At 42.8% G+C, this 1092974-nt stretch overlaps 2 protein-coding genes and 3 long non-coding RNA genes across 18 annotated transcripts; 4 read left to right on the plus strand and 1 right to left on the minus strand.

Moving 5' to 3' along the window:
* Nucleotides 1–51135: 51135 nt before the first annotated feature.
* On the plus strand, nucleotides 51136–172171 carry IKZF2 (IKAROS family zinc finger 2). Of its 12 annotated transcripts, none has more exons than XM_056349375.1 (9): nucleotides 51139–51565; nucleotides 52576–52654; nucleotides 54379–54427; nucleotides 55165–55272; nucleotides 113961–114227; nucleotides 123888–124055; nucleotides 148344–148481; nucleotides 155798–155941; nucleotides 161858–172171. In XM_056349375.1, exons 3-9 carry the CDS (start codon nucleotides 54394–54396, stop codon nucleotides 162580–162582), a joined length of 1584 nt encoding a protein of 527 aa, XP_056205350.1. In that variant the 5' UTR covers nucleotides 51139–51565; nucleotides 52576–52654; nucleotides 54379–54393; the 3' UTR covers nucleotides 162583–172171. The 12 variants fall into 12 exon arrangements, with proteins under 12 accessions (XP_056205358.1, XP_056205356.1, XP_056205360.1 ...); XM_056349376.1 differs by lacking the exon at nucleotides 52576–52654 and adding an exon at nucleotides 53074–53109; XM_056349378.1 differs by having other exon boundaries at nucleotides 51140–51565; nucleotides 55168–55272.
* A 10049-nt stretch (nucleotides 172172–182220) lies between these two features.
* On the plus strand, nucleotides 182221–190468 carry LOC130154207 (uncharacterized). The gene is made up of 5 exons (XR_008823643.1): nucleotides 182221–182555; nucleotides 182666–182859; nucleotides 183150–183332; nucleotides 189310–189470; nucleotides 190149–190468. It is a non-coding gene; the product is annotated as an uncharacterized LOC130154207 (long non-coding RNA).
* A 19299-nt stretch (nucleotides 190469–209767) lies between these two features.
* Nucleotides 209768–228621, plus strand: LOC130154354 (uncharacterized). The gene is made up of 4 exons (XR_008823709.1): nucleotides 209768–211533; nucleotides 218007–218188; nucleotides 219139–219252; nucleotides 221901–228621. It is a non-coding gene; the product is annotated as an uncharacterized LOC130154354 (long non-coding RNA).
* A 48207-nt stretch (nucleotides 228622–276828) lies between these two features.
* ERBB4 (erb-b2 receptor tyrosine kinase 4) lies at nucleotides 276829–915301 on the plus strand. 3 transcript variants are annotated; one of them, XM_056350326.1, is made up of 28 exons: nucleotides 276829–277107; nucleotides 516162–516313; nucleotides 607309–607495; nucleotides 696630–696764; nucleotides 718569–718634; nucleotides 726908–727026; nucleotides 730848–730989; nucleotides 732482–732595; nucleotides 734223–734349; nucleotides 740011–740084; nucleotides 741603–741693; nucleotides 743146–743345; nucleotides 753835–753967; nucleotides 754757–754850; nucleotides 756208–756362; nucleotides 762337–762381; nucleotides 784432–784564; nucleotides 787191–787313; nucleotides 788786–788884; nucleotides 808610–808795; nucleotides 875865–876020; nucleotides 878820–878895; nucleotides 880818–880964; nucleotides 882884–882981; nucleotides 885304–885474; nucleotides 903548–903839; nucleotides 906425–908413; nucleotides 909098–915301. In XM_056350326.1, exons 1-27 carry the CDS (start codon nucleotides 277014–277016, stop codon nucleotides 906859–906861), a joined length of 3846 nt encoding a protein of 1281 aa, XP_056206301.1. In that variant the 5' UTR covers nucleotides 276829–277013; the 3' UTR covers nucleotides 906862–908413; nucleotides 909098–915301. The 3 variants fall into 3 exon arrangements, with proteins under 3 accessions (XP_056206301.1, XP_056206299.1, XP_056206300.1); XM_056350324.1 differs by lacking the exon at nucleotides 762337–762381 and adding an exon at nucleotides 762502–762576; XM_056350325.1 differs by lacking the exon at nucleotides 762337–762381 and adding an exon at nucleotides 762502–762576 and having other exon boundaries at nucleotides 911897–915301.
* Nucleotides 915302–919374: 4073 nt separating this feature from the next.
* On the minus strand, nucleotides 919375–924562 carry LOC130153536 (uncharacterized). Its single transcript, XR_008823436.1, has 3 exons — nucleotides 924478–924562; nucleotides 921099–921199; nucleotides 919375–919476 (listed from the first exon to the last, which is right to left on the minus strand). It is a non-coding gene; the product is annotated as an uncharacterized LOC130153536 (long non-coding RNA).
* Between the last annotated feature and the right edge of the window lie 168412 nt (nucleotides 924563–1092974).

Here is a 1092974-nt window from a genome sequence, read left to right on the forward strand (position 1 = left end):
CAGAACAATGTTCTTTCATCCACATCCAACCCAATAGAGTAGTCCTGAACTCCAGCAAAGCATCTGGAAAAATAATAAAAAATAAGCAGAAGTGGCATCATAAAGCAGAACACCCATGAGTCAGTAAGCCTCATTCTCTTCGGGAAGTTCCCAATTCCACCACAAATCACAGAGTAGGTGTAACTGTTCTTATGTCACACTGGCAAGCACTGGCAAGCACAGCCAATAAGTATTGTAAGTTAATACCACTCACTTCTCTCTCAACAGGCTTGCTGTTAGCCTTTGCCCAGAGCTGGACAACAACAAAAAAATGTTAAGCAGCATCCTTCTCTCCACTGAGGGTTTTCTCTGCCTCTACAGGCCTAACTTCTCCCTGCAAATTTTTCACAGAACTTCTCGATCTCACCAGAATATGGAAATGTATGGTATCCACAATTGAAGAAGGCTGATGAAAGCTTAAAAATGGCTCAGAGATGTGCTTCAGGGAAGATTAAGACCAGAAAACAATTAATAGTGAAGGACAAAAGGATTTCAGTTGTCTTGTTTTATTAAAGGAATAATTAAACAGCTCGATTAAAGTGTACAAGTAATAGATTTGATAAGAAAGGTTACATAGATAGAAACATATCCAACTGTACCGAGAATTAAATCAAAATAAATCACAACTAAAACCAAAGAGCTAATTTTTAACAAATAACTATTTGACTGATTTTCAGGTATAATGGATACTGTTCCTGGAGGATTTTAGCAACGACATAATTCTTCATAAAATTTATATTCTACATTCAGACATCAGCTCAGGACATCCTATGGCTTGCATTTTCAAAAAATGTAGATACAGTCATTGCAATGGTACCTTCCATGAAAAAAAAAAAAAAAAGTTGAAATGAGAAGATAAGCAGTTCTACAATATGTGGAGATTTGCCAGTATCCTAAAGGACCCATAGATTTGATTTGTTCCCTTATAAAGAAGAATCAGTTGGTCACTGATCATTATTTTCCAAAGGTTTAAAGCTTTGTTTGGAAGCAGCGTTTGGTTGGCAACTTCTAAACTATTTATGTTATCCCATCGCAGCTGTATAAATGACCTGATAGTAAAATAACTTTCATTCAAAAGGCATAACAAGCCAACTTGTTTCTCTCTACCTTGTTGAGAACCACCTACCATAAATACATTATATTTGGTTATTGCTAAGCTGAATTCCAAATACCCGATTCACCCTGCTTTATAGCTTCATAACAGTCTGAGTTATAAATGATTATCACCTCCCAAATGGCAATAACCAATGTTGTTACTGTATCCCATAACTTCTCGTGAGAAAAACATGGAAGCAGCAGTTTGAGTGTTTCATTAGACAGTTTACTTTTCTCACACAGTAAAGACTAAGCCGTGCACCTTAGCAGATCTATCAGCCAGACAAGTTACAGTATTTGAAAAAAGATCACTTGTGAAAACAGAGTAAACTGGAACGCTCCAGAAGTGTTGCACATGCTCCCAAGCTCTAAGGGCCGGATACTTTTCCAGCTTTGTACCACAACTGAAGGACTGCAAGACTATCCTCTCAGGGCAAAACACCCCCTCCTACTGAGCTTAACAAGCAAACCGACTACAATTCTGATGAGTTAAAACAAGCTACTTTCAATGACTTCCCTCCCATACAGGAAGACATCCAAAAGGTCCAGTTTATGCACTTCATCACAACAGACCAGCAGCCAGCAAAGAATTCTCAGCCCTGCTGACTTTTACACGCCCATTTCTGATCGTTCTTCCGTGCAGCTTTTGGGGAGAAGGGACAAGGGAATATCAGCAATTCAGCTTATGGAATGAGCACATAGTATGGCTGGGAACACTATCAAGGCAGTATCTGGGTGACAGTCAAGAGGCCATTGTCCCAGCGGTCATTGTGGAACATGGGACTACAGCTGGAAGCCAGAATGAGTTGGCAAACATCTTCTTCCAACTTCTGCTGTGCCATCTGGTTTCCAGTTAGGTGACTGACGTTAAATGTCTTTTCGCTGTATTACCATCTGGCAGCTGCTTGTACAACAACAGAGTAACACGCAGAATTTGGCTAAGTTATCCTAAGAATCATATCAAGGATACTTGCAACACTGACTCCGAAATGAAAGAAAGCTTACAAGGGAAGTTGCTTTAACTGATGGCGTTACATGCACAGAGTATTGCAGGTCAGTTACAGGCAGTGGGAAGTTACACATCCTTACATTTTGCATGTATTTTACAGAGTTCCAGTAAAAGTTTCTGGGGGCCCATACAGGTTTCCACGGATGTAAACAATGTATCCAAGAAGTATTCCTTCTTGAAAAATATCAGCACTTTTGCCATGCTATGGAAATACATTCACTTTTCCAATATTAGAGGTGCAAGACTTTTTTTTGCGGTGATGATGCATGTCAAAAGTAGTGTTAATAAAGGAGGCAAATTAAAGCAATTTATTAGCACAAGCAAGAGTCTCAAAAAGATGGTACTTTAACAAAAGTTTCATGTAAAAACGTTAAGCATTACCAAATACAGTGTAACTACAGTATTAAGTACAACATAATACCTGTAATGCCAGGTCTTCATATTTATAAAGGTCACATTTGCAAAGCTTAGGGGCCGTAGTAAACCTTGCTGGGCTTTAAATGTGCTTTTATAAAAAGTGGAGCAGGATTTTCAATAAATATGATCCCATGACAGCTTAAATCAATAAAGTTTCTACTCTGCCTTCTGCTGTGCATTCCTTCCTCTTTCCTTGCTCCTGTGCTGGTGCTCATACAATTCTCAAATAATTTTAACTTAAAAAAAAAAAAAAGCTAATCCAGGCCAAAAAAAGAAGTTCTGTTATTTTTTGAATGCTAGGAAAAGCAATACCAGAATGCTAGAAGTTTGACATTCAGAGTTAAGCTGAAGTTATTAAATGTAGTACTAGTTTGTCTCTACTTTGTAGAATGTTCAATGTATAAGCTTCTACTGCATTTCCAGATGTTTCTACAGATTAGATCTAGAATGTACTAAGTCTCTGAAACAAAAAAGGTTTGAGTTGAGATTGTATGAAAACAAGTCAGTCAGTTTCCCAATGCGTCAGCACTTCTGCTGATGTTAATTCTCCTAAGCATTTTATTAAAACCATAACTAGCACTAGATGGAATACTAGTTATACTATTTAATCACCAAATCCAAAAGCTGGGGTTTTTTTGAAGCCAGACTAAAGTTTAGAAATTATCAATTTCACACAGCTCTGTTACAGGAAAGAATGAGACAATGCTCTGCTCAAAACCAAATGGTGTGAGTGAAAAAAAAAAAAGATCTTTCCCAAATTTTTCTGAAGTGCAGTCAGAATAGTCAAGTATTTTATCAATAACACAGCATGACATCAGTACAACACAGCACAGGTTTTATAGGGCCCAGTACTGTGAAGTACAGATTTCCCCACTGCAGACACCAAAATTGTAATGTATGTGGTCTAGTCTGTACACTAATGTATATAAGAGTGATTCTATCCACAGTGATGCTGCTGTTTCCACCGCATCTTCTGCCATCGTTGCCTTTGAAAATTCTCAGGAGCATTGGACAGATGGTACATTTTGGCTCCCCCTGTACTAAATTTGAGAGCATTTCTGCATCACAGACAAGAATAAATTGTGCTAAGAGAGAGAAGAGAAAGTGGCATGTAGTCATTTTTTATTTTAGAAGTGTAAGTGACCCATGTTCTCTCTAAACTGGTTTTATGAACACCAAGTTATTTATGCAGCTTATAGGAACTAATGATCATCTGTTCCTAATAATTACAGGCTTTTCGTTTCATATGTTCTTTTCTTTGAAATGAAGTTTAGTTAAGCCTTTCAAATTTAGGCTACTTTGACCACAAAGCAGCTAATACACTCCTACTACAAGCTAAAAAAAATTTTTAGAACTATACGTGACAGTTCAGTTGTAAAAAAGAAAGCCACCATCTTTAACACAAAAGACCAGAGGAAAAAAAGCACTATTGTCCTAACCAGTGCTTAGTAATAGAAGCATGAATTGAGATGCCATCATGTCAGAAGAGACAGTAACAAAAAGACAAGCAACAGAAAAAGCTAGCAGAAATTACTACTTCTGTTTATTTTACCATGCTTCCAAGTAATCCACTACTTGTTACCTAGGTAATACATCTTCCCATTAGAAGTCTGAGTCTCATACTAATTAGCACATACCAGAATGATTTTAGCTGGTTTTCTGCTCAATTTTTTTTTTTGTGCAAGAGTATGAATGTGCACACATTAAGACCTGGCATAACCAAATTTTCTGTCAAAATCAGATTAAAAATACATAAAGCTGAATATATCTACCAAAACTAAAGTATTCAAAACTGTTGGGTGCTTCAATAATACTAGGCTTTCTCCCTCTACCCAATCCTCTGTTATCTATATCTTAATCAGACACAGCACAGAAGACTTCACTTTTCACTGCTGTTGCCCCAAAACGCGTTTGCCTGCTCTTTGTGGCTGTCCTTGCTTGGATTCATTGCTTCCTTTTCCCTTGGCTTTTCCCTATGCTGACCAACCTCCTTCGAAATCCAACCATTTCCATTTGTGTTTTTAACAAATTTGACAATCCTTGAGTATTTCTTCAACATGGATCTTTTCAGAGATACACCTAGAAGATACTGTGTATTCCTCTTTAAAGAAAACAACCAGGAAATTATATAAAAAATTGGTCTGAGAGGTCACAGAATTTGATGCAAGATAGGCAAGGACTAGCAGAGTATTTGTAGCCCAAAGCAACATTTTCCACCAGAGTATCTAGCAAAGCCTCACACTAACTGCTTAGAGCCAGTTGCATTGATCAAGACAGACCATGGAATTTTAGCTTCCTCTCTATTATTCTGTGCCTTCTTAGAGCAGTGTCATTTTCTCACATACAGAATGTGAAGATACAAATAATGAAAAGTCATCCACCTCTAATCTGTCTTAACTCAGCTGTGGGTGGCAGCCTATGCTAGTTGCTGCATATTATATAAAGGAGACTGCACAGTTCATCTTTTTGCTTTATCATCATTAAAAAGATTAGTACTTTGGGCAATAATTCTGTAAAAATGCAACATTCTGGAGAAAAGACCTTTTTTTAAAGACTTCTACATCCAGTACTGATGGCAATTTGTGATGCAAATGAAGTGTTTTACGGTTTTCAGTTTCATGCATCTGATGAAAGCAATAGTGCAATATTGACATCATACTCTTAAATGTCAAAGCTTTGCTTTTGTGATTTTTGTAATATTTTGTTTAAATATTGAAGTGCCACAAAACTGAAGTCTGAAAATGCTATGTTTAAGTTCTTTGCTTTTACCTTCATATTGCTTATAGCACAGCCATAACTTTTGCTATCAAGCCATTTGCTCATTTTGATATAAAATAGAATGAGCAAATATTGGTAATTCAGCCTCTCAAACTATACCCATATCTTGGGCACTTGCATTACATTTGAAGATGCCCAAACTGGTTTAAAATGTGCTAGCTCACACACTAGAAGCTTAATATAAACTTGCTATAATTCATGCCACTTCATACTTCACGTATGTTCCCAGTAATTTAGAGCTGAATCTCTTAAGATAAACTGAGCATCTGAGAGGCCTAAAGCTATCCGGGCTTCTGAAACAAGGAGGAGGATCCTCTTGGTTTTCACTGAAACAGAATCCTTAAAATTTGCTTTGCCAGCTTTGTCCCCTTCCTGAAAAGGGCAGTTGGAATGCCAGTGTCCAGAAAAGACATGCCATGTATGAGCCCTCACACCCTGAAGTGAGGGATGAGGTGCTCAAGCCCTCAAGAAGGATGTCATTTCAGGTAACAACTTTCCAGTGCTGTGTTTTGACCAGATGAGACAGCTCTTTGTTCTGTGTGTTGATTACTGTACTACCATCCTGAGGCAGCTAGCTGTCCAAAACATGTATTTACAAGGCCTGATAATTCCTCTCCACTGGTCAGGAATAGAGAGGAATGCAGCCTTACTTTTATAGTAGTTTATTCCAGTGGAAGTTAGGATGATATGGCTATTAAAGGACTACAAAATTTATCTGTTTAAGTTAACCAGATGAACCATAATCCCTGTAAAGGCATTTCTGACCCTTCAAAATACACAGCTGGTTCAGAAGAGAAGGATCAGAACTCCCTCACCTACGTTCACCTCTAAAAACTTCTGAGCACATATTTGTACTTTGCTGGAACATAACAGAGGTATCTTCCTAGGCCACCATGACCATCTTCTTCCTTACGAAAAATGCACAACCTGTCTTGCTGCACTTCGTAGAGTTGATCAGTCTTGAAATGGTCCTGTTCAATACCTGCTCAGCAACATGCAGTTCCCCATCTACTGCCCTTTCCTAGGGCCAGCTTCAATTCAAACCCACATCGGAGCGTAGCTCCTTATAGTCCATTCTGTAGGATAGTGGGAAGTGTGAAACAAAGTATGGAAAGAAAAGGAAAGTAGGCTGAGTAGCCCATACATACTGCTTTTGACATTTCTGTCACAGATGTGCTATTTTCACTTTCTATGCTTTTTATAAATTGTTTTTAACACAGAAGGAAACATTAGTTTTCACAAGCTAGGGACTACAAATCAGTATGTTTGAAGATATGACAAGTGACTACAGTTGTAATTCCCACTCTTGTAGAAGGGAAGATCACTTGCTTTTTTTAAAAAACACAACAAAATTTGTGGACAAAAACATCTTTAAACACAAAGTCAGGTTCTCTGTGAGCTGGAGTTGCTGCAGGAGTACATATCAGACCAGACCTAAATTACTCCTCCCATTCTCTGCCCCTCTCTGTTCAGGAAGAAGCATGCATATATGGCACAATGCAAAGTATATGCCTGTGACTATTGTGGGAGGCTTCACATGATGTCAGACCCTGGCGTCCCATCAGCTAGAACTTCTAAACCTAGAGAGGCTTTGTTTGGCACTCCAATTGGCCAGACAGAGCATCTTGCCAAGTTCTTCGCCCCCCTTAGCCAATGCCAGGTGATTTCACTGAGCCAGCAATTACTCTGACTGGCATGTGGTCAGGTCATATGTCAAAGACATTTATCTCATTGACAATCAGGAGATTCCCCGATGAATAATTCAAAAAGACATAATCACCGTCGCGGCCCATCTTTCCAACCCAAGGTTCTGTCTCTAACAAGCACTCACTGAACTGAGTGAGACATGTTGACTACATAATTTACACTTCAAAATATCATGGTGTATACCATGCATGCAGACATCACCCAGTGATTTTACTTACTGCTAAAGGCAAAAAGCAACCTGTTGACCCAACCCTCAGTGCAATGAGGTGAGGTTTTCCTATCAACTTTAGAAGGAGCTGGACTGAATCTAATAAACTGAACCCATAAAGTCCATCATTCACAGGCTGTCATCATCACTGCAAGTGAAATCACTGGCTTTTTGGAAGCCACTTGTTATTTTCAACAGACACAGGGCACATGGGTTCGCACAGAACTCATAAAAACAGCAAAAGCTGCAGTATTATATTGGCCAGCAAATCTAAGGCTAAGAAAGGTAAAGTTGATGTCAGCAATGTTTTCTTCATCCCTCCTTTTTTAAATGAGATTTGCCATACTTCATAAACACATGGCTAAGTCTGTTTTCTCCCAATTCATTCATGAATCTGTATTATAAATATATTAAGACAGTGCAGAGAAGCTATTTCTTACATCTGTATAATATCCCATGGGTTACCTTACTTTGTAGAGATGAAACAGCTGAAATTTTGGCATTTAGATTACACAGAAAGGTAATTTGTGTTAAATAGCAACTCTGATGAAAACATGCAAAAACCAACTCCTCCCCGCACCCCACCACCCCCCAGTCTTTTTTTTCATGCTGAGAATGGCCAGCGAGATCAGTGTAATTGTCATGTCTAGCCTAAATCCTCTTATTTGGTCCTACCTGTCCTCCTCTAGATATAAGAGTCCCATCTTTTCCTAATTACATCAGCTAGTCTAATTCAAATATGTTGTAATTACTCCCAAACTGTGTTTAAAACTGGTGTTCGTTAGACACAGGAGGAATGCAGGAGTAACCTCTAAACTTTACACGCTAAATTATGTAGCAGGCAAAATAGCCTTATAGATTTTCGCTTTGTGGGAAGTGGCATAACAAGAGGCCTGGTTTTCTGTACAACTCTAATCTGTTTAATTGGACATTTTCAGACTTGACACCTCACTCAGTTTCCAGAATCCACCGCAGGACTCCCTGCATGAAACTGGGCTCGCAGCATGATGGCACCCGAACCAAACAAAACCTGCAGTCCCCTGGAAGTACAACCCTGCCAGTGTTGCTGTTCTCCACCTGTAAAATGGAGGTGAATGCCCTCGGGCCAGCCTCAGCCGTTCCCCCACCCCCTCAGGTGAAAAGGGAAGTATTGTGAATTACAAGTATTGTGAATATTAAAACACTTCACCTGTTTCATCATCACACAGAACAATGTCTTAATTAGCATTCAATTAACACTACCATTAGTGATAATATTGAAAAGTAACAATGATCCTTAAGATTGAGAAAACATTGATGAAATCTGGGTGCGACAGCAGTACCAACACGCAGACCAAAAGCTTCATTCTGAAAATCTAGTCTGAACTGGCACTGAAAGCTGGGAACTGGCTCTTGGTCCAGGTATAAAGTCAGCCAAGGCCTCCGTGCCTGAAAGCTTATTCTGGCACGTGTGTAAATCTAGATCACAGCTTGGTCTGCCTTGCAATTATCGAGCATGGTGATGTTTCATTGCAAATGTAATTTTACAGAGCCACCAGTTGTTAGGTTACAGCCTTGCTCACCACAGTTGACTGTACCATCTCAAATCATCATGTACACACTGCACCATAAATCTGTTAATTAAGAAGACACTCATCTTCTACCACAGTATTTTTATAACAGCCTTCCTCCTAGGCATGTATTCAGTTACATTTCTTTCACTGTACTGCAGTAGCTTTACGCTTCCACTGGTCAAAGCTAATTAGGACCGAGTGAGCTATGCTACTGTATATCTAAAATGTTGATGTTAGAAGCAGCTCGTACTCTTCTGCCTGTGTCCCTAACATGGGAGGGCAGGAGTAACCTCCTGAAGAAGCAGGATGCTCCATAGCAGCTTCCCTGGCCATAGCCACTCCTTTCTGCATCTTCCTTAAAGCTGCCTGGGAGGAAAGACTGAGCAAAACTTGGACAAGGCTCAGCTGGCTTCAACACCAAAGCTTGTATCCCGCCACTGTGAAGAGCGGCCCATGTCCAATGGACCAGTTATGAAAAAACAGTGGAGCAGAGGGTCTCGGCATCTGAACACATACTAAAGGGACCATTTGACTTGGTCACCATTAAGCCACATGCCATTATCAACTGAAAGCCTGTATGAGGACTATCAGCTTTGCCCATAAAAGTTCTCTGCTTTTTCGGTAGTTATGTCAGTGAAAATGAGGGCCCTTAATGGGAATATTTATAGTCTTTGTCTGAACCATCCTCTTTACTCCTTGGCCATTATAGCATAAAGATCTTTACTTTTGCACTGGGAATTTATATTCCAGCTGTGTCAATTCCTCTAATTGTGTATTGGCTGTTCCTTTATTAGCGGGAAAATTAAAGATCTGTTAAAATAAAGGAAAATATCCCATGGGGTTGAATGATCTTAGAGTTAGGTCCCCATGAGAGCTTTTTTCCTCCTGACAAAGCAGAGCAAATTTCCACAGACCAAGCATTATTGAGGCAACCCATTAGTGAGTGTGTGTGGGGAATATCAAATATTTACAATTTTCTTCCCTTGTCATCTTCACAGGTTTTGTTCACATCAACTTGTCTCCTGCAGCAGTGATAAACAATGGCCACACGTACATTGTCCACAATTGAAAGAGAGACAGTGAATCTCTAATAAAACGTTTCTTTCCTCCAACACAGATAAACGGTGCACATAGTAAAGATATTCATGGTAGTTAAATCGTGCATTAAGGCACATGGCGCCCCCTCCTCCCTGCAGCACCATCTTCTGCAGCAAAAAACATCACTGGCAGAGCCAGGATCCCTGCCAGACAGAACCATGCAGTCCAAGCGCGGCTTTTACTCTAGTTTCTTGTCTGTCCCAGGGAGCTGTCAGCAGGTTATCTGTACAACTATACAAAGTACTGTTTTACTTGTCAATGCAGGTAAAGGGTCTTGAAATACTTTTCCTGAGCAGCCTACAGATCCTCACCCTCCAATTACCTTCCACAAGCATAAACAGATCTACAAGTCCCTTTTCCTTACCACAGCTTTCAGTGCACTGGCTCATATAGTAAGATCTTTTCAAAACTTCTCCACACATCACGAAATGTCTTTTTATTGAACGAGAAAATTATTTTTTCATGCTTGAAAAAAGCAAGGCACTTTTGAATTATCAGATATTTGGGCCTTAAGTGTGCTGCCATCTTCTAAGTCATGCCTTGAATTCTTTGTGGTATTTCCCCAAGGATGTTGTGCTACCCGGTTTCTCTCCCAACCAGCAACTTTACAAATTGACAAACTATAAGAAGGGCTTCTGCTACAGAATGAAGAATCAATAGCTGTCTACTTGGATAGCCTCAAAAAGTGCTTAACTTTTAATTGAACGCTGGAAAAGAAATTGCAAAGCGCAAAAGCTCAAAACAGCATGAAGCTTGCATAATTATCTTTCTCCTTGCAGTTCCTTATGCAGACTAGAGACTAATTAAACACATGTGCAGGCTAGAAAATGATTTGCAAAGATATATATTTTGTCAGTTTTTAAGGGGACCTAACCAGAAGGAAAGTACTAGCCAAGAATAGGAGCCATTGCCAACTGTCTTGTACTGTCATTTTCAGCAGTACCTTAGCTTTTAATTTCATCATCTACAGTGAAGACAAGTTAGGGTTTGCATCTGCTTCGCAACAAGATGAACAAAGTTCAGGACAACGGTGAACTCAGGCCCCAGGCTTCAAGAGAAATATAAACACGTATACAGAAGTTTTAAAAAATTTCCGTGCTGGCTTCATGCACTATACAAATACATTTTTTGTTACAAGGCTACCTACCGTAACATAACCAACCTATAACATAGAAACAATTTCAAACAAGCATTTTTCTTCCTTCTATTGCAGAAAAGCAAAACCAAATAAAGCCTTCAGTTCTTAGAACCCATTAGTCATTTATTATGCTAAGAAAAAGGCCTAAAACACCAATTAAAAAACATATTCAGTAAAGTATTCCTCCAACATACAATCACTACCTACCTCTTTTCCTTCCTTTCCAGAAGAAAAAAAATCTCAGCCTGCTCAGGAGGGCTTTAAATCATGTCTCTTTTCACGGCCAAAGTGAAAGCACCTGCTCAGGCTGGCTCTCAGCTGGCAGGATTGAATTAGAGCCCAGCAACCACTGCCCTAATAGGAGGCAATATTATTAACTTTAATTCATTCACATCAGCATTGATCAGCAGTTACTGAGTATCATAAGACATCAGGATGTCAGTACATGGTGCTTAAGGCCAGTATAATTACCAGAGAAACGAAGGATGTTGTGATCCGTCCAAACAATTGTGTGTAACTATAATGGAAAATTCTGATCTTCTGTGTTTTTTGTCCTGCATGCACCATCTGAAGACTTACACTGTTCAAAGGGTTATGGTTTCTGTGTGTCTGAAGTAAAAAAAAAAAATGTCAGCTGCTCCAAAAACTGTAGCTGGTGAGTACATTTTTAAGGTGATGATGACAGTCTTCAGATGATACTTCCCACCAGTGAAGACTCTACTGCTCATAAACGGTGCTGCTCCAGGCTTTCAAGCCCCTGCACAAATTAAAATGAAATTTTAAGTATGTTACGGCACTGTGCGGCTCTGCCAGGATAGTTCCTGGTACCTTTAGGGTCCTGAGAGGCTGGTGGAGGAAGAGTGCCAGACTTTGGATGTGACAGTCTCTTCAATAAAGTGTTAATTTTAGATTTCCAGAAGCACAAGCAGAGGGATGCCTTCCTGAAAACACATTTGCTGTGAGAAGGGCTGTGGTAGAAGTTGAGGGAAGAAATCTTCCAAGACAAATAATCTTTTTTCATCTTTACCAGCGATTGCACTCCATCATTGATTTGAAACCTCCCACGTAAATAAATGCACCGCCATAGCCTGTCTCCAGTTCTCCTCCATTTCCCTGGCTCCTCTCCTCCTGCCCTACATCCCCTTTCTCCCTCCACGCCTGGGGAAGCCCAGGAAGGGTCAGGGAGGTACAGCACTGGCAGACAGCTGGTTTCTTTTGCTTTCACTCAACTGCCTTCTGGAAGAAGTCCCTTTCATCACTGCGCTCCACTCCAGCAGGAGCTTTCTGTCCCCAAACTCCCATCTGTCCCCTTTCCAAAATGCTGAAAGTGGGAGGGGACAGCAGAGACAAGAGGGCTGGTTGCTCACATGTGTCCTCCCTAGGGCAAATACCACACTCAGATTCAGCTCAGTGAGTACCAGCTGGCCACGCGTGGGCTGCCTGCGGCCGCTCCATACCATGAAATATCCCAGAGCTGTCTGTGAGTAACTCTTCTTATTTCAACGAGGTCAAACATCAGGTCTGGAGCAGCTTTGCAGGGCCTGGCAGTGTGTGCACTACTGGACTGCTTTCATGTTCCCACGCATAGCCAGCCCTGCGCTCCCCTGCTTGCCCAGCCCTTACAGGCTCAGCACCTATAGCTCACGCAGAATGCACAGCCAGGGCTGCTGCAAGTCCTCATTGCGTGGCCAATGCTGCCACCCTAATGCAAAGCGAAGAACATATCTGCACCGGGCAAGAGGGGAGAGCCTCCATCCCTGCACCCTCGCTGCACAGCAGCCCGTCAGGGAACCCAGCTGGGCGCACGGAGCTGGGGGATGTTTTATCTGCTGATTTTCAGCGATTCAAGAATAGGTGCAGTCAGCCTCCTGCAAGGAGCGGGAGTTTATGGGAAAGCCATCCCAGGCGGGTAACATGGGTGTGCGGTGCTATAGGTGCAGCCCTCGCTGACGGAGAGCAGGGAGAGGCCACTCGCCCTTCTCAGACCCTGCGTGGCTGAACAAAGAAATTATAATTTCTTATGTGTTCTTTCTTACAGTCATGTGATGTGAACAGTTGTTAAGGACAAACCGTAAAAGATTATCTGGCAGAAAAATTAAACTGATGGAAAAAAACCTTATCGCTGTCCTTTTTATCCATCTTAAGAGATTAGGTAACATGAATATTAAAAAAAAAACCCAAAAACCCACACCAAAAAAAACCAAAAAACAAACACACAACACCTAGAAATATGCAGCATAGCTAACATAAATGCTCTTGCCTCTTAGTTTAATGTTTTCTCCGTGTAAGTGTGTCACTAATTTCTCCTCCCATGCAGCTTTCCTCCCAAGCGCAGCCGGCGGGGCTGCTGGCGCTCGCGGAATGGCAATGCTGACATCTACTGTCGCCGGCACAGAAGCGCCTGCACCATCTGCTCGCAGGTGCGTTAGCTCAGGGCCAGCTTCATTAAATAACAAGCCTAGCTGAGGGCAAACACACATACCGATAAACTAAGGAAATATAACTCATGCCTTGATGTTACAACTCCAGAGAATGAGCTGAAGTGCAAATATTTATAGAAGGGTGTATTTCACTGATCTCATTTTTGTTACTGGGCTAAGGTACCTTCAAAATATACGTACTCAGTGCAGGTAAACAATTGCTTTGTTTAGGAGGCCCACAGGACTTTTACGCATTACTTCTCTCCCCCTTCTAGATTTATTTTCTCTATTAAGTTTAAACTGTTCCTTTCATCCAATTAGTACTAAAATCTTCTTCTTTTTATCATGGTGCAGATAGGAAACATGTTTTATTTCCTGCAGCAAGAAAGAATAAACTGCCAAAAAAAAAAAAAAAAGCCTTAAAGATTACAAACGAAGCTTATAACAGTGTTTGTGCCGCTGCTGCGGCGTTTGAATGCTGCGTCTCTAGCAACATATAAGTGACATTCAGGAGCCCCTTGTTGTGTACATTATAGGAGCTATTGATGGGGGGAGGAATAAACCTTGAAGCTGCAAACCAAATGCAATACTGAGACACAATTAATAGAATTAATAGATTCTATTAGCAATTAATAGAAACAGAGAAATTGTGTATGGCTGTGCATACATTAGGGCAGATAAGCAGCATCCACCACTTCCACACATGGCAAAGCAGGCAAAGTGTCATTCAGTTGCGTATCAAAAAGTTGCAAAAGTTTATTGTAAGATGAATTATTCCTAATTACATTTTTTAAGAGTGCCATTATTAGAGCATTCCCACTTATAAGCAGTTTATTTATAAACTGGTACCACAGCCATTCTTACTAGCAACTCTTCAACATGTTATGCACAATAAGCAGCTGTTTGGTGCAAAGTACAACAGACTTCTGAAATGATCCTGCCATTTCTGGCATATGTCATCAAAAATCACTTAAAAATAACAGAAGCTTGAGGCTTGTCTTTCACATCCTTATCAATAGTCAGAGCCAGTACGCATGAAGCCCAGCTGTGGTGCATGGGCATGAAACTATGTAAGATCAACACCTGATGAGCATTTTAACTATAATACAAGGTGTATGTAAGCAGGGGTGATGGCTTTGGTGAGGCTCTTGGGAGGAAAACAGCAGCTGGGCTGGTCAAAAATTGTCAGATGAAAGACTTCATCAGAAAGAGAAACTCCTCAGACAGGTTGGTAATGGTGGGGCTTTAGTATGCTAAAGAACTTGAGCCAAGCCCTTCTGCTGCTCAATTTAGGCTCAAATCTCTTTTTTTTTCTTCCTTTGGTGTTGTCTCTGGAGGAGCAATGTTTTTTTCTTCCTGTTTCAACAGCACTGTATTCCCCTGAATTAGAGAGGGGGAATCTCAAAAAAGCCCCCTTTTTGCAAGATAGAAAAAATGGTATCTCATTGAGCTGTTCTCTATCCTAATATTTATATTGCAACACCATCTGCCTTTTGCAACATGTTTGCTGTGCATATGTACCACAAAGAGCTGTTTGTTTGGTGGATGGATGCAGGAAGACACGTGAGGTCATGGTGCTGCCTCTATCCCAGCTGTCTCTTTGTGGTTTGTTCTGATTTTCTCCTTGCAGGAGCTTCCATGTCCCTCCTGCACAAAAGTGCAATGCTTCCTGCGATACTTGCTTGTATTGGGAAAACATTTACAGACCTTTAGTAGAGAGGAGGATTTTGTGCTGTGGGTACTGAGCACAGAAGAGCTCCCAGGTAAGTGGGAGAGAAGAAGGAGGAGGAAGGATTGCATGCCCCCAAAAGGCTGGGGGTCAGGAGTATGTGGGATCCTGGTGGCCACAGACGACCCACTGCTACCACTCAGCAAGGGGGACCTATGCTATTATTTTTGTCATCTTGGTGGAAGCTCCTTGGGGAAAGAAGGGGTCTGGACAATTTCCAGGAACCTGCAGCACGGGAGGTCCCACCTGCAGCCCTGAATTTAGGGGTGAATATGGTCTATGCAGAAAAGCTGCTTTGAGGGTAATGCAGCATTTTCCTAACACAATAATAAAACAAAACCTAGCTGCCTCTAAATGGAAAGAGGAAGAAAACATTGAATGCAACGTTCTTCTGCCCTAATTTAGAGCATACAGCCCTACCTGCATGCCAGGATGCTGAAGCCAGCAGCACATCAGCAGAGCATTGACAATGTGGTGCAGAACTGGGGCTGGCTGCTCTGAGTCGGGTACCCCCATGGATTTTGGGGCTGCCTACAACTGCCACCTTCCAACTGAGGGAGAGGTGGAGGAAAGTCTTTCGAAGTAATGATATAATCCCACTTTCCTTTTTTTAGTGTATGAGGTAATGAACATCTTTAGTGTTTAAAGGTGCTGTGAGAAGCTGCAGGGCATGTGTGAATGCCAATGTTTTATGGAAGGGGTGGTTTTACTGCCAGCAGACTTTAAAAAAAAAAAAAAAATCCCTGCAGTTTATATTAATAAGACTGGATGTTATTGCATGTCAAGAGTTATTGTGATTTATAAAGTACTTCTTACTTGGTGTGTAATGAAAACACTTGGCACTCAGTCCCAGTCACTAACGGAAGATGATAGTAGCTTTATCTGCAATAGCCAACTTGACCTGGAACTTTCTATCATTTTTAATGATATTTTAGTGCTGCATTTGGTTTCACCTGAGCCTAGGATAGCCTCAACTTCCATAATGTGAATAAATAATGAATCCTTTTTAAAAAAGAAAATGTATTTTTTTATTAAAAGAGGGATTACTGTACTGCTTGGTATTAATGTCCCAAACAGCCCCTGCTCCATGGGTGTAGATCTTCATTGTGCAATACTTCAGAGTTGGTCCTTAATAACATGCTCTGCTTGTTCCCAAGTCTCTCATTCAGAACTATTATTCTTCTTTTGAGAATTTGACACTTCTTAGAGATGCCAAAAATATAACAGGGGGGGAAAGGGTGGAGATGAGCCTAAGTATATGGAAGGGTCTGGAACTAAATAACTATTCCCAAGTGTGCTACTTTAAAAAAAAAAAACCAAAAAACTACCCTGTATTTAACACCAGAAGTGTATTACTGTTAAACAGCTGTGAGTGAGGAAAAGACCCTTTCAGAAGGGGACTCCTTAGGACTACACTAAGTTATTCTTTGCCCTAAAAGCATGTGCATATATAAAAATTTTAAAAAGCAACATAGCTGATATGCATAGGGCTACCTTTGCTACTGCCCTGTTCGGCTGTTCTTTAAATGATTAGATAAGGTATGGGTATAGCTTGATAACTGGGGATCACAAGCCTTGCAAAGGTAGGGCTGGCTGCTAGGATAATGCCTTCCTTTTTTGGCTCCCATTGTGATAATACAACCCGGCATAAAACTTTCAACCTGTGCATCATCTTTGGTATGTGAGCTATTTCAGTATAGGCCTATGGCATTCCCTAGGGTTAGAGCAAGTGGGAATTACTGGGAAGGCAAAGGGTTTAGCAAATTCCCTGGGCAGGGAAAGGTGTCAGAAATAGCTCCAGCCTGAGCAAAGCCCCAGCGCACATTAATACTACACTGGCTCCATCTAGCTGCAGGGAAAGTTTTATTAAAAAAAAAAAAATAAATCAAAAGCAGCTAATGTATCCTGCTGGTCTAAAAGCAGCAAAGCTTCTGCATTTCCCTGGGAGCAGCAGGAAAGCTTGGCACAGTAGCCCCCCTTCTGCGGAGCTGCATTTCCTCTCTGCAAATGCTGCACGTGGATGCAGGGCTGCAGGTACAGAGGATGCCCTGCCCTTGCCTGTCCTGCTGCGCCTGTAGTGGCCTGCAAGAAGCCTGGTGCAGGGAGCCAGCCAAAAGCGTCACATGGGCTGCTTGTAAGTTGACTGCTGGAAACAAGTGCAATAGAACTTTTCCAGGGGTAGGGAAAAGAGCTTCTCACCTTGGGGGCTGCAAAATCTCATAAATACCCAGAAATGTGGTCACTTTTGGCAGTGAAGATGGGTGATGTCACCCAATCTGCTGTGGACCTCTGGTCTTGTCCCTGAGCAGGGCTGGCCCCGTCCAGCCCCACTTGGCATAGAAAAAGCTCCCACCAGGCTCTCATTGAATGTCCACGCCTCCAAAACCCCATGAGCTGTTTAGCTGGCAGCTGGAACAGGGGATGGGGCCAAATCAAGAAGCTGGAAAAACTTGTGTGAAAGGAATTGCTACAAGATCTATTGTCATTGTGTTTGGCAATCCAGTCTTTTGGGGTGTGCTTATTTTATAACTAAATGCCAGGCTAGAAACACTATGTAAAAGGAGAATAAAGATAAAATACACTTAATGTTATAAGATGAATGCCATCCTCCTTTGAAATAGGAAGGCACATGAGGAAAATGGCAAGGAATGGTTTTCTATAAAATCACTGTAGCAGCCGTGAGAGCCAAGTACAAGGGATGGCACAATTACCTTAGAGAATGGCAAATATTTTACAGGCAGCCTCCCTCTGAAATGCAGGTGGGGAATGACCACAGATGCTTACAGGAGACTTAATTGTCCTTGCCAGCAAGGCTCATTATCCATACATAAACATATGTGCTGCTTCTTAACAGCAAAGTGCATTTTTTTCAAGAGAATGTTTTAAATCTGAACTGCTTGAGTTTCAAATTAGTGAAGTCTGGCTTAATTTTAATTACACCAGCCATGGGGTTGTGTGGGAGGATGAGGGATGTGCTACTTCTGAAGGCAGAAGAAGATACGTTTTGCAAAATTGCTACCTATAAAACACTGCTCTGTCATTCAGCGTTGCCACCGGAGCAATGCTGGAGGTCAGTAATGAGTCTTAATGCCTGTTACCATGGGGTTTTGCTCAGGACCTCAGCCAGGGTTACCTTCTTGAGAGGTTTCTACCTCTTGTTGATTGAAACAATGTAAAGTAAGTGCTGGGGTTTGTTGCCCCACACCACCTGCAGTCCTTTATACCAGAGCAGGCAGGTGGAAAACACAGCCAGGTTAGACTAATAACTCTTTCTAATCTTCATTCTGCATTTGTGTAAGGCACTGGAGAGCCCGAGCCCAGGGAAGGAGGCAATTTCCTGCAGGTTTTTAACAAGGTGTGGCAGGAAGATGGGGAAAGGGCAGCAGCTCCGGAGGCAGAATTGCCAATGAAGGAGTTTTCTCTCCTCGGGCTCCATTTAGAACCACGCTGCTCTAGCGGTGATGAAGATGAGGCCCAGGTACTTCAAAGCATGTGTGATGTTGGGAGCGGACTCAGAAATGAGCGGTCTGTGAAATGTGTGTTGAAGAATAGTGGGTTGGGCACGGAATGAGAGGGGCCAGTGTCCTGACAAGTGGAACAGGTTGTGTGAAAGGAGGGAGGAGATTTTTTTTTTTTTCTCTCTTCTCCTAAGCTATTGTATCAGTGTTAACCAGGAGACCTGTTCACATCTCTTCAGCTTGGCCGGATTTTTCAAATAAATTGTGGCAGTAATCAAACTGCTGGATATTCTAGTAGGTGAAGTATAATTGAAGCATTGCAGAATGCAGCTGCTGTTGGAGTCTCAGTGAGCAAGAGGGTTGTCATGAACTTGTGTTCACTCCCCTGTTTTCATCATCAGGACTGAACAAAATCTATTTCAGCAGGTGAGCTGGGCTTGGCTGGCACACAATACCCCAGGCTTGCAGAGCTCAGACAGTCCTGTAATTCACAGAAAATTAAATAGAATCACTAGGGTTATTTTGCATGTACCCCAGTCCCGGGGGGTTCCACCACTGCAGCTCAGCAGCACAAAGGAGCACTGCTGACACACAGCCTCTGCTGCCTCCCTACAGCCCGAGCATGGGATTTCTAAAGTGCAATTTGTGATTATATTTTTAAATTTTATTTCCTAGGTGATGCTCAGGACAGAATGGATGTCTGTCACTGCAAGATGCACCCTTGCATGGGTTTCTCCCATGGGCAGGATGGTGTTAGGTTTTTTTTAAAAAAAAACACAAACCCAAGTATGTTGTTGGGGTGTCCTGTTTTTTCTAATAGCCAATTTATTACATTTGAATGTGGATTTGGGGGGCTGATGAAAGCCAAAGGTACCGTGCTGAAAGCCTTTAAAAAGTCCATCTGTCCTTGCACTGTAAACTTAGCAGGAAAACCCAATGCCTGCAGCAAATCTCTCTCAGCTCATACCGTTCGAGAATAAAGGTTAATAATGTTGGAAACTTAAAACTCAGAGTTCAGCCTACCATCCTTAGGCAAAAAAAATCCCCTTTAAGAATTCATTCAGGATTTCCATTGTCAGAGCAAGGCCATGAACTGAGGCTCTGCAGCTCCTGACTGCTGTTTCCAAAATCTCAAGCCACTTGGTACTCATCAAAATCGGGAGGGGAAATATACGTGCTGGTTGTTCCTTCTAAATCAGTACTGAAAGGGGGAATCATGTCTGTTTGTACTGAATAACATCATCTTGGTAGGGCTGCTATTTGCTGAGCAGTTCAGGCTATAGCCAGTATCAGACTATGCACAGAAGGAAAACAAGTAGCGTGTTTTGTCCCATCCACTATCAAGAACAGCAAACTAACGTGTACAATCAAGTCAAGGCATTAAAAAAAAAAAAAACAACCAAAAACCGATAACAAAGCCAAAGTATAACTGACCAAGCAGCAAGAGATTAAAACCAAGAAAAACACATCACAGCCCATCATAATCCTCACCTCTCTTCTTGCCAATGTTTCAGTGTGTAGGGCTCACGTTCTCACCTTTCCCAGCTGAAGGTGTGCAGCTTTCATGTTTTTTTACTTCCCACACTACCGTGAGCTTTTTATACTCGCAGAAAAAGATCTCTTACTCCAACAGGTCATCTAGAAAACAAGGTGATGTCCTGAGGTTGAAAACACATGAGCAATGTGAACACGTTGGACAAAACAGACTATTACAAGAACACCCAACATATTTGTATCTCTCTCCTCATTATTAAGACCCCAAAAAAGGTTCAAATTCACTAAAGAAAATCCTGTAGTGGATGCGGGACATGAATAGCAAGCATATCTGAGTCCCACCTGGCTATTCCTGCTCCTGTGGAGGGAGTGATGACTGCAGCCCCTCAGCATGGTCCTAGCTTGGAGGAGCTCAGGGAGGACAAGAGGGGACACAGGACTGGGGGAGCACCTGAAGGTGAGGGGTGCTGCTAATGTCTTGCTCTTGTTGGGATTCCAAACCCCCCAGTATTTGGATTTTCACCGTATTCAAAAATTATGAGCCAAATCCTGCAGAAACTAAGTCAATGGTTTTAAAGTAAAACACCCCAAACCAGGTTTTTTCATTGTTCGGTAGTTGGGGGTTTTTTTCTGGGTTTTTTCGCCCATGAGGTGTCACTGAACCAGGTTTTTTCATACTCATGACCTCACACATTTGCCTTTGAAAAATGATGAAACCACCTGGGGTACTGACAAAAAGTCTGGCGATGGAGCCGCTTTGGGATTTGGCTGCAGCTGAAGGAGATCACATCAAGAGCTTTCAATTGCCATCAGCTACAATCTGAGGTCTGGGGCTTGTTAAGGGGCAGTATTTTTGTATTTCTTATTTAAAAGCCCCCTGTGTCTCACTGGGGAGTGTTCTGAGCGAAGCAGGGAGAAGTTTGAGCTCTTTGTTATGGTTTTGAAGCTGCTTGGTGAGTTCTGTTGTATTTCTCCTTTGGGGAATTGGGAGGTCTGTTCTCTAGCTGGTCCTCTGTGCCCGTGATGGTTTTGCAAGCCCAGTCCTGGGCGTAGCTGGTGGCTGCTGCCCACAGCATATTGGATCTGTGTCTTAGAACATGGCCTGACTCCTAACATGGTCCTCCAGGAGTAAGCAGAGCATAAATAAGGACAATAATATTCCTTGTTTGTGCTGGTTTGGCTTTTCCTCTTAATCTCGCTTGCTTGTAAAAAGCTCATTTGCCCCATATGCCCAGCTTTCTGCAGCAGACCACTTGCAGAGCCTACTCTCAGCCCAGTTGTAGTCTGGGTAGAAAAGCCTCAACAAGTGCTAACAAGGTCATAAATCTTCTCTGGGCCTATACCAGGCTGATTGCCCTTCTGAGGAGTTTGCTTGGAGCCTCTGAAATTGCTGGAGTCTCCTACTGTGTGTAGATCAAAGGGAGCAGCACTCTGTGATAAAGGTAGGAGCTATCGGGATGTCAACAAATAAATTGGATTTCTGGCCAAACTGTCAGAGCTTGTGTCTGAACACAGGGTGGGTGAGAGCCAGGCACCGTTATTATTATGGAAAATATCATATCTGAGATGACATCCCCCTGACCCTGTTCTCCCAGGTGCTATACACACCAAAAAAGTCTCTGCCTCGAGGGTCTTTTTGCTTGAGAGGGTTATAGGGGGAGGAAGGGAGTTGCTCCAAGTTACAGGACAGCTCAGGGCAGAGCTAAGGTGAGACATGGGCTTTGCCAGTTGTTGTCCTAGCAGAGCTTGCACACAACTCCTGCACACCAGGAGTGGGCTGTCGGCTCTTCTGTTACCCGCCTGCGTAGGAGAGGGACATACTGTAAAAATAGTCAACAGTCTCTCTTTCCACCTATTTTTGCTCGCTTTCCTGTTTCCTAGGGGACTTCTGAAAACACCGGTGCTGTGGTGTTTGTGCACATGGGGCAGGCTTCTTCTAACATTTGGTCTCACCCTGCCGAGCCCAGGTTGTGTGTTGGCTGCTTCTCCTGCTCTCCTGCATGCCTTCCCAGGGAGCGCAGGCTGCAGCCTTCTCCAGGTGTTCTGCCTGAAAGGGCTTTGCTGAAGTCTTGCATACAAATTTGCTGTCATCAAGATTTTCTTTGTTTTCCTTTGGCTGAATTATTGTGAAAATTTAAATTTGGTAAGAGAAGAGCCTCAAAAGTGTCAGCTTCTGTGCTCAGGGAGAGAGACTGCTGCTGCTTTTAAGGTTTTCCTAAAAAGTGTACCTTGCAGAAGGAAAACCCATGCAACTGAGGCCGGCTCCTGCTTGGCTCCTCTTTGCCATTTTCGGGATGCTCAGGTGCTGTTTCAGAGCACACCAACAAGCTTTCCCTTGCCGACGAGGCTGCAAGGAAAGGCTGCTCTGCGTGGGTGATTATTTTATTTTCTTTCCTTCCCCCCTCAGCCAAAGCCTTGGCAAAACTTCTGGCTCTCCTACGTTGCCATCTGACTGCAGCGCATGCCTTGTGTGGTGCTTGGCACCCACAGAAGGGCGTCTCAGGCACAGCTCTCAGTAAGTAATAGTGCAGTCCCTGCCCGGTGCTAGGGGTGCGGTGTGGCAGCGTGCAGCCAGCCCTGGGCTCACATGGGCAATAGCCCTCCTGGGGTTTTGTCCCCCAGTGCGCTAATGGGGAGCAGAGAGAGAGTAGGAAAAGGAAAAGCAAAAGCAAAATTCAGGCTTCTGCAAGATGTACCGTGCATTAGCAAGCTTCCTTTCAGTGATTTGTGGGGGATATCAGCATTGTTTTACTACTTACTTATTTTTGAGACCAGGCAGAGCTCCTTCCTCCCTTAAAGAAATTGCTTTAAAAATCATCTACTTTTTTCTTTAACTAGGGGCAAAAGGAGACTCTTCTGTTAGTGCAACATACTCGTTGGTTAATCATATGCTCATGTACTTCTGATTTTGCTCAGAGGGCTGTGATAATCCTCAAATCTGCTGCAAAAGCCAGCCTGGTCTCCTGTCTCCTCATCCTCTCTCCTATGGGCGACTTGTGGCGGCCTGAAGTTCAAATGCCTGGGGGCACTCGGGGAGGGGCCATTAGCACTTTTTAATGCTTCTCCTAAATGCTAGGCAAGGCCTCGGGATGGGTTGGGAGGGAATTAGGATGGTTAATTAACTGACCAAGATAATTAATACATGCCCAGCTTCAGGGAGGGTACAGGAGTCAATGGGAAGAGCCATGTGAGGTCTGGCAGACATTAACCCTGCACTTTGCCTGCTGAATTTGTGCTGGGATGAGGATTGCACGTGGGGTGTAAAGCCCTGATTAAGGGATCTTGCCAGCTTGGGGGATACTGACCGTTTAATGGCCAAATGTCCCTGGCCTGTGGATCCACCTGTTAAATAACAGTGGCATAGCTATCTTCGACCCTCTGTTGGTGAGGTTATGAGCAGTGTAGTGGACTGATGTCTTTTATAGCTGAAACATTAGGAAGAAGCCATCCCAACTCTTTTAGAGCATCTGGGTTTAGAGGATTTTCTGCTCCTGGCCAGAAGAGGCTTCCTGCACAGGGCAGAGCCTGTTCCTGCCTGGCCCTGCCATGCCTGGAGCGGTGGATGGGGATGCTGAGCTTCTCCAGGTGCCTTTGGGAAAAATGCTGCCAGGCTTGGGATCTGCCAAGCCTTCCCTGTGGGTAGACTGGAGGTGAAAAACAAGCAGGTTTGTTCCACGCTGAACATGCCCACGTCTTGTCACACAAATGTGCAGCATGGATGAAAACAAAAAACAAGCTACAGATGGACACTGGCAACCTGTCGTTAAGCACAAGCCTCTAAATTCAAAATAAACATAATGCGGCAGCTAGTGTCTTCTGAATGGAATCTACCACATTTCTGTCACGGATATTGTAACGTCCTGGTCATTGTTTGCAGCTGGGACTTAATTTCATCTGTGTGTAAAATAAATTCATGAATGGGACATAAATTCTTCTATTGGTTATTGGTGCTGCAGGGGAACAGCAGAGTCCCAGCGAGGTAGAAGGCCCCTGGGAACTGCAGCAAGCTTGGCCAGAAGAGACTCCTGAAGACAACTGGATCTGTCCTGAGACTTGCAGATCCTGCTTAGATCATTCCTGAGAAGTTTCTCCGGTCTTAGAAAACACTAACCAACAGAGATGCCACAATCTCCGGGGGCAATTGATTTATTCCCATGCCTGTGTCCCCCTGCCCTTAGAAAGTATGGCCTTAATGCCTCTCCCAGCTCTCCTTTGCTGCAGGTGGTACCTCTTGCTTGCCATGTCCTGAGCTAAACAAGCCCAGGAGAGGAGGCAGCTCTCCCCACACTGTCTGTCAGGCTGCACATGATGGAAGTAGCCAAAGGAAGCCATGCAAAAATTGTTCTCTACAGATATATAAAACTGTCCTGGCTGAACAGGGTCATTCCTGGAGGGCAGGAGCTGAGGCAGCCCGGGGAGGTGGTGGTGAAGGCATCTCTCTAGATCTGTAGCTCCTCTGGGCTGGCTCCCATGCAAAACTTTTTCTGGAGACACTTAAGAGGTTTTAATTCAAGCTGCTCCCTGGTGCCAAGGCTTTCTTCTCCTACCCAAGGAGATAAGAGCAGCTGCGCTTGGCCAGACCTGAGCTCCCTCTTGCCTGGTATTTTGTCTTTAGCTGAGATCAGAGGTGGCTGAGGAGGGGAAGGCAGGCACTTTGCCTCACCTAACCTCCCTGCTGGCCGCACGTCACCTGGCCATGGTTCCTGGAGCACCAAAAGACCTGGTGCCCGCCTCTGGAAGGGGCTCCCAAATGGACATGGGGAAATCGAGGGCCAGACTGGGGAGAAAAGGGGGTTTTTGGCTGTGGTGGAGCCCCTGTGAAGTTCACTGAGCTCCAAATAATTAATCGTGGATCACATGGATTTGCATGTCTACCCAGAGTAATTAACTGAAGTGAAACACGTGCATTTCCATCTTACATGCTGTGGTTAAAACAGAAATGAAGTTGACGGTCAAATTGAATTATTTCTTTATTAGCAAGGCTCAGGGACATCTCTACAGCTATGTAATTAATTTTAATTGTGCATATGAATGATTCCTATCAGGGCTTCGAGTGAGATATACTGCATCTGTATCCCACAAGGAAGACCATAACTACTAGCGTATGGGAAGATGTATGGAGAGTGACGATTTGGTGACCTATTTTCCTCTCACATTTGAAAATTTTCAAGCTGATGAAAATAGAGACGTTCCTCCTGAGAGTGACCCTCTCCACTGACAGACCGAGGAAGGGATCTCTGCCCATCAATATAGAGCGGAATGTTTTATACCTGGATTTACACAAAAAAGAGACTGAAAACAGAATTAATGCTCTGGTCCCACAAATATTTTCTCAAATGCCACAACTGACACCAGCCACCCCACGGTGAGATGTGAGGACCTCACAGATGTTCACGCTTATTCGCTCTCACCTCATTTGGATCAGTGGGAGTTTATTACCCTGCCTCTGCTCCTTTAGGTGGTGTATAGTGCCCAAGTGTGTCAAGGAGTCTCTTGAGTACATTAATATGCATGCAGAGAGCAAGTTACAGCATAGGGAGGAGAAAAGGCCATAGAAGGACTTTATTCTGTTCTTCTCTCTGCCATTAAGTTGCTGAAAAACCTGGACATCTTTGTCAAGCAGCAGCTTGACAGCTTTCCCTGCCATTGAAAGGCGCATTGTTTCTGGGTCTCTGTGGCATCACGTAGGGTTGCTCCGAGATCTTCGTCGGACAGCAGTTATTCGTGGTTTAGGTGGTGGAGGAAATGCACAGAAGTCTAACACATTTGCAGATGGGGTTGGGGAATGCTGGAATGGGAAACTTGGGCAGAGCAAGGCAAGTCCAGTGCTTGTCTCCCTTTGTCGTGAGTGGGTCTTCCATGTGACACACAACTTTTAATTATTTACATAGTAATTTAACTTAAAATATTCTTAAAAGGGCTAAGTGCTAAAGCACAAAGCAGAGTTACAAAGTATAACCTTTATCTTCACCATTGTGGAGATAATATTTACGCTGTTTTAGCTTTCATTTGTTGATGAAATACCATCTAGTGGTATTGAAGAGAAAAAATAAATAAACCAAACCCAAACTATGCTACATTTTAATTGGAGCCCGGCTTTTGATCAGATATGTATTTTGGGAGGGGGGGGAGGGAAGGAAAAAAAAAAAAAAAGAGGAGGAGAGAGAGAAATGTGGCTTTGTGTGTATTCTACGTGACATCATTATTCAGTAAGCCCTAAACCACAAAAGCTCCTATGGGAAGATTCATTATCGCATTAAGCACGAGATAGGGAGGGGATGCCTTGCTGGCAGTCGCAGACAATATGTTGCTTTTTTACTTTTTTGGGTTGGGCCCCCCTCCCCTTTGGAGGCCATGGGCTTTACAGAAACGGTTTAAGACACAGCTGGGGGGGGTGGGGGGGAAGAAGAAATGCAAAAAGAGGCAAGAACAGCGCAAAGTGCTGTTTCAGCAGGCTGGAGGTTTCTAACGGCTCCACTCCAACTTCAAACACCTCCCCAGACTGCAGCGAGCCCTCCTGGTGCAACTTTGCAGCCCGATAAGCATCGCCAGTGAAAGACATTGTGGTACCTGGCATCCCCCTGTGGTACCCAGCCTCACCCCACAGGCATCTTCCCATCCTCCTGAGGAGCTGGGCTCTCCAGCACTGCACCAGGGATCTCCACCCTCTCCGCTCCTCTGTCATGTTGGTTTTTCTTCTCCTGCCTTCTAAAAGCTTTTCTTTCTTTCCTCAGGGAGCTGGGCCCTGTGGGGTGATGGGAAAGGCACAGGACCTTCTGGAAATAACCAAAATACTTGCAGAGCACCCAGATCTCCCTGTTGTTAGTAACAGGGAAACAACAGCGTTTTCTTCCCTGAATATGGTGGCTCAGCTTGCAGGTGACCAATTTGAGCCAGCACGGGGAAACAAAAGAACTGAGATTTTAGAAAACACTCAACACCTGTCTTCTGACAGGAGGCAGGTTTCAGGCGTATCGTTCGGGATGCTCACTAATGAATAGCCTGGCAAGCGGGGTTTGGGGTTTTTGTTGTGTTTTGTTTTGTTGGTTGTTTTTTTTTTACAATGTAGGCTATGTTCTCAAAGTGATGATACATTTAAAAAAAAAAAAAAAGAAGGAGAAATTAAAGCCCATTTATTCTGCTTTGAAAATTAAAATCCATGCAACGGAGACCCTGCCTGGATTGTTCTTTTGGTTACAAAACCCCGTTCTTTCTGCGAGAGAATTCCGCGGTTTCAAGACTGACTGGTTCCCTAATTTATGTCTTTAAAAAAAACCAAAACCAAAGATACATCACTTGCGCGTTACATTTTATTGATGTTACTGTAAAATACATATTTGCTTGCATTCCTAATTGGGGAAGCACAGATGGCAGTGGCTTCTGCTAGAGTGATACACTCTTTAAAATATCTGGTAATGTTACAACAAAGTATAGTCATTAAAATGACTGTCTGTGTGTGCCATAGGAGTTTCGTTCTTTGGAGCAAGGCACTCTCCTGTTTCAAGGAGGGAGGGCTTGGTTTAACCCTTCCCTGGGCTGGTACCTCGATGGTGGGATAAATCCAGCATGGTTCACCTGAGCACGGTGCTGCCAAAACCATTTGCTTGAGGGCAAATTTCTCCTTTCTGCGTGGAGGCATTTATAAGGGGGTTATGCACACGCAGGTTCTGGAGCTGGTAGAAGTCATAGATAAATTTCTTTTGGTGTCATGTTCCCTCTGACAGCGTGTACAGTAAAATGGGAGCTAAGGAGCAGCAACTGCCTCCTTGAAAATGCATTGGTGCTTACAGTATCTTGAGGACTTGGCCTGTGGAAGGATACCACTGCTTTAAAAGAAAAAATAAGAAAGAAAAAAGTAGCATTGGACGCAGGTTGTTCATCTCCTTTGGAAGAGTGTTTTAATTCTCTTTTCTCATCCAAATCAAGCTGTCATGAGCAACCGCAGAGCAAGTGAGCAGCATTTTCCAGAGTGCTTGCAATGTGTTGGCAGCGAGCACGTGCTGGGAGGGAGGGGGAAGCTCTTTCAGTCATTTAATTCTAAAAGCAGTTTTGTGATGAAGCCATCGCTGTCAGGTATCCTGTGCTCTTTGAGATGCTCCTCTCCCCCACTGCAGCTCCCTGCCCCAGAACACTCGCTGTGATCAGGGCGTCTTACCACTGACGCCTCACCTCCGCTAGTTTGGGGACAACTCTACATACATCAGTGCCCTTACACCTTCCCTCATGTTAGGAGGGTTAAAATACTAACAGCTGGAGCTGGAGTTTCATTAACTTTATGTTTTAAGAGGCTCCACTCCAGCCATGCCTTCACACGTGTACCTGGCGTTACTAGTTTTGCAGTCTCTGGTGAGGCTGATCATGCGCCTGGCTCCTTACTTGCAGCATCCCCATTGGCCAGGGTGTTTTTGGGTGCCTTCCCAAGCCTCCACAGAGCTGTGCGGGTTGGTGGGGACAGCAGATCCCCCTCCCACGGCCAGGCTGCCAGCAGGCATTATGAGACACTCGGAGCCATCAGCTCCTTCGGTTTTAATTAGAAGCCGTAACTCTCCAGCTTGCAGAGCCATGCAGTTATGAGGGCCTCTGTACCGTGGCTTGCTATGGAAATTAAGGTTGGCTGGTAAAAATCCAGGGCTTTGGCACAAGAGGGAGGGAGCAGTGTGATGGTGAGGTATGGAAACAGCACGTTGCCTACCAACCCTGCCTGCTCTGCTTCCCTTTGCTGGAGTGGAAAAGGTTGCCACAGGTTGGTATAGGATGGCTATAGGGTTGTTATATGCCTTCTAACGGCAAGCCTGGCCTTTGTTCAGTTGTAGCAGGGTTGAACGAGCCATAAGGAACACCATGGATATACGTGTGTCTCGCTGTTTAACACAGAGTGTGATTTACTAATGAGTTGGGGGGGTTCCCCCTGCTACTTGTGGGCTGAAATTACTAGGCATGTGAGGATTTGGGGGGGAGTCAGAAAAGCAGCAGGTGAAGCCCTGGGGAAGAGCTTCCCTTATCACAGCACACCTTCGCGCTGGCCCTCTAGAGAGGGATGCACGTCCAGCGCCCAGGGCTGGGGGAGGTGGGAGAGCTGACCCGCTCTAGGCTTCACGCAGGCTGTCCATGCGCTGCCAGGAAGAGTCAGCTGGGAAGAAGGTGCCTCTGGCTCCCCCCTCCCCCCGCATCATGCCCCGTGGGGAGCCGGTGCCTGGCGGGGTGCTCTGGGGGAGTGCTCCGGCAGCGGTTAAGCGTGGTTCGCGTGGAGCAGGTGAGCAGCGGCAGTCGCACACGCAGCGCCGGTTTTGTCTAAGGTATTGATACGCCTCCAGCCAGAGCAGGCGCGGGGGAAGGAGGGCGGGAGAGGGGGGCGAGGTACCAGCTGCGTTATTAAGCCTGATCCCAAACCCTTTGAAGTCAATAGAAAAATTATCCTCGACTTTGATACACTTTGGATTGGGCCTTTTAAGTCATGTGAAAGACATTCATGTTATTAAAACAGCAGCAGCAGAACACTGTCGGTTACATCTGCTTTTATTTTTTAATGGCAATGGTAGGTTTAGCCTTGGGCACTATCTGAGACTCATAAATAACCCATGTCAAGTGTAACACACCTACTGAACAGCCACAGAAGACAGAGGACTTGGCTGTTTATCTCCCTGCATTTTTCAGTAACGAGCCACTTGTACGTTAGGAGGGGTAGATGTCCTCTAGCATTCATTAATAAAGCATCCTTAAACAGCCAGGCTTCTCCTTGATCATGCAGGGCTAATGCGATAAATATCTTCTTTCCACACTCTCCTGACAACTGAAAGACAGGAATGCAGTCTAACTTACAATGTTACTTGTGCAAGAATGTTACAGGGGTTATTTCTTCTACGCATGTGTCATGTCTAGGTACGGCACCCACTCGCTGCTGGGATAAGGAAAGCAGAGCTGTGAGGCTTTCTGAAAAAGCTTTCCCAGGACAGCACTGGAGCCACCCCCATGGTTACGGGATAGTGTGAAACCCTGGATATCCTGGGAAATCCAGGATCACATCAAAACTTTATTCCATAGGTGCTCACGTGGTTGTATATGCAAGCCCCAGCCTGCTCGATCAGCGAGGTGCAGCTGATCAAGGTCAGATGCTACCATCAAAATACTTCAGGGACCACCAGTTGCTCTCAGGAGTCAAAGCAGGCCTGAAGTATCTGAATCTGTTCATCACTGCTTTTATCCAGTGTTTTGATTTCTTTTTCCCAATGGTTCATTTCCAGCAGGAAGGCCTTACGTAAATGTATATTACTGTTCACACTGACAACGTATAGATAACAGCCATGCAGCCACTGACCTACAGCACCAGCACATCCCACAGCAGCCATGGAGATGCATCAGTTTAATTCAGGCAGCGCAGATTCACGCTGGAGGCTCAGTTTAGACCTTCACATCACTTGCAACACATCAGTCCTTGAAAGCCTGACATGTATGTGAGCTTGCATTTGGTTTTTTGCTTAACTAATGTGTTTTATTTACTTCTACCTCTTCGCAAGCATGTAGGCGTCTTGTCTGAGCCCTCTCATTTTGAAAAGAAGGGGACAGACTCAGCCGCTGTGAGTGCTATGGGTAGAGCTTTTCTTTTCTTCTTCTTCTTTTTTACTCCCTGTGTTGTTACTCATCCTCTCACTTCCCACCTCTGCCACCTGCTAATGACCAAGGAGGGCTATACTGTTCCCGAACGGCTCAGCGGCTCCAAGGCTGACACGGCCGGGTAGTGTTTGTCTCTCCCCCTGCTTTACTCTGTTGATTTAACAGCGAGGCACAGCCAGGGCTTCCCACTTAGGAAGTTTGAGATGTTTGGTGGGACACAGGTCTGCAACAAGCTGTGTGGGCAGTTAAAACAGCAGGATTGCTGGGGACATGTGGTCTAGACAGCCTGAAATGCTGATCCAGAGAGGGTTTGTTTTCAAGTTATTTAACCCCTTAGAAGAAGAAGAAAAAAGAGGTCAGCAATGGAAGGGAATTTAATAAATGCAGTTCATGCATAAATACTTGCTTCTGCTCCTAAGTGCCTGATTCCTCTAGCTTCTCTCATTAAAGAGGAATACCCGTGGATCACTCGTTTGAAAATGTTTCTGTTTCCAAAGCTTTGGAAGGACCTTATGTCCATATAGTCTGTATAGCTCTGGGGCGGGGACAAGGAGAGGGGCCAGAAGGGACCTGCATATGCAGAAGCATGTGTTTGACAGCTCCCTAGCTCCCTGGGTAGTGATGCAGAGGAGACACCCCACCACCACCCCAGAAAAAACCAGTTGTTCCCTGTTTCCTTCCTCTCTGTGCACCCTGACCTGTCAGGAGCCAGAGCAGCAAGTCGAGATCTGTAAAGTCTCCCCTGGCTTTGGGAGCAGACCCGTGCCATCCTCAGGCAAGCAAAATGCCCAGAGGAGTGCAGTGAAATAGCATCCTTGGAGCTGCAAGTGTTATTTCCAGCTGCCCTGCCGCAGAAAGGGCGAGGAGCCGGGGGACGGAGCTCAGGCTGTGGCTTTTTGCCTGCGTATGAACGGGGCTACAGGAGCAGACAGGATGGAGCAGGCAGGGCTTCAGGCAGGAGGCTGCTTTAGGGGACTGTGAATTAATCCCTGTCCTTAACCCCTCTTTAAATGATCACAGGCTGGAGGGTATTTCAAAAGAAGCTAAAAAGAAGGCACTTCGCTGCTTTATCCCTGTGGCTTTGGATTTTCAAAGGAATTTGAGTATCCAGAAAGATTTTTACTCCGCGGAGACCATGCGCTCTCAGCGGTCTCCTTTTCTTACGCTGTCTTTTCATCTCACTGATCCATTTCTCCCCATCACTGAGCCACATCTGTCTTTCCTGAAACCAAAGCCTCCCTAAAAAAATGCAGTCCAGGCATTCAACCTGTGTTTTCCTCACTGAGATTTGGATATGCGACGACAGTCCAGCAGAAACCTTACAGAAAAAGTGTTAATTGCTGAAGTTTGGGGGTTTGGTTTTGCTAACCACAAATGCAAGTGGAAACAGCCTCATAGGATACAGTTGCGCTGAAAGCTGGCAGGTGTGAAATAGCACACCCAGCCAGCATCCTCCAGCTCCGCAGCTTTGTGGTGGTTTCTGACTAATAGGCACCAACTTAATTTTTACCTTTGAGGAGCCTTGGCAGACACTGAGCCCCCCTCGGGGCTCCAACCACACTAAGTTAAAACCTTAGTTAAACCCTCGGAGGCACAGTCCATCCCACAAACTGATGTATCAAACGGGGCTGCTCCAACAACGTCTTAAAAGCAGCTTTCCACTCTCTTGCATGTGGGCAGAAACCTCGAATCCTAATGACATCTATATGAAACCGCCTCTTTCATGTCAAGCAGTTTCCATCCAAGGCACTGAACTGAAATTTTATTTTGATGTACGAAGTGTACTTGAGGTTAGTTTCTACAGGGCAGCAGATGGTTGCTTCCAACAATCGAGCAGCAGCCACGAGACGGTTACTTCCACTTTCAGAAAACAGACCTTACTCAAAGAGCATTTAGACATCTCCCTTCTCCCCCCGCCCCAGCCTCCTCTTTCTACCTCCCGATCTTTTTCGCAGGTAGGAGCAAAAGTTTGTTTACTGACTTGCTGTGTTTCCAGCACCAGAAGCCCCAGTGGGACATCTGCGCACGTGCCAGCTGGGAGAGCCACAGCCTGGACCTGCTTTGGTCTTACAAAACGGGGCTGTCGGCTCTAGCACCCACACGTGATCCTGTGTCTAGACTTTGCACGTTTGTGATCGTGGGTGTGCAACAGCCTTTTTAGTTCAAGAAGTTGGTTACTGGGCCTTTCAAGATCAGGAATGCTCTAAGTTCCCCTTTTAACTTCTAAAAAAACCGGGGCAGCCAGGGAGTACCTGATTTTGCCGAATGTCGCAGCCTTTCTGCTTATGTGAAGAGAGTTTTAAATGAGAGCTTTATCTAGACCTTGTGCTTGCAGCCAAAAGGCCTCTGAGCGTGGGACCTGTGTGTGTGCTGAAAGCCCAAACCGGCGTGGGTGTAAGCACCAGGACCACAAAATGAAGATGAAGTTTGAAACTGAAGCTCTCCCCAGCCCGGGTGATGCAGAACACTGCTCGTCCAAGTGCAATCAAACCAGCATTAAATCTGGGACAATGTTTGGGTAGAGGCCACCTCGTCCCCGCTGGCGGGTTGCAGAGGAGATGTGGCCGAGGGTCCCCAGCAGACACGATGCCAGCACACCGCCCGTGGTGCCACGGGTAAGGAAGGGGCTGTGTGCTCCTTCTGCTTGTCTCTGATGTGAAGACGGCTCCTTAAATGCAACTTTTCCCACCCAGTGACTCGCCCTGCTCCGTATCTCTCACCTCCTCGCCCTTCCCCATGCACATCTGCCTCTCTCCCTCTGCCCGTGGGAAGGTGCCTGCGTGCCGTGCTGGCGGCGGGGGACACCCCAACTACGCAGCATCTCCCTGCCCCACTCTCCACCAGCCCCCGACCCTGGCTGCCCCCGGCAGCCTTTTGGCCGTGTCTGACAGAGGGGTAACCACCATCAGAACAAGCAGCACCCTCAGTTGTCATGCCTGGGAGCAGGTGGGGAGAGGGGAGGCACCCAGGTGGGTGCCCGCACTCCGCCAGCACAGCTGGAGCCCACAGCTGGCAAGCAGGGCTGCAGCTTGCCCTGCCCTCCAACGGAGGTGGCTCTTCCATGCAGAGAAAACTTTTTTTGGGGAAAGAGTGAGAAATGAAGGAAGCACAAGAAAAGCATGGAGGCTCTGAGGGGGTGGTGTAGCCAGAGCGGGGCAGCTGGGGAAGCCACCACCTCCTTTCTTGTCTACCTTCTGCAGTCAGGCTGGTTGCCCCCGAGCTCGGGGTACCTGGCAGCTCACCCACACCTCTGCTTTCAAAGGACCCTTTAGGACCAGTTTTTCACACCACCTCCAACGTGCTCCTCTGAGACCAGTCTTGGGCAGGACCTTCTGCAGGAGCCCAGACAAGCCCCCCCTGCAGAAACCTTTCCCAAACCCTGACAGCACGATTCCCTCCTTCCCCTCCCGGCCTGCCCTCGGTTGTGCCCCTCCAATGCCGGGGTGCCCGACCCCCCTCAAGGCTGTCAGGGCCCAAACCCCGCAGGCATTTTGGACTGTGCACCCTGGACCCCACCACGGCCTCCCCCAGGCAGCAGGGGCGTGCGGTACGTCTCAGGGGTAGCTTGTGTTTCAGTAGGGGGTTAAAGCATCACCTAGCCAAATCCACCTCTGGAATAAATTCGGACTCTTAAATGCCGAGGGAGGGGAAGAGGCCAGTATTTTGCAGAGGCTGTTAGTATGGCATTTTGAAGTAGGTGCATTTTTTTCTTTATTTTTATAAAACTCAAAACTGAGGACTGTTTTTTATCAAGATGTCCCTTCTTGAACACCTGGCAAGAGGGAGGAAAAGGGAGTTTGGTTTTTGTCTTTTTTTTTTTTTTTTTTTTTTAACCTGCAGAATGTAAAGGAATTAAAACATCTCTGCAGATCTTAAAATCCTTATTACTCCTACATTCACTCAGAAGGCAAAGATGAGCAGAGTTTAATTTTAAAGCCCTCATTCTGTGCCTTTGAAACAAACATTCTCTTCTGATAAATGATTAAAGTACGAGCAATTTATTTTTTAAAGGGAAAGATCACAGGAATTTCCAAGCTCCACACCCCCGGACTCAGGCATAAATTTGTCCCTGATGAAGCGATATTCCTGCACTTTAACCATTGTACACTTTCCACCCAGCAACACAGGGAACAAAAGGGCCCCAGAATAATAAATGCAGTGACAAAGAAATTGTGGCTTCAGTAAAGTTTTCCTTATATGCTTGCTATACCGATTTCCAACGGTGACTTTGTGACACTGAGTCTAGTAACAGTGAATTTGGTTTTTCAGCTGGGTTTGGTTTGGGGTTTTTTTTGTGTATGTATGTGCTTTGGCTTTTAAAAAAGTTATTACAACCAATGTTATGGACAAACTTGAAGGTGTAAGATTTTATTCTTCCTCTGCCACCACAGATAATGAAGTTTTATCAACTCCCTTTTATTATAGTAATCTAAAACTGTATCCTGTAATAGGGTCATAAACATTTAATGAAACTGAATGCTGTATGAATAAAAAAAAGAGAAGGAGAGGCTTTAGGGTGGACAAATGGAGAACAAAAGGGAATCCAAGCAGCAGCTCAGGTGTCTCTAGCCCAGAGCCCCAGCAAATGATGCTCCTCCATCCTCATCTCTGTGCCGGTGTGTAGCGCGGACATCTCTTCCTTAATTCCCATTAGTGGGATTTTGCCCTGGGTTTAAACTTTACCATGCCCAAAGTGAGGTGCTGAAATGCAGCCCTGATCTTTATAATATTTTTTATTTTTTTTTTCCTCCCTGCCGTTGAAGCCCTTTCTGGTATGTTCTGCAGGGACTTTCAATGCATTTTTTCATCGCATAGTTAAAATGAAGGGGATGTTAATTACTCTGACACCATGAAAAGCATAAATACTGCCTAACTGACATTCACCGGTGCATTTCAAAGAGCAGATGTATATTACTGTAGCATGGCAGTTACATTAACTCTGCGCAATGACAATAGGAAAAACTGATAGTAAACATCAAACTCATCTGCCTTTTATCACAGAAAAAAAGAAAGTTCAAGTGTAGTGGAAAATTTTGAGGGTTGTTTTGTAAATTACCCCTCACTTTCTTGCTCTAAAACTTTTTGCCAGGGAAAGCTTTCAGGCTGAAGAAGACAGCAAGCAGCCCACGCGCTCCCTAAGTCTGGTTTTGTGAGAGGCACCTGTGACCCTGCTTTCCTCTCCCGCAGGGGTTTTGCTAGGAGACACGGTGGGGATGGTGAAGTTTGGGAAGGGTGGATGCCGTATGCCAATGGATCTGGACAGCACTAGGAGCTCAGTTAGTGGAAAGATATGGAGCGTGTTTTGCTCTGAAATGGTTCAAAGAGATTCCCTGCAAACACGTGCAACTGCAAAGGCAACTTCTGGAGTGCAATGTTTCATCATCTGCTCTCAGTCCTTCAAAAACACACACCTAAAAATATCTGGAGTTAATTTTGGGTAGCTGGCCTATAGTAAATGATAAGATATACTCCCTCACTGTGAAGTAGCTGATATTAGACAAAATATGATAACCTGGTCTGTTATCAAACTACAATAACGTGGCCTTTCCCATGCCAAAATTGGCTTATATCACCGTAAAGCAAACAGGCATACGTAGGGGTAGGAGATTATAGATCACTTTGGTTTTCTTACTGGCCAGAAATATTGACCTTTATATATATATATATATATATATGTAAAAAAGAAAAGAAAATAAAGATTTATATATAATACATCGTTTTGTGTAAGGGCTGTTTGTTGAAAATGACTCACGCTCGGACACATGAACATCTCTGTGCAAGAGGTAAAATACACAGAGAGAAAATTATCTGGAATGCCCTGATGTGCCTGTGCCCTTGGTTTCAGTTGTTAAATATGGTGGCAAGAAATCACTGAATACTGGAAACTTGATCAGAATAAGGCGGATCGTATTATTCCTTAGTTATTCTCCATGTGTTTTCCTTTCACAGAGCTTTGACTGGGGACTTCTTTCTGTCCTCTCTTCAGTCTGTTGCCAGGCCTGCAGCTATGGACTAGAAGCAAGAATAAAGATTAAAGCTAGCTGAAAACTTTTAATCAAAAGGTTTTCCACATAAAATTTGAATTTTATCTTTAAAAAAAAAAAGACAGTGAAATAATTTCTATTCACCATGCTGGTTTTTTTCTTGAGAAAACTGAAGACCCCAAATCCAAAAATGTGTTTCCAAAAGTTGAAAACTTAAGTTTAGGTTGGACATTTTTCAAGTTTGACTGGCAGAAATTAAAATGGAGGAAAAAAACCCAACAGTTTGGGGGTTTGATGGAAAACATTCCACCAAATTGCACATTTTCCTATCTATTGAGGTAAATCGTAAAGGACACATCTTCAGGTACAATAAACTCGAATAGCTTTTATTTTTTTCCCTATTTCTCCTATTCTGATCTAGCGATCTTGACAAATTTATACTGATTTTTACAAAATTCTAGCTTTCCCCTATTTTTTTGATCTTAGTATGCATGATGTAGGCTGTGGCCCAAAAGGACTAATGTGATATACTGAGCAATAGGATGGAAATTTTATTCTTCACCTATATAGGTGTCCCTTCAGATATATCACAGGTGGGCTTTGGGGTTTTTTTCCCTTTTGTTTTAGTGAAAATGGGGAACATAGTGAAAAGGGAAGCTTTAAAAATAACATGTGATCTGGAAGCATGAGTGCATAAATTATCAGAGCCAGCTTTCGAAATACGCATTTGCAAGTGTTACAATCAGACACGTTTCCGAAAGTAAACTGTAGCAGTTGTAAGATAAATGCTGCCCCAGAGGAAAGCAGTAAATAGTACAGCCACACACTTACTACGCCTCCGCTGTGTATTTCCATTATTTCTGAAAAGGTAGAATGCAAGATACAATTCCAGAAAACCCTTTGATCGGTGTATTTATTTTACAAATACCTTTAAAATTATTATTAAAAACCACAAAACATAGAAGTCATTGAAGGACTGGGAATTGGCAATGGATTTTAAATAAGCACGAAAGACAAAAAGTTGAAATAAGTACACAATTTCCCTGGAAACCTCTCCCTGATACCTCTGATACTGCAAAAAACTATTAGGTCACTGGAAACCAACTCTTTTTCTGCACCTTATGTTGCCCTTTCTTTCTTTGTCCTTGCTTCTTGTAGGTGTGGATTATAACATTTTTGAGCCTTTTTCTTTTGTGGTGGCCATGGGGCACTCTTACAGAAAATATTAAGTACTGTTATTTTTATTTTTTTGGGGGGGAACTTTAATTTGGAAGGGAGGATACCTCTGGAGCTCATCTAATTCAACCTCCTGAAGGAAAAAAAAAAAAAAAAGGGGTGGGGTGGGGTGGGGTGGGGGGGAAGGCTAACTTCAAATGAAGATATTGGTTTAAGTGCTTTGTTGGATTGAGACCTAAACCTGAAAATTGAAAGGAAAAAGTCTATGTTTCATGCAGGTGAAAGGAAGGCTGAAAGACCAGGCAAAAAACCCCAACCACATCTGCAGTTCTTAGTTATCAAAGTAAAAAATAAGCAGTTGTCTCACAACAGAAGCAGCTGGTGAAATCATGGAAATACTGCTTGTAAGTCTATAAACAAGTTTGCGTTGAGAGCACTGTTAAAGCTGGCTTTTGGGATTTCCTCCCCAAATTCACATCACTTACAGAAAGTGTCTGGATTGGATTGCACATCTGGATTGGATGTCTGCATCTATGTATAGATTTTGAGTTCTCTCAGTGAATGCATGGGAAATCAGAAGGGCTCGTAGCCCTTGACTTTTTAAGGGTTTCAGTGTCTTGAAGTTCTTCTCATTGTACACTGAACCCTCAGCCAGCAAGTAAGCATACATAAACATATATTAACGTATGGAGTATGGGATTAATCTTTACCTAGCAGCACAAACCTGCTGGGTACTGTTCCCATCCATGTGGGATCACAGTGAAGTATATGCATAGATAGCTTTGAATGGTCTCCACATTGTTGCTGTCTGAGGGATTTCTCAGCATCCAAACGTGCAAATGTGTCAGTGTCGCTTTGCAAAGGGCTCCCACATGCGTTTCAGAAGTGTCCTTGTATCATTTGTTGCTGCGTAGGAAAGACTACCGTTTCCATTGCCGCAGATATATCACTCGGTATTAATATGAGAAGACAGAAACATGGGTAGTAAGATACTACTAACCTCACAGTTTTATGGCATAGTGAAGAGCTCTCACTAGGATGCAGCAGAGTGGATGTGATGTCTAGTTTTAATGAATCAAACATTAATAAGATCGGGGTTGTACATCACCACCATACACTTAATATGGATTTGGGAATTTGCGAAGCAGAGACACCCTGCTATAACTTGCATCCAAACAGGACTGGGCTTCAGAATGGCGACCTGATAGCATGGGAGAGCGCAGGGAATTGGTGTTCAAGCACGTCCACAAAACTGCATGACCAAAATGGGTCCTGTGCCTCTGCAAACATACAGCCTCTTCTTGTGCACCCACGCTGAGAGCTGGAGCAAATTATCCCTCTTTGCAGACCTTGAACAAGGAAATACTCAGTGGGGTGATGGGGTGGGTCTTTTTTCAGAAATAGCTTTGAAAAAACAAAATTTGAAAGCTAAACAACACGAGGTTCGTCTATGTAAACAATGCTCTTCCCCAGGAATCCCACTACATAGAGACAAATCTAGTCTGAATAAGAAAACGAAGATTCAGACAGAAGCCAACAGAGAAAGCATATCATTTGTGTGGGCATGATTTGAGACCCATAGCCTCACAATCTCATGACTACCTAAGGCATAGCCTGAAAATCCCAGGACTCTTTACTGAACATCTTTTTTTCCCTCCCTTTTTAACATAAAAAGCAATTTACTGACAAATCATTCTGATGTAATGGATTTTTGCATGCCTGAAATCATGGCTAAGCTTTAAGCAAGGAAAATCAATAAAAGATGTGTAGCCATCAGCCACGCATACGGCAGCTTAGTATTGTAATAGCGTGATCACTGCAGAAGGAAAGCAGGGGAGATGCATTTGCTGCTTCAGTTCAGTGCTGAGCGTGACCCCCTCTCTGCAGAGGGAGCTCAGGGAGCCCAGTTGCCCCCAGTGAGGCCCCAGGGCATCCCCTCCATCCTACCAGCACCCACCGCCTCTGGGAAACGATGACAGCTGCGGATGCATGGGCTCTGTATTCTCCTGGTAACCACCTCATCCTCTGGCCATGAGGCCGCACGTTGTAGTTTGGGAGAAACTAATTCAGGCAAGACTAGATACCAAAGCGAAAGGCAATGAAGAATGTTTGTACTGTGAGGGACAGGTTCCTTCCTGGTGCTTTCTGTAATAACTCTGCTGCAGTCGGTGGCCCTTCCCAGTAGGTCTGTGCTCAGGTGGGACCTTCCCTTCAGCTCTTTCCCCGCTGCTCCCAAATGCTTGGGCAGAAAGGGCATCTCTGCATCCTCACAAATAACACCGTACAGCTGTGGGCCAAGTAGTTTTGTCTTGTTAACCCTGACCCACACCTTTTCCCTCACGGAGCCCTGTGAAAGGCTAATTCTTCAGAGCTGGGGCTGGACTTACGGCTGGGTTAAGTCGAAGCATTTGGACCCTGGACTCGCAAATTCAAGGTGGGATCTTCCTCCCCTGTAATATTGGCATGGGGTATGTGGCAATGAGTGGCCCTAAAATCTTTGGCTGGCTCCCCCTGGCAGCACTGCCAGAGGTATGTATGCTTGTGTCCCCTAAGGACCCCCCAGCCTTGATGCAGCCTGTCCTGAAGTCAGGCTGCAGGTGGGAGGAATTTGTTGAGACTGAAGTGGATATATATCTGTAGTATTAGGGAAATACAGAGCAACACTGTGGCCTCTGTGCCTCTTAGAGAGGCTGCTGTCACACATTGCCTTCAATTTATTAATTAACCAGCTATTAAACATCATCAAATCATCTTGTAACCTCATCAAGTTTCTCTGAAGCAATGGATGGTGATGTTCTGCTTGCCTAGAGAAGCTAAATGCTAAAAGGAGAACTCTTAAATTAAGTCAGAGTGCTCATTTCTGTGAGGGGTCTCCAAAACACAATTATTTACAACATTACAGTAGCTTGCCTATTCACAAGAACCGTTGTGAGGCGATCTGAGTGTATGAGTGTTCAAAAAGGGAGAGCATAGTTTTTATCCCAATTTCCTTTGTCCCTTGAGGCTGAGCCGACTCAGGCTCAGGCATGGGCAGGGAGAGGAGAGTGTGCCTGAATGAAGCTGCTCAGTGTTTAAAAACATTCTTCCCCGTTTAACAACGTAAGTTACACTACACTGCCTGGAAACTGTGATAAGAAACAGGACAGCGCTTTAGAGATACATACCACGCTTTAAACTTTGAATAATGTACTACTGGGATGTTTAAAATAGCTAAAGTGCAAACGGATCACGCAGGCATAAAAGGGCACGCTGGTTACATAAAACATAATAATGTACCCTTCAGCAAAGTGACATGTTCCATGCAGAATATAATGTACTATATGAAATCAGTAACATATAAGAGAGTGGAGAAGAGTTTCAAAGACCAGATGGGAGCAAGGAATAATACTGGAGAGTAGCACATGATGATATATGACATGTGGAGGAAATAAGAGAATTAGATTGAATCTCAGGGAAGATTGGAGCCCTCCATGAGGAGAGAAATATAATCTAAACCAGATATTTGGTAGGAAGGAGCTACTTACAGGGCAATCATGTTGGAAGTGCCTAAGTGGATAGCAAATCAGATATGAGCATGCAATGCGATTGAAAAATAAATGTGTAAATGCCCATGTAATTCTGGCCTGTGCTGTGACAGGGAGGCAGAAAAGAACACTTCTTCCCACAACACGCAGGCGACAGTACTTGGTAAGAAAAAATTATCTTTGGGAGCCTTGATAAAGAAGGTCCAGCGACGGGAGGTGACAGCATGACAGGAACGAGGATACCGCAGAGAAGTTTGGGGCGCAGAAGAGACTAACCTCCGCTGGAGCAGAGTTGAGTGATGCTGGCGGAGTGGCAGCCAGCGCATGGTGCTGCCTGCAGATAGCTGGTGCGGGGAAGCGTGGTGGACCGCGGGCAGAGCGAACCGAGACTGATCGAGTGAAAAGTCTTCTTGAATTTCAAGGAAAAAATGGTCAATAAAGCTGGTCCAGCTTCCCACAGAAAGGGATAGCAGCCCTGCCATTTGTCACGTAAAAGTTTATACGACTGATTCCTGAAGGAGCGAAAGGGAGCCTGGGCATGACGTCATGCATCGTCCCACTTCGTGGCAGTGGGGTTCTGGGGCTACCACTGACGAAGCTGAGGTCATGTGCTGTAAGGAAGAAGGGCTGAGATGAGCTAGAAGGTTGCTCCACCTCTCCTTTCTCCTGCTCTGCCCCGAAGCAAGGATTGCTCAGTAGCTCAAAACGTTTCAAGTACTGGGGGTGGCCAGTGGGTGTCAGTTTTGCTCTATGAAGCAGCTGATGGAGCTTCCCTTATCTAAAGTAAGAAACTACCTCTTAAAGGAGGCAGTGGGGGAAAAAAATCCCATGCAGAAATACGAGGTCAGCCCCACAGTTTGGCACTTTGGTTTTTTCATAGCTCTGTCTACTTTAAGAGCAGTCACAGACAGCAATTCTTAGGGAAACCATTGCCTTAGTTTTTCCTCTTTCGGTATCTCTGATTTTAGGGAGATGACAACTAAGTAAGGGTTTTCAACAGAGCTCTTTTGTCTTACAAAAGAAGAAGCCACCATCTGCAGCCAAAAAACCACTTTATTTGCAAGGGCAGTATGTGCAAATGTGCAAAAGTCTTGCATGAGCCATCTAGGATAACCTCACTGGAGGGTCATGATTTTGTTGTCAGCCAATTAGTACAACTCTATACAGCGTAGAAATCACTTAACAACCAAGTCAACGCTAAAGACCTATAGCTACTTTGGATACAATTTCCATGGAAAACATCTTCAGATTTTAAGGATCATTTTCAACAGCTATTTTTAGCCAAACTTCAGAGCCAAATGTAAAATTATACCCTTGTTAAATTAAAAATCATCCCAACAAAGCCAAACCAGCAGCAAGCCACTGTGAAAAGCATTTGCCTTTCTAATGCAAGGAGTAAGCTGAGATCTGGTGCTTCTATAGGGCTTCATAATAAACTGAGTGTTTTGCATGATGGAAGTTTTGTATGAGAAGAACATTCTTTAGCAGTGTACGGATGCAATAAACTGGCAAAAGCAATTCAGACAAAAGATTTTAAGACAGAGATGATGATAATATCTGCAAAGGTTTTTCTATTTGTGTCCTCGTTCATAATGCTGTAAAAGTGGAATCTTTATTTTTTTACTTTTGTAGATTTTAGATGGGGTCTTTTCAGACGAAGTCAGTAGAATTTCTATTCCTAGCAGTGGTATAAGCTCAGGCCCGTGCAGTGAAGAAAAGATACCTGATAAATGACATCTTCTTTAGCCATCATTCCACGACCCAAAAACTTAATTAGAAGAATCCCTCATGTTGCTAATAAACAGAAAGTAACATTTGTTCTTCCAGATCTCAGAAAAAAATGAGTGTATTGGCAGTAGCTCGAGCAAAAGATTGTCTCTTTAATGTTGTCTTCATTGATTTAAATCCCCAAAGGAAAGTGAAAAAATAGAAACGCCTCCCTCTTAAAAACACACAAATAAACAGGGAAAAGGAGGCATTTTCAAACCACAAGAACGAAGCTGTGTTTTCTTTGCTTGCACAGTTATGTGTGGGTAAAGTCTGGATGTAGAGAAATGTTATTCCTTTCCTGGATTAAAACAAGAATAATAAATAAAACTTTGAAAAATGAAGAAATCCTCTACCACTAAATGAACTAGTCTCCCCACCCCACAAAAAAAAAAAAAACCAAAAAAACCCCAAAAAACCCCACCCAACCCCCAAAAAAGAGGAGCAGTCCATCAGCTCTGCTGCTGCAGTGGGACAGAGGAATGCTTTGCAATAAAAATTAACATGCAGCTTTAAAAGGCTGTGGTCAAACATTGTTTCATGTAACACTCAGAGGAGCGTAAAAAGATCCTAATGTTTTATTTTTACAATCTAATTTGTTACTTGTGGTTAATCAAAGTTAACCTGGCTCCACTTTAAAACTGATTATGTGGCCAGTTATTTGAGGTGACTGTATTTTCACAATCAAGTGCCAGGACACTTCTATGATAACACTTTGCTTATGGGCACAAGAGGCATACAAACCCCTGATTTTTTTTTAAAATGTCTCTTGCACACTCACACGGCCTCCATCACAGTTGTATCCAGCTCCCTGCCCCTCTCACTGAGGTGTTCCTGATTCTCAACGTAGTTGACAGAGGAGAAGAAATACTACCAGTTGTATTTTCTAGGTGAAGAATGGAAGTATGAGCGGGGATATTCACCCACCATAAGTAACTAATTTAGCCAGCTGGTATCTCCAGCCCCCTGTGTAGTCAGCGGAGAAAGAAATGCTCCTCTGGAGAGTGACTACAAGCAGGAATCTGAACTTGGTGCTTGACGTTGCAATCTGGACACATCAGTCTTTTCCACAGACTCCAGAAGCAGCTGAGGAAGAGTAGGGTAGACAAGGTGCCTACAGCAGAAACCCCTTGTAAGTGGAGAGGGGAATGAATATTCTCCAAAGCAAGGCACTGCAAGCGAGCCATCCACAATCCAGGCTTAGGCTTGATCCCCAGGCTCTCCCTCACCTCTGAGATGACAGTGTCAGTCTTTGGCTCAGCTGTGCCACTTCTGGAGGTGGAGGGCTGTGTATTTTTGTTTTCTCAGGCAATTCTACTTTCAGATTTCTTTACTCATAAGACTTTGACAATATACCATTTCTGCAATGATCAAAAGACCGGTTTAGATGGCAGCTTCTCACCCACAGTGCTCACTGCAGATGCGGTACTTCACATTGAACTGCTCGCTCTGAGTCCTTGCTTTGTGCTGAGCAGCACGGAGGGGACTAATCCCTGCCCTGCTCCCCTGGCCTGGGACAGCCCTGCCTGTCCCCTGGATCAAGTCACGTTGCAGAGCCACACACCTGCAGGAGTCCTGCAGTCAGCCTGAAAGATGCTTTAACTGTTTAGTCCCTGACCACCACAGCAACTAGTTTTCAACCCAGCACCACAGCCTCTTCCTGACTCCCTACAAGCACCAGCACGATGCTGAACGGTGAAGGAAGAGGGACAAGGACTAACAAGGGTAAAGTACATGCCAGTAAAAAATTGCTGACTTTTTTGTAGCTACACGCACTGAACAGGGGTGGTGTTGTTTTTGGAAATGTGGCGAGTGAGGAGTGAAATGAATAAAAAGGACAACCTTCAGGTGTTTTGAAGAAAGGCCCGGGGACCCTGAGGGAAATCATGCAACCACCCAGGTAGAATCAGGGAAAACGGTCTGTTCAACTTCCAGGGAGCTCTGCAAGCTCCTGCAAGGTAAGGCAAGATGTGAGCTTCAAACATGCCAGTTACTTCCCTCGTGCACAGCATCGCTCTTCAGCAAAGGAGGAGTGGGATGCCTAACAGCTCCAGCTGAGCAAGAGCGTGCACAGTCAATTAGACTATCTAACTTTATGATAAGGTCAGCTATTCATTTCCTTGTTTGAAAACTCCTACCCATAGCTGTACACAGACGAGGCTGGGTTGGTGGTGGGAGGACCCTGAAGGCACAGACCTTAATGACCCTGATCAGCCTCAGCTGGGGCCTCCTCCCAAACTCCTGCCACTGGGCCAGGAGCCCGTTTAAGCTCAGCCCCATGCTTTGCTTTTTTGGGCTGTGTGTGTGGGGTGCTGCTTTCCTGCTTGGCTGTAGTTGTGCCCCTGTAAAGCCATGGCCTTTGCTGATCTTGACCTGCAGATTGACTTCTCTGTTTGATTTCTGACATGTGTCATCACTGCAGAGTTGCCTGAAAGTCAGGGTTCTTGGTTAGACCTTGCTGTCATCTCTAGCCCACTCCACCACCTCGCGGGGGGTTGTGGGACACATGCTGGCTGGTGGGGCCCCTGCCATGCTGACCTAGGACATCGCTGTGGCCCCTGGCCCCCAGGGGGCCACTGGCTTGTGCTGTGCACTTATGGGTAGGTTGGATTCAAAGAGATAATGTCTTACTCCTCAATTCTATTCCAAGCTTTAAGGAGCTGTTGTGGAAACTCTTTTCACACATTGGGTGGCCTCACCTATCCTGTACTTCACCCCGGATAAGAGCTGTGAATACAGCTGTAGTATATCAGGCTGAACACAGAAGGTAAGTGTCAGAAGCCTTGCCAGGCCTGCTCCCATGATGTTTGCAGCCTAATTTGGTAGAAAATGTCTGTATTGCAACAGCCTCTTCAAACCCAAATGGTTGCTTTTGACCCTTCCAGATTCAGCCTTCAAGTTCATCCTGTCATAGACAAATGGAGGAACTTCATTCCCACCAAATTTTCAGATGTTGTGAAGCAGTGTTCCCGATACTTTGCAATACCGAATGTAACTGACACCCATTATTTGCTAAACTTCAGCTCCAGTAACAGCTGTCTATCTACCTAAGTGCTTCCAGCAGCTTCAGTAATTTAAACAGATCCAGCACACTTTTTTTTTTTTTTTTTATCAGCTGCTGCATGAACTTTGTAATTCTGTGTTGTTCACTGTTCGGTATTAGATGTATGTAATTCTGTTGGTACTGTGATCTCCAGCCATAAGCAAACCAAGAGTTAATTCTTATTTTTGTTGAAGTACTAAGTGGGAAGCTAGGTCATGCATAAATCCTCATTGTGCTAGGTGCTGTACCAGCAAAGAATAAAAATGATCCCAGGCTCAAGGCTTCTCTGTTAGTAGCTTGTGTCATAATTAAATTTTGTTAGGACACTTCAGAATTGCCCTTCCTTATAAATGATATATCCATATACATTTATATCTCCATAATAAAAGAGAAAACCTGTACACTTTTATTATTGATAATAAACCAGAAAATATAATTCTATTTTCCAAGTAACTTGGATATAGCAATTGGAATATGGACGGGTGAGGGAAAGGATCTTTGTTTCTTGTATACTTTTGGGTTATATAGCCCTAAAGTTGTCCACTTTTTAGAAGAAGGAAGAAGTAGTGTGAAATCTCTCCCACAGAGCACACCGAATTCAGGTGGAGGGCACAGAGCTGAAGCTGGTGCCTTGGTAAGATCAAATATTGTCTTCATGAATAAAGCTCTAACAGTAAAGATAAGAAAATACAGCAACCATGTCATATATTAGCAGAATGTTTTACAAAGTCCCCCACAAAGCATCCGCTGCTCTTGAAAAGCCTACCCAGCCCAAGTGAGAAACTATTCACAAATTTAGTATTCAGATTACATGCTCTGCCTTTTCAACTGCTCTCTGTACAATGAATGCCTGTACAACTACAGTAACAGACACAGATCTACAGTTTCTGTGGCCTTTGAGCTATTATGAGTATTGTGCCTCTCCATAAATTACATCTGCATGTCCTGAAAATACCAACTGTTTTAATAGGAATTAATCTATAGGCTTTTATCTTGGTGAAATACAAGGGGTACAGTATGTTGTGTCCCTTTTAAAATTAATAGGGTATGCTCTGAAGATATTCAAGGATGTTCATTATTTTCTTTATAGGTCTCTTTATTGATGCATATAAGCATTAAACAGTGCTTTATTGTAGTAAAGAGGAGGAGATGGAATAATGAATAGATTAGTGCTTATATGGTTTTTAGATTGCCCAATGCCACAGTTAAGTAAAGAAAGGTCTACGTTTGTCCTCTTCAAAGTATATTGGGATTTGATCCAGTTTGTCTTCAAAGTGCCCCTTCTGTGGGTAGAGAAGAGGGGGTTCAGTCTAAAGGCAAGAAAGCTGATGCAGGGGTCTGCTGCTCTATGGTGCTCATGGCTGTCCCAGGCAATAGTGTGTTAGATATGTCTTTTTTAATTTGCTAAGTATAAGTAAATATGGAGCTTATGCTGTGATGAGCTGCAACTTCTCTGAATACATCACATGAATTTTTTGGGAGTGCGCTTCTAGAATACCTTGACCTTATAGAGGCATATAAAAAAGGAGGATTAGATAATTTAAACCAGGATTTACAAAAAAAAGCATTATGATAGTCTTAAATAATAACGCTCACCATATGTGTGTGTGCATGTGCACGCATATATAGGGGTCAAATATTTAAATATTTTGCTGAAAACAGGCTGAGCCCATCACTGGCCTATGAAAGCACATCACTGGCAAACGATGAGGAACTAAATTCTCCTTCCAGGGTCCCTGTGAGATGGGAGAGCTCTAGTATGTCCAGCACACAGGAGGAGAACTGAGGCCCATGGAGACTGAGTGACTGCTTCGAGGGATGTCACGGGTCTCCAGAGTAGGTGGCTGTTGGCACAGCCTGTAATCCATGCAGCAGTTGGCCTTGCGTGGCAGGATGCTGTCCCAGGGCAGGCAGGGCTGTGTGAAGGCTACCTGGGTCTTGTTGATGGAAATGGAAGGGAATGGCGCTGCCCTCCAGGCGCACAGGGGCTCCAGATGCTCTTTCAGAGGTGTGCTGAAGTGACCTCTATAATGTGGCAGAAGTCTATGACAAACCTGAGAATTGCTCTTGGGGTGTTGCTCGGCAGAAGAAAAACTCATTGCATTACTCACTGCATTTTAGAAACAGAACTAAAATGCAGAGAAATCATGACTTGGCTGAAATTACGTGGGGGACCTCTGACCGTGGTTGGATGTGAACCCCGGTTTCTTGATCCCTGAACCATCACTTGGTCCTCCAGCTCATCACAGCTGCTCCGCCGAATCTCATTTGGGGGTGTGTGGTTGATGTAAAAATCGCTGTGGAGCTCTTGCTGCAGCCCCCGAGCCGAGTTTTGCATTGTAACCAGTGATTCACCCCTGCGTTGCTGTAGTGAAGATGCACTCATCTCTGCAGTATTCAGAGTTAACAAGCTGATTTTTAAAGGCAAACCCTTTCACTTTATTCCCTGTCCCTTACTTTTCCTTTGGTCACTCCTCCTTGTTTTCACAGCTTCATTTGGTTGTGAAAGCTTATGGAGCAGCGGGATTAAAAAAATCAGAAATATTTACTGTAGAGGATGGGTCTGGCTTTTCCCATCAGCTTCCATGGCTCAAGCAGGTTCCAGCAGCTTTGGGAGAAAAGCTGTTGGCTATTAAATTATTACCTGTAAGGAAAGCCAGCTGGAAGCTTTCAGTTTTCAACATTCTGATGAAAAGCACAATAAAAATCTTGACAACAAGACTTGTAGCATTTCAATGACATGTTTTGCATTTGTCCCTGCTTTTCAGTGGTCTGTAAAAGTGATCAAAGGCTTCAAAATGCCGCTGAGACCACATCTCAGGGATTTTGACACAGACACCCCCACAAAAATTAAAAAGGGTATAAAAAAATAAAAAGGCAAAACTCAAAGCGTGTTCTATTGAGTGAATTCATTTGGACAGCTTTTGGGAAGTAACTTTCCATCTGGAGGAGAATGTCCGCAAGGAGAGTTATTCCGGCATAAACTGTTATGGTATAATTACACTGCTATAGCTATGCCAGTCTATTTTCTGATGTAGGCAAGCCAAGTCTAGTTGTTGAAATGTAGGCGTGGGAAACAAGAAGTCTGCTTTCTAGGCTCAGCTCTGAGTGCTCTTTGTAGCCTTGGGCCAGTCCCCTAACCTTTCTGCCTCCTTCCTATGCAAAATGAGAAGACTTAAATTAACCCACTTCACAGATGCGGCGTAATGACTAATTGGCTAAAATTTGTAGCGCTGGGAAGACAGCTGTCTATTAACTTCAGCGTCTTTGGCTGGCTTTGTAACTGAATGTATTTGTAAAAGTGGAGTTTGTCTCCCTCTCTCAGGATAGGGTGGCTCTGCCTCTACAAAGCAGTATGTCAGCTGATGTGAAGTGGCTGAGTTCATAAAATCTGGGGTTTACTTCAATGACTCTAACAACAGTATTGCACTCGCATGTAGCTGGAGTTGGAGTTGAGACTGTAATTAAGATTTTTTGTGTGAAAGCAAAAGTTACAGGTACCCAGAGCATTTTCAGGATCTTGATACACAAAGAATGTGGGTATGCAGCGATGAAGGCATTCTTACCAGCACCTTGTCTGAAACTTGCTGGCAAAACGTATGTTACTCCCCTTTGGTGCCAGTGAGAATAAAGGATAACTGCCCTGTTATTCCTGTTGGCTGCTCTGTTGGGTGAAAAGGCTCAAGGGTGTATGGGCAGCATGAATTCTGATGCTTCCTAGTTGTTATGTGTTTAACTTGGCAAATTTAACGATATCTGTGTATACAACACATGACATACACAACCACAGCTTCTTAGTGGACTGTTAACTCTGGTGCCTAATAATGACGTTTCCACTGTCACCAGCAACCAGCACTTCCTTCAGCTGCCACAAAGAGATGCTTGAAGAAAAAAAGGACGATGCTGTTGCACCTGATCCAAGAGCTGTCAAAGGCAAGGGCAAGCTCTCCGCACACCGAGCGCTTGCCCTGGGCACCACAGACGCGGGCGCTGCCTCGCTGCAGACCCGCCGGCCGCTGCGGTGGGTTCGGGCCAGGCCCCGCGGTGGGACCGTGGCCCCCCAAGGTGCCGCCTCAGCCTTGGCTGTGAGGCAGAGCCAGGGTTTCCTCGGGAGAATAATGCTTTTGTTTTCCTCCCCCCTTGCCCGCACCACGCCGACCTCTCAGGAGAGGTGGGGATAGAAAATAGCGTGCAAAGGCTTTTATTTTAACCGGGCTTTCCCTCAGAGAGTAACGCTTACAAAAAGGAAAAGAAATCACCTCATATTTGCTTTGAATGTTCAATTAGGTAACAAGCGCGGCAGCTCCGAACCCTTCCCTTGCGGCCTCAGGCCGCCCCCCGCCGCCCCCGGGCTCCCACCGCGGCGGTGACCGGTGCCAGGGCGGGACGGGCCGCGGCGAGGGGCGGCGGGCGCTGCGCACCCGCGGCCGCCCGGCGGTTAAAAATAGAAGTGCTGAATCATGACTCCGCCGGCAACTTCACCCGCCCGGCGGCGGCCCAGCGGCGGCCGCTCCTGAGGGGAGGCGGAGCGGGGAGGCGGCGGGACGGGCACACTCACACTCACACTCACACTCACACTCATACACACACGGCGGCCCGCGCGCGGGGGGGGGGGCGGACGGACACGACACGGGGACGCGGCGGTGCCCTGAGGGGGCGGCGCGCGCGCGCGCGTGTGTCCGTCCGCGTGAGGCGCGGAGCGCACGCGGCGGCGGCGGCACTTGTCCTCTAATCGATTGCCGAGCGTGCTGAGCGGCCCTGCCGGCGCGGGCACCCGCCCCCCGCGCCCCCCCCCCCCCCCCCCGCCACCGCCCCCCCATCGCCCCCCCCGCCGCGCTTTGCCGCGCCGGCCCTTGGGTGAGGCGCCGCGGGGCGGCTGGGGCGGCGCGCGCCCGCGGAGCCGCGCGCCCCCGCGCGCGTGGGGGGCGCCGGCGGCCGCGCGTGTGGCGACGCGGGCGCGCGTGTCCGTGTGCGAGCGTGTCCGTGTCCGTGTGTGTGCGCCCGCGCCCGTGTGTGCGTGCGGCGGAGCGAGCGAGCGAGTGAGTGACTGAGCGAGCAGGAGTGAGTGAGTGCGGGCGTGCGGCTGCCGCCGCCGCCGGATCGGTTTCTCGGGGTTTGACCAGCTGTCCCAGGCTAACCCTGCTCTCTGAAGATGGAGGAAGTAAAAACAGGATTACCCTTAGCTACAGCTCCACTGCCTTAGTTTCCATAGCCAACTGCCGTGCACAAACACACCTCCACTAGGCAGAGAGAGCCGACACTAATAAAAACACAAACAAAAGGGTGATGGAAGTGATTCACTGCCTGCGCGGCTGAGGTAAATCTGCGCCTGGCTTCTTTTTATGTCTTTCTTTTTCTTTTTTTCTCTTTTTTTTTTTCTTCCCTCCCCCCCCCTCTCCCCTCCCTCACCCCGGTCTTTCTTTCCCTGGCGGGGAGGACAGCTCCGTCCGGTGTGCGAGGCGGCGGCGGGGCCGGCGGGCTGTGTGCGTGCGGCTGTGTCTGTGCGGAGGGTCCCCGAGTGAAGTGCGGCGGTGCAGCATCTCCCGCACGGCGGTGGGCGCCACTGACTTGTTGCTGTTAGCCGCCCCCCTCCCCCCCAAAAAAAAAAACCAACCAAAAACCAAACCCAAACACCCAACAACCCGAAACCCAACAAACCCCCCGAAACAGCGAAAGGGAGAAAAAAAAAAAAAAAACCAAACAACCTAGCAAAAACGCTGGCGAGGGGCGGCGGGGTGGGTGTGCGTGTGGCGGGGGGCGGCGGGGCTCGCCCGGTCCGTTAGTCAGCGCCGGCCCCAACTGCCATTTCCCTCGGCGCCGCCGCCACCTGCGGGCCCCCGGGGGGCTGCGGCCTGAGGCGGCGGCGATGGGGGGGGGGGGAGGAACGGAGCGGGGGAGGGAGGCGGCGTGCAGGGGAAAGGGAGAAAATAAAAGAAAATAAAATGAAAAATGAGGCAGGACTTCCATGACTTTGACAGGTTGTGGTATGGGCGGGGAGAGGCAGGGATGAGGCGCGGAGCCCGGCTGTCGCCCAGGGCCGGAGCAGCACTCCGGGGAAGTTGGCCTAGGTTTCCTGCGCGGGGTGTGAGTGCGCCTGCCGGGCCCCCCACCCCGTCCCTCCCCAAACCCCCTCGCCCCATCCCGCCCCACATCCCCTCCTCTCCCCCCGTTTTCGTGCCGATTCGTAAGGAACCGGTGGATCAAGTTTTCCTCTCTCCCCTCTCCCCGCTGGTTAATCGCATTGCTGTAGCACCGGCTGACCTCCCTCCCTCCTTCTCCCTCCCTTTTTTTTTTTTTTTTTTTTTTGTTCTTCATCTTCCTTCAAAGTATGTGCCATTCCTGAGCGAGTTTTCCTGCCGGCTCATCCCCGGGGCTGCCCGGCTGCCCGGCTCCGCATGCCCCACCTGTAAGTGCCGGGGGCGGGTTTCTCTCCCCTTTCCCTCTCCCCTTCCACCCCCCTTCTCTCCCCCCTTTAAAAGAAATATTTTTTAAACTTTCCCCATCTTGCTGTATCTTCAGCCCGAGCAAAACTCTCTCTCTCCATTCGTTGTGGAGAGGGAAGCTTAGCAGCTGGGATTTGCCATCACCAGCCTAAAAATGGTGACCAAACTTTTCCTTCCCCCCCCCCCTTCCTCCTCCTCCTCTCTGCCTTGAAGAAATAAAAAATAAAAATCAAACCGTGTTTTAATTTCGGTTATGGATGTTTCTGTGTTTCTTTTTGTCTTCCTTTCTCTTCCTCCTCCCTTCCTCCCCTCTCTTTCCTTCCACTTCATTGGCTGGGATGATCTTTCCCTGTTGCTTCTGATGTTTCTTTCTTTTTCTCAGTGTGTGCCTGCCTACCTGGACTAGGGGGAAGATAAGGTAATTTTGAAGGGCTTGAGGAAGTGGCTTACCTGTTTTGAAAAGTTTTTTTTTTTCTTTTTAGAGATTTCTTTTTTGAGAGTCATGTGAAAATCAGTAATCGAAGAGAGTTTGGTAGCAGCTGGGCAGGTTGAAATTTAAGTGTTATGTGCTGAATGCCTTGGGAATTTGATCTGCTTTATACCAAAGAAGAGCACAGAGAAAAGTATTTATTTATTGGGGGAAAGGCGGAGGGGGGGGGGGGGGAAGCGGGTTAAGGGAGGGGGAGGGAAGTGGTTTTGGAGACAAGAAGTGAAGCTGCCTGTTTTCCAGTAAGTAATGGAGAAATTCCAGGAGCCAGGGCTAAATATACTTGGCGATCAATACAGAAATGGCTCATTGTGAATAATTTAGCTGCCTGGTGCAGTGAGAGTTTTGAAACTAAAGGCAAAAAAGAGGCCGTGGAGGGAGAGAGGAAATAAAATTCTCCTCTGGTCATGTCAGATTCTTAACTTTTCCACTTAAAAGAACATAGTTATGATTATTGATCTTTTTCTCTATTCCCCCCCCCCCCCCCCCCCCCCAATATATATCAAATGATAGCTAGGGGGTGTCATTCTATACAGTTACTTGGGTTTCTGGAAAGTAATAGCTTGTTGTGTGTCAGCAAAGTGCTTCCAGAAACTTTAAGATTGCTTCACACCACAAAATGCATGATCTGGGACTATTAAGTGTGATGTTCGGCCCCGTGCTGTGGCAGATAAATAGGCTTAGAGTGAACAGGTGCGTGTACAGGTGTGTGTGCACATATGGTGGTGTGAGACAACGGGAGGACTTTATTTTGTTTAGATCAGGATGAAGTCTGCTGGAGTGAGTGTGAAAAGAGCGATTGTTAATAGTATCCATCTCCTCAAAGTCTCTTCTGGCTGCGGGAGCTGGTAATTGATAAAGCATTACCATCCCAGCTTGAACGAAACAAGTGGAAAGTCAGGGAAAAAGCTCTCAGATCAGGTAAAAATGCAGATGGGGGACAGAGAAGGGTATGGTCAGACCAAGATGATCCCAGTGCCACCTGGCTAGGAGGCAGCTGAATTTTTCTACTCACATAATTTGCAGGAAGAGTTCAGTGATTTGCAAATGAGCACATGCAGTAAGTACACTTGTGTGTTTCTCTAGGCAATGGTTGCAACAACAGTAAAATGGGCAACTACTTAGGGCTTTAAGTAAGTTTAATCATTTAATGGTTGATACTGACAGGCGTCTCTGAGGGTGTACTTTTCTGCCTTGCAGCACTGCACTTTGACTATGGAAGCAGAGGCTGCTGATGGATATATAACATGTAAGTAATCATTTCATTTGATTATTCTGAATTACTTTTCATTTTTCCCCCTATCCTTTCTATAATGCAGACACCTGAAACTTTAGCTTCCTTGCTATGGTCTTTGCATTGAGATGACACTGAATTAACAGCATTTAAACATAAACTTTGTGTATGATTGAAAAATGCACGGGGGTGCGTGCATGAATGAGTACCTCTAGGTTTAAATATTTGCTGAGGATGAATGAACTTTGCAAATGAGAAAGAGTTCCTCTTCAGAAATTCAGATTGCAGCCCAAAACTTTTTATGCTGTTCACTATGCATTTCTCCTGTTTTCTGTGTCAGGGTTTGTGTAACTGCTTTGTTTAACTGTCAGTTAACCCAGAGCTCGGGGCTGGGGGGAAGGTCCATATGGTGAAGTACTGTTTCAGCCTTCCGCAGCCCAGCCAGGGTTCTTGGTGTCTGCAAATGGAAAAGTAATCCTAACTTCTCTTAAGATGAAGCAGCTGGGGCAAGGTTTGTCATAGGTGTGTGCATAAAAGACTGGTGACAGGAGTTTTGAGGGGGCTCTTAAAATCAGTTAGTATAATGTTTACTTTTAGCCACTGAGAGGCCAGTTTTTACAGGCTCTGGAAGACCCCTCCAGTAGAAGAGGGAAGGGCAGGGGTGAAAGGAGCGAGCATATTGTCCTTCTTAATCAGTGTGTTGCTTTGCTGAAGAAGGATGGAAACTTACAGAGGACCTGTTCTTATGAAAGCAGGTGACAACGAGCTTTCGCCCGAAAGGGAGCACTCCGGCATGGCCATTGACCTCACCTCCAGCACACCCAATGGGCAGCATACCTCCCCCAGTCACATGGCAAGCAGTAAGTCTCTTCTTAAGCCTGTTTCTCTCTAGTACTGGGTTTGGGTTAGTCTGGTCCTCGGGGTCCTCAGCTTGATTACCCGGTCTTACCCACTGCTGTAGGCATTGCTAATAAGAAACGAGAAGGGCAGGGTAGATTTCTTTTTTTTCTTTTTTCTTTCTTGTTCATGCTGGTGTCTCATCTAAACATGAACGGGATTAGTAGTTTGAACTATCCCAAGGTGGCATTTGAGAGCTGGTCCTTACCTGTTCCAGGTAGGAAAACACTAGGTTTGCCATGTTCTGGTTTTATTTCATCAGGTTTTGAAATCCAAATGGAAATTGTTGTTGTTGTTATTATTATTACTTACTGTGCTTCCCAAAAGAGCTTGAAGTAGTTTTATTTGAAAACAAACACATTTTATTTACAGAAAAGCTTTGCTCTGGCAAAAGTATAAAGTTAAAATATCTAGGTTTGATGACAGGTTTTATTTTACTATTCCATATAGAAACTTCAGCATCCTATTCATTACCTCAGCTTTGCCTTAGCAAGTCCAAAAGTGGCTGGGATAATTGGAAGTTTATGGCACTCGGCAGTTGACTCTGTAACAAACTGAAAGGATTTTGTTTTAGAATGTCGGGGGAAATTGAGAAAATGTAGAGAATTGGGAGTCTACTGAGAGTGTCAAGTGCTGAAAATATTTTTATAATTATTTCCATGCTGTATTTTGGAGGTAGATAAATGTAGTTTACACACTTGTCATTAAAACCAGCATCCTTCCTTTTCTGTGTGGGTGCCACAGCTTCTTTTACTGTTGGTTACAATGTTACATCAAGATATTTACCTTAAAGTACCTCTGTATTTATGTTATAAAATAATGTTCTTACGTATTTACAATGTTTAGTTTACTTATATTAAAAAATAATGCTTTGCTTCCAATATACTGTGAGAGGGTTCCTCTCTATGTATTACTAACTTTTTTCCTAGCATGTGTACTATAGATGCATATTTACCTTTTCAAACTGAGTGTTTGTATAATACCCCACCGAAAACTATGAAAGTAAAAGAGAGCTCTTAGGGTGGCTTGCTTTAAAATAGATAGCATATTGCCTTTAGAGTCTTTCTTACTGAGAAAAAGATGTTACTTTCCTTTAAGAATTCTTCTTTCCTCCTACAAATTACGAGTAAAACGCAGTTTTTATGAGCCTTTAAAACTGAGGGTTATTATGAAGATCTCCCAATTATATACATGTTGCTAGAGAATATGATTGCTAATACTCTGGACTGAACTTTATATGACAACCGGTCATAATTCAGCATCTTTAGACAATTCCAATCCTGCTGCACTGGGATTCTGATGTATTTTATTATGTTGTAAAAGTTTTACTACTCACTTTCTTCATTTTCTTTGTTTCCTTTTTATTAATGGGAAGGCTTCATTGGAAGGGAAAAAATCTCCCTCTTTTAAATCTTCTTTATAATCTAGACTAAAAACCAGAGTCAAATTAGGGAATAAAAAGATCTAGGATGAAGTAATGCAAAAATACTTGAACACATCCAATATTTTCATGTTCATTGTGTTAACATTGTCAATGGTTTTTAAGCTTCATTAGTTTTTGCAACACACATGTGTCCACAGCCTTGGTGAATATCTTAATTTTTTAGATGTGTTTTTTGGTCTCTCACAGGTGTCTCAGCTGCTTTCATCAGGGCTGCTCTGTGTTGAGCATGTGCTGCTGTTGAAAAATTAGGGACCCTGCCTGGGTTTCCTAAGCCAAGCAAAACTCGAGCTTCTTAGATTTGTTGTAATTTATTTACTCTTTGCAGGCGTAAGAATGTTTTGCAGAGAGGCGGTTTGTTCATCTTAAACATGGAAGATATTGATTGGAGGTTGATGGCTTTTGTGGCAGCTGTTACATTGGTTCATTTAAGGTTTTTGGCCAAATCTTGAATCTGGTATGCGTACGCTAAATTGCCAGGCTGTGCTTTAGAGCTTTCCACCTGTTTTGCAGCGTGCAGGAAATCCTTTTAGAGGTTCAGTAACCCAGGGGACTGTGACCTCCTCTTTTTTTTTTTTTTTAATATATATTTTTAAAGGAGAGGTGGAGGTGGGAGAGTAAGGAGGAATAGCTGTTTGAAATATTTTGTATAAATTTGGTAGCTTGTGATGGATTGATCCATCATCCATTGTTTTAAGTGGAGGAAGTGGATACATTGTATTTCAGTATGGTTTAATTTCTAGTGGAGTCACTGGAGAGCGATCGGCTGCTGTCCTGCCGTTACAGTGAAGCCCAGGGCATGTCATTCTGGCTGGGCAGGGTTTGCTGATGGAGGAGGTGGTATGGGGACGAGACCCCAAATATTTTACTCCCGGTTTTGTTGCCAGTCACCCCCAAAAGGTGGATTGCCCTATTTAGCTGTGCACTCAGGATGTGCACCTTCAGGGTAGAGATCTAAGTTTTGACCTTTGTTCTTGCATTCCATTGAACCACAGCTCTTAATTTAGCCTTGATTTGTGTCTGGCTCAAACAGAGGCAAAACCATAAGAAGCAAATTTCTTGGATCTGTACCGCAACGAATGAGCAGTACTCTCCCAGCAACAGTGAAATTATGTGCTAGGTAGAGTTTTCTATGTTCGTTAGCCCCTGGCAATCCATGCTAGTAGGAGTTCTGGCTGGGCTACTGATGTTTTCAGGTTCTGTTCCAAAAGGTTTCGGATTGAATATTTTGGCTTGTGTTGGAGAGTTGTCTGCTGCATCCCTTTAACCTATTATCATTTTCAAGTATCTAGACGGTACGTGTAGGTTATAGATGGGGCTGACACTCAATTTTCCTTGTGAATGAGATGATTCTGAAAGATAAATCACAGTAAATCTCTTGTCATAGCTAACTAATGATCTTACACATCCCTTACGGTATGTATCTGCCTTTAGCAGAATACTCTATATGTTGGCAGATGCTCTGTTCTGAAATACTTTATTGTAGTTTTATGTAAGCAAAGATTTAAAATACGTGTAAATAGTCAAACTGAATAGGTTGGTAAATCATCTCACTTTCCTCTACAGCAAAAGATAAATTAGTGCTGTACCTGCTGAGTACAGATGATACGTTTACATAGCCCCAAATCTGGAAGTCCAGATTTTCTTCTGATCTTCTGTAGGAAAACCCTTCCAAAGGCTGACACCCAGAGCTGGGCATCAAAGGCCTGCTCAATTAACTGAGTTGGTAGTAGAGAGTTCCCTGCATGGCCCTAAGCTCTCCTGTAGACCCCACTGAGTTCAAGAGAATCTGTCTTGTTGCCTTCAGTGAATGCTGAAATGGTGTGGAAATGATCAGGAGCCTCCGAATAAGAACTGGCATGCTAATTAAATGTTGATGGGGAATCCTTATAAGAAGAGGCTTTAAAAAAGAAATAATTCCCATTCACCCATCTCCTCATAATATCACAGTGTGTTTTTACTATAGTTATTGTATATATATATTTTTTTTTTTTCTGTAGGTTAAAATGGACTTAGAAGAATATCCCCTTTAAAAACTGCAGGGTGACAGTTGTTCAATTAGTTGACTCGATGATTGCTTTGTATAGGATGAAGATACTTCTGTAAGACCACTTGCCTGGTGCCATACAGAATATAATAACAGCAACTATTAGCATCTGACAGACAGTGACAGAGGAAATTTCCTCTTAAATTAGAGACTTTACAGTGGGTGTCCCAGATAACTTTCTTATCTTTGCTTTCACAGACAAAACAAGCCCTTAAACAAAACAGAGTCAGAACAATCATAAATATCAAACCCAACATCTGATGTTTGAAACTGATTAAAATTGTGGTAGGCTTTCAAGAAGTGTTTATAGTAGCTTAAAGTGTTACTAAGTTATGAGAAATAATCTATTAAGAAAATAAGCAATGTCAACGGACTCTGAAAATAATGAGGTGATTGCATTTTCTTGGTGGTGGGAAATGATGCGCACTGTTTGACAAGATAGCTATTGGGACAACAGTATAAGTGTGAGTGATTTCAGCGGCAGTATTTAAAGAACACTTGGGCGAGGTCTTATTATAATGTAGCAAATACTGTATTCCCAGTCGTCAGGGTAGACTGGGGTGGGCTGCCAGTTGCACTCTTCTTTTTGTAACTTCAAACCCCCAAATCTTTCTTGATTCTTGAGCAGAAGGTTCCATATACCAGAGCTGTATCAGCACCGCATCTGTGTGAATAAATAAATGTAACTGTGGAGCCTGCCTTTTGGAGTGAAACTCTGTAAAATTAGAGGTTGCTTCATGCCTCGGCTGCACGGCAAATGAGCCTTGCCATCGCCAGAGTCTGCTGCCCAGGCACACGAGGCTGGACCTTGCACTGGGCTGCTTTTTGGCTCAGTATGTGTTTTTTTTCAGTAGGATGAGGTGACTGGGGCTGAGCCTCTGCAGGAGGCTTTGCTTCAGGGAGGTTGGTTGAAGCTGGCTGGGCTGGGCTGCAGCTGGGGGGACTGAATTGGTGTTTTAAGGCGGGCACTCCCCTGACATGTGCACTGGGGCATGAAGAATTCTGGCAGCTGAACTGTGTGCTCTGAAGTGGCGATTCAGGTCTCTGGTTCTTCCAAATACCTTGGGAAGTGTGAAACACTGCATATGGTGCTAAAAACTTGGCCTGGGTAACCTCAAGATGCTGAGGAATGCTATTCCTTAGTGGCCTTTAAAGAGTAGGGTAGGCATCATCTATTGGCCTGGGTATCTTTGATCCTACCTCAGCGCAGGGCAGTGGACTTTTGACAGTCACTTGGGATGTCCTCCAGTCCTTTGTGTCTGATTTTCCAACCTTGACAGTTTGATGTTTAGAGAGCTCAGATGTGGAATATCATGATGATGCCCGATACAGATGTACCTGTGGTTTTACAGGTTGAAGGGCGGTGAAGATCACTGTGCCAAGATGAGCTTAGACATAAGGGATGAGCTCAATAAAGTGTGGCAGGGAACGGGAAGACCTGAGCTTCTTTAACACAGGAGCACTGACTTGGCTTCAGTCTGTTAACCTCAGACTCCCTGAGAGCTGCCAGGGGAATAATACTTACCAAAGTTTTAGCTGACGGGTTTAGTTTCTTGAAGTTTAAGGAGGAAAAATAATAAATAAAAAGGTGATGATGAGGCTTTAAATGGAAATCTAGGGTTTTGTCCACACCTAAGAAACCAAAGCTCTGCAGAGTGGTGTTATGCTGTTTGTTTCATTTCTTAATAATAATTTAAAAAAAAAAGGGTTACCTGGAAATGAAATACTCCCTGGGATACACCTTAGATTCTTGTAAGTTCATCCATATCAGCTTAGATTTTTCATGCTGGTGTGGTTAAAATCATGGAATAGTTCCTCTGACACAAACTGTGTGTAAACGAACACTGAGTAGTCACTGAAACTGGTAGGTGTTTAAGTAACTACTGTTTGTAGCTCACACTCCAATGGTGGAGGGTTCCCCTGTATATTTTTCATATCTTCTGTCACAGTCTCTCTGGCATTCCCTATGGAGTCAGATACTCAGCTGCAAAAACATTCCTCTCTCTCAGTGAGTGTTATAACGAGGGTGGAGCAAAATGATCAGTTAATCTCGTTAAATAGGGTTTTATCCATTCTGATGGAAGTCTCTTGAGAGGTCATCTGCCAGGGCTTTGTTGCAGCACACACCTTTCTTAGGGAGCTTCTGTTATTCTCTTGGACTGTCAGGTTCTGTTAACTTTCCTTGGTACACACCCTGTTACAACACTCTGTGCTCTCACTAGCTTTGTAGTCAGCAAGTTTTCAGTGTTTGCTTCTGGAATTTCAGTTCCTTTTCAGACACGCCAACAAAAAGGGCGATCCTAGTCTTCCTTGAAATGTGGCACTTTGATAGCAGCAGCTGGAGGACGAGATACCTGTTAGAGAGCGCTTGCCTTTCCTGTCCCTGAATCTGGGGGAAGGTGCCACTCCTGTTAAAACTGATGGGTATTTTCTCCTGGGAAATGGGATCAAGGGCTTGTTTCCTGTTCGTGTGGGCCACAGGCTCTGTCTAGTCCGCCAGCTAAGTGGCAGTTTGCAGGACTAGGTTTTACAGGTGGAAATGCATCTACCTGTGTCATCTTTGTGCATTACTGAGGGTGAGCGGTGCTTGCCCTCCTTCCAGTGCCAAGAGGGCATCTTGAAGGACTGATGCTATTCTAGCTGGGAAGATCCCAGTGAATGAAACTCATTGGGGGATCCACCTTGAAGCAGCTCTGTAGAAAATTTAAGAGAAGGCTGTGCCGCTGCTCTCTGTAGTAGCAAGACCTGTTGCCAGCCTGGGTGCGGAGCCCGTGCCACAGCATGTTGCCCCTTGCCTAGAGCGGTGAGCACTTGTTTGGAGTCCGGGCAGCTGACTGCTGCATCCCAATGGAAGGGAGCAGAGCTGTGATTATCATCGAGAAATGATGAGGCTTGACAGGTACGGCTCTGGGCTAGGTGACCAGAGGCCCAGTTTTTCTCCCGACCCTTGTCATCGTCGGGGGGTCCCTTCATGCTCCTGTGCTGCGTTTATTCCCCTCTTGCCTTTTTTTCTGAATCACAGAGGCCATAGATCACTCGGGATGGACATTTGGATAGTACTTGTTAGGCCTTGTCAAAAGCAGGAATTTTATTAGAACATCTGCTTTGCTTAGGGGTTGTTTTGCATTTGGTTTTTGCAGACCCACAATGAGATGCATTCAGAAGTACCTTAATACCACTGTAGCTTATTTCCTGTCCCGCGCAGGAATAATTGTGGTAGTCCTAAAGGAACCTGTTCTGGTGTGATTACATTAGAGCAACCACAGCATTTTAACTCTTTCCTTACAGCTGAGCATTACCAGGTCTGTGTGCGTGGACAAACCCCTACTTACACTGCCCAGCAAAATGTGCCCTTGGTCCAGAGCCAGATCTACATTACCGGCTTCTGCTGGCACTGCTGTGTCAGCCTGTGGCTTTGAGGAACTGTAATCCTGCACAGGCGGAGTGACGCTGGCAGAAGCTCCTGCTGTGAGCATAGCCCTGGCTGGCAGGGTCACCTGCAAGTGGTGTTACCGGTGTACAACTGAAGCATACTGTAAAACAGCAGACACTGCTCCTGGAAAAGCAAGGGGTTGATTGATCCCAGTCATTTCTGTGCTGATAGGCTATGTAAACTTTCATGGATTAGATACCTTTTTTTTCTTCTCTCTCTCTTTTTTTTAAACTGACTTTTGCTTTCTCCATACATCTTATTTTTACTTTCCAGCTTTGGGGTTTCTTCCTATAACGCTGTATGGCAGAGGCATAGCACCACAGAGGTGGTGGGCTCAGTGTGCATCATGCCTGCTCTTTTAGCTCACAGTTGCTCTGTGTTGGGCTTGTCCACAGAGATCATAGGGCTCTCTTCTCCCCTCTGGTGAAGCTGAGATTGCTGGTCAGGTCCATGTGCCCCTTCAGGAATGGCAGGTGGCTGGAGGTCAGTCCTAGTTCCAAAGTGCACTCCCAACCCCAGTGTGGAGGGCAGGAATATCTGCATCTACCAGCTAGTGGTGAGTGAAAAAGACAGCAGAGTTTAAGTGCATCATCTCCTTAAACAGATAGGAGCCCCTCTTCTTAGCAGACTGTGGGTTTTACACAAGAGGTGAGCCAAGAAATCTGATTCACTCCAGACTTGCCTCCACTCTCCCCACCATGGCTTCATGTTACCTGGAGAAGCTGCACAGACTGGTTCTTTTAACCCTTTTGTCTACTGTGGTATTGGTACCACCTGTGAGGCTGTTCCGAGCACAGGTGTAGTCACTGCAGTAGGGTAGAGAAAGGGAAGACTAGTTGGAATATTAAAGTCCTTTCCCTATCACTGGGCCTATTGAGGACTCCGCTTTACCGTCCAGCCTGAAGCTTCATGAGGTGAAGATAGTGACCCAGCCAAATCTTGGTGCAGCCAGTATCAGGTCCTTTGTCCTGGGGGGTGGAAGTCTGAAGCAGTTTCCAAAGGAGGTAGGAGATATCAAGGCACAGAAAATCAGTTTACCTTGTCTGCCTGTCCCATCTATCACCTTTTCTCTCATGAAGTTTCTTCTTGTGTGAGGAGGTAAGACAGTCAGTGTTTCATCTCCAGCTAATGGAAGATCAAGGCAGGGCTTACAACAGAGGTCCTTTTGCAATTAAGCCACATACGTGACAAAGCTGGACTTCCCAGTGAGGGATATTTTCTTGTTTATGTCCTTTGTTCCTCCACTTGAACAAAACAAGTGTTACACTAAAGATATCAATACTGTTACCTTCAACACTAGGCTAGAGTCTTCTCGGCTTCTTATTAGTCATGTTTCTCTTGCATTGCCCTCAACATTCAAAACCCCCTAATTCCATCAGAAGGAAGTGATGTTGTCCTCATTTTTCTCAAGGGACATGTGTTCCCTCAGTCCATGGAAGTTATGTTGGTGAGTGGCACAGAAAACTGGCTGGAGAAGCCTGTGATATGCCCGAGTCCATGTTAATTTTTCACATAATTACTCTTTGATTTGGGAATGTGTGTGTGCAGGCTATGAGAATTCACACCTACTCTTTCCTAGGCCCTAGCTCAGCCTTTAGGCGTTTTATGATTCCCTTTGCAAGCAAATGTCCTTTCTTCAGTAATGATGTAGCTGTAAAACACAAACTGAGAAAATTTTTGGTAACTGTATCTGTGCGTCCTTTAAACTCCAGCAATGTGAATTAAACACCCACTTCTGTCCAAAGAGCAGCGAACAGGATGGTGTGAATTCCCTTCTTTTGAAAATGAAAGAAGTTGCCTTTTCCTGTATGAAAACAGCAAGTGTTTTTACACAGAAAAGGTCTGAGCTGTATTCATTTGGGGAAGAGTAGCTATTCTCTGTAAGTCATGGATGGTTTAAAAGTTTCCAGGAAAGAGTTGCAGTAGATTGAAGACCTTCTTCTGGTTAGCAGCCAGGTCTGTGACAGAGGGAGAAGGCAGCTAAGGCAAAAGAAGAAAACACAGTCTGGTTTTGGTGGTTTTTAATCTTATGTCTTGAGAAATTGGTACCCTGTAGCATGTGTTTTGCCTTGTCCAGATAGCGGTCCCTGAAGGGGAACAGATCTTCCTAACTAGCAGTTTTGCATACTGCTTTTAATTCTCTGTTCCTAGATACGGACTTCTGTATTGCAGCTGCAGTGCTGTGGTGACGGGCCTCTCTCCTTGCACCCCTGGAGAGTCTGCAATTATCTGGCACCTGTGCAGAGTTTGCCCAAGTGCAGAAATATTTTAGAATATACCATTGGGCCTTAAATTCACTCAGTGCCTTAATCCTCATCACCTTTCAGAGGTAGGCATGTCCTAGACATAGATGTGTGTAATAGTTTTACAGTTTAATCTCCCAAAATTGGGTCAATTCTACCAGTTGTTTTGACCTTGTTACCAGCACAGGTGGTTCCTGGGTGAGTTTTATACATCTCCATGCAGTTGTGTGGAACTATCTGGAGCATCAGCTTTGCTTGAAAAACCCTGTTTGAAATTTTTCTCTAGCTTAAATACACAGGCCTCTCTCTCCATCGCTGTTAGGTATTATCTTTTCGATAATCCATTCTTCTAGAGTGTAATGTAATAATATCTCCTCATTCTGTCATGCTTTTTCAACAATAAAATTTTAAGAGCTTCACAAAGGGTGCCAGTTGAAGAGATACAAATGGGTGAATAAAATTAAAGGCTGAAGAGGTGGAGAAAAAATTAGAGAAATTGGTGCAAGTATGAATTCGGCTCCTATAGGTGGGAGGCAGTCAGCTTCATCATTTGTGTATGTGACTTCAAAATGTCAGATTATAGGTAGCTCTCAAGAATTCAGAAGAATGATGTGCTAGTTCTGTATTTAAGGGTCAAGTAGTATATGACGTTAGCAGACTGAGAGCTCTGTGCATTTATTCTTGTGTTCTTTTGAATCTGTATTCTGTCAGTTGCACAATTTCTTTATTTCTTCAAAGTCCCATGCACTTACATGTGAATCCCAAACCAGAGTGTTCTCAGAGTACAAATGCTATTGCCAGTCAGCTGCCCCCAAATTAGCTAATATCAAGTAGAGAAGGTTGGCAGCTGGAGAAAAAACTATGAAAATGTGTCCAGCCCTGGTTTGTGACAAGCCTGTGCATGTGCAATGTGTGTAAATACAAATTGAAGGCACTCAGAGAGTTTCGGTCACATATGATAGAGATGTACAGGCTTGAAAAGTATTAAAATCATGCAAGTTTCATGAAATTGGAAGCCAGAAAGAGGAGAGGTATGTGAATTGTGCTTCTGCTGAAGGAAAAGCTATTAAGCGCCACCCTTTTCAAATGTCAAATGCATGGGAAAAAGTTGTTGGAAGCCAGTCTCTGCTAAGCCTGCTGCTTGCGGAACCTACTTTTTTGTTAGATGTTTGTGCAAAATCATCTTGCTGGTCAGACTGTGAGACCAGACATGACTCAGGCTATCAGCATGTAACATGGTTTCAGGTTGCTGTCTTACTGCTCTTACGCTAAAATGCTGTAAAGAGGTATTTGCTTTTTTTGTCACACTTCTAAAGTGCTTCGTTTATTTAATGTCATTAGCGCTATTGTTACTTAAATTTAGCATCTGACTGGTAACCATTAAATATTTAGAGAAAAACTGATAGCAGTGAGACTTTTGCTCTAGTAAATATATATCACATATGTATTCAAAACCAAAGCAAACTGCAGTGCATTCCAGGAAATAATCTATAATGATAGTCTGTAACGTACTTGCTCATCTTTGTGTCAGGATGCTTTATCTATGTCCCAGCTGCAGCCATTCCTGCAGTGGAACCCTGGTTGTTTTTTTCTAACAGCCTAGAACAACAGAGTACAGTGCCTTAGGAAAAGAGTAAAAATAGTGTTTTCATTGTAGAAATGTGAACGTTAATTGCAGTATAATTATCCAAGGTCTCTTAGTGACTGTGTGCAGGGAAGTCCTTAAGTTTTATGTTGCATCTGATAGACAGCACCCCAGGAACAGACTGCTGTGCTAGAAGGAGAGAATTGCACTAGGGTATCGGTTCTGCTTTGCTTAACCTGATCACTATCATGAGTTCTGTTTTCTCAAACATGTGAATACCGTTTGGTGCCCCAGCTTGTCATGTTTTCCTTGCCTTTGCTGTGGCATCTGAATGCCCTTAGTAAACTAGTGATGTGTGAGAGTCCCTTTGAGGAATTCCTGACGCGTCTCCTGTTGTGAGGTCAGTACTTGGGTGGAGGCAAAATCAGCCCTGTGTTTGGGAAGGGGAAAGGGTCTTTGAGAGAAGGTGGCCATATGGAAGCCAATGATGATGGCTTAAAACTGTTTACAACCAATGCTTAGTTAAAAAAACTAGGACTGTGACATTAAACTGGCTTCAGAGGCAGACTAGAGTTCGTTGGAGGGGTATGGACACAAGTATGATAGATACAGGACAGCTGACATGTGGGCAAGACCTTTTCTTCTCCAGCTTGGATGTCTACATCGTTTTCTCATGCAACTGTAAATGGAATAGATCTTGGTAGACCATCAAAGAGATGACCTGAATTACTTGTTCTGGCCAGGTGTTTTGGAAGGGGGGGAAACTTCCTTACGAGCTGGTGATGAAATTTCAATTTATAATTATGACTGTAGTTTATAATAATAACTCTAATTATATATATAAACAGTTTAATCTACTATAATGTAATATGGTAACATTTGCTGAGCTTTGGCTGCTTTCAGATAGTGAAAATGTGCTGGTGGTTGTTGGCAAGGATTCAGAAACATTTGTCAAAATTTTGTGCACTATGTGAACAACAAAATTTTGTGTGTATTAAGCAATTATTAATTCTCTCCCATTATCTGTCAGATAAAGCTACAACTAACTCATTAACCAAAATTAATCGTAAATAAAGCTGATCTGTTGTTGAGAAGACTAATTAGAACGGTAATTGTATAATAATGATGCATTTAATTTCAAAATGCAGATTTAAAAGCTACTCCTTTTGGCAGTGATAAAGCAAGGTGTTCTGAAATGATGCGGGATGCTTATCGCTGTCATTGTCCTCTTAATTAATGCCACCAGGGTTGCCTGTGATTTCAGTCTTATTAGTGTCCCCTGTAGAGCACTCAGAAATGTCCTAATTCTGTTCACATTGAAGCCAGTGGTTAAGCTGTAATTTTACTTCAATGGGAAGAAGCTGCTATGTGGAAGTGCTAGTGTAAGACATTGCATGCCTCTGGCTTTACTACTGTCGCAGCGCATCCACATGTCTGAGCTCTGGGAATACTGGCTGTCCTTTGGGATTTGCTGCCGACTTGCCATGGAGATAGATCTGGAGTTTCAGGCCAACAAAACTGAATTGTGACTCAACGTTTTAACAATTATTAAGTGAGTAATTTTCCATGTTGTTTCATTACAGTATCTATTGCCCCAGGGATTATTTACAGTAGATTAACTTCCAGCAGTTTTTCACTTCTATACGTAATCTGGAATTTTAAATTAAAAAAGGAATTGTTTAAATAGGATAGTGGTTTTATTCCAAATTGCCCGGTTCTAACAGTAAAATTAGCATCACTAGTAAAGTCAGCAGGTGTACCTGCTAGCCTGTATGCACAATTTCTTGATTTTTTTTTTTTTAAAAGATCTGTTGTCAAAACATATTAAATGCTGTTATGAGGTGTTGAATTTTTTTAGCATAGTGTGTTTTATTTTGACAAACTACTGTTTGAATCATTAACAAAGAAATGGGCTCTGGATACAGAATATTTTATTCACCTTGTCTCATCTTTTGTAATCACTCTACTGATTTTTTTCCTTCTGACTTGGTTTAGAGAGAATTACAGAACTGAAGCATTGAATTAATCTTGAATGTTCCTACTAATCACACTTGAAGAGAATATTGAGCATTATTACATTTTACCTATATTATTTTTAACTTTTTCACTGTGAGGTTTTTTTTTTTCTCGTGCTTCCTGGTTCATGGGGAGAAAAACCCTATGAGCATGTTTTAGTTACATCACTAATATTAGAACTGAGTAATCGGGTGGCTTTGGCAGCAGTCTCGTTTATAAATTGTTGGTGAGCAGATGGCTCACCAAGTTGGCATGCCAACTCCAAACTTTCACAATCATGAGTCAAGTTTTAAATTGCAAGATTGCCTTACATGCCATGAGGGTGTTTGTGTGTGTGTGTGTTTGTTTAATAAATGTAATTCTTGATGTACCTTCTCATTTCTGAGCTGTGTTTTCCAGTGAAGCATGGCTTTTCAGCAATCTCTGGGGTTGGGAATACCATTTGTTCTTAATTTGATGAAAGTGGAGATCTCATAGTCACTTATATGAAAACCTTGCTGCTTAGAAAAACCAGTAATATTGGGCTAAGTGACGTGAAAGTGAGACTTGGCAGTCCTGGCTAATGTCAAATAGCTCAGATGGTTGAGATCATTCACAATTATACTTTCAGCAACTCCTGGTTTGTACGCAGTATATTTGCTGATATCTGTAATCCTGAATATGCAAACCTGTGCCAATTTGTTTGTTTCCTGAGTGCAGGGCTTAAGTCGTTAGGTGACATAGAGTACAAATGTTACATTTTGAAATGCAGGAGTGAATATTTTCTGTAAGCAAAATGTAGCAATAAGGAAACAGAGGCGAGCTGGAGTGTTCAGATGTTCTTACTGTAAATGCAGTGAAGTTACAGAAGGGTCAGGTCTTGATCCACTTGAGAGTTTGGACAAATATTACTGGGAGGATTTTTTTTTTTTTTTCATATTTTTTCCTTTTTAAGCTATTCCTTCAACTAAAATTAACATGGTATATGTGGGTTATAATGCATTGTGGGACCTGTTAGAGAATGATAATTAGACCTTATTTCTAAATGATGCCACACAAAGTGTGCTGTTGTAAGTGCTAAACAACTGTGTTTCATCCATAATCATGTAATTGGTGTGTGCAGCTAATTAGTGTGTGTTCAATTTAGGCCCAGATTTTTTGGAAATGTCTCCTATTCTGGTCCTGATTTAGCAAAGCTCTTAAACAGATGATTAACTTCCATTGGCTTTAATAGGACTTAAGCACATTCTTAATCAGGGCCATTGTGTCAAATCATGTCTCTTGGTGACTATCAGAACAACCTGCCAGAGCCGTAGTAAAAATATCTGTAGGTTCTCTGTAAATTTAGATTAATCATTTATTTAACTTCTGAAGCATTTTATTTCAGAATCTGAAACTCTGTGTAGATCTCTCTCTCCTTTTCTTTCTTTCTTTTTTTTTTTTTTAAAGCGAATGGTTATTGTCACAATCTAATTGTATGTATAAAGTTTAAAGATTTTTAACTAGCTTGAAAGGAGGCTGTTTACATCAAATCTGCTCAATACACCTTTGCGATGGAGAAGAAGAAAATATGCATCTGAGTGTGCCTCGCTGGAAAATAAATGTCAGTGCTGATAGATATCTATGATAGAAAATTTGTGTGGGAGTAATAATTTAGTAATAAAATAGGTCAAATTAATTCTTATGCTGAAGGGGATACCTTACAATAACCATTTTGTAATTTTATGTTTGACAGTTTGCTCTGCATTATGTGGATAGGTGGAGCTGAGATAATGTAATCCATTTCCAGTTGTAAACAAGATTGCTTTAAGAGCTGCTGTAGTAAGATGCATGTTGGCTGACTTTAAGCTGAAAGGTAATTGCCTCTGAATATTAATGTGCATGTGGGGATTTTGTTTTTAATTCTGGGATTTCATCTTTGCCCTATAGCAGCTCTGAAGAGTCCCTTGTTTTCCCAAACCCCACTTTGCTGCTAATTGAAGCTGATGGCAAGTGTTAGGCTTTGGGCCTTTTGCTTTTTTTTTTTTTTGTGTGGCCTGTGCACCTTGGAGAATGCTGCTTTCTTTGCCTGTTTTCGTTTTTTTTTGTTTGTTTGTTTGTTTGGGGTTTTTTTGTTAACCACCTTTTGACTAGGTGGGCTTTTTTGGTCACGCCCTTGCTGTTCTACAGCAGCTATGACTAGTTCTGGGCTAGGAGAGCAATGACAGTTTATGAGAAAGGGGAAAAGCTGCTGCACTAATTGAATTGTAGCCTCAGAGAAATGAGCGTTAGGGTGCTGATCCTGTGCTGTGTAGCTGGAGAGGTTCCTCTGGAGTAATTTAGGAGCTATCCAAAGCCCAGTGCACTTCATGGGAGATTCTCCATCTAGTTCCACATGCTTTTGAAGCAGGCCTTTATCATGGGGGCAAGTTGTAGGTAGTGACAAGCTTAGTCTGGGGAGACATCAGCTGGCTGCATTTGTATATCAAGTTTTTTATGCATGAAAAGCAACAGCCAGATTACAATTAAGTTGTACCTTGTCTTTTCATTTAAATTGTATGTGGCTTCTATGAGCTATTCTGTTACCCACCGCTTATAGTGAGGCTCTGCAGCGAGTACAGTGGGATTAGTATTGAGCAGGGTATAACTGCAGCTCTGCTCCGGGGCAAACTGCAGGCAAACAGTGCTGCAGGAGCCTGAAAATCTGTTGTGTGCCGGGTTTTAACCTGCATGTGTTTTAATGGCACCGGATGTGTGGGCTGTCATTAGTTAGGACTGTTAAAAGATGTTATAACTGGCAAGTGCCCCACATGTCCTTCTAGCAGAGATGACTATTCTTAAGCCAAGCATTCAAAGCAGAGTTCAATGTGCCTCAATCTCTGTGGCAATGCCAGCAGTTTTGCTAAAAAAGAAAACCAAACAACAAAATGGGGTATTTTTAGCTTGGATCGATGCACTGATCCAGTTTACTGCATGGTCTCACACAGTGAGAGGGTGATGTGTGAGCAGGGGTTGGGAGCTCCTGGTACTGATGTTTCTGCAGAGGGAAAGATGCTGAACTGTGCTAATACTTGGAGCTAATGCATCAGTACATTGTGTTGATCAAGGAGGCAGCAAATTGGCTTTTCTACTGCCTCTGCCCTGGCACAAAGGTTGGTCACCTCTTGCAGAGAGGCACTGGCTTCGCAACCAGTCCTTCAGCAGCTCCCATTTAGCTTGTGACCCACAGTTGGGCTATAACCTCCTACAATGTCTCTGGTTAAACAGTGGGTAGAAGATAGGTGGTGTTACAGGTGGCAACCACTAAACAGAGCCAGACGTGAATCTTCCCCATTCCTGCACCTAGCACAAACTTTGGGGTAATGAAGTTTTTGGTTTAGAGTGATTTTTAAGTCTCCATAATGCCTCGTCTCCAGTGACTTGGTCTGACACTTCTTGAATTCAAGGGGAGTCCTTGTGGTAATTCAGTCTTTTTTGCAACATGATGCTGCTTGTAGCAAAGCTGTTCTGTGGATGCCTTTGCTAAAAAATTAGTTGGCTACAGAAACATTTGACTGTAGGCTGGTAAAAAGAAAAAGTGAGGATGTGTGGGTTTGTGAATGTATGTTGCCCATTAAGGAGTCTCACTTTATGGTGGGGCTGCTTCATTACTATGATAAAAATAACATAAAAGGATTCTAATAACTAATTAACTTGTTCACTAATGGATCAAGTATTGTCTTAAGGGCAGCAGTTTAAAAGAGTCTGTTTAATGAAAGTTGACTGGAGGTATGTCCTGTGGCTATTACAAACTTTGTTTTATAAGAGCATGTATTTTTCAGTAGCTCCTTGCCGTGCTGTAATGTGGTTGGAGTGGGAGAAATAGAAAACTGGCCATTTCCCGGCAGATAGCGATAAGTTTCTACTCAAGTCAGAATGCTCTATACACTGTGATAGGTTTATAATTATTATCCTAAGATTGATGTTTTTTGGGGGGAGTGTAAATTTCTGCAGCAGTAATCCATTAAGAAATCAATAATCATTCCATCCTGAAATGCAGTTTCTGTACAACATTATAAATACACACCAAAGATTTGAAACTCTGCTTGTCTCCCCTTCTCCGCCCCCCTCCTCCTGATTCCCTGAACTCCAAGTTCAATGTCCTTTGTCGAGTCGGAGAAGCAATTATGTGGTAGGGCTGTTCTGCTGGAAAACCCAAGGTTGGTGGTATTAGCATAATCCCGAGAGCCAGTAAAACTCTGTAGTGTGAACTTTGCTTTCCCCCAATACCCTTTTGATCTGGGGGAAATTCCCCCTCTCCTCTGCCTCGGTTTCATCCCTAGTAGGTGGGGATGATGAAGATTCATGCCTTGTTTCTCTGTATAGGATCGTGGAGAGGAAGTGTTGTATAAGTGCAAAGTCGTGGTATGTGTACATTTCCTTTTCCTCACTCCTCCTCATTCAGTCTTGGTTCTCCATCTAATAGTACAGAGGTTTGACTATTAGAGGCCAGCACGTCCTGCAACACTTCCCTTTTTGCTCTGAATTCTCCCCAGCTGGGCAAACACATTTTGAAGTGCTGCTGTAAGTTATCCCCTGATCTAAAGAGCTGGAAACCTACTTTATCTCACAGTAAAGGTGTTTGTAGCTGATAAACAGTAGACCGTATGAAGGAAATTGAGAGTATTATTTATGTTTCTTGGTGGAAGGCTAAATTGTATGGAGCAAGGTGCTGGGCTGGGCTGGTTTTGATCTTGCAAAGAAAATTGTGTAGTAAGAGCCACAAAACATGGAGTACTTTGAATATGACATTTCCATGTCTTTTGTTTTCATTCTTCCTCTATTTCCTTTTCATTAGGGCTGGTGGGAAAATCAGTTTTAATGAAAAGTGCCGCCATTTTCCATTTGAGTTTAAATTAGTATTATTTTTAGCCAGCTGTGCTGTTGATTGAAAAATGGGGCGTTCTTTAATTAGTGAGTTGTGTCTTACATCCATGATACTGGTTGTCCAGGCCTAATTTCACTCCATTTTCTCATCTGCCACAATAAAAGGCATGCTGAGCTTGGGATGGGTGTGATAACTCAGTACCTGCCTTTTACTCTTCTGAGAACATTGTCATATAGTGCATGGATGCTCATCAGCCTTTTCAGCTTTGAGAGGGAGAGAAAGACCAGTGTGTTCATTGCATCTTTCCTTTTGAATTTGAGAATCTCAGCTTATGTCCAGAGGTCTAGCAAGTGTAAAGTGATTTGCTTGTGATTTGGCACATACGTACCTTGGCTTATCAGAGCAGGCCATGAGAATACCTACACAAAATCATTCATGTATTTCAGTGTTCGCAGGCTTCTACCTTAGGCAGGGGGTGTGAAAGAGAGGGTGATGAACGGAACTGGACAGTTGGAAGCCAAACACTGTTTCGCATCTTGCTGTAAAGCAATTTAAGGCTACTGTCATGGTAAATTCCCTCACTATAATCTTGTATGGGGAGAGCTTTCATGTGGGGCTTGATTGTGGGACAGCTTGACTTTCACTGGTTTGCACTGGAAAGTGTGAAGTTGTGATTCTAATAGGAAAAGGCCCATATGCCAGCAAAAAAAGGTGGCCTTGTCAGTTGTGTTCAGTAGGTTTCCATTCTACATTGACTTTTTGCCTGGTGAATTGCTTTTTTTCATCTTTACGGCCACGAACCTCATACTGAGTTGCTTTTTCATCAATAAAGAATAGTTCTTCATTTACCTAAAACTGTCCCTCTTGCTCGGATGCTGGCAGCATGTGAGTTTAGCAAGGGCTGGCACTTTACGGGTTTTCACTGTTAATGCAATACCTTGTAACTTGCATCACTTGTCCATTGGCTCATGTACCAATCAATGGCTTTTATACATCAATACAATTCTTAATTTTGTAATTTTTTTTTTTTCTTCCTTCTGGTCAATTTACGATGTAGAAGCAGCAGTTGATGGACAGCTGATTTTTCTGCAATGATTTGCTGAAGTGTTCATGCAAATGACATGTGGCTTTTCAGCGAAATAGGAAGAGTTTATCACATCTTTTTGGGTTTTACCCATTACCTTTTTTTTCCAGTGGTTTGCAGAATGGTGGGTGCTAAAAGCCCAATATCAGCTCACAGGATGCTGAGTTTAGCAGATAGGGCTTTATTAGTTCTCAGTTGCATTTGTCTTTACTTCACAAGTCTCTGTTTAGCATTACCTGCGAGTGGTTATTTTCCAGTGTGGTTTTCTAAGACAAACCTTTTTTTGCTTTTTGTTGTTGCTGCTGGGTTTTGGGTTTTTTTTTTTTGTTTTTTTTTCTTGAACTCCTAAAAGCTCATCGTCGTGTATATAACTCTTATGACTATGTGTGTGTCCACTGGTAGCTTGAATGGCAAGGTACAGAAATCGGTGTAAGTGGCTCTTTCGAAAGAAAATTCTTCAAAGAGAAATATTTAACAAATTGAGCGATTACGAGATGCCTTCTCAGTCAATAAGTTAGCGTTAATTGGCTGCGTACAAAGCATTTTTAAACAACTTCCCTGAAGATTCTGCATATTAGGCTTCGAGTGCCTTTCTGGTGAGGCTAGACTGTGAGGCTACTTTCAAAGCCCAGTTTCTTCTAAAAAGTGCTTATTTTCAATTTATTATTTCTTTTTTAATTTCCAGACTCAAAATAATTTTACATTGTAGCTATGGGTCTTACTGAGTGACTTGAAGACTGTTTAATAACAGCTTTTCGTTTCTTCTTTTTTGTGTGTATGTGCCCCCATGCCCCAGGAGTATCATATATTCTAGTGACTGCAAACTGATGCTCTAGAAAACAGTTGCCAGCCTCTCTCTGCCCGTGGGCTGTAGTAACAGTGTTGGAAACTTTGTATTCAGGTCTCTGTGTCACCTCATTTTTCTATTTCTGTTGCTGTGAGCATTATCAAAGTCTCCCAAGTGCGACACATTGACCACAAGCCATGTGTTAAGGGCCAACGGTCCTAAACTGCTAGTTAAACTTTATGCTTGCAGACCTGGCTTGAACCCTCTTGAAATTAAAAGCAGAAAAGAGCCCCAGGCCCCCTTGTTAGTGCTAGCAGGCTCTGGATAAGGTACAGAAAGGGTATTTCATCTAAAGGTTTCAAAGCCCTCTTTAATGGCAAACAAGCAGCATCCTCTGTACTTTGAAAGAATGGAGGTGGGAGAAGAACTTACCCTTTCTTTTATCAAGATCCACCTGTCTTTGGGATGCCTCATTTGGGATACTGTAGGCCTTAATTTTAGAGATGCCATGGATTGCTAGACCATTTCAAAACGGGTCAAGAATACATGAAGCTGCGCTCTTGAAGAGGTGGTCCTAAGTGACTTGGTCAGTGACATGCAGTGAGTCAGTGACTGAGCCACAAACAAGCTGAAACACCTGTCTTCCAGCTGTGAGTTCACCAGACTAGCATTTCCTACTCTGTGAGTTGTGTAGAAGTGTTATATGTATTTAATGAAGCGCGCCCCCGCCCCCACCCCCCCCCCCCCAAATGTCAATTCTAAAAGTCAAGGTAAACTGTAAGAAAGAAAGAATCCCTAGCATAGAATCGGTAGAATTACGTAGTTCAAAGCTAAATGCTTTTTCTTCCTTAAATGCTTGTCCTGGAAATTGTCCTTCCATTCTGGCCCACCAAAGGTCCTCACTGAGTCTCAAGGTGAAGGAGGGTAGTAGTTTTAAATCATTTGGGCAATCTGTATTCAGATGGAGAAACGTTAACAACTCTTGTTCAGGCTAAGTCTCCTTAGCTCGGTTGGGTAAAGGAAGGGGGAGTAAATCATTGAGTAGGTATATCTTCCATTCAGCAGGAGCTGCACATGATGGGATTATTAGTATTTCTAAACTAAAGCCCCTGACAGATCCTTGGATGCTTAAAGCTGTTGTGATGCTTTACCAGATGGTTCAGAAACTCAGACTGGAATATCTCATTGGCTGGTGCCGAACAATGACATTTCAAACCCACACGTTCATTTGGATTTTAATTTTCAGGAGGATTAAAGCTTTTTGGGATATGGGCTGTCTCTTTCCATATATATGCTCAGCACCTTATGTAGTTCAGATGCTTTTGCAGTGTCTTTATAATTTGTCACATTAGTTATGAAAGAGCAGTTTGGACGGTTGCACATTTTTAGCGATATACCTGGTCCACCAAAGCACCGACAGGATAAGTGTGCAGGTTGTTGCCTCGCTTAATGCAATGAGCAAAGGCTGCAACTGCTTTGTCTTGTATCTGGTAATTGTGTGAACCATAATTATGCTGAAACGTGCCATTTCTGGTGCTGTATCCCTCTGTTCTTTTCACTTTTTGAATCTTGCCTTTGAAGCCCCAATCCTGCAAATACAAGTTAGGCAAACGCATTCGTATCAAGTGGAGTGTTGATGTTTATTCCTGCTAGGTGTTGAGCTGTTCAGTCCTGACTCTACAAAGTACTTTGAATGAGACCCTGCTGCTCTGGGGGAGAAGATCAAAGGAAATTGGTTGGGTTTTACTCCCTTTCAGTCCCATGGCATTGTGAAAACAGGATTGAGTGCTCCTCAGGCAAAACTAAAAAAAAAAAAAAAAAATAGTTTAGGGCCTGCCAGGTTAGGCAGCCCTCCCTGCTGCCCACATGACTGTCCTGGTTAGAACTAGGACCTTTCTGCTACTTCTCAGCTGCCTTGAAGCAGAGATGGGAGTATTACTAGTAAATTCCCTTCTAAATTCCTTAGGGCAAAGATTGCTGTTTTGTTGTGTGTAGATATATCAGGTGGCTGTAGGTTACTGTGTAAAAATGTAAGTGCACAGATGATTTGGGGATCAGGGGAAGGATTTGAGCTTAGTGTTTGAGGAATGGAAAACTTATTTATAGTGCTTTTTTAAACAACAGTGTTAATGTGCATTCTACAGAGCAATGAACCAGGATGCTTTGATGATGAGTCTGAGAGGTTTTGCTTTTTTTTTCTGCCCTCTCTTACCCTTGACAACTCTATTAAGAGAAAAACATTTGTGGGGAAAGAGTTTATGTTGAGAAGAAAAAGGATATTTTGTATAATTATTTTTGTGTTAGACTCGTACATTCAATCCCACTGTTCTCCATATGATTCATTCTATTTGTACACGACTGCACAGTATTAAATAATGTGAATTTTTTTATCTGTTAAACAAGTATTCCCTTAGCTTGTCACAAAAAGCTGACACATGTTTGTTCTTCAGTCAGGGAGTTCTGCATCTGTCGACACTTCAGACATAATCAGTATAGATTTCAGCAGCTGATTAGTGCTCACCTCTAACCAAACTGAGAAACTGCTCCTCCAAATGGTAACAAATAATATCCTAATTAGTCCTCCGCATAACAATAGCGGGAGTCTTAGCTGAAAGCTACTGATCTCTGAGGCCTTTCTGTTCTAGTCTGCTGGCTTTACAGACTGTTATATCAGCTTTTATGCTGAGCTTTTATTCCCCCTGCCTCAAAATGCCTCACAGAGCAATTAATTATGCACCTGAAGATAGGCATTAGGCACGCAACAGTATTCCACACACAGTTATGAACGTTTCATTAGTGCCAGTTAATTTATGTGTGATTATGAAAGCAAGAACAGGAATGTTGGGCAAGACTCCAGGATTATCCTATAGCACTTGTAGCTGTTAAGTGTCCCTGTGAAGCTATTTGACCTGGCCAGCCAGTGCAGACGAGCGCGGCTCGCACTGCCTTAAATACTGTTTTGCTCAAAGGAGGAACCCACAGAGTGAATGAAGCAGAAAATGAAGGGAGGACAAATGGAGAGCAACTCCTCTGTACTTCAGTGACTGGCTGGTTGTGACAGCACCAGGTTTTACCAGGAAGTTTTAAATGGGTTTATGCTTTTCTGAGTCTGATTAGCTAGTTAACAAAACATGCCCATCCCTGTCTATTAAATTCTGTGTACTTCCTCTTAGCTAACACTATTTTGCACAAGCCTGGGGTTTTTGAATAAATGTCCACAAAGGCATAATTTAATAAATATCACTCGCAGGGATGGCACAGTAGCCACTGGCATATTTCAGGACAAAAATCATGTGAGCAACTATAGCTGGATTAGCGTGACCTCAATAGTATGAAGAATTGAGGAAAGAAAAGAGGGAGAGAGAATGAGGGGGAAAATGCCTTAAGATGCCTTCAGGAATACGTGCATCCAAAGTTGTCCAAAGGCAGGCTGAGCAAGCTGGACACCAGAGAACATAAATATCCATTAGTTTAAAATGGAAGTTTTAAAATGTCAATTGGATTTTCAGGTTTGATTCAATAACTTTTAAAAATCCTGCTTAAGTTTGAAATTGAGAGCACCTATTTTAAAACATAAATTGACTGTAACAGAAAAATCACTTAAATAACAGCAAAAGTGCTGCTTAAATATTTGCTGCTGAAATGTTAAAGAATGTCTAGCTACTAAAATTGGAGATGTCACAAAATCAGCACCTAAAAGCAGAGCTTGTTGCTGAAAGTGCTTTATTACTATAGTTGTTGCTTTTTCTGTTGGTACAGGCATATTTTCTTCAGTTTATTCAGAGTTCAGTCAAAGTGGGTGAGACGGCTAGATGAAAAAGCAGAAAGATTTGTTCTCCTATGCAAGCTGGTGAATAAAAACTGGTTTGAGAGGTTGAGGACAATTCCAATTTACATTCTGGATAAGGTTGACATAAATAATGAATTTAAAAATCTAGAAAATGAAGCTGTTAATTATCATTATGATATTAACATGTAAAGCAAATGTGTGAATAAATGAATGTTAAGCTTTTTAAATAAGTGCATGGTATATCCCCTGAGGTAATAAAAAGAAGTGCCTGATGTACTATAAAGCTTACATTTATTTGCAGAATCACTGGTCTCTGTGGCTAATAGCTGTTGTTTAGAAAACAACTGAGAACTCCAAATGCAAGCCAAGGTTAAGCTACTGTATTTAAACTGAAGGTTCCTGGTTGCTTTTTAAAACCCTGACTTTAAAAGGTGGTTAAATAACTTGATTATGAATTGATTCACCGTGTCTTTAATAAAATATATTTAACTTAGAAACAAGCAACACAGTATACCTACTCTATCTGCATTTTGGTAGGGCAGCTGATATGCTGTTACTGAGAAAGTTGTTAGTTAAACTAAGAAGGTAGAAATTGATAAAGCTGTTATAAAGCACATGAGAAAATGTCTAAATGGAAGACCATGGCAGGCTATAATAGATGGGAATTACCAGGCTACAAGAAGGTTGCAAGCTCCTTTGGGTTCAGTCTCAAAAAGGATTTGTTTCAAATATTTGTTAAGGAATTGCCATTAAAAATGAGGAGGTACTGATGTATCTTCCAAGTCAAATCAGAAGGCAATATCAATGTGAAAAAGAATCGAAGTGACACACTTGGGCTGGAGCAGTGAAAATGAGGTGAAAACTGATAGTGCAAGGTCAGACACACAGGGACTAATAAGAATTTCTGTTGTAACCTGCCTGCCTGAAAATGACAGAGGAGGAAAAAGATCTGAATGTTTTTAGGTGACACAAGATGTCTGTCAGGCACCAATGTGATAAAGCTACGAAAAAGGCACATGCCATGATGCGATATTGCAGGAAAAGTGTTTCCAGTGGAGAAGGGAAATACTGACGCTGTTTGACAAGCCTGAGAACCAGGGTAGCTTAGCCCACGCAGAGGTGTATGCTTCAGTGACTAGACATCTTCCGTTTCATGAACTCCCTTTTCAGACTAGTTCAGGAATCTCTCCCCTCTGTCAAGAACTGAAGGTGTATTCTGCCACGTTGAGTCAGCCTGGTAAGTTAAACCTTTAGGAAGAGCATGGGATCGGGCCCACTGAGATGTACAGGAAGGGGTAAATAACCATTAGGGTGGCAAGCTATTTAAACTTACAAAACTGTCACTAGAAGCAGCAGACAACAAATAAAGCAAAGTTACCCTTTTGCTTCTGCCAGCGTGTGGGCAGGAGTCTGACACGTTTGTGAACGGGATCATATGGCATGATGGCCTGACAGTGGGGGGCTGAAAGTCACGTAGGGCAATGCAGCACCTTTTCACTTCATAGAGGTCACCAAATGCGTGGCCTGTCAGGAGCCATAAACAACAGCTTCCTCATCTTCTCAAATTCTCGAAGGCTGATGTCCCTCTCAGCTCTGAAGTGCAAACCAAGGCCTGCAATGCCAGTGCACGTATTTGGTCTTGGTTTCCGTGGGCCACACTTCAACTGTGCAGCAGCAGAAACGTCGTTTCCATGTCCTGTCCATCACTTCCTGCAACTCTGGCATGAGTTTGCTACCCTGTTGATTGACATGAGCTCCAGCAGGAAAACCAAGGTTTTCCTTGGCAAGACAGGTCTGTAACAAGGAAGCAGTTGCCTACCAGAAGCCCTGAGATACATTCAGGCATGAACTCCCTTTAGCTGGATGAGATGTTCCATATTTTACTATAGAGCTAGGGAAGCTCGGAGGACTAACGGTCTGGGTTTTTTTGTTTGCTGTGCCACAAGGCAACACAAAAATGAAGGTCTTCAGACATTTGAGTTTCTTCTTCTGATGAGAGGAAGGTGAAAGAAGGAAAGGCATCTCACTGAGCAGCTGCGGAAGGAGTCTAAATGATGTGATGTTTTGACACTGTTCAGTGTTGCTCTTTCATTAGCTGTTGGGAGCAAGGTGAGTTCGTTTCTCTGTAATAACCCTTGCTATCCAAGTTCAGGGCTGGTCATGCAGCAGGCTAAGTATTTTGAGGTGGATAAGAATGAATAGAGAAAAATTAATTTTGTAAACAATACGTCCCTATTTCTAATAAATATCATTAAAATACATATGTTCTAGTCCGACATTTTTCCCTTTAAAATTGTTTCATACCCTCTATATGCATTTTAAGTGACTTTCATGTTATTTTCTGTACATCTATACTTAGAACCTAACCTGGAGTACAAGGGAAAAGCTAGATCAAGAGAGTAAGTGTGAGGATTCGGTGTTCCTCACTGGCAACAAGTGACAGTAGGTGTGGAGTCTGAAAACCTAGTGTGTTTGTTTCCCTGCTCGCTTTGTTCAGGGCAAGGTTAAGCCCATCTTCGATTTTAAGTGAATAACTAGTGGCAGAAATCAAAGCTCAGGCCCGTGTCTGGCGCACTGGAGATTTAACTTTCCCATGGCTAACTAAAATTCTAATGGCTATGAAAATTCTGGCTGAACCATAAGTACTTTTTCTTTATAGAACCTACTGTAAATTGTGTATAAATATTCTGGTAAACTTAGCTTTTTTTTTTTTTTTTTTTTAAGACATTCGTACAGAACTAAAATCCTCAGTTGGCGCCAAATTTTCACTTGGTGTAAAGTGCCATAAGTATAGCCCTAATATAGGGCTTCTGATCTAGAGCATCTGATGTTCTGGTTCACTAACTATTGTTTATTTCATTTTTTAAAATGTGCCAGCATTTTTATTTAACGTAAAACTCCATAATAAAGCATTGTTTGGTTTCCTTTCCCATACAGATATCACAAGAAGAGAAGGAATGTCGGTTTTCTGTAATATGGTTGAAATCAAGAATTCAGTCTAATGATCAAAATTCAATTTTATAATCAATTTTATAAAGCCTCCTTTACTATGAAATAGGATGTTGTAATGTCCCTTCTCTCAGGCAAACAAGGTATACTGCCCAGATAGTAAATGAGACAGGATTAATTGGGGCAGGCTAACTGGAATTTTTGGACAATAGCTAGTAGGCCAGTGTTTTCTTACAAAGAATAAATTATATAATGTCTTTGAGATTTGTAAATGTGCACGTTAATGCCAAAACAGTCTAGGATATATTTTCAAAGCAATGTTCACTAATCCTGTTAACAAATAATGGGATTTATGCATGTACCTCCCATGAGCTGCTTTGGAAACATACCCTTAAGTGTCAGAAGTTTTCCGGACACAAGTTGAAGACTTACTGTATTCTTTAAAGACTAAGAATACGGATTTCCCAATGCTCTCAGCTTTTATCATATGTAAAGTACATACTGGAAGAAACTACTACAAGTGATTCTTAAAAAAATATTATAAAAAAAAAATATCAAGACTACCGCAAAATTCTCTTTTAATGCAGAATTGTCGTGGTCCTGGGCTGCCTGATGCAACAATGAAAGAGGGGCTTTTCTAGCAGATATAGATATAGAAGAATATATCTATAGTGATATTCAGGAGAAAGGCTATTCTAACCACCCTTACCTCAAGATATCTTGTCTGTCAAACCTGAACAATAAGAAATTGTATATTTATATGCATTGAATATAATTTGGTGTTTTCATGGGGTTTTTTTGAGGAGTAAGATTCACCACGGATTAGTACCTGCTCACCCCGAGGCTGATTCTTGGAATATGGTAGTTCGTTATCTCATGGACAATGTGACGAACAGGTATCAGTTCTTGCAGATTTGTTTCCATGTCTACACCTGTTTCCACTGCTGGGTTACTATCTCTACAAGGGCTGCTTGACAAGAGGAAGGAAAAGCACGTTTTGGTTGAAAACTGTCACCGTGTTTTTACCAATTTCCTTTAAATGGAAGAGTAAACATGATGTATATATTTTTATTTATTTTTTTTTTAATCAAGGAATTTGTTTGCTGGAGGCAAGCTGAAAAATGGCACCTGGGATCTATGGGTGCAGACCTCAGCGTAATACAGCATCCTTTAAATATTGCATTAGCAATATTAATAAGGCCTGACAGGTCTGGGACTTTTCTGTGCCCGTGGCCTGCAATAAAGCTGGAGGAAAGCAGAACAGTTGACTTGAGAAATATCTGTGTCTAAAAGCCAGGAAGCAGAGAAGCATCTTCCTCTGTTCTCATGGTAGTTCTGCTGAATAATCACTTGGCAAATAGTGGTGACATGCTAGAGAAGCTCACGGTTGCGGTTTAGGTATAGGATATTTTCAGAGACCAAAGGCTTTGGTAACTTTTAGCTGGATGTAGGGCATGCTGTGTGGTAAGAAGGGTAAGTTTCCTCTTTTTCTTAAACCATGTCAGTGATCTGCAGCCTTTGAGGTACTTAGCGCAGTGCGAATGAGCAAAGCCGATGTTTTTTTGTCTGCTTGATGGTGGTGGAACTAGCAAAGTTGGGGACAGTTTAGGGAAAGGAAACAGTCTTTGGAATAATTCTGTTTTTCAGGTTTCTTCTTTCCTGAAAAAAAGTGTTAGGTTACCTGTGCTCACTGTCTTATTCCTTTTGAGCTACTGGAGCTGTATTTTTGCTATTGGCTGGCTTTTCAGCAGAGACTGGTCCAACACAAACCCATTGATCTGGGAGCTTAGGTGGATTCATCCAGAACTGAAATTTAGTAAGTGTCCTCTAAGCTCAGTTAAGAGCTTCAGTTTTCTTCTCCAAGTTAACATTTGCCTGAGTTAACCAGGCGTTGAAGCAAATCTGTTTACTTCTATTCCTTTTAAGCGGCTCCTTCTTTTCTGGACCTTTTACCACTGTGAAACAGTTGGCGTGTGAACGATGTCTGTCCCTCCTGTACTGATACAAAATTTCAAAAAGGTCTCCTAGAAATTGTGTCTTCCGCTGAGAGTCAGCCTGCTGTCTTCAGTCGTTCTTCATAATGTATGGGTATTGGCAATGGGCATTTTCCATGATTGCTTTTCATTGAGCTGTTTCTGGAATAGTAATAATGTGTCCTTGAGGAATTGAATTGGGATTTATAGAAGTTAGTCAATATGGGTATTTAGCACATGTCTTGGATCTGTTTGGTAGCACAGTTTGGTTTAACAGTTATGTACTTGTTTACTTTTGACTAATCCACTCGCCATTCACTGGGGGTCTGAAGACACTAGCAGGTGCCTTTGGCTTGTACAAGATTCCAGTGTGCATCTAAGAGCCTTGTTGAATGAAGCCTTCTAGAAGAATAACCACATACTCTGCTTTTTTTACTGGTTCTCGTATACTATTGGAATTTCTCAGCCTCATTTTTGCTGTGATCCCTAGCTAAGACTGGAGGAACCTTTAGTGGCTTTAGTCATGGTAGAGGCAACGGTATCTCAGTTCCCTTAAGCTCCATCTTGAATTTGGCTAGGCTTTCTGCTCACTCTCCTCCACAGCTTTTCTACACCTTTTCTAGTTTCCAGAACAAATGTCTTTGAACAAACAGCCCATGTAAATACAGGCTAAACATTTTTTTTTTTTTTCCTCTCTTGACCAGTGTGCTGGGTTGTGGTTTGAGTACTTTGTATACTAACCCCCGAGTATAGTACTATGTACTATACATGGCTGTATACTGGGGAAGCTACTTCAGGTTCACATCTACCAAACGCCACTTGACGTATGATGGCTCTGCTCCTTCGCTGATCTAGTCCTGTTTCAATTTAGTTTGATTATGTTACTTTTTAGCAACTGTAAAACAATGTGCAAATGTTGTACACTGAAACATGGAATGGGAGAGCAAACCAAAATCACATTACGGACTTACTTCTGTCAAGCACATAAATAGGCAAGAAAAGCCTGTATGAATAAATTAGTACCTATGTATTTTTTAAAAGAGGTTTAAACTGACCTCTGGAGTGATCTTTTGATTTCATTCCAACCTGAAATATTTTCACTTTTGGTACCCTTTGGCTCCGGCTCTTAACTATATTTACTGTATAGGCTCCTACTTTAGATCTTCTTCCAAAATTCTTCACCTTAGCTGTTGCTGTCTAGTGCAGAATCTTGTGAAATGCTTTTTAGCGCTCTGAGTATACAACATCCCCCAAAATTCCTTCACGTCACTGAGATATCGTCCCTGGGAATTCCAGAGGCTTTGCTAAGCATGACCTCTTCGGCCTCAGTCCAGCCGCCGCAACCTTAAGCACATTGCTTTCCACATTTTCCTAGCGTTTTCATTCTTAGGGCATGCAGTTTCCAAAACTTTATCCCTGCAGTTCATTTTCAGCATTATAGCTAATAATGTTACCACTTACCTCTTGACCTGATACAAAGTGATACTAAACTGAAGGCCTTTCCAACATAACTCACTGAAGATTAAGCCTCTGTCGTAGAAATCTTGGTACAGGGTCACTTGTGTGACAGCATCATTCTTGTGATGGACTAGGGAGTTAAGCTTCTTCCAATATAAAAGCTCATATTTCTTTCAGAAGTTTGATAGGAATAGAAAAGTTTTTTGGCTTGTTAGTTATGGGGATGCAAGTTTGTGGCCTTCCTTCATTTATTTTGGATGATATTATCTGAAAACAACGTAATATGCTTATTTCTGGTTTGCAGAGAAGGCATTTTTAGAGCAAGCTGATAGTGAGCCAAAGTCTCTGAAACCTTAAAGTTGTGGTTAGCAGGCAGCCAGTCTAGGAAATTAGGTCACCATTACCTCACTCTTTTTTTTTTTTCTTTTTTTTTTTTTCTTAAATAATTATATATTTTTTAATTCTGCAGTGTATCTTGTAGTTGAAACTGTTGCTGTCTTACCAGTGACACCCAAGATGGATTGGATCCCAAGCTGGCAGCAGGAAGGAGACCAAAGGAAGGGTCTGAGGATTCAGAGGGATGAATTCAGAGTGTGAAGACAGTGCCAGGAGCAGCAGCAGTAGCAGAGATGGCTGGCTTATTTGGGAAGGAGAGTCTGAGCATGAACTGGTCTTTGACACCGTAGGAGTGGGTTGGGTTTGGGGCTCTGGGGGATTTGCAGAGCTCATGGTGGGAGTTGCTTCCTTGAGGACTGTGGCTCAGCAGAGAGGAGGCCAGGCACAATCATGGTTCTTGGGGGGAGGTAGTTGCAAGCGTTCTGCCTGCCTGAGTGGGTATTTGCCTCTGTGCTCTCAGCTGTTACAGCCTCCACTGCAGCAGAAATCATCCCCGTGTGGGCTGATGGGATGAGGTAGGAGCAAAAGTAACTTGAAAACCCATACCTATTTATATAGATACAAAAAAATTTAGATTTTTCTTCTCTTAGAAATGCTATTAGCAGAGTCTGGGAGTAGCTGAAAGCTTTATTCCCATCTGTTACACTGTGCATGGCTCTTCTAAGGTGTGACCTTATCAAAGCTGGAATCAAAACACAAAGTGAAACTCAAAGCAGGCTTGATCTAGTTGAGATTCCCTTCAGTAGACCATGGCAGTGGGGAACAATGGATATGCTGCTAAGTTCATTTTTTTCCTTAAGTGTGGTTTTATTGGCAATTAGCGTGTAAAAATAGTACTTACTGGCTTCAGGATCCTTCCCCCTTCTTTCAAACTTGTATTTGCTCACTTTGCCTAAAAATAAGGGAGGTTTCTATTCCAACTGTAGTATTGATTGAGCCAGTAGAGTCATAACTACCCTATTAGAAGAACAGGTATTTATGCCTCGTCAGTGGGATTATTTGTTAAATTCCAGCTGCAGACCTTTTGCTGTTGAGTTTTCTTCATGGTCCAGGAGGAGAACAATTTAAATCTTGGATTAGTCTTCCAGGCCCAGGGATATCCTTTCAGAGAAAGCTAGCATATCGTTGTATGGAGATGGACTTTTTTTAAAAAAAATTTAGTTGCTTTTCACGTGTGCTTTCAGTGCCTTGTGAGGGCTTTCATGAGTCAGTGGGAATATTGTGATTAACTTGGTCATGGTATGTTGTAGGGAGAAAAGAGACTGAAAAGGGAAAGGAGGGATCCAGTGGGAAGACCTTGTTATTTGTACTTGTCTGTAATCCCCTGACTCCGACAGAGTAGACTACTCAAGCAGATAAAGGCAAAATTGGCATCTCCCCCATTAACCCGAGTCACTCGGCCTGTACTTAGCGTCTAGGGAAAATGTTTTACCCCATAGGTTTGTCTTTTTGGAAGGGTGGTTATTTTGTGGGAGGCAGTTCTTGATGCAAGTTGGAAGATGGGAATTGTATTTTCTGTATTGTTGAATTAGCTTTCAGGAGCTTAACAAATAATAAAGCACCAGCCTTCACTTTTTTTTTTTTAAAACTTTTTTTTTTCTTTACTACTTCACCTGCGGCAGCTTCAGTTTACAGACTCCATTCTTGTTGTGGAAATTTTATTGTGTGACCGTTTCCTTGTTTAGTAATACAGTTGCTTGGGAGGAAGCAACTTTATACTTTTGATCTAATTTTAAAGCCTCAGAATAGGTCATTCACTCCTCCAAACAATTTCTAAAGATTTTCAAATAAGGCATAACTTGATTTAGAAGGTGAGGAGTAAAGTGTCAGGGCCAAAACTTTGAAGGAGCTTTTATGTGTAACCTTATTGGGATTTTTAATGGGCTAAATACAGCACCGTAGACAGAAGCTGTAAGCTGAGAAGCCCTCCATCTCAGCAGATCCTTGAGGATATGCCCTTGGGAGGGTTTCAGACTGCAAGAAAATGTGGAAAAACAAGAAGATTGCTCTGCAGGGATGGACATAATGTAGGGAGAGGTTGGGAAAGATAAATCCTTCTGGCCCCCTTCATTATGAGAGTAAAACGACACTTTTGGCTAGAGGCCAGTGAAACCTGGGAGATCTAGGATGGTGCAGACAGGACTAGCAACAAGTTTTATCAGGGAATGGATTGGATGAGTGCAGGTCTGCCTCAGCCTTGTGGTTTTTGTTCTGAATACAGAATATTAACCCCTGTGTTCCTGCTGCTTTCCAGAAGCAGAAATAAGGCCAAGGTGTTCAACCCCTCAGAGAGGACTGGAAAAAACATTGTGGATTTTAATTAAACTTGGAAAAACAAGCGGAGGTAGAGGAGTGCTCTGACAGGAGGTGTAGGATTGTTAGAGGAGCACACGTTGTTGTGATGCTGACCTGATGATACAGAGGTTAACAGCCATCCCATCTTCTCCTCCATGCAGTCAAAATTCAGCAGCACTGTGGAGAGGGGGCTGCCAGGCAGATGTGCTTACTCACAAAGAGCATTAAAAAAAAAAAAAAGTATTTTTTATCAAAAGAAACTGAAAATTATTTTCAGTGAGAAATGCTGCAATCAGTCATCCCAAAAGGTGGTGACTTTGATTTAAAATTTTGATGTGCCCACGTCAAATATATGATGAATATGTTGGCCCACCAAGGTATGGCTGAGGTGGTGCTTTCAAGGAGATGGGGTCATTGCTTGTGAATTTGAAAGTCTTAACGCTTAAATAAGCTAAAATGCAGCACCTTTCTTATGTCTATGAAAACTCATTTTTCTGTAAGCTAAATTGGTCAGTGTGATAGATGAGAAAGTTTGTCTTTGAAACGAGACCATTAAGTGCTACTTTTTCAAGATAATTTGGAGTTGCTCTGCTCCCCTCAAAGCACACCTCTGGTGTGGTCAGAGGTATGAATGCAGCTTCTGCAGATGTACCTGGGCTGGCTCTAAATTAGCTTGTGTGTACATGCAGGGGGGGCCGGCGCTGCCCCCCAGCAGCACGGGCTTGGCATGCTCTAGGTATCGACCTGGCTACAGCCCTGGCGAGCCTGCGGGCACGGCAGCCGTTGGCACTCTGGTACTTATGAGAGCAAGGGAGCAACAGATGCTGCCTTGAAAGAACCTCTGTGAAGTTGGCTCTGGCCAGGCTGAGCATGCTTGGGAGCCCATGTGTATTTGCATGATCTCGTGATCTTCAGGGGACGGTATTTAATTTTTTTATGGGAGTTGCATGTAAACATGGGAGGGTAGAATTTGGCCTGTAAATAGGATCTATTTGGGAATAAGCCTTTTCCAGAGCTATATAATGATAGTTTTCATTTCTTCAATTAGAACCAAATGAGGGCCACAATCCTAAAAAGGCTTACATGGAGGCTTTATTTTAAAATTCACCAAGTACTGCAATTACCCCGTAACTTCAGGGCTTTTAAGTTAAGCATGCTCTTTTACAGAGCCTCTGGCCATGGAGCATTTCACCTTGGAGTATTTGTACTGTTCCAACTGCTGTAAGTCTAGGCATGATATCCTTCTGTTTCCAGAGCCTGAGATATATTTTAAAGTCTAGCTTTTTACAGCTGGGCGATAGCAAGGGGTATGAGATGAGGTAAAGCTAGCCAGTTTATTAAAATTTCCTATTTCTAACTGAGAGGAATTAGCAGTTCTGTACTAGAATAGGAGGTCAGAATGACAAAAACACCCATGAAGGGTAACTCTGAACAGCCTGGTCTCATTTAAACCTTTCAGCAACCAAAACAGCTAGGAAATACACTTTACAAGATTTAAGGATGCAAAGCACTTAGTCTTACATCCCTTGGGTTTTTGTACTGGCATTGCCCTAAGGAATGATACCATTGATAAAGATTTTTTTTTCCCTCTGAAACTTAGAACTAATCTTTTGCTGCACAGCGAGAAAAACTGTGGGGAAGGGATGCTGAAATGTTAACTGGGTGTAGTAGCAGGGATTCATGAGTGAAATCTGAATTTGCTTGCGTCTGAAGCCTTCCGAGAGCACTTCAAAGTGCAAAAGGAGTTGCTGTTTTCAGTCAGGTTGTCACGCTTAGCACAGCATCTTAGCTTCAGTCCTAATTTTATGCTTTTTACCTACTTGCTTTCTAATATCATCAGCCTCCACTGTTCCCAGAGTGCTTAGTTATAAATCACACCAAACCTTTGAATCTTTGAGTCATTTTTCGCTATGACTTTTCCTCCTCTGTGGTATGAAGTACATGTGTGTTATCTGCTCACCTGGAGCAGATCAGAGAGGTGGTGTGGTCTGCAGGAATGAAAACTGGGTTGGGAGGCAGGAGGTGGTGAAATCTACTTCTGGCTCACAGGGCAGACTTAAGCAAGCTGCTTCACCTTTCTGTTTCATTTTTCTCCCCTCTGCAAGGAAAGGGGTGAAGATGTTTCCCTGTCTGTCTCCCAGGATGGGTGTTGGGCACTACAGTTAACTAAATTCCTCCTGAGTCTTTGGAAACATCCCCATAGAGGATGTGAATATCTTTTAGTGGCTATTAACAGTGGCCTGATACACAGCAGTGATCTGTCCTTATTTGCTCTGCAGTTGGTCTGTGTGGTGTATGTGTGATCTGTGCTTTCTGCTTTCCTGATCGTGTTTACCTGTGGCTCTGAAGAAGGAGACGTAGCAAAGGTCGGCTGTCTCCACGCATTTTAATACAGACTAATACAAACTCCAGTTTTCTGGTGTGGAGTGCCTTTGTGCTCTGACGTATGCTTTGGTTGTTCAATGTGGTCAAAAAATGCGTGTCCATTGAGCACCGAAAAGTCACTTAGGGGAATCTTGGCTCTCAGTTTTTGCTTTTCTTCTGCAGTTTTACTTTATGAGCACCTTTCCTCCAGTTGGGGGAAAGGCTGGCTTGCAAACACCCTCACACCTGCCAGCAAGGACCACACCTTGGGCTTCCTGAGAGTCATAGCAGTCAATAATTTATTGCAGAGAGTACAAATTGTTTTTTCCAGCTCTGTTCAGGCAGCAACCAAAGGACTCAAACCTACTGGTGATAATGCCTGTTAGAATAATCTCTAACCTGAGAACAGCCATTCTTAATAAAAGCCAAATAGTCATCACTCCCCCCTTCCCCCTTAGCACAGAAAACCTGTTGATCCTTCACAGCTTCGCTGTAGAAAGAAGTGATTACTTTTCCCACCCCACAGATCAAGACCCAGGCTCATGGTGTTGCCATGCTGTTGTTCCAGCAGCAGTGTTGCTGGCGACAGGGAGAAGGATAGGACCCTCATCCCTTGCCTGCTTCTTCTCATATCCTTGCTGCCACAGGCTGTGCACTGCCCGCTCTTCTGGTTATGTGTGACGAGGCTGTCTTCAAAAATCAAGAGAAAACTGGAGATGTGAAAAGCCAGTTTATAAACCAAAACTGTGTTTTTGGTGAGAGGATTTTTTTCATTTCTAGTTTTTGTGTTGCAGATCTGGTTCAGAATGTAGCCAGTACAACTCTCTTGAGCATTAACTAGCTTTTATAAAAAAATATTTTAAAAAAATTTTTTTGATTTAAGGAAGTAGTGATTTTTGTCCATTACTTCTAAAAAAAAAAAAAAAAAGGGCTAGAAAATATCCAATGGTAGCTGAATTCTGTGTGTGTTTCTTTAGGGCCTTTTTTCTGTCTGTTTTCTCGGGTTTTGGGGTTTTTTTGTTTTGTTTTGTTTTTGTTTTTTAATTATTTTTCCCCTTTGAGAAAACCCCGTAGGGTTTCTTTCCTGTTTTAGTTTATAGGTCTCTTCAGACAAAGTTTGCTTCTTTCAGGGAGGGTGGGGAATTGTGTGAGTCAGCTTGCAGGACTTCTGCCCTTGCAGTACTTGTGGAGCTAGGAGGAACTCCAGCTTCTATTAATCTGCTCTTTTCCAGCAGTATGCTGTCATACATGCTCATAACCTGGGATTAAACCTGGCCTTGCTCAGTGTTCTGGCTCTAAGCTTGACTGGAAGGAAGACTTGGCATGGTGGACAGCCAAGTGCAGCCACGTGTCCCGATGTTTTCTGGGCGGATCACAGCATGCCTGTAATGAATCCTGAGTTAATTACATTGGTCACACCATTAGAGTTCAAGACTGTCCTCAGAAGAGCTGTGTACCTAATACACTTGTCCACAAGCGAGTGAAACAAGTTGATAGAAACCTTTGAACTACCTGCCTCTGGCACCCGCAGAGAAAGAGCGTCAGTAGTTTAGGGAAAGGTAACAGCTAGCAAGCTGTGGCTTCTGTGCAGGCAGTGGTAGGAGAAACTCTGTGGGTAGAGAGGTCAAACTAGAAGATCAGAACAACCTCTTGTGATCTTAATGTGTCCAAATCCTACCTGACTCTGGACTTCTCAAACCCCCTTTGTTATTGGTGGTTTTCCTTTCATTGTTTCGCAGTGACTTAACGGTAGGTTCTGTCTCGCCATACGATGCTTTGCGTGAGTGCTTGTAACCTCGTTGCAAAGTTGTAGTATATGAAAGCTTTCATAGGTGAGTTTGTCTGTCCATGTCTTTTCACTCCTGCTGTTTCTTTGTATGTGTTTCTCCCGTGGGAATAGGGGAAAGAAAAGGGTCTGGTTTTTACCACCGTAAAGCAGAAGACTAGATTTTGGGCATTATTAAAACCACCATCATTGGAAGGGACTTTGACTGGATGTTGAAGACTAGTGCACATCATCTTTCCCTCTTCCCAGTTTGAGTTTGTAGTTCTTTTTCCGAGAATCAGTAAAGTAATTAAAGTAAGTACAAGATTTTCTTCTGGCATAAAACAATCCGTGACCTGTAAAAGGGAACTGGGTATAAGAAATTCCAGTAACATAAAATACTCTGACTAAAACTTTCTCAAATCCAGACAGGGCTTATAATATTGCAAGAACTTGACTTCAACATCATGTGGAAAACATGGAAAGGAAGGCATGAGTGAGCCATGTCCTTCTAGGATTTTTGAAGGGGCAAGACAGCAAAAAAAGTACAACAGAGGTGGTGGTGGGCAATCTGAGCATCCCCCCTGAAGCTGGGAAGGTGTAGGTAGCAGTGCGGTCCAGCTTTGCTTGATACCTAGTGAGGATGACTTGCTCTGAAGGTGATTTAGGACTGTTGTCTTAGTAATAAATTCCAGCTGAATTGGCTCATAAAAGATTTTCCAATTTCTGTGGAAGGATTTGTGAAGTTCTGCACTGAATAGTCCTTCCTCATGGAATTCATTTTGAGGAACTTCAGCATTGCAGAGGCTAGATATCGAGTCCAAACTAGTCATTTCATCTTATTCTGTAGGCTTCTCCAGAAATTATCATCTCGCAGAACGGGTGGGATGAAATTATTTGCCCTCTGGAGATGCTTATTTATTTGGATTGACTTCACACGGAACCTAGACAGTGCTAGCTGGGACTTGGCTAACTAGCTGTTAGATGTGTAAAACTAGGTGGCATAAATTTGCCCTTACAGCAGTAAATGGTGAGGGGATAGTTAAACTCATCGTGGGGAAGGACAAAGACAGAATGCGTGCACAAAAACGTTCTGGAATTTGAGTATGGCGAGGACATCTCTCATATTGGTTACTTAAAATGCAGTGGTTGTTTTGATATACTATATGCTCATAACAGTAATGATCTTTGTAGCATCATCCAGGGTGCTGTCTGCTAGTGGAACTCATGTGCTCTATAATGAGGAGTTTGGTTAAATACGTGCACTGCCAGGTGATTACGTATGAGATTAAACTGAGGATAAAAATGACAGACTTCTCCATTTGCTCAATAACACAGACATAGCTGCTGTAAGAAGCTTGGTGATACTTTTTATTACTTCTGGTATTACTGTGGTATCCGGAATCCTTACCAAGGAGCAAAGTCCTGAGAAGTATTTATTTAACTTTATAAATATGAAACACTTTTCTCTGCTTATTTTGCTGATATGACAAACTAACTAGCCCCACTAAAACCCTAACACTCCTTAGGTAACACTTCACTCAGGCTTATTCCTCCATCATCTCCCATTGCCTGTCTCTGTTACAGTTACTTGGTCTGTGGACCTCATGGAGTTTTCTGTGATTTTTATGAAGGAATGGGGAAAAGGGTCCCAGTCTGGAAAAGTCTTACACTTCATCATGGTCAGAAATATGTCAAGGACCTTCCTTGTTCTTACGTGGCCCGTGAACAGGAGGTGTGCCAGTTTTCCTCTCCTCGAGGAAGTGACTGGACCAGCATCACACCCAGCTACCTTTGGTTCCCTGTCACAAAGCAGATAATTACAGCTGAATTGATTCAGTATGGTTTTAGGCTTCATCTACAGAGAAGCTTCAGCGTTTGCCTCTGGATCTGCAGCTAGACAGCACAGCCACTTTGCAAAAGGCTGGTTTCACTGAAGGAGCCTTTGTGGATTAAGATCCAATTTAGTATTTGTAAGGTTGTCATGAGTAATAGTACAGCCTGACAAACAGCATAGTCGATAAAATAATCAGGCCCTCTATGTACTGTAGTTCTCTGCTCTAGATGAGGTGCGGAGTCCAATTTTGAGGTTACTAGGTCTGAAGCTTCTCTTGTTCACTAACCTGTAAATTCAGAAGAAGAGTTTTATTGAAGGCAGCATGTAAGATCTGCCGCTGCTGAGTTCAGGCTAGTAGTGAGTGTTGGTGCAGAGCGTGAATGGTACGGGTTTTTTTAAGTGTAATTTCTGCTGAAAACGTTAAAAGCTTGAATAAATAATGAAATACACGGCCAGTCTATTATCTTCAGTGCATTCCCCACTATCTCTGTTGCATCTCCAGATACCTAGTTTAGCAGGCTGTCTAGGTCTTTCCCTCCCCACACCCCCTAGTCTATCAAGCTGTGTCCAGATTGCTACAATTCTGAGGTTTTCTGTTGTTCCTTGGTTTGGCGGTTGGATTTTGTTTTGTGTGTTGGGTTCTTTTTTCACATTGGGACAAGTCCGTACGCTCAGTAGCAAACACCCTGACACCCAGCAAACACGTATATAGAGCTGGCTACTAGTTATTTATCATTTGTTGTAAACTATTTTTCATGAAGCTCCCTCACTAGATCCACAGTTCCTTAAGAGAGCAACTGGGTGTTTAATCCAGTGAGCAGGCAGGGTGCAGGGAAGCTGCTGTAGCCTTTGACCAGCAACAAGCAGTCTCGATAGCATCTGTTGTGCGAGGATAAGGATTGGAAATGGCAAGGCCAGTTTTGGAACAACTGTATCCTTGTTTCTCTACCCTTGAGGACAAGGGGGACAAGTGCCTACATGTGTTGGATTTTGTTAGCTGGATCCAGTTGCTGTGTTGAGTTAATGAAGGTCATGTTAGTCTGTGGAATGCTGGGAAAGCAGGAGAAGCTGAAACCGAGCTGGCCCATCCCCAGGCAAACTGGTTTTAACCAGGAAAAAGTCAGAGAATGCGAAGAAACTTCTTGTACATCACCTCAGGCGGTTATGTATTCTGTTTCCTAGTTACATTTTTTTTTTCCTGGTATCAATTCCAAAACAAACAAATGGAGAGAGAGAGGGGAGGGGGAAGGGGAAGGCATTCCTTAAAATAACCCTTTAGCATCTTGGGCCCAATTTTCTTCTCCTGAGACCTGAAGATACAGTCTGTCTTACTGATACTGGTAGAGAGAACCCCACATATGCCCTGCAGTGACTGTAAAATGAAATGCTGATCCCTTTTCATTCAGAAGTAGAACTGTAGGACTGCAGCATGTATTAGGCACTGCACTAAATAACAGCATAGATAAGTGGGCACTGCAGGTACAGACCTCCTGACTTTCTGCCGTTGCACGTTTTTCTTATGCTAGGTAAAACAAAGCACTGGGCAGGAAGGGACCCTGGCATCATTTAGGATCTGCAGGCACTGCTCTGATGGACGGGGTAGTAGTAAGTCTGTTCAAACAGTAACTTGGGTATTTAGAAGTAGTAGTTCAGCACAAGTGTTTCTTGTTGGGCTTACTGGGAGAAATGATGTGGCCAAAGACAGCTCCCGGAGTGCTTCAGTTAGCTGACCTACCTTATGAATGCTGAAACCTCAGGCCTCCAGTACTGACTGCAAATTTTGACTTCACTGGGGCATTTGCAATGCATGATTGTCATACTGCAATGCTTGAATAAACCTTCTTTTTTTGTCTCTGGGTGATTGCATCCACTTTTCCCTCCTACTCTGTGTTATTCTAGTCTTTCAACTAACTTTTGACTCCAAAAATTTAGGGAGTTTACCATGCCCCACTTTGGAACTGACCATTTGATCTGCTTGAGAGAAAAACTAGAAGACATTTCTCAACTTCCCTGCACCACTGCCCTCTATGTCATCCTGCTTTGAGCTCCTCTATACAGCTCTTAAAGTGCTATATAAGGTTCTGAAAAGTATCACATTGCTTGGCTCTGTGCTTAAGGCAGTAGGGCACACAGTCTCTTTGGCATGCTCCAGCAGCCAGTGGAAACAAGGGTAAGCCAGCTCATGTACATCTTAGCTTTGGCAAGGATGATCAGAGCCATAGCTCAGCAAGAAATCAGCATTCCCTCTGCAAGTGAAAGGTCAGGAATGCAGAAAGCTCACTGCCTTTTTAAGAAGGTTGAAAGTTTGCCCTCCTTTTTTTTCCAAGAACCGGGCAAATAGGAGGATAACAATCCCATTTTCTCATTTTTGTTTAGCTGAGAATGTGTCATCTAATCTATTTAAGGAATGGTCACGTGTAATATTTTGAAAAGATAGTAACCTCTGGGTCAAATCTGTTCCATTCAGTCCTGCTATTTGCTTGACTCGCCAGTGGCCGGTGATGTTTGTTATCCAGCTGACGTGCACGTCCTTTCCTGCACCTAAATTCTCCAGCCACCAGACAAAGATATGGTAGAAACAAAACCTATCAGCACACGCATTTCCTGATAAAAACCTGTGGTGCTGGGCTCTAGGGCTGATAGTGTTCTGATGGGTTCAGGATGCTGTGCAAGTCTTCAAGCAAGGACAATCAAACCCAAGCTAAGAAGAGAGCATAACTTCACCAGCAGAAGCACATGTGTGTACATATGTGTGTGTGTGTACCTTTTCTACCCAAGCACAGGCACAAATGTACAGTTATCAGTCTTGCTGTGAGAGTGGGTGGGAAACTATTCATAGAAGCTTTTTTTCCTGCTGGAAGCCTTTGGTGTCTAGAAATCAAAGCTCTCTGCAGATGTGTGCAAGTCTTGATATATAAATTGAGACAATTTCTAAAATCTAGATATAATTTCTGATGAAAACAGGGGCATCATCAGCACCCTTGTCAGCTTAAAAGGTAGAGGCTGTAGCAGTGCCATGGAGAGCTTGGGCTCAGTCACCCAGAGCAAGTGCTCAAAGTGTCATTGTAGACCCCAAAGGGAGGTAGAGGTTCTTCCTTCTGCTTGAGTCGGAGTCTGCTTCATCTTCATGATTTTCTCAATGACAGCCTTGACATTTTCTGTATAATGCATCCCCTCTTTAAAGCCAGCACTACTCATGTGTTCTGTTTACAGAGGGAGATAATAAAGTATATTAAATACTAGGCAGGATTTTGTTTGTGTCTTCAAGTAGATGCTATTTTAGCAGATGTAGTTACTTTTTCTTCCCAAATTACTATTAATGACCTATTTTGCCTTAAATTAACATCCAGGTTCTGGGTTGTTTTTTTTTTTATCAATGTATTCTGTTTGCAGTATAAGAAAAACTTACTGTAGTGACAGAAATTAATTTTCTTTCTTAGTATAGTATCCAGCCATACTTTTCTTTTAACATTGGAAATAATGAGTCATGGAATCAAGGCCACATGATGTGATCTTTGTGGAAGACATCTCAACTGGCATGGGGTCATGTTATAAGACATTAGCATTAGAAATTTCTTCCCACTCACTTGAACAATTTCTTTTGTGCAAACATATGCAAAGTCCTGTCTGCCTTTCTTTATCTTTCAGCCTGTGTTAAACTTCAGTTGTTGATTGAATTTACATTCCAAGTTTTTCTGCATCAATTTCATTGAACCCAACAGCAGAGAACTTAAATGATGTACAGAGATATTTTTTCTGAAGGGCTCATGAAAGAGGCAGGCTGCTACTACTAGCTTGAGCCAAAATATATGGAATGAAAATTGTGCAAGTTTCTTTGCAAGCAAATGTATCTTGTCCCTGATAGAGAAGGCACTGGCTTTACAAATGCTGGGATTCCTGTAAGCAGTGTATGTCATGCTGAATTAGGATTTGTTTCTGCTTCCGTTGGCTTCAACACATGAACATTAATCTCCAACATTAATCAATTTATTGTCGCCGAACCCCCATAAGATAGAGAATTACAACCTCTATTCTGTAGATGAACAGAGTTGCAAAGAGATTTAGATTCCTGTTTAAACATGTGTTTAGGCACCTAAGGATGCAACTAGATGCCAAGTAAGATTTATGAAAGTGCCTTAACTGATTTTGAGGGGAAGTTTAGGGCCCAGAGAAGTGAGGGGCTTTTATAAATTCAGCTTGGCACTGGAGTACCTATAGCAGCCTCGTGCTGGCTTCCCTGGTTGCACCTGCGTTTGGGAGCAGAGGTAGAGCCAAACCCAGACTTGCACCTCATGGTAGGCAGAAAGTGCATACAGGAGATGCAGGCTGGGTCCTTGAGGTGTCCGCAGCTTGCATTTGGGGACAGCAGTACTCATGCAGACATATGCAGCCACTGTTTCCCCTTTCCGTTTATTCCCAGCCTCATATCAGCAACCCCCTTCCCACCTCAGATTATTTTTCAGCTGGATCAATTCCAGACATAGCAGAGGGTACGGCTGTAGGACCACGGAGGTGTAGTGACTGCAGAGTTCCTATATCCCAGCCCTGTCTGGGCAGCCAGGAACACAGTGAAGGCTTCTGAATTACCCATCTGTGCTGAAGAAAGGGATAGGAGGCACAGCTGTTGCATTCTCCAAAATACTATGTAACTATGCCATCATACTGTTAAGGACATATAGAGGTTTCAAATGTTTGCTTTTTTATATTTTTTTTTAATTTAGTTATTTAGTTGTAAAGAATGCCTGTTTCACAAATTCCTTGATTTAAACGAGTTCAATGCTTCCTTAGTTCCTGATGCAGAAGATTAGCTCAAGACTGGTTTGCATCCTTACAGCCTGCTGGGAACGAGCTGGCTGTGGAAGCCGCTAGGTGGAAATGACAAGTAATAAATTCGTTGAAAAAGGCAGCTTGTGAGCAGGACCAGAATGAAATTTGAGTCAAGTTAGATGAAAATGTTGGGGGAGAAAACACTTCAGTAATATTGAAATGGCTTTTGATGCTTGAAAGTAGAGAACATTTCCATGTTTGTTTCAAAATGATGTATTTCAACTCAAAAGGGCCAGCACTTGAAAGGGGGAGGTTATACAACTAAAGAAATATTTATTTTCTTTTTGGTCAAATAAATGTCTTGAGTCAACTCAAATTATTTTCATAGCAAATGAAATGTTTCTGTTTGTTTGACCCATATGATTATTTCGTTCTTTTTGTCTTCAATAGTCACTGCAAAACCTCTTATTTTCCTTATGTCTCCCAACAGAACTGAAAGTTGGAGACTGGAATATTCCACCTCCGTGTGTGCGGGGTGCAGTTGCCTAAAATAAATCTCCAAGCTTTAAGCATCTCAGGCTCTACCTCATGGTAGATGTTTTATTCTTACCCTAGAGTGAGAATCCTCTGTTGATAATTCTTAAAGGAAGCCAGTGATCCCAAAGCCCCAGGCCAGAAACTTGACAATGGAGCAGTAATGAGGCATTGCTTATATGAACAAGTCACTTTCTGCAAGGACTGTTTAGCATATATGCATTAATAATGGTGGTTATGAATGTTCAGGAACATTAAAGGAAGTCAATGGATCCACTATGCACACGAAAACAGATAAATGAAGAATCACATGTGACACATAAAATTATATGTCTGACCTGGGAGTATGCATACTGCTTTACTGAACCCCTCAGATCAAATTTGGCACAAGGGTAGTTGAATCTGACACTGTTCTGATCGTAACCTTTGCAACTAGAATTGTGCGGGTACATACACTTGATGAGAATGTGACAAGAGAAAATTGAATGTAAAGTCTGCTAGACAGCCCATAAATTTGTTTTATATCTTTATCTTTTCCTTGCTTGGCAATTATTTCAGCAGGTGCTGAACTACTTTCTGCTTGGTGTGAGCAAGGGTACTCAAATGACCGACTTTATGAGAAGACATAATCATCTGAGGAACTTGTAATATTTAGTGTGGATTAAAATAATGTGGGTTGGTTTCTTTGTTTTTTTGTTTTGTTTTTTTTTAAAAAAAAGACCGAGATTGGTCATAACTAGTCGTAGATTACTTAGTAATGTATAACTGAAATGTGTTCATATTGTCACCCTGTTACCTATTTTTAACAGCGGGGTGGAGTTGTCGCTCAGGTCCTTCTGCATTATTTGTTGTAATTCAGTAGACAGCATATCGCTATTAGGTTATAGCCTTCCTAGGATATGATTTTTAGAACCATAAAGCAAGAGTTTGCAGGGTTTCAGAAGTTGATTACAGAGAGAAGTTTATTGTTATTTCTTACACTTAAATCTGCTAGGTAAGTTAAAACAGCCAAGTAGGAGATCTGGAATAGAAATGATGTGCAGTTAAATGCTGAAAAACCTCTACCTCTTCTATACAGGAGAGCTGTTAAACTATTGCTTATTGTACATTAGTATTCTGTGGTTGCTATCTGCAAAGCTACTACAGGCAGTAGTTTGAGCAGGCTATTACCATTTCTAACTTCATGCTACAGCGTTCTCGCTTGTCTGCACAGTTGACCCGATCCTGTATGTCATCAGGGAGGAGATGTTTAACTTGTGACACTACTAATCCTTTCCTGAAGGCTTTTCGTTCTTCCTGCACGTTGTCCTTTCATTGCTTTTGTGAGCGGGAACATGCTTGCTCAGCCCAATGATGAATTCATGTAATTACCTATGTATGTACTGAAGTCCTGTTGACTTTAATGTTAAAGATCAGCGATTGCTTAAGTATTGCACTGAATCAGGACCCCCAGGCGTTTTCACATGCACAAGCTAACTTGGGAATTGGTGCGCCTTATTGTAGTTCTCCACCGATGGGAACAAACAGCAGACTCGGGACACTCCCGCGATCCAGCCGTCACTGCAGGTGCCTGGCTGGGCACAGGGACAGCTGGGAGCACAGCAGCCCAACTGAGTGCTTGTCTCCCCCGTTTCCCTGCCCCCCCTTCCCAGCGTAAATCTGCAGACCACAGCTGGCTGGCATGCCTTTGCATTAACACAAGTGGGATACGTGGAAACAAATCATGGTGTTAGACAAAGTTCAGAGTGTGTATTTGGTTAATCCAATTCTAGAAAGCCTCCTTAGTCTGTGTGCAGGTATGAGTTATGCAAAAGCACATGTCCGCGCCAGGAATCTGCATCCCAGTATAGCTCTGTGTGTGTGTCTACCTCTGCAGGAACCCTGTTTGCAGGAGCTGATGGTGTAGAGTCCTTTCTTTCTCAAGCCAAGTTCTCACACAAGGATATGGATGATTTTCCATGTGTCTCTTGAAAATCTGCTTGTCTCTACAGTTTTATTTTGCTGATAGAAATGCACCTAATACATTGTGATAATGCTGTGTTTTATAAAAAAGGCTGCACTACTCTCAAGCCCGAAGACTCTAGGTGGGTCTTGGTGCATGTAGGCATCAAGCCTTCAGAGAATATGATTGTCCTCGGCTGGAATGACGGACAGTCTCAGGAATCACATCTGAATTACAAAAAACCTTAGGTCTTCAGTTCATATGTTGTCATAACCCGGTAGACACATTATATATTCCTGTAGAGGCTCATTTGTGATCCTTTCTAATACAGTTTGTGCTCAGAATAGCGTTAGCCCTTTGACAAGAGGGGAGATGTTGCTGTTAGAGCAGTTCCAGTCTGGGCTTCTGCCGGAGCTCTGTGGCATTGCTTTCTCAGGTTGGTGATGAAGGAACGGACTTTTGCATTCTCCATCCCTTCAGAAGCCATCCGTGCTGCTTCCTCAGTGCTTTGATATTCTGCCAGCCGAGGGAGGGAAGAGCCATTTATAAATATTTCTGGTAATACAGTAAGTACTCTCACATGTTTTGCTCACTCATTTTCCGTATCCAGAAATCTATCCGACCAGAATTGGTTCACTCTCTTTTATTAGCAGAAATAGATCCACAACAATTAAAATTGATTTAAAAAAAAAAAAAAAAGAAAAGAAAAAAAAGAAGGGAAAAAAAAGAGAGAAGCAGCAGCAGCAAGCACAACATCATATTGACTGACTGTGTGTATATTCACACTGGCTTCCAATCCATGGATAATTACCCCTCAGAGATTGTGTGCTATGTACAGTACGGTGATGGAATTATGCACTTTAAAGAGCTTTAGTGAGGCTCTTAGGATGCCAAATTCATTCCTTTTTTTTTTTTTTTCTCTTTCTTCTTTTCATTGCAGTGAGTAATGATTTTTTAAATGCACATGACCTATCCTCAAAATCAAAGCAAGGCATGTCAGTGATGTTTCATGTCTCTGGGTCTCACTTCTCTTGTACTGGCACAATAGAAGAAGCGTACCCAGGAGATGAAACTTGGGGTTTGGTCAGAGGATCTCTTGGGGTTGCTGGCCTTCGTTAGTGAGGGGAAAGGCAAGCGGAACTCAGATATTACTCATTCTGTTTGGCAGCAGGTACCCCAGTTGGGTTTACTGCAAGGAAAGAGGGCTTGAAAGAGGCTGTGGGTACAAATCCAGAGAAAAGCAGGCTTCGTTAGTTTGGCTGGTCACAGATTGCCTTACTTGAACACTAAGAACCCATGATGGTGGTTTCTCAGACCTCTTTGTCAGAGATGGTTGAATGTTTTTGATTTGCAGTTTCACACACACACAAAAAAATATTGCCTATAAATTTCAGCCTAAATTGTTTTTGGCAAAGTGATAAGCAAGTAAAAAACAGGGCCTCATCGTAGGAAGTGTCAACCCATCTTAATTTTAGGCAGAAATACCAGCTCCTCCTAGAGGAAAAGAGCCAGTACATAAATAGCTCCCAACAGATCCTTTACTCAAGCAGACAAAAGGGTGACGTGCAGAAGTTGCTGCTAATGCCAAATTTAAGCTTTCCAATGGGAATGTGTCACATACGTGAGGTCTGAGTTTGTAAGATGTGACTTGATGTTCAGGCAGGAGTGTTTCTTGATACTCCTGTGATATGTTGGAGGTATTAACAGCTCTCCAGATCTGTTGGAGCTCTTTGGAGAACATCTCCAAAAGTACTATCACAGGAGTTGAAAAAGGAGGTACCTTTTGAAACACAGCGATCAGGAATATAGTTGCAGAGCTGTTGTACTCCTCCATGGCAAGCACTTGTTCTTTGGCTGTGGCTATGTTTATGGATTTTTATCTTTTGTTGACATCTTTAATGAACAGTAACAGTGAGTGGTGCTGCATCCTGTTCCACCAGCCTGGACCAGCGGGCTGTTGTGTGAAGGGAGGGCTCCCAAAGACAACTTGTGGCCCAGAAAGAAACTTTTTAACTGGGACAGTGAAATCAATAGTTCTGCCATCCATCAGAGAGGCTATGTGCTCAGCTGTATGTGGTGGTTGAACATGTGGTTTCCACGGAGTAGCTGAGTTTATGGGTCTGCATGTATCTCCTGAGGAAGTATCAGATGCTTCAGTTCCTGAATCTGTTGTCTCCATCTTCTTGACTCTTCTGCAGTAATACATACTGAGTGGTGCTCAAAGCCACTTGCAGCATCGTGCAGCTTGTTTGGTGATGGTGCATCATATGACCTCCTCAGCAGTCTGAAATGTATCAGCTTGGGGTTTGGTCCTGCAATCCCTAGTCCATCCTTGTTGTAGCACTCAATGAGGGTAGGTATCTGCTCAGCGCTCTTAGGTATCGTGGTGAAAATGTGGTGGGTGCTTTTGGTGTTTAAGTAGTTGATATGAGAAAAATGTATGTGCGCATCTGCTGTTCTTATTGTTTTAATCTAACTTGAGGAAACATCCCTTGTTAGATATGTAAATTTTTAGGTACCTAATTATCTGTTTTACTTGCCAACTCCCTCCAGATCCTTTCTTCCATGATTCCATCACCCTCTTCCCTTCTTGTTTCCTTAAATATGTGGAGATGATGAATAGCAAATCTCATAGAATGCTTCAGGAATATTTACTGTAGGGTTTTGCTTTTGTTTGCTTTTCTGGTGACTTGGAGATGGCATGGTGAGAAAAGAAACATGTGAGCTAAACCTGTTGGTTTGTACATTGTGTCAGAAAATATCCATAAATTGCAAGTTACTACACAGATGTATAGATTTAATGAGACTGTGTAATGCCATTTATTTATGCTAAAGAATCTGACACATACGGTACTGAAAAAAGTTAATACTCTAAGAGTTATTTTATATTTTTCCATTGCCATCTGTCACTGCCTACATAATAATGATACAGGTGAAAGCCTAGCACTGCTTTAAAAAAAAATATCAGAATGAATAGTCATTTAATATCTTGCTGTTTTAATAGCTGGTGTGTTTTAAGTTGTGGGAAGGAGGCAATAGAGATACCCTCCCCCCATTTTTAGTATATTAAATTTGGGGTTTAAACAGATTTAGATTCTTGAAGTGAATTCAGAAAGAGGAAATTTATTATAAAGAGTTCTTTCCTTTAATAAACAGTTTTGTCCTTTAAATTTGGAAAAGTTAAGGGACAAAACCAGATTCTGCCATCCTTATAACACACCGTCAGTGTCTGGTTCTTGGAGTAGCCCTGTCATGTGCATCTTTAGATGTAGGTGACTTTTTGTGCTCTAAGTCCTTCCTTAATGTGCTGAATTCAATATTGCTGGGGTCTCTGAACTGTGAGCAGGACTGTCTAGATCCCACATCCCCAAATTCTCGTCCCCATTGGCCATCTGAAATCAGTAAAGAAGAAAAAAGGGGGGGGGGGGGTGAGGGGGGGGAAATACACTTTTTCATCTGTCTCAACTAAAAATACATGCCCAAAAGCAGCACCATGCTGACAGAACTCAGCATTTACAAAGTCACTGGCTTTTAAGCTTTCCTTCAACTTTATGCAGTCATACTGTGGTTAGGCAAAACTGCTTTCCCTGTTTGTTTTGTTTTTTTTTTTTTCTTTTAATCACAGTGGAATCCAACACTGAACGGGTGGTGGGAAGTTCCCACACTCAGACTGAAGAGATCCAGGGCTGCAAATGGTCCTGTACCTGGGGATCTGCCCATTGCTTTGCATCAGGCATCTGCCTCCAAGGGTACAGACGAGGCTTTGACTCAAATAAATAAACGAATCGGGGTTTGTTGTTAATCTCTTTTTTTTTCTTTTTTTCTTTTTTTTTTTTTTTTTTAATAATGTAGTGACAAAATATTTTTGTGGCAGGTGATTATCTTATAATTTTCCATGGGTTGATGAGTCAGGGTAGGCGTCTCCTTTAGAGGGGGACGTTGCTAGGTCAGGTTGCATTAGAACGATTTAGAGTTTATATAATTGAAAATAAATACATATTTTCCTGAAAGCTGTGAATGATCCAAAGGTGTAACTTTGTAATGAAAGCCTTTTACTTATTTAAAATAATGTCTCCAGTGGTAAAAATGCCAGAAAATGAAGCAGAGTAACTGATCCAGACCCAGAGAAGCCATTCCATTGGCTTCAAATGACTTTTTCAAGTGTATTTTCAAATATAGTGTAGTTCCCTACCGGAAAGTTCCTTAGAAATGAAATAATCATTACTGTTATAATTACTACTCTTTGCGTACACTGGAAAGCATTTTAGAAAGTCATGCACTTCGTAAGAAGCAAGAGATGACAATGAGTGAGCAATGAGGTTTTGGTCACTTTAAATGGATGTTATAAATCACTTTATTTTTGTTTGTAAGAGTTGATCCATATATAGCTGTAGTTTGTCAGCATTTTCCATTACAAACTTCTAGTTTTTGGTACCATATAGAGCTCTCAGCAGCCTCTTAGAAAATCCACTTAGAGGTGAATGGTGTATCACTGCTCAATGAATATATGTTTCTTCTGCTCCCTTATTAGAATGTTAACGGTTCTTAAAAATAAAAAGGTGTTCATGGTTTAATGTTTTGAGAGACAGTGTTTCACTACAGGACTGAGCCTGATTTTATCATTCCTCCTCTCTCTGTTTTTCAGTGTGCATCAGAAATAACCCTGAAGTAAAAAAGAGCTGTGGTAGGAGACTGACAGTATTTAATGTACATGTTGCAGACAGTAAGAGACTTGCTTTAGATCAGCAAGGGAAAGGGCTGTGAAAGACCACCCACATCACCGAACCCTGCCTCCTGCAGTTCACAGTAACTGTGAAATAAAAGTTTACAATGAAAAGGGTTCCTGGAGAACACCTGCTACGCACCACAGCACCCCCTCAACATCACCTGCCTCTCTGTAACAAGGGTAAAGTCATTAAGACAAAGGCAGAAAGTCCCAGTGATTAGAGTATGCAGCAGGAGAGAGTCAAGGAGTGTACAAGGGCTGACCAGGTGTTGTATAAAGGCGGAAAATTTGCTAGATGACATTTGCCCAGAAAAGCATGTTTCATGCAACAGAAAAAGGAGAGGGGGGACAAAAATCCTATTCTCTGTCGCCCCATCAAAACAGCCCAAAAAGTAGCAGAATGAATAAACAGAATGAATAAACAGGTAATCCAACAATTGTTCCTAATTTGACCTTAGGGAAAAATCCATGAGTTCACAGAATGAATAAACAGGTAATCCAACAATTGTTCCTAATTTGACCTTAGGGAAAAATCCATGAGTTCAAGCCTCATAACTGGCTTACCACAAGCACCAGCAGAAGGGACAGCAGCTAGAAGCCAAGTACAACTGTGTTCCACTCATCTTTTGGGGCTAGGTTCTGACATTGCAAATGGATAGGAGGCATGAGGGTGAGGAAGCTCTTCCTTGCACCTATAGGGCATCGGCAGAAACTTTGTATTATGTTAAGCACAATACTTGTTGCACCATAATTATTTTGTAAGTATAGGCAAAGAAGGAGGGAGAGGGTGGGTCATCAGGAGTACTTTTCCTACCCTGGGATATGAATACATGACTCTCACTTGTGTAAGTACAAGTTGCATAGAAGCATTTGTGGGTGAAATTTGGCCTGAGGTCCTTCTGGAGAGGAATCTTGCGACACTGAACAATCATATATATTCAATTAGGAGTTCTTACTCTTGCCAGATGGAGTTATGCAGCATGGGTAATTTGCGGTGAGCAAACAGTCATGCCTAAAGGCTGGGCATCTGGGGCAAATTCTGGTCTAGATACCGCCATCCTTACTTATGCCAGGGTACTCCTTACTCAGTGTCTCAGCCTTTGGACTTCGGCAGGGTTCTCACTGAATGTGACTCAGAAATAGTTGAAACCATCAGATTTTGGTCCTGTGATAGAAAAGAATTTCATGTCTCAGTGCTGCACTTGCTGGGATGCTGTGTGCTTAAATCTGAGCCCTTCCGACTGTAACTGTGGTCTTTTCAGTTTAATATTTGTATAAGCTTGTACAGCCATTTGAGCATAAAAGTTGTTCCACAGGTTTCACTGCTGCAGTCTTCATTCCTTGTGTCTTGCCATGGACAGCTGGGTTGGGAGAAGCCGGCCGGTATTTTAAAACTGTAGGTACTGAAAGCATGCAGAGACAACTAGGGTGCTGCTCCATGTCAGCTTCTTGTGATAGCACAGTACACTTGGTCAGGGGCCTAAATCCGGCTAAAGATAGTTGATTTTTCTCAGGAAGGTTAGTTTCAACCAGATTGGTTTACCAGACAGTTCCATGAGCACTGGTGCTGGTATAAAATATGGAAGGGTTGGGGAACAAGAGGATGTCAACCACAGTTTGTGTCAGCTAAAACCTGACTGAAGCTTGGCTTAACTATGCAACCACATCCTAATTTAAACTAAACTTGGGTGTAACAAACCTGTTAGTCTACACTTACCGCACACACCACCTCCAGAAGATATGAAATAAGTATTCTGTTGCATTTCGTGAGAGTTTAAATTGACTTCAGAGGTAGCAGGCTTAAACTGAGATTCTTCAATTTGAAAACTAAAAATTTCTAAGGATGCCTAAATAAGCTGATCATTTCTCACTGAATTTCTGGCGCATTAACCACCTCCATGTAGGCTTGAAGAATCCCGTTTGTAGCATGCAGAAGAGGACTCGGCACAAAAGCTTCTGAATCTTTCATTTTCTTCCTCCTTTTTATTATTTACAAAATACTGATTTAACTGTTACAAATGGACATAACCCTGCTGAGGTCACTGTGACAACATGGTGTCACCATCTAAGATTCGCACTTGCTCAGTGGCCAAAAGCCAAGTCTTTGGCAGCTTATGATAAACAAATTTGACACCCAGCATCGGGGATGTCCACATGTAATGTTAGAGGCCCCGCTGAGGCTGTTGTCACTTGACTGGAGAAAGGAGTTGGGTAATTCCCCGTTCTTTGCAGGCGACGTTCACCCTCACCCTCGTTTGTTCCATCCAGATACAGCCTCTTTTAACTCTCTAAGCCTCCAGAAAGCCTCAATCTACTGTGAGAGCAGAGCTGGCTCCCTTGAAATACACCTTTCTAAACCCCAACTGAAACATTTTCCATTACAGTGTTGTTAGGGTAGCATTGCCCACAGGTGTCATTTAAGAGGCATCTTCCTTTCTCCTGAAGATCACAGTTATCAACCCCAAAGCAGCAGATGTGCTGCCAATGCCTTGAGCAGACCCAACTGTCCTTACTCCGCAGCATCACACCTACGCAGCTTTGGAGTGATACCTGCTTTGCACCAGTGCAGCGCGAGGAGAAAGGGAGGCCTGTACATTTCTTAGCAACTAAATATAATTTCTAGCTAATTTGCTTTTTAATGTCAACCTGTTTGCCAAGTACTTTGTGGCTATGAGGTGACAACAGAGCAGATTCCTTGACTGGTTCTGCTGCTGCTCGGCTGGCGTTCTCACCCTTTGTATGCATGCCTTTTGAAAAAGGGAAGATTTGTCCGTGCTCCCTTGTTTACACATTTAATAGCTCACAGTTAAGCCAAAATGGACTTGAAAAGCCTCATTAATTAAAAAGCCAAATTCTACCAACAACAAGAAACTCAAAGATGAAGTTTTATTTTCACTAAGACCCCTTTATACTATTCCAGGAGGAAAGTATGTTTAAATATGCATTAAAGTCTCACTACACTTCTGGAGTGGTGTAAACACCCTCTTTAAGGACCCTTCTTGCTACCAGAGTGCTCTTAGACTGAACAAGAGTCAGGGCTCCTTGTTTCCAGCTTTTGGCATTCCTTACCTTGAATTTCAAGATGTGTCAAGACAGAAGAGTTCTCCATGCCCTCCCCCTTGCCCCATCTTAATTTTTCTTTTACAAAACACTTACTGGTTTGCCATTTCAGCTCTTAAGATTAACTGTATTCCACTCACCATTACTGAGTGCTTTTAATAGTATAGAAACAGGGCATGTAATAGTATAAAACATTCCACATTTGAGTCTTGTGATGTGTACGAGCTTGGTACCCAGGTTCAAAACATGGGAGAAGCTGGGTCACTTTCTATTTGTCTTTAGCTGCCAATTAGCAATGTCATTAATCCACTGCCTAGAAGTTCATAATTAAAATAGATGGTGTCATTGACCATTGATGAGGCAATGTGCAGAAGGTTGTGCTGGTAGCTGCCTGTCACTGTGCTGTGGTAGTTAGGCTCATTTTCCAGGGGGAAGTAACAACTTCTGAATTTCTTTGCATTCTTGGGTAAGAACAGACACATTATCCAGGCTTCAAATATTGCATTATATTGCGTTTTGGGCAGGGAATCTGCAGAAGACCCCAAGAAAGCAAATGCATCCCCTGCCCCCAGTTATAAGACCAGCTTGGTTATAGAACGCATTTTGTCCGCGTTAGCTGCGAATGTCCTTCACTGTGTTCGCCCACAGAGCCACCCCAAGGCTCTTCGGGGGCAGCAGATTTTAATTTTGCCTCCTCAAGGATGACTATCTGAAGCTGGGCCAGAGCTTCATTTCCTGCTGGTGAGAGGAGAAGGATGGGGGAAGAGGCGTGGGAGGTCTTGAGGAGTCAGGCTTGGTTTTTCTGCTGCTCCGGAGGCAGCAGGAAGGGGCTGGTGGTGCATGGCCGCTGCCAGGAAAGGCTAACCTCTAGCTGAAGACCACAAACCCATGGTGACAGTGGCTAGCCTGGTTTTCCAAGGCCACAGATAAAATAAGCAACGACCTAGGACAGCAGACAGTGGAAGAGACAGAGTGGCATAGTCCTGCTTGCTCCCTGATGTGTTGGACAGAAGGAATTTTGTTCTGTAGTGGGAATTGCACTCTAGCTTGCTAACTTACAAAGCAGGTGAACAGTGCTTTAATTTACACCCCACCTGGGGATCCAATCTCTCAGCAAGACAGGAGGGTTTTTCCCCCTCTGAGATCTCGCTTTTGAGGGAGACAAATTTCCGTGACAGAGGATGAAATACTAGGAATGTTTTTCTTAGGTGGATCTTCCAACTTCTGGTTTGTTGTAGCGACCCTAATTTGTGGGTGAAGGAACTATTTTGGTACTGAAAACTTGCCAAAATGCTGTTTAACAGAGAATTGCAATTTAATTAGCACTTATGAGACATTAATAATAATTGTATTAAATTTGGCCACTCAGCATCAAGTGTGATTCAGGATCAGCTGGTTGGTGCTCTGAAGGAGAAAAAAAAAAAAAATAAAATTGCTGTGTGGTCTGGTGAATATGTGCCGTTAGCTTTGTGTTCATAGGTAGAAACTTTTGTGGCTACTTGTCTTTTTTCCCACGAAGTGTTGAGCTGGACCGGGAAAAAGTGGAAGGAACTTGTATTAACTGGAGGGAAATGGTCTGACTTCAAGTTCATGCTTTTGCAGGGATCCGGTTTACAGTTTATCCCTGCTATCTCTTTTGCTGTGATTTTTAGGAAAAGTGCCAAAAACTTAATTTTTTTCCCCATTTACTTATTTATGCTTTGCTTTGCCAAAGAATGAGAAAGCCTGCCACTTTTAGCAAGCATGAAGAAAGGCAAGGGAACCCAGGGTGAAATTTTATGTGGAGACTTGTATATGATGCAGGATAGCCATAAACATCCCGTGAATATTTCTTTTTTCTTTGCAGCACAGTTCATTATGCTCTCGGAGTTTGTGGCTGTAGATGGAAACAAAGACAGTGCCACTAAATGATTGTAGTTTCAAAGGCTGGCTCAGAACAGAGAAAACAAACTATATGCAATTTAAGCACCTGCTTGTATGCAAGCTTCCACGCAAGCCTAATATATGGACCAGTATGATGTAAGGCAGTGGAGATGACCTGATTAGCAAAGCCCTCACAACAAGCTGAGGAGATCCCTGCTGCACCAGTGCTCCCTTCCCTGGAGACCTGCGACTAGTCCCAGCTGAAGGAAACCTTCCTGCAGCAACAGAACTAGCACAGGGTTTCTGAAAACAGCGATGATGGTGATCTGTGTGTGTGTGTGTGTGTGAAGTCACCTTCACCTTCCCTCACAGGAAGAAGAGTAAACAGCCTGCACAACTCTGCAGAATAGCTGGGATATTGTGAAAGATGCAATATGAATTACTTGGGCTTGTGAGCTACGTTTGCAGGAGTTGCGGAGCACTGTGCATTTGGGGAGGTTGCCTTTCAGCAAACAGCTCACTCCGTTTCGTTGTGCTGTTTATCCTGTTGGATGAAAGCCATCATTCAGCAGAAGGAAACACTAGGGCAAGATAAAGTAAATGATCTTCCAGTTTGTAAGCTCTTGCAGCCTTGCTTTCATATGTGCTGGGCAGGCAGTAGTCCACAGACTTGAATGGGAAGCAGTGGTGCTCAGCACTTACTGCAGTCAAGTGTTTATTATTCCGTGTCAGAGAAATAGAGACAAAAAATTATATATGTAAGAAGACATGTAAGATACAAGGCTTTCTCTCTCTCGTGAGTACATATAAACACACACAACTGGTACGCGGCTTTTGGTTATTTTGTGCATTACTGTGTGAGCGGAGCGCTCAGGCTTGTGGCAGAGACCCAGGGTTTTAGGTGAGGAGTGCAGGGCACTGTTTCTGGCTCCTCCGTAGCTGCTTGTGTGGCCAAGTGTATTAGATCCTGCTCCTGAAGACAGAAAAGCGTTTACTCGGGCTTACTTCTCAGGCTTGCTGAATACCCCAAAAGGCTGCTATTATTTGAGGGAACTACGACACCTTAGCTCTGAAAGTGGGCTGTCCATAAATCACCAGCGTGTGTATTCCATGGGGAGGTGGGACTAGGACCTCAGCTTTCTCCCTGCCAGCCCACCGAGTGCCAGAGCTCCCACTCATCGTCTCCTCTGCTCAGTCCCTGCACCAAGGGTATGTCCTCCCCTTGGTCGGGAGGCTGACAACTGCTGTGCCACCTGCTGTACCCTGGGCGCTGCACAAGTGTCAGATGGCTTCCCATCACTTCTCTTGCTTCTGGCCCCCTCGCTGCCCCCCTGCAAACACTCACTTGTTGACCTGTTTCTGCCATTCCTCCTCCCCACGCAGAGGTAGCAGTGGCCTCGCAGATGAAGCTATTAAGAAAAATATCTCTTGTCCCTGGGGAGGTGATTTGCAATTACATGAAGTTTGGAGTGTCTCTTTCACGGCCAGGTTTGGGGTGCAAGAGGTTACTTTCATCTGCGTGTTTCCCTGTGTGTGCTGTTGGTACCAGGGTTGGCACTACAGAGCAGAGCGCCATCCCTGGGGGACTGCGCTCTTCCATCACGCTGGGTATAGGTGGGGGCGGTCATCCCAGGCCATCCCAGATGCCTGCTGCCCCCAGGCACTGACTGGGGCTGGGTGGTGGTTGAGCTTTGTGCTGTTTTTTCCTTTTTTTTTTTTTTTTTTTAAACAATAAATGCATTTCTGCAGTAACAAAAGTATCAATTCCCTTTTACAAATGATGCACTCAAATATTTTGTAGTTACAGGCTGTTTTCATGACAGGTCCCTGTGCTGATACTAGTCTGCTGTGATCTGATCCAGCTGCGTCCTTGCTTTGGATGGGTTTTGCCATAATAGTACTTTTATTCCTTAGCTCCCATTAGTGCCTTGATGAATAGTGGAAGATGTGTTTCAACAATGTTATGATTAAAAAGCAACGTCTTACTGTTGTTTGGTCTCTGGTGCCTTTACCCTGTTCATTAAGCTTTCCCTAGGAGTAACAGCAGAGATTTAGAGTTGCAGTATCAACATCAGTCTCTGAACTGTGTGTTTTCCCTAACTATAAATTCTGGGGAAGGAGGAGAAAGGAGGATGGAGGAGGAAGTCTCAGGCAGTAGGCTTTGGTCTTCTGACACTTCCAGGCCAGCGGTTTGAAACTGGGGTGCCTCACAGTGATCAGACACATTTACTCATAACTCTCTCATTGGGCTCCCAGACAGGGCCCCGTGGGTGGCTGTGCTGGAGCACACCTGGCCGGGGTTCGGAGGCGCTGGCCATTCCCAAGGCATGCATTTGCACTCTGGGTCCACTGCTGTCACTGACGCTCGTGCTAACGGCCTTAGTACAGAGGTCAGAGACTGCTTAGATATGAAGGCTGAATCACCTCCTTTCTAAACCCCTCAGCAGGATCAGGGCTTAGGGAAGTAGGCACGTGGGCTTGCCTTCTGGTTGGCAGTGTGGATGGAGACTGACTCTGGGGCAGGCCTTCTGGCGCTTTTGAGCAACCACTGAGGCATTGAAATAGGGGTGTCCGCTAATTAAAACACTCCTGCACACTGACACCCCTATGGGAAAATGCGTGATGCATTCATTTTCTTCAAAGATTTGCTGATCCCACAAGCTCTTGACAGTTCGAGGAGGTTTGTCCTGTGACCTGAGAATCACAGAAATCAGTCTGATCAGGCAGATATGAAAGATCTTCAGCTGTGCTTATTTCACTTGCAAATATAAATAAGCCAGCAGCGCAGGTCTGACTTCAGACCTGTTTGCCTTGGCAGTGTCCCATTTTATGTGAATCAGAAGTTGGTAGCAAAAAAGCACTGGAGGCTTATCCTAAAGGTTGGTCTCCCCTCTGTCAGGAAACCTGCCCATGCAGGCAGGGTGATTTGGAGATTACCGACACAGCCCATAAGCCCGGCTTCACTAGGTCCCTGCATTTTGAACAGTCCTGCCTGCAAAGGGTGCTTGTTTCCACGAGCTGTGGCAGTGAGCGTCCTGTCTTTGGAAACCCTGCATCTCGGTGCACTAGGCAGGAAAGACCTGGTAGAAGCAGCTTGCTACGTCCTTTGTTCCTGTGACTTGGGCTCCTTGAAAGGAAGGGAGCTGCTGTGTTTCAAGCTGAGAAGCAGGAGGTCAGTTCTTAAGCCTGCTGCATCTCTGCAACTTCTGCTAGGTCTCTGGGTCACACCGTGCCTTAGTTTCTAAGCTGTAAAATAGGGATAGAAATTAGGAATTAAAAAAAATAATCCCCCAAAACAAGGCCTTGAAGAAATATGCAGTTGTAACTTGGGTTGCCATCACCACCATGAGGCCCTTAACGTTGGTTTGAGCTTCAAGGCTGTGCTTTCATATTGATAACAGTAGAAATTTATCATTATATTAGTGATTGGGAACTTAGAAAATAAACTTTTTTAATTATTTTTTTTTCCAGCAAATTCAGTAAAGCTAGAAATGCAAAGTGATGAGGAATGTGACAGGAAGCCCCTGAGTCAGGAAGATGAGATCAGGGCTCATGATGAAGGAAGCAGCCTGGAAGACCCCCTCACTGAGAGTAACGAGATGGCGGATAACAGAAAGATCCAGGAGCTATCGAGCGAGGGAGGAATCCGGCTTCCGAATGGTAAACTGAAATGTGACGTCTGTGGCATGGTTTGCATTGGGCCCAATGTGCTAATGGTACATAAAAGGAGCCACACTGGTAAGCAGCTGAAAGAAAATCTGATGACTGCCTGTGGCGTCTGATGTTGATATTACCTGACAACTCTTCTCTCTTCCCTTTTCATTCGTGGGGTAACAGGAGGCTGGGGAGGGGAAAGGCGGGCTTCGTTGGTTTGGTTCTCTTCCTGCTCCCCAAATTCTGGTGATACTGTGTTTCTGGCAAGCATGATGCTTCCTTGACCTGAATTTCCAGCCTCTGGTTCTTAAAAACAGCACAAAGGTCTGGAAATTGCCTTGTTCTTGGCAAGGGGCGAGATGGTGAGTGTCGTTTGTTGGCGCGTGTGTGTGTGTTCGCATGTGCACACATGTGCAACATGTCAGAAACCTTTAAGGTGAGTTTTTAGATGGCCTTTTGTTAGAAGTGCTCGCAGGTGGACAATGCCAGCAGCTTCCTGGGGATCTCATACCCCCTTTGCAAGTGGCTGGGCATGATGCTGGTGGCCTGGGAAACCCGGAATTAGCAAATCCCACAAGGGACACTCATTAACTAGTGATCCTGATGCTAGGGTGTGCTTTTGCAGCTCAATGCATGACCGCTCCTGCAGGGAAGCCTCACCTGAGCTGCTCTTGTGGGCTAGTGCTTGGCTTCCCCTAACCATCCAGATAACATTTTTGTGACACCTTTCAATGCTTGCACTCTCCTATCATTTATTTTTATTATTAGTAGTACTACTGTTGTTTGGAGACCAGAACAGCTTACTAGGCTTTTTGAGAACTCAAGAGGCAGACAAAACCGTTGCGATATGCAGATTGAGCAGGTCTTTGGGGCCTGAAAGGTGAGGCCTTGAGTTCAAAATGGGGAATTTCAGGGGAGTTTTGGTTAATGTGGACAGACTGGGCTGCCCAAGAGGCTGGTACTCACTTGCCTTCGCTGCTCCTCAGGTTGGACAGTTGCCTCCAACAGGGTAGGAGTACAGATGGTGTCAGAAGACAATACTGTCTGGTCTTGCAGAGGTCTACCTGGGAGAGCCTTTGATTCAGAAAAGCACTTAAGCTTGTGCTTAACCTTTATGAGATTTAAGCACATGTAAGTCACCTGAAGTGCTACAATATATGCTTAACTTAAGATACATACTTAAATGTTAATAAAGTTAAGCACAGTTTTTTGTGTTGGAGGCTCAGTGGGTGTTTGCTCTTCATATTTTTTTGGGCAAAATGAAAGATTATTATTTTTTTTTTATCTTTCTCTGCCAGTATTTAATGGGGTGAGAGACTCTCACTGACTGAAATATCTACTAAGATACAAGAAGAAAAGTGGGGTTTTAAGGTAGAGTAAGAATGATTTTGTGTAATCCCTTTGTAAACCTAGTAGTTTGCATTCAAGTACTGTGCTCTTGATGGGAAAGAAATCAATAGAATTTCTGTACAGAGGAATAATAAATATATATTACATAGTTAATGCCCTGTATATAAGTTGTATTGATAATAACTTAACATAAATGTATAATGCAAAGCACTGCAGTATCGTTTATGATGCAGTCATGATTTTAGACAGCAATTATGACAGGGGAGAAGCATTAGATGGAGAACCAAAATCTTGATTAACAATTTGACATGCTATTACTAGGAAAGGGAAAGAAAATAGAGAATGTAACAGACTGAGTTCCCAGCTTTCAACCTCCCCAAAAGTTTTCATTGGCACTTGCACGTATCTGAGCATATGTATTGTAGGTGCATCAGAGTCCACGTATTTGAACTTGAGCAACTAAATTAGACCTGCTAAATTTAGATTTAGGTACTTAATTAAATGGTCTGCACTTTTTGAGATACTGAATAGCTAGCGCATATTTTAAATAGAGACAAGCTGCCTTTTTCATGTTAAAGAAGACATGCAAATTCAAAGCGAACAGAACAAAATCTCATCGGCGTGCAGGCAAGAGGGCTGTACGCGGGTGCCTGGGTAGGAATTGCATAACTGTTATTTTGCTTTGGGCTACTGCTGGTTCCTCGTAGAGCTCTGACTTTTCCCATCTGAGCAGAGGAACTGTGATGTATTGCTCTATACAGATGATTTCAAGCATATAGAAATGGCATTCCTTTTAATGGGCAGCTCAGTGCTCTACTCTCGGTAAAACAGTTGGCAAATTTTGCGGGGGATTTTGTTTCTCCCCCCCTCAACTTTGTTTGTTTGTTAATACATGCTGCTGCTTCACTGTCCACAACAGAAGGAGAAGTTTTGCTTGGATTTCCACATCCTTGCTTTTGAGGAGTATTTTTAACATACTGGTATCTATCTTTTGAAGTGCAGTATTTTAAAATATATTGCCACTTCCTCAGCAGCCAGGCACAATGGGCTGGCCCCAGCTCTGGAATGAGCCCTGACTTGTGGGTAGTCTGGTTTTGCAGCCCAAGGGAGAATGGTGGAGGGAAGGGAGGTTGTCCCCAGTGAGTGGAAACGGATGATATTCTTTATCAGCTAATGCAACTGGCATGTAAATCCTTACCTCTCAAAGCCAATTTAAGTATGTTTTGGGAGCTGGATCTCGCCTTACTCTCCTCTGTATCTGTGCACAACCAAAGCATGGTCTGGCCGGTTGTTTGCATTGGCAAAAACTAAAGTCCTTTTTCCTTCCCAAAAAACCTGTCAGCAGTCTATGTAAATCACACAAAATGCCGTGGTCCATAGTAGAGGCTGTAATTTACATGTACGCTGTGACGAGAGTGTGGCTTTCCTTACACCGGGGACCCAGGCTTTGCGAGAAGCTGTGCCATATGGCTTTGGCTGTGTGATGCATGTAAAGGGGCAGAGTTTTCTCCAGCCGTTATTCATCTGTTCCTGAGGAGCAGTTGTCTTCCCTGCCACATTATGGTAGTTCAGTTAAACATATCTAGGGACAGGGCAAATAATCTGTGCCATGGATGAGGCCAGAGTAGATGAGCTCAGTGTCCCATCTCTGATCCTCATATGCAAGAGCATCCGTTTCCTCTGATGCATTCAGTTGCCCTTTCCCGTGATAGACCAAGCTGGGGATTTCCCATTCATCCTTCAGATTCGCGTGAGCACTGCCTCATGCACGTGGTGGAAGCGATGCCCTGGTCCATGGCACCTCCGTCACGGAGCCCATGGTGCTATTCATCTGATACTGCCTAACATAACGTTTCCCTGAAACACAGATAATTTAAGTGAAGCGGTTTTGTAATCTGCATGGACATCAGGAGGCCTTTCTATTTATTTGTCAGCGCTGACAGAAAAAAAATAAAATACTCCACGTGGGAATTAAGCATCATGCACTCCCTGCTTTAGTGAGCTGGGTGCCCCCACCCCCAGCTCCTCATGTGCCACAGCCTCATGTCAGAAAAATAGCATGTGTCAGGCTTAATTTATTTTCCTCCTTTCCCATGCTGTCGTCCTTTGGTCCAAATTTCATATTCCACACCACATACCCCAAGTTGCAGCATCTTTATCAGAGTTTTTTGCTACTGCAGGAGATGACTGGTCACATAATATTGCCACTGGATACTCCAGGGGCTTGTGCTTGGGGATGTTGAGGGAAAGGGAGAAGAAGAAGATAAGGTCAATAATCCAATTTGTCTGAGGTAATGAAAAGGAACTCCAGTGATTTCTCACTCTTTAGGCCTTTTGTTAGTGGGCCTGAATTAAAATTTCCTTGTTCCTCATTTTCGGTAAAGCAGAAACCATTTGCTGGTACAGCTATCCTGCTGCCTCTGATCTGTGAGGTCCACGCGTTGTTCTCCCTTGTGCTGTGAATTGTGATTTGTATTTATTTCTTTTTTTTCTCCACCATAAGATCCAGTCCTTTATCTAGTCCACTGCTGGATTTTGAAACACTTTTTGTTTCTAAGTGTTGGTTGGAACCATCCTCATCGTTTGAAGAACACCCAGAGGTTAAATTGCTTTCTTGGTGTGGATGCAGTGGACGGTGGCAGAGCAAAGCTAGGTCCCTGGGTACAGGGCACAATGCAGCTGGCAGTGGGGACAGCAGTTTTGCCCCACTTTCACTTTGAGCTGCTGATAAGTTATTTTTAGGCTTTTTTGGGGTGCTAACTGCAGGAGGGTCTCAGATTTTTGCACTCCCATGTGCATTTTAGTACCGTAAAGTCACTAAATGAGATATGTTATGTGCCCACAAGAGAAATCTTGAAGTTCTGCTTTAGCATCCATAGTGTATAACTAAACAGAGGCAACACTGGAACTCTGAATGCGTTTTAATTTTTATTTTTTTTCATGCAGAGTTCAAGTTTTCAGGACACAGTTAATAAATGAGGAAAAACCCAATTGTGCTGTTCAGTGTAAAAGACTTTTATGCCTAAAGCAGCTAACCAGGAACAAATTTAAACAAATATTAACACATTACGATTAACTCTGTTGGACTGCCTGTCTTATTTTTCTAGTAGAAAGATATTATTTAGTTTCATTTGTAATTTGTAACCTATTGCAGGCTTCCTGCCTCTTGCAGTATGAATCAATTTGGCACTGAATCAAAAATTGTAGGGCCAAATTTCTAAAAGTGATATTTTCTATTTAGGTTCTTAAATCTAACTTTTCCAAAAGTCTCATTTTTTACTTAAACCTAAGGAAGGGGAGCTTGGATTTTCGCTCTCTGCATAAGGCTGTGTTTTACTTTTAGTACTCAATAGCTAAATTCTTCTGATAACTTTGCCAGTTAACTTAAAAGAATTTTTCTCTCTTAAGAATATGTTGTAGATTTTTATACAGAGGACACTTGGAAATCACCCAGGATTTCCCAGGAATTTTTCATGAGCTATTTGGCAGTACTGTTTTATAATAAATTGCCCTACCTGGAAGTAGTTTTTTCCCAACAAAAAACCCTAGTAAAATCACTGATGTCAAGTGACGTGCAGCCCGTTAAGTGAATCTGATAGAACAGTGGGTAGGTATGCAGACTAGATAGTCCCCAGAGTAACAAATACAGAAATGGAGCAAAGTCTGCTGCTTTCTGTCTCGCCTGGATACAGGCAGGTTGCAACTCACTGCCTGTCAGTGTGTTGGTAGCGCAGCTGATATTTCATTTGTGCTCCTGGGACAGAGCAGAATCAGAGCAGTTGCAGCATCTGATGAATCGGGAGAAAAGTTTCATCTTAACTGAGTATTAGCAAAAAGCATACTACGGAAGGGTGAAAATCAATGTTATTAGTATGAGCAAATACTTTCTGATGGCAGCATGGGCACAGTAATTCTGCATTAAGAGGTTAAAAAAAAAGCAAACTCCTGTTTGACAAGTACCTAAGCTAACCTTTGCCTATCAAAAGTATGTGCCAAACAAAAAAAGCTGATGTCTTTGATATACATTTAGCCAGGACAGATATTATATATGGTCCTGCTGGACCTGGTTCTATGCAGAACGACTCTATGCTGACTTTCCTTGTTCCTGTGAAGAGACTTTAATACCAGCATATTTTTTTTTAAAGGTAATTAAAACATTCACAGGAAGGGGCTTGAGCACTGCTGTAGAAATAACCAGGCTTCACCGTTAATGAGAACTAGTGGGTTATTTTGTGAGTTGCTCCCTTGGATTTCAAAGGGATAAAAGTTACCAGTCAAGGGTTACAAAAATCTAAGTCTCTTTGGTTGTGAGGCCTGCAGGCTCTTTGTCCTCCATCAAATTTCTGTTCTGATATAGAAAAATATCACTGATGTATTTTGCAGGGGTATGAGATTCGAAGAAGGATAACTCATACTGAAACTTCTGCGCAGCACTTCCGTGCTGAGGCGGTAAAAGAGACTTATTGTGCCGGGGAGCTTCCAATTAAGCAGAAAAAGGAGTTGGTTTGCTTTCTGAAATAACATTTGACATATACACAGTGAAATATGAGAGCTATTAGTAGGAAATTAATCAGTTCGTTCGCCTGGTTTCAGGTTGTATCAGTTAGAGAGCATGCGTAGCTGGTGCTGTGAAGTCTCCAGCCAGCTGCCATATATTAGATACTTAGGAAAGGACCATGTCTTGCTAATAACCCTGATTCCATTGGTCCACTTCACCTTTCATCTCAGTATTTATTTACACAACAGCAAGTTAACTTGTGTATTTTAGATACTGGTGTAGCTAAAGTGAAGTAATATTTCATCATTATTTTTCCTGGAGGAGACATAGCTGTAATGGATGCATGTAAAACAATGAACTGTGACATTTCAGCGGTATTTTGCTGTAATTTAAAGATAAATATTTGAAATCATACCTTTTAATTAATACTGTATTTAACTGTAAAATTACAAAACCTCATGATTTTTTTTTTTTATTTTGTTTTTGTTCACTTAATTATCAGGGCTCTTCCCTGGCACAAGCCCTTCTTACTAAGCCTTTAGAAAAGGTAATACTTCGCAGCTCTGGCTTACCTTGCCTTGCCCATACCTGAAGTAACTTCAGATAATTAAATTCCCTGCGCTGGAGGACAAGGCTTCTGAGGCATTCTTGGTTTTGTCTGGCTTTAGATCTTAAATCTGGAGTTGAAAAGAAACATCTTTTATGTTTGGTTAGCTGTTCCTGCCCATCTCCCCACTCATTTGTTGATATTTTTTTTTTCAAATCACTACAGTATGAAGGTTTTTCTGCCCTTGTTTAGCTCTAAAATAGAGAAGAGGTTTAATACTTAGACTAAAAATATTTTGCAGTCATGTAGTTTCCAGTGCTGAAAAGCAAAGAGCTTTCTTAGTCACCCTTCAGTATGTGTTTTTCTTATAAGGAGATCTTACTTTAATAAGTCAGTATAAGTATATAGGCTCAAATGTTAAGTAAATCGTTATAAATGGTGAAAAACACACCATGCTTATAACTGTCATTACCTTCTTGTAGTCATGTGTGCCACTTGTTTAATAGGTCTGTAGTTTCTGGTATGTCTGTGCTGCCATCACCCCCAAAGATAGGGAAATATTTTAAATGTAGTCAGGGACTGTCAGGTGGAGAAGAAATGTATTCAAAGACTTATTGTGAGTGGATGTTTAGTTTGAAGTGTGATTAATTTCAGCCTATGGTTAAAAACTTGTAGTTTTCATGGAAGAGTGAGGGAAGCAAAGAAGAATGTCAAGGTTGTTATTAGGAAATAGTAATACTGGAGAACCGCTTACAAATTTATTAGGAAAAAGCATCAGGAGAAGTAATAGCAAAACATTCTTCTCAAGGCACTGAAGTGATAAAGAAGGCTGTTTTGCCAGTATCTGGAGTGGGCATCAGACCCCACAGTTCTTGGAAAATCAGCAAAATCTTCTTATTAATCGGTCTTTCCTTTTTTTGTGTACCCTTCTATTAGATAATGGTCTCTCAGATTAGCTGTGCTAAATGTAAAAGCTGCTAATCAATAGCACAAAGGTGTGACTAAAATTAACAGTCATCCCACAAGCCTGCAGCTTAAACAAGGAGCAGGAATCAAATGATTGGACAAAAGTATAACAAACAGATCAAAGCAGCTATTTACCTGGAATTAAGCCAGTAGGAAAAATGAATTAATGCTGGCTTTAAATAGATACAAAGGTTATTTAAGGTAAAATGTGCTCTTGTAGCAGATTCTGTCTGTTGCAAGAGAGGAGCAGACTATCGGTGACTTTGGGGTGAGTGTTTTCATGTCATCTTTGCCGCTGAATTCCTGGCCAAAGGGCTTCAGCATCCCTTCAGCTGCCAGTTTATCGAGGGGTAATACCTGCTTATATGTGGCCTCCAAAGTGTCAGAGATAAGTGGGTGATATAGCGGGTAAAACACATTAACTGTGTGGTTTTAAATACAGAAGGAGTAAAAGGAAAGACTTTAAACTTGTTAAGAAGCATGCTACCTTCTTTAACATTGTCATCCTGAAACTGAAGCTATCATTCCTGAATACTGAGAAACGTGTCAAAGGAAGGGGTTTTGCCTGTTTTCTCAGACAGTGAAAGCAAAACAGAAAAGAAAAAAAAAAACCCATGTATTTTTCTACTGCAGTCTCTTCACATATCTCTGTTATGGACATTTTGAAATGATATAAAAGATGATAATGGCTAATCAGATCCTTTAAGTATAGTGTGGGAGTTTGAAAGGGAAACCACAAACTCTTTATCAATTCCAATGAGCTCGTGTTCAGTGTATTGGAAGAAGAGCTGTATGCCCTGATTTTTTTGTAAATCATTACTCCATAATGTTCTTGGTAAGACTGTAGGAACCATAGTATCTTCTTCAGTGCATCTCTAGTTTCCAGCTCACACACGTGAAGTTGCAGAGTTATGGCATATATATGGCACACCTGCCTACTGCTGCCCTCCTAGCAGGACCATGACGTTGGCAGCCATTTAAACCACTGAAGCAAGAATTCCTCGTTGACATCTATAAGAGCTCTCTTTCCTCCACTCTTTCCATTTGAATCTACAGACATATTTTGGACTTTACACTAGACACATGAACTGCTTTGATAAAAACATTTTGTCCAGCAAGGGAGTAATAATATTAAAGCAATTGAAAAAGGCTTTGGAGAGAAGTGACAGATCACAGAGCGTGTTTGTTTTTCACAAGATCTGTGCTTCAGGCCAGTGAATTCAACCTCAGAAAGTCCCACCAGGATTTGATCAAGGCTCCGCAGTAGGTGATGCACTGAAGCAATGAATGAGGCTGCTTACATCTGAAATCTGATGTTCGAGACCTTGTTGAACTAGGGCCCTACTTGGTGAAAACGTTTCAGCACCCAAGGCCCAGCTGCAGTAAAGTGCTTGGGCAAGTGGCAGCACAAGTATCTGCTTGTGCCCTGTTGATTTGCACAGTGGGACAGAAGCAGGTGATTAGAGCTGCCTGCCCGCTGAAGAACGCTGGAACAGACGGAGTGTCCTCAACAGACGTTGACATAGAGTAGGGTTTTGATAACATTTCACAAAACTTGTGTGAGTTTGTCAGGGGTTTTCTTCTAACTCATAGTAATAATTAAATAAGGGTGTTTATTTTTATGGACACAGTCCCCATGGTCCAGGGGAAATACAGAGGATTAACATCAAAATAAGTTTTGGATGTGTGTGTGAGCGCGTGGGGTGAAGGAAGAGGCTAACGTGTAGAGTTGCTGTTATTTTTTTTCCCCTTCAAACAAGTCTTTTCAATTAGTTTTATTTACAGCACAAATTTGCCTGGTTCACAGTTTAACAGTGTAAGATTTTTCTCAGCATTTGCTGTTGCCCAAAGCTTGTGGGCCTGATCCTCACTTGCATTGATTCTCTTCATACCACTCTCGCAATGCAAAGCAGCCTTTAAAAAGGGATCTCAATTAATGTGTAATGTAAACAAAAGATTTTGTTTGAAGCAAAGACCTTAACATCTGTCCAAGCCCAATTGCTATGATCAGATCTAAATACTCATATGGATTGGACCTCTACTAAAAATAATTGCAAAACCGTAGAGATAAATACTACAAAACCACAGTTATGGATCTAAATTTTGAGCAGAGCTCATCTTCTGTGAAGGACAAAACCTCTGGGGTGGAGAACTTTAAGAAAACCTGGCTGCATGAGTCACCTCAGGGAAAGAGCCTCAAATCAGTATTGGAGGCTCAGCCAGCTGTACAAAAGAAAAGGCCTTGGACTTCAGCAAGTGCCGTGGGATGGCGGTGGTGGGGACCATACCTGTGTAAATGGCACTGTTACAAAGAGCGGGATAGGGGGCTCCGTCTATCTTCTGAGGTTTCTTGACAGCTCTCTCCCTTCCATTTCCCTTCCAGGTGAACGCCCTTTCCACTGTAACCAATGTGGAGCTTCTTTTACCCAGAAGGGGAACCTGCTGAGGCACATCAAGTTGCACTCTGGGGAGAAACCGTTCAAATGTCCCTTCTGCAGCTATGCCTGCCGACGGAGGGACGCCCTCACAGGACACCTCAGGACGCACTCTGGTGAGCCCACCTTGTGTTCTCTTCCCTTTTATTTTTTTAGCTTTGTCATTACCATTCAAGCGAAGCAGGTTGTGAAAATAACTGTGTGTTCCTGGTGGCTGTGGGTCTGCACCATCCTCTTCAGATAGCGCAGCTCTGAACTTTGGGAAAGCCTTGATGTGAATCAGAGAAGCTGTGGTTCAGACACACCTCTCCTTTTGTGTAACTGAGCCTCTTCTGCTGATGCTATCACATTTCCCTTTGAATGTCTTGAGTTTATCCAGGCTTCTCTGGTAGATTGTTTTAACGCTCTCAGCCCCAAAATGGCCATGTAATTCCAAAGACTGTGAGGAATAACTGTGTTTTCTTGGAAGCCTGCTTTGCAGTTCATACCCATTTCTTCATCTCAGAAATGCCATATGCTGGTGGAGTTCATACTTGTTTATCTTTCAAGAACCTCCTAATTGTAATTTTGATTATTATGTCTTGCTGTGAAGTCCTAATTGATGGCAGCCACAGCACTTGCCCTAGAGCAGAAGGTGGTGGAGAGACATTGGGTTTGTCTTGCCATCCTACTTGACAGTATCCTGTCTATATCAAGTCTGCTTCATACAGTTCTGGATGTGTTCTAAAGCAATACCTGTTGTGTAGTTGCATGTTAGTAGTCATGGCGGTAGCCCTGATGATCAGGATCAGATGTGTTTCTAGTCCTGTGCACTACACCAAGGGACCGCATTCTGCCCACTTACTCATTTGTGTAGGACTCTCGAGTAAGATCTTAACTTGCTACATTTTTTATCTCCTAGGATGTTCAACTTTTGTGTCCAGGCCATTTATAGGAAACTGTATTTTTCATTGTTGAATGAGCAGATATAATTGGACTGGTTACAAGTGACAGCATTACAGATGAACTTTTTTGAGGTGTTAGCAAATGTGTGACTGCTGAAACACAGTGGCTGAAATGCAGCCACAGACAGAAACTCTGCATGTGAAAATGTAATCATGGAGCTTCCTGACTCGTTATACACATTTCTTCTACAGGGTCAGCCTCACTTTGGTAGAGGTTTCTGTTTTATGAGCGTTAGATTGGTCTTAGGATACAGAGTTGCCTTGACATTTCCAAGGATCATAAAGCATAAGCTAGTAAGCTTCTCCAGGTAGACTCTGAAGTATGCAGGAGGCTGTATTGATGCAAACGTACTGCTGACAGAAAGCGTGAGCTTCCAGGGTAGTGCAACTGTGGGACTAGGCTGAGAGAGAATTGCCTAAGAGTTGTCACTGAGAGGATTTGATCTGAATGTCAGAAGTGAAAATGTCTGTGTAACTTTGAGGTGCCATTTTCATACATCTGACCATAACTGTAGTTTCAACTTGAAATTTAATAAAAAAGAAAACACGATCAAAATATTCACAAATAAAATAAAAGAAAAAGGTTTGTGACATAAAATAGCCCCCATGACAAAACTCTGATATTGTGGCTGAAGATTGTTTTCTTAATATGAATATAGATTTTGTTACCTAGATACAACCATTGATGGAGATTGTTCGTTTTTCCTGTGTGAAAAGCACATGGCTGAGGTTTCTGCTTTAGCATGAGGGTGAAATGTAAAAGTGTGGGATTTTCAGAAGGCACCAAAGCTGCTTAGGCACACAGGTTCCCCTGGAAGCTTCTTCCCTGACATAGCTGTGTTCACCTGTGCTCAATTTGTAATTTTATGTTTTGTTTTCAGTGCAGAAAGTGTCAGCCCTCTAAGCAGTCAGCTACAGCAGTTCTCAGCAGAGGGCCAGCAGGAACAGACAAGCGCTCCCACAATACTCTCCAAGACGATTCTTAGAGTAGCACTCAAGATGAAGAGTTAAAACCTGGCACCCACCTACACAAAGGTGAAATGCCAATCTGAACGTGAGCGTGGAAGTTAAGGTCTCTCTTTCTGTCCTTGTCATATAGGCAAGCTTGATTGGTTTATGCATACATCTGTGAACCTGGTTCATAGAGAAGATGGGTAGATATTCCCTAGAGTTTTTAAACACTTTCGTATCATGGTACCATACAAGCATTTTCTGTTTTAATAAAGCACACATCAAAGCCTGTAAGTAGACCTTGAAGGTACAGCAAATCTAGTAAACTTCATCAAAGGTCTTTTCCAACGTAAATGATTCTATGATTCTATGGATGTTTACATCTTCTGCCATTCCTGACCAGAAAAGATGATATCAGATAAAATACAGAAGGAGAAGGCTGGAAACTATTTTGAAATATGAGGCTTCAATCCACTTTCAGTCTGCTACACTTAATGTCTAAATTGAGACGAGTCTGAACATGTGTTTATAAGAGGAAAGCTCTGTAGATCAGATCCTCAGCTGATACAGATTTGGATTGCATCCCCTAAGCAAGGAGGGTACAGCTATTTTGCACCAGCTGAGAATCTGGCACTTGATTTCATAAATGCAAGACCAATTTCCTTTTTTATGTTGTATCTCTTTTTCCTCCTTAAATAAGAGAGTGCTATTATTAATAATAGTAATAATAAAAAAAACCCAAACCACTACTCTTTTTTTTTTTTTTTCCCACCTTCTCAAAAAGGTTTTAAACTACTCATTTTTTATGGAAGGCAGAGTATGCAAGAAAGGAGTTGAAGAATTTGTTTATATCTTTTTTTTTTTTTTTTTTCCTTTCTCCCAGCTAGTTTGATCTGTGAATTTGAAAGCACTTTGTTTGTCTCACCACTTAGTCAGTTACACCCTCTCACTACTGCCAGTTAGTCAATTTTTCCTGTGCTTAGTGCAGGGTTTTCATACAGTAAGACAGGAAAGGTGAAAAAATAAGGAAATGTAATTGCAAACAGAAATTAGCATCTCAGAGATATTTGAAATAGCTGAAAGTACTATTAACTTAAAAAAAGATTAGATAGCTTTTTTTTCTTTTTGCTTTGGGTGGATTTTTTGTTCATGTTTTAAAAAATATTTCCTATTTATTTGAAAATGTTTTTAAGCATCACAATCCACATTTTGCCTCCCCTTCTTGTGCAGATAAATATCTTACTATATAAGTGTTCCCAGGATGAGTGGTTAACACAATATTACTTCATATCTGTAATGCTGCTGCTGTTTAACCCTAAATAATTAAGGACTTATCTTGCAGTGATTTACTCCTGCGATTATTTACCTTTTACTGACATACAGAGTTCTGATGAACTTTGTGTCTATATTTTCCTCCCACATGCAGCTTGTTTGATTTCAGGAATATAATGATGCCTTCAGGACATCAGTAGGAAAATGCCTGCGGAGAGATTCATGCACAGAATTACACTAAGAGTGGGCATGAGCCTCAAGGTATTTACAGGACTTTCAGATGTTTTCAGAATTAACTCCATAGTTCCATAACACAGATGATACAGGAAAGGTGCCCAAGTGGGCTTCCAGGCCATGAGTGTAAGGACAGGCTGTGGAGGGCTGGGGCAGAAGGTGGTAACCCCTTCCAGCAGTACGCACTTGACAAACTAGTGGGGATTGGCTTCACCTTGCCTAGCTTTTGCTGTTTTGAAAGAGGAAAACATCCAGCCAAAGCCAGTCTCCTGATGGCAGTCACAGAGTACCTGCTGTCTCACCCTGAGACTTGCCAGTCTTCTCCATCGTCTCTAGAACTGCACAATGAGACAAAGGTAGATACAAAACAGATGAGACAAATTCTACTGTAGGTAATTAAAGAACAGAAACCAGAAGTTTTTAAGGAAGACAGTTGATCTGACAGATCAGTCTGACGGTTAGAGCACCTAGGTGTTGACCTCCGTACTTTGAAAGATATGACATACAATGTGATGCTGTTTTACCTTGAAAAGCCAGGCATCCTCAAACAGGCACATAAAATTAGCAGTTCTTTTTTTATGTGATTTTCTCTTGTGTCTAAAATGGAGCCAAGTCAACCCTCCCCTCATAATGCTATTGTAAACATAAATGCTTTGATAGTTCTTAAAAAAGTCAAGGCTGCAATGGTGAACAGGCTGGAAGAGCCCACAGAAGACATTAGTGCATTAGTTTTCAGAGCAGGGCTTGGGCAGTAAGCCGTAAATGAGGGATAGGTTCACTTGCTAAGGGGAAAACAAAACACAGAATAGGTTTTGATTAATGGAGAACCATCCATCCATCCTTTACACTAAGCAAAGACGGTCCTGTGGGCAAATCATTTTGTGATTTTTGTGATTAAAAGACTGTTTTGTCATGCGTGTGCATAAACTGGCCACATGAAGCCTTCTCAGGCAACCTTAATTCTGGAATTTCCTGATTTTTCTTTTTATCTTGGCAACTGCAATCATGTTCTCTTACTGTGGTGGGAGTATGTAAGTGTTATTCATATATGAAAGCAGTTTTAGTGTTTATTTCTTCCTAAAAAATGAGTAGTCAGATCATTATTTTTTTCTGTCACAGAAGCTTTTCCTCACAATACACTTTAAAATTTTCTTCCAAGTGACTTCTTTCCTGTTTAGAAAATGCTTTTTTTTTCCCTTTTCTGCTTTTAACAAATATTTGCTTTTTCCTTCCCCTCTTCTTCCTGCATTGCTGCTGCACATTGTTTGTTACTGCCCAGCTCTTCAATAGCACTGAACTAATGGTATCATTTTATTTGCAAAAGAAAGTCAGTGAAGCATTTGTTTTGAAAGGAAAAGCTTAGGCAAAATCTCCCAAAAGCACAATCTTTGCAAACTACATATAGTGTGCAAGCTAAAAGGCATGTATAATTAAAAACATAAATGCCCCCTTCATGGAAAGGTAGTTTAGTAACTCTGTGTTTCTTGGTCTGCAAGTCTATCTTTCTCATCTCCTCTTTTCCATAAGGACTTTCTTCTCAGCTCCTCCTGTGTGGTAGTGAGCCATTCGAGATGTCCTACATGCCTGCAGTTGCATGGCTTGGTTTTTTTGTCAGCAGAACTGACAAGTGGTATCTGTGTGTGTGACTGTGCTCAAAGGCAGAAGGAACCTGGTTCCCGATTCTGATGATGTGCCTGACTCAGTACATGTTTGGGAGAGTCATCCCACATGTGAGTGTCTCACTCCAGCTGAAAAACTGGATGAAGAAGCACAGTGCTGAAAAACACAATGCTATGCGTGAAGTCCTGCCTGTCAAAAGTCGATGAGAATTACTGAAACAGTAGCAAGGATGCTTATTAAGAGTAATGAAGAGTCAGTGTTTTAAACTGCTTCTTTCATCCTGAAGAGACTTTCATAACTATTAACATCTTCACTTGCAAAACGCCCGGTATCTGCTTGGTAACCATGTTTTTGAGGATGGGAACAACACAATTAGAAGAATCTTGGGACCTGAAATTCTCATTACACTCTCTGGTTTGGATGGACTCAAACACATTGTGAATGGGGGGAAAAAAATTAAACGTGAACAAGTAGGATACTATCTGTGAAAAATGAAGCAAGTATGTGGAGAGGCGGGGGGATATTTTGCATACAAATCCCATTTCTGCAAATAGGTTAGCAAACAGTATCTTCCCTCAGTTGTAATGAGCAGGTGGGCATTTATTCTGTTGATCTGATGCTTAGAGCTCTATTTAATGAGGCAGAGCTGCCCCTCCTCTCAGGTTTTCTTAACACTATTTTGGTTAAACTCAGTGGAATTAGTCCCATCACAAAATCATTTTGGGTTTTTCTTAGCGGACTCCAGGTTATTAGCAAACTGTTATTAGCGTGTATACAATACTGCAGCACCTCTGCTTTCTCATTAATGCTTCCAGTACCTAGAGGCCTTCACTCTGTGTTGTAGAGTGTCTAAAATCTCTGGTATTCTGCTTTCCGTATTGTTTGTATGTGCATTTTTGGAAGGCAAGATCAAAATGTGTACAAGGGTAGGAGCTTGGTATGCCAGGTCTTTCATCCTCTAGGCATCCTTATTTAAAGTTTAATCCTCTGTAAAGCCAACTTGTATCCCGTGCTTTGCGCAAGCCCCATCTGAACCTGATCCTTGAAGTTGTGGGGTCCTCCTCACCACCTGAGCACTACTGTGACAAGTATTAGTATCAGCTATATGAAAAGATCATCCTTATGTGCTCAGAATTAACTTGCTATACAGGCTTGGTCATGCTAAGCCTTTTCTGCAGTGCATAATTATCACTGAGAAAGCATCTTTGATTTAAAGATGCTTTAGGCTCATGATCTTCTTAGAAAAAAGTACATTTGGTCTTTGAGGAACTTGTGAAAAGAAATGGTTCCACTCAAAGCAAGAAGTGTTCATTTTTTGCTTGTTGGAATTCTAAAAGTCTTGAAATTCCATAAAGATTCCCTCTTATCTGTGGTACTTATGGATCAATCTGTGTTCAGCACAGGAGATCTGTTTCTGACAGATAAGACCGAGAAATGGGAGAAGTGGTCCTGGTGAGCAAAGGTAGATGTGCTGTGTGCCAGCCTCATGAATCTCTCTCTCTCTTAGGACCGGGTATCAGCTTTTTTCCATTTTTCCCTCCCCCGCCACTCCAGGATGCGTGATTGAGATGACAGGGGAACAGACACTGTGCAGCTCCCTGCTTCTCGTGGTGCCCCGGTGTAAGTCAGAGGTGACCTTTTCATTTAGCACTTGAAGGCTGCCTGTAAACTGGCTGAATAGAGAAAGACTCACCCACTCCTAGCAATGAGAGACATGGACACCATGGGAGTATCCTCATTCTAAATATTGGTTCACAGCAAGATTACTAGGTGCTAAGATTTATTGTGTTATCTGTGAGACTAGTCTTCTGCCTCTTGCTGTCTCCCTTGGTGGAGTGTAGCCTTGCTATGTCTCTGCCATCTGCAGGTCTACCAGCAAGTCCTCCATTTTTCAGCAGAGAGAAGGCAGAGATCAGGTCTGGAGGGAGGCTGCATCGTCTCCTCCTTCCTCTGATCGCAGAATCACAGAACAGTCAGGGTTGGAAGGGGCCTCTGGAGACCATCCAGTCCAACCCCCTTCTAGAGCAGATTGCCCCAGAGCAGGTTGCACAGAGACACGTCCAGGTGGGTTTTGAATGTCTCCAGAGAAGGAGACCCCACAGCCTCTCTGGGCAGCCTGTCCCAGCGCTCTGCCACCCTCAGGGTAAAGAAGTGCTTCCTCACATTCAGATGGAACTTCTTGTGTTGCAGTTTGCGCCCGTTGCCCCTTGTCCTGCCTCTGGGCACCGCTGAAAAGAGCCTGTCCCCATCCTCCTGCCGCTGCCCTTAAGGGATTTGTGTACACTGATAAGATCCCTCTCAGCCTTCTCTTCTCCAGGCTGAACAGGCCCGGCTCCCTCAGCCTTTCCTCACCAGGGAGGAAAGTCATCCAAGTTTCCTCTCCTTGATGAGACAGGGTGGCAGAATTCTGTGTTTGGTGTCAGGTTAAGTCTCTGAACCCTTGGCAAAGAAGAATTTGTGTTAAGGCAGGAGGTCCTGCACACAGAAATGGGGAAGAGTACTAACGCCCCCCCTTCACCATGCGGGGTGAATCAGGGTGAATGCAGCTTTGCCACAAGGGAAAGTTTCCGCAGGGCAGATTTCTGTTCTGCAGCGCAACAAAGTGCTCACAGGGAGGGGATGAGGTGTCCTTTGCCCCTTTCTTCAGACTTCCTGAACCTGCTGCCATCTCATCCAGAAAGCCAGACAGCACTGCAGTAATTAGGGGTGACAAGGACCGTGTTCAGACAGCATCATCGTGGTGTAAGATTCACATGCGAACATCCCTCATTAATTTTGACCGGTTCCTTTCTTCCGGATGGAATGCCTGTGCCAAGATGGAAGTGTGTGTTTGGGATGGGACTGCTGACGCCCAGTTTTCTGCATGTTTTCTGTTTCCTCTCCGCATTAGCAAATCCTGGCATAGTCAGCCAGATGCTGTCCCTCTTTGTGTTGCCTCAGGCTATATACAACCTGACCAAAGAACCCGGTCCTGCTCTACAGGGCTGCTATTTGGAGAGAAAATGGACACTTCATTGCTGGGTGATGCCAGTTCTCATGCCAGCCATCCTGCTTTGGAGGAGCAAACAAGACGGTGACTTTCTTTTTCCTCTGGGCTTTTGTTCTGCCACAGTGCTATATGTGGGATTTCACTGGCATCACAAAGGCAGATTAATGTGGTAAGACTTCTGCATATAGAGCAGTAGTCCTTCTGAACAGCATGCCTAACCTGTTTTTTAAACACCCAGAGAGACTGTTTCTGTCGCCTCCCTAGGGAAACAATTCCACTTCCCATCTGCTTTTTAGAGCTGTGACTCGTCCTGATATTTAACCTAAACTATCCTTTCTTTTGCTGTAGATTATTGCTCTTCCCAACACTGTCTTCTGTAACGGTAACTCCTGTGCTCACTTTACACTGTGATAGCTGTAGTCATACGTCTAGCATTGATTCTGTTCTAATCTGTCTGTATCTTCCAATCTCTCATTGCTTTTTTTTATTACTGATTTTGAATTTTTTGTTAGTCTTATTCACTCATTTATGAGGGGCCTAAATTGTAAAGTCATTTTATGCTTTGAAAACACAGGCCAGTACAGATGCAGACCCCTTAACCTCATCTCTGCCTCAGTTGCCTGTCACTGAAATTGAAATAAAGAGTACTTCTCAACCTTGTCAGGATGGTGAGAGGGCAGCATGCACAAATGATTGCAAGGCGCACACATATTGCTGCAATGAAGGTCATGTAAGTACGAAGCAGAGTATTCCAGTGCTGCTGGTGCCCCTACTGCATAGCATTGCATATTATCTCCTTAGTTTTACTTGGCCTTTGTGCAATAGTGAAATAAGATAATTACAAAGTGGAAGGAATAATAACTTCGTATTGTTACCATAACCACTGAGGTGTTATACCCTGATACTGGCATGATTATGTGAGACACAATAGTAAGGTGATTATTAATAATGCTAAAGGACTTACTACTTAGCCCACAATTTTTGTGTCTTGTTTCTTTTATGAACTCTATCGATTTCATCAGCCCAAAGCCTGTGTGAAGTGGATATGTGTTGTTGCCTCATTGTTATCCATTTTTCAGTGATGGGAAAATGAAATAGGAAAAAAACAGAGACCCAATTTGCAAATTAAGGTACCTCAGCACCAGGGTAGCTTCGTGTGAATCACTTGTCCTTCTGCACCAGAAGTACTAGGGGCAGGCTGGCTGGTGAGGTTCTAGGCACTTAGGTATTTAAAGATGTGTAGTCTTTTGCTCCTTTAAGTTCAAGCTGTAGAGGCCTCTTTTGGCCTAGTTGTCCTTGTCATCAGGGATTGTTTCAGAAATCCACTATTTTTATGCTCAAGTTGGCATGTGTACATACAAAACCAGAATTTAAAGTGCAGCTGTAAACACAGGAGTTGCACAGCCAGGCTCTGGACTGTCTTTGGGAGCTGGTTGTCTCATTGCATTAGAATAAGCTTGAGGGACCTGATGCAGTGCATCAGGAGTCCTCCTGCTCCAGAGGCAGCCTTCTGAGGCAGCTGCAGTGGTTTTTGCAGAGCAGAGATCGAAGAGGTGACTGAGAACTTTCTTGTGCACTTGAGATGCAAAAATGGTTTTGACTTTACAAAGCCACATCTCGGCGAAACCAAGACCACTTCTTGCATGTACTCTCAGCAGCCAAATACTGCAGCAGCTGTAAGGAGGAAAAAGTTGGGTGTTTTTTTGGTTTTTTCTTTTTCCCCTGAGAAAATTATTTTCAAGGGCAAAAAGCTTTTGCATATTGCCTCTGAGGAAAGGAGATCCAGCATTTGGAACTGGGCTCATTCAGGCCTTGAAGGAGTTTCTGAAACCTTTCAGCTTGAGAAAGTTTGAACTTGGAATCAAACGGTGGTTTGAGGCCATCTTTCATTGATATCTCCGAGCTGTTTTATGGGGCAGTGTGAAATGGAGAACCGCCACTGACGTTTTTGATAATATATGAGTGCTTTAAGGTGTAAGAGAGGTATTTTTGCCATCTGAAAGGGAAGCCAAGAGAAACTAAAGGGGAAAAAAATAACCCAGTTAACACTGCGCTGTAGCAAAGCTGCAGAAAGCTGCTACTGATATATTCTTCTGAGCTCTCAGCAACCTGTAATTATGAATTGGCTTACAGCTAAGATATTGATGGATATCACTCAAGAAGGAAAATGAGAATGTCTAGATTTTTTTACAGTGAACCTGTACTGAACTCTGTGTGACTCTCCTATTTATAACCCTGTGTGAAGTTCAAGGAAACTTGTCCTGGAGGTTTCCCATGAGAGGGAACTGTGTTTTTACCTGACTAAAGCTCTCTGGATATTTTCCCATTTTTTATTTGATCTAAGTGTGAACTTTCTCCACCCTCTGCCCCTCCTTCCTTTCTGGAGTGGTTAGAGAGGTTGATTACAGCCAGGATTACACAAGAGATGCCAGTTGCACACATGTTTTGCATAACTGTGCTGTGTTGATTTCAGACAGGGTGCCCCAAGTTCCCTCCCTGCCTTGCAACAGAGAGTCAAGATCTCTATCTTCATTCCTGAAGCTGGAGAAATGCTGTTGAGGCCCTGCCTATTGAAACCTTGACAAAGAGCACCTGGCTGGGATGCTCCCCAACCACACAGTTATCTGCATGCTGCAAAGCACTGGCTTTCAGAGAAGTCTCTATTTAAAGGTTGTCCAGGCTTTTTGTATTAAATATGCGAGTTGCTTTATCTCTATGGGAGGCACTGCAGATGATCAGTGGGGCAGTTTAACTGAGGAGGATTTTCAGTGTAAGGCAACAAGAGTTCCCTGGGATGCTGCGGCTGCTCTGAGACGACTCCAGCACAGCGAGCCTGCTGCCTGTGTTAAGGATGGGGAATGTGCTCCCCAAGCATGTGTCCTTTTCTTCCCTTCCAGCCAGACAAGCATGAATGCTCTCAGGTGCTCCGAGATGGTCGAGGGCCTGTGGTGAGGATCCTGACTGGAAAATTAAGACAAGCTTATCCTAGCACTGATTTTGGGGCTAGTTCAATGTGGCTCTTATCTTCAAAAGCAGTGAGGTCCACTTGATTTCAGCGAGAATTAGGGGCTTTGACGGCGTAGGCCGTAGCCTGTGTTTCAGTTCCTTTTGCTGAGAAACAGATATTTTATTCCTCCTGCCTCTTTTCAGTTTGGAGTGGAAGTCTAGGACAGCACAGGGTCTCCCCCAGCCGAACAGGACTGGGGCTGTCCTGAGCTGCCGGTGGCACGGTGCTATATCATGGGACAGAGCCCACACTATGTAAGGGCTTCAAGCTCTTCCTAGAAAATAAATCACATCCAAAGGATACACTGCTGAGAATCTGATGATGAAATTTTTATATAGAAAAGCGACATGGGCCATAGACTCTCTCTCACTTGGATACCCTTCATGTGCATGCATTTTGCTCGTCTCCTTGGAGACAGTGCCTTGTCTGAGAGCAGCTAGCCTTGGCTAGGAAAGGCCTGACATTTCTGGTTTGTGGGATGAAGCTGTGCTGCTGAATTTTCCAACAACCAGAAAGGCATGATTCGATACGAGCATAAGCAGTTCTGTACAAGGGTATCGTGTGAGCATCTTTCTCTAATACCTCTTTGGGGACACCACTTGAGTCCCTGGTGTGAAAGACGGAATCAAAGATCTTTGAGGAGAGCCTAGCGATCCCTGTCTCTTAGATATCAGAAACGTTTGAGAAATTTCTCCCTTCCCTTCTTACGAAGAGCTGAGTCAGCTGGACTGGCATGTCTGGAACTCTGTGGCACCTCGAGCAGGCAGTCTGCCAGCTGCATTACACACTGCATCCAAAGGAACACGTCACTTCTCTCTCTCTCCCCTTTGCAATCTCCACCCTCTCCCTTTTATTTTTCCTTGTTGATCCGTGTAGGTGAGTCAGAGAAACCTGCTCATCCACAACCTGTTCCTTCTTGCCAAATCCTCGAGCAGCACTCCCAGTTCTTGTTAGGTGTCAGGAATAGGTTATGAAAACAAAAACTGATACAGGCAGAGCACTGGGTATAGAGCGCATACTGTAAATGAAAATCAAATGCATAGTGAATGTGCCAATTAGAATGTGTTCCTAATAGAGTGATGTCTTTTGTAGGAGGCACTTTATTCTGTGATTTATATATAATACTACTTTTCTTCCTGTAAAACACCAGGATGGAACAGGGAAATGGTTTAAGGCATAAGTAAGAGCACATTTAGGGAGAAAGGTCGTCTTAACTCCACTGGATTCTAAAACAACAGGAGAGTGGAAGATTTCCAGTAGGAAAATAGGTGGTTCATGGAAGTGTTTTTGAACAAAATGACTGGGTTTTTGTTACCAGTTGTAGTTGTACTAATCTGAAAAAAATACATTGATACTGGTAGAATTCCTCAGTTTCCACTATCGATGTGATTCTGACCCCAGGAATTAAAAAATCATGAGTCTGGGTTTCCCAGATCCATAGACACAAATGAGAGTGAAAGATGACAAATATTCCTTTTTATTTACCTTATGATATTTATTTCCTGAGTGGGGAGAGAATGAGAAAAAATGCAAGCTAACTTTCCTCTTTGGTTAGTTGACTCCAGAAGCTGGAAGCTGAAGGAAAGCATAGTTGGGTGAAACTGCAGGTGTTGGTAATGCTGTAGGATCAGGTGTGTCTCAATATCCATAGCTACGTTTCCATCAAGCAGCATCAAAGAATTGATTTTTGGTGTGTTTTGGAATGAAGCTGCTTGGCTTCAAAGGGAATAGATCATCCACCAGGAAAAGTGCTTTGCTTGACGTTTACATGCCACAGTAAAATGTCCACGTTAGCTATATTGAAATGAAAAATGTATCCATTATGTCCGTATCGTTGGTCTTCTACAAGCAATGAGTTTGTCCCAAGGGCTAATGATGAGCCAACTTCAGGAGACAGCAAGTACACTCTAGGTTGAGATGCATGAGATTTCTGCCTTGATCAGCATGAAGTCCAGGACCAATTTGACCTGGCTGGTGTACAGTCTGTGGGATAGGATTGCACCATTGGTGAAGAGAAGGTAAAGGGCCATTTTATGTCAGATAATATATTACTTGTAGCAAGAGGCAATCATTTATCAGAGTTCAAGCCAAGATGAGAAGACAGGAAGGTTTACTGCCCAGCCACCTTCTGCGGAGGATGAACCTAGAATACAGACAAAAAGAGACTTGACAAAGGCATTCAAGACATCAGTGTCGCAGATGGGAATGAACCCAGATGTCCTACATCCCCATCTGCTGACTCAGTTACAAGACTTTCCACACAAAAATTAAGAAAGAAAGAAAGAAAGAAAAAAAAATATAAGAAAATAAGAAAAAGATATTTTTCTTCTCACAGGTATTGGGAAATGAGATTTACAACCTTTTGTGCCTGATTCAGCCTTCCTGGAGAAATCACCTATTTTAAATAGCCTAGTAGAGCCTTCAGTATGAATTTATGCAGTTAAGTGTGTTTACAGTTTCCTAAATTCCCTGTTCTTACAGGAAACCTTTTTTAAGTATTTCTGGATGTTTAGAGAGCTCTGTCTAGAGCCAGCTTTTCTGTCTTTACTTTCAGCCCAAGCAGTTTTTTCTTTCCTCCTTTTCTTTTTCTTTTAGATTAATTTCACACCCATATTTAATTTCCTTTCATTTTGTCTGCCTCCCTTTCAGCCATGATAACACTTTCTGAATCTATCCAGGGCTTTTAGTGCAAAACTAATCGCACCAAAAAAGAAACATCCTAAACCCCCAAATCTTCCCTCCCTCCCTCCCTCCCTTCTCATTCTCTCCACTGAGCAGACCTAAAAAATGTTGGGTTTTAGGAAGTGCTCTGGAACTGTCGTTATTTATTTTGTGTGTTACCAAAAAAAAAAAAAAAAAAAAGGCAACTAGGAAGGATGTTGAGGCTAACAGGAATTGCTGAATTTTATTATCCAGAAAAGATTAATGTAGCTACAGTGTCAGACGTAGACAGCTGATGTAGAGGTTTACACTAGAGCAGCAGCTGTCCAGTATCCCAGATTCATCTCTCAGAGTTAAAGGATCCCATCATCCTTTAAAAGATATCTTTGCTGTTAATTTTTGTTGTGCTAAGAATTGTTTTCATACAAAAAGGTCCTGACTCTCCCTGCCAAATATTATGGCTAATTTTGAACATGGAGCAGCAAAGACCACAAGTGTTGGTGAGGAGCGTGGTGGGAAAGGAGGCGTCTGTCCAGCCGTGGTGGCAGCAGACTCCTTTGCCTTAGTGGAGCTGGAGTAAATGCTCTGGGTGTTGGGAAGAGCATTTGGGAGCAGTGAGCTGGCCCAAAAAGCATATGAGGTTTTCCAAAGTGTGCAGCACAGCTTGGCTCAGCAACGTCTACTAGAGAAAAATCCCACCCTTATTTTGAGCTCCTCTGTAACATTGGTGGTAAATATATATGTTGTCAGGCAGAGAGCAACAGGAAGAGACAGGAAAACTGCATAGGTAAAAGGAGTCAGAGGCAGCTCTTTTTCTGTTTGACCTCATTTGACATCTGTGCAAGACATGACAAAACCAGATGCTTGAACAGCAGATCTTTACGACGGTGACACAAAGACATGGGCCACAATGGTTCTTGGGCAGTAAGGAAAGTATGAATAAAAATTTTCATGTCCCAGAGGAGCCCATTAGTTTCTCAGCCTGACCTGGTTTTGGAAGCAAGGGTCCCTTCACTGCTGGCCTTGATCAAAATAAGTGAAAACTCCCTACTTTGGTGGTTGGGAAAAGAAGAGGAGCTGTCAATATTACTCTTCCCCTGTCACCATTATCTTCATGACAGCTTGCCGTTAATAGTCTGTTTCCAAAACTTTGTTTCTGACAGTGACAAGAAAAGGGAAAACTTACTTGCGTAAAGGGAAACTGGAGCACGTTCTTCCTATCTCCTAATGTGAGACATAAAATTGAAAGGTGTCAGGTGCTAAAAGAAATGTTTTTTCTCGTGCAGGAGCATGGAGGTGGAACAGTGGAACTCATTGCCACGGGATGAGAAATGAGCTAGAGTTAAGGGCAGCTTGTTCAGTGGTTTCATGCAGAAGAAGACTATAGTGCTGTAGTGAAAGTTAAATGGCATGTATTCTCTCTGTCTCCCTTCATTTATATAGTATATAATAACTGGTAACACTACGTTTGGCACTGCTTGCTCCAAGTAATTAATAGGTTTTGTTGGCTTTATAGTGCTAAAGGCCTTTTGCAAGGTGTGCGGAGGGGCTGCACTTGGGATAAACTGTATGCAGCTGGTGTAAATCGACTTCAGGGTATTACTCCCACTGATACTACCTACAAATCTGGCCCAACATCTACACTTGTTTTACCCAAAGGGGGGAAAAAAACCCCAAAACAAACAGAAGTGTTTCTCAAGGGAGTGTTTGTCCAGCAGCATTCCTGATTTGCACAGAGGTACCCACGCCCTGCGCTGCCTGTGTGAGCTGTGCCTCTCCACCTGCAGTTGGAGCTTGGCTTGTGATGACGTGTGGCTCTCCAGTCACCTCCTTAAATTCCTGCTGAACTGTGGCACTGACGGGGAGCAGACAGGACAGGGCAGAGAAGAACAGACCAACCTAAACTTGTTTTCATTTTTTCTACTCGCTCTGTTGCTGGAGCAAGTTTAAAATGAAAAGAAGCCAGTGAGCACATTTTGGAAGGTTTGCCGTGTGAACCAATTAACACTCCGCTTATCAAGTCAACTTTCATATAACGTTAAAATGTCTGAAGTGGAGTGGAAAGTACAGAGCTGGTGTATATGGTTAAGGTTTAACCTCCATCTTAAGCCAGTTCCCACCCACATCCAGATAGCACGGTGGCATTGCAGGGAGGGGGCTCCTTGCCGAAGTCGCTTCGCTGACGTTCCTTGCGGGGCCTCTCCCCCTTTAAAAGTAAGTTGGCTGCTTTTAAGTGATTCAAAGCTAGCCAGGTGATAAAACACCCACTTATTTTGTGGACTTCCTGGTTTTTGTTAGTTTATCTCGCCAGCGGGGTGCTATTTAAACAGAGTCCCTTTTTTAATAGTATTTAACCATATCAGAGTCTGCATAAAATTCCTGGGAACCCCACCAGTGCCAGGGTTGCCTGGAGGACTGGGACACATTGGTATGAGACAAGGACAGTGAGCCCAATTCAATGGCCTCACAGCACAAGTGCAGAACATGTGCACTTGAAATTTTCAGATGGAGGGGAGGGGGAGGAATCTGCAAGCTCCATTGCCACTAATATAAACTAAAAAATGAGTGTCAGATGCCTTTTGCCAGCTTTAAAGCTCTTACATTGACGGAAATAAAGGTAGGACAAGGGAATTATGTGAGGAGAGCTTCTGTGTGGTGTGATGTGTGTTTCTTGGGACATGGAATTGGAGCAAGTAACTGTGAATTTCATCTTTTTCAGAACTAAATACAACACTAGTGTCCTTATCTGTGTTTCCCTTGATTTAGTATGTAATTTGTTTGCATGGTTTCACATAGACAGGTACATTGTCCTTTGTTTTTCACGCATACATAGATAGAACATACAAGCCTACAAAGTGAACTGCTTGTCTTCTGATCTGCAAAGGAAGAAACTGGGATGTGAGATTCTTGCTTTTCTGTTTTTAATTATTTAATGGGTGCTGCAAGACTGTGGTCGGAGTCCTGCAAGTATCTGGACAGTTAGGGAGATATCAGTAATTCTGTGACTGTGCCAGTGAAACAGGAGGTGGTTTGTTTGTTTGTTTGTTAAACTTCTGGCACAAAAAAAGCCACCTACTTATTTATAACACTCGTGGCAGATTGGAACATTGTTTTATCTGTAAAATCCTGCAGATCAGCTAATAAATAAACACAATCTGATGAATCAGATTAAACAACAGAGCCACCAGTAGCTGCAAGATAAATCGTAATAAACTACTAAAGTAATAAAAGACTGCAGGCAGAAACATCTTGAAGGTACAAATAAGGACCCCAACCCCTTAGCTGTTGTACACGAGCACTAAAGGTTACAGATTTATACTAGATTCTGGCTGTGTGCTTATACACAGAGAAGGTATAGATGCTTGAAAGCTTCTCCTGACTAGTGTATTTACTTGTTTTCCACATGTGCATGTTTTTGTGGGTCCGTTCTAGCCAAAATGTAGCACAGATGAAGTCCTCAGAGTTTATATATAATCTGATGTTTAATACTGCTTTCTCTAGAAAATCAAGGGAGGACTGAACACTAGCATGGTATTCCACTGCTAGCCACTTATTTTACAATACCGTAAACAATTGGCAGGTAGATGCAGGTGTCAAACTGCTGGTTTGTGCCCTGGAGATATTTACGGGAGTGTCAGGCGTGTCTAGAAAACAAAGGGTGTGTAGGTGCAACATTTCGCCGTTGTTTTACTGTGCACTGATGTACCAGGAATATCTAGTGGTGTTTCACTGCTAGCTGCGTAGGGCTACTGTAATAGTACATGGTAGCTGTCGACAGAAATAACTTATTGCTGACTGCCGCTGTGCAAAAAGTCAGGACATGCTATATTTCATTTGCTGGGAGGCTCACAAATTGTTGAACAACCACATATATATCAATAGGCAATTGATAATAATCTTTATTAAGAGGTACTGGACCACGAGGTCATGAAGTGAGTCAAGTGCTCTATTTCAAGCTCCAAATCGAGATAAGCACTAGTTGCTTAATGGCATATGTATGTGGGCTTCTCCTGTTGTAATGATGCATTTGGGTTTTGAACCTTTTGAGGTGTCCAGAATAACCTTTTTAAACACAGATCTGGCTGTATGGTCTCCTTTACAGCCTTGATCTAGTGAACCTCATGTGACCTCACAAACCCTAATACATGACCCAAAATACGATCATCTAAAAAGCGTTTGTAGAATAGAGACATCAGAACTCCATGAGGTCCATGTATCTGCATCCTATGAAGTGTACCCCAGGTATTGCTGCCTCCACAGGGACTGGCAAGCATTAAAAGATTACGGTAAAGTTTTCATAATGTGATTAGAGATTTGGTTTTTCGTGAAACTCAGACTGCTTTGAGATGTCATAGGTTGGGCGCTCAGAAGTGGAGGTACTTGACACTGTCACAAGTCTGTGTGTTTGTATGCTCTAGCAGCCTGGAGCCTTATTTTAGATGTGTACATGTTGTGACTTCTGCATGCAGCTTGTCTTGGACAATCGTCAGGTTAGCTGTGGGACTTGCTCCTATTTCTGAACTCCAGTGTATACCTATTAGTGTATGTGTGTGTGTGTAATCTCCCAGGCAAAAAAAAAAAAAAAAGCAACAAATCAAAGACCCCCCATGAATTTCAATGAACGCATTTACAGTCATTAAGCACAGCAGTGAGATACAGCATCGGAGTGGGAGGCAGTTTCCTTTGTAAAGCTATGTGCTGCTCAGAGCCAGCATGGGCTTAGGTCTCACTTTAATTTTTTTGTGATTAATTCTTTCGGGGGTCTATTATTCATGTAAATATTTTTGTGTGTGAAGCTATGAGTTAGGCAGCTCTAGAAAAGACAAAGTGTGCTGTTTAATTACAGTAGTGAACCAGAGGGACCATGTGTCATGTCTCTGCAGCCTCAGCCCTCCTACCGAAACCTCAGCACTGCCTCGGCTCTCCCTGGCTCTGACAATTGCTTCCTTAGCTTGGGAAAGCTGGAGGTGGGAAGGACTGCAGCAACTATTATATCCACCTTTTTGTGACTATTGCACGCTCTCTTTTTTTTTTTTTTTTTTTGTCCTGTGTGGTGTTAAATGTCACCAAGCTCAGGGGCATTTTATATTTCCCTGGGCTGGCCGTTTCATGTCCTGAAAGGACAACGTGCCTGCAAATTGCCTCATATGCTACCTGTTTTTTTGTCTGACTTCATTTTCTTATTCCTGCTTGATCCTCTACTCTGCATTATCCTAAATATCTCCTCCCACTCTTTAATGTTCACTCCCATATCTAATAAAATCACAGTGTATTATTAAGTCCTTAATTTCTCAGTAGAGATACGGGCCATATTTTTCTGTGTCTACCTATTTGTGTGAGCTTCACCAAATTAGCCTCTGTGCATCTTGCAAAGTGCATGAATTCATTTACAAGCTGCAAAGAAGGGAATTATTACCTTAATCATACATATGAATAATTGAAGCACAGGAAATCAGAATAACTTGCCTGCAGTCACAAAATTTGTAGTGTAACTAAGAGTTGAACCCTACACTCCCTAGTCCCAGCTCAGTGCTTTAATCGTATTTCCTACCTCTGGGTTAAAACTCATCTTACTCTGTAAGTCTCATTCAAGGCAAAGGGCGGCTTTGTGGTAGGCACCATGTAACTGCAGAACAGCTTCCCTCGCCTGGGCAGCTGCCAGGTTTAGGGAAGAAAGAAGAAATAATTAATGAATACGGGTTATGATGGCAGCAGTGGATTCTACAGCCTCATGGATGGGTGTAAGTATCAGCCCAAAAGAACATCTTTAACTTTTTCGATGCTGCTGCAGAAAGCTTGAATTGGAGAGTACTGGGGTTTCCTCTAGCTCTGGGGTGCTGGGAGTCAAGTGGGAGTTTGGATTTTACAGAAGTCAGTCATGCTCAGTGTGCTGCTATCAGAGGGACTTCTTCAGACCAAAAGTAGCTACATCAGATGGCCACTTAGTTCAGAAATCTCAGCTGGCTTCCCTTCCAAGGCCCTGTAAAATAATGTAAATACAACAATAATGTAAAAATTATAAAAATTAGAAAAAAAATAAAAAGAAAAATAAAAGTGATACAAGTCAGGTACAAAGCTCAGTGCAAAGTCTCTAGTCCTTGGATTGGGCTGACCCGCTTCACACAGCTGTAGTAGTGCCCTTTCCTGTATGAGCTGGTAGCCTTAGCGCTGAGATGTCGCAGGGACTCGGGACATGGGCAGATGGATGGGATGGAGTTCGGTGCTGCACTGCTGCAGAGGAGAACGTGGTACGTGAAACAGGGAAATGTGGGAGCAGTTAATGCTGACTGCTGAAAGCAGGGCATGTTTTGTCATTGGTCTTAAGGGAGGCAGGACTTTAGCTCAGCAAAGTGTAGCAGTGCTCTTAACCTGTTCTATAAGCCTTTCTCATGTTATATGCTTATGGCAAGGTATTACCTGGGATGCCTTGTTATTTCCCTTTGACTTACTTTATATTCTGCTATGCACTCCCATCTCTTTTGAGAACAAAATGCTGCACAAATGCCTTACGGGCTCTTCCTCTTTCACTGACCTTTTTTATGACTTTAAAGAAGTTTCCCTAGGCCCAAGTCTGCTTTCTGTCTTGAATATTGACCTTAGAGTTACACCATCTCATTGTTGGTGCGTGCAGACTTCTCAGCTATCAAAGTTCACCCACAGGACTCAAAGTATTTCTAACTCAGAAACACCTTGCCTTTTATGTCCTTCTCCTCTTCCCCCCTCCTCCCTCCACACGAACATTTTAATTTCACAAGCAAACTTCTTTTCTCTGTGAATTTTGACGAGTGGTTTACCTGTTTCATGGTAAAAATTGTACTTCAAATTTAAATGTCTTTTTCACTGTGACTGTCATAATATTTTCCATTCGAAGCTGAGACTCCACTGTGGGTTTTCTGTACCACATTGTCATCCGTACGAATCTGAGCTTAAATGCCTGGAAATTCTGACATTTCAGTAAGAAATATAAAGTGCTTTTTTATATTCTTCAAGTTAGCTCTTTCGTAGGTATGGCTGCTGGGTTTTGCCCAGTGCCCTGGTCTTTCCCAGTTCAACAACGGATCAAAGGTCTCTCAAGATCTTACGCTTGTTTGCATTCGCTGTAGGGTGTAATTTCTATGAGAATGAGTGATGGTAATTTTTTGTATGATTGCTTACCCCAAAAAGGTGATAAAGGAATAATTGCCCCAAACCAGGGAATTTCCAAACTGGCTTTGCTTGGGTGCTGCTGCCATTGGCAGCAGCGGTTACATACAATGCCAAATGCGGTGACCGTGTACAGTGGTCCTCAGCGAGTATGTCAGAGAAGGCAGCTTCATACCAAGCACACAGAGCCAGACTCTGAGCAGCTTCACAGTGGAAATGGCTCCACGGTGGACAAGAGCTGCCTTTAGAGGGGCGCTTGCAGAGGGTTTTGGTCAGCTGTAGCGCTGTTGAACTCTTTGCTTTCAAGTCAACGGCCTCTAGACCAAGACTGCTTGTGCCCAGTAGTGCAAGCCACATGTTTTGGGGGCAGATTTTGACCATTAACATTTACCTACTATACAGTGTTTGACAAAGGCTGAAATCTCTCTGGGCAGTTGTGTGGTTTCATAGGTGGTTCGTGACCTGGAACGAAGTGTGCTGTTGAGGAGATCACCAGAATTGAATTCTCTAATACACATTTACAGCTTTCCATTGGGTAATATGAAATATGGAAGAGTGTACACCCACTGGCAACATTCACGTCCACAAATACATATATATATATTTTGTCATTAGTTACTTTGAGAATACAAGGGGAAATTCGATGCTGTTTCACTGACTTGACATTTTTCCCAACTGCAAGATTTGTAAAATCCAGATCATAATGGCTAGCTGCACGTTTTACAGAACAGGTTGTGCAAATTGATAGCAACACGAGCTGCTACTATCAGAACCCGTTCCATTGTGGTCTGACGTGACCAATTGTGCTGGAACCCAAGTCACAGTCACTTTGTGCAGTTTTATAGTATAAATCAGATTTTACACGTGTGGAGCTATGTTGTGATTGTGTCTGTAGAGCAGCAGGGACAGAATTTGGAAATGAACCCAAGGGAGTTGTAGTTGATCCTACTCAACTGGAGCTCACAAACTTTGTTCTTCACAGCTGTGTCTCAGCAGTTTCCAGTTGTGTATTAGGCATCATGACTAACATTTGTCACATGTTGTTTATTCTCTTATCTTCTCCCCAGAGGAGGGACCGTGTGTGCTGGGGTATTTCTTTCCTTCGGGAGTTACGTTCCTCAAATCCCATATTGCCTGTTGAAATTGGGACTTTATCATTAGCTTTTATCGTCTCTATGAACCTTGAAATTTGATGGAATTTGGGTAGCTGATGGTCCTAGATATCACAGGAAAAGCTCAGCCTTGTTGTGTGTGAATAGTTTCTGAAATTGTTGCAGTGCAGGGAGCAACCATTTGAAGAGGTGTAATACAAACATTTTTTTATTGTTGAAGCTTTTTTTTTTTCTGCTCTGACCTTGTAGAGAATGTGTTTCTCTATACTAAATGATAATATATTTAATTAACTGTAGCTGCCTCTTGAATATCTGAAAGCAATCGTCCTTTTCCCTTGTGTCTTACAGTTTAACTAAGTTACTCGTTAACCTGGTGTAGCCAAATCAGGTGGGCTAATTCAGCCCTGCTTCAGCTTGGTTAACTTAGTCCCTTCAGCTGCACTGGGTTTTTTTGATTAGACACTGAGTTAGCTTCTAATGAAGTCTGTCAGACTGACAGACGTTGATGCCATCTAGATGCATGGTGAAGCATTGTAATAGCGATGGAAAAAGTCTTTCCATCCTAGGGAGCCACCAATGTGTTTTCCTAAAGGTGCTTCCAGAATGAGATGGCTGGTTTATGTTTAAGAGTTGAGGCTTCATCCAGATCATTCAAATCAAGGGCAATTAATCTGGGAATGATAATGAGCCTCACGCTTGGCCTCCACTGAGATTTCCAGTACCAGTGCCAGTTACGGCAACAGTGTAAGCTAGTGAGCAAAATAAAAGACCACAATAACAGTTTCATCTAAGATGCAGTACTTTCCTGAGGATAAGCCTTATCTCTAAATAAAGAAAATAAATCCACAGTTTGGATCAAAAGCACCTTTTTTCCCCCAGTGGAAAACTTGATTGTGTCACTGAACTGTACATAGAAACAAACTTTTTGAGAAAAACAATCTTTCTGCAAGTGCGTTCATTTTATCAAATCCCTTTTTTCTGAGATGAAAACTTTTGAAACTTTTTTGACCACAATGATACCAAAGGCTCAGGCTTTTTCATCTTCCATCATATGGGTAATGTGGGGCACACACTGGTATCTGCTAGTCCGCCAGGGGCCCCAGAGAATTTCCTTGACTTTGGGTCTTTTGTGTTTAGGGCTTCAGCCCCAAGGCAAGGAGCCCTCTTCCCAGTTTCTTGTTGGCTATGGGTGTCCTCCCTCCAGTTTCCCCTGTGTTTTCCCATCCCAGTGGTGACGGTGCATTTTGGCTGCAATTAGTACAGCTTGGATTTCATTAAGTAAATGACTGTGAAAAGCTTTCAATATTGGGACAAGCCCAATAGAAACATGTATATTATCCAACAGAGGATGTTCTCAATTTCTTTGGCTGGAAACTAAAATTCTTACCTAAGATTGTCAAAATTCTGGAAGAAGTTTGACCTTCCCCATACCTCAGCCAGCTCTGAAAATCGCAGGCGATGGTGTTTACTAGACTTGCAGTACTGACTTAATAGCTCTTTAGTTATTAGAGAATAAATGTTCGTGTTCTACAAGTTTAAATTGTATTAAAAGCCTTTATTAGCACGGCTTGGCAAAATACACTCCTGGCTAGCTTTCTGGCCTTGGGTTAGGCCATTCTTGTGGTTTCTTAATGACATGCTACGAAAAGGATATACTTTATGAGAACCTGGTGCCAGGTTTTGCATGTATTAAAGAGGCATTTGCCATTTGTTCGTAACGCTGCTGAGTGAAACAAAAAAGAAAATTTTAAAATTTGAACGCAAGACGCAACTCCTCTGTCTTGATTTTCATTGTGCATTGCTTTTTATATCTTTTTTATATATATATTCATATTATATATATTTTAATATTATCCAGTCTCTGCAAATTACTGGTAGCAGCTCAGTTCTGGCATGTAACAGTGCTGTTACCAAAGTTACTTTCCGTTGTCTTTTATTTTCCAACCTTCCCTTAGTAATTTTGGCAAAGTTTTCTCAATGAAAGAACTCCTCCTCTGGGCCATGTAATGGGTTTCCCCACAGCTGGGAGCAGAATTAGGCCACTGGGGCAGCTCGTTTTTGTGAAGGCAACTGTTCATGCCATGGGCAAAAGTGTCTCAGAAGTTTCTTTCCCATGGGACTTGTTTGACACATAGGCAGTGCTGAGGTGCGATTCAGCTGTTTCGTTTCTTTTCCCCTCTTGTCATCTATTTATTTGCTTTGTGACCAACAAGTCTGCCTTTTTCCTTCTGCTGATACTGCGCATTAGTGTGTAAAATGGATGGGGTGAAGAACCCAGTGGGTGGGAGGAGGTGTGTGTGGTGGGAAAATAAGGCTGGGAAAAAGGTCTGGGACTTGAATAACCTTTCTTAGGTGTCTTTCCATTGCAAACATTGTTTGTCGCAAAAGTGTGATTTTTTTTTTTTATTTTTTTTTTGATAGTAAATGTGGGTTGCAGTGGATTTGACCCAATGCTCTCGTTCTTTCCGCAGTGGGGAAGCCTCACAAGTGCAACTACTGCGGCCGGAGTTACAAGCAGCGCAGTTCGCTGGAGGAGCACAAGGAACGCTGCCACAACTATCTGCAGAATGTCAGTATGGAGGCTGCTGGGCAGGTCATGAGTCACCATGGTGGGTGGAAACCGCCTTTTGAGGTCTCTTGGACTGGAAGCATCTCTTGCGGGTTTTTTTCCATCTGTTTTTCTTCCTTCATTTCAGCTTTGCATCACTTCCATCTTATAGATTGCTTATACTCAGATAGGCAGGAGGAAAGATGGGCTAAAATTCTGTGTCCGATTTAACAGCACTGGTTTTGCTGATATTTTTTTTTTAAGTCAGTATTTCATTTTTTAGTACATATAAATATGCAGACATGAAAAGAGGAAAGTCACATGTGCAAAGTTACCCAAAAAATCTACTAAGCCATATATAAAATATATGATTTCCCTCCCCTTTGTTTCTGATGGTGACTGACAATTAAAGAGATAAGGATGATGGAGGTATTAAGAAATCATTATTTCTGATCCCTGTAATATTATCTTATATCCCCCAAAAAAGGGAGGGAATAGATATAAAAATCTCCAAAGCAGAATGGAATTCAACAGTGCTGATGAAAGTAATTATAACCAAAAAAGTGTTTATATGCATTTATATTTGTTAGTATTAATGTTAACTAACACTGCATGTGTTAATATACATAAAGACTGAAGATTGCCAAAAAGATTGTTGAAAGCAAGAAATGTCAAACTCCATGAATTTGTTTTAAAAATTTTCCATAGCTGTTAGTACGGATAATGAGCATAATGTCTCAGACTGCAAGGTTGTAGGCTTATCTGTAGCATTAAATACTACATGGTAACTGTCCAAAAATTGTTAAAATTTCGTTCAAAATCATCATTTTGGAAACTCTTCTAAAACTGAACATCTTTTAACTTTTAGGAGTTGTCTTTAGTTGTTGGTAGTTGAAGTATTTAGACTTTCTTACTAATCAGAAAATATAAAAATTATACATTTTCTATTTTGATTAAAAATTACCATATGCCTAAGAATACCAAAAAGTTAGATTGTAGGCAAATGGAAAAATGAAAAGGTGAAAGAACATTTCATCTTTTTTTTTTTTTTTTTCCATTTTGTTGCTTTTCATTGTTGAGTGGAGTCATATGGCTTCATTTGGAAATTAATTATGTAAAAGTTCTGAAAGGTCATTTCTAAAAACCTAAAAATACAAGCTGAATTAAAATCTATTCAGCATTTCTAATACTGAGCTACTTTTTGGTGAAACAAAAACAAAATCAGCAAAAAATTCTAACGAGTACTTTTCTATGAACGATTTAATCCCATAAAGGCCATCTAAATGTATTTAATATGTATTGCCAAAATGTTTGTACAGCTCTGTCTTTGATTACTGTCTTTGTAGACATCCTGGAGACTAAAATCAACATTTAAAATGTAACGGATGACTTCAGTGTCTTTAAAGTTCGTGATTATCCGCTTTAGGCCTGACTTAACACTTGGAGAAGTCAGTGGAAAGACCGATTTCAGGTCTTTGCTATGTGCAGGTACCTGTTGTGTGCTTGGGCTGTTAGAGCGCTTAGTTGATAGTATGAATTTAACCACCAGCACCATTCCCACCAACATACACGCTCTTCACTCTACAAGGGTGTGCCTGTCGTTAACCGGCGAGGTGATGGTTTCAGTCAGCCTTTCCTTAGGGGAGTAACAGTAGGTTGATATAGTTGTGACAGCCAGGATGTTTCAGAGATTACATTGTAGAGGATCTTCCCCAACTCCACTCAACTTCTGGGTTTGTTATTCAGGTATTTATTAAAAATGGGTTTATTTTTCTTGATAGTGTGCTTCTGAGGAAATCTAAAGCTTTTTCTAAGCTGCTTAATGCTATGACAAGAACAGTAAGTCTTAACCTTGTCTGCCCAAAGAAGCTGGAATGGTTGACCTTGCATTGATTTTTCCACCAACTGAAGTTAAACCAGTGCAAACCCCATGTGGACAGTTCTTTTATTTACAGCCTGACTGACTTTGCTTGGGCTTGAAATAGAAATGTTCACACAACCACTTCACTTTTTCTCAACAAAATTAGCTTAAAACAGCACTTTGAATTCAACAGTGCCTCTTCCTCCTCCGGGCAAATATGTCTAAATCTCCCCTGGTGAATGTTTAAGGGGATGTTTGATCCACTGTCTCCGTTTAGCTGTTTAGTGAGGGCACAGCGAGGACAGGCAGCAACAGGGAGCTCCAAATTCAGCTGGGATCAGTAATAAATCCCACCTCACATCCCAGCATCGCTCCCACCCATGAAGCTCAGCATAGGAGTGAGGGTCATAAGCAACAGCCTTTAGAGGTCTGCAGCAAAGTCATTTCTCCTGGGACTATAAAGACGCCAAGGAAGAGTGTACAAATGATTTCTCAGCTTAAAGTTAGGTTTTAGTCTAACCTGGGAAAAGGTATTCATTTTCTTCTCTCCCATGTCATACATGGAAAGGATATTCCTGAGCATAAGTATATGCTTTGGAGATTTTTATCATTGGTTTATCTTCTATCACATTTGGGTTAAGTTTCCCTGACTCTCTTTCCAAATACTTCTGTAGTATTTTGTTCCTGCTGAGTGTTCTGAAGCATCTGAATGCATTTTGGTGTGACTCCTGAGGTAGAGGTGGGGAATTTCTTATCCCTACCAGCATCCTGCTTTAAGGGCACAGGCAGCTGTGCTGGGTCTTAAACAAAATGGCCAACTTTTAACATCACTCTAAATTATTTCTGCAGAGATTAATTGTTCCAGAAAAGTGGAGGCAGCCCCTAGAGAGTTTGGATTTTTTTCAAGCATTGTTCTCAAGTTGATCAGTTTATAGGCATGGTACAGACATCTACTTGGGTGCTTTCGCTATGCCCTGAGGAGGCCTTTAATTTCAATTATCTTTGTCTTGCACATGGCTAGATCACCTGACTACAGCCACAAGGGGAGGGGAAGGAGGGCTAGTTTCTGTGTGTGGGTAGGAATGTACAAGTCTCTGGGTCTCTCTCCATCATCTTGCAGGGTGCGGGTTGCTTGCTGAGCTACCCCTCCTTGTGGCTAGGTCCTGTTCCCTGCTGAGCAGGACAGCTGCTGCAAGAGAGCTCCCATGGCTTTGTTGTTGGCAATTTTCAGCTCAGCAGTGCTGGGCCCGGAGGTTGAAATTAGTCTGCAGTTTCCTAGCTAGTGGTGTGTTGGGGGTGACAAAAATTACAGTCTCTGAATGCCAAGAACATGACCTTTGCAGGAATGAACAGGGAGAAATGTTGAAGGCTAGCTATGGTTTATACCTGGTTATGTGTTATTCTCCATCTCCATAAAGAAAAAAGTCCAGGGGAATTCTTAAAGTGGAGTGGAGAAAGATACTCATTTTAGGAGAAGGAGAAAGAAGCCTAGTCCTAGGCTGTGCGAGGCTCAAAGGCCAGATGAATACAAAACACGCAGTGGCCTTGTGTCCTTCCCACTTACAGAATTGCTTAAAACATCGTGAAAATGCTGGTCCCACAGGAGACATCACACTGTGGTCCCTGGGAATACTTCCTGTCATTTCCCTGCACACACACACTTTTTTAAAAATAGCAATATGGTGAGCTTAGGAAAGCAAGTTGAGGTAGGTGGAGTAATGCTAACATATACCAGCTGAGACTTAGCCCAGTATCAATTGTCTGCACACAAAGGTATTTATCAGCAAAACGCACATTTGGTAATTTTTTTTCTTTTTTTTTCCCTATTCTTTCCTCACTTGGACAACATCAACTTTTTTTAATAGTGTGTGTGTCTTCCTACAAATTAAGGAGTAAAAACTAAAAAATAGCCACTTTGAGCACTGTGATATAAAGACCAGTGTCTTCAGGAGAGTGAGTACTGTTCTGAAGACCATCCAGGTTTGTCAATTGAGAGTTTGGGCTTAGAAACAGCATTTGATGTTAACTGCAATTGAGACCATAAACAGTGACAGAGATGGTGAACGTTTGCGTGGGCAGGCCAGGAGCACACCTTGATAGCTGATTAAGAACATCCCTGAACAGAAACATACTCGAGCGTGGGCTTTTCATGGACTAGATGCTTGATTTTTAGAATAAAAAAGCCTTCCTGAGCTGAGACCGTAAGTTCACAGTATAAAATGAGTTGCTATATCAAAGCTAGTTATAATGTCTCAGCTGTTCTTCGGTAGCTCCCACTACCAAGGTAATGAAATATGATGAAATACAACAAAAAAAGAAATGCATTTACCACAGAGTAAATGTGTACACATGAGCTTCCATTACAGAGCAGCTGATTTGTGATAACTGTTGGGTTGTTTTTCCCCTTTTTTTTGTTTTGTTTTTCCTCAAAAAAAATGATGTGTGCTGGGCTATTTGTCCTTTATTTGTGTATTTTGAAATTGAAATTAATGTATTTAGAATAGACAGTGTGATCTTTAGCTTAACTCTCTAGGTTTCTAAAATGTGATATCTCACCTGTTTGGTCTGGTTTGGCATGCAATTTAAATGGTTTCAGAAACCAGACTATTTCCATCTCTCCCTTCTCCCAAGAAATCTACATAACAAAGCACATTCTGGTAACTTATTCCCATCATAACACAAGTATTGGCATGATTCAGTGATTCTACTGCAAAAGAGCCATGCCCTGGGTTATAGACTTGAGTTCTGAGGTGGGAAAAAGAGCTTACAGCATGAAAGATGGGGAGTGATAGAAAAAAAGCTTTTATTGGTGATTATTTTACTTTTTAAAGGATTCCAAGCAGAATTTTTGCCTGACTTAGAGAAGAGCAGATGTCTTTTTTAGCACTATTCATTTCTCATGGAAGAAAGGTTTCAAATTCTGTATAGGAAATTTTACACACATATGCCCAACAGTAGAATTATTTAATTATTACTTAATTGTTATAAGACATACAAATGTCACTACATTTGGGGCTTAATCAGATGGCTATGAAGGTAATCAGGAGGTTTTCAACTGATTTTGTGGGTAAGTACAATTCTACAAAGCTAGCATGCCCTTAACAGGCCTTCCCGGCAGGGAATTGGAGCCCTCTGCACCTCCCTAGCTCCCCACCACCATGTCCCGTACACCAAGAGCTGGAAATTCTTGAAGTGGCATCCATGTGCAAACCCGACTCCATCAAAGTGAGGATGGATCTTGCCACTGAGGAGGGATCCAGGGTTTCACAAGCCCTGTGTGTGTGAATGTGCATGCATACGCTGATTTTTGGTAATCGAAAAGCACAGTCAGACACCAGCTCCCAGTGAAAATCAACAGATGTAATCTTTCCTTTCTTCCAAATCTCCGTGGTAAATACTTGGGTAGAACTAGTGCAGATAGCTCCTGACCGAGCACAGTATTTAAATAACCCTAAAAATATAACCTTACCTGTTAAAGTATTCCAAACCTCCTAGACTGCACTGGGCATTAATTAGGTCACTTGAACACTGCATCCCATTTTGTTGCAACGTTAGATTCATTTCATATTTATGCTTTTTCTTCCTCTCTTTCATTGATGCCAGCAGGACTGCCTTGTAAATGAGAAACCATTGTGTTTCTCAGGGGGAGCATCCTGTACAAATAAAAAAGCAGCAGAGTAAATCATTTTATAGCATATGGTAGATTCTAAGCCTGAAAGTACTCGGCTTTCCATAGCAGCAGAGGCACAAATGGAATCAAATGAATAAATTGCCATGTTTTCTTATTATGAATGTCTGAATTGAGAAGTTCACCTGAGCAGATACTCTGTTTTGTAATTGCCTGGTATTTGCTCTTCCTTACTAGAAAGAAGGCAAAGACAAGGCTTTTATCACCCTATTTTTCATATATTATGTGCTAACAAACAGCTGTGTGTTTAAGAATAGGGGAGTGATTATTCCATATCAGGATGCTGAAGGTAGTAAAGTTAAATGGGAGGAAAGTAGGCTGGTGGTGTTCATTTGTGGCACAGTCTCAGGGGGAAGGTGTCTGTGACACAGAAGGCTGCCATGGGTGAGACCAGAGGAGGACCAGCAGAAGACACATACAGGTTTCAGTCCTTTTCTGTTACCTCAGCAGTATCACCCATGACTTCATGGGAAGATTTATCTAATACAGGGAATGCAATGGATTGCTCACAGTTTACAGATTGTAGGAACTCTGTGCAAGTTCATTGTTTCCATCTCTTTGCCATCTGTTCTTCTCAAATAATTTTTTTTGCACCTCAGCTATCCCATTAGCACATGGACTAGGGGCTGATCCTTCTCAAGTTTCTCTTGCTACCTTCTGAAGATGAATGCGGGACAACCATGTATTAAATTCATGGCAGCAGAGCAGAACTACACATGGAAACACACTTGACATAGATTGCAAAGGACTTGGACTCTGTGGGTCTGATCCACAGCATGGTACCACTGACCCTTCTTGCTGTTTGTAAGAGGATGCTCAACAAAAAACGGAGTATTTTGTAGGTATTTAGTGAATAGCTGTGTCAGCAAGTGACATAAAACCCTGTGTGAGCCAGTCACCACCCTGGTCAGGAGCCCGTGTAATTCCTGTACTCCTGTTGCTCTAGCACCTTATTCCCCGACCCAAAAAGTGACAAAGAGTGAGACGAGTAAAGACAGAAGGGCTCACTGATTTCTTGTTATTGTCTCAAAGACAATGTATGAGCATTCCCCTAACATAGCACAGGAATGCTCCCTGCTGATGCCAAGAAGTGGGTGACATCCAAGACAGATGGAGACTTGCATTCACAGGTTGTTAGGTCTGTTTGAAGGTATAAAATATTAATCAAAATTTCTGTAGTTTCTGTGACTGATTCTGAAGGGAATTTCCATACGATGTTCATCCTGTAATTCCAATAGAGTGTTTGTTGATTTTAAAATCTTGCATTGGGAGAGAGGAAGCATGATTTAACAAACAGATCCTTCATTCAGGAAGCCTTTGTCTTGGGGAATGCACAGCCAGGCCCAGGAAACACAAGTTATCAATGCCTTGTATGTTTTTTAGTCATTGAGATCAAGGTGAAAATAAAATAAGTATGGTAAGCATGCCAAATGATAAGCATGAAGTTAAGGAAGCTACAAAAAACGGTAACTAAAAAGTTACATTGGGAACAGGTAACCATATTGAAGGGAGAATAACAGAAAATGCCATCTACGGAGTGAGTTTTCAAAAGTGTCCCCTCCTCACCTGGGATCTTGAATATTCAGAACAAAACAAGTCCTTTAAGTGCTTAAAGTTGGGCTTTTGCTAAATAAGATGGTCCCAAAGAGAGGCATTTTGTAAATGTGGCTCTGCTTAAAGGTGATTGCTATCTTGATGCCCAGTGTGTTCTTGCACATTGCTTTATTTTGTGTTGCACTTGTTGCGCAATCAGCAGGGTTCCAATGATGTGTGTCATCTGTGAAGTGTAGACCAGACTTGTCTGATACGATTTTTTGGTTTTATGTAGTACCTCCTATGGAAGATTGTAAGGAACAAGAGCCTGTGATGGACAACAATATTTCTCTGGTGCCTTTTGAGAGACCTGCTGTTATAGAGAAGCTGACAAGCAACATGGGAAAGCGTAAAAGCTCCACCCCACAGAAGTTTGTGGGTAAGCTTGAAATACGCCTTTTATTATTTTTAGTGCGTAGGTATAGGTTACTTGTTATTTGTAATAGTCAGAAGAATAAGGGGAAAAGTAGCGTGCTCAGAATTTGGTTGCGATGGGGAGGGACAACAATGGAGGTGGCTAAATCACAGCGAGAAATCCTGAAAATTATTGAATCAATTTTACCAACCCAGGGAATTCAAAAGTGCGGTCCCAGAATCATGACAATGGCTTAGAAATTCTTCAGCTTTTTATTGTGCCTTAAGGCTGTTTTGTTTTTCTTAACTTTCCTCTGGCCCTGTTGAGATTTAGTTGTCATCTTTCCTCTCCTTGCCCCAGCAAGTAAAAGCTAAGACTCTCACATAATTATCTGTCTCCATATGTGTGTTAAAAAAACAAGTATCTCAAGACTTGCAACTTGTATTAAATTCTTGAGAGTTGGCAACAACTGGCCTGATAATACCAGCATGAGGAAGTAAAATCGCATCACTTCTGTTAAAGAAGTGCTTGCTCCAAGTGCAGTGTTCTGCACACAATAAACTTATTAATGCGTGAATATAAACCAACATTGGATGACATGGTTACCACATTTAGAATCCTAGGCCCAGAATTCATATTTTGCTTTGTGTCTTGACATTTTAAAGTTGTTCAGCTTGTAACAGGAGACGGTATGGGGAACTTGTCTTTGTTTGAGCTCTGGCTTAAAACTTTTTTACTGAGGCAGTACTAAACTTCTTAGGAAGGGGAGAGTTTGGGTGAAGTGTGTGCTGCTAGACTCCAAAGTCATGTCATATGCGTTTTCCACACTCGCTGGAAGGACAGTGGTAGAATTTAAGGGTGTCATATACTCATTCTGCCTACTCTGAGGACACTTACAGTGTGAGGATCAGAGGACTGTAAGCAATTAACACAGCCATTTAGAAAAGTTGTTGCCCCTCAGCTAAATGCAGATTCAGATGGATTTGTTAAATCACCACTGAAGGTGGTTTTAAGCTAACCCACATGGTTTTGAATAGTAGGGGGCTAGCAGCATGCTGCAGCTCACCTGGGGGGCACTGACACACTGACCTGACAGCTCACAGACATCTGACCATTCCCAAATACCAGTGCTAAGCCAAGATTAGGTCAGGAATGATCCAACCCACACGAAGGAATGCTGGGAGACGTCAGGATTTCCTGGATTGTTATTAGTCCTTCTGAGAGAAAAGCTCTTAATTCTCGGGCTGTTGTCTTTTAAAGTGGTCTGAAATGGATTACTGTATAGCTAATAAGAACTGGAAGACTTATACTCTGATTTAATTTACTGCTGTGACAACAGTTGGGGTTGAAGAGGGTGGAAATGGGAGCAGGACTCTACTGACAAGCCAAATACACCTTTATGAGACTGTAAACGTGGGCCCATCATAGCAGGTTTCCCTAGTGTTGTCTCAGCAAGTGCTCTACGTTCTTGCTCTACGTTCTTGCAGGTTGCAGTCAACAGTGAAATAGTGAACAATGCTGATGCGTAAACTGGTGTGTCTAGATCTCAGAGACAGTACAGCCTCAAAAGGAAGAAGGGTATTCACACCTCTCACTCTCGCCCCCCCCCCCCCCCCCGCCCCCCCCAACCCCCGGCCCCAAGTTGTCCACAGACTTGAACAGAACTGTGCTTGCAATGCCTCTCGGAGGTTATCTTTGCAGGGGCCAGAGACTTTGTCCAGGAGGGCTGGAGACCTTGCTTCTTTCCCTTAAATTCTGGGGTACCCAGGCCTGCTCCCATAAGCAGTATATTTTACTCATCATAAGCATACCTCACCACTGAGGCAAGCCACTTTGTGGATGCATAAATTGAGTCGGTTTTTGGAAGCTGTAGATGAGTGTCTCTTTTTGAGACCAGGAAGGTTATTTTATTTGTCCACTCATGTGCAATTGACCATATGTTGTTATTGTCTTCAAAAGCAAATTTACCAATTGGAAATCCTTGCCTGAGATATGCTGTAGCAGATTATTTTTCTCTTCAGTAGGGTATGCTCGTTAGATAAATCTGTTTCTTCTATAGGTGTAATAGAAAAACGGAATACCAAAATGATCTGGGGCTAGGAATTCAGTGCTTCATGTGACATGCAGCTTTTTATCCAGATCCAGCTGTAAGGAAGAAGTGTCCTCTTTCATATTTACTCTATCTTTTTCTTTTCCTTTTGTGATCTTTCATGGCATCACAGTGTTTGAATTGAGTAACAGCAGTCTCTCTTTGCTACCTTTCTTTTTTTTCCACTATGACCTCACTTTTCTTCCCATTTTCTCCCAATGAAATATTGCTCAGCTCTATCAGGAAGAATTTGTAATGGTTCTGTTGCTTGCAGGAAATTTTCCTGTGCATACTGCAAGCGTGGCATCTGTCCAAACCAACTTAATGGTGTTTATGAGAAGGTCATGTAAGCATAAGCTAAAATCTTTGTGTGCTACATCTATCAATGCTTTACTGCTCTTTCTGATCAGCAGTCTCCAAGGGACCTTGGTTATGGACCACAGTCTCTGCCTGAAATGTCAGGAGGAAAGGAAGCAGCATACAGCAAATAGAGTTAATTTCTGAGAGAGAGACTTGGTTATGTGTCTGCTGTTGAGGTACAAGTCTTACCAGCCTGTTGAAACAGTGGAGTCAGAAAGTATAACTTACAGAGCGCAGGAGCCTGCGTACTTCTTTTTGTGTCTCCTTCAATGAGGGGAGAAGCAGACACTAGCAAAATTGAAAGCAGCCACCTTCAAGCTGGTCACATGAAGCAGATGCATGCATTTTCACTTTGGATGTGGTGCTTACTCTCACGGAGTAAGTCACTGAGGTTCGGAACTGGCCGGATACAGGAGGAGACATTTATGTGGCTTACGACAAAACCATGGTTGTTTATAATAAAAATTAAAACTACACAGGTGTCTCAGAACAGATGAAGATTAACTGGCTTCAGAATTTGGGTCAGCTTCTAGTTAATGGGGGTCAGGAAGAAATTTACCTAGTGGTAAATTCTGTAACTGCTTTCTCCAAGGTTTCTTGCAGCTTTCTCCCAAGTGTCTAGCATTGCAGTTGCTTTAGATACTCAATGAGATGGATTACAGGTAACACAGGACAGCTGTGTCAGTGTGCTTTGATCTAACTTCAGATACCTGGTTTGAGGTTTTTTGAATGTTGTATGATAAGATGACCACAGTGGAGATTTTTTCTTCTTCTACTTCACTAACGTAGGGCAAGAATAAGTAGAATTTGAGCATGATTTTGCGTGAAAATTCAAAATTACTCTGATTAGTTGGTTTTAAGTACGGATTTGTCTAAAGAGGAATTAAAATTGAAAACCATGTTTGACTGGTTTGTTAATGTTTCTTCCAAGCTCTGTGGTTTACGCCCTCTCCTCCCCATGTTATCATTTATTTTACTTCTTTATGTCACACTCCATTTCTAAGGCTCTGACATTTTTGGAACTGTTTTATAATTAAAGGAATGAATAATTCAGGTCACTGGCAATTTACGGTTTTCTCTACTCCACTGTCTGTAGTGGAGTAACTAAACGTGGAAGAGAAAAGGAATCAAAATCAGGTTTGCCTCATTCATCCAAGTAGTCCATAAAGGATAAGTATTATTTCTTGATCTGTACAGCCTTCAAAAGACTGCCAGTGTGTTTGGTGGCTGGATCAGACTCCTACTAGATCCAGTTGTTTATTCAAACACAGGAACGGTACAGGTAGCCAGAGCAGGTGACAGGGACCAGCGGACTTTTCTGTTTCCATCTCTTTCTTCCCACTGTGTCAAAGACACCGCGTGCCGCCTGGAGCTGTCCTCCAGTCCCACTTTGGCCCCACCTGGGAAGGAGCTGCTCAATTTCAACCGAGGCTGGAGCCACCTCCTGTTACAGAGCTGTCCATCCTGTCAGCAGCAGGACAGCCATTGCAGACAGCAGGGCTGCCAGCCCACACCAGAAACACTGAGAAGAGGATGTTTGCTTGCACATCTTTAGGTCATGTTAGATTACAAAGGCCATCATTGTAGCACTGTTTGCTTCTTCCTTCCTTCCCTATTTTTCTCCAAATTTCTAATGTGTAACAAAGGAACAGTTTTCTACATGATGCTTAGTTTTGGTAAGCGATAAGTCTAACACAGCCAGCCACAGGGAAACATAGTGAGGTACATGAACATGGTGTCTGATCAGAAGCATGTGAGCAGTGTTGCTGAAGGGAGCAGGGATATTTACATGTTTCATTTTAGACTTGCATTTAATTACCTTGCTAATCAGGGCTGAGTTCCCAAGCAAAAGTGATGCATCATCTCAAAGGATAACATGATTGTTCCGTGGGTAATGTAAAATTATTTCTCTCTTTATGCTTCACTTTAAGATAAGCCATGCTAAGTGGAATGAACTATTATAGTCAAAAATAAAATAGCTGAGTGATAGCTATGTTGAAATGTACTAATGCTATTTGGAAGAGATTTGGGATTACAGTTCTGTTTCTTTCTTATGGTGGTTTATACACATTTCGTTCCAAGCAATTTTGGCAAAACGTGATAGAAGATTCTTGAGTTCTTTAATTCTTGGATAGCCAAACCACTTGTATGCAGTGACTCCTTGAATTTATTAGCTAACACTATTGAAGAGAAGTCTGGTTTAATGTACTCAGGCAGTGAAAAGTAACAAAGACAATGTAAATCAACTGAAATCATCAGACTTCGTAAAATCAGCTTAAAAAGTTAACTGTCAACAACCAGCTAATACTTGTATGTGTGAACACATACGAGCATGGTAACTTGTATCTTACATGTATACATATAACCTTTTCTATTTAAAAAGAAAAAATATTATATGAACTTTCCTTGTACTAACACTAAAGACATCACTGGAAAAGCAGTGCTGCTGAGCTGAGCCCTGATATAAGTAGTGGTAAATTTGTTAACTTCAAAGGAGAGCTGTGATATGTAACATGCCCTGTGACTAGCAAAATTTACCAGCATGTGGTTCTGGTTTCACATATCTGTAATGCCATTGATTTAAAAAGGTTACAAGGATGTGAATTTGGATTTACGTACTGATGAATCAGCCAGCTTCGTCATCGTTATGTATTTATTTATCCTGTGTCAATGACAGTTGCTTTTGACTTTTACCAAATGAAACTAAGCTATACATGTGGTTTCTGTATTTTGTTTTCCTGCCTAAATAGACACTGGGGGGGTGTGTGTCTCTTTCTCGGTCCAAAACATTTAGGATAGGGTATTTTTTTATTGAGGGGGAGAAATACGAAGATAGTCATCTACGAAGATGGAACATGAGATGCCAGGTCAGCCCCCAGTGCTCCTGTTCCTTGCTCCGTTCTCTGGCCGCATGCAGGCATTTTGTATTTTTTTTCTGCTGGTTGAAGGATTTACAGATTGTGGCTCTAAAGGTGCCACTGTACCACATCCCTGTACCTGTTGCTTAGGTTTCTCGCTCTGCAGCCCTGTTGTAAGGTATGTGTGAGGCACCTTGGAGCGTAGGCAACATGTGGTACTGCCTCCTTTAATTGTGGGAAAGTATGTCTAATGGTATAAACCAATGGAGATTCACTGACCTCAGTGGTTCGATCCTATTTCCTACCAGTTAACATGTATTTCCTAACTTGGAGCAGGGGCACAGACAGACCCAGTGGAAGATTTTGAATTAGTCTGGAGTTTGCTGCAGCCACATGCTTCACCTGGAATAAAATTTAAAAAAAAAAAAAAGCTGTTGGTGAGGTTGCAGGTTTACCTATGTCAGGAAAGAAACTTTGCAGGAGGTCAGTAAACAAGTAGAGGGAGGATAACTTTGGACTCTGGAATGATTATCACCCCAAATCAGGGGTTTTCTGTCCCTCTCCACCCCTTTTACAGTGAAACTTTGGAGTGATTACATTGATTTTTCTCATTCATTTGCTCTTGTCCCTTAGGTGAAAAGCTCATGAGATTTGGCTATCCAGATATTCCCTTTGATATGAACCTGTCCTATGAGAAGGAGGCTGAGCTGATGCAGTCTCACATGATGGACCAAGCCATCAACAATGCAATCACCTACCTTGGAGCTGAGGCACTTCACCCCCTGATGCAGCACACACCAAGCACAATTGCAGAGGTGGCCCCCGTCATCAGCTCAGCTTACGCTCAGGTCTATCATCCTAACAGGATAGAAAGGCCCATTAGTAGGGAAACAGCTGACAGTCATGAGAACAACATGGATGGCCCGATCTCCCTCATCAGACCAAAGAGTCGAACCCAGGATAGAGAGGGCTCCCCCAGCAATAGCTGCCTGGATTCTACTGACTCAGAGAGCAGCCACGAAGACCGCCAGTCCTACCAAGGAAACTCTGCCTTAAATCCCAAGAGAAAGCCAAGCCCGGCTTATATGAAGGAGGACGTCAAGGCTTTGGATGCCACAAAAGCTTCTAAGGGCTCTTTAAAGGATATCTACAAGGTCATCAACGGAGAAGGGGAGCAGATTAGGGCTTTCAAGTGCGAGCACTGTCGCGTCCTTTTCCTGGACCATGTCATGTACACCATCCACATGGGCTGCCATGGCTACCGGGACCCGCTAGAGTGCAACATCTGTGGCTACCGAAGCCAGGACCGCTATGAGTTCTCGTCGCACATAGTCCGAGGGGAGCACACATTCCACTAGGCCTTCTCATCCAAAGGGGACTCGTATGAAGTAGAACTGCACATGAAGAAATACTGCACTTACAATCCCACTTTTCCTCAGACATTGAGATGCCTATTTTGTTGTTGTTGCTGTTGTTGTTGTTGCTGTTGTTTAATTATTATTATTAACCTTATTTTTTGTGGACCCAACCTCATTTGCTCTGCCCAGCTTAATGGAAAGAAGGAAGGGAAGGGATAAAAGAGGGGTTTGTGACCTGCCTCGCTTTCTGTGGGAATTGAAAGGCAGTCCATTTCTGTCTCAGTCAGCTGTACGTCGTGTCCTGTCTTGGGATATCACTCAACCCTGCTAGGTGCTTTAAAGTCCCGATGAGATGCCACTCATTTATGATTTCAGACAAATAGGTAGAAACATTTCAGAGGAGAGCCCTTTTCAAATGTGTAGATAGGGTGCTGGGTTTTGGTGGCTGGAGGAAAGGGGGAGGGAACTTTATTCTGCAGAATGAACAATTCTGTTTAAATCAAAACTGTTAGGGATTTAGGAGCACGAATCAAAGTCCATATTCCTTTCAAAATTACTTTCTAGGGTGAGCTGTTTTCCTGGGTTCAGTGTGTATTGCCCCTCTAGAATGTAAATAAAATAAAATCTAAAAAAAGAAGTATATGTCTTAACACTGTACCACGTTACAGCAGTTTAGTTTCATAAGTCTGAGGGCCTTCTGTGGTAAGTCTAAAGCTTTGTATTTTTATTTTCCTTAACTTACGAAGCACCTTTTTTAGAACTGTTGATTTGCTGTTACTCCATGCCTATGTGTTGACTCACTGGCTTCTTAGAGATCCTTGGGAGCCTTACTTATTTAGTTGCACCCCATGTTTTAAGAGATAGCATTTAGAAATAACATTTAAACTTGCTTCTAGGACAGTAAGTGGTCTAGGAGTGGGTGAAAGAGTCTGTAGTTTACTCAAGAGGTTCTGCTGCTCTTCTGAAATAATTTTGTTATAAAATTATCGATTTTAAAAGGACAAAAGTACTAGTAACAAAGTGTTCTTTAAATATAGGTATATATAGGTAAATAATTATATAAATACTTTCTCATTCTATTGTCACAGTGTTAACCTCTTGGCAACAGCCTAAACTAAGACTTGCAGATGGGAAAACGCTAGGAGCCAGATCCTTGGCCGGCATTAATCCTCTCAGCGCCATTGAATTTAATGGAACTACCCCAACAACTTCAGCTACATCAGGATCCGAGCCTTGACCGTTTTTTCTCTTGTTGACATCTTATTTGCTAATCTGCTGAACTGATGACTTCCTTTTGGGTTTAAGTCATTGATTCTGCTTTTAATTTAGGGGTAGAAGTGTTTGCAGGTTTTGCTGGATAGCCTTTTCTTTTGGAGAGCACAGAAGCCCTGCAAACCAACAGGTTGCATATGACGTTGCTTGCTTCTTCAGAAAGTGATACATGGAGATGCAGGTGCTGTACTTTGATTTGGATTTGCAGATTCCATTTTTTTTCCTAATTTATTCATTTCACTGTGGGGAAAACATGGAGAAACAAACTCCAGAGCAAGTCCTTGAACTACAGAGTGGACAAGAAAAAAACCCCACCAATCTGTTTTGTTTCCTTTCTTTCTCTCCCAGTGAATAACAAAACCAGCAACCACCCAGCAAGTCGCAGGTTGCATCAGTAAAAACTGGGCTTAAACCTACGTGACAGATTGCCATTGAAACCCAACTGTTTGTACCAATCACAATTGAAATGTTGTTGTTTGGCAACAAGAGCACAGCTTGAGAATGGGAAGATCTGCATGGGTTTAACCCCCTCCATGCACACAGTCTCCATGCGCTTGATGAGACCTTTTCCAAAGTATAAAGTTACTAAAGTATAAAAGAGAGAGCAAGATCAGGCCATAATGAATTCCCATCTGCTCACTTCAATCTGCGTACTCGGTGCATATGCCAGTTTGCTGTTCGTTTTGAGGGTACTGGGTTGTTTTTTTTTTTTCTCTTCCTAGACCTGGAGCATTTGAAAGTAGGAGCTGAGTGGTATTGATTGAAATCTTTTTACAGTGACACTCTTGGCAGCTAGAACCTGTGTTTAGAAAGGATACAGTAGATCATGGCCAGATTACCTGATGACTGCTTCCCAGCACTGAAATGCTATTAAGTAGGAGCTGGTAAAGTCTTGCAGTAGCCTATTAATTATAGTACAATATGGAGAGAAATGTCATCTTGTGTAATATGAGAGCTATCAAGGCTGGGAATATACGGGCTTTGGAGAGACAGATTTAAAGACCTATTCCCAACATTGTTCTTAATGTCGTTGCGTTGCTCCCCCTCCTCCTTTCTTCATCCTAATGTAGGGGAAACTCAGGCAAATGAACCACTGCCGTCCTCCAGACCATTCTCATTTTCTTGTGCTTGGTGCAATCAAAGGAGTTCATGCAGGACAAAAGCAGAGAGATGCTGGAGGGCATCACTTTTTTTTCCGTAACGTCTGATTCTCTGTGGCTGTGAAGGTTGGCTTAGGAGGCAGTTGGCCATGTTCTGCATTGGGATGTGCTTGGAAATTCAGAAAAGGGGGGTTGCTTTTATAGCATACCACCAAAAAAAAAAAAAAAAAAAAAAAGTAAGTGGAAAAATGGTTGTGATTTTTGCTGAGGCAGGAAGGGTCTTTCAAGAACAGTGAACAAAGGGAAAGATGCTGGGCCTGAAGGTCACCAGGCTTGCATGGGCCTCCAGAAGGACAAGTGCCTGAGACAGAGAAAAAGGTTGCCGGCAATCCCTTTCAGTCTGAGGGGAGCAACACTGTTCTTTTCTCTGTGGTCAGCGGAGAGAACACAGGCTATGGTTTCTTGAATAGTTGCCCTAGGTAAAAAGTGTAAAAAATTTCTGCCTGTGTTTGGGAAAGCACTGGAATGTGGGAAAGGCAGAGACTGTCTTGCGTATCCGCAAATAAGTTGTCTGCAATTATATCTGCATTTTGTTAGTGTGCACTTTCATTCATAGATATGATATTCTGTGGATGTTTAAAAGATCGGATGGGGAGGCTCAGTGGTTTTGTAGCTGGCTTCGGTTAAGCTTCTTGTTCCAATGGTAGCATGTGAGATCTGTGTGTGAGTACTGCCTTTTCCTGGGATCACAGGCACAGAGAACTGGGGAGGCAGTGGGGAAACACGCCAGCTTAGTTATCTTCAAAAAACTGCATTTTTTGGAGAGCAAGAAGCTGAGGAGTTACTTTAATTTTTATTATCGATGTCCTTTTCTGAACAATCACTGCAGTTTTTCATCCTGGAGCTAGGGAAGGTAAAAAGATTAAATACTGGTTAAAATTTTGAACAGTTTTGGACTAGCATATATTTTAGTATTCACTTTCTACTGAAAATTATTGGAGGGTTTTATATAGAGTAGTTTGCCCCTACAGGGAAGTGTGCAAAATGGGGCCTCAAGAGATTTTTTGTTGTTGTTGTTGTTGTTGCTTGCTCTCTGCTGATTTCTAAGAAAAGCTCTTCAGTTTTGTTGAGTTCGTTAGTCATTCACAGTGTACTAGGAATTTCAGTAGATAATCCTTGGCCTGCAGATCCATTTGTTCTAAGTATTTGGTGTAGGAAATTGAACCTGGCTGATTTTTATTGGACTCTCTTGAAATTCTTGGAATCAGGTTTCCAGTTAAAAACATGCATTTGCAAATTTAGAATTGGCTTCCTGCGAACATTCCCCATTTTCATTAAAAAAAAGAAAAGCAATTTCTGCACACATCCCTGCCAGTAAACCTTTTTTCTTCTTTTTACATCAAATAGCAAGATTCTGACTCAATTTAGAGTATTACAGGCCTATTAATTGAAATAGGAGTGTGACTGCTTATTCTCTTGGTATGATCCATATTCTTGGAGCAAAGGGCATTATCTATATATCTGCTGTTATGGCCAATGAATTTTACAGCCACCTCTCTTTGCAATCAGTTAGGAGTGCACATCAAAATATATAGCATTTTTCAGGAAAGCCAGCTCTTTACTCAGTAACTTATGGGTTTAAAACAATTTTATTCTCCTTAAAAAGTGCTTCCATCTATGATGTGATGTGAAAGGTGTCTAGGCATTAACCTCTCGGTCTGTATTAGGGAGAAAGAATCTAAATTTGTTAATTGGCCTGATTTTTTTGATGGTAGTAGTTTCTACTGTGTGAGGACACAGCTTGCAAAATAGCCATGTGGAACTGAAGTATATTTTACTACAAGGTGAAGAAATTCCCAATTTTGAGAGTTTCCAAATTTCTTTCTGTTTACAAGGGCATTCCTAAATCGGGGCTGTCAGGCAAAAGCAGAGGCCAGGAATTAAACCAAACCTTTCCAAACTGGCCTTTAATAGGACATTATTACTGTTGTCTAGGTCCTGAGCTAGCTTTTTTGTGTTTGAAAGAAGCCAGACAACAGACACTGCTTCCTCCGGAAAGAAACTTTGGAGATAATTTAGGGAAAGGTGCTTATTTCAGCCACGGACAGGAGCTGCAGCAATACAGTTCCTTAGCTAGGTAATATTCCTGCCCTTAACTCTCGATGTGCGTTATGACATAAGAGGGAGAAGGGAGGCTGCACTGATACTGGAGTCGCCTAAACTCAGTGTGGGATTTGAGGAAAAGTGTGATGAAATTGGCTTTGACGCTACAAAGTTGCATCTTAGCTTGGCTTAGTATCATTTAAAAACAAGAATGGATGGTGATAATGGCCTGTGGTCTAGGGCAGCTGGAGATTCTGAGAAAGTATATTTATATATATGGTATCGTATAATTAGATATATGCTTTATTGTTTATGTGCCTTTTTCAAATGCATTTTGGAAGTTTGTGATGTCGTTCATGATATCCTCCCATACCCTTTCAGAATGCACGACAAAACACAACCCAAAGCAAACATCCCCTCTCCTATGGCGCAGTGAGTGATCCCTCTCCCCTTCCACACCCCCTTGGCAGCTCGACCCGGAGAGAGGACCATCTTAGTAATTTGCTGTGAGATTTCCTGCAGTCAGCTGGCTTTTAGGAGTGGGAAGGGCTGAAAATTACCCTAGCGGAGTGCATTCCAGCAGCCCAGCCAGAGCTGGTCTCGGAGCTGGTCCCAACCACCACGGCGTCCCCAGCGCAGTGCCGAGACTCACTGCAAAAGCCCCCAGCTGCACAGCGCCCTGTGGGGTGCCAGGACAGGGGGCTCCTGCCTGCTGCCCCTCCAGAGCTTTAACTCAGACCTGCTTGAAAATGGACTTAGCTGTGCTTTTAAATTCCGATTTAGGAACAGCAGCAGACTTTAAAGCATCTGCCGCTTGCTTCAACCCAGAAAAAGAAATCCGGCAAGAACAAAAGTCCTTTGGAAATGGTTTGCAAGTTTGACTGTCGTGCTGCTGCCACCTTAACAATTGACAGAGAGATGAGAGAGGCCCATCTGTGGAAGATGTTATGGGGGCTTACTAGCTGGAACACTTTGGTGAAAAGCGCAGTGTTTGCTTCGGTACTTTCCTGGCAGGTTGGTGACCTAGTTTCAGATCTAGTTATTTACCCTGTGCGGGTGCAGCACCTCAGCGTGCAGCATGTGCACGGCATCACGCCTGCCAGCAGGGCATGTCACCATGCCAGCATGCCACCCGGCAGACCCCGAGCCCGCAGCAGCCTGGCACCGGCTCCTCAGCACCTCTCTGGCAGGCTCCGGGCCCACGGCAGTCACAGAGAGTGCGTGGGACGAGGAATTAGGTAGGGAAGGGGCAGAATGTGTTTTGTAGTAAATGTGTTCCCTTTTATCCCATGAAGGGTTGTCCCGAAGTATGGGCCCAGGACGTGATCACCAGTTTCTAACGTAGCCTCCTACGGCCGTGCCTGGAAGGGTGTGATTTGTGTCCTCCTCTGCTGAGGCTCTGAAGTGAGTAGAGGACAGGCAGGAGCGGGTGGTGTGCCGATGTTTTGCCGTGCTTCACGCTTAACAGGCCAAGGTAACGATAAAACCAGTACCTGATTTAAATCACCTGGCTTTTCAGTTGATCACACAGACAAGCATTCCCGGTTCCTGTTCGCTTCCAGCCTTTGGAAAGGTGGTTATGGGTAGGTCCATGTGTGTCCTCATTCAGGAGCGTAATCGCCCGTGCTCTCTCCTTCTGTAAAAACTCTTCCTTTACGTACCAGTCTTGGGACCTAATCAGTCAGTGGACAGAAATAACCATTTCAAGAAAGACTTGCATTGCTTTATTATTTACATAATATTGCTCATATTATTTACAGTTCAAAAAAAGAACGAATACTGTGATGTATTTACTGGCAGCATGGGAAGTATTTTAACAGAGTGAATGACAATGAAATTAATCGGTGTGTGTCTCACGAGGGGCTCGTATAGATGTGTACCCTGTATGGAGAAAGGGAGCAACTTGACCCAGAGCTGGGGCTGATGCTCCCTTCCTGCAGCAGGTATTGATTTAGGCGACTGCACTGCAGCCCAGGAAAACGTTTGAGCACGATTAGCCTCCTGCCATCCCTTCGATTAGATCTGGAATGCACAGGAGCTTTGCAGTTAACCGTGTGCTTAATAATTACCGTTATGTGTGAGATCAGGGCCTTATTTGCTAATTGGCACAGCGCAGCAGCCCTGGCTAGGTCTCGGTTGTCAGCCCTCGGTGGCGGGGCCCGGCGGTGAAGACGCCTTCCCTTATATTTGTGTAGTAGCCTTAATCCCTCGCACTCGGCGGTACGCGAATACCGGCAGCCTCTGGTCTGTATTCTCAATCACGGATAAAATACGGATGCCTCCGGCAAAGCATGGTGGAGAGTGTGACTCTGTTATTGGCACAACGAGGCCAGTTTGCAGTAAATTGGGCCATTTAGTTTTACCTCAAGTGACATCAAATAAGAAAAGCTTCTTGAAGGGGTAGAGGTCACTGAATCCCCTACTATGCACTTACTGGGATTTGACGTTGCTTACTGGAAATGGATGTTCTTCGTTCCTGAACACACTGTAACAAGGGAAGGACTTTTTGGTTATTTTTGTAGTCGTTCAGATTCTGAAACTGTGATCAATTATTTGACGAATTGTCAAGTGTCCTCAGAGCTTGAACACGTTCAGTTCCTCTGCCATGTAGCAGTCTCCTCTGGCTTTCCGTGGTTCTCTTTCTCTCACCCCTTTTTCCTCCTCTGAGCTTTAAGTCTGGGCCTGCTCTTATCTCTTGTAGCTTTGGGCTGTCTAGGGGTTTTGGGGTTTGTTTTGGGGGTTTTTTTGTTCATTGGCTGTACAGTCTGTTTACATATTTTTGTACTCAAGTGTAGTTTTATATTAAAAACAGGAAAAAGAAAAAAAGATAGTTGATTTGAGAAAAAAAAATTAAGGTACGTGCTCTTCATAACACTGTAAAGATCTAGGGTACCTTCCGAGATGACTCCACAGTGATGTAATTATAATACTGTATATTTGCCTTCCTTTTTAGTTGGTTTTATTTTCTGGTTGTATTTTTTTTTCCTAAAATGTATATCTTTTTATGAGAAACTGGAAACTTTTAATGCAAATGTTTAGAAAGATTTAAAATTGTAAATTAAAAAAAGTCATATAATTTTTTTTTTTTCCTCTTGGAAGAAAATGCTTTAAAAAAAAGTTTTACTACTGTTGTATTCCAGGGTGGGGGTTACCAACCCCAGATTTGCTTCTAATGCTTCATTCTTGGATCCTGCTTTCTAAACATGCTCATTGCAGACATGGATGATTTGCTTATCTTACTTTTAAAAAAAAAAAAAAAAAAAAAAAAACGAAACACCAACAAAACCACCTTTTTGGGTTATTTTTCTGTTCAAGTGCAATACTTTCCCTGACATCGTGTTAATGTACAGTAGTTTCTTTTTTTCTTTCCTCAGTCCACACAAGTCAGTGAAACAAAATGCTGTCTTAAATACATTCAAAGATAAATGTTCAAGTAAATTAAAATTTTGATTGACAAAAGGTGAGAAACTGTAAATTAAGGCTAAAGCCCATACCTTAACTCCAACTTTTATTTGACATTGAAACACATCCCTTGTATGAATTAAGGACATACCTGTTCTTGCTTCTTCCTTCCTTCCTTTTCTTTTCTAATTGCAGCTTTCTCTTCAAGAAAAGCACTTAATATTGATGTTTATTAAAAATAACAAAAAAAATATATAAAAAGATCTTTTGGTCTAATCCAAAACCCACTCAGTGGAGACTCTTGTTGGCTTTGATGGTGGATTTTGGATTAGGCCTAATCTCTTAGCTAGGGCAAAACTGCCATTTACTCTAATGGGAGAGATTTGCCTATGTAAGAATTACAGGACTCGTGTCCTTTATCTACCTGAGAGACCAGAAAAGCTTCTTTAGAGTTGTCCTTGTCTTATATAAGTTTAGATGGGACTTGTTTTACATATCATACATATTTATATATAGTGTATTTTTAATGCCTTCCTCCCCCGTAGACTGAAGCCGGTGTTCTGTAAATATGTATTTAGGTACGTAATAAAAAATAAAAAAAATCCCGTTGAGATTTCTTTGAAAGGCAGTTACTGCGCATGCACAGTAGCCACTTTTGTCTTTTAAATTTGTATTTAAGACATTTCTTTTTAATAATAACAAAGGTGAGGAGACTGTATCTCATTCTGATTGATTGCCAAAATGATTTCCCAGACTCTTGTGTTCGAGTTCAAGAAGAAAAATGCATTCAATGGGTGACCGTCACGGTTGCCCAGTGGTTCACACTCCTTGGGCCAAATTCTGGTAACCTCACGTAGGTTGTTCAGGTCCTCCCACATGCAGGGACCGCGCTGAAGCGGTGGGATCATAGCAAAGCATGCACGGTTTTGTGAGCATAATTTCAGGCTGTGCGGTCTGACCCATTTGTCACGGCATCTCCCCTGACTCATAGGGAGTTGCATCCTGCCCACTTTAGTGCTGTTTTCCTGAAGAAGGCTGGGTGAGTGACCTGGCAAATGACCACTTCTCTCCCAGGTTACAATTTTTTGGTTCTGTCACAAATGTTCTGAGCTCAAATTGAGGAATCTTTTAAATTAAGAGTTTATTCCAGAAGCCTGTGAAGACACTGGGAATCGTCCCATTGCTTTACGTGGTCATTGGAACATGCTCTTATAAAAAGGAGTTCAGAAATGGTCACTGTGGCAGTGGTGCATGTAAGCAGCCCTAATGTAAACCTGTATCCCCCTGCTAAAAAACTTTTTGCCGCTATAGACTGAACTATGGCTCTTGTTTGGTTTTGTTTTGTTGTTTTTTGGGGTTTTTTTTTTCTTCTTAGTATACATGCATACACATGGTTCCACATCTGTATGTGTGTACTCTGTACCTGTGTGAGTGTTGTACAACCATGTGAGAGTGTGAGTCTGTATGTGTGTATAAATAAAAGAAGCTGCAGAAACTTTGTAATACTTTGTGAAAAGGATTATATTATAAAGGTTTGTACTGTCTTGAGTGCACAGCTACTGGAATAAATGTAGGGAATCTCAGGAACAAGCATATAATTTGTCCAAGAATTATTTCTTCTCAGAAGTGTAAGTGCAGTTTTTAATTCTGTATATTATTTAATATTTTACCAATAAAAATAAACTTCTGACATGAAAGGGTTTTCCATTCAAGCTTTCTGGAAACATTGATGTATGTATACACTTTTCTTCCTTGCAGCAGTAAACACATGTGGTGATTTGGCATCTCAAAGGAATCTCATTTCTACCTGACAACAAACCCTACTAATTAACTAGAGAGACTGAATGTGTTATGAGTTGGGGTTATGAATATGGCAAATTGGGTGCAGATCCAATTTTAATATTCTTTGAAGCTAATGACTTTCTTATCATCAGCTTCAGCGTGAGCTAGAGAAGTATTTCCCCTAATATACTACTATGTAAACTGGTGGCATCGGTCACCTGCCACTTGGTCTGCCAAGTTTTTGCAATGAGCTGATGGCCCAAGGTCCAACTTTTTCTGGAAAACACTCAGAGCGCATAAACAATGAACATAAGCAATGAATTTGAACCCTTCCCTCAGCATGGGTTTTTGGCTGAGTTCCCCTCTGTCGTACCCAGAGGTGACTGTCCCAGCAGGGATTTTTGGGGTAGTTCACATTGCCTAACTTGTTCGTTCTTTTGTAACACAGCTATCTATCTGGTAGCATTCACAGTGCAAACTCTTCAGAATAAAAGGAAGATCTCATGAAGCTTCGTAAGTTGTTTGTGGTTTGTTTTAGGAATCTCTTGTAAATTCTTGGTTAAAGATTAACCAGCCTCTCCCCATAATAAAATTGTTCATCATTGACATGAGAATGGAAACTTCTTAAGATATCATCTGAATAAAACTTAAACTTCATTTGTCATGTTTGATACATTGTCTCTGAGGAATGCTTCTGCCCGATGAGAAGAATTCCCCCAGTTTTCTTCCATTGAGGATTGCCAGACTACTGGTTTTTCTTCAGAAAGACCCAAGATTCAGCCGATGCAACAGTCCGAATATTTGAGGCATGGAGAAGTCACGTTGTGCCATTGTAAGAGAGAAATCACTGGCTTGACTGACTCAAGGTCCTGTCCCAAAACTTACTGGAGATGGTGATGATCTTTGACTTCAGGTAAGGGTCTGAGAAGACGAGGGGAGAGCTCATAGGCAGAAACTAAAGGACTGATAGCCATTAAGGCTGCTGAGTCATTTGCAGGAGTGAGATTCTGCGCGTGGCCTCAAGAAAGTCTTAGAAATCTCCTGGCTGTGAATCAGGGCCAGCACGCTGTTTGTGCTTGTTTAAGTGCTGGGGTGAGTCTCTCACCATGGTGTGCCATCGCCTTTTTCTCTAGATCACCTTGTCTGCAGCTGCAAGCAAAGGGCAAGTTGACCTGGCCCATTCAACTCTATCTAGGCAACAGGGAATCATGTCTAATCCTTCCCCTGCATCACTTCTGCTGGGGATCTCTTACTCTATTGAAAACAGCCTTTTCCTACTTCATTGCAACAGAGGCTTAAAAATCACCCCAGTGACCAGCGTCTGTATATGCTGTGATCATCAAGTCCCGATTTGGTCTGTGAGAGGCGACTGGCTTCAAAATATTTCGTCATTTTCTCTGGATCAAATGATGTAATCGCAGCGAGTCTTTTAAACGGCAGCATCACCCTTCATGTTGATCGACTGGATCAGTCTAGTAGCCAGGTAAGCGGCGTGTTTCTGACCTGCCTGGCCAGCACCTTGGCATTAAGCTGAAATTCCCCTTGTCACCCCCAGGCAGTGACAGCACAAGTGGATTTCGAGCAGTACCTTCTGACAAGCGCCTTCTGCCACTTTACCAAGACCAATATAATTTTCCCAGTTAATAAAGATTAAGTGTTGGTTCCTGGCTTTTGCTTCTGTAGCACTAATATTTCTATTTTTATGCAGTACTTTCAAGAAATTACTAAAGCTTCATCTGAGGATGAATTTGTGTTTTTAAAAGGTGATGAATCAAAGTACGTTTTTCTCCATCTCTGTGCTTGACTGTCAGATCCCAGCCCTCCAATAAATCATTTCCCCCCAAGACACCGCAGAATATTTAACAGAACCGTGTTAATGGGAGGCAACGGTAGGCCCTCAAAATCGCATTATGAAACTCACAATAATCAAGGGAGTAAAAATACATTTTGCTTGGATTGCAGTTTGAACATGCTCGGGTTTGGGTTTTTTTTTTCTTCTTTTGAGTCAATCCTAATGTAGTTAGTCCTCAGTAAACCCAGCTTTACCCTCCTGCCCTTCAGTGCTTATTTTTGTCTCTTAGTGCATCGTATAAGCATGTCATAATTTCCAGCATGCAATTATCAGTGTTTTTTGTTGGTTTTTTTTTTTTTTCACAGCAGAGTACCTTAGGAGCCACAATGACTTCTGGATTCAATGAAATATGAGTTGAAAGGATTACTGTGTAAGTACTGGGGTCGCTTAAAATGTAAGACTAAGAATGAAAGCTCTTTTCAAAGGAATATGCTTGTGAAATAGCCTCTGTGTGTCCTATTAATTCCTGGTACAGAGATTAGGGATGGAGTTCCAGAATACGACGTTTCCCAGGGATTTCTGTCAGTGCAGAAACCGAGCCCTTCTAATGAGACTATATAAATACTCAATATTATCTCATTATTTTTCATTAATCCGCACACACCAGCCCGCCTCCACATGCTGTAATTCCATGTTACCACCCATGTTCACATTAAAATAGGAACAGATTATTCAAGACTCCCACACAAATCGTGAACCTCTATCCCTTCTGAGCTGTCACCGGCCATCCCTGGGACGGAGGAACCTCTCCCCTAGGCAAGAAGTCTTTAACCCTGGCAACCTGGCCCTTCAGAGCTAAATGCCTATTTTTATTCCTGGCAAATGCTCCTGTGGCATCCAGTGTCTGAGCCCAGATGAAACTACCCTGTCAAAACTGATTTTTAACAGAAAATTGCTTTTCAATGAACACATTCTCTATGGAAAGTGTCTGCTTTTCATAGATCTGGGAGGATTTGGGGATTTTTTTTTTCCCCCTCAATAAGAGAGCCTGAAACTCTAAACCCTCTGAAGGTTTCTGGGTTATTTTGTTTGGTTTCAAGAGGAAATACTTCCCTGCCCTCAACTCCTGATTTCATATCAGTTCAGATAATGTCAAGACACTATTTGCTGCTCTTTCCCATTATTTTTGTTACTTTTCCTGTTTCAGGCTGCCTGCATGTAGTTTATAGGGTGTGGTGAGGAATGTAAATTATTATTTTCATGTAGGTGTGGTAGCTATTCAGTTGTAAATCCTGTTTTCAGTCCTTCTGACTACTTTATTTGTGATCTGTAATATTGATCTGTCTTCAGGGCAGAGAACGCTGCAATCTATCAGGAGCGGGGACTTTTATTCCTTGCTAAAATCAAGCATTCAAAGCACTCCCAGAAATCTCCGAGAAGGAAAAAAGAAAAAAAATCTTGCTTGAAGCCTTTCTCTCTCTCTCTTTTTTTTTTTTTTTCCTTCTCCCTCTTTGAAATAAGTAGAGGAATTTGTTTCTGCGGTTGATTTGGTTTTATCGGTTAGTTGCAAAATCTGACCAGCCTCCCTTTTCAAATTCATCTCCCGTGATAGCCTGCCACTGGCTGTCTCGATAACCGACTTTAAAAAAACAAGTTTAAAGGTTTGCCTCTGAATGTGATTCATGACAGTGAAGAAACAGGACTAATCTACAAAAGGGAGCTCTGCAGTTGCTTTTGGACTCGAGTAGAGTTGTCCAGCTGTTTCCCGTTCCACGTGAGCCGTAGCAGACGTGCCTGAAGCGCAGCTGTATTTCCACCCAAGCCGTGAAGGGGCATCTTGGCAGCCCGCTGGCAGCAGTGCCACGGATGCTCTGGCTCTCCCAAACCCCTTTCTGGACCAGTCCCACCCCAGGAAGGGTGAGCTGCTGCCGAAGGCAGGAGGGGATGCATCACCTGTAGGAGCAGACCCTCAGCTGCCACAAATCTGCGTGGCCTGAGCAGCCTTACCGAAGCTAAGCTGATTGACCCTGGGTCTCTGCAAGGTGTGAGGGCTCCTCTGAGCTCCCTGGCTTGGTGTGTCTGCTCTTAGCTGTCAGCGAAGCATATTCTCCCCTGTGTGTCCCTTCTGGTGACAGCCATTGCAGCCACCAAACTGGGTGATTTTGAGAGAGCATCTGCCTCTGTTTGCTGCAACTTGACTTCTATTTGCCAGTTCAGTCCGTAGCTCATCTATGGATAAATCCAGACATCCAGGAATACAGTCATTGCATTATTTTTTTTTTTATTATTATTATTTTATTTTACTTTTTATGGTTAGCTTGAGGGGCGTAGAGTCCTTGTGCCTGAGGTGGTGGCTAGTGTCTCCATGAAAACTGAAGTGTAGATGTCACATGCTGCATACTCAGCCCCGATGGCCACACTTGACCATTTTGGCCAGTGTACTGTGCAAAGTGTAGAATATAGCTGTCCTCAGATACCTCTGTATATAGTTATCTGTCGAGGAGATGTTCTGATGGCTAACCTGGAAACAGCGCAAGTCCTACCAGCTTGAAAAGCTTCTCCTTTTACTGAAGTGGCAGAAATATGTAATGTTTGGGTGACGCTTGCCTTTTCCGAGCAGTGACTGCACGGTTCGGATGCCTGCAGTACATACCGAGTGCTATGCTGCTGCTGTGTGGCCATCATAAGGCATTTGAAGTGCTTTTTCTTGGGAGTTCTTTTGAAAAATTAATTTCTTTAGTCAAATGTTCTCTTTATTTGCCTTCAACTTTTCCCCGCTTTCTTCCAGTAAGAAAACAGAAGTTGTCAGTAGACATTAGAACACAGCAAGGTTTAAATCAATCCAGGTTGGTATTGATTATTTGCATTATGTTAGTTCTTAGAAGCCCTTCAGAGCTAGGTGGTGGTCTAGCACAGAGCAAAAATAGGTCCTAGCTAGCAAATGGTTTTATCATCTAATTATAAAGAGAAACCAAGCTTCTTCTCATTTTCAGAAGTCCGAAGATACATTTGTAATGCTATTCTGACTCCTTCATTTGTCAAAGCTTGGGTACCAGGCGTGGAGATGGAATTCCTGAAACTGTCCCCCTAGCATCTTGCTGCTTCGTGACACTGTTCCCCAAGTATTTACCTATGGATATATACAGAGAGATATATACCCTGTGTTCCCATGAATGGCTTTTCAGTGTTCGTGGAGCAGTGGGCTGTGCTCGCCGTTATGCATTGCACTTTTACCCCATGTTTAGCTGGCCTCTAAGCTTTGGCTGAATCACTGCTTTTAAGAACACACCCCGCTCCTTATAAACGTGACCGGCATCACTGGTCCTTGGATGTCTGATCTGAAGCCGAGATGTGCTAAAACACGTGTTGGTCAAATGAGTCCGGCTGCCCAACAGATCCGGATGGCTTTGGATAACTGACATCCTAATCTTTATCGTGCTCTCGCAGACCTGTCTCTGTGAATGTTACTGGCTCTATTTCTCTGGTTTTTTGGTTAGATCTTTTGATAAGAGCGTATGATCTAGGTCAAAACGAGATCTATGTGGGACTTGGCTAGAAGCGCTGCATCTGGATGATGTCCTATTCCCTGTTCCTACTGAAAACTCTCTGGTACATCGATGGGCTGAGATCCATTTAATATGTGAGCATTGATTTTTTTGTTTTCTCCAGAGAGGGGCAAAGTGGCGACAGTATCAATAGGGTACCACTTTTATGCTGGTCAGATCTGCTGGAAAGGAAGTTTTTAAGATTAAGCTGGTGCGATGCACCCTGTACAAGACACTTTAGCTGCTCTTAGGATACAACTTTATGTAACAGATGGAAGGTGAAGGACTCTCTGGGTCTGGTATAAACTCAGTTATAAAAGAAAAATTAAGCTCTTAAGGAAGGAATGGTTTTGATCACATCACTAGCCAGTTCATTCAGCTTCATGTGAAATTGCTGATATTTTAGTGGCCTCTGGCTCTCCGGTCCTGCCAAATTCAGATGACCACAATACTGCCCACATACTTCATTTCATCATATGTATTGCTGCATTGCCAGGACATCTTTGAGACCCAGGCTATTGATAGGGAAACCTTTACTGTTACTTGAGGGTGATCTGTGCATGTCTGAGATAGGCTGAATAAATCGTGAATGACGTCTGATGCAATTTTCTCTTTAGTCGTTTGCCCCGTTCTGCTACGCAACACCAGGATCCCCAACCTGAAGTTTCTTTTGAGGGGAAAATGATGGTGGAATAAGCCAAGTGGTGATTTTATAGCACAATAGTTCTCCCAGTACTGCTCTCTCAGAGTACCCTCTAATCCATCATTCTCAGAGCCTTTGCACCACTTGGCTTATCCTGTTCCACACTGGACCAGACAGAGGGTTTAGTGCAAAGCGCCCTGTGTCTATCTTGGGAGGTATTTAGGCAGGGTATTCCACAGCAGCTATTTTGGGCTATTTCCCCACATAGAGAAGCTCTAGTGTGTTATCTCGATGGAACGAAGAGTCAGGCCTGTTCTAGATAAAATGCTTTCCCCTCCAACTGCCTGATGGCTTATCTCTGGTCTTGCAGCATCACTCGTAACCCTTCTCCTGACCCACTTAACTTTCTGCTTTTAGCAGAGCTGGGGTGGGGGAAGGGAGACTTGATTAATGAATAATATTCGCTTTCTTTTAATGTGAAAAACTCTTCAAGTGCTCCATGCTCATATAATTAGGAGAGAAATCTCTATTCTTAATCAGCTGATAAAATATCTATGGGCAAAGCTTTAAGAATGTATTCCTGGTATGATTGCTTCATATAAATTATTGGGGTTTAAGCATTTTTAAGAATCTCCTAACAAAGGAAAGGACTTTGATAATATAATTTGACACATGTCACCTTGTTTTCTTTGCCTGTTCAATAAAAAAAACCAATCCAAAACTAAATTTCATTATCCCTTTTCCATATCCAAAGCAATTTCTACGAAATCAATATTTTAACAAGTATAGCAATCTAAGAAGGGCTCACCTTTTGAGCTTCAAAAAATAGAAAGGACTGCATATAGATAGTCAAGGCAGTGAATGTGTTGTCTTAAATTTTATTTTCAGCCCAGCAGCAGGTACAGCCAATGCATGCTTGTGTGTTGATTTATTTGGAATTAAGCTGGTACTTTTAAGCCATTTCCTAGTGAATGACTACCTATCAAAATGTTTTTATCAGCTGGAGCTGGCTGGTGTTAATTCAGGTAGTTTCTGGGAGAGCCACCACATGTAGTTAAGCAGAGTTCAGCCTGGTTTGCTATTTGAATATTAATTTTTGTGAATGCCTCTGTTCTACACAGCATGGCAGGGACTGCTTGACAAAATGCTCCTCCCCCTGAATCTGTGTGCAAGCAAATCCAGCAGTATGATGGAGACGATCCTGTTTGTACATTGTCACTGGATGGTCTGGTGAAACAAGGAAGGATACAAATTCTGGCAGTTGTGAGTAAGATTATTAAAATGTTGGGACTCTGGACCCTCCAGGACAGACTGCTGGAGAGGAAGCCATGGGCACTGCAGCTGAAGACATGGTTATGAAGTGGGACTGACGTAGGGGCTTTTCCCTTCCTCCCCAAACCAATTTAAGGGACTGGTTAGAGGGCTGCCAAGGTGCAGGTGACAGGGCGCTTGGTTGACTTTACAGTTTCAGCTCCAAGGAGAGGAAAGAAGGAGTGTTATCGTGTGCACATCCAACTTGTAAGGGTTGTCACCAGGTTCTGCTGTTGGGAAATGGCAAAACAAGCAAGCAAATCAGTTAATATCTTCCCATGGCACACAGCCTTTCACATTCTTGCATTTACCTTCATTGCTGATATTAACTGCATGAATTGTCACTGTTACTCCCACTGCTTCCCAAGGACAACTTCACCACGTCACCTTTGATTATTTTTTTTTCCCCCATGCATTTGTTCATAGGTGGAGAGGAAGAATGCGTGCTTTGCTTAGCTGGTGTGGAGCCATCATTACACTGTCACTTTAAAATTAATTCACTGCTAATCACTTACTCCGCCTAGATGATACCCATATTCTACTGAAAAGGCACCACCTGATGCTTCATTTGGGGAGGATGGAGAGAGGGAAAACCAAAACCTGACAGTTGCACTGTGAACCAGTATAATTAATATATCCCATATGCGACATTTAATTTTAACAATATTAATAATGAAGCTAGCTTTTTTGGCCAAAGCATTGCGTCTCCAGATATTGCAGTGTAATTTTGTCTATATAAGGGAGCAGAAAGAGGAAAGGAGTCAAATTTTCCTTTTGGAGTTTGTACGGGATCTAGCAATCCTGGCTCCTGGTGGATGACTGGGGCAACTTGGCATTACCAATGTGAATCATTGCAGCTGTATGGAAGAGTAACCATCTTCTCTGTGCCGTTGCCAAAGTTGCTTTTGGTAGCTGTCCTCCGAGTCAGGCTGGAGTTTTCTGAGTCACAGATCAATTGAGGTTGGCAGGGACCTCGAAAGATCATCTGGTCCAACGCCCTCCTCAAGCAGGGCCACCTAGAGCAGGTTGCCCAGTGCTGGGTCCGGCTGGGCTTTGAGTAATTCCAAGCACGGAGTCACTGCAGCCTCTCTAAGCAACCTGTGCCAGTGTTTGACCACTCACGGCTACAAACGTGTTTTGCTTGTGCAAAGATCACGTTGGGAAACAGGATGCCCGCATGGAGCGAGGCGGGGTGTTGCATGCGCCGGACGGATAAGATCAGGGCAGAGCTTCTTTTTCGGTTGGCGCCAGTTGCTGGGCTCTGCTCCCTGCTTGCAGCACATGTAGCGACGGGGAACCACCTTATCTACCGGCCCTGAGCAAGGAAGCCTCAAACCACAGCTGGGAACATTTTGAAACAGATTTTTGTCACCCCAGAGGAAACATCATAGGGGAATAACAGGCCCTTGTAGCTGTAAACCAGCGATGACAAGATAAAGGCACCCAACTCGTCCTTGTACATATCTAATAGTGCAACAGCAACTAATTTTGATCCCTTTATTTCGGGATGGGAAGGAACAGGGACATTTCTCTTTCTCCACAATTCTAACTATTTCATTTCCAAATGTAAAGTATGCGTACACCTATTTTTTCATGTATATATATAGATACATAGGACTTGTGGGGGGCTGTATGCACATACAGAGAAGTGGGACGTGCTAAAATGGTGAACTTTGATATAGAGTTTGCGGAAACCTGGCCATGGAAGTCAAGAGGATGATTCCTGCTGTGTTGTGGGGAGCATTGTGGGTACCACTCGGAGCCCAGAGACACGGCACTGGAGGCTTTCCTGCACCTGGCTGATGTGAGACCTCAAGCTAAATCTACAGAATTAAATCTTGACCAAAGGCAGTACATTTCTCTGCTCGAAGGATGCCTCATGCTTGAAGAGGAGTTCTAGAAAATGTGGGCAATGGAGAATTCCCAGAGAAGGCAAAGTGTGGGTCAGAAAGCATTCTTCAGAAGGCAATTTGGATTGATCTGGCATTGTCCACCAGGTAATTGATAGCTATCACTGCTATCCCCGTTAAAATAATGGAATAAGTATTAAATCTCGGTGGAGAAGTGAGGGAAGGGAAGCCAGAAAATCATCCACAGGTGGAATGGGATCATATAAAAAGTTGCACTATTCCAAATAAAGTTGATTCACCTTATCTAGTCCCAAATAAGCACCTGAATGGGTATGAATCAATACTAATGGAATCAATAAATGTATGTCAATTTAGTCTAGTTTAAAATCTGTTTCAAAAGAGAACCAAAGGTAGGCTCTCAGAAAGCATTTTGGTACACCGATGCATGAAATACTGCTGTCAGATAAATTCCTATTGCCCCAGATAAGGGTATGGTAACACAAAATGAAGACAGGCAGCAGAGAGATAAAAGCAAAGAAACTGTTTAGTGCCAGAAAGGGTGATGTGCGAAGTGGTAGTGGTCGAGTCCTGGCACCATCTAGTATTTGTATTGCTGCTGTTTGCCCTATGCTGCTGCAGCAGCAGTGAGAGAGAGAGCTCAGTCTCCAGCAATGCCAAATAGCATTATCTTATTTAACTTCTTGAATTTTACCAATGATGAGAAGTATGTCTTGTTTTTCTTCAAAACGTAGTCATCTCTGACACACCTGGCACCACTTCTGTTCTGAAAGATGTGGTATCGTTTCCCAAATTGTAATGGCTCCTGAATTCTTTGAAACCTAATTGCAGAGGATGTTAACCTGTTTTTGCTGTTTTCTACTGTGAATTGGTGTCGGTGGGTGTTTCTGCCCACTCTGCAAAGTGTGCCACCCAAAAAAGGTGAAGTTAACATGAAAGCCAACCAAAAGCTGGACTAATGAAAAGGTCAAAAATATTATTAAGCATTAAAATTCTGAGAAGTCCCTGTTGTGCAGGAGATTGTAACAAGAAGAGGAAACAGCACAGCATGAGCGATCTCTCATGATAAAGATCTGGTGAGCAGAGAAGAGCGGAGGAAGTAGAGCACATGTGATAATTCCTGTTACAGGACGTGGCGCTCCTCCTCCCCATCAGGTGGGGTGCTCAGGGCTTCGGCTGAAATATGCTGGAATTTGGTTAAATTTAGAAACCATGTTACCTTTTTTCTAATTTAATCAAGCAAATGGGAACCTTTGTTTTTCTAGTTACAGAAAGGCATCTGAGGCTGAAGTTGTCTGATCCCAATAAAGCATCCTCTTCTCCCCTGACCTGGAAGGAGTTGGTCCCACGTCTCTCTAGGATCACTGTCTCTGTACTGTGCCTCGTGTGTAACTCAGACACCTGTTTTCTGAGACCTGGGATGGAATTACTAGCAGTGTCACATTTTGGCACCAAACAGGTTGGTACCTAGTTCCAAGGGCTGGCGAAAAGTAGGGCTACAAAGACTCCACTTAAGCTTTTTTGTAAAAAAACTTTAAAAGTTTTAAAGCCCATGTTGTTTTAAGGCTTGAGCAGGTTTTGTCATATTTAGATGCATCATCTAAGGGATGAGTACAAGTTGGTTAAATGACCTCAAATATAAAGAAATCAATTATTATTCTTGTCACTCAGTACAATCTGCTCTATACTTCCACCGTGGAGGCTTGTTTTTTATGTCACTTAATGATTAGCCTCTGTTTCTACCCACAGACACACCTGATGAACATGGGGAGGGTGACAGAGGTCCACCTATGTCCGTCTGTACCGTAGCTGTAGTTCTCCAGTAACATACAGATGCCAAGTCTCAGAGGACGGAGTGAGAGAGTACAACCCATGGGAGCAGCATCCCTTCGGATACCCTGCCTCAGGCTGGGCCTGGGCTCTGCTCTGCAGGTGAGTGGATAGCTCGATTTTCTCCTCCGATGAGGATGCAGACAAGCGGGATGGTTCTCCCCATGCCAGCAGGTGCTGAGCTTTGCAGCCCTGCTGAACCGCAAAGCAGCAGCGTGGGCATTGGTGTGCCGGGGTTTTTTAGCCTGGATATTGGCACGAGGACACAAGAAAGCAAACTGGGGAGCAGAGGCAAATGGTCACATTTGACAAAGCTCACCAAATAGCCGAGGGTGATCACCAGCTGAGAGCTGCTCAGGGCAGGCTAGGTGGGGTTTGCTAATTCACCCATGCATGCAATTCCACGTGGGGTGAGAGGAGGCAATGGCATGGCAATGGATCATGAAAGGCATTGGAGAAAGGGAGCGACATGAACAATTTGCTCTGCACCCAGGAAGGAAAGGAATCGCCTCATCTTTTGCATTTGGAACATGGTGGTACATGCACAGGGATGCAGGCCCCAGGCAGGATCCCATGTTGGTTTAGGGGAGTTCTCGACATGAATAAAGTCATTCTAAAACTTGATTTGGCAAAAAAAAAAAAAAAGGTGGAAAAAACGGCTCCACCACTTTCCTTCCCTACTCAAGCTTTTATCTGGCTCCCGTAGTAAGTCAGAACCATGGAAATGTAGAGCTGAGATGGACTGTAGGAGACCGAGCAGTCTGACACCACCATGCAGAGACAAGAACTCTCATGGTAGAACAATTAAATCAGGATAATATTTATTCAAGCCGTTCTGCAGGCTGTCTGCAGGAGAGATTTGCTATGCAAGGGGGACGGGGCTGATCGTTGCCCCATACCTGCTCAGGCCCCCTTCGCAGCTGGAGACAGTAAATACAGATGGTTGATCTCCCCTCCAGTGTCCCCCCAGTTGCTCCGGTTTGTGTTTCTCCATCCCACGGCAGCAAATGTCACTGCTGCAGGGCGGGAGGGCTGAGATCGCCCGCCTGGCCCCTGCGAGAGCCTGGTGTTGGAGCCGGGATCCTGCACAGGCTTGGGACAACAGAAAGGGGTGCTTTCAGGTGCTGTCGTGCTAATTATTCAGTACTCATCAAAATAACTGGAAAAATAACTTAGCAGGTTGTATTGGAATAGTTTCTCGTTGGCTTGAACTGGTGTTTTATTCTGTGGGGACTGAAACATGAAGCATTTTTAAAGGCTTGGACTTTTAAAAAATGTTGACATAAGGGGCTTTTTCATTTCTTTCTTCCCTTCCCATTCACCATGGAAAGGTAAAAAAAAAAAAAAAGTCCTAACAACAACCTAATTGGTGCCTGTTGTTTTGCTTCTTTCCATGCATTCATTTTTCCTTGTTGCTTGCTACCTAGTGTTTTCCCTGCCTTTGGAGATGCTAGCCAAGAAGCAAGAGAGGAACTGAAACCTTAGTGATGCAACATTTTCCAGACACATCTGTGTTGCTGTGTGGAGATGAAAAGGAAAAACTCAAATCCAACCCTGAGATGTTTCAGTTTCAGGCCTCCTGTTAATATTCTAACCCCCTTGCAGGCACTTTAGGACAGGAACTGTCTTGCTATGTGTGTAGATAACAAAGAAACAATCCTTTTCTGATGGTAGTCTGGGAACCACTTACATTATGCTGTCCTACCTGTCACGCGGCCAGTTTGAAGATCCTTGTAATTTAACTTTTTTTAAAAAAAAATACAAAAATAATATTTCCAAAAACCAAAGAGCAGCCTTTTGTTTCCTTCAGATGCCTTTCTGGTGAGGGATGATTTTAGGTCAAGAACCTGCCTCTAGTTTCAGGTGGCAGCTTGTCAGGCAGGATTTTAGTTTATTATTTTTTTTTTCCCCATGGATGAATGATTGGCCTAATTCAGGGATCCTAAAATTATTATTATTCTCTCTGTGCATGACAAACACACCTGTAATTTCTCACGGAATATGCTTTGTGGCAGAAAAAATCACATTCCCTCCCGCGCTGATGCGTGAAATGTATCCTTATGTAAAGAGCAGCTTAGCTCATCTGTTTATTGCTCCATCAGACTCCACGGCTGTATGTAAACGCTTGGCATGTTTGTTTGTGTGATGGTGGTTAATGCTCATTAAGCGGAGAGACTAATAGCACTGCCTGGAGCCAAGCAAAGTGGAAGGCAGTTGCCATACGCATTTCCCCAGCTTGATTTGGCAAGCACAGGCGGTGCTTAACCTGCGGCACTCCTGCTGCTCCTCCTGCCTGCATAGACTCTGCGAGCTCCTCTCAGAGCCTGGCGTGGCTTTATGAACGCATGGAAAGCACTGGTGACAGCGGTGTGGGACTGGTGGGCTGCTGCTGTACTCGGGGCAGTTGATGGAGCCGTCCCAGCAGTTCTGCTCCACCTGGTTTTTCTCTGTTTTTCCAAGCTGCGTTCCTCTCTGATGTCCACTGCTCCTCCTGGGTATCCTCTGCTCCTATTCCATCAGGCTTTGCTGGCTAATTTCTCCCTCAGCTTCTTCTTGTGCACTCAGGGGATTATCTGTGTATGACAGCAAATGGGAAACTGAGGCATCTGGCTGTAGAGTGTGTCATGTGAAATATGTCGGCAGTGGTGTAGTGCTGAGCTATGAGAAAATATCACCAGGCTGACAGATCAGAGGAAGATCAGGGTGCTGATAACTCTGCCCTCTCCAGGCAAGAGAGACAGACCAAGGCTGAAAATCAGGCACAGCACTGGGGGCAGCACGGGTTTCCCCAACCTGTTTGCATCCCATGCGCTTAGAGAAAAGGTCCAGTTAGGGAGAAAGACGAGAAGGACTTTGGTTGTGTCCTGACATTTGATTTTCAGGGATAAACAAGGCTTAGGTACCCCGAACAGGTTTCCCCCCCGCCAAAATCACACCTGTGAAGTCGGGGTGTCAGCTGAGCTGCCCATATCTGTCAGTAAGCATGAGGACGGCTGTGACGAGGTGTCCGCAGAGACACTGCCCAGGGGATGTACCTTATCAAAGGCACTGGATCCCAGCTCTGACAGCTGTGAAATCACCTTGTCAGCGGCACTGGGTGGATGAAATGCAGAACAGACCCTGCGAGAGAGCGAATGTGTTAGGTGGTTATCAAGGAGCTGGGCTCCAACTGGAGTCGCTCGTTTCTAATGTTAGCATTTTGTTAGAGTTGTCTTGGTTGGACGTGACAAGGTTTGAAGAAATCTTGTCTTGTGACTGGGGTGGTTGTGGCAAAAGGCTGGGGTCTGACCAGGAAGTGTTTGAAGGTGAGACGTGATGTGATGCTCCCTGGTGAGGCTGGAGGCTTCCTGAGGATGCTGGACCACGGAAGAATCTGGAAAAGGGCTGGCAGCAGGGTACTGTGTGTGTGGAGAGAGGGCCTGAGGTGCTGTGCATCACTTTGAACCAAGGGAGAGCTTTTCTCCAAGATCCCTTGGGAGGAGCAGAGTCGAGGAGGTCTTCACCAAGGTTTTGGATGCTGATGACTGGGCTGGGCACATGGTCAACGTAGCAGGGAAGCTGGCAGTGCCCACTCCTGCCTGCCCTGGGGTTGTGCCCCTGGCCATGCCAAAGAGGCCAAGCTTTGGTCCAGGCATGTGCAGAAAACCACACCTGGGTAAATGTCATGATGGTAAAAAAATCCAAGCAACCCACCATAAAACACCCCTAAAACACAACAAAAAACCAAAATTTTGGTAATCGGTCTTGGTGGGTGTGATTGGTGATTTTGCCATGTGTGAAGCATCTGGCTTTAAGTCTTTTGGGATAAAACCCATCACGTTTTTCTCTTTAGAAAGGGGAAGATCTCAAGTCTATCGACAAAGGCTGTTGGATGGTCCAAGAATGCATGAATGAGGCCTGAAGGGAATTGTCCTCAACCCTTATGGTTAAACAGGTGGTTAGAATAGATAGTGTTAATACTAGAAAAATTAGGCAATGCTTACAGCATCCATGGGGTATTTTTGTGATAAGCTGTGGCTGGAATGGATAAAAGTGCCTAAGGGACTTGGGCACCAGAGTCTCACTCATTTTGTCTGACAGCTTTGGGCTTCTCAGCCTTCTGCAAACACTGACGTATTTTTTCTGGATGATGAGTGCTTATTTTCAAGTTATTATCATCAGATAACTGAGTCTTACTAAGTAATGGTGGCTTCTTACTAAAAGTTACCTCTTCTCCTGGATGAGTTAGTCTTGAGTGACAGTTTCTCTCTTTCACTCTGCAGAATACATACATCTGATCTTCAGACAGAGGTTGAAATTAGGTCTCATGCTTGGTGAAAATACTTTAACCAATCAGATATTGAACAAAAGCTTTTGCTTTTTGCTTTTTCCTTCTCCTTTTTCCTTTTTAGAAGGAATTATCCTGCTTAAATTCTTAATCTGAAAGATTGAAGTGCCACACTGGGGAGTGAAGCTTGAGCATGACGAAATCCCAGGAGTGCAGAGTTACGGGGAGGTGAGATGAGAGATACCTCCACCCTCATCACCCCCTCACTGAGGATTTCCTAGGACTTCTGTTGAACTGGGGCGACTGCCCCTTGGTGTGATGCTTGCTTAAAAAGATCTTGTCTTGAGGCTTGTGGCCCCTCCTGCCCATTTACAGCCCAGGGAATGTCTCCATCCATTTAAAGCTCAGGCTTCTGCTTATGTGGACCAGCCTCTTGGGAAGTCTGGTAAGTCTCAAGCCTGCAGCCCTTCAGCCCCTTAGTCAAGAGCTTGACCCAGTCAAGTCAATGCAAGTGTAACCACAGCCTCTGAGAACCTCTGGACTCGGGTATATCTAGAAGCAAGTCTATGAGGATTGGTGTACTGAATGCAAAATGTAATAGCACTCATTCTGGAATAAGAGTCGATTTAACTTGACTTAATACATTTTCTTATTCTAGCTTAAGAGCATCCAGAAAAGCTCTTCTAGTCAATTTTCAAGTGTCAACAAGCTGTTTTTCTTGGTCTCACAAACTCATCTTTGAAATGGGAATAACTTAGTCTCCCATATGGTGTTGAAATCTACTTCATAGTGGAAATCTCCTGTATATTCATGCAAAATTTTAGAGGAGCAGGTGGAAATTATCTGGCAATTAAAGTTAGCGCTGTGGAGCTAGGACTTGGTATGACATAGTCAATCTATTCAAAGTTCACATCTCCCACTGTCAGCAGTTGGTTACGTGACTGTTCGTCATGCTGCTCCTCAGAGGGGGGGAAAAGCCCTTGAAGAGATGGCAAAAGATTTCAGCTGATTTCCGATAACTGTGTTTGAGCAGATGATTACATTTATCTGAAAGGAAATGGTTAAAAGCAGTTCTTTAGCCGTTCTGGCTCTGACATCATTCTACAGACTTATTGGGGTATTAACGAAGAAAAGTAACTTTCTGTGAATGCAGGAAGTGGCCTCCAATAAAGTTTACAAAATTTCACAGAAAAACAGACATAAAAAGGTCAAGACTCTCCTCAGCTATTCATGTCTAATTTTATTCCGACCAGTAGATTTTTTTACTCACTTAAAATACTCAGGTCTGAGCAATAATACAGGATGGCTGCCGTCATTCCGAAGGGGAAGTGTTCATCATCCTCTTGCAGCAGCAGCCGCAGGTGTAACAGTCACCATTTTTCAGAATTGCACAGTATTTTAGCGACTGTTCATAGCTGATGCTAGATCAACAATGAAACATTTTTCTCAAATGCAGAAATGGAAAAGTTCAGGATTTATTTATTTATTTATTTATTTATTTTGCTTCTCTGGCTTTTTTCAATTTATGCAGAACTAATTATTCTCATAACTCCCTGAAAGGGTTTGCTCAAACTTTCCAAACTGTCTTGACTGGAAGCCCTGATGAATTGTTTTAGCTCCAGAATGCATGATTTGCAGGGAGGAATAAGCATGTATAAACAGCTGGTTTTGCTGGAAATTGGTTTATGATGTTTCAAATATATTAAAAAATGAAGCACAACATTCCAGTGAGGCCCCATCAGTGGACAGGAAGATTTGCTACCTGTATGTTGTGGGCATGGCTCCTGTTTAAATTTCTCTCTGATGTTCCAGGGAGGAGCGTCGTGGCGTTGCTGTGAAAATGCTGATGTGCAGTGAGAATCCCAGAGAGCATCCTTGGCAGTGTGGACGCTCATCCACTCCTTTCAAAACAGAAGCAAAGCTGCGTGGCTGGTGGGAACACAGGAGGTCCCATGGGGTGACAGCACGTGCAGGTACAAAACGTACTGGTGGAGAGAAATGCTTCAGGGTCGGCCATGAGCGTTCTGAGAATCAGCTGGGGGATGTCATTCTAAATACATTTTCACCATTTCATTTCACCACGTGGGTGGTAAAAATGGGAATGAGGAATCCAGCCCTGGGGAGCAGCTGCTCAGGTGGGATCCTAGAGCTATCCAGGGCCTGGTGCTCAGGGAGCTGGGGGCTCTGTCCATCCTGCTGGGGCCAGAAGGTGACAGGGGAGCTCAGCACTTGGCGTGAGCGGTCTCAAGGAAGTGGGAGTTTAGTTGGCCTAAAATTAAGCAATGGATATTAAAAGGAGCACGATTGATCTCAGCTGGAAGTTGGTGCATTTTAAATATGGGATGGTTCTTTATTGCATACTTTGTAAGAGTTTGGTAATGCCTCTGATTAATTATAGAAGCTGAAAGAAATAGCTTTGCACAGTGGGATAAGCGTGCATTTGACTTGGTTCCAGGTATGACAATAGCTAAGAGCCATCAGAACTTGGAAGAAAGTCGCTGCCAACAGTCTTGTCTAACCCAGATGATCCCGATTTTCTACTTGCTCTGTCAAACCCTGCTCCCTTGTTCCTTTCTGATGGAGCTGAGGACAGAATTTCCCTTTGAGAGCAGCTTTTGTTCCTGTTAGCATTAACCATGCTTTCTCTGTAGGATATAAAGAGCCTTAGAAAGAAAACTCTCTCCTCTGCCTTCCTCTGCTTCACCGGCAAGAAATGCTGTGTACCGAACACGGAGGACACATGGGATGGAAGAGGTTTGACCTCCAATCTAAGGTTCAGAGTATGCCACCAGACAGAAGCAACACATCTCAGACAATATTCAGAAAGGCATTTTTGAAGAAAATATTTGCCATTGGAAATTACCAAAGGCATATTGTCCCCTGCTACTGACTACAGCAACTGGAAATATCAGACCAACTCTTTTTTTTTTTTTTTTTTTAATTTTTTTTCCCCTCTTCTCCCTGAAAAGTGAGAGCCCAAGTAAGCCTTCACCACCTCGTGGCAAAAAAATATCTGCGCTGGGGAAATTGGTACGTATGGACTGGGTGGATGCTAGAAGATGCGCACTGTTAGGCTATGGGATTCTGGTCTGAAATAAACCCACAGCCTGAGTGTTTGAGGTTTCCTGACACTGAAAATGAATATATTTTTGCAAGTGTTTGCAAGAGGGATTGTGTGCATGCCGTGCGATTGCAGTGTTTTATTTTGCATGCTCACGTAGCACTGCAACTGGAGTTTTATGGTGCTTTTCCTCTTGTTCTGGGAGGAACACCTTCCCAGACAGGTAAAGGACGCGGTGTGTTTGGATGACCAGCTAGGCAAGGTGATGTATAAATGAGAAATATGATATTCTAACTGGAAGAACACAGACTTCAGGCATTTGGGCACTTTCATAGTTCTTTAACACAACTTGGAAACAAAATGGTTAAAAGCTGGCTAAGAATATTTACCTCTAGCCACAGATTAAGCAAAATTTCTATTTTATGCCTTTTTTCCCTATCAGGCTGCTTAAAACTGCTAAGAAATTAGTTTTGACGATGAGTTTTCATGCATAAGTTGAGCTGTACACATTTTTTTTCTTCTAATGTGTAAAATAATTGGATTTTCAACAATGTGGTAGGTTTGAAGTTAGTCAGACATGTAACTAATGGTTATGAAGTGTGTGTGGGGGACCTTCAGGTTGTTCTTTAAGGGTAAGGACGCTGAAGAAAGCCACAGTTCAGAGCAGTCCAGTTCAAATGCTTTCTTGGCTGCAGCTTTTGCTCTGCCCCTGTGAATTTCCGTTCTTTGCCAGGGTACTGGGGATAAAGGCTGCCATGAAGAATACTCAAGTAAGTGTAGGGTGTGTGGCATGTGTAAGCTGGACACCACCTTTCTGGGAAGTCATCTATTGAAACTTTGAACATGCAGTCCCTGGTTTTGAAGGAGGAGATGAGGGAGTTTTGCCTTGTTCGAGGATTTTGATCTTGAACTGAATAATATAGCCTTTAAAAGCCCATAGTGGTGCTGTCTGCCTTTCAGAAGTCTATGCAGGTTTGTAACTCGGTACTTTTGTACCCAAAGGCATTAATGTCTCCACGTGTTTCTTCATGGACTAAGGCTCCAAAATGCCACACTGAAGTGCAATAATGTTGCTTAGGGAAGCTGAAAATATCTTGCCTTGAAATCCTATCTCCTCATTGCTAGATGTGTCTGAAGGCATGTGTAATAACTTCCCTTATAGTTATAAGCTGTGTAATTAGAAGCTATATATGGTTATAAGATACAGTTATAAGTAGCTATAAGCTACTTCGATGCCCTAAAAATTGTGGAGGTGGAAAGGATGCAATGTTTCAGGAGGGCTTGGACAGAAAGAGGAGCCCACGCCTAGGGACGCATCTCCCCACTTACACACAGATGTGCAGGAGGGGAAAAGCCAAGCTGCGGAGAAGCCCCTGCTGGGCATCAGGCAGGGAGCCGTGGTCTGCTGCTGCCGTGGCCCCGGTGGTGGTGTCCGGCTCTAGCAGTTGTCCACATGTTTGCTATTATTTGAAGGTTTGGGTCTGCTTTGGAGTGAAGTTTTAACGTCAGTGCAGAGTGTAAGGGCTGTGATTTTCATTTTTAATAAGAGCGGCATGTTTGCTCATCAGCTGCTGTCAACTGGGGCTGAGGGCAAAGAGGGAGAAGGACAAGGTGTGTAAGCTTGGATGATGAACCCCTTTCAGGACTGTTCTGCCTCATCCAGCAGTTTCTGTAGCTTTACAGCTGCTCTTCAGTGTGTGGATGGGAGAGGATCTCTTCCCTTCCCGCCCAGAGAAGAAATCTTTCATATCCTCAGCACAATCCATCAGCCCCAGGCTCCTTCCTCCTCCAAAAATCCTTGTGTTCCACTCACCTACCCACGCCAGGCATGCGGCTCTGGTACTTCCCGTTCCCTTGCTCTTCCTCCCTCCACACCTTTCCGATTTGGGATGCAGGTCTCTCCGGTTTTCCCTTCCCCTCCTTCCCTTTGGTGGATTCACCCTAAGCCAACCCTGAAGCCTGGGGTGGCAGCGAGCTTGGTGGAGGGAGGGCTCGTGCCCCCGTGGCAAGGTGAGCCCAGAGATGGATCACATTTGGCTATCTGGCAAATCTGAAGTTTCCCTGGAGCGCCCCACTTCACTGACTTGCAGGGTGGGGGGAAGGGAGAGGTGATAAATGAGTCACAAAAATGCTGTTTTCAGTGCACACTAGGTGCCACAGGGCTCCGGCGTAGATCTGAAAATGCAGCTCCTCGGCACATGCAAGCCGTCTCTCCCAAGGCTGAGAGCAGCTTGCCTGCTCTGACAGCCCGAAAGCTGCCAGGGGAGCCGGCGAAGTCGCAATCATTATTTAATTATATGTCAGAAAAAGGCCCATGGGAAGAGAGACCCACAGACTCTCCAGTTCCCTGTTCCAGCTTTTTGCCCATCAGTGTACTTGGAGTCACAGTCCAGGCAGGCACAGCATCCTCTTCTGAGCCTGCAGCAACAGATACGCAAGCTCAGGTCCTTCAGGGACCCTCTCAGGTGCTTGTCATTGATCTTGAAGATGCAAATTGGTAGCAACTGAGAAAATTTTGGTTTTCCTGAGGTTAAAAGTCACGTTTTGTCAGCAGCGGCTTCAACTCTAAATTAAGGCAAGTTTCATCTGGGCATTATCTGACACAGAGGCTGCCATTTGCTGAAACTGAAATTAAGATGCCACTTTGGATCGAAACAACATCCCCTCATATTAAGATATTATAGCTGTGTTTTCTCCTGTAGGATACTGAATAGAAGCTGCTATTTAGAGGCGGTTTAGTGGAAAGCATCCATGGACGCTGATGGCAGCTGTCTGCTATCTGCCTATGGGATGCAAACGTTCTTGTTCAGTTGCTGGACACTACATCTGTACATTAAACGTAAAGACTGAGTTTTCCTCAGGCTTTTTAGGTCTGTGACACACATTGCTCAGGGATCATGGTTTTATTTCTTCTTTTCAAGATCAGCACAGTCAGGCTGTACGATCTGGCTGTGCTCTGGACCAAGTGGCCACCGCACTCATCCCTGAGTACAGCTATTTCCTGGCAGAAATGAGATAAGCTCGTTTGGGTTTTGTAGGTGACAGTCTGTGCTACCCAAAGACCACAAGGTGTGGGCAGGAGTGTTTGTCTGATACAGATCTAACCACGATTTTTAAGGAGAGTTGCCCTGGGGGTTGCAGTTCACGCTTGATATTACTTACTAATATTTATTTTCAAACTCAACGTCAGCTCAAAAAGGAGACTCTTAATACAGAAGAAGTCAGATTCCAGGGAATGAGACACTGGATCTGACCCAGATTTCTGGCCAGGAGCTCTGATCAGTGTGAAGCAGCCACCCTGAAGTTCTTGCTCTCCAATTAGGGACCTGTCAGCAAGCGCATGGCTAAGCGGCAGTCTGGTAAACATAGGGATGTTTTTATTAAACAGCTTTGGGATACAAGATTATTTATACTGACCTTGTTTTCCAACTCTTCAGAGGCCCAAGGAGAAAGCTTGAGGTTCTGTAAGAAGTAAGGCTCCTTCATTATACTGCTTCCCATCTGTCAGGTTAGGTTTTAGGACCTGTAATAGGTATTCATCTCTGAGGGAGCACTGGGGATTTCACAGGCGAGGAAGCACATGAATGAAACTTTGTTTATCAGCGAAGGGTCTAAGAGTACTTTCATGTATCACATGGGACACGAACTTAATGACAGGTGAGTGGGTTGCTGGGATGCAAGCCGAGGGTAGTTCTGTGCTGTATCACAGAGCACGTAACCTGCAACCGTGGTATCCAGAAGCGTGGATGGAGGGGGGGGTGGGGCAGGAATAAAATGGAACCTCAGGTTTACGTGCAAAGAAATTAAAGCTTTAGGGTTTTAGGGTTGCAAGAGGAAAGAGATGTGAGGTAACCTTTCCCCTTGGTGTCTGTGATGGTAATTTCCTAAAGACAGCATATAAGGTTGTGATTCCCTTGAGTGGTTGAGAGGATGACAGGCAGTAAGTAGTCTGATGGTAAGACCAGTCAGAGCAAACCCTGAGCGTGGATAAAGGGTGTGATTTTCCCAAGTGCTTATGAGACCCATCATTCCCACTTCAAGCCCTATGATAACTTAAGGGGATGTGTTTCCCTTTGTCCTTTTCAGTGCCTGGTGAAATCTTCAGTGCATTAAAGGAGAGGCAGCCAGCACGTCTGAGACGCAGAGCACCACGTGCGTGCAGCCGCTGCGGGGGTGTGAGCCAGGTCCCGAGGAGCATCGGCTGGGCAGGGGGCTGTGAGGAGCAGCCTGGGCTCCCCAGCTCTGCCCTGGCAGTAAGCCGGGCTTCTTGTGAGAACTATTTATTACCTTTTGGAAAATGTGATTAAAAGTGAAATCACCCATTTGACATGTAGTTTATTAGCCCCATCTATTTAAAGCCTGCCTAGGAGTGCAGGTGGGATCCCAGTGAAATCCTACAACTGAAATGCCTTCCCAGCGCAGGTGCAGACCACGGGAAAGAAAGATGGGATAAAAGTAAATAATGCTGGCTGCAGGAAACATGTAAAATTATTTCCAGTTACACCTAGCATGCTTCTCCCCGAGTGCTGCACACGCAAGGTAATCCCCAAGCTGTACTAATTGCTGGCAAACTTGTAATGAGGTTTTACCGTCCTTCTGCACCGCAGAGGCCCCACGTAGCTGTTTGCCTTGCCCTGCTGTTGATAGCCTTTCAGGTAGATTCTTGTGATTTCAGAAAGCTGCGTCAGTCCCTCGTAAATTGGATGCGTTGTCTCCGGCACTGTTGCTCGGTGTTGCTGTTTGGCAGGTTAGAACATGCCCAGAAGTCAGATGTGTAGATGCTCGTTTTTCCCCGTGCAGGGATGGAGAGGTGCGTCCTTCTGTGAATGGCTGGGGCATGTGTGGGATTTGTGAAACCAGGTGCCTTCCTCAGGAGGGGAGACAGCTCTGGCAGCGGTTTAGGACCAGCTCTAAACCTTGCAGCGGTTATGGTGTCTGTGCGCTGTCTTTGCAACCTAAGAAAGCTGTCGGGCGCTGAGTAGCGTCAGGTCATGTCTGCTGAAATCCGTTTGCTGGAGACTTGGCTGCCACTGCTGCCTTGGCTAGCTGGTTTTGAGTGAGGTAGCCTGTCTGCTCAAGATGCAATGACCTCTATGTGCTGCAGTATTGGTGTTCTTGACCTCTTTTATTGAAAGACCTTGAAAATGAAGGTAACTCGTTAGTCATTTAGAAATAGACCCACGTAAGCTAGGAAGCGGCATCTTAAAAATCTAAAAAACTCAACCTGGAACACGTTACACAAGTTTAAACAAGCAGTGAAGCACATGGTGTGGAGCCATGCTCAGGGACATGGAGCCCATCTCCATTAGCCTTTTCCTCAACACCCTGTTCCTATCTGGGCCCAAATGCATCGGTGTTGTAATACGGGAACTGGCTGTAACATGCATCACTAGAACAAAGCAACATGCATCACGAGAACAAACTAATTTTTATTTCAGTATTGCCCTCACTGTTTGGTTTGTTTGTGGTTGTTTTCCCCCCCCTGCTTTGTCAGTGCTTGGTGTTTCACCTGACACCTGGCTTCAGATAACTGATGGAACATGGAGGACTTCTGCTCCTGTTGGAAAGCATGGGCCTTGCTCAGGTGGCTGCAGCTCCCAGCCCAGTGTTCGGCATCGCCCCTGGCTCTGCTCCTCCCCAGCCACCCGTGCTGGCCTTCCCAGCGCCTCTTGAGATGCACCTGGATCTCTGCTGGGCACCGAGGTGCCGTCAGGGCATGTCCCTAAATCACTGTGCATGAGTGAAAACCTTGGGGAAGGAGGAGACAAGTAACCTTTCTTCCCCCATTCATGAGTTTCAAGGCAGCATTGGGATTCAATGAGGAGCCAGTGGTTTATCAGCTCTTAAAAGCTAAGGGAGTTATTCCTGTGCCGTGTGCCCACCTTCTTAGAGGCGTCTCATCCTCCAGTACCAAGCTGCATTCAGCCTTTCCCATGGCTCCTTCCAGTTCTCTGTGGCCAGGTTGCTCTAGACTAAAGCAAACCTTGGATGGAGGTGCCTCCCCTGAGTCGGCGAGCAAGGGAGAGCTCTACAAAGCTGCCGTAGTGAAGCAGGGAGAGCTTTCCTTCTGCTTGCTGCGGAGCTGGGCTCTTTGGCACCCGCCATTTATTAACCCCTTGCTCTCACACCTGTTCTCGCTCTCGCACCTCCGGAGCTCCGGAGCCACTTCTTGCACCTCCCACAAGTGCACATGCTTTTGCTCCGAGAGCCTCCCTGGATTTCGGACCTGTGTGTGATCAGAATGAATTAGACTTGGCTGAGGCATGGGATTATTGCAGACCTGTCACTTCACAGTATGTTCCTGTTACAGCCCACACTCATGTCTGCTAGTATTTTAAAGTAAACTTTAATTAGCATCTTCCAAAGGGTGTGAATAAATTGTTTTGTTGTTGTTTTAGGTTTGGTTTTGTTTTAAGGAAAAGAGTGTTTACTCACCGAGGACATGTTTCCAAACTCTTCATCCACGCTAGTCCTGGTTTTCTGATATCTCACCGTGCGTATTACAGTGAAGCTCTGCCTGGTGCTGGTGGAGGGAGGCAACGTTGCTCAGCAGTGGGGTAGGACATGCTGTGAAGGAACATGCAAGCACTGGAGTATTTTGGGACCACGTTGGAGCAATGTTGTCAGACTCCTGATGGCCATGTGTCACCCATTTACTAGCAAGCTATTCCAGGAGAGTCACTCCAGGCGAAGAAGAAATATCTGCAGTCCAGCGGGCATGGCTTGGGCTCAGAGCCCTCAAAGGTCTTAAATAGCTTCTGTCTGACGGTGCTGCAACCCAGCAATGCTGGAGAGACCTCCCCCTTGTTGTCAATAACACATCTGAGATGCTGTTTGCGAGCGGTGTTGAGCATGTTTTCCAGCCTTCACTCCAGAAAGGGTGAATCGGGTATCTGATGTGGTCCAGAGATTTGCTCATAGGCAGCAAAGGGATGCAAAGGATGTTTGGTACGTGGCTGAATTCCTGCAGAATTCCTTTACTGCTGAAATTAAGTATCTAAATACTGTGTCAAGTTTTCTACCCACCCAACCCCTCTACTGGACTGATTTGTGAAAGTGGTGGAATAATGGATCGGAAGGGGATGAGCTACACACCTGTTTGCCCTCTTTATGGGAGTGAGTTGAGGATGGGCTGAGAAATCAGGCTGGGACCGGGGTGTTACCGGCTAGTGTTGGCACAGAGTAGGGATCCCCGCCACATACCGTCTGTTTCAAAAGGTGGTGTGTGGGGTGAGGAAGGTAAACTCACTGCCTGGAATACTGGAGGCAGGAAGAAGCAAACTAGCAGCAGGGGGGGGAAAAGCTAAATTTAAAGGCCTTGGGTGGTAAGCAAAATTTTTCAGAGGAAGGAAGGTGTTGACTTGGATGAGCTGTGTGGACCTCATTGGATTTTGCATCGCAGGGAAATGTACTGGAGCAAATGTGCCGGTATGAAGTACTGAGGCACACAGATCGACTCCTTTTGGTTTCATCCATGCATGGCTTCGGTTCCACCCATCTTGTTTAAACAAACATGCTTGGTGGGGATAAGGCAAGGAAAATCCTGTTCTCCGCTTTGTGTTTGTTCTTCCCTCTGCTCCTCCAGCAGGGACACTCGAAACACAGATGGAGCTCAAGGCGTTAGGTTTTAACAGTTCCAAATCAATTTGATGTGCCCTTAAAAAATCCCACAGTCATTTCCAGCGACATCCGCAGAGCTGCTAACAGCTGAGCATGTGCCCAGTCACTAGCTGCTGCATGTTATGGTTTTCTCATGCTGAAAACCATTCTTTTCCTGTTATGTGAAGGCTTCAAGTGTGGCTTTCTGGTGGCATCAGCACAAGAGCATCTTTAGAAGTTATAAAGTGGTGTTATCTGGAGTAGCAATATGGGAGCAGCAGAGTGGCGGAGACCGGGTTTGTCGCCTTGTGCTTCTGAACCAGCTATTCCCAGTTTCCTGGTGAGATGGCTGTCAGTGAGTGCCACATTAAAAGGCCTGCTGTAGGTCGTCAAGAAAAGGATAATGTTTGGGAATCTAAACACCCGATTCTCTGACCCAGTGGAAGTGAAAATGGGCTACCTGCACAGCTCAGCTCTCAGTACCTTCCAGTACCCCCCCAGACACAACCCGCTCCTTGAAGGAGGACCCTCGGCCTACTGGGAAAGACTGGAGAAGAGTTGCCCCCCATTGCTCCCTAGTATGGGAGGGGGGGAGCACATGATGCAAAAGAACTGGCAGCCCATGCTGTGCTTACCCACTGGTATAAGGCGTTGTCCTTGTTTGCATGAAAATACATATTTAATTACTTGCAAAAATAACAAGAGGTTTCAAAATAGGAAGGATTATTCTATTTATGCCACTTCTGCTTTATTCCTTCCTCCAAGGTCTCATAGAAATGATGGTGGGAATGGACTTCAGGAGGTCTGTAATCCAACCTCCCATCTGGAGCAGAACTGTCTCCAACACCGGATCAAGTCAGCTGTGGCTTTGACTACCCAGAGTTTGATCACTGCTGTGGATGGGGAGATGTTGCCACCTTTCTGAGGGAGCTGTTCTAGGTCTGTGCTATCCTCCTTGCGCATTATTTTTTTTCCTTAATGTCCAATCTGAACCTCATAAGCCACAATATGTGGCCATTGCTGCTATCAACAATTACCAAGAAGGGTGGCCCTGGGGTCACCGCAGCTCCCCTTCAAATCCTGTGGGCTGGAGCTTGACTGTAGGTGACACCAATTTCCCTCTTTTATTGTTTTTGTGTTTTGGAATGACTCTTCGTTCTCCTTGGCATTGCTATTAGAGGAAAAAGCAGTTTTCTGTGGCCATGACCTCCCCATCTGGGGAAGAGTTGTGCCAAATCCAAGCCCTATGGGAAGGGTGGGAAAGCCCAACCCACGCAAGTCCATAAGGCAAACTGTGTCTTTGAGGAAGAGTTCACTTTCTTTCTTTCTTCCATGGCTTATTCTGCTGAAATTAAAGAGAGAAAACAAGGAGAATTCAGTAGCTGTTAACATTGATTATCAATATAAGGAATTATAAGGGACAGAGCTCTGATCAGGAAGCTCTGATGCAAGTTCCCAGTCTTCCCTATTGTTTTCCTCTTCTTCAGACTGGTTGCTGCATGTTGCTCCATCCTGGGGGAAGCAGAGCACTCAACACTTTGCTCACCTCTCCTGTGACCTCTCCAGTGCCGCACCTTTGTTGGATGACAGCAACAAAAACAGCACAGAGAATTCCCAAAGGGTGAGGACTCCTTAATCCTTTCAGAAAACCAACCTGATACTTCGTGGGTGGGTCCCCACTAGTCTCAGAGTAAATTCACATCTCCTTCCTCATCCACAGCTCTCTGCCTCTCTGATCACACTGAACGCAAGTGCCAATCCCAAGCGCCTCTGGCCAGTCTGCTTCCTCGTTTGCAAAGGCAGTGCTTCACGAGGACAAGGGTCTTACCCTCTTAACATCCCAGCTGTCTCCCTTTTCCGAGTTCCACGTATGGCTATCTAATCATGGGTCAAGTTGTCTGCCTAGCAGCCGGTGAGACAGTCCCCTCGTCACCACTGGCTTACATTGGCTGACAGTTTTGCTGCTGCTTCAGTGACCTCCCTCAACATTTTCCATAACTGTGTTTCTCTTTGGACTGGATCCTTTGTCTCTTTATTTAGCATCTTTCTTCCATCCTCTGTTTTGTACAGTCACATCACCATGGTATTGAGAGTCCCTGTGGCCAGTATTAGATGTTAACCATTGACATGTTGGAGAATTTGCCTCCATTTTCAGAAAAAAAAAAGACTAAAAGAAGTCAACCGTCCAGGTTACATGATAGATTGCAGGTGAGGCTGGGCTCACAGATCCCATTCCTGTCTAGTCAGACCATCCTTTCCATTTGGTGCTTAAGGAAAGACATGTTCCATAGGGCAGACCCCAGCTCACAATCCCTGGGCTAAGAAATCTGGACATTTCCCTGCCTTTCCCTGGATTTGTAAGGTTGTGATTTATCAAGCAAGAACATAGCAAACCAACATCTTGTTCTACAGCTTCACTGCAGGGATGATTCATATGGACTGCTGATGGCACCTGGCACCAGGCTGTGGCTGCTCTTCTGGAAATAGTGAGTCCTTTGTGGATATCTGGTCATTAGATGATGAATTTTTGTTTGCTCTCACCTGAACTTAATTCAGACTCAGGTGCCACACATCTTCATTAATCCTCTTAGCTGTGATTTGGTTGCACCCTCTTACCTGAAAGAAAGGAATTTGATAATGCACCGATGAAATGAGCTGCAGCGATCTGACATTCAAACCCAGACAAACAAAACTCTCTTGACTCGCTTGGAGAAAAACCACATCAATTACATTGTCAGTTGTATTTACCTTGCACAGTCCTGAACCATCCCAAGGCTGAAATGTGCTGTCAGTGTCTGGGACAATGTCTCTGCGGTTAAGGATGTGCCCGGGTTGCTGGGATGGACTGGGGGCACGGCACGCGGGCCTGCATCCGTGGGTGCATGAGGCTGCAGGAACGTGGAGGAGCAAAGTCTCCAACACACAAATGCCACATAATGTGATTGAGTTCAGCAAAGCACATTTTGTAAGCTTGGGCTTGTTTAAAAAAAAAAAAAAAAGAAGAAGGAAAGAAAAACGAAATGAACCTGCTGGAAAGGAGGGGGTTCCCAAGATCCTGCAACATCAGACACTGCCAGCATTCCTGTGCCGTGAGAACACTGCAGTCCAGAATCGCTCACTTTGTTTATTTCTCCCCTGGCCTTTGCTTCTTGCTTACATCCAGTGACTCACGCTGGACGGCAGCGCGCCCCTCTCCCATTCGTGGGGTTAGAATGGAAACTTTGCTCCTTACGGTAAGCTGGGAATCACTGGCTGTGTGCCCACACAGGGGAGCAGAGGGAAAGCACCCTGCTCAAGCCCTGGGCTCGCAGCACCATCCACTCTTGTCTCTCTCCCCAGCACTGCTGGTGTGTCGCTTCCCGGAGCTCGGAGTCCTGCCGGGGCAGCTCTGGAGAGCGGCTCTCTCCCGAGGCTGGCGAGCGGCGCACAAGGAGGGTATTGTTTTGCTGTCGTCTACCTCTGCACGTTGGATGGGGAAAAATAAAACAGACACATGAGCAGATTAGGTGTCAGAAAACGTCTAATTATGGCTTATAAAATTACCAGCTCAATGACTTATGAATGGAAATGTGCAGGGGAACCCTGTATCAGTGTAGTCTCCAGCTTATCCCTGAAAGCCTCATCTCCAGAAAAAAGGGAAAGGAGCAAAGCCACCAGGGCAGTCCTCTACAGCCGTGGGAGATGCAAACAGTCCAGACCCCATCATACCTGGGTCCCTGGGAGCGGTGTGTGCCCTGTGTTTCAGAACAGCCTGTCTCCCAGAGAGCAGCAACAGATATGCTGCGATTCACTGCACAGATCATCCCTGCCCGCTTTCAGCTCCTCAGAGCACTAATGTGCTGGCTGTCGTGTTTTTTGCTGAATGGTGGGGATCGATGCTGGAGTCTGTGCCTACATGCGTGATGCTTCAAGAAATTCGGACGGAGGCCTTCACCCCTCCAAATTTATGATTTGATGGCTTAATGGTTATGGTTTGGTTACGGTTTAATGGTACGTAATAATTTAATACTTCTCACTTCTAACAATTTCCCGTGAAATGTGGGGATGACAGCAAATAAATTTTGTTCTCGCTTCTGACCATAGTATGTTTTATGGTATAAAATCTGTAGGTTTGTAGCCCATATGATGAAGACTGTCCCCAGAGGTCTCTGCCAAAGCATGGCAAGGCAGAGGTGTGACTCCCCTGCAGATTATCACTTATCAAAAGTTACTTGGAGTTTGTGATGGGACTTTGTGTTGCACGTGAAATGCATGTGCACAAATAGGAATTCACGGAGGTTTTCTCCAGCCATCTCCTTAAACCTTTCAGGATAAGAATTTCAATGAAGCTTTGGTGCAACAACAGGAAAAGCGTGACAACTTTTTTAAAAACTTTCTGCAAGGTAGCTAAAATCTGTCCTTTCATAACATACCAGCTGCATCCTTAACTGTTGGAGAGCCTGTATCCCCCCCTCTCAGTGGCTAATATCCTATTTCTGGTATGTCGTATCCATCTTCCTGACAGCTCAGAAGCCAAGTGCCACTGTGGAGTCCAAGGGCCAAATCTTGGACCAGCTCAGCTTGGTATCATATAGGCCATAAATGCAATGGCTTTTCCTCCTGGTGACTCATGAAAATAGGTGTGCCCTCAACTTCTTTGGGAGCATTTAAGTGGAATAACTCAAATGGAAAGGGAACGCCTTATACTTTGCCTTGTGTGCTTGTACTAGTCTGGCCACAGCACTGGTGAAGACCCAGAGTTTCAGTCCTGCATTAGAGAGATCCTGGGCACAAGGTTACATGGGGAGTTGTTCAAACAGGGTTATGTTTTACTGGGAGCGGTGTTTGGCTGTTTTGTGCTTTAAAATGGATTGCAAAGGATGCATGTCCCTGGGCTGCAAATCTCTATCCTTTGAATATCCTGTGCAAACCTGACGAGTGTTTTACTCATTGCTTTTCTATGCAATTTTCTGTAACGTCTTATTTTTGTAACCAAAACGATGTTCTCCTTGAGAAAATCCCTGAGCTACTGTGGTAGGTACACAGCCTGGACTGCTACCAACCCTGGCAATAGTTAAGTCAGAAAATCTTGGTAACTCTGAAAGCAAAGTTTTGTTGAAGTGGATGTATAAGGATACAGGCTCCCCAACAGAGCTGGCTGTGCTGCACGGGTCACTGCAACACTTGGGGTGGCTGGGGGTGCGTGTACACAAAAATCTCACAGGCTTGGACTTGTCTGTCTTCTACTTTATCCCCATATTCATACAAATTTGTAGGTTTTCAGAAAGTTAATATGAAAGCTTTAACTGAATCAGCTGGAACAAGACCCTTTCCTCAAGAAGAGGAAAGGGGCTCCTCTGCGGCGGGTGGGCAGGTGTTACATGCCAGCAAAGAGAAGGGCTGCACGGCACCTGCGTGGGCTTTTGCAGGCGGAACTGCTCTGACCCAGCCACGCTTCTTCCAGCTGAATGCATCGGAGCAAGTCTGAAACCAAGAGCTGGGGGGTGGCTTTGGCAGGTGATGCCCTCAGCATCGCTCAGCGTATTTGCTCACAGCATCCTGAGATCGTGCAAGTCCCACTTAGACACAAGCCTCCAGATGGCTGCAGCTATCACACCCACAGGTATACCTACCAGTAGAAACGTGGTCTGAATACTGGGGGCCAGTTTGGTGCCATTGAGGCCGTTTTTTGGCTCAGGCTAGGGTCACCGGTCCAATGTGCTCAGGAGCAATGTCCTAGCTGTAGGTATTGTCGTCAGATGGTTTTGATGGGATGTCTCTGTCAGTACGTGCAGAGGCTGACCTGGCAAGCCAGTTTGCACGCATGAACTTCAGTGCCACTTTTGGTCAGCACTGTGCAGTGTTTAACATCCTAACGGAGGAGTCTTGACCCCAGAATGGTGAACAGCAAAGTCCCCATGGGGCTGAGATTTCACAGGGCTTCCCCACACATACAGCCTGTCAGATTTACGGTGCAACTTCCTTTTTTCTTTGGTGCAAAATTGTTGGGTTTTTTTCCCCTAAAAATTACCGTTTTCATGTGCACATCTGCTTTCCACCCCAAATCTTGGTATTTATATATCATACTATGACAAACAAGCTGTTTCAGCTGAAAATCAAAGTATTTTTCTGCAAAATGACTTTAGCATCCCTCATGGGAATTGTGGTTTTCAGTACCTTCTGCTTCCATTCTCCTTTCCAGGCCAAGTTTTGTTGCAACCCACAGCTCCCAGGATGTGCGTAGACAGAGAGCTAAACTAGGAAAGTCTTTACCTTTCAAGGTCTTAGGAATTTAGTTGAAAAAACTTAGACTACAAAACAAAACATGGGGGAAAAAAGCCTTAAGGGACAAAAACTGAAGAACAGTGACATATTTTTGAGTCATGATATTTCAGTGAACAATATTTTTCTCCTGTGGAAAATTCTGATAAAACCAAAATTGCGTATCAGCACTTTCTAGAGGAAAATACCATTTTCTCCAATTTTTACTCTAGCCTACTCCTATAACAAGAAGAAAGTTGTGACTGTAGTTGGCTTATGTGGGATTTTAAAAACCCAACCAAATGCATCAAAAGCCTTCAAGGTATTTCATAGAAAAATTCTCTTGAGTTTCATAATGTTTGTCCAGTATCCTGAAATTCAGGAAAGTATTTTGATACCTGGAAAGTTTATTTGCAGAGTCACCGAGTTGGAGGTATAGCTGGCTGAAATCAATCTAACTCCACTGACTGGTGCTGCAGTGATTTACAGCGCTGGCAAGTGTCGCTTGGTGATTTGAGCTTGCAGTTTGCCGTGCGTACAGCCATCAAACCTGGGGGCTGCTCGATACACCCAGCTTGGGCTGCTTTCATTTATCGATGGGGGAGAACTGGTATAACGTGGCTGCAACTGTTTATATAAATGTGCTTGTTTCCATGAAGGGATAGGCTTTAAATATTTTTTTTTTGTGGTTTCTGATTGTTTTGGTTTGTTTGTTTTGTTGTTGTTGTTGTTGTTTTTTTTAATTTAACTATGTCCACCTTAGTGGTTTGCTGTTATTAACTGTGTTTTGTAAATTATAGTACCTCCGCTGAAACGCTGAGAACTGGGTGTATGCTAGTCCCGTCTGAGGAAAAAACCAAGCTTTTTTCAGTTACGAAGTTCCTCTTAGAGTTGGAGAACAAGGCATTCAGCTATGCCAATCCATGGAAATCACTGGTTGTGTTTATACAGCAATTAAAGGGGGATTACAGCCGCGGTGGAGCTCGGCACTCCATCCCCTCCCCTGCGTGCACCCCGAGCCTCAAAGCCACATTGTTCCCTGTAGCCGTCAACATCAGCCTGGGGACAAGGCGGGTCGCGAAAATGGGAGACAGTACTTTCTGCCAGGGATTGAGATTTGAAAAATAAATAAATAACAAAAACAAATGAAAAAAAGGGTGGGGGAAGGAATGATAGTTATGTTTTCTTCCAAAAGTGTTTGCCATGGCCATCCTTGGTGCAGGGCAGCAGGGAAGGGAAACATCCTTTCCAAGTGCACCCTGGAAATCACCCTGTAGGGGACATGTTGTACAAGGCGCTGTACAAGCACGTGGGCAGGGGTTGTCCTTGCTCTGAAAGCGCTGACTTAGCATGAAGGACTCCGTTTGGAGGTGGCATCCTAAGGGCCGGTGCTCCTGCTCTGCTCAGAGGTCTTGCCAAACCCTCCTGCCGGGGGTGGTGTGAGTCACAGGGGTGAGCATGTCTCTCAGCGGGATCCCTCAGGCTCGCTGTGGTGGGATGGCCACCAGTGGAGCCGGATTCCTGCTCCCCATGGAAACAGCCTCCTGTAGTGCCCATCCCTGCCCAGACAGCCCTAATCCTCCTTCCGCAGTCACCTTAAGAAGCCTCCTAGCTCTCTTATCAGTGAGGATCTCCCTTTGGCAAATATTTGCAAGAGGCTGCTTTGCAGGGAGGGCAGTGAGCCAAGGTGGGTGGCGGGGGCCCACACCATGCAGGAGGTGCTGGCGGGCACGGGACAGGGGGCACAGTGCAGCTGTGGGGTCCCTGCGGTGTGTGGGGCCACCGCAGCCCCCCATCACCCTCCCGTGTTGGGGACACCTGGCCGTGCTCCTGTGGGTTGCAGCATCCCAGCCTCTGCTGTTAAAGCAAGTGTCAGGGTGACTCCCCAAGAGAAGATGACCTCTCGGTGACAGGGAGCATGGTTGGAGGTGGGGAGATGTGGGGTTTTGCTCAGAAAAGAGCAAGCAGCTTTTTTTGCAGAGAGGGGAGATTTAGCAGGGGACAGGGAGCCCTGCTCCACTCCAAATGCAAGTCCAAGTGCTGAGGAGCCGCAGGCTATTGCTGAGAGACAACAGCTTTGCAGTTAAATGGTCAGATAGTTCCATTCTTAGATTATTTTTTTTAAGACCCACTAGAAAACAAAATCCGGCATTTATCCTGCCTGGAAAACATGTCCGCTGGAACACAGCAAGCAGCAGAAGAGCCATCAGTCCCTCCCCAATGTGGGGTACAAACTCAAGCCTGTCCATGGGTTACGCTGATGCTCACATGGACATTTATTTCCACAAGTAAATGTGTTTTTACTGGGTGGTGGAGCAAGAGCTGTTCTGGGGGTGCTGCAGCAGAGGTGGCGAACTGAAGCCCCCTGAGCACAACCAGCATGCAGGCTGGGCGAGCAGTACCTGGTGGGTTTTTCCAGACCTGGTGAGAAAAGGAGCTGGGTTGGTACAAGAGAGGGAAAGGAAAGGCTATCCCAGGAGCAGGGGAGGCAGCCTGGGCACTAGGGATGAGGAGGAGACAGTGCACGCACAGTGCCACCAAAACTTGACAACACGTTTTGACACAGCAACTCAAAGTGTAGGACAGTGAAAAAAGCTCGAGCAGCCGATGAGAGATGATCCTGGCAGCGGTGTCTTGGACAGACCAACAAGAGTCAAAATGAGTCACAAGGTGCTTCCTGCCCAGCCTACCCATCCGCAGGAGGTGCATGTCGGTACAGATCGGGCTGCAGGTCCAGCCCCCAGATCTCCGGTTGTCTCAGAGCTCAGAGCTGTGTGGCCAGGTTTGTAGCTGAAATTCATAGTGAAACTGGTGCTTGCCCCACCCACGGGGGCACACGAGGCTTGAGCAATCTCTGCAAAGAACATGGAGATCTTCAAAGGAGTTGAAAAAGAAAACATAACCACCAAAGAAGAAAAAAAAAAAAAAACACAAACCCAACCAAAAACCAAAACACCAACACCAGAAAACAGGCTTTGGGAAAGTAACAGGTCCTGCCCCAGCTTTTGGTCTGACCTTGGCTGTGGCCCTGGTCAACGGATGCACCAAACCCAAGTGCCTCAGGCCTAAAGATGACAGCACGTAGGTCCGTAAATGTCTGTGCATGTAGGTGTAAGCTCACTTTTTCTTTCTTTTCTCTCTGCAGCATGCAGTCGGTCATGCCTTATGAAGAAAAGGTGAATGTGAAAGCTGGAGGGGCTTTGTTACCCTGCTAATGGTACGTACAATAACAGGGGCCTGAGAACCACGGAGCTGGAAGCAACAGTCAGCTTATGCAGTAACATCCTTCTCCCTGGACGGGCAGCATTGGGAGCATCTGTGGAGATGAGTTGACACTGCCTAGTGCAGCACAGTAAGTGAATGATATCTGGAGTCTTGGAGCATTTGTTGTCTTTCTACATCTCCCCCACATTGCTCTTCCACGCTGTGCAAACTGGCCAGTGGGAAAGGAGATGTGCCTTCACAGCGGGAGGTCGAGGGCCATTCAGGGTTTGGGTTGGTTCTGAAGTCCCTTTGTACACACATCCCATGTCCCCTCTTATAACAGGAGGATGCTGGTTGCAGAGGTAACGCTTACAGTCCAAAAACCCTGGCAAAGGAAAAAGTAACGATCTTCTACTTGGGTTGAGCCTCAGCTTTGTCTCTTCTGCCCGCCGAAACCCAGGCAGGGCCCGGCAGGCTGCCGGGCTTGCAGGGGCATCTAGTGGCTGGATGCTGTAGAAGTCACCAGGGCGTTGCAATGCTTTCCATGCCCTCCTGCAATATCAGCTTCAATCAGCCCTCTCATCCTTAACAGCTTAGTGTCCCTCATTACACGAATACAATCAACACCTGGAGGTCAGAAATGTTGCCAATAATCTGATTTAAAAGATATCCCTCTGGCCATTGCTCCCTTCCCCCTCCTTCCCATAATATCCGTTTTGGATAAGAAGCAAAACTTCGCAGGTGGCTTCAATCCTCCTTCTGTTGAACATGTGGAAATAATGCTTAGTGGCAGCGGCATCCCTTCATGCATCACTGTGGCTTCCCCGAGCACACCGAGGAGCTGCTGTGAAGAAGACCAGGTGCAAACACCAGTTTGGAGGAAGCCTGCTACTACTACTACTACAAAATTTTTGGTCGCACGATGTACGTCTCAGCTTAGAAAGACCAAAGAAATCAGAGTTGGGTGGGAGGAGGAAACATCATCACATGTCACTTTGCAAAGCCAAAATTTCTTAGCATGCTACAGGTGTTTGGGACCAAATCTGCTGCTGCCGGCAGCGAGATGCCCCAGGGAGAGCATGGCACAGCCATGTCTGTGGCCGTCCCCAGCTCCAGGGATGGGGAGGGGGAGACAGCCAGGGACACCGCAGTGACACTGAGCGCTGCGTTTGCTTTCTTTAGATCTTCAGAGGACAATGCCTGTGCCAAACGCTCCCTGAAAGTAAAAGTGCAATGTAGTGTATTCGAGGCTGAAAAACAAGGCTCTTTTGTAAGGACCCGTGACTCATGTCTCCTGGATTTTATAGGAAAATGCACATAAAAGCAATTACTAGGGTGTGAATTATTTTGTTTCTTAATGGCCTGACAGTTTTGACAGCTCCTGGCTTGTTATCTATCACAAACTCTGTTGATCTCCCAACTTTAACATGGCTTTTAATTATACTTTCATAAGAGTAAAAGGACAGACAATCTATAGTCTGGTTTCCATTCAGTATTTAAACAACAAGGGAAACTTTTCCTCCTAGCAAGGTAAAAAAGGTGATTTGGATGTCTCATGTGGTAGATAGGTTTAAAAAAACCCCACACATAGTTCAGAGTTTGTTCTTTGCGCGAGTGGCAGGTGGACCAGCGCTTTCCTTCCCTCCCCTTTCGGAGCAGCTGGGAAAACCTCCTCGCCCTGGCCGTGAGCCTGGCTTGCCTTCGTGATGCCCGTCCGTGCTGGCGGAGGTTTGAGTTTGTGGTGAGCTGCAGGTGTTATTCCCAGGCAGTGTCCGATCATGGAGGGAACTTCTGGGAAGGAGATGGGGACATGGGGATGTCCCTGAGGGGCTCAGGTCCATGCCTGGCATGGCAGAGGTACAGGGGTTCCCATGTGTCCCAGGATATAGGGAGGCTTCAGAGGCCTCCCTCAAGACTCCGATTTAGGGTAAATTCCTTTCGATGGTGGGAGAAAAACACCTTTTGGTGAACCTGGTAGAGCTTTTGATTTCTCATTTAATCTTGAACATGTGCAAGTTTCCTCAAACTTCTCAAAACACTCAAAAAAGTCGCTTCTCAAAATTATCACGAATTAGCTAATTGCTCTTCATAGCTGAAACAGAAAAAAAATCTCTTAATTCAGAATGTGAAAAATAAATCATTTGATCACCACAGGTCTGAGTTATCAGTGCCTTAGCTATACACCTTGCTCTGAGGGCAGTAAGCTGCCCTGCTGTAGAGGACTGAAGCTGAGTTAATTAGCACTGATAATATACGACTGTGGGCTGGCTTCAGGGGCGGTGGGTTGGCCGATGTAGATAAGGTGCAGGTGTGGCTGGTTAAGTGAAGTGGTTGAGAACCAGTGAAGAGAGAGCAGCCGAGGAGGAGAAGGTGAGAGAGGAAGAAGCAGAGAAAAGAGAGAGCATGCTCTGGATGAAGTGAGATGAGAACAGCAGAGGGACTGTATGAAGAACATGCCGGTATGAGGTGGTAAAAGATGTTGTTGCAGCTTGATGGTTTGGAGAGTGCCGCAACACCCTGCGTCACCTAGAAGCTCCTTTTCCTTTCCAAAACATGGGCTTGTCTTCTTGGCCCTGCCAATGCTTGGCAGCTCTGTGTATCTTACCCCTACGGCCTGGGTTTCTGTTCAGCCCCTGCTCCAAGAACAATGCTGCTACAGCAAGCGCTAGAAGGCTAGATGTGTTAAGGAATACAAAGAATTTGGAAGCTATAGTGATGGACGTCAAGTAAACTGAAAGAGGTAAGGTGTGAGCTGGAAATAAAGTGTAAATCAAAGTTATGAGGGTTACTCTAAAGTTATAATGGAAGCCACAACAAACAAACATACAAACTAAGTTTACTGTATTTTCCCAGATCAGTCATTTAAAAGTTAGGAGGAACTGGGGTTAGGGATGCTTGAACAACACATTTTTTTTTTCTCCTTGTGTATGTTCATTAAAACATTCTTTAATGCCAGCATCGTATATAAATTTTTCCAGATGAGCTGTTATGAGCATCTGTTACAATACTGTAAAATAACGGCATAGGGATGTGGTTTAGTGGTGGACTTGGTAGTCCTGGATTAACAGTTAGTCTTGAAGATCTTAAAGGTCTTTTCCAACCTAAATGATTATATGGTTCGACAATTCTATATATGACCAGAAGGCCTCTGGAATTGCAGAGGTATTAAATAGATCCCATACATCAGTTGTTTGTTGGTCTGTCTAGTGACAGGCCACTGTTTATCTTATGATAAAATAGCATGTTAAGGAAATGCCTCTCTGAACTGCATTTCTATAGAAAATGTTTTTGTATGGAGAAAATATAAGGAAAAGGTAAGATGAGAAAAGTAAAAAAAAAAAAAAAAAGTAACTTGAGAAATTCAGGGGCAATAAATCACCACGCCAGATGGTATTCATCTGTGAATGCTGTGCAGAGCTATCAATTTAAAAAATTGCACAGGAGTGTGCCATTAAAATGCAGACATAATATCTGCCCATCTTGGCAGTGTCTGGGCAGGTAAGAGGTGACTTGGTTCCACCTGCCAACATCTCTAGGTGCCCACTGCAGCCTTCAAAAATTGGACTTGTGGATTGTGTGTCTATTTACTTAATGATTCTCTTCATTATCATGAGGGAGTGCAACTAGATGAGTGTATTCTGAATAATATTTTGAAAATCCATGAGATTGATTTACAATGATCTTCCTGCCAGTTTACAGGCCTGCTGAGAAAAAATGCTTTATGTCGAGCTCACACGCCTTTCACCTTAGCAGGGCTTTCGGATTTGTTGGCCCTGTGTACAAGGAGACAGCCTGTGGTACGCCTACATGTGGCTCTGAAGATCAGGAGTGAAGTCGCATGCTGCCATCAATGTGTAACCCAGCAGAAGGTGCTCCTGCCGTCAAGACCACTCTACAGACCCATCCTGGTCACCCTGAGTGGGGCTTTTCAGGTAATTCCCATCATTGGAGTACAAGGGGTGGGAAATAATCTGTCTTAATCCAGCCTTGGGTCTGCAAGATAGAGCATCATCAATAAGAAAGCATCCCCAGCTGGTCAGTGGGAGCTGCTGGCTCTCCCAGAGAAAAAAGTTATTTAGGGACCAAGCTGTAAAATACTGGGAGAGTGCAATCAGCATGTCAGCTATAAGGGAAAAAAACCCACCGCCTTTATCTAATTTGGGAGTTTAGCGATTCTTTGAGTGTTGGCAAAATAATGGACATAAGGGTATCCGGAAAAGGTGCAGAGGAAGGTAGTACATGGATTATGAAGCTTACATTGAGAGCTTGGGAAATTGCAGTCTGCATAAACCGGGACCTCAGGGATGCCAAGTAAACCCCTTCATCTCTTGAATCTTATTTTCTCCCTTGCCTTGTGGATTGCTGCATGAGGACAAATTCAGTGTGAAGTTACAGCAGTTGCATAAAATAAGGGAGTCTTTGCACTCTGTAACCTGTGATGTGGTTCTGCTGACATTTAAGATTTGGTAAAGGAAGGGAGGGCAGTGGCTGGTTAAGAAGCTGTGGTGGTGGCGGTGTGTGGACATTGCTGCTCGTTGCAGTCAGAGCTCCCTGCCGGGCCAGTGACACAGCTTAGTAAGTGGCCCGAGAAAGAGGGCCTTGGAGGCCAGCTTTCACCTGGTGAGAAGGGAGCAGTGTGTGCACGTGGGGATGCAAGCCAAACTGGGTAAACTCTCTGTATCGGCTTGTAATTGGTAAAATATTTCCCCTCTCTTTGATTAAAGTGGGAGATGCTGGCTTTATTCCCTGTGAGTCCTGTTTAGAATATATTTGGTGAGTATACTTTTTTTAATATACTTAATAAAGAAAAAAAGGGTGGTTTCATTCGCCAGTCCTAAAATGATTACTTGTAAAGAAAAGAAAATTGATTTAAAGGCCACAGGAACAAATTGAGGGGTCAATTTTGACTTTAATTCCAACAATTAATTAAGGAACTCTTCTGGAGAGGTTTGTAAAATGAATATTGATCTCAGATCTCAGGCACTCTGCAGTCACGTCTCCGTCCTGGTTTATATCCTCCCGTTTTGATTTATGGATCCGGTTTAGCAATAGTGGAGCTACATGACAGGGCTGCTCAGCAGCGCTGTGTGAGCACTCATCCTGAGAGCACAAAGCTCATTGCAGTCATCTGTACAGTGGAGCTGGAATATTTTAACAGCCTGAGCAATGGATGTGTCACATTCAGTGTGTGCTTTGATGACCAGGAGTCATCTGCTGCTGTCCTGCCCCAGCTTCACTCTCCTGGCTTCCAGTAAATGTCGGACTGAGCAATGCTTTTATCCCTACAGCAGTGTAAAATGAACTAAATTCTGCGTTGTTGGGAGAGCAGGAATGCATTTGATACTGGAAGAAGCAGAAATAGTTGATAGCCTTTATTTTAAAGGAAACTTGTCTGCAAAAGGATGGCCAAGGGTTGCGCTCACTTCTTTGGGTTATTTTGGTCGGTTGGGTTGTGATTTCTTGATTTCTTCACTGCAGGGCTGGGGTCCGTTGCCACCAGGTGTATCTGATCGCTGTAGAAGTGGTGCTCAGGGCAAGTGTGGGTGTGAGCAGGCAGAGAGGCTCCATCTGGATGTCCTGCTCCATAGCACGGGCATGGCGAGGCTGGGCAGAAGTACAGCCTTCCCCCCCTGAAGAGTGTGCCTTTTCGCTTCCTGCCAATATCTCATTCTGTCCTGTGGAAACAAAAAGAAAAATCCTGAAATACTTACAGAAAACAAGAATTTAAAAAAATTTAAACAACTTCATAGGTGACATTTTTCTTATCTTTTCTTTATTCTCTCTCTTCTTCCTACTCCCTGTGAACACTCATTTTAAGCCAGCAGATTTCAGAGGCATGGGTTTGAGGTGAAGGACGTGGCTCTGCTCTCTGTCAAGCTCTGCTGTGCCATAAACAGAAACTTTTAAAGGGGTTAATCTGGACAGATGCCCTTAGCACACTACCCGTTTCCCTTCTTCTTGCAGATGCCCTTTATACTGACTACAAAGCACAGATTTCTCCAGCTGAGGGAGGTGAGTTTGCCAGGAAAATCACCTCTGCCCAGGAAAAGTTTGGTGATATGAATACTGCCCCAGCATTTGCACATCTTACAGTAATTGACAACATCAAATTAATTTCTAGCATCACCTGGACCTAACCCAAGTAGCGTCAGATTTAACACTACGTCTGCCTGTAGAAGCCTGGGAAGCAAACTTCCAGCTTCAGGAAGCATTCCTACCTGCTCAGTATAAATCATGTTTGCTCTTCGTGGGAGGATAATCAGAGTAACAGGTGAGAGATATTTAGCATGGCTTAAAAAGATTAGGTGTGAATTCTAGTCACAGTGTAGCATAAAATGGTAAAAATCAAGGTTTTTAATATTGGGGATTACTGCATGGCTGGAAAAGTAGCCCTGTTTATGAAACAACAGCTGATTTTTAGAGTCATTGTTTTATTTACTGCTGCATTTACAGCACAACCAGCTGGTTAGCCAACTACTTATAAAACATATTTAATGTTTAGAGGCACTCAGTATGGCTATAAAATGATTTTTAAAGGCATGCAAACTTATTGTGTTAACAGCATTACATGCACTCAAGTTCCCTCTGGAAAAAAAAAACCAACCCCCACCCCCATTTCCCGAGCAGACTCAATCATCTCACCCTAAGTTTTGTAGGTGGGTGACGCAGCTCAAACTGGTTGACCGCCTGGCACTTGACGGGAACCATTAAAAAGGATAAACTTGAAGAAGTCAGTACCCCTTACATACTGTAAGTGATGTAGCACCGAGTACTCCAGGGATGTTAAAAACTGTGATAAAAAACTGCTGGGAAATTAAACAAGAGGGGGGGGAAAACCCCACAGGGTGTTTGTAGGGGCTTGCATGGGGGATTTATCTGCAGAGTGGGGGGCTGATGATAATCTTTCAGGCAGGTTTTTCCTCTGGTTTTATTCCTGATTTATATGGGTAGCAATGAAAACAACATCAGACGGAAAGTCTGTGAGCAGGAAGAGATGAGAAGAGGTGCCGGGGAGAGAGGCACCCACGTGTGTGTTTATCCATTTATGAAAATGGGGAATCCAGAGGCAAACATGCTCAGCAGTCCCTCGGTGCAGATAATTGAAAGTGAGTGCTGAAAGCATGCGCTCCTGTTTCATGCTCCAAGGGTTAATAGTCTTCGGGGGCACTTAAGATGAAGCTCCTTTGAGAATCCACATGATAGCTCCTGCCTATCCCTCAACCATTACTTTGTTTCTTCTTTCAGTAAATTCTTATCATTTAGGACAGAGTGGTATTGTTTGGTTTTTTTGGTGGTTTGGGTTTTTTTTTCCCCCTGGCAAAACTCACACTAGCTCACCCTTTGCATACATCGACAGGCTCTACAGCTTTCCTTAAGGATCTTTGCTGCTATTTTTCATGGTGGTCTGGGGAGGGACTGGGGGTCCAGGGAAAGCCATTTGTTCATTTTGAAAGGATTGCTATGGACCTGGCCTTCTTCCAGTCCCTCCACTGTAGAAGTTGTTAATTTATCATTAAAAAGCATACATTATTTTTGTTAGCGGTTCAGCTACTTCATTTCAACTTTTCTGGACGGGTGCCATGGAAACCCAAATGATATATTATAGTTTAGTGGTTGGGATTGAATAGGCACCTCTTTATCGCTATCTGTACATGTCTATTCAGCTCTGGGCATGGCACAGAGCATCCCAGCCCGACACCCAGTGCAGGAGGGATGGCAGGATCCAGCATCAGGAAAGAGAGCACGTTTCATCTATTTGGGCACGCGTTGGGGCTGCTGAAAAGCTTTACTCTTCATCAGCCATTTTGCTGTCACATGGAGGTGCATATGGTGTCCCATGTCTAGCTGGCCCCCAGCCTTTCCTGTAAAGCTGACATATAGAACCGGGTCTTAGACTTGTTTCCCATTATCTAAACGACTCTCTCTTCTTTGCTTTGGGGCACTTCTTTCTGTCCTATTGGCAATGGAAATAGAAATAAGAACAGAGACTAAAGACTCATCAGCATTTTCTCAGTGGACCTTCCCCCTTCACTGATGTTCACAGATTTTTCTTCCAGTTGCCCCAGACATTTTCTTCAACTCGGTAGAGGAATCTCAGCAGAAATATTGCAACTGAAGAAGTAATGACTCGGTGCTGCCCTATTGCATGTAGGAACGCTACACATGCTATGCTAACAAATTTATAACCCAGAGTAATGCCACAAGCCTGCTGCTACCTCACATCTGTATGCACCTCTGGACAGGTAATATATAGCACACATAATGCCACCTCACGTTAACAGCAGGATGGCCAAATAATACAGGACAGCAAACTTTGTCTCCTGAGATTATTTTGTTGGTGCAAACACCAAGACTGAGACATTTAAATGAGAAGATGCAGATCCCTGAGGCTGAACATAAAATATTTATATGAAGAGACCGTGGACCAATAAATTTCAGTTATAAATGTTTACAGCTGAAGGTAGTAATAAATAACCTTCCAAAAGCAATATTTCAATTTGCACTTATTGTACTTCTACATGTTATATTTTCAGGAAACAATGATTATAGCAGGACATGGAATTAGCTCATGTTTAATGAATGATTACGCAGTTTAGTTGTAATCATTGTAACATCAGGACACAATTAAAACTGTGAAATGTTGTTTATTCTGGAGAGAGATGGGACTGTTTCTCCATGGATACCATTTATATGTCCAACCAATGCATAATCTCTTCATTGAGTTGTGACAGAGGTGGATACACTTTAATAAATTTGTCAGACTACTCCTAGTTCTTGGTTTTCCAGTCATGTAACTTCAGCAGTGCAGGCTTCACACGGTCTTTGGCAACAGAGTTAAATGCAGGAGAAAATTTACTCTTCAGTGAGCTTAATGGCCATCTCCTACTGATCTGCAAGAACCCAAGTTCAGATCATTGCAGGTCATTCTCCTCCTGCATGTTGGACCCAGTGTGGTTGCTTTCCTCTCATTATTTAGGGCAATACTGTCATAGTCTTTAACCTTTTGAAGGGCAAGACGTAGCTTTGTTTCCAGTTGTCATCTTGTAATGAAATGCTTGCGATGGTTTTTAAAGAGAAAACTTTATCTGGTGGCACAGATGTAAATGTTCTGTCGATGTCTACGTCTGGTTGATCCAGCCTTGTCTGGTGCAAGTGGGATAGTTTATGCTGCATAAAAAACAGTCACTCTTGGTGCCAGGCAAGCACCTGATAATAAGTTTGGGTGTCTTATCTCACCTTCTGGTGACTGCAGCTGTGCTGTGGTGGGGAGCAGTAAGCTCTTTTAGAAAGAGAGAGCTCTTGGGTTGTCTGTCTGCATAACAATCTCAGATAGGGAGGGGGATAATATGACTCTGCATCAACTTTGCATGCAAGCTGAAGGGCTCTTCTCTAACCTGAACCTCTAACAGAGGGGCTTCACCTTTCATTAAGAATGGCAGCCGTACAAAACAGTTAAGCGCAGTTCTCAGGCTTCTGTGGGCAATGCAGAGAGAGGGAGAGGCGTCTTCTAAGGATGCTTCACACCACCTTTGTCATAGCATGCAATGAGTCTTCTCCGAGGGAGGCTTGTTGCTTGTTGTTGACTGTAGACAGCACTCTACAAGTCTCTGACTGATCAGCTTTCACTAGGCAGACAGCTATGATGAGGTGACGTCTGTCCTCTCCAATGTTTCTGATATTCTCTGAGCAAGTGTCTCCTGCCTAGCTGCACACTGATAATTTTTCCTTTCTTTTTTTTCCTGTCTCATTCCCCGGTGCTCTGTGTCTGGCTGCCTTTATCTAGCCCAGTGTCTCTGTGGAGAAAAGATTGACTTTGGCAGGAAATGTGTTCCTGGTCTGTCCCGGAGAGGACGTGACTTACTACTAGGGTAGATGGGAGCTGTAGACAGGCTGAACCATGGTGCAAGGCACTTCCAAAGCCCTCTAGAGATAGGTCTCAGATGTTTCTTGACCAACCTGGTATTCAGGATACCCCTGGGTACATGAAGATGCCTGAAGGAAGATGCTTTAGAAGTGAGGCACATCTATAACTTCAAAGCACGAGTCTTTGTGATAGTGCTGTGACTGTGTTGATTTAAAGATACAGGTGAAACAAAGTCTGCAGGGACCAAGGAACATATCGAACAAGCTACCATAACTAGCAGCAGAAAAGAGAGAAGCCTTAGGTCCTGCCAGCATGGAGTGGAAACAGCTTGTTAATAAAACCAGCAAATCTCAATGCTAAATGCAAGCTGAGCACTGTTCCTCCACGTCTAGTTAGATTAGCTGCAAGAAAACGAGATGGGCGCAAGTACAGGAGAGGATTTATTGGTAGTATGGGAGAAGTGATTAGATAGCTTTCTCCTAAGTGAAAGGTACGAGCAATTTATAATATGGACGCTTTTTATTGTTTTGCCGTTAACAGATGTTACGAGTATTTCCCAGGCAACGTGTAGATCCACTTGGTGGGTGTTGGACTGCGGCGCTTGCTCCTCAGGAAGCTTAGCACTGATGTGAAAGCTGTTCGGAGCCTGGCAAGGGGCAGAACTGGAAAAACGGTGAGACGGAGCTTACTTTTCTGACATTCCTCCTAGTCTAACGTGCTTGGTGAGTTTCCTTCTCTCTTTCTTTTCTAAGAGAGTAGGAGGAGGCTGCCAAATTTTCCCCTCATAGCCTATGTCTCCCCCAGTAGCTGCCTGAGATAAATTTAGCCGGGAAACCAAACCGGTTGGATTGCCTTTTGGGGGGAAGCAACCCATTCAAAGTCTTTGATCTTCACTATGATGATTGGAATTTGCAAGGAGACAGAGAAAGGAGAACTGGGCAAATATTTAAACACAGCCCTCTGTGCCAGCTCCCTCTAGCCAGCACTCCACCCAAAGCCCCTCGGAGAGCTTTTGGCTGCAGGAGTGGCCCCTGGATGGGGAGGTGAAGACAGCATAGCAAGGCTAAACATAAGGACACGTCTGCTATGGCTGCACAGCGTTTCCATGCTCCCCTCCACAAATTCAGACCATTTTTTCCCATTAATTAGAGCAGAAAGAGTACTTCCAAAAGCACAGAGGTGGCTCTGCAGCCACCGGTGAACCATGCTTGCTCCTAAAGCCAGGAGTGCAGCTGGACACTTCGGTGTGGTGGGACCTTGGAGTAGGTAGGAGACCACGCACTCTGCACCTGCCCTCACAAAATACATTGCCCTGGGCTCTCGTTCAGCTCCTTTTCAGTAGCTTTGTGCAGGATGGCTAGACAGATGGAAAAATAGGAAAAATGGATGAAAATATTAATACATATTAAGGTTCTCATTAATTATTTAATTACTAATTCAATTATTGAGGAATAATTATTAATATTTATAGCATCCAGACTGGCGATGGTAGATTAACCGTGATGGCATAATTTAACAAATATTTTAAAAATAAAACATTTAACAAATAATATTCCAACATTTTTCCATTTTATAAAAAAAGTGTGAAAGGTTCATGAATATATGCAATCTTTTCTGATATTAAAACATGGTTTTGTCTATTTTATTTTTATTGTGGATTGCTTTATTGTAGATTTAATCCTCAGGTTGTTTCCCAATGAACTTCTACACTCTCTGATGCAGAAAGAAACCTGTGGCAAAATAAGCTTATAGTAACAGCATTGTAAATCCATGATGAAGTACCATAGTAAGTAAATGCATAATATAGCTCTGTTTCTTTCTACTGCTTTCTCTTTCTGAAGTCTCCGTAACACAGTGATTGACATATATGAAAACCATTTAGCACATATTAAACTGGGGAGTCAAAATATTATTTTGAAGTTTTCCAAGATACGTTGATCCAAATGTATGTCAGAATCTCCTGAAAGGTTATGTTGGCCCATCTTTTGCAATATTCATTCTTCATTGCAAAACTTCCTATATGACACTTCTGTAAAATCTAACATATATGTGCATACCAAAACCCAAAATTCCAGAAAGAAAATTTCTGAAACAAAGCAACAAGTGAAATTTGTAGTTTCTGCAAAATGTCAGGTTTGTGAAGGGTTGTTTGGGCTCCTTTGTCAAAAATTGTTTCTAATAATTTTATCCCCCAAAGGTTTATTCTATTGGAAAAAAAGGTCTGCGGGGAGATCATTCCACCTGATCTTATGATGAGCCTATGCCTGCCGAATTTTTAAGTCTTCTCTGTAGGAACTGTTTCAACAGATGTTTGTGTGTGTGATGTTATAACGCTTTCTCTGAAGTATTTAACTGTGCTTCATGGGGAAAAACGATTCTTGGACTTCCTTCACAGTAACATCATGTCAAAAATAGACAAGTTCTTGTTATTTATATTACTGAAGTACTGAATGGCCTTGTCTGAGAACAGAATGTTCTAGCAACAAATCGAGTACCAAATTATGGTGGGAGATGGTCTTTGCTCTGAAGAACTAACACTCGAGGTAAACAAGATGGAAAAGGGGAAAAGGACAGACGGAGCATTCTAAAACTGCTGCACAGCAGTGGTGGAATACAAGTGGCAAACAAAAGCCATTTCCCAAAGTATCCCACCATTTTCTGTTTATTCATCTCTCCTCCCCATCGTTCCTCACTGGCAGCTGGAATGGGCCTGGGATGTGCTCCTGGTGACAAGAGATAGAAATTTTCTACTTTGCTTCAGTGTTTATACTGAGAAATGAGCTTGTTAAGGAAGCGGATCTAGAAATGCCCCAGGTTGTACCTTGTAACTCAGCTGAAGATGAGCCGATAGGGAATGAGGATGACTATATTTATTCATTCAGTGGGTGGACATTCCTGTCTTGCAAACCATGACGACTGATCCATCAAAAGATTGGGGCTATTAAACTGCTATTTAGCAAATACAAACTGGAACACCTCCTCTACATCTGAAACGATGCATCTTTTCAAGATGTGGGGGGCAAGCTGGCCCACTTGTCCGTGCAATTGCTTTAGTTACCTCTTCATAAGGCATAGCTAGTGAGGCTGGTCCTTTAGGAGGTCATCTACCCTGAAGCTCAGAAAGGAAGCTGGCTTAAGGTTAATTTTATTTAAATGCCTCTATTATAATTTATTTATTCTGGGGAAAAAAATAACTGAAAATGTGCAGGTTTTTCCAAAGCATCAGAGTAAATTTCTGATTTCTTCATTGGTGCCTTTCTCAGGATGCATGTGCCACTCCACGTGAGTGCTCTGGACTTCAGTTTCTTCTGCCCTGGGTCATATCGCAGCTCTAATCTCTCTGCCTTGAATTTACTGGAGAATATGTAGAGTTTGCAAATAATATTTCCTTGACTAAAAGACAAGGTGATGCTTCTTTAGCAGCCGCTGTTCTTTGAATTTATCCAGGGGCTTTGTCGGCAAGCAAGCTCTCTTCAGGATTCTCCTTCCTCTGATATATCAGAGGCTATTTCTTGGCATGAAGTAATTAGAGGCAAGGCAATTTTACAGCGGCAGGCATGGGGGTGCTCGCTAATCACAGCCTTCTCCCTGCTTGTGCTGCACTTGCCGACAAATCCTCCTTGCTGGAGGCAATTGTGTTTTCTGGGGCAAATCAGGTCACTGAGATCTGCAGGCTTCCGTGTGGCTAATGCAATAAGCCGGAGCTACAGGAGCCATCTCTTCAGGGCAGCACTTGCTACGGGTGAATGTGGGCGCCCTGCGAGGTGGAGGCGGTTAGTAACTGTCCACCTGGCAGAGTTCGAGGACAGGAGCTGGTGTGCCGGGGTGTTCATTTGCAGATAGGTGCTTCTGCTCATCTGAGCGTGAAGAGGGAATGGGCGATATCTTCTCCAGAAAGGGAGGCTTTACCAGCAGAGTTTGTGCTCCGCCTGAAGGGTGGTGATCTTTCACAACATCCCGAGCACGCCCAGAGGGAAAGCAGAACCGCGTGAGGCTGTCACAAGTCCCAGGACAAGGCCAGTGTTCCTCAAACTGCTGACTGTTTTAGAAACGCTGCTGAATGAGCAGGATGGTGGCCTGAAGTCTTTTTACTGATGACTGTAAATGTAAATGGAGAGTTTCAATGTATGGGCTGTAAGGGAAGCCCAGACGTGATGCACTGCCTGAAAACCCTGACCTATTTAGCTCTCTCTGCAGTTTAGGTCATGATGGTCTTCCAAAACCAAAGCTCTTCTCACTTTGACATGCAGAGTTTGAAACTGTTGCTTGTCTCAGCCACAGGGCCCACAGGGTGGGTCTGTGCCATGCAAAGAGCTTGTTTGCTGTTAAGTAACTGTGTAGGAAGGTGTAGTTTCTCCAATGAGGCAGAAGTTCCCTTCCTCACCTTTGTCACCGCAGCTGGAAGCCAAAATGGATTATTTCATTTTTTTTCAGGTAATGTTCCTGCAAAGAAGTTTCAAGTGGAGCTTTGCTTGGTGAGTCTCCTCAAAATGGTCTCATTCCAGGTTTGCCATGGAGAAGCTGCTGGTTTTATCCTGCTCCCCTGCTCACATAAATGTCATTGATTCAGCACTGGGGCATTGCAGATCGATGGGGCTGTCTTTCCAGATGTGCAGCTCCTCACGGGCAGATGGATGGCGAAGCAGCAGTTCTCTTTGCCAGGAGGTATGGAGACAGAGCAACACGGTGGCAGTGACATAGCAGGTTTTCCTGCCTGTACCTGCTCTTATTCTCAAAGTTAAAATCTAGCATCCTTGCAGGAAGGAGCAATGCAGGATGGGAGCAGTGCCTTATTCTTTACTGGTGAAGTCCCACCTGGCAAGGAGAAGAACCAGAGAGAAAATGGTTTTCCTGGAGAAAAAATGTCTTCCTGGCAGATGGCTCGGCCAGCCAGCAAGGATTGCAAACCTCTCTGGGAATCCTTTCTTTATGGCTAGTGAGAAGGTGATATTGCTAGTGACAGCACAGAAAGATTGGCTGAAATAAAATAAAGAGGTTTCCATGGTGATCCCTTCATATTGCAGTAAATTTCATCTCACAGTCAGCTGGGCTGTGTTTCTTCCCCCGGAGGAAGAGTCCTCGGCTCCCCCCGCGTTGTTAGTTACTGCTGGTGTGAACAAAGTGCTGGCAGACCCTGAGCAAAGCCAGCGACACAGACACCTCTGCGGTGGCCTCGTTAATTATCCCAAAGATCTCGGACAGGCTACAGGTGCTTTAGAAATAATCCTGCTTTCTGTTTTGAACTGTAAATAGATGAAGAATAGATATAAAGATAAAGCTGTGGTTAAAGGTAAGAGAGGAAAGAAATGGGTTTCTTCCCATTTTATGGCTGGGGAAAGAACCAGAGTCAAATTGTGGAACTCCCCCAAAACCAGAGCCCAGCAGCTGTCAGAGGAGGGAATTGAACATGTAATTCCCAAACTCCAGCACAGGAGATGTCTTTTCTCCTGAGGTGAATGCTGGGCAAGACACTGACCTGCAGAGAGACCGCCGGCGGGGAAGGGGAGCTCCCTCTTTGCACTCAGGTGACTGATCTAGCATCACCTATGGGAGCGTGGCAAAGGGAAGAGGCTGGGGGTCCTCCCAGGTTGTGTGCTGACAGGGCTGAAAACTGACAAAAGAATGACCTTTCGTTTCAGAAGATGAGGAAACCCCTCCAGCTGTTGAAGCCAATTACTCGCAGGTCCCACATAAGCATGATCTCTCCTACGGTGCTAAAGAAATGAGCAGCCGCAAGACGTGTCTCGCTGTGGGTAGGCTCAGCGATGAGCTTCCCGGCTCCTTCCTGACGACATCTTTCCATCTGCATCTGAATCCGAGAGTCACGAACGCAGTGCTAGTCAAGCTTTGCCACCCAAAACATGCTTAATATGAAAAGCATTTCCCTAAGAAGGTGTGTCATTGAATGCAAATGAATGCTGCCTTAAGACCATGCTAATTTATGCTGCAGAGTGAATCTGTCTGCTTAATGCACTACACAACCAAAAAACCTGACCTACCCGTGGCCACACTCAAACCTCTGCGTCTTTGGGATCATCTATTTTACGTTATATAGAATTCAAATAATATGCTGGAGACTTGAGAAGCAAGGAGGGATGTGCAAGAGGCACGCGCTGATTACTACTAGCTGTAGCAGCTCAGGGTGTGCAGGGCCTCCTGGGAGAGCAGCAGGTGTATGGGGTGAGCTGCTCCTAAACATCAAAATTGCTGGGGTCAGCTACCAGCTCCAAGCTGGGAACTCATCACAGGAAAGGATAAAATGAAGCTTCTGAAGGCTTTTTTTCTTTTCCTTCCCCCTCCTGAAATTAATCTTTCTTCCAGAGCTGGGAAAAGCTGAGACTTGTTTCTCTTGAGGCCGTTGTGCTCGGCTTTAGCAAAACGCTGGATCCCACCTTCTGCTGTCTGATTTGTAAATCTGAACTGTCAGGAAGCTGGGATTGCAGCCCCAGCCTTGAAAAGCACCAGCCCACCCAGCCTGGCAAATGGCCCAGCCCTCGTCCTGCCTGCTACCTATGCTCTGCATGGAGCTGCGGCTGCCAAGGGAGGGGTGGGGAGGGTCCGCTGGCCACCAAACCAGCTGGTTGGGCAGGCTGATGCCCTTGGAGGTACTGCATGCTTTGCGCTGGGACACATTACACCCGGAGCCTTGGGATTAACGTGCTCAGGTTTGTTGAGCCCCAGCCGCTTTTCGAGATAGCCTTTCATCAGGTGAGGTGTGTTTCGAGACAACCTTCCGTAAGGTGGAGCTGAGAGGTAGGGGGCATCAGAAAGTGCTTGAACCATGTGAGCGTTTTGTTGGATATTTTTCTTATTTTGCTGTTTGAAGGAAAACTGCTGCATCTGCAGGCTGGAAGACTTCATCAGTGCTCCACAAAGATGCCTTTTGGGAGGACCCAGGACAAGTGGGAGCTTTGGTAGGGAAAGGAACTGGCATGAAGTTGCCACTCTGAGCAAGACAGACATCCCAGGTGCTAATTTCCTGCTATTGTCGGTGTGAACTGGGGCTCAACCCTCTAGATTGCAGGAGGGCAGCTACAAAAACACATTTGGCAGCCAACTTTCAATGTGTCACCAGTGATGTTCATATTACTATGTTAAGGGAAAGCTGTGACTCCTTCTGCAAGGAAAAGAGCTTTTAAACAGAAAACAAACCACAGAAAACAATGAGAGATCAAGACATATGCTGACTGACTCTGCAAGGAGAACTTAAAGTCTTAGGATGCAAAATAAAAAGACATAGGCTGGAGGCTGTGATCGTTGTCCCAGTTCAATGCTGCTGAGCCGCGATACCTCGGCATCAGCCAGGCAATCTGCCTGGGGTCATTGCTCACATCTCCCTCGCTTCTCCCCCCAAGTGGCACGTGTGTCTTACCAGGGTAAATTTGCTTTGCAAATCTACCTTTGTGTCTTCAGATTAGCTTTATTTGCTCAAGGATTTTGGAGGTAACGTGGGGGAATATTCATCCTTCTATTAGTTAAAATTTCTGCTTCTTGTTAACATCGTACCAGCATGTCATTCAAGGCAAGCACCTAAAGTGGGTATTTTGGGGATTAGAGATGCATTTTCTTCTTTGCTTTTAAATTTGCTTTTTCTTGAAGTTACTGACTCCATCGTGGGTAAATCTCCACTGCGGTCACTGCTGTGAGTACAGCTCAGGTTGACCATTGGCTTCTACTTTTGCTGCATAGGAGTGCTGCTTAGCAGAAAAAACGCAGAGTCTGGTACATACGGTAAGGTCATCCAAGGACACATGTAAACATTAACTCTCAGCACCACCTGTGTAGGTGTGCTTTTGCTGTCCAGTGCTCTCTGCTTTGCTAGCACTGATGATAAGGCATCCTTCATCTTCGTGCATCCTTCCCAGAACCCGACAGTGACGTAGGAGTGTGCAGTACGTGGTCTTCTGGCTGTGAAGGCTCAACAGTCATGTCTTCCTGCTTGCTCTTCTGAGTAACTCAGCATTAATTTTAGGGGTGATGTGAGGAACAGAACCTGATCACGTGTGCTGTTAGAGCTGGAGAAGGGGAAGCAAAATCCCAGACAAGTTATTTAGTCACCTGCTTGTGCCAGAGGAGCCTTGTGACACTCTCCTACCAGCCAGTTTTATTCCCAGCAGAATGGTTTATTGTAAGCTTCTTTATTTAGAGCAGAGAGAAAGTCCTTCCAGCAGGAATTTTTGCCTCAGACTAGCCCTGCCCCACATCTGCTGCACATCCAAATTACCCAGGACAGCCTAACGACCTCAGCATGTTGCACCTGGTCAACAGGGGATTTTCAGTCAAAGACCACAGGTGGATTCAAAGAAGGGTCAAGGGTCTTCAATGTATAGGAGGAGGGGAAGAGAACCGTTCATAGCATAGAAAATACACTGAAATTGCACAAAATGGTGAGTTCTGATCTCAAAACTATCTTTGGCTGCCTGGAAAATAAGCTTCAGCTTTTTCACAGGTAACACTTTCTGGAGACAGGCTAGAGATAGCGGAGCAGAACAACAAGAGATACAAAGGAGTGGGCTTTTGCCATAGAGGAGATTCTGGGCAGCACACAGATCTTCTTGGTGTGCTTAGGTGAGGCCAAGAGGGTATCTCATTGTCCTTCCTCAAGCTGCAAAGCAGCAGAGCTCTGCTTGCTCCAGCAGCATGCTGACTGCCTGGCATCCTGGCAAATGGGTTGGCAGGGAAGTGGGAGAGCTGCAGGAGAAGAGCATTAGCCAAAATGTGCTGCCTGGGTGGCCCAGACCTCAGGGATTACCCAGAGTTTGGGAGCAACAGATACCTAAGGTAAGCAAAGGTAAGCAAAGCAGCCTTGCCTGAATCTCTGCTGAGGTTCAAAGAAGCCCAAAAGTATTTTCTGATGTCTCGGTCTTTGCCCTTGTGGGCTCTGCAAGCAGAGAGGGGCTGTGTTACCTGCTCTGCTCTGCTGCAGGACTCTCTGCAGTTCATGAACACACAAATGCACGTAATCAGAGTAGGCATCCATCCATCCATCCATCCACCAGAAAGCATTAGCAGTGTGCTCAGGAATCGTATTGAGGGAAGCAACCGCCAACTCCAACAATGTGGTGTCTGCAGAAATTTGTTACTCTTTATTTAAAAAAAAAAAAAAAAAGGCCAGAAATTTTTGTACAATTCCCATTTGTTAAAAAACGTGCAAGCACCTCATTAACTCTGATGCTACGGTATTTTTGGCTAGCTGCATTGCTAAGCATGTGTAAAGCTCTGATGAAGTGCAAGAAATTACCTTTGTAACAGCAGTGGTGTCTTCTGAATACAGTTAGCGCTTCCTCAGAACTGATAAGGTGCGAAAAATGATCTTCCCATCTACAGTTGTGTCAACTGAATGCAATTAGCACCTCTACATGTGTTTAAAATCATGACCGCAGGTTATGTGTTTCAGCAGCCTGCAATACATTAGCGCTTAATCCCGTCTTTGTGAATCGAGAGAAAAAAATCTCTGCAAAACCAGTGCAATGAATACAATTAAGTGCTATTAACATTCCATTAACTATTTTTAATGAAGTAAATCCAATCCCAAATTGGTGAACAATGGACTAGGGACTTTTCATAGCTCACAGACAGCAGATGCTTGCTGTATAGACACGTGTCAGAGGAAGATGTCTCGGAAGATGTCTTTACTACTGCTAGACCTTGTTTAAACAGCTCTGTTAAACTGGGGTGGCAAAGCCAGGCTTTTCCCTTCATTCTTAGGGTGCAGGCAGCCCAGGATGCTGCGGAGAGGGTGGGATGCTCCTTCTGAAAATGCTGCCTTCTCTGAAGGGAAAATAAGAGAGAGAAAGAACGAGAAAGCAAGCACAATAGGTATTTTTTCCTTTGGTGCAAGCAGCCAGGTTCCAGTGTATTGACCACTTATAATATCCCTCTCAGTTCTTCTGTAACTTGCACTAAAAGAGATCCTGTCTATGTCTCTTTATGGAAGTCTCTCCATGGCCAAATAATTATTGTCAGCAGCCTCCAAACTCCTCCTTTTCCTGCTGTTTTCCTTCCAAGTTTGACTGACTTAAACTTACTACATGGAGGATTAGTGTGACTTATGCAAGAGCTTCAGTATTTTTTTTCATGCAAACATGGCGTACATGCAGAATGGTCACATTCACACGTCACACTTCTCTTATGAATATTTGAAAGCTGTAAATAAGAAACACACCTCAAAAGGATCGAAAAATACTTTGATCCCAAACACACTTTTACACTATATTTTGAACAAATGATGAGTCCAAGCCTTTTTCTGTGCTGGGACTCATCTGGCCCACTGCCCAAGGCCATACTTTTCAAGAAGTTTTACTGAAATGACTGGCAACGCTCCACAACAGCAAGCATCCCCATGCTGGGGCTTGGAATGGCAGCTGGCTGCAACAGCAACAGCTCCTATATCTCACCTCTATTCATTTACTAAAAGCCAGTTATGGGTTTTTCACTTTCAAGAGGGATCTGCAACAGCTGTGACTTTATTATTGTTATTATTATTTTCTTTCCATTTTTTCCCGGTAAATTTGTAATTGAAAGCGACAGATCTCTGTCTGGGACACTTGACGGTGGATGTACAGTGCTTCTGTTGCTAGCAGCAGCCCCATGCTGGCATGAAGACTGTAGCTTGTTAGGGCAGAAGAAAACACCATGCCCAACTTGTTTCACTCCCTACATAACACAGGACATAAAGCTTTACTCAGTGACTCCTGCACAGAGCCAAATAACTTGTGGCTGAACTAGGGCATATCTTTGAGAAAGACACACTCAATCTCACTGTAATTTATTCTTGACCATCCTTTATTTTCTCTGTGTTTCCACAATACATGGCACTCTGCACAGGAATAACTGCTCTGAGAAAGATTAACATCTGCAAAGAGCTCCGAGAGTGATATTGTCCTGGTTCTGAACCTAAATCCAAACCCTATACCGGTTAATAGAAATGTCTGCTGTGAATTTAGATGTTCATGGGTTTTTTCTTCTTGATGAAGCAGAGGTTGCTGCTGCAAGTCAGGCTCCTTACTTTTCCCCTTTCTCCCCTGAACATATGAGATGGAGTTACCACCCAAGATGAACGTCTGTTGAAAAGGTCCTTCTCACACCTCAGAAGCCTCCAAGGTAACCAGGATGCAAATGCCTGATGGTAAGTGCCTGGGATGCTGCTGGTGACTTTCTCCTTGTGACTGCCTCCTCTGTGTTCTTCTGAACACTGCCCCACAAAATTCATCGTGCCAGCTGCAAATATTGCATTTTCACAAAGCGGTGGGTATGCACATTCTGCGTATTGCTGTGAACACGACCTGCATTCGTCGGGGCAGCCAGGGCTGAACTTCACGTGCCACAATCCACTGACTTTTTGGTGCCCTTGGGGAAGGGTCACCATCTTTTTCCGGGTACAAAATGCTGAGGTATCATGATGTACAAGGCTTGATGTATGTCTTTTTGTAGTCTGGAGGGAAAAAAAAAGTTTTAAAGGATATCTGTCTACACCCAAACACAAGAGCTTGGGTGTCTAACTCACTCTTCTGGATGAACAAACAGTGTTAACTGAAAGGCGCCTGATCCGAGGACTGCTGAAGGCAGCGGGATCAGTGGCTAGGGCTGACTGATGTTGGCTTTGCTGGCTATTTCTTTGACTTTTTGGTGGGGCTTATATGAGATTCACAGGTCCCAGTGAGGAAATCGGGTTTGTACTTTTTCTTCTATTAAATCATGTCATTTAGCAGTTCCCTTACTGCGTTGGGACAAATGCCTCTCCGCTAGGTATATCCATGTGTAGTGATATCCCAGAGTGTTTCAACCCTGTTTTTTCAGTGGCCTGGCATTGCTGAGTGCTGCAACATCGCTCTGACCATGCTCCTTTTCTTGGGGCAATTCCTGCTGCCTCTGGGCTCTAGGAGTTACGCTGGCTGCTGCAGTGAGAGCTGCCAGGGGAGAAAGGCATCCAAACAAGATGAGCTTGCACCTTCTAGGCAACGCGGTGCAAGGGTCACTGCTGGCCGAGGGTGACTCTGGGGGACACAGGGGCTCTGCTGACTCGTTACATCCTTGCCTCTCCGAAAGGTGATGCAACGTTGTGGTCAGGTCAAGAAGAAATGAATCCGTTTTAAGGAAAAGTCTTAAAGCTGGAGGTGAGAGAGACTATCCAGCATTATTAAAGGTAAGCAGATTTGGGGCCGCGTGCCCGGCTGGGGCTGCCCAGCTCCGCTGCAGCCTCCTGCCTGGAGTCGGAGCGTTCTGCAGTTCCACTCAGATGCAGCTGGGAGGATGGAACACTGACAGCCATCTATTCTGTAAATTAAATTTCACTCCCCTCGGTCGTCCTCGGCTCATGGCCCCGCTCGCTTGCTGAAGGATTGCTGATCACACAGATTATTATGGGCTGAGTCCAAAATCTGTAAGATCAGCGAGAAAGGCTTCAGCATCCCAGGGAGTCACAAGCTAGGTGCTCCGGGAGTGGGGTTTAGCTCAGCTAATGAGGGCATGAAGAGTGGGATGGAACTGGGGACCTCCTTTGCTGCTGGTGGGCTGCAGGTCAGCGTATAAACCATTGGGTGTCGTGTGAAGCGGGAGGTGACCCTGGCTATCCCACTACTGTGAGCGGGACAGGACAGGCAGTATGCCCTGGAGCCTGTCTGGCTTCTCTTTTGCTCCATCTCAGCCTGAAAGTTCTCAACAAGGTCTGAACTAATGGACCAAGAAGCCCAAACCCTCTTGTTCAAAGCAGTGAGAGGGGACTGCAACCAGCTATAGGGTTAAACATCTCTCCTTGAACCAGGGTCTGAATCCCTGTTACAATATCCTACCCCTGTGGGCTGATGTCCCTGCACCTGGGCAGGGGAAAGGAAAATGTGAGCAGTTAACCAGAGCTGGGAGGGTGCTGCTGTGTCGGCAGGGTCTGAAGGGACCTTCTGGCCTCAGAAGCAGAAAATCTTAAAACCCAAAAGCATGATCCTTGCTTGTGACTCCTGCTGGGTTTTCCAGTGATACACTGGGGGAAAACAGTCTGTTTAGTTTATTGCACAATGCAGTTATTTATAAAATTGTCTCTATTGAAACAGAGGAATGTGCTTTTTCCCAGTGAGGTCTCTGAAAAAACAGCAATATGTCACTTGACCCAGGCCTTTAACTGGAACTGTCTTGGCAATTTAATGAAATTAAATGGCTGGACTATGGGGAGTTCATTAGTAAGTAATCCAAAGGCTAAAGCTCTGTGAGCTAGTTCAGCTCATAAACGCTTATTTGTGTTTGCCAGATTCAGTAAAGTGAAACCCCTTAATAGGCACTGGCAGTATTTATAACACTCTCTCCTCTGATCTGGAGACGGTCACACATGTATTGCTGGGCTGGCTTCATATTTCTACATGAGACTTTAAAAAAAAAAAAAATAAAAAAAAATCTCCAGGATGCCTACAAGGTCCCCTGTGTTTCACTGAGCAGGCTCGGGTGGATTTGCAGAGGCGCTTCTCCTGCTCGACATCTCAAACCTCTTGCTTCTGGCAAAGCAAGTGAGAGAACCGCATTTCTTTCCAAAAAAGCTTTCAGAGACGGCTGCTGCTGCCAGCAGCGCAATGCTGAACCTGCGAGGGACTCTGGCTTTCTTGTCATGCTGGGCCACAGATGGGATTATGAGCTGTTTTATTTCATGCCATTCGCCCAAGGCATGGGGACCAAGGATGTAAAGCGCCTCTAGGATTTTGGTGGGTTGTAAAAAAGGGTGCTGAATTGCTGCTTATTTCCTTTGAGTGGGGATTTAGAGGAGTGAGAAGGGTAAGGATCTTCCTCCTGCTGTGTAAAGGATTTCTGCGTAAAGGTTTCTAGAAACACAGAAACCAAGTGAACGTACCTAAGTTTTAGATATAAGCAAGATTTACAAAGAAGTGAGCTGTGGTACCACTAAAGGTTTGGCAGGGTGTTCGCTAAAGGGTGCTTGAGATAGAGGAATATCTTGACTCCAATGTACCTAAATTTATTTTTTAAGGTAACATGGTAAGACCAGCCAAACCCTGTCCTGGCCCTCAGGGATTGTCCACCATGAAAGCCCTCATGGAAGGTTCTGTATACCACAACCTAGAAGCAGCACTTAGTTTTAAAAAAACTGATTAAAATGCCTTGGTGTGAATTTGATAGAAGTCCAACACAGTCATGTGGTCAGCCTTAGGCTGGGGTTGAAGGGCTGTGGATTAGATCCACACAGGAAAACTTCCCTGACCTGAGTTAAGGCTGGTGACATCTGGGAAGAAGAGTTTTCTGTAATTCAAATTAATTGTGTGGGAAAATTCTTGCTGGGCTTTAGTGTAGCTGCTGCACAAGTTCTTCTAGAAGTAAATAATACCATCTGCCAGGTGCTTCTTGCAAAGAAATTGAGTATTGAGAGGTATGAATACTACAGAGGGAAAGACATCAATCTGAGTAATAGATGTCCCAAATATTGTCAGACCCGCAGCACTTTCAGCAGCGCAGTTTTCTGTAGTGTGTGAAATGCCCCAAGAATCAAGTAGATTTTGAACGGTGATCACTGCCAAACATGCAGGAGACGTGCATCTTTTTTCCTGGGAGTGCCTGAACCCATCTTGATTTACACCACAGCACTGCATCCCCAAAGAGCTTGTGCTAAATTAGGCATCGCCAAACACAGCTTACATGTCTTAAATGTACAGTATGGGAAAAGACTGGAGATTTTATCCAGAAGAAGGCAGTGAAAGGTCTTGTGGCAGCTACAGGAGATTTTTAAGTTCTGCTGAAGCCCTTGCAGCAATCCTGTCTCCTCTCCTGTAAACTCAGGCCAGATTCTAACCTTTATGGACACCTCTTCTTCTCCTTCCAGGCTTCTGCTAGCCTGGCTCAGTGAAGCCCAGGGGCTGACAAAGAGCTGGAGCTAGCCATAGCTCTAAAAATCTGTTCCTGGCGTGCTGTTGGGAGGAGTGGTGACATGCCCCTCTCCCCGAGCACTGCACAAACATGGGCTTCCACACTACAGCAGTGAGGGGCACGGGTTTATTCCTAAACCCTTCATTCCATATGAGACGGAACGCTGGCAATCCTATCCGAGCAGTCTTTCTGCACTTGCTATGCCCATCTAAGCCAGCCCTGCACTTAAAGTCCAGGCAGCACAAAGTCCACACAAGGCCCAGTGTAGTAGAATGAAGCTGAGTTAATTAGCACTGATAATATACAACTGTGGGCTGGCTTCAGGGGCGGTGGGTTGGCCGATGTAGATAAGGTGCAGGTGTGGCTGGTTAAGTGAAGTGGTTGAGAACCAGTGAAGAGAGAGCAGCCGAGGAAGAAGCAAGAGGAGAGAGAACATATGCCCGGGATGAGAAGAAGGCAGCAGAGGGACTGTATGAAGAGTATGCTGGTATGAGATGGTAAAAAGATCTTGTTGCAGCTTGATAGTTTGGAGAGTGCTGTGACAGCCCACCCCTGTCTCAAGATGCTGCCGCAAGTGTTGTGTGTCCATGCTGTGGCCATGGTGTCAGAGGCGGCCCACGGACACCCGCTCAGGCACTGGGATGAGCGGCTAGAGCGAAACGTGGGCACCTCGCTCCAAGAAACAAGCACGGGTCAGGTCTGTAGCTTCAGCAGCATGGAGTATGTTGGTTTGTGGGAAGCCTGTCCACAAATGTCACTTAGAGGCGTGAGGTGCTCCTGAAACGGCCTGGCGAGTTTGAGCTTGGATGGGAAAGGTGGTGCGTTTCCCTGTGAAGGGAGCGGGGTTGGGCAGGAGGGACAAAAGTGGCACAGCAACGACATCTTGTGATGCACAGCGAGGGCTGCATGTGCGCGCCGGGGGAGCCAGGCGCTGCGGGCTGGTGAGCCCCCTGTCCCCCTGCCCAGCCGGAGCCTTGGCAGTGTCCCCGCTGGGAGGGGGCAGCTGATGGGCAGGAGGGACGTTGTCCCCAGCACGTTGTGATGAGCTGGAGCCGAAGCAAGGATTTTAGCTACAAGAGACTGGGGCCGGGAGTGAAAAGGCTACGACGGATGGTCGTGTTTACTGTGTTCTCTTTTTCTTTTAGCGTGGTATTGCTTCAAAGCACTGAAATCTCCCCCAGTGCTCCGTGGAACCCTGCGCTCCCCCCACCCGCAGCTATCTGCTGCAATAGGGACACCTGTGCATTCCCTTTCCTTCTTATGCAAGTGCAAATATTCTGCCTTATACCAGAGGATCACCGTGGCTGAAGACCCACTTCTCAAGACACAGACCGGCATTTCATCCCAAAGAAGGGAGCAGTACCCATCCCTTCCCACTTTGCTGCACCAGAGAGGAGCAGTTGCAAAAGTTACTCTAGACTTGCACCTTGGGACTCAAAATTCAAGGTTTCTAGTGGAAGGGCAGCAGCAAAGATTGAGAGCAGGTGGAGCTGGTGCCTCACCACTGCCCAGCTGCTGAAGAGCAGCCTTCTTCAGGTGCCAGCTCATCCCACCAAGTGGACAGTTTTTCTTGAGGCCCTTTAGTTGTAGCCTGGGTTGAATTATGGCTGCTTCCATACTGCACTCATGCAAAATCAGCAAGTTTTGGAACTGTGATGGCTGCGCTTCTTTTTGAGTCTTCGTCTTTGTTCACACCAGTGCTTCCTCGCAAAGCATGCAACAAGACATCACGCTCCGAGGTGCATCAGAAATAAAGGACAGCTTTTGCATGAAACCCTGCAGCATCTAACCGCTGAGCTTAAAGTAATCGTGAGAAGAAACCAGAAGGATGAGCTGCACTTTCCTGTCTGACCTGTGCTGCGTTACATCTCTGGGTAGGATTTTAGGAGACACCTACAGCACGTAGCAGCAGAAGCGCTACTGAAAGTCAATGAGACTGTTCGGAACAACCTCAGGTGCTTTTGAAAGACTTGTCCTCTTGGGTGTTTCTTTAAAGACTTGTAAATTATAGTTAATTCCTATAGCTTAGGTGTATTAGTTGATAGAGCCTAGGTTTACATTCCTGTCCTCCTAAGGATTCTGCTGCTGGGGCCTCCTCCTAGACAGCCTGGACTGAAAAGTTGGCAGGGCTCAGGAGTGGCAGCTCCTGCCTTCAACTACATGAAAGAGCCACAAAGATTGTTCGTGTCCCATTTCCCAGCCTGAAGGGACAGGTTCAGCAAACTGCACCTGGGACAGTGCTCTTCCACCGCAAGAACTCAAACACATCCAAAGCAAGCTGTTGGGGACAAAATAAAGCCGATTGAGCTGTGGACATCCTCCAGGCCACCTCCAGCTAAGAAACCATGCTACTCACAGGGCACCTCTGCAAAGACAACATGAGCAGATGTCGTTTTGCATGGTTTGTGATGCTGACTTCTCTCATGTGGTAACAAAGGTCCCTGTTACGCTTGGAGTTACAATAAAGTCAGCAAGGATTGTAGCGAGGCCACTTGCCTACAGAGCCATCGTGACATTACATACCCGTGAGGGTTTTCTCTTTGACTTTGGCTTGGGGGTTTTTTTTAGGAATCAGTCCTTCTCATGTTCCTCACAGATAATCAAGAAGTACCCCCCCATTAATGAGATAGGAACTTCTCACATTTTTATCTGACCTGTTATTCTCTTTGGAGAAACTTCTGAAATTGGCAGAAGGTGATAAACCACCTGCAAGGTTTTGTCTGCTTCATCATTGAGTTTTCCAGCCTATTCTTATCAGAAACAGCTTGTTGCCTCTGTGAGCCGGGCAGAGGCTGTTGGCTTCAGGCAGATTAAATAATCTTGTCCTATAGGTCAAACAGATAAAACATGGTCTGCAGGAAACAGGAGAGGACTGAGGGTAGGAGGTGGGGGGGTGGTTAGTCTTTCACAGAAAAGTCACTGGTTTTGTCCAGAAACCAGCGTCACAGCTCAAACCCTCATAGCAAGGGTTGGTGTTTTCATCTGCATGCTTGTGCAGCACCTGGTCTGTGGGGCCACTGCACTCCTCAGTTTTCATTGTGATGTTGGGCTTTGGTGCCGGACAGTATCAGGAGGGAGGCACAGATGTGCCTGTCCTCTGGGTCTGGTGGGAAAGTTCAGCTCTCAGATGCAATTTGCAGTATTGTGACAGCGTGTCTCAGTTCTGCTGAAATTTTGCAGAAAAACCTCAGAAAAAACCTTAGCTGCCAAACTGGCTCCACAGGCAGGTTTGAAAGGAAGACCAAAGTTGTCCTCTGTGTGTAATGCAGTAAAATATAAATTCCAAAATATATCCAGGTGGCTTGCTGCTCTGAGTCTTCCTCTGCTGGACTGGAAAAGGTTTGTATAATTTAACATGTAATATCTTGGGGTGTGCTCAGAGTAAATGGCACTGGGCAGAAGACAAGACCATGGGTTCTAGATCAACCCTTTGAGATTACTGTTGGGCTTTGCAAGGCTTTCCCAGCACGGTTGTCATGGCCCTGAAGGTGACGTTGCATAATGGAGCTGGAGGTGTTAGTCACCATTGGCATCAGATCCTGGTTTGGAAACTTTTTTGGAGGCAGCCTGACCCACTGCCTTGGCTGAAGCAGAGGGAGAGCAATGGCCACAGCTACTCCCTCCCCTCCCAGTTTTCACAGAGGATGCTCCCCCCAGAAGGTGGGCTGGGTAAAATCACCTTGGGGACGTTCAGTATTGCAAAGGTTATCTGTGTCACCTTCTCTTTCTTAATCCCTGCAGACAGAAAGCACAGCTGCTGCTGGATCAGGAGGTGGTGATTCACAGTGTAAATGGCTCTTGTACCGAGAAGAAGCCAATATATTGCATCTTCACAGTGCCTGCACTGAAGACTAAAACCTTTTCATTTAAATTAGGAAGGACAGCTGGATTGTTCTTAGTCATCTCCAATGATTTTGTGGATGAGAGTGGGTGGCAGGTGAGATTCTTTTTTTAATTAATATTCTTTTTACCTTGCACTTACAGATCAAAGTGTCTGTGGTGGCATTGCTCACAGCAGCTCAGGGGCCTCCAGCTCCTCTGAACAGTGCTCTGAGGTGCACGAGTGCTCAGGCTTGCTCTCAGGACAACGGGAGCAGCAGAAATAAATGAAGACAGGAGAGCAACAAGTAAAGCTGCAAATCAGCCTCCATGCACAGGGTGTTGTGGAACAAACAGGGCCTGGCTGACCCTGGCACACTTGTTGAGAAGATGCCTATCTGGGTGCAGTGGAAAAACTTGCAGAGTGAAGTGCTTGCGAACTATTTTAAGGTTGCGACGTTGTTCATCTTACAAAGATAACTTAAGTGTGAAACGCCTTGAGGATTTTTAGTCTCTTAAAATAGATCCTTAGGTGCTAGGTTTTCTGCTACTCAATGCACAAATTGTGTTGCATTGACATATAATCCATCAGCTAATAAAAAAGAGTGATTGTTCATTAAGCTACGGTGTTTGTGCAATGTCTGGCGCTATGGTTTTTGTAAACAAAGAGAAGGCTTCTATCCTTATGAAACTACTTGATCATTCCCTGGGAAGACTTGAACTCTTTGGCCGGTTTCTGTCACATCTCATTGTTTCTCCAGGCCTTATGAGAAGAGGTTGGGTGAAGCAGCGCTCCCCAGAAAGGGTCCCCAGGGAGGGACCGGGTCCTGGTGCAGCTTCACCTTTTTACTAGTTTCTAACAAATTCAGCAGCACTCAAAAACAGGCAAGGGAAGACTTCAGTCATCTTGTTGCTTGTGGAACTGACTTGTCATCTCAACTAGCTAACTATTTGTATAGCTGTACAGGAGGAAAAACCCGCTCCAACCCTCTCTGTGCTGATTGCCATCTATAAAAAGATCTTGACAACCACTCCTGTGAAAAGCTCTCACACCTCCACTCTGCAGCGCGCCTTTGATGCTTTAGCAAGTGGGTAGTCCTCAGGCTACTGAAGTGCCGTTCCTTTGTCTTCGGCACTGCTCAGCTCCTGCCCGCCTGACCACGCCTGTCTCTCCCGCGGGAGGTGATCCCCTACATCTGTCAGGAACCCTCACTTTCAGTGGTGCAGGGGTGAGGAGGTGCTTGGAGGGGCCCTTATTTTGCTCGGGTACCACAGGTTTGTCAGCTGCAGTGACTATAGCGTGTAGATCATCATATTTCTGAGAGAGGGAAGAAGATACTTAGCACTGAAACTAAGCTTGGGCAAGATTCTCCATGCTTCTCTAGGCAGGGGTTCAAGAGCACTCCCTTCTCCGCTCCTCAGCTCCTATTTCGTATTTAACTGGCAGAAAGGAAGCGTCATCCGTCGGTGTAATGGGATCACAGAAAAACAATGAGGCATGAAATTATTTTCCTTCTTTCCCAGATAAATCCCTTGTTGTAAATTAAGTAGTTTACCCATTTAACTACAGGTGAATCACCGATGTCTGCACAAGTCTACTGTTAATATGGACGAAGATTATCCAGGACAAACTTTCAGACCTCGTGGGTGTCTCTTACTAATGATGAAGTGATGTTCTTTACCAGTTATGTATCACCAAGATAACGGGGAAGCTGGGGAAGAAGCACAGCGTCTGCTACCTTCACTGTGTGGGATCTGGATGGGGTGATATCCCCATGCTTTAAGTTTTACCCAGTTCTCCATGCACAAAAGGAAGTTTCCATTGAAAAGGAATTTGGGATTAGCATTGGATCAAGCTGTCCATGCAGGCAAACCTTGGAGCAGATGGACAGACAGCTTTCCTGAGGCCAGCAGGAGCATTCCCTAGCTGGGTTCTGCCTGCAGCAGAGCTGGAGCCCAGGGCAGGGTGTCCTTTGCTGGGCTGTGCTAAGCAACCCTGCATGATGAGCTTCGTGTTCATTAACCTTGCCGATAAAAATCTGAAACTACATGCACACCATAGCAAATGCAATCAAGTATAATTAAGCCAACAGAAACACAGGACTCGTCCCATATTTCCAATTATTTATCTGAGATACTGTTTTACATGGTGAGTATCAATTCTTTTTTCAAAGGGCTTGACAAATGGTGAGAGTTTTATCCCCATGGTTTGGGGATCAAGCCCTGAGAAGGCTTGACTGTATGATAGGAAGAGTTAGTGATGGGAGACTTACTAGTAAGAGCAGCAAGAGCTGAGCCCCTCAGGCTGCTGAGTTCAAGGTTGCCTAGTGCCAGCTGCAGGAGCCACTGATGTTTCTGACCGGTCAAGTATTAACAGGGTCCTAACAAAGATAACAGAAAACCAGTTTGAGCAGCAGGCTGTCATGGAAGTAGCAGGTTCAATGTTTTATTCCTGCAGCCAGAGCTCTCTTGGCGCCCTGTGGCTCAAATTGGCTGTCCCAGTGGTACAGAAACACTGCTGACAGTAACGCTTCCCACCATGAGGAGACAGGGCTTTAAGCAATAGAAATGAGATTTAGAGCTGATGTTCTATATCCTCTTAAAGCTGTATGATTTGGGGGCCTCATGCTGGTAATTAAAGATACTTAAAAGTCATTGAGGCACAAGTGCATATGAACTTCAAAGTGTCATCACCTGGGGCCAAAACCTCCCTCCTCCCCAGCCCAGATTCAGAAGCTGTTGTTATTAATATGGGACAGAAGCCTCTCCAACACAACAACGTGTGTCCGCAGAGCTGGGGGAAGCTATTTCTCAATGCCCAGGTAACATGCCCCCTCAGGGCTCCTGTGCCCTGGTGGGAAGCCTGCAGGAGAGTGGGTGCCACAGTCAGGGAAAAAAGCCTAAATACAGTATTTCCACAGCTTATATCTGCCTCTAGCAAACTTGTATTATCTCTGGGGAGAAGAGGTTGTCTGACACCCACCATGCTCTAGCTGATGCTTCCTAAACCTACACAGCCTAGCGCCACTCGCAGCTCATGGGAACTGGTTTTGGGGAGCAGTTTCCCTCCCCTTCTCCGTCCTAATGCTGTCTGCAGCATCGCTGGTCCTAAAGCAGAGCCTGTGGCTGCTGCGTGCACTTGGGCTAATCCTGGCAGCATTGCTTCTCCTTAGCGATTCATTTGCATGAAGATTACACTTGTTTGGGTTCTTGGGGAGTGTTGGTCAAAATTGGCATTTTCCTTTAGATACGGCTTATAAACTGCTTGTCTCTTGGCTTGGCTGGGGTGTCTCCAGGCAGATATTTGGACTAAGATGTTTCCAAAATCCCTTCAGTGGCTCTTAGGTTATCAAGACTACAAACAAGGCTGGAGATGTAAGAGGTCTTGTGCAGGTGTTGTTATTGGGGGCTTTAAGGCAGCTTACCCTCCCTGTGGGAAGGGACATTCACTCAGGCACTGGCCGGGTGTTTGGCAATGAGCTCTGCAGGATTTGCAAAGGGGAGGAAAGCCCTGACATCCCATAAGAACGTGTCTTTCTTGTATGTGTCTGAGGGCACAGTCTTTGGGGGTCTTTAGTTGCCTAAGGCAGAAGAGCTGCTGAAAGTTCAGCTCTGGATTTTGGTGGGTTTCATCTTCCAGTTGATTCAACAGGGGTTTTTTTTGCTGTTCCTGTAGGTGAGGGTTGTTTCACAGCAGTGTGACCCTCCACCGTGCATCCTGCTGAATCCTGCTGCCCTGCACACCATTTCCAGACTTAGACTGGTGTAACTAAACCATACCCCTGGCCTTTCCCACACGCTGAGCAAAGCTGTTCTGCACTCCAAGCACTGAGCCAGGCAGAAATCCTCCTTTCTGCCAATACACAAGTTATGTACCTTTTTCCTTTTGCAAAAATTTCAAAGGTGGGGCGATAAAAATACTGCCCTACTTTATAGGAGAGCATAAGGGACAAGGGGCATGAAAGGACTGTCAAATTTAGGAACTGAGTGTACACTTGCTGAATGCCTGTGTCCTGCTTTTGAGAGATGATATCAATGGACATGCAGCTTAGAAAATTGTTTACAAAGCCGTTGTCAACATGTCTGTTCAGGCAAATAAGTGGTGAGCTTATTGCTTAATCCTGTTTTCAGAAGCACAAATATAATATGAAAGCATCAGCTTGAAATGTGATGTTAGTTTTCCTGTGCTATTCCATTGCCTTTCTTTTTTGGAAGCAAAAAGATTAAATATCAAGGAGAAGCAATAAGCTAGTTCAAGAGGAATAAGACTGAACAAAACCTTTGTCAGAGCTAGAGCTTAATGCTGATATTAACAGTTCTCCCCTTTGGTGACATGGATGCTGCTAAAACAGCCTCATCCACAGCTGAAATGCCCTCCAGGAGTACCATGCTCACAAGTAACAGGATGCTGAAATCACAGCCTTCTCAGCAGTCACCCACTCCCTCTTTGCGAAGGCAAAATCAAGCAGATCAAACATCTACCAGAAATGGATCCGATGAAGGCTCCTCACCATCCCCAGCCACCCGGTGTTTCTCACTTCTCATCATCAGGGATCTCCCTCTTTGTGTAAGCTTAAACCTCTCAACACTTCCCCATTTGCAAGCACCCTGAAGAAAAAGTTTCCTCCCTGTCAATACCAGTCATGGAAGAATTTTTATGTTGTCTCCTCTTCTTCAGACCTGATCTTCCACCCTCTTCTCCTGGATCATATTGTCTAGACGTCTTTTGCCTGTGCTCTTCTGCTGTCCATGTCTTTGCCTTAAAGTTAATGCAGCACTTATCCAAGGTCTGCTTTGTTTCTTACTGAGGATATTTAGGGTGCAATATTCTTGCAAGGGCTTTTTCTACCTGGTATCGGAGACAAATTGTTTGAATTTTGATCCCGTTGCAAGGGCCAGCCTACCTCTTTCATAAAAGCTGGAGTCAGCATAAGAGGTTTGAGTTAAGCAGCACTTTCCTGTTACCTAAGACATTTTTTCTTTGGATTGGGAGCAGAATTAGTTCCACACTTTACTTACCATGAAAATAATGTAATGTTTCTGCCTAAGTTAGCAAAAAATGTCTCCCAAGTGCCTATAACTCATGGTAGTAGCTGACAGAGGATTCAGATCCAGCTCCGTAACAAACTGCAGAGGAAATCCTACCCCACTGCCTCTGACGGCTTTCAGATCATTCCCCACATCTCAGATTTAATTTGATCTAACTATAGCTCACTGGAAAATGACAATTCATAGTTAGGCGATTTTCAAAGTCTAATTGCTCCAGAGTTGTCTCAGTACTTCAGAATTTCTTAATTGTATTAGCCAAGGTGAGGATAATTGCTGCTTTCATATCCTTGAAACTTCTCATACAAAAGAGGCTTATGCAAGAATCTGCTCATTCTCTCCAATAAATGATCTCTCTGTTATTAAGGAGCGTGTATTGGGGGACTGCTGGGAAGCATTCCACTGCACCATTATGTACTTGAACAAAACCTGAAACTTGCAGGTACAAGACTAAATTATAGTCTGGGGCAATCATCAGAACACACTTCTTTTTTTTTTTTTTTTTTTTTTTTCCTGAAGGTTGTTCTTTCAGAAGAAGAATAAGCCCCAAGTCGACACATAACATGTATTTTGCACTTTGGGGATCTTCTGGGTGGGGGAAATCTTCTATCTATAGGTCACTGGTGCTCTGACATTGCTCCTGGTCACAGATACCAATGTTGTCCTTTTTAAAACTTCTAGGCTGTGCTACGCAGTGGCCTTAATTTTTGCTTTGTTCATGCAATCCTCGAGCAGGGAGCATTTCTTCCCCTGGTTTGTATAGCTTCAGGATCCTGAGCAATATGCAGGGTTTCTAGATATCTTGGTATTGTGGCTGTGTGCTTGTGCCCAAAGTGCAATAAAGCCACTCCAGCAAAGAATTAGACATAATGTTCTCCCTTAAGCTCCAACAATTAAACACAAACATACCCATGCACAATGAAATGCCATGTATCACTGCTGAGGCTACAACTACCATGTTAAAAAAAAAAAAGGGGGATGAACCATGTATTTTCTAACATGCTAATTCGATAGACTGGATGCGGGAAGGAGGCATTCAGTGAGTCAAACGCTTAATCCAAGGAGCAAGTGCTACACAAATTGCTGATAACGTAGACAAATTTCACAGCCTGTTCTGGGGAAAATATTACATTTCATGGTGCTTTACAGATGATGAGAAATCCTATTAAAATCCTGAAAAAATATGTATACAAGTTAAATGTGGATATTTAAAATGATCCGTGTTTATGGGTGCAGGATAAGCAGTAAAATGGGCATCTCTTGGGGATAATAGCATGTGTCACAGAGGTTTTACACAGGGTCCTTGGTAAGAAGTAATCTTATTACAGTTACAGGGCCAATTTCTCTTGCACCACATGAAATAATGCTAAGAAATAGTTTAAGTATTTCTTTCAGTGGCTGGACAAACTCAGAGGATAAATAAGATGGAGACTCTAATGGTGAGTGTTTGAAGGACTGCAAGAATATCAAACCTTTCAAGTAAGCTCTTTCCTCACTCCAGCGCTTTAAATCAAGGTGGGCTGTGCCATCGTTTTGGGGCAGCAGAGCTATGATTTACAACCTTTTTCCAGTTACCATGACTGGCTGAAGTACAATGGCATTAGCTTTGCAGAGGTTTGAATGATTGCTTTTTAAAATGAGATGCCAGTGCTCTGCCTGCAGAGCTGTGGAGCTACGCCGATGCAGCAGACTGGAACGTGCAACCTACTGTATTCCCAGTCCCTCCGGGCGCGGAGTGGATCCGCATCCATTGCTCCCCACATTGGCAGTGCACACATAGCTTTTGCATCACACAATTTTGTCACAGATGCCTTTAAATCCTCCATCTGGGTTCTGTCTCTCCAGGACTCGATAGGTCTAGAAGTTGCTTTAAAACCGTTGGTAGCAGTGCAAAACTCCGGATCAGGGACCAGCTCCCCCTGAGTGAACCTTGCTCTACAAATGCATCAGTGTGGTTTCCCTCACTATGTTGCTCTAATCGTGTTTGCTTTTGAAAGCACCTCCAGCGTCAGGGTTGCAATAGGATCTGGTTTCTATGGAAGAGAAGGATAGGCTCCACACCAGAGTCCTCCTGGGGACACCTTGAGCTCTGCTGACCTGGTACTTTATTAACATTGTTCTTCGGGGAGTAGGCGGGCTTTGAACTTTGCTTCTCACACATTAACCCATGTAACTGCAAATGTCCTGAGCTCTGTGGAGTACTGAATCTCCCCTGAGAGGAGCTCTTCGTGGTCACCACGAGACTTGGTGTTGGGAGAAATCCCTATATCCCTGGGAGTTAGTGACGTGTAATGACCCAATGGAGGAGCTCTGCTCCTGAGGGACAGATGTTTATAGAGGCCACAGCAACCATTTTCAGTAACTTTCCTAGCACTTTTTGACCACCAAGTGATGTCAAGCAAGAAACCATCCTCTAAGAGCACGGCACACTTTGGCTAAGAGGGCAAACACAGACGCAGCCCAGCCATGCCCCATTAACCAGGGTTATGGTTGCTATAAACCAGGTACTGCTGAATTCCTGCATTAGTCTGTTTTCATTAGCTGTAGTGCTTACAGAAATGAGAAAATGTTTCAAGGCATGAATCTTAGCAGTGTGACAAAGACCCTAGCAGATGAACTAGATGGCTCTGTCTGCCATGGATCCAGGAGAGCCTGGTTTCCCGCAGGCTTGCCCTGCACCTTGGCACCTCAGCATGCTCCAAAGTCCAGCCAGGAGCTGTTGCTTTTCTGTGACCTCATATGAAACCAACAGTTTGGAATAATTGGACTTGGAAACTCAATGCCAACTTATTTGCTGAACTTCAATAAGAACCATCACTTCTTCATGACAGTTAAGTACTGGGAGGTGCTAAAATGGTCATAAGTGACCTTCTCTAGTGAAAGATGAAAAATTATTGGCTTGTGGGGGCTGTGTCAGTTATCAAACACCCAGAAATATTCAAGGGGAAAAATTGCCTCCAAACACAGATTAGTTTACTAAAAATAGCACAAGGAATGACTCTTATGTCAGATGGTGTGAAATGATGTAAAAAACAAAGCCTTTTTGAGCGCCTCTATTACAAGGGATGTATGGGATGCTGCTATAATAGTCATTTATATGGTTGCCTGCCAGCAGGTCCATATATTTGTTACTGGCAATGAATGTCCACGCTCTTGGAGGGAAAAATGTTTGTCCTCAGGCTCTGACAAGATAGGTTATCCACTCTGGAGGGAAGGAGAGGCTCTCAAAGGAGAATTATATTCCCAGTTGCTCTCTCTGCCTCTGGAAGCTCTTCCCAGAGCCTGTCACAACTGTGCTACAAGTCAGCTTGGCTCCTGCGAGGTTTCACAAGGGCACGCTGGCTCTGGGAGCAGGAAGAGGATGCCAGGTTTTCAGTTTGACTGCCAGGGTTGGACGTGACATTCTGGTTAAACACAGAGATGAGGCAGGCAAGCTTACATATGTATCTTCTTGGAGGGAAATACAACCCGGAAGGGCAAATAAAAGCTTTCTAACAAGAAGAAATAGAGCTGCCTGGGCGTGGTGGTGGGGTGCGGAGGGGAGATGAAGGTCCTCATCCCAAAATATTGTGTTACTGAAGGAGCGGGAGAAGGAGAAGGAGGTGCTACCAGGATGCATGGCCGGAAGGAGCCCAGGATATCGAAGGGTCAGTGCTTCCCTGCTGCTCGGCCGGCATCACCGCTGCTCTGAGCCACCAGTCACACCAGGAACACTTTTTCCATTAAAAAACTTTCAAGAAGGGGGATCTTCCTAATTTTAGTTTTAAAATTCCAAAGAACTAGAAAATCACCTTTGAAAATTAAAAGGAGACTTGAAACAACTTTCAGGCATGAAACTACTTGCTAGTGAGGTATGAAACTGTATGGCTACAGTGAGGAAGCATCTTTTGATTAATATTTTCAACTAAAAACTAGCTCAATGATGAGGGACAGGACAAAACACCACGACGATGTTCCCAAATCTGTAAATAAACACTTAATAACATGCTCATCTATGGGGGGTGGGGGTAGTAAAGGTTGGTGTGAAGTAGCAAAAAACTGGCATGTGCCTTTTGGTATGGGAGCTGCTGCCATTGTTATTTAATAGGAAACTTTAGGAACTGGTTTTGCTTTCAAGACATGTGATGTCTGTTTTTATAAACATGCTCAGAAACATGTTTTAAGCTGTTTGTATAAAGTGAAAGGGGCAACTACGGGAGAAACAGCAAATCCTTTTTAGAAACCTTACTCATATTTTCCAAGGGAGCTGAGTGCAAAGCAGGACCGGAGAAGATTTGCAGCTGAGTTTCGGTTCTAACATGTGCTCAGGAGCAAAGGCTGATAATATTTGCTGACTTCAGCTGGGTCAGTAGCAATGCACAAGATTTATGGGAAACCCCCTTTGCTGTGCACAGTTCTAGCAGACAAAACGGATAGGTTAATTCACCTGGGACCAAGTCCCTAAATTTTCTGTAGCACTTCTCTGCAAGCCTCAAAAAATGTCTCAGGTGCGGTTACCTGCTGGAGAGGCACTCCTGGCTCCCCACCAAGGGTGCTTAAAGCTTCTTATGTGGTTTAAATAGGTTGCAGCTGCCTTCCCTTTCAGGCATTCAGAAAACCACATGCTCCCCAGCCAAGAGTGCTCCTGAGCCCCTTGCAGAAGCACTGGAGAGTTTCCTGAAGCCCAAAGTAGGGCAGACAGCCTTCCGACTGAAACTTCTTATGCTGAAGAATCCAGCTTTGCAGCTAATTACCTCTGCTATTTCAGTGAATAACGTTCTCAAGGGTTTCTTCTTTTTGCCTTCTCTTTTGAATAGTGTATTTCTTACTCTCCCAGCAGTACATTCTCTGCTCCGTTAGATCTCCTGGAGTGCCGTTCTCCCAAGGTGAGGCAAGGAGACAATGAAAGCCCTGCTGGTATGTGTCCCTGGCTTCAGGAGACTTCACATGGGCCTTACTGCCCTGCCATGCAACAAGGTGCATAAACCTGCTGCTTAGGGACGTGTTTTAGCAGTGGATTTGCTAGTGTTAGGTTAATCTTGATGCTCTCAAGGCTCCTTTCCAACCTAAATGATTCTGTGCTGCTAAGATGATGGAAAACCTGTGGTAGGAGAAGAGGGGGGAAAGGCCAGGATTCCTGGCTGGGAGCTGGCTGCAGATGAAAGTGGTTTGGAAATCACCTAATGGGATAGATAGGTCATGTGTGGATAAAAGAAGTGGGGTGGTTCTTTCTTTGTTGTCTGTCCGAGTTTTAAGCTAGGGGGCCTGGCTGTGACCTAAGGCTTTCTGTCTCTTTGCCTATGGGTCCTCAAAGCTGTGAAGAGGTACCTTCTGAAATGTCAGTCCTTCACCTCTTAAAATGTTTCTGTGCTCCCATATGGACACCTCTAGCAGAGGAGGATGAACTGGTACGAATCTGGCTTTTCCTGGCAGCCCACTCAGAAGGTGCAGTGATGGAATAGGAAACATCTCCTTACCTGGTATAAGTTCTTATGCTATGGGGATGCACGCTTCTCCTGTTTCTCATCATTCTCAAAGGTGGGCAGAAATAGCACATTGTGGCTTGATGCTGCTGGGGGAAGCAAACCCATATCAGCTCTTATAGCGACTGGGGGGGCTTCCAACACAGCTGGGAGCTTGCGGATAAGAGCACCCTGAGCGCCTGTTCATAACACTGTGATTTGTGGTGCATTGTGATGCTTTCTGGAAGTATTTAGGTAACTTAAATGGGCCCCTTACGTCATCTGAGGAGGCAAGATCTGACACTCCTTAGTCAGCACTTTGATGAGGAGAACATTTGTATTTAATTAATACTGCTCCACAGTGATGGGTACGAGGCTGTGGAAAGCTGAGCGGGGATGAGAACAATGTTGCCCAAGTCCAGCAATGCAGAAAGAAATTATTAGTTTAACGGGGCATGAAATTATCCATTCTGTTTTCTTCAAAGTTAATCGTAGTTCACAATACAGTCTGCCATGGCTGATGAAACCTCATCAGGGTTTCCCGTGCAAGAAACTCAAAAACATATGCCTTTGCTGTGAGGACTGTTAACAGATTATCTGCCCTGGACATGAAAAGGGAACAAAGGCTGTTCCCTGATAAAAATCACCTGGTTATTCTTTTTTAACTCCATTTTCCTCTCTGTTGCCCTCAGTGGCAGGGAATTTGGAGGACTGCCAAGAACAGAGTTTTTATTGAAGCACATGGGTTTGCTGCAAGGGGCAATGGCCACAGCATGGGTTTGCTGCAGGTGCCTTGTGGTGGTTGTGTGGTGAGTGGGAGGCAATGGTCCCTGCTCAGCAGAAGAGTTATAAATCTAGATGGAGAATCCAGAAAATGCTGAATTTGGTCTCCAAGATAACTAATATCCAAGACAACTAATATCCAAGACATGGGAAATGAGAAACTTTATGGCTTTCTTAGAATTGATGGATAATGATATGATCCTTTAAGGAGATATTTTTAATTCTTGCCAGGAAGGGCTGTGTTCCTGGGCTGCTTTGGGCATGCAGGTGTGAGAATGGGACAACAATATTGCTGCAAACACTGAACAGACTTTTGTGTCTCCTTGTTTTGTCCCATTCAAATGGTTGAGAATTTTCAAAACCTGGAACTGCCTCAGAGTAAATTTGTCCATGTCCAAGAAGCCTTAAAATGTAGGTGATTACATGAGTATTTGAAGCTGTGACAGTAGATGAGTGATAAAAGAGTGGACAGAAATTCCCCCAGCTCATTCAACCCAATCAACAGAAAAATGTCAGACCCTTGTGGTCAATTTGTGACTGAATATAAAGCCAAAACAAGTCTCCAAATACTGGCTTTTAGCTCAGCCTTGAAAGCTGTCCCATTCCCTCCCAATGTTAAGCTCAGACCAGCCACTCCTGACTTGGCATCCTTTACCTCTGCCATCTTCTTTGTGGTGTTGGTCTGGGGTTCTTCAGCAGAAATACGTAATGGCATGAGAATTTATTTCTCTTGCTGTTGTGCAGATGGAAAACTGGCTGCTCATCCAGTGTTAATCCGATGTGGCTATGTGGCAAGCTGCCCTTTTCTGAGGTACCGCCATAAAGAGAGATGCTGTTGGATGCGATAGAAAGGGGAAGAACCTTTAAAGTTAAAATATAAACATAAAACAGTTGCAAATATATGCCAGTTGGCTGAAATTACAGCTGTTAATGGCCTTACATGAAATGATTGAGAACCCGTTGCTTAACCAGCCCGTTGAGTGAGTCTCATAGTAAGTGTTCTGGTGTTGAAATCTATTACAAAACTGATTTTCCCCCCACTGATTTCCTTGGGACCAGGCAAGAATGCAAATTCTTTCTATTTGTTAGAGACTTTAACTGAATCGTAAGCAACTCTTTAAAAGCAGGCAATAAAATCCTGGGGCTGATCTGCATATGCTTTTATACAAGCGTAACTTTGAGATGCACAGAGCAATGCTGTTTCCCCCCTGCTTCTGATACAAAGGGCTTACCAGCTTGTATTTCTTCTATGTCTTAATGGTCTCCAAACTAGGAGACCTTTTCATGAACAACGTCCTTAGACAGTAATGGGATGGCTAAGGGATCTTCATCAATTTTATCCTGTCCTAACTAGTCTGACTGTAAGGAAAAGCCTGAGCAGCCTGCAGTACGTGGGTTAGCTTTGCATTGCCTGGTAGCAGTGGCTGCAAAACTGAAGGTGAGGGGCTGATGGCTTATGGATAAGGCTTCAGAGGTTTTCTTTGCTTTAGAAAGTGAAAAGCTGACACAGCTGCAGTTTTCCTTCAGCAGCACTTTGTTCTGATCGTACGTTTTTTCGTATGTTGATGGGAGCTGAGGCCATAGCAAAGCACACGCTAGGTGCTGACAAGTAGTTCCAGACACAGTTTAACAATTCACAACAAGCTTATTTTTAAACTCTTGCAGTGTCTGTTTGCTGGCTTTCCTTTCTCTCCCAGTAAGTTGACTTGACTCTTCAATGGAGACTGGATTTCACCAAAGCAAATTGATAATTTGTCTTACAATATAAAGTTGACTTATGGTTTATAGTTTGATTTATTGCTCCAAGCCAATACAACAACTGAAATGTCAATTTATATTATCGTTCCTTCAAACCTATATTAGTAGCGACCCTCTGAGCCATTGTTAAAGCAACAGAACAAAAGGTGGCTGGGAGAGATCTCTGGTTACCCACTGTGAAAGTGGGGACATCGGGGATCCAGCATGATTTCCATCTATTTCTTTGGAGAAACCACTTCATTGTGTGAAAAGCTTTTCAAATCAAAAGCCACGCTCCATGTTAAAAAGGGGAGCAATTACTGTTTCCTTGCTTATGCCCTAACCTGCTGGTTCTGGGTCTGCCTAGCATACGCTTTCCTCCCTGAAACCCCTCTGTGCTAAGCGCAGGTAATGGATGCCAATCTTCCTCAGCATGCATCGGGATATAACGTAGCCCAGAGTGACTACATTTGCTTTGTCTTCTCCATACCATACTGAGTCAATGTCTGGATTTGTCAGGCTGGAAGAACACTAATGACTTCACAGCATTCGAAATGGGATGGATCATTTGATGGTCATGTTTGATGGTCCTGGATAGTTTCATTTTGGTTTTCTTGGGGTTTTTTTTTGTGTGTGTGTTTTTTGTTTTGGTTTGGTTTTTTACTCTTTCTGTTTTGTTTTGTTTTTCTTACTCTTCAAGAGGTAGAACAGAAAATTGGATTATTTTTTTTTTTTCCTTTTGCCCAGGCTTTCTTTAAAAATAAGCCATAAAAGTAGCATTGTATTTGGTTGTATCGTTATCTGACGTGCAAAGGTCCTCAGTATATTCTTCTGGAGGGCAGCTTAGCCTTAGATTTAATTTCATATATGAGTATATCCCTGTCCTTTCAGTAAAGTTTTACAATTTTCCGTACTTGTTTGGAATCTGTGTGACCTTTGCAACACTCTGCTTATGAATAGTGACATAACAAGATTAACATTGATCTTTCTGCAGCAAAGGTACTCCCCCACCTTTCCCCCGAGGCCCATAGGCTGCTGTGGAGTACAACTAGCACAGCATACTTGAAATTCCATATTGAGCTTAGTGCATAGGTAGCCTGGAGAAAAAGAGGGGAGGTGGGATTTACTTATTTTGTTATATCTACTTGATGGCACACAATTTCTCAGCCGATGAACACGTGCAAAGTAAGATAGAGCTTACATATACTGATGGACAAAAGATAACACACAAACTATCTTTAAAATTTGCCAATGGTGTCCATCATTCTTTCCATTTTTGTTTGTTAGAAAAAACAAGGCAGTTGTAACAACTAATATACAAGTCCTCTGAATGGCAAACAACAATCTGTTGTGGTTGTCCAGCATGGAGCACTTTTGATGGTCAAAGAGGGAGTCAAAAGGTTGCTGTCCTTCCGCCCTGTGTTGCGTGAAGAGTGGAAACAAAAAGAATTTTGGGAGAAGAGCAGGAATGTGATACATCAGAGACGGGACCACATGCAAGGCAAGGAGATCTGTGAATTCCTGTGGTTAGTGGTATCTCAGGAGGTTGCAAGGGTTATTTTAACCTGTATTTGTGCTGAAGTCCAGCCCCAGTCAAGCCAACAGGCTGCATGGCATTTTGCCACAATCTTTGTTTCAGAAATGCTCCTCTTCAAGGACTGGAAAACTTGATTTCAGGAGGAAATAATTTTAACTGGTGCAAGGTGGGGTGATTGCCTAGGCAGATGTAATTAGGTAGTAACCACATGGTAAGTGTGCATCAGTAGTCAACAGCTTCCTTTTAATAAGGTATTTCAACTTTGGATTTAAAACATGTAATCCAAATATATGTAGTCATCCCACTTTTGGGATCCTAGGTACTCTCTCTGATGCTGGCTAACAGCAACATACATAGCAGAAAACACATGGCCATGAAAGTCTTCCTGGAGTCCTCGCTGTGTAGGAAAAGTTCTCGGTAGATCCACACCCCAGCTCTGTGTGGCTCATAGTTGTGCAGAATACTGCTTTATCTGTGAACAGGAGCTCACACCAGCTTCAAAACCCTGCCTGAACCTCCAGAAAACTAGAAAAGATGTTTCCTTTCGGCAGGCTGAGGCCATAGCTCTAGGCAGGCAGGCAGCAGGGTTAATGCAGTCTCTCTACGGTCTGCAATGGCTATAAATCTTAGCTGACACCTTAGTCAAGCAAAGGTGAGACGTGGCACCAAGTACGTGGGAGGCAGGGTAGCAGGTATGCTGATATATTCATTAAAAAGTATGAAGAGTCATTATTTTTTGAGTTAACAATGCAGGTTTTGTAATACTGGAGTATTTTCCTTTGTGTTGGGACAGAAGCAAAAGGCTTATTTATGAGCTATTTTTCTTCCCTCCCCCACTTTCCCACAATTTTTTACAAATCCAAGTTCTTTTATATGTGTTGCACACACAGACTGTGTGTGCACAAGGAGAAGGGATGGGTCTGTATTTTAAACCATGTAACGTGTTACTACTCTGATATTGAGATGACGATGGTATACAATGTACCTGGGTGAAATTTTTCTTAATCACTTGATTTGAGAAATTTTTTGAAAGGTCACTGTCCTAGTTGAATGAACCGAATGTTGAAGATTTCAGCTTCAGTTGGTTGTCAACGTGTTTGAACCTATTTTGTTACCTGAACTTAAAACCAGATTAAGATCTTAGTAAAATTGCTTCTGACAAAATTACAAAACTTTCACAGAGCTAAAAAACCTGTCCGATTTCTTCTTCCAAGTCAAAACCTAGACGAATGTTATGCAATGTAGAAACAAGGTTTCAAGGAAATGGGTGTTTCCTTCCTTGTATTAAAAATTCTTGGCTAAGTCTGTTAAACAGCTTTTAGCAAACATAGCCATATTTTTTACTCTAGATAATATTGGCAGCTACCTTTGGTGTCATGCATCTGCTTGACTCTGCTCCTCTTCTTTAAACGACTATTTCTGTGCATAAACAAACTGAGGAGAGGGGAAAGTACAAGTTCTTCTGGAAACCTGTTGACCGCCTGAGAGGAGAGGTTGGCTGCTGTTTTGGGGGGGTGGGGGGTGGGGGGGGGGGCGGCTTTGGTACTGAAGATGCTTTATGTTATTTATTTCTTTATTGGTAACTCTTCCTTCACGGTGGCTGGAAATTTCTGTAAGTAAAACACTGACATCTAGTGCCTAAAACAAAGCAGCCAAACATGCTCAGAGACTCCACTCTTGGACCTCCAGAGCTGTGTGTTGACTGACCAATAATGTTATGAACTGGAGTATATTATGGATATTTATATTAATGTTACGGTTTAGCTCTGGATCAGTGAGAGGAAGCTGTTGGTTTGTGCGCTTGATATTGCCAAGTGTAGCTGGAGGGTGGCTGGTGAGATGGGGTGGGAGGTGAGGGTCTCCGTCTACTAGGAGCTGCTTGTACTGGGAATGCTGGTGTGGGGGTAGTCAAACAACAGGAAAATCAAACCTTTTTGTTTTGAAGGTATGTTACTTAGGAAATTCCTCATGTTGATATATAGTAACATAGCCCATTTAAATACAGAATGTAAAGGGGGGGGGGGGGGGGGGAAATGGTGGCGGGTTTTTTTCCCCGTGAGTCGAGTACCCTCCTTACTGATTGAGGTGGAAAGGAATTGCAAGGTCAGGTTATTCATCAGACCCACTGAGGCAAAGCTGTTAACTGGGGAATGGCTTTAGTCCAGAAAATGACCATAGAGGGCCAGGTCTGAGAGCTGGAAAATCCCTCCCTTGCTCGGGGAGGGCTGCCGAGGAGACAGCAATACTCTTCACCCAACACCTTGGACACGTCCTTACTGTTACCCCACTGGTGTCTATGATTGCCTGTTGTGATGGTAAACAAAATTCTGCGGAAAGCTGAAATGTTCTGTGCCACCGTGACTGATATATTCCACTTCTTGTTCCTCATTTCAATTTTATTTTAAAGCCACCCAGATGTCTGTCTTCTGTTTCAGCACAGTGTTTGCTGATGACTCGCAGTGTGGTGATTTGGGTGCTGGTGGCCCCATGTGTTAGGGGCTTCTCCTGAAACACCACAAACTCCAAAGTAAACTCCCTGTGGAGGCAGCACAGGAGAGGATGTGAGCCTGGTGGGCAGCGTCGTAAGGCAGCATGTCTGTAAGGACATGCAGTCTTGAGCCTCGATAAATAAATCTGCGTTAATGCATCGTGTCAGCTCAAATACTGGAACTGGTTGGAGTTAACTCTAACTAGAAATAGGTGATGTCCAACAGAAAGACAAACTTGTCCTTGTTTTGCAGCCTTGTTCCTATATGCTGGTTGATCAACACAAGACTTGAGGCTGGTCTGGTCTCACCAACCAGCTCTCCTGGCCCTCTTGCCCATGGCTGAATACTCCAGCCAAGAGGACAGGTTTAGCCCTTTTCCCACGTGAGTGCCAAAAAAAGGGAACAAACCTGCTTTGTTGTGCCTTTGATATGTTACTAACTTGGCTCAAGTAGCTAGGAAAATAGGAGTCCTTCTGGAAACCAAGACTACAACAAGGCCAGCAAGCGCCTTTCCGACAAAAGCACCCAACTGATTAAAAACATGTCTTGGATGCGTGGTTCAGAGCAGCTATTTCTTCGTTATTGTCACCCCAGCTGTATGAATGTCATGATGTTGGTCCTTGTTTGCCAGAGGTCCGTCCTCAGGGAGATGGCAATCTAACAACAGTGGTGTTTGGACCTGCAAATAAGCAGGGCCTGATCCTGGGGCAGTTTGCTGCAGATGATGGTTCCCTGGAGCACTCAGCATCTGGGAGTACATGGGAAAAGGTCTGGAAGGCTTGTAAAATCTGGGGATACCTTTAGCAGGCTTCCTACCTGAGTGGCAGGTGAAGAACCTGGTCACAAAACACTTAACCCTTATCTTTAATTTGGAGTATGTTAATTGAAGTTTATTATTCCCAGGTGTAAAGACTGGGACATCCCTAGGTGTCTTGCCAAATTCAAAATAAGCAAATAACGTGTGCCACTGACCAGCCTGGGAGGACACGATGACTCCTCTGAGCTGAGGACCTCGCAGTCAGTCTCCATCGAGTAACTCATTGCATAGCTGTACAGCCCCGCGTAGAAGTGGCTGTTTCTTCTGCCCTGTGTTATTCCCCTTAGAGAGCTGCTCCACAAATAGATATTTCTAATAGTTCTCTATTGGTTTCTAAGTTCAAACTTAACACGTTTGTGGCCATCTAGACTGACCTGCTCTTGTGCCATTAGTAACATGTCTTTTCTAGAGGAGGAGGAGAAGCCGAGTTAAACACCAGCTGATACCAGCAACTGTGATCTGTCTCACCATGACTTTCAGGACCTTCCCAGTGCCTCCAAAAAAGGGTCTTCTGATCCCTTTTGGAGTTGCCATTGTCTTTTTTTTGTAGCAGTCTCGTGCCGGTGGTCCCGAGGCAGCCTATAGATCTCTGATGAGCCATCAGAGGTTTCCCTTTCTCAGTTGCTGCCATCATCTCTTGTTGATGTAGTCCTGCTAGCAGCAGAGCTGCAAAATATATTACTTGACATTTTATGCCTTTATTGTTAACAGGTCCTTAGAACTATCTATTTCCTTCTGTTTGTGATGATCTGTGTTAATGATGATTTTCAACAAATGCTTTCAAAGAATCTCAAAGACCTGCAGCGCCAGCAACAAAAACTTCCAGGAATTAACAATCCTGGCAGCTCTCCCCAGCTTTCCCCTTTAAACTACACCTAAAAAAAAAATAATTAAAAAACAAACACACAACAAAAAAAACCCCACCCTTAAGCTACAGTTATGACCCTAGATTTGATCATTTTTTCCTACTACAAATAAAGAAACCTGTGCAAAGTCTGCTTAAAATGCTTTTCTTGCCAAATGGATCATTCAAATGCCTTCCTTCCGTGTTTCTTATGCTTCTTTTCATTATTTTGGCTTATCTTCATTGTTTTAGTGTTCTGAACAGGAGTCCTGCTGAGACAATAGCAAGTGGGAGCTGGCAGACAGGGTCGGGGGTGCTCTTCAAAGCGGTACAAGGCTGCCTTTCCCTGGTGAGCCAGCTCCCCTTCCCCTTGCCACAGCCAGCCGTGTATCTAACTCGTCTGAGCCTCAGGCACCGCAAGATTATCTTGCAGCCTGTGTGCAGGTATCTTCTAAAACCAAGTCTGCCTACTGATTCTTAATTGGCATTTTAATTTTTTTTTTCCAGGCCATTGTAAAAATGGCAGAAGAAAGCTCTGGTTTGCTTTCCTATCACTGCCCCCCTCATGCCTTACCCCCTTTCTCCCCCTCTTTTTTTTTAATGCTTAATGAGGTTTGGCCTTTTTGTCATTCTGCAAGATTAGAATAGTGCAGACACGCAGCTAAATCTACCAAGGGAAAGCAAAAATGCAGCAGGGTTTGCAAGGCTATTTTGTTTTAGGTGAGGCTTTAGTGGCTAGACTGCATAAAACCACAAGTTCTTCCACCCCTGCAAGACCCCAGATCCTAAAAGAGCATTTGAAATTCACAGTCAGGCTGGTAATGTACCAACTTACATGTCTTTAAAAACAAACAAACAACAAAAAAAACCCCGAAGAAGCACAGAATGTTTGTCAGGTATTTCCATGTGCAGAAATCGCCCAGGTGAATAGCAGCTTGCACCTTTTTTTCTACAGGTGACTTTGGTGTTTCCAGGTGCAATAATGAACAAAACCAAATTGCTGTTGTGTAGGTGCTTTCCTAAAAAAGGCTTATCAGACTTCTTAGATACAACGTTGTGGAAGCCCCTCTCCTTGCTGATTCTACGATAGGCTCATGAGTTGACAGAAGCAGGAAGGCAAACCTATAGCACAGGCTAGGAGCCACTTTGAGTGCTACTTAAAAAAAAAAAAAAAAGTAGATATACCGATAGTTGATTATACTTATTTCTCCAGAGGAGGTAGCAAAGTCTTTAAAATCAGCTAGGAAACAAGCTCAGCAGCCTGGAATAATTATAGGCCATTTCTCACTCTCTTTTATATAATCCATTAAGTATATCCTAGATTTATCTTCCTATTTCTGCCATTATATATCATTTGCAGTTTCTAGTCTAAATAACTATATTTATGGGATTAGCCAGCAGACAGACTGATGAGATTTGGTATCTGGGATCTAAGCTCAGAAGCAAGGATTTCTTTTGGTCTGCCACGAATAAACCATTTTGTATTTATTTTGCATGTCTTGTTGTCTAAATGAAGCAGTGAATATGTTCTAGCTACTTTTGTTTTGTTACGGCCACCAAAACATGGGAATTACAGAAACTTTATATGGCAGCCTGACTTTTAGGAATCCTGAAATTATATCTGAGTTATTAAAGTTTAATAGCTGGGGGGGGTGGGGTGGTGAGAGTAATTATTTCCCATAACAACTTTCTCTATCAAGAATTTTGTTGTAACCCTTGATACAAAATTATTCCACTGGCATTATAAACTGCAGTGTAATGTCTTATAATGTCACCTCTTACTACCACGGAGAAACCTTTATGTTATGACTTAGATTACACATTTATAACCTACATCAAAAACGAATATGAGTATAATGAAAGCAGAGAGATGATGTGTCAAGGTGGCATTTGAGCTGAGAAATTATTATTTTTTTTAAGTATATATGTGAGAATGTGAAACAAATCGGCCACATTTTTGTCATGCCTAAAAAGGAGCCAAACTCAATTGTCTTCAGTGATGTTTTACCTCTTTTCCATCAGTAGAAATGGTGTCAGTGAACATCAGATTTGCTTTTGGCTTCACTGTTGGTTCTTTAATGTTTTGGGGTTGGGCTGGTTTATTTTGTACAGTTGCTGGTGATTTTTCTTATGGCATTTCTTTAGACAGGAGACAAAAAGCCCTAAGTTGGGTTTGTCCTTCCATTATCAGACTGATGGTCCTTAGTTTAGAGTCTCCCTTCACCTTTTTCTTTCCTACCTTTCCTCATCCTCCTCCCTACCAAAAAACCCACAAAGACTGGAGAGAATGCAGAGGAGAAGAGCAGCGCTATGCGCTACAGCCTCTCCTCTCCCTTTCCAGGGACTCCTCAGCATGTGACGTATCTTGGACCTATGTCAGATAATGGCGGTTGCCCCACTGTAGTGTATGTTTTTTAGTAGCTACAACACTGACCTGTGTGAATTGAGACCTTCATGCACTCACACACAAACCCGAAAAACACCACCACCTCCCCACCGCAGCCTGATCCTGCTGGGGAGGGCTGACAGCCGCGGGGCTTTCTAGAAGGTGCAGCAAACCTCTGGAAGACTCAGAGTCTCTGGCTGATCCTAGATTTACAGAGGACTAGCGCTCTCTTGCACCAGGGTATGCAGTTTTTTTGTGAGGCCATCAGCAGATGTCTGAGCTGCTTTGAATAGGAAGGTTTAACAACTGTTGGGAAGTTCTAGACCTCTTTCGCATGAGATCACACCCCATGGGAAATCATCTATTGGAAACAATGTCTGGAGTACATAGTGCTTATGGGCATCTCTCTCAGCATCAGGGTTGTCCCCCTCCAAAAACAGATCTAGTTTTGGTCTGGTGACTTGTGTGAACATGGAGGTATAGAAATGGTAAACAAGTAGGCAGCCATAAATGGCAGCACTATAGTCTTTGGGCACGTTTTCAGTGAGCTGCAAACAATCCTGCTTTCCAGATGAGCTTCAGCTAGCCAGAACCAGGCCTGTAATTAATTTATTTTGGATGCATGAGAAGTGCAAGTCCTCATCTGACTTCCTCAGCTACAATGACTTAGGGAAAATGGAGCTAAAGGTGGAGCAAGCCTTGTGCATCTTACTTAATCCTGAAATATCTTCCTTGGTTGATCCAGGGAAAGGCATATCCTAGCAAATCCTTGGGGTTTTTTAATGGTAAACAGTCCTTGCTGTGGCAACTTGATAGGAAAGTTACTGGAGATATTAGATGCGTTTCTAGCCCCTCCCCCCCCCCCCCCCCCCCCTTCTTTTTTTTGTCTTTTTGCTAGCAATAACTTCACTGATAGGAAATTTCTATCATTGTCATGGTTGGAAGGGGCCTCTGGAGACCATCCAGTCCAACCCCTGCTAAAGCAGGTTATCCCAGAGCAGGTTGCACAGAGACACGTCCAGGTGGGTTTTGAATGTCTCCAGAGAAGCAGACCCCACAGCCCCTCTGGGCAGCCTGTCCCAGCGCTCTGTCACCCTCAGGGTAAAGAAGTGCTTCCTCACATTCAGATGGAACTTCTTGTGTTGCAGTTTGCGCCCGTTGCCCCTTGTCCTGCCTCTGGGCACCGCTGAAAAGAGCCTGGCCCCATCCTCCTGCCGCTGCCCTTAAGGGATTTGTGTACACTGATAAGATCCCTCTCAGCCTTCTCTTCTCCAGGCTGAACAGGCCCGGCTCCCTCAGCCTTTCCTCACCAGGGAGATGCCCCACTCCCCCCATCATCTCTGTAGCCTCCGCCGGCCCCTCTGCAGCAGTTCCCTGTCTCTCCCGAACTGGGAAACCCAGAACCAGACACGGCGCTCAGCACCGCAGTATTTCAGTGTCGTACCTCTGAAATAAAGTCTAGCCAGGCATGGGTAGGATGGCAGCAAAAAGGGTTTCCTATGAAACGTTTGCTGTTGGATAAGTTGTTGTTTAATGCAATGCAGGAATGTGTCAGATGTAATCAGCGGTGGACAGAAGAATGTGAAACATGAAATCTTTATTTGTTACCTGTTTATTCTGATGTCAAAATGCTTCTCCTGAACTTTCTTTTAGTTTTCACTTTGTTCTTCTTTTTCTTTTAACCTTAAGTATATGATGTTGCACTGAAGAATTTATAAGGTAGAGAGAAGTAGGATTATCTGTATTAAATTTCAGCTTTATTAGAAATTATTTAGTATTTTTGAATTAGACTTTTTTTGTGGACTTTTTTTCCCTTGGGTCTTTGATTTATCCTTAAAGGTTATATTCCTGGGCTGGAGACTTAATTTTTGATTTCTGGACAACCAGACCCATATGGGAGCTGAATTGTTTTAAGGGCATCAAAACACATCACCTTCAAGTTCTTCAGACTCAGAGCAGCTTCTGTCTCTAACAGTCAGCTACAGCTTGAATTGCTTGCTTTTTTTTTTTTTTTTTAATAGCAGCATTCATATTATAGCAAGGTAGTTTGCCTCGCCAAAAAATTTCCTAATGCCCATCAGCAGAGACAAGTTTCTGACACGTGATGGTTCTGCTGATCGTATTTCAAGTGACCCTTGTAATTGGTGAGCATCGACTGGCAGTGAAGTTTCAACATTAAACTTTAACTTCTCTCATTTGGGGTCTTAATTGTGCTTTGAAATGTTTGATGGCTTGGCTGACCTTTTTCTGGGTTAGCTGAAGAGTGAGATTTGTCTGCCAGGAGAGAAGCTGCTGAGGAAACCTTGGAGCATAGCGCTTTATTGGTTTCAATTAGACAGCACGGTCTGGTATCACTCGGTTTGAAAATGCCTCTGAGATTTTTATGGGTTTTGAATGGAGCCATAGGAAAAAATGACACTGGGATGCCAAGAATTTTACAAAGAGTAGGCAATGAGTATAAGTTGAATAACTTCTTACATTAAATGCAGGCTTTGGATGCTGTTAATCCCTTTTCGTACTTCTAAAGCATTTCTAAACCTTTCTTTTCCTGCGGGAAATCTCCCAGGGGTGTGGTGAATTTCCCCGGCTGGTGGGCAAGTCCATCATTGCCATCTACTGCAGACTGCTGCCCTGCTGCCACGGGGACAGGCACCCTGGCTCCCAGCACCAGGCAAGGGCACCCCAGATGGGACTGGGTTGAGACCTTTGCCAAAAAGCCTTACGGTTTGCAAAACCCTCTTTCTATATCCTGAAGCTCTTTTGGAGACCTGTGGTTTTCTCCAAAACTAGCAATTTTTTTTTCCTTTGGTCCAATTCACCCCTACATAGAGAGCCATAGGATGCACACCAAGAATGCAGGTGTTGTGTGTGTGTGTGTAGGCTTTTTCCTGACCTTACAAACGTTCTTGGTTTCCATGCTGGCCTTATGGCTCTGTGCTGACATTTGTTCTGCCAGTCCCGATGGAGGTCAGTGCCAGCACCACGTCCCGAACCACACTGTGGGGATGTGGCCCCTCACCACTGTGCAATTAGTCTGAGAGCCACAAGATGCCAGAAGCCTTGCCTGGCCGTGTCTGTGCAGGAGGCAAAGGGCAATATCAAACGCTGAGTGTAAGTAGCGGGGCAGGCAGCTAAATTCATCCTGAGGGATGAGCTGGGGCAATGTGAGTAATGAGAGGGGCTCATCTGAGAGGGCTGCAGCGCCTGCATGTCACCAGGGGCCAGGAGACAAAACATCCCTTGGGATGCTGCTCTTCAAACCTCTGTTCCTGAAGGCAAAAGGGAATTTGTTGCCTGAAAATAAAACTTCTGAAGTTCTGCAGTAAGGACGCATGGACTCATCCCACACTAGCTGCATCCCAGCCTGCAGGTAGTGCCCATATGCCTGGTGAAATTGAGACCTCTTGTTAGCAGGACCCATGGGCTCTGGATCAGACCCCAGGGTGGGAGGATAGAGTGAAAAGAAGGAGAAAGGCTGGCTTCTTTCTAGTTCCCAGGAGAAGGAAAAACTCTGTGGTGCTGGGAATGACATTTGCAGCCGGGGATGTGGCACATTTTGGCAGACATGATGAAATCACCTTGATGCTGGCATCTTAGCTGGGGCATCTTAGCTGGGGCTCCCCAACAGTCCCACTCTTGGCAGAACGTGCCTGTGGATTTAGAAGTCCTATCCCTTTGGCCGATACCTTGTTAAATATTGGCCTTCTGCAAAAGTATTTTATCTTGAATTTATAATCCCAGAGCACTGCAAAAGGAATACTAAGATGAATACAGTTGTTTACTTCAGAATACAGTCGTTCATCCTTCAGAGCATTGGGTTCACCCCAGCCACTGAATAATTGCACCTGCAAAATAGTTTTTATTGAAAGAAACAAGATGAGAGGACTCTGCTCTGCAGCCATCAGAGATCAAGATCGGTTGCCTCTGTAAAACCATTTCAAGGCTCTTGGCCTGAGACTGCATCATTAGCTTATGTCGATGACTAATTTGTGAAGTATGTATTCAGTAATGAACTATTTATTGTATGTAGTTTAGTCCATAATCTATTCATTTTCTATTGCCAGCACACCTTACAGTAGTGGGTTGCAGCTAATACTGACCAAAAACTGCCCTGTGCAGAAACACTCTGACTTCTTCGCTTGCCATTTACTTTCTTATTGGGAATAAGTCCAGGGGAGTTTTGTCTCTTGGCAAAACCCTGCCAGTTATTTTTTCCCTGCTCTAGCAGGCCTTGGTCCTCAGCTCACTGGTGGTGCTCCTTTGGGATTGTGGTTTAAGCACCATCCAGTCAGAGCCACTGTGGAGAAGGGCAGTAACGGTGGCTGATGAGCAGAGGAGCGTGGAGCCGTAGGGGACAAGTCTGCATCCAGAAGGTAAAAACTGAGGTTCAGGTTTTTAGTGAGTTTCACAGATCCGAAAAAACTGGAGAGACTGAAACATGATTGTGGCTGGCTTAATGTTAAGCTGGCAGCATCCAAGTATAGCTCACACTTGGACCTGCCTGTTTTATTTCCAGCTCAGGAGTGTGACCTGTGCAACAGAGATGGCTGTATAGTCAATTTTTAATAGCATCTTGCATTGGTTTTTTGTTTGGTTTTTTTTTTGGTAGCAGCTGCCCAGGGACTTCTCTGCCTGAAAAGTGAATCCAAGAATTGCTTAGGAGAGGTGCAGGACTGGAGCTCAAGGGGCACAGCTACGTGCCAGGGGTGCAAGCATTTGATTTCCAGCATGTGTAAACTGTGGGCACCATTGATATGCTTGGGGCAAAGTCATGTGCACAAGCTGGCAGGAATGAGACTGAGCAGAAAAGCAACTTCCCAGCCCTCTTTGGCAAAGCTGAAGTAGTGTTTAGAGCCCGTGGTCGGTGCTGGGGGAAGGATGCACAATGCCACAGGGGTCTCTTAACCCTTCTTAGTGCCACGGTGGAGGGGTAGAGAGACCATACTGCATATTTTATTTTTTTTTTCCATCTTATCTGTGTCCGCTGGCCCACCCTAAGCCATCCTTCAGGCACCTGGGGCAGCACCCAGCTTGGCTTTCCCAGGCATCACAGCAGCAAATCCTGCTGCCTTGTTGTCTATTGAGGACACCTGCTCTGGGCAAACATCTCCTTTACCTGGACTTAGTGCTGCCTTGACGTTACCAAGGGAAATTTTTCCACGTTAAGAAAGCAAGCTGTCTCTTTTCAGTTTGCAGGACAAGATCAAGGCAAGGAGAACGCGTGTCAGCAGCAGCCCCTGCAGAGATGTGCTCTTCCATGTTTATGTTTTTTTCGTGAGGGTGTATGTGCGGGGGGAAGGCGGCATCACTCAGGCCAGCATGGAAGCAGGGCATTGCACCTCACCAGGCACTGGTGGCTCGTCTCTCCCTTTGGTTTCAGTTCCCCCTGTGTCGGTGATGAGCTGCTGCGGAGCAGGGACAGGGCGCACCCACCGCGCCTCCAGCCTGGGGAGCGGGTGAGGGATGCGGGCGGCTGGATCCCTGCCGCGCACTGTCCCGGAGAAAACGGGGTGCACCCTCGGCGATGCTAGAGCTGTAAGGGGGTGTAACCACGGGATTTTAGGCCGGGGTTGCCTGTGTGCCCCCGTAAATGTTGTGTTTCGGCGGCAGAGGAGCCGTGAGAGGGCAGTGTTGTACTGCAGGAGCAGACGCTGCGGTAGCTGGGGGAAGCAGCGCTCCCGACTGTATTTTTGTGGTGTCAGGCTGTGCTGCGTTGCAACAGACTCCCTGTTGCAAAATTAAATTTTGCATTTAAAGAATTTAAAGATGTAAGTAAATCCTTTTTTATTTCCCCTTTTTTTCCCCTCTTTTTTTTTTGTTGGTTTTTTTTTTCTCCCCGAGGGGGTGCCTAGTGCTTCCAGCAATGCTTACTGAGCATCCGAGGGCTGGAGGGTTCCTCAGCTGAACATCCTCAGAATCAGTGGCTCACGGATGGACAGGTGCCCCAGCCAAGATGCCCACGATGCTCTGCCACATCCCGTGTGCTCCTGAGCTGGCAGTCAGCCAAACCTCAGCATCACGGGCACCTCTGCTGTGTGCCCTCTGGGGTGACCCTTCTGTGGTCAAGCCCTGGCAGAAGTGGTTACACCACAGGTTTTCATTGGTTTAAAAAGAAGAAAAAGCCTCATTGGCGACAGCAATTTAAACAGGTGAAAACATGCCATATTATTTTGCTTTGTGCAGTGCAAAGCTGCCAGTTCCCCTGCACTGCCTTGTTTTATCTCATTTTTCACATGCTAAGTGATTGCAAATTATCTTCTCTTGTTTGCTTTCCTTTCATTTCCTGGAACCAAAAACTTTCAATAGGTGCAAACTGTTGCACCTGAGCTCCTGTGGTAGTTGAGCTGCCTTCACCTTTATCTGATGCTGTAGGACAGATACACTTCATTCTACAGCAGAGCACTCACAGATAATTACTTTCCTTTCATGAAAATTTACTTATCGGTATAAATGGCATCTCAAGATGGAAAACAGGAGTTTAGGTACTTCATCTTCCTTTCACAACAATGAGGAGATGATGATTTTTTTTCTGCTATGGTAGCAAAGCCACCAGCTCATTTTTGATTCCTGCTCTGTATGACAAGAACATTAACGGTGGGAGGGACAGACAAAGTTTTGAGGGCCCAAGTCTGCACCTTGCAGTTCATGAAGGGATGTCTACCAAGTGGGGTGGAAGGACAGGTCTTGCCAAGGCAAACAGGATGATCATCTCTCCATGTTCACACAGACTAAGTGGGCCCTTAATGTTCAAGCCAACCTCTTATTTCACTGCAGTTGTCTGCATTGTGGAGGCTTTCCTTAGTATGTCAAAAACCTGAAGGACTAAACAGCCCCAGCAATGACTGGAACAGGAGTTATTCCTTATCTAAAGCATAGCCAACTGTAGGCCACCTTTTCTGCAGGTGGCCTTGTCAAGCTAAGCAAAGTGAATGACAAACATAAGATAACTCTTATTCCTGCCGTGGGCTCCCTTAGGTTGAAGTTTTGAGAGGATAAGGATTATCTCTGGGGCTGTATCTTGTTTTTGAGTTGATTGATGCACTGCAGGCTCTGCTTCCTTCGCACCCTCTGCTCCCTTAGCCGCGGGAGATGTGTGTGAACAATAAAACCAATCAGCATCAGCCCCATGTCATTTAAGAGAATTCCTCTACAAAGGCAGTGACATTTGCAACATCACCTTTCCGTGAGGTGGCTCTTGTGCCCTGGAAAGCTGGAAGCATGTCCAGTCCTTGAAGGCTCCCCAAGCCTTGCTCCTGCAAGGAAGCCCAGTGCCAATAGTCATGGAAAACTAACATGAGGCCTTGTAAACACCGGGAAGCTGCTCTGAAAAGAGTCCCTTTCAGCACCGTTTTACAGCAGTCCGACTTGCTGGCAGGTACAGTTTGTTTTACCTGGTCTCTGATGCAGAGGGAAGGAAAGCTTGGTCGCTTCAATCTTAAGTAAGTCTAGTACACATTTGAGAAGAAAGTGGTCCACCTGTTCTGCATAGTCAACAAAAAACCCCAAACAAACATCCACCCCAAAACATGATGGAGGGAATATCTCCCTGACTACCTGTGTCAGTGATGCTAAACTGCCATTTCAGCGGGAGAGGGGCTCAACCCTAGGCAGGTTTTCCAGGATATTTAAAAGAAAGACAGTGGTATCAGACATGGTGCTTGCTCCATGTACTTGTAGCTTTGTTAAGCATGGAGATCAACAGACGTGGATATATAACATTTTCCTTTATGCCTGAGCCTGCGAAGAGGGGATGGGTTCATTTAATGATTCTCTATTTTTATTGAAATCCATCTTTGTTAGTTATCTTGGGGTTTACAGTGACTAATACCTTTCCATAACACGTCTTTCTGTCAACAGAGACAACCATGTTTACAGGGCAACATTTTTCACCTGCTTGTCAAGCGTGTCAAGCACCAACAAAACGCACAATCTCCTTCTGAATCCCACAGCTAATCACTCATTTATTTAAACATGGTGTGGTGTCAGGAACATTACTGGAGATCGGTTGACACAGCCATGCTTCTGCGTACCTATGGAGAGATGGGATTTGCAGACCATCTACCAGAGAGGTGCCACCAGTTAAGAGGGAAATCATTTTTGGCACTGTTGGTGGTTTTTTTGGGGGGGTGGGTTGGTTTGTTGGTTTGGTTTGGTTTTTGTGTTTTGGTTTTGTTTGGGGTTTTTTTTTTTTTTGGGGGGGGGGGTTGGTTTTTCTTGCAGCTAACTGTAGATATACTTTAAAAAATGACTGGAGGAGCTAGCTGGTTATTAACAAGTTGGTTTCATGTTGACAATGGCACTTTTTGCCATAGTGGGAGGTGTAATCTATTTAATGTCCCACAGCAGAACAGCCTTTCAATTCCCATCTCTCATACGCAGTGGAGGCAAAGGTTCTCCCAGATATTGCAAGCCTCATGTTTCATTTCCGAGGGAGGTTCGTTTATCATGAAGGAGGAAAAGCAGATCAGTCGATCCACAGAAGGGAAAAAGTATGCTAGGGGATAAGTCACGAGAATTAAGATGGGCAGACAGATTTCTACAACTCACATACATAAAAATCTGTGCCTGGTAGACTTTAGCTGTGTTAAAAGTCTCCCCGTTTCTGCTGTATTTCTCCAACCCACATAAATATTTCTGTCCATTGGAAAAGAAGGAAATTTCATTTTTCATAAAAGCTCTACAGTGATCCCGTTATTAAAAACAGAGGGAAAAGATATATTGGCAAGCCAAAGCAGTTGCAGCCAACATAGTTGTTCTCAATAGTCCAGTGAATCACTACATCTGAACAGCCTTTCATTTCTCCCTGTGGTTCAGACTAAATTGTTTATTAGAACTTTTGTGCATTACTTTAAAAAAAAAAAGAAAAAGGAAATGGTAGCTCTTAATTTTAAACACTGCCACAGTAAAAATTCAGATTATTCAAATTTATCAAGTGTATTTTGTAAGCCTGTAACCACAGCTTTTCTTTTTTTTTCTCAATACCTCAAGATATTCACTGGCTTTTCCATCTAATTCATAGTCAGAAATAAGCAGGCTGTTTACAAGACGTTGCTACGGGGAGGAAAAATATTATAAAAATGAGAACTTGAATCAGAATTGTAATGAAAGGCCTAAATGAAAGGTAAACATCAGCTTAATGTAATTCTTAAAATGTAATTCTTGAAAAGTAATGCGTAATAGCTGCAAAGGGGATCTGTACTTCACCACCATAGAGGTGTGGAAGAGAAGCATAGCTATATGCGTATATAACTATACACATAGCTATAATACACATAGGAGCTGCCAGAACAGAAAAGCACAAATATTTGAGATATTTCACTATTTTTAAATCACAAAGGAAGTGAACTTTTTTTTCAGGAAATTGACAATTTCAAAATAAAAGGAGGCTGGCTGAAAGCATACTAGAGCTCTACAGGGATTTCTTGTGCCATTTCAAGGGAGGATTCGCTGTGTTCTTGAATGTGCAAATATTGTTTGGGGCTTGTTTTGCTTTTGTGTGGTGGTTTTTTTGGGTTTTTGTTTTTGTTTTTTTTTTTTTTTTTTTTTAACTCAGATGCTTGGCAAGCAAATTGAACCCTACAAACATAATTAGCCAGGGGCTGAACATTTAATCTTGAATTCTGAGTCTTCATTAAGACTTAATTTAAACCTTAGGAGGGAAGCATGCAACCATTCCCTGCTTGTAGGGATGGATGCAATTTGTGGCAGGTTTTTACAGCAGAAGAGGGAAACTACTCAAATGAAGGAAGCTCCAAAAAACTGCTCTGAGGGCAGTAGGTGGTCAGGGGGTTGTATCATGGATAGTGGGACAACATCTGGGCTTGATCCACCCTTGTGCAATCAAAGCAGGCTGGTTAGGGAATTAAGAGGGTCGTATGGGAGGGCAGGGGGGCTTGATGGAGCGAAAGGCAAGGGGTCTCCCTTGCTGCAAGGGTTACTCCAAATTGGATCGGGTGTTGTGGAGTTGTCTGGGTTTTTTTCCTTGGGTGATCTTTCAACAACAGCATTGTTAGTTTTACCTAAAAAAGGAAGAAAAAGTGAAAATCTCTGAATTTCAATCATTTTTAGTCTATCTATTGAGATAAAATAAACGGCTACTGTGGAACTTGAGATAGATTTCTAAACTAGAGATGGTAGGGGAAAAAAAACTGCAGGGAGAAAAATTAATTAAAGCAGGAGCTTACATTTCCTTCTGCATGCTTTTCTACAAGCTGGGAAGTTGTGGAGAAACATGGAGGGGCTGTGATTTCTCCTACGCCTTCCTTTCATGTTTTTCAGTGATGAGAGGCATCAAGTGACATCTCTCTGAGAAACATGCCAGACCCTCTGCACATGCCATAAAGCCCCAAAAGCAGAAGAATTAATTCCTGTAACTGTTCATGCCAAATCTGTTCTCCTGTTTGGTGTTGTCAGGGTGGTGGGACCTTTGTCATAACTTGAAGTAGCACCCTTTTTTTTTTTTTTTTCTTTTTTCCCCTGACTGCCAAATATCCACAGAAGCAGTAACAGAAGTTAAAATAAATAAGAAAATAAGTAAGAAAATTGAATTAAATTTCTATAGTACCTAATACTTGGTGGAACTGTTTTTCTAGTGTGTACTCTAAAAGAAAGAAAAAGCAGTGCAAGAAGAGAGCATTCACCTCGCAAATGGCTGGATTCCAGGAAAGAGAGAGAGAAAAAAAAAAAAAAAAGGGCAAAAAAGGGAAAATTCAGGCAGAGATTTGCACGGCTGCCTGCAGACAAGGCAACCCGCTGGCCTGCTGCCTGCTCCTGCCCTGCCAGCGGAAGTTTTGCCCTTGCCTTGGCAGCGGCACCCTGAAATCCCGCTCGGCTTTGTGCTGTGGTTCCCGGGGGGCTCCGGCCCCGAGGGCAGGCGGCTGGGGGGGCCCTGCATATGCAAGCACCCACGTGTGAGCCGCCTGCCAAGCAGTGCCTGCAGCCCCAGGTACCACTGCAGCATCGGTCAGCACCACCCCATTGCCTCCATTTTTGCCAGTTTGATGAGGACGGGCGTTTTGAACAGCCAAGTTTATAACAAGCCGGGATTTAAATCCTCTTTGGTGCAGTTTGTGAAGTTACTGAGTGCTTCCGCTCACATTGGCAACTTTGTGACTCCTACAGCTATATGGAAAATTAAGAACGAATAGAATTATTTAACACAGGAACAACAACCTGAAAGGATCCGACTGGTGCAGTCGCTCCTGCAAATAAACTCAGCATGAGCCTGTGCCCAGCTGCTTGTAAGCAAATGGGTGAGTCCCCTGCAAGCCACTGATCATCTTGTCCTGGGCATGTTAATGACAGAGCTTGTAAATGGTGATTTTTGGAAGGGGATTTTGGTAACTATTTGTAAGCTATTTGGATACTTGTAAGCTATTTAGATAATAAAGACATCATAGTCCTGGGAGTGCCCCTCTCCTCAAGCACAATGGGAAACTCTTCTGGGCAGGATTGCTATAGAAACAACGAACTGTCAGGCAAACGGGACCATCCGGCAAAGTGTGCCAGACCGGGGATGTGTGCTCATCATGCGGTGCTGTTAATTTTCTCTATTTTTGCTAAGTAGAGCTCGCATCGGCGATAGAAATGTAAAGAGGCAGGTGAGCTGGAGTGTCTATTATTTATAGACACATTCTGTGCTGTATAAATGAATTTTTCATGGGAAAACTTTGTACAAAAAGAAGCGTCAGAAGCCGCTTCATAAACAAGCATGACTGGGAGCTTCAAACATGCTTCAAGGAGAGGGTGGATACCCTTTAGTCCCCCTCAAAATCTTCCAGATGTGATCCTGAACGTGTTGAAAACAGTGGGGTGTTTTGACCCCAGAGGAGAAATCCCAGCCCCGTTATTGTCAGCCTGTAATCACCAGGCTTGCAAAATGCTGAACCACAGGTTGTATTGCCTTCAGTTGTTTTGCAAAATCGAGTCCTCCACCAGCAAACGCAAAAGTTATTAGTAGGTTGGTATGCTTGTATCGTATGGCTTGAAGTAATGTAACAGGACCGGACTGAAGTCTGATCATACCAGAAGAAACTCTTCAGGTATCAAGCAAGTGATGTTTATGTTGTCTTCACTGCACTCTGCTCAACGCCAGCTGGGAAGAGGCTCTTTTATTTTTTAAAAGAGGGAAGACATGAAATATGGCAGGAAATCATTGAGCTGTGAGGAGCCGGCTGCAGATGTGAGACCTACCACCAGGATCATGAAGAAGGTAGGGGAGAGGTGGGGAAGAAGGATGAATGAGAGCGGTCTAGGCAAGAGGATGTCATATTTGAATGTCATATATGACTCTGGTAGGAGGAAAACACAAACACACATCCCTTTTGCATGTGGATGAGGAAAAAAAAAAAAAGGCTGCATCTTCTACTGGATTGAGAACCACAGCGCTTTAAGAGAAGGAGCTGTGCAATACAAGTAAGGCCCTTGGAAAGGCAAGTTACCAAGGAGATTGGTTCATACAGGAGGACCACACAAAAAAAAAAAAAAAAAAAAAAAAAAATTGCCCTAATTCAGAGAGGACCTTGTAGACCTGTTTTCGGTCTCCTTAAATTGAGAGTATATGTAATCCTTTTGCTATGAATGAAATATAAACACTGCTAAAAACAAAGCATGTTCTAAAATCTTTCTTGAGATCAGGCCTTAGTTCCAGAAAATACAGTTAGGAAGTCTGTGTTGTATTGGCTACCTATTACCTCTGAAATTCCATATTTATAACACAGGTTTTCTATTATCTAATTGTCTGGCCTCTTTCAGGTTCCCAGAATACACTTCTTTGTGCTCCAGGGGAATTTTTGTTACTCTCCAAACAATAATTCTGAAGAAAAAGAAAAGGGGAAAAAAAAAAAAAGACAAACTAGCGCATTGCACCAGCCTACAATGGACCCACTGTTGATGCCAGATTAAGTGCCCCCGGTGAATAGCTGAGCTCACATCTCACAGCCCGCTTGGAGCTCCATGCTGCTCTGCCTCTGGGGTTATGATATCATCTCTGAAGTCCAGCAAACACAGCTGAGCTCCACACTGCTCCCATTGTAGGTCTCACTTCTCTAAACGTGGAGCTGAAGATCTCAGCCAAGTGGCAGAGAGCATCTTCTCTGCGGGAGATGGAGGAGGTGAGGGTGCCTCCGTGCCACTCTTTCTCTCCCCAGAGACGGTCACCACTGTTACCCATGAAGGCAATGTACTTCCAAAGTGCTGCTCTCGTGGGTGCATGCCTATAGAGCCTGTATTTACTGTCCTGCTTGCCCATGCATGAAGGGAAAAGCCTGCACCTATAAAAAACTCTCCATAATGAACTGTCTTGACATCAGTTTGAGGTGGGCTAGCTGGCATTTGCAAAGGTCCTGGCTGTCCAGAGGTGAGAAGCCATCTTCCTCTTGCAAAAGCTTTCTTCTTGCAGGAGCTTTTGGGTGCTCATCACGTGTAAGTAAGGCTGTGCTGGTGAACGAGGGGGTACCTGCATGAATATTTATCTCATGCAATATGTTTGCATTTGTTTCAGGGCTTGCAACCCTTTGCTGTCCCACTCTGTACAGAGATGCTCACTGCCAGCTTCACGCGCTCCAGCACGTGTTGCCTAATGACCAGAGCTTCTCGTTCAGTGTGGCTGACAAGGAGCATCTCTGTCACCACAGCTGACGTGCGCTGGCTTTGTTAAATGACAGAAGATGCTGCTGTGCAAGGCACAAGCTCTCCCATGCTGTCAGCCAGACAATTTACCACTGTGATGTATATATCCTTCTCTAGCCCAGCAAGCAGGAGGAACCCGGAGTCTGTTATATGTGTGCTGGCTTGGCCAGCTCTGTCCCACTTGACATCGCAAGGAGTGGTGAAGATAAAGTGATGCACTGACCTAATGACTTACATGTATGATTCAAACTTACTTTGTGAAGTATCAGGAGGTGCTTTGCACTCTCAGACTGCCTGCTGAGGTTTAGCCCAGTGTGGCATTTTTTGCTTTGCCACATTGCAGCTTCTACAGCCCTCCTGCCTCTGCACCATCCCGGGTATAAGCAGACCCAGGAGTTTGGAAAGCACATTTGTGGCCACAAAATGCAGTGTTTTCGGCAAATCAGATGCTCATCAGTGGCTGCAAACATAACCAAAGAGTTGGAGGAGGAGAGGAGAAAACCACACTTGATCCCACAGAAACCACAGACCCAGTTTCACACAGAAGGCAATTAGCCAGGCACTCGTTTGGTTAGGGTGGCTGCGCTACTTTGTAAAACGTGACCTTTTAATGAGCTTGGGTTTAGATCTGGGCGTTGGGTCCGAGTTTCTGCCAGTCTGCACTGCCAAAGGGAAAACACCAGTGATAAATTTTCATCAGGCAAAGGGAGCAGGGGTGAAGCAGCCATTGAAACCAAGTGCACGTCCAAGTCCTGCTCTGTATGATGGGATCATACGCTCGACCCCACGCCACCATGTTCAACCTCCCTCCCAAAGCTATCAGGATGCTGTGGCATCCTTGGATTGGCAGCGCTGACTCAGGCAAATGGTCCCGTGGCTGTTCCCTGGCACTGCTCTCCCCCCGATATTTCACAACTAGATATAAAAATCCCTGAGTTAGACATTTGTGGCTGCGCTCCCTGCAAGGGGAAGCAGTAAAAGGCTGATTTATGCTCTGAACCACAAAAGCCTTTTATTGCTTCTACTTTTTTTTTTAATGTAACTGTCTTGCCCTTAAATGTCTAATCCCTTTCTAACAGCCTCGTGGAAGTGGCAGGGCTCTCCATGGGTTAAAGGTGCTGTTTTTCAAGGGGACCAAGATGTTCATCAGCTTCCCAGATCCCCCCTTGCCCTGGCACAGGCACTCCTCCTCCTCTCAGAGAGGGAAGGAGGGCAGCAGCAAGCTGCCTGCTGCCGATGTGGTCCAGCACTCTCTCCCAGCCCTCAGCTTTCTAGGGTTGTTGGAGGGTTATTCCTTCGCTTGGAGTATTCCCTGACAGTCACGGGAACTGCTGCTCCTTTGGAGGAGGAAAAAACCCCAGGCGGCTCTAACTGAAACAGGGATTTAGGAGTTTGACTCCAGGCATATACATTTAAAGATATTGCCCAATTATTTCTTCATTTTTATTAATTACCATTAGTCATTTATGACCCCTTTTTAATTGAACCTCTCAAGAAAAATATTACTTTAGGAAAAAAATAAAAAAGTAATTTCATGAACAATTAGCAAAAGGTAGAGCTGTGCCATAAAAGAGAAGTACTTGTGGGGGGAAGAAATGTTTCAAATGCACCGGGGCATGTGAGTTGTCAGACGGATGGCAAGCCAGCCGAGATCCTAACGAAACGGTGATGCTGGAGAGGGGCGAGTCAGGCAGGGGAAAGTATGCAGTGTGACATCGCTGGGTTCATCACCAGGCATGCTGTTAATTGCTGGCTTTATTAATTATGTGGAAGCAATGGGAAATGTGTTAATTACAACGGAAAAACAAGACTATGCTGGAAGAGCTGAAACCAGTGGCGAGAGCAGAGGAGCGAGCAGCAAGAGATGCAGGGAAGCTGCAGGGAGGGCTGAGGGGTGTAACAGAGAGATTTCATTTGACTTGGGCTTTGGGGTCTTTTCTGTGGTTTTCCCCCAATAAAAGAGCACCGATAGAATTTGTGGACGCAGAGGCAGCCCAGGAGAGGTCAGAGAGCAGGGCCTGGTTTGAAGCTGGCACCCACGGGAAGCCTTCCTGCCACCCTCAGGGGAGGGATGGAGCCTTGCCTGTGGTGTCAGACAGGCAGGGTCTCTGCAGAACAAAATCGATCAGCTCAGGGCGGGGCGGGGGGAGCAGCTGATTTCAGTAGCCCTGCCTGCCCCTGAATTTCATAGCGGAGCATAATCTGGTATGTTTAAAAGAAAACTGTAGTGCTGCAAAAGTTAACACTTGGCTCTGCCTGCTCTGCCGCCCAAACAAAGCAAGAGGAGGAAAACAAGAACCCTAATTCCAGATAAATTTGGAAAATGTGTTTACTGATAGTCTAGAGAAACCACAGGACAAAACTAAGGGAGCAACCTGCCTCGAGCCGTCTGGGAGGAAACCCTGTGCCCACCGGATGCCACTGTTGTTTAACATTAAATCACACGGAGACAACTCCTGTGGCAAGAGAATATTTGGTCCTTAAAGACACCCAGCACTCCAGCCACCCAAATGCCGCCCCTTTCAGCAATGCACTTGCAACTTATTTGATGGCGGAGTTAAATCCTTTTTGCAGCTCGTCATCCCAGACGCAGGCAAAGGTGGCAAAGACAAAGACAAAGGACTGTGTAAAATTTTACTTTTACAAAACAGGCCCTAAAAGTGCCCAACAGGAGTTTTATTGCACCTCTCCTTGGGCTGACAGTCTCCATTAACCATCGGCTAATACTGCAGCATCAGAGCAAACCCGGTGTTGTGGTCCTGCACTATTAGAAAGTGTCCTTTGTCCCAGTAAAAGACCTCGAGGTGAGAATATTTTGCATGAAGAGCCACCAGCATAAGAGCCAAGCCTCTCGGCTCTGCATTGCAGTTGGCATGGCGCGTGCCGTCCCTCCACGCCGCAAATAAATCTACAATTTCTCAGCTGGGTGCCTTTGGAAGCCACAAGCTAATACGCTTATACGGGAAGAGAGACCAGACAAGGTTCAAATAAAGAGCTCATGTAATAAATAAACATGAGGTCAGTATGGGAACAGCAATAATTGCTTTGTATGACAAGATTTGCATAGCAAACATTTGTGATGAATGTACAGCCGACGTTAGGTAAGGAGCCTTCCCTATCTTTGCTCCATCTGCACCTTCCAATCTTGAAGGTACAGCAGCTCCAGCCAGAGCAATTAGTCACTGTGTACTGAAAGGCAGATAGAGCAAATTTTTTCTAGTTCAATATTTGAGTGAGTTTCGTCTCGCAGCCTCCTGTTGGATCCATTTCTGCAACAGAAAGGAATTACGCTTCTTTCCTGGGGGTGGCGAGGAGGGACGGTTAGCATTGCTGCTAATCCGGTCAGCAGGGGCACGGGCGGGCTCCTGGCCTCTCCTGGCTGGCCTCACCCAAGGGACAGTCTCATGGAAAACCCAAAGGCAGGCACTGAAGACCCTGCACACCAGGGCTCTGCTTCCCCCCTGCCTTTGCCTTCTCCCGCCTCTGTGCCGGCCAGCGGAATTGCCACTTTGCCACCGCTGATGTCGCCGGGTGCTGAGCCGCAGCGGTGAGGGCAGTGAAACTTCCTCCTCTACAGCCTCTTCTCTGCAGAGCCCAGCTCATCCTTTTCAGCTAAAACTTTTGGCTCTTTGGAGAAAGAGCTCTAATCTGACTTTAAATACCAGCTTGATTCAGGGATTTATTTTTTTTTTTAAAGACAAGCGAGCCTCCGGCTGTGCTGGAGTTTGGCGGGAGTGGTTGGGGTTGATCCTCTGAGGCTGTTAATGCCTATGGGAAAACGCTTCCACTGGAGCTGCGGGAGGGAAGACGACGGCTGCTGCACTCGTCTGGGGGTGCTGGGGAAAAACATCGGGGTCTCTGGGCAGAGGAACATACCGAGAAGCGTTGCGTAGGCCAGATAGAAAGGATCGAGGAGAGCTTCGTGTTGAGGAGACCCACAAAGGCTGGATTGGGGTGAGGAGGCAGCAAAAACTTACCTCAGAGCAGATATTTCAGGGAAATAAAATGAAGAACGGAAGGTGCTTCTAAGTTCTCCTCTCGCACAGTTGCAGAGCTCGGTTCAGCTCTGACCACAGCTCTGAGGATGCTGATCAGCTCATCCACAGTGATAAACGGCAGCTACTGTCCCAAACCTGTGACGAGACATTGCGATTTTGGCGTGCTGTATTGCCAAGACAAGCCCCTCTGAGATGCTGGTCCCCTGGACCTCTTAGGGTGTGTGTGTGGTGTCAGCACTTGCCCCCCATGCCGGGGTGGGCGTTGGTGAGGAGGATGCTATGGCAGCTTGGCTGGTGCTTGCCGGACCCCTGCACTGCAGCTGTCCCCACCGGGGTGCATCGAGGAGGTGCCACCAGGCTGGCAGGGGTCAAGGTGGCGGATATTTCACGCACTGCTGGGAGATGCCACCACACCTCCGTGCCCCACCTTTGCAGGTGGGCTGGAACAGGTGGCTGCTTGTCAGCTGCTTCACTGCAAAGTCCACCCACCGCAGTGAAGACAGAGCTCCAAGGTGCCACCACCGTGTCCCATCACCCTTTAAAACTTTGCCCTCCTCTCCAGCACAAAGCCTTCCAGTCGCCCCACCTGAGCACAGTGCCTGCACTCTGTGCCTGCAGCCCCCAGATTTACCAGGCCCTGGCTGTGCCGTGCGGGACCCCGGCGTTGGGAGCGCAGTGCGGGGTGCCTTGGGCTTTGCACGTGATGTGGGGTGCCGTGGGGCGGCGTGGGGCTGCGAGCGCCCAGCCGGGAGGGGTTGTGTGGGGCAGCACCCAGCGAGCACCCCGCGAGGAGGGTGATGTGCCCTGTCCCTGGCTGGGTCAGGCGTCGAAGGGAAGGCTGAAGTGGAGAGGAGGCTGGGCACGCGTCATGCAAACCGCAACGCTCGCTTTCGCACTGGGACCGGGACTGCTCCTGGGACCATTGCTGGGACTGGGACTGGCGCTGGGACTGGGACCGGCGCTGGGACTGGGACCGCTGCTGAGGCTGGGACTAGTGCTGGGCCCACTGCTGAGACTGGGACTGGTGCTGGGACCGCAACTGCTGCTGGAACTGGGATGGGTGCTGGAACCAGGCCTGCTGCTGAGACTGGGACTGGGACCACTGCTGGGACAGTTGCTGGGACCGGGACCGCTGCTGGGACTACTGTTGAAACTGGTACTAGTACTGAGACCGCTGCTGAGACTGGTACTGGGGCCTCTACTGGGCCTGGGGCCGCTACTGGGCCCGCTGCTGGGACTGGTACTGGGCCCGCTGCTGGGCTGGGCTCAGGCCGCAGGTGCTCCCCGTCCCGCAATTCACCTCCGGCCTCTGCCATGTGCGGGGCTCCCCTCCCCGTGGCCGCTTCAGGCCGCGCCGCTGTGCCCCCCGGGTCCCTCCGGGTTCCCGGGCCCTCCGCGCGCCGCCCGCGTGCTGCCAGGGGGGAGGGGACAGCTCCCGCCGGCGGCCCGCGCTGCCCCGCGCGCTCGCGGACACGCACCCGCGCCGGGTTTCTGCGAGCTCCCTCGCACGCACGCACGCACACGCACGGCGGGTTTTTTTCCGCACAACCCTTCGTTTTCCCGCACGGGAGAGCGGCCGCGCAGCCGCGCGCCCCCCCCGGCGCCCCTCATTTGCGGCGGAGAAAGTGCAAGCGCACCCCGCGGCGGCGCGCGGCGACGCCCGCGCTCTTTTGCACCGAGAAGTGCCGGCGCGCGCGCGCACCTGCCCCGCGTTGGTGCGCAGGGGCGGGCGGGATCGCGGGCGCGCGCCCCCGCAGGTGCGGAGCGGAGCGGAGCGGAGCGGCGGTGCGGGCGCACACACACATACACACAGACACACACGCGCGCGCGGCGCGGCGCGGGGCGGGGCGGTCCCGCGCGGCGCCGGCTCCCGCCCGCCGCCCGCCCCCTCGCTCCGTCCCGCCGCTCCTCCCTCCTCCTCCTCCTCCTCCTCCTCCCGCTCCCGCCGCTCCGCGCCGCTCCGCGCGTGCTGGCGGCGCAGCGCCCCGCGCCCGGCAGTGGCGGCCGCCCCGTCGGCGCCGCGGCGCGCCCGCGGAGGGGCGGCGCTGGGGGCGGCGGCTCGGCGGCGGCAACTTTTGGGAGCCGGCGGCGGCGGCGGCGGCAGCGCGGAGGCTGCGCGGGGGATGGCGGCGCTGAGGCGGCGGCGCTGAGGCAGCGGCGGCGCGATGCCGGCGGCGGCCGGGGGGCTGCTGTGGTGGAGCTGCTGCGTGCTGGCGGCGGCGGCCGGGGCCCCGCGGGCCGCCGCGGCGGCGCAGGCAGGTGGGTGAGCGGCACGGTGCGCGGAGCGGGGCGGAAAGGGGGCGGCGGGGCCGGCGGCGCGGCGCCCTCCCGGCAACTTCTCCCGGCGGAGGGTCGCCGTCCCCTGCGCCGGCTGCGGGAGTTTGTTGGCGTCCCGCGCGGCCGGCGGGGACGAGCCCCTGCGGGCACCGCCGCGCGGCGGAGCGGAGCCGGCGGCCGCGGATCTCCCCCGCACCGGCGGCGGCCGTGCCGGTGTCGCTGCAAACGGCGGCGGGCCGGGGGTCCGCCGCGGGGTCCCCCCCGCGGAGCAGCTGCCCGTTCCCGGCGGCGGCTGGCGGGTGTCCCCGCTCGGGTGGCGGCTGTCCGGGCTGCGGGGCCCCCTCCCGTCCCCTCCCCTCGCTCCCGGCCCCGCCGCCGGCCGCCGCGCAGGTGCCGCTGCCGCCCCGACGGGGCTGCGCGCTCCGAAACTTCGCGCTGCGCCGGGCAGGGGAGGAAGCCGTCCCCGTACATGTATACACTGTATCGATGCGGTGTGTCCAAACATAAACACCGCTCCGAGCGCGTTTGCGCACGGAGGAAAACGAGCAGGTGGCTCGGAAGTTCAAGCCAGAAAAAGAGCGTTTTCCTCCGCAGGATCGGCCCCGATTTTTTAACTTTCTGGAGCAAAACTTGCGGCGTTGGCTTTAAAAATATTCCGTTGGGTTTATTATTTTTTTTCCCCTTCCTCCTTTGGCATCGGAGCAGCGTTCTCCGCCGCCGTAGTACGGGGCTGTGCCGGTGTAGTCGCCCAGGGAGGGCACCGGGATCGCCGCCCGCTGCATCGCGCTGCTCGGGAGCCTTTGCTGTGAATAAAACATTAAAAGGAAACCTCTTCAATCATTGTAACTTCCCCACCCCCCCCACCCCTCCTCGGTGATGCAAAATTTATGATGTTTGGGCGGTATTGATACAACAGCTCCTCGTTCTCACAATTCAGTTTGTATTTTGGGGCTTTATGTAACTGAGATGATTTGTTTGATGAGAAGTGGAAAAAGCGTGTCCCGGCTTTGCTTGCCTGGTTAGGCTTCGCAGGCAGCTTTTGATCTTCGTGCGCAGTTGCACAGTTTACTTTTTCTGCGTGTGATCGTTTCCTAATCCTTGAGATCAGGAGGGGTGAAACGCTGGGCTGCTGCTGCTGCTTTCTCTTACGTTTTCTTTTTCTGCGGTTTGAATCGGTAAATCCCAGCTGAGGGAGCATTGCATTCCTTGTTTCACAAGCTCTGCTTTGCTGTACCTTTTTGCCTGCCACCTTCTTTACACGCAGCCTGTCTCTTCCCCTACTTGGTACTTTTCTGTCTCAGACTTTCCCCGTAGCCTGCCCTGATTTCGGGCAGCAGCCATCCCCGCTGGGCCGCTCCGGGGCTCTCCAGCCCTTCTTCCCCGCCGCTCAGACATGGCTGTTGGAGTGGATGATCGCAGAGATGCTCCCCTGCTGGATTTATACCCCAGTGAAAATAAAAGGCATCTGTCCAGGGTTGCTCACCTGCCTTCCTGTTGCCTCTTGGGAACCCTCCTGGATCTGTGCTGCAGAAAAGCCTCTATGCCCTGCACTGTGCAAAAAAGAAAATCTGTTTATTAAAATAAGGGAGTTGGAGTGACGTTTTCCATTTGGAGGGGCTTGGGTGCTGCTGTGGGCAATGGCAGCTGTTAATGATTGACTCCTGCTGCTTGGCACTCACTGAAATAGCAAGGCAGGCTGGACAGGTGAGCCTTGATGGGCAAGTGTAGGACCCCCAAGAATTTGGGCTCTCCTAGCTTGTGGAGGCATTGGGATGCGGCTCTGGCTGCCGCCTTCATTTTCAGTGCGTCAAGGGAGATGATGATGTTTTTGCTCGTGCAGGCGAGCTGTTGGCCAAACTTTTTATTTCATTATCCTGTGTCTGTTGGTTAAGATGTGAATATGTGATACATTGGGGTTTTTTTCCATTTCTTCTGTCTCCATGCTTGATCATATAATGTTTGCAGTGCACAGATCAGCCAGGTCACATGAGCCAAACGGCTTGGACTGTTACCTGGAAGCTGGCGAGTCTTTGTTCTGCTTGGAAATAGCTGATAAATTAACTCCCTTTTCTGATATATGGGGCTGTTGAGTTGTTAAATAATTACAGCCAAATTAACTTAGTGCTGTTTCAAGTATTCAACTGCTCTGAGAAATTAATTGTACTCCAAATATTTTTGCAGTGGTGTTTTGTTTGGTTTTGGTTTTTTTCTGTTTGGTGGGTTTTGTTGTTTGTTTTTTTCCAGAGAGGAACATGTTCAAGCTGATGTATGGGCAGGCTTTAATTTCATGCTGCTGCTCCTCTCTGGGCTGTGTCGGATGGGACATGCCACATGCCTTCAGAGAGATGCAGCTCCTCTCCTTTGCAGGAGCCCTCCTTGGCACCTCTCCCGCTTATTCCGCCACGATGTCTATTTGATGGTTAAAATTAGGCTGAGCTCCGAGTGCCTTTGCAAAGGCACGATAAATATTGACTGGGAGTTTCAGCCTGGAACTGCCATCAGATGACTCAGTTGCTGCAAAGGGGACGTCCCGTCTCAGCCCTTCTACCAAAGGGGATCGGGCGCTGTTGTGGACCTGCATCCCTCTGGGAGTCCTGCTCCCCCTCATGCATGTCAGCTTCAGGGCTGTGGTGTGGGGGGTCTGCGGGGAGGTTTCAGCGTGGTAGCCAGGGCAGGCTGCCACTGTCCCCCTGTGTCCCCCGCACTGCGAGCCAGCCCTGCTGCAGGGCAGAAGAGACTGAGTCTGGCCCTGATGTTCGGGGCATCCCCAGGGAGCCTGGGGCAGCTTTGGCACTGGGTTGCACCATGCAGCCTGTGTGTATGCACCCGCCCTGCTGATACTGGCACTGCAAAGTGCCCGAGTGACTTAGTTGTGACTTTCTTTTTTTTTAAGAGATGGTAATTGATGTGTATGTGTATGGATTTTGGCACTAAGAGCTGCGTTTGTAATTAGCATGAAAACAGTAATAATAAGGACCTGAAATACATGCCTATGAGTAAACTAAATGAGACTTGGCATTAGCAGCTCACTAAGGGAGAAGCCCTTCAGATCCTGGATGCGTAGCAGGGAAAGCTACCCTTGTTCCCTTGGGAGCCCGGCCTGGAGGGCCCAGCACCCTGCGGGTGCTGCTCTGCACTCCTGACCTTAATTTGTGACGCTGAGTTGTTCTGAAACATGCCCTCAGTTTTATAGCAGGGAATTAGCCACAGTCCTTAATTTAACTAAATGTTTTCTTCCAGTTTTCAGGGCATGTCAGTGTTTTGGGTTTGTTTTTTGTTTGTTTTTTTTTTTTTAATAAAGTAAATTTAAACAAACCACAGCAAGTTCACTCGCGCTGTATGTGCAAGCACAGCCTGCCATCAAGAGCATGCCCGTGGTCAGAGGCTTTATGGAAAAACATCTTTAGGGAGTCGCTGGCAGAGCTGGTGAGCTGCTCGGCGTGGGTTGTGCGCCTTTGCTGCGGGTGCGGGGCGGCGTGCGGGGCGGCGTGCCTGCAGCCGTGCTGCGTGAGCATCTCTAGGTGGCAGCAGCCCCCAGGAGCTCCCAGGCAGCGGGACGCGCAGCCCGGAGTCGGAGATGCGATTTCCCAGGCTCTGGTCCTGCTCGGCACCCCTCTCCCGGGCCGGGGAGCAGCTTTTTGGGTGCCTAGAGGGGAAGGGGGGTGCAGGGAATCATCCGTCCTGTCCCTGTCTCCCATGCCTTCGCTTGCAGGGTAGGGGAGGTGTAATAACGCGCTGGGAGTAACTTGGAACACTATGAAGTGCTTCAAATGAGTAACTAAAGCAACTCGGGTGACTTCAAGGAGGAGTTAAGGATTATTTGATCGTACTCAGAGGTGCTTAAAACCAGGAGTGACTTTCTAGGCATATATTCTGCAGGACTTGTTAAGCTAATCAGTAAGTCACAGCCAGGCTGATGGCTGGCTACTGAAGGTGAACAAGTTCAAACTGGGAACAAAGTGCATGCTCTCAATAGTGTAGTAAATGGTGGCAAGCTGGGAAAATAAAAATGAGATATATTGTTGCTCAGCACCATTAACTCAGATTAGATGGTCCTTCTACAATATATGCACTTGATCAAAAGGGCAGTGTAGCCCATGGGGTGCTGGATTTTTCCCTCCCCTTCCTGATTTCTTTAAGACAGTAAGGGTGAGCTGGTACTTGGTGCTTGGTATGGGGCAATATGATTTTTCCCTCCCCTTCCTGATTTCTTTAAGACAGTAAGGGTGAGCTGGTACTTGGTGCTTGGTATGGGGCAATATGATGGTTCCCTGGAAGCTTCTAAACTTGCTTTGTGTCCTGCCTGCAGGGATAGGGGTTTAACGTTGTGCCACCAGACACTTACGCTCTTAAAGTGTACTGGTAAGTGATGGCAGCTCTGTAGGAGCAGCTGAGACAGGTGTGCCCCCCTGGACTCTGCATGCTCCCCATGCACTGAGGCAATTTTGCTGGTAAAGGAGTGGGGGCTTGCTCCTGGGACTGACTTTTTTCTCTGGCAAGAGTGAAGGCAGGAGGAGGTGGCCGTGGCTGGACTGTTTCCTGTGTGTCACACATGTGCCGACAAATCCTCGGGGTATGCGACAGGCTCTTGTTTTCACTGACTTAAAGGTTTTCCTTTTGCAAACAAGCGCAGGCTGCTGGTAGATTTTATGTGTGCCCACGTAGCTGAAGCTGAGCTATCCCACGGGAGTACTGGAGTCTGCCAGAAAGATTCATCATTTCAGCAACTTTAGTTAATGTTTGCTTAGTGACTTCTTGCTTTGGACGAACAGTTTAAGCTGTGCTCGGTGGCAGCTTCCCTGGGATGAGCTGTGTGTCCACGTGATAAATGGTTTCATTTCTACACTGTCCGCTACTGCTGCTGGGCATACGGGCACATGCCAAGCCTTCTGAAGTTTTTGAACAGCTGCTGCTATATATATATCTCCTTTTTTTTTTTTTTTTTTTTTTTTTAACTCAGCCTACTGGGGAATCTTGTCCTTCTTCCCACTTTGCAAAAAAGGGATGCGAGGTCTGGGACTGATGGGTATTTGCTTGTGCATCAGTGATACCTGAGGCTCTGATACTGGCAGGCATTTGAACACCAAAGTCTGTAATTCAAACTACAGGAGCACACAGTAGTCACACTATAAACTTTACTGTAAGAATACCAAGAATATAGATACATACGAGGAATAGAAATTCATACTGTAAGAGTATTGGGAAGTATTTTTGTTTTCCAGTGGTAACTGCTTTTTGTTTCCATGCCTGAAGCCTCTAAAATCTAGCTCCTGACAAAGGAGGAGGTGGGTAAATAAAAGAAATAAATGGGAAAGTAAGCCCCAAACTCATAGTGGATGCGGTTCTTTTCAGAGCTATAAAAAGTGATCAGTCATTGTATGCTGTTTCTGCAAAAGTCTTCTGCAGAGACTTCTAAGTTATACCCATTTTGTGTTTGGTTCCTCTTTCTCCTGATGATCTCTGCAGCTAGGCATATAGTAACTTAATGGGCATTTATAACTTGATCTTTCTTAATCTTTTCCTAACAAATCATCATTGCAGTGTGGGCTCTTGTCACATGTTGACATGACTCCTGTATCTCATCACCAGCTGGTGCTGAGCTTATGGAAATCTTCCAAAAACCCATCTGGGTGGCACTGGTCTTGGGGACCAGCCTGTGGCTGATGCCAGGGAGGGGGGAATCCTTCCTCCCTGGGGGTCAGCAGAGTGTGGTGCTGATGCACCCTCACCTCCAGCACCATTGACCCACTCCACTGAATGTGGGGAGCCTCTTCTCTCCCTGCCTGTGTGTGGGGTGGCCACCTATCTGACACAACCCTCAGTGCCTCTGTTTTTTGGAGTGTGCACCAAACCATCAGTGCGACTGGGAGACTAAGGAAGTCAGGGAAATGAGGCTGGGCAGGACTTGGGAAGGTCACAGGCCCCCGGGCAGAGCCCAGCCCTGTGCTGGCTGTGGGACCAGGGGCTGTGCTGGCCCATGGCAGGCAGGTTTCCATCCCAGGCTGTGCCTCCAGCGTGGCTAGTTGGGATGCTGAGCTGTGGGACATGCTGCTGACTGGTTTTAAATTCATGTGGAGAGGCTACTCTGGCGCTGCAGGACAGTATCTGACCCTTTGCCTCCAGCTGCTTGACTAAACTGCCTAATAAATGTGTATTAAGTGTTGTGATACCTGACCCCTCTCTTTTTTTTGTTTGTTTTTTCTTTTTCTTACACTTCCTCCCCCCCCCCCCCCTCCCCCCAGTCTTGTGGCATTATAATTCATGAGGGAAAGGGGTTGAGTCAGTGGGAGGGGGAAAACCTTGCATAGCGTGAAGAACAAAAAAAAAAACAAAAACAGAAAAACCTAAAACAACAACAACAACAAAACCCAAACCCCCCAACACCCTTTCTGAACAAAGTTGTGTTGGAATAAGTTGAGAAAAGCCAAAACTGAAATGGTGATGCAGGCTTGGCTGTAGTATCGCCCCGTCACTCTTGTGCCTGGGGGTGGTGATGATTCACCGGGTAAAGTTCTGAAACCGGTCCCTGTCCTACTGACTTTTGGCATGGCTTGACCGCTGCTGCTCCTCCGGGCCCCTCCAAATGGTGCTTCCACACCTTTGTGTCCTGCTTTCCCAAGAAAGCATCTCCTGTGGGGCAGGCAGCTCTCGCTCGTGCTTGCAGCTGCAGACCTGCTTGCATGCTGTACATTTAAGCATGCACTTAAATAACCTCGATGCACAGAGCTGAACATGACAGGAAGAGATCTGTGGTGGCATTTTGCTCGCTTCAACCCCAGTGAGCTGCTGAGGACCTTCTCCTGTGGATGTAGCTTCTGTGGTGGGAGCCAGCACTGGCAGCATGGAACTGCTGTGGTGCATGGACAGGAAGAAAAATCATCACACTTAACTTGATACATATCCTAATGTTCAATTTCCATTAATTGAAATTACGTTGAAATATTGAACATTTTAGGCATAAAAGTTTATGTGCCATGGTTAGTATGCTAATGGAATATTTTAGTAATCTTTTAAGGTTAGCATCGCAGCCAGATGCAACGATAATAATTTGTTTGTAAGAGTTATTTTGCTTTAACCCCTTTTCCAAAACTGTCCATATCCTGGTGACAGTTTATCGGCTGCACTGCAGCCGCCATCCAACAATCACTTGAAGATTTATTTTTTTTTTATCCAATCCACTATGCAAAGTTGAATTGTGGATATTCTTGCTCATTATCTTTGGCAGTAAAAATGTATATATCTAAATTTAAATTGCTGTTTGCTGAGGATATGTGACAGTATTTAGAATTCAGTATTATTTTATTATGTCTTTGAAAGGATAAAAAGGGCTCATTTATTTCAAGAGATATTTCTGTAACGTGTAAAAATACCAGTGAAGTAGCTAACGTTTTCCAGTTGTTGTTGACTTCAAATTTAGCAACCATTGTCCCTGTTGATATATTTGATGCTCTAAAATTGTACTTGCCATTAAGTAGGAAGCTGAAGTGATTGCTAGGCAGATAATAATCTTTAGTAGCTATTAATAATGTTCAGATGATGTACGCATTGGAGTGTGTGGAAAAAGCCATGGAATTGTGTAGGAAGGAGGCAAAAATAAGGTATATGGTGGCTTTATTTGAAAGCCTCTTTTATTACTCTATCTGTATGTACTGCAGCGATTGCCTGAATTAGCACATCGTGAGTGGGAGAAACCGATACGCAAACAGAATGGTGTGCAGCTAATTTTGTTTGGCGAACTGAGATCCGATCCCTGCTATTTCACACCCTCTGCAAGCAGACTCAGTTGCTCGTTGCAGGGTCCTGATGAAACGCCTGGGGACCCGATTCTGTCAGGGGCTTTGGCGATGTACAGTGGGAGTCATTGCCCCCCTGAGCCCGTGGAGCTCACAGGAACAAGGGAATTAATACCCCATTAAGAGAAAACTGAAATTTTCCAAAACAAAAGTAAAGCCACCACAGCTTTTCTCCCGCCTTTTGTCTGCTCCTTGAGCCTGAAGAAGGACTTTTGTGCCAGCGCTGCGAGTTTCTCCCTGGCTTTCTCCATGCGGAGGATTTCACTTTGTCTCCTGGAGTTTTGAGCTGTTGTTAAAATCTTGCACGTTTGGGTTCTTTTGTGCAACATGTTTAAAACTGCTGCCGGCTCACACAGCCGTGCAGCCCTGGTGTCACCTGGGGCTGTACTTCGTATTGGGAAGATCATATTAGAAAAATGTAATATTATTAGAGTTTATGAATAGTGGCAGTAACTTTCACAGCATTTACATTGCCCTTGTGCTGAATAACACACTGAAGTCATGGGCTAGGTTTGCTTCTAGTGTTGCTTCATGTGTCACTGTGAAACCTCGTTATATCACGATATAACAAGCAGCTGCTGTGTTGATAATGCAGTTCCTGCAGCGCAGGGTAGTAGGGGGTGTTTCTGTAGTTGCTAACAACTGTAGCAATGCTTTACATTTTCTGTGGCTCAGTCCAACTTCTCAGAAACAAAATCAGGTCTGTACTGAGTGTTTCTGTTTGTCCAAGGGTTTCAGTGTGCAGCTCAAACCTTTAATAAAATAGCTTCTTAAATAGCCTTTTATTAGCATTTGCTTTCTTGTACTAACTAAAGATCGGGGACAGGAGGAGAATTATTTTTTTTTATATTTTAAGATTTACAAATAGATTCACACAGTGTTGTTGGCCACGAATTTCTTCATGTTAATTTTATCCCAAGATCCTGGAGTCATGAGATCAGTCTTCACATAAAGACGAAAAAGCATCTTTAGCTGCTCTGCGTGCAGGGAAAAGTTAAAACTCCTGTAGCTTAATAAATGGGGGAAGTCGTCCAAGAGGTTTTTACAAGTCATGGTTTTTAACTCATTTGTAAGATTTTATGTAGGGACTGGCTGACTTATGGTTTTGCAATGTCTGGCAAAAATCGCTGGTGACTTTAGAGATGGAAACATGGGTTTATTAAGACTCTTAATAGCTTTAGTCCAATTGCTGCTATGATGTGTGGTTAAGGCATTAAAATATAGGGGTTAGGCCTCATGATACAGTGGAGCAATTACTGGGTAGGTGTCCTTTGATAGTGGAAAATGGTTTTGCCAAACTTTTGCTGTCAACCTGAATGATCTCAGTCTTGCTGAAGGCCCATAGAAATGAGAAAAGAGCATTGTGAGTAGTAGCTTTCTCCAAGTAAAGGCCACAAAAGGGTGCGTGATTTCTGTAGGTCCTGTCTGTCCCAGATGTATCCTGTCCATTTGGGCAGAAAGCTTCTGCTCCAAACGCTATCGACCCCAGGCTTTTCCTGGGGTTGAAGTGTCTAAATTGTCCTAGATTATGCAAGAATTGTTGTGATACCTGTTTCTATTTGGGTTTTTGGGTCTAACCTGGCTGTTTTTTGCAATGGTGTGACAAAATGACATGAACTGCCAGTATGTTCATGACATCAGTGTTTTAAGAGCATCCTTATTGGCTCACTCGTGACTGGTTTCTCCCTTTGTTGGGGGGAGTTTTGGCACTGGGTTGCCCCTGTCAGGTTTAAATTTGTGTTACCTTCTGAAGTCAACGTAAGATTTTTATGTTTTGTGCTGGGCCTTAACGATGGCAGCATCTCCCCTGGGCACGGATGGTGTTTGAGCACTTTCTGGCGGCAGTGCTGCCGTGGGCTCTTGGGGGATGAGCGCGGGAGCAGTGCCAGGCGAGCAGGAGGGATGCACTGCTACCTGGGCTGTTGCTTTTCGATTTGGGTAGTACTGATGTGAGCCAAAGTGCCAGGGGTTTTTGGATCCCAGCTAATTCTTGCAAAACATGTCGAAGATCACTGAAGCTTATCTTATGTGTGTTTCTTAAACCAGTTGTTGATTAAATTCTCTGAGAGCTCATATGAACTGGAGCATGCCTGTGTTTCTAGAAATACCTGTAATAAAATCCCCGCTAATTTGGTGGCACAGGCTCAGAGGCTTATTTTGCCAGGAAAAATAAGGCTTTCCTTGGGAGTTAACAGTATGAGGTGCTGGAACAGCATTACTGCTCACTTCATATGAGCCCGACTTAGTAATGTTGAGAAGGGTGTATCTGGGTGCCAAGTAATACAGGGCCTTAGGGGCATGCAGAGATGTGGTGGAAATAAACATAAACAGCAGGTACCGAAGTACCAGGGAAGGGCAGAGAGAGGAGCAATCGGTACCTCAAATCCTCTCTGTGGTCTAATGTAGGTGTGATGGCTTGAGGGCATTGGAGTTGCTTGTCCCCAGGTCTCTGCAAATGTAGGTATGGCTCAAGGGCTGTGCTATCAGGTCTTTCCACAGACGTGTATCCCAAGGGAGCTGGCAGTTACTACCTTGGCAATGGTCTTTGTTTTTTAACACTGCTTCATTTCTTTCCCACCAAGTTTGGTTTTCCAACAATATGATTACTTATGGATTTGTAAGTCAGAAATAGCCTGGCAATTGCTGTATTGCTTTGCCCACAGTAGCAAGAAGCATCTTAAATTTAATGCATCATCCACGCAGAAAACGGGTATTTGGCAATACTCTGACAGCTAATATTAAGGAGCTTTTGGTTGACATGTGAAATAGAGACTTGTGGATGACATTCACAGGAAAATTGATAGTCTTCAGGATTATTCCATAAAAGAGAAATACTCCTTATGATTGGCTGAAAATACTTGAGGATGATTAACTTTACATGGAAACCTCTCCTTAGAGGTCAGCAATGCAAAGCCTTGGGACATTAACTGCTTGGATCACATGTGAAAAACCTGTGCCACCTCATAATTCAAAGCCAGAATTTTCCCTGATCTTCAGGGTTTGATGAAACCACACTCACGAGCTGCTGACTGGCTTGCTAATAGTAGGTTTCTTTTCATGTGCTTTGACTTTGATTTTCCTCCCTAGAATACAACCTCAGCAGCAGGAATGCCCCAGAACAAGTCTTCCTTTGAAAAAATTACAGTAAGCAACCTGCCAGTGTTTCTGATGAAGATACCTGGCATGTTTGTACAGATATGTGTGCCTACATTTACTACACATTTTGCTGTCAATTGCAATTTAAAGGACTAGAAGTTTCAGGAGAGAAACTTGTGGCTTGGCACAGTTTGGTAGGCACGTGCTCCTTTATGCTAGGGTTACATGATGCTCTTTTTTTGGTAAATACACATTTCGGCATGTTTTGTCAATATTTGGTTTTGAGTCAGTAGGTCTGGATGACTTTGCTTCAAAATGACTCAATATCTATTTATTAAATATAGCACTTGTGTTCAACAGAAAATGCTAAGACCCAATTTCAAAATTAGACCCACACAATTATGCAATCAGGTAATCGCCCGTGTAATTGCTTGCATAAATGGTCAGTTAGATGTGTAACTGTCCATTTGCATGCAAAGTTAACCAATTTTGCAAATTGGGCTTTGAATATTCATGGTAGAAAACACAGCTTTCTCGAGAGGGCTGTGTTGTGTCACACCTTCCCCTTCCATCGGTGTCCTCCCTTTAAATGCGTTGTGGATTTTGTCTTCCCATAAATGTCAGTAACAAGCTGCTGGAACCAAAGAAAAGTGTCTTTTCCATCTAAAAATTTAATATGTATCACTACACTTCCCATGGGGAAAAAAAACCAACCCCAATGAGCATCTGATGAGAAATGCTCCCACAACACAGGTGGTGGCACAGTAGTTCATTACTGTGCTAAAGGCTTAGCCTGATTGGTACAGATAAGCACCGGTTAAATAAAATACGGAAAACCAAAAGCCACTTGCAGCTATGTGGAGGTGTTTAGTGAGCAGGTGGCAGGCTGAACAGCGAAGCTGTGGAGGCAAGCACTTTCAGCTAGCTGCAGGTGAGCTAGCACCAAGTGTGCTGCTGTGTTTGGCCATCAGCAGCTGTGGCTGCCTCCTGCTAGTAGGGATACTACTGTCTTCCACGGTTGCAGAGTGCCATTCTTACAGTCCTCCTGTGATGGACTGCCAATAACATAGCAGGCGAGGCCAGTAATGTTATGGGTGTAACGCACGCAAGCGCAGCAGTGGGGAGGTGTACGGTGGGTAGCCCATGTGTCAAAGGCTTACTAATTTATAGACTAAGATTGAAAGAAAGATGTGACGCTGAGGAGTGGTGTGAGGTATCTGTGACGCCGAGGGGTGGTGTGAGGTATCCACCCTTGTACAAGTTGGGAGCTAAGCAGAAAGCAAGCGCTGGGCTCTCCTGAGTAAGCCTAGCGCATTTGGGTTCTGCTTTTGCTGTGGCCTTGTGCCTGCATCTGTCACGAATCTCTGACAGTTGCTGAAAGGGCCACGGAGGGGATGTGTGTGTGTGTTACACCTGTGAGCGTGTATTAAATTTAAGACCTACTAACATGCACACAACCTCATTCCTCTGGAATTTACTGTTTTGAAAACCTGTAATGTGATGCTTTTGCAATGGCAGAAGCAATTGTTTGATTTCTATATTTATATACATATTTACACATACATGCACTTCAGAATTATTTTTTTGGCCTTATTTTTGTCAGGTGTGCTGCCAATATACTTCTTTTCAGCTATGGCTTTGAATTCTTGTACTGAAGAAGCTGTAGAAATACAGTCACCGCTTTGCAGTTAGTGCAAGCTGTCATTTGCCTGGCGTGGTCCCTGGGTGCTCACACGAGGAAGGCTTTTGGTCTCTCTGTGGCCATTGCTGAAAGACAATTAATGTCATCACCAAACAAACCAGAATAATTATGTCACTGGCTCATACGTTTAGGCTTTAACCTCCAGAGATAGGTGGTGATGATGTGTTATCAACATTTGGCATGGTTTCCAAGGAGGGAGTACTTTTTTGTGCCTTTAGAGAAAGGCATGTGCTTATGCATCTCTCCAGACCGGGATGAAGGAAACGCTGCCATCCAGATTGTTCCTATCCAAGGCATTACCCGACTGCTCTGTGCTTACCTGTGCAAATCCATACTGCACGTGCCCATTTTAGGACTCGATGTGGCAGTTTCTCACTCATGAGAAGGTGCATTTGCCAGAAATCTTTAGGATTTGTCTGGGACCCCAGAATTTTTTTTTAGACTCTGAACAGGAGAAGCCACAGTCTAGCAAAGCCTGCAAGCTTGACCTGGGGCAGAGAGGTTGAGTGCAGGTGGGCATTATAAATTATATATTTTTATATATATATATATATATATATATTTATTAAGTACTTTGGGTGGAGTTTTTCCTTGCAGCTTCAAACAGCAGCTGTGCCCCCCCGTGCTTGCCTGTGCCAAGGTGGGTGCTCCTGTGCAAAAATGCCTGTTGCTCCTGTGTAGGTGAGTTGCAAAAGCAGTTTCTTACATGTACCTCCTCATTAAAACCTGGCTGTTTGAGCCCAAATGCCTGACTTTCCTTGAGAACCAGCTGTCTCGAGTAGTTATCAGACCTGTGCTCAGTGCTTGCCAGCATCCAGGTGGGGATGCAGCCACCCTGTTCTTGGCCTGCTTCTGCCGCTGTGCGGGAGAGGCATTAGCTGACAGCCCTGCATGGTGTCTCTGCTCCTACCCCTGCTGTGCTCTGTCCCAACAAAGGATTTTCTGCAAGGAGTCCCCCAGTGTGCAGGCGAGGTGGATGCTTTCACTGGAGGGCAAAGTGGCACCTTGGTTTCACACTGTGTTGTCTTCCCAAAGTGATGGTATGCTGAGCCCGGCAAGGATTAAATAGGAGAGTATTAAGGTCATTTTTGATTCCTGAATGAGAGGTTTATTCACTCTGTGCTTATTAATTTCAGAGGCTGGGACATAGTAGAAAAGAGAGCAAGTAAGAATGCAAGCATGTAGGGTAGCCTTAGCAATTGAACTGGAAGAGAGAGGCTGGACTACCAAGCTGCCTTTCCTTCCCATGCTGCATTAGCACAACTGCTGAAAAAATGGTGGAAAGATCCAAGCCCGAAACTCTAAAATGACCAATGTTGTATTTTCATTTTGTTTATGCCTGTGTGGCATTTGATTCCTTTTGATTGGTGTTTGTGGGAGGCTACAGGTAGGAAAAACAGGGAGTTTCAGTTTGCCATATGCAAAATTTACATCTTTCGTGTCTTCTATGTATATAAGCTAGAGCTTGCAAAACTCTTCCTCGTGCCTTCCCAGTGGCCTTGATCAGTATTATGCAGCTGAGAGGGTGAAGGAGATGGCATCAGAAAAGTGTGGTTTGTAGTCGAGCTGTGGCCAAAAATAGAGGTGAAGGGTTGTCCCTGAAACGATGTTTGAACGCGGCAGCCAGGAGCGGTGTCAGAGTATGTGAGGCTCGTTGAGCTCTGCCTTGGCACGCTTTCCAAAGCTAAAAATCCTTTGACTTTTTGTGGGACATGCAGGCAGTCCTTCCAAATTCCAGTGCAGGTGATGGCATTTTCTTTATTCCTTTGTGTAGAGACCCATCAGCCTCCTGCCTTTGGGGAGGTGGGACCTTGGCAGGGGATTTGTGGGCAGGAGCTGGTGGCTCTTTGGCAGTAGCTGTGTGGTTGGTGTTGCTGGACCTCTTGGAGCATTTAGATGTTGCTGGAATGGGCTTTTGTGGCTGTTGGTGACCGCCAGCTCACCTTTCTGCTGTTGGCACCCTGAGGATTGAGAAACATGGTCCTGAAGACTTGAGAGCTGTCCAAAGGCATGAATTTCTGGTTTGTGGCTTCTGTTCAGGCTCATGGGATGGGCAACCTTTTGAGTAAAGGGATAAATCTATAAAGCATTTTGGGATAGGAAAGGGTAGAAGATGTACTGCGTAAATTAGAATACTAATTATATTATCAGCAGAAGAAATAATAGCTATCCTCGCTCCATAGCAGCTACTATGCTCTTTTTGATCGGCGAGAAAACACAAATGGAAGGGTTAAAATATGTTATGCAGTGATAGCTGATGTACAGGAGGACACAGGACCAATCTCTTCAGTCATGTACTGGTCCTGTGGGTGAGAGCTGGCTGCGTGACTTACAAGCACCGTGGGGTCCGTGGGTTGTCAGGCTGAATCCCACTGGGGGGTGAAAGCCAGCTCCACAGGGAGCTTGCAAAAGCCAAAAAGGCATTTCATGTTTGCATCACTCTGCCTCCTCCTGAGTCACCGCTGCAACTTCCACAGCCTTTGGTACAGACTGACTTGTCTCTTAATCTGGCTGGGAAATAAAATATTAGAGGTGAATTAAGGCAGTTCTGCCTTACTGTTAGTGACTTAAACATAGGCTGTGGATATTCTTGATTTTTAGAGACATTAGCCTACCTTTAAAAAAAAAAAAAGGAATTTGGTATTTTATACACAGCTCTCAGCACTGTATGAAAAAAAGCAGACTACAAAGCACAGCGCAGGAAAATTGATTTATCATCAATTTATTGCTTGGAGCTCTAGGCAAACTCATCTCAAGACAGAACAGAGATCTATAAAATCTTTTCATCTGAAACTATGAATTAAATTGGGAGGAACTGCTGATGAGAGACCAGAAGCTACCCTTAAACCAGATAGGCTTTTGGGAATGGGTCTCCTGCTGCAGCTAGGGGAGTTGGAGTGATGATGGTGATTTACACTAGCTGAGGATGTGGACCTTAATTTCTTGTTACCCTATTTCTTTCCTTACTGTGAATCTGGCTCATGCAGGAGCAAGCCTACAATACTCCCCCCGCTCCCCCCTTGATTTCAGTATAAATTTTCCTTTTTTCATCAGCGCATCTTGTTAATCTTGCAGTTTCTTTTCCCAATGTGTACTCTTTTCTTCTAGTGTGTGTGTATTCCTAAACCTCCTGATAACAGACTAACTTGCTTTTTTCAGCAGGAAGACTCTAAAAACAAGCTGATGCATCTCCGTTGTCAGATCGCTATATAAATAAATAAAACCTGTTCATATATTCCCATCAACAAAGTGAGTGAGACAATGCTAAAGAACTCTCTCCCCCGCTTTCTTTTTTGCACTAGTGGGGGGGGGGGGGGGAAGCTGTATTATGTCAACGACCTGTAATAAATAGCACTGCAATGAGAAGCGACAGCCTCATTCACCTTGCATCCATGCAGAAATAACTAAGCTCTCTTTCCATGCCTTGGAAACAAAAGCAAACCACCACCAAAAAAAAAAAAAAAAAAAGGGAATTAAAAGAATTGACCTTGGCTTGCAGTTGCTCCTGTACTACCAGGGAACAGGCTACCAGCAAGAGATTGAAGTTTCACTGGCTGTTCTTGCAGACGGCGTATTGCCTGTGTTACTGCAAGCTATTCAGTGCAGAGTGCGTGAAGTACGGTCCTCGTCTTTCTCTTGCTGCCTGAAAGTGTAGTTAGCTGCACTCCTAATTGGCGAAAGACAGAGGTTTGGAAGGATTAAATATTTTAATAGAAAGAAAGAAAGGTTTATACAATAATGAGGTGCAGTGTAGTCAGACCACTTCTCTACAGTCTGTTATTCTTTTTATGTCCTTGATTTGTCACAGTTTATTATGGAGTTGAAGTAATTTGGAGGCTTTCTTGCAAATTGAAGTAGATACCAAGTAAAAAGGGAAAAACGTAAAAGGCCCTTAAGAGAGCTGGTGAAAGAAAAACTGATGGAAATTTACTTTTGTACATCTTTGTAACTCTTTCTGTTAAATCTGTGGATGGTTTTCTTTATTGCTTTCTCACTGGGGTATTTTATTTTTTTGAAATTATAAGAGGCATTGAAAAAATCCTACGACTTCTTTAGGGTTATTGTGTGTTGGTTTTATATCAGCAGGTCCCTCCCCTTCCCCTGTGCAGACTCTCTGTCTCTTCCTCTCTGCAGGGATAGCAAGAAAGTTCCGATGAGCTGGGAGGCAGGAGAGGGAACACTGGCACCATTACTTTGCATTTTTCCTTTGGCCCCTGTGGACCAGAGCCCGTCGCTGCGCAAGCTCTTGCTGGCTTTGGGATCCTGTGGGTCTGGATCCGTCCCCATGCTGGCCCCTCTGCCCCGCTGCAGGGGATGTCACAGGCACCCCATGTCCCCCCTTTTGGTAATCTTTAGTGGCAGCTACTAATCCCCTGGTAAGAGCCCAGCACTTGCAGCGGCTTCCAGCAAGTCGGGATCACTAAACTCCTCCTTTGGTTCGCCTGGGAAAGGCGAATGGCAGCTGTCATATTGTTTTAGCATCAGGTTGCTTCTGAGCACAACGTTGGTGTTATTTTTAGTGTGTGTATGTGTCGGCCTGTATATTGTCTATATATGACTGCACGGGTGTGTGTTGGATACAAAGGAGAGTATAACTCTTGCCCACAAAACTGTGGTTTCCCCTGGCAAGGTGAGAAGAATGGAAGGATGCATTGGGAAGAGAGCAACAGGGGAGAGAACACACAAACCATTTTTATGTTTGGTTTTTTTTTTGGTTGGTTGGTTTGTTTTGTTGTGTTTTCTTAGAAGCCCTTTCAGGCAAGCTTCACTTGCTAAACATCATCATTTGTTGGGGTCATCCTGAAGTAAATATAGTTATTGGCCCTGCTCCTTGCTGAGCAGAGAGGTGTGCCCGCCTGGTGTCAGTGAAATTGCACTTGGTTATCTCCCCTAACAGCGCGCCTGGTCAAGGCTCCTCGTAAGAAAATGCAGGATTGGCAGTAGGAAAGCCTTGCATCCCACCGCTCAGAGGGGCTCTGGTCCTGTTAGAAGAAATAGATACATGCATCCCATCAGCAGCTGCATCCCTCTGTGAAGTGCATCCTTTCCACTTAGCAGTGCCACCTCCCCTAAAATCACACAAAAACTTCTGTTGTCGTTTTCTCTGTTACCTGCCCAGGCTCAGCCTCTCCTGCCGGCGGGGAGCAGAGAGGCTCCACAGGGAGGAGTTGGCACCTTCCCAAACTTCAGCAGGGGAGAGCAGTAGTGCAGGGTGGCCCGGCAAAAATCCAGGGAGTGGGATGCTAGGCATGCTGGCGGCATGGCCCAAGGGAGGCATTGGAACAGAAATGCAGGAAAACAAAAAAGAGCTTTTTTTTTTTTTTTTAAATTGTCTCAATAGGAGAAGACTGGGATGATTAACCCTTTCTTCTTGTACTTTCCCAGCACAAGATCCAGGGGATGGGAAGATATGCAGTAAAAGCAGCTCTTGCCCTGCTTTCTTTTTTTGGTGGAGTAAAATTTTCTCTCAGCGGTTTCTTTAATATATATCTGTTTGATATTCAGTCTATAAGTGGTAAAATTAATGAAGCCATTTAGTATTCCTGGGGATGCCATGTGTACTTCAGAAAGTATTTTATTATGGCTCAGCATTAGTTAATGGACACTTACAATAAACTGTTATCACTTGGGTTGCCTCTCATTTCTTTCTGCTGAGTATTTTTCCTCTCTAACAGAGTACCATGCTGTTTTAGTTCATATGACACTTAAAACATCGTGTGGTGGTAGTTTACAGGGAAAAAACGGATAAACACACATACGTGCTACTGGAGTGATGCTTCCCGCTGCTGGCTGTCCAATCTCCGTGACCAGGTTTCAGTTGGGGTGAGGAGGTGGTTGTCACTCTCCATCCTGCCTTGGGGCCTGGGAGGACATTACTTGTGTCTTGCTGAACTCATCTGGACTTGAGGATGGTTGTTTTGCTGTCCTTGGCTTTGTAGCTGGATCTGGTGGGCAGCCTGTCTGAGTAGCTCTTCTCTTCTGCCTAGTTAAACCTGCAGTAATTTCAGCATCACTGGCATCAGGGCAGTTGAACTTGGCCCAGAAGCGCAGAGGTTTGGAGCACTTGAACATGCCTTGCAGCCATCCAAACTCTGCTTTCTGGAGCAGCCTGGCCAAAAAGGAATAGAAGAAGTTATTTATGTCTGCCTTTTTTTTTTGTTGTTGTTGTTTTTTTTTCTTTTCTTCCTCCTTCTATACAGTGTTTTTGGCTGGTCCAAACACTTCTTGTTTTGTTACCTAACTACTGGTTCCAGGGTTTCATTGTTAAGTGTTAATTAATGACTGGGTTATGATGGAACTACAGGAGTCTTATCTGAAGGCAAAGCAACTGGCAAATGGATTCATTATGATCAGAGCAACTCTAATGAATGTTAAACTAATTCATAATAATGTGACACAAGTGTTAAGCATATTGTTAATAATTACAGGTGCACTTTTACCTTATCTGTGTTTAGTATTATTGCTTTTTAGTACGTATACTAGAGGGCCAGCTTTCCAGTACCTATCATCTTACTCTGATAATTCCAGACTTCTATAGCTGCAAATAGCTTAATTACTTATTTGTCTCTTTCACAGTAATTAGATACACAAATGTGAAAGCTAGGAAGTTGATGTAAATATATGTAATTTATTATGGAGATTCTGTAACTGTGGGTTGTTACATAAAAGTGACAGTATAATTAATGAGGGTGGTCTGTTGCTTGCCATTTTTCATGGGAGAAAGGGGAGGGGAAGATGTCAAACATTCCCACACTTATGATTAATACAATATCTATGGTTAGTTATTACAGTTATTTGAGAGCACAAAGTGATTTATTTCAAATAAAATTATGTATTTGATACTTAATAAAAAGATGCCTAAAATTAGTTTTGCACACTAAACGCAGCTCTGAGTTGACTTGCTCGTACTTGTGGCTTTGCAACCACCTTTATTTTATTGAATTAGTTTCCTTGTTTACCAGGCACTTTAAAAAACGGGAACTCTTAAAAAAAAAAAAATAAAAAATCATTGTCCTAATGCCTGTGAGATTCAGTAGTGGCAGGTGGGAGGGTAGCAGGCACATCCCTGTAACGGGATACAGGACTGTGTCCCATCAGAAAGCTTTTCTGTTTAAAAACGCCCATTGCACCATGCTTCAGGATTCAAAGGTTCTTCTTAATACTCGTTCTCCCATCCAAAGCACTTCAGAATTCTCCTTCCCCTGGTCCCAACATACTCAGAATGAGACTGTTTGCCATGTAAATATTTCATGGAGCTGTCATGCCTGTGTTTCCCAGCATTGCTTGCCCTGGCTGCCTGGGACAGGGAGCCTGCATGATGTTGCTAGAAACAGCAAAAATTTAAATACATAAATAAAGTAATAAATAAGTGGAGTTTCAACATGGCTAGAACAAGCAAAAAGTTACCAAGGGTCTTAACAGGTGTTTGGTGTAGTGTTCAGGTTTCAGTGCATCATCACGGCGCTCACACTTTGCTTTACTTCATGTGCATATTGCGTATAGATTTGTGTGACTGAGTCGGCTGTGGTGCTGGGGCAGGCTGTGGTCAGGGGAGCCTTTTGAAGGAGAGGTGTCCTGGTGTGATTTTGTCTTTTGGTGCAGAAGGCATCCCTCTTGGGTTGTGCTGTGTGCCGAGCCATGCTTTGCCGAGAGCAGTGGGGCTGGTTATTGCTCAGCCTGGCCTGTGCTTTTAAATCCCACCAAGAGTAAAAGGGTGGGTTTTTTTGTTAGTGGTGTGGGTGGGTTTTTTTTGTTTTTTTTTAAGAAACAAAAAAGCGAATGCTCATTCTGTTTGGGGAAAATAGTGATCAATAGTAATTAACTTTTACCATCTCATTTCTTTCCCCTCTGCGAGGGCTGCCTTACAGTTGTTTTTGCAGGGCTGCGGGAGGTGCAGCGGTGCTGCCTCCTGCTCTGATGGCTCTTCCAGCAAAACCTCTGCCGGGAAGGTGGCCATGAGACCCCCTTGAGTTACAGCTGCTGCAAGGCAGTGCCTCGGAGGGGTGTTTCTATTTTATCTTTTTCCTTCCCAAAAAGAGCGGCGTGGAAGCGAGAGGGAAGGCTTCCGTGGGCTGTGCCTCCAAAGGTCATATAACACTTTATGTTTTCCCCAACATGACACAGCGTGACAGAACAAAGTATTTATCTTGTGTACTTGTCAGCTTCGTTCTGCCGGCTCTGAAATGATGAAATACTACCGAATATGCTGCTGCTTGTTTCCTTTAGGGACTTGCGCTGATTTGTTTAAAGTGTCGTCTGCACCCAGTAAATGCTTCATTTATTATAGCTGACACCTGAAAATGTCTGAGGGAAATGTATCAAAGCATCGCACAAATATTATTTTCTTTATTTGCTGTTGTTTACTTATGTCCTAACATAAATGCAGTTCGTAATGATAAATTGTATTTCATGAGGGTGCCACCTGTGTGTGTGTGTTTTGAACTGCTGCCGTGAGGTTCTGGAGATGTGCTCCATTTCCATCAGAAAAATGCATTTTGATTCCTGACGGGGTCAGCTTAACTGTTAATTATCACGGTGAGTCACTAATGAGCTCTTGCCTCAGGAACTTCATACGGCCTCTCCTCAAACTTTTCCCCATTACTTGTTCTGATGCTGAAGTGAAAATAAAAATAGATCTCTTGCAAAAGGGGTGTGGGGGAGAGTGAATGTTTGAGATGGTGATGTGATGCTCATAATTATAATATTTGATGCAGAGCCTTTCAGTTTTAACTCTCGGTATCATGTTAGGCTTTGTGGGTGACTTAAAAATACTTCACTTTTTTTTTACATTAAGCACTCATCCCTGAAGGATAATGGAGAATCCAAATTCCCCTCTCAGCAAAACAACCAGTACAAAAATAAAGAACATCAAAGAGATGGAGGGAAGCAGTTTGCCCACAGTACTAATTGCTAAGTTATTTTGTGTCAAAGTAAAGATTTAAAATGTGTCTCCAAGTTCCTAAAAGTGCACTTGCTGGCAGTTTGAAGGCTGTGTGGGGTTCAGGGAAGTGGCTTTGCTGCCTTCAGTCTTCTGTCCCCTGATGGTTGCGTGGGCTAGCAGAGGGACAGGCAGTATTGGGACCCCCTGCAATTTCCCTGCTCAGGGAAAAAAGGACCTTTGGGCACACTGAGGAGCCCCTCTGACTGCTGCTCCAGTGGCACAGCTTTCCTTGGGCTTAGAAATTGTATAACAGAATGTGTCTGTGTTTTCCTATGTCCTGCTATGTATGCATCCATATGGTATACAAGACATGTATACACAACACAAAATACTGATGCTGTGTATCAGTATGGAAGTGAGAGGATCTGTATTTTGGATGCTTTGTGGTATTGTGCCAGCCCTGGCCCTGCAGCCCTCTGCATGGGTTATACTACAGAGGTTGTGCATTAACTGGAGAAATACAAATCTAGGAGAAAAAATAAGTATGTGTGTAGGTTTTCCTTCCCCTGGGTAAATAAGCAGCGTTGGGGAAGGAAGGTCTTCTTTATACAATGGGAACTTGTAAATGGCAAATATATTGCATGCTTTAGTGTTGTTCTGTTCTACAGCCGTTGTTACAATTTTAATTCAGTGCAATTAGATTCCTTGCTTGAATAGCATCCTTGTTTTAATTTACTGTGGTGCGCCTTCCACTTGGTTGTTTGCAGGTTGGAGAGGAAGGAGGGCCCTCCTCCTCCTCAGATGCCATTTGTCACTGCAGCTCTGGACATGGTGGCTGGACAAGGCTTTGCAATGATGCTTGGAGGCTGTTCCAGGGATGTGGGTCCCCAGGGCCCCTGGTGGCCTGGCATTCCCCTGTGCCAGCCATTTCTCCCCTGCCTTGGTTTGCACTTTTCTGTTGTCTTCTTACGGCAAGGATTTTTGGATGCAAGGACTGTCTTTGTCCCTGTGGTCTGTGCACAGTGGCACCTGGATTTTGGCTTATGGTGGGAGCATTAGGGAGACAGTTGCCACGATGGCAATATAAGGATAAATCTCATGAAGATGGAGTTGAGGAGCTCAACTGTTCTGTTATCCGTATGTTGTAGTGAGTGGTTTTTGCCCAGCAGAAAGCAACAGCAATGTGGTGTGTGTGCCCAAGGTCATCCTGCCTTCAGGTGCTCCTCATCTGCCTTCCCTTCCAGAGGCGGGGTGGGACAGTGTGGGGTTTGGCTGCTAGCTGCTGAAGGTGGCCACGTTCGTATCCCCGATGGGGAGGACTTGGCTTGGGTGGGAACTGTAAAGAGACGCAGGTGGTCACCCCTGATCCAGCCTTGTGATCTGAGATAAAGCAGGCGTGGCATTTTTGTCCCCTGTTTTATATAAGCCAGCCAGCCTGAGCTTGTGAGAGCTCCCTAATCACCCAAAGTTTGATTAATCACGGTGAATTAAGAAGCGACCTTAGGTGTGGGGCTGCCCTTGCTGTGTACGGGTCCATACGTAATCTCCCTGGAGAGGAGGACCTGTGTGTCCCTGTGGGAGGGATGAATGCTGGCTTGAGGCAGTGAGATCCGGGGATGCTGGTCCCATTAAATTGGTGGTACTGGGAAGGGCCATCATTGGTAAGCTACTGGCTTTGTGCTCTGGAAAGCTTGCTTACATCTGTGTCTTAGTCCCTTGGAAGAGAAATTGCCTCCTGGCACAGGGAATGCTTCAGTGAGGTGGTGAAATAGCCTCTGTGTTAAGGCAGACTCTTTAAAAAAATAATCGGTGTCAGTCATTTCTATGTTAATATTTTCACAGCGGCTAATTTAGCAAACAGATGGTGGTCCATATTATGGCATACGAGCGGGGCTTTTCCCTGGGCCAAATGATTACCTCCCCAGTTTTCAATTAGCAAAGCCTGCCAATTACCTGGAGTGGTTTTCCTTTTAATTATGCAGCTCTTAGGGCAGGTAGGTAGCCAGCCTGAGGGGAGGAGGAGAGAGCCCAGTGGCATCGGCGAATCCTTATTAGGAAAACCCGTAAAAGCGAGCCAAAAAGGAAATGCTGTATGATGGAAAAGAGGAGGAGATGCACGATGGGGATGCACAGTACACGAGCCCTCTTTCTGCTGGTGTGAGCGCTGATAAATAGTTTTCACGTGCCTGTTTGGCAGGTTGTGGCGGGTAGGTGGTTGTAGCACGGGAGAGGAAAGGTGAGGTCTGGAAGATGCTCTGGTTTGGCGGTCTGCTGGCTGTATACCCTTATTTTTAGCTCAGTGCAGTTCAACAGTTGAAGGAGACAAGCCAGGAAAGAAAGCCGGTCCCCAAGCAGTCAGTCGCTCCTTCTGACTCCCCGTGCTGGTTCAGGTGTGTGCAGATGTTTGCTTAAAGCCAAGGAGCGGCAGCGTGCCACGTTGGCTGATTTATGAAGTCTCTGGCTGTCATCTTGTTTCCTATCCTAGCTAATAACCGTCCAGGCAATGAAAAGATACTTCTTTCATAATTATGAGACATGTCATTTTCCCTTTGAGCCCCATGTTTAAATCATCAGGCGTCCTCTTCGTCTGAATTGTTTCCTCAAGATTATCTTCCTCTGTGGATCAGTCTTTTATTGTGTTTTATTTTGATGAGACCGTTCATCTTCCCCCGGCTCTGCCACTACCAAAACCCTCTCCCCTGTTGTCCTCAAGGAGTGGGAAAGGAGATGGAAGAGGCTTTGAGCTTGAATTAGCCAGTGATGATGTTGGGTCTCCTTTGGGATGGAGATATTAATGCAGCATCATGAAATATGAAGTCTGTCTTCACTTTGGGTGACTCTGATAATGAAAGAAGGTAACTAATCATATTTGTCTCTGCAGAGGACATGTAATCTGGGAAAAACACCTGCCCTAAAGGTGGCAGGAGTGTGTGAGACGAGCGATGAAACGGAAAGAGGAGCTGCAGCAGCCCAGGCTGCTTCTGTACCAGTGTTCTGCAGGGCTTGGGGGAGCCCTTAATGGCAAGATTTTGTTGCGGATGTCCCAGATCCTCTGTTTGTTGTTGTGTGCATTGCTTCTGCATGCATCCTCCTCAAAGTCTCCCCCAGCGGAGCACAAACTGTTACTTGGTGCAGTTCGTGGCACGTTAAAAAGCAGCACTTTGCTGCTGAAGGGCAAGCTTGAGTCTGTGCTTTCGCTGGCTGCTGCGGCATGCACCACAGCATTGCCAAATAAAAGAGCCCCTCTAACTCTCCGCTGAGTCAAAAGCATTTGCTTTGCTTACTCAAGTAGCTGATTCAGCCCCAAAATAATTATCCTTTATTTATTAGCATGTTAAAATGCCTTTAATTAGGTTTTGGTGCAGTATCTTGAATCTTTTGACTTGAAAGTTTTCTCGCTCATAACTTAGAAGCCAACCCTTTGGTGTGGTGTTACAGCTCCACAGATTATGTGTACAGCTAATTAAGTGTATAACGATTGAGGTGCAGGGTATTTTCTTGGGATTAATGACTGTCTGGGAGGAGTTGATGGCCCAAGGTGTAGCCAAGGGCCATTAACACCAGCCAACTATTAATTCTAAGAAAATGCCATGTGCCAAGGTCATTACTGCTATTAGAAGTTGAGGGCAATGAGGGGATAGGTGTGAGGCGAGATGAAGTAACATGGGAAGTATATGAATTTTGAGAAAATGTAATATGGTTTTAATGGGTATCTGCACGACATACCTGTTGATGAGCCAGGCTGCTTCTTCCCTTCATTCCTCACTGTTTTGTCCAAAGCTTAATGGTGAGGATCACGGTGAGCAAGGAGGATGCTTCTCATTTGGTGTCCTTTTTCTTAATGGTGCCTCATATTTTGTCCACTTTAGAGGACACTTTATGCATATTACTAATGCCATTTCCACCCCCACCCCCCTTTTAGAAGTCTTAAAAACCCAACCTAGCAGCAACAAAAGCATTGATAATATCATGGCTCAGTGGGATGAGATGCTAAGTTGGCTGTGTGAATAGGAGGGGGAAGAGTGGTGTTATTGAAAAACCCGGAGGTTGGCCAAGTGCTAATTTAGGATTAACCACAAGTATGTGTCAGAGCACCTGTTTCTGTAGCAAAAGGACTGTATTTCAAAGCTGAACTGCAGTTGCAATGTGGCATACTGCATGTTGGGATTTTGGTGGATGGCTAAATCTAACTGCTCCCCAAAGGCCGTAGGATAAAGATAAATCTTCAGATAATTGCTGTGTATGTATTAAGTTAAAAGCTTAAGAGACTTGGATTCACACAGCTTGAATTGCCACAACTGTTGCTTGACTTCAGTTGCAATTTTAGGATCTCTGGCAGAGAAAGAGACCCATATTCCATGGATTTTTTCTTTAATGTAATATTCCTAGCATCAAGAGAATTAGGGCTTTTGGCTACATGAGGCCGTTGTCCACCGGTGAGTTTTCTGTGTGCCTTTCCCTTCCAGGGCAGGCTCTGATATGAGACCTTGGGACTGGGAGAAAAAGGCAAGTAATCACTGATCTCCAGCTTCTGACAGCTGGATTTATACTTTTGAGGGTTCAGACTTACAGGACCCAAATTTCCATAACTGGTGACGTTGGATGCGGTTTGGAGGACCATTTTTCTGAGTGTTGGGTATCTGATGGGTGGAAGCGTTTGACTATCTTTATCTCAACATGATGGTTTGTGTAAGTAATTAAAAAAAATAAGATAGATATTGAAGAGGAAGGCTGCAGGAAAACCCATCAGAGGGGCCATCTCAGCTGCTGGAGGAGGGAGATAGGTAGGTTCGTATCCATGGTGTAAACAACTGATTACTCCTTCAGGCAAGCCCTGGCCTCTGTTGGTACTTGCCACTGCTGTAAAGCTAGGTCCGAGGTGCCTCTCCCAATTGATTTTTCTATTATTAGTCCTCGTGAAACTTGCATTTCCTATGCTTTGTCATTTGGCTGGAGCTCACGAGGAATGAATCTTTTAGAGGTAGGACTTAAAGATGCCCTTTGCAAAGGGGGTTTTGTTGAGTTTATGATAGGGTTCAGGCAGTTTTGGAGGAGTTGAGCATCCTCCCATCCCTGCAAAGGGCTCCCAGCAGCTCCAGCGAGTGGCAGTGCAAAAGCTGCCTTGGGAAACTCACTGTTGCTGGCGTCCTTCGGCTGTCTCTGGTCGTGTCCCAAAATTGGTGCGTCTGGCTGGTGAGATGTGGTTTTTTTGTTTTGTTAATTCATTAGTTCAGACACTTAAGGAAAGTTTTGAACAGAATGGGGACAGATGCAATTGAAAAATCATGTTTTACATAACTTTGTAATTTTCTTGCACATCATTGTAATCTTAATAATGATAAATAATCTGTTAAAAGCAATTATGGCCTGAATAATAATCCTAACTAATAAACAGAATGTACTGTGTAATTTTGGTCGTTTTCAGCCATCTGGCTCCAGTCTTCCTAATTGACTTAAAGCATAGTGACAATGTCAGCAACATACAATGTTCGGCTCGGCTGAAATTCCTCAGCAAGCATTCCTTACAGAAATCCAGATTTTTTTAAAAAGAAAAAAAACCCCACCATTGCATCGAAATTATTACTAGCTCTATATACAGCAGCACAGATCATAAATCCATCAGTGTTGTATTCCACTGAGCTCAAAAAACTTTATTTATAATCATTTGATTGTGTATGGTTTCATTAGTTTCTAGTGAAACTGCAACTGGAAGACTTTGAATGTATCCAATTATCTAAATTCATGCTGGCACTTTACTTCTGAAGCTGCCAGAATTTAAATGCTTTCAGTGTTGGCTGGGCTTAAGGCGTCTCCTAAAACTCAAGTGTTCCTTTTGGTCAGTTTGGTTAGTTGCTGTTAGTGTTTTGTTTTTGTTTTGGTTTTTTTTCATTAATGCACAATATTGCTAAAATTTCTGAGGTTTGCACTCAGTCTTTTAGACACCTCAGTTTCACTTGCCAGAATGAAGTGGCATGTCCATCTCTAGCTTTTCAGGTACAGTGGTTCACGACGTTGGAACTGGGTATTGCTTGATACTTACTGCAGAGGTGACTTTCTAATTTTCTAGCCAAAAGCACAGCATAGCGACTTCGTGGCTAGCTCTGCCCAGTGTGGGTGCTTATGGTCTGTGACAAAGCTGAAGTGCCAGCCCCCAGTTTAACCTCCGTTCAGCACCAGTTACTAGGAAGTAGGGTGTCTGCCCCTTTGCAGTGGGTGGTCTGCTTTTTTTTTTTTTTTTTTTTTTTAACTTAATGAGGAAGGGTTGAGCGATGGGATGGGATCAGCCTGCACAGATGCAGAGCATAAAGCAAGGTGTAATGGTCCATATGAGGTCACACAGTTTGGCTGGTTCGAACCACGGTCCTCCTTGTCCAGTAACCTGGCTCCAAGAGTGGGCATTGCTTACCCTTTGGAGGATATAAGAGCAAGGCATGCATATGAAATTCTCCCCAGAAGATTTCACCAACTCCCGCTAATTTCTAGCTCAGAGCCCAGAGCAGGAGTTGGAGACCTGCATTCAGCTGTACTTGATTGAGGCTTTTAAGCTGAGGATTTGCTTTTTTGAACCCATGTGAACTTTGGCACCTGCCTGCAAGCTGGCATTGTGTGGGCTCTTCGCTCTGTGTGTGATTTCCTTGTGCTCCCCCTTGCTCTGATAGCTTAAGGCATTTTTAAAGGGGTTTTGCAGAGCCCTCTGAGACCTGTTGCAGCTTAGCCCTTTGCTGTTAAAGCCTCGGCGTTTACCGTGGCCATAAACTTGCCAGCATATAGTTGTCAGTATAACTTGCATACAGCATGAAACGCAGATCTTCTGCAACTTGTGCTGTGGGTTTTTTTGCAAAGCACTGGTGGCAAAGCTTGGTGGGGCACCAGAGCAGAGCGCGGGTCCCTGTTGCTCACAGCAAGCTAGACCTTCTCATCTCCTTGTGCTCCCCTTCCGTCTGACTCGCAGCTGCCCCATCAAGTGCTTGTTCTTGGGGAGGACGCGGTTTATTGCCTGGATTTGCTTACTGAGGCAAAATGTCTGGTTTGCCATTCCAGCCACTGACGTTTTCTGCACAGTTTGCTAAATTTGATTATGCCTATTGGATGAGTTTTAATGTTCACACACTATTAGAAGGAACAATTTAAATGGCTTTAAGAAGTGGAAAGATATGAATTGTAGTTTCTGGCCTTAATTTTGTGGGATGCTGGTGCAATAAAGCTGTTGTTAAAGGAGTTTATATATTCTTACTGAATACATGGCGTACTGACTTACTACTTATTTTTCACCTATGCTACTGTATAATCATAGCTGCTCTCAAATACTAACTAGTCCCTAACCCTTGATGTGTATCACCTGGTAACATTGACCTGTTTGAGGAGTTGGATATGTTGCATGCTTTCAGTAAATAATGATGGGAAGGGTTGGTAAGGAAGAAACACGATTTCTGTGAGATCTGGTGAGGGTGCAAGGGTAGAAGCCTGAAGTTCAAAGGGAGCTCTGCCATCTGGTCCATGGTTTTGGGTGTTTGTTTATTTATGGATCTAGATTAAGTGGTGACTCATCCAAAACATTGCAGCCCTTGGGATGGGAGCAAAGAGCTGCTTTGGTTTAAGCAAAGCCATTGGGTCAGCATGGGATATGTGCCAAGATCTGGGATGAAAGTTGTCTCCTTTGGGGCTGAGGCATTAAGATGCTCCCAGGTAGATTATTTAAATGGCTTGTGAGTGAACCTGACCTCCCTGGTGTGCAGGGAAGGGTGGTCTCCATTAGAAGTTTGTTCTAGGTTTTGTGGGTTTGTTTGTTTGTTTTTTTTATTTTGGTGGCTTGTTTTTTAGCAAGCCTTGCAAAACTATTCCCTGTTTGAGGAACAGACTATTGGTATGCTTCTGATCAATGTAAAACCGAGGATCTGCTGGGAACACTGTATTAAAATAAATAAATTATAAAAAGAAAAAGAAGCTGTATTTGCAGTATCAGGCACTCTGTCTGTGTCTTGTGATGGCTGACAGGGAGATGTGAAAGCCCTTGGTTAGGTTGATTGCTTTCATGATATGCTCGATACGAGTTAACTTGTTTTCTGTACCTTATACCATTTCATTTTGTAGTAGCAAATAAAGCTTAGATGTAGTAAATGTAATGTCTACTGCTGCTTGATTTCACAGGCCAGTGAATAAATGAACTTCCTCTGATATTACATATCTTCTCCTAATAAACAGAAATGCCACAGTGGGATTGCATGTGAGTGACTGGGAATTACTTACCTCTAGTTTTGTCTCCTTAAAGTTGTTTTTCTTATGCACTTACATGTTTGCAGTTTGCCAAGAAAATAATTTTTGACATCAGATTTAAAGCCGATTCAGGGTACTCACCCACGTGATTGATGAGTTGGGGTCTGTGATTCTGCAGTGCTGCAAAGTCAGAGGTGTTTGAGAATGAAATCATATGCCTACTTGAATCTATTGAAACTAAAAATGATGAAAAATAATTAGGAATTTTCAGTGTTGGAGTGTGAAAGGAGTAGCAACAACAGCTTTTTTAGATGGGTCTTGAACAAGCACTGCTTCTTACAAGTCTCAATTGTTTTCAAAACATGTATTTAAAAAAAATCTTGGTGTAGGAGGCATTAAGGAGGCAGAGATTGTGAAGATTTTGATGCATTAAAAACCAGTCATCCTCCAGATGGGTGGCTTCCCGTTTGGTGCTTGGGGAGGTGTTGGAGCAGGGAGTGCCCTGCGATTGCACCGAGTCTGCCAGAAAGCTAAGCGATGCTCTGGAATATAGATTTAAAATCAATGGAGGAGGGAATTGGAATGACTTCATTATCATCGCACATTTAATTGGTAATAAATTCCATGTGCCAGTGCTGCAGAGCTCACCTGTGCTTCCCATGGCATGGGCCAGGGTCAGCCCTTGCCCACCTGGGTGAGCCAAGTGGTGCAGCGTGCCCGACCTCGGTGACGGTGAGCCACTCGGACGGAAACCTTGGTATGTGCCACCTCTGCTCCTTGCTGGAGCAAAGAGCATCAGCGTTTATCACGGGCACATAACTGATGACAGGACTTGGGGAGGAACCTTTTGGGATTACTGCTAAAAATATTCAGGTAGCCATCTGAGTACTTGGAGTCCTTTTTTTGTCTTTTTTTTTTTTTTCTTTTTTTTTTTTTCCCTCTCTGAGGCACAGCAAGGAAGGAGATGAAGACTCCTCATCTGTTTGCTGTCCTCATAGCACAACCTGCCCGCTGAATAGCTGAGTGACAGGCAATCTGGCCTATCCATATGACCATATTGTTTTCCTCCCCTAATTAGCCTGGTCCTTACTGTGCTGATGAGGAAACAGATGCACTGAGCAGCAAATTACCTTCATCTCGCCTCCGAACAAAAAAGACACAGCACTTAATTGACTCATTTGATCTCTGGCAATTCAAAGCAAGTAAAGTGGAAATATTTAAAAGTGGCACTTCGTTTCTGAAAAAGGGGAAAGTATGTTCGAATGTATATATATGCATTTGTGTATGCTTATGGATTTAAAGCGTGAGATGCGAGGGTGATGGTGAGGCTTGTGGTGTTGCTATTTGATGCCTTTAAAGAGAGGCGCAGAGCCTCTTCTTACCGCAAGGAAAAATGATGAAAAAAAAAATACCCTATTACTTCCTTTGTCAACAACAAAATATTTGCATACTTAACTGCACCAATATTTCTTTACAGTCTTTTGGCAGTAAATGTTCTTTTCCTGTGCAGCATGGCATGCCGCATGTTACTGGCAGCTGAAATAGCTCGCTCCAGCACCCCCAAGCTCCTGTCTGTGCTCCTGCCTGGGCACTGGCTGTGCCGCAGGGCTTCTCTGCTGCCTCTGTTTTCTCTAGTTATTTTTGCCTACATTTATATAATTTTCTTTTCCTAGGTAGGTTTTTTCTTTCTTTTTCTGAAATATGTATCGGTACGTTTTGGAAGGTGCTGCTTAAGGGGTTGAGGAGAGGTTTTAATAGCTGTGCACAGCTGGTGCCTGATATGCACCCCGGCGTTGGTGGGGGTGCTGTATCCTGCCACCTGCTTGCAGCTTTTGGGGTCACCAGGATGCTCTTGTCAAAGATGCACATTACACCTTCCCAAAATTCCCATGTGGACAAAGAGCATGCCTCTGGCACAACACAGTCTAGCCTTAAAGGCTGAGAAGAAATTTGTGTGTTACAGCCTGTGGGTGTTTGTGCCTGCAGCCACATCTGGGGTCCCCAGCGGAAAGTCATCTGGGCACAGTGAGTGGTCAGTCCCTGAATTTTCCAGCTCGTTGTGGCTGGACCTCTTTCACAGTGTCTTAATCCTTCAAGAGGTGGTTTCTCCTGCAACTCTCTGCAGTTAATGCTCTGCAAAAGGAAGATTGTTCCCATATAGCTGTCGTGTTGTCCATCTCCTATTCATTTGGACACTGTATCTTAGCAGATCCTAAGGGATGTTTAAGGTGCAGGTATTTTTCTCTGACCTAACTTGGCCTTCCCTGCATATGATGTATGTCCCATTGATATGTCCCTCTGCTGTACTTCAATAAAAGCCATCACCAAGTCTGCTTCCATTTCCATTTAATTCCTTGGGGGTGTTTAAAGGTTAGCGTAAGTGCACATACAGGGGCTGCTCAGATTTTGCATAGTAATAGTGCCCTGTTACATACTATCAGGATGTAAGCTAGTATTATTCATGCCAGCTTGCATTTATCAGAGGAGGGGTTGGATTTCTGTTTTAAACACCTAACAATTAATATTAAACTTCCTTTTTAAATGACTAAAATTCCCTATTTATGCCTGTGAGATGATCACCAAAATGTGTTCAGGCAGTACCAACCTCACTGCGTGGACTTTACCCTACCCTGCATCTCTTCTGCTTCTTCCCCTTTCCCTAAGCTTTCCGCTTTCTGCATGTGTTACAAATACCCATTCAATAGATTGCTGTTGGTTTGGGGTATTTTTTAAAGACCTTTTTCTACTTGCTTCCCAGTGTCATTTTATTCTTTTCCAGTGGTTTGTAAAGCACAAACACGGAAGAAAGCTTTTGGGCTGAAGTGGGTCAGTTCAATCAGGAAAGCTCCAGAGCACGCACCAGCCCGAATGTGCAGTGCTAATTCCCTAATCAAAGTAAACCAGGCTGTAAAGAAAGATGATGGTTCATGTAATTAGAAGGGCTATTCTGGATGCAGTGTAGATTACACATGCTAGATTTGCCATGATAAGAATCCCAACATGTCTGTTATCTTGGTGATTTTTTTTTTTTAATTGTGAGGTAGTGAATACTTTTTCTAATGAAAAATTAGATATGCTTATTCCATTTTACTTGAGCGTAAACCTTCTGGGGGAAAGAAGCAGGCTCAGGTAGTAAGAGTCAGATCATCTGTAAGCATCTTTCCTGCAGGTGTATTTCCCAAGCTTCCTGCGCCCCCCCCCCCCCCCCCCCCTCGATTATATGATGCTGAATTTCTTATACTTGAAGAAAGAAAGTAGAAACAGTTACTAAGCTACAAAAGGCAGAAACTGCAAGGGCAAAGACAATGAGACAATAATACCTGTAAAACAAGAACAATGGAAAGTTCACTTTAATTACTGATACAGTAAGTGGCACCTTTTTACTCAGCATCATATTACTCCGCCTTATTTAATTATCTGTTGCTTTTAACATTGCATGTGCTTTAACAGAAGTGAATAAATGAAAAACTTTTCTGCCAGTGAGTCAGACTGTTACATTTGTTCTGAGCTGTTTGGATTTTAAATCATTTGTTAGAGCAATACTCCTGCAGTTTATAGTAGTAGTTATATATCCTGAGTCAGAGGCCATTTGTAATAAGGTTGGTACTTTACATACCTGTGTGCTTGCCATGCGTTCTTGTCAGAAAATGTGGGTAACAGTCAATGAAAGTAAACCTCACCTTTCCTAGTAAGGTGTTTTTTTTAAAAAAAAAACTTCTTTTTTTTCTTTTTAGAGTGGCTGTGTTGTGCAATAAGCTGAGGTTCAAGACCCTTGTTCTGGGGTGACATGCATAGCAGGGGAGAGGTCATGCATGCCCATGCTGAAGGGTGAAGCCTGCGGTGGGATGTCATGCCTGTATGATGAAGCAGTTTCAACGAGAGGGTTGACCAACAGGTTCCTCGGTCCAGGTGGTGTTGCGTGGTTGCAGTGCCGTCCCGCAGCCACATGTGTTTATGGCTGAACATACAGCAAGTTGAAAAGGCAGACATCCCCTTCTAAAGCGGACGGGTTGGATTGTGTACGTTTCAGTGGATAGTTTGTGGTGTTGGTCTCCAGGTGTGATTGTAATGCCAACCTGGAAACCACAGGCACTGCATGGGCCGCGGGCAGGTCAATAATACAGCAAGGTCACTGGAAATTAAAAGGAGCTTCCTTGCTAATCCTGCATAAAGAAATGTATAAAGCTCCAGCCAAGTTTCAGCCGAGGAGCTGTGCTCCTCTTGGCCTGACATGAGGCTCCAGCTTTGAGTATTACTCTGGGACCGGTGCTGCTGGCAATCGGGGCTCTTGTGCCCAAGGGGTGTTTTGTAGTGGGTCTGAATGTGTCTGTACATCTGGATTTTGTTGGTCAAAGAAAATCTGCAAGGTGTTGGGGAGATACAGAGGGAAACCTGTGGCTACAGGCACCGAGCATTACCTCGGAGGATCCATGAAGCCTGGGAGACATGAAAATGTGCTTTGTTCCTGTCTTTTTCAAGATTATGGTCAGGATTGGTTGTTTTTTGTGGTTTATTTGTTTTCTTGTCATTTTCATTCTTTTGCAGCTTTGGCTGCCATTGCAACAGATAGTCCGTCTTGTCACTCCTGGGCAAGGTGGTTTTTTGAAAAACTGGAAAATCAGGGGTGGGATTTCAAACCAAAGGAGCCCTTGAACCCCTCTGATTCCTCAGTCCTTGGAAATCTGTCCTAATGCAAGTGAAGAGCTGGAGAGCCTGGGATGATGCTGGAAGCAGGTGCTGGGACACGTTGTCTGGCTGGATCTGGAGCTGTGTGGGCAGGCAGAGAAAGCTTCTAGCAACGGGTCAGAAAAAAGATTGAGATTATCACTCTTACGATAATTTTATGTTTCTCTTTATTATCCTTCTGCTCCTCAGCCAAGAATTGAAGGAGTGCCTTGAGCATCCTGAGTGACTGACTAGTCCAAAAGCACCTTGATATGTATACTCGTCCCTAATCAGGATGGATGAACAAAGGAAAAGATTAAGAAGTTGCTTAATAATAAAATCATGAAAAAAGCATTGAAGGCAGGAAAAAAAAGCCATTGGTCTGAAAAAAACCCCAGTAGTAATTTTAAAACGTGGCTGAAAGGATCAGCTTTTGGGTGCGGTGGTCACCATCCCAGGACTTCCAGGCGTTACTGACAGTACATCATCGAGGAGCTGGTTTTGTGCTCTCCTGCCTTAGGTTTGAGTGCTGGTAGACAAACACTTGTGTGTGCACTACACCACTGCATCAGTCATCTCGTCGCTGAGTGGGAAATTAATTGTTCCACCGTGGACAAGATCTGAATGCTGAGTGCTTTCCTCCTTTGCCCGCTTCTCCATTTTCTTCTTTCAATATTTAACCAAGGCAGCTGAGCTTAAATTTAAGATTTCCCCATGTCTTTGCATACATCATTGAGGGACTGTAATTCCATAAACCAGAATAGGCCTCAATTAATCACCTTTTGAACTCAGCGGTGCAGCTAATTGAATGAAACTTGCTGGGAAAGACACCACAAAATAATTAGTTTGTGCCTGTTAGGTTGTCAATGTGTGTCTATTGTAACAGGGCTGCTCCCCCCCCCCCCCCCCCCTTTTTTTTTTTTCTCCTCCTATGACTACAGTTTACATATTTTTAAAGTATAATTAACATGGAGAGCCAGAAAATACATTGTGATTTCTGTGTGTTGACAATGGCTAGTTGTTACATGTCAAGATAACAAGATTTCAGGAACAGGGAGAGAAACGCTGTGTGTCTCATGGAGCTTCCCAAATGCATTTCCATAGGGAACTGGAGGCGGGTGGTTTCTCAAGGGCATAGGGAGGTGGTGAGGCTTCAGTGAAAGTGTGGCAAGATGCAGGGGGATCCCAGGTTACGCTTTGGTCCCGTTTCTTGGCCCTTGGCGAGGGATTTCCCCCTCTCCAAAAGGAAATATCCTTTTTGAACTTTCCTTCCTGTTTTCTGCCAAACAGGAAGGTGATAAAATGAGGTTTCCTCATATTTGCAAAGTGTTTTGAGATTTGTGGGTGAAAATTATCCTAACCCAAGTAGTACTCAGTACAAAATGTGATCAAAGGTATAAGCCTGGTGGTCCTTACTTGAGTAAAATGCCCGTGATTTGCTGGGATTGGGATGCAGGCAATAAATGCATGATGCTATTTGTGGCTTATGTTTCCCAGTGTATTATCCACTAGAAAAAATGTGAAAAACCTCTAGAATGGCAATTTTTTCTTAACTGGGTGGGAGCACTTGGTATATACAGGTCCTGTCCTGGTGCTTAATGCTGCAGGGGAAGACTTAAATGAGCAAAGCACTCCAGCACATAATCTGTATCAGTGGGGCTGTAAATGCAATTTCAGAGGACTCTCCTTTGGAAAAGGAGGATTGCAGAGAGATTACACCCCCCCCCCCCCCCCCCCCCCCCCCCCATCCCCCCCCCCATGCAAGTGAGATATCATGTAGTTATTATCAATGCCTGTGGTAGACTGCTGTGTTTGGAGTTTGCAATTTTGCTGGACTATGACAAGAGACAGGTTGCTATCCGTGAGCCAGCGAGGAGGTAAATCCTTTCCTTGCAAGCCCACAGAGCACTCGGCTGGACCTGGCTGCAGCCAGGACTGCCCTGACGTTGTGGAGCTGTCCTGGCATTTCTGCCCATCTGACTGAAATGTGTTTGCTTATAATTCAGTTTCTTTCCTCCTCTTTTTATGGAAAAGTAAATCTAATTTAGGTGCCTTTCCTGAACATTACACGTGCAGAGAGGAAGTGTGAATGCGTGATCCATCTTGTGGTGGCTTGCAATATGTGTTTGCGCTGCGCAAGATGCTCGGAGGTGGTGTGCACCTGCAGGTTGTTAGCAGCATAATACAACAAATCTGTCAAGAAAGTAGTTATTTCACTCATTTGAAAATAGGTGCCTATCATATCATCTGGCTTCCTAGACGATTTCTGTGTTGGCAGGCGATGCCGGTGCCGCAGAAGGGCGGTGGGCCCCTCGCAGCGGGCACTGCAGCGTGTTTCCTCATTTGCGTCCCAGCGTTTTGGTCCCATCCACCTTCTCTCAATAGCACTTTTCTTTGCAGCCTGAAAGCTTTGCATAGTAAGGACCTCACAACACAAGAATGAGTGTTACTTCCTTTTCTTTCTTCCTTTTTTTCCTTTCTCCCCGTTCTGCTCTCTGCATCCACAGTTTTTGCTCTCCGCTGCCAGGCCAGAAGCTCCTTTGTTCTGTCAATAGGGCTGGCCAAGCCGGGGGGCTGTAGCCCTCTTTTACCCATGATGGCTCGCTGGGAATATGTGTGTGTTTTCGTGTATCTCTTTCTTTTTTCTCTCCCATTAGCCTTTCAGAGTAATTAGTGTGCCTTTATGGCTGAAGTTGGTGAAGAGAGTAGCACTGAAATCTGTCTGCACTGGAGCGCAGCAGAGGCTTTTATTAAGCTTATAATCAAGGCAAAAAATCAAAAGTAAAAAAAGTAACGAATTGTAAGCAATGTCACAATTTGCAAGCTGTTTCATTTCTGCAGGACAGCGGGCTGCGGAGGGGTCAGCCCTGCCTCTTGTCACGCGTCTCTAATCCTCCTCACTTGGGGGCTGCCTGGGAGGGGGCTGCAGCTGGTATGCCCTTCGGACACTCCCCCTCCTCACAATCCTTTCTTTCCTCTCCCAAATGTTTATTTACAAAAGTTTCGGTTCAAGATGTTGCACAGAGAACTGTTTTCAAATACTGTATGGAAAGCCCTGTGGTATGTTAAAATCTATGCTTGGGGGGGGGGGGGCAATGTGGAGCGATGAGACTGGACTTCTGGAAGACTTTTGGCTCACTCTGCTCCATGTCTAAGAATTTGTTCCTGTGCGAATGCCAGCTTTTCCCATGTTGGTGCCCCTGGATTTGAAAACCAGTGTGATATCTAGCTGGCTTTATGCTTAGGTAACTTTCTTGTAAAGTAACTTAATTTTCATTAGCTTTCTTATTAAACTCCTTTTTTTCCCGTGTAGGGTTCCATGTAATATTAATTGGACATTACAGGAACAAATGTAAGTCAGCAGTTTTCAGCCTGTAGAGCACTTTTTCTTTTTCCCTCTTCCCCCTGCTTTCTCTTTGTGCCCCCCCCCCTCAACTTTTCTCTTTATACCCTCCCCCTGCCCCGCTTTTCTCTTTACTGCCCCCCTTCATTCCCCCCCTTTTTCAACAGATGAGTCGCTTTTTTGTCGAGGGACTTAAGTAATCTGCTTTCAGTTGTCACAGCCCCAGAAAGGAATCCCTGGAGGAACCCACCACCCCGAATAAATGCCCAAATTGCCATTTAAGTCCCTGTGCTGTGAGGCTGGGTCACCTGTGGTGGGATGGGAGAGCTGATGCTGTAGATGAAGAGCTGTGAGAAATGAGGCACAGGGTTCCCTGGCATACCCAAGAAAGACAATTTGCTGTTGAGTGAATGTGGGGAACTGGGATGGGACATCGTGGGTTGGATGCTAAAGATGATGAGCATTCAGCTCATGTATTTTCATGTCCTTGAATAAATTAATATCCACCAGTCTGAACTGAAAGAACATTGGTTGCCTTGTTCATTTGCTTTAGTGGCCTGTTATGATATATCTCAGTTATTTCTAAAACTGGTCAACCTTTTCATATAAATTGCTTTCCTGCTAATAATATCTTGTTTGGTTTGAGTCAAAGTTTTCTAGAAGAAAACCATTCTTCTGTGGTTTGTTTATTTTTGGTTGTGTTTTTTTTCCATAACAGTTGAGTTTTCAGGCTGCCTTAGCTTAATAACTGGAAAGAAACTTGGTTAACTTCTTTGTATCTTCCTTTTAAAATGAACTTGAAGTAAAACATCTTAATGTTCTGAAAAGGACATGCAAATGTTTTGCAAAATTGGAAAGGAAGTGGTGTTTGAAAGGAAGCTGAAATTTTGAAGGCACCTTTTCAAAAGGGAGGAAAAAAAATAATATCTGTGCTTCTAAAAGGAAATTCCTGGTGGAAAAATCAAACTTTAGAAAATAATCCTTTTTTCTTTCTCTGCTTTTTGAGTATGGTAATATTCTGCAAAAAATCCCAAATGCCTCTGACTGGTTTGTGTTTGTCAGTAAAGGGAATAAACAAGCAGGAATGCATCCATGGCACTGCTGAAAGGTGCAGAAGAAATTATTCTGCTCTGCTCCTTGTGCCTACCCAGGCAGAAAAAAAGGTGAGTTTTTGACAGCGCTTCCTCCATTAAGGCAAACGGAGGCAATTTCACTTTGGGGAGCACAGTCGGCTTTTAATAAGTGCCTCTCCAGCAGACACTGCTGTGGGGACACCGCTGTTGGCTCTCCTGGCCATGTGCCACCTGTGGTCTGACTGGACCTGGTGCTGGTCCCATGAAGTCTGGGATACGAAGGTGGATGGATACAGCTACATCTGTGTCATGAGTGAGGATAGCCAATGTAGCTTGTGGTCCAGATTCTATGTCTCATGTGTTCTTTGGAGGTTAAATTTAATTGCTTTATAAGTTTAAACAAACAATTCTAACCCCCAATGACTTGTTTTGTGGTGTGTATTTAATAAGATTATTGAAGGGCCATGAGTAAAATCCCCCATTCTGTCAACAGTGTGGACTTGCAGTATTTGACTGCTTACCTTTTACTTTAAAATCTCCTAGTTTGCTCATTATCCAGGAGCATGTCTCCATGCAGACCACATGGGGTTGTATATGATTTTCAATGCCCCCCTTTTAAATGGGAAATTTTGTAAAAGGACAGAAGGTATTACAATACTAACTCTGCGTGCAGTTAGAAAAAAAAGTAAATAGGAAGTCTTACAACCCTCATCAGTCTGTAGGAGTTGGGATGAAAAGAGCTAACGATTGCTATCTAAGTGATAAATGGGTGAGTGTCTGAAGGGGCTTTGGCAACAAGAGAAGACAGATGAAGGCAAAATGGCTGCTGTCTGCCTGCCTTTCCTTCTTTGAAGAATATTATGATTAAAGCATATTTAGCAATCTAGCTCCTAACTTGGGTCTAAATGATGTTTTGAATTGGATGGTGCAACAGTAATAAATTAGAGCAATTAGTGACTACATATTGCTTTTTCATATAGAAACAGCGTGCTGCAACCTCGCGTGGAGGGAGAGAACCTGATTTCAAGTATAAGCTGAGCACGTACCTGTGTAAACCTGCGCTGGGGTATCTTCAGTTGATTGCTCCATGGTCCCAGCTTCTCCAGTGGATGGGTTTTGTCCATGGGGTTGGGTTGCATGAGGTTAGGAGTAGCCCGTGTGGAGCACTTTGTTAGAGTCATGCTAGAAGATGCGTGAAAGGATAGAGGTGGGACCTAGAGAGTTCATTTTTTGGGGAAAAAAAATTGTGATCAGATCTGACTGCATTGGATTTGATGCATTTAGGCTGTTTTTGATGGTTCAGTTTGTGGCAATCCTTCTGAGGGTGAACATGGACCTTTTTAATGCCAAACCAACCAAGGTCAGCAAGCAATCAAGGACCAGGCTCTTCAGAGGCACCTTGGGAAGCTTCCATGGTACACAGATAGTGCTTAAAGTTCATCATAAGCACTTTCATGTGGAAGGATGAGCTTAAGTGTATGTGAAAGCTTTATAGGACTGAGCTGCAAAATGAGAAAGACATGCTTTTATTTATTTTTTTTTTCCCCTCTGTGCTTCTGGAAATGTCACTGACTTGGTGAGACCCTGCCCTTGCAGAAACTACAGCTCTTTCCTTTTTCAGATTTACCTGGAGCAAAGTTTCTGGAACAAGGAGGTCAGATAAGATGTCTTGGCAGTGTGCGGCACTTGGGTGGCATGCTGCCTGGTCTTGTCAATACCAGTAAGTGGCATGGGGCTCATCCTGGGCAAGAGTTGTGTGCTGTCTTCCCTGCTTTGTCACCGGTTTGGAAATCACCTCTTGTGGGGCATGTTGGTGTTGCCTTGAGTTTGAGATGTCGTTAGTGCCTGGCCTTTATGGAGCTCGTTTCCTAGCCTCTCTGCCATTCAGGACATAAAGCTTCGTGCCTGCAGTCTCGCCGTCATCCTCTGGCTCGTAAACTTTGCCTGCACTTTTCTTTTCCCTTGCTCCCAGAGCCTATAAAACTTAACTCCTGGTGAAAGAGTCACAGGTGTGAAGTTTTTAAACTGGTGAGAGTGAAACTCATTCACTTAAACGTTTGCAGAAGGGTATGCAGAGGAGACCCATGTGAATTTGTGCATCTGTAGGAGCGAGGACTCAGAGCAGATTTTGTCTGGCTATTTTTACCTAGACATTGCAATTTCTGAAGGTACTACTTTAAGCTTATTTACTTTGCTGCTGTGCTGAGCCGTGAGGCTTGGAGCTGCAGAGGTTATGCTCCTCCCCTCGTAACGCTGGGGTTGAAAAGAACAAAGAGAATTTGTCATATGGGAACAACCAGGTCTCCTTCCCACTCTTTAACATATGGGGAGGACATATGCTAAACAGTTATACACTTTTTTTTTTTGTGCTGCCACTCACAGCTGCAGCAGGGAGAGAGGTCTGGACCACACTGGTGTCAGAAAGGAGGATGCAAAGAAAAGGTAAGGGCGCTGTCGTTCTGCCAGTAAATCCTAAGGAAGAGGTACCTCCTGCTTTTCTAGAAGATAAAAGGCTTATGTAAGAAAGGTAGCCAATAAAGTTTAACTAAGAAATGGAATACTAAATTAAAAATGCAAGTGCCAACGCACTTGACGCAGTGTCAGCCTTCTGATAATGTGCTGGCCCCTTGAACTTTTAATTGGTTAATCAGTCCCCTATTCTCTTAAGCAGTTACATACTGAAAGAGGGCAGTATAGTGGGGTTTGGTTCTGTACATCTGTTACTTAACTTTATATAGCGATATGTAGGCTACAGTTCCACTGATAATAGAGATCACAAGCTTTAATTAGTTGATATCAATTTCTTCTACCAAATTCTATAGCTTTTTCTCTAGTTGAAGTGACTCCTTTCCTTAGATGATCCTTAATGCTGTGCATCTCTCCTGTCACAGTTCCCAGTTTAGAAGTAGCTCAGTCTCGCCAGTCTGGCAATGAGCTGCCTTCATGCTCAAAGCAGTTATTTTGATGACTTTCAGTGAAAACACAATAAAACAAAAAAAGTCAGTGCTGTATGGGAAATTTTTAGTGTCACTGCTGTATAATTTGGTCTATGGTGCAGTTCTCAAAAGTGCTGGGGGATGTTTTGGATACCCACCATAACCTTGGATGATCCTCCTCTTGTTTCCTTAAATTTTGTGTTGTGCACACAGCAAACTTCTCTCAAAGCTGTTCATTGGCTTCTTGCTACTTGTGTGACGTGGGAGTTGAAGGGATGAGCCACCTCCCCGCTGAGGATTGGATCCCTCTGTGTTCAAAGATTCAAAGTAGTAGAGAATGAGGCATGGTACGTTGTGTGGCATGGTAAATCAGGAGCTAAAGGGCTTGTTTTTACCTGCTTTCAGACTTCACAAGTACTCATCGTTTTATCCAGAACCCAGCCTGAGCCTTGTGCTAGTCTTTAGTGGTCTTCAAGTCCAGTTCCTAAGAAATAACAGAGAGGCAGCGAGTGTCTACGCTCTTCACTAACCAGTGATAAAAGTGGCTGGCAGATGGGTTCTCTAAACTGCTCACAAATTCACGTTGTGCTTTGGGGGACTCAGCCTGCTTTGTCTGGTGTCACATCCCTGACTGACACACGGGAGGCATTGTCCCAGCTTTGTGATTTTTGTGGGGATTAATTCATAACAAACTTGCATTCATTTTGTTATCAAAATGAACTTATGCAAATATACAATTGATTATTACTTTGACTGAGATGGTGCATTTATTAGCAGATTATAGTTTTAGAGTCTATGCAGTGAACTCCCTTTCTCCCCAGTTTTCTTTGGGAAAGACCCTAAGTCTATCAGGACCTGTATCTTTTGCCTCAATATTCTGTAATGAGTCAGATCCTTTGTTTTCTTAAAATTTCTCACTATCCTATTTGAACTCACTGCAGATTGTGAAGACATTGTGTAGAAAAGACATAAAACCTACTGTTGGCATTTATTACATTGCGGTGCACCAGAGCATGGATGAGTTCTTCACTCTTCAACCCACCAGAGGAGTTCCATACCTGAAACATTGTCTTTTAAGGAGATTCATGTCTGAAAGGGGTCACAAGGAGGGACTGGGAAGAGGGTAGTCAAGCTGAACATCAATGCAGGTGAGCTCTGGGGAGAAGCCTTGAGGCTGAAGACAACGAGACCTTGGCTTCCTTCTTGAGGAGCAGGTGGATGGGGATGGCTGGAGAAGTGAGCGGGGGCCGGTGGGCAGAGCTGAACGCTGGTTAGGAGAAGAGGGCATTGTGTGAGGAAGGGCTTTGATACCTGATTAGGTCTGGACAGCAGGGGCAGTAGGGTGATGCTAAAAGGAAGCAGCCTTCTCTGCAGCCTTTTCGGGACAGAGGCCTTTGATGTGAGCAGAACATCTTCTTATGGGGGATGTTGTGAGACTCTTAAATTAGAGGCATCTTACTAGCCTTGGCAGTTCATATGCCAAGCATTGGTTATAAAAAGATGCACCTTGCTGCTAAGACTGAGTGATTAATTTGCAAGCCAGCAAGTTGTTAGATTGTGCTAACAGTTACCGTATTTGATAGATTAAATCCCATTCTAGGATATCTGTTGGCTTGGGAGTTTATTTACAGTTCCTGATCTGTGGCAGGCAAAGAATTTGTGGTGTGACAATTACTATATAATACCTTGATGATCCCGTCACATTCAAAAATAATGTCCAAGCAAAAATTTTGCCCGTATGTTTGTTATGCAGGGGCCCAGCCCTGCCAGCTCTTCCTATTGAGAAGCTTAGCTTCTTCCTGCAAGAAGTCATCAGCCAGATATAAGTCTCTGCTGAAAACTTCCCTTCTGTAAAAGTAAAATTAAGAAATGAAGAAACTTGTGTTTTGCCCTGAAATGAAATGAAAATATGACCTTTTAGGCTATAACTGTGTGTATATATATATATATACACACTATGACTATGCTGTATCTACATAGTTGTATAAACTATATATATATATATATGTATAGTGTGTACAAGAAACTTCAGTTTCTCTTGTTGGAGTTACTCCAGTGTGACACCACAGACGCTTGATTGTTTATGCAGGGGAAGAGCACAGCTGACTTTATAGTCCAGTGGACTGAGAGTTTCGTATTCTTCAAAACGCAGGTTAAAGCGGTTGGGGATGATGATGGTATAAGACGGGAAGACAGTCACCATCTCAGCCCTCTTTCTGAGCAGAAATGTCCTATAAAGCAGCAGTGAAATTCCCATTGCTTGCTTTTTTGCAAAGCCATATCCAGCTGGCCAGGAGCTGTTGGCCTCTCCTCCGGGTCTCAGTGTGAGCATTGGAACTGATGTTGTAACAGCCTGCCTTTGCAGCAGCATCGCCCACGAAGACAAAAATAGATGTGTCCCAAAACACCAATCCCTTCAGGAGACTTTTGACCTGCATCCTTGCTTATGTAAAGTTTTCATACCTTTTATCTCCCTTTTTTCCAAACAGCTTTATTCATTCTGACTCACGATCAGGCCCTGTTTTAATAACTCATGAGTCCCTGTTGTCCCTGCAAAGCGGAGAGGACGACTTTGCACATCAGAAACCTTTAGCAGTGGGCAGCGCATGAAAGGTCATGTCCAACCGGTGTGATTTATGGGCCCTGGGCGGCTGGGCCGCTTCCCTCCTCATTCCCTGCATACCTTTGTGCCCATGTCATCGTTGGGCACTGTCCCTCGCTCCCCCCTGTTGTATTAGTACTATTATTTTTTTTTAATGTCAAAATGAATGATGGTAACTGCCTCCTACAAACAAGTTTTTGGGGAAAAAAAAAGAAAAAGTGGTGAACTCTGGCAACCCGGGCGATGAGTGGGGAACAATGTCACCCTTGTTCTGCTCTCCCTCTTGGGCATCCGCAGCTCGCTTGGCCTCGGAAGCCTGGCTCCATCCCGGGGACGTGGGGCAGGCACGAGGGCATGGCATGCTGTGCCAGCTGACGGCTTGCAAAGGCTGGCATGTCCCTCAGCATCCCGGTAATGTGGCACTTGGGATGGCACCACGTCCTCTGCACAGGTTTAGTAGCTGCAGGGCTCAAATGAGTCGCTTTTGGGATTGATTTGTTTTGTTTGTTTGCTGTTTCGGGGCAGTTCTGCAGACCAGCTAGATTTAACAAGATGATTCATAGCCATTTAGTCTCTGTTGTCATCGTATCGATTCTGCAATCATCACTAAGAGATCTCTATTACTATTGTTTTCCTTTGGCTTTTGGTAAATTTTCTGCCTTCTGCCCCTCATAAAGCCAGTAGCGGATGACAAGAATGCTTTGAAATTGCATTACAAGGACTGCAGGTGGTATAAATAGATTTTGCTTTCATGGAGCTGCTCCGATTTACGTTACCTGAAGATCAAGCCTTAACTGTTTGTTTAATTCAGTACTTCTGTCAAAAAGTAGCACGTGGTGATAAATTCCCATTCATTCTAAGAGCCATCTCTATCTCAAGGTCCAAGATAGATGGTTGACACTATGCCATGAAGATCTGCTCAGATCACAGTGGTTTGGGGCGAACCATGAAAATGATACAAACATGTTTGCAAAAATAGCAGAGCATTTGGTAGCATCTAAAGCAAAACTGAATGAGTTATTGATGGAACTCAGCATTTCAGTTTGAAAGGTTCATTTGTTAGGGAATGTTCCTAGCCAAAATGTTTTTCACAGATAGACCTGAAGTCCTTCTCCTTTCCATGAAGGCTTTGGTTTTCTCCAAGGAGGACTGTCTGGTCTGTGAGAAAACCAGGTGCCTGACACACCAGTAAGACCTGTTGTGAATGATTTGTGGAGAAATCAAGAGAAAAATTGCCTGGAACAGGAAAGGCATATGGAAAAAATGAGTGGCAATTTTTTTTTGCGTGTGTGACACAATATGAAGTGGAGGTAAAAGAAGAGAAGACTGCTGTTATTACTGAGGTTTAGCATTAGCTAATTATTAGTAGTTAACAAATAGGCCTAACACTATTGCTAATAAGATGCTATTAAGTAACAAATCTAAATCTGAGCACGAGCACTGATTTCTCCTCCTTGCATCTGAACCCTCTGGTGGTGGTACAGGCTTTGCACTGGTACATTGTGGACATCCAGATTCATTAAGGGGGAAAAAAGTGGAGATAAAATTGGAATTCGGACAGAAGAGATGCCTGCAGAGAGAAGTGTCATATAGGTTTTGGTATTAAAAAAAAATTAAGGTAATAAGGCTAGACACAGAAGTGAAAGAGAGGCTATAACCTCAATGGCCATATGCTACAGCAAACAGGCAGGAGGAGGATCAATGTAGTGCAATATAAATTGCAAACCCTTTCCACTGGGCTTAGCAGGGTTTGAAATAAATGGGAAGTTAATAAACAGTGGGGCAAATAAAACAGAAAAGAAAAATACTCCCGTGCTGCTGAAGAGGTCAGCCAGTGTCTGCTGTAAAAGCTGTGATGAACAGTCCCTCATTCTCTGAAATTCGGATTTGGGGTCCTTGGTTTTGTCCCAGGATGCAGCACAGAGTGTATATGAGCTGCAGAACTGAGACAGGAGGAGGAGAGATGTAACGTCCCTTAGCAATGACAGAAAGGCATATTCATATCTTCCAGGAAGGGGAAACATTTAAAGAAGAAAATCCTATTGGGGTATTTTCTGTTGTAAGCAGGGGTGCCTCATTTTTCCCATCTGTAAAATTATACAGGCTTCTTCATGAAGTGTGCTTTGAGATCCTTTCTATAAAAAGCTGCAGTGAGGGTTCAAGAGATGCCTGACTGCAGCTAAACTCCCAGATGTCTCCTGGGTGATGTCCTCTTGAAAACACTCTTTCCATGCTGCTGGTGTGCCTGCAGGATGGAGGTTGTGCCTTTCCTGAGAAAGAGGTGGTGTTTCTGTAAATTCTCTGCAAGGGACGTGGCAATGTTTGCAGCATTAATGGGATTGTCTATCTGAGCAGGAAACGTAAGGCGATTAATCATGGTCCCTTTTTTCTCCTGTTTTTGCTTTGGTCTTAGATTGTTACATCGGTATTTAACATAAGTTCATTTTAGCTCTGTCTCATTTTGTGTACTTGTTACTTGCTCTGTCACAGATTCAAAAAGCACTCCCCAAATCACAGGGATTTTTCTGGCTTCATACTGTTCTTTGAATTATGTGTTCTAGGAGATTTTCATGCATCACAGACTGTTTTTTTGGCTGTAAGTCAGAAAAATGTTCCTGGGGATGATGAGAGTTCACTTTTTCACCAATTTGCTTGTCTCCCAAATGCAGCAAGAAGCGTTTTTGTTGAGTAGTTGATTCCATCCTCCCACTCTCTTCTGGCTTAAAAAAAGTGGCAATTACCCAAAATTCACACTTACCCCGTCACCTGTAGACAAGGCATCTGTAGTGCCTGGTGCAGGCTGCTCAGTGTTGTGTGATAGGCTGGTCTACACCGAAGGTAGGGTGGAGAGTTGTCTGGGCTGGGAAGGACCCCATGGGTGGACCAGGCTCCAACATGCCAAAACGATCCCAAGCTCGTGTGTGTGTACAGGTAGTGTGTGTGTGTGTGTAGATAATAGGTGGCTATATGCATATGCACATTCGTGGAATCCTGTGCAAAACCTGTATAGAAACCTCTGTGATACCTCCTAGACTTGCTAGCGCTGAAGCTTCCTACCACCCACCAGCCTGAGAGCCAGAGTGCTGCTTTGAGGTTAGGGAAGCGTAGTATATTAAACAACAAATAATACATAATGAGTTTTGTAGTGTGCCCGGGTAGCTCGGAAGTTGTGGTCTGCGGTCCGTGGCTGGCGGGGGAAGTCTTCCTCCTGAAGGCACTTGTTTCACTTGCTGCAGTTTTGGTTTGGCTCTTCTGAGCTGCTCTTAACTAGAGGTCACTGCACACCCCAAAGCACAAGCGTTTGTATTTCTTCCAAAGCTTTTAATCATAGCGGTGGTAACCCTAGTTGGTCTCCTTTTTAATTTGTGGGTTATTTGCATGTAGTAGAAAAGGCAAAATGTGTTCAATAAATTTTTCGTGATTAATGGCTTTGTCCAGGGTTATTGCTGGTGAAGATGCAGGCATAACAGCAGTATGTTTTTGGATGACATATAAAAGCAAGGGAAAGCCAAAATATTATTATTTTTTTAAATTTAATGGAGAGTTCAGAATGTCTGCCTTTTTATTGGTGTTATTTTTAAGGATATTGAAAGAGCAGGTTGTAAATTGTGAGTAATTTAATTTTAATTAGTCCTACTAAAAGCTTTATTACTCTTCCTATTCTCTTTCCCTGAAATTGATAGCAAGGCAAAGGCAAATGTCTGTGATCCTGAGCGCTGTAAGAAGGTGCTGTTTTTCAGACCTCCTGCTTCTCAACTTCTGCAAATCTTTCTGATCCCAAAAGCTGGCACTTCTGAAGTGCTTAGCTCTGCCCAGAAAATCTGTGGCAAATGGTATCCATGCCAGGCAGTGGAGGTAGTGATTTGAGGCTATTGAAGTATTTGTTGTTATGGTTATTTTAGTGGGTGTTTTGTTTGTTTGTTTTGGTTTTTTTTCCATCAAGAACCTTGTTACACAGAGATCAGCAGTATCTGTTAGCTGTAGGGCTTTGAAGTTGTTCTTACCTAAAAATGAAGGAATTAAGAAAAAGCAAACAAACTGCAACCCAAAGTAAGAGTAACAGCTGCCTGCCCTGTGACACACAGAAACAGATTTTTTTTTTCAGGGCTCCCAGCTGCTGTAAGCTCTGCTGATGGAGGTGAGTGGGGACTGCAAACCCTTGGGGCAGTACTGGGGAGCACAGCCACTTGCTCCTCTCCTTCACCTACTTCCATGAGGTCAGAATTGAAAATGATCCTTCATGGGACATTCCATTTAAACCTTGTGTTGCTGTTGTTTTATGCAGAAATTAATTGGCATGTACTAGAAAAACAAGGTGCAGATTCAGAAAGCAAATGATTTTTTTTTTTAAGTGGCAGGACACAGCAATCTGTGCTGGTCAGTGGACTGGCTCTGGAGAGGTCAGCCAGGCTGAGCTGGCCTTTAGAAACCCCTGGTGACAAGGTCCTTCTAAGTGCTTGCCCCTTTTCTTGGAGCTTCTTGGCATTTACTCAGAGCTGCAAATGGCTGCAGCTGCTGCCATCGCTGCCGCACCACAGGACAGGGACCATGGCTGTGCCCGGAGCCGGCGGTGGTTGCTGGAGGGTACAGTGGGTGCTTTTCCTAGAGGGCAGGGAAAAACACGCAGTTTTAAATGGATTTTCTGAGCCTGCCCTCGGCTCTCCCTGCCTGCTAGTCAAGATTTCCAGCTCGCCTTGGTGTTTTGTGCTGGTTTGGGGTTAGCCGGCGGGCATTGTCTGATGCCCCTGCATCGCCGGTGGGAGGCTGCTGGGCTCGGTGGGCGAGCTGCTGCAAGGTCGGGCTTGACCTCCTTTGTCACGGCCATCCTCCACGGCGGTGAGGTGTATGAACCAGCTCCGCTCGGTCCCCGTGCCCAGCCCCGGTGAGGATGGACCATCCCAAGGCCCCCAGGTGCTATTCTGGTGGGATGGAGCTGGCTCTGTGAACAGGGTGCTCATCTGAAAATGGGCTGCAGCACACATCCTTGCTGGTGTCAGTGATGTGTGCTGGTGCTCCTGCACTCCTCTCATCTTAGCCTGACTCTCAGTGTGTCTTTCTCACTGGAGAGTTTGGCCAGGGCAGGTTTTGGTACTGAAATAACATGTTGTTCATCTCGTTATCTGGATCCCTGTGATTGCTGGGGGCTCGGCGCTGGAAGGATGGATGCTTTGCTTTGCTTTTATTGCTGCTCTTGTTATTTACTTGTCCTGGTGATACAGCAGGTCTTTCTGTTTGTTGTTTGTCCCAGAAACTCATTTTTCATATGGTTCTTTTGGGGAAAACCTTTGAAACTTTCTTGTCTGGCAGATCTGTGGTGTCACCCTGGGCTTCCTAGGGCTCAGCCTTCACAAACAGCACCAACAAACCCACCCCCCAGCTGACCACTTGTGTTTAATGAGCTCAGTTGCACAGCATAAAAATGCAGCTCAGCCCAGCGGGGTGATGGCTTTAGAAAAACAGGGAGGGGGGAAATCCCTAATTGGATTCTATCAGGTAATCTCTGAATGAAGCAACACAAGTGCTAATTACTGCTATTGGTGACTGGTAAGAGTTATCAAAGCATAATGCTGCTTTCAGGTTCAGAAAAAAAAAAAAAAAAAAGGACTTTACCAAAAATAAGTTATTTAACACTCAACAGGGTGCATCTCAGATAGTGTTGCGATGCACCTATTACATTTTTAGTGCCAGATTATGATTCACAGCCAGGGTACAGAAGCTGCTGAGCAGCATAACCCAAGCAACAATTATTAATTATTCAGGTGCTAAAAGTGCCTAAAGAGAGAGCAGTAGGCAAATGATAAGAGCCTCCCAGACATACAATATACTTTTTTCCCTTTTTTTTTTAAGACAGCAAATTACTTAAAGCATGTATCATAATATGATGTCCCCTTAGCAGATATTGCATCCATTATTCTTTCTACCCATATTAATACACCCATTGATGAATATCCTCATTCTTTAGACTGTTCCCAAAAATGATTTGCAATTGTAAAACCATTTAACTTGGCAACTGTATGTACTGAAAGGAAACTTTGAGAGATACCGTAAATTATTTTGACATAGTTCAAAATGCTGTTTATATCCATTTGTCGCTACAAATGCCAGGATGTTGTGATTTGACTGCCTCATTCTTCCTTATTGAAAAAGGATGTGTTAGATTGTTTTTGAAGTCAGTAAAGAATGGGGAAAAAATTCTTGTAGGAAAAAAATATAATTGACTGTGTAGCTAGTTTTAGGTTTTTCCCCCGAGTTATCAATTAAACTTCTCTCTGGGGAGGGACTGGTGGGTCTCTGGAGCATCCCACAGAAGCACAGTGCTGTGTGTGGATCCCCTGGGAGGGGAGGGATACCATTTCCCATAGGGGTGACGGAGGTGTGGGGGAGCCAAGGCAAACCAGGGCTGCCAGAGTTTCACATATATATTGCATTATAAATGCCATCACTGACAGGCTTATTTTTTGCAAAAAGAAATCTGATTTTTAAAGCTTCCCAGTCTGATTTTGAGTGAGAAATAATATATGTACTGGGGCTTATTAGCAGATCTTGAATGGTCATTTTTGGTGTCATACTGGTTCTGTTTAGCTCATCATTTTCAGTTGTAATTGGTTTGCTTTCTGGGAGCTCTAATGAATATGCATTTAAGAGTGGCCTGACCTCCCCTCAGCTGAGTTTGCATGCTCTCTCTTGCCTGCCCGCCGGCTGGTGACTCAAAAGTGTGTGTAGGAGGATGGGAAAAACCAGGACACTGAGGGAGAAAGTCCTGTTCCTGAGGAACAAAGCAGCATCTTTGCAAGGATGTATTAAATATAAACACCACTAATAGCAGCAGTGCTATTGAGTCTGCCTCGATAAAAAACAGTGCTATTATCACTCTCACTGGGTATCAGTCGGGGAGTTGCTGACTGTCCCATCATCCCTGTTGCACGTATTGCCATTTCTCCTTGCTGGAGGGGACGTGCCTTGAGCAAAAGCCATGCCACCTTGGCTCACAGGCGAGGGGTGCAGTTGCCGCTAGAGCTGGGGACTGGCTTCCCAGTCCTACCAGGTGTTTATATTGCAGAAATGCAGAAAAAGCTGGTATCTCACTCAACACAGTATCAGAAGATAGTTTGGCATTTTAGGGTTGATGGTTTTTGCTTGGTTGCGTTTTGGGTGTTCAGTTACCACTTACGTGTCCTTATCATTGCATCCATGCAGCTCTTTATAGGGCTGCTCTGGGAACCTGATGGGTGATGTAATTGGGCTTAAAAATGGTCCTATTTTTCCTTTTTTTGTTGTTGTTGTTGTTGTCTGCAGTTGTTAGGAGTAAGCAGCTGAGGGTAGGGAGGGATAACTCCTGAATGCAGCTTTGCCATTAAATGTCTCCTGTCATGGAGCTGGAGACTTCTCTGCCCACCTTACCTGTTGCAGCTGAATTTGGCGATTAGTTCCTGCTTAAGCAAGGGCTCCATGCTGGTTTTCCTGCTACAAAGTCAGCGTGCTTAGATGCTAAACTCCAGTGCTGCTTTCAGCTCATCAGCTGTGCCCAGCTGGTCTTATGAAGGCATCATTTAGCTCATGGGTAGGGGTTGGGAGTGAGAAGTGGAGATGGCGTAGTACTGGGCATATCTGTTGTGTAGCTGATGCTTTGTCTAAGCCCCTGATGCACAGCACTTGTTTTACTTCCTCCCTACAGCTCTGTTAGGAAACTTCGGCCCATTGGTATATATCAGAACTTGAGAAGGCAAATTTGTAGCTTTTGTAGTGCAGTTTCTCAAACACTTTCTTGCATTACGTGAAACTTAGATGGGAAACCTCCCGTATTGAGCTGGAGGTAGGCTGGGTGACACCCTTGGTGTATCATAAATAATTTTTGGACCCTTGACCTGAAGTGGACAGCATTCAGAGCTGACAAAGTTTTGTGGTGGGTTGATACCTACATTTTTTGCCTGGGGTTCCTGGGCCATATAATCAATGGTCATACTTTACTATCCAGCTGTCATTCTTGCTTTTCATTTGCAAATGAAGATGCAAGTAACCTGCTTCTTAACATATGGCCCATTAGCTACCTCCTCCTATTCAGATGGTAATGTAGTGGACCATTGGTGATTTAGGCTCTGACTGGTTTGGAAAATAACAGATTGTTTATGCTGATAATTACACTAATTTGCATATCAATTGGTCCCACTAGACCAATGCCTTAAAATAAAAAACTTAAGGGAGGACAGTACTTACCTAAACCAGTTAATGGAAAAACATTGTGTTTATCTTGGGTAGTACTTTGAATTGTTGGGGAACAAGGGGAAGGGAGAAAAGGCAGTACAGATGAATCATGAATATATGGAGTGAAGACTTAGGGTGAGTTGCAAAGTCCCAGCAGACACAGTGGATATGATGAATTTGATGAGGCTGAAAAAAAGAATGACTTTGAAGGATTAGTCAGAATAGACTGTTCTAGATCACTAGCAGATAAAAGTCAGGGAGGAGCTCTGGGGATCTATATGTTTTTAATACGAACAGAGGTTCTGGCCTCTTGACTTCCCTGGAGTGGCAGTGATTCATATCAGTTGAGTATCTGAACAACTGCCATGAATTATTTTTATTGTAGCCATACCAGGAGCAGCTGAGGACATTCTACTGTGCTTGGTAGTCAACAGGAGTTTGTCATCGAAACAGAAATAGCTTTTTTTTTTTTTTTTTTTTAAGGGTTGAATGATCAGTGGTTTATGCCCATTGCAGGAGTTCTGGACCTGAAGCTGGCAGTGATTTGGGGACTTGTGAAGACCACACTTGCTGCTGGTATCTGAGCTGAGGTTGTCAGAACGCAGGAGGTCAGAGCAGGTGCTTCAGAGAGGTCGACATCAGCTGTCAGTTGACAACATTAACCCATACAACCTTTTCCATTCTTGAATGCGTCGACATGTGGAGTTAGTAAAGGTGCTGAGCCCATGAATTAGTTACATGCATATCAGAATGGCAGTGATATATGGTACTGCAGGACATAGTCTGCCCGTAGAGATGCCCCAAGACTGCTGTTGAATATAAACATTTGTAATGCACATTGCCACCTGATGTACTGCACCTGAAACTTTTTGCTTGGTTTTTGCGTTTGTGTTTTTTCTTCTGACCTGATCCACGCATGGCAGGTCTAATCCCAAGCACTGCTCTCGGATGGACGTTGTGTCCCAATGGGAAAGGGCAACTAGGAAGAGTGTGAATGGGAGCAGCAAGAATGATGGGGAGCCTGGGGGACAAGATATTTGGTGGAGGCTGGTTGTTTAGCTTAGAGGAGAAGGTAGAAGGTAGATCCAGTGACAGCTTTTAGATGGCAGGTTGCTGCAGAAAGGAAGAGAGACCCACATCAGGCATGGTAGTCACAGCCTGAAACAGTAGCAAGGGACTCTCAAGTTAGGTATTAGGAAATATATTGTAGCGGAAAGAGTAGTGACACATGGGAGACCTTGCCCTTTACTTAAGTCCTTCAGATACTTTAAATTAAAATTTTAGGCACTGCTGGTCCTCCTTTATAGTGTGAGGCAGCTGAAGTACACGTTCTCTTGGTGTCCATTCCACCTCTGTCTTAAATTATTCTGTGTGTTCTTGTTACTTTAGGCTTAGAAGGGAATAACACAAGGAAACGTGAAGGTTTATCTTTAGGGGGTTAGGGAGTGGTGTAGGAACAGAGATGTTTCCAGGATTTTGGCATTACAATTGCATTATATTATACAGACATCCAAATGCTTCTAGTGGATGAGAAGAGGCAAGACAGCAGACTGGCGGGGTGGCTTGGTAACAGACCGAGAAAGGGATCCCAACATTAGCAGTAATGAAAGAGGAATAGAGCCAGGGAGTGACAAGTCTCAGGATTTCTCTGAGCTAACAGCCACATGGAGCTTTGCAGCATTTCATGCATGGGACACCGTGTGCTTGTTTCTGCAAGAGCTGTTGGGCAGGGTGCTACTCACATCTCAGTCAGAGAAGCTGGTAGGGGTGCAGCAGAATGCGCAGTTGTTTAATGGCGATCAGTTACAAATGAAATACAGCAGCAAACAGTGATAAAATGGGCCCCACAAACTGAACGTGTGACTGGGTGTTCAATCAGAGATGACGGGTAGACCTGCTGCTGGGCAGAAGGTGGAGATTGGTAAGGTACAAAAGGGACAAGTGGTTGCTGCCACTTTCTGGTACATTGAGTTTCACAAAGATCCCAGGGCTGCCTTTACTGCAGGTTAGTATTTATTACAGACTTTTTAATGTAAAACATAGAAATTACATATGTATATTCCAAATGTGGTGCATTATATTTTGAAATGAAAATGATCTAGAAAAGAAGTAACATAGTTGTCCTGTAATACCTATTTGTTCTGTTACAATTGCTGTAAAATCCTGTGCAGAGCTTTTTCCTTTTCTTCCCCATTTGGCTTCACAGCTGTTTTCAGGAATGGAAGACAATGGTTCAGACAAAATATTATTGTGAATGGAATAAAGATACTTTGTTTATTAAAAATCCCAATAGAGTGCAGTTGAAATATCAATAACCATTCATCCTGTGGTATAGTGATGCAGGGGTGTACTTTTGAAGACATGCAGAAGTGCTGCCTGGCATTGCAAATGCAGGAGCAGGTTTACTTTTAAGCACTCCAAGGTGTGCAGCACCTATCAGTGAATTTTCTGTAGTAGAATATCTCATCATTTGTAGAGCTCATAGAAGACTTAGCTCAAGGTACAGAAGTGCATAACACAAATCTTTTGGACATTAGCACATTTTGGTTTTGGATGATACCCACTGAGGAGCTGTTGTCTGATCTGAAAGAGGCTGGTTGGGTAAAACCGATCTTTGTAGCGTAGTTTGTGGTGAAGGTTGATGTTTGGTGGTTACGGCATGGAGGTTGCTCTAGCAAGGTGATGTGGTGCTGGGTGAAGTATTGTGGCTTCTCTGTGTCCATTTTTAGCTCCTCTTGAACGGGTGAATTTGAAGGACATTGTTGGGGTAGTACCAGAAATGGGAAACAGCTTTATATAAAAGGTTCCATTAACTACGGCTAATTAGGTAAACAACCATCCTACAAATGCTGCTGCTGCCTTGCACCATAAATTTGAGGTCTAAAACAGAGGTGGGGGGAGAAGTAAATGCACTCCTTAAAATGAGTTGCTGTTAAAATACAAGACTTGCTAATCAGAATGAGCAGGGATAGTTAGTTAATTTTTCTAAGAAATATTTTTTCCACCCATTAGGATACTGTTTTTAGTAGAAAGAAGGCAGATGAAAATTTGATTCTAGGAATATTTGGATGGCACTCTGTGGTAGGCAATATGGTAGAGAGAAACTAATTAACTACTGCACCGAAGAACAAAAGGCAAATTGTACCATTTAATAAAAATGACGACTAGTGAGGAAAAAGACCAAAATAAAAGCAAGAACAGCTACAGACTGCCATACAGAGGCAGTGCTAACTTACAGCATGAAGATGCACCAAGGCAGCTCACCTAGGATTTACTCCAACAGCTTTCACTTCATCTTCATCCCTGTCTCAAGTCTGCTACAAAAAGCTTTCCCATAGTTTCTGTTAAAGGTACCTCGTCTTTCTAGAAAAAAACCCATAGCTGCAGCTCTTTGTAAAAAAGTGGTCAGTTATTTATAACTTCAAGATAGGAAGTTTCCAACAACCTGTTAGTCTGGATGTCTTTGTCCTCAAGATATGCAGGTTATATAGTGGAAAATGTGCAATGAAAGAGAAAAACATCTGGATCTGTGTGGGAAAATGCAGTCCATGTATACAAACCCTATGCATTCCTTTACCTTCTCTCGGCTCACTCCTCAGGAGCAGCTGGCACTAAGGACTCGCTGTTCTTCCACGTGCATTTTCCCCACCATCATCTGCAGCAGCCAAATGCAACCCTCTGCAAAAACACCTCGATTTCAATGTAGGTGATCAGCCCCTTGCAAGAGAGGAACGCTGTGGAGCTTGTTATGGGCCAACTTGCCCATTTCTGTGCCTGTTTAGTAGGGTTTCATAGGAACACCTTCAAAAACTGTATTTAGCATAAATTACTAGCTTTTACTTTTGCAATCCTTCTGCAGACTTTAGGAATTAGGATAATTGTGGGTTCAGTTCTGTCAGATACTGAAGAAGAGATTAAATTAGGTTGAAGAATCTTTAAATTGTCATAGGGTCGGTGGTTCCCTTGCGTGGCTCGCTGTGCTGTTGCAGCAGTGGGCACTGCAGGAGGTGCGCTGGGTGCTGGGCTGTGGGATGGGTGTGGGGCAGGTCCTGTATCACACCAGCAAGCAGGGCCACTGATAACTCACGCATCTGCCTTTTCAGAGCTATAAAAGAAAGAAGACGAGGAGCTACACTTGGAGTTACTTTGGGTCTCGATAACCTTTAAAAGCCACAAATGCAGACAGAGCTCCCAATGCGATCAGCAGCTCTTTGTGTCTCCGATTAAGTCTCTGACGTTATCATGTGAGAATCACAAGTTTTTTTTAATTTTCCTGTTAGTACAAACAATGCTGTATTTTTTTCTCCTGCAGCCTTGCTTTGCCTGCAGGGAAAATAATCTGTGATAAAATCTTATCGGGACTATTCCAAGCACTGTGTGGACCAAAGGAACCTGAAACAAATCCAGCTTATAATTTCTGGTTTGGAGTCAGCAAAGCACAGAATGCCAATATGCCGATTTTTATCTTGTGCATTAAAGAAACTGGGAAACGCTGCTACAAAGCAGTTTTCCCTAGGCATCGTTTAGGAGTTGCATTTATTTCCACCGTGGCTGTGCATCCTGACTTGAGTTGTCTGGGAAGGGGGGCTCACTGTTCAGGGGCAGCATCCTTCAATATCAGTCCAGCTGGAAGGGATGGAGGGACCTGGGCATTTGTGCCAAAAGTGCCAAGGCCAAGGGGCACCAAAACTTTGCAGTTTCAGTTCAGGTGCTAATACCAGGGTTGGATGCAAGTTTGTGCTTACCCAGCACTGGAAAACAGCGTGGTGATGAGTTTAGTGGCATATTTTTAAGCCCACTGTGTGTTGTATTCTGCAGGTTTTTTTCCTGTCATTACATGGGTTTGTATTTGTCAGTGTAAGCAGCTACTACTAAGATTACAGGCCACATCTGAGAGGTGGTAAATTGGAAAAACAAAAACAAATATTCAACCACAAATATTCCCTTCTATTTTATTGAAACCCCTCCCCAACACACATTTTCCTATTTTGGGGTTTTCAGTGTCAGACCTTTCAGTGCCTTTGGTTTAGGGCTTGTTATGCTCCCTTTCTAGGAACCAAGTATTTTCAACAAAAACAGAACTATTTTTTTTCTCTCTAATTTTTTTTTTTATGAGAGCTCTTTTTTCCAGGATGAAAGGCTTGGTGGAAATTTTCTTTTCAATCAAGTACCTATATTTTATGGTAAATTAATACCTGCTGTACATTGCTTGTAGGTATTCATATAATCCCTATCAACAAAGGATTTTGGCTATTTTTCCAGCTTTGAGCATTGTGCATGTGTAGATATTTCTGCTCAGGGATTAAAATAGATACGTGGAACTTGCTGTGAGGTTGAGGCTGAAGAAGAGCGTTACCTTGGCGGAGGGTCCATCCTTGGCCTGACTCTCAGCAGAGGGTTTTGCTTAGAAAAGTTGACAAGTGTTCAGACAGAGCCAGGGGTCACTCCCAGCTTGTGGAGCCTTCTTCAGGCCATAGCTTCTTGCCCCTTTTTTTTTTTTTTTTTAACATCATTTTCTAAAATGGAGCAGAACAAGCATGTGACAGAGCTGGCTGAGCACTGGGAAAGTTTACTTGCAGCAGGATGGCCCCAAGGACATAAAAACCTGCGTCGTGGCCAGTGACTGTGGCATTGCTGCATCCCTGGGCATCAGCGTGAATCCATTCAGTATGCTGCTTGCTTCCCAGCCTTATAAAGCCGTTGGAAAATGAAGTGAATAATGCTGCACTGATTTCTAGTAACTTCACTCTGTGTGAGCCAATTTGGAAGCATTTGAGCGCACGTTCGCAGGAGGATCAGAGTATGAGTGCCGCAAGGTCTCCAGCAGTACATTTCCTTTTAAATACGGTAATTGTAGCCCTGAAATGTCTTTAAGCACTTTATTTTAGAAATAGCTGAGGGTTTGGAATGAAGTCATATAAAGTTACGGTGGCACTTCACAATTTTAGGAGACTTTTAGCCTGCCAAATTGGGGCCGTGGTATCGGTATGCAAGGAACCTCTTCCTCGGTGCGGCAGCAATCATGCCGTCAGACTGGGGGCTCTAAATCTATGCTATCGGCTAGAGCAGCGGAAAATGAGAATACAGGTTTTTATGACCTTTTGAGAACAGGACTATGAACTTGTCACTTTTGAGGTTTTACAAAACATCCCCTTAAGAAAGGGAGTTGCGTTGGTGACATTTTATGTGAGCGGATATCATTAGCGAACTCGGCTGCTGGTGGCTCAGGGAAAACTCTCACCATGTTCTACATAGAACTGAATTTCACAGATATTGTTGGCATTTTCCCCCCTTACATCTTCCTCTCTTATTACTTAGGCATACAGGAAATCAGGGCATGAGGAGCTGATTATCCCACCCTGGAAGTTACCAGTTTGTGATTCTTCTACAGGTATTGCCTTTAACCACTTTTTTTTTTTTTTTTCCTGATGGAAAACTATTACTTGCTAATAATTTCTCCTGACTTGGGCACCCCACCCAGCACGCCGCAGGCTGAAACTCGCTCTCAGGACTAGAACTGACATCAGCTCCCTGGGAGGTACCAGGGCAGGTCTCAGCACCAAAGAATATCTTCACGTCTTTGGGTAAACACAAAGCATATTCAACTGTCATTTTTATTTCTTGCAATAATTTAAGGTCTTCATAAATTGACAAGCCCCCGTGAAACCACGGCTCTGTTGACAAAAAACAAATGAATCCAACACATCAGCCGCATACTTTGATTAGGCTTCATGTGGAGTAAACAGCAAATAAATGCAGCAAAGACCCAGGCTCAGGTGTGAGCTCCCTCCTGCAGGTATATTTGTATCCAGAGGGAAATTTTTTTCTCTGTAGGATGGGAAAATCAAAAATCAAATCTGAGAGAAAGAATCGGCAGCTGAAATATGTTTTTAATAAAGCAAAAAAAGCAAAGATACCCTTTCAACCCAAAGTATCATTTTGACTCTATCTTTCTGTTTTGTAAATGCATTTAGGTCTCTAATGACTTCGCAACCCTACATGCAGCTATAAATCTCTCTCTTCAATGTACTCCATTAGCAGACTTGGATTTCCTGCTATGCCGTAGCTTTTGGCAAACATTATACCGTTATTCCTTCCAGTAGTGTATAGGGGAGTGTTCTAGTTTGGAGCAGCAGCACAGTTTTAGGTCAGATCCTTCCAGCACCGTCACTTACGGCATGCTGGTTGGGATCACAGCGTGTCCTTGGAGCGGGTATCCTAAATTTCCTTTGCAGAAAACCAAGTCTGGTGCTGCGCTTCAGGCATGCACCAAACGTGTTCCGTGAGAGTCCAGAAGAGTCTGAATCAGTCCTGCAGCCACCTTCAGCCCACACATGCAGTCAGGCTGATGGGCTTATGGGCCACCCTGAGCCCTCCCCTAAAACTGTAAACAGTTGTGGTATTAGATGGTTTTGACCATTGATCTGCTCCCCCTGTTGCACCAAATTACTTGCATATATGGGCATAACCACTATTGTGCAAGTTGGTCTTCCCAGTTTCTGGTTGCTCTGCTGGTTATATATATCTCTCTATATATATCTATCTGTATGTGCCATGCTGTATATATAGCACAGTCAAAAGAAGGGGAGAGGGTACTAAAAAAAAAAAAAAAAAAAAGGCCCAGCATGTGTCATGCCTCGTCTCTGTTCTATAAGGCAAAAGTGTCTCCCCGTATGTGCTGTTCAAATTTTTGGTGGTGTTATGTATATGCATATAGAAAAGCATTTAGAACTGGGCAAGGTTCTATCTGGAAGAGCCTTCCCTCTCTCCCAGGTGGCATTAGGCCAATGAGCTGTCAAAGGGGAATGAAACATATCAGCATTTCCTAACCAAAACTCTTTAGAACTTTTGTTCCAAGAAAATAATTAGGATAATTTGACATTGCTGTCTTGATCCAGGATATACGCCCTGTGTCTGGCTGGCTGGCTACAGCACTGGAATTCGAGAGCACTAGATTTATAATCCAGTTTAGACAACCTCTTAGTGTTTATATATGGAGAGTTTTTTAAGGCATGTGGTTTATATTTTTTTATTGATGAAAATTTCTGGTGGCTGGGTTACCCACAGTGGAGAAGTTGAATCTGAATTATACTTGACATCTTTAAGAGTAGCCAGGAAGGTACCTCACCACATCATGATATTTCTAAAGTATTTTATTTCATGTCAGTGCTCTTGTTGATATGTGCATCTCTCTTTCCTTTGTATCCAGCATTTGCTTTGGTGGAAAAAGAAAAATGATAGGAATATATTTCTATAGTACAAGTGACTGCAGGAACTTGTAAAGCCTTTTTTTTTAAAAAGGAGAAAAATGTGCTTGACTCTGACCCTCCCTCTCTTCAAGAAAAATACCAAGTCTGTTTTCTGTATATGTCAGATTTTGAATGCTAAAATACCTGCCCCTTGAGGGTCAGAAATCTGTGTCTCTTTGTAATCAGAATGATGTTTTTCTGGCTTTGTAACGGTTAAAAAGTCCCCCTTTATAGGTTTTGGTAGGTTCCAGCATGCATCTGTTACGTTTTCCAAACTGATGGCAGATTCCCTGGGAAAATGCTGTTTAAAATGAGCAAACCAGCTGGTGAAGCTGCCTGGTGGTGTGGACAGTCCCGGTAAGGTGTCACTGGGAATAGCAGAGGTATGTGTTAAGTACAGTCTGTCTTCGTTGCTTGTGTGATATAACCATGAGCTGCCGTGGTACAGTCTGGTCTTAGATCACTTGTCTCAAATGAGATTTATCTCACTTTATAGTCTAAAGCTCTGGCTCTGATCTTAAACCCGTTTGAAAGGCTCCATCTGTGGGCAACAGCAACTCTCTCCTGAGACCAAGCCATCCTATGTGCTTTCAGATACCTGTCTTGGCAGGGGATCAGACACCTCTGTAAGGCGTTGGCTATGGAGGAGCCCATGTGAGTTGTTTAGAGCAGAGGCTCAGATTTGGGGTGAAGGGTATCAGGGGAAGAAGTTTCTTCCTCCTCCCACCTGGGAATGTTTGGGAGTGGGGTTGACCTGCTGCTCCTCACCGATTTACACTTTTCACAGACTTTTCTGAGTCTGATTTATCTGTCTATTTTGTCCGGACGTTCCAATGTTGGCCCCAATCCCTTCCTTACATCTCTGTTTATTTCAGCAGAATTTATCCCACATCAAGTTTAATATCTAACGACCTTGCTAAGTCATTCACGCATTAACTTGGCACCTCCTTCAACATAAATCTCATGTCCACCTTTCGGGGTAAGGAGGGAACGAGCTCAGTGCACTCATTTAAAATGAGCAAATGCCCTTGGACTGGAGCTCTTGGTCCCAGCCTGGTGCTGAGAAGCATTACAGGATGAAATTTGCTGTCCTTTTGTGTGAGGCTGCACTGCTGGTCTGTGGGACCCGTTGGGATGTGCCTTCAGATACCAAGTCTGGCCGCCCATCGGCCAAAGTGCGTCTGATGCAGGACACTACCTGGGGAGCATTGCACTGTTTCACTCTCTTTAGACCCTTAAAAAGGTTTTTAGATCCTCTGGTTTTTTTTTGTTTACTCATTTCTCCCTTCTAGTAGCCTGTATCTTTAGTGCTTGTCCAATATAGAACAGGGATAGCTTTTCCCGACTCAGACCCCGGGTTGGTTGTATTTATTCCAAACAATCTGGTGTATAAAGCTTAGGAGCTACGACTGGCAGAATGATGTTGTTTCTGCTCTGCAGGTTGTCTTCAGACATTAAACAAGACTTCAGAGTTTGAAAGGAAAGGCAGTATTTTAAAATTATACAGAATAACTAGGATTGAAAAAAAATATCGGAAATAGTGAATCATTGGGTATGTATAAACAGCATGGTATTGAACAAAATGACTAGAAATATAATTCAATTAATATACATGTCTAAATAAAAGGAGAAAGTTGAAACACAGTTACGCTGTTCTTACTGAACAGACATGTTTTGACAGTATTGAAAAAGCAGAAACAATTATCTTGGAATTTTACCCATTATGTTTTTGCTGAGAATTTTCCATTGAAATACTCCTGTTTTGTTGAAGATGGATTTTGCAATGGATACATTCCTTATTAAAAAAAAATATTCAAAAATAGTATTGGGATTTTAAGTGTTTTTGGCGTGTTAAAGTTCTGCCACAGGTAAATAAACTGTGCGGGATAACCAGTGAGTCCCTGCTATTGTAAAACATGAAACATAACTATAACTGTACCATCAGTATCCTCTCAGGTAGCAATGTGTTGGATCTAAATTAAGAGTTGGCCAAATATTTGTGTTTTGCAGCCGTCTGGATAAGGATCAAGATTATCACCTGTCTCTTTACTAATGCCCTTAATTGCAGAAGAAGTGTAAGTGTGTTGTGAAATCCAGCCCTTTCTCAGTGAGGAACGTAATGAGACATTCAAAGTGCCTTAGTTACCTAAAGAGGTGGTTTAGGTGCTTCCTTGTGCTTCTGAAAACCCTGCTGTGGTCTTGCTCTATCTATATCCGCACCCTTGGGCATCTCAATGTTTTTAAAATCGAGTCCTTGTAAATGGACAAAGGGACACTTTACTGACCTCCGCTGATACTGGGGATATTTTGTGTAAGATCTGAGCTTTGTGTGATCCAGAGTTCATACTTGATTCTTAAAACATTTTTCTGAACTGAGTAAAGCAGGGTCACGTTTTAAATTTCCAAGTCTACCTTGTGCTGGTGCATCCTCACCCAGTAGAGCTGGTGCTGGGTGAGCTCTGGGAAAGGACAGAGGATAGCAACATGTTTCAGCTTACCTTCCCCATCAGTTCTGGGCACAAAAGGATTTCTGAGCTCCAGGGGTTAAGCCTGGAAATAATCTGACTGACAGTCCCTTAGTGAGCTGCCAGTGGGAAACCTTGCTATGCTAATACGATGGTCTTTCTCTTTCTTTTAAGCTTGACTTTCATGGGATCAATTAGTGGTAGTGAGTTGGAAAACTGGTTGTTTTACAAAGTCAATAAATTGTGCCAGCATTGAATGATTTTGTTACAAACATCTCATTACTGGGCTGAGCAAACAACGCAACTTCCACTCCCGACATTTATTGGCAGCCAGGAACCATGGATAACCCAGTATCTTTTTCTCCTAACATGAGAGAGGTATAAATAAAACATCAGGAACATGCAAAACGATGCAAGCAGAGTGAGTCTGATAAACCCAAGTTGAGGCAACTTTTGAACGGAATATAATAAAATAAAGCTTTGATTTAATTCAGTGCCATTTGCCTTTCACGGCCGCTCATTTTGGGAAAGCCCAGTCAGAGGACTTCTGACACACAAAGGTGTTTGTGTGCACACACTTTTCATGCTGCTGATATCCATGGGATTTCTGCGTACGTAAATTAAATGTGTATGCCAATTTGAACAAGTTCTGTTTTACTCTATAGAAACAAGTAATAAGCGCGTGTGCTGGTGGTGCAGCCCAGGAGGTGACGCATCCATTGCATCTTGCAAGTGCGAGGTATGGTGCCAGCATATGACACGGAGTGAATCTATCCAGGGGAAGATGTGACCTGCCCAGGAGGAAAGCTCTTTATCATCTCAGAAATTTATTGCCTGTGAGTACTTCCTCTGCTGTGTCACCTGAGGTCTGGAGGGAGGCCGGTCAGATGTGCTCAGTGCAGGCCCTCCACTGATGCACGGCTTTCGTCCTGTAAAAGCGGTGAGGACATAGTTAAGTAGGAGACGGGCAGCCCTTCTCTCAGAGAGGAAGGGTCTGCTCCAGTGTAAAATGTCCTTAAAGAGGATTTTTTACCTGTGTATTTTCACACTGCAGCTTTTGCAATTGTGGGAGCACAATTTATTGAATATAGCTGTCTCTAAAGCCCTTTATTAGCTTTTCAGCTCACTGCCGTGGAGGCTGTGATACAGACGCGCTTTCTGCCACCACAAAGGCACCTGTAACTGCAAGGTGAGTGTGCCATAAATACCTGCAGTAAATCTTCACAGAAGGGCTTTCTTCCCTAGTTCAGGAGCTCTGTTGATGTTGGAGTTCAGATTTATCCCGATCAGTATTAGAAAAAGCCCTGTTGGCTGTGTTACATGAAAAGCAGTATTTCAAGGCTACTTTTGAAGTCTTAAGGTCTTGATGCTTAGTCCTTTCTAAATAGTACTGATAGTGCTACCTATTTGAAACCATAGCATAAAAAACTACAGGTGTAACGTTAACTCGATCAGTAGAGAAAATCCACCATGCACGCAGTCAGGGGACTGAAGGCTTTTGCAGTCCCAATCGTTGTTCCCTCCTGTTGTCACCCCCCTCCCCCAGCCCTCTGGGGACTGAATTCCTGTTTTGTTTAGTTTGATAGATAATCCTGTGCACCTTGTCACTTTCTGCATGCTGGATGGTGATGTGCTTTGTGATACACGTGAAAATGTTTAAATAAAAAGAAAAAAAGTCTCTGTACATAGGCATTAATTGCTATCAGATCCTCATGGTTTGGACCAAGCAATTTCTGAACAGGCACACATTTGTTTGCTCTGCTTAGGCACTAGTGAGATGCTTTAGTATATGTCATCAATAGCAATGGAAAACAGTGTAACTGGGGGGAGAAGGAACAGTTGAGGATGAAGGTCCAAGAACACTTGCCAAATTTCTTTCAACCACATTGGTTGCCAGTGTGTAGTGTGAATGAAGAAAATTGAGAACGGCAGCTAAGGCATAACTAATGCAATCCAATTTGGGGCTGCAAACAAAGGCTTTGGCCTCTCTTCACAGGGTCCGACCTTTCCGTTGCAGATTGAAAGCTAAAATGATTGCGGGATTCCCTTTGACCAAGAAGGTGCCAGAAGCAGAAACACTGGCCAGGTGTTGCTGAAAGGATGTTTGTTTTGATGCTGAAAAAACCAAAAAGCTCTGTCTTCATCTGCAGGTGTAATTTATAAGCAGACTGAGCAAAATGCTTCAGGATTTCAGTAGGTGATGGTGTCCATCCAATGCCACGGGCATACTGGGCTGTTAAATAATCCCCAGCCCTGCTGGCCTCAGGAGCTATTAGCTATTGTTACAACTTGCCTCCAATTCTGTGTCTCAGGGGCATCTTTTTCCCATTTGCAGTTGTTCATATGAAGAGCTCTTGGGTCTCTTCCAGTATTAGCTCTTCATTTTCTCTTTTGTTGGATGCCCAAGGAAAGCCTCTCCAAGAGGGGTCTTTTTTTGCTGTATTCACAGGCCACTCTTGGCTGATTTGCTTGGAAGTGCACACACAAAATAAGCAAGCCCATCTGTTCCCTTAAAGCAAGCGACAGTAAAATCAGCCGACGCAGTAAAGAAAAAATAAAACTTTAAGTGGCGATCTTCAGCATGCAGGTATGAGTGCACACCTGCAAATGTGCCTGTGCCAGCCCCCTGGTGATGGTTGTACTGTCCCCAAATCTGCTGAGACCATAGGGCAGGCTTTAACACCGGGGGGAAAGAAGTAGAAATAATTTTGTGGGCACACCCCAAAGCCAGCCGGGCTGTGCCGTGTGTGTGCCAGCGGGGTACTCACACAGGCAGGAGCATCAGAAGTGCTCTGGCAACAGGGCAGGGCTTGGTTCTGGTGTTGGGACTGAAACAGTGGCGTGGCTGAGCTCGAACAATGTCGGAGCTGGTTTTAGCAAAGTAGTTATGGGTTTGGAGTGCTTTCCTACCCTCTCTCCCCCCTCCACCCCCCCTTTCTTTTTTTTTCCTAACAAGGCTAAAAAAGTAAAAATCTGGAACTCTTTTTAGAGTATTGCTCATAAAAATTGTTTTAAGAGGCTTATGACTGCAAATGCAAAAGCAATTAATAGCAGGAATGTGTGTCGGGTCCTCTTTCTAGCCAAAGCCTAAAATTGTCAAGTGTGGGGCCACTTAAAATGTTAAAACCAGCTTTCTTCCCGCCCCCCCCCCCTTTTTTTTTTTTTGGTTGTTTGTTTGGTTTGTTTTGTTCATTTAACCTTTCAACAAGGTTTTGCATAGTCCGCTGCTGTCATATTCACTGGATGTCTTTTAATGCTGTGCATGTGGGGTACTGGTGAGTTACAGGCAAGTTGAGTAAGTTATTTGCTTAACAGCAAACGGCTACTTCAGCAGCGTTTAAGTGACCGGGTCATCCCCGCTTGGTTAGGGGGTGATCAGTCAGCCTGCTTGCAATTGTCCCCTTGTGAAGGAGGTCCTTCCACAGATCCACCTGCCTTGGGGTTGATGTTCCTGGGCCATGTGATGAGCTCTGTGGCATGGCTGTGTATTAGCTGGGATGGCATCTCCTTCAACAGAAAGAATTAGGAAGGAATAATTTCTCTGTATGCAGTGAGGGAGTAACTACTAGTAAGCAAAAATTATAAATAGAAGACATCCTGGCTGCAAACGACTAGTGAAAATCCATCTGCATTTTTAGCGATACAGCATTATGTTCAGAAAAGATGAAACATCTTCTCTTTCTGGCTTTTTGCCCTAAACCACACCGTTTACGTCGGCTTTCCCCTATGCTGTGCTCCAGCTTTACAATCGTTGCAGGTGCCTCCAGCAGCTTGGAGACACTGTGTTCCTGCAAACACATCATGGAAAACAATTTCACATTTGCAGGAGAACTTACTGGTGGCTCCAGTGGTCAGACAAAAGACTTGAAAATGGAACACTTTTTGACTCAGAAGTACCAGTGTGGGTGTCCCACGGTCACCCAGACCATTCCTTCCTGCTGGCCCTGCCCACACTGGGAGACTGTCCTCAAGAAGAAACTACTGAGGCATTGCAGCCCTGTGTCAGGATCTCAACAGTTGGCTTTGGGGATGTTTTTGGGTTTGGTGGTGTGTGGTGTTTTTTTTTTTGTGTTTTTTTTTTTTGTTTTTTTTTTTAAGAAAATTGATGTTTTTCCAGTGGGGAAGCGTACTTCTTTTTCCCCTCCAGAATGTTTTCATTTTAAAATCAAAACAGAAGCAAAATGAAATCTGTTCTGACAGGAGGGGAAAAAAAAAAAAGTATTGGCTGACTGTATGCATGCTATTTTTGGTTTAACTTACAGAAGATGAGCTTCTGGGAGGCTCCTTTGAAGCCCTGTGCATCATAGGAGCCTCCCTCGTAGAAGGGAAAGTGAATGGCAGACCCTGAGCACCCATTCACCGTGGAGGCAATGGGCAGAGAGAAGAAACTAAGAGCAAATGCTCTTGGGTTCTTGTTCAAGGAGGAGGGAGGAGCAGTAGTGAAGGCTTCTTCAAGACACCTGAACCCTTTCTGAGAAAAAGAAGGCTTTACTTGAAATTGAATAGTTAGGGGGTTGCTTTTTTTTTGCCAATTGCTGTTTCTTTTGACATTTCTTGGAATCTTTAAGAAGTAAAAATGTAAAAAGCTTACAAACTTATACATTCTTGTTCTTTTAATTTAACATTTCCCATTCTTCACTTTCCCAGTGATAAAATTAAGAAAGAGGTGTTAATAGCGAGAAGGATTAAAAAAGCCAAAACAATGTTTGATCTTCCATGTAGAGAACCAAAGACAATTCTCTTTAACACTCCCTTTACTTTCCAAGATATGATTGCAAAAAGCTACTCAGCATTTCTTTGCTCCCCCCTCCCCAAGAATATACTTTCCACAATATTGTTGTATTTAGGAATAGCATAGGATCTTTTAATTGCATTAAATGTTTCCTGATGGGTCTTGAAAATGAGATGTTTGTTTAACTATACCATGCAACTTCATTTGCTAATTACTTGGGTTTTTTTTCTGTATGACTGGAGATCTAGGTTTTAAATAGTTGGTAAATACACACACGCACGTGCGCATACACACAGACACTAGCGTGGCAATCTGCTTTCTACACGCTTGCCTTTTCAATGCTTTTTTTTTTGTTGTTGTTTGAAAAATCATGTAAGCATAATAGGGATAATTAGCTTTGACTATGAGCAAATCTGGCAATAAAACACATTAGCTACAGCTTTAAATCAACATCGCAGCCTGCAGCCTTGACTTAACTCATAGTCCCAGTAAAATCTAATTAAAACTGAAATGATCATCTAGGCATTTGATTTTAATTGCGTATGTGTATGTTTGGCTATTTGGCCTGTAAGCTGATTTTCTTGAAGCAGCTGAATTTGCTGAGAGCTGCTTTGAACCTTATGCTATAATCACAGGGAAAAGACACAAAAACTTAACAGACACAGCTATTAAGTTCAAAGCCTGCTAATGGTGTTTTGAGAAAATACTCCTATAGGTACCATGTCTGAGTTGCATTGTTAGCTGCATAAGAATACTAGTTATGCATTGGCTTAGATTTGCAGAAATCGCCAGTATATTTTTCAGCCCGCATTCCTAGCGTGAGAAAAATATGCTAGAAACTTGAGCTGAAATGTGCAATAACAGAGCCTCAGCTTTCCCCTACCCTTGAAAGAAGAGCTCTGGGTTGAGTTCAGCCATGAAAAGACATTTGTAATGCAGATTAAATCTGTTCACATGGGGAATTTGTGGGGAATTACAAATGCATGTTAAATTCATGCTCTGACTTACTCTGCACTAATTTCACCTTGTAGACCAGCCCTCCATCTTAGTAAAAGCTGATGCGGGTCAGGCACCACACCTGCTCTTGCCATTTGGAAGACCTTGCTGGGCATCTGCTGACATCCCCCTCCCTGTACCTGATGCCTTTGGAAATGTGACCTTAGGTGCTCACCTCCTGTAAATGTGTGTGCTGCCACTGATTTATTCTGACTGGGAATGTGACCTCAGGTCTCTAATAATAAACAACAAGAAAACAAATAAAAACAGCGCAACATGTCTTGTGTGCTTTCAGAAGAACAAAGTCTAGCACTTCTCATGCAAACCCTTTGTGATCAGGGAACACCTTTGGGAATTTAGTGCATCCTTGGGAACCTTGGAAATTTCCTGGGGTGTCTCTGGACACCTCGAAAATGGTGTAGGCTTACACAGCCCCTATGGTTAGGATTTATGCAAAATGCATCTTAAAACTGAAAGCAAGGACATAGCTACTTTGGGGGAACATCTTCCGATTTAAGTGCGGCTAATGTTGAAGTGCATTACTCCCATTCTATTTCCCTGTGCCACCCAAAATAAGCTGAAGCAGCTAGGAAGTGTCCATGTCTTTGGAAAAATCAATGATGCGGTATTATATGTGATATCTACAACTGGCTGGGTGTATCCTGAGTTGTATGAGGTGACAGTCAAGGCAGTTCTGCAAAATGCAAAAAACCTCCTTGTTTTAAATGGCCACAATGAGTGAAGATGGGTTTGAGCTCAGACTAATGGAAGGGTACACCTCTGATTTTTTTTAATTATTACTTTTGTGGATTCTGGATGATAGTAGCTTACAGGTGTGTAGCAGCTGCCCTGATGCAAGCAATGACTTCAGATGCAGTGTGGCAGGGTCATCAAGGCATTTGGTAAAGGCAAGAGCTCTGGGCTCTGCTCCCTGCTGTGCAGAGGCTGTGGTAGCAAACCCAACACTGAATGCAAGGTGATTTTCGTTTGGTGCGGTGTGGGCTGGTTTGGTTTTGGGTTTCTTTTTGTTTTGTTTACCTCTTATTCACATGAGGTGCTAGATACCAGCTGGAGTTTATTTTGCATTCAGAGCTGCTGTGCCATTTGCCTCGTGCTCATTCAGCAGCGCCGATCCCTGTCTCTGTGCTGCCAGGCTGAGTGGCCTTGTTGAGCTTGTAACATGATTTTACAAATCTATCAGACATTGGTAGTGTGCTGCCCTTCCTAGCGGAGGGTGTGGGCTACACATCTTGCTGACTTCAGGTTGGGCTCCAACCAAGATGACCCAGCTTTAGGTCTGCTGCTGGATGTGAGACCACGCAGTTGACCGATTTGACGAAGCCAGATGGCTTTGGTTTGTTGCTCTGAGATGTGGTGGTGTGCTTGGGCCATGGGCCTCCCTTCCCTTGATCCAGGGTAGGTAGGTAGGGAAGTTCAGCCTAAATTAAGGGATGAGATAAGGCTGGGAATGGGGTATGCCGAGCTCAGCTGTGGAGTTGGTCTGCAGTGCTGCAGAACAGGCGTTTTAAGAAGAGGGGCGTTGATGGGCATGGGGAGCGAATTCGATTTGAGAGTTAATTTACCAGTGCAAACTGTTCAGAGCATTTCAGCTGATGGTGCATGGCGTTCCCCAAAGAAACGCTAACTCGTTGCCTAAAGCCAGCTTCAGCACGAATGCTGATGATTAATGCCTGGAGATCCCAGTGGTCTTGGAAGCAATATAGTTAAGTAAAAGGCAATGGGTTGGATAAAAGGTCTTAAATCAGACTAATGTTGGAAAATGTCACTTGAAAGAGAGGGGTTTTGGAGGAAAAAAAAGAAAAAAGGGAGAGTAATTTAAGAATAAATTCAAAGGAGGGGAAGCAGACATTCCCACAAACTAATAAAATCTCTCCAAATGAGAAAATGAGCCTGCTCAGATTGAAATTTAATCACAGAAAGGATTTTATTGTAACAAGGAGAATTATAATTACCACTCAAAAAAGGAGAGGTTTTTCTGCTGCTCAGTTAGCACGCGGCTGCCGGAGCCTGGTGCTGAGCAGGAGGGACAGTGTCGGGGAGTGAAGGAAGGGCCACAACAGTTGTCCTACCAGTAAATAATAAAGTCTCTGCAAAAACCGAAACTGGATTCATTTAGAGAGGCAGTTGTGAATGTTTCAAGTGCAAGTACTGTGAAAGTATTGCTCTAGCAATGAGCATCTGTCTTCCCCAGCGGTGCAGTACTGCCCAGGGATATTCCCCATGGGGTCTTATGGTGCTCCTCTACCCAGACTTGTACCGAGGTAAGGCTGGGGAGGCATCAGAAACCCTTGTGGGCTTGTGCGACAACTGTAGTTACACTGCAGAATCATTTAAGGCCACCCAAAAGGTCAATAAAAGCAGAAATGAAGGGCAGTATCAATAAAGAAGTATTTCAGTGGCCAGTAGAAGAGTACCATGTGTACACCTTGTATTTCCTTTTGAAAATTAGCAGCTATTGGTATTTTTGTTCCAAGAAAAAAAATCAGAGGAGAAATGATGATAGAAATCCCACCTGTTGTTTGTAGTTCAGCAGTACGAACTCTTTTAGGAGCAGGCTGACCATGCTGTTGAACTTCTAGCTTTATTTAGAAACAATTACAGCCGCCTCAAAGCTCAAAATACATCCGTAGCTTCTCTTTAACAATTCAATATTCTCTCTTTTATTCCCCTGCTGAATAGATTGTTGTTTCCTTCCTTATTTTTGTTACATATGCAATTCAAGCTGGGTTGGTTTGATTGATATGTTCTGTTTCTTTTCTCTATTTATGGTATCGAGCTTGTGGAGTCTCCACTGACTTCATTAGAGTATTTTAGAAAATAAGTATCCTCAGCATTATTTTCTCTCCCTGTCCTAGTGGGAAAAGAAAAGAAAAAAAGTACAACAGAAAAGCATATTGAAGCATACTTTAAAAGAAAAAAAACCCAACCAAACCACAGGTAGTTTGTGCATACACTGGAGCAGGGAATCTTACAACATTTAACAAGTTCCCTTTTTTTACAATTCTATCAACTACAAGGTTTTAAAAAGAAATTGAGATTAATGTAATATTCGCCAGTTTTACCACTTCTAAAATCGCTGCCGAAGTGTTCAGTGGGCAGAACTCACACTCAGCTTCCTTAATTTGGTTTCTTAATAATTATTTTGCATCCACTTCTCATCTGTTGAGTTTAAGAAATGTTCTCTCGTCGTGAACCCGCTCATGGCTGATCACGTCAGGAGGAGGGGATGCGTTTCCAGCGGCAGGGAGTGAGTGTCAGCGTGTGGCCGCGCCAGCCACCTGACATGATGCGAGATGGGAAATGAATGACAATCATCGCTGTCAAAATACGTGCGGTTCCACATCGAAGGGCGCTCTGAGTCCTCCTCTGAATGCAGTGGATTATCAGTGAGCCACCAGTGGGTTGTTTGAAGAATGTCCCATTAACCTTTACAAATGAAAGTTTAATGGGAATATATGTCTTTGTGTCAGCACGGGAAGAGTTAATAAGGTTAGGTTTAAAAAAAAAAAAAAAATTGAAACTCTTTATTTAGCCAGAATATGCAGTGTAGACATAGCCCGTGCTACGTCTCCAGCTGTCCATGCCAGCAGAAGCATTTGGCTAGTGGGAATTAAGCAAAGAATTGTGCAAACACTGGGGAGTGTCGCTGAAATTATTCAGCAGTCATTTTTTTGCTACTTTAGGATTAATTTGTAAATTTGCTCTTGATAATAATTTGTAAAATAACCATAACCCTGAAATATTTCAGGTCGCCACAAGACAGTAGTTTAAACACGTTGAGCCTGGTAAAATGAAAAGTCAATCAGAACGGAAATAGGACTTCTGTATTATTTCATGTTGCTTTGAAAAGGATGGTTGCAGAGAATTAAAGAGAAGTGAGTCCCTGGCCTTTTGCATTTGTGTGTAGTGCAGCTGCAGTCAGTGAGCTGTACTTTAGGAACTCTCTAAGAATATAAATACTTGATTTTTTTTTTCCTCTAATATTTGGAAATACTGTCTTTTTTTTTTTAATTATCTCAACTATTAAACAAAGAGCAGTGAAACATGCTTTTATGCTGTGTATTTTTACAGTGAAGTATTTAAACTGGCCCCTTGAATAATTTCACGCTGCATTAAGTTCAGTAAGATCTTTTCATATGCATCATTTTTAGTGCTTCCTATATCTTTGGCCATAAGCTTTTTAATTACCATGCCAAGAAATGTAAAATGAAATTTCATAAGAAATATTTTTTTTTTTCATTTGGCTTCATCTGATGCAGTGTTTTTCAGATGATAGAGTCAACATTGGCTGCATTTTTTTGTTTGGAACTTGCTGGGTTGCCTTTAGAGTAACTCACTGCTCACCCAGGGCTTCAAAAGCAGCTGCTGTGTGAAGGAGGGAGAGGTTTTATTAGGGCAGAAAGCTCAGTCTCTGGAACCAGAAGAGTGCTTGTAATTCCAGCACTCGTACCAATTCATTAAATCGCTAGGATGTGGGAATGAGCACCCCAATGGCATGGGATGCGTGGGGGTTTGGGTTTATCTTCTCTGCTCTGCCCTTGGTCTGGGGAAAAGGAAAAAGAAAATATTTCATCAAAAAAGATTCCTGGCTTGGTCTAATTTAGAGCTTCAGGCTTAAGCTGGGCAGTCCTGTGACATGTTCCTTGGTGTTTTTTAGACTAGACCTTTCCATAAGTACTTAGAGTTACATTTCTAACGCTGACATTCCTGCAGCCTTTATGAATACTAATAATGTGCTCATAAATTCAACAAAAGGGAAACAAAAAAAAAGGAAGTCAATGAGCCTGTCATGTCTTAGAGAAAGGAGAATAAAAGGTGAACTGAAGACCTGGTTCTCCTCCAGCTTGGAGCTGCCTGTCTCCTTATGCCCATTTACATGGCTCTCCTGGTGCCCATGGGTGAAAGACTTTTCCCTGGGAGCTGCTGCCTAATGGGCAAAAGAGAGATGCCCTGAGGTTTGCCACATGTGTTTTAATGTAGAATTAGGGGATTGGCTTGGTATTTTGCCATCAAATAGCTTCCACCCCATTTTACAGATTTCTAACTTGATACTTACCCACTTTTAAATTATTTTTTAACATATCAATTTTTAAATACTAGTAATTTGAATTATTATCTATTTTTAATTATTTATCCAATGCTTTAAATCAGCCCTTCAATACTGAGATTTATATGTGTCTCACTGATAAACACTACCTGTTTGTTAACCTGAGCCAGTGTTATATCTGGAAAGCCTCTTGTTTTTGTGAATTTTGGTGTTGCAGATCAAATGTACTTTTGAGATCCAAATTTAACTTGGATCTTCAATTTGCAAAGCCTTGTTATGGCCCTTGGTCCTGCAAATGATCTGACATGTCCTGAGGATTCACCTGTGAGGACAGGTCCTTTTCAAAGTCAAAGATACCATGTAGGTGAGCAAGCCTCACCAGGTCTATCTGTGTTCCTTGGGAATGGACGTGAGGTTTTGCAGATTGTCACAGTTGAAGATGCACACAGAATCATGGAATGGTCAGGATTGGAAGGGACCTATGGAGACCATCCAGTCCAACCCCTGCTGAGGCAGGTTCTCCTAGGGCAGGTTGCACAGGACCATGTTTGGCCACAGGGCACACTGCTGGCTCATGGGCACCTTGCTGTGACCAGCACGCCAGGCCCTTCTCCTCAGATGACTCCCCTGTTGCCTAATTGTGTTTTTAATTGGATGATAGCAGAGGGCTCTCTTTTTGGAAATGTATTTGCTGACTGCTGAGCGTTGTGGCTGAGCTGATGAAGAAATCAAATCTGAAAAAAGCTGGTTCCTCCCCTGGCTGGAATTGATGCTAGTTTGTTGTTAAATGCAGATGTGAGTTGCTGAGCCTGGAAAGATGAAATGAAAAGCAGGATCTTCTCATCGCTTTATGTTTTCTTTGGGATCTGTGAAAGCATTTTGTCAGACATGGTGACTGAAAGACTTGTGGGCTGTGGGAGGTACATGCATTTATTTCAGCCCTCTCCATGCATTAGGACTTAACCCAATCCTAAAGGACTACAGGCGTTTCTCCAATACCATCCCCTTCTTATCTTCTAATACGTACTGGAGAGGAGCCTGTGGCACCAGTCATGGTTCGTCTTTCATGCTGAACATTAAAATGCAGGGGAAAAAAAACCCAGCTGGGTGAAACCCATAGGCTTGAGGTTGGAGGTCCTCACCTGCAACATGGGAAAGGAAAATTTAACTGTGACTGCTGCTGTGGGACTGGAGGCGGGTTATCCAGTGTGTTCATGTCAGGTTTCGGAGCTTCCTTTTGCATGACTCTCTATGTGCCCTGGCAATGTAAATCTCTGCCGCTAGCTTTGTCTCTAGGTAATTAATGCAGTGGGTGGTTATAGACTTGTTGGGGATGGACAGACATTATTTTATTCCCTTTTAGTGTGGGGTTTTTTTCTGTTGATGTTTTTTAATACCAATTCAAGCAGGTGGAATATTCCTCATTTTCTTTTATTATAAGGTAAACACAATTACCATGATATGTTTTCTCCAATTTCTTTTAAGACCATGCTTTAAAACTATAACCTATTTTTAGCTGAAAATCCTTAGAGAAAGTCTAAGAAGCCAGAAAGTGCTTTAGTGGAAAAGTGATACGTTCAAATAAACCTTACAGAGATAGCGCTCACCCAGCAGATGAAAATATTAAGTCTGAGGATTGTTGGGCAGAAGAGTATCTCTGAATCTCTCGTTTCTTTCTGTCTAAAGTAACCTGATTATCAGTGTAATCTCTTTTGCTCTGTCACTTTGAAAAGACAGTATCATCTGTCATTCTGCGGGGAAAAAACACCCCCCCCTTCCCCCCCCCCCCCCAAATAATCATAGGCTAAAGCAAATATTCCTTATTTGAGCTTTAGTTTAAAAATTACAGTAATATTCATACAGGTAGAAGTGTACTTATATATATGTAAAATATATATAAAGATCAAGGCACTACTTTTTTTTGAGCAAATACATGGCATAAGGTTTATACTCTCCATGGTTTCTACAGAAGATATCTTGGCTGTTGGGCCATTACCTATTAAACATTTTATCTTCTTAGCAGAAGACTGCTGCAAAGGGGCATTGGCACCACCTGAGGGTGTCTAAGCATGTGTGTGCCAGCATATACATTTATCTTCCAGAAGTGGACTTTGACCATGCGTAGGGCTAAACTGTGGAAGAACACTTGGGAAATAGGAGATATTTTAGTCTACCAGGCAAGATGCTTATGAAAATAAAATTTTGTTGGGTTAGATAACAAATATCTAATGTTATTTGGACATCAGATGATGATGAGAGGATGAGAGGAATCCAATTATTTTCAGTTTGTCAGTCCATCCTGACATAAGTCAGTAATAGCCTATATGATGTGATAACTTATTTAGCAGAGAACCCATTGAATGGGTTGTGTTAACAAAATATTTCTTCCTCAAGGTGACCAAAACCAGTACTGAGTGCCTCTCCCATAAGCGGGGGTGCATTCGCTGGATGGCAGATACACACACGTACACAGATGGTTGCCCTCTGTGAGCAGCCAGCGGGTGCCAGGGCTCTCCTGACCTTCCTGAGCATCCCTCAGTGCTGGATGCATTTTTGGGGTCTGACGAGGCGTTGGGATCTGTCTGTGCTGAGCAGCCCCCCTGTGGGGATGAGGATGCCCAGTTCGGGACCGTGGGGTTTTGGCCAGCACCGGTACAGCTGCCGCCCTTGCTGGCGGGGAGGGAGGACACCTGCGTGCCCTTCTGAATGGAGGCAGCCTTGGCTTTGGGAGGGATGCCACCGAGGTTACCACAACAGTGCTGCCTCGCGCAGAAGCGCAAAGAAAAAGCCGATGCTTTCTGCCACGCACTCTCGGTCGCATACTAAGGAAGCAGCAGTGGAAGAATAATAAAAGGCACTGGCTCGTCGGCCAGCTTCACTGCTATTCAGAGCTTGCCCAAATTAGCAAGGCTGGTGTAATCCATTCTGCACACCACAGTAATACGGTAATGTTTGAAATACAGGGGAGGAAATCCTAGCCCTGTGAAATCAGTGGGAGATTTTTCCAATGGGATCAGTGGACCTTTCATCTCTTACGTTTGGTGTTTGGTAGAAGAGTATTTCCTCAGCATCTGAAACTCATTTTGTTGAAGCAAGAGAATAGCATTTTGTTTGTTTGTTTAACTAAAATAAATTGTGATTTTTACAGTCAGGAACAAAATTGGGGTGGTTTCTTCTTGGTCTTTTGCAGCCGTTGCAGCTGATGTAAACTCCTCTGGGCAATGCCTGTCAGGAGGAGCTGGAGGAGCTGGGGAAGGCTTTGAAAATCTGTGAGGGCTCCCCTTTGCTCCTTCCTGCTTCTGTTTCCCACTGGCTGTAGGAATCTTCTCCCATCTGTAAAGTTGCGGTGGCAAAACCCTGCTGATGTCCAGATGCGACTTGAATGGCAGTTCCTACAGCCGCATTCTGCGCGGATGGTTTCAGCTCTCTGCTCTTCTGCGCTGGCCATAAATTCACCCTTGCAGTCTCAGGACATGCAAGTGAAAACTTCCAGCTGTGGTCTTGTCTCGCTCCTGCTATCTGAATCTGCCTTAGCCTGTTGATGGAGGGACACTTCCCATTAGATGTTTATAAAAAAGAATTTAGAGTGAGTGAGTGATGTCTAGCAATTTCCCAGTGATTTCTTCGAATGCTTAATAATAGACGTGTCCCTGAGTTATCTTCTCCATCTCAGCCATAAGACTTCCAAGCTGTGACAACTGCTTGAGGATAAGAGAGTGGTGTGTATAGAGGTTTTCTTTTTATAAGAAAAGATAATATAAGTTTGTCTTGTGCCTTGTTCCATGTTATGTTCCCACCCAGTGCAACTGGACCTGCAAGTAAACCACTAGACCTGTAAGACAGACCTTTTTAGGTGTTGCCTTTTTTTTCAAGTCACGCCTGTTCTTTCTTTGTATCTCCTTAACAAAGCCAAAGCATACAGAGAGAGATAATAATCATAATTAAACAAAATCTAACTTACAGGAGCTTAAAAACCAAAGGATACTCTTCCCCAGGGGGCAAGGGATTATAACTAGTTCTGTTGCGGCTTGGTTGTCGGTGTCGCTGGAGGTCTCTGTAGGCTGCAAATAAAAGTGTCACAAATTTTGCTGGCAGGTGTTGATCTCTCAAGACAGAAAGCAAACTCTCTTGGCCCACCTTTGAGCTTCTGTAGCCTGGAAGATGTCTTTCAGCAACACTCCAGACAAGCTTTCCCTCTTCATTCAAGCCTGAGCTTCCCAGTGAGCCACCCAACTACATGTCTGGATGACTTGAAGGAATTAAATAGTGGTGGTGGTGGTGAAATTAAAAAGTAAAACTACATATTTGTTTGACCTGACTGTATTTTTTGCCTTGCTTATCCTGTGAAACTGTTATATGGATATTCCAATGATTTAATTCTTCTGTTGTAATGACACACATGAATGTGTGATGTTCACCAATTTGTAGTGACATGCACCAGTTACATGTATCTTCTGAAGAAATCCTCCTTACTTGGGGAGAATTTCTTGCCCTCTAGTTCTTACCCCAAGTCCCCATGATTTGGGAATTGGCTCTCCTTCGTGTCTACCCCAAGGTGGACTCAGTCCTGGACTAAGTGTGATGTAGTATTTCTGATCTCAGTTTTTTTAGAGAAAAACAACAAAAAAAAATTTGCCTTTCCCTACATCATGGCAGTTTAGCCAAATATTTGCATTGCAATTTGTAATGAATTATAAATGAATCAACAATGTGGCATAAATTTAATATTCAGAAATATTCTATCATGTCACGCTACCTTCATTTTCTCTTTTATTTCCGAGGCCTAGGCGGACTGGTGAGATTGGCAGATGCAGAGTGTGAACGAAATAGTTTTCGATTCAGTGGGTACAGCTTGAATTCCTTCATGAAGAACGGTCTCCCTTGTTTTAAGCTGTCAAAACCGCACTTGATTGAGGCTGCAGTTAGCACAAGGCTGTGTGATGCAGAGGGTAGCTTGAGTATTCAAAGCAAAGCCATTTGGGCTGTGTCTTCTTCCTGGGCTGTGTGTGGGTCTTCAACCAGTGATCATCTCCATCCTTCCTCCCCTCTAGTCTTGCACCAAGGAGAGGGCCAGTTCAGGTTGGATGGGACTGTGGGGAGCCATCTGGTCCAACCCACCAAAGTGGGGCCAGCGTGGACTTTGCATCCAGTTGCTCAGGGTCCTGCTGATCACTGGGTAACGCTGCAGTGAAGGCAGACCTGGAGACGTGTCCCGGTCTGAATGGCTCCTCAGAAACCATAACATGAACACTGTCACTACATTGTTGTGATGGATAGTTTCCTGATAAAAATTAGTCTTTTTTTTATGCTCCTTCGTAACCGATTGATGGCTCTAGGGCTGTTGGTGGAGCCATGCAGCTGGGGATCTTTGGGTTGGTCCCAGGCCAGGTGCTGCTGATGCTAACAAGTAAAGACACATCACCAGCTCCAACATAGCTCACCAAGGCCATGCTCAGGTAGTAAAATATTTACAGCATCTATTCATGCAGTTGAAAACTAGCTGAAGACAGAAATCCTGTGCTGCTAGCTCCACTCTGTGCTGTAATATCCTGGTGATCAGTATTGGGCTTTCCTAACAGTCCGAGGTGATGAACTGCTGATCGTGTCCTTTTTAAATTCTCCCTAGTTAGGTCGTGTGTTTACCTAAACAATTTGGCTTCCTTTTAATGTATTGTAAGCACAATCATTAGTTCCTGTGCCTTCCTAAGGAAAATGGAGTAAAGCAGTGTGGTTTCTTTTCTGCTTTTTTTTTTTTTTTTTTAATACAATTAAGTCCAGCTTGGGTGAAAGGCTGAGTCTGAGGTTCAGACCACCCAAGGAAACAAGAAGGTCAGAAGCTCTGAATATTGATACTTTTTTTGTGATACAAGCTCATAAGCTGAGAGAGGTAGATCTAAATTAGATGTTAGGGAAAAAGTCTTTGCTGTGGGGGTGGTGAGACACTGGAACAGGCTGCCCAGAGCAGCTGTGGCTGCCCCATTCCTGGCAGTGTTCAAGGCCAGGCTGGATGGGGCTGTGAGCAACCTGGGCTGGTGGAAGGTTGAGTTGAAGCTAGATATTCTTTAAGGTCCCTTTGAACCCAAACTTTGCTATGATTCTATGAAAAATGTCATGATTTTCAAGATGTGGAAGTGGTCAGGAGTTTTACTTTGCTTTGGGAGCAGAAAAAGGAAGCTGCTCCTAAGGGGTGCTGGGCTAACATCGTTTTTGCCTGCAAGAGTGCCTTGTAAGAGCGTGTTGCAGAGTGGAGCTGTCCTGGTAATGCTCCAGACTGGAATATACCTCTCTGTTTCCATGTACATTTTCTCCCTGTGAACAAAACACTAGATTGATTAACTCATTCCCATAATTAATCAAAACCATGTTTTGCTGGGGTAGTTGCTGATTTGAATTTTTGTGTGACATTTCCGCAAAACCTGCCAAGTTATCTTGGAAGGTTGTTTAATTGCCTATTTTGACGCTGCGAGTGTTTTAATCTGACTGTCTTCTGTCATCCACAAGATTTGATTTCTGCTCTCAGATAGCAGGGAATCCCAAAAGTTCACGTTTTTCATGTTGTTAATGTTAGGTGCAGTCATTCTTGACCTTAAATTTCCTTGTCTGTATGAACCCTGTGCCTCAATAGTTTTTTAAGCTGGGGAAGGTAACTTAGAACAAACCCACTGTCAGAAGGCTTTGAGGTGATGCTCCAGATCAAGATCAAGTAACAGCTGGATGTAATAGGTATTGATGATTCAAAGGAATCTGCCAACAAAGACCTTTTTGCCGCTGTTAATGCTAGAGGAGCTCTGTGTAGGACTTTGCAGGACTCTTGGTGACTTTCAGGCAATTTCTGTCATAGAGTAAATAGATTTTTCTGCCTGAAATGTGTGAGAGATGCTCAATATTCTGTTTATAAGGAAGCAAGCTGTTAGATACATGAAAACTGTTAGATACATGGAAAGAGTGCTGCAGAGATGTCCAGAATGGTGAAGAAAATGGAGAAATAAAGAGGGGAGAAAATAACAGGTAAACTGATGCAGACTTAAAACTTTTAACATTATTTTCTCCATACGGTTTTTAGAGTTCTTGACAGACGCGTGTGCAGTCATGAAATCAGCAGACAGGCTGCTTTGAACTGTGCAGTGGACGCACAAAGAATATTGATTCATTCAAGCTTTCACTAACCTTGGTAATAAAATACTTCAGAGTCTGGGATTTCAGATGGACAAAGTGTTCTTCAACCGTTTCTGCAGTGCACTAATCACAAAGTGGCTTTTCTTCAAAAAAGGCATGAGGACTTCTCTTTCCAGCAACCTTTTCTTAGTAAAGAGATATGAATGTAGTAGAAATCTTCCTTTGTTGTGGCTCGGCTTTGAGGTCCTTTCTGTGCTCCTGTTCTGTCTAGTGCTGTTTATTTGGTTATCTGGGGTCCTTGGAGGGTGATTCTTAGGGAAGAAAAAAGGGAAAAATAGCCTGGAACACTAATGTAACTTGTTGCTATCTTTCTTCTCCATAATAGCAGCTATTACGTCACTTTGCTATCATTTAGATTAGATTTTTTTTGAATATAGAAGAAAGTTGTTTTCATTAATTTCCCCAAAGAAGAGATGAGCATAATCGCAGGGCATTTTTGTGAGGTTTATTTATGCTCTGACACTGCATCTCACAGATGCAGGGATACAGTGAGAAAGCAGTTTTTTTCCTTAAGTGGTGTGGGAATTCCCTTCCCTTCTTCCAGGTTTTAGGCTGGTACCCCATGTTTTCTCACGCAAGCTGTGCTTTAGATCCAGCAGTGCAAAAAGTGGTAAGTAAGTAGACTTGTTTAGGTCAAAAATGTTCTGCAGTTCCACAAATCTTTTCGTTATCGACTGAAAGAATTGTGGTTTTTGCAGTAGAAACAGATGTAAACTGTTGTTTGTTTGGTTTTTGTGCTTCAAGTGAGTAATTGGTAAGTGGTAATCTTGTAGTTGTTTGCTAGCTCTGTGGTAGGAGGTTTTACCTAGGGCACCAGGATGTATTTCAGTGTCAGAAAGGAATTGGGAAGAGGGAGTGAATGCAGTGGTGGTTAACGTGGTACATAGCAAAATGTCTTGCAGGACGGTTGTTTCTCCTGCCGCTGCCATGAGTGGTACTTAGCAAGTCATGCATCTCTCGCAGAGGGCTTGCTTTGGGGTGGGCACTGTGCCACATCTGCGGCACTGTGTTGAGTTCCTCTCCTCCTTGGGTTGAATTTGGATAGAGAAAACAAGCCTTGTTTCCTGGACAGCCTTTGCACAGGACCATGGCTGGGTGTTGGCAACGTGTGCCTTTGCCTCTGCAGCAGAATTGGCCAAGTCTCTGCAGTTTGCATTTGCTGAGCCTCTCTCCTTGGATTTGCCTGCCAGATGTTTCCCACTCAAGCCATATTGGTTTCCGTTACCACCTTGAAAATTGACTTGAGGTAGAAATGAATATTGCAATTACATAATTTACTTTTGCATAAATTAGTGTCATCTTCTCTTAAATACCCTGCCATTTTGCACAAGTGTAGTTTATTAAAAACAATAGTAGCAGTTTGAAAGCATTGTTTCTGAGTTCAAGGAAGGGCTTTTTTCATGGGTTTTACATGTGTGGCTCCCAAAGTGATGTGCCACCGTCGAGGCAGAAATGTGAACATCCTTGGGGGGGTCAGAGGGCGGCTGGCAGGAGAGAGCAGGGTGAGCCGCAGCCTGTCTGCCGTCGGCATCCCGAGGTGCCCTTCGCCTCCCTTTGTGCTCCTGCAGCCGCCTTGACTTGGAGGGTGCTGAAAGCAAGCACCGGGCACAGCTTCGCAGGGAGTCGTCGTTCATGGGAGCCTAACGCTAGTACACAAGAGTTAAACTGAACTATGTAAAATCCTTAATACAGTACTAGATGTTCTCTTTAGGAATCATGAAGCATGTAACGTCCTTATGTTCTCCAAAGGGCTTATTTGGCAGCCTGTTAGCATCTCACTGTGACATGACTGAAGGGGGAATAACCAAAATAACAAGGAGGGGGAAAGAAGGCAGCAGTCACCAAATTGGAATAACGACTTTGTAGCATATTATCTTTGAACCTGTAACACTTTCCTTTCGTTTCCCTGGATGGGGAGCCGGGCTTAATGCCCTTGAAGAAAACATTATGCCGGTCAAATTGTGATTGGGACTCAAGTAATTTTGCCTAAGGCTCTCAGTTGCCGCTGGATTTCAGTATGTCTGAGGATGAGCTAGTCCACGTAACCAAGGCAGTGTTCGCTCGTTCGCTTTGGTCTTCTGCAATTAGCCAGATTTTAGATCTAGAAACATCTTTGCAGCTAACCAGGAGCAGTGTGAAGTTGCAAGGGAAATGTTTCTGACAGTGGGAAAGGAGATCTGTGCTATAGGTAAAGGTTGCTGCTTATGAAGAGACAATAAGTAGTCAGAGTAGGAAAACAAAAGGAAAAATAGAAAGGGGGTGAACAAAGTAAAGGATTAGGGTATTCAAATAGCTGGTGGATTAACAGGGCACAGTGCATACCTTTGGGTCTTCACTCTTGATTTAAAAAACAAAACAGCTTCCAGCTCATCTGTGATATTAGTTTTTATACAGATACCTTTAATCCTATAGTTTCCATTTTCAGAGCAAACAAAGATGTGTTTGTTTTTCTTATAAGCCCTTTTCCTATCCTCTATGCAGTATTTTTGAAGCTAATGACTAGCTAGACAGAAACCAGAGGAAAGTGGGAGTTGGGTGCTAATGACAACTTGTTGAAGGTGAGGGTGAGCCACAGGCTGGGTACCCCCTCAGCAAAGGAGCATCCCTGCCTGGTCCCCTTGGAGGGGTGCTGAGGGCTGGTGTGGTCCCTCCACCTCCAAACAGGGTGTCACTGGTGTATGGGCTACCCTGGACTATGTATACTTGGGAACATTTTATATGTAATTTATATGCATTATATACAGTTATATGTAGTATATTTTACTAAAAGAGTGACCATTTTGCTATCACTGTAACAAATTTGCATGTGTTTAGTGGAAACAGCAAACCTATGGGCATCCCTAGCAGGTGAGCATCTCACCGTGTTGAAGTAGTTCCTCCCAGCATGTTGGCCTCTCTTGAGAACTTCTAGGTTGTGAATGTTCTGGAATGCCTTTGGGAACCCTCTGGGAAGGGTGTTGCATTACAGAAAACCAGGATAGGCTGCAATGGCGTGAAAGCAATGCTAATATTATGAAAAGATGGTATGCGTTTTATAGAGGGATTCCAGAAAAAGGAGCAGCTGTAGGAAGCCATGGGAACCATGGGAAACTTTTCAAGTGCTTCCCCAATCTTCCTGCTATTCTCTTTTATATTAAATGTTTTTTCTTGCTCAGTTTGCTGTGTTTTGTACTGGGTCAGCTTTCTCCTTCTCCCTGCTTCCTAGCTTTTCTTCTCCTCTTGCCAAAAGCAGCACTGTTAGATAAGGATTGCAGAACTGGCAGTTCCATGCAAACCATGGGGAAGGATACCACCCCTCTCCTGAACGCCTTCTCTGTGTCATTTATGAATTTCAAAGTCTGCATCCTTTTATCTTTGCTTTTTTTTTAACACCCCTGAAATTTATGCAATGATTCAGTGTCTCTGTGCCTAAATATATATGTGTGTGTGTGTGTATGCATTTATGTATGTATAAATATAAGTACACATATATCTGCCCAGTCAAAATAATTTCCCAACACATCTGTTGCTGAACAGATGCTCTCTGTATCGGTTGGTTTGGCTGTTGCTGGCTTTCTGTGGTTGATGTTAACATGAATATTTAAAGAGTAATGCAGATCTAATTGCTCTGGTGTAATTTAATGTAATGCTGGAGAATCCCAAAGTTTTGACTTGCCTGAGGCATGCCACCTACCCCTAAAACCATGTGCAGTTGAGTTCAGTCCTTTAAATGAAGAGTCGGCTATGTGACATTGATTGCTGGCACATGGCAGCATATTTTTGGGCTGTTTCAAGGGAGATGTGTATGCAGATTAACCTCTGTCGTTTGAAATGCTGCCTAGCAGTGGCATGTAGGCAGTATTTATAGTAAAAATCAAAACAGTATGGTAAAATATTGAAAAAGAGTGAAAAGTGATACAACGGAAGGGTTGTGAGAGTCTGAATTTTGCAATACTTAAGAACTCTATACATATTAAGCATTTACTTGCATAATGCCAGGATGTCTACTTTTAAATTCTTTAGAAAGTAGTATTTTTGTTCAAATAATGTAATTATCCCTTGTGTGATACTCCAGCTGTTATTAATTAAAAATGATTAAGTGGGTGGAGGGAACAGTATCAGTAGTCCTGCAGGTGCTGGTGGCTGAGGCGTGTTTCCTTATTCATGGATCTTCAGGAGCTTCACCGGGAAGAAGAAATAGCAGTGTCCTCACCCGGTGGCTCCTCTTTGCTGGCAGAAAGTGCTGGAGAAGGGGAACAGCCACCCTGCTCCCCAGTGTGGGTCGGGATATCGCATTCATGCTGCAAGTTTGTCTTCTGTAAGCGTCGCATCTGTCTTCATGGCAATAACTGCTGGGAGGCTTTAGCCTTGGATTTGGGTTTGCCCTTTTTTTAATTACTGTATGTTATATACAGCGTGTGTGTATCTATATTATATACACTTGTTGTTCCAGAGAGAAATCTCACAGATCCATCACTGGAAAAACACACACCTGACTGTAATCTCTGCAAATACTTAGGTTTGCAAGTTTATAGCATAATAATTAACCAGCCCCTTCCCCCCAACCCAATTAATTTATACACTGCCTCAGCTGATTTAATCAGTGCCCTTTCTAGCAAATCTGTCCTTTTAAAAACGAATGGGTTTCCAGCAGGATCAGATTTTCTTTCCAACTCTTTTATTGCTGGTTTCTTTAGAGATGATTTAATCGCTGTAAAACGGGTCTTTGTACTTGCCGTTCTTGATTATATTGCTACTTAACAAGCTGTATTAAATGCGTGAAAAAATCAAATCAGAAAATTGAGCACTAGACAGTAACAAGGAAAACCTTTTTTTTCCCCTTCCTTCAGTACTGTTGCCACTGATGGGAAGTGTGTGTAATCAAGTTATTTTTGAATTATCTTCAAGCTGGGAGAAAAAGGAAACATAGAGTAATGGATAATTTGAAAGTAACTACACAGAAATGCCGCTGAAAATGACGGCCCATTACTTTATCTTGTATAGCTCAGTCCCTGGTTTCTCAGCTGAACCACTTGCTTTACCTTGTGCACGCCACAGGACCTTGTTTGCCTGGAGTCTGCCACAGCTTGGAGGTTTGGAATGAATGAAGTTAGTGCAGGGGAAGGGGGCTCTCTTCCTTGCTCTGCTCTTGCCAAATCTTCCCCAGAAACAGCATTTCTGGGTGCTGTGCATCAGATTTGACCCGATGGGGGCTGATGGGCAGCTGCTGGTGCAAGTTTTGGGTGGTTTCACAGCCTGAAAAAGTGGCTATAACAAAGAAGAATGGTGGCACATGGCTACAGTAGCGTGCTCCAGGGAAGGGAGCCCTCCCAAATCACAGCACATCCCCAAGAATGGAAATCAGGTGCTTCTGAGGGCCAGAAACAAATGTGGTCCTTCCTTCATCCTGATGTGTGAATGCAACAGTGAAGCTCTCGGGGCTTACTTGGTACATCATTGGGGCTGGAGAACCACAGCCTCTTCAGGCAGCAGGGTCTGAGCTGCTAAGTATTCATAGGCCCATCCTCTACCATGGACGCCCACTTGGTTTTCTGCAAGGGGAAGGGCATTGCATGGGGGTAGAGAGCTTGTGGCTCACAGACACATCTCCCGTGGTAAGGGACAGTGTAGAAAGACGAAGACCCATGTGTCAGGTAGGATGCTGGTGCATGGGAGAAGGTGGAGTGCGAGAGTGTTGTTCTCCAAGCAGGAATGTGAGTGGCGCTGTCAGGATGTAAGAACTTCTTCGCAAGGAAAGTTTCTCTCTAATGTCCATTATTTAATGGTTGGCTTATGCCCTTGAAGCGAGATGTCTTATATCTGTAATATAGCCACGGTAATTTCATTTTAAAAGTACCCTATTTGATTAAGAAACAGCCATGAAGGCAAATATCAAATCTCCAGGTGGAAACTTGGCCTGGCAGGAGAGGATGAGAAGCTGCTATTAAGCGAGGCCAGGCAGGGGCGTCCCCTCCGACCAGGGGCACAGCATGGCATGGCCCATTTGTTACACTGGGAATATAAATTTGTTTTCTATTACTGACATGCATTTGTCCTTTTCTTTATGGCAGCAATAATTTCTTCAAAATACCTTTTTTTTTTTTTAAAAAAAAAAAAGGAAGTGTCAAGAACATGAAAGTTTGATCTTAATTTTGTCCTAACCTTTACAAAATCCATTAAATTACTCCTGCAAGTAACACCAGCAGCCTTGCCCACCCTGAGTGGTGATGGCCTGTCAGGGTGCTTGTGGAAGGGCTGAGCTCTCCACCTCGTCATAGTCCTCTTTAGAGGATGAAATGCTGGGTGCATTTAAACAACAAAAAAGGGTGCTGCAGTGTGGTAGAGAAGAACGGAAACGTTAAACCAGTGTTGTTGAATTTGGAGGTCTCTTTCTGCCGCCAAGGTGTTATTTTTTTCACCCAGTCACAAAATTTTTATGCCACTGTATAAAATATTGAGACACTTTGTGTGATGATGCACCATCAAATTATCAGAGGAAGTGGAGGAAGGAAGGTGTTTTACATCAGAGGTAAATAATTGCTTTTCTCGAAGGTTTCTGGCAGAGTTATGTGCCTGGCAGTGTGCTGCTGCCTGGGACGGAGCTGTGGGCAGGAGGCTGGGATGCAGAGTGCTCATGGTGGTGGTTTATGGAGCAGCCTGCGCCCATGAAGCTCCCCCTCCTGAGCGGTTGGGCGCGTTTTAAGCAAAATGAAAGCAACAGCAGAAAGTATGGAAATCGCCTGGCTGCTCACAGTGTCTTAGGCTAAAGGAAAGAGGAAAATGCTTTTTTGTTTCTGATCCTTTGTGCAGGAGTTGGAAGAGTTTTTCACGGGCCAAGTCACCCACTAAGGCGATTTTGTCCCAGCTCACCTTGAGGATGTTTTTGCTTTTGCTAATTGTTCAGAGATTATTAAATTGAAGGTGGTGATGGTGGAAGAGTAATTGTTATTTTTTGGAGTTAGCTCCATTCAATAAACCTGTACCTTTTTAAAATAAAATATTTACATCCTCTATTGCATCCAATCCTAAGTCCTATACATCTGCCGTAGTGATTCATGGGTCCTGGGGAGCCTCTTGCAGTGTGCCTGTTCGGTGTCTCACCTGATGAATGTGGTGGGGAAGGTAAGGGTGAGGTGGAGTGCTGTGTTGGGTAGTTAACTGTCAGATTTATGTTTTTTGTAGTTGTATAGTTCTGAAACCAGGCTGATAGTTGCTGAATGCCCCAGGAGGACTGGCATCTTCTCCCTTCCTAGATTGGTATGTCCTGGTTGTGTCGTCTACTCCTAGCCATACATTTGTGGTCTTGGCCCTGTTTCCACCCTGGAAGAAGCCACACAATGCTTCTGCCCCCCTGCTAAATGGCTACAGCATATTTTTCTGTAATAAATTGGGGTGATGCACTGGTGGTGCTGGAGGAGCTGATTCAGCTGGCATTGCAGAAAAAAAAATTGGTTTTGTTGGTTTTTTTATTTTCTTCTTTTTTTAAAAAAGGGAAAACCAAAACAGAAATCTCAAGAGGGAACACATCATGTTCATCAGCCTTTTTAGTTTAGAAACTCTGCAGTGTTTCTCTGCCACCCCCCTACACAAAAGCAGGCTGTCCCAGCCTGCAAGGATGCTGACTGAGGCTGCTTTTGTAGCAGGAGTCAAGAGGCTTGAGACAGAAATGCATGTTGTCATTTTTAATAGATAAAAATAGGCACTCCTGTTAGAAACACCTGGGAAAGAGCATTTTGTGCGTTTGTAAAAAAAATCTTGGGTGAAACACCCTGTACCTGGGAAGAGGGCAGAGACAGCAGAGCCAGGCATGGCCTCAGGGGACCGCTGGGGATATGGCAACTCCAGCTTCAGGCACTGGTTTCTCAGCCCTCCTTCAAGATGCTCTGTGACATTTCTGTGACTCCTCTGCTTTAGAGTCTGGCTGCATGGTTTAACTGTTTTAAGTGTTTCCTATATAAAAAGTCAAGCTCTGTGGGTGATGCTCTAGTCATTAAAAACGGGTCACTGGGAAGTTTGGCAGCAGCTCCCCCTTTTCTGTTTGTCATCATTCATCTTCACCTGTTTGCCTTCAGAATAAAGGGCTCAGAGTTACCCTCTGAGCTGTTACTGCTGTTTTACTGAAACATGATGTGTATGGGCATGCAGATACATGCCATCATGCTGCAGGAGGGGTAAAAATACACATATGCTCACATGGCTTCAGTGCAGGATTCACCAGCATAAATATCGCGGCAGTATTGTCAGTAGATGGGCAATATTTTTCAAACTCTTAATCACCGTGGTATTCAGCCAGTAAAAAGCTGCTTTCATGGTTGATACATAGAAACTGGCAAGCCGTAGACTGTGATTAAAAATACTTTTATATGGGCAAGAATGTCCCTGGTGTTGATGCTTGACTGTTTCTCTTGCTTAACTTTTTAACCAAGGGAGTGAATGAAATTATTCAAACAAAGGTGCAAAGCAAGGAGAGTGGGCAGAGAACTAGAGATTTAGAGATGTGTTTCTTCAGCCTGGTGACTTGCTCCTGAGTTTTGTGCTGTGGTCCTCATGTTGTACTGAAATGGATAAAGGTGGGACTCAGTGGTATGTACAAGGTGTAGTGTTCAAACATTTTTCCCATCTTGTAATTGAATGTTTGTTTGCATCAGCCACATATAGAGGTGCGTGAATGTACCCATGCAGGTCTCTCTCTCAAAACAAAAGGCTTTTCAGTGGAGCACCTGCAGTGGACACAGGGGATGGGGCACCTTCCCCATCTCCCCACCTCACCCTGGGGGAAAGTCATCTCCCCATGGCTTTCCCGGGGTGAAGAGCTACAGGAGGGGCACATGAAGAGGTTGGGCTCTGCCACGTTTTTTTTGCCAAAAGCAGGAATTGGCCCCAAACGTGGGAAGACATAAAGTCCAGCTGCCTCTTCCAGGAAAGCCGGCTTGTCTGTCTGCAGTGAATGGTGGGGGCCAAATTAATCTCTCAACAGGAGTAGGCACAACTCATCGCTGGTATCAATCACTTATTTATGGTGGTGACAGCTTTAAGCCAGAGTTCCTGAGTTCATTTAAACACCACTCAAATCGATGACATGTTTTGAAATACAGTGAGGAACACATTCATAGAAGAAAAATCCATAGTGTTATTAAATGCTGAGCAACAACCTGTAGCTCGGGAGGTTCCTCACCATGAGCCACTGGGGACTGGGGGAGAATTCTGAGAAATTTGGAGAGATGAATGATGATAACTGCTCCAAACACATCCCTGGTGGACCTTCATCAACTTATAGTCATCACAACAGGGTGAAGCCAGCTGAGGTTTTTCACATGCCCCCTTGCTGCCTTTCCTACCGATTTTGGAGCTGCATGTTCCCCAGACTCACCCCTACACCCCGGAGGTTTCTCCACACAAAACCCTCTTTCAGCAGATTCTTTATCTGCTATCAAGGGAGTGTTTACAGCAGCTAAAGCTCTTAAGTGCCTTGTCTCAGAGACTGATGGTGATAATTAAAGCAGTGCTTTCCAGCCCTCTGCTCTTCTTTGCTGAATTGCTGGGAAGTGGGGAATGGGGTTGTGCCAGCCAACAGGAACCCTGGAAATCTGTGTTCAGCGATTTGGTGTGTGTTATTTCTTTGGCTTGTTAGTGCATCCTCGCTGCTGGGTGCAGGTACCTAGCTTGTGAAAGCCTCCAGGTAGGGGAGAGAATTGCCTGACAATTGTAGGTCATGCTTATTTTTTTGTTTGTTTTCCTTCTGTACTGAAACAAAAGTGCATCATTATGTGATGTAATTTAATCAATGTAACCCCCCTGGTGTTATTTATGAAATGATTGGGAAGGGTAGTAGGATATTACATTTCAGAATAAAAAAATAAATAAATAATGAAGCAACTGATTTCTCCTGTGCTACAATTATGGATGAAATAGCACAAAACAGCATCCAGCTAAAAAGATAGACACAGAAATCATGGCTGGTAATCACAATGACACCAGGATGAGTTTTTCTAGAAGTGCTGTGAAATTGTGCAGTAAATTATGTTACAAGAGATATATTATTCGCTGGTTTAGTAAATAAGCCTCCTGACAGGAGGCCCCAGTGAGGCAGTTGCGGATAGCTTCACTGCTGCGCCGGAGCTGGGGCTTGGTGCAACGCCGTGTGGCTCCGGCGGTTTGGGAGCGAAGTGCTCTGGGAGATGCTGCCAAGGGCCTGTGCACTCACGCAGACGCTGTTGTCCGCTTTGCTTTCTTTTCCTTTTGTCATCTCTTCAGTCGGGCTCCTTCTCTCTTCCCAGCTTATTCAAAGTCTGGTTCTGTCTTACGGTTCTGCATCGCCTGGTTCTGCGGGTGAGCAAGGATCGCCTGAGCACTGTGCAGCTGCTGCCTCAGCAGTGCCCCATCTGCAGCTGTCTCGTGGGCCGTGCATGGAGGATGTCTCACTCTCCGATCCCTTCATCTGCCCATGGCATGGGCTGATCCCTGGTCAAAACCATATGGTACAGCAGCGCTTGGTGTGGGCAGTGTGCTTTTACCCTGGCTGTTCTGGGCAGGAGAATAGCGCTGCGGCTCCTGGCCATGTCTGAGCCTGGATGCTAGGACTTAGCTTCATTTTTTAACCTGGGAAGTGTGGAGTAACTATTAAAGAAACTGAATTAAGGCCATCAGGGTCTGACCTCTGGATAAAAATAAGCCAATTTGTTCTGAAAGCAATAATAGCATCCCAGAAGTTAGCTCATGCGTGAAGCCACAGAGTGCATCAGGTGGAAGCTGCTTCTGTAGCCTCCAATGCCTGTATCCATTACCCAAATTAGCACTTAGCAGAAGAGGGGCTTTTCCCCCTGCTGTGCTCAGTGGCTCCTTGCTCCTACCAGGAGGGGATAAGCGAGCAATCGTCTGTCTGAACCCGTTTTGTGCTGTCATGTGAGTAATCACTGCTGCACATTGCCTCCCTGACAGTAAGTGCTCTCCAGGAGCTGCGGGATGGTATTACAATATCTTCAAGAGGTTTAATGATAGCATAAAAAATGTGATCAATGTTCGGTTGACTTAAAATTTCAGTATTCAGTTGTAGCGTTTGATTACATGTAGCAGCTCTTCCCCACAGTAGCTCTTAGCATCATTGGCCATGGCATCCTCTTGGTACGGCACTTAAATTTTAGACTGCAGTTTGCTGTCCAAATCCTGTTTTCGCTGAGGTGCCCCCATAAGCAATGAAAATAAATGTACTGATATGTTTATTCAGAGGTTTCTTTAGTAAGGAGGTGTTTAATAAGCATGTACCAATGGAAACAAATTGAGTTGCTTGAGTCACAGCTGGAGTTGCAACTTTTTCTCCCTTGATTATCAAGGAATATATTCTGCATGGAAGAATTCACAGCTTACAAAGACATCTGGATGCTAAATAATATAATTAAAGTAAATACAGCATAACAGGGACCTACTCCCATGCTCCTAATGAGCAGAAAGTAGGCTTTGGGTGAGGGAAATGCATTAAGGTGATGGAAGGAAGGAAGAAGGAAAGAGCAAAGAAAAGCTATGGGGGGAAACCAGAGAGAAGGGGGACAATGAACAGGGGAGAGGATTGTGCAGGAGAGAGGAGATGAGAGGTGCCTCTGCGCCTGTGGAGCCTGGAGCAACACAAATGCCCAGAGGCTGTTTGCTGCCAGAAGCAGCTGACGGCAGTGGAGGTAGCCGGTGGTGGGGCCGTGGTAATAGCAGTAGACTCAGGCAGTCCCTCAGAACTGGTAGTGCACTGTCTTGCAAGGCATCTAGCAGTGTTGCTTAAAGTTTAGAGGCTCTTTTTCTCCCTACGTGATTGTATAAAGGGCATTTTTCTTCCTAAGAAATTGGCTTTTCCCTATTACTGTTTTAACAGTTTTGGAGAACGGAAAGCCAACTGTCGACAAATCTGTGCAAAATTGCTATATTTAGTTATTGGAGCCAAACCACTCACAGGAGCAGCCAGGTGAAAACCAGTTAGCTGGTCTCAGCTGACCTGCTCTTTGCAAGCCACAAGCCAGTCTGCCTGGGGAGCTCTAGGAAAGCTTTTCTGGTCCTTCCAACAAGGGACCAGGATCGAGATAGTGGTAACCTTGAGCCATCATCTCATGAAGGTGTCTCTTCCCATGGGCAAAGCCCAGACACTGCTGTTGTCTAATGGCAGGGAAGAAGGTGCTCCCATTGCTCCATGACAAAGCCAGCATGGTGTTCAGGAGGGTGTTCCTGTACGCTCTCATCCCCAGGGCTTGGCTGTATGAATATCCCGGCTCTGCTGTGTGATGGGTGTTGCTTTTACTATGTGATCTTTTCTTTCTCTTGCTCAGCAGCTGCAGTGCTTATGGTGGGGTCCTTTTCCTTCTGTAACTTATCTCATCTGAGTGATTGTTTTGACGATGTACTCAGAGGTGGTTACATTTTGCTGTTACTAAAGGTGCACACTGTTCAGCCGTAAGGGTAAATCTACTTTTCCAGGAAGCTTTGGGGGAGTTGTCAGGCCAAGATTATTCTTTGTGCTCTGTTGTAGACTGGGGTTCTTTTGGCAGAAAAAAATGTGTTTGGGAGATCCTGGTAGGGCGAACTATCCTGACGATAATGTTTCAGAGGTTCTTGGAGAACCTCTGCTGAGATAATAAGCCCCATATCTGTTTGCCTGCAAGCCTTGCGCTGCCTGTTCAGTTCTCACGGTCTCTAATATTGTACCCAGTAGGAATTAAAGATAGCGGTAACTTACCTTGCGCTAGCATCGGCACGTCTCTTAATATTCTCAGAACAGACAGTGCTTGCTGTTTGTGTGAGCTTGCTGCTGAAGGACAGTGCATCATGTTGGTTTGGAGATGCGAAGCACAGAGTTGCTGTCACTCGTGGCAGCCGGGGGAGGTGCAGCATGGGGGGAATTGCTCGTATATTTTCTTTACCAACCACAAACAAATTACAGCAAATAAAAGTGTGCATGCGGGTTGGTCCTTTTCCCTTACTAGCTGCATCTCCCACAAAGTGTTCTGTGGCTACGTTATTACAGACCTTTTTGTGAGAAACCATCATGGGGTTAAGTGATCTACCAGCTGGGAGGAAAAGTTGGGTGAGATGATAGTGTTACAACAAGGACTCTGGTTTAAAGGAAACCAGGCAATAACTATCCTTACCTTTTACACGTTACTACATGAACCTTTCGTCTACTCTGCTCTAAGGAAGATTTTCCCATCTAATACTCTGCTGCCAAATATATTTTCAATGCAGCCTAAGGTTAATATATTTCTTTACTGACTATATTTTTGTTATTGTAATTTTTGTACGTCTGGTTGCATATAGTGATCTGCCAGTGCACAAGCACTGCACTCATGTATGGGTTCCTGGCAACAGAAGTGTGCAGGAGTTTGGTATCACATACAGAAATCTTTATAGTAAAGCTTCCCAGTGAACTTCTAGTGTGAAAGGCAAAATAACCCAAACATCCAACTATCACCCAAAATATTTAGTAGAGCATGTTTTGAGTTTTGCCCACTGTTCTTGAGTTGGTGTGAGATGGAAAAATTCAGAAGATCATTTGTTCTCCTCCTGTACCCTTGATTTCATACACAAGAGCTGCCTAGACTGATGCAGGTGTAACAGTCAGAGAGGGGCAGGAGCAAGGAGGCATTTCAGTGTTTACCTTACTAACACAATAACCACACTGCCAAATATCACCCTTGTGTTCCCAGGTGCTACATGCCTTGCTGCTATGCAGTGCTGGTTCCCAAGAGAAGCAAACCTGAGAAATCGAAGCTTTTCTTACATGTCTTGGACTGCACAGACCACGTACTGAGTAAATTCTCTACGCATGTGTTTCCGCACTGAAACCTTTGTGTGAAGACCTGATTTATTTGCTGCTTAAATGTGCAAAGCAGTAGCATATATGAAAACAAATGGAAGAAATGTATAGGGTTTGTGCTGTTGTGGGGATTTTGATGGAATTACTTGCCCCTGTAATGGAGAGCATTTGTTTATGTGGTGGTCTGGTAGCTCTGTGAGCTGCATGGGGGGAAAAAAAATTGCCTTTGAGGACAAATGTGTAAAGATAAATTAATTTTTCGCAGCGATCATACATGAGTCATAGAGGGGTGGAATTTCAGTACACTGCTCCCCCCCAAAAAAAGCTGTGTGAAGTCAGCTATCTGTTGTAGAGGAGGATTTGGACGGTGCCTCCAGGCTCCCCACACCATTTGGACAAAACGTGGAGTAAAGGGCAAGCAAACAGAGAAGAAATGGCAAGTGCTGGTGCATTTTAAGCCTTTGGATGACGTGTGTGTGGAATTTCCAGCCCTGGTGCTGCTGGGAAGGGAAGAGGTGGCAATCCCCCCCTGCAAATCCCCAAGCAAGAAGCTCTTTGTCCCCCCAGCACTACACAAGCCCCACTTTTATTCAGTGGGCAGCCTTGCCAGCCATCTAGACTTATTGTAGGTATCGGCTTTGTAGCATTAGATGGCTTTTTTTTTGAGTTATTTACTTTTTCTTTGTGTGTGTGTGACAGAAAAATGGTGGAGATGGTTCAGAGCAGTGCAGGCAAGGTGGGTGGCTAGCAGGGAGAGAAGCCAGCAGCAACTGCTGTGCATGTCCAGACAGTGTTAGCAACACTTTCTCTAATCTCCATAGGATTTTCCAGTGCTCTTCAAAAGGCTAAGTTTGGGGAAAAGTGACACAGTAGCAATTTAAGGACTGCTGGAGGTTTTCAGTTGTGTAGAGTTTTGCTGTGAAGTGACGTACAGAGACAAACACTGGTGCTGGAGCCACTCTAAATTTATCACTGTGTCACAATAGATAGTTAAATTTAAATGTGTGTCCAGTACTTGCTATTTCAGTAGGTTGCAATCAGCTTGAATTGATATTACCTGAATAAATCAAAGAGCTGAATAGCACATCCATTTCTTATACAACAGAGCAGTGCACATTATCTGAGGGTGAAAGGAGTTGCTGCAGAGGCTCTGACTGGTGTTATTGTAACCACAGCTCAACACTGCAGTATAAAAGAACAAATTTTGGTATATTGTGGCCTCCTCCAAAATGGAAAGTGCTTGCTACTGCAGTGTCCAAGCTGGTAAATTACTGTGATTGCTTGTACAGAGATTGCATAATCTGTTGAATGGACACTGAGCAGCCACATATATCATCGTCTGCACAGGCTGGCCCTATCTATATGACTGTGCACATAGGGCATTCTTCACAGTAGGTAAAAATGACAACCAATTTGGTGCGGCTGCATTCGGTCTTGGGACAGGTCAGCCTCAGGCACCGCCCAGCAGTTATGCTTCCCTGTGATACATCTGTATTTTTTTCCTAGGGAAAAGTTTTTTCCTGTTACTATTCTAGGTCACATCTGGAGCATGTTTTTGAACTGGATTTCTGGACTGGCCCCACTTACTGTGCTTAGGTTCATGCTGTGGAGCTGCCTCAGGGTGCCCGTGCTGAATTTCTTTGGGCTGAAACTCCACTGGATAATGTGCTTCAAATGCCTGTTAAGGCTGTCTTGTTGCTCATGAACGTTTCATTCACAGGATTGGGTTGGACCTAGTCTGCATTAAAATTCCCAAAATGCATGTGCTGTGACTGTCGGGTCCTGGGTGCCGTTTTGTTTCGTTTTTCAGGTCCCTTGGCATTGCTGAACTCCATTAGCTAACATAGGTGCAGGGGAAAGTGCATGGAGCTGGGTGGTGTATGTGCACCCTAGGACATGTCATATGCCCAGCGGGGGGACAGGGGTGACTCCAGTTGTCTCTGCTTTTCCTGCACCAGGATATTTCCAACCAACATGGTATAACAGTGTTGGATGAGGGAGGAGGTCTCCTTGCATGCTGTCTGTTCACTCTGGAAAGCCTTTTAGTACTTACTGTCCTCTCCGCTCATTGCTACTTTCTGAAATACTGAGAAAACATCCATACTAAATCCACCTGATTTGATTTTGTTTGGGGAAAACAAACTGCTTCCCATCTTGCAGCTCCATCAGCTTCTAAAAGTCTTGCTTTTTGCTCAGGTTTGCAGTTCTTACAGACATGGAAGGAGATAATCACATCTGTGCTTTCTTCTTCTCTTTTTAACCCACCATGAATCTTCTGCTGCTGTCCTGCCTCATTTGTTTCTTCCTCTGATTCTCCTCATTAAATAAATTGCAGCCAGAATGTCCTGTCAGACTAACAGTAAATTAATATATTGCAGGCCAAACTTCAAAAAGGAAAAAAGAATTTAATTACAGTGATCCACATCCTTATCCCACCACGGTCAGTGATAAAATGGCTGTTGGCTTAATTGGGAACAAGGCACTGCTCCCCCTAATTTCGTGTTGCTTCTTTATTATCATTAATAACTTTGATTTCCCAATTTGTATGGTGAGCAGTCACCCCAGTTGGCCAAAATCTTCCCTCTCTGTTGTTATAATGGTTAGGGAGGTTTTGTGCCTATAGGCCAGCTGATTGAGGTGGTACAGGGAAGTGCCACCTCCATCGGGGGAAGTCAGAAGAAACTCGGCAATATGAGGTAGGAAATAACAGATCGAGTGGGTATAAAATACATTCATTTGGCTCTGATGTTTTGGGTTTTTTGACATTCTGAAAAGAAAGCCATATGGAGATTATCTTTCTGTTTTATATATTGAAATACAGGAGCTTGGGGGCAGAATTGTAAATGATGTGGTTATGAGTTTACTCTGCACTCATAGGTATGTTCCCTTATCTTGTTATATGGCTGCTCGTAGGAATCAAATATTGAAGTTTACATTGCACTACTTTTGATGGTTGGAAGCCTTTGGTTTTTTAGATGACGCTATACATCAGGTTTTACAGTTCTCGTGGTAGTTTAAAGGAAAGGGAGAACATGCTCTCATGGCTCTCAACAAGACCTTAAAACTCTCTGACACTCTCTTTCCTGGAGGACAAGATGTATTCTGATCATCTACAAGCGTATGTTTTCCAGTGACTGCAATTTTTGGTGCTGTCTGGAAAGCAAGGCTACTTATTTTGATAGAGAGAGGGTTTCTGTCCTCCTTGACTTTAGGAGAAAAAAAGAAAGGAGTGCTTCAGTTCTGTTTTCCTCTTCAGCATATACACTGTGTCATTATACACTAAACATGTTATTTTCTTTTGCTCCTGAAACACCTTTTGCTTTCAGTCACTTGCTATTGTGGAAGCATTTCTGCCACTACACGCTGCAGCATCTTTGTCCTGCAAACAGCAATGAACTACAGGCAACACTGGAGCCGGATTTGAAACCCTGCCCTGAAAAAAAGGGCAAACTTTACACATGCATGTTAGTGCATGAGTCAGGATCTAAAGCACACCAGAGGCTGGATTTGTGTTTGTTTTTCTATGATGCATTCTAACTTTGCCATGTCCCCGTGATCTGATGGAGTAGAAATGAGGAAGTCATGCATCTGGAGGGTTTTTGCTGTAGCACCTCATCACCTACCAGGAATGTCTTAGCACCCCTTTTTGTGCCACTTCTGGTTTTCTCAGTGTGTTGACCAGCTTTCTGGATTTTAGGGTATCACAGGTCAGCCTAGGCTTCCCTTTGCTGCCTTGGGGACTTAAAATGATCTGTGCAGGGTGGTACTCCATGGCACGGCAGCCACCAGGCAGATGGCACACCTGAGCATGGGAACAGCTGTTTATCTCTCACTGTGCTGTAGATTCAGACTGCACTATGGAGAAGTCATTTTGAGTATTCAGAGGTGTTGCTCTTGCTGCTAAAATACGTGTATTTCTGTCTGTGCTCTGGGTTTGTTTGGATCTATTCTGAATACAGTTATGGCACAGATTGGATGTCTTGCCAGGGGAAGTGCTGTGTCCCCACAGAAACCAATGGCCACTGAACTGCTGAAGAAGAGAAGTTTGCCAGCTGAGAGGGGGTTATTTTGTGGAGGAAGAGCAATGAGCTCGCGCCGTGGGTTCCTGCATTGCCCCACTGCTGCAGCCCTGCTCGAGGCTGGCCCCAGCCCCACCGTTAACTACTGCTGCTAGGGTGTGTGCTTGCAGAGTCAGTGCCATTTGCAAACACAGAGGAAATTGCTGATCTGAACCTGCCACAGTGTCCCCAAAGCTGTGTCCTACCCTGAGCTAAGATAAAGGGCATCCACTGTCAGGGGACACAGAAGGTCACCTCCGTCCTGGCTGAACTTTACTGCAAAACACACATGTCCATGACACCAGCAGAAGATGGGTGCTTGCGTGCATCTCCTGGGCTTCCTCTGCAGCTCTGACATTAAGAGCTGGCCAATGTCTTTGTGGCTATTTGTAACCCTGAGACTAAACCAAAGGAGTGAGAGGAAATTAATAAATGTTAATATATGCTAGTTTAATTGAGAAGCGCTGTTTTCATCAACTGCTGTTTGAAGAACAGACGTAAGTATGTTTGTAAGCTCAAACAAATGTTGGCTTTTTAAAGCTGTTGCACAAATACAAGGATCTTGCTGCCTTTAAAGAGGTTTAAAGCTGTGAACTGTTCAGAACCCAAAATCTATGGGTGAATAATGTGGCTAGGATTCAGTAAAGCCTATTAAAGATAATATTTTTCTACTTGGTAGCTTAAGCCAAGCTTAAGCTGAGTCAGACTTCAAATCCTGACTCATGCACCTCATTTTGTGGGTAGCTCCAGCACCAAAGCACTCAGCCTTGTGCCTTACTTGGAACAAACAGAAATGATCTCCATCTCACTCCTTTTTTCATATGCATGAATATGTTTTTCCTCCAGACCTTGCAAAGGCTTCACCTCTGGTTTGAGGAGTAGGAAGAGCTTGGTCTGCATGCCACTGGGGAAATCTGGCCATTCCTGCTGCTATTCTCACCATGTCCAGCACAGTGGAGTCTTAGGTCAATGATTATCACATGGGGGAATGTGACCTCTGAAAGCAAAACTGACAGTTATGTTTAAAAATGTTAGAGAAGAGTCCTTCTGCTTTCCCAGGGAAATTGGCTGAGACGTCCTTGCATCCTGAAGCTCGTGACATCTGTCTTAAACATTCTTGAAATTATTTCTGTGTGAAATCAGGTGGTTTCTGTAAATTAATTACACTTGAAAGGCCAAGCGCAACACAATTTAGAAGTTATAAACCAGAGCTTTTCAAGATTGGTGGAAAACTGAAGGCTGCAGACCTGTCTTTAAATGTAGTCATGGTTACTTGGCTTCTGTCTTTCAGAAAAGTTTGTGTCTAATCCGCCAGGCAGGTAGGAAAGATAAGACCTACTAACTACAATGAGCAACTGGAAAACTTTGAACAAATGTGCTTTGGGAAGGGATGCATATTAATAAATAAACGTGACTTCAGTAGGTGAGTTCACATACGGCAGTATGCATGCCAGGCATCACTGCCTCTTTCTCTTGCATGCAAACCCAAAACAGGGTTGTTTCTTCAGAGACATGGTGCTTAAGGGATGGGAATTAGGATGTCCTTGAGTTCAAAGTGAAATCCCTGCTTGAAAGTAGGATATGAGGGTCCTTGTGTTCTGGCTAATTAATTCTTGTGATTTCCTATGGAAACGACCCTTTCATTATTTCATCGGTAGCAAAATTAAAAAGTGGCCCCTACTCAGTAGCAAGAACAAGCAGCTCATTGTGATACGCCATATAGCACTAACCTTTCTCAGATATAACCACAGATTCAGATCTATAATATTAGGCATAGCATGCTAATTATGCTGTCTGAGACCTTTGGAAACCAGTTTTCTCTAACCGAGATAAAACCTGAAAAAAATAGACCATCCTGTAGCTCCGATCCCCCATGGAGAGGAGACAAGCATCCCTTGTCTCAGCACGAGGATGCTCGGGGCAATGCATATATTTGTGTAGCGCCTTCTGTCCTCCTCTCTGCCTTAACCAGGGTTTATTTTAACCTGCTTGGGGTTCGTAGTGAGCAAAAACCTTTTACAATTGAAGCGCAGCATTGAGCCACCGGCGCCGGCTCTGTGTTTGGATTGACACGGGCTCTGTCTGCACACAGACCACTATTGATTTGGCCGGCACAGATGCCGATTCACAGGGAAGGGGCAGCCTAACAGCACCCGTGGCTGTGGATTGTGCGGGAGTGCCTGGGGTTGGTATCCTTCCCCTTGGGAAAAATGGGCCACTTCAAGGGCATTTGTATAGCAAACCCCAGCTGAGGGGCAGAGAAACAGAAGCCTGAGTATGGGGGCTTTCTTGTTTTAAAAGTGTGCAAGAAGGGTTTTTTTGTGACTCTGGGCAGATTAATTTCACTTTTTTGGTTCCCCTGCCCCTCCTCCCTTACTAGTGCATTTAGCAAAGTCAAATCAAAATGCAAGAAGCTGCTGGATGTGGTCATGCTGTGTCAGATATTTCAGGCAGCCCCAGTTGTTACCTAGAGTAGCTGTGAAAATCTGCGCTGGCTAAAGCACTCCCTGTATGCAGAGACTAAAGGCATTTCCCAAGGGTAGTAATTTTCAAGTGCATAATGCCATGTAGTTGTTTATTTTTATCACACATATTATCAAGAAATCTTAGAAGATATATCAACCTCATTTTCTCGGTGCTTTGACATGCAGCATACAGAAAAACTAGGAGGTAGAGAAGCCAATCGGATGTGTGTGTTGCTTTTGAGAAACCAAATTTTTTCTTTCCTTGGTTGCATATTTAAGTAGATATTATTTACATGTAAGGCTCTTATGGCCAAAACGAAATCTTTACGAGAGAAGACAATAGAGTTATTTTAGATGGTCTTCTAATGTTTGTAGATAACCCAGTGCTGTAGTGCTCAGGTATAAATTCTAGTGTAAGATTAGAGGTGAATTGGAGGCTGGGGACAGTTTCTATAAGTGTGGGGAGAATCTCATTTCACTGCCTGAAAGGGATGAGGAACAGAGAGAAGCTGTCACCTCACAAAGATTTTGATCATGCTTCCACCACTAGAAAAGATGCACAGGACCAGCTCTGGAAGGTGGGGAAGGTGGTGTTTACATTGCTCTCCATCTGCAGCATTCAAGGCCAGAGAACAAGAAACAACACACTGGTGGAAGTTAAGCAAACAGGGCAGTGTGGACCCTTGAATAAAACAGCAATTAAAATGTGGAGGTTGGGTAGAGTTGTTTCCATCTAGGGCAGCCCAGAATGTCTACATGGTCTCTGGCCTGGGTGATGGTTAAAGGAGATGTTTGGGAGGAAGAGCAGGGAAGGAGGGAGGCAGCACTCTCCGGAGGGCTTTCAGGAAGGCAGAGCAATGCACAATATTTGGGGGGTTTGGTAAAACGAGAAGTGATCGTTAGGACTATAAAACTCAATGACTACTAACAGCCGCCTACCACAAGTGCTCTGCAGAGAGCCGTGATGGTTATTTTCCCCCTCTGTTTTTCATTTGTCATTCCAGAAGCAGGAAGGCAATGCCTAAAGTCTAATGCAAAATAAAGCAGAGCAGGTTTTGATTGTGCCGCACAGTTAAGTGGAAAAATGAGATAACTGGGACTCCAGCTTAAGGCACATCTGAGCCAACCCAAAGAGGAGCCTGGCTCCAGGCTGCGTGGTGGAGCCGGCGGGGCTGCCTTTAGGAGGGGAGCTGAGTAAAGTCTGCTCAGCAGCCTCCAACAAGGGCAGCTGATCAGAAAAAGTGAATTTTTTGTAGACTTTAGAGTGGCTGTGCTGTTTTGACTGTGCCTTAAGTGTCCGAAGTTCAGCCCCTTGTTAGGGTGATGGGCAGAGTTCTACATCTGTTCTTCACAAGAACTGCTGGGGCTCATATAAGATTAACTGTGCTGGTGTCACAGATTACCTAGTTGAAGAAGAACTGGCAGATCAAATACTAGATTCTTTTGGAAATGTTGGTATGAAAAACTTCCTGTAATCTTTTCCTTCAGCACCGAATTAGTAAGGATGCCTGGGAAATAAAATTGAGTCACAGTGTTTATTCCCTGTGAAAAGTAATAGGGTTTTTTCTCCCTCCCCAAGGTTATGTTTTTGCAAAGGCTGATGTGTGAGCATTGCTCACTCCTTCAGCATCTCCTGGCCCTGAGCGTGGGAATGCGCTGGCAGAAGTGTCCAGGGGAGATGGAGGCTGCTCTCCCTCCCCTCTGAGGACTGCCTGTTGCCCTGCTGCTGCACCCACGGGCAGCACTTTGCTGCCCGTTACTATGGGGAAATAATGATGGAAAGAGAGACTACTAGCTGTGAAGGCTCTGGTTAGACTTCGAGTAACGTGCTTTATTTACTGATTTGGGTATAGATATAGTCAGAAACAGCAGGAGAAGCAATAATCTCTTCCAAAAAGATAGAGTGCCTGTACCTGGAGCTGAGGAGGTAGCTGTGCTCCAGGAGAGGTTTCCCAGCAGGCAAGCCCAGCCCAGCGCAGCGCGGTCTCCTGCTCCGCACTCTGCCTCAGCTTCTCTGAAGAATGGCAGCACAGCGGCATTTGCAATGCAGTACTGCTTTGAAGTCTAAACCCCTGCTCAGACATGAAAAATTATTTTGTAAGTTGATAGGCACCAGGAACATCTGATGAGTTGTGCTAAGCTGATGCTTACAACGAGGAGCGGCATCAGAACTGGGCCCAGAACAGGGATACTTTTGAAGGACTTGTTTGAAAGTGAAGCAGTGCAAATACCAAAAATGAGTTCAGAACAAGGGCATGGTGCCCCAGCAAGGGTGGAGGGCTTGTGGAGCTGTGGTCTCCCCAAAAGTTCTGGACTCACCAGTTCCTGGAGAGAAACAGGGTGCTGTGCGTGGGGGGCTTCCAGTCATCATAGGTGTGTGTACTTAAGGCACGTGCTCTCCTCTCAGCAATCTTCCTTCATTCTCCATGTTATATCAGTACAATCCTGTCTGCAGTGTGTCTTGTCCTCTCATGTATTGTGCAGCGTCATTTTGGTTCACGGAAAAATTCAAGGGAATAAAGGGCCGTATTTTTCATGAGTTCTTCTTTGGGTGAAAAAAAGAAAAATCCCTTTTTTTTTGGCAAGCTACCTTGAAGGGATGCAGAATCCTAAGCAGTGTTTGTGGGTGAGGCAGGTATTCCCCAGAAGTTGACATTTTTAGTATCACTCCTATTCTGGGCACCCAAACATACAGAAAACAAGCAAAGCCCAAACACATTATGCAACCACTGACCTTGATGAGGTTCAAAATTATCTTAAACATTAAACAGTAGCAAGCGTGACTTTTATTGTGGGAAGTATTTTATGCTGCATTCAAGCATGATTGCTGTAGTCTGGGGTCCAGGTTTAACTTTATTATGCTCCAAGTTAATTTATCAAAATGACATACAGCTCTGGGGGCAGCTTCGTGGTATATGATTGACTAAATAATACTCTGAATTTCTGAAAGGCTTTTAAAGTTCACTGCTTTCACACCAGGTGTATTTGTTGTTCTAATGCAGGTCACTTCCTCTCGTAGTCATGCCATCCTCCAAGCAGAGCCTAGTACAAACAGTTACTAATGACATTAATTGGATTGCGGGGTCAAACAGCAATGTCTGGCTTTTTTTTCCATATCCAAATGCTATTGAGCCAGTTGGTTTGTTTCCTTTTGACACGTACATCCATTTTCAGATGCGATTAACAGATTAAATGCTGAATTTTGGTAAGAGGTTTGGAGGCAGCTGTCATTTTGTAGAGTGGCTGCAGGCATTGTAATATCCTTCTTGCTTTATTCAAAATTCACCCGTCACTTTCAGTAGAAAATGAAATAACTTTTTAGATCTTTTAAGTATTACTCATGGCACAGTAATTTTAATTGTTGTCAGTTCCTGGCTACTGATGAAAGAGCATGAAATTTGAGTGTCCCGTTATAAATGTATTTGTATTTCAGAATGGCGCTGAAGAGGAAAGGTTGAAGATGAAATGTAGCCTGGGCAGTGCTGATTAGGGCAGCAAAGTGAGGACACTGACATCGTTTCAGGATGGGGCTCATTTCTGTTTCTTCACACGGGACATCAGCATTTCTGGTTCATTAAGTTCCAAAATAGGATTTTAGTAGAAATTCCAATTTTTGACAGGTTTGTCTTTACACCTAAGAAAAGACAGGTTTCCTATTGTATTAGGGAATCTGGCAGGAGTTTATTCTCCTTCCCCAGTGGTCTGTGGTTGTTACTGTACTTTGCTAAGCAATGATATAGTCATATGCAGGGATTTCTTCCTTCCAAAACCTGTTTTCTAATCTTTTTCTAGCAGCCTGTCTCAAAGGAGAATAGTTATCTCATGAATGTGCCAAGGGCTAGGTAAGGACCGAAGGGAGTAGAAAGTCAGAGAAGAGGCATCTCAGGAACAAAGTAGATTAGATTGGGGGGGAAAAAGTGGAGAACAGGCTCAAAGGTGTGGAGGAGAAGTGGAGTTGCCTGAACCACAGTTTCCTTTTCTCTCTAAAGTAAAATTCACAGCCTGGCTTAGATCACGTTGTGTGTTGTGTGCTCTATTAGCAGACAATGCTCTGCAGGCATTGGCTGTGTACTGTCGAAGGTCAGCACAGCTTGATGACTGGGTGAACAGCTGTATTACTTGAACAATTTCTATTTCAGAAAAGCTAATGAAGCGTTTGTGAAAGCTTGAGAACAAGGTTGAGAGGAGAAGCTGTTCATGCCAGGCGATATGCTGAACAATAAAGGAGCTTGGGGTATGGTGACACGCTGCTTTCAAACCTTACCCAGAGCTGAAATGAGGTGCTGAGAGCGCTTGGCACTAGGACATGATCGTTTCGGTTTGGAGGTCTGTGATTGTATGCAAGGTAACTTGGAAGAGAGACAAGGTGATGTGATACCATTCCTGCCTGAGTGAATATGTCCTGTGTTTTGTAACCTCAGCACGCATAAAAAGCCAGAATTGCTATCACTTGCAAACAAATACACATACTACAAGCAACAGAAAAAGATAAGCTGAGTAAGAATTGTGGGAGCAGCTCTTGAAGACAGTACATGGAGATTAAGCTGGCTCTAGCTGACATTAATAGGAGAGGTGTGGTAACTGTTTTTATCCCTTCTCCTAATTGCAGATGCTTTTTGAGATTCTTGATGAAGATTTTTGCAAATCTCCTGAGGGTGACATCTGCTCCTAGTAGGAGGCTCTGAAATTGTCAGTTTTCTTTACTGCCACTGTGCACTCTGTAGAGTCTGCTAACTCTTGCTTGCTTAGTTGGAAACGGAAAGTTTTAGTTCAGTGACTGAAGAGACTGTAGGATTGGTGATGTAATCGAAGGAGCCATACACAACATCTATCACACAAATGCCTCTGACCGCTTTTCAAGCAAACTTTTCAATGTTTGTGTCCATTGTAAGTTGAGAAGTCAGTGCCTCGTGACATGTTCTACGTAGGCTCCTTTGGCATTTGTGCTGTCTGCAACTGCTGTAGTAGATTAGAGCGTATGCTACTCAAGCGGGGAGTGGGGCTAATCTGACAATAAATGTGTATTTTAAGTGTAGCTGTTGCATTGCATTAATGTTGTTTATCTTGCAGTGGTAGCCCTGCACTGGCACATGACATGAGCGATATTAATGATGTGGGAAAGGCAGAGCTTTTTAAGGGGCCATGCTGGTGCAAAGTTGAGTGTGGTATAATTAGAGCCGTATCTGGTCTGATGATAAAGGCAGCTAATTGCCAATATTTTCATTTTCTGAGTCTCTTTTACTCATCAAAGACTTGGCTCAGCTTGGTGAACATACCCCTTTCAGGATAAGGTAACTCATGTGAAAGCATTTGGAAGATTAATTTCCACTTACTCTCAAGAGAACTGGGGAAGTTAAAACAACCATGTACGTTCCCATTATTTTTTCAGGCATATTTCCCCACTGGGGCTGTTTCCAAGATGCAGAAGCAGTAGGTAACGTAATTGTATAAATAGAAATCTTCAAACTGTCAAAATACAGATGCAGAAGTTGCATCACTGAGGGAGGAGGGTGAGCCCATCCGTGGCTGTGGGAACTCCAGGGGATCAGTGTCATGCATTACTCACACTGAGACGAGCCCAGCGCCGAAAGGCACAGGCACGTGGAGCAGGACAGGCGGCTGCTCACTCTTGATGGGGCTGGGAGATGCGGTGCCAAATCAGGAAAGTGATGCTGAGATGCAGCGACAGCCACCTCCCATTGGCACCCTATAGGCAGGCTTGACCTCTGGTTTTCGAGAGAAAATAACGTACGGCACACCACCGTGGAAAAGCTGCCAAGCTGCAGCGATGACAGGTGCAGATAAGGAGGCTGAGTGAATGAAGCCTCTGTCTTTTATGAAAAACCCATGCAGCATCTTGAACAAAGCCAGCCTCTTCCCACGTACAAGGCCCATTAGGAACTTCTCAGCTATCATTTATTTAGACAGGAAGTATATTCTCCTTTTACAGTAATTTATTGGCCAATTTATAAAGGTTGCTAGTTAAATTTGTTGGAGTGGGAGGACTGAAAAATGGAGATGAAGCAGCAGCTAACTGAAAAGCCAGCCCCTCTCGCGTGAGCCATGGTCTGTACCGTTTTCCAAACAGCAACGTTAATAACAAGAGTCAGCTATTTCTGGTTGTTTTCCTTTCAGCTTATTGGAAGCCACGTGGTTCCTGTGCCACTCCACATAACTCTGATGAGACTCCTAAATCCTCTGCTAGTTAATCAAAATTTCAAAGTTGGTTAATATTTTAATAGGGAGGATTTGTAAGCTTGGGTTTGAAATCTGTTTAAAGGCATACATATAGAAGAGCACTGTTACGTGGATCTCCATGAGTTTGTGAAGTCAGTCCATTTCTGTGGAAATAACCTGGCATTGTTAGCATCTTCCTTGAAGACTGATGCCAAGGTTCTGTTATTTATTAGATATTTTCCTTCAAAAAAAAGTGATAGGAATTTTGCCAGCCTGCATCACATTTAAGTCTATTAAATCCCCTGTATACCTTGTATCTCTCGGAGGTAGAATACCAGAGACTTGGAAGAAAGTGTTAAACCTGTGAAGCTGACATATAAGATAATACGGCCAATAGGCTTCACCCTGATCTCTAATAGCGAGAGACTGCCTTCTCCACCAAGGTTTATGGTTTAATACCACTTCCAAGATGGGCTGTCATTAACCATGACTTTGGAACTAAATCCTGTGTCTTGTTCTATCTTTGGGACACTCTGAGGGCTTACAGCGTTTATAGGTTTGAAACCAGACGTTTCATGGCATCACAGAGGTTGCAGTTACTTCCATGCATTAATTCTTATGCTTTGTCAGCTGTAGCGAGTGGAAGCAGACCTTCGCTTCTGCAACACTGCTGCCCTGTGAAATGCCGGAAAAACTGAATAGAGCCTACTCAGGATTAGTAAACTTAGGAAAAATTGTATTACTTCTAGTAGATGCTACTTTAGTTTCTGGGGGATGCAAAGTTTCTGACACCTCTCCATATATGTAAAGGTGCCATGAAAATTGATGTTGTTAACTCCTTGGGTTGTCTATGATCTCTGCAGACAGTTTTCTTCAGAAGGACTGGTATAGGCTTTGTCCATTGTAGGCTCTGCTGACCCACTGGATATGTCAAAAAAAAAGAAGGGTCATAGAGTATTATGGAGCGGTATTTTCTGTCTCTGTGGAGCCCACATTACAAATCTCCCATCCCTGTTCAGTCCCTTTGATTGCCAGAAGAGTAAGAGCCAGAATTAAGTCATTTAGGAGGGAAAACCAGGCTTTAAATTGAGGAAACAACTTGCTGGGAGGCAAGAGGGGTAAAAATTTTAACTGCCTTTACAGTGCAGCTTAGCCTTCAGCCTGCTGTGGGTTGGGGACTTTCCATGGGGGGGTGTGGGGGGGCAGCAGCCGCAGCTGATGGAACTCCTTACTCTTCCTCCCTTCTGGAAAAGCTGCACTTCCCCATGCTTGGCATGGTCTGTACTTCCGGGTCTAAGTAAAAATTAAGGTTCAATCTGCCCTTCCCAACATAGCTGAATAGGAAGGGCTAAAACCCAAACCCTGGATAGAGCTGAATGAAAACTTTTTGCGTGGGATGTGGAGTTCTGCAGTGTCTAGTAACAATAATAGACTGAAAAATAAAAATAACCAACTTGTGTAAGCTAGCACCTGTGACAACTATAATTTTCCTTTGGGCATGAGATGATCACCATATAACAGGCCTTAACTGCAGTTTCTAATTTTGTAATTCCTCAGCAATTGTAACTGTCAAGTGAGCTCAGTGTAAGCTATTGTGTAAACCTTGTAACATGGCTGGCAAAGACGGCTCAACAGTGCCAACAGATGCTGGAAGAGTAAAGGATGTCTGACTGTTGAGTCTCATATTTGTATCTGCCTCAGATCTCTTGTTAACTTTCCCATAATGGATTATCTACTGTTGTTGCTCAGAAATGCGCTTAGGTTTGTGTTTAGCTTTGAACACATTTGCAAACCTGGCTGAGCTCTGTGGGAATTAAACATTGCTTACTGCTGTGCTCAACTGAGACCTTGGTTCTAAGGCCACCCTTTCTGACCCACAAGTTTTTCCTCTGTGGTCAGCTGTGATGATGTTATGTCTTTGATTCCAATCTGCAACAAATGCCCTATATCCCAATACAGGTCTACCAGACTTGTTCCAGGTGGACCTTATTCTTTCTCAGCTCATATAGGTGATGGTCTTTCAGGAGAAAGAAGGTTATCCCTGGTCTTGGATCTTAACTGATGCCACTGGGGAGCCCTCACTGGTATGCGTGGAAGGCTTTTGCCCACAAACTTTTAGGTTTTGGCTACCATCTGTGAAAATACTTTTTATATATATACAGACACATATGTATATGTAAGATATAGATATACATATATTCATTTACACATATTCATATGTAAGCATCTACATAAGCATACATATATATGTATACATACTTACATGTGTATGCATTGCTGTGTTTTCGTGGACAGAATTTCTTTGTTATGTTTTTGAGTACAAGGATTTCCAGTCCAGCAGGTGTCTACTTGGAAAGACTTAACATACAGAGGCTATAAATTATATTAAAAGCGTTTGTTGTTAAACTGTGATAAACTTAGCTACAGGGAAGCAGCTGGCACTTTACTACCTATGAGTTTCTTTGTGTTTCCCTAAAACTCTAGTGACAGTGACACATTTATAATTTTTTAAAATTAAATGTAGATTGGAAAGAGCCATGCTGGATTTGAGATGTGAGTGCTCCAATGGGACTGCTTCTAAGTCATACAGCTGGTTACCCATCTACTGAAAGCCTTTCTTCCTCCTTTCATTCTGTGTTTGGATGTCTCGATTTCCTTGGGAAAGGGCAGTGTAAATATACGGTCACCACAGGGCAGCGCTGCACCTTCAAGAAAAGTGATAAGCCTGGAAGTGGAGATGCCCATTTAAAAACTATTGGTGATTCTCTTTCATGCACCAGCGGTGGCCACGGCCACTGGCACTCTGTAGTTGCTAGACTTGACTATTGCTGCAAGCCTTCTGCATAGTTTCCAGCTAGAGTTTGGGACTACTCATTTAAGTATGCGAAACATCCTTCAGTCCAGAAACAGACATTTTGGTTCAGCAGAACAATCTGCATAATGACCTATTTCCATCCAGTTTGATACTGAACTTATGATGTTTTATTTGAATTCATGTATTTGAAGTCAGTGTAATTTTTCTTTGCATTTTCAGTACACCAGAGATTTTTGCAGTGTCCACATATGACTACCTGGTAGAAGCCCTTGGTTGTGGCTCTTAAATAGAAAGAAAGCATATTTCCAGAAGCATCTAAATATCACCCAATAATTAAAATGTGAGCTAACAAGTCTAGTGTTGTTATTGGCAGAGGAGCAAAGCACAATCCAAGCAGTTGCCCAGATGATCAAGACAGAGCTGGGTGAAGCTGGAAAGTGGTTCTGCCCTCCTTGAGACACAAGCTGATGGTGTGACCATGCTTATACTTCCTTCTCTCACAACTGTGGGACAACAGTGTGAGCTGGAAGTTTTCCACTGAAATAATCAGAAGTAAAATAGCTTATAACATTATCATTTAAAATACCATCAGTAGGTTGGAGTTGATGTACCTCTGTTAGCACTGTGTCATCTTAAGCTGCCTGTAGATCTGAGAATACCATACTCCTAACTGTGTGATAGCCGTCTCATCTTTGGCCTTTGATCCTTCTTGTATTTCTGCTATAATGATAATATACTAGGGACAGCCAGTCTCCACTTTGTTACTATGATTTTCCCCTTTATTGTTAGGTGGAGAGCTGACTAGCACACATACATATTTGATGCAGATCTCCTGGAGCTGGGCTGAGGAAACTGCAGTGTTTTCATGAAGAGATACAAGGCAAATGTGAGGAAGAGGCAGCATGTTGGTTATGGGAGTCACGTGTGTCTGAAACCCACTCCAAAAACAACATTTAATGGTACATCTTTAGTATGCTGCTAGCAAGGTCTGGAAAATGTTCTTTATTCCAAATTCAATATCCATGTGCACATGCCCTATAGATTGCTAACGCCTCTTCCAAGGCATACGAGGCAGGCATTGGGGTCTATAAAGCACTATGTGTGGGTATTTATATTTGCCTGGTATTTTTGCAGTGAGTGGCTGTTGTGGGGCTAGAAATTCAAGCAAGAGGAGGGCTGAGCAGGTGAACTGCTCTGACTTAATCTGAGTAGTCAACGGGATGCATTTTCCATGCCAAGCTCCCTTTTGCAGCAGTTCAGCTCCCTAAGGGAAAAAACTGGAGAAACTTTTCTCGTCACAGAGGTGGGGGGCCCTGTAGGTGGGCTGGTATTCAAACACACCTGCAGTAGGGTAAAGCCTGGTTTCAGCCGGGGGCAGTGTCCTTAACAGCTGGCGGGGCTGGAGAGCAGGGAAGTCAGCCCACTTGTACCAGGAGGCCTTAGTTCTCAGGTTGGGAGTAGGCCAGGAGATGCTCCCTAGAAGCATGGAAAGACTTTGCTAATTGTTCTGTGCTTTGAAGCAAAGGAAGGTTGTCCTCGAAAGCAGGGAAGAGTGAAATGGGAAGCAGCTTCACTGAAGTCCCAGTAGATGTGGAGCAAAGAGCTCTAGAGGTAAGTGGAGGAGATGCAAACCTGAAGAGTTGGTTTCTTCTTTAACTTGCATGGTCATGGACTGTTATTTTTCATGGTATGGTTACAGAAAACTCACCTTTGCTCTGGAGTGTAATTCATGGGTGGTGAAACTGGGGGGCAGTGGTAGAAGTGAAAGCAGAACTTAAGGAATCCTGTTTCTGGTCTCTAGCTTTGCTATCTATGAGCAATTAAATAGAAAGCGAAACCCAACAAATCAAAAGAACTTGCCTCAAAGTACACATTTGCTGTTGAGTAGCTTCACGAGCAGGTTTTTCTCTCCTGAACTGGTCCCTGCATTAAAGTTCTCTGAGATCCCTTGCTGGCACTCGTTTTGAAGTCTCAAGGCTCAAGTCATTTTTTTCTGCAGTAACAAATGGCAGGCAATGCAGTAACCTTCAAAACATATGAGTAACACCAGTTCTTTGTCAGAAAGCCATATAGCTGAAATGGCTTGGCCAAACTACCTGAAGTCAAAGCGCAGACAAAATGCAGTTGGTCACAACTCAAGTTTTATAGGTGTGTAAAAAAATGTGAGTTCTCTCTGATGGGTTTTAAAGGCTGGTGGAGTGAGTTACTGACAAGTTGTCTCAGTACTACAAGGCCAAGTCTGGAAAGTATCTCTGGAAGAGGTGAGTACTGAAATGCATTTGCATTTTGAGCAGCTGTGAATGAACATGCACGCAGCTGTGTATGGGGAAGTGTGATGTGGAAAAGGTCATCTTGAAGGCATTTTTTAGGACAATGAACTAGGTTTTGATGAGTACATTGAGGGTTGCTGTTTTATGAAGCAGCGTTTGCCTTTTTCTTTGAACAAAACTAGGGTTGTGGTGATAAAAGTGTGTTTGTATTTGGAAAAATCTGAGAAGTCACTTGATGGGGAGCAGAAGGCTGTCCAGTTTAGTCCTTAGTTCTTGCAAACCATTGTGTCATGTAATCCCTTTTGTAAAATTTATCATGTCCTGCCTTAGAGCACTTTTGCTTTTGCTCTGGGAGGACAGTTCTGGGATTCCTGGGATATTAAGAAGCCCTTATTGCCAACCTGCTACCAATTGTCTACTCTGCCTACATAACTCTTGTTTGTTCTGGTGCCAGCACTGTATTAAACAGGTTTGGTTTGGGGTTTTTATTGTTTGTTTCTTTTGTGAAAATATGTTCTATTCCTTGGTAACGTATGCATAGTGAACAACTAAATGCCCTCTTAACCTTTATTTTTCTGAGTCTAAATAAGTTCAGTTTCTTGAGCCTGCCCTCTGAAAGCAGGCTCCCTGGTTACTCTGCATGCCTGTGTCTCAGCCTGTTTCTGTTTGAAATCATCTGCACTGAGAAAGTTCCTGTGGCTTTCTCACCAGGCACTAACACAGATCTTTCTCTGTCTCTGGAGAGACCCTGCTTGTGATACCGCTTGGCTGCCTCATCGTATTTTCATGGGAGAAAACCAACCAAACCCCAACTTGCTTCCTCTTCACTTCTTCCTTGCAATTTTGTCTTTGGTTTCCCAGTGTGCTCTCCTGTGCAGCAAATTTACCCATCAATTCAGTTTTTCCTTTCCTGGGTGGTTTTTTACTTCTTTTTGGTGCCACAGATATATTTTTCTTGTGTAACATCTGTGCATAAGTACCTGCAGGTCTTGAACTGTTCACATTTCCTCTCTGCTATTATATCCTTATTCCCGCTGTCTGACCTTCAGCATTGTTGTCAGCTCCTTCTCTACTCTTCGTACCATTTTGATGCCAATCTGCAAGGTATCCTTCATGCATCATTTCTGACAGATATTTACTCAGTGTTCATCCTATAGATCCTGTATCCTTTCATGTTGTAATTCTCAAATATTTTCTTAGTACTATAATCTTTTTTTCCCTGTAGTGCTTGCTTATCTTCAGAGAGAAATTGAACAAAATCCTCGAATCTTTCCCTTATGAAGCATCCCATTTTGCTGTCTGAAAGGTCTCAGACTTCTTTGGTTTAAACACTTTTCTTCTTGCCCTCCTGTTCCATCACTTAAGCACATTTCTCTGCTATAAGAGAGCTCAAAGGCAGGAGGATACCTTCCTTTATTAGAGCTGTGCCACTCTTAGTTTATAGCCACCACCTGAACGCACCAACAGTCTATAACCAGACAGCACAGTCTTAAAGCAGCAAAAAAGCCAGCCAGCCAGCAACATGCTAGTGTTCATCCACACCAGAAGAATACAAAACGGGAAAGGAACAAGTCCCAAGAAAACTCTCTTAGTGATTTTATTGTTGTTGCTCTCTGCTTTTTAACTTCTCAGCAGGAATGTTGGCTTTTTGCATTTTTGCCTGAAAGCCAACAAAACCACACTGGTAGTTTCAGTTTTGAGAGCCAGCCCCTCGGTGCCTGAGAGGAGCCCTAGAAAACTTAGCAGGTACCATCTTCAAGATACATATAGCTATATGTCTGAGTTAATTTCAAAGTGTCTTCCATAATCCAGATAATAATCTACTATTCACAATTAGATGTAGTTCCAATTTCTTGAATGCTCAAGCAATCATTTTCTTTGGTAATTGAGTTCCCCATAGAATTCCACTATTCTGATCTCCTGCTCAGAAAACTAAGCATATTAATTTGAAAAGCTGTATGAATGCCTGGCCAGGATAATGGCAGCAGAGTAATTGCAAGGAAATCTCTTAAAACAGGCTTATTTTCATCTAATAAAGCATTCCCTGGTGGTTACGCTGCATGCTATGAATATGATACAAGCTCTAAAGTGTGCATGTGTGTGTTTTGCATGTGCAACTCTGTTGAATTTTAACTTTCTGAGATCTCTTCCTTACATTTTTTATAAGTGTTTGAAGATCTCCTTTTTAAACCTTTACCATGCTGTCTCTCTTTTCATGATGAATTTTGGGTGAGAAAGGGAAGAGGGCTGAGAGGAAAAGTGACACCTTTTGTCTGAAGGGTTCATGCCTATATAATATGCATTTACACACATTGGAATAAAAGCTGCATTCCAGTCTCCAAATGAAGTTGAGGTTGTGTTCTACTAGACGCAGGGCAAACACTTAGTAAGGGACCAGAAGCCTTTACAAAGAGCTTACAGTTCAGCAAAGCAGAAGAGAAAACAGAGGTACAAAGGGATGAAGCTACCTCAGTGTCACACAGCTGGTGGTAGAGCCTCAACTGTCCAGGTCAGTGTTGTTGGTGTTTGGTAACAGTGAATATCAACCCTGATCCATCATGTCAGCGATAATGCTGTCTGGTTTACAGCAAGAGTCTGGTTTGACTAGGAAATTTAGTTAAGCAGTTTAGGATGGTATCAAATACTGTTTTTTCTCCTAGAGCAGTTGCCTATGAGGAATATCTGTGTACATCCAGACCAAGTAGCAGATGCCATTACCATGTGAGATACGTTTAGAGAATGGTCTTCAAACCTGGAGCACTACTTTATTAGTTAGGGCTGTTGAGCTCTGGGCCTGGAGTTGGTGAACGATGGGCCTGCTGCATTTCACATTGCTGAAATTACTCTCCTTATTTTTATTTTTTAGGGGTTCCTTTACTGTTTCACCTTCTGGAGTCTTTTATGAATTCGATGCTTAAATAACAGAAGATATGAAGTGAGCTAATTAGCAGGGGTCCCTGATAGGGAGATGGAGTTGGTGCTTGTCTTACATTTCTAGATAGAATGTTTTCTCTCTAACAAGGTCAAGTGGTATAATCTTGTATTTTCAGAAGAGCTGGGTGACCAGCTCCCACTGAAGCTGACTAGATTACATGAATCTGTATCTCTTGATCCCAAATGCATTTTGTGCCCATTTTCCTTACATGAGTGTGTTGTAGTTTGTTGGACTTAATGAGACCCAAGGATGCAATAGAAGTCAAATGACTTGAATCCACACATAAGAAAAGACATCAGATACATGGCACACAGTGGAGCCAAAGTACCCTAGGGATGCAGAGCTAGTTATGAATGAAAGATCTGTCCTTTTCAGACTTGCTGCATCCCCCACTTCCCATAAAAGATAGCACAATGTATACGTGAATGCCTCCATAAATATTTGGTATATGTCAACAGTTATGTTGCGAAGTGGTGTTAGCTTTTTGTTATTTCCAATTAGCTGCTGTAGAGGTCTTGCACAGTAACCAGCTAGCTGGAGTATACAGAACTGTTACCTCCTGGCAATCAGATTAGTGATGTTTCAGATGTCAGATTTTCAATGGAAAATTGGACATGCAAACCAGCGTTCAGGACCTCTCCTTTCCTCTGCCACTATTTTTGAACATCTGAAGCTTTTTCAGGAAAGAATCTTATTTTCATAATAAAAAATTTAAGCAGCACCAGAGAAAGATCTTCCTTACTGCTCACTCTTCCTGGCACCTTGGGTGTGGGCAAGCAAGTCCCTGGACTGACCAGAGGTCTATAGAATAGACTATTTAATTTGAAAGGGACCTACAATGATCATGTAGTCCAACTGACTGTCCACTTCAGGACTGACCAAAAGTTAAAGCATTGAAGGCATTGCCATTTCTCTGTGGAAAATGCTGTCCATAATCCCTTGGATGGAGGAGGTAGGATTTGGGTCTCCGCTTCTGGAGTTTGTGCATAAAGACTAACAGTGCTGTGCCCTGTAACACAAAACAGCTTTCATCAAATGCCTTGATGTTTGCCTTTGTTCTGCTATGGTACTTTAACCATACAGTGATGTGCATTCCTCTTGAGCTATGTTTGTAATGACATAGAGACTGGTTGTGTGCATTTGCAGATAATGTGGGATTTTGCACGGCAATAAAGCAAATGGGGATATCAGGCTGTGTAGCTGAAAGGGGTCAATTTCCCCTTGGGAAATGCTAACTACTAACTTGGGAACTTGGGTACAAATTCAACTATACGGAATTGCAAAAATATGCCTTTGTACCTAATGCTGTTGACTGATATTCCCATCTAGGTACAATGGTATATTGAGGTGCAGCAGGACCAGAAGCTGAAATCAAAGGACAGATAATCTTTGTCAGATATGAGTAAATAAAAACAAGGAAAAAATACAGCATATGTACCTAGATACAACTTTGCTATTACATTTCCACTGGTTGGGTTGGCTTAGTGGGATGTAATGACAAGAGGCTGAATACCGAGATGCTTTTCTTCTGCTTCTGACAGTGAAGTCACTTTCAGTTTCTGCATTGCCTTGCTTCTGCCAGTCATAAATGTCCTTGGCGAAATCACATTTATTATATATTCAAAAACTAACCCATCCCTGGCATATTTATTTTCTGTTTCCTGCCTCACTTTATTGGATGGTAAAACAAGCTTCCTATGTCGGTGCAGGTATGTGTATAAATGTGGAAACATAAATATTTAACTAATATTGAAGGTAGGATTTTATGTAAAGCAGAGGGTAAGCTGTAAAAGCCAAGCTGCTGTTTTTGCCAGTGGGCTTTCCCTAATTTTCTCTGTCAGCAATGCTGACATTTTTCTTGGTACGTTCCACATCTCTCCCCTGTTGGTATGTATGATCCATTGCTGCCAGTCTTTACAAAATGGTTCTGTTGGAGGATTTACAGGGCTTTTTGTTGGTATTTTTATTTTGTTGGACAGTAGCATCACTTGCCTTGCAGAAGGCTGTGAAGGTGATGATGATTTTGAGGTCTCTCCGGTTTCCTTGTGCCCTCTTCCCCGCTGGCCCAGCTTGGGAAGGGGACATTGTGCTGGAACACCCGGGGACCTCCCCCTCTGACAGTGAGAGACATCTGAGGCAGCTGGCTCTGATCCTTCCTCCCGGTCGCCTTCTTCCTTCAGCAGGTGACATCTGGGCTGCTTGGCTGCTCTCCTGCGTGCCAGCTGCTGACCTGACCCCGCACTGCCAATGCCTTGCCCACTCCTTGGTCACTACTTTTCTGAGAATTAACCTTTTGGGTGGTTTAATTCTGCGTGGAATGCAATAATGTGCATGCCTGTGCAACATGTATCTGCTTGTATGTGTGTTTTGACTCAGGCTGGTGGATAAATATTTTTATTTATGACTGGCAGTAGTGGTCTCAAAACCCATGTGTGGAGCGGTTCTCAGAGTGTAGCCCTCGTGTTGAAACGGGAGTTGACATCCTATTTGTAGAAACTGGTTTTGATTTTATGTGATAGACTCCTGTGGCTGTCCCCAAATTAATGGGGGAATAAAAGGCTTGCACATTGTGGATTTGTAGACTTGGAGGTCATGGTAAGTTAAGAAAACTTTACATTCCTTCTATCCTGTCTCTAATGTATTGACCCTCAGAGAGTAGGTGAACTGTGTCCTTAGGACTGGCAGCAGCATTCTTTAAAAGAAAAAGCCCTCTGTCTTGTTCTTAGAAGCTAGACAAAGTATGTCATGTAGGAAGGGGCATGACTGAGGGGGGCCGGGTGGGGGAGAACAAAATACATGTGCTGAAATAAAGGGACTAACAAGATGAATCAGATCAGCCAAGAATTCCTTGATGTCATCCATGGTTGTGTCAGGCCCCTGCATAAAACACTTGAACTTTGTGGAGTTCAGCTGGGTGTTTGATTTGTTGTTGGTTTTTACCTTTCTTTTCAATACACTGGTGTGTTTTTTTTATAGCAAACACTAGAAACTTAATATGTAACCTACACCAACAGAATATATCTGTTAATATATTTTGGCATTCAGAAGTAATCTGTGTCAAATATTGAATATCTGCTTTCCACTCCACTGGCAAGTCCAAGGAAATGGCAGGACATTGGAGAAGCATTGATTTCTAGTGTATGTCATTAGAAGTGCTTTATAAAGCTTGGCACAAAGTTTGTCTTAATCCATCTTTTCATATCCTTTGGAGAACAGAGAGATGAATGTTGTCAAATCACCAAGTACTTTTCTGTTCAAAGCTCCCACATCTGAATGCAGGACTGCCCGAGCATAGCTGTTCTTCCAAACTTGGATCGGTGATCAAAAGCGAATTGAGCCACTATCCTTCCAGCCATCTGCCGACTTTGGCATCTGCTGGGGTGAACGATGGCCATCAAGACATATCTTCCCTTACTTCTTGTATGACAGCGAATGTCATCTAGCTCCCTAATGACAGGTAGATGTTGATTTAGCTGACTGCTCGCTTTCTGTATTCTAACAGTAAGCACTATAGGTGTAATGGAAAGAAATACAGCAGTAAAACTGAAGGACAGTGGGGTGGCGATTGGAAAGAGGTGTTCATTACTCTTAAAAATTCGCTTAGTTTACTTTGGCTAAATGGGAGTTAGTGGGATAAATCTTACACAATATAAGGAGATAAATCCTGGAAGCTGCACTCTTCCTCATGATGCTGCCTAGAGTGAAGTGCACAAACTTAACCCTGCTCAGTTGCTCTGAGGCAACTCAGGTGGTTTCAAAATCTGGTTAATTTCAATTTGTTGCTTTTGTTTGTAGTAAATTTTTTTCCACTTCCTGCCTTGTGTTTTACAGGATGTTCCTTAGAGATTTGATGCTTTTGGTCACGTCTTGCTTGATAGGTAGTTGTGTGTGCATTTTTTCCAGTTTGAAGAGGTATAATATATTGTTTCTGCCAGCATTTGTCTGCCTCACCTAAGGCAATTAGTGTTTGTATCTGAGTTGCCTTCTCACTGTGGCAAGTACCTAAAATCAGTGATCCTGTATTGATAAGACTCTTCTTAGCTGTGGTGTGTCAATACTGACAATGAAAAGATGACCTTTGCATATATGTGTGTGTATAAGCATTCACTTTATATATATGTGTGTATATATATGTAGGGTAAATGAAATGATTTTTTTTAAAAAAAACCCCAACCACCAAGATGCAGGTCATGTGCCTTGCATGGGATATAGGCAGTTCTAATTATACAGAGACAATAAGCTGTCCCTAATTAGACTTGTGGCCAGATGACATGTTAACCTTTATTTTTAACACTCCTTGACTCTAGATCCACAGCAGTTGTAACTTGGAGTTAATGCAAAGACAAGGCTTTTGTCTTGGTACGTAAGGTTAGAGCTAGGAATTTCTGGAATGCCACAGTTAAAGAAAAGGCATATTCAAGCAGTTAGTGGCTTGAAAAATAAGAATGCCTGGAGCTATGTAACCTGTTAAACATCAACATCCGCCTTCAAAGCAAAAAGAAAAATATCGTGCTCTTCTTTAGAGAGAGGCCAAGCTTGAATGCTGAATGAAAAATGAATTTTTGGGGTGTATTTTTCAAAATAAACCAACTGGATCTGAATTCTTTCCTGACACTTAAAAATTATCCTATTTTTGTCAGGATAAGCTAGTTGCTTGGTTCCTGTCCGTCAGCTGACACTACACACTCCAAGCAGGCAATTTCTTTCATTCGCTTTATTGACAAACCACTTTTATCCAAGTGCCGGGGGCAATGTGGGTGCAATTGTGAGAGAGAGTGATGGGGAACTTGCTCGCAGTCACTGGGGACTCAAAGGTAAATTCACCAGGAAGCATGTTTTGGCATGACTGAGAGTTACCATGCAGCTTATGTACAGCAAGTAGGAGAAATGTAATGATAAAACAAAGAGCATGAGTTGGGAATTCGAGTAAGTATTTGCTTGCTGCAAATATGCAATCATTGAATCTGGTGAAAGGGAAACTTTGGGTAGCCTGGATGTTTGTCATAGCAAAAGGCCAGCCACATAATTTCCATCAAGAGAGGTGATGTTGGTGTCTGTGTCGTGTTTTTCTCAAAAGTTGAGGCATGGTGAAAGTTACTTAAGTGCAATAGTTTGCTGAGCAAGTCTGTGAACATGGTGTTCGTCAACAGGTTTTGCTTATTTAAAAAATTGCCATCAAAGTAAAAGGAATTTAAGACCTGAATTAGAGAAGTTGGATAATAAAATACACATAGAAGCCTCAGGGACCTTCCATCTTTTGTAGAAGCCATGTCCTGCTGATAAGCGTGTGTTCAGAGTTGATTCAGTTCGTTGCTAACTAGTGTACTCAACTGGTGCTGCATTAGCAGGGTTAAATGCTATTTCCCAGTGTTGGGGCTAGGTACAGACCTGAGCTCAGTTTGGCTCCAGGACAGAGTGCTGAAATTGGCTTAGCCAGAGGCTCCCTGTTCTTGTGCTGGCGGCAGGTTGGAGAAGCCTTGAGGTTGGTCTCCCTTGCATCCAGGTGGTGTACTTTGCAAGGGTGGGCTACACAAGCACCGGGTACTACCGATAGGCCTTTCCTGTCTTAAGTGGAGGAGTGGCATTTCAGTTGGTCTTAAGCTACCCCAATATCTGTTTAAACTTTATTGACTCATGAATAATTATAGATCCAGTGATGACAACAGATCATACGGAGTCATCTTGTTAGACCAGATCAGTTTTACAACAGATGTAGAGTCACGTATTTGCACTGCAGTATTTTATGTATGTGTGTGTCTTTCTGTTCTACAGGGCCTGAGTAGCTGTTTTTGCAAACACAGGCAAGAATATTGCAGGAGACATTCTTTTTTTTTAAAAAAAGGTAGTGAATTTGGACACTGGAGACTGAGAGTTCAAAGGTGGTACACAGCCTTTTACAGAGAAGTGTGTGTCAGGCAGGTTTCATACCCAATTTGAACCCACCCAAAATGACTAGACACTGAAATTGTAAATATTGTTATTAATATTGAAAGCTGTCAAACACAACAATCTCATCAAGAATTACTGCCTCTTAACGACTCTGTCTAAGACTGCACTATTAGCTGAATAGTCTCATTTTTGCTAGACATTTAACCTTATATATATATAAATATATATATGATAGATTAATTTAACAAGTTGTAAAACTTCCAGAGTAGAACAGGAGTTACGATCCTGACTGTGAACAAGCTTTATTCATGTTTGCTCTGCTTCCCTTTCCTTTGTGTCAGACTCTTTGTGACAGTTTACAATACCTCTTGCGAGTGGCCGCCTGTAGAAGCTGGCAGCGTGCTTGCATAGATGAGCTAGGTGTTATGGGACTGTCTCCCCACTGGCAAAGCATATAATTTGTGCTATATACTCATCCCACACGGGCCCAGGGCATCCAATCCACATCAGATCCAGAGCTCTTCTCTCTTGGTTAGCAGTTCACTTACACAGTTGCCTGAAGATTGGAGTGGCCTTGATAGTTTTCATTGTCCTTGAAATATTCTGTGGTTTTGTGCACGTGTGATTTATTCACATTGTTCTCCTTGGTGGAAAGCAGCTGTCTTTTGATATGCAAGAAGCAATCAGATAGGTGAACAGAGAAGGAAAAATAGGGTGTGGAGGTGGGGGGCAGATGAAGAAACACTCAAATGGAATCACTCTACCATGCTCTCAGTAGGGAAATTTAATTTCTGGCAGTACTGCTTTGCATTGACTCCAGCTACTATCTGAGGCCTGTTGCCACTAAGAAAGTGTTTTTCGTGGCAGTGGGTCCTTCAATATCCGGCCTATTCTCTTTCTGCAATGCCTGTTTTCTCATTGGCATGCATGGCTGGGTCCTCTGACAGAGCTGGAAGCCCGCAAGAACACCTCCAGCTGTAAGTAACCCCTCAAAAACCTGCAAGAAATTAACTCAGATTTTCTATCTAACTTGGATCATTAATTAATTCTATCTCTGACCCCATTACACAATTAGAAATATTGCCAGTGTCCAAATGTGTGATTACTACATCTGTTAGGAAAGGAAAGAAACAAAAGAATTAATGTTGATGATAATTTATACTGACACACCAAGGATGGGGAAAGCACTCAGGGCACTGAAGACCTGGCCGGAGATTTCAGCTGAACATTTGGAATGATCTAATGATTTGGGGCAGATCTGGACATCGTTGTTCTTTCTCCTTTATTTTTTCCTTTACCCCCTCCACCCAGTGCCCCAAAAGTCTTTTAAAGCACACTAGTATACTGTTCACACAACAACACTGCAAAATATTCCAGGGCTTTGCAAAGATTTAGTTATCGGGGAAGTCCTTCAAATGGAAATAAATTATTTATTTTTTTTAGCATTTTGAAGGAACTTACGGGGCCCTTGTGTATAGCACCCTGTGCTTCTGTCCCTGTGCCCGTTTGTTCAGACCTGTGATTCAGCCAGCCCAGGCTTCTGCCTCTGCATGGCACAAGGGGCTCTGGTATTTAGGGAGAGGAGGTAGCCTGGCCATTCCTACAGCATCCCCCACCACCCACAGTTGTTTTGGGAATGGGGGGTTCCTGCCTAGCATCCCAGTACATGTTTGTGGGCCTATTGTCCATGAGTTTGTCCCACCCCTTTTGAGTCTGCTGGCCCTGCCTGTCTCCCCAGCCTTATGCACAGCAAGTCCCAGGTGTTCACTACCTTCTGTGCAAAGAAATTCTGTATTGTACCTCTTCTAAATCGATCTCTTCCTAATTTCACCAGTTCCTCTTACTTCTGCAGCACTCGGCAAACTGCAGTTCCTTAAGCTTATCCGCTGCATCCATGCTTTTTGTAAACCTTAAAGCAGCAAACCCTCTTGAGCTTTCTCCTCTGCCACCTGGGTAGTCTGAACTCTTGTATTCTTCTTATGCAGGGTGGCAGCCCCATTGCCTTTATTGTGTAAGTTGTCTTTGCCTGACTGCTGCAACCTTCCCGAGACCATGACTGCATATGGGACGGGGATGTGCCACAGGCTTGTGAAGTGGCAAAACAACGCCTGTCCCTTTCAGAACATCCCTCCAGATGATTCACGGCATTTTGTTGATTCTTTTTTTTTTTTTTTTTGGAGGCTGCTGCACAGATAGCTGATGATTTCAGGTAACTGTCAGTGATGACTATAAGGTCTGAAGTTGTGACTCCTGTGAGTTCAAAACCATGCAGGCGTGGTTTAGGCTGTTATCCCTATATGTGTTACCTTTACGCTTACCTAGTGAGGCTCAGCTGCTGCCTCCTTGCCCACTTGCTTGGCTTTTTGACTTTCTGCTGGTGTTCTTCACCTTGCTGTGACATTTAACTGCCCCAAATGCCTGAGTTTCACCTGGAGGCTCTGAGATTTCACAGTTTCTCCCTTCTCCAGGTCTGTGATGAAGGTATTGAATGAAATCCTCACAAACATGTATCTCTGGGGACCCCGGTGCTAGCTTTTTTTCATCCCCAAACCTTTTGCTTCCTAACCAGCTTTTGGTCCATAAAAGAGACTTTCCTTCAGGCCCATTACAGCTTAGTTTCTTTTTGCGTGGGACTTTATCAAAGGCTTTTTGAAAATCCAATTATTTTGAAAATCCCTTTCATTCACATACCAACTGGTCACCTCGTATGACTCCGGGTTATCGAGGCAGGATTTCCCTTTGTAGAAGACATGCCAATTCTTTCCCAAGAAGATCTTACTTATTTCTGTGACTAGTAGTTTTATTCTTTATTATAAACTCTACCGTCTTAGAAGGGTTGGAAATTCGATTCGGTGGTCTCCAGGGGTCCCTCTGGGGCCATTTTGGAGACGGGACTCATGGGCAGGTGCCGCCATCTGGCATCCCCCTCACTGGGGGGCTGCGAGCGAGGAGGGAGGGGTTGCTCTGCCTCAGGGACAAGGCCCAGTTCTCCTCAAGAAGATCTTCTGCTCAAAGTGGTGAGGGAGAGGGATGAACCCTCTGGCAGTGCCTGGCTTGTGGGTGACATTTGTTTTCTGGGGGATACCTGGGCAGTCCCTGTGGGCGCTCAGTGCCGCCTCAGCGGTAATCACCAGAGTATTTGTATATAATCAAGGCAGGTCAGGAGCCTCCATCAGCTTTGAGAACATTTGTGGAGGTTTCTATATCTCCTTCGGGTATGTCCCCCAGTCCTTTTTCTTCTGTTTTTTCCTTTGAAAGTGCTGCTCAGGAAAATGGGGGCCCAGGGAGGAAATGGGACCCATGTTCTGGCCAGCTCCCCTGCCACCTCAAAGGTGGGCTGCTCTGAGGGGCTTGGCAGGGCCATGGGCTGCACAAAATGTCACCCTGTAGCCCCCTCCTGAGGGGAACATCACTGTGACTGGGTGTTGGTGTCCCCAAAGGGCCCTGGAGGTTTTGGGGCCTTTTTGAGGCATTTTTGCCCTGGGGGTGTGACAGCGAGGATGACACTGTGGCTGCGTATGGACCCTGGGCTGGGGCAGCTCTGTGGGACTGGGTTTACAACAGGCAAAGCTGGGGCCCAGCGGCAAAACCATGCATGTTTATCCACTGTGGAAAGAAACTTTTTGAATCCAGCCTGGAGAGCATATATGGAGCAAATAAAAAAGACAGAAACAAAACAAAAAAACCCACCCCAAAACAACAAAACAACAAACAAAGAAAAAAACAAAACAAAACAAAACCCCAAGAGGTTTGGAGAAAAGAGACCATGTTTCCACATAGCTTTTCCTGTGGTTCCAGAAAACATGGAGGGCACACAGAGCAGGAGCCACAATGGCTCTGAAACTTCAGGGAAGCTCTAATGAAGCATCACCAGCTCTTTAGTGTGATCGTCGCCAGAAAAAATTCAAATGTGGCAGGTCTCACATGTCAGTAGCTCAGCAGATGCTACTGCAAATGTGATGTCCCAGACAAAACCGCGTAATTAACGCTGCTTAACATGATGGCATTTGGATGAATGCAAATTGAGAAAGCATTAAAATAATGCCATTATTAATGCATTCTGTTAATGGGGGTGGGGTGAGGTAGAGGTGGTGACTCCTGAGATTTGTAATCAGTTATGCTCATCTGCTGTTGATATGAAAAGGGATGGTGTGGGTAGTTTTTCTGTGCTGCTCCCTTGCAGTCTTTTAAAATATGTGGTAACCATATGAAGGATTTGTTTAGACTGTAGAGAGCAGGTGCCTGTTGTTTTACCTCAGGCAGAGCATTTTGTTACCCTCCCACTAATAGAGGCATGTGGCATTGTGCTGGGCTGTGTGTTGTCCATAATGCCACCACTGCTGCCGTGCCTGTGGAGTTTGCCAGGTGTCGGTGGGGGAACCTGCCTGCAGCAGTGCTTGTGCCCCGTTGCCTTTGTTTTAATGAGGTGCTCTCTGTTTTCAACCTTGGAGAGGAGGGAAATCTTGATGATTAAAGATGCTGTGCTTTGTTTTTGATTACTCATTTCTCCTTATCAATAACTTCTTACAGTGCTGTGGTGATATGTACCCCCTATGAAAAATTAATAGCTACAGGCTTCTCATTACTGGGGCAACCTTCTGATATCCTGACAAGGGAACAACATACCAGCTAGCAGGCAGTGGAGCTGCAAGTCAGGATGAAGGTATTTCTCTTGATATAGAAGATGTTTGCCATCTCACTCTTTTTGCTTTAATTAGCACGTCAGTGCCACACATGCTTTTTAAAACTAGAATACGACTTTATATGTAATAGCATTGTCATGGATCCTTCATGAGTTGGTTTGTATATCAAATCCTTTTTTTGCTCATTTAGTGAGCTTAATTAAAGTGGACCTTCTAAGTAGCCTGTCTAATTTCAGGAGATGATGGAGGGTTTTGCACCATGCTGGCTGCTGCAGAATGTGCCAGGATGTAATTCTAGCCGTGCTGAAGACTACAAGCTTTCTGTTTATTTCAATAGGGCCAGGATATTATCTAACCTGTTAGTACAGACCAGTATAATAGGTCATCGCTGTTAAAGTGTACACATGCTTTTTTGATCATGTGCATGTTCTTTCCCACTGTATATACCAGTACATATATTAAGTCAACCTTGTCATGTCTTGTAAATTGATGACACAGCACTGTGTCTGCTCTAAAGATGAATCGATGCTGCATTAACTTGGCTGTAGTATTTGCTATAATAGGTGAAACTGTTACATGCATAGCTGAAATTAAGCTCGTTGGAGTAGATTTAATTGGGACAGCTTTCTTGTTTCCTTCATTTTCTTGGTTTCTTTCCTGAAAATCTGTTGTCATATGGTGAAATAAATGGAAATATTGACACCACAGAAACTTGCTTTCTCAGGGTCTACCAGATGAAAGCTTTCAGGGCCCCCTTTTTCTTTTCCTTTTGAAACTGAGTCTGAGATTGCTTTGTAAAACACGTTTCCTATCATTGAAACAAAGATGGGTATCTGTATTCAAACTGAAATTCTGATCCATAAAAATGTTCTTCATTTTAGATAGAATACCATTGATTTTGGTGTTGCAAAGTCCCAGTTGCTTCAGCAGTAACTGAAGCAACTGAGGGAAAGGTAAGCACATCTCTGTAGGTTTTCAAGGATTGAGAAAATATTTTCTTTCACTGATGCTTGTTTCCTTGTTCCCATGGTGATGGCTATTAGTGGATGGACCAGCTCTTAAGTTATAAGTAGCAATAGCCAAGGTTTATGTTACATGCTGCAAGATAGAGTAGTTTAGTAATAGATTTTTTTAACGTATTGGCAATTTTTGGGTGACCAGCTGGAGCCACTGTAAAGAGATTTTATTTGCAGATACTGTGCAGATTTCCTGAAAGGAAATTCCTTTAAAGCTTCTTAAAAATCCGACCTTCCAGACTTGTCTATTTTAGTTTTTATACGCGATGTAAGCTTGCAAGTAGACATATTTGAAGGTGCGGGGGGCTTTTTGTGGGTTTTTTTTGGCGGGTTTTTTTGTGTTCTTTAAATCCTCTTGCAAAAAGGCAGTGTTTGGGGAAAGTTAGTCAAAAGAAAGATTTATTTAGAGCAAGTATTTTGCACATCTATCACTGTATGTCCTGCCAGACCAAGTGGCTATTTTGGAAAGGGAGCATTTTATTAACCTCAAACAGATCTACAATCTGTCACACACAACTGACTGCTAACTCTGTTGCTGGAGAGTCTGTCAGGAACAGCAGCTCGGTGACTGAGACAGACTTGCTAGATCCATTCAAAGCAGTACCTGTTATTGAAAGGGTAAGGAAATGTTTAGGCATTGGTTAACATACATAAATGGTAAAATTTATCTCAAAATACTGGAGTATGTATGCTCAAATTTAGAACAGTTACAGTCTTCATGTTCTGGTATGTCTGCACCCCTCCTGTTCTAAATCTTCTGGGAGGCAGAAGAGCTGCGTGTGGTGTATTAAGCACAGACTATTTTTCCTTGTTCTGCAGTGTCTGATACAAGAGAGTCCTGTTTTCCTAAGGAGTGTCCGTGCAGAGAAGAGGAATGGCTTTTTATTTTCAGTCTGGAATCGCATAAAATGTTGACTTCCTTTAATGTCTAATGATATTTTTTTTTCCTAAATAAAGAAAAAAACCCAGTAAACTAAACCTGGTACTCCATAACTGCAGCTGGCATTAGAAGCAGTGATAAGCAAGTAGTGTGGGAAACGTTCTTTGCATAGTGGAAAGAAATCCCCCCTGCAGTGTTACACGCAGACACACACACACATCCCCACAAATACTGTCTCAGTGCTGTGCTGGCAGGAGGCAAGGCTGTGATGGATGGTTGTTGCCTTGCTAGAGAAGTTGGTTGTGGATGCCCCTCACCCGTTTCATTATTTAATTACACAGCGGTCTGAATGCCAGGCAGTAAAACTGCATTTTCACCCATAGCTGATTTCCATTTAGTCCGTCATGTTAATAGTGAAATAAATTGCTATAATTGCCTGCAAACTGAATCAAATTCATATTTATTCTTTTTTTTATTGAATATTTATTAAACTTCATGTCATGTCTGCTTGGTTGGTAAAAGTGGTCTGGTCTCTGCATAACATTATGCTTTAAAATACATGGTGTCACATTTTCCCTCTTCCTCTTGAATTTAATTTAGATTGTGAAGTTTTGCATTTGTGTTCATATTAATGATGGCATTTGAAGACAGAAGAATGAGTTTGCAAAGCATCCTTGTCTCGTTATAAGCTACGGTTCTGATTGAGCTTCTTGTTTAAAGGAAGAAGCTCCATCGGGGCCAAATCTGAGGCTGGTGTGAGTTTTCCTGACAGAGGTGTCTGCTGTTGGTGTGCATGGAATGGGAGTGAGAGGCTGTTCTCAGAAGACCAGAGTCAGTTTAAATTTGTGAAATGCTTATCCCTTTTGTGCTGTATGTATTCATATGCTTTTCAACTGCAGACGTATGCGTGAATGGGTCAAGTGACTGTGGGTGAAGGAAAAAGTAGCAGTGGAGTTTGGTGTCCTCCAGGAACTTTAAAATGCTGCGAACCTGAATACATTCAGGATTTACTGTTAGTTTAATACTTGGGGGGGACGGAGGACATTCCCATTTAAACGTCCTTCAGAAAATAAGTCATGCTAGCATTGCTACAACTAGATATTAGCCGTTCATATTGCTGTTAGTGTTTCCAGTTCTGGTTTTCATATATCTCATGAGATTTAGTGTTCCTTGAGAATCTTCGCAATTGGATTTGTCTATCTATATTGCAATCTCTGCTGCCACTTTCTTTTTTTTTTTTTTTTTCATTTCTTGAAAGTAACTTCTGGACTTCACATTCATGAGGAAAATGTGGTAGAAATGAAAATGAAAGGCTTCAAAACCATATGGCAAAGAAAAATAATATGAAAGGAGTAAAGTAATCTTTATCTTTTAACCAAATTTTTGGTTGTTATGTCCCTGCCCCCACCCCCCCACCCCCCCAATGTCATCATTTTAGAGTGCATTTGATAATTTTATTTTGAACAGCTTGACTCTTGGTTTGTGTGCTGTGTGCACTTTTAAGATTGTGACTTTATAAACCCCTAGATAGTACCGTAATTTACTGCATAATGCTAAGCAACATGTACACTTTTTTTCAATGATTTAGAAATTCGGACATTGTCAGATATTGAGGGGCAATTTTATGTACCATAATTCCAAATAAATATTTGCTGGAGGGGAAAGGTAAAGCACTGAAGCTCTCATGAGAGTGAAGAAGTGGATGCTGCAGTGGTTAGAGCATCAATGGGCTGCTTTGTAAACTACCTTTGGTTTTTAGCTCCTCCAGATTTTTATTTCCTTTTTCTGTTCCAGTAAGGTGCTTCTCTTGAGGATGAGAACACTTCTCTGCCTCTTAACATCTTTGACAATGCATGCTTACAAGCTCCTCTTTCATGCACTGATCTTCTGATTCTGGGAGCAGGGGTCCAGTGCCTTGGATAACACCTGTCAGCACTGCTGGGCAGGTTGGGGTTCACATGGGGAGATCTTGCTTCCTTTGCTTGCCTTCGTAGAAGATATTAGAGCAGTTGTAAGAGCCGTTGCATTTTTGTGTTCTATTCCTTAGATAAATTGTTGTGTCCAAATATGTACTTAGATCACTGTATTTTACCTCCCTTGTCAGCTCTGTCACTTCAAAAACTCACAGGAGGTAAATCACAGCCTCAGAGGAAGCCCAGTGATCTTTCTTCCAGCTACTTGTAGATTTAAGGTGCTGCATATCCTCTTTCTTGTTCCTATTCTGCCATTTAACCACTGCAAACAAGTCCATAAAAGTGAGAATTAACTACCTCTTTATTTGATTCCTCGATTGGTTGGTTGGTTGTTGTTTTTTTTTCTTTTTTCTGCTCCCTGCCTCAAGCTTCTAACTGCACTAACTGGTATTATTCTTTGTGGGTATAATCAAAATATGATATTTTTACATAAATAAAATGCTGAATTGAGAATGCATCTTCATTTTTAAAAAAACCATAAAGAAATTAACCAGACTGTTGGTCAACCCAAGGAGCAAATGCACTGAAGAGGGTTTATCTCGGTGTGAAAGGCGTTTGTCAGACCACCAATGGAATCATATAATGGTTTCATGCACCATTCATAGTCAGTGGTGTGACAATGACATAGACTTGCTGAAAGAGTCCTAGCCCATTTAATTAAAAAAAAAAATAGTTAAAAGTATGATTTGTGTTTCAACTAAAGAAACGAATGTGTAAGTACTTATCAACAGACACAGCTTTCATGTTTATTCATCCAAGGACTAGAAGCACATATTTTAGCATCTGAATGATTATAAATATGTTTACTAGCTATCAAAATCAGAGTTATTTACTTTGAGAATACCAATTCATATTCAGATGTGTTTTGCTTTTCACTACTAGTGTTAGTTATCCTGTTCAGCATTCATAGTTCTGGCATTCATCATTTTCAGCTTGCAACATACTGAGATGTAACTGGGGACCAGTGTCAAAGAGGTTAAGGGACACAGTTGTATGTTTTGATTACTCTTACGTCATTGCGTCTTGTCAGAAAAACTGGATGGCTACCCACCATATCAGAAAGGCAGCATTTTTCAGTTTTTCTTGTTTCAAGTGATATACTTGTCCCAGGAAAATACAAAGTACAAAGTCAGTAAATAAGCCTGACTCAATTAAAAATGATTGACGCCTGCCTTGAAATAGCCATCTCTAAAGAACACCTTTTGTAGCTGGAACAAAGCTGATGATCTAAGAACCCACTGGGGCACACTTGCACGATGGTGCATTCATTTCCTATGTTGTCTTGCCCAACACCACAAAACGTCCATTTGCTTTAGTTCCCCATTTTTGTTCTTTTTCCATTTTTAATGCCTGGTAGGATGTCTTTCAAAAGTTCATCCAGCTGGAGCTTACATCAGTGAAATCAGCAGTCCACCAAAGTTTGCTGGCATCCAAAAAAAAAAACCAACAAAAAAAAACCAAAGAGCAGACAGAAAGAGAGGTCAGCTCAATGCTCCCAGGTTCTGCATTATGTCCTGACAGGCTTTGAGAGTAGCCTCATGCTGTAACCAACCTGTTGAAAGCAGTGAGTAGGAAACCCCTTCCTCAGTTTGCATGGGTGGGTTTCACTGTAAGACTTGTTAATTAGCTGAACTCTCATTACAAAAGTTGAGGCAAAATGCTGTGTGTGAAAGGGTCTGTTTGGGGTTTAATTCCACCCTTCCTTCTGGTCCCAGTCCTGTCTGGTATCTTTTCTTTCCTAAGCCCTATAACAGATCATTATTATTATTACATCCATGTATATTTTATAATATTTAGCAGCTCACTTTCTCCCAAGCCTCGGGCTTGCCTCACAAAGCAAAGCATAAATTGTGCTCAGATGATTGCACACTGATTTGTGAACATCACTTTTCATTTCAGCAGCTCTGCGCTGGCCTCTGAGCTAGAGGGTCTTGGCAGTTCCTGCCACTCTGGTGCTGATTTTTCCAGGTTTTTGGGCCTGCTGAAGTTGTAAGAATTTGTGCAAGCATTTGTGAAGTCTATCATGGACTACACTTTCTGTATTGAAGAATAGCTGGAAAACAAGCTGTCCCTGAGATTTCATCAGACTGAAAGGTCACTCATAATGCTTTACTAGCTGGCAGCTTCAGCTTGGGCGGGGGGGGGGGGGAACCCAGCAAAAAAACCCCAAAACCAAGTATGAAGACCTGCTGATGTTTTACTGATGTCCTTGATGACTTACAATTAATATATATAAGCTAAATGCAGTTCTTTTTGATCAGGCTTTTCTGCTTGTGCTGCAGTTTTATTTTGTCCCTCTTGGTTTTTGACGTAGGAGCATTTTGACATCAAATGGAGCATTCATAGCTGTCTATGATTCTTCTAGTGTACTACTTGCTAAGTATGGCAAAGCAATTTTTCTGCGCCACAGCCAGGCCTTTGCTGTTCTTCCCTTCTGTTACTGGTTCTCCTTTCCAAATCTTTGATGACTTTTTCCTGATGACTAATCCTCCTCTTGAAATCTTCCTTTGCCACAAATGCAGACAGCTAAGTCTGTGGTAGTCTGCAGGTGTGGGCAGAGTTCTCTTCCATACATTAGAACTAGTGTTAGGTCTCACTTGAACCCTCAAATCAGGGCTTCAGATGAAATTAAAGTTTTCTTTGCACCAATGTGCTGGCCAGAATTGCCTATGATGTTTCCAGACTCCTTTCCATTTCATGGAGCTCTTGGAGATTTCTGTAGTGCCTCATGGTTTCCTGCTGTATATCCACACAAAATTAAAGGATGGGTGAGGGAAGCAAAATAATGGGAGTATTTTGCTATCATAGTGAAAATTCTGTAGTCTGTTAATTTTTCTTTCTCATAAATTTGTTCATTCTTACTCAGGTCCTGCATTAATCATACTGTTTTCCAGTACGTAATACCCTTTGTCATGATATTTCTCCCTCCCTGCCCCCACCCCTGGCTTGCATACATTCTGTTTCTGTATTTTGTGTGATGACAGCAGTGGCTGCAGGCAAATACTATTAATTTGCAATCAAGGCATACTGTGCAAAGGCAATGGGAGGGGAGTGGAGTTTTCCAATATGTTTGTTTTTTTTAAAAAAATATAGCTGTCTTGGGAAGTGTTATTATCATGCATTTATTTTACAGACTCTTTGGGGTTCATATTTTAAAGTGCCTTGTGGTTAACAGATGGTTGTTAGGGTTGAACATCCAAAAGCACTTGACATCCTGCAGCTGCTGTTGGGAACAACTGTGGTCATTGGGGGTGACCCCTTCTGTGCTATGCAGGAAGATCACCAGCACGTTCTGTTGTTACCTTGGGTATGGGGTATATAAACCTCTCGGTGTAACATCTGTCTAGTGACGTTTGGGGAGATGGTTGATTTGACGTAAAACTCCACATGGGATAATCCATTTAAATAGCCATAACTGCAGCGATGCTGTAAGTCCACTGGAATCGAAATAAGTTAAATTGCTCCAATACCATTCTCACTAACTACTATAATTTTGATACACGAAGAGGTATATAAATTCAGTAATTGTTGAAGAAACCTGCAGGTGAGAGGATGGCTTGCTAGGGGGAGGGAAGCCTTCAACGTGGTGATACATTTAATTCACAATTGTTGTTTTGCCAATAAAGCTTTCAGCATGTTTTGCAAGTTCTATCTGTCCTTTAAAATCATCTTCAAACTACAATAGTACAGCATTGCAGTGGTGAATTCCCAGAAAGATGCCTGTTTCTGTGGTTCTCGCTGTCAGTTATCAGGAAAATTGCCCATAATGTTGGGGTTTAGTTTCCTCCGCAGGTGAACCTAGTAGTTTGATATAGTTAGTGGTTCTGAAATGCGCAAATACTCCCAAATACTGCAACACCCAAACGTGGAGACATGTACAATATATCTGCTTTATTTGGTTTTTTTTGGCAGGGGATCCGCAGCAGTTTCTGAAGATTGGTCCTTTTTCTCTGTGTGGGTTAAAGTACCAGAAGTGACTGCTACTGTAGGAAAAAATAATTTTCTTTGGTATTGCCACTGGAAAGGAAAGTTTCAGCATTGAGCCTTAGTTATTCACCACTTTATTTACTTCTTTTTTGGAGGGAAAATATGGGAGGAAAGTATCCAGCCTTTGTAGAGAGATACTTGCGGTGTTCTGCTAGATACAGAGGCGTGAAAGAAAGCACTATGCATAACAAGATATTCTCAGGAGATTTGTTTAGCGGAAGGGCACAGTGTTAGGTGTAATTTGTTTACTGACAGAGTTTCCAACAATAGTGCAGTGGACCAGGAAACATCGCTAAAGTAATGAGTCCTTTCCTTTTTTAAAGTGATTATGTTTGAAAAGTGCAAATTAACCTGCTTTTTGAGGCTACTGCTTAGGTGAAACAATTTTCTGATGTAAAAGGCATCCCCTGACTTGCTCCAGCAGTTGAGGTAGAAGATGCAGAGTCTGCGCATGCATAGGAGAAAAGCTGTTATCTGTAAATCAAATGTGAGTAGCAACCAGGCTGATCTAATCTAGGACCTACTGTAGTGAAATTGTGAGGCTAAACCCAAACACGTTATACTGTGTATAAAGAAACAACTGTAAATAAAGTTAGCTCAACTGGAAGAGTAGCGCACTTCCTGAGGGAAGAAAAAGAATTACTGCAAATATTGTGTGATCCCTTCACACAACAGCAATGTCTGTCAGCTATCCCTGCTCACTTGTGCTTGGCATCCAGGATTTCTACAGCCCACTGTTCATCCTCGTGGCTTACTACAGCGATTGGGCACAGATACTGTTGGGGATGTTATCTCTAAATAATGCAATTAATAAGTGAATGTATAGCATATTTTAGGCAGATGTTATTGGTTATTCATGCTTGATGAAAGCAGAGATGCACATTATAGCACTTACAGCCAACTGTGATTGTGAACTGTCTATAAATGACCTCTCTCTTTTTACGTTGTGGGGTTTTTGTTAATAGCGAATCCAAGAACCATGTGCTTATCTGAAAATTAACTTGAAAGGAGTATTTGGCAGTCCAGCATAAAAAGTCGTATAGGAGATTTCCATATGCCCTGCTGAGAGTTAGGCTTGAGTACCAGTGGGAAGTCAGTGCCCAGGTGCCATTTGTCTCTTCGTTTAAAAGAAGTCTTTCCATAGAAACAGTGCTTAATAGTAAATGAATCTAAATTTTTTCTTTCATCTGTTCAACTGGAGGTTCCTCTGAAGGAGCAGTCCAGTTTTTCTTCTTAACAAATCCTTACAAAATTAATTGGACATACAGTTTGGATTTCCTTAAGTATTGGAGTTGGTGTTGAACGACTAAAACCAGTATATAGTGTTGTACTGATGTACTTGAGTTTTGTGATGGAAATAGTAACTCAGCCCTTCAACACAATGTTTTGTTAGTAACTACTGTGCCTACTGGTTGTAAAGCCAAATTACCGTTTATAGTAATGCAAAAACTTCCCTGGGATTATTGACTATCCTCAAGTGAGACCTGCTAATGTGAAATGATCACTTGTTTCAGAAAAAACACATCTGCTTTAATGACTTCCAGTATCAGTTGCTCAGCTCTTTTGGTGACTGTTTCTATTTCGGTGACTAACGCCGTTATTAAATGTGATCTTTGTAAGAATTCTTTTTAATGCCATCCTCTGGTATAACTAGTAACACTAGTATTCTTGTTTTCCATTGTTAAGTATATTTTCTATATAAAAATCATGTGTGCATATATTTCTTTCCAAAGTAGAACAAAGCTACCCAGGACTAAGTACTACAGCTTCTGCTTTGGTGTTAAAAAAGCCAAATATTAATACCCACCCCTTTCTTCCTCTTAGTCGAGTTATACAGGAAAAATCAGAAAGTGTGCATTAACCTCATGCGAGTGAGCCTTTGAAAAATTTTCTGCTTCAGGCTGAACCCGGTTTCTTCCACCCCCTGGCATAGGGAAGATGATGATGATGACCTCTAACAACCTTTGGAGTATTCAATGACATTTAATTCTCAGTTAAAAACTGTGATTTTTCTGTTTGCCAGCAGATGACATTACCACAGATTTCCCTGCAGTTAGCCTAGGGCTAGCTAGGGAATACCACAGCATAGTGACATTAGTTCTCTGGAGTGGTTTTTGGCTGTAGGTGTTGCAAGCCCATCAGCTCTTATGTTTTGTAAATGTGTCCCTAATCCTGTTCTTCTGACTTTGTTTTTGCAACTTCAGTGTTAGCTGGCAGAGAATTAGGAATTAAATCTGTGAGAAAAACAGAAAGCTGCCAGAATAAGAACATGGGAAAATTGAAAGATAGATTGAAAGTGCATGTTCAGTAGTTCGCTACCAAGTCCAACAGTCTGTTGTGAGTCTGATGCAAACAGATCAAACATAGGCATAGAGAAGAAAATTAAAGAAAAATGCTATGACATTTCCATCAGTAGATCTTTATTTTGTTCTGCTTGTGTCTTCCTATGAATTTCCCTTGGTCTTTCCTTTTGATAAGAAAATCTTCTGAATGCTAGATGTTTACTCAATTTCCTACCCTTATTCTCAAGTCTGTGACATACTGTTGTTTTGTTTTTTTTTAAATGGCACTGCAATTTAGAAATTACTATTAAAAAATCCTCAGGAAGAGCTAGCTCACTTAGAAATTACTAAGTTTGAGGAAGAGAGATGCACATAGGCTTTAAAGTGCTGGTGGTCACAGAGACCGTGGAGGTCAACAGTGAATTACAAATGCAATGTATATCTGGAAAATGGCCTTTGCTTCTTTTTCTTTTACCAGTTAAGTGTAATAATGATTTTTGTCTTCATGTCTTGCAATACAAATGCTCTGAAATGTTCAATGATATTGGTGTAATAATTCCCAGGGAAGAATCTCTGTTCAGATTTGTACATTTCATGCTTTGGTGTATGCAGATACACTTGAGCTGGGAAAGGGCTTTGAAGGAATCTTCCTTTCATCTTTTTTCTTTTCACCAAAATGATAAAAAGTAGATTTATGGATTTGTGGTGAAAAATTGAGATTTCATTGTGAAAGTTGTCCCTCCAGAGTTTTTTCCCCAAATCCCACTGTCTCTTGCCCATGAAACCCCAGCACCCAGCAGCTGTTCGAATGTGCTTGTGCAGTTTCTGTGCATGTGCACCTCCCTTATGGTTATGAATCTTCTTTCAAGTTGCAAATGTGAGGAGCTTTTCCCTCTGCTCTGTCAACAGCGGCTGTAGTTTGTGGCGATTCGGTTCCCAGAAACACCATGATTGGAATCGCCAGGTGTATATTGTACCTGAAGGTTTGATTATTTTTTTTTTTTTAAAGCACTACCATGTTGTATTTATTTTGATGTATGCTAAATTGCTTCTCTCAGGAGATATCAAAGCTTCTTCCAATTACTAATGCCAGTTCTCTTTAGCGGTAGCTCATGACATAGCAACATAAAACTGGTATCTTCTATTAATCTGCAGTAGGGCTGATAAATTTCCAAGGGTCTGAAGAAAACTGGTTAGGGAACTGGTAACAAAATACATCAAACTATTTCTTGCTATTAAAAGCAAGACTTAAGTAATACTGCAGACTTGCTTTTGAACTACTTTGTGTTGTTTCCTTATTTCAAAAGCGAAAAAGAGATTACATTGCGCTATCTGCCAGCAAATTAGAAAAAACCCAACAAAAACAAACCCACAGAAAAACAGATTGGCCAACCAGTCAGATATTCAGTACTTTAAGTTAGGACCAAAGTAACTGATCCTTTATTTTATGGCATTGTCAATTGCAAGGACAACACCATAAAATTTGGTTCATTGTGGTTGTAAATGTTATTTGGTTGTCTATCTAATGTACCTTGTTTGGCAATTGAAAAGGTAGCGGTATCTTGTTTCTTTGCCCCAGTCAGTAGCTCGCTATTGGGAGGCTGTCTTGTCAAAACTGATTTCAATTCATGGTCTTCCCTCCTTTTTGTTTGCATTGGCAACTCAAAATGAATCCATAGGTACAGCATTTCTCTGTTCTGGAAGATCTGTGTGTCATATTATTTCTCTGTTCTGCAAGATCTGTGCGTCATTTTAAAGATTATGCCAATTACATGCCAAGGGTTGGGTGGAAGGTGGTGATCACACACCATAACATGGAAATGAAATGTGTGTAAACCCACATCTGGCACCTGAGGCTAGGATTTGTTGGGAGGCTACTGTGAAGGGAGAGCTGTTTCTGTTTGCCGTGTTCTTAGTCCTCTGTAGGCATCTGCTTTGGCTGTGGCTAGAGTGCAGGCAAAGGCTAGCCAGACCCTTTCTTCTGAGCCATACAGAGGCTGCTGTGTAATGATAATTTCAGTAAGTTGTAGTGGTGCTTGGCCTCTGCTGTCACAGATTCGAGCGGTACCATGGGGTTTTCTAATACACATGTTGACCTGTGTGGACTAAGGACTGGTAAGGCTTTGGTAGAAGAGCGTGCTGGAGTCTATGAAACAGTGCTTACCTGCGTTTTACAGCTGTCCAGGAGCTGAGTCCAGCCAACCCAGGCTCGAAGCCCTGACTGTAGGACTGATGGCTGTTCCACCAAAACACCAGTTGTGGGAAGACGGGATGGGTATGTTTGCCTGTGATTGTAACTAGAAAGAGGGAAAAATACTTAACCCAGTCTCCCAGGAGTAAGGAAAATATAATACTGAAATCTATAATAATTTGTTCTGCCATGGATGCTTCTTTCTTTGTCCGAAGTAGTTAAACCCATTACCAAATAGGGCTTTTGAATGCTTTCCTGGGTGGCAGTAAACCATGGACCTGTCACTTGGAGTTGTTCAGGCTGCTTTGGTGCTTTAGGTTTGTAGCGAATGACCTCTGTACTGGTCATACCACCAAATGTCATACTCAGAAGGGAAGTCAATGAAGCATCCGGGCTGCTCAGTATATCAGTGTTTAATTGACAGTGTGCAAGACCTGCTTGTGATTTATAGCCCGATAAAGGGGCACACTTTTTATGTTCTGCCAACACAATTGGCAGAATATTTTAGGCACAGATGGCACATTAGCCTTGGACAGCTGGTTCCCTCTCTGCTGTCACATCCTAGGACCATCTAACTAATACTGTCACACGCGACCCAGTTCACTGGGTAACTGAGAGGCGTTCTCACGCGTGGCATTGTGTCAGCCTGAAGGCACATGAAAATCAATCTGCTAAAAGACTGCCTCTGAGAGGTTTCCAAGACTTAGCACCCTACTATGCCCTTCTGGCTGTTCATTTGCTGACCTCTCTCTTTTAGCTGTGAGAGTGTAACCAAAAGAGTTTCTTCCTATTTGTGCGGTGTACACATGTGCAGCCTGCACAGTGTGATTCTCTCCTTGCAGCGTCCTCTACTTTGCATCTATACAAATGTGGATTTAAAACAAACAAAAAAAAAAGGCAAGAGGCGAAACACACCTAATGTAGCATGCAATTCTTTAAATCTAGAGAATGAGTAGGGATAACTGAAAGGTGTCTTTTTTGAAAGGTTTATCTGTAATACTTAGCAGAAAAAACCTCAGGAATACATGGTAGAGAGACAATATATAGTGACAGTATAAATTATACGTAGATGATAGCAAGGATAAAAGAACCGAGGATGAAGTAGAACTTCAAATGCTTTTGGAAAGAAAAAAAAACCCAAATGTTTTCTGGAACACAGTGAGGCAGGAAAGGTCTGAGGTGGAAAGCTGAAAGCTATGTTTTTTGGTAGATGAAACACATTTTTCATATCAGAAACTTAGTATTTCAAGGTATGATCCCAATAAAAATACAACTGTTTTATTTTTTTAAAAGCATAGGAAATATAAGGTCCATAATTTCTTACTGATCTATCGGAGCTTCACTGACTTCACTGCATACAAACTACTGTGCAGAAAGCCTTTAAAATGTATTTTGGTTTACGGCATCAGCTACAGAGTATAAGAAGTGGTGATGGGATTAGGACACACTTTTATTGATGCCAAGCAACTGGACCAGAAAAACTGGAGTTTTGTGTTTGTCTTAAAAGCCATAATTTAAATAAGGTAGAATACTGTTTGTTGTAGAATAACACTCTTGGATAGTGGGAAGGTGACCGACCGGGGGCATATGTGGGCATTGGGAGTGTGAAAACATTACCCTAACAGGGGACAGCTGGGAAAACACTCACCTGCCTTATCCCCAATCTGTTCTGTGAGCAAAGCTTTGCTGTCTGCATCTAGAGAGCAGTTTGCTTGTCTAGGAGCTGAGAACATGTGGATGTCTGCATGCATATAATGCTCATGGTATTCAAGGAATGACAGAGAAGGGTATCTTGATCCCAGTCCCATATAGCAGGATTTCAGTTAACTGGAGCTCCAAACTGTTTAGGTGTTACTTTTTAAATGTTGTGCTATTTTTGAGGTTAATGATAACAAAAGGTAGAGCGAAGAGATTTGTCAAATTAGGACTATTAGATAAAGGCTTTGATTTAGATGTTTCCTACAATATTATCTGCTGTTTTCATGAGGGTTTATCCCCAAAGGTGTGAATCTCATTGGCCTGGGTAAGGGTTTAGGGGAGAAAACTGCCTGAGTATACTATGAAGTTCTTCATTTAACGTTATGTGGAAGCAGGTAGCAATAGTTCAACTCTATTTTTAATGTTAAATCAGCATTAAAGGTCCTGTCTACAGCAAGGGGGAACGACAGATTTAGGACATTTCGCTGAGCTATATTGCATGTTTCATGCCTCTATAGAACTGCTATAGAAGTTGCAGTCTTTAATTTTTATGGATTCTTGAATATTTCACCATGGGATGTGTAGACATGGGTTGACCATGGCGTCAAATTTCATTTGCATTTGAATCGCTTGCAGGGAGCTGCAGATACGATGTAAAAACAGCTTTTGAATTTGCTTTTTGAGGTATTGAAATGTATTTCTTTGTCAGATTTCCAGCAAACGTCTCTTGCTTATGTTACTTGACTGACTTTACTGTCTCTTAAGAACATTTTTGAAGGCTGTGTCAGCATTAGGTAAACTTTTAAAGGCTATGCTATTACAGCACAGGAAAGTACATCACACTGATTTGGTATTGCAGAGGAATTGGTAATCTGTAGCTAACAAATTAGTGCCAATCCACAGCCTGTTTGGTCATCGATGATTGATTGGCATTGGGATTGACGTTGATGTGCTTCTGAGTCCTGCTACTTCATGTAGCAGATGGTCCAGCAGAGTATGAGAATCTGTTGTAGTCTCGGTAAAGTGGGGAGAGTTGTCAACCACAGGTAGGAGTTAATAAATAGTTGTTCCCAAGCTGAGCAGGTGAGCGTGGGGGCTGGAGTAGGGGAAGCACGTGTTTGAGTCACCTGGGAATCCGGCAAGTGAAGTGACCTTCCCTCCCATTTGTTTTTGTCCATTTCACTCCTGCCTGCTTCCCACAGTATAAACAGTGGGGCAACATGGATCAGCTAAATTGATCAGATGTGAGCGGTAATTTCAAGTCAGACCATTATCCAAAATAAAAGCATATGTGGCAAAGAAATTGGCAGTCTGCCATAGAAATGCAGTTTTGTATCGTACACCTGGAGGTGTTATCTGCCTTTTGTGTTCTCTGATTCGAAATCAGGCCTTGGGTAGCCTGAAGTAAGTGTGGACATGGATACAAAATAACTTTTTGAGCTTGTTTGCTTATTTTTAGTGCTGAATTGAAGTATTTCTATCTACAATCAAAACTATACATTCTATTTGATTTAATTACATAATGGTACTTATGATTGCACGCAAACCATAGACAAAATCATTAGCAAATGGGTACACTTCTCCTCTATACTTACTGGCATGGAAGTTATTGTTTCAACTCATATCATCATCCTTTCAGATCATTTAAGTGATGACAGAGATCATAAAAGCGCTTCTCCTAAGCTTTTATTCAGAAAAGAGCTTTGCTTCTTACTCTGAATGTAGGTTGTTAAAGAACCATACTTGAAAATACCGGTGTCTTAAACACTCACTGTTCTGGCTTTTTGAACACAAGTGGGTGCGTAATGGAACTTCCATTCAGTGTCCAAGGAAAAGTTTACTTATTTAAGAGTGGGTTATTTTCTGATGCCAGTTCATTCTGAAGTTATCTAATCCTTTTATTTTACCTTTTCCTTAAATAGGGCAGCTTCTAAATGAAAAACAGACAAAACCACCAGAAACCTCAACAAACCAACAATTAGTTTTAAAAAATCCCTTAAAGCGTCAGTGTTTAGAAAATAAAGAATCATTTAGCTGAAATATATTGGAAATTTTACAATTCCTCCTTTTTTGTCCCCTCCCAAAAAACCTGTTCAACTAATTCAATGTGAAATTGTGCTTTTCAGCTAATTCTTGGTACAGCTACTTGGAACTTTTTTGTCTGTTTCAGTGGCCATATTAATTTTTTTTTATTAACCTTTGCAATCTTACATGGCTGGTGTTGGACGGGTTTTGTATTCTTTTTTTTTTACCTTCTTCTTTTAATGGGACAAAATTACAAAAGAAAAACCCTTACGCTCTCTTTGGGACTGAACTGAACTTCTCAGTACCTAGAAGTTGTTAGTTATCTATGTAAGTATTTTTATCTCTAGCTGCTTCTGAGGTTTTGATTTGGAGGTTTTACTACAGAGTGAGAAGAGTGTTGATTGATGAAACCAGTTATTCCAGATTACTCTGGCAGGAATAGTATTGTTGTTTGGGCTTTGCACTTGCTGAGCAAGACTTTTATATAAATTGGTGTAGTTCCATCAAATTACACTGACCTATCCCTGCAGAGGAGTTTATTATTGTACAGGGTTAGATTTAATAATTTTCCATGATTTCCCCTCTCTACAAGTGTGGAGCGGCAGCTTCATACACATGCTCCTTACCTCAGCCAAGGTTTTCTTCTATTCCAGGTACGCTATGCAGTATACAGTGCCTTACAGTTGACTGAGGGGTGCTTGAGACTCCAGGTTGCTGCCAGCATCATGTAATACTCAAAAGCAGCACTCATTCACTTATTCAGCACAGTTCTAGGTTGCCAACACCACACGAGTGCTAGTGTGGCAGCCAAGCCGAGGGCATTGTTGGGAAGGACTCCATTTCACCTTCTGCCCAAGGCCAACGTGGTGAGGACTGACAAGGTGGCTGGAGATTTTAGAGGCTGTAGGCTCTGGCATATTGCAGAAATATTGTTACTGGTTTGGCCTCTAACAAAGGAAATGGGCATGACTGCGTTGGGCTTGGCACTTTGGGAATGCCCTGGGTTGCCCTGTGTTAATACAGCAGGGAATGTTTCCCTTCCTGTGGAAAAAATGCAGACAAGAAATGACTCCAGCTGAGACGTTAAGAGTTTTGGCAAAATGGAGATTGTGTTTTGAGTGAAAGTTCACTCCAGGTGAAACTTCAAAACTGTATTGATCACCTATATGTGTTTCATACATACTTTTTTTCCCTTGTGCTATGGTAGTTCGGTTAGGAAAAAGAGTGATGTGTCAGGGTTTGTTTCATTACAGTTGGGCAGCTTATCTGAGTGTTCTTCTCAAACAAAAAAATAACGTAAAATCCAGAACAACTCATAATGACAACTTTAAATCACTGCTCTAATTAGTGAGCACTCCCTGGGGACTCATTAGAATTATAAAAGCATTATTGTCAGTTATGCAGTGGTTGGAACATGTTGAGTTTTGGGCAGTTCAACAATACTACCTTGAAGAAAAAGAGTTTTGCAGCCTTTAAGAATTTTCTGTAGTTTGGGAGAAAGCACAAATTGCAATGTCCTAGAAATCCTTTACGAATTGGGCCTTATGTTCACTCTTGTAAATAAGGAGGTTTTTTTGAGTTTATATGCCACAGTCTAATAGGTATATAGTGACTGCTTAATGGGATTTACATTCACTCAAACAAAATTAGGTTGGTAAAAGACAATGCAACATGCTGTAATGTAAATGGGACTGACGGCAGAATTAAATGTTTGTGGAAACAGGGCAGCAGATCTATCAAGAGCTAATTAGACAGAGAGTTCAGAGACAGACTTGGGAGTAAACAGCACCAACAAAGAGAGAAGGAGAGCAAGAAAGAGAGAAAATGGAACCTTTGTGGGGTGATGAAAAGGAGTTATAAACAAGGTTACTTAAATTGGAAGGTCTGAAGGAGCCTATCCCGTGAGAAGGACTTAGTCTTATCCAAACCTGTTGATAAACACAAATTGAATGGCAGCTTTGATAACCCTTTTTATGTGTAAATAGTTCCTCTTTGTTGCAGTTTGCTATTCACTTTATCTTCCTTCTTTTTCATCACAGTATAATGTTTCCATTTGCTTTTCAGCCTTTCCCTCAGACACTAGCTTAAAAACAGACTTTGACCAAAGTATTACCAGCAGCAGGAGGAGGCCTAGAGAGCAGCACCAGGGAAGACAAGAAGGTTTAGGTCTTTCCTGTTTCCCGCAGGCATGTGTGCATGAGAGGAGGGCATCCCTGCGGAGAGCGATCAGGTGAAAGTGATGCTGTCGGCGGCGCAAGGGCAGATAGTGTAAACTTGGCACATAAAGGATCCTGTTTGCCAGTCATGCGATCAGCTATGGTATCTTTGCCATTATTGCTGCATTTGGCACAGCTACTGCCTTTTGTAGGCTCTTGTCAGATGAAGGAAACAATGCTGCTTTGAATAAAACCCCCACGTATATTTAGTTGACAAAAGCCAGTGCCTGAAATCAATGGGAAAGGGGTTTGATTAAAATTCATTTGTAAGGAAACATGCAAAATTGTTAACCAACCAATTGCTGAGGTATTTAAATAATTTTTGTTTAGTCTTAATAACTTCCTCCTTCAAACCTAGCTTAAGAAATTCTCTGATATTAAGACATTCTGCATAAGAAATAATATAGTAACTTTGTTGTGATTTTACATTTCTAGAAGGCTGGTTTAGGGCAGGCCATGGTGTTTCAGTTGTTACCATCTTTGGTAAATCCCGATTTGGGTTTATTTTTGTTGCTTTTCTTTCTTTGAGCTGGAAATAGATGGGCCTTGCTAAATTTTGCTGGTGGGTATTGCACAATGATGTTTATACTTGGAGAGGACCAGAAAAAAACCTTGTGCTTTTTGTGTTTTATTTAAAATGGGAGAATTGTCCTCTCTCTTTTGACAGCAGAGCAAGAGATTATAAGCATGTAAGAGTTGGGACCAGAAGCTGTGATGGTTTATCTGACAGAAAGTGTCATTTTTCAGAGGGAGCCATAAAACCTTGTTATAAGGGGTTGGTGAAGCAGGAAGAAGGGAGTGCCATGTCTTGGGGCTTTTCCCTGAAATTTGAGCACAAATGTCTGTCTGAAACTAAATCCACTGACTCTGAAAGCCAGATCAGATAGGAGCAAGGTTCTCTGTGTGAAGTGTCTCACAACATAATTCTAGTTTCAACAGAAGTGCACTGTAGAGCCTTGTCCTGTTTGCTCAGAGATGCTGACCCTGCTAGGTGGTATTATTTTATCCCCCAGGGAGTGTTATTGCTGAAAGACATCTGAGTTTGTGCCAGGAGGATGGAGCTGGGTTCTGGAGCTGCAGACCTAGCTCAGGCTGGGACTCCCTGGTGCAGGTCATCCCCACAGGGCTACGCCAGCAAATCCTCCTATGTTTCCTCCCTTTACTTTTAAAACAGGTGGGAAGAAAACAGAGGACAGCATACTTTGGTCCCAGAGGAGCCAGGCTGTCACACAGCTACCAAATCTGATTCAAAATAGACACTTCAGTGTCTTCTAGATGTCAGCTAGACCCCTCAGCTGTCAGTGGTATGGTTTCCTGGCAAGGATGGTGGTACATACTGCTCTCTTCCTCTCTGAAGATTTCAAACCCCTTTTGGTTTGATGCAGCATAAAACTGAAGGGTGGAGAGCAGTGGGGAGAAGATACTCCCTGGGGCCAGTCCCAACCACCATGAGCTGATGGGCCTCATCTCCCTCTGTAGTCACTGTGAATGACAGGCTCCTCCCGAAGATGATCTGGCGCAGAAGCCCTAGCTTTGTAGGGTCAGGGTAGTGGATTTTTCTTCTTCCTGTTATCCACATCTCAATACCACCTTTGCGTTGGAGTACAGACTGAGATATGGCATGTGCCCCATAATGAACTTGTCTACAGGAGGTAATTTTGTTGTTTGTGGGCTTTGTTTTTGTGAGGATTTTTTAAGTAACTTTGTGATTTTGTTGTGATGCTGAAAATCCATGCTGCTTAGAGATTCAAGTTACACAAAATGTTACAACCTTCTCGTTTCCCTGGAGCAATACTGCTGCAATGCTCAATTTTTTTTTTTTTTTTTTTTAATTTCATCTGTGCAAAAGGCATTCCCCAGGGAAAGTAACCTGGCCTGGGTGTGGTAGGTACCCATCAGAAGTGGATTATGTTCTTTTTATTTCCAGCTTAGTGTTCTAACAAGTATGGGTCACAGGTAGTTTCTTTGCCTTCAGTGCATCAGGGCAGCATCCTTGCATTTGAAAAGTCAGTGGGAAACTACTGACTTAAACATTCAATTACAGTTTATGAATGAAAGGTCTGCATTTCGGCACTGACAGTCCAAGCAGAGGGATGTTTCTGATCCCCTCTCCTCGGTGTCTAATGGAAAGAGAAAGGCAAGCGTGTGTGTTTCAGAGAGGCTTCAGTGGGCCTTGGTTTTCATTAGGGAGAAGCTGGGATGCGAGTCTGGTGACCTAGGGCAAGATACTGGTGGAGGGACAAGGGGTTTTCATTAGGGAGAAGCTGGGATGCAAGTCTGGTGACCGAGGGCAAGATACTGATGGAGGGACAAGGTCTCTGGGGTATGGCAGTCGTGCACTCAGTTTTCCAAGTCCACAGGCAATATCCTCTGAAGAAACTCTATTTGGGGAAGGGTGCCCATGCTTGAATGGCAAGGAAGAAAGAATCTGCAGGTAGAAAGCCAAAATTTTTTATGTGGTGAATCTGACAGATGTCTTGCTGTAATAATAATAATAGATTATAAAAGTGGAAAACACCAGTGTGCTGCCCTAAGGTGGGCAGAAGCCTTAGCATATATTACTGCTTTGCTAGTAAATGTCACCAGGCTTGTGACTGACTGCAGAAGGATAAAAATCACCCACCCTTTGACCTTGTTACAGTCCTAGCATAGAGCCTTTGACAAAATACTTTCTTGTTTTTTGGGTTTCAGCTGAAGAGTCCGAAGTAGCAACTAATAATGTCTGAGGGTATTTCACTACAAGTACATATTTTTGCAACAAAAAATAGATCTCTTATTGTTGGAAAAACATGGATGAAAATAGCAGTGCTTAAGAAATATGGCTTAGTGGTTTCCATTTGTTTTTTTAGGAAGAGCCAGAGTCGTCCAATGACAGTTTCTTAGAAGAAATTATCATATCTGAACTTGGTGCAATAAATACTTAGTCTTGCTTACCCTCTGGTAGGATTGCTGTGTTGAGGTAGGATCAGTTGCTCCATGCTGTGACCAAACAAGAGCATACATGTTTCGGATCTCACAAATACTTCAGACCAGACATGAACAGGAACTCATGCTTTATGAACTGAAGTTTCTTAGTGTGTGCTGTTGTTTATGAATGCCGTGTCTGAAAGGCTTTATTTAAACAGCCCTCTCTGAAATCTGAAAATGCACTAGCCAAAATAAAGAATTGTGGTTTTGCGGACTTCTGTCTTTCAGAACCCAACTTTAAAGCTCTATGTTACCAGGTAGGAAAAGCTTTGGCTTAGACCCCTCCAGTTGCTCTACAGCCTGTTTCCTCTAAAAGCATAACATCTAGTCTTTGTCCTGCTCTGGATGGAAAGCCTTCAGGACTGCAGTAACCTCTGGCTCAGTTCGTTCTGAGAAATGGAAACATAGGTATGATTTTGACAGGGAGGGGCTTTGAGATCTTGGGTGCAGTTTTGTATACAGTTGGTGTCTGCAGTCACAGTCATGGGCTATTGCAGGCTCCAGGGGACTCTCCAGTTGTTCTATTACAATGCTTTAGGTTTTATATGGATTTCTTCTGTAGGAAGTAAATATTTGTCCTAAAGTTTTATCCTTCTCAGTCTTCTGTACTTCTAGAACACCATGAAATGCATCAAATCATCATATATTTTTTATTAATTTTGTGCTATGTAATTTTAATGCAGACATATTTTTCCCATGTGAGGCTGCTATTTTATGTACAAGTTCCATTTTATTCCATCACAAGAGAATTTTGAAAAGTAAGAGTGAATTCTTGTATGTAAAAATCTGCCAGTTTGAAAAATCTGCCCACTTTGAGTTTCGACTTCACAAGGCTGTGCTGTGCTGAATGCCTGGGTTGCTCCACTGTTATCTTCTGTAGTGTTCTAGTAATACAAAATTGTATTGATTGATTATAGTTGCCAGATGCAACTACTGTACAGGCGTACTCTTGTTTAAAACTTCAGGTGTAAGCAGATTTTAGTTCATGGCTTCTCATCTCCCTCCTAGCTCGTTTCTTGTCCGCTCCCTCCCATCTAGCATCCTTGCCTGCTCCCTCACGTGATAAATAACACTGCCTTATCAAGGTCAGTCAGAAAGGCCCTTTTTACATATCTCATAAATTTTAGCCAGGTGCCACCGATGTGAGATTAATGTAATGGCACTACAGCAAGCACTCAGGCTTGTCTTAATTATGCTAAGGTTGCCGGTTCACCGTTTCTCTTCATCTGTCTCCCGCTTTAGGGAACACTAAACACTATGTCATTAGATTGTCTGTTCCACAACATTGGCCCTTTGCATTTACAAAGTCATCACATGGCTTATGACCTAGCTTTTCTAAGAAATTAAATTAAATAAATAGTGAAAACAAAAAATTAAGCAGAAAAGAAGCCTGCCTGGGGGCGAGGGCAGAAGGGGAGAGCTGAGACGGCTGGGAAAAGGATTGTGGTAGCTCTTCAGTGCTGTAGGCTTTGAGGGAGCAGGGCTGGCTGGCAGGACCATCATTTTTGGGATGCTCTCTACAAGGCATGGCTGTCAGGTGCTTCTTTTTAATGGTATAAATGCAAATGCCTTTGTGTGTGTCACAGGGTCTGCAATGGAAAGGGCTGCAAGCTTGGCTTTTTTCCCTGTGTGTGGTTTTTTTTTTTTATTTTTTTTTTTCTTTGGAAGTTGAAAATCTTTTTCTGCAGTGTCAGTGTTTGGGGAATCTGTTGACAAGGGGATCTGTTGAGTTCCCTGAGGCTCAAACCAACCTTTTCGCGGTTCTGGGAAGGAGGAGAGGATAGCAGAGTCCCATGGCAGTATGCCAGCGATAGCTTTACATCCTGCCAAGGTAAAGCTCCTGTTGGGGCAGGGGACCATCCTCTCCTACGTCTAGGAGATAATGAGAAATATTTCTTGGACATTTGTTTCTTTCCATCTGCATGCTCCGTTCAGCAGCCTGGAGAAGGCTGACCTTGAATTTTATTTTATGTATTTTGTGCTTTAGAGCCAGATTGAAAGAGGCTTCTGGTTTTTGTCTGAGCATCTTCTGCTGGCTTTCCAGGGAGGAGAATTTCAAGATAATCAGATTGGACTAATTGATGCACCAATTTTTATTTTTTTCTACTGAGAAAAATAAATGCCTCCAAAGGGACTGAACAAGGCCTGTGACAGAGCAGTTGGGCTTGGTGGCAGTCCTAGGAGTCGGGGAGTCTCAAAGAAAAGAGAAAACCAGGTAGTTGGTGTACTTCAGTAGCAGCTACCTGAAATGTGCTAAGATGGCTCACTCTTAACTTTCTCTAGCAGTATATGAAAACTAACATGGGTACTGCAGATGAGACAAGTTTATCTGTTGGTTGCTTGCTCTGAGTACCAGTCAGGTCTTAGCCCCGGATGCAGAAATTATTAACTTAGAGGATTGTGCTTGCTCTATGTCTGAGTACTTGTAAGAATGTTTTAAAAAGAAAAGAGAAAGTATTGTTCATGAAGAAGGGCATTATGTGTGGCACATAAAGCCAGCCAGAGCAAAGCAGTCATGCTCTGAATAACACACAGGGCCCACTCTCTTCCAAGCCCACTAAGCAAAGACAAAGGACCCGATGAAGAGGTAATGGGAATAAATTAATTTTTTCCAGTGTCGTACACAGAGCTGCTGACTTACAGCACCCATGTGCTTGTGGTGCTGGCCAAAGCCTTCCATGAAGAAGAGAGAGTCTGGCGGAGGTTAAATGGAAGAGTGCAGAAGCATGGCATGCTTCTGGGGGCTTCTCTCCTGTCAAAGCTACTGCCGTGAGAAGGTAGTCTTGTATGAACATTGTCTTTTCTGCATGGGTTTCCCGAGCTACCCCTGTTACAGTCATATCTGCAGGCATCATAGGGCTTGCCAGGGTCTGGGATCCCTGCCTCAATTTCCCTGCTGTTGGTAATTCATGCAACTGCCACATGTAACATGGTTTGGTTTTTTTTTTACTAGGCGGGAAAGTGCAGGTGGTGCATATCTGACCTTTTAAAACTCAAGTGCAAAACTTCTAGTTTTTCAAGATATACCAAAGCTAATCTATTCAGTCTGAAACTAAAATAGCTAAAGATTTACCCATATAGACTATGAATTGCTTAACAGTTACTCCGTCAACTAGCAGTTAAGCCAAAGGCACAGACCAGCTATCTGTCACGCTGGTGTCTAAGCATTGGATCAATAAGGTAGGCATGGGATGTTAGCAATTACCAGTTACATGGGAATAACTGCTGTCATTTTATTAATATAAAATAACGAAAATTTTTAAAGTTTTGTTTAGCCAATAGACTTCCTATAGTTGACTGTCCAAGGAACACTTATGTTTTAACCCTTAAATATAGTTTTAAATTCAACTGCAGTGTGCACATAGGCAGCTTAATTGAAAATGTTTTGAAAATATTATTAGCACCTCTGTTCAGGTTCAGTCTCCTGCCAGCATAATTCCAGTGAAAGCTCCTGTCTGCAGCAGTAGAGTTGGGTAGTTGTTCCTAGACATGATAACTGGAAATGTGATATCTAGTAATGATCTGTGCTGTTGCATTATCACAGCATTATAGTGAAAATAGCTCCTGTCACCACAGTAGGAAGCACATCTGTGACTTCCTCTAAAATGTCTGAGATAAACGTGGCTATGACAAATCCAGCCCTAATGGCACATTTCAGAGCATGGAAGGTCTGGTGATATCAGCTTGTCTTAGCAGGAAAAAATTATTTTTAAAAAGTGATTTATTATGGTGAAATTAATATGCTACTACACAGCATGAATTTCAGCTTTGTTTCATTTGCTAGATGAGGAGAAATGCCACTTGCTTGTTTCTGTGCATAACATCATTGCAAAAACATTTAGGGACAGGTTTAGATGACCATATTCTAGTAAGTGTTCCCACAGAAGCCAGTTGTGCACCCGACAACTAGAAATTTGGGCTGCATATATTATTCACGTCATAACTCTCAACTTTATTTCAAGGACTATTGATAAGCCTGTGAATGTGCTTCCTGATGGCCCTGAAACAAAAACATTGACTTCACTGCCAGACCTATCCGTATTTCTCAGAAGTGAAGGGATGGGGGTGGAGGGAAAGCTAGGAAAAATAGTTGTGAAGTGAAAGGGAAGTAGTGCAGTGCCTTGTATTAGTAGAAGCCGAAATGTTTAAAAATCAAGTGCAAATACAGTGTAGACAGATGTGCTTTAAAATGCCATTATTTTTCACTGAAGATTTTTAGTCTCCGTGGGGGTTCTGTGTTTACTTACACAACTAATCTACTGCTTTGACTGAGTGCAGTAATTGCATATTTAAAAGAAGAAAATTGCTTCATTTAAACTAAACTTTTATCTCTGTGTTAAAGCGTTTGTGAGAAAACTGGGTTGGTTTGGCTCTTTTCTTTGCCCACCACCATGTCCCTGTGTTGTCTGGGTATTCCTTGCCCTTACAAATGGGAACTTTTCTCCCTGCTACCCAGCCCCCACCCCCACCCCCCCACCCACCCCCGGTGATAAAGTCAACCTCTTTTCTGGTGCTATATCTTTAGTTCAAAAGGGAGACTGGGAGAAGATGTCAATGGAGAAGCTGCCAAAGAGCTCGCTATGGTCTACAGTGCCTTTTTTGGCCCTTGGATTAAAAGGTGTGCCCAGCTTAAGTGTTTCAAGGAAAAGGGAGGGAAAAAGGAAGGAAGCGGAAAGGCCACCAGCTCCAAGTCTTTTGAGTTGCAAAATGATTTTGAAAATGCTTTGTTCACTTAGAGGGTGTTGGAGTTAAAAAATGAAAAGCAAAGCACAGCATAAGGTCTGTAGGGACCGATTAGCACAATGGCTCTGTGTGTCCTATATAGTTAATGCTGCTTCAGTGCTTACTATGAGATAGGATATGAAGGTGAGAGAAGTTAAGAGTTCCTCAAGCCCCTGTGGTTCAAGTTATTATGCTAAAAGATGGAGGAGCTCTGGTTTTACTTAATTGGCAAAGACAGCAGTTGATCAATGGGCCGGTTCAATGCAGTTTTTTTGTTAAATGTCTCATAATTTCATGAGGCATTTTTGTGCAGCTGTGTGACCTAGGAAGCTTTATTTCCCTTGATAAGATGTATTCAGTCCAAACGGTTTGGCTGATGGCCTACTTTAGTCCTTGCATACATGGGTGAGAGAGATGAAAAGGGGTTAATTTTGAACAGGCTGGAGAGGAGTGGAGGCAGCAGGGTTCTAGATGTGGATGCAAGATGCTGCATCTGTTAAGGGTAGGGGTGGCACTGTAGTCTGCAGAGGCTGGTTTAATTCGCCCTCGTACTGAGAGAGAACCCTCAGTGCATCAACAACAAATTGGAACAACAATGTGGTTCCAAATTGGGGCCACAGTATCACTGTTAACTTCTCTGAGGGATCAGAATTGCCCTTCTGGCATCTGATAATTATTTTTTTCTTTTGTGTTTGTTGCTTTAGCTGCCTCAAGCATACCTTTGACTTGGGTGGGAATTTTGCACTCAAATAGAAGCTTCATTTATGTATTTACTGTGAACCGTTCTGTCATCATCTTTGTTAACATAAATCTGATTTCACTTGTAATTGTAAAGGAAGAGATATATAAGAAATACCTTTGAGAAGAAAAATCTTCTTTAAAGTATTCATGATTTGGTTTAGGCTGGGATGTAGAGGAGGGCTTTTAACTGGCTAGAGAAAAGTGCTGAACAGTTTCCCGTTAGGAGCACTGGGAAGAGGAGTCCTGGCAAGTTTCTGTGTTAGCTAGAAAAACATGAGGCAGATAGCATCGCCTTGCTGATCTGCCACGCCATGGACTTGCCCAGAGGACTGGGGGCCTTGAGTCTTATGCAAACTAACTATCCAGACCTGGGCAGGCTGCACATACATCCTCCACACCCCAGGTGCACCATAGCAAAACCTCAAGCATTTAATGGTGAGCTTTACTTTTGACACGGATATGGACAACCAACGAGGGACTCTGCCACAGAGGCACTAACCAGACTCTAGCTTGGTGGAATAGGCACCTACAATGTAGTCCAGTAAAACATGAGAGGAAGGAAACTGAAAGTGGGTGAGTCTCTTTCACTGGCAATTTACCCATTTCAGCATGCTCCAGACATCATTGTACTTACACGATCATTTTACCCTGTACAGGTTTCCGTTACTTTAACATATATTGGGTCACTGTCTTTGTGACCTAGAAAATGCAAGAAAATCTATTCCTGAGCAGAGACTGCTTGCCTCTATGCCAATGCCAGTAAAATCTGCAAGAGACAGCCCGTATACATAGCCCACCACACACACACAGAGCGTAAATAAGCAGAAGCGTTTTTTTCAGATACAGAAACATATGTATGTGCTTTCTATTTTATTATTTATGTCTTTGTTTTTACACATGTGTAGAGGCTTGGCAGGATAGATGAATGTTTCCTTTTGTAGGAAGACTGAACGAAACACTGCAGAAAAGTTCTTGTCTGGAACTGGAGTTACCAAAAGCAGCTGATCTTGATACCGAGTTCTTGCTGATTTATCCAGGCTAATTGATTGTCTCTTGTTTCCAAGAGTTTACATTTGCCTGCAGATGCAGAAAAGAAAGAGAGGGAGTTAACTTACTTTAAATGGACCTTTTGTTTTAAACTGTATGTAGAGCCTTCCTTGTTGCTCACTCTTTAACCAGGCAACTTTTTAAGTCTTATTTTGACATTTGTTTTGGAATTAACGTGATTGGTAGCAGAATCCAGTAAATGAGAATTTCAGAGGTGTTTCTGTGCCACTAAATGAACCTTTGCCTGCAGTTTGACTTGGCAGCACTTGTAGAGTTCTGCATCAGCTGGATTTTATTGTGTGGGGAGATGGATAATCAAAAAGGGAATCGCACGTGCCTGCAAATTAAACATTTTCTTCAGAGTGCTCGCTTGCCGTTGAACAGCAGTGTAATGTCAGGGAGAGAAGGCGGGGGCACACAAGCCCAGTGTGCCGAGTGCTAAATGCCTCGTTGTACAAAAGCACAATGGCAAATGTTCAACAATGCAGTTGTGTCAAAACAAATCAGATCATGAGCAGCACCGGTTTGCTTTGCTTTATTTGCAGGGAAATTTTTCTCATCCCTGCCTCGTGATTAATGCTGCTGATAAGCACAGGGGGAGTTACTGTATACAGGTAATGTGTGCTTTAATACCTGTTTGAGTATTACTTTCCTAGCAGAGATGTTTTTGTCATTTAGCCCTTTGCAAGCCTTCCAGAATAAGTCGTGATACCGCTACACAGATGCTGTAATTGATTTAATTGTGCCAGTATATGCTTTTTTCTGCCTGTTGCATTCAGAAGGCATTGCACTATGTAGAGAAGAGGTGCATCCAAAAGTGGACACAACCTCTCTTGTGCCAGGTCACGAGCTTCAAAATCAGTGGGTCACATTCTGCTTCTTGGATATAGAGCCAGTCCTACTGAAACATACAATGCTAATTTGTCTGAATATTGATAATACTTCGGGAGAAGTCCTGCTCCCGCTCCCCTACCTCAATGGACCTATTGATCTTTTTGTTGTGAGTCTGTAATTTATAGACCTTGGTCTGGTTGTTAAAAGAAAATTATCTGCTGAGCAAGCTGATTTTCGGTGTATGTTTTTAATACTGTGAGGGAGTAGAAGCAACATAAAGCTGCAGCATTTCTCAATTGTGTGTGGTGGGACGTGGCATGAGCCACAAAAAAAGTTGTTTTTAATGTGTGGTAAATGTTGGGCTCGTGGTGGGTTGAGGGTGGTCTGCCTGTGCATGTGTGTGTGAGTCAGGCACTTGATTTCTGGTTGACTTTTTTTTCTTGTTTATTTGTTGGTTTGGTTTGGTTTTTTTTCATTTTTAAATAAAAATAAGAAAAATGAAAAAAGTGGTATTAATGCAAAGCAATGTAACTCAGTTTTGATGTTCATATCTGGTGTGCGGACAAGCTTCACTTCACGTTTGCAGCTCACGTGTCTGATGCTCCCTAGGTGTATATTCGCTCAAGGGTGCTGAGCTGAGCTCCCCTCAGAGCTGAAAGCCAGATTCAGCAGCAGCCTGCCCCCCCCCCCCCCCCCCCCCCCCCCCCCCGGGGGGAATGGCACTGGCCCTGCTGCGGCTCTGCACACATGCTGCCTAGTTGCTGGGTGCTCTGCTTAACCACAGAAAAGCCTATGCTATTAAAATGGGAGATCTGTTAGGCAGATAGCATTAGCAAATCTGCAGGAGGTTTTTTGGAAGTGCTGATATCTTGCAGGATTTCTTGGGGGAGTTTTCTGGCTTTATGAAGGGCACATCAGAATGTTCTGTAGTTCAGCATTGTCCATGTCCCTCACCACAGCTACTCTTGTAGAAAGAATTGCACATTTTAAGGTAGTTGTGAGGTTTTGGACATTGGTTTCTGTCACTTCTGCTTCTCTAGTAAAATGGCTAGTTATTAGTAAAATCGATGAAATAACAAAATGATTGCAAAACTATGATTTCATAAAAAGCTCCAGGCTTACAAAATTTTAATAACTTAGGAGGTATTTGGCTGGGTCGCAATTCCTGGAAACAAACAATATTTAAATGTCATTAAAGGGCTCCAGTCCTCCTACCTGCTGTCATATTTGGAACATTGTGTTCCAGCAAAATGCGGGTAGTTGTTGTTGCAGCCTCCATTGGGGCAGGACCAGAATGGATGATGACTCACTCTTTTGGTGGTTTAGACAGCAGTGGTCAGTATGTAACAAGAATTTTTTTTGCTTTATTTCTGGAAGGCATCACTTCTTTTCCTGAAGATACAACTTGTGCAATTACCTTCCAGAATAACTTGGTGCTTTACTCTGTGACAGGTAGATCTGGAAAGAGTAATGCATTTTCCTGCAAACATCTGGTCTAGAATATTGAGGAGAGACCTTTGTGTGCTGAACACTGGTACCACCATCGTTGCTGTGGGACAGGATGAGGAACTTTGTGCTGTTAAAGTAAATGAATGTTTGGATGTGGAGCGTGGGAGGTGCTTTGAGGGAACTGCCAGCTGATACCTATGCATGATCCCACCTCCTGTTAAATATAAGATAGCACTTCAGCTGTGCTGCCTTTGCTGTTGGGTGCTCCAAGAGGTGCTACAGGGATGAAAGCGCTCAGCGGCAGGATGCTGCCCTGGCCCCCTTGCTCTTCATGTGGACATACTGCCTTTCTGGGATCATCTCTGCTAGGAAGAAAGAAATGTGAGATGTATTAATATCATTGCTCCCATAGCATTTGCTAAAAAGTTTGAAGTAGGTATGATGAATCAATAAATTATGCCAGGACAGTTTTTTTGTGTTATTCTGTTTACTGAGTGGATAGAGGAAGTGTGATAGAACAAATACACCCCACAAACCTTGTTAAAAGAGCATTAGGGTTGCAGTGGTGAGCATTTGGAGAATATTTGAGAAACTGCACTGACCATAGAGCTTTGATTTTCCCTTTTGTCAAATGCAATGTAAGGTGGTTGTCAACTACTTGATGCTTTTCTCCTGAGAAGCTTCTTTCTTGGGCAGGCTCTGATTCAGCAAGGCATTTAAAGTTATTGGCAAACCCGATGACTGGACATCAGTACATGCATGTGTCTACTTAAACAGGTACGTGAACATCCTGGTGACCAACAGTCCTCTTACACAGGGTCTGTGATGGATAATGCAGTTATAAGCATTGTGGTTACTCATTAATTTACATGTGCTGTTTATACACATGCACTCTTCCATTCTTCCATCAAATACTTTGAAATAATTGTTCTTAATCCTCCACCAAGCCCAGCCTGGAGGCATCTCCTGAATGTTATAGGGAGAGCTTGATCAGGTTATCTGGGAGTTAGTTTTCATGGTGGTTTTACTTGTCACTTTGCCATCACAAGCACTCTTCACAATGGGTAAAACAAAGTAAAACAACAAAACGCATGCCACAGGTTACCTTCAATAGTACTGTTTCATTAAAAGAAAAAATTTGATATAAGATCACATCCCAGCATTATTCTTGCCGATGTTTCAATCATGTATGAGGCAAGGGGACTGAGCACCATTTTTCTTACTGCCTTTTATCTTTAAACTTGCAACAAAACCATAAATGGCAAGCAGCAAAATAAAAACTGAAGCTGTGTCTTACTGTGTATCCAAATCAGCAAAAAGAACAGTCTCAAGGAAAGCCATAGATTTGAAATCTGAATTTTCCAAATCATAAATAATGTACTTAGTCTGGCTATTCTGACTAGGCGTTTCAGCTATAATGGGCATGCTGGGCAGAGCTGATGGGCAGAACTGAATAGATTAGACATGTAAACAACTTGAGCTGCAAAGAGGATTTCATCCTTTCGGGGGGGCAGATGGGAATCCTTCATCAAATGTGTAAAATTTCTTTAATAACTAGACCTGGCAGGGAAACGCGTGGAGTTCCAGCAGTGATAATCGGTGCTTCAACTCACTAGAACAACCAGTGAACCAAAAGATTTGCATTTACCCAATTCCTTCAGGACTTGAACAAGTCAGTGTCATTTGCCTGCATGCCAAATAAGGGCACATACAGAGAAAAACACAAAGGAAGGGCCTGGTTATGTTCTATACTTTTTTTTTTTTTCCCCCCTTGATTTCGGGACTGCCTTTTGCAGATCATTTTCTGTGCTGAGTCCATCCAGCCCAGTGTCCCACTGCAGACAGGGATCAGTCCTGGACCCTCAGATGCTCCCCAGAAGCCGGTATTCAGTCCAAATCCCCTTTCTCCTACTACATTAGTCCAATATGCATGTAAGCACATATTTACCTCTTGCATCTACCACGCCCAATGGCATCCAGTTGAACTGGTATTTGTAGATCAGGGCTTTGAATTGCTCACTCTGAGCTTGTGCTCATTTTTAATTTGCAGATGTTTGCAGAAATTAGTCAAGATGGGCAGACTCAGCGGTCCCCCATCTGGATGCTGCAGTTTGACAGGGAGATAGCAGTCTCTACTGTCCCAGCGTGGGCCACCACCTCTGCTCCTGGGGGTACAGGCAAAGGGTGACTTCCTCACAGTAAAGCCTGTGCATCAGTTGTATCCTGGTTTGAGCCTGGATATAGGATTTAGGAGGTGGTATGTCACAAGTTATTTTCACCAGCACATGTGCTTCACTGGAATGCGCAAATCCTAAATACATGCAAGTTGTACCTACTTTCTATGTGTCTTCTGCTGTGGTTGCTGGTTTTATTGCTCTCCCTTTGGATGAAAGCTGTCTGAGAGCCTCTCACATCCATAGCCCTGTCACTGGGAGGAGGCTGCTCCTCCCAGGAACGAGTTCGAGTGTGCCTGATTTTCAAGGCCGACCACGCTACAGCCCTGCTGCAAGGCACAACCAACCTTCCTCTCCACTCTGTCAAAATACAGTCTGGGAGATCTCAGCACAAAGGTTCACACTTCAGCAGCAAAGAGCTGTAGCAGAAGTAATTATTCGCTTGCTCTGCTGCTGCTGCTGGGTGTGGGGGTCCTCAGGAAGAGCAATCATTGAGAAAATTTCTGAGCTCTTGTATGAGGAGTAGGAGGTAAGAGGGACTCATGAAGGGGGGGCCGAGCTGAGCTGTAGTTGGCATATTAATACTAGTGGCCTGAGCTGGGAAGCAAGCAGGAGCGCCGTTTCTCTCCAGCCCCTGCAGACATTGCAAGAAGGCTCTTTGCTTCTGCAGAGGGTAGACTAGACCTTAGATTTAAAGGCAATTTAGAGCTCCATTGACTTGTAAGATAAAACGGTGATTTGAGTTTATTTCATTCCTCCCATGACTAAGGGACGGTGAGCCAGCACAGGGGAAATACGAAGTATTGTAACCCAGCCACAGTCCCTACCCAGAGCTCGAAGGCAAGCTAGGCCTTTGCTGTGTCTAAGGAAAATATCCCTCTTCAAATGCAGTAGGGGGCAAAGCCTGTGTGGTAGGAGAGTTTAGCCTGCACCAGAAAGCATGGGTTGGGATAGCTCAAGGGGGAAATGGAAGGTTGCTGGAGAAAGTTTGTGCCAGACTTGAAATACGATTGTAGGAGTAGGAAGACACAGGGTGGGGTCAGTGAGGGGGGGGGGGGTGGGAATTGCAAGTGCATTGAAAAAGCATTAGATTGTGCTCTAGTTGATGTTTCCCTTGCTGTGGAGTTGGGAGAACTTGGCTTCTTTCCTTCTGGTGGTATTGCTGTATTTTTTTAATTTTTTTTCTTTCTCCAGGCAAATAAAAGTAAACCTCAACAGTGGCTCCAAAAATCCTGGGTTTCTGAATCAATAACGGCTCTGTTGTCCTACAAATATGAACAGTTTGCTTTTTTTTAGAAAGTGAGATGTTCATAAACCAGGCAGTCCTGCATTTCTTGAAGCTGCACAACAGTGGCTTGGAGCAGCACGTGGTCACGCTCAATTAGACAGCGTGGGGCTGGGATGGCTAAAGGCTGCCTCTGCTCAACCTGAGCATGTAGATACAAACCTCAGCAGAAGTCTCATCTGCTTGTATCTGCCCTGGTAATGGTATGGAAGGTGATGGTTATAACTGTCGCAGGGCTGGTTCTTGTAAGCTGGCTCGCCAAGATCCTATGTCAACTTTTCTTCTGCACCAGAGATGTAACGACTTGGGACTTGGCCACCAAGTTATTTACTTGGTAGATTAACCTGGATATGGGCTCTGGAGGCTCTGGATGTGTACAACACTGTGTAACCTTTGCTTTTGTCACTTGTGGAGGCTTGTGCTTTAGGTCATTTATCTTCATAATGATTTCTGTTTCACACTTCTTCAGACAAGCACAAATGTGGAAACAAATACCATTAGGGAAGGAGGAGGATCTGGAGGCTGAAGTCTCTAACAGATAAATAGGGTTTTTACCTCTGGCAGTACATGGAGGTCTTTCATTTTAATAGCTAGCAAGCAGCTGATGTCCTTGCTACCAAGGAGGAGATGTGTCTTGTCTTTCTTCTGTTCTTTCAGACGATGCCAGATGTCCATTGCTAGCCTGAAGGCTGTGAAACATGTGGGAAGGGTAGATCTGTTCTTTACAAAAGCTCATCTGTTGTTTGAGTGGTGCCTGAGACAGGGACTCAGGAGAAGTGGAGTCTTTTTCTCCCTCCAGTTACAGCCTCAGTTGTGCACTTCAAAGCAATGTGGACATTGCCTATTTATTTATTTATTTGGTTTTATGCTTAGAGCATTCTAGAAACGCAGGTCTGAAAAAGGAGAATTCTTCTGTGTAAAATGTTTTAGCCTATACCCAGAAAGTGCTGCAAATAAAAAGGCTTGAGCTTTTTTGTGAAATAAGACAGATTGCTGCTGAGCATCTCCAGAGGACAGCTGCTGTTCCTGATTTTCAGACAGATTTTGTTGGGAGAGAGAGTGGCAAGAAGGGCTGGAACAAAGCCCTTATTTACTCGGGTATGTGCTCTTGTTTTCTCTTTCAAAAGCTGTACCAGAAGCTTATGAGAGGACAGGAGCTGCTAGGATGAGGCTTTACAGAGGGCTGGTCATGGCTGCCAGCCCCTCTCCCAGGACGGGCAGCAAGGATTTGGCTCCCGGGAGGGCGCTTATATTGGGGCTCCCGTGTGGCTGTGTGAAACAATTCTGCCAGCGCGGGGCTCTGAGATGGGTTTCTAGGAAACCTGGATTATCATTCTGCTTTTATTGTGCTCTTTGAAGCGTTCATTGATCTATTTATTTTTATGGCAGGAGACTTCTGTTGCATTGTCTCCGTTGGGCTGTATTGCAGGTTTTGGCGCTAATGCCTGATGCGGCAGATTTTTGTTTCAAGGGACTAATCCCTTCATATGAAGGTATTGCTTACAGCCCATCAGTCCCATAGTTAGAGCTCTTTAAGGAAGGACTTGATTTGTGTATGTGTGTGTTTGAATGGGGTGTACCTGACACACAGCTGCTTTCAGTTTGCAAGCTGGAGGGACAGATCTAGTGTTTTGGGAAAGCTGAAAAGTCCTTCTGGGCCTTCGTTACCCCACCAAGAACAAGCAGCAGCCCCGTGCTGCGCCGGAGGGGATGGTACAGCAGTGCTTTAAGGACTGAGCTGTTGAGCTGCTGTGGGAATGGAGGATTACGAGCACTGTGAAGGTGGGTGGATCCTGCACAAAAGTTTCTCTGTGAACTGGCTGGTGTTGCAGCTGCTAGAAATACTAGAGATCTGAGCAATTCAGAGATCCATTTGTTGTGTGTGTTTCATCACCCTGAACACACTAAGTTACTGAACAAAATTGGCCTTTTAATGGGAAAAATATGATCTTGATATATCATTTTATTTTCTTGACCCTTTTCAGTTTTTAGTACTCAGGCTCACTTTCTGCTGTTGTGCTGGTTGTAGTTTGCAAAGAGTCTCCTTTCCCTGCAAAGTAGATAAGCAGGGTCCTGGAGATCTTTAGGTGTAGGAAGCTTTGCTCTTCTCTATGTAAGCAATTTGGCAGAGCTACTTTTCCTTAAGCTTTTTGTGATCTTCCAGGCAGCAACACAGAGAAGGACAAAAAAAAAAATAAAATTACACTTTACAAGCACAAAACCATGAACATAAAAGTCAAAGCACTGACACCCTTCCTACTGCAAATGGAGTAGTTTCTAGCTGAGGCTGCTGGGTTTTTTTTTTAAGTATTAAAAAAAAAATAAAGCAAAACAGCACATTGTCAGTGTAAGCATACTGTATATTCTGAAGGAATTTCCAGGGTTTAGGCATAGCTATTAGCTGCCTGCTTTTAAATGAGCCATTTCAGAGTGATAATCTCTCCCTATCAGATCATGATTTTGAGCAATTGGTATCTCTGATACTAGCTTTAACCTTTCCTGTGTAAGCTCATTAAAATGGAGAAAACATACACATAGGAAACCACAGTCCTCATCTTTCCGTGAGGAGTCCTTCCTCTATAGCAAGCGAAACAGCTTCAACAACAGTCAACAGTATGTTGTGGTTTCTCCTGTGAGAGCACCACAGAATTAATGAGATTGTGGATTCATGAAAAATCAGTGGCACGTGCCACACAGTGGTGTCCTCGGCTGGCTCTCGGACTGTCACCTGCAGGCTTTGGTTTGGGCTGTTGATCCTTCAGCAGAGGGGACTGAGCCAGCAAAACCTGGTAGAGCAGAGCAGGTGAGGGAGGGAACACAGCAAGGAGGAACAAGATGCTCATTGGTACTGCTGAAAGGGTGATTTTATTTTTTTTTTAAATAGATGATTATTTATTTAATTTTGTAAGAAAAATCACATAGGGCTTTTGTTTCCTTCTTGTCGTGATCTTTGCAGGGAGATCCAGTGTTGCTGTTTCACCCTAATCTGTACAACGTTGATCTAGATGTTTAATGAGTGGATTGGTATGAAATCAGGCTTCAGGCTCCCAGGCAGTGGCTTAGTAAATACAATAAGCAGCCGCTCTTCTAGCCTGGAGGGGTTGTTATGAATTTTTTATCACTGATTTTTATGACATGCCATTCTAACAGCATTTGGATTTGTAGAAAGAAAAAAACCCAATCCCTCACTTTTCCCAGGAAATCTCCATTTCAGAGGTTTACACACCGCAACAGCTACTACCTAATTGTTGATGGGTAAGCCCCTTGCCTGATTATGCAAGAGGGGGAGACAGACACTTGAAAAAATCATCCCGATATTTACTCTGACAGGCAGATGGAGAGATACCATGAGGCCGATCAGAGGGTGTCAGGCATACTCTGAGGAGCTGTCTAGGAGCCTGGGGACATGAGTAACGCTGGAGCCCACATCAGTCTTTTAACTTTCTGTTGGTGGATGGTTGGATTTTTAGCAGTGGTGTTTTTGGCATCCCTCTTATTTAACGATGCTCAGAATGCCTCCTGGAGTAGCAGGTGGACCAATTCTGTGCAATTGCCCCATTAATATGGTTTCAAAACAGTTATCTTGCTCTTAGTCTCTTGTAAAGAGAGAAGACCATAAATTCAAAGCAGCCCCTTAAAGATCGCTTTGCTAAATCACGGGGTGAAGGCTTTTTAGTAGAAGAGCTGAAAGGAGCAGAGGCAGCCCCGTTCTCCAACTTTTACAAGGAGATTACTTATGCTACAGGGACACATAGTGCTGAGGGCTGTGCAAATACAGCCTCGGTGCAGTTGCATGCTCAGTAAACAAGAGGGATTGGCAGAGTAGGGAGAGGGGAAAGCGGGTGCCCTGGCTCCCTGGAGCAGGGCAGCGGGGGACAATGAGACCTGAGACCCTGTGCCAGCACACAGGGGAAGGGGCTGAGAGGGCTGCCCCACTAGCGGCGGTGAGCTTGCAAGCTCCTTGATTGCAATGCTCCTCTGTGGTCCTGCCCTGTCCCACGGGATGTTGGTGAGGCTCAGGGAGCTCCAGATTTACTCAAATGTGCCTGGTTGCTGTGGTCTCAGTGCACTCCTTGGCATTTGTCAAAAGTGGGTTTAAAATGCTGAAAACTCCATTTCTGTGTGCTTAAACAGCTGCCCAAAAGAACAAAGCAATTGGGAGACAGGTATGTAGCTCAAGAACACCTGTACCCAGCTGTATGAGCAAAACCTTCGTATTCTCTGCTGCTCGGTGCTGGCGAACAGGGCCTGTGGGACAGCTGTGGGGTTGGGGCTGCTCCCCACCATTGCAGGAGAGTACTGTCTGCTGCAGCACACAAAGTGGAGAGACATTGGTCCGCTATTAAAAATAGGTAATGGGCCGTGACGTCCACCAAATGAGGTCTTGTGATAGTCACAACAAATGCAGTGTTTCAGGCAGATGAACATAATTCTGTCGGTGGGATTAAAAGGAAATGCTGCAAAATTACACAGATGGTTTTCAAGAAGCCGTAAAAAGTTAATTGAAACATTTTTTTTATTAGTTGTGTGCTGTATTGCCACAGAGCACTGGGCATGTGGATGAAAATGCTGTCTGGATTGCTAGGGAAGTGAGATGCAGTGGGAAGGATTTGATCGGACCTTTAGAAAGAGCTCAGGGGAGGGTTTTTTTCTTGCCCTGTCCTGCAACTTTGCATCTGCCCAAGAGGAGGATGCTCCTGTTGGTACCTTATAGCAAGGTCAGCTGAGAGGGAGAGGCATGAGTAAACATGTCTGCGGCTGTGCTGATGGGGAGGCACAGCTGCTAGAGTGCTCGGGGCAGCAAAAGGAAAAATCCATCTTAAATTACGTTTCTTTGATTCTGGCCTGACGGGTGCCATTTTGCTCATGCTGAGGAGCTGGCCAAGTACACAGCCTCCCCTGGCAGCTTGTGCAGAAGGCATCAGTGTCCAGTTTGCCCAGCAGTCTGACTATGAAAAATTAGAGTAGTCCAAGGAAACCTTGAATGCATATGGGCTTTCTCATCCAAGGTGCATCAGCTCCAGCCCTTCCAGCCGAGCTGCAGGCCCTGGCTTTCAGCCTTCACAGCCAATTTGGTTCCTTGAAAACTGAGTGTGTGTCACATTCGCAGCACAGATTTTGACAGAGCAAGTGTGCAACTTCCATTGCAAGAGTTTCTTTCTGACAAGATGTGCTTGCTGCAGGGGTCTGTGCTAGAAATTAAATAAATGCTTGCTGCTCCTTGCAGAGCAGGAATCTGAAAGCTCGTGGCTGGGTTTCTTCTTCATTGCAGATCCAAGCCCTGCAAATGGCTAATCATGGTGGGGAGTGACTGCACTGCCTGTCTGTAGCGTTTGCATACCTGCCAGCTGAGAAAGTCAAGGGTGGGTTTTGGGAATCTGGTGAAATAAATGCACAAAATTCAAAATAGGATTTACTACCCCTTTCAAAAATAACATGCAAGTGCCCTGAGATGTGAGCTCCTTGTGCAGGGGGAGAGGATCTCTATCCCAAACACGTTGCAGACTAATCAGAAGGTGAACCAAAAACCGGAGGCCCACAATCCAGGCAATTTGCCTAATACCACAGGCAGAATTTGCCCTCAGCATTTGGGTGTTTGATACATGGATGGAGTTTTTGGATTGTGGATCCCCTGCAAATGCTCACGTGGTGGTCAGTGCCTCATAGCTGTGCTGAGGGGACAGGACTGTTTCTGCAGAGGTTGCCGGCATCCAGTAGACTGTCCTGTCCACCCCGTGTGTATGGCTTGGGTTCAGAGTCCCAGAGGCATGTGGCAAGCTTGTGTTCCCTCCCTCGCTGTGGTTAGCAGAGGCCTGAAATGGGAAGATCTCATGGCTCCTGAGTCTTGCAGAAAGAGCAAGAAGCAAGTTCTTTCTGCTGAATATCCAGTGCTGGCATCTGTATGTGGTGGGTTGACCTTGGCTGGATGCCAGGGGCCCACCGAGCTGCTTGATCACTCCCCTCCTCAGTGTGTGGGGTTGTAGAGGGTAGAAAACAGGGTGGAAAAAACTCAGGGGTCCAGATAAAGGCAGTTTAATACAGCAAAAGTAAAGGCCACACATGGAAGCAAGGGTAAACAGAAGGTTTATTCTCTACTTCCTTTCAGCAGGCAGTGTCTTAAGTCTTACTTCCTGGGAAGCTCGGTTTCAGTATGCTTAGTGGTTGCTCTGGAAGACAAACATTATAATAACGAATGCTGCCCCTCCCTTTCTCCTAGCTTTTATTGCTGAGTTGATTTCATATGGTATGGAATATCCCTTTGGTCAGTTTGGGTCAGCTGTCCTGGCTGTGTCCCCTCCCAAGGTCTTGCCCGCCACCAGCCTTCGAGCGAGGGGGAAATACTGGAGTGACAGCCTTGACGCCGTGGAGCACTTCTCAGCAGTAGCCAAAACACTGGTGGGTTATTAACACCTTTCTAGCAGCTAGTACCAAGCACAGCTGGTGAGGGCTGCTACAGGGAAAATTATCTCCATCTCAGCCAGACCCAATATACTGGGAAATACTGCTTTTGATTTTGTGAAAGCAGTTAATGAGTTGGCTGTAAAGCAGGGAAGTTGGGAGGGCAACGGCATGGGAACAAGTGGTATATGGTGAGGCATAGGTGAAGGGTGATGCCAAAAATTATCACATACGCTTGCTGAGCAGCAAAACTGAGCTATGAAATGCACCATCTGTGTTGGCACCTCCTGGCACGGTGGGGAAGTAGTGCAGAGACGTTCTCTCCCAGCACAAGCGAGGCAGGCTGCTGCCATAGGTTTTGGCATGGACACCTTTGCCTCGGGCATGTGTTCATGGGCTGATGTGGTTTAGACCTGCAGTGTGATCCAGATGGGTCCGTGGACCAGCGCATAGCTTGCACCTGTGCCTTAGCCAGGTGCAAATAGAGACCAAACCCAAGCACCTTAATGGGGCAAATAAATACCGAGTGTGGTTGGTAGAGGTGGGCAACCTCCCTCTAAGCCCCTCTCTAAATGTCAAAATCTGAACCAAAGCAGAGATATTGTTTCTGTAGAGGACAAGTTACCAAGGAGGATGGGTGCAGTCTGCATTCGAGCGGGCTGTGAAGATCTCTGCTAACACGCTCCCGTGTTCATCCTCACGAAGGCAGCGCCATTGGAAAGCTCAGTCAGGTCAATGAAACGTCTCCCTTTGGAGAGCCACATCTTTATTTCATGTTTTACAGTGACCTCATGTGTGGTGATTTTCTCCAGTCTGTGAATTCATGTGCGGTGTCTTAGAACTTCTTGGGGGGAGGGATTTTTGTCTTTGAAGACCTGGGTGGGGAAATTTCTTTCAAAGACTTCCAGAACGTTACAGTATTCCACTCCTGTAATGTCAGAGAGTTAATTTCTTTATTTAATCCTCACCTGATGTGGCTTTGCCTGTTTTACAGCTGTGGAAATGCTGAAGAGATTTGCATCGGATTTCTGTGGCCTTGCCACGTGGCTAGTAGGATCAGATTTTAGCAGTTTTATCAGCCTGTCAGCATGTATCATTTTCTCTCAGGGGAAATAAGTGATCTGCTTGCCTTCCCTGCTTATTTCACGTTTTACATGATGCTCCCACTGTGGCAAAGATGCACTGAACTCTTTTAATCGTGCTTCCTTGGAGATAGTGATTAAAAAAAAAAAATAAATCTGCTCTCTGAAGACATTTCCTGAGCCTGCAGGCTAATTGGGGCTACTGGTGATTTAAAGTAAGCATCCTTGTAAATGAGCCCTGACCAGATTTTGCATTTCTCTTACTAGTCTGTCCTTACATTTTAGGGATTTTGGTCAACAGGACCAAGTCTGAGGCACCAGATCTTAGTCGTAGCTGTGCTTAAAGCATCTCTTTTTATGCCTCTAAAGCAAACTCTCCTAATGGTAAGCAGGTAAGGAGGATTAACACTATTTAGCAATTTTTCTCTTGCTATGTAACACACTTGTAGCCCCGTGGGGACACAACAGTAACTCCAGTGCCTTAGAGGAGGCAAATAGCTGGACGAACAAGGGAGCTGGAGGGCTCAAGTGGGCCTTAGGCAAGGAATAAATCTTTGCCCTCTGTTCAGGTACTCATCCAGGCTTCCCTCTGGCTTGGTAGCTTCGAAATCTCTTCCTCCAGCAGCCCCGCAGCAGTTCTGTTGGAAATTGTTGAAATCTACAGCCAAACACTGGGCAGATCTGCACTTTTGTCAGAAATTTGTCCTTGAACGTTCTCTGCATCCATGATGTACCTGGAGGATGAGTTAAAGGTTTCCCATTGTAATTTTGTTATATTTGCTTTATATGAACTACTTTGAGACTGAAATGGAAGACGTGGCCTTGTCAGACAACTTGCTTTGTGATTTGGGTTTGTTCCAACCTCAGCTGGTAAGGGAAAATGTAGCATGAAAAATACCGTACTTGAGTTAAGCACATGAAAATGTGGGATCGAACCATCTCTGCTATGAAGTGGTATTGCATCACATGCTGTGGCTTGCAGGGCCACTGGAAGGTAGATAGTGTCAGTGTTGTGCAACCCTTTGAAAGCGGAACGCAATGCAGGAAAAGTGTTCTCACCAAAAATCTTGGGAACTTCACTGAATAAATGGCCTAATTAAGACTCAAGAGGACTTCAGGGCTCTGAAACACTTATGAAGTGCTTAGTTGAGTAGGAATAGACTGAAAGAAAGAAAACTTAAGGGTTGGGGTTTTTTTTTTTCCTTTTTCTTTCTTGCACGCAGATACTGGCAAAATAAATAGGTTTCATCTTTGCAGAAATTCAGGTGCCAGTGTGCATTGTCACAATCAAAACACTTCAAAGGAAAAATTGCCACATTTAATAGTTGTTTGTTTGTGGTTTTTTGTTTGGTTTTTTTTTGTTTGTTTGTTTGTTTTTTTAAAACAGAGCAATTGGTAGCTACCTGCATAGTTTGAATGATCTTATTAGTATACATTAGCTGCTTTTCTTTCCGTTTCTTCCATTGTTGTATTACGGTTTTCTGCACAACCTCCTGTACATTCTTGGGTATTTAAGGTATTGGAAATGGATATATAGAATCGGTCTTGATTCCTGACGACTTGAGGAACTAGTTTTAATTTGTTGGCAAAGAGAAGGCAACTTTCCTGTTTTCCTAGTGAAAAACTTAGCTCACTGACTTCTGTAATGACACCCAGAAGCTACAGAAGCTGCACCTCTTAGAAGTAATGACTGTCTGGAGACTCCTCATCACTTGCATGTCCACTGGTGGTGCCAGTTTGCTGTGCTTTAGTTGGATGGAGAAAGAACAGCTGAAGTGGGTCAAACCAAAGAATCTATCTAGCCTTCCTGCCTATCTCTAAAAGAGGGTATACGGAGCAGGAAGCAAACACCCCATGTCCTGGAGGACAGGATGTATTGGGTTACCCAAAACACTGGTATTTCCCTGAAAGACACATACCATGCTGGCAGTGTCATGGCTGCTGCTACTGGGAACAGATAGAAACTGATGCGTTTCTGCAGTCACCTCTACAAGATGAAGAATCCAGTGTTAATTTACGAGAAGACTCTGCTTCTGTTAGTTTTCCTTCTCATTTCCAAATCATGCTGGTGTTGAGGTTGTTTTAATTCTTCATGCTTGCAGCACTTAAGTTAAACTTCACTGCCATCTTTGCCAACAATTCTGGTCTTTCCTGCGTTTCACTATAGACCCTTGGCTTCTTGCGTAGCAGTAGCTGAGCTGTGAGAATGCTTGAAAAGTTGCCAGGGAAGTTTAGTGACAGTCAGAAGCTGCACAGAAGAAATTATTATGGATGCTGGTTATTACATTCCACCGTTTTCAGCACTGGCTGATCCTTTTGATTTGCCATGTTTTTTGAGATGACCCGGTTTAGCTAAGCTGTAACAGGGTGGTGCTAGAGAGCCTGGGAGACAGCTCAGATGGTCTAATATGTATTAAAGGAAGAACAGTCAACTGATAGCACTTCTCTTGAAACAGCAGTTAAGTTGCCTTGGTTCACTGTTGTAGGTCAGTGCTTTTTCAGATGTCAGAACAGGAGCTGGGCAGCCACAACCTCAGGTTGTGTCACTGTGATCATTTTTCCTCCCTTCGTGCTGTCAACTTCCATTTTGGACTGTGTCATGTTCAAGCAGGCAGAATGCCTCGTGAAATTCCTTGCCCACGTGCGTGCCTCGTTAGCTTCCTTCTCAGCTTGTGATTTTTTTGATTGCATCTTCTTAATGTACCCTGTAGCACAAGACATCATCTGGTCACTTGGCCATCTTTCTTTCTCTGATGCTTTCCTGGGCAATCCGCTGCCTTAAAGTGCTTTGGGCTTACATGCATTGTTGACAGTATGTCTAGCTCTTTACATGTTTGGTTCTCTATCACAATTGGTATTTTTAGGACGTACAACTTACCACTTCATCTTCTGCTGTGAAGAAGCCCTTTACAGGGTAAGCAGGGGAGGAACATGGCTGGCACTGATGTAGCGTCCTTGAGGATACTGCGCTTGCCCTGACTCGTGTTACTATGGGGAATGTGATTGTGGGGTTGCTTCACCCCTTGTAGCTATGGCTGCATCTCCTTGTAAAAACAAATACAGACTGTGTCTGCACTGGAGAATGTGCACCAATTACAGCTAATGGTGGGCATTTAGTTTGAATCCAGCAGAAGCTGGGCTGTCACAAATCGCAACTTAACTTTTTCTTCCTTCGTGCTGCTGCTGGCAGCTCTAATTGAGCTGAATGCCACAGCGGGAGAGGACCCCTGTTCCCCCGCAGTTCCCCCACTGTTCCCCCACTGTTCCCCTGCTGCTCGTCGAGGCCCCTGACTGCTGTCCTGTGTGCCCTGAAGCAGCTGGTGGCTACTGAGCCCAGGCGGAGCTGGGACTGGGTGTTACACTGACCACATACACCCAGTGTGAATTGATTTTATGACAACCCTAGAAGCTGGAGGGAGAGAGTGGAGCCCCTGGTCCTGTGGTTTTTATTTGCTCTTTCCATTGTGTGAGATGGCGCTGACAAAGAGGAGAGGATGCCCGCCTCCTTTGCTACTGTACTTCTATGTAATTAGAGCCCATCCCAGCTCTGAAAAACTTGTGGTTTTACATAGGTTAAGTGGGAGAGAAGTACAAATTATTTCCATTCTTCCTGATGGGGGAACTATGAGACAGAGCAGTGTTTGACCTGCCCACATCACATTGCTGACATTTGGCACAGCTGAAGTATTTTGAGCACAGATTTCTTGAATGTCAGGCCAGTGCCCTATAAACACAGGTTGGCTTTTGTTGTTTGCTGGGCACAACTGTATGGGAGAGCAATAAAGCAGCTCTGTAGGCAGGGCACTGAGGAATGCTTGCTCAATTTACATATGAAAACATTTATCCTAATACCCAGAGCTTACATAGATACCAGTGAGGGGTTTCCATGGGCTTGAAGTCTGGCAGAAAGAGGGTCACACCACCCTCTTCAAATGAACTGCTTTAATTTTAATTAAGTCCACTACCTCCTGGGAAGTTGCAAGCTCCCAAATTTCTTAATTACCTACTGTGCAGCTGAAACTCGGTTGTAATTTAGGGCTTGGAGGTGTTTTTCCCCCCCCCCTTGCCTTTTTAATCGTAAACAGCAGCAGAGAAGGAGCATGTACTGCAGTAGATGCACTGGCAGTGATATATGAGCCAGTACAGAGAGAGACAGAAATAACATGGCAGATTGGCTGTGGTTGTTAGCTGTCTAGGAACGAAGCAGAAGAGTGCTGCCCGCACACCATCTGGATGAGGCAGCGAGAGGTGGTGAGCTTCACGTGAGTGCAGGAAGAGGAGGGTGCTTTTCACTTGTCGGAGATCAGAACTGACACTTCGATGTGTTCAGGGTGCCATCTACCCTGTCTAAATATTTATTTCTTGTGCTCTGCTCAGTCTAATGCAATCAGACTACAGTGTGGAGGGCTGCCATATCCTTTTAGCTCTGAATTTGTCTTGCAGTAACAGGCTGTACTGCCCCCAAACTATGCGTGCATATTGCAAGTGAGGAGAAAAGTTGGAGCACCAGCTCTCGTTACAGCACCTCACGCGTTGCCTCTCTTCATGCTATCAATTAGATCTGACAGAGCTTGCTGTATGGACTACCGTAGGGTTTGTCGTGCACAGCTAGAGAGACATTAACCAAGTTACGTGCAAGCTTGATTCCCTTTGTATTAGTAGGAAGATAAATTAGCTAGTATTTTCCTTCAAAACATAAGAATGTAAATTGACTTCTACTGATGTTAATTTGTTTTAATATTTTCACTGAAAACTGCACAATAGTACACTTGAGGAATGGTGTGCTGTGACACACACAGTCCAAGCAATCTCTCTGCTAAGCACAAACATACTCAATTTGAGCATGCTAACCCTAAGTTGAACCATCCATTGAGCATGCACTCCTCCACTCATGCATAGACTGTCCTGTTGAGGGTAGGCTGGCTTAGGAGAATTTTTTTTTTTTTTAATCCCTTGTGTCCCTTGGACCTGGGTGAGATACAGAGTGGGATTTGTTGAGCCTCACACACCCACTGGTGTCTATTATCATCAGTACTGTGATACCTGCCATCTTGCTCTGTGGAGCTCTCTGTAATAGTCTTATACAGAACTGGTTGCATAAACGTGTGTTGAATAAGGAGGGCAAACAGTTTTACTTAGAAGAAGAGTGGTTATACTGCTCAGCTCAAGCATGATTGTGATAGTTAGGTTTGGTTCTTAATTTTTTTTTTAATTTTTATTTTTTTATTTTTATTAAATAGGATGGTTAGCTTGGACTCACTAGCCTGTTATGATTCCTGTAGTCCAGACTAAAACTGTTCCAAATAAATGCCATGGAGAACAATTTTTCAAGCTTCACAATGTGGGAGAGCTAGATTATTGAGGAATGTTCTTGTAGTGCTGTGTCATCACTGCAGTGTGTGGAGGGGAGAAGCTGAAATACAGTTGAGGAGTGGTTTGACCCCATGCAGGACGTGTACTCTTAAAACAGACCCTTTCCCTGCTCCCTGCAGCAGATGTAGGTAGTTAAAGAGATTTGGAGCATCCCTTGGGAAATCTTATTTTTGTGTGTGGAGAGACTCAAAAAAGCTAAAATAAGCTGCTTTCTGCCTACTACACACTTCAGGATGGCCCGGACACTTGCTGAGTGCTAGTATGTGTGATACTGGACCCATAGGAGGCCCTTCAGCAACAGGGGGTGGCTGGGCAAGATGTCTGAAAGTGTCTGAAATGTCCCCACGTGTTGATATCTGTGCACCTGGGTATCACATCGCTGTGTCCTCACAGAGCTGCCTGGTTGCACCCACGTGCCCCCAGGGGCTCCCTGGGCAAGGCCACTGTGGAGTTACACAGTGCTTTCCCCTTGGCTTTGTTTTCCTGTATGTCAGCGGTAAATGCCAGGGGACAGAGGGATCTTTCTGCAGGCAGGCATGTGCCTAAGAAATGGCTTGCTACTGCTGGCCACTGGTGAGCAGGATCCAGACCCGCTCAGCCATCCTGAGCATCACTGTGTGGCAGGACCCCTGTGTCTTCCCCCCTCCCCCTGGAGCAGGACTGGGCTCTGTTGTGAAAACTCAGAAATTACACTTAAACTGGGGAAGAATTCTGCTATTTACTTCTGTTTAAGTAAAATTTACCTCAGTTTGGTTTTATAACCCATCCTTATGATCTGTTGCAGACATTTGATTTAATAAATTAAAAGAAACAACGATGGAGAAGATATACTTTCTGGTTTTATGAATGAATTACAACAGTAATCCCTGAAAAAAATTGTTTGCATATGTGCATGTATAAATAAATGCTCATGATCATGTATAATTTATATATGACTACATATGTTCACTGTGGGATTTGGAGAATTTAGTTAACAACTGTGTTGAACATCCTTGAAGTTGTGCTTACAACTCACTGCCAGATAAGTAAATATGCTTATGATTTAGAGGCACCATCAACTGAATGGGAGCTGGTGAGCTCAGCAGAGGAATAGGGATGTTGGCTGTGAACACGGTGTATATTTTGTTAAGGTGGATGCATCCATGAGTGTTGATAGGTAAGGGATGCTGGGTGAAAGATTGGTCTTCTTCAGTACTGTGGTCTTACGCCAACCATTCTCAGGAAACTTTCTTAAGGCATGGGGTTTTTTTGGTGTTAGTATTGGAGAAAGTAATCTCTTTAAAATAGCAACGTAGAGGTTGGTGCTTACTGTCGGGCAGGGTCAAATTCCTGGAGGGGCTTAGACCCAGAGGTGCATCTGCTGCAGCACAGCACGGGGGCAGGCTTGGCAAGCTGTGGGGTTACCTTGCTTCCTCGTCTGTTGCAAGCAATAGTAATACTTAATTAAAAGATATACTATTGTCCCCTGTGTATATTTGCCACTGTGTATAATGTAATTAGCATTACTTTAAAGATGCATGGAAAAATACCTGATCCTTTGGGGACTTGGTAAGCAGCGAAAGGACTGTGTGCAATGCCACCTCCTTTATTTTTATGAAGTAGCTAAATGGAAAAAGCAGAGCAGGAAAGCTCATTAGGGTTGTATAGCACCAGTCTGTGCAAAGTGGGTTGTATTTGTCTGCACTGGGGTGGGGGGAAGACAGTCTCTATTCTCCCAACAGCAGGTATCCTGGATGATCTTTTGGCCGTGCCGTGTCCCATGGCCATGGTGGCAAGGTGGATCCTGGAGTCTCCTGGGTGCCAGCCCTGTTGCCCACTGAGTCAGCACAGCCCTTTGGGTGCTGCGTCCTGCCTTGCCGGTGGCTCTGGCAGCGCAGGTCGAGATACCCCAGCTCTTCCAGTCATCAGGAGGTGGCACAGGAAACTTGCTGGGTGCTTTCTCTTATCTTTAAGCAGATAAATTAAAACACAGGATCAAAGAGAGGGAATGAGGCTGCATGAGAAGTGAGGGAGACTTGCATGCTGCCTTTGCATGGTCCTTAGGCTCTCGCTGTGGTGTCAGCCTTCAAATGTATGGCTGGACCAATTAAATGACTGATAGACAAGGTCTTCTGCACAGTCTTTATGGCTGCAAATTGGTTTTACATAGTTTTCTATGTAATTGTGCCATTGCTTAAGTCTTATGGAAGCCCTGACACCCCCCCCCCCAGCAGACAAAACTCTCGTGCTTTTAGGGTTTGTTACTGGAGCCTTTTGTGTAGCTCCCAAAAAAATATTTCCATTTAATTGCAGATATTTATTCCAACATCTTTGTATTATCTTTGCTTAGTTTAGCCCTCAGAGGTTGTTTGTAATTCTTCACTGTGTTTGCATGAGGGGTATTAAAAAAAAGTGTTATTCCTAGCTCTGCATGAGATCTCCTTGTTTATGAAATCATACCAGCTTGAGACACAATTACCACAAATAATTGCCAAGAACACATGTTCTACAATTTAAACTTAACTTTCTGGTTATTGTTGGCAATGCTTTTTACAAATGGAGATTGGCTATTTAAGGCTGAATATTATGTTCTTATACTTGGTAATCAGGCACTGAGACTGTGTGCTACAGTAGGATTTTATTATCCTTAAGTGGCATTTTGTTTAATCAAAGGAATGAGAGGAGTAAGGTTCTGGTCCTTCAAGTGATGGGGACAGAGTTTGCGAGTCACTTCATCTTTATCACCCTGCCAGGGAGGTGCTGTAGTAGATGGAAAAAAAAAAATACAGCCAGAAAACCCTGTCCTTTTTGACAAAGGAAAATTAAGAACATGCAGTCCTGTATTTAAGTTGTTTCTCAGCGACACCTGGTGCTGCTGTGTTGCCCCGTTGGTGCTACGTATGCCTCGTCCCTTTGCTGCGTGATGGGTGAAATGCGGATCCTCCCAGCACAAATGCTGTCAGAGTGCTGGTGTGTTGGTGTGAAGGGTGAGTGTTGCTTATGGCATGCCATGTGGCAAAATTGCTTTTTTTTGTTTACTTTTCTTCATAAACTTAATTTCATGTACAGTTAGACATTTTTCAGATTTTTATCAAAATAAAAAGTTAATTATTAAAGCAAGCAAAGTTTTTGGGGGTTGTTTTGAAAGAGAATTGAAGGGGTTTTATTGAAAAAACATTGATACGCTTTTCCTCTCTCATCAAAATATATCTTAGGGCTGCAGGGATGGGGTGAGGCATAAGAAATTAAAATTGTAAGAAGGGCTTTCCATTAAACCCACTCCCTTGGGAAACAGAGGACATCACAGAGCAATGATACTAATAACACATAGTAACATGTCTCGCCTATTAAACCCATCCAGTCAGATTAGAAACTAGCATTAGCTAAGAATTTGGGGGATGAGTCCCTGCTCCTTGCAGAGATCAGATGTGAAGGGCCGTTTCCTCTGAAATGATAAAAACTGGAAGATCACGGAGGGTTGTGCCGTGCAGGCTGGGTGCCTGGGTGCTGCCCCGTCTACTGGGAAGATCAACAAATGGCTGAATAATGCAGCACTGTGCTCTTTCACGGCATTCTGGCAGCAAGTCAGTGTCTCAAGGAGTTCATAGCTTTAATCTCAATAGCATTTTCTTATCATTTCCCCCAATGGCTGGCGTATGCATTTATTTTGAGATAATGGGTGCTGGCAGGGCTGTTTTTCCCACCACTCCCTTCCCATAGGAAAACATTTCAGCTTGTCAAAACTGCCATTAAAACCAGGGCTGACTATTTCCCATGAAAGGGAATTTGCCCAGAGCTGTTATTGATGAGTGGAGCTGTCATAGGGCGGGCATGTAGGATTTTAGGAATGATGCTGATGGAAGTCAAGGAGATCAGGAGAATATTGACTGCCAGAAAGAGTTGGGTTGGTTCTGGGGAATCTGGCTGCTATGAAAGGTGGTGTTTTCTGGTCCTGCCATTGCAGGAGCAGAGCTGACTGTCATTTCATGGTCAGAAAGGCTCTTGACTATTTGAGAAAAGGTTTCAATGCTGTGACGAGAAAAGTTTCTGTAACATTAAACAACCATGAAGCAGAATGGCTGCTTTTTTATTTTAAATTTACTTCCAAGATACCACATGTGAGCTTTTCTTTTAACTGTTCAGAATTATTATGTAAGCTGCTGCTTTGTTATCCCAAAGCATCAGGTCTAATATTCAGATGCTGAGTATCTGCAGATTCCACTAAATCCAGCTGGAGTTTTATTCCCTCTTAAAATCAATGTTGTGATGTTTTGCATTCCTAAAACCCAGACTCCAGGAACTGTATGATTTATGAGAATTTCAACTTTGATAAAAAAAAAATAATCAGAAAGAAACAGGAAAATTTAAACATTAAATGTGTAAAACAAGCCAAACAAACTATATCTATCTATATCTCTGTGTGTGTGTGTGTGTGTATAACATAAATGATTCTGAGGAAGTCCATTCCATGATTTCTGAACGCTGATGTGGTCAAATTTAAAGTGTAACATGGTCACATATAAAATGCAATGCATCTATTCAATGAAAAAGATGTCTTCATGTTAGAAAATACATTCTTTTGTATGTCTACAGATATTTCACTGAGTACAGTTCCAGGACAGAAGTTTTTTTCCTCTCACATACAAAAATACAGAGATGCAGCAGGATGTCCTTAAAAACAATTACTTTGTGAAGAATAACTAACTGAATTTACTGCAGAAGCAGCATTACTTACTGTCAGAAATATGGCAGATCTCTAGATGCGTGCTTTAGGTTACTGAGGTAATTAAGAAAATTAAAGGATGAACCTACTTGGCATGAAAAGCCCACTGATGCATTGGGCTGGGTGCCTCGTGCAGCCTTCTTGGAAGTCACTGGGAAGGGAAGGTGCTGGGAGACCTACAGGTCTGGACTCTGAATGTATGTTTTCTTCTGTGTTGTTTTCACTCTAGTAGTTGTGTTTGGAACTGGAGGATCAGTTAACAAGTAATGTATTAACTGAACAGTTTTCTTCACTTTTAAAAGGTAGCTCTATGCCTATGCACGTCTGGCTGCTGCCAGCTCTGAGGCATTTGTACATCTTTAAACGTGTGAGTAGCTCCCAGAAATCAAGGGCATTGCTCATATGCTTTGAGTGTTTACAGGACTGAGACCTTAAAGAAAATCTAGTCTAAATAAGAAATAAGTGAGGCTGCTGCTTCTGCGAGCAATCCTGTTATATTGAGTAGGAGCTTTATATGAAGATTATTGCAGGATGAAGCTTTAAAAAGAGGGAGGAAAGAGTCAGACTGGCGCACTCAAAAGTAGTATTTGATTTGGGGTAACTCCTGTCTGTGGGCTACCACCTTGGAGCTCCCCTGAGCATACCATGGAGTACATCTTCAGCCCCTTTAATGTGCATGATCCTAAGGACTGCAAGTCAGTAGCCCTTTCTGGAAATGGTAGCTAAAAGAAACAGGAGATGGGGAAGAAAAAGAAAGAAAGAAGTGCCAGGAAGAAAGAGAGCAAAGGGTAGCAGGAGTAAATAGTTCTAGACAGAGATTGAAATAAATAATGGACAGTTTTCCCTATTTTTATATAAGCTCTTCATCAGTGTAATAACACGACTGGCATGGCGTGGCCTTTAGCTGGAGCAGGCTGGCAGGGAGCCACTGAATCTTACTTGTTTTTGCTTTGACAGTGCAATGTCAAAGGACACGGTGGCTCATCGCTGTAAATCTTGCTGCTATTCATCCTGCACCATTGTGCATGGGTCTTCAGGCAGAAGTTATCTTTCATAAGGGATTTTTTTTATATAGTGACCGGTAATCCATAGGATCTGAGTACGATCTCTTCCGTCTCTAGTCAACATCAAAAGAAGGTTCCAGTGTGATGAATAGGGATTTTTCCTTCTGCTGCTGTGGTTAGGGGTGTAGCGAGGGGAAAGCAGAGCACAGTTCAAAGATCTGTGTTACTGAAATTGCCTTGTAATGCTTTATTCATATCTTCAATACTGCCTGACAGAAAGCAAATTTATTCATTCTATTGCCTGGCTGTGTGATAGTGTAAGTCCTAGAGTAAGTAAGATAAGTAGTTTGCAGAGTTGCTGTTAAAGCCTTTACCTGTAATTTTTGGGCTGCAGAATGACAGAAATGCCACCAGAGGGGCCCTTTGGAGGTCACCCAGCTCAAGCTCCTGCTCCAGGGGAGCACCCAGCACAGAAGTGGGTTACTTGTTCTGGTTCAAGGAGCATCGCTGCATCCAGGGATGGGGTCCTTCTTCCTGTTGGAAAGATAGATGTGGGCAGCTGGTCGCCTCCACTCCACCAGCATAGGGACCCTCATAGACAGCTTGGTGCCCCTGGTAGCCCTTTGGCCCTTCTCTGCAGGGTCACTGCATGGTGTTAGTCTGTACCCCCAGGCAGAAAATGTCCCTTTTCCTACCAGATCCCAGTAGCTTTCTGGTGGGCTCCATCCTTGGGTTTATCAGGGTCCCTCTAGCGTTGGGTTCTAGCTGTTTCTGAGGTTGTCACTTCCCGTGATGTGATGCCACCTGCAAATTTGCAGAAAACGTGCTCCGTGTTGGCATGTGTCGCTGATGATGGCCCTGATGCTGACCCAGTGTCCTCCCTGTCCTTCACTGCTAGGAGATGGTTGCCAGGAGGATGGACTGCCGGGGGACTCACCCAACGCTGCCCATGCCCTCGTTACCTGAAGGCTGGGGGCAATATCAGCCCTTCCCCAGGTGTCAGGGGCCTCCCCTGATCACCAGTTTCTCACAGATGATTTTCCAATTTTCAGTTTTACAAGTTCCAATTTAGTTTTGGTGCAGATTTTTTCCTCCTGGGTAAGTGATGTGACACATACACAGAGGATATACCGTAAAACCTTAGCTTTTAATAGATCAGGAATGGAAGCAAGCAGATCTAACTGTTGGCAGCAAGTGTTAAAAATGAAGCAGGTTTAGAGGGGATTATTTCTGCCTTTTCATTTGGAGAAATTATCTCCATTTTAAAGTTAGTTACTAATATGCCCCATGACTATACATTCATCTTTACGCCTAATAATGGATTGTATCATTAATACATAGGAATTTTCACTTATGTTATAATCCAATCAGCAGCAAATCTGCCTCTGTAAATGCGAGGCATTCAGCAGAACAGGGACTCTCAGAACTTTGCTGTTGAGTAAGATGGCTCGAACATAGTGGAGCAAGTTTAATTTTCACAATACTATCTGATATATCAGAAATCACTTTTTGCAGTATAACTTCATTTGTACAGTATGGATGTGTAGAACAAAGTATTTTAATACCCTGTGCAAACTCAGAGACCGAGGTAAGGAAACTCTGAGGTCAGGGATTTGTTGGGTGTGGGGAAGGTACTGATGGAGAGGCAGTCGGTAACAGGGCTTTCTGGGGAGAAAAAGCAGACCACAGTTGAGCCAGACACTTCTGGAGAGTGCTCTCTTGCCCTTTGATTTGGCTTATCTTGCAATTGCAAATGTATCCTTGGATTATCTGTAGACTCGCCATGAGCTGCTCTTGAACCTCAGGGTCTTTTACAAGCACTACTGGAAAATTCAGTGCTTGCTTGACTGAATCTGCAAAAAGGTTACAGAAACAGTATTCCTTCTCGTGCAGCCCAGCCAGTGTCGGCTCCACAGGGTCAGCAGAGTGGCTGTCCTCTCCAGCTGGCAGGGGCAGGCTTGAGAGACGTGGTTTGTAAACGTGTAGGAGGCTTCTTGGCTGGGTGAGGAGGTGTCAGTGTGAACAGGGAATTTCCTGGAGTTTTCTCCTCTCAATTCAATTCAATTCAATATCAATTAAGTAGTTTTTTGTGCTGTGGGCTTTTTTCCTATTCCCCCTTTCCCCTCCCCCCCACCCCCCCCACCCCCCCACCATATTGATGTGCCATAGATCATGGGGGCATTTTTAATTGAGTTTCTGGTTTCACTATGACTTTTTCCCAGTAGTAACTGCTACTTGCTCAGGATTTGCCAGCCTTTTTTTCACTTACGCTGTACGGAGATTTTTTTAAGAAATGCGAAATGATACTAAAGCTCACATCTGCAGTTTTGGGGTGGTAGTTTTTTTCCTTGATGCAAGACACTTTCTTCCCAGTTTTCAGCAAGTCATTAAAATAAAGTTCAGGATTCACTTATTGACACAACAGCATGAAACTGCTTTTCATTTTCCTATGTTGTCTGCCACTCTTCCACTTCTGATGTTTGAATCTTGAAGTGCAGCTGTCAGAATAGACAAAACTTGTCTGCCCACCCAGTTGGGAAGCTAAGGAAAACCCTGGAAGCAGAACCCATCCCAAGTGATGAAATGATATTGCTGTTCCTTATGGTTTCCAGCAGTTCAGGCACAGCGTGCAGTCAGGACCCATGTAAGATTTAACAGTCTCAATTGTGGTTCGTTCAGTGGTGATCGAGGAAAGGAGTAAACACCATGCAAAGAAGTATCTCCTTTTATAAGGGCCTGATGTTCCTGTCCCTGAATTAAGCTGAAGGGGACTCAGGTAGAGCCAGGTGTAAAGCTTATTCCCTTCCCGTTTTGCCCACTGGGCATGGAAACATTGGTGGCATGGGGCAGGCACAACAGCAAACCCGCTAGCCCACTATAAAGCCCAGGAGGTCACAATTTCCTAGAAGTGTGGTGTTTTGGTGTACCCTAACCCTGGGGTGGAAGCAGAAGACCCCCTAGTCTTCTTTGCTTTCAGTCCACCTAGTGCACAGCACGTGGGGGAACCCTCTACCACCACTGCTTTGTTAATGGATTTGCATCATATTCAAAGGCACGCGCAGGCTGGCTATCCATCACTGCCACCCTTCATTACAGCTCTCCAGCCAGCAGTGTGCTTGCCATGGTCGCTGCCTCTCCCACCGCCACAGTTTAATTGGCCCCTCAGAGCTGCTTGCGGGGATCTTGGCAGGCCAGCAAGATTTGAATGCTGATTTTACCTTTTATTTTTCTTATTATTCCTTGGGCAGAGGCTAACACTCTGTTCTCCCCAATTTTTATGCCCTCTTGTGCTGAGCTGGCAATTTAAGGTAATTTTATTTTTTATTTATACTTACAGCCTTGGCTTTATCAAGTTGTTCTCCATTGTCACCAACTAATGCCTTGGGTAGAAGTATTATTGCTCAGGTCTTACAGGAGCCTAATGCAGTATGAGCTGCACAGGATGAATAACTGGATGCCCCATTTGCTTCTTGCATACAGGGTGTACTTTAAAGCCTCTGGTGCCTAAAGAGTGAAAGCAGATGGTAAGCTGGTACCAGACCTTGCTGAGGAGTAGCTGATTCATGGGCTCTATGATTCAGACAGTGTATACATGCTAGGACACAAATGAGAAATCATCACGAGCCCAAAGTGAGACTCATTTAAGTATCCAGCAATACAGAAAGCTAATCGAAGAGGTGCTTTCGGGAACTTGTCTTACCAAAAGGTCTTCCTGCAGCTCCTGTTGACGGTCCTGTGCCTGGAGGAGAGTTGGGGTTGAGGGTTTCAGTTCATACCGAGTAGCTCAGGCTACCTTGGGAATGAAAAAGAAAACTAAATTCCCTGCTAAATCATGAAAGCCTAAAGGCATGCGCTGAAATGTTCATAGTGCCACAGGAGCTTGAGGCAAAGATCAGAATTAGGGATTTACCAGGTCATGTAAAATGGTGCTGCTTTTAAACTGCTTGTGCCACGCTGATGCCTTTTAGTTTGTATCATTCAAAGAAGTCCTTAAACATGCCTGATGGTGAGGGACCATGACTTATAAATGGGTGAGCTAGGCTAAAGTCATATGGTCTTGTGCTATTTTACACAATGGGATCAAAATTGCACACAATGAAAGCATTTTGAAGAAGGTGAAAATAAGCCCACTGAATATTTGGATTAACCTGTAGCTGTTCAAAATGTTGATGGCTTGATCATTTGCCTTTGTCTAGTTAAATGCTGTTTTTTTAATCTTTTGCTACCAAATGACTGATCTCCAAGAGACTTACAGTAAAAAATACATATTTGATTTGGAAAAACTCTTGCAGGGAGGAATGTATTTTTGCTGGTTTGCACAACAAAAGGGCAAACCACTTTTCTTTCCTGCCTGATTTTTTTTTTTTTTTTAACTGGAAAAGGCAGCTTTCAAAGACAGAAAATTGTCATTTTGCCATGAAAGGCTGTTTTTGCTGACACAATTGGTAGTTTAGCTCAGCTTTGATTTCCTATTCTAAATATGTTGTAAGATTATAGGGTACATCCCAAAAAATATTCAGCATTTTTTTCCATTTGAATTGCTTAAAAATTATGAGAATGATTATGAACATGGCATAAATCTATGCAAGATGTATTTTTTCCTCTCCTTGACATTCAGTGTGTGCACTCTTGGGATGATATTTTATTACAGGACATTGATTCCAAGAAGATATTTTAAGTACATTAGGAATGAATTGAAAAATAAATGTAAGGCCAGAGCCTCAACTGGTGTAAATCAATGTTACTCTGTTGGAGTCAGTAAAGCTATGCCAGTTTATCCCAACTGGAGATGTGCCCTATGATTATTTTTTTCCATTTGTCCATAGGGCAAAGCTGGTTTTTCCATCATAGGTAAAATTTGTATGTATCTGAGGAAAAGAGGAAGGGCTCAGTAATTTGAAGTCTGAGGGAACTCAAAAAGTGATTTAAATACTTGCCTCTCCAGTGCAGGCAGAGATAAGGGCTACATTAAGGAATAGCTGCTTCTTCCTTTTACCTCATGTGTCTCTGAACTAATAATGACTGTGAGAAATCAAGATATCATCTAATGAATTGAATTACTGCGTATTTCCTCAGTGGTTTCCCAGCAATATAGAGGTTTTACCTAGCTGTGGAAAAAGTGACCCATTTCTAACTCAATAGGCTGTCTGCTAGGAAGAGGGGATTGATTTGGGACTGTGCCTCTCCTGCTGTACCTAGGCTTGAATGGGCAAAACAAGTGGCCAAGTCAAGCCTTTGTAGATGATTAAATATCCACCACCTCTTGTGCAAGTGGTGCTGCTCATTCCCTGCCTTGCCAGCCTGGTGCCTCTGGTTTGTTTTCCCTGATGTGGCCCTTTCCCTCAGCTCCTGCTGCTGTCCCCTGCCCCTCGTCAGCCCTTCTCCCTGTGGCTGTAGCAATCCTGGTTTTGCAGCCAGCAGACTCGGGGATGGAGCCTATCTCCAGCAAGGAGTGGGGCAGGCATGGTGCAGACTGACCCTCTTCATAGTTTCTTTCAAATTGAGGTACGTCTTTCCAGTGGGCACAGGTTGTGTGCTGCACAGCATGGCCAGAATGATTTTTTTAAAATTGGAAATGTGTTGCTGATGCAGCAGTGGCTTCTCTGGTCTCCCTCCTCCTCAGTTTTAAGGGCCTATGCCAGAAAAAGGATGTGGTGCTAATTTATTTATTTTTTTCCGTTTTTCAGTAAGTCAGTCGTAAGAATTATGTGTACTGACGCAAACATATTTTTCCTAAATCTCATTTGTGAAAATGATGAATTTGTTTTGGTATTTCCACCATCACCCTTTCAAAGGAAGAAAATAGAGGCACGTATCTCGCAAAGGAGGTGGGAGCCTGAGTGATGTGTTAGACTCACTCTTGTAACAGGGAATGTGGAGTGCTCATAGAGTCAAGGCAGGGGTACTGCGCCATCTGAAATACCTCTATCACTGTGGCATTAAATTTACCTTAAGGTTTGGTAGGTTAATTACATGCAGCTATTTACATTAGCTTTTTATGAGAGAAGTTTTATTCAGGGAGAAATCCATAGTCCTACTATTTTTACAGGCAGCAACCTACCTCGTGGTTAGGGTTGGGTTTCTTTTGCCTACTTATTGATGGCAAATGCCTGCAAAATGTGCTACAGATCAAAAAGTCCAAAAATACAGCTTTTGTGTGTATGGAATCACTATTGCAAATGTCATGTTTGTGTATTTTGAAATTAAAAATCAATACACCATTATGTATCAAGAAAGAATATTTCACAGCATCTGTTGTAAAAAAGGTTATGGATTTCCTCATTAGCAGTTTACCTGTAACAGAGCTGAATGGGAAGGAACGGGGGTCTCGGCAGGCGGACAGAGCAGCTCGGGGCTGTGCCAGTGCTTACAGTTCAGCGTGCTGCCTAGCCCAGGGTTTGGAAAATGCACCGCTCCACATTTGGAGAGTCACGCTCTGAGTTGGTGCTTTGTGTGTTACTTTTGTAAGACCAAATCTGAACTGTTTATTCTTGTTGTACATTATGTGTCAGGTAGAGGATTTTTTTTTTTTCTTGCAAGTAGCTATTGATGCAAATCTTCTAGAAAAAAAGCTATTACAATTTAAATCCATTAAATATGTACATATATTAACACAGAGTAGGAATTAAAATTATAAAACATAAAACCTCTTCCTTCTTTTCTTGTCTTTGTTTAACCAGTTAAGACAACTTAGATGTAGCATCCTATGTTGCTGCCACAGAGCTTACCTGTATGTCAGACATGGTACAAATCTGAATCCTACCTAGAGCTATTCAGCATGTATAGATGCATGGGTATGTTTATATTAAGACCATAAGCAACAGACCTTTGAGTGAAAGAAAACCAGAAATAAGTGCTTACTGGAGAATGAATTATTCTTGAATTCAAGTCAGTGATAATGGATTGAAGTAAGAATTTCCTTATTGTTAAATGAATAACTTGTTTTGGTGGGTAGCACGTTAAGATTTATGATATGATTGATGTGTTCATTTCTTTGAGTTTAAGAACACACGTTTTGTGAGTGATGTGCCAGTAAATACAGAACTGACTAGCCCTAAGTTTCCTGTTGAATGAACGTATGTGTGACTAATTCACCATCTGGGATATAAACAAAGAGTTCTCTTCATTGGTTGTAAAGTCTCTTTATGGGCCACCAGTTCCAAGTAATCTTGGGTTTTTTCACTTCTTTGAAGTTTCTGGGGTGAGCCAATACATAAAGATACCTGTACATTGTGTTGGGTTAGGTAAGCCTTTGGACAGGTACGTTTTTAGCCGAGCATCTGTTTGAACTGATCTGAGGTCATAGCCTGACCTATCTTTCTTTCCCACCACTATATACCTTATTGACCTTCACCAATTTTGTGAACTTTTCCAGGACCAATCACCCACTTTTTACATCTGTAGGAGACCATTCTGGAGATGCTCTGTGATCTGTTAAATGAGAGAAAATGGGGAGAAATTAATTACAGTGTTTGGGTAGTTGTTGTGGTTTAACCCCAGCCAGCAACTAAATACCACGCAGCTGCTTGCTCACTTTGCCCCTGAAGGGTGGGGAGGAGACTCAAGAAGGAATATAAAACTCAAGGGTTGAGATAAGAACAATTTAGTAATTGAAATAAAATAAAACCAATAATAATTGTAACAATTATAATAAAAAGGAGGGAGAAGGGGAACGGAGTAAAATCCAAAGGGAAGGGAGAAAATTAAACAAGTGATGAACAACAGAATTGCTCACCACCCGCTGACCGATGCCCAGCCAGTCCCCGAGCAGTGACCAGCAGCCCCTGGCCAGCTGCTCCCAGTTCATATACTTAGCATGACATCCCGTGGTGTGGAATATCCCTTTGGCCAGTTCGGGTCAGCTGTCCTGGCCATGTCCCCTCCCAATTTCTTGTGCCCCTCCAAGCTCTGGGGGGGCTCCAGGGGCCCCCATGTGAAAGCTCAGAACTGCTGTTGGGTGGAAGAGCAAAATGAATCGCACGTTTTGGTCGGAGTTGCCATAGTTCAATTATTTACGTTATTACAGTAGTTTGTTATGGATTGAGACTGTGATGGGCTGGGTCCTGCACAAATGCTGGATGAAAGCACAGTCCCTTCCTAAAGATCTCAAGCCAGGCAATTAACTCCATGGTTTTCTAAGAAATCATGGCTTAAAAAGTCGGGTGAAGTAGATTCAGGTGGCCAGCTGTTTCTCGTGAACACTGTTGTACTGGTAGGTTTTAGTGTCTTTTATTTCTAAAATTATTTGATGATTCCTGTAAAAAAATGTAAGAGTTTGAGCAGTTCATGTTCTTCAGTGATGTGTCACCTTGGCCTGAGGTAATTTTGGCCTGTTTTTGGGTTTGGCCACTGCTTTTCTCCATGGTCTTCATGATACGGAGATGTGCCGATAGGCGAAAGGAGTGGGAGCATATGCACTGTCATTCAGAGGCTGTGATCACAGTTAAGCCACATCTTTAGTCTGTACTATAATCATTATACATTTTCATGGGGACAACAAAAGTGGAGATAAGTGATTATATACCTGGTTAAATCATATGGTTCCTTATCAAACAGTTTCAAGCAATAAATCCCTAAGCTCAGCTGTCATTGACTTACTCTGTTGTGCAACTCTGTGCTTTTGGAAGATCAAAAACTATTAAAAAACCCAACAAACGCAAAAGCAAGCATGCAAATATTCTACTTTTTTAAAAATATACATTGTCAAAAAAAGCTAAATAGAAGAAAAGGTTAATTATTGCTTTTCTGCTGGAAGAAAATAAGAATCATAGTCATACAAATGGTTTTGTCAACACGGTAAACACTATAAAGTAGGAGGGTCTGGTAAAATGCAAATGACCATCACTCAAAATAGGACTGGAAAGATAGAATGACTGCGTGTGTTTGGATAGTTGATTGCAGAGTAAAGATCTGTTGTGCACTAAGTCACGTGGCGATAAAGATAGGCAGATAAATGCAGGTCAGTGGAGAAGGTAAGGCAGGCTATATAATGATGAGCCACCACCTGAGGGAATATATAAATCTGTAAGAGCCTTTGCAACAGATGACGTGAAAACTTACAGCACAAGTGTTTTACACACAACACCAGAGCAAATCTTTTTTTTATTAACTGAGTTGAACTTTAAAATTATGTTATGACCAAAAATCAATAAAGAGAAACTGATTTAAGTTCATCCAAGTGTGAAGGGGTTTATTACCAGTGCTACATCACTCTAATGATGTACTCTTAAAAATTTGTTTTTGTGATATATTACATCTATTATTGCTAAAAGGATAAAACTGCAAAGCAACAGTGGACATTAATAAATCAATTTAAAGAAAAATGGGCAGGTAGCCGGGGAAAACAAAATCCAATTTGCAGTTTTTAAACATTGTGCAATTGTAATATATGCAAATGGCACCCACAACAAGGCCGTGGGTTTTCAATTGCTAATGGGATTCTCTCCTGGTGCTTATTTTGTTTGTTTGGTGTAGGATAATCCTCCGTGGTAACTGCACTGTGACTGTACACCGGTAAGTAATATTTCTAAAGCTAATTTTCTCACTTAACCTTCTAGATAGATCCACAGTATAAAAACAGCCCATAGGGCTTTGTTGATCGGGTTGCATGAAGCATTTCTTGGAGTTGTTAAAACACAAAACATCTGTCTTCCTGTCTCTGTTTCTATCTATATTTATTGTCGTGGTTGTTGAGCATGTGCCATGCAGAGAGGTGCTGAATTGGTGCTGTCTTTCTGCTTATTAATACAAGAGTTATAGTAGCAACATACGCTGGTCTGTCTTTGAACAATATTTAAACAAAAGTTTCCAAAAAAGTTCCAAAAGATTTGCTTGTATTCTTCACCTAGCTGTAACCAAAATAAATTTAGCAGTGGAGTATATTTTTTGCAAAGCAGACTTTGAATTTCTGCTGGGAAGCATTCATTGCCTAATGACTCCTAATGCTGCCTGCTTGTGGACTGTGTTCTTCACAGAGAATTACATGAGATCTCTCTTTGCTGTGACCTTTCTTATTCTAATGGCATCTGACAGTGAAAAATGCTAGGATTTTCAAAGGAGCCTGGGAATTTAATTGGACATCCACCTCTTTAGAGCTCTATTTAGCAAGCCAGGCTTATTTATTTTTATTAATATGCTTACAACTCTGGGAGATGGCAATACAGCTGAAGCCAACCCGCATACATAATTACAAATAATTTGCAAAATGCAGAGATTAAAATAAGGCAGCGGTGAATAAATATGCTTTTGTCAGCCCCACTCTAGAAACTCTTCAATCTACGTTAAGTCCAGGGGCTTCTTCATTAGGGTGCTGTTGTACATGGCGAAGCGGTGCTCCGACAGTGACAGTGTCAAGCTCCATGCTGATGATTTCCTAACGATTACCATACCAAATGTGCTCAGGTCCAGGAGTGGAGGAGAGAGGTTTGTACTTTGAAGTGTTAGGTTTTAACCTCCAACTGTTCAGCATCACCTTGAGAGGAGATGCTTTGAGCCAGGATGCACTTCTAGTTGTGCCCTCATGAGTGGGTCTGGCTCGTTCTCTTGTGGATGTGCTGACCTCACAGAAATGGGCAAGGACAAAAGTTGTCAAAATATATTTGCCATTTTTAATGCACAGACTGCAGAGGTTTGGAGACAGGTCTGTTGAGGGTGGGTATCTTTATATTTGTTATTCCTTGAGTGCTGGGCAGTATTGTGAGCACTCAATGAAGTTAAACTGTTAGGTTGGTTTGTTTGGCTTTTTTATTGGTTTGTGGTGTTTGTTTGTTTGTTTGTTTGTTTGTTTAAATAGGGGCTACTGTAGCATGTAGTGTTCAAGGAATGTATATTCAAATCAGTTTCCGTAGTGTTCTCCAAATGCTTCCTATAAACTCAGGGAAAGCTGAATAAAATGTAGGTGCTTTTGCAAGTTGTTTTAAGCACCAAATAGGATGGAGAGCTTTGCTTTCTCTTACTTTGCTTTACAAGGTTGAACCCTAAGTAATCTTGAGATTGTTAGCAGCCACTTTCATTTCTTCTATCAGGTTTTTATTAATTATAATATTGTACGTTACTAATGTAAAGTACAGACTTTGGGAGTAGGCAAGTTAAAATCCTCGTATACTCAGGAATTGGATCAAGTGTCAATTTTTGGACAGCCAGTGGCTTAGACTACAGCAATGTGCAGATCACCTTCAGGAAGCTGGAAGGTAAACAAAAGCCAGCAGTTAACAGAGACATTGCAAAGCTATTGCAGAAGGATCACTACAGTGATACTTGAGCACACATCTTTATTAATATTGAAATGTCAGTGATATTTTTAGCCCAGTGTTTATTACCCCTTTGAGCAGGGTGCCTAAATGAATCCAAATGTCTTGATAGATGTCTTTCCTTGGTGCCTGCCCCAGAATAGTTGAGAACCAAACAATAATTACAATCACTTCTATAGAGGCAAGAGAATGATAATCTTGGATCTTGCAATTTTCTTCTGTCTGTAGCTATCATGCAAGTCTGTCATTCTTGCAAGTTTTAATTTCTGGCATCTGCTTGGCAGGGGTAAATTAGTTTAATTGCTGTAAGATTTTTCAGAAAGTCTTCCAACTATTACTCCAGCAGAAAAATTGTGTTTGCTTCTCCACAAAGAGAAGCAGCAATAGTACGTGTCCCAGAATGTATTACATCCACTTACTAAAAATTTCACTGCTAACTTCACAGTCAGAGCACTGGTAAAGCATGGCACTGGAGAGTGGCAGCAAAGTTACCAAGCAGAAAACTTCTTTATGAGCAGTGTTATAAAATCACAGAACATGTTTCAGTTGATTAAAATGTGATGATGCTACAGGTGATGTAAGTACTAGCTCTCTAATTATGTTTTTTATTGAGAGATGTCCAGTGAAGCGCTGGACCACTGCTTGCTGGCAGAGATGGCTGATGAAAGGCAAATATGGATCCTGTCTTTCTCAAACCTCTGGGGTGTTGGAGCTTCTCAGGGACACCCACTAGCAGAACATAGCAAAGAGAGTAATAAACGTGTCCCCATATGAGGAGTCAAACACTCACCTATCTGCAAGAAATTACCAATAAACCTGAAGCAAAATATTTAATGACTTCACACAGGCTTGGGGAAATCCTTGTTGCCATGTCAGTTCAAGTTACTAACATGGACAGTGGTTTCAGAAAAAAATGGTGTCGAGTCCCCAAATCCTTGGCATAATATCAGGCATAGGGTAATTGAAAAAGTAAGATAAAGGAGTGTTGCCACGTGAAGATTATTGCTGTGCTGCCACTTCTACCTGCTCTGGGAGGGTTTAACAAGACAAAGATTGTAAAACCCAAGCCTGATCTAATTTTTTTTTTAATATAGTTTAACGGAAAAAATAGTTCTAAAGAGGAGGTTGAAATAATTGTATTGAATTTGTGGGTTTTGTTTACCTGTTCCTGTGGCTGAATTGTTTATCAACAAGGGATTAATTTATTATTAATTTTTTTTTCATTATTATTTTAATGATGGAAACCACTTGGATGTGGGAGTCTATTTATGAAAGTATAATAGAAATAAATACCGTGTTATTCAGTAGCATGGAAAAGGCTTCAGTATTTTCTTGTCTCTCAGCATCTAGAGATTCAGAAAAAACACAGCTGAGCTGGTCAGAAGAGTACTTCAGACATCTCACTTAAAACTCAGCCTTCATGGTTCACATCATTCCCGTTCAGCCATGGTCGGGTACTGTGCATGGGTTTGCAACTGGTTGAAACGTTTACTTGCATCTTGTATTTTGTAAATACTGAAATGCAATTTGAACCAATGTCCTGAAGATGTATTGTAGACATTAGTTTAGCTTTTCCACCTTTGTGTGTAGTGGAACCCTGTTTCTTTTGGGCATTATTTTTGAATGTCTGCCTTTGCGTAGCAGACGTGGTGCTGTCTGTCCAACTGTAGTCACAGCTGTAAGTCACCAGAGAACAAAATACGTTGTGTCCCTTTCCTGATCAACAAGATTTTCAGCTTCTTAGAGCTGTGCATGAAACCTTCATCTCAGTGGAAAAAAAGGAAACATTCCTCTTGTCTTGAATGAGGCCACGTTTTATGCTATCTTTCAAGGACCCAGAGCTTCCAGCAAATGTCAAGTGATTTTGGCTGTGTTTGAGAATCCATTAGGTATCTGTTAGGTTACAGTCCTTATTTCATCAGTCCTTCCTCTATAAGCAGTGCCTCCAAAATTGATGATAAAAGGGAAGTATCTAAAATGGTGAGATAATTACCTTGAGCACGCAAGAAGGAGAGTTGCTCTGCATTACGCAGGACTTTTCTTGATAAAGACTTCTCTTTTATGTGTGTGTTTGTGCAAGGGCATATTGAGTGAGAATTAGATGGAGCCAGTTTGGCTGGATTTATATTGGCAGAAGATAAATACTGTAGATGAGAAACATGTTTGTCTGGGCCAGAAACCTGGTGTTGCGGAGAACAGTCCAACAATATTCATTGATGTCCGGTTTTCTTGGCATAAATCAGTGCAGTTCCTTCTTTCAAGGTACCTTCTACTTCCTGCAGTAATTTAGCATGTTTGCCTGATGATAGCCATTTAGTGTTAACAGACCCTTAAGTTCAAAGTCATTAGCTGCAATGAACTCAGAATGGAGTCAAGATTTATTTAATCTGTGTTCTGCCAAAATTAGGTGAAGGTAATGTCTTAAAAGAAGACACTGGGGAAAGTGCACAAAGAAGCATTGCTCTTGTCAGATTAAAAACTTGATGGTTCTGGTTGACAGGTTAAACTAAGCTGCTGATTTGGTCACTTCTGAAAGGACATGTCGTCTTGTACTTGAGAGATCAGAAAAACTGTAGATGTCATCCCTCTGAGCCATACAGCTTTCTTCTTTCTCTCTGTTACACACTCTCACAAGCCCTTCAAAAGCTCCTCAAGCTTGTGTAGTTAGAAGTCTCTTTATCTGTCATTTTGTTTAAGCTTAAATACTTCATGGAGACATCAGACTTTCCACAAAACTTTTCAGAAGTAAATGTGCTTTTGCAACCTGAATAATAGTCTGGGGTACAAGGAACCAGAGTTGCAGTTTGACTTACCTGATTTGGCAACTTTCAATGAAGTTTTTCTTCCTTGGGACTACATGGCTTGTAAGAAATTCCCAATAGTCCAACCTGTGATGTTTCAAATGAAATATTTAGTCTTTGGAGTGTAAAGGTCTTTGTTCAAGTACATCTGACCAGCCCTAATCCAAAACGTCTACAAGTGGGTAGTTATTTTCCCAGCATTTTTGTGCCGTGGCTTATTGATGGATATGGATGAAATATGGACTGGTGAATGTCCGGCCCACTGGGGATACTCAGGTTGGAAGCGATGGGCTCAGGACCTCCTATGGGAAACCCTGAGCACTTGAGCAGCTCTTAAGCCCTGACCTCCAGGCTGCCCAGGGCTTTCCAGGGTCCCACAGATGAACTCTCTCTGCTGTATTTTGTGCAAGTGCACAAAAGCTCCATCAGTGGAGTGGTTAGAAACAGACTTTTGAAATACCAAATAGCAGCACCTGCTGTTGCTTATCCTGCCCCATCTCTCACCTTCTGCCTTCATGTCTCTCCAGTTTTATATCCCAATAAAGCAGCTGCACATCTTACCGTTTCTGGCTGCTGCTGTTTCAGGAGGTTTATTAAAGTCTTTTAAAGAATTTATAGTTACTTCTTTAATGACCTTTCCCAGTTCATTGTTGATTAATTTCCAGGCTTGCAAACTGGGAGGATGACAGCCAGCAGTGTGTTTTCTGCCTTGCTGGCATTGCAGGAATGGTTTTGGTGTCTTGACTCACCATGTCTGTTACCGTTTTCCATCTAATTTATTTTCCCTCTGTATTGGGCATGCAATGCCGGTGTGTAATCTGATGTTACTTACAGCTTTTTTGTCTAAAATCATAATGCAATTAAACATAATTAGAACATCCTTCATTGGAGGGGTTCAGGGGAAGAGTTATTTATCCTTGGAAGGAAGTGTACCTTCACATTTAACCCCTGGTCCTTGAGTTCAGCAGCTCTTTAACTGTAGCAAGTTGACTGAAGGTAACATCTGAAGAATGTTGTTATTTAAAAAAAAAAAAAAAAAGCTGCAAGGATTTTGCAGTTGGTTGCTTTTGGCCAAAGTCTGTTGACATAGGTGACGTTGTTTTCACAGAAAAAAAAAAAAAGAAGTTAAAAATAACAAAACAAAAGGCAAGGTCTTTACCTTAAGAAGTCTCACCTGGGATCTGTGTGGGAGTTTTGCTTGTTTTTATGTGATGAGTAAAAGGCAGAAGGTAAGTCTGTGTGGTGGTGGGGTTTGTTTTGTTGGTTTTTTTTTTTTTTTTTTTCCCCGAGCTGGTACTACAAGGCAGGAAAGCAAATATCATTTTGCCTTGATCTCAAGGCTGAGTGGTGCCTTGGCATTCAGCCAGACCCAGTCTTGCCAAAATAACCTGGCTAGGACACCAAAGGCAAGGCCTGCAGCATATCTGAAAACAAAGACTAGCTCAGAGTCAGGATGATGAAATGATGAGGACTATGTGATTGCAAGCATCTTGGCAGTGATGTGGAGACTGAGGTGGACTTGGCGAGTTGGACTGGGGAAATTAATCTCTGACCAGACACTGGGCAGGCAGATTTAGCAAGCAGCAAGTCTGGGAGCAGGAGAGCTCCTACAAAAAGTTTTGTATAGCTTTTTAGACTGCTTCTGATGATATATCTACTGTAACTGTACCCTGGCTCGAATGCAAAACTGACCTGGGTTTTAGTGATCCTGGGCAAGTTTTTACACACTGCCTAAGCTCTGGCTTGCAAAAGTTGCATTGCAACACAGGAACTATGTGATGGAGGTTTATTGTGTGCCTTATCTAATGAGGTCTATTGGTGACAGTCAATTAAGTACACAAGCCTGGGGAAATAAAAATGTAATGGCTGCCTGCAAACAACATCTTGGGTTCATTTAAAATTTTCTCCTAAGATAATGGTCATTAAAAAAAGACATAGGTAGCTGGCCCCAGGACCTTAGGATTGTGCCAGTGTGTGCTGTACAAAGTCCACAATGCTTCTTTGTGGCTTTGTTGGGGCAATGGGATATATTACATAGTATATGCTGTTGAGGGATATTAAAAAATCCTCCTTGGTTATATTCTTTTCATCAGATGTGCTTAGAAAAGTGTAATACAGGGCAATGACAATCCTCTGGTCCTGATTAACCATCAGCAATTTTGAAAGAATGCTTGGTAAGCATCTGTGCAGGTTTCTACAAGTGAGCCAGTTTGTCTGATACTGAATTGCAAAGTCTAAAGGAAAATGATCAAATGCTATGCCATTTATCAATCTAGTTCATGAATACAAAAGCAATGAAGAAATGAGGAAATTCAGGGGGTTATCTCCTAGGATGTGTTAGACACCGGCCATGTGCCTCATTCATACTGCAGTGAACACGAGGCAGAGACAGTCGCATGTTGGTGGCATTTGATATAATGCTGCTGTTTCCCTTCTCAAGAGAGAAAAGCTGTAGTATTTTAGGAAAAGTGCATGTTTACAGCTTAGTACCTTCTGTTTTTGCCTTGAAAATCACTGGTAAAACATTCTTCTAGAGCCATCCCATCAGCACATCAGAACTATCTCCACAGAGCACACTGTAGCTGAATCCCACAATGGAGTTGGGGTCTGGAGTATCACTTTCTCTTTCTCTTTCCCTTTTTTTTAATTTTAATTTTAATTTTTAATTTTTATTTTTATTTTTATTTTTATTTTTATTTTTATTTTTATTTTTATTTTTATTTTTATTTTTATTTGTTGTTGTCATAACCTTAATGTAATTTAAAATGTGTCTTTATTTTTTTCAGCCATGTAAGAATATGTTTCTGTCATAAAATCCCATTAATCCCATTAATGTGAATATTGCTCCTTTCCAGTTTAATAGAAAGCACTGCCAACAAAGTCCCAATTTGAGTTGTGTTTCTTTTCTGTTCCTGTGAATTAGTTAAAATGGAAGAGTTAGCATACTAACTAAATTAGTTATGGTCAATTTATCTGATACCAAAACAAGGTCTGCAATCCTGCAGCTGCTTTGCAGCAAGAACGCCAGGGAATTTTGTTGGTGTGTTTTGCAGTGAGTTTCCTAACATCAGTATATTTATTTCTCATTTACTTTATGGAATTATCTACATCTGAATGTGTAATAAGAGAGCCTCTCTTGGCTTCAGACCTTAGCGAAAGAGGGAGTGAAGTCAGCCTGAAAAACTTGGCCCAAACTACTTTTTTGTTCTTGAGGAGTTTGGTTGAAGGACTTCGCAAAACATGACTAGAATCAAAATAAATAGTATCAACCTCTGTGCACAGCGACTATTTCCTGTGTCTTTCAGAGTTATTCTGGTATCGTTCTCGGGTATGATTTTGTGTACTGTAAAGGTGAAAAACAACACACTCCATTTATTTTTATCATTTTAAGGTAATTTGATATAGTAGGAGCTGCATGTTGATTAGCTGATGATAAAGAGGGGAATTAATCAACAGACATTAGGTATTTAAACATTATGACAAGTGAGGAGAGAACTTGTGGAGGGAAGTCAAGAGTCCTCTTTTTTGTTCTGTTTTGTTTTGTTTTAATTCTGGTTTCCTGTGGTTGCTTTTTTCACAGTAAAACAAACATTGTAGATGAAATTAGATAGGATTAAAACAATACAACTCTGAACACTTATTTTGTGTGTAATTATGTAAAAATATTTCCCTTAAACACCAAGCTTGTAAGAGTAGTTAGTATTTACCAACATGGAGCTCTGATTTTTTAGTTAATTTAATTCCAGAAAGCAGATTGCTTATGTCCATTTCTCTGTTTGTATTTGTGGAGACGGCATTGAGTGGCACAAAAGATACCATGTTTAAATCAAGAGCTGGTGACCTCTACTGTCTTTCAGACTGAGTTCCCAGGAATTCAGAAAGCAGACATTTCTGGCAGAATATTTTGAATTAAAAGAAAAGATACTGAAAAGAAATGTGCCAGCTTAAAGTAAGGGTGATGTATGAAAGCACTAACTTGTGTATCAGCCACGGTGATGTTGTCTAGAACAGGGACCATGCCATTTCTAGGAGTTGGTGCCCAGGAGGAGGAGGTGCGATGCTGTACCCCAGTTTGGCAGTTGCCCCTGTTGATCCAGCTGCAAAGCCACATAGCCTTTCATGCTCAACTACTTGATGCTGTATAGTGAGTAACCATCCAAACTCCTTGTTTACTACAAGTCTGCAAGGCTTATGTAACTCCTGTTTTTGAGGCACTCTGGAACGGTAATCTACTGTTGCTGTGTAATACATGGTTTTATGAAGCACTATTCAGTTCACCATTTACTCAGTCTTCAGGGAAAATAATGGTATTTTTAGATATTCAAACACTTTTGGGCTGGACACTACTTCCTTCAAAGCCTGTTGAAAAAAAGAGCAAGATGAGGCAATAACCCAGTGAGGAGTAAGCAGGAGGAAGGAGGTAGTTTTGGTTTTTTTCTATCATCTCCCCGCCCCCAAGAAACCAGTGATTTAATGTGTCCTAGAATCACGGAACATAAAACCAGATCAAGCAATCTTTTATTGGCTTAGTTATGACCCTTTTGTGGCATTTTTCAGCTGTGCATTTGTGTATGGAAACAGCATAAGTGAGATGTAGTTCTCCTTTGATTCCCCAGCCGTTTGGTGCTGTGGCAAGTCTTGAAAATACAGTGATGGATAACGAGCACAGGCATGCTGAGGAGGAGCCATGTTTTTTGTTTGTGCTGCTCTGTTTCCAGAGGTTTTCCAAGCATATATGTGTTCCTATTAAGAGTGATACTATATACATGTATTTTGAAGATTTGAGAACAAAAAGTACCTGCCCTTTCACATGGGAGTGTCTAAAAACTTGGAGGGATATTATGTGATGGGACCTGCTGCAGAGCCATGCAGGTGCATGGTGGCTGCACGGGAGGGTAAGGTGAGGTGCTGGGAGCCTCAAGCTTTGCAGACTTTGGTGTGTGTCCTGCCCCAGGGGAGGTCTGGAGATGCACCAGGATGGGTGGACTGCATTTCCTTAAGTCATTCATCACTGCTGCTTGTGCATGCTTGACATGGACTTGTCTCAAAGCAGGTTTGGGGACTTTCTGAAGAGCAGGGAGGGGAGAGGAGCAGCCTTAGGTATCCGTGCTTGACTGAATCGTACTAGCAGTTTTCCTCCCTTTTCCAAAGGAGAGGAAGGTGAAGGAAGGACCGATGGACCGAGGGAGTTGTAACTATGTGAGCATTTATTGCCTATTTTGGTTGGTTTCGTGTTTCCGTGGCAACGTACCCTGTGTGGCTTGAGATCTGCGGTGAAATGGTACCTATAGTGCCTGTGAGGGGCTGGGTGAAAAACAGGGTGTGTGGAGCTGGTAACAAATCAGTTATCTTCAGGCACAATTGGTTTTAGGCTAGATCTATATGATAGGCATATGGCTTATATGGAGACAGATACCCAGGGAGTAATTAAGGCATGCTATGGTTGGGTCTTAGTTCAAGTGACACTGAGAGGGGACATTCAGAGTAAAATAATCACATTTAACTAACTTTTGTAGTGAATTAACGGAGATGCTATTTTCAATGCAGATTAGGAAGCAAATTGTGATGACTGAGGGCTGTGAATGAAGCATTTCTTGTGAAAAGGGATAATATTTCAAGGTAGCCATTATATAGAAAATGGACTCAACTCCTTGGGGTTGTGCCTTCCTTTTCCAACTTGTAGTCTGCTTTTTCCTTCTATTATCAGTTGGTCCATTAAAGGTACCACTGTTTTTTACTATTGTGCAGAAGCTGAAAACCTTCAGCCCACAGTACTGAGTTCAGTCTGAACAGCTACACAGCACCCATTAATTCACTTAAACAAGAGCTGAATTTTCAAAATTATATGGCTCTCAGCACTTCCCAGATCTGATGGCTCTTTGCTAATAAGGATTTCTTTAAAAACACAATTCTCTATTCTGGTGACTAAATAGGCGTTTATGTCATCTGCAAATGGGTTCTTAAATGTTTTCTCAGAGCAGCGTGGTACGGGAGAAAGTAAAAGCATGTGCTTGCAGTGGCTTGGAGCTGGCTGAGTGGCGCAGCTGTCTGGTGAGAGGGGTCCCATTGGGAGCTGAGCCCCCCAGTCCCTGGGCTGTGAGACTGCACAAGGCAAGCCACGAGCCCAGAATCACAAACCCAGGCATTAGCAAAACTTTCTCTGTAAGAGAGATGTTTGGTGTGGTTGAAACCATTGCTACCTTGTGCAGCAGAGACAAGGTCTTCTGTTGTTCGATCTCCCTCTGTCTTGTGTTTTGTAATGTGCCTGTCTGTCTGCCACCTGTGGTACCAAATATGTACATAAGATCCTCCAGTGCTGGAAAGAAGGTTGTGCAATCTCCCCCATCTCTTGTAATAACATGTTTTTCCAGTTTTGGGCACAGCATCTCAAGATCTGCTTCTGCCAAGACCTCCCTCTCATGTGTTTGCTGATGGATGTCAGCTTCCTGAAAGTGCCAGGTGGTCATCTCATCTCCCCAATGAGTTTCCCATTGCTGGCCAATTTGTCTTGTTCTTCCATCCTGAAGGATCACAGGTTTTGCTTGTAAGGTCCTTTGCCTGCCATTGCTCTGCATTCCCAAATACTGAGCTGGCAGAGTGGTTGTTCCCCAAAATATTATACCTAAATCCTTCCTATACCACTAAGTCTGAAGCAATTACAATCTTTTCCCCTTCTCTGCTAATTATATTCATTTGGAATCAGGCGTAGCTGTCTCAAAGGACCATCCTTTTAATTTCCCTTCCACGTGTAGCAATTAGCCGGGGGTTGTTACTGGCTGAAACAATGAGTGCACTGAATAGGTTGGTGTGTTAAGTACAGCAAGAAAGTTGTAGGGCTCTAATGGGTGAACAGGGGGTGTTGTCAGCCAGGGCTTGACATAAACAGCTTATTGTCAGGTAAGAATGAATGCCTGGGGAGGCCTACCCCTCAGGCACATGCTGTTGGGATCCTGCTTTAATCCGCTTTTAAAGGAAAAGTAAAAAAAAAAAAAAAATAAAAAAAAATTATCTTTATCCCTTGGCAGGGATATAAAAAGTTAATAACAGATTTATAATTTTATTAGCATTTATGCTGCAAATGCAATAGAGTTCCTCAACCCAAGTTTAATGCATCCTTAAAGTCCTTTTTATTAGCTTGTTAATTCCCAGCAGTAGTGTTTTATGGAAATGTGTATTACATTTTTTTTCTAGAGGAGAAACAGTGGTTTAGATCCAGATGATGAAAATAGGGGAGTTTTTTGTTTTGGTTGGTTGGGTTTTTTTACAGGGGGAGGGGGTAATTCTTAATTTGTACTTCCCCAAAAGTGACTGTTTTATCATAGCATTGCAAGTGATTTTGACAGATGTTGTCATTTTTGGCAGAGAAACATGACTGAGTGCTGGGTTGGCATGAACACTACATGTGCAGTGGGAGTGAATGACAAAAAACCTCTTGGTGACCCAAACCTGCTCGTTCTGTTTTCTATCAGACGTGGCCACGTCCACATATGGGTTGAGTGGGTTTTTCTTTTTTTCATAGGTCTGTCTGTCATAGATGAGGTCCCTTACTGATACATTCATTTGGACAAATTTTGACTGATTTTGACTTTTTACACTCTGTGGTTGGGGAACTATTTTAAAAATAAATCTAATTTTCTCATTCCATTGGCAAACTGAAAATTACATTACTTTGGCAGAGGAGCTGTGCATGTATTTCAGTATATTCGAACTGTAGGATTCTGCCCATGTTATTTTTATTGTTCATTCATATAACAGACAATATGGTGTAAATTAAAGGTGCATGTTAGCTGCTGCACCCTGTATAAACCCTCTCCAATGCTTGGTGTAGTCATCCATTGTACTTCCATGTGGGAGCGATGGAATTTGTGGTTATTGTTCTGTTTCGCACGTAGCAGGAGCTGGCAGAAGACTTGTACGGTAAAATAGATTTCAAACATTTTCCGTATCACTAATTGTAATTTCCAAGGTTTCCTCTGTGACAGAGCATACAAAAGGGAGCTTTAATAAAAACTGTCATTAGTCTCGTGGATCAATATAGTTTAGGAAATACAAAACAACTTCAGTTGTTTAAAACCAGGAAGTGCCAGAGGGGGGTCCCACCTCCCCGCTGAAAGGAAATCACAGGATTGATCTGTTTGCAGTGTAACTGCAAAATTTGCAGAAAACAGGTGAACTAGCTGGGAATATAAATAGAGCTGCTCTGCAGACTGGTACCTGTGTTGTTCTCAGCCCTCCTGAGCAACCCTTGATGGGTCCTTCGTAAATGAGAGCTCCACTTGCTTTTGTGGGAGTAGGAAGGGAGTTAATGCTAGCCAGTGGATGCTTCTCCCAGTGTAGCATTGTTGCATTTCTCTTTCTGTTAATGTTTTCTTTTCGTCTCTCTCCCACTCTCAGATTGGAAGTTTCTCGGGTAAGTCGGAAGCCAATTTCAAGAAGTCTACCCATGAAGACAGCACAAGTCACGAGAGAGAGACCCCAGCTGAAATGACATTGGTAGCCTAGCCCTAGGTCAGGGAAAATGCTGAAGGGGAAAAAGAGAACAACTGACCTTCTGAATGTTTAAAATACATGGGATACTTGTACGGGTCTCAGTAAAATGTTCCCCATGTAATTTGCTTTGGACTTTGTAAAATAATCTCTGCGGGTTTCATCTCTGTTGACTCTTCAAGGTTAGACTTTACATCTTGCTGTGAAACACTTTTCTCCTTCTCTCCTTGCAAACCTGCCCCCAGAACAACTGTAGGCATCAGTGTGTCAGCCAGCATATTCTCAACACTTTACCTCAATATGAGGAAGAGTTTTGAAATTTGGTGTTATTTTGAAGCGTGACCATTTGTCTGTGGTAAAGCAGCAGAAGGCCCAAAGGCATTGTCCTGTGAACCTTTCGGTGAGAGCCAGGTATGCACTTCACTACCAACATCTGTTGCATGCGCTCTTTACGCACAGTACGGGAAGAGTGTTCCTAAGACCATGGCTATATCATTCACTGGGTTTTCAGGGATTAAGGTTTGTAGACTTTCTTTCTAGTATTAATGAGTGATTTATGAAGGCAAGCACTTAGCCCTCCAGTGTTAAGTCCATATCCTATTACATTCACTCCCAGCCCACAGGTATAGTTTTCAGGAAAAATGCACTGGGGAGTAGGACAAGCCCAGCACTGATTTTGCTGCATTAATTTTTCTTGTGAGAATGAATGTGGCCAGCTGTAGGGGTCTATAAAGAAATTTGAATCACCTGGGTGGCACTGAGCTCCTGTATTTTCTTGACCATAACCCACTGGAACCAAAGTTTCTCTCCTAAGTGTTATGTTACTTCTAGGCAAGGAGGAATTTGACCATTTGACTTGTTCTGTTTCTATCTCAGCTTTCCAGTGCTGAATCTGTGACTTATTTTAACTGGTGTTTTAGCTTGCCAGTAGAATCCCAAATTAAAACATCAGGATGATGAAAACGACCTTTGTCTTGTCCAGGAAAGAAACTAAAGCGTCCCAGGACTAAAAAAGTAAGTATCTGTGGGCTGAGCACATGTCTGAGAGAGATTATTTGCTGAAGGAGCGGCCAGTCCTCAGAACACAAGATTCATCTCAAGTCTGGTAATGAACATCAAACCAGTGTGTTAAATCAGCTTAAGGGGAAACTATCCTTATTCAAGTCCGACTTGGAAAGTTCTGTTTGAAAAATACTAATTAATGGTTTGCAGTGAGTATGAAATCAATTACAGATGACTATAAGACCCCGATAAACTCATTAAAGCAACCTGACTTTCATGGTATTCACGTCCCTGTGCAGATCAGTTCGGGTACTCAGTAGCTCAGGATGTAATGAAAGGCTGACCTGTGGGCTCAGCTGGTGCTGCTCCAGGCTGGAGCGTTTCTGCAAGACAATCTTCCTGCAGCTGAACCTGGCTCCTCCCTACAAATGATTTTTGCAAATTGATGAGGGAAAGGAAATTACAAAGATGTGTGATGATGCTCCGGCATCACAGCCAGACTTCAAGGTTTGAATCTATCTTTCAAGGAAGAACTAAAAATAAATAAACTTATGTTCGGAAACTAGGAAGGTTGACTTCAGTTAATTTAAAAGATGCTGAAATACAATTTTATTTAAGTACTAAGACAGTGTGCCAGGATCACGCTGTCAACAATGGATACCTCTAAGGGTGATTTTTTCCCAAGGCAAAACTTGCTAGTAGCACTGTGTTGCATATTTGGATGGGTAGAAAGTCATAGAAGGAATCTTATTTTTCCTATTATTAAGATCTCTGCATTTTAAGAATCACTAGCCTAAAGGTATACAAGCAAGCATGACTGTTTAATCCATAATTAACCTTGGAAGACTCTATATAGACTATAATAATATATTAGGGGGTTCTGTGGTTTCTCGAGGCACACTTAAATATCGTAGAGTAACCTCCTGTTACGTGTTCAGTGAACTCATTGGCATTTGTGCAATAGAAAATAGCTGGGGGAAATGATCTTATGTTGCAATGAATTATCGTTCACTGGAAGCTGCCAAGGTTTACATCTGAAGAAGACATTTTACACAACTGTTTCTGTAAATCTCCTTCCCCCACCCCCCAATGTGTGTTTAGTCCGTGCCGTCAGCACATTTCTAAATAATACAGCATGGTATTACAAGACAAAGATTTGGACTTCTCTGAATGTCTGAAAGCTCCACAGATAAGGAGTTTTGCATGACATGAGGAAAGATACTGTACATAAGTAGGACTTACACAAATATCAGTGATGTCCCAGAAATTTTGGCCTTTGAAAATGCTTGATGTAAGGACATCTTATTTTGAAGATCTGGTTTTCATGGCATCAGTTTTCATGGAGTTGTTTTTTAAAAAAATGGAATGGTTACTTTTCTTCTTTCTAACTTTTCTTTTGTTAGTAAACGACAATATAATAAATTATTTCTTATTTTTTTCTCCTTTTTTGTTCTAAAATGTTTCTTTTTTTCTCAGTTTGACTGTGTTTTTTTCAGAAAAACTGCAGAAACAGCCCTATATCTTACCTTTTATGTGCCTTTGCAGTTAGGAAAAAACGCTAAACTGGAAGTGTTTAATTAAATTTTGTAATTTGCATAAAAACACTTGCAGTTTTGTTTGAAAGGAAAAGCTTGATCTTTTTAGTAGATGACTGGTTTTAACAAAGATTCTGAATGACAAACGTGTGAACTGATACTTTCTGCATCCATCCTCTGATCAAACATGGCACTTGAGATGTAGAGCTGCTTTTTGTGGGCTGTGATAGTAAGTGCGTCTGGGGATCTGGGGCTAAATGTGTGCCTCATTTAAAGCACGTTACAAGTTACACTGAAGCTGGTGGAATTACTCACGTGCTGTAATGTAAGCACGTGCTGGAGCACCTTGCTGTCGTGAGAAGTCAGTGTACCAAGTCCAAGAACAGCCTTCCGTTATAGTTACATAGGGGTAGCTAAATTCTTCATTTCTCTTCAGCAGCGTCTGCTTGTAGCGCCTGTGATGCAAAAATACAGTGTTGCAGAGAGGAAATAATAGCCAAAATTAAATCTTTAGAAGCTCTTCTGCAGCTGGGAGTGTGGCAGATATTCCTGTTGGCACGCTGATTATTGTAGCAGAGCACTGGAAGAGACAGGCAGTCCTAATATTATCAACGATGGCAGAAGCATTATCTGAAATATTCAAAGAACAGCTGTGGTGGTTTGGCTATTGCAATCTTGATTGTGTCAGCATAGATAGATTTCTTTTTGTTTTTCCCGGAGAGCATAATAGTCAAATGAAACCTGGCTAACTACAGCCTTGGGGCTGAGTTGGTGTTCTTTACCTGAGATGTGATTGCAATTTTTGACAGGAAGACTAATGTGTGTTTTATTGTTGTGTATTTAAATTTGATTTGGGGACAGAGGGAGAGAACATTTTATTAAAAAGGGAAGGAGAGTAACTTCTTAAAATATTTCCAGTTGCTCCTCAGGCAGGTTATGGAAGGGAAGACAGGGAGATCTGGCCAGTACTTTTTGTTTGAGAGGGTTTGGGCACCACAAATACACTTCTGTAATAATTCCAATCCAATGTAGACCTTGATTAAGTAAGACCATTTGAGTAAGGGCTTAAATCCATCCTGGCTCAGCAATTTAATGAAGCTGTGAAGTTAAGCACTAGATAAATTACAGCTATATTTTGCAGTACTGAAGTTTAAAATCATGATGTTCCCTGCCCAAGCAGCTTGGAGCATGGTGGAAGGGTGTTTGTGATGCTGATCTCTTGCACGTGAGGTTTGTGGCACTGACCTTCTGTGTTCAGTGACAGCTGTGGCAAAAACCCCCTTGAGCTCCTGGTTGTTGAACACATCTTCCCTGCTTCGTTCATTGGCAAAGGGAGTGTAAGATGCTCCTGGTTGCAACAGGGAGCTGTGACACAGTTTCCTTCTGACTCCACCTGACCTCTGGCAGAGTATAGTTCTGTTGCTACGTGTCCAATAAGGATGTGGTTTAGGCATGTAAAGTATTGTATGAATCTTATTTGTCGTAGAATGAGCAGGGGGAGATTATTTCTCTCATGGAGCGTGAGAGGTCCAAGACATCTGATGTTGCCATCATCCAACAGTACCCAGAGCTGAGCTTCTGAATCAGCTGACAAAATTCATGAGGATTTTGGGGAACAGATACCGAATTTGCCTGTAGTTCTTTTCTTCTGGAAAACAACTGGCTTCAGAGAGAAAAATGGGGTTAAGGGCTTTATATTCTGAAATAAGTACTTTATATCAGGTTAAATATGTAAGGTATGCAGTGTGTATGGACAGTGTCCCCATAAATGGCTCAGGATCCCTCTAGAACAGGATTTTCAAGTTGTGATCTATCATCTTAGGGGCCTATGTTCTTTTTGTGAGGAGGCCTATAAAACACAAAGAAGAAAAGAGTTTTGCTGTCAACAGACATAAATTTTCTGCGTGTGGTTCCAAGCTTTCACCGTGAAATTTCTGGAGCTCACAAACTGAAAAAGTTTAAACATGCTTTTTTGAGAGCTTTGTCTTACATTGCAAACCCTTGTGAGAGCCCTGGGCGTGAAACTGTAATAACAACAACTATTATTATTACTAAATAATAGTAAGAGGAAAGAACGGGCAAAGTGATTGCAGCTTCACGGTTTGGTTTGTATATGGTTGGGAGCAGGCTGCCTTTGCCTTAGAGATGCATATGTATGGGAGCTGAACATACGTGGCACTGGCCAAAATCATGGGAGCATTTTTAAGCATCTGAAACTCCTCTAGATCCAGTAAAAATAAAATACAAATCCTATGTGACTTTACAACATGGGAGCCAGCGTGAATCATCGTTGAGGCAGACATGAACCATCAAAGTAGATGAGGTTTCAACAATTTACAGCCCAGTTCAATATCCATTTGATACCCTCAGATCTGTAAAAAACACTGTCATTCCTTCAGCTTGGCAATAACTTCAGGAGTGCAGGCTGCTTGCCTGCTCTGTTTCTGGGCTTGGAGTCCTAGTATTGGTCATGAAGAGGAGTTGTGAACTTTTCTTTCTTTATTTTTAATTATTTTTCTTTTATTTTTTTTTTTAGAGAGAGAGAGAAGGTGGATCGGAGTAGGCAGGAGGGGATAGGGAGTACCTTGTACTGTACATACCATTTTTATTTTACTTTCCAGGATTTTCTTAGCCCTCAAGGAAGGGTGACCTTTAGCAGCCTCAAAATGAAGGAGTGTTGAATGATTTTTCATTTTATGAGATGTATAATACAGATGGGTCATAAATATCATACTCTGATGGGCAGTGAGCTCATGCAGATGTAAGACAAGTGAAGACCACGTTCCCAGTTGAGAGCTGCTCTGTGGGGAGTTTGGCATAACTGTTAGCTGCTTCTGGTGTCCCTGTGTCCCTGTAGCGAGGGGGAGCCAGTGGTCAAAGGAGATAACATCGAGCAGAGTTTCACTGCTGAAAATCGTCAGGAGAGGAGAAATGAGCATTAACAACGCTGCAGGTTGTTCCTGCCTGTGCCATGAGGTCCTCTGTCCTACCTATCCCTGTCGCCCACATGAGTGGTTACCTCCTGGTGAGGTCCACGTGCTACGTTCAGAGCAAGGGTGGGAACAGCTGTGCAAGTTACGGCTAATAGTAAACTGCAAACAGAGAGAGCTTTGTGAGCATATTCAGAGTGTGAGATGAGATTTGATCCAACTCCCTGCAAATTCGTGTGTTCATTATTTCACCTATTGTAAAATCCTGTGATTCTTCTGTAGATCCTCCTGGACTTAGATTTATGTTTCCTGGGCATGAATTGTAGGATTTCTCCTAAAAAAAACCTACCAGCAGTAGAAAGCTACGTGGCTGCTCTGAAGTCACAGGAGAGTCCCATGAGTGTACAGTCTTAGGTGGGCTTTCTGGAGCCCAGCTGGAAACTGTCACTCTCACTAGAGCTAGAGACATCAGAGAGAGGTACCACCTGACGGGTCTATAAATGAGACATTACAATTAATTATTAGAACTATTTAGTCACTATTTTAAAAGGAGAAAATAAGTACATCAATACTAGAGTCTAGTACTGCAGGTGGAAAAAGAGTATCTCAGATAGAGCGTGCTTGTGGGTATAATGGGTTGAAAAAGAAAAATGCCTTCGTTCTGCATGAAATCTTGGTGCTGAGCTGGATCTGTCTTACCCACATCCAGTGACTTTGAGCTCCCTGTCTCCCCTCTGCTTCATTGCCTGCACTTGTCAGCTTCTGGCAAAGCCTGTTGAAGTTGCTGGGATGTTTCCCCCCCCAGATTGTAATTGCCTTATAAACCAAATCAGGGTCTGATATAATTTCTGTAACATCTGGGTATTTTGATGGGGGGGACGACACACACGACAGTGTCCTGCTTTTTCTCAGAAATTATTATGGATTTTTTTTTGGATGCTTAGACTGTTGTGCTTGGGGTGCTGTGGCACACTCCTTGGTAAGTCTAACACTGAAAACTCCTTTGTAGGGTGCCCCCTGCATTTCAGCATTTCTCTTCCATAATAGTGATTAATGACTAGCACAACATTAAATTAGTTTTAGGCTTATTAGCAGAGCTGGTTGAGTGCAAAAACATTTAAAGGTGTATCATTCTTCAAGAATCAAATTTACAATTGTAAATTGAACTTGCATTGTCTTTGGCATTATGTGCGATCTAGTAATTTCCTTCATCTCACTGTCACAGTGCTTCCTGCTCCTGCAGAGTCAATATCTGCTTGTCACCGCACCTGCCGCCAGGGTTAGTAGCTGGTAGGATGCCATTTGGTCCTGTTGATATAAGTGTGCCTGTCTTCCACCCAGCACCATGCCCATTTGCAGCCTGGTGGCAGGGATGGCATCCCGCACATGGGTATGGGCTCTGGGGGCCGCCGGTGTCTGTACTGGGAGCAGACTGGGGTGTGTTGTTCTGTGTGTGGGCCTGGCTCTATGCCAAAGGAGCTCCCTGCGGTCACCTTCCCGCTGCTGCAGCAGGGCACGCTGGCAGGGCTCGCCTCCTGACAACGCTGGTACAGTTCCCTTGCCAGAACGGAGGCACAGTGCTTTTTTTGGTTTCTGTTTTTTATTTCCCTCTAGTGCATGCACTGGGTTTCAGAAACATACAGTATTGCTACCGGGCGGTGCTTACTGCAAGAGTTGGGCTTGGATGTCCCTGTTATCAGATGCCACAAGTACATGTGTGACAAGGCAGGAGTGGTGTGAACCCTGATGGTGTGCTGTGTGTTTTTATTGAGCCTTTATAATCGATGGATGCTGCTGGCCTACCTGGAGAGCCCAGTTCAGCACAAATAACATAGAGGATAGAGTCTTCCCTTTCAGAAGTATACAAAGAAAAGCAACAGAAAAATCTTTGTGTTTCCCCCCTTCCCCCTTCCTTTCTTCCCCATCTCTTACCTTGGGAGCCTGCAGGCTCTCGAGTGATTGTTGGCTGTAATTGGAAATTGAGTCCCTTGCTTTTAAAATCTTTTCATAAGACTCTCTCCTACTTCATTAAATCATTAAATGAGTTTAGCAGGTATTAGTTTTGAGCTTTATTAATTGTGACTTGTTTTTCATTATGAGATAATTGTCAGTCACTAAACATAACTGCTGTAACATATCTGAGCAGACAAAAGTTTCCAGAAGGCAAGGAGAGAGGAAATACAGAAAGATCGCTTGTATAAAAAACTTCTTTAAATAAATCCTTGCTTGGAGGTATTAAAGGATTCCTGGGAGGTACCTTGTCTGGGATGTAAAACCAGCAGCTTAAAAGCTTCCCTAAAGCATCAGGACCTCCAGCAGGAATTTGGTGAAGAACATGATGTGTTTATGGTTTGGATTGACTGCATATGTAACCAGTCCTGCCTTCAATGGGGAATATTTCCAGTTTCCAAGCTTGCTTTCGTTAGGGTGATTTACAAGCATGGCAGGCTCTACAGCTTCTTGAAGGCTTGGTATATACTGGGGCTGCAGAGGGAGATTCAGTTAATTTTGAGACCTGCTTGCAGCCAAGATTTCTCTTTGTTTTCACAGGCTACACAAATTCAGTGTTTTCTGTAGGTCCCCCTAAGCTGCTTTAAGTGCTTCCTTGATAAGGGGCACAACAGTGTGTATGAGCATAGCACATGGCAGGCTCGGGGACTCACCAGTCCCTGCAGTGGTGGCAATGGAAGCAAGACTGGTACTGAAGAGCACAGGGCCTGCTTGGTCTGCATTGACAAGAGCAGTGCAATTTATCTTGAGCTATTTTCCAGGGACTTCTGGGAAACAAATTATGTATCATTTTAGAGATGCTTCCACGAAACAATTAGGCTACATTAAATTATTTCTGCTTCAGTGTGAAGCGCTTCCTTGGCCTAGACAGACCTTGATGCACAACTCCAGGGACGGGCGAACAAATCCAAGCTGCAAACCCAGTTTGGAACTAATGCCTGGTAAATACATTTTAAAGTTTTTTGGCGTCTCAGTTATTAATCTAAATGCAATTCATCCTTCCACTCAGAAGAAATTACAGTTGTAATGCCAATGTTTGCAAGCAGTAGTGAGTGATACTAGTAGCCTCTGAACACCCATTCTTTACTGAAAATAGATTTGCCATTGCCGAGTGATAAGATAAAATCTTTTCTGCAGATGATGGCTTCTGGAATATAAAAAAATATATAGTTTCTGAGAATAAAAGATATGTGGTCTTTTAAGGGCTGAGTCTTCAAAACCGCACCACTGCTGTGATTTCAGTCGCCTGGTATTTCATCTGTTGTTTAATGGGCTAACAGAGTAAAATATCACCCTGTAATGATTCTTGAATGTGTGGGGGTTTCTTTATAGCCTTTCATGGAGATGCAGACTTCAATTTTGTCCTGAAGAAGCTCCTAATATAAATGGGTAATAGATCAGTAAATCAGGTAAGACCTGCTGATGGGGCTGGAGGGATGGAGCTGAGGCGAGAGCGGTGCAGAAGAGAGGAGGCCAGCGGCTGCAAGCGGTGGCAGCCGCGCCTCGCTGAGGCCCTGCAGCCATGCTGCTGCTCGCCACTTTCTCTTACCTCAATGGCATTGGGAGCCTGTCAGCCGGTGGGCAGGGGGGACTTTGTTGACTTCGAGGTGAGGCTGGAGGAAACAAATGCATCTCTAAACTGGGTAGCTCAAATTCATTTTTTGAACCACTCATGAGGGGGATTCATCTGGTAAACTCTTTTATGTTCAGTTCTTTGCTGTGTTAACAGAAGTGGTTCATTCAGGTACTGCTACTGCAAATGTATTGAGATCTAAAAGCCATTATATAGAGCAGATTTCAGAATCAGAGCCTAATCCCGTGTATGGCAGGACCTGGCTGTTAAAACATCTAGCACGTTGTGTTGAATGGATGCGAAAGCAAAGATTTCCTTCTAATAGCTGTTATTAATATGGAGGTTATGGAGGATTTTAAGATGAAAGCAAGGCATGAGCTTCTGCAAAGAAAGCTAGCATCGTATTTGGTATTATAAGCAGAGTATCTCATGAGGGGATGTGAAGTCACCCTATGGCTGTAGCATTGCATCCAGGTTTGGGCAGACTGAAAGAAAAAGGGGTAGAAGGATGAGAAGCTGGTGTAGAAGAGACCTGGGGTTGAGGGAGGTGTGTATAAAAGGATGCTGCAGAGAAGGACGTTGGATGAGTCTTGGTCTTAAATACCAGCAAGAATAACAGAATTTAGGTATTTGGGGGAATCTTTCTAATGCTGAGGATGATGAAGCATTGCAATAGATTAACTGGAGAGATTGTGCTATCTTCATCACTGGAAGGTGTCAGGAACAGAAATAGTTTTAATATGGTTGTGTGTTTGTCTCAAAGATACAGGATGTCTGTGTCAGAAATCTGTAGGGGTGAAGGTGGATTAGGTTTGCCTATACACCTGCCTCTCACTTTAGGCACACTCCTCAGTAACCTTTTTAAAGTTTCGTAAGAGTCACCACAGGTTATTAAAGTAATTTAGTCATTATTCTAATGTAGCCAATGAGCATTTTTTGAGACATGATTTGCTTCTTATTCAGCTAGTAGGTGACAGAAGCTGAGTTACTAGGTTAGATTTTTTTAAGAAAACCTTGCTTGTAATCTGTACTTATTCATAAGCTGATGCAGTTTCTTCTTTTTAAAGCTGATATATATCTCTTGCTTACAACCCTGGAAAGAGAAATGGATGTTCTCCTGTGTGTACTTGGAAAGCTTCTACCACAGATTTCGATTCACTGCACTCAGTGGAGTTCAAGATTGTGCAAAGCCAAACAGCTCTTTTATGGAGTCAATGGAAATGTTGCTTTTAGGACTTTTTTATCTAGCATCTTCCTAGGCAAAGTTGGTGTTTTCCTCTCTGCTTACAAACTGCACCAGAAGCTAGGTGTTACATGCTGGAGTTAATCAAAGGGCTGGACTTGGTGGAGTTCCTGTCATTGTCTTCAGCTCTCTCTAAAGGATGAAGGCACCAGCGTTTAACTTAGCAGTAAGAGGAGAAAGAGCAAATACTGTATTAGGGTTATTGTCTGAAAGATCTGTGCACCTTGGCAGACTGATTTGTTTCATGTGGCAAGAGAGCCGTGTGAGAGAGCTGGCTGCAATGCTAAAGCCGCTGTGAAGGAGGATTATTGTAATGAGCAGAGGCTGACCATGGAGAGCCCTCTCTTCCAGTCTTTCCATGCAGCAGCTGCGAGGGATCCCCCCAGAATATGTCCAGGTTTGGCTGGCTCTCAAATCCAAAATTGAACGCCTGTGTTCAAGGTAAATTTGTGGATGTGAATGCTAGTTAGTTGTCCGTGGTACCGACCACCTGCCAGCGTTTATGAGCTTGCATTTATTTGTGTGTGTGTGTACTTATTTTAATACCTTTTTGCATTTTTTTTCTTTTATTTCCTTCTGTCACCTGCAGCAAGGGTCGAGTGATGTGTGAATATATTGTTTGTACACATGGCATCATGGCAGGGAGCGGGAGTTGTATTGCCCTTTGCTTATCTGCCTTCCATCTAGACCCCTCTGCCAGTGTTTCAAACAAGTGCCTGTGGTAGTGTTGGACTTTGCAGCTTCATTTCTATTCTGCTGAGCTGGGGCTCCTAAGAAATCTCAAACCCATCCCCTCCATACTCAGCTAACCTGGATGCTACTGTTTCATACAGAGGGGAGGATTCAAGGTCAGACTTGATGGTACTACCTCATTTTCTGCTAATTCCATTAGCATTCACAACTGAGACTCTATTGTGTTTCAGTCTCCCTGCAGAAGTATATAGGCTCTCCATGAAGATAGGATTCCATATGTACCGCTTTTGGTGAAATCTGTTTATCTTCGCAGTTGGCCAAGAATAAATAAAACAGCCTTATGGTTCCCGTGAGTATACGCTATATGCCTCAATTATTGGTGCATTATATTAGTAGCAGATGCTACATTCCCCCATATAAAAGGGAAGAAGATTTCTCAACAGTAAACCCAATTTTTTTGCTTATACACCGTAATTATCACTATTCTTTCATTTCGAAGGCATCTGTCTGACATACCCTAATTGTGATGCGTTGTATTACCATTTGCATTATGTTTTGTTCCTGAAAATAACTGTGACAGTGATGGTTAAGGTTGCAGGAAGGTTTCTGCCTCCTTCAGGTGCTTTGAACCTAGCCGTAACATTTTTCTTTTAGCTTGAATTGTTTCAGGTGTTTCTTCTGGGCAAGTCAAATAGCCGATTTGCCCTCAAGAGAGCTGATGCAGGTACAGACCCACCAGCTTAAGGCTGTGTGGTTTGTGCTGCTTGGGAGCTGCCTAGGGCAAGGGGCTGGACAGACATACAGCTCTAGAATCTCCAGACAATATCCACTTTGTTGTTACTTCTCTTAGGTATGTTACCAGGAAGCACTTTGTCTCTCTAAAGAGCTTTGGTCAAGTGAGCCTTTGGACTCACTTGTTCTCAAACCTCAACAGAAAGATTTTGGTGCTTGGGGCGCAAAAAAAATAGTGGGATCGGGACAGGTATTTTTGCTGACACTAGATGCCTCCTGTAGGCTATGGTATGAGATAAAATAGACAGTTTTCAATAATCTTACCAGGCTTATTCCCCAAAGGACATAAAACTCAGTTTCACCTTAGCTTGCTTCTGTGTTTGAGTTCACAGCCCCAGTGCGCAGGAGTGTTTCCCCTTGTATCTTGGAAAGCTGAACTGAGAAATACTCTGTAGCTTCACCCTCCTTTCATTCTAGGCAATATGGTAACACCAAGAAAAGGTATTTAAGCTGTCTCAGATTCTTGCACCCATAAAACTTCTTTTTTGATGGACTTCTAGCCTCAGCACAATTCTCCCTGACATATTCTGACCCCTTGGAGAGCAGCGCTTGGTAATTTTTCAGGGTTCACCTGTCTCCTGCGTGAACTCAAATGCTGTCCTTTCCGTTTGATTTCATACATGTTGCCTTTTGCAGCTTGAACCTGACTGGAATAGGCCGGCCTTTTCCCACCCATTTAATGCACAGCTGCATCCTCTTCTGCACTTCTCCGTGCATGAGAACTGATGCTGACAGAGGCAACTTGCGGGGGGGGGAAAAGGTGGAGAAAGGGGGCTTGAGTGTGTCAGTAGCCTCAGCCTCTCCCAAAATTGCCACGTAAATGTCATTTCCCAAAAAAACTTCTTGTGAGTCATCTTTAGAGATGTGTTTCATTCTAATTCCCTGCCCTACCTGCAGTGTTCAATCAGAGTGGCTGCAGCAGGAGGCTGTCTAATAGCAGACTTTTTTGGAGACAGGCGGTTAATGGGAACAGTAGCAGGCCCTGAGGTGTGTTTATACAGTCAGTCTCGCTTCCTCCACTCCTGTGATATATTAACTTCTTCGGAAGTTTCCCAGCTGTTTCAGGGGATAAATAATGGCAGTGGGAGCCCATATTTAACCTTCACCATTCAGACTGCATGCTTTGTAGTTGTCATCTGTTATCTCCCTGGCTATCTGGGAAAGAATTCACATGCCTTTCTGCTCTCTCGGCTGCACTCTTTCCCCTCTCCGCTTGTTGCCATGCACGTGAGAAAGCATGGCCACTCGTGTTTGTGTCAGTCAGAGCACAACCTTCATCCTCTGCATTTATAGATGCACTGCAGACTGGAGGCTGGCTCGCCGGGTCAGGGAGTTCCCAGAGGTTCTCCTAACAATGCCTTTGCATCCTTCCCCTCCAAGTTATTTGCTCAGATATAGTCCGTCACTCATTTTTTGTTGTGTGCTTTTTTTCCTCTAGCTCAGTGACTACTAAATAGAGGTGATTTGGGTTGGTTTTATCTCAGTGAATGATAAATAGAGGTGGTTTGGGTAAAGACCGGTGAATGTCCGCTTTGATATTCCCTGCACTTCCTTCTCCCCAGAAGGACTCCAGCCTGGTAAAGTCCTGGCATGGCGTGAAAGAATTCATGGTATTAGCTGTGTTGGTGTTGTACCAGGCTGCCCTGGGAGGCAAACACAGCTATGCTGAGGCATCTTGGTAATCCCTACATTCACCCAAGTATTATTTACCTGGGATTAGGTTTTCTGATTTTAAATGGGTGGAAAGGAAAGAATCAGATGAGCTGCTGAGGAGGCTGAACTCCTCTTGCGTAAACTCCAGTGGCAACCATGGATGGGACTGCTACTGAATGACAGTTAAGGATTTTAGGTAGCTTGGGTCTGAAGCTATTAACAAATACTGAATATCATGAAATATGAAGGAAAAAAGGGGTTTGTTCTGCATTATTTTGGATCCTGAAAGCATACTTGCATATCCTTACGGACCCCAGAGTCATCAAAGTAGAGGGCTGCATTTGGCCGTGTAGGCTGGGTGCATAGCCAGCTGCCACTCTGCTGCTGTTACCGACCTCAAGTGAGGAAGCGGCCTTGACCCTGTAGTAGAGAGTGCCGTGCTGAGCATTCCATTGGGATTGTTGCAAAGAGGTGAAGGGGTATCGACGTCACGCCATCAGGTGTGACACCTCTTGTCCTTAGCTGCTGCATATGATCGGCAGTAATGAGTCACCCTTACAAAGTCCAGTGATCAGTGAAGGAGGAGGAAGTCCCTTCACACTGGTAAGAATTCAGCTGTGGAAAAGCCATGTGGGTGGGGAAGAACAGGCAGTATGTTCTTCACATTTGCGGAAGGAAGAGCAGAATTAGTTTGGTTACCATTCCTCTTACTGTCATATACTATGGTACATTAAAGAACTGATTGAGAGAGTAGGTGTCACAGATGCCATACAGATAATCTAAAGAGAGTCCAAGTCCTTGAGATCTTGTGGCATAGCAATTAGGACAGCAACAAGTGAATAGGAGCAAATGAGATTGCTACAATCCAACCACCTGTTTCCGAGATACATTTTAACAGTGGCCTCAGTGACCTCAGGTATGGCCATATGACAAACTATATCAAATAGTCATCTTAGCCTTTAGTAGCATACAATCAATTAGGTTGGAAAAGACTATAAGATCGTGGGGTCCAACCGTTAACTCAGGACTGCCAAGTCTACCACTAAACCACACCCATAAGCACCACATCTACATGTTTTTTAAACGCTTCCAGGGGTTGTGATTCCACCATCTTCCTGATCAGCCTGTTCCAATGCTTGACCACCCTTTCAGTGAAGAATTTTTTTTTCTAATATCCAATATGAACATTACCAGCATGGGAGAATACACAGAGAATTTTAGATTGTATTAGGGCGGATTTTGCAGCTGGGCAGAGAGAAGGGCTGGGTGACCTCCCAGGGCCTTTTCTGCACCTGCTCTTCGAATTCTGTGATGAAAAGTTTCCTGAAAGTCATTTTGTAGCAAAATTTGGTAGTTTTGCTTGTGGCACTGCTTTCTGTGTACTGTGGCTGCCCAGACACCCTCTTTAACATTAGTGCTCAGTGTCTGTGTCTCCTTCATTTCACCAAGGTGCCTGCTTAAGGAACCACAGGCTGGGACATTCATACTCTTATAAAAGTATGTTTGATCTTTAGGATTGTTCAGAAGGTACAGCAATCGTGCATTTCAGTGTTTGTCTGAATCTAAATTTCAAAATGGAAAGGCTTATGCTCGTGGTGGTTCAAGGGTACTCACCTTTGTTACGTTCACAAAATAAAAATACATGCTCTTTCCGGGACAAACTGAATTCTGTCCTTGATACAGAGATGATCGAGGTATTATTTCCTTGTGTCTCTGACTTGGAGGCTATAGAATTATTGTTGCTGACTGTAAATTATATCCTTGACTGTAAACAGTACCGGAGTTGTTTGTTCTAAAGTATCAGGTTTGGAAGATGTGCAGTGTATTCGAAACTAGTTTTGAAACACTGGATCTGGCAGTTCAGTACGGACATCTTCCAGCTAGATGTAGCCTCTTGCTTAATGAAGTGACGGGACAGGCAGTGGGAGCTGTGACTTACTAGGAAATAATGTGAAGCAAACTGATATTAGAAGGTTTTTATGTGCTTCATATTCTTCTTGTGCTCAGTCCATCTCCCCTTAGACTCTCAGCAGTATCTGGTAAAGGAAGCTCATCTCTCAGTGACTTGTGGTCAAAGGTGTATGACCCAATTCAACAAAACACTTCAGCGTGGTTGGCTTTAGGCATTGCTTCTTTCTTCACGAAGTCCATGACTTCAGTGGACTTGTACAAGTACTAAATGAAAAGACATCCTTTCTCCCACAGTTGTAAACAGAATTGTGTTTTCAGTTTGGGGGCAAGTCTTGAAAGACCTGTTACCATATTTGAGCATATTTGGTGTCCAGTCTTTCTTTAAAGCCAAAAAATCAAACTAGCATTGCCAGTGTCCCCAAATCATTTTGGTAAACTTGTCTGAGGGATAAAACAGTCACAATAGTCTTTTCTTTTCCTTATCGCATCCCCTCCTAAACAGGTGAAAGTTGGCAGGTGCTGTTGCATCTCTCTTTGAGAAGCTGGTTTGATTTGACTTCAGATGGACTGCAGTGAAGGGTACCTGTTCTGCTAATGAGTGGTGCTCAGCAGCCATTTAAACCCCTTGGAAACTCAATAGCAGAAGAGGTAGCCCCTGCTGATGTCTGCAGAGCTGTCGCTGCTGCATCCTCCCTGCTGCACCTGGCGATAAGGCACAGCTTGAATCTTCAAATGCTGCTGGGAGGATGATCAATCTCAATCCAGCCCCATCTTTCTCTCCCCCAGACAACTTCTGCTGAGGAAGAGAAGAAAACATGAAAGCAGCGGCATTAGGGCATGGGAATTTTGAAGGTGGTGGAGTTAAAAATCAATCAGGACCAACAACAAAGAGCTTGCAGCTTGATCTCAGGGAACGTTACTGCTGTGGGATCCCAAAAGCAAGTAAAAAACCATAAATGCAGACACAAGCAAAGGTGAACATTTTTGTATTCTTCCTATTATTACCCTCAGTGGAGGAAAAACTGCTTATTCTATCCACTTCCCAGACAAACTGAAGTTAAAATAAGATAGAGGGGAAACTACTTATCTGATGTTTGTGACAATGCTATGCATATGATATATAGCAGGAAATTCATGTAATGAAATCTAACATTAATCCCCAAGAAATGTCTTACAGACCTGAACACAAGATGCTAGGTATTTTAATCAGGGAGAGGGTTTTGAGTGATTTATTTTGGAATTTTTGCGGGTTTTTTTCCCCTACTATTTTCAGCAAATGGAACATTTTCTGGCACTTACCTGATACTGTCTCCTCCCTAAAAGTAAGTAAGACTTAATGTTTTAAGGTTTGGGTTGTTTTTTTATTTTATTTCAGTAGAGGGTTCACCCTCAAATTCTATCAGAGTTCTTCCTTTTGCTGAGATTCTCCATCGCATTTGGAAAATACTTGTATAACTGTAAGATCTGACACTGAGGCAGGTGTTTTAAATACAAGACCTAAAAATCTGTATTTTGGCCTGATTTCTATCAAAATGTATTTTCAATCAAAACATGCTTCTATCTATGGGACTTAGCTGTTTGCACTACCTGGAATCCAGGCAGTGATTAAATGCCTGACTATTCCTTAAGTACCCAAAGAAAAGCTTGACATTTTAAAAATTGGTGTGAATTCTTACAGGGCAGTTAATTTAGTTGATGCTGTTTAAAATACAAAAAGAAACCCTATTGGTCTTACTGATTACCAGGCCACTGAATACAAGGCTTCAAAAACAGTAATTAAAATGCTTTTATTTCAGACTTGGTGGTGGCTTGCACCTTCCTGACCATAAAGCCATATTGCCATCTTGATTGCTTTCTTATCAGGTGTTCTTTTGCTGGCTTTTATTTTACTCTTTGGTTTGGCAAATCCCACATCTTTGATTAATTGATATTGAGAATCGCATGTCTGTCCCTCTGAACTCTTCCACATGATGATTTTGGATCTGTGAGTCTCCTCTCTGCAGTAGCTTCCTCGCTCCTCTAGGTTTTTGGAGACCTCTTGAATTTAGGGCTCTTGAAATTGGGGATTCGCTGAGGTCACTCCTGGAGCAGAGGTGGATTTGAGCAGCTGGGCAACAAGTGTGAGCCATGTGGGGAGAGGACTTGAATTCAGCACAAAATGTGGTCCCAGGTTGAGATGCTGTCTTCTCACATACATCCCTGAACAGACAGCAATTCTGCATTGACACACAACATAAGGTCACAGTAGTCTGTAGCCAGATACCTGAGGAATAAAGGCAAAATACAATCAGCAGATGCTGTTACACCCAGAGTACAGCTAAAATGGAAGCGTTACCGGAGTTTTTTTCCCCTAAGCTATAGACTCTTTCAGAGCTACGTGATCTAGCAATAACAATGATCTGATGGATAAGAAAATGTCCGAGTTTTCAATTAAACTTTTTTTTTATTATTAAATGCAATGGACTGCAAAACATGGGATCTCTGTTCCTGTCTGCTTTTACACCAGAGCAAAGGCTTAACGTCTGCTTGTACTCCAGGTCTGCTCTTTGCAAGGTGATTTATCTGTGTCGAGTTTGCTGCATGCCTATAAAATCAGGAGCCTGGCTGAGTAAATTAGAACTGAATGAAAAGTTTTTAGTCCAGGGACCAACAAGGTAAATCCATCATACAAAATGAATCTGAATTTTTGCCAGGTGATGTTGTTCAGTATTGTTTCATATTATTTCTTACAAGACTTAATAAGAACTGTAACAATTTATCCCAGGTGGGGAAAAAAGAGATTTTCCAAAGTTCATAGATTTCCTTTTTTTTTTTTTCAAGATCAACTGAACTTTTATAAATAATGGCATTACCTCCAGATCTAGAGATAGGTTATTTTCTACTCTTCTGTGAGCTGCCACTTGTGGAGGTTTAATTTCAGGATGACTAAAAAGTACATGTACTTTCCCCCGTGCACATGCTTTACATCTATTGTGTTGCATCTCAAATCAAACACTGAAAAGCATTTGCAGGATTTCACAGGAGAAATGCAAAACACAACCTTTGTTGGCAGTTTAATTTTGAGGTTTTTTTTAAACAAATACAAAATTCTTTCCTGAAGATGGGGTTTGAAATGATACTCACAATGAATCATTTGATCTACTCTTGATTTCTTCAACAATGATGAAATGTGATAGGAAAGCCTCTGCTACTTCGGCATTTTATGGCTGAGAATTTCCTTGATTTGTCCAATTACAAGGCTGGAAAAATGTGACCAATATTTGCACACAATGCAACAACAGCCTATAAGAGTGGAAAAGGGAGGAAGATGGTATTGCACAAAATCAATGCTTTCAGTCCCAGTTCACTCCTATTAACCGCGTCCTGAACACTTGCAATTAAATATGTGCTTCTGTAATTTGCTGAATTGGTGCCTTGAAGGCTGCTCCTGCCAGGACTAAAATTAGCCCCAGTGCGGTATTGGAATTCCCCTCTGAAGGAAGGGGGTTGCTGGCAGAGTGCTCCCAGCCGACAGGGCTGCACAGTTCGGATGTGCTGGGTCACTTGCTTTTGTTAAGCAGGTTTCTCTTACCTCACCTGAGTAGTTTTGGCTTGATGTGAGAGGAGATGGGGGCTTTTAGGAGATGTTTGAGCAAACAGAGTGGCCTTGCAGATGAGGGCTGTGCAGGGAATGCAGATGAACCAGGCGCTGTGGCATCAGTGGGAGAGGAGGGGCAGAAAGAAAGGTGATAAGAGAGAAGGCCAGATAAAGAAAGAGAAGCATTGCCAGGAAAAACCTTGAGGGCAAGGACCAAGGGACTGCTCTGGCAAATAACCCTCTGCCTGGAGTTCTGTACTCAGCCACAGTGTGAACCCTGGGCACTGTGTGAATATATAACGAAGGAATCCAGGCCCATCAGTGGAAATTATCTGCTGAACTGAGAATAAAAAAAACACCTTGCAAGGTCCTCAGATCCTCTATGAGTAATTCCACTTTTCCTGTCAGTTTTGCTGGCATTCTCCACAAGGTGGTAAGGTAAGCACAACAACAGAAAGGAAATCAAAAAGGCAGGGCAATCCTCAAGGGTGTGCATACAACCCTGATGCTTTAATGGAGCAAAAGTAATCTGTCTTTAAGAGAAAGATTTGATTTATTCAATGATATTGTACTGGAATTTGTTGCTATCTAATATCCTGTGTGCTGGGAATAGCTAGTGAAGGAAGTACAGCCCAAGCCTTTTTCCAAATACAATTTTGGGGATAGTTCTGGGGCTTGGTCTCTGCGTTTCCACAAGGAGAAGCAGCATGAGATGAGAAAGATTTTGATCAGCATTCTTAAAATCTGTGAGAGGCCAGGGGTTTTTTTTGATGTTAATATCAAGTTAGTGCCTGACAGTAAATTGCAGAAGAAAATCACAGATGTGCTGTGAATTGTGTAGCAAGATCTTTCCCCTGGAATGGTCCGTGTTTGTATTCTGGCAGGCCCACTGGTGGCAGAGCACTGTTTGTCAGAAGCAAGTTTTGTGGACAAGAGAAGAATAAGGATTGTCCAGTGGCCGTGATGCAGGTGTCTGGCAACTCTGACTTTCAGCCTTTGATTTCTTTGCCACATATTTCTGGTACATCGCAGATTGAGATGTGTGCTTTAGTAAATCAGAGAAGTACTTTGTAGTTTTTCTGTTTTGATACAAAAAGGAGATGCCAAAGGAAATGAGCTGCAAACTGTAGAACTACACTTCACGTTAGCTTTCCTGCAAGTATTTCATGATTCTCCTGACTGGTGGCCCAGAATTAGGAAGGACAGTTTGTGGTCAAAAGAAAAAGATATAGGAGGAGCAAGGGTTGTAATTGGAAGAAGACTAGGAAAGGGAGGAGCTGCCCAGGTGGGATTTCAGATTGCACAAACTGTTTTACCGTGATGCATTCAGCTTTTGTTACAGGGCTATCTATGTGTGCGACTAAAGCATGTGAAAACCCGTGTGCTGACAACACCACATAAGGGGAAGAGGTTTTGGAAAGATGCATCAATCTGACAGCAGGGGGGTATGTACTGACATCCCAGGTGGGCAGCTTTGTTGGTAAACAGGATACAGAGAAGATAAAAAGGAAGAGTAATTTTGGCATTGTCATTTCCACTTCTCCCATTACAAAAAATTCATGAACAAGATCTGCTGTGAAATAAAAAGCAAGCAGCTGTATAATATTACTACAAAGTACCTGAAGGAAGGATCATGATAGAATCAAACTGCCACGGAGAAAAGCAGTTATGGCTGTGGAAAAATAATCTTGGTGCTTTTCCTACTCAAATACAGGTATATGGAGGAACATCACAGCATGGCAATGAGGTGATACTTGTCATTTGTGTGACAGAGACAAATTAGAATCCAGCCATCTCAGTGTGGGAACGATTTTCGTGAAAATTAATGACTTGATTAGAAGGAGAAATGAAGCTTCTTCAAGGGGACATGCAAATAAAGGAGGAATCACTAAAACTGTCACCTGATGTAAAGCGAACATTACACAAAGAAAGATTGGTGGGATATTGTACAAAGACAAATTTGATGTGATATTAATCATATAGCGCCAGCGGGAGCAAAGAGGAGAGGGAGAGGAAGGATTCAGTGCAGTAGGTGTCTGACTCAGGGAGGTTTTTTCTGCTGAAGCAGGGGATGAGTGTACCGTTCCCAGGTAAGCCAAGTACACCCTCTGCACCCTGGGCTGGGGTGCCACGCTCGGGTAGGTTTCCCAGACCCTCTTTTTTTCTGGGTGGTGCTTCCCGCTGTCTCCAAGCCCAGTGGAAGAGGTTTGCCTCCTTTCGTAGGGTCATAAAGAACCATTAATTTCAGCAAGTGGTTGTGGTTCTCTGATGGCAAATTTGCAGAGCATGGTGTGTGTGTGTGTCTTGGGTGATTTCCGCAACTTTTCAGAAGGCGTTGGGCCACTGTATTTTAAATGGGAACAGTTGCAGTATCTGTTAGGAAGAAGCACGTAAGGCTAAAACCGAGCAAGTGTTACACCCAATTTCTAACTTAGTTTTCTTGCGTTAAGAACCAAATCTACAGGGGCAATTTGTTTCAGGTTCCAGCCCAACCTTTCCTTCCTGGGGAAGGAACACGTTTGAGGACAAGCGAGGCAGCTAAACCAAAAGCGATGCTTTACTTAAGCAGGATTATTACCTACATTAATGACTACAGATATGCAAGTAATATGTTCACAGAAGGCCTTGGTTTGAGTTTGAGGAGTGCCTGAGAGGTTTTCTTAAGTTTTCTCTAAGTCCAAATGATCTGTAACATGTATTTTTCTTCTACTGTTTCCTTTCCTTGGGTGCAGAGACAGACCTTTCAGCCTGATGTAGGTAACACAATAGCATCCAAAGCTGTTTATTAAACACAGCTTCTTATCCAGCACTGCCAGCGGGAAGGACACTGATGCCCAACCAATTCTTTTCATGGTGTGTTTTGTGAAACTTAAATTTGATGGGAATTTTTCGTGGCAAAATGAAGGATCTTGCAGAGACCTAACAGAAAATAAAAACCTAGTGCCATGCTCTAGCTGCATGTGATAAAAGGAGGTGCAGAGATAAGCTAGTAAGTTCATGACGTGGTGATCTCCGTTTCCTTGGCTGCTGAGCATTAGGCTGGTTGATGTTGAGTCAGCTGTGTGCTCTCAGGATGGTGATGCTCGTGACAAGTAGGATGGATTTGTGCTGCTAGGAGGCACGTTTTTGTCCCATCTATGTACAGGCTCTGGCAGAAGTTTTGGAACAGTTTTCATACATTGAGATACATTCTAAAACATTATGGCTTAGATTTTTTTTAAATTACAAGGGAAGTGTATGTTGCTGAGCATATCATAACTTTCCCCCAGGAGGTAGTGCTTTGCTGAGGTAGGATTTTTTTTGCATGGGTTTGGAGCAGGAGTCACCCTCATTCATTTCCAGTTTTAGCCCATGTTCTTGGTCTACCTACTGTAGAAAATGCCATTTTTCCTGTTGGTAAGGAGCCTGAAACACTTGGTTTTCTAGCTGCATCACACCTGTATTACAGTAACCTCCAAATGTCCTCCCTCCTGGCCAGGCATTGCCACCTAGACCTCCCTCTGCCTGCAAGATGGCTGCAGTGTGTTCTTTTCTACCGGAAAATACATGTAGTTTACTGGTCTGTACAAGACATGCATTTCCCTGAGATCAGGGCAATGACCTCATGCAAAGCTATGAGAAGCCTTGTGAAAACCAAGGTCATCACGTGTGCAGTTTTTGTGCACGGTTTGACAGGCATACCTGGAGCTGCTAGCTTGCCTTGCACGAATACCCTTTGTGTGCTCACATTAGTCACGCAGACTGGATGCATGTTTCTATGCTTTTTCATGCTTTCAAAACTTGATCCTGTAGGGTCACTTTATCCTTTTTTTGTTTGTTTATTTCTAATGAGACAAAGCCAGCTGTTGCTGGCCTTCCAGGAACGTGGAAATACTCTCTGTTAATAGCAAGGCCCTCTCATCCTCCAGCTAAGAATTTCCCTTGTTCTCCAACAAAAAGTTTTGAATCCTCCGCCTGTTTTCTCTTGTTTGGAAGTGTAGTCACTGGGACTGTCTTCATATTCCCTATGTATATTTAAACATAAATTGCATCTGACTGTGGTGACACTAATTAAGGTGGAGGCACTCAGATGCAGCCCCCCCCTTGCAGGGAGCGCAGCCAATAAACCTGCCATGACTGGCAGGTGTTTCGACCGCTTTAGACAACTGCAATTCCATAGTGTCCTTCCTCTTCTCCTTGATGAGGAGGGGACTGCCAGGCCCCCCACTGGGGCAACCATCACTAGGAAGGGACTGGGTGGCTTCAGTGAGCGTGGGGCTGGCGCCCTACATGCCCTCCAGCCTGCTGGCATCTCGCCCATCAAGGGTCTTTTCAAGGCTGTTGCCTCCCCTTTGATGTAAACAGGGATTTCCTCCCCCCCCACCCCCACCCCACCCCACTATGAAATATCTCATATTATCCCAGTGATCTTCTAATATCCCAGTTATGTGCTTCGGAGGTGTTTGACCAAATATTATTAAAACTCTGCAAGGGCTAATAATCCTGCAAGTAGCGCGATGCCTTCCTGTGACATTGAAATCATTTAGTAATTTTACAGTACATTTGAATTTCGGCGTCGCTCAGCCGCTCAGTTTCCATTAACTTTGCCTGGAATTTCTTATGTCCATGCACACAAGCAAAAGTGTCAAGTTTCTCCTTCATGCTCCAGAACGCCACCTGAATCACAATTGCACTGCAGCTAATTGTTATTAATTAAGCTGTTCCTAGCTGAATTGTGTGGTGGTGCTTTTTTTCCCCCCTTCTCGATTGAAATAAAAAGCGAATGCATTTAGGAAGTGCAGTGTTGAGGAGGGAAAACAAGGGAGCCCTGCTCCTGGGAACTTGTCTGTGCCCTGTGAGATGGCTTTAGGGTGGGTGTTTTTAAGGACAGGACCACTGTATCAGCAAGCAGTGCAGAGCCAGGCTTGTTACCGTCAAATTAGCTTCCCTGACCTTCGCTGCCATTTACCCGTCACAGGCAGGCAGCTTCAAGGACATTTTGCAGTGGGTAAATTTTCACTGAACGGTTCTGGCTGCACGTGCTCCTGCATCACTTAAGCACCAGCCATGGCCAAAGCCCCCGGCACAAGGTTTGAGTGGGATCACGTGCCGGGCGCCCTGTGCCCCCCACCGGGGCTTCCCCTCCCGCCTCCCTCCTGTTTCCCAGGTTCAGCTGAACTGAATCATCAAGCGGAGTGAGCAACAGGAAGGTATTAATAAAACAGGGACCCTGGGAGAAGCATCCTCACAGAGGGCTTGTGTTGGGAAAGTTGTTTCTTGGCCTTTTCTTCTTAATGAGGCTGCTAATAATGTGCCTGTTGCTTTCTACCTGTAGACGAGGAGCAAGGCGCCTGTCATTTATTTGCCTTTCTTGGTGTTTGTTTATGAAAATAAAATCAGTTGGGGACGTCTTCGGGCAGAAACGCTGTCATCTTCTTGTGAGAGGCAGGAATATTGCAGCTGCTTTTGGTCTGTGTGAATATGTCATCCGTCTTCAAAAAAAGGAACCAGCCATCTGCTGTGTCTTCCTTTTGTCCTCCTTGCCTTGGGTTAAGAACCAGAAAACAGATTATTTTGGTACATCTCTGGGATATGTTATTTTAACAGTGAGCTAATGGTTACTGCTTGCAGGATGAAGGTGCATATAAATGTCCTCTTAAGACGTCAAGAATAGTCTTCGGAATTTCCAGAGTTGAAAAGGATCAGGGAATGGCTTGTGCGCAGGCAACATAAATAAACCCGAGGGCACAGACTGGTGGTTGCTACAGATTGTTCACCTGTAGCCTTGCTGGAGCAAGCAGCAGGGAAAGGGAATCCCTTGAAGAAGCATTGCAGGTCATTGAGGTGTGGGAGTCTTCTGCACTGCACTCAGTCTTAAGAGTGATTTTTCTCCTGCCATCCTCTCTGTATGCTGCTGGTTGAAGCTTTAATCTGTCCACAGATCCTCCCACTGCTGCCACCGCTGTTCCCAGGGCAGCTTCAACGTTTTATAAAGCATTGCTTTTCTTTCATCCCAACAAAGTTCTTGGCATTTTGCTGTTACGTGTCCATTCATCTGCCAGTAGCATATGTGTAAAAATGACCAAGTATCAGATAGCAGCCTGAGCTGGGGCCTGGGAAGGCAGTGAAGACTACGGCCATTTGCAGGTTAAACCCCTCATCCTGCTCTGCCAGAGTCTCTTACGGCTTCCTCCCAGGACTGTCATAGTCACCATAGCCTCCTTGATCCATGGGGGAGGTCTGGCCAGTGGATTTGGGCAGTGTGTTCCCCAAGCAAGGTTTGTGCCTGTTCTGTATCGTGGTCTTTTTGCTAAAGCAGCTTTCCTTGCAATGTCTGCAGAGACCTGGCTGGCCACCCTGGGGTGGGCATCTCTCTTTTCGCAGGTAAAACAAGGAGCAGCCCTCCATGGTTTCTGTATTCCAATGAAAAAGGGCCAAGAAAATAGACACCTAGACCAGCCATATATTTTTATATCTGTGTATGTATGTGGGAATAGTTACATGTGATGTGCTTCCGTGTTCCACATAGAATTAGCAGCAGGGGGAAAACCCATGGGATCACAATGTCATTTCTGACCGTTTTGTGTGGTGATGTGAGCTCCAACATGCACTCGCTGTCTTTGGTTCCTCCAGCCTTCCCTGATTCCCCGTCAAGGGTGTGCAGTTTTGCCTGAATTCGCAGCTACTAAGAGAGGCAAACTCCAGTACGGGTTACTCCAGTGACAAACCAGTCCTGCTGTTACTGAGTGGAGGACTGAAAACTAATGGTGCTTCTGCTCCTGGGATTTACCATTTGGAAGATACTTTATTGCTATCTTGTGACATTTCCCTGCACTTTTATGCTCATTTATATAACTGGTTTCTTTGAATTTATGTCAGGTTTTCTTCATGTATAACAGTGTCATAAATTGTGCAGCCCTACTTTCAATGGTTATGAATTTGAGATACTCAGTAAACTGTGGAATGGGGGAAAGGGGTGGAAGCCTTTTGAAGAGGCTTTTGATCACAACCCCAAACAAAATAACCTGTTCTGTCAGTACAAATTTGAAGCAAGCATGAAAATAAATAGGCATAGTCTTTCTTGACTAGCCAGGTGGTTGTGGTGATTTCTTTGGTTTTGGTTTCTTTGTTTGTTTGTTTGTTTGGGGTTTTTTGTTTTCTTTTGGGTTTGGTTTTATTTTTGTAGGGGGGGGGTTGTTTCATTTTTGGTTTTGTTTTTTCAAAATGGAAGTTATTTGTGCATGGTAAAAGGAAATGCGAGGCCAAACCCACGCAGTGGTGACGTGCGGTGATCCCTGGGATCCCTGTTACCTAAGGTCTGTAGAGGTTTTCAGAGGAAGAGCAAATTAATGTTCTTCTTTTCATAAACCTTTTCTCTTTCTCTTCATAAACCCACTTTTTCAAGTGTTGCTATTTTTTAAGACCCTCAAACAAGCTCAGATTTCCAAGGAGTGTTCAATGACTATCAGAGATCCAAAGCCTATCAAAGCCACTGGTCAGGCCAGTGAAATAAAGACCTTGGGTTTTGATTTTGCTGGCATCTTGCTTTGTAGAGGAAGAGAAACAGCTCATTTAAAAATTGCTTTCTAAGTTCAGCTGTCAGAGAAGCTTTCTGTTGACCTTTACAAATTGATGCTGTCACAATCAATGGACAGAAGTTTAAGGGCAGTCTCTGGGGCGGGGGGCGCAGGAATAAACCCAAACATTTATAAAATATATATGGAGCACATTTTAAAAAGCCCAACGTAAAGTATTAACAGGGAGCATCTTTGAGCAATCTGATCTATAAAGAACTCAACATTTGACACAATTTTGACAAGTATGGCTACTTTAGAAATTACTTTTTGGGATGATTTCTGAAAGTACATGAGACAAAAAATAGCAAACAAATATGCCTTAGATTACTGCAGCACAGCAATAAATTGGGCAAGGAAAACAGAGACTTTGAAGTCACTTTGCCAGGTTCAACTGCAAGGGAAATGCATTTGAGGAGCAATTTCACAGCAGCTTTGACTCCCCCTATGTCCCCTTGCAGTCTTGGAAAGTAAAAATGGTTTACAAAGGCTCAGTAGGAATTGCATGAAGAGGGGCAAGTCGGTCTGTGACTTCAGCTGCCAGCTCACTCATTTTTGAAGAATCAATGAGACAAACTGAGAAGCTCATCAAACACAGACACAGTCCTCAGCTCCCAGGTAAAATAGGCAGAAGCTTCAGCACTGCAAGCATTTGCCCTGAATATACTGCTCATGTACAATGAGGTTATCAACCCAAATGCGAGTCCTGCCTCTACCCCCTTTGTGCAGATTTAATAGTACCTTATGCCAACAGCCTTAGTGAGGTTAAACAGTGGTCCCTTTACTTTCTTAACAGTGGGAAAAACACCTCAGTGTTGGAGGTACAGTTTTATATGGCATGACCATAGCAAAAAATAGCTACTGTGCTGCTGTTCAGCAGAGCTGAAGCACTCAGTGGCCATAGTAGAATTTATTGGGTGCTCAGGCATTTATTTAGCTGTTTATTTTTTATTATGTTTAATTTAAATTGTGCAATGCAAGATTGGTTCAAAACATGTGGGTTTGAGAAGGTGGGAGTTTGGTGTTCACTTGCGCTTCCACTCTTGAGCGTGCCTGGCTGCAGTCATACATGCCTAGCAACCTGTATGAAGCTGTTAGTATGAAACACGCATGAACTACAACAGGTGAAGAATCATCTGTGGCAGAAGATACTGGTTTAAGACTAGGGTGTATGTTTTTACATGTAGCATACAGAAGTAAAAAAGGTTCTTACATAGACCTTGAGTTATAGGAAGTTTGTTTTTCCTGCCTATGAACTGGTATCTGAAAGCGCTTTGTTTAATAACATATGGGTTTTATTACTTAGTTTAGCCATGGGCAATTAGGAAAATACAATGATCAGTTTAAGAAAGGCTTGTGTAAGACAGCACTTCAGATTAGTTCTTGGACTTAATGACCTTAATGTATATGACCACCGCAGCCCCAGGACGTGGTCCCTGTTCCCAGTTCCAGTATGTTTTTGCTCCAGATGATGTGTGGCATCCACCTGCGGGCCTGGCCAGCCTCAGCACAGCCCCTACCTCCCCCTGCAACTGCAGCACCGCTCTCCTCATCTACAGTACTTCCAAGTTTAAATAATTACCATTTCAGCTGTCTCACACGAGCTGAATTCTGTCTGCTTGACAGGGTTATCGTGTTGCTTGAGAGCCTGTTATTTTCATCAATGAAAAATAAACTATGCAGTTTCAACTTAATAGACCTATGCATATTGGCTGAAATAGGGTAGTTTCTTTAATCACGTTCTACTGCATTGCACAGTCACCTTGAAGCACTTGGGCAAAGTAGCTCCGAAATGTTGGGTTTGCTTTGCCTGGTTGATGCGGTCACCCAAGCCCCAACATAGCCATCTCAGGCGCTTCCCATGAGATGCTGGTTTTCTTTATTTCCCAAAGGTTTTCCCAGGGACTTTTTGTTCAAGCTTTTCCGCAGTTTTGTCTTGCAGGGTTGCAGGGTTGCCAGAATTTGTTTTCTCCAAAGCAGTCCATTTCTTTGTGTTTAAATTTCATAGTTACTTTAATCATTTTATTAGGTGGCGTGTGGGTTATGTGATAATTACTAATGTAATGTGAGAAAAATTTCTGTGGGAGATCTTGGGAAATACCTTTTTTTTGTTGTTGTTGCAAGTGGCTTGTGCTTACCCTGTAACGATGTGATGGTTGCTGTGTGCTTTAGTGGTGACTAATTAACCGCGCTTACATTAGCAGATACAAAAGCACCTGTCCCACCTACCCCCTCTGAGCTGTATCTTTTACATAAACAGTACTTAAATACTAGTAAGTAGGATCTGAGGGCTTGTGCGCATTTTGCAAAGTGTATTTTAAATATTGTATGGGCAGTGAGGACTGCAGTCCTGTTCCCATCGCAGTAGCTGCCAGTGCTCCTGCTGGATTTCTCAAGCTGAGAATCAGGCAGAAGCTGAATGAATGTGCTCCCTTGTGCACACACAAACTCGGTGTGTTTGTACAATGTTAATTAAAATGCATTTAAGTTGAGTGAGTGCTTGCAGTATTCAGGGGCCCTGCGGGGAAGGAAAAAACCAGAAAGCAAGGCAGGCAGGCCAAGGCCCCTGGCTGTGGTGGAGCTGCGTGTGTCCCAGTGGAGTGACAGGAGCTGCTGGGGAAGACCACCACCACCACAGCACTGCGGCAGTGCTCTGTGCAAGCTGCGTACCCCTGGACCCCCAGGAGAGCGCTGCGGAGGGGGAGGGAGCCCTTCATGTCCCCAGCGAAGCAGCCTGGTTTGTGAGCTGGGAAATGATTTTGGGTCAGCCTCGCAGCAGACGTTACTGGCATCCCTTGCTAAATTGGTCTGTGCTGAAGACTCACACAAAACCCCAGCCTAAGTGCATAGCTCCCCTTTGCTCCCCCCGCTCACACCCATGTATGTATTCACCTGGTGCTTGTGGTCTGTGCTCTATTATCTTCCTCCCACTCCTTCTTTTTTTTTGTTGAAAAAGCAACCCAAATCCTTCCCGCTGCTGAGACCTGTAGAGATTTCCATCGCTTTGTCCTGGTAGGGAGCCAGCATACACTGTGATGCAGCGATGGAAGGCAACAGGTTACACGAGCCATTGCTGTTGTGCTGGAGTGGGACTTGGGAAGGGTGAGGGTTGGAAAGCAGGGAGAGCAGAATCTGCAAACTCTTGGGCCTTCAGCTTGGCTTGCCAATTTAGCTGCCCAAGAACATGCGGCTTTGTATTATCACAACCATTTATCTGCAGACTACTAATCTCAGAAGGCATTGGTGATAATCTATTCTTTGGTACTGCAGGGAAGGATTTTGGTTCTTGGCATTAAGAGTTAGATTCACCAGCTTAATTTTGGGTGCTGGGCTCAAGTGTCTGAACCGGAGGCTAGTGCAGGTGTGGGTAGCCTGTAACAGTTTTCAAAAACAGGGAGAGCGGTTCCTCCACGTGATGGTTCAGAACAACAGCAACATTTGCGTGGACTAACTTGCACTCTGGAGTGGTATTGAATTTCCTCGGGGAGGAAAAGTAGGTCAGTTGGAAGAGGGATGCTGGTGATATTCTTGATCATACTGGGAGATCCAGTAAGGAGCTCAGACTGGAAACTTGGAAAAAGAGGAAGTTCCTACTGGTGCTCAGAAGTTGGAGGGTAGAGGAGATGGGCGTTGTATTTCAGAACTATTTGAAAACCTTTTCAGTGTCTCAAAATGAGGCCTTACCTGACCTGAGCCGGGTGCTGGAAACAGAGAGCTCTCAACTGTTTCTTAGATAATGTGTATTAATTACTTGTTTAGGTTACGTACTTCATGGGGAACTAGACCGCAAGTGTTGAAGACTTTTCAATAAAGTAAGTTATTTTTTGCATCCTGCATCCAGTAGGAAAATTCCACACTCCTTAGCTACCATGCTGCATAAGTGGCCATAAAAGAAATCTTAAATTTTAAATGCTTTTCTGTCACAACTTGCGTGCTGGTAATTTGCCAGTCTGACCACTGGAACCCACAGGCGCCTCCTCGGAGCTGTCCTGATGGGGCTGGCGGAGAGTAGCATGGGGCCACGTGTCACCCGCATGTCACCTCCATCCCTCGGGTTCCTCGCCAGCTTGGAGGCTTATCCTCTGCCTCCTTGTCGAAGCGAGTGCTTTCCAGATTCACAGCAAGACCTCAAGGAGAGCCAGATGATAGAGCAGATGGCAGATGACTAATTTGGCAAAGTTAGATGAGTGGAAATTGTTTGCTTTAATTGCTTGTCAAGTCCAGTACCTACATTATAGTTAAGAAGCAACTATTTACCCTCAAAATAGAACAAAATGAGGAAAGAAAGTGTGAGTGTGTGTGTCTGTGAAGAATAAGGAGAAAAAGGGAAGGAGAAGTACCTAGAGAAAATAATTTGGTACAAAGGCCTAAGGGAGAAGAGCTTATGGTAAAGCTTCTTGTATTAATTGCTTTTTTTTAGTGGTAGCTGTGTGATACAGGTCCTGCAGTACGTTTTTCCCATGTTGTCCTTTCCAATTCCTGTATCATAATACATATGTGATGAAACTAAAAGAGAAACAATGCTGGAAATACTGCCATAAAGCAAGGAGATGACAATGGCTTGACATGGTCGGCACATGCAATTATCCTTGAAATGTCACAACATAAATCCCGTCAATATTTTGATGCTGTTTTTGGTTGCTATGAACAGGAGTGCTACATCGGTAAAATATGCTGTGTAGCACCCACCAAACAGATTTTGGAGAGCTCAATGCAAAGAGAGGGTGCCATCAGCTCAGGAAAGTGTTATCACACATAACTGATCCTTCTTGATGAAGTTACAATCACTGTCAGTCTTTCCTGTCTTTACTGTGCCTATTTGTGTCCCTGTTCATATAATTGGGAAAGAGCTTCCCTTAGCAGGTGGTACCTGATCAGCCTCTACTGGAGATGGGACCACCCTGATAACGCACATCCCTGTGATTTTTCTGGAAATGCTAGAAAGCTTTTACAATGGTTTATGAATTGATATTTGGGAGTTTAGTGAGCAAATTTCAGGAAATTCATGCTTTTGGACCCTGGTGCTATCAATCCAGGGACCTCTTCTCCATGCAAAGGGAAGAAAGGCTATAAAAGTGTTTCAGACTGTCCTTTTAGCATTGCAGATTAAAGTCAGGATGAAAATTATAAGGATTTTTTTGTTTGTTTGACTTTATTTAGCAGTTGTGGAGAGCTTAATGTGGAAATCAAAATAACTAATAGCACTCCCAGGCTTGTGTTTCTGGGCCATTTGCATGCAGGTAGAAGGGGATAAAGCTGTGATGGTGTTGCTCACAGGCACTGTGGGCCAGCCTGTACTGTGTCACCTCATACCAGTGACACACTGATACACTGAACAGTGGCTGAATGGCAATGCCAAACTTCTCCTCTCATGGCCACACAGCTGTCCAGGGGTTCATGGCAGTCAGGCTGATTGCATGCAGCTCGATTCAAATGGGATGATAATTTTCTAGCGTAGAGCAGACCTCACGGAAGGAAAACACTTGTGCCAGCTGAGCTTTTAATTAACAGTACTGAGAAGATTATGCTCCCCTTCGTTACAGTCTCTCACCTAGGGAAAGCAAGCCTCTAATTTTAAAACACTCTCCAAAACCACTGGGTTTACAGAAAAACGGCTGGTGACCTCAAGGAGTATTTTGCCTTTTCCCAGGAGACACTTGCAAGGCTGTAAGTGCAGGCGGTCCGTCCCTTCATTAGGACGTGCATAATTGCAAGAAAATTCAGTGGTTTTGCAGCTCAATCAAGGAGAGCTGTAAAATAATAATGAAAGGATTAAAAGCGTGTTTACTCCTTCTTCTGTGTGCATACATGACAGGGTGCCCAGGTTGTTGCTGAGAGCGTGGAGCATAATGAAATGAATGGGGATTGCTGTGCATTGCTGGTAATTAGTTGTTCCTAAAGGGGCTCAAGTTATTTCCCCCCCATCTGGGGGTCTTAACAAATTGCCATGAGTGTTTGCAATTATTAATAAAGAGTTATATTAGCTGCCTTTCAAGAAACCCTGATGATGGTGCTGTCTGTAAAAACACAGCTAATTAAATAAATAAGTGGGAAGTAAGGGAAAATAACACGTTAGAAAGAGACGCAGACTGTTGTTGGGCTCATCCTGTCTGGGATGAAGGAATGTGTAATTCTCTTCCATAAAAGTTCTCCTGAAAACAGCGAGTCCAAGAACTTAAGCCTCCTCTAGTGTTTTTGCTTCACTTGACAAACCGATTGACAGAGGGAGGTTGTGCTGCGTTCAGGTGGAGGCTGGTGTGGGACAAACACGCTGTTCTCCCACGTCTTTGCCAAAGTGATAATAATACATGTTTTATGATTCAAAAGAATGCATCCAGATGCTCGAGATAACTCCCTTGGAGCTGGCAAAAAGGATGCCTCATCGCTGCTTGTCTGAATGTGCTTTAAGGAGATGAGTGGGACACCAATCCTTCAGGTTGGGGTGCCCATGCCAGAGATGATGGAATTCACTCTTCCTGAGCAACTCTAAATGTAGGCAGATCTGGGGAGGGGGTGAATAAGATATGAAACAAGTTGACGTCCTTCCAAAAGTTACTTAATTGAGCTGGGAGAATTATAAAATCTGTTAGTATTACAAGAAACAGAACTAGATGGAGTCAAATGTGATTTCTTAATTTAATGTATAGATTTGTCGTCAACAGAGCAGAGCAAAATAATGGCCTAAAAACCAGAAGCTAAAGGACATTTTTAAATGCCTCCATTATTTGTTACCTTTGAGTGAGCATCCGAATGATTTGGTTTTGTTATGAAAAAAAAAAGTCAATGGGAAATTAATTTCCAAGTCATGTGCATGAATATTGATGAAAATTGTAAATTCAATTCAATACAGACAATTATTACTGCTGTAATTGGGGCCATTAGGAGCTGAATCTCTTCTCTGTCACTTTAGGTAGCTGGTACTAAGTAAACAACCGAATGTGAGCTGTGAATGTGTGAGTAATGCCTGAAATCTGCTTTTGTGATGGCCAAGCAGTGCTCTGCCCCAGCACCCACCCCAAATCGCCCACGTTTGGGGTGTAGATGTGAAACACCATCAGGCTGGCAGCCTGGCTGGCCACCATCACCACTGGTTTGGGGCTTTCCAGGTGGGAAGGTGATGTCTTTCAGCTTTGGGATAACATTAGCGGTGCGTGTCTCTGGTCATGTACACGTGTGTACTGTGAGATTTGTTGGAGAATATGGAAAGAGAGGGAGTGGCCAAGCATGTGTTGTGGAGAGGTTTGTCTGAGAGCTTCATGACACACTGGTAACCTGGTACAGGCTGTCAGTCACCAGCTCGCTGGGGTTTCCATCACTGGGGAAAATGTAAGGGCATGTCAGATTTCCCTGGGTGTGCACTCAAATGGCACTGAAGGGTTTCCCTCATTGAGATGCTTCTGTAAGACCTTCTGAGCAAGTCAGGAGTATACGTGCTCGGAGGTGCTCAACAGGGACAGAAGCTGCAGACTGGAAGCAGATCTTAAGCTGCTATTATTTTGACCTCTACCAGAGGCAGGGGAATTAGTATTTTTTATTAACCAGGAGAGGTTCTGCTGCGGGGACTGCTTTTATGGTACAATCTTTATTTCTTGCTGCTCCTCAGTTTCTGGGGCTAACGTAACATGTCTAACAACATACAACAAAGTGCTTTGAAGAGAGTTTATGAAATATAGATTATGGTAGTTTTGCATGGCATGAAAAGGAAATACATTTTGTTGTGCTCATGTTTATGCCTATATACAGCCGGGGTATCCCTGAAAAATATGTATTAATTTGGCATTTAATTTTAAAGAGCTGCTGAAACACATAGATGCCTTTTGCTCTTCCAAGAGATGATCAGGAGAGTGAGGGGGATATGTTTGTGCCTTGTGAACAGAGGGACGGGGGATCCCATGTGACTTCTGCTCATCTCCTGCCTTACATGCGGTTACTTTAGTGCTGCTTAACTATTTTGGCAAATCAGACCCAGAATGACTATTTTTTCCCTGGAAAAATATCTGGTGGGAATTATCTCTTGTGGCTCAAGATGGGGGGATAAAACTTACTGTTAACTGCTAGTTCACAGCCTGCTTTCTGGCCTGTGTCCCTCCTAGGTTTGGATCCCTGGAATGTGTGGGCAAGCAGAAGCACCTTGTACACGGCAGAAGTGTCTTTTTACCCTATTAGTTGTATTTTGCCTTAAAAGAATGCCAACAGCATATCTAATCTCGCAGTTTTAAAGGACTCCCACCGAAGGATGGAGGTATTGTCCCAGCTCTATCCTCCTGCAAGTGACAGTCGATCTAATCTGCTTTTCTTAAATACTTCCATAGTTTTCTTTTTTGTATTTTGAATCTGACATAATTATGATGTGCATCAAAAGTGTGTGTTTAAAACCCATGCTGTAAAGCTGAGGCACAGACAGATTAATGGCTTATTATAATAACGGATTATTTAAGATCTGTGGTTTTACCCACATTCACTTTGGGAATTCAACTCATTCTGCAGGTCAGGGCTCTCTGCTGCTCCAGGTACTGTTTCTGCATCAGCTGCACTGCTAGTAGGGTGCTGATGGCAAAAAATCTCTGCTGCTGCACCCCCTGATTGATGTAGGATAGTCTCACTTTCATTATATGACTTAATTTGATGCAATCTGTAACCAATTTTTTTTTGTTTTGTTTTGTTTTGTTTTGTTTTGCTGAGGGCAGGTGACCTGTCAGGACAGTACAGATCTGCAAAAGCTGAGCCAGGCCATGCAGTGGTTTGGAGGATTGATGCTGGGCAATGACTCCCCCTGATTTCCTAGATTATGTGGTAGAGCAGGCTGGGAAGAGCTGAGCTGCACGGACCTTTTGCCACATAACAGGCAGGTGGCAGCGGCCGAGGTGTGAGCTGGAACTAGATGTTTTGTGTAACGGAGGACCTGAGGGGATTTCTTTTTTTAAGACAGAAATTAAATGCTTGGAATTCCTATGAGGTAAATGTAAATGATCAAGGTGATTTCTCCTAAATTTGCTTTTAAGATTTAATTTATCTGAAGAAATTGTTTGCCATAGCACTATCAAAAGCTGGGAGTTATTGCAGTAGTTTGGTTGTACAAAATTAATCTCACTTGAATAGAACTTGCAGCCCTGGTTTACATCTGGGCCAGCTTCACCCCCACTGAATCCTTTTGCAAGAAAAGGCTCCAGGTGTTCTGCTTCCTTACGGCAACAAAAAGCTGAATTAGCTTTCAGGAAACGTTTAATGGAGGTACAACATGAAATATCAGTGTTGCAGTATACAGCTTTATTAGCTGAGCTGCTGCAATTGTTTTGTGAGCTATGTTGATCCTTAGCACCAATTGCAAAATGGAACAGAAATTATTTATTAGTCCTCGGGAGCCCTAAGACAGAATAATACTTATACGGCTGGAAACACAGTCAATCTTGTTGTTATAGATACTGCTGCATTTAAAGAAGAAGCAAACAAACTGGTTTTCGTAATTGGTAGCATATGTTTTTAGAAGTCTTCTGGCAGGGGCAGGTGTGTGTTTCCCTGAATGGTGGAGATGCTTTTTTTGAATAAAACTCTAAATATGAGCTAACACAGGGCTTTTTCATTTCAAAAAGAAAGGTGTGCCATCCTCTAGCAGCAGTGGTTAATCCTTCCAGGTGTTCCCAGGCAGCAGAGCTACGTCAGTCCCAGTGGGACCACATCTTTCTATCTTGGGAAACCCCAAAACCGGCTATTAAAAATATTATAAGTAAAATCTTGTTTAGTTATGTTTTATTCTAATTTGTAAGGTTTTACGAGAAAAACTTCAAAATGGGGATGTTCGTGCTTAGAATTAAACATTGCAGTGAGGTGGTAGTTTTTATTTTAAAACATGAGCAAACCAACCAGTTTTGTTTTTCTACTACACATTATAATGAAAATATGTCAAATACTGCAAGTTTTAAAACTTATGAGGACTCTGAACTTTTACCAGGTCATAGAAAGAAATAATAAAAACAATAAATTACGTTGCTTACAATATTTCCTTTGGTAACTAGACCAAATGTGTATTTGGAAAAGCTGTCCTGTGCAGCATCTGTTCAGCTTTGGTCCATGCTTGTTAGCCACTGGAAACACAAAACCCCAAAAATGATCTGATAAAACCTTCCTCCTGTGAATAGCTTGCCATGAGACCAGCCCCTGCTCTCCTTCTGCAGTGAGGAGTGCCGGTTCAGGACGAACAGATTTCTGCTGTGATTTTTAGGGCAGAGGGAGTTTCCTTGGGAGAAAACTTTGAGCAGTTCCTGGGTTTCTGGCTGCCTCCTGAAGCCCTTTGCCAAGAGGCTGCTTGAAGTTCGAATTGCCCTGGCACAATTGCCCTTGCTTTGCAGTGGAGACACTGCAGCAGAGAACAGTGATAAGAATTGTTCCATTTCTATTAAATGGGAATAAAAAGTGTGGGGTGGGGTGGGTGATGTAGTGACTAAACAGTCAGTAATAGTAGTACTCAAAAACCTAATTATTTCTGATGCTTATAAAAAGGACCTGCATCATTCAAAAGAGCATATTTTAGCCAATTTTACTGATTAGGCCTCCAGCCATGGAGAGTTTTGTTTGTATTGATCTAATCCAGGAGTGGGAATGGCTCCAGAAATGCTATTCTGGTCTGGCTTGTGTGTAGCATAATATAATGCCCATTTCAAAAGTTTGGATATATTCAGATTAATTTGATCACAAATAAGAACAACCCACAAGCTGTTGGTAAAGAGGAAAAGTAAGTGCACGCTCAAAAAAAAAAAAAGCCCAGCCCCACAGTTGACCATTTAGGTAGGTAGCATTGCTGTCCTGACAGGCAGAAAACTGTGTGAAAAACTGCTATTGTAACATGCTGCTTCTGTGTTTCTTTCCCCACATTCAATTTTGTCATTGCTTGATGCATGTGAGCTAGGAGACTGAGCTGTGATTCTACAGTTGCTTTGAACTGGACTCCAAAATTTGTTAGAACAGATTACTGTAATATTAAAGAGCATTTTCTGAAAACTAACTGTATTAGGATGGTGTTTCCTAACTCATCTGACACATCTCCATTGTACGTTCAACCTGGTGACTTGTACAAACACAGTATGGGGTTTTTGCTATTGTCTTTTCCCTATTTAATTGCATAAAGCTGGGAAGAGCTGGGGTCTTAAGGAAAGTGATGGGGAAAACCACGTTTGGTATAAGCCTTCTGGCCAGGTTGGTCTTGGCTTGTCCAACAGACTATTCTGAGCATCAGTTGAATAGGGGAAAATCTTGGATTACCCAGGTCAGCTTGGAAGCACAGGTCTCTACAGCCTTACATCCTTTAGTCTGTGAGTGGAGTATCTCTGTTCAGTGTCTGATTCTGTTATTGTTATTGTCAGAACTAGTAAGGACTTTGCTGGGACCTGAGTTTGGCCCTTTCGGTGTTGTGATCAACTAGTTTTGTATTTTTCCTGCATTTCTGCATTTTCAGCCTTTCTGCATTTGGTGGTAAATACCAGCACTTCATCCCATTTGGTGAAATGTGTTTAAGTTGCTGAAACAATCATGGACCATATTCATACTTTCCCATCTCTACTGCTGGTATCCAAGTAACTTGTGCTGTGGGTTTTGGTTTGGTTGGTGGGTTTTTTTGGTTTTGCCGGTTGGTTTTTCCCCCCCCCCAGAACCCAAACTGTGAATACGTTTTTTGTTACAATTACCTGCATCCCTGTATACAAACTTTTCCTTCTCTGCTCCTCTGCCCCTCTTTCACACATATCCTAATAGTTTGTTCTGTGGTTTCTTGCAGTGTGTGCTGGCACCGAGAACAAGCTGAGCTCCCTCTCTGACCTGGAGCAGCAGTATCGGGCCCTGCGCAAGTACTATGAGAACTGCGAGGTAGTTATGGGCAACCTGGAAATCACCAGCATTGAGCACAACCGAGACCTCTCCTTCCTGCGGGTAAGCGATCTTCTTTTTTCTTTCCCTCCGTCTTCTGTGTTTAAGAGAGTAGCTACAGGTGCTGGGCTGGAGAGGGGCAAGTCTCTCTCCCACCAGCTTCACTGCAATATAAGAGGATAATAAAATGCCACAGATGGGCAGAGAACAAGAGCAATGTCATTGCTGTGACAGATGCTCTGAGTAAGTGTCATTTAGATTTATCCTGGACTCGGGGGAGAAAGCCATGTCACTGTGCAGAAAGGTGACACCTTGCAGGTCTGTCTCACCGTGTGTTGCCAGCAGGTACGGAGCAGGTAAGGCAGGGTATAGGGAGGTCAGAGAATCATGCAGGTAAGCACTGGAGCCTTGGAGAAGCTAAACCTAACAAAATGCTGTATATGGACTGATTGATAGACTAAGCAAGAGAAGAACTCTGGCAGTATTGGTGGAGCATTTAAGAAAAAGGAAAAGAAAAGCGTGATTGCTGAATGTGCATAAACCCCTCTTTGTGTATGAGCCTGGAGTTACAAGCCTAATTGAATCTCCAGCATGCAGGGGAAGTTTGTGATAGATGAAGGCTGTCCTGCCACTGTGAAGCCTGGGTTGTGTGCTCCCTTGGACCTCCTTACATCCAATTTTGAGTAAATATTGCGCTTTTGGGTTTGTGAAGGAACATTTCAGTGTAGTTTGTATGTTCTCTGTTAATGTGCTAGCAACCACGAGGAAGGAGAGGTGCTGAATTAGAAGAATTGAAGCTCATTGTTACTTGGCATTTCAAAACCCATTATGTTTGAAGAAATATCTGAGTAAAGGAGTGATCCAGTGCACTCAGGAGAGCGTTTGAGGGTGCTGCAGATGATGTGGCTGCCACATGGAAGAAACTGGTATGTAGGTATGAGTACCACAGTAGAAAAGGCAGCCTGTGGCAGTGGAGTTGCAGCCTGTGTTGATCATGCTCTCCAATACCAGAAGTCAAGCCGTGACACAGATAAAGGTTTACACTGCTTGTATCTTATGGTATTGCTCACGTATGCTTCCGCAAGTGCTGAGGTCATGTTTCAAGATGCGTGTCTGTATGTAACTGGCATTTTCATAAAAAGCACGTAGCAGGAGTGGTGAAGTTTAAAGCTGGCAGCAGGAAGAGGGTGGCAGGACTCAGCCCCAGCAGGTTGTGTTACACTCAGTCATTCAGTTTGCTGGGTCTTGGGTGAACCTAGTGCTCAATTTCAGTTTGTAAAAATGTGAACTTTCCTTTACTGGTTCTAACAAAGGCAAAGCTGATGCTCCAACAGCATGTTTACCTTTGCTTCACATTAAATTTGTTGGGGATTTCACAGGATTTCCACTCTATACGCAGGCCTATATTTACTCAAAGCCTAAATCAGGCTGCTAAAATATCTGCAAGCAAAATTCAGCTACCAGATACGTTTGGAGTAAAGTTTGGGGTGCTAATTGCTCAGGCTAACAGGTTGCCTGTTAATTTGAGCGACGAATGCCTAGGAAGTAAATGCTATCAATACATTTCACAGTTGTGACAGGTGGGGAGAACACATATGCTTGTGCTCTGAAATAGATATAGCCTTGGTGCAGCTGGACTCATGTTTCCCACCGTGTTAGTCAGGCAGCAGATAGATACCCCCTGTGAGGGCAGGATCCTCGCACTGATTCCAGGCATCGCTGGAGTTTCAGATGCCTCCTGAAACCCCTGACTGGGCCGTTGTGCGTGGCTTGAATTCATCACAGATGGTTCTCCTGCTTTGGCTTTCCTTCCTTCTTATGCTGCTTGCTGGTAGGTAAGGAAAGCAAATTATTTGGAAATTAGGGAATTAACGTTCCTTGTGGAGAGTGGCCATAAGCAGAGTAAAATATTGGTGGAAAGTAGGCAGTAACATCGGCAAATGAGAGCCAGGAAGAAGGACCCTGCATAGTAATTGAAGGTGGTTTCGTGGCTTGTGCTTTTTGGTGACAGCCACTATTGCTTTTTTATTGGTTTTATTACTTCTTTTACCTGTGTCTGCCCTCTCACAGTTGTCTTGTCGAAAACCAGAACTGAAAACAAACCCCAGCAAACTGGAAGTCTAGTTAATATGACAAATTGTAGTCACTAAAATAGAAGACCAAGCAGAGGAGAACATGTTCTTGGGGAAGCAAATAAATAAATAAATGTTGGCACATTTATGCCGATAATTTGACATTCATTAGTTAGACAGTATTACTTGTTTTATCACTTTAAAAATGGTTTTAGTGGCCAAATGAAGGTGGCAGATGGGAGACAGCTAAAAGAAAGGAGGTTTGTCTCTCTCAGACTTAAATGTGGTGAACTTGTCATGCAAGATGATGCTCCTCCAGCCTGCTCCAGTTTTCCTTAGTCTCTGTGCAATAACTGCCCCCTTCCTCTGCCAAATAGATTTCAGGTAGGTAGTTGATGCACCCCTGGGTTATCTGTATTTCCAGCTAATGAGTACCGTTGCTTTGTGTGCCCGCCTGCCTTCTTGTTAGTGCTCAGCTTAGCTGGGCAGCCTCCCACTCCAGGACAGAGGGAAGACCTAGTGAGCTAGGCATGCTGAGCCTTTTTATCATGCAATAATAAACGAATACCATAAATGAATTGAAGTGAAAAAACCCCATAATTTCATTTACCCTGCAGAGGAACATTAAAAGATCAGCATCTCATCTCTCATATTTATTTAGACATTTATTCCCTAAGTAGATTTGCTTTATGTCTATGAGTTAGCTCTCTTGGATATCTGCTGATTAAGACTAAATAGGGCTGTGTGTCACCTGAATGAAGTGCTCAACCACTTAAACTTCTGGGCCTGCAAGCAATTGCATGGCTTTGAGATCACGAGCGGCTTCATTTTTGTAAGAAGGGATTGCACATACCAGTGGTTTTTTTTCCTAGCGTTCTTCTGTATGCAGAACAGGAGTACACATCTTCTGTTTTCATTTTATGTATTTTATTTTTGCTTCTGGTTGTGTTGTAGTCTTGGTATTGCTGGGTGTTGTGGGTGGCCGAAACAAGGGTGAGCAATTGCAATATGAAGTTGCACTATGGATGTGCTACCCTTCAGCTCCATCAGCTCTGTTCCAGCTGCTCGGTGCTTCCCTGCACCAGAGCTGCAATGGGAGTCCTGATGGAGGAAAAGAACACTTGGTGGGAGGAAATAGATCTAAGCCTGAGTGCTGGGAACAGCAAGAAGTTTCTGACAGCGGGCTGGTTTTCTTTGTTTTTCCTCTGAGACTCAACCTACCTGCATAAAATGTACACTGGGGTAATTCAGTCTTTGGAGTCCCACCACCACAAGCTTTGGCAATGAAATGAGGCTTAGCTGAATGCAGCACATTGCTGCTGGAGTAGCATCTCTTTGTCGAGGGCAAGGCAGGCGCTTCACTGGTGTAGGTGCTACAGTAGCGAAAGGCAGTTACTGTTTCCAAGACCGTGATTCAACTGGGCAGGACAAATAACTGGGTGGAAAACAGGCCCGCGAGAGCTCCCTTGTCCCTGTTGCAGGTGGAGGATTACCCAGCACGTCAGCAGTGACAGTGGGAAGAGACTGGGCTCTATCTCCCACTGCTTCCCAACCCACTGGCATCCTTCAACTAACTGCATAGGCCAGGCTTTTGTGCTAGCACTTGATCCATGAAACTAGGTAAGCTGGTTGAGCTGGTACATGTCTTGAGTCTCATCAAGGCTACAGCTGAGATTTATTTCCCTGCTTTGGATTTCAGGAAAAAAAATCCTGAGAAGAGCTCAGACCATGCACTGGTTCGTATTGCAAATGACTGTTTGGTTTCAGAAGCAGGAACCTATTTTAGTTTCACTTGGCAAAGCTGACAGTTTGTATTGTGGACAATTGTGGATTTCTTAATAGCATCTCCATATTCAAATTTCAAAATAAAATACACAATTAGTATACCACAAAACAATCTTCTAGAAGCACTCTTATTCTGTTAAACACATTTGGTAAACGGGAGTTATCTTTGACTAATCCCCAGGCTTTTAGCAATTCACAGTCAGTAAATTGTCTTCTGGTGCCTGGATTTTATTTAACCAATTCAGATTATTTATTTTTGAAGACATGACCAAAGTTCTGTGCAATAACTCTCCCGAATGATTATGAAACTTATTTCTAACTGCAATCAACAGCCTTCTAAAATGATCTACCACGGCTTTATAAAATCTTTTTCCTCTATGGTATGCCTCTGTAGCACCCTCAGCCACAGCTACACTGGCAGCTATCTACCTGCCATTTAACAGGGCAGGGGTTTTGTGGGGGACAGCTTTACAACTGCTGCAGTTAATGCAAAAATGTATAGCCCCATCTTCCCTTTGTCAGCATATGGAAACCTGCACCAGCCCATACTTAACACTTTCCTTACAATCACATTTAGACTTTGTGGCAGATGGAATTTGTATGTTTGGGCTTTATATATTTTTGCTTCTGGTTGTGTTAGAGCCTTGGAGGAAGTTTGGGTCATACAGACCCCTCTGAGGGGGGAGACTGCCAGAACATCCACGGGAACAGTTGGTTGCGAACTGTGCCGCCTGGCCCCTTGGCATTCAGAGCTGCTTCAGGTTTAAAAAAAAAAAAAAAAAAAAAAAAGTAATCTATTTTTATATAATATTTTTAAAGCTTTTTGGTCCTTTATAGCAAAACAGGCAGAGTTCAGCAGAGATGCAGGCATGAAGAGACCCTGCAGTCTGAACAGATGTGTCAGGAAGGGAAGCATAGAGACAGGAGGGTGTTGCCTTGTCCAGTTTCCTCAGCAGATCACTGTAATGATATGTATGGCTCCTGAAGGTCTGGCAGCACAGCTCTGAATTCTTTTCTGCAGCAAAATGGTATCTTAATTCCCAGTTGACAGGCTTCAAAAAGGTCCCAGCTCAGCAGAAAGAGAGTGGGATGTGGAGTGTAGTGCCTGTCAGGAGTCCCCAAAAAGACAGGCTTACAGGGTGGCTATGCCTATGTGGAGGGGAATTTTCATCAGATTTGCTTGGAAAGCATTTCAGTCTGACCCTACACCAGCATGGGGATTTGGGTGGGTGGGTGGGTGTGTGTGTGTGTGTGCGCTGGGTAAAGCTGCCCTGTAGCATTTGTCTCACAGTGAGTTGCATCAGGAGAGCCTTGCCAGCATGTGTTTTGTCCTTGGCTGGCAAAAGGCAAAGTGGCCTCCAGGTAATTACAAACCTGGAAATCAAATACATATATTTATGTATTTATAATTGCCCTCCCAGGACCTTACCCGTTAGAAAATGAAGAATAAAGAGCCAAATGGTATGCCAGTAGCAGCATAAGAGGCAGGGCTGTGCGTGCCTCACAAATCCAGGTGGAAAGAGGACACTTCCAGCTTGCTGTGTGAACCTGGCTAGGGCATCCTGTGCACACAGCAATAAACACAACTGCTGTGCTGGGTGGGTTACAAGGGACCAGTGGCATGCCAGGCCATGCTTCTGGCATGGACAAAATGTTTTATGCTGGCTGTGATCAGCCGCCAACTGTGCTGGATGAACCCGAGCCGTGTTTAAAGTTGGATCCCAAATGAAGGGGGTGGAGTCGGAGGAGCGGTTAACTGCAGAAAGCATGTGTGATACAGCTTTCCTCAGGGGGACAACTTCTTCTGTCATTTCTTAACTGCTTTTGCAGAAACAGTAGCTTAAAATAATCCCAGCGGTTTAATCTGGTCTCAGAATGGCCAGGGAATATTGATCGCTAAGGTAAGGAATAGCATAGATTTGCAAGGTCTTCCAGACCTGTATCGTGTTCAGGTGCAGGTAGTGAAGGCCCCGGTGAGCAGCTGAGTGCCAGGCACTGTTACGGTAATCGGTGTTCCCGTTGCTCTAATCTCTTGATGTACGGGACAGCACCTGGGTGGCTTGTGCCTGGTCCTTGCTATTGAAGACGAATATCACGTGCCATGTAGGCCGTTATGCACAGCCCCATCCTGACCCCACCACTCCCAGAGCCTCCCAGCTAATAGGTCAAATGCATCCACTGCTTCCTGGTTAAGTGTGCTCAAACTGTTAGATTATTTTTGTGCTTCGGTTGCTTATCCCCGTCACGGTACACTGATGGGAGACCATCCGTGTCTCTGCAGCGTCTGCTTTCCCGTGCTGTCCCAGCCAGGTGTCTGTAGTGCAGGTATGTCGCTGTAGCTCCGCAGACCGCCCTTAGCAGCCCCTGTACCTCCTTTCCTCAGTCGTTCAGAAGCACCTTTTCAACAGCCCGTCAGGTTTCAATCCATTTTGGTGTATACGCGACACGGTACCACTCAATTAGTACGAGGCCGCTTTGGTTTAAGCCTCTAGCTGCTGCAAGCACATCTCCTCTGCTAGATGCAATGTGGCAGCACGGGGACCCTGCTCACACCTCCCCTTCACCTTCCTTCCCCCCCACAAAGCTGCCTGCACAGCCACCAGCCTCCCACCTGCCTCGCTACCCCGCCTTTCTGCCAAGATTTCCCCGTTGTGCCTGGCCACACTTGTGTGCTCAGGGACACCAATAATCCTGGGTGGCTGACAGCTGCCCTGCGCCCACTGGGCTGCCCCTGCACTGCGGTCACCGCTCCCTCCCACCAGACCCCAAGCCCTGTCCCCACCTTCTATGTCCTCCTTGCCCTGCTGTGACAGCCTTGCTCACCACACAGCTTTTTCAGAGCCTTTTTTTAACGTTGTTTACAAACCCGGTAGCTTCATCTCTCCAAGCAGCTAATGCTTTTGCTAGTTCCCCACAGCCAGATTTTGACTCGAGTTTTATACTCCTCACAGCCCTATTCTTTTATTTTTATAGCTGTCCTGGGCATTGCAACAGGCAGGATAACGGCTAGGAGGCTCCTTTCCCTTTTGTACACACCACCAACCTCCTCTCCCTAAAATAAACTGAAAAACCCACTTGCACAACCTCTCTTTGCCCACCCCTCCTTTTCCTACCAGCAATGCAACACCAAGGAGCAGCCCAGACCAGCTCAGCAATGGAATTTGGGCTTTGCTTTCAACAGAGAAACTTTAAGACTCTGTAAGCTGGTACTTTTCTGCTTGAACTGAATTTTTAGCCTCTGCAAAACAAATACAGAAGACGATTAATATACAATTAATCTTCGAGCTGGGTTTGCCAAGCCATAACCAAATATATGTACGTTACCTGTTGCTCCATTGATTTAGCAATTAGGTTTTGGTGGTTTTGTATGAAAGATACAGCTTGAAATAACCGCTTGTGTTTAGGAGGAGCGTTGCGTGCGGTGGGCGGTAAAGTGGCCCTTTGCGTCTGGTTGTGCCAGGTGCTGTGTAGCCCCCCAGGAAGCATTTTTGTTTGCGAGGTTATGATGGAGGAGGGCTGCAGATGATGCCCTTTTCCCAGGGAAGCCTGGGCCTCCTGGGCATGGTACTGGGCTGCTCCTCCCATCCTGGCCTGCTGTGGGGCTGCTCTCGGGAATGCTGCTGAAGCTGATGGAGCACTAGTGGCTACATGCCCTCGTGACCACATCTCTGTGGTCGATTTGCTGTATAAAACACCTGCCATTATCCATATGTAGTGACTGATAGGTGGGTCAGTAGGCCCTTTGGTGACACACATGCACTCGTGTATGGGGAGTTCAGAGAGGCTCCCCTGCCAGGGCTCTGGGAGGATGTGGGGATGGATCCCAGCATGGGGCTTCGCTTCTGCCTTCTCAGGGTTGGCAGTGACCAAGAGCTTCCCCAGCTCTCCTGCAGCCTTTGCCTGTGCCCCTTTCAGTTGGAGGGGTGCATCCTTCACACGTAGAGATGAGAAGTAAAGATTTGAAGTCCAGGATAATCAAGGAGTCTCTTTAAATTGTCTTTTAGCATTTCCCTTTCAGCTCCTATTGTATGGGATGCACCCCACCTCCAGATGCCTGGCAAACCTGTCTGATTCATGTGCGTGGCAGCGGTAGCAACTCTGGAGCAGGAAAGAGATAAAAGAAGCCTGGCTTAAATAATTCAGAGTCACCCAGACCCATGCACATGCTCAAGATCAGTAATAACCTTTCCGTTTTCTATCCTGTTTTCATGGTTGCAGCAAAGCTGCCCGTTGTTAGGCAGAGTACTGGAGAGGTGGTATGGGGTGGTTCCTCCATGGCCAGGGGCTGCACCGGTCCTCCTCGCGATGGGAGGCAGGGGTCTGTCCTTGCTGATTATGCTGAACATAAGCCCCTCTGGCAGCTTTTGGGTGCTGCAGGGGAGCCTGCAAGCCCAGGTGGGCATGGCAGGCACAGCATGGGGAGCATTCCCACTTGCAACGGGATGCCAGCCATGGCTGCAAGTGATGTTTGCCATTTGACAGTATTGCTGCCCACTTCCCAGGCCCATTGCTGGGAGATTAGGAGGTACAAGAGGCCCTAATACCAAAAACATGCACAGGACGTGGGGTTTGCTGCTCTGGGTGCAATGCTTTCCAGTTTTGGCAGAGGTAACGTGGTGGATGGGTTCTGGCTGTCAGAGTTCAGCCTGGGTAGCATGTGGAGAATGTTATTGTAGGGAAAAGCACTTGGAAGAGTAGGCAAAGTCTACTGTCACCCTGGGAATGTCATGGACAAGTCTGGGGGCTCTTCGCTTAAACTCTTGAGTGTACTGCAAAATAGATGTGTTCCTGCACTTGGTTGTGTAGCATCAGCAATAGCTAAGAAGACCTTTCTCCGCCTCCTCCTCCTCCTCTCTAATACAGATCTTGTTCCCTTCCTAACAGCCTGCTATATGGGTGGTATTTGGGGTACGTACTGACCCAGGGGCACTTACCTTCGTGATCAACGCGTGCTGGTGGAGGCACATTACTCCTTGGACAATACCTGCTGGGGATCTTTGAGGTGCATGGTAAACCTCCTTCCCTGTGCTGGCTTGTCAGTCTGGGGTGGCTTCTGGGTCAGCAGTGTTGCTTCACTTGTCCACTGTGTGGCCCACCTTTGACTACGCATGGCCAGCCAAGTGTCTGACAAACTGGTTGTGCTTCCCAACTGGTACTGGCACACTGAATCACAGCCACCAATGAAAATACATATCAGGAGTCGAATTTTTAAAACGAACAAAAGCAGCTTTTGAGATTCCTGGCTCTGTCTAGACTTTTTTTTTTTCCTTTTCAAATACAGACTATTAATTAATTTCCTTTCCTGTTGTTTAGTGTCTCATCAGACTCTTCCTTCTGTCTGTCCGTGAAGGGGTCTGATACTGTCAGCTGCTGCGTGTCCACAAAATATCTGTGGCTAAGCCAGGACCCAGAAGCTGCTGTGATGCATACTATAAAAACGCTGATAGTGGAGGGGAGGACATTATTAAAAATAAAACAGTGCAAACCTTCTTAATTAGGTGTGTGTCTCTTAGAAGCTGATCTTCCCTCTAGGCAAGTGAAACCAATTACACCCTCCCTTTCAACCACCTTATGCTGTTAATGATCTTACTCTTGTAAATGTAAACCTCTCCTCTACTGATGCAATTGGAAATGCTGGCCTAATTGAAGCTGGACTAAAGCAAACATTGAAGTAAAGTTAAACTAACCAACAGAAAAAAAACCCTAGTTGCGAAGCCTTTTAAATTATAAATAGATTTATTCGGTTATAAAGCAAATGAGTAGTTTTATTCCAGCCATAGAAAGAAAGGTTTTTTGGTGTAAATGGTGAATGTAATGAGGATTCCAGCCTAGTCTTAGCCCCGGCTAGGAGATGGCATAAACTCCACGGTTTCACGCTGTTCCCTGACAAGCTTTGCTCAGATGTCATTAAGCATTATTTATTCTTCTCTTTGTCCACCCGCCCTCTCAAATCTTCCATGGAATAGAGATTGAAATCAGGAGGCACAGATGAGGTATAGATAGGCATATAGATACGTATGTAATTGTGGTATAGCAGCCTGTGCCCAGTGGAAGTATTTTATATTTTGAGTGACATTTTTCTATTTTCCTGAGCATTTAGGCAATACATTGCCAATTTTTGGTCTAGCCCTCCCTCCCTCCACTCCCATTTTGCTATGGAGTAAAATGAAATTAAACAAGCCAACTGTCAGAGAGCTGAATAATCTTGCATTGTAATACACTGACTCAGAGTCCTGGATCAATGGGCTTGAATTGCTGTTAAAAGCCATATGAAAGGGAAAGCAAAGTCTTTTGCTGTAAGCTGTGTCAAGGGGTGGAGGAGTAGAGGGATGGATGGAGGCTTAACCAACAGTTTTTGTGCTAAACTGGATCAATTTTAAAGGTTTCCTCTGTAGATGCCTGCCGGAGGGCTTTTATAGTTCAGAAATGTCAGCAGAGTTGTGCAGATTGCAGCATTCAGCAACATTCCCACCCCAAACTTGATACTAGCACCGGGCCATCTAATTACGGCCCCTCATGTGTCATGCAGGCATCCTGTGTAGGTGCCCGGGAAGGCTGGGATGGAGGGAGAAGTTGGCCTTCCTGAGCATCTGCCTCAAAAATACATATCAAGGGAGCATTCACAAACATGTGTCCTAGCAAAAGGTGCTCTGTCATGTGGGGCTGGCCTGAAGAGCCAGGGAGACTGGAGCTGGCCAGGGGGGTGGTAGTGGATGTGCTGTTCTGGGGTTGAGGATGAGTTTGCCCAAGCTGATGAACAGGAATATCTCGGTTAACCATGTGTGGTGTGTGTTTCTGTACACAGTGCAGGTTGGCTGTGAGTGCTGATCCCCAAAGGGTATGAAATCAAGTACCACTTACTTCTCAGGTGAGGTGTCCCTGGTGTCAAACATCATCAAGGAAAGGTGGAATTGGGAGGTTTTGGTTAAAGCAGCAAGGATCTAGTTCAAGTCTCTACTTCTGCAGGTGGCTGAGTGCAGCTGGTCTCATCAACTTCTAGTACTTGTGTTTGAAGTAGAAGGGTAATAGTGTCTGCATGCTGTATTGAATAGTGCATAGTGTTTCTTTTCCTCCTTTTGTGGTCATTAGTTCTACCAGAGAGGAAGAATGAAGTGCTTTGAGGTACTGTCTGAACATAATAAAGTTGAAAATGTCAAAAGGCAAAGTAGAAATACCATGCCAATTTTGACAAACTTATGCTGTTTTGTGGAGGAAAAATAATAGTGATAGCTTGATTCTTGCTCACTGGAGAGAGAGAGGTTGTACCAAAAATATGTTTTGTAAGAGAGTTTATCCTCATGCTTTAAGAAAACAACCTTAATGAGCCCAAGATGGAGACAAGACCCTCAAAATAAATGCCATTCAGTTTGAAAAAGGTGGAAGGGACTAAGCCAAGTGATCTGAGACCTTGAATGGTGGTCAGAGCTTGATGTCACCATGCATTCTGATTTTTCATGTTTTGGGATTGATTCAGAACCTAGTGCCAGCAAAGAAGCTGTAAAACATTATAAATTGTTCTATAATTCTGGATAATCACGGTGATGGTAGTAGTATCTGCGTCTTACTGCAGGGGACAACCTGCAAAACAACAAGGAAACCCACCGACACCCATGGCTACCTGCAGGTATATTGCTACCTCCAAGTGGGAAAGCTTGAGCTATGGAACATCATTGCTTTAGATTCTTTTCGTACCAACATTGCTGGTTTATACATAGAAAGACCCCTCCTGCTTTGAATTTGGAAGGGGGCTTCTGAAAACAACCCCCCAACTTCCATACGTATTGGCTTCCTCTCCAGAAAGGGGGAGAGTGAAAGGGATGGTGAGCCGCGTGTCATATTGCTGCTGTAAATCAAAAGCAACAACCCTATGTAATACATACCTCGGGGATAATATGAGGTATAATCACGACAGTTCATCCTTCAAAAGTTATGGTGCAGAGTGAAGGCCTAAGAAAGGAAAATCCATAATGAATATCAGGGAATTAATGGCTGTCTCTGCAAAAAGTGTGGAGTAACCTCTTCAGGAAGCAGAGCCTGTTACTGGATTCCTCTCAAACCCACTCAGTGGAAGAAAAGATATCTGTTGTAAGGAGCTATTTTGCTTTGACACAGGTGTGGACAACCTAGCTTAATAGGTCTTATAGATTATTGTCATTTTTTAAATACCATTTTTAATTTCTTTGCAGTCCGGTGATTTTTTGGGTAGAAGGAAAAAGAAAGGAAGCGCACTCTGCAGATGGGTTACCCTCCTGCTCTCCAAGCCAGCTAGCTCAAGGCGGAACACCCCTGCTGCTGTGGCAGCCAGTCTCTGCAGCCTGGTTTTGTGGACATATTTGTGTTTCAGCCACTGTGCAACCTCAGTTATCTTCAGTTTCTTTAAAAAAAATGCTCTTGTAGTTGAAAACACATAGGATGATTAAGGAAAAAGAAAAGTAAACTGCAAACCTGTGTCCTCCCTGCGTTTCTGTACCATTCATGTGATGTTCTCATGAGCAGGTGGTACATTGCCTTACCTTGCCTAAAACAGGGAAACCTAATAAAATCGGCTGTTGCGGGAATCGCTGGGGAAAGGCACTACAGAAAGGGATGGGGTGAATTTCAGTTCTCAATAATCTTAGGAGGTGTGCAAGCAGGGAGAAATAAGAGGAAAATATTTGCAAATATTTATGCTGTGTTGAAACTACTGTAGAGAGTGGAGACAGCTGCACAGCTTAAACCTAAAACGTTTTGCTGGCATTTGTTGCAGTCACAGTTATCTGACCAGCAGCTGGGTAATCTCCTTCCCCGCCTCCTCTGCCTATTTGTTTCCTGAAAATGCTTATATTTGTAATTGAGGCCAGGTGAGGTCCATCAATTTAGCAAACCGAGAGCTGATCCCAGCCATGCTGTCAATTAGCTCTAGTGCCCGGCATCAGCGCGGCCGGAGGTTACGGCAGCGGTCCCAGTAATGACAGCGGATGCAGAAGCGTACTCCCTTGTCAGCTAATCATTTCAGTGCCGAAGTAATCATTTGATCTCAGCAGAACAGCTGGTTTTAAACTACAGATTATCCACTACTTCATCTCCTCACTTAGCTGCAGAGCTGATTTGTTTCAGCTATAGATCAATTATACCCCCAAAACAACACTCAGTTTCCTTGTATCATGTGAAATGAAGATAAAATGGGTACAGGCGCTGATGATAGATCTTCCATTACAGACCCTCTGTCCCTGCACATAAATACCCATCACCGGGGAGTGAGTATTCATTCATTCCTGGAGCGAGTTGTGCTCATTTTATTAGGATACAATAAATTATTTTAGCAGAACAATGCATATACAAGAATAAAATGCAGTTAAAAGGGCATTTTTTTCTCACACTGCCTATAAGTATCCCCGGCTGGGTGACACCGAAATCACTCAAACCGATCAAATGTAAAATCAAATACATATGGTTAGACCTTGTTGGGTAGCATTGTGTGTTGTGTGCAAGGAAAACCAGTCATTGTAAAGCAAGTGGTTTCACATGATCTTTTTGTTGATGTCATTAGAGCCTTTTGATGAAAAAATTCTGTTACTGGCCAGTGAAATTTAGCAATTTTGCTTCATTTGCAATGAAGACCTCTCACCTTGTGACTTGATCTGGTGTGTGCTCAGCCTGATCACATCTAGACTATGCTGATGAAGCAGCTAATTCCCAAAATCATAGAATACTGGCATTGCTGCAGGTGTTCCTAGTAGGCAAGCCTTCATTTCCTTGGGCACAGTATGTCCAGCATGTGGAAATCCATACCAATATCAATATGTTTGCATCTTTCACAGCAGCGCTGCCATTGCCTGCTTTGGGATCGATTCAGCTTGTGTTGGTGGATGTGTGGCTGAGCAGTGTAGGGCTAAACAGAGCTGGCTGGAAGTATTAAAAACCGCCAGATTTTGGTGAAACATTAGAATACCATTTTGCTTTGACTTTGTAATCCCGATGTTTGACCGAAATGTGGTGTTTATATTTAATAGAAGAGGTAATTAGTAAGTATGGTTTTCCCCTAACAGATTGTAGCGATGCAGGTATCCTGTGCCACTTAGCATCAAAAAGTTCCCCAGTTCTTCCTGCTGCGAGCATTCACCCTCCTATGCTTGTTGTGTGCTCTAGCGTACCTGGGGTGGAGTGAAACGCTCATTCAGTGTCAATGGGAAAGACAGGGTTTATGTCACTTACCTCTATTATGTTTTCAGTATGCAGAGGTTTGCAGTGTGTGGTTCCTGGTGTGAGCGAATGCTTTCCTGTGTACTCGGCTCTGGGTACTTTTGCTCACCTTTTCCTTTTCCAGCTTCTGTTAGCAGCATGCTGCTTGGGAAGAGTGTGTGAGGAAACCCAGGGGTGCTGTGGGGAGCAAGGAGATGTGCTGGGAGCTGGCATGAGGGGTCTGTCTGTCTTCTATCAGGGGGGGCGTGTTGTGCCCTGTGGCACAGGCACCCACACCCCAAGGGCTGGATGCAGAGGGAATGACTTAAGGCAGGAAAAATCCCCTTTCGTCTAACTGTTTTGCACCTGCTGTGATGTTTTTGATATTGTTTCTTATTCTTGTTAGATTTCCATCGCAGCAGTGCGATATAGCTCATTTGTGCAGTAGAGATCCCTCTTGCAGATTTGTTGCTGATGCCTGTATGCTTTTGTGCACCAGGAAGGAGAAAACTACTCGTGGGTATATTTATTTTCAGAAAAAAGGATTTTTCAGGTGGCATTTGGGGCAACCGGTGTTAGGAAGCTTTCTGTTTCTCCTTAGGCAGAGTGGTGGGAGAGGGTAACATTGAAGGGATGGTTTCTTATGGCCCCGTGTTGGGAGGTGGAGGTGCAGAACAGACTCATTAGTGCTGAGGCTGGTGTCCTCGGCTCGATCGGCCTGACAATATGAATGTGAAAAGATCAACACTGAATGGAAACCATTTCAAATAAAGTCATCTGCACACACTTGCACAAACACGTCAGAGCCAGCTAAGCCCACAGCCAGGAGTTATAAAATTCCTATTTATTTAAATGACTCTGAATAGAGTTCACACACTCCCTGAGATTTCAGTTTAAAGAGAAATAACTTTGATTGCATTTCTGCACCTCAGCTCCTCCCCTAAAAGGTCACCTTTCTCCAAATGTGCCTTCAGATTGTGAGATATGGTTCTGGTTTTAAATTTTGCTCTTTTTAAAGTTGTAGTTGTTTATTGAAGCCCTTGCTGAAGTGCTGTACGTATAGTGCTGGGTTTTAACTCTCACCTCTGGAAGGGAATTACATATCTTTCTATGTCTAATAAGGGCTGAAATTTTGTTAAGTGAAGCAACTGGCAGTTTTACAATGTCTGCTGCCTGTAACTATCCCTGCAGCTGTGAGTAGCCCAAACCCGACAGGTCCTTAAGCAATTTTTTTTTTTTTCTCCCATGAAATTTTAATGCTGCATCATGCCACGAATTCATAGTGGATGCAAATATTTATCAGATCTGCTGCAGACAGCATCCACTGGATGTTAATTTGCCAGAAGGATGAATCCCGTTGTGTCTGGTTAGCAGGGACTTCTTTAGAAGCAAAATAAGGCGGCCTTCATCTTGGGTCTCAGGAAAGCTCCCAGTAAAGGCTTCTCTTGTTTCCTTAAATAAACATCTTCAGCTCTGTCCTCCAGAGGCATCTCAGAGTGCCCCTCTGGCACTCTCACAAAATAAAAAGGGCTCTTGTCTGATAGCACTTTTAAGAGACAACGATTTTTCTTAGCCCTCCCTTAACTGGCAGATAATCAGCCATCATCTCGCTCAATACAAGGCTTTATTTTTATTTGTTTATTTGTTTAATTGAGCTAAATGCCTCTTCTGCTTTCCTGCTGCCTCTGATCTCTGCTGGAGAGAGCAAATCTTAGCAGTCTGGAACATCACACATTTCTCTGATGGTTTTCGTCTCCCATATGCTCTGGTTCAGTAACAGTTTTGGCTGATCACTGTGACAGCAAAACACCTTTTTATTTAAGCTACAGCTTTCTAGAAATACGTCTTTGGGCTTAATCAACATAACCTGCAGCGGTTCTTTGAAACCCAGGATCTAAAAGCCATGAATGTCAGAAACACTTTATGGCTTGTGGGAGTCTTTAGCACATCTGACAGATAAAAGTGGAAGAGGAAGCAATCAAAAAATACACCAAATACAGGCTGGAATGGGATTTTTGCTGGTGGCTGACAGTTGGGGCCCCTACATTGGAAAGGACAGGGTACTGAAAGGAAAACTTATGACTGGGGAGCCAAAGGGTAATGTAGTGCTGAGCGTGATGTGGTGAGCAGCTGGCTGGGTTTTATACAGTATATTCTCTTCAAGAACTCTGTGTGCCAAGCTTAGGCACCCTTTGCTGGCAGAAACTGTCCTCTGCTGAAAGATCTTTTGGACATGAGAGCTGTCAGTTTATTATTAGAGTAGTAGTGGTGTAGTTATTTTTAAGAAGAAGAGGAGAAAATGAGAATAAATTACAGTAAAATGTCAGCAACTGCTGAAAATAGAGGAGTAGCAATAGTGTCTCTTTGGCATTTTTGCAGCCAGGCAAGCACACGCAGCAGTAATAGTGCCAGCGTGCAATTTCCTTCAGCTTCAATTACTACCTTAGCCTGTTTTTAAATATTTAAAGTTTAATGTTTAATTTTGGATGACTCTGAATAACAAGAATCAAAATATGAAAATTCACTTCAAAGTATCAGTTGCAGCAGGCACGTATCAATAATGTAAGTGGGATGGGACTGGATGGCCACAGTCTTCCAAGAAATCTTTTCCATTTCTCTCGTGTTCCCTGTCTAGACAAGATTTATTAAAAAATCCTCTGAAGGGATTGTCCTTCTCCTCTACCTTTTATTATTGGTGGGAGCCAATTTGAGTCTTACTGGGTTGTGCAAGGGGCCGGTTCCCTTGTGTGATTGATGAGCTGGATGGGAAGTGATTAGACTTTTACAAGCCCATGCTGCTTGGAACAATACTACCCGGGAAGAAAAAAAAAAAAAAAAAAAGAAAAAGCCTGTTCTTCAAATTTCAGATTCATTGCCTATTATTTCCTAGCTTCAGTTTCTTTTTCCTTCTCTTCAACGTCTCCTCATTTTTCTGGCTTGCTTCACAAGATAAGGAGAGTGAGTAGAAGATCTGCATAGTGCAGCCAACAGAGGTAATGATAGGAGGAAAAGCTGCCTGCTGTTGTGGGCAGTTTTGCTTATTTGCTTTATTGCTTTTATTTTTTACGAAGACCGATTGCCATTTGCTCTTGATACTCTTCCCCAGAGGTCTGCTGTCTTCAAAGACATGCACTAAACTGGGCAAGCTGTGCAAGAAGGCTGGTAGGATGAACAGTAGGACAGGTAGGACAGATGTGCTGTTTTCCGAAATACAAGGCGGGGCGGGGGGGGGGGCAAACCACAATCCCTTATGTTGGGGCTCTTAGTGTGAAGCCCCTTTGCCCCCTGCCGAAGAGCATTTACTGGATTGCCCCATGGTTTGCATATGGGGGTGGCCTAACAGAGACTTTTCTGCCAGGGATCACAGCAAACCTGATACCTGACTCTGCATAATCGGCAGCTTTGCTCCTGCCTATGCTTGGGGTCTGGAAAGCCTTTTTAGAGACAGAAATCCAGGTCTCCCCATCTTACTCTGGCTTTCACCCAAGTCACCCATTAACCTTTAGCACACAGTTGAGTCATCTTACATTAAGACCTCTGCTCCTTCTCCTCTTCTGGGTACCCAGCATAGATTTTCATCCTAGAAATATAAGAAAACACATAATTATCCTTGCCTCTGAGATTCCTGATTTAATTCCTCTTGTTTTCATTCAGGGATTTCCACCTTATTTATTTAATTATTTTTTTTAAGTCTTCCTCAGGAAACCTCTAAAACTTACCTACTGGAGCAATGTAAAATTGAAACCAGACAGCTGCTTTTCTTCAGCACCTGTAAGGACCAGTGATGCAGGCTGAAACATACACACTATACAGCAACCAGGTATTACAGTGAATAGGGGAATCCTATTCACTGAGTTAAAGTCAGATGGACTATTCTGTTTTAGTTATAAAACTGAGTTCCTTATACATGCGCCAGAGCCTCGAGGGACTGTCCCCTCTCAGGGCTGTTAGCTGACAATCGCTGCTGAGGCGGTACCCAGCCCAGCACCTTTGGGGAAAAACATACTGGGGAGATGATCATGAGCACTTCTGCTTATGGCTTCGTGGCATCTCTGTGATGTGTTTTAAACTTGTTAAGCTGGAGCGGAGCTTGGCGTGTGGGTGCTTTTCTGGTTGCATTGACAGGATGTTTCCTCAGTATTTGTTCTGCTGCAGATGATACATCTTTTGCGATAAGGAAAAAGAGGTAAACGGATGATGGTTTATGAATGAGAGACCTAGTAGTGTCAGCAGTCACCTCAGCGAGAGGGGTGGGAAAGGAGGATTTTTGACCAATAGAAGCAAACTTCTGTAAAAGTCAGAGCCATGCAAATATTTAAAATTTCAGCGTGGTGACTGAACTGGGAAAAAATTAGAAAAGTCATTTGGGGTTGACTCAAGTGAGAAATCTCCCCCCGCCATCCAACAGAAATACTAGAAAATGTTACTTTGTGACAATTGAAGGTAATTTTTTGAGCTGAAAGTTCTTAATTTTGTTTTGTTTTTAGTTGTTTTAAGTAATATGTTCTGGTAAACTACGAAGCAACGAGCGTCTTAATTTTTCAAGTGTGTTTTTCCTTCCCCTTCCCAGCCACAGTTATTTGCCACATTCAAGATTAATATTCAATTTACTTTGGTCAACCAAAAAATGATCTTTCTTTTCCCCCGTGCTAATATGTTTATTCTTTGAAAACTTACTCTAACCTAATATGGATAGATTTTTTTTTCATGGTATTTTATCAAATCTGCCTTCTCTTTGCTGGGTTAAAATTTGATGGAAACAAGTTATTCATAAAAATGGAGGTCAGATTTCATTGTACTGGAAAGAGCTCCTGTCTCCATAAGAAATATAAAAAATGAAACAAAATGAAGATCACAGATGTTGTAATAAAATTAGTAAATGTGTGTATCATTGAACTTCATTGAAATTATTGTAAATGGTGCTGTTACATTGTTTAATTATGTACAATTAGACTAGAAATTGCCAAGTCCCTGCTGGAGCCTTTTCTCTTAGATTTACAATAGGTCATGGAAGAGTATTTTTCTCATTACTGTCATGGAGGCATTAATTGAACTGGATCTGATCTTCCACATTGACTAGTTATATCCATAGAAGAATAATTTATTTACGTACAAATAGTTCTTTTTAGCCATATTTAACTGGAGCCTGGAGCAGGCATAGAAGAGATGGCAGATTTTATAGTCCACTAAAGCGTTTTCCATCATCTGTGTCATCTGTGAAAACTGTTTTGGGCATGTAAAGCAGGAACAAGATAAATGTAGTTTTGGTAAGTCTTGAAAATACTTTTCTTCTGGCCCACAGCCAGACAGTGTGGCGAAGCTCTGGGGAGTTGTGCAAGTCAGCAACGTTAAGAGTTCTTTTACATATATATGCACTGAGAATCCTTCTCCAGAAAACCTGGGAAATGCAATATTTTGGTTTTGCTTCCAGACGATTTTATGGTTTCTTTCGGAGAACTGAGGAAGCCGGGAGCTGCAAAGCACAGCAGAGAGGTGTTGCTTTGCTAGATAAGCCCGGAGGCAGAAAGGCATGTGTCGTGTCTGGCCCTTGCAAGGCTGAACTGACACTGTTAAGTCATCCACACAGGAAAGGTGGCAGAAAGCATGGGAGGTGGAAGAGCTCATTTATTTCCAACCTGAAATCCCTGAAATGCCAGAGAAGAGCCCAGTCCTTGCAGAGACTGGGGTACTTATCTGGTAGATCCAAGAATATTGCCTTGTTAAGCATTTCGGAGCATTTGGGGGTTTCTTCATTTTGATCATCCAAGCTAAACTCGCTCAATAATATGATAAATAATTTATTTGCTGACACTTTTCCCAGCCTGCTCTATATGCACCTCACATAGGTATGGTGTGAAGGCTGAACGTGTGCTTCCCTGAGGTTAGCTTTGCAGACAGGGAGGGCAGCAAGAAACATACACAAAGTTCAGCTGAAGCCTTTCGTGTGAACTCGGCTGCCTCAGGCATGTGCCGAGGAGAGAAGGATGGATCTGCTGCAAAGCCTGGAGAAGGCTTTGGGTGTTAGTGTAGGAGGTGCATGCGCAGTGCTGTGCAGGGGTACCAGCTTGTGCCTGGATACGGCAGCGCTCTGTTGTGTTTGAGCTTGAATCAGGTGGGACTTAAAGGTTTTAGAAAAGGCCAAATCACTTGAAGCCTTTCTCTGCCTGTCTGTGAGCACAAACTTGGTACAATTTAACATCTGCATGCGTTACGCGTGGAGGTCGATGTTATAAGGTGCACTGTCTCACCTGTCTAGATCTGGAGATCCCTGTGGCTCAGCTCCACCTTGCTCCTAAACCACCAGGCATTGCATCAGATGAAGTCACTGCACACTAAAACTCATGTTGGTGGTTCCTGGCAGATGCAGTGCCTGTGGAAATACTGGACCTGTCTCAGCAAACACTGCCAGATGTGTGCAAGTTTATTCAAAACTGTTTCCATCAGTGGAGTACATTATTTATGATTCCATTTTCCTCTCTGTTTGGAGAGCATTTATCAAACCAGTCAGAGAATTCATTAGGTAATTACTATTTTTTCATTATTTGCCTAAGCCTTGGTGTATTTACCCCACACAAATAGAAAAGCCGCTAGTAAATGGAATCAGGAGTTTGAAATACTCATTTTCCTCACTGTAGTGCAGAGGAGCCACCTGGGAGTGCCTCCGTAGTGTGACAGCCAGCAATGAAGTTGTGTTATAGAAGCGAGGGGACTCTGTTGAGTGTCATTTGTCTGTGCCCTGAATGAGATCATTTCTGCTCTGTGCTGGTGGACAGCCAGAGACAATGTGTGTCCCATTTCACATGTGTGCAAGTGAGGCACCAAGAAGTTGTAAGTCAACACGTATGAAAGGCCCTGAGCAGCTGCAACTCCTCAGCTGAATTCTGTTTCACAGGGGCCCCCATATCTTTGTTAGTGTCCCATTCCACATGGCATCCTGTGCCATGTTCCTCATCTTCTGGTGGTGCTTGTGGTTGGAGTTTCCTAGGGCAATGACAGCCACTGTTCTTTTGCTCTTTCCTCAACAAAGCTTTAGGTTTGTTTGGGTTTTTGTTCAGACTAACTCATTTGGTGATTTTGCCAAGGACAGCCCAGTGGTGGGTGACCTGGCTGGCCACTGGGCTTGGGGCCAGGAGCAGTGGGGACACAGTGCTACTCCTGGCACCTCATTTGCCATGGAGGCTGCACCTCCATGCTTTCAGAGCCCACGCTGGCATGCAGTTTCAGTAGTTCAGGATTTGCTGCTGCCTGACCTGCAGTGAGAAAGAGAAAACATGTTCCTGTAGGATGAGGTTATCTCAGGTGCGCAGGGAGCTCCCAAGTGAATGAGGCAACCAAAACGTGGTGCTTCCCATTTCCCGGTGTGTGGGAGCTCCTGGGCCAGACCCTGTTACTGGGTGAGAGCAGGTGAGGAGGAAGCAGATGGGTCAATTTTAGCAGCACTATGTCAGGTCGCCTTAATCTGCTGCACAGGAAGCGCCATTCCAGGCGTGCTTCAAGAGCATCCCAACAAAATTGAGGGGGCTGGGGTGGCTTTGGGTTTCAGAGTGTTTTCTGACCCACACAGGCTAAGGGGATTGCTGGGAAGATGATGCTGCAGCCACCTGTGTGACCCCTGTACCCCACCTCGCCTACTTTATGGGGTTTATTTTTGATTAGGTGTTGGCTTTCGATCTTACCAGCTGCTTGCAGTGTCCGAGGCATCCTTGTCACAATGATAATGGGAAAGCTTTGTGGTGTGGTTTTTCTCCAGGTGACCCAGCTATTCTGAAAAGCACTAAGGGCTACTGAACAAAAATGTATAATGTATAATTAATGCAATAATTGTATAATTTTATTCCCCTTTTCATCAAAGTTGCTGTACACAGTGCACGTATTAAATATGACTACAGCGCTGTTGCCCAAGACAACTGCTGAAGATGAGTTAGGAAGACCTCAATAGGCTATTCCAGTTAAGCATTTTCTTTGCAAAATAAATACAGGCTGTCTTGTGAATAAGAATGAGATCAGCTGAAGTCATTAATTAGTATGACTTTTTAAAAAGAAGCTGTAAATGGAATAATTCACCACATACAGCATCTTAATTTTCTTCACTGTGAAATAGTTCATTTTTCATTATTTACTCTCTGTTGCTGTAAAAAGCCTTCTGTAAGTTCAGAACTTCTTTTTTGGTGAGTCCCTCCTGGTCTTTTAGCTTTTGTTTCTTTTGCTCCCCTGTTATCCATCACCTGTCTCCCAGGTTTTGGACAGAGACTTTACTATAATTGTGCCCCAACGATCCTTGCTTCCCTCCAGCCCCATCCCTTGCAGACTTTCCCATCGCCAGAGGATTTAGCTTGGTGACCAGAGCTCAGTGCCTGAGGCAGCTATCTTTGACTTGGAGTTATTTAATAAATTAGAAAAAGAGATTGCAGAGCTGGAGGTCTCTGAAGCATGGAGAGCTCAGTATTGCCACTGATTTTCTATTAACATGTGAGCACCACTGGTGTGCACCATGTTATAGCATCTGTTGTCCTACATCCTGACAGCGATCTGGAGACCCGAAATCCTAAAATGGGGCACAGAAAGGCTCACGGGTCCTTTTGCATTAGCCTGTTGGCCTCATGTTTGTTTTCCTTATGTAGTTTGATTTGGAAACTGTTAAAATATATGTTGTAGGAAGATTAAAATAATCCTTTAAGGTGAATGGAAGGGGTTAAACTGAAGTTAAAAAAGAAAACTTTTGAGAGGTGGTTTCATAAAGAAATTCAGAAACAGAAAATTACATGGTTTAGTCTCATAGCTTTTCCCTAAAGCTTGGAGCAATTTGTTTAAACATTGATTTTAACATTAATTTTCCTACTTTTTTTTTTTTTTTCCAGTGGCTTGATTTCCATTCCTTGTCTAGTGTGCCTGTTAATTTTGCACGCTATCACAAGCCTAATTCTTCTCTGTTTCAAATGAATATCATATAAATTAATTGCCATATGATTACCATGTAATTACATTGTGACTCATGACAGTTTAGACAAAGTATCATAGCTACATTTTAAGAAATGATAAATGTTTGACTAATGTGTCAGAAAAATGTAAATATATTGTGATTATTGTGGCACTTTCAAACACATTAATTCTCTCCCTAGTTTCAGTAAGCTGTCACTCACGCTGTGGCAAAGAGCAGTCAGTCTGAGCACCTAAATTCATCCGTGTTTAGGCAAGGCTTAGCATTTGGGAAGGCTTTTGCACCAAGGGCCAGGGAGGAGGTAGGTGGCCTGAGCTGCGCTGTGGGATCATGCATGACACACTTGAGACACCTGTATCTTCCAAGTAAGCTGCTTATTTAATAAGTTTATCCAATTACACACTTCTAGCAAACTTTTGCTGTATTTCACAGCATGTGCACAATTTTATTCCAGCTCAGCATCGGGGGCTATCTGTTAGATATTACTATTTGGGGCTCTCCTGGCCTGCCTTGTCTGCCTGCTGAGGCATCTCCACTGCCTGGGACTTTGATGCTGTCTACAGGGCTGAATGTGCGGTCGCTAGTGGTGATCTCAGCCATTTAATCTGTGTCTTTCCCCATCTCTCACTCTCTGCTGTTCTCCAGGAGTGCAAGACGATACACTTAACTAGTGTTCAGGCATGCACGTTGGTCTGTGGCAGGGCACTGACTGGAAAGTAAGCCCATCATTTTGCTTGCAGAGCATCACCACTGTGGGCTGGCAGTGGGGTGCTACATTGGTACTGCAGGGTGTTGAGAAGGAAAGGGACACAAGGATCCACAGCTGTGGCTGTTGTGTGGCTGTGGAGCAAAAGTGAATGCTGCAGACTCACAAAGACTTGGCTGAAACAAAAGTTTGCTGTCCAGCACTGATGGCCCATTCTGACTTTGGTCAGGGGGAAAGGGACCTGCTCTATTAACAATCAGGAAGTGAGCGTTTATCTTCAGTTTAAAATGAGGAGTGTTTTTCATCTTATTAAGTTGCTGTTCAGTACGTCTTATGGTCAGTGTAGACAGGGACAAACCTTTTTAACAGCCACCATGAGGTGTCAGACAGACTCCTGTTGATGGCAAAAACACGTTTAGTGTTGAATTGCTTAAAACAACATCTTTAGTTTAAATTGCTTCGAGCTCTGTAAAAGTATTAGGAAACATAACAGCCATGCCAAGGATGTTACTGAAAGTCAGATAATGGTTGTTTGGTTTCAGCTACAAATACCTTCACCACTGATCTTGTTTTATCACTTAGAGTGAAGTGTCCTTAGCAAGGCAGCAAGATTACAAAAGAGCACTTTGCTGGTTTTCAGCTTTCTTCCGTGCTTGTAAGTTACCACTATACAATAAAGTCAGGACAAATCATAGAATCATAGAACTGTTTATGTTGGAAAAGACGTTTTAAGATCATTGAGTCCAACCGTTAACCCAGCACTGCCAAGTCCATCGCTAAACCCTGTCCCTATGCACCACAGATAACGTGTCTTTTAAATACCTCCAGGGGTGGGGACTCAACCACTTCTCTGGGCAGCCTGTTCCAACGCTTGACAACTGTTTTGGTGAAGGAATTTTTCCTCATATCAAATCTAAACCTCCCCTGGCGCAACTTGAGGCCATTTCCTCTTGTCCTGTTGCTTGTTACCTGGGAGAAGAGGCCAACCCCTTAGAACGATCCAGAGAGCTTTTTGTCTGGGCAGGTGCCAGCACACTGGTGCAGGGATTTGGTCTGGGATGTCTCAGGGACGTATCCTCTTGTGCATGCTGGTGTCTGCTGCTCTGCTCTTGGTCCTGCCTTTGCAACATGCCCCTGTGCTACTTGAGGTGCTTGCCAAGGATTTAGAAGGGCTTCCCAAGCAATTTCAGGGTGGGAAAGATCTGGTTATAGGCCCTCCACCCTTGATATTTTGCCCTAGGGATTTATTTTTGTCTGGATTAGCAGGCCTGTTGCTGTTGCTTTCACAACTAAATTAAGCAGCCATCGGCGGCAGTGATTCACTGAACTGAGCCAACAGGACAATGTTCTCTGCTCATTTAAGGTCCTGGCGCAAGACTAGTAGAAGCTGACAGCAAATGAACAGGAAAATCCATAAAAAAAATAAGTAACCGTGGAGCTTGTGAGAAGGGGAAGGGAAAGAAGTATTTCTAGTGAATTTACAAGCTGGAAATGGTCAGCCCCATGACTTAGGGGACTCATCTACCTCTGATGGGCTTTAAAAGCAAGGGACCACAGCTAGCCAGGCTGCAGGGAGCTACTGGGGCAGTAGACATTTCCAAGCCACCTGATTACTGCTATCCAGCTGGAAACCAGTGTCTCAATGAAACCCACCTCTAGAGAATTGTTTCTAACGTGTAGCCACAGTAAAAATGAAATAAAGTCATTATATTTCTGGGAGGTGTGAACTTCAAAAGCCTGCACACAACTCATTTAAATATTAAATGTTGAACATAGGCAGTTTCTTTCCCCCTCCTCCTTGCTCTCCTTATATTAGCTGAGAAAAGTGGGGAAGAAATTGAAAGACTTGCTTAATGCAATGTGTGACATTAGAAATTGCCTTAATAATGAAATGCATGATTAGACCAATTAGAAAGGTAGTATGGAAGCGCTTTGTGTGTAGGTAGTGCATGCTTAGCATACATAGCCCTTAAAAAAAGAGCTGATAATCATCAGGGAGTCAGGAAAAGAATCATGTGTTTCCTTGGCTCTGAAACTGGTTTGATGGCCTTTACTGTGACCAAAGGCAGGTCATTTTTGTCCTCCTGACTTTAATTTGTGTTAAGATTACCAATTCTCTTCTCTTATGCTGTTCTCATTGTAAATATAGTGCTTCATCCATTTCTCTGCCCTTGCATTTTGCCTTGCTTTTTCTCCTCTGCTCCTCCCCGAGACTTAGCAGCATAGCCCTCAAACATTGGCACAGACTGGTCTTGAAATTAAAACCCCAGTTTGCTTTCCAGAGGCATGGTAGTTTTCCTCAAAATGCCAAGTGAAGTTGAAGGAGCAGCCCCCTGGTTTTCCCAAAAGCACATGGACTTGCTGCAGCTGATCATCTGCGGGCTGCGTTCCTCAGAGGTTCATGGAAAATGATAATTTAGATCATCTCTGCTGCGCGATAGATAATGGGCAAAAGCTGTACTTGCAATCTGGTGATGCATTACCCTTCCTCAGCCACCGTTCCCATGTTGAAGTCTTTGTACTCACAGATATTTTGAAGATGTATGGTAATGCATGGTTTCTGGCGTTAGCACCAAATGTCTTAAATAGATTTCATTTAGATAAATTGTCAGCCAGATATGAATAAGTAAGAAGCAGTAAATCACAGAAAAAATCAGCTGTTTCAGCCAAACGGGTGTTTTTATATCTGCGGTATAGTCCAAAAGGAAAAATCTGTTCAGTTTTGGGTTTTTTTTTTTTTTGGTGTTTTTTTTTTTGAAAGAAGTGGTGCTAAATCATAATAAAAGACAAGCCCAATGGTGTGTTTAATTACAGTTTTGTGGGCTAAGTTTTAGATTCTTTTTTTTTATTTATATCTTTGAGAAAAAGCATAGCTGTTTCAGTGAGTAGACTGAAAACAAGCATTTGCTAACAATTGCCAGTCTTCCCTGCTAAATGTGGAGTATGACTTCTGGAAGGTTTAGACTATATCCTGTGGTTGATGCCATAGACACATGATCACATCCATGCATGCCTGAGGTATTGTTTGCATGGAAAAGCAATACTGAGAGAGAGTATTTGTGTGCTTGTAGAGTATATACGTGTGAATCCTGCTGGAAAGCAACTTATCTGTCCCATCCCCGCAGGATCACCCATCTCAGCAAATCTCTCCTTCAGTCATCACATACCAGAAACTTGAGAACTGATGATCTGCACCACAAGAGTTTTATCTTTCCCATCCTGCTGCACTGAACGTGTTTGATGCCACCGATCAGTGTGCATCCTCCCCAGGGAGGAGCTCCTCCATTTTTCCTCAAAAGGTCTTCCTTTTCTTTCCCCATTTTTCCCTAAATCCAGATCACATGCTTGGAGTTTCTTTCCTGGGCTGCCATGCCCGCAGCTCTTTCCCCAGGCGGCTGTTGCCATTCCAGTTAGCTTTTTCCGTTTCCTCCCATGAAGTAGTGAATTAAGGATTTTCTAAAGTTGTGCTGTTGTTAGGAAATACTGGGTTTGCCCAGTCAGCATCTTTCACAGAGACCTATTGGTATGGGTTGGGGATTTTGTGCCAGTGCAAAGTGAAAACTGATTTTTTTGATCTCTGGGTGGCTGAAAAGTAGCGTTGTGGTTTAACCCCAGCTAGCATCAAAGCACCACGCAGCCGCTCACTCACTCCTCACACAGTGGGATGGGGAAGAGGATCGGAAAAGTGAGAAAACTTGTGGGTTGAGATAAAGACAGATTAATAGGTAAAGCAAAAGCCACGCACACAAGCAAAGCAAAACAAAAAATTTGTTCGCTACTTTCCATGGGCAGGCAAGTGTTCAGTCATCTCCAGGAAAGCCAGGCTCTGTCACACATAACGGTGACTTGGGAAGACAAATGCCATAATGCCAAACGTCCCCTGCTTCCTTCTTCTTCCCCCAGCTTATATACACTCAGCACGACACCATATGGTATGGAAAGTCCCTCTGGCCGGTTCGGGTCAGCTGTCCTGGCCGTGTCGCCTCCCAATTTCTTGTGCCCCTCCAGCCCTCTGGCTGGCAGGGCCTGAGAAACTGAAGAGTCCTTGACTTAGTATGAGCATCACCCAGCAACAGCTAAACCCATCGGTGTGCTATCAACATTGTTCTCACACCAAATCCAAAACACAGCACTGCACCAGCTACTAAGAAGAAAATTAACTCTATCCCAGCTGAAACCAGGACAAATACAAACGCTGTTTTCCATCCAGGTCTCTTCACATTACCTTATATGAACAGATTAATACGAACACCATATAAACACCATAACACGAAACGGCTATAAAAGTTAATTCAGTGAGGTATGCTGGGTAGCTTTTTTAATGTTGCTATCAGCATGTATGAAATACATCTATTTCTCACTGTAGGCAAGACTAGAAAGTGGATGGCTGAGGAGGAGGGAAAAGTTAAAATCTGGGGCATTTTTTAACTTGTCCCTTCATATTAAATTTGGGTGTTCAGAGTGTACAGCTGTACATTTTTTACATTGTTCCTGAAGACATCATGTTTTCTGGACTGCCATTTCTCAGCATCGTGTATTTCTTAGTTGTTAGTTCCTCCTTCTGTGAAATTTTTTTTATTCTCCCCACAGTATGGGTGAGCTGACAGTCATAGCAGAGTTTTACTTACAGAGCTCTTCTTTGTCCCCAGGAAGGCACAAGCATTGCCTTTTGCAGTAATTTTGCCCCGCACTGATGGCAAAGGCAGCATCTCTGCCCTGCTTTTCCTGGGAAGATAGTTTAGCATTTTGGATGTTTCCCTTTGCTTTGTGATACTGGGAGCTGTCAGTTCTCTTTTTGTTTTCTGCTATTGCATTTTCAGTTACAGGTGTGTGTTGGTATATTGTACTCAAGGGCTGTTCTTCAGATTGCTGGGGGTTATACATAAGCAGGCATAAATGAGTATGTTGTATTGAGTAATATGGTATTCAAGTGCCTCATTTCAGATTTATGGTGATGAATGAAAAAAGGGTTATAGAACAGAACAGACCTGGGAGTCAGCTCAAGCCACAAGAAAATACTTGACACAACAGGAAAGTAGGGAATTAAAAGTAACGTGCTTACCTCAAGTGCAGTATTTTCTGTGCAAGAGCTAGCAGTTTTATAAGTAGAGGGTGTTTAAATTATACTGTCATTTGGCACAATAGCACTTAGTCTAATTTTATCAATTAAGCATAAACCTGTCAGGAAGAATGCTGATTAGGGCACACTGTTTGGCTAGGGAGTAAGGAGGCTGCTTCAAATAGGTGCTAGGCACCTGGTTATTAGCTTTATTAAGTGGAATGTTTTGCTTATAACATTGCCAAAGGCTTCCAGGTTTAAAGCAAGCGGTGCGTGTTGTGTGCACCTCTGTGCATCCATGCGCACATGCAGCTTGCTCCAGGAGGTCTGGGTAATGGTAGCAATTCAGGTCTGGGGGTGCCAGAAAAAAAGGTGGCCCCCACTGCTTTAGTTTCACTTCCATGTCAGTGGTATGATGCAATCCCTGCTGTGCTGCAATGCAATTCTTGTGCTACAGTTATTTTTCCTCTCTGGACTTCTGTTCTCTTTTGTACTTGGGCAGCGTCAGCGCACACTGGAGTGACTCCTTGTATGGCTGCCATTCCTAATCTAAGCTGTTGCTCAAACTTCTGCCTGGCAATATTTTTAATGCAGATTTCCCAAGTACCCTTATTCATATGGAAATTGCTGTGGATTTAAGCAGCCCTTATTATGGTGTGCTCTGCTGTGTGCCTGTTTAAAGCATGTCCACCTCCAGCTGCCTGTCCCACCAGCAGAGTCCCCTCAGGCTCAGGCTGCAGCTACTCTGCTTTGTTGGCCAACATTTTAGCGAAAGCCCACCTCCATTGGCAGCTTCAGTCAAGAGCCTGTGTTCTCCACCGGGGATGTGTCTGCGTTGCGAGTGCTGGCCCCTGGTCACCTTCTGCTGACACCACTGCTGCAGGGCTGTAGCACAGACAGGCTGGCTGGACATGTCCAAAGCCTCAAACCGACACAGTAAGACTCACGAGGGACCATCTGTCACTGCCCCAAGCCCTTTTTCTCTGAACGCAGAAGGAATTTAAAAAATCAGAGGAGATAATTGCTTTAGTTACTCTTCCAAGCTTCCCCCAGCAGTCACTGCTCAGCCCAGCTCATGCTGTCCTTGCATGGGGCCAGGCATTCTCCAATTATAGGGGCTCTCACCTGGTGTTTCTCCTTCCTTCCTTCCTTTCTCCGTGGTCTTCCATTTCCCGCACACATGCTGTCCCTCACTGCGCTGGCAGACCTTCCCCCCAAGCAGCCGAGACATGGATGTGTCTGTTGTTTTGGAGGCATCTGCTGTGCTCTGGTCGCCAGCCCCGGTTGCTTTTCTCATTTATCCCAAAGGAGGGGCAGTGTCTGTCCCCACTGGTTTCAGCATTTATTGTCTCCAGGCCTCCTGCCTCCCCCGCCGCAGGAGCTGGAAGGTGCAGCGTTGGCCAAGGCACACTGCCATGTATTAAGTGGTGGAGATGGGAAGAAATGCCCGACAGCTGCCTCTTTCTCCATCTCTCTGCGCAACCTCATAGACTTGAACGGGCAATGAATTCCTTTGCCCTGGAAAATAACAATGTCTGACAGACTGGTGAGGCCTTGATCTTCTGATGGAAATCTTAGTAAATGCTCAGCATACGTGTCTGTGTCAAGATGTTTGAGTTGTTGGTTTGTTTGGTTTTTTTAATGTAAGGGATGAGATTTCTGCTTAAAATTAATAGTACTGTGAGAAGTGTTGGCATGCTGTGAAAAAAATTCCCTTTGGATGGCAGGTCTGATGTTGTTTATTGTTGTAATAAACAACATTGTTGTTTATTGGAAGGAGTTACACACAAAGTGAACAGGGTCCTTGTCGACGATTTAGTTCTCAAACTCCTCAGTTACACCTTTACAATGAAAGGTGAAGGTCATTTTGACATTGCCTTTTTTTTTTTCAGGACAGAGCATATGAATACATATGCGCCAACCTTGATAACTGTATTAACTTATTTAATCTCAGAATGAGCCTGGCATGGTACTCTTTTGCTTGACCACAACCCTTTTTAGAGAAGTGATGCCACGATGAAGAAACCCAATGAGCAGCTTGCAGTCCTTCCAGATTAAGGAAGGAGATGTAGCCAGGACATAAAAGGAGGAAGGACTGGCACAAGGATGCATTTCATTTTGCCACTTGTCACACCTGATTTAATTGCCAGTTATGCAGCTGAAGTGCTGCTTATTCTGCTCTTCGCTGAACCTCTCTGCTTCTCCTGCCTTACTGACCCATCATGGAGTCACAAAATTCTAGCAGTGGTGAAACTGAGTGTTATTAGCTCATTCCTGTCCTTGGCTCACGCGTGCCACTTCAGACCTTGATTACAGGTAGTGGAGCTGCTGCAGGGCGGTTCAGTTGCCGTTGGTAGTGCAGGAAACCCACGGAGCGCAGAAGAGGGGCGGTGGTTTGGGGATGCGCTGGACTGCTGGTGTGCTGTTCCATAGTGGGCAGACAGCCCTGGCAGTGCTCCAGCCTGCACCCATCTCCTGGGCATATCAGTTTTCTAGAGCTGTAGGGCAAGAGATGGCCCCATGGGGGTATCTTCCAGCAAGCTGCACAAACACCTTGAAACCCAGCTCTAGTATTTTTCCTGTACGTGCAAGGCAGTACTGCCTTGCCTGGCTGTGGGGGTCCCAGACCAGCTGTGCTGCAGGAATGGCATCTGGGGAGAAACACACAAACCCCCCAAAACGTACTATTTTATCAAAGATCCTTTTAGTTTGAATCACAAGAATTGTTTTGTAATTTTATTTGGGTGCCTAACAACGCCAGTGCCAGTACTAGGCATATTAATGCTGTCCAATCTAAATAATTTCTAGAACCACAAACATATATATCCTGATTTTACTTGCATGTGTTACAACCCCTGTCCTAATATCAGTACTGGACACAGAAACTCTGTCCAAACGAAATGATTTCTAGAATTTCAGTAAATACCTTTAGTGCTAAAGGCCAGATGTGCTGCCAATATAAATTAGCTGAGGGGACTGATGCCAATGGTGGTGTGTAAGGTTTATCTGATAAGCAGCTTGTTTCTTTGAGTTGGGACCCCACAAACATAACCTGCAGTATGATTTCAGAGGGAACAGAGTCCCACTGCATCTGTGAGTACTGACAGTCTGCACCTGAGTTTTTCCTAAGTGTTGTGTCACAGGGTTGAGCAAATACGGAGGCACGCTTAAGTTGGCAACCAGTGTATTTAAAGAGACTGTTCTTGAAACTACCACCAAGTATACCAGGAACAAAATCCACAGCTTTGTGAAATTCAGTGGAAAATTGGCTTCAAGGAGCATTAACTCAGGTTCTCAGTGAATGTCTGTCTTCTTTATTAAGAGAAGGGGTGGGGGGGAAGACAAAAAAAAGAAAATCTTTAGATACTAAAGTCACTTTTTTTATTTTCCCTAAAGGTTTGAACTTGTCCACTACCTGGAGTATTTTACTATTTTATTTATTGCTGCTGAGGCAGAACTAGATTTAGGCTTAATACTAGGCTCCAGATGGTTTTTAGAAGGTGATCACATTTACAGTCCCAAGATTTGTGCATGGCTCTTTCCCCTTCCATGCCTTACAGCTAAACCCCACTCTCTGATACCTTCTCCTAGAAACATTTTATGGCATTTCAGAGCTACTATAAAGCAAATATTTTTTTTTTCTGCAAAGCCTTTGACACAATTTTTGTCTCCACCAGCTTTCTCCCACCAGTGATAGATAGCAGCATAGTTTTTTCCAGTGCCCGGGCACACGTGCATGTCTCAGCAGCACAGGAGGGTGATGGCCAGCTCTGCAGCCTAGTCTCACTTTATTGTGGGGTCTTGGGAGAGGTGGATTTCTTCATCCTGTCCTCCAGGGTCCAGTGGGGCCCCAGTTCTCGCAAGCTGCCAGTGGCAGTTGAGTCACTCTGAATATCAGGCATTGTGTGGTACACCCAAACAGCAGCTCAGCTGGGGACTGGAAATGGGAAGTGATACTGTTAAATAATTTGCTTTGTGTCTTGTCAAATGATTCCAAATTATCTGATCTTAAGATGAGACTTTTTGCTATTCCAGGTCAGTTCAGTGTCAGAGGATCATGAAAAAATGCAAAGGACCCTCTAGTTTCCCTCCCTGGAGCCCCCTGTGCGTGTGCCTGCTCCTTCTCCCAGTCACCATACTGTGGGAGAGCTGGGGGGGCTGTCGCTCCCTTTCTGCTGTGAATTGCATTTGCCTTGATACCGTATGTGATAATTTTATTATAAACACCATAGTATGGCAGTGTGTTATTTTGTAAGGGGAGCACCATGTTATCCAGCCCGTGGCTTTCTCTTCAGTTTTTGCTTTTTCTTTACGAAGACAAGCTATAAAGTCAGCTTTTTACAGTAAACATAATGCAGGAGTGTCAGTGAAGTACACTAAGGCAGGATCATGCCCTTCACATGCTGTCTCTCTTTTCCTGTAAGCCATGCTGCAAAGGTGTGCATACCCTATTTTTCATTAGCAACTAGAAAAATCTATCTTGTTTTAGCAAAAAAGTGTGCAGAAGCTGTTTGCTTGAAGAGAGATTTAGGTTGCCAAAACCTTACTGAGTGCGGGTACCGATGATGGAGAATAGCATGAGGAAGCACGTATTTTGTTGTTTCTTTGTACGTTTGGTTTTCAGCTCACTTGTTAAGCTTTTCAGTTTTTGCATCTGCTATATTATTTTGCTTTCATTTTTAAAGTGTTCTATGCACAACTAAACTCACATGAAGATGATCTGTTTTCTCCTTTTTGTTTCTTTCTAAGGCAATAAGACATCTGGCTGCTACTAGTGTGAATTATCAAGTTGCATCCTTTTAACCCTCCTCATCATTTTGTTTGTAAAGTGCTCACCCGCTGAGATACCAGGGGCCATGTGCAAACAGTTTAAAACAACATTGGGAAATAAAAGGCATGGGCAAAAATGATGAGATGTTTTTAAAGCTGAAAAGCTGTGAGTGCTGAAAAAAGCATGTTGTTGAGGAGGGGGAGGAGAGAGGTCAGATCAGTCCAGCATAGCTGCAGAGACTGAAGCTGACCTTTCTTCCAAAAATGAAGCATAAAGTTCAGCTCTCCAGCTGCGGGTGGTGACCCCAGCAGGCACCAGGACGTGCCACTAAATCTTTCTCTGAATTCGGCCAGTACTATAAGAGAAGCCATATCCCTGACTGCTTGCGAGAGCGGGACCCCAGTGCTGCTGGGGCGATGTTCCCTGCAGGGGGAGACTAGAAGACTTTTAAAAGCTAAGCTTTTTGTGTAGTGGCAGCTAGCACGGAGACCTTCGCAGGAAGGCACTGTGTCCACTGGTGTTCAGGATGTACCTACACCAGCTCCGTGTGCTGGGCCAGTCTCTCCAGAAGCTTTGCTAGAAATCAAGTTGTGGTAATAAAGCCTCCCTGTCCGAGGGGCGTATGTTGCTCATGCAAAGTCCTTGGAGGATGAGTAAGGATTGAGGCTAAACAAATTTGTCGACTGGCTATGTCTGTGTGCCACATCTGCCAAATGGCTTTTTTGGGGGGGAAAGAGCGCTGCCAAAAAAAGCCTGAAACAACCAAACATTGCCAAGATGTTGAACTTTCAATCTCCACTCCAGCAGAGATATCAAAAAAGTGGCATGCTGATCACTGCCTGTTTGTGCTTCTCCTGTTCTCCTTTACTCATGTGTGAGGCAGCTTGCAGGTACCCTGATGGCAACACCAGCCCGTGGCTCCTTCAGGGCCGGTGTGGAGCTCACCGAGGTTGTGGTGCGAGAGAGGTGGCTGCGCATGAGCAATGTGGTGACCTGTGTCTGCAGAGATGGGGCCACGGGGCAGATTTGGAGGGTAGGAAGGTGTGAGCTCCTGTGGGCTGGTTTTCGGCTCTTCTTATTGTCTTGCAGAACTGTCTTGGGCTTTCACATTATCTCTGTGAAGAACTTTGTAGAAAATAACTAGGAGTTTTCATGGAAAGTAAGAGGGTGATCAAACAAATAACATATCCTTGATGAATATGATTTTAAAATAACTTAAATATGGCAAATTGCCAGTAAATGCAAAGAAATGTTCAAAACTTATCATGGGTTTGAATGGCCACAAGAGCTGAGCCATCAGTCCTTCTGTCCAGGATTAACACAGTTTATCCTGAGCACTGTGGGAAGCAGCAGCAGCATTAGAGAGGATAAACACTAATTTTCCTGGTGCTTTCCCATCTGACAAAGCCTTCAAAATCTCACACCTCACCCAGAAGTGTTAGGATTAACGCAGGGAGGAGGTGAGAAACTCCAGCCATTCGTGCAAGCTGATTGCTCTTGTGTAAACCTGTCCCTGCGTTGGAGGACAAAGAGCTGGAGTGACAGGGATGGGTGCAAGCAGGACCAAGGCACACTTCAGGGGGTGGATGCTGAACACCGTTGAGTGCGTTATTGGTAATGAGGTGGGTACAGGTGTTGCAGTGACAGGGGGCCTTCAGGAAAGAGGAAAAAAAAATTCCAGTTCTGGCATGCCAACTTCCCACCCTCTGGATGTTTGTTCAGCTGCCATACGTTTTTAGTAATCCTCACTGGGACAAATTTAATCAGGTCCTTCAGGGTTTTCTTGGGTAGAGATGAAGGCAAGCACAGGCTTGAGCACTTCAAGGGTTGGTGCCTACAGCAAATGAGGAATTTTGCCCAGTAACAGCTTGAGCATGAAGACGAGAAATTTGGCTTTGCTATGGTAGATGGCAGAAGACTCAGTGGGTAGGTCTGAAATTGGGGAATTGAATCAACACAGCAAATGATGGGCATGATTTAAGCAGTTGTCGTTCCCTTCAAATGGAAATGGAGTGTTTCTGGTACTGATGGAGAAACCCCCCTGTAGAAAACTTGGTAGGTAGATGGGGCAAGTCAGTGCTGTTTGGTGATAGACGGCTCCCCAGGCATCTGGGGTTGGACTGCATCACCAGGGTCTGCCCTGTTGTCCTACCAAGGTGCTTTGCTCATGTTTTTGTGTTACGAAAACAACTGTTCGATTACAAAGTCTTGATTGAAGAGTAACAGCCACAACAGCAAAGCGTGGCTGAAAGGAAGTAAGAAATAGTCCCAGAATGCAAACTAGGCAGCCCAGTGCCACCTAAAACTGAGGCATCCAGCATTTTCACCGATGAAGTGCAGTACGTATTTTACAAACATATTAAAAGGACTTAGAAGGAGAGCAAAAGGGGAAAGGCTATACGATAACATACAGATCACTTGCACTGATTGAAAACCAAATAAGCAATTTTTCAGCCACAAAAATCAAGTGTGAGAAGAAAGCAAATGAGACCTACAAGGCAGCCTAATAATCAAGGCAAGTGCTAGAGATAAAAAAAGTCTACACAGCATTACTGTGTGCTGAGCAGTGTTTGTCAGGAGATTTCCTATACGCTGCGAGAATTTGCCAGTGCTGCTGTCTAGATTGAGTCAGACTTCTTGAATAGTTACGCTGAGCTTATTACCAGTGTTTTTCTTTAGGGTGTTGAAAAAAAATAAAAGTGCATAAAATGCTTCTGATTTTTTCCTGGAGGTATAAAGAACATAAATATAAGGATAAAAACAAAACCACTTTTTTGTTGGTTTTTTTTTTTTTCTCCCATTTCCTCCCTATTAGCATGATCTCGTGATGTGGCTCGAAGTATTTTAAAGGAGCAATTAGTGATTCATTTATTTTTTGCACAAATATTTCTCTGACGCTTTCCTATTCTAGTCAGCTTTTGGAAAACAAAACTAGTTTGAACTCAAGAGGAAAGAAGTTTAAAATATTTTAAACAAATTAGCTTCTCCTAGGACCTTTAACTACCATATGCTCTTGGAATTTTAAACAGAACTGTTTGAATAAAGTGTATGAGGTCCTTTTTTAAAATGGAGGGAAAAAACCCAACCTCTGAAGCAAACCAGAGAAAAAGAAGATAATAGCGCTTGGAAAGCAACCTCTTGGCAAAGAGGAACAAGAGCAGTGGAATAATTTAATTGCTCATCAGCTAATTATACGGTATTATAATGTTAATGTGTCTTCATCATGACAATGTAATAGGTATAGATTGAAGCATATGAAAAAGAAAGTGTTGATGCAGTAATTATAACTAAGAGCAGAGCTGTTAGAGTAATTATAACGCTTCATCAGGTAATTAACGTATTGTTCAACTTGAGATGGAGAACAAAGAGTGAAGAAGTTAAATATTGAAGGACATGCCTTCCCTGCTCTGGGGCTGTCTTCTTGCGTTTGCCGCAGAAGGTGATACTCCGTATTGATACTGTTATTTTCTTATTTCCTTGTGCATATTCTGTTGAGTGGGGGGAAGTTGTCGGGGTGCGTGCAGGAAAATAGACCATCAGTGTGGCAATCATTCCTTTAAGCCATTTATCCTGAAGACCCTCCCTGGTCCTTCTTGCTGCAGAGGCAGTTTGCAGATGGGTATCTGGGACTAAAGGGCAGCGACTGGTGCTGCAAATCAACTTCCAGTCGAAGACATCTATTCAGCATGGGCAGAACGGATTGGCACAAGTCCTGCAGTGAAACCACTGCCCAAAGTGCATTTGGGTTTCTCCTGTCTGCCCAAGCGACTGCTTTTGGGGTGCTGGGGGATGCTGATGGCATCCCTGCTAGGGCACAAATGCAGATGCAGAGCTGGTGGTCTGGACTTCTGCTGCTCCTGTGCCTGCATCTTGCTTCTGCTGCCCCCAAAGCCCTGGGGAAAAGCAACACTAGCCTGGCTCTTGCTACAAAGCTTCTGCTCTGGGAATTTTGCTAAATCTGATCAAATCCACCCCATGCCCACCAGTCTGGTCTCCAGCAGGGAAGGTGCTGGGCTGATGCCTGGCACACCCCTGTCCACAGCAGGCAGCATAACTTGCTGTGATCAGCAAGGCTGTGGCTGCAGTCGGAGGGGGGACTGCTGCCGTATGGCTGGAGGACTAATCACCGGTTTCATATTGATGTGCCCCAAACAGGGATGTGAGATCTATGCTGCCTGTGCAATTTGATTTAAGAGGTACTAAAAAGCTGCTTGGGATTAAGGAACAGTGCTCGAGGGAGGATGATGTATCTGGGTTTGATTTTTCATTTGCTGGTGAAACAGACAGAGTGTTGGTTTCAGCTTTGTACAAAACTAATAAGGAAGCCCTTATATCTTGGGTAGCATGTTATGGCAACATAAACATTTCTTTCAAATATCCACTTTGGTGTCTATTCCTCCCACTCCCACCCAAAACAAAGCCCCAGCCAACAGAGTAGGAGTTTCTGCCTGTCTGCCTCAGCCCAAAGGAGTGCTGTAAGTTACTAGACCAGTGTGTAAACACATGGATGCACTTAACCGCAAACTTATACCTACACCTGTGTCAGGACTAACCTCATAAGATCTTATTCCCATCTCTGTGCAAATTTTGACACATGAATAATTTTTGTCAAGGTATCTCCCAGTCAAGTATAAACTTAAACCGTAGTACATGCTGATAGCATAGGGTGGGTTTTTCCCTCCTCCTTGGTCCATCAGGACAGCCTCACCACTGATGCCTTCTGCAAGACTGCAGTCTGCATGCCTCCCTGGAGATCTAATGATATTGTTGACAACATTGTTTTATTTTTTGGCTTAATGACCCTCCTTCACCTCAGGATCATTTCCTATTGAAAATCAAACCACTTCACACTGATTGTCATCACAATTTTTAATTTTTATTTATTAATTTATATTTTATTTTTGTATATTATATATAATAAATATATTAAATTATATTTATTAATTATGGCAAGTGTGGGCTGATTTGATCAGATCATTTAGTGATATGCTGATTTGCAGCTCAGTTTTATGCCTTACTATGTTTTGTTTAAGCGTTGCATCCTTTTGCAGGCTTTACAGCATAACGCTGTAGTACTATACCTAGCTAAAGTACCAAGTGTTTGGTCAGTAAGAAACCAATGAAATGTTAACATGTTATTTTAAGGTAAGTAAGGTCATGCAGCAAAAAGGAGGATGATGTGCTCTGGGTGGAAGATGTGGAAATAGATACTCTAGAAAGGTGGGATCAGGGTAAGCTGCTGAGATTTGGATGAGCTGAGCTACTAGGAGCTTGGCTGCAAGGAGGGCCAGTGCAGCCTACTTGCTGGCTGCAAGCTGGGAACCTATTTAGGTGAATTGAAGTCACTTAAGTGCTGTAAAGAGAGGGCTGAAAGTAAGATTGCTGGTGGGGAAGGAAGAAACACAAAAGAGTAAAAAGAACTACGATGACTAAAAGGACAGAGTTAGACAAGGGCGAAGGACTGAGTTTAGGTTAAAAAAAAGGTGTCTGAGTATCAGAGGGCAGAGGCTTTGGAGCAACCTTCGTGTCATAATGGCGACTGGAGTTTCAGGATGGAGGTTATTAAACTTATAAGGGGGATTACATGCTATAATGCCAGCAACAGGGGGCTACTTCAGGTCCTGCATTGAAGAGACCTCATTCCACCCTGATCCAGAAAAACCTAAATGCATTCTGCAGACAATGTTGGGTTTTGATGGGGTAAGAGAGCGCGCTGGAGGTCTTGCAGCTTGCAGTGACCGTACACTGGGATGTGTGGGTGTGTTAAGCTGACTCTGCCTTGGGAGCAAAGTAAATAAATGTGATTAAAGGCTCTTACATCTCCATCTGAAATGCCATCGTTTAGGACCTTGATTCATTATTATTTACTAACATAGCGTATACTAAGCTCACCTACTAGCAGCGTGCTGCGTTTCAGTGAGTATATACTTACCCAGCACAGCGTGCTTTCTGACTGAGAGTTTCAGCATGGCTGAGTAGAGTTTCAGTTACTCTTAAAGATGAATGAAAATCAGACACCTATGTCTTTTGAAAATCTGTGAAAAAATTAGCCTTAAAATACGGTTAAAATGACACATCCTGTATGTGACAAATTATAGGCAAAATGGAATAAAGCTATTGCATAAAAAAATAGAATTTTAATACACTTCTGTGTTTTTTTCTGGAATGTGTTTGCCTTGGTCTGCACAAAATATGTTTTATTGAGCAGAATTACATGTTCTTTTCGTTGATCCTTTCCTGTTAGAAGTTCGGGAAGTTTGTTGCCTGATAAAAAGTGCATTTCTCTGTCCTGTAAGGTTTTCATTATATTTCCATAGCACCTCTGTTGCAGACGTAGAAGATGTGTTATTTTAACAAGTCTGTCTCTCTAGGCTTCAATGTGTAATATACATAGCAGTCTAGAAAAGTTCCTTTAAGGGAAGGAGGGAAGCTTAGTCTGTGAGCATGTAGTAATGGTGGGCAGCGTATCTCCTGCTGGATTGTGGCTGACGCTGTGCACGTAGCTCAGGACTAACCCCGTGCAGTGTTTCCGAGTGGGGGAATCCCAGTCTGTGATCAGGACGGGGCCCCTAGAGAACTGCCGCTGCTCATGTCAGTTTGAGGATCTGCTTTTAATCTGGGGGTCCCAAAATCTTAGTGGGGTGAAGCTGGCTACTGTGTTGTGGCTGCTTCAGCTGATATGAGTGTTCCTGTTAGTCCACCCAGTGTCATCTCTCAGAACTTGAGTGGATTCTTTCTGGAGGCTTCAACTTGTTTGTTTTTAAAATGCTGGTCATTCATTTCTTTACCTCTGCATTTCTGCTTTTGGGCCAAACCTAGCAATTGAATGTGGAAACAATACCAGGAGAGGTTGTTGCAGGCTGGTTTGTGCAGGAAGCAGGAGCAGCAGAGGAAAGGTGGCTCTCGAGGAGCTGGCCAGCCCAGTGGAGCAGAGCCCCGAGGTTGGACCAGGCAGCAACCCATAGATCTGTCATCATCTGGTGCAGGCGGTGAATCCTTCCCCACAGGCACAGTTCCTTCTCGGCCCTGATTGCAGGCACAGCCTTGTGCCCCAGGCCTGGAGGGATTGTATTTACATCTTTAAAAGATTTGCTGTTATACCTGAGAATACTCTGGTCATCTGTGGCATCCTTACTGAAATCCTTTTCTAAATGTGTGAATGTAATGGTACCTTAGAACGGCAAGAGCCACAGCTAACTAGGCATTGGAATTTATTTTTAATGTCCATTTATCAGATTTAAATTTGGTGGCTTTCACATCTTTTCAGTGACAGTTAGATGTTTGGAGGAAGGCTGAACAGAATTTTGTAATCCATCTCCTCCCCACCACTTCGTCATGGGAATATTTTTATCATGTTTCCTCTTCCTTGCAATGGTCCCCCTTTTATTGTGGCTTTCCTTAGTCTGGCTTTGTCCTTTCTAGTTGTGAACACAATGTCCCACATAGACCCAGACTGCCTATACATGTACTGTGTTCCAGCATATCTCTGGTATACATGCCCCCTTTAATCCCTCTAGTATTTTACATTCGCTTCTGATTGCTAGTGCATTTAAATCTGGGGTTATACCTTTCATAAGAGCCAGGACTGACCTATTCAGAACTAATTGATTGCCATTTGCAAAAGGGAATTAAAACTCCAGGTCAGATATTGAGGCACACAGGGAGTCGTGCTCATCTCCTCTGTTGGCAACCTCGCTGCTCGTGCTGTGCGCACTTGCCTTCTGTACTGTCTTCACAGCTTCACCCTGGATGCCTTGCATGTTACAGATACTGCAAACTTTACCCAGAGTCACACTGAAAATCTTTGGGGGCTTTGCCTGTCATGGCTGCATTCACAGAGATTTTCTTTGCGGGTAACAATGATCAAAATGTTTTCTTTTTCCCGGTATTGCAGTGTTCCAACCATTTTTCCTCCCCATTGATCCATGCACGGAGTTTAAAAGCTCAGCCAGGGAGTTTTTGTGTTGAGGCAGAAATGCAGACACATCGGTGGGCCTTGTTTCCCCCTCTAAAAAAGAGCATTCATTCTGCTAGTGACACCGAAGCCAGGCTGAGACTATGCCTCACTGAATTAAAAACTAAAAAGCAATTAGAGGAGTCCCTTTGGAAAACGTCATTCAGCACAACCATGGCCTAATATTTGTGTCCTCCTTCCTAGCACCATGCACCTTTTTAATTTCTTTTCTTGCAAGTCATCCATTCAAATTGCCTGGGAGTGGAAAACAGAGTTATTGACTGTCTTTTCATGAGCTGTCACAAAGCAGTAAATAGAAGCAAAAGACAAATGTAGGCACATCCAGGGAAAGAAAAATAATAATTAATATTTCAGTAGAATGAAGTGCCTCTATAAGGACAAGAGTGGGAAAAAAAAAGGAGAAAGATATTAGCTTGACACATATCAGTGTTTTGGCTAGATTATATATATATATATATATTCACATAAATCTATACTGCAGTGGTGCCTAGTATACATGTTTGACTAACAGGGAGGATAAAGGCAGTATAGAAATAAAGCCTTTGATTGACTTCTTAAAGTGTTTCCATCAGTTGTCAGAGATGGGGATAAATCTTGAATCATATCAAAGTTGCAGGGGTCATGGAGTTGCGTTTCCTTATGGTGGTGGACACTGTGAACACTTGCAAACTGAGCATTTAATGCAATACAGTTAAAAATGTTATAAATGCAACGTATTAAATATATGTATGGATCACAATGCAATAGGTAGCTCTGGTCCTCTTATAAAGGGTTATTATTTGCAAAAAAGGATTGGGTATTTATATCAATAAGAGAAGTATCCACATTTATGGTAGGCTAAACTGAAGAAGAGTTGTCCGCCTTGAGCACAGAGGTTGAAGTATCTCGCTCGGAGGCACCGGGATAGCTGGGCTTTTTTCAGATAGGGGAGTGTGCAGAGGGTCCGGGATATGAACACAGTATCCCTCATCCCTCCCTTCTGCAGCACCACCACCCTGCATGGTTGCACATCTGGATTTTGGCGGTGGGCACTATGTTGCAGCTGCTGGCAGAGGTTGTTCAGTACAGGACGCGCAGTGCCGGTCCTGTACGTGAGACAGCCTTTGCCCAGGGTGGTGCCTCTGTAGAAGGGCAGATCATCCTAGCCTGTACACCTCAGCATGTAGGCTTGCTGTGATTGATCCCAGTGACCAATATGGAGTATTTCAGAGATCCTCACTGTAGAAGTGACCGTGGTGGCCCACAGTCAGACCTCCCCATGTTTCTTATGGTATTTCTGGAAGGAAGTATCCTGGGAGCCGCAGATTCCCATGCAGAGCTGAGGTCTGCAAGGTGAGGGGGCACAGGATAAACTCAAAAGCTGAAACATCTGCCCTCTAATTTATGTAGATCATTTGAAAGTGGAGGCCTGAGGCCAAGAGCAGACAGATTGCTCAGGCAGTATCCAGTAAGTTACAGCTATTGCATGACTAGTAATAATTGTGGGGTTTTTTTACAAGATACATGCATGTCTTGCAGAAATACAATTACTGTATTTTACAGCAGTCACTGCACATCACGCATTTCCATATTGTGTACCAACTTGCTATCTGATGAGCGCCAAATTCAATTTGTGTTAATAAGCCTAAGGCAAAATTAGCTTGATACAGTATCATTTAACAGTATTTAGACATGAAAACCAAGTTTTTTGATTTTGCTTTACATAGGTTTACTGTAGTACAAAAAATAAGTTGATCCAGAGAATTTACCTGAAAGATTTTCCTATCTGGGAAAGATAGTCTGTGTTGTTAGAGAGGCTGGAGGTGTGGATGTTGACATTACAGAAGGTGTGATGGTCACAAACTTAGGCCTCTGAGCTTACAGGAAAATTTTCAGATGGGAATAATATGAGACTATTGATAGAATATTTCTTAGGAGTGCAGGAAGCATCTCAAGCCCATATTACAACTCAGTAATACCTTTGTAAATGCCAACAGTAGTTGCCTTTGGTGGTGTGTGGGCTTAGGGACTTAAAGTTTAATGTGATTTAGAAAATATTGTCAAAGTGTAGCCTAAAACACAAAGACACTATGAGGAGCTCTTTCCTGCTTCTGAGACCAGCCAAATACTGCCTTTCATTATACCGGAGAAATCCCGTTGATGTAGGACTTCATTGTTTTGGTTTACGTCAGCTGCTCTCAGCAGGACTAGCCATAGCTGGACTTGTGTCCACTAATATTGTGTGAAATGGTTTTAAAAAGGTAATATTAATCCCTTTAGTGGCAATTTTCATATGCTAATCAGTTAGAAGCGCATATATCCCTTGGCTGTTTGTGAAACCTCAAGGCACTGAAGCACTCCCGTAAGGTTATTTTTCATTTTCCCTTTGAGCTGCCCCTTCTGGCACTTCCCAGTTGACTGCTGCATCAAGACTGATATTTTTGCTAAATCTGACAGAGGGTAAATGCATTTTACTTGAGCTGAGTCTTTGCTTGGCATTCGGGAGCTTGAAGAACAAACTTTCCATTGTGCCTCTCTATTTATATATGCACTTAATGAAAGATAACACACTCTTACCCCCATATAAACTGTAAAGTGGCCCAAACTGATTTTTTTTTCCCCATGTAAATGAGCACACAGCTCTGTTTTGGTAGGTATCTGCTGATTTACACTAGCTGAGGATCCAGTCTGGACCTCCTTCCAGTCAGATGGGTGTGAGACTGCCTGCAGGACCTCGATTGTCACTAAAAAGCCGATGTTAGCAATTTTCATCAGGCAGCATGGAAATTAATTAGCCCAATTTTATGGAAATTAGCTCATTATAAATAATTTTAGCTGGCCCATTCACAAAGCACTTTTCACATTAGGGAAAAAAAAAAAGGAAGAAGAAAAGCTCTGTGAATTGGATACCAAAAAAACTCTTTCTTTCCTCTTTCTAAAAACAAATGCATTTCAGCAGCTGTGCCATTTGCAGGGGAGGGGCGGCATCCACAGATTGAGCCTCTAGACTTCGCTTTCCCACTCAGCGGCTGAAAGAGCAACAGTGAGTGATTTGTTCAGCTGGGTATTGTTTGGAGCTGCAGATGTCCTGGTGCAGCCTGAGGTTGCACATTCTGCTGTTGCTACCTTTGGGCTTGGCCGAGGGAGAAGGAGGAGGAGGACAGCAGAGATGGGCATCACCCTGGGGATACTGGTCCTGTGGCTAACGAGAAATAAAATAGTTCAGACACAAGTATGTAATTACAGTGGTGAAAGCAGGTCTAGGTTCTGGAGGAGCTCAGCCATCTCCTCTGTCAGACTTTTTAGGCTGTAAGGTCTTGGCATTGTGGAGGAGGAAGGGTATGTGAGTGCTGAGGGGTTCACGTGCGTTTCAGTGTCTATCACAGCCCCAGAAGGTCCCATATATCAGCTTGGCCATGTGAAATCTCCAGACAGTCCAGGCCAGTTGATCCGGAGTCTGCTGTGTTTTGATCCCGATCTTTTCTAAGAATTTTTTGGTTCTGAAGAGGATCTAGCACGACCTCTATCTCCCATTTCAGTTTTTGCTCCCTTCAGTGCTTTTGCCAAAGGGAGGGTTTGATATAATCTGTCTTCAGACTAGTCATGAAATATGCAGGTCATGCAAGGGAAGAAACACATTCACCTTATGCTCCATCTCAGCATTGGGGGTTTTCAGGATTTACTGACCTTCAAGGTATCTAGATATTTGCCTGGGGCTCATCATTTTCCTCGACTTACAGAGCATTTCTGTCCAGCAGCCAGTTTTCTCCAGCCTGGACTAGTTGTCCTGTTGAAAAATGTTTGGGGTTTGTTTTTTTTTTTTTCCCTTCTGAAAGTGCCATCTCACAGCTGCGGTTTCATTCTTCTCTCAGATCTCTATGTTTTGGACTTTTGTATTCCTCGCCCTTTGGCAAATATTATATTTGAAGCCCCTGGAAAGAGCTCGGGAAAAAGGCTCATTTTATTTAGGATGAGATGTGTCTTGTGTTCCCAATGAGCCAGACGTGCTCAGGTGCTGTAGTTCTTCAGCCACAGACACCACCATTCATGTACGTAGACAGTCTGCAGCAATAGATCAGAGCATCATGTTATAGGAGATTTATTCTCTTTCACTTTTTGTATATCCATCTCTGTCTGGATATTTCCCTGGCAATAATCAGTGTCCAAATGGAGCACCTACAGGATTTTCTTCCCTTGTAGCCCCCCTTTTTGGCATTGCTTGTTTCACAGCTGGACAACTGACAGTCAAGCCAGGTGAAAGAGCAGCACACGCGGAAGGTGTTTGGGCCAGCGCAATTTGGGGTGCAGGAGAAGGACAGCCTGCCTGAAGGAGGAATGTGGGCAGTTTGCAGTGGGGACCTGTGGGCATCTTGAAGAAATGAAACATTTCCTCTCCTGTCCCCCACCCCTGCCCCAAATATTTGCAAAAGCCTTTTGAAAAATTGCCATCTGTTTTGCAAAAGGGATTCATTAATATGCCACTCAAGCCAGTGGTAGAAAGGGAAATGTGTGGGAGGTCTGGATAAATACACTCTGTCAAAAGTTATACAGAGGGGCCTATTTGTAATCAATTCTACTGCAACGAGGCATCCAGTGTATTCAAGAAAACCAGTGCCAGAGTCCTGGGCAGCTCCTGGCTGGGCAGCTTTGAACACCACTAGCTCCTTTCTCTACCAAGATAAACCCTCCATGCAGCATCAGGAGCATGTGGGGATGCGCAAGAAGCAGTCACTCTTACAATCTACATTTTCTAAAATCCACTATTTGGAAGGAATTATGCCACAAATGATGCTGGTTTGTTTTAAAATGGGAACCTTAAATTGAAGCCAAAGGAATGCTTTTGGAGGTGAGAAAAATCTTTCTGGCAAGTGAAGACGTCAGAATTGTTACTTCTCCAAAATTTGCTTAAGCAGCTACTATAAACAGCTACTAATCAGGCTCCCTTGGTGTTTAGAGATATCTGTGGATTGATTTTAATTAGATTGGCACCTCTTTGTTAATTCCATAATGTTTGTTTGTTTATAAGTTAAGAGTATTTGGGTGTTGTTAAGCTGTTTAACATCTTTAGTTAAATTCGAATTAGTAGTCTCTTAGGCATGTTGTTTTCTCTGCTAGTGGGGTTTTGCAAGAAACAGTGTGGGCTGATTATTTAGACTCCCCAGCTGCAATTTTTTTTTTTCTTTAAAGCACCTGAGGCACCTCCACTGAATTTAGAAACGTTACCAATTGAAATACAGGAAAAGGCACAGACACCAAAAAATTTCAATGTTTGAATGCCTGTCCTGGTTTCAAGGTAATTTTTTGGTGGTTGTTCCAGAGCAACAGGTTTACGTTATAATAAAAAACAAAGGATGGAAAAAATAGTTGCAGGGTGTTTCAGACCCAGTAATCCCCAGACCTGAGTTTTTTCTGGAGTGCCCCGGTTCAGCTTTCTGTGAGCACCCTGGAGCTGCCTCAGACAGGCTATGGACCTTAGCAAGCAATTTCGGTGTGTTTTATTACAGACTCAGGAAGGGTTTAGGTCTCTGTCACCAGTGAAGATGCTGAACCTATATTGAGTCTTTTAAGGTTGGAAGTCAGGTTTTGCTTTTCCTTTTTTCTTTCTTCGGCATGAAATTGTTTCTCTGCAGTAATAGCCGATTATCTCTAATCTGCACCTTTTCTATTATGATTTTTCTTGATTTGCCTTGATTTGAGTTTGTTTTTCATGGTTATTATGGATCTTAGCCTACTTCCCACAGGCTGTCAGAGCTTTTGCTATGCTGAACCCATATCTGTCTGATTATCCAGGGGGGCCCCTGATGTGATCCTGATGAAAAGTAGGTAGGGGGCTGGGAAATTGAAAAATGAACTTTCAAACAACCCCCCCAAAATAGAGTGCGTTCATGAGACATTTGTGTTGTACTCCCTTTATAAATCCGGGCTTAGGAAACTAGATGGGGCATGTTTTATCACTGGTGTAACTGGGCTCTGCATAATTGCATCTGCAGCATCCTACATGTAACCAGGCTGAATTTGTTTAAGCCAACCAAAGAAATAACTTTGGAGTAAAGGCTGGAGCAGAGAGAAAGTTGCTGCTGATTTGCAGCGTGGTGGCTACTGTGGATCTGGTAAAACAGCAGTATCTGTGTGGGAGCCCTAATTCCCTTGGGCCCTGAGCAGGGGCCACCCAAGGTATGGCACAGGAGGGGGATGTGAAGAGGCTGCCAGAGAAAAGCGAGATGGTCGGTCAGGACACCAGAGGGTTTATGTCTCACCTCAGGGCTGATGCGTGATTAGGGTTAGGTTTCCAAAAAGGGGAAAGCGGAGACCTGCAATGAAAGTGTTGCTCAGGATGAGCTGCCAAAGGGCAAGGGAGGGCAGCGGCTAGAAATCCCTCCCAAGCACCATAAACCTCCACTTAGGGTTAGGGAGGGTGACGGGCTCCATCCCAACCAACATTGCATAACCAACCCTCTGGCTCTTCCTGGTGTTTATTTGCCTCCAGCAAAAGGCACCAAGAGAGCACATATGCTGGAACGAAGCCCAGCACTGTGGTGTTATCCATGTTTTTCTCCCAGCACCTTTGTGCAGTTGTTTGATATCTTCTTTGGGTTTCAGTCTTTCATCTGGCAATTCTGCCTTTCATCTTGATGTCTTCCTGATCTCAAATCTGATGACAAAAATAAACCAAACTTTTTCTTGCTGCACTAGTATTTAATTCAAAGGGTATTTGAAGACTGGGAGAAGAAATTTCACTTTTTGCTCAACTAGTTGGTCCAAACAGCCAAAGAAGGCTCCATCTTTTATTTTCATTTTTTTTATTATAAAAAGTGAGATAATTCTCTTTAGGTAGGAGAAATTGGATTTTTAATTTTGAAAACAAAAAGCACAAAATAATGCCTTAGGTTTATAAGTATTTGTACAGTATTTGTGTGATGATACAGTCCAGAAAGTCTCACCTGAGTATTGTAGAGGACTGAAGGCAGTGGGCTGATTAGCATTGATAATGTGCAGCTGTGGCCTTGCCTCAGCGGCAGTGGGTTGATTGACATGGACGATGTGCAGATGTAGCTCATTCCCACAAAGTGGTTAAATAGCCCTGAGGATGGTGGGAGAGGGGGTTGGATGGAGGAGGAGTAGTGTGGTCTGACCTCTGGAGGAAGGAGAAACAGCACAGACAGTAGAATCTGACAGTAAAAGCCTTGTTGCATCCTACTAGTTTGTTTGTACTGCAACAATTGGTTCCCCCATGTGAGGCTGAGTTGGACTCCGACTACAACAACTGCACCCAACAGTAGCTGAGACAAGTGGGAGAACCTGCAACCCATAACGGATGCTGTGAGAGGTGAGCTGTTGACAACTAATTGATATGGGTATATTGCAATATTTGTTGTCCATCTTAACTCAAATTACAAATGAGTATCATTACAGGAATCTTTATTTTGGAAGAGGGAGTTCTGCTCTGTGGTGTTTCAGTCCAAACATTCCAGGGAGTTTGAGAGGTTGGGGAATAGTGAGAGAAAGGCCTGAGATGTGCAGAAGACCTGGCAGGGAGATGTCTGAATGTCCAGGCTGGTGCTTTGCTGGCTGCCTCCAATGCCTTTGGTCTAGGAGTCATGAACTTGCAGTATTGGGGGGATAAAAACGAGGGCTTATTTATTTATTATTCTTTTGTGTTTGTTTTTTGTTGTTTTGTTTTTTTATTTTATTTTAAGTGAGCATGTGTATGTGAGTGTTAGGAGGGGAAGTCAGCAAACATTGGGGGAGGACTGACTGAACACTGCATGCATAGGGTCAGCATGAGGATGGCAGCATTACAGTTGTGAACAGATAGTGTGATGGACACAACCGTCGTTAGGGTTAGAACACACAGGTGCACCTCCACTGAGGTATGTTGGTGGGTGCCTTGCCTGAAATGTTGATGGTTTAGCCAATACAAGTGATGGTGCTTATGGTTTCTGTAATATGTGTGAAGCAGCAGCTAAGCCCCCTGTCATGGGGGTGCTGCTTTTCCAGGTGCCTGTGCTTACACTTTCTTCTTTCCAGCGGTAGATTTGATTGCGCATCCCTCTGTAACCTCTGCATTTGAGCCATTGACATGGTATTAGCATGAAATCCGGTGCACTGTTCTCCCTTGGGAGCATTTGCATGTGATGCCCACCAACTTTAATACTATTAAGTACATAACTCCCCATGAAGGCAAACTGACAGCCGGGATCTGAACCACATACCTTGTATTTCATGTGGGCTAACCTCTCAGATGTCTTCACATTAGCTGTCGTCTCCTCATTAGATGCACAGAATCCTGTGGAGGCTCATAGTTCCTTGCTCCCACAAACTTCAGCTCCTGACTTCAATGATTTCAGAGCCTCTGTGTGAAATGCCTGTAGCAGTTCTTCCATGTGTTTCTATAGCAGACTTAGAGGCGAGTCCCTTGCCTGGACATGAGCAATGCCTGTGCTTCTTGACTTACAGGCTAAACTGATTATTCAGTAGTAGTAAAAGACGAGGGGAAGAGTGGTGTCACAGCAGCTGTATTGAGTGAGGGTTAGCAGGTGTATCTGGGTGTGGGACATATATACTCCCTCCTACATGAGGAGATTACCTTAAAGGCAGTTTTAATAGTCTGACTTAAACCTCTAAATGCAATTAAATCCTGAGTTAAGCCTGAAAAATTTGACCTGACATTCTGCCTTTGACTCATCCGTTTTAGTGTTTCGGTATTACTGCAGATACGCTGTAACAGATCACACACTCCAAAGAGTCTGCTGAAATAGCTGGGGTAAATAAGGGAGAGCACATCAGGCTGGATTTTCAGTTTCAACCATCATTTTCATTTTTGTAATGTGTGCTAATGTCTGACAGCTGAATATGTACTTAATGAGATTTTGAAAACAACAGAATTTTGATCCGTTAGAACAACATGCCATGTGAGAAGGTGCCTGTGCTGCTGTGTAGCTGAATGCATTAGGAAAATTAATTAACTTGAATGCTAAATAAGGCTGAAAACCAGTTTGTTAGTGGGAGAGACTCCATTTACCATTTACTCTGTCCCAATTTGCCTTTACTGGGGGGGGGGGGCAGCTTTTTTTAAAGGCTCAGAAATGTTTAATTAACCCCACTCTTCCCATTATTTCTTTATTACTCTGTGTAACCTGCTGGCCATTCCATTCGGATGTCTTTCAGGTGCTGCTTCCCACCTGTTTGGTGGTTAAGGGGCTCTTGATGAAAGCCCTGACACCTGTGATCTGGCCTGATTCCGACCTCCCTTGAACACTCACAACTGGCAGAGCAATTCCCTCAGCACTGGGAAGTGTGAGCATGCTCTCCCTAGCGGATAGTGCTTTTCAGGCTCATCCCCGAGCCTTCCTTTTGCTTCTCACAAGAGGTTGCTGCAGCTCATGGTTTTCTCATGTCTTTGAGTTTGGCTATCTGTTGCCCAAGGGAGGGAATTTGTCTTTGGGTCAGTATTGCTCCCAGCTGCTACTGCAGTGCAGGTAATAAATAGCATCCAGGAGAAATAACAGCATACAGCCATAGGCTGAAAGGAAGGGTTGTTTTTTTCATCTACACCTGTCAAAAATACCAGGTATAGTAAAAAGCATCAGGAGTACCAGAAATATATCAAAGATTGCTTGTGAAGAGCTGCTGCTGCAGCCCATCAGACACAAGAGGCCAGGGTAATTCCGGTAAACATCTAAAACACAGAGATTTCTCTGAGCTTTGAACCTCCCTGTGGCTTACCTGTTATTCACGTGAAGCAGCCAACATCAGGCTTCAGTAAATTCATTCCTGGTATAAGAGCAGTAGTTTACAGCTGTTTCTTTAAAGCTATCGTTAGGCCTGTATGCTGGAGACTTGCAATTATTTTCAGAATCTGGAAAGATCCTAATTATTAGCATTCTCCTGTGTGGAAAAGAATGATAAACTTGGCCATACAGCAGCTGAAGCACAGTGCCTGGTCTATCGGTTTCAATAAATATTTAGAGGGGCCGGAATAAAAGAGAGCAGAGAGCCAGGTGATGTGCTGTTACTCCATCCCATTTCATGGTTATGATAAGGGCTGGCGTGGCATGTGGCCGCAGTCCAGGCTGCTTTCACCAGGGAAGATGTGGTAGCATTGGAAACATCCAGGGGAATTTCTCTATTAATTTCCATTGTGCCTTTAGATATCTTTTCCTTTTCCATGCTCCTGCCTGTGACCAAGCCAGATTAAATCCATTTAGCTTCAATGACAGGATGGCACCTAAACAGACACCTGCATCCAGCCTGTTGCAGTTTTTTTTATGATTCACCAGCAAATGTTTTTGGGAAAACAGTCAATAGAAGCAGTGATGAGCTCTGAGCTACCTGGATCATGTGGTAGTAATTGCAAGCAAATGGTAAATCTTATTTTTAAACCTCATCCCATCAGTCACTGACATTTGCCAGGGTATGTTGCATTTTGAAAGCAGAATAAATGACTGGGTTTTGTTGCGTTTTCAGGAAATTACTCCAAACAAAGTGTATCTCTGTTAGGTTCTCCAGTGGCACGTTTTCCAGAGATTAGCCTGTGAACAGGCAGCATGTAGGTGAGAAGAATTGTTGAGTTGGGTTTTGTTAGAGAGAAACTTGAATTGGACTTCAGAAAGGAAACTTTGTGCAGATGCTGAGATTTTTAACTCTTCCTTCTTGCTATTGTCTTGTCAAAAGTGGGGCCCCAGCATTTGGGGAGGGAAAACAGCCTTCATTTCAAAAGACAAGTTTTCTATTATTTCAAGTGTTCAATACATCATCTGTGTTTCCCGGTTAACTGTAGGAGCTGGAAGCCATGTAGATCATCAGGTAAGCTGTCATGAGCAGCACCTGTGCCATAGCAGGGCAACAAGGTTTTGGCTCCTGGCACAGCTGCTCTAAGAGCACAGTGCAGGGAGGCGTGAGGCAATTTTTTCATGCAGTGGTGTGGGGAACTTGCCGCTATTCCTCCTGAAATTACAGTGTTAGAAATTGTAATTCCCTGAAAGACAGCAGGCTGGCAAGAGAAAGGAATCCCACATGGTCCTCGGCACAAAGTCGCAATACCTGAACTCACTCAGGCCTGCCTTTCTACATATAAAGAAGCTTCTGTGTGAGGACTTACTATGCTTTAACTTAATTATATAGACTGTATGACTGTTTTCACTCTCTTTGCTGTGTTTTCATATGCAAGCCTTTGTGGTACAAAAAAGTTTCTTTATAGATACTGACAGTATATCTTTGCATCGGATCCATAGAAAACTCTGTTATGGGGTTTAGGAATAGCTTAGAAATGTGTCTGCTGAAGATAGGGGCGCTGAAGGAGTCTCCAAAGAGTTTTTCTTTGAAGTCTCTGTCCCTGTAGGTGTGATGAGATCTCTGAAGTATGAAACAGTAGGACAGATTAGAATGTGTCAATTGTAGTGATCAGAGGAAGGGTTTCAGGGAAATCAGTTTGTATTTGCAAAGTCTAAGTCCCTGCCTGCCCCCCTTAAAAGAACCCCCCCCAAAACCAACAAACCTACCTTGAAAAAAATGTGAAAAGCAAAAAGTTGACTGCTCAAATCTCCACAGATTTTTTAAAGCCAAGAAAATAAAAAAACCCTTTGTCCAGTGATTTTTATTTTCTTTTCAAAGTGTCCTAGCCCAAAGCCCATGATTTCCAAGGCAGTCAGAATTTTCCCAGAGCAATGAAAATGTTTATTCAAACCCCCTGTTTAGCTATGGGAAACAAATCTTTAATTCATGACTTTTTTTTTTTTTAAAAAAAACTAGTTCACAGTTCTGTAAGCCTTGCATCAATGTTTGTATAAAATCTGTTGATTTGGTTGAAGTGGGTTCTGTGACATCATCTTTTGCCATGTACCACAATGGAGAGGGTAAAGGCTACCGGCAGTTTCAAATTCAGATGCCCGCATGATGTTCCTGCGTTAGGAGGTTGAATTCCTTCAGGGAAAGATGGAGACCAGCTATGTTATTGTGTTAGGCAGAATGAATATCTTTCAAAGTACCCTATTTCTGGGGGGCTTTTCTAATTTATTTTAATTTTGTGATGTTTTTGTGGCCACTGCAACTGTAATTCACTCTAATTTGCATCCTTAGAATGCATGGGCTTACTTAGAAGTCTTATTCCAGTGGACACTAACAGTGCAAAAGCTGTATTCCACATTGGGGCATAAATCAGCCTATGAAAAAGTGAGCTATAGATTAAATATCTTTTCAGTCTTTTATATACAACTTGCATCCCTGTGAAAAAAAAAAAAGAAAAAATAAGAGCTTACTTACCAAGTCACCAGCAAATAGTTGCACAATATGCTTTGCTGTGTGAGTGGTTTAGATGTTATTTCTTGCCCAGTCTCAGAAGACTGCTCTGGTCAGTGCAAACCTAATCAAGACAGCCCGGTTTCACAAGGGCCAAGCCAAATGTCAGCTCAGACGCAGATCTTGTCCCTGGAGCCTGTGGCAGCAGCTGGTCTTTTATGGGATTGGGTTGTCGGAGCTGCCAGCTGTGCCTCAGAGACTGGGGCAATCAACTTTGCTGCTTCCATTTTCCCACAAATTTGGCAAAATGCGTATTCACATGGCTGTGGGGACTTGCCCTTGGCTTAAAACCGCAGGACTACTGGAGAGGGCATGGGCTGCATTAGCCTCTGCACTCCTGTGGGGTCAACCCTGCTAAGCCCACAGGCTTGGTCAGGTGTTCTGGGGCAGCTGGCTCTGTAAAGAGAGAGTGGTGCCACTGGCTGGTAGGGGATAGCGAACACAAGCTGAACCTGTTGGGGATTTTATTCTTGTTTCTCAGGTTCTGCATGAAGGTCTGACTCTGTGGTTTGCACAGATGTTTTCAGTTTTGAAAAGCTGGCTTATTTTCCATTTACCATCCCTGCTGTTTCTGCTGGCTTTTGCAGTGCAAAAATAAGTGTACAGGTATATCTTGTGCCTGTCCTGTGCCATGTCCCAGCTTCACTGGCCTCTGCCTGGTTGGCCTTAGTGTCAAATTAGAGCTTGGCACAAGCAGCAGCCATCAGCCTCAGTACCCTTGGCTTATTATGCAGTGTTTTAGGAGAGATTTCTGTGTTGCTGACTTTATTTCCCATTGCCCAGGCAGGTAGTTCAAGTGGCTTTGTATTTGGGCTAACACTCCCCAAATAGTGTCACATTTTCCTGTACTCTATAGGACTTGGCTGGACCTGTTTGCTTGTAGAAGCACAAGAGCTTCCTTTTGTATTTGTGCTCTGAGCAGAGCAGCAAATGGGGAGCAAGCGTCTGAGAAGGCCACGGGAGATATGTTGGGCAAATGGTAGGCAAGGGAAGGCCAGGCCTTCCTGAGCTGAGCTCAAGCCAAGCTTCTCAGGGGGATCCTGGTTATTTACCCTTACCCCTCAGTGTTTTGGCTTTTGGAAGTGATAAACCAAGAGGAAAAGAAAACATCTGGTCGTTAGAGTATTTCACTCAGGGTTTGAACATGGGCACAGCTACAGGCTTTCGGATCAGTCCCCGCAGAGATAAATGAGGAGAGAGACTTTTTGCCCTTGTTTCAGCTGTATGAAAAAACTTGAGACCTAGAGAAAGTGTATGACTTTGAATGATCTCAGGATATAGCTCTGACTGCCAATGTTCATTTTTATACTCTTGTAATAAGTTAATAAGACTACGAACAAAATAAAATGCAATTATCCTTGTTCATTTTGCAAACTAATGAAGAATTCAGGAGGCTATAAGAAGTGGGAGTGAATCATGCAAAGACGTTTGTGATCAAAATCAAATCCGCTCTTTTTTTAAAGAAAAGTGCCTCTACATTTTAAAGGCGAGACCCAGGGAAAATATGATACCCTGTCAGCAACGGTTAGGCTGACTGCAGTGGGTCTAGGTCTGGTCTTGTTACATGTGATGATTAATCAATACAAATGAACCCAGTTCTTGCTCTTGGGTTATTCATTGGCTGGAGCCAATTATTGGCACTTGGTGGGAATTTAGCAGTGAGGTAACTCCCATTTTTTTAAGAAAGCACACTCTTTCCCTAAAACTGTAACAGGGGAGTTGACAGCTCCTGACATGACCTGCTGCAAAGTTTCAGAAGGTATGTCCTGGGGAAGTAATTTGCTTTCCAGTTTGGTATTCATGGCTGAGTGCCTCTCTTGCTGCACTGAGATAACCTTCAAGTAGCTTGAGTTTGAGGCACGGAGAAGATGATAATGCTTAGCATGGATGAAGCTCTTGAATCGCTCCAAAGAGATTTGGGGTTGGGGAGCCTTTGGATGTTTCTTAAAAGGTTATGACAAGCTGAAGTTTCTCCAGTAGAATTTCATGGCTTGAGGGAAGACCACATCTATCAAAAGCTTCGCAGGACTGGCTTAGTTATTGTGTCTTACATTCAAAGCTTTTTTCTGATCAATGTTGGCTTTTAATCCATGCCAGCCTCCTAAATCTGGTTGGTGGTGGTCTGTTCCCATCCCTCTCCTGCAATAGTTAAAAATAAAGAAGAAATGAAAAGGCATTAAAGCTGTTCTATAATGACACAAAGTCTTTGTATAATTAATATCAAAACATTTAAGACAGCTTTCTTTTCCCATAGATTAAAAAGTAGCCAGAAAGGAAATCCAGTGAGCAGATGTGGTGTATTGAAATACTTCAAAGAACCTGCAGGCAGTGAACATTTCACCGGTCTGTGCTGGTGACCCTTACAGTGCCTGAAGGAAATGATAGTGCTGAGAGACAGTTGGAGGCATTTATAAAGAGCTGTGTACTGAAATGTTAGTCTCTACTGATTTAAATTGGTAGGATAGCCTTCTTACTTGGAGATGGGCCCCATCTCCGAGATCTTGGGAAAGTGCAGTGTGGACGTTGTTCTCTAGAACAAGAAACCTTGATGCTTTAACATTCCTGCTGAAAATTACTGACTTTATGAGGTTTCTTGAAATGCTGCATGACATTCCTGCTCTGGACCAGGAGACCGCTGGAAGTCACACTTTGTTAGGCTCCAGGTTATATTACTGGCTTGAGCACACACGTCCAGAAATTCAAAAAGTAGAACTGAGGAAGGATTTTCCTGGGTCCCAGTTTTTCTGGAGGTGGAAAGTTTTCCTGTTGCAGCATGTCAGCGGGCCTGTGCAGCCATGAGCTCCCACGTGTTACTGGGACATACTCCACAGCTAAAGCGCAGGACTTGCAGAGCTCTTGGGTTTTGAGCTTCTATACTCCTGCAAGGATTCATTAATCTGTTCTCAACTGTTTTTTGTCCACATAAGTGCTGTATCATGTGGAGCTAAGACTTCTGCGTGGATTAGGTCTAGCTTAGAAAGGAGAGATGCAGTAGACCATCATGTAGATCACCAGGAACTTGTCCAACACATTCAGCTCTTGAACACTGTTTTTGCATGGTACTGTGTTTTCTGCATGTATTTGTCATTGTGTTACTATTTCCTATCACTGATGATACCAGCAGTTCATCTCATAGATGCGTCAAGCATTCATTCCAGCCTGGACTCTGTATCAGACCATCCAGCAAAGCTTTTTGACATCTACTTATCTCAGAGATGCGGGTAAATGTCTTTGGTGTGTGGGACTTGAGTACATGCTTCACTATGCTAAATAAAGATGAACTTAAGCACTTGCTTATTTAAAGTAATCATTTTCTAATGGTCTGAGGTTTCTTCTCCTTATGTGGTTAGCAAATTGCTGATGGCCAATTTCATATTCTTCACACACTTCTGGTATTCAGAAGAATTTGCCATCTACTGTACTTGGGAAAAATATTTCCCATACCATGAGTTGGCAGTGAACTACTCTGAGAGAGATATCACTGGTTTTTTTTCTGGTAAGGTGTGTTCAATCACACCGATCTTTGTTATAGTCTACATATGTCATGCTTAATATTTTCTGTTCTCTCACTGGATAACTGGAACTATTATTTAAAATAGTTTTTGTGAATTGCTGAAGAAAAATAATGTTGTTTGTGTGAATTACCAAATGAGGTTCTTGTGTGCTAAAACTCATGTAACTTAAGTATGCAAATAACTTTTTTTTGGCATTATTCAAATGCACTTATGACTTGACTCAATAAATGAAGGTGGATCAAACTCACAGTTCTGATTGACAAAATTATATGAATGTCTCATTAGATACTAAAACTGTGTCCACTGTTAGGAATAGAAGTCACAAAGGTAAGATGTAAATTGATTTTCAGAGAGCTGAGGTGGGATACAGGGTGATCAGCTTCTCTTGTGCTTCACTCTCTCTGCAGCTGCTATTCTGTGTCCCATGAATCTGACGTTGCTCATCAGTTTATCAGAATTACTGACTATACCTTGAATATAAAATCCATATGCATGTGGTTTATATGTATCTATGCTGTGCAAAATATTTCTGCCTGTGCACGTTGACTGCCACGTAAACATGCTGATTCATTGACGTGGCCTGGGGAAAGGATATTTCTTTGAGGAATCTGGTATGGATTTGAGACAGGTTTTGCAAAACCACCGAGAGATCTGGGGGCCAAGTTCAGGGATCAACCACCAGACCTTGGCTGGAAAACAAGGTGGTCGCTGTGTGCTAAGGGCAAAAGCCTCAGAGCATGTTTCTGAGATCAGCCCAGCTGGGAGCAGAGTAAGGCTCGCTGCCTCGCAGGGTTTCCCAGGTGTTTGCGAGGGATTTGGCAGGAAAAGGGGCTGGCAGAGCTGGCCACAGTGCAGTGGGAGCAGGACTTGGTGCAGCCTTGGACCTGAGCTCAAAGGAGTTCCTGGGGCTGGAGAAGCTCCTGCAGGGACGATGCTGTGAGGGCTGAGCTGGATTTGTGTGAGGCTGCTGGTGTGGGAAGGGTTTTGGGGTAACCTGTGTGGGCAAAAAGGGCCAGGACTAGGCTGTGCCAAGGCCATGCACATATAAATACACTGAAATTCTATGTTGTCAATGTATATTTCAGTATATGTATTTTCAATATAATATACATATATAAAACCACAATGAATTACTCTTGTAGAGCACTTTGAAGAACAAGTAAGGCAAGCCTGGTGGGGGCATGGTCACTACTAGCTGTGCTTTCACAGGTTGATTAATCTTGAGCCTTAAATGTGAAATTTGGTAGCTTTTCAAATTGTTCCAGTCCTTAAAATTGCAGTGACTTTCTAGAGCCTGTAAATGTAGATTTAAATATCTTGCATCATGTACAGCATTACAGACCCTCTTTTAAATGGTCCCTCCCGTATGGACAGGGAAGTGGAGCCCAAGAAGGGCTGGATGGAAGCTTGTTATTTTCCTCTAAGATAGTTGTCACAACTGTCTGCCAAAATTTCTCTCTAAATCCATCTATTAAGCTCCATATTGAAGGGTGACATAAATAAATGGCTGGCATTAACTTATGGCTGCCTGGTAGTATTGAACCTAAATCTTAACATTCAAAGGGTGAATAAATTATGGACGTGTTAATTTTATGTTGTTTCCAGCTTGCTGGTAGCGATCCTGTCGTCTTGCACAGCTGTTCTTCCTTTCTCCCACGAACAGCGATATCCAGTGCTTTGGCTCATTATATTCCTTTCAATCTCTTTCCCCCTCCAGCCCTTTTTAATTATTTCAATCTATTTCGACTAGTCTTATGCAAAATTTTGTCTTCCTCATGTACTTGCCTTTCTCAAGATGTTCTATTCCTCTGCTAGCATGTGGTACAGTTTAGGAATATTTACGTGGCCCTTGTCTAGGGCTCCCTGGTGGCTTTGCCAAGAGCCATCTTGAAGAAGGATGGCAGAGTAAGTCCTAGTAGTGGTGATTATATCTGGATCAAGTACTTCTACATTCTTGGTGAGGAATCTGTTGTTTGCAGAGCTGTGTGAAGGGCGAAGGACAGAACATCTGAGTAATTGTCATGGTTCCATTTCTAATGCCATTTCTGCTTGATGGAGTCTAAACTGTTCATTTTCTGTAATCTCATGGAAGACTAATTTGAAAAACTGAAAAAGGAAACACTTTATTACAGTCTACCTACAGTTAAAATATTCCGGTTGTTAAACTGGCCAGAAGCTCTCCATTTCAGGTCAGTTCATCAGTAGTTTGTGTTCCTCTATGTTTAGCAGTCATGATGGAGAAAGAGAGGAAAGGGGAAGAGAATTACTCTTCTGACATAATAAGGCCTTGATAATTCTTGCATGAAGCAGATTTTATTTATGTCCTTGAACATTTCATAGATTTTTCTCTTAGATAACTAAGGCAGAGGTACTTTCTCATCTTGTCAAGACTCATTCTTCCTGTCCTCACCTTAGTGTTGATTTTCAGTAGCTGCAGGGTCAGTGAGACCAAGTGGCTTTTTTCTTTCAATTCTTTGGTCATTCAATCTTGGCAGGTTACTTTATGGTGGTTTTTTTAATTTTTATTTTAACTGTGCATTGTCAAATGACTTTGGATAATGAGCTATTGAAGAGCAGGAGAAGACTTTTCCACTAACAGCAGCAATATAAATTGCAAGGCTAAATGCAGCATTGATATTCCTGCCTTATGGGAAAATTGTGTTCTTTCAACATTTATGGTAATTGTGATTTGGGATGACAAGTTAAAGTACCCAGAAATTCAGCTAAATGAAATGCCCACGCAGAAGTGTATTGGCAATGACAAAGTGAATTGTGTTGCAAGGTGTGATGGTACCATCTGCACCATGGTGTTGTCTGAGTTGCGAGTTCAGATTAACGATTAAAGAAGCTATAAATCCTAAGTACCATGAAACATGTTGACAAGTTAAGGATGAAGTAAACCTAACCAAGATATTCCAGTCAGTTTATCAGAGAGACTTCAGTCTGAGCTCAACCAAAACCTTCTTTTTTTTTTTTCTTTGGATTTTCCAAAATTACTGCAAAAGAAAAAAGAGAAATATTATCCATTAAATAAAAAGATAAAAGGAAGAGGCACTACTAGGAAGCTAGGCTTGGGTCAGTAGAGCATTTTTAGCTCAAAGCTTGAAATCTATGTCCCTTGTCTTTCCCTCCTTCAGGAAAGCTGTAACTGTCATTTCTGGGCTAAACAGCTATGATATGGTTGCTGCAGTTTCACAGTATGAGATTTCTATTGCTCTCATCCGATTTTACATAGTCTGTAACAAAGCAGGATTAGATTTTATTTATCCTTATTGTTTAGAAGGAAGTGAAAACTGAGCAGAAACAAGTAAGAAACAGAAGGCGAAATCATAATTCATTGCCCCATCAAAATGAGAACAGACCACACAGTGCCAGGCTCTAGGGCTTTTGTACATCCTCCAAAGAGTTGATGAAAGTAATGAAAAAATATAAAATTTATGCAACAAAAGGCAATGGATTTTCTATGAAACTGCCTGTTTTCATGGTCTCTTAATTAAAATGTGCCCAAAATTCTGGGTTATGCCTATCTAAAACAGTAAGCAAATCCCTTGGGCTGTGAATTCATGTGTAAGAAATCAAGGATCACTGAAAAAGTCCACCAAGGTGGCTGTTCTGCAGATAGCAAGTGGCTTTCTGGAGGAGACGACCTTTTAAAAACATATGTATGTCCCAGGGAGGTGATAGCAGTTGCTGAACAGTGGACTGAAATCTAAGGAGGTTTTGAGAAAAGCCATCAGAAAGGGAATTTACATGTTCTGTGGAAAGAATTGAGCTTGTATGAAAAGCAATTCCCAGAGCAATTATAATTCACCTTTGAGGTGTTAAAAGTTCACAATATTGGGCAAAGACATCTAGATGCAGACGACAGAAAAATGTCTGCATGGAAAATGAAACAGCAGCAGCTTGAAAACAAACTGTTAGAGTAAATGAAAATGTATAATAAAAAACAGTTAGTAAAGTAGAAGAACAGTTAAAAGGAAGATGTCTGTACGTAAAGCTTTCCAATGTCCTGACCACAGGAACTCAATTTCGTGTTTAATTTGCTTAGCTTTTAGGCATCATGCTGCTTCATACACTGCCAGGTCAATGAAATGTCTGTGGGTCAGATTTGGATGCTGTCAGTGCGGGGATCACAGCCTTGCCACCAATACCTCTAAATAAGTGGCTGCTGCTGGGGCACCAAATGCATTTATTCTCCATCCTTCACATTCACAGCCCGATATGCATCCTCTGTGGCAGCTTCATGGTGATAAGGGCAATTCCTGCCGAAGTGGTGATGGATTTAACTCCTTCCACTGACGGCTGCAGAGGTCAAGGACAGTTTTGCCCCTTCAGGTCTCCTTCTTCCTTCTTCAGTGTGTTACTAGTTCTAGAAGTTTTTATGGTGCGATGCATAGGGGTTCCTAGGTGGTAGTTCCTTGGTGTTTTTCAGTAGTCTAGAAGATTGCTTAAGGTGCATGGGTTTAGGCAGCAAAGAGTATAAAATCTGTTGTGCTCCCCTTCACACCTGCTAGCAGCAAAAACTCTCTCATCCGCTGCCTCAGAAAAAGATTTTCAAATGGAAAACTCGCAATCCTCAAGAGCCTGCTGCGCCAGGGTCTGGCCCCTGTGTTTGACACTGTATTAAGAAGTGCCATGCACTTCTAAAGCAATTTTCTTACCCAGCGTTCATAGGCTATCTTTGCACCAGGGTCACTGCCTCACAGCCTGCAGGATTGCAAATACTGACAAAATGGCTTTTTGAATGTTATTCGCATTGGGCATCGTGCAGCATGCAGGCATGTCTCCTCCTGCCCTGCTCGCCTGCCTTTGCAGGTCCATGGGTTGTGCAGCTCCTGTTTTCAAAAAGTTAGGCTCTTGAGTTCAATGGGAAGCCAAAGGTTATTTGAGCTGTAATTAGGGCGTTCGCTGTAAAAATAAGACATAAGGCCCCAGGTAATTTTAGGCCTGTAGGAAGAAGTAAGCACTTGACGTGAGTTTGCACTCTGAGCTCTCTTTGGAAAAATGCTTACATGCTTCACAGGGATGCATGCTTGATCTGAGGTTTACAGTGTGTATGCCAAAGTGAAGGGCTAGGAGAGAGAAAGATGCTGGAAATGAGGAAAAAATTCCTTTATTGTATAGTGAGCATGTGATGCTCTCAGTAGTCAAATGATTATATTTTAAAAGAGGGTAATTTAAATGCAGTGTCTTAGTATTTCCTGGGAAACACCTCCACGAAACATCCAACCTTTACCTAAAAGAAATGGTGAGGTAACTTTTGTGGTTGTCACTGGATAGCGATATAGACACTACTTGGGGCTGGTGGAGTGCTCAGAATACCAAAGAGTGTTCTCGGAGGCACTGGGATGAAGGCATGGGATGAGCATCCTCTGTGGACATCTGGATAAAGAAATCTTGCTGGTTTACCTCTCCTGCCCTAAGGGCATGGCTTCTGAGAAACAGAGAATGACAGCTGGAGGATAAAATTACATATGCTAATTACTCCAAAAATGAATTAATTGCTATTAATTATTTTATCACAAAATCAATTAGTATTGTACTGCAAGTCATTTTAATTAAAGTAGTCGATAAAAATCAGATAAACTGTAGACACAGCAAAATTATGGCAAAACTCCAAAGTTAGTGTATAATAAGAACTGAAGCCCTAAACAGTTCAGCACAGAGATTGAATTAGCTGTTATTTTTATTAAAAAATAGGAGCCCACGGCAAAAACATGAAAGGAGAAGGTTCTTTGTGAAGAAGAAAGCTTTTGGTGTTCATTCATGAAGTTGAAAAGGACAGTAGTAGCTATGGGGTTTTTGTATCTATCTATGTATTTCTGAGAGTGTTTTCACCTTAATTAAAAAAAAAATTAAAAATAGCTGTGTTTTAGTTTTTAGGTTATTGTACTTAAAGGGATGCTTTAATGGTCTTGAATATTTCATCATCCCCTTAAACAAAAACACGCTGTCTTTGTATTCTGGACTGCTAGTTAAACAGTGTAGTTTTGGTCCTAATTTTGGAGTAATCGGGTTTCTAAGGGGAAGAAAGAAAATAAAGAAAAATCCGTTATTGTTAAACTTTTTCAGTAGAAATGTGGTTGAAGATATGGTGTGCAAAAATTTAGGGCCAGGTCTGGTGGTGGCATAACTCAGGGCTGCTCTGTTGGCATTTGTGGTGTTTCTGCCTTGCCCACCATCTGACAGACGCAGCCATCCTCTGACAGAGGCTTCTGCGAATTTAGGGATGCCAGTCTTTCAGAATTGGATAATAGTGAGAAAAAACCCTGGAGAACATCAAAGGCATAATTAATCTGCTGCCTTTGCTTTTGAGTCATTATGTATGTTATGTTAGTGGGTGGAAGTTTGCATTAGAAAGGAAGATGTTGTACTGCTGTCTAGAAAAGGACGTGGATGTCTAGTGTGTGGTAGAAACATGCAGGTGTTTTGGATGCTGGTATTTTAGTATTGAATGATTTGCTTGCTGGTTAATGATGGCAGGCAGAAGAAATGGATACGGGGCCTTCCAGAGCGCAGTGGTGGTTGCAGGGAGATTCAGAAATGCTGTAATGTGTGTGCCCAGTAGAGCCACATGAAACAACTTTTCTTTTGCTGCCTTTCTTTTTTTTTTTGTGTGTGTGTGTTTTGTTTTGTGTGTGGTTTGGTTTTTTGGGGTTTTTTTGGTTTTTTTTTTTTGTCAAATGGAAATGTTATCTGGACTGAATTTTTCAAACTCATGAGCAGAATTTAATGTTTGGGACTTCATTGACTAATGCACAAAGCAATTGAGTAACGAAAAACTACTCTTCATCAAGCGAGAAAACAAGAGACATTGATGGAAAAGCTAATTTATTTACTCTTTTTATGGAGAGAACATGCTTTGCCCAAGTTCAAAACTGACTGTGCAGCTATTGATGAGTATTCCTGTGAGCAAAATGGCTAATGAAAGCACGGACACTCTCCCCATGTGTCTCTGTTGAGACTTTTAAAGTGCAACTTCACTGCACAGCTGTAAAGGAAAGGCTCACAAGTGTTCAGTGAGCAGTAGTCAGTGTTGCCATAAGGTAAAAACTTGCATTTTTTAAGTCCTAAATGATTAAATGGTTGAAGGCATTTGGTGGTTACTGACCTAGTCCTGGCTGTCCCCAAACTTCCCTTATCCTGCCCTCTGCCTTCTTCTAAAGACCTCCATACACCTGCTACAGCTGTGGTGCTCTCCAGCAGGATCCATGATCCACTGCTGAGGGCAAAAAGAAAATTTGCTCGTTTTTTATGTAGTTGACAGGGTAGAGTAATTGCTATAATTTATTGTGCCCTGCATCTCACAAGCAGTTCTGATACTGTTACGTATTTATGGGTCCCCATCTGAAGTCTCAGTCCTGATGTGCAATTTAGGAGCATTTCGACTCATAATTCCTGATTCTAGGTCCTTGTAAAACTTAGTTATGACCAGTTTAACAGCCACATGTGGGATTACCAAAGGAGTTGTGTACTCCAGCTGACTAAACTCAGGTCCGTCTTTCTCTCTAAGAACAGTCCCCCTAACCTGGCTGTTTGAGCACAGTAGTACTATGTGTAACTAGCAGTGGAAAATCAGACTATAAGTCATGAATTTTGTTGACACTTGATTGAAGATCTGTGGTTTCACTTTTTGGTGTGCCACAAGTCTGCACCAAGGTTTTAAGCTGCAACTTTTGTGCAAAGCCATTAAATGGCAGATGTTGAGAATTCTTTTGCTTAAGAGAAGGGAAACGTTTGAAAGATGGAAGGGAGAGAAGGGAAGGAGCTGAGTCTGGGCAATGTAGTGTCTGTACTCTCCCTTCTTGCCCTAATGAAATGAGGATTTGAATCCTCACCTCTATCCACTTTCTCTTAGACTTGCCGTATCACATCAGTGAGCTCTTCTTGCTTATAAAGTTTAAGAAGTTCTGTATGTGACAACAAGGATATTGCACATTAGAAGGTATCAGCCTCATGCAAAGACAGAGAGGTCTTTGAATAAAAAAATCTTGAAATGCTGGCAATGCTCTCCCTGAAATCGGTGGGCGACTTGCCTGAAAAGGCTTTAGGCTGTGGTCCTGTAAATTTAATCTCCCCTTGTACAAACTCCTACGGCCACGTACAGAAAATGAATGCCAGCTAAACAGTATTCACATACACGTACAAGTATGCTGAAATGACACTAGTGCCTACAGTCTAAACTATGTTAATCCCACAGACATTTTTGGTGGAACTGTATCACACTAACCCTTGATGAATTTGTGCAGACCTCTGCAGCAGGCTGCCCACACTGAAAAGCCACACTCATGTTTACTGTGGGGAAAGCCTGGCCGGACTCCTACGTGCTGCACTGCGCTCAAAGGATTGAAGAAAAGAGTTTGTGAACATACCAATGTAAAACATACCAATATAATTTTAATAACACGGTATTTCTATTGACCTTTTAAAAATAAAAGTGCAGTGTGAACTAACAGGCATAAATTTTGGTGATGGGCCGTAAAACCGATAGCAAAACGATGTTATTTTCAGTGCCTTTCTAAATTCCACAGCTGTTGTAAAAAGTCCTCACCTGCCCACACTGCCATCCCTTTTCCACTGCCAGGTGGAAAAGCCTGTACCAGCAATGGCCACTGTGTTCTCATGTTCAGCACAGATGTTGTGTGTAGATACCAGCAGTAGGCATAAGGTGGTGGTACGTGTGGTCTTCCTTGGCCACCCTCCTGAGACCAGCTGCGAGGCTGTTCATAAGTGGGTTAGTTTAGATTCACCCTTGGGTATCACCACAGTCTGTCAGTTCATTGCCACCCCTGAGCTGAGATTGGAGAGCACTGTGGATAACTGGCTAGCTGAAAAGGGTCACAAGACATAGTCCAGCTGGCTGGACAAAAATGCACATCGCTCTCAGCTTATCTGAAGTAAAGCAAAAATACACTGTCTTTGGCTGTTCTTGTTACACAATAACAGGAAGATTTTGGTGGGAAAAGAATGTTGCAGGTGGGAACAGATAACTACAGAAGAGAAACTAGGGGCGGGCTTGGTATTTAGGCAACTAACCAATAATGAGCTTAACTTCTGTAATATGTATGAGCTAATTATAAGAAGGCATAAAAGGTGACTGCAAGAGACAATAAACGAAGTCTGCTGATCACTCATATTGAGTGACGCTGTCTTCCCTCCGTCGCAACAGAGCACCACATTTTACTAGTTTCTGGGTTGTTTTTATGCCACCTGCCTAGAAGTGGGAAACCTCTCTTATGTCTTGCTACCCTGAGATCTGCACTTTTTGCAAAAAAAAGTGCCTTTTTGAAAGAAAGATACGTTTAGAGCTTTCTCATTTTGTTTTACACTTGCACATCATGTTGCTATCAATGTCTTGTTCCATCATGTACTGTAGCATGATGTAAGAGGACAAGTGCAGTAAGGTGCTCACGGTGTAGGTGGAAAATCTGAAGAGATTAAGTTCTCTACAACATATGGCTGGGCTTTAATCGTAGGGGTTTTTATTTTTTTTAATGCTTCACTTTTCGCAAAGGTCGGTGTCTCTGCAGGAAAGTGAAATTTCTGTGAGAGACAGAATCTAGCAGGCATGTACAGCAAAAATTAAATGCAGAGCCAACAAAATCATCCCTATTTGTGCTCTTGAGCAAACAGAGTCAGCCTTGAAAACCTCCAAGTCAGATCCCCAGTGTGGGTGACAGCGGGCTGTTGCAGAAGAGTCAGGATACTGCTTGGCATGTACCGAGGCATCCCTTATGCAAGTGTCTTGGGTGTTACACAAAATCCTCATGTTACAGAGAGGAAACAGGCAGAGATGAAACGTTTTGACTAACTGTTTGGTGAGGCTATAAAGTACCCCTTCAGCTTCCCAGCTTTCAGACATTTGCTCGCTAGACTGTCTCCAAAATCTATGTCTGAACAGCTCTCTTCCGAAAGGAGACTGTCCTTGTCTTTGATCGATTTTTCATTAGCTTTGTGCAGAGAGTGACTCATGTCCAAAACATGAGCGCATCAGTTTGCTACTGAGGCCTGTACGTACTTCCCAGAAGGATGTTTTCTCTGTCTGTTTCCTTGAATCTGGCAGAACTTGCTTTTTATCCATGAAAATGTTTGTTCAAAAGACAGAAGGTTCTTGGGAGAAAACAGTCGTGGTACATAACATTTTTTTCACCCTTATTATCTTTACACACCACAACTTTGAGAACCCTTAATTTTCTCCATAAAATCAAATTAGGATGCAGAGAAGCAACCTAGGAGAGCTACAGGTGCTGCTCATCATCCATCACAGGGGTACTAGGGACATGGGAGCTTGAGATTGTCCCCAGGGCGGGGATGTCTCCCTTTGCAGTTAATGTTGGTTTTAAGCATGGGGCCACAGGCAATGCTGCCAGCAGTCAAGGTGATGTGCTGGCTGTTCTTTGGTTTTGGGAGAGGGAGTGTGACAGTGTGTAGCGCCCACGGTAGGTACTCTTTGGATCTGCTTGTTCCTCTAGGGTTTTGCCACTGTTTTTGGGGGTGTGTGTCAAATGGTGACTGAGAAAAACCAGTGTGTTTCCTATAATTGTCCAGATCCTATGGTTTGCATATGCATTGCTGTGACTTAGGGAAGCGCAGCCCTGTGAGAACTGATGCAAAAGTAGCTAGCACAGGACCACAGTGAGCCCCATGCACCAGCATTTGCTAGTGTTTCTGTATGTCATATATGTTTCTGTATGTCATATATAATGATATTCATCTTGATGTATGGTCATTAGCTCTTAGTGGGCACTGGCTGGACGACATTTCAGTGGAGGGTATCCTGTTCTTGAAAATAGTTACCCAGCAAAATTGCCCCTTATTGCCTGTTGTTGCCTATGAAGGTGTGTTCTTCCAGAAACCTTCTGGTGGGTCTGTTAGGCCAGGGGCTGAACACTGTCCCCCGCCATGTGCTTGAAAACAGTCTGAGTGCAGCAGCAGGACCTGAAAGCCTCTACTTTTGTGGTGGCCGGCCAGGCAGCCTCAGTTGCTGTGTTTATAAAGCACTTCCTAATGAAGGGAAAAGAAGCTGGAGAATTATTTTCTAAGAATAAAAATTCCTTTATGTTTTTTTGAAAACTACTTTACACTTTGCACAAATGATCGCTTAGCATCTGGCAGGCTGGGTTTTTGCCATGTGTGGCAGAGGATACAGTTTGTGTAGTTGCAAGCAATCTACTCAAAAAGCTTTTGTGTAGTCCTGGAGCCCAGGAACTTGTTAATTTTGAGCAGTCATTTTCCGCATTTAGCCCATTAGAGACTATTTTTGGTGACCTAGTTTGAGCTCTTTAAAAAATAATCAAGCAGCATTTTTCAGATCTGATTTGTAATGGAATTGTGGATTGGTTTTTGCAACTTGAAATGAAAGTTAGTGGCGGGTGGGGGGGTGGTGGTGGTGTAGAAACTGCTTTTTATCTGCCAGGTCCTTCAGAGCTAACATTTGCAACTGATTTTAGAAGGCCTCTAGGAAGGTTAATCTGACAAAGACTATGGCCTGGCTTTACCACTTCAAGGGTTATTGTTTGACATGCCACTGGGAAAATAATAAAGTAGCTAGGTTTGAATAATATTTCCTGTGTGATAACCTCCAGGAGTGCTACCAAGTATTACTGGGCATGATCCAAACGTTGTTAAAGCCTGTGGAATCACTCCCTCCCCAGTGCATACAGCGGGGTTTGGATTAGAGAGTGAGCAATTGGTGCATGTGCCAAAACGTCTTGCCTTGGGTTACACACCAACTCTGCTGCAGCAGAGCTGGGATTAGGGCTCGGACCCAAACATCCTATTTCTGTTCTGTAGCTTGGCTGTGGGAGCTAGACACGCAGGAGAGCTACTGGCCTCCATTGACTCGTGAGTGCAGCAGCAGGGGCTGGGCAGTGACAGCCCTTTGGGTTTTGTAAGAGAGGAAGGATGCTTAAAGTTGAGAGCTTCCCAGGCCTGAGCACTAGCTTGTTCAGATGGGCAGTGAGCAATTCCAGCAAAATTAAAGCAAAAAAAACCCTGAAAAAATCTGTTTCTAACTTTATATATATGAATTGCTTTTGTATTTTGTGGCGATGCAAAATTACATACCTAAATATCAGGTGGCCTGGGGTGGCACTGCAGTGGAAACACTGTTTTCACCTACTTGCCCTTCATTTTCTCTGGATAATCCCCTTCCCATGCTGTTGCCAGCAACCTGCTTTGCTGGGAGAGCACCCCCCAGCTTCAGGCTCCCTCCTGATAGCAGGGAGAGCACCCTAGCAAATCTGACATTGCGAGGAGAAGCACAGGGTGATCCTCTGGATTCCCAAGAAGAATCTCTGTGATATTTTTAAGGATATGCAAATTCAGGGATTAAATCTGCCAATGTAGTAGGAAGGGAGAAAACAGCCCCCTCTCTAGGAGACACAGCAGTTAGGGGGGGCGTCCCTAGCATGGAAAGGCTCAGACGTTGTTGAGGTAAATGTAAGAAAAATGCACAACCACCAGGTCTCATGGACGTGTACATCTCCTGGCCATGGTCCTTGGAAACTCCTTCAACAGGGCACATGGAGAGGGAGGAATGGAGCCAAAACATGTAGAATTAGAGCAAAGATTTGGAGCAGCTTTGAGACTCCTGATAGGGCCAGCTGAGCACTCCTATTAGGGAGGTCAGAACTGGTCCTCCATCCCTCTTGATCCCTGCTAGGACCCAGCTTGTGTGGGGCTGACCCACAGAGTCAAAAGGCTGCTTCAGATTGGAGTTTCTTCCTGTTGGGTGCTCTGTATCTGTTTTCTCAGTGTAAATACTCTTCCAGGATCTGGGAGTTGGCACAGATGATTGTATAATTCAATTGAGATCAGATTGTTTGTAATTAAAAATGTTTGGCCTATTAGAAATATGAGGCTCGTATATTTAATTTATATTTGTTTTTTTTAAAAAAGGAAATTGGTAATTTAGCAGTTTCTAATGCCATTTTCATGTTACTGTAGCTCAAAAGTATCTTGATCCAACAAATGAGATATGGCAAATGTTCTAAATAGTGTTTAATTTATTTTTTTAACTGAAAAAATATGTAAATGCCTGAGAAATTATACTTTGAAAAGTGGCTACTGCAAATTAACGGCATTTCACATGGATCTTACTTTGCATTTTTAATACACATAATGCGTGTCCCAAATTACATGATTTGCATTATAAACCAGAACAGCTCCTGTGTCGCTGCTGCTGTCCAACAGTTGAATAACAAGGCTTTTCTTTCCAAACTGTATAAATACATATTTACTGAAATGATGTAATTTAGGGCTCTTTTATTTACACGTTTCTGGTCAGTCAATCACGCCAATATCATTTGTAGTCAATGGTTTTTAAACATATCTGAGTAAATCTAGCAGTTGAGGAATGGAAGTGCCAGGCATACACTGGAAGTAATCATTTTGTTACTGTACTGACATTTTGGTTCCAGAGTTGGTGCCATCTCTGTCTCTGCCCTCAACTTGTGTAAAATGTGGCATTACCGTCTTGTGCCGCCTTCAGCTGTGATGGTTTTATCTTTCCCTGCTGGGCCGTGGCATTAAGTGTAGTGTTGGGGACACCCTGATTGCTTGGGCCAGTCCTGTCCTAGGCTTTATTCTGTGGGTGGGCTGGCACGTGTTTCCTCAGGACGCAGGATAATGAAAGTGTGCCTAGCCACCTTCCCGTCACCCCTCCAGAGCACGCTTAAGGCAGGGGCTTGTTGCCTTTCAGAGTCTTCCTTTCCTGGTCCTGCCTTGTTTCCCCAGCTTTCTGCTGTCTGAAGCACGTGGAGAAAGACTTGGATGGTGTCCATCATGTAATCTCATCACCATCAGTATTGTCAATTGTTCAAAGCCCTGACTTGTCATCCACACCTGTTTTCAGTGGTTTTCCAGGATTGCTGTTCCTTGTTGTCCAGAGAGATTAGAGTTTAATAATCCTGCATCATTAGTGTGGTGCCCCCACTGCTTGAATTTAATGCCAAGCTGGAGGTCAAAATCATAAATGATCTTGAGTCCACGCACTCCAGTATGCGTTGGCTTCTGGCTTGAATATGAGGAAGAAGTAGGTAAAGGGGTGGATAAACCTGCTATTTCTTTAGTTCCGTCTCCCTTACCCAGTCCCTTTACAGACAGGTTTCTTAAGCATTCATGGGTTGTATGTATCTGTTACTCAGCCACCTTCCCTTTTAACTTTCTTTGTCAGGTTTCAACCAAATTTGTCAGTCAGGTAGTTTCTGATGGCATTATGTTCCAGCAAGTACTGGGAAAATGAACACAGGGTAGATGGCAGGGACCTAAATCGGGGACTCCCCATAGGGATTCGCTGCAGCTCGAGCTTCACCACACTGCTAGTCTTGAGAATCTCGATTCCCTCCGGGAAGCACTAGGGAAAACCAGCAGCTGTGCTTTCTGCTGTGCCCAAATCTGCTTCTCTTCCTTGCCTCTGTCTCTTGAGCAGAGCCCTGCAGCCTCACGTGCTCTCAGATAAGACACTATCTGTCCTTGTGCCATTCATGGAAGTTAGTTGTGGTGGACAAGGTGAGGTAAGTAAGACGGTTTAAATATCTCTTGCTTAAATGAAACAAGCCCCAGAGAAGGGTAAGAGTTCTATGTTGCATCACAGTACCTAATAAACAGGCATCATATCTACTGAAATGGGGAACCTGCAAGTTTAACCAAGAGTTGTCTGAATCTAGGAACACTTTAGGAGTTGAGCGGAGCCATGTCTGTGGTGCCACCATCACTGACATGTTTGCGTCGGTGTTGCTCTCTGCCTTGCTGTTTAGAGGGTCTGTGTGATTTTGTACCTGCCTAACTAGTAAACACTAAGTGCTGTTAGTAATTTGTTTCTTGCTCCTAAGAAAGCCTGTCCTCGTGGTTATAGCCCCATACTCCCAGACTGCAGGGTGTCAGGTGTGACGTGCAAACCCAGCTGTGAGCAGCCCTGATCCTACCTTTCAAGCTGATAGGGCTGTGTTAGAGCCAATATTGTAGCTCTGTCTGCAGCTTGTAAACTAATGTTCGCTTACAAACAAGTTTCAGGAAGAGAGGAAGAGACCAATGCCACAAAATTATCCATAGCTGAAATGCCTAGGACCAGAGGCATTTCGGATAAAAAATACGATTATGAGAAATGATTGAAGCAACAGCACTTTACGCTGTTCTAATAATATCTAGCCAAGTGCAAAAATCCAATAAATGCCTGTGGTTACTATCTGGCTGTGCAGGACCAGTGCCAGCCAGTGTCAAACACAGCCCCCTCAGCTCATGAAGGATCAAGGATGAGAGCTTGAGAGCTGGTTGGCGTGTTGGCTGCTCAGGGACCTGTTTCCCAAGCAGGAGCTGTGGACTGCAGGAGCTGTAGCCCAGCACCCGCTCAGCACTGGTGCCTCGTGAGGGCTGGTGGAAAGCAGTTGGCATGTGTCAATGAGCAGCAGCCGTTCTCCTCCATTAAGAGGGCTGAGTACTCCCTGAAAGGAAGCCAATGCTCTCCTCTTTTGGGTTTGCCAGGACCTGCCACGCTGAGACTCAGGAGAGGTAAAAGTGGTAGTAAGGGAGCTGCTCCTCTGGGGGTGGAGTGTGAGAGGTGTGCTGGGCAGTCTCTCTCCTGGGGGTTACCAGGATAGCTGCCAACTTCAAGGGACGTTCACCACTGACACAGCAGAGGATAGAAGCAGGTTTTCCAGCGGTTTTCCAGTTTTCCCCTGCTGATTGGCTGCATTATGCAAAATGAGCAGATTCTCAGCTCACTGTCAGTAAGCATCAGGGGTTTTTTTTCTGAGAAACAGAAGCTATGCGCTGCTTCTAATCAACATTTTCATGGCATCCTATTTATTGTGCTGATCTCAGTGCAGCATTGTAGACTGGAGGGATCTCGCTCCCTGGCTCTGTCTCCATTTACTACTTTCATATTGCATTGGTATGACCTCCTTCTTCCCTTGTGCCTCGCTCCGTGAACTGTGTTTTGCACCTTGCAGTAGTTACAGACATTTAGTAAAAGGCTGTGTACTGCATTTCATGCATATGCTAATAGCTGTGTCCTTCTGGAGTGTGTAATTAAATCCATAGCTACCAAAGTGGAACCACACTGAAGTTACTGCTAGTTATCTTACTATTTTCAGGACAGTAGGAACTGCTCATAGTCTCCCATAGTTTGTCCCCAGCCTGCATCTGTGACTTGGTGAGCAGAAGCTTATCTGCTGAGTGATCTGCAGGAAAAGTATAAAGGAGCAAGGTTCTCAGTAGAAACGCACGTGCACCTCAGAAGTAATCTCTGAGATGAGGAAAGGGCAGGAATAGCAGCTGCGGGACACTGAGAATTTGGGAATTGAAGACACATAACTGAAGTAGCTATTTTACCAGCTGAAAACCCAGCAGGATGATGATAAAGTGCACAATGTTTATTGATATCTGAATGACTATTTGTTGCCAAAATATGCATTCTAGAATTTAGCATAAACTCAGTTATCTGATTCTAGCATGGCTTAGTATTAGGAAATATATGGCTTTTTTATAGCTATTGTTCACGTTGGGGAGAAAATAAAAAAAAAAAATAAAAAAGCCATTTTATTTTAATAGCAGTGACTTCCTAATTTAAGCAGTCTGTACTAGCAGCTTCGTTGCCGAGTGGAAAGAAATGGTGGATATTGCCATTTATCCTTTGTTATGGAACGCTATCACCTCTCTCTATCTCCATCAGCAGAGCCAGGCAATAATTTACTGCAGCGGATGCTGAGGGATATCAGCTCCCAAGCCGCTCCAGTTCAGGTAGTTTGTCATCATGAGCTTTCAGTAAGGCATATAAGTTGATTAAGGGGGAAGATTTGTCATGTCAGCATTTTTGCCCGCCTAGAAGGCACCCCTTTCCCTCTCTAGTTCTCCTACAATGTCTGTCTTGTGCTGAGTTTTCTTGTGTACATAAGTAGGTTTGATAAAGAGTTGCTTTCTTAGCTGAGCCTCAGAAATAGCAAGTGTTATATATATATATGGAAATGTAAATGATGCTGATTAGACAAGTATTGTGGTTTGAGGAGAAAAGTTCAGTCGGAGCATGAAGAGCAGGAAGAATATTTGGCCGCACCATGCACAATCAGCCCTTCAGCATCTGCCAGGGAGATTCCTACTAATGCTCAGAAAAGCAGGGCCTAGGAAAGGCAGTCAGTAACTGTAAAAGATGAAGACATTCCTGGTGTAACACTTTCTAGCGTGTGCGTTTGCACTTGCCAAACCTCCTCTGGCAGTTTCCACCTGCCGTAGTTTGTCTCAAAAAATTCATAAAGATGCTGATTAGGGTAGACACAGGGAGATATTTAGCACCCCAATCATCTACCGCTGCCACCTAATTCTTAACGATTAGGATGTTGAGAGCGCCAAATGCTGTACTGTTATTTCTAGAGCTGGTCATGCTGTAATTAGGCTCTGAACAAGCCTTCAAGGCAGAGCTTGTGGCTCTGCTAACTTATGAACACATTGACCCATAGCAAAACTTCATCATCCATCTTGATCTGCTTCAGGTGGAGCCTCTTTGGTTATTACCCACCACAATGCACAGTGCTATGCTGTGATTGATTTTTTACTGTTCAGAGTGTAAGACAGTAGTTCTCCTCCAGCACTAGGTAAGAGATTCTGGACGTGGGAGATGTGGAGTGCTCTACGCCTTAAGGCAGGGCTGCTGTCTAGGCTCATTCAAGGGTTACACCAAGAATTTCTTCCTAACAAAGCAGGAAACATGACAAAACCAGAAAGGACTAGACCCAAACATCTGCACCATAGCAGTTTTCTGAGACATTGGCTTCCAAAAGATGAGACAGTTTTACATGAAACATAGCTTCATACAAAGGTATCAGAAACTTTTTACCCAAAGATGCTTTTCTGACTAAATCATTTTCCCTTCAAAATGCTGATAGTTTGGAAAGGATGATGGAGTTTGACATGCTGACATCACCCAGGGAGGACATCCTGAGGCAGAAAAGAAGATATTTTCATCAGTGTTATGACAGCAGCAGCTGCGTGTGGTTATGTACTTTGCAGAGCAGGGACAGGCCTGTGACTTGCATGGTTTGGAGCACGTTCTTAAAGGCAGAGTGCAGAAAGCATTTAAGCACGTACTTTAGCTTACAGAGTGAGTATTTTTTTCCAGTCTATGCCCACGTGTATGTGCCTCCGTCCCAAAATGCTGGAGTTTGTTAAGTCTTTTGTCAGTGAAAACCTCAGCTGAAGTCCCCTGGCTGGCCTTTTAACTTGGTTCTCCATCCTCCTGCTTTAATCAACACCAAGTCTCTGTCAAGGAAGATGGACATTGTTGAGGGGGAGCTGGCTACAGCAGTGGTAAGCGTGGCAAAGCCTCTGGGGACACAAAAAGGGAGTTTCTGATCTTATGCTGCAATTCAGGAGCTCTCCAGATCAGTCCTGAGTCTTTTTGCTTGTCTGAAAAGAAAATATTTTCTCCTTACTCAACTTGGCATGTCACATAATTGCTAATATTGAAATATACATTTGGTGGTGTCAGTACAGTTGGAATTTAATCCCGGTGCAAGTTTCCTAGAAGGAAACTACCTGCTGTGAGGAGTCATGTAAGCAGGCAAACCTTTGTCCAGCCACCTGTTCTGCAGCTCCCCCCCTTGCAGGCACACATGTGTGTGCACACATGTGCAATCCCATCATTGGCTTTAACCAGTCCTATTCCTCAGGTGTCCTGCAGTGACAGAAGTGACAGCTTGCTGATGAAGATAAGATTGGGGGAATGCTTTCAGTTCCATGAAAGCACATAGCATGAAGACAATTAGTGAAAACTATTGGGAGTTCCTTTGAAGCAGCCTGTGATTAAGCATAAGGATTTCTTGTGGAACAATTGGGTAAATTTGGCCTCGGGTATCTCCCACCTCTTGTTAGCCCCTCGGGGAGGAATGATGGTTTAGAGCGATGCTTTGTTAGAGTTCTGTCTGGTTTAATTGATTCGGCTTTAGTTATAAATCTCATTGAGAACAGCCAAAGCAAAGGACACATTAATTTCTAAGTGTCCTGTGAGTTACCTTTGACTCCAGCAGAAAAGGAAAACGGGGTTTGCCTTGTTATTGGAAATGCCAGAATGTGAAGTGACGTGAGAATGAGCCTCTAGTGCCTTCTGGATCCTCATCTCCCATTTGAATTTTCAGTAGTATTTGCAGTGGGGATGGCAAAGGCTCTGATAGTGATGTTTCTCCAGTGGCTGTTGCCCCTCAGACCATGATGCTATGTTGAGAGCCAGAGGGTCAGGTCTTTGTTCCTGGAAGTTTGCTGCAAATCTGGTCATTTGGGTTATCTTGTAGCCATTTATACTGTTCTGGTGAATATTCTGCCAAGGCAAAGCTGTTGGAGTGCCAGGGCTGTAATTATCTTTAGATGAGGGGTGCCTGCTGATTTTTAGTTGCTAGTGTGACAGATTACCCTTAGTCTTCAGGCTTCACATGAGCCCAACATGAATTGTTGGAAAGACAAGATGGATAGGCCAATGAACCTTCACTGGAAATAGCAGCATTGCTGGGATTTGTAGTGTACGGGGTGTGCAGACGTTAGCAGCGGCTCCGTTTTAGTGAGTAATTTGGAATAAATGCTTATATAAAACAGCAACTTTTCAGGTCTTTTCACTGAACTCTAAGCACTGACTTGCAAAGATCATGGCAATTTTTCTGTAACTACTGATAATTTGTGTTTTACTCTTGACTTGTCAACTTCATTTCGGTTAAGAATTTCATTACACAGCATAAGGACATCGTGTGACACAGACCTTTCCCTTTTCTGGAATGCTTACAGCCTAAATGGACAGACGAATGTAAAAAGCTGGCAGCTTTTTGAAGGTAAAGGAAAATTTACTGAATCCTCTCTTGGGGAAGAGATGCAGAGAGATGAACTACTGGGCTGGTGGAAGGGAACAGAGAGCCTCTAAAAGGAAGAGATTAGAAGACCTGAGCTTGGCTTGTTTAGTGTAGCAAAACAGAACCTTAAATGGTATATTAATTGCTGTCAATACCTGGGAGTAGTTTAAACTAAAGGACAGTGCCAGCACACAAGCAAATGTCAAGTAAAATAAAAACCCTTGGCTTTTGAGAAGGTGTGGGCAGGTGACAGTTCCCTTCTTTCTCAAGCGATGGTTTGACAGAAGGCAAAGGCCAAAGCTCTTGCAATGACAGGCCTTTAACATTCACCCCAGCAAATGTAATTAAGGTCTGTGAGGGTTGCATCCTGGAAAGGTTTTATCCCTTGGTTTGTAATGCTTTAATTTAGTATCAAATATTCATGGCTTGGCAGGGTCAAATAGGGGTAGGAAAGTACTGTAACAGGAATTGGCAAAGTAGGATGGTGAAGTATTCAGCTGAAAGGTTAGCCAACCATGGAAGCCCATTAGGAAAAATACTGTAAATATCTTCCTGCATCTGCGAGTCACAGAGCTAAACATGAGCCACTGCTGCCTGCAGCGTGTAGGACTTGTGGAGTCTGAAGTGCAACATGTGCAAGCTCCCACACACACACACAATATTTCAAGTGAGCAGACAACTAAAAGTCCCAGTGCTTGGCTGGTTATGTAGTTACATACATCACCTTTTCCAAATGTTGAAGCATGTGAGGTGTGCTCTGCACATAGCAAGTGTTGTGTCTCATGGCTTAAGGGATAGAAAAGGCTGGTTTGAAACAGCCTGGAAATACCTATGCAAGGTTGTTGTATGACCAAATTATTTTTGGGGGCATGCCCTGACTAATTAAGGACATGATTCAAAGCCTGTGAAATACTCTTTATTGACTCCAAAGGATCAAGGATTATGCTGTCCAATGTAATAATCACAAAACAAATTTATCCAATAAATTCAATTACTAAATTAATTCAATAAAACTGAACTGATTTATTCATTCAGTAAGATGGTTTTGGAGCCTGAAAGGTGTGTTTGGTGCATGTGGTAGGGAGTTCTGAGGTTGGGAAGACTGGGTCAGGAAGCAAGGGCAAACACAGCCCTCAACCGGTGGGACAATGCATGAAAGTAACTGACATTCAAGGCATGGGAATAATGAGCTATTAGAATTCTAAAAGTGTCTCTTCTATCTAGGGCCATGTGAGAAAAGAGGGAGGAGAAAAATAATTGGGTAAACAGGCTGTGGAGCAATATGGAGAGAGTAGTTGTCTGGCTGCAACCTCTGGAAATAATGTGGTGCTTCAGGAAATAACCTGTGTGGATGTGGTGGGGGCTGACGCTGAGTGTACTGACCATATACCCTATCTCTGAGAGTAAAATACCCCTGACCTGCTATCCTCTATCTTCTCTCAAAAGCGCTAGTTGCTGTAAGTAGAAAGGAATTGGGTAAAAAGTCGTTTGGAGTCAGAAATGCCTGCAACTTTAACCTGGTACTATACCTGCCAGTTGAGCTTTAAAGCCAGGCTGGGTGCTGTGAGAATGAGAACGGGTTTTGCTCAACTGAGAAAAAGCTGTCATTTTAGCCAGGATTATTCTCTTGTCTCACAGCAACATGCAATTCGGTGAGGAAACTACCTAAGGATTGTATTTTGAGACACAGAAAACATCTGACGACAAGAAATTCTGTAAGAATACAAACACACTTTTTAAGCATATATGTGTATTTGTAAATACATATAAAAGCTATATATAGATACACAGATGCATGTCATGCAGATCGGAAATTTCTGAGAACTCCAGCATGGCAAAACTTAATTCTGCAAAAACCTCAGGCACTTTTTAGAGTTAAATTAATACTGGTATAATTAAAATGGTAATACTATTTGTTAAAAAAAAGTGTATTTAAATAATTCATTTTTCTACTGGTTATATGGAGTGTGCTTAGCTTTAGCAATTATATGCTAAGTAAAAGCAACCTCTCCTGTAGTGATTTCATGATAATCTGACCTTTGATGGTCCTAGCTCACAGCAGCTGGCACTGTCTATATAGTTTACAGACTGTAAAGTAATTAATATCTATGAAATACCACTGCTGGCTGCCTGATGTAGTTGGGTCCTTGAGCACTCTCTCTCTCTCTCTCTAGCTGTCTTTTCTTTCCACCTCTGAATATTGAATGACAGATTTTCAAGGCCAACATCTGGTTGCTAACTTTGGGAAGAGGAGGCCCTTGTTGGAAGAGAATCTCTTCTGGGTACGCTAAAGCCTGGTCTTGGATGACAGCTCAAACCTGCTGCATCCTCTTTCTGATGGAGGATACGTCCCCAACATGGTCAGTGAGATTAAGGAGGCAGAAGTGGACAAATTCAGTCCACTCAGCCCAGACTTTGCTGTTTCTGTGGGGTTTGGACACAGCCTGGCTCACTCGAGTGCAGCACTCCGTATCTCAGGGTCACAAGAGGATCATGAGGTTTGGGGGTCTGGCTGCTGGACTGTTCTGCTTGAAGGGCACATCCCAGCTGAGGGATGCACTGGCGAGCACCCTCTGTTTGGAGATTCAAAGACATGATTCAAATTCTGTCATGCTTAATTTCATTTAACATTAAGAACAATAATTGCTCTTCAAAAGCTGTCTTTCATGGAAACGTAATAAGGGTATTAATAAAACCAGGTGAGGAGAGAGGCCCTTTTTTAGCTTGCTGAATTATTTTATTATTGTCAATCAGCTGGGAACTCCTTTGAGATTATTCCTATGTAGTTAATAACATTGTTTCTGTGATGACTTTAATGACTGAACCTTTCTTCCATCCTTAGCTATGACAATAACAGCTCTGCTTTTTCTCCTTCAACAAGCTATTGTGTGTGGTTCAGTACATTAAGGAACGTTATTAAATGTAGAGGTTTCCTCTAATTAGGCCATTGGCAAAAGATTGCTTGTCCAATCATTTGCGGGTGATAAGTATTGAAGGAAATAATATCTTGTACAGAGTATTACACTTTTTCTGCCATGCTGTCCCTAAAAAAAGAACAAAATGATATAAAAATAAAGTAGTAAGATTGCAAACTCAAGCACTTGGAAATTAGATAATGCCAGAATGACAAGTGCCTGAATCTGCCTTGCATTGGAGAGACACATCCTGTCCTTCTCCACTCCTGATCACGAGCAATTCCCCTTTCCTTTCTGGTCTGTTACCCCATCTTTTCCTTTCATAAAATTACCATTTCTTCTAGACTCTTGATTCTTAAGCTTTTTAGAATTTTTATATAAAGAGCAAACCACTTAGGTTTTTTTCTCTCTTTTCCAGGAACTAAAAAAAAAAAAAATGTAGAACTTTTCCAACACCCCCCCCTCCATAAACTCACCTTTGAAACAAAAAAAATTGTTGTGCACCTTGAGGGAACCACCATTTGTTCATTGTTTCAGTAATTGCATACAGGAACAATGGTATATTTAAGGTGTCTGGTTATTCTGGACATGATTTTAAAAAAGCTGTCATCTCCTGTAAGATTGTATGTCTTGCTCAGTTCAGTAACCACACAGGAAAATATAATGAGTGGGAGAAGTTTTTAACGTTCCCCCTTGAAGAAAAGCAGCGGAATGAATGCAGAGGAAAATCTTACCTTATGGTTAGTTCAGTCACTGCAGATTAGAGGTTGTTTTCCTGGTTGGTGGCACCCTGCGTAATCTCAAAATCTGGAGTTTACGTGTCTTTCCTAAAGAATACCTGGGAATTTGAAAATCAGATGCATTTACTAATTGCTCACATCTTATAAATTATGGATCTATCCTTGAAGGAGACTTTAACAATCTATTAAAGCCTGAATAACAGAGCTATTCTCCAGCTTCTAGATAAACAAAATGAAAACACAGCTTTAAAAAGAAGCAGCCTCTTCACTTTTTATCTTAATGGAAATAAACCTAATCAAAAGCCAGCGATTAATGAATCTCTCCAGGGTTTCTGTTCTTGAAGAGATTAGAGTTTCAGTCTTTGTAACAGTTTCAATGGGTAGGTGTGATGTTGAGCTCAGATTATGTATCTGTATATTCTCAGCTAGAAATAAGGGTTGCTAAAATCCGATACTTGGATGAAGGTTCTCTTCAATGAAAGCAGGCAGTCAACAATTCCTCCAATATTCACTAATTTAGGTGTGCAGAAATGTCCTAGTGTGCCCATAAAGTCAGTTGTTCTCAAGAAATGCATTTAAAATACTCATTATAGAGCAGTTGTTGCACATACAAACCAAACTGCAAGAATGTTTTTAAGAAAGTATTTTCTTGAGAAAGGAAAGCAAAAGTCTCCAAAAATAAGCTAACTACTTTTCCAGGATTGGACAGCTAGCTATTTGCTTCTTGCAAAAAACCAAAACCCCAGACTGAGAATGTTTAGCAGAAATTTGGCAAGGTTAACACATTTTCACTATGTGTAGTCAGTTCCTGCATCCAGAAATAGAAACAGCCTTTTGCTTTCAGGAGTGGCCTGACACCTTCACCTGCAGTTTGAATAGAAAAATGTGAGAGTCCTGTCGTTCAACTTCACCTCTGTACCAGATCTTTGGGATGTTTAATTCATTCTGCATCACTCCAAGGAGTGGGAATCATGCCAGCCAAGGGCTCCCATTGCTTCCACAGTAGATGGTGGGGAGATAGAATAAACGTGTTTAATTTATCTAACTATAGACTTGCCTGTAGTTCATACCAACCTGGCAGTGTGCTAGGATAACAGAAATCACAATGTCTGATGTGCAAAGCCTGTCAGCCATCATGTATTAAATGAACAAATAAAACCTACTTCTACTGTTAAATGCCCACAAAACATTCCTAGGATCTTAGCAGGCAGCTTGCTTACAGTAGTGTGTAATTCTGTACACCCTTTTACAGCCTCGCTGCATTTGTTGCATCTGACTTCTGATCAGACGTTTTCATAACTATTGTGGGAAAGACATCCTTCTCCAACCTCTCCATTTTGTTCCCTGTGTAAAACCATTCACTTGCTGTCCCAGGGTGCACATAAGCTGAAAAAGCTTTGAGTGCTTTGAGCTGTGAGAGACTCTGAGCACTGGTCCTGCTGCTCCTCCTTCTCTTCCATTTTATTCCCGTGGGAAGGAGACTTGGGCGTGGATGGGCTCCCTGGTGTACTTCAACCAGGTCTGTAATCTGGAAGACCAAGTAAGCAGCCTCCCAAGACTTAGTCAGGCAAAAATGTCATGGGGATTTTAGAGTATCACAAATGGGAATGAGGAGGAACAGAATGTTTTTTTTCTTCTTTTGTAGATGATCTCTCGTTTTGCCAAAACGAGTACGCCAACTTGGTTCAGTTCATGGGCATCTCAGGATGCCTGTGGCTGTGCAGTTGGCACTTTGTGTAAATAGGACCGTGAAGCGTTGTGCAGTGAAGGTAACAACTGGGGTCAAGGCTCCTTGCATTGTTAGGGAGGCACCTCTGCTCCAAAGGACTACACAGTCAAACTACGAAAAAGAAATAAATAAAGCTGATGGCAGATACAACATCCCAAGGCAGTGCTCATGCTGTTGGCCTGTGCTGCCTCTCTAAAGCAGTTTCAGGTATCTGTTTGGAGAGACGGTCCTCGCTTTGTCTTTCATGGTGAAAGCATTCCAAGACCTTTGAATGTGCTCACAGCTTCTCATAGGATATGGCTGTCTGCGGGAAATTGATAAAAGGGGATGTGTTTTCCCATGGTTATTGCTTTCCTAAAAGTCTTCTTGTGTTGATATTATTTGGTTTATGAAGTAGCAGTTTGTGCAATTTTATGCTGCTTGAAAAGAAACGATGATTTACTTGATTGAAGCTCCCAAAAGCAGAGAAAGCAAAAGGCATCAATCTCTCCAGTTGGAAATTCTGTAACTGGGCAGCTATAAACTGATGTGCTTTGAGTTTCTTCAGAATTTAGCTACTAGTAAACAGCCAAAATGGTAAAGCATTTTGTAAGAGCATAATACTCTCATTTTAGTCTTTCCAATCTAATTTATGACTAAATTTTCCCCTGGGAGACAATACAATAAACTCTCCTGGAAACCATTCTGCAAGTATGTTGAAGGCCAATCAGGTATTACAGTTTAATGTCAAAATTCTTATTGATTTGCTAAATATGTAGTCATACATAGCTTTCCTTAGGACAAAAAGGTTTTAGCTGTGAAGATTGGGTTGTTACAGAGTAGGGACTGTCTAGGTCATATTGTTGCTCAACATAAACAGCTTAGGATTTATTGTGTGCACTCAGGCAGCCTGTGTACCTGAAAGTTAGATACTTTTTAAGCAGATACACAAACAGGAGACATGCTTTAGACAGAAAGCATTGGGAAGACTCTCAGATATTGATGTAAGCCTGATCAGTTTCTCTATTCAGATATTTTTAACTGAAAAGTAGGCATAGACGCATGGTGCAAGCTGACACCTGGGCTTAAGTCTAACTCGGTCAACAGGAAGGATTGTTGGATACATCTTTAGAAATTGTATTTCAAAATTTGAAAGCAAAAGAGCTAATTTGATCCTATTATTTACCTGTGTTTTCCATTTAATGTTCCAGTTCCCACATTATTATTTATTTTTTATTTCATTTTTCATGTTCTTCATTGTTTTGCAAAATGAGTCAAAATACACATTTCAGAGGCACACCATGCATTTGTCCATCTCCATTACTTTTGTGTTATTTATGGGGCTTCCTTTCCAAATGCCATATTTGGGCATTTATCTGCAGTTTAATGGATTCTAGACTGGCATTTGTTTTGCCTCCAAGCCCTCCTTGGACCCTCCTGTAATGTGTATTAGCTCAGACTCAGCCTAACTTTCCTCATGTATGCAGCAGTGCGATTCCTACATCGAAGCTGGCAAATAAATAACTACACAGCTGATTCTCCTATTTTTACGTATGAAAAGTCTCACTCCTGAAATAAGGAAATGTAAAGACCAAACATTCAGAAAACAAAGCTTTAGTTCAACAACTCCCAAGGTGGGTTCTATAAATTATGTAGCAAAATCTTCACTTACAAATTTCTAACAGCTTTAACAAAAGATCCATCTAACTGACTGCTACTTCACATTTGAGGAAATCAGATGCTGTGTTCAATCCATTGATCTGCTGCTCAGGATATTATTAATATTTTGTAAGCATATTACCGAAGAAGGCTAGATGTCTGTGAGGACAAGACTATGACCTAAGGTTTCTACTAGCTGTCTTAAATAACTGAATCACAGTCTTTTTCTGCAGCCATGCAGCAGTGCAAGACTCCTTAGGCACAGCTCTTAACAAAATGATATCTAAGCCTTTCATTTGCCTTTGATACATCTTAAAGCAAACTGAAAGACTACCAGAAATTCCTCTCCTCTTTTTTTTTTTTTTTTTTTTTTTTTTTTACCAAGTTTGAATCTTAGCTCCAACTTTAATGGTTTGGGCAATAACCTCTCTGCAGCACCAAGCAAACTCTAGCTACAATACACCGCTTGATTCTGGATCAGGCACCAAGAAAATGTTTTTTACAATCTCTGTTCTGATATTGATCAGTGTGCTCAAACTCGAGGGATTTTTATTGAAGCTTGTACAGCGTATCTGGAAAACCGCTGGTGCTCGGAAGGGCTTAACATCACAATTTCACAAGTGTTGACGTAATTGAAGGATGCACAGCGTGGAAGGAGACAAGACGTGAGCTTGTTGTGGAACAAAATTCCTTATGTGCATGCTCGGTGGTAGCTTTGACGCTGTCTATAAATGAAATGTCCTCTTAACCATGGGAAATGTCAGTACGTACTACGTTTTTCTCATGGTTATGGATGGGGATTTGAGAGAAGCTGGCAACAGCGATATGCCTGAATTCTATAAATAAGTCTCCTGAAGTCCTTTGAAAAATCTCAGTTTATCGTGTCATTAAAAATTCATAGCCATCAATGAGCAATGCATGGAACTGCTAATTGAGCTCCATAAATTGCAATAGTCTAGCTGTTTCCCCGTTTTGAGTATTAGTGTTTCCCTTAGAGTTAGCATTACAAGTGCTGTAGCTGCTTAGAGGCCACTTTGTGGTTCTGCAGTAAATGCTAATTTTTTTAATTATGACAATGAAAGATGTATTGCATTGCATGGGTGAAAATGTATGCACAAATAATGAAAATTAATTGATGGTGGTTTAGGTTAGCAGCACACTCACAAACATGCCCAGCTGAATTTTATGAAGGTGGATATTAGGATTTCTCTGAGAACTTATTTAAAGTTAAGCAAGTGTCGTCTTTGCCATATAGCGGGGTTTTGCCTTTAATAAAAACAGGAAACAAATTTGGCCAGTTGGATCTTGTACAGTTCTAAGCAGATATAAATGCCCACCTTTTAATTGATCAAAAAGTGGAATGTGTTCCAAGTCAGCCTGAGATGTCATCTCATTCAGAAGCTTTTCATGTGGTGGTGCCTAGTCGTGTTCACTATGCTACGACATGTTAAGGTGGAAAAAAGAATGATTCACTTAGGAAATATTTTCTTTTCCCGTTCGTATCACTTAGAAATCTGAATTTCTTAGGATTTAATGTAATGAGACAATGCACACAGTTCATGTTGGAGGGTCATCTTAGCTCCTTGGATCTGAGTCAGGAGACTTCTGTTATCTACTGGCAGCCGAGCTGTGCGAGGAGCCTTGCTTCTGCCTCGTGAAATGGGTATCCCCTGAAAATAGAAATTACTGTATTTCAACAGATGGGATGAAAAGTGTCCATTTGGCTTATTCCCTATTTATATCTTATGTAAAGTTTTTTGTCCTTTCTGTTTCCCTTCTTGTGGTGGAAGAACAACAACCCTCTTCCCTGTGGAAACCCCTGTGCTTCTCCAGACTTTTCCCAGCAGCTGACTTTCTCCGTACCCCGGGGGTGGCACCCTGCCTGCTTTCTCCTGGGGACCAAAGCACCTCTGCCTCACTGCAAAACAAGTGCTGGGAAAGCAAAGACTTTTGACTTTCTTTCAAGTGAATATGCTGAATATATATGCTTTGTCTTTTTTTTTTTGTCGTTGTTGTTTGTGAATTAAACACTCCTCCTTCAGGTGGTCCTCATTTCCTGCATTTGTGTTTACTGGCACTTTTAAAGTGAGATCAAAGCAGAGTCGAAATGTAGATGAGTTTTATGGAAAAGGGAAAAATTAACCTAAAATACTATTAATTGCTTGGGGCCCCACAAGCATGACCCAACTCCCTGCAGCAGGTTTGACTCATGTGCTGGGGATGTGTGCCCAGTCAGATGTGGCAGCAAGGGCTGGATCAAGTTCAGAAACTGGATATATAACACGTCGGCTACTGAAATAAGCCCCCACGCTATAGCTCTCCTCAGTGCCTCAGCACAGCCTAACCTGCCCCGAGAGATGTTAAGGAGACTTGGTGGTGTTTATGAGAAACGCCAGCTTCCCTAATCGTTCATTGATCTGTTGTTCTGGGCAGAATGATGAAGTTTTTGCTGTTATTTTGCTCCGTTTCACTCGGATTCATTTGACTTGAGCCGAAGAACTATTTAAGATGGCAAGGAACAATCTTGCCTTTTACTCCCAACTGACACGATAATTTTGGCTTTGCTCTCGGGAGCTTAAAATGCTTTACCTGTGCTCAGCTAATTCTAGTTGTAATTAAGGAAACAGGCTGTCTAGAGCTCATTTTTGCAGTTCATCAACTGAAAAATAACCTCTCAAAATAACCGTTTTGGTGTCAGATTGTGGCCCTGTGCCCTTGGAAGCGGCTGCACCAGCATGGCTGAGGAGAGCCACGGCTGCCATGTTGTAGTCGCCCCCCGGGGCGGGCTGGTGCCTGCAGGCACAAGGAGTTTCTGGACATATGGCCTTGACTAGATCCATCCAAGGGTGACGCGTTTTTATGTTTAAAAGCAAGAAATTGGGTTATATTGTGAATAGTGGAGGCTGTTGGGAGACTGGTTTCTAGACCTACCGTGCCTGTTTTTAGGGTGCAGGGCAGTGCTGGGCCTTAGGGACTGCAAGCTGTGAGGCACAAATACTCATCTCCTGTCCAAAAATGTAAGTGTGGAGCTTTTTTTCTGGTAGATATATCGGACTTGAATCTTGTGGCTTGGTGTGGTTTTAAAGAAGCTCCTGAGGCTTCAGGTTTGTCAAGGATTAATGCTCCCCCCTCTTGTTTCCTGCTAGAAGCATGCCCTTTCTTATTTCAGGATCTGATACCTAACAGGCCCAGTCGGAGAGGCAGACACCTTTGGCTCTTGAATCCTCAAGCGGCATCTCTTCATCTGCTTTTGGACAGCCAGGTGTCTGCTCAGAGGGCTCAATGAACAGTGTCCCTTGTCCCTTCACGACAGGGAGCTTGTGAGTTTGAGCCTTTTCCTCATTCAAATGTATATGTTTGTTCCTGCTGCCGTACACAAACAACTTTGGAGAGCTAAAATGCATTTACCAAAGCAGCAGGAGTGCTATGGGAACCTGAGCCAGTCGCTGCCTCACTTGATAGCTTCTTCACATAACACGTTGTGTCTCATGAGCTGGAAAGATGACAAGGAAAGGCAAGGTCATGCTGACTGGGAATTCCCAATCCAAATAATGCTGTAATGGGGTTAGGGGGGAGTCCCGCAAAATCACAGTGGTCAGCAATCAAGATTGGCGGTTGCCAGACTTCATTTGGATTTCCCTGTAGGAAACTTTTAGCTTTAAATCTATTGGCAATTAATCTGCCTCTTTCTATTTCAATTGTAGGTTATGGGAACAAACTGCAGTTATTTGCATACTTGTCTCTTTTTTTTTTTTTTTTTTTTTTCTCTTTCCTGAGAGACAGGCACATGTAGAATGTAATTTTGCAAGGACTTCCAGCCCTAGCAGGAGAATCAAACTAGGAGGTGACATTTCAAATTACCACTGCTCTGAGTCATTCTGAGTCACTCTGCCTACTTGGTGGAACACCAATTAATGCTGAAGTAAAAGCATCTCAAATAGAGCACTGGGATACCTGAACTTATACCTGAGTTCAGGACACCTGAACAGGAAAGCGTTCAGCCTTGTTTACAAAGGATGAGAGGTGCGAATCATGCCTAACCTTGGTATGAGTTGCAGAGTAGGAGATCAGGCTGGCTGATCCTGTCTGGTGTGAGGATTTGTGAGCCTGCATGGAAGCCAACAGGTGTCTTTGCAGGGCTCTGATACAGCTTGGAGTGAGCTCCAAGCAGGAAGGTGTTCCTTTTCAGTAAGAAACGTGTCAAAACTCGCAGTGATTGGCAGTGTGACAGCTTTGGCCAGGAGTGGCCAAAACCTGAGCTACCTGCTGTACTTCCAGTACCTTTTTCTCAAGCTGGACCAGCCAGAAAAGATACCATCCTGCAAAACATGTTATTGCTCTTTTTCATTCAAATTTAAATCAAAGAAATAAAATGAAACCACAGATTAATAAAACAGACCACTAGATTTGGTCAGATTGCTGTGTTCTAGTAAATTAGAAATCCTTTGGTTTGTTTTCATGATTTTGTTTTGCAAGGATTAACATGGCAGTTTCTCCAGCAAATAAATAGCATTAGACATTGCAATATGATAGAAGCTATGGGACTGGAAAGGACCCTGTGGCTTGTCAAAATACTTACAAAAAATTGTCATTTCTGTTGGATAAACCAAACAAAGTACAGGGCTTTTGGGATGGTTCACAATTAGCAAGTACAAAAATTTTTACTCCCCCCCGCCCCTTTTTTTTTAAAAAAAACAACTTTGGAATGAAGATTTGCTGCTGAGTGTGTTTCTGTATAATTTCAGTGGTGTGCTGAATTAGGGTCCTTTCAGGTGGGCATGCTCTTTGGCAGTAAATAAGATACCCTAAAAAATAGAAAACATGTCTCTAAGTGACAAAAATTGGCAGGAAGGACTTGGTCAGATGCAGTTTTGGAACTGCTTTTAATTTTTTTTCAACTCAGTTCCAAGTTAAACATCACTTTAAATTAATTAGAGCAATCACAGTATCCCTAGAATATCAGTGGACAAATTGTAGCTGTGAGTGTAATGTTAATATTTTCTAAATTCTGAAGAGAGACTAAAAAAACCCAGCTTAAGGAAATTTTTCTGTACAATGAAAAACAAGTTCCTGACCAAACTGGCTAAGCTGAAATGTCTGAAAGCAAAAAGCTATCATGAAAGTGCTGGAAAGCTTCTGATTATAATGGAATCAGTGTCCTGGGGTATAATGCAGTTCTACATTTAATATTGAGCTACTGAACCGTACTTCTCAACGTAGCTCAACTCACTGGGCTCTCATCAAAGTCCTGTAATGACACTGTGCTCTGTTTAGATGCCAAGCAAGTCTTGAAACAGCTCCAGAGCTCTTTCAGCAGCTTCAGCTGGGTACAGACTTTGACTTTAGAAGGACAGCTACTGCATAGAGTTTGTGGCATATAAATCCTTCTTCATGTATACTGCCACACTTGTTAATAATCTTACGAACTTTTATAAACCTAATTAAAAGGTTCTTGCACACTTACATATTAAATCATGGCAACCAGCTAAGCAAAAGCCTGTCCTTTGTGCTGCAAATTCATGTTGCCTTTCTTTGTTAATGATACGTATGCAATATGTTCAGTTTGATGCCTGCTATTGTTTGCCTGTTTGTTTTTGTTATGGTATTGACTGGAGTCCCCATCATGTTAGTTATAGTCTGTGCATGTTACTCTAAGCAGGATTTTTCTTTATGTGTATTAAGGTATTGACTTTGCCAAAGGGAAAGAAAAAGTGCATGCATCCACTTAAGCACACAAGTAGTTAATCAATTTCTGTCCATTAAATACACATACACACATAAATATATGTGTATACAGTGGTTGCAGGCTGTTGCAGGTATGGAATTAAATGACATTTGAAAGCCATATTTGAGACCCTTTCCAAGATGGAGATCCTGTTTCTGGGAGCAGCTCTGGGCAGGAGCATCACTCAGCCTGTGTGAAGCGCTGCTAAGGATGGTGGGGTTCTATGTGAGTGTTGAAATGACGCTTTTCAAAGGCATTTGCAGATATCTAGGCCTCTTATTTAAATTCCTTAGCATGATGTTTATTTTCTAAAAGAGCAGGCTTTAAAATATTTTTTTTTCTTTCTAAAAACATCTCTGTTCTGTTAATCTTTTTGGACTTTGAAAACCTGTTTCTAGTTACTGGGGTTGGGTTGTTTTTTCTCCTTGCAATCCAGGCAACCAATTCCCGAGTATGAGTGAGAAGGTTAATGAGTAGTTCATCTAAAGCAAAGATTTCAGCCAACCCAAAAATGCAGCAATCATTTTGCTAAAGATTTTGGTTGAAGTCTGGGGTATATAGCATGTATGGTTCCAGTGTTTCCAGATGAAACTTGAAGTTGAATCTTTGTGAATGTTTGGTGATGTATTTCATTTAGAAGTACAAAAAGTGGGTGTTAATACATATGTTCTTTGTCTTTATTTACTGTTCCAAACCTGTCCCCTGTTTCTACCATCTGCTCCTGTTTGATGGTGAGCTCTTCCAGAGATGTCTCTCTTACTCACGTTGTGTTGATTCAGTCTCACCCTGAAATATTCTGTGCAACAATTACTTGCAGACAAACAATCTTACCTGAACTGTGGCATTGCCCCAGCAGATTCTGCTCATGTACTGCCGAGGCCTTTGACCTGCTCTCTGCTTGAAGTTGTGCAAAGTTGTCCTTTTGTGCATCTTTAATACTCTACTGTGAATTTCTGCCAAAGTTTAATAAAATTAGAAGAATGGCTATCTCTTTATTTTCTACTTTTCAAATAAGTATCTCTAATAAACTCAATTAAATAGAAACAGCAATGTGCTTAAAAGCAATAAGTTGAAACAGAGCTTGTTTTCTAAGGTTTTGTGGGTTTTGGGGATTGTTTTTTCCCCTTGGGTACCAGCATCTCGTACTAAAGCATCCACTGTATGAAAAATTCAGAACAACTAAAAATGAACCATTTCTAATGTGTATGTTTCATTTTTGCCTTTCAGTCTATCAGAGAAGTCACAGGCTATGTTTTGGTGGCTTTGAATCAGTTTGAATACCTGCCATTGGAGAACCTGCGCATCGTTCGTGGGACCAAACTCTATGAAGAGCGATATGCTTTGGCGATATTTCTTAACTACAGAAAGGACGGTAACTTTGGACTCAGGGAACTTGGCTTGAAGAACTTGACAGGTAAGTGATGAATTCATTGAAAGATCTAAGTGTGATAAACTGGTTGCAAGACAAAAAGTGAGCTTGTTGAATGTTTGCCCCAATGCCCTCAGTCACTTGCATTCTGCAAATAATGGAGGTACCACAAGAGGCTGGCAGTCTGCACATTGTTTGAGAGCTTTGTCAGTACTTCGTTGTTTTTTTCTGTCCACAGCTGTACTTCTCTCAGTGCTGATCAAAGACAGTGCATGGAAGTCATGCCAAGAATGTATTTGAAACGATAATAGTTGTTGAAAGAGTAGATGAATTTTTTTTCTTAGTTTTGATATAGTAAGCACATTGATTTCCTTGTGATCCTTGGGCATTGCACGTGTGTTGCTTCAGGTGTTATGCATTTTCTGCCAAGTTAGCATCCCCTCTGTCTCTGCTCTTGCTGCTGTCTCTGTCACCATTGATGCTGCACTAGGAGGTGGGGGGAAGGAAAGGTATAGGAGGGAGAGACTGTGTTTGGTGTAGTTAATTTTACAACTCCCTTTTTTTAAGGAAAAATTATATATAATGACATTATATAAGTGCATTATATATAGTGAGAAAAGTGCTTATATTCTTGAGACAAAAATGTAAGTACCGTCCATGGTTTTACATTAATCTGTAAGTTCAGGGCTGGATCATGATGTGGGGTAGATCAACATTTCATTTCTCTCAGCTGAGGATCTACAGTCAGTGATTTGGAGATTAAAAATTGGCTAAATATCATTGGACTGTAACTTAATAAAATGCAGGCAGTGGCAAATTCTTTTTAGGGAGTTCACTGGAAATATTTTATTTATACCTGGTTCCTCATCAGCTATGATCGTTTCTGCCCTAAGCACTGGTGATTGTGAAATGCCCTTATTTCTGCTAGTGGCTAAATGCTGACAGAAGATAACAAACCTGAGCTGGATGTGGAGTTTGAACCTCAGTACAGAGAGGTGAGAGCCTTCTGAAATATATTTAGGCATCCTTCACTCTCTTCACTCTCTGCTTTTTTTTGTGTTTCGGTATTCAGAGCAGCACACAAGTGCTTACAGTTCACTGTTGTTCAAGCCTCCCTGGGCTGTACAGCTAAGCTTTCAAAAACAGGAAGGAAAAGGAGGTTGAAATAATTTAAAAAAAAAAACCCACCCAGTTTTGGGTGACTCTTTCTGATGAGGCCCTTCTGGTCATACTTTTAACAATTTTCTTTACTGAGACTGCCATGCTGGTATCAGAGTGCTTCCCAAGATCTCTAAATTCCTGCCATTTACTACTCTTCTCTCTATCAGTGTCACAATTCTATTTTTTCCGCTTCTGTTCCTGTATTTCTTCCCATCTTTCTGATTTAGCGTGTTCATTGTAACTGTCCATGCCTTCACAAAATACAGAGCCATATCATTGGGTAATAATAGCATTATGTGTTCCTTCATATACTTCCTGTGTGTGGATCTTAGAGTGCTTTGTGAAACTGAGGCAGAGAGGTGATGTGAGGCCAAGCCAGAAAAGGACTGGAACCCTTTGCTCTTGGATCTGAGGCTGTTGTTCTGCCAGGAGGTGAGGGCTGTACTTTCTGTGCTTTTTTAGCCATGGCTTTGCAGCTCAGTAAGTTAAAACCCCTTAGTTTGTAGGCTCTGGCTCAAGATTTTCTTGAACCAGCTGCTCTGTGCCAATAGGCACTTCCTCAGAATCCAGAGATTCTCTCTGGAAGCTGATTTTACATGATAGGCACAGCACCAAAACTGCCCAGCAAATAGCTTGACTTTCTTTTCAAGAGATGTAAGAAAACCTCTAGTTTTCTTCTTTCTAGGTAAGTGAACCTCTAGTTCAGCCTCTGAACATTTCCTAACATGAGAACATCACAGCCACTTCATCAGATTTAAGTGTTTACAAAGGCCTCTAATGGGATTATTTGGCTCAAAAAGTATTGATGTATCTTGAAAGAAAAGTGCCCTCATAACACTAGTTTGTGTCCACTGAGCACTTAAAATAGCTTCTGGGTGCTGAATGTGAGCCAGTGTGTGCTTTGAAATACTCTTAATATTTTCTAGATAGCATGTGCCAGAACCTCAGGAGCGTCTTCAAGCAGCTGTTCTTTGACCATTTTGTATATTGGTTAAGATGCACCTGGCTATTTTAACCCACAACCTGCTTCTTGTTGCAACTGCTCTCCCTGGGGCACAGTAATACTTGATTTATTTTCCTAACACATCTTTAGCATTAGTAGCTGCACAAAAATAACTGGTGGATGTGGGAGTTGGTGGTGTTGCAAGGCTGCAATAGATCAGCTGTGTCCAAACCTGTCCTATGTCTACCAACTGCTTCATATTTACATCAGAAACAACCACTGATTTGTTATTAAATTTAAGATGAAACAGATGCTGTGAGCATGCATGCTTCAAGTCCACTGCAGATTTCAAGAGATTGGCTTTGAATGGTGCATCTCTTCCACTTGAATAAAATACAAACATAACTCCTGCCTTGCGTTTGAAGAACTGTCTTTCCAGGGCTTACGCCTTATGTTCTAATTTGTGCAGTGCTAGATGATGGATTCCTGAGGGTATTTCTGCCCAGTACTGCACAATATACAAATACAAACACTACTCCTTGTGTTAAATAAATGAGGAGGCTCTCACCTGCAGATCATCCTCGGACTTAACCAGAGACAGGGTTTCAGTCTCCTGTGCAGTAGTACCATTGCATTATTTTCAGTGTGTTGTTAACAACTGTGTTTTTATTGCCAGATATGTCTATCAGGTTTTCATATATAAATGTAACTTTAAATACTTGAATTTCCTCCCTTGCCCTATAAAAAAAAAAAATGACAGCTATGAAGGCAGTAAGTTTTATCTCGCACAGAAAACATGATCCAGTTCTCACTTATGATGTCTGTCACCCGAAAGGCAGTTTTGTTTGTGTGGCACAAGCCAGGGCCACATCCTAAAACTGATGTGACACCTGCAAAAAATCTTACCTACAAAGATCTTTTTCTCACTTGCTATAACAACTTAGTCAATGGTTCCACAGAAGCGTCAGAAACAAACAGACATTGAACTAATGAAGCGGCTGCTGCCATCTCAGCTGGACTCATCTCAGCCTGCAGATTCAGCTGCCAGGTAGCCTTAAAGTAAAAAGGAATGTTTGACATACCGAGCATATTATTCAGCCTGAGATTAGCAGATTAACCCTCGCTGAGGGAGGAGGTATGCCACCTTATTCCATTCATTGCTTGTGAGCTAGTGCAAATCATTCCTGTCTTCCCCAGGTAGCTGGGCAGTCAACCTTAACTTATCCAATGAAAAGGCATAATTATTGTTCACACTTTAAGTGCTCCAAATATAGAGAATACCCGATGGCTGTGTTTCATTACAGCATTTATCTTCATGAGTGGGGAAAGAGGGATAACTCACAAGTGCCAAAACCACTTATGAAGTATCCCGTATTTTCCTCTGAGTGAAGATGAATAAGAGAGAGCTACAGCAAATGATGTATCTTTGACTGGGCAGTGATAACCTCATCTTCCCTACTGGCCTTGAGGACAGAGGCTCCCTTGCATGTGCCTGTGCGACCGTTTAATTCCCTTTAATATATTAGTATAAAATGGACTTAGCAGTGGATTAGTTCAGTAACACAAAAAAGCAGCAAAATCTGTCATTTCTTATTTGCTTGCTTTGCAGGAATGCAGATAAATGATAAACTAAGGTAACTGAGGTTTAAGTGACAAATGCATGTTGTAGCTGAAAGGATTTGGTTAGTGATAGCTAGAGAAACGTAATCTGATGAGCAGGGGAATTGCAGGGAAAGGACCATCATTACTGTGTGTAGAAAGTGATCCATAATAAATTTTTTCTTTTTTTACAGGCCTTATTTTTTAATTTTCGATGAAATTTATTTTTATTTGTTATCTAAAACAAAATTTATAAAATTAGATGATCATTTCTGTAACATTTTCTATATCTCTCCCCCCCCCCCCCCCCCCCCCCCAAATGGAAAATGCAAAGGAGTGCTTTGCAGGGGGGTGGAAAGATGGGAAGAATGGCATCTCTTATGTGAAAGGTTGCTTTTCAACCTTTCAGCAGGTTTCTTGGTTTGTTGGTGGTTTGGTTTTTGTTTGTGTTGGGATTTTTTTTGTTGGTTTTGTTGTTTGTGGTTTGGTTTTGGGTTTTTTTTACCAGGGCTGCTCATTTACTATTGTTATATTGCAACTCAATCAGGTTCAAGGAAAGGGCATGGGAGGAGTCAAATTTTCTTTCAGTTTTGTTTACTGTGCACATTTGAGACCTACAGATCTTTTGGAAATCTTTAGATACCTGCTCAGGACCTGAGCTCCTTCAGCATGGTGTGACTGCACATAAAGCATTTTTGTTGCAGGGATTAAGGCCACCCTCTTTTTATTGCCTTGATCACAAAGCCCTCAGCCTGTGTCAGTAAGGCCTTTCCTTGGACCACATGCACACTGCATGAGCCATTGCAGAGTTCAGGATGTTTAGCGATGCAAATGCCTGTGTGTGAAACCCAGCCTGAGCAGACGAGACTGGGGTGTGCTGATTGTGGCATATTCCTTAATCGTTGTGACTTCATACTAGTCTGGCGAGCCGGGAAGAAAGCAATATGTATCTTGCCTTAGGCTTTCTATGCAACAGGTGGGCAAGGCATTGCATCTCTAACCTCAGAGAGGTGTTGCTAGGATACATGGAGGAATGAGGAATTTATTTTAAAAAATCCTTTTGGTACCCTCTGTGTGCAGGGCTGCTGCAGGAGTTCTCTGTCCTGTAGAAGAAGCTGCAGTGGCTCAGTGATTGCCCAGGACTACTCCTTATCCTCAGAGCTGTGCTGACCACAGAGGCGTTTGTATCCCAGCACGTTTTTGCTGACCAGCCAGCGAGTAGGAGAAAAGGGAGGAACACCTCGAGCCTGGATGTACTTCCCTTGGGAAATGAAGGCTCTTTTGTGTGGTGGCACAGTGCAGGACCTGCCATGGGTTCCCTTTGCTCACCTTGTCACTATGGAGAGAAAGACTGAGGCTTGTGGCAGCCCACATAATCATAAATGCAAGTATTTGTCTCCTCTCCCCCGGGACACTGTTAGATTATTTCCTGGAAAAAAAATAAATGCCCTATTCCAGCTACTGCTCTCCTCAGACATTATAGGCGTGATTTGACAGCCGGGAGAGCCCAGAGACCTTCTCTGCTGGCAGTCGGCACCTAGCCACCCTGTGCTGAGCATGGAAGCAGTTACTACTGCGGTTTTAGGCTGCTCCCTGCCAGTTGGCATCAGTGCCTGGGAACACTTCCAGGCACTCCTCAGCTTAGGACTGCAGATGTGGCCCCAAGCAATCCCAGATAAGGGACCTGTAGGCTGGAGAGCAACTGCCTCCAGCTAACAGAAAATTGCTCACAGGTGTTATCAAGGCAAATAGGTATATTGTATGTGGCAAGAAATAAATACTGATTTTGAGCCCATGAGATGTATACTTATGAGTTGATCATGTTCAGTAACAAAGGTGGGACATAGTTTTATAAATTTCATATTAAAGATTAGAATTTTGCACAATCTCTCTGAAGGATTTGGATGTGGTTTCGTCATGCAAAGTGGTTTAAATAATATCTGTGATTCTTTGCAACTTGATCAACAATTTATGCTCAGTTCCCTTTACTTCAGAGCACTTTACTGTTTTCAGTTCTGTCTCTAGTGTTAGAAGTGCACAACCTTGTTTGGAATGATTATTGCAAGGAATTAAACAAAAAGCTTATAATAATGATATATTGGTAAATGTTTTTAACTGGAAATTCCAAGAATCCCACGGAAAGTTGTTTGCTGGTGTTCCCTTGCCCCCGATATCTTCACATAAAATATGAAATGCATTGCAAGTGGTCTAAATGTTTATTAAAGTAATACATAGAGCGTTTGATGTGAATCTCCAGTGTCATGCAGCAGAATAATGTCACATCACACAGCTTTTCCTGCAACAAAACAGGGCTTGAAATTATGAGGAGGAGAAACTAGACCAAATCCTTAGCTGGTAGTAAATCGGCTTCCTTGCTTTGACTTCATAATGAACTGAAATTTAAATTGCCCTTTACTTTCTTCATGCTTTAATGTAATTCACACTTTAATTTATAAGTTAACTAGTGCCTAACTCTCAGCTAAGCCCTTTTAAGGATGTTGTGTTCAGGGTGCTCTGTCAGGATTAATACCAGCTAATGATATCTGTCTCGAGGCATATCCACACCATGCAGTGGAGCTCTGTTCAGAGATCCTTGACCTAGCATTGAGCCTAACTACCTTTAGAAATAGTGTTAACCACACCGCTTGGGTCCTGTGCTTGGGCTAAATAACCTGTCAAGGTAGACACAGCGGATCACTCCTGTCTGTCATCTCTGCAAACAGAAGCACTTTGTCCTGGGCTTTCAAGGTCTTAATTTCTGGCTGCTGGGTGAAGAAAGGTAGTGAACTGGAAGGAAGGACTGTGATCCGGGGTAGACAGAGGGAATTCTTCCAACCCTGTGGTAATATGTGCCTCTGCTGCTTTCTGTTGTGAATCACCACTGCTGCAAGAGCCTATAATGCTTGCCTACTTTAAATAGACTAATTTGAGTGTTTTGTATGAAAAAGCTACTGGGAATCATGTGTGATGTGGAATTCAATTTTTAACACTGAAAAATGTTAAGTTTAAATGTCATTATAAAATACATCCAGGTATGCTGCCATTGTCGTCTGATAATGGCATGTAAAATAATAATGCCATTCATACTCTTTTTCTTGGCAGTTCCTTCTTTTCACCTCTCTGCAGTAGTTCTATCTGTACATTTTTCAATTATGAAGTAAGAAATTCTCCGTGTTCTGGTGTGAAACACCCTTTAGCTTTTTAGAAATATGGGCAATCAAGATAAATCCAGTAATACTGAAGCCTTCTGGTAATGGAGTAGCTTTGCCTGACTTCAGTGACTTGAGAGCTGTAGCAGTACAGGGGTTTCTCTGGCCACATGCTTCGCAGGGAGTTAAACATCTGGACAGAGTAATCCCTCCATTTCAATCACACAGGTCAGGAATGGGTGGCATTTCAAAACATCTAACTGGCAGACAGATCTGTGTTAAGCTACACTGTAACTTAAGTAAAATGCAGTAAGCATTGCAATTGGGGAAAAATCATACCGTTTATAGTGATAGCACTGCTGAAAAAATATATCCCAGCTTCTCACTTGCTTGGAAAGGGAAGAAAGAGCTGGGTTGTACTCCACAGCCCAGGCCAAGTTCTGGTCTTGACTAGGTATTTTAAATTAAAATCCTAGCTACTCCAGTGCTCTATCTTCTTCAGTTCAGGTGAATGAAGCATTAATTTCAATGGGGGTTTTGGTTTTGGTTTTTTGTTGGTTTTTTTTTCCTTCCTTTGTTCCTCTACAGTCTTCTGAATTCATTGATTTTTCTTGTTTCCACCTGGCAGGCTACTGCTGACAAGGAATTTGGTGCTTTTGTAAAATAATTACAAAGTCTGTGTTACATGGGGAATGTAACCTATCAGCACTCCCTAGCAAAAGGCAGATTGCTGAGCAAGATAAGTTCAGTTGCCACAGGATGGGGGGCAATGGAGATGTGAGCCCCTGGTGGGGCAGAAGGACCGTCCCCCAGCTGTGTGGGGCTGCTGCTGTCTAGGGCTCAAAATGGCATGAAACTCGGGGGGTCAGGTGTCACGTTTAGTGCCTTTACTTAAAGACCAGCAAAGGCATTTCATTGGCTTTGCAGCATGTCTGTAAGGCAGCGTGTGTCTACAAGGCAGCGTATACTTACAGACCTGGATTTAAATCCAGATCCAAGAGTGAGCTCCCTTTTCTAGCTTTTCTTGCCAACCAATAGGAGTAAAGCGTCTAGGTTTAGGACACCCTTCATTGCAAGTACAAAAGTCTCACTGGGCTCAAAGAAGGTTGGATCAGACCCCTGGTTTTACATGGTGGAAATAATTAGTGCTCCTAGGATATTTTCATGCCTGTTCATTTTCTTGTCATTTGCTGCTGAGAGAAACTCCCTAAAACCCCTATGTGGAGGGACTGGAGAGGCAATGAACAAAAACCCCTTTCATTTACTACATCTAGCTCCAGGGAAGCCCCTGCAAACAGAGGAGGCAGAAAAGCCCTCCCAAACCTTCAGCACAGAGGAGAGTGTCATGCTGCCTTCACTGTGTGCTGGCTGACAGAGGCAAGCACTCCCACCTTCCACTTGGCCAGCACCATCCCAGGCTGCTTGTTCCTTGCTTGCACACAAACCTGCTTCTTGCAGCATCGCAAGTCTCAGCTTGGCTAGCACTGGGACTAGTCCCATCAAAATCAGCATGGGGTAGTTTTAACTTGGCTGGGTCTGCAGCAGCTTCAAGATGTGTGGCAGTGCAGGGCCAGGAGCGAGCAGCAGTTTGTTATAAGTTTATCTGAATTTAATCACACAAGCTTTGTAGGTTGGGATGTGAAAGGGAAATGCTGCTGTTACAAGGATACATTGTGTGTTGATCTATGGAAAGCTCCAACAGGTTGAACACATACACAGTGCTACACTGACAGGTCCTGTCTGCAATTTCATCAGCACTACTTCTGAATTTGCCCACAGATAACAGCAGGTCCTGATGGCAAGCAAGGAGTTTACTGTCAGGAGCCTTCCTTATGTGATTAAGGAAGTAAGAGGGAGCCACAATTAGTTGTTTCTAGAGACCCCTTCTGGCCTGCCTGGTTTGCTACTCGCACCCTGCCCCATGGGAGAGTATGTGATGACAGGGATGCATTCAAGGGCAGCAGTTCTAGGCAGGTGGGCATGCTGTGGTTGTGAAGAATGCTTTATAAACATTGAAACCTGTCCAGCATCCCTGCAAAGCCATGGAGGCAAATGGAGAGATGAGCAGGGAAAGGTAACCTTGAGTGGAACATAAAAATAAAAATGCAGACTTGTAGAAGGGAAATCACTGTGAACAGAGGTGAGGAAGTGGGAAACACCCAAGTATATGCCTCACAATCTGAGGGTGGAGCAGAAGCACTCACCTGAACTGTAACTGCAGATGAAGTAGCAGACAGGCTGTGCAGGCGTATGCCTTGATACAGAACCCTGGAGTTTTCTGGGACTCAAGACTCCCTGGTTGGTCCCACCTAGCTTAGCAAGAGCCTTTTTCCATATGAAATGAACTTTGATTGGTCTGAAGAGACAGTGTGAGGTAATCAGAGCAGGAGGCAGGTAAAGTGTGTGGACACAGAGCTGTCCATTGGCTGTAGGAGCCTTTTGTGCATCACTGGGAAAGTGCCTGCAGGCATGGAGTTGGGGGAACAAAGGTATCAGATGAGGAGAACAGGCTGGAGGCCTTTTTCTTTGATGTTTGGAAATAGCTCAAGGGGCTGTCTTCTCTGAAACCATGTTACCTTGCCTTTGTTTCTTCTCCCCCCCCCCCCCCCCCCCCCCCTTGGTGAAACTTTCATAGATGAGTTTTCATTTCTTTAAGGCTTAGAAGTGAGAGCACATCCATCCATCCAGTCCTCATACAAATGCCATGCTCACGCTGGAGTTTACCTGGGAGCTGGCTTCTGCCTGACAGAAATAGTATAACCAGGTGCTTTGGGTTTGAAACTACAGAGTACCGCTGGTGTGGGGGCACAGAAGGAAAGGCAGTGTCAGACATGTCTGTCTACCATGCTGGAAAGAGGACGTGGTGGTGGGTTTTGGGTGTGTTTTGGGGGGTGGGTTGTGGGTTTTTTGGTCTTGTTTTTTAACTGGTCAGCTCAGCATGCATTCAAATTGATGCTAAAGGCTATGAAAACTCTGGGAGCTGGTTCTATCACAGTGTAGGGGCTGTAGAATCAGTCAGCTTCAAAAACGGCTCTGGGATGTGGGTACCTGAGGGCAGGATGCAGAGGCTGAGTTGACATGAAGAGGTTTAAGATGTTCTTGCCGGGACTATTGCACAGGGTGAAAGAAGCTCTTCTGCTCCGATCTCCTGTATGTAGACTTCAGTTAGAGCTAGTAGTAGATATTTTGAGAACTTTTTTTTTTTAAAATTTGAAAGTGTCTGATGGGGAAGCTTCCTATGAGAAAGGAGCAGTTTGAAGAACAAGGGGAAAGGTGCTGAAATCATCAGACACTATCTTTCACTTAAAAATGAAAATATATGACATGATATTGAACAGCTTTTCAAAGAAACAAATCAAAATAATTTGTGTTAATTGAACAATAATAATTGAATCTGTTTTAGACTGAACTTTCCATCGGATTTCAGTTCACTGAAATATGTAGTTTCAGCTTGTTTACCTGGTTTAGGAAAAGAAACATTTTAAAAAAACCTTTAAAAGTGTTAGAAAGTTGTTTACTGCTCATATTTCATCCCAGCGTCCATCATAAGATACTTTGTTGTAAAAGTGTGTTCAATGGAAAATAGATATACAGAGAAAGTTGTAAAGGTAAAGTCATCACTCGGCTGCTGGTTGTGGTACAGGTCTGTCAATATGGCCTGCCATGGGCCACCTGCTTCTGGGCAGGGTAAATTGTCTTTTTTCAGGAGCTGCTTGTTGCCATGTTTGAACTTCACCCATTATACTAGCTTCAGACTACTGTCAATGTCCCTAGCACAGGTGGCAGTCACTTCTGAGATTAAACTGGATGCATTGCCCTGACTTGTGTGCATCTCTGCTAATTTTTAAGCAGTGTGATGAACTCTGGGCTCCCAGTATGTCTCTGGTTCAGAAGTGGAGAACTAAATGCAGGAGCACATTGTGTCTTGGAGTGGTGTCCCTGGTTTACTGTTGTTATAATTTCTTTTATAAAAGCGTGCTGGTTCCCGTTTATAAAGCCAAAACAACGTCACATAAGTGCCCCTGAATTAGTGGCAAGCTTTACAGTGAGCTTTAGGTTATGACTGAGTTCATTCCCTGACTGGAGGGCCCAGTTCAGATCCTACTGAAATTACTCTTTGCTAGCTTTGTATGAGAAGCAAATTGGATGTGTAGCCCAGGAGATGGGTTTCTCATCTCTTGTGGAGTTACCTGAATTTCATTTCCATGAAATAGTCATGATTATCCCCCTAATACTTGAATTATTTACAAGCTTCCACAAGTTGAAGATCCATTATCCTGGGTACAGTGTTGCAAGCACTAATAAAAAGTGTAATACAAAAGAGAGGCAACCATTAAAAATAACAAAAAAGTCATAATACAGAAAAAGGAATGACAAATACAGGGAGGATAAAGGCAAAGCACTCTGTCTCATGTGAAGTCAATGGGGAAGCTAGGGTGGACACAGCTGAATGTGTCCTAGGCTGTGGAAGAAAAGACAGTGAAGAAGCCCCCAGGGGTTGATAAAAAAATTTCCCTTGTGTTGAATCGATAGGTACAAGCTATGTTTTGGGAGTTGGACATAGTCCAGCATTGGCAGGACATCCAAAATCTGGCATATCTGGTGCTCTCTGCCAGCCTCACCCAGACCAAGCAGGAGTTCTGTTTTGTTCTGAGATGGTGATACTACACTCCCTAATTTTTTAATTATGCTTTTTCACCTTGAGAAGGAAGCACAGTGTTGGCTCTTTTAGCAGACCAAAGCACTGTTTATTTATTTGTTTAACAGGAGGTGTATGCTACTCTTCAGTTAGATGTCGAAGCCCCGCTACTGAGAGCCAGCTTGGACTAGTGCTGATCGCTCGGGCTGTCAGCATTGCTGTCCCAGCCCCTCCTTGGAGGCTGCATTGGGGAAGCGGCAAAGGCAGTCAAAGGTGGGAGGGATTATTGTTCTGAAATGCTCCAAGTATCAGGACAAATCTCCTTTTCATTTTTTCTTTGCCTACACAGGGTATGTAAGAGTTCTGAAATGATGCTGTTGTAGCTGTATGGCTGTGATTTTCTTTGCTCCTGCTGGGTTAACTATTGTTTGTGGTAGCCGTGCTTCTGGTGGTCACACGTAAGTGCTGATAGAGGCCAGTTCCAGTTGTGCTCTGTAGTGCTGCTCTCAAGTGAAGGTGGCAGTTGCGAAACACTTCAGCAATGGCTTGACCCAGAGCCTCCTCTGCTTTAGAGAATGCCGATCTTTAAGTGAGACTTGATTCCTTAAAAGAAGGTATCAAGCTAAAATATGCACAGGGCAAGCTTGCAAGGGCAGCATCCTGCTCTCTGTGTGTCTGAAGAAGAGCTGAGTGGGGTATTGTAACGGCTGTGACTGCGTTAACAGCTTAATCCCATGGGAAGTATAATTAGCCCTGTGCGAGCCTAGTAAATCATACTACAGGCCCCTTTTCATCCAGGAGTAAGGCTTCTAGATGGTCAGAGCTGAGTGGTTTTGGTTGAATATTCAGAAACATTCAGCTTCCCAAATAAAGATAATAGTTTTGCTAGTTGAGTGATTTATTAATATCTTAGCATGGCCTTAGTTTTAGCCTTTTATTCCTCCCTTTCTAAAAAAAAAAAATCATACTGCAAACCAGCCTTGAAGTTTGGAAAAGTAATCAAAGCTCGGATAAGCAAATTTGACTATACTGATGGGTTAAATGAGCTATGACCTCTGCTGACCTCATTCTGCTCCATTTCCCCTTAAGGCTGGTAGCAGTGGCTGGAAGTAAACATAAATCTGTTAATTTAGCCTCTGGTATAAATAGAAAAAAACGTATGATTGCAATCACAGTTTTGTTAGTGGGCCTATCCAACCCTACTGCTTTGCTTCTGGGGAAGAAGTAGCACTATTGCCTGTGTGCTTCTTTGCTCAGGGGACTTTCCTTCCCACAGTACTTGGATGAGGCAGATTATTGCCTGCTTGTCACAGCAGGAGGGCCAAATGGCGCACTTGCTTCCTGGGCATATATGCTCCAACATCCCTGTTTAATAATTATTCTTCTTCCTTGCATCCTTCCCTGGAGACAGCTGCCCTCTATCTTATTTTGGGTTGGGTGGTTCTGGGAAGAGATTCAATTTGTCTCTATGGAGACAGGTTGTGACAGGTTACCTTACTGTGCCAGCGCTAGGAAAGAAACTATGGGACATGGAAATAATGTCCTGTCATTGAGGAAGGGAGGGCTGGAAGGCACTACCTTCAATCTGGTTGAGTTCAGATAAGCATTATAGCATATTAAATCCTTTTACAACCTTGTCAAAGGCTGGACATGGACTTAAGGAGGGGAGAAGTGATCTGGGCAATTGGAGTGGCAGCTTCCTTCCTGCTTTCCACTGGGATGGGGAGTTTGCATGCTGTGTGGCATACGAACAGCTGCACGGCTGCAGAGGCAGTTCTGGTCAGGCTGCGTCTCCTGGAAAGCACCAGCTTACAACCAGGTAGAGGGGATGTTTGCCTCTGCCTTTACAGGGCCATTTGAAGATGTGCCTGGCTGTTGTTGGTATCCAAACCAAGTCTGAGATCTTCCCATGAGCAGCATGAGAACGCTGCCTGGCTGCTTCTGACTCGGCACACACTTGGCCTCGAAGATGGAAGCTGTGCTGTTTGCAGTGTCTCAGGGGTTACTGGAGAAGGTCGCTGGCACTCTCTCAGCGTTAGCATGTGACTGGTGTTTACGTGCTTTGACATTGAATGTCAGTGGTTTCACTGACCCAGAAATGGGAGGCTTAGGATACGAGGTTCTGCAGTCAGTTTCACATTCAGCTGCTGTGGGATCTGGTGCAGAGACTCAGGGTAGCTTGCTTGGAGATAGAAGGGTCACTCGCTTTCCTCTGTGCTTCCTATCTGGGTAATTAGTGTCATAATCTAGGGTTTAAGGGTAGCCAACAAAGAAACCTTACTTGGGTTTAGAGTAAAATTGCTCCCTAATGCTACTTGTTAAATTGAAACAAACTCCACATGAATGTTCTTTTAAATCCATTTACAAGTGCCTTGTATTGATTTAACCTACTTCAGTAACTCAGATGAGCTAAATTGATGTCTGTGCACTAAGTTAAGTGTATTCACTTGGGATTTCATACCTGCTGGACTGACTTGACTTCAAAACTGGTTTTAGCTAAACCAAAGCAAGCCTTCTGTGAAGAATAGGCCTTTCTTATTTGTTGCTATTTGTTTTTGACCAAGAGCAAAGTGACAACTTGGGGGATAAAGCATCTTTTGCCCTGCTGACTGCAATACCAGGGTGCCCTACTAACCTTGTCCCTAATTTTGACCTTGAAGTGATACTAGCATTGCCTAAATACCTTTCAGTAGCAGCCAGCTTTCTGCAAGGCAGCTGTTTGAAAAAATGTTTAGTTAATCCTTTTGCTCCCAGGTGCACTGTTACCTAGTATCTGGAGAAAGGAAGAGGAACAAAAGGCTTACAGACCTACTTCTCTGCCATTCTGCCTAATGCCCCCCAAGTCAAAAAAGAGCAGTTAAAAGCCCTTAAGCAAACGTTTATTTCTCTTTCCAGACAGTGTCTTTCAGCTTTGGCTGAACTTGGTGTCTCTTTGTGCTATACACCAGAGCTCCTGCAACCACTAAGCTTGACGGGCTCTTTGTATCTCAGCCACCAAGGGCTAATCTTAAACACCCATGCTAATGCCTGTGACCAAATCTCAGCTCCACTGACAGTGTTGAAAGGAACTGAAACCTAACCCATCTTCCTGAGCCTGGACGCTGGGCCTGCAGCTAGGGCCTTGGCTGCCCTTTTAATCCCCATGAAAATAGGATGTAGAAGATAGTTGCAGGTCTGCATGTTACCAAAGGTTCATGAGTTGCTTGTTTATAAATTAGCACTCAATGTTTGAGCTGTGATAACTGGTGATGTATATGCTTTTCACACCTTAAAGGGATTACAAGAATGTGTTTTGCTTTATTTTTGCATAGGATTGCTGCACCTGTTACCAAGGTTTAGATGGTGGGACAGTGTTAAACAGCAACAGCATGATCTCCTGAAAGTATTCTTCCAAGATATTGAACTTTCTCTTACCTGTTGAGAAAACTGTTTCTGCATAGGCAAATCTAAGTTAGGGGCTGTATTCATGCTTTAAGTAATGAGTTTGCAAGTATAAATGTAAACTTTTGTAAATGCTAATGTATAGACCTGAGCCGCTATTTTTCTGGAACACAAGGGTCATCAGTTTACAGAGGAGTCGTGTGTAAGCAGCACTTCCCAGTCATAACTCAAACTCGTAGGGGGAGAGTGAAAAGAATACCCCCTGACCTAAATGTCTTGGTGTGAATAAGACAGGAGGCCATCAGTGGACCCAGAGATGTGGTTAAAGCAAACACAGGGAGACAGAGCTGCTTGTTGGGGGCATCAGTTCTGCACATGCATAGTTACCAGGGCAGCTAAGTTTCACTTCTGTGTGAAGGCAAGGAAGACTTGAGGGAAGGATTTGAAAGCGTGAATGAGATAACTTGCTGGACATCCACATCTCTGAGATACAGCACAGAAGGAAGGATAAAAGATGTTTGAAAATGTATCTTGTGTTTGATGAAAGGTGGCATGATACGCTTACTGAAGGTGGGAGAAGGCATAAATAGTGTATGAGAGAATGATAGGCTCTGGAGGATCCTGGAAGTGAGTAAAATTTGCTTTTATTTGATGTGATGAGGAGGCATGAAACAGAGGAGAAGGAAAAGGCATGTTTAGAGTGGTGAGCTAGAGAAGTAGTCACACAGTAGAGTTTGGAAGGAAGCAAGAGAAGGGCAAAATTGATTCTTAAAGGAATGATACTGTTGTCAAGACACAAGAAGACCCTAGAATTTCCTCTAGATTCACTGATAGACAAAAAATGCCATTTTAGGAAGAGAGAACAGAGGTGGTGTCAACTGTCATATGGAGTGAGGCTGCGTAGAAGAGGTGAAAGGAGAAAGGACTCCAGATGGCAGGAGTTGTTGGCAGCACTGGCCACAGTGGCTGGGGCTGAAAAAGCAAGGGCAGAGTGTGCATGGGAGAGGAGGCACAGTTTGTTCTGTGACAAACATTTGTGGAATATCTAGCCTGGCACTTAGAAATGTATTGTCTAGGTCTAATCTGCAACCACAGTCTATAGGTCTCTCTCCACATGCTTAGTAGCTCCTGGTTTTGTTGTTGTTTTTTTTTTCAGTAACTGTGGATGCAGAGTTATTGGGGAGGATTGTCCAGCCTCGCCTGCTATCAGAGTCTGTGCTTTCTTATGTCAACAAATTGTCATGTTCACAGATGTCACTAGGAAACAAATACTGGCTTTTGTAGCACAGACCCATTTATGATGAGGCATACATATCCCGGAAGGGAGAGTTTCAATAAATGCACAAGGAAGCTGCAGCAGCTGAAGTTTATATTGTGTTTTTCTTGCAATCACACTTGGTGTATTATCTAAAGGGATCTGCGAGTGAGATGGTAAAACAGGGCTTTTTTTAATTACACATACCCAGCAAACTGATAAGGCAAACAAAGCAGGAAACCAAATAACACAGGCGTGAGCCACTTCAAAATAATAGTGTAGCAAGAACAATAGGGGAGTAATTCACAGCTCCCTAAGATTTATTTTTTTTTTCAGTTCAGAGGGGGTGAGCTAGCAAGCTGCTATTGACTGTTTTCCTTTCATGTTTTCCACCTGTCTGCCATGTGATTGGGAAGTATATTACCTGAATCCTTGCAAGAGCTTTTTGCACTATTGTCTTAAAAGCCTTGCTTTACAAGAAAGGATCCCAATGGAAACAGGTGCAGGTATGAAGTGCATACAGAGAATGGGAAGGGACAACTAATTTAAATATAGTTAAGTTTTACTACATGTGGATGTTCAGGGACAGCTCTGGCATTTCTCTGGCCCCTTTGGGCTGCTCTGGCACCTGGCCAGCACAAGGGAGTTAGTTCCCTTTGGGGTCAGGCACCTTCTGCCAGCACTAAGGCTGGGAGGGAGAGTGGAGGTTTGTGTGAAGTGGCAGCACATTCTCAGCACAATGGCCAAGTGTTAGTCCAGCACCATGCAGGTTTTGTCCAAACTGAGGTTTACAAGTGTGTGTTGTGTATGCTACATGGTTCATGTGTTAGCACAGGTGCTGCCTCAAAAAGCACCAGGCCAGGTGGAGGGTGAGAGTGGCAGCCTCAATATGCAAACAATTTAGTAATTTTATGGCCTGACGGTGCAAGGTGGTTGTATGCTCTGCCTTCTCTGCACAAGTGCTGAAGTGTCTGTAATGTGGAAGCCAGGGACTAAAAGCCCAGCTAGCTGCCTGGCTCAGCGGATCTTGGCAGTGTAGCAGGGGAACCCAGCAAAGGCCACAAAGGCTTCCCCAGATATAAGTAAACATTTGGGCTGCAGGCCAAAACTGATCTATCCCTGTACTACCCAACTCGCACTGTTCACAGCACGAGATCTAAGTGGTCTGAAGCCAGCCCAGAACATCTACTTGAGATACCGTGATTGCAACACAGACATAACCTTTAAATGAGAAAAGACATTTTGAAATCTTAATCTATTTCAGAGTTCTGTAGCAACTCATACTTGATCTGCAGTCCAAACTGGGGAAGAAAAGAAAGCTCTCACAAGTTTATCTGTTGTCCTTTCAACTTCAAGATGAATGAAGAACTAGAGGAATCAACCCACAGTTGAATTTCTTCACCTTTGATTTTAGCATCTTTCTTACCGAAGTAACATTTATGTGCTGGAGAGATTTAGTAGAGGTATTCATTGCAAATACACTAAGACCTGGGGTGTGTTTTCAAATACCAAGTGGAGCAAGAATCTTGACTGGGTTGTGTGTGTGAAGGCACAGATTGCTTGCTGGTTTTGTGACAGACCAAAGAGGACTCACTGCAAGGCAGAGCTATCACAGTCTAGGGTTTATAGGAGTAAGCTGTGTTATTTGCCTTGTAAAACTTCATGTTATCTGCAAGACTAAAGGGTGTTCTCATGTCTCTGTCTTTGCAGAGCTAAAAACTTCATAATATATAGAAGACTGGCAGCATTCAGTTGTTACACTTAGAGTGGTTTGATTCTGTTATATGTTAGAGGGGTTTGAGGAAACAAATTTGACTTTCTCCAAGTCTGCTCCAAACACAGATCGAAACAAATTTAATCAGTGTAAGTAAGGGGATGGAAAGAAGAAAGTTTTCTGGTTTGTTACTTTTCTACAGGTGTCCATCAGTCCGTGCTTTCAGTTTACCAGTGTTACTCTACATTTTTGCTAATGTGGCAACTTGAAGTACAACTCTGAAAAGCAAAAGAACTAAAATAATAAGGTCTGCTTACAAAGGGTGGTGAGGGCCACATTTGAAAATAGAGAAGTATCTAACTCAAATTAGTAGGAGTTAGCCGTCTAAATACCTTTTGAAATGGTATGCGCTCTAGCAACACAAGTCCACTTTGGAAGGGGTGGGACACACAATCCTGAAGTCTCAGGCTCCTGTGCTGTTCTGAAAAAGAGACTGAACATCTAACTCACATAGGTTTGAAAAAGTCTGAGGATTCTTCTTAAAACCTTAGGTGTTCAAGTTTTGTGATGGCCTGGGAAGTTCAGCTTCCATTTAAAAACAAATAAATCCCTTTCTAGCCATCGCAAATGTGGGGCAAAAATGAAAAATATGGATCCTGAATTCTCAAAAGCTAGAATGCACATACAAAGAATAACATTGATTATTTTTAACATCTCAGCATTTTTTAGTCATGACTTTTCAGGGGCTGCCTGAGATCCTGGAATGCTGGTGGCTGGTTAGTCCACATTTGTAAAAATAGCACGTCTAGCAAAGGCAAAAAAGCTGAAGGACTTTCCACACCACCTTTTATTGTGTGCTTGCTGGCTCGGGTAACGTAACACTTTGCTTTAACTTTAGAAGATCCAGATGCTTATTAGGAATTGCACAAGTCATTTGTATTTCTGTGAATATATTGTAGATGATGAAACTTACTGTTGTTGGCCACTTCCCAGCCAGCACTATCTGTCTATTACAGACCAAGTGGGAATGGAGTCATAAACAACCTCTTAGTTTGGCAAAACCAGAACACTAATCACTTTTGTGTTAGCTGCAATAAATTCTGTAAAAGTAAATGTTGTGGATTACAAAGATAATAACGTGCTAATCTCTTCTGTGGTCACTGACTGTTTTAAGCTGTTCCATCTCTCACGCCTGAAAAATAAATCCTCTGGCTCTTGATGAAAGGCTAGATAGTGAAGTATGTACGTACATCAGACGCCAGACTTGTTATCAACACATGCATTTTTCTCACTATTGCAGATAATTTTTGATCCACTTTCACCTTCAGAGAGCTCACTTTTCCTCCCCCACCTCACCCCCAGTCTTCTGTCACTGGGAATCCTTCGTGGCCCACTCATGAAAAGGTTGTCTCACAGAAAGAGCTTCCTCGGTCCTTGGCTGATGATGGGGGTGTTCAGAGCACTTTTGGGCAGAAGCTGTGCTGGAACAAATATGTGAAATTCATGTAGGGGCAAAAAGACTAAGACTTGAAGCAGTCACATAAAGGTCACTCATTTTATAGAATACTTGGATAAAAAAGTAACAACAGTGTTGTGGATGTGCTGTGACAGCCATTGAAGCCAAAGGACAGGCTCTCCAGCCTTAAATGGACTTTGCATCAGGCCTTGCTGGGGTGGGCTGTTTCCTCTGGGAATGGAGTTTACCCTACACTAGGGCCAGAAGAGGGGGAGAGGATAGCAATACAGCTGAAGATCTGGAGGTGATGCGAACAGTTTTGAAACTTTCTTCTTCCTTTTCAAAACAATAAAATAAATCACAGATTGAAAGCACTTCAGACTTTAGGAAATTCAGCAGCTGGTTGAGATGTGAAGGTAAAAAAAATTCTTCAGATCAGTTTCTGCTACTAATCCCCAATAAATATTTTTAGCAGGTGTAAAAACAAAGCCACAGCAAGTGCCAGCATTGTCTGTAAGCCATTAGTTACAAGATTGTTCACATCATACGGCGGTCAACACACTTTTGATTTTTCATGTTTGGCACTGGAAGTGGTGTTTTTTCTTGCGAAGTGTATATTGTTCTTCATGCAGAAATGGAGGAACTGCATAGTGTGTGAAACAAGCAGTTGATTAAAGATTAGAATAGTAATGAATGTATTAAAGTGGAATGTACTTGGATAATTGATTAATTGGTGCCGTCTGAGCTACTTGCAGAGTATTACATTCATTCTCTGTTAAATCAATCTCTGTCTTCTGTCCAAGCCTTGTGACTGAGAGCTGAAAGGCGTGAACAACTATTGAAGTCATCCAGATCAGTTCTACTGGAACAGGGGGAGCTGGTCAGTGCCCAGGATCCCATTTGCAGCCTGTTGCTTTTGCTGGATCTCATGCTTACATTTCAGCAGGATTGCAGGCAGGTGGAAGGTGTAATTAGTAATGTTCTTATCTTTCCATAACCTCTTTTTGTATTTCTCACATCTTGTTGCTGCGTTCTTCTTAAAAACAAAACTGTGATCTGATGCAGAAAGAAATGGCACAATGACATTTTAATTAACATGTTCATCCAAGGGAATATATGATTGCTGTGAGAAACTGCAGCCTGGGATAGGAACCATACATTCCTCAGCAACACAAGAACACCAGAAAGGACTTCTTCGTTACAATTAAAAATCACATAGCAACTGAAAGCCACAGACTCATTGCTCTGGGGTAACACCAGAGCAACAAGCTCTGTAAAGCAACACTGTGTTCACAACTAGTTACTGAGGACTAGGAAGAAGAATGAAATGGGATAAAATAGTCTTCCTAGAGAGCCTGCTTTATGAAAAGCTTGAGTCTCCTGATTTTAATAACTGTTTGGCCATTTGTAAGGAAAGATATTTTAGCTCCTTTCAGGGCTCAGTGGAAGAAGTGTACAAGAGGTGAACTGATGGAGCAAATAAAACAGATGGCAGACTTTGTGCCTTTTATGAATTCTTTTTTCAGGCTTTTCAAGGTCTATGCTGTTTTCTGCTTTTCTGTTGCTGTGCCACTTCTGCTGTCATCTGGTGACTGACACCAAGTCAAATAGATCAAACCTCATTGTCTGTGCATGTGCAACGTGTGTTTAGAGGATGGTAGGGTAGCTACCAGCCACTCACTGAGTTTGAGTAGTCGGAGTCCTAGAGAGGTGGGAAAGCCCTCTTCCAGGAATGTTCCTCCTGATCTTCTGACTACCATGAAAAACGGCAGCTCTTTGCTTTTTGTACTATTGTTATCTCTGGTGGCTCTGTCCCAGGCATCAAAACTGTTTATCGTTCTTGCAGTTTGTTGAAAACAATGAACGTATCTTTCTGGAGTATTTAACAAACACAAGCTGGAGGCAAGTGGATCCTTTGACTCATTCCAGGGATGGGTCTATGCCCTGCCTATAACTAGCGTACTCTTCTTTGGTTTTGTTATTTGCTTAGGAGTGTTTCAACAGGCTGTCGACCTAGGGTTTAGAAAACTACGTGCTGAAAGTGAGGCACTGACATAATATAGTAATTTCCCAAATATTTAGAGAAGCATGTGTATAAAAATTTACAGAATTAGGACCTCGAATGTTTTGTTTGTTTCTAAACTGTATAAGTATATAGTTGTTTGAATGTGCCTTTTATTTTGATGCCTAAACGTGACTTTTTAGGAGGCTCCCTTTTAGTTGCTACTTTAAAAATGGATTGTATGTCTAGTTTTTTATTTCATATGCAACCTAAAGCTCTACCAAAACCCAATGACATTAAACATCAAATACTGTTAGCATCCAAAAATTACAGCTTAATTTCCCACCATGAATATTCAGAGTTGAGAGCCCATAACACTGTAATATGATAAACACCAAGGCTGCAGGCTGCCGCATTCACTTGCACAGGAACCGTTTATTATCAGCAAACATGGTTTTGACAACCACTTTGAGGCAACACTGCTTTATATCAAATATCAACAGAATTAGCATGCGTTTTCATGTTAATTACTGTAGTGCACCATGCTGTGTGATGGCCAGGGAATGCAACAGGGACGTCTGAGCTTTGCCAGTCACTTGTAATGTAGAATCGAGCTAATGTGAGTTTATTAGCTCTGAGGAACAGCATTAAATGAACTGCTAACCTCACAATAGGCCTGCTTTCCAAATGGTTAACAGGGCCTGCCAACTCATAGGTAATATATGAGAGAGGAGGAGGACACAAAGGTTTCTGGTATTCATTAAGTGGGCCCACAGAAGTCGCAAGTGGCAAAGTGGGTGACCCTGTGATAATTTCTTAGAAATGGGAATAAAATGCATATTCCACTGAATGGCTCTTAGGCAATTATGTTTACAACACTATTAACCAAAATGCATGGGAAAGAAATATAAACATGCTTTAGTTTTAAGGTCCTGGTTTTTGCATCAGTCTTTGAACAGTTTATGGAGGTGTTGTTCATTAATAGCACTATAAAAATATGGGTGTTTCCATGGGTGGATACTCTTCTGTGATATAGGAATAGCTGTAAATTAATAAATCGGGTATTCTTGTTGTTATTGAATGCAATTGGAAAAGAAAAATCCTTGGTGGCCCGCTCTTCCCCATTAATACGGTGTAAATATGCTTAATAGCATCACTGTAAAACATCAATTTCAAGAATATTTGGTATAACATTCAGGATAAACATCTCCTTACTCAGTGCTGCTGTTACTTTGATTCATTTCTATAGTGCGGCTGTTAGCTTTGAGTGGCATACCTGCTTCTCCACTCTCTTAATTGTTCATTGTACTGTTTTATTATTTTAATCAGGACTCTAAGCTGCATTGGAAAATGAAAAGGAGGCCATTTCATAGAGACAGACAGTCAAATCGTTCATTTCCAGTTTCTTTAGGTGACTGTCTTGTAACAGTCTCTCTGATACTGCAACACTGATTGGCAAGAACAATTTACCACTAAGGCATAATAAGGGGAAAATGTAATAAAATGTCACCAGGCACTGCTCATTTGCAGTTGTTTGGCTAAAAAATAGGTTTCATAAAACTTAGGTGAACTTGAAAATCACTTGAACACATTGCTTCCTAGATTTATGGCTCAATAAGCCTGCATATATGCTCATAGCCACTTCAGAGTACTATGACAATTCATCTCACCTGCAGTCAAAAATTGTGCAGAGGGTTGCAATCAGATGTGTCAGGGAGCATCTTCCAGTTGGCAGACACTGGCCCGAGGCTCCGGAGACATGTCCGCTGTTGTGGGTACAGGCACCCCATTCTGGTGCGACCTTTGGCAAGTTGCACCATTTCATTGTGCTTTATGCTGTCTGTCCTTAATCAGTCAGTAGAATAAATTTAGCCTGTAAATTACTAAAAGCAAGTCTTCTGCGAGGTACCTAAGGCTGGTATCCCTCTTTGTCTTGTGTGGGCCCTGACCACTCTTCTGGAGGGCAAGTACCTAACTACAATGGTGTGTGTCCTTTATGGTACTGCTGGATTTATATTGCCATGCTTATTCTAACAAAAACATTAAGTGGCATCCAGCTGTAAGAGTTTTCTCCAAAATATGCAGCAGTATACAAAACCTTCCTCAATTACCAAAGCGGTGTGAAGAAAATAAATATGGCCCAAAGGGATTACAAATTCACAAATGGCTCAAAACTAGTTTAATCCAATGCTGTCTTATGGCCCTGCCTAATGTGTTTTGATGCTGGTATCTCAGTGTATGGACTGATCTTCAAAACAGGGACAAAAGTAGCATCCCTACTCAAATAGTCTGCTCAGATTACCACTGTGGAAATAATTTCCTGCTTATCACTAGTGCTATTGCTGAGCAGTACGCTCCATCCCAGAATAACACTAAAGTTGCACAGAAGCTGAAGTCCCTTGCTTGTGTTGCAGTTTCAGACACTTGTAGCAAAGCCCTTACTGTTGACAGAGAGATGTCTTTTTTTCTATTTGCTCTGAAAAGGCAGTTTCTCACTCCTGTCTGTGAGCTCCTGGAGTGGGATGTTGTCCTTGCCTGTGGCCCAAGGAAGGCAGTGGCAGTCCCTGATGGTGGTTCCAGGATAAGAAATGAGTAGCTGAGCTCCACCCTGATGTTTCATTACCATTACTGATTACGGAATTCCTGTTCAAGAGGAACTTGCTTTTCAGCTTCCTTTCAGTAGGTGTAAGGCAGACTGCTTGCACGTTTCTGGCCTGGCATTGCATGGATGTTGAGAACGGAGGCAGCGTTTGACATGATTTTCTCTTGATGCTGTCTTTAGACAGACACAGTTCTAGATTAGATTGTGTGTTTAGCATTGTAAAGCTCTGTCTGGTTGCCCATACCACCTGTGCATTCAAAGGACTTCCTTGCTTTCAAGGTTCCTTGCATTGACTACCTTAAACTTCCCAAACTTTGTATAGGGTTCTTTATCTTCCTACAGTCTTTGGGACTGTGAGGTCCCATAGTTAGAGTCCTGGCATATAGATATATAAGCTCATTACCATACAGGTTGCTGCACTTTACAGTTGCCTTTTTTAAGAGAAACCAGTTTGAACTGGGTCAGTTTTTGTGTCAGGAACTCACTCACTTGCCAGCAAGTCTTACCTATGAATGGCCCAAATCCAGTTTAAGCTTCCTTTCATTACAACTGGGCTGGGACAGTTGCACCAGCACTGCCCTGCCTGCTGCCGTGACCACTGGCCTGCGCACACACCTCACCCTCTGTTCCTTTGCTCATGGCAAGGCAGTTAGTCCTGAAACAGAGTGACACATCTGAGAAATCCAAAACAAAATTAAGTCAATTTATTTTTTCCATTGACTTTGGATGAGACCTTTCATCTTTAGCCTATTATATATTTTAAATTTTAGTTTGTTTTACATTTCCCATGACAAAAGAATGATTTAAAATGAAAATGAGGGATTTCCATATGCAACATCACATCCTTTAGTGCTTTGCTCCATGAAAATTGTGCATTATTACAGCATGAATCAAATAAGATGAACACGTGCCCCAAAGAAATGTTTGTGTCTACATGCCTATACACACAGAGCCTAAAGCCATGGGTTTTGCTCTGTGGTTTGTTTCTTACTTATTGTACTTAAATTTTAAAAAATATATATGTATTAAAAGCATATATATGCTTTACATGCAATACGTCCCCCTTTCCTGTATATATTGTTTCTGAAAGCCACAGCTTTATGGAATAAAAAAATAGTCGTGCTCAGAAAGGATGTGTACCTAAAGTTTTAAAGCTAGAGTGCTCTAACAGCTAGCTGGTGTCCCCATGGCTTTTTGTTGAAAGTATTGTGCTTTTTTTTTTTTTTTTTTTTTTTAATAATTTATCTTCTGAGGAATCAGCTTTCCCCTGTTTTCTGGGTGCTGTGCAGGGCTGAGGTGGGAGCTGATGGGTGGGATGTGTCTGGGAATGAGTGTGGCACCTATGCTATTCCCCTGCCAGCCACGCCACATGCCATGAACCTGTGCCTCCCTTAGTGTTAGGCAGGACTAAGCTTGTAAACCCTGTAGTTCAAACAAGCCTTTTTAAAATCTGATCCTAGAAAGGGAAGCATTTGTTTGGGACTGTTCCTGGAAAGGTATTTTAAATAGTCCCTCAGTGTACAGTTCCATTATATTTCATGTGAAGAGCCAGAAGAGCAGAGAAGATGGAGTGTTGACTTGCAGTCACAGGCTCAGGTTGCTCATGCAACAAGCCGAAAGGAGTTGGGTTTAACTGTTTGGTCAAGTGGCATCATGTGAGCCTAACAGGAATTTTGAGAGTCTGGGGCTGGGAGATGCTTCCCCTCAGTTCCCACCTTGTGTGGATGCACTTGTGTGTGTAACCACGCACAGTGTGCAGTCGGCTGTAAATGTGATCCAAGTGCTTGACACTGAGCTCGGAAGTAAGATTTTTCAGAGCAGTGACCACTGCAGCTTGGAGAAGCTTTTAAATTATTAGAGATACAGTTACATAAGATGATATGATCATTTATAATTCAATAGAAGAGGGGTTTATTTAACAGATGAAAACTTTTCCTATTTTTTTTTTTAATATGTTGTGGAAGACGCTATATGTGTACCTGTGTAAGACCATCCACAGAGACTGTGCTTTGGTTTGATTACATCACCTTAAATTCATACCTTAAATGGTGCTACCAAAACGTGTATATAAGCCCTTAGTGAGGATGCTGCCCTTGCTAAATAAGCTGCCACCGAGGGTTAGTTTTTAAGACAGATAAAGCCTTTTGTGTGTAAACAGAGACTACAAAACAAATGGTTAGTGTTAAAGCTGCAGCTTAAATGAGCTGCAGATTATATTGGGTGAATAGAAATTCCCATGGGCTTCAAACACAAGGGCATTTTCTTGCTGTTCTTGTAGATTTTTAAGTACATGAAGTGTGAGTGGTGGACCACTGCAATCACTGTCACTACAGCACGTAATAAGTTGGGGATGTGATTCTGGGACTCAACTCAGATTCTAGCTGCCCAACCTGTAGAAGCTTAGGCACTAGGATAATTATTTGGATACAGACTCAGGGCTAGGTGGGGTGAGGAACTTCGGAAGTAATGACATGTGAAGATGTTCCTGATCCCTTCATTCCTTTATAGGATCTGCTAAATAATTGCCTTTTTGATCTAGGAATAGCACTTATAATTTGCTGCTGGTCAGGGAAAGGTTAAGCCTTCCTCCAGGACTATTTTTAAATGTGGCAACAGCTGTCTTCAGTGTTTGTAATCTGTCCAGAAATAGATACCACTTAACAAGAAGGCTTTGCAGGGAGAAGGGCCTTTTTCAGGAATTCCCACTCTTCACAGGCATTTAATTTTCAAGATCACTTTCAGCCCAAGAACACTTGTGGCTGCTGGCGGTCAGGCTGGTGACCCTAGGCGCTGACAGAGTGGGAGCTGCGGGCGAGAGCAGCACCTTCTGGAACGCAGGCTGAACCACAGCAGCTTGGGGAAGGGACAGCATACAAAAACCTGCTCTCACAAAAGTGAAGTGCTGCGCTGACTTCAGGAGGGGGAGTTCCCCCAAGGCCAGACTGGAGTGAGGCCAGCATGGTTGTGCTGCGTGGACATCCCTGCCACTGTGGAGTGTGTATCTTGCATGTAGTTTCTGTCTGCATCTTATCACTCGTGGCATGTAAAGCCCAATTGCTTATCGGGCAATTCTAGTGCAAACAGCAGTTCCTGTTAAATTCAAATGAGCCAAGCCAAATTTGTATTGTCAGGGAGAAGGGAAAGTATCTTCACAACTATAAGACTTCCCCACCTTTCTTGTTTGCTTCAAAGCAGTTCATTCTTTGCGGGTTTGACGATATTTGCGGAAAATGCACCTGCCTGTCCTAATCTTCATCACATCTATTAGGTTATTCTTTAAATTGCATGTCAAGTGCTGCTGCATTACATACAAATATCAAAAAACAGACTGGAAAATGCATAAGGTCAGCAAATGCCTGGTTCCCATGGTCACTGCCTGTGAAAGGAGATGCATCTGCTCACTGCTTGTGATAGCTGTGTACCACAGTGGGAAGAGCCAGACTTCTTGTCTTCAGTATCTCTGTATCAGTATCCCAGTATGCTCATGGAGTTGAGCTCTAGACTTCTGATTTGAAGCCAGAGACCCTTATGCATGCATGCAAGGCTGGAACAGGTATGTTTATGAGCTGCCTTTGCAAAACCTTGTCAATTTGAGAAGGTGCTTGAGTGTAATACAGTGCAGTGGAACTAGTGTTTGTACATCCAGCATACAGGAGGCCTGGTAGGTTTTCGGGCTTGAAACTACAAAAAGCTAAGGTACCCATACATAGGGTGCCCAGGTGGAATATGAACCTAAATACTAGAGGAGCTCTCATGACTCACAGAATCCAATGTACATTTTGCCTTACGTGGGCAGGATTGAGCCCTTTAAGGTGTTACTTTCCTCAGACACAGGAAGCTGGCAAATGTTTATTTTAGAATAGAAGAGAAAAGAGCTAAGTGTTCGCAAGACATTGTCAGTTGCTAGAGACACTTCTGGTATACCAGCAAGAAGTAGTACTTTTAGCAGGAATTTAGAATGTGTTTTTTCTCTGCCAGGGGTTGAAGATTATAGCTGGCTGTGATTTCTGTGTCTGATAGTTCTGAGCTGTGAAGGGAACAGTTCATTCCTAGCCAGCTCTGATACGTGAGAAACCTGGGATCTGGTTTTAGAATGCCCCCGAAAGCTTAATTTGCAACATGAAAGTTACACCACCTTGTGAGCAGTTTAGCAGATACAGTTGAACCTGAATTACACAGATCGTGGTACATGCTAGCTTTTAGCTGCACTGTTCTTAGCAGGATGGCAAAGAAGTTGCTTAGCAAAAACTAGTGACTTGCTTTTGGTTAACTAGATGTGTATAACAGCAATTTAATGATGTGCTTGTGACAGCATATTTTCCTTTATGTTGCTTGTCAGCATTCGTTCCAGTGTTTCTTGAATCACTAGTTATTTAATACAAGTGGAAAGACTGAGTTTTGAATTATCTGGACTTCAAAACAAAGTTACGGAAAGTGCCAGGGGCTGATAAGACATCTATGAAACTTAATACCCTCCTGCATCAAGGCCCTGTTTAAGAAAAACAGAATACACAACACTGTCACTGTTCGGTTGAGGGCAGAGATTTAAATCCCTGCTCCACAGGTCTGTAATGAAGATGCATGTTGAAAAAGTACAGAAAAAGAGAAATGGAGAGGAAGTGGTTACAACTTCTAATCATGTTTGTGGGAAGTTTTAAATTAGGTAATGATTTATTTTTCCCACCTTTCCTGTTTTATAATTTAATAAAAAGAATAGTTTGGGGAAGGGGCAAGGTTGAGTAGAGAAGGGGAATATCACCATGGCAAGTGATGGACCCGATTTTACCAGGTGTCTTGTCAGAGTGAAGGGATATTTCCCCACATAAGCTATGTATCTGTGGCTAGGGACAATGTAGTAGAGCTAAGGCTAAGCTGAAGTTTGAGAGATGGTCCTCACTTCTTTCTTCTGTGCATCTGGGAAAACAGGCAGGCAAACTGGGGGTTCTTTGGTGTAGCTTCCCTGCAGTTTCCCTCATCACTGTAGTTAAACACACATTGAGGAAATGGGATGCACACAGGTTTCATTGGGTTTTCCTACCACGTGGGTTAGTAGACTTAGCAGATTTGATGTTGAAGGAGTTAAATAATTTGGTCACCATAACTTAAACATTCTTATCCGCGTTGGCTGGAGAAACTGCATCTAGATAACTTGGTTTGAATTGCTTTTGACAGCCATATGTAATTCAATTTCCATTTATAATGATTCATAGACACTTTGCAGGTGATCTCTTACATGTTTTCTGGGATAGGTCAAGTATTGATCGTTGGTTGAGGAAGACCTCCTCTTTCTTGAGTGCTACAGGTACCAGAAGGTGTCCTATGAGTGGGCTAAGTATTGTCCCCACTGGAAGTCACAATATATTCTGTTTACACAAAAAACGTTTTAGCGAATATACATATTGTTTGAGATGCAAAACTAGCACCTCAAAGCTGATGGCTATTAAAGGGAGTTCAGTTCAACCTTATTTGCTGGCTCCAGCCAAAGGACTAAAAAGAACAGAAGTTGAGACGAAGAAATTACTTTTGTTAGGTCAATATGCTACACTATTCGTTTTTAATTAGGCCATGACAGTGAATCTTTGCCTGTCTTGCACTGATCGTATATTCAAATATCATCCGGAATATGCTAATGTAAGGCTTTTAGTATCCTTTTAGGGATATATTTAGCATATTAAAAGCATACTCTGAGCATTAGCAAGACGTATGTGCTAGTGGTTCACAGTCAGCCAGACCTGGAGTTTACATAGGCCATGGTATGCTCCGTGTCCTGTAAATTATTACTGTGTATATTTTTTAAATTGAAAGCAAGTCACAGTTTTCCTTACTAATTAAGGCTGGAAGCTTATTCCACTGTGCCCATCTGCTTTAATGTGCTGCTCGATAAAATCTCTATTCTTAACTGATTTATTCCAAATATTTAGGTGCTTTTTACATTCTTTGAGGTCTTTTCCATCAAGGCAATCATGACTAAGTAATCATAAATGGGTGAGTTTATCGTTTAGCCAATGTTAGTCGGAGTTTGGACTTCATAGGAATTCAGGCCGAAGAGAATCACTGTGTCCACTGGTCTCTACGTGCTGGGTGTGGTGCCTCTCCCAGTGATTAAAACCAACTGTTCAGTATTGCAGCAGACTGGGGGATCCTCCTTCATTACTCCTCCTTCACTGAAAGTATGCAAAGATTTTCCCTCGTCTCTGAGTGAGCATCATTCCTCTAGGACTTCCCTGGCTCCTCTGCAGTGCAGCAAGGACCCCCATCCTCTTTCTATCCTGCTTCACTGCTGACCTAGAACAGGCCACCTTGGTTGAGCAATGGCTAACAGAAACTAGGAGCAACCTTGAAATGATCTCTAGGGAGTGGGGATTATGATATGTAAACAGGAAATATTTCATATCAAAAATGGCAACAAATTTTGTACAGGTATATCTCATTGCATTATATTAACATGTTTCCTATGCACCTGCTCCCCAGGTACCTATTGTGGAGACCTGGTTTGAGGGATAGTAGAGGTACAAGCTTTTGTTATTCACTGACTTCCAGTCCAAATTACAAACAATTAATTTAATTTTCCAGAGGAGTTTGGAAGTTAATAGGAAGAGGTGCAGAACAAATAATTTCTCCTGTTAGAGAAGTAGCTGGCCACCTATGCCACCTCATGGTGGTGGTGATTGTGTGTTCGCAGCAGACAAGTCACCAAACCCCATGCTCTTCTTCTCCCAGCATCCCTTACTGTTGTTTTTCAATTTGCTTGTACAGTAGTACAGGCCCCTAATGAGCAGCTACAGCTTCCTGTCCTCTGGAAATGCTTTAGGCCTCTGAAGACATGTTTCCTTCCCTTCGTGCTTCTGTGACATTGTGTGAGAGACCGTGCTTCAGGGTTGTTCCAACACCTTTGCTTGTTCCCACCTCTGAAGTGGGAAGAACCAGCTCAGAACAGGACACTTAAAAAAATGCAGGCATTTTATAGAATTAAGTAATTTCAAAATTGACATAGCAATTTGCATTATTTACTATGTAATCACTTGAATGTTTTTTTCAGGCTCCCCAAAGCAAAGTTTTAAGGCATGTTACATAATAAACTTGGGATGAAACAAATGAATGTTCATGCACCTAGGGCAGAATTTTCTAAACCAATCTGTGTTCGTTGTGTACTGGCAGGATTTTGCTTCACTGAACTCATTGGTGAAAATCTCACTAGATCCCTGCTGAAAATCCTAACCCTACAGCATGGGGATGTTTGGCTGCTGGCCCAAGCAAGTCCTGCAAGATATAAGCACAATCTAGTAAAAAACTTGCCTCTAGAAGTAGGGCCATAGATTTCCATATTACTATTTGCATATTTTCTTTCAAATGCTCAGTATTGTAGAGGACTAAGCCCCATTTGACCCCCACAGTTTCCAAACATCATCTCATCACGAAGCCTGAAAAGGGTATGTGATTATGTAGTTACATCTTCTGCATGAAACAGCCCAAAAAATGTCCATTGATAGGAACCTGTACTGGCAATGGCCCATCTGCCTTTTGAAGGTAAACTTCCGTGAAGGAGCTTTGCCTCATCTCTGGCCATTTGCTGGGCTAATTGGTAACTTCTCCCATTCAGAGTACACACAGTATTTCTTGCCTGAATTCCTCTACTGTTACTTGTCATGTCCAGGATATTTGTCTGCTGGAATGAGGAGCTTTATCCAGCGTCTGTTCCTTGCATTGGTATGTGTGGATTGTGATAAGGTCAGTACTTAGCTCTATTTCAGAAAAGAAATTAGAAGGAGATTCAGAAGCCCTTCACTATAAATCGTTATTTCTAATCATTATGGCTCATTTCTGAACCTTATTCAGTTAATCTTTATTCTGCTTTTTTCACCAAAACTGGACATAATGTTCCAAGGTCCTGCTGGTGCCAAACACGGCATCTGCTCATCAGCTGTGTTGGCCAAAGTCCTGACTGGAGAGCCTGGACTGGGCTCCTGTGTTGAGCCCAGCTTCTTGCAGCCCTCTGTGCACAGAGCTCTGCTTCTTCACACTTTGACAACTTTGGCATTATTAAAGTTTTTCATTGAACCATTTTATAGGTTCAAATGTGTGGTAGACTGTTGGTTGTTCAGGTAGTAGTTAATGTTCTCCTTTGGTTATGCAAAAGTTTAATGTAACTGTCAGAAGGGGAAAGAGAATTACTTGCTGGTGTCTCTTTGTGATTGATCAGTAGCATGTTTGTCTGCCGTCATGTTTAAATTGCTTTTTATTTTTGGCATAACTAAAGAAATGCATCTTGAGCACTGTCGAAAAGTTCCTGTATGCAGATTTGTTTTGGAACTGATTTTGCTGTGCATCACAGGTTATTGAAGAAGATCAAAGTCATACCAAGTGTTAGAGAAGATTACAACAATTATTTATTTCAGTCTCTTATTGTTCTTTGTTCTAGCTGTCTTTTTATAAATCTGTACATTTTCAAAATGGTTTCGCCATTCTTCACTAAAGATTCAGCTTTTTTAGTGAACCATCAAAGATTCAGTTACTGACTTTCTTTCTGTCTTGGCAGAAGAAGTGCTTACCTTTCAACTTCTTCTCTGTGTAACAAATCTACTTCAATTTTCCTTTACTAGGCCTAAAAGGAGTACGGTTTGGTAGGGCCTACTGTGCGGTAGATTAATTCCAGGCCAAAACTGAGAACACTTGCAACAGGAAAAAAAAAAATTAAGAGTAAGAGGTACTGTTGTGGTTTAACCCTGGCCGGCTACCAAGGACCGTGCAGCTGCTCACTCACTTCCCCCCCCCAGTGGGATGGAGGAGAGGATTGGAAGAGTAAAAGTGAGAAAACCCATGGGTTGAGATAAAGACAGCTCAGTAAGTAAAGCAAAAGCCACATGCACAAGCAAAGCAAAACAAGGCATTCATTCACTACTTTCCATGGGCAGGCAGGTGTTCAGCCATCTCCAGGAAAGCCGGGCTCTATCACGCATAATGGTGCTTGGGAAGAAAAAAGCCATAATGCCGAATGTTCCCCCTCCTTCTTCCCCCAGTTTATATACTCAGTATGATGCCAGAGGGATATTCCACACCATATGACTAGTTTGGGTCACCTGTCCTGGCTGTGTCCCCTCCCAATTTCTTGTGCCACTCTAGCCTTCTCATTGGCAGGGCCTGAGAAACTGAACAGCCCTTGACTTAGTATGAACATCACCCAGCAACAGCTAAACCCATTGGTGTGCTATCAACATTGTTCTCACACCAAATCCAAAACACAGCACTGTACAGCTACTAAGAAGAAAATTAACTGTATCCCAGCCGAAAAGACAGGTACCCATCTGTGTATGCACTTTTTTAAAATTATTTTTTACAAGAATTAAGGTAGGCATGAATTGGTCTCAACATTCCGTGTTTACTTCTGTTATAGTTTCTACAGAACTTTCTATAAATTAAACTTTCTATACACCCAGACATACACACGCCCACACAAGCATATGGCATGTCCTGTTATGTACACTTACAAAAAGTCCTATTTAAGTTTAAAAGTAATCAGTGTAAAAGTAAGAAATGCCTTTCCCTTGCTTATTTGCTCACAAAAGGAATTGGCACTAGAATGATTATGGGCCAAATTTTGATGATCTTGTTTATACTGATGATATTTTGCATTGTGAGGATTTAATGGATCTTAAGGAAAATGAAGTGCTAGCACATTTTGTTTAGTCATTAGTAGATTTGATTTGAAGTCATTGTCATCTGAGTTCATTTTTAGACACAGAGGCCCATACAGTTTGGGGTATTCCAAAGTAGACAAAACTCAAAAAGTCCCAAACTTGAAAATATCCCTAGGAGAGCCATAGAAATAATACGTTAGGTAAGTACTTCTGTATGAAATAAGTTTCTATTCACAACTAGAGAAGAGAGCAGCATGGGGAGGAAGCTTGTGAAAATCATCTGCAGATAAAGAAATGGGAGAGTCTTGAAGCATTTCTGCACATGCCTGATCGGATTCAGGTGAGCAACTCTGTTTCATAGACTATTTATATACATACCATAGTCCAAAGCCTGTCAGAAGGAGCATGTATCTCCTGCAGATTCAACCTTGTGTGTAGCACTGCTACTATGTTCATCTATTTCTAAGGAAACATGAAGTATCTTTCTTCTTTGTTCTGCTTCATCCCCTTGCTCTAGTTTTTTGTGTAGCTCACGCTCATTGGGTTAGTTGCCGTGTAATTTCTGCGAGCAGACCTCAAAAATGCTATTTGTTCCTTTTCTTGTTTGGATTACTTCTAAATCTTAGATACTAGCTATTGAAAAAAATTATGTTTTAACCTCAGAAGAAAGAGGATTTAGTTAATTAAGCAATCTCATCTTTTTCTTAATCCCTGAAAGAGTTACCACTTTGGACAGCGTTGAATTCATTGTGAGGTTTGCGTATTGGTGGGGTGGCTCCACTGTCAGCGATTTGTACCAGGGAAGTTTTGCTCAAATCCTCTCAGCAACCCTCCATTAATGTCTACAGGCACTTCATTCTCCTTTCAAACAAAATAGAGGAAGTGGAGGAAAATTGGAGTAGTAATTAAAACAACAGGACACAGGAAGCAATAGAGCTCATCATCATCAAAGCTTTAGTTTATACAATTCTTTGCTTTAAAGCTGGTTCTTGCAAAGGTAATAACACCAAGGTAATTAAACTTGTTAGTAGTTTGGTCACTTTGCCTGTTATCTTGCTGATTTGGGTGGTATTTTATTAATAATCTCTCAAGGGAAAATTACTGTAGCTGCAAAATTAATGAAATATTAATAACAAGCAAAGTGATGCATATGATTCCAGTTTGGAAAAGCCTGACCTGAATGTGCTCTGCACTCACTGTGCTCTGTGAGCAGAAGTCAGTGCTGAATGTGTGTGCCTCACACTGCCTTGAGCATGCCAAGTGTGACATCCCTGGGGGGACTCTTCTGGGTTAGCAAGTAGGAATCCACTGGTAAGGCAGAATCAGGTGTGGGCAGCGGAGCAAGATCTAAAAACCTGCTTGGCTGAAAATGGACCTAAAAGAGCATGCCAAGCAAGATTGAACCTAAGTGAAGAAAACCTCTGTGGAGGTCTGGAGGAAAAGAAAAGAAGGACAGAGCCGTAAACATCATTCAGAGGGTGGAACTGCCTGAGAAGCCTATCATGGGCCTGAGAGGACAGAAGTACCCAAGTTCAGCGCAATTTCCTTCAAGCACCTTCCCTCATGTTTTTTTAAAACTCCATGCCCAAGTGCTGTGCAAGTGAACAGCTGCTGTTCCACAATAACTGCCAAATCCCCCTTTCCTTGGTGCATTTATTACATTACATCTTTGACTTCGGCCTCTTCAGGTAAGTTGAAGTTTAAGCTGTCTTGGCTAAGTTTTCCATTGGTAATAGTAGTTTGTTTGCCCTGTTCGTGATAAATGCATGTTTAGAAACTGCTACTTTACTGGAAACTGGAGTAAGCTTGAGGCAGACGTGTGATATAAGCTAAAATACAAGCTTTGTGAAACCTGTTAGTTAAAATTTTTGCTAGGCCTCTGGCAAAACAAGAGTTTTTCAGAGTCATTCAACCTTATTAGCTCTGTGTTTACGTACCTCCATGTACATAAAATGCAAACTGTTTAAAAATAACAGCATTCAGAGGATGGCCCAGTTTTTTGAGGAATAACAAGTCATTTCCAATTCCTCTCAACCCTTTCCCTCTTTCCCTGAGTGTGCAGCATTTTCTTAGTTTAGAAGCTTTTGATCATTTAGGAAATTAACATTGCAGCAGCTTCTGAAGGGATGTGCTAATCAAGGAAACCAATTCAGATAACAAAAAGGCACAATTGTTAGTTGTTTCTATCTTTATGTGAAAAAAAAAAAGACTCTGCAAGCTGATGAGAGTGCTCCGTAGCTGCTGACTCCCAGATATCACCCTTTGCCCTCTTCTTCCCACCCTCCCCTTCCCCGCAGCTCTGTGAGCAACACCACCATGAAGATGCTTCATTACTATGTGTGGTATGCAATGAGAAATGTGGCATTGGTCATTACAAAATGATCTTGGTTCCCTCATTGAAAAACTTTGCTCCCAGCCGGCCAGATGCCTGTAGATGACTGTGGGGAAAGAATAGGTCAGAGAGGGAGTGAATGTGCTTGTTCTGGAGACTTTTCCCATGCTGAATGATGTAGATAGTTAATAGATAGGTAGATAGATAAAGTGAAAGGAGTCATGCAGCTAATAAGTTTTCTTTGGGAGACCTGGGCTCAGACCTTACTTCTGATTTAGGTAAGTTATCTCAACTTCTTTACCTTCTTTCCCCATCTGTAAAGTAAGATGGTGGTTCTTCTCTTTAGATTTTACTTTTCTTTTTCTTGTGCCCACATAAGTCTGGGGACAAAGGTGGTCGCTTCCTCAGGGTTCTCACAGTGGCTGAAACATTAGATTGCTTTTAATCAGAAATAGTCACCAGGATGAATTGTTGGGTTTTTCCGAATTTTTAATAAGTCACAAGACGAAAACCATTTTAGCAAGGGATGTTGTGCAGGTACTTATGTTCACACACCCATTAACATAGTGAGTGAAGCTGTTGAAAAATAACCATTGCCAATACTGCCTCTTAACGTGTCTCACACCCAAGTGCACACAGCAGCGTTATTGACTGGTGATGTGGAAATGTTCTTTCAAACTAGGCATTCATAATTAAACCGAGATCAAATACTTAGCCTTTACTCTAGTGCTAATGATGTGGAATATCATCCTTTTCTTGTATTATTTTTTCATGTTTGTGTGTGTGTATTTTTGCAGCAAGCTGGAAATGGTATTCTTAGTCAAGAGGACTAATTAATAATTCATTCATGAATAATGATGAAAGTAGCTGATTAAAATGTATGTCTAGCTTCAAAAGGAATAATCTTTAGAAGTTGTAAGTGTTTATAAAGTCCATCACGCGCCCCATCTTCTCTTCCCAGCCTCTGTGCCACAGCTGTTGTTATTCCCATTCACAGGTATCGCGTAATAATTATATTAGGGAATATGATCCAGAGTGATAAAGCCTCATTTTCTGAGAAGGTGGGCAGCTCCAGCTGATTTAGCATGGCTGGTGCTCAGCTACCCTAGGCATGGTAGGAAGCTGGACTGCATCTCCTGATGGCAATGCAATGTGGAACTTTAAAGATGGAGTGCTGCAGCTCGAGTGATGGTGTGGTGTGCGTGTACGGCACAGGAATCGGAAACACACATGGGCATTAAATGGGATTGCAGTCAGAGCTCCTGTAAGAAAAGGGCTTACCTGAAGATTTCCTAAAGATGACCTCCATTTACGAGAGTCATCCTGCCAGTGTTTTCAGCTATTCCTGACAGTACACAGGATGGCCTAGGGCAAGGAGCATTAAAGTGCAATGGTAGAGACGTGTCAGCATTGTGATTCCTCAGGGGGAGTAGTTCCTCTCTTTGGTGCCTCGTGACCACCCAAGTATCATATTGAATCATATTTCTTAACCAGCAAGCAAGCCTGCAAATAACCTACTGCAGTTAAAAGAGGTGGAGACATGAGGGAAGTCAGCTGCAAACCTGCCTTTAGCCTTGTATCTTTTGGTTTGGTGGGCCTGTTTTGGATTGTCCTACCTATGAGTTCCTCAGTGTCGGTTTTACTCTCCTTTAATGCTGGTTTGTTGTTTGTTTTTTAAAATAAAATTAAAAAAAACAAACCCACCTGAAAACACAACACAAGGAGAAAAACTGAAAAGAGAAAAGAGATCAAAGTCTTTCATGAGCGTAGTGTGTGTAAAACCACCTGCAGGGGCAGATTTGTCATGGTACATTTTTGCAAAAATCATTAGCTTGTCATGGCCAAATGGAAAAAGTAATAAAACAGCAGTAAAAACAAGTTAAATTCTGAGCCTGGAGGATCAGCTTGTCTGAAATAAATGACACTTTTTTTAAGCGGTCAGCTCTTACTTTCTCCAATCCTGTCTGACCATCGCCCTTTTCCTTTTAGCTTAGCCCTTTTCCAGGTCTCAACTTTTCTACAGTATTTCGTATTTGACATGTTGAAGAACACTCATTATTACCCTTTCCCCTCTGAATGATCTCTTTTTTTTTTTTTCTTCATCATGGTGATGTAGTAGTGGCAGTACATAAAATTATAGCTAATTCTACTGACCTAGTCATTTCTGCTACTCTCAGTTTATGTCCTCAGCTTGAAAGTACTTTAAAAAGTTCCAACGAGTTTCTAGGCAAAAGGGTGTTTGCTTGTTAGATTGCTGAGGCCTCTCCTGTTGTATTGTGTCTTCCTGAACTGAGTCCTTATTTTTTGTTAGTGCAGATATGCTTATTACTACTTGTGAAAAAAAGTCACATTACATGCACAGTTGGTAATGTTCAACTCCTAATAACTCATCTGTGTTTGCATTCTGAACTAAATGACCTGAAAAATTGTAGGTTAAAATGGAAGGGAGAAGGAGCAGGGGTAGACACATTAGAAAGAAGACAGGTTCAGGAATGCATTTAGAACTGAGAAATCTTAATTTTCCAGCCCATCTAAAACTGGAAAGCCATTGAAAGTGTAGGACTAGATGTTCATCTGGTGTAAATAGACATGGTTCAGTGATTATAAGGGAGCTACACAAATTTATATCTGCTGAGGATGCAGCCCACAATTTATAAAAAAAAGGCATTTAGAGACCAAAGGCAGAAAGCTGTTTATTTCTCAGTAGCTGTGGCAGGTTCACCACAGGTCAGCAATGAGCAGAAGGTCAGTGGTCTCTGCTGGTGCCAGCATCTTTACCACCCCATTCAGAGGAACACCCCTTTAGCATTTGCACCTGCAGGAAGCTGGCTCTGTTACTCTGTTTCCAGGCTGACAGGTAGCCAGCTGCTGCTGCCAAAGACACTTCTTGGTAATCGTGGTTGGAAGAACCAGACAAGTTACCCTCAGGGTGCTGCCTGTAGGACAGAGGCGATGTGGTGGCAGCAGTGGCGTTGGTGCTACCTGCTCTGCGCTCTTTCCTGCTCCTTGACTGATGTCTCACAAGCTCTGTCCTGGCTGGGATTTACACCTTCCTGCACCTCATTATAAAATATACAGAAAAAGTGGCATTAAATAGTACTGCAGGCATTTAGCTGGAGTAGCAATACCTTTACAAGTATAGAGTTGCTCTTGTTTATTAAGTGGCTTGTTTGTTTGTTTTAAATATACAAATTTCTGATGGTGAGAGAGCAGCAAGTAGGTAGTGTGCTATAACAGCAGGGTTGATAACAAACTCAGGAGCCTGAAGACATTTTACACGCACAAAATCTATCAGCCCCCTTTAAAAACAAATATGTTTGTTCTGTTTTTTTCTAATTTATGCCCCAGAGTGAAGCTTTGGCCTGTACTCATGCAAGTGTCAGTTCCACATCCCTTGACATTCAATTGCAAAACTCCCCTTTGCTGCTGAAGGGTTAAATGTTACCTCTGCATTTCTGCATGTAGACCCTCTGGTGCAGTGACATCTTTCCCTTGCATTGCTCTGTGTGTGACTTGAGAGGCTGATGGTATTTGAAAATACATGGTGGTTTTACAATTAAAGTAAGTGATGAAGTCTATCGAGAAAGCTTTTGGAAGATCATGGGGACAATAGAAATTTGTACACTGGGCTTTGAAGTTTTGTTACTCGATGTAAAGCAGTTTTCTTTAAAGAGGTGGCCTTCTCCTTGTAGTACCACCACACAGTGGCGGCTGCCCTGGTAACACAGAGGCAAGGTAAGCTCTTCGTCTTCAGGCTGAGGAGGCTGCAGAAACCGAAGATCACCAAGGACCAAAAAGCTGATTTAGAACATAGAGGGTAGGGGTGGTATACACATACGTACATGTATTTTAAAATGCCAAGATGACATTATTGTTAGCACTAAGGGTGGTAATAAATTTGGCTATTTGGATTCAGGACCCTGAAGTTCTGAACCAGACCTTGAACTGATGAAAACAGCACTTTACTAAAGAGTAGACTAATGTTTGACATCCATGTTAGCCATTTTTTTTTCTGTTCCTAACTTGATCATTTCTATTCTCTTCTTTCAATTATCAGGCTTGGCTTCAATACTCAGCAACCTCCTGCCCACGTACTACTCCTTAAGCTAGCTAATCTTAGGCCTCTGCCAATTTTTCAGTGAAGATAGTACTACAGTTTCCAACTCTGCCCTGTTTTGGCTTTAACACCTCCTGCTGCTTGGCATTCTTTTCATTATTAATATTTGAGTTGTTAATATTCAATAGTAGCTCATTATGCAAATTTTATATCATCCTGAAGAGCCACAGTGTTAGCAGGGTCCAAAGTACCAGAGGTTTCTTTTGAGAAAATATAAATTTATGATTTTTACTGTCAATAAATTCGTACAATAAAATTGTATCAGCAAGGGGGCAGAAAAGCAGAAAATTGCAGGCTGTGTGAAGATCTTACAGAATAAAAGGGACAGATAATTATTTACCTTAGATGGGTAGGATGGTATAAAATCCACAGATAACAGTAATTGGGGTGACTCATTCTGCATTTGCTTTGTTAACATTTAAAATGAATAATATTTTTTTTTAATCAAAATTTGGACATAAATAAACTGGTTCCATTAGTTTCACATAAAAGATGGAAAACAAAAAGCAATGAGCTAAGCTGTTTCTTCCAAGGAAGATGCCTGCTTAATTCCTCTGCTCAAGATTTAATGGACGTGACTCAGGTCTCACTCAGGCTGTCTGTAAATCAGAACATTCCTCAGCCTATGTCCATAGATGTAAAGCAGGAGGTGAGACCTTGCCTGGCCGCTATAAGCAATCAGCAAACTGCCAAACGATCAGGAGATAATTTGGGTAATTGAGGAAAAAAGCATGATATTCATCAAGTCATAGAGACGCTGGGCAGTGACACGATGCTTTTGTCCACTGTGATAAATCCACCAGCCCTAGATTCTTATTATCTGTAAAGGCTGCTTTTGACAGGATTGTGACGTACAGCAACAATCAGTCTGTAGCTCCACATTTGCTGCAATGGGGATCCAAATTGTTTTTTGACAAATCCTTAGGAAGGCTGCCAGAAGCCTTCTGGCACACACTAACAACCAGTTTATAGTTCCACACAAATATACAAACTCCTGACAGAGGTTAAATGTACTGCATTAGCAATTGTATTCTATTTTATCATATGACAGGAAGAGAGATGTTGTGATGAATTAGTAATTCGCTTCAGAGTAATTTGAAAATATTGCAAACTTGACAGATGGCAAAAAGATAGCTTAGTAATGCTGCATTATTCCTATTGTGTTTTAATTTTTAACACCTTTGCTCATTATATATTAAAAACAAAAGCAGTAGACCAATATTTCGCAAGACTTTTTGTTGCAGATTTGTCAGATACACAGTTTCTCACCTGGGGAATCCTTACCTTCATTTCCATACTAGAAATCACAATATTGTCTTTCTAGAATGAGCATGAATGCAAGCAGGGCATCTCAACTCCACTGAATTCAAAGTGCCAGAAGAGCCCAACTACTGCTTTGTTTCTCTATACTCCACATAGTAGCTGAAATGAAAACTTAGAAGGTGGTGCCTCAAGCCAGTTTGTCTTATAGCCCATGTTAAGGAGAGGCTTTCCCTAGGTCTTTTGGTATAGAAGGCTATGAAGGTGTGCTAGTGCAACAGGGAGACACATAACCATGTGTGCTTATGCAGGATCCCACCACAGAAAATCACCGAGTATGCAAGTCTCATAGCAAAGAGCCTTAAGAGAAAGAAAGAAGTAATAGTGAGATATCAAGCTGGTCCCAGTACAACCAGGGATGGCAGTGAGGCTGGGATGCTACTCTCAGCAGCCTGTGGGCTGGCCAGAAGTCATGGAGCAAGTAAGCTGTTTCAGGGCAACTTAGTCCCTTCAATGAGAGTCAGCTGCCACTGACTCACTCTTGATCTTTTCTGACCGCTTCAGACAGCTTAGTGCTCAAACAGAGGAGGGGAAAAAGGGCCAGGCAGTGTTAAACTGTGTATCCCAGTGCTGTTTTGTTCAAGGCTTTCTCACTTTCTGGGACTCCTCACCTACCTCAATAGTGCAGCTTGTAACATCACAGGCAGAAGAGGGACCTGAAAGAAGATCCAGTCTCCACAAACACCTTTGAATGCTCTTCATTCACGGTTGTGAAGCTGGATAAGGCTCCTGGCAATTTCCCATTCCTGAAGCTAACAATTTCTGTAAGCTATGTCACCATGCCTATCACATTACATTTTGAGATCTGTCATTCATCTTTTACTTGTTCTTTGCACTTAGTCTTGGTTTTGCCAAAGGAAACATTTCTTTTCTCCCAGCTGGGGCACTTTTTGCTCTCTTTGCCTCCCTTTTTTATTTCTTTCTGTCATGTGGGACAGTGGTAGTCCTTTCCACGTAAAAAATAAGTCCAAAAAAGGAAAATAAAGCATGTTTTGTTACTTTGTCCTATGCAAACATATTCTTCAGTACAAGCATATTTTATCCATTAAGGAAGAGAATAACTCTTTTACACTGTGACTTGCAAACTGCTGTGGGATGACAGGACAAGCAGTTTTCAGATATGTTAAAATCATCCATGCAGAAAACCAGAGTGTTAATGTTCTAGACGAGATAGCTTTTCAAACCCTTGACCTGGAGACTAGTAAATAACCAGTAATTTTGTAACCACTGGTTGTTTGGCTGAAGAAAAACAAAATACATCAACCTGTTGCTTTAAAGGGATGTTGTGTCACAGAGGTGTTGCAGTTCCCCATGCCAGGGCCTGTCAGTGCCCAGAGTCCGATTAAGGTTAAGGTGTTCTGTACAATTTGAACTGCAGCTGCTTACCAAGAAACCAAAATAAATAAAAGCCCCAGCACCAGTGAGAATTTCTGAAGCTGCTGAGCTGGTACCTCAGAAGCATCAGGGCACAGAGGAGCTGCTGCACTGCCTGAAGCTGTGCCCCCTCAGGCCTGGACCACATCAGTGGCCAAGCGCAGTGAGCTGAAACAGGGTCAGCACACAAGGATCTTCTAGGAAGCTGCAGGGTGCTGGGTGAGGGTCACCCGCCAGTACAGCAGTAAGACAGGACAGCCTTTGTTCTATCTCCATCCTGGTTCCTAAAAGCTAACAAGGTATGGTGGCTTAGCTGAGCCTTACAGCAAGTGGTGGGGAGCCAGTATTTGTAGGTTTTGTGCCCCATCGTCCTTTTCAAGGGCCTGTTGTGGAAGAGAAGGAAGATTTTTAGGGGCTTAGAGGGAAAGGAGATGTGAACTCAATGTTGTCTTGACAGTCAGAAAACCCCTGTGAGCTGTGTTGGTAAAGAGGCAGGGGTCTGCATCTAGGTTTGATGGACTCTGGGGGGTAAGGGTGACTGTTTAGCATTTGTGTTTTCTTCCTTCTTTTTTGTTGTGCATATGTCTTATCTTCTGAGAGGCTGTGATGATAGTTATGTCTGTGATGGGAGGTGATACTCTGAAGGTGTTTTGGGTAAGGGGGGTGTGGGTGTTACATGGTTTTCAGAGAATGGCCCCTTCTTATTTTCTGCCTGACGTTTCAGTGAAGGAGTGCTAGAGAATTAATCAGACTTGACTCCTTAGGAGGAGATCTGCTTACACTGCTAACTGCAGGGTGGCTGAAGTTATGTCTGCAGTCTTTTACGGGTCAGTATGAGTTTGCTTTGCTCATGCCTACAGCTGAGTCTGAGCTGCCTCTCTTCAGTAATACTGTGCCGAGTTGCGCATCAGAGTATTATTAGCCCAAGTGTAGCACTGTGCTAAAGCAGCTATATAGCTTTTAGGGGGCTCGGAGCAAGGATAAAGCTTGCTCATCTGTATCGGAGGAGTACCTGCTCAGAAAGGCACCTGAACTAAGTCAAAATGAACCAGCTTAGCTACCAAGCACAGCCTAGCTGTTGCAACATAGTGTATTACCCCATTTGAAGTGCCTGCATGTGTGACAGTTTGCCAGCTCACGGTATCCATGAGCTGGTTCCTTTGCCACCAGCCCTGGGGAGAAGCGGGTGTTTCTGTGCTACATTTGAGTATCATGTAGTCTTTCCTGATGCTATGTGAAGAGAACAAGCATTTGGTCTGTATTACAATGCTGTCTGCAGATACAGGACATAGGCATTTGGGGGTGTGTGGGGGGTGTCAGTTATGTTTTCTTGGGTGTCTTTCAGAGGCTCCATGGGCTGCCAGGATAAGGCCTTGCATTGTGCATCCAAAGACAGTGGGTCTGGCCATGGTGTTGCCACTGCCACTCTGTCCCACTGTGCGATGCCCTTTTGTGCCTTTGTTTCACCTCCCTTGTCCATCCTCCGTACAAGCTGGTCAGGGCAGACACAGTTATGCCTAACTGTATGCAGGAATTTGGTCTTTATGGAATGCAGAGGAACTGATTTTATACTACCATTGATAATAAACAACATCACAACATAGCAACAAATTGATTTTTTTTTAATCATTTAATCTCTTTTCCCTGCTATTGGATGGGATTATTCTGTCTGTTAACCTTTAAAGCTATGGTACTAATTTGCTTTATTGCTTAAAAACCAACTTGAATTTCCCTGAGGCTGTTCCAGAAATCACTTGCTTTATTATTAAAGGATCAACAATTCAGTGAAGACATCTGGTTTGGTTTTTTTTACCCTAAGCTATTCTAAGAAAAGAATGTTGAGATGTGTATAAAGAACAACTATTGAAAGTAGTACAGAAAGTACTGCTGCTTCTTAGCAAGCTGTTCGCAGTCTGTGCAACAGTTGCAACCATCCAAAAATGCGCACTCATCCCTAGAATGGTGTGCCTTGTTCCAGGCACCTCACACAAATCTTTGCATAGAGACTTAAGATTTGTATTTTGTTCTGGTTTATACTATAAACTGTGCAGACCCAATGAAATCGTGTAGGGGGAGGTTTCTGATGGAATTACGGAGGATTTGTTTGATTTAGCAATGGCACACGTGAGCAGACAGGCTAATGTTCTCTATAACTCTCCTCTTTGTAGGTTTTCATCACAGAGATGAGAAAGGCTAACACTACAAGCATGAAACAAGGAAAAATAAATAAATTTGTAGACAGTTGGCTGATTTGTGGAACTCACTGCTGCAATGCCTGCTGCAGTTAGGAGCGTAGCAGGCTTGAGTAATGGGGCAGCTGTTGGTGCAGGTAATACCAGCTTTCACCATTACAGTGGTCTTTAAAGCACGAAACTGCCACAGCTCCCTGTTTTTTCTTTAAAAATAGACTTCTTTCAAACACTGCGTAATAACAGAAGAGGGAAGGACATAGAAGAAAAGCTAGTCTGAGCTGTGTTGACTGCTGTGTTTGTATGCTTTTCATGCTTTGTGACTTTGCATTTACTTGTGTTTGACCTTCTGAGATTGCACCTTTGACTCCGAAGCTAGGTTGTTTTCCAGATACAGCTGCAGGAGCAATGTTTTGGGTACAAACTATTATTCCTGCCTTTAGATTTATGTTAGTCGCAGAGTTTTTCTGCCATGAAATACTATCCTGGGTTCACTGAAGGCATGTTGTAATTAGTTCATTTGTTTGACATACTTTTAAACTACCTTCTGTAATAGCTTCAGTCTGCAATTGTCACCTGCTCAGGTCTGTGTTGGTTATGTTGCTCTTCCTTTTGTTCTCACTCGTTTTTATGATTTAATTGGAATTCAGCAATGACCCTGACGGAAATGAAGAGAAAGATTCAGACAGGAGAAAGCAAGGTATGTGAAAATGAAGCATAGTATAAAGGAAGCTTTTGTAAATTGGCTGCCACAGAAGGTGAAATCTAAGCAACTTAGTTTTCAGGGGAGCATCTGATTTCATTCTTCATCAGCTTACTATACTTAACGGGTACTATTGTCATTAACACTGAGGCTATTTTGCATGGCCTATTTTGTCTATTGTAATACCTCTGAGTGATGTAAACTTGTCTGCCAGGGAAATTAGACTGTTGGAGACCAGCTTTCAAGAGTATGGCAGAATCAGCCTCCCTGACGGGACTTTGTGACAAGAACAGCTTGTTGGGTTAGGACCGCCACTGTCCTGCGTTTCATGGAGTAAATTTTGTTGGCAGTGAATTAAGCTAATGTAGCTGCTGCTTTTTGGGTTTAAGAACATTTTCCAGTTTGTAGTAGGGTCTGAGGATGACTACAGGAGTGGAGGGCAGCAAGCAACAGAGCTTCCCTGTATGTGAAAGCTGACCTTGTGCACGTTTAGATCACACTGAAATAAGTGTGAAGTGGGCCTGAAGTGCTACCCAATTGCCTATTCTGCAGTCTGTGGAAACACCTACTTAAAGGGTCAGAAAAATGGAGCAGCTGACCTCTTGATGGACCTTGATTGCCTCCTTATTGATGTTACTGTAAATCAGCAGAGAAGGAAATGGCCCAGGCAAAGGTAAAATTAAGTAAGCAAGGGGAACTTGCTGCATCTTGTAGGGTTATGCAGGTGAATAGCTAAAGCTGCAGTATAGGAAACATGCATATTAAAAGCATTAGTATTATCTATCTCTGTGAGACAGGCAGTATAGCAAATTAGGTTCTGGTGCATCACCTCTCACTGAACTCAGATGAACATTTCCCCTTGACTTGGCTCTGATATCGAATGCATTTTTTTGGCCTTTCATTCTGGTTTATGAGACTGGCCTGAAGCCCTGCTACAGGGGTTTCCATGATGTGAATCCTTGCATTTGAAGTGTTAGCTGTTCCAGGACATTCTTATCTCCCTTAACAATTTAATGAAGATTTGCAGTTGGTTGTGCTCTGTGAGCAATCCACCAACCTAATCAAAATATCCTAATGTGATATTCATGTTTCTGACAGACCATTTTACATATGGTTTTCAAAAGTCTATAACCTTCTTTCACTAAATTAATGGAATATTTTAAATTTTTAATTAAAAAAATTAACTTTTTTTGCAAGACAATTTTTTAGAAGTCATAAGTACTTTACTGTGTCTATAAATCAGATATAGCCCTGTCCATGTGTGACACTAATAACCTGGCAGCTGGAAAAAAAGTTAAAATTTTCATCATAGGGGAATGAAACCACTCTCTGAGCTATTGGTTTTAGCTAAGATTGTTTTATGCCTACTAGGAACCAGTTTATCAAGTAACTGTTTCCATTTTTAACATATTTTATGTATGCTATATTTTACAAGCATACAGGAATATCTATATTTAATACTATTTTTTTCAGCATTTCACTTACACTGTTACTGATCACTAATACATGTGTGTTGGAAAGCAAGCATTCTCCACCTTCTCTATGTATGATTTCAGCTATGGAAAGAGAAAAGCATCTTTATTATGCTCCTTGCAGACCTATTTGCTTGGAGACCTAAGTTCTTTATCTAATTCAGTGTCTTTGCATCTTCTGGAATGGAACCAGACAAAATGAAAAAAAGAAAACCAGAAGAGAATTACAGAACAGCAGTAGTTTCTTTAACTGGAAGCAACACACAAATTGTTCCATCTGGCTACGTTGACACCTTTTTATAGTTTATTGCTCATTTGGAAATGAGAGTCACAATTCCCTGGTGCAGAACACTCTCATCCTTCTCAACAGAAGAGCTGACAAGAAAGCCCAGATCTCCTAGGGCTTCAGGGCAGCTCTGTGCTGGGCTAGTTCCCATGTGTGTGTTCCCTGCAGCTGGAAGAGAAATGTGCCCAGAACAGTGTGACACTGTGTCCTCACCAAAATCATCAGTACGATTAAATGAAAATTGTATGTAGGTTGCGGTTGATTTTGATAATTTCCCTCATTTAATTGAGGGAATTTAATTGTTGTCAGCAAGTACTCTAAATGAAGAAAATAAGTGTCACCCAAAATGACCTTTGGTTTTGAATAAGTTGTAATAGTAGATGAAATGGAAATGCCAGCAATCTTAATTCAGGTTAACAAAACACTTGTTATCATTACTTCAAAATGATTTATTCCAAAATTGGTTTCCCAGTTGGCACAACACCTTTAATTGCATTAATGATGTATTTTTGGGAAACCTCTAAAATCATCTTCAGAAATCTCTATTCCAGTGTTCCCAGGCAGTAGTGAGTTACAGCAGACAGCCCAGGGAGAGAAGGGCAGGTTGTCTTAGCTGGAAGAGGGTATGTCAGTGTGCATCTGAGAAGTGGAAAATATGACTGCAGCTTTTTGAAGGACCTTTTAGGATGCTGATACTCTGTGTCTCAAAAGCAGCAGTGGGAGCACTGCTAGTCAGTAGCTTGTACAAGGAACAGAAGCACTTTGGTGAAGTGTGCTCAGTAGTGGGATCCCTGTGAAATAGTTGTGTCTTTCCACAGTGCCTAGCTGAGGTATTATAGACAGTGGATTGTGACAGCTGTCAGTCACACGCAGATGAATGTAAGCTGGAAAAGTACTTTGCTGCACATAGCAGTACTGAATTTTGCCCAGCTGACATAAAAGACAGCGAATTTCACGCATCTAACAGCATCACAGCTTAATTTTATAAAGAAACAGAGGGCAGTGTGCAGCACTACCAAGGCTTTGCAAGTTACTGCCTCTAGCTTCTGGACCACTGTACAACTCAAATCATAATCGACTGCTTAATATATTCAGGGGGGACCCCACTCCCACTCGGCTTGATGTTGTCCAACTCGGTCCTAAAAACAAACCTATTTGGTCTCAAAGCATTAAAAAGACTGATACAGTGTTAATTAGATTAATTTCTGTGCCCTAATTTGCAGATTATTCTAACCATTAAGCCAGTGCCATCCCTGGCCTTCTCTGATTGTGCACAGCTAACATCTGAGAAGCAGCTGAGCCAGTCCTAAACCACTGCCCAGCCACTGAGAACTGGCCCTTCCCTGTAGAAGAAAGGTAGTGCAAGGTGGCCTGCCTGCTCTGGTAGGAAAGAAAAGCAGGCTTTTACGTGCAAGCTTTTGGTTGTGCTTGAACGCTGAGGAACTCAGTTGCAGGACAGGAAAGCAACTGTATGTCCAGCAGGTTGGGGCTGGCTGCTCTGGAGGTGTGGGAAGCTAATGGTGACAGCCTGCTGAGCACCTGGACATGCTTCAGTTTTACCTCCCTGTGGGGGGAGAGAAGAGGTTTTGGGCTTCTGTTGGGTTGCAGGCTCTGATAAAAACAGAGCCTTTCTGGTAGGAGGAATGGAGGGAGGAGGCAGGGCAGGAGAGGCAATGAAGGGGGACGTCTTACTGCCCCTTCCCAAAACCAGCTAATAGGTTAGTGGCCCAGGTGATGGTCTGAGTGTGGGACCACCTCAGTCCTTGCTGTGTCCCAGAAGAAAGAGGCAAATCCCCCAGCACCCAAGCCTGAGCACAAACTTCTTGTGAAGAAGTTGGCTGAAAGAGCGGGTCTCTCCCCAGGAGCTCCCTCCCAAGTCTGAAATGTGTCTGTGTTGAAAGACTGGGTTGAAGTTGCATTTTCACAAAAAGTTTTGGTTGAAAGATGTTGGCATTTCCCCAAGAAAAATCCATTGGGTTGGAAAATTTCCAAATAGCTCTGGTGCAAAACAATGTGATTAAATTTCAGAACTCTTTTAAAACTGCAAGATGGGAGAAATGCTCGGAGAGAGGTGCAAGCAGACACATGGATTTGCTTTGAAAATGGAGTTAAAGAAGGAACTCATTTGACAACTACTTATTAAAGCCATAACTGCAGAATCTCAAATTCTCAAATTAGCCTCCCTGTTTCCGTAGAAATGTCTTTGCTCACTTTCTTATTTGTTTCTTTCTTACATCTCCACTGGAGTGCTCTTGTGCAGCAATTTGTAACCAGCTTTTCCCGCCCCCCCTCCCCCCATCCCTCACTATTTTTTGTATATGTTTTGGGCAAACAAGACTTTAGCCTAGGGATCAGATGATTTACAGAGTGGAAAAATATTGCTTTATAATAAAAGGAGGATATTGAATAAACCCCAGATTTAATACCCAACCTAACAGAACACCCTGATGAATGTAATTGCATTTTAAGCATTCTGATTGAATTTTTGATCCATATTGCATTTGTTTTGCTTGTGAATCTTTTATGGGGGAAAAAAAAAAAAAAAGTGTCTGGAGATTAAAGGATTACAGAGTTCTTAAGAAGCCCAGGCAGCTGCTAAAGCATCTGAATATTCTTGCCTAAATTTGGTGGGAAAGCTATATTAATCTTGTCTATTCTAGCAAGTGATATATCTTAAGCCAAAATAGCCCTGGGGAAGGGGAACAAGAGAGGAGAGATGTAAGGGACAATTGCTTCTACAGGTGAACAAACTGCAGGGTATTAGCAAGAGCTGGAACGAAATAGTGCTGTAATTGAAAAAAAGAATTCATCTGAATTTATTATGGGGAGGAAGAGGTTTTTCTTTTTTTTTTTCTCTCTTAATTTTCTGATGAGGTGGAAAGAGTGAGCAGTGACTTGCATGCATTTGGATCATGAGAGTCACTCCTTTCTGTTCTCCCTTAGTGGTGAGGACTGTTGGCAACATACTGGAGCTTTTAACTCCTTAAAATTAAGGTCCCTGCAAGAGACATGGAGACAGGAACTGTGTTTGCAAAAGGGTTTTCAGCAGTGGAGGTAAGACTCTAGTAAACACATTCAGCATGGTTTTAGCCAAGGGAAGTGATTAAAGTTATTTAGAGTCAGGGTGTGCCTTTAGGCAAGGTAAAGAGCAATTTACTCTGCTTTATAAATGCACACAGCTATGGGAAGTTGTGAAACTCTGGTATGGACTGGAAACTTGTTGTCTATTTGTGCCAAAAGCTGTTTATTATTAGGTCCAAATGACCATTGTATGTGTATATGCATGTAAAAAGAAGCAAGTAAACTTCTTAAAGCTGACTGCACACAGAAGTAGTTGTCATATTCCAAGGACGAAAAATCCTACCAAGCACTGCAAAACCAAGGGAGGTCTTTCAGGCTTTAACAAAATCTCTCCCAAATCTGTAGTATGTTTTACCAGATGCTGGCTGCCTCTCAAAATCTTCTCCTAGCTGAACAAAACTTCAAAACAAATCTTAAGAAATTATTTCCAGTCTGATCAGGGTACATGATAAGCAAAAGGCAAACTCAGCAGTGCCAGTGGGGAATGGCTTTTGGCTAGTGGTTTTTGATCTGTGTGAGCAAGAGATCACCACATGCTGTTGTGGCTGAAATGTGTTTACAAAATAGAGGTAATTGTTTTGTTGTTCTGAAATGATACAAACAATATTTATTTCCAGGGTTCCAAAACTGTAAATACAGTATTTTATAGGTAGCACCACTTTAAGTATGCTGTTGTGGTTTAAACCCCAGCTGTCAACTAAGCGCCATGCAGCTGCTCACCCCCCACAGGTGGGTGGGGGACAGAATTGAAAGAGCAGAAGTGAGAAAACTCATGAGTTGAGATAAAGGTAGCTCAGTAAGTAAAGCAAAAGTCACGCACACAAGCAAAGCCAAACACGGAATTCATTCACCACTTCTCTTTGGCAGGCAGGTGTTCAGCCAGCTCCAGGAGAGCAGGGCTCCATCACGTGTAACCATTACTTGGGAAGATAAACACCATCACTCTGAATGCCCTCCCTCTCCCCCCTGCTTCTTTTTCCCCCAGCTTTATATGCAGAGCATGACGCCATATGGTATGGGATATCCCTTTGGCTATTTCAGCTGTCCTGGCTGTGTCCCCTCCCAACCTCTTGCTCATCCTCAGCCTGCTCGCCGGTGGGCTGGGGTGAGGAGCAGAAAAGGCCTGGGCTCTGGCTAAGCACTGCTCAGCAGCAGTGAAAACATCTCTGCATTATCAGCACTGTTTTCATCACAATTCCAAAACATAGCCCCATACTAGCTACTATAAAGAAAATTAACTCGATCCCAGCCAAAATCAGCATATGCTTAGCATAATTTCTGAACTAGTCAAAGCTTCACAGGCTGTTAAAAGTGAGAACAAAACTGAAGAGCTGAATAGCAAAAGCAGCATTGGAAAAAATGCCTAAGGAGAGAACTTTTCCATTTCTTCTATCTAGTGCTTTTGATTAGACACAAAACATGGGGTTGGGGCGGAAGCTTTTTCTCCAAGTCTGGAGTAGGTAGATGAGGTTTGATTATATTCCTAAAATACTGGTCCTTCCAAATCCATCGCAGGCATCCCCCAGAACACTGCAAAGTCCAAAGGGGTTTTTGTCAGGACAAAGATGGCCCTTAGACATGGGCAGAGAGCAGTGAAACACTGCAAGGGGAAAATTGATGCCTGTGTGAAGCCTCTGTCTTTGTTTACAACCAAGCCGGAGTGAAGCATTCTTAGTCTTCTGCACAGTTCAAGTTAGGCATAACCAGAGCTGTGGATGCATGTCTGTTTTTCCGTTTGTTGTTTTTTTCCTTAAAAATCTTGTGTTGGATTGAAATTTGTGCTTTTGTTCATAACGGAGACATCTGAGGTAGTCATTCCATATACACTTGACTTTGGGCAAATTTAATATCCCTACACTATGTTGTTTAGGCTCGTTTGTCATTTTCTGGCAGCAGCAGGAGAAAGATATACCCTGAAAAAAGGAACTGCTTTGTTTGCAACTGGAATTTTAAATGCTGTAATTGTGTGACAGTCTTGGTTCCTGTGGACTTTCCAAGCCAAGTGAAAGAATTTAAAATAGTTTTCTGTGTGCGCTCTCAGTCCTGAACCAGGCTGAGCCTCAGGTATCATTATATCTAACCAGGTATCTTCTGTTTGATAAAGTGCATGATGGGCACTTGGAGTTTTTATTTGTTCTTTTATCTGTATACAGCAGAAAATGGTGGATGCCTTTGAAACTGCTTGCCTGAGAGGAATAAAAAGGCCTGGTTTGATCTGTCAGTCTCACCCACAGCAGTTAGATCCTGGCCGAAGAGCTGCCATCTTCACTAATCAATATCTGCCATCTAGGCCTTGTGGCTCGACCCTTTTCAGCTCCATTTGGATATGCAGGGGGATCCGGTTCAGCAGCACTCTGGGCACATTTCTGGTCATATTTTTTGAGGTTGTTGATGGATGTAAGCAATCAGTTCAGAAGACTTTGGGCTTCACATGCAAAGGCCAACTCTTTTCATGTTATTTGAGTGGAAAAAATGCCATGCAATCAAGGATGTGGTAGCACCTGGACAAGCCCTCCTTCTAGCCTCCTGCACAAGTCTTTCCTGTAACCAAATGGAGCAAAGTTTTTTATTAAAAAAAAAAAAAAAAACAAAAGCGGTAGCTTCTTTCATTATTTTTTTTCCCCTCCTCATTATATATTCTCCTTCCAACACAGGGGTGAAACTGTCTGGGTTTTACTGACCAGTATGCAAAGATAGGGCAGTACGAAGTCAAAGCTCTACAAATCATTGAGAATGCAATTGTGGATAGCCACGGTCCTCTTCTAGGCTCTTATAATTCACATTTGGATTTGCTTGTGTCTGTCATTGCTTTGCTTATGATGATAATGCTTATGGAGATGGAGCTTAGCATCCTTCTTTTTGTTAGAAGAAAAAAATCCTTAAGCCCCATGTATTTAAATGAACTCCTGTAATTCATAGGAACTAAAGAATGAAAAAATACAGGATTGTAATTATTTTTGCCCGGGAAAAAAAATCCATTAATCCTACCATCCCTTCATTGCTAGTGGCAGTCACAAAAGCAAATCACTGAGGTCCTTCAGCAATAATTTTCTAGCGAGCTTTTTGCACTTTCTTGACCTCTCCTCTGCTCTGCTGTGATGGGAAAGAAAGAGCAGAAATGGGAGATAACTGAGAGTGTTGCTCCATGCTGGGAAGTAAGTATGTGTGAACCGAGCTGTCATTGTCATGCTCAGAGCAAAGCCAGCTTAGTGACCCCCCCTGCTTCTGCAGGCTGAGAAGCCAGCCCTCTCTTCAACTTCACTGTGTGCAGCAGTTGCATGTAGCAAACAAAATCAGCTAATTGCCTAATTCTGATGGGTTAGATAGGTTTGCTTTTGAAATAGCCAATTCCCTCGATGTCAATTTGCTGGTAATAAGCAATTTACAGTATATAGTGGTCAAATTTTAGAATTGAACCGGTTTTTCTGTTCAAAATAATACTGCAGATCCCATTGCAGATATTAATGCTGTGCGAAATAATCATTAATAGGTTCAGAATGCACGGTTGGCAGTGACATGTATTAAAAATTCAGATTTTCCCAGGTTAATGTTCTTAATGTTAAACTCTTTCTAAATATAATTAGATGTTTGTGTTAAACCAATGAGTAAACCCAGTGTATAATTTGGAGTCACAGATCATTGGAGTCAGTGAATGTGTTATATTCATTTCATAAGGAAACTTGAAGGGCACGGGGAACAGCATGGGAAGGGTATCCAAGTAATGCAGTGTTAAAACAGCATGATATATATTAATGTCAAAGTTTGCTGTAACAGAACTGTGAAGTTGGGTCTCAACATGCTCTCTGAAAACATCCCCCCACACTTGTTGCCTGGACCCTATAATATTATGCAAGTTTAAAATGGGGGTATGGCCTTAGTAGTGAAGCCCAGTCAGCAGTTGTGGGGCTCAAGTGATGATGCTTAGCTTTTGGACTGAAAGAAGGAGCAGGCTTTGTGGTGCAGAAGGACAAGAGCAACGTATATCTCAAAGACTCAAAAACAAGTCAAGAAACAGAATCTGCCTTCAGTGAAAAGGCAAAAAAGAACAAAGCCAAATCCTTTGAATTTTTGAGCCATTCATGGAAGTTTGGGGGCCTTTTTACACTGAAAAGTTAAACTTGGCATTGCTAACCCTGTTAATGGATGTTGTTCCCCCCTGGGTTTATGTTATCTAGCAGGGAGGGAGGAAACAAAGCAGGCCAGAGGAGAAACTTTGTAGGAGAAGTGAAGGGAACTATGGCTCCCTGGGAAGGGAGGACATTGCAGTGCCTATCAGTTCTCTGCAGATTTGATGCCTACCCTCAAGTGTAGTCTGAAATCTTCAAAATGTCATTTTACAAAACAACCTTTTTCCAACTTCTCCTCAGCTATGGCAGGCAACGTGGTATTTGTCCTCTTTATGTCTTTTTAAGTCACAAATCATAATACAGTTAGGGTGAAACGAGGGAAGAACATTTAATTACTGGGAAATCATAGATGTCCAGGAACCAGAATATTTTGAGAGTCCTGTTCGTTGTTTTACAGGAAACTGGTTTCTCTTTTAAAGCCTTTGTCACTTCCATAGATAGGATTAATCAGACATCTTACTCATGTGCAGGTTCCTTCTGCTTCTATGATAACCTGCTTCAATACAAAATATGCTTGTAAGAGCTCTGCAACTAGCATATTTTGGTCCTAAATTTAATTCAGTTTACAGGAAGGGTAAAAACCTGCTACAGGGAGAGGAGATCTTGGAGCTGAGCCCACATTTTCGTAGGGGCTAGCCTTGATCCCCTAAAAGGGTTCATTACAAACTCTTGAAAAGCAATTGCATGCGGTTAGTGAGTCCTGTAAGATTTGCTTCAATTACTATGCCTGAATTGTATTGTGATACTGCTGTATACCACAGGCTGTGACCCCACTTACCTTGAGCTTGCTTATTTAAAGGAATGGTTGCAAAAGTGTGATTTGCAGAATTGTTACACCTGGAATATCAGCTATTCATCATTCAGGATTGAAGCCAAGTTCGCGGATTTCCTTTCATGTTTGGGCATGTAAATAACAGCTATTCTTTTCACAAACATTCAGCAAACCTCTGCAGTCATGAAACAGAAAATATATCTTTTCAAATAGCTCAACACACTGACCTATTTTGAGCTTCTGTTTTTGTAAGGTACTTCCATTTTTGGAGGACTGAGTTGACATTCCTCAAAGTAGTTTGTTTTTCCAAGAGTGGTGGTTATTTTCCCCACTAAAAAAGGGTCACCTTCTCAGTACATCATCTTACTTCCTTCTGTTGTCATATACCACTTCTGAAAATCTTGGCCCAATGGCATAAATAAGAATTCTTATGAAACTGTGGCTCTAATTTGGTGTATTAAAAAGTTGGGAAATGTTTGCCTTAAGCTGTTCTGATCACAAAACAGTTTAAGGAAAACAAATTAACCAGACAAATAATAGTTAATTTAAATTTGAATAAAGTTTAGGAAAGAAAGAGACATTATTGCTGGTGGCTTTGAAAAGTCCTTTTATGTAGTGCACTCCGAACTCCTCTTTCTGTTTGGAGGCTGAATCTTTCTGAGTGTTGGTTGTGCTGAATAAGGTGTTGCATTTGGTGTATATAATAGTAAGGGATATGAATCGCGTCCTGTAATTAACACCATGCTCGAACCTGCCACTTGTTTCCCAGCTGTGCAGAGGTACTGTCAGGATAGGATGGCATTATAGTTGATATTTGACAAAAAGTCATTTGTAGGCCTTGACACAATGTGTAAGAAAAGCTATTTTCGCTGTACACACATTAGTTTGCTTTGGCTGTGTGTTTTGTTACTTGCAAGTACTGACAGGTCCGGATGCAACAAAAAGGAACGTGTCGCCTGACTTCGCCAGTCAGATTTGTACTCTTTTATTTATAGATGGCAAGGTTCAATGAATTTTGATCTTTTGATGAGTAAGATTTGAGCACTGTTTTGCTTTAGTTTTGCTTCACTTTAAGCTTAAGAGGATGGGAAGCTAAGTGCTTCCCATCTCCAGAGCACACCTCTTAGCCAGGCACTATACACCTCCTCAGTGAAGAGTATTGCATCTCCTGGACAGTAGAAGTGGCTGGTGGGCTGAGGAGGTATCTCATATAGCAAGCTAAGTGATCTAACAAAGAGTTGCACAGAGGAAGTCACTTAGTGCGCCAGCATTACAAATGAAAGCAGCTATTAGATCCCAGATGACTCCTCAAAATAAGCTGGATTTGGTCCCTATGCTTTATTTCTTCTGGGCCCTTCCTCCTTCTTCTGTAGGTCGTTACTCCATGTCTGTTCACCACAACCAGAGGAAGAGATTGTTCCCTCCCCATGTGCACCTGCCTCCCCAACCCTATTTTCCTTACACCAAACACCCCCCTTTCTTTCTACTTACCTTGTAGGTCTCTGCTCATGTCTCATCGTTTTCCTCCAAATTCTTTCTGTGGGTCCACCTCGTTTTGAAGTGCAGTGCTCAAGCTCAGCTAATGTTTGAGGTGCTGTCTTGCCAGGGATGAGCAGTGTGAAAAGATTATCTCATAAACATTGCATGTTCTGTGCCTCTCTGCGCACTGCAGTATGGCGTTCACCTCTTTTTGTGACAAGGTGTCACAGCTGGCTCGTGACAATATCTTAGGGCTGCAGATCAAAATGTTTTCCTGAAGAACTCTCTCTCTCCTCTTTTTCTCATTCTGTGTTTTTATAGTGGATTATTTCTGTCAAAGGATAGTCTCTGGCACTTGTGCCTGTGAATTTTGTTCTTTTCCAACCATTTTTTTTGATTTGCCAGGATCATTTGATTTGTAATTTTATCCTCCAGTTTATTTGAGGTCCTTCACAGCTTGATGTTTTCTGAAAACATATGAGCATACACTCTTTTCTATTACCCAGGCTGTAGTTATAGAGAATCAGACAGGGCTACTCAGCATTGCTCCATTCTGACCTCAAGCCAGTGGTAACTATTCCCTGCACACAGCTACTCGAGTAGCTTTCATCCATCTTCAAGTTTTCCCAAGATTGTCTTTCTCTAGTTTGCTTATGAGAATATTAGGCAGGACAACCTTATGTTCCATCTCGAGTGGAAGAATGTATATTTTCTAAAAAGGTGGTAATGTTTTTTTTTAAAGTTATGGCCTTCTGAAATGAGCCAGTAGCTTCTGAGGTGAAAACCTCTGTGATGTTTTGCACTCTCCTGCTGGGCTGGCTGTTGGGAAGCAGTGCTCCAGGCACAACAGCTCTTCCCACAGGTACTTAGAGAGAATAGAAATGCTTTAATCAAGACTGAATAAAAGAGTGCATTGGTAGAGTGCTGGTCTGGAATCAGCGCTTCTGAGCTCCCACAGAGCAGCGATCCTAATTGAGGTGACGAGTGTGATTTGACAGACCTAATGCTCCTCAAAATGGGCACATGCTTGGATCTGTGTGAAAAGGCAGGCTACAGGTGTTAGGAGGCATCTGCACAGGGAGGGACATGCTGAGCTTGACACCAGGTTTTCCAAAGGGCTTGTGCTGAGATTATTGAGGCACCTCTTCCTGCTGCTAGCATAGATCCAGATTGCAGCAGCCAGGGCAGCATAAACCCACCTAATTTTTCCCCAGCAAGTGATGTAGTGGCTTGTTCTCCACATTAAATGTTTTTGTCATAAAGACTTTTTGAAAACATGACTAAGAAACACAAGATGAGAAACTAGCCAACATCATGAGGCCATACTATGTACCAGAAAATCAAGATGCTGTCTCTGCATTAGGAATGGTACTGTGTGCTTTGTGAAAACAGGAAAGCAGGCTGTTATTTCATTTAGTCCTTGTAAGTGGACCATTTTGGTATGTATGGTACAATGCTGCTCTACCATCTGGGTATAACTATTAGAAGAAAATGTGTGTAGTTGAAAATATTAGGTCTGTGACATTTCTACTTTTGCAGAGAGTTTGCTAATTTTGATGGTGAATTATAGTTATCAGTACTACGTTCCTTTAGGGGAATGAAAAAAAAAAGTATTTTCCTGCTTTAGACCACATGAGAGAGACTCCAGCACTGCTGAGAGGATGTTGTGCTCTACCATTTAAAGCAGGTCTCTAAATTTACACTGTCCTTTTTCCAGTACATTCCAGTTGACACAAATAATGATGTTGGAGTTGTGGTTCTTCAGTCCTATGGCACGTGTCTCTATGCTGTGTCCCTTTGCCTTGCTGGCACTGAACTGTACCTCCAGAAGTCTGTTATTTGGTAGCTTTTCATGCAGTGATACCCCATGGTCTGTGGTGTTTTCACAAGATGCTGTAAATACCTGTATTGCTGTTGTACACAGGCCACACCCCTCCTGAGATTCACTGACTACATAAATTCAGTTGCACAGCCTGATATATGGGACTTGGAGCAGAATCCACCCCAGCGTGGACAAAGGTTAAATGCTGAGGGTTATCCTGAGCAGACGGGAAGGAGAGCTGGGCAGTTTTCATTTGGAAGGGTCAGAGTTGTTTAAGAAAAAAACAGTCCGTTCCAAGAGCCGTGGATTTTTCTCAACATTGAAGCCTGTGTATGAAAAGTGTCTTTTGTCAACAGCAGGTTAAGGAAACAAAGTACTTGGGGAGCTGCTGAACGATGCAAAAACTGAACGCAAGTGAAAAAGATCAGCCATTAGCTAGTGTTCCTGTGCTCTGCTGCTGCCATCTAAAATGGTTTATTTGTGTAGAACACAGTTACCCCTTTTGGACCAGTAATTTCACGTACTGTGCTGTCATGTCCCTGATTTGGGAAGTAGAGTGACCATTGCTTCCAGCTGTGTGCTGGTGAAGCTTTTTGCACTGAACTTGCAGAGGGGGTGGTGGTGTAGGAGAGCCATGCTGGAGAGGTGCCTTGTGGATCAGCAGAGTGATTCCAGAGCCTGCAGCATTTGCTGTCTTACTTTACTCGGTTCTGACTGTGATGTTAAAATATGTTTATCTGATGACCAACCTCAGTTGCAGAGGCTTTTTCCTTTTGAGGGGTACCTTCTGGGTCTTGCTAACATGATTAGAGGTGGGAAAGACAATGGTGCTGGCTGTGCAGCCTCCAGCTCTTCTCAGCATCCAGACCTGCTTATCAGCACTAGAGCAGGAGCCCACAGGTGTTTTGTGGGGATATGCTACTATGGTATGTACAGCTATTTTGTGTATACTGCCAGTAAGGATCTGGTAAGGGATCGGAAGGGAAGATAAATCATGGGATTTTTGTTTGAAAGGGGCTTTGCTTCCCATTACATCTCATATCTCCTCCTTACTACATAATAATGTTGGTAAATATGGTGAATACTACCAGAGCAGCACAGATTCCTGAAGCACTGAGCACTAGTGCAGCGGGTATTGTACTGAGCTACAGCAAACAGGCTGTGATGATTTAGCTTTTGGGGTTTTAAATAGAAAATCTCCTCTTTGTTAATTTGTGGGTTTTTTAAATTTTATTTTGCATAGCTTTCCTTTCCTCTAGGGGTTTTGTTTTTTTTTTATTATTATTTTTCTGTTTGACTGTTGCTGATTTTCTGAAAAAGTAGGAAAGTTAAATCAATCAGAACACTTAGTAAGATTTAATTACAGATTGGCAAGTCAATAATGTTATATATAACACATATTATATGAACAATTTGTGTTTCTTTAAGCAGATAATCTACTTGTCTGAAAGATGTTCCTATATTTCCAAACTGTGTTAGCTCACTGATTGCAAGCTTAACAGTTTTTATTTGAAGGTTACACCAATATAAGACTTTTCTTTCATTTTTTTTCTTTTATAGGCATAAAAATAATACTAATAAAAACATTTTAGATTTATACTTTTAGGAGTGTTGGTTCATTTCTCCTGTGACAACTTGGGAAAAAAAGACAGAAGCATTCATTACAAACTGTAGCCCCTAGGGTACCTACAGAATACTGTCTTCGATTAAAGAAGAAAAAGTTCTGAAATTCCTAAGGGAAGTTTCTGCATTTTTTGGACTGAAACATTGAAGTGGGATATTAGAGTTACTATTCTTTAAAAAAAAACAAAACAAAAAAACACCAAACCCAAAGAGCTCAAAACCTTCAACTAAGTAAAAAACCTGTGAGATGTAAAAAAACAGAAGGGAATACTATAAACACAATAGTCCTGATTTAAACCAATTTTATAAAAATAATATTTTCTGATGTATTTTTTTTCTTTACCTCTTGCTCCAGTAAATAATCCTGCATTTCTCCACTTCTGTATGAACATCTTCAGAAACCAAATGTTTATGCATATATCAGATTGCAGCCTGCTTTGAGGTAGAAATCAGCTTTTTAGAAATTCTGCAGAACGCTGGGTGCCTATTTGGTACGGGAAGTTAAAGGGCATATTTCTTGTTAACTGAAAATGCAAGAGGTGCGTTATTTCTCAGTTTTGGTATTGGAAAAGAACTATCTCATGTGCTGCTTTGTGGTACATCTTTTTTTGAAAGATGATGACTGCTTTTTCTTTTATTTTTAAAATTTGATAAACCTTTTACTGAGAGTAAATATGCATTTAGTTTGTAAAATGTCTTGCTGTTATACTTCTTCATAGGCTGTGCACACGATGAGTAATCAACCTATTAAAAAAAAAAAAACAACAGTGATTTTCCTGTAATGGTAGTTAGCGTTAATCAAAACTTCATAACATTAAGTGATATTAAAAGCAATCACATTTGCCTTCACAGAACAATGTGGGTATGAATAAACCAATTTCTTAGGGAACTGAAGAAAGCAAGATCCCTCATGGGGCAAGGAGCCAAGGTGCACATTAGTTGTTTAGCCAGTGAGCAAACTTGCAAGTTAATAAGACCACTTAATAATTCTGTTTTAGTGCTGAACCTCTGTTGCACTTGTGGGAACACCCAGGTCTCGAGACACCGTGGTACTAAAGCCCCTGCACTCTGAGGAATACACAGCGTGGAAGATGAAAGATCTTCCCCAGAGCCACTGTGACGTGCACTTCCAGAATGGAAATAATAAATAATTAGTGGATGGTTCTTATATAGATATCAAAGTGCTTCATAAAGAACAGGAGAAGGATTTTGTTCTCCCCACCCATCACACACACACAGTGAAGCATATTTCTTCTTCCAGTTCCTCAGTAGCCTGTGTGGAACAGCCTTTCCACAGCCAGAATGTAAAGGAGGACTTCATGATTTGACGTTAAGATAATGTTCTTTGTTCTCCTGGCCCCAGGGAGCACACTTACGAATTTGACAGTGTTTAAAATGGGAGCCTTCCAGACAAGGAGGTCTCTGCTTCTCTGATGAAGCAGCTGTTATTTTTTTATGTACAGGTTTCAGCTGACAGAGTATATTGTAGCTGTTAACGTCTGTAGTTTTAGCTTTAAGTCGAAAGCTTTAAGCTTTAGCTTAGGATTCTCAGGAGTCAGAGACTTGCTGCTGTCTCAGTTGTACTGATGAAGACCAAGACAGGGATGGCTTGTCCAAGGGCACAGAAAATTTTGTGGCATAGTAAGAAAATTATGCCTGGGTCTTCCGAGTCCCAGACCTTGCTCCAGGCACCACTGCATTCTGCTCTCAGAATTGTAGCTTTCCTCTCTCTTATAGAATTACGTCCAAAGTTGCTCAACTACAAGATGTGTAAGAAAGTTAATAATAATACACACACAAAAAAAAAATCAGAAGAGACGTAGGAGTCTGTAAACCAGTTGCCTGCTGGAAACAACTAGGGTTTTAACTCTAGTTAAACCTTAAAAAAAAAAAAAAAAAAAAAAAAAATCTAGGAGATGGGGTTCTCTTTATCAGAAAAATGAGAGAAGTCTTGGATTTAGTAGATAAAGACCAGGAATGCAGGAAAGTGTATCCATTTGCCTGGTGGTAGATGCTCCATGATATTCTTTGTGCCACACTTTTTCAAAGGCAAGTTAGTGGAACTGGACCACATGGAGCTGTAATTTAAGAAGTAAACAGAGTAGTGTGTGCAGGTTCTGGTCTTACCATTTCAAGGAGGTTGTTGCAGAATTACAGTAGGTACAAAGAAAGGCAACTGAAATTATTTGGTGCATGGAGCAACTGCTCTATAAGGGATGTCTAAAATGTCTGAGACTTCACTCTGGAGAAGGCTCTGGGGGAGGGAATATGATTGCAGGAAGGTGATGGACAAGTTGGATGTAGAATTGTACGCTAAATCCCGTGATACCAGAGCAAGAGGTGCCTGGTGAAATAAGTATTGATTTGCAAGAGGTAAAAGAGAGAATTTCTTTGCACAGGAGGTGGTGAACACCTGGGACTCGCTGCCCTGCAAAACTGGGGAGACGGGCACTGTCAGCAGGCTCAAAAGTGTTTGGACAAGCTCATGGAGGACAGGTACATGAATGGCTAGGTAGGGACCTGGCATCGCCAAAACAATGGCTGTGACTGGTGGGGGATACTGGAGGAGAGACCAGGCTACCTCCTCTCCCTAAGCACCAGCCCTGCTGCCCTGTGGAGATACAGACCAGGCTGGATGGACCAGTGGTCTGTCCTGGCAGGACAATTCTAGTACTTAATAGACTCATGGGCAATTTCCCACAAGTGCCCAATACACATTTAGTATTAGTATTGCAGCACATTAGTTGCAAATATATGTACCACTTTCCATTGCATTTTCTTTGTAAGGTTATTTGTTTGACACTGGAAAGGAGACAGAAACTGCATATGAATTCTGAAACTTTCCTGATTTTCTGCGTAAATGATTATTCATTCCAGAATTCAGCCAGGAAGCATGTTGCCCATTAACCTGCTTTGGCAGAAACGTAGTTACTCAGGCAGGGAGCAGGAGGGACTACCAAGTCTGTCAGGTGACTCCAGCTGTCTCAGGTGACTACAACTGCAGCTGTTGTTCCTTTAGTAAAAATTGAGATGATTTTAGTGACAGTGAGCACGTCACTCTGTAAGTTATTATGTCCAAAAAGGCATCGTCATATTAGGAACTTTTCTTAGGTGCCCTGACAGCTATTTTGGCTTCTCTCGTCGCTTTGGGGGTAATGAAGACATGTAGTAATGTTCTGAAAAGGATGTCTCCTTGAAAACTTGAAACTTTGCTGTGTAAAATTATTGTGTATTGTCTGTAACAAGTGGCTTGGAATTTACCCAGAGTGAACATGCCAAACTTTACAGTGATGTTAAAGTTTCAGGCAAATATAATGAACAACACCCTGAAAATAATTTTTTTTTTATTTAACACACAAGGCTGTCATCCCTTGTCTTAAAGACATTGGGAAGCCCTTTCATGACCTTTCTTGTGAAGGTGATGAGAAAAACATTTCTTGGCTTTTTCTGCATTTCTAATCAAAATGGTAGTGTGAAAAAGTAGTTGACTCTCATGTTTTATTTCAGACATCTTTGCTATTTTTGTTCATGTGCTAATATCTTCGTCATCGTATTCTCTTGTCAAGATTTCAAGGCAGAAGCGAGCTTTCTGACAGGACAACCTTACTATTGCCTGGGGAAGCATATTTTTTAGTTTCCCAAGATAATGTATGTTTTCTTTTTAGATTCTGCATATCTTGAGACAAGATCTTAATTCGAATGAGTTCTGAACATGATGAAAATGTAAAACCTGTTCATTTTGGATTTAATACACTTTTTCGCAAGACATTTTGAGTACTGAAAACTAGTAACAAAGAGCAGGAAATACTCTTCTAATCAAGTAATATACTTATTACTCCCTCTACAGTAGCCTAGTTTTAGCAATTCTCTCTTTTTTTTCAGTCTCAGCTGGGAACATGTTCTTTTGTTCTTAATTATGCCCTAGAGAATGTTTTTAGCCTAACTGATGGAAGGACGCATCTTTTCGGGGCTTGTCCTATGGCCTGTTTTAGTGCATGAGACATATCTAAGTGGGACCTTGCCAAACGTGCAGCTGAACTGTGTTCTGGGACAATATGTGCCTCTGTCAGAACTGGAATGATTTTGTAAAGGGGGTTGTTCCAGCAGAAGTTACTTTGGGGATTTCCTGACTCTCCCAGGACAGTTCTGACGATGCACTATTTCAGCTTTTCACTTTAAAAGTAAGGTTTGCTTTGAGTATTATCCTTTGTAATAGATATTATTTTTTTCTAAGGGCAATTTGAAAGGAAATATTTACATTTGCTGAAGTGAAATGCTTCGAGTAATCTGAGAAAGAGATCTTTTTGCCAGAGGAATTTAAATTTTTGACTTTCAGCTTAAAAGACAATGAAGTCAGACTTCAGAATTTCAAATCCCCTGAAAACAGGTCTTGCAGTCTTCACATAAGATGGTTATGAAACCATTTCCCATGGTTTTGCTCTGTAGCAGCTCTACAGCTGCATTATTTTCTGGTCTAAAACAACATGTCTTCACTTACTGGGTTGGGAAACTAGGCCAGATAATACTAATGATTTAATCCCAAATCAAAATATCACTCATAGTTTTATCTCCATCCTGCAGCAATTCAGCCCTGTGCAGTAGAGATATTTCATTGGCCAAACTAGTTAGCGCAGAAAACAGTATTGGACACATAGAATTAACATAGCCGTTTTGGCAGTCTCTGGATGCAGCAGGATTTCTCAGAAGAGCTTGTAAACACATACTAATGATAAAAATAATTCTTTGGGGCTCTTGTCCTCATGCTGCACCACTAACATTTTTTGGGGCTTTGGCCAAGCCCGTATCTCCTAATGTTTTTAAATCAGGTGAGCCCTGGGTAATTACATAATGTTGGTAATAGTGAACCTGACAGAATACCCATATTTCTTGCTGGGTTGGCCCGCTTGGAAGTTCCTGGAAATGCCATCACATGAAATACCTGCACTGGTGTATTGCTTTGGCCAGATCTTCTGAGAGGTTTGTGTAAATGTCCCTGCTTTCTGTTCCCATGTTGTAGGATGCAGCAGTCGATGTTGACCTGTGCCTGGGTGTGTCGATGTCTCTGTTCTTTCCCTATAGCTTTACTGCTTTCACTGTAAAGCACCAGAAAAGGACATTGATTTCTTTATTTGTACTGCAGTAGTACCCAGAGATGTACTACGTACTGAATATTGGTTGATTGCTGATCTGTCACTGGTGAGTGCCTAGCTAATAAATAAAATGCCAGTTATCAGTTATGTTTATTTTAGAATCAGGCTGTCCCCTGCAAATGAGCAAAACTTACTTTAACATGTACCACATGTGGATAAGCCCAAAAAGAGCACTACATCTTGCACTCTGTGCCTTTATTGTGGTTTTTTTTCATCTCGCCTGTTTTACACTGCTCTCCATCTATCAGGTCTTTCACTGTTCTGGTCTGCATTTTTGAGAGGGGATCTAGATCTTTGTGCTTCTGGCTAAGCATTTAACCACATGGATGTAGGTGTGAGTATGTGTTTTCTATCAGCTTCTTTTGCTTTTCTGTTGTTTGTGTAAGTGTTTTTCATTTGCCTCTACCATTTCTTGGTTTAAAAGAGACATTCAGGTTTCCTACATCCTTCTTTTTCTTCCCAGTGTTTATAATTGATTTCAGGAATTAATCATCTCAAGGTGGCTTGTCATCAGATTGATTTGTTGGATTTGAATCTTCTGTGCTATAACATTGAAAAAGTTAATGAAGAGCTCATATCAAATGCGTTCCCTTCTGCCGTGAGAAGCGATCATGCAAACTGCATAATAATGGTAAAATCTCCCCTTCTGTTGGGGCCTGCAGCACATGGTGCATCACTGGAGTCTGGGGAGGCCTTAGACCATCAGATCCAAGCACGTCTCCTAATGTTTTGCAGGATTCTGCTAAATTCCACAGGCATCCAAGAAAACCATTTTCATATTACCAGTACTTTGACTTCTACTACAACCTCTCCAACCCTCTTTCTAGAGAAAGCTACAGCTGGGCACAATACATGGCATTCTCAAGGGATGCTCATCAGTTTTTTTGAAAGGGAAAAACTCTGACACTCTGCACAGACCCTTTATACCAGCGACCTCAGTCCACCTTAGATTTCACTTTGTTCTTCCTGAAATCTGCAGAGGCAGAGACGATAACGGTGTAGCTTTTGCTCTGGTTGGTCCAGGGACTTGTTAGAGCTGAAACATCCTGCAGCACTAAAATTAGCTATTTGTGGTGACTTGACAGGAGCAATCTCTCTGCTGGTTTATTTCTGACACCATGTCATCAAAGCTCTTCTGTAACACTATGCACTCATGTGGGAACAGCAGCGTGTTCTCAATACACGGGCAACACTTCTAGTCCTGATGTGCTGTGGGTTTAGTTCTGGCTTGTTATAAGAAACTACAAAGGAAGAAAGCCTGCCATTACAGAAATGGGGTGGCAGCAGGGAATATTAGAAAATGCTTAATGTTGGTAGAACTTTTCCAACTTGAAAAGAATCCAGATTTGGAAGGTCTTCAATTTTGCATGAAATACTGTGGAGGGCTGTGAATGCCAGCACAATGAAGGCTTAGTTTGTTTCTTTGCTTTAATTCAGAAAGACAAAGCCCAGGGACAGGGAATGAACTGTAATTAGAATGTAATAAACTGGACACAGAAAAGTTTTGGTAGGAAAATTTTTCCCATAATAAAGCCTGCCTAGGCTATGATACAGACTTTAGAGTGTCAGAAATTCTTTGTCCTGATTTCCACGAAGTTAGCCAAGAGAAAGCCCTTTGTGAACTGATGCTTAGGAGTGTTTTGCAAGTGGCGGTGTGATGGAGACTCCAGCTTCTAAATGCCCTTTCCGTGCAACCTGCCATATGAAGCCTGTATGATGAATGGTTAGCATTTGTTCTCCAGAAATGTGCTGTTATGAACTATCAGGATGACACCTAATTTGCATAACCCATTCAATTGTAAAAAAATTTAAAATAAATAAATATAAAATAATAATAATAAAAAAATAAAAATAAATAAATAAGCACTGTTTCGAGCATAGCGTATTGAAAAAAGTAAATATATTCAGCACTGCCTCCAATGTGACCAGGTATAGTGTAATGCAGTCCCAAGTCAGAGTCCACTTCCAGAGCAAATGCAGGGAACATCCAGCATGAAAGCTGCTTTATTACAAGTATCTCTAAAGGGCAGTTGGCATTTATCCTGATGGAACGTCTTTTTCCTGAGTAGTGACTTGTGAGCTATCACAGAGAAGGGTGAGTACATTGGAAGGCAAAAATATGAGCTTAAAGAGCAAAGGAAAAGATGTAAGGCTGAATTTGCCAATGCTGTAAATCAGGATGGTTCCACGGACTGAAATGTGATCCTTAGCCATGCTAAGGCCCCAACACTGATAAAATAAGGGCACATAGGTCCTCCTGGTTTCAAAGATGCTCTGATTAAAGCTGCATGTTGATGGCCTCCAGCGGGCCAGATGGCTACCCAAATCCTAGCAAGCCACAACAGTTGTCTCCACAACCCTTTTATCTGGTGATAACCCTTGTCGGGCATATGGGAAGGTGAAGGGTAGGGTTGCCCTGGGAGTGTTAAACCACACAAGGAATCCCGGTGAAAGAGGAATCTGGTATGAGATAATAACCTCCACTAGGACAGCCCTGGCAGCCAGAAGTGTTTAAGGGTGGCCTAGACACAGAGCAGGTGGTTTTAAAATAACTCTGGGCTTTGCAAGCCAAAGTTCATTGCTTCCCAGCCTGGTGGTGTCAAGACCACAAAGTGTCAACTGTAACTGAAGTGCAAAAAGCAGACTTTGAGTTTTGGAGAAATAGTCAATCTGTTATTGACATTTAGTTAACCCTTTCCAGTCTCACTGGTGGTACAAGCTTTGGGGCATACAGGGAAAGAGAAGGTGACAGGGGTCTTGGTTCATTTTTGTTTAAACTCCTTTTTAACTTGGAAAGTGTCACTTTTGAACTAGGGCATAATTTCTGGGAAAAACTTAACACCCCATGGGCCTTGGAGGAATGGAAACCTCAATTAGAATTAGCAATATCAGGAGAGGAAATTGAGAATGCAGTATCACATCTTCCAAGTGGCAAAGCATTGAGACCAGATGGCTTCAACTCAGTTTTACAAGTACTTACAAGAACATCTGGTTCCTTGAATGCATCAGCTGCTTCACCTCTCTGAGCTGCAGTAACTTACTAGTTTCTTGCGTTGCTACCTCTCTTATGCATAGTCCTAAAGAAAGGCTAAAATCAATGTGCAAACCATAACTGCTTATGCCTGTAATTAATCAATAAATTAAATCTTGTAAGTAACAATCAGCTTTATTTACTTCAGTCAGCTATAACATTAGATAAATGCTGTACATCACCTATTGATAAAACTTGCCAAGAGGGGACTCATTTTTATGAGGAGGTGGACTCCTGACTATGCACACACCCATCTTCTTGGCACTGCTAACGTATCAAGAGGCTATTGTAATTACTTCAGACTATCAAATTCATCCTGAATTTTAAAGGGAGAAGGGAAATCATGTGTGGAAACTACTCTTTGTAGATTTTGAGGGTTTTCTCTTGATCTTGTGATCCTACAGCTCTAATTTCTGTCATTGCTTATCATTGTATACTATGAAATGAAAAGAAAGCAGAAAGAGCTGCTGGTGTTAGAAACTGCTCTGCAATGGTTCTTTTCACCAAAAGTTTGTTCTTTACAGCCTTTGCACCAGAAATGTCATGGGCAGGTTGATGCTAGTTTTGATTTCTGGACTAGAAATGTCACAGGTTTGCCAAAACCAGCGTTAAGCAAAAAGCCTTACAGTGCTGAATACTGTAGTTATAGCTTTCCTGTTTTAACCATGCTGTCTTTGGTGATAACTTGGAATGGGATTTCAGATCTACCTGGGCTAAAGTTTTTCTAAGTGAGTGTGAATAAGGGGAAAAGGAGAAAATAGGATGTTTAACGGTCTTTTAGTTTTGTTTTGCTTCACGTTATGACTAGAGGTTTTTAGGTAACAAATAGGTAGGTACGGTATTTGATCCAGCAGTCTGTAGAGAGTAGGAATCAATGGGAGCTTCATTCTGGAACTGCATCTGAGAGACAGGAGGAGAGGCAGCAGCACTTGCGTGGTGAGCTGAAACACACCATGTTACCAGCAGGGAAGAAGAAACTGGGTCTTTCATTATTTACCATGTTATTGACTGTAGCACCTGAAATGTGTTTCAGGGACTTCGGATTTTATCTCAACCTTTTAAAGCTAACGCTCTGTATGCACTAAGGAAAAGCTAGCTTCCACAAAACACGGAGCCTGCACACAGCAGTGTTTCTGCACGAGCCGGTAGAGCTGGGTGCCTCAGTCAGTTGGGTCTCTGCTCCCACTGCTGGAAATGTGTGGAGTTGAGGGAGGACCTGAGCAATGTGGCAAAGCTAGTTGAGCGCCAGGCCTCTTAGTTAGCCTCTGGCAGTAGAGTAATGACAAGGGCAGAAGCGAATTAGATCAAGTAGCTCATGTGATTTTGTTGTGTGACTGTATGTTTATGAAAGATGTGATTCAAATGGATCCTTCCTGTTACAATTTATTGATCATATAATCTTCTGGAATTACAGGAAGAGGGCGTGTTAGAGTTTGAATCCTTTGAGTTTCCCCTGTCCGCATAACATCAGATGTGGGCTATTTCAGAGCTCCAAGTGTTTGCACAACTGCCCTTTTCTCTCCCTCTTTCTTTTTTTGGTAGGTGCATGTTGCTGTTTATGCTTGTGGATATAAATAAACAAAAGTATAAAAATTTCTTTTAAAGGGCTTAGGTGCCATATTTGGTTCACATATTTGATAAAAGGCATAGGTTTGTATCCTTTGAACAATATGTTTTTAGCAGGGCTTATGAAGTTGGGGTGGAGGGAGGTAGGGGGAGTTGCACAGTGGTATTTACTTTCTGAGTGTAGTGGAACACTAGGTTATTAATACAACCAGGAATTGATCCAATAATGTATGAAGGTAGCAACACTGGCATGTAGAAGTGCGTTTCATCTAGTCCTTTTGTTTACAGCAGTAGTGACATCTTAAACTGGAGAGGTTTTGGCAGGGGTTCCCAGGCACTAGGTGTTTCTTTATTTTGTTGTTATTTCTCCATTTGTTTTTAATGACAACCTCTGGCACTCTGACAGATGCCTTGCGTTTGCTACTACAGAGAGCAGGCGTGCCCCTCAGAAGCTTGGCAAGACAAGAAATTGGATCTGTGACAGGTGCTAGAGCAAAGGACATCGTATCTATACCAAGGTTATCTCTATAATATGATTCCCTTATAGAAGTAAAGCTTTGAAAAGATCACTTGCCTACATTTACCAAAGATGGCCATTTAAGAGTGTGCCTTAGGCTTCTGTCCTAAATAAACTAGTACTTGTGTCTTCTCGTGTCATTTTACATCTTCAACAACTTTTAAATTGGATCAAATCCATTTATCTTTTTTTACTTGCTTAGACTTTTTAGAAGAATGATTTTTCATTCTTCTCAGACAGCTCAGTTGGAAATGGACTTCAGAAGGATGATGGTCCTGCCAGTGATGGAGAAATATGAAGTGTCAGGGTCTGGTGATATATCTTCCAGTTAGTCCATCTTTCTCTGTGGGAAGCTGGCAAAAGGCCAATTGCAATAAGCTCTGAAATATTCTCCAGTGGGAGCCTGCAAGCTCCACTGGAGTCCACTGGAAGTTCCTATCCCCGAGAAGAGGCGCCAAGCTAGTGCAGCACGAGGAGTGGTTGAAAATCCATCATAAATTAAAATCCTATGTGTGTTCATAGATCTGTGGATGTGCCAAGTGATCACAAACATTTGAGAACAGAATTTGAAGTCAGTGAGAAAAGGGGACAGATTCTAGAAAGCTCATTTTGACATATAAATCCATCAGTTCGTTTTCTATCTGCACCAGATCTAAGCCATTGTGAAATTCTGGTCTGCCAGCTGATCACCGCTAAACAGTCAGCAACAGCTTCTAGGGAGAGGCAACTGAAATTTTCTGTAGGTTTCACATCCCATAAACTTGCAAACTCTCTGGGGTTTGTCGTCAACCAACTTAGCATTTTAACTGCTGTGTGCATAAAGAAAGTCCCTATAAAATGAACCATATTTAGTAAACATTACTGAGGCACAACTGAAATCAAAACAAATCAACTTTTTTGTGGTTTAATAACATGCTACCTATACCCTTTCTAGTTTTTTTCTCCTTGATTATAGGTGTTATCTGCTTCATTAATTTAAGTATTGTTATTGTATCAATCAAATACTTTGCCAATTTCCAATTGCCAGGCTGGGAGCTGAGTCACTAAGTTAGCTTGGCTAAGAAGCAGTTCAGGAAGGACAACTATTTGGGTATTAATTTGTTGTCCTAAAGGCCTTGATCATTTTAAAATTGACATGAGTTTCTTGTGTTTTTATTTGCCTTGGTACATTTTATTGGCCTTTAAATGGATCACTCTATTTACTGGCCTTCAAGTCCAATTTTTTACTAATAATTAATACATTAATAATATATACAAGCACTAATACATTTCAGCAAATAAAAACTTCAGTGATGGTAGGGATATTTATTTTCAAGTGACCCAGCATTGTTTTGTATTTGTTTTAAATTAAAAAGAAATAAAGAACATTGGTAATAGTTGTGTACCTCAGCTGTGCAAATAAATGTGAGACCCACTGGATCAAGAATACGTAAAGACCCGTACTTGATTTAGGTGCAGCTTGGAGTGATTTGCGGCCAGGTTGGTGCCCTGTTGATGTATCACTGTAAAAAGTTTTTGGTTTTGTGGTTTTTTATTGTTTTTTGTTTATTTTTTTTTAAACATTATTTTATCTTTCAATCAAAATAACACGATAGATGTTTCTCCTGATCAGGTTTAGCTAGGAGATACTGATAAAACCATTGTGCTGAGTTAAACCTAGTTGTTATTTGAAGGGGATGGTGGCTGGTTATGCTAATTGGGGCATTCATTTCTGGTCCTTGGTGGAGTGATTGAAACTCCCATATGCCAAAATAGGCAGTGAGAGACATTTGAGGTGATCCACATGGATTGTTATGGTTTAAAGTGATAAGCAAGCTCTTTTATGCGGGTCTCTGAGATGTTCTAGTTTTCTCTTGAGCAGGAATTTACTTGCACGAACAATCACAGCAAATAAATGAAAGCATTTGGGAGATGCAGGAAAACATGTTTGTAGTCTTTGAGAAATCTCACTTGCATGAAGAGTGAAAAAACTCCAACCCTAAAAGTTAATTTTTCATGCAAGAGAATTGGTAAGGTTCATCTCAAGTTTCGTCTCTCACATGTACCACTTTTTAGTACCACACAAAAACCATACCCAGTCCTAATTATTTACTGTAATAATTTGTATAATTAGGCCAGGCTTTTTACTGTTGCTGGTACAGTAACATTTAAGAACACTGAAATGTATTTTATCTAGAAAGGTGCTGACACATATGCAGGGGTTTTTAGCAGTTTATTGAGTCATAAGTGCAAGGTTAATTACACAATGAATCAACAAACAAACAGAAACTTCTGAAGTCAGTACATCCTTCTGGAAATATATAGCAAGGATAAAAATTAAAGACTCCTCTGTCTTAAGTATTTTTCAAGCAGTGAGAGAAGAGCACAGAAGAAATGCATCTTTAACGTCCTGTCCAGTTTCTGTTGTACCTCCTGTCTAGTCCAACACGCTCTTCAAAAGAGCCTCGTGATATATTCATCCCAAACAAGCGCTCGTCGTACCCGTTAGCAATGAGAAGCATGTGAAAGCTTTCAGGGCAGGTTTACACCATTTCTCTTCAGGGTTTTTTTTGCTCGGGTGAAGAGCATTGGTTATTTAATGAACAGTTCAAAATTATTGGGAAAAAATTCTGAAGTAAAGAACAGCATGTGTTTGGTATCCCTTATGTATAGAGTGCTATCTACTTCGAATTCTCTGCATCCAGGATACTCGCATTGAATTAATCTCTGAGATAGGTATAACTGGAATAATAATAATATAGTTAGGGCGTACCTCAGAGGAAAAAGACCTCATCCTTGAAGCTGCCTGTATGGAACATAGTTCTGTATTTTGTAGAATAATAACACATGCTGCTGATAAGCAAAACTTTCCTAGATCAGTGGGATGGTTTTTTTATCATTTTCTGATAGGCACAGTCAATTTGTGTATCAGTGTTCATAGCTGATTGATAGCTTACTATAACATCTATACCAATGGAAATGCTTTTGCCTGTAGTGGCTTCTTCTTTATTGGATTTTTAAGTTACAAATTTAATACATCTCAGTTTTAATTAACAAAGCAAATGTAAGACTGAGTTATGGGTTTAAAGGCAAAATGTACAGGAACCTCGTGAGCAGAAGATACAATTTTCTTTTCTCAGCCTTGAGACGTATTTCATCTTCTGATTATTCTTGTCTGGCAAGAAACATTTCATATGCTAGGAAGCATTAATTAATCCTGAAAAGGAATCAAAATCACCAAAGAAAAATATTCCTAATTTTTTAATTATAGGTGGCTGTTTCATCATCATAAGGTTGTTCTCCTGTGTATTTGATGTGTAGCCATATTCTCTATCTTTTTGTAAATGAGTGCGCTGAGTCGCTTTATGTTTTTTTCTTACCTGAGATTTCTTTAAGACCCCTCCAAGTACCTATATGCCCTATGGTAGGTTTAAATTACAGTGTGGGTGCTACTGTGGCCTGCTGGCACTGCCCTTTTGAAGGATGCAAATTCAAGTCTCAACAGGGCTCAGTATGCTGAGAGTTAGATGCCGGTAAGAGCTGCCAGGACTTGTGATTTCTGTCTGCTCTGCCAGAGAGGTAAAATAGAGGATTTGGCTCCTGAGTAAGATGCAGTTACCAATATACTATGTGGTACAGGGAGAGCGGGCAATGTCCGGGGGAATTCAGCCTGCTGCAGTGTTCAGGTCCAGTAGAGCACATGCTGTACTTAGGAGAAGCAGCTGGTGTTTTAGTGGTTTCATTTCTCTGGTGAACCAGCTATCATTTCTGTGTCAGATTTAGGCACCTGTGAACAGAAAGTTCAGGTTCAGACTTGTTTGGACTTTAATTGCTTCTTCCATAACTATAGAAGCAGGTGAAGAAGAGCAAGCACAAGAAAGGCATCAGTACCTATGGCAGTGACCATTAGGTCCTGACGATGCTGACAGCGTACTCTTAGAGCTACTTGGAGCTGTATTTTGCATCCCAGACTAGTAAATGTGTGAATCCAGAGAGCTCAGAGTGCCTGCTGGAGCCCTGAGTACTTTGTCCCTCTTGTGACAAGTGCTGGCAGGCAGTCAAGGACATTTTCTCCTCTGTTCATGTTATGGGGAGGGGCAAGGTAGCTCAAGCTGAGCTGATATTCAGGCAGGTGGAGTACTTCACAGGGCTTGAGGAGGGAGAGGAGTCTGAGCTAAGCTTGCTTATCCAAACTCTTGCTCTCAACCAACTCTGCCTTCCTCAATGGTCCAACCTACCCCCTCAGAGACAGTCTCACACAAAGCAAGCTCATAGGATGGCAGTGGAGATGATGCTGTTACCCTCTTGCACATTCTCAGCTGGGATCTGCTTTGGTTGCGACTTGTGTGATGCTGCTGTGCTAGGCCTGAGCACAGAGCCTCATCATAATGTACTTCCTCTTGTTAAACCACAGTGTTTCCTTGGGAAAGGGGAGGAGGAATATTGCTTGCTGTTAGCAAAAGTTCCTTTAACTGTTCTTAGCAATCCTAAGCTCCCCTGGAAAGCACCTGGAAGCTTTTGAGTGAAACACAACCGAACATCTGAAAACTGCAGACCAGAGTTGGCAACACACGTGCACCCCATGCAGTGTCCCAGTGGGAATTTTGTTGAACCATTGAGTGGTGTTAAGTTAGAAGTGGGCTGAGACAGAGGACTGACAGTCGGTGGTGGGAAAACTTTGCACAACCAGAAGTGCCTTAAAAAGGCAAAAAAATCGCCCCAACCTTTCGGTCCATAATTACCAGTATGGTTTTAAGTGGTTATTGGTGCAGTTCACCTGAGAGTACCAGCTCTTTCCAAAATGCACATGTACCAGCAGTGTCATTTCCAGACATCAATCAGACATGCCTCTGCCTCTGCAAGTGGTACCTCTTACTCTGGTATATCATCAGAGGTTTGTACATGTTACACCTTTTAGGAATTTCCCCTCTTTTTATGTGCAAGGAGATGGTTTTTTTTCATGTACGGGCTGTGATATCTGCCAATGGTAGTGCCCAGAAAACCAAGTTCAAATTTTATGCTGTGCTTCGTGGAGCCTTTGTTACCTCCTTCCTCCCCTGCTGGGTTAACCCAGGGGCACAGGGGCTGGAGGTGTTCGCGCAAGCTGCTGTGTGGGTTCACCATCTGGCCTGTCGGTGGGGGTGGCCAGCAGTGCTGCACCACCATGCTGTGCCCCGGGCTGGGCTTCTGGTGGGATTTCTCCACAGGTGCTTGTGTCTGCAGAGATGGTGGGTGCTCAGGGGGTTATTTGCTTGTCCCTTCCTAGCAAAACACAGATGTTTCCATCTGACACATGGGTCATTCCCAGGAACTTTTTTTAAGAATTTAATTTTAAATGGTGTTAAACAGGGGGGAAAGGAAGGACAAGATCCTTGTTATGTTAAAAAATGAAAGCCAGTGAATAACATGCTTAAAACCCTGGCACAGATTTTGCTCACACCATGGCACTCAGCCGAAATGCCTTTTCCTATCCCTTCCCTGCGAAGCACTTAGTGGAGTTACCTGCCTTGCTCTGTCCTCACCTGATGTGCTCCACAGCACAAGGATTCCCCAAATTACCGTGGGGCCCCTTGCCCTGCAGGACTGGGTATCTTCATTTGAGCTTGTGATGGGAAAATTATGTCTTTTGATAGGGTAGGTGAGACATCAGTGATGGCGTTTAACAAACTGCCTCTCTTCTCTGCGGGCGAGACTACTAGGCCTTTGCTGTCTTCTGCATCTCAGAGAACAGGCAGAAATGGACAGGGTGACACAGGGGAGGGTGCTTTGGCAGCAGCTCCCCATGTGGGTGCCACGTGTTCCGCAGCAGAGGCTGTGGTGGGGCCGGGAAAGGAAGACTGCTTCCCTGTGACACTCTGGGGCCAGCTTGGCCCTGGCTGAGACCCCCCAGTGTGTGTGCCCGTGTGCTTTTGGAGGGCAGGGTGGGCCAGACAGGGAGGCTGTGAGTGAGCCCCAAAGCCAGGAGAAGACCCTGGAGAAGAGCAGAAAGATGGCATTTGGGGTGGGAAAGATTTTCCTACGTATGTAGGGAAACTCCAGGATGCAGCCTGCAGTAGCAATCGGTTTGTCAGACCTGTAGAGGTAGGGACTGAAAGAGAAGGCCTTCTTCACTGGGAGGCAGCCTGTAACGAGGTGTGGAGAGGGTGGTTTGGGAGCCATTTTATTTTCCTCTCCCATCACTGTGTCCATGGAATTGGTTAGTTGCTTTGAGCATGCACCCAGGCACTTGGTGTGCACGGAGCTCTGTCTGGGAGACTGGATAGTTAAGTTTGACAGGCTTTTTATTCTCTCTTTTTTTTGCTTTTAAACATTTATATCATAACTCATTACCTTCTCTTGGCTGTAATTAGAAAATTGGTGGAATTAAGAACCATTAAATTCATTGAGATTTCACCCTTGGGAATTTGCCCAGAGGCACACAGCTTACAGGCCTTCACAAGGCTTGACTTTCCTGGAGTCATCTCCCCCTCCCCTGCTGCATCCAAGCCTCTGTAAAAAGGAACCATCTTTTCAATTTTGTTAATTAATTGCTCTTGCCAACCAACAGATGTTCTGTAGCCTTTGAAGACCAAGAATATCCAGGTATATAACTTTTGCAGCCTTACACTGACTGCCTATGCAATTTGAGCAAGAACCTCTGAAGCTCAAGGGAAAGGCAAGCTATTACAGCCAAATAAAGAGCGATAGTAACTTAGAAGACTATAGTTTCCCCCCTATATTTGATTGGATTAATATTTCCCCCTACAAATGTCTCTTTATCTACATTTATTCAGTTCTAGGGCACAGCAGTCAGTGAACTGAGGAAAAAAAATTATTCAGGACATCTCTTACAATTATTTATGTATTTATAAGTTGTGTCTGAGATTCATTGGCCTTAAAAGGCAATGGTAAGAAAAGCTGGAAAGCTAACCACGGGCAATGGTTATGCAGAGGCAGAGATTCAGGCTTGAACCCTACTGAGCTGAGCCCTGAGGCTGGGAGAACAGCTGCTTTGTTTCACCCTCAGCAACTCTGTTCACAGTCCGTGGTCTGTTCGTGTGCTCTTCCTTTCTTGTGTGGGGTTATTTGGGAAGTTTTTGGCAAAACATTACTAAGACTTGTTCTTAATGGTAAGGATAGCAGTTAGTACGACGGAATTGGTGGGTCGGGGCACTTCCTCTTCTGTCTTGTTGTCTGCACTATTAAAAATGGTCTCACTGAAATAAATACCATCAATCAGTGCCAGCTGCAGTTTAGCTGGAGTGTAGACAAGGACAAACTGTGTGCTTCTGCTGCCTGCAGACAGAAACTGTTTGGACTAGTTTAACTGTAGAGTGGTAAACACTGGAAGCAAACCGATCCTTCTTCTAGGAAGAAAGCGTCTTCTGCTATCCAATATGACAAGGAGAGCAACCCTTGCTCCTGCTAAGGTTGCATGGGTACGGAGCAGAAATGAGTTAGAAAAGGAACTGTCCACCATGTGATAAGCCACTACTGGGAGCCAAGTATGTCCTTTGTTAATGGAGGCATAGATCTCACTGCAGTTTTACTTCCATGTCACTCCGGGCCACGGCGTCACTCTTGATCTACTGCATCGTAACTGAAAGCAACTTGGGTTCAATGCAATTCATCTGCTGCAAAAAGAAAGAGGTGTGTTGGGAGAATGTTTGCAACTGTGCTGGTTACAGTCAAAATATTGATGGGAGAAAAGAAGAGGATGTTTTCATTGTGGCTTTTGAAAAGCTAAATGTGTAGGATGAGGCATTTTTAAAATTAGGATTGGTGGGAGATGAGAAGGGCTTGTATTTAAAAGCAGGCAGAACAAGTGGAGAACACTGGAGGACAGAGATGGTAGTCTTAACAAAAGTGAATGTACTAACTCTGAACTATCTTTTGTACTTAGGACCTTGTCACCCATTGCTTTTGCCTCCACTCTCCAAAGTGGTTACTTTGGCATGAATTCACATGTGCTTATTTGCCTCATCTAAACATTTGGTTTGAGGTTAATACGTCAAGGAAAAATGGCCTGAATTCTGGGTATTTTTTACGTAACAACCACGATTTAGTTGTTGCCACTGTTTCACTGCTACCTTATAATAGTCGCATAGAAGATAGGCATAACGAAGGTCAACGAGGATGTGGTCAAACATGGTGATCACAAGAGGCATTTGAGCTTTGGGGAGAGAAAACAGGCAGAACCCATTGGCTGTGTTTCCAGAGGGTCAGCAGCATGGACAGGTTCCCTGACATCCCATCAGATTTGAAACCTGAATTAAATACACATACAAATGCAAGAAGCAGGACTGACGGCGACCTCTTAGCAATTATAGCAGTTAAAGGGGAAAAAATATGAGTTGGGATACTTGAGGCTCAGACCTTATCAACCTCATTATCTTACAAAGAAGGTCTTACTGATTGCTGCGATTAACATGCATATTCCTCAGTTTACAGACCTTCTTGTGGCCATCTGGCTGTCCCCAGCCACAGGACTGTGAGGGCAAGTCAATCCAAGGTCCTTACAGCTTGTAGGAGCCAAAGAAGAGTCACTTCGCAGTCCCCTGTGTGGGAGGAGGATTGTCAGCATGTCATTTGCACAGTTTCAGTACAGGAGAGCCAGGGAAAGGCACAGGCACTTCCCACCTCAGACAAATTTCAATTAAAATTCCTCTTCAAAGAGTTGACACCGTATCTCAGGAGAGGTTAACAACGTGGCATAGATATGTGAGAGTGTACTTGAACAGATCCCATATAGAAATTTTAAGCTCAGCGGACACAGACTCCTCTTTCGAGCCCAGAAAAGAGATTAGTTAGGTTATGCAATTGCTGGAGCTGGCATAAAACCAGCTGCATGCCAATTACCAGCCCATATGCAAATGATTGTACTGAAACTCAGGATGCAGCTGGACATGGATCTGGGCACCCTTCCAGGATTATTCCAAGCCACATTATGACAGTTTTGAATGAGAAGAGCTCTATCGAGCCAGTAATTTTTTACAGCCTTTCAGAAAATGGAGGAAATTACCACTACATCCAGATCTTAACTATTTTTTTTTGATGGGAGAAGGAATTTCTGCATGTTGATGCCAATCAGGATGTACTTGAGGCACTTATGCTCCAAGACAGAAGGCCATCAGTCTGTTTGCCAAGTGTGCGGCCTGAGTGCCAGATGTGCTCGGGATAGAAAGCAGGCTTCTTGAATTTGTCAGTGGTTGTATGAAAAGAATTGAAAAATATACTACCAGATAATGCCAAAGTTGAAGCTCCTGGGGATGCTGCAGGGAAACCCTGCTGCATTCAGATGCCCTGGCCTTACCAAGGTTTCTCTTCCTACTGCTGCTTGACTGCTGCATGAAAAGCCTGCTTGGAAAGGGTGCGGCAGCAATGGCAAATAAACTGCCCTGCAAGATTTACTCGCAAGATGCCTGTTATAAAGAGCTGATGCCAGGAGAACAGGGACACGCAGTAGTCTTGCAGTTACATATCTCAGCAGATGGAAAAGATAAATTGAGAGCTGCCACCAGCAGACAAGAAACTTTACAGGTTTGATCAAAATATTATATAGCAAATGTCCAGACAAGGAGAGGCATTTAAAATGCTTGTCTGTCTTGGCAACATGGAAGTGAATCAGTCAAAGTATGTAGGCCTCATTCTCGGTGGAGGAGTGATAAGAACATCCTATGAGGAGACAACTTCTTAAAAAGTTTAGAGGAAAAAAATAAAAATAAGTATTCCTATGCTATTTCTCAAATTTTGCCCATAGATGATATGAAATGTAAGGTAGTCTTCAGTGAAGAGCTGGTTTCATTAAGGGTTCAGCTTGGCTTAATGGACCTCATACCTATTAGGTGTCTCTGAGCACCAGCTTCCACTTTTTCTGGCCTAGAATAGGATCCTCTCTCCACTGCTGCCCCATGTTTTTTCAGACTCCCTGGATTGTTGGCTGCCTGCCCTTGAGACCAGGGCAGGAAGGGAGTGGGATGAGTCCCTGTTGGAGCAGTGGGACAGTCAGGTTTAGGTCCCAGTATCGTATGCTAGGACTCTGAACTAGCAGAACATCGGATTATAGGCAAAGGAGGATGGTTGAAGGATCAGCCTGCAATCTTAACCCCAGGAAGGCTTGACTGGTGGTTCTCCATAGTGTTTGTGGGTGAATCTGCAGAATGGAAACATCCTGGAGACCCTAGGAAGCCACTCATGCTGCTGTAGGGCTGGCAAATAAACACAGTACTCCTCATAAGCCAATACCATTCATCTGGAGAAACGCTCCAATCACAGCGAAAGTTCTGCAGAAGTTATGAAGAAAAATGAATGTGAAACCATCATAGTGAGCCAGAAGGGGTGGCTTTGTTGTACATCGTTGCTGCACCTTTGCAGAGGCACATCAGTGAGACAGATGATGGAGTTGTTGCAGCTATAGGGCATAGGTAGCATCTCAAGAGGGTAGAAGTGACACTGAGATCCATTCAGTCTTTGCTGAACAAATTTGGAGGATGCCTGACAGAAAGCAAAAACTGTGCCATGATTAGAGCAAATGCTGATAAAACTGGTTTGGGTTATTGCACCTGATTATGTCCCACAGGATGCTCACCGTTAAAGATGACCAGACAGCAGAAATGACTTCCAGTACCAGGGTATCCATTAGAGCCTCCAGGCTTTCTGGAGCCCGCTGGGACACCAGGGAGACTTTGCCGTGTTGATGCACCCAGTGTGCTGCATATCATCTCCCCTTCTGCACCTTCTGCTGGCCTTCTGCTGAAGAATAAGAACAGGGCAGAAGAGAGATGGTTTATTTCAGATTCAGCAGGTTTTAGTAACTTTGGAATAATCAGATGACCGCTGTGTATCCTTGCTGAAATCCATACTCAGAGTTATGGGGTTTGGAACAACTGAAAGGTAAGCGCTGCCAAGTACTGGTTTGTTGTCAGGGGCCTCACTGAAGAGGCACATACCAGCACACTGCAGAGACTGCTCACCTCTTCCTGAGTGCATGCTTGCTGCTAACCGGGACGCGGATATCCCCATCAGGTAGTGCTGTGCTATCTGAATGTTAAGTCGTGGCTCCTGTGAATGAAATGACTGCTCATTTCTGGCTGTTGGCATATTGCTGCTCTTACTGAGCTCAAGAGTGTGCCTTCTGGGGTGAGCTAGTGATGTGTCATGCTCTTCATCGACAGTAATTTGAAACTCATCACTGATTCATTACAGTGACTTAAATGAATACAATTTTCTTTTTGCTAACAAAAATCAAAAGATCAAAGGGCAACAGTTCTCTCATGCTAAAATCTGTAATGGTTCTTAGTCCAGATGTTCCTTTTGTATGAAATGGGGGACAGTGATGGTGACACAGTATTTCAAATACTGTAACATTTTTTTATACATGCACATGATGTGCTTTTAAATATATGTTATCTTCCAGATGGGTGTTTTACATCACCAAATGTTTATCAGTAAATAAAAGTTTTAAATGACATATGCTTTTATAAATATGGGGAGAATGGATTACTTAGGGAGTGTTGTAAGTACTGTGGTAGTAGATGATTAATAATTGCAGAAGGACAAAATAATTTGGATTGGAAGGGATATTTGGGTTCGTCTGGTCCAGTCTTCTGCTCAGAGCAGGATTAACTTCAGACAAGATTCAGGTTGTTTGTTGTTTCTGAAAATCTCTAGAGATGGAGATAGCACCACTTCTGTGGTCAGTCTGCTCCTGGGCTTTACCCGCTTGCCATGAGGAATATTTTTCTGATTGCAGCTTGTGCTTGTTGCTTCTTGTTCTTAAGTTTCTGAGAGGAGTCTGGCTCTGTGTTCCCCCATAGCTTTCCTGTAGGTAAAGGCAGGCTGCAGTTAGTGTCCCCCCTCCTCAGTCCTCTCTTCTTCAAGCTAGGTGAGCCCAGGTCTTCTCACCTCTTCTCCTGTGGCAAGTCCTCCAGACTCTAACCACCACAGTGGTCCTTCCCTGGACTCTCTTGTAGTTTGGCAATAACTGTGTTGCGCTGGGGTGCCCAAAATAGACCCAGTGCTTCAGATGCACCCTCACAAGTGCCCAGCACATGGGCATCATCACTTCCCTCACCTGCTGGCTCTGCTTCTGCAGCCCACTGTGTGATCACCCTTCATCACTGTTCAGGTGTACTGCAGACTCATGTCCATCTTACCACCCACAAGGACCGCCAGGCCCTTTTCTGCCTCTCTCTCTGATTTGGAGAATCCCACAGAAAGCTCATGTGGATTGTTGCAATGTTATGTTTTATATCTGTTGATCTACCTGTCACACACTCACAGTACACACACACCCCCACACCCAAATTATATTAGGAAAACAGTAAATGAAGCACCTGGCTGCTAACATCAGGATAAGAATTTGACTGGACAAAGAAGTGAGTCAATTAGCATCTCCCTCTGAAAATAAATGTCCCTCTAACAGAATCAGCATATTACATGAAAGCTTCTCACTTGCCAAGTCAACAGCGTCAAAGAGTTTTCAAAAGCTAGTGATGGGAAAAGAAGCAAGTGAAGTGGGTAACATTGTAAACAGCTTCTGCTGCTTCTGTAGTTAACATCTGCAAAGGAAATGGCGGAGCTAAGGCTGGTCATACAGCTTTATGTCTACCTGGTTGTTAATTAACGTCAAGGACATGTGATACTGGTGGCAGGTATGTGGTTAATGAAAGTAGTGTCAGCTGGAATCAGTACATCTTTTTATTCTCTGTTGTTGAACCAAAGTAATCATTACAGGAGCAGGAAACCTCCACAATGGAGGGGAAGGAGATGACTTAAATGTAAAGCTGGGCCTAAACACTTCTGAGAATCAAGATCCAAGTAGGCAGAAGCTGCTGTGATCACTGCAAGGTGGAGTGAATTAAGCAGCCACTAGGACAAGTGAATCTAGCTGGATTATGGAGAGAGAGCATTTCCTTTAGCACAAGCCAAGTGTGTTGAATAAAGAAAAAACTAAATACTTTAGAACAGGGATGTTTCCTGTGAAAATCAACACATCTTTAAAATAGAGTTTATACCCAACTGTTTTCTTCCCTTTTGGATGGGTGAGGATTTTGTGTGTTACTTGATACAGCTGTTTCTACTCTCTTCCGTAGTATTTTGGGTTACTTTCTCCGTGCAGTGAACCCTTTGGGGCCATGTGGCCGCATTTTATGTGCCCAGTGGTCTTGGTAATGGCTCAGGGCGCAAGGTGAAATGTGGCCCATTAGCTTGACACAGACTTGCACGCTGACTTGTGCTTCCTCGAGAATATGGTAGTCGTGGAATGTATATTTTAACTCTGATGTGTTTACTGCAAGGGGCTGGGATAATTTGTAGTGTTGTTTCCTTTTCCATAGTAACCAGCTAAATGATTTGGCATCTTAATTTTAATAAGGCTGTGAGAAGGAAAAATTAAAGGCATGCACAGAAGAGGAATAATCTGAGCAGATAGAAATGTTGTCTTTGAGTTGGCTTAATATGGCGTAGCCTGTTCATGAAACAGCCATTCCCTTTGGGGAGATTGCTAAAGGAAGAGCTGACCAGAGCCTGTTGTCCTGTAATGAAGTAGCTAAATGACTCACGAGGACCCTATGAGCCTATCATCACACACATTTACAGTGAAATGGTGAAAAGGGTACCCCATCAAACTCAGTGAAAGGTAATCAAATGACTCCATTTTTATTTAAGCAGCGAAATAGGTAGCTAGATTTGGAAGATTTATGCTCAGGTACTACAATCCAGTGTTCTTAGTTACTGAGCAGTTGGAAGAACAGACCCACAGGCTGCACATAACGCTGATTGCTTTTGATAGAAACAAAGAGTATCTTGCTGTTACCATCAAGCCTTGAAACTGACTTCCAGCTAATGACCCAAATAATCTTTACTTGAAATTGTATAATTGAGATCGAAGGCTGTCTGGGGCTTCTAGCTGGTACACAGATTCCACATCCATGAGCTTTTGAGTATGGTCATTGAGCTGAAATAGAGAAGGTTAAAACTCTCATTTTCATTACCGAGCTCCCCCCATCTCCCAGTACAAATGTGACATTTCAATTTTGCACAGTCCGACTCTTCTTAAATCATCTGTATAAAAACTTCAGATCTTGATTGATGATGAATGAGCTGTTGTCTCCTAAAGCACCTAGTTCTCATTACCCTTTAAGACATAGCTTATTAATGATGGACCTGAAATGCTTTCCCAGTGGGTCATCAGCAATCAGCTGTGCTAAGATTGCAGAAGACTTGGTCTGGCATGAAGTTTCCAGGCCAAATCTGTTTTTGGATAATGCATTCAGCATCTTGGGTGAAATGTGGCTGTTTTGAGAGTGATATGGTATCTGACAGCAGATCCCCATAACCTGGGTGATGACGATGAGGATGCAGCACTGTCAGCATGCAAAGATGCTTAAGCTCTAATGGAGATTGACCTTGGAAATAAAGGTATCGTCAACATGCATTATATAATACCTATGTGCAGAGTATACCAGTATATGGTGTAGTGGAAAAGACAGCTGTTTCCTTAGCAGGCAATCAGCTTGGAAGGTGTAAGGTATCTTCTGTTTTACTTTACAAGTGGTTACAGTAAACATGCCCAACAGATTTTCCTAATTAACTCCTTCCCCTTTCTCTACACCCTTTAGAACTAGTTTGTTTTCCCTCTCACTATGCCTTCATCATGTCAGCTGGTTTCATTGCACCAGAGACGAGCTTTTAATTTGCAAACTTGAGTAGTAATAGCAATTGTATAACCAATTTTGTAACAATTTTAGAACCAGATTCTACTGCTGCGTAGGTGCCTACAGCCACCACTGCATATCAACACATGAGTTGCTTGCACTCCAGGATATGTTGCAGGAAGTGAACATGTTTTGCCAGTTTAATCCACGTTAGAAATTAGATAGCAGACCGTGAGGGATTACGCTGTACACAAGAAAAATTCAGCTGAAGAAAATGCCCTTTTAACAGATGGATGAGGAATAGTTATTTCCACCTCTGGTCTAAACAGACAACACAGTTGCAGAGCTAGTGTCTATTTGCCTTACTTACAGTGATCTGAAGCTTCTGGTGGCTGGTAATGCATTTTCACTGACTCCAGTCAAACTCATTCAATTAGAATAGATGTTACGAATTTCAGCCTTATTTTAACTTAGTAGACTTAAGTATAAATTGTGTGTGATGTACCTATCTCTGTTCCATGGCACTTTAGGGAAAGTGTAAGGTACTTGGGTCTCATGGTTGCCAGAGACCTGTATGTTTCCGTTTTTCCTATTAGTATTGTAACTATTGTGTAGTATGTTACCAAAGTTATACGATAGTAGTTCTGCTTCATCAATGGGCTAAATAAAGCAAGAAAATAACAGATATAACAGATAATACATTTCTGATTTAGCTTCCTGAATAAATAACCATTTAATAGGTTTTTAATAATATGCAGCTCTTAAGTTCCCCACAATCATTTGGCAGCAATAAGCCAAATAATGATGGAAGTCAGTGGCAAGTGCACTTGCTGATTTATTTTCATATAGCTTTGGTTACAGAATTATACTGCCTTTAAGCCAGTAAAGTAGCTCTAGTAAGGAAGATGATAAAATTTTGCATTCACTTCAGAATCAAGTGGCAAAAGACCTTGGAGATACTGCTTAGCTCAGAATGCTGGCTGTAGCCCTGGTACCAATCTTAAGTGTGGTCATTGGTACCTTATAGGAAGGCATCTGAAATTGTCTGACACCTTTAGGAACTCTTTTCCCAATGAAGGCTAGTGGGACTTGTGCTTCAAAATACCCTTTTGTAGCTCAGTGTCTCTGAGCAGTGTAGAAGTCAAAGGGTAATGTTTGCTGCCAGTTTGGCGTGGTAGGTGTTTCAGGCAGCAGTGTTGTTCATATCCTAACAATTTTACACTGCCACAAAAAATTGGTTTAGAAGACAAAAATGCTCTCCCCAAAATGGTATTTAAAATGTGATCCTCTGTGAGCAGTCCTTTTTAGTGCTGCTTTGGCAGGAACTAGCTTTTTTCTTCACAGTAGAAATCACAAAGTTCACTAGGGGACTCATGGTCTTTCCTGCTCCAGCCTCAGAAAGAGTTCAGCAAAGAGGCATCTCAGGTCTTGCACACAGGAGAAGAAACCTTTTTTTTGCCTCGTTTCGTTTGCTAGCTCGTCTGCATAGGCAGAGACGCCTGCCTTTCTCCTCCTGTTTATTGTTTAACTTTATCTCTCGCTCTCAGTGTTGTAAATTAAAATGAGATGACGACTTTATGATGATGAGTTCATTATACAGTAACTCCGTTGTATATTGATTACATTTGTGCTTCATTTGCTTAACATGTAACAGGGTTTATTAGGTCTTTCCAGGCGTTGTTCTTGGTAAGAGAGGGCAGAGAAGTGCAAAATGCATTTGTGTTTGTCAGTGAAGCCAATGCATCTGTGCTGATTTATACATGCCGAGGACAACTCAGTGTAAAGAAAAGCAGAATAGCGGGTTGGAACAGGAAGGTAGAAAGGAAATGAATCTGGATCCCATAGAGGAGGAGAAGAGCACAAATACGTTAAAAGATGGTACTAATCTTGGAACTCAGAGCCCATCTTTGATATTATTACTCAGGTTCATTAGCACCTCACCATGTGAATAGACCTTTAAACTTTAGGCCTGTCACCTCTGAAAAATGTTACAGTGCAGGGCAAATAAAGATACTGCATCACATTTTTGGGGAAGGGCAGCAGGAACAACACTTTTTACTCAGTGATTAGGGAAGTCAGAGAGTTTTCCATGTTTGCTGTTAGTTAATCACAGGGAAAGCTGTCAGCTTTCCTTACAGTATAGAGGGAACACTTTCCAGTTACTTTCATGCTGAAAAAAGTCTTTCTTCACAAATTGAAACTATTAGAATTACTTTTAGAGTGAGGTGCTGTCTGCTATACAATAACGTGTCCAAGTTCCTAGCAGAAAAGAAAATTTGATAGGTATTGTCATGAGTGAATGCTCTAAAAACGGGAAATTATGCCAGTGGCAGGTGTTCAGATACAACTGGTAGTGACACTATTCGGAATCATGTGCAAATACTTTAAGAAGCTATGAATGTAGATTTTACAGTTTTTCATAGCTTGATAGATATTATTTTTAATCAAAATCTGGGCCATAATGGGATAGGTAGTCCTGTATAGCTGGGTCAACACAGAGAAATCACTGCTAGTCATGTTTTCAGGTGTCCTTCTAAGTCCCACATTTTCCCCAGAGCAGAATTGCTGACAGATGCTGTATGGTTTTTTTTTCAGGGATCATAAGAATATCATACAGACAGATCATTGCTATATCTCTAATCTAGACTCTTTTCTGTATAAGATTATGATTATTATTGTTTTCATTTTTAAGCCTCTTTTCAATGAAAAGCCAAGCTTTTAAACCAGAGGTTTCTAAGAAATAGTAATGCTCTGAACTGATTAATATGGTGGAAGGATGTATTTACAGATGAACCTTTATTTAATACATGTTTTTCTTGGGAGCTACCTCCCCTACATGCTGTGGCCTGTAAACCCTGGGGTTTTTTTTTAGAAATATGCAGTAATTTCTACCTTGTTGTTTGTCAACATAAACATTCTTGCTACAGCTTTTAAAGATTTTCTTGGGAGATGGAGACTATCAGAAAACCTTAATCACTGCTGCCATAGTCAGGATTTACTCTTAATGTCTCTGTGAAAAGTGTGAAGCTTAAGGCTGAGGTGTGAAGCACCACTTAATGTCATTCTAAGGTGCCATTAGTAACTAACCTTCAACCTTTCTTCGCTGAGGTTTGAATCTCTGACACTAAGAGGTGCAGAAGGTTTTAGCTGCATCGTTTCTGTTAACTTTAAGGAAAGTCACATGGATTGTCCTGTGCTTTGAAAATGTGAGAGCCAGGTTAAGTAGAGAAATTGTGAATCTGAGCAAGAGTTTAGAGGGCAAAATAACCAAGTTATTGCTCCAGAGGAAACCCTGGTGCTACAACCAACAGCTGTAAGATCATTTTCATGTTGAGATTTGAGAAATCAAGTCTTTAGAGACAGGGCAACAAGCCATTTTTTTAAAAACACTGATATAAACATGAAAATTTAAAAACAGATACAAAAAACTACTTTCATCTGCTCAGAAACAGTCTCCTTTCAATGCAAAGCTTCCAGCAAGGCATGTTAATGGTAGTTTTGGATCATAGTATTTGAGAATTGGATCATAGATACTTGGGTATTTTGGGTCATGATACAACAGCAACACAGTCTGATCAGAAAACACGCTTTTCCAGACATCGTGATGACTGGACCCTTCTCATATACTGTAGTCTCAGAAAATTCCTACCCCAGTGGAGCACGTTAGTTTATTGTATATTTTAAGCATTCATGTGTATTAATGAAATACATCATCGTGTGGTTGATTGTGTTTTTAAAGTCATTTAAGTCTTGAAGGATATTTTACCCACAAATAACAGTACTGTTCCATACTTGGTTGCACTGGAGCAACAGGTAAACCCAGTAACTTCATCTAGTTGCTGTGTGGCTGTTTCCATCAGGTTTCTTCTGCATATAAATAAATAGTTCCTGTTTACAAATACTGTAAGCTACTTGCCCTCCGGTTTTCAGAGTATTAAGTGAGATCAAATGAGAATTTTTTGCATTTAAATTTCATGCCCTCTCACACCAGTACACAAAGCAGCAGTAGATGTAATCAGCCGTATATTTAAAGTCTTACAAGTATGTTCTCTTGTTGTTTTATGCAGAAATACTGAATGGAGGGGTGTATGTTGGCCAGAACAAATTCCTTTGCTTCGCAGACACCATTCATTGGCAGGATATCGTGCGTAACCCCTGGGCCTCCAACTTCACTTTGGTTCCAACGAATGGCAGCTCAGGATGTAAGTACTGGTTTTATTCTTAGGCTTGTCATCTGCTCAGCATGCAGCAGTATAAATGCAACCACAAGTTTTCCCTGATCCTCTGTTATGGAGAATTGTGTTTGTAAATTTTCCCTGCATTCTTCACTGCATCTTCAAAGTTTGTACGCTGCTTGTAGAAATACTTAGTCTAGTTTAAAAACACCTTTTCTACACAGAGCATTTGTGAACATCACACATTTTCTGAATTTTCTCTCAACTGTTTTCTCTCTTCTGCGTATTCTTTTTTCTATTTATTGCTAAAGCCACTGTGCTGCTGTGGAAGCGCAGACGTTACTGTTTGCTTTGCATTTGTTCCTGCTGCTCAGGCTGGTCCTTGAGTCACAGTGGTCTGTCTGCGGCATCATAATTAGCTGCTGCCGTAATTATGGTACAAGCTCATGGATATTCTGACTTTAAATGACAAATGAATCTCAAAGAAAAAGTTATCCTGTTGTCTTGTGTGTATCTGTGAAGGAAGAGAATTTGCAGAGGGTGGGGAGCTCTTCACAATATAGCTAATATTTCTCTGTTTTCAATATGTTCTATTTTAATGCTCTTGACTTCAAACTTGGAGTATCTGTGTACTTTGATTAATCTGATCCATTTCTTTATTTCCCTTCCCTAGAGTTACTCACCTTCAGTAGTATTTCCATGATTCTTGCAGCAATAATGGTTTCTACTGGATGGTAGTGACAGTGATATAAGGCGTTTAGGCAAGATATTCTGTAATACAGTAAAATGCATTCAAATCTAATACTATGCTATTAAACAGTAACCTCAAGATGTATCAACATCAAAATTCAGGTACAGGCTCGGAAGAAGTTTATATCTGACGTCAGAAGTGACCCTATAGCAGACTTAGTGTTCTAACATTGCAGATACAGGGATGTTCTGGATTGCTTACAGTATCTTAAGTTGTCCCTCAAGGATATATGAAATGACTGATTACCTCTTTAGCTACCACTACAGCCAAGAAACAACCTCAGTTCTTCAGTTGTATGTTGGGAATTCAGGTGGGGGAAAAGATAGATCCTGTGTAAAGACCGTTTGATGACTTCCCATAATTTCTAAGCAGCAGCTTGTTTTTAACCAAGTACTTTGTGGTATTTTATATATGGATTTTATATAAGGCTGACCTGCTTTTGTATACCTCACCTGCTACCCTGAAAACCAGAGCACAGCTACCTGAGATACAGCTTCCTCCAGGAGTCTGCCAAACTCTGCTGCTCCTCGATCTCTGGGCTCTGGAGCTGAAGTTCATCTCTTCTGCCTGGAAACCTGATATAGCTGTAATGCAGCCAATTGTCTTATTTGCATATTAAAAAGCCTCATCCCTGCTGATGATCAGTTCTGAGCAGAACTGATAAAACCTTTGAAGGTTAGGGAATGCCTGTACCCCTTTATGAGTCATTACTTCAACAAGCAAAAGATTCAGTTGTTACTTTGTTTTGTTCAGTTATTGGGTTTTCTTTTAACCTTTGCCAGTTCTTCAAGACACCTTGTTGCTTCTGCAACACCAAGGTAATAAGCTCTTTTAGAAAAGCAACTAACATGAATACTAACTATCTTTCTGAGCTAATGAAAGTTTTAGTGGTGACTCCAGAGGAATCAGAACAAGATCTGTGCAGAGTACTTTGGAATCACACCCTGAAAGTAAAGGAAAATATTAGCTCCCACAGCAAGATGAAAGAATGCATGTACTTAAGCTCAGTTTTTTAAAAAGATTTTTCATTCCTTTTGAGTTGTTTTGAAACATAGAGAAGGAACAATTTGTGCTTGATCAGGCTGAGAAGCAGCATTATTTCAAAGTTGATTGAGAGCTATGTACCAAGGCAGCTTCGTTAAGATAGCCACCAAAATTTTACTGTATTTTTCCTTACTTGGGATGGAGAAGAGTATTTAATTAAATAAACATGTTGTCTTCTCCATGAGACTGGATTCCATATCAGTACTATTCACGAGTCCTGTAAATTTGATTAAATTAGCTAATACAAACCATTTCTGTATTCACAACTTACATAGGTGAAAATCTAAACCCCGTTATCCAGAAAGCCAACAAATGGCTAAAATGGTTTTAACAAGGGTTTTCAGGCTTTGGGAAACAAAGAATTCAGATAGAGAAATCACAGTTTAAAATAGCCTAAAATTAAATAGCTGTCCATCTGTGTTTGAGCACATGTATTACACACACATGCACACACATAGGTGTGTATATATATATATTTATATGTAATCATAGAATGGTTTGGGTTGGAAGGGACCTTAAAGATCATCTAGCTCCAACCTCCTGCCATGGGCAGGGAACCTTCCATTAGACCAGGTTGCTGAAAGCCCCGTCCAACCTGGCCTTGAACACTGCCAGGGATGGGGCAGCCACAGCTGCTCTGGGCAGCCTGGGCCAGTGCCTCACCACCCTCACACAGTAAAGAATGTCTTCCTAATATCTAAGTCTACTCTCTTTCAGCTTAAAACCATTGCCCCTTGTCCTGTCACTACATGCCCTTGTAAAAGGTCCATCGCCAGCTTTCTTGTAGGCCCCCTTTAGATACTGGAACGCTGCTATAAGGTCTCCCCGGAGCCTTCTCTTCTCCAGGCTGAAGATCCCCAGTTCTCTCAGCCTGTCTTCAAAGGAGAGGTGCTCCAGCCCTCTGAGCATCTTCCTGGCCCTCCCCTCAACTTACTCCAACAGGTCCATGTCCTTCTTATATTGGGGGCTCCAGAGCTGAATACAGTGCTCCAGGTGAGGTCTCACAAGAGCAAAGGGGGAGAATCACCTCCCTCAGCCAGCTGGCCACGCTTCTTTTGGTGCAGCCCAGGATATGGCTGGCTTTCTGGGCTGCAAGTGCACATTGTTGGGCCCTGTTGAGTTTCTCATGCACCAGCACCCCCAAATCTTTCTCCTCAGGGCTGCTCTCATTGCATTCTCTGTGCAGCTTGTATTTGTGCTTGGGATTGCCCCAACCCACGTACAGGACTTTGCACTTGGCCTTGTTTAACTTCATGAGGTTCACACAGGCCCACCTCTCAAGCCTGTCAAGGTCCCTCTGGATGACATCCCTTCCCGGAGGCGTGTTGACCGCACCACACAGCTTGGTGTCATCAGCAAACTTGCTGAGGGTGCACCCAATTACAGTGTCCATGTCACCAACCGAGATGTTGAACAGCACCAGTCCCAGTGCCAACCCCAGAGGAACACCACTTGTCGCTGGTCTCCATATTTTTTTATATATATATATATATGTATAAAGCCTTCCAGTGAAGTCCCTCAAATGTGGAACCTTATTACTACCTGTCAAGAGGTAGGACAAAGGGAATGTTCTACACTGGTAATTTATGAAAGAATTAAGTTATTTGTACTGGTGCAGAAAGGACTTGGAGAAATGAACATTTCATTATAACCCTAGAATGGAAATCATTATAGATTGTCAATAAATTAGGTATAAGCTTCTTAAATTTAGCTCACTTCTCATAATCTGCTAGGCAGTGTGGGTGCTTGTCCACTGCACTGCTGCAGGTGATGCTTAGTGCATTACAAAGTCTTTGGTACTTTGTATATGTCTGCATAGACTGTGACTCATGCTTTTTTGAATCCGGCATGTATACATATTTACTGTTTATTTTACATGACTCTATTAAATTGCCTGAAGCCTTAGGTACCTCCTATCAAATGAAAATCTTGTCTAAGTCCATTGGAACTGAGTAAGTACACATTGCTTGGCATTACCAACTATATCCTAAGTGCAAGAGATGTCAAGTAAAGCCCTCTGGGACTTTCCATGCCAAGTGTCTTGAAAAGAATGAGTGGGTTTTACTGCTTATCTAAAAACCTTTACAGGAGAGGAAGAAGGTCTGTCAAAAAGGCTGCATCAATCTAAGAATGTAAACCAACCAAACCTTGTGTGTCAAGCTCAACAAAGCCCATACTAGTAGTGATTTAGGAAAGTCTGCATAAATGTGTGATCATGTAAGACCTGGGTAGGTGCATTGGCATATGTGCCATGTTTAGCCGTGACTGGCAGGACTGGAGGGTAGCTTATGCCTCAGGAATTGTTAGGGCTGTTTCACTGTGACCACCTCAGTAGGGATTCTTGGCAGAGAATATTTCGGGGACAAAGGCTGTGAACTGCCACAAGTGTCAGAATCAGATACATCATCATTCCAGCAGGTCCTAAAGCCTAATCCCTAGTTTGGTGATTTGGCATCGCTTGCATTGTTTCCAACCATCAGTAACAGACAGCAAATCTGCCCCAAGTCGTCTAAGTGTCTGAAAGAATAAGGGCCCACCTTCAGAGAAGAGCCCAGTGCTTACTGGGATTTGGCTGATGCCAGAGTAGACTCCAGCAGGATGATAGAAATCCACTGTTGTACTGGGAGCACCTCTGTATCTGCATGTGTGCATGCTCGGGACTCAGCTGTGCTCATCGTTTGTCTTCCCTCATGAGGGAGCCAGTGGTGCAAGCTGCCAGTGCTGCTCTCTTCCCCAGCCAGACAGAAGGGGGGCTGATAATGGTCCCACTTCAGGGGTAATTTCGCTTGCAACCCTCCCCACTGCTCCAAGGCAATCAGCAGAGGAGGAAGACAAAAGGGCGGAGTGAAATGAAGATGGTTTGAAATAAAATCAGTCCCCTGCCTCTGTGCTTGTTTCATACCTTGGATCCGCCAACTCTGGCAATCCCCTTCATTTACTTCAGTTGTGGACAGAAGAGAATACAGCCAGTGAACTCTGGGAATAAAGCTTTTCCGATTCTCTTCTTTGCAGGCTTTCATTGTCACATCAGTGTTAAGAAGCCAGTCGAAAAGACCATGGCATCTTAACCACTATGATAGAAATACTGCAGACGTATGAATCTTAAGTGCTGGTTCTCCTTTTCTCTTTTTTCTTTAGCCTGAAATGCATTCTACCCATTGCTTCATGTTCTGATCAAATGCATGCAGAAAAGCTCATGTTAGAGGCCTCAGAATTGCACAGTCTTACTGTGGAGATGAATACAGCCAGTGGCTGCTGGCACAGAGCTCAGCGTGTACTGCCAAAATGCAATAAACAAATGTTGTGCTAGAGACCACGCATGCTTCAACTCTCCAAGGACATACACCGTTGTGCCTGACATTTTGACTTGTACGATAAAGTAGTACTGGTACCTACTGTTTGAAGAACCTTCCCGTACTGGTATCTTGTAGCTGAAGCTTTTAAAATTAATTGTAATCTGAAAGCAGAACCTTCTCTTCCATTTACCTGAAATCAGTGCTATCAGCCTGGGGATTTTAAGCTGGGCACCTTGCAGTGGGAATCTCAATTGTGTTTAACTGTCTAAGTAAGAAAAGTTTCCCTTTAGGTATATGTTGCTGAATTTGTTTCTGCAGTGCTGCAAATCTGTTTTCTTTCCTTCCAAAAGTAAGCTATGAATTCAGGCATTAACCAAGGACACTAAAGCCACACCTTGCAAGAGCATATTCCCCTGTTACCACATCTACTTGTGCAATTTAGTCCCTTAACTGAAGGACTAGAGCTCTGCCCTTCAGAGCTAGGAACCTAAGGTGCAGTTCCCAGCGATGGTGCAAGAAATAAACTAGGAAATAAGGATTAAACTTCTTGCCTACAATGCTTCTAGACTGGTAGACGACTACTTTCTGACGAGCTTTAGGGAAAGTGCAGTGAAAGTTGTTCAGTGTCCTCCATGTTCTCCTTGGTTTTGTCGTTAGCAGGAACTAGACTAACCCCAGGTTGTGCCAGGTGAGCTCTTTTGCAGGACTTTACAAGGACTGTATTATTAAATCAGAATTTTCAATGGAGCTTGACTTGGAGATTCTGTTTCACAGAAAAGCCTGAAGGGTTTGAATTATTGCATTGAGATTGCTTGCATAGCTAATAACATAGGTTCAAGGAAATCAATAATGCATTTAAAATACTGAAACTATATGGATGCATGTGCATGATGGAGTTTGTATCTGTGTGGGTAATAAATATTTTTAAAAATCTCTTTTCATTTTCAATTTTGAAAAAATAATGCTGCTTTTCAAAAAAGTGTTCAAGAAAAATGCAGGACTGCATGTTGGCATGTTCCCAGAGCTGTGAAAAGTGAACTCTGAAAATTAAGCCCATTTTAAGGTATTCTGGACTGAATTTCAGCTCAGACTCTGAAGTACAGTGAGCTCTGTGGAAAAATTTCCCTTGACTTCACTTGGCTTTTCAACTGAGCCCCTGTCAGCTGTGAAAAAAGTGGTATATTTTGGCAAAACATTTTTTCAAGCAGAACAAATTCAGTTAGTTGCTATTCATAACATAGTACTCCTCTGTCATTGCTTTGTATCTAATTGCACCCGGTAATGTAAAAACACCCAAATTCTGAGCTGTGCAGAAGTACTCCTACATTGTTACATGACACATAGGAAGAAAAGGCTTGGTCTTCAGCAGTGTACCTATGATTCAATAAATCCCGTGATGTATTCAAGGGAAACATAGCTTTAAAATGTCTTCCCTCTTTTTTACCTATTGATCCACAGATTTTTCAAGGGCAAAAGAAACCTTGAAACATCTTCACCTCTGATCTCATTTATGCGGAGGCACTAAAGTATCATCTTCTTTCTTGGCTCTGAACTCCGTAACTTTCCTAACCACAGCATATCTTCCAACCTGGCTTTGAGTTTCAGAAGGAGCCCCAGCCCTCAGCATGGCTGGAGCTCCTGCAGCCACTGAATGGGTACATGCGGGACTTTGGTCCCTCAGTACACTCTCCTGGCACTGGTCTAAAGCTTTGCAGAAGTGCATCTCTGCCTCAAGAAGCTAGTTACTTCCCTAGTATTAAAAGAAATAATACTACCTGCCTTTATTTCTAGTTTGACCCCAGTTTTAAATTGCAGGTGTTGTTGCATCTTACACCTTCTCCAGCTAGCTCAAATAGCTGTCTCATAGCCAGAATTTTCTCCCTGCAGAAATGGCATGTACCGTGTAATCAGCTTGCCTCCTGGTCTTTTTTTTTTTTTTCATAAGCTAAACAGATAGAGGTACTCACATCTGGAATTTCTTTCCAACCCCAGAATAATTTTAGCTGCTCACCAATGTAAAATACCTGTATTTTTCAATGTGCTTTCAGAAGGCGGAAACCAAAGTGTGTATAAAATATATTTTGTTACTGATTTAACCAGTATCCTGTAGAAGTAAAACTGTGTGCTTTGTGTTTCAGCTTCACATGAGGAACCTGGTATTCAGGCAGTTCTGAGATCTGCATGTTTCAGAGACTCCCTGTTTTCCAGAAAATGTAGCCTGTATGCTTTATTCCAAAAGATGCAATCTTATGTTTGGCTGTATAAAAGACATTTGGTGTGAGTTACTCCAGCTTACCTGCAGCCTGGCTCACTCTTTTAATACTGGCTGCTCTTCACTGTAATTTGCTGGGATTTCAGTCTTGCTGTCATCTGTGTGTTTTATTGCTTGGGATTTTTTAATAATTTCTAAACCTTTGGCTGGAATATTAAAGAGCATCAGTCCTGTGACGATCCCTGGGGAACCACACCCCAATTGTATTATAATTGCTCATTTACAGCTACTTTTGGAGAGGCTCCAATTAGCTGGCTCTTAATGCATTTTTCATGTGTTTTATTAATATTGAAACATAGAGACAAATCTAATTAAATGTTTACCATTTAGCCAGTGCTTTGCATTTTAATTAAAGGAACAGAAAATGGACCAGCCAGCTGCACAGTTGCTTATGCAGTCAGCTCTGTGTTCTCCTGGTGCAGACAATCCAGGCTGTGATTGACCTTACCTGAGTGCACTTTGTGTTTGTAAGCATTACAAGCTCCCTTTGACATGCTGATCTCTGTATACTCTGTATTTGGGTGATGTGAGTTCCATATCCTTATCCTTTTGGGTGGTTGGTTTTGGGGTTTTTTCTCCTTTGTTCATGTTCTGTTGTTACACTGTCTTTGTGTGTTGCTTTGTTTAGGTTGGCCTGCTACCCCATCTGCCCTGATAAGAGATTGCGGGGCCATGTTCTACTGCAAGTTTTCCACATGCTAGCAAAAGGAGTAACATAGTTTCTAAAAAGATACTTTTAAAAAATATTGCAGAAATGGGACTGATTTGGTAGAGAAACATAGTTTAGTAGAGATGTCTCTTCATGTCAGACTAGTTTAAGGGTAAAAGCCTGCCTTACTTTATTTTTTTTTAATTGGTATAGAGGAAAATCAGCGATGTGGATACCTGTGCATCCCTTTCAGCATACATTTTATATTCTTGTAGTGTGTTTCAGAAAAAGACTAAGTTGGTATTTGCATGGAATTTTGTATGTGATAAACTTTGTTCTCCATTGGGTGTTAACAGTCTGTGTTTGGCGTTGCTGGCAAGGGATGTAGGTGAATTTGTGTATGGCCGTTTGTTGCAGCTGCAGAATGAGGACTGATAGGTAGCCAGCCCATGAATTTAATGTTCAGTAGTGACCTTGTAATTCTTCACAGAGCACAGTAACTCATTTTTTGTACCAGTAGTTGGAATATTAGAAAAGGATCATTTTTATACATAGTGACTTATCTGGAAATTTATAGCCAGGGCAAACCATTGAGTATTTAATTCTGAAGTAATTACGTGATAGTTATGAAGAATAGGCGTTCCTCAGATCCTTGCCATTTTTACCAAAAGTCCCAACCTTCCACCAGCTCTCAGTTACACTATGGCTAACTTGTATAAAATGATACACATGTGCACACCAGTGTTTCCATCTGAACCATCCAAAACTGACTGTTATACAGGTTCGATCCTGCTACCATTGGGAAGCCATACTGGTGAAGTGGGGGGTCTTGGATCAAAGCGGGAGAGAGGATGGAGTCCTTTCTCTCAGGGGTAAAAATACTGTTAATTAGTAAAGATTCGGGAGACTTGAATGCAGTGTAAATGTAAGTACAAGGAACATGTTCCTTGAAATCAGCGGATGCTCCTGTAACAGGAGACAATTAAGTGTAAATAATGAATACGTGTAAATCAAACCCACAGCCCTCAGGACCAAGACACAGGTGAGAGAATTGCATTTTGTCCAGTTATTCCTGCAAGATATTTTGTGCTTTTTCAAAGCATAAAGATTTTGCTCTACAGAAGGCCAGAGTAACAGAAGTATATTTATGCATGCTGGTGAAAAGAAAAGAGGGAAGTGACTAATTCATGCTTAAAGCCAACTTTCAGAATAGCTAGCATATCATTTCTGGTGAACATCTAAATTGGGAGCGACCTATGGAGAAAATGGTGTTCCAGAAAGTATACCCTTAAGACATTTGTTATTGCAGAGTTTGTTAAATTATAACCTTTCATTGAGGTTATTACTTGAAGTTCAATTAACATTTTAAATGTATGTTTGGAGACCAGCAAACGGAGCCTCTGCAGACAGGTGGTCTCGATACAGAATATGTTCCCTGCCACTGGTGTCACCGTGGCAAAGCCAGGAGGAGAACCTGTTCTTTTTGATAAAAAGCCACAAATAGCTAAACCGTTTTGTGAAAGCTCCTTCCATGTGGAACACACTTCAAGGGCCTGCAGCACTGCATTATAGCAGCAGTTACAGTTTCATGGGTATCTGTTGGAAAGAAAATTTCTATCAGAGCTGAATATAGACAGCCAGAAAGTCTCACAACCACCGTTTGTTCAGCATATGTGGAGGTTGCTTTTCCTACCATTAAGTAATCTTTAGTCAGGACAGAATTTATTTATTTTCCTGAAATTGAAAGACCAAAATATAGTTAAGAGAAGAAACTGATTTTAAAGAATATTTTTTTTGCCAGGCATATGCATCTGAGGATGGAGGAATACATGAAATCCAGTGATATAATGAACTTGTTTTGCATTAGTATGGCAACCATAACTGACTGAAGTTGCCTGTAGTTTTTCCTTAACCCAGAACAGTGTGTTTTGAATAAAGGGAATCAGTTTAGCTTCCCAATAAATACTTTCAGCCAGCATTTTCAGAAGGGATTTGTCAGCTGGCAAATGCCCTTGAAACAGATTTGAAAGGCAGGCAGATGTAGCCTTTAATGGAAATGCGATGCCCCTAACAATTGAGTGCACTGAATAAAAAGTAAGTAACAAACACAAGTATACCTAGCCAATGCAAATAAATAAAGCCATGACGGACAGAACTCCTTAGGCTGCCAGAGCCCAATCCAGGGATCTAGTAAGAGAACTGCTGCAAAGCTGGGGATCTTCAGGAGTTGTGGACACAGAAAGGAGGGCAGTGAGAAAGCTAGCATTAACCATTTCTGAAGAACCTCTGACATGGGTATCTCTTTGTGGTGAAAAATACATTCTTTCCAAAAGATAAACAAAAAATAACCAACCCCCAAACCAACACCCTCCCTGCCCAAGTGCTGAGTTGTTTTATTGACTATCTTCCTGCTTTCTTATAGCAGTTACAGGATGAAAGTGGCACAGTTTACCATGCTGATGTATAAAAATATTACAGTGGTACCAGTTCTGTAGCTATAGAATTTAAGTAGTGCTCCACATAGTAGCATGTGGCAACTGTTGGTAAATGCTTATCTTTTAATGGCAACCTGTGTGTATACACTGTATTACTGTATACCACCTGTTTGTAAGCAGATTGGCCTTGAAGCAGTGTATTGCACAAGGCAGAGACTTTCAGTTTAAATGAAAGCATCCCTTTCCATTATAAACAGCTTGCTTTATCACAAGCACCAGTGTTTCTTCAAAGTAGGAAATAAACCCCAAATACTCTGAATATTTAAAATAGTCTAATTGAATGGTAATTGGCAGATTTGTAGTGAGTGAGTGGGTGGTGGGGTGGAATTGGTCTTTCACAGCAAGCTCCAGCTGTCCTAGCTAGCAGCCTTTGAAGAGCTGCTTAGGGAAGGAGGAAGAAAAGAAAGACTATAAAATCCTCCGCTTAATTGCATCTACTGGTTCTTGAAGCTGCTATGTGCCTCCCACCCTTTTGAAGTTGTCTGTTGTTAGATCTGTAAGATGCACGTCCCAGCCTTCAGCTCATAGTGGGCTTGGTTGCTGCTGCTGCAGAGGCCACGAGGGTAGGTGTATTGCTCAGTGGCACTGGGTGGGTGCAATGTTGGGACTAGCCAGCTGGCATCATGATGGGCTTCTCCCAACAGACTGTTCCATTGCATGCATAAACCACAAAACCAGCCCAAGCCTTTATTGCTATAATATCTGCATTTTGTTAAGGATTATGTTACATGTGCCTGTTTTGGCAGAAATTCTCAGAACTGTCACTACAGTTCCTGTCCCACTTTGATGGACAGCCTAGCTAAAGAACTCTGGCCACTGCTCTGCTCAAACCCAGACCTGTTTTGAGGGCTTCTCTCTGATCCCTTCTACCTCCTGCAAAGAAGAGGACAGTGCTCCTGTGGCTTCTTAAGAAGCTGAGTAACTAGAATGGAAGTTTCTGTCTGCTAAGCGAGGTGTAAGATGTAAGAAGTAGCAAAGCAAAGCAGAGTGTATTTTATGCTCCTGCAGTCTCTCACAGTTTCTGTCCCGGTCTGTAGGATCTCCGTATTCATATCTACCTGGGCTAGTATTCAAAGGAGCTTTCACATCTCAAAGTCTTCTTTCTGGTCCTCTTGTAGGAACTTGTAATTTACTTTCAAAAACTCATAAAAGCCATCATCAGCGAAGTGTTCTGGCATAGGGGAAATGTTGAGAACATTTGCAGAGTAAGATACTTAATCCAGGGTTTTCAAGTGGTTTTATACAAATTACTACATACTGAATTCATCATATTATGCCTACATGATAGTCACAGAACATCCACAGCAGCACCTCTGTGCAGATCTCTGATAGCTAAAGATTACCCAGGAAATAGCAGCCTGAAGTTTGTTTGTATGATCATTTTCATTGAGTATTTGTATATAGCAAACACTGAAACTAAATATCAGAGTATCTGCCCGAGCATTGTTTTCAAACAGAGGACGGTCTTCTGTTGTCCAGGTATTGTTTTGTAATAACCAGGTTTGGTTTGAATAGCCAGAGATACATTTTGAATAAGCAATTACATTTGAATAAGCATATTATGATACTTATCCAAAGTCTGTCTAAAACTGGACTCCAGATTTCACAGGAACAGGGAGTTCCTTTCTAGTATTTCTACCTAATTGAGTCAAAAGTTGGTTAAAACGTTGGCACACCTAACTGCACTCAGCTGGACTCTAGGAATATTTCATGGCATTGAGAAAAAGTGAAATTAATTTTAAAAGCCACTTCAGTTTCAACTTCTCATTTCCTTTCTTTGAGGTTATTACTTTGTTTAAAAAATGAAAACTGTATGTCCCTCTGTTGGAACTTTATTACTGCTTTGGCAGCAATACAGGAACATTATTACATGACATTATTTTGACTTATGTGGTATTGACTGACTTTATCTGTTTGAGGGGTGGAGGCGTTGGCACTAAATAAGCACAAAAACACCCCCAGCTTTGGCACTTACTTTTCAGTGTGTCTTGGAGTTTGTTGAGAACCTCCTTTGAAAAATTTCTCTAACAGTGCAGAGATTTCTCACCTAGTGTTATACATGGTGTACAAAAAAGAAACCCCTATCTGCATCCTTCAGTTCTCAGCCACAATTATGCATTGGGCAGTAAGTCTGCTGTTGAACCTACGGACAGATACCTGGCTCAAAATTTATTACAGGCACTGATATGGGTGCACATCTGATTGCTGTGTTCAGTAGGAGTCACTGATACTCGGCTTATTGTGGATTTTAATTTCATGTGTTGTCTCACCACAAACAGAAGCACTTGTTGCTGTGAGCCAGAATAAAAAGCACCTGGGCTGAGAGCTAATGCGTGGTGTCACAGAATCATAGAATGGTTTGAGTTGGAAAGGAGCTTAAAGATCATGTAGTAAAACTCATCTAGTTCCAACCCTCCTGCCACGGACAGGGACACCTTCCACCAGCCCAGGTTGCTCACAGCCCCGTCCAACCTGGCCTTGAACACTGCCAGGGATGGGGCAGCCACAGCTGCCCTGGGCAGCCTGGGCCAGCGTCTCACCACCCCCACAGCAAAGGATTTGATCTGAGGCAAGGAAGGGTGTGGGTGTCACAGTGTTAGGCATCACAGTGGCTGCTTCTTAGAAATTCATGCACTTATGGACACTCCCATGCAGAGGAGGGAGCCAACCAAAATAGTACCTGCCAAGAGCAAACCGGAGGGAAATGCTGAAATTAATATAAAGGCATAGAAGTTGGGGTTTTATGGTCTCTGCTGGGAATCTGCAGTGCCTACTTGCCTGCTGCCTTCCTCTCACAGACCTGTCTTCTGCTCACCCTGAAATTTCCTCAGTAAGAAGGACTTTTCTCTCCTTTTATGAAATACATTAACAGCTTAGTGGCCCCCCAGGATGTGAGGGAGCAGGTTCAGTTTCCTACCTTTCCTGAAGGCATTCACATCTGTACCTCTGATCTCCCACCTCCCGGTGGAAACTGCCTCAGGCTGGTCTGAGTTGGGGTCTTCTCTACTCCTTCTTTTGGAATTCTGTGTGTTAAGTAATCATCACATGAGATACCGAAATAGTCCTAGGGACATGGACTGATACTTAAATGACCTCCAGTGATCGGAACTACTGAGCTGTGGGGCAAGAACCCAAGAATGGTTACGTGCTGTGTCCAGCTCTCTCCCTTTAGGGCCAATGAGCTCCCTGTGTCATCAGGAGGGATGGCTGCCTGCTCTGTGCTCTCCCCTTCCAGAGAACAGCCTGGAGACTGTTTCTTGGGTTGCTGTCCTGGGAGGTGAGAGTCTTCATCACAGTAACCGAAGGAGAAAGAGGGATGCATAACCCCACATCCTAGTTGAGTGTTAACCTCTACAGATGGTGGAACGTCACCCTCTCCTTCTGCACAGAGAAGATGAAAAATAAGAGCTAGCCCTGTATTTTGAAGGGGTCTGGAGTGGTTGTGATCTCTGTGCTTTGAGGATTGTCCATATGAGGGAGGGAGTTTCATTTTGACCCTGTTGTAGACCCCTGTTAGACAGGGACCAAGCTGCTCTGCTCTTCAGAAGCAAATGTGTGATGGGTGATTGTCTATGGCTTACTGGGGGCAGAGGGGGGATATATTTTGTTAACAATGAGGATTATAAGGAAATATTTCTGAGGGCTTGTTCTCGATGAGCCTGCCAAGCAGCAGGTATGACTCGACCTATCCTTTTAGCCTTGCAGCTGTATCTCCCCATTTGCTCAGGATCCCTGTGTGTGTGTGTAGTCAGAAAGGGATTTGATGCTGATTGGAACTAATTCACCACCACAGTGGGGGGAATTCACTTACATTGCTCTGTGCTAACAGCTATAAGCAGTGATAATTAATAGCTCCTAATTGCTTAATCAGTGCAAAGTTTTAGACTATGTCATATGTGAAGTTTTTCATTTTATGTGGATGACTAAACCCCCAATTAATACAACGAGTCATACAGCCTTAGCAGTGCTGTCTATTCCAGGCAGAGAAAAATAACCAGTGTCTTCATTACCCCCCTAAGGTCCCTTTCTGTAGTCATTACTGTGGCCTGAAGACATTTTTCTGTAGCAGCTGAAGTAACGTTACAGTGAGCTTCCTATCAGCTCAGAGCTGTCAGCAGTAGATATGAATCCACCAGCCTGAGCCCGTTCAGTGCTGCTGACATGCTCTTCTTGACTTTCCATTTATTCCTTTACCTCTGGTGGCCAATCTCTCTTAAAATCAAAACTGTCTACCACCAGCGTATCTGGTGATACTCTGTAATTTCACAGTTCTCAACAGATCCCTGGTCCCTGTGTGCACACGAGGGTTGTCTCCATCCTACATTACTCAAGAAAATGCATTCCCTTTTGGTATTCAGTTTTTGTTTTCTTCAGTGCTGGTTCAGTTTTATCTGTTTCCTCTCCCCACTCTCTCTCGCACTGTCCTCGTATCTCTTTCGGTGCCTGTCTTTCAGGGCATATCTCTTGGACTGTTTTCATTTCCCAGATCTATTTCCCGTGCCACTTTCTTTTCAGCTGCCTGTGCCTGAGTCCCTCTTCATTTGTGTGCATCTCTCTTCTTATCTGCCAAAGGAAGATGAGAGGAAGATAGAGGCGTTGAATGGCAGACTTGGAAGGCCCTATTGGAAGCAATCATTAGAGGGAGTTTGCTTTCACTGTTTATTGACCCCCAGTGGTCCCTGTATACTGGATGCACGCACTTGACAGTTAGGGGGTGGGGGCTAGAAAACTGACTCGTGGATGGTCATAGCATCCACAAAAGATGCTGTGCTTTTCCACAGTGTAAGGTTTCTTCATGGATGAATACTGTGTGAGTTTTCACTGTAAAGGGATCCCATTAATGTTTGGGCAGGGTACCTCTATTGGGCACGGAGAATATGGGGTAGAAACAATATAGATAGGAGGCAGAAAGGTCAGCTGAAGTTCTGCCGTTTACCACAATGAAAGTAACAATACCAGTTCAGGTACAGCTTGTTAAAGAAAAGCCTAATTTTTATGGGACTAATCCCATGTTGAAAAACTATTTGGTGATACATCCCAAGAACTCATCTAGCATCAGTAAAGTGACGTAATTTGATAGCAGTAGAGGAACTGACCCTTAGATTTCTGTATCCCATAATGCTGCTACAGAGAAGAAATGAACTCTAGATATTTCTATAAAATGTTTTCTTCTTTTATAGAAAGTTTTACTTTCTCTTGTGGCATGTGTCTGTCCCACCATAAAGAAAGGAAATCCTGAAAAGTGTGAGTCTCTGTTAGGTAATTAACTTTCAAATCAGCAGAAGAGATCTGAAGGCTAGCACAGGGCGGGTAGAAAATGCAAAATTATTTTTACTTAACAAAGAAGTGTGAGTGAATGAATGTGTGACAAAAGGAACAGTCAGCCAGGGACATGGAAAGCATTACAGCCTGATAAATGCAGAACAATCAATCACAACAATAGTATCTTTAATTCTTGTTAATGCTGTGCTGCTGTCTTTGAATTGTATTTTGATTTTGTTATCTCTTCATACATTAAGGAGTTTAGCTGCCTAGAAAAACAACATGCAGGCATATTTTTAAACCTTCTGTCCCATCTAAGCAATGGAAAGAAGAGACTGGGACATTTACCGCAGAGTATACATGGTACTTCTTGGACCTTTGGGCTAGTTATCTCTAGAAACATCTATATGGCATCTCTAGCATTTTTGCAGGATTGAATTTTTTAGATGAAGGATGAGTTTGTAAGTAGCTTACAGAAGCTAATAAATGATTTATGGGTGTTTTGATAGTTAATCAATTATTTTAGACTGTTAGATAAGTAAAGAGGCTGCTTATAACTGTGGCCTGTAACCATCAAAGCCACTTTATTCTGGCTGTGTTTATTCGCACTTCAATATCAGTGTGTTGCAGATATGCCAACATTTATTAATGATTTATTAACCTCATAGAAACCATCTGTAAATGCAAGCTTTGTGCAAAGTGGGACCATTTCTTTTCTTAATTCTGCTTTCCTTTTCCTACTGAGAGAGGCCTGCTGGAGGCAGCTCGCATAGCTGATGGGGAAGAAGCAGAGTTTCTTCTCTGTACTACACTGAGCTTAGAGCTAAGAGGAGGACTTCATTTTTCTTGTCTTGTCAGTAACTTAATCCTTTGCGGTTTTACTGTTCCTGAAATAATAAAGTCAGTCTGGAGCTCAAGGAAAGCCCTTCTCAGTTCTCAGGAAAGCACAAGGATGAAGTAACCTTGGTCTTTCCCAAGCTAGTGAGCAAACAATTTCTGCTAGTGACTTTCCCCAGCTGGGGGAGCAGAAGCATCTCCCACAAATAAAACTCTACCTTGGACATTACAATGATGATACTCTGTACCGGAGTCCATAATGAAGACCTGTTGAAGTAGTCTTGGCCGAGGAAAGATGAGCCCAGGAGATGAGCCATTGGTTTTCTGTGTGAAATTTGCCAAAGCAAAATTAATTCTCATGTTCCAGTGGGAATCTGCCCTTTCTAAACTTAGATTTTATAACAAACACTGTAAAACTCACGTAAGCCTCCTTTTAACTCCTTCCCTCCTCCTCCTCTGCCATCCAGTTAATAAAATGTCACCATTTATGCAAAGCTGTGCTAGTATTCAGGAGCAGAAATGTACTCTAGCATCACATCTGTAACAGGGCAGGAGACTTTTCCAGGTTCTTCCCTTCATTTTCTCACTTAGAAAAGAATCACTTTTTTTCTTATGTGCCTTCACCAATGTGCAAGAATTAAATGAATGAGCAAGGTAGTGCCCTGCATTTTATTTTTTTTTTCCAAATTCCAGCTAGTTCTTGAATCACATTTTGATTATAAAAGGAACATATATGATGAGTCGTTACAGATGGGCTGGTTTACTGCTGCAGGGTGTCCCTAGGGTCTACCAATTTCCACCATGATTTTAGGACACTTGGCATCTTTTAATGTCAAAGACCAGTGGAGGACATCATAGGAGAGTTCTACCTCTTGACTCACTGCTGCATCAAAACAGAAGGAAGAACACTTCTGAAGTTTCATGGTTTGGCATTTCTTCATTAGTTATTTCTTTTAGCCCTTACTGCTGTATGTTGCAGGGGTTTAGAATATTTTAGAGACACAAGGAATAACACAAATGATTTATTTTATGCCACAAATAGTTTGATAATTTTTTTTCACAAATCTTTTGGTACACTACAATCTAAAAATCCTAAGAAATATATACAGAGAGATCTGTGAGAAGTAGTATAATTATTTCAAAGACCTCATCAGTCTTAGCACCAATAGATGTATTAACACTTAAACCTGACATACAAATCTAATCGTGAGACCTATTCCTCACATGAACGTTCCTTATGCTCCTGACTACTTCCATGGGGTTGTTTTTATGTTATTACAGAGCTAATATTTAATGGATATCAATCTGTCATTTTTACAGTGGGGGAAAACAGATGAAATAGCAAGGTATGTGAGGGCAGAATCTGGACCAGTTCGTACTGAGAGAAAGAGTTACCTTTCTTTTTAAACAATTTAAACTATTTGGAGGGAATTTGGGTTTTGTTTTTAATTCTCAGTATATTTGACCTTCAAAAGGACATGTAACAATGCAATTCAGAGGTGTGCTGCCTATAAGCTCAGCTCCTTGTTGTGTGTGCACAGCTCAGAAAAGTGAAAACAATGAAACAGACACTTTGAGTTCCCAGTGAGAAAAAAGAAAACTGGCAGCCCTTTCTTGCTTTATTGTTAAATATCTCTATTTAAATGCAAATTATCAGCTGACACTGCCAAACAAAGTCATGTACCAGGAAGCAGGCATGCAACTTAAAAATATATTTTAAATTATTTTTTAAGATGTTGGATCACTTTTATTTCCTGGAGGAATAGAGGTGGCTGAATATATTTTTCGTTGTGTATCGAGGATCAGCTTGGTGCCTAGGAATTTCAAATATGAGGATTTTTATTTTGAAGCGTGGCTTTTGCAGAAGTGTGGGTGGACTGTCTAGTTAGAGATCACTTGGATGGATGCTTGAAGTTTCTTCTGCGTTATCTCACTGCATAAATTGCGGTGGAAAGCCTGATGGATCTAGTATGGTTTGGAACACGGTAGAATCCAGGGGCAGAAAGAGGAAGAAGCAGCCAAACTGCTGCCTCACTCTGCCTCAGGAACATGTGGTTACAAATGATCTGTGCAGTGCTTTTTACTGCATCTAGCTGCAAGACTTCTGGCTTTCTCCCTAAAGTCCAGAGGCCTTAAGCTAGCCAGGCATGAGAATTGACTGCAGGGAAGGTTTGGGCATAAAACAGAGTCTTGCAGGTGATGATTCTGTTGTCCATGGGTTGCGGTTCCTCCTGAGCTGCCCCCAGCAGAGATGCTCTGGCTCAGGTGAGGACCAAGAAAGCAAGCAGTGGAAAGATCATCTGTACGTGCATCCAGGGCCATACCCTTTCTCCTTTCCACTTCTTCTGTTGGTCAGGGATAGCCAGTTTATAAAACCCACTTCCCTGGGGATCATTTTTTTTCAGTTGTAAACACCAAAATCAACAAACAAACTGTATCTTATCAAGATCACTCTGTTAAAATTCTTCCTTTAATTTGCTGTATACCTCACCTTCTTTTTGAACTTCCATTCTTACAAATCAATATGGATTTATTTGCTTTCTGCAAAGGGTTCCAGTAGTCTCTTAATAATCATAATAATCATTATTACTGATAAAAGTTGCATTATTCATGCCAGATGGAGTTCCCTCCCTGTCAGCCAGAATGAGTTTGCATTATGTAGTTATAGTACATTTGTGATCTAAATAAACAGATGGCAGAATGTGACAGCAAATTATGTGCTGGTGATGTCAGCAACAACACTTCCCAAGTATAATTGCTTTAAATGAACATGAATGCAACAAGGAGCTGGTAGTTTTAACAAGGTAGTTGGCATACGGTGTGGTAATTACCATACAACATCATCAATAGCACCATGAATGCTGTGCAAGTGCTGAGGGAAGAACGCTAGCTTTGAAAAAGTAGTGACAGAAAGTCAGACTTCACATGACTATCACAGTGGGTTTGCTCAGCTGTATAATGTCTCGTAGGTATAAGCACACTGCTAGCAGAGGAGTAGCGTTTTTTTGGGGGGTGATCCAACCTTAGCTGAGAGACATTTTACACTTTCTCCAACACTATCTCCCATCAGGGCATGTGGGAAGTATTTGATTTGGTGTAATGGAGCAGTGTTAACAGCAGCTGCTGTTGTGATTGAAAGGTAAGCTTCTGGATCAGGTTCAAAGGGGAAATTCACTTAACAGAAGCTCAGCAGTATTCAGTGATGAATGAAAGTTTAATCAAAGACAAGGTTAGGTTCTTGTGGTCAAAAGACTAGCAATAAGGACTGTGCATATTCTTCAATACTTATGATGGGTTCCTCAGTTTATCCCTTCAGGTCTAGCTGAGTGTAAAGGGCTTGGCTGCCTACACCTCAGGCACTGCCACACCTGGGGTTTAGCAGCTGGGGCCCCGAGTGCACTAAGGCAGGTTCTCTGTGTGTGCTCTGGGAGCATTTGGCATTCACGAGGGAGAAGCATTAAGAGCAGGAGTGTGATCGAGTTCTGGCCACCTCTGGATGGGAGCTGTGGAATGAGGTCTCCATTTGCTCGCAGTCAGGACTGGTGTGGGACTGTCCAAGCATTTTCTTAAATAACGTAAGATGTAGCCAGAGGAGAATTTACCAGTTCTTCCGTGTGCTTTCCATCTCACAGAATCACAGAATGGTCAGGGTTGGAAGGGACCTCTGGACATAATCTAGTCCAACCCCCTTTTAAAGCAGGTTGTCCTAGATCATGTCACACAGAGTTATGTCCAGGTGGGTTTTGAATGTCTCCAGAGAAGCAGACCCCACAGCCCCTCTGGGCAGCCTGTCCCAGCGCTCTGCCACCCTCAGGGTAAAGAAGTGCTTCCTCACGTTCAGATGGAACTTCTTGTGTTGCAGTTTGTGCCCGTTGCCCCTTGTCCTGCCGCTGGGCACCGCTGAAAAGAGCCTGGCCCCATCCTCCTGCCGCTGCCCTTAAGGGATTTGTGTACAGTGATAAGATCCCTCTCAGCCTTCTCTTCTCCAGGCTGAACAGGCCCGGCTCCCTCAGCCTTTCCTCACCAGGGAGATGCCCCACTCCCCCCACCATCTCTGTAGCCTCCGCCGGCCCCTCTGCAGCAGTTCCCTGTCTCTCCCGAACCGGGGAGCCCAGCACCGGGCACAGCGCTCCAGATGAGCCTCACCAGGGCAGGGCAGAGGGGGAGATCACCTCCCTCCCCTGCTGGCCGCGCTCCTCCTCATGCCCCTCAGGGTGCCATCGGCCTTCTTGGCCACAGGGCACACTGCTGGCTCACGGGCACCTTGCTGTGCACCAGCACGCCCAGGTCCTTCTCTGCAGAGCTGCCCTCCAGCAGGTCAGCCCCAGCCTGGGCTGGTGCCTGGCGTTGTTCCTCCCCAGGTTCAGGACCTTACACTTGTCTCTGTTGAACTCCGTTAGGTTCCTCTCTGCCTAACTTTCCAGCCTGTCCAGGTCTTCCTGGATGGCACTGCTGAATCGGCCACTCCTCCCAGTTCTGTATCATCAGCAAACTTGCTGAAGGTACGCTCAGTGCCTTCATCCAGGTCACTGATGACTAAGTTGAACAGGACTGGACCTGGTACTGACTCTGGGTAACACGAGGCTCCTTCAGAAGCACAACTACAGGCAACTAGAGAATCAGCAGCCAGAAAAGGAAAGGTCCTGTGAGCTTAGCTGTCACTGGGGTTGAGTGGCTGTGCAGGGCACGTTTCCATTACCACAATATTGGACATGAAGGCTGTTGCAAGCTTCTAGGGCAGAGGGGTGGCTTTTAATCAAAGGCATTGAGTGTATCGCCGTATTGTTCAGATGAAATTGAACAATGGATAGATAGACAGACAGATTATGCTGTCTAGCACAGCCATCTCTTCTCCTGTGGAGGAATGAGTGCGTCTTACATAGGATGTAGAGAGCAATAATAATAGCGCTGTCTGATGAAATTGTTCCTCATTCCTCTAAAATTGTTCATCCTTTTTTAATTTTTTTTTTAATTGTCCTAGTCATTATACATAGCAGAGAGGTGTTTAAGTTATAAAGCACTTCAATAAGTAGCCGTATTTCATATGTCTGACACCAGTTCTGGCTGCTTATCCGGGCCTTTTTTACAGGCACTGTTTCAAACTTGGTGAAGCATAAAACCTCTCTAAAGACAAGATGGACCCTCCTCTTCAGCAGTTGCTGGACTTTGAAGAAATGAGTGGAAGCTACGTTTCTAATCTTTCTCTCTTTCTGTCTGTCCTGCAGGTGGTCGATGCCACAAGTCCTGCACAGGCCGATGCTGGGGACCCACAGAGAATCACTGCCAGACCTGTAAGTATGCAAGACTCAGGGGAAAAAAAAGAAAAAAAAAAAAGAAAGGAAGCAAAAAGGACTGGAAACAGGGATCCTACTTATTTATTTATTTATTGTGAAAGGATAGTATAAATTCTGGTTTCAGCATAATTCTAAAATATATGAATTTTTTTCTGTATGTTTTTACCGAGATGATCCACTTTTTTTTCTACCCATGTGAATTTATGTTTTTCTTTCCTCTCTTGTGCTTTCATAAAATGCTTAAGCTAACTTGAATTTTCTTTTCAATTCTTGGTGGCAACAAGGAGCATGGCTCCTGAGAATATTGATAGTTATTTTGGAATACACCAAAGTGAATACTGCAGGAACAGAAAAAACTACAAGTCACATTTGGAGATCTTTAATGATGGCCTGATGCTGCATAGTTCCTAATGCCAAAATACTCTGTTAATTTCAGTGGGAGCCTGGGAATATTAGTTATCTTGCAGAATTGTTCTCATTGTGACATCAGAATATGTTTGAGTTGTACTGAAAGAGAGTATAATAGGTTTTTTGTGAAGGAAGTAGTAAGTGAAGGGTCCTTCACAATGTCTGTCTGTCCTCTTGAATTAGAGAGCATTAAAATTAATAAAAAAGAACTATATTTTTGAGTGTTTCTTCTTTGTGTGCTTTCAGCTTCTTCAGATGAGCACTAGAGCTAGAAGTGCAGTCACAATATTAGCAAATATAAAAAAAGAGAAAACTGAGAGCTGTCTCTCCCTACAAGTTCCCCTCCTTACAAGAATAGAGCTATCCTTTACATATCCCTTCTTTGAAATTTAGGAAGGTGGAAACTGGTTGCATTTACTGGAGTCACTCTTCCTAGGAAGTGAAATGGTTGCTGATATCTCCCCCAGAGAGCACTGCTCTAGCTTGTGCTTGTATCCTTGGCTGAGTTGTAGCTAGGAGGAAGGGATTGTGACAAATTAACTGCTATCAAGTGAGCACACCAACCAACTCTCAACCGATGATAGGCCAATGTCATCTGCCTTTTTTGCTAGAAATATTAGGAACGCTATAACTATGCCTCTCTTTTTTTTTTTTTTACTGCTTGGAGCAAGAGATAAGAGGAAATTAGAAATGGCAGAAGCTTGACACGAACGTTTTATGAGTGAGTACAAGCAGGAAGTGCAAGCTGACCTCGTGTCTGTGGCAAAGCAAGGGGCACAGGCAATGGATCTGTGTGCCTGCAGAGGCTCTGCCACCCTGCCAGGCGCTGCTTTTCGTTCAGGACTATCAGCTGATGTTACTGGCAAAGCTGATGACAGTTACAGCTCTGCTGAAGTTCATGTTCATGTATTACTGTTTCATATTGAGCTTTATCTGTGGGTATGATTAAAAAAGCTGTAAGACAGGTTGTAGGAATAACAAGTGTAAGGAACCAGGTACTGTGATGCAAAACAGCTCCTTCTTTGTCCGAATTGAGCTAGTATGTCTCCTTCCTTTGCTGGCAGCCTTTATGAAAGCCCCAAAGAAGTCAGTGCTCAGAAAGCCTCCTTACATTAAGGTTATGTGCTGAAGTAGATAATGGAAAGGGCCTTAAACCCTAGCTGATCAAATAATCTTAAATAATGGCTAGAATTAATTAACACTGATTCTTTCTCTGTCCTAATGAGAGGCCTGTTTGTCTATTAAAACTAGTAACTCTGTAAGAACCAGGGTAATTCTGGATGAATTTGAACTTGAGTAGGCTTATTCAGGCCTTATGTGGTTAGTTTTTCCAAGAATACTGTAAAAACTTGGCAGTTCTGTAAGGATGATATGATCCTGGCTTGGGCCTCGGCTCCAGCCTTATATAAAGTTGGGAAGTCCAACTGGACTCTGTGTGGCTGCAGAAGTTCATGTGGCAGGATCAGCTCCCATGGTCTCAACCTCTACAAAACACTGCTCTCAGATAAGTGAGCTGATCTGGTGGATTAATGTAGTAATACCAGAGAGAGAAAAACTTATCTGCACTGTTGTGAAGTCAGAAGCTTAGCAGAGCTGCATGGTGAGTTTGCTCCAAGAGTGACAGCTATCTCTTTCTTCACAGTGACTGCTCTCTCAAATCCAGAGAGCGGGCACAGGCTAAGGTGCCACTGCGGATTTAAAATAATAAACTGTGAAAAGACATGTGCCATCTAAGTTCTAGGGAAATACACAGATCGCACGTTTCTAATTGAAATAGCTACTCTATGGCCTTTTACCATCAAGCACACTCTGCAGCCTCTGATTGTCAGGGATAGGAGTTAATTTTATATCATATGCTTCCTCTTTGCCTCCCTGACCTTGCTGCCACCTTGGCTAAACAGCAGGATTTAAGGAAAAGACTGACTGTTAGGCTGGCAATAGGCATTTCTTCATTGCACTTTCTCAAAATGTGTTTTTCTGCAAACTGTTTGAAGCAAAGAATAAGAACATGAGTAGGGACTCAAAACATAAAAATGCAAGTGGTGCTATGCTTTTGCTACCTTCATTTCTGACTTTAAAAAACATGCCTGGCTTTCAAGCTTATAAATGTTATTCTTAGATACAAGCCGGAGACAGGATGAATGGTATCAGAAACAGCGTATACCTTAACCTAGTCACCTTGGGGATGCATGTCTTTCAAACGCTTGTAGGAAAACACTTCAGCAGTACTGCATCCTAGTGTCAAACTATTTTGTTCCTAGAAACAACTCAGAGATGCACCTGAATATTTAATAATTTCATTTTTTTTATTGAGTCACTGATACAAAATACTCTAATGAGTCCCCCTCCCAAGATAAGATTTAAATTATTTTCCTGGGAAAGGATAAAAAATGAAAGATCTTAATCCACATCTTTCATTTCAAATTACATATGGAAAAAAATCAAAATCCTTTTGTTTTTTGCATGAATATCATCTATCTAGCTTCTTATGTTGCCTTCCAGCAATGTCTTTCTATACTTCTAACTCCATCTGATACACCACCTGCAATCTAACTCTGTCCTAATGTCTCTGTAAATGTGACGAGAAAATGTACATATTTAAGAAGACAATTAATAGGGAATTTAAAATAAGCTGTTCTGTCAGGAGGTAGAGAAGGTGTAATTTCAGGGTTCTGTTTTATGCAGTTAACAACCCATTTTTCTTTTATAGTTAAAATATTAGTAAATATTAATATTGAACATTTGAAAGCTAGACGGTATTCTTTGTTTCAGTGTCAGGAAAGGCTAATGTGGAAATAGTTTAAAAAAGAATATTTTTCAAAGAGCATTGGGCACTCACTAAACAGAATGTAAACCACTTATAAAAAAAAAACACAGGAACAAATGCTTTTAGGTGTTACTAATCAAATTTGAAAATCTATAGTTGTTACTGGTTTTGCTGTTGATGTCTTGTTAAGAGTTTGGGTGCTGGGTTTAGTTTTTTTTTATTTTTCATATGAAAAGAAATTGAATAAATTATTTTATTGAAATGGCAGATTACTCACTTTTTCCTGGAGGAATGTAACTGAAACAAAAGAGAAAAATCTAAGTTAAAATATAGGCCCAACTAAGGGAATGCAAAAAGGCAAATACCCTTTAAATCAACCCCAAAACATAAATAGTCAGCAAATGTAAAACGCCTCATGACTCTGTATGCGTACAGAAGTTCAGCCTGAGCATAATTGTATTTATAAAGCCTTTGTGCAGCTGATGTTGCTGAGAAAAAGAAGGTGCCAATACAGTAAGTACCCAATTAGAGCTGAAAAAGGCAAGTGGGAGCCTGGTGGAGGAGACAGGGAGCTGAACCAGCAACTCAGATCAATCAGGATAACCTAGCATTTTTGCTTGGAGCCAGCATCTTTAATTAAAATCCTTGTATTTCTCTAATAATTTTGCATGTTCGTAAGACTTCTTCATTGATTTCAGTTACTTCCCATTTTTTCCATTGTGACATAACTCCCAACATAATTAATGAATAAGTGAAACAATAAGAGAGACTAATTAATTGCACACATGTATGAAGTGCCCATTACACCCTGTTTCCAACACAGTTTATGGCTATATCGCAGTGAAATACTAGTAGAGGTTGACAGTCACTGTTCCACATTCCCCCAGAAACCCATCCCAGCACATGGCATGCTTTCTCAAGATATTGGTGTTTGCCACTCTCCTTTGCTGTCCTGAACCTGAGTGTGATAGTTCTTTGCAGCTGAATCCTCAGATCTCTTGGGATCCCACAAACTGTCAGCAGGCATCAGGGTGGGTAGTTGTCCTGACCCTCAAGAATGTGGTTTGAAACTTGTGGCCTCAGCTGCAATTAGTGAAGGTTATCCTTACAGTTATGCTGGGTGAAGAAATGAGTATCTGGCACCTAAAATGCCTCTGGGGTCTCAGCCCAGAACTCCTGGATCTCATGTGTGTGTCTGGAACTGTGTGATGTGGGGGGTCCTGATCACCCCTGTCTATCAGCTCCCCTGTGAACAGACTCCACACTAGGTAGCAGGAGGAAGAGGTTGTTGCTCCACTCTTCTCTCAGCTTGCGGCAGAGTTCCTCTCATTTGATGCTGCCTGTTTGTAGCTGCTGCCAAGTTCCCTGCCATCTGTCCCCACTCTCTTCTAAGCAACTTCTTGAGCCACATGTCCCCTCTAGGAGCCGCCCACCAACATTCATCAGCCTGAACATACAGTTTGATATTTTGGGTGATATTTACCTTTACATTTCCCTCTTTTAGATAGGTCCTGAGTCACAGCTATAAAATCACTTCATGGTATTTGGGGGAAAGTTTTGGGAGAAAAGGCTTACTGTCTTTTTAAACCATTGCAGATGTGTGCATTTTCTGTAGGGTTACCACATGATAATGATTGCAGAAAGCTGAACTGTTGAGTTAACGTTGATTGGAATGTGAACAATCAGATTGTTTCAGGACTTCATACAAGACATTGTTGTGTTTGTTTTGGTTTGGGGAAAACCCTTCATTGGAAACTGTCTTGAATATGAGTCCTTAAAAATATTCAGAGCCCACTAAGCTTTTTTCTGTCTCCGTACAGGGTGCCACTGAAGATATCTGACAGGTCCTCCTCAGAGCTGGACCCTCAATAGCAGTTATAATGCAAATACAGCATGCAATGAACCAGAAGATAAATACAGTATGTCATGGCCTTTTCCTAGAATGAAATGTTGGCATTTCTGTTGGCATTGTTTGCTTTCCCAGCAAAATAAACAATTAGGGAAGAACAGCAGCAAACCCTTCCTAATAGTAACTTTTGCAAACCACTTTATAACTTCCTAGTCTTCAGGAAAACTCAAAATGCTCCCTATCCTGAACAGCATGGCAGAGGCCTTCATTAAGCTGGTGCCTAATCGTAAGCAGAGTATACGTTTTGAAGGTGTTCTGTTTAAGTATTGTGCTGAAAAGGGGGCCATATCCCCCCAGGGCAGCCTTGCTGCAGGGGATGTTCTTGGTTTTTTTGGAAGAGGAAACATGCTCTGGAATAAATTGTAGTCATTTCTTAAAAAGGTAGGGTTTGTTTTTTTTTTTAAAAAAAAAAAAAAAAAACAAAAACTACAACACCTGTAACTTTATACGTTGCAAAAGCCTTACTGTGGGGCTCTAGAGGAGGGTGAAGAATTCGGATGATTTTGTGCTAGCCTAATAGTGCAAAAACTGCTGAAAAGCTGTCAGTAAATTGCTTAAATCCATTGGTGGTGTTGGAGCTTGCTCTCCACCACTGTTAAAATTATGCAGCCTAGGGCTCACTATAAATAATAGCTTGTGAGGTGAGAAGAAGACCGTGCCTCTTTTAAACGTGCCAGGGGTGGTCAGTGTGGTTTATGGGTGCGGACACCAGGCATGGCGGACGCAGGCCTCCCCTCCCCTTGAGGCAGAGGATTCGCCTCCTCAGGGCCTGGTTTTGGGGGGCAGTGGTGGAGGGCTCCCAATACCTCTTGCGGCTGTTGGAACAGGCCATGCTGCCAGGCCTCGGCCTCTTTGCCCTTTTAAAAGTCTGCCAGGTGATAGTAGACATCTTGGCCCACTCTCTACAGCAGCTGGCATTGAGGTAAATAAATTATAATTTATTTAATTACCTGGCTCCTGCTAATTGTCTGCACAGAGGTGCTTTACACCAAAACTTCCTAAGTTTAAAGAAAGCATTAACTTGCTGTGGAACAACAGTGAAAAATGCTTTTTAACAGCATCCTGCCAGTGAATATATATTTTTTTTTTTTTAAAGAAAAAGGAAATATGCTACTGGTGCACTGCAATTTTTTAGGATGTGACAGGTGGGGTGGTCATGGTGAGGGGAACGCAGACACTGCACCCTCTGTCTGTTGAACCTTCTGGAAGGGGGCACTGAGCATGCTCAGTGGCGGGGCAGCCATTTTAGTGCCCGCCATGCTGCTGCAGCCATTTTAGTGCCCGCCATGCTGCTGCCGTGAGGAACAGTTTGGTACATGGGTGTGTGGCCTTTTGGGGTCTGTCCTTCCGCTGCCTGTGGTGACACTAGCTAGCGAGGCAGAAAGTGGTGGCGGAGGAGCAGTCATTTTAAAAAATGAGGTATGTGTGGTGAGGAATGTTTGGTGTGTAAAAAGGAGGCAGAGCATTTGGATGGTGCCCCCTTGGCTTGGGGGTTACTCCCTGTCTGAGGAGTGACACAGGTAAACAGAGAGGGTTTGGGTCACAGAATGGAAGGAAATGAATGTCATTTGCTTCTGTGCCTCTGAACTGATGGAGGGAGCCTCTGGCAAATAGGGTCCTCTATCAAGTCAGGATAAATCTGTGCTTCGGCTCCCTTTGAGGTCAAAGCAGGTGGTGTACAGTCCATTGCAAATCAAGGCACTATGGACCAGTTTCTGAACTGGCAGAAAACAGTATACAGTCACTGACTAAACGAGGTCTTCAGTCATTTTCATGACGTAAGACTGTTCCTATCAGCTAATGGTATGGTGGTGGCATACTGCAACATATGTTCTGCTTAACATATGTCACTGTTTCATATATCTGCCTTAATGGTTATCAATACTGTTACTTAAAAAAAGAAATCCTTTAAATCTGTTTCTTTAGCTCTGTTGACAGCAAATGCATTTACAGAAATTTCTCTTATTCCTTAAATTAGATTGCATAAGGCATGAAAGTGTTTTCTGTCTGGGGGTTTGCCTCTGGTATCAGCAAGATGGTATTACTCTGAAAGTGCATCACTTTATTCTGTAGATTATAAATGATGATTCTCTTTGGTTATTTACATTTTTATGTCCTAAATAAATACTCTGTATATCAAGAAGCTTTGGCATTACCTTAAGTATTTCTGGCAAGTAGTGCAGGGAATTTGGTTTAGACAATACTTATAAAGGAGTTACCAATAAATTAAATAGTAGAATTGAGCAGAAAATTGGGTGGAATTTTGTGTTCTCTGGCTTCTTGGAAAGTGTTTTCTGTAGAGAAGTAGTTAAATGCTTTTAACAAAATAAATGGTAAAGGTTAATTACAGAAGTGTAACGTCCCTGCTTTTATCAAAAGACAGCTGACAGCACAGCTTCCTGGCATTCTGTATGTGCTAGCTGGTATAGTCCTGCAGATAACATTAATTTCTTTTTCCATAAAATAAAGATAGAGGCTATAGCCAAGTGAGGGGAGGAAGGTGCTCCACTTGTTGACCATTCTTTGCACAAGGCTAAGCCCTGAGGTACAGTAGTGTGGTACCACTTAAATCACTCTGCTTTCCAGTTGGTAGAATATAGTTGTATCCCTGTGAATGGAGGCTGGATTGTGTTACTTAGAAAAGGTAAGTGGTGTTTCCAAATGTGTTCCAATCTACAAGTTGTATTCTGTTTTTTTTATCTCATTGCCTATTTGTCAAACAGATTGCCATCAAGAACAGCATTTGGCTCTGAGATTGCTGGCCTTACTCTGAATTTCACTCATTTACTCAGTGTTGCTGTTCTTCATGGTGGGAAAACTCACATGGAACTGATGAGCTCTTCTGTTATTTTGTGGGGGTTTTTTTCATAGGTTTCCATCAGCTGTTTACAAAAGCTGGTAATTTGAAAATAACATTCTATCTGAAACACCCAAATATCCAAGGATAAGAGCAAACATCTTAAAAATCCTTCCTCTGCAGTCCTTGAACAACATGTATGTTTCTGAATAGGATATTGTGAAGGATTCGAGAAGATACGAGTGGCCAGTACCATTGAAGCAATTGCCTTAAAACTTGAGGGTTTTTTTCGGTATGCTGTTTTGTTTGTTGTTTTCCTCAGTGTGCAGCTGGAGAGCTCTCTCCTTGGTTCTGATTCTGACATGACAATTTTTCCTGCCTCCTCCTAGTAACGAAGACAGTGTGTGCAGAGCAGTGTGATGGACGGTGCTATGGGCCCTACGTCAGTGACTGCTGCCACCGGGAATGCGCTGGAGGCTGTTCTGGACCTAAAGACACTGATTGCTTTGTATGTGTGAGATTTCTCATTTTTCTTGTTCCTGGCAGTCACTCTGCAAATTCTTAATGCTTTAATCTGTGAAATTCGCAGTTTTGTCCCTTTTAATGTATTGCATGCACACTCCCAGATTTACACTGCAAATTTTAGCATTTAATATTTTTTTGCATTATATTAACATCACTTATCTACTTAATATTACCCATTAACAGATTTATGAGATTTGTAAATACAGATTGGGAACCATTAATATGCTAATCTCTGTGATTTTTATCTTTTGCTTTTCTAAAATTAACTTTTAGAGGTGATAGGGAATTTTAGAAGTATTTATCATTACATTTGAGCATGGCTTTTATTACTGCTGTATGTGCTTTTTATTTGAAAGTCAAGAATGCAATTTAGCTTCTCTGTGAAAGGTGTTCCCTATTACTGCCAGACCTCATTTAAATTCAGCTTTTTTACTGGGCATGCTTCTTAGTGGAGATGGAAGGAAAGTGGTTTCCAAAATACTCTACCTCAAATGCATGCTACTATGTGTCCTTGAGATGAGAAGAGAAAAAGCTAACTTTTTTCCTTAAAAATAATAGACAATCTGAACATGCAGGCATTTTGACAAATTGTCTTGTTTGTAGTCTTTTATTTATAATTGTGTAAGCAGCCTCAGAATCCAACACTGATTTTTTTTTTAAAAAAAAAGTGTAGCTCATCACACTGGATTCCAGAGACAAGTTTTGCTAATGTTTTCAGGGGAAGCAAACCTAGGCCTAAAGAACCATAGAACTTGAATGTGCATAGAGAGTTGGATTTTCAAAGGTACCCAAGTGATTGAAGAGACAAATATCTACAATGTTGAGTAGGCTCCTCTTAAAGTCTGTCAGATAGGATTTGGAGGAGGGATCTTATGGTATGGAAAATTGCAGGTGTGTAGGAGATGGTAGTGTAGGCAAGTGAATCATAATGAACCAGGAAAAATGAATGTTTTCCTGGCTGGACCTAAAACTTGCTCTCTGTTCAGTTAAAATTTGATAGTGGTAGGTGTTGTCCTTCAAAAACTCATTCTAAATGCTATTCTTTCATTGCTGATGAAATGCAGTGATGGTCTGACTTAACTGCTAACAGGTTTTAATAAAGCTGTTCTTTGTGGCTGGGGCTTTGCACAAGTAGGTATTCAGCACACAAGCACACAACTCACTGGAAGTTCTGTGTTGGCTTTGAACTAAGGAGATGGGGAATATAACATTTTTTCCTGTGTCAAGTACAATCTAAATAAGAAAAGGAAAGAGAAAAAAATGCAGTTATTATTCCCGTATGACTGTTGAGGAACATCCTCAAAGATGATGTGTTGATGTGTGTCCATTTTAAAAGGTTAAGGACAAGTTATTTGCAGCATAAGTTCTGTAATACTGCATTCTGAAAGAAAATGAGTTTGACTGACTGAATTATGGCAGTTATGGAAATATGTATGCTAAAAATCAACTAGTATGTTTGTTCTGATCCAGCAGAGAAGCACCCAGGGCTTTATTCTCATTCACTTCTAGCCCAAGAGCAATGTAAAAGAAATTCAGCAGGGGTCTGGCAATTTTCAGGACTAGTCATTACTTGCTTAGAACACACTGGGTGAAAAGTGTAACCCTTTAGGCTATAGACAACTGTGCTTAGCTTTCAGCTGAGATACAGAACTTTGGGTTTTTTTCTCTGTGTATCTTCCAGTGCTTTCATCACAAATTAGTGGCATTTAGCACCAAATGCTAGAAGTTTGCATATATTATCGAAGTAATTACAAATGTATACAAAGCATTATAGTCATAAATTAAAAGTTCCCAAATCTTCTAGATGAGTTTTCCTGAGAAGTGCCATCTCTCCAGAGAGTGTTGGTGTGCTTTACTTTATGAATTTGCTAAACCTTTATCAGAGGATTGTCATGTACGTCATAGAGAACCTTTAAAGTCAACAGCAGATGTAAAAAATGTGTGAGAAAACGAACTATATTAGTATTCATTAATAAGCAAAAGTACAGTTTATGAAGCATTACAAATCCTTTAGCATATTATGGCAGCTTGCAACAGCATCTTCTTGTAAATATGGTTTTAGTATTTCTAGATAAAATTAATCCATCCTCCTCCATATGGTGCCATACAATCATTTGCATATTCAGTTCTAAAAGCAAGACAATAATCATCCAACATAACTGCAAACAAACATGCTAAAACAAAGTTCTAGAGATGTTCTTATCTTGCATTCAAAACCAAACTGGATCTAAAATTTGAAATTCATAGGAGGGCCTGGTTGAGTGCCCAGTGGCACCAGAAAAGTAATAAACCCTGTTCTTTGGACTTCCCATCCCATCCAGTTCTTAGTAAAGAAGTAACTGACTGTATTTATCTTTCTAAGGGGAAATAAACCCCAACTGGTTCTGTGAGAAATTGACTGGTTTTGTAATATGCATTTTCAAGAACCAGAAAAGACAGAATCAGCAGTTTGGCTTAGCTCATGCTTCATATAGGACAGTGCCTTCATCGTGGAAGTCCTGTTTGTCCCTTTGAGCAGCAAATTTTGTCCTTCTCCCTTGGTTACATTATTAGCCTCTCCCTTCTGAAATCTTCAGACCTGACAAGTAACCTCCCTCAGTCCTGCTGGTTCTGATCTGGGTAGAGATAAGGACTGTTAATAAAAGCAGCAGAGCAATCTTTTTCACTCTTCTTTCAGTCCCTGCCCTGGAGGGGAGGAGACGAGACAGGACACACATGTTGGTATATTTATTGACTCTATAAAGATTCAAAAGCACCTGTATTTTTTAATCCTTCTGGAAAATAACAGAAGGATTCATCCCTAGACTAAAACTTCTAAAGCAAAACCTGCCTTCTGGAAGACAGGTTAGTGGGGAAGCAGAATCCAGTCACAGTGGTTGCTTAACTGCTAGAGGGATCCAAGCCAGGCTACAGCTTTCATATTCATAGGAAATTCGACATTTATGGTATGCTTTGTGGCTATTACTCCAACAGCATATTATAAACTGTGGTTAAAACCACAGACATGATGTGTGGTGATAAGGAATGTAAAAATCAGTGGGGGTTTTCTATGACTAATTATCAGCCTTGCATGGTCAATTATTTTCCCTGCATACCGTTACTTCCCTTATCCACACAGTTGCCTCTTCATTTGTCAGGGCCCTGTCCTCTGTCAGCTGTGGGTGGCTGAGCTTGAATGTTAAGTGATACAAAGTCCTATTTTCTTTTCTCAGTGTGTGAAGCAACTGACCTTGTTAAACTTGCCACTTAGGGAAATGACCCCCTCCTGTGCTAGCTCAAAAGAAGTTCTTACCCCTCTGCTTTCTAATTGGGAATTTCAGTTTTTAGCTGGACCATGGACTCATGCTGTAAGAAATCTAAAGGTTGGACCTTTGAAAAAGTCATTAGCATTTGTTTAGACTGACTATGATGAATAGCTGTTCACTTATGGCAGTTTTAGAATGTTCTATCAAGTTGTGAATTAGTTGATTGCTAGTCGTAACAATAGCTATGAAACAAATTACGGTTGTCATATGTTTTTGTAGGAAGTGCTGTAACAGTCAACTGTTTCAAATTAAGGGGGCTCAGTAAGCCCCCTTTTATAAGTCATGTATTTGCCAAGATCCTAGCAAGAAATCTAAGTAGCCAAAATGAAGCTTGGATAACTATCATGTTCCTTACTGTTGCAGCAAGCTTGAACAATCAAGACTGTATTAAAAAAAAAAAAAAACAAACCCAAAAAATCCCAAACAACAGAAAACACCAAACATACCAGAAGCAGCTATATGATTTAATTTAATTTTTTTTTTCTTCCTTGTTTTGCAGGCCTGTATGAATTTCAATGATAGTGGTGCATGTGTCACGCAGTGCCCCCAGACTTTTGTATACAATCCTACCACCTTCCAACTGGAGCATAATCACAATGCCAAGTACACCTATGGGGCTTTTTGTGTCAAAAAGTGCCCACGTAAGTGCTGTGTTAGCTGCCTTTTCCTGCAGTGATGGCAAGTTCGAGTTGCATTTCAGGAGCCTTACAAAGCAATGAGAGAATGAGAGCTAAGGACTTACTGCAGTATCCCAAATCACTCCATACATGATTCCTTGCAGCCTGGAATAACTCAGTCACGTGTTAACAAAAGGCTGTGACATTCTGGGTTGCTGATGCTTCCCAAGCATTCCTATACTATAGTAATTTTCTTAAAGAAAGGGAATTCACTAGATTTCTGTTTTCATGACCACCACTTTGTACATATGTGCTTTAGATCAGCATTTGTAAATTTGCAAATTAATTGTTAAAATAGTGGGATTGTAAAAGGGTGTAAATTTCTGTTTCAAAAACATAACAGTCCCCCACCAATACTTCCTGGCACCAGATGCTTTCATTATAGTGATGCCCTTTTTTTAACTTGGAATAATGATGATTTGATAGAAAGTTGCCACAAATATTTTCCAAGCAGTTCTGTCTCAACGAGGAAAAGCCATGCAATACTGACAACAATGCAGTCTTAAAACTCTGGGGTAAAATTAGAGGGGAAGAGGGAGTTAAAAAAAGACTAATCCCATGCATGTAAAAAACACATGCTTCTGAGATACCAGACAGATGATGATAAGTAACGAAAAAAATTGGGGGGTCATTGCTTGCATAGTCTTTGATACTGATGTTTTAGTTAGAAAGAAAAATATGGGGGACAGTATTCTTGCTCTCCCTTTCACTCCCACCAAGGTTTACAGTTCTGTTGTGCACCAATTATTTTATGCATGAACTACATATAAAAGGATAGGTAATCTGTCATAAATGGAACCATAATTGAACCCAAACCAAAATCCAGATTTTGAATCTCCGTGGAGAAGTTCAGACTGACAGCAGGCTGAGGCTGTCAAGGCTTAGTTCTGTCTGTAATAGTGGTGGATATTTTGAAGCAAGAATTTTTTACAAAACTTGTATACCATACACTACTTAAGGGATATGATTCTTTGTCCAAATACTTTGCTGAAATTTATTTTTTTCCCTTTCTTGACAGTATTAAACATTCAGTTAGGTAGGATCAGTCTATATCCTCTTTGACAGTTGTTTTACAAGGCAAAATTGAAATACTTGTCATTGTCTTGTGCAGTGTTTTGTCCCAGATGTATATATTTGTATGAATTTGAAAGAGACAGGGAGGAGCATCTTGTTTTATTTCTCTCCGATTATTGTAGCTTTTTTACTACAAATAATAGTAAAACCAAATTGGGGGAGGAGGGGAGATCAGGCTTGACAATTCCTGGACTGTTTTAAGTCTCCAAAAACATGCCTAATTTGCTTACTTCTACACTTCTAAAAACACTGAATATTAAATGTTAATGTAAATTGCTGAGGTAATTAATAATAAGCATTGACACAGAGTCCAAAACCATGTGTCCTGGTACTATTTAGTTTAGTGGTTCATTTTCTGCCAATATTTTCTTTTTCTTTTCAGACAACTTTGTGGTAGATTCTAGCTCTTGTGTCCGTGCATGTCCGAGCTCCAAGATGGAGGTTGAAGAAAATGGTATTAAGATGTGCAAGCCCTGCACAGACATTTGTCCTAAAGGTAGGCAGTAGTTCAGTATTATTTTCTTGAATATAGTCTGTGCTGTAGTAGAGCAGAGCAGGGTGTTATTGTGGCAGGAAATACACTTCATGAGTATGTTGTAGAATATTAGTAGCCTTTGGGTACCCACAGAACTTTGAGATATGTAGGCTCTGTTTGAATTATATACAATAGAATGAAAATTTGTTATGTTGTAATGGTAATATAACCAAACCAATCACTTTTGTTTAGATAAAAATGAAAGGGATTTCTCTGTTGGTTTTAGAGAAATCTGAAAGTATTCTTTATTATGTTATTTTAATGACAAGTATTTCCTGGAGGTATTTTAGAGCTGCCCTTTTGTCATTCCGAAAGGGGCATACTAAAGCCCTGGCTGCAATGTATGGTATGTCTCATACCTGTCAGTACAACTTTATGTTTCCATTTATTTCCTGTTTTTTAAATCTTTCTGTTTTCCTAGAATCTTCTACCTCCTTTCTAAGTGTCTAAAACATGGATTAGAAGTTTTTCAGTGATAGTGCTGTTGAGAAGACTGAAATCTATAAGTTACTTTGCTGTCCCAAGCTCCACTAAGGAGACTTCCTGCTCCCTGCTTTAAGGTCTCACTAGCAAAGCATCATCAGTTTTCCCTTGTGGGCTTATGCCAAATTTCAGTCCTAGTGGAAGCCATATCTGGAAGAAAATGCACAATGAAGCTACTAAAAAACTCTGTGAATCAACAGTCATTCCACATGGCTGAAACAGTCAAACACAGAGATCTCTGCCAAAGTAGGGTACTGACATGCTGGATTTTTAGTGAAGTCAATGTCCAGCCCTTTAACCTAATTGCACTAAATAACTTTTTAGCTGGATAGGTAGTTTTATGCATTAAAAGACACGCATAGTGTTCCTGTCGAGCTCCGTAGCCTTACTCTGAGGAGTAAAGTTATCACGTGTTTGTAAAAGATTCAGGTGTACTGCTGGTAGTTGCCATTAGAGGAGCCCAGTTAGGGACACAGGTTTCATTACATGATGGAAGTCATGAAGGATTTGTTCCTGGATGAATCATGTGTCCCAGAAAATGCAACTAAATTACATAGAAAGGCTACTCAGAGAAGTTTCCTCACTGGGTACCAAAGTTTCTCCAGGCCCCAGCAAGTTCTTTGTTGGGTTAGTGAGTAAAGAATTATTTTTATGCCCTTTCTAAATGACCTTATGGCATGTGAATGGTTAAGTTCACAAATCCACCGGAGCAAAGGGGACCTCTTGTGCTAGCAGTCAGGACCCCTCAGGTTCTGCAGTAAGTAGTGCACAAATAAATGGCATGGCCACCAGGCTAGTCTGAGCTAAATTATCAACCGTCTGTTTTCAGCTGGCTTGAGTGGGATTTAGTGTGGTTCATACTGGCCTTTAGATCCCACGTGAAATACCTGTGTGCCAAAATGTCCTTCTGTGGCAGGCACTTTAGCTTATTGTTTGTTTTAAATCAGCACATGCTTCTTTGGGACTATGGGTAAAGGGTGCCATTTTGACACCTCTGTGCTGCTTTATCTCTGAAAAAAATGAAGACTCTTGTCTAGAAGGCCAACATGTTCTGATTTAGTAATTGTATTTCCTAGTTCTTTACACAAACTCCTTGTTTTGGCAGCATGTGATGGCATTGGAACAGGGAGTTTAGTGTCAGCTCAGACAGTGGATTCCAGCAACATCGACAAGTTCATAAACTGTACCAAGATCAACGGCAACCTTATCTTCCTTGTTACTGGGATTCATGGGTAAGTGACAAAATGTTAAGACGTTATGTGATGGTGCCAGCTGAAACAAATTGCATCCACCTCTTAATGGTGGCTGCAGCCTTCTTTTACGGAATAGCAGACGCAGGAGAAAGTAGTTTTCTGCCTTCCATTATGAAGGAACCTTACCTTGATTCTTATGATTCAGCCTGTAGGAAAAGGAAGGCTGTTTGTGCCAGAAAGAAGAGAGAGCTGTGATCTTATGTTACGAGATCCTTGCTGCTGGCTTAGAATAATGGCTGATTAGAGAACAGAAGGGAGAAAGGAAAGTTACCTTCCTTTGGGTTGTTTCTAAATTTTGTTTGACCAGTAGTCTAAGGTGCAGAATGTGCAGAGAGAGTGTCTCACCTAACATAAGTTGTCATAGCCTGGGTGGCTGTCACTGCATATACATGCAAAAAAGCTGCCCTCTTTTTAATCAGTTTTAAAGCATGTATTCCAGTTTCAATTGCAGCGATAGTGGATTTAAATACCAGCGAGTTTTGTGTATTTTGGTTTAAATATGGCTATATATTGAATAAGTCTTCATAACAGTTAAAGATGTGGAGGTACAGAACCAGTATTTGAAAGTCTCATCAATGTCTCCTTCTAAAGAAAGATGTAGAAGCCAGGCAACTAGTGCCTTGCTGTTTACTGTTTGGTGCAGTGTGTGTTTGCAATTGTAGCAAAGGTGAATGCGTGGTGCAAATGCTGCAAGGGTGGGATGTGTCCAGGGAAGACAGATATTCTCTGTTCTGATGGTCAGGTGAGGTCATCTGATGCAACTAGCCGCTTTCTTGCATTGTATTCTTTCTGTCATTAAGAGAACAAGCATATGATTGTGTCTTCTTACTAACTCAAGCCTTCATGTTGTAATCAGTTGTGGCAAATTATATGTGACACATAGGTATTTTTGGACCTATTAAAATGATCAAAATCCTCAAAATATACAAATAAGATTAAACCCTTTTGCCCCTTTGTTGCAGTAAGTAGGCAGATATTTTGTGGTGCATTAACAGTGTAAAGTACTCAATTGCTTCGACCACTGCGTAGGCTTCAAATTTTCACTTGCTTTTTAGGTTCCTCAGAGCTTTCAACACTCTTTGCAACTGGTTGTCAAGATTTGATATCTTAAATACAGTTCCCAAACCAGCTCCATGTTTGCAGCTCTGTGGTGTAGCAAAAACGTGATTAACTGAACATCTGCAGATTGATCTGTAATGGAATTCTGGCATGAGTAGTGCCATCAGATTTTTCTTTAGTCTTTCTATAGATTGTGATATGTTTAGATTATATTCTGAGGTGCTTGACACTAGGTTGCTGGGCTCAAATTTCCCTGCTAGGTGAGGTGGAAAGAAATTACTTGTTTCCTTGTTTTGATATAGTGATTGATTGTAATGCTTCACCTGCAGCTTTACTCCAGCCATGAGAAAGACGGTTGAAAATCCACTTCAGTGGGGCCCTAGAGCTCAGTGATTCTCAAAAGGCCAGAAATGTGAGCTTTGACTGTGTAGCTGGTTTCATCTCTCCAGCAGCGAGTGTGAAAGGTTAATGTAGCATAGGGAGGAAGAAGGACTTTGGTTCAAGCGGTTTAAGGAAACGCTGCTTCAAACTTGTTGAACCCTGGGAGAAGGTCAAACAAGAGTCAGTGCTCAGGTCATCATTCTTTCTGATCTGGGCAGATGACCAACTGTGAGGCTGGATGTAAATCTGTATAGATCTCACAGGACAGGAAGTACCTGGTAAATGCAAGACAAGCAGCTAGAGGACACGAGCAATTCTGTGTGGATTATTCCAGTGCACTACATTAAATGTAATTTTGAGTATTAGAACTGCTTTTATTGCAAAAGTTGTATTAGCGGCAAAGTTAGGAGATGAGTATTCGTCTGAAAATTATATAAATTACAGACTATAAAAGCAGAGGGTTAAAATATTTTGTTCTAATAGAATAATACAAACCTAGGACATGTAATGTTGAAACTATAGCACTTTGTCTCTAATTCTTTATGAAGAAAACTCATTCCAAGGAATCTTAAGAAGACACTGAGTTCTGCAATCCTAATTTTTTCCACAGCATAAATTATAGCAGTAGGTATTCAAAGAAGAGAAGAAGATTTGAGAATTAATTAAAATAACTTTATATTTCTGGAACAGCTTTTTGTTTAAAATTTCTGTTACATCTTGCAAATCAATAATACAGAAAGGAAATTAAAAAAATGACACTAGCTGTACAAGTAGTTCGTTATATAAATTGATAGTAGAGAGCAACAACAAGAATACATTGTTTCCACTCCAACTTGTAGTTAAACTTCTGTTACAGATTTGTTTACTCAGAGTAAACTGCCGCTTTTAAAGAATGAATTTTCACTGTTTCAAATTTTAGGGACTTAAAGTCGAGCTCTCTGTGGGGAATTGAAAGATTATTTGTAGTGGCAGAAAATAACTTCAGTGAAAAATGCTGAGTGGATTTTTTGTGTTTGTCCTCATTGGGAACTGTGCTATTACAATTGATCCTGTCATGTTTTTGATCCTGTGATTCTGTAGCCTGTCTTTCCCTTTCCTTAGTACTTGAACTTCAACTCTTTGTGAATTTGTAATAACTTACATTAAAACTGTATATATAATTATGAATTGATTTTAGGCAGAATTATTTATAGTAGTTGATATATAACTTAGATAGTTATGAATTGGCTTTAAGTAGTGTCCAGAAAATAAGTGGGATGACGGTAGACCTAAATTTCGGTGAGGCAGTAGTACTCATTCTTCTAAGGTAAAGCTCTGCTGAAGTGTGTGGATAAGGTGATCTTCATTAGAATACATAGCTGCTGCCTGGGACAGAAGGCACGCTGGCTGGGAAATGGGTGGGACCTGTATAGGTCGGGTGCAGCCTTCTTGCTACTGTTTTCTTCTGGTTGGGGTGTGTAGTGAGTTTGCATGGCAAGGTCTTGGTAACTGGGGGGGCGGGGGGGGGGGGGGCTACAGGGGTGGCTTCTGTGAGAAAATGCCAGAAGCTTCCCCCGTGTCCAGTGGAGCCAAAGCCAGCCAGCTCCAAGACAGACCCGCTGCAGGCCAAAGCTGAGCCCATCAGCAACGGTGGTAGCACCGCTGTGATAGCATATTAAGAAGGGGAAAAGAAAAATGTACCTGCGCCAGCAGAAGAGAGGAGTGAGACTATGTGAGAGCAATAACTCTGCAGCCCCCAGGTCAGTGCAGAAGGAGGGTCAGGAGGTGCCCCAGGTGCCGGAGCAGAGATTCTCCTGCAGCCCCTGGTGAAGCCCACGGTGAGGCTGGCTGTGCCCCTGCAGCCCAGGGAGGTCCGCGGTGGAGCAGATCCCCACCTGCAGCCTGGGGAGGAGCCCACACAGGAGCAGGGGGATGCCTGAAGGAGGCTGTGACCCAAGGGAAGCCCAGGCTGGAGCAGGTTTGCTGGCAGGACTTGTGACCCCGTGTGGGACCCAGGCTGGAGCAGACTGTTCCTGAGGGACTGCGCCCTGCAGCAGGGACCCTCGCTGGAGCAGTTAATGAAGAGCTGCAGCCCGTGGGAAGGACTCACGTTGGAGAAGTTCACAGAGAACTGTCCCCCATGGGAGGGATCCTGCACTGGGGCAGCAAGAAGGAGCAGCAGAAACAGCAAGTGATGAACTGACCGTAACCCCTATTCCCCTGCGCCACTCAGGGGAAGGAGGTAGAGAAATCAGGAATTAAGTTAAGCTTGCAAAGAAGGAAGGGGTGGGAGGAAGGTGGTTTTTTTCTGATTTGATTACTAATAAATTAAATAAATTTTCCTCAAGTCAAGTTTGTTTGACCCATGATGGTAATTGCTGAGTGACCTCCCTGTCTTTATCTCAACCCACGAGCCTTTTGTTATATTTTCTCTCCCCTCTCCAGTTGAGGTGGGGTGTGATAGGACAGTTTTGATGGGCACCTTCGTTTAGCCAGGGTCAAACCACCACAGGGTGCTAAAAATCCAGGCTGCCTTCTGCTAGTGTCACTGCGTGTGAAGGGGTGGGATATACCAAGGAGAGCTGTAGTTTAAAGGATGGACAGCCCCAGCTAGCAGCAAATGCTACCTCCTTCCTTACCACACCCCTGTGACTTGCAGCAGGAACAAGAAGCCCTCAGTGCTCACCGCTTTTTATCTTCCCTTTAGCTGTCCATCTCCAGTTTCACAATGAACTGAAACTCTCATTCTTGGAGCTGTAAAATTCAGCTGTGCTTGTTCTACTGAAAAATCCTGGCTCTGCTAGTAAGAAGGGTAGAAGATGACTGCATTGTTCTACAGTTCTATATATTGATAAAACTTATCACGCATTTGGCTGTTTAAGGGGTTTAAATGTTTAATTGTCCTCCATTTTATTTTTATTTCTTTACCCTTGGTTACCTTATTGTGAACCCTGAATAAATTAATGGGCAATTATATTTGTATCTTTAAAGACTACTTTAACTTATCATTTGGAAGTGAAATTCAGCAACCTCATGTTTATTACATGCAAGGGTCTTTTCTTTTTTAGTAATAATGCATTTTAAAAACAAAGTGCTGTGTTTCTCTTGTGTAGTCAAAACTTGTTATCTAGTTTGCTGAGAGCACCATATTGTTAAAATTTAGTGTATAGGATACTTCTGTGGTCCACTGGGCTTCATGTTAAGATTCAAGATCTCATTGTGTTGCTGCTAACCTGGGGTCACCTCCAGGATGGTTAGAAGTGACCCCATCAGTCTGTTACCTCATAGACTTGTGAGGCCTGTCCCCAGACAGCCTAGTTGATTATCTCTCTGTTCCAATTCCAAGAATTATGTCCCTTGAAAAGCAGAAGGAGGAGAGATGGAAATGCATGCTCCAAATTTACTGAGGGTGTTTTCTACCATCTGAAAACGCACAAAAATACCATAATACAGCATTTACAGAAGGATTTTTAAAGGATTTTTGTTTGGATTAGGCTTCTAGTTGGCTTCTTAAGTAGCTAGAAAGTCTTTACTCCTTTAAAATTAAGGCGGGGGGGGCAGGTAATCACTAAATGATGGCACTCTCAACATCAAGGCCAGCTTCATTTGTTTACACTGTAGCATATTTAACTTTGAAATTGCATTTGGTGAGAGTATTTCATTACTCGGGTGACAAATTTGCTTGGCAAGGATCTGTGCTTTTTGATGTTCCCCTGTCCAACACCTTCTAAAAAGTGTACCTTTTAATGCCACATGTCAGGAATTGCTGGCATGTTCTTGGTTTTATTTTGCTTATACCTTGTCACTTGTTTCAATAGCGGGTTTGTTAGTCCTGGTAGTACAGTACCACAACTGTACTATTTGAGCTAGTATTCCTTGAAAAAATACTGAAAATTCATCTTTCCTTTAGGGAGGTCACTCATGGTTGTTTAGAAGCCCTTAATTTTCCATGAGCATAAATATTTGCTAAAACATTAATGATTTGAACCTTAAAGCTACTAAGCGCCATTATTTTCCTTCAAGATGACTTGGGAGAAGTTAGCACAGGTTCTGCAGGAACAACAATCTGAAGAAGTTAGAAACAGTCTGAAGAAATCTGGCACATATATTGCCTAAAAGCAAGGTGTTGACCTCCTGAAATATGCATTCTACATGGTATGGCTTTGAGAACCTGATCTTTTTTTACTTAGAGCATCAAATTTTGTGCTTTTAATCTTTCAGAGACCCGTATCACACAATTGCTGCAATCAATCCAGAGAAATTAAACATCTTCCAAACAGTGAGAGAGATAACAGGTAACACACTTCTGATTTCCTATAACCTGAACTTCTCACTTTGCATTTATGGTTGTAATTTGTTGGGTTTTCTAAAGAACACGAGGTGCTTTTTTCTTTACACTCATCACACTGTAATTTTTTTTAAAAAATTAATACACAACAACTTTAGTATCTGTTGATATTCACAACTGTGTTGTCCTTTGCTCATGAATACAAAATGTGCATTATGTTTGGGGTACACAAGAATCAGAAGACCAAGACTTTATTGTTAGGTGGGCAATGGGTCTTGGTCCCATGCTGGCAAAGTGGTGAGGAAAATGGTGCTGAAATGTGCGAAACCCTTGTCTTCAACTGAATGCATTTGAAAGACACCTTGGAAAAAACCAGACAAGCCAATCTGGTTTTGCAGCTACTTCTCTTGGTCTGACAGAAGATGCTGCTGCAAATTAGCTTCTGTAATTTAAAGACAAATGTGTAATATGTGGCGTGGTAGTCTTTCCCCTTTGTGACTTTTCATTGGGATCATATAGCTAGAACTCTGTACTTTGTTTTCTTGTATCTTCTTGTTGTTTAACCACGGGGGGAGCAAGGAGGAAGATAGTACAGCTCTGAGTTCTCAGTTGATTGCTGATTATGTATAGATAGGTAAGTGCAAAAAAAAAATTCATGCACACACAAAAAAATCTTTGGACACTACAGGATGATTGTAGCTGGGTGGATCTCACCAAGTGTTTGGCATTTAAAATTAGTTCTCTCACATGTGCTTCACCTCTCAAAAGTTTTGTGTTTTACCAAACCAGTGGGATTAAAAATGATCTCCCTAACTAATGTCAAAAATAAGCTGGCATCTGAGTGTCTGTAATTTGCCATTCTTAAGCACACTAATTGACAGTCTGAGCTCTACTACTTAAGTGGAATTACCCCTATGTTTAAAGTTGTACAGCATTTCAGTCCAGTACTGAATCAAAATCATAGGGAACTGCACTCTTGTAGAGGTGTGTGTAACACAAAATAAGTAGTCTGACATACTTACGCAGAGAATGCTCTCTGGTGATGAACAGTTCTCACACACACTCAGAAACAAATGCAAGTTCATTGTTCTAGGAAGGTCTTGTCATCTTTTAATGAATCATGATGGGTCCCTCAATTTCTGTCCTATTTCTCTAGCACATTTTAAAACAGAATGTTCTTAATTCAGGCAAATCTTCACTTTTTTCTGCTGCTGCTGTTCAGAAGAGGCTAGGAGGCCTTGCAGGATTCCAGCCTGTGTTTACGTTCACCCTCTACTATGGCTTGGAAGTGGATGTAATGCTGCTGTGACAATTCCTCCTTTGCTTTCTTGGGGAAGACAGTGTTGAGCAGACTGATAAATTCAAAGGCATTAGTCTGCAGCATTCATTACCTATTTATTTCTTTTTCTCAAACAAGCACTGTCTTTCGTTTATAGTCTAACACTGTCCTAACTCACGTATGTGATAAAGCAGTCTTTATGGCTGAAGTCATTGACATTCATGTGCTTGCCTTTTTCTCCTTCAGGGTATTTGAACATACAGTCGTGGCCTGAGAATATGACAGATTTCAGGGTGTTTTCTAACTTGGTTACTATCGGTGGAAGAGCTCTCTATAGGTAAGGTACTTCCTCTGTTGATGGAATAATTTTTTATTAGAATTCAATGATTCTTTGTTCAGTAGCACAGAATGCAACATCCTTTGGGAAGGGCATCATAAATTGATACATTTTTTCTGTGTTAACAAGGTACTCATTAACGCTACCTTTGCTAATCAGTTGTTTATAATGGGTAATACCTTTTGAACATAATGATTGAAAAAAAAAAGAATGTCTTGGTTCATTACTGTAGCTATTAACTCATTGTCTGGAAGGTACATTCCATGGTTTAAAATACCTTGTGAATGCGAAACATAACTTAAAATGTAGCAGTAATAGAACCTAGGCCCATTTTCAGGAAGTGTATATGGTTGTGTTTGGAAGTGCAGGCTGATGTGCCCAAAGAACAATGTGGTCTTAAGAAGCAATAAAAGATAACTATATGGGAGAGATACCTTGCAATTGGGGTGTACGTTAGCTTTGTAGTGCCATTTTCACTAGAGAGATTTCCGTATGACAGCTCATATGGAATAATTGGTTTGAACAGAAGAAAATGCAGTGAGAAATAATGGGGGAAGCACAAGAAGGTACCTGAACAATATATACAACAACCCCTGGTTTCCTGTTGTGTAAATACCATACATCACTCATGGGGTTCTGCTGCATCTTAAGTAGCAACCCAAGCAGACTATGAATAGCAGAGAAACCTTGAGATTGAATCACAGCCCAACATTCAATTTTGAAGCAGCAATTTTTATTTGTAACAGCTGGAAAACAATTATAATCATTAAAATACAATAACTTAAAGGATGCCCAGAAACTGGATATTTTCTTCACTAATCTGCAGTCATAAAATATGTGCAGTCATTTCTGTGTTACACAGACAATAATTTACCATTCCTTTGATGAAGAAAGGCGATAACCACATATTATAACAAAATAAAAATGAAATGTAGAAAATGGGATGGAAAAATTTCCTTGAAAATAACAATTTCTTCCTGTATTACTAAAATGATATTAATTTGATGCCTGACAGAAGATGTTAATACATTTTACATGACTCTGTCAGTTTGTCCTTAGCATATAAACTCTCATAATGTTAATTCTGTCAAAAAAAAATCTGGATTTTATTCAGTTTCTCAACAGCACTTTATATGAAAAAATATGTTAATTCATGAAATGGAACTAGTTGAGGAGTTCTGCCAGCCCACTTGGCCTAGTGCTGTGAGCATCACAGCTTGTGGTACCACAATTCTTACAGGACTCATAATTTTCTTAGCAAAAGAACTGGATGTTGACTCATAAAATATTTGTGTCACCCTAACATAAAAGTTTTCCTACCAAATTTCAGTATTGTTAGAAAGACCATCTTGACATTAGGAACTAATTCTAGTGGGACATTCTCAACCAGCTCCAATAGGTTCTGCCTTCGAAGCTAATCACTGTTCTCTCTGACTTTTGTTTTCATCACAGTGGCCTTTCCTTACTCATCCTAAAGCAACAAGGCATTACCTCTCTGCAGTTTCAGTCCTTGAAGCAAATCAGTGCTGGCAACATCTACATAACAGACAACAGCAATTTGTGCTACTACCACACCGTCAACTGGACTAGCCTCTTCAGCACACCCAGTCAAAAAACAGTGATTCATCGAAATAAAAAGGCAGAGAACTGCAGTAAGTACTGCTGCTCAGTGCAGATCTTCTTGTCTAGGATTGGCTCACTTCAGGTGAAAATGATACAACTACTGACAGGATGCAGTGCGGTGAGCAGGGCGGAAACTTCACTGGTGTCTCTGAGAGCTCCATGGACATCAGTGGAGCTGTGATAATTTACAGAATCTAAAGCTTTGGCCCAGTCTGCCTCTAAGCAGATTTATAGGCAAATGAAATGTTTTAAGGTATGAACAAAAGCAAAGGAGAAGAGAGGGGACAGCTTCCTTACCGTGATGCGAGCTTTCCAGGTTGGAGATCCAGTTTCACAAATAGGAATTCTGAAGGCTATAAACATGGAGTGAATGTAACATTCATGAAAGGCGCTGATTTTACAGATTTGAAAACTACTTCCCTTTCCTTATGGAGTGAGATTAGTATCTTTTGCTTCCCCTACCCTGCTTCACCAATGTGGCCCTGTCTTAACCCAGAAGGGTCACTTTTGGGACTGCTTTTGATGACTGAGTTCCTCCTTTCTGTATTTAACCTATCTGATAATGGAGATTACTTTTAAGTTGTCCTAATTGTCTTTCAGAAAAGCTTATGTGCCGTACCTGGACTGAGATTATAGTACTGAAAAGCAGTGAATGCTACGTAGCAGATGTAACAATTTGGTTATGCAGAAATCAGGCAGCAAATTGCATTAATGCAGTCATATTGTAGCAGCAATACAGTTCATTTTAAGCATCTGTTAGACTGCTAGCAAAGGAGGAGATGCATTAAATTGCTGTATGTTTAAGTGATATTTCTGGGGTTTGTGCTTATGACCAGCCAGAAACATTTGCTTCTGTTTTTCTCAGGCTGTGGTCCTACTTCTAACTTATTCCTTTAGTTTAGGGGTTTTTTTCCTCCTCTTTTTTTCTCTCCTCCCTTAGAAGTGTACTATTCTGTTATGGTTTGAGAGACTTTGTGCCTGTGCTCATCACTACCTTCCAGTGTTAGGTGAAACACAACTTATCCCTGCTTATCGCTTATCACTGCTTCTCATTTATTATTCTAATCTTTTCTGCCATGTAAGAGCTACATGAAGCTGAAAGTCTTGTTTGCTAGGTCTCTGTGTGATTATATTTTGGGGGGGGTCTTTTTATTATCATCTTTATTTAGCTATTTCTCTACATACAAGTTTAAAAAAAGTGAAGGTTAAAGAAATGCCTCTTGCTGTTGATGTAGTTTAATTGTGATCATGCCTGAGGATGTAGGGGTAAAGGGTTGTTTCTTAATCTCCAGCAGACCACTGACCACTTTGAAACTGTACCGTACTTAATCCTTCAATATAAACTTTCTGTTATATGAGACAGAAGGATGTGTCGAACAGAACTTTTCTTGATAGAAGGTTTTGTGTATGTTTGCAGAAGGTGTTCTTGGCATAGACTGTGAAACTGTGGGTTAGACCCTTAGATTTGGTAGAACATTTTGTGGGAAGGCGGTACAGAAGGTGGAGGAGAAATGCAGTGTCTGCTGCTACTTCTGTGATGAGGAAGCACGCGAAGGTGTCCTGTACATTGAACAGCTTCATGTTGTGATGTTTCTAGTGCTGTAATCCAGCCAAGAGGTGACAAAGGCATGAGTAAATGAATCCAGGTGGTTGTCTGTGAGAGTACCATACCTCTCTTTGTCATCCAGAGATGATTGAACACATGATGATAATGTCATGTGGGAGCGAAGCATCAATACTGACTCTAAGAATACTCCTGAATAACAAAATGAGTTAACCTGTTGCAGGACAAAGGATGATCTCTGTTTTCAGCACACTTTATCTTGTTCTGAATTACTTCCAGTTGTTAAACAACCAGGAGCTTTGTATCATCATCTTAAAGGCTTTTGTTCTCTTATTTTTCATTTTTTCCATTTCAAGGCTTTTTCTTTGTTTCAACTTCTTCTGAGGGTGAATATTATTTGAACGTTGAATAAGATCAGCCTTACAAGGGAAAAGCATGCATTTTCTGGCGCCATCGGCTCCTTTGAAACTTGGAGGAAAGCTCCTGACTTCCCATGAGTAACTAGTGCCTTCAGTCTTGCCTGCTAGAGCATTTATAGATGGCTTGTAGTTCAGGTATGCAGTCTGTTTTTTCTGCCCCCATACAGAGAGCCAACCATGAAAAATGGTATATTATTTGGCAAATAGAGGTGTTGCCAAGAAAGAGAATCCAGGAATGGTGGATTGCTCATTGTTTTCCCCTGCAATGGGGTTTGTGTTTAATAGGATCAAGTGGTGAGGAGGAGCCTAGATCTGTGCTAGCAGTCAGTAGCAAGTATATTGTCTACGTGTTGACAGGAAGAATTAGCCCTTTGAGATTTCACATAAGGAATTTCTGGGCTGACAGAACAGAATTTGTCTGAAGATGCACAAAGTCGTGATGACCATGCAAGAGTCAATAGGGTTGTATTCCAAGATCCTAGTGGTCCCATCTTGCTGGGAGATACATGAACCTGTGAACCTTCCAGAGAGCATAGGTTTTCTCTCTACCGTATGAAAAACTGCTGACTATGGGAGAAAAATCTTGCTCTTTGTGCTTTTCCATGTTTTCTAACAGCAGATTTGCCGTAGCTATTGGATAATGATGCATCATTTAATGAAAGAACAACCAGCTCTCTTCCATTCCTAGAGATTTATTGTAAAAATAAAGTAAGTAGTAATAAGGTTGAACATAGGCCTCAGATCTCACACAGTAATGCTTCCTCTTTGCTTCAAGCTCTCTGTAACTTACAGTATGTTAGAAGACAATGGAAAACCACTCGGAGGTGGAATTGGTAAGGTGCTTTTCCCTTCATGGAATAGCATCCCATTTGTTTCACTGGTTTTGAGAGCTTGTGGACATAGCTGAACACAGTAGTTTGGAAGATATTCCGATGTTAATTGTCAGGACTCCTTTATCAAATAACTCTTTGCTCTTTCCTGTGATCGCTAAGTTCCCTTTCAAAAAGCTCCTTTGAAGCAGACGCAGCTTCTGAAACATGGGCTTCCACGGCAAATGGAAACTTGGATGTCGTGTCGCATCATCCTCTTGCACTGTATGTGTTGTCATGACGTTTGCACACAAAGGGAAAATGTAAACTTTATTTGACTTGTAGCTTATTGAGGATTTGTTATAATAGACACTCACTATTTTCCAGGAAGAAAAATACTCCTAAAGATACCTTATGAAACAACACCAAGGGAATCTTCACAAGGAAAACAGAGCTCATTCATTTCATTTTAAGAAGCCACAATGTAAGCTACAGTACTAAGGGACTAGTTTTAGAAATAGGCTGTAACCTATGTTCATTAAATGGACTGTATATAATGAATGTAGCCTAGGGGCCAAGTTACTCCAATCAGAAGGCAGTGGCTTAGCTGATTTCCTGAATGCTAATAGGGAACAGTGTTTTTCTCTCTCTATGCGCGTCTGTGTGAATGAATTAATGTTTTGTGGCCTTTTGAGAGTCAGCATTAGATGAGAAGAGCTATCCTGCTGCTTCAACTCTGCCTGTCAGTTGCATCTCTGTGGGGTTAAATGGGTTCTGCTGCAGGTTAGGTGCTTAACTAAGTTCTTCACAATTACTTGGAGTAGGGCAGAACTGTTCCTTAGAGCCAGATGCATTTCTCTAGCGTCCTCTGAAACATCTGTGATTTCCAGGATAGGCCAGCAGACTGAGGTTTAGGAGAGTTTTCTCTGAACCTTCCACTGCCTGCATGTTTGGGATCTGGGGGCAAGTCTCTAGAGTTTCCATTTCTGCCTTTCTGTTGTTTTGCCTATTCTAGGCCCTGATCCTTCAGATGCTTGGGTATATGCCCATGCCTCTCTGAGTGACAAGTAAGATGTAACGAGAGTGTGGAAGGGAAATGTATAAGTATGTGTTTGCAGGATCAAAAGCCATCCTCTGTGGTAGAAATCCAGTCTATTTGCTTGCATGATAGCTAGCAGGGTGTGAAAATATCTGTTAAAGATTTTTTTCACGTGTTTCCAGTGAAGAAACCAGTCTAAACCATGTTCATTATTACAGCCATTCTCAGGTGTGTTTATTATTGTTTCTTTGCATATTTTGAGTCATTATCAGCCTGTTTTTGTTTTCCTCACTACCTAGTGATGTTGATGCCTTAAAGCAAGTTACAGCAAACACTTACTATCAACGTGTAGCTTTTCTTAAAACTCATGTAAGAGCTTATAAGATCTTCTAGTCAGCATCATATTTAATTTAATTTTGTGATATATCACAATGATATATTTTCCATACCATTTAATGCTATGTTCAGCTGACTGTAGAAGTCAGAGAGCAAATATTGAGAAATTGTTGAGGGAGTAAAATATTTGTGGAAAAGTTCTCTCTATATTAATGCTTCATCTTTGAGATAACACTGACATTATAGAGTTTGTCAGAACTCTGAATATTTTTTCTCAATTAAGAAGATAAAGGCAACAGAGTTCAGCCAGTGGAAAATGCTACAGAATTATCCAGCACACAGAAAATACTTTATACCCTTGATCATAAAATCATAGAATAGTTTGGGTTGGAAGGGACCTTAAAGATCATCTAGTTCAAACCTCCCTGCCATGGGCAGGGACACCTTCCACGTGACCAGGTTGCTCGAAGCCCCATCCAGCCTGGCCTTGAACACTGCCAGGGATGGGGCATCTGGACAACCAGTTTTGGTCCCTCACACTAAAGAATTTCTTCTTAATATCTAATCTAAATCTACCTTCTTTCAGCTTAAAATCACCCCCCCTTGTCCTTTCTCTACATGCCCTTGTAAAAAGTCCCTCTCCAGCTTTCTTGTAGGCTCCCTTTAGGTACTGGAAGGCTGTGATGAGGTCTACCTGTAGCCTTTTCTTCTCTAGGCTGAACAACCCCAACTCTCTCAGCCTGCCTTCATAGGAGAGGTGCTCCAGCCCTCTGAGCATCTTCTCCAACAGGTCTATGTCCATCTTATGTTGGGGGCCACAGAGCTGAATGCAGTACTCCAGGTGGGGTCTCAATTATTTCATCTTGCTGTTTGTGCCACTTGTTAACAATGTTAAAATGGTCATGAAATATTTCACCACCTCTGAGATGGCTTTTCCAAATGCTGGTTAGAAGTGTAGGGCAGACTTCACTTGCTCGTAGAATGTTGAAAATACAGCAGCAAAACATGTGTGTGTTTTTTGAATTTTAAAAAAATCCATAAACCCCACAATGCTCTGTTGCTTTGTGTTGTCTTGCTAATATTCTCCTATGCAGGACCAGAGATGGGTGGGTACCTGGAAGGAATGAGATCTCTCTCTTCTCCGCCTTCCCTACAAACATTCAGGGATAGAAGTGTTAGTGACTAAGCTTGTGTGCACAGGGAACATAGAAGAAAGTGGCACCTTTGAGGCTGAGTACCATGGAAAAGGTGGCATTATGTGATCATCAGCAAGAGACTTCTGAACTATGCAGACCCTAAAAGACACCCAGGCTTGGGGGGCAGGTTACAGGAGAAGACTTGAGGGCAAGGGACAAGCTGAGCCTTCAACAGCCATTACACCTTTGGCACAGCCTGCTAGTGTCCCCCAAGACTGTTTAAGAGTTCAGATGGCAAATGGGCGTCTTCAAACTGATAAGCTGAGTGGAAATTAATTGGAGAGCGATTATCTAAGATGCAGTGCATGAAGCTCTTATCTAATGTAGACTTCTAATTGTATGCTACTATAAATGTTAAACACTGTTTCATGCATAAAACTTACTTAGTTATGATGACTGTTAATGCAGAATGAATGACTATAAAGTTATTGGTAGAGAATGTGCTCTGGTAGTTAGATTTTACTGTTGCTCCATGCTGAAGTGAAGAATCTGCCTTTTTTTCCCAGCATGGGTTTTTTTTATGGAACAGTCAGAGGTGATTCATGTTAAATATGAGTGCACACAAAATAAAAGCAGAAAAAATGTTCTTTTATACAAAGTTATTTAAATAATCCCTTTCAGCTTTAGTGACACCTGCAGTGTACACTGAAACCTTTGTAGGCAAAGGTTGCTATAAATGTGATTGTTCTGAATTATGTCAATTTAGCCACCAATTAACAACCTGAAAAAATGATTACATTCATTATCAGGCATGATGCAAAGCTAATTGAAGTCTGCAGGAGCTTTTCTATTGAGTTCACAGAGCTTTGGATCAGGCCCATAAGTGTATAGCCAAATAACAGTAATTTTTCTTTTTTTAGATAGAACACAAGAAAATTAGCTATCTAGATTTGGGAAAAACATTGAACCTTTCTGCTTCTAACCTGTGTGACCCCATTAGTAAAGCATGAACACTTATTCTAAAACTCCCAGTGAAAGTGAGTTCCTGTCAAATGCATTATTGTTCTTTCCTGCCGCATATGGGCGTGTGATATGCTGGAGCTTCAGAACATTCTCAGCTCATGAAAATGCCAAATAATGTGTCTAAATTTGAAACATTTCTTTAGCCATCCCTATAATTAAAGGAGAGGAAGAAAGAAAAGTGTAATGGATTTTTATAAGCTTTGAAAAAAAAACCCACTCCTTTCTTGCCAAGTTTCATTTATGAAAATATTTCTATAACTTCAAAATAAGTAGAAGGAAATAATGATTTTTTTTTTCCTATTGTTTTTGTCATAGAATACAGACACTCTGTTGGCTAGATTTCAATGGGGTAATCATGATTTTCTTTACTGAAAAGCTGTCTTTCTATTTCATAAGGTTACTCAGTACATTTTCTGAGCTATCTTGTAATAGTGTCACTTGCTATTTGAAAGGATATTTCAGTGCAACTGAAACAGCGTGTGTGTGTGTAAATAAACAGCAAAAAGAAAGGAAATCACAAGTAATAAAAGCACAATTTCAAGTTATAAAAAAAGGTGAGAAAGCAAATAGGAAACTGCCTTTCAATGATGACAGTGTTTAAAAAAAATCGGAAGAATTACTAATATTCTTAAGATAGATAATGAGAACAAAGGGATCTCCAAAGCAGTGTTGTTTTTTTGTTGTGTGACAAGTGCTTAGTGAGTCATTGACTAGAAAATAAAAGTATTCATATAAAAAAAAGTTTGATAATCAGAACTGTGATGCTTTCTGTGTTTGGGTTTTTTCCTTCTTTCTTTTCTTTGCTGATACAGTTTAAACCTGAAGCTGTCTGTTAAACCCAGGTATCCCTGTGGCAGGCATTGTGAGGTAGGACTCCTGTATTTGTCCAATCAGTCACACTGGATGAGATCAAGGGAGATGGCAGACCAGGTGTGAAGTGCTGGAGCCTGCTCTGAGGGAGTCCTCAAGTGCGCTCTGAATCCTAAGGCATAGTTTAGGTTTCTCTGAAATGACCAGCTGTGTGACCTGGGGCTTTTTCTGGGTGCTCTTGTAGGCAGCAAACATGAAAGAGGCCAAAACTGGCCTTTAAGACCAAGTCAGTGCTCCTGCTGAACTGTGCTGCACAAAGCCAGCATTAGGCTGATACACACAAAATGCCTAAAAGTAGGTGAAAAAGGAAACGCTGTACTACTCATGTAGCATTTCCTAATGCAAAACTTTTGTTAAGTTCCTTTGATTTCTATGAAATTCAGTCAGTGGCAATGTAGTGGAACTACTGACATCTGGTAGTTGTAATAAAAACTTTATTTATTTTTTTCACTATGCTAATGAAAATCTGTATGCTAATGAAATATCACTATGCTAATGAAAAGCTGAAATTTTTGTCTCTGCTTTTACTGGTTTTGTGTGGTGTGGTTCCTTTGACTGCAGTAGAATGACTCCTCATTTACAGGCAGGACTCAGGGAAAGAATAAGACATCTTTATGAAGTAGCATGCTAAATAGCTCAGGTTTCTCTTGCTGTGCTGGAATCAGTGATAATTATTATTATTACACTTTAATGAAAACAAAATGACCACCCGGAATTACTTCTCAATGTAATTGTTTTCTCTTTGGCTGTACCTGATTTGAGGTATGAAGCAAAAGAAGCATCAAAAAGATACTTCTGAACACTTTTTGGTGTTGTCTTTAAGAAAGTATATGTGATATAGAAAAAATATATATGTGTATTCAAGTATTCCAGACTTGATAAGACATGAGTGTGCAGACTTTTCATGTCTGAGGCTATTTGTGGTATTGTGTTGAGTAAGGTAGTGCCATCTACTTGCTGAATTACTTGTACAGCAGAGCCGTGCAAGGTCAGCAACAGCGCTGTACAAGTAGGAAGCATGTGGGTGAATCTCTTGTTCTTGGATCAGTTTGCCTGCACAGGCTGGGGGATGTGAAATCTTTGACTGGTACCCATGCTGCTTGTAAAGGTGTAAAGCTGAAATGTCCATTTTCTGGCACTGAATTAAGAAAATGTTCCAGGACTAAAACCAAACAAGTAGATGAGTCTGCCATTTTCAATCTCGGTAATGCAAAATGTCATATGACGAGAAGAAAAGAAATATGGAAGAAGCTTCACTCCTCTTGCCTACTCACTACATGGGCTAGCAGAGAGAAAGCATGGATACAATTGTTGCATTTTATTTTCCTAATAAGCACTTTCTAATAAATTCAGTGGTCAGAAGGCAGAGTGACAGTGACAGGACAGGCAGTGTATCTCAAAGGAGAGTGCTCTGCCAGCGTGACGTGAACTTCCTGCCTGTCAGCAGGCAACAGGAGGTGCGGGAATTGCCTCACAGGAAACAGAAGAGGACATAGGCTAGGTGCGCGGTATAGATCAGAAAGTTAGCGTCTGACCAACACGGTGCCAATGTGAAGCAATGCTGTATGATGGAGAGCAGCGATTAAGGAATGGTTAAGGAGAGAGTCACACTAAGAAGCAGTGTGCTCTCCTGTACAGTAGGCTGCTATGACAGATACTCAGTGGTTCAAATGTGGGACATCTGAACAGAATAACCAGGTTTTAAACATTCCATGGAGAGCAGAAGGCATATTTCTGCTGACGCTTTCATGATTTAGAAGGGCTTTGTGCTTCTCAGGTAATAAAACTCAGTATACTCTTTAATTGTTAAGGTGAATTGTAATGGGCAGTGCCTAACTGCACTGTTCCATCCTTTACAGTGGAGACATAACATCAGGTATCCTGAAATGAAAATAGGGAGCTTTTTTCCCCCCAGTCAGCCAGCTATGCTGCTTTACTGAAAGAAGTGTAGAAAGCTCGTGCACAAAGAATTACTGTCTTTTATTTAATATAAAGCTGCCAGAAGGCTTTATGCATTTTGCAGAAAGGTTTTTCTGTTGATTTTGCTATTGCATCTCTTAAAATGTGTGCTGGCCATATGCAGTTGCTGTTTTATACGTGTATTCAGTGTGTGTGTTCCTGACTGGACATCTTCATTGCTACAGTATTGAAAGGGGTGGTAGAATTCTACCAGCAAACCTACTTTTCATTTATTATTTGACACTTTTCTCATGTTGTTTTCAGTGGTTTAAAAAGCAAACAAATGTTTATATACTTGCCATCTCTGATATTTCAGATCTTTGCTGGTTTTAATCTACTCAATCTAGTATGTAATTCATTTGCATAAAACATTCCATCATGCAAGAGTGAATTCAAATTAAGAGATTCACCCTTTTGCCTGCCACCGTTTGGCTGAAACTGCAACTGGACTTTCTTCAGATGTTGGAGAGATACCATGTGTTTCCTTTTGCTCTTTTCTCATATTCTCCATCTGTCACAGAATTAACAGATAATTAACACAGAATTAATTACACTGTTTGCAACAACCTTTCCCTATCACTCTTTGTTCATTGTTGATTTTGTGTGGTTTGGGGGGGTTTAATGTAGAAGCTCTTTGACTCTTCAGGTGCTTTTGCAATAAGCACTTAAAAAATCAGACTTAATGGTGACTGTCCTTCAACTTTTTCCCCACCATCCATAAGCTTTATTCCAGTGATTCCTCAGTTCAGAGACAGTGTTTTATATTTCAGTTTAATAGCCCTTCTGTGGATTTAGGCAATTGATTTTTCAAATCCTTTAAATTTTCAGTGTTTACCATGCCATGAGTCAGGGAATTCTGCAGCTTGATCTATACTTTATACGAAAAAAAATCTCAGTTCCTGAGGCAGGGTTCCTGTCTCTTTGAATGCCCATGAGGGACTCGGAAGAAGCAACAAACAATTGTTTCATGCTTACTTACCTTCTTCTTGTCATTCATGATTTTATAGACCTTAATCAAGTCCTTTCTGATCTATATCTAAGGCTACTTCCCTGTTTATTCCTGGTATAGAAGGTCTTCTCTAGTTTTGGTCATCCTTGCAGCACTCTTAAACCTTTTTCTCACTGTACTATATCCTTTCTGAAAGGAACAGGCCAGAAGTTTGCACAGTATTCAAACTGTGAGCACACAGTATGTTTCTGTTAGTAGTATGACGACAATCTTCTGCTTTTTCCTCCATTCTGTTTCTAGGAAATATGAACGTTCAGTTCACTTTTCTGAGTGTGGTGGAATGCTGAATGAAGTGTTTTCCTTTGGGTTTCAGAGGACTATGTAAATTACTGACAGTATCCTCTCTATCTGCAGCTGCTGACGGAATGGTGTGTAATGAATTATGCTCAAGTGATGGCTGCTGGGGGCCAGGGCCAGACCAGTGTCTCTCCTGCAAGCGCTTCATCAGGGGAAGGACCTGCATAGACTCTTGTAACCTCTATGATGGGTAAGATATTTCCCTTGCACTTTTCCCTGAAGTTGCTGATTATACTGTTCAGGACTTCACCAAGTAAGTTGTTTTCCTTTTACATCAACCAATATCTGTTTCCACTGCCGATACTACTTATCTGGGGGTAAAATATATTGTGGGATAGGTTTTAAGGATTTCCAGATCTGAACTTGTGTAGAAGGCTTTACCTAGTATTCTGCTGACTAAAATTTTCATGCAACATGAAAAGTTTGTTGCACCTTTTGCATTGCATGGTCTGACATTTTATAGATTTAGACCTCAGTTTAGAATTGTTGTTGAGTGACGAGCCTTTTGGAGAACGGGCTTTAAAACAAGTGTTTATAGAGACTTAACTAAAGTCAGCACTGTGTTCAATGCTCTTTCTAATCCTTTCCTACCTGTTAGCCGTGTCTCAAATGTAACAAGTGGCTTCCTGAATCTGAGCCATGAGTGACAATTCTATAGATAAAAATAGAGAAAAGTGTTACTTTGTCCTGTTAATGAGGTCCTTATTTCTTAAGGAAAGGGGGTGGGGGAGGGGAACCCACTATAGTTTTATACTGGTAAAAAAGATATCTTCTGTTTCACCTGTCTGTGAATGACATTGCTGATGAGGCCATGTTTTCAGCTGGTTTGAAGCAGCATCATGTCGTTAACAGAAGTGATTTCAGCTGGCAGTCTGCTGACTTCAGCGAAGCTGAAATTATTTCTACCAGGTGAAGAGCCAGCCATTTTGTCTCAGTCTCACTTGCTTTCTCCTAACCTGCCCGGAAAATACTTTCGTAGGGAATTTCGAGAATTTGCAAATGGTTCTGTCTGCGTGGAGTGTGATCCCCAGTGTGAAAAGATGGAAGAAAACATGATCACGTGCTATGGGCCGGTAAGAACAAAATTCGATATATTATGTGCTAGCTTGTTAAAGGGTGCTAAAACATGGGTATTTTCTGCTTGTAGACTTTAAAGCAGCTGTTGAAAATTAATGTGAACAAAAATAGAAAACATGCATATTCTGCATGTAGGGAAGTTGGTACTGGTAATAAAGTTCTTTGGACCAGCCTCCTTAAGGAAGTGGTTTGAAAAGTTTTCCTTTTCTTTCCTCAGTTGTCTTAATGCCTTAGTGGTACAGATGCATGATTTTTTTTATATGACAGATAGCATGCAGTTGTGGTTTCAGTGCCCTTTTTTATCATTGCATTCTTTATACTCACTTCTGTCCTGTTCTACCACAAATTTGGTTACCTACCTTGCCCGCCACACCCCAAAAAAAAGAAAAAATGAAAAAAAGTGGGAAATTGTCTCAATCACTCAGCTTGAACAATATGTTGGGATGTTTGTTTAGGGGGTTTTTTTTCGTGGATCCTAAATGAATGTTAACTGTGGCTGTTACCTTTATAATGGCTAGTGAGTCTTCAAAGATTAGTGCTCTTTTGTGAGATAGACATTGTCTCTTTCTTTTAATCTTGGCAGTATACAAAAGACTGAAAGGCACAAGCGTCCTGGGCAAAGAGGAGTTGTACTTTAGGATCTTCATAATTGAGAAAACTTAACTCATAAATTATTTCTTTATTACTTTAACTTACCTACTAAATGGGAAAGGCATCATAATTTTTGTCATAATACTGTTTTCTGCAACACAGTCATAAAGTAAGAAGCTAATGTTTCAAGTATTCAACGCATGATGGAAATTTGGGTTTATAGCAGGGCTAAGTGCCCAACGTGGACACTAGATTCAGTTATATGCTGGCTTATCATCACAGCTTTAAAATTTTACTTTTATATTGTCCAGGAGCCTTGGTTTGTGGTTCATAACAATCTAGTCTATACACATAATAAGAAGATGGAGAACTTGTAGCTCTTCAGTATTGTTGTGACCAGTTACCACAGGGAGAATGCAGTGTGGAAAATAATTCTGGAGTGCAGAGGTAGGGGATCCTACTGAAAGGCCATTGCAGTTGCTTTGCAAATGTGGCTCAGTATGGATCAATGTTGAAGGAAAACCTGTTTAGAATCTAGAATTTAGTTGTATGCTCTACAGAGTAAGTTTATGGCCAAAAGTAACAGGATTTACATGTCTGCTGCTCCTTAACCGAGACTGAAGCTAATTCACTGTTCATTGGGAAATAAATGGTATTTTTTTATTGCTCAGTGTGCTGTCAATCTAGGACCTGCAATTCTGGTGTAGCAGGAAAAGACAGAGTAACTTGAATGCACCACATTTCTGTCTTTCTCGCTCCCAGGGTCCTGACCACTGCACAAAGTGTTTCCATTTTAAGGATGGTCCAAACTGTGTGGAAAAATGTCCTGATGGCTTACAGGGGGCCAACAGCTTTATTTTCAAATACGCTGATGAAGATCGTGAGTGTCATCCGTGTCATCCAAACTGCACCCAAGGGTAAGTGCAAATTCTGTGAAGTGAGTCATCCTATTTACTGTTTATAGCACATGATGATTTACATGCAGTTTGGCTTAGTAAAGCACTTGTTCCACTCCTGAAAACACAGTGTGTGCAGCAGTAATGTAACCTTTGATATTCAGGTTCTACTCATGAATGTCCAGCAGCTTATCAGAAGAAAACTTACCCTTTTGAAAACCATCGAGAACAACTTTTCACAGCAATGTTCTTTGCTTTCCTACTAGGTACCACTGGTTTGTAGCAAACACGACCATTTAAAGTAAAGTGTAATCCTGTAAAATGACTTCTAGTATTTACTTGTTAATAGAGTTTTTATCTCTGCTCCTTGGTATTGGTGAACTAAGCCAGCAGCACTACTGTGACATTAAAGTGTTATTGCACTCACTCTCCTTTTTTTTTTTTTTTTTTTTAATATATATATGGGGACTAATGCAAACAGTTTGTCTGAAGCCAGACTTTATACAGGAGTCTGAGTCTGAGGAGTAGTTTTTCAAGTCCTGTCTAACTGCCCAACATCACTTGTTGTATTTGGAACTATACAGCCCATGTATCTGAGCCAGAGTTAAGAATCTGTGCAACAAAATAATAATAGTCACATACACAACTATTGTTTTGCGTGGCCTGCATAAGTTATAAATGTTTTTTCCATGAGACAGTTGGTAATGACCAGCGTACACAGAGAGAGGCAGCCAGGGGAAAAAAAGAAAACTCCAGCCAGTGAAATAATCTTCAACAAGAGGCTCTTATTGTTCAGCAGCTAAAATTAAACCAGTAAATTATTCAATGTAATCTTGATGTCAACAGCTGTTGCCATTCAAAACGAGACCTTTTGCTGGTTTTGCAAATCTAATTACAATAGAGACATTAGGGAAATGAAAGTGAGATCGCAAAGACACAGCCAGGATCTGTTGCAGATTTGTCTTCCCCTTAGACCCTTTAAATCAGTTAACACAGTAAGAAAAACGCTGCTACTGTGGAAGAAGAGTGTAAGAAGAAACAATATGAAAAGATGAGGTCACTTGAGGAGCTCTGGTTCTGGCTTTAGTAGATGGTGGAAGTGCCAGTTCTGATCGAATCTGACAAACCCAGCTATGGATGACAGATTTACTGTCCACCTTGCCAGCTTTGCTGGCCTTTCAGAAGACCAGGGTGTGACAGATCTTCCCATTCACTCCTCTTTTTCTCTGCTGGTCTAACTAATCTAACTATTAATGGTCTTTGTGGCACAACTGTTTTTCTCCAAACCAGGAAGGGAGCAGAATGTTTCCATGCCTTTCCACTTCTTCATGTGCATCAGTATTTTGCAAGTGGCTAGTAGTTTTCATCTCCCTGGGTAGAATAGGATCAGGGAGAGAGGCTTTTATGCCTTGTGATGAAAATCTGCTGTTCTAGTTCATAAACAAATAGGAAGGGCATCAGGCAGTTGTAACCAAGCTTGTTGGTATTCACTGGCAGCCCTTGGTGACACAGGGTTCCTTTGTGCTGAGTTATGTTGTCATTTAGTCCTTGAACTTTCAGTTTTCCCTTTTTATTTTCTGCAGCTGATTGGGTGAAAGAATGGCTCATGTAGCATCATATGCCAATCCCCCGAGAAATGAAAAACTACCACTAGTAAAAAGGCTAGAAGTCTCACCCAGGTTACATATGCAAAGGTATGGTTATCTCCCAGAGGAGTAGCTATCCCTTTGCCACAAGTCAAAGACTATTCCTCATAGAAATCCTTAATTTCTTATTAAAAACAAGTTAACACGTCTATTCTTAGGTATTTTGTTACGCCTCATAAAAACAATACCCCACCATCCCCCATGTCTGAGAAAGCATGGGTGTTCTTTTCAAGTGTTACTAAAGACTTTCTGACATGTTTCATTATGTTAATGAAACTGTTAATGAATGCCAAGTTATTTGGCATTTATGAATTGTCCATCTTCCTGCCAGCGTCGTCAGGGGTATGCCCACATACAGTATGCCCACAGAGAGAAGGGAAAAGTTACTCTCTTGCCTTTTCTCCTTCAATTCTGAATTCTCTAGCTTCATACTTTCATTCTTCTTTTAAAAATTAGTATTAAAGTTACCCTCAGTCAGGATTCTTCAGTGAAATAGGTTGTGGAGGGAACACATCTTGATATTTGGCTCACGACTGAATACTACAGAGAAAATGTAATTTTACTTCATCTAGCATGTCTGTTCTCCTCTCTGTCAGATCAATTGCTGGAATAAAACTGATGCCCTTGCACTGCAGCTTGGATACTCATCAAAAAGTGTTGAGCTGCTGCAGAGCAGTGCTGCCAGCAGTGCTGTTCACTTTGAATCAGGCTCCTTGCTAAAATGGATTGTTAGTTCTCATACGTTGTTTCTAGTCATTGCCACCTGTTGTTGTCACCAAGGAAGATACCTGTCCCACCTCTGCATTTCCTGTGAGCGTTTTGCCAGAATTTCATCATGGCATTTGCAGGCGACTGCTTTACACCCTAGAGCATGAGATTTTGATAACACCATTCTCCTCCCTTATTCAAGTACAATGACTGCTTCTGTTAATAGGTGTGTAATTATCCAGCCCTGTTAATGATCTTATATTGACTGAGGGAACTATCAAGGAGTGACTTCCTTGGATACGAGAACTGTGCTTTTGGCCTTACATCTCCATGATGTATCAGCTATTTGAAGACAGTTTGGAGCAGATCTGAGGCACAGGGGACAGCTATCCCATTTAGTTTGAGAGAGTCAGAGAGCATTTGGCACCTCTTCTTGCAGAGCTAGCCAAAATGTAACACTTTCACAAAAATAAAATACTAATTCTATAATAGCATTTGACATTCTGCTTCCTTGCTGGGCAAGACACAAGTGGGAGATCTCACTGTACACCTCCCCTCATTATAGAAATGCATTTTCTCACAGCTTGTTGAAGGAAGTGTATTGCTGTTCTCCAGAACATTATTTTCCTTCTAAGCCAAGACCAGAGAAGTGAGGGGAGCCTTATCAACACATATGTGATCCAGAAAGGATTTTAAGGCAAATGTACTGTCTTGCCTCTAAAGCTTAGGTGTATTTTTAGGAAGGTATTATGTATTCCAGATGAAACAATAATCAAATTCAATGGCAACAAACTCTGAATAAGAAACTTACTATTCTGATGATGCAAAATTTCTTCCTACCTCCTGCCTCGCTCAGTTCAACTTCCTTACTATCACATCACTATGCACTTTGTGTTAGCTACGTAACCCCCTGATTTTGAGTTGTCTGTCTTTATCCATGGCAATAGCTGGGTGACCAGGTGATTGCCAGAACTAAGGTTTTCTCCTGTCCAGAGTTAATCCATTTATGCCATTGTATAATCAGTTTTGTTTTCTTTCCAACAACAAAGACTTTTGAGAATTCATCTGACTAAAAATGGCTTTGCTACTCCACATCTGTGAACACTTAAGACCCCACCATTCAAGCTTAAGGAAAACTGATGAAAGGCAGTATTTGGGACAAAGGGGAAACAGCATTGTTTCAGGAAAAAGCAGTTGTTACTCGAACTTTCAAAACTGTTTTAATTTGTCATTTTGTTTCAGAGGATGATTATCTGTAAAGCTAGGATGAGCTCCAAATGTGATTTTCTGTATAAACTGTATTGGACTGTTGCAAAGTACTGAATATATCATTAATAAATTGGCATGTCTCACTTAACAAGTTCATTTTACAGAGCAAACTTGGAAATGAAAATATCGTTCAGACTCCAAGCAGAAAGAACACTGGGGGTGAATGGAATACCAGTGTGATGTATAATTGTGTCATTCTTGTACTTTTATGTGTCAAAAAGCCTGAAACCAAGGAGGTTACTTTCAGAGGAAAAATAATTGATGACTTGGTGGCGCAAAATAACTTGTTAATAAATATTGCCGTTACTCACACAGTATTGTATTTTCCCACATGTAATCACAACAGCCAGTCAGAGAGTAGGAAGCTGCTCAACTAGGAGCAATGGAAATTGCACCTGGACAGAGTTTTCAGTTTGGGGCTGGGGAATCCACGGAAGAAGATTACAGGTTTAAATAAAAATCGATAGTATTTCAACTCAGAGTGGGTGAGGTCTAAACAGCGCTCTCTTCTTGGATTCAAGTCCTGTTCTCCAGACGTCTAAGAGAATAAATGTATAGATGTGAAATGACTTCAAGACAATAGGCTCTTTATGTTAGTCTGCCAGTTGTCTGAACTAGTAATGCTCTCAGACCTCTAATTTGAAGAGGGCCGCCTTTTTATTTATAGCAAGAGTCTGAGCTCAGCTTCTCATGACATGCTAGCAAATGGAAGATCTGAACAACTTTTTTTCAGCCTCCTTCATTACTGAACTGGTTTTCTGCAAATTGCTGAGAATTCCATGAATGGAAGAAACATTAGATATGTTTAAGAGTGGTTAGAATTCAAACAGTCCTGAATTCTGAAGTCTTGAAGCCCGGGACAGCTGGGATTTAAAAAATACCTGTCAAGATTTCTCTCCAAGTTTTTGAACTGTGTTTAAATCTATCCTTTCTGTTTATGCGTTATCTAGCCACCTGGGTATTTAATGAATCCTTTTTATGTCTGCACATTTTCTGAAGGAAACCATTATTGAGGAAATCCTTACAATTTGCGTTTGCATGTCAGTTTTTATGCAAAAATGAAAATTCAAGTAAGCAAACAACTGGTAAGGTTCGCTATCATTCTTCTCTCTTTGATGGGGCAGGTAAGGGGAAATTTAATTCACTGAATTTATTTTATAATGGCAGAGTGATAGCTAATTTAAATGCAGCAAAAGTTGATGAGTGGCAAGCAATGGTGAAGTGGAAAGAAGATCTCATGGGAGCATATTTGAACTCTTTCAGATTTTTTTACATGCATATCCCTCTATCAAAGCCAAACTGAAAGCAGGAGACTTTAAAAAGAGTTGGGAATCATACCTTAAATTTCAGATGCTTCAACATAAGTGAGTTTCAGTCTACTGATGTGTCAGATCACTTGCTCCTGTATACAGCCAAAGAGCCTTTAATAAAATGGCTCTGAGGTCTTGTTAAAGAGTTTTAATAAATGGCTTGGTTTCCTTAAAATCCTGAGAGCAAGATGCTCCACATGGCTACAGAGGGACGAGTTGGGCATTCAGCACTAAAGGGTGCCAGGTTGTTTTAACCCCTAAAAGTTTAGCTTTGCATATCTGTCTCCGAGAATCGTGGCTGCTGTGTAAATGTGACTTGCTATTTGAATGCAGTGGGCCTAGGACACCACTTCAGTGCTCTTCATGTGGGCAAGAAAAATCCATGCATATTCATGTTTTGCAAAAAGACTTTCCCCATGGTTGTGCTTTAGTGGTGCTGCATAAAGTGATTCCCTGCATTTCTGTTGCCTTTGTTGACCACCTGTTGATTTTGCAGGTGGAGTACTTTTGGCAGCATCTAAGGAAAGCAGAATAAAATGCCTGAATCAGCTGACAGTATTTTTCTGGGTTTTGTTGATGGGAGTTCATCCTTGAGCTTCCCTGATAAAAGTGTAGTCAGCTTCAAAAATATTTCGCAGTTGCCCTAGCTAGGAGCTTAGAACAGAATGAACAATTGCATCAATTACAGAAAGAAAAAAATTTTGCATTGTGCTCTTGAAGGTCTCATCTTACAAATTAACAGCTTTTGTGCAGTAATCACTGGTTTGATGATTCAGACAACATCCAGAAAAAGCAGCTCTATTGTCAGGACACCTACGTATGCCGGTGAAACCTGCTTTAAGTGTTGTTTGAGCCAAGATATGTCCAACCTTGAGTGCTGTTGCTATTACTGTTCCCATTGCAAGCTTGTTTTTCCCACAAGCTATAATTCTGTGGTGACTTGGGTCTCTCTTGAGAATTGTAATTAAGAATGTGGCACAAAGAGGGGATTCCAGCTTCTTGGATCTGTAAATAACAGGTTTCTCTCTTTCTCTCCCTATTTTCAATTTGGATTTGCTGCAGGTGCATAGGGCCGCATATTGAGGACTGCATTGGCCTGATGGATAGGTACTTGCTGAGTGATCGTTCCCTGTGTGTCTTCCATCCTCCACGTGTGGACAAGGGTGCATGCATGTGCATGTCCTTGTGAATGGCAAATGACGTCTTTTGTTCTGTAATTGCCTGCAGGTGTAGAGGTCCCGCTAGTCATGACTGCATTTACTATCCATGGACACGACAGTCCACTTTACCACAACATGCTAGGTAACATCCACCACTTCTCCGTTTTTGTATACAAGGTCCTTCCCTGTTTGCCATCGGAATGTTATACTATCCAGTTTGTTCAGAAATGCAAATTGGGGGGAAAAAATAATTTGTCCTTAAGATATGTCTCTGAACATCCAAATTAACGTTTCCATTTGAAAGCAAATTAAATATCTTACTCAGGCTGATTGGAAAATGATATTAAAAAAATAAATTAAATTAATAAGTATTCAATTCTGAAATCTTCTGCAGACATTTATGATTCTTGATGAAATTTTACTAGAAGTAAACATACTGAAAACTCTGGTTAAATTGGAATTTAGTATTTTTCCATTTGTTGGGGGTTTTTTGTTTAAAGTGGTACTTAAAAGCAAATGAAGCTTTTTCTTCCATACTTCTCTGGGAAAAAGTAAATGTTTCAGCAAAACTGAATTTCTTCCTTAATTCACGTAACACTATTATTTATTTGTTTTTTTCTTTTTTCTGTTAAAAAAAAATCATAACCTTGCAGCGATTTTATTTCTCAGTAATGACAATCGAAACAAATTAATGTAGGAAGGCTCCCAAAACATTCCGGTTATACTCCACATTTTTTTTTCATGAAAGCTCTTCGTTGCCATTGCATTTGTTTATTTCTAAAATCAAACTGGTTAGTATGACTTCCAGGCTTTGGGATTACTGTCCTGAGCTAAGACTGAATGAGTATATCATTTCAATCAACTTCACCTCATTAAGGATTTTACTTTGGGGGTTTTTTTCTTGTCTTTAAAAAATGATTTTAAGGTTGCCTTTCCTTCCTAGTTGTGTACCTAATGTGAGTATTTCCATTTCTAGTGGTTGAGGGAGAATATGTTTAGACTTGAAAAACAGTACTCTATAAATGCTATCAAACAGTAAGCTTGTTCAATTGAATCAATCATAATTTGGATTTAATTCATGGGCCAATGAATAAGCAATAGAAGAAAACTTAAGTTTTTCACTATTCCAATATTTATTTTTAATCTTTCTGATCTAGGATATCCAGTTTGAGATAATTCTGGGGGGGCTCATTTTCAAATGTATTCATCGAAACAGAGTTTCCCAAAACAAGCAATCAGGTCTCCATGTTGTCAATTTTACTCAAAGTACAAATACAGGAAACGTATTATTTGCATGAGTTTAAGGGGCTTACCAAACTACAGAGAATGAAGACCATGCTGAAATTCTTCGCTTTAGTATCCAATTTAAAAATAACATGTTTCATCAATTGGATTTTTAATCGGGTTTTGAGGAAGGATAAGGACTTTATACTAGGGAGACAACTTGTTTGCTCTAGTGTGACTCTCTTACAGTGTTGTAGGCTGCTTGCTCTGGCTTCCTCTGTTAGCCCCAAAACCAGTCAGAGCTTGTTCTCCATTTAATTCAAGTGGTATACCTAAAAAACTTACCTTTCCATTGAAAATGTTTAGGTAGTAGTAAAGTTTCTGGAAGTACTACCAAATACCCACTGAATTTGATGGGAAGACTCCTGTGAATCGCAGTGGGTGTTAGGTTGGGCCCTATATTTAAAAGTGAAATTAAAGAAGTGGAAGCATGACGTGATGACACAACACTAGTGAGGTGCCAGACTTCAGCCATGTGTCAGCAGGCAAAGTTTATTTTGCTTTTTATGTTGTATAAATCATAGGTTTTGTCTCCTTGAATCTACTGTCAAGGTAGTAAAGCAAATTACCAAGGAGGGGAGGGCGTTTGTGACAGGATTAAAGCAATTGTTTTACTCCGCTCAAGTGAGTGATTTCCTGCTCTGTTCAGTCTGAGGGGGAAGACCCTCAAATGTTTCCTTAAGATCGGATGGACCTTTCCCCCCACCCCAACTTTTCAGAATTTATTTAGGGAAAGTTATACTGTATTTAAATGTCAGTATGTATGTGTTCTTTCACATTCAAGCCAAAGGAGGAAGCTTCATGCCTTTATGTTTATTAGATTAGTGAAACTGTGCATGGGTTTTTTTGGTGAAAATGGTTCATTTTGTTTGGGCTAAAAATGGGCAAAACTGCATTGGCAAAGTGATACTTCTTATTACAGTAGGGATGTCAATCAAAAATAGATGTGTTTCACTTGGAACCTTCTTAAGTCCCTTTAAGGACTGCATGCCCTCCCTAGACTTACAGACCTTAAAATCATTAATAATCAGTTTTACCCTTATCCATGTTGATAACACCATGAAAGAAATTGTTCCTTTTCTTTCAAGTTTTGGAGTTTGCAAATAGATTTTGCCATGATCCATTGACTTGGGGGCTTTTCTAAGTGTCTGGTAAGCTAGCAAAGGAATTCTTAGTGTTTAATAAAGATGAATTTGATATGCATGATGTGGCCTGTTTTCCAGACGACAAGTGAACCTTCAGGTTTTCTGCTTATGTTTGGCTGTTATATTTTGTAGGGGGAAATCCTTTCCTTTGGCATTGCATGTCTTTCTCATAGGTCTTTGGGTTTTAAAAAACTTTTAGCTTCAATAGAGTTCTGTCCAAAAGAATGCAAGAAACCCTTTTCCCATTTCCACCTCAGTGCCACATATAAGGGCTATTTTAGCCCTTTTCCTCTAGAGTACTTGATAGATTTTTTTTCAAATGACTGTTAGGTTATCTGCTGGATCTCGTGGCCTTTTTTTTTCCCTGTGAGAGCCCACGTTTATTTTCAACATGTTCAGTTTGTCCTCGCAAAGGCTTTCACTATATTCTGAACTGCCAGAAAGAGTTCAAAATGTAAAGGAGAAGTCACAGGAGAAATTAGTGCCTCTTCTGTTTGTGCTTAGTTGCAAATTCTGGTTATTGTCATTATAACTCTGAATTTCCCACAGTGGAAATTATGTGGCAGGAAGGCTTTTCTTTCCTCACGTTTGTGAACATAATCTTTCTGTATTTGTACCATGTTTAATTTATAGTGTCCCTATCACAATGTCGTCTGACTGTAATTAGTGTGATTGACTGAGTTGGTTTGCTGAGCCAGTTTTCTGGCTGACCTCGCTGGGCTGCTCACATGACAGAGGCCCAAAGGAATGGGATGGGCCTTGCCAGCAGGGAATTCCCTGTGCAAGGTGGAGTCCTTATAGCTGGCACGTAACTTACATGACTGCTTCTTGGTCTTCCTTTCTGTTTCCTTCCTTCATTCCCTGCCATGCTGAGAATCTCAGCCCAGGGAACAGAGAGGAAACCAGAGCCTTGTGTCCCAGCTTTTCTCAGATGCTTATAGCTCTTCCTATTGTTCTCCGCCTTTTGGGAGCGGGGGGAGTAGATACTAGATTGTTACTGTAAGACTTCAGTTTGGGTTCCCCCTTCTATATCAACCTTTCCCAGAAATCACCAAAGTAAAGAAGGAAAGCAGATGGAGACTGCGGTTTCCCAGGGTGCCCAAAGGAGTTAGCCATCCTCCTTTCCCACCCCTTGCTAGAGTGACACTCCTTTCAATACCTTCTGACAATTGTAGTCGGTTTCTCTTGAGTTGCAACAGCATATTTGTTAGCTCTGGAACAAAGGGCAAAAAGAGGAAGTATGCCTGCTTCAAAGATTTGGATAACCATTGCCTAAAAGGAAGATTGAAAGACTAAAAATAATACTCTGCTGTTCATTAAGAAAATTACTCTAGGCAGTCACAAAAGGCTGAATCTTCTACATTGCCCTGCTCCCAAATCCACCAGAAAAGCTTAGCTAACTGTTATTGAAGCTAGGCTGTGGACAAAGTCTTTACTTAAATTATGAATTTTAAATGTGTTCATCTTTCCTGTGATTCATTCAGTTTAATGCTAAGAGAGAAGGGATCATCAAAGAAGAAATGAAGTTTCTATTTTTCTGTTGCGTAAGAGACTGCAAATCTGAAGATACAATCAGAATCATGTGGTAGATATGACAGGAAAGAACTAGCACCTTGATGTTATTGGTCTGAGTAAGCTGATGTCTGTCTCTGTTTATGCCCTAAGAAAATTTCATTCACATTTCCCTTTTAACTAACAGAAACTAATTAGCCAAGACCACCGTTGTCAAGTGGTTACATAAAATGATGGTGTAGACGTTAACTCCAATTACAATCCTAATGCTAGCTTTATATCAACAAAGAATGTCCTTTCAAGAAATCATCACTTCCTGAGCAAAAAAAGCTGGTTTTATGTACTGCGTATGTGTGCAAGAGCTAATTAACAGTAAACCCTATGTAATGCAGACAAATCCTTTCATAGCTGTTTCGTACCCCTGCACAGTATGACTTCAATAGAATTTCACAGCAGCTCTTGAGTAGATGATGGGGAAGGGAAACCACCTCTAATAAACCACTTATGTTCATTGCTTTTATGTCGCTCCGTTCCATTGCTTGGAGGAAAGCATTCCATATGCTCTGTATTTTTATAGAATAATTATAGTCATTCTGGAGGGGAAGAGGAAGAGAATCTCTATATAAAATTAGAGGAAAAATAGGATCTGCAAGTACAAACTGAGCTACGTTACTTGATTGGTAAAAGATGCTACTCTTGAGAGACTTTTTGATATGGAGCTCTCTGATGCTGTATCAGAACAGAGCAGTTGAAGAAACAGATTTATTTCCATTTTTCAATAATCAAGACTAGAAAACCAGACTGTTTCTGATCCTGCCTCCGTGGGTTGGATAGAGCTTATGCTTGATCTGTTATGGGCGGACTGACAGAGAAATCCCTGTTCTGTGTGAGGACTTGCTGTGGGCACTTTTATTGTTGCAAAATTTCACTGTCTGGAGCTTTAGGAGGAACACATTTTGAGTGCTCCTGTGACATGAATGAAAGTCACTCCAGTGATTTCTTGAGCTCCCCCACTTTTTACCACTCCCACATAGTAAGACTGGCCTGCTTAGGAAAGGAGCTAGGTGGGGTTTCCTTCTTTTCTGCTGTACAGATCTGACCACAGATAAAAAAGCTCTCACTGTATTAAAAATTCTGCTCTATTACATAGTCAGAAAGATTTCTATGGGATCTGCAAGGGTTTCTACTTAATCTACCTTACTCAGCAGGGTTGACTGATGTAGTTTCATGGTATGATTTGGTAGGATCTGCGACTTGAGCGAGAAATAAACTGTTAAGGTTGGACAAGTGAAGGAACTAGTAGCAACTGTCACGCAAGAGCTTTTGAAAATCCATTCTGTGTCTCCAGTAATCTGAGGATTCTGTTTGAGAGTGCAGAGGACAGAGTAAGGTGAGCAATCTGATGTTTTTACTAGTTTGTTACACAAAGAATGGAACATGAGTGAAACACTCTTGCAGTATATTGAGACTGTTGATAGACCAAGTTTCTCAGCCGCTGTGCTCATTTGATGGGTTTGGGTAGTGTTCATGATCACACAGTGGTGCATGCCAAACAGAGAAATGTCACAGTGAGGTTTCAGAACTTGCCTTAGCGTGTCTTCTTGTGGATGGCAGTCCTTTTTGTCTCATTAGGCATGTCCCAGACCTTGTGCCTTCTTCAGCTGCTGAGCTCTGAAGAGCCATTAGTGCAGCGTCCAGTCTTACAAAGTAAGCAAGCAAGCAGGTTTCTTGCAGGGACATGTATTTGGTCTGCTTAGCGCACAAGGTAACATCATGAATTTCACAGTACTTCTGTTCCCCCTGAACTTCATGCTAACTGTTCACTAAGTCCTACCACTCCGTGGCTTGAGTACCAGGTCCAACTTGGTGAGCTGTATGCAGTTTCGTTCTATGTATGTATGCATAGCAGAGCTATGTGCAGCACCAACTTAACGGTAAGCTTCTCAGTTATATGAAGTGTGTCATGGGAAATACACAGAGTGCACTAAACACAATATTTAGCAAGCACTGGAGTTCTATCAGGTCATACCCACATTTCTTTGCAGAGATTTCTCAATAAAAGTTGTGGCTTTTTCTTTGCTACCACAAGTTGCAAAAAAAAAAATAAAAATCAAATAAATTTAAAATAAGTAAATTATTTGTTCAGAAAACTGACTACAGTATTTGTGCTGAAACTATGAGCAGAAAAAATAAATAGTGATTAGGCCAGACATGATAGGTCACTGCTGAAAGACAAGAAGTATTAGGAAATCCAAACTGAAAATGATTTGTTAAAATGGAAAACAACACACAGCCCTATTGCAGAGGTCACTGCTTACATTCCTTATCAGGCTGCATAAGCTTGTGTTGTGTGTCTCTACTGGTTCAGCTACACAAATAATATATGATGCAGAAATAAAATTGTGCCATAAAGAAGTGACCTTATTATAGAGCAACAGTACATATTTCGCTGCTCTCCAATGGGTTTCTTTTATGGCTTGAAATGAGGATTTAATTTAGATTTAATGTCGTTATAAATTAATTATCTATTATTAAAAATAGATTTGTAGAGCTTTAGAAATATGTAAGATGTAGAGTTGTTTAAACCTCAATGAATGGTTTCTTAATAATTCATTAATATTTAACATGTAATAAATCGGGACTAAAGCTTGCAGTCTTACTTCCAATCTACCTATGTAATGCAGGATTTGTCGCTCTTTCATATTTAGACAATTTACATGACAAATGTATTTGAGTTTAGAGTCCAGCCAAGGCTTAATTCTCTGCATTCTGGCTTACTCACTATGACCTGTCAGGTGATAAAGGAGCTGCAATTCTTGCACAAAATGGGAAGCTCTTGGTTGGAGTTCTTTAGAATAGTACGTTTGTAGTGCTGTGCTTGTGTTGTAAGTATGTATACAGTCAAGTCTGCTTAATTAGATCTCTTCAGATCAAAGTTAGTATGTCAAGCCATGTAAACTACTGTAGGTAGGGACTGCATTTGCATTGGGGATAAGTTTATTCCTTTCTGGTATCTATAGAGTAATTTTGCAAGAATTTCCCTCCATGCATTCTTTTCCATTTTTTTTTTTTTTGGTTTACATACAAAACGTGTACGTTCTACTTCTCAGTTAATTTGCAACAGTTTTTCCAGCATTAGATCAAAAATAGTAGATGACTCATTAATGGTGATAATACAGTTCACAGTCAGTCTTTTTAATTTGTTTTTGCAGAAATGGAGACACCAGTTTTGAATTTGGTAAGACATTTCCCAGTTTTACTGGTGTGTAGCCTGCTAACACAACGGTAAACTAATAAAACAAGCTATAGGTTTGAAGGAATTAAAATTCTTATGTCCTTGGGTGCTATGTGTGGAAAGTTGTACTGCAGTAGTTACCACAAGTGGGAAGCGTTATCACGAATACCAGCAGCCATGCAGGACCAGAGCATAAGTAAATCAAGCCATCAGATCAAATTATCTTACTTTTTTTTTTTTTCCTGTCATGCTGTAAAGTAAAGTAACAGGGTGGGAAAATGTCATATAAATTATATGTACCATTGGGCTTTTTGTATGAAAGGTTTCAAATAACTACATTCAAATTGTAGTGGAAAGGGAGCCTAATAGTAAACTCATTTCCCACGTAATGCCCTCTTGCTGTTAGTTTAGCTTAATTTGCATTTTTTTTTACAGAAAAGTAGAGATATTTTGACTCTGTTCTACCTTGTTATAATGGTAGTGGATAGAGTTGAACGAGAATGTAGACCCTGTACCTTCAGAAAGACTGACTGTTTTCTCAGCACGGTATGTTAAGGAGGCTTTAGAGAAGGGCCACCAGGAATAATTAAAACTTTATGCATTGTTCCTTGTAGTGAAGAAGTTCGGGAGCTCAAACAGCTAAAGCTTATTTTGGCTGAAGGTTACAGTGTAGAACCTGATTATCATCTAAAAGTACATAGGGAAGGAACAAAAGTTTGCTTAAGATGGCACTAGTCTAGCAGGCTGAAAAGGATGGTAAGGTGTCTGTCTGTGGGATAATTAAATGGATGAAATCTTACAAAAGACACATTCAAAAAAGAAACATGCCAGTGCGTTTCTAAGGAGGATTATTAATCCCTGGAATGATTTTTCCTGGTACTGTTCTATTCTCCAGCACTAGACTTGTAAAATCAAGACTGGAACTTCTTGCAAGCATGGTGAATTTGTGCCAGTCTTGTAGGCTTTGCTGTACGGATACTCAGGCCAGAGGATTGTGCTGGTTCCTCCTGTCCTTTATAGTGTGTGACATAACACTTTTGTCTGTGACGATAGTTTCCAGCTATGATCAGCTCTTAGCTCGTGCTCTAAGTTGGGATACAGAGTTCCTCTTTTGAATTTTTGTTCCTAGTACCAAGTTGTACACAGACAAGCAAATCCAGCTGCTGAATACTGGGCTTCGGTTCCTGTCAGCTTTGGTGAGGCACAGAGTGAGAGTACCATGTGACTTTACACAAGGTTTCTGTTATGCTGACATATTTTTATTCGTTAGCAGTTATGTCAGTCAGAACTCTGAGTTTTCGGACTGTCCTTTGCTAGGGGAGAGGAGAAACTAACATCTTAGCTGTTTGGCTGAACTGTCTTGCATCATGCCTGTATTCACTTGAATGAGACATTTGTTTTGAATAACTATAGCAGCATTTTTGTGTGTTAGTGGTTCAGCATTGTTATTTGATGTTGTACGACTGAAGGCAAATTGTTTCCCTTGACAAAGTTTCTCCACTAATGACATAATTTGGAAGGTCTAATTTGTCCATCTCTATCAGGTATTCTAAGCCTTAGGTACTAGTGAGGACCTTAAGTATCTTATATTGTTCTACAGTGCAGACTCATCCCTATGTTGGTTTTTTTTTTTTTCCTCTTCCTCCACTTCCTGTCCCTCCCTTCCTTTCCTGGAAGATGCTTTGGTAGAGCTCTGTGTTTGGTACTGTGAAGTTTTAGAAAGCGTGGTATCTAGATACTCTTTTTTTTTTTTTTTTAAAATGTAACCTTTGAAACTGACGTTTTCTTTAGGAATGACTGTACTCTTGTCAAAAAACTTCATGCTTTTTTTCAATCTGATATAAATTTTTAATGATGCCATCCACACACGGGTGAACAAGTGCTTTTGCAGTCTTATTGGCTGTTTAATCAATAGAAGATAATGCAGATAATTTCTCTAGTTATCTGACATTCCACAAATGATCAAACAGGCAAGAAAAGATTGTGGGATAATGTGAAAAGCAGGTGCTGGATAGTTCTGATTGAGCTTTTCATTGGCAGAGAGTTGTGAGGAGCTTACTATGTATTGCCTGTACTGGTATGTCTCTTGGCAGAGCTGGTAATCCCTCCACCTGAAGAGTTGTGGCATTTATGCAGAAATTTGAGAACTAATTCAACTTTGTTATCAGAACAAAGGCCATCCTTTGGTTAAACGCGGTCCAGTTATGACATAGTCCCTGACTTGTAAATCATTAGAAGTTTTTCTTATAGTACCTGCAAAAAAATTACCTGAAGCGCAATCAACCTTTTAAATAAGAAGTGTGAACTTTTTCCTCCAGTAATTTTTCTTAGACTTCCAATACCCTGCCTGTGACAGTCTGTCTATTAGAAACACAGGCCATTAAAGCGATATACCAAGGTGTTACTTGCCTCTTAAAATGCTTGCTTGGATTTTCATTACATTTTATTATTTCACTCACTGTTCCATTTTAACTCATAGTTGTCTACTTGTAGCAAATGATGTTTAGATACGTCACTGAAATTGAGTATCACAGATATTTCTTAGAAGGTACAGAAGCTGTAAAGCAGCAGAACATGAGTGAAAAGGAGAGGTAACAACGGAAAAGTTGAAGCAAACAAAAGGATAGAGGATGTGTTTTTAATTGTTACCCCTGTTTTGCTCCAGTTAATGCTGTTAAGGTTCAGCCAAGGTAGAATCTGTAGGCATGATGTCAGTGTTGCTGAGTACAGTCTTACAGGTCATGCTGAAGAGGAGATGAGACATTGAAATCACTAGTTTTGGCAGTGTAGCATTTTAGTCTGCAAATTAAGCTGAAAATAATGCTGGGAGCATGGTCCATGTTGTACGGATCCTGTAGGTTTGGTTAGAAGCAAAGAAACAGCGATGACATGGTAGACTGGAGGGAAGAGGACTAATTCTAGTTGGGCAATTCACCAGCATGGCAGTGGCCAAAGTGGTCTTTTTGAAGTTCCCAGTATGCTTGAATCAGCCTTTGGAATATTTTCTGTTCATTTCAGTGGGCATTGCTTTGTGCAATTGAATGAACTTCCTTAAAGAAAATGTGTATCTTTCAGAACTGTACTGCCTCTTCCCCTGCCCCTTATGGTCTGATGCGAGGGAAGTAAAAAGTATTCCTGCATTAAAAATGGACCACTAGTTGTAAGTGTGCACAGTCTCAATCACAGTAAGGATAATAGACAAAGAACAGATTGAAGATATTGTATTCTAGCTTTAAAATAGCCCCATCTCCTGTAGATATGTTTTTCCCTCCCGCATGACAGCAGTATCCTCTGCATGCATCTGACTTGTATGCAGGCTAAGTTCAGTGCTGTCTCACCACTTCAGCTTTACATGAACTCCCTCTGCTTTGATTTCCTGAGTCAGGTTCCAAATTCCAAACTTTGGGGTGTTTGAGTCATATTTTAATCAATGGACCTTTAAAATAAGGGGACTCTTTTCCTTTCCAGGAAAACTCCAGTGAGAAAAAGGCAATTACTAAGAAAGCAAGCCAAAATCTATAGATGTAGCAGTATGTTTGTGTGTATTCTTTCTCACTGGTTTCATCTGGTTTTTTGTGCTCGTCTCACTTAAATACTTCAGTTACATATATTTTTGGAGTGGAATGAGAGGCAATCCCTCTCTCCCTTATGACAGAGGCAAAAGAAAATATGTCTGAGCCTTCTCTGTCTTTGCTTTCTTGAGCCCTAATGAACTTCAGAAGCTGTGATACCTAAAAGGCACAAAAAGTCAGCAATATCCACTGTCTGCCGGAGAGGCTGGTACTTAGGTTTGGGGGTTTAGTGGCAGAGGAAGCAGTTTGAAGCTGCAAAAGGAAAAAGAGATTTTTAAGATGGATCACTGTTTCCCCAGATGCTTGACTTGCCCTGGTCTGGAAGTTTAGCAGCTGTTGGAAGAGGCGTATTTTTAATATTTGGAAGATGCATAGATAAGGTGATATCAGCAATAAATTCTGGAATGTTCTATCATACTGAAATTTGGGAGAAGGAAGAGTTGTTTTACTAAATGATCATTTGCCTTTATGTGGGCCATACTGTACTGCAAAATAATCATAATAAAACAGCTGTTGTAGAGTCTAGGTTACTCTGAGCAGTATCCTCACCATGGACACAAGCTGTTTTTCTAATCAAGTCACATCTGTGACTATCAAGATGATGGGAGGTTGCTGTGTACATAGACACACAAAAAAATAATCATCAGCAGAGCTGAGAATAGAAGATGAGGATAATATTCACAAAGACTGGTTTCCCGTGGCTCAGTACACAGCCAGTGAAGTGAAATAGATTCCTTTGGGTGGCTATGGATGAGGAGGAGGGGAGTGAAGGGTGGGTGGGTTTGGAGCTTCTAAGTTGAACTTTTTTGAATGGCCTCTGGGGGAAATGCTGGCAGTGGGATGATGACTAGAATTAAGAATTGCAAGGTACACCAGAGCTTCTCTCTGCTCCGCTTGGTGATGTAAGTACTACTGGGAGATGTCTGATAAGTTATGGATAGAGAAAAATTTAGAGGCATATTATTGTATAGGAGATGATTCTGTATAAGCCTTGTTGTCAAAAGGATAGTCTCAATTTTATGTGAGTTATTCCCCATAATCAAATGGGATTTTCTAATGATTGATATAATTTGTGTTGGGCGTTTAGGCAGAATGCTGTCCTTGTAAAATAGTAGTGATACATCAGAAAGCAGCATCAGGCATACTCAGAAATAAATTCCTTATACCCTGCTCTTTATCTACTTTGGATTTTCCTCAGTATTTATGAGTGCTGGCGGCATTTATTCCCTGCCATGCTCCATAAAGGTAAATTATGCATATTTAGAGCTCAAATGAGGAGTAGCTAAAATGTATGTTGAAGTTAACAGCATCATAGCCATTACTAGTATTCTAATAAATGTCTCAAATGCTTATTTATATATACATTTATACCAGTGCAGAATGAAGTGTTACTACACTGAAGTGTTACTATTTTGATTTAGAATTTGAGGGAAAAAATGTAATAGTGTGTATATATATATGTATGAATGTATGTAATACATGTGCAGTGTATGGGTGTGTATTTCCAAACACATTCTTCTACAAATCCCACATGCACTCCAATCTCAAACATAGGTCCAAAAGATGCTGTAATGCTACCACTTGCTTAAAAACCTTAGCTGAAACCCATGTAAGCTGTATATTTTTCACAAACGTCGTACATAGAATGTAGTACGACAGTTCTGTTTTCATCAGTTTATCATGTCCCATTGTATTTTGATAGGATTTTCCCCCCCTCTGCCAGTGTCCAGTGCTAAACACTAGTCTGACTGCTCGGTCATGTGAAGTGCCTTCACCTTGGTGAGATGGCTCATGGGAGTGTAGATGCAGAGCTGCACTGGAAGTGATCAGACAGAAGTTAGAACTCTCTTTAATATACAGAATCTGTTCTCACCAAGGAGAAACATAAAGTCATAAAGACTTCAGAAAGGGGAAGCCTGGGACAGAATTTCAGATTTGGTCCCCAAATACCAAATACAGTCCTTGAAGATTCACTACTGTGAAATACTCCTGAGCTTGTGAAAGCAGACACTTACTGCCCCATATGATTCAAAAGCTGGAGCAGGAAAGAGTCCAGTGTTCACAACCACTTAGACAAAAAATCTGCTCTGTGTTCCTTAAATCTTCTGAATGTTTGCTTTCAGGAAAGACTGACATTCAGAAAAAAAAAAAATCAAAAGGGGCAGGTATAAAAAGAGACATCAGTGCATTTTCAAAAGAGATGATGATTTGTGAACTAAAAATGAAGGGCGTGGAGTAGAGAAACCTTCCTCTTGCAGCTCCTTAAAAGTAGGCAAACCAGCTATGCAGTCCTACAGGCAAGATTTGCTTTGTTGTGTATGGGTTTGGGTATTTTGTGTGGCGAATAGCTCAATTTTAGTAAACACATAACTAGAATTTAAGTGAATTGCAAGCACTTTCCAGCAGTGGAATTTGAAAGCATTTGGGAAAAAAAAGCAGAAGGCAGAGCGCAGTGTTCAAACAGGTTTCCTTCTGTTGGTTATTTAACATACTCCCATACAGCCCTTCCTGTTTTCTGTTCTTTATGGTTTGATTTATGGTTTGCCTTCTGTGACAAGATGACCTGTGTAGTGGATGAGGGAAAGGCTGTGGGCAATGTCTACCTAGACTTTAGTAAATCCTTTGACACACTCCCCCAGCATTCTGCTGGAGAAACTGGCTGCTCATGGATTGGAAGGGTGCACTCTATGCTAGGTACAAAGCTGGCTGGACGGCTGAGCCCAAAGAGCGGTGGTGAATGGAGTTACATCCAGCTGTCAGCCCATCACAAGTGGTGTTTCCCAAGGCTCAGTACTGGGGCCAGACCTTATCGACAATCTGGATGAGAGGATCAAGTGCACCCTCAGTAAGTTTGCAGATGACACCAAGTTCAGGGGAGTGTTGATCTGCTTGAGGGCAGGCAGGCTCTGCAGAGGGATATGGACAGGCTGGACCCATGGGCCAAGGTTCCATAGTAAAAGGTTCAACCAGACTCAGTGCTGGGTCCTGCACTTGGGTCACAGCAACTCCACGCAGCGCTACAGGCTTGGGGCAGAGCGGCTGGGAAGCTGCCTGGAGGGAAAGGACCTGGGGGTGCTGGTTGATGGCCGGCTGGACATGAGCCAGCAGTGTGCTGAGGTGGCCAAGAAGGCCAACAGCATCCTGGCTTGTATCTGAAACAGCGTGGCCAGCAGGACCAGGGAAGTGACTGCCCCCCTGTACTCAGCGCTGGTGAGGCCACACCTGGAACACTGTGTTCAGTTTTGGGGCCCTCACTGCAAGAGGGACACTGAGATGCCGGAGCGTGTCCAGAGACGGGCAGCGGAGCTGGGGAAGGGTCTGGAGCACAAGTCATTTGAGGGGCAGCTGAGGGAACTGCGGATGTTTAGCCTGGAGTAAAGGAAGCTCAGGGGGGACCTTCTTGCTCTCCACAACTACCTGACAGGAGGCTGTAGGCAGCTGGGGGTTGGTCTCTTCTTCCAGGTAACAAGCAACAGGACAAGAGGAGATGGCCTCAAGTTGTGCCGGGGGTGGTTTAGATTGGATATTAGGAAACATTTCTTCACTGAAAGGATGGTCAAACATTGGACCAGGCTGCCCAGGGAGGTGGTAGAATCATTATCCCTGGAAATGTTTAAAAAACATGCAGATGTGGTACTTAGGGACATGGTTTAGTGATGGACTTGGCAGTCCTGGGTTAATGGTTACACTTGATGATCTCAAAGGTCTTTTCCAGCCTAAATGATTCTATGATATTATGATCGCCCCCTCCATGTCCTATACTAAATGTTGGATACCAGAAATTATAGAGGAAAAAGCAGTGAATGTCTCATTTGTCATGAATACATGGCCTGAGAGATCTCATTGTTTTTCCAAACTCTGGAGCATACACCTATCTACATAATTGTTTGTTAACTGTAAAGAAAAAATGGCATGCATTAGGCTGAATCAAGCTGCCACCTGAAATGTTAATGAATTCCTATTAGTATGACTGCAGTATTCACTCATCTGTACAGTCACTGGTGGAGCAAAGCTGAGGGCAGGTTGAAATAATTTCTGAGCCATTTAGGCTTGAGTTCAGCCTTCTGCTTGAGGAGCTGTGCAGGATGTAGGGTGAAGGTAATTGGCCTGCCCCTGTCTGCTAGAACACATAATAGAAACCAAAATGTAGCAATGAAGAAAACGTTATAAAAATCTGCCCTGAACACCTATTACAGAGTGAAGGAATGTTCCTGCTCAGTCTCAATGGGCAATTTTATGCTAGGATTTGTATTCTCTATATGACCCAGCTCCCACTGAATGTTTTGGCTACCTACTGATTTAATATGGGCACTACCTTGTATTTCTCCATCTCTTCAAACAACATAACACACTCTGCCTCAGACTGCTGCTCTGTGGTACTTCTGGATTTGACAGTTAATGAATAAAAAGCGATACCATCAGGCAAAGCAGTCTCTCAGCATATAATGTCATAATGCAGTTTATGTTTCTATTTGAGAAAAGCATGTTTTCTTATTAATAATTTCATGTACACAGACATAATCGTAGACCAATTGACTGCAACTGGTTGCAGAGAAGCAGGCTTTTATTGCTTCTAATAGGAATGCTTTATGCAGAGAGAAACTCTGAGCTAGTGTTGATGGTTTTAGTTTCAGAGCAGTCCATCAGCACACATGGTCATTACAGGTCTAGTTTTCTTTATTTAAAGCAAAATATTATTCTTCCCAAAGAAAATGGGAAATAACGACAAGTTTATAAAGAGGATTGTTCTTTTACTTGATGAACTCGCTTCACCTGTGAGTCCAATCTAGTGGGTTTAACTGGCTTTCTGTCACAGATAAATCACTCTACATTATAGGGGGCCTGACTTGGCATATTTTACAAGGAATTTTTACCTGTTTACTTAAAGCCCAATCCTCAAAACAAAGTCACTATGCAAGTTCTTAACAATAGCATTGTATTTTATGTTCTGGCAGAAAAGAAAAAACTCAGCCTAAAAAAAACAGGGGTGCAAGAGATGTCAGATGGACTTTTCAGTTTTATAGGGACAGAAGCCTATGATGAGTCTCCATATTGATACTGTACTTCCAGAGACTTCAGTATTTATTCCCAGATATATTATCTGTAATAGATCAACTGTATTAATAGGGAGTTAAAACTGAGAAGTCTTACTAATTTATGGTGAAAACACAACAGAAATGTGGTTGTTCTCCTAAATTATGCCGTTCAGATTTAAAACTAGTTCTAAAGAAATCCATCGTGCACTGTGTGTGCTTAATGATAATAAAGATGTCATAAATTTGTAATGAATACATGTTAATGGCTAGAATTCTAGGTTATATTCATTTTCGTAGCTATACTTAATATTTTTTCTTTGTCCTCATTTATTTTGCTGAGTGAAATGAGGAATCTTAACTTTTTAAAAAAATAGAGGCATGAGTAGGACACACTTTTACAATTTAAAGAATGCACATAATATATTTGTATGCATCCTGTTGGTGTTTTGTTTTCAGTAAGCACTCCGATAACCAAAATATGTGCAGACCTTCAGTAAATAATATTGCTGTATGTTAAACATTTTGTTGTGTCCTCACAGCACAGTTGCTTTCAACAGCACATCTTGGTTAGTGGTCTAGTAGAAGAGGAAAGGGTGTACGCTGTCAGTTGGAGACTGTAAGTCTCTGTTCTGCCCAGGTTCTTCTCATTTGGCAAAGCTGGTTAAAAAACTTTTTAGCATATAGGTAGCGTGATTATAGTGATCTAGAAATGTCCTTAAATACTTGCTTGGGGAAGGCTTCAATGCAGGAACTGGTGTGGGTAGGGAAATAGCAGTTTTGACTCTAGATACCTCTTTGTAGAGCCTTGCCCAAAGAGAAAACTGTGTCTGGTGTTTAACTGTGGGATAGACCTAGACATAGACTGCAACATTGTGGTCTTTTTGCATATTATTGCAAGTTATGACTAGAACTAGCTGCCACCAGAGTTTAACTACAGCTAGTTGACAATACAATGGAACGCAGTTTGCCCATATCTAGATTAAATGTGGAATTGGTAGTAATTGTGAGATCAGCTGTGAGCTAAAATTTATGTTTATGAATGATAAAAACTCCAAATCTGTACCTAAATGGTGATATTTGTATGTGCTCAAACACCGTCAGACTAGGTGGAGGAAGGGGGATGGGAGCCTTTCTTGAAAAAGGAAAGGGTGAAGCAAAGCACATCTTACTGCGAGTAACGTTAGATGAAGTCTTCCCACTCCTAGAGAGCACTGTTTCATGAACATCAGGCACTCTGGAAGCTGTGCTTGTAGAGCTCTGCCTGGGAGGGCTGCACAGCAAAGATAACCTATTACACAAATGTGCTTCCCATTCTAGTTATTTATCTTGTATATTTTAAACACTAAGACTATCATTCCAGTGTTAGCAGAATCCATTAGATCTCTAAAAGTGCAGCTTCAAAGTCGGCTGGACTCCCCACTGATGGAAGGGGTGAGATTGCAGGTCATATAACTCATCCATCAGGAAAAAATCATGTCTTGGTAACAAAAATTTGCAAAAAGTGACTACGTAGCAAATATTCAAGGTTGTAATGAATCCTCTTTGGACTGATAGACAAAATGCAAGGGAAGAGAAGGTGGGGATGGTTGAGGCAGGAATTAAAGCCCTCTAACAGCTAGTCTTCAAAGCTCACTTTATTTACATATCATATTAGGCAGGTTAACTCCAAAGATAGAAAAACAGGTGTTCTTTCTCAGCTTTGTGTCGTGGACTACAATTTTATTTCCTTTCTCACTTCTGCTGCATTCTGCAGTCAAAAGTATGAGACCATATACTCATCTAAATCAGTAACTGGGCTTTAATACCTGGGCTCAAAGCACTGTGGGAATTGCAGGTATTTTTATGTTTTGGAATGGATGCAGTGATACAAGACCCCTTATTGAGCATCCTTGTTTGTCTTGGAATACTAACTTTGAACTTACTGTTTCAGTTTTGGTGTGTGGAAGTGGGTGTTACATGTTTCTAAATATGTGAACACAATGAGCATTTTAAAGGAAATATGTTACTCGTTTCTCCTAAGGGAATACTAGATTCTTATTTTTCAACTTTTAGCCACAGATACACAGTTTCCAGTTTCAAAGTCAGGATTTTTCACATTGTGATTTTTTTCCCTCCCACTGCCTTCCTCACTGCCATCTTTTCCAGTCATTAATTGGGTATTCTGTCCTGAGCTGAGGGAAGGGTGGGAGATAGCAAATTAATTATACGGAGTGTAATTATGATTCAGGGCTGTATTTCTTGGGCTGCTAACTCTATTTTGATGAGCATAAAAGTCCAGAACACCTAGCACAGATGTTTTTTTCATCCTCTGGCATAGATTTTCAGTGTGTAAAGGAAAGTAGTGGCTGTATCAGGAGTTTCTTGTTGGTGGGCTTGTAGTAGAGCTGAAGGAAGTGTGAGTTGGGATCGACTTTTGGCTATTATTTATGCTGGACAGGCAGAACTGACATGGAACTACCTCTTTGCTTGACTTTAGCCTTTCTGAGCCCTAACAAAGAAATGGGGCCTTCGTGCTTCTAAAAATTACTTTAACAAAGTGGGGATTTTTTTGATAGTGAAATTTTTGTCTCTGCATCAACATTGCTCCTGTTAACTTTCATGGAATTAGTTTTAAGTGGGCAGTAGCCTGAAGTGGGCAAACGCAGCGAGTTACATTCATGGAAGTGGTTGTGGGGCACTAATATAACAAAACTGCGACTGGATTAAGCCTTTAATGCCACTAGAGATAAGGAGATTTGCGTGCCCAGCTGTGTGTGAAGCTGATCTGTTAGGTGCATGTAAAAGAAAGGTAAACAGCATGTTAGGGAAATTCTCTAGGGTATTAAATATAAGGCATTGTAAACATGAAAATAGTAGAGAAATTATACAGAAGAATTAAAAACATTAGCGGAATAGAATGTAAAGCAAACTCAGCCTAAAGAACTTAAGTAAAAATAACCCAAATGAGGTAGGTGACACCCAGAAAACTGGGTGTAGAAAATTACCTATGTGTGTTTGGAAACAGCAGTGAGGTGCACTGATGATACCAGAAAGCACTGAAGGCAGTGACTTGTCATTTGGTGCTGTAGCAAATAAAACACAATTGTGGACTTTGGGGCTTAGCTCAGTAGCAGGATGAGGAGGAGCTGCATGGTGTGCAATCACATTCATTTCGGTCTGTGACATTTTCGTCTGTCATGATTTTTATGCAAGGATAGTGGACTAAGGAGGGAAGGCACCTGATCATTATTTGAGTTGAAACTAGAACTTTTTCTGTATTTCAAGTATTTGTTCAGCATTTAAATATGTTTAAATAGGTTTTTTTCTTGCGTGTTGTATTATTCCTTTTACACTCCCATTTTAAGCTTGCTTAATAGTGTGTTTAGATGGTACCTCCTGAAAGTTCAGATATAATGGGCAGTTGCAGCATATTTCATGTTAATGACCAAATGCTTGTTTGGTGATGTTTTTGAAAATGGCTTGCTTTTTTTTTCAATTCATTGCTAAAAATGATGAGGACTTTCTTTTAAAGTCAGTGACAGTTGACATGATGGATCAGAATGATTGATTTTGAACTCCTGTTATAACAGTAAAAGGGCTGCATGCAAGGAATGTGTAACTTCATTTTATTTTCCTCATTAGTTGTTACATGTCCTTTGGAACAGTTTCCTTATTATGATCTATCATGTAAATGTATATTTTATTTTCTTTAGTAGTTGTTACGTGTCCTTTGGAACATTTCCTGTCATGTAATCTGTCATGTAAATATCATTTGGACCATTTTTAGTGTACACAGTACCATCAAACTCCAATTATTTATTTTGACAGCTGTTATGATAGTTATTAATATGCACTTTAAAGCTGGGAGATTGCCTGTTTTGTCAGTCTGTGGTTTGGTGGTGTTTGTTAAAAATTATACGATTGTTCATACAGCATTAAAAAAAAAATAATAAATTCCTCTGCTCAAGAATATTAGTCAGTGGTAGCTCTGTAGAATTCTTTTGATGTCCAGTGTTTTTCATAATTGCCTATTAGGATTCTCTTGCATCAGCATCATGGAGAGCACATGCAAATGAGAAGCATTGTTTTGGGTAGATATGCTAGGTCCTTTAATCTGAGTTCTGCACTCAAAATCCGCCGAGTAACCAATGAGATTAGAAAGGGCAATGTGTCTTAAAGCCAAACTAGATGAAGGAGGAGTGTCTCTGCCTGAGGAGAGGTGGTACTGGATTGTATTTCCCAAACATCATAATCCATTTCACAGCCAGACAACATCCAGCTTCCTTTATTTGAAGGCTTTAAGGTTTCCATCATCAAGTCTTTGAACTATAATAGGCCTTACAGTGTTGTTAATGTGTTTTCCCTGGGCAAACACGATAATGGTACTTTAAACACGATGCTTTAATAACTAGATGTGGGAGTATGAGGTTTTGTCTCTGCTAACGTGGAGTAGCACAATAGGATTGGATCTGGAGGATGAAATAGGTAATGGTCCCAATGTTTAGGCTATGTTTGTTGGAAGGGATGGGTTTTTTTGGTTAGCTCTAGTTTGATCCTGTGGACCTTAATGCCAGTTAGAGGCTGGAGCACATTAGATGCACTCCAGAAACATCTGTTCTGATTTGCATCTGAAATGAATCAAGGTTTTGTGCTTTGAGACCTCTCTGAACCAAACAGCAGTGACAAGGGACAGTTAGGATAGTTCAGAGATGCACTTCAAAATGGTACTCAGTGGTAATGTAGACACACCTTAATACAGCAAACCACGTTAGGCAGAACTGATTCCCACTGCTCTGCTTTGTGGTAGGATGTAAAAAGAATAAAAGGTCATATAAATCAGTTTACTATTTCTGGGGAAGACTCCTTTAAATTTTCAATAGCTGTGTGGTACGTTTTTGTTAATAGGCCATAATGTTTCTTGCATTATCATTCAGACATAACTGAGGAAGGCTGTTAAAGCACAGCCATGATATTTCCAAAATCTTGATAACAGTTAACCTATTTCCTATAGTTACCAGGCAGTGGTTTCAGCACCATTTATACTCTGCAGTTGTCATGCTGTCTCTTTTTACCCATCTTTTCGGCTACTGTCCAGCCATTGTTGGAGGGATGTTAAATGCTACGAGCGTGTCTTTGTTGGTATGCTGTGAAAATGCCTAGTTTCAGGTTTTGGTTTGGAGGCTGCTACCCACTCTTTAGAGTGGGGAGAGAGAGAAAGAAAACAGAGTCAGAGCACCTGTTGCTTTAACTTTTCCTTTGGAGGGAGCCTTTTTCTCTCCACTGACTTGTGTAGGCAATCTCCAAATGTGGGCACCTAAGTCAGAGTGACTCTGAGACAGTCTTTTTGGTTTGTGCTTGTATAGTATCTACTGTGATGCCAGCCTACTATATTTTATCAAATAAATAACCGTAGCTCATGCTGCTCAAGAGCCTGGAAAGCTGAAAGGAGTTATAGGAGTACTGGAGGGGACAACAGGTCTTGTGCAAAAGCTGAGCCTTGCTTGGCATTGTTCACAGGAGTTTTTTGGCTCCAACACCCCAGTCTTTTGGTTTGAGATTTGTCTGTGCTGAAAAGCCACAGCAAAACTGAATGGGTGCAACCATAACGCCTGACCAAAATGTTTGTGTGTAATAGTAATGATCCAGGAGTTCCAAGGGGGTGCATGGTTCTAGTCATGAATGACATTGTTCAAATATATATATTCTTTACTTGAGGAAAATGCATGAGTATGATGCTTCCAGATTTGTCTATGAAACACCATGTTTGAAGTTACCTCTCACTTCCTCCACACTCAGGAAGGCACATCATATTGGCAGTCTGGGAATTTTTCATTAGCTTTTTTCCCCCTAATGCACAAGCTCAGTAGTTAATCTAGATAGAGCCAAAGAGTAAGCATAGTTAAAGCTTTTGCAGGAAAACTGCAGATACATGCATTCTCATTTTGCCATTGCAGATTTGCATTTGCCATCAAAGTGCATGTTGTGTCTCCTTGTCCACACAACTCCTCACAATTGCATGGTGGTTTAAAAAAAGTGGAATTGGTATACTGATTAAAACAAAGAAAAGTCACACTGTATGTTAATGCGTTTCTCCTGACTTCCCATTTGGACTGACTGAGAAATTCTGGTCATAAGGCAGTTGATAAGCCTTCCAAGTGATTGTGTTTTATGTACCCAACCATTCTTTGGTCTTTTACCCTACCTAAAAATAAAGTCTCTGATTCTGATTACTAGAACCCCTCTGATTGCTGCGGGAGTTATTGGCGGCCTCTTCATCATCGTCATTGTGGGGCTGACATTTGCCGTGTATGTTCGGCGCAAAAGCATTAAAAAGAAGCGAGCATTGCGAAGATTCCTGGAGACTGAGGTAAGAGTGTGCTGCTTCTCACAGAATATTTGAAAAGATATGCAGAGCTGTTCTGATTTTTGTATTAAAAATGTTCAGGTCTTCAATCCACTTACCAGAGAGGTCTGTAGAAATCCTTTTGCTAACTTCTACATGACTAAACTGATGGAATGAATGAAGCTAGTTCAAGATGCTAGTTTTCCATACATATATAGATTCATAGCTTCTGAAGACGGAAGAATATCCATGAGATCACAAAGTCATTTTCCACTAGATTTTTGAACTCCTGTCCCACTCTCAGCTGAACTTCTGTCTTCTATCCCAGTTCATCAGTACATTTAGCAGCTCTCATGCTTGATTACAGATTTTCATCCAGTGCATACTTCAGCAAGCTTTAATGCAAACTTAAGCTGATCAAGAATGCTTAAGTGTAGTTTGCCACTTACTGTTGTTCACAGTGCCTGTATTGCCTTTGTGGTCCAGATTTTATCAAAGCCTGTTAGTTGGGATCAGTAATAATAATGTATTTTTTTAATCCAAGATACTTCCCAAAGCTTAACCAAATTAATTTCACGGTTCTACTGGCAAACATACGTAGTGGGGCTATAGGAAGTAGTGCTATGCCCACTCCTACCTGCTCTTTGAAATACCGGTAATGGAGGGGAAAGTCTACTAAGTATATTTAAACGTAACATTAAATCGCTATCTGTCAGCTACAGCAAAGGTGATTACTATCTTCTCCTCAGTTCTATACTTAAGGTGCTTTGCAAGTGATGATATTTTTAAATTAGGGTTCCCCTTTGTATGATAATAAATTTTGGGAATACTGTTAGCTAGTGATTCTTTGATAAGGCTTTGTTAACACTGCTGTTTTCAGTTCTGTTCCAAGGGTCCTGCTCCTGCTCATCTCCACTGTGGAGCCTGGGAGCAAATGATTTATGCATCCCCAATCTGTTTGCCTAAGTATCTTTATGTTTGGCTAGAATTTGTGTTGCTTGTTAAATACTGTTCAGCTATATAGAAATCTTCACGATACTCAGGGCCTTTAGGTACATAAATCTTGCCATTGTATCAACTCCTACTTTAGCATAAATTATTTTAAGCAGGTAGTGTTCATTGTATTTGGGAAGTACTGGCTTTGAAGTCCAGCTCTCATTCTCCATTTGGTCAGATAAAAGCAGTGGCTGACAATAGTCCCTGGGGAACCAAGACCTCCTATTGAACATGTGGGGAAGCTGTTGTCTTGGTTTAGAAACTGAAGATTAAATCAGGAGCCTCCTGACCATAAACACACAAGCAGCTATAGCTTCAGCTAAAGTCTCTTTTTCTAGCTGGAGGCTGTAATAGACCTATCCTTTCTGTGAATCATTCCCTGTAAAACTCTACAAGCACTCTTTCAGACCCCCGCAACACTTCTTTCTGCCATACTTGTGATGTTGGACGGTGGCACAGAAGCTGTTTTCACCCTTCACAAACTGGAAATACAGAAACCAGTCTGTCTACTTCTGTTCACAGTAAACCTTGTTTCTTTCACGGTGTTAGTACTGGACATCTGAAGTGGGAAGGAGAAAAGAGAGATCACTCAAAAAAAATCCTACAGCTCACAGATAATTTCTGTGATAACATGACTTGTTGCTGTTTGGCTTTGTTATGTTTTCTTACCCCAGTAATTTCCAGATACTGGTATTTTTACCTGAACAAAACTAATTAGTCTGGTCAACTGTTTAAGTAGTTGATGGTGCCCAAAGAGCCATAGAAGTAGTTCTCAAATCACAGAGCATGATGCATTTATCCTTGTAAACAGACAACCTTGAAATGCTGCAGTGGTTTCAGACCAATTTGAGTAGGAGTAGCCCTGAATTATTTTTCTTGTCATGTAAAGGAACAGACTATTTTTCATTGTTTAGAGTATTGTCCCTTTCATGTATTTTTAATTTATTTTAAAAGAAGCATTGTTTTTCTGGCAGAGATGGGTAACACTGAGAATGAAGAGCAATTTTAACTGAATGTGCCAAGGCTTATTTACAAAGTTTCTTGGGACATCTTGAGCAAATTGTTTAATTGTGCCTTTTGTGCAGTAAATTAGTGGCTGTTATAAATTAGTGGTCTGCTGTGAGATGTTTTCTCCTTAAAGCTGTATTCCTGTGTGGTATAACAGAAGTTTAGGAAAACAGTCCCTTCCCAAAACAGAATAATAATGTGATGAGCCATTAAGTCAGGGCTATTAAAAAGAAATATGGCCAACTTAAAAGATACTAAAATAGACCAAAAAAAAAAAAATGTGGTGCACTGATAATAAATGCTGTATATCTGTCATGTAGAAAATATTTATACTGCCTCCATTAGCAAAAGTCCTTGGGTGTGTTATTGTGACACCAATTCAATTTCCAGTTCATACTTCCATCCATGCAGTTGCTGGTGGAAATTTTTTACATGTTGAGCGAGGATTTTCTTTATAGTGTCTCTCAGTTTCTTAGCATTGCTTATTTACTTCTGAAGGTGAGAAATCTCTCAAGTTGGCAGGTCAGTGGTCAGTAGACCCCACCGCTGTCTTTTCCAGTATTTAGTTGGATTGGTTGTTTTCAGTATCAACTTCTGATGGGTCTTCACATTTTCAAATATTTAGCTGTTGGATTTTTCTTCATAGCTTGTGGAACCCTTGACTCCAAGTGGTACAGCACCCAATCAAGCACAGCTTCGTATCCTGAAAGAAACTGAGCTGAAAAGAGTCAAGGTTCTTGGCTCTGGAGCCTTTGGAACTGTATACAAGGTAAGAGTCTTCACTGTACAGCAGTGAGTTCCCTAGTTTAACTTCTGAATGGTCAAGTTCTGCATTGCATCAACGCAGCCTGCACTGTGGATGGGTTCATGAGCCCTGTGTATCTGGGAAACTCAGGATAGTGGAATTGTGTGGGAGGGGCACATCTTCAGGCTCAATTGTTGGCTTCAGTTTTAATGCAACAGGCTCAAATGTTGACTTCAGTCTTAATCACACAGGCAGATCTCGTTTCTCAGCAAGAAAAGGAGTGTCAGCGACAACCGTTCTTGCACACAAGAGGACTACACAAGCTGGGCTGTCTTGATATTAAAATGCAGTATCAACGTTTGTCATTCTGTTCTTGCATAATGGCTTTTCAGTACACTTTTGGAAAGCTAGATAACTTTTTCTCTCACTTTGCAACTGTCATGTGGGTCTTGTAATAGTAGTAATACCTTGTAAAACAGTATTGTCACTAGCTAAACTGTAATACTTTTTGTTTCTTCCATTTAAATAGCAAAGATGAGTTATGTCAATGCACCATTTAACAACCAGGATGTAAGAGCAGAACCCACAAGGGAAAAAATACTTCAGTTAAAGAGATTTTTGGTTTTGTTTGTTTTAAGGTCTGTTGGTCATGTCCAAATCTCAAAGACATGAAGTAGGGCTTAAAGGGCAAGTAAACCAATCACCCAGCCCTTTGGGAGCAAACTAAACCTGCCAAATCAAGGTGGTAGATCAGAGCACTGCAGAAAGATAGTGCATGTGTCTTCAAACTGGGCAGGAACATACAGGCCGGGTCACTACAGCTTCAAGGTCATGGGAATATATTTTTGAATAATCAGTCTGAATATACTTAGGCAATAATAAAATGGTTGGGATGGGTGCTATGAAGTTGCCAAGAAAGATGGAAAAGTTAACCCAAAACACACACAGTTTGTCGATTTTAAGTTTACTTTTTAGCCATCTAAGCTTCTAATTTTCAGATATCAATTAGATAAATAGCCCTAAATGTTTCCTTCTAAATACGTTGTTCTCAGGTGTCCTGTCCCAGCATGATAGTATGACCAGGTGATAATGAGTTTTGAGAGCTTCCTGAAGCTTCAGTGAGTTTAGTGTCAGAATCCAAAGAGAAAATCCAGTTTTTTGTTCAACTTTATCAGCATCAGTAGTCAGTGGAAAAAGGATGTGCATCATTGACATGCTGACATTATTCTTTCGAAACCCAGTTGTAGACAGAAAAATCAAGGAGGGCTGATGAGGACATCCACTAATACAAAATCGTTCATATTGCTTAAGGGTTTGCTTTTGGCGTACGAAATAGTTTTGTGAGATTTTTATTATTTTATAGCTTTGTGTATTCTCAGTTCTTAGGTTCATAACTGATCTGCATAATGTGACAGAATGCATCAAAAGGAACTGTAACTGTGAATGAAGGTTGTATGATTGTTGTCTTACTAGTCTTCTGTCACTTCTTTTTTTAGGGTATTTGGGTCCCTGAGGGAGAAACCGTAAAGATTCCTGTGGCCATTAAGATCCTTAATGAGACCACTGGTCCAAAAGCCAATGTGGAGTTTATGGATGTAAGTATGAGATGATCAGTGTCTTTGAGTTTTGGTGGGGTGTGTGTCTTTCTGTAGTCCACAGAGATTGTAAAGGGAATTTCTGCCTGCTTTTTTTCCTTATATTAAAATAGTAGAAGGAGGCTTGTACACAGGACCAATATTCTGCTGATTTTCATCAAGTGCTACAATATCATGTCCATAGAAAAACTCAGCTGTGAAGATATTGTGTGTAGGCTGTTACCCCTCTTTCCCTTAGTCTTTGACAAACTGTCTCAGTGTTAAGGCATATCCACAGCATTCTCTGTTGCAGCAGTATTTAAACAAATGAACAAAACCAACCAAGCAAGGTTACACCTCAGCTGTGGGTAGGTCACTGCTGCTTCTCTGAAGGTGTAGAGCTAGGCAGGTATGTATGAGGCAGTGCTCTGCCCTGTTCAATTTATTGCATATAGCTCATCCCGTTCCAGAGCCGTAAGTACCTGGGCAACCAGGGCAATTTCAATGCCATGGTAATGAAGGGCTGGGTTTTTAACTGCACAGATGTCATGGACTCTTAAGATGCTTGGAATTTTCTTATAAATGGTCTTCCATCAGTGGAAGGCTGGAACTCCTCTGTCTTATGTGCCAGATATTTTATCTTTCCGTGGCAGAGAAGCTAAAGACAAGATAAAGGAGTTGCAGGGGAACATCTTACCATGTATGTGAGTCTCCACTGGTGCAGAACTCACAGGAACAGTTTAGCCTCAGCTCTCTTCTGCTTCAGTGTTTCTGAGGTCTAAGCACCGAGAAGTCAGAGCAGCAAAGCATAACAGGGAGGGGAAATAAAAAATGAAAAAGTGCTGGATTTTAAAAACCCTTTTGCTTTACTAATCTGAAATATTGTTAATAAGAGCTCAGGATCATACTTTTCATGAATGTTCTGTGTTCACAGAGACTATGCACTCAGTTTTTAGCTCTGTCAAGATCAAGCTTCATGGACAGTGTGTCCTATTCAATGACAATTTTTTGACAAATCTTAGGAATCTGCACTTTTTCATAAATCCCTCGTGAACCTGAAAATTACATAGGAATTCTAAGTCATGAAGATCTGTTCAGTGTATAGGCTTAATTTGTCTAGCATTAATGAGTCTGTAAACCACAAGGAGAATGTACTCTCATTATATAGTCTGTTCTTCCATGCAGAAATGAATAGAAATGTATAGTTACGGGTTTATCTGTTTCAGAAAAATTATCACGTGTGAGTTCTTAGGCAGTTGAGTGAAGGCTGTACAGATGAAGGGATTTCCTGCTGTGCTTTTTACAGAGCACTGCACATTTTTATGTAGATGGCATTCAGTAATCACTGTGCACAAACAAACAAACAAAAAGGCCATTTTGGCCCCGTTCAAAAGGAATAAATTGCACTAAAGGGATAAAGAGTATCAGATGTTTGCTTAACGGGCAAAATAATGGTCAAGAGTATTGTTAATGGTAGAGCTGTGGAAAGAGGAGAGCTTGTATTCAGCACTTTTTTGAAGTGAACAGGCAGGGAGTGCAAGGCCACTGAATGCGACCTGCACTCCATAACCGATGCCAACATTCAGCGATGTAGAATCCAGCCTCGAGATGAGGGAATTGTCACTGTATGAAACTCAGTGGAACTTGAGCAACTTGCACCAGCTGAGGATCTGACCCCTGGTCTGATAGAGAAATAACAGTAATATCTCCTCTGATATTGATTAACCTTGAAGCACTCTACAAAGAAAACGTAAGATCCTTGTTAAAGCACAAAGTTACTTGTCTGAGGTTTCATAGCCAGCTTGATCAGCTGATTTAATTCACTGGACCACATTTCCCTCCGTGTTAGGATGTACGCATCATAACATCTGGAAAATGGCTCAGGGCTCAGAAATTATGAAGGTTTTTTGGAAACTCTAGAGATTTCAACGATGTAAGGTACAGCCACACTAGGAAAGGTTTCTCTTTAACAGTTTGTCATGAATCTCTGTCCCAGTGGTAAGAAGGTGAGAGAAAAGTTTGTTATTTTTAGTCTTAGAAGTTAATAACCTAAAGATTGTTTTTAATCATAATAAAAATAATTTGACTTCATCATTAGTTGATAAAAGTGACAATATGGAGAATTAAAATGTTTTGTATCAATATTGCATTTAGTATACGTACAGTGGTCTGTAACATCCTTTGCTGTACTGCATTGATGAAGAAGACTTCTTCTTCTGAAATAATTGCTTGTGCATTTGTACAGGCATTCCTGCTCTCCTCACCTCCTAACCCAGTCATTTATGTCCAGAAACAAGCCACATTTGTAAAGAGAATGAGCTAGACAATGTTTATGGTTTTAATGTGACCACTCCTCTGTCCCAGAAAGGACATAGTTGCAAACTTTTTACAATTTTAAGCTATTATGAGGACATAAATATCTTTCATTGAAGAGTAAGCTATAGTAGAAAAATGTGTTTTACTCATTCTCATCCAAAACTTTGGTCAGTATAACTATTCTGATAAGACTTTATCCTGCTTACTGTAGTTATTTTTTAAGGAAAATTTAAGTGTACATATGAAGCAAAATGCATCAGTTGTGATTTCAGTAAAAATAATATTATGAATAGTCATTGGTTAAAAGTAGTTGTATCCAAATTTTTTTAAAGGTATGTAGGTGGTTAAGTGCCATTATGAACAATAGTGGGGATTAACTCTTTTTTAAATGTCCAACATGTTAGTTGTGAATGAGAAGATAGTTTAATGAGGAGGACATGTCATTATATGAGTTCCACCCTTGACTTTCACTTTTTTGTATTTGTCAAGTACAGGTGTGCTTTTATCAGCAATTACTTCTCACTTGACTGTGTATGCCCTTGTACTTGCAAGTAAAACTTAGCGTTCCTTTTAGAGAGGCTCTGGAGAATGTAAAGCCTCTTGTAAACAGCACTTTGTGTATAGAGAGAGTACTTGGGACACTTCAGTGTCCACAGAAATAGCTGGTATAGATGTTAGTGGCATTGTCCATAGACTTTGGTTAAAACTTGTATTGTTGGCAGAATGTAAGTCTAAAAGTGCTCTGTGAGCTCCTGAAATTCTGCTAAATGTTATGCTAAAAGAGTAAAGAACAACAATTTGGCTACTCAGCTGTCATTTCAGCACCGTGAACACCTAGTAATGGATCTGTAATGACTATAATGATATAATGCATGATGTTAGCACCTCTTATGGCTAAACACCTCCCACCCTTCTCCCATCAGGAGAAGATGAATTGGCCATCATCAAAAAGTACATCCCCTGTCTGGAATTTTTCTTCAAGGAGTAGCAGCAGAGTGTTTTTTCTGGGCTTTCTCCACACATTCCCAGCTAGCTCTTTTTCTTTCACTCTGCTCCCTGCTTTCCTACATAGTTTTTATCACTGCAGTAGTCTGTGTGTGTTACAACCCAAGCTGAAGTCTACTAAGTAACCCAGCCTTCTCCAGGGCAGAAGCAGAATGTATATGTGGACTTCTACAGATTTCTTTACACCAAGCAGAGGTTGTTGCTACGTTTTGTAAAATGCAAGTTTACTGTTTTTTCCACTTATTTCTGCACACATATTATCTCTGGAATAATTTCACAGTCTAAAGAATTTCCCCTCAGGTGTTGAAACAGTTAGATGCTTAAGTTGCAGTGTAGCTTTTCCTCCCCACTTGGCTGGTCACACTTCATCATCCCCAGAAGGGCGCTGGAATTTGAATTCAGCATGCAGGTGTTCTTGCTACTAATCTGCCTGCAAGCATGTCTGGGAGGGGAATCACCAGCAAACACCAGCAGCATCAAAAGAGAAGGATATCCTGCTCCTCACCCTAAGAATGGAAATGGAATATATGAGGGTCCAGAGTTTTAGGGAGGGAAGAGAGGCTTGTTGTGAGGAAAAAAGGCAAATATGCAGCTAAGAGGCTACTTGATAGTAGAACAGGGACTTAGAATTTCACTTGTGAGAACAATTTCCACTCCTCAGCCTCAAATTATTTGACTGTTATGATTGTCTGGTAAGTTAAGTAGCCATTGCCCTGATCAGACAGTTTAACATCAAACCAGATGCTCAACTGATTACGTAATACATTCTATAGTCATGCTGCAGTTAGAAAGCATAGCAAACCATCTTTAAGGCTAAAAACCATATATTTAAACTAACTTGTCATGAGGAGACAGACAATTGACGAGGGTCTTTCCTCTCTAGCCCTCTAAGCTTGGTGTTTCCAGGAAGTAATCCTGTGAGCTGTGATTTTGTCCAGGTTTTGATCCACTTACAAGTTTAATCTATCCTCTCTGAACTTAAATACTCCATTATCTGTTAGAAAATAATTAGAGACTGCAAGCACAAGCCTGCATACACAGAGTTCCTTGGGAGTCCCTGAGCTCATTGAGATGAAGACAGTTTGACTGATGGTGGTCAGCTGATACTGGGCCAGAAGCTAATAATAGAAGGCTGTGCTGCTTAGCTAGGTGAGAAAGTTAACTTGGGAAAAATTAAACTGAATGGTTTGGGATTTATGGTTGGAAATAAATTTCCCATTCTCATTTGTTTCCTGGTAAGAGAGCTTCAGAGGCAGTTGGTTTCTTTTATGGTTTTATAATTAAGATCTAGGGGGTTTCTTGACTTCGCCTGGACTTACTGTAGTTTCCCGCTGTCTCTAGGAGCAGCGTTCAGTGTGCAGGAGAGCATTTGTCAAGCGAAGTGTAAAGGTAATAAGTGACAATGACCTCCACCAGGCATGCAGCAAACAAATTAAAGCTGCATGTGGGGGCTGATACCCACATGTTTTATTTATGTCTAGCCTAATTAACTAAATTAATAAAGCAGTCAGATGTACTGAAAAAAGACAGAGAAACAGCTTTTCCTAAATTCTAAGCCTGTCTTACAGTGAAGACACATCCTCAAGACATATCAAACTTATTCAGAAGTTTCAAGAAGAAAAAAAAAAAAAATTTACCTTACTAGCTAAAGAGGATTTTATCCCTGTTAGCTGAAAACCTTTGGAAATCTGGATAGGTCTGGATGCTTTCTTTGTTTCTTCAGGTATGTCTGGATACCATTGTGGAAAGTACACTGGAGATACAGCTATCTTGTCAGGTGGGGAGTGTGGGAGAAGACTTGCCTTCTCTTGGTTTCCGCTGTGGGCATTACACATAGGAAGGTTCTAAGCCAAAGCTTCTGGGTTCCTTCCCTGGTGCATGGTGGCTTTCATAGGACGGCTCAGCTGACAGATGCATTTACACTGTCTCCTTATAAGATCCTGCTTTATATGGCAATGTAGATGACTGGAGAAATACTTTTGTCTCTCCCTTGATTTATTTTTTAATTCCTTGTATACATCTGATGCTACCTAGCCTAGTGTTTGACCCAAATCTTCAACAGTCTGTGTAGATGCTTCTGAAAGTCTGAAAAGACATTGCTACTAACAGCAGTTGGATAGTACATCCAGGCATCCCACAGTTGTTCCACTGACTGCTTGGCAAATGCAACCGAGTTAATCTTAAGCCTCAGTTTAAAGGGCAGCTTTAGGATCAAATGAAATCCTTTATGGCAGCGGTAAGATATTTTTCCTTATCCTCTTCTGCTGTCATTTATGTAAACATCCTCCTTTCCAACTGGCATAAGGGGTCTCTGTAAGAATAGCTGGTAATGAACAGCAGTGTTGCTGCACTACCTGGCAGTCTGCTTCAGCTGCAATTCAAACAGGTTTTCACTCCATCATGTTAAGTTGCTGGGAGTGAGGGGCAAAGGGTGACCTAACTCATCTGATTGTAGGCTCCCTTTTGAGCAGTCTTCCTTCTTCCTCCCACTTACACACACTGTAAGTGTAGCCACTTAGGAGGGGTAACTGTTTGCCTGTCAGTTCCAGGCACAGCAGCTCACTGTGATTGCAATTACAATTTCCAACTTGTCCAGAGATGCCAGAAATCAAGCCGTCCTTGAGAACTCTGCATACCATGCACAAGCCCCAGGAGTGATCAGCCTCTAAGAAGCTGGAAATCTGATCACTGCTGAAGGTTAACTGCTTTTAGTCATCTGAAGATTAACTGTTTCAAGGTCACATTTCTGTTATTTCCATCTTAAGTAATAATTTTCTCTTTAAATGTTTACTTATTCTAGTAATTTTTCCTTCCATAGTATGTGAGGGTAAGATGTGTGTATGTGCACAGGGATGTTAATTTTCATATGCAAGAGCATGTGGCTGTACAGAGAAAGTATATACACAGAAATGATGAAGTACAAGCACAGACAGACAAATCAGGCTGTTTGGAAACAATTCTGCTGGCGTAATACTAATTGGAAAGTGCAGTGAGGGAAAGAGAGTTGGGGGAAATCTGAGCCCTGTTGGGAGCTGTGAATTTGCCAGTGAATGTAAGAGGGACAGGACTTCACCTTTGGAATCATCCTTCCAAGAAGTCTGCCACAGGTATAAGGGAGAAGCACATGCTTTAGTGAGGGACTGATGATACAAGTTATTCCTAAATGAGTTAGATGGCAATGGCAGAACTCCTTATTTAAGGTTTGTATTGCAGACTTGGAAATCCTGCATAAGGTTGAGTAAATCTGCAAGTGGGGAGAAGATCAGGAAGGGAGTGTTAGTTAATCCACTGAGAAACATAGCTGTGGATTAACTGAAACTCTTAAAAGTCTAATCAAATTCAAGAAGTAATTTTGACTGTGAAGTGTGTGTGTATGAAGGAAACATTTTGAACTGATGTATTATGTTTTCTTTTCAAAGGTATGAGGTACACCAGTAACATGGTTACTTTGTAGTGTATGTTTGAGCTGGGTTACTGAAACATGAAGTCACTTACTTGCTTAGCTGTATGTGGTGTTGTTATGAAGGTCACGATCCCATAGTTTCCACTGTTTAATCAGGGCACGGTAGGAGAGAGCTTTTTTGGAAAAGTGTTTAGATATTGAACAGGCAAAGGATGGGAATTGAAAAAAAAAAAAAGGTAGAGAAGTGGTCCTATCAGTATCAAAAGTGGTACACAATAGTTTAATTGGGAGTCTTAATCAGAAGCTCTTGGGATTTCTATTGCCATGATGAGTTTTCTGTTGCTTACAATACTGTGGTTCTCTAGTTCTTGGCATTGTGCTGTATGTCTCCACCCTTTACTATATGTTATATCTGGATCTGAGCCAGAATCCTGTCCTCCAGCTTAATATTTTTCCAATACTTAATTTCTGGATGTGGGCTTTCAGGAAAGCAATTGAATGCACGACAGTAAAAATTTCTGCTGGCTATTCTAAGGCCATGAATTCTGGGGACTTGACTCCCAATGTGATATGTTGGCGGGTGCTAGTTTTTTCATCTCACAACCAGTGGACGGAGTGATTTAAGGCAGAGGGGAAGATGTTATCTGTGTGGGAACAGATCTTGCTGGAGTGGTGGGCTATAGCTGATATGTAATTACACACATGAGAAAGCCTTCCTTAAAAATCAGCAAAGTGACTGGGAATACTGGAATTCTTTGCAGAGTCTTTCTTACATTGAGATGTGAAGTGCAAAAATAAAAGTGGCAAAACTTGGTAAGATGGAAGATGAGATCGTTGAATAATGCTTGATATGTTATGAGAAGAAGCTGACACAGATATCCAGTTTTAAAACAGCTTTTGGCACCAAGAACTGGACAACTTTGCGCTGACTTGCCACTGAAAGAAACAGAAAGCCTGTATTTAAGAAACTTCCTATGGCTTTGCATTTTTTCTTTGTGCCTCCAGCTCATATTAGCAATATAAAATAGGCACATGTTACTGTTTAAGTTCTTAAAGGGTGATGCGTATGCCAGAATGTTGCCACACTGATAAGAAAATGTAGGTTTTTATAGGACCTCTGTTAATAAAAAAGGGGTAGAGTTTCCACAGGCTTAACTGTAATGCATCCCAAACAAGCCATCTCTAGATCGAGGTTAATAGTGAATCTAATGATGTTTGAGGGAATGACTGAAGAAATGTCTAGATATTTAAGTCAGTGGAGCTGGCTATAAAACTACGTGTATAAGCTGGCTAATCATTTTTGAAGTACACTTGTCTGTGATTTAGTTCAGTGCCAGATGGGTAGGCTATTGCATATCATATTTTTCATGAAAGCAGGCCAATGGGGTTGTGTGTGAGCTCCAGCACATGCTGCAACTCACAGATCAGCAACAATGCAGAAAGTGAGCAAGGGCAAAGAGCCCTGGAGGATCAATGCATTGTATTTGTCATACTTATTTTCATACTGTCCAAGTGCCAAGTCAACTTAAAGTTAAGGGAGAACAGGGAGGGGGGTTATGTGGGTTATGTTGTAGTGAGGAAAAAAAAAAATATCTAAGATGCCTTTATACATGCAAATACTGACACCGTGTCCTTTTGTAATAGAAATGTAAGGGTACGGAAGCACAGGCTTATAAGAGCTGAACTTGAAGTATCACTGTAAAAATATATTTCATCTTCAAGAAACTGCAGTTTGGAACACTTCTCCCTTAGTGCTTTGTTGCAGATAATCCTTAAAAAATTATTTTTCATGTCTCAGTGCTGATCCAGACAGCTCTGATGTATCAGCAACTATCACAAATCTATAAAAGTGAAATAATTAACATCTGTTCATATTAATATTCTACATATTATTTACAAGCAATAGTGAACTGTCTCTATCGCTACTTGTCACATAGTTGTAACGGAAGAAATGCAATAGGGAAAATTGGTACATGACTGGCTTGCTGATAATCTTCGTAATATTCTGCCAATACGTTTTAGACTTTAGTGCAATAAGTAGGATAAACAGAGCTGAGGTCACAATGTGGCTGACAGTCCACAGAGCAGTAATTGCTTGTTTGAAATGCTTGGGCCTTCAATACTGAAACTATATTGCAAAAATAAAAAGATTTTTCACAGCAGTATTTTCCATGTTAACTTTGGTGTTGTTTCTCACTGTAATATATGGCATCTCTTGGACCTAGTAAGATCAGAAAACCTTTGTGCTGTGAAAACATGGTGAGGTTGTCCCTGCCCTGAAAGGTTTCAATCAAGATACAGATAAAGGGTAGAGGAATGATTATTACTGTACCCATCTATAGATGGGACTCTGTGAAATGTGACACAGATCTCGTAACTGCTAAGCAAATTTTTTTTTTTGTTATTTTTTTTATTTTTAATTACATTCTGGCTTTAAATTGGTTTGGAATGTTTACCTAGAAAAACAGATACTGATGAAGGGTTTTTTTCAGACAAAGCTGTTTTATCTACTTACACACTGAGAATGTGTCTAAAAAGATGTTTGAAAACCCCTCACATTTGTTATCAGTCAGTGCTTTCCCTCAAGTCAGGTATTTTAAAGAATCTGGATGACACTTGATATAAGGCAAAGTGCAATAGGCAAATGGAAAGAGAGAATATGTATTCTTACCCCTTAGTTATTTATAAGGTGATTACAATTGTATTCTGAAGGTTTCTGCTTTATCTAGAATATCAGCTTTTCAGTTACATAGACGAATATGCATTGTACAAAATAGAATTACATGGGTTTCAGATAGACCAGAGCCTGTTGTGATCTTAATGCTTTACATGACAAGTGAGGTAAAAAGGATAAGAAAATATTTATGTAGATTTGTGAACTATGTTGACAAATCGCAGCTGTGTTGCATTTGCTCATATAAGCTTAAAAGGCATTCTTTGATCAATGTTCAAAGACAAATTCTGTGATATGGAGCAGGATCAATGCAAAGGTAGGAAATGTCTGAGTTACAGTCAAATAACAGTTTGTCTGACGGAATGTAAGACCTCAATAAAGTAGGTGAACATGGAACAGGGACTAGCTACGGGCAGTTCCCCAGGCTTCGATTTACTGAGTGGACGTAATGTCAGTGGATAGGCAACCCCCGGGCTGAATATAGTAGGAAGCATTCTTTGGTGTTGAGGATGATTTTGCTGGCTAGGCAGTGCCCTTTGATGGAGTTCGGTGGGATGCTTTGTATATGTATATAAAAGCAGAATTTAGCTCTTTCTATGTTTTCTGAAGCCAAGCAAATTATTGTTTTTTAAATGGAAGTATTGTTGGTTTAGATCCATGGCTACAGTCACCTGCTAAAAATACAAGTCCTCTGAGAAGTTATTGTAGTAATGAAATTGTTTGGAAAGAAATGGTGTTTGAAAGGAAAGAAAGTGAGTTTCCTTGGTGAAATGTTTTCTTGGCAAAATATTTAGCAAAGATTTTTTGGTTAAGTATGTTAACTTGCTGGAACCAAATGGAAGAGTTTCTGATGAAGCTTTTCAGTAGGGGATAAATTCCCATGAATTCCTCAGCTAGAAGATGTTTTAGAAATACGGTAGATTGAAATTCCTGTTTTGTCATTTTCTGAATGAACTCTGGTGGATTTCTGTTTCGAAGTCATTGGTTGTTTCAAAACTCAGACTATGTTTATTAGACTGGATTGTTGTCAAATCCAAATTGGAATACTAAACATTTTTTGCATGTAATTAATTTGTGGACAGCAGGGAGGGGTGGGAGGACTGCGGAATTTTTTCTTTAGCTGAGTAAAGGATGGGAAACAATTTCCAGTGCTAGGATCTGAATTCTCTGTCCTGTCTGATTTTTAAGCAGAGCAGGGAGCTGCTTCTGTTTCCTCTGTGACTAATCTCTTATCAAGTGAGAGCACAACTTACGTTCTTGACAGTGCTGTCATTCAGATGAGAACATAGATCTGAGTAAAACTTTAGACTACTGAGGGTTATTGATGTCGATGTTTATGTGACATCTTGGCAAGCTCTCAAAGTGTCCTAGAGCTCCAGAAAGCATCTTAAAAATAAACCATGTTGTATCACCATATCAATGTTTCTAGCTCAACTAAAACTTGCAGATCAGCCTCCTGGTCTGCAGTTGAGATGGTGCTGAAAAAGTGAGTGGCACTCACTGCTCCATGTGGACATAAGAAGTGCCACACAGAAAGAGTATTTTCTTATCATGTAATCTCCTTATATAGTATAGTCCTGAAAGACACATTAATGTACGGAGATGTCTGCCTCCCTCCCCTTCCTGTATAAATGCTGCTCACTCACCCCCACTACACCCAGCGGGGCAGGAGAAAATGGGAGGAACAGGAGAAAACTCTGGGGCCAAAATAAGGACAGAGAAATCGCTTGCCAATTCCTGTCACAGGCAAATCAGACTTGACTTGGAGGATTTAACTTAATTTATTGCCAATTAACATAAATATTTAATAGTTGATTTGGTATTAGCAAAAAAAAAAACCCCAAAACCCCAAAAATATCCCACAACCCCATGTTAAAACATTTGTGGAAAAAACTTCACCTTTTGTTGCCCAGCCTCCTGCCACAGGAGCCTCCCCTGCAGCATCCCTGCCACCAAAGCCCTGCCATTTACACCCAGTGCTCCCAGTATTTCCATTCTAGGAGTGTCCTAAAGCTGGGCCATATCTGCCCAGCAGCAGAGGTAAGGAGCACATCACTGGATGCAGAAGGACTTGGCCAGGACGGAGATTCTGCCATCGCAGGTGAGGTGCAGGGCAGAGCCTGGCCTCACAGCAGCTGGGAGAGGCAGTGCAGTGCACACAAGGTGGGAAGTGTATGAATTTTGGTGGTGGCAGTGATTTTCTTTCAAGCGATTTTAAGAGGTTTTTAGTTTTTTCTTTGGGAGAAGAGTAAGTCAACAGGATGGTGAACGAAAGAACAAAGAAAGTAGAGAAAAGCAGGGTGGAAGAAGGACTGTAGAAACTCAGGAGACTATAGCAAGCAGAGTAATGCTGAAAGGAAGGAAGTGTTGTAATACAGGAAATGTGTGGCAGCTTTTGGTGACTTTGTGGTTCACTGATGCCAGCTTGGTCAAAAAAAAAAGAAATCTAATGGTGAACCAAAAAGTCCAATTACACTTCTTTTGTTTAAATATCATCCTTTTGCAGTACTTGAGTCCTAAGTGTGATGCTGTTATGCAATGGAATACAGATGAGGGGAACATGGAGAAGAGTCTATTTTGAATTCTCTATTGTGAGAGATGAAACACATGGGTTATGGGCAAAATGTGTCTTTGATTAAAACAACTCTTAATGTTGATAGTACACTTGATAAAAGGTTTTAGTCTGATGCTGTCCCTTTAAATTGATCCTGAAGGAGGAAGGAGTTTTGAGTGTGTGATTAGAAAGTCAACTTTTTCAGTGATACCAAAAAATTTCAAAACAGTGCCCTAAGATTCTTCAGAAAGAAGTGAGAACTTGATGGATTTTTTTTCTCAATCACTTGTTTTTGCCATCACTCATCTTAAATCAAAAATCAAAGCAATTACTCCCTCCTCCTGAAATGAATCTGCAACTAAAGTTGAAAATGTTTATAAGCTGGTCAGCGGTAAAGTCTGTTTACACTCCAGCTTGAATAATGCTGAATGATTGCTTTTTTTAGACTGTACATTTAAAACTTAAAATATTTTTTCTAGCTGCATCAAAATAGTAAGAAATAAATCACTTTTGACAGGCTGTTCTGAAATAATGATGATTGTCACAAACTCTTAAGTAAAACGTTTGTCAGAATGGTACCTTATTTTTACAAAGAGATGTGCACGCTGTTAAACCACTTACACTCAATTGGCAAGTGGGGATGGACAGTCTGAAACCCACTGTTACTTTTTTTGCAGCTTTCAATGGAAACACATCTGGTTGCTGAGGTCCTGAACTCTTGGCCACTTATGCATAAAGCTGAACTGAAAATGGGCTAGACTTTGCTTTCTCGTCACCAGAATCAGTGGTGGGGGGAGTTTCAGGGAGATGGTGGTTAGTACAAAACTCTAGCTAGACTTCCCTAATAACAGAGCCTTGGTTTAGACATCTAGTTATTTCTTGCTGTGCCAGTCAAACTCAGTATTTCCCCAGAGTAAAAGTAACTGGTAAATGTGAGCATGTGTGTAGGATTTGGACCTGAATAGGCACTGTTTCATTTCAGTACAACAACCATTGATGAACCTACTGTAACTATCAATCTCATTTTATGCTTGGAGTATGGATATGTATGTGTAGAAAGATTATTATTTTTAAATACCTTTCTTCACTTGCTCCTGAGTCCTGCTTCTCCAGTTAAAAGCTGGGGGAATCTGTTGTGCACAACCTAGGTGTTGTCACCATCTCTTAGGAGGGTACAGTGGTAGAAACCTCTTTTGTCACGGGATGTGGGATATGCTGCCATACTCACGTTAGTCACGTTAAAGAGTGTAGCTCAGTCCTGCAGTAGTAACCTCAACAGCATTCAAGTGCTGTTCACTGTATTATACAGCAGTAAAATTGGTTATAGAAGCTGTTGCAAAGTCCCAAGTAAGACCTTCACCTGAAAGTGCCCTGTTAAACGTGTCTGCTCCTAATGACTATAAAACAGCTTCTGGAAAAAGCAGCTGTGGCAGTTGATGCTGTTACTGTCTTCCCTCTGCTTGCTGCTGTCCCACTGTGGGACCCTGATATCCTTTGCTAGTCCCTATAGCTGGATCCCTCATTTCATTTTCAGAAATGCCTGTGACATTTCAACAGCTTTCCAGAGCATCTGCCCGAGTGGTGAAAAATTGCAGCCCACGGGTTAAAAGTATAGGAATGCTGTAAAGCAATTGAAAACATCATCTTGCATAGGAAGTACAGGGGAAATATAACATTGGGTATCATTGTCACACGATAAATGTGGACATGTATGTCATTGAGTATATGTTTGCTGTCTCTCAGCTTAAGCAATTGTGCAGACTGCATAGGCTAAGTTGGCTATAACCTAAAATTGGTAAGACCTAGCAGACAAACAAAAGGCATTATGTTGGACTGTAATTGGATCTGCCCTGAAGCAGGTCAGAGGTGCATTCCAGACAGGTGTTTGCCTTAGCCATTAGAAGCATTGTAACACTAATGTAAAAACCAGTGTATTCACTGTACTATCTCTTCTGCTACCACAGCACAGCTTGTGCTTTCAGAAAAATGCACAGCACAGTATGAAGTCAGCTTTTAAGTACATTTATTTACTCGACAATGATTAGGAAAAACAGGTGGATTGTTCTTTTCTGGCTTCCTTTGTTTTGTTTTGTTTGAGGGCATTTTACGGAAAGAACAGTTAGAAGCAGAAGGTGAGGAAACTAAAGATTTTTCAGACTTTGTCCCTGCTTACCAAACTCTATCAAGAGCATGTGTTCATCTGGCTTAACTGGAGCCGTAAAATTTACCCCAGGCTTGGTGAATTGGGGCAGCAGATCTGTGATACTTCTCTGGAACAGGTAGGGTGTTTCTCCTGCGCTGGCTCTGAGAGATAGCACATGTATATGAAGCGCTGGAAGGGGACATTGGCCACCTATAAGTGAGCTTCTTTCAGAGGTCAATGTGGTATGTACGGACGTTGGTGCTCAGGAAACTCGTGTGTTAAAGAACGAGTCTTCAGAAGGACTATCTTTTACCCTCTGCCAGACATTTAAATCTGATACAAGGAAATAATCAATATTGCTTCGAATGCTAATACTCTTAGCTGAAGTCCTAAGCAGCAAGAAGGTGAGGTTATTGAGCACTGCATTAGAAGGTACTGGGATCCACCGCATGGTACAGGACTTTTAATGACACAATCGGTTAACGTGTTTGAGAGCCTTTGTAAGCAGCTGAGGGAAGGGCTCCTGACAGATTCCGATGTTCAGATTTTCTTTAGAGTATGGTTTTGGACTTGACAGAGTGATGTCTCACTGTCAGCTCTGCCCAGTTCCAGGAACCCAGGGGTCTCAGGAATTGCTTGTTTGCCATCTCTAGCATCTCAGGAACTGTCTGTCCAGGGATGCTTGACCATGTACTGAACTGGTGTACCAATTAACAAGGACATGTGTTGGAAGAGAGGGGTGTCCTGGAACACTCTGGGTAGAGAATAAATTTTCAACATGGACATATGTATGGCATTATTTTACTGCTAATGACACAGGCATTTTGCTGAGTCCAGTGGTTTACAAACTAAATGGTCAGAGAAGCAACACTGATTTCAAAGGATGCTCTTCAGGGACCACGATGCTAGTTAATATTCATGTTCAATTGTAATTGTTAGCAATAAAAAATCAAAGTGGGAAATGGAGAAGTTAAATACCATCTTCTAAGATGTGTTGTAGGTGTTACTCAGAGCACCCTTTCTTCTCCCAGTCTTGAGAATTGTTTTTTCTTCCTTATCCTAGACGACCAAAATTAAAATCCTGTTTTAGTTGCATTTTGATTTACTTGTCAGAAACAGCAGTCAAATTAAAGGCGTTTCAAACATGACTGCAGAGTATGGATAGATCAGGAAACAGTTTTAGGTGGGATTTTCAAAGCCAGCTAAGGAATGAAAGCAACTTAAGTGACCAGTGAAAAGTAAATGGCTAGTTTCCTTTGTCATCTACCTTGACAAGTGCTTTGAGCCAGGATGTCACTATGCATTGTGCTTTAAGAGTGATGGCTAGCTCTGATAACTTAAATGAGCTCTACCTGTCTAAGCAGGTTTTGGCAGTCTAAGGGCAGATGCTCTGAGTGCTTCTTCTGGCCTCTCGCTGTGGGTTAGTAATTGCACCTCCTCAGACCCTGTTGGCATAGCTGTGCTAACAGAAACCAGAGTTATAGGTCTGGTGACAGCTCGCTGGGACTTACAAACTCACCGTTCTTCTTGGGTTTGCTATCGTGTTACTAAATCCACATGACAGATGGATCAGTGTAAAGCATTAAAGATAGATACGCGCCATTGTTTACTATAATTGTTTAATGTAGGGTTGTGTATATAAATGACAGGAGTTGAGCTTAATGTGGCAATAATTCAACCACATTAAAAAGCGGCAGAAGAGAGGAATGATCGACATGGCATGAATTCTTTATACAAAATAGCATATCTGAGAAGTCTAATCATGACTTGAACACGGAAGGTTCAATTGAAGTCACTTGCTAATCTCTGTGATGAGGCTGGAGGGACGCAACAACGGCTCTGCCAAGCTACCCACAGAATTAGTTGCTTTCTGCATCAAGGTCTGTCTTTACCAGCCTTCCCCTCTGATATACTAACACTGTAAGCACTGCTGTGAATAGAATATATATACACAGCCTTAGTATAAGTAACTCATTTGAGATCTTGTAGTACCCTAGCCTCAGCTGGTCAGGGCTCACCATAGACTGCAAAATACATCTTGGAGATAAGGGCAAGCTGAGCTCCACAACTGCTACCTGTGTCTAAGCTGGCTGACTTATAGCTGTCCTGTATATGGCTGCCATGTGCTGCTGTGGGAATTAATTAAATGTGCTCAGGTAATTAATACCTGAGTAGCAACAGCACAAAGACATTCCAGGAAGAGATTTGGTTTGGCTGGGGAGTTACTCTTTTGATAAGACTCCTTGCCTCTGCAGATAGATGGAGGGTGCTGGATGTCCAACAGGAGACCTTCAAAACTGTCACCACTCCTGTCTTTCTCAGATGTTAGTGTGAGCATGTGGTGTTACAAAGACTCTGATTCCTGGGATAAAGAACCATATCTTAATAATTACTCTCCCCTCCTTCCCTTTTTTATTTCAACCTTCAAAGCTGTTTTTTTTTCCAGGAAGGAAAGATAAAATGATCTGGGGCATAGTTCCCACTTCGGCTCTAGACTTTGCGTGTGAATGTGGATAGTAGGTTGTGCTTTTTTGTACTTCAGTTTCCTCTCCATTAAATTAGAATAGGCAGAATTTTAAAATCATTTGTGTCATTGTGCCAATTGAGTGTAGAGACAAGCTCTGCAGACATAAGGCTACCAAAAGATACGGGAAATCACAGAGGCCAGTTTTGAAAGATGCCAGTGTCAGACAGCCAAGTCTGTGAGTTAAGATGCCTTACCTGATTAAATGTTTTAGAAAATTTAATTGAGAACCAGGCTGCGGAGTGCCTGAGTGCTATGGAGATTGTAGCTGTAGGGTCTTTCATGTCCAAACAGATTTTGAAATGGGGACTTGTTTTCTTTATTTGCTGAACAGATTTTTAAAATGCTACTAAGTCATAATGTTTCTGTTGTTGTTGTTTGTCTGTTTTGTCTAATTAGGCTCTAGCAGAACAACTGCAATCTCTTTTACTTTGTGATTTTTTTTTGTGTGTGCCAGATAGACATAACCCAGAATTCAGTTCTTCTGTAGATGCAAGTTCAATAAAAATAACAATACTTTTACTAATGAGAATAACAATGTGAAGCCAGGATTCATGCTAAATTAGTATCCATTAGTGACTTAGATCTATAATGAAGGTTTCCTTGCTCTCTGTTGTGTGTCTCAATTCATTATAGAGCAGTCCGTAATGTTTTATTAACAATATTTTTATTTTTTTCTGGAACCGTTGCCCAAAACTATTGTAAGAATATGTGCTTTCCCGTAACATCAGAATGAGACAAATGGCGTTGCTTGCTTTTATTATTGTACAGAAGTGTCTTTCCTTTGGACTCAGATAGACTTGTAAATGGTAAGTAGCTAGAGACTGATGGAGCACATGCTTCAAAGCTTTCCATTTGGTCCCTTGGTGAGCAAAAATAATGTATTGTCTATGTTCTAATCAATCCTCATGAAAGAGTGTACTCCTACTCCAAGATCCTGGAGATACTCTTACCTTTACTCAGAGAGGGAGAGGGCAACAAGTACTATCCCTTTATGCATTTGCAGGAGAAAAATGAAGTAAAAAGAAAAAATGAGACAGTAATTTTGCACTCTGAAACTGGATAAGGCACCTGTCAGCAGGCATTTATTTTGGTGGCCTTCAGTGACGTGTTCTAGTGACAGCAGAGTATGCTAAAATTGTTTCAAGGACACCCCGTACATATGAGTTGAGTGAGTGAGAATGATATTAATTTGAATGTGAGCAAAACTATGTAAATTGAGATCCCATTTCAAATCTGTTACATTGGAATCTTCCTCAGAGCTCCTCCTCCAGTCATCTCATCAAATAGCCCCTATTTATTCATTTATTTATTTAATTTCTTTGCATACATCTAGGAAGAAAAAGGAAGGAGATACTCCCCCCAATGGAGGCCATCTGCTCTTTTCTTACTGGGGGGGAAAAAAAGCCCTACAATTAGTGTCTTGTTCATCTTTTCGTTTTAACAAGAAAAGAGAGAGAAAGAAAGAGAACTATTATGCAAATACCCTGCAAATTGGTTTCAAATATTCTTTGTACTATGATGAGCAATTTCCTTTACTACAAACTCAGCCTACTTGCCAGGGCTTTTCTTTGCCTTAATATAGGGAAGGAAAAAAAACAAAACAAAAAACATCCAACTTTTATGAGTTGGGGGTTATGCTGTGTTCCTATGATGTCAACTTTTTCTCATCCTTTTTTTCTGTCTTTCTTCTTTCTTTCTTTCTTTGGCACTATTACAGCTGTTATTCTTTTAAGTTGTCAGAAAGGTGTCATATAGGCTTTTTGAGAAAGAAAGAGAACCAAAATAGCTTTACAAAGCCAAAGATTCATCTCACTTTTCATTGTTCCATGGGCATGATGAAGTGGTCTTGAAATGGAGGACTTGACTTAGTGAATGAGAGAGGAAAGCTTTCTCCTTGCCTCTTTTGAATGCCAGTTGCTTGCGATGGTAGCATTACCTCTAAGAACAGATATGTAGGTATTTTATAAGGATCTTCTGTGCTGATTGTCAGTGGTACGAACTTTAGGGTCAAATAGTATAGCCAAGATTAAGTCCTTCTGGTCCTTGGTGTTGGACAGAAAAGTTTGCTAGATGAAAACCTCTGAAAACTTATGATCTGAAAAAGAAATAAAGTATAGAAGAAAGGATGGAATCTTATTTCCTGTTTACTGTGTGGAAAACTGAAGCATGGAAAAAACCAAAATAACTCATCCAAGATCTATTAGGAGAGGACTTTGGAAGAATCAGGACCTGAGCTAAGAGGCTCAGATTTAGCAAAGTGCTGCATTCTGTAGTGGTCTCTTTGTGGCAGCAGCAGGAACCAGGTGGGACTGCTGCTGCCGCTGGGCTACTACTGTTGTACCATCACAACTGCTAGTTTAGCCATTGCTTTACAACACTCATAGAGGCTGTAGCATGGTCATATCCTAATAGCCTAACAAATCTGCTGACTTGTAGTAGGACTTATGAGCATCAGACACATTTGAAAAGGCCACACTAAACCTCCTGATTCTTAACCCTTTATGGGTTGAACTTTGGGAAAGCTTCAATCGATATATAAATGTTACATGCTTAAGCCTATAAAATGCGAAGCATAAAATCTCTGATTGTGTAAAGGCATTTTAGCACAGCTTAATCTAACATCTTGCCAAATGAGGCATAACTGGCCATCTCCCTATACGTGAATGGCATAGTTTGCTTGCATAAAAAAAAAAAAAAAAACAAAACAACAAAAAAACCCAACATATGCCCAATGGTTTGACCACAAGTTTGTGAAATATGCTCCAGAAACAAAATTAAGGGAAGTAAAGCAAGACCAATGAGAGCTTTAAGCAAAGTCAAGTGTGTCACACTTACATATTTGCTTCTGTGGTTGTAACAGGACAGGGAATACAGGGTAGTGCAGAATTTCTGATCTGAATCTTCACTGGATCTGTTCAGATAGTTGCTTGGGGTTCATTACAATCAAGCACATGTTACATTAGACTGGATTTTGCCTAGGTATGCCTAGCACTGGATAGACAACACAGGAATTCACGGTACTTAGGGGACACTGATCCCCTTTAGATGCTCTATGGGAAACGGGAATACTATGCATAGAGTCTTTAAGCATGCTGGAGTAACTGGATTGCTTTTATTGTTACAGGAAGCTCTTATCATGGCCAGTATGGACCATCCACACCTGGTGAGACTCCTGGGTGTTTGCTTGAGCCCAACTATTCAGCTAGTCACTCAGCTGATGCCTCATGGCTGCCTGTTGGATTATGTTCATGAACATAAGGATAATATTGGCTCCCAGCTTCTGCTAAACTGGTGTGTCCAAATAGCTAAGGTATGTAGTTCATGCTGTTCTTTTTTTTTTTTGTCATTTTCATAACTAACTGAAAAACATGACATTAAAAAAAAATTTTTGTTTGGGGTTTTATTTTGTTTTGGTTTTTTCTCAGGCATGTTTTTGTTTTCAAGAAGGTGGGGTAGTTCCTGAAATAAACACTGTTTTGGCTTCATATGGTGTTACAGATTGCTTGTTGATATGTAAGCCAAAGTGTTTTTCTCTACTGTCTTTCCAACTCAGTGTTAATGGAGGGTCTTTTGGGGTAAAGAAAAGTAGGGGAGAAGCCCCCATGTGACATCTGGGGCTGCGCACGGAATGATTTTTTTCAGCCTCTTCTACTGTTCACTAGTCATAGATACTGATTTAATGCGATTGTAGTTTTCAACCTTTCCGAATCTGCGTTGTCAGTTAAATTCTGATATGCCATCAATTGTCTGCCCCCACACTGCTAAGAAGATAAATATTCACTTCGTGTCACTCCTTTGGGAACCACCGCAGTTCTGCTGTGTTTAAGACCTATCACAACAGCTGAGGCTGGAGGGTAATATTGATTGTCTCTGCAGAATGGGAAATCTCAAGGGCTGGATCTTGCTTTGCTCGCCGTGGCGTAGTGCTCTCTGCCTTCCTGTGGGGTTTTAGGAGCAAGAGTGAAGCCATTATCATTCAGATACAGACTGCACTTCAGCTGAGGTGCAACAGAGTATAGGTCATAAATGCAGCCCTAATGTAATCCTTGCACAATGTTTTACCTGTGTTTTTAGGTATGTTTAGGTATTCAGTGTTGTACTAAGAACAAGTTATTGGTAATCGGTTGCAAAGAGTAACAAGATCTGCAAGTGTAGAGGGCAATAGTTTTATCTATTTTAAAGGCTTTTTTGTGCAACCAGAGTTGTGTACAATCATGTTACTGCAAGAGAATCTAAAACCCACTTTTTATTTAGAGTTATTTAGAAGTTTTTTAAAGTTTTAGATTATTTTGCTGAAAATGCCTGTTAAACATAAATGTATGCCATCTTATATTAAATCTGCAGCCTTAAGTGAATTTGCTAAATCTATTACAAATTCTTAGTTCAAGTTGTTAATGTTAAAGTTTTGGTGCTGGAGAGAAACCTGGAGATTCAGCAGTGGTTTTGCTGGACCAAATAGCAGCCATAACGTAAACGTTCGCTTCTTTTGAAAACTTAAATACAAAATATTTTCTTGAAAACGTAAGAAAATTGAGAAATTCAGGTAACTGATTTTTTTGTTCAATGACAAGAGGAGTTTGAGGTTCATCATTAATAGGGACTGTTGCCTTTCCAGGATCAGATTGTTGTTAGACCTGCCTGAAGGTGACAGTAGATTATATGACCGTAAAGCTGGACAGACAGGTTGATCCATAGAGGAGATGGGGGAATCCCAAACCCACATTCTGATGATGGAGCATTTTTTAGATGTTAATATCTATGATTCTGCTGCGCTGTGGTGGTAAAGCAGCCAGAGTTTCATGGAATATTGGAACACACTGATGGGGATTGCCTGTATCTGGAGATTTGCAAAGGTTTATTTAGGGCTGTTATCAGAATGGGGAAGGTGGGGGTGAGAATACATATTCCTGTTTCAGTCCTTTCTCTCAACACAACCTCCTTCCCATCTGTTCTCTACTCTTTTGATTGATAGTGGCTGTTATTATTTATTGCAAAACATTTACGCAGTGGCATACATAAAAAGAGAGTTCACATTTATTTTCACTTTGTGCATGCATATGACCATTGACTAATTGGACTAATAGCTGTACTTGCTTTGCTGTGGACTTTATGTGGGCAGCTGATTCAACGAAGCAAATAGCCTGATCCGGGTAGAGGCTTACAGAGCTGACGGGTCTGTGGGAGGAGGGTCTGTGGAAAGCAGGTCTTAAGTTTTCCTGTGGTGATTCTTACCAAAGTGAAATGGGTTCTAAACTGATTTCCATCGTAAATGGTTTCAGTGTAACGTGGGAACTGGATTTAGGTACACTTCTTTGAAAATCATTGCCAGACGATTTTCTTGATCACCCTGTGATGTGGTAGCAGAAGATGAGGTATTATGGATATTTGCGTTCTAAGATGATGGGTAACCAAGCAGTGCAAAGAAGTGAGGTCATACACATTACCTGATTAAGTGTCACAAAAAGAAAGGGGGGTTCTTCATAACAAAGGGTGGCCTCTTACCGAGGGGAATTTTAGTGAAGTTTGGTTAGTTTATTGATGTTTGATTACATTCATCTTCTGCATCACAATAATCTTGAGATTAACTTTGCCTTGCCCTCATGTTACAACATGAAGCTCGGCCACTTGGCTACTCACAGAGGGAACAGCTGCAAGTGACTGCTCTTGAAAAAGCACAGTACTTGGTACATGTGGCTGACCTGTTAACTCGGGGCCATCACAGTTTGTCTGGATTATTTTCTCCTCAGTTTCTTCATATGTCTCTTTCCCTTCTCTTATTTTTACTGCAGTGTTTGGTACTGGGTGTGGAAAGCATCAGTCCGCATCTGACAGGGAGTTGTGCATTTTGCTGTTTTTGCATGTGTATCAGATGGCTGTTTATAGTTGAGAAGATCACAGGTACTGACTACTTGCATACCATGCCAGTATGGTGCAACCCTATTGCAGAAGTGGACTCCAAAGAATGAAAATGTACCTTTAACTCTTTATTTTCTGCCTGGTTTTGGAGACCTTGAGTGACAACTGCATGTTGAAAACCTTCCTCGTCAGGTTGCATCTATGCCTAAAGATACTCATCTTAATTATTATATAGGAGGCTGTCAGTGAACTTTTTTTCCCCGAAAAAGTGCAATAAAAGTGCTAATCCTCTGCTAGCACCAGGGGAGTAGTAATACTTGTTTTCCACTTATTTGTCACATTTAACAGTGACTAGGAATCAGTCTGCAGCCTGCAAATAGGAAAGATTCAGTTTGCCTACAAATAGGCGGGTCTTCAGAGGAATGTGTGCAGAAGGTGGCTATTGCATCAAGCTCCCAGTCACTGCAGGAAAGGTCTGTGTATCCCATATACCTGTATCCTCTCTGCTGATGTTTCAGGCTCTGTCATATGGCTTGAGAATGTCTCTCCATATCTTGCTTTTCTGGATGTTTGGGAATGATTGGTTGTGTCTTTCTGAAAGCTACCAAAAACATGATTAACAATGTAATAAGAGGAAAGAATGATCAGTTGCCTCCCAGTCCTAGTCTCTGCTCCCTGAAGCAGCTTCTGGTATCTTTTGTTAGATATATCTTTATACCCTCACCTTCCCTCTTTTTATGGTGAGAATTTTCCCCAGCGAGGACTGAAGGAATTGGAAATGCCTCAGTTCTGAAGTTCAGGCTGATTTCTACAAATCGTTTAAAATCAAGTTGCTGCTGCAATACAGTTCCTCCCTACTGCGCTTTTCTCCATCTGCCAATGTGCAGGCATTTATTTATCGAAGTCATTGCTTCAGAGTTCAGTTGTTTTACCAGGCTGTTCATTTCCATATGTCTCTACTTCTGTACAACTAGATGCAAAAACTAGTTAGGCTCTGTGCCTTGTTGCCAACCTGCATATGGCTCTGGAGATCATTTCTGAAGGTTGATGATAGGGCAGTTATTAAGTATTATCTACTGCCAATTGAAAAAAGCTTGGGTGCTTTTTTTTTTGCTTGTACAGATTGTGTTGAATTTATTCTGACTGTTAGATCATTGTAGGGTAATTGTGTTCTCCTTCCAGAAGCTTTAGCTTCTTTCTTTATGGATGGAAGTTATAAAAATAGAGTAGCCCCCAAGCATTCTGCATAAAACATGGTTGTTAGACAGCAGCTGTGTCTAAGGGGGTTCTTCCCTTCTGCTTTGCAGAGACACAAGGCATCTCCTTGTGTCTCGCTTCTATGTGTACTGTCTCACTTAGGTACTGCATGTTTAACCTTTCAGCTCTGAGTTCAGCACAGCAATTTTATGTGGAATTTGATGTCCAGTAAAGCAGTAAACTATACTCACGTATCAAAGTGCTTCCTAGAGTGAGAGCAAGAGTGAAAACCTTGGTGGCCTTAGGGTATGGAAGGCTGGAATAATACCTACAAATGTCTACAGTGTTGACTACTTGAGAAACTGATGGAGAATCAAATTTTGTAAAGTTTGCACAAGCCTAGAAGAGAATTCTCAGTAGGTGAATTAAATACTTGTCAGCCAGTGTATGACAGATACAGGTAAATAATGAAGATTTAAGCAGGGGGTGGGGGGATGGATGGACAAGGGACTGTGTGCATTAATGCTTCAATGTGTTTAATATAATTTCTCTCAGCAAGGGCTGCCCAAACACAGTCCTTGGCAACTGGGAGGTGTGGGGGTGAGGACATTATTACAGAAATGCATTCAAGAAGAGAAGAAACATCTTGAGGTTTCTAGTCAGAAGGAGTTGGTTACACTATAGCTAAGTGAGCTTAACTGTAAGGCACCTGTATTTGAGGCTGTGTCTTCTCACTGTTACTCTAGCAGAAAAATTAGCCTGAGCCCTGTTGGGAATTATTACTGCGGGCCTTCGTGCTATGCTACGCGCTCTCTCTGTCTCTCCCAAGGGCACGTAGAAATGCATTTTTGCTTCTGTAACGTTGCATACAACACTTGCTAAATTGAACATAAACGTTCAACCCAGGCAGCCCCATCTACTGTTTTACTGCTTATTCTGGTACAATTATGGTTTCATTCTGTTGCCGTTGATTTGTGTTACATCTGCACCAATTTTGCTGAGCAGTGTTCAAATGCAGAGGAACTTTTCCTCTGGTATCTTTTGTTATCCCCAAAGAGGACAAGGCAGAGGAAGAATGAGAAAGGAAGCAATCTTCCTAAAACAAAGCAGCTTGCCTACGATCACCTAACCTGTGGAGGAGAGCTCGGCTCTCCTCTGTCTTAGCTGGTGCCCGGGTGCTGTTCTGCCCTGTATCCCCCAGGGGCTGCCAGACCTGTTTTTTGCATTCTGAACTATAATAATTAATTCACAACCCCTCAGAATACTAATGAGGTAAAGCAGAAGTGGGTTGATACAGTGGAATGTCATGGAAGGAAAATCAAGTACTTCAGGGGATTACTTTTTATACCTTTCCAATATAAAAGAATTCTCAAATTACCTTAAATAAAGCCCTGCACGGCATCAACTATCCAGGTATGCAGGAAAACAATGTTTGAAAACACTCTAGGAAGGAAAAAGAGAAGAGCAACTCGGGGATAGAATTTTAATGAAGCAGATGCACATCTTCCAGTCTGATGAGTGTTATTCCAGCACACTTGCAGTCATTGCTCTCTAAGAATTCCCTGCCAGCAGTGTAGATCTGCAGCTGGGAGTCTCCAGGAGCCATTAAGCCAAAGGCGCTTGCAAAGCCTCCTTACTGCTTCTTTCTGCCACCCTGTTATCTCTCCTTTTTAGCTAGTTCACATTACAGGGCTCAGTTCCCTTCTGTAGTTCTCTTGGCAAAAAAGGAGGCCTTGTCTGCTGCCTGCTCCTGAAGCCTTTTCTATGCCAGGCTTTTTAGAAAAGGCGTATTTTATTACTGCCCAGGGCAGTGCTTCTCAACTGGATGTAAATTCACAGGCTATGTGAAATTCAAAGGATCTACGCTGAAAAGCTGACCCAGAAGTTGGTACAGTGCTCACCTTGCATCCTAAATTAAATGTGTTTCAGCCTGAGCTTCTCATGTATGGAATGAGGGAGTCTCTGAGCAGGGAGGGCTGGAGGCAAGCGAGGTCCCTTTGGCTGCACTGTGATGTGAGGAGCCTTTCTCCTCCGTCAAGACTTGATGGATTAGGAATGACTTGTTAGAGACAGCTTTTGTTATTCTGCTGTGGATGGGATGAGAGAGAAGCTGAGTAAAGTGGGCGGAATTGGGGGTGACTGGACAGGTTGAGAAGAGGTGGCAGATAGTGGCTATGGTTCAAGGTCTTTCTTTTTCATTAAAGAAGCCTACCCTACAGCTCAGTGACTATTTCATCATGGAGTGAACAAAAGAGCTTAATGACAGTCATCTATCAGCTGTCCACATTTTAAGCTTCAAGATGTCTCTATTCCCAGAGCTCCTTGCCATGACAAGGCTAATTGTATAATTATAATGCTATACCAACCCCTCCTGACGTGCTCACACTGGCAAGGACCAGGGCTAAGGGCTCTGATAATTATCACTGCAAGCAAGTATATTAGCATGAGTGTAGTTTACTAATGGGGTTGCTCTGTTAGGAAGTGCAGTGTATAGAAAAGTAGGATCTAAACCAAGGGCTATGAAATTAAAGCCATATTGAAACAAGGCTTTAATTGTGTGAAGGAGAAAAATCAAAATAGGTGGGGGAATTAGCATTTTACTGTCTTGAATCCCTTTGTGTAGTTTTCTTTTCTTCTTCCTATTCATCATGGCTATTTTTCTCCCTCTGCTGTAAAGCTTGGATATCCATAGATGGCAGATAGAAGTGAAGGACCTTTTTTCTGGTGTCACTGGAGAGCTCTTGCTGAAAGAGGGTATGCCATCAAGCCTCAGAGGGGAACGACTGCATCTTGCCCTTACCCAGAGCCTTTTTTTGGTACCCTGCCGGACAGCTCCCTGGGTTACAAAGATTTGTACAGACTTGAGAAGTCTTTGCAACAAGATTCAGGTGGACCTTGCAGAATTCTGTATCCTAACTTTTAAGTGGTGGAAGGGGACAGATTTCTTTCTTACTATGGTTAACTGGACTGTCTTGGGCTTTTGTGAGACGCTGAAGAAGGTTTTTTTGATCCTCTCATACGTTAAGGTGGTTTTTTTTTCCATCCAATGCAGAGCACGAAATAAATGCTAGGACTTTGGTCATAGTGTCTGATCTGCCATGCTCAGATTAATGTGGGCACACTGAGTTTAGCCATTGCTGGTATGCTGAGACAGTATCAGGGCCTGGATTTGGGGTCCTGGACCAGGGAATAGGACCTGATTAAAAATTATTACAGCATCTCTGTACTTGGCGTGTTTTCTTTTTGGGCACAGTATTCCAAATTTTCCTGCATGGTTAGGTACCTATTTATGGAGATTTTAATGTAGTCCCCTGCAGCCATCTTCACCAGTTACTTCGTCTGGAGTATTGACCTGGCCTAGTAACTTCTTTAACTTTTCTACCAAATCCAGTTGTCCACAGAGTTTTCCTGTGAAAAGGATTACATTGAAGGAACTCATGGTAAAATTCATTAACTTAAATTTTGAACAATTTTCTTTTCCCTTTCTCTTATTTCTTTCTTATACCTTTCATCTCCAATTGAACTTTGTGAACTCACAAAGTTCACACTCTTTCTCTGTAATTTTCTCCTTTGCCGTTGTGCTGGTTTGACCCTGGCTGGATGCCAGGTGCCCACCAAAACTGCTTTATCAACTCTCACAATCCCCTCCACAACTAGATAGGGGAGAGAAAATACAACAAAAGGTTTGTGGGTCAGGATAAGGACAGGGAGATCACTCATGCTTACTGTCATGGGCAAAACAGACTCAGTTTGAGGAAATTCCTTTAATATATTACCATTCAAACCAGAGTAGGGTAATGAGAACTAAAACCCGAAACTTAAAAACACCTTCTCTGCACCCCTCCCTTCTTTCTGAACTCAACTTCACTCCCAACTTCTCTCGCTCCACCCCCGGAGCAGCACAGGGGAAATGGGGCCTGAGGTCAGTTCATTAAACAGTGTTTCTGCTGCTTCTTCCTCCTCACACTCTGCCCTGCTCCAGCATAGGGTCCCTGCCGTGGGGGACAGTTCTCCATGAACTTCCCTAAGTGAGTCCTTCCCACGGGCTGCAGCTCTTCATTAACTGCTCCAGCGTGGGTCCCTTCCGCGGGGCGCAGTCCCTCAGGAACAGTCTGCTCCAGCCTGGGTCCCACACGGGGTCACAAGTCCTGCCAGCAAACCTGCTCCAGCCTGGGCTTCCCTTGGGTCACAGCCTCCTTCAGGCATCCCCCTGCTCCTGTGTGGGCTCCTCCCCAGGCTGCAGGTGGGGATCTGCTCCACCGCGGACCTCCCTGGGCTGCAGGGGCACAGCCAGCCTCACCGTGGGCTTCACCAGGGGCTGCCGGAGAATCTCTGCTCCGGCACCTGGGGCACCTCCTGACCCTCCTTCTGCACTGACCTGGGGGCTGCAGAGTTATTGCTCTCACATAGTCTCACTCCTCTCTTCTGCTGGCGCAGGTACATTTTTCTTTTCCCCTTCTTAATATGCTATCACAGCGGTGCTACCACTGTTGCTGATGGGCTTGTCCTTGTCCAGCAGCAAGGTCTGTCTTGGAGCTGGCTGGCTTTGGCTCCATTGGACATGGGGGAAACTTATAGTAGCTTCTCACAGAAGCAACCCCTGCAGCCCCTCCACTACCAAAACTTTTTTTTTTCTTTCCCTATTTTTACAGTGTTTTGTGTCAACCTCTGTTTCCCGTTGCTCTTTTTTCAGTGCCATCGTTTCTCCTTTATTCTCATTCCCTGGCTATTTGGCTCCCTCTAGCTGGTCCCCATTCAGCAAGCATAGGAGCACCATGCCTGCCACCCACCGGAGTTACTATGTTGTTGTGTCTCATTACAGGGTTTTGGGAAGACCTCACTTTCCTCATTTCTCTTATAATAATGCATTTGATTTTGAGGGTTTTAATACTGGCTGATGACCGCATGAACCCCATGTGCTGTTCTAATTTGGGGGTGGAAAGATACTTGAATCTGAAGGATTGCATCAGAACCACAAGACCAAAAATGTAAGATTGGGTTTATATAAAAATTACAGAGATCTCATTCTTCCAGCTTTGTGTTCTGACCTTTGATGCTCTAAGGCTCTTTTGCATGCTGTAATAACCTTAGTATGATAGTATTCGAGTTGTTTATGGTCTTTAGTGTGTGTGGTGTATATATATTTGGTTATTAGCTCTAAAGCTGTGTGAAATGACTCAGCCTTTGAAGGTGACTATCTCCACTGACTGTACGATCTAGAAGACAAGTATAGGCTAACCTTGTAGCTTTCTGACAGCTTAATTTACAGGGGGGATAAATGTGAAGGGTGTGGGTGATGACAAGGACACACAGAGAATCTGGGACAAAGCAGGTACTGGAGGACTAACTAGAGCTGGAACTACTAACACAAGTGTGGTTGGATTTATTTTCTGCACAATATGGTCCATATCATGTTAGCGAGCTGTACTGTTCTGTACTGTGTAAAGTCCTATAAGCAAGGATATTAACTCGCTTTCAGTTTGTCAGTTAATGGGAGAGGTTTATAGTATGTAGTAATCATTCTTTCTCCAGTCTTAATCTGACTCCTCGATCATCTAGGCTTCCTCTTCCCTTCCCACAAAAATCCAGTGTTGCCAAAACCAGTTGCATGGTTCATGTTTGTAGGAAAAAAGCAGAGAGACAGATTTTTCAGCCACTGACAAATCATGTCAGCCTTTGCAGAGGCACAGAAATGAGCAATTTATTGCACAGAGATAGAAAATTTATTGGTTTGTTAAATGAAAGGTGCACTTAGCACTGACAGTTACAGGGTCTTCGATACTGGGGACCTGACAGCTGCAGGCTACAAAAGCCCCCAAGGCTGGCTTTGCCTGAACATACCAGCATTCTCATCAAGTACACTGACCTGCACTAAGAGGGGAAACCATGAGATTTTTCTTAGCAGTCCACCACAGACTGGCTTGGGAAAGCATTATTGAAAACCACTCCTAAATCAAATTCACAATATTATAGGAGCACCTATGAGGGTTTGTCAGGATTTCCATTATAAGCCCATATTTTTCAGGTTTATAACTCGACCATAAAATTCCGCTCTGGACTGTGACTTGGCATAAAATTTCCCAGCCCAAAGCATATTTTTTTATTATTATTCAAGAAATGTATGTATTTGGCTATTTTTAAGTTGCTGCAGTTCAGAAACAAAAGCTGGATTTCTCTATATATACACCTGTAAATTGCAATGCTTTTTTCCCCTAGTGAGTGCCTTTCAACGTTGTATTTTATAACATAACTTATCCTTCCTGGATAAGTACAAACAATGGGTGGCCAAGGCATTGATGTTAAAATTGGGCCCCCTGCATTTTTTGCAGACCTACACAGTATATATGTATCCCACAAAAACCCGCTCCTAAACCCATGTAAGAGTCTTCAGGAAACTCTGCAAGGCCATTTGCAAAAGGTTCTGTGGCTCTAAAGCATATGCCTATATTTGAATAGAGCTTAGCTTTCATGATTAGCTAGATTTCCAGGTCGACCTGTGCAATCCAGTGTTCAGGCATAAATCCAGTAGCCTTTTGTACAAGAAAAGCGAACTGGTCTGTTCAAAGGGAAAGGAGATGCTCAGCAGAAGCTGTTCCAGATGAGGGCTGTGGTCTGTAAGTAAGAGATCAAACCTAGCAGATGTCTATTAGCAGAAGAGCTACTGACCATGTCCCAAATCTAGATGTATCTTAAAAATTCCCAAACTGTCCACTCTCTATGTGTAACTGCTACTCTGTCCAAGTGGGAGCCAGGAGGAGCAGTGGACTGAAGCTTGTTATCTCAATGTCTTAGCGTGACTTGCTGTAGCAGGAGCACATGAAAAAAAGTACAAAAATGGCAGTCACTGATATCCTTTTATATCTCAAGCCATAAATGAGACCTGAAGATAGCACCTTAAATCCTGGTACTTTGATACTTTCCTTCCATCCCAAAGTAAACACCGGAATGGGATATGTGACACAGAAAATCTACTGAAACTGAGTTCCCCTGAGATGTAGCACTGAGTGCACCCACAGCAGTCAACAGCCATCAGTTAAACAGCTCCTTGATAAACTGGGCATAGAAGGGCAGAATAGCTGAAAGAATGTGCTTCTTGGGGATGCTGTGTAATCTCTGTGTGCGCTCCTGTGCCACGCAGAAGACCAAGGTGAGTCTGCTTAATGAAATGTGAGAGGGGACAGGGCAGTTCCAAGTGGCTGCTGGCACAGTTTCAGGTGCCATGCCGCCCCTCAAACCTACAGGGTCATCTGGCAGTCAGGTGTCATCAGTCAACACTCTCCCGCTTTCCCACATCCCATCTGTTTCTGTCTAGCCTGGTTGTGCAAATTAGCTCTCAGTATGCAGCAGTTCTCACTGTAGTTCAGTTTTCTTTCTTCATCCTGTGACCTTCATGCTTCCTTAAACTTTACCCTTGTCTGTGGGCCAGAGCAAAATCCTCGCTGCTTCTATTTTTATTTACTAACTGTCCGTGTTAGCAGACAGAAGTGATCGTATTCTGCACAGCATGTCTTAAACCTGAAGTCCTGCAACACATTAATTTCTTCTGATTAGAGGGAAAATAGGATTGTGTTATGCATCCTATGAAAAATATTGAGCATTGAAAGAAAGCGTGGCCCTACACTGAAACAGTTCTGAATTTTCCAAATGAAAACTTTTTCTAAGACCTTTGAAATGTCTTTGGATTTAGATTAACTTTTAAAAAAATTAGTTTTAAACCAAATTGTTTTGAAACAAAATACTACTGACTTTCATAAACATTTTTGTTCTGGTTTTTTTTTGGTTTGGGTTGGTGTTTTTTTTTTCAGAATGGTGTTTTGTCAGGTTGTTTCACATAAGCCAAAGTCAGTTTTAGAGAAGGCAACTTTATTTAAAAAAAAAAAAAAAAAAAAGTTTTGACCAACATCTCGTAGGAACTTGTGTACGTAAGTAAAATATAATACAGTTTGGGTTTGTGTTTAGGCTAGCTTGCATTATTTGCATCAGTAATTCTCTAATGTATGGGCTTGCCTACAGCAATGTCTCCCATCTCAGCATTCAGTAAACCAATCCAAATTGCATGATAGCATGATTTTGTAGATGGCAAGAAAGAAATGAAATGTAAGCTATCAGAAGGGGACTCAAAAAGGCAGAAAGTACATGAATTTCTGTATGTTTGGGAGTGGAGATAGTTTAAGAGCTAGGTGTCACTGAAGGAGGAGTTTGACGTTGTGAGTGGACTGGAACAGTACAGTGCAGCGCTGTGAACAATAGGTGACAGTGATTTGAAGTTAAAGCTTTTGGAGGTGGCACAGAGAAGGGTATACTGCCATGCTGTACTGACTCCTGGGCATTACTGTGTCAACTCAGGCTGCCGGCATGAGTGGTACAGCATGTGGTACTGCATCTTCAGTGCTCCCTGAGGGTGGGTGATGCTGGGATCCCTGTGCATTACCTTTATGTGCATCACTGGTTCTGTTGGTGAGAAAGCTTGATGCAGAGTCCTGTTTTGTGTTTGCTGGCACGTTGCTGCTTACACTCATGCGCCTGTTCAGTCATAGAAGAACTTTGCACATCTGTGATGCGAAGCCACTGGGACTTGGCTGCAAGCATTTCTGAACGTTGCATTTAAAGCGCTTAACTTGGAATCATCTCATCCTGTGCTTTGCATTATCATTGTTGCATTCCCCCAATCATACTTGGGCACCCTTAAAATGGTACTGGCTTCCCACCTTGTAGTCCACATGTCTGCTATGCAGGGGAATATCGTTGTCCTGATAAACGAGGAACTGCAGAGTCAAAAAACAGATGATGTGTCAAGACTGTCAGGCTAGAGCAGATGTCTTTATTTTCCAAAATTTAGGGTCAATTCCCTAACTTTTATACGAACTTTTCTTTCTACGAGGTATAGATGCTATTTATGTGCACAAAACTGATAGAGGGTTTGGTGTTCCTGAACTGGAAGGAACATAGATGACTTTCTGCAATTTATTACTTATTTTTCTATGTTTTCAGACTTCAATACAAACTTTGGAAGTCCCACATAAAGGTAAGAGTAAGTTTAAAATACACCAGCCAAGTCACTTTCCATAGAGACAGGATGTGTTGTTGTCACTATATGAGATTCTGACTTAACCTCATCTAGGTAACAGTGAAGTGTCCACTTGTACCCAAAAAGTAAAATCAAATTGCCGCAAATGTTGTGGTTTGGAGGTATGCAAAGTTCATCATAAGAAAAGAGATTAAATGTTTGTGTGTACTTAGTTTAGCTAAATGAGGTTTTGTATGCTGAGTATTAGCTATAAATTTAGCATGTTTAAATACCCAAGAGGAAAACAAGCATATAATGTAAAGTACAACACTGGCATCAGAATGAATGAATTTTAACTGGCTATGAATAAGTTCAGAGCGGAGATTAGAAGAAGGTTATTATCCACTGTAAGTGGGTAAGGTTCTCAAATCTTCTGGTAGAAATAATGGAGCTAAAATAAGTAATAACTTTTAAGATGGAGCTTGATGAGTTTATGAAGCAGATTTTGACTGAATAGTACAGTTGCTTTCAAGGGGCAGAACTTGTTGACGTGGTTTGTTTTAGTTCCCTGTTGCATAGCTGAGTAGTAACAGGGCAGGAATAAACAATGAAAAAATAAACAAACTCCCATGCTTTGCTGGGAGACAGCCCAGGTCTGAAATTTGGAGCTTTGGAGACTGAGATCAAGTTGTGTTTTGCACTTTGAATTGTTGCTTGTTTTTCTGTTTCTTACTCACTCACCTTACTCATTCTTAATTCAAATTAAATCAGATTCTGATTCCATTAGCTGAGCTGAATAATGCATTACTCTCAGTTTTCATTGAAATCAGCAAGCCTATTCATGCAATGATGATGCTATTCTTGTGAGTAAACATATCAGAATCAATCTCATGTGTGTTCAACCTGCTTCACCCTAAGAAAAAAATGAAGCTTTCACTTCAGCTCTTTTTTCCTCTTGCTTTGCCTAGGGCTTGCTATCAGTAATTCATGGTATGTGTACAGTAGGTGGAAAACACACATAATGGAATTATTTAATGAAGATTTTATTACATTTAAACGTAAGTGTTCTAGTTTGTGTTGGAGACTAATGACCCTCAGCATTTCTTTTGCAAAACTGGTGGCTCAGGGAAAATATGAAATAACAGTGTCTTTGATTTTTGGCTACATTTAAAAATACTTCATTAGAGTTCAGAGCTCACCCACCTGGACAGTATTTCATTGAAGAGGGAATTTATTCCATGTTCTCCCAGTCTTTTCCTATATATCTTGCCTTCCAGCTCTCTTTGTTTCTTGTGAGATATTCAGACCTATATGCATTTTTGGAATACCAATGTTCACAGAATAATGTCTTCTATTTTGTCTGCCACAGTTCTTGCATCTGTCCCATTAGTTACGAATTCTTTTCTACTCTGCTTCTTACATGTACAGCTTGTTACCTCCTCTGTAATCTTTCCAATTTTGCTCTTACTTGACTTCCTTTCCCATATACTATTCTGTCTTTTTAAGACTAAAATTTTAATAATGGTGTTATGCTCGGTACAGTTTTGTGTATCATGAATTGTAGGACTAATAATAATTCTTTTTACATCTCATTTTAAAACCGTGAATGTCAGAAAGAAAGGTAATTCAATCACATAAATGGCAGAAAAACTTTGTTTTGAGAGTTCTATATTGGTACTAGGTTGTGGGGTTTTTTCCTTTGCCTCCCAAACTGAGGTAAGCATAGATTTAATTTGTGGCATTTTTTTTTCCCCATAGAGAATTGCAAAGGCATTTGTAGTCATCACTGTGATAAACAAAGCAAAACAACACACTTCTTTTGTATTGAGTCCTGTGCTTCTTAACAGTTGAGAACATACTTCACATCCCTTAGAACCTTAAACTGGCTTGGTTTTGTTACTTGATGTTGTTACCAAGGGGCTGGATTCAGACGTTTGTACACATCATGTCTGGGCCACTGATGTGTACTGTATTTAGTAAGGTCCCAGAGAGTTGATCAGTGCACAAACTGTTTCGGTACTTCAGGGATGCTCTCCTTTTTCTGGCCAGCAAGCCCATGAGGTGTGCAGAGCCAGACAGCTCTGTTTGCCCAGGCTTTTCCTTCCAGCTTGCCACCACTGTTCCCAGCTGAGGAGATGGTGCTCACAGCCCCGTGTTCTCTTACACACGGAGGTTTCAGTTCTTGGCAGTCCTTACACAGGATTATGCTTCTGTGCAAGGTGGGACATACAAAATCGGCTTCCTAAACCTGAGGGAGCCGTTGTTTTGGATTGCATTTAAGTGGTCATTGCTTCTTTGTTGCATTTGTGCTACCTGAAGGGCTGGAATTCAGGGGCTTTTCCATGCATGTTAGTTAACTGAGCTACTTTTCTTTAGATCAGTTTCCTATAAACATGAAGAGAAGAGAACCAAAAAAAAAACCAAAACCAAAAACAACCCAAAAAAACCAAAAACCACCCCCCACCCCCCCCAAAAAAAAATACATTAACATAACAGGAAGGAATAGTACCTGCCCATTAAGCAAAGCCTTATTTAGGAGGACATTCCAACTTGAATCAGAGATTTGCGACAGATTAAGAAGCTTTTTCTCATTAACTGCTGTTATAAACCAGGTGTTGTGAGATTCTCAGCCTCCTTTAAGCTCTTCCACTTCAGCAAGTTGATTGTTAAAGAGCAACAGTGCATTTATTCAAAAAATGTTAAGTCTTGTTATTTTAATTTAATTCATCAAAGCTTCCTTTCATTACTCTGTTAAATCACAGACTCCATTTATTGTATTAATTAAATTATATTAATTTCTTTTTAGTCTTTGCCTACCTTTGAATCACTTATTACTGTAGTCTCTCTTGCTGTGTTTTAACTAATCTTAAGGTGACAGTTTTTAGGAAATTTTTATTTTGTCTACATGGAAAACTGTTGCAATACTGTCCTTCAGAAGCAAGCTGGGGAAAACATTCATTACCCACTAACAGCCTGGCTTTGCATAATCAGACTCTCCTTCTTACAATAGGGAAGCATTGTCTGGGTTTTTATCTCTGTGTAAATCCCAGCCCAACCAACACTCACATCTCCTTGTTGTTACCTTCTAAAGAGGCAGGATTTTACGTGGGAGCGGTTATCTTTGTACTCAGCTCTGGTTCCTTTCCCATCTCACATCCTCACTGTCCTCCCCTACTTTGCCTAAATTTCAGAGTAAAATACATCTTTGACATAGTCGCAGACTTTTCCAATGTGCTGGAGTCGCTTGCCCCCCAGCTGTCATTCTTACCAGGTGGAGACCCAGGATTTGCTTTGTTACAATAAGGCTTTAAACTGCTCCTTTGTGATTGAAAAGACTGACTTTGGTTTAGAACTGTTCTTCCCCAGGGACCATGACAAAGTTAAGTGATGGTCAGCCAGTGATTTCACGAAACACACTTATTTAAGGATTAAATTGCAGAAAATGATAATACATAAGCAATCTATAAAGGAAGAAGGATTTTGACCCTTTGTTTAATGCAGTCCTACACAATGCCTATTTTCTGTGTTCTCTGACTCTCACAAATGAGTTGGAAAGGCTCTCTTTACAGAATAGAATCATGTCTAAGATTTGGGGTGTTTCTTAGGTAGCTTGTGGTTGTGTCCAGCTGAGCTAGTGGTTTGAGCTTTTGTAAAAATCTCAGGGGTGGTTTGCATATTGTTTGACCTTCTTTGCAGCTGGTTTCAATTTGACTTCCAGTCTTTACATTGGCTGCTGCATGAATGGGTTTGAAGAACTGATGAAAAACATATGTGGAAGTTCTTTTTGCCTGACAAAGCTGGCCAGTTATCAGAATTTCAACATTTGAATAGCGAACAAGATTATACTTTCAAAAAGAAGCTGGAAAAATGCACTTGGCATATTTAATCTTGGACAGTACAACCTGCATTTGACTTTTGGGGGAGGCTGAAGCCCTCAGATGCTGTGCAGACCAGTGCTTTGCAGGGCTAGCTCATCTCCAGGTTCTAGAAGACCAGGAATCCTGTGCTTCTGTGCGCTTGCAGACTGCAGCATGCCCAAAGCTGCCAGACATTCAGGATGTGTCAGCCTAATGGCGTTTGTGATCTGAGCGTGCAGAAATTATGCACAATTCATGTCAGACACAATGGATATATATGTGCTCCAGAGCACACTTGCCTGTGTTTTTGTCCTGGAGAATCCTAATGACACATGGGAATCCAAGTGCATTAGAAAGCTTGCAGAAGGTTCCAGGGACTGTTTTGATGTAGCTTGTCTTCACAGACTCTTGTAACTTTCTAATTAGCAGTACATACCAACCTGTGGGTTTTTTTCTGGTGCATTCATTTACCTTTTCCTTGTCTAAGTGCATGCATGTGTACATTTCTATATTGGCAGCAAAGTGTTAGGCCTCTTGGTGTTTTGCCTAGCATACAGAGGAAGAAATTATACATGATATTCTTGAATTTATTTACTTGGTAAGGTCCAGTGTTCTGTTGCTTGATATGATGAATATATCTAAACTGGAAATCCACAGCATGAGAAGCAGAGAAACAGGTGCATTGCAAAGAATTTTGTGTAAGTGCCAAGTGCGTGCTTCCTGCTTATGCAGTATAGGAATTATGCTAAAGAAGCACGGATAGTGGCTTGCAGCTGAAGGATAAACTACGTGAATTCATCTGGGACTTACAATAAAGGTAATCTTAGACCATTTTTTATTTCATGGTCAGTTTGTTTGCAGAACCTGTCAGGAGGTGCTTTCTGGTTCCTCATCATTTTCATGAGCGATAGCCTTTCACTTCATCCAGGCTACATGTGGTGCGAAGAGATACAGTGTTTAATCTGGAATGTTTGCCCCAGAACAGGTTAAAGTACAGAAAAGATTACTTACATTTTAAAGCACTAGATGACAAAATGCTGTTGATTCTTAACCAAAAACCTACTCTAGCCAGGTGCTAGCATGCTTTTTTCAGTGGCACCTGCACTCAGTTCAGAAGGCAATGATTCAAATGGGAGTCCATATTTTTATGGTAAAAGACTAGATATGAGGTTAGAAAGGGCTTGATTCTATTCCTGGTCATTTCAGAGAAATTTTTGGGTTTTTTGTGAGGTTTTGACACATCAGTTACACTTTTCAGCAGATGGGCTTGCAGCCCTTAATGAAATAAAGTATTTGGATGTTCTGTAATGACAGGCACTACATGAGTACCCAATGTTATTGCTCAACTGCTTCAAATCATAAGATTACATATGCCAGACCTGTCACAGGTTTGTTTGTTTATGTTAACCTGAAGAGAAGTGCAACAGTTAGATTCCAGTTTTCAGAGAAAGCATTCACCTTTATGGTTAACTGAAAGTATGTGAATTGGTGTATCTTAATAAATTTCCACCTGTCAGCAGACATACAGTAACCAACTATATGTTACAGCTTTCTTTACTTGCATGACAGTGTGATTAGGTGAGGTCCCTTGCAGGTAAACTTTCTCATAAAGGTGGCTTACATTAACCAGTTTTACTGTGCATTCTCAGTGGGCTGTAGCACACACACAATGGTTTATCAAATCAGAGCTGACAGGTGGTAAGCCTGAGATGTGATAATGTCTGTCTAAACAAATGTGGAATATGCATAAAAGCTAGGATTAAATCTTCGTGTTGAATATGACACGTAGCTAGTTTTCTCAAGTTACACAGGCGTACTTTTATTTCCATCTCAACCATTTCTAAAAATCTCATTATCTCTCTATTCCCACCAGGAACATTGCTTGGCAAAGTCTAAAGTGTTTGAGCCGGTTACAATACTCACAAATACTGTGAGTGAGAATGATTAGGAACACAGATATGTATCTGTGGATTGCATCATCTAATTTAAGTCTTCGGCTTTCCAGATGAAGTTGACACAGACAACACCACATCATTTATGGCCTATTGTTGGTTTATGAAGCCAAAGAAACATAGTTACCAGAAATGGATGGCAGACTCATAAGCAGTCTGCTTTAGAATTGATAATCTAATCTTTCACTGCCCTGAAGAGAGACAGCTAATGGGTATTTTGAGCACAACAGCAAATTGGAGATTGTTAGGAACAGCAGGTATTTTAGCTTCAGCAGATCTGTTAACACAGTACTTTTTCTGAAGTTTTTAATAGTCAGTACAGGTTCAATAACAGAAAAAAACATCTCTGTGTATGTGTCTTCTGTACAGTTTCTAAAACAGAATCCCTGGCTTATTGCCAAATACTTACTGTGATTCTTTAGGAAGAAATTAAAAAAAAAAAAAAAAAAAGCAAAACCCCAAAGGGAAAGACAACACTTTATTTTGAATATGAGCAATGTCTAGAAGAATCACACATTTTGCTATGTCATATAATGAGTCTGGTAATCCTGCTTCAAGGCTGCTGATGTTACTTGGCTACCATGTGATGTTGGATGGCTCCTCTTCATTCTAGTTAGCAGTCAGAGGAAAACTTACTCTGAACATTTATGTATCCAAAGCTCTTCCCATTCCAGGATGCAGATTTTCTTGGCCAGCTACAATCTTTTGAAGGTGTGTGGGCTTAAGTATGGTGATCTAATATCAGACTGAAACATAAGAGCCCAGGTGAACGTTATTTAATTGAATCTGTATCTATATACTTACGTCTGCCTACAAAGCACATCCCTTTTTCCATCCATCACCTTGCTGATGCTCATTTCCTTTGGCATTTGGAAAGGCTTCTTCTCAGATAACATAACAATTAATGAACGAGTTCTGAAATTGAACTGGCCTTAGTGGAAACTGGAAAAAGACATGTAAAACTATTTAGTTTGTTAGTACAGCATGCCATTTAAAAGGAAAGTTATAGATGGCTTTCTAGAGCTTGCCATTTCTAATTAGGTTCAGTGTGATTCAGACTTCAGTCTCTTGGCTTGTATTGCCATAGAAACTTGAACTGAAATTACAGCCCCATAATAACCCCACAGGGACTAATTTCTCTTTTCTGCAGTTACTGGCTGTATTAATATTGCCTCAGTGTATCATTATTGGCCATTGGCATGTGTAGGTGGTGCTAGTGCGTTAGTGACACTTCTCTAAGAGTTGTTGGAATGTCAACAAAATTTTAGTGCCTAAATAGCATAGATTTTTGTAAAAACCTTCGCCTAGATTAACAGAAAATGTGGCATTCTGAACTTAAATGTTGCTCTGTCGTCTTGGTGCAACCAGTTATTTCAGTCCTCAGTTTTACTTTCAGCAGACTTTGGTAGAAATAACATGACTGCAAGTGTGAGTGTTGTTTTTCATAGAAATAGTTCTTCAGTTCATAGAAACAGCCCGCTATGTATTCAGCCACTCACTGAGGATCTGCTTGGCTTGGTCAATCTTGATTGACCAGAACGTAAAAAATTCTCGGTGGTGTAACCTTGTCTGTTTTCATGGAGGAATGCAGGACTGTCTGCATACAAACACAGTTGTGTGCCGTGACCAGCTTTCTTTGTGATTAAAGGCCGGCCAGAGGCTGGTTTATGGTTTGAGCTGAATGTAAGTTAAAGTAACAGTAACAATTGGTCAACTCACAGATCCAGTGAAAGGCTTTCTATAAGTAGACCAAGATGTGTGATGTCTTGTATCTTTGGGGATGGTTTTATTTATAAATCTTTTACTCATTGCATGTAAAGAAATAAATTGTTTAGAAAACACAATGTTTGCAAATTACCAGTTTGTTTTAAAAAAACATGGAGAAGTAGAATCAGCACTGGCAATAGTCTTGCTTTGAGAATAAGGTTGGACTAGGTGACCTCCAGAGGTCCCTTCTAACTGGCATTTCTATGTCTGTTCACAGCTCTTTGCAGAGAACATGTGGGCTGGTATAAGTTTCTCAGTTATGTAATTGCCTTAATCTGATCCCAGATCTTTTCCAGTCACAAATAAGATTCCGTACAGGCTTTTTCTGAGTATTAGGTCTTTGTAGATTCTGACTTGTGGCAGGCATCACCCCTTACTTCTGTTGCAAATATAGTCTTCTAATCAGTCACTTCAGGTGAAGTAAAGACAGGTAAGAAGGTGCAGTTCTATTTAGTAAAGGACAAGCAAATACTTCAATGATGAGCACGATTAGAAACACACATTATCATAGCTACAAAATAAAGTATAAAAAGTATTCCTGTACTTTCATGCATACCAAGCTATTAATCTTTCTTTACCTCTCTCTGACAGCAGCCACGTGCAGAGCACAGGTCTCAAGATTAAATTTAGCAAAAGAGGAACAGTGAAAAATCTGAGGGCTGAATATGCATATTTTCATAGGAAATGTGATTTCCTTGGTAGAAGTTCAAATTTCAAGGACCAGCTCATAATACCTCTACTCGTACATGTAAAGAAAGTGCTGTCTGTCATAGGAAATCATAACCAGGCTCTTAGTGATTTTGCCCTAATCTGAAATAGGGGTACAATAGCTAGAATTCTTTAGTAGTTCTGACATTGTTCAGTTTTTGCAAAACGCAGTATTGTCTCCCAAGCAAGATGCCCTCATGTTTCTTTTCTGCTTCAGGTGCCCCCTCCATTCAATGTACAAACCCTCAAGTACTAACAGGATGTACAAAAAATAACCCCCTTCTCTCTACTTCCTGGCTTGTGATTACAGATGCCTTCTACGCTATGTACAATAGGGAGCACAGCGTTGGAAAGGGAAGATAAAAAATACTTGAGCGATACAAAGAGCCACTTAGCTGCAGGTCATAAGCCCATCCAGATGTACTTGAACAGATAATGGCCGTAAACAGATTTACCTGAAATCTCCTAACTAATGGGATCTCTAAGGTAGGAAAGTTGCAGTCAGTTGCAGTGTCCTAAGCATCAGTAAATTCTCTGCTGTCTCAATTGTCCTTTGCCTATGTTTGATGAAAAATACATTTGCACATTCATTTCAGTTTTGGAAAGAAGAATGCACAATTCTTCTGAATGTATTTGCCCGCCCTTCTCCCAGAGTTAATTAAAAACCACAAGCTGCAAGTACTCAGTAAGTCAGAGAAGCATTAAACAACTTCCAGAGCTTCGTATGCTTCTGGCAGTGACTCCAGCTGAAAGGTGACACTTTGGAAGCAGCGAAAGCAGCGGTATGTCTGGACACTGAGACAATTTTGAATTGTAGTCCTGATTAGGAGCAAACCTTCTGGGTAGAACTGAGCCCAGTATTTAGAGTGTAGAACCTATTAGGGTAATTAGGGGTCTTTTCCACCCTGCTTTATGAATTGAGAAAAATAAGCAAATTCTCTCTGCCTGTCATGTTTTCATTGATACTGTAATCCTTCACCTCCAAATGCAGAGAGAGCCTGCAGCTCCTTTTTGCTGCAGGTGGCTCACTTGGGTGTATGGGTTTGGAATGCACGTTTCTGGGGCTGTGCCCATGGGAAGGGGTGTGTTTGGGGCAGCTCTGCTCTCTGCAAAGCCCCTGCAACAAGAACCGTTTGGCTGCTGGAACTTTCATTAAGGGCTGAGCTGGGCATTAATATAAATTGGTAGATGTGTTTTATCCTATGGCTATGAAGATTATTACACTACTAATACATTGAGTATAGTAGTTGGTTTTGGTTTTCCTAGATTCTTTAGACAGCTAAGGGTCTATAGTAAATAGCATACGTTAGATCATCCTCATCAATCTTGACTGTGCTTTGTCAGGCAGTCCAGCAGTGGCTGGGGCAGACAAGTCCACAAAATATCATTTCCCAGTTAATCTTATTCATTCCACCCTTGTAAACATATCTGAGCAAAGGGAAGAATCTGTCCTGTCATTTGCATTTATTGTGTGAGTTTTAATTTACTTTCTGTTGGTATTCAGGTCACCAAAATACTCTGTTATGTTTCTTGTTCTATTTTCCTTCGTATAAAAATAAATGTCAGGATGATCATTTGAATAATCTTTTTTTTCCTGAAAGGGTAGGTACTTTCCTTTCTCTAGTCTCCTGTGTGCCTTCTTTCTGTTTAATGTAACCTTTCATAGATTAAAAAGGCAATGATGTTAATAGAATTGCATAATTGTCAACAGATAATGTTCTCCCAGTGAAATATAGCTATTGAGGCTTAGCTAAAGCATTTGTAGCAAACAGGCATGCAGAAACAAAACAAAGATATTTATTTTCACACTGACACATCTTTGCCATCATTGGCATCTAAATCCTCAGATACATCATTCAGCCTCTGTGGGACTGGGACCCCAGCATTCCCAGTGCAGCACTTATTACTGGTATATGTGATGGCTTCCATTGAGTGCAGGAAGACTTCTCCCCAGTCACGACTAAAGAAAAGCACAGAATTCAGACCCAGATCCAGCCTTTCCCAAAGATCCATGGAAGTGTGAGGCCTTGATTCTAGCGTCTGCCTTTTATCTTCATTCCGTGCCAGTTTTCTCTTGTGCCAATGCAGTTACACAGGGAAAGGAAGAATAAAATGGGAGCAACTGGGCTGACACCTCATCACTGCAAAAAATCCATCCAAGGCACACACTAAAAGCTTAGATTTCAAAGGTAGCAGGAATGGCAACCAGCCACTGTCACCTTAATTTCTGAATATTAAGCACAGAGCGGTAATGGATGATGAAAGTAAATTTTATGATGTATATAAATATTTTGCTAATGAGTATTGGTAGTGACAGTGGGAAGGTCTGTTTAGAACTGAGTAGAGGGCTAGCAGCGTGGAGCAGTGTGGTCTGTAAGGAGAGGGAACATAAGTAGGTAAAGGCTGTGCATTTCTCAAAAGCCAGGAAACCAGCATTTTCTTAGAAATAATAAAAAGAGAAATAGCAAAGCAGTATCTTTCAAAATGCTTTTAGCTGCAAACCTAGATTTCTCCTTTCTGGATCAAAGTATAGCTGCCTATCTAGCTAACGACAATGTGAATTACTGCCACTAAGAAATCAACAATTTAAAGTATGAGAAGATATATTTTATAAAAAAATAACTTTTAATATTGCAGAAATATCGGAATCTTAGAAAAAAACTTGCATTTTCTGTTGTCAGTTTCAAGAAAGAAAGCATGAAATGAACTGTGAAGAGGTTAATGGGCTTCTTTTCTTTTGTCTTCTGTGGTCATGGTTGAGACACATTGCCCAGCTGACATTAAGAAACTTTGGATGGAGATACATGGATGATTAGATAGTGCTGTGCAGGGCTGTCACCATCGCATTGTGCACAGCCCCTGAATCCATGGAGGTGGGACTCTGAGCCCTCTCGCTGACTGGAAGTCAATGAAAGCTCTGCTCCTGCCTCAGGCACCTTGATCAGGTGATTTGACCTCAACCTTTTCAATCAGGTGATTGAAAAAATGAGTTTTGACTTTGGTTGTGATTGAGGAAAGGGCTTTAAGCAAGTGCTCAAACTTAAGTATGTGCTTAATGTGCCCCTTTACATACAGGGAAGTTTTCCTGAACTGGCATCTCTCCTGACTGGCTCCTTGGAGTGAGTGCCAGCTGCAAACAGATGTGCCAGCTGTGGCCCGAGCCAAACACATGCTGTTAGTTTGAAATGAGGAAAGACACCTACCTTCTTCTCTGGAAGTGTAACACCGAGATGTAACCTTGGTTATTAAACTGTGACATGCTTTCAGGAAACAGTTTTTGAATTGGATTTTGACATAAACTGCTCTCTCTAATACAAGATACATTTGAAAAGTAATGAAGCTGATCCTTGATTCAGCTGTGCACATGCTGTAAGTGTAATCAGCTTTCTGTCAGGAGGGTTACATTTGGGTGTACGGAAAGGCTTTGTGCTCTCATGAAAATGGTAGGATGAATGTGCGATATATTCAGCCTTCAGTGAACTTTCTTAGTCTCATTCCATACTTTTGCTGTCAAGAAGCAAGTGCTGGATGTGCCGCCGCTGCCTTGTAGTGCTTATATTGCAACAGCAAGCCGTGTTAATGCTCCCATTAGAGGACTATGCTGTATTTTTCTATAGAAACTCTTAACATCCAGAACTAGTTGCAGTTCTTTGAAAATATTCTGTAGCAATAGCACTGTGGTATTTAAATGGGTTGGCAAATCTTGTACGTATGTCTCTAGGAGCAGAGAAAAGGGAATTTGGCAATGTACTTCAGCAGCCTGGTAGTGTTGCTCAGACGTTGCAGCTGCTGAAAGGCAGGGGTGCAAGAGGAGGGTGTGTGTCTGAAGACTGTCCAGTGATACAACTAAATTACTAACACACTAGTGTTGTCTTAAAAATCTAGCATGTTTCAGTAAATGAAATCAATCTGAAATGCAAGTTTCCAACTGCACTAGAGAAGGATCGTTGTGTGTATAATAGAAAGGATGATGTTAAGTGCAAGGGCTGTCCCCCCAGCTTATATTAGGAGGATTTCAAATTTCAGACAAAGCCTAACAATAATAATACGAGGTTGCATGAAGGTTAATGTTGTTTAGGCAGATGGTGAATTGCAGATTCAACCTGTTGTCACAATAATAAATGTGTTTGAAAAGACGTTCATGTGGCAAATGGGAGCAAAATGAAATGAAATGAAATGCACACATGCATGCACACACAAATTTAGCATTGCTGGCTCTGACTCATATATGCACATATATATGTACTTTTTTAAGGATTCTATATTGACCCATTGCCACAAATCAATATGAGAAGCAGGACTATAGATTCAAAAGAACACACTGTTCTTTTGAAAATTGATTTGCCATAATTTTGCCTGACAGCGATGACAGAGGCATTTGATCTGAGTCAGGCAGAATTTTATAGCCCTATTAAATGTAATTTCCACCCCCCTCCACCATGTGCATTTTTTACCCTTCTCTCTTTTTCCATTCTACAGCATCATAGTAAAGTACCCCACAAAATAAGTCTGTTTTACTGGGACCTGGAGTGTTCAGCCAAGTGTTTCTCCATTACTTTGAAGCTCTGTGGTTCTTTGTTCCTTGGGAGCCATCTTAGAAAATGGAGTGGCTTTCCAGGAAGATGAGTATGAAGTTGTATCTTCCCATTCAGTCAGGTATTTAGTCAAAACAGTACAGACTCAGAGCTTTACATTGTGTTGTAAATCCCTTTGAAAAGATGTGAGCAAATTCCCTCTAGGTGCAAATCCATTGGAGTCAAAGCATCTATGGGTATTTATTAAAGCTAAATAAAAAGAATATGTGAGCTTAGCTGTAGCAATAGAGTTAAATCCTTTTGCTTATTATGAAGAACGCTGTTTTGGAAAACAATTCCTGATCAGATGTACTTGATAAGTATTCATCCAAATTATCTGGGCTGGTTGTAAACACCTGGTTCAGTACCTTACAGAAGAAATTTTGGTTAGATTTTTCACTTTTAGGCTTGATAATCCAAGGGGGGGGGGGGGGGGGGGAAGATCATCCTTTTGTCATATTTGGACATTTACGGATTAAGATCAGGGTATACTGAAGTCAATGACAGAACAACAGAGATGAACATAGATGGGCAGAAAGGGACATAGCCCAGTGCTACAAAATTTATATTGTATGTGAAATCAAAACGAGATTTAGGATCCTTGCAGCTTTTTCAGGCTATATCAGTTGAACATGTCCCTGTGATACCTATATTTTTCTGTAACTTTCACTCAAAAGATTCATAACTGAATGTACAGGAATCATATAGGAGATGCGCTCTGTGTTCATACAAACCTACCAATCTGTAACTGAAGAAAAGTGTCATTTGCTGTAGATAGAAGCAAAGAAAAGATATGGAGGAAGCCAAAACTCTTAATACAGCCTTTGCAGAGACTGCAACTCTGTCAAGCAAGGTTATGTGTCTACTGCAGAGGTAATACTCTATTTGGACTATAACAGATTTTAGGATTTTTCTTACTATTCTTGCAATAGTTCAATGTCAAAATAAAAAAAATTAGACCTTCTTCCAAAAGCTATTAAAAAAGTCTTACTTGTTTCTACCCCTTATTTCTGAATCTGCCCATGAGGAGCTGTCATTTTCCATCTCTTCCATTTTCTCCAAACTGTGTATTCAGCTCTTTTTAAATATTTATTTTTCCATTACATTTTTAACCTTGCTGTGATTATATTTTGCCTAGTTACTTACCTGATTAGTTTCAGCTGTATCCTGAGGGGGAATGCCAGACTAAACCAGCAGTGTCACTAGATAATGTCTTGAAATTGGGAAGCTAGAGATAGCTACAGGGACCCAGCAGGTTCTTTTGCAGAATGACAGTGACCATAATCAGTGGAGGCTGGAAAATAATTATTATTTTTTTTTAATTTTCCCCTCATTTCTTCAGCATGGCATCAACATTCTGTGTGTAATCATGCTTGCCAAAAAAAATGCTCAGTATCTCAGAACACACTAATCAATGGTGTATTTCTGCCTAAAGGTTTCTAGAATAAAGCATGTGAGTAATGGTAGTGACTATGAGTTGTTCTAGTGTCTGAAAACTCCGAGTCAGGAACCTGGGCCTTTTGTGCTGTGTAACACAGAACCCAGAAAACATCTTTTACATGAAAGTTTATCATCTCCTCTTTTCCATTTTGTCAGAGAAACAGGCTGGAATAAACAGAAATAGCAATTGTTACACTTAAACTCTTAGGTGTCTACTTTCCAGCTGCAAATATTTATCTCCAGTACAACCCAAATGTGCAGTGAATTTGAGAATCAAAAGTATGTTAGCTGCATAGACACAACTGCTTAATTTCAGAGAGCAGAGTAAACAACCTTGAATGAATTTTTGAGGAAGGAAAAGAGTATCTGAATTGATCAGCCTCATTAGCAGACTGCTGCAATAACCCTTTTTCTCTGAAATCCTTGCATGTGTAATTAATCACACCTTTTGTAAGGGGATTTCTGGTATTTGTGCAGGTACAGCTGTGACAAACAAGGTATCTTTCAGCTCTCATGTACTTCCAGCGGTACGCGTCTAGTAGGCAGGGAGAGGAAGAGCAGCAGGGATGTTTCTAGCTTCCTCAGTGACTCCTGGCAATGGCCTTTGCATTGCTGTCTGACAGTGCATACTTGCTTTGCTCCCCAGCCACATGGAGCTCTCTGAAAAATGTTTCTTAGAAAACTATAGGTCATAACCTTTATGGTCAGTTTTATGTATATATTTTCAGGCATGGTGCCAATTAACAGGCTCAGTCTTTTACAGCTGATTGACAAAGAATGAGTATGGTACAGAGGTCACCTAGTGAGGGATGATGTGAGTCAGGCCCAGTGCTGGAAAAATAGCAAATGTCTTGTTTATGCTGGCCTGGATATATTGACCTTTTTCCTAGGTAACACAGCTGCACACCACTGAAGGAATGCTGCTCTTCAGTGGGAGTCAGACCTGAAAGAGAAGTCCCACGTGGACTTCCCTAGCCCTTGGACGAGGGCTGTAACACACTGCCTCTTTCGCCAAATCATTCAGCGCTTGTCAGATCCAGAAGCTCCTGTGAAAGCCTTGCTCCTTCTGGACTTGACTTTGTAAGATTTGCCCCTCTTGTGCCAGGCACTTGAATTTTAAACACGCTTTTTTTGTAGGGATGCCCAATGCAAATCTGGTTTTGCCTCATAATACAGACTTCGGGAGTGCATGCGCTTGCTTCTAAATCTAGCTTTGTTTTGGCTCAACGACAGCACTTTATTTGGGTTGATGTGTAACAAAAGGAAGAACAAAAGCGCATTTAGCTTAGAGTGCATTGTCACGCAATTTTGCTCCCCACCAAAACAAAGAGACAAGAGGGAGAGAGAACAGGGCTGTTATGGAGATTATCATCATTCTTTTGAGACGCAATGGAATTTTCCCAAGGAGGTAATGACATTTCTTAATTACTCTCTTCATGGGTAGCCATGTGTAGAGATTACCAGAGGCTCAGCAGTGCATTGTTCTGCCGAAGCCTTGGAGAATGATAATGCTGACAGTACAACACTCTGCTGTCCAACGCTCTTCTCCTTTTTCTCGCTCTTCATTACACCAGCTAATTACTTCTACTACTGGTGGCTGTGCAGCATTGCTTATCCCATATAACCCCAGCAGCCCTCCACTGTCAGTGTAATTTACTGTAATAGCATAATGCTTTTACCGCTTGAGCTCGGCCCACGTGGAACTAAAAGGCGCCGTTGTTCTTTTATCAAGCTTGGCTGCCAGATCAACAGCATTTGAGTCAGTGGCAGCCTGCGCTTGTAACTGGGAAAAAAACATTATCGTCAGTCAATACTGGTGACTCCTTGAAGTTGTAGTGTACCAAAAAGAGATTTTTAAGGAATTTTTCTTCTGTCTCTGCTTTAAAATATGTATGTATGTAAGGGTTCATTTCTGCTCTCAGCTGTTCTTCTCCATGTCAGTAGTGGTGTATGAATAGGCAGGTTTTTTGACTTCCCACTACTTGGCTTCATTTCCTAGCAGAAGACTTTGAAGGTGCTAGTACAATGCAGTTGTTACAGATATTCATTTTTCAGTTACATATATATTTTTCTCTCTAACACAGGTAAGTGCACAAGTATGGTTTTACCGTGTATATAATAGATACGTATATATTATATATTGGAAAGATACTGGGCAACTAATTTATCTCTGTATCTTTGAAAAGCTCACTTCCTTTCCTCCCTCCCTCCACCATAGATATGTGTATCTGCCTGTGTGTGTTTAGAGAGGATGAAAATAAATCCTACTGCTGTCTAGCAATATATTCATGTTTTGACTCCATTGACAGCACACAGTGATGTTATTGTGTGATATTAAACTTTCAGTTGATAAGAAGTCTGAACACTGGTATCAGGACTGTGTGAAATATGGTTGATTCTGGGTGTAGAACAGAAAAACTGAAAATAGACTTGCATGGCGCCATGGTCTTAACAGCTCAGTAGTTGCAGATATGTTGCACATATAGAACCAGAGTCTTCAGAGCCTGGCAGTTGTAGCATTCTCCATCAGAGTCATTCAGACGCTATATTAATAAAAGAATGATTTTGCATATGTTAAAAAGCAAGTCTTCTTTCCCGGTTTAAATAAATTTAAGCCAGAGTGTTTTCGTAACACATTTATAAACAAAATAAACATAGTATGTAAATACTCAAATATTTGCATATCAGGGTATAATTTTATATATATATCCCTAAAAGCTACATAGAAAATGAGCAAAATTTTTTTTTTAATGTATTCACTGCTTATAACCATTTTTAAGTAGCCTGTGAGCCTTTTCTGAAAGTAATCTTTTACATCTGTGCAGAAGTTTGCTTTACAATTAAGTCAGCAGCGTCTGTCCTGTCATTCTTAGAAGATGCAAATGAATGGCCTTTCCCCCTCCACTTTACAGTCCAGTAGACTTCAAGACGTGCCCCTCTTTTCTAGCATATTGAGGTGGTGTATTCATAGGCTAATCAGTTATATTAATAAATATAGGCAGAAAAATCAAGGCATATTTGATTTATTTGGAGTATCCTGCCACACCCTGAACTACAGTCAGTCATTGACAGGACTGAAGTTCAGGGCTGTGGGAAATTCCCTTCTGTAAGTGGTAAAATAGTTGCAAATTCCTTCTGCAAGGAAGCCAGCATCCTTTGCTGCCATCAAAATTCCTATGATTCCTGAAGAGTTGGGACTAAATTCATACTGACTTCAACCAGAAGCGTCTCTGTCTTGTATGAGCTTCATCCTCATAAATCCAGTCTGAATTTGGCCTCTTAGATGCGATCAGGTCCAACCATGTGGCTCACAATGACAGCGGATGATAAAGTCTCTTTTGATCATCTGGATGGTGCTGGAATAAGAAGTGAAATACAAGCCCTCTTACTTTACCCTCCTCAAAGCTTCAGCCATGTGTTGTATGAGTTCCTGAAGGGCAACTCAGCTCTGTTAATTTTCATTATCAGAATACATCTCTGCCCTCCTCATTTGGGAGTAAGGGTTAGTATTGTGACTTTCAAAGAGACAATCGGCTGAACGCAATCACAGTGGACATGGGAGCAATGCAGAGGAGCAGAAATGGCTGGGAATTTTTTTCCTTTCTGCGTCTCCTGTTGATAACCTTCTGTAAGAATGGAAAGCCAGGAGGTTTGGCTGGCTCCCAATCATGCCTAGCTGGTTCTCATTGCTAGTGGTCTGAGAGCATCACTTTTGTCCCGACCTTTCTTGCCAAATTTGAATATGTGGTGGCTGGTTCTCTGTGACAGTATTTCCCCTTTCTCAAGCTTGTTATTACTGACCTAGAGGCTATGACTCTGACTTCTAAATGAAGGTTGGCCCAGTTGGGTGGTTTAGGATACAGTTTTTTCCCAGTAACTTTACCCCAGACATCTACTTTTTATGTTTATTAGTGAATGATCATTCAGAGATGTAACTTTTAAAGCATTTTGTAAAAACTCTGCTTTGTAAGGAGTGGCATGTCTAATAGAGGAGAGACTTGGGAAGAAGTCATTACTGGACCTGACAGTCGTGGTGGTAGAGAGTTAACTGCCCTTACGCTTGCCTGAGGCTCTAATAAAGCAAACTTGGTGGTAATAAGTAATTTCATGGGGACTGTTGCTTAATTCTAAAACATGGAGGCTATATCAACAGCTCTGCTGTTCATTACAAAGTCAAATGTGGTTTGGCATTTAAAATGGAGAGGTGACTGTGAGATTTAAGGGTTTCTATTTATTTCAACCAAATATGCTGTATTTAGCAAGATGAGGGAACATTGAATGATTGAAACATATGATTCATCTTGGGCAGTGTTTATTTGGTGCCTGGGCTTTTTTAGTGTGCTGTTTTGTTCTGTTTGTGTGTTTTGTTTTTTTTAATCTGATAGCCATAAGGAGAACAGCAGAGTCAGGCAGGAAGAGAATAGCCCTATTCCCTAATGTAAAGACTTCAAGCGATACCTCTGTTTGAAGAGGAATTTGAATATACTGCCACTTACTAAAGTGTTAGAGGAAATAAAAAACAAAAAGAGGTATAAGTTTACAGTCTAATTCATAATTGAAGTCCCCTGAAAATAGTATAAGCCTCCTGTTAAATACTGTTGAGTTGGTGAGTGTGCTGTGAAAGCAGATAGTTATTAGAAAGGAAATTACAGTCTAAATCAAAAATGAGGATTGTGTTATTTATTTATTTACTTGCTGTACAGGCAGTTTTGCAGAATGTACAGTCAGTCCCCGAGGGGTTTTCCATAAAGCTGTTCATTTCATCAGCCTAAACTGCAGCAATGAAGCCTTGGGAGTGCTTGCATGTGTGTCTGTGTGCATGTCTGAGTATGGAGGGGTGGAGAAGGAAGAGCCACATCATGGCATGTAAAGCTGTGCAGGTTCCCAAAGATTGCAGGAGGGTGTCAGAAAAGGTAACTCACATCAGCACCTGTAGCTCTCTTGCTCCTGTTTAGTTAATGAGGAAAGACAATACTTCCAGAAGGGCATTAAGAACAGAGAAAACAGAAGCGTGCTTTGAGCAGTCCTTTGAAAGTGCCTGTCTCTGACAGCTTTGAGGAAAGCCAAGAGAGAAATTACCTTAAAACACTGTCAGCGTTGGTGATTGACCTGCTAAGTCAAGGGGAAGGCGGAGAACCATGTGGTGGAGGTGAGGAGTAAGCCATGATCTCCACAGGCCAGGAATGTCACTCAGTATGGCCCAAACACTCCCCTACAGAAGAGGTGATGTGGTTGGAAGCCATGGATGGGAGGACAAGCATATTACAACTTCCATAATCAGTTTGGGAGATTCTGAGAAGGGTGAGTGTCTGAGATCACTTGACCCTGGGGGGTGGTGACATCACAGAAAGGTTGTCTTTATCAAAATGTCATCGCCATTGGCACATTTTTCCCATGCATGGGGAACATCTGCTTAAGAAGAGTGTCCTCTTGGACCAAGTTCCAGGGGCCAGCCTCGTTCTGGCCTGTGAAAGTCAAATTAGTATGCAGATTGATATTTAAAAGGAAGAACTCACATCTTTCCAACATTCCTTTTTAGTTGGCATTCTGATTGCTTCGTTTTGCTATAGTTCATGCGTTAATTATCTCCTGGAAAATGAAACAACACAGTAGAACAGCAAGGCAGAAAGAGAGAACGTAGCACATTGGCAAAAATGAGGAGGGCAAGAATGGACATGTGAATGGAAGCTGTGGAGGTTAGTTTCATCATGTACAGTAAAAGCATGTGCTGGGTCACCTACCTTAGTTAGGTCTTTCAGGCTGAGCAAAGAGTGAAAATTCCCATTCCCTCCCTTACTCCAAGTAATTCTGCAATGCTGCTAAAGCTTCTTTAATAGGAATAAAAGGGTCTCACTCAGCACTTTGAAAAGCGAAACTCAGAATCTTTTCTCAAGCGTTTCTTTACTAGCTTAAACTCTTGATGAATAAAAGGGCTTTTCCTCCTACTGCCTTTAAAGACTTTTAATAGACAAACCTCACAAGAAGGTTCTGGGGCTTTGGCAGCCTGCATCAGTGGGGTCAGTGTGCCTGTCCTGCAGTGCAGCCATAGGGGGTTGATGGAGCAGCAGAGACCTGGCCATAATCTTTGTCTGTTGTTAAAAGATGCCAGCATGGTCTATTAGTGTCACGTACTTTATACTTGAGTAGTGTGTTGTCTTTCCCCAAATTACAGCATGACAGTATCTACTAATTTTGTCAGAATTATCATAATCCTCATTCATGTCCTACTCGCCACAGGCACAAGGCTATAAAATCATTCTTTTTTCTGTTGTTTTTTCTATTCCTTTTTTATACTTGCACAGTGACTGATTTTAATTGAGGTATACTGGACACAAACGCCAATGAGATACTTTCCTTTAAAAATCTACAAGCCATCAACATCTCCATTTGATGCTGATGTAGACTTCTTATTATCAGAACCACATTTCCTAAGCAATTCACACACCTTAAAGGAACGTACTGCTACTTTGCAACGCAGTTAGAGAGGTCGCATGTGAAAGTAGCAAACTCAAAGTCACATCTGAGTGACATATTATGCAAAGATGTGTGTTCCTTTTTTTTCTCTTTCATCTTATGTTGGTGCTCTCCAGGCCTGTGTGTATACGTATGTGTATGTAGTAACGTACAGCTATATGTTTATTAATTTTACCATATGTGGAGATGATACAACCACCCTGCAAAACAGGCCCTTTTCTGCATTACTGCAAGAAAGGAGCATGAAGATTGCAAACCCAAACCTTTTCTGTGCCTTTTAGGCCAGCATGCTGCTGTTGATACAGAATGCTTAACTGAAGTAGGAACGATCTGACATCTTCTGCATTGCATTAGGGTGGTGGCTGTCCTTTGCAGTCTCTTTTGTCGAGCCTTCATCCTGTTAAATCATAAATGATGTGATGATATATCAGGATAGTTCCAGCCAAATACACAACTGTCAGTGTCAAGTTTTGGCTTGCTATCTCTTTAGCTTGCTGTAAGTCCTACCTTCAACCTTGTCACCAGGTTTGCTCTGGGTTTGCAGAGTATATGATGTGCAGGGGCAGGTCAGAGAGAGCCTGAACTTGCTGAGAACTGACCTCACCATGGTAGTGGTATACATTCAATAAAAGTCACATAGTGTCACTAGGGGTTGACCGTGAATTTGCAGTAAATGGTGAAGTGCCGGTACGTTGTCTTATACAGTGATCATGGTAAGTTGTTAGCTGCCGATGGGCCACCACTTGCTCTGGCATCTGATTTGAGCTGTGAACTTTCCAAGTTGGCACCAGAGCCACATGTTTTTGATTGCCTCACCTGCTGGGAGGTTGTGAAAAGCCTCTGTATTCCTCTGGAGACGTTTTGGGCTGGCATCGGCCAGAGCAAAATGAAGGATTGAATGTGTATGCTGTGTTCAGTTGTGTGGAGTGTGTGTGTGTCTGGGGTGGTTCCACGAGGAATGCAAGAGATCAGTTACATGGATATCAATTAAAATGGAATTAGACAAACTGAATAGAGTATTAAAGCAGCTATGTTTGTTCCTCTTTTTTTTTCTTTTTTTTTTTTTTTTTTTTTGTAATTTAATGAGGCCTAATATTCTCAGCCAGACTGGTGCACAAGACCTTCAGCTAAAACTGTCACCAGTTAATGAGGCTTTTCCAGTGTGCTTAACCTAAGGCATAAGAGAGGAGCACAGATATGTCAGTATTTCATTCATTTGACTGCATATTCTCTGGATTCATGAGTAAGACACTTTGAATGCAAGTCGGTGTGGTTTTTTTAATGTAATACAATTTAATCCCGTTTTGCAGTGCATTTATGGCAAACAGTACCTTGAGTTTTCGGTTCCCCCTCCCGTGAGCAGAGCCACCTGGGAGGGAAGACCCGTGCCTGTGTGTGTGTGTGCATTTTGCACACGCACAGGAGCACACGTGAGGCTTGGCAGACAGCCTGTCTGCTCCTTCCCTACAGCTGGGGGAGGGAGTTTACCTTCCAGCTCTCTTCAGTCTCATTACATGCAGAATCAGGTCTGTGCCGTTCCAGACTTCTGCACAGCGGCTTCAGCGGGGTCCTCTGGAGAGCTGTCAGCTTTCTCATATCTGCCAGTATGGTTGACAATGCAGTACATGAAGTTATGAAGCATAGAGCTCTGCTACCTTAAGGGTTGGAGTTTTTTTCCTGTTTCCTTTTCTGGTTTGGTTTTTGTGGGGGAGAATGTTTAGCAGTTTTTTCCTCATTCCCCCCACCGCCCCACCCCCCACCCCCCCCCCACCCCCGTTTTTTGCCAGAAGAAATATTTTCTAGAGAACAGCCTTTTTGTTATTTGCTTGCAGATTCTAAACTACCTAAGGCTTAGAAAATCAAATTGGTTTTAGTAAGAAATCCCCTGGTGCATTATCTGTTATTTTCAGTATTTCATGTATACAAGCTATTCATCTGATTCTTTTTTATAAATCTCATTTTTAATCAGTCAGTCAATATCATTGACCTTCCTAGTCATTTGATGTATAATGATAACTTCTTACACAGGATACCTTTTTTAAAATCCATGAATACCGTAGGCACCCCTTCTGTCCAACAACCATAAAAGCAGACATCTTCATGCTCTTTCACACCTAGGAAAATGTCAGTGCTAGCAACCAGACACCTGAAGTTGTCGTTATTATTACTGTTATTTGGGGAGTGCTTCCTGCTTTTCATACAAAATGCCTACTAGCACAACACTCCGTATTGTTAAAATAACCTTATTATTTGAACAACTTCTCTCCCCTCCATATCATGGCAAGAATCCCATGCACAACAGGGCATTCTCTGATCCTGTTGTGATTTTTTTTTTTTCCTATTCTCCCAGGCAAACACTTGATCATTATTTCTAAAGCTTAATGTTTTTCAGCAATACTATTTTTTTTTTTTTCTGTCATTCCTGGTTTTTACTTCTGAGTTTTGTCCTCAGGGTGGGGAGGGGGGAGAACTGTGTACGTTCTTGTGCGTGTTTGTTATTTGTGCATATTTTATATGTGCAACTAAATAGAATTAATAGCCTTTTGTCTCTCTTTGGGAAGTCTGTTGTCTCCTGTGCATCACTTCAGATGCTAATAGGCATTTATGTAGGTAATGCAAAGTCTTGGCTATGCAAGTTGTGCTGCAGGGTGTTTACAAAGTTCAGATACATGGGACTGGAATGTAATAATTAAGAAGAGAAAGGAGGGGGGAAATGCTGAAACAAAGATGATGTTTCATACTGTAACTCTTTGCAGAACTGGCTGCTTAGGTTACTCAGATTGGTAGAAGCAAGACTCAAACACTTTCGGGTTAGTCAGCTTTTCAAGGAGTCTGTTGATAGAACATCCTCCTAGGAAAGGGACAAGCATACCAAATATAAAGCTATTTAAATGTATTACTACATTGCTGCAGAAAGTTTATATACAGTATATAAACTAAAACAGCTATGTCTTCTCCCCCAGAGTGTAATTGTGATAATGGCCTGATTATTTCAGCCTCTGCTTTCTCTGATTCTCCAAATTGCAGGATTTTGTAAGTGGAAACGGAAGAAAACTTAAATTGCTCAAAAATAGAAAGTGAAATCAAGGTCTTGTCAAATCTCACTCTTACTGACAAGGAGGTGATTAGTTATACCCCAGAAACTGTAGGGACCCAGTGGAGGAGCAGGCAAAAGGCAAACCTGGTTGCATTCAGAGTTACTGTATGCTGACTCTCTAACCTTAGACCCAGCTGAGTTGAGCTCATGAAGTCGAGGAAGCTACAGACACACCGTTTCCCTTCCTTTAAGTGCCAAATGAGTTTGTTCAGAAGACGTCAGAGTTGCGTTATAGCTGCATATGAAGTGCAGGGCATAGAACCATTCAAACATCATTGCAAGCCAGTATTTTCTCTATCAGCTAAAATGTTTTATCTGCTTAACTCCTTGTAATGCTGTGAGGCACCTTTTTTTACCTGTGACAAAGCAACTGCTGACCCTTGGCCCCTGTTAAGTGAAGGCCATTGCACAGAACAATAATGCTAACTTGTTAAAGGGAAAGCAATTCTTTGTAAAGGTTTTGTAAAGTCTTTCTCAAGGGCTGCTAAGCCTGCCTTGCTGAAAGGTTGGGATTATTTTTTTTATTCATGCAAAGACTGGAAGAAACTCCCCCACACCTTTATGATCACCCATCCTTTTGCCTATGAGTCAACTTGCAGCTTTCAGTCTTTAGCCAAACATCATGAAAAACACTTGCACAGGTCAGTACTTCTGCAGGGCAGGTTTCCCAGGAAAAGGGGATTGACCTTTACTATCTGAAGCTGGGTTTGTAAACAGCAAGGTCTGAAATTGTCATTACAGAATATTCATTTGTTGTTGTTTTTTAGAGATCCCCATTGCTTTTCAGAATGTTTATATTTCAAAGAAATAACCTTCCTCAGAGGCAGAAAGCTGAAGTGCACTGCAGAGTTCACATTTTATTGGACTAGGCCATCATTTGACCAGTCCAGTAACTAACAGGTCCAACTTAACAGGTTCTTTCTGAGAAGTATGTCATTACTGTTTGCTGATTTAAATGTAATCCTTGTGTTCATTTTTCATAGTAGCATACACAATCATGGGACGTAAAAGTGGAAGGTGGGTACTTGGCTCGTAGTAAGCTAATACTTTTAGAGGTTCACATGTTGACCCTCACTCCTTTGTGCCAGAAGCTATTGTTTATCTGCAGTTTCCTCACTTGTGGTATGTTGGGCATTGCAGTATTCGTCTTTTTGTAATTGATACCAAAGTCAGCTTGCTGTTGCAGCTTGAGGATGATGTCCTGTTTTAATGGCAGGTGATGGGTAAAAAGCAGAACACTGGGGCTGGCCTGAGTGTAAAAAAGCCTGCTTGGTTCCTTGTCTGTGGTAGCTCTCAGCCTCCTTGTTTTGCAGCCAGGATAGCCTGTGATACTTCAGGGGAAAAGTCAATAATATCTCAAATTATAAAAAGAAAGATTTTAGGAGTGATAGGTAATACCTTCTTTTAAATCACCTCATAAACTTGCTAAAGATAGGTAGCCCTGCAAGGGAGAAGAATCCCTCTTCATGGGTCTTCTGCAGCTTGACAGCGCCATGCCACACCAGTTCACAGTAACTGGGGGGAACAAATATGCAGAGCTAGTCCCAGAAAGGAGGGACAGGCTTTTTCCCCACTGCATGTTAGTCACACAGGAAGGATGTTTAGAGGGCCATGCTCTGTGTGTTTCTCTTTTTCTTCCCCTCTCGTTTTTTGATGGACATTCCGCTGGTGAGAAAATGGGATTATGTGACTGGATTCAATATTGCAAACCCCTTCATCTCACCAGTAAGGCCATCTGAAAGGGGAAGGTAGCAAATGCAGAAATGCAAACAACGTGGCTACCTCCTTCTACCCGCTTGAAATGCTCCTTCTTGGAACTTGTGCCTCTTGCCTCGAGACACTTGCCTCTTTTGTCTGTAACCTCCCTTTTGGTAGTGGAAGTATGCAGTTAGATTCCACCATCGGCCATCTCCTCTCCAGGATAAACAAAACCCAGTTTCTTCAGCCTCAACTTGTGTTTTATCTAGTCTGTTCCCCTAACCATCTTAGCTGTCCTCTGCTGGACTCTGCCTGATCTGCTGACATCTCTCTTGTAGTGTGGAGGGTTACATGAGGTTTCATATGCAATTTCAAATAAGCAGAGGGGAATAATCTCTTCTCTTAAGGTGCTGGCTAGTTCTTGCTCGTACCGCTCAGTATGTGGTTAGTCTTCACTACTACAGTGGTGCTTTGCTAACCGCTGTTCAATATTGTGCTCAAATGTACTATCTGAACCAAGTACTTTTCTAAATTCCCACTGTTCTGTAACTGGCATTTCTTTGCAATGGGAATTTTCCTCCCAGTGGGAATGTACAAAGGACTGTGAGTTCGTGTCTGGCGGCTGTATGTGCTCTCCTTTCATCTGCAGGGGAGAGGAACCATAATGATGCGGCATAAATAGTGTTGGGCCACAGCCCTGATGATGAAACTGCCTTGGCAGAGTATTCTTTTTCTGTCTTCCTGTCTCCAGCTACTACTTAGCTAAGGAACACAAATGGGAAAAGTAAGACTAACTGTACTTTGGCATGTTTTCCTATGGCAAATGGAGTGAAAAGCTAGAGGGTTTGGAGTTGCTATTGAGCTTTAATATTCATCTTCTCTTTAGTGGTACAGGAGTGCCTGTGATTCTCGTTGGGGATCCTTGGCTGACTGTCCAGTTCAGATGCCTTCTCCAGCATCAGAATCCCAGTCAGCATGGGTCTTTACAGGAGAATGCAGTGTAGGACAAAAAGGAAGTTGGCAGCTTTGTAGGAACATCGTAGAGAGTTTAACGGTGTTCTGTGTGGTTTTGTGGCAAATGAAGAATTTCATAATGTGAAAAAACGCAAACTCTCACTCCCATCACAAAAATTTACCAAAATTGGATTCTGAAGTTGAATGTGTGCAAAGACTGTCCGTTATTTCCATGCTGAAGTCTTATAAGATGCCAAATTCCACAGAGCCATCTCTGTCTGAAACATCTTGTAAACCTGAAAAATCAATGGCCTGCGTTGTTTCTTTATTAGCCTTGTTCTCGCTTTCTCCTGAAATACTGTGGTAGGATTTACCATCCTTTGAATGTGTCTGCAGCTACGTTCAAGTAGCTGTTGTGTTGATTGCTTTAAGGGAGGGGACTAACCTCCCAATCTTTTAGAAGACCAATATCCCTGCTGTTGTTTTGATGTTGTTAACATCCTGCTGAATCAAGAGCAGATAGTAGTGTCCTGCAAGCAGAGAGTGTCTTCAGACAGTGATAACAGCACAAGATTGGGAGCAGTATTTCTGATTAACTCACAGACTTTCTGTCTCACCTTTTGCAGGTTGCAAACCCCTCCTATGTTTCATCTTCCCTTCTGTACAATGCCATTGGTAGTCCTTACCTACTTAATATATAAGCATAATGACAGTGACTTATTAGGTGGGGGTTTTTTTCTTGTTGTCTGAATTAATTTCTGCAAGACAATGCAGGAGTATTGTATTGTGCCAAATGAAATAATCTGCTGTGGTTTTAGAACTAGATGTATTTGGAGCCTCAAAACAAAACTCACCTTCATACGTACAGGGGAGGGGGGAGGCACAGGGGGATGACTAGAGCTTGATCCCCAGTTCATTCAGGTTACCCCTCACTGTTGGCATGGTGCATGGATCAGACTTAGAATGTACATTTCTCTCATTTCTCTCCTTCTGTCACTTTCTGCTAATCCACTTGGTATTTTATACAAGGACTTTTCCCAGTGGCAACAAATATCTGGCTGGCAAGGTGGCTTTAAAGAGAGCGAAAAGCAAGTTCCAGCCCCAGCAGTCAGTTCTGCACAAAGCCAGAAACAGCAAGTGTGTTGCGAGCATTCACAACTGTGGTCCTGGGGAGGCACAGTACTATAGCTATCTTAAAGGTGCAGGTGGTTGGGGGTGAGTGGCTTTTAGTGGTATGATATTTTTCAATAGATATTTTCCTCCTATTATTTTTTGTTAAAAATGAGAAGAAAAAATTCAGGAGCAATTTTTTCTCTTTCAAGCTTAATACTGTCAGTTGAGTTTGTGTTGATTCAAGTGCTCTTCCTCAGTGACCTTCATCTCCCCATGCCTGTGAGATGTGAAAGATGCTGTTGACACAAGCAAAGGCTCCAGCTCCCTCAGCTCATATCCCAGACAGCACTTTAACATGGCATGTTTGATACTGCATATTTCTGTCTCACCAAAAAAGTGGCAGTGAAAGTTATTGCATTCATCTGGGAAAGGGAATGGAGCAGAATGAAAACCACAGCAAACAGCACGATCTTCCCTTTCTTCCCTGTCCTTGGTCTCTGCCTACCACCTCTGAATGCAGGAGGCAAACCAGAGAGGTCTGGGCGCTTAAAACAAGGCTTAGAAATGCACCCCACAAAATGCAAGGCCTATAAAATTAAACCATCAGGTGCACAATGTGAAAACAATCCTAGATCTTTATTTGCAGGGGGAATGGCTTCTGCATTTGTACTAAGAAATCAGCTTCTACACACTGAAATGTGGTTGCAAGGTAGAACTGCGGGTATACTAACCCTCCCCATTCATATTTGTCTCACTATACTTGCTCAAGTGCATTACACCGCCACAGAAATCTGGAGGAAAATGAAAACATGTATCGGGGCCACTGCAGACCTTCTTAACACCTTTGTTGCCAAATCAGCTTGAAAAGGCAGCATTAGAAAAAGTTCAGGAAGCATTAATTTTTAAAATTGCACTTTTGGGTCTTTTTATTCTCTGGTTAAAATTCGGTCTGCCTCATATAGTGGCCATTGTTAGCTACGTCATGGTTCACTGTAGGTTTGGATTTACAGCCCTTTGCCTTGTGCGCGGGCACCTGACAGACAATTGCTGTGCAGCAGCATACCTTGCCATTTCTCTGTTATTAAAACTGTGAGCTCATCTTCATGTCTTCTGCAGACTTTTCTTCCATCCCTTTCTTTTTCTGAGGACTGCAGTACTCCTACGTCCATATTAAAGATGTGTAAGCCATGTTTAGGGGGAATGTGATGATCCCTTGTACTACTGCCACTTGCCGAGCGTGTAGGGGAGCATCCGTGGTGTTGCTGTAGGTGGTAGTGGACACACAGTACCTGGAGCAGTTGCTATGCATGTTGACCTGGCGGCCACAGCAGCCGAGGTGGGGGACACAGTCCCCTTGGGGGGTGCTTGTGCTGTCTGAGGAGGTCGCTCCCTCTGGGGTGTTCACTGCACTGCTTGTGCTGGATTCAGTCTAAAACAGCTAAGCTGGCTAGAACAGTTTAGGAAGGTGGTGGTTACTGTTTCTCTGACCTGAGAGAAAACTGGAAGCGTTTGTGTGAGTCGCACAAGTGTGACAAGTTGCTGAAGACAGGCTGGAGCAGAGGCCTCGGCACGCGCAGCCGCGGCTGGGAGGGAAGCGGGCGAGGAGACCTGGAGCTGGTACAAAGGGAAGCATGCCCAGTTCCTGGTGCAAATCAGTAGCAGGGTGCTTCTCTGCCAGACTAGGAGAATAATAAAGACAACATATGCTATGCTGTCAGTTGTCAGTTTGCAAAGCTAAGAATGGCTGTTTGGAGCTCGTTCCTTCTCCACATCTCATTTCCTTTGGTCTATAACGTGTTAGCATTACCTGTTGCAGCTCCTCTGTTTTCACTTCACGAATGCTGCAAGTGAAGTACAAAGCCCATATAAGTTTGGTGCCCTGAAGAATGTCATATTTTTTGTTTCTTTTTTATGGGATGAATAAATCTGTCAAATAAGAGAGTTAGTGAAGGGCCAGGTTCTCTGTTCTGGGTCTGCTAGGAAGTCATTTTAGCAGAACACACAGAACATCACCTGCTCTGAAAGCAGGGACGTAAAGAAAGTATTTTGGAAGGAAAGCTGAGGTTATTACAACCAGGGTCAGGGCAGGGGAGGAGGAGGAGATTCCTGTTGTTGGTAATGTGTGGAAATTAAGTAAAATGACAAAAGGGGGAGGCCGCTGGCATAGCTTGGCTACCTGGAAAGCTGCAGAACTCCTGGGTGCTGCCATCTACTGTAGAAACCTGCACCCGGCTGGAGCTATGGCACATTCCTCCCTCTGAACATGGGACCTGCAAATCTGAATGTGCATTTTTTTCTGTGTGCCATCTAAATAACAGCTCTGTTGGGTGAAGTACTGAAATAATTTCCCAGGCCAGCTGCTAGGAAATCATGGTTATAAGTCTATCAGGGAATTACAGTTTAATCGCAGCCTGTAGTAGAAAGACTGCACTACAGTTTAGTATTTTACATGAAAGCCTGCTATTGAAAAAATGTTACCCCCCACTTCAATAGATCTTTGCTGCCAACTACAAGCAGTTTCAGCTCTGTTTAGCTGGCAGAGTTCATTGTTGACAGACTAAGGACTGGAATTAAAATGTGTGACAGTGCATTAAGGAAACACACTAAAGGGGATTTTATAAAAGAGTCAAAGAGAGGCAGACAGGGGTGGGAGAGAAGAGAGCAGGCAGCTGAGCGGCTGAATGGCTGGTTGGGGTGTGGGGGTGGCAGTGGCAGGGAAGAGGTGAAGGGGTCACACTTTTTTCCCTTTGGAAAAATGTGTTATAAGCAGCTAGCAAACATTGATGGCATTCTTCTGCCAGCCAGCCAGCAAATAATTTCAGCAAAGGAAGGGGACAGAGCAGCTCGGGTGGGTCTCACAAGCCCTGTGAGAACTGGCAGCTCTTTTTGTTTGCTGAATAGCTAAAGCGATTACTTCTGCCACTCATCCTAAGAAAGCTAACAGGGCTTCTGAGGACCCTTCCCCACTAAATAGTGGCAGTTGCCATGGTCCCAATCAGAACTGGGGCAAGGGGAGAAGAGGAAGTTGTTTGAGATGAGTAAGTCATAGTCCATTACCTTTCCTGCTAGCCTGTTCAGCCTTAAAATTCTCAGTTTCCATGTTCATTTGTGAATGGCAGCTCAAAACCAGACACACACCCCCCACATGCAAAAATCCCCATGTGAAATGGAAACAGGCAGGAAAATACTCATCAGGAGGTGCTTGCTGCAGTTGTCTCTATCATCAAGCAGGCACCTGGTGCTTTGTTTGTTCAGAGCTGTGTGCAGGGTGTCCCTGGAGCAGCATAACACCCATATCCTACCAGCATGTGGGCAGTTTGCTTATTTTACACATAGTCCCACTCCACGTGAATGGGCATCCTTGGCTAAAATGGCAGTGTTAACATTTTAAGTATCTGATAGTCCCTAGTCTGCTGTATTTTCACAATAGCTGTGTGTTACAAAAGAGAAAGAGTTTCTTGTATGGTCCAGCAGACAGCCACAAGGGAAGCCAGTATTTTTCATGTTGCTGAAAATCGGTCATGAACCCTGAGATGCTAAATACAAAGTAAGAAAGAACAACCTACTTTACTGGAGAAAGATGAAAAGAAAGTCTATGGGTTTTTTCTAACTTGTTGTATCTTAGTAAATACAGTTATAAATAAAGCCATGGAAGGTTCTCTTCTGCAATTTTTTTCTGTGGCTGAAAAACCGTGGGCTGTTTTCAGCTATGGTTTGGTTTGTTTTCTTTTGTTTTAAAAAGTGTTTTTCTATTGATACCTCAGGATTCATAGTTTCTGAAGGAGTCTCTTTTAATTTTTTTCCCAGTCACTGCTTATTTGTGAGCAGCCTCACTAGATTTTGTGAAACAGGATGCCCATGGAAGGAGGTGAGCAGCTGTTTGAAATACAGGCAGGCAGGCAGAGACAGCTCAAGACCAGAACAATTTTTTTAAAAAAGAAATTACTTCTCACCAAGTGTGGTGGTCTCATGGTACAAACTCTTGCTTGTTCTTTAGTAAGTCTCTGTACTAACTCTATCATCTACTTTTCATGAAGACTAATGTCCAGAAGTCAGTCTGGGCTGCAGAATTTGGTTTTCTGTCCAGTAGGAGATTGATTTTATTCCATTATTTCAGTTGGTGTTGTAACCATGCTGGAAAGGCAGTCATGTATCTTCTGTTTGAGTTTCGGGTCTGACCAGCCTCTTGACTTTAGAATAACTACATGGAGTTGGGATCTGGAGCAGACAGAGCTTCAGCTGGGGGGTGGTTAACTCTAGCAGAGCTCACATTTCTGTAGAAATTGTTTTTTGTTAGAAAACATCCATTTCATTACATGCTTTCTCTAGTCCTTACCAGAAGATCCAGCTGTAGTCCTACCAGGCTAAGCTCTTATCCTGCCCAGCACCAGCCAGCCCCCGTGTAGATCGTAGCCCTTCAGTCACTGCCAGACATCGCGTTACTGCTCAGAGTTGCCTGAGGCCTGAAATGAAACTCGGGCTGAGTGGTGTTTCTTTACGCATCATCTTTGTTCTATTAGTGATCTCCAGCTGGGCTTTACGTAGAAGCAGAGGTGGCTTGACGTCTAATTTGCCTCCATCTTTTGAAGCCAAAGGAAGGACCTGTGGTACCACTGCGGAAACTGGCAGATGTGATTGACATCTGGAGCTCTTGTACCTGCCCAGTAGGGATTTAAGTTTCTTGATGCCCGTGTTCCTGAAATGTTTGCCAGAGGCGTAGAGGCAGAGTACAGACAGTCCAAATGCAATTTGGTTAGCCAGCAAGCATGCCAAAAGCAGTGAAGATGCTCGTTTCCTTAGTAGCAATTCCCACTGATGGTTTTGGTCACTGCTGATAACGTCAAGCTTGATGATGATTTTTGTAAGGGGTAAAGCCCCAAGGTAAAATCTGCTGTGGACTTGACAGCAGGTGTCCAGCAATGAAGAATTTGAGGATTTTTTTTATTTCCAAATACTGATCTATCAAAGCTGGACCTGATAATTATGCAGTATTTGAAGGTCATTGTGAAGGTACATTATGCTATTTCTCAGAAGCTCTCTAGCTTTTTCACTTGACTCATTTTAATCCAAAGGCCATGGGAGTTGAAAAGTCTTTTCATTGATGTCAGGTCAGGTTCTCAATAAATTCTCTGTATCACAGTAAACATTTCATATTTGGGTTTTTTTGTATGTGTATATATATATATGAAAATAATTATTCAGTGAGTTACTGGGAATGGTCACTGTTGCTTCAGATATTACTGCTAGAAACAGGTAATCAGCAAAAATACATGCAAGAAGCTTTTCCCTTTTTGACATCTGAAGAAGATTCTACTACACCTAATAATATGCCTGCTAGTTCAATCAGTGGTTGAACTGAATAATGATGATACGAATAAGTAAAATGTTCTGGTGCAAGCCGTTGTTTAGTTGTAAAAAGGAATTAATATTAGTACAAGAAAATTTATGTCTTTTAATAGAAGAATCTATTTCTGTGGTCCTGGTTTTGCTTTAATTTACGATTTGATTTTGCTTGAATTTATTATCAGCATGAATGCCAGGTGTTCTTGCTGTTCCTTTGCTTGTATTGGTATTATTTTAAAATAGTAATGAGTAAGCAGGAAACATTGACCCCTAACAAGATCCCTAGAGTTTCTGATCTATTTGTCTAATCACATTTATTTCCCAGTATTGGAGGACTTAGTGGTTGGAAGTAAATGAATTTGAGTCAGCTGTGACTCTCAGCCAGAAAATTTCTGGGCTGAATTTGGAATGGACACACAAATCCTTTCAGTTTGCATCTTTATCTTGTGGGTTTGCATGTTAATTATGGTCACTTGTGTTACCTCTTCCAAGATTCATAAAAAGAACAGTATTTATCGAAATCTTGACCTGGAGGAATTTTTAGACTTCAGTGTAACATTGTATTTTACATTTACATGTTTTCCTCACGTTACCTTCTTTTAGCTAATTCTTACCACTGAAATGTGAAATATCACAGTGTTTATGTCACTGATACTCAAATTTTTTTTTTTAAAAAAAGGTTCCAGCTTATCAGGTTTGGTTATATATGTATAGTGCATTGATCCACTTAACCTTAAGCTTCCTGAATTTTCTAGTTTGCAGGCAAACTTGTTGTCTCTAAGGTGCCAGGTATGCACATGCTGGACTTTAAATATTCCATTTTGGAAATGTGGATATGCAGTTTCTATGTTGTGGCACTGGTCTCATGCTTCAGTGCGAGATCCAAAAGCTTTTGGCTCAAAAAGTTCTTAATTAAGTCTGCTCATACCTTTGAAAATCCTGTCCATCTTAGATTGGTATTAATATAGACGTAGAGTGCAAGCAGTGGGTTTATTGATTCAGTTTCTGTTGTGAAAGTAGCTGAAGAAAGTAGCCCAAGCTAGAAATGTGTCCAAGTTCAGATCTTCATCAAAACTTTCCCCACATTGAAGAGTTGTTTGGAATTAGAATCCTGATTCGTGCTCATTATAGAAATAGGTCTTTTCTACACCATTTGGAGCTGACATTTCCCTGAACTTTGTCAAATTAAGATATGGGGATGTGGCTTGAACTCATTGTTAGGACAGTTTTAAGGGCTTCATTCTTCTGCAGGCAGATGTGATGCAGTTCATTTCAGTGGGTTTAGAGCAGCATAGGAATGGCTCGGCAGAGTGAGAAATTAAGTTCCTACCAAATAAAATCTGAGCTTTACCAGAATCTTACTTTAGCAACTGACTTGTCTGGTTTATACTTTATAGCTTTGCTTTAAGATTTGTGTTTACAGTGTCATTATGCACAAAGTCTTCCATAGAGATTTTTTTTTCTTTCTCATAATTAAAACAGTAGGAATTAATGACAGACTGGGGAGGCTTGCTGTTTCTGCAGTAATGAAATGAGCTGCTTTGAGTGGCTAAGAAAAAAAATGTTAATACAGTGATTATTTTGGTCGAAACCAAGTCCTGTCATAAAAGAAAAAAGTATTAAAATTGCATTAGACATATAAAAAATTGCAAACTAGAAAAGTAAGCACACTGCAACTGTGTAAGTAGTAGCTTTGATTGTAACACCCAGCTAATTACAAGAGAAAATATGATAATTTCCTTCAAAATGGCAAACACTAAAAGTGACCTTACCTGAGGTCTTTTGAAAACTGAGAGCTCTGACCTTGTAAATTCATCGTTCTGTCCCCCATTTTCATCTTTTTCTTTTCACCTAGGAATAAAAGTTAGGATCTCTTCTGCTGGCTTTACTGAACCACATCCTTCTACTCACTTCTGCCCCAAATGGCAAACTCCTCCCCTGCCCTTCTTTTGCCAGTTCTTTAGCTCTTGCCATTTCCACAGGGACTGGTGCACCTTGCGGGGTAAGCGCGCTGAGGGCTTCCTGCCGTAGGAGATACAGCGGTATGGCAGGACCCGGAGTCTAGGTGCCCGGCGGGGGAGAGCCGGTGAGGCTGGGGGGAGAGGCTGTGATTTCCCCCGTCATGTCATCAGAACAGGCAGCAGCAGCTCACTGTGAAGTCTGCATTTGTCTTGGAGAAATCTCATGAATTTTGGCAGCTCAGGCTGTTTGTATGCAACTGTTTTGTCCCTTTTATTTCTGAGAAATATCCTTGTCCCCCCCTCCCAAGAACAGTCTCTTGTTGTGTCATGGTGCCTTGGAACCACAGGGACATGCAAAGGTTGACCACCAGTAATTATGGACTTACACAGTCAGCCAAAATTTGAATCTGATATGCTGTCTCCATGAACGTAGCAGAGAGATAATGTGTTCAAGTTTTTCCTTAATGGATTTTTGTTAATTTAGGGATGTATGGAAATGTCCTCCTTCCCTGGAGACAGTTCCTGACTTTCCTCTGCCTTGGATTCAATACAGAAGCCATCATTCTCAAGTCAAGCTAAAGCCTTGTTCTAACTTTCTTTGTCCTTTCTGCATGTCATCTTGTGGCATCCTTTAGTCTCATACGGGCATCCCGTTGCCATTCAGGCCGTTCCCTTTCTCCATGGCTGCTTTTTGACCCCACAGGAGACATCTGAGCTTCCTGGCTGGGCTCCAGGGGGTGGCCTCTCCTGCTGCAGCCATCTGACCCACTCAGCAGACTGAGTCTGTTCTCACTCGCGTACTGAATGAACGCAATTTTTCACTCCCACTTGGTTCCATGTTGTTTCACACAACTCCTGGAATAATGTTATTCATTTTCCTTTGCCACTGTAAATTCTCTTGTAAGAAAGGTGCAAAACCACCTTCCTACTTAAAATAAACAGTACCTGATGTTTCAAAAAAAAAATTGGTGATTGCTAGATCAGCTGCTTATTGTGATTTACCCGTTGTTTGTTCAACACATACCAGGACTCTGCTGTTTGGGTTTTGAAAAGTAAACACGTTAGTGTTGGTCTGGGATTGTATTTTCATAGGAGGATAAAGGCTGCCTGGTACTGTGGGGCTTGGAGGCACAAATTATAAATTGTTAGTAGGAATATTGTGTTGTAAGTTATAATACATTTAAAAGATGAACAAAACTTTTAAATTTCAGGAAGAAATGTGAGAGTCAGATGTTTGGGAAACATCTTTTCTACCTAAGTCTTCTTGCACATCCACTCTCTTGCCAATGGATGTTTTAAACCACATTCCTCAGGATATTCTGAAGATTCTAGTTCCACTCAGACTGTTCTTTCTTTAAAATCTTTCAGATTTAAACCAAAATCAAGGAACGGATCAGTCTGCACACAGGGTTGAAGTATACCCTAATGTCTCAGGGGTCAAAGGGCAAATAATAACAGCACCCCCTAAGTATTTTATTTCAGAATTTAGTAAGTAATTATTTTAATTTGTTTAGAGGCTTTGGCTTCTATATTTCAGTGTTTGAGGTTGGCAGTATTATGTCTGCTGTGTTGGCTGTTATTCCCCTGCATGGCAAGACATGAAATTTATCCATATGATTATGTGTATTGGTGAACCTTCTGGGGTACTGAGGGACTTTGATGACAGTATGGCTTCTGGGGTATTACAGTATTGCTGCACTTACAGAAAAGATGGGAAAGGTATTCCTGGCAAAAATAATGGGCTTGCTGCCCAAGCTTGCTGACCTAGATGTTTCATGGAGGTGGTGATCCAGTTTGTGATACAAAGATGCTCCAGTACGGTCTTTCTCCTGAACAATAGCTCACGTTCCGCTGAAGCAGATGGTAGTTATCAGAGCTACGTGAGGTTTGCCATCCATAAAATAAGGCACAAAGCTTATTTATGTAGTTTAGGCCTTTTCCCCCTCAGGACAGGGCTGGATGGTTATTTTAAATCTCTTTTAAAGAACAAAAGGAAGCTATTTTCCTTTAAAAGAATGGAATGTGCAAGGAAGGGCTTGAGTGTTCTTAAAACTTTTTGGACAGCCTGGTTTTCTATGGAAATTAGCTTCATTGCAATCTCTGTCTTCAGTTTCCCTTGCAATAACTTTTCAAAATGTTGGTTGAATTTATTCAGATTTGACAGGGGAGAAAAGGTCTCAAAGATATTATCTTTCTATGAGTTTCATAAAAATAGGCATCTAGATAGATGAGACCGTGATTAGCACTCCCGCTAAAGAAAAAAAAAAAGGCACTGTAGGCTAAACCACATTATTAAACAACTGAGTGTCCATGCAGGAGACTGCTATAGAAAACCTGCCTTCAGACTGTCTCAGAGAGTCTTGCCTGCTCTTGTTTCCATTTCTTTTGCCACCCAGATTGCCCAGTATCCCGGTGGTAAGAGCAGCAAAGTAAAATGAACCCATGTCTTTTCCTGGATTTATTTGTAGTAGGATTGCCTCTTTGTTAGAGCAGGATACCAGTGCACCTGCAGCATCGGCATGACACAGCAGGACTTTTAGAGAGGGCGCAGTGCTGGAAGGCTACCCGATTCCCCCAAAATTAGCTGATCTAAAGCCCTCTAAGTTTCAGAGGGAGCTTTCAGCTGGTTTTGGAGGAGGCTTCAAGGTCGTTGGAGAAGAGTAAATTCATCTGTGTTAAGCTTCATGAAGCCTTTCTGTGGTCTGGGGATGTCATCATTGCTGCAAGGTAAGTCTACAGGTCATAGCCCCCCTGCAGACTGGAAGACGATGCAGAAATGCACAGGTCAGTGGGAACCTGTGACCTGCAAGCGGGACTGTGCAGTGCAATAGGATGCCATACAGGACTTACCAGCTTGGTCCAGATGTAGTGTCCTGGCTTGCTGCCATGGTATTTCCAGGCTGAGATGACCTGGGCTACCTCCATACCTACATGCAGTGTGAGGCTAAAACCGCAGCACTGTGTCCAGCCTTGGCCTTTACAACACGTAGCCAGCTTAGGCATTCCTAAGCTCCACGTCCCACCCTATACTTCCAGCCTCAGAGTTAGTGAGGGGAAACTGCTTGGTTGTGTGCTTCCCATTCCTGAACACCTATGGTGGGTGTACCACTCCACAGGGGACCACAGCTATCGTACGTTTGTGGCCAGGTAGTCTTCAGCCCCTTGTGGGCTAAGTTGGGTGAGGCTATGTCACCAAAGTTTCCATGTTTTTCCTGAAGGACTCTCTCTGACCCCATCACCATTGACTCTGTAGCTGCCCTGTAGTGTCATTTAGCAATGCATGGGAAAGGAGGTTCAGCATCCTGTGGGGTAGTTGTGTGCTGGTCTGCAGCTCCCCAGAGTAGGTGCACCGGGCCCTAGTTTTAGTCTCGATAAGTGTATGTAAATGGGGCTGCCTTTTTTTCCTCCAGTGGAACTTCATGGAATTTGTGATCAATGAGGCCCCCTGGAGCTCTTTAGAAAAGCAGTTTTATGAGCAGTAGAGCTGCTGAGAGCTGGTTGCCTATGATTTATGTCTCGTGATTAGGTTATCTGGAATTTAATATGTTCCTAGTGCTAGTTAAAGTATCCTCAATAATGTCTTTCTCTTACATGGAGTCTCTAGTGCCCAAGAAAGACTGCAATCACAGTAGCAGGAAAACTATTACAGTCTTTCTCCTCTCCTTGCCTGTCTGCTTTCAGGACGCTCATAAGAATGCAAAACTTTTGAGACAAGTGTCTCAAAAACAAGCCAAATCAGGCTGAAAACAGTCAAAAGCATCAAAAATTATTAGAGAGGGACAGATAAAAAGATAGGTATGCGTGTGTCATGATTTCAGCAGCCTGATTTCTTAGGGAGTCACACTAGTAGTACATGAAGTGGGGGCAAAAACATCCAAAATACCCCAAACAAGTAAATATCAATTCAAATGAAAACAGAATAGTCACTTCTGAGCTTTTGTGATATAAAAGAATTGCAGCCTTTGCATCCTGTCCCAACCCACTGGCATGACTCTTAGCAAATGCAGTGTAGATTCTGAGAAGCTGTTAGTACCATTCATTTGTTATGTGTTTCACTAGAAACTTACAAATTAATTCTACTATCTCTAGAATCTGGGATTGGAGGTAAACATATGACCTGTGCTGTGTGTGCTGATAAGCTAAAAGTAATTTTTGCAGTGGTGGGATTTGGAGAAGTTGTGCAAGTTTTTTGGAGAGGCAGAGCCAGAGTTATATATGGGTGTGTTATGTTCCAGTAATAATCTCAAGGGCATGAAGCCAGTTGATAGATGTCTGTATGTCATCCCAAGCATCTTCATCCGTCTTGGTGCCTCTAGAAAATAAGTTATTTCCATTACAGTCTATACCACCTGGCAACTGTGCAGCATTTATTGACCTGATTTTTTTATGCCTTCCTCAGTGACAGCTTGATTCTCCTTGCCACGGTTCTAATGAACCCTACTGTAAAGACCTTTTAAAAGGTATTTCTGTTTGGGGGCAATGTTGTGCTGTGTCTGTGTTTTAATCAATGTGTTTCAGTCAAGATACAGAAACATTTTAAGCCTGATGCCAGTTAGTTTTAATTAAAGAGGAGAAAAAAAAACTATCATGATTGGGTCCTTAGGGAAATGGTGAGTGTCTACAGCTGAGCCTTTGAACTATCTAGACAGTTTAAAGGAGAGAGGGAGGTAACTGTGAATGAAGCAGTCAAGAGATGGAGGTATGGCTGAAAAATTCCAGCCAAGAGACATATGGAAGCTGTGCTCAGAGATCTGTCACGTGTTTGGATCTGATCCAAATAAGCCAAAATCAACAGGGTAATTTTCTGCTCACTGCAGTGATTTTACTGTTAGCGGATCCTTTCTTTTATGAATCTTCTAATTTCCATACTAAGAAGAAGAAGGTTCATGTCTCTTTATGGCAATTTGGCAAAACCAGTTGTGGCTATATAGCAAATAGGCAGTGCTAGAGCAGTAGTCTGAGCATGGAAATGCTGCTGCAGAACCTCAGGAGGAATGGGGACAGCTTCTTAGGCAGGATGTTAGCGGCCAGTCCGCAGGTGGTCTTGGTCACAGGTTAGCAGAAGAAGTTGGTTCCTGTTAAAAGGCCTTCAGCTACTCCGGGCAGTGCCCAATGCATATTCCCTAGCCAGGGCTGGCAGGTTATTATGGTAAATTATAGAAAAATTCTTGGCTGTAGTTTAGAGTGAGAGGCAAAAAGGCATTGTTTCATAGCTGGGGAGAAAGATCAAATGTGAGTCTACTCAAAGACTTGGGATTTTAGAGGGAGCCCAAGGGTGTTTGGTTTCCTCTGCTTCCCTGGTGTATTACTCTTTGCCAATATTTAAAAAACATTTCAACCTGCATTGCGTGTTCCAGCTGGGTGCTGTGCAGTGGTAGCAGCGTTAGCCCAAGGCTTGAACCTGTCTTAGTTGTAATTAATGGAAAAACTCCCTTTAAGTTCAGTGAATCAGGAATTGAGTCTTAAGACACTTGAAATGTTACTATCAGTGGAAATACACCTGCCCTAATTCCTCTTTGTTCTACTCAGGTTACCTGTTTCAGCTCAGCAGCTCTCAAAATTTCCAATGTATTCACCCACCCACATGCTCCAATCTTGAGATGTCAAAGTCATGAGTCTTTTTCTTTCTTTCCAAATAAATCATGGCATCCATGGCTCCAGAGACAGCTTGACAAAAATGTAGCTGTAACTGAGGTATTTTCTGTAGCTGGGAAGTGTACAGAGATCAATTAAAACAGCCAGTTCTCACTCACTGAGAAGTTTCACAGATTCGGGAACTGAAACCTCCGGTGCTGGGATTCACCTTAACGGCTTTTCAAAATTTGAGCCAAACCACACTCAGATATTTCTGGGATCTAGACAAAAAGAAGAATCACCTTTGTTTTGAGGACATAATGAAGGCTTCTTTTTAGGTATTTACAACTTTAGAAGTAGTTTCTCCTCTATGTAGGACTGTGGTCCCTTGGTAAAACTGTAGTCATTTTGCATGACGAGCAAACTGGTGTATAGCGTAAAGTATTACTGCAGTCAGCGCACCATAATTATATGAGTTCGTATACTTAAAGGGTAGAATTATACTTTATTTTGTGTGAGTAACCTGTAACAAAGTAATGTGAGGGATTGTCTAAACTCACCTTGGATGCATTATCAGCACATCTCCGTGGTGTCGGTGTTCCTGTCTTGATAGGGCTGAGCTGAGGTACAGTGGAGCAGGGGAGGGGACAGTTCGTGCACCCCAGTGCAGTGGGCATTGCTCAGCTGTCCCTTCCTTTGCTGTTTTTTCCATATGCTCAAGGAGCATATGGACCTTTCATATATTCCTGGATAAATTATCTGTGTTATAAACATCCTCCTTAGCATCATGAAGTGAAAAGGAAGAAGTGACAGGCTGTATTTAATGATTAACCCCCCCACACACACACTAAAGGCTATTCAGTCTGGATGCACGTAACTAGCGGGGCATGGTGGCAGTTTGACTCACACTCTGTGGGCTCTCACTGTCAACGCAGCAATGCTCTGAACCATTAATAATAATGTGACGCTTTATCTGGGGGGAAATATGTGTCTCTTGAAACCACATTTCTGTTTTCCACCCACCCCGCTCTAGCATTCATCTGGATTTATTGAATAAGGTTAATGGATTATTTAGCAGGTTTCTCCAGCCATTATCAGCTAGCACGCTCTGTTTATGTGGCTGGCCTCTCCTGTTCTGTCAGCTGTCATGAGCTCCTCAATTAGAACAGAAAAAAAATAAGAATGAAATAGGTAACTATGGTTACCTGTGATGTGGGTTTTTAAGAAGTGCTCAGAAACCTAGTGGCAACAGAGTTTGGAAGTTCAAAGCTTTAATTTATTCAAGAACTCTTTTGAATCAGAGTATCAAAAGCATTTAGAATAAATTCAGAATATTTTCTTTCGTAGAACAATATTGCCGTCCTAAGCAGAAGCCATCACAGACCGATTGCTTGCTCTTCTCATGAGAGAAGAAAACAGTAGCAGGAGTGGGTAAATATGCCCTTGTTCCAGTTTTCTCCTGCAGAGCCTGGTGGCCCTTACAGTGGAATAGCTTGTGAAAGCGGTGGTTTCTAGGAGAGGCAGTGCTTCCATTGTTCTGTTGTACTCCTATTTAGACTGAAATGATGATTTTAAAAGTGGTCATACAGAGCCCTGAAGCTGTGTGCGCTTCAGGGGCATTTTTCAAGTAAAGGCACCTACCTCAGAAATTCAGCCCCGATCATGCTGTCTGTTGAGGGGAAAAAAATATATCATCCACGTTTATTTGAATGAGAACACAGGATAATGCTAAAAGCTTTTAATTGGACCAAAAGTGCTCGATGAGATATGTGTCTTGAGGTCAAAAACTTTGCCTCTCAAGTATTTCAGGGCAATCAGTCAAATTATGTACATATTTGCCTTTTGCAAAGCAGGGAGCTGCTGTGTGCTCTTCTGGTAGGATTTTCATCTAAGCACACAAGATAGCAGCCACCACAGTGTTCCCCATATGCTCATCGGCACTGCCCAAGAGAAGGAGAGAGTAAGTTCAGCTGTCCAAAAACATTGTCTCATCTGAACCAGCCGAGTACACAGAGTACAGGAAAGGCCTGTTTTGTCACATTTTATTACCGTAACATGCAACATAAGGAAACACTGGAAAACCTTGCATCCAGTGCGTGACATGTGCACTTCCAGTGGAAAATTATTATCTGCTATTGAGTCAGTACTCATTTTCCAAGAAAGCTGTCTGGAAAAGGTGGGTTTGTAACTAAGGGAAGGTAGGTGGTGTATTGGACTGGGGATTCCTGAGACCTAGCAGCAGTCCCTGCCTCTGCCCCGCCATCAATGATCTTGGGCAAGTCATTTAATCTTTCTCCTTCCAAAAACCAGCTTTGTTTCTTAAATGTTGTATTTATTTATTATATTACTATGTTTATTAACGTAGAATGGGTTTTATTTTATTAGAATCTCCTGGAGGTAGGGGAAAACTCTGTGCTGTTCTTTGCTCAGCAGGGGCCTTGACCTGAGCGGGCAGCTCTAGGTGTATTGTAAGCTGCTCTAGATTTTGTGCATTGTGTGCTAACACTACTGGGCTGTGGCAGAGTAGTAGGGATGGGGGTCCTAACTGACAGAAACCAGCAACAAAAATGGCTTTCTGCAGCCCCTGCCCAGCTGTTTCTAAACCCAGGCAATCTTTCACAGTAAGTTAGCATTCATCAGGTTGCAAGGTGGAACTTTCAGGTTGTTGGAGAAGTTGTCAGATAACTGAATTTGTCAGTTATTGCTAAACCTCGAGAGTGACCTCCACAAAGTGCATTTACCCTCTTTCCGATGCTTGCTGGATCCAATCTTCATGCTGGTGATTTTGCATTGTCATAAGATGATTTTCTAGAAAGCCAGCGCAGTAACTCTGAAGCATCTAAATGCTTACCCCAAGTCCTCCTGTTTAACTGGCTTGAAACAAATAGCATACAATTTATTAAGGGTGCATAAAGTTGAGAATATTGCAGTTCAGTCAGATGCAGGGCATAGCCATGAAAGGTCACAGTTCTTATAGTATTGTTTGAAGTGCTGGAGAATTTCTAATGTGTTTGTGCTGTGGCTGCGTTTGTTCTGAACCGGAGGGGAGACTGTGCTTGTATCTGTTAATCTGGAGGTTCCTTATTAATAGGCTGCACACTTCATTGATTTTTAATTAATTTCTGAAGAGACACAGAGGATAAGTGCTGCAGCCCACAGACATCTCTGTACTTATTGCAGTCCACATCTCTATTGATCGCCTGCCTAAGGAGCAGAAGTAATCCATTTTAAATACACTTTCTTGGAGAGAGTGAATGCACTACACAATATACTCTCCCAATTGTAATTGTGTTGGCAAGAGGTCAGTGGCTGGGGTGGGGGAGAGGTAGCCCGTTGTTTAGTATGCTGCCGGCCTTCTCAGCGCAGGCTTCTCTGCAGGCTTCGTTTCAAGAAAGCCAAATTATCTCCCTCTTGGGCAGTTTGTAACTACAGAGTATTAAGAAGGCACTGGTCACAGCTCCACTGTTAAAGTTGCACTGGGAGCTCCTTTATAGGACACATTTAGCCTGCCTGCCCCTTCAGAGGAGGAAGCTGGAGCTAGTCTAACTGTTGCAATTAATCTAAGAGAGAAGAATAGCATTCAAAAAGCTCTTTCAAATCGTTAATGCGCTACCTTTCTCTTTGGCTGCCACTTTGAAAAGCATCAAACACTTTCTAGGAGCGTGTGATCCACTGGGAGCTGAAACCTGAAGTCTCTCAGTACTCCCCAACTCAGAGGATAGGTGTGTTCTTCCTGCTGGCATGTGTAGCACAGATTACTAGGATTCGCTTTTGAAACAGTAATTCAGTCTTCGTGGTAAGGACTGTGTTCCTGCCAACCTCTTAGCTGTAGTTACTTTGCAATGAGTGTTTATTGCTCAGCAATGAGAGTTTTGCAGTAATAAGTTTGTTATTTAGGCAATTAGCTCTTATTTAAAGGCTTCTTTTTCTGTAAAAGGTGTTGACAACACGTAGCAGCAGTTGCAGCCAAAGCAGTGCTAAGTAACTTCTATGCTTCCTGGACAAAGGTGAGCTGTGTTAGCGTTAGTGCACACAGCAAGCCTTAAATTCTGCCTGCCAGGCCCTGTGATACATCTGGGGAAGGGCATCCTTGCAGTGGAACTGAAATCTGTGTCTGAACAGTCAGTCTTTTTCTTGCGCAGGGACAGTCAGTAGATTTTTGCCTTGCTTTTTTCTCTTCCTACTTGGGGCAATGCACCCAAAGGACAGTCTTGAAAACACCTGACTGGTTTGTGTGCTCACCTTCAGAAGCCCTTGTGAGAAGCAGATACTGCAGAGCTAGCAGGGAGGCATCAGATGCTAAGTACTTTATCAAAGTGTTGGGGGTGACCCTTTACCCACGAGTCCCTGACTTATTAAAGTTTTTCCTATTACAGCTCTTGGTCCGGTAATTGGAGGGTCAGAAACTCTCTTGGTGCATCTCTGCTGCAACATATATTTGTACATTGCATCCGTGTTGGCCTAGTGAGGGTATGGGAGGAGCTGTAAAGTTGTATCCAGGTTACTGTGTCCTTACTGGTGATGTTTACTGTAAGCGCAGCTGCAAGCTACAGTTTCTCTTGCCTCTTTGGGCTGCAGTAAACTGAGCTGTGATTTTCTTCAGGGTTTATAGGAGAACATCCCTGTTCTTTTAAGTACTTTGGGAATAGGGAGAAGGTACTGCCTGTGTCCACACAGCCCAGGAGGCTGTGACACCTGGCCCAAGTGAAGTGGTGACACAGCCAACATAAGCCAGTTTGCCCACTGAAGGCACTAAAGCTGGCATAGGAGAGCACCTTGCACCCAGCTGTCCTAAGGGAGCACTGTGGCAATAGTCTTGAGTTAATTGCAAAATAGAGATTAGATACGACTCCACAGCTCCCTCCCTCGGGAATGTCATGCATGCATAGGAATGGAAGTGGGTTTTCTCCTGTCCTCAGCAGCCCATGTAGCAGCTGCACAGATGTGAGTGTAGGTAGGACCAGAACTTGGAGGCACATGCAGTATGGGAAGTTAGAAATACCTGTTTTGCATCTCATTGCTTATGCTACTTAATATATTTATGTAACATCTTTATCAGAAGAACATGAAGTGATTCACAGACTCTTTATGTTCAGCACCACCTAATCTAGATATCTGCGTAGTTTGAGGGAACCAGGGAGACAACTAGTACTTTCTGCAGTTCAGGCAAAGGATGTGTTTGATGATGACAGTGGAACAAGCTCCCCTTCTGGTGATGCCCGTGGAACTTCAACACCCACCCAGGATAGCTAGCTTCATTTTAAGGACCACACAACTTCAGAATCATGAACTAGTCAGTTCAGTGGTGACCCATTTATCTGTGCGTTGCAGGGGTGAGAAGAGTCTCCTGAGATTTTAGTTTAGGGTTGAAATGGTCTGGGCCCATCAAAATGTCTGCTCAGTCCAGTCAAGAAAGTCTTGTCCTCTCATTTCTTTCTACTTTATCCCTTTATGAATCACCTGTCATTGTGCAGTAGCCTGCATTTTTCCTGTGATTGTCATCTAAACTTTAGCATCAGAGCCTCTTTCCCTTCCCTTTTGCTTTCTGACTTTGTTTCGACCTGTTATGCTTTAGCGTCTTTTTATTTTGTGTCTTGGGCCATAGCTCAGCAATGCAGTAAATCAGGCTTTAAGAGTCCTACAACTGAAACAAATACATTCCAACAGCCACATGATGCAGAGCAAAGATCTGGTGTAGACTTACTTTTCTAGACTTGTTCTTTTGATGGGTAACTGGCGTGTTTATACTGCCACAGGTAGTGTGTGTCCTCCAGTGGTTGGCATGAAGCCAGCTCATCTCCATTTTGTGCTTCAGCCAAGTTAGCCAGTGTTTGATCACACTCCCGTGTATGAGCAGACAGGATTTGTACTCCTGGGTGCCCCACGGGGAGAGATGTAAGACTAGCCTGTCTGCAGTGCTAGTGGGCTTGCTTGGCAAGGTTTTGCTGGCGGAGGGTGGTTACAGGGTTGTGAGAAGATGCCAGAAGTTTCTCCCACGTCCAGTGGAGCCAAAGCCAGCCAGCTCCAAGACAGACCTCGCTGCTGGACAAGGCCAAGCCCATCAGCAACGGTGGTAGCATCACTGTGATAGCATATTAAGAAGGGGAAAAGAAAAAAACCCACACACCTGCGCCAGCAGAAGAGAGGAGTGAGACTATGTGAGAGCAATAACTCTGCAGCCCCCAGGTCAGTGCAGAAGGAGGGTCAGGAGGTGCCCCAGGTGCCGGAGCAGAGATTCTCCGGCAGCCCCTGGTGAAGCCCACGGTGAGGCTGGCTGTGCCCCTGCAGCCCAGGGAGGTCCGCGGTGGAGCAGATCCCCACCTGCAGCCTGGGGAGGAGCCCACACAGGAGCAGGGGGATGCCTGAAGGAGGCTGTGACCCAAGGGAAGCCCAGGCTGGAGCAGGTTTGCTGGCAGGACCTGTGGACCCATGGAGAGAAGAGCCCATGCTGAAACGAGCTTGCTGGCAGGACTTGTGACCCCGTGTGGGACCCAGGCTGGAGCAGGCTGTTCCTGAGGGACTGCGCCCCGCGGAAGGGACCCACGCTGGAGCAGTTAATGAAGAACTGCAGCCCGTGGGAAGGACTCACATTGGAGAAGTTCACCGCATGCTGGAGCAGGGGAAGAGCGTGAGGAGGAAGGAGTGGCAGAAACAATGTGTGATGAATTGACCATAACCCCCATTCCCCTGTGCTGCTCCGGGGGTGGAGGGAGAGAAGTCAGGAGCAAAGTTCAGCCCAGGAAGAAGGGAGGGGTGCGGGAAAGGATTGCAGGTCCAGCAAAGTTTGAGTTGTCTGGTCCTGGTCAGATGGGCAGGTCCAAAATGGCTGTAGGAAAATCCAGCTGGTTATATCAGCTTTATATCCTAAGGCTTTGTCTAAAAACAGCCACCTTGAGATGAAAGCATTTTTACCCCAAGATATGGCTTGTTACACATGAATAGCACCTTGCTTAAGAATTATGTAAACTGTAGGGGGGAGCAGGGCGGGGGAGAGAGCGCACAAGCATGAGCTTAGTCAAGGTAACAGAGGATGGGAAGAAATGTGTTACTATAACATAAGCTTTCAATGTCTACCTTTTTCACTTTACCAAAGAGAGAGGCATTAACTTACCCCATAAAAATGGTAATTGAACTCCTAAATATTTGCAGTTGTACCACAGCCCAGGATGCAGGAACGGGCCTCCCTTGCCAGGCTTACCAGGTTTGGCAGAGCTGCGGACATTTTTAGAAGTCCTTGGCAGCTAAAGGGGTAGAGGTGTGCATAGCATACGGTGCGAGTCCCCAGCTCAGTCTGGCAGCTCTGGACTGAAATAGCAACCTTCGCTTTCCCTTGGCTGTGAGGATGACCTCCAGTCCCAGCTCCCAAGCAGACCTACATAACAAATCACACCCCTGCAGCTGAGTCAGTGTATTTCAGAGCAGTGTCAGTTTTTCCCTCCCACAGCTATCTCTGGAGTAACAGCTACTTAGATGATTCTGGTTGCTCCTGACAACAAAGGGCACCTCGTTTTCCTTGAAAGCATATTTAGCCCCAGGTAAAATTACACTTTTTCCATGGGGTAAGTGGGGGAAAAGATGGTCATTTGAGGCTTTCTGTAGTGATTCCTGTTATTAAGCTAGCCTCAGGTTATTAGGATGAAAAGAGGGCAGTCTCCAAGGCTGGAGATTAATGCCCATGAGATGTGAGCTGGACTTGAAATTTTCTTCCTTCACATACCTGTTTGATGAATCTACCATGTGTGCTGGCTTTGGTGGGTGGAAGATATTATCGAAGAAAGGCAGGCTGCGCTTAATTTCTGGATGGGATAAGATCAACATTCCCTCTATTTAAGGAGGTAATAATATTTATTATAGAAAACAGCAAAAAGTCACACTGAAAAAAAGTGTTTATAGTGCCTCTGCTGTCTGCTGGTATTGCTGAAGTTCTTGGGGCAGGTGAAAGTCTTTATACTTATGCTTTTAATTTGAATTGTCTTGCAAAATTATGCATTGCATTGTGCAAAGGCATACATATATACTTCACTTAGTGATTCGGCACACTTCAGTTCATCTCTGGTAATTATCCCAAAGGGACTTTGCATTTAATGACTTACATACCTGCTTAAATTTTGTCCTGAGTAATGAATACCTTTTTTTCTGGAAATGAGGTACAGGCACCTAATGGAAAGAGGTTTCAGTCAAGGCTCGTGCAATTCAGAGTTGGTCGTTCCCTGAACAGCAGCTGCCACCTTTGAAATGAATCCTCAGCAGGAAGGTGGGTCTCTGAAGTCCAGGAAAGCAAAGGGAATCAAATAACAGTGTCTGAAACAGTCTGTGCTTGCAGCTCTTACACTCTTGGCTCTACAAATGGAGACTGTGCTCAAAAACTGCCCTCAGGAACTGGGAGACAAATGACAGCAGCAGAAAGTAACACTGGCAGTAAAGTAAGAAAACAGGAAGTTATGACCATGTCTTAAAGGCTGGAGATCTCAGGAGAGAAACCCATAACTTTCCAGAAAAGCTTCATTTTGCTTTTTTAAAAAAAAAACAAAAACATAAACAAAAAAACAACACACCCTTTATTTCCACAAATTTTATTTCCACCACCAGGCCACTTTTGATGATGCTTCTCTGTATATATCTGCAGCATGGGTAATCCTAAAATTTTATGAACCTAATTTGATACTTTCTACTGCATTTCAGCACTTGGAAGATCAGAAAGCTGTCTCATCTCATTGTCTTCTCTCCTCCCGTGGATTTTTTGACACAAAGTTTCCTGTCCCACTTCAGTTTGTTGCCAACACGTGTAATCTCATTTCCAGGCCTGTCATTTTTCTTGTGAAAAGAGCATGAGCTTACCTGACCATACCAAATCTGCCTATCTGTAGTCCCAGAGATTCCACAAACACTCCATAATAAAACTGGGAGAGACTTTCTTCTTCTATAGCTCTTAATGGCTAACTTTTAGCATATTCATCAGGATAGTTTTTGTTGTCTGTTATTTCTAGCCAGCTCTGAGAGTAAACAGATGGGTACAGAGCAGGATTCACCTCACCTAGTAAAACTGCTGATGTTTTTCCCCCTAGTTGTTACATAGAAAACTACCAAAGCTCAAAAGTGACAAACAGGGAATTCTTACTGGTTTTAAGCTCTTAGTAGCCATTTATATCTTTCGTGCCCGCCTCCCTTATATTACAAGCCTATTCTCCCCCTCAGCATCAGCATTGCTATTGGTGCTGTTTTAAGCCTTGTGTGAAACATATAAACACATGGGCAGGGCAGGTCTGTAATTGGGTAGGCAAGGATAAAAGTCCTTTAACACTATTTGAAGTCCTGGCAAGGGCATTTGTGTCAGCTTCTGAAATGAGAATTTACATTTTCACAGTTACATAATGGCACAGGCAGAAGGGATCCAGGCTACAGGTGGTTTTACTGCTTTGTATGCCTAAGCAAAGATCCATGTAGCACAGGTTTGTCTTTGTACGTGACTCTGGTACTGGGTGAGAGTAAGGGACAGTCGTGAAAGATAAAAGGGTATTTCTTGCTCATCCTGAAGTTCCGAAGGGACTTTCTCAGCTCTGTGTTACAGCTGTTTGCAGTGGCTGTTTGACTTCTTAATAGCTTTAGGTGCTGATTCAGAGAGTGATTTTATGTTCAGGGATCCTAGCAGTAATTGCATTTCTAGTGACATTCTCTGTGAGGAAACCTCTGTCGTGACTGTGATGAGGATGTATCAGTGATGGCTGATTCTTGTGCTTGTGTGACTTGAATTTGGGCTTAGAGATAATGGGACAACTGATCCTTAATGGCTTAATGCTGAACTTTTTCCTCTCAGTGGCTTCAGCATAAAAGACCCCCTCCTACTGTAGATGTTCTAATACATAGACTAAAGTGTGGGGTTTCTTTAGAACTAGATGTTTTATACTTTGATAATTATATGGGATCTGTGTAACTCTAATTTGGACATGTCCTGAAAGTTGATTCATTTCCCCAGCCTCACAGATTGCACCGCACACGGCACAGCATAGTGTCTTTTGGACCAGGCTTTAAAGTGCCGTTTTTACAAATTGATCTCTTTCTGTTGTCACAGTCTAGGGTTACTTGTAGTTTTGTCTTGTAACTCTCATAAAATGCCCTCTTAGTATTTGATCATGGGCTTGGTGGATGATGATGGCAGCAGCTGTGTAATGCAGAGAGTATGTTTTTTTATCATACTTCTCTGTCACGTAAAAAGATTAGAGATGCATATAGAGCACTTTTCCTGGCAGGTTAAAAAAATGCATTCAAATGATGATTCTTGGCATAGCATCTGTTTAGACAATATTGTTGCAGTGAATACTGTAGGATTCCCATTTTTAGATTGTTTTCATTCTGCTTGTATAATCCCATTTATTAAAACATATATACTTTTTCTCTTACACTTCTGCCATCCACCTTTAAAAGTTGTTAATAGGATATCAGGAAAATCAAACATGTTTACAGTGGGTATTCCTAAGAGGATGTACATTTCTGCAAGTCCATGACTTGCAGAGGATTTTGTAGCCGTCAACCCTACATGGGTTGTTTTTAGCACCACAGGTAACACAGGTGTGAAAAAGCCCTGAGAAGCTTGACAGAGCTGAAGTAAACTGTAAGTACAATGATACACAGACAGCTATTTCTACCTTCTTTCTGCATAGAAAAGAAATCCAAGTGTGGCATTGGTTAGGAGCAATATTCAGGTTGGTGATTACACGTCTTTCTAGTTCATAAGAGAATATGAGGTTAGGCTGAATAAAACATGATCTTACTAAGATGCTATTAAGTAATAGCATGAGATTGAAATACATGGAAACAAATGAGTAGAATAAACAGTGAAACATCCTGAAGTGTTAGCCTACATGCTTAAAAAATGCTTGGAAATCAAATATGTAGAGAAAGTAAAGTAAGACTAAGGAGGCATGGTTAAGGGTTTGATGGTTTAACTATTCCAATGAAGGATGCTTCTGGGTGCCTTACCATCCATTCCTGCCATCACTAGCTAAAGACAGGAGACTAAAGCCTTTGTACAGGTCATCTGTTCTGATTTTAACAAGACAGAAATTCTGTTCCTTCATTTCTGCCAAAAGAAATCTGCGATATCTTCATATCATTTCAGTGCTGACAGGTGCAAATTAATCTATTAAAAATGACAGGTTTATTTGGGCATAATGTATTCTGATACCAACAGAATTCTCTCGTCAAACTCTCTAGGTTCTTGTGTCCTCATCAGATTCTGCCCACAAAGATATTTTTGCAGATTTGGACCTTTCTTTTCTCCCCTCTTATTCTGAGGTTTATAAAAATTTTGACCAAATAAGGATATTGGAAGTTATCTCAAATGTATGATGTTTTAGAAGTTTTTTTGGTCATTCTAAAAATTTGAAATATTTCCTAAACTAAGTAGAATGGAAACATAAGAAGCACCTTGAGTCTTTTTTGTTTGGGGAGGAGCTCTTTTTCAGTGAGATATGTAAGAGTGGAAAGAGGTGCTTGACGCTGTGGAATGTAAAGGAAGAGATGGTGAGCGGCAGGAGAGAAGTATTTGGGGGAAGCACAAGGGCTCCTGTCTGCACATGACTGCAATCCTGGCTTCAAGGGTAACACTTTCAGGAACTGCAAAGAATCAGTGTAATGTTTGATGTCTGAGGAATGACTGTGGTATATTTAAGGGCACCTTGAAGCCACCTTTAAGATTAGACTCACTCTCTCTTAAGAGCAGCAAAACTGGGCATGATTGTGGGTCAGAGGCTGCTCCACAAAGCTTGCAAAGCCTGCGTGCAGTGCTCAGCCCAACACAGCACGGGCATGGTGCTCTCTTAGTGGCTTTCTGAGGCAAGTCCAGACAGGTTGTTTGACACCTACCTGCAGACATCTCAGCAGACTGGCTGCAAGACCCCCAGGTGAAGGGATGGAAGTGAGACTGGGAGGTTGCTATAGCCCACCTACTTCCCAGAGTACTTGTCATGAGCAATCTTGTCACTGCCCTGAAGCCCTTCCTGGTTACTGTTCGGTGTTAGAGATGTGACACAGGATTTATATGGCTTCCCAATCTGAATTTTACAGGGCCACTTCTGTGGTTGCTTTTCCTCTATTGCACAGTGTTATTGCTATTTACTCTCTTGTCTTTTCCTGCTTGGATTCCTTCTGGTTGGCAATTCTTGTGCTAAGTCACAGTGCCTCTGGTTTCATGGTGTGTTTGTTGTGTGACTCATGATTGTTAGACCTATGAGAGTTATTTGTCCTTTTTCTACAGGTTTTAATTTGATGTTGGAAAACATCATGCTTTCAAAGACTTATACAGTTCTGATGTTCAAGAGCCAAAAGTATTGATTTGCAATTGGTAGGAGGGGGTGTGCTTCAACTAGCAGTGCTTTTAAGAAATAATTCCATTTACTTTATAACAAAGTTTGTGTCCCCTTTCAAACTACCTTCATGCTGACTGCAGCAAAGCCTACCACGTTAAATACGAAAGAGTATTTATGCCAAGTGTTCTCCCACATATTTTCAAACCTTTTAGCAGTGTTTTCTCTGAAATTTTTCATCTAAAAGCCACAGCAGTTCAGAGCTCCACATGATGCTTTTTGTTAAGACAACCACTTTCTGCCAGGAAAGGGCTATATTCTGGCCCAGTGGGTGATGCCTTACCCATATGCAGTGTCCTTCTGTTATGTATGGGGATACAAACATGTCAGTTTCTTATGCTCTGAAAGGGAATAAAATCTGGCCCATGACATGGAGTAATCTGGTTATTTTAATCACTACCTGTGACTCTCTGAATTATCATCTGTATTATGGGATAATATGATCTATTTGGTATTCAGCAATGACTTTTTAAAAATTACCATATATATTATATGGAGCTAATACATTAAGAGATACCTTAAGGGTAATTATCAAGTGTGTAATTTCATCTGTAGGTTCTTATAATGATGGTTAATGTCATAAATACCTTTTAATGAAATTATAGGCTTGTAACCCTGCCTGACTATCCTTTGTGTGTCATATAATTAATAAGATCAAGCTTTGGTGTTCATCTGAGTGTCACAAACCATCAAGTAAACTTCCATACTGATGGTAGATGGTTAGTCTCTCATCAGAGTAAGAATAAGGTTAAGGCTAGGCAGCTTAGGCTTGTTAACAGAAGTACTTCTAACAGAATATCTATGCTTATAACAAAAATGGCCATTGTTCTAGTTTGTTATAATAACAGTACATGCAAAAGTTTTAAGAAAGTGAAAAGGCAAATGGGTTGCAGCACTTGGAGTAAAGCATAGTTTGCCTTCTAAGCCACTGAGGGTAGTGAAAATATGTGTCCAACTTAAAAGCATTTGGAGATGGATAAGAAGCTTCATCCTGAATTGAAGACACTTGTCTGGAATGCAGAAGAGCTGGGATTGTTTCCCAGTCTGGCCTAATTTCTGTGGGGCTCTGGCTAGGTTGTTTGGGTTTTTTATGGTCTTCAGATTTCCTGTCTTAAAAATCAGGGCTGTAATAGTTCTGTCCTCACATTTCCAGATTTTAAACTTGCCGGAGCAAAGGAGATAGCCATGTGGGTTTTTGTTGTTTTTTTTTTTCCTTTGGCAATTACTAAAGAATCTTATAGAATCATTCATATTGGAAGGAGCCTATGGTTGTCTAATCCCACCTCCTGCTCAGAGCAAGGGCAGTGTTGAACTTTTGCCCTCTTGGCCATGTTCTTACTGTGAATACCAATAAGGGAACCAGAAAGTTTACATGTCACCAATGAAGAGTTCTAAAAGATCATATAAAACTCATTAAGATGATTTTGCTGTTCTTTATCCTTCAGGGAATGATGTACCTGGAAGAGAGGAGACTTGTCCACCGAGACTTGGCAGCCCGTAATGTCTTGGTGAAATCACCAAACCATGTGAAGATCACTGACTTTGGCTTGGCCAGGCTTTTGGAAGGGGATGAAAAGGAGTATAATGCTGATGGAGGGAAGGTGAGTACTGAATGTGTCTGGAAGTAAATGTGACAAACCTCCTGAAGTTACTCTTCAGGGCAGTGTATCCCTACAGGACTATTACCTATGCAAGAAATTCTGTCAGTGACTTAGCAAAGCCCTGTCTTCTAGAAGAACTGTGTTGTGACAGCACACATAAAAGCCACTGTTTTTCACTCAGCGAGCTTCTTCAGCTGCTGAAATACAATTATCTGAACAGTTTTCACATTCAGAACTAGGCTTTGTTCATATGCTCCATTTTGTGTCTTCTTTTGAAGACTTCTGAAGTCAGTGTTTCATCAGTGATGGATGTTCTAGGGCATTCCTGCCAAACCCCTTTTTCTGGTCAGTGTGGACCTCAATAACTTGCAGTCCCGTTTTCCCAGACAAGTAATTTTCCAGAAAACAGCAAGGCAGGCCACAGGACATGTTTGCATTTGTAGCATATGGGAATTTACATACGCCCAGTGAAGAGCCACCTCTTCTATCCCATTGGAAGAGCCTGTGTATAGTATTTCTTGCATCCAAGTGTCCAATACCATGCTGAACACAAGGTCACTAAAAAGCTACTTTGAGGATAATTTTGAAACCAGATGTTTTCCTGTATTACTTTTCAGTATTACCACGTAACATCTATATAGTGCCTCACCTCATTTTTAATGCCTTCAGATTAATGCATTCTAAAATTCAGAAGGATGTAAGTAAAGGCTGTAAGTACATACTGCTGCTGGCTGCTCCCTAAACATCTTGAAATTCCACATTTCAACCTGTCACAAAATCCCGAGGGATTCTGCCGTTCCTGTCATTCTTTTTGCTGAACGTTGTTTGCTTTCTGTCTACTTGCTATCTGTGTTTTTCTGTGCTCACTTATGCCCTTGTCTGGGACAAACAGCTGTTGCCAGTGTGTGCTTTTCTCCTGGATGGGCTGCTGCTTTATTTGTGTGGCTGCTGCCCTTGGCAGCTGTTGCATGGATTACACTGGCATTTCAGTCAATGAGGTGAAGAGCTTGAAAGGAGTCACCAGTGCTTTCCCATTTCCCCAGTAAAAAGACCTCCTGGCAGGGAAGGTGGAGTTTTGGCAGTTTTCCCTGATTCCTTCAGTTCTCTAATCCCCTCTTCAGTAGCCCCTCTGCCTCTTCCCTCCATCAGCGAGTGAATGACAGAAAATGAGCTGGTCCTTGCAAAACAGCTGTTCCCTGGCAGCTGTTAGATGGTGTCTTGGACTTCTGAGGCCAATCACACTGCTGGGAGTTCTGGAGCAGGATTTACACGTCAGATGTATCACTTCCCAGTTCCAGAGAAGTGTCTTGTGAAATCCAGAAGACATTTGCAGCTTAAAGTTGTATTGTGAGCATGCTAAGACATATTCAGACTGGATAAAAGGAAAATCTTTGTCACCATAAGGATAGTCAAGCAGTTGATCAGGTTCCCCATGGGGGTGGTGCAGTTTCTATCCTTGGAAGTTTTCAAGTCCAGACTGGATAAAGTCCTGAGTAACTTGGTCTGACCTCATAGCTGAACCTGCTCTGAGCCTGATGTTGGGCTAGGGGCCTCCTGAGTTGATTTCAACCTATTGATTTCAACTGGAGTTATCCTGGGATGAACGATGCAGCTTTGCTCCTTCAGCAGTTGTTCACGTTTGGAATGACCTAGTCATATTTAGTGGGAATTAAAGCAATACACTTCTGCAGAGTTTAGTGGAGGAGGATGAACTGTCTTTGCAATTGCTAAGCCAGCCTTTATTAAAAAGTGCTATTTTTGCCATAACAGTATAGGTTATGTTCATTATTCAACTTCATTGAAGGTATTTTCATGAGGGTTTCAATGGAGACACATCCTCTGCTTTTACACCCACCATCTGTTCAGATTCTGTGTGCAGTTACCTGTCTCTCTGGCTCATTCTGGTACATCTTCCATAGTTTCAAATTGGAGGCGACCCATACAAGTCCGTGCCAGGTGAAAATCTGTTAAGTGTCTGTTCATTATAAATTAATGGACTGCAAGACTGTGCCTCACAGGCTCAGCTCAGGAATCGGAAGTACCATGAATCTCATTTTAACACGAACTCAAGAGGGTGGACCCTTATGCCAAACCTAGGTTTGTGTTTGTCTACATATCCTTCTGTCAGAAGCGAGCTCTCCCCTCTCCTGTGAAGGGACATTCACAGCCAGAGGCTAACTTGGGACTTCTGACTTGCTTTCAGGAGCAACTTTACTCACTGCAGTAATGATATAGAGAACTGACAAGGCTGAGTTCCTAATGAGTATTGGGAGCTAGAAGTTAAGCACTGTAAATTCTTCCCATTGCCTGTTTACCCTGGTGATGATTATGTGGACTGTGAAGTATTATGGACACTGCATTATTAACTAGCCTCATTAGAAAGCAATTGAGGTAGCAGTGTCTGTTTTTGCAAACTGTTGAGGCAAAAGAGCTTCTATATTTCACCTTCTCTGCTGCATTTCAGATTTAGGAGAATTAGAATAATTTTTGTGTTGGTTCCATCTTCACACAGGTATGATGGATAACTGAGTTGTTTCACTACATCTGAATCAGTAAAGCTTGGGTGGTATGAGTTCTGCAGATAGCTGGTTCGTGTTTCTCACCTCCGTATGTTTTATGAGGCAAAGCCCCATTCTAGAGAGCAGGAACGATGATTTCCTCTGCTGGGTAGCGTTGCTTCTTTTTAAGCTTGCAGTTGAAAAAGGAAACAGGGAGGAAGCTGGTGTCTGCATACAGGATCTATCTATATTGATTATAATATTATATTTCTAAGGTTACATTTCTCTTGTCTTTCCCTAGATGCCAATTAAGTGGATGGCTCTGGAGTGCATACACTACAGGAAATTTACCCATCAGAGTGATGTTTGGAGCTATGGTAAATCTTTTTGTGATTAGTTTAAAAATTTGTCTCTTGTAAAGCATTAAACCAAGTTGTGTTACTATGTTAAAGATACTGTCTTTCCCTAGAGGAGTGAATTCCAGTGATTTTTGTTCTTCCTTCTCCCCCTGCCCCCCCCCTTTTTTTTTTTTTTGTGTAGCTCTGGACAGCAGCAATTGTTACTTGTCTCCTGTGTGTTACTTTCCTGCTCACTAAAATATTATCACGATATCCTTACTGGGATGACTATCATAAGGTGTGGTTTGGTAGCAGTTTGGCTGATTAGTACAGCAGAAGAAGGCTTCTTTCGGCTCAGCCACAGGTTCATAAAAATACAGCTGCAGGTCATAATTTTCAGTAGTCCTTTGAAAATCTTAACTCTAAAAGCCATGAATGTCACAAAACATTTTCAGGCTTATAGGACTTCCTGTACCTACAGTCAGATAAAAAGGAATTTGTCGTAATATAGAGCAAATACAGCAAGAGAAAGAAAAGAGAAAAGCTCTCCAAGCTAACTGAAACAAGCATCCATTTTATTTCACAGATAACTTGGGAATTGCTTAGATGGGTCAGTTCATGTGGACTTCACACACACCAAAAAAGTCACATTTGAGAAGTGTGAAGTTAATTACTGTTGTTAATCCTGTTACCCAGATGAGCTGTTATGCCACATGCTGCCTGCTTATCTAGTATAGCTATTACAAATAAAATCATGTGTACCTTTGTAAGTGGAATTTTCCAGCAGTATCTAGGGCTATGGACTCCTATTTGCGTTTCCTTTGCCATATCATTTTGAAACAAAAAGGTGCACAATTCTATTCATTACTCACTTTTACCTGTGGGTAGCAGCAAAAGACACTGTTTGCTGTGACTGGTTAGCTGCCCTCTTCTCTTCAGCTGAGGAAAACATGAGAGTTAAATCAATCATGTAAAACTACTTTTCTTCTCAAATTCTGTATGCCCTGTGCCACTTTGAAAAAAATATACCTCCACTTATGAAATTCCTTTTAAAGACAGGAAGCCCAGAATATCTATGATCAGGAAGGGCAAGACCAGAAACAATTGAGAAGTTACAGTTATTGAGTATCAACAGAGGTGAATGAGGGTGAAATAAATACATTTTATACATAAGGTAATTTTGCCCATCACTTTTCACATTAGTATGACAGCTGGCAAAACATGGTTACTGATCTGGAGAGGTGTTTAAAATGACCTTTGCAATAAAAATAAAAGTTAAAGAAACTGGTGTGAGAACAGCATTTTCAGTATTTAAGACTTTTCGGGGACAAATTCTGTTACATATGATATATGATCTTTATTTCCAGCTCCGATGCCAAAACAAATCCTATGGCTATTTAAAAAGAGGATCTTGGTTTTGTAGCCCAGCACTACCATAACTCAAATCCATAAGGTGATTTAAGGAAAAAAATAATACAAGTGACTGTGAATGACTTACAAGGCGAAGACAATGACATAATGTTACCCAGTGCTGTACCTTTGTAGGAAATTGATGCTCTAAGTTAGGGAACATCTGGGTTTTTTCCCATTTAATAGAGTACATCAGCCATTCATTTTCCCTTTTGGTATGATAAAAGAGCACGATGCGTTCTTTTGTTATTGCATCCATTTACTTTACCACCGTTTATTTTTCTTAGACCTTTCTCTTGTGCCTCAGATCTATCATGCTGCTTCTTAGACCAATAAAAATAAGAGAAGTTGCTTTTGAAGTTTAACACAAAGTGCCATTTCACCATTTTCTGAAGCTCTTGAAATGACAGACCAAACTTCAGTGGTTTTACAGGCACTGGTAATAAAGAAGAGATTGCAGTCCAGAAATGAGCCAGTATACCATGCTGTAAGAAATTGTGAAGGAATCTGAATAGTATGTCTTCAAATAATAACACTTTTTTTCTGTCCAGGGGTCACTATCTGGGAACTTATGACTTTTGGTGGGAAGCCATACGATGGAATCCCAACTCGAGAGATCCCTGACCTCTTGGAGAAGGGAGAACGGTTGCCTCAACCTCCAATCTGCACTATTGATGTTTATATGGTGATGGTGAAGTGTAAGTATTTATCACTTTTAATATCCCTATACTTATTGCAAGAGAGACGCTGATTTAGAGCTTGCACCTGTAGTCTCTTGACAATCCCGGATAATAGGGCAGGCTGCTTCAAAACAAAAGCTTCCAAAGATAGTGTAAATCCCATTTAAATACTGTATGCACGTTTTTTGCAATTGCAAAAGATATTAATTTAGCTGTGAAGGGTTGAGTTAGCTCAGCATCTTATTACTGTCAGATGGTATCTCGTATTCTTGCTGTGAAGTCAAAATTGTATGATTGTTATTGTAAACCCTTGTCATTTCCATGACAATTGATTTTGATGTTAAAAAAGATAGTATTAAATATAATTATGGTACATGGATACCCAGCCAGTAAAGGTTGTGAGGAGAAATGCTGGTTCCAAATACTGAAGGAAGAAAGCGTGGCTGTTTTATTGTTAGTAACAGGAATGGTGATTGCAATAGTAATAACAAGTAAAATTAAATTAATACAAGAAATGCCACAGAGAGGATCAATTTTTATCATTCTTAGTCCAGTACAATAATTTGTGAATATTTTTTATTTTAGCAAAAAAGGAAAACAGTCTGCACATGTTTCTTGCTACCCTTTTATCACCAAGATACCCACACTAGTGACAGTATCCTCCAAGGCTATGCTTCTAATTTAAAAAGAATTAGGAACATCTCTCTGGTGTTTCTGACTTAATTTAAGTGAGATTAACATACAGAGATTTCATTCATCTTATATAGTTCTATCCCTTTGCTTCATACACAAAACCACGGGGAAAAAAAGAAAATAAAACTTTAATAGGTAAATAACATATCTTCTGAAAACAGCTGCAGTGTGCATGCAGGTATGGAAATTGGCTGAATAGTGCAAGAGGTTCATGTTGGTCGAGTGCAAAAATGTTCCATCTGATAGGGTTTCTAAGGACTACGAGGCGAATCTTAGTGAACAAAAGGAAGTCCTAGTAGACTGGGTATTCTGGAAGAGATGATTACAGCTAGATGTACAGACTTAGTGCTGTAATGTTTGTGTGAAATTCTTTGTAAGCTATAGTAGCTTTGCTTTTCCTGCATTGGTCACTTCTTCAGTTAAACCGCATGAAGGAGATAAGGACTGCTTTGTTTAGCGTTCTTAGCAAATGAGAACATGTTCTTGAGAAGCTGCTGATAGGTTTTTCTATTAGAAAAAGCTGACACTGAGATAAACTAGTCACTGGTGCGGACTGCCTATACTACTTCCTTGTTTTGCAGAAAGCGTTAGCAAGGATTGAGAATTGTTGTTTCTAATGAATGTTTCCTGGAGAGTGAAGGACAAAAGAATCACCCTTACTCAATTAAAGTAGCGTCTAATGGCTTGTGTGAGGTCTGTGTTAATGATGCAGACACATGAATGCAGAATTACTGGAAAGGCAGATGTGAGGTCAGTCATCCTGTAGATCTGTTGAACAGCTCTTTTTAATCTAAGTCACTGTGGAACAGTAGGTCAGTTAAAGAAAAATTGTATTTAGTAGTAACTTTGTAACAAACCCACTAGACTCAGATGAGATCAGATTCATTATATTTGAGGTTGGACACATCTATAATAGAAGACGGTCAGCACTGACAATGTAAACAGGCATGATAGACACAGAGAATTGCAAGACATTGTTGCTGTCTCTGTTTTGGGGAATGGGGAGCAGGAGTTCAGAGCAAATTAAGAAAAAATCCATACAATGTGGAACAATCTAGCCTTCTCTGGCCAAGACCAAATGTTTTCCATTTTAGGTGCACCATAGGGTTCTAGTTTTCCATTCTTCTGTGCTGCTCTTTTCGAGGACATCAAGGACGTCAAACTTTTAAAACATTTTTAAAAACGGAATAATTTCTTCCCTTGACAATTAACTGTTTTCTTTGTCATCTTTCATCTGTCTCCAGGCTGGATGATTGATGCAGACAGTCGGCCAAAATTCAAGGAGCTGGCTGCTGAATTCTCTAGAATGGCTCGAGACCCTCAGAGATACCTAGTAATTCAGGTAAGCAACTCTGCAGCATCGGAGGGAAGAAAAAAAAAAAGAATACTGTCTGCCAAACCCGACTGTTAAGGGGGTTGCCTTTGTATCTCTTGTGTTCAAGGTGCCCTTGAACTTAAGTAAGCAGTGACCACAGTATTGTACAAGAATGAAGTAGAATGGCCAGTGGCAATATCTAAGAAAAAAAATAAAAGAAAGAAAAAAAAAAAAAGAAAAAGACCCCCTGAAATTCGTTTCCTAAGCTTGTATTTATGAGCACGTATACAAAAGATCTGGCTTTGCAAGCTGCTCAGTGCTTTGCAATTTCTCCTGAATCTGGGGACAAGATTTATCCATCAGTGGAGAGTGGACTTACTTTAGACCAAGGACTTGCTTGGTTCTGCAGTTGCTTGGGTTGGATCTTGGCAGATTATCCTGAAGAGACTCTTCCCTGCACTGCTGATATCATAAGAAAGTTTCTTTTCATAGCCTAAAGATAAAGATTTCTGAGAAGACAGGGAGTTGTGTTGCATTGGGGCATCTCATCCTAGAGAGCAGCTTCCCTCTGTGTCCTCCTTAGGCTGTGTAGGCTCTGTAGTGTCTCACAGTCCCTGTGATAGACCACACTGGCATGACATTAATCACATGAAACTGCACTATGGCAGCAGAGCAGTACCAGTATAGCCATATCTGTTGACCAGCTAGAGCTGTGTATGTCCTGAGCACAGGCAAATATGGAAATTTTTGTCCTTTCACTCCTACACTCTGCAGAAGCCTAGAGTTGTGTATATGTTTATGACAACTCAGACTCAAGCCACAGAAAACGAATCTGACTATTTGGTAAGGTCCTTAAATGGTCCCAGTGTGTGACCAGTTCAAATGAAAATGAAAAATCAAACCAGAGATGAAAGCATTAAAATAGTTCGATCCAGGTAACAATACTCTCATGCTATATCTATCTGCTCCACATCATGGATTATGGGCAGAGATAGATCCAGCTGGTTCTTAACTTCGCACTGACATAAGAGTTCATAGCTCAAGAACCTCCAGAAGTACAGTCACTGCCACTTTACATCTCCTGATTGCTTCTGGGTCTAGCACTAGTCTCACCGTATGGTGTTTCATTTCACTACTTAGACATGCTAGCCTACTCATGGTGTATTACTACACAGTGTGAATGTATGCTACCCTCCTTCAGCTCGAGGAGAAGTAAAATATATTTCAAGAGTAAAATACTAGTCCAGAGGATTTGTGGTGCTGAACGTGGAATTTCTCTTGCAGTATTCCCCACTGTTAAATTCTAAGTTCAGCCTGATACAAATGATTCTGCAAAAATCAGTTTGATTAAATTACTTTGTTAGACAAGGCATGTTTTCCTATTCCAAATACCGCTTCCTTCCCTTTCTCTCCCCTGCCCTTCCCTCCCCTGTTGTATAGTCTGGTGTGTATTTCATCCTTTGAGGCTTCTCCAGTGATCCTTGGAGACAGTAGAGGCCATGTGCTTCTTGAGGAGAAAGAAGGGTAATTTGCACTGGTATCTTTGCTGTTGTGACTCCTCATTCCCCCCAAATGCAGTCAGGAATGACAAGCTTGCTGTTGAGCTTTTAAACCAGTCTGCATGTACCCCATAGCACAGCCATCAGTGAGAAGCCGTTCTTGAGCCATGCAGTTCAGTTTAGCATCATTTCTATGGGGCTGTAAGGTGTTTGGGGCATGGGCTGCCTTTTGTGGTGTTTCAAAAGACACCAAGCAAAGTGCCATTTGTCTCTACAGCCTGTAGATTTGCCTGTAGATGCTATTTCAATAAAAATATGTATCATTGTTGCTGCTTTTGTCCCCTGGTTTGATTTTATTGCTTTCAGCTCTGTTAAATTCTGCAGAACTTTCCATGGGGGTGAGAGGGAAGTTTAGCCTCTAAGTCCCTAAAAATAAAAATGAAAATAACGCAAACACCCAGACACAGCAGATTCCATGCTATTCCTGCCCCTCCACACCCCCATGTCAGACTAAATAGCTGAGATATTTCACAAAATACATCAGGCCTTGACAGAACTTGGGTCAGAGACAGAGCTTGTGTGGGAAAAAGAAAGAAGAAAGAATAAAAGCTCAATCACAAGAATGCCAAAAAATGACTTTGCTTGATTTATGCAGTTATTCCCTTTCTGTCATCGTATTCCCAGTAAAAAAAATGAAACAAATGATGTGAATGTGATGCTTTAGAACAAACAAAGCAGCATGTGTGGTCCCTGGAGCCTGGCTGCCAGGGTATGAGGAAGGCTGAAGTTCCATGTTTGGTAAATTAATCCATATTTTGACTGTTTTCCTCTCCAAATACAATCTGTTTAGGGAGATGATCGTATGAAGCTCCCAAGCCCAAATGACAGCAAGTTCTTCCAAAACCTTCTTGATGAGGAAGACCTGGAAGATATGATGGATGCTGAAGAGTATCTTGTTCCTCAAGCCTTCAACATCCCTCCTCCCATCTACACCTCCAGGACAAGAATTGATTCCAACAGGGTAAGCGCAAGCTGTAACAGAAAATGCTGGTTATAACAAAAGCACAGGTCTAGATCTAAGTACACTAATCAAACACAGGCCAGAGTTGCCTTGGGAATTACAAGCTCTCATTGTAAGGAGAGTGACTATAAAAATGTTGTCACTGGGTTCCCTGTTCATTGTGCCTCAGTGAATTCTAAATTAATAGCTCAGCCTCGAGTGAACAAAGGCTCGACTGCCTGTCCTGAAAGCACAGCTGAGGCTTGTGAAGTCAAGCAGTGTTGTTTCTCAGTTGCGTACCATCCTGGCCAGGAAGCGCATTGCTCTGATTCGCCCATCCCTGCAATCCTGTTGCCTTGACAGGTTGGCACTGATGTAAGTGAGAGCAGCTGGAATATATAGATAATGCTGCTTTTGTGTCTGGAGCCAGATTTCAGACCCAGCCGCTTTTCCTGTTTATATGTGATACTTTCATGGTCCTCCTTCACAAGCATGTGTTTTTACTGAGTATGTCACAGATATATGCCTGTTGATCTTTGTAATATCCCTGCCAGGGGAGGAAATGTTATTTTACAGGGGGAGCTGAGGCACAGTATTCAGGTGGAATTCAGCTCACATAACTCTAACCGTCAGGAGGATAGGGATATAATCTAAGCTTTTCATCCAGACTTCATCCTGTCATTGGAGAAGAGTGGGTGTGTCCAGTGGGTGATCATTGCTGCCTGCCTTGGACATTTGCAGTACAATACGTTACTTTCTGGAAGTGTCTTTATCCACTAACTACTGACAGCTCCAGAGCAGTCTCAGACCTGCTGTGTGAGCTCTGGTGAACTGAATCCTGTCCTAAATGCCTTCAGCCTCAGTGCCACAGGAGCCTTGTTGCAGGTGGGGACCTGACTTCAGCTTTCCAGAATGTGTTTTCACTCCTGAGCAACCTGCCCACAGCTCTGACCTCTGCCTATTCCTGCGCTTGGCTCCATCCTTTTAACAGTTTAGGTGCCACCTCTTCTCAGAAAACTAAGAGGTGGTGAATACATTACCGATGTGAGGACATTCGCACAACGTCAGATGTATTTAGTAATTAGGCACTAGCTTGTTTGTTTTCTCTCAAGGCTAATTTTAGTGGAAAGTCACATTTTAAACACCAAGTGAAGTCCCATTGAAATATTGGTGTTTATTCCTCATGGTTTAGAAACCTTTTGGATAAATATTTTTAGCCAGAGTAGTTCCAGTTTCATACCCTGGTCTGAACTGATTACACCATGTGAGGCAGGGAAGAGGCAGGCGAAGGAGCTAAGAGTGTATAAACCAGGTCAGTATTCATGCCCTGACCATACACTGCTTGAAGTTCTTTTGCTGCTTCTGAGTGAATTGGTGCTTTTCTGGAATAAGGAAGACAAAATATGATCTTATATAATAATATATAATAATAAATATAGAATAATAGATATTATTTTATAATATAGAATAATATCTACTCAATTCATAGCGAAATTCCTACTGTTTTTGAATATGAGACTAGAGAGGACTTTGGAAGAGGCTGGGTTGTCGTCCCACTGGCTAAGCTGCATTCATGTACTTTTTCTGCTGTGTCTTTGAAAGGCAGTGAAGGGGAGATGAGGCGTGATTTAGCAATATGCAAGAAATGTTCTCTTTATGGCAACAAGAGTTAATTTTTAGTGTTGATGTTGGTCTGAAATAAGTCAGTTTAATCTCTAGCTGTCTCTGGAGCGGTTCAGTTTCCTTTGCTGCCAACTTCTGAGAAAAGAACTAAACAATAGTTACCTTTGAAAGGTACTCACTGTCACACTGATGTAAATCGCTGTAGCTTAGTTTTACACAGTGAAGTACCACCATTTACACCAACATAGGGTTGAGAAAACAGAGTCAGACCCATAAGTTTTGTTATATTCATCTCAATTCCGTATTTTCTGGAAACACTGGGGTATATTTAAAGGAGAAAGGATGAGCAGGAAAATGTATTTCCCTTACCAACAGTTCCTTTTGCCCTCTGTCTTTAGTGCCAGCTGAGCAGAGGAGTCCACTACAGCTGAGGGAATTAATTCCACCAAAAATCCTAGAGTAAATGCTCTGAAAGGATCATTTAAAATGTGCTCTTTGGGCAGCCAACATGCTTATGAAAAGCAAACACCAGCATCGGTTTGTTGTTTTTATTATTGTTATTATTGTTATCATTATTATTATTATTAAATTCAAGTAACTTTCTCACAGCCTTTGCCCAACTTTACACCACACTGTTGCAGCTGCTTACACACATGTGATCGCCTTGAAGTCAGCAGAGCTGAAGAAAGAGACCCAGTGCCTTTATTTTTGCCACACAAAGAGACTCCATCACATTTCTTGATGTGACGTCTCCTCTCTGCAGCTCACAATTTCCCATCTTGGTTTGAGACTGTAATCTTGTACCACTGAAGTCAGTGGGAGCTTTGCTTTGCAATTCAATTTAATGACAATAGCAAGACTGTATCCTTCTTTCAGTAACTCCTACTGCTGGGAATTTTTCTCTGGCATCATACGACAGTCTAACACTTAAATTTGGACTTACCCTTTGCCAAAAGTTTTCACATTCTGAGCCAAGTTGTCTGACCCAGGTAACCTCAGAGAGGGCAGCTGGGGGACAGAAAGCTTGCGACTAGCTCTGTATTTTTGCACCCCTTCCATCTTCGTAGTGTTTTCCTTTATAGTAGGGGCCTCTTTACAGAGGGGTCATTTTTAAGGCCAAAAGAAGAGGTGGGCAAAGGTTTGGCCATTGAACAACCAGCTGATTTATAATAGCACTTTCTGGTATCACTGGAGACTGACTCCTGTCCCTTACAGGGTTACCAGTAGAGTTTTGACTTGTCCAGCATCTGATCAGCTTCAGTCTCAGCTTTGCTAACAATTCTGCATCCACTAAATGTACTGCTGGTACTGCCGTAGAGGCGAGTATGTCTGGATTGCAGGAAGGCCACAGCACCATGTTGCTGGAGGGGCCAGGGGCCAAGTGAAGAGACCCATAGTATCTTAGCACTCTTGCTTTCCTTTGCAGAGGTTTTTTCTGGTTGTAGTACGTTTGTTTCCTCTCTGTACAGAAAGCTGTGTACTTGTTTGTTGTTTTGCTGAAGCACTCAGGTTCTTGGTACATTACCTATTATTCCAGTAAAGAAGATTCATGTTGATTTGAAACAAAATACCCAGTAGCTCCTTTAAGGTAATAGTGCATCTGCTGTGCGTAGTTCAGTACAGATGGATGCCAGCTGCAAGAATCACACAGAATTGAAATGCTGTCAGAGCTCTCTATCTGCAGTTGTCTGATTCTGTCTTTCTGTTTCCTTTGGATAGTGTGTGATTTATGCTTGTTTGGTGCAGTGAATATTAATATTACACAAACTCATTATGGTGCTGCTGCAGCTATAGATGCCAAATTAATTGATACATCTTTGGTAGTTTGCGTTCACTGTGTCTGGCAAATTGAGTTTTATGGGGAGATTGCCAGGCAGTTTGGTGAAGGAAAACACACAGACAAGAGCTACATGATCTTCATGTCGTTTTCAGAGATCAGAAGGATGAAAGATACTGTACTTCCCATCTTAGTTGTTCTGATTATAGTTTTAGTGAAGAAAGAGTGGGTTATGTGATGGCAGGGTATCGTGTTCCTTCTCTGGGTGCGTTGTACTGACAGCTTTAGGTGAATGTTCCAGCGGTACAGCTTTACGGGGACAAAAGTTTGCAGGAAGAAAGCAGGTAGATCATGAGCCTCCTGACATGCTTTGAAGTCAGAGAATTAAGAGTAAGAACATTTACTTTCTAAGGAAATCTCTGAAGTTTCTCTAGGATGATCTCAGTCCTAAATCCTTGCAGCTTGTTGCCTGGGAGAGGCACCACTGAATGGGGTTTGCATGAAACACTGCCTGCCTTCTCCCTCCCATGTGAAGAGGAAAACATATTTTGATATGAAGTAATAGCAGAGACCTGCAGGCAAGGAAAGAGGGAAGCCTTCTGGGGAGTTTCCAGCTCTCTGGGAAGTGTCACATCCTTCTTCCTCCAGGGATTACTGAAATCTATGAAGTTGGGAGGCTCAGGCACGGCTTCAGCATTTCCATCACACCCATACTGACTTCACACTAGCATGTCTCTGGGACCTGTACTGCCCTGAGCAGAAGCCTGCACATGCTCTAGCTCATAACGGTGCCCTCTGTTATGAAGTCCAGCCTGAGACTGATGCAACTTTTAAATACAAATTAGCATCCTAAGCTAAACCGAATTCGTTCATTGCATCTGAAATTCTTCAGTTGCAATTTCAGCTCTTCGGCTTTTCCAGCTTTTATTTTCCATCGTCTGGAGATATTCTAGAAATAAGGAGTTTTAGAAGCTCTGTGCTTCTGAGAGATAAGCCGAATCCTAGGCAGTGTTTCCATGAGCACAGGACCCTAGCCTAGTGCTCAAGTGTCCTACATTCACAGCCATTAGATGATTCATTCAGGTATTTGTAACAAGTACTGTCCTGTGTGCACAGAGATAATACTAATACAGAAAGCACTCTGTGTACACCATGATGCTTTCTGCTCTAAATCCTTGGCTAATTCCTGCTGAAAACAGTCCATACTGTTTATTACTGGCTGATACTGTCCCTGTAATTTTATTCCATGTGCTATATATCATGGAAGCACCTGCTGACTCTGCAATTAAATATCAAGCGCTTTTTTTTTTTTTTTTCCCAGAGGTGTCCAATTCACACATCCAGGGAGACTGTTCTGCTTGTCTAAAGCAGACTCGTATGCCAAAAGCCAAGTTTCAGTTCCCTGAGTAGTGTCTGGTATGCCATTGCGGCAGTCCTGTTGCGGCATTAGGTCTGGTAGTCTTTCATAGTCTAACATCTGTATATGTCTGTGTATAAAAAGATTATTTCAGAGAGAAGGCAGGCAAGAAGCTATCTTTATGATTAATTTGTTCTGGTTTCTAAATTTGAAAGGTAGCCATTTCCAAATCACAAGATTACAAAGGAGGTGGTTGTTAGTGATTTTCAGATGTGTTTCATGTCAGCATGGCATCTTTCCTTCCAAAGCCTGTCATGGACAGTAGGGACTATTCACTCAGTGGGATCACTACCAGAATTAAGTGACTTTATTAGATTTGTTTAAGTAGTGGGGCTGAATTTCTTAGGCACTTGCAATGCTCTGGTGGAACATCAGATCTGAGGTCTAATATGGCCTCCTTTACATAGTGAAATACAGCAAACTTGGAAGGTGGCGGGCTGTAAGCACCCCTGTCTTCAGTTACAGCTGGGAGGGAGGATTTAGGAGAGCAGTCAGAGTCTGGAGGGGCACTTCCCAGTGTGTCAGCACAGCTGAGCTAGTGTGAGAATTACTGTCATTGCAGGTGGGGAGGGCTAACAGTTGGTTATAGCATCCTTTCCTCTTAGCAAAGAAGGTGGCTGGAGGGAGTCATGATTTGTCCATGAATCTCCTCGTGTCCAGGGCTTTAGTAGCAGTTGGTGTCTTCCTGATCCCCATTTCTTTTTCTGTAAGAACATGCAGTTAACCGTTCCTGGCCAAGCTCTCAAGCTAAATTGTTTCTCCAGGTGTGTCCTGGCCATGGTGGGCTGATGGCAGTAAAACAACTTCATCCTAAAGTCAATAGATAATTTGCGTGAAGGCTAGATGGGGCCATTGCAAGCATTTTTGTCTAACCTTCTGGCATAACATAGGCCAGAGTCTCTTGTCTCTTAATTTCTGCATCAAGTGCAGAAATCCTGTTTGAGGTAGAGTTTGTCTTTTAGAAAGATTGTCTTCATTATAGCAAGTGGGTTGGAAAATACATCACAATGTTAAAAAGTCTCTTTAGCAGGGTTTGGATCCTATTACTGTCCACCATGCACCCTTTTCTGTGCTAAACTAAGGAGCTTCCAGTTATCAGGAATCTCCTCTGCCTATGGGGTTGAGTAGAATAGTCCTATTTGTGTGTTGTTAAAGGACAGTGATGCCTCTTTTTTATTTGGTTGGTTTGTGGTGTTTGCTACCCTTTTCTTCTGTAGTGTCTTCCCAAAAATAATATGACCAAATCTTTCCTTAAATTTGATGCTTATTCCTGCAGTCTGTCAGGTTGTAGACTTTTTTATTTATTTCCGTCCTGTTTCTTTAGTTCCTTTTCCTTAAAAGGTGATCAAAAACTTTCTGAAAATCGTAGTAGTTACTTTTTTGCCTTTCTACTAGACTCTTTCACTTCCTGGTGCAAGTGTTGCGATGAAATCTCCAATGCCAGAACAGATGAACTTGTAAATTGACTAGACATCATATCAAAGCTCTTCATAGCATTTCGGAAGATTACACTGACACCAACTCTATGTTAGCTCTCTTGCTTCTTGAAAAACTGCTTGATTAGTTGGGAAAGTTTGTATGAATCCCTTCTACATGACTTTCATTAAACGCTGCATTTTGTGTATTTTCCTAGTAGAGTCTTGGCAACACTGTACCAGATACTGCAGTTGCTGCCATCAAACCTTTAGGGTAAATCTGGAAGTCCCACCAAGTTCGCTTTCAAGATCTCAAATTCCCATTTTCTGCTTCTCTAAGTTTTAATGACATCCTGGTGGTAGAAGGTGCCTGTCTGTTCTGCTGTGCTTTTTACATTAAGCAATTCTCAGTGGCTGTTAGTGTTTTGTTGGTGTCTAGTTGACCATCACAAATATTTTGCCTGCTGTAGCTTTCTTCTTCTGGGAAATTCTGCTGCGTCTGTTTCTAGGTGTTTTTTGTGGGTTTTTTGGAAAGGTAGATAGCACAAGGCCATCTTTGTCTGTGAAAAGCAGAAGGCGAACCCGGACTAATGCTAGTCAGTCTAATTTCATTGCTCGGGGTGAATGAAGTAGTAAGAACAAAAATGCAAAAATACACTGTAAAATACATTAGATGAAAAAAATATTTCAGTCTCAATAATTTACATGAAAAAGGAAAGCTTTTCACAAAATATGAATCTTTAGAATATGAGTATTTAAATATCTTTTTTAAATGTGTGAAGTTTGCCAAAGGAGAAAGAAGGAAAATTCATATGGAGAATTCAAAGAGATTAGATGATGGCTGGCTCTTCACAGAGAATTCTTTGAAAGTGCATTATGGCAATTAGTTTCTTGCTTTGCAACCAGGCCAGCTGAAATCAGTGGTATTTCTCAAGGAGTAAGCCCTTCTCAGCCTGAATAGATGATCAGGACCAACTTGTCAAATTGCCTCATGGTTTTGCAGGCCAAGTGCCTTAAAACACAATTTTTTTAATGCCTTAGCTGTTTTTCTGTCACATTCAGTCTCCTGACTTCAGGCATGTCAATTTAGAGTCAGACTTTCTAAAAGCATTGGTTGGCATTTTGGTTTCTAGAAATTGAAGATATATTTAATAACAAATCACCACCTCGCAGTACTTCCTGGGGAGACCTACCACAAGTGAACGCTCAGTGGAATGGGTGGAAACGACTGTAGCTGTATATTGCTTCAAACCTTGATGCATGACATGTAAATTCATTGAGCTTTAATATAAACTGGTTTAAAATCAGACAGCATCTGCTTAATCCATGAATAGCTGCTGGCTGTGTTAACAGTCAAGAGAGCTCACAGCTGATCCATTTTCTTTTCTCTTGTGGAAAGAAAAAAAGTCAATAGATATAAAGAGAGTAAGTAATAAATATTTCTACACTGCACTGATGAGGCATTCTTGGAAAACAGCAAGCTAAACAACTCTACGTAATTCAGTAGATGGAAAAGTGGACTAAGAGTCAGGAAATAATTATGAGAGCTGGGAGAAAATTTTCCTTTGCTAACAAGATTTGAAGCATAAATTGTTGGTGAAAAATACGCATTTCTAAGGAATCGTATGATTTTCTTGAAATAATAAAAGCACCTGAAAATACAAGGGGCCATGATTTGGAAATGCACCTGGCAGGGCTCCAAGGAGGTGTCACTGAAACACCTGGCTGCCTGTGACAGTTGGGTCTCCCAAGCCACAGCAATGGGACTCAGGTGATAATGCTTTGGCCATAAGGTGGCAGGAGGACTCTGGAGCATCCTGTGTCGAATACTGTACTTTCTAAACATACCTGCAATGGGGATAAATGCCAGCACAGCCTAAAGTGGCTTTTGTTAGCCACAGTAAAGAGTCTGTCTTTCCTGTTAAATGCTGCGGTAGGGGAGGGGAAAAAAATTCTCAAAGCTATAAAAAGACTCTCCAAAAGATGCGGTGGGGAGAAGTGGGAGGAGGCACAGATGAAGTTTAGATTTAGAATGTTAAAAAATGATTATTTTATCCAAATCAGCTGGATAGTTATTTCTTTTAGTGTATTATTGCCACCAGAACCAAAGCCCTGCTCTAAATCAACTCAGTGTTTCATCAAGAAGCCTATTCTTTGCTATAAGAGACCAAGAGTGCACAATTATGGGTTTCTTTTCCCCCTTGCATAATAAAATTGGGAGATTATCATCAAGTTTCTATTCAGATTTTAGGAAGGCTTTTTTATTTTATTTTTAAAACCCATCTTTGTCTGTAAGAGCTCCCTGTTCAGGCCAGCATGCTATAATGATTACTGCTGTAAAGGCTTCAGTGAAGATGTGCTCTATTTCATTCTCAATGAGGGTTGATGGCATTTTGAGAGGCTCAGAATATCCTTTGATTACTGTACAAAACAGACTGGGGAAGATGGCAATGCAGCGTGCGGCATAGGAGGGGGCTGCTGCCCTGAGTATTGCTCATCAGCTTTCTTTTGTGCCTTTTTTTTTTTCTTTCTTTTTTTTTTTTTTTTGTCTGCCGTGTCGCAATCACAAATCATGACCGTGTTGTGGTTTTGGTCCCATTTCCCATCCTTTCCCTGTTTTGGGATTTGAAGCTTGAGGTTTGTACAGAAAAGGAGCTGCTGCTGTTCCTGTGTTTTGGACAGATGCTACAGCATATGAGCAGGAGCAGTGCCTTGACCCTTCTCTCCCACAGAGAATTGTTAGAGTAGCTATGAAATGGTATGTTGTCTCTTCCAAACTGTGGGGAATTGGCCCAGTGTTAGAAGGTGCTATTTACTGTAAAACGTCTTGGAGAGTGTACTAAAAAAGGAGTGACAGAAAGCTAGTCATGGGTGACAGGAGGGATATGGGAGTAAAAGAGATTGAAAGGGAAAGATAGACACATGCAAGCTGTCTCTCTTCCTGCTCTCTTGTCTGTCTGACACCGTGCGTGAATACAAAATAATAGGGGAAGGGAATTCTTGCAGCTTCATTCTTGTGTCATGCTTAGACCAAATTACATTGTGCCAGCTGAAGTCTGTTTGCTGGCCATTCTGAAGGTTGGAAGGTTGAAGGTTTCTGGTATCTGGAGGACAGGGGGTGTTCCAGGTAGTATTTTTGATGCCAATACAGTGGGTGAATGCTTTTCTTCCCAGCCCAGGTATAGAAAAAACATTTCACCCATGTTTCCCTGTCACCGTGTCTGGATACTGAGTTTTGTGGCCCCATCGTGCATCTCCTCACAGATCATTTTCATTGGTCATTTTGTAATCTTTGATTCCTCTACTTGGTGAAGTATTTAGACTGAAAATATATGGTGTATGTCTGCTAGTTTCCAGTAACAGCACAGGAAATATTCTGTGCGATATTTAAGTATGTCATTTCTTATACCGTTACGCCAAGATGGTTAGGCATGTTTTGTTTGTGATATATGGCGTTTACTGTTCACAGTCCTAGTTAAATCACTCTTAGAAGGCTGTATTACAATTTGGGTATCCCTCTGCATATGGACTGCTCTAAAAGAGTTTATAGATCTGAAAACAGGCTGCTGTTAGGAGAGAAAATTGTGCAAGAGAAAGTTCACATGATATATCTGAAGCTATGAAGTCAGTCAGTGCTGACCTGAACCCAGCTCACCAGTGAAACATCCATACTAATTCTGAACAAGTTTAGGATGTCTTCAACCCACCATACTGCCAGGACGTGATCTGGCACATCCAGATGATACAGGCAGCCTATGTGAACCGAGTTAGAGCTCAGGCTCAGCTCCAAATTTTACCACACCTCTGACAAACAGTAACCAGAAAAAACTTATGTGCAGAAAATACTTATATGCAGAAAAGACTTATTCCTTGTTTCTTCTATAGTTATTTTTTCCCCCTCACTGATCTAAACTGGGTGTTTTGTGTCCTGATCGTGGAAGGAGCAGTTGTCAGAGACTGGAGCAAACATTAGCTAACATAGAATGGTGCTTACGTTCTTTTCTATACTTGTGTATCAACATTCCAGTTAAAATGTTTACACCTATTCTGAGAAAGGGTAGTGCTGGAAAAAGGGACTGGGACATCATGGTTTCCAGTAAAGATTCATTGATCCTCAATGGAACTTTATGACCATTGAACTAAGGGCATTGTAATTTATTGCGTACCTACTGTCCACGCCCTGTGTATATTATTCCTACCTTTTATTTTGTTGTTGAATAATAGGCTTTCCTTTCACTGGAAAAATGTACATCCCGTCTTGCTACATTAACTCAGGCGGGCCATATTGCTGTTTGTTGCCTGAAACAGGTGATGTAAGAGACACATACATACATATCCCAAACCAGCTGCAATGGATGTACATCTCTGGGATGCTGTGATTGGTTTTCTGTGTGCTGAAATGATACAAGGTGCCAGCAGTGACTTTTGCCTAGCGCCAAGCCGTGACACTTGGCAGTGATGCTAATGGGAACTTTTCTTCATAGTCCTAAAGGAGAGTACCCAGCAGGGAGTGGAGTTCCCTTAGGCAGGGACAGGAGCCCATGCTAAGCAGAAGAGAAAGCATGAGGAATGCCGCACTTGCCTCGGGTGCTTCGAGCTTCAGGGATGGATGTGCTGTAACTGTAATGGCCTGGGGGTGTCTAATCCTTTCTTCTTATATACGGTCCTGCTCTGAGCAGGGGCTAGGACCAGAAATCTCCAGAGGTCTGCAAAGACTTCTAGCTATTACTATACCACAACAGCATTTCATTTCTATTTAACATTACGGAGTGATCTCGTGGTACATATTTTTTCTTTCCTTTGATTTTCATCTCAGATGTGTTTGCTGTGGGCTATCTGAAGCAGGGCATAATAAGCTGTTAGTTCTGTGGTCAGAGGGAAGCAGGACTGCTCTGTAGCAGAGGTGGCTGCTCTCCTGGGGTGGTGTTTCGTATTTGAATTTCAGTTCAGATCAGTTGTAAATACCAGGCTGCTCCCTTGAAATGTAGCTGGAGTTTGCTTGGGGCTGGTGGGACAACTCTGTGTTGTGTGCTCTGCCTGCGGCCCCACCAGAGCATCCCAAACGTATTATTCAGATCCACTCACATAAATCAGCTGTCCTTCCTAGAGAACTGCTGAAATCTTGGTGCTTGCAGCAAGACCTGCTCAGCCTGGTATGTTAGGAGGCTGTGGTTTGGTGATTCAAGCGTGGATACTGACTTACTTTCAAATCAGGTAAACAGTTTCTAGGGAAAGGAAAAGAGGGGGTAGCAGATCATGCTTTAAAATAGTATTTTATTTATTTTCTGTTTGGTAATAGTCCTGTACCACCCATAGTCCCAGAGCAGCATCACATTGCTGAGTACCTTCAGCATTTCTTCCACCTGAAATCTGCTGTGGGTGTAGCTGTCGTCACCGAAGGGCTGGTGTGGGATGAACTGTAGTGCAGGCAGGGGGAGGAACACAGCTCTGGATGCCACACTCCAGGCATGATGCTAGACCCAAATGAAAAGAGACAAGGCAGAGCCATATTCACACAACTACATAAATATGAGTGGCAGGCCCCAACAAGGCTTTGATTTCATTACAGTTTAATGTGCAGCCAGAAAATATTATGTCTCTGCTATAAAGGAGGAGATGCTTACCTTTGGGAGATTTTAGAAGCAAGGAATTGGAAAATGAAATTAATGAATAGAAAGCAATAACACAAGCCAATATTCACGGAAGTGTTATTTACCTCTCTTTTATCAAGGCTTATTTTACACAAACGTTAGTGGTTATAATAGCTGATATGTCATTGGTATTTTAATACCAAAGGGCCTCTAAGAAGGCGTTAGGGGACATTTGCTTGTTTTTTACCTTTTCTCACTGATGTCATGTTTGTGCCTGAAATTCAATCGTGGTATAAAGAATGGAATCTCAGGCATTTCTGGTTAGGGCTGTTCATGGGCAGTTAAAAAGGCTAGGCTCCTTCTGGAGGATGCTTAGAGTTTAGATGTCAATGGATGTGTGCACGCCAGAGCTAGTGGATATAATGCATATGACACGATCAAAAGGAGGTGAGTAATGATTCATCTTTTTTTTTTCCAGTATGCAAGTTGAGACATTTTAAGCAGTCTTATGTAATGAGATCCTTGAGCAACCAGCCTCTGAAGTCTCTGTCCATGTCAACAAGCTAGAGATCTTTATCATTCAGGTCAGAATTTCAGGATCAGAAATCCGAAAACCTAGATCTCAGAAAAGGAACATCAGCTCTGTATTTCAACATTGTATTTCAGATGCAAAGCCAGCAACAGCAACAATGAAAAATTAACAGAGTAAAGTGGATTACACATACAAATCAAGCTAGCTAAGTTTTACTTGATAAGGTCCAAATGTATTTTCTGCTCACAGTGTGATTCATATCCTGACCGTGTTCTGGCTGGGGGTTGTTGTCTTAGAAGCCTACAAAATCATGACATCACATTGCAATTAGCAGGCAATGTAAAGACATTTAAACATTTATATCACATTTTCAGCCCCACTAATTGGCATGACAGCTGTTTGCTTTGCCTCCTTTTTTTTGGAACAGTGGCCACAGGGTATTAACTCATGGGGAAAACAGTAAAGAAAAAAAAAATGTACAGACAATAGTGGTTTGGGGAAGAGCCAAGATGTAAGGTTCTGTGTTAAGCATGTTGTTGCACGATACCTATGTTTAATACAGAGCTAAAGGGGTGGCATGAAGAAAAGACCATTACTGTGATCTTAGTGGGCAGGTCACTGACTGGGAAGGGTCTTGTCAGCAAAAATAAATGCATTAATGCTAGTCCAGTCTTTCCTGACATCTTGGGACAGGGCTAGTCTAAGAGGGCCTGTTATTATGTTGTTACAGTTGCATAGTGTGTGATTAAATCTTAGAGTCCTGGCCAAGAAGATTTAAAGCTAGGACAGTGGGTTTAGCCTTTTGTGATGAGGGTGGAGCAAAGCCTGCCCACGGATAGATAATGTGGCCATCCTAGAACAGTATTTTTTTTAAGTTGCTAATCATCTAAACATTTACTGGCAGAGGTGCATAGCCCTGTGTGCTGAAGTCAAACATGTTGACAAAAGACTTGCTTTCCTAAGTTACTTTTAAGAGATCCCTGTGAGCTGTGAACTAAAAGGAGTTCAAGACAACCCTCCCCTTATTCATCTAGAATCAGTGAACCACAAGTTGAAATTCATGGGAGTGCCCCTGTGAAAATAGAAAGATGTAAATTAAAAGTGCGTAATATAGCATGGTGTAGTACCAAATAGAAAAGGAGTCGTTACAGTCACTGGTTTAGTGTCTGTAAAAAGTGGACAGCAGTGAACTCTAATCCCCAGCACATAATACTAAGACAATATTGCTACAGCTCTTTTCACTCTTGCATAAGCTGGAGGGCTTTAGCCACCTTAGAAATCAAAAGAAGCAACCCCCCTCTTCAGAGTCTCGTAGCCTGCAGGCGGGAGGGAAGGAAGCTGGAGAACTTTACAGAGAGGTAGAGGATTCCCAGTAGAGCTTTGGGATTCCTCACCGTTGAGAGAGCTGACTTTCTAGTCACTGCTTTGTATTTCTTCTCTGGAACCTACCTGTAATCATCAGTGTGCCTAAATCTTCACCATCTTCTATGGACCATAGTTTACTACTTATCTGTCTTCACAACTTCCTCCTCCATCTTTTTGGAGTAGGCAGAAAGCTTCCCTGAATTCAAGTAAAAACAAGATCAGAGGGCAAGGAGAAGGCAGATTAAGTTTCCTGCAGTGCAACATCCTTTAGCCATCAGCAGGACTTCGAACTAGCATCTGGCACGCTCGTGGGATGTTTTTAATCCATTTGTCTAACACATTATGAGTTGCAACCTGTCCTTGCCCATGTGTCATTACAAGTGGACTGTAAGTCTGTGGTGCAAAAGAAAGGTGAGGGATTTCGGGGGGGGATTTGACCTCTGCAATCAAAGCATCTCCAGTTTTCACTGTGTTCCCTGTTTAAAGGGACTTTCCCAGTTATTCCAAACAAGCCTTTTGCAGAAGACTGCAAAGTTACATGCTTGCTGCACAGTCTGTATCCAGATGTGTATTGATGTCTGTTCCCTTTTAAAAAGTAATCTCCAGTAAAGTGTTCCCTCTCCTGTTACAATCTTCTTCACTCTCAAGTGCGATCATCTCAGCAAGGTAACTGCTGACTTTGGTTCTTCCTTCCCTCCTTGTGAACATCTCTTGGCTGTTTCTGGATACAAGTACACTTTTCTTGACTGAGAGAAGGAGACCATGCCTGGCTGGGGCAGCACTGAGGCTTCCAGGCTGATCCAGCCAAGCCCTCTGTCATCTGTCTGTACTGCCTTACACAGCACTTTCTTTGCAGTTGGCATCATCCTGGCTTCTCTGGCTGTCAGCAGCCACAGCTGAGCCAGAGAAGCCAAAGTTCCTCCCAGGCCTTGGGCTTAAGTTTAAGCTCTGCTTTTCAAATATAATGAGCTCTTTGGCAAAAGCTTAATGAGGTGAGTCACAGTTAGGCTAGACTTCAGTGGTGTCTCAGCCCCTCCTCCCTCAGCCCTATTACCCATGCACAGAGCCCCTGGAGCTCCCGATGGAGCTCCCATTGGCTGCACAGAGCAAAGCTCTACCACTCGTGCTAAGGGAGAACCAGTGGCTGCTCAGCTCCCTCTGCGCCAGTGAACCAGGCCTGCATTGGGCTTTTCGGTTCAAGAGCGATTTGCTGACAGCCGAGGAGATTCAAGTTCAGCTCCAGCCTCTAGAGAAGTATTTCAGTGCTTTCAGACTGTCTTTTGTCCTTGTGCTTCCTGTTTCTCCCTGTTGCATTTAGGTCTTACTACCATCTCCCTTCCTACTCAGCCTCCTGTCACGTGCTAGCCCTTTCTACTTCCTGGCACCTCACAGTCTCTTTCACTTGCCATTGCCTTCTGTTCCTTTGCAAGGCACCATTCCCTAGCTCCTGACCATCCCTGCTGCCAGCTCCTCCAGCATCACTTTCCTTGTAAGCCTCTCAACTGCTCCGCAATCTGCTCAGACTGCTATTTTCTTCTCTTCCTCCTCCCTGGGCACTGGCCAGGGGGATTATTGAGACCATGGGATAGATCCCCTCCTGTGTTTCCTTCCAGCATCTAGTTTCGCTCAGGAAAAACAGAGAGAGTCCTGCTCAAGCTTTGCTAATGGGTGGTGCAGATAGACAATTCAGCTAACAAAGGTTTTCCTGTGCTTTTGTAATTTGCAACCTGGAGTCTTTTTAAGTCATAACTTGGCTAAATAAGGACAAATTTTCATGGGGCTGGTGAAAAGTGTATCTCTACCTATGGCTCATCGCTGCATTTGCACCTCAGGAGGTGTTATATCTGAGTAACCAAATGCCTGTGGCGGTATTTCAAATAGAAAGAAATGGGTGTATTCTCCATCACCAGAAAAGGGTCTTCAGGCAGACAGTATGCATTTTTAAAAAGTTAGGGGGTTTTAAAGTTTTTTCCTGATGCAGGTATTTTGCTTAAACACAAAACATTCCTTTATAAAATAAGACAATTTGACAGTGACCATCATCATCATCCTGATGTTTTGTCAAGGAATTTATAAGGGAAAGATTGACTGTAGAACATCCAATCCTTACTATGTGAGGATGCATGTTGTCTTTTAATTTTGATATGTTTCTTGGTGTGGATGTGGTTTTGAAACAGGTTTTGGTTACCGAGATAATTTTCTAAAGCAGAGTATTCTCAGGGTGGTTAGACGTCTTTCCAGAGGCAGTTTTTCCTTCTAGTTTATCTCAAGTTTAGACCTTCTTTCTTCAAACCCTTTTTCTCTCCCCCAACTAGGAGATAAATGAAATGTAATAAAGTTTTTGAAATAAAATGGGAAACAAAGAAATTATGATGAACTGATCTTTCAGTGTAAAAAGTAACTTTTTGGCATTAGAAACACCCATGAAAAATAAAATTTGTTTTGGTGTGGTTTTATTTTCCTCAAAAAAATCAGCATTTCTTCAATAAAAAACAGGCTGGTTTTGAGAAGCAGTAATATATTTATTATATATTATATAAATGCAGATGCTGTGCTGGTCATGTTACAGCAGTTCAGGGTCCACAGGCCAGTGTACAATGGTTCCAGAAACCAATATCATAATGAAGATCTCTGCATAGATACTGCAGACTTCTCAGTAAAACCCCTTAGCCTGTGATACGTAGGTGACATTAGAAGGGTGAGCAGGACCGTGGCACATTGGAGTCTTGAAATCCAGGTGCCGCAGTGATATTTGGGTTTACCAGGACTTAGGGGCTGTTTTTACTGGGATACTAAGCTAGCTGTGACCGTCTAATTACAGTCCTGCACCCTTCTGACCTCCCAGTTATTCCTCTCCTGCTTTGTCCCTGTTTTTACTGGGATACTAAGCTAGCTGTGACCGTCTAATTACAGTCCTGCACCCTTCTGACCTCCCAGTTATTCCTCTCCTGCTTTGTCCCTGGGAAAGCAAGCCTTGTCTTGGAGCTGGACGCTGCTTTCTGCACTTCTCCTGCCCTGTATTTCCTCTGAAGTTGATTGCATCGTCTGTCATTCTTTCTGTACAATTTGCCTTTCCAAAAACGAAACAGGAGACATTTGCAGGGTATACGGGAGCTGTCAGCAGGTGTCACATGGCACATGCCCTTACCCAGCAAGAGGAACTCAGCAGCCCTCCCTAAGACTGGTGAGGCACACAGTTTGTCGATGTTGGTGAGGTGTTTGCCATGACTGAATTCTTTGATTTTGGATTCAGTTAGGAAATCCGATGTGCATGTTTCTCCCTGTTAGCTCACAGCTCATGTGACTTGTTTCATTCGTGTGACCTCTTATTACATATCCATCATTCCATTTTTCTTTCCTATTAGAGTGAAATTGGACACAGCCCTCCTCCTGCCTACACCCCTATGTCAGGAGTAAGTATTTCACATTCAGCCTTCATCCTTTAGGATTTCCTCCTTCCCTCGCTTCGTACTTTCTGTTTCAGACCCCTTTTTCCTAGCCGAAAAGCTAACAGTGAATGAAGTGTGTATATAAGCAATCAAATAGTCAAGATCTCTACTCAGCCTGGATTCATGTGCAAGCTCTATGGACCCACACCTAAAATTCTGCTAACTTTTCTTGAAAGAGCATTTAGGTAACAGGCTTGGATGAATCTGTTCATTCTTCCTTCCTATTTATAGGTCAAAATTTCCTTGCACACCCTAGCTGACAAGCAAAATGGTAGGTCGAGTTGAACCGTTGAGTTGAGGTACCAGCATAACACAGTTCACCAGCCTGAAATGCACTACCTGGTGGAATTGCATAGTGTTTGGGCGGCCATGTGATTGTTGCTGTAGGACACCCTAAAAGTAGCCCCCCCCAGAATAAACAGAGTTCAGACATGATCGTGTCCTCTATCCCGTCTCCTTTGCAGATTTCCCTAACATGAGGTTTAAGGGTTTTGTTCAGAAACCAGGGGAGATTGCCAAAGTAATAGAAGAGATAGCCTGTTTGCCTCTTGCAGCTGTGTAAATCCAGCCTCCACAGGTCTAGGCAGGAGACAAGTTTTCCTGCCCCATTTCCAGCCCTGAGCAGCCAGCTTGCTTCCCTGCTCCCCTCGCTGCTCTGGTCGTGAGTCCCTGGGAGGGGAAGCCAGCTCAGCGCCACTGGGCAGACAGATACTTTGCCAGTCCGCAGCATAGCCTGTGCTGCTGCTGGTGCCGCAGCGCTGGCAATGCAGCAGTCTGCAGGATGGACAAGGGTACACCTGCCCCGTGAAATGCGTCATTGAGCAGTTGTGGCCGGAAAGGCACAGGAGCCACAGAGGTGACATAGTGTTGAATATTCTCTCCCTTCGGAGCCTCCTTTCCCATGCTGCCTTTTCTTTTTCAACAGAACCAGTTTGTGTATAGAGATGGTGGCTATGCTGCAGAAGTGCCGATGCCATACAGAGCTCCTGGCTGCATAATACCAGAAGCACCAGTTGCTCAAGGGGCCACTGCTGAGATCTTTGAAGACACCTGCTGTAATGGCACACTACGGAAACAAGTGGCAACCTTGTCAAAAGAGGACAGCAGCACCCAGAGGTACAGCGCTGATCCCACAGTCTTCATACCCGAGCGGGTCGTGCGAGGAGAGCTGGATGAGGATGGCTACATGACGCCGATGCGAGACAAACCTAAAACAGGTAAAAAATTATCTTTCTGGAGAAACTCCTGGTCTAATCTGACTGCTTTCTCTCTTTTTCTGTGTCAGCAGCTTTTCACCAAAAATGGCTTTATTGAGTAACCCAGCAAGGTTGAAACATTCTGACTAGGTTAATAGTTCTTTGCATGGCAATTCATTTTGCTTTGCTTAATTTTCTACTTAGAAGAGCTTAAATGTGCCAATATGTCAAGTCTGGTATTTCCCCCTTTTAGTTTTCTTTCTGGGAAATGAGACGGGAATTAAAAAAAAGCCAAACCTTCTTGTAATCCCAACACAAATCTTCAGTTTTTTTCCAAGAAAAGGATCTATCTTTGGCCAGCCGTATTCTCCACTTTGCTTTCTTTATTGATCTTCTTTATCTTCATGGCATTGTGCTTGGTAAATGTCATGTTGAACATATCACAGAACCAATACACACACCTGGCATTTTATACCCAAGAGAAGTTTAGGATTGAAAGAACAAGATGTGCTTCAGAGACCATCACTGCAAGGTGAAGTTTGCCTAGGTCTGTGCCAGCTCAGATTTTTATGCTTCCCAGTTTGCTGTCATTCATTTCTTCCTTTTTAAATAGTGACAGCAGTCATTTAGATGTAAGGGGATGTGTCATTAGTAATTTGCTTTCAAACCTTTGCATTAGCTTTAAAGAAACTAATTAATGCAAATGTAAATGCCAAGTAACTGCTGTGTTTGCTAAGAATTTGGAAGCCACTTACCCTTGGTGTTACATGGTGGAATCAGAGGGAGCCCTGAGGCTTGACCCATGGCTGTAGCAATTGTGGGAGTGCACTTATGGCCCTGCTCTTCTGCAACCACCCTTGCAACCAGAGATTTGATGCTGCGAGTTTGCTTCAGTGTAAGCCCACACATATGTTCACATACAGGTTCACCCTGGGGATCTTCACTGTTCTGAAGGAACTAAACACTTCACAGATGCTGCCTGAGCCCTCCTGCAGCAGCTCAGGAGAAAGCACCTCCTTCCTGTGTCACTGGGCACAGGCACAAGGATGTTGCAGTGTGGCCACAGTGCTGCGCACTGTCAGCTGGGGGTTTCAAATCAAAGCACTGCTTGGCTGTCATCGCCTGAAAAAAAATAAATTAAATGTTCCCACTCTGCGGTTGGTACAGGCGCATGTGCCTCTTCATCCTGGGTTCAGCGAAGGTTTAGCTAAGTGCTCAGAGGTACTCGCTAAGTCTTGAACTTTTGCATTTAATAGTTTTGGCCCTGTCCTGGATAAGGACAGAGCTGAGGTGAGGACATAGCCAACCTCTTAAAACAGGCAGGACTTTGTGTGGAGGTGTCTCCAGAGCCATGCCACTGGAAATGGAGGTCTTGTGTTGGCACCCCTGTGCAGCACAGATCAGCTGAGAGATCATCCCTCACTAACAGCAGCAGCACGGAGACCCTGTTTTGTAAGGCACCTCTAGGCTTTGAGAAGGAAAGCAGAATTAATACTGGAGTGGTTTTGATCTGATGATTTCCAGCCTTGAATGAACTGGATGCTTTTGACATACCTTGCTGCAGGGGTCCCACCCCCAGGCACTGTTGTCCCTGGCTCACCTCCAAGCCATTGCCTTTGCAGCCCACGTGCAGTGGCAGTGGCCTCCCTCCTGCCCAGGCTGGCTGGCTTTCTGCTTCGCTGCGAGACCTCATTACACACAGAGCAGGGCAGGACACGACACTCAATGCATCCATCGCTCTGTGGCTCAGTCACTTGTGTGTGGCCGGGGAAGAGACCTTACTAAGCATGCATTTTTAACCTAGGACAGCCAATGTCTGGGTTTCTCTTCCCTCCCACCTCCTGTCTAGCTTCCCATGCAAACTCCATATGCCTTAAAACCTCTCTGCAATTCAGCTACGATTTTTTGTAGTGTTAATCCACAGAAAGTGATCTGAAGTGACTGTAACCTGCTCCAAGTCCTGTTTTGGAGCTGATGTAAGGCTCTCTTGTACTCTTTCCAAGGCTCATTTGAATCATTTTTTTTATAACACTTCGAGGCCCTTTGTCCTTCAGGGATGGAAGGTTTTTAATCAGGCAAATTGTTCTGTTAGAAATGAAGCTGTCTTAGAAGTTAGCCCTGGGGGATGGTTTTTGTGCAGAGAGGCTTAACTAAGATTTCTATAGAGCTTTCTGGATGGAAGGACTGCAGAGCAGAGGGTTTGACTGATATGCCCAAGGCTGCAACAGAGAGTCAGCAGCAGAGGCAGAAGTCGCTTGGTGTGTTTGTCGATCATACACCGAGCGAAGTCCAGGATCACGCAAGGTACATGGGCTGTGACTCAGCGAGAGCTTTAGTTTAGTTTACCAGTATGTTTGATGAGTCACTTCATCTTCCAGGGTCTTCATTTTAACCCATATTGTCTGCTTAGGTTGCAAATTCTTCACTCATAGCAAGTGTGTGTGTTCAACGTAGTTGGCACCTGAACTCATGGCTGGGATGGAGGATGCACAAGTGCAAGTACTGCTTCTGGTAAAGCCTGGTAGTAACATACACATGATGCTTGCTATATGGATGGATTACTCCCTCCCTTTGCTGATTTTTTTTTTAATTTTATTTTACCTTAGATTACCTAAACCCTGTGGAAGAGAACCCATTTGTTTCCCGACGAAAGAATGGAGATCTCCAAGCTGTGGACAACCCAGAGTATCACAACGCTCCGAACGGGCAGCCCAAAGCAGAGGATGAGTACGTGAACGAGCCGTTGTACCTCAACACTTTTGCAAACACCTTGGAAAATGCTGAGTACCTGAAGAACAATTTGCCGGAGAAAGCCAAGAAGGCCTTTGACAACCCAGACTACTGGAACCACAGCCTGCCCCCACGAAGCACCCTCCAGCACCCGGACTACCTGCAAGAGTACAGCACAAAATACTTTTACAAACAGAATGGACGGATCCGGCCCATTGTGGCAGAGAATCCTGAATACCTCTCCGAGTTCTCCCTGAAGCCTGGCACTGTGCTGCCCCCGCCGCCCTACAGACACCGAAATACAGTGGTGTAGTGACCGCGGTCTTACGGAAGTGGAAAGGCAACCCCTTCTAGCTGCCTCACGCTTTCTCTCTCGCTCTCCTTTTCTCTCTCTCCCCTCCCTCCCTGTCTTTCTCCCATGAGCTTCCTCTTCTTGCCAGTTCACTCATTTTTGATATTTCTAAGTGAAAGGATGTCTTGGAGTTGTTTGCAGATTGGGTTGGGAACCTGGAAGGAAGGAAGGAAGGAAAGAGACTGAAAGAAGGCGTGTACGATCTGGCATTTCTCACTTTCCGCAGATGCGGAGGTTCCGATGGTCAGAGAAGCCAGACAGTACCAGTAAAGGCCAGTGGCAGTGTTGCCTGCTGTTCAGCTAGTTCTCAGCAATTCGTCAGACACTAGGGAAAGCCACAGAGAGGCTGTTTCTTTCAGCAGGAACTGATGAGAGTCTGTACAGCATTTCTGGAAATCTCAGTGCAGTTTCCATTGGGGGAAAAATGGACAATTTTTATATCATGTGTGATAGCATAGTAATTGAGATTGAGAATCCAATTTCTTTCTCTAACACTTTCTATCCCACCAACTGAAAATGGCTAACCTGGCTTTTCGTAATCGTTCAGATCTTCATCGTGGCTTTCCAAGAAATGATGATGTGACTCTAATGTATGGCAAAACCCTTTTTCTGAGCCACACCATGATTTTGTGCCAATTCCTAACCACAGAGACTCCCGCTCAGAACTGGTACACGACACGACCATTTTTGTATATGTGCCAACGTGACAAACACTTTAAACACAAAAACCCTTTCAGAAGAGAGTAACAAAACCACGCCTCCAACATGTTCTTTTTGAAGCTAAAAGACAGGCCAAGAAACCAAGATTTGTATGCAAAAAGCATTGCTTTCCTCTTTTGTACCTGCTGACTATAAATACATAATAAGACCTAAACAAATTCTTCCCTCTTTTTCTTCTTCGTGATCATGAAGGGAGTTGAGGATGCTGTCAGGCAACACTGAAGACAAGATGGAGAACTGGAGAGTTTGATATGGGTCATGAAGTCTGCTGGTGCTCTGTGGGGTGGTGGTGGGAAGGGTCCTTTAAACTGGAAGACAGACACTGGACTGGAGAAAACGCACATAGCGGTTCACTGGAAAGTTAGTTTGCACTTATGCTCCGATTTTATTTGAACTGTTTTCTGGATTTTGAATGAAGCAATATGGAAGTGACCAGCAAAATGTTAATTTTAAATTAAAAAAGAATTAATTATATGTAAAGGATGACTGTGGGAATGCCAAAATGAAGCAAATCAAGTCTTTGGAACAATGTCTACCAGTTCTGAGAGGCCATTGCATTGACTGCTTCAGAGAATACAGTGACAGAGCAAGCAGCTCTTACTGCTGCCATGTGAAGGACAGCAGAGCAAGCTCTGAAAGGGATTGGAGGAGACAAATGGCTTGTTCTGGCTTGCAGCACAGTACGGAGTACTTTTTTCTAAAAGGAGGATTACTCTGGCAGAGAAGGCGGTGCATATGGGGTTTGAGAAGTCAAAATGTGCATGACTTGCAGAGTTTTCCATCAAAAATGCAAGTAAGTATGAGTCAGTCTCCTCGCACTTAGTTCTGCTTTCATCGACCTCGTTTCTTAGGTAGACACCCCCACCCCACCCCATGGCCTGCTCCTCTTCGGAAATGCTTTCAGCCAGAGTTCTGGATGGTTTTAGCAACCTGAGGCAGATGGAGCTGGGAAGGGAGGCGTAAGGGCCAGAGACACTGATGGCTTGCTCCTGACATGCCAAGACCCATGTGTGTAAGAGCATTTGCGTACCTAGTTCCCACCAACAATCTTAAGGAACTATTAAGTACCTTTGAAGGTCTGCCTATATCTTCATCCACAAGGCTTTTAAAGGGGAAGAAACAATACCTGGTGGATGCAAACTTAGGTGATACAACAGTATTTCAGTTTATGCACTTCGGTACTGTTAAAGTTGAGATCTTTGGGGTGACCTAACCTGACAACACAACCAGCAACAATCACTGGTCTAGAAATGGCATCAGGCTCCTCCAAATCCCTGCCACCTCAACAGCTTGCCACCTTTAATCCTAGCAAGGAGAGGAAGGAGTAAGAAACAAGGAATAGTTACCCAAATCTTGGTGGCTGAAGGTCAGCTTGACAAAGGTATGAGGAGATTTCAAACCTGGGTTGGTTGATATGCTTGTTGTGTGTGATCACTAGGTCAAGGCTGGTTCAGCCAACAGCCTGTTTCTGCTTCAGGTGTATTCAGGCCAGCTTGAACCAGCAGGGGCAGATGTTAAACCTCTAAACCGAGTACGTGGCTGAAGAGTCTGAAAACAACAAGAACAAGTACAGATCTTTGAAGCTATTAAAAGGAGACGTTGGGTCAAGTGGTACCAAGGTGGTTTCTGATGGCAGAACAAAATGACCAGCAGACCAGTAAAGTGGGACAGATGGTTACAAAAACATCATGCATCTGGGAGGCCTTGCCTCCTCCTGGTGCCCTCCCATAAGGCCTCAAGATCTTGGCAGGAGACAGAGGCGGGGGGCAGGAGAGCACAGGGGAGTGGTATGAGGTCCTGGAGACACCACTCCAGGGAAGATTTGCCCACGGTAGTGCTCACAGGGTGTTGTCTGAAGCACAGACAAAGGTCTGCCAGGTTGGGATGCACTTGCCAAGCTGCCTGGAGACAAAGACCGGCAGAGGATCATGGATGTCCTGTTTCAGCGCAGAACAAGCTCGGGTACATAGGTAGGTAGAGAAAGGGGGTGATTGGTCCCTGAGCAGGTCTTGTAACAGAGTAACTCCTAATGGAGAAAAAAATAAAATTAAATCCTGGTACAGCTTATGCGTTTGAATTCAAAGAGGTGCACTCAAAGGCTGCTGGGGCAGAAGCGGGCACACCACCAGACCCAGAGGGATGGTGCTGGGATGTAGCGGCTCACGGGAGGTGAGGCCCGTTTGTTTCTCTGGTAATTAAGTAGTACTGGTGTTGGAAACAAGCCCATCAAATAATCAGAATGTAAATAATTGTCTTTTTTAACATTTTAACATTTTGTTTCTTAAAAAAACTTGAATTATTTATTCATTCTAATTGTTGACTGTGGGTGTGATGTAACATATCAAGTGGCATGGAAATGCAGCGGTTCCTTGTGGTGAGGCAGCGTGAAGGCCAGAACGGGAGCTGCCTTACGCTGGGGCTGTGACACGCAGCCAGGCTGAGCTCTGCTGAGCCCTGCTAGCTGTGCCTTCAACAGCAGAGGGATAACAGAGGGTTAACGAGCGCAGTAGTTCGTGATGGTGGGAAACTCAACAGACTGCAGCTTCACTAGTGGGCATTTTTTTTCCCTGAGCTTCTGGTTTGAGTTGCAGCTGCCAGCAGCGGCCCTTAGGTTCCCTGCTGTGCCAGCAGTTGACCTGTGTTGCACTGTGTGGGCCTGCGTGGTGCTGAGGCGTCTGGTTAGCTGCTCCTTTTCCCTGCTGGGGGTGGCAGTCTTCGGAAGACAGCCCATAATTCTGCACGCTTCCTCCAGAAGAGTTAGAGGAGCTGTTCTGAGCTCCTTTGGCAGATTTTTGTCTCTTTGCCAAAGGAAGTTTCACCGTGGTTAAAGAAAAAAAGTAAAACCGAGAGCAGAGCTGTTTGGCTGCTTTAATCTGATCAGCAGAAATACCTGGCTGGCCCCAGATCCTGTGTTTGCCTTAGGGGGTATAGCTGCTGCTTTGGTGAAAGAAGTCGGGCAAATGCACGTGGCAGAATCATGGCAAACATTCAACTGTATTGTGTTGTAAAAGATGAGGGTCAGGCTTTTTAATGAGTAATTACAGGTTTGGGGGGAAAGCAGATCTTTCGGAACGCAAACTGCATTCTGTCAGCACAAAGCAGTAGCTGAGAGCATCAGCAGAAGCGTGTTGTCTGGGTGTAATTAATTCTCTCGTTCTACAATGGTATCTGTGCATAGCACTGTCAGTTTTTATGGATTTTATACTGTAGTCTCCTATTTGTAAACGTTTTCCTTTCCCGTATCGTAGCCTGTGCAGCAGAAGAGCAGTGACTAACTTTTCAAGAGCAGGTATCCGAGTGTGTATCAGCCTTTGTTCAAAGCACAAAGCAACGCACTAAATGAAAGACAGCAACAGCTTATTTTTTCCTAATCTCTTTCAGTGATACTTGTCTTGGATGTTATTATCTACCTGAGGGTTATTTCAAACAGATATGAATGCTGGATCTGATTGACTTGCTGTAACATAATTGACTGAAACCAACTACTTTTTAAGTTTCCTTCTTCAGCTCTTTTCATTTTTTTTCTTTTTGTGCAAAAGAGCCAGGAGGGATTCTTACATTGCCATTCACTCAGATGTAGCGGAGTATTTACAACTTGCTTTCGAACAGGTCATCTCTCACAGGTAGCGAGCAATGGAAATAAATCGGAGCGACTATCAGCAGTAAGAGCCACCGGGTGGGTCTGTTTCAGGTTCCTTAAGCTCAGCCCAGGAATGCTTTTCTGTGTACAAAGAAAGGTTGCGTTAACCCTGGTTGAACCACTCGGTAGAAAACGCATTTCTTGACTGCAGGAATTGTAAGCAATGATCTTGTTCCAATTATTTCCTGAATTAATGGGGAAATACCTGTCTTTTCCTGTCCCGCAGCTGGTAACTCCAGAGGCTGCATGCAAAGGGCACCTGTGTAGATGTGGTGCTGGGGCAGGGCAGCCTGTACATGTGCCACCGATCTGATACCAGTTTCCACTAAAGATCTGAAAGGGAGCTATAGGGCAGTGTTTCCCGCCATGCCCCATCCTCAGACACCACTAATCCCAGCCTAGAAGTAAAGAAAATGGCAACTCTGAAAGCCCAGCTTGTCCCTGGTGCTCTGTGGAGCCATTCTTTCCATAGCTACAGATAGATCTGGGCAGTATGGATGAGAAATACTAGCTGTGAGGTCCGTCAGCCTAGAAATATAGCTTGGGAGGAGTGGGGTTTTTTTCTGATGATGGACCTCTATGGAGAACTCCGATACTAAAGAAAATGTTTATTTTTTTCCTGCCGGGTCTGTGTAGGTGTCCTGTATCGTGGTAGCAGCTAAAGGAATGACGGGATTATTTGGGCCAGTGAGATGAGGAGACTGGCACAAGTCAGAATTAGGCTGTTGGTCATGTAATTCCCCAGGATGACTGAAGGCATCCTCCTGGTCAGCCCTACTGCTTCTGGGAGCCCTCTGCACCCTCCACAGGCATCGTGTTATGCAAGGTAACTGCAGCACCCACGTGCGCACACGCACAGACACTCGCACCCTCTGTCTGCTGACCCTTGTAGAGAGAGGGAATGGGAGGAACATAAATGCTCTGGGGACTGACGGCTGAGGCATTGCTTACTTGTCAGGATGGATTTTCCCTCACTTCGCACAACTGGCGTATCGGGGCTTCCACCCTTATTTCCCAGTCACATTGAAGGCTGGTCAACTTGAGGATGACTGGTGGAACAGAGGCATGAACCAGTGCCAGGCCTCCAGTTATCAGTCACCTCTTTGGCTTTTAAAAAGCACAAAAGGTGGTGTTACTTACAGTTACGTGGGCTATGCATCCTTCGTTTCTAGCTCTGTCACTTGCAATATTTTTATTCCCATGGATCTTAGACCTCTGCTGCTGACAAAGCAGTTCATCTGTAGTTATATAAAATAGTGGATTTGGGTTCAAATTCGTTTTTAGAAAGCCAAGACTGTGTGGGGTGGGGTTGGTTGGCTGTAATAGTCACACTCCATCCCATGCAAGGAGCTGCAATCGTCTCACAGGGCAGCCTCTGTGCAGCGTTGCTGTGCTCACAAGCTTCCCCCTCTTTTTCTTTTCTGGCTCTTGCTATGCGTTACACAGGTAGAAAAGGTCACTGTTACAAATGGAGCTTTCAGATTGGGAATAAATAACAGAAATAAAGCTCTGTGTTAGAAGCATGACTTCAAATATCTAAAAAAAAATCACGTCTCCACCTTTGTTTTAATTTTGTTTCAGCACAAGGTCATTTTTCTGTACCGTTGTGTGGATTAGTACGTTGTTATGCTGGTAGGCTCGTTGCTCTTGGGAAAATTACGGACAGGGAAGGCACTGTCATCAGTGGCACTGCAGTGGTGGCTGGGATCTGCCTGTAGGTTTGGAGGACACAGAGCACATTTCAGGGGAGGCTCGTGGGTGTTCAGGTCTGACTGATGGTGGTGGGACTTGCCTGAACTGCAGCCAAGCACATCTCCTAACCAGAGCCAGAGCAAAGAGGTGCATCCACCCAAGGCATCCTCCAGCTGGAGCCTGTGCCGACAAGCCAGGAAAAGGTGTGAGGGAGAAACCGAAGGATGTTATCCTGACTAGGAAACAAGTCAGAGCTGCTTTTTTTTCTCCTTTTTTATTTAATTTTGAGAGCGAGCTTTGTGGACCTTGGTAGGGAGGGGGTTTATGGGGAGATTTGTAAGGTGTTACACAGTCTGAGTAATTATGTCCCAGTTCTTCTCCCCTCTCCAATAAAAAAGCCATGGAATCATGCTCCAGACATGTTGTGGATGAAACCAACAGGGCAAGGGTGCATCCCGCACAGCACCCTCTTGCTGATGGCTCAGGTGTGACCAGGGCACACACATACACTGAGCCATCGGCTGTCACTGCCGTGCGTGCTGTTTGCCAGTGGTTTGGTCCCCGCAGCACCACCGCCCCCGTGTCCTGCCCAACCTTTGAGCCCTCTTAGGGAGAAAACACTGTATTGCCCATAGCACTCCGAAGACTAAACCCTTTTGGGATAACCACAGTAATAAACTGTGAATGGTATTTTATAAGTAAGTGTAGATATGTATGCCGTTCTTTTGAGGTAAGGTACTATGACATATGTAGCATAAACTGGTACTGCTGTTAAATGGGTCGATTATTAACTGAGCAGCTGTGTAAGGGGTAGCTAACTTTGAATGCACTAAACCACTGTTCCTTTGAAGATGAGGACTGAAGGTAGTTGCTGGGTACTTACTTGTGGTTTTATGGTTGGCTATGTTAAGTGAAAAATGCAGGTCGATGAAGGCATATAATTTTTTATAGCATTTGTTCGGTAATTGGTACACATTTGATACATTATTCACAATGGTTTAAATCCTTTTTTTTTTTTTTTGCCCAGGTTTTGCAATTTCCCCAAATATTGTATGTTGGAATTTCTAAAGAGTTAGCAGCCTTAGAGTAGGAAGGGGAAATGGAGGGGGAAAAGAAGTCTCTTCCTAAAACCAGAGATATCCAAAATGTATTTCCTGACTTGGTCATCTTGAAGTATTGACTTTTTTCTTTTATGATGAGGCTCAGATACCCAAGCCTGGATGATGACATTGCTGTTCCCTTAAAATCAAAGGCTGAGCCCCACCTGGGAGGTGATACAGGGATGGGACAGCGCCGTGGCGCAGGGGCGGCTGCCTCCATGGGCCACGCTCACTGCAGGCAGCCCGGCCACCTACCCGGGGTGGGCGAGAGGCAGAGGTGGGGAGGGTCTGGGGTTCAGCCAATTATCCATGTTCTCAAAGTGCAAAGAGACAAAACAACAATACTTCTGCCTTATGAAGTACCTTCAGAAGAAGAGAAGCATCAGCGTGTTGGGGAAGTCACTCGTTTCTTGCAAAGTGATGCATTCAGAGTTAGCTGCCTTTCTGAAACAAAAATTAAAAAAATACAAAAACTACTGTATGTTACTTTGAAAATGTGAATAGTATTTTTATAGCTTGTTAAAGACACAGCTAGTTGCATTTGTAAATAAGGATAATGTTGCTTTTATTTTCCTTGTGGACACCATTATTTGGAACATAATTGTCCTTAGGGTTGATTTGTATATAGGTAATTTGCTTGTGATTTAAGCCACTCCTCCCCTTTTCTTCCTCTCCCTTCCCACCCTCTGGTTTTGGTTAGAAGTACCATTTTTGGCATTCTGTGTGATTCTGTGTTTTAGCACTATTGTGGTGTGTTCAGACTTTCTGCACTTGCTTACACAGTAGGGTATGCCAATTGTGTGTGGCGTAATGTTACTTTAACCTTTTGTTTCTCATATTTTAGCTATCGAGGATTATACACTGTTAAAATACTTACTGACCTGGGTTAATATTAGGTATATATTTTAGCATAATTTCCCTTCTTTTCATTGTTTCTTGTTTTTTCTTTTTTTCCTTCCCTCCCCTTTTGTCTTGTTTGGAGGCTGGGGAGAAACCTGTGGATCTTCTCTTTGTGTGGTTATACTTCCCCCTCATCCCCCGTGTGCAGTCCCGAGTTTCTCCTCATGGTCCCTGGGGTAGAGCTTTATCTGTTTGTTAAGGCAAATGTAGACCGCGACCCACCTTGCATCAACCCATGCTCATCCCAGCTGAACAATTTGAAAACTGTTCTGCCTTTTTGTTACATGAATCTGTCAGAAATATATTTTTAATTTAATATAAATGAAATTCAATAAAATACGAAACAAAGTCTCTGTTACGTGTGAAATTTCTTGCCAGGGCTTGAGCACTTCCAGCAATGTGGACTGCCCGTGTACTGGGATCCTGCCAGACGAGAGCCTTGCACTGCACACCTTGGTGGGGCTGGGGGAGCTGTCCTAACCCGGACCTACCCCCTCCCTTGCCCTGCAGCACCCCTGGGGTCTCCTGGAATGTGACCCTCCCAAAACCCAAAATCCCTTCCCTTTCTCCCCACCCCACACCTGCAGCATCCCACACCCTGGGGTGTCCCTGAGCTGGGGACAGGCCAGTGAACCCTTGGGCAGCCCCGTGACTGCAGGCAGAGCGCGCCTTTGGGGGACAGCCCGTAGCAACGCATCCTGCTGGCACACAGGGGTTGCTGGTCAACTCCTGGGGAGCAACAACACCCCTCCGAGGTTTGCTCCAGCTGTGCTGCAGCTGGGTGTCAACAGAAGGAGTCAGGGAGGGCACAGGCTGAGCAGACCCCAAAGGCACAGCAGCCTGGGAGCACAGCCTACTAAACCCGCAATTCTGGCACCCCAGGACTGCCCAGCTCCGTGGGGCAGCAAAGCTGCCACACCACAGGGCACTGAAATGAGCTCCTCCACCACCTCTTCCACCCTTCTCTTCCTAACAGTGACACCCCTCGCCCCTCTGTGCGCTGTACCCCTGCAACTAGTTACCTCACAGGGTGATGCAATTCTGAGCTATTACTCAAAAAAACCCCAAAGAACTCAAAGTATTTCAGTCCAGCAGCCCAGTGCCCCAACTCACCTGGTGACTGGCTGCAGCTCATTAACCCACGCTCACCCAGAGCAGCTCCGCCTGAGCCAGGTTGTGATTTACAGCTTCATTGCTGGAGGGGATATTGGGGTGCAGGGGGCCTGTATTTATTAAGACACAAGAACACAATGCCATAAGCAAACAAAAGAACCAAAAAAACCACCCTGGTATGAAAACATGCCTCCTCCATGGTGCACAAGCACTTGTATGCTCCATGGTTGGGTGTCTTCACCCTAACACCCCCATCACCGCAGCCTGGCCAGTTGTGCCTGGCTTCAGCAGATGCACCTTTAAATCCAGTTAGGAGACGCGCGTAAGCTCCCCTCAGAGGGGCTGAATGCACGCACAGGTGCTACCGCACGCCCTCGGCCAAATGCCCACTGTTGTCCTGCAGCCAGCTTAAATCCCCTGACCTGTACGCAGTCCTGTGACCTCAGGCCTGACAGGCTCAGCCTGAGCACGTGGCCCCTTCCCCAGCAGGGCAGGCACTTCAAAAGCCGTGGTTAATCCCATGGGGTCTGGCACGCACCCTAAATCAAAATGCTGTCACCGCCCCAAAATCTGCCTCTCCCGCTAACTGCATTAGCAGGACCCTGGAGAGCATTTTTAAATTTAGCGAGAAACAGTAAAGGTCATTTCGCTCTTTGAGGCGCATTTTAAAATACTCCAATCTCCCTGGATTGCAACTATTTGTTTCACGAATGACCTCAACATTTTATACCCAGTAGTCTGGAAAGGTCATTGCACAGATATATACAGTTCTCCTAACGGCTGTGTGCAGTGCTCGCTTGGAGCCTCGCTCTTACCTTCCCTCCTACTTGTGGGTAGCACTCCGAAGGCAGCCAAACCGTTAGCCAGAGCGTGCCAGGAACACAAACTGTTTGTAACAGTACGATGTGCTGAAGAGTGGTTAGTTTTACATTATTAAGCAGTCATGCTTTCCAGCTGTAGGTATTACAAACTATATTTCCCATAGGGGGCAGGTGAAGCACTGGTTGTTAGCAAAGTGGAGCACTGGTGCAAGCCCACCCGTTCCCAGGAGGGCAATGGGCTGTGCAGACGAGCGTTCGCAGTGGGGTGCCTGGCACCCACTGGGGCTGTGGCAGCCGTGCCTCATCCACCTCTGCGCCACGAGGCCCTGACCGTGGCTGGCCCGCACTCCAGGACACACACTGTGGAAGGCTGCAGCTAATTTTGTACAGCGCAGAGGAAACGGCGTCTGACAGAAAGGCAGGGATCTGAGATCAAAACTAGTGACACAATCACAGTAGAACTTCAGCAGCACTTCAGAATAAATAAAATCCAGAGACACGAGCAACACAAGACAAGCGTTAATAAATACCCCTCTCCCTGTTCACACCTTCCCAAGTGGGTTTTACTTATCCCAAAATTCAACCAACCATTTTCCAGTGAATCAATATTATTCTAAAGCTGTTGCGGCTCATTCACAACAGCTCAGCGAAGGACACTGCATTCAGGTGTTTAAGCTGCTACTGAAAAGCACAGTTCACCTTTTGCAAGCATTTTCACGCTGCACTAATGGCAATGAAGTTCTCTGTGGCTCTGTGTCACTCCTGAACCAGATGGGCGCACGCATATGAAATTAGTCAAACCTGAGGACTCACTTCTGAAGAGAGTTGCTCTTGCAATAAAAGAAAAAAGTAGCTACAGGAATGGCAGGGCCTACCATAAACACACCAGCACCGGGCTTTACAGACTGGCCCACAGCTGTCCAGCGTTCGGCTCACTCTGTTTGCAATGCCAAAACTTGTCAGCTTGCGCTGCCAGGTGCACGGTTTGTCCCACTGCTACAACCCTGTGTGCTCAGCATGGCAGGGCTTGATTTTGCTCTCTCTGAAAGCAAAATAAGCAGCCACTGCTGGCACTGTAACGCCTTCCTTAAGGCATGAGACCTTCCAGGAAGGAGAGGCTGTTGTACCAGTTTCAGTAATACTGGGTCAGCCTCAGAATTCAGAGGAATCGCTTTAAAACTTGCACTCAGTTTGCAAACCATACTATAACTGTAAAGCTACTAAAGACCTCCAATGAACATCCCACCTAAAAGGAATCCCTCTCATGCATTAAAGAATGTATCAAATAATAAACCATCAGCAGCTCAAAATCAGCCCAGCTCCACTCATCTGGCTGTGGTTACTGCCAAGGCGCACTAGCTGAATGTGTTTCCTGTACCAGACCTCAAACCGGGCCAGCAAATATTGTGGAAATTGCTGCCAGAAGCTAGAAGTCAAAACAGAAAGGCAAAGCCCGAAAAATTAGCTGCCCTTTGGCTCCTTTAACCTGCCTGTAATTACATTGCTCAACCTAATTTCCCTGCCAGGATTACAAAGCGCCCATCACGCCAGCCGGTACAGGCTGTGCAAAGCATTCACACCAACGGGACGAGGAGCTCAGACCAGAGATGCCCCAGCGCTCGAGCTTTTGACCATCCTTGGAGTAGCGTGTGTGGGGATGGGTGAGAAAAGGGGACTAGACACGTGCAATTGTAAGAGAGTGCTGGGAACAGTGCTGCGAGTGGGAGTGCATGGGGATCTTACCTGAAAAGGTGGATTTGGTGCCCGAGCCCTTTGTATTGGCAAGTCCTCTCACTGCACAGGAAGGCTGAGCCTGAAACGGGTATTCCCAAGACATTTTAAGATAGCTTCACTAAATGTTTGCCAGCTGAAAAGCTGGGAGTATTTTGGCTTAAGCCAACTGAAACAATTACTTGATCCTTTTGAAAATTTGGTGGAGGGATGTAGGGGCAAGGGGAGGCTTTTTTGGGTGGGTTGAGTTTGGGTTTGGGTGGTGGTGGTGGTGATGTTCTGGGGTTGCTTTTTTAATCTCCCTACATAGATCCTGCAGTCAGGTTCCTGGAGACATGCTGGAGTGTTGGTGCAGCCCCAGCACATTGCTTGGCTCCCTCCTGTCTGCCCTGAGCAGGTAATCTGTTACTCTGCAGACATAACTTATTCCTTCCCAGGGCAAAACTGATTTTGAAGGCTGGCCAGAAAGGAGGCAAACCCATGAAAGAGCTCAGCCCTTTGTTCCTTACTCACCTGGGCACTGCCGTTTCTGAGCCTGAGCCCTCTGCAGCCACCAAGGGGATGTCCCAGTCTGTGGGCCACCATGTAAAACCTGGACTGCCTCATCAGCCACAGAGAAAAATGACAGAAGACAGAGGTTATGATGTGATGAGGGACAGGGGAGATAAAGGCAAATTGTGTGGGCAGAGCTGGGAATGCCTGTGAGAGCAGCTCACCCCTGGAAGAGCCCTGAGACCACAGGGAGCCTCCATGTCCTCCAAGAGATGATACAGTTGGGAACAGATAGCTGGGTGAAGACCTCTGGCATGCCTGCAGCCCAACTCAGGGAGCTGGTATCAGTCTTTCCACTTTCTTGTCACTATTAAAAAAACCAAAAAGATTAAATGATTATACTTCAAAAACTTGCTGTCTGCAACCCTCCATTCAAACCCATCTTCCCCCTTACTTTTGCAAGGCCATAAGCATATACCAGAGCAGGGCACTCCTGGGTTTAACCCCAACCACTGAAGCCCTGCCAAAGTCCTTGTTCAAGGGGACAGCCAGCACCTCCAAAAAGGACACCTGCTCCATGGCTCCAGCCTGTTGTGCCTGCTCACCGCTCCAGAAGGACTGGCTACTAACAGCCAGTGCAACTGCAAAAGCCTCCTTTCCTTACCAGAAAAAAAAAAAACCAAACCTGTAGAAGTGTGTGTTTCTATCCCTACACCCCTACAGCAGCTGATGCTGGAAGCCACCAAAGGGGCCAAAGAGGCACCGGGACAGCAGGCTGAGACGCAGACAGCAGAGGCAGGCTGCAGAAGTCCAAGAGGTGCAAGTGCACGTTAATCATGACCTTTAACACAGGCCTACTTTTTTCTAAATAATTTCAAAAAGAAGTTGAAAAAAAAAACAAACACCAACACCAAGTCAAGATGTACGGCAAGCTGGTCTTAGCAAAGTCCAGCTGCTGTCCTCTTTCTGCTGTACCCTGCTCTCCTGTCATGGGCCAGCAGTGAAATATGGATTTAACATGGCCTTCAAGCTGCCAGCCCTTCACATCACCCTCTCCACCATGCTGAATCAGAGTTACAACACTGAGACACAATGTTTGGGAAGCAGAAAGTGATAATTTCATTTTGCATAAACGGTATAAACTGTTTCTGGCAAGACATTGTTTGTCCCTGTGATAAATCCTCCCCCATATCCCCTGCTTTTTTTCCCCCAAGAAAAGCCTTTGCTATTATTATGCAAAGAAAATCTGTATGAATTGCATCCTGCAAAGCACCAGCAAGTCAACAAGACTGCAGCAAGAAGGGAACGAGTCATGGTTTCCTTTCAGCCATCCCCGCAGAAATCTGTTTTTGTCTAAGACATACAGGGCGTGTGTTGCTGTGCCCCACGCAAGGGCCTTGGGCACAGCTGAACAGAGGAATTACAACAAAGGAAACCTTTTGTTCCCACAGAATAGAAATGAACTTCACTTTTAAGACCTTTGTACCAAAGTGTGCTCCTGGCAGGGCAGGGATCAGGACCAGGGAGGGAATGGGAACAGGGGAGGGCAGGAGGGATGAAGAAACTACTGCTCTGCATGAGAAACGAACGGATCTCTTTTGTGACCTGCTGCTTTGGCACCTCTGTCTCTCTTTGTTTCTCTGCCTCTCTCCCTCTGACCTTGCTGGTTCTGTTGGGGCTGGGGACCACAGGACTTCCCCCCCCCCGCCCCTTGCTTTCCTTGGCAGCTGAACCATGGCTGAAGGCATCGCGCACTGCAGCGCAGCAGAGGGAAAGCAATCACAGACAGAGCTCCAGTGAAATCCTGCCTGCCAGTAACAGGCTCCGACTCAGACAGCACAGGTCAGCAGCGAGCAGTCCCGTGCACCGATGGCTCTGAGGAGCACAAAGCAGCACTTGGGAATGGAAACAACCTGTCCTTCATACCTCCTTTGCTATGTATGGGAGCAGCTTTGCACAGACGAATTGTCTCATTTTTCTATTACCTACCTTCTACCATAGCAGATGGCATTTGGGCTCCCCAGCTGACAGCTGCACTGAATGCCACACCACTGCTTTACGTTTCAAAGGAGTTGTGGCATTCCCAAATCCTGCCAAACCAAGGAAAACTATAGTTAATGAATACATAATATGACTTGACATGGCATACTGATGTCAGTCTTACCCAAAGGCCACGCCACCTACACTGTTGTCTGTAAAACATCGTTTACAAATGTGCTACCCCAACAACCTGGAGAAATCCAGCAGAAACCTACAGCCTGTCTCTGCCAGGGTGCCTCCTCTCTGCTGCGAGTTTGCAGGCAGGTAAGTTTGCATGTTCTAAGATGTGCTCGGTATGCAACAGCTGCCCAGCAGCAGGGTGATACGCTTGGCTGAACGAGTTTTAGGAGGGCCTGAGGAAATGGCCACACACAGGCACTAGCCCATGAGCAAAGCCATACGCCAAAAGACTGTCATGCTATGCAGTATGTGGCCCATGTGACCTGGGAAGAGAGCAGGGCAGCAGGAAAGGAGAATCCATCCGTTCAAGAAATACTTGGTTGTCTGCATTTGCTGATTTGCTAAAATCAAGAGTGTTTGATGGGGTGGTGATGGCTTCCAACCAGGAACCAGGAGTTGTAGCAGGAACCGGGGACCACAAAGCCTCCCAAGACCCCAGCAGAGGTGATATTAGCCAGACATAGGCATGAAATGTTTGTGTATCTGGGGCAGACAGATTGCATGTCTTGCCATTAGTAGATGTATTGTCTTGGCCAGAAGAGAAAAATGAGGCAAGAACTTTCTTTCTCTACCGTTTTATCTGCCCTGTGCAGGATTGCCAGATTATGCAGAAATACCAAGCAGCAGACAGTGAAATGTTTGCATTGCATTTGCATTGTTTACAGAGCAGAGTGAAACATGCTTATTTTGATTGAACGTATTTATAACCACAAGGGACAAAATGATCATGCATGGAATGCAGGGGTAATGACTGAGTAATTTTCCAGTGCTGGTTCACAGCACAGTGACGATGGTCTGAGCTGGCCCTCACGCGCAGCAGGAGAACTAGGAGCTAACTCTGGCAAGCTCTGGCTTGCCCACACCAACGCACCCACATTTGCTCACTGCCCTCAGGGAACAGTGCAGGCCCAGCAGTCCTGTTGGTATGGCACACCCAACAGTACGGGGACAGATTCATTAACGTGGCTTTGGGGAGGGCAAACTGTGCATACAGGTGAGGCTGCGAGGGATCGCTCATTGTGGCTGGAGGATACCTCAGGTGTCCTGCTAAGCGCTGCCACTGCTCTCCCCGCAGCCTTGTGGCCTCCAGCTATTTTTAACCCAGAGTGTTTCTGTACCAATGCTGGTGGAGTCCTCCAGCACTCATGGCTGTTTGACAAGGAAAAAAGAATTCTGTCTCAGTGACTTTACTATTCCTGGGCCACAACAAGCTGTTTTCCTCATTTCTGTAAGCCATAACCAGGGGCAGGGGAACTGAAATCTGACCAAAGAGTTTTTTTCTTCTGGTGGGTCTTGAAGTCAGACAAATTTGCAGAGTTTGCAGTCGGCTTATAGTTGTGCATTTGCAATGTAAATCAATACAGGCAGCTATTTACTTTGCAGTGCAGAGACTGAAACACCTGGGGCTGTGAAGCTGCAACACCCCAGGTGCTGCAGAGGTCTGCCTCTGCCTTCACCTCGACCAGGGTGGCAACACCAACAGCAAGTTTTCACCTCTCGAATCATGGTGATATGCACCAGATTGTTCTCAGCAAAAGCTCACTGCTCCAAGCCACCCATACCCACACAACAGCTCGTCTTCACCTGGCCATCACCTCCCTGCCCAGCACTTCTGTGGGAGGAGCATTAGGCAGTGGTCCCTTAACACTGCGGATGCGATGGAGAGGGACAAGAGCATTGCAGAGCGCTGCCACAGTGCTGCATTGGGAGACGTCCCCCTCCACAGGGGCATGCTGGCACAGGAGCCTTGCACTCCAGCACCGCAGCCAGCCTCACTGGGCACAGTAGGGCTCGGCAGGCTTCACTGGGAGCACAGGGATCTGATCTCTGCATCTGAGACCTCTGGGCAATTTAATTTTTTCTTCTTACTACATCTATTATCCCATTGCACCTACCTAATGCAAGGCGATGGAGAAGGAGGCTGCATTCAGGTGGGCAGAAAGGATCTCAAAACATCCAACCACCAAATGTGGGAGAGAGAACAGACATATTAATCTCCTAATTGATTCAACAGACTGATTGTGTTTTGTATTTCACTGGAATCCATATACTGTTCTGGATCTCTGTTGGGAAATGGGGTAAAACCCCATCAAGCTTTAATGACGCGGAAGAACTTTATAAGGTGGCTCTCTAAGACTGGAATAGTTAAAAGAAGTTAGACTTCAAATTTAACAGGGCTCAGAATAGCAAACTGTTCAGAAGTGGGTACCTTTGTTCAGGGAAGCAGCTTCATTTCAGTCAAATATAGTGGAGAAACAATGGAGCATATTTCCTGTCACATTATAAATATTCTATAGCTTTTAACAAAGACAAAAAGAGGAGGAGTAGGTGAATATTTTAGAAGCTATTGTTCAAGTATCATAGTTTCAAATGGTATCTAGAGTAACTTGGGACTGGTTCTGAGGAGTAACATCCATAACACAATGGACGAACTATGTCTCCTGCTGCTCCTTGCAACATGGACAGCAGAGGGAATATTTGAAGGCCTTGCGTGCTACAATGGGCTCAGCCGTCCCAGGCTTCAGTGCCTTTCTGAGTAACGGAGTTAATGTCCTTTCAACCTCAGCAGAGCAAGGACCGGAGGGACTTTGGATTAAAATCACAAGGCAGGCAAAAGTTGGGAGGAGATGCCTTGCCTAAGCTTCGTTGGCAAGTCAGTGCTGGAGCCAACAAATACATCCTGACCTTCTGATTCCCAGGCTAGGGTCCCTACTGAGCAGGTGAGCGCCCTATATTGCAGCACAACATGCCACGACAGCCCCAGGGCTTTGCCTGCTGCCTGCACAGGAGCAGGGGAACGTCACTCATATCTTACAATCCTCATCAACCCAGCACAGATCACTTCAACTCATGGAAACTCGTGACAGCATTAATATTCAAAGATCTGCCAGGAGAACGTGCTTTTGTGCTGTTAAGAGAGAGCTTTGACCTCACTGGGGCACTCCAGCAGGGTTTTGTTGTATCATAAATTTTGAGGCAGGGAGGTGCTAATACCAGTCCTGCTAAATCAGGTGTGGAAACAGGAGGAGGTCACTGCCACAGCCCCTTTGCAAGTCAAGCTAGAGACCAGAGAGGATTGCTTTCTTAAGGAAAAGAAATAATTTGTTCTTCATCTATACCATTAATGACATTTTTGATTTATTCTTACCTTCTTCTGAGCGTAAACAGCCTTCTGAAACCAACCAAGCAGACAGCTCTTCTTGTGATTGTCGCTGGCACAAGCTTCACCATGTCTGCAAAACACATCATTGTAAACTCATTTCCTCCCCTGCCTCATTTGTGGCAGGAGGCTGGGACTGCTGCTAAGGACTAACCCAGGGGCCTCCGAGGATGCTGCCGATGCAGCACAGCTAGGGGCTTTTCTTCAAGTACCCAGAAATCCATTTTTCAAGACCAGCAGTGTATGGGACATTACCCCAAATGAGAAGTTCTGCAAGGTACAGTGCCTCGTGTGTTGGAGGACCTCCAGGCTGAGCTGGAATAAAATCTCTCCCCAGCCAAAAAGCACGAGCGCTTGGGTGTGCTCGGCCACAGTGGAAGTCACTGTGGTTGCCCAGGGAGGAAGAAGAATGACTTTGTGGGGTTCCTGCCCATCCCTCTGCCCAGACACACCATTCAGCTCACAGAGACTGCAGCAGATTCGTCCTCACTTCTAGAAGGCTTCTATATCTGGACAGAAGAGGCTGAACAAAACCTGCCTGCAATTGCCACGCACCAGCTGGAGGAAGGGATAAGGCGGGCAGGGATCAGCAGTCCCATAATTGGCCTGAACCAGCAGCACCGGGCTGCGGGTGCTGGGCTGCCTCCATCATCCCTTCATCCACGCTGCAGGCATGATTGCTTCTCCTGTGGCGTCATGCTCACTGCTACAGTCCTGACCCTTACCCCTAGCAGTGCCCCTGTCCTTTTCCTGCAACAGCCTCTGTGTGGCCGAGCAGCACTGGTTTCCACCACAGCCCACCCTGCACAGGCAGGAGCCAGAGCTATATCTTTCCCTGAAATCCCTTTGCAACACGGCATCTGTGCAGTCTACGGTGTGCCTGCTCATCCCACACAGCTGGGTATCAGCAGGTGTCACCACTGTATATCATACGTGCTCCGCAGTGTACATGGGGTTAGCGCTGAGCGTTAGGCAGGGTGATCACACGGACGGGATATTTCCTGACACTCTGTGCGCAGGTTCCTTTTTATTAAGAGGTGAACTTTGTACATTTGGCTCTGTATTTCCTCACTTCACTCTGGAGCTAGGCATGAAGGAAACAGACACGTTTAGGATACTGACACAAAACTAGAAGCTTTCTGTTCAGACAAGGGCACTGACAGCTCAGTCAGAAGGGGAGAGAACAAGAGGAAACAACCTTGCCCAGAAAGATTTTGTGCCCCCTTGCTATGCTTGTGTGGTCCCACTGTGCCCATAATTGACCCCTCAATCAACACCTACTTCTCCTTTAAAATACATCCAGAATCACCCTGGCAGGATGCTTCCCCACCGTGAGGTCAACAGTGTCCTCCAGACGGGCAAAAAAGGGAGAATCTCAGTCGTAAAGTTCATATGGTCCTAGACATCTTTTGACTGGAAAGCACTGACAGTTGAACAGAAAAATACTGGGTCCACTGGGAAGCAAAGGCCTATTAAAAACACACCTATTAAATTCATTATTTCTCTCCATGCACATAAACCAGGACACCAGAAGCAAAACTCTGTGACATTTTATGTCAGAAAAAAGCATAGGAGTCTGTTTTCCTCTGTGCCCCACACTACCCAGCCTGAAAAAGAGATGACTTTTCAACTTATTTAATAATGCAAAACCTGAGGAAGGGGCCAGCTGCGCAGAATCCAGAAAAAGAGAGACTGCAAAGAGTTGAATTTGCTGATAATACACTACTTGCAAAACAAGCTTCTGCTATTCCCCTCTTGACACAGCGTCTGTTGCCTACCAGGGCAATCATATCCAAGTGTAATTGTCTAACAATTGTTCCGCACTGAGAAAATAGTTCTGATTACAGACATTAACACGTTTAGGCATTAAGCTTCCTCACTGTAATTACCCTTGAGCTTAGTCTCACAAATGAATTAATGTGCTGATCGCTTGGACTAATAGAACCAGCAAAAGGGTGATGAATTGCTTCCAAATCAGATAAAATCAAGCGTGACATCATTTAATTAATTTCAGGGCTTGGGGGGAGGAGAAAGGGGGTCAGCATGATGCTGAAGAGAAATGTATCTCTCCCTTAGCAATGGGGAATGTGCACATGGGGGAGGAAGGGGCTGGGGAAAAGGAACATGTGCACCAGCTGAGAAGGGGGTGGCTGGAGATGGGGCTGTATAGTTTCTGTGTATGAGCATGCAGCCCCGGGTGGCTGCAGCTGCGTGACCGATTTGATACAGCTGACATAGGTGCAGTGGATGGCTTTTTCTGGGTACGAAGAGATCCACTGCTTACCTTGCTCTGATTTTGAGTCATTCTCCCTGAGCCGGGGGCCATATGTAACCCCTGCTCGTCCCCCAAGCAGAAAGCCCAGTCCTGGCCTTCCCCAGGGTCACAGTTTCTCCGTGGGACCTGAATGCCCCACGGCAGAGTTGCCAAAACCCTCCCCTTTGTCATGTTTCCTGGCAGGGGAACGTTTGCCAGGCTGTCAGCACAAGGCTGCAGTCAGCCAAGAGCTGGGCTGGCCATTGCTACTGCAAGCAGATATACTGTTGCCCTCCTTGACTTCTCTGCCCCTACGAAGGGCTTCCCGATCATTTGGTTTTTAGAAAGGAACAAAAAGGGTCTATGGAAAGGACATGGCAGGGCCCTGGTCTGCTGCTGCTAAGTGCAGACACTCTCAAATTAAAGCTTCCCCTCAGATGGCTGCCTACCTGTAAAATAAAACGGGTTATGGGCAGAGCTTTCTCCTTGCAGCCCAGCAGACCATCCATCACCAATTTCAGCATTTGCATCACACAGATATCCTAAACAAAGGGCCACCAAGAGGTGTGATCTTATAAATTAAAGGTCTCCATTACAGTTTACATCTAGAACTGGCTTCTGCAATTCGAAAGCAGACTAGCTTTTTACATACACATATGGATATATGCAATCTACAAAGACACACAGTCCTGGCCTGATGCCAGTTTAAACATATGTTAGCAGCACGCAGACAGACGTAGGTATGTACACAGACCCATATTTGCTGCCTGTAGATAAACAGGCACTCATCTCTCCCTAAGTGTACATACCTGTATAAGCACATGTAACATAAAATGCACATGCATGGATACACACAAAGAACATTATAACAATGCACAGCCAAAATGTATAACCATATGCCTGGTCTCATTTGAATGACAAGGTGTTTTGTCACTACTGATTTCAGCAGGAGCTACGTAGCTCCCACAATATTTTGCTGCATGTTTTGATCCATATTTTATTTTGCTGAATATTGGAGCAGTGGAGGGATGGAGGTGATGAGACCTGTCAAAGCTAAATTTGAAGATACAAAGCTTTTCATTCTCAAAAGTCTGGGAAGTCAGCATGCTTTATTGTGGTCTGGCTGCCCCTTTGATAGCAAAGGCGGAGGAAACAGGAACCCAGTTCCTCTCTATTGCTGAGAACAATAAGTCTGGAGTCTCCCTGCAACAAGACTGTTCCTTGGGCTTTGCCGGAGACCACAGATCCAGCAGCCCAATATCAACACCCTTTGGCAGCATTTGTCATTGTCTTGGATATTTTAATTCATCCAGTCACCCTAGGGACAGTGCAGCTTATGACTCCATTTATTTGATGCAGCCTTACAATAAATCTGGTTAGCGGAGCAGAGAGTGCAGGTGACAGTCATTGTGATATAAAGTAGATCCCTTATTTCCAGAACCTGATCTTGCAAGGCATCAGGCGTCTTCCGAGATGCCAATAGCTCTATTTGCTCTGTTCTATAAATGACAATCAGCAAACAACAGCAAAAAGCACCAGCAGCCAGACACTATGCAACAAGTTTGAAGGTCCTGAATTTCCTTTCCTAGTGGTAATATAGCCGTATCACTGCAGTCTCCCCACTGGCACCTTCACGGGCAGTCAGAGAAGCAGGTCCCGGGGAAGACTCAACTGTCCCTGCATTGTCCATCCAGCTTATTACAGAGGTGCCAGTTCTGCTGGGACAGCTTGGGCTGTGCTGAGCTGCAAGTCTTACTCTGCTCTGCTGTATTCCTAGGTAAGAGTAGTTCAGCACACTTGTCTTTCTTCCATGCTGCTGAACACATGGCCCACATGCTAGGGCCTAGTTTCTTTTAAAACCAAAACCAAACAAACACTAGACCCAAATGGTGCCAGGTATTCAAATAATTGGTGCTGACATCTTTTGGAAATCTGGCAATGCATTGCCAGACATCCAGCTCTACACTTGATGGGTAAGCCAGCTTTAGGCTTGCAGAGATGGAAGGGGAAGCAAAGTGGTCTGGTGGTTGAGAGCTGATTTTTCAGGGTAACTAAACTTCCAGCACAACCCTCCTGTCAGTCACATACTGAAAGTGAGGTGGGATGAACATAAAACTTGGTCACAGGGGAATTTATGCATCTGAGCACCATAGGAGATCTGGAGCTTTTTCCGTACTTCAGTTCTCCAGGTGTAAAGAAGTAGGAATAAAGCAATTTCCTCATCTCTGAGGGATGTTTTGTGTGGAAAGATTTATGAAATGCTCACAAACTGTGCTACTAGAGGGGGGCATGCTCTTGTGAGCATCTTGCAGGGGCTTCTCGGCAGCATGACAATGCCACGGCACTCTGTAAGTGCAAGAGAAGGATTTGCTTTTACAGTATGACATTTGCCAAAAAATTAAGGTGAAGAGCAACGTGCTAGAATCACTTTTAGTACTAAACACACAGAGTAAATATAAATGTTTAAAAGGCATGTGTTTGGTGGTGGTTTTGGTTTTGATTTTTTTTTTTCATGAGTATAGGACATGTTGCTGTGCACAATATTGTAAGAATCCTTACTGCTACCAATCATAAGCTCCAATTCAGAGTGTGTGATTATTACTAGGGACTTTCTTCTTCCCCCATTATGTATTAACTGCACCTAAGAGATCCAGAAATGAAAGGATTTGAGCTTTCTTAACAGTTGTTTGGTTTGCTATGTGTACTTATTTCACTTTTGTCATAATTCAGCACAGTCTGAGAGATTAAAACAGAGAAATAAAAATGCATTATGCACTTATTGCCCAGTGTCTTAGAAATCTACGTTAAACTCATGAACTACAGGGAGAGACAGGAAATCATATTATACTTCACATATCTTTTTCTATTTCCACAGGACTCCTTTAATCACTCGCTAGCCTGTATGTAAGGTTTTGAAGGCAACCTCCTCTGACCTCTGCTGTCATATTCCAGCCCACAAATATCAAACAGGAGGCATCTCAGAAGATGCCATGGGAGCAAAAGCAGCCAGTCCCTTGCCGCAGGGGCACTCCCTTCCCATATCTAGAGGATGTTATTTTATTCATGTTATTTTTTTAACTCACCCCAAAGCCCACAGGATTGCAGATGGGATATTTCCTGCTCTTCCTTGTTTTCAGGAATATAAAACCAAAACAGACAGGGACCTTTGAGGCCCCAAACCAAACCACACCTTAGTTTCCTTCCAAAACTAGCTCCCCAAGACAAAACCCATTGCATAGAGTAACACAGGCTTTGGTACCACCACCAAATGCAATAACTGTGGTGGGTGAGGTGCTGGACCTACCATGAAAGAAATACACGGCTTGGACCTAGTATTTGGTCAAATCATATGAGAGGGTGGAAATTTTGATTGCTAGTTAATCTGGACCTGGAGTCATGTCCAAGTCCAGCTTTAGACCTGGGGATTGTGTGCAAGCCCTGCCTAAGTCTGGGAGGAGTTGTCCCCAGAACGTTGGAAAGCACTTGGGGCTGGAGTGATGTTGAATGCGAGGTCCTATCCTTGCAAACATGACACACAACATTTGCATTTTTGTGTGCAGTATGTTAATATTCACGTATTTGTATGCTGCTAGCCTTGGGAGCAAGCAAATGTCCTCTAACTGCAACTTCAGCCTGGTCAAGGTAACTGACCTTTTTCATTAAGTGCTTCCAAATTTCCAATCTAAACATGAATGTGAAAAAACTGTGCTAATTACAGGCCTGTCGGGAGGCCAAAAGTGCAGCAGGGAGATAAGGGGGTTTCTGGGCGTTATTTAAAGGCACAGCAACAGGGTTTTTGACTTGCACTAACACAGTGCCCTGGTCTCTGTTACTCAGGTAGGGTTACTTACAAACAGAGCCAAAAATCTGGGAGGGCTTGAGATAGTGGGATGTGCCATTGAGTCAGATGGCCAAGGTGGAAGCTCCGAACACGGTAGCGGAGGAGCCACCCTCTCTCCATGGCTCCTCTGATTTTTGTCCCAGTCCATTCTGCTTGCTGAACATCTTGTACCCTCGTGTACGGTATAATAACTTTTCAAACTACATGTGCACAATACTTGCAAATAGCGCTTAAAACATAATGGCTTATTAATATAACACATATAATCTGAGAAGTGATACGAGCTCTTTCCCTTTTATACCCTTTTTAATAAAGCACATTTTGAAACTCACTGACCTTTTTTTTTTCCCCTTTTTTTTTTTTAAGTTCCCTGGCATTATGTAGAAAAACCCCATCACTGTGAAGTGGAATATAATACAGTTTATTACCGCTAACAAGGGAATGGCCCATAACTCTAAAGAGACAAAGCCTCAAGTGAGCTATGAAGGTCATTTTCTTGCATCTAGAAAGAAAATGTAATACTGACTGTGTCATGCTTCCCATTTCAGAGACAATGTGGGCTGCTTTCAGTTTTATTGTAATAAATAGTAAAAACGAAGGATTTTTCTTTCAGATGGAATTTCAGACAGTCAGTCCTCCCCACTTTGGAGGGAATGAAGGTGAATATCTGTCTGGATTTTCCAGCGCTATTTATACTCCTCTGGATTTGAGGGTTGGTTTGTTCATGAATCTTTAGCAGACACAAAACCCTAACCGCATACCTAGCCACTGCTTCTCCCTGCTGGGAAGACTCAAAAATCTCACTTGGTAGAGGCTCAAACAGGAAACTCACAGATCTGATCATTACCAGGGTTACCTCCAGAGCTCTCCAATAGTATATTGTTTTAGTTTTTGGAAATCAGCCTTTCCTGTGATCTCCCATCCCTGCTTCATGCAGCCATGAACCTTAGAGCAATATTAAAACATTTCAATGCTGCGCTACAGCCAATGTGGCATTAACAAGTCACTGGAGGGACCAGGGTGTGGATCATATACTGGACAAATGTACAAGGCTAAAGAAGACGGTTTAAGCCTTAGGTCATGAATAAAAATAAACATGCATCTCCTTTTCCAGCTTTTACTGTAACAGGCAGGCCAAAGCCCTGCTGTAGCAAGCACTGGGGAAAAGCACTGATGCTGCTTTCAAAAAATGTAGCTTTTCTTTTTGTTCCTGGAACAAATACACATGCACCGCTGCAGCTCTTGGCTCAGAGATAACAGGGGTAGAACTGGAATGAGATATGTTCCTCCGTATCCCCAGTTTCCTGGTCCACCTTTCTACAACCCCCAGACAGCCTAGGGGAGGGGAGATGGTTTGTACCTTCCTCTTCCTCAGTCCTGAGAGTTTGTTATTTTGGCTTGGCTAAATGGCTCAGGTTTTGTGCTCTACAGCTGTAGTAATTGGCAATGTTTTCCTCGAGTTTCAAAAGGAATATCTTCCTTGGGTGAGATGATGCAGGAAAGCAAAACCTAATGTTTTCCCTGACATCATCATCTTCCCTTCCAGTTGCAAATGGTGTCATATAAAATGGTGTCGGAAAGTGTAGCGGCCTTATCTACTACTCTCTCATTATCTAGCTGCTTTCTGTTTTCACCATGATGACAAGGCAACACTGTTGATTAAGAAGCTACTGGCCTCCTTATTTGGGGTGGGAAGAGAAGGGGGACATCAAATCATTGGTGGCCATGTTAGGCTTGAAAGAGAAAAGCACACAGCAAAGAAAAAATTGAAACGCATGCTAGACCCAAAAGGGAGATCAGGCTGACTGTGAGCAAGCAAGCAAGCAGTGAGCTTTGCCTGCACACGCGAGAGCCTGCAGGGAAGCGGCACTGAACATACTGCCTATTCACAGCTAGATAACTCTCCTAGGCTCTGATCTTGCTGCTAATGCACCAGGCAGTAAGTACTCTTTTGCAGTACTGTAGCTGGTAAATTGTCTTAACCCCACTTAAGTCAACAGAAGGATTCTGATGCAGATGGATAAAGGATTTGACCCTATCTGTTTGCTTCGGATATTACGCAAATACCTTAACCTCGGTTACTTACCACTAACCAGTTTATCACTAAATGATGATCATTAGGCAGCTTTGCCAAACACTGCAATTTGTCTTTCCTACTTGAAGTGTCAGATGTCACCTTAGCAATGCATAAAGAACAAAACCCGGGGAGCATCCTCAAAACTGGTATTTACCAATGCAAAGGAAATGCTGGATTTTGTGAGCCCCAGTCCTGAACTGTGATGCCATTCTTCAAGACAAGCTTGGCACATACTCCCATACGCCATTCCATTCAACAAGTTGTACAAAAATAAAGGATTTTATCCCTAGGGAGATGGAAGAGATGAATCACGCTGTCTAATCCAAGCCGAGAAAGCCATTTTGCATCACAGTAATCAAACCAAAACTGCACAACACTGAGGCTTGTGCTAGGGCTGACATCATCACCAGCTTCATTAGTGTAAACAGACCTAAGAAGCCAGAATAGACACTGTTGTGGATCAGCATTTCTGTGATTTCCCAGAAGACCTGATCCAGCGAATCTGGGTTTGAGCTAATTCTTGTGCAAGGGCTGGCAAGAGACAAGACAGAGCTCCAGCCTCCAAAGAACACTCCCAGCCTGTCCCATCTTGCCAACCCAGAGCCACACAACAGTACTATTTGGCTAAGTGTATCTGAGGAGAACAATGCTGCCAGTGGTATTAATTATCCAGAGGCTTGGACAAAACCTAGTCCCACTGATGGCAGCAGCAGCAGTCAAGAAACGCAAACAGTAGAAAGCTCTGCCAAATCCAAAGCTTTGGCTATTCTTTCCCGATTTGGCCACATCCCTCACCCATGCCATGCTGAGCCCAGGCTGGCCTGAAGAGTGGCAAGAAGAAATGCTAGAGAAACTGCTTTTGTTTTGTAAGTAACAAGCAACGCTGTCACTGAGTAAAAAAAATGACAATTACATTCCTGGTATATTAGACCCTCTCTCCTTTCAAAAAACCCACTACATTTTCCCAGGCACTCTCCATGTTCCACTGCTGTATGCCAATCCAAGCTGGAATCAAGTTTTGCAGCAATTTAATATTGAAAAAGAAAATGCATTTTTTTCCTTTAAAATGTTGCTAATGATGGGTCCTAACCTGTCACCACCCTGAGACAGACACAGAAAATATTTCCAGTACAAATTAACAACACTAACACTAACTTTATTGATTTGCCAAAGGTATGAATTTCATAGGCTTACTTTTATATGTTGATATATAGTCATTATTAATACTTATTCTATACTCACACGTCTATCTGCTCGAAGTATTGATCCAGTACTGACAATCTGTTCTCTTTCTCTCAGTTCTCCTTCTTCCTTAGTCAGGAATGGAAGTGATGGTCTTTGGGGATAACAGGGACATTTCAGCTAAAAATTTGAAGGGAAAAGGCAACAGTTATTATCCCTGCTTCACACATACCTAGCCCTATCAATGCTTTCTGGCTGGATGGTTCATCCCCTTGGTGCTTTTCATTTTAATTCCTTTAAATTACTGCTAAACAGCCCTGCAAATCATCTGATACCAAGTTCCTCCCTTTCCTCCTAGGGAAGTCATCAGGAGTTTCACTGGTACACTTCTCAAAGGAAAGCAGAATCAGAGCTATCACGCTAAGCACTGAAACCAATGCTCCTTGGTTCATGATAGGTTGTTGGCACATTCCCTTAGTGCAAAAGAAGAAGCCAAACAAATCCAAAGTATCTGTATTTGCATTTCTGTACACCTATCCTGTTTGCAGAGTAAAAAGCAATTAAACTTTGTCATCACCCTTATTGACTGACCACCTTCTGATTTCCACAGATTAAATGTAAGCTGAACTCATTGGAGGCATGGGAATTCCATCTTCCCTTGCTGGCCCTGTGTCGGCCCAGTTTCTGGCACCAGTCTGGCCAGGGTACGATGCCAGCTCCAGACTGCCTGCCACAGGGCACCAGAGCAGAAGCCTGAGATCCTGTACCAGGCTCCAAAGGTGGGGGGATACAGCAACTTCAGGTCTGTGTGGCACAGGACAAGGTGACCATGCAGAGCAAGACAGAGCACAGCCACTCAGGCTTGGCCTTCAGTAATACCACATTTCCCAGAAGACTTTGCTTAAAACCTCCGCAGCTATCTAATATTCATTTTATGCACAACTGTAATTTCTTTTTAATTGTATCTCTTTGGAAGTTTTGCAGCCATGGGGGATTTTGCACCGAAATATAGATTTTACTGTGTCATCAAGGGAAATGTCTCATATCCAAACCATGAAAGAGATCTAGTGTTTAACATCAAGGAAGGAAAGCAAACACCAAAACATTCAGAAAATCCCCATACAGATGCAGACAGCATGCAAATGCGGATGGGAGCAGGTACAGTGAGAGGAGACATGGACAGAGGGGTGGGGAGACTGAAAGATGGTGTCTGAAGGATGTTCACTACTGGGACTTACCGCCCAAGACAAAGCAGTGCTGAGTGCCATGATCTCCTCTGCTCCACTACTCTCCTTGAAGAATCCCAGAAGGCGCTGCAGGGGCTCTGGGCAGCTTTTCTGTCCTACTTGCAGTATCTGGAAGGTTATATTTGGCAGTTGAGGGTTTGGGTTTTTTTCTTCTTTCTCCCTAGGTCTTAAGAAATCATCTGTGAGATGCAGGGCAGCTATTATTTAAATATGTAACAGCTCCCCATTTTGCTGTTAGCTATGAGAGTGGTGCCCCAATGCTGTAAATCCAGCTTTATTTACCTACACGTGACATTTCCCTGAGTACTACCATTCCAAACCACCCAAATCCGTCAATCTAATGGAGATATATGGACAGTAAAAACATGCACTGGAAAACTACTGGCAGGTTGTACAAAATGATCAGATTTAATCAGCTGATAAATTATTCACTCCAAATGAGAGTCAAACATACTATTTGAGTCTATTTATGGGTGTCCGATTAGTGCAAGTAATTTTCCATCACTTTATTATGTTTGCTAATAAATTATGAAAACCATGTTGTGATAATGCTCTTATTTAAGTCATTTTGTTGTATGAGCATATACCAGAAAGCTCATTCTACCCAAGGCCAGGGACACGTTCCAGTTGGCATCAGTTAGTTACACACCACTGTGCTATTTCCAAGGGCTTCTGCAAAGAGCGAAGTTGCCAACAGAGTGGGAATTTCATTTAAGGAAAGCCATTATACTGCCAGGCTCTCTAAGTGGCACTGCACTATTTTCAGACACATCAGCCATTGCAACAAAGTGTAGGAAGAGGGCTGGGCTGGCAGCTCCCCAGACCTTGATGGATGTCTCTGGTGGCTGGATGGGGGATGCAGCAGTAAATTGCATCACACTGTTGAGTATTTGTGCAGTAGCACAAGGATGCAAGACATAGTACCAGCACCTAATGCAGCAGCTTGCCGAATCAAGCCCTTGAGACTATGAAAAAAACTCAAAGGAGAGCATTACAGACTGTCACATCCAACCTCCCATATGACAGTGGCCTGAGTGTTTCATCCTGTTAGTCTGTACTAAAGTAATCTTCAAACAACTGTACATACATATAAAAAAGTAGCAATCACAGGCAGCACGATGGAGAAAATCCGTGACACCATCACCCTTTAACACTCCAGGCCCACCGTTTGTCCAGAAGCAAGGCTTGTACCCCAAAAGACCCCAAATAATTTTTTCTGGCTTTGGTGTGGGTTCAGAGGAATGCAGCAGCACATCACATCTGCAGAGCCCCAGGTAGTCTGCCCTGGGAGGCGATGCATTTTTGCAAAAGACCAGGCAGGAAAAGAAGCTGGAACTGAAAACCAGCTGGATGCCACAGGTCTGCTTCCAAGCCCATCCCAGTGCATGACTTTGGAGTATTGAGTGGGGCACTCTCAACATTCATCTCAGTAACCCATGTCTAAAGGCCAACTGCAGCAGAGTCCCCTGACACCAGCCTAACTCTTCCCTGCCCTCTTGCCCTCTTCCCCAAGGCACAGAGCTCCTAGCTCCAGCCCCTGTGTACCACCGCCCTTTTATTTTATGCAAGGTGTAGGTCTCCCTTTCCTGCAGCCCATGGAAAGTACTTCCTGCTGAAACTGCAAGAACTACACTTGGAAGCAGCAGGTAACTACAAATGACAGCAAATGGACTAAGCAGAAGATGAGGAGCCGGAGTTCACCCTGCTCCTTAGGTCAGTCCCATGGCAGTTACTTCCTTGCCATAGGGCAGGGTGAAATTCTGCTAAACAGGCAAAGCAGACTTTAACCAATTTTCATGTTTCTTCCAGGAAAGTCAAGCAGGTGAGTCCACCCAAGTTTTAACCTTGCAGTGGCATTGTGGTACTGAAAAGCCCCGTGCAAGACTGGGCCAGAACTCAAGCATGGAAAGGCAGTGAGGTCTCCATCCCAGGGCCAGCTGGAGGCACTGTCATGGCAGGGAGTTGAACACTGTTAAGTTCCTAGTCAGTTTTTAGCATTGTGTAATTTTCAACAGCTTTCCCCTTCTTTCTGTATCCTTTGGCTTTTGCAAGTGTGCTAAGGCAGATAGATCCAGCTGTGCCACAAACAAGGATGGGGCTGCACAGCTTCCCCATCACCCACAGGGCAGATGCGTTGGAGCTTCAAATAGACACAGCTCCCCTTTCCCAGCTGCATCACTGCTACAGGGCTGTGCTTGGGGTTTTTAGTAATTGTGAAAGGTGCCAGACTGAGAGATACCCTTTTCAAACCCTCAGGGAAACCCATGTTCTCACACACCCTTCATCTACCAGGAACCAGCCTGCAAAAGGTGAGAGAGAGCTCAGCTCCCATGTGAGGAACGAAACATGAGCGTACAATCCTATGGCTACTGGAGGGGGAGCTTCACACTCACCAGAACATTGCTTCCAACAACTGCTTCCAGTTGCGAAAAGCCCAGGGTCCCTAGAAACGTGATCTCCCAGCCGCCACGCTGTCCTCTCAGCCACAGGTCAGGTCCAAGTCCCTCTCTCAACATCATGCAAATGCCATTAAAGGAAGAAGGAGGCAGTGGGAGTGAGGAGGCAGGGGGGAACCTTTTGTTAAGACTGCGGAAATTTTCAGTAAAATGAAAACAAATTGCTCTAAGTAAACCATTTGTCACAGTCTGATTACTCTGCTGCCACTCTGGGAACACCAATTTGTCATGCTAGATCAGGATAACAGCAGGCTGACTGTATGAAATGGCACGCTGCCTTCTGGCTTTTTTTTGCTTGCAACGGGTGAGGACAGCGGGGATCTCCTGCAGCTCCTTCCCAGTGTCCCATCCCTCCTGATGGCACAGGTCCCCACAGCCACCGCCACGCTGCTGACAGCCCCCAACTTCCTAGCAAGTGCCTCCATCTCCTGGTAGTGCAACTCCACCTGAGACCTGTCAGATATGCTGCTTTTACCTATTTATCCCCGTGGAACTACCTAGACTACAAGGTGTCCACTGCAGGGATTTCTTCTTGCACTAGTGGTCAGCATAATACTGCCTTGAGCTGAATTTTGGCACCTAAGTGTCCTGGCGATACACCTATTGATCTTAATTACTCTTACTTTAAAAGCCCATGTCTCCTGCTTGCTATGCTTTCAGGAACACTGCAGCTGAGCCTGCAGTGCTTGCTGGCCAAGTTGTGATCCATGTTTCCCTCTCCTTGGTGATACCTGAAGAGTTCCAATGGTCTGTAAGTGGAGCAACTGAAATAAAACAAACGCACAGAGAGAAAACAAAAAGTTGCTGCAAGATTCACAATAAAAGAGATGCTTAGAGAAGGAGGATTAATGCAAGGCAACCAGAAGCAAAGATTAGCCAAAATGAATAAAGCATGGGGAAAAAAGCAGAAAGAAAATCCCAAGTCCAAGAATTAATTTTTTACCTTCACTGTTCATAGGTAATAAACAATTACTGGAATTTCCCCTACTTGTTTCTTTCTGGAATTATGCAGCAGTTTGTAATGCTGAAACAAAACAATTAACTCCAGTCCAAATAAAAATATATTTCAGCCAATAAAAAGAAAAGGACCTTCAAAATTTCATTTTGGGTAAAATGCTCCATTCAGTCCAACACAAAATCCTTCATCTCATTTTCAGATTATTGATCCTTTTTCTAAATCTCTTCTCCTTTTAAATTGGTAGGCCAATATTTAAATATAGAAATGCCTTTTTGAAAGGAAAGCAAAACAACAAACAAGTTTTATTTTCTGCAAATATTTTTATATTCATGCAAACCGCAGCAATGAACTAGCTGAGAACTTCCTATTTCTTTAATATTAATAAATAAAAAGGGGAAAACCAGAAAGCTTTTAAATTTCAGAACAACTTCTTTCCTATTTTGGGGCTGTTAGGGTTTTCAGGGTCCCCACTGAACCAGTAAATGACGTCAGTTCTCTTCTATTTTCTGATATATTCACTATTTGTCAAGAACTTTTCCCACTGCTACTCTGGGCAGTCTCTGGCCAGCAGCAGGCAGGACTGCCTGGACCTGCTACCCCACTAGCACCCTACTCACCCACAGCTGCTGCACAGTCCTGGTCCAATTCCTTTAAAAGCTGCAAGAGCTGGGAGAAAGAGGTGAGGAGGGATGCTATAAACACATCACCTCCACATAACAGCCAAAATCTCATCTTTTCAAAGCATTAGAGTCATCAGAACACAAACCATGATGTAAACAAATAAAAACATATTTTAAGGGCACGGGAATATTTCATGCCAGGAAAAGGCAGAATGTTCCCAAAATGCCTCTTTGTTCTCACTCACAGCACCCAGACCCCCCCAGGAACGGCACTGAGCCTGCAACTACAGCAAGCTGTTCCACCATGCAGGTCTCCAGGATGCTAAGCCATCAGGTAGCACGAGATGAAGCATTTAATGGAAACTTGCTCAATGTGGAGACTGGCAACACTGGTTACAGTGGAAAATGCCACTACTGGCCATTCAAGCATTTTTTCCCCCTCTGCTTCTAAAAACTGTAATATACCTTCAATATTAACAATTTCTGGTTTATCTGAAAGACCTTTAAAAATAGGCTTTTTCTAGGGAAAAACAAGAGCTGTTACCATAACTAGCAACCTCTCACACAAAGAAATGCTCCCTATGCCAAGTGCAGTGTTGCTATTGATGCTTCTACGGCACTGCATCCCACCTTCATACTCTCAATTCACGTGGAAACAGGTTGGTGAGTATCAGAAGTGACTAAATCTACTGAAGAAATAAGCTGCATGCTGGGCTGGGTATCCTAGCGAAGAGAAAGCCACGTCGTGCACACCAAGACCACACTTCTAAGACACAAACAGAACTAGAGGTTTTAGTCTTAGTTTCCCTCTTGATCTTTGGCATGGTTGACCAGAACAAGGGCACCTCAGAGTACCAAAACTCATCATAGGGCTGCCATGCGGATGCTGTATGAGCTGTGGAGGTCTAGTGGGAGATAGGACTGTCGGGGCAGTGTCAAACCACGACTAGAGTTTAGTGCAGAGCAGCATGCTGCAGCATGTGGCATCTCCAACTCAACAGGACCAGGAACATTATACTGTGTATTAAGCACAAGGTAGGAAGTGTGAGGCTGAACACAGAGCAGAGATGAGGCAGCATTCCCTCAGAGACCCGGAGATATTTGGGGCTTTCATGTCAGAACGCACACACACATATATATACATGAAATACAAAGTTAATTAAACATGCAACAGGGTCTGCACTAGCAAGACTATAGCAGATAGTCTTGTATGGGATGGGATTCCTGCTGCAAGATTTTTAATTCAAGGCAGGCAATATGGACATAGTACATTTATCTAAGAACTTCCAGGGGCTATAAACATCACCATTATCTTTATTATGTATGGAAGCAAGATTTAAATTTTGAACTTGTCCTAGGAAAAATCTCACAGCAGCTCTACTGTGTGAGCTGTCTCTCCACCAGATGTGTGGGGGTGGAAAGCGGAGCAGGCAGAACCCAACCTGTTTTGCTACTTCAGAAGGACACTGAGGCACAATTCAAAATGTACGTATCCCCTGTGTTTTAAAAGCATGATGGAGTCCGCTGTCATTTATCCAGAGGTAAACACAACATCCTAAAGAAAAATGCAAGAAAAGCTTCAGCTGCTCCTGAAAGTCAAACTGAATAGTAGCTGGGACTTTGTTTTATTGCTGTGTAGTATGGTCATCAGCACTGTGCAGGACCAAAACCCGACGGAGCAGCAAATACAGGCTGGGACTTGTCTTCCTGACAACTGAATACAGTGTCATCAGGTTATGCTACACTACTCACTCATGACGTAAGAATCCTGTCACCACTACCTTTTGACATTGCCATAAAGATGCCCATTTGCATGTCATCTCACCTTGTGGCATTCCACGAGGGCTTCTTAGCTCAGCAGCTAAACACAGAGTGGAGCTTCACAGCCCTTTAGGCTGCTGTTGTTCACTTTGGATTTCTTCCCTTGCCTCTTGAGCATTAAGCCTAGATAAGTGATGGCTAAGCAAGTAACTGGTCCCTCCCTGGTTTCACAGCTGAGCAAAGGCACTTTCTCCTCAACACTAGGATTCAGGAGCCCCTGGGTTTTATTGCAAGAGCTGTTTTCCCCCTTCCATGCTGACAGCAGGAATGAAGGTGAACTTCGAAAGCTGGGAAACAACCTTCTGTGCTATGTTATTTGTTTTACAGGGTGACTTCACTCCTTATATATTTGAAAAACATTCAGCAGAAAAGGACAGATCTGTAGGTATGAGATCCAGCTAAATATTGTATAGCAGTACTAATAATAATAAAGTATTGCATTACGTATTATGGCAATTGTATAAATTAAATGCACGGCGTTTTAATGCATGGTCAAACAACCTCAGAGACCACTTCTAAGGAGCCTACAAGAAGTAAGAAAGGAAAGAAAAAGCATATATGTTCTATAGCAGTCAACACATTTGCCATTTCCAAATGGGTCCACGTTGCATATCAGATACAATTTTCAGGGCTCAAAAAAAAGTAACCCTCTACTGATTTAAGCATTGATATTACTGACTGTAAGGTAATAATACCTAGAAGAAGATCATGATTTCCTAAATCTTGATAGTTTTCTTAACCTACTTTTTTTAAAGCTTCAAGTAGCCACTTTGCAGTCACAGAGATGAACACTAGTGGTTACTGCAGCTGAGAAAAAAAGTTTTATGGGAAGGAAGCTATCTGATTATCAACAGCCCTTTAAGTCCTAACAAAACAGCAAGAGTTGGTTTTGTCATCCTGTCTCTGGGTCAGTTTCAGAAGACCACACATTCAAACCAACACAAGTGAAATGCTTGCAAAACCAAGGGAAAAATCACAGCAGTGGAGAATCAAACTACAAAGGGGATTTCTTTTCCTCCACAGAGACTGGTAGCTATACCATGTTAGTTGCCAGCCTAAGTCATCAATTCACCTTCATCATATTAGTCAGAAGCATCTGTCAACAGCTGAGCACAGCTCTTGCAGTGAACATACTGCAAGGTAATGGAGAGAGAAGTGCTCATAATTCAAAAAGCAGGGTCAGTGTGTGCTTCTCTAGTTCAAGGAGGATAGAGGCTTTCCTCTTTACTGTGGCCCTGCAAATTCCAATTGATCTGAAACCAACTTGCATTTTTTAAATGTTGCTGCTGAGTTTGAACTTCAGTGAAAAATCCATTTGCTAGAAATGAAAGTTGCCAATTAAAATCAGTCTGTTTATGTTGCTTTGGGGAGCTGAGGGGGAGAGAGAGAGAGACAAGAAAAGCCAAATAACTCATTAAGTGATCTACATTGTGCCAGTACAGTTAGCAATTATAATTATCCTAATAAGACTTTCCTGCTTATATAAGCCCTTCCATTCAGGGATCTCAAAACACTTTGCAACCATTAATGATGTTAGCTTCATAACATTCCTGACCTCATTTACAGGGGAGGGAATTGAGGAAAAGAGAGAAAACACCACCATTTTCTGTAACAGATAGCTTTCATTTTGTAACTGCCTGTAAAGTTTATACCTGAAACTAAGTCACACTGAAAAATCAGGGTTATTTCTGAGCTCTTGAGCCAGCAGTAGTCCTTGACTCGCAGTGTGAGTGCAAAAAAAAAAAAAACAAAAAAAAAACCCCAAAACAAACCACCCCAGAAAGACTAGTGAGAATTGTGTGAGCAGGAAAGGCCTGTCTTGAAACCTTCTATGAAGAGCCCTTGGTCACTGAAATTTGTCACCCTGGAAATATGGCAGACTCAAGAAGAGGGCTTCTGCCTCAGGTCCTCATGCAAAATCATCCCTCCCCCTACTTCAAACAGTACTCACATGTGGGATGCGTGTTACCAATTTCCACTTCTCCAAATCCACAATTATTGGTTTTGGCGCCTTGTCTGAAAGAGAAAAAAAAAAAAAAAGAAAAAAAAAAGAAAAAAAAAAAAGAGAGAAACAGAAACAACATGAAATCCTGAGAAATGAAAAAACAAACTGGACAAAATAGTTGAACACATCGCATGTGTGCACCTAGGAGAAAGAAGGACTTGAGTAGCAGTCACCATGGATTTCTCAAGAACAAATTGTGTCAAACCAAAATATTTTTTTCCTGTAAAAAAGCGATAGATTTTGTAGGTAGAAGAACAGCAGCAGATGTCATATATCCTGACTTTAGACATTGTTTTTTTATAGCAGTCTCACAGCTGAAATAACGAAGCATGGGGATTTCACACTGCAGGGAGAATGCAAATGTGCTTGGAAAGCAGTTACCTTTTAGCATCAAAATAGTGGTATGGGCCTGTGTGTTCCATGGGGAGCTGTCCAGGGTCTTGGACTATTCGATACTTCCTCTAATGATCTGGATGATAAAAGAGAAAGCATGCTTATTAAGTCTGCAGATTATGCCAATCAAGGAAGAGCAACACATTCTTTGAGGACAGACTTGGAATTGAAAATTAATTAACAAATAAGAGCTCTAGCCCCAACTGCCAAAATGCTCCTTAACAGGACTGAGGGCTCATTTTGCCCCAGATATGGGAAACAATCCTCCTGCTCTCTTCAGCAGAGAGAATGTCTTGGTGAAGCACTACATTTGGGCTCTGCATTTCTAGAAAATCAGATGCCATCTGGTAAGTGTTTAGACTGAAGCACTGAACAGGATTCAGAACTCCAGGAAACAAAATTTATGTGGAAAGGACTGCAAGAAACCGAACAGCTTACCCTAAAAGGGGAAAACCGAGACAGGACCCGGTAACAGTCCTCAGCTATAGTAAAAATTCTGTTTCCTACTTCTATGATGGATGAAATAAGACCTTTCAGATAAGGGTTCAGATGGATAAGATAGACTCTTGCATTGGACTAACATGGTAACTATTAACCCAACAACCCATTCCCCACTGGGGTTCCTGGGGAAAGTCTGTTGCTCTCCATGGTCTAGACAGGGCACATAGTGAGATTGGCCGTTTTAAGCTAAAATTGGCCTTTAGAAGTAATCCTCCTGTGTTATGTCTGTGAGACCATTAGGGCCTGATGTAAGGTTGGTGTTGGAGGAAAAAGGCCAGCAAGCTTCTGCAGTAGTTTGGAACCAGACAAGGTTCAAAAAGAAGGGAGAACGGCAGCTTCCGTATGGAAGCTGAAAGGAGAATCCAAGGAACAAAGAGCAGGGATGGAGGGTGGATTGTGTTACGCCAGAAATCCAAAATCCATAATGTTCCATATTTGCTAACGGCTGCTTTAATTAAAAACAGTTACCAGGCATGTCACAAGAAGCTGGGCACCTGTTGAGAGAGCACTGGGGACAGGGACACGGAGATGACATAGACAGCAAAACAAACTGCCCAGTCAGGCTGGAAAGCCCCAGGAACAGAGCTGCTACCATCCAGCATTGCAAACTGCTGCACTTATTTCTGCTGTGGTGCAGAATAAACTGAGGCAGGGCATGGCTTAGCCTTTGCACCACCATTAATCCGAGAACTCTAGAGTCTACAAAAATGCGTTTACATTGGCAGGTCAAATTTTAGAGTCTAACAGAATAACAACATTGCTTTTAAGGCACGGAGGAGCTTGCCGGGGTTTTCAAAACTCTTCTTCTGCAAAAAGAAAAGGATTTTATCATTATAGGCTAATCATGAATTTCCTGGAGAGAAGATCCATCCCACAAATTCTCCTTTGTGTGGCTCTTCTCCACCCAGTAATGTTCTTCTAAAAATGAAATTAACTTTCTGGCTCACATCATTGAAATTCCCTTCACAACCAGATAGCCAAATAATGTTAATACTAATTTTAATTCTGAAAAGCATACAAAAAAGGGAAATTTTTCTCATTATTAATGGAAGAAAAAACCTATTTAGCATATCTAAATGAAAAGTGTAAGATCGATAACCCTTACAATAGCAATCATGAAAAAGCTACAAGATGGAATTATTCTCTCAAGGCTTTTATCAAGGTAGTTATCATAAGTTAAATGTGAAATCCATCCAGAAATCACTCAGAGAATTCAGTATTCACATACTTCTCTACTGTAAATAATTCCCCATGCAACAGTAAAAGTTCTCTGTTTATTACTCCATAATTCAAGTTGTGTCAGCAATTAGCACTCAAAGTTATAGCAGGGTGCTACATTTTTTAAGAGTTAGAGAAAGTTGTGTACTGCAGGCAGCCGAACTGCTGCCTGGTTTGCTAGTGAAGCTGGAATAGAGGATGACACAGAAAGCGAGCAGCAGCACTGCCCTCCTGGACTGACAGACATCTGGAGAAGGGGATGTGGACCATTTTCACTCACACTTGGTGCTTCCTGAGCAGCAAAGTGTGCCTACTGACCTCAAATGAAATAAAGGCATGAAGCTGCTTCCCACATGGAAAACAGTGCTGTAAGCTTCAGGAGAATGAAGAGTTCCCCATGCAAGTTTAAAAGCAGCAAAGTCTGTCCCGCAGTTAACATCTTTGTCAGAGGGAGATGGGTAGCATCAGGCATTTTACCCTTTATGTTTCAAAATTTCTCCTAATTAGGTATTACAATGTGGTTTTCATTGTGGAGAAGCCATTTTAATTACTCCTAACAGTCACTGGGGAGAATTACTGCTGTGTAGAGAGCAGATTGACATTCTCCTGCCCCATACCCTTGGCAGGAGAAGAACAATGTGCCATGTTGCATTGTGGTATTTATCAGCAGGTCTCCTACAAGTAAGAGATGGCCCACATATGGTCCAGTGAACTCCAGAGTGCAAAATAACCCCCTTCCTCTATTTAACTCCTGCAACACTGGCTTATGCTCATAATAACTCAGTATCTTCAGAAGGCAGCACACAGCTTAAGAGGAGACAGGAGAAATCTTCATTCATTCCCTGCCTGTCCCTGCCCCTTAATCACACCAGTTTTGCTACGCTCCTGGACTCTAAGCCTGTGCAGGGAACACACGGGGGAATAAGGTAAGCAATGGCATATGATCTAAAATTTGTCTGACCCCTCCATGTCCAGCACTAAGCTGTATTTCGTCAGAGATTAATTTGAGGGTGATACATTTTTGTGTGCCCAAATTTTAATCTATCTGGCAATTTTAAAATCACAGAAGTGGAGAAACAGCACTTTAAAATGATACTTTGGAAATCATAGGAAAGGTAAACCTTCACAAAGACAAGCTCAAGTCTTCTCTCAATGGAGCTAGAGGTAAAACTCAGTAAATAAGAATATCTGATAGGAACAGACTTGAGTGGTACCATATACAGGGACATCAAAATTTGTTAATTGCATTAGCAGACAATACAACATAAGTGTAGTAGAAGAGATGCACTAATACCCTTGGACAGGTTTGCAGGGTGCTGGCAATGCAGAACACCTGTAAAATTCAGCTTTCCTCTATGGGGCAGACTGAAGATGTTTCAATCATTGAATGCCATAAATTTATCAAATAAACCAGAAGAGTGAAGATGAAGAGGACAGATAACACACATCTATTATTTACTTCTAAGTTCAGAAGTCTGACACCAGAAGTCCAAATTAAAAAATGTGTTTCTTTCCATATTCATTAATACAATTGCTATTTTCATCACACTAATGATATGAACTCGTTACTACTGCACAGTGTCTGTATATATTCTCATGAACTGATTTTATGCATTATTATTTGTAACTAAATTAGCAATAACAGGCAAATGAAATCCTAGAACTTGTTATGATAACCCCGTTTGGAGTAGATCCTGATATCCTTCTTTAAAGACATTCTTGGATATAGAGAGTCTAAACTCCTACTCCAATGTGTTTGTGGTTGTTATTAATTAGACAGTTCTGCGGGACTGGAGGTGGCTGAAGCCAACAGGAACAAGGGTTCAGGTGGAAGTTCTCCAGGTCAACATGGGCTGCATAGTCTGCTCTAAAGCTGTTTAATCTATTGTCTTGGAAAACATAAACTTTGGTAAGAAAGCCGCAACTGAAACCTAAAAGGTTAAGCAAATCTTGCCAGCCTCCAACCAAACACCCCGGGAGAATATTTCAGTTACCAGTAATTGCTCAACCTAGCACACAGACATAAAAACATCCAATGGCCAGGGGATAAGGCTACATAAATTCAAGCCACATTAAGCATTATTTTATTTTAATAGTGAGGTGTAATTAACCACTGAAACAATTGGCCTAGGGACTTGATATAAGCACCTGATGCCTTTAAAACTAGGCAGAACATCTGCCTTTAAAAGCTACGTGGTAACTCAGAAAAGGTTATCAGCTTAACACAGGAATAATGATAGGACAAAATACTATATTCATGAGGTCAGTCTAAAACTATGGGACACCATTGTTACAAACTGTAGTGTCTGAGACTGCATGCATTTCCTTTGCTTCTCCTGCAACTGGTCCTCCTCTAGCAACATATTGTGTGTTGAATATTTATTTAAAACATCTCAGATTTTCTGAAGAAACCCAAACCATCCCCATTGCATATTCACAGCTGATTTTACAAACCACAAGGCCAGATCCTCAGCTAGAATAAATCAGTGCGGTTCCACTGAAGTAAGTGGAGTGTGATCAGTTGTCATGAGATGAAAAATCTGAGTCTCTTATCACAGGCACCTATATATTTCCCAGTTTTCCCACATTACTCACCTAAATCTCCCTTTGATTTGCATCTAAGACTAATGGCTGTGAACAGACATCTCTGCATCATCAGCGCTGTTCTAGACCGACTCTAGCATTTCCTTGATAAATCTGTATTCAGATTTTGTCATGTGCACACCTTGTTTTCAGCTTGGTTTTTTAGTGCTTAAAGGGAATAATCAGCAAATAAATAGACTTAGTGAGGTTATGGCAACAGGATAAACAGGATTAGCACGTCAGGAGGACAGAACGAATACAGACGGGCACTCAATGGGCAGGTTTTGCTACCAAGCCAAGAGTGCCATGTTAAGAAAGGACAGCGGATCTCTTAATGCTTTTGTTCCTAACTAGAGATCTTCAGGAAAATACAACACCGCATAGTGGCAACTGAATGTTTATAAATATTTATACAAGTGAATGCAATAGGAATGATGATAATATTGTTTTCAGAATTTATTCTCTGCTCAAGACTGTAACCATAGGCTTAAGCACATGTAATTGTAATGTGTGCAACCTGCAATGCATACACTGCATACAATCGTGCAATTGTGAAATAATCCAAATGGGAAGGGGCCTCTGGAGGTCTCTAGTCTGTCCGCTGCTCAGAGCAGGGCTAACTTCAAGCCTGGATCTGACTGCTCAGCACCTTTTCGACTGAAATTCTCAAAACCTGTAACAATGGAAACTGCACCAAACTCTTCCCTTGCTTAACTGCTCCTGCTGTCTACAGTTTTTATTTCTACCTGACAAGAATTACTCCTGTAGCAACCTGTGCCTGCTGCCACTTGTCCTGTCACTGTGCACCCTTGGTAAGGGTCTAACACTTCCACCTCTACAATGATCCCTCTTTGGTAGTGACAGTCTGCAGTTAGCTCCCTCCATACCCAACACCTTCTCTCCTCCAGGCTGAACAAGACTGCCCCCCACTTCCCTGGCCTGTGTGCTCCAGCCTCCAAACACTTTCATGGTCCTCCACTGGGCTTGTTCCAGCTTGTCAGCATCTCTCTTGCAGCCTCCAAACAAGACATGCTCCAATGTGGACCAGTCCCCGATGGTATTTGAAAAGGAGGGCTGAAATGAAAAGTGTCACACACTTCCCTGTTGTTTTCTGAAATTTTCACGATCTTTCACTGCCAACGGTCAAAACCACAACTCACCAGTCCAACCCAACAAAAACTGAGAAATTAAATTAATTTCTGCCAGTCCTAAGTAATTATCATCTGCATTTTCAAGCCTTATGGATCGTCTTTCCAAGTGCCTAGGAGAGTAAATAGCTTTTGCCACGTGCTGAAGAATCAAACATACAGAATTTATGGGCTTAAGATATATAATGGTTCAAAATACTTTTAAGAGTTTTCTGGCATCTCCCATGCATTAAAACCAGAGAGCTTCCAGCCTGACGTTACCATATCTATAGTGGAAGGACGTGGCCATGCTCTTTGAGAAGCACGTCCCAAAGCCTTCTGCAACTGCCATTCACAAAATCAGCACAGAGCTTGCCACTTCCATGTGGGAACGTGTAGGTTCGGATAGGTTCAATAACAAAAAGTAATAAATCCTTGTGCTAGAAACAGGCTTGAGCAAAAGTGAATCAAGTTTAAAGGAGTAAATTTTTAACTCTTCCCTTAAAAAGAGGGTTCATTTTGCTACAGGGAAGGAGTGGGGTTGTTCAACCGAAGGATCCAACAGGATTTTTTTTGTTACGTGCCTGACATTTAGACCAATTCAGAGATATTTTGTCATTCCACAGTGTCAGCATAGGGAAGAGGGCCTCTAGTATTGTGGTTTTGCCTAATGCCAGAGAGGAGACTCCCTTGGCTCACCCCTTTAGTTTCACAACTCCTCCAAGGATATGAAAAAACACTGTACTGGAAGAAAACCTGAGACACTGGAAGATTCTTTGAAGTAATGGGAAAAGGCAGAACAACAATCTGGATTCTGAAAAAGCAATTTCAAACTGCAAATAGACACCTCTTTAGAAGTTACGTATTTACCATAAGGAACAACAGACGTAAGCACTGATCTTTCTATTTTTTTAATGTTTTCCTATTAATAACCCTCGTCTTGTAAAACACACAGTAGCACAACACCGAGCACAGTACAGAGCCACAGCCACCCTCCAGCATGACATTTTTTAATTACAGAGAAAGGATTGACTCTGCTTCTACCCAGATGTTCTCAAAGTTGACAACCTCACTGGCAATAGGACAAGAAGTAGGAGGAATATCCTTACATCTGCAGATTTTCATGCAGAAACCAAAACAACTAGTAGAAATGTTGCAAAAGGAATGCATTTCTTCACACTTCATGGGAAAGAGAAGAAAGGATAAAAAGAGAAAATAAGCACTTCTGGTGCATTAAGTGATCATTTATCTTTGTTCCCCAGTAGCCTTTGTCAATGCAACTGCTCTACTGAACTTGGCATGTTGCCTGTCACATTTGAGGACTTTGCTGCCTTAGCAAAGTGTCTCTCCTGAGTTCATTCCATTCACAGGTTGTTGCCGAACAAAGGAGACTGTTCTTTTTTATTTTTGTCATCTAATGAAGCTTACAGGATAATAGGTACAGAGCCCCTAGCCCTTGGAAAAAGCATTTGTAAATAACTTCCACTCTCCATTTTTAAAATATCGTGGTTACAACACAGTTTGATACTGCCATAAAGGTATTTGCATCTAATTTTTAAATTCAGAAAAATAAAATTGTTTTGGTTATTGTCTTTGCTTGATGCCCTAATAAAACCTGATATCTTTATTCATGCACTGGGGCTGACATCACCATGTCATGACATGGCTAACAGCATTACTGGAGTCCAAGGCTCCCATCATGTTACAAAGAAAAAAAAAAATCCCAAACTTGCTTTCTCTTCTCCACTACATATGTAATTCAGGGCATAGTATTCAGTGATAATACACTCAAATTTGCATGCTTGATCTCCTGCTTCCCCTGTGCTGCTGGCTGCCACAAGTAATTGCAGGTACTTCTTACCCCTATTATTCTTTTAAAGCTCAATTCATCCATATCACAAGAACCACAAGAACAAAGGCTTTGGCTATGCCTCCCTTTCCTACATGGCAAAAAGGGGTTTCAATTAGGAAAAATTTCTTCACCAAAAGGGTGGCAAGCATTGGAACAGGCTGCCCAGGAAGTGGCTGAGTCACCATCCCTGAAGGCATTTAAAAGGTGTGTAGGTGTGGTGCTTAGGGACAGGGTTTAGTGGTGGACTTGGCACTGCTGGACTCAATGATCTCAAAGGTCTTTTCCAGCCTAAACAATTCTATGATTCTGTGATTGTATACATTGACCTTCTTTTTTTTATTTTCCCAACCATTCTCTAGGAGGCAGCTTCTCATCAGAGGGAAATGGTACTGAGAAAGGACGGCTGGTTTATTGTTCAAAGAGCTCTGCAAACACAGCCCTAATTCTCAGCTGGCATGAACTGTTGTGATTGAAGTCAAGAGAGCTGCTGTTATTTACATCAGCTAGGCTCTAGGCCACTAATATCTGAATTCCTCCCTATTATCCAAGCTGCCTAGACCCAGAGAGAAGAAAAATATTATTATTCTCACTATGCATCAAAATTATTTATTTTCCTAGTGCACTCTCCTCTCTCCCCTGGGAAGTAGTTGAGTATTTAAACTTCACTGAAAGCAGCAGAGGAGGCCTGGGCTTAGCTGTGAAGTGGGGATGCTCAGTGAGGCACGCTGAATCTTCCTGATGAAAAGGCTGAAGAAACCCCAGGCATCATTACTACTGCTGTTCCAACCAGTAACATTCCCAGTGCCCATCCTTTGGCTGCTGCATTCAACCTGGCCCATGGATTCACCGGGCCACATCTGGTTGTCTCTTATGCACACAAATCTAAAAAGAAAAGTGGATTTACTGTATTTATTTTAGAATATTTAAGCTTATTCCTAGACTCTGAAGACAAGTACTCCCTTCATGTTTAAATTAATGAGAGGAGTTGTTACTAGCTCAAATAAGATCAAGAAATGTAAGAAATCCTTTGATGTTGCAAAATAGACTAACTATTGCTGTTTATCTAAGTATTTGGTAAATTACATTTCATAAGAAAGTATGGGCTTTAGTCAATGCTGCTTTGCATAGGCAGATGGATTTTGTTTCATTTTCCTTAGCCTTTGTATTTCAAAACTTTTCCTAGTTTTCTTTTTATTTAATTGTAGCAAAGTTAGTTGGAGCCATTTGGAGAAAGGTGCTTAAAAGGAATCTCAGTAAGGGAATAAAACAGTTTCTTTCTTTCTTCTTAAACTTCTAAGCCATACTTTTGCAGAGGAACATGAGGCAGTCACAGAGCTGTTTTGGAGTCAGGAGAAGGCAGGTGAAACACAACCCTCTGCAAATCACCAAAATACTGGTCATCTGCCTATTTTCACAGGACTGTGACAGGTGTAGGAAGAACTATTCTGGACACAAATGAGGACCATACAGTGGTCTTTTAGATAAGAAGATTTATCCCCATCTTTATACTACGCTCCAGAGGTCACACTAAAGAAAATCCCGTCTGGATTCAGACAGGAAAATAAAATACATCCCTGAGACAGTCTCCTTAGGCTGCTATTTTACTATGGACCAGAACTAAACAGATTCAATAACTGTAACTGAGATGAAAAAGATGACCTTGCCCGTGTAACTGCTGGGCACTAAGGGGCCTTTGGGCATGGCAAAGAGCTGCTCAAACATCCGCTTATTTCAGTCTTACTTTGCATCAAATCCATATGCTCCTCTCGACAGGCTTGTTTTGGAGGTCACCTTAAAATGACAGAAAACACTAAATTTGAAATTTTTTTTATGCCCATTGTCACTGTGGTAATTTTAATGTGATCACCTGGTGTTTAGTTAGCACTTCTTTCAGCTCTCTGCTAACCCAATGTGATAGATAGCACAATTCCAAAACACAAACAGTACTACAGGTTTTCAAAATTGTCTAAATATATAGCTAGCCCACCGGCTGTTTATTGCAGCATGTCAAGTTTCATCTCTCCATGAGAGAGAATTTCCCTCCTCAAAAAGGAAAAACAGAACAAACATTAATACTTCAAGAGAAAAAGAAAAAAGCACACACAAAATGAAAGATAAATATCCTTTCCCAGTATTTTGTTATGGTTAAGATACTGGTGTAGCACAGATGCAGAGATTTGGGGAAATAGCTTGTAAAGATGGCACAGGACTTGGCACAGGAAGGCATGTGGAATATTTCCCCTCCTGGCCTCCAGTTGCCAGCCAGGCTGCTGTGCAGACTGACTTCGTGAGGAAGCAGATCTGGGGATTTTCTGACTGAACAACACACTCTTCTCCCACCCCAGCAAAGCAGGCCCTGGGCAGAGGGGCAGGTACACCGCTGTGCAGGGGCAGGCTGCACCCAAAGCACTCAGAGACCATGTTAATACCTTCGAAACAGTGTCACGATCCAACACCCAGTTGCCCCAAGACAGCATTTTTCATGAATTCATGACCCTTCTGCATACTCTTTTCTCAAATTCCTTCAGTGGGAAGCATGCACGCCTCCAAAGCAGAAAGCTAGTACTGACTCCAGTGCCAGTTATATATGTTAGTCCCAGTTATTCTGATATAAACAAACAGTACCTGTGCTGACGTTTTGCTGGAACTGCAGCCTTCCTGCATGCCAATGAAGAGTTCATCTCCCAGGTGGAGAGGCATGTCAAGAGCCATGTAGGAGGTAGATGTTTACAAGGCCTTAACACCCAGGGGGTGGGTCCCACCGGAGATCTTTTTGGCTATTTTGCAAGCCCCAAGCCGAATACAAATTTGAGAATACACGTAGAGTGTGTATATATATATATTAAAATACATACATATATATATATATATAAACCTGTAAATTTCTGGCTGTATTTCATATTATCGATAGAGATCAATTCAGATTAATAACACTTCATCACCTTCTTAATTCAATCATCTGTCTGCACCCGTCGAGTCCTGGGCTTCAACATCCAGCTTGTGTAGGCGAGAGCAAGCTTTCAGCTTGTTCCAACCTTCCTGCCTGCATCATTTCCACCCAAACCACTAGAAGGCACAGTATCCCAAAGAATAACCTCAAACCAGCGGTCTCAGCCCACAGGGTGCAGGACCACCCAAGGGGACCTGAGTAGGTGCAACGTGCAGAAGATTGGCTGATCTCTTACCTGGGATCAGGCACTGGGAGTTTAGCATGTCACAACTTTTCATGTCACGAGCCTGCAAGACAACTTCATGAGAAAGATTTCTTCCACTCCTTCCTTCTCAAAATATTTGCTAAAATCCTATCTGAAACACATTTAAGGATACAGCTGACTGGACTGGGCAGCAAATGCACAAATACAATATAGTGCATTTGTGACCCTGACACATGGATTGACATCAGGAGAAGATCAGCAGCATTTCAGTGTCCATATCACTGCCTATGTATAAAAGACTCAGGAAACCTGTCTTCAGTCAGCAATGAAATTAATCTCCATAGCAGCAAGGGACTATATTCCCTTTAATCTCAATGCAGTCAGCTATGCAAATAATGTGTTCTACTACACATGCATTTTCCAGACAGTCCTGCTTTCTACCTTCATCTTGTGGATGATGCTTTTCCCCTCTTAAATTAATTAACTTTCATTAGATAAATCAATATTTCTTTCAACGAGAAAAAAGCACTAAAAATGTATACTGTGCAGAAAATACAATTCAAATTTATTGAATGGCCTAATGATAATGATATGTCTAGAGACTGTGTCATTTAAAAGCCCTGAAATGTAATTTTGAAAATTGCTTTACTGAGTTAATAAAGAGAGAACCACTGAAAAACCAAAAAGATACATATTTGTTAAGTTCTTTTTTCTATTTTTCCCAATTGCTGAAAGTTATGTCATATTTGCCAATAAAAGATTTTATAGGACTCTTCAGGTACACATCACAGAGCAGTTACCCAAATGATCATAGCCAAATGAGACAACTCTGAAATAGACCGGCTGTACATATAACATTACATTTAGTATTATATGTAAGTACTAGCTTCCAGTAATTAAAAAAAATAGTGATTTAAAAGTGTTTGCCATCCAGACACAGAAAATATTTGCCCCTCCACAAAGACAGGCTAAGATGGTATATGCTGAAACAGGATGTGAGGTGTCTAACAAACCAGAGCCTCATCTATGCCTGTCCTGACGAAAGGCACAGAGCAAAAAGACAAACTAGATGTATGGTGGGGAACAACACAGGGGCGAAGTGGACAGCTTTGCTCTTGGAAAGCTCCTCTTGGAGTTTACCAGCCCACGGAGCAGCCAGCAGAGCTGCTGGGTCATTGTCCTCCAGGCTAGTCTTGTACCCCGAAAAGCACTTCTTTTGTAAGAGCTTTCCACTCAGAAAAGCACAAGGTGCTTTCCAGATATGTGGAGAAATCAAAAGCCTAAATGTCTTTTCTTTCATCATTGTTCCAGTCCTTCATAGCCTTAAAGGAGGGACTTCATTTCACACAAGTATGACTTTACAAAACCCTGGCCAGTCTCAAAAACAGGATAACACCAATCAATTGTACCCAAAATACCATCAAACCTATATAGAAAACCAACCAACTGCGTAAGCTACATGAAATCACAGACACATTTATTTGCCTTGCTCATGTGTTGTTGGAACAGTCCTTACAAATTCCCCTTAACATGCACAAAAACAGAGGAAAGGAATGCTGTTGTATTAAAGACCACAGATGTATTCAGAACGTTTTGTAATGTTTAAGTGATCTACACAGTAGTGCTATCTCTAACAGGAATTTCCCAGTAGAAGATAGAAGGAGGCAGAATTGCCAGTTTGCACTGGGGTGAGCAGCATACTTCAGGACAGACTGTGTGTTTCCCTCTGGGGCGCCAGCTCTGAGGGTCTAACTCTGCCTGGCATGATCATTGCTGGTCTCCAGAAGGAGCACATTACCTTCTGCACAACCTAGGCAGTCTCACACAGCAGGAAGCAGAAATGCAGGTCATTCAGCATCTGCTTTCCCACTGTGGAGGATGAAGAGCCTCCACGGCATGTAGTGTCATCATCCTTTGCCCTGGCAGCAGAGCGCCCCGAGCCAGGCAGATCCCAGCCCCACACTTTGGCAGCAGTGTGCTGTTACCAAGGGCTTTTTTAAACACAGCCTGTATGTTTGACATATTTTGTCTCTCAACTCCTTAGTCAGATGTTCCCCCCTTGGAGATATTTTTGCAATGCTATTTGACCCTTGCCAGACGGTGTAGGATAGTATTTTTGGCAGGATGTTGCTGGCAGGCTAGTCCACTGCCTAGCTCCATCCTTCAGAGCTTTGACCTGCAAGGGATGACGAGGACTGCGCTGATGGCTTTCTGACTCAGACTGTACAATTCTGGGCAGGCCACATGCCTGTGCTGCATTGTATAGGGCTGCCAATCTCATGCACACCACATCTGTCTCTGCTTTTTTCTGTCTCTGAGGGATTTATCCTTCCCCTTCACTGGTACAGCAGCCCCTCTGAATGACTCTGTATATGCTTTAATTTATGGAAAACTCAATCATCAACGTGGCTCTAGGGAGTCTTTTCTAAAGGGGAAACTGTTGTCATTTCCTTCAGAAACAGGGCATAACATTACCTTTACAACATTTTTTTTTTAAATGACAAGCTGTAGTGCTACCGAGCTCCAGCAGCTCCCATTAAAAATTATTACCATTTGTGAGAGTGCCAGATATCACAGACTTTGTCCCTGGATCACCCTGACCATCTTTACTTAGTTCTTGCAACCTCCCCAGGCTGACAAATCTGCTGCTGCTCAGTTACTGCTATTTTTTATGATCTCATTTCACTCCAGCACATCTTGATACTACTCTACTGTAATCACAGGGGTTAGGACAGGGGTAAACTCAGGGTTTTTGCTGGAATTGTCCACTGATGTACTTTTTGAAATCTACTGCCAATGTAGAAACTTTACTACCTCTAAGCTTCAAAGCATAGCTGCGGTGGCAACACAGCCTGCAAGGTCTCAGAGTCCCTGCATAAATGGGGTAGGATTTACTGAGCCACACTGTCCATGCTAATAACCCAAAAGCCAATTAATAATCTAATGAGAGTAGTAATAACAAACAACTCCTGTGCCCAACCGTGCCATGACCCTAAATGTTTGCATCTTTTCATTCTCTGGCCTTCACCTCCAGTACAAACCACAGCATCTTCTTAGTGACTCTTTATAACGCCTTCTCCATCCACAAAATTTTTGGGTGCTATGTGTTCCTGCTTGCTTTCAGCACACTTCCAAGGTTGACAGGGAGCTCACCTTCTTGTATGTCACTCTAAGACTCCTTGATAGCAGTGCAATCCCCTCTGGCCAGTTTTAAGACAGACACAGGGCAAACACATTTAATCTGACCCCTGTGTCTCATTTAGAGAGTATGATTTGGCATTCTGGGGAGAAGAGATCATTCTCTGGACCAATGTTTCTTGTTCTCCATGTGTCTTGGCTGCCCAGCCTACAGAGATCTCAGAAAGTCACAAGCACAAAGCTTTTCCCTGGGAACATATCAGCCTATTTTGACTTTTGCTTTTTCTCTCATAAGTAATCTGCCTCCATTAGATGGACAGTCCAGCAAACTGCAAGACAACCACGAGACTTGCACAAAATCTCTGCATTCCCTTAGTTCTGAAATATCCCCAGATCCTTAAGCATATATTCAAGAGATTTTTTTGCTAGGAGCTTTCTTCTAAATTCCCTACCCAATAAAGAAGCAGTAGGAAACCAGAGTTTTGTTTTCTTCTTTCTAGAACTTTAATCTTACACTAATTCTAAACGTGTGTCTGATACTTATTCAAACTGAATAAATACCATTTACCCTGTGAACCATGGCCCTTATCATTACTTGGTGGAACATTCAACAAACAATAGGAAAATTAAGTCCTCCTTGCTCCCTTTCCGAAACCCAGTTAATCATAAACCCAGTACAAAGTATCGCTCACAGAGCCGAATCAAAAGTACTTCTTTCTTCCAACATGATTCCTTATCCCAGACATGTGTCTTTCCTTAATATTTGTTTTTTTAAAATGTAAATACATTTAACCTACATTCTGAGGAAAACAGCACTTGCATAACCATTGTGTGCAAAAAAAAAAAAAGTTCACGGTCTCATTCAAAATTGGTCCCTGCTGTTGGCCAAACAAAATTTCAGTGGAAAACCATTCTCCTAATTGCTTCTTTCTGAAACTTGATTTCTGTTGTGAACTTTGACCAAAATCTACCAGCATGAATAGCATCTACATAAAAAATAAAGGGTACGTATCTAATTCTATATTGTTCCACATTCTAGCATAAGGGTAAAGAAAACAGACCAATAGCGTACTCTTCATCACATTGCCTTTCTGAAACTCTAACCTGACATGTATGAAACTTAACAAAAGCAATCCAGAGTCTAGATGAACATGAATACAAAGTCATGTACTCCTGCAGACATGTTCCCCCTTCCTAAATCTATAGACCCTGAAAGAATTTGAGATCACTTGCTACACTTAGAGCTCCCTTTCTAAGATCGTCTAACACTAGCAAAACAGACAAAAGAACCCAAACCAGCTTTTTCCCCATCAGAACCACGAAATCCTTCTCATTCCCACCCCTAAGCTGACAGCAGGCCTTTCTCTCCTCTTCTGTCTCTAACCAACACGGCAATTTAGCATTTGCTCCTAGAAACCTTCTTGCTCCAAATCCAGCAGGATCAGAAGAAAACTTCTCTCCTGACTGCTGCCTTTGGAAACCCCTGCCCTACACCAACAGGCCTTGTATGAATCCCACTCCTCTACCCAGATCCCTGGGCACAGCAGAAGCCATCGATGATCACCCTCCTGAGTGCTTTCTTCCAGAAAGCCATACTCTAGCTGTCCCTGCGATTGCTGGTGGGGCAGAAAACCATACCCAGTTAAGCACTTCATGCACTGAAACTGATCTGAGGCTGCTTGCTCCTACCAAACAACATTCTTCTTACTAACCCCAAAAGCCGTAAAATAATCAGCGTGAAACCACACACTTCATTGCTTTCTTTCTAGATTCCTGGGGAAAAAAACCCCACATTTAGGTAAGGAGTGTCTACACAAAAAAATTATATAAATGCTTTTTTTTTTTTTACAAGGACTATTCTCCCTCTAAACTGTACCATGCATAAATGAAAACTGCTTTGCACATCACCTTCGTTTAAAACCCTTGTTTCTAATTACCTAGAAAACCATATCCACAATAGTAGTATCTTATCTAAACCGATAGAAAATTATTTTATCTTATTTGGCCCAAAAACAAAACACAGAAAACAATCTCATCTGCTTTCATTCTAACCACAATCCCAGGAAAAAACTACACCTGGGTTGGCAGTGCATTTACAAAAACATACAAGTCATTCACTTCCATAAGCTGTTGTTTTTCATGCTATCTTTATAGCCAGTAAGCCATCACCAGAAACACTCCCTCCCCATGTGTTTGCCTTTCTGGAGGGGTAACTACCCTTCACCCTTACCTTCAACTACACCATGATAACCAGCCTCTGAATCAATAGCAAGAAAATTTTCCAGAAAAATAGTCCTTCTTATTGCAGTTCTGAAGACTAAATGAATACCTATAAATATATATTTCTACATATTTGAAATGTATGTTTATATATATATTTATATATATATATACACACACATATGTATGTATCTTTCCATATGGAGATACATCCAAACAAAAATGTATGGAAAAAAATAATTTCTTTTAAAAATCCTATTGCTAACCCTTAACCCGAGGGTAAACAAAGCCTAAGCAAACAGTGCTGTATGAGATTTTACTTCACGTAAAGCCACTTCCTCTCACGAACACCATTTGCCAGCTCAGCTTTTATGGTCACAACAAAATTATTGAAATTTTTTGGTCCAATTACTTCCTTTCAAAACCCTGGTCTTACCACAATGGATACATGGGCAACTGGTGTTTGCTGTAACCCTACGTCCTGGTTTGCGATGAAAGCAGGACACCCTAGAAAAAAAAATGTCTTCCCTCATTGCTCTGTGTGCCATGGCATATTCGGAAGAAAACTAGTCTCTTCATTCCTTCCCTTCTGAAATCGTTATTTACCACACCTAGTCAGAAGTATCTTGATGGCCTATTGTACACTGCAAGTCTAATCTTCAAAGAACTCCCCTTAGGCAGATTCAGCCTTATTTCAGGTTGTTGTACCTGTATGATACTGTGATAACTTTTTTATGAAACCCAGCTTGAATGGAGAGTAAACTATGCCAGCCAACTGCTACCTCCACCAAAACCGTCCCAAAGCTACTGCTGTAATACTTCCCCCAGTATTCTTCATCCTTTCTCATGTCCTGGCAGTGATTAAGATTAAACACTTATTTACACTGCCTTATGTTTCCAAGACTTCAAAATTAACAGTTACAGTTTCTGCTGGTATGCTAAACATGAGCCAGCCATCTAATCTGACACCTTCCCAGTACAATTTGGCTTGTACTTGGGAAATTTTAAAAGGTCAAAAGTTACTAGAGGTTTTGTAAGTGCCAGAAATATTGTTTCTGTTGAAAAAGGTCTGTGTTTGACTTACATACTCTATACGAGATCAAAAAAAAGTTTCCTGCATTAGTTTACAGGCCTTTGTGAGTATAAAAACATAGTATTTTGTGTTGCACGTAATTTATGATATTCAATTTTCTTGGCAACTCTTAAAAAAAGATTTAATGATCAAGATTTTTTATTTGCTTGCGTTTCTTTTTTCTCTTGTCCAATGGCTAAAAGGCCCTAAGAGATCTCATTCTCTGTTTTCTTCGTCCCAATTAATTAGATTTAAAAAAAAAACAAACAGAAAAACAAACAAACAAAAACCACCAAACCCTAACTCTTCACAAAATTATTTCATTTTCTTCAGGCCTACAATCTTGTTGCAATCGCTCTTGCATGCTCTGTGAATCAGGTGTCAAGCATGTGTTTGAGGAACTGCTCTGCATATGCACAATAATTTTCAAAGGTAATTGGTTCCTATCCCACCCTGGCAAACCCTGTTTGCCCATCTCAGATAGGAGATACTAAAAGCTTAAAAATATTTTCCCACACTAGCAAAAACAGGTGAGAGTTCCCATACAGCTGAGTAAGAGCCTATTTTGTTGTGTGTTTTGTGCTTATATTACTGAAGTCTAAGGAGAAAAGGGCTCTATCCTGAGCTTTTCTCATGGTTCATAACTCCTGGATGGCTATGAAGAGGGGTCCACTGCAACCTCTTTTTTGTAGTAGGGAACAGTTCTACACTCTTTCTCCTTTATCCAGCTGTTTATATTCATTATGCTTGTAGGAATACTATGTTTTCAGGCTTTTGATCCCCTGAGAAAAATTGAAACTGAACAACTTCAAAAGTTATTGGAGAAAGAATGACAGACTGTTCCATCTAGAGAGACGTTTTGTATGAGAAGTCAGGCTAGGAGAGCAGGAAGGGATTTTGTATGGATTCATATAAAACTTGAAAGCACAGTTAAGAGAGTCTGACTTCAAGACCCTCCCTGATTTCTTAGGAAATCTGGATCTAGATGTTCAAAGTTGGACCTGGTCTCATACCAAAAAGGTCCAAACTGTGGATCTTACCAATCACAAATGTGGGGAAGTCAAATTTACATTTGGAAGCTCTTCTCTGTTTAGGAGCAGGTTAGTTTTCTTTTTTGTATGCTGCTTCATTGAAGCTTGATGGAAATTGGACACAAAACAGTTACACTTAACTGAAGACTAAGCAAAAAGGCAAGCCAATGTATTGACTATATAGTCAATTAATATACAAATATTAAATATGTTTCCCCTCTTTAGCCCTCTTATTTTCACAGGGGGGTTGCCAAGGGCATGGTATATTGGATATTCAGATACATTTAAATTCCGTGATGGTTTTGCAGTTGAAGTCATGCATAAAAGGATGGAAAACATAACATGCTTTACTGAAATAAGACCCTGTGAGCATCGAGGAGTTATTTTTAATATTCCTAACACATGAAGCCTATGCTACAAGGCATTTATGTAACTCTTCTTTGTTTAGTACCACCTCCATCAGAACATAAGGCTTTGCAGCTCTCTGAAAGCAGCTCTTTTGCAAAAGCATAACCTACCTTGAAAACATTATGAAACCTGTAACAAATTTCCAGTTGTTTAAAGAAAGAATCAAGTGATTTGACTTCATTTGAAACAAATTAAAGAAACACATCAATGTAAATCATTTTTGTATCAGAATTTCATTCCTTCAGCTTCTCATCAGTAAGATGCTTGGCTTTCATTACAGCTGCCTATGTGGGCATGTTACAATCTGAGACCTGTAGACCTTGTTAGACAGAAAGTAAGGCTCATTTTAGTTTTCCTTATATTAGCAGGTAGATATAAAACATTACTTTAACTCAGTCAATGCAACATAACAAGTACTAAGCAGGGGTTTTTATGGTGTGTGTGTGTAACAAAAATACTTTATCTGAGACAGGGATCCTGCTTGTTTGGTGCTGCATACCACAGATCTTAGGACCTGGCAGTACCGGTGAACTCATAGCCTGTACAGTTTCTGGGGAGCATAAAACCAGCCTGGGATGGGATGGGCAAAACTGTGTTGCAGATACCACATTAATACTCATACCTTGATTCAATATGATAAATCGAACATTTAACATTTAAAGTTACGATGCAATCTGGTAGCCTTTCACCGTCCATCACCCTCTCTATATAAGGTAAAGGCTGCATACCTGTTTTATAGATAGGGAAATCAGTCATAAAAACATTTCATCCAGGAAACAGAGGCGCAGAGAAGTGAAGCACTTTGGGCAGCACGTACTTACCTATTACTTTCAAGGTCTTTATGAGGGCCAGTTTTACACCCACTGAAATCAACAGCGATTTACAACAAATACCTCAAGACATTAGTTTATGTATGAACTATTGCCACAGGAGGTGCTCAGCACTACTCCAGCTCTGCTCTTATGACAGTTGATGGACTTTACTACTGACAGCTATCACCTCTGCTGACTCCTTTGGAAATTTTGCTTTGGACACTCTCTTTGTCAGACAACAACAGAAAAAGCTTCCCCTGGCTGATGGTCTTCAGATTGGATTACCACAGAGGGAATTTCACAATCACACTAGATTCCAATTTTTTTTTCTCCTTATTCTGGCTAAGAATTCAATTTTCTTTTATATGAAAAAATATTGCCAGCATATCTTTCTCATCTAAGCGGAAGGTAACTTCACTTAAATTGGCTTTGCAAGAAGCCCTTCTCCTAAATGCAGTGCTCTTTGCAATGAACTTTGCAGCTTCTTTCCGAGTTGCAGAATGCCCTCTATTTTCACTGGCTTGTCATGATTAGACCGTAATACTGCTGACTGATTTCCTCTGTGATTTTTTTTTTTCCATCCCTGTCAATAAGGTGGCAATTTCAGTAACACAGTTCTTGGATGTAATGTTATTCACAGGTCTGCATCAACCTCTGTGGCTGCACTCTTGAAATTACCCACTTCAGCTATACCTATTAATTTCCCATTAAGTTTAAGAGTTCTCTGTATGTTATGCCCCTAACCTGGAGCCATGTCACATTGCTTTTCTAAGCAGCTTCTACTCCAGTTCATCAGAAAATTCAAACAAAATGTTTCTTGAAATGTATTTTATTTTTCAGCTATTTCGTGTTGGGGATACGGGCAGGCAGCGTTTCCATTTTTTTTAGAGGCAGTGTTCACTTGCAAGTAGTTAGGCTTACTTACAAGATTCAAGCAGTACAAGGAAATCTTTTCATGAGACTGATCTGAATTTTGATTCTCTAATAAAAGCTGGAACAGGAGACAAAATTGGTTTGATTTGATTTACAGTCTCTGAACCATGCTGCAAATGCAGCCCTTTTCTGCTCTCAAACCAGTTCCAATTTATTCCTGTGTGTTATTTATGCAGATACATTTACTGAATAGTTTATCAAGTGATTTTCAGATTGGGCTTGCTGCTTGGAGTTATTTTACATAAATCGATCACCAACTACCAGTTTATTGACCTGTTTAGTATACATTCTGCAAGGAGGAAGATCACCTAAACCACACAGTATTATTTCTGCTCTATCAGGGCCTCACAGAAGATATTGTACTGTCAGAATAAAAATGAAGAGCAAACATTGAAATCCCAGAAAGATAATTCCTAATAATAATCAAGGATTCATAGCAGAGTTTGTGAAACTTGCCTCAGTTACCCATGCACAGCAGATTTTGTATTATGAGATAAGAAAGAAGACTGAAATCAACATCAGGGGTAACAGTGCTTGGCACTGTAAAGGAACAACCCATTCCTGTGAATAACTCAGCAACTCAATTTGCAAAATGCTGGATGTGAAAATGTGGACATGTAGGACAACTTGATTCCTGAATGTGGTCCCCAAATACCAGAGGAGGCCAAGGTCCTCTTGGTATCTTCCATGGCTGAACCCACAGTCCTGGTGGCTCAGCAGTAAAACACGGCTAAAATCCAAAAGGTGAATGGCACCACCAGCCCTGGGATCAATCGTGGGCAGAGGCCACTTTACAGAACACTTCCAGCACCAAGACAGTCCATTGAGAGCTCCTGAGAGGAAAAGCAGAGTCCTTCTGAAAGCTGTTAACCTAAGGACACTATTTTAATTACTCAAATCATAAGAAATACAGAAGGCAAAATACTACAGAGGTGACTGAAAAACACCAGCTTATGACTCTGAAATATACAGTAAGGAACATTACCATAATAAGGTCTGAGGAGATACAATGAAAACTATTACAGCTCCAGGAAAGACACATAAAGATGAGCATAACAATTACCTGCCTGACAGAGAAAAAGGAAGAAAGGTACATAATTTAGAGTACTGCTGTTACTGGCTTTAAGACAGATATATAATGAAGAGTATTGCAGTTACCTAGTTCTGGCAGAGATATAATGGCAATCATTAGTTATCTAGCTGTAAGGAGGACATGTAATGTGTAGTATTATTGTTACCTGTCCCTAAAAGAGATCAAGAAAGAAGGTGAGAGATTATGAGGAACCTGGATTGTTACCCAGCTCTAGAAGGCAGAAATTATGGAAAGATTTGCTGCTGCTCATAGCTGTGCTTTACGGCTACTAATTCATAGAGGTAGAGGCAGGGGAGAGTGGAAAGCAGTCTGAGTTATACCATGGTTATCTGGTACAAGGCCAGATTTCCAGCTGGCTTCAGCTGATAAAACTTGTTCACATTTGCTGCAGCTACACCAGCTTTAGGCTTTTGGAGAAGGAAAGAATAGGGGAGATGAGGGCTGCCCCGCAAGGCACAAGCACCACAGCCCTCGTAGAGCCAATATGGACCATGCAAGATGTCCTAGGGTGACTGATGTGCCTATGGACCACCGCTTGGCTCCCCAGCTGCTGCAGCCTCCAAGCAGGCATCATTTCTCCATGTACTCCCAGAAGAAGCAGCAAGCCCTGGGCAAGAACAAAGGTCAAGAGAAAGGAATGGCAAAAAAGAGGCCTGTAAAGGATGGAAACATGGCTTTTGAGCGCTCTGGGACATGGGATGTAGAGATGCAAAATATTCACACTTCTGCAGAGAAAAAGATGCTCGGAGCTTTCTGTAGCCTTCACTGTCATCCCCAGATGAATGATGTTGGCCTATCCATCCAACCTTCAGACAAAAAAGAAAACTGTAAAATAAAACCCCAAACCACCCCCACCCTTTTTTTTTTTTTTTTTTACAATCTGGGGCAGAAGAGAGTAATAACATACTGAGAAAAAGGTTGGTCAGTTAACGAAGACTGCAGGAACGAGGGAAACCTATGAACTTTGTCATAAGAAATCATGATGGCACAGATACTAAGTGGCCTACCTCTCCAATTTCTACAGCACTCCTCCACTTTGTGCTCGCACTCCAGCTTTCCCACCTAGGGTGTAATACTGATAGGGCTTGAGACAAAAGTTGTCCTGATTTCAGCTGGAATAGAGTTAATTTTCTTCTTAGTAGTGGTACAGTGCTGTGTTTTGGATTTGGTGTGAGAACAACGTTGATAGCACACCAATGGGTTTAGCTGTTGCTGGGTGATGTTCATACTAAGTCAAGGGCTGTTCAGTTTCTCAGGCCCTGCCAGCCAGAGGGCTGGAGGGGCACAAGAAATTGGGAGGGGACATGGCCAGGACAGCTGACCCGAACTGGCCAAAGGGATATTCCACACCACGGGACGTCATGCCAAGTATATGAACTGGGGGGAGCTGGCCAGGGGCTGCTGGTCACTGCTCGGGGACTGGCTGGGCATCAGTCAGCGGGTGGTGAGCAGTTGTGCTGTGCATCACTTTGTTTCTTTTCTCCCTTCCCTTTGGCTTTCATTCCTCTCCCCTTCTCCCTCCTTTTCACTATAATAATTATTATTGGGTTTATAATAATTATTATTGGTTTAATTTTCTTTTATTCCAATTATTATTTTTTTCTTATCTCAACCCTTGAATTTTACATTCCTTCTCAGTTCTCCTCCCCATTCCTTTGGGGGTGGGGAGTGAGTGAGCAACTGAGTGCTACTTAGTTACTGTCTGGGGTAACTAAGTCCAATGAAATCTGTTTCATTTTAGCTCACTCAGTTTTCAATCAGATCGCTGATTAAATTCTAGAGCAAGGAATGTAGGAGAAACTCCAACATGATTCAAATTAATCCTTTTATTGCTGTTAAGACCACTATTTGCCCTCCATTAGATGGAAAGATGTGAAGTTCAGCTGAAACAATTGAATCTTGCAGTGATTAATTTGTAATATCCCAAAAAGAAAGACACTCCAGAAATCCTACTGCTCTTCAAAAACCTCATGGCTGCTCTATCAAACCACTTCTACAACACCAGACTCATTTGGGAGGCAGAGGGTGAGAAACATGAGAAAAAAAGGAAAGCAAGGAGCACACTGCATGGGAAGGGAGCGTTTGTCTATTTAACCTGCGTTCAGCATAATTCCACCCCACCTCTGATAGCAGACCGTTCAAACTCATGTCCTCCAAAGCAGCAAAATAAACTATGCATCACCCTGAGACCTCTAGGCAGTTTATTAACCTATAAACACCCTCCAGCAGTGCTGCTGCCCCCTCCTCCAGCAATACCCCTTCTCAGTACTTAGACTGTGTATTAATAAAGGGTACCATTATCACCAGGGTGCGACTATTCATTAACACAGCAAAGACCAGAGTATTAAATTTGATCTCAATGTATTTATATGCATATATGTGGTCTTTGAACCTTACAGTCTGGAAAAGGCACCTGTGCTCTTTCTTCCAAGGGGGAAGAACAGGCACAAATCAGGACCATGCATTCCTTTGCACCTCCAACACGGACTCATTTCACTGAGCAGGGGAAAGCTTCTCATGGTGAAAGCCATTTGCTTCTCTTTGAGGAGGACAGCTGGATGCAAAAAATCAGGTTAATTTGTAAATGGCCTCAATTTTCACTCAGAAGTCTGAAAGTAAAAAGGATCAGTAATTTTTCTTTTAATACATTTTTCTGTGAGTCTTAATATTGACCTGAACTGGAAAGGATGACTTGCTGAAACAGGCTCTGCTCCTTAGACATTGGCCCAAGTAAAGTCTCTGACAATAATCTTTCTTGGGGACATTTTGAGAGTTAAGATACCTTGAGACATGCAGATCCACAAACACCCATCCTGGACACTGAATTCCTGTCCTTAATGATATTTTACACTCCTTGTGAGGCAGAAGTACAGAACCTCTAGCTCAAACCACATCTAAGGTTGCTTCCCTCACCCGTATTTTGCGAGTCCCCTGTGATTATTACCAGAACTTTGGGGGTGTTAAGGTGGTTCAAAGAGTGTTTTACTCTTCTGAGTTGATGTAAACAGACCTTATGGTGAGTGAGAAACAACTTCAGTAAAGTTGTTCACCTGGTGCAAGAAAGTGGCAGGATTCAGCCATCATTTATTAATAAAAAATAAATATATATGGTAAATATCTACTTTGACTATTACATGAAAAGGTAAAACAGGAATAACTGAATTTCTCCTGATCCCTTCTGGGAATACCATGCTGTTCTTTCACTGATTGTTTTGCCTAACTATGAATATTAATTTTTAATAAAAATTCTGTTACCTTTCATCTTTCCCCAGACTGTTTTTTCTCATTCAAGTTTGCTTTCTAATTTTTCTCTTTTGCTGTCCTTTTCTTTTTAAGCACTATACTTGGCTAGATGATAGAATTTCTAGTCTGCAGAATGTTTGGATATGTCAGCATTTGTTTTCTTTCCGATACAGACTGACAACAAATACATCCAAAGATTATGAGTTTCAGAATACCACGCTTCTCTTTCATTTTTATATGTATATGTGCATTCTACAGAATATACATGGCCATTACTGGTATGTTTTAGTGGAATAAAATGATACACTATTTAAATAATTCTTTTTAAAACAATTTTGGGCAGCTACTACTAAAATATTTCCATCATAGCTAAATTTCAATTCTATGTTAAGAGCTGAAAATAAAAATACATCAATTCTATTATATTATGACACAAAATAATGTAAAACTAGCTAAGAAACATGCAAGAAATAAATTCAGGAAAATTTTCCAAGCTTTCTAGCTCTGCTCCCAAACTTGCTTCTGCAAAAACTCTGTAAAACTCTTCTTGCACATTTTTTCAATTTAAAACAGCCTGAATAGAGCAGACGAGCAAAGCCCATGCTCAACTCACAGTACACGAATACTCCTGCCACTGTCAACATGAACTACGATGTCTTTGACTTTAGAATATCATATTAAGACCACAAATGAGGGGGATCATCTATCTCCCCTTCTCCAAGTAAAAGGGAAAAAACCCACACATTTTTGGTACCTGTCACCTCCCAGCCCAGCCCTCATATTAACATTCACAGCAAGTCTCTGTGCATGGGTCCTGCAGGAACATGTGGAAGTGTCGATGCTTCATTAGGAAAGAAATCATAGGTTTCTGTTCACTTTATGTTTATACTTTTTTGAGCTCAGTGGCCTGAGAGGTTGCAAAAGGTTTTGTGGTCTCCTCTCTAGCTACTTCTCCACTTCTTTGGCACCAAAAAGTGATAAAAAGACGTTACTCCAGTGCAAAACATTTGGCTGGGAGGGAAAAACAAAATCCCACCAGTTTCGTTCTAGCTGTCTCCAGCAAGAGCTGCAATCTCCTGTATTGATAGACCAATTATCTGCTCACTCATACATAGGGGGTGGGGGGTACCAAACCACAAGAGAGGGAAAGCAGGGAGCCTGAATGACCTTGTAGAAGTAGGGGGAAAAAGAAAAGATCAGGCACTTTTTACAGCTTTGAAATACAGGAACGGCCTTTGCTTTGGAGGCAAGAGAATTAATTCATACATAAATGTTCCTTTTGCATCTTTGTTTTTATTTATTTCCTACTTGGTACCAGCAATAGCAATACTGAAAACTAGTGCATGACAAAACAATCAAATGAGACATTTGGCGCAATGGCTAATTTGTACTCTGTCAATCTCCCCCACAAATTCTATTAACTGTTATTCCTGCTTTGCTGATGCTTTTTTTTCCCCTTGAGAGCACAGTGAGTCCTACAGCCCAAGAAAATTTTCAGTTTCTTTCCTTTCCCCTGTGACTGCCATGCCTTAAGCCTATCCATATGAGATAGGCTATCCATATGTGCAGACCAAGAAAGGAAGACAGGCAGTATATTGTTTTGCAGGTTTTTTTAAGGATGCCGGCTACTACTTAGCAAAGCCTATTGCAGAGCATGCAAAAGGAGAAGGTCAGAGGAGGATTTTGAATCTATGATTCGCAAACATGAAAGGCGACAAACTTGTTTTCAGCTTCCTTTGAAAGAGGCATGACCAGAACAGATACATATTCACAGTCTTTGTGTTTGACTCAGACAAGAACAGGGAGATAATGAGACACTACACCATTTGTGACACAGAGGGATACCCTGGTGTGCGGCAGGTTTTGAGGCAGGGGACCTGAGCCCAGGGAAGCTGGGCAAGGAACTCCAGGTGAAAGAAATCCCACACGACTGCTCTAACTTGGAGCGTAACTCAGGAGTAGCACTAATCTTCCCTTTGAAAAGCCTTTGCAATCACTTGAAAGAAACCAACAAAAAGAAAATTGAAAAAAAAAAAAGCTACATGATTTTCTGCACCCCACAGTTCTGTCAGTGTGGGTTTAACTATCAGTTTAATTACTTCTGCTTCCAACTTTTGTTTTTCATTTTTATATTGCCTGCACTGGAAATTCAGGCAGATTATGAACGCTTCCCTCAGTGAGCTACCTGAATGAAGATTCAAATAATAATACCTCAAACCTGTGAACATTTCACCACTAACCTCATCACAGAGTGCATTCAGCACTCTAACATCAAATATTGGTATTTACTTAAAAACAGAATCTTCTGGACTTCAGCTGTATTTTTGTAGAAGACATTAAAAGGGAAAGATGGGAATAAAGTCAAAGTGTAAGTTCAAGAATGAACCCCTGTGTAAATTCACACACTTTCATGCAAAATAAATCAAGTTCTGTTGTGCCAATGGTTGATGAAGATCTAACTGTGACAGATTAAGTTTCTGCTTTTGCCCAAAAGGAGGGGGTGACTCTGGACACTCCCAGTCCATGCAGGGTGAGGATGGACAAACTGTGACATGCTTCCCACCTCCACCTTGCCAGGCATACCCTCACCCTTGCAAGGCCTGTGTGGTGCAGCGAGCTACGCTGATCTGTACCTGCAGCACTGTGCAAGGCTGGAGCAGCACTGCTGCAGATTTTTCACACCTGCTAACAGTCATTGCAAGCAGAGTGAGGGAGGGAACCCTTTAGGGAATGCATGCCTGCTTTCTGTGCACTTCAGATCTAACTCACCACTATCCTTTAGGTGAAAATGCTGAAGGAGAAAACATGTTCACAATAAAACAGAAGGGACTTGCTCCTTTTTCTAATTCTATGTTAACTTCTTTTGTTTTACTTTGATTCACCGACTAAGTTGTAACATCAATACAGAAGTTCTAGATAAGAAAACTATTATACATTATAGCAATTATCTCAAACAAAAGGTCCAGGCTTAGTCTAGTCTCTGTTAAGGATTAAGACGAAATTCTGGGTGAGCAAGTGACACGTTTGTCCTTGTTTCCCTAGTTTAGTTCCCTCTGCAGCAGCCCCTGTCAGCAGCTGTGGTGGTATGACAAAGAAGATGTACCTCAGCCCACCGTGTACCACTGTGCTCCCATGCAACAGGAGCACTTATGTATGGACAGAGAGCCCACGGTGGTGCACAGCTGGCTCTCTGAGACCAGCGACATTACACAGCAGCTGAGGATCGACCCTGTGAATCCAGGAGGCATGTGGGTAGTTTTTATCATGGGGTAGGGTAAAGAGAAGGACTGCGTCAGAGCCTTCTTCAGGCAGTCATCAGTAGGGGGAAGGAAGAAAGGGTGGGAAGGGGATGGAGTGTGGGACCACCCCAGGTTAAGGGCCCCACTGGCAGGCTGGGCAGATGCCAGGATCTCATCTAGGAAGGACTGGATATTCTCATCCCTAAACTACACACTTTGCTTGTCAGGTGGGCAGAAAAACTTGCGTTGAGGGGCATTTTGTCCATTTCCATGTAAATGTTCATCGCAACAGAACCCCACAGCTTCCGCAGAACAACTTTCAGTTAATACTATGCTGTTAGTCACAACCAAGCTCTAGGAAAGGCAAGCACTTCAAAACAACCTACTTTTTGGTGGCCACAGAGGCAGAGGACTCCCAGAGGCAAAAAACGTGGGCAGGATGTCCCTGGTTTCATCAGGCTACAGAGTTCATGGGTTATGCAATGCTGGCATTGAATCTGTATCATTAAAGCGGTGATGATCAGTCCTCATAGAGAGCCCATTACTTACTTGTTCCCTCTTCTAGTGCGCTATAGGTTCTGTCATCATCTTATCTCTCGGAAACAGCCACAGCTTTTGTTCTTCAAATTTCTGCTTCAAGCAATCACTGTCTTCTCATCGGGTTATGCCAATGGATATTTCAAAGGTTCCTATATGAGATCAAGTTGCAGTTAAAGTGGATAGGATAGTATAACAAAAATATCGTATTTCATTAAGTAACATAAGGTAGAAATGCAACGTATGTCACCTAAAAAAAATAGTTGGGTTTTTTTAGTCCTTTTTAGCCCTTTAAAATACACCGCATCCCAAAGTATTATTTCATTCATTGTACACACATGCTGTGCAATAAAACAAGAACTGAAGGCCCTTTTCACAGAACATTATCTGAGAGGCACTTTGCTTCAGGCATGTTTTCCTTGAACCACCCTGTTCTGCTAACTAGAGATCTGCTAATGTTTAGACCAGATGTTGCTATATGGAGTGGATGTGTGCGGCTATAAGGAGTTTTTATTGTCTGTGCATCTCTACATCCCAAAGAACTTTGCTGGAGAACATGCATAGCAGAAGTAACACAATCACACAGTGCTCAAGCAGTCCCTTAATAAATGGCTCAGGAAAGGGTAATACATGCTTAACAGATATTTTAATAAATGCTTAATCAATTGTTATAGATCAGCAGAATGCTTAAAACCATTTCGTTCTCAGTGCTGTTGATTAGAGGACGAGAGAAAAGTGTATCAGAAACACTGATTTTCAGTGGCAATTTCACACCTCCCACCAGCCTGCTCACGGCAGTCAGTGTCTCCCCAGCCAATATATGTCATCTTTGGAAGCTCAAAGGAACACACTGAAATCCCGATACACCTCCTACATGCTACTCCTAGTAGTCCTGAGGGTGCAATTCTTGTTAGATATATAAAAAGCAAAGCATTAGCCTTGGACCTATTCACAGTACCATTTTACTTTGGCTAAGTAGTCCCTTACTACTCTATTACGTTGCCAGTTTTGTCCATCATTCACAATGAAAGATTTGCAGGACAGACTGTAATATAGAAAACGAACATACTCACTCCAGGGACTTCATTTAACCTTATTCATTCTGATCTAAAGTTGTCTGATAAAGAAATGGGTATCTTGCACGCCACACAAAATCAGACCCAAGGTAGTATCCTTAGTTTCAAAAGATAAGGCCGTTGTTTGTATGGGTAATTTTCCGCTGGTTACATGGGCAATTCCAGGCTGATTGGTAGGGTGTGCAGCAACACAGCCATCAAAATTCAATAAATACAAACACAGAAAGAGCATTGCAGAAAAAGCCTCTGATGGGTATACAGCATGGGCTATATACATCAACATCTCATAAATCCCTTTCACAGATTAAAATCACTGGTCATGTTTTATGTCTTGCTCCTTAGCATTTCTTGTAAATTTTCACGTCACACCTGAACTCTTCTGCTTTGTACTCCTGCCACTTTCTTTGCAATCTCCTCCTTCTGTCCAGCCTGCTGATGTGGTGGGAATCCCTTCAGCACAGAGGAGGACTGTCGGGCTGAAGAAGCTGTTTAGGTGTGCCAGCAGAGGTTCAGTACATGCCAATTTGCTTTGTGAAGGAGCTCTCAACGTAACCACCTCTCTTGTGCTTTAAAATTTAATTCCAGCTTGCAACAAATGATGGTCCTTTGTTCAGGAGCTACCTTTTCCCTGATCCCAGCTAATGCATTTAATCTGTTCCTTATTGCTAGTATCTGGAGGTCTTACTATCTGTAATCCATTTATTTTTGAAGTGCTCCACAGAGGTGGAAGCAGAGGTATCTTACAGGGAAGTGTGGGGTTATATAATGCCCAAATCACTGCTGTCTGCCTGTCTTCAACTATTTGGATCCACATGACCTGCCCCAGGTAAAACTGGAGATTTGCACTTGCAGGAAGAATATAATCTGGTCACCCAAGTCAGGCTGTAATACCCAAACCACTGATGGTTTGCTATCATCCTAGTCCAGGCTTCCTAGTCTTAGTCTTTGAACTCCTCAGGGCAGACATTTCTCCTATGCCAGGAAAGCATTTTAGCTTCTCCCACAAACAAATACCATACTTGTAAAATAGCGGTACTACTAGTGCACAGAGAATCAGAGACAGAAAAGGGCTTAGAGACAAGTCTGGCAAATAACACAGGCCTGAAAGAGGAAAGGAAGTAGGCTGAAAAAATATGAAGGACATGAAAACTTAACAGAAAGTCACACTGGTTCCTGGGAAATTTCACATTATTTAGGTATTTAGAAACAAAACAGTTTGGAAGCACATACGTTAGTCAAACAACATCCACTCAAAAATAAGATTCTCATTCCCCATGCCAACAGATGCAACACATTTCATTAGCAAGACTCCTTAGTTTTCAGTACAGACTTTCAAAGCTGCCAACAAGAGCCTCTCTCCCGCTCTCCCAGTTCCCTTTAAAATGAACAAAACATGGCCATCTGAGTCTGCAGCAGGCTTTGAGCCTCTACATCTTGAAAAAATCCGCACTTGCCTTTGAGGCAGCACTTTGCAGCGTCCCAGAGAGATGATTTCTCAGTCCTAAAGCAAATAAGAACCTTTGCAGCAGTTCTGGTCTCCAGCAATTAGCACGTAGACATTCGCTCTGACATGCAAGGAAAGAGGACAGCTCTGGTAGCAGATGGGACAAGCTAAGACACTGATGCAGCCCCAGGGAATTTGCTCCCTGGGAGGACCTGCTGCATCTGTTTCCCGGTTAGCATGTTTGCAGGAGCTCATGGAGGAGCTGCATTATGTTTTGCCACAGCTTGGGCAGGTGTGTGGGCTCAGTTGCCACAATACATAGAGAGCAAAGAGGTCTTCCTCAAATACCACCTCTCTAATGAAGAGAGCTGGCCACTGGGTTGCTTTTAGAATTGAAATAGTGTTACTATCATGGAAGAGCAAATAAACAAAACAAAAAGACAGAGACACGTTATTCTGAATTATATAGTATATAAGAAATTAAATTCAGATGTTCTAGAAAAGATTATGTAAATCCTGGTAATTGTCACCGCAACATCCAGCATTTTTCTGGACCCCTTTAGCCAGCATAGCATCCTTTAAAAAATCTGTACAGGGGATAAAAGTGATCTTTCATTTGACTATCTGTCATTTGCACTTTGTCAGTGATTCATGCCGTATGAGAATCCACAGCAGAATTATTTTTTTATTGCAGCATCAGACATGACCATTTCACAATTAGCCCTGACTGTTCAGCCTCTGATTTGGACTTGAGACTCCACTGCCCTGAGCAACAAGTTGTGCCAGAGAGAGAAGCTGTGGATGAGAAATGTGTTATGTGTTACAGATAGCCGTCACCTGGCTCCTCGGCTCTTCAGAGAGCAGGGCAGAAGGGGACTTCTCAAATGTGGAACGTCATTTTGTTCAAAGTTCTTCATCGAAGACACAAAAGTCAAGCTAAGCCAAGCTGTGACATGGAGGCAACACGTGCAACCCTATGCAAAGCAACCATGGCAGAGGTGTTTGGGCTCAGCTTGTTTGCTGCCTTCAGCTCTGTCATTTTTGTGCAGACAGCCTGAGCTTCCCTGTCACACAGCAGGGACTGACCCTGCAAGCCTACCAAAGAGCACATTGGGCCATTTGCTGATGTAAAGAAAACAAACATATAGTGGTCTGACTGGACCCTCTACCTGGAAGAAAAGGGGAATAACCATCCTGAAACAGGCATGTTTATATGCTAGAACTCTGCCCATGGCATTTTTAGTATTACAAGCATCTGGCTAAGTGCTTCGCAGCATTTTCTTGCAGACAGGCCTGTAAGCCAAAGCAACGTGCTCCCTAAAATGTCAGGTGGGAACTCTGTCTACCTTCACCCAGGATGAGTTCAGCTTTTAATGTGTTTTGAAAAAGGATTTGAACACATAAATCTGTAGGAACTACGAGAACCATTGTAAAATGACATGGCATTGAATGGGATTGATCCGGGGAAGTCTGTGAGCTTGTCTAGACTGCAGTACATAATGCTCAGTTCCAAGCTGCAGTTAATACTGTTATGCTGGAGCTTTTTTTTATTATTGACCAACTCTATAAAACACTGCATTTCAAGAGAGCTCAGTACACATTGTAAGTGGGCCAGTTTGTAGTCCCAAGCCTGCAGTCCTTGGTTTTGGTTGAGAAGAAATACTTTTCTCACATGCAGCAACACTGAAGGTGATGGTTTTCAACTTCCAGGGAGTGAAACCCGGGATAGGAACAGGCTAATTCTAAGAAAGCCACAAAAAGCAGCTACTAGGTTGTAACCCTCAGGGACCCTGCCAGACACAGACAATTTTCTAAAAGCACACACACAAAAAAAAGAAGAAATCAATGTTCGGTATTTCAGTTTTTTAAAAATAGAAGATAGGTCTCAAACCCCAAGGCTTTTGTTACAGCTGGGATTAATGACTACCATTCTTTGCTGTGCAGCTGCTTTCTAGTCCTCCCATCCCCTCCCAAAGCGTGGTACTCCCAAGGAGAAGGGTGATGGTCTCCCTCACCCACAGTCCCTAATTTCTAGCTGGTGCTCATGTTTGACCATGTAATATCACATATTCCAGAAGACTGGTGTATGCTATTTACAGTTAAGGCACTTCTAACCCATAATCTGCATTAACCACTGCCTACAAGCAATGCACCTGCAGGGTCTAGCCTCCTTGCAGGGCCCATCTGCCCCAGGACCCAAGGAAGGACCACTCATCTGTCACCAGTGGGGCTGGATGCTGCTGCCTGGGGTGCGCCAGCAGACCATCATCTCTCCCGGCTACTATACATGTGGGCACAGCACATACCACTTCTTCCCTGCTTTCCTCTGGGCTCCTGCCCAGCCCCTGGCAAGAGTCCACCCTGTTAAATTTGTCTATTATGTACTCGGACCTGCAATTTCCATCAGAAAGAGAATCAAGTCCTGTGCAGCAAAACTCCTGTGCCTATAATGAATGTTAAATGTGGGATTAAGCCCAATTGCTTGTACAGGGTGATTTGCTAAATAAGGAGGACCCAGGACAGCTTAACTGACCCGAAGAGATGCACACATTGATGTTGAAGCTTCACCAAAGTGTTTTGCACACAGGTCTTAGCATATGATCACTGTCCTCTGTGCAATTCAAAGATGGCCCTTACCCAAAGAGCTTTACAGCTGGGGAGAAATACAGAGTGGGAGAAAGTTAGAGAAAAAAAAAAAAAAAACCCCAACCACAAACCCACCTTCTCCTATACAGAAAGCAGAGTTATCTCTATCATTACTTTTCTGTTACCAGCACATGCCACAGGGTTGGGAAGCTGGCAAAAACCTGCAAGTGATGAGCTAATTGATAAGAGAGTTCTCATTGCACACCAGCAGATGTAGAGCTTATTGCTTCTGCCACATCAAGCCCGTGCTGTCCTCGATAGAGTTTCTAAGACAAAGTCCTTGCTTTTGATGTCTGCTATTACCATCCAACAGATCAGATAACAGAGGAATGAAGAATACTAAACATCACTAGATAGAGCAATCAAGAAAATACACATAGAAATCCGGACAGACTGATAACAACCTTTCTGGCCAGTTAGGTTACAGTTAAAGATCAGGCAGTTGTCATTTTTTCTTTCTCTGGTAATAAACAGGGAGAGGAAAGTGGGTTAGCAGTGCTTCTTGAAGAGGACCACAATATCACCAGCAGCAATGCCCTTTGTTCAGGGACAGCACTTAAACAAGGCAGGACCGAGTCCCACAGCTTCAGCTCTCTGCCCTGCTGGAGTAACCCAGAGGCTCTGCACAAAGATTTAGCCTCTCATTTTTACAAGGACTGGCCTAAACCTGCTCAGTTCTCTTGTTTTATCAGGCAAAAATTGATTGGCTTTGGTCAAATAAGCAATCCCAATGTTTAAAAATTACTACAGCATGCAGTGGAAGTAAAGCACAGCAATCACAAAGCCAGTGAGTTCACAAGAGAGGACAGAATCTTTATGAATCTTTTTATTTTTACAACCTTTCAGTAGTAAACTTTTCCCATTAGGCTTACAGACTATGCCTAGTTTTGTATATGCAGCCAATAGAAATGCAAACTGCATTGGAAATGGTCTCTCTTGCTTCAGATTGGCATAACATTGTACACTTCTAGTCAAGCTTGATGCCTAGAACGGCTACAAGAGTCTGTAAAGGCCATTTTCTCCGCTGCATGCTTTCTACGGACAGTGATTTTTTTTCCTCCAGACAAGTCTGTTATAATCCAGCAGGCTCTGAACAAATTCAGACTCAATTTTCTGCAGATGCAGCTTTGCTACACAGGGCAGAGCAGAGGGTGTTGAGCCCATGGCGCAGAATGGGGCTCCCAGCTCTGCAGTAGGTAGGAGGCCATACAGACAAAGCATGGGTGCTAACGGGGAAGCTTATTCCTCCCCTACTCTTCATTTGCTTAACGAATGCCCTGCATCTTTTACAGGGCCTAGAGACTTCACTTACTGTATCTTTTCTAAAGGTTGGGCTAAACGACCACTATTGCTAAATTAACAATGTGAGAGCCTTAAAGGAAGTTGCAACAGGAGAGAAAGACCATGGCAACCAGTGCTTGTAGGAACAGGCCCTCCTTGTGAACATCAGTAACATGATTAATATGGTGGCATGACTAATAATCATTACTGATGTGTAAAAAAAAACAAAGACTTTTTTTTTTTAACTAAAGGGAAAAGCAGAAGGTGATTTTGTGACATGCTTTTGGTGGGGGACTCCTCTCTAAAGGGTTCATGAATGACTAATGGACTTTGCAGACAAGCAAGTCTGGTGGCCAACAGCAACAAGCACATTGGAAGACAGTGTTATGGATGGGTTTAGGGACTCAGCAACTATTGATTAAGATGTTGTGGCCCTCCCCCCTGTCATTACTAATAGCCCTCAGAGATCTTTATAAAAAGTACCTGCACTTTCATGAAGCGTCACATAGGCGGAAACAAATCAACTTTTGATGTGTTGCAAGACCCCAGTTAGCCCATATTGGGCCAGACTACATGCCTGCAGGCTTTGATGAATAGGATATATTCTACTAAACAGCTCAAACAAGACCTATCATTTGCCTACTATGTGCTAGATCTCTTTATTCTTTTCCTTTTATCACTTAGAGACAGATGTGAAGTTTGCACTTCACAATGCTTTAGTTTTGCAGCAAAATGGTGTTTGAGAGGTGTGTTTGTGAAGGCGGTACTCAAAAATCAAACGTTTATGACTTAACACATTTGCTCTGTCTATCCTTTTGGAGATGCCAGATTTTTAATAACATTTCTGTGTGTATCCTACTCCAGTAAGAGACTTACACCACTCTGACAACTAGACAGCATTTAGTGTGTGAAAAGCTGTATTAATTTTTTGAGCCACAAAATAGAGAACTGACACATACAGGCTCTGAACTGGTATTACCCTGTACAACAATGCACAAGAGCCACAAACTGTATGGGTCAGCAGTCACTGAGTCTGGATAACCAGTGGTTGGATGTAAACCAGAGCAGTGATTGTAATACCACTGAAATTTGGATTGTCTAAAATGACCAAAACATAACTGAGAATTTTACTACTTTGCATTTTTTCAGATATATTGAAACCCTCACTTAAGATGCTTTTAAACAGAGAAACATTTTTAAATAGTAAAATTGAAAAGACAGATGGAGAGCACTTTTTCAAAATTTAGCCCCTTGATGTTCACTCTACTACAGCAGTCAGAAAGTACGGCATGAACAGAAATTTCTTAGCAAAACCATAGGCTTGAACACCCTAAAATACTCTAAAATTTGATTTTAATTCATATCTGAGTTTATAGGCTAGGTCTTATCTCAGTTTAAGCCAGTTTCATACCTTCTTTTATTACCAGTATTGTCTTTCTTCCAACTAGTAGTGGACGTGGTTCCTAGAACAGAGATTCAACAGAGCAGCCTCCATGCAGACATGATGGTGTTACATGACTAAATCAACCCACACTTTTAACCATACACAGACAAATCTTTCTTTGAAGAAAATGCAGCCCAAGCTAGTTCTTGGCTCTCCTGGGACAATTTCATCTTAAAAACAAACTATAGCCAGAACAGCAAGCACACTTGCTGTTTACAGAGGCCCCTCTCTTCCAAAACCGTAACCCAGAGCCAAGGATGCAGCACATCTTCCCAACAGTCACAGCTTGCTTGCACACTCAGAAAACTAAATTTAAAAACAAGGTAAAAACATTAGTTGGTGATGTACACCTAGACAGCGTTATTCCTCCTATACAACATAGTACAAATGTTTGGAAGCTGTTGGACATTTTGGCTTTCTGCTTGAAGAATTAAATTCTTTTCTTCCCAAAAAGTAGCTTAGGGTACAAGGGGATTGTTTGAGTGAGTGAGAGTGAGTGAGAGAGAGAGGGAAACACTGCTGCAGGGCAGGAGAGCTCTCTCAAAGGGAAGTGCTGGCTGGGGTCAGAGACCAGATCCCAGGCATTTCCCACCCTTTTAGACTGCCCCCAACCCTCGCCCCTCACAAAACCCTCTTGTGCTAAATTACTATCAGAGCTTTACTCATTTTTACACTTTCCTTTAGCATCCTCTGTGAGGCATTGTACTTTTTTTCCAGTAACAACTTACATCCCAGATGGATGCAGCATCATGCAGATTCTGCAGCTGTAGCTTTGGATCACTGCAAAAGTCATGAGTGGGAGGCCAAGTCACATTTCCAGCACATCCCCCAGCTCTGACCCCAGAGAGTGGCAGCCCAGGCAGGTACCTTTGGCCTGCCCCAGTCCAGCTGACATTATAATCTCTCATGTTTTGTCCCTGTAACCTCTAAGCCAGCAGAACCTGAAGCTCAGGTTAGCTCTAAGTATTTCAAATCCACTGAATTGAAAGAAAATCATCTGGCACTTTAATCAGTTGATTTCACTGGTAAATCAACACAGACACTAGAGGCAAAAGTTTGCACAATGGTGCCCTGACATCAGTTAGGATATCCATGAGTTGTCACAAAGACCTCAGTTTCTGTGTCTGTTCCCAATATTATGGATTTTGCTACTTTGGAAAATCCCAAATATGCCTACAGGTGACGTCATGATTTTTGAGCTTTCATCCCTGCATAGAAAAACTTCTGATTCAGATAACCATATAATTTCACTCACCTCCAAATCTTTTCCGCAAGATGTTGTTAAATTGCTAACCTCCATTTTAACAGTGATTCTGGTCTTTGATTCAGAACTGCAAGGAGGAGTAAAATCAGAAAGAATTTATTAACAACACATACACACAAGCAAGCACATATTTAGCCATGACTTTTCCACTGAGTCAGATCTAGGGTCAAGAAACTAATAAATACTTTCCTCTATCTGTACCACACTGTGTCCTTAGCACATGTTACTCCGAGATACTCGCCGCCTCCTCTTTTATCTCTATATGTGCACTGAACTTCTATTCTCCACTGTTTTTTCATCCTATAAAACCAGATTATTTGCTTTTGTAACAGTTTTAATATCACAAGAAAGTAACAGAAAATGAGATTATTAATCTCCATGTGAAATGAAACCATTAATGATCGCTTCCCTTCATGAAACCCACCCGTTACCTCTGCTTGGACTCTGTATCAGCAAATGCTCCCCATGAGACAGCCCAACTATTTACCATTCTTATTAAATAACACTCCCACTCCTGCTTATTTATTTTTTTTAAACAATGAAGTTAGCATTCGTAAGAGCACTGGAGCTGAAGTGGTCTCATTAGCTACATTTTGCTGAGGAAAGCGTAAGTGTGTGTTAGTAGTGCAATGTTTTCTATAGTTGTAGTCTCCGTGGACTACTTTTCTACCACAGAATTTTAAAGGGCTCTGTTCATACAAGTTTCTAAACATGAACACTTCAAATACTCTTTTCTCAGGCAAAACATCTTCTAAATTACATTGTGAGGTTTGGGTTTTTTCTTTTCTTAAATGTTTTAATACACCTTGGAAAACATTTCAGGGATTGCTTCTATGAAACTTTTAAACTAAATACATTAATTAGATTAGAAATTGAAATTAAAATAGAGAACACCAATAGAATCTTTAAAAAATGCGATACACTTTCTTACTGTCCTTTGTAATCACATTAGAATGCAGATCCTTCAAATTCCTATATGAGGACAATTCCCTAAAATCTGTTCACACATCTTCACGAACAATTGAACTTTACTTGTGTGTGGGGGTGTCTCTTCGTTACTGATCATTTTTGCAATCTATTTCCCTTTTTAGAAAACCTGACAATCCCTGAAAACAGTTAATGGATTTAAGACTTATTCAGTGCCAGGTACTCATATTCACATATTCACCCTCACCGAGAGGGAATGGGAGACATCCTGACTCTTCAGGAAAATCTGCAAATAATCCTCAAGTATGTCATGCCTTGAAGGCAGCCTAACACCAGCCCATCACTGCTGGGCACAGATGAGTCCCTCGCAGGTCAGTGCAGGGGCTGCTCCAGCTCTGCCCAGTCCTCACTGTGCTCCCACAAGGGGAAACAGCACACATTTTCTTGGGCATCTCTTCTCTTGGCATCAGGCAATAGGAAATTCTACGGAGTATTTGCAGGAGTTCAAGAAAACTCTGTTATTAAAAATAATTTAAAAAAAACGACATGGAGATCTTAAAGACCTTCTGAGAAGGCACAATTTTTAAGAGCCTTTTTTAAAAACAGATAATCGAATGCTATTAAAATTACATCCCGTGATTTAATAGGGACTCAAAATCTGATTAACACTGAGAAAATTAATTTTTATTTTGCAGAAGCAAGATTGCCTGCCTGCAAAGGGAACCACCTCTCTTCTAAACAACAAGACAGGTGCAATGAAGAGGGTGTAAGCCAGGTATGGTCTTGCTCCCCTTTCCTAGATCGCTAACAGAGCTTCGGGAGAAGCCTCACACCAGCCCCCACCCCAAGCCTGGGTTATACAGGGATGCCTTCCTGTGGCAGAAAGCTGGAAAAGCTGCTCTTTAGCTAGTGCTGCCCGGTGGCACTATTGGCTGATTTTTCTAAAGAATTGGCCTCTGGGGCTTAGTGCAATTGGAGCCAAATTGTACAGCAGAGGTAAAGGGAAATGCAATTATCGAACTGCACGAGACTGGGAAATAGGCAGGGGTAAAGGGAAGAGACAGTACCAGAAAGCCTGAGGCATTCCTCGTTTTAAAGGTCTGAGAGAATCCGTACACCAATTACCTTGGGTGAAAAGCATTAAAAAACTTCAGAATTTTGATTGGCCATGGCATTGTATAAAAATAACCATAAATGCATCCTTGCTGTTGCCCTCTGCCTCGTGTTTAGGTAACAGTCCCCAAACCATAATCCTTGCCACTCTGAATCAAGTTAATATGGCAGAGAGTGAAAGTGCAGAAAGACAGGTCATGCCCTCAGCTGTTGTGAGTTGATGCGCTCTGCTGAGGTCAGGAATCCTTACCAAGCCTTACATGACCAAAATCTGGCCTGTAATCCTTTAGATTTATCATATATATTGCTGCTGCCACAGCCATTAGAAATGCTAGTGATGGACCAGGCCTGCACAGTGCTGGTGGCTGTGAAAACACAGCCTCGCTCCCTCGTAGGAAGCCTGTGTGTCATATGCTTGAGAGACCAAAGCACTAGGAGAAAAAAGAGACTTGCTAGAGGTCTGTGGAAGCAGGGAGAGGGTGGGTGCCAGTGGGTGCTCAGGAGGCTCTGACCTGCACCCTTGTTAAGGAAGGTGAGATATCCTGTCATATGCAGCAATGACACTCCCTCGGTGCTGTGCTGTGCAGCAAAGCTGTGACCCACACTCGAACTGCCATTGCAGGTTCTGACCTGACTATGCCCTGACCTGAAAACATAACTAAACAGACTGCAAATTCAAAAAGAATAAAATAATACTCAAAGGAGTAGATCAAGTATGTTGAATTCTACACTGTAGCCTCAGACAGCTGTTCTTTCCCCACCTTCATCAGCTGCTCTATTTAGAAGGAAACAAACAAAAAAAAACCAAAACAAAAAAAAAGAAGAGTCAATGAAACTATAGTTTGATCGCATTGGGATAGAATGCCACAAAGAGTAGTTTGTTGGAAATAAGAGAAGGTGGCAAAAAACCGGTTTGATGCTTAAGCTCCTACGCCACCTGCTATCAGAGACAAGAAATAGGATGTTATTTTTATGAATGTGATGTCAAACGATGGCTTTTTCTCACCTCAAACATCAGAGAAGGAAAAGTTACAGCATTCAGTTTGCTAGATCACAATCTAAAAACTCATGTTCAGAGGTATTTACATCACTTTAGTTCGGTTTACTAGTGAAGACATGTTGTTTCTAGTGCCTCTTTTATAGGATCATCCAAGTTTAAGGAAATACATTTATTTTTCCATTGTTTTGTATATCAGCCCTAACAAGAGCAAACAGTGGGAAACAATGAATTCTTGCCGGAAGAGGATTTGCATTTAAGTTCTCCATGTGGACACAAGCAGCAAGTGGAAACATACTAATGCCTGATAATTTCTGATTTTGATTTTTCTTTTCTCTTTCCATTAAATGAAAAAAATAAATAAAAATTGCCAAAGCAAAAGACACAAAATGACAAGATTCCAGAGGAGAAGAGTAAAAGCTGGCCCTCCCGTTTTGGCAGATGCAGCTGTCAGAAAAAAACCCACACTGACAACGTTCAAAGTGAAGGATGAGATTCCCCCCTGGATAGAGCAGTGCATGCTTAGCAGAGGTCTCATCATATCTGCCTGATGCTCTTCCTCCCTCATGAGCCAGGCTACAGAGTCCAAGACCTGCTCAGCTCTTGCCAGGAAACTGAGCAACAAGGGATTCCTTTCAGTGATCGTGTGGCTCTCATCCAGAGGCAAGCATTTTGTCCATGAAACCTGAATAACTGTTGCTCGATTACCCATGCATCGGCTGCGTTCGATCCGGCTTCTGAATATGTCCCCAAGCGCTGTTTCTCCAGCTGAACAAAGCCAGGTTCTGCATGCCATATCTCTTCAGCGCAATGCTGGGGTTCAATTTCACTGGAAAACCTCCTGAATGCATGAAGCAATTGCTGGAACAGGCCACCAGAGACTACAGCTGCCAAAGGAGCATGTCAGACCCAACTTGTAACAATACCTTGCATAATGCAGTGACCAATGCTTTCAAGCAAGTCAGAAATTTTCTTTATAATCTTCAGTCTCTAAAATACCAAAAGGAATTTACTAAACGCATTTCATAAAGCATGCTTTTCAGAAAGTTTGGGTTAGTTTTTAAGACTGCACTTCTTGCTGCTGCCATGCTGTAGGAGTTTATACATAATACCTGTATCCAAAAATGAGTTTGGATGACCTTTATCAGTCATTCATACGATCGCCACCTATTCTATAAGTCATGTCTAGTACTGACAAGGGTAAAGTAAACAGCTTTGCTTTAGGAAAAGTGGAAAGTACATGCTCAGGTATCACTTTGGGACTCCGACTCCAAAATTAAGGTCTGTAGAATCAATTCTGCTCAAGCCCATTCACTGCATACCATACATGCTCCTGTATTTAAGTGGGTGGGGTCATATATTCATGGAGTTACTGTGTTATACGTTACTATATTTGTCATCCTACACTATCTTGAAACATCTTCAACACTTGTTTGCAGAAGATGATCCTACAATGACGTTCACTATTTCTTCAGCTGTTTTTTCTGCAATTTAACAGCAACACTGTGAAGAAAAGTAATTTAGCTATCCCCTGGACCTGAGCTTAACTATGGAGCAGCCTACTGGAGAGAAGAAAAAAAACCACCCCACATACAGGAAAGGGGGGGAAAGAAACCAATTAACTTTGAATCCATAATTTTAACAGGATCCTGATGGACTCATTTCTTCTGGTCCCTGGGACACCTCATGGGTGGATTAGATTTGCTACTGTCATGCCAGAGTCCAGTGATGCTAAATTTCCCTGACAATACAAAGGGTAGATAGGGACAGATGGACCAGGAAGAAACAACAGATAAGATGTAAAAATTACTTTCCCACAAAACTCCAGCAGAATTAGAGCAAGGACATTTTGCACAGAAAGCATTGAGAAGAGAAAGAGAATGTCCTACTTTTCCTGTCTTGCAAGGGCCACCGGAGAGGAAGGGAGAAGCAGAGGGTGATTCACAGGAGCAGCACTGCAGCAGGATTCCCCACGGCTGAGGAGGAAGGCAGCCGTGGGGCTGTGAGAAGGACATCTGAGAAGTTCCTTAGTATTAAGCAGTGGCAGGAAAATCCTTAGTGAGTAACTGAAAGAAAGCCCTGAGTTCTGAAGGACATGGAAACAGCTAGAGGACAGTCTTATTAAGTGGTATAACACATGCATATTCAACCAAAAAAATATAAATCAATAGCAGGGTTACTCCAGTTACCAGAGCCTCAAGGCTATAGTTACTTAAGTACACAGAATTTACCAAGATTATTTCATTGATACAGTACTTGATCAGTAATTCAATTACCATACACAAGCCTACATCAAACAGCTACACATTCAGAAGATATCTTTGGCATACTTCCCAAAAGTGAACATTCATGCATCTTTCATATGGCCAATATAATTAAATTTACGTGTACATGTAGAAGAACAAGCACTTTAAGTAATAGGACATAATCCTAACAGCAGGTTTTTTCCTTTTTCAAAGGAGGAGTAAAAAAGACTCCACTCTATGACAAAAAAAAAAAAAAAAAAAAAAAAAAGCGTGGAAGGAGAGAAGAAAATACAGGAGTGAGAACATACCAGGCACTGATAGTAGCGAGTGGTCCAAAGCCTGCGATGGAGCGTGGGTTTCCTTACACTGCACTGGGGCAATTATTTAATTATTTCTAGCCCAACAACAAGTCTGTGAGAACCAAATGTCCTGTGTCCCCATGTGACTCTCCTAGGGTCCCTGTGGATCTGTAAAGCAGCTCTGCTTTGCCCCATCCTCCTCTGGTCTCAGGCATGCTCCAACCCTGCACATGTTTTGTCAGGACTCTTATGGACGATCTTCAAATCATGGGAAAAGGGAAAGGAGCACAGAGGTGCAGAATCACCAATTCCTTCCTCATAATATCAATCCAGTGTATTTCGACAGCACTATATCTTACATTCTTAATTAAGTTAAATTCTGGCAAGAAAGCCATTGCATTCCCATCTAGCTGTAGTCAACAGTGATTTATTTGGTAAATATTTTATTTTAGCAAGACTGCATTTAGGCAGAATTTAACGGAAATATCCTCCTTCAAATTCCTCCAATCTGGATTATATTTACTACCATGCCTTATTCCACTAATCTGTGGACCTGAAAGTGATCTCACTACTTTCACCTAATGAACTATATTTTCTCCTTTCCTTTTCTTTAGGGTTTATTTTCTCTCCCTCCCCACCCCCCACCCCCCCACCCCCCCCCGTAAAGGAAAAGGGTGAGCAGGGGGTTAATAATAATTAAAATCTGCATGTAACACTAGTAACAACCCTTGGTTTTAAAGGCCACACTTGGTAAAATTTATAAAGGCTAAAGTGCTCATAAATTTTACAACCTACTACACATTTGCAGATTTATATACGCAGAAAGGACCCAGTCATCCACATAGCTGAAGCAGTTTCAGATGTACAGTCCCCGTTAAGTAGATGACTTGTTCAATTTTGCCTGTGACTACAGTAGATACCTACAGTCATATTTGTTTCGAAATAACTGCATGCGCTAACATAGTCATGGAGCTGAACCATTAAGGGCATCTTTTCCTCTGTCTTGCTTGCATGAGTCTTTTCACTATACACATGAGGGAGAAAGGACTGAGCTACGAGTAAGGATTGTGGCGATATTCCACTTTGAGAGATAACAGCTACTTTCACGTGGATGTCACAGCTGTTCTGCTCATTGCCACAAAAGTTTGCAAAGGCACCCACTTCCCTTGCTTCCTTGTCTAAACCACACCTGACTGAACAAGAAAAATCAATAGTTACACTAAGACTTTTAAACTGTCTATTTAATTCCATCATCCTGCAGTAGTCTGCCCCAAAGCTACTGCTAGTCAAAGAATATGTGGTTATCAGGGGAAAAGACTAGATGTGCTCTTCTTTCTGGCTTTATTTTGCAGATGTCTTTGACAATATTAAATGCAGCATTTTGGAGTCACACTTCAGTGTACGGCTATGCAATGTTCTCCTCCAGGCAAATCTATCATGGGCTGTAAAGGCAACAGTGCAAGGCTTTGAAACGCCAGACCCAGGGAGCACCACCATGACTTAAAACAAATGCTGATGGAGCCAATACACAATAGCTTCTCCAGAGCTAAGTAAAAGAAGTGCTGCAGAAAAAGCTTCTGCAAGGAGATTTTCTTCCTTATAAAGGAACTTTCTTCCTCTGTAAAATTATTCTGTATCCTGAAGCATGAAGGCTGTCCCTCCAAAACTTCTCTGGGCCCTCCCATTATCACTACTAAACATTTTGTTACTCATATAAAAATCTACTTCTTCTCTTTGTCTTGTTCCATGCTTGCTAGAAAAGATATCAGATGGCCCAGATAACGCTGAAACAGCATCCCTAGTCAACAAGTTTAAACAGTCCTGTTTTCCTTATCATTGTCCTGTACTCTCCAGGCGAAATGCTTGGTGTGCCCACAGACCAGGGAGATGGAGATATTGCTGGGAAAAGCAAGGATTCCATATTCCCCAAACCTCAGAACTTTTGTTAAGCAAAACAAGTAAAATAATACCTTTATTTATCTATATTGCTTATCTGTAGAACAAGTATAATTATTCCTTGATGGGTATAATCCTACCAACTATTCCTAGTCTACTCTTGAGTCTTCCGAGTCTATAATAAAGACCCCTAGATGACCAATACAGGCTAGCCATATAATATTTCCATGTCTAGAACAATTTGTGAGAGAATATTGAGAGAGGATATCTATTTCACCTTATATTCTGTTTTCCCTATTGAGCCCCTGCTTTCAGGGTGAGTTTGTCCCCGAGATTTTAAGCGCAGTTGTACTCCTTCATTGTTCTTCTAGCTACTGAAAAGGCAAAAATCAGTTCATCAGCAGGGTTCACATGGATGACCCCAAGGTCACCTTTGCTTTCTATTTTGCAAGGGCATAGTTTAAACTGTGTGCATCTTACCTCCTAAGAAGCCCAGAGGCACTGTGAAAGGAAGCAGATGAAATAGTGCAGTGGTAAGATCTACGCCTTGTTTCAAGTTCACAGGGTAAGAACTAAGGCGGTAGCCCAAATTCCCAAAGCATTGTGGGCAGAATGATGATCAGATCTGGGACACGTGGGCAACATCCTCATTTAGCCGGTGATGTATGGGGCTGTACTGCTTTTAAGTCTTTTGGTATTGGAAAGAACCAATTACAGGCCCAAGAGGTTGTATGGTCCAGTGGACAGAGCACTGAGATGAGATGATCTATAGAAGTTTATTCCCTTCGCACATCTGCTGTCTGTACAACCTATATTTTTTTCAGGGCAGGCCCCACCTCTCATGGTATGCATAAGCAGAGCCCAGTACCAAGGGGCAGCAGTCTCAGTTAGCAGTACGCATACACAGCGAGCTATGCTGGATCCCATAGTACCTTGGAGTGAATGTAAGCCAACACTTTCAAAAATCACTGCTGATCTCAGACCATCTCAGTTTCTGTATTTCTCACTGGACACCCCTTCAAAGAAAGTGACTTCAGGAAGCACAAAGAACCCAGAAGTGGCAAATGAGACATTTGAGCCCATCTCTCAACAAGCATGCAAAATGGAGGCAACCCAACATTACTGATCATAAGAACATAAGAAGATCCAGTACAAGGTCAGACCAAAGGTTCCCTCCTGAGCCCCTTTCTCCAGCAGAGACCACAAAAATCTCAAGCCAAGGAAAAATAAATAACCCAGCCACCCTAGCCTCCACTCTCCAGCAAAGATTTTCAGGCTTTAGCTTCACCACATAGAGATGCTGATGAAACACCAGCTGAAGAAACCTGTTCTCTCCATCCTTTCTTGGCATGTCATGCTGCAGTGCAGCAAGATTGTCCCAAAGTGTTCATGAAACTGTGCCATAAACACATAGGAGAAAAAACCCCCAAAACATCCCACTAGAAGGATGCAAAGAGCCAAGGAAAGGTAAGGAGGGTTACTCACATTTTACAGCAGGCTTTGTACTGTAGCACCCCAATCTGATCTGCATTGTGGCATCACACATACTTGTGACAGCAAACCTAAGCAAGGAGCTCACTGAAGCGTAGGTGAGGGAAATGGAGTAGGAGCCAGCAGGAATTCTCCAGGTCGATAAGGTCCCCATAGACTCTGAACTATGCAATTAAAGCCCTATTTCTTCTTCAGCAAGTGAAGTCTATGACATGATAGGAGGACCCTGACCACAAACAGATAAGTAAGACGAACACGGAGTCTATGGCATTGATAACTGTACCTGCCAAACTCACAGCACAGCAACAAAATATCGTCTCTGCTGTTGCAAGCTGCTGGTAAGGCAGATGGTGCCACCTGCTAAGAAGTCCCAGACAAGTGAACCGATAGCTCACCTCCTGGCCAATGTTACCTTGTAGCCCTTAGAATGCCCACAGACCTTTCAAGGAAATCAACCCCATCACTTGTAAAAAGGAAGGAAAGCATCTCTCTCCTGATGTATTTTTAAAGGGTTTACTACAACGTGGCTCAGATTTAATTCAAAATATCTAGCTGGTACTTAACTCCAGGCTCCTTCCATAAGCTACTCGCCTCCCTCCCTGTGGCAGCTGCTCCACCTGGATTTGCAGCACAGTTTTGAGCTTTCTGTTTTGATCCAGCTTACTTCTGGTTGAAAAGGGTCACGGGGCAGGAAAACTTTGCTCAGCAGCCCTCCCGGAAGGGCCATGCTGAAGGACACACTTCCAAGTGCAAAGCCCTCTCCTCTCCAAGAATACGTGCCTAGTTCTCACATGAACGAGGTGTCCATGCTCCTTACCACACCTCCCAGCTTGAGGACTCTCCTGCACCAGCACCCAGGGAAGTGCACTTCTGCACAAACAACAGATAACCACTTAATTGTTCCCTGTTAAAGATCTAAGAACAAAGACTTACTGAGCCCGGGCTGTCTTCTCCTGCTGGGCCCTACATTTCTGAATCATGTATCACACTGGGACTCAGGACCTCTGTTGTACCCTGGAATGAAAACAAAGGAAAAGTCTGGTGAGTGCCAGCTCCACCAGAGCATCCATGTGCTGGACCAGCCTTTGACAAAAGCCTGCAGAGACAGCTATGCTGACTGCAAAACAGCCACTCAGCTGTCAGGTATTACAGTTTGTACTATCAGCCATGCAGCATTGGACGTATGTTTCACAGGCTGCACCACCAAGCCCCACTGTGCTCTATAATGACTCCATTTTTGGCAGTGCAAACCTGAGCAGCCAGATACTAGCTAGCTAATGGTTTGCTCATTGTGTTTCAAGTTCTTTCTGTGACAGTATCTGGGACTTTTAACTCATGGTCAGATTCCCAGTGATGTGAATATGCATCATTAAAGCCTTAAAACAAGAACAGACTGCTCTATAGGATGTTCAGCAAAGCATGTAGCCTTATCTTAACATTCTTCCCAGCTACCATTCCTTTAGCAGTTGCTCCTTTGCTGAAGGAACAGAAAAAGTGTGAGTCACCTTATTTCCTGCAAGGTACACATTGGTTACTGCAAGGCTGCTCTCGCAGCACCAAACCCACATCTGGAGGCCAAGGATGGGGCTGGCAGCCTTATATCTTTATAATTCCAGCTTTTGCCAAGCAATAACTGCTTCTATGATAAAGGAGAAGCAGGTAAGATAGGGTAGTAATTCAGTGAGAGTCCCATGAGCCAAGCTGGCAGGCAGCATGATCACACTGCAGCTGTATTTACCACCGAAGGCAAGGGAGCCAGGTGTAAAAGCAACCATAGCTCAAAAGGCTATTTCCTTGTATTTAAAAATAAATACTGAAGACTAGTTTAATGATGAGACAGAACTTAAATAAGCTGTTTTTTTCTCTGGGTTGGATTTAATACCACATCATTTGTTTGCGGGTATCTAAACTAATGATCATTCAAAAAAACCCAGCTTCCCGGAGCATCCCATTGCAATGCAGAGCAGTGCCTGTGAAGCTGTCCTGCCTGCTGCAGCTGTGTGCCTCCACTGAGCCCACCACCATATTAGCAGTCCCACGCACACCGAGATTTACATAAAAGGAGCAGTTATCAGCAATTACGGCTTGCCAAGGCAAAATTCTTCAAGGCCGCTTTACAACTAGTGACAGATGTACCACTCCCAAGTTTAAGCTATAATTTATTCTTAGACTGAGCAGAAACATAAGGAAAACACACTGTGCATTTTGCAAAGCCACTCGTTTAAGCATCTGAAAAATAATAATAAAAAAATAATAAAAGGGAGAAGATGAATAGGGGCTAAAGGAAAGAATAAACTGCAGACACAGAGCCAGAATTTAACATTCAAGACGGGTGACAAATATCCAGACTGATTTGCTCCTGAATAGGTCAACCTGCACCTTTTGTTCACACCAGAAGATACCAGCACCCCATACTTCCCAGCTATCCTGTTTCTTCATGGTTTAAAATCACAGGTAATCATCACAGTGAGCAGGCCTTAATCCAGCTGCATTACAAACGTCAAACCAAATGACTGGGAGGGAAGAGAACAAGGGATTGTAACGAAGAGCAAACCCATTCCCACCCAGGACACGGAGCAGCACTGGAACCTCTTCCCATGCTTCCCCTTTCTCTGCCATAAACCCAGCCCCAGAGGGAAGCACAGGCCGAAGAGCCATCACACTCTGCAGGATGCTCCTGTGGCTCTCAGTGCCAGGACATGGTGAGACTCTCTCATACCTTGCCTGTAACTCCAGCTCTCCTCAGTATCATTGCTATCATTCCAGCTCAGTATGCAAAGACTGTGGCAGGGAACGTGAGTGAACTGGACCAGAAATTCCTGAGGCAACTGTTGCATGCAGCAGTCATAGGGTAACTCAGGCTGGAAGGAACCTTGGGAGGTCTTTAATCCAACTCCTGCTCATAGGAGGGTCAGCAACAGAGTATGACAAGATTGCTCAGAGCTTTAGGATGTGTAACACCAGGTCAGCAACTACATATCAGAAAACAATTATTTTTCCTCACAAGAGGAAACAAAGCTGTGATGAGGAGTTTTCTCTCATTTGCTTTTTTTTAGAGAGATGTGGACCCTTGGTAGCTACCCAGTTAGCCATAGTCTGAGGTCAAAAGGTTGGCTCATGCATCCACAGACCCTCTCAGGCAAAGTCCTCCTCCTGCTCTACAGAAGTTCCTTTCTGGTCCCTGAGTAGATTATTGTTTGCATATTCCTGCTTTCAGGAGGATTTCCAGATGCAGAAGTGGCGTGGCCACTGCTCAATTCAACAAACTGATCTGGAACAATTTGAGCCCACTGGAAGAGAGCATCTGGGTACATGTGGGCAGAATTAGTGTGGTGTGCTTATCCCATTGCAGGCACATGGCACATGATTCATATTGCAAGGGTGTTAGAAAGTTTAGTTCGACTCATCCGCAGTGTTAACAAGTGAATCGGTAATGAACATAAGCAAGGAGACAGAGAACCTGGACACCTTCCTGATGTATTTAAAATTTAACCAACATGTGCTCAGGACCTTCTCTGGGGAGTCAGAAAGCATTCTGATTTGATGATATAGAATTATAAGTGGGATGGGTTCATTGGTTTCTGCTGGCTTTGGACATCTATAATTCAAAATCCACTGCATATTTCAATTTGTTTTCCTATTTGATACAGTACAAGTGAACCCTTCTGTGAGTGAAGTGTTCTGAAGCTGAGAGTGACTGTCCCTTTCCCAGTCCCAGCTGTTTTAAAAGGAACTTCAGGACCGTAGATGCTTTTCTGATAACTGACTCCAGCGTAACTCTGTGCATGAGCTTCAGATCATGGTAAATATTATTTTACCAATATTTTACCAATATTATTGGTACTGTAACATTATGTGCTTAAGGGTCACAAAATGCCAGCACTAAAGCCTAGTTTTCCTCACCCTCCTTTCACTCTGCATTTGAACAGGACAGCTCATGTGCCTGCACTGTGCAAACACAAGAAGGGCGCACAGATGCAGGCTGTCAGGGCGATAAAGGTGTCCCCCAGGGCAGACAGCTGCAGCAATTTCAAACACTGACCTAGCACTGTAGTCCCGGGCCAGGGAGGCATGGCAGTAACTTGGGAGTGAAGCCTGCACCCATCAGTCATTGCTAGCAGACAGAAAGGGATGCACATGCTCCAAGAATTTCAACTCTTCGAAGTTTTTTCCCTGAAAAAAATCAACAGCTCTCTCCACCACATACAAGCTTTATTCCCCAAACACCTCATCAAGTTTAGTCTAACTTTGCACCACAGAGCAGAAAGCCGCTTGCTGGATGCAACAGCCACCACTGCTCAAACTGCTCAGGAAAAGGTTTCCAGAATTTTTTAGTAAGTACAGATCAAAGCAGCATTCTCAATGCCCTGTTTCCAAAACCAGGTGAACAGGCTTGCCTAAAATAATGGTAATTTTAGAATACAAGCCTACAGCTGTGTTTGCAGAGATCAACCCAAGCAATTAAAGTCTGACAAAATTATCAGCAGCTAGCGACAGCCTTGCAATTTACAGGAAACCGCGGTAAAGCAAGCATTATGTGACGCATCTTTTGTAATTCACACTCAGTTGTTCACGGTGTTCTTCACACCCTGGATAAACAGCAAAGCTATTTTTGCTTGCATAGGTTTTGTTACCCCCTCACCTACCTGTAATTCTCTTATTTTGCTATGAAAACAATACAGCAGTTCCCTTACAGGTAAGATACTATGAAGCTCAATATACATAACCGGTAAATTCAATTTTCCCTGACACAAGTAGCAGTTGTGTACCTTTACAACAGGACAAAGTATCCATAAATCTTGAAGTGACAAAGAAAGCCAATGAGCTATGAAGGGGGCAAGTACCTCTGCCCATGGGACAGCAGGCGGCATTTCTCTTCGCTCCACAGCACTTTCTCAACATGCACCGTGGCACTTCCAGCATCCCAGGCTACGCCACTGCCTAAGCAACAGCCTAATCTTTCCTCTCCACCATTGCAAGGTTTTTTCTTGTTGCCTTTCTCTGTACCAGTCATAAAACGAAGGAGCCAAGTCCCTAATGAATTTCCTGCAGTCCTGATCCTCTCTTACAGGGTCAAGCCCTGCACAAGATCAAAGATGTTTAGCTTGCCTCTGCAAGTGGGAGGCAGGAGCCCTGGGAATCAGCTGTGGGACTAAGAGGTCACTTCTGATGTGGAGGTTTTCTCCAGGGGGATGACTGTGCACCCTCCTCTCATTTGCAGCACAATCGGATCCAACTTGAATAAATTTGCTTTTTCCCCTGCTCTCATATATTCACTGCCTATGTGCTAAGAGCAGACACTGGTATCTGCAAATAGGTGCGTCTGACAAGCCTTCAGAGCCACCTGTCCTCCTCCTGTGTTCATACTGCCTGCAGTTTTCCCACTGAGGCTTGTCTCTTCAAATTTCACCTCCCTTTCCATCCTGTATTATTAGGGCCTTCTACTCATTTATGCTAAGACAGTAAATACGCCATTAAATTATACAGAGGCATAGCGACTTGCTAGGGAGAGCAATAAAAGTTATGATTTGGAAATATTTTGTTACTTATGTAAATACATACATGACTTTATACATATTATATGTGACTTGTATGTAGATGGTAGATTCATGATTTGCTGTATCATGAAACCACTGGGAGCTACTTTAAGCAATGAGCAGGTAGAGGCAGAGTCAAGTCACTGCTTACAAGACTATATTCAATGCAAGCCATAGGACATGAACAACTTCCATATCTGTAAGACCCACAAAGATACGTGTGGCTCTGCTTTCCAGCATTATGTGATCTCAAAGAGTGTTTTGTCTTCAGAAAGAGGAGACAGTCAAGGGACTGTGAATAATAATGGAAAAGCAGTAAACAGAAGATGCAACAAAGGGTGATGTGTTTTCAGTGGAAATCTGGAGACAGATGATCAATGGCTGAAACATGACAAACATGTTCTGGCAGATGCAGCAGAAGATGATCCAGTTTTGGTACAGTAAAACCAGGGAGGCAGGGAAGTACACAGGAGCTGGGATTGAGGCAAGCCATTCACAAGAGCTGCATTTCTAGTATCCATTTACAACCACCTCTGTCTTGAAATTCTTGCTTTCCACATGATGATTACACACTGAAATATTATCTTCTGCTTAATTACATACACCAGACCCAAAGAAGGAAAATACCCAGTAAGGAAGAGGCAGCTGACTTCAAATGTACCACAAAAATAGGAAAGTTGGAATACCCATTGAGTTAGAAAACTGGTCAACTGCAAGAAGTGACTGATGAGTTGGGGGGATATTTTGGGTTAACTGCTACTTCCTCCTCCTGCAATAATCAGGTATTTATTTGGGACACTGAAAAGAAATGAGATTTCATTCCCCAAAACAATAATTATACATCTCTGAAACTCCTGGCCATTATTCTTTTCTTTTTCTCTGTCAGTCCTCAACCTGTGTAGCTTATTCCTTGTTAATCTTCCTGTATCTATAGCTTGTAAAGTGACAATAGACAGTTTGTGCCTCAGCAAATGTGACACTGATTGCTTCCAACTTCAAAGCCCTTCAAACACCCTCACAGACAGAAACAGAAATCCTGAAGTCAAGCATGTGCCACAGTAAGGGTGTTTATAGTCCAACAGGTCTATTTCCATCCAGGACAAACACAAGTGGGTTTGGAAGAGCTTGAACACTAGCTGCTGAATTTTTACCAGGAACAGTCCTCTCCCAAGGCAGAAGCAAACACAAACAGCCACTCTGGGGGTTGATCCTGATCAGCAGATACCTGCTGCCAACTTCACACCAAAGGTGGAGAAAAAGGTCTCTCCATTTTATTGTCACAACTAGGAGGGCGTGGAAGGTGTGAACACGATCAGTGGCAAATCTCTGCAATGTGTGGTGCATTGCAGGCAGGGTCACCTCCTGTCAATGTCACAGACCCTCATGGCTCTTCTGTGGTGGGCTGGCCTTGGCTGGCTGCCAAATGCCCACCCAGCTGCTCTCACTCACCTTCCTCAAACAGGGCAGAGGGATAAAATAAGATGAAATAGCTCATGGGCCATGATAAATACAGGGAGATTCCTTACCAACTACTGTAATGGGCAAAACAGACTGAACATGGGGAAAATTAATTTATTGTCAATTAAAACAGGTTTGGAGCAAGAGAAACAAAAGAAAAACCAATACCTTCCCCTGCATCTCTTTTCCCTGGCTCAACCTCACTTCTTCACTCCCAAATCCTCTACCTCCTCCCTGGGATGGGGAACAGGAGGCTGAGGTGAGCACTGCTGTTCCTTCCTCCTCACATCTGCCACCTGCTCCACCATGGTCTTCCATGGCTGCAGGTTGTATCTATTCCACTGCGGTCCTCTCCAGGGGCTGCTGGCGGTACCTGCTCCACTGCGGTCCGCTCCAGGGGCTGCTGGTGGCATCTCCTCTAGTGCCTGAGGCACCTCCTCACCCTCCTCCTTCTCTGACCCTGGTCTTCTTCCTGCTGTTTCTCACTTGCCCCACTCCCTCCTTTGGCTGAGTGACTTTTTTGCCCTTTCTTCAAAATCTTTTCCCAGAGACACCACCAGCAATACTGGTGTGTATCAGCTGTGCCCTGGTGGGTGTATGGGTCTGTTGAAGCCAGCTGGAACCCGCTGCATTCCACAGCAGCGCTCTCCTCAGCCCCACACAGCAGTATAGCTTGGCACTGTGTCACTGCACCACCACTGTAAGGGACAGAGTGGGTGCCAAGCTGCTCCCGGAGAGGACAGAGGGATGGAGGAAAGTCCTCAAGGAAGGCTGCAGTGAAATGAGGTTGTAATGAAAGTTCAGTGCTTGCCCAAAGCCTCCAGTAGAGACGTGGGAAGTAGGGCAAGAAGGCACCTGTTACCAGTTAGGGAAACAGCCCATTTAAACCTTCAGGAGTCCCAACATGTTTTATAAAAACTTCTGATGCTGCCAATTACACGTCTGTCCCTTAAAAAAGGATGAAAAGTATGAGTGGATTTTCAACAAATTCCCTAAAATAGAAACCTTCCCCCTCCCCCCTTTAACCAATTCTAGTGATATAAAATGGCCTGGAACTGAGCAAGGGAAAACACATGAAAAACACGAGGAAAACCTTCCTGCAACTAACATCTTGCAGGGCGGCTGTGGCAGTGCCCTTCAAAAGGATCAGGGAAAGCCCTGCTTCACATGTTAAGCACTACAGCAAAAAATACTCATCTGCGATGCAAAAAAAAATTAAGCCAGCTAAGCCTGGCACAGTTTCAAAACCCTGCCAGCTACACCTAGCACCTACTTCCACTCTGAGGCCAGGAGCCATACTGAGTTATACCCCGACCTTGTCTCAGGTTCACCAGAACAGAATAGTTCACTTTTTTTCCTGTACATGTCCAACCGAATGTTGAGACACAACTGAAATTCCTTTCATAAAAAAAAAAAATGTTGATTCACTCTGGTGTTTTTTTTAACTCCTGCCAAGATTCTGGATCTCTTGCCAAGCCTTTGTTAAATTGTTAATATAGACTTTGATTATTGATTTTGATACAAGCAAGAAGGAGTGAACCTGTGATTCTAAGTTCCAAATACCAAGCTGCTGGACTCCTGCACTTTGTAATATGGGAATCTAATATTTGTCACATTGTCCAAACCATAGTTACTATTGAACTGTGTCTCGGATTATCTCTAATACATTATATTTGTAATTTGTAAAAAGGAAAATGAAACAAAAAAAACCCCAGCCCCAAGGAAATAAGGGTTTTCCTGTCACATCCTACCCTCCTTATCTAAGTAAACCCTCATGGTGGTTTATAGTAACCAGTGTCAGAGACATAAAGTGGATTTCCTTAATAAACGAGGATGTCATACACCCAGCTGTTCAGATGCCCTGATGTTGCGGTTTAACTCCAGCTGGCAACTAAGGACCACACAGCCGCTCGTTCCCCAGCACTGAGGGAAGGGGAGGAGAATCAGGAAAAAGGCAGAACCTGAGGGCTGAGATAAGAATGATTCAATAATTAGAATAAAAATAATAATCATCATAATACTAATAACAACAATTGTAATGAAAATGAGGAAGAAGGGGAGAGGAGTAAAATCCAAAGGGAGGGAGAAGAAAAAACTGCCAAGTGATGCACAGCACAATTGCTCACCACCCGCTGACCGATGCCCAGCCAGTCCCCGAGCAGTGACCAGCAGCCCCTGGCCAGCTCCCCCCAGTTCATATACTTGGCATGACGTCCCGTGGTGTGGAATATCCCTTTGGCCAGTTCGGGTCAGCTGTCCTGGCCGTGTCCCCTCCCAATTTCTTGTGCCCCTCCAGCCCTCTCGCTGGCAGGGCCTGAGAAACTGAAGAGTCCTTGACTTAGTATGGACATTACTCAGCAGCAACTAAAAACATCTGTGTCCTATCAACATTATTTTTGCACCAGGTCCAAAACACAGCACTGCACCAGCTTCTAAGAAGAAAGTTAACTCTATTCCAGCTGAAATCGGGACACCCGAGTACTTCTACACCACAAACCAGCTGAGACAGTCTTAAGCAGGCCAGCCACCAGGACTTGTGCCTCGCTGGCTGTAAGCCCAGGAGCAGCTCCTGTGCAAGCCGCCCAGATGAGCAAACCAGGGTATTTTCCCAGCTGAGAGCAGGGCTGCCAGGCTCCCTCCTTACCTATGCCCTAGCTGTCCATATTGAGTGCTGAGCATGCCCCGGTCTGCTGGGCGGCTGTGCTGCACCCTGACACCTCAGAGCCAAGGTTCACACTGACACACACACACTTACTGAGGTAAGTTGATCTCTAAAGGCAGCAAATTCAGACCAGGTGTACTGAGCCTCTGATGCTGGTTAAATCCCAGCCTGAGCACATGTTTCTGCATATGACGTGTAGCTGGTGAACAAGTCTGGACACACACAAGACCGAAAGGGTTAATTATCACACAAGCATTTTTCAGAAGAAATCTTGTTCTTTAAAATCCTACCCGTAGTTGGTATGTGCACACCTGAGCATAAGCACTGCTGTGTGGATCCCAACTACAGCTGGGATCAGGGCTTCATGCTGTAGAGGGGAGTGACAAGACTGTAGCTTCAAAGTAGGCTAAAAAATCTGGAAAGAGTTACACAAATCCCCATGTTTGGTTTTTTGGGTTTTTTTTTTTTTTTTCAGAAGGAAAATCCTATCAAAAGCAAGCTCACCGTGAGAATGCATGCCTGAAAACACCAATAATCTTTGATGTCACATGCTAACGTTCCTGTGCGAGTTATGAGGCAGTTTCCAAATTTCACACTTAATCCTGGTGTCTGCTGTTGCTGAACAGTTCAGCCTTCTGTCAACAGCTGTCTCTGCTCCAGTCACTGAATGTCTCGCATTCAGCACAGCAAAGGCATTATTTATAGTACGACATGCTTTCACAACAGCCTCTTCACGTTCCTCTCGATAAACAATTGCAAGTAGAGTATGGGGAGGAGACGTGACCAGTGCTTGAACACACATCTGTAGTATGCTAGGAACCACATCTAGCAGGTTGGGGCTCTTTGGGCTGGTACAAGCTGCAAGTATCCCAATAAAGTCATCCAACCTCTGATTTCACATCAGCTAATTTGACAGTGTGGAAAAATGCTGAGTACCTCCTGCCCACTCAAGCATGTGCACTGCCCAACATGCAAGCACCATCTTGGGAATGACTGTCACCTGGGATGTGGCCCAAAAGACCAACTGAGCTATGCTGGCATTTTCCCTTCCACCCCACCCAATCGCTCTTTAAAAAGGTGAGAAAGCAGAGGAGCCACTCATCTGTTTGCAGCAACCGCGAAGCTGCTGGGATTTCTCAGAAAGTATCCTCACAGCCCAGGTTAAACAATCATGTGTGGTACAAGATGCACATCAAACTAATCAGTTCTAAATAAAAAGTATGCCAAATACGTGCTCCTTTAGTTTAGACTATTCAGGCACTTCAATAACTGGAGCATGGCAGAGAGTTCAAGGGCAATAAGGACCTGAACGCATATGAGGAAAAAACACTGTTTGTCCTATGTGCAGTCAAATGAAGGAAACCACCAAGCTGCAAGGAGAGCTCTTTCCCTGTAGACTAATCAGCCCTTGCAATTCAGATGTGTGAAGTATCCCATTTTATCGTGATCTGTTCTTTTAAGATCTTTCTATTCTTCACGTTGCAAATTAATGCAAGATACCACTACATGTCACAGTATTGGAAAATAATGTTGGCAGGTATAATCCCAAGAGCTTTCTTCGTTTTAGGGAAAAAGTAGCTTTGGCTACAATCCAGGAGAACAATACAGGTGTAGGGGAAAGTCACTGATAGCTTACTAGCCCCATTCCAACAGGCTCATGCCATCACGCTGCCTTTCCTTACCAGCATGTCGTAACAAAGAGCTGCAAAAGCTCTGACTGCGAAACCAATGAAGTTCCTCCCGCAAGGAGCAAGCACTCATCCAGCCGTGACCCTGAGCCCTGATCCGGGGTGGGGGGTCAGGTTAGGCCTTCACCCAGCTGAATGCAAGGACATCTTTGGTAGAGGGAAGGGAAGTGACAGCTTCCCTTTCTAATTGAACAAGACAGTTGATTGATCACAACAATTTGTTAGAGAGGCTGTAACAGCAAAAGCACACATCTCTGTCACTCAAGGATACTTGGTGTTTAATTGTGCTGCTTTAAGGAACAGGCCATTAATCCTCAGGGTGTCTGTCCCTTACACAGACATTTCTGAATTCGACTTTCCTAGTTTTCAAAGCAAAATGGCAGAGCTGGCTTCAGTCGGTGCAAAATCCCACAACACTGGGAATCTTCACAGGCCAACCCTTGGTTTGGGACCCTTCCTTCCCAGGCTGTCTCTAACAAAAGCTGTTGATTTCAGTTTCTTTAGAAAGTTACAGTTCCCAGCCATCAGCCGTATTATGTAATGATATAATATATATAATACATAATAAATATAATAAACCCTAACTTTTCAGTTAAGCAAAGAATGTGGAAAGTGTGATTAACTGGATTTCCTCAGAGACTGGGAATACACTGAATCTTCTTAGTCACATGTACAACAGTGAGGAACACGTTATTTTGTCAGGCACATCTCAAAATACACAGCAAGCATTCTTCTTCCAAGCCCAAGTCTCAGTGCATGTGTATGTACTTCAAGTCTCTGGAATAATATCACATGAGTCATATGCAGTCACCCCTTATGAGTCAACCCTATTGTTTCTAAGCATTGTTCTTATGCTTTTTCATTAGGCTATAAAAAGAGAAGATAGATAACCCTGCTGCTGCTGCTGCCGCCCCTCTAGCTGGCATAACTGAGCCCTCTTTCCCCAATTAAGAATGAAATCTGTTCCAAAAATGGGTACAGTGGGGCTCAATCGGGCTAAAGGTGAGCCTGAGAAAAGAATTTGCTTTAGTAAGAGTTTAATGAGATACACTTCTAGCACCTCAGTTGCCAGGTGTGTAGCCTCTACCTCCTCCTTTCAGATGCAGGGATCTGGTGGCGGGATTATTGTCTTGCTGAGCAGTCCAGAGCAGCAATCATCTGCTTTGTGATGGGTACCATGAGTGTTTAATGGAGGGATGGCCCTGCCAGCCACCTAGCTCCAGGTAAGTGGGAGACAAAGAGCAAGGCTGCTGGAGAGCACGGTATGACCAGGAGATGACTTCGAGGCAGAAAACTAGTGAGTCCAACACAGAAACCTCCTGGACATGCACAAGGGCTCCAGCATGTTGACAAGCAAGGAGTTATCTCCAAGGCCGTGGGAGAAGGGCAACCCAGCTCCGAATCCCAGGCTGTCCCCAAGACTTGGCATTACCCATCCACAGGGTCTTTCATAAGCAGGCTGCCCCCACCCTAGGTTCAGGCTCCCTACAAATCCGCTATGCCCATGCAGCAAACCAGCCTGAATCCAGTATGCTCATGCAGCAAAACAGCTTGGTTTCTTTCCAGAAAGGAAATCTTGTTCCCTTGTCCCTCTGTGCTCCTCCAGCAGAGCACTCAGACCATCTCTTCAGCCTGTTGTCACTTCTGCAAGGACAGGCAAGAGTAGCTAGGTCATGTCTTTAAGCAAATGCATTGAGGGAAGTACTGTGGACCTCTCTACACCCAGAAGTCCCTGGGGGAAGACCACAAAAAATTGTCTCAGAGCCAGAAAAAGCTCTCCAGCACAGACCTGAAATCGTCACCTGCATAGACTACAAAGTATACATTTATTTTATTTTCATCTGAATTACAGGAGCCCCACCACACACTGATTGATTTCCTGCATGTGACTAATGAGATAGCTCCAAACAAGTGCTGCTCCAAGTCATGTATCTTTCCTCCTTTATATGTTAGCTACCTGTCAGATTACAACGACAGCTCCATTAGTCTGGGATTCTGTTGGACAAAACAAGAGCAAATGCCTTGAACAGCAGAAACCTCCAGTGACCTGCATGCAGCGAGGGTGATCTAACCATCCTTTGTAGCACTCTACTTCACACAAAGCTGTGAACCACATATATCTGGATTTTTTTTTTTTTATATATATATATATAGGTGGAATAACTACTGCCATTCATGCTCCTCATATCAAAACACCACACAACCTTTCCAGAAACCATTTCTACAGTTTACACTCAAAATAATCCTATGTGACCTTTGCAGGCAGATCTTACTAAGAATTTCTAGGCATTCATGCACTTAGTTATTAGGGCTTTAAACGAAGCTGATAGTAATTTACATACTGAGAAGGTCTGTTACATCACCTCAACATACTAAAATGACACAGTTTCACCTAGAAAGTGAGATGTAATGTGGGCTAAGTAATTTAGGAGGTGATTGTACTGGAGCCAGCAGCAGGAATAACTACATTAGCAAAGAAAATGCACGTAGGCAAAAGAAAGCAGGGTTTGGCCTTTCTAGTGGCTCAAATTTAGGTTTTATTAGATGGTATGACATTATAAGTTTAATGTACTCCCTTCTCTCCCCCTTATAGCACATAGTACAGACTTTTTTTTTTTTAAACAGGTGTCCTGCCTTTGTGGCATTAAAATCCCACTCTCCTCTCTCCAGCCCTGAAGAGTTACTAGGCTGCAAAATCAGTTTTATGAATAGGTGTGAGTTTGAATGCCTACACCACAGACTTGACTTCAGGGTAAAACAGAAATGCAGTGTGTGTGATCTGCTGAGAAGTATGCAAATATATAAGTTACTGAGCAGTGAAGAGGTATCTGAAATAATAGAGGTTGACTAAAGCTTTTTTTGTCAGTTTGTTTTTACCAGGCCTTCTTGAAAATGTGGTCTTCCAGCTTTACATTCATAGCACACCGGCCAGATTTACAGACACCCCACACTACAGGTACTGCATCCTTTTGAAAATCCTGGCTTTCAAGAGGCCCCTCGGCACCAGCACTACAGTTTTTTTATTACCTGGACGATTTACGCATGCAGCCCTTAGTGAGTGCCTTACGAACCTATGTTAATATAACACCTGCAATTTGCAACCTTTTTATTTCCAGGTTGGGATTTCTGCAAAACACTTACATCATTTCTGTAATACAGATTAGGATGTCACGGTCCCCAGCTGTTGCCTAATTCTCCCTAGGTTTCCCAGCACGGTCTCTCTTGAGCTTCACTGCACTGGCCTAGGACCAGCTAACACCACCCTGGCTCTGCTGACTAAGTGCACGGAGATCATGGTATTGACAATCAGGACTTGGCTCCTGGAGTAGTAACAGATGCACTGAGCTCCCAGTGGCCTGAGAAGCAGCAACATATGCTGTAGTCATTGGTGACTGTTGAGCAACAAGGGAGTCTGACACGTCTGATTTGCTTTACTTTCCACAGCAAGAGCAATTGTGGCTCTTCAAGGGACACAGACTAACGTGCTCAACCGAAAAAGCATGAATAAACGGTATAATCAAACTTCAAAACCCCCATTGCTGCTCCTACTCAGCCCCACAGACCAGTTGTTCACAGCAGAAAGCGAAAAGCAAAAGCCAGTAGGGAAACATTTGGAAGCACTGCAAAAATGCACATAAAGAGCAATGGACCCCTGATGTGAGGCCAGTTGCTCTTTGTGTCCAGCATTAGCTGGAAGGCCCCACTGTCCGCCGAGCTTCTAGCTGCTGCAGCGTGTGCAATGTCTGAGCAGTCTTCAACCCTCAGGTACAGGGCTGCATTTCTCTGAAAGGTCACATTCTGCAAAAGAATGCGAAAACGGCATCTTATATATTGCTCCCGACATAAATGTTCCCTTGCAGAAAACGGAGATTATTATGCCCTTGTAAATGACAAACCTCATTAGGAGAAACAACTTTTGTGCCTTTAACCTCGCCTCTCCATACCCAATGTACCTCTCCTTAACCTCAACACTCTGACAGTGACTAGAATATTTAGTGAAAACACAGCTGAAAAGGGACTGCTTTTGTTTCCTTTTGGCTTTTCTGACAATTAGCAGAGCTGAAAGCCAGGGTACTTTAAACAGTATAAATGAACTTGGGGATTAGTTGGTTGTTTCCTCCTGAATGAGCATGAAAACATATTAGGGGGCTGAACTTCTATGTCATACCATGACACTGTCATATTTCTTCATAGCTTTATTTCATATTTTTCCTACCCTCCATGGACTTTAACCCTCTTAAAAGCACAAAGAAGGAGAGGGAAAAGAAAATAAAATTATTTTGTGCGATTTTTATGGCATATGTAATGAGTGAATATTTCTTCTTTTCTTGTTCCTTTCTAGATACTTAATGCTAAGCAGATTGCTCCAAAAGTATAATGATATTTTCAGAATAACACACAGAACTTTTTTTCCATTGTGTTCCCAGGTCTACCCAAGAGGTGCTCAGACCTGACAACCCATATGCTTCAAAACCTTCAAAACTGAGCCCTGGGAATACTTGCAATCACGTTGTACCTGCAAAAATATGAAAAAATGAAAATGGCAAAAGAAAATTAAACCATCAGTGGGCTTCAGATGAGCCAAATTGTGCTTAAAATCAAGGTTTAAGTGAAACTTTCATCTTGTATGTGCACATGGCTCATGGTATACCACCTTAATTAGCATCTGTCCAGAAGGAAAGTGTGGTTTATGTGGTCAAGAAGACTCAAATCTATTCCTGGTCTCTGAGAAGTGTTTCCACATAGGACTTCAAACTATCGGGTTTGTTTCATTATGCCTCAGCTCCCAGTCAGCCTGTTCTGAATACAACACATCCTCTCTCTGTTCCTCATCTGCCACATCTCTTTGTGATACAATTCTTCAAGATAGGAAAACCATTGCATCCCACGCGTACTTGTACCATACCAAATTGAACTGGAATTAACACTCACAATGGGAGCTTTTGAATCCCTGCTAGAAAAAATACCGACAGCTTTCCAGCCCCCATGTTTTGCATTTCGACACTAGTTAATTCCTTGTGATGCTCTCAACACGAACACGATATCCAGACCATGTCTCATCCCAGCTTGGATTCCCTGCCATTCCCTGCCAGGCGCTTCATTTGTGAAATTCAGACTCTGACAACAAAGCAAGGTACGCAGCTCTCTGTGTTTGTGTACACATACACACCCCCCCCACACACACATTCTTTATCAGTGTTCAACAGAGGATCATTTAGCTTTGCACTCTTTATTGACAAACAATTAACATCTAAGTTCATTTTGTAGACAAAAGGATTTTGTATTCATTTTGTTGACAAACTGACTTGAAACCATGCAGTAAACCCTCTTTGACAGTCCTGGCACATACTTGATTCTGTGGAGAAAATGCATTCAGCTAACTGTCCAATCAGTTATGTAGACAAAATGAATTTCATCATAATTCTGTCAACAAAATGCTAACTTGCTTAAATTATTCTCTCAACAAAATAAATTAACTTAAAATCCTTTTGCCCACAAAATAGATTTAAGTGTTTAGTGAAGTCTTGTAAATACTATAGTCTTTAGCCTAGCATGTGCAATTCAAACATATGGCTTAGCTGAGTCAGCGGTTCTTGTCTTATCAGGCAGGACTGGTCTTGATTCTTTCAGCTTTTCCCTTCTCTGTAAGGTCAGCCTGATAAGACCGCCAATCAGCTGGTATGCAACATGTAAGAAAGCCAACCAGGATCATGCAAAAGAATCCTTTCCCTATTTTTATTTAATCACTAGCAACTGGCAGAAAAAATTTGACATAACCTAAGTGTAGCAAGCCTAAACAAATCAGCCTGTTCCTCAGAAGAAGGAAGGCTTCATCCTTAATCTGAAGTTTGACATGGAGTTTCCATGACAAACCTTTAGATAAAATAGCAATTTAATGAGGGACTAAAACTGAGATACCTTAGTAGATTTCATATTGAGAGCATGAAAATGTAATTACTGTGCTTTCAGATATCATGTGTCTAAAAGCCCACTATATCTATGGAAAAATTCCACCTCCTTTTACTGTGTTGCTCCAAAGTCAAGTTTAAATTCACATATTCACATCTTGCTTGGAAATGTCAGAATCTATGCTGAAAAAAATTGAAAGCAATCAGAGCACAGGTAGCGCTACAGGAAGAAAAGTGCACCAAATTCTGCTCAAGCCCACGTAAGTGCAAAAGGAACTGCATCAGAATCAACAGCAACAGCCTGTCCTTGAGTTCATGACCATATTAATGAGCATGTTTCTGGTGTGCCTTCCTGGTACCATCCAGGGCAAGGGAATTCACGTGGTCCTTTCTCCCATCTCATCTCCGCACACACACACACACACGTTCCACTCCAGCCTGCAGAAAAATCAGGGTCGACATACCCTGCAGGTCAAGTCAAATTTTCACACTCACTGGGACTCGCCTTTGGAGCACAAAACTTCCTAATAAAAGATAAAGCTGTTAAGTAAGTTTTTACAACTTCATTCTCCTTGCTTTACCGAGCACTGCCTGCCCTGTTGTTGTGCTGCATTTCAATAATAAAGGAACATAACAATAGTCATACCTGTATCTTTAGCGATGTCAGTCAAAGAATTCGGCAGGTCGGTGGAAAAATGAAACTCTTCAATCTGCTTTTGCAATATTTTTCCACTAGTATAAACAGGTTTTTTTTTCCCCTTTTAGGGGGTTATTGTGGTTACAATGGAGTTAATTTCCAGGTGTGTGGAAAGTGTACAGTAACACAAGAAAAATACTGTATTAATATTTAATATAATACTTTTTATGAGCATGAAAAGAATAAAACCCATTCAAATGCAAATGCAGCCTGCAAGGATGGATAAAATTTTATGTTTTTGCAGTAATGTCTCCACTTTGCTAAAGATGGACTTAGTCTTGTGCGAGCTAAGAGCGCCTGTGTGTGTGCAGTTCCAGACACTGAAAAGCCTGCCTCTGGCCAAAGTCCTACTCTGTATTTGAGACATTCCTGTACAGCACTCACTGAAATACAGTGGGTTTATTAATCCCTTCAGAACCCTTCACACGTTGTAGCCCCAAAGGGAGGAAGCCTGCTGCAGTGTCTACCCTGCCTTGTGAGACTTTGACAGAGCCGCCAAAACTGGGATTGCTCCCTACAGCTCTAATGGGCAACAGGCTTTTTTTATATTACATACTCTGAATATACAAAACATAACAAACGGACTAGCCTGGGATTTTCAGTGAAATTTCTGTGTGTATAGATACCTAGCTCTTTCCAAGATTCAGTAGATCTAGGTCTCTAACTGCCACAAAGCTCTTCTGACGTCTACAGCCTAAAAGGGTGCATTTTGCCAATTACATTTCAAGCACAGCATAATTGTAACCAACTGGGGACACCTGTAAATGGCACAAAAATATTTGCAACAAAACTAGAAAATATACATAAGCCTCAGCTTAGCTTGAAGATTCCCTGGCAAACAGTAGCAGAGTACTGGGGAGTGTGTGACAGGGAAATCGGGTATGCTTTAACTGGAATTACTTCTACCTATCATGGAATTACTCTTTATCCACCCCATCTTGTAGAGCACAGCGTTGGCCAATGCTATGCTACTGAATTAGTTTAAAGTTCTCAGTCTAGTTCAGATAGATTTCTTCTTTCATAACAGCTCTGCCATTGTGCATACTGCTACCTTGTCCAGATGGAGTAATGAATTACAGTGGAAAACATACCCTCGCAGTGAACCCCAGGCATCAATAGTTCAGTTCGACACCTGAATGCAGCTCATACATTTGGAGTTACTTTGAGCAGATTTCATCACCAGGTTCATTTCACTTCATGACAGGCTTCAGTCTCTCCCCAACACAGCTTCCCCAAGGGTTTAACAACAGGCTTTTTTTCTCCTGCTCCAGCCTACATTATTTTAGACCCTTGGCTCCTTCTGTTTTACTAAAATAAAGAGAACCTAAGACTTCAGAAGGACTCTAACGCTGCTGTCCTAGGGGTCACCTCTTGGGCACCTCTCACCAGGACAACTCGCAGGAGACCCAAGCACTTCTCCAACTCTGCACTAATCCTTGATGAACCACACAATGGCAGCCAAGTGGTCAAGGACCTTGGCTTGCCTTTGCTCAGACTTGGGCAATGGTTTGCATGCAGACAGTCAGTAAATAGTCACCAGTCAAAAACATGTCTGCAAGGGAGACATGCAATAGCGATAGCTCAGACAAGGAGAGCAAACAAGCACTGGGAAAGCAAGCAAACAGGGAGGTAGAAAGCTGGAAGCCATACGTTTTTTTGATTGTTTATTCTTAAACCTGGGTATCTCAATCCCTCCAACACCTTAACTTGGGAATCCCCTTCTGTGAAGGAAAACTTCGGAGGACATCAATAAACAGAAAGTTATATGGAAATAAACTTCCAAATATACATGAGGAAGGGAGGGGAGGGAAAGGAGTGATTTATTATTATGGCTTACATATCATTACACATTCATAAATTCCAAGGTAATATATTTTTCTTCATTGCCTGGATAATAAATCATCATTCGATTACAAAAGGGGAGTACCTGGATAGAACACCAGCCTTTCTGAAAAATACTCCTGGCAGATGAATGACAGGAAAATTTATGGAGAATTCAGTTGCCTGACTGTCCTGCCTCCAGGAGAGAAGACTGTGCCAGTATCTAAACCTTTCCTGACAATTCCAACAGCAGACACTGTCCTTGATGGATTGAGGTTTTTAGACCTCCCTTGGCTTGATTTTCATTATCCCTCCTTTGGCAGCCTGCAGAATGTCTAATAGCAGTGCAAAAGGGTTAGAAAAGAACCATCCAAGTTGCTACTGAGTCTGTGCTACCAGGCCTGTCTCTAGGATCTATGAAAAATATACTGCTGTGTTCCCCACTTAGCTGGAGTTGTCCAATCAATCAGAGAGATCCTTCAAGGGTCACTGGTATTTGTAAGAGCGAAGTTTCAAGAACAAAAAATGACCATTCAGTCTACCGACTGCTTGTTGTTTTCTAGTTTATCTTCATTTCTTCTCCCAGGCTTTTTTTTCAGACCAACTCTTAATTTCTTTCCCCCTCTATAAATAATACTATTTGGCTCTTCTTTTCTATTTCGTGCCTTTGAGTCATTCTTCATTCTTCTCTCATTAGATTCACAGGAAGAGGTAAGCCTAAAAGTCTGGTCACCCAGGCAAGAGGTCCCAAGAGAGTGGGTAGGCGACTGAAGTGAAAGGTGGCAGGAGGTTGCCACGTGCAGAGTTGATCCTTGCTGCAATAAGGGCAGACAGTGGGAGTCAACCCCCAGCTTTTCTTTTCATACTTGCTTCTGAAAGGAAATTGCTGTCTCTTTAGGAGCAGCCAAAGGGAACCAACATCCCACAATGTCTGGGGTCCCACTTTGGCAAAGAGTAATTCACCCACTTACAGAACTCATCACTTCTGGTGGAAAAGCATCACTGAGCATTTCTTCCAACAAGAGCAAGCCTTAGAAACACGTAGCTTTTAATCTGGGAATTGCCTGTTCTAAGCTGGAGGACAAATTGCATCCTGTGGCTGGGCTTTGTGTTTTTTGCACTGCCCAGATGCCACAAACCACACACAGTCTGACTCAGCAGAGGCCTTTTTCTCTAGGAGGGCCAACTAAGATCATCAGGGGAAGGGGGTGAACATATGGGCTAGAATCTGTCAGCTAAGATTAGACGCCTACCTCAACTAAACACATGGAGAGCCTCCCCTTCACAGGTGGCAAAGAGAATCAGCATATCCCACCTCCTCCTAACACAGACATCTGAAACAGATCAGATGAATCATGCTCTAGAAATGCCTATTTCTTAGCAATGATTATAAAGCCTGGATGAGTTAGCTCATCTGCTACCATCTGAAGTAGAAAGAACTGGATGCATTACTTTGAAAGCACAAAAAGAAGGCTTTAATTCCTGCTGGCTTCCAGTTTCAGGTGGCACTACAGAGAGAACAAAGCTAGTGTGGTGGCCTGAATGTCTGTATGGGAGGTGTTCTATCTCCTACTCCCAGTGCACAGATTTCAAGGACTGCACAAAATATAGCATGGTGAAAAATCAAACTCAACCTTCCTTCCAAATTGCATTCCTATTGGGCACTAGCCAGGACTATACATTCAAAACATTGAAGACCCTCAAAGGCACCCTACACAAAGGAATTTGAGACTTTTTCCAGAGGAATCTTCCAAGAATACCAATAGTTATAAACTACAGTTGGTCATTTGTTAAATAAATGCGATAGAGTAACTGCATCAATAATACGTGCACAAAACTCTGATGGGTCACATTAGTCTTGGAAAAATCTCAGTCTTCCAGTCATGCTGCCATACGGAGAGACGTTCTCCAGGGTCTACTTAACTCACCAGCTCTTGCAGTATTTGCCCTAAAAGTTTAATAGCCATAATTACACTGGGACAAAAGAGAACGATACGGACTTATGCCAGCTGAAAATCTCTTACCAAGACCCTCTTCACTGAGGTGCATTTAGTGTTCTTGAATTCCCTGGACTGTTTGCACCAGTGAGACTAGCAGGGCTGGGAAAACAAATTGGGTCTTAGCCTTTAGTACTTTGTACTGTATACAGACCTTAAAATCTACCTTCCCTGGGTGCCAAACAGCATTTTACATGCACTTTGGCCTTCCTGTAATTGCATATAGCTCAAGGATATATATTTCTCCTGCCCTCATCCCCAAATGAATCTCTTACATGGAATAAACAAACCTTTGTACACATCTCTCCGTTACCATATCATTTGGCAGGATTAGGATGCAAGTGTGTTTCACACCTGATGCAGAAGAGTATCTGCTTTGAGTTTTCACCCAGCCATGATGTGGCAGTAGATAGAAATCTCATCTTTGAAGCCCTGGGGCCTCAGCTAAACACAGTAATGTAACAGATTTTATTAGCAGTTTCAGAAAGGTAATCTAACACCAGATTAGCATTAAATGGTCCAGCAAAGCAGACACATGAAGGCATCTGTAAACATCCTCCAGTGCCCTTGATAGCAAGAATATCTGTTTTTAGGCAAAGAGACAGTATTTTATTTAGATGCTTTAAGGCACCAATTTGCTTTGTATACAAACTACTGAGGGATTAATATCTTGGTGATCTCTTTTCCTCATCAAAGCTAAAATTACTAGAAATATCATATGACTTGTTAATAGATGACTAGATAAAGCTAAATTGTAAAATGATCATTGTGCTTTGGTCTCCTGCTGTATACATGGATTCCCTAATATAAGAAATGTGATCAGGAAATAATCTGCTACTAAGAAGGCAATCTGAATCCCCTTTGGGGAACAGGCTGCAAGAGTACAGCAGCGAGGATGATATATTAGCATTTCAAGAAGAGCCTGAAATCAGTACAGAGGATGCCACTGAGGAATAGCTAAAATTGCTTTATCTTTATCTGCTAATATTTCTGAGAAAATTGCAATATTGGGAAATCGCAGAAAGACCAAACACCTCACATCTATTGAATTGGATTTGCAACTGTGCAGGACATATTCAGAGCCTACCGTATGTGATATTCTCCAATTAAAATTAGGAGTTTTGGTCCAGGATAGAAGTCCTTTGTCAATGCTACTGATAAATTTTAGGGTAAATAGAGACATGGAGGTCAGTAGTTTTAGAAGCAGACAGTGTGTTTGAGCAGCCCACTGGAGACTCCTTAGAGTGGCCTTGTTTACTAAAGATGGGGCTTCCATCACTTGCCTATCATCTCTTTGAGGGATTGAATATTCTCAGAAACTCTGTCAAAAAATGCCCAAAGTTGGTGGTTTGGTGTTTTTGTTTTTTTTTTTTGTTTGTTTGTTTTTTGTTTTTTTTTTTTTTTTTAATGTACAGTATATATTCTTCATGTGATTTCTCAAGTTTCCTCTGTGAAAACAGACCAAAAAATTACAAAGATCTGAATTTGTTTTTTCATAACAATATGGAGTTGTAGGAACTTTATATATAGGATAAAGTTCTGCATAATAGAGAATTTTAGGATAGTAAACAATAGAGGTCAAGTGACTTTCTAATGAGCTTGAATGATTTATAACTTCTTGGGCTCTTGAGACTTATTTAAAACATCAACGATTTTCTGCTGTAGGCACACCTCAAAGTTTGGGTTTTCCCCAAATGGAAGTTTTAACTAATCAAAACATCAAGTTGATATACCAAAGCAACTACTATCAAGTGCTCCAAATACCTGTACAATAACAGACAGTCTGAAAAACGCATCAAAAGCACTACCAAACTGTTCTCACTTCACTTGTAATTGAAAGATACGTTCTAGTCACCTGGCATCCGAGTAAGTCTCCTGGCTATCATAGAAGAAATGAATTGATCAAATGCACCCATGCTGTCTTTTAAGCAGAAACAAACATTAAGGAAGAATTACTTTGGGGGAAAAAAATGAAAGCTTAACTTTACAAAGTATTGGCATAGACTGTTTTATTTCACAGTGCTGCCTTAGTTCACTCAGTGATTTGCACTGGGACATATGGCATATGCACATAGTGAGATATGGTCCCTGAAACTGGCTCGCAGTTGAACAGACAAGACAGTGGATGACTTCGTGTGGAGCTAGTGACCCTCTCTCGGGCACCACCAGGGAACAGGCAACGGCAGAGCACCATCCCGGTGTTTTCCTGGCCTGCCTACACCCCATGCTCGGCTCTCAGCATCTCCTTCAGGCACACTGTCCACACACACTGGCAAAGCATCCAGCATAGCACTGCATCCTGTTTAAACAATTATCTTCTAACTTACAACGGACCTGGGGCCTTGCCAAAGCTCTCCTACACAAAACCGCTGCTTAAAAATCTCCCAACATCCTACCTTATTGCATATGCAATAGTTCTCCCTCTCTCTCATATGGTACATACCTCTTTCTACACAAACAATGATTTATTATTTTAGCAATAAAAAGCTGCAATAATAGGCAATGCAAATAGCTAAAATTGTAGCCACTTTGCCTAGCAATTATACATGTGACAGTTTCATTTATCTGCTAGTCCAGCAGCTTAATTTACATCCCCACTTAATGGTTAATTGTGGAAGTGCACTTCACTGCAACAACAGCAGGGGAGAGTGAAGTCTGGACGAAATATCTTGAAAGAAAAAGCCCCTTTTAATAGATCTGAAAATTAATTATGCAACCAAAACATCCAGCAGCAAGCAAGAACAGTGAAGAGAGAGAAAACATCACAGTATTTACACGTGGAAAGAAAACTTCAGTCGGGTAAGATGTAGATGATGCAGATGACGTTCAAAGTATACTGTCATCTGACTACAACAGGAGGTATAGGGATGCAGCCCACATTATGTAATACAATTTCTCCCCTGGACTCTTCAGCCAATATCAGGCAGCTTTAGGAGATTTAAATGTAGATATTGTATTTGCTCTTTTTATTTGTACTTTGGTTTTTGCTCCTTACAGTTCAACTGGGTTTTAAGGGTCTTTCTCTTTGGTTATAAGGGTAGAAAAATTGCCTAAAACATAACTAAACTAAAAACCCCAAACCCCCAAGCAAACAAAGAAATAACCCCCCCACAGACAGAAACCAAGTTAATATTCACAGGAAATTAGGTGAAGGAGATTTAAAACAATTACTATGAGAAGGCTGATGAAAATTAATCGGAAGAGATGGCAGCACTGTTTCTGCGTCAGGAGAACAGAATTTTTCAATGTCTGTAGTAGAACAATGATTTATAACTCTGCAGTGAAGGAAATTTACACACTGACCAAAACTTTGGTAAGGTTTAGATCAGGTCAGGGATTTCCTGATCACATTTTGCTTTTGTCAGAAAATGTTGACTCATTGAAATTGCATCTGTTATTTACCACTAAAAGTTTGAACAGTGTTTATTGTCCTTAGGTTATAGATTCCCCAGGTCTTGAATGAAATATCTGGTCAAAACCAGTGAGGTGCAGAGCAGAAGCAACAGCTAGAGCATTTGTCTGCTATGTAAAAGAGCAAGATACTGAGTCTGAGCTGACCCAGGCTGGTAGGAAAGTTGAATTTTATTTTGTCATATTCAGGCAAAGGACTCCGATTGCATGACCGCTGTGGTGTCTAAATGAAAAAACACAACGTCCGGTTTGCGCTCTGCATGTGGAATGAGAAGTTTTTTTCAAAATCTTAGTAAGTCACAAAGAATGGAAACGCAGCTCTTCGCCTGGTGGTCTTGCACAGAGATGGCCCAAGAGCCACCAAAAGCAATACCAGACTTACTTTTCCAGTAACTTCAGCAAGTCAAAGATGGGGATCTCCATTTCTTTTTTAAATTAATATCCATGGCTCCCATTTCAGTATCAAGCATTAGTTTCTCATATAGTTTTTTTGACTGTAGATACCTCATGTGCTGCGACTCATAAAACACAAGGCAGTGCCAAGATGTGTTTCAAACAAGCCAAGGGCAATAGCCAGAACATTTGCAGCACAAAGGTGACATCTTTTGGAGCATGGATGATGAACCACAAGTTTAAAACTAACATTGACAGTGTTTGCACTGCTGTTTCACCGACCTTTTCATCCTACATGGCAATAGATAGTGTGTTTCTGCATGCATGTGGGTGGCTATGACTCCCCTTCCTCCACTAGGATACATATGTATGGTATCACATGATGTTGTCTGAAGATATCAGGCTTGTTCTCACACTAGAAATTCATGCAGAACTGGTGAGACCTGTTTCTCATTAGTGGTGCCTGCTATATCCCACGTTGTTTCAGCTGAGGGGACTTTGAGAAACCGGGGGAGCAGGCTGAAGGAAACCATGTAAAGTTCAACAAGGAGAAGGACAATCTTGTGCAGCTGGGATGAAATAACCCCATGGATCACCACTACTGGCCAAGTAGTTGACTTGCTGAAAAGTTTTCCAAACTTTTGTGGTGGCAGGTTGTGGCAGACACAAAGTATCACATGAGCTGGAAGCGGGCTCCAGCCATAAGCAAGGCAAACTGCTCACTGGGATGCCTGAGAAGATCCTGGCTATGAGACTGAGGGAAACAATTACCCTCTATGTGGTGCCTTTTCTGGCAAGGCTGCAACTGCGATGCTGTGCTTAGTTTTAGCTCCCCAGAAACCAGAGAATCCAGGGGACGGCAATCAGATATAAGGGTTCAGGGAATAAGACCTACAAAGAGCCTGAGGGAGCCGAGCTTGTTTAGCTTAAAGAGGAGCCTAGAGCTACCTGAAAGGAGTAATGATGACAGCAGAGCCAAACACTTCCTGGTAGTGGCAGATAGAGAAAGACAGGATGGTGGCCACAAAATGTGGCTTAGGAGGTAAAGATGGGACACTAGAAAAAGCTGTTTCACCAAAACAGCAGTGTATCCCTGAAACAGGTACCTGAAGAGGTGCTAGAAAGTGCATTCCTGGACATTTCCAAGTGTTGGCTGGAGTAAAGCAGGGCTGGCTTGGTCTAGTGTTGGTGACTGTTCTGCTCCAAGCAGGAGGCTGGACCAGAGACCTGCAGAGAGCTTCCCCAGCCAACACTCCTGTCATTCTGTGACCTCTTGTTTTTTCATAAGACATTAAAAGCCAAACGCTGTGAAGAAAAATTGTACACTGAAACCAAGTAATCTGAGAGACCAAGCAACGTGTTTAAGTTATTTCATGAATTTGAAATTCCCTGATGCACTTCTTGGGCTAATCAGACTTCACGTATTACTGAAAGATGGCTTTAAAGAGACAGAAAAAGGCTCTGAGGGGTGGCCTGGCATGACTGAACAGCAATAGCAATGACTTTATTGGAAAACTCATCAGCCATTTCTGAAGAAGAGAAATATTTGGCCATGACACTGGAGATGGGACAGGGCAGATACCCACCTGGAAGCTGTAGCACAAAATCAGAGGAACAGGAAGACAAGAAGCACAAATATTTTTTTTATTTCGTGATCCACAACACGTGGTCTCTCATGGTTAACTATGCTATTCTGACTGTACTAAGGATAACTGTTACTAGACAGTATACATCCTTTTCTGAATGATTCACAATCTTTCTTAAGATATACTGTAATTACTATTATTGGGCAAAATTATAATTTTCTATCTTACAAGAAGAACGTTCAAGTTCAAATAAACATTTACGTAAAAGATTGAAATCAGAGGGCCCAAACCTCTCTCACAGCCGGGTTTGACAGACATCACGTGAGATAAGATCATAGAGAACAAAATTATGGGAGGAATTTTGTCAACCAACTGGAAATTAATTCCATCTGAAATCATTCTAATTAGTTAGCTGTTTTAATGGTAAAGCATTAAACATTTTGGTGGAGCTGGGTATTTAAAACAAAAATGATAATTTATTAAGTCTATATAGACTTGCTCAGCTGTAAATCACTGATGCATCAGATATCACACCAAGTAGAAAATATCATTTTTTGTGTTATTTCAAGACAAAATGCAAAGTATTATCAGGAGCAGTAAAGGCAGCTGGCTCACTCTTTCTAATCCTTACTAACATAACTGCATAATCACCTCACTGAGCACTGAACCTCAGCTCTGAGGGCTGTGTCTTCTATTGTTAGTTTCTAAAAGCACAGGGAAGATCCTCCCTAAGTGGGATTTGCATCACTAATTATTATGGAACAATTAGGAACAACAGATGCCAACTTTTGAACTCACTGAGCCTAGTAAAATTCCCAGGGGCTCCGAGTTTTGGAAATGCTGAAATTCTACTTTTCATTCGTGTGGAAGCTGGATTACTGTCATTAAGAACCACGTGATAGTATCAGGATTACAGTGACCCACCACTGTAACCAGCGTTTCACTGACCCATCTAAATACTCAGAGTTAATGCATCTCTCCTAGTGATTTTTTAGACAGGCTCTATAATTTAATATTTTAATGGAGACTACCCATGAGTCAATAATAGGTCTTTCACAGCATTATAAATGACACAGTATTCTTCTAAAATACACTGGAATTCTTCAAGAGAGGGATTTTATTTTTTCCCCAGTATAGTTAGACAGTAATGGAAGGTATTCAAAAAGAACAAGACCCTTTTCTAAATTAAGGAAAACCTGCCTACAGTGAGTTTTGGTATACTTGGGAACGTACTACATTAAGTATGTCTTACAAACTGGAATTGCTACAAAGATTTCAATAGTTGCCTTGGAATATTTAATTAAAGAAGAATTTCTAGACTTCCATGAAAAATTTAAGTCAGCATTGCTTCCACTACAAGCCATTGACTGAATCCCACCCACCTATAACACCAGCAGAGAGTGACATGCTTTCCTCAGACATAGCTCAGCTTGAGTTGGAAAATGCTAAGAAAAACCAAGAACTGAGCTTCTTTATGCTCAATTATTGGCTCAAGTTTTTGTTTCCTGAAAAGGAGGCAGCAGAAGCTTTGCTGAACTCACAGCCACCCCGTGAAGGACAGCCGGTGCCAATGGCACTGCCAGCAGCCACAGGCACACGCTAGGCACCAACATGCGTGTTAGAAGGACTTTCAGCAGCGACACTCTCTGAAGTTAGCTGCCAGCTGGCCACTTGGATTAAGGTGTTCAATGGACACAGGAAGGGACTAGGCTAAGGACAGATCGCAGGCTTTTTGCGGCTTTGGGGTCAACACTTCAAGGCAGATCCATCAAGTCCAAATCAGCTGTTAGGAACAGCAGCAGAGGTCACAAATACCTATGTGAAGGGAGGATCACTATGATTTAGACTGAGTTCCAGTTTGAGTAAGATCTGGAGTGCTCCCTGGCAGCAAAACATTCAACAAAACCATAAAAACCAAGTATGCTGACCCAAAACCCAGTGAGACTGCTCTATCCTTCACTGGTAAAACTGTTTATGAAAGTTCATGGAAAAGCAATACAATGAGGAGCAGAAGGTTGTTCTGAGGACTGTTCACTCAGCAAGATGATGCTTTCCCTTAGGCTACTTCCATCGTTAGTTGACAGAAATTAGCTTCTTTCTGAAGATGAATCACAGCCCCAAATTCCCTTCTGGAGGATCGTCTCTCTGCAGATTACACTAACAGTGTAAAGAGAAAAGCTTCTAAACTAGCCACAAAGCAGCTGTAAAAGAGGGCCAAGCAAACATCTGTGCACTTACAATGAAGCCATGGATGCTCTGAAATCAATTTGTCATTGATTAAAAGGCACCAGTGCCTCTGGGATGTCTGGATCAAGAAGTCTTGACTCCCACTGCTCCGGAGTTGCTGCAAGGCTGCATCACTTAGCTCTTCAGGTTACTAGGCTTTCACAAATGAACGTTATTGTTTCTTTGTAATAATTACAATGCAATTACGAAACTAACAGCAAAATCTATACAAGGCCAACCCTGATCCTGTCTGGGAAACTAACTCTTACCCGCCCCATCCTAATAGTACCTGGGAAACTCCAGACATTTCCAGCTCTATCCCTAATCCAAAATCCCACGTTACTCCCAGCCTTAGTTTTACCCTCACTCACAACACACGTGTCTTTAGCACATCCTTTCTCCCTGTAATCCCACCCAAGCAGCTGCTTCAACATCCTTATCCTCTACCTGGCCAGAGTCCCACTTCTGACCCCAAACATAGCAGGCAGGTACTGATCCCAGCTTGGTCTCTGTTCCATTTGTTGCAGAGACCTAAATAAAATGATGTTTTGCAGACACATCTCATGTCAGTACCTAACAACAATTTACTGGGTGGACTAAGCCATGCGTGTGATCACGATCAATTCAGATAATGGAGTCTGTGAAACTAATTTAAATTATCAGAATCAAATACTATAATTTCTATTTTAAAATGGGAATTTTAAAATTTCTGTCTTGTTTTTATATGCAATTAATCTATGAACAAATGACAATTATCCAAACAGTCATGTTTCTATCAGTCTCTTTAAAGTGGTATTTAGACATTTGCATACCTTGAAAGAGTTTTCAATGCCACTTCTAAATCACTAGCTCAGACTAAAGTTATATGGTTCTAGTTGCATCTGTATTCCCCCTGTATGCAGGAGCTGTAGGAACAATTGGTTTTCTGGTTCAGCTGCTGAACCAAAAAATATAGAGTGAAAATAAAAATCTTAAATAGTCCTGGATCAAACTTTATTATTTTTTTTTGTGGTCTACAAAACAAAATCCCCCCACCAAATCATTTCACTTGACATTCCATTTGCTCTGAAATGGAATGTTTTGTTCCATGCGTTTGTGTGAAAATGAAAGGAAATACTAACTTTAATAAAGCAGATCAGGGAAACCTTCTGCTTGATCTGAGGCTGGGAGTCTGCCTTTCATACAAGCGTTTTAACCTCTGTGTGGATGACAGCCTTCTTCTGCAAAAGGGCACTGAAGAGGGTCTTTACCACTTACAGCCACCACTCTGCTCAGTGTAATGCAAAAAAGTTGTGGAGAGAGAGCACAAGAAAGACTCCCTGCAATGGTGAATAGGACACTTCCCTAAAACCTTGTGCACTAGCTGCAGTGAATGTCCACTGACATACTGGAGAAACAATGCCAGAGAGACAGGCTGAGGACACCTTGCCCTAGGAAAATAAATTCCTCCGATAGCGACAGCAAAAGGAGAATTTAAGCGAAGTTAGAAACCACCCTGAGACTTGCTAAGGCTGAGTCAATACGCTAACTTCTAAACTTCACAGCAGGATATTTACTCTAGAAGTTCGTGTGTCTAGTTCAAAGAAAATCAAACTCAGCTTCAGGGTGACTGAAACTGCACTTAAATTTGCCCCAAACTACGGCTGCCTGCCTGTCTTAAACACTCAGTCACAAACTATCAACCGAAAGTGCTGCTTCTTGAGGAAACTCAATCCTGCTGGAAATCGATAGTAAAAATCCATGGGAGAGGCAATGTCCAGAGCATGCAGAAACGCAGGCATGTGTAGCCACAGCCCTGTAAGTGGAAGTGGTCTTGGGAGAGCAGAACTTTCAGGCAAGTTGCCAACAGTTCCCTGCAAAGCTTTTATTTCCCAGGAAATTTTAGTCACAGCGCTGCCACTAGTGTTATAATGGCCTCAGTCCTCAGCTGTAGCCACACAGCTTGAACACTACATTTTTTTTTCCTGGGTGGAAGGAAAAAAAATAAGGAAAAATCCCTTAAGAATTGTCATTATGCCCAACACCAGTTAATGCCTGGTTTTGGGGGTGTGTGTGATTTTTTTCTTCTGTCCTCTTCTACTGCCTTATTGCTAAGCACTTTTTCACTGCCTGAGATGTACATGTTTCAGTGCAGGGACAGACCTTGGTTTATCAGACTGTATTACGAGCTATGTGCTGTTCTCTTACAAGGAAGGTTGCTCTTTATAGGAGCTGAACACACACAAAGTGATGACAGCTAATAGTTAGTGGTCCCAATTGCCACAAATTTAATGTCAAGTCAGTCTCAAAAAAAGTTTTGAAACCACAGCTCCTAGACTCAGAGGATTAGGAAATCACATTTTTATTAAAAAGTAGTTTCTAACATCCACGATGATGAAGGAAAACCTAGAAATGTAATTATCTCATATCCCAAGAACCCATTCCTCCACCAAAAGGCAATGAAACTAACATCAAGTTAATTTTTCAAATGCTCACAGTACTCGCTAATAACCTCTACCATCTCGCAGCAGAGAGCACAATATCACCACTCTAGAATTTCTCTTAGCAGTGGTAAGACAGTGTCCTTGTGTCCTTCCCATCAGTCAAACCTCTCATATGGGGAAAGTTGTCTGAATTCTCAAAGTCCACGTGCAAAGCTCAGAAAAATCAGGAACGTACAATATTTTTTTGTTCATTACTTCTCCTGCATATGCACTTCTTTCAGAAGCTCTGCTGCTGTTTCCACTGTCTGTTTGCACCAGCAGCTGAAGATAACCTTTTGCTAACATTTGCAACTCACACGCTAATGTATCATCTATCTCTCATTATATCTCTTCACTGCTTGTTTTTCTATTCACAACAATTATTCAGATTATTCTGTCTTGTTTTACCAGCACTCCTGGTGCATACAAACAAACTGAAGAAATTAGCAATGCAGAATTCAGAGAGATGTTTTTGAAACTCTTATCTCAGCCTCCTCCAGGCAGTTCCCTCCCCCCTAGATTTGCCTGCCATTGAGAATGTCTTACGGCATTGTGGAGTGTATAAAGGTGCACCACAAAACTGTGAGCACATCCTTTGTTTTCCATTGTTACCATCCCTTCAGTAGTGAGAATTTAGAGGACATGACCAGTCAATTCCTGATATGCTGACAATTTTACAATTGTTCATCTGAACCACAACATAGCACAACATTTTGAAGGTGCTTTCGTTTTGTGTGATATAAAAAATATATTATGAAGTCAACTTCATAACGTGCTGTCGAAAATACATCTTTCCAGTGACATTTCAGTGATAACTTTTCCAATAATTTTTCTGGAAAAATACTGGACCACAAAATTAGGTTTTGATCTAAAAAAAAATTAGTATCAAAAAACCATTGGCTACAGTTCCTTTCTATATACAGCATTTAGGTCAACAAGCAAAATTGTCTCTGGCAACTTGGGAGGCAGCGTTTAAATTCCTGTTCACTGTAAATGACATAAGTAAAAAGTTATGATTACATACACATGAATTTAGAAATGCCATGAATGAATATAGAAATAATGTCTATTTACATAATAATAAATAATACTCTAAGCCATATCAAGCGGTGTACATCTTAATGGAAAGAAAGTGAAACAAACCAACCCCATTAAATCAGTAAATGTTTCACAGAAAGTTAGGTTGGCTCCATAAGATGGGCTCCTCTTGAAGCATCTTAAAATGAAACTCCAACTAACATAAGAAACCTCAAGAGTGAAGGGCAACAAATACCAGGCTTCTTTCCCTGTGTTAAATTCTGCACATCTCTGGTAATTTCCACATCCAGACTAAAAGGGAGCAACCTGTTTTCACTCTGCAGCACTCATAACATTGTAAGATCAAAGCAGTCTGTGTTCTCAGCCCGCTTCCTTCTGATTTCTTTTCTGGCTCTAAGGAGAACTTTGGAAGCCCCAGTTCAGCAGTGTGCTTTAAAGGAACGATCAAAATCTTTCCAACCACCACACTGCACAAGCCAGGATCCATCTTTTGGCACCTCCCAAGTCCCATTAATTTGAAACTGATCCTGTCACGAACTTATGCATGTGAGCTTTGCAGAAGCATGTCGGGATGAACGCCTGTATCTGATTTGATGCAGGCTTACGCGTACATCTTAGCTTGCACCTTCTTCAGTCAAGCAGACAAACCCCATGGATGACATGATCACCGAGACATGCTGCTTCCATGAGGGTGAGCAGCAACCTCATCTAGCCCAGCAAATTCTTCCAGTCTGGAAAGAAAGCAGCAACTAAACAAAGCAGCTTGGATGCCTCTCTGTTTCATCCCACCAAAGCTGCAAGCTATTCCTGAAGCATCCTGTTGTTTGGGATTGCCAGCTATAACAGAAACAAACCTGTCAAATGGAGGGATCTGGTCATCCACCCCTGCAGCTGCTCCATTCCCTCCATTTCCCAGGAACCTGCTGCCCTGGCATCAGAGGGTGAAAATGAGCAAAAAGAAGGTTTATGACCACCTTCCCCCTTTTCAGGTTGAGTTTGATGCAGAAAACCCATCTGAATAAACATCATGGCATAGGATGAACTAATACTAATGCTTTTCTATTACATTAATGTCTCTCCTCCCTTTTTGATAGGTCTACAAACCTGATAATCAATACACTCATTAAATAGCTGTGCATCTGACCCAAATATAATATAGAAATAAATTATATATGCAATAAAATCTAAATCATCGTATAGTTCTGACAGACGATGACGACCTAGGCTGTAAAATGATTCCGCCCCTCTCCATCTCCCACAATCTTACACATTGAAATCCATTAGCCCTCAGGAGCATTACTGTTCAAGACAAGAGCAGAGTGAAAAGTTGTACAACAAAAAAACGGCATCTTGCTCAATATTCCCAGTGAAAATAATTGGTAGAAAATAAAATGTATAATTGTAGTGTGAATTTACAGACCTGGGTATGTTCTTTTATAGAAATTGATAGTTACAGATGAAAAGATAAATATCTCTCCAGATACACAACAAAAGCATTGTTAGTTTTATTCCCACAAGATCGATACCAATCATGCACTGTAGTCAACCAGGAACAGTTGATAACAATCAGGATGTGCTAGATTCAATTCTGCTTTAGTGACAGGGCTGGTAAGTCAATAACTTCAAAAGGGAGTTTCTAAGAAAAAAAAAATACCTAATTTTTAGAGAGGCATACAATAGGACCCCATTTGTAAGTCAAGATTTTAAGCAGATATAAAACCAGCATGGCCCTAGTTACCCTTCAAATGGTATTTTTGCTTGGATTTAGCTTGGAGCCAGCCAGAAGACAAAAACCTGCATCTATGCCAGCATTGCCATGAATTCCTTACGTTTGCTGCCATCCAAAATTTCTCCCAAACAAGCAATATCCCAAAGCATTACAGTGAAAATTGCCCACAACAAGCATGTTTCTGCAGATATGACATGGACCACTGTGGGGCAACCCTGTCCTCAAATAAGCAGCCCAAAGCCCACCACGGTCTGGTTAGTCAGGCAATGGGCAGAGTCCTGTTGCCCTGACTGCAGCTACACCTGTTTGCACTTGCCACACACACAGTCTCTGTGAATCACCCCAAGCCTCAAGGTGTTGCTTGTGTAGTGCTTTAGAGGTCTGCATTAGAAATTTCACAAGCACAGCATGAAATGGCCCTTGCACACTAACCCCTGCATGTAACATTCCTTGATGGAAGTTTCCTGAAGTTGCAAGGGCACCAGCAGTGAAGGCCTCCACCTGTTTGCGAGAACCCTTTTTTTTGCTGAACTTGCTGAGATACTCCTCTGTGCACTCTGACTCTTTTACCAGTTCAGTTTGCTTTCATGAAATCTGGCTCCTGCCTCTGTGCAGTAGCTATGATGGGAAGCAAGCAAGGCAGGAGGGCTACAAGCTGTTGTAGTACCAGACTCCTCAAGACTGAGTACTTTTTGCATGCCCCAGAAAAAAAAGCAAGGACAATGAGGAGGCAGTGGCAAGCTGAGAATTTTGTGGTTGCTGTTCCCACACTAGATTTCTAAAAATTTAAATGCACACGCTGAGCATATAGAAGAGCTAGCCCTGGGTCATGTACAAATAAAGATGTAACAAGTGAGATTAACAGGAGGAGAGCAGCAGAACTAAAGGCATGAGGACCCCTAAATACATATTTCCATATGCTCACGTTTCTGTGTCTTTCACCCACGCCCTCCTTCCGTATCTCTGGATTCTAATATTCAGAAATTCTCAAAAATAAGACAAGAAAAGTATTTGAAGGGCTTTTTTTATGGCTTAAGTAACTAAATTATTCCAATTCCTGACTGCACACAACTGTAGGCGATATTCATCGATTACTACTGTTACTCAGTATTTTCCCACTATACAATGATGTCCTGGTTTGGTCATTAGCTCTGCCAGACTACTCCATTCAGAATGAAGTTTTCTGTGAGAGGCGTTGTACAAGGTAGCCTTCTTGTCTGGAGAAAGGAAGGGAATTCAGTTTTAACGGTTTAGCTGTTTCCAAACTTAAGTGGGTAGGAGGGGAAACTGGTTTAAGGATTAAGAATTAATAGTAATTATTATGGAGATGATTTTTTTCCCCCTGTTGAGAATTCTGTCATCACCATACCAAAGAACATGGATTCAATATCCTGCGAGCAGACACTGTGGCAGGGACATACAGCTTACCACCCACCTAAATTTGGAAAAAGATATATGAAGTCTGAAATAAAGCAGTTGATTAAAAGCAACCTAACTTCTAATTCCTGACCAACTCTAATTAAAAAAAAAAAACAACACAAAAAACCCCACAAAAACCAGGAGGCTACATAAGAGACCCATGTCCAACAGTAATGTTTAAAATAATTGGATGCTATTGATACTGTAACTTGAATGATGGTTTTGCTAATTAATCTCATCATGAAGATCTGATGTACAGCTTAATTTGCTAAAGCTTGAGTACTCTGGGGCACCGAAACGAGGAACCGAGACTGTATGTTCCCTCAAGCAGTCCTCATGTTGTTGCAATATGTAGTCACAAGCATGTGAAACCTGTCTTGCTGTAGAATTATAGGATTAAGAAGAACTTTATTCAGACCAAAATATTTCTTCTCAGTTTACACCTGACTGCCTTCTGGATTTTGTACTCTTCATTGGTTTTCAGGCTTTTCTTCACAGCCCAGAGAATTAGTTTCCCTTTGTTCTCAACCTGAGGTTTGAACATTGATCAATTGTCTCTGGGAGCTGGGATGCACAAAAAAATAATCTTGAATTTGACTTCACATGTATGAGCATATAAAAATACTCTAAAAATATATTTAGCCATCTATTGAAGCACCAAAAAACTATTTTTTGAAGCATCAAAACCAGAAATTTTGCTACATACACTACAGATTAAGCTTCTCAAAGTAAAAACCAGCCCAGTCAAGTTTGTTGGCAGCAGAGACACAAAGCTTCCCTTCAAATACTCCGAGTGAAGGGTGCTAACAGAACCCAAGGAGACAGTGAATTTTGAACATCCGTTCTATGCTGGGCAGTCAGACACAAAATAACTTGGCATATGCAGGCAGCAGTTCCTCACCTGCAGTCACAAAATGAAGTCCCCTGCAAATGGCTGCGGGGCCATCATCCTGCAAGCAGCTTGTCCAGAACTGCCAGCGTGCATACGTGATTAGTCATATCGGCGAAGAAACAAAGCAGAATTCAGGAATACAGAAGAAATATAAGCAGCGAAATCAGAGATTTGATATGTCTGGGCAGCATTACTTCCCAGTCACTTGACAAAGCGAACCACTTATGAGGCATGAAATACCCGATTGACCTTGAAGCAAGGTAGCTGAGGATTTATGTACAGGGAGCAAGTGAGAACACCTCACCATGGCTGAATTTTGTTTTGACTCTTGGGAACTATGGTAGATCCGTCACATATGATAGCTGCTGCCTCCATTAAACACTGCAACAGCAAACAAATCGTTTCGCCTGCCACAAAATCCCAGAGAGAGCAATCATAGTAAATAGAACTCCATTTACCAGGCAGCAATTTGCAATGTCAGCAGGTCTTGAACAAGTCACAGTGTCTGTGTTGCAGCCAATGTAGGACAGACAACAACGTAAAAAGGGGTGGGAAGACCCAGGATAAGAGTCCTGGAGGGTACGTGGCCACCTCTAGAGAAGCAGCCACAGCGGGCTACAGGCAGCAGGTTCCCATGGACTGTGCAGGCACCCCAGAAAGCAAACATCTCCATCAGTCTCGGTGTGCTGGGCAGGGTGCAGCACAAGGCCAACAGTGCTCCATCTTTGCATAACGGTGAAGGTATGTCCCCAGCACCTTGCAAGACTTCAGGAAAAGCTGTGGGAATGGAACAGTATGTGCAAACAAAGCAACTGCAGCAGTACGAAAGTAGCAACAATAACAAATGTGAGTTGCATCACTACCACTACATTTCTTGATGCTGCCTTTTTTTTTTTTTTTTTGTACAAGGAGGGCATTTCTGCCCCAGAAAGGGAATCTTCCAGGAAACACAGATGATGAAAAAGCTCTGTTCCTGGTCCCTGCTAGCAGTCCTCCTAGGAAGACACAATTAACTCTGCAGCCAGTTCGGTACTTAATTGGCACAGGGAAAGGTCAAGGGGAGAAAAAAAATAGCTGTACAGAGATGCTGTTGAAAATCCTTTGAAAATAAACCTCAAAAAGAACAGAAGTCCAGAAAATAAAACCACCTGAAGAGGAGTAAAGGGAAGCTTTTTCCATGTTATTTTTCATTGTTAACTAAAAACATCCCACAGCCAGATCTTTTGAACTATTTACTCCGGCTGCAAGAGCCGTTCTGACTGAAGGTTAGAGAGAGCCCACCACAGGGACATGCAAGGGGCACTCCAATAGCCCAGTAAGGCAGTGCCATCTGCAGGGCTCTGAAAACCTTAAGCCTGTTACTTTCTGAAAGCCAGTAAAGCTGCTGCTGTTGTTGCTGTGGCAGTGGAGCACTACCCCCAAACAGAAGGAGGGCTGCCCAACAAACTAGGTCACATCTTCTGAAGGAAATTAGGACAAAAGATCTTTCAGCAACAAAAACAAGAAAAGAGACATCACTACACAAGGAGCATGAGATCTTTCAAAGCACTGAAGTGTTGGTAATGAGTTCATTTTGATCTCAGATCACCTCATAAGTCACAACATCACCATCTAGGGAAGGGAGGACATAGCACCTGCATAGGAAAAAAAGGGGAAAACTTCTCCAACCATTTCTGTGGTGAGTATCTGTAACTGCCTCCCAGAGAGGGTCAGAAAAATCTACCTCATCTCCTGGAAAAGGGACTACAAAAAAGAGCTTGTATTAACAAAAAGCTATACTTGTGGACTCAAAACATCTTAGAGAGTCCTTTATTCCTATACATGCAATGTTTAGACTGAATAAAAGATTTGGGAGGAGAAGGTATTTCCTAGAAGGTGGAGACTCGCTAACCTGTGGTGTTGCTATTGGAAAACAACCGGCACTGAGGATAGCGAGCTCCCACACCACCTGGATGAGTAAAATGGTGCATGGAGAAGGAAACATTTACCAATGTTTTTTTTTTTTCCTACAGCAACACACAGCTTTAAACTGTTTTCCACCAGGCATTTGTACCAACTTAATTGACAAATAGTTGTTCAGCCTGCAGTGCGTTTAGAGCGTAACCCCAAAAGAATGAGTTTTCTGTTCCTTTCCCAACTTAATAGAAAAATAGAAAAGGAGAAAAAGATATCTGCTGCCATGTTACTACTGGGGGAAAAAAAAATGTTCTCATTCTGTATTCTCCAGTCCACTGTCCTGTTCAGTTTTGCATTTCAGCTTTTCGTTGCTCTTCAGGGAATGTCTGAGATTCAGAGATCTTGGAATAGTGAATCAGGGCAGGGAACAATTTCAGTACACAAATTCACCCAGCTGAAAGCGGTGCTGAGATTGCAGATTGAGCCAGAAGGCTGGGACAATCAACATTCTCCAACTGCAAGGACTTGAAAAAGACCTCTCTGTTAATTGCAGATTAAGTATGTTATGCTCAGTACCATACTGGGCTGTCCACCAGACAGATTACTAAGTAACTGATACGGTAATGCATCTCAAACCTCTTGTCATTCACAGTTCTACCCATTCATAAAAGCAGTACAACTTTTTTTTTTCCAAACTACCTTCCTGCAAAGCAGTTTACTGTTAACTGAAGTGAAGAACAAGCCAAGCTGAAAGCCAGCAATGAAACAGGTCTATTGCTGTGCTGCACAGCAACTGCCCACGGTAACACCAGCTTATTAATTCTGGCCTATGAAGCTCTTTGAAGTTGCAGAAAACCATTGCCTGAAAATGCTATTATTTTATTGAAATCAGCATCTGTTGTTTTCAGTGTGATCTATTCATTGTCACAAAACAGCATCCGAGCATCCCTGCTGCCTGTTTATGAGAGAATCACCACCCCCACGTTAACATTTGTTTACTCCCAATGCCAGAGCAACTGCGGCAGCAAGAGGTCAATACCCTGCCATAACATCGCATCCTGTTACCATTGAATCATGCTAGGAGGTGCAAATTACAGCTCCGAGTCCTTGCTGGCCCCACACATCGGCTTGACTAAATGCAGCCTTCTGGAAGTAAATTTTGATGGGCTGGGAGCAGCAAGCGCGACACGCCTTGCTGCATATGCTTCTTGCTTATCTCCACGGGCAATTAATAGGATCTCTCTTGAGTGATAGGGTTTTGATGGGCTGGGAGGACAGGCTCTTTAACACTGCACAGTTGCTGAGATTTAATTACAGGGCCAGACTGCCACTTTCACAGTGCTGGCACTCAGGTGGAGGATTGGGGGCAGGAGGAAGGTGGGTGCCAGACAGCTGCCTGGGCTCCCCCTGCTCATTCCCAGCAGCCCACAGAAATATGTGCCTCCCCTCCAGTGCTGCAGTCCCCCTCGCCTGCACAATGGGAAGGTAAACACCACACAGGCCATTCAACCCTCTGTTGACTTTTTCTGAAGGATTGCTAAGCCCCAAAAGCAACTGGAGAGGCTGGTGGGAACCTTTACATCCAGCTTCTTTGGGAATAAGACCCAAGTGGACACACTTACAGCTGCCGTGCCTCTGCATACAGTGGTACCAGACAATTTCCGTGGGAGCCGAGAGGAGCTGCAATATTCCAGGGCAGGAGTAGCCTTGGCTGTGCCTGTCACCAAGCAGAGGCCCACGACTTCCCGTGTCCTACCACCTTTTCCTCTGTCTCAGCAGAGACCAAGGAGGTCACCTTTGCTGATGATCTCTAGGGATTCAGCAATACACGCCAAACTTAAATTTAATCCTGTGCACATCCTGCCTGCCCGGGAAGAAGTCTGACATGCAAATGGGGGTTGTTTTCCCACGTGACTGAGAACCAGCCATAGCCCTGTTTAGCGGTCCTTGTTTTTAATTACCTTTCCAACAGTAAACAGCACACACCGCCCAAGGTCACTCCATCCCATCATCCCGCAGGAAGCATATGAAACATGAACAACTCAAGCCTTCTGGTGAGAGAAAAACCATCCAGGCCATCCATAAGTAAGAGCTGTTCATTACCAACTTCAGCATGTCAGTGCCCAAGACCTCACACCACAGAGGTCCATGAACAACTAGCAAGCATGACAGACAGAAGGAACCTGTCAGGAATTCAGTTTTCACAGGCCAAGTAAGATGGATAAGATGGAGTTAAAGGTACTAGAAGTTTTCTAGCGGCTCTTTCTGTATTTCTCAAAAATACAAATAAAAAGAAAATAATTAACATGGAATGGAACAAAACCAATCCAGAGCTCTGTGTTAATTGCAAATATTTACCAGGATCAAGAGACATCTCCGTGCTGATCATACTAGCAGTCACCATCATATTATCACAGCAAAACATCAGAGTCAGTATTATTATGACTTTATTTATGTTATTACTGCAGATGTAGAGAGAAATTTCAGTACTTTACTGCCCAAGAAGAAGAAATCTGTTTTGTGACAAGACCACACACATTCTGCTTGTTAAGGAGAATACTTGAGATTATAAAAAAAGGCAGGTGGATGGGAAAACAAAGAGGAAGAATATGGTGGAATTAAATTAGAATGAGGTTGTAATATACTAATTAATGTCAGAAAATAATTTTGGAGCTATAATACCTCCTCTTACTGTGATGTCCTTAATATTATTATTTCATTCAGCCTCAAGCAGTTCTGCTGAAAGGGAAAACGGCTAGTAAATCAAAAAAAGACAAAGGCAAAGAAATTCCAGCCAACACTAGATGCTAGTACAGGGAAAACAACAGGAAATGTCTTCGGAGTCGCGTACAGTGATGAAGGAACTGGAAGGAAAGCAGGCATGGCATCACATGAACACTGAGGCATCTAATCTATTCAGCTGTGTTTCATAACCTTGCTGTGAGTATGCTCCATAAGCATACCATTTCTGTAGGCATGTGAACACATCACATGAGAAATGACAGATGAAAGAGTACATTTAATGGAACTACATACACGCCCACAGAACTGGGAATATAAGAAACAGAAATCAGGATGACCCCATACAAGACCCGTGCTTCCCATTCTGATATATGAAAATCTGGGCATATATATTTCTAGTGCTCACAGGCTGGTGCTCACAAGCAGTGTGCACACACATGTGCATTCAGGCATCAGCCAGACAATACAACGGACACCTCACCCCGGCAAGAAACAACGCAGCATTTCCAACTGTAAATCCAGCAAAATTGCTGTTGTGGTCAGTGGTTTGCCAAAGCCCAGTGGCTGCACACATGTGCTCACCTGGGGCACTGGCTCCGTGCAGCAAAGGTTTGGAAAAGCAGCAGATCACAGTGTATTCCAGAGGGGCATTGCTGAACACCCTCCGTGAAGATGGCAGGAATTGCTTACCCTACACTACTTTTTCAAGAAGCTCTGCACAGTCAGTACTCCCTGTCTCTAGGGTTGTTGAGAAAGAAAGGAACAAAAACAATTCCAAAGTTTGCCCCTGAGCAGAAATATAATAAAAATAAACAGATTATTTTGACAGCAGTGCCATAACCCAGCTACAGTTAAAAGGCTTGATTCTGTTTCCAGTTGCACAAGAGTGAACCAGAGTAACACTTTTGGCACCCATGGAGTAGCAAGTGTTGAGCTCATGAACACAAATAGTTGCCTCTTCCTTAAAACAAATCCAATTTGAGCTTTCCACCTCCTCTACCTATTGCTTAAGCAGAGTAGGCCTGAGACTGCCAAACTGCTCAGCACTCATCATAAGACAAATCCTCTCCCTCAAACTTTCAAAACAACCTTCGCTGATCCTCAGAGCTGCCCTTCACCCTTACTTGTGTTTTGTGGGTCCCAGCTGGCTGGCAGGACCTGTAGCTAACCTTTCTTCCCTTGAGACATACTACCCCTGGAAAAATCTGGAGACGAGTCCTCAGTCATGCTCCCTCTCCAGGGCAGAAACAGCTTGAGAGACTAATGATTGAGACTGCCCATTACTCCGAAATTACCTGCATATTTTCCAGGAAGCTTTAAATGAGTGTAGTCAAAACCCTTTAAAAAGATCTTATTTTCAAAGCTTGCACACCTCCTGGCTTTAGTGGGACACAAAGCATTGTGGATGACATTTGGAAAACTCTTTTGGCTTTCTCCCATACAGAACTGTCCTTAATGCCTTAAAGTTTGCATTGGCTTTGAAGTAACACCCGCATTTCAGAGGTTTTCTCTACCCAAGCTGCACAGCTGCCTGATGCCAGCTGGTTTGCTGCTGCCTGCTCCAGCAGTTACCAGCCTTCCCACACACTCTTGTGAGCCCCTGACAACAACCAGGATACAATCTCGTCCTGACAGTTGTAGAGAGAAGCTATTATTTTGCAAACAGAGCTGTGGGATTCAACCCTCTGCTTATTCGGCCAACACTTCCATTTACAGCTTTGTTGAGCTTATTGATTTCATTGTATTCATAGACTAAAGCTGACATTTCCTTATCAAAATGGACTAAACACCTGCTTTATTGCAGCCCACATATAACTCCCGAGAAATAACACAGTGACCCAGAAGAATCGTAAGTATCTTAGTCATCAACTACCCTGTGTTTGCTATACTTCATACTTCAGAATCACTTAGGGCCACACCTTCATCATCCAGAGTTTGAGTTGTTTGTTTGTTTTTTAAATAAATTACGTATGTTTAAATGTTTGTCATACTAAACTAAAATAAAGGTGGAAAAAATCCTGACACGAAAAAAATTAAGCAACGTGATTTATGACAGAATCAGACCTAGGCCTAGGTTTTGCACTGAGGTAAATTGACTGACAGCTGTAGAGACTCTCATCATCCGCATTTGTGTCAGCAATATCCAGACAGAATGGAGCATATGTGGGTTTTGAGCCAACATTTTCAGCCAACTCCTCCCTGCTGTGTTTAACTGGATCGTGAGTTAAGTGTTGTCAGACACAGCGCACGGGAAACTCACTCTTCTGAAGGTGTGCCAACACTAAAGCAAGATTACAAGCTTCTAAATGACTTAGAGGTGTGCTTGTTATGGTCTCATTCCTATCTCTCAAAATGCTTGGGAAGCCCTCTCCCCCTGCATGACAGTTTATGGAATCAAAACGTCCCTTTGCAAACACTAACACACCTAAGTAAATTTACTTTCAGGACTAGCTCTAATAAAGCCAATGATGCACTCAAATTCCCAGCAGTGCTCTCATTTGCAGGATCAGAAGCTTCAAGAGCCTTTTAATTTTATAACGGAAAGGGAAAAAAATATGAAGAATAGTGATTTCCCTGAAGCCACTTACCTTAGCACCTGGCCTGGAATTTAACACTGAAACAGAAATAATGCAATGCAAGATGCAAGGTCAAAAGCTGACCCTCACTGCTTGCCTATCACTTGTTGAAATCAGCAGGCACCCAAGCGTGCAAGGGTTGAAGGTTCCTACATGATTGCTTCTCTGTATGAGAAGACAATGTGTATCTTTCCACCTTTTGTCCAGATGACTGACCAGGTCCCAACGGAGGGTCTCCAAAGCACAGTCAATACCAGTAAAAAAGACAGAACATGCAAACTACTCTTATTCTGTAGACCCCCGTCATTAACTCAACAGCGCTGATGGTCAACAGTCATCACCAGCATATACTGCATCCAGGGCAGAGGCAAATACAGCAACACTTAATTTTTCAGAAACAGGTGTCTGAGGCTTCTGCTGGCTGCAGCATAACAACAATGAGCCAGTGTAAGCTCAGTCCATCCAGTTTGCTCCAACTAAAGCATTTCTGAGTTCAGCAAGACAAGTGGTGAGGAAGAACTTTGCTACCTTTCATCTCTGTGAAGCAACATTTCCAGAAAGACCTGCTTTACCTGGTCCCATCACAGAGCTTTTTATTTTTCAAGGATATTCATATCACAGAAGAATCATTAAGTAATAAAACACTACATGTCAGATCCTCAACTGGTATTCATTAGCTGGGAAGGGAGGTGGTCCGATTTACATCAGGAATGTCAAGCCCAGTATGCTAAAGCAATTCAGACTATGCACCTCCACAAGTAAACAGGCATCCTTTACAAAAACTAATAAAGGTTAAATTTAAAATAAGCAGAACTGAGTGCCATCAAGGTTTTCCATACTCTTCACTTGCAAACAAGGAACCACAATGTATTCCAAGGTCCAAGTCATTCCAGATAGTATCTGCTGATCAGAAACCTTCCAACAAATTGGCAGTGCTATGTTGCTAACAGAAAAGAGGATATATGAATGTGCTTTGCTTTGCCATCAGTTTTCTGCTGCTACATCCAGCAAAGGTAGGAAAGAAGGAATAGAAATCCACAGCACTGCTTCACTAGCAAGCTTTTGGCAAAAGTCATCAGAGCTGCTTGGGCTACTAATCAACTTGCCATCTGGCCAAGCAGCAGGAGTTAAGAAACTATACAGAGATGAGGTGGTAGTATACATATACGTAAGTTTTTCTCACTTTCTTCCCATACCTGTTAGTAAATTGGGCCCTTGCAAGTCAGTAGAACCCCCATGGATATAGTTACAAATCCTCCAAGGGCAGGGCCATGTCCATACCCGATGTGGAATATCTGGGAAATCTCCCTTTGCATGAACATCATGGGAAAGACAGGAATCTGAAGACTATAGATTTATTAAGCAAAGGTCCACACAGGTGTTAGGGGCCACATAACAGGAATACTCTCCAGCCCTAAAAACTTGGCACAGGAAACAACCCCAGCTGCTAGAGGTGGTAGTCCCTTGAAGTGGTGGGGGCTGACAATATAGCCTACAGGAAATGCAAAAAAAGTTATGCATGGCTCCTAAATCACTTTATCTACTTGCCATCCCACCTTATGATCTAACATCACTTAGCTGCCTTTAAAAGTGAAACCATCTAGGATCTAAACACGTTAATTCTGTGCCTATAGGCAGTTTGTGCCACAGGGCCGGGGAGCAGCACGTGGCAGAAGCAGCAGCCCCCCACTGCGTGTATGCATACAGGCAATTCAGTGCGTGCTTTCTCACCCTCAGCTGCACAGCATATACATGTCCTACAAATGGTTCACAGACCCACTTTCTTTTTTTGCTGTGAAGTTTATCTATTTCACCTTCAGAGCTTGCAGCTAATGAGTAGTGCCACTCCATCATTTTTATAGAGGCACTCTCCTGTGGGCCATTAAAATCACCCAGTGGCAGGCTCTCAACAGCTTCCAGTCAGGTATGAAACCACCACAGATGTCTGAAAACATGAGACTTGATTCCAGACTCATTCACATTGGATTTAGTTTATTTAAATTAAATCTACTGACTTTGATGAAGCATTGCTCCAGATTCACATGGAACACCAAGTGAGGCTGGCTCTATGTGGCTTTTCACACAGTGATTCACACTGAGTGAGTCCACTGAACTACAAAAACATCTATTTTAAATGACTAATTTCCATGACAAATTAAAAGCTGTTCATCTTAACATGGCAAGGCTGGAAAACTCATGAATTGTCTTAGAAAGAAACTTCTGCTGTTATGGCTAAGAACCACACTTTCTTCAGCACTGAAATAGCAGGAGACAAGGAAAAAGCCTCACCAGTGATAGACTGTTTCCATTATGAAGTATTAGACATGAGAGTGATTGAAATTAAGGACTTTGCCCTGGAAAGCTTTGCACTCTTTTTGACAGACCATAAGCAATGTCCCTCACCTTCTGCAGCTGCAGAGTATTCCCTCAGAATTAAGGTGCTGCCAAGGAACTCAGCAGGTTGGACTGCAAAAGTCAGATGCTCAGCTGGCATACATCAGCACAGCTCTGTACTGACTTTCATGGAAATGCAATTTACCCCAGGTGAAAATCTTGCTGGAAGAGAGGTGTATATGCATTGCAAAGAAAGGTGCCCAGGAAGCAGACTGTCAGATGACTAAAACCAAGTTTGCTCCACTGAAGTCACTGCCAGGTGCCTCAGAAGTCGATGGTGAAAGTGACAGTGACTGGCATGGATGTGCTCCGACACCAGCATGCTCTGTCTTAGTAAATTAGTTTTGTTTGTGACCACCTATTGCTGAGTGGCAGTTTATAACTTCCTCCACCAAACTTCTAGGGTTGGTAGAAGAACAGCAGCAGAACAGTAAATAAACACACATGCAGTTTATCTGGTTGGTATGCTTGAGAAGAGAGCAAACGTTCCAAAATGAGAAGACTACAACTGCGTTTACAGAAGCTTGCCTCCCATGATTTTGCTGAAGGGAGCAGACCTCAGTTTCTGCATGCTCCCTTCAGCTTGCCTGTCCCAGTACCTGGCCGCTGTGCCGTGCCACCCACAGCCACAGGACTTCAGCCCAGTCCCTAGGTCACCCTCTCCTCACCTGCAGGTGGTAACAAGGAGGCAGATCCAAAGGATATGTATTTGAGCTCCCATATTGTTTTACAGCCCCAAAGGTAAATTCAAACCCATGGCACCGTTTCCAGAAGATACCATCCATCTCGTTAATCTTGCTTTAAAATATCACCATAAAGTAGCAGTGTTTGGCTGGGAATTTTGTGCAGACTGCTAACAGAACCTAATTTTTTAATAGCGGGTGGCTCAGGACTTTCCAAAAATCAGCCTTTTTGAAGATGTGAAACTGAGCACCCAGAATTTAAAGCACTTAACATTATCAGCCACTTTAAAATGCTGGCCCTTGATTATGAAGGACTACAGCTGTACAAGAAGAGGCAGAAGTGCCTTATGGGAATGATTTGATCTTCAGATTAAAGAGGCAAGAGCCCACCAATATTTACTTATTTGGCTTTTAAACAAAAGTTAAAAAAAAATAAAGAGGCTGTGGCTAGCAGCAGCAAGGAACAAACTTCTCATTAGTGGGCTGTGCCAGATTCTTTATCTAAAAATAGTCTGTTCAGCAGCTTTTGAAAAAAATACCATCATGTTTAATTGAGATACCACAGTATATGCAAAAGAACAAACAGGAATATTACAACTCACTTCTGCAATAACTTTATTTCACTTGCTAATTGCTGAATCTGATCTAGGTCTAAAACCACTTTACAATATCAGAAAGACTGGACTAAGCTAAGCACAGAATGAAAGCGCGTGAAGGGGTTTCTCCACCCTCCCCTTCTGGCACTGTCTCAATAAAAAACAGAATCAGTATCAGTTAATACCAATGTACACAGATAAAGAGGGAACCAGATAACAGACATAGAACAGGACTAAACCAAGAATCTTAACAAGAGCGTATAGCAAAGCTTTAGTAAATCAAGGTCTTTACCAATAAAACCCAAATAAACAAGCCTCATTTTCCTTCCCAGTGCTTCTCTAGTGGAGAGTAATACAGATCTTCCCCAACTCTTAGAGGTGAAAATTGCTGCAGTAGCTGGTTATTTCTGTGTTAGAATCGTTTGTAAATGATGACTTAATTTGTGGGCACAGAGGTTGATGTTGTAAAGTAAATAAAAATGCTCTTTAACTTCGTCTTTCTGAAGGCATCAATACTTTGCAACATCAATGTCTCTTTCATTCAAGAAAAACTGCAGGTCATGTTTCAGCTGAGCAGTTCTTTGCTGACATTTCCCAGCTGAAGGCTCTAATGGACAGAAAGTGGAAGGAATTTTCATATATTTGTTGTTGGAGAGAGCTCTTGTATAGAGAACGTCAAGATGTCACATAAATACTGCAAGCTCTTACTGATTTGTAAAATAGTAACTATACAAGCAAAGATCAAGGAAAGTCCCTTTACACCAATAAAGCCTGGTATTGTTTCTTAGCTGGATTAAAGTGGAGGCACTTAAAAGAGGAAAAGTGATTTCATTCTTTATGACCTTATGGCTAAAAACAGCTTAAGGAAATTTCCTGTTTTGTTGTGCATCCCTTCCAGCTTGAACCTCTAACAGATATACCCGTCAATGTGCAGTCAGTATTACTCTGTACACCCCAATTAGTGGTGTGTCTGCCAGGCACATCTTTGTGGCTCTGAAGATAGGCACTGGCTTACGCACCCTGTTAAGAGTTAGGATATTCTCAGTGGTCATTTCTGGTACAGTGGCCATTTCCTAACCTTTGTTTCCCCACTAGCCCAGTGACTTTCTAACTAATAGTCTTCCATGGACACTTACTATTCTCTGTCAGGTTGGGCTAGCAAACATAGGGACATAATTAGTTGTTAGACTAGCAGGTTTACTAGAGGAACTTCCTAGAAGAATTTTTCTCCTTTATCCCTGGCCCATGAGGTTTCCCATAAGAAATGGCGGTACGCCCTGTTACAAGCATACTTCAGCTTTGCCAGCTCTGCTAATTGAATTAATCTCCGGTTACAAACATCTAAACCAGCTTCACCAGAGCATTTGCATTCTCAGTAAAACCTGCAGCATCTTCAGATGTCTGGAACTTAAGTGTTGTGGTTCAACCCCAGCCAGCAACTAAGCCCCATGCAGCTGCTTACTCGCTTACCTCCCCCGTCCACGGGGATGGGGGAAAGAACAGGAAGAGTAAAAATAAGAAAAGAAAACTCGTGGGTTGAAATAAAGACAGCTTAATAGGTAAAGCAAGAGCCATGCACACAAGCAGAGCCAAAGGCAGCATTCACTCACTGCTTCCCCTGGGCAGGCAGATGCTCAGCCATCCCCAGCACAGCCGGGCTCATCATGCCTAACAGGTACTTGGGAAGACAAAACGCTATCGCTCTGAACATTCCCCCCCTTCCTTCTCCTTCCCCAGCTTTACACGCTGAGCATGACACCATATGGAATGGGGTGTCCCTTTGGTCAGTCGGGGTCAGCTGTCCCGGCTGTGCCCCCTCCCAGCGTCCTGTGCCCCCCCGCCCGCTCGCCGGTGGGCTGGGGTAGGGGCAGAAAAGGCCGGGGCTCTGTGTGAGCGCTGCTCAGGGGTAACGAAAACACCCCTGAATTGTCAGCACCGTTCCCAGCACAAACCCAGAGCACAGCCCCATACCAGCTACTGTGAAGAAAGTTAACTCTGCCTCAGCCAAAACCAACACAGATTTCATAGGCTTCCCTTTGGTGACTTGGATTATCATGCTTTATCATGACTAGGGAAAAAATCTGTTTTGTCACAGCCATCCCTGTTGTTAGAAGTTACAAGCAGGGTGTGAGAAAGAGATGGGGAAAGGGGATATATGAGAATATTAAATACCTGAGAAACATCCGCAATACATTTGTGCTTACTGAGCTTCAGGAATGTTATCTGTGTAAATGTTTGTATAACACTCCTAAAAGCCCTCCACATTTATCATTTTCTAAAGAAATACAGCTACATAGAGCTATCCCACTATACACCACACCAGGTGAAGCGCTGTCTATAGGACAGTGGATAGGAACACCAAAGGCAAGGACATGTAATGTCCCACAACAGCAAATCATTTCATAAACACACGTAGAAGTGTTTTGTCGAGTGGAAAAGAATGACTGAAATGGGGTTTAAAATGCCAGGCTGATTTCTGGCACAGCCCTGAGCTGGCACATCTCCCAGTTCTGTTCAGTCTGGTTCTTTATTAGGCTGCGGATATATTGTAAATAGCAAATATACAAGATACTATCTGGTTAAATTCCTCAGCCCATTTTGTGTATTTGCTACATCTTGATGTTTCTTCTGCCCAAACGAGCATACTTTCAGAAGGCATCTGCATAGAGCTGACAAACAGCTTATTGCTCAGAGGCCTGGGATCAAGTCTTTGCACCATTCCCCATCTCCTGCATATGCTCATACTACCCTTTTTCAACTGCCTCCATTGCACAAGAGGAGATAACACCACTGCAACATCAGCCTCAGCCTTGTTGGGGAAGACCAGTGAAGTACAGTTAAACATCAAGTTTTCTTGCCAAACTGGATGCATAGGAAAAAAAAATAATCTTTTTGCTCCTGCAAAGATTTTACCATGGAAAAAGATTTCACCACGGAAATATTAACAGAAAGTTGAAAAGCTCTAGAAACTATCACCATCCAAAGCAAAGGATAGTTGGAGGCTAAAATAAATTATGCTCTGAAGTCACATCATTTTTCAAAAATTCTCCAGGATTTGTGCTAAAACAGTCTGGAAGATGAGAGAACCTTACGTATCAGCAACCCCACCATTTATGGGTATATACTATAACAATCCCCACCTGATAATACACACTAAGATTCACCAGGCAGGTAAAGTCTCGGAGAAGACAAAGCTACAAACCACGTTGCTGACCCCTTCTAGCTGCTGGTACCTACAGTACAGTTATTAGCACTCACAGCCTGGGTCAGGGGTTTTGCTGTGGTTTTCCTTGCAAGGAAGAGGTGCCAAGTCTGTTGAAGCCTGAACTTGAACACTTGCAAAAATATATTAAGAAGAAAAAAAAAAGCCTAAAAAAAAATCAGAATAAAACTACCAAACAAATGCCCACCTAACTGGGCAAGTTTTAGATCAAATACGTTTTTAGAACACTGTCAGAAATTCAGGGTTAAGGTGTACCTTTTTGCAATTTAGGTGGCATGTGCTTCAGTAATCTTTAAAGCAGAGAGATGGGCACACACTTTCTGGAAGTCAACGATTTGAGGAGATACCATTGTTTATTAAAAATACACCCCATTGCAAACTCCTTGTTACCATTTTTTGGGTGTGCTGGTAAGAGTAGGAAAAGGCAGTAACAGACAACGGGCTAAGTGTTTTTGAAAATTGCCAACGCAGAGGCCTTGCACCCCTGGGATCTTTTCAGTGTTAATACAATTGATGTCTAATGAACTTACACATGACCTTCACAGGTAGCACTCCAAGAATGCCTTTTGGTCTTATTCACCTCACATACCACGTTTAAGCACAAACAGGCCAAAAGAGTTATAATTGCAATATCGCAGTAAAGCGTTCTCAAAAATAGCCAGATTTATTATTCTGCTCTGAGGACACGTGCAGAGAAATGAGCTAACCACACACCCGCCCATATGAACGCTGACTATGGAGTTTATTCATCCCGGTTGCAAAAATCATAAATAGAACAGGAAGGTGAATCAGAGGGTACAGTTTTATGGCTATAATTTTGCTTTCCTCTTCAGATCAGATGGCTGAGCTGAAAGAATTAAAGCCCATCAGACATCACACCGCATGTGTGTGCTCAAAATGTTCAGCAAGCGTAATACTTGATATATGGTGAGCCAGGTATTTAAAGGAAGGTTTTGTAGGCTACTGTTTCTTATGCATATAACCATGCTAAGGAACAGGTTTGAAGAAAAAAAATCTTAGTTTAAAGAATTCCTGATTTAAGTGTTTAACTGTATAACTTTAAAATTTTACCTCCCTAGAGTTGCTTTTAACTAGCTAGGGCATTTAATAGCTCGAGGTCTGCTTTCACCTGAATTTCCAAAACATTGTTGAGAGTATGAGAAAGAATCACTGGTTCTGTCTGTGATTCACTCAAGAATCAACAAAATCAGATTCACCAGAAGGCTGCGATTGCCAGTTACTTGACAGGTAGGTTTATTAGCAGACATGGCAATTTACAGACACAATCTGACATTTTGAAATGCCTGTTCTCATACCACTGTAAATTTCTCAGTGCAACTTACATTACATTTAGGAAACAATTCAGAAAGGTCTAAAATCAACCTGACTCCAGCTGCTCCAATGTCCCTTAAATCAAGACTATTTCATGTTAAGCAAAGAGCCAATGGATCTGAAAAGTTGGTATTTTGACAAGAAGCTATTTCTCTTAAGCCCCACAGAAAGGCAGGAGGGAGGCAGGTTGCAGGCCTTTCTTAGAGCTCTCAGTTTCTTCAACTCTCTGCATGGAAACCAAATGCAAATCTTGGTCACTCTGAAAGTATCAGGGAGGAAATCTCAGCATCGGTGCTAACAGCCCCACTAACTGCAGTGAAGCAGAATTTCACACACAAGCAACGTGGACAGAGTACAAATCCAATGAAAGGGCAGTGAAGTCCTCCCTCCCTCCCTCCAACACTTGGGCCTTGGGATCAGTAACAACAGCTGCTGCTCTCCCAGCTTTCACGAAAACACAAAGTGCCTCCTTACTTGGCATAATTCTGTGTCACAGAAACATGAGTTCCTGGTCTGCAAGTGGTGCTGCACTGACATAGTGCTTCTGAACTCAGCTTAAGGATTTCTGAAATTTCTGTTAAGTGACACTAACCACCAGTGCCAATGCATAAGATTGCAGTCTTGGTCTTTGGGAGGTCAATGACAAACTCTTGCAGAGGTGAGTGGGGAAATAAGAAGTCTTTCCAGTGCAGACTGCCAGGCTGTTGGTAGCACACAGAATGGGCGCTAATAGCCAGATGTGTCTTGGTGGAAGAACCCAAGTATACCACTACCTGGTGATAAAAAAAGGCTGGGGATTCATCTTTAAGTCTCTACTTTCTATTGCATTCCTCGGTCATTTTATTATACGAAATATTTTTTGCATTCTATTCATAGTTTACTATCATAGTATTTCGTTTAATTGTCTGATAAATGCCTACAAAGGACTCCCAGGGATTGTTGCGAGAAAAAATAAGCTAAGAATTCCTCATTTCATAGTTTTGGATCACTACATTATGCTACCTTGTCCTTTCCTGAGGAAGAGTAACGGAGGACTGTATTTTCCACTTGTGCTTTGAAACCACATTCTCAGCTGGGGCAGTGGTAAGACTCAGCTCTTCATTTGCACAGCACCTACAAAATGAGGGCCAGATGCTTGGGAGGGTTTGTGGAGCACAAAGTGTTGTGAATGGAATAAAACAACAAAAAGCTTAGAACAAGGTACTAGATTTTAGTACATGTCTCAAGAGCTGAACAAAGCTTTGAGCAAAATGTCGAAATCAGACAAACTCTAGGCAAAGAATTAAGAGGACTAAGGCTGGGCAACAGGTATGACCTGCAACCCTGCAGCTCAGCGTGTACATGTCAAATCTGCTTTTGCTCCATTACAGTGCCAGTTCCTTTCTCACTGGAATCCACACTTTTCCATCTAGTGGATGCATTTCATTAGGAGCTTTACAAGAGCCAGCATCGCTTACCTTATTTGGTGTAAGGAAATAAACCATCAAACATAAGAGGAACACCTATTGCTGCCAGCACCTGCCTTGGCTCACCGCAAGGCACCTCCTGGCTCTCTCTGGGAAAGGGGCAGGCAGAGGAGCAACTCAGGCTTGAGGGGAGACTGAAGGACTCTGAATTTTGGACAGTTTTAGACCTGCAGCTCTAACTACTGCAGGCTTCTCTCAAGATCAAGGTGATCTTTATGTATCTACACATCTCTGTTTCCCCTCTATAAAACCATGAGAGCATTTCCCTCCTCCCATGCACTTTCTGCCTCACCTACTTTATGACTCGGGTTCCTCAGAAAAAGGGCACCCCTTACTGCAGCATTTGGAGCACCACCGAATCCAAACTGTGACAGGCCCCCTAGGTGTTACTTTAAAACAAATACCAACAGAAGTCTTTCATAAACAATTGACTGAACATCCCGCCACCTGCCCCCCACCCCCAGGTACCGGAAATGTGCTGCAGCCATCCCCCAGAGCTCCCCAGAATTCCCTAGCAAATCCAGAGAAGAGGAAGCAGAAGGCACCAATTGTTATTTCAAAGTAAAAGTTAAGATGCCAAAATTTGCCTTCCTGCCAAACCAGGAAGTGATACATTTGCACATTTTTCTAAAACAACATATATGAAGATCTGCAATGCAAAAATCCCATGTGTGAAGTCCCAAGACTTCAAATTATAAAGCACTTCTTTCTTTTATTTATTCCCTTCATCCTAAAAATAAAAAAAAAAAAAAGAAAAAGAAAAAGAAAGAGGGAATTGAACACGAGTTCTTTGCTACTGAGGTCAGTGCGTATAACACTGCTTTCTGCTGCAGACCCAAGAGTCCCCTGCAAGAAGATCCTAGAAATAAATATGCCTCTGCAAAACCCTCCAGCCTTGATAAAAATAACATTTTGACCGAATTGTTATTTTACCTACAGTGTTCTCACTGACTCCATTCCAGCTACAATTAAGTTAAAAAACATTCCATCTCCAATCCTTTTTCCCATTCTGTAACCATCATAAAAAGAAAAAAAGACACAGCCTTTTTTCTCTTTTGTAAAATACTATTAAATCTGCATTCTCACTTTATAGTACAGTTAGAAGCGATTTTATTAAAGTATTTATGATTATGAAGGGCATAATATGAAAATGATCCGTCTCTCCTTTTTCTACTGATTCATAATACGAGAACAGGAGTTCAAGCAATGAAATTACCAGCACGCCTGTGTCAAACAAATGAAAGATGCCACTTTACACAGCACGTGGGCACCTTATGGAATTTCCTATTGCAAGATGTCTAAATGTCAGACAGGGCTGAATGGAAAAACAATTGCACAGCACAGTTATGGATGCTACGAACACTGCACAAGCATGGGGATGCCATTCCTGCAGCGAGGTACTCATGATGCTTTTTCCTGACTGTGAATGTAGAAAATGCACCTGCCCCCCTCCATCCATTCCTACAGCAGAAGGTCTGTCATATGCCATAATTAGAAAATTGCCCAAGCCTAAGGTGATATTATTTCACACATACGCCATTTTCCTGTTTATAATTTCTAAAATGAAAAATTGGACTTGGTTGGCCTGATTCCAGAGTTCCTATCTTCAAATGCTAATTACACTAGGTATTACTGATAGCACTACTGCTACTCCATACAGCAAACTGCATACCCCTAGATAATGAGTAATGAATGTGCAATCAAATCTGGAAGAGAGGGTGTTACGTAAGCCTTTAAACTTTGATATATTCCACAAACATGGAATAAAATTCTCAATCAGAAATGCAGGCCATTATCTAAGGCACCGTTCCCTTAAAGTTTACATGAGAGTAGATGCTCTCATTTCCTAGGCACATCTCTGGGGTGTCAGATAAGGAGAGTAAGGCCAGGCAGGTACCTGAACAAAGGATATTGAAGAAGTGACTGCACACCCACTGTATAACGTCACAGGTACAAGCTGGACACAGCAGAAAGTGGCATGCCACTTCTTAGCCAGTACAGAATTAGTGTTTCTAACCTGGTTTTAAATTCTTGGAGTACTTTGCTTTCCCCGAAATGCAGAAGTGAGAAATGATCTAGTTGATTTCCTTTTGTACGTTTGATTCCAAAGGATGTAATTTACTTCCTTCGGAAATTGGTACGAGGAGTGTTGAAGAGGCTCAAAACTTCAGGACAGAAACCACAGCACCATCTGGTATGTGAAATGAGGGATGACAGCCCCTCTGGATGGCAGCTGCAACGAAATGAAGAATCCTTATGGTTGCTACACAGCTCTTTACATTTCCTTCTTTATTGCCGATTGTGAAGAACACCCCTGAAGACAAGGTGACAAGCTGATGAAACTTTTCATCATGCCCTCTAAAATGGAGCATGAGTTCCATTATGGGGTGGGGAGCTTTATGATATATGTTAACAAGACTCAGAAGGACAAACACATACAAGAAAACACACATGGAGCTCCAAAAACAAGAATCCCTGCAGTTTGCTCCAGTTTGATTAGGAACTGATAGGAAACCAGGAGAACAAATGCAACTAGATCAGGTGAAAATCACAATCACAACCACACAAAGCTTTCTTCATTCCTTTAAGCTACTAATAGGTATCCAGCTTCCATACCACATTAGCTTTTCTAGGAATCTGCACTCTGGAAAAAGCACATAATTAATTCCTACAGTATTCAAGCCAATGGGCTTACCTTTCATAGTGGGGAAAAAACCCAAGCAAATCACAAGCCTAGTAGCACAACATTTGCATTATAATGCCTTGCTTTCGATGCTTGCCATTTTGCTTTCATTGCATCATTTTTTGTTAACATGTATTTATGCGCACTAAAGATTACATAAAAGTAATTTGGCAAAGATAACACACAGTAGGGTTTGAAAGGGTGAAATCAAATAATCCCATCAGCTTTGCATTTAGTACCGAGCTAGAAAAAGGGACAAGATCTACAACATCCTTTCTTGTTTACCTAGTGTAATTGCTTTTGAGCTTTCTTGCAAGTGGATTTGCTGAGAAACACTGATTTCTCTCTGGTAAGGTCAGCTTTCATCCCGATGCATAAAGTTCTGTGACCAGAGACAATAAGGGAGATAGAATAAGGTAACTTTAAAGACCAATACCCCTGCTATTTCTTTCCCTGTACAAAACAAAAACCAAGTTTCTGATCATCTTCACAAATCATGCGACCAACATCTTGCAGAATGAACGCAGAACTGTGGATTACAGGCTTACAAAACCTTGTGCAGCTGACCTGCAATTAGGCTTCAGTAGAGTAGGGGACAGGAAAAAAAAAATAGGAAAAAATAAAGGAAGGGTATCTTAAGAAAGTGACAAAGAGAAGCATAGAAAAAACAAGTTGGAAACATACTGAAGTCAATTCTGAGTTATGTTAAATCATCCTTTCAGGAGTACTGAGTCTGGCAGTAATTTTGAGGTGATCATGATCACAGGAACAAGGAGCTTCTGACCATTTAGGCTAGGGCTGGCACAGAGACTGTCCTTCCTTTTTCATGTGACTGGCCAGTCCCCGATGGGATTGCGTGGCCAGGTTTGGTGTTGTAAAGCCTCTTTGGCAACTCAGCTTCTGGCAATGGATCACACCAATGTTTGGCAGCATAATAAGTGATCCCCTCTCTCCAACTAACTGCAGGGATTCCTGCATGGATTACATCCCACATCTACTAGATTATGGGTTTGGCTCAGGTAAAGATGCTCTTTATCTACATTGTTAAAGCAAGTGAGAAGGTCCAGGGTAGTAGCAGTTGAAAACATGCTAAGTGCATTTTAGGGCTTTTCTGTCTGGAGAACAGCCAACTGAAACTGAATCACACAGGTATTTTCCAATAAAGCCACATCAGAAACCCACATACAAGATATATATGGCTGTATTTTCCCAGAGAAATAAACTGCATTTGTTCCTCAGGCTATTGCCCCTCAGGATTGTTTCCAGGGTTTTCAAATTACATGAGTAACTACATTCTTCTAAGTCTTTGCATCCTCTTCCTAATTAAAACATCTCTCAGACTTATCAAAGCAGAGATATTAACATACTGGGCCAGCTACCTTTCATTCCTAACAATTCCCTGCATACCCAGAGAGAAAAAAACCCACAAAAATCACAAAACCACACCAACACACATACACACCCTCCCCCCGAAAGACAGGCTCCATCTCTTATATCCAAATAAAATCTGGTTTAGCAGGTCTTTTCTAAGCTCCCCCATTCTCACTGGCCATCACACTATTTTACAAAGCTGTCACCAGTTGCAAGATATGTGGCTTCAGGGAGAAAATTATCAAGATGAAAGAATTACTCCACTTCTACCAACCTCGTGAATCATTCATGTTCCTTACCTGAATCACAGCCAGCTGCAGTATCTGTCACAACCTGGATTTAAGCTATGTACAATGCAACATTTACCAATAATGATTCAAAATATTCTATTAATCCCCCCTTCAAATATACACATCGTGTGTTGGCCCACAGTACAGGAAAAAACAATTTATTGTACAGTTCAGCATCTTGCTAAGGTGCCATAGTTTCAGCTGAAAGCTACACAGCCTTCTCTGAGGGCAAGGAGTGACTTTATTATTTTTCAAAAGCTATATCTAAGGACAAGACAACATTTTGCCCTGGACTTTAGTGACAGCAAGTTTTAGATTCTCAAATGAAAACTGCAACAGGTGGAAACTGGGAGTAAAGAAGACTGTACCTATGATCAGAGTAGCAAAATAAGCCTTACCAAGGATGCTTACATACCAGTGAGCCATTGTCAGCTATGCAAAACCTCATCTACAGCTCACAAAAACTGCTGGTAATGCTCCAAGTTCACCTTGAAAACTATTTCAACTCAGTTCAGCAGAATCTGGATGAAGTGTTACGTCGTGTAACAGAAAAAAAAGCACTCTGGAGTATGCTGTGCACACCTCAGTGTCCCCTATTAAAAAGCAGGTGTACATCCTCAAATCCATTAAATTCTCTCAGAAAAAAAAAAAAAAACAAACCAAAACAAAACCACACACACACAAAGAACCCCCACCCAAAACCAAAGAGAAGAACCCCCACCCAAAACCAAAGAGAAGAACCCCCACCCAAAACCAAAGAGAAGAACCCCCACCCAAAACCAAAGAGAAGAACCCCCACCCAAAACCAAAGAGAAGAACCCCCACCCAAAACCAAAGAGAAGAACCCCCACCCAAAACCAAAGAGAAGAACCCCCACCCAAAACCAAAGAGAAGAACCCCCACCCAAAACCAAAGAGAAGAACCCCCACCCAAAACCAAAGAGAAGAACCCCCACCCAAAACCAAAGAGAAGAACCCCCACCCAAAACCAAAGAGAAGAACCCCCACCCAAAACCAAAGAGAAGAACCCCCACCCAAAACCAAAGAGAAGAACCCCCACCCAAAACCAAAGAGAAGAACCCCCACCCAAAACCAAAGAGAAGAACCCCCACCCAAAACCAAAGAGAAGAACCCCCACCCAAAACCAAAGAGAAGAACCCCCACCCAAAACCAAAGAGAAGAACCCCCACCCAAAACCAAAGAGAAGAACCCCCACCCAAAACCAAAGAGAAGAACCCCCACCCAAAACCAAAGAGAAGAACCCCCACCCAAAACCAAAGAGAAGAACCCCCACCCAAAACCAAAGAGAAGAACCCCCACCCAAAACCAAAGAGAAGAACCCCCACCCAAAACCAAAGAGAAGAACCCCCACCCAAAACCAAAGAGAAGAACCCCCACCCAAAACCAAAGAGAAGAACCCCCACCCAAAACCAAAGAGAAGAACCCCCACCCAAAACCAAAGAGAAGAACCCCCACCCAAAACCAAAGAGATACTGTTTCGAGGCTAGTTAAGATGTTTTATAACGAAACTGATGCCCCAGCAGGTTGGTTCTGCCTTGAGGCTTTTGTGTCCGTGTCAGACACATCACTCCTGCCAACACAAGTCTCACCAAGGTAGAGCGAGGCCAGCACATACGCAGCTACCCGAACTTTTATTGCAGTAATGGGATTACAGTGAGGATTGGTTCAAAGATGAAATAAAGTGTTCGTTTAAAGCCATTAAAAATAGTTACTTTGCTGTCAGATTATTAATCGTCTGTCATAATATTCTTAGAGGTGATTATAAAAAGTATATTTCTGTGTAGTCAGAACGCCCTTCTGTCAGACACGGTGGTAAATGAAGAGCCAGCAATAGGAGCGCCGCCACCGCACAGAAACACTGCCACCTCTTGCTGATCACCAGGCAGACACTATGTGGCAAACAGCAGGTTATCTGTTTTAAACCTTAATGACTGAGGCATTGACCACGACAACGTGGCTCTATCTCATGTTTTGGGTAAAGGCAAACATTGCTCAGCTAACACAGGATAATTTGTTAAGCCACCCACAGTAACCTGCTTTTGAGCCTGGTTTCTGTCAAACCTGATTCTCTTTCAGGCACACAGTTTTGGTATTTCATTGCTGTAACAGCAGAGATGTCAGCAGTTACTCCTGCTACTGGCAACACAAAAGCAGATTTAGTCCTGAGAGACCACCGAAAGATGCAGCATGAAATGCTACAAAGCCTAACACATTTTCTTCACGCAGAAGTTGTTGCTAAACCTCCTGTAAAAACGCAGAGCAAAGCAGCACGTCCTGTGCCAGTGCTGGTACCCCAGCACCACTGAGCACCAAGACCCTGCCTGCCGAAAAGCTTCACCCCCCAGGCCCCCACAGCCATGGGCAGGCAGGGGCTGGGTGGCAGCACCCCCTGAGACCCTTTGGAGACCACAAAACACACATTTCTAGTGACAACCCCAGCATCTCACTCACTGGAAATGAATAATTCTTTCATACTCTTTGTGACTCAGCTAAGAGCTCCTTCCCCCCCCCCCCCCCCCCCCGATTAATACTAATACAATCATGGTAAGGGCAAATGTACATTTTATGCCTGTGCTGGTTAATTTTCATGATTACTTTGCAAGGCATCTGGGTCTGCTGCTGAGGCATCCGTGTATTCATTATGTGCCACTGAAGTGTAATGAAGGCATAAATGAATACCGCAAATTTGGGGATTCTAGTTCAGTGGGAATAAGAAATTGTGTCAATGGAACAAGTGACCTGTTCCAAAATTCTGGTTATGATATATGACAGAAAATGTAACAAAAAAAAAAGGAATATTAAAAGACAACAGCTATCTTAAAATAACATGTCCTTGAAATAGAGAATAAGAGAAAAATACTCATTCACTTCAGATAAGACTTCCACTCTATCAAAGTAAGACTATGTTAAGCCCCATATCCCAAAAGTGACTCCAAATAAACACCTCAGACTCAGCTCCTGAAAGTCCGGGTATTTTGGATGCACCTCACCATGCCCCCTCCCCCACACACACACCTGTGCTGGAAGCAGCTATCTGTAAGTGCCCTTAACACCTTGCCACAAGCCACAAATTCATTGAGATTCTAGCTTCCAAACATTTCTGAACTTGCAAACCTGGCTTTTTGGCAAAATGGCCTGGTTAAAACGTTTTTTTTAGGAGGAGGACATTGTCCCTCCACTTGCCAGCAGTGTTAGCAGGCTGGTTCAGGTAGGGCTCCAAAGGAAAACAAAGTTTGCCGATAGCAAGTACCCAAAACCACACTTCAATGCTTGATAAGGAACTTTTACCTCCTCCAGTGGCATATTTTTCATACCCACACTGGGCAGCTTGCTCACAGACCTCCATGAGCTCTGGCTTCTAACACACTGCATGAAAGAAGCCCGCCATTGCTTCTTCCCCACAACAGCCCTAAAATAACTATGGAGCTACTCCATCATGACACAGGTTGCTGGAGTGTTCATTTCACTTCAGAAGAGTGTTTTTCCCCATCCTCCTCCCCTCAGAAAAGCCCCAAGCGCTTCCTCACCCCACAGTCCCCCACACCCTCAGGACCAGGCCATTTTATGCCCTTTTCTACCAGCAAAGGGTGACCCAGCCTCAGACTACGCCATGAGGAGATGCCCACCGGCTTCAGGGCTGACTGACCTGCAGGCTTGCACCTTTCCGAGCCCAGATCCTGAGTGGATGCAGCAAGCCAGCTCCAGAGAGGTGAGAGGAAGGCAGAGGTCCTCAGGGTCCCACCTTGTAGGCCCACACAGGAGCCCCCTCAGGCAGCTGCTGAGGGGATGGCAGTCCCCACCACTGGTGAACACAACAGACCCAGGCCAGGGACCCTTCCCACAACACAGACACCTCCTGCTGCCTGGAAAATGGCTGCTCTGAGGGCTGGGGGAGGAGAGGTGCACACCTGAACCCACTTGGGCAATCAGACAGACTGGGACGGGCCCCACACCTGCATCTGCTGCTGCACCACACCTGCTCTTCCACACCCTCGTGCTGCTTCTTGCACCTACACCAGCTCCTGCAAATCCTTGTGCTGCTCCTTGCACCCATGCCACCGCCTGCACCCCCTCGTGCTGCTCCTTGCACCCATGCCACCGCCTGCACCCCCTCGTGCTGCTCCTGGCACCCATGCCACCTCCTGCTCCTGCACACCCTCATGGTGCTTCCGCACCCACACCGGCTCCTGTACCCACACCCCCTTGTGCTTGCTGCTCCTTGCACCCATGCCACCTCCTGCATCCATACCAGCTCCTGCACCCCCTCACACTGCTCCTGCACCACCTCCTGGTGCCCACACCCCATCACGTGCACTTCCACCACCTTCTACTCCTGCATGTGCACGCAGAAATCCTGGGTCCACACAATGAAATTCAAACAAAAGCCACCCTCAAGCTAGTCAGCGAGAGGCCACCAGTGACACTTGAGTACTGTGGGTCCACTGAGGTGCCTCAGCGCAGGGGGAAAAGCCACTTGCCAGCTGGCTGTTGGCTAAACAAGTCCATGCAGTGGCTTTCTTTGCAGGTGGAAACACGGCTGGCAAAGCAGCTTGCTCACTCATATGAAGGAAACATGAGTGCTCAAAATATGTGAATTTACTACATTTCTGTTTTGTGTTTCTCTGTATTCAGATTTTAACTCAGGAAGCATACTGTACTTTTTGTTACTCTAAACTGCAATTAAGTACAAAAAATGTCATTTTTTAAGTCATCTTTGCTGACACGTCTTAACCTTCTTAATACATATGTAATTCTTATCTCCTTCCTGCACTTCCATTAAGTTGACTGGCATTACAGCAACCACGGGGAATCCCCAGCCTTTCCTCAGTCCTGCAAACAGCATCTCGGGCTCTCTGCAATCAGAGCTGCCACACGGCCAAGCGGATCCAAGAGCCCCTCAAATCCACCCCCATGGGGGACCCTTTGCAAAGGGACTGACAATGATGCCATCACAAACGGTGCTGCTTTTTCCCTGCCTTAGAAAAAAGCAAATACTAATGAGCAGAAGCAGTACCATTAGTCCAGGTCTGTGATATTAATCAGACCACTAATTAGATACCTCATGGAGGTCTGTTTACCTTCTCTATGAACACACTCAACAAACTGGAGTTTGAGTCTCTTCTGCACTTCCATGATTTGAGGGATCAAGAAATGATCTCGCAGATTGAAGCTGATGGAGGTTGAACCACTGATCTAACTGAAAAAGACTATTAAGATCTATTAGCAGAAGGGGTTTGCATTACTAAAAAAATCTTTGGGCTGGTAGGATGGGGTATAATGACTTCTAGTGAAGTTGTGCTTCAAACCAAAATCAATTTTAAAATAATTTGCAGTTGTGGTTTGGTTTTGGTTTTTTTTTAATATCAAGGTAGTCAACACTGGGAGAAATGATCAAGGCAAGCAATAGATTATTTGTGTCTTCAAGACAAAAACAAGCACTTTCAAGGATTTATGCAGTTAAGCACAAGTTATCAGGCTCCACACAGGCCTCAGTGGATGAAATGCAGCAACTGCAGCGTGCAGAGGGTAAGGGCAGATGGTCTTTGCTGGCTGCAAGAGCCTTGCACTGATACCACAGCAAGTTTTCTCTCTGGCACCCTTCTAGAAAGCAGCTGCTGGTCAGATTAAACAAAATTCCCATCACCTGGGGTCTCTGTGCTGGGGCAGGTGAAACAGGGCAGCATTCTTGCACAAACCCACATTGTTGTCATTTCATATTTTGCTCCTCCTCCCTCTATCCCACACCCCCAAGAAGCATCAGGACCTCAGCTTTCCTATGGGATTTAGGTGTGGTGTGGGAGTGCCAGCAGCCTGGCACCACAGAAACAGACCTGCAGAGAGAAGCAGCCAGCACTGAGGATGCAGTAACCCCATCAAGTGTTTTGCAGGGTGGTCGCTCTGGCATGGAGGAGGGCCAGCCCTGGCATGCCATGGAGGAAGCATCAGCTGCTGTCCTGGAGCACACCTCCCTGTTCAGCTCCCCCCAAACCCTGCTTGCATGCTGTGAGGTGGCATGGTGACAGGAGCTGAAGCTGTGCGAATGCCAGTGACTGGGAATTCACTTCAAAAATACACTTGTGACCCTGGCTGAAATGCTCATGTAGCTGTACTCAGAAACATTTTCGAAGTGGAAATGAATTAGAATTGGTTGAATTAGTTTCTGAGAATAATTTAGCTGCTACATTTTGCATTAATTGTTGAATAATTTATTCACAAATACATTTTCTCCATTATTTGACCTCTGCTACAAAGTAATGAATGTTATTTGGCAAATAATTTACTGTATAATATTTGTACGAATACATTAATTCTGAATATATTTCCCTATTACCTCATTACTTCCAAATTCACTGTTTGAGTGATCTCAGCATAGACAGCGGTCAGCCATCTCTTATAAGTCATTCCTATTGACTGGTCTAGTTCATGCCAACTCAAATGTCTCGGTGCATATTCCAAAATATTTCAGCCTGTTCTGGGCATGTTCCCCCTGGATAGAGCCTGGAGACCTCCTGGAATAAACACAGTGATGTGCAGGCAGGTGCAGTCATGGGTAGTTGGAGCAGGGGGGAGCAGCAAACATGGGAAATATTCAGACAGGGGTTTGGGGTTTTTTTGACAGGCATCTGTGAGTATCCAAAATCTCACTGAGATTTGACAGGGACTAAACATATAATTCCAAGGCTCTTAAGAAAACCACGGCCTTTTCTGACATCCTTTTTAGCTCTGGAGTACGAGGATACAACCTACTCTTTAATTAAGCACCAGGGCAGAAGACTTTGCACGCTTAGAGTCATGGTCCAAAAGATGGACCAAACCCATGCTGCTTTACAGTTGTATTGTTGCTTTGGTATTTAGGATAAGCAGGTAAGAAGCTGGCTGCAAATACCTGCTTGAAATACATGTAATCAACACGCACCTCGTAAATCTTTCTGAAAACCACCTTTGCTCTCTGAGACATGAGCAACACACCAACACACCATCAAGGAACTGTGCTGGATTCAACTCTGCCTTCAGGACAGCTACAGCAATAAAGAAACAGCAAGGTACTGCTCTGCACACCCGAATACAATGTAAGAGCATTAAAATAACTAGACAACACATACTTGAAAGGATGTTTAGTTCACAGATTTATGGCAAACTTATAAAACTTATTTTCATCTAACCATGTTCTCATGACTTCCAGTCCACTAGTTCTCCTAAACAAAAGCAAAAGGTGAACATGAGCTACAATTGCCCTGTGGCTGGAGGGCTCCACGTGACTATTTTGCTGCAGTTCTCAGAACCAAGCAGTGCAGCAGCAAAGCCAGGCAGAAGTTCTGCAGGATTTCACCACCCTTTACTTGCCACTTCTCAATGAAAAGCTGAAATGTTAGAAAATCTTTACTGCTAAATTTGCTTAACCAAATTGATAGTTAAAGGCAAAATTCCCCTGCTGTTTTCCATCACACTGACAGCTGATTTTTTTTTTTTTTTCTGGGGGAGGACATTAATATTTAACAAAAAAATCCCTATAAACATGAAGACTGGTAATTTTGAGTCTCTTCTACATTTAACCAAACAAACTGCTTGTTGGGCTGCCATTGGTGGACTTGTGATTTTCCATGTTCATAAATCAATCAATGATCTGGGACAAGGAACATAACTAAAGGGATTCACACTCTGGTAAGCCCCTTTTCAGCTGCACTGTGTGGGGATACTATGGAGCCTATCCATGCTACAACAATCTACTTGATGGCCTACTGTTCTCTGCTGGGGAAGGAAACACAGGAAAATCCTCATATATTGTAATTTAATACCACCATTGCAGGTTGAAGCACCTCTGGGAAAGGGTATAAAGAAGAGACAGAGCACTATGTACATTTGGGATGATTCCATCTCCCTCATCCAGAGAGTAAATGTTGACTGAGACAAGACCTTTATTCTGCAGGGATCATATATATTCTCTGCCTTTCTTGTACCTTTCTTATACTGTGTCCTGAGCAGAGAAAAACAATCATTTCCTTCCCAGATTTTGCGCTTTTCTTGCCCTAAGTTTGAATAGATACCTGCTTTCACACCACAGCCAATGCTGCTCAGGAACTGAAGAACTCCCCCTGCCTTCCTTTGATTTTTCTTTTTTTCTTCTTCTTTTTTTTTTTTTTTTCCCTTTTTTCCCCCCTATTTTCCAAATGTAAATATTTAATGAAAACTTTTTCACTGTGCTGTGAGGAACAAGAATCAGGAACATCCCTTATACATATCACAGAGTGCATAATTAAATGACAGATCTAGATCTTCACACAACAGGAGTCAGGTGTATTTTTCATTTTCTTCCTTCCTGTGCATTGCTTTTCCAGTCTTTCTTACTTCAGCTATAATTCATCATGTCCATTATTTGCTTCTAAACAATTTATTGTGTAACTTAATGTAGATGGAGGAACCTGAGGAGAGGTAGAGGGATTTACCACTCTCATTTTTACACCTGTTTGTTTACACCTACAGGGTGCTCCTTCTCTCATGTGTCTCGCAATTATAGGCAGTTTTCTTCAGCATGTCATCTCTAAGTAGCTTCACAAGGAAAGGCTAGCTGTTTTTTCTTCCCTGCGTTCCTCTCTTCCAAAGATGCCATTAATGGTATCCCTTGGGATACCTTAGGATTACCTTAGAATGCTCTTCTCCCAATACAGATTATTTATAGTATTCTATTTTCTGGATTTTTTATTCCCTGTATTGGGTTTGTGTGGCATTCCCCAGAAAATATTTTTTCTGAATTATAATATTTACATAAAACTGTGTTTGCTGGAAAATTTGCACCAGTGGCAAAGGCTACAAAGGAGGTAGTACTTACAAGGTACATAGATCTTGAGCTACTCCAGTGAAAAGGGACACATTTCACTGACAATGAATTAATTTCTTGTTCGGTTCCATCTGCTTCCCGTCATGCCTACAAATGATGCACTGATCTCAGTTCTGGATCTGTGGACAGCTAATGAGTAGGAAGTCCTTAACTGAGGTTCCTGGCTATGTCACAAGATAGTCTTTTTTATAAATCAGAAATGATTGCAGAGGGGCAAGCAATTTTTTGGCTGGGTTTGCTTGACCTGATAGTGCTCAGTCTCACAGTGGACATGATCATGGACAGTGTAACGTCATGTAATATCTCATTCCCTCAGTAACCAGAAAATATGCTGATTCACTTCTTTACCTGGCACAAACAAATCCTGGGCTAGAAGCTTCATTTAGTACACAGTCAGAATTACTCATCCCTGATTTTTTACTAGCATGGTCTTTTTCAGCTTTGTTATTTGAAGACACTGAGGACATGTAGCCATCAGTTTCTCAAGCAGCTTCCTTCCTTCCTGGGAAGGTCAGGATGCCCTTGGTCTCAACTGGATCAATGCAAGAGGCTTCACAGCACTCAGCATCTGTTTCTCCTTCTCACATTTGTCTACGTCCTTCCTTGTTTTCCCGTAACTCTATCAACTGGGATGGTTTTGACAATTCTCTCCTACATGCTTGATCTGATTTAGTTTCCTTGTATTTCCCCAGGGACTTGAATTGCTGTTCATGCCCCATTTAGTTTCCTTTTGGAGAGAACACCACTCAGTGTAAATGTACTGTCCCCAGCCCCAGGAGCAGGAAGAGGAGTATGGAGCAATTTCAAGGCTGCTCAACTTCTTTGAGTCTTATTTTGTTCCCTTTCAGACTGCTCCTCAAGGAGGATCCTGCACCAGACCTACAGAATTTAGACAAAGCACGCATTTGATTTCTCTCATTTCATGCATTCTTTGCATTGTCTGCTTAAAAACGTAGCCTGGTCTCAGCTTTCACCCCCTTGAGCTCAGCAAGAAGATGTCACTTTCAACCATACAATCTCACTTTGCAAAACAAAAAAATAAAAAATAAATTAAAAAAAAGAAGAATTAAAAACGTTTGGTCAAGTAAGAAGCATCACATGTTACAAAATAGCAGGATGTGTTTCTTAATCACTGACTGCTGCTTGCAAGAGCAGTAGTTCCTTTGGTATTCTTATGAATGGCTTCTTTTATTTCTCTTTTTTTCTGGTCACCAAATGCTCAGCTGACAGGATAGCAACGGTTTCTCATTACCTTCAGGGAGACAAGCACTGCTCAGAGCAGTGGGAGCAAGTGCTTTGCCCATGTCCAAAAGCAGAGACGAGAGATACAGGTCTTTGAAGTCCCACTTGATTTTCAGGTATGTCCAGCTCGCCTTTTTCTGTGGCCTGGCCTTTTCTTCTCTACTTCTGCTTAGTCTGCTGTGTATTTTGTTTCAATGATACAGCAAACACCTGAAAGCCCATGCGATAGATGGCATTAAAGAGGCTTATTTATAAATGCTCAAGCTTTCCCAGGAGAAATTTCCTGATCCAAGATGGAAAATAGAGTAGAGCCTTACAATAAATACCAAACCAGTTACTCTAGAGTGTTCCAAATTAAGGCCAGTCCCCCACTGCTCTCCTGGGCTGCTCTGCCAACCCCATAAACTGTCGGTGTAAATGAGCTGGATTGGAGCGTTTTGGAGAAGTACATGCTTCTCTCACAGGCAGGCTCTAGAAATGTAAACGGATGTAGGAGGATCTATGCTTCAGGCTGGCTCCTCTAAACAGAACAACTTTAATTAATTTTTTTAAATACTGCCACAGGCTCCTCTTAAATTGATGAGAAGTGCATTCTACTTTCCTTTACAGAAAGGCATTGTATATTACACTTAATCTGATTAGGTAGGAAAAAAAAACAACCACAACCCAGCTGTGCTTCTAGGGTCTTTAAATATGTCCTTTTAAACAGTGTTTAAACAGAACACTGTTTATATCAACCTACTTCAATATGAGGTAAAGCACATTTAAACTATCATTTTAAAATACCACACAATTATATTATTGCAGCCCCCTTGTTATGAAGACAGCTTATAGAATCTGGGAAAAAAGTCTGAGCAAAAAACTGCTGTCACCAAATTGTAATATACAGACTCTGAAAGTGTTAAAGAATTAGAGCAATAGAGATTTAAGATTATCCACCAAGGAAATGAGCCTTGAAATCTGTATCACAATGTATTTGGTTACAATTTCATTTCTGAGGGAAATTATATTAAAAAAAAAATCACATAAATCTTTTCAAATAAGGAAAGATATACTGGGGAATCAGGATGGGATTATGTCTCCTGGCCATTACTTTCATCCAGAGGACTTTATTTTGCAAAGCAGATGAATAACCTTACCCACATGAGCAATGAAAAGCCAATTCATCGCTTTAAATCAATGGTCCCAGTTGACTTGACTGAGCCTTGGAAAAGGCCCCTAGGGCTAGACTGTGATGGCGAAGGCTGCCCTGGTTACAGTATTTGGGCAAAGCAAGTATCAGAACCCCAGCCTCACTCTTCTGCCGTTTTACTGTATTTTATGTTTGTTTGCTAATGGAAGAAGGTGTGAACATAAAGACTGACATTAATGAGAGAGGTGAAATTGTAACCCAGCCGTGTAATTTGGGTATTTGTCCCATGTAAACAAAACCAAAATTAACATTTAATTAATGACTCTGATACAGTCTCCTCAAAGAGGTCAGGACTGGAAGCATGAGGAGATGTTGAAGAAAAGGTTAAAAATGACACAAAGCTAGAAGTAGCTATGAGAGTTTAGGAGAAGAAACCCACTATGTAGCCAAGCTGTATGTGTCATAGCAGGACTGAGACTAAAAAGAAGTAAATTGTGATTTGCGTTAAGTAGCATGCTTTACTGATCAGTAAGGAACTGGAATAATTTGCTAAAGGATTTACAGACATCCAGGAGCAGATGAAGCACTTACAAATGTGTCATGCCAGGGAGAACCCTTCATTTTTGCAAATGGCCAGAGTGTGGCATTCAGGAGTGTTTCACCAGCTCTTTCTTCTTGGTGGCTTCTGTCACCTGATACTGAGAAAACCAAGGCACAGTTATATTTTGTTGCTGCTTTCATATTTTTTCTGGTTTATACTCTCAGTCCCAGACAAACTCTTACTAATTTTTCAAAGCAAACTTAGGCCATGACTCTAATAGCTACACACAGAACAACTGACAGGTTAATACCACGGAGGCTATCAGATCATAGGATATCTCAGCTTGGAAGGGACCGGTAAGTATCTCATAAAGGATAATACCTGTAGTTTGCAAGATCTCCATATTGCTATATACTTTATCCCGTGCAAAATGATTCATCAAACCTTCTCATCTACAGGTCAAAGACCAGTAGGATATGAAGATAACAAGTAGTAATAACAAATGGCACTTGTTTCACACTAACCAGCATATGCTGCATGAACTCTACCTAATCCTGCTTGTTCAGTTAGATCTTCTGGTCAGACACCTACAGAACCAACTCGTATCTCCTAGGGAAGGATATCAACTCATTACAGAGGCATTCCACTTTCTGAAATCATGAAAATGTAGAACAGTTCAAACCTCCACGCTAATGATTACAGGAGTTTTAATCACTTCCATTTTGAAATTCAAATTGGAGGTAACGCTCAAGCATCTATAATTATCTTTATGGAAGTGACGATTTCCATTAGGGTAGGGTACTTCACATATATCAGGCAGAGAAATTACAAGATTCAGGGACCAAAACCTAACACTGTACAGGCTCAGATTCAAAATAACATTCACATGTCCAGCGATGAAGACAATTAATTACAGGAACACAGGAATATGATGGGTTCCCCTTTCCTGTAAGTGAAGAATGACTTTCCTAAGGGTGTTGTAGCTCACACATAAAGACAGGAGCAAAACAGGAGTTTTTCACTTTGTGTTATACATGATGTCTGAACAATTGCAATGACTTCTCCTGCCTTCACTGTTGACAAAATTTGCAATTGTTATTATAAGCAGTCTGTGTTTAGATGCTTCATCATAGAATAAACTCTAAATGAGGAAGTGATATTGTTAAACTGTAGAGCTCAGCTGAAAAAAACACTGCATGGCATATAGCTAGTTTTAAGATTAAGTTGTAAAATTGGTATGTAAATATCGTACTATCATTCATGATTCAAAAAGCAGCCAGGAGAACAGGAACCAAAATAACAAAAGGTATGAGCTGTAATTGTATCGCTAGGCATCCTTTATGTCTCTAATAAAGTAATGGAGTTTAGTTTGTGCTGAGGAGGAAAAGCTGATACTGCTTTGGTTGATGTTATAGTACAAAGGAAGTAGAGAACCCTCATCTGCAGATAAAAGAGACATAAGCTCTAATGAAGACACGCTTAAAAAAAAAAAAAAATGTCCTCCCAGTCTAATAGCCTAAAGGCATCTTAACTAAAATGTCTGAGAATGAAAACCAATCTGTTTAATTAATGCTGAGCTCTAATCGTTAACAGCAATTACATAACAAAAACTATCTCAAGACAGGGATTCATGCACTAGGAAATTAGATACAGTAGACAAAACAATAATTAAAGAGCTGAACATATTTGCTTCTGGAACAGCATGTAGTACATTTACGCTTCTGTAAATGCAGGATTGTATCCAAGTGTGGCACAGACACACCATCTTGGCTGGTGATCTATGTAATGTTGGACTTCCAACATGATCTGCAATGTTCACTGCTGTGGTTTGCTTCTATGTCCATGATGAAGCTAGAAGATGTTAATTTCCCTACTTTCTTATAACTGGTTTGACTTAACTGGTCACGGAGTCAGCATTTTGTGAGTAGCATGAGCCAAAACGTAAGGAGCAGCTGCTCGCAGTCCCTTCTGAAGCAGCAATGAGGAGGCATCAAATGAAGTCAGGAAGTAACAAGCTCAGAATACGTGAAGGGAGATACTTCAAATATTGCAGAAGGCTACAGATACTACAATATACAGAGATTGCAGAAGTAATGAAATATCAGCATCACAGATGCAAAATGAAACATAACACCTCTGAGATGGAAGTTGGAGCTGCAAATGCCAGAAAACAGCATAAAGACTGAGGAAGCAGGGAATGATTGCCTTGCTCCTGAGATCTTACCTATTCTTGTTGCCTGATGCTGTCTATGGCTGCACACAAGACACAAGAGTCCTTTCAAGGCCATCCTTTTACCTGGAGGTTTTGAGAGTGGGCCTGTCTTTTTTTCTTTTTCCTATGTTTTTTGTTTGTTTGTTGTTTTGGGGTTTTTTTGTCACACCCCAGTAGGGTTCACTATAATGCTTTCAAACAGTGGAATAACATGGTTACTTGTTGGATTTTTATATTTCATGGCAAATGGCAAACACTGGGGCCATTTGCCTTGTCAGTGGCACACTTCTGTCTTAATTACACCTTGAGCCCTTTGCCTTCTGCTGGTGCAAAGCTGAGAGATGCTCTTTGGATGGAAAAGGCAACCCCTGCCACGACAGCTGCAGCGAGCTCTGCTGTCCTGGAAGGGCTGGAACTGCTGATTGCCTGCAGCTAAAATGATCACATCTCTCCCTTGCACCATAACAGATTATGTGTGATTATGGGACTCCTGTAATCTCGGCTCCCTTAGCTCTTCTTAAAAGAGCGTGTCTATCTGCTGGTACAGCAATCTTCACTTCCAAATATCTGCAGGGCTCCCTCGCTCTCGCCTTTGCTCCCAGCACCTTTGTTCCCAGGCGCTGCTCTCCTTCCTTTAAGTCCAAGTCTAACAGAAAAGACTGAGCCATCCAAAAGCAAACAAACCAAATGGATCATTTTCTCATCTGACTCAGATTTCTGCAATGTGCAAAACTTACACCTCCTGCTGACTGGTGGTCCCCAGCATCAAATTTCAGCAGTGTCTCCGAGAGATATAATATTTGATGTTATCAAGAAACTGCTGAGCTGCTGTGGCTGATACACTACCCACAAAGCCGTCACTTCCACCCAGCCTAACGTGCCACCCTGGATTAGCTCACTCACTCCCTTCACAGCTTTTAAAAGATGCTTGCTCAATTTAGGTCATTTGGCCAGAACTGTTTATCTCGGCTCACTATGAAAGGCAGAAGCCCTTCCTCTCCCTCCCCCTGGTTATATTTTCTCAATCTCTCCCCTTCCCTCCAGAAAAATCAGAGCAGAATTTTGCTCAGTCCATCTTCTCCCTTCTGTCTCCTGCTCCCCGTTCACAGCACAAAAGCTTTTCTTTGTCAGATTTGTTGGCCTGTGACTGACAAGCAATTACAGTAAGTAATTTCATTTCAGTGGAAGATAATAAAACGTGATACCATAACTACCCACAGAGCCTCCAAAGTATTCATGCTCACTCTAATAACCTGGTGAGATGCTGTTAATCTTGACAGAGGCTGCCCAGCAGGTGCCGGGGAGCTGAATCTTCATATTCTTTCACTGTTTGATGATCCTTCCACAGGGAAAGCTCCAAGCTGTTAAAATGCAATGGTCCTACTCTATTTTTTAATTACATTTAGTTTATTAGAGGCACAATCAGATGCATAACTAATCCTGGAGCCTGCCTTACCTTACCAAAGAAGAAAAGAGAGGTCTGACTCATTTAGGCTTTCGCAGTCTTATATGCATGGAGTGGTTTCCCTCTGGGAGACAGAGGTGTTGAAGGGGAATGTGTGGTGGAGGGGGAACTCTGCTGTTCTCAAAAGCAGATGATTTTTACTGATATTTCCCTCCCCTGCCCATGGACCGCTTTGAGACAAGTTGCCTTTGTTTTCAGATTTCCTCCTAAAGTCCAGGTGTGCCAAGGAAAGATGGGTGCTGACTTGCCATATATAGTTCCGTCTGTTTGTCCCCTTCAAGACCAGAGTGCAAATGAGCTGTGTAAGGGCAAGGGGACAGATGCACTCGCTGCCAAAGAATTACAGGCCTCCCCCTTAGAAAAGCTGCATTTACCAACACTGCAGAAAAAATATTACCTTTCCGTGAGATGCCACCCCTGGGTGCATCAGCACAAGATGAGGAGTAGGGAGAAAGAGATGACAGTAGAAAGCAGTATTGTACTGGAAGCACATCAGTGTCCCGACAGTAAAATGGTGATGCTCATACCTCTTTGAAAGCCTGGGTATTTCTCAGGACATACATCACCTTGGTGCACAAGTGACCTGTGGCCTCCCACTCCTGAGCAAGCAGAATCCAACCCTGCTGCCAGAGCAAAGACAAAACCATCCCCTCAGCATCCTGCCAGCACTGCAGAAGGGATGATTAAACACATACGACTTGCTGAGTTCGGAGAGAAGCTCATAACTGGGGCACAGCAACCTGAACTGTGGTCTTCACAGAGGCAAACCTGACCTCCCTGAACTGTGCAGAGAGAGCAGCAAGGAGAGAGGAAGCAGCGTTCAGTCAGGCAGGTTTCCACAGCATCCATGGTACTTTTTTTGACAAACCTATTTTCAAAATCTCTGTAACCACAAACACGCTATAATGGAGGTGAGAGGGCAGAGATCTCTCTTGGAGAGGGCTAATTCAGGGACTAAAGTGTGAGGATGCTCCTTGTAAAGAGGGAAAGCCAGAGGAGCTGCTCCCAGCCAAGGTGAAAAGAGTAAAAGGCTGCTAAAACTTGCATGTCAGCTTTGGAAGCAAGAGTCTAGGTACAAGATAAACTGGAGGGCCAGCATGATCCTCATCAAAATCCACCTAGCTGCTATTTGATAGTGTCTTGTTCTTGTTAATTCCACAACTGTAATTAATTTTTTTTCCAAGCTCTTGAGAAGTAACTGTAATGCTTAGAAATGCTCTGAAGGAAATGACAGCAATAACTGTGATATGACTGTCTCCATCTTCCAAAGGTAACATGCAGATCTCTATCCACCAGCAGGTGGGTTCCAGGCTAGAACCTGATATCAGCTTTATAAAGGAAGCTGTATATGGCCCAGATCTCACTTCTTCCCAAACCAAGAGATGGGAAAGGCATGAGCATCTTTTCAGTCTTCTGTTCTTCAACCAATATACATCCTGATCCTGCTGAATTTCAAAGGAACTCAGTATTTATGATGGAGAACAGTCCTCTGGAACACACTGCATGGACATCTCAGAGAGTTAATTCCTCTGCCATCCTCTTTGCAGCTAAATGAAGCTTGAGGAGAAAGGAGTAATATATATGTTGAAGACAGCTGAGCTGTTTTTCTCCAAACATTATTCAAAGCAAAACTAGAGGATGTTACTGGTAGGGTATTGTCTGGAAATCTGCTTATGTTATGTCCTTAAACATGCTTCCCTTTATTCCAGAAGGCCTTCTTGAGTTTGCACAAAACAGGGAAAAAATGAAATTCTGTATTTCCTTAATATTGAAAACATGGGAAATAAATAACCTTGGGCTTTCTCTCCTCCAGGAAGAGAGGTGATGTAAAAGCAAGCTAAGTGCAGCTGGCTTACCTAGGTTCAGAAGTATGGTCCAAACCAATAACAGACCTCTTGCATAAAATAAAAAGGTCAAGAGTATAAAGATGTGATCTCGACAGGGAAGAGAGCCAAGAAAACAGTTTGCTATTTAAATAGCTGATTAAACAAAATATAATTAGGGCTAACTTGGCCCCTTTCCCAGAGTTCATAAACCCACACAAGGAATCTCCTCTGGGGGCAGTACAGCCTGACATGTGCCTTATTTAAATCAGGCTATTTAAATAGCTGACCTTTTTTAGTATCAGCTTCTGCTTGTTCATACACCCAGGACTCTTTCTGAAGCTAACCTTTTCTATTGCTGCCTGACTGTTTGTGTTGCGTCTTCCCCACCTTTAGATGTAGCAGGAGCCAAATTAAGCCAGAACGGCAACAGAATGAGAAGTTCCAGGAAATCCTTTGCTGCATTTTTACTTCCCAGATCACATACGCTGAGCAGCAGCCTGCCTCACATGGCCTTGAAGGGCTGAGTGAGCACAGCTCCCTATAGTTTGAAAATCCCAAGCTGTAAAAGACTCAGCTATGTTTTGAGGGAAGCACTGCACAGAGCTAATCCAGGTAGCTATTTGCCTTATTCTCATCAAGCTCTCATGTACACCAAAGCTTCATTTTGTGCAACTTCAGCAGCCTGATATGTCCTCTGCTGGACTGGTACCAATACCCCACTTCTCTGCTAAGTTGGAGGAACAGATTTTTAGCAGCAAATTAAATCTCTTGGGCACAGGCGCATACTAACCTGTTTCACAGCTTCCAGACAGGTGGCTTATATTATGTTAGCCCATTGCTCAGGTAGAGTTAGTTTTCCATATCAATACTGACCATATGGACATGGTCCATGTGGTATGGAGCACTGGGAATCCCTCATTTAAAAAGAAAAATTCACTTCAAAAAACAACTTGCAGACTCATAACCACAAATGCCAAGATAAAGAGTAGGAGAAGCGTGGGATGGAGAGGCTCTAACTGCATTTCTCTCTGTCTAAAAACAAACCAGTAAGGTCTGATTCAAAAAACTTGAAGTCAACAAGACTCTTTGCATTGCCTACAGGAGGTGTTGGATCAGAATTTGATTTGCCAAGAAGGGGGAGAATTGCAGCTATCAAGAGCTTTCAAGGAAGTGAAACAATGACTCATGCACAAGAGCTAGAGTTAATGAAAGGATAAATTATGATGCACTGCTCAGGGAGACATGTACACTTATCCTGCACAATGTGTTTTGCAGGAGGCAGCTCCCTTCCAGGTTGTTTGGATCCTTTTGCTTTATTTTGATTGCTGTCAAAGTTTATTTGCAGGAGAATGATATAAAAGTGATTTCCCAGCTATAGGTGTGGAAAATATATCCATCTGGTAAGTACAAAAGCTAGACAAAACACCATCTCCCAGTTATTTACAATGCTTCAAATATTGATTAAAATATATATAATCATACAGATTTTAGTCTGAATTGATACCTCACATGTTCTGCACATAGGGCTGTTTTTACACTCTTCAGAGGAACATCAATGTCAAACACTTTCAGAGGAACAGAGACAGCAGAGTTTTAAACAAACAGACCAATTCCAACAGTGTTGACTGAGGCTGATGGAGAGGAGTTTGTGGGTTTTGTATCAGAGACCCTGGGAAATGTCTCAGGAGTCTTTATTATCCCCATTACAGTAAGCAGCACAGATGGATCTGTGAGATGGATGGCCATGAACAAAATGCACATAAATATTGAGGAGCTGCCCAAGGTCAAGTAGTAACTCACAAAGCCTACTGGATTTACCATTTATTTCTCCATCCCTCCTGTATGAAATTCCTGTAAATTGTTTTTGTTGCATGTCAGGACCAGAACGCTCACGTGAAAACTGACCCTCCTGGCTGGTAGTTTTGCATTCTTTTATGTCTTCTATTCAGAGAATTATGGCCTCAAACTAGAAAGACAAGAAGAAAGCTACTTGGAGATTTCAGCCCATTAGTTTAAAGGTAAAGAGTAAGATAAATGGAAAAACCATTTCAGTGGCTAGCTGGGGAAACCTAGGGGTGTCTTAGGACCTCTGGGGAGGCAATAGCATTTGCCAGATTTACTAGCAACTCTATCTTTCTGCAATAAAAATGTGACTCCACCCTTCAACACCAAGAGAGCACAGAGAACAGCTATAACCTTTTAGCTGCCTGCCCTGCTTCGCACCTTACAAAGCTCTCTTCTACTAATGACCCAGCCAAGCTTGTCCTTGTGCACTGCACAGTCCTTGTGCTGGTCTCCTCATGAGTCTTAGTCACAGCTCTCAAAGCTGCTGGATGGAGGCTGTGATTCAGTAGGAAACTGTGCTCAGGAAAATAGGTGGAGACCCCCGCCTGCCTCAGGGCATGGAAGGCACATCCTCCCTCAACACATAACTCATAAATCTGCTTGCTCACCAGCCACCCAAGAACAGGGACCTGGGACATGACCACCTGGCAGAATAGGAATTAAGTAGTGCATAAAAGCTAGTTGATCAACTATCTAGAAGACTTAAGGGATAAAAACACATGTACTCTCATTCACATCAAGATACTGGTATTGTATCATGTCTGCGGCATTCTGAGCCTGCATCTGCGCGGGCCCAGAGATAGGTTTTTGCTGCGCTGATGCCTGGCATAATCAGTTTGGCCAAGTCACACTGAGGGCTTTGATTTTTTCCATCCTGCTGAATTAGAGAGCTCATAGGTTGAAGACAAAATCCTCCAGTTGTCCAAACACAAAAAAGGCACAGACCACAGCAGTGTAAAAAACCAAACCAACACGCACCTTGACCCATGCTTTAGCTACAAGGCAGCCCATTTTCTAACGTGAAGTGATTCTCCTGAATTACCACCTGTGCCAGCTATGAATTAATGATCACAAGGCTATTTTTCGTTAATTCCCATACTCATTTAGCCTCTTACTCCTTTCCTTTTCTTCTACTTGGATTCTAACATGTTTTCCAAATTCATCATAATTAGTAACATTTTCTCTATGATCAACCTCTCCTATATACCTATCTTTTTTTTTTCTTTTCTTTTTTCTTTTTTTTTTTTTCTGTCTTCTCTCCCCCATTATACTTTGTCAGGGAAATATTTTCTTGAAACCATTAGCCAGAGTTAATAACCTGGAGACTCAAATGTTCCTAAGCACATTTACCTCCTCCGGGGTTGCAGAAGACTCTTGGTTTCACTGAGGGACAGGTGCTGTCCTGAACATGAACAGACACAAACAGTCCATTCAGGACCATCTCAATTTTCCTGACTTTCCATGGTCCCCTTCTCCAGTTAGTTTCATTTGTCCTGGTACCCTGTGGCACTGAAAGGAAGGAAGCTGATATCAGAATCATGAAAAAAACAAACAGTATTACCCACCTCCATTTCAAGCCAATTTTTTTGCCAGGCTCCTCTCTTGCTGCAGGGCAGTTACAGCTCTGCACTTTGCCCACCTTGGGGAGGACTGGCAGGTTACAAACCTGCTCAAAATACCTGACACCAGTCTGAGCCAGTTTTCAATGTCTGACACGGAAAGAAAGACACATTGCTTCTACCTTTGCTCTTTGAGATGGATGCAACACCATCTCCGTCTCTCTACCCACCCCAAGAAACAACTACATTTCCATACCCAGGCACTGAGAGACTGCAAAATGTAGATTCAGCACACTGTGCAAAATATCTTGACTTAAACATCAGCATAATGGTTTTCCTTCTCTCAGGAAAAGATTCTGATAGCCCAGATCAATCTATTCACAAAGGTGAAGAGAACTTCCTTTTAGCCCTTTAACAAAATTATCTTGATCATCAGAAGATCAGCAGTAGGGACTGGCTTGTGCTGAGCAAATTTGCAGAGTCTGCTTTTTTTTTGCATGTGTGGTTTGCTTTAAACCTCACTTACATAACACTTATTTATCACAGCCACACGGGCTAATTCATGTATATGTATTTAGCATAAAAGCATTTGAATTAATGTTCCCAGCTTGTTTACTTTGAAGGACTGAATGCCCCCTCAGGAAGACATATTGATCTTAAAGGAGGCCGTTCTCTGATGAACACTGCTTCCTGCAATATTTATGGCATCTGAAACCTTTTCTCTACTCTTGATCTTTTGAAAAGAGATCCCGAAGGAGGGTGACAAAGCTCAGAGAGTGGAGGAGGGAGAAGAAGTACAAGAGGGGTCCCTTTGCTCCGAATGCAACATCAAAATGTAAACAGGAAGGTGATCAAGGCCTGCAGTTGTTCCTAAATTAAGCAGTTAAAATGTATATTAATGAATATGAGAGGAAAAAACCCATTGAGCCAACTTTATAGAGAACTCTAGGATGGGAAAAAATAAAAAAGATCCGCAGCTCTTCTCAGTTGTGCAGCTCAATTCTGCTAATTCAGGCCATATCAACTGTGATTTTGAGGCCAGCCAAAAGAACTAATGTCAGTGGAAACATCAGAAACCAACCCCTTCACGGCCTAGCACTTGCCATCTTTCTAATTACTCCACATGGCCATATTTATTATTAAAAATAAATTATTAAGTACTTTTCTGGCTTCTTCTTCAGAACTAAGTTTGCACTCCATATGGGCTGAGAGAATGAGGAGCGCACACTTGCTATCCATGTGATGTTTTCCCTCCCCCTCTCCCCTGAAGGGATATCGCTGTTCCTTAGTTGGTTTTTGTTTTCATAGCATGGTAAGGAACAGAAACGGCAAAGCATGACCACAAGGATCTTAGCACTAGATCCAGCGCTCCAAAGCCTGGCTCGAAATATATCACTGACCCACTATTTTGTCTGTGCTCATTATTCTCTCAAGCATTCTGCTTCCTCACCACAAACTGAGGTAATTTCTTCTCCTTTCTATCCGTGGGCTAGTCATAAATCACTGCCGTGGTTTAACCCCAGCCAGCAACTAAGTACCATGCAGCTGCTCACTCACTCCCCATCCACACTCCTCAAGGGATAGGGAGGAGATTCGGGAAAAAGGCAAAACCTGAGGGCTGAGATGAGAACAATTTAATAATTAAAATAAAAAATAGAATATAACATAATATAATACAATAATAATAACAACAAATATTGTAACAAGAAGGAGAGAGAGGGAGAGAAGAATAAAATCCAAATGGGGAAAAACTGCCAAGTGATGCACAGCACAACTGCTCACCACCCGCTGACCGATGCCCAGCCAGTCCCCGAGCAGTGACCAGCAGCCCCTGGCCAGCTCCCCCCAGTTCATATACTTGGCATGACGTCCCGTGGTGTGGAATATCCCTTTGGCCAGTTCGGGTCAGCTGTCCTGGCTGTGTCCCCTCCCAATTTCTTGTGCCCCTCCAGCCCTCTCGCTGGCAGGGCCTGAGAAACTGAACAGCCCTTGACTTAGATGGACATTACTCGGCAACAACTAAAAGAATCAGCGTGTTACCAACATCACTCTCATGTTAAATCCCAAACACAGCATTGTACCAGCTATGGAGAAGAAAAACAACTCTCTCCCATCTGAAACCAGGACGATCACCAGGTGCAGGACTCTCAGCCCACGTTAACAAGGAGCAAAAATCCAAGACAGAGAGCAAGCAGTTTTGCTGCTGGGGTGGTCCCCACTACCTGGGGGGCCTGCCTTCATACTTTTAACTTGCTTTATCACATGATGTGTACAATCATAGGGCTAACCTACCGCATATATACAAATAATCTATGGATACATATATATGCTGAAAAAGGAAAAGTGGGCAAGGTATGCTGCACTGTTACCAGAGTTGCCTTCACATTCTGTTCCCGTATGGGAAGTGGGAGTACAGGTAATGAGTAGAAAATGTAGAAATGTTTCTCCCATTTCTGGAGGATGTGCTATGATATTCTGCAAAACAGGCAATAAGCAGAGTCATTTGCACCGCTCTGTTGAATGGATGAGGTCTATGAAGCTGCCAGCTTTGAGTTGTGCCTCCCCCCTCCCCTTCTCTTTATTGATAATTTATTTTGTCAGGAAAATCCATGCTAACGTCAGAAACCAAGGCAGAGCCATAGCTGGGAAAAGATGAGGTGTGGGACCAGGGTTACATTGTAAAGGATGCAGATTTCAATCAGACTGCTTTCTTGCACCTGGCTAAAAAGAATTGGAAGATTTGACCAAACCAAATTATTCCTAGGTGTAATTTCATGGAAAAAACAAAGATTCAGGAAAAATAAAAATACAAAGAGTTTTAAAAGTATTAGCTTTGAAACAGGTCTGGAAATTCAGATTCCTCAAAAGTGACCAGCTTCTGATACTTCCTTGCAGGAACAGAGGATGCACATGGGATGTCTGAAGAGGACAGGGGTAACAGAGGTTTCAAAGATCAAGTGCAGGATAAAGAAGTTGATGAAAGCACATATGGTCTTGTTTGTACCTTTTCCACACAATACCAGGGAGATGTACCTGCCTGCTATATTAAGATGAGCTACCAAAAGAAAATGTCTCCCATAGACTTACTCAGTGAAACTGATTGCTCCAAGGTATATTGGTGGCCAAGAGCAAAAACTTTTTTAAAAAGCTGTTACAATACCCATTAGTCATTTCTCTGGGTGACTGGCAAGTGTATACAGTCATAGCCTATGTACAATATATATCCTCAGCTATTAGACTCACCTTGTGGTGAGCCTTGTTAAGAAAATCCCTCTAATTAGGCAACCAGAACTGTCAGTTGTCTCAGGCATCCTGCACTGACTTGTAGTTCTGCTTTTCCACAGTCCTGCCCCCCATCACCCCCACTGAGGGGGGGCTGTAACGTGCCCACCCAAGTCCTCTACCTGAAAGGTCTCTCTCAGCTGGACAAAACAATCTTGATCTCTGTGGCTGCAGATGAAGGGAGAACAGGAAAGACCAGAAGCCGCAGGGACAAAGCCTGATGCCTGTCAAAGTCAGCACCGGCACTTTCCAGGATTTCAGCAGAGCTGGGATTTCAGCATTCCTTTTTTTTTTTGTGAAGTCAAGATGAGGAGGAGGGTTGAAATGTGCCATCAAGATCTTTACCTGAAAAATTAAAATAACCAATTTCAGGTTAGCTTTTTGTTTAGTTACTTTTTGCAGCTTGTCACCAAAGGGCCTCTTTTGACTGTGTAAATCGTTTCCCTGGCTAAGTCACATGGAAGATAGAAGCTGGAGCACTTCTCTCATCAAAATATTTGTTTTAAAGGGAGATTGGAAAACTGAACCATGGCAGAGGCTCAGCAGGAGAGGTGGGAGAAGTAGTGTTTACCAAGTAGTTCAGTATCAGAGAGATAAATGGACATTTGAGCTCATTTCAATACATAATGTTATTAGTTATTTGAAATTAGACTGTCAAATACAGCTCTATAAAATGCAAGGGGAATGCAAGAGGGCAAGAAGGAGAAGAAACACACAGGGGAAAAATCACTGTCACTCACAAAGGGGTGCCTGGCAGACTAAGAATTAAGTTCACTCCTCAGGGCAAGCCATCCCCAGCTGTTATAAATACATTTTAATGCCCCTGTCAATGTGCGGAAAGAAAGAGCCAGCCTTCCCCAACACAGTGTGTCAGGTGTTTTCTGTCATTCAGAAACCCTGAAAGAGCCACATTTAGATTGCAGCTTTGTCACTTCTCCCTCTAGCAGTGCTAAGGCAGCTTCCCTACCTGTCGGGCAGAGCATGCAGTGGTTTCAGAGCAAAGCCAGGCACAGGCTGCTGCCTGCTTGGGCTCTTGGGAAGCTGCGAGCACTGGACAGCACGGCCGCTGCCTGCTGCTGCCATGCTCCACCTTGCATCGTGAATGCAAACGCGGGGGGTTGTTGGACCCCTTCAACCCCCCTTTGGGCTGTATTGCAAAATCACCGTTTAAACAGGCTGCTTGGCTTTTCTGCAGGGGACTGATGTGGCAGGAGGAGTACAGCCAGACTGGGTGGCAGGGTAGAGCAGCCCCTTGGGGTTTTTTCCCAGCTGCAGGAGACCTCACTCAAGCTCACACCAGGAGCTGTTGCTTCCCAGCACAGCTGTTCCCAAAGGGGTGAGATGAGGTCAAACCTCAAGCCCTGAGCAAAAAAACCCAACAATGTCCCCAGTCCCCAGTATATGAAATTACCTCCCTTTTCCCATTAGTCCAGGTCCTACTGCCTTCCCTAAGCTGCAGCTTGACTACAAAAAACTTTGGGGTGACTGTGAAATAGACTGGGGCCTGTTATCTTTGCTACTGATTTATTTTCCATTCCTGAGGAGCCCTGCAGCACTTTCTTCAGAAACAAATGCCAGGAGGGCACTGTTCCCCTTGCTATCAGACAGCTGTGCAGTGTTAGAGCTGTCAGCCTGGTACACCATCTCTAGTAAAATCAAAATCATTGTTGAGGGTCCTGCCAGGCTCCAAAATGGAGACTGGCTCTGTTTGAGGTGAGCAGCTCTCAGATGTTGTTCCATCAACCCAAGAGGAGTGAAATCACACCCCACCTTGTAAATGGACTTTTGGATTTCTGCTGCTTCTCACTTCCTTCTGAAACATGAGTTTGGCCCTGGCTAAAACATGGTCTCTGAGCAGGTGGGAAATATGCAGCATTTAACACACAGGAGATGAAGAACAAGTTTTTGTCTGTCAAACACAGGAACAAAATAGGAACTAGCCATAACCAAGCAACCCAAACGGGAGGCTCTGGAAGAAGAGCTCATTTCAAATAGACAACATTTTCATGAGATGGCTAGGCTACTGCAAGGCAGCGCACAGCCCGCCCAACAAGCCAGCCTTACGGGGTGAGACAAACTTCATGCTTTAACTTTTGGCTCAGGTCAGTAATCTGTTCTCTTCCTGGCATCAGGCCAGTGGATGACATGGTACATGTCCTCTCCAGTTAGAGCAGTACAACAGCTTGCAAGGTTTTGCACTAGCCAGAACTCTGAAACAAAACAAAAAAACCCAGAAAAGAACAAGCTTTGAAAGTCACTGAAACCCTTCTCACTGCAGTGTTACGACTGAAGAGTGTGGCCCCACAATTACTTGGATGACAGCAAGTGGGGGGAGGAAACATCGCTTTTACTGCCAGAGAAAGCCAGCAGTCAGCACGAGGCACGGATTCTGAGCTGCAGCTTATTCCTTGGCAGGCAGATGTTGCTGAAGTCCCACTAAGTCACTGCTGAGGATGCAAAAAATGAGCTTGCTGCTCTTGCATTGCTACTTTTCTTGCTTTGCTGATGTGAATATCTGACCTTGGGTCTCAACTGGTACAAACTGGCATCATCTGCTTGAAGCCAACAAGAAAGATGGACGACTATACCAGCTACCAACCTGATCCACAGCAATGCCCAGGGCTGAGCGACAGAGGCATCCTTTTGAAATAGAAAGGCTTTGTTTCTGTGATGTTTCATTCTCATATTTTTTCTAAATGGGTCTTTTTGCCTGCAACGGCTTCAGCAATAGTTCACATACGGTAACATGCCAAGCTACCACAAAACATCTCGGAAGAGATATTTCCCTCAACTCAGCAGCCCTTAAAGGGAAGCATCTGCTGTCAGACATGTGTACTCATCACCCATTGACGCATGGGCCTGTCTGAGAGCAGACTTTGGTTCAGCGCATACCCCCTGCAAAAGGGAGATTTTATCAGCATTACTGTTGCGGCAGTTCTTTAAAAAACAATGTGGGATCTCATATTTCTGGAAGCACATGCATGTAATTTACAACCTTACAGAGAGCAGCACTGCAACACAGATTACTTAATCCATCACTTCCCAGGAGGGAAAGGCAGTTGCTAAGGCACGGGAAGGTTTCGGTTGGATGAGACCTGGTCATTATCTATATAAGTAACTGCTTCAGAGAACACACTCTGCTTTCTGAACTTCAACTGGAAGCAAAACTGCATCCCCAAAACCTGACCCCCCATCCTGTCCCACCCTTTGCTATACACGCCAAAGACTTCCATCAGAAATGCCACACCAGTATTTCACTTACAGACATTCATGAGACACAGAGATGAGCGAGTCTCAAGAGTTGGCCTTATCCTCCTGAGCTTAGGCACACAGCACTGGGACCTAACTACCATGCTACAAAAGAGACTTTCCTGTTCTCTACCACATGCCTTTTTACTGTCATAGAATCATAGATTAATTTGGGTTGGAAAAGACATTTAGGATCATTGACTCCAACTGTTAACCCAGCACTGCCGAGTCCACTTCTAAACCCTGTCCCTAAGTGCCGCATCTACAGGTCTTTCAAATACCTCCAGGGATGGTGACTCAACCACATCCCTGGGCTGCCTGCTCCAATACTTGACCACCCTTTTGGTGGAGAAATTTTTCCTAATATCGAATCTAAAATAGCTACCACTGATGATGGCATAAGAGCCTAAATAATTTGAAATTGCTTCTCCATTTGCTATGATTATTGACCAGCAGCACAATGAGAGGAAGATAAGTGTTTTCTAGGGATACACCTTCTCTCTGAGAGACCTGGATACAAGGCTGTATTAGGTTTTTCAAAGGAACCCACTGATCTGATCAGAGATGGTTCATAACTACATTGAAAAGTGAGGGTCTGCTCTTTATTAGTGAGAGTCAGGGATGTTTATAGGTTTTACTGAGTCCAGGTCTTCTGTCTAAGCTAAACTTGAGATGGTGCCACTTCTAGATCATCAACTCGACATTAAGCTCTGTGCAAAAAATACCACAGGCAAAATTAACATCAGGTTATGCAAAGTTGTTGTTTTCCAGCCTCTGCACCCTGCACTGATTTTATTCTCCAACTCCAAATCCACAGACATCCAACTCTCTCCAGGATTCTATGGGGGCCTGCATGCAGAGGGTGCCTGGAGCTCAAACACGGCTCTCTGAATAGCCATCAGTATAAAACATTATGTTCTTGCTCAGCATTCAAAAATCCTGCCCTTGCTTTCCGAGAGCTGGCTGCCCAGGGCTCCCACAACTCCTTTATCTCATGCAAAGTGACACCATCTTCATGACATCCAGTGCTCTGATTTTCTAACATATAACTTATCTCTTTCATACACAGCTGAAGAAAACTATCACACATCTCTTCCAGGGCTTATAACCATAAGGTGGAGGCTTGTGCCAACATATACTCCCAACCCCCAGCACCACAGAGCACACATCCAAGAGGTTACATTAACCCTGCAAAGCCAATATGAAGGGGGAATTAAAAACATTTAATTGCATTTGCAGCTCAGCAGATTGCTTGAGAGATGCAGGGTTAATTAGGTTACGTATCCTTAGCAATGTGTCATCAATGGTGTTGCCACCCTCCCCCAAAATATTATCAAAATCTCAATATCTATCAAAATTTTCTTCACTGAAGTAATCTGGTATCAGTGAAAGCATGCTTATTTACACCAGATCCTCAGCAGTTCCCACTGTGGGGGCAGGCAGGTGATTTTTCTCTTGGACACAGGATCACTTGCTCTGCCACATTTCCTGCCTTAAAAAAGTTCACCGGGATGGTAAAGACCAGGAACTCCAGGCTTCGGTGCGGAAATGTAGGAGGGAGAGAAAGGGAGAGAAATCAAGAGTAGCCTGACTCTGTCCTTATCTTTCAGCATATCAATGCAGAGCTTAATGAAGTCATAATGAAAGTGTTTGTGAGTACATGTGCCTTTCCAGCAGGCTTTGCAGCTCTTGTATAAGACAGACAGCTCCATCTCCTGGGATATAACTCAGTCCCTGGGCCATTAACGGAGTCCTTGAAAGGGTTCATTCTTTTTATTCAAATTTTTTCCCAGTGTTGAAGAATCCCCTGTGAAAGTATTCAGTGACTGTGTGGGAGTAGGGGGAAGGGGAACATCTTGTTTTGCTTGTGTTTAGACTGCAGCTGTTTGGAGCTGGCTAACACAACACTGCCAACAAGAAGCTTGCAGGCTTGGTGCTTAGGAAGACCATCATCCACTGGTCCATATCAAGGGACACTAATGTTTGTCTCTGGATTTCCCACCCTTGAGTGCACTGTTAGGCAACCGAATCATTGTCCTTTCACCAGAGCAAGTCAGTGTTCCCAGTGAGGTGGCACTCCTGCTCCCAAGGAAGTGCCCCTTTGGTCTCTGCTCAGACTGGGGTTTCTGGTGGGGTTTCCTATACAAAATCAGAAGAAAGGGGGCTGGGATTCCAAACTGGAAACTTCTGGAGCTTTGGATTTTTATCACTTATGCTGCAACACTGAAAGTCACTTGAGTCCTGAATCTGGGGACTGATGCACAAGACCCACAATAAAAACACAGCATTTGGTAAGAATAGTTGACTGAAATCACGGTAATAATTCGAAGCTGGAGGGCATATAACTGTGAAAAGCAAAATAATTTAAGAAAATACATTACAAGGGTTAATACCCAAAATTAATAACAAACTCTTGAAAATGAAGCAGAATATGTTCTAAAAATACTGCAAGTACTTGTAATGAAATAATGACAAGATAAAACTGCAGCTATTTTTATTAGAAAATATTACTGAGTTCTTATGAGGACAGTGTCTAGCAGCTCCAGCCGGGGCAGGTCTCAGCTGAAGGAATGCACATTACACCTCAGGGTATATAAATTCTCACTCCGGTCAATACCTTTGAAGATGCATCCTGAACGGCTTTGCCAAGCAAAGCCTGTTCAGTTCTGCAGAGGATCTGCTGACCAGGGCTGTTCACTTTTTGTCATGCAAGCGTGACAGTTTACATCAACTCTGAAACAAAGCTCATGACTCTTAAAGCACTGGCTGGTACTGCCTTCCAATGTTAACAGAGCTAGGCTGCAGTGTGTTGGACCAGGCTGGTAGTTAATAGATGAGCAAAGGCATAACGCTGGAGGACATTAAAAGGCAAGTCATAAAAAAAAATATTACTTTATAGCTTTAAAATAAAAATGGGCATATAAAAGAGGTTCAGAAGAGATTGCTGCTTCATTCTAAACTGAGTCTGGATTATTAGCTAGAATTTATCAGACAGCTTTTGGATACAATAAATGCTGATGTAGTTGTTACAGCAGGTCTCTGATCCATTGCTCAGAATTGAAAATATAAACTTATCTACAGTTTATCTTTTCCCTTGGGTGTTTTTTTTCATTGTTTTTCTCTTTGCTTTGAACAATTAAATGATGCTATAGGTAGTGCCTGCTTGATACAGGTACCCCACAACTGCAGTGTGTTAGTCTGAACTCTGCAAAAACAAGCTGTTGCATTATATGCCATAGAGTGCGCATCAGTTCATGCCAGCATGGGTCAGTGACATACATGGGTCGCAGAAATTGTCCTTAAAAAGTCCTGACTATCTGGGGAAGGAGAGCAGGAGGTAAGAGAGAAAGTGTGCCAATGTGCAAGAAAACAAATTTATCACTTTCCCCAGCTAGTAACTTAGCATATCTCTAACAGCTAACAATCTGCTTGCTGTTTCTTATGCTGAAGTTACATCTTTTGTGGGATAGGAATTAATCTTTACACACTTACTGAACAATATTTAAAAAATGTGAGCTCCTCTTTCTCATTTCAGAGCCAAAGCAGATATAAAATAGAAGCTCCAGGGTAAGGTATGTCCACAAGTTCTCATCACTGTCATCTCTGCTGGTAGTAAAGTGCTAACTGATCCCTAATCTATGCATGGCTGCTTCTGGTGCACGTCAGTGTCTATGTCTGTGCAGCCAAGCAAGTGCAGGACCACGAAAGGAAGGAGCATATCCGACTGCATAGCAAGGTGAAGAGCTATCTGGAAGGAACATTAATTTTAGCCAAGATGACTGTTTCAAGTAATAGAGGTTCCATAATGACTTTTAATGTTCACATAGGAAGTCACCCTTTAATTTCAAGGCCTGTCCAAGATGCTTCTTGGCAGTAAACCATGTAAGGTAGAAGCATCCCCTTGCCAGGACTCAGCCGGAGATTTCAGGAAACTGAGGTCTGCTGAGACATGCAGACCTTCATTCATGAAGCCTGGCATACTGGGACAGACCGCGGGTATCTATTAGCCCCTGTTAACACTAGTCTTTCTCATAAAGCTCCCTGCTCCAGAGAAAGGTGACATTACCCCACGTGCTGGCCCTAGGCATCTGTGCATAGCCACACTGGCCAGTGAGACCAGAGGTGGGGAGGGAATAAAGCCATTCTGAGTCTGCCACCAATCATCTTACCCTGAAGTGTGAGTTTAATTACCCATGTCATTAGCTTAGCTTGCTTCAAAAGTAGTGTTTAACAGACACCATAAAAGACTATCATAGAAGCTTATTATCTCCTGGCTAGATGGAAAAAGAAGAGGTTAATTTGGTAGAAATTAATAAACAAAGCAGAAAACAAACCACAATACAACCATGACCTAGAAGCAAGTGGATAAAGCCAAATTCAGTCCTGTGTTGGAAAAGGTGGTTTTGGAACAGATGTTTAAATACAGATAGTGAATTTCCTTGACCCCACTTTTAAATAAGGAAAATTGCAAGAGTTTTCCAAAATAAGGAGCTATGAATATTTGTAGTACAGACAAACATGTCCTCAACAAGAAGTAGGTTTGTTCATCCTGGGCAATGTGTTTTGTGGTACCTTTAAATATGAAGAAATCAGCTCCTTTACTCTCCTGACTTGCACAATCCTTCAGTGCCTATGCAACCCCAGGTCCCTGAGGGCTTCTACCACAGCTCATTTCGCGTGGCACCAGTTAGCGCTTCAAATGCACAGCCAAGAATGAAAAATGCAAAAATAAATTGGATTTGCCAGGGTTGCTCGTGCCAGACAAAAGCAACAGGAAAGAAGAAGGGAAGGGAGAACCATCACTAACCTTCATCCATTTCCAGGATGCTTGCTGGGAGAGAAAGGAACAGAGATGTCTCTTTTTATTTCCTTGGGAAGGAGGAAGTTAAGGGGGAGCCTGAGAGTCAGTGCTGGTGCCAGACACCACGTGGACAGGGGCTCCCTGATACCCTGGGTCAGATTCACTTCTGCGCTGCCGTGCCAGGTACCCCTGGTGTTTCTTTCCTGCAGAGACAGAGCCAAACCATGTAGGATGGAGTAAAATTAAATTACTGGGTGATTTCTGTGGCTTGCACAGACAGTCTGGGGGACAGCAGTGAAACAGTTCCATGAAGTCCCCATATCTCAAGCTGGTTGGGAGCCTGAAGGCAGCACAGACAGAGCAGCCTTAATGTGATGCGGTGCCTGTAGCAGCCCCAGGGGAGCGGGAAAGATGGGGAACACAAGGAGAAGAAGGGCAGAGTCTCAGCAGGGCAAACCCACTTTGTTCTACCCTGTCCAAGGGCGTTTGTGTCGGCTAACCACCTATCGTGACCACCCACCACAGAACCACTTACCAATGCATCAAAGAATCCCCTTTGCTTTCTAAAGCTGCTTCATCCCACTCTATAAAGGCACATATCCATTTCCACTCCCGCTCCCTTACAACCTCAGCTCACAAAGTGTTTTTTAAATGCATCCCACAGTGTCAAAAAAACCCCAGCCCACTCCCCTACACCCCCCCCCCGCCCCATCCCCCTCTGCTCCAAAGAGCAATTAAATCCCATTACCCTTCAGCTGGCTCACTCAGGCACAACGGTCACTGACAGCCTGTGAAACTGTCATTAAGCTATCATCAGCAAGGTGGCTCTGAGCTGCTGTCACTGTGCCACCAGCACTGCTCGGGGAAGCCTCAGTCACAGGTTTGCTTAATGTTCACTCCCTACTTGCACAGCCATATGTTGGCATGGGCATGGTTGTTTTTTCACTGCAGACGGGAGCGAAGCACACGTGTGCAACCACCTAACACCCAGGGGACCCGTGGGCTCACGGTTACGTACCTATCTCCAGAAGCAAAAAAACTCACCACAGCAAATAGTGAAACAGAACGGTGAGGCTGCAAGCTGACAGAAGCAGGCTGCATGCATGCCGATGCCATCAAATGTCCTGCTTCATTTCTGCTTGAATTAATGAAACAATTTTACCCCATGTGATTTGCAGCTAGGTTTGGAGTAACATCTTGAATTCCATTTGACTTCTCTGGCCTTTTGAAGGGTTTCCATCAAGCCCTGCAGCCATGTCATCTTTATTAGCCCCTAAAACACTGGCTGTTTCCTTCTGCCAGTCATACGAATGCATCCTGAGACTTTAGCAGCACATTACCACATCTCAGTCTTCCTAGTGGGAGCGAAGACTGTCTTGCAATAAAGACAAAACCCACCAGCACATGTGACAGAAAATTGTGAAAACTGGATCTTGATCAGCCAGGAAATTACCCAAAGAAAAAGGAGAGCTAAGGGTTTGGAGAAGAGTCCCCAGCAGACAAATCCCAGCCAATCTACTCATGCCGGGGACTCAAAGGGACTTTGCAAAAAGAACTCAAAGAAATACCTCACTTTAGGAGTATGTAGGAGGAAAGCAAAAAAAGCCATCTGGAGCATTGAGTCTGTCCCACCTTGTTTCAGGCAACTCCAGACAGGATATAAGGCTATCTTAGCAAGTCAGGCCAGGTCACCTATGGGCTCATTAGAGGGTCATACCTAGAAAAGACTGCATCCCTTCCCAGCTCAACCTTTCTAATAAGAAGCTGAAGTATATTCCCTTTGCACTGTTCTTCGGTCCCTATACACAACTCAGTAAATGGCAAAGCGAAGTCAGACATCACTTCTTTAAAACCTGCAGCCTTTAAGATGTACCAAATCATGTACCAAAACAACAGTGACACCTTAAAATCACAAGCGGCTTCTGAAAGCATTGGCTTCTATTTTTGGAAGGCAATTCCTTCCCTTGAAGTATCTTGTTTAAAAAAATAACAGTTTTTCCTCCCTTCTGTTGATACTTGTGACAGAATGATCACAAGGTCTCAATTACTCTGTGTTCGGTGCACTAATCCCTTTGGAGCTAACATGTTGCAGTCACTGCGAAACCAGGCACTTAATGAGATGACTGAAAATAGTAATTAGGCACTAGGTGGAATGCGTAACCTCTGGCTATTTGGGTTTACAGACTCTAAAGGACAAGTTGAATTATTTTTCTATTGCATTATTCACAAATGCATGTAACCTTTTTATCCTTACTTCAAAAATACATAAGCAACGTGCTTCACAGAACTACACTTACTGTCACAGCTGAGATCACAGGTCAATGTGGCTGAAGCTGTAGATATTAAAACTCCAAGGCAACGCGTGGACAGACTTGTGAATGCAGATATGGATAACTTACTTGGCAGATCTGTGCCTCCTGGTAAGGGTCCTTTTCTTCCTTGAATTCCTTCTTTGCAGTCAGTTCACACGGTGGTGGTGAGTTCACAGACAAATGCCCACTTTTGAACGAGTGTAACATCCCCATATTTTCCATGCTAATGTTTTCCACACTGATGTTTTCCCTGATGGGAACAACTGTCACCACAGCTACAGGGAACGACCAGTTTCTCCACAACCCCAAGGTGTCCTGGTTTCATGTAGGCAGACAGCACTTAGTGCCCGTCAGAAGAGCTGTTGGCACTGGTGGAAGAAAATGGGAACCAAATCTAGCGAAATGGCAACAGCCCAGGTCCTGCAAGACAAGGACTGTCATCCAGAAGATTTCACAGCGTGTCAGTGAGAAATAAAGTGAAAATCTAATGAAAAGCCCTAAACATCTGCACAGTAAAAGACATTTCTCCTGTTTCCTTACCATGAGATATGGACCAGAAAGGAATACATGTAAAACTACATGGTATCCTGGAGAACTCTTGATGGGGAGCGACAGGCAAAGGAGTCTCTGTCTCAAGCTGAGGAGAAGTGAAGGATGAGAGGCAAAGATCTGCCTTAATGTTTTCATCTGTTTATATCTACCCCCATCAGTCAAGACCTTCTGAGGATGCTGTTTTCCTAGGAACACTCCACTTTTCAGACTAATAGCATAAGAGAAAGCCGCACGGCAATTCCTCGTGCCAGTCCCCTGCAAAGCAGGGCATTGCCTGTTCACAGGTGGGACATGTACCACAGCTCTTGCAGCTGAAGGGCCTGCACCCTCCACACAGTTTTGCTTTTGCAGTAGCAAGAACCACCACCAAGTACAGAAGCACTATATTTCAAGACATAAATAAGAATCTAAAGCAACTGGGCCAATTTCCCCATTAAATGCATATAGCTACCATGAGGCTGAAAGGAAGGCCTGGGTCTGAATGTATTGTTGACAGGAATCCATTTCCAGAGGCATCGATTATTACAGTTGCAATAAATCATTTACAAAGCACTGTAAATTCCAACCAGGGTTGAACAAACGCAAGGCTTCATCATCACCCATTTCTCTTATAGCCAGAGCTGGGTTAAGAAGAGGTTCCTATCTTAAACAGGATGGATTGGAGGTATTGTACTCAGGGTATTGTCTGTAAAATAAAGGGTAGATCAAGGTTAAACCTCATTCAGGCAGTCCCAGGGCTGTCGTGTTAACCAGTAGCAATACTCAAAGTTGGAAATTTACAGCTGGCTTGGGGATGCCTGGAGGGAAAGTCCAGGCACACCTCTTCTGCCATGGAGATGTGTGTGTACAGAAGAGGTTCTGACACCTCTTGAATTGATCACAAAACTCTCCAAGGCATCTTGGAGGGTCACTGCGCCAACCTGTGGCTAGCTCCAATCACCTGGGTAGGGACAGCCCTGGCCAGTGGGTATCTGTCTACCAATATTGGGACTCAGAATTTCTCATTACATCATTTTATAAACAAAACTTGGGACAGATCCTGTGAACAATGCATGAAGGTTTCACAAGGCATGCACAAGGTCATCTGCTACACAGGAATGAGCTTCTACCCAGCATAAAGTAGACCACAGAGTGAACTGCTGCAGCCAGCTAACATGAGGTCAGATCCTGCTCATATTATTTGAGTGCTCCCCAGCTGAACTCTGATTCAACCGGTGGGACTCACTGCCATGAGCAACCTTTGCAGGCTTTGGGAGCTTCTACAGCTTGGCTGTTATCCTGCAAATCCCTTCCTTACAAATAAATAAAGCAATAGATAGATGGTACGGACAGAAGAAAGCAGCAAAATCAGCATGCCTGTTTAAATCTTTTACTGTTTGGGATACATTTTCTCTGCCAGACCATTACTTTGAGCACTGTGGTTCGCTTTCCCTCTTTTTTTTCCTGGACCAAAAACCTGCTACTGCTTTCTCTGAGAGTCTGAGTGCTGCTGACTCCTTTGTCCGAGCCAGCCGCTATTAGTCATTCAGGGCTAATTTCTGCCAGGGTTTTATTCACTGCAAGACCCACAGAGGGATTTAAAGCTTTGCAGCAAACCACAAAGGCCTCCCTCATTGGTCATTTAGCCAAACCCAGGGCTCTCTGTCACCTACCCACATCAGCCCAGACTGACTCAAGCAATAAAGGGTGATGTGACACTGTGGTGGATCCAGCCTCATGTCAGTGAAATTGGAGCCTGACCTCCAGGTTTAAGAGGCCATCTGGCCCAAGAAGGAGCCACAGGCTTGATTTCTCTTCACAGGGGCATCACTAGCAGTGTAACAAAGCAGGTTCAGGCCATTTGGAAGCAATGAAAGCTGTGATCCAATGTCACAGGACTTGGCATTGACACGTACATCACTGAGCCAGCAGTGATTTTCCCATACAGACTTACCTTTAAAACATCCCCAGTATGCTGGCAGTGATTTGGAGACACATACCGATATATTCTGGACCACTGACTATGCCATGTATCATGTTTCTGTGCAATTTTCAGATTTGGAGTATCAGCCAAATCTCCACAGAATATTAAAAATATAAAAGAATTTATAAATATTTCACATTAAAATTCACTGCTAACAGTTTGCAAATTTCCTGCTGTAGCCTAGTGCCGTCAATGAGTGATTCATTTTCCACAGTTTTGGGGTACATTTATCTAGTTGTGTAATTTCCAAATTGTCCTTGTGCTGTGGGCAGTAATGGCCTTCTTTGGGGCCCATGCATGGCATGCAGCGTAATACGCCTCTGGCCCACAACCTACCCATTAGGCTCAATCCTTGAGATTATTCAGATAATGAACTGCTGGGAAAGAAACATGAGGAAGAGCAATGGAAGGATAGGCTCTCATGATGAACAAAGGCTACGGAAAGCATCAAGAACTGATTCCCTTTCTCTCTCTCATTGCCTAAGGGGAAACCTCTGCCATGTATTACTTCCAGCCAGGCTGTCAGTCCACGTCATACACATGGTCCCCTGGCAAAACAGGGAGCCTTGGGTCAACCATCCAGTCTGAGTCAAGGAGCTCCATCTTGTCAGTGTGCTTCCAGCTTAAAGAAGCAAGTTGTGCTCTCCTAGCACAGACAAGACGCATTGTCTGCAAGGGGTCTGCAGTTTTCCCCACAAAGGGCAACAAATGATGTTATACCCACCAGAAAAGGACCGAAGGATAATTGGCTTTTTGTCTCTCTGATTCACATGAAGGCATTTGAATGACATTGTGGGCCAATGCACCCCCAACCTACCCCCCACATTTCTTTCTCTTCTGATTGTTCTGAGAGCATGTCTTTGCATTTTGCCAGCACATTTCCTTACTAGGATATTTCTAAGATATAATAGTTATTTGTGAAGGGGAAAAAAAATGTGTAATTTGTCTTGCCTTCCTAAAATCAAAATAAATTCTAAACTCGTTAGTATTCCTCTAAGTGATATTTCACTTTCTGTCCATAATTGCATGTATCTACAAGTGTACAGGTGCATATTGCCACAGTTATTCTCAAAAAACATCAATATCACCTTCTGTAAGCAGACACAGGGCCACCGTGCCTATCCTAAAACCAACCAAATGCCATTTACCTGTTCAAAAATAACATTAAACCTGTATTACCATGCTTATCACCGCTGTGGGAAGACACCAGGACTTTTCTGTCCCTCCTTCAATTTTCCTAGCTAAGTCTAAAAGTTACAGAATTAAATAGCTGCACCTGTTTTGATTTTGGCTAATTGTTGCTGTCTTCTGGGTGACATGAGATCATTTGGGTTGCAGCAGCAGCAGTCCCAGGAATATTCCACCTCCCTTTTGCAGCACCCAAATCTGCGGCCTGGCAATTCGGCCTTACCAACAGTTTCAGATTCAAATGTATGAAAAGGAGCAATATTTTTTAGAAAACACTATGAAAATATGGCCCCTGTGTTGAGCCTTCTGGCAGATGCCTGAACATGCAGTGCTTGATGAAAGCCTTCTGAAATCTCTGTTTTCACAAACTGTTCAGTTTATCAGCTCTCCACAAGCGGTCATCTTGTCAAAGGCCTACTCTTGACTGGCCCCAAGCTTGGGAGGTGGACAGAGGTAATATTGATCTCCTGGCTCAGAGATGCACAGTTCATTCAGCATCTGTGGCCTCATTCCCTTTCCCTAAGATCTCCCCAAGTCACAGAGCTCAGGAAGGCCTGCAGGAAAGTAGTAACAAGGACATTCTTGCCCTTTTCCCTGCCAGGCTGAGGACAAGGGATCAGATGCACACAGTCACCCAAATTACACACAGAACTTGAGAAAGGGAGGCAGGCTTTACCCAGCACACACATTAGCTTTGGGGGTCAGTACCTGTAGAAGGTAGCCACTAGGTGCACCATGCTCAGCACCACTCCTCATTCCAGCTGCCCTGTGTCAGAAGTACATTTTGAGAACCCAGCACTTTTAAACACCACCGATTTTAGCAGATTTTTGGCAATGCAACCAACCAGCATAACCCACTGCCAGTATGTCTGGCTACACAACTTGCTACTGCTCACCAGCTGGTGACAAAACTATCGGCTATTCCTTGTGATAAGCTCCTGCTTGTCCTCCAGCACTCATCTGCCCTGGACCCCCAGCTTGCATGCATTTGTAGGAGCTTAAATGGACCCAAATCATCTTAAAAGTGAACAATGTATACCTATGGCAAAAGTGAGCCAATGGCCCATGCAATTATTTGCAGACAACACTCCATCAGGCAAGACTTTGGGTACATTGCCTTTTTGCAACCGTGTCTAAACACCAATCTTCTAATTTTCCACAAATCCTTTTAAATCATGTCCTTTCAAGCTTGTGAAAAAGTCTGAAAGTTCAGAAAAGTTCTTCTATCCAACTTATTCAGTGGGAACCCCTACAGCAGAAAGAAGTAAACCAAAGCTCTTGCCCAGAGATTGGGAATTTTCCAATTCAGGCTTTTGTGGCTCCCACCCATCTGCACTAGTACAATAGCGGGGCCATGTCTGGCCCTGTGGCAAACTCAAATGCAATTGGCAGAAAAGGGGAAAGAGATATAATTGTGTTTCTCCGGGGAAAGTGGTCATTATGAGGGTATTATCTGGATAGTGGTTATATAAACTATGGCTGAATGGGCTCTATTTACAATAAGAAAAATTGCCAGAAAGTGATCAGAACATATGCGTTCTGATGAAAAGGCTGCACTTGAGCAACATGAAAAGCCAATAATCTACGAGGAAGTAGCTGTTTGATAGCTACGAATTTTAAGCAGAGACGGTGCTAGGGGAGGGATTTCAAATCTAATCAGATCATAAGTTTCAAAATTTCTTATTAGTCCCAAATCTTGTCTGAAGTTACAACAGATAGCGACAAAGCTGTTGCAGCCCACGAGCCAGGTTCAGACCCGACATACTTTCTGCAAATCCAGTGTTTTGATAGCACATCGCCTGCCTTTTGGTATGCAGCCTTTTCACAGAGGCAAAGTCCTGTCCTCAAACTTTCACTATTGAGGAGTTCATACATATCTGAAAGAAGGAATCTGTCCCATTACACCACAGTTTGTGCCATTAAGCCAATGCCAATTGTGACAACTTGGTAATAACTTGTATCAACCCCGAGGCTCAGTCTCTCACTATCTTTTCTATGCTTGCAGCCACAAAGCGCTGGATCAGCCCCAGGCAAATCCCTCTTTCGCATCTTGGTGAAAAAACATTCTGTGAATGACTACAAGGTATACACAGGAAATTTTATCTCCAACACCTGCCTTCATTGCACGTACCCCAGCACTGAGTAGTTTTTTTTCCTCAAGACCACTTTCTAGAAAAAGGTCTAATTGTTTTAGTATTACCATTGTGAATTTGTAAGCATAGAGTGGGACAGAAAAAACTTGGGCTACCAGAGGAGCTTAATTTAGCTTGACAGGTTTGAGACCTTACAGGGAGAACTCCGTAGAGATCTTCGGTAGCTCAGTGGAGTCAGGCACATACTTGGGTTTCTGCTACTAGATCCTTCATGAACTATAAACTGCCAAACCACCACAGATGTGTTTCTCATACAAGAGCACAACCTTATCTAGCCAAAGAATCAGCTCCCTAGGAGTTCTTGCCATAATTTGTAATTAATGCAACAACATAAAATGGCTGTACCTCCAACTGTTTTCAGTTCATCACCTCCCAGTATTGCACGTGATTGCTGTATATAATGCAGTGGATTTCTTTTTCATGAACATGTTCCAAGTTCCCTTGAACATGTATTGGCTTGTGGTGACCACCCTATTCCCACTCATTCTTTTTCCAACGCAGGTTTTTATAGACTCCACCACAGGGAATCAGAGCTTTCCAACTTACTCCTCCTATGAAAACTAAACTCTTGATCAGACTTCTTGCCTTTTCCTGATCCTCTTTGCATTCTACCATATTCTTTGTGAGATGCAAAGACCAGAACTGTCTACAGGATTCAAGGCGTGGGCCAGCTACAGATTTGTACAGCAGCACTGAAAGACATCCCCTACTGCTCTTCCAGTCCCACCAGCTGTGACAGTGTGCTTCAACCCTCCCCATCCTGACCTAGCAAGGAACAACTGTATTCAGCATGAGGTGGATTCGGGAGTTTGACTTGAGCAGCATGCCTATCTTGCAAAGCAGATAACAGATGCAGTCTAACAAGGAAGCCAGCTGGGTGATGCCCAGGGTGAGGCGGGGGCCTGACACCTTAGTGTTCGTTCAGCGAAGGCCAGGAACACTCCTGCACATCTGTAACAGTAAATCTGTATCTGTGAAGAATCCTCCCCACTCTGCACTGAGCCATCAGGCCCAACTGACCTTCCCGAACTGACACCTTGTTAAGGGCCAACAGGCACACGATAACTGACTTAGTCCCACCTCACTAAAAAGGTAAAATCTGGCATTTCAGAATCTTCTTTATTTGGAGGATGAGAACTCTAACTACGGGATGGATCGATGGGCCTGGACCTCTCTCTTCCCCAGGCAGGGACACCTCCTTGGTAAGATTTGCACCTCTGACTACGTCAGATGTTACCTGGGACAATATAACAAAAATGCTGTACCTTTAATTCAAGCTCAATTTTTGCAGTAAGTGTATTTATCAGCAGCAGTTCCAAACTTGTTATATCTGTAGCCTTAATAAACAATCTCTTTTTTCAACTTTGCAAAACTGTTTCAGGAAAAGTCCTTAACTGGGCTCTGACAGGCAAATGTTAACTCTGATGAGCGGCTATACGTATAAACCTTTAGGCTTAAAACCATTGACCAAGTCCGAGGCTAGGATCAGGTCTAGCGATACCTAGGCTCCTCTCTGAGAAGGTGTTCAGAAAGCAAAGGGTTCCTCTCTGAACCTCGTGACTCAACAGGAGGGCTGTTTCCCCCACACACCCTGGCCACTTGTCAGACCCTTAACATGACACCAGTATTTTGGGGTTTCTGCTAAGCATTGGGCTGAAATTCTCATGAGAATTTCCACTGTAGCCCTCATCAATCTCTTCATCAGTAACGGCCACCTCAAATCCAGTCATTTTACGTAAGATGTTAAGTTTATTTTTTTATTAAAGGTGTTATGTTACGTTGTGTTTTAGCTCACACTTTACTGCCCATTCACAAAGTCTCATGAAGATGTTCACAGGCTTCATCCCCTATGCTGAATAACTCTGTACTATCAGAATAGGGACAGACTCCTCCAAAGAGAGGTTTGTATCTTCCCAAGACAGGCACCTCAGATAAGCAAGATGTGGAAGAATTTATTTCTCTCCACAAGTTATGTAATTTTTAGACAACAAAAATTAAGCAGGATGAAAGCCACTGTGGAGCTCTAATCCCTGAGTTCTTGAAGGTGGCAATAAGAAATCTCCTGTGATCTCAAGCACCTCTATATGACCAGACAGAAAAGTGGGTCTGCAATTCCTGGCAGAACAAGGTATGTATTAGAATTAATACTGGAGTCGGATTCAAAAAGCACAAGTTTCAGTCCTTATCTCTATAGATTTTCCCTTCTCCTCCCTTGTCAACAGTGTTGTACAAGACGCAGTACAGTATAGCCTGCAGACACAGCTGTTTACCTGACACCAGCCCAGTGACTATGGAACTTCCACTTCTGAACCAAAAGTATATACCTTCTAGGGGCTTAGTCTCAATCTTTTCCTGCTCTTACATTTAAATCTTAAATTTAAGGTCTGGCAAATTTATTCTCTGTAGATCAATAGCCATATGTCCACTTCCCATATCATAATGACCACCTGCAATTTTACACACAGCATATGGAGGGAGATAGAGTTGTATTTGTGAGTGTCTCATTCATTCAGCATGATTAGTCCTAGATCTTCCAGTGCAGATGTTAACACATATGGCCACTATCCTCATCATGCTCATGAAACGAGCAAGACCAACTTGTTCCTAACTTGATGCTTTAGAGTACTTACAGACCTAACCCTAATTTCACTGCCTGTTATTTTCCTTCTGTGTTCAGCTACACAAATGAACATTCTACTCCCTGATCTGAAGAGAGAAGCACAAATATTGTTCATTAGGAAATGAGTACTCGTCTGATCTGTGAGAAATGCAGTTTTGCTGGATTTCTTTTTATTCATTGTTCTCTCAAAAAAACAAAACAAAAAAACCCAAACCCCCAACAACCCAAGTCTTCCAGCTGCCCTGCAATTACATAAGGTTGTACTTACTCAGTATTTAGATATGTGAGTTTTAAGGAAAAGATGGGATATCAATGATTCAATAAAGTATCTCCTTTCCTCTAAGAGTTAATGTTGAGCAATATCCAGTTCTGCAGTTGGATGGAGATTGGTTTTGGTAAGGTGACAGTGAGATGGTCCAGCTGTTCTGCCTAGTTACACTGTTTGAAGAACTGATGCTAAACCACTGGGCACAAAATAAATTATTTTTATAAGGCTGTTTGAAATTGGTTTTAATTTATCAGCTTTCAAAATAGTCCCTCTTTTTACAACATGTTTACAGCACACATACTAAAAGATTTGAAGGCTCTTCTGTTGCATTTGTAAAACCAAAACCATTTTTAAGGCCATTTTTTGAAGTTTAATGAGAATGGCAATTTCTTTTCAAAATGAAAGAGTGCTCACATGCAATATCTAAGATGTTGCCAAAACTAGATAAAAAAAGCCCTCACAACATAGAACATATCGATCAGCCATTTAAATGCTGCACAAGTGTTCTGGTAAAAGTCTGCTTAGCATAATTACCCTCTATGCAAACTTCCCCACCAGCTCAACCAGAAATTGGATGCTGTTAATCCTGTCTTAGCAAAGAGATGTCTGGTAGCATGGACCGCATCTTTAACTCAAGGACTACTTCATTGGTGCCACTTGTTTCATAGCAAAATACACAGAACATCTACTATGCCATTAATGAATCCATTACATTCCTATGACTGGTAGCCATTGCTTACATCCTAAAATATTAGGATATATGTATTCTTGCTTCTTTTCCTGGATGTGAACAATGGAAAGAGTGTCAGCTCAGGGAGAGAAGAAGAGAAGCTACAAATCTATTTGATCCTTTCATATCTGAGGAAATAATTCTCTGGGATCTCTAGAACCCCAAAGAAATTAAGGGGAAGTCTCCCAAGAGGATTCACCGGGCCTCAAGTTAGAAACTCCATCCCCGTCATGGATATTCATAGATGCATTCTTACAGTGCTCTAACAGAACAGGGCATGCCTGCTTTATCCTCTCTATCAGGGAGGGACTGAGATAAAAGGCAAGGTCTGAATGGGATTCAGACTCCTGAAATGGCCATTGGTACAAAGTATGACTTACATAAGTACACAGCTATGAAACTTCCTTTGATCTGCACCTTTACATATCTAATTTCCTGAAAAATTTGGTCCTGGGTGACTGCTGCTCTGAGTGCTACCTGCTTTTTGCAGCCCTTTTCCTGGTTTAGCTGTCAGACCTGCAGGACCACCATGGCTAAGACAGCAGCACGGAGCTGCTCCTTTGCATGCATCGCTCACGGCTTGTACCTAAGCACCACAGGGCTGCACTGGGGCAAACCAGCAGCCCACAACAGCCTTGCAGAGTTACCGCTGAAGGTGTGGCTTGCCTGCAGAAAGTTTGCTACTGGAGATTAGGCATAAAAAGTAAAGAAACCAGCATGACCCTGGCAACTCAGGTTGGATTTGCAGGACTACCAGCAAAGGGGGAGGGCAAGAAGGTAGTACAACGAAGAAAAAAAAATAAAAATATCAGTAAAACCTTTTTGCTTGCAAGCAGAGCAGATTTTCAGTTGTGTGACTGAAAGGCAATAAAGAGAGCCAAAGACAATAAGCACAAAGGCATTTTCACAGAGCCTCTTCTCAGATTAAACTTAATTTCCCACTAGTTTGTCATTACTTTGATTATAGGACTGTTACTATTAGTGTATCATAGCCCGAGATGTAATGCTGCCAACACACGAGTACATCACAACCCCTAATGAAGTGGCATTTCTAGGAAGCGCACCGCTGTACTGGCTGGAAGCACTCTAGAAAATGGTTCCAACCTGCAGGACGCCAGTTTGCTAGCAGGCATTAGGGAAAAGGGAAAGGGAAAATGGAACCGTAACTCCACACAAACCATGGTAGAGATTGGTGGTATTAGACTGGGAGTTAAAACCCCCAAGTTTATGTCTCAGCTTTGCAAGTGGATTGTTGCATGGGACAGCATGGAGAGGCTGTCCAGGCTGTTTTATCCTTTTTCCCTGTGTCCACCACAGGGGTAGAAGAAGGGGACACCATCGGTTCGCTGGTCTACTATCATACCTCAGGCCT

Source organism: Falco biarmicus, chromosome 8 (assembly GCF_023638135.1).
Source record: "Falco biarmicus isolate bFalBia1 chromosome 8, bFalBia1.pri, whole genome shotgun sequence".
Taxonomy (NCBI): domain Eukaryota; kingdom Metazoa; phylum Chordata; class Aves; order Falconiformes; family Falconidae; genus Falco; species Falco biarmicus.

What these genes read in the sequence shown, in the direction of transcription:
- ERBB4 (XM_056350324.1), top strand. Translation starts at nt 277,014, where the DNA reads ATGCCGGCGGCGGCCGGGGGGCTGCTGTGGTGGAGCTGCTGCGTGCTG. An exon ending in TAAAAAGGCAGAGAACTGCA is followed by an intron (nt 743,346 to 753,834) that starts GTAAGTACTGCT and finishes CTCTATCTGCAG; the next exon opens with CTGCTGACGGAATGGTGTGT. An exon ending in AGAGATACCTAGTAATTCAG is followed by an intron (nt 882,982 to 885,303) that starts GTAAGCAACTCT and finishes CAATCTGTTTAG; the next exon opens with GGAGATGATCGTATGAAGCT.
- IKZF2 (XM_056349375.1), top strand. Translation starts at nt 54,394, where the DNA reads ATGGAAGCAGAGGCTGCTGATGGATATATAACAT. An exon ending in ACATAAAAGGAGCCACACTG is followed by an intron (nt 114,228 to 123,887) that starts GTAAGCAGCTGA and finishes TTTCCCTTCCAG; the next exon opens with GTGAACGCCCTTTCCACTGT. An exon ending in GCAGGTCATGAGTCACCATG is followed by an intron (nt 148,482 to 155,797) that starts GTGGGTGGAAAC and finishes GGTTTTATGTAG; the next exon opens with TACCTCCTATGGAAGATTGT.